The 1,153,433-nt window shown below is 40.5% G+C and overlaps 2 protein-coding genes, 1 long non-coding RNA gene and 1 pseudogene across 16 annotated transcripts; 2 read left to right on the top strand and 2 right to left on the bottom strand.

Annotated features, from left to right (window-relative positions):
* Positions 1 to 162,996: 162,996 nt before the first annotated feature.
* On the bottom strand, positions 162,997 to 188,263 carry LOC134158894 (uncharacterized). Its single transcript, XR_009962944.1, has 3 exons — positions 188,058 to 188,263; positions 172,469 to 172,544; positions 162,997 to 163,571 (listed from the first exon to the last, which is right to left on the bottom strand). It is a non-coding gene; the product is annotated as an uncharacterized LOC134158894 (long non-coding RNA).
* Positions 188,264 to 442,387: 254,124 nt separating this feature from the next.
* On the top strand, positions 442,388 to 1,005,846 carry CELF2 (CUGBP Elav-like family member 2). Of its 14 annotated transcripts, XM_062609318.1 has the most exons (16): positions 442,388 to 442,499; positions 542,914 to 542,956; positions 543,646 to 543,678; positions 688,845 to 688,880; positions 870,924 to 871,120; positions 903,458 to 903,540; positions 926,195 to 926,243; positions 934,486 to 934,620; positions 945,184 to 945,263; positions 950,176 to 950,334; positions 951,725 to 951,788; positions 962,931 to 963,065; positions 984,623 to 984,754; positions 990,366 to 990,563; positions 993,352 to 993,495; positions 998,869 to 1,005,846. In XM_062609318.1, exons 5-16 carry the CDS (start codon positions 870,943 to 870,945, stop codon positions 998,994 to 998,996), a joined length of 1,485 nt encoding a protein of 494 aa, XP_062465302.1. In that variant the 5' UTR covers positions 442,388 to 442,499; positions 542,914 to 542,956; positions 543,646 to 543,678; positions 688,845 to 688,880; positions 870,924 to 870,942; the 3' UTR covers positions 998,997 to 1,005,846. The 14 variants fall into 14 exon arrangements, with proteins under 14 accessions (XP_062465302.1, XP_062465291.1, XP_062465288.1 ...); XM_062609307.1 differs by lacking the exons at positions 442,388 to 442,499; positions 542,914 to 542,956; positions 543,646 to 543,678 and adding an exon at positions 621,264 to 621,744; XM_062609304.1 differs by lacking the exons at positions 442,388 to 442,499; positions 542,914 to 542,956; positions 543,646 to 543,678; positions 688,845 to 688,880 and adding an exon at positions 739,178 to 739,499 and having other exon boundaries at positions 998,869 to 999,040; positions 1,000,346 to 1,005,846.
* A 15,878-nt stretch (positions 1,005,847 to 1,021,724) lies between these two features.
* LOC134158896 (GTPase HRas-like) lies at positions 1,021,725 to 1,026,224 on the top strand (annotated as a pseudogene).
* Positions 1,026,225 to 1,072,301: 46,077 nt separating this feature from the next.
* On the bottom strand, positions 1,072,302 to 1,144,798 carry USP6NL (USP6 N-terminal like). The gene is given in 14 exon segments (XM_062609302.1): positions 1,072,302 to 1,073,988; positions 1,086,388 to 1,086,540; positions 1,089,593 to 1,089,692; positions 1,089,781 to 1,089,846; positions 1,092,470 to 1,092,564; positions 1,095,699 to 1,095,819; positions 1,097,540 to 1,097,588; positions 1,100,233 to 1,100,342; positions 1,102,823 to 1,102,930; positions 1,112,690 to 1,112,770; positions 1,117,799 to 1,117,838; positions 1,136,619 to 1,136,701; positions 1,138,554 to 1,138,627; positions 1,144,691 to 1,144,798. Coding segments are annotated over 14 exon segments (2,562 nt in total). The 5' UTR covers positions 1,144,749 to 1,144,798; the 3' UTR covers positions 1,072,302 to 1,072,564.
* Positions 1,144,799 to 1,153,433: the final 8,635 nt, after the last annotated feature.

The following is a 1,153,433-nucleotide window of genomic DNA, read 5'->3' as shown; positions in this document are numbered from 1 at the left end:
GTAAATGCAAATACCAGAAGAAAAAAAAAATGCTAATTGAGCCTTTGCTGGTAAAACCAGAGGCAGACCTCAGCGTCTGACCCGTGGTGAACAGTCTTAGCGTTTTAACTCGTTTCCAGTTCTGAAGTGTGATGCAGAGAAAGGCGAAACCCAAATAATTTCCTTCAGCAAAAATTACAGGCCTGTAAAACTACAATAGCTATTCCTGAAACAACACAAGGAAGGCCTGCCACGCCGCTTCAAAGACCAGTTGTATTATTCCTATTGGATCCCTGAAAATATTTCATGACACATGAACCTCTCGAACAGTAGAAAGACATACAGCTTTGAAATAATAACTGGAGGAAGAGAGTAAACCGAGCCATATTTATTCAAGCATTCCAGGTGCCCTCTGCAAATGGTGACCTAGTCAAGTATGAGAAACAATACAATCCCAGGGGCCTGCCGCCAAAAAGATCCACAGCCACTAAATGCATTAAGACATTAATGTCTACTTTGGGATCAGTTCTCGACTTAACAGGTTAACCTCTGGCCCACAAGGGAATAAGCAGCAAACAAGATTTAGCTAAAGCTTGTACTCAGAGGGTAATTGATAGCTGCAGCCCACCCATCTGATACATTTTTTGATGGAGATAATTTTCCTTTCATAAGGGAACTATCCATAGAAATAATTCAAGTTGACGTCTCACCACTAAATCAAAATGCTGTGGTCTGACATAGGTACTGCTAGATGATCTGAGCCTTTCCAGCTAACGGACAGAGGCCAGGGGTGGGCAGTGAAAGAGAGAGAAAAAACTTGATTTGCTATTTCGGTTGTATTTTGGGAGGAGAGTTTCCATTTCAATGGTAAATAGCATTTCTTTGGAATAACAAGGTATCACTCCTTTATTAGTTTCACAGTATACATTTTAGATCTCCATAAACTAAGGTTTGTATGGCATTTCTGGGTGAAAGTTGGTTGGGTTTTTGCCCTTAAAAAATCCAAAGAGTTATTCTACTGAAGTGTAGAGAACTATTCATTAAATTTTTAGTACGTTAGTGTAGGAAAAATTTGCCTGTAGAGGAGATAACATTATTATGAACATATTTCTCCTCTTCTCTTCTTTCTCTTCCTCTCCTCTCTTCTTCCTCTCCTCTCCTCTCCTCTCCTCTCCTCTCCTCTCCTCTCCTCTCCTCTCCTCTCCTCTCCTCTCCTCTCCTCTCCTCTCCTCTCCTCTCCTCTCCTCTCCTCTCCTCTCCTCTCCTCTCCTCTCCTCTCCTCTCCTCCCCTCTCCTCTCCTCTCTCATCATCTCCTCTCCTCTCCTCTCCTCTCTCTCCTCTCCTCTCCTTTCAGTACAGCCTTTGGGGAATACATAGGAGCAGCAAGCAACTTGCAGTAAATTGTGCTTGTAGTACTGGAGACTGAAGTTGAATATGGCAGGGGAGTTGTAAGTAGATGATCTTAAGGTCCTCTCCAACCCTAACTATTCTATGGTTCGATGATTCTATGACAAATGGAACATATTTTTGGAAATTCTCTTTTTTTGTTTTTTTTAAGTAGGAAGGGTAATATGCAATTGAGCTTCTTCCTCCCAGAGCAATAAAAGTGAAAGCCAAGGTAGTTATGCCAAAATGAAGTATAGTTTATGAACACAGCAAGCTTCAAATTGTGACATTTCAAATATAGTTAAAGATACTAGACAAGTGGCAATTGCAGAAATGTTATAGGAGCTATGTATTTAAGATCTTTTCCTTGTAACATTTTATGCTCTTTCATGGCTTATTAGGTTTGCACAATGTTGCAAGGTCTTTTAACCTACAATAAAGCAGAAAGCAAGGAAACAAAAATAATCATGAAACAGGTATCGCTGGCTGCTGAATAGAAAATATCACTGTTATTTGAGAAAGTAGATTCAGGACTGACTTGTACCAGCTGGAAATTGTTAAACTGAAAACCAGAAAACAAGGTACTTGAAATGCGATTTACACACCGAGGAAAGCCTTACAAAGCTCCCATACTCTGAAATTTCCTAAGATGCACTTGCTTAGGGAGTAGCAGGTAAACTGGAGAAGGAAATTTTAGGGTATTTGATGTATTCTCCCTTCCTAAAGGGAAACTTCAGTGGTCAGTTGAAACAAAGATATTTTCAGATAGTTTAAATATCATTTTGTAACAGGTAACAAAGAAAGAGTTGTGAATTTCCACTTGAAAAAGGTGTAAGTATTATAGTCATGTAATTATGCACAAGAACCAAGTGGAGAAAAGTCTTGGGATGTGTCTACTATTGGGTTTGTGTCCTGCTTGCATGAAGTTAAGTACTGCTAGAAACAGCAGATGGAGAAATTAATTCATCAAATAAATTAATCCATCAAATAAATGGGATATTGTTTAGGGACATCAGCTTACTGTCATCTTTTTTCCTGAAAATACCCCAAAACCTAAAATGTATAAATTGTAATCCTGTTCTGTACAGGTGAAGCAATATCAGTTGGAAGCTGAAGGATCTTGACCAAGAATATGATCTTAAGAACCACTTTTTAAATCAATTGAATTTTTGCAGCATTTTTATTTGGGACATTTTGGGATTATTTGTGTGGTATTCAGCCAGGTCCGCTGACCATTAGCCTGTTCTCTCAGGTAGAAATAAAATTCATATAATAAAGGTTTTTCCTTACTGTTGAAAGCTTTATTCTGTAACTTGTTTCCCCTCACACAGTATTCATACTACTTTCTAAAGTAAAATACTGTGACCCATTTGCACCCTTTTCTTAACCTGGGGGTGATTTTACTGTTCTCTTGATAGGTAACTCTCCGATTTACTGCATCATTTCATCTGTATAGAGGTCAACAATTTAAGAAGTACTGGAACAAAGCTGCAGTGTGAGATGAAACTAAACAGCTCAAAATTAGATAATACTAACTAGACCTTGACAGCCCTATGGTGAGATGAAGTTCATTTCTGTGTAAAAAGGCAGCATCGGTTTCATCTTCAGTTTTGTCAAAATAAGAACCAGATCCTTATTTGATTGTAATTTTAATTTTTTGCTTGAGGTTCAGTGGTTTCTATTGTCTGGCATTGTGCAGCTGGTGATACACAGTTTATTTATCTTTGCAGGAGGCAAAATAGAGGACACACAGAGGTGAGAATCTGTCCCTCTATAAGCACACTGCACCATGGTCGTTGTGGGGATGAGCTGGTTCGTAGTTTCCATTATGGCCAATGTATTTGAAAGGAAATTCTGCTTTGTGTTGCCACTTTAAACTTTTTCTTTTTTTTTTCTTTTTTTTTTTTTTACAGCACAGACTTCAAAATGCTTCTTTGAAACAACTGAAGAGTGAACTTTAATTCATGTTTTTTAAACAAAGGTTATATGAGACTTACAGAAGCCTCACAAAAGAAAAATATCAGCAAGAATTGCACATTACGTTTAGAGTGCTACTGACTTTCAAATTTCTCTACAGGTATTATTTCCTATGAATAGGAACAAAGAGCAAAAACAGTTAAAAAAGCATATTCAAATGTGTGCATAAAAAGGCATGGTAAATGAATACTGTTTAGTTTGCTGACATAATTACTGGAATGTAATTTTTATGAGTCGTAGAAATCTTGGCATTTTCACTGAACCAGATAATTAGACTCTGAATAGAACAGGGTCAGAATAATTAATACATCAAAACTAGATGAACTTTTTCTAATTATTTTTATTTAATCTCTATTATAATTATTGTTATACTCTGCTGAGCATGATTGCCTCATGTTCATAGATTTGAATGCTGTCTTATAGTTGCATCCTGGGACTTTGTGGAATATTAACAAACCGTGGCCTGGAGAAATTAGAATGGTGTCGTTTCATGATGGAATTCTAAATTGGAATTTTTCTATTTTTCTATGTAGTTGCACAAATTTTGCTTCAGTATTATAAAAGAATTTTTAAAACCAAGTATTTTAGTTTATTTTTATATTAAAGGAGAACTTTACATGGAGTTAAAAGCAAGCTCCTAATCTCTACCTCCCTCCCTTCCCCTTCTCACTCCTGCAACTATTTTCAGATCTCATAATTTTTTCTTTTGATTATTTTTTTTTAATTGCATAGTCTCTCTTCAAGCTTTTGAAACATCAAAGTTAAGACTAGACTCCAGCAGCTGTATTCAAACAATCACTCAGAAGCATGGAGAATAAGGAGTGCTTCTGTAGTCAACATTGGTGTAATTGAAGGCATGTGAGAGGTTTTAGCCTGCATTGTAGGGTTTTTTTCTCTTTCTTTGAGAAGTGTAAACATTATATATAACCACAACAACTGCCATCAGTGCAACTGATTCAACAAGCCTTCTGACATCAGGTCTGCCAGACAGGACCTAGGGGTTGCTTAAATGGCTTGAAGACGTCTACACTCTATTATCCAACATGTACTGTGTCTAAGCAACAGAGCACATGTATCTGGAGCAGAGGTTGCAATTTTAAAGTCGTGCCCTTTGCTTTAGATGGCAATAGTTTATGAACTTGGTGCAAAAGGATGCATGTTGAGTTACAGGGAGCTCTGGCTGCCCACCAATTTTTTTTCTTTAATACCTAGTATATGGGCCTCATTTGTTCATTGAGACTTGAACAGAGTCACTGCAGGCTTGCATAAACATTGGTATACTGGTATAGCCATAAATAGAGGTAAGAGGGGTATTCACTTTTGGACTTAAAATTTCTCACTATAGTTGACAATTGAGAGGTTTCTTTAGAAAATTTAGGATTAAAAAATTGATCAGCTTTTGTTTTCTGATACCTTCTATTTTCTAATATCTTTTATCGTCATGGGTAGGAGTTATTAATAGGAAGGAACGATCTGTAAGGTGATTTTTTTTTTCACTTGAGAAATTCATTCCATAAATGCTATGTTTAACTCAGCCATATTAGATTGGATCTTCACATCAACTCTAATGAAATCTTTCCCTCTTCTATCCCACACATGATCTCCATGGGAGTAAAGACAGTATGTTTTCTCAGCTTTCTCTAGCTCCAATTTTTTTGACAGCAGAGCAACCTACTTTTTATCCCTCACCCACTGTCTCTAAACATGAATCCCAGCCCTTGTCAGATTACAAGTGCTGTGAATGAGCAGAGATATGTAAGAAGATAAGTGACCATCTTCCCTTTAAGGGATGTACAAGATGACATTTTCTGTACCAAGAAGATCTGACTAATCTCTGTAGGATTTCATAACAGATAGTCAGCAGTCTGGGAAAGGAACCTGGCCTCATTTCCAGTGCAACCCTCATTCATTTAATGTCTTCGCTGGTAGATCTCCAGCACACACAGTCCGTCTCCCAGGAGAAAGAATGCAAATGGCTGGAACTGGAAAAGCGATAATGAGCGAACAATCAGCCCAGGCTGAGTTTCATGTTAATTACACAGTAGTTCAGACGTTGTATTCTTCTCTAGCATAGAGTACTAGAAGAACAAAGTATAGTTTGCCATCATAACCTAGGTAGATACTGTTAACCTGTTAACCAAGTATGTATAGTATGTCCAGAGATGTTGTGGATGCCCCATTGCTGGAATAGTTCAAGGCCAAGTTGGACGGGTCTTGGAGCAACTTAGTCTAGTGGAAAGTGTCCCTGCCTGTGGCAGGATGGTTGGAACTAGGTGACCTTTAAGGTCCCTCCCAACCCAACCCTATAATTCTATGTTCTATGGTGGGTACCACATTGGAGTAGAGTGGGTAGGCTTGAGGCTAAAACCTTCCTCCTTAAATCATTATAGTGGAGTCATTATAATCTACTTCTGGTGTTTCCTTGCAAATAAGAGGAAGTATTTCCCCATCTTTTAGGCCACTGTGTAACACAGGCAATACTGAAGGCCCAGAGTTCATGTAAATTGAATATAGTCTGCTAAAACTGACTTAGCCATTTGGGTACTGATGGAGACTTGCAAGTACAGCTCTAAATGGATCTCATTCTAAACTTACCATAGGTGAGTATCTAACCTATATTATTTTGCTAATCTATTAGGAAAACTGTGCTATACTTCCAAACCTTATATAGACCCAAACCTGAAAATTGTCATCTAGATGCCTAATCTCCTAGAGTCAAAAAGTTTATCGCAAATACATCTTTGTATTGCTTGTCTTGCTGGACGCTAAGAAAAAGCTGCCTACAAAATCTGTGAGATGGTCCTTCACCAACCGGAAAGCATTTTTCAGTCTCTTTCTCACACTGTTGCAAACAACCTTTTCCTCAGATAAAGCTGCATTTTCATCGTTTTTGGGTGACCTAAAATAACTTACCTTTAAACTTGCACAATTCTGCACAGAAATCCATTTCCTTACAGCCTGCTCTCATGACTAAAGTTCTGGTCTGGGTCAGCTAATTTATGGTTGATATCAGTGAAAGGTCAAGCATCCTGGGCGTAGGAAGAAGAAAGAGTGAGTGTGTGGAGGAGGTGGGAGGAAAGAGGAAGGGTGCGTTGAACTATGGATGGAATTGAGGGAAAACATCTAAGAAAACCAGATTAACAGGAAAAAGATTAGAAAAAAAAAAAAACAAAAAAACAAACCAAACCTTTCCACAACGTAGAAATAACAGAGGACAATGATACAGTCAGGTACAACTTTTACCTATTTCTCATACACCTTTTCCATTCATTCATCCCACCACCAAGATTTACCCCTTTCTTCTCACATCTCCTTGTCTGTTCCCCTTGAGTTGCCATGCGCACCTCATTTCCACACCATTTCCCTTTTCCATATGCCTTAGCTCTTGATTTTGTGGAGCAGATGAATTAACACTAAATCCTGTAATAGTTAAAAGTCCCTAAAGCCCTTTAGATGCTAAAAGTACACAGTTGAATCCATCACCCACTGCTCTGCTTACAATCAAAGCATAAGATTTTATAGACTGGAGTTAACAATATGATGTCTAAATACCCACTGTAGGATGAAAACTGTACCCAAGAAGGACTATATCTCCCTATTAACAGGGGATTTTAGACAACTCATTCACATGCAGGAGTTTACAAGGCATTCACCTAAAGTCAGATAACACGACTTCCCCGGTGAGTTATAAAAGATCTAATGTTTTTCTCAATTTCAGACTGTGTATACTTTCCTGTCTGAGAGTGAGAGGTGGAAGTGGTGTGCAATTTTGCTCCCTATGCCTGTTTCCACTTCATAGAGGACCTCGTTTCACAAAATGAAGCATTTTACCTGCAATTTCCAGCATGGCACCCTAGAATTTTCTTTGACGCACCATTTTGAGCAAGAGCAGACACTTAGGCACATATCCTCGAGGGTACTGTCTTCTTGTCCTTCCACCATGCACTAGGAGGTTGATTCCTGCTGACTTATAAAGATGGTGAATTACATCAGCTTTTCTTAGCATTTTTCCCACTGTCATTATAAAGACTAGCTCATGACTCCATTTCCTCAGCCATGACTACTTCACATTTCCACACAGGAAGCAAAACGACTCAGTGCAGGTCTGTGTCTACAGCCCAGAGTTATGGTTAGAACCCTAACATGAAGGAGTTCGGGCAGGAATCTCAGTTCTTCACACTGGTACATAGGTCAAAACAGAAATGAGTTTCCACTATGAAAAAGATTTCCAAAGTCCTGTGTGCAATTCTGAGCCTCCAGACCAGGCCAGACATTGGTACATTGGGCCATGAGAATGGTCAGGGGCTGTAGCACTTGGTCAGTGATGACATGCAAAGGGTTGGCTTGGTGGGACCTGATGATAGGATCCTATCAATATCAAAGAGGATGTTACTGAGAAGATGGAGTCAGGATAATCATGGGAAATTATAGTGGGTGGACAAGGGACAATAGTCATAAATTTAAACAGAATAGAAATATATCAGGAGAATGAACATGAGGATTATTTTTTCATTATGGGGATAAATACACATTGAAACAGAGACATGAAATCTCTGTCCTTGAAGGTTTTCAAGACCAGGCTGGGGACAGCGCTGAGCAAACTGTTGTGATCCTGCTCAGAGCAGAGGACTGGACTCGGGCTTTTCTGAGGTCCCTTCTCACCTGAATGACTCTATCATCCTACCAATAAAAGACAGCTGTGGAGCTCTGCCATCAGTCTTGTGATTCATTATTGTCTTAGCCTGGACCTATAGAAAATAAAAACTTTCTTAGCTAGGCACACATAGAGAAGACAATTTTCATTATAATGACACAAAGCAACTGCTAATACTAACACAGCATCAACAGTATCTAACCATTGCACATTTTATGAAACATTCTAGCATGCTGCACTCTTCCTCAGTTGCAGCCAAAAAGTATCAGAATCAGTGGGATTGACATCACTTAAACTTGGGCCTTGATCTTAGAGTCAGTGAGTGGAGCTAAATGTTTGTTTGACTATGACTATCTGGCACTTCTAACAAGAAATAATGTATTATTCTATGTCTTTGGAAACATAAAATAGACTTATTGCAACTTTCAGATTTGCAAATTCAAGGCTGATATTCTCCCTAATTCAGAACAGAAGAACTAACACTCCATCATAACAACAAAATAGCATCTATAATGTTCACATTTGAACCTATCCTGTTTGAATGATTGCTACTTTTAATGACCAATAACCCCAAACTTTCTGAATTAGAAATACAAAGATCTAAGCACCTTCTGTGATTAGACACAACTGAGACACCAATACCAAATAAGCAATGCAAAGCTCAGCTCAAAACATTGGATGCTGCTGTTTGCAATAGTATTTGTTGGTTGAGCTCCCAGGAATGTTATATGATAAGCATCCCTGTCTCTCTGCACTTGGAGCCTGCAGATCTGCTGCTTAGCATCTGTATGTAGCTCAAAAACCTGATAAATTACAGGTCTGTAATTCACAGAGATTGAATTTTTGCCACTTGATCCAAAACTGAGCACATAGTTTTGCAAACATATTACGTGTCACTGCATTGATCAGAAGAAAAATGAATAAGCCATAGAAAATCTTCCTGTCTCCTGAATAGAGGGTTCATTACTGTGAAGGTGGTGAGGCAGGTTGCCTCTGCGTAGGTTGCCCAGAGAAGCTGTGGCTACCCCATCCCTGTCAGTGTTCAAGGCCACGGGGCTTTGAGTAACCTGGTCTAGTGGAAGATGTGCCTGCCCATGACAAGGTGTTGGAACTGAATGATCTCTAAGGTCCCTTTCAATCCAAACCATTCTATGATTCTATGAATAAGAACCTGAGCACAACTGATGTGTTAATTGGAGAGTATGGTCTTTTGAACAGCAAGAGAAGATTAAGGAAGAGGAAGACATTGGTAGGCTATAGTTCCTGAGTACAGCTAGTCCGTCTTGTGTTACTCGTGTGAGATGAGCAGAAGAGGACAGGGGCAAATTCCTACTGTGGGGAAAGCTGCTACTGCTGACATAAACCAGCCCAGTCAGCTGCTTCATCACACATGTAGTAGATGAGGCATACAAGGAGATGATGGTGACATGCCACCTCTCCTTTTCTGCACTCTCACAATGCTAAAACAGCCCAAAGACTGATCTGCCCACATATAGAAAACTGACAAAGCTCAGCAACCTACAGTCCATACAGTGAGGGTCTCTGCCAACACTGCTAAAAGCATAAACACAGGAGAAAGCTGGGCAGTACTTATCCATTCTTTAAAAGATACTAAGTCTAATCTTGCTCTGGCAGACAGAAATGGAAAAGTTCTCAATAGGTTTGCTGGAAGAAAACCAGGTCCTCAACGCTGCAGTCTTTTTGCAGAAGATCACAGTGACTGGAGAGGAGTTAAAAAGTGTTAGTGACAAATGTAACCATTGCCATCCAGTGGTACCATGGGCTACTGCATATTTATGGAAAAACCCTCCTTGTACCGTATCACAGAGAACACATCTCACCCTGGTACAAGACTTCCACAGCACATAAGCATCATCTCAAGGCTTTAATAGAGCTGAAATATTGCTAAGGGTTTGAACTGGACATCTGCATATGGCTGAATATAATATTTTGACCTTTTTCTCTTCTAAGATAGGGCAATCAAACTTGTTCCTTCTGCTCTCTTCTGCTGCAGAAATAAAACGTCTTTTATGCCTCAACTGCATTTGGACATAAGAAATCCTACTTCTATCTTTAGGCTATTAGAAATATAAGAACATGTAGTGAAAGCACATAATTGACCTGAACTTTTCTTTCAAGTGAACAGAAAGCTTGGTAATTCCAATAATGAGTTCAAACAATCCCAATTTAATCATTTTCATATAAAGCCTTCTTCCTTTTCCCACCTCCCTTTCCACAGACAAAAGTGAAGTGATTAACGTATTTTAGTGCTTTTATGAAGAATCTGTTCCTTGCCCATTGTTAAATAAATCTCCACTTAGGACAAGGAATATAAATAGAAACAGAGGGATTTTTTTTTCCCTACTGTAGGTTTAAGAAAAGTCCAATATGAAGTAAGGGGGGAATAGTATAATACGGCAATTGAAAGTTATGGCTAAATCAGGAGAATGCTGGATACGATAGCTGACTGTGATGTCTTTTGCATAGTATAAGTGATCCCAGCTGCAGGTTGCTGCATGGAGCAAACAGTCACTAGCAGTTTGATTTCTCTCTTGCTTATCGGCTGTACAAGTATAAACCACCTATAGACCTAACAACCACTGTACTTCATGCCATTTCCCTATCACTGTTATGGCAGTACATCCTAAACAAAGCTGACACCACTGTAAAGTTATAGAACAAGTGACACAAGATGGTGAATAAGGTTAATGCACCTCAATCAGGGATGAGTTTGACCCTCTGGGCTATTTCATATTTATAAGATTTACAGTTGGCATCAGATTCACTGGTGCACTATACTTGCTTTGTAACAAGGAGGAAGAGCAGCTGTGAAACATCCAGATCAGTTAGGATGGAATTGTTTTGCTCATGAATTTGACCCTGGATGCCATATGGACAGGGAAGCTCATTTGATTTTAGAGGCACTGCTGTGGGAATGGCTTTTTCAAATGTTGCGTCTTCAGATGTTCAAGAGCAGCATTTACCTCCTGATCATGTGCTTTGAATGGCTGAGGTTTTTACATGATGATGATAGAAAGTCATCAAAATATAAACTGAAGCCAGGATTTAGGTCCCATTTCTGACTGAGGTACCTAGCTTTGCATTTGTCTTAGATGTTCTGTGTCATGAGGAAAAAAAACCCAACATAAGTACCTGCAAAAAACAGTCTTAAAGTGTCTCTATTTCTCTATGGTCTACTAGAGAATTCAGTGTGACACCTGCTAAATGAGGCACTCCAGACAATTGCCTAAAGTTAGGTGTGATTCTGGGTCTGCAGGTATGAGCTTACTGTTACAGAGACCTCCGCATTAACTCTGAGGGGTGAGAGCCCATCCCACTTGACCACATACTTGACAACATACCCCATGCCACCTAGACAAACCCCCTGTGTTCTCGATAAAATAAGGAACCAGGATGAGCATGTTGTTGGAGAAATATTACACGAACTTTATGATGGCTTTATAAACACTTAACTCTGTGAAAAATTATGGTAGTTTAAATATTTTGAAAAATATCTACTTCTCAAGTATTCCTGTTTTCAGAGATTTAATTTTGATACATATCCAGTCTGCCCATTTCGGCATTCAAATTCAGATGTGTTTGGTTTAGCTTGTTCTTGAGAAAACATCAGATATTTAACATCCCCAAGCAAGATACTAAACACTGCTGAAGGAATGGGAAAAATCGTGTTGGTGAACAAGGTTAAAACTGAGAACTTTTGAGTCCAACTCTACCTCACCCATATTTGCTGTGGTCAATAAGGTTTGTCCTCTGGCAAAATTTGACAGAAACCATAACAGAAGCTTGTTTGTACAAGACAGGGTTTCCTTGAAAAAAAAGGGAGAGACTATGGAGTGATCAACAGACTATTCCAAATACTGCTCTGTTTTCCGTTCAAACCAGATGCATCTTACCATGCTTTCCATAATGAAAAAGGTGCATGTATCCATCTGGCCCTACCAAAACAAAATGTTCTATAGCAATATTTGCCTGCCTCTGGGCAAAGGGTGAGATCGAGAATGAATTGCATGCAACTCGTTAATTACACATATGTTGCTCAATTGGAAATGAAAGAAATTTAAGAAACTATACCGAATAAGAGAAAGAACCTAAATGTGTTCTATAGATCAACTGATAGAAAGGTAGATTTGGCTGATAAACTGCAGCCTTTAAAAATACCAGGTCAATACTAGCTGCAACATGGTGAACCAAGTATTTCAAATAACCTCTGGGATAGTTTCTCCTTATGACTAATAATGTTACCAAAATTCCCTAGAGGAATTTAAACAGGACTGTGTGCAATTAGGAGGATATAAGCATGGTATATATTTTGTCACGTCTGCTAACACTGTCCTAGTTCAACTAGCTAATCAGTTTTAAATTTTATTGATGTAATGAAATCAATATTAAATTTGCATCGAGGATGGGAGGAACAAACACTTCATTTTGCAAGAATTATGAATTTTTTAGAAGGTTGTGTACATCCTACATTGGTGTAGCACCCAGAGTTGTTATTTGACCCTTCTCTTTCTTTTCTGTCCAGAAAAGACCATGAAGGTGTCCTGGTTTGTCCCCAGGTCTTATAATACTTCAAAGAGTTTGCATTAATGTCAGGTGTAGGATTCCTTCACTTGAATCTTTTGGGTCCTAGGTTGATCAGGTAGGTATGAGTTTACTATAATTCACACCAGTAAGGACTGAGTGTAGTGCAATTTAGTCATTTTCACTTTGAATACCCATGTATTTTGATTCATAGAATGCATTTGTGTGTAAATTTTGGGATAATAATTTTTTGCCCTTTAGAAGAAAATTGAGGCTCCAAAACTCCAAGCTTCATAACTGTGATTAAAATAAACACACAAATAAGCAAATGGATGTCAGCGTAACTCTCTTCTTATCTCGGTAATCTCATCAAATTCTTTACCTTTGTAAATGTTAGTTTGCTGAAATATAACGAGGAAGTGGAAATTTCAATTTACATTTAAACAAGTAAAAAATCACAAATCTCTTTCTTACCCTCTTGGTTCTGGTTGCAAGTTTAAAAGAAGTCACTTATAGTATTACCTAGCATTAAACTGTTGATGACTTAAAGTATGGTGAAGTTGGAAAAAATGTCAGTTCCTTGGGAGTGAGTTACATTTGAATCAGCTGGAACATGTAGTTATAAAGAAGAAAAAAGGCAAGTAAATGAAACTAAAAGGAGCATACAAGCATGTCCCCAATGCCTGATTCATAAGCCAATCTTAGGGGTTTTAGGATCTGATTTATATTTTTCCATATTGCTTTCTGCAATGCTCGATATTCTGATTATAAAACCTGGCTGAGGACAATGAAAAGTGAATGGAGATAGGACTGAACATGCATATTTTTGGCTTAGCTGTACTCCTATTTGGGAATAATGGTGGGATATATGTAATATCCCACATAAATGTTCTTGCATGTTTTCAGGATGCTTACTTGACCTGAAGTGCTTATACAGATGTAGATATGTATGAGTGTATACATTGGATGAGAAGAGTGCGAATTTTATGGTACTAGAGCAAGCATCAGAGGTTTTACCTTCTACTCTGGATCCACCACAGGTGGCATTACTGGAGAAGCAATGTAACTCCTCAGTGCTCACATACATTTATAAAAGAGGAACATCCATGATTCTGTCTTCATTACCAGCATGTATAGAGGACTATTTGTGTTGGTGTCTCCCTTAGGGAAATACACTGTCAGTTTTCTAAAACACGTAAAAAATGTTTGTTTCTTTAGGTAGTAGGAAACAAAGGAATGAGAAATGTATTGTTCATCCATTTTTTCCCCTCTTGGATTCTCCAACAGGAAGAAAACCAGAGCAGTAAGCTTAGCAACATCAACATGCTGCTTTTTGATTAGGCTGCTTCTTGTAACGTGTTACACCTAATGTACACTCTAGCTGAAGTTCTTCCTGACACACAAGACTACTTAAAATGCCACCAAGTCTAAACGTACCTAGCAATTTGCCTATGTAAAGTTTCTGTACAAGTTTTTGATCTCACCTTAGTTTTAAAGCATAATGTTTAAAAAGTTTAAAATTTCAAAGCTTAAAAAGTTTAAAATATTTAAAAGTTCATCTACAGCTTAATTCAGAAAGGTGGTCAAGCACTTACTTAAGTGTTACCAATTCAGTTTTCCAGATTAAAGATGGAGTCACGTTAAACAGGTTAATGAGCTGAAGATTAATGAATGTATCTGCCCCTGAAAATCTCAGGTTCATAGAAACTCAGAATTTAGGGTTAGAAATGACTGTAGGATAATGCAACTCGACTTCCTTTAAAACAAAAGCTATCATACTTTGTCTAGTTGCTCCTGTACTGAACCCAGATGTTTGATCAACAAGTGCTTAGTGAGGGGACAAATGACTACTGCTGTTCTTTAAAGATCTGTATGATGGACTCAGATATCTGATTTTTGATATCTTTTTATATTAAAGAGAATTAATTGAAACTCTTGCCAAAAGTCAAGCTCGTTTGTCACAGATTCTCCCACACTTGTCTATTAGCAGTCCTACTGACTCATTTTCAAACAATCTGCCTCTTTTATGCATTATTTTCCTTTGTTTAGTTCTTCAATTCCCTGTACTACTTCTGGCCTTCTTTGGCAAGTTTTTTTTGTGACTCTTCAGTTTTATGTACTGACATTTTATTAATCCTCCTTCCTCTTCATTATCTCCAGCCCACCCCCATCTATCTTCCATGGTCCCAGTTTGCCACTTGTGAAATGTGGGAACCAAAGAAAAAGATGGAAAGCAGCACTAGTATGTGAGCTGCAAAATGGACAGAAATCATTATCTTGCTTTGAAAGCAAAGCTATTATGATGATGCTGTTTTGCCTTCAGAGAAGCTTAATCATCTCAGTACTTGTCTATTTTCAAGTCCCTAGCCCAGTTTTGAAGAAGACCTACTGTGACTATAAGAATGAGCAGTGGTTCTCAGAGAATTTGGACAATTTGAAATAACTTCACTAATGAAGCCACTGTGGTGTGGAAAACAGCAGCGAGAATTACTGGATAACATAACACAGGAAAGGGAGTATATTGGGAGAAGGGTTTAAAAGCATATTGGAGAGTGAGGCGTACACTATTCCTGGACTTGAAATTAAAAGAAACTGTGTCTCTTAATCCTCTAAGAGCCTTTGGAAACATTGTCACCTTATCCTATTGAAATTCTAGTTTGAAAGGAAATTAGGCAGCTTTTCAAATTAAAATTTGGCTAGGATACAGTTACTCATAAAACAAGACCACTGAACAGGCTATATTCCTTGTTTATTTATCCAAACGGAACAGTCCTGTCAAAAACACAGGTTGATGTCCACAGTCCAGTTCTTTCAACTCACTTCATTTGCTTTTTTACCAATCCAAGCAGTAAGTGTCTGTAAGATGAGAAGAGTCAGAGGCAAAGGGTTTCCAACTGCTCTTCCTAGTGTCTGTAAGGCTAGCCGCTTCCGACCTCATGTGGTAAGACAGACACCTAAAGGAAGGTTTAGTCTCTGAATCTGCTCTCCTCGGCAACTGAACTCAAACCAGGGTGCAATCAACCACTTAAGCCATGTCCTCACTAAATACCTCACTGCGTGTCATTCAAAGGTATGGTGTTATTTAGGTGTTTATCTGCCAGAAGAATCTGACTATGATAAGCAGTACTGTGTGAAGATTTTGCAACTAACTTAGGACCCCAAAGCAGTGGAACCACATTTTCATGACATACCACCAAACAGGTTAACTAGCCCAGGAACTAGCCATGGTGATGTAATCCTACTGCTTTTCCAACCTATGTGGTCACACCTGCTTCTTCACAATTTTGGGTACCTTTAAAAGCCTTGCATAATGTGATTATCTGAAAAGATTGATGGTAGGAGACAGCATATTTAATTTTTGCCAACTGTATTCCTGAGGTCAATGAAGAAAACCAGAAACCCTGCAGGAAACTAAACCCATCATTAAGTTGCCATTAAATGTAAGTGGGGACTATCCTCTTATGGAAATACCTATTTCTTTCACTTGACTATAGGGTGTCCTAGTTGACTAGCTGGGACCAGACCAATAGTTAGATAAGGTTAAGGGAGGTGAGTCCCAAATCCAGGGTGGATGTTAAACTGGAAAAATACCAGTTTTCCTTTCCTAGCTCATTGCACTTGCTGAGCCAATATAAGCCATTCCAAAAAGTGAATTTTGCCAGTGTAAGCAGTGTCCTCATAAAGAGATTTTTGTTAGTACATCTATCTCTATAAAACTGTTAAGTGCAGATGAGACTTTATTTGTTTTATTTGGTTTTGCAACATTCTGTATGGATTTTACTGTTATTATAAACAAACTGGAGATTTTGCCACAGTCTATGAATTTGGAAAAGGTTGTTTTTAGTGGTGTCAAGGCGTGTAATCGTCTTGACAACAGAAGCCAAATATACATGTTTAGCAAACAAGTATACAGCAGGTATTTCCTATATTAATCACCCGAATTCAGCAACTGGGTTATTTTCCCTAAGTCCAAATTCTCTGTTTAGTTTGTTCTTGAGCTTTTGAGCCTATGATCTTTGTGTGTCCCCTACCTCTGAAGGGGAGGGAAGGTATTCAATCATGCCCCTTCAGTGCTTAATCACAACTTTAATATGGTTTCCTTCCTGGTTGGTCGTGGCACATATTGAATTAGGAAGCAATCCTGTCCCAGATCCACAAACATACTGCCAACCTTATTTCCTCCACTTAATGTAATCCAGTCTAGGCCTGGATAATTGAAGGCTTTTGTTACTCCCACCATGCCCTTTTCACATGCTTCTTATATGTACAGTATATAAGTCATTTCTTAGCCCAGTTGTTCTCTCAAAACAGGTGGTCTATATTATATTCCTTTGGGGTCTGACTCTGCTTTCATTTACCTCGTCATAAATCAGGAGTAGCTCTACCAAACTGCATGGTTTTATGTCAGTGTAAAACTGACGTAAATGAAAGAAAAGAATCTAACATTATTTCCTGCTACTGTTCTTCCTGCAGGAGGTGGACTCAAAAGGAACCCCTAATATGTGGTATAGCCTTTATCTCGCCTTTATGTTCCTGTCAGGGGCCCTTCATTTTATAAATTGTCTTCACTGCTGGGTGAACCAATCTCAAATGACTGAAAGGTCTGTTCATCAGTAAAAGCTGAGTCTGTCTTCTGAATGGAATATGCCTATGGGATCCAGGAGCTCTACTCCTACTTACTGCATAGAAAATTGATGCACAGTCATATTTCAATTATTTAATGTCTAGAGTCCTTCCTCTTTCCATTTTTATGAAATGGAGAAAATGATTGCTAAAGACAGAAAACTGTAGCACTTGAGTAAATCACTGAGCCTGACATTGATTTTAATGGGTCTAAGATTCAACCATCAACACTTATTACAGAGCTATGAATCACCTCATTGAACCAGGTCTAGTCTTGTAGCCAGTCTCTTCATAGTTTAATTTCCTGTACTAACCATAATCTGGAGGAGGGGATATTTGGTGATATTTAAAAGAAAGACAGAGATAAAAAATCTTACCCAGACACTTTCTGTGTTCACTTTAGTTCCATTTCTTCATTTTATCAGGTTGACCCATACTTTCATTCATTAGTAGAAGTCCCATAGCAATCTTCTTTGAAAAATGGCAAAACAAGCAGGCCCGAATAACATCTGGAATATTTTTTCCTCATTGGAAATTACTGAGAACAGAATCAGAATACATTTTTCTAAAGTTTAGAGTGTGTGGATAACAAGGAAATTGTAAATGACAGCTTCTAAACAGCATGATTGTAGTCTTTTTTTTTCTTTTTTTAATAAGCTAATTCAATCAGCATCAGGATAGGGTAGGACAAAGGGAGGCAGGGGTCAGTTCATTGGAAAAAATTCTTCTTTACTTACTGTAAAAAGTGTTAGATTTGCCACCTAACTTTTCTTTTTTACTTTTTCGTTCTAATTTGGGAACAGCTAAGAAAGAACATTGCCATAAATACTTCTTATTTTCCAAAATTTGCAGAGAATGCTACTGTGAATGCAATATTTCTGTTTCTGTAACATTACTGCATTTGTCTTCCCAAAACAGAGTACTTTTCATTTTGAAGAGCTGTTCCTATTTAGTATTTAGCAAATCACAGCTTCAAAACTGAAGTGCCCTTACTAAGAGGATTCAATCATCAAAACCAGAAAAATTAAAAGAGACTGAAAAAGTTAAATAGCATGGTTATGAAGACTAACTTAGGTTGGCAACTGCTCATCAAACCAAGAGTGGTATTTTCTGTCCTCCAAAGACAATTTTTCATTCATGTCAGTGCTAAACACCTCTGTAGTTCATACTTCAGTCCTGTTAGAATCTGTCATCTAAACCTTTCCCTTCTCTGTTCTTCAGGGAATACAATACTTTAAATGTTCTCTTACCATCATTAGAGCAAACCGACAAAATGTGGCACTGATATTGCTTAATAAATATGGTGGAATCATCCTTTTGCTGTTATAAAGCATCTCGGAAATTAAGCACACACCAAGAAATGCTTGCCTCAGTTTAATAGATTGTTCATATAATCACTTTTAAGCTCCTGTCCACAGGTTCCATCAATTCAGTCTCCTCTTGAAGTTGTTCCCCTGCACAGGAAATAATCAAGGAGATACATAGTGGTCAGGACACATACTGAGGAGACAGTACAAGTTCTGAGTCCTGCTTCAGCACCTAGATATGCATTTTATGTTAAATAATGAATGGGGAAAAAACATATTTCCTTTTCTCTTCGAATGATATCTTTTTCATGCCAATTGTTTAATCAAGCCAAAATAGTCTGTATGTGTGTGTTTGAATCCTCTTGGACTTTGAAGGAACTGAAACATAACCTCCCACATGGTGTGCTTTTTCTCCAATTGCTTTCTTATTCTGTGAAAAGGGGAATGATTTTTCAGAGTGTCAACTACAATTGCATCTCAAAAGAAAAGTGCAATCCCCACTCTGCTTTTGAGATAAATGGTTGAAGCAGTAAAGCCCAACACAGATTTTATGGTGATGACTGAACTAGAAGTAGGACAAATTTGCTTTTTACATAATGTGGTTATGTATTAATTTCTAATGTATACCTTAATTAGGTATAATGTCTTGAAGTACTCCAGACTTTGCCAATATATAAGTATGCACATGTTCAAACACATACTTTGGTTTTGAGACATAAAGTTGTACACATAAATGGCCGTTATAACATTGGGCCATTTAGTCTCAATGCTGCTACCCTGCCCTCCAGAGCAAAACCTCATTATTGAATGGATGAAATGATTTAAGATGAAGTCAGTACCTACATCCCTTGCCTCCCTATTCTCACTCACAACATGAAGGAGAATATTTTGTTTACCCACCACCATTACTCATAGCTAGGTAGAAACACCCTTGTGAGACCAGGAGGGCTGATTCCCATCTCACTTGCCCCAGTTCAACACCATTTCAGACTGCAAGAGCTGCACCTAGTCAGACTGGTATAAATGAGGCAAAAGCTTTCTTTGGTTAGCCTGGAGGAACCCAAGAGGACCCTCACTGGCAAACATCTGTCACGAACATGAATAGCAGAAGGGTTGTACAGATAACCTAACTCTTTCAAGCCCTCCCAGTGGTGTGGCTTTTGTGGGTGAGACCTTCAGGTTTAGGCCCATGAGCACATCTGTTTCATCAGGGTATGAGTATGAAAACAAGGACATGAAAAGCAGTGGGCAAGATGGCTGGGTGTGAACCACACCAGAAGTCCAGGCAGGTTGCTGCCGCCCAGCACATTGCTCTCTGCTTGGGTTAGGTTAACTAGTAAGTGAAGTGTGATGTGAGTCAGCCTCGGGACTTGTCCAAACATCTCCAAAAGCCTGCAAGAAACATTTCTGAGATGGGACCGGCTCACAGTGGGAGTGGGGGAGCTGGAAGGGAAGTGCATACATGGTGCAAGCGGGTGGCAGTCATGCAAAACCTTAACTTCTCACCGGGCAGTGACCTTCGTATGTTTTCATGTTTATCTAAAAAGATAAAAGGTATGTGATTGCTCAGGAATGAAAACACGGGTAACATTCAAACAGAGGAAAGCAGAAACAGCAGTTTAAGAGGCAGGGAAATGTAAACCAGCACTGAGAAACGTTTGCCTTTGCCTTTTTTTTTTTGCTCTGTAGAGGTCATGGCTGCATTGTATTGAAACAAATAGGAATGACCGAGCAGAAGGTTTTGATAATGTAGAGCGGAGCTCTTCTAGGGATACTTCTTACTGTCAGAATTCGTAAGATCCTAGAGCTAACAGTATAAATATGACCAGAGTGAACAGCTTCAGCCTTTTCTAATTGCAAAAGAGGATTTGAGTTCAAGATTTCCCAAATGAAAGAGGCAACAAGAGCCAGTTTGTGACCATGCCTTCTTTTTTTGCATATGGCTCAAGGAAAACCATGTGTTTCTTGAGAATTTTCAGCTCCTTCAGCTTCTTTACAAACACCAGATAAAGCCATGGCAGTAAATACTTTCAGGCCAACATAAAATAAATGAGATTAAGGTACAAAACTGTTGGAGGGAGTGTTTTGTTTAAAAACATGAAGGCAGGTTCTGAGTGGATGTAAATTAAGGTCGCCCCAGTGAAAAACAACAATTTACATGAGGTGGATCGAGCCTGTGATGTTTCTGAGGTATTGCCTTTATACATATCTGATTTGATTAAACTGCTAGCAAAGCAGGCTGCCTGTGTACAGACACAGACAGCACGCTGCTCAGACAAAGGTTCTGATTCTTATCTTGCACCAGTTTCACACTGGTGCAATCCCATTGCTACTGGCCATTTTGCTCTCGCCGGTCAGACCTGTGACAGCCTCGGGCCCTAAGTTTCTCCTCAAAAACTGGCAGAGAGAAAAATTGCAAAGGGGGAGGGGGGGGAAAGGATCAATTTTTCATTTGACACCAAGTGAATCATTACTTCCTTCTGGGATGTAGTACCTTTTCCCACTGTTGGCTCCATTTCCCATAATGCCCTTGACCCCGGAGGTCACCTGTCATTGGAAGATGAAGCTCTGAATAAACACAGAAGACCCTGTGGTGTCTCTTATCTCTCTGTTTTGCCTCAAATCTCCGGGCGGAGTCTTAAATTATTCATCCACTAGTGCTCTCTGCGAGTTACACGTCTCCGTCACCTAGCCCCCCCTTTGCTTGCCCATTTGTGAGTGAAGGCGGTATCCTTGGGAACCTTATCAGAGATCACAGATTCAGGCTCCAGAAATGAAATAAAAGAGGAAATTGGCTGTATTAGCATAAGAGGAGTCAGCCTGGAGTTGAATACACACATCACCCAGAAGCACCACTGGCTTCTCTTATCAGTAACGTCTGATCACCACTTCTTTATACACACGGGCACACATGCACCACACACATGCACACACACACACTCCACTCTTTAATTCCACCCAGCCCATTCCTTTGTTCCAGCTCATATGAGGGAACACATGAAATAAGGTCAGATGGCATGAGTTTCCTGAAGCGGTTTTCAGCCCTCAAGTTCTCCTAGGTAAAAGAGCAGAAAACAGAATAAACAGAAAGTAATTTACTTTTTTTTTTCTTAAAAAAATTATGATAATCCTGTAGCTTCCACTGGGGGGAAAAAAAGTCAGGATAAAGATTTCGGATAGGGAGGTTCTGTTATTAGTTCAAGTATGATTCCTAAACCAATCTCTCTGTTTATCTCTCTCTCCCCAGTGTCTCAACAATAGCACATAACCATGGTTTATGAGGGTTTTTTTTTCCGAATATAAAAATCTGATAGCCATATAACATAATTGAGCACATTTTTGCAAATTAATACAATTAATGATTTTTATATTTAGAGGTGCAGATTTGTGTAATTGAAACAAATTATCCTCCTGTGCTTCCTTTACGTGGAGATGTTATCTTTCATACTACAGTTTTGACAAACACTATACCTTGTTTCTTCCACATCAGAAAAACTGCCCTGGAAAGGAAAAATATTGTTTTATATACTGGAAGGCATAGGGAATTGGAACTTCTAGATTCTGCCTTCTCTATGTTTGATGGGACATTATGGTATATGTGGCTCCACATTTTGCTGTGGGTAGCTTTTAGAGATGTACATTATTCTTAGAGTTGATGTTGATAGGGTAGCAGCTGCTGCCCTCCTTGTTATTGAATCTGGTAACTGGATGAAAAACAAGATCAGAGGGAGCTGACACTACAGACAGGGGAAAACATGCCCTGTGAGATCAACTTTGCTCATTTTTATGATTTTTTTTTCTCCATTTTGTGAAAAATAACAGAAATAAATTTCCCTTTGGCTGAGAGCTGTGATTTTGTTAGCATTCAATATGGTAATTTCCATGCACAGTTTTACTTATGGCAGTATCACCATATCTCTACCAAATGAATCTCCTTTGTTGTCTAATGGATATTGCCAACATCAAACAGTAAACATGCATTGGCTTTACACAGTACAAGTGGTGGCCTAAATTCTATTCCTCTTAGTTGAGCAGAGCTTTAACTGAAAAAAAATGCACCTTTACCTTCATTTTAATGATGGATGCAAGATGGAATTGCGTGGGGTTTGGACAAAAAATGCAAATGAAAACAAAATTAGCAGTCGTAATGGCTCCAGATCCCTTAGTGTTTTTTATGCTGGAGTTGTTACTTGTGTACATATAATAAAAAAAAAGATTTCTATTGGCTTCATTCATGTTGCCATGGATAACTGATGACTATTCAATAATCCTTTCCCTATGCTCAAATAGTGCCATGAATATCTAGGAATATCGGCATCATTTCCTCTTAGATCTGTGCAAAGTCTTCCTGACGGCCAGAGTAACAACTATTTATGATTATAGGTCTTTGACAATATTCAGTGGCAGGGACTGTACTTACATATAAAACCAACCTTGACTGGACCCTGAGTAGGAGGCATGATAAATTAGTTTGTAACCATATGCAGGACTGATGCCAAATTATTCCATTAAATGACTCTGTGGATCTACTGAAGTTGTTGTCAAAACAACCATTGACCTCAGAAAAGCCAGGAGTACACCTTTAATATCTACCTCTCTGCTATTGCTGTATTCATCAATGTAGGAGGTCATGGTATCACAAGAGAGTAGCTAAGAGGAAGATGAGTGTGATACGAATGACAGGGTTCATTTTTAGTTGTAACATGCAAATCTTCTTCAGTTCCTCATTTGAATACGTTGTGCTAATCTGACCAAGAGAAAAACATCTGTTTGCAGTGCCAACAAGAGAAAATGAGAAGTGTCATCACAACTTCTATTTGCGACATATCTGGAGGTTGAAAATGCACACCTATTTATTAATCAAGAGGCTTTAGTGATGATAAATATTTAGAGCAGAAAGGAAAGCTGAAAGCATGGTGACTTCTGTTAAATAAGGTTAGACTTGTTTATTTACTAATTCAGCCCATCTAAATGAATGGGGTTGATGTAGGCATCCTGTACAGTCAATGGAGTTAAATCTCAGTTGTGTCAGTCACACCCTGGAAGTACTTGGCTGTGTCCAAGAACTGCAAAGTGAAATTGGGGAAAAAATTCTTCTCACTACCTTTCAGTCCGTTGGACAGAATGAAAATGGGTCAGAGATCCTAAAATGTAAAGGTAACACTGCAAAGCTATCAGTAGAAGTAAGGTGTGAACCCAAAACTTAGTAATATGTAACGGGGTTTGTGCATAACAGATGTTTTGCTATATATTAATAATGCAATTATCTTATAAATTAACTTTTTTTTTAGTCTTTTCCTGTAGGAAATTTATGACAGAATCAAGGGTATAACATAGACAATAAGAGCAGTTCTCCCTTTGTGTGAAGTGACTAGATACTAGACATTTCTCAGTCATCATGATCAGCATTTCATCACTGGGTTTAGTGAAAACAACATTTAAACTTTGTAGATGTTCCTGAGTCAATAGGAGCTTCCCAGATAAGAGATTCTTTCCTTAGTCCAGACTTTCTGGTATTCCTTGCTGATAGAGTTATGACATTGATTAACTTTCTCCTAATATGTAAGAAATCCCATAGACTATGAGACTGGGGAATATCACCATTTCTGTTTAACCCATTGTTGCAGCACCACGTGGGGAAATTTGCAACCCATGCCATGTAGCTAGGCTCTGTTCAAGGCATAATATGCTAAAGGTTTCACCTACTAAGTCATTCTGGCTTATTTAATATGACTTCAATGAAAAGGTATTTGCAGAACAGCTTACAGTACTTGTGGATTTAATGGAAAAGTGCTTCACTTCATGTGACTTAAGTGAGGGTTTTACTGTTTAGATAATGTTTCTCTCCTAAAAGACATCATTCCTTTTAACCCTTGGAGATGCCAAGTTTTTCCTCATTACAAGTTTCCTGATTCTTCACACACAAGATTTTTTACACATACATATTTCATTCTGTAGCAAATTGAGACCTTTAAGAGCAGAAGTACCATGAAATCTGTAATTCTATGGTACTAGGTGTTCTAAGCAGCTACCTTAAATAGACTGTGCTGTACTCATCATGCCTGAGGCAACTCTTCTCCAAGCCTTTGACTTCCCTGCAAATCCAGGCCGTTTCCATGTACTTGCTCTGTATAACTCATATGGTCAAGATTTCTTTCTTTTCCCAACCTGCAGAACAAGAGATGTGTCTATTTTTTTTTAACAGAAGGCAATATCACATATTCATATATTCAATCATATATTCAATCACATACTAGTTTGGGACTCAGTGTGATGGACATGCACTTAAAGGTAAGCCTTAAGCCAGCCTTGAACAGGGCTTTACAAAGCGTTCTTATGTCAGTCTACCATTACCTGCATGAGTCAGCATGGTACATCTGCACTTATAGAATCATAGAATAGTTAGGGTTGGAAAGGACCTTAAGATGATCCAGTTCCAAGTGCCTGCTTGTTTTAGCACCAAGAAAAACGAATGGCAATCTGGAGGGGCAGAAGGCTATGATCTCCCCTTTCTGCAATGTATGTAACATATTGAGACAAGTCTGCCATCTAGTATTTACCCCATGGGGGAAATAAGAGCCGGATTAACTAAGACAGTTTCTTTACCCACGTTTTGGAAATCGGTGTAATGAAACATCACAGCAAATTTGCATGGGCCTGCAGATCATGAATTCAGAACATCATCCTACTGATAACAAACCTCACTCTACAGGATTTCTTAATTCTCAGTACCTGCTGCCTTTTGAAATCTCCCCCACCTCTTGGATGCATTGCTTTGGAGTCTGATTTATACTTTTTCCATGCACAGATCTCCAAGCAGAGGGCAGAAGCTGGCAGTTGAAGTTCGCATTTCTCAACATGTGACATTATGTGAATAAGTATGCCAGAATATCCTTTTTTGCGTCTTTTATTGGTAAAAATAGATTAGCAAATACATGCAGTTTGTCACTCATTCAAGACAGTGTCATATTATGCCTATTTTATATGCGGGTGAGCAGAGGCACAAAAGACATTTTGGTAACGTGGTCAAAGCCATGCTCTTTATTCAAAGCTGAACCTCAGAGTTCCTGTTTTGATTCTGTTGTCATCATCATCTGGCTTTTGCATTTTGGTACTGTCAGGGGATGGTATCTAAGAGCTCTCTTTTCCAGGGGGACCAAGATCTGCATCTATGCTATGAATCACACAGCAGAAACATGGATACAGAACAAAGAAAGTCCATTAAGCTCTCCAGAGATGACCATCTTTATATTTCTATGTCCTAATAAAGGCTTAAATGATTTCCCTTTGCTTTGAAGAAACAGATGCCCAGTTTCTTATCCGAATCATGTCCTTGCATGAGACTGAAAGAGCATCAGCATGTTACTTCTGGAAAGGCCCACACATGCCTACATAACCACTCCATTTCTGGGAAAAACTGATTTATAATTACAGCTGTGCAAGGCCAATTTGGTGTTGGAGCAGTTTAGAAGGTGCATCAGAGCTTTGTTTTCATGTACAAGAACCTACCCCTGCTGTTTTCCTTTGGACTGCAAATAATCTCACTCTGCAGTCATAAACAGAGTATGCATTCTCCCTCTCCCTCAATTAACAGCTTGTACTCAGACGTCCAATCATCAGTTCCTCTAAGGAGCCTTTAGCCCGCAAACTGCATTTGAAGAGCATTTCAGGCACAGTCACACAAAAGAGGTTTGACGGATGGGACTTCATCAATGCATGCAAATTTGGAAAATCAGCATTTTGCTGGTGGGGCAAATATTGCATGTTCAATAATTTGGGTAAGACACACTATTTATACTACTTGTGATCATCTTTGGAACTGTAGAGGACTACATTCAAATGACCTAAGAGAAGATAAGCTTTTCTTCTCCTAGAGAACTCTGATCAGCTTTTTGGATGGCAATGGATTTCAGTTGCTATTAATTTGGATGGCATTCAGACCAATGTAGGAAGCAAAGTGGTCCTGTCTAAACTAGTCATGGAAATTAGGTTCCATATCTGGTCCTATTCTTCCACTAAGAAATTTAATAGGATAAAGGATATTACAGATTTTTCTGCATTCACATTTTACTTGGGTTACAATTTCCCAGTCATGTGCCAAACTAGGACTTTGCATCTCTGATTAAAGTGAGAGCTAAGAGTGTAGTCAGGTGAATTGTACTCAATATAGGAATACATCTCCAGCTGTCTAACATGGCCATCTCTTTGTGGGGATAAGGCCACCAGTTGTTCCTTCATTCCAACATTTTACATTTTCCAAACCGGCCAACAATGAGCTGCAATTTATGCATCGGCTTAAGAGAGCATTTTGTCTTCCAGAGTGCCACCCCAGCATGCTGCTTTAGGTTCCAAAACCAAGCGTATATTGGATTTCATTATTTAATACCGCTGTGATGAGATGTTTTTTGGAGGGCATTGGTTGGGTTTTGGTTGCTTTGTTGGGGTTTTTTAGCAGCAACAGGGGTCATATGAAAACACACACCTCATGAGCTCTTCATGTTGTATACTGGGTACCAATGAAGCAGAATTCTTATACAACTGTAACTGTTTGTTACACTTGATCCCAAGCTCTCCAATATTTTTCCTCTGATGTGAAATATATAATTTCTTTAAGGAGTTTTCCTAATTGCTATGAGAACCTTAGATTTCTACGGCGACTATATGGCAAACCATAAGGAAAAGTAGAGAAGTAAATCTGTCCAGGTGAGTTGACATAGTTCTAGCTATTTAATGAGGACAGACTAATTGGGTAACTCAAGCTGGATTGTTGTGAGTGTACCCCTTTTAGTGCAAGATACCAGATGATTGTATGCATTGTAACGCAGAGATGGCAATTCAGCATAGCATGGTGATTTTCTCATTGGGTCAGATTATTTCCTTTCTCTAATCAGCAGCAGTGGACACCTGAAGTTTACAAACTTAGGCATAAAAGGATTTGCCTGCTCCAGCTTGGTATCATAAGCTAAACGCACAACTGTTTTAAACTCCTGGTTAAAAAACAACAGAAAAGAGTAAAAAAGAAATAAACATAATGTTAATATTCTGAAGTATGAAAGTATCTTCTAAAAGTATTAAATGTATTTTGACAAGGACATTTGTATGAAATCAGTAGGGTGTTTTACTGGTGATACTTCTGCACTCTTTGGCACTGCAAAAAATAATGATTAATTAGCAGTATTAGTGCTAAACATATGAGGTTCTGCATTAACTGAAAAAAAAAATGTGCTTTTGTCACTTAAGTTCAGAAACTATACCCTGCAAACTGCTTTTATTTTACATTAGCTGTGATTGCTGTCCTAAGAAAGCTATATTGGTTTACTTCAGGCTGTCTCCAGTGTGTGCTTCAGGCCTTACAGGTAAGTACAGTCAGCACTGATTTTAAGGGCATAATTACAAAACAGCAATAAAATATGCAGTTATTGTTGAACTTCACAACTCTCACCACTATTCAAGCTTTATTATATTCAATAAGAAAAGTATGGAAGTGCAGATACCCAGGCCACCCTGAAAAAAACCTCATGTAAAACTGGACTTTGGAACTCTTACAAAGAAAGAAAAAAGAAAGAGAAAAAAGAAAAGAAGACTTGTTTCTTTTCACCCACAATGCTGATGTCTATTTCTGCTTGCTTCTTTCACACCAATGCATAATGTCTTTGGACGCTTATCACAATAGCCCCCTTGGTAAATGAATATTTTTATTGCAGTAGCCTTTGGAACTGTAACAAAGAAAGATGGGTAGATTCCCACCCGCAACATTAAAGTTTTCCTATTCACTGACACCAAACCATGTTCTAATGTTTAAACAAACCCAAATGCTTGGGAAAATTTAGATCTGACCTCTGTGTGCATGTTAAACAGTTTACATTACAGCAAACTCTAGTTTTCCCTAATGCGCATAGCACTTTGGAACTTTGTCAAAACGGAACAGTTTCAAAGCTGCACGATCTTCACCCAAGGGCCTAATTGTAGTGGCATAAAAAATATTCCTTTCTTTACTTTCTTCCTTCTTTCTATTATTTTCTTTCTTCCTTATAAAGCTGAATTTGAAGCTGGGTACTCTCCAAAAAAGCTTATGAAGTTGACAGACGTTTACCTCCCAGTCCAACAACCCTAAAACTTCCATCGTAGAAATTCAGAGCAAAGGTCAGAAGGAGAAAAAACATACTCGAAGAAGCATGACAAGCCAAGTTTTATTCTACTTGAAAAGCCAGCTTTTAAAAGTTCTTTTCCTTTCATACTGGTTGTTTGAAAAGAGATCTGAAGAAAAGTCGAAATCCCCATGTAAATGCATATATTTTCAAATGAGAGGGTACCTATGCAGATGCATATTAAGCCACGTCTAGCTTTGGTGGTCAAGCCATGTTTGAAGAACATTCCCAATGCAGTTGACGCTCACGTCATTTTTGAGTCCCCATTGAAGTTCATTTGCATCAAATTGAAATGAATATATAAAAATTAGATGCTTAATTTGTGGTTGCCAGTGGCATAAGAAATATGCATATGTGTTGTTTTCTTGCCAAGCAAAACACTTTTAGAGTAAATGTTATATCTGCATAGCTCTAAAATGTATTGTTTATTCCAAGATTTATATTATAATACCGGATTAAGTACTACGTTATATCTTACTGAATGGCTGGTGGCTTAGGTACCCAGCATATTGTTGGTCCAATCTAGACAATTTACTAGTGATCACATATATATGTTTATGAAGTTTAAACATAAGCATGAATGAAAATGCACAAACTTTGCAAAACCTTTTTAGTGTTGGTCTGAACATCCTAAAACCAAGACAATCTAGTAAGGGATTAATGTAGAAAAATCGTAGATTTCTGCCTGTAGCTATGCAGGCATGGAACACAATATACATAACTTGAGCAGTGCAATTGATGCTCCCATTTATTCTAACATAACTGTTATTTTTTTTTCAGAGTCTTTCTTGTTTAACACTTGTAAATCTGGGCAGTGAGGGAAAGGACTAGGTAGAACTGGCCTGGGGTGCTGTGCAATTTTCTACAGAGAGGTACTGCAATCTTTCTTTCATCTGATTAATTGCATGGATGGAGATATTTCAGTTCAACGTATAAAATTAAATCCAGCAAAGATTATTGGATATGCTTGCAGAGTTAACGCAAAATTTCAATCATCAAAATATATCAGCTTCAGTGTGTTCCTACAAATCAAATGCAAATACTATACAGCTCCTTGGTCAAATCCTCAAGTGGGGAAAATCAGCTAATCTGATCTGTATTAACAGAGGATGGGATCTCTGGTTTAATCTGTGACAGGATTTTCTGAACAAACATTTTCCAAGTGTAATATTCAAGATCCTGAGAACTTAACGAAATGCTTCATAACGTGAAGATTCCCTGAAAATTCAAGCATACATCTCAAACTGCGATTTGAGACTTGAGGGACATGAAGTTAAACTCTTTACAGCACACTCTGAATATTTATAGGGGAGAGATTTCACAACTACAGCTCCACAACATATTAAGCACTTGCAGCTACTGTTACTGTCAGAAATGAGGGTCAGGGATTTTGTTTCATGTTAGGGGATCTCATGTCATGTGTAAATGCTTCAGATAGAGTGCATATGATACTTTTATCCATTAACTGAGAGGTCTGACCAGACTTTTCAGTATGTCAGATTCTTGAGACTGATTATCTAGCATTTACCAATCCAGATGTACTGTATTAGTTTCAAACAGAAAAACTCAGTGTCTATGATATTCATCTTCTCTCACCCCCAACAAGGGTTAAGGAAATGTGCAAAGTCATTAGACCCCATCATCTGCTGTGTATTTTTTAATAGAATCATGGAATCAAATGAACATTATTTTTTAAAGATATTGTATATCCTGCCTTGTGGAAAAAAAGAATCTGACGGAATTTTATAATTAGTAAATAAATAGGAATATATGTACATATATTTGTGTTCTACAAAAAAAAATATGTTCAAAAGGTAAGTCTAGTTGAGATGGGTTATCTTACCAAATATATGTTCTCTTTAACCACTTAGTTTCTAAAAATTAGTTAGTTAATTATAACAAAGACGTTGTTTAATGATTTTTGCCACTTTTCACACATCTTATTGGATTTATATGGCAAGTGAAAATACCTCATTTGGTTGTTTCAGATTCTTTGAAATGGTGGCTTATCTGGAATCATTTGAAAACAATACATAGCAAAAACTTTACTCTCAGCAGATCTTAAATCCTAGAAGTGCTTCAGTATGTAATAAGAAGACTGCGCCTGCATGTGCAGAGCCTAATACACAAAGGTGTATGCAAAATCAGGGCTTCCAAAGTAATTTTGATTTCTGGTAAGAATACTGAGGAAGCACAGTTACATTTTCAATTGGATTTCCCTTTGGGACACTGGTACCGCAGGAAACAGACTTTTTATTGCAGTACATGAAGAATTAGGCACGTAACTAGATAAATGATGCACTGTTACAGTGATAAAATTGATGCACGCATGCACCTGGAGGCTTCTGAAATATCAGGCTCTGGATGTTTTCTATAGAACTTAGGAAAAATTAAAGAACAAGTGTTTGAAATATTTTTAAAATGTTGTTGTTGTTTTTTTTAACCTGGTTTTATTTCTTCATTTTAAGCTTGATTTCCAACCCTCTGGATGTTTTTTCCTGTTAGATGTTAGAGGAGAAATTTTCCACTCACAGTAACAGTGGTAGCAATAACTAACAATAACTAATGAGCATCTGATAAATATTAGAAGTGATCTTTGCAGTGGAATTTTTAAATCCAGCTTGTATGTGGTCAGAGATTCTTCTTTCTCATATAGTAACTCGGAGTTTAAATGCATGGACAGAAGGAATCTTAACTCTCAGTTCAAGCATTCTGTTTTTCTTGGCCTTTTATCTCACACAGCCTACCTACATTTTCCCACGATTTAAGATCCCAGCCATGACTATCAGATAGCCACTGTCCTTCTCACACCTACATCGTGCTTTCTGAGTGTTGCCCTTATTTACTGTTTGGGATTTCAATGCTGCAGGCTGCAAAGCAAATTATATGGAAGCAATCACTTCTCATTAGAACTTCAGCCCACAGAGCCAAGGAATTCACTGATGTGATCAGTATTAGCTGTGATTATCTTTTTTTCTTTTTTTTTTTGGAGATGTTGGCCCACGCTAAGTGATTTTTCATTTATTTTTTTTTCACACTCTTGGATTTGTCATTGTATGAAAATAACTTCTGAAGGAGAGAAACTATTGTGTATATGGCCATTAATTGATAGAGTAGCATGTAGAACAAAACCCATTCTATGGACAGTAATCCATTGAAGAAAAACACTTTTAGCTGTTTCTTTGAAGTGAATTCTAATACTGTCATAACTCAGTTAAATATGGATATCTTTGTGCTCTATTGGAATTGATTTTATGTAAATAAGGTCGATAAGTCCTTAGACAAAACTGTCACTTTTGTTTTATTTTTGTGAAATGACCATATTTTATCTTCACTTCTATCAAGGAAATATCCCTGGAAACATCAAAATTTGGTAGTATCTGTTTAGTTTGCTAAAAGTACTACACTGACCTCCTTTCTGAAACGTAAAGTGTCAAAGAGCTGTGACTTGAACTCATCATTATAGTGCCTTGAGCTGCGACTGTGAACCCTAGCGCCTGGAAACAAAGGTTCTCTCAAGGTATTTCCCATCTCTCTTTTTCGCCAGCTTCTGTCCAAAAGTCTTCCAAAGGAGTTTCCATTACAATAACTAGCTGAGCTTCTCAAGAGCTCTCAGGGTTAAGAACAATTGCAGTAATTTACCATACATAAGCACGGCACGTCTCACATTTATTTTGCATATATCATTTCAGTTAGGATTGACTGGTGGCATATGAAGCTTTGGTAAACTAGGGACAATGAAGATACAAATGTAAAGGTAATTCCCTGTCCCAGAGAAGACCATACAATCTCTGCAGAGGATAAATGGAAGAAGAGGAATACTTGAGCACAGTGAGCAATATGACTGCTGTGCTCTGCATAGTAGGGAGTGCTTTCAGTACATCAGGTGCATCTCCACTTTTTGTTGTTCAAATTCTCATTGTTGAAGAAAAATTATTTTCAGCTTCTCCTTTATTTTTCTTTTCAGCTCCCAGTATATTGTTTATATGAGGGCTTGAGGTAATCTTCCCAGAAAGTCCTGATCACACAGCAGAAATCACATTGTCTCAAAGGAGATAAAGATCGTTCCAAGTCAGCGTGTGATCTCTGCTCTCTCCTTGGTTTAATCATGCAGAGGTGAGTGAAAACACCCAAGGAACTAGCCAAATGAGTCAAATTTCATGGAACATGTTGTTCTTTACCAAAGCGCACAATTCAGCGTTCAAAGTGAAAAGTGTCTAATTGAAGTGCTCATGTTAAAAGGACAGAAAAATAGCGGATTAAGATGAAACCGAATTGTGTTCTTGGCATTCCTACCATGTTCTAATGGCTAGTAGTGCCCAGCATGCTTTCTGTAATTTCATGAACTCAGTCTTCAAAGACTTTCACCATCAACTTTATCCTGGCTTTTGGATTTATGCTACCTAAATGTGGCACCACCATATAAACTCACATTTAGGTGCTGGCCTTCTGTAGTTTGTTATAGTTGTCCAGTATCTTTCACTACTTCAAATAAGACTTTCTCTTAGAGCTCTTGCTCTGACTGCAGCTCATGGGCCACTGGCTTTTTTCTGGTGGCAATATGTGCTTCTTATCCTTTTTCAGGGAATCTGTATGCCCACAACCAGTGTTAGAAGCATCCCTTTGTTATTTCTAACCTCTGAGGTCTTCTCACATTCCCCCCCCCAAAAAGGCAATCCTTCCTATGATAAGATAGTTGGCATTAACTACTTTTGGGTGTGGCTATCTCTTTCTATTGATTAAAGGAGGAGCTTAAAAAGCTAGCTGTGCCCAAGCAGCTAATTTTATATAGGGTTAAATGGGATGGCTGTCATTTTAGGTGCCTCATTTTAAATGGTTAATGCTAGGAAGGAAGGAATCCCACACGTTCTCTGGAGCTAATCACACTTCATTAGAATGCTGATTCTAGTGGCACATCAGATTTAAAATACAGCTTTTCCTTATTTCCTCTTTAATATCACAGCCAAAGGGGTTTTTGATCTTTGTTTTCTTTAAGTCCTTTACCTGTTACACCATTTTCTCATGCAATACTGGCTATATAGCAAAAAAAAAATCTCATTTTCATGACATTTACATCAGAGGGATTGTGCAGATGGACGATGCCATCTCCTTCTATGTCATCTCAGATGGTATGCTACCGTTGTAATTTCTATTGCTTTGCAATACTGACTTGACATTTCTGAGTCCCCTGAGCTGAGGGCTTCATGTTCCGCTGGTTTGCTTTTTCACTCCACTAGAAGCTTGTGCCAAAATACTGTATTTTTCACAGCTCTCTGAAGAGAGAGAAAAGTGGTATAATTAGAGGGGTTTAAAGTTTTCTTATTGAGTTTTGCAACCTATACTTACCTCTATTCTTCAGATGGAACTTCAGCTCACACTTTGTATCTCCAGCTTCTTTTCTCATGTTCTGGCCTGCATCAGCTGTTCTGTGTAACTCAAGAAAGAAGTGAAAAAGCTACAAATTTTGTGGCAATAGTTCCTTCCGGATTGATAAAAGAATGGATGACAACCTTAAGACATGGCTTATGAAAGAGGGTTAAAATATAATACATATAGTGCACATTTAGTACCAAATTCCAGATAGGATCATATACACCTTTAGAAAAATACAAGAAAGGAGCAGTCAGCTTGTTAAAGATTCTCGTATTTAGGGTGTTAACACAGACCTCAAAACAGCTCTCTTCGTATTATCTTCTTTCTTGTGAAAGATTTCTTGTGCTGCCTGAGAGTTTCTCAAAGACCTTCCAGTCGCAAAGCTTCCAAAAGTCTGTGAAACAGTGAAAACTGTTTTCCAGCATCACACGGGACTCGTACATGATGAGTGTGAAAGGTACGCAGAGAGTGTCTTGGCAGGAAAAAACAATGGTAGAACTCAAACTAAAAAAGAAAATACTTTTTTCTTGCAAAATATTTTTCATTGAGGAAATACCAATGATATGTATCCCAGTCACAAGAAGTCCTCAAAAACTTATGTGAGTCTTTCCATCCGGCATCTTCCCTGTTTTTGCAGGGGTCCACAAATGCCATGTCTCATCCAAGTGCCAGCACCTTGATGAGAGGTACATTTACTTGGTGAGCTCTGTTAATTTACACCTAACAATCTGCCTGATGAGTTACTGCTGTTCTTTATTTGAATGGTTGAGCTTGTGCATGGTATTTAGGGCTCAGACTTATACAGGAAAGATATTACTGTGTTTCAGTCCTGTTAGATGCATGCCTGGCAAAGCTGAACTTATAAAGTAAGTAGTTAGGAGCTCAGATTTGCTTTCTGATCACAGACCTTTATATATTCTTGTGTGGAAAGACAGAGGTCATTCTTTTCTGACCACATGAAAACCCATCAACACAGCCAAGCAAAGGCATTTCAATAATCAGGCTGAGGACAGTTTGCCTTTTTACTCACTACATCTCCTACCTATAGGATAAACTAGAAGTGAGGTATAAGTAGCCAAATTGGAGTGTGTGTGGAAGGTCTTGCTGCTGGCAGGCTTCCTTGATTAAGGTCTGTGTGGCTGATTTAGCAGCAAACAGTATGAACAGTGCAAAGGAGCAGGTTGGGAGGTGAATGATTTCTAATGATCCGGGTGACAGTGCTCAGATGGACAACTTTGCACTGTAAAACGAGGCTTTACTATATAGAAGTATAGAGTATAGGGGTGTACTATAGAGAGATAGATCTTTGGATGATCTTACATCTAAAAACTAGCGCAGAAGTAGCCAAAGAGACAGAATAATTCGGATACCCACAGTACTGGGGGAAGTAAGAATAATTCCACTGAGCTCTGTAGTTTGACTTCAGCAGGTACCTTGTCAGGAGAGTCCAATAGGCAGAATACAAGCAATAACAATAGAAAGTTCATAAGCTAATTGAATATGTATTGCATAGAAAAAGATCCCACACATCTAACATTCTTTCCAGGAAACATACACAAGAATAATGATCTAGATATTAACTTATGAAATGTTGCCTACAGTAAGTTACTGTTGCATATCTTTCTACTGCAGACAAAATGAATTGGAGGCTTTGACTTCATATAATGAAAATTTTCTGTATTTTCCTCAGTTGAGAAGCTTCATTGAGACTTTATATTAATGTTCCATTATATATGAGATGGGAGAGAAATCTACCTGCTTTTCTCTGCCAAGTCTTTTGTCAAATGAGAACATGTATTTCTGCAGTTGTGTGAAACAGAATCGCAGATGTTCAGAGCCTGTATCCAGCAGTCACCCTTTTCTTGAGGACCCAGCACCAATTTCTGTCATATCTAGCAACAGCTATTTTAATGCTATCAGCGAGAAGTTAGAAGGTGTCAGAGTGATAAAGCGTTGTTTCGGCTCTTGCAGTTGTTTAAATGTGTGTGAAAAAAAAACAACCCAGCTAATCAAAACTGGTTCTGCTTAAATTTCCATCTCTGCAGAGTCATGCTCTGAGGATTTTCAAGAGAGTAAGAACTAGGAGATGAATAAAAATATGGTAAATTAAACCTCATTTGTATCTGGCAAAATCTGTGTGATCTTATTAAGAAATACTACTGGCTCCTCACTAGATTGAGCAATGTACCATTTCCTTTTCTGGAAAAGAAAAAGTAATTCTAAATATATTCAAACCCTGCAAACTACAGGCTATAAAGCAAACTTCTTTGAGACTTGAAAAATAAGGTGGACAATAACTGATTTTCACTATGGGGCTGAATAAATGACATTAAAGCATTTTTCATGCTATCAGGCAGCAGTGACACAGCCACTCAGTGGGCACCTGGTGGTCAGTCATGGTCAAACCCACCACATTCCCTTAGGATTCACTGAAATCCCATTCTTTCCCTTGCGCCTTTCTCACGTATCTCCAGCCAATTCAGTGCTTGAGCCAAGCTAGACCATGCTTGCCCAAGGAGCCCATGCAGGTGCTGAGAGTCAGAGGTGTGATCTTCACCAAGGGTGTGTGATCCAGCCTGCCCAGGACGGCTGGGCAGCTGCACAAGGAATGCGAGATGACTTCAGGTGATTCATGTAATTGCCTGGAGTCCGTGAAGTGAAACTGAACCTCGGTGCTTTCGTTTGCACCTCTTGAAATGGCAGAGGACACAGGATTAGGTGCATGTATGGCACGGTCCGACAAAAGACACCAACTGCTCCAGCCCCTTTGGAGACAGAGAAGAAAGTCCCATGCTTATCATCAACCTTATGATTTAGGTTGCAGGCAACGTCAGGGTAGCACCGTGCATTTTATTCCATCTATGTATGGAGTTCTTCCTGTAGCTGCACTCTTAAAAGGTGAGTGTACAGCCCCTGCCCTGCCACACATACACATTTTCTGGTCACTTATCTCTGTGCCACTACAGAATTTAATTACATTCACCTACTGTATCTCAAATAAAACACAATGCCCAGCATCACCATCATCAGAAAAGCATAGCACATCCGAATATCACTATTCATCTGCTAAACCAAAAACTGCAGTGCTTGGTTTGGCTGCTGTTACTGCCACCAACGAAATGAAGATGCTGCATTTCCATACTATCACTAAAAACATAAGGCATCTGATATAACGGGTATGCAACTCATAATCCTAAAACCTGTCCAAGTCTTATTATAATTAAATCATTAAATCTATCTCCATCTTTCTCCCTCTTTCAGGAGGTGGCAAGATGCATACCTACCACTGTGAATGTGTTAAGTAAAGGAAAAAAAATAAAAGAAATATATATATATATATTTTCAAAGCCCAAAAGGAGCCATTTAATGCTGTAAAAGAGAGAATAAATTGCTGATTTTTTTTTTTTCTTTTTTTTTTTTTTTTTTTACAAATGGCTGGGAGAGTTATAATGTATTTGATTTTTTTTTTTCTAGAGGTAATCTTAGATGTGGAGTGAATGAAGTGAAGTCTGTTATCAATCCATAACATCTGCTGCAGTGTCAAGTGATGAAATGGGTGACTCCAGAGCCCAAGACAGCTGGGATGGCTTTCTTAATGCAGTAGGGTATTGTGCAAACAAACAGGCACTGATACCGTCTATGGTTGTCACAATTATTCAAGCTGGTGATACATCTTCCTGTATTAGCTGCTTGAGAAGCCCTATTTCTTTTAAAAGTAAACTACTGTATAACAATCACCCATTCTGGTCTCTAACTCAGTTGAGTGCAAGAATAATAAAACATTGGAAATAAAAATAAATTAAAATTTACCACCAGAGCAATAAAGCATAAAATAAGTATATACGAGCTTGGAAAAAAAAAATCTGCTCCCAGTTTTTATAGAGCTAAGAAATTGTGTATACCTTTGTAGCTGTAGCTCTACTGGCAAGACTACTCCGCATCTCTATACAGCCTCCCAGTTACTGGGAAATCTCGTGCATTGTTCAGAGAAGTTAAAGACTGAGGGTGAGAACAGGGAAAAACAAATATGGATTGTGGAGAACATCACTTTGGCATTGCAGGATAATTGCTGAGATCACTCCGGGGATTTTAAACTAAGGGCGATATTAAAATGTTTCAAACATAAGGAAATTAATTTAGCTTTAGGGTCCTGCATATAAACAATCATCAACCTTAAGTCAAAAAAGCATTTGCTGCTTTCAGGGTATATAGGGAAAAAAAATGCATAGAACTGCAAGAGGCGGATGTTGTTAGAAAAGAGTAAGACTCAGCAACTGGTTTCCATGAAAACACAAAATTATAATTTAGATTTGAATTATGTCATTTATGGACAGAGTTAAATTCAACAGCCACTTGTAGTCTCCAAAACCAAGAAATATACGACTGGGATCTCTATGAATCCAAAGATGATGATGATGATTACTATTATTAAAAGCAATGTTTCAAACTTCAAGCGAATAAAAGGAGCACTTGCTTTTGAAAATTGAGCTGAAGTTGTGATATTTTAAAGAGCAAGGCCCTTAGAACGGAAAATAGAATTTTTCATTTGCACTTAATAGTATCATCAACTTAAATGTAACGTATAAAATATAAATACATATAAATATTATACATAAATATTACATTAAAATATATAAATAGCATATATATTTATATTTACATTTATATTGTATTTTGTTTGAGCCACAACACGTTTTCTTTACTTCAGTTCAGATATAGACTATTGACTTTGCAAAAGTAGAACAAATGTTCACTGAGTACAAAGTATGAATTCAAGCCCAAAATTTTAGAATCAGATTTTCAGACCAAACTTTATCTGCCTTCCTTCTTTCTCAGAATTAAAAAAATACATATAAATAAATACAAATCTGACCACCGTGAACATGGTATTTAACTCCCTCTTGTACATGTGGGAGAGAGGGCACACAGACCTGTGGAACTGGTTCCAATCTCACTGATGATGTTGAGGTTGCTGTGCAGAATGTGTTGCAAAACTGAAGGCTAGCAGGTAAGGAAAAAGATGAAAATAGCGTGCTTATTCTGATGCTCTGCCTGGTGTATTTGCCACTGCCTCTTTATTGCTCTGAATCAGACCTACAGAGATCTTTCTGATTGAGTTCCCTGCCATATCTGCAGGCATCTCAAAAAGATATGTGTTCTAAGAAAGAGGGGTTGTTTTTCTTCTCACTAACTGATGCTGGTGAATCGTTTTGAGATGGAAGACTCTCCCTTCTCTTTCCCAAGATGAGAATAAATTACTAAAATGCCAATTTTATGTTCTCATGCATTCCTGACTTAATAGAAGTACCTTATTTGCTTAGATGTGTATTGGTTATTGCTTGCTAGGAAGCTGGAAGAACCCAGAGGAAGATGAACAGATTGTGTTAGTTTAATTTGGTATGATCTGATTTTGCTAGATCTTCTCATCTGATTTAGCTTTTCAAAACAGTGAGTGGAGAGGACAATTTTCCAACTTATAGCAGCCTTCCAGTATCTGAAGGGGGCCTCTAGGGATGCTGGGGAGGGACTCTTCATTAGGGACTGTAGTGACAGGACAAGGGGTAACGGGTTCAAACTTAAACAGGGGAAGTTTAGGTTGGATATAAGGAGGAAATTCTTTCCTGTGAGGGTGGTGAGGCACTGGAATGGGTTGCCCAGGGAGGTTGTGAATGCTACATCCCTGGCAGTGTTCAAGACCAGGTTGGATGAAGCCTTGGGTGAGATGGTTTAGTGTGAGGTGTCCCTGCCCATGGCAGGGGGGCTGGAACTGGATGATCTTAAGGTCCTTTCCAACCCGAACTATTCTATGATTCTATGACCTTTCAACAAACATAAACTGCTCCTGAAACACCAAGGTGATTAAACATACATGCGTGGTGGTTGTCAGAGAAGTTCATTGAAAGGCTAGACTTTCTGCCAGCGGTCAGTCTGGTTGGCCCCAAGATTGCTGGTCATCTGTTCCCCCTGCGATGTAGACAGGACTTAAAGTGTTGGCAGTGAGATCTGTAAGCAAAGCAAATGTTAAGGATAATGTTCAGTTCTGTTAGCACATTTGCCCAGAAACGTTTTAACATCTGTGAGCGAGTTTCAGACTGCTAACTACTCTCTAAGCAGTGGAAACATCCCCGTTTTTCTTAGGCAGCATATTATTCTGTTGCTAAAGCAATGCATTAGCAGAAAGCAGTGAAGGAAGAATAACTACTAGAAAAACCACAGAGGAGCACAACTCTTTTGTGAGAGAGAGGAAAGGTGTCCTCTAGTGCAGAAACTGGAAGGAGTTAGGAGACATCTTCAAGGAATTTGATAACAGCTCTCCAAGATGCCAGTGAAATGAAGCAGGAGCAGCCCTGACAGCATCAAGACAACCTGAGAGCCACCTCAAGTAGTAAAAACTTCTACGCTGTAGAAATAACCTTCGTGTAGAGATGAAAGGAACTAATGCCCACGTATTTCTCTTGTGTTCCTAAAGAAATGAATGTTACGTGATGGTATACCTTTCTCTCTTTCCATTCCTCAAATTATCTTCTTTTCAAAGACTTTTAATCTTAAAAAGAAGAAATAAAATGTCAGCCAAATATGATAGGGAGAAATTTCAAGTGTGTTGAAATGCTCAAGTTTTCATCAAAACTGGCCCCCTATGAGGTCCCATATTAGGGACCTCAATTAGGGAAAAAAAAGATGGAAAATTCAATAGATGCAGCATGTAAACTTATTCAAATCCATTGATAATATGGTTTCTGAAGCCATTTATTCGCTAAAAAGGCAGAACTGAAACTGAGAATATTGCAGGTAACTTCCATTATTCATTTAACTCATTGCAACCACTTAAAAAAAAGACTGAGAGCCTTAAACCTGCCTCTTCTTACTTCATTTTCAAATATTGGCTCTCCCTATGTAAAAATAAATAGCTGAGGCAATTCAGGCAGAGATGAAAATACGTGATTTAGCAGTACTTGTCCACTTACTGACAAGCCATACAGACCCTCCTAAGCATCTGCTTACAAAACAACTGCCCGTGCCTTGAGGCGTGCCATGGATTTTGCCTGTTTATGGTTCAAGTGACTGCATAAAGAAAGTCTCTCTTCCTTGTTCTAACGCTCATCTCCAGTTTAGCCACCTTAAGAAACAAGTTAAGAGTGGCCTCAAAAACAGGATTTCACTGGTTAGAAATCACCAGTGAGAATTACAATGCTCATTCAGTCACTCAGGCTAGGGACAAAACCCATGTCAATGCTGGAAGTCCTCCTCAGGTTCTTAATATCCTCATAGATGATCTCTGGCAAAACACAGTTTTGCTGCTGGAATTTTCTTGTCTATTACACAGGGAAATGTTCTGTATCTTCCAAGGCTGTGCATAGGTCAATTCATACTGACCATAAGAATTGTTATTAGGAAGCTTCAATTGTGTTTTCATCATTCATTGCTGTGGAGACTGAATCAGATGGAGCAGGTGATCAAGTCAGGTAATTAGTGAAATGACTAAATTTGAAGCTCCTGTTGTGAAACCTCTACACAGAGGGCAGGACTACCTTGTGTTCTGCTTTCCTTTTGTGCAAGTGTGAGTGACACACTGCACAGGATGGAACTAGAACAGTGAGAAACAGACCAAGCGACTACAGCATGAACTTAAACTTACTGCCATGCAAGCTCCCTTGCCCAGTTGCCTCCTGACCCCTCTCTGATTGATTCAGAAGTTCATCATCTGTTTCTAAGGTCCCTTTGTCTCCTTTAAGAACTTGTTGGGAGATGTGGGTTTTTGTTTCCCCTCCTCCAGGAACTGAAGTATGTTTCTAGTGCATTTTAAAAAGATTTTGAAAAGGATATAAAAACCTTGCAAGCAATTTGTCTCTGTAATGCAGGCTGATTTATATCAGCACAGGGTGAAAGGGACAGGAATCGAAAACATGAATGATACCAATATGCTACCAGTAACCAAGCGCATATGCACAGAACCTTTATATTTATTTTTATGCAGATATGTGCGTATACTCAGCAATAGCAGATTAAAATAAAAGTAGGTTAATATCCAACAGACTGAAGAAATCTGGTATCTTTTTGGTGGACAACGTAGACTTTATACGAGGACTGATATATCAATTAACGTCCTGTTATTTGGGCTCTCTAGTAGAGCTGAAAAGAATTTTGCTATAGTACCTTGATTGCGTTATGTATTTCAGTTGTCCTACCTGTTAAATAGGGACGTTTGTAGGACTGGGTTATTTTTTATTTTTATTTTTTCCATAGGAAATATTTCTCACACACACTGAAAATTTTAAATTAATTTTGTAGATTTTTAGTTTGGTTTTTCTTTCAAACTTCCACCTCCAAAAATGCCCTTAAAAGCACCAAAACCTATATCATAGAATTTGTAATGTTTTTGTTTTGAAACTCACTTGAATTTCATCCAACCTAAAATAAAGGGTTTCATTTTAAGTTTGACTTTTTGAAATAAAAAGTCAGTCATTAGCATGACTTCAGAGAACTGTTTTACCTCAAAGATCCAAAGGGTTAAAAATGTCAGTGGAGGACCAGTGCTAATATCTCTGTTCTTCTGGTGGAGCTTATAATGTTCTGGCGTTTTAACTAAGCTTCCAAGCTTTTAGCCAAACCCCTTTTTTACTGCAACCCTTGTATTTGTGGCAGAATAAAAGACATGCTCTCTATCCCTCTGCCTTCCAGAGAACATACCAGGATGTATTCTAAGAACAGTTACTTCCAAAGCTATTTATTCAGTTTATCCACCTACAGCCTTTGGATGCGTTGATGTAGCTCATTCCACTTTCACAAGAGTTTTCCTTCATACTCTGTACATGAGCCTGACTTTCTCCATGGCTGTTCCACATGAAGCTGAACATCACTTGTGGGCTGGCAATATAATTTTATGGGCTTGATATTAATGGCCAGTGTTCTACATTCTTATGCCCCCATGTTGCCTCTATCATCCTCAAATACAAGGGTTTCATGGTGACAATTTCAGACGTCCTACTAAGTGCTCATTTAGGCAAAATACTAATTCAAGCAGGAATAGCAGATACATTGGTAGATCCTGCAACAAGGAGTTCTTTCTTGGCAAAGGCTGGATAACTTGCACAGTGTTTCTGAATCTGAGCTCTTTCTCAGCAAAGGGTAAATCTGGTAAGAAATGAACCTTTCCTTTTGGAGTACAGAGAAAGAGAAACTCCTTATAAATTCAGATTAAATTTTGTCAGTGGCTTTGGCTGAAAAGAAAGCGAAAGTAAAAAGAAAGACTTTGAATGTGCACAATGTGTTCATTCACATTTTCTAAATGAATTCTTTCTTTTAAAAAATGCTAACTTCTATCCGTATTAAAAACGTAAATTTCCTGACATTTTGTTTCAAAACACTGCAATTTGCCTAGAAGCTGACATAGAGGGTGGAAAACATAGAGAATTAGAACACGTAGAAGTAAAATAGACTCTTTCATTTAATATCAAACATAACATTATGGGTCCACCTGAAGTTTTTTTGCTATTATTTTCAAAAATGAAGACCCGACACTGAACATCTTGTGTCGCTTTGACTTTAACATTTTTGCTCTAGTTCTATTCTGGCCATCAACATGTAAAACCTATTATTGACACAGCTTTACTCTGGGCTTCCTCCATAGCCTCTCTTTGAGAGATTAAAACTCCTTTCTGTCTTCTCCAGACAGGAATCCAGTGCTGCCATTGCTGATTTCAGGTTTTACTGATACGTATGTCATTAGGAAGGGGAAGGTGTGTACTGCAACATTACTTGACATTCCCACTGCAGAACAATATGATCATAGAATCATTTAGGTTAGAAAAGACATTTAAGATCACTGCCTGTTTACACAAGGTTGCCTTTAAAAAAAAAAAAATAATTTTATTGTATTTGTCTTGCATGGGCATAAATGTGGTGTTGTCCCAGAACAAATTTTAAACCCTACATTTTTGCATTGAGAGAAATGAGATAAAATCCAACCAGCCTCTCCCATTTTACAATATTCTTTGTCCTGTTCTGAGACTTGTTCCTACCCCCCTCAAACCAGCTGGCACAAAAAGCAATTTGTAAATAGGAATACTTGCACCTATTTTACAGCAGTTGTCCACTGATGCGTTGTGACATTTCAGCTGATCATGAGAGGGAGATATCATTGTCTAACTGTGTGTAATCGTAAAGCAGCCTTCCTGAACAGTAAAACACCTTAATAAGAATTCAAATGGGCAGAATGTAGCTCCTCACAGTGAGCTTAGAAGAAATAAAACCAAAACCTTCCACCAGAAATGGAATACTCAGTGGGCACTGGTGACCAGCATTTCTCCATTCCTCCGGACAATTGTTCCTTTTTGTTCTTACTTCTGGATTTTGGCACCTTACAAAAGCTGTAATTTGTAAGCCCTGATTCAGGAACCATCCTCAGTGCATTTCTAGTCTAGCCAACAAAATTACAACAAAGATAGATTTGGCTGGTGGCAATGATCAAATATCTTTAAGAACTCTTCTTGCACAGTGCAGAATAACTTATGGCAGTTATAAGCTTCAGCTGCATTAGTATCCAACACCCCTGGAAAATATCTCCTTCTGTTTTATCAGACTAGCAAGCTACCAATGAAGATGAATTCTTGCTCGGGGTAGCATCCTGCATTGAAAAAGGATGTAGTGAGAAGGCATGACATTTGTCTTCCAATCAGAAAAGCAATAAGCACACAACCGAGGGTGGCAGGAAGGGGAGACATAAACATAAACATTACTTTAAGAGACCTTCTAATGTGCAATATTTATATACAAATAGCAACTAGTGTTACATGCAGTACTCTCGGGTTTGTGAAATATATCAAAGGAGAGCAAATTGGAAGGAGTCCTGAGTTTCCATTTACTTTATCTAGCCCGACTTATCAATTCTTTTTACTCCAGGCTGATAAAGTAGAACTGCAGCAGACAAATGAGCTGGCGGAGCTGACATAATGTGTTGTCACAGAGAAATGCTGGATTGAAAAAACCCCAACAACCCTGACTTTGATGGCCTCCGAGACTCCTGCCTCACTCAACCCAAATTAGCTGTTTACTCGTTCTTTAGCGAATGTTCAATATTACTGTGGTGAGCAAATAGAAAAGGAGTGCGCTCGTGAAGGGAATTTACTTCCATTTTCTCTTTGGCTTTTACGTGGCAAAATGGAAGATGTGGGGGCTTGATGAGGGTCCCCTGTATCATCAATAGCAGAAAGTCAATGGCTTCAACGTGATTAGAATCAACTGCTTAAGGTTACAGGCTTCATTCCTTGAATTCAAAGATGCCTTGCATGATGCCAAGTTTAAGTAACATAAATATGAAGATCTGATTTCAATTATCAAACAGAAGTAAGAGACACATGCCTGCTGACATAAGACCACAGCTCTCGGCTCTGCTGCCAGTGATAAGAGAAGGAGTATCTTTGACTATTACCACTATGGAAATGAAATATAAAATTCTAATCTAATTATATAAATTATCTTTGTATATGACTTTCTCAGAAATTTTCATGTGTTTGTTCCTACTTTTTGTATTTTTCTGATAGTGTCATTAGACCCATTCACAGTGGAAATCTGGGGCAGGGGCAGAAGTTACAGCTAGAGGAGCTGCACAAAACGAATGGCTGGATCATCTTTTTTCACTGCTTAAGTACACATACAGGTAGTAAAAACTGATATAGCTCTGCTGAGATTAGGACTTTAGAGACAGGAGGCATCATTCATTTGCCAGGTCCCCCATAATTCAGATATAAAGTAGGCTCCTAAAAGGAGTTAGCAGGTGAACAAGAAATATTAGACAAAGAATTATGAAGCACATTCTATTGTTTGTTCTTTTTTCCAAGTGTAACATAGTTGAAATCAACATCCATTTTGTTCAATGGAAGGTTATTGAATTTGGCAGCAGTCATTTAAATCAAAGTCATCTGCAGTTTCTGCTGTGGAGTGGCAGTACATAGAATCATAGAATAGTTAGGGTTGGAAAGGACCCTAAGATCATCTAATTCCAACCTCCCTGCCATGGGCAGGGACACATCTGAGTACTCTGCTATGAACTGTATCTACCAACTTAACAGCAGATGCAGAAAACTTCCTGCAAAGTTCTGCTCTGCACTTTCTGGTATCGGGTCGTATGTATTTACATCCACACCTCAGGATTCCTTTTTTCACCTTGTAGCTTTAATGGCTCTTCCAGAGAAGCTGCTGTTGAGGTGCAAACACTGCAGACAGCAAAACAGAGAGTGGTAAGAATATTGGTAAACAATGCATTGAAAGACATTTAAAAGAGAGAGCTATTCCCATGTTTATATGTAGCTCATCTGTGCTTATCTAGGTGCTTCTCCAGGCTGTTATTCATTTCAGGGAGCTGCTTAGAGGAAATGTAGAGTTCTTGGCTCACTGAATATATTGAACAAATGACAAAAAACTAAAGAGGTTTTGTATGATCTGTGGTCCCCCAGCACTATACTGTAAGATACCTTGTGCCTGCCCTCAGTGACTACAACTGCCACTTCTTTGGGTTAAAACAACCAGAAATTCTAGATTTGGGTTTGGAATGGTTTCACCTAGAATTAGCAATCTGAAACCAGGTAAGTTAGAGATCCCTTTAAAATCACTGGGAGAAATGGTTGTTCAGCTGGCACTAATATACAGTGATGTAGATGTGTAATAAAGGTGGAATGGCTTGAGATACCTCCCTGAGGTACCACCTATGTTGACTGTTGAATGAGCTGGTTTACAAGAAGTGCCATACTGTGTTTTCTCAAAACAAGAGAAGGGTTTTTTTTTCATGCCCAGTTTACATCAATCTGGGACCCTCATCAGAAGCAGAAGCTTGAAGAAATACTCCAAATACCATCAAACACATGATAAAATCTCAAGCTGGTGAACCTGCTAGCTGCAAAGCAAACTGCCAGTTGCCAGCAGCATGAGGCTGCCAAATAACCCCTGTATTGAAATAAAAGGTTCAAACCATCTCAAAGAACAGACAGATCCTCCAAACAAGACTTGTGCCCAGATAACTTGCAAACAAAAGAGAGCCTGTGTCCTCCAGTGGATTAATTGCTACAAGTACCTGCCATGTTCTCATCACAGCTTTGATTCTGTAGCCTTAAGGAAAACAAAGCTTTCATTGCCTGCAGTGATGCCTGAGATGGTGTGTTTGACCGTGTAAAGAGTGAAGGATTATTCCAAGAGATGTTTGCTTGCACACATGTGATGGCTCATGGGTCCCTCTTAAAGTTCGCTGGGTAATAATGGTATGATGTGCTTCTGAGTCTGACAGATCCAGATATGATGTTAAATAATGAGGCCCAATAAGAAAACAGTGAGTCTTTATCCTCAAAACCTGCATTTTTGAATGTATCATTGCAAAAGAATGTGTGTGTTTAGATACAGATAGACAGGACTATTGATTGTGCAGGCTAAACTGCAGGCTAAACTGCAGATGGTTACGTTATTGTTTGATCTGCAATATTTTGGTGTGAAAACTCTCACTGGAACTAACTGGAAAATGAAAGTAACAAAATGCTGGAGCTTGGTTTGAATACCCAAGTACCCAGCCCATAGAGAACCATGAGCTCTACTGAAGCTGGTTCTTCCAGTGATGAAAACTCACTGACGCAAAGAGAAACCGAATCAAGGCAAGATCTGTTCTTCCAAAAAATGAAGTCAACACATCTACTTGGAATGCACATGTAGATGCTGACACGTTTACTACATTGAACACCAGCTACTCTGCTCATTTTCACTGGCTTTGGGGAAAACAAATATTTATAAATATTGCAAACCCCGATGATAAAGACTGTATTTTTCCCCTTAATTTTTTCAGTGACTATAACCTGAAGTTAACTCTGACATCCTGTGGGCACAAGGAAAATGACCAAATAGCACTTTCATTTTCCACAGTCCCCATAGTATCCCATTTTTCTACGGCAATTCCATCATTATCTTATGTCAGAAAAAGTAACAAGATAAAATATTGGATTTAAAGTGTTAATAGTTCAATTTTTCTCTATAGAAGCAGAGCCAATAGCTTCATTTCTCCAATTAAGGCAAACTAAATAGCGGAATGCTTTAGGTTGCATGTTTGATCACCTCTTGCTTTTAATGAACTAAATCCCTCTTTAGATAATGTGAATAACCATCACCAGCAAACTTACCATGATAGAAACCGTAGGAAACACTGGCCTCCTGTGGAGAAAAAGACTACTGTTCTCAAATGTTACTGTCGTGTATTGAGGGCATGCAGCGGTAGTCCAGAATTCAGTAGGGTTACAGAGTTCAGAAAGTATATAATTCCATACAGATATGAAATTTCCTATAAGTACCTCATATGCTAAATATAAAGTGTATATATGCAAATATACACATACACATATATGCATTTACATGCACATACACATACTGAGAAAAAAGTGCTTCTGCTTCTCTGTTGTTTTAACAAGTTTTACTGCAGCTTGTGGCTATGTTTTTGCTAATGTTATGAAGCACAGTGGACAGGCTCTGTGACTGTCAACAGGGCTAATTCCAACATTCCTGCTTTTACTCTTTATCTTTTTTTTTGCCTAACAGAAAGCTCTGACATACCCTTTCTAATTTGAAAGCGTATAAAGCCACATAGCATTAAGTAAAACAGCAGAGCTGTGCAAATGAAGGAGCAAATCTGTTGAACATATGGGGTAAAAAATGCACTAGATATTAAAAAGTATCCTTTAAAATGTGGCTCACAGCCTGTTCAATATTTCTTTCAACAGCTTGTATTTTAGTCATAAAACATATAAACTACTATAGGCAGCAATTCATTGATGGTAAAGCACAGGCAGTGCCTGCCCCTCTGTGGCATGGAGCAGCAGTGGCACCTACTGGCCTTAGTTATCTCTCAGCAGATAAAATTTCTCATGCTAAATCTCCACCAAGCTGTCTCAAATACCCCCCCATCCTGCTAGTAAATGCATCCCGATGAAAACCCTACACCCATCTACTCTTGGTGCATAGAGAAGCCTATTGCAGGTGTGTTCTGGTGGTGCAAAGGGTAGGGAGAACTGAGCACACGTATTTCAAAAGCAATGGAAATAAGCCCCATCATTAGGCCCAGCCAAGCAATCCCAGCCCAGAGTTTACAGGCTATGCCTGTAAAAGAGGAAATGAGGGATGTCCCCTTCAAAAGTGGTGGCAAAAAGAGAGTTAGCTTTTCTTGTGTATGATCTGACAGGAGAGTACATACGTATCCAAAAATACCAATATCCATAAATATCCAAACCCCTTTTGCACCAGGAGAAAGCCTTAGACTCCAAGTCAATTTTTATGTTCTCTGAAGTTTCTTTCTTTAGATGTCACCAAAACTAAAATGCAGCTAAAATCTGTGTATCAGGTTACCCCTCAGAGAATGGACTTGGCAGGTGGAACACTCAAACATGCCAACCATGTTGGTTTATAAGGTATAATTATTTCTCTTCATGTAACCTTGGTGAGTGAAACTCACAGTCCACTACATTTTCAAGGCAATGAGAGACGGAGAGGCTTGAAGTGAAGATAAACAAAAGGGAAGGGCTGTAAAATGTAATGACAAAAATACAAAGGTAGGTATGTTTCAAGGTACGGGCCTGAGATTTATCCCCGTTTTCTTCTTTGCTCTTTTGTGAGGCAGCATCCCTGCTGTGACTGATATTCAAAATTCACTTTCTTAAAACCAGAGTTTTTCACTGGGCAACACAAAATCTTGTGTCAAAATGGTTTTAGTTATTGGGTTCACCAGGTCCACCAAGTGCCTGCAGATAAGGACAGTAGTCCGCAACCCAGTGAATTTCAGATAATGCCTATCTTAAGGCATAGGATAGACTCCAATCTTAATTCATGTGGCTCTATTTTCTTGATTTCTCCTCAGGACCTGATCTGTGTCAAAGCTGGTATTACAGCTCTGTAGTCAGAACCTCAGAAAGGCCTTGGACCAGAATTGCCTCTTGTCTTCATTAGTTGGCTTTAGGAGTAATTTTAGGACCAGGGGAGAAGCCATGCTGTTTGTTTCATTTTGGGCTGAATCTGAAGTGCAACTGGTATATGGAAAGTCAGTTGTGTATATTTGGAGCATAAACAGACTGTAAATCTTCCAGTTGTCCTGATGGTTCTTCTGTGGTAGGACCATCAGACAGAAAAAGCCTCACTTGAGAGACGTCATCCTTGTGCAGGATCCTTTCTAAAAGGTCTCTCATGTCATAGAGAGACTAAAAAGGTCTCTAGTGTCACTGTTTCACAGAATCATAGAATCATAGAAGAGTTAGAGTTGGAAAGGACCTTAAGATCATCCAGTTCCAACCCCCCCGCATGGGCAGGGACACCTCACACTAAACCATGTCACCCAAGGCTTCTTCCAACCTGGTCTTGAACACTGCCAGGGATGGAGCATTCACAACCTCCCTGGGCAACCCATTCCAGTGCCTCACCACCCTCACAGGAAAGAACTTCCTCCTTAGATCCAATCTAAGCTTCCCCTGTTTCAGTTTTAACCCGTTACCCCTTGTCCTGTCATTGCAGTCCCTAATGAAGAGTCCCTCCCCAGCATCCCTATAGGCCCCCTTCAGATACTGGAAGGCTGCTATGAGGTCTCCCCGCAGCCTTCTCTTCTCCAGGCTGAGCAGCCCCAACTTCCTCAGCCTGTCTTCATACAGGAGGTGCTCCAGTCCCTGATCATCCTCGTGGCCTCCTCTGCACTTGTTCCAACAGTTCCATGTCCTTTTTATGTTGAGGACACCAGAACTGCACACAATGCTCCAGGTGAGGTCTCACAAGAGCAGAGCAGAGGGGCAGGATCACCTCCTTCGACCTGCTGGTCACGCTCCTTTGGATGCAGCCCAGGATACGGTTGGTTTCTGGGCTGTGAGCGCACACTGAAGCTGGCTCATGTTCATTTTCTCATGGACCAGCACCCCCAAGTCCTTCTCCACAGGGCTGCTCTGAATCTCTTCTCTGCCCAATCTGTAGCTGGGCCTGGGATTGCTCAGACCCAGGTGTAAAGGTTTGATAAAGGTTACTTGCAAAACCTGATAGAAATGTAATGACCCATGTCCTCAGAGTATTTGGCAGTTCTGGGAAAACCAGGGGGCATTTACACAAGCAGCTTGCACAGGTTTGCTGTGTGCCTCATAGTCTCCAAACCCCTAACACATAACTCAGGATGAATATAAACTTGATGTCCCAGTTTTATGTAAGGAACTGAGAAATATGAAAGTGTTTCTTGTTTAATGGTGGGGCACTTAAGAAGGTGCCTTTGTGTGAAGGAGATTTTCCTTTACAACGTTTCTGGAAAGAAACTGTTTCCTACAAAGTTTGACTTAGTTCAGTTTCCCCAATATCTTAAATATGTATTTTATAATATGGGCTGAAATATGAATTTAATTCTTTTGGCTGGAAAATAGCCTAGGCATTTAGTTTTGCTGTAAATATTTGCACTGGAGATTTCTATGTTTGGTGAGATGAATCTCTCTTTAGGTGTCTGGTTAATGCTTGTGATTCAGGTCTTGATTCAGTCATGAGCCATTTGATACCAGCTGTATCTTGTTCTTGGAGGACCCAGTTCCCTGGTTAGTCCTGGGGTTGTGTCCTCCAGCAATGTGTGGCTTTCACAGCCATCTTTCAGTGCCTCCAGGGACATTAGATGTTTATGCTTAGTTAGTTCAATGGAGTCCTTAAACGTTCTCCACTGTCAAGAGAGGAACTTTCAGAGGACAGCTCAGAAATCTAGCAGATAGGATGACTCACTCATCCCATATAAGAGCTAACTGTTGTTACTCAGGTTTTAAGCTGAGAAAGTAGGGGCTGTTCAGCCTGGAGAAGAGAAGCTGCGTGGAGACCTCATAGCAGCCTTGCAGTATCTGAAGGGGGCCTATAGGGATGCTGGGGAGGGACTCTTCATTAGGGACTGTAGTGACAGGACAAGGGATAACGGGTTAAACAGGGGGAGTTTAGATTGGATCTAAGGAGGAAATTCTTTCCTGTGAGCGTGGTGAGGCACTGGAATGGGTTGCCCAGGGAGGTTGTGAATGCTCCATCCCTGGCAGTGTTCAAGACCAGGTTGGACGAAGCCTTGGGTGTGATGGTTTAGTGTGAGGTGTCCCTGCCCATTCAGGGAGGTTGGAACTGGATGATCTTAAGGTCCTTTCTAACCCTAACTATTCTATGATTCTATGAGTCTAGGCTTATACATTGAGTTTGAGAGTCTGACTCCCATGTCAATTAATAATGGGGGAGTTTGGATGGAAGGTGGATTTTTTTGTTTGCTAAATATTAAAGAAAAAAAAATGACTGAACATAACGACAGTAATACTGAGTCAGACTAAAAATCCCCCTAGCCAACCACCCTGTCTCCAACAGTGGCCAAAGGTAGATAGCCACTCCTTACATGGAGGGGCTGAACTGAGTTGTTTATAACACCCACACCATACCACACCTTGTGGAATGGGTGGACCTAGGAAGGCGAAACACAAAGAGAATATAGGAGTGGGTAAGTGTGTCCTGATATTTTCCCAGTATACTCTCCCAGGCTCCAATACTCTGTGGTTCTGACAATTCTTGGGCTGTAGGACATGTTTTTATGCATATTCTCCCTTTCCCTCCCACTCCCCCCAAAAAATCAAACCACAAAAAAAGAAAAAAAAACCAAAACAAAACCAGCACAAAAACTATTAAAAAAAAAAAATCAAATTCCTTTTTTTCTTCGAATTTTCCAGTTGGATTTTCCATTTGAACTCGTGGAAAAGGTGCAACCACCCAAACAACAAAACCCCAAAAGCGTTTGTTCACTTAGGTTAGAATCAGGTAAATAGTAAAAAAAAAATAATTCTGGCAAACTTTCATTCAGATTTCAGACAGGTGCTTTGTGGTTTTCATTCCTCTTTGCACTGTTGCTCATGCAGAGAAATAATTGGAGAATATTATGGGAAACAGCTGCATTCACATGCAAACAAAGGTATTTGCTCATGAACCCAGGTATTCATTATCACTCTATGGTGAGCGTTCTCCCCAGCCCACCAAAGCATTTCTGCATGTGTTTGGTTTACATCAAAGAGATAATTTCTGTTTTAAAACAAAGCATGAATACACTTCGCTGGATAATGTTGCTTGTGCAACGCATTGCTTTGTACCAGGATTATCCTCCAACCGTTCCACTGACCTTAGTGGGCCAGTTACCCAAAGAAACTCAGAAGACAGATGAGCAACAGATAGTAACTCACTGCAGTCTTAACTGCAGGGAACAGCTTGTGAATCAACATAGCTGGTAGTTATATGACCTCTGCTAATTCAAAGAGTGACATCATAAAACAGAAATCCCCTGAACTCAGAAAATCCCCTGTTGCTTTCCTGCACAGACAACGAACCAGCCTTCCTTATGATTTACATTCCTCCAATATTAGCTGCCTAAAACATGGTTGTATGAATCTTTGTTAGTCACCTTGGTGGTTTGTACTGTTATAAATCAGCATGTTCCACACAGGAAACAGTATGGGTTGTTTGAGCAAAAAGAAACATAAAGTCTTTAGGACAATATATCAAACACCTTTCCTAGAAGTATTTAATATGATAATGCTTAACAATCCATCAGAAACTATGCCTACAGTAAGATACGTAATCTTATCTCCCTTTTCAGGAACCCAATCAGGACATATTAGCAAATGCCTGACTTTTTCTTGTTTATTCTATTTGCACATTATTCATTTCCCCCCTTATGAGCAAACGTACTTGCAAATGAAGGTGCTGTTATCATTGATTTTTGCCAAGTGGTTAAATCCACATGTTCGTTCTCTTAGGGGACACATACACCTTTGTGAGATGAAAATCATGGAAAAAAAATAAACTGGGATTTTTTTCATTCCACTCTCCCCATAATAACGGCTAGTTTTGTGTCCAGTATCTTTCCCTTCTTTACATCTTTCTCTCTTTCTAGGAGTAATTAAGAAAGGTTAGGTAGCATTTAAATACTTACTCTTAAAGCTATTTGTAAGTACAAAAACAAAGGTGTGAGTTTGACCCAGTTGCCTGAATACAGGTTCTAATACCCTGTGAAATGATCTAGGGCAGCCAGCACGTCTACATGGGTTTCCATGCAGAACACAAACCTATGAGAGGTGCTTTCTTGTAGATGCCAAGTAGGATACCCTAGGATATCCAGATACCTGATAGATACTATGTTTATGAAATGGGATCTTAACCAATACATGTATGCACATGAAAGAAGAGAATGAGAAGAATAGTGTGTCCCTTAAGTTATCAGGAAAAGGTTGAATGTGCTATGTACAACCTTTGCAGGAGGGAAAGTGAGGTTTTTGTAGAATTCAGGGTACTGAATGAGGTGATGAAGGTATACCTTTTGTCAAAGCTTACAGAGAAACACGTTCTTGGTATACCTTCCACTGTAATCAGTGGAAAGAGAGAAATACCCCAAAGGAAATTTTAAGAGATTGGTTTAGGTGTTCAAGATTTTTAGGAGGCATTGCCTATTAGAACTGCTTAGATTTGACCTCTACAGTAGGGTCTAACAGGAACTTAAGCAGCTAATGTACATGAGTTAACTTCAGACTCAGCTATGGTGGAATTTAAGCCAAATTTACAGGCTCATGTATAAGTGACGTCTGAGAAGCCACAGCCACAGATAACATCCACAGAAACATGAGCGATGTGATAACCGACCCTTGAGAAACCAGTGCTCACCAGAGCACCAACAGCAGGCCAGGCAAACCACCCTGGAATATTTCATCTGGCACCAGATGTCCTTGTGTAGGCAATGGAATCAAGTCCTTAAGACATCTGCATTTGGAGTGTATGTGTTGATGTTTATTAGCTTTCCGGGTGACCAATATCCATTATAGCTGATGAAGATTTGGTTGGTATCATCAAAAGAACCTAGGGAGTGACTCAGTTTACCCCACTGTGGATACTACCTTATGTAGAAACACCCATGTGTAGACACCAAGACCTCAAATCAGCTGCCAAAACAAAACCATGTTAAATAACGTATGGTATTCAAAACTGCAATGTGTTCACATACCACAGTCTCTTTGCATGCAGGAGCCCTTCTGGATCAAGAGGTGGAGACAGCACACTCTCGGACACCCTCTACGCATCATACTTAACAGCTACATTTAGGCAAAGCGTTTCAATTAGGTGCTTAAATTTAGACAGTGGTAATGGTCCTGAAAGACACAATAATTGCTACTGTGAGGAGGAGTGTTCTTTGATTATCATCTGCTGGGGTTTTTTATAGGCACTTTGAGGGAGAAGACTTGGTAGAACTCGCACAGAGCAGTCAGCATTTCTACTTCTGCTAAAATTTCATGAGGAACAATTTGTTCCAGGCATTTTCTTAAATGCATTGCTCACCCCATCTCTTAAAGGAATGTAATCAGTGTAAAAAAGACAGCAGTTTGTCTTTAATGGTGAATAAAAAGTGTTGATGTACCGTTATTGTATTATTGCTTACTTGACCTTTCTGTAAGTCCTTGAGCAATGCTTTTGGAATAGCCAAATGGTGTTAGTGCAGTAAACTTGAGTCAATAATTAAAACACTTTCACAGTGAAGTGCTCTTTAAGCAGTGGATTAAAAATAAACTTATGAGCATGGAAAAGAGATTCTAAGTGCATGGAGGTTTTGGGTCTGTGTGTGTGAGTTTGGTCAGGGCTTTTTTAGTTGTTTTTCTTGTAGGTTGGTTGGTGTTTTCCAATATTGTTATTCTTTACTGAAAAACATCATTCAGGCATGGCTGAAACCATGAATTTGTGTCAGATCTTTCACATAACTTCAGCCATGGAAATTGCTGTCCTTCTGGAAAAACATATGGTGCTGAAATGTCTGTTGATACCTAGATTTAAGTGCTATTAGATATCCAAACTGAACATGTGGAAAAAACCAGGCTCCAGCCCTTCCTATTGCCATTGGGTTTCTGTGCTTTGTCTCCATAAACAGAAAAAGTTATTCATGCAATTTACAGGGAATATCCTACACCCCAAATGTCACCCAGAGGAACAGTTTGTCTGCTCCATTTTGGAATTAAGACCCCCAGGTTCTGGATTTTCCCCTGAGCTAGGGACGGAGAAGTTATTCTTCCCCTCAAGATAGATCTGATTGGCTTTGTGGCATCTAGAGCTGGAGTTGAACCTTGGTGACCACTCCTTGTCCTATACAAAGCAATATTTTCATTGAAACCTCTTGTCTCTAAATAACACCTGTGATTTTCATCTGATCCTGTGGTGTTGTGTCATTTCCATGATAACATTGACTTTGACAGATAGAAATGTTGAATTTCATTTAGGAAGCCAGCTTATGAGATGAGTGGTGCCTTGAGCCTTTGATATGCCCAGTGCCTTTTAGACATGACAGACTTCAATATAGATAATATCTCAGAAGAAGGATTGGGGACAATCTGAGAAACTGTCACCCCCAAAACAGCATCAACAGTAACCAGCTACTTCCTGATAGATAATTGTTTAACCTGATCTTAAAAGCCCTCTTTGAAGGACATTTCATAACATCTGTCACACAAACATATGATTAACCTTTCTCATTAGAAAAATTTCTCTGATACATAAATTAGATCTTCCTTGTTTCTTGTTCTATTCCTATGAATGAAAGCTGACAAAATTTTTCCTCTGATAATTGAGTAATGTGCTGTTTACTAGCATGGAATTACTTTTTGGTCACAATTAAATAAATGTTATTAATTTTTAATGCATCAGATTTTATTGTGTGAGATTATATTTATTACATATTATGTATCCTATATTATTTTAAAATAATATATTGTAAACAATGAAAAATAATGATTTATTTTTGTTTTAACTTGCTGGTGGTAACAAAAAAGTAATACCACTTCAAAAGACAACTCATGACGAGAAGACTGAGTGCAGTTCGGAGAGTGGAGCATTCAGAAACTTCCTTATACCTTCAGAATAGCCAATAACTTCATTTTACCCAAATCTTTCAAGAGCAACGAGAAGCTCCTTCCAGCAGATGGTGATAGAGAACTTCCAAAAAAAGCCATCTGGCTGCTGTGGGCCTGCCTCCCCTTGTCTTTGAGGCTGTGCATGCAAAAGGAGAAGCTGACCCCAGATCATCACCGAAATAGAGAAAACACTTGTTTAATGGTTTCATATTGGGACACCTTGTTGATTTGTGGAATGTTTTATGCTTCCTCTAGGGTTCTGGTTTTGTTCCCTAGAAGTTCAGTTTTACGCCATAATCTGGGAGGAAGTATGCAGCTATCATTCTATCATGATGAACTACTTTTGTCCTAGATCCACAGCATTGATTTCGGGTAACTTTTCAGCTTCCTATCCTTCTTGTCCTCTGGGATGGTCAGATGAGATAGGCTAGCACTTCCTTCATTTCATTTCAGAGTGAGTTGCAGAAATACTGTCCTTGCTCTTAGTCGCAGTCTTCATGTAACATACTTCTAAATGAATAATTGGAAGTATCAGCTATGTACGAACTCAGGAATATAGATTTAGCAATGCAAAATTCTGTATTAATCTCAATTGGCTGCATAAAAGCAGTAGCTTTGTAGGGAAAAATGTGTATTTTGGGCATGTCACATTTCAACAGGGTTAAAGAAAAATTAAAAAAAAGAATAGAAAATGCCATTTTTTCTTCAGCAAAGGCTCTAAACCGACAAGATTTATACACATAGGATGAAACCGGTTTTGGTATTTCAGCCATGTCTACCAATCTCCTTAGAATTTACAGGGAAAAAAAAATTAGAAGTTTATGAACTTCAGTGAAACCATTCAGTTTTTCATGACCTCAAATTTTGATAACTGAAAAGTATTTCATGTCCACGCAGTTTTTCCGTGGAAACCTAGATTATTTCAGTCCCCTCAAGGAACTTCAGTAATCTTACCCCAAATCACTGTGATTTGGAAAAGATTATGAGAACACTTCAAAACAAAGAGAAGATCAAAAGAAGATAAAAATAAAATGTCTTTGTTTACCAGCCAAGCAGAAATGGTGTGCTTCAGGTCAGTCTAACACTAATCTCACCGTGCCTGAGCTAACCTTTTAGGATTATAGGAAGTGTTTTTCATTGCCCTGGCCTTCTCTTCTGTATTATTGGGTAGACTTACCTTCAAAATTACATCTCCTAGATGCTGCTATATTTGTGTCTGTGAGGAGGCACAAAGGCAGAGCATGGTGGAAAAAATAAAGGTTTGATGGGAAAATATTGACCACTCATAGTGCTGGTATATTATTTTCTTGGCTTTTTGTTTTTTTTTGTCCTTTTAATCTTATTTGCCACCGGTAGTTTGGATATGCAGGTTTAATTCAGTCAGCTGATCGGAGCTAGCCTAGCTAGAGCCACAGCCGGCGCGCTTCAGCGACCGCGAGGGTCAACGGAGATTAGGAAAATCAGAGAGGAGAGCGCAGAGACATCGCGATTCCCGACATCTCCCGATCCCCGAAGCCCCAGCAGCCCTTGCGAGAGAGAGAGGCTCACGTGGCGGGGGGCGTTCCCACGGTGACGGTGACCACTCCCTACTGCTTGCCTTGAAAAAGCCTCAGAGAGGGCGGCGACCGGTCGCTGCCCACCGGGTGCAGAGAGGAACAAGCCGGTCGTGTTGCTGGTGTCCCAGACTGCAGACCAATATGGTTGTCTCCAGAAAGAGAGCTTGCAGTAAGACGACTACAGCAACTCAGACAGAGACCCCGTCCCAAACCGTGGCTGTTCAGGTCTCTGGGTGCAGGGAGTGCCAGAGCCTGATGCTGCCGGGGGAGGGAGGACAGCATTCCACCTGCGTGAGGTGTGAGCAGGTAGAAGATCTGCTTAGCCTGGTGGCAAGACTTAAGGAGGAGGTCGAGACGCTGAGGACCATCAGGGAGTGTGAAAGGGAGATCGACTGGTGGAGTAACTCCCTGGAGTGCCGGTCGGAACGGTTCCAGGGAGATACCCCCCAAAGGGGAAGGACCCCCTGCCCTCTCAGGCAGAGGGGGATGGCCCGAGACAGCCCCTGCCCTGTAGCTGTAGCGCAGAGGTAGGGGACCAAAAAGACGACGAGGGTTGGAAGCGAGTTCCGGTTCGACGTCGGGGGAAACCCTCCCCCCTTCCTGCCCTGCTTCCCCAGGTGTCCGTCCGTAATAGGTTCGAGGCCCTGGATCTTGAAGGAGAGGTAAGTGAGAATGTGGGGCAAGGCCAGCCCACAAGGCCACATAGGAAAAGGGGGTCGACTTTGCACCTCAGGACTGCCTCTGTTAAGAAAGAAAGAAGGGTCATTGTAGTAGGGGATTCCCTGCTGAGAGGAACAGAGGGCCCGATATGCAGAGTTGACCCTCATCATAGGGAAGTGTGTAGTCTGCCTGGAGCCCGGATCAGGGATATCACCAGGGCGCTCCCCAGCCTGGTGCACCCGACAGACTACTACCCGCTGCTGGTCTTCCAGACAGGTGGGGGGGAAGCTGCTTCCCGCAGTCTGAGGGGGATGAAGAAAGACTACAGGGCCTTGGGGAGGATGGTGAAAGAGTCTGGGGCTCAAGTGATCTTCTCCGCACTCCTTCCATCTTCCACTGATGATGTGGGAAGGAATGGGAAGATTCAGTTCATGAACAATTGGCTACGAGACTGGTGCTACAGGCAGGGCTTTGGATTCTTTGATAATGGCTGGTTTTATAGGGCACCAGTCTGGACAATGTCAAGTGAGAAAGGTTTGTCTCACAGAGGCAAAAGGATACTGGGGCACGAATTAGCAGGGCTCATTTGGAGAGCTTTAAACTAGATTCGAAGGGGGATGGGGTTGTTGCTGGGCTTGCCCCAGTGGGGCAGCGCTCCAGAATTAATGAAGACTGGGAGGCCTCCTATAATCCTAGGGTGAAATCGGTGTGCTCAGCTCGCTCCCTGAAATGTCTGTACACCAATGCGCGCAGCATGGGAAATAAACAGGAGGAGTTGGAAACCTGTGTTAAGTCAGGAGACTATGATCTGGTGGCAATTACAGAGACTTGGTGGGACAGCTCACATGACTGGAATATAGTCATGGAGGGCTATGTCCTTTTTAGGAAAGACAGGCCAGCCAGGAAGGGTGGTGGGGTTGCTCTTTATGTGCGGGAGGAACTACAATGCACCGAGTTCTGTCTGGGGACAGATGATGAGCGAGTTGAGAGTCTGTGGGTGAGAATTAAGGGGCAGGCTGGCAGGGGCGATACTGTTGTAGGTGTCTGTTACAGACCCCCAGATCAGGGTGAGGAAGTTGACGAGGCCTTCTACAGGCAGCTGAGAGAGGCCTCACAGTCACAGGCCGTGGTCGTCATGGGGGATTTTAACTTCCCTGATGTTTGCTGGAAGGACCACTCGGCAACCCAGCCGCAGTCCAGGAGGTTCCTCCAGTGTGTGGATGATAACTTCCTCCTGCAAATGGTGGATGAGCCGACCAGGAGAGGAGCGCTGCTGGATCTCATCCTCACTAACAAGGAGGATCTGGTTGAAGCAGTAAGGGTTGAGGGCTGCCTTGGTTGCAGCGACCACGAGATGGTGAAGTTCAGGATCTTGTGTGGTAGGACTAGTAGAATACCAAGTAGAATTGCAACCCTGGACTTTAGCAGGGCAAACTTTGGCCTTTTCAAGCAATTGCTACGGGAAATCCCGTGGGCAAGGCTGCTTGAAGGAAAAGGGGCCCAAGATAGTTGGTTGACATTCAAGGACTGCTTTTTCCGTGCTCAAGATCGGAGCATCCCGACACGTAGGAAGTCAAGGAAGAGGGCCAAGAGACCTGTGTGGCTAAATAGGGAATTGCTGGGTATGCTCAAGTGGAAGAGGAGAGTTTACAGGTCATGGAAGGAGGGGCTGGCCACTTGGGAGGAATATAAGGCTGCTGCTAGGGGATGTAGGAAGGCAGCTAGGAGGACTAAGGCTTCCTTAGAATTAAACCTGGCAAGAAGGGTCAAGGACAGCAAAAAGAGCTTTTTCAAGTACATGGCAGACAAAACTAACACCAGAGGCAATGTAGGCCCACTGATGAACGGGATGGGTGCCCTGGTGACAGAAGATGCAGAGATGGCAGAGTTACTGAATGCCTTCTTTGTCTCTGTCTACTCTGCTGCAGGCAGTCCTGAAGAGCCCTATACCCCTGAGACCTTAGATGAAGTCAGGTCGACGGAGCGACTTGCCTTAGTCGATGAGGAATGGGTTAGAGATCAGTTGAGCAATCTGGACGTCCACAAATCCATGGGTCCAGATGGGATGCACCCGCGGGTGCTGAGGGAACTGGCGGAAGTCATTGCTAGACCACTCGCCATCATCTTTACCAAGTCCTGGGAAACGGGAGAGGTGCCTGAGGACTGGAGGAAGGCAAATGTCACTCCGGTCTTCAAAAAGGGCAAGAAGGAGGACCTGGGTAACTATAGACCGGTCAGCCTCACCTCCATCCCTGGGAAAGTGATGGAACACCTTGTCCTTGGTGCCATCTTAAAGCATATCAAGGATAAGAGGGTTATGAGGGGCAGTCAACATGGCTTCACCAGGGGGAAATCATGTTTGACCAATCTCTTAGCCTTTTATGAGGAAATAACACGGTGGATGGATGATGGCAGAGCGGTGGATGTGGTCTACCTTGACTTCAGCAAAGCCTTTGACACAGTCTCCCACAGCATCCTCACGGCTAAATTGAGGAAGTGTGGACTGGATGACCAGGTAGTGAGGTGGACTGCGAACTGGCTGAAGGAGAGAAGCCAGAGAGTTGTAGTCTATGGGGCTGAGTCTAGTTGGAGGCCTGTAACTAGTGGAGTGCCTCAAGGGTCAGTACTGGGACCGGTATTATTTAATATATTCATCAATGATTTAGATGAGGGAATTGAGTGTACTATCAGCAAGTTTGCTGATGACACTAAGCTGGGAGGAGTGGCTGACACGCCAGAAGGCTGTGCTGCCATCCAGCGAGACCTGGACAGGCTGGAGAGTTGGGCAGGGAATAACGGGATGAAATATAACAAGGGAAAGTGTAGAGTCCTGCATCTGGGCAGGAACAACCCCAGGTTCCAGTATAGGTTGGGGAACGACCTGCTAGAGAGCAGTGTAGGGGAGAGGGACCTGGGGGTCCTAGTGGACGACAGGATGACCATGAGCCAACACTGTGCCCTTGTGGCCAAGAAGGCCAATGGCATCCTGGGGTGTATTAGAAGGGGGGTGGTCAGTAGGTCGAGAGAGCTCCTCCTTCCCCTCTCCTCTGCCCTGGTGTCGTGGTTTAAACCCAGTCAGGTTTAAACCCTGACTGGGTTTAAACCACGACACCTGGTGAGACCCCATCTGGAATATTGTGCCCAGTTCTGGGCCCCTCAGTTCAAGAAGGACAGGGAGCTACTGGAGAGAGTCCAGCGCAGGGCAACCAAGATGATTAAGGGAGTGGAGCATCTCCCTTATGAGGAAAGACTGAGGGAGCTGGGTCTCTATAGTTTAGAGAAGAGGAGACTGAGGGGTGACCTTATAAGCGTCTATAAATATATAAAGGGGGAGTGTCACGAGGATGGAGCCAGGCTCTACTCAGTGGCAAACAATGATAGGACAAGGGGTAATGGGTGCAAACTGGAACACAAGAGGTTCCACTTAAACTTGAGAAGGAACTTCTTCTCAGTGAGGGTGACGGAACACTGGAACAGGCTGCCCAGGGAGGTTGTGGAGTCTCCTTCCCTGGAGACATTCAAAGCCCGCCTGGACACATTCCTGTGTAACGTTATCTAGGTGTTCCTGCTCTGGCAGGGGGATTGGACTAGATGATCTTTTGAGGTCCCTTCCAATCTCCAGCATACTGTGATACTGTGTAATTGAGGGATCTGTAATGATGACAATATAGAATTGTAGAATAGAATCATAGAATAGTTAGGGTTGGAAAGGACCTTAAGATCATATAGTTTCAACACCCCTGCCATGGGCGGGGACACCTCACACTAAACCATCTCAACCAAGGCCTTATCCAACCTGGCCTTGAACACTGCCAGGGATGGAGCATTCACAACCTCCCTGGGAAACCCATTCCAGTGCCTCACCACCCTTACAGTAAAGAACTTCCTTATATCCAATCTAAACTTCCCCTGTTTAAGTTTGAACCCGTTACCCCTTGTCCTGTCACTACAGTCCCTAATGAAGAGTCCCTCCCCAGCATCCCTATAGGCCCCCAGCCCAAACACCTGTTTATGTCCAGGGCTTTAACCACAGTTTGCCATCCTGCAAGCCACCCAAGAGATAGAATACTACTGGGGTGAAAAATGTGATGATCTCCCTGCTCTGAACATCTTCATTCTCTCCCAAACTACCATAGGAACATTAATTTGATTGTGTACCTCATACAGCACTGTTAATTAGTTATCTCATATTAATTACAGTAATTACATACACACCTATCTATAGGACTATTAAGCAGTTCATAGGAAAAAAAACATGAACCAAGATGCTCTCAATGCAGAGCAGCTAATCAGCTAACAGCTGCTGTTGGTCCCAGAGTTGCTAGTTAACACTTGAAATACAAAGGGATACTCCCAAAATTCCATCTAATAAAAACCTTTTCAAGTCATTGCTAAACGGGTTTGTTGTGTCTGTTTCACTTCATCTGCTAACATAATCAGGGATCAGAATTAAATACTAATATGACTAAACAACAGTATGAGAATCATCAAAGGGATGCTGTGAGGACATGTCACCAGGGAACAAACAGAATATATTTTAGCAGAGGAAATGCAGTCTTTGCAAATCTAGGTCAGTAAACTTACTTAAAAAGCTATAAAATATGAATTAAAGTGGTTTATCTATCGTCAGTCTATGATAGTTTTTCATTGAGAATAATTTCTCTCCTTGCCACTGTCTTATACACTGGGGTGGGTGAGAGACCGTCACTCTGCCGCATAAGCTATCATATTAAGACCCCAGAACAGGGTTTTCATCAGCGGACTGGAGAACAGTGCATCTGGCTTACGTGTGGTTCACAGGGGGACCCTTAAACTGGCATCCAGAGGGTGCCATTCCTCCCTGTTATCCATGCATTCCTTTGTTTTACATAAGAATCTACAAAAACGATGGACTTGATTCACGATTCAATGGCTTTATTCAGTGGTCAAAATCACAGATCTAGTTCCTGTTCCTTCACGTATTATACAAAGATGGCCTTGCACAAGAACAATTCATTCTGCTTCTGTAAAATTCATGGTCATCAGCTCTCACTGCCTGTGGTGCTTGTGATCACAAGGCACTTGATGACACATTCACTGATTTTAGGACTAGAAGAAACCATTAGATCATCTGCTTCAACTTCCTCTGAACTGTAGGCCAGCAAGTTCTACTTGCAGACTCTTATATTAATCCCATCAAGACAGCTCTCACACAAAAACCATTAGTGGATTATTGAAACCCACGAGGAAGCCAGATCCATTTTTCTCTCTTTTTCTTTTTCCCCAAAAGCTGTTCACCTTCACTGTCAAATACTTCCACTCATTAGTTCTGGTTCTGCTCAATCTGCTGTCTTTACAGCCTTCCATCACCCCCCATCTTTTCTTCCTGTGAAGGACATGGACCAGAGTCGTTTCAACTCTATGTCTACACAGCATCAAGTCTCTACTGGAAGGCTTTTCCTGCAACCCTTTTAATTTTTGTGGCTCTTTTCCTTCTTACAAGGTAATTAATTTGTTTGTGTAAACAAACTGAATCCCCTGCTTTGCTTTATATGCAAATCAGAGCTCTACCATGATGGAAATCATATTTATGCTTTTGACTAAATTTATCACACAGCTTCTAGCCTGGAAGCTGCTTTGCCTTCCCACTCTCGAGCAGTTTCTGCATTTCCACTATTGCAGACATGATTTTTGTGTATTCTTTTGACAGATCTGAGGAGAATTATGCATACGAAAAGGAACATGCTGTGTCTGAGGTAAAAAAAAAACACAAAATTGTTTAAGGAAATGTGAAATCATTTGGTTACATGCAGGCCCAAGGCTCAAGTAAATGTTCTGTTCATGCTCCCCTGCCTGCCAATGAAAGTTAGGCCAATGCATCTTCAGCTGGGTCAGGAGTCTGAAGTTATGTTGGGGTCTAAATTTGGGTCTAAACCTGCACTAAGTCTAATTTTTCCTAGGGGAAAAAGTGACCAGTATTTGGCATCCAGGTCTGCAACTTTATCAGTTTCCCCAGAGACCCAGAGATCATTACAACTTTCTAACTGACTGTCAGACCAATTTGTCCTCCTGATGGTATTAGTTGCTAGTTGCAATTTAAACCATTCTAGTTGCTCTTCTGAGAAGCAGATAAGTATCAGGTGAATTTGATGGTCACCAGTTTACAAAGCAACCCATGGGCTGATATTTGCTTTTCAGAAAATACTCAGAGAATCCATCAGAGGAACAAATTTACTAAATAGCTCAGAATGTTTTTGGTCAAGTTGCACAGTTTGCTTTAATTACTTTGGAAAACCTACCCACCAGTGTTATCATTCTTTAAGAAAAATAAAAGTCCTTTAGGCCAAAATGAAGCTTTTAATTTCTATTTTTTTGGAAAACAAAAACACTGATTATAAGGGAATTAACAAGGAAGAACAGGGAAATTCCAACAAGAATCTATGAGACAGGGAAACGTTGTTTGAGCCAGGTTTTCTACTCTTTGATGGCATCTGTTTCTCTTCCCTTAATAAGGAGAAGATCAGAGTGATTTCAGTCCTATTTTATGTGCACACCTCAGTTATAGGCTGAAATGTAGATGGGATGAAATCTGAGCTAAAAAGATGCACAAGACTGTTTATGCCCTATCAGTTTCTCTCATTCACTTTCAAAGCCAGATCTCATTAAGAAACCTTTGTTTAAATAAAATATGTTTAGTGGAGGCATAACCCTTACCTTTAGCAAAATTAATAGCAACCTTAACCAGGAATCTTTCAGAAATTAAACCAGGGATATATGAGCCTTTTAATTGCTCATGCTGGAGAATGCAATTGACTGAATGCAGATGTAAAGTAGGTTGTGGGCACCATGCCTATAGCCAGTTCACGTCATGAACTAACTGCTAATCAAAGAGGGGATGGATTTAGGAGTTGCATTGGAGAAAAATGTAATTTCATGTCATTCCCTGTAACTAAACCCAAGCTTGTATAGGTCATTGAGTTGCAGGGACATTAAAAGAGTGTTAGAAAACAAACTTTTCAGAAAATGGTTTTCTAAGTTTATAAATTGCAGCATACCCCTGTCATATTAGATGACCAAGATAGGCTTCATTGGCTTTGTCGCAGATGTCTGTATTACAGGGAGGATAATGTCTATAAGGGTTAGCATGACCAACGGTCAAGATGAAGCTGCAGATAAGAAAAAGATTTCTAGGCAAAGATAAAAAAATGTTGAATAGTTTAAAATTACATTTTTATTCTCATTGGAGAATTACAGTAATATCCAGTGTTATCTGAGGATATTGACAAAACCAGGTTTGTGGGCAGAAGTACTCTCTCATATTACAGCCATTGATAATATTTGGGGAAAACAGATGGTCTTTTGAATATACAAGATCTGAAGAATACCACGTGTGCCCAGCAGTTATTCTATTCTCTGTAAGTATGTCAGCTGGAAAAACTGTAAGTTTATGACTTATATCCCTAAGGGCTATAAGCTTCTCCCTATAAGATTTGCATCATAAAGTTGCAGCAAAAAGATCAACTATGAATTTTATCCTGAGATATAAAAACATTGGTGAAATGGAATGAAAACTCCACGTAATTTCAGTGTATTGCATTGTGTAAGTGCTGTTGTTAAACAGCAAAGTTTAGGTGAAGGTTGCTTCTGAGCACACTAAAAAGCCATTGCAAGAATCAATACCCCACCTAACATATTCTGAGTGTTTAACTTGTGTTTAGATCATGCTGAACATATGTATGTGAGTTAAATCTCACCCATAAGCAAACCTGTAGATTTTCAATAAAGTTTTGATTGATTGAGAGCATCTGAATTCAATGATCATTTCTGAGAAACCTGGGATTCTTTGGTGGTGATTCTTAGGTAGATTTATTAGATGCTGAAATTGTCATTTCTAAAAGCAAGAAGTTGTAAAACCTGTTTCAAGAAGCACAAATATTAGACTGAGAAAGTTGGGGCTGTTCAGCCTGAAGAAGAGAAGTCTGCATGGAGACCTCATAGCAGCCTTCCAGTATCTGAAGGGGGCCTATAGGGATGCTGGGGAGGGACTCTTCATTAGGGACTGTAGTGACAGGACAAGGGGTAACAGGGTTAAAACTGAAACGGGAAGTTTAGATTGGATCTAAGGAGGAAATTCTTTCCTGTGAGGGTGGTGAGGCACTGGAATGGGTTGCCCAGGGAGGCTGTGAATGCTCCATCCCTGGCAGTGTTCAAGGCCACGTTGGATGAAGCCTTGGGTGAGATGGTTTAGTGTGAGGTGTCCCTGCCCATGGCAGGGGGGCTGGAACTGGATGATCTTAAGGTCCTTTCCAACCCTAACTATTCTATGATTCTAAGTCATCTTCTGATACTCAGCCCTTTTCTTCCAAGAGAGTAGTCACAGCTTTCCTGCAAAAGGACAGCATTTTTTCCTTTACTATAAAAGATACAAATGGAATATGAAAGAAATGGGTGAAAATAAATTTCTGTTCTGTTCTGTCATCTGTCACTGACTTCCTTTATATTTAGAAGCAAGTCATTTAGCAACACCTGCCTTGTTTTCTGATAACAAAATAACTAAGATACTCCGCAACAAGAAAAGAGGCAGCTTGACTCAATGCCTTGCCTTTATCCTGCAATTCCCCAGGCACACCTGACCTTGACTCTTGAGCAACCTCTCATTCAGGCATCTTCCTCTAACCATCTCCCGTCTCAGGCAATGAGAAACTTTTGCATGAGTAAACTGACACTGTGACATTCACCAGATTTTAATTTTGCTCAGTCAGTTGGTAGTAGCTCCAATCTTGCATTTCAATTGATTAGGCTAAAATTACCATAGCGAATTTCCATCCTGGAGGGTATGAAAGCCCTCAGACACCGAGTGTACGTGTATCTCATGTGCCTCTCCAGACTGAGTTGCTGTAGCTAACACACTAAAGAAAAGGTTATGTGAGGCAAACCAAATGAAAAAAAAAAAGTTTAAAAAATTGAAGACAGAAAAGTTAAATAAATTGCTTTAAAGTTGTTAATAGAAGCAGGTTAGGGTGCGTTTTTTCTTCTTCTAATAGTAGTGAGCACCTTTCCATAAGTGGCTTCTTGCAGATATTAAACGTAACAAATACAGCAGGGACTGCTTTTGAAATTGCAGATGAATTGAAAGAGTGGGAAGATAAAGGGATAGGAATGGGATGGTGGATAAGATACTTCAGACTTAATATACTGCAGACAGAGAGATAATTCTATGGGCCAAAAATATCAGTCCGCAGTCTACCTTTTTTGCTTTACAGAATGCAGAATTCCATCCTCAAAACAAACAAAAATGCAACCTCTGTCATTTTATACACTTAATTTTACTTTTTTCACATGAAAAACAAGCTCCATTTGCAAATGCTATAAAAAGCAAGACAGACTGTAAACTATGCAAAGGGAATGCTGTCTGCTGTGGAATCCTGGATTTAGGAGAATAAACAATAACCTCAGAACCAAATCCACTGGGCAGAAACCACTTCCAAAGCTTTCTTCTAGTTTAAGCTGTATGGACGGTTTCCATTCATCAGGGAAACTTCCTAGCATGATTCTGTGTCCTTCCAACCCAACCAGAAGGAGACAGGTATGGCTAGACATTTTTAAAACTTCCATTATGGAATACAGACAAGAAGAAGTTTATCTGGCTTTAAAACTTGATGAGGCTTAAAAAAATCAGCCTAGGTTTCTTCTGCTCTCAGATGTACTCTTCATTCCTAAGAATAAATACAAACAGAGTTGAGTGTTAGAATAGAAGAATGTTGATCTTGTACCACCCTGATGATGTAGATCCTGTTTAAACAGTTTAAATATGGGTCCATATGATGAGCTCAGATAGCTGAACTGCATTTGCCTGCAGCCATCATTATGTCATTATGAAAAAGTCCGACTCTTCTCTTCTACCTACAGAAAATCATGAAATCTGAGAGGAGGAAGGACTAGATTTTGACAGTTCATCTTATTTACCCGCTTACTAACTCAGTGCTGATCCCTACAACCAAACTGTCTGCCAAAGGATTGTTTGTTGTTGACTTTTACAGGTTTTTCCCACAAATAAAAGAAAAAGCATATTGTATTTTTAAGCCATGATGTAGCACTTTCCTAGTGGCATATGTGAGTTCCTAAAAAAGGAACAGGACATGAACAAGAAAAAGTTTCTAGTTTGGTTTGGACAAAGAATTTCTTTTCTTGCCATTTTATTCAAGGACTGCTTTATTGTCACTACAGATTTTGTCCCAGTAACCAAGACAGTAGAAATCTGATGTATTTCTTCTTAGCAATTATTTGGCTCAGTTTTACCAAAGTATGGAGGAGCAAAAGTGTTAATTGAGACCTTAATATGATTAAATATAGTCACATATGCCAATGTGACTATGTGCTACAATGAAAAATGCCATTTCTGAAACTCTCTTGGAGAATAGCACATCCTCAGACCAACACTACCCTTTGATAGTGGAGGTACAGACTTTCAACTTACGCATAATGAGGTCATTACCCTGAAGTTGATGGGCTGCTCTAATTTCCACCCATAAAAATCCTTCTGTCTTCCTGGGTCACAGGAATAAATTCCTTTATAAAGCATACTTTTGCTGTTGTTCAAATGATTTCACAGGCTCTGTCTCACCCATCTTCGAAATGTATCACTAGCCATTACAAGCATTTTCGGTGCGTGGGTGAGCCGTGTGCCTAATGTTCATCTGTTAATATTCACACTGTCTTCTGTGGTGTTCCTGCCACGTTGCTAAAATCTGCTTTGAATACCATTAATTCCAGCTTATATTTGGAGGTGTTTTTCAGTTGAGTCTACCCTTTATAAAAATAATGCTGTATTTCATTCTGTGGCTGCTGCACAGGGACTTTGTGCTGCAGACTATGGCAATGGAGTTTGGAGTGTATGCAGCTTCTGGATGAAAGCAGCATACACAGCTGGTTTACTCAGGACGTGGTTCTTTAGGTGACTCCAAGTCAAATAAGACGTTTTCCATTTGCTCTATCAGAGATGGGGTTTCTCAATAATTTGGCTTAACTGATGTTAAAGCATTGCTCAAGCAGAGGAGAAAAAAATATATTTTGAGAATTCACTTGGAGCATTGTGTGCAGTTCTGGTGTCCTCAACATAAAAAGGACATGGAACTGTTGGAACAAGTCCAGAGGAGGCCACGAGGATGATCAGGGGCTGGAGCACCTCCTGTATGAAGATAGGCTGAGAAAGCTGGGGCTGTTCAGCCTGGAGAAGAGAAGGCTGCGTGGAGACCTCAGAGCAGCCTTCCAGTATCTGAAAGGGGCCTATAGGGATGCTGGGGAGGGACTCTTCATTAGGGACTGTAGTGATAGGACAAGGAGTAACAGGGTAAAACTGAAACAGGGGAAGTTTATATTGGATCTAAGGAGGAAATTCTTTCCTGTGAGGGTGGTGAGGCACTGGGATGGGTTGCCCAGGGAGGTTGTGAATGCTCCATCCCTGGCAGTGTTCAAGGCCAGGTTGGACGAAGCCTTGGGTGAGATGGTTTAGTGTGAGGTGTCCCTGCCCATGGCAGAGGGGCTGGAACTAGATGATCTTAAGGTCCTTTCCAACACTAGCTATTCTATGATTCCATGTGTTTAAGACAAAGGTTTTCAAATTTCAGGGAAAACCAAAGGCGATGATACCACAGTATAATTAATTTTTCATCATCACACCACATGGTGCCATTAAAGCTGTGTAATCATAGAATCATAGAATCCTTTCTAAGCAGCTCGTTTTGGAGCTCCACCTTTAGCTACCCTGGTTTTCATTGCTTCATCAGGCTCAAGTTTAAAAATACGTTGAACGATGGCATGACTGTCGATGACTGGAGAAGAGAAAAATTTAATTAACAAAGTTTTATGCTTGTTTGATTTCATAAAGTGAAACAAGAATATTCTTCCAATATATATTTTCTTTAACATATCTAAAATCGGTATGGGAAAATTATAATGTCCTCATGGAACTTGCTATAACATACAATACAATATTGTTAGATTGTGCATTGCTTTGTTGAGAAAGAGTACTTTTGATGAGACAAAAGCTGAACTCTTCCCTGTAGTTGTTTCCATCTAATCTTTCTTTCATCCTTCCAGGAGCTCTCTCAAAGCACAAAATCTCATAGTCCAATATTGTTCCTTACCACAAACCTCCAGATGTCTGATGGCATTAAGAATGTACACGGAGAGTTTATCATTTATCATCATCTATCAATGATGATACATACATATTTTGAATTTCTCTTTCCCAGCTGCACATGTGAAGATATGAAGGGATATAGGTCTAAGTGTTCTGATGATGATAAAATCAAGGAGAATGGAAAAGCCTTAAAACTCATATGAGAGGACAGCGGGGTTCCTGTCTTGTATGGAGTTACCTACATCGCAGATGGTGGTAAAGAATAGAATGCAACTGCTGCAGAGCTTCTTGAACTGTTCTTAGTTATGTGGGAATGACATTGTTAGCCCTCTGCTATATGTATCAAGAGGAGTAATTTGAGCTACCTAAGATGACAAAATCACCTCTTTTTTGAACTTGGTCAAGCACAAACTTCTTGGTTACAGCTGCTATGACTGTAGTGAGAATGAAATGACCTTTCTCCTGTTCATCCTTAAGGCTCAACTCCCTACACTTCCATCACCCTTGCAGTTAGCTTAAATTCAGATTGTCTACAGCTTCCATTTTGATTGCCTTAAGTAACAGTGGGGCCTCCCTAGGATGGACTCCCAGCATACGTCTGCCTAGGGCTGGGTGGGTGAATAACCATGAGGACCGCAAACTATGACCTTACACTCTGCCACCTTCACCTATGCACCTTGTAGCTGCTGTGGTATTTCTGCCTTTGTATACTTCGTACTATTCTTCTGTGCTATTCTCATGACCTCGCACTTGCAACACCTGAGGCATACTGATTTTGTCATTTCTCCCAGAGGCAAATGTCACTGGTGTGAGAATGATTCTTTTTTTCCCTCTTTTCCTGCCCTTTGTTCTGTAGGATTTAGAGTATAACTTTATAGACTTAATGAATGACTTCAGTACATAATAACCATTTCAATGGCCAATAACTATTATCCAAAAATATGTATACATAAATTTTAGTGGTTAATCAATGTGCCACATGTAATCAAACCACATGTAATCAAAGCTTGCTGCAGGGAATGATGGCAGGAACCATCACCTAGAAGATTGTGCAGGACATGATGGATGGAGGGAATATCTACTGAACTGGAGAAGACATCCAGGAAAGGTTGTCCATCTGGGAGACAAGTTTTCTTCTTGGCTGGCCACTGGGGAGAGTTTTCACTTTCCCATTCCCTCTCTCATTATCCTCTGAGTCAAGATATGCCATCCTCTAGAGAACCCATGAATAAAGTTTGCCTGTGTAGGCATTCCCCATCTTTCTTTGTGCAACACTCTCAGCATCCCAACAGGTTCAAGCTAAGACCAAATGCAAACAAGAACCTGTAAATAAAGATTCAGCCAATTCTGCCCCAAGTCTGGCCTTGAGATTTCATTTAAAACACAGTGAAGAGTGAGCCACGGGGAAGCCTTATGTGGTTTTGATGCTTTTGGTCCTTGTTTGAGACTGGGACCAAACCACTATAAAATTGAATGTTACCATCAATTTATACTGCTTTTACATGTATCAATCTAAAGCTTGTATTTGTGCTGCTGATTTATGCTCTTGAGGATGTTCAATTTGCAGTGTTTCTGAATATACATCCTACAGAAAAAGAAAATCCTTTATTTTCTCTTTCCTCATTTTAAAAAACCTGTGGTTAAGATGTATATTGCAGAGCGCCCAATAGTTGTCAACAAGTTTTTTTTCTGTTATGCAAGATATATTCCCAACCTCTCTGAATCTATGGAAATAGCAGTGTGTGCTCAAACTATTTATATCTCTGAACACATCATTTTTCTTATCAAGTTGTCATTGCATTTGCTGAGCTGCTTGACTGGTTATTGCAGACTGAGTAAAAATATTCAGCTGCCAGGTATGCCTGGAAAGAAGGAAAAAAGATATACAAAACCAATAATAATGACTTGTTCTAATATTTTACACTTTTTGCTCTATTCCTGCTGATTGCTGACAGTGCTGTTGTGGCTTTGAAGATATATTTAATTATAATTTTAATCTGCCAGCTGTAGTGAGATGCATTAGAGTGTTTTTACCAAGTAGGGTTTTTTTTTCTTTGCAAACATAATCTATCAATGTGATCTTGATGGGTAATCTTGTAGGGCGGTACGAACATTCTGCACATCAATTTGGCTTTCCATTCATAAGCTATACTAGATAACACCTGAACTTTGATGTAGATATTAACAATCTGTGTTGATATACTAACCTCTAGATGATTGGAAAGAGAATACGAATTTGCAAGTACTGAAAGATCTGTTCTACTGATATCCCTTACTCACTGTCTTTTGCATTGAGTTGATTATCAGAGATAGCACAGTGAAATTCTCTTAGACGACCATATTTGCACTTGCTATTACCATATGCTAAGTAGCTTGTGCAAATGTTACTCCTACGCTGAATAAATTGCCAGGCTAATTATTGCATTAACTGTTTATGGTCTGAATTTGCATTTGCTCTATCATTCATTATCAGTTCATGGTTCTTAATACTTCCCTGTTTGATTTTTCTTCCTCACAGATTAGAAATCTCTTCCTGGGTCTGACATGGAAATCAGTGCTATTATAAAATAATCACAGTTTCAAAATGAATAAAAGTTGAGATTTCCATAATCAGATATGCAGAAAAGTAAAATCACACTCTTTCTTTACACTGTGCTCTTTATTTATTATCTATTAATCACTGGTTTTGCTGCGAAAGCTTTTGTCTTGCAGAACTAAGCAAATTCTACCAGGTGGTTTAGGTGTCTGGCAGATAGAATCATAGAATCATAGAATAGTTAGGGTTGGAAAGGACCTTAAGATCATCCAGTTCCAACACCCCTGCCATGGGCAGGGACACCTCACACTAAACCATCTCAACCAAGGCTTCATCCAACCTGGCCTTGAACACTGCCAGGGATGGAGCATTCACAGCCTCCCTGGGCAACCCATTCCAGTGCCTCACCACCCTCACAGGAAAGAATTTCCTCCTTATATCCAATCTAAACTTCCCCTGTTTAAGTTTGAACCCATTACCCCTTGTCCTATCACTACAGTCCCTAATGAAGAGTCCCTCCCAGCATCCCTATAGGCCCCCTAGACCTCTAAGATAATGATAGCTGTAGCAATCACTGGCTGAGCTGCACTTCAAAGGAGCCCAAACTTACTGACTAGAATGAAAATATCAAGAAATCACTTCAGATTTGTTCTCGCTGATCAGCTGAGCTAGTCTGACATCTTACCAGACTTAGCTAATTGCTTATTCCATTAAAATCAATAGAACTGTTACCTTTGTGGTCACCAAGATCAAAACTTACCTATGAATTGCTGTCTGGATTATAAATCTTTCCTGACAGGTGCAGTGCTATACAGTATGTCAGGGATTGGTAGAATTTAAAGCAAATAGTATCCTTTATTTATTGTCCTCATCACTTTAACAGTAAGCCTTGTAACTTGACTGTTACTCTTGTCTTTTTTAAGTCTATCTTCCAAGAAAGCTTCTGCTCTTGGTTGGGAGATAGAGCATTTCCCTTGTCACTGTTTTTTCAGTAGTTAAACATCCTTACTCTTAAAAGAAAGTGTCTACCTCTTATGCGATTTCACCTGGTTGAAACTTTAAACTTTGTGGCTGTATCTTTCGAGCGAATAAAGAACCTTTTTTGGCACACAGCACCCTTTTTCTTTATGAAGGATATTGCACACTGTAAAGAGTTTGCCTCCTGTTCTTGAGAAGCTAAACACGTCAAGTTCTTCAAGTCTCTCAGTGTAAGGATTCACCAGCCCTTAAGTTACTGTTGTTGGTTGTTTTTATAAAACACCAAGATGAATGGTTGCATTGTAGTAGTAGCATTGTTCTTGATGCAGAATCCTTACAGATCCCACGGATCTCTTCTTTACAGGTCAAAAGACTGAACTAAGAACTGGGGTCCAATATTTGCCCAGTTACACTGACACACTGAATTCTTTCAGCTGCTGCTTTCCAGGACATAACTTTTCTTTTCATAGGTATGGTCTCCATTGTTTGTCTCTTCCTCATTGATTAACACTGTGCTGGTTGTGTCTAAACACTTGAATCCAATTTACCTTTAAGGGTTGTATTTCACTTGCAAACTGATCTAACTTCATCACAATTTCAGTCCTAATGTCACTTATGTTTTTCTTCTGATTTTCCTATGAAAATACCAAGTGGCTTTAGGCTAATCCTTGCAAATCTGTTCTAGCTCTTCTTCCTCCACAGGCTGACAGTAATTCCCCACGGAACTTTTTTTCTGAGAAGACAGCTAGCTACTTCTCAAAGCACCTAATGTGCTTCCTTCACAACTTTTAGCCAAAAGGCAGTGAAATACTAAATCCCACACTCTTTAGCAGTTCTAGAACATTTGCAGTTATCATAGAATCACAGAAGAGTTTGGACTGGGAGGGACCCTAAAGCTCATCCAGTTTCAACCCCCTGCCATGGGCAGGGACACCTTCCACTGGAGGAGGTTCCTCCAAGGCCCATCCAACCTGGCCTTGAACACTGCCAGGGATGGGGCAGCCACAGCTTCTCTGGGCACCCTATGCCAGCACCTCACCACTCTCATTGTGAAGAAGTGCTTCCTGATATCTAATCTAAATCTATCAATCCTGTTATTTCACAAAAATGATTTTGTAATTTATACCATAATCAGCTTTTCCTTCATTTTTTTTCTGTGACAGATACCAAGTTAATTGTGTCCATAGTATCCTAGACCACCTTGGTTGCTATCTCTGAATCAGAGTACAGTGCTAGGATTCATCCAGCCTGCTGGGGTTTTCCCTTCTATCCCTGTCTATTCCCACTATCTATTAAAAATTCAGAGCAGGAACTAGAGATGTCCTCCATCAACTCACACAGAATCCATCCATGCAAGTATCCTGGCCTGCTGATTTAAGATTATTTATCTCTGAGAGATGTTTAACACCCTCCACAGCTACTAATGGAGTAGAAAATACTTTATCATGTTCATACAATTCAAATATATCTTCATGTTCCTTTCAAGATGCTAAACAGAAATATTGAAAAAACACATCTGTCATTAAAAATTCTGCCACCCCCCTAAGCATTAGAATTTTATTACAGCTATTATTTAGGACCTACCTTATTGCAGCTAGACAGAGATTTTGCTCTTTTGTTGCCTTAATTTCCTACAACCTATAACTTTTCCTTCTAGTTGATAGCTGTTGATTGCTTCCCTTTTCTGTTTGCTAAACATTGCCTTTTAATTCGTAATGCTTCTTCCACTCTTTTGTGGAGCCTGGAAGGGTTATAACTAATGCTGTCCTCTCTTTTGGATGTATATTTATGACATTTTAGGTACTTCAGTTCTTTTTAAAAGAGCTCCAAGAATTACTTTTTTTTAAAACACTTTTCTCAGAATACATTTCCTTTCAGTTTTTGTTCCTCTAATTTAGGAAAGTAGCCTTTTATATCTGTTTTGACTGGTGTAATATGCATGGTGGAGAGTGCCACTGGCCTGATGTCCTGCAAGTACTTCCTAGTCTGGTGTGTATTTCAGGTCTCTTAGTGCCGCAGTATTTATACCACTGCTTAGTGGATAAATGTGTAGATAGATCTACGGAGGGAATGTTGTGGTTTGAGGTAAGAGACTCTAAGTCCTACCAGATCCTCTCCCTCCTATCTAGAATTTGCCCATTGAGATGCATGCAGCTCCAGCCATGAAACATAGAGCAGATGTGAAGCTCTTGTACCTAGGTTAGATTCAGAAATTAGTTTGGAAGATGGCTTTTTCGGTTGTTAATTCTAGTTCACAGAATGTATAACCTCATTTCATGAGGCAACCAACAACTTGCAGTACACTGATTAATTCTTTTTTTTGTCCATAAAAATAAATCAAAATTTCTTGCTGCCAAAATAATTTTGAGCAAGGGCCTTTTCTCATTGTTAAAAAAAAAATAAAGTCTATTACGGTTTAAAATCATACATATGTTTTATTTCTGTCTACCTGAGACTTACCACATTTATTTTCAATGAAGAATTCATCTCACAGTAAGCATGGAAGCAGCTCATTACCCACTTCTCCGCTCCTTGTAAGCTTTAGATGAGGCGTGTTTGCTGTGATGCCTATGAGGAATTGGCCAACAAATGATGGTTTCATTCTGAACCTGCCATGGATCATTAATTTAATTTTTTTATACTTGTAAATAGAAAAGCCATTGCCCTTAGTAGGGCATCAACTTGTTCAGTGGCTACCTGTGTAATCTCTTATATCTGATACTGTCATCCTTCTTTCTTACGTTCCTGCTACTGTTATTTATGGTTAGCTACTATCTTATTAGCTTGTTAGAATAGGGTTATTTTCTTATGTCTTTGTATAGCACCTACGGTGACAAGAGCCATGATCCTGACATGCTGTATAAATAACAGCAGGAACACTCGTTGTGGAGATCATAGATATTGGTTAAGGCCTTTAAAAGGAGTCTAAGGGGCGGTCTCATTGCTCTCTACAGCTTCCCGAGGACAGAAAGTGGAGAGGGAGGTGCTGAGCTCTTCTTCCTGGTATCCAGTAATAGGATGTGTGGGAATGGTTCAGATCTGCACTAGAGGAGGTTTGGTTGGACGAAGCCTTGGGTGAGATGGTTTAGTGTGAGGTGTCCCTGCCCATGGCAGGGGGGGTTGGAACTGGATGATCTAAAGGTCCTTTCCAACCTTAACTATTCTATGATTCTATGACTTGCCATGAGAAAGCATTTCTTTACCAAGAAGGGGGTCAAACACTGGAACAGGCTTGCTAGAGAGGCGATTGATGCCTCAAGCCTGCCAGTGTTTAAGAAGCATTTGGACAATGCCCGTAATAACACACTTGCTTACACTTGCTGAGGCCTGAATTGACCAGACAGTTGGACTAGATGACTGTTTTAAGTCCCTTTCAACCAAACGACTCTTTTCTTCTCTTCTGTTCTGCTCTGTTCTGCTATGCTCTGTTCAAAATACACACCAAACTTTTATTTGGCCACTCATAATGTGTGTGGGTTTGTTTCCAGTTTCTTGAAATGGTAAATCCAAAGCCTCCCACTGATTCCAACAATATTTGGATGAAGTCCCGTAGAAATACACAGTCATTAACAAATGGCAATGCTGGTCCAGTGTGGGTACCTTTCCTCCAGGCACTTGTTTAATGTGAGGTTATTTCCAGCAGAAGGGCTGAAGTAAGAAAAACACCTAACAGTTATAAGAGACCTTTGCAGAGGTGGCAGAAAACATGCCATTTCAATTTTTAATCTCTCTACAATGTGGCTTTGAGAGCAACCTCTTGTAATGGTCTTTGCACAGGGTCTGACCCTACGTCTCCCAACAACGCCAGGAGCTCTCTTCTTACCTGCTCTCCAACATTCCAATACCTGATAGCTGGCTGTGCACTCCTTTGCCATCAGGCATCTTATCAGAACAAAAATAACAACTCACAGCAGCACCTGTCTTACAATGCACTAAATCTCAGCAACTGAGATGTCTCATAGTCTGTGATCTATGAGAAACTGAACAGGCACTGTTAAAAACTCACCAATCTTGCTTTAAACTGCTAGCATGATATTCAGCTGATTTCAGGGGTGTGTTATTGAAGCTGGAAGGACTATGCAGTTTGCAAATCTCACAAAGTATTTGAGTCCCACAGCATGCTTACGAATCTCAAATGTTGCTCCAATTAAATAAACGAATCTTGAATGAAAAGCTCCAACACTTTCAATTGCAAATCCTGACTTTCTTTCTACAATACAAGGATAAGGAAGGATTTACAAATCCTGTACTGTCAAGTACCAAAGCAGTTTTGATTTTCAGTATGCCTCGTGGCTATGTTTGAAAGAATGAGCAAGCAGAAATTTACTGACAGGATCTCAAAAAACAAGAGAGTAAAATTCTTCCAGTAGAAAGGAAAAGGAACAGAGGAGGAAGCTGAATACTGCCCATGAAATTTTTTCCTCCCAGTGATGAGAGTAAGTATTTGCCTACTTACTGGTTATGGTAAGATCAAGGCATCTCCTCGATCTCTCCTTAAAGCTGTTAAAAACTGATGGTGTTAAGAAATGAGTCCCCATGCAATAGGATAGAATAGAATGGAATAGTTTAGTTGCAGTTGCAAGGGAACTATAACAATCAACCACCTAACCACTTCAGGGCTGACCAAAAGCTAAAACATGTCATTGTTAAGACATGCAGTCCAAATGCCTCTTAAACTTAACAGAAGGGATGTTAAACACCATAGGTTTGGGTAGTTTTGTCACTGGATATGTGAAATGTGTAGTCTCAAAGGATCTCTAAATTAGAATTCTGAATTGCAAAAAAGATTTTTTTTACCCTATTATCATTAATTTAAATAACAGTAGTCTGCACATTCAGTTTACTTTTAGTGTTGATGATTATTGTTATTTATTTCAGTAAATACATATTAAATTGTGCATAGTCTTGATCCTTGGCCCGTTTCAAACCTTTTTATTGTTTATTTCCCAGAAAATGTTCTTAAGCTTTCAATTATGATTCTTAATTAGTAGACAGAGATCATAAAAAGTGAAGCAAATTTTATTTGTATTCACTTGAATCTGCATGAAAACAGTGAAAAGGATTTATGTCTGCATAATTTTATGAATTTCTAGTGCAGTTATCCATACACATTCAGGTACATTCAGTACAGGTATGTATTACTCATTTTAAACCATCTGTAAAATAATGCCACAGATTCCTTAGACCCTGCTTAGAAGACTGCACAAATGTGCCTATCACCATCCAAGATGCCCCAGATATCCTGCCTGACTTCCCACTTGTGCTGCAGAAGGACCCGGAGCACCTGTAAGACTGGATCTTCCATATCTGCCAGGTGAGAGCGGATGTCTCAGATACCCTGGTCATCTCTGCTGTAAAACATCCAAGGGGACAGCTGAACCAAATCTCAGACCTCAAAACCTATAATGGGATCTAAGATATTTGACACAGACATGTTATACTGAAGACCCATAAACTGGAAGTTCATTTTGGAACTCAGATGACTTTATGTGTTCCCATTTATTTAGATTAAGTCCATCACAAATTGAATTTAACTGGAAAAATGTAGGGAAACTTAAATTGGAAGATCATCAGTAGGACTTATTCCAAGTACATCCAGTCAAGCAGCACAGTTTCAATGGCAAATTTTAGAGGCACGAATGAAACCACATCAGAATATTACCAAATGTTGAACTTATTTCTTCACAGATACACCCTTGAATTATTCATCATGTGTTTTACACATCGTTTTGAAAACTTCAGTCCTCAGCCAGCAAGTTCTGACATATTGTTGATACTTTATATGGAGCATTTTATACATACTGTATTATTAATAAATACTATATTTTCCAGAATCTCAGTTTATACATAGGTTTCTTTTGTTACAGCCATGACACTGAACCCTTACCGATGTATGCAAAATTTGACTACTGTAGAGATGATACCATCAAAATCCTGGATCCGTGAGAAATGTTAAGTCACTTGCTCATCCTTGTGGTGGAGATGCCAGGTGAGGATCATTTTAATGGTAATATTGTGAAGTGAATCATTCTTCCATATTGTGGTAACATATTGGATGAACCACTTCCAGAAAGCCAAGCCAAAGTGGTCCAGCACTGCTAGTGAAATGTAGGGACTTTATAGCTATTCAGAGCATACATGCTACCGTATACCAAAATCCGCACCCTGTTGGGCAGCACTGTTTCATATTGATAGTGTAGAGGCATAGGTCTTAACACTGAATTGCTCTGCCCTCAAGTGTGTGAGCAGGTTCTGAGGTCCCTGTATGTTTAATTCTGTCAGTAGTTTCAGAATAGCTTACCTACACCTTCTGCTTGTGAAGGTCAGTGTACAAAGAAAGTTTAAAGGAAAGGAAAAATGCAGTACTTAGCAGTGAAAATAACTCTTCCTTGCCCTCACAGGTAAGCAGTGCAATTCCTGATACATGGAATTAATACTGTATAATATACAAGTGGCAATCTGGAGCATAAGTTCAAAAAGGAAGCACATTTTATTTCTTTACAGTCTATCACCTACCATTTTGATAAATCTTAAAGTATTCCTTTAGGGAAGAGAGATATAATTTACTCTTGTAAAAGCATATCTTCCCTTGTATTGTACAACGATTTCCAGACATTCTCAGCAAGATTAAATAAATGCTATTTTTAATAATGAATGACTAAGTACCAACATGGTAAAAATCAAGGTAACAGATGTATTATTCAGGTACATGATCCACAGCTATTTGAAGCCAACTGGCTTATTGATCTTATCTAGTTCAATGGCTTTGGATCAAACTCTAGTATTTACAGGAGCTTTTATTTGCAAGGCATTTAGAAACAAGTTCAGATAAGAATTTGCAAGTGGCGTGAATGTTCAGCCTACTGATACATTTAAACGACCAGACAATGCATAAATAAACATTTATAGGTCAACGTTTATCGTGTTCCATAATGCAACTTTGTAGACTTTTCTGTTAATAGGTTTTTCATCACAGCTATATCACTTTAAAACTGTTTTTACTTACTGCCTAATATCCAAAGCGGCAGGGAATTAAACAGCAGTAGCAAAACAAAATGTTGTTATTTGATTAAACAAAATTATCTCCTCAGAAGTTTTTCACGTTGCTGCAGTGTTCTTTCCTACTGGCATTATATTATGCCAGAGATACAAGACTGAACTAAGAATTTTCCTGAGCAGCATTAGATGGCAGTCTTGGATGTGTTGTACAACGAACATCGAAGGTACCAAAATTCAGGAGAATGGTATGTTGGATTAAAAGCTGCTTTTGCCGTTATACTTGGCATTCTTGTTTAAATGGGTTTAGATGCCATAACTTCTGTCACCTGTCACAATAACAAAGCTCTGGTCTGAAAAGCACAAAAGGAAACATTACAATAGATTTTTTTTCAGATCCATTGGAAAAATATTCTCTAGAATTATAAAGGTATTTCTCTTTTTTATTGTTATTTGAGTAAATAACGTAGGTACTTTTCATGAGCTTTTCTCCAACTTTTCTTTTCTTTTCTTTTCTTTTCTTTTCTTTTCTTTTCTTTTCTTTTCTTTTCTTTTCTTTTCTTTTCTTTTCTTTTCTTTTCTTTTCTTTTCTTTTCTTTTCTTTTCTTTTCTTTTCTTTCCTTTCCTTTCCTTTCCTTTTCCTTTATTTTATTTTATTTTATTTTATTTTATTTTATTTTATTTTATTTTATTTTATTTTATTTTATTTTATTTTATTTTATTTCATTTCTTTTCTTTTCTTTTCTTTTTTCTTTTTTTCTTTTCTTTTTTCTTTTTTCTTTTCTTTTTTCTTTTATTTTCTTTTTTCTTTTCCCTTTCCTTTCCTTTCCTTTCCTTTCCTTTCCTTTCCTTTCCTTTCCTTTCCTTTCCTTTCCTTTCCTTTCCTTTCCTTTCCTTTCCTTTCCTTTCCTTTCCTTTCCTTTCCTTTCCTTTCCTTTCCTTTCCTTTCCTTTCCTTTCCTTTCCTTTCCTATACCCATATATTCTTTTAGGGCCTTCAGAAACTTTTCTGCTACAGCCCCGTAGAAAACCCAGTAAATAACCATTTGTGTTCCATCAGCCCACTGAAACTGGCTGTTTCCTTCGAAATCGTTTTCCCCAAAGTTCTCCATAGTCCCCCACTCGTGGGATACCACAAAAGGATACACAGAGTATAGATTAAGAGAACAAAGGCAGGCTGATATCACGTTTTTTGTGCATTTAGGTTCCTCCAATTATGGCAGCTGCCAATGTCTGTTCTAACAGCTGGTCATCGCATAAGGTTTCTGGCCATAGCTCTTTATCCTTGGCTGATGTCCTTGCAATAGCAACTTTGAAAACTGGTGGACAGTCAGGCTTGGATCCTGGAGCTTGCTTATGCATACAATATGTTCAGGATTGGATGCAGTGATGATTATTTGCTCTGATAGTTCTTCAATGGATTTCAAGCTTGTTGTGTGCATCACTCATTCCTTCTCCATATTTTTCAGGTACTTGAACTTCCTCCAGTATAGTGCTTCTAGAAAACGGTAATAGGTAGAATACATTTTTGTGATGTGGCTGCTCAGGTCCAATTTAGAGATGTTTATAATGGAAAGAAGCATCAGATTGCCACCATAAGTCAGTGACTTAATGCTTAGTGTGATATAAATCAGTAGGAAGGGTTGGAAGTAAATCTGATCACCCATGCAGACTTGAGCTCTCACTGTTGAGTGGTGTTGGACTATATGGCCTGCACTCATGATGGATGAAGATCAGCTGGAGAAAACGAGCTCTAGGTCACACGTGATGTACTCAAAGTGCCTAAAGGCATTCACTCCTTTGGATCAGTTAAGTACTCATAGTGCAGAGGTGACTGCACAAGTAAATGAAGATGAAGAAAAAAATTGCAAAATGATCACAAAGACCTTGCTTCACTTCAAGAAAAATACTGGATATCTTATCTGTATTTGGTACAAAGGAGTTTATTTATTTTCTTATAATTTTATTAGTAATAATATTATTAGTAATAATACCTCCTAACTCCAATGAAGAGCTCAGTAAATCTCACAGAGTTTTGCAGAACAGGATCCTGTTATTATTCCTACTGTACAGCTACAAGAAACAGTCACAGAAAAGATTAAGTAACTTTAGAAAGATGTCCTTGCAGGCCTTTATTAGATCCAAAATAAAACCAAGACCAATGTAATTACAATCCACGACACTGTCTGCTACGCCATAATCTCTTTTGGCACAACTTATTTGCCTGCTCTACACAAAATAAAATACCTTATTATTAAGATTTATTACTTTTTCTTGTTAGTGGAGGAAATAATCTGTATGGGGCAAAATTATGCTGTTATAAATCGCAATACAGAGTTGTATAAAGAAACCCAAATCTGACTGCATCTTGGAATGGAATTCCATAGAATAGAAAGGACCTTTAAATGTCATCTAATCCAACCCCCCTGCAGTGAGCAGGGACATCTTCAACTTGACCAGGTTGCTTAAGAGCCCCATTCAACATGATCTGGAATGTTTCCAGGAATGGGGCATCTACCACTTCTCTGGGCAAACTGTGCCAGTGCCTCACCACCCTCATAGTAAAGTTCTTTCTTATATCTAGCCTAAATCTACCTTTTTTAAGTTTAAATCCATTACCCTTTGTTTTATTGCAACAGAGACTACTAAAAATCTTGTCCCAATCTTTCTTATAAGCTCCCTTTAAGAATTGAAAGGCTGCAACAACATCTTCCTGCAGCCTTCCCATCTCCATGCTGAAGAACTCCAACTGTCCCAGTCTTCCCTGACAGGAGAGGTGCTCCACCACTCTGATAGACTTTGCAACCCTCCTCTGCACCTTCTCCAATAGGTCCACATCTTTCTTATGCTGGGGGTTCCAGAGCAGATGCAGTACTCCAAGTGGAGTCTCACCAAAGCAGAGTAAATGGAAAGAATCACCTCCCTCCACATGCTGGTCATACTTCTTTGGTGCAGCACAGGATCTTGTTGGCTTTCTGTAGATTTTGTGAGGTCCCCTGGAGATCGAGAGCTCTTGCACTTTATGGAAAGCATCCTTAAAGATTTAGAAGCTCTGCTCTGCTCCCTTGTCCCTGAGGGGAGTTTACAAGGGGATCCTATTGACTAACTCCTTGAACAAGTGGAAGTTTACTTTCCCGAAGTTCAGTATGTATGCCCACAAACATCCCTGCAGCTTGACTTCTCATTGACTGGCATTTTGGGTATCTTAATAAGGCAACACCTTACACAGTTATAAAATTAAAGAAACATGATACACAAAAAATCCAGAATATAAATTCCTGGAGAGACTAAAAATTAATAGTTCAGATCTCTCTATGGTTCACTTTTCCTTTCTCTTAAAAAGGGAACAATGAGTATTATATTTATAAAGAACTTACTTAGAAATATTTAACGGGAAATTGTTGAGTAACAGCTAGAAACCGTTTTCATAAATTGAAAATTTCATGAGCCTAAAAAGTCTGAAGAATGTTGTTAGCACATGGTCAAATTGAGAAACTTTATACAGCACTAAGGAGCCACCCTTTGCAAAATAATCAGTTTGTTGACTAAAGTCTTGACACTTAAAATCAGATGCTCAAACCTTTCAGTGATTTTGTAACATTCAGGTTCAGAAATACATGCAGAGCCTGTTCTCTGTAGTTCAGGTTTGACCAAAATACTGCATTCTGACAAATGCAGTGAATCCCTTCTTTTCTGATTCAGCCTCCTTCTCGAGGGGGGAGGAAGAAGGAGGAAGTGCTTCACATTTGTCAAGTGGAAATTTTAGTTAGCTTCTCAAGAGGGAGAACGTAGGAAACATGATATCCCGGCACCTTTATGCCTTCCTGAAATTTGTGTGGCATTTTGCTTTCTTCTTTCATTTGTCTTATCCTGAAGTAGACCAGTTGAATCATACTTTTATAGGGCCTATTTGTCTACCTGTATTAACAGTAAGGATTGACAGTCTCAAACACAAAGTCTCAAACCCTATATAATAGACAGCTGATGCTACATCAGATTAATTCCACTCATGAGTGACCTAACCCTGAAGTTACAGTGAGAGGAAATGTTATTTTTGGACCAAAATAAATCCATTATTTACCCAAGGTTTTTTTCCTAATTGAAATTTCCACGAAGGAAATTTTAGTTTTGATAAACTAGCACTTCCTAACACATTTTTGCTGTTATTTAACAAAAAAGAAATTACTTAACTCTCCAAGACATATCAAAACGAAGGACTAAATGATCCTCAATGGACTTCCCAGCTCCAGTGCATATTATACACTCTAATTTTGTGAATAACTGTATTCTGTGTAGTTTGTGGGTGATGGCATGGTCTTACATCTAGATTTTAATGAAGAACATTCATATATATATATATATATGATTTTCTTTTAGGGTAAGTCTTATATTTTGCTTCCCCGATTACAAGTTTTATTTTCAGCAAATAAATATATTTACAGAAATTGTCTTTTTTCTTTAAAAGATCTGAATATTACTGGAAGATTTTAGTTTCCAGTTTCTGTAAGCATGAAAGGTCATATCCTTAAATAGCAGAAAAACTTTCAGAAAAATAGAAAGATTAGGAAAAAACTAACTGAAGTTCTTACTTTCACAATTCCTGAATTTCATTTGCAACTTCATTTAGATTAATACCAAAAATACTGGTAATACTCTTTGTAGGTTCTTCCAAGCCTTCATAATGCTCTGGAATTCTGTGGAAATGTCCATACTTTACATTTTTTTAAATAGAATTCAAATTCAACATCAAATTTACTGCAGCTTATAGGAGCGAGACTAAAACTAACCTAACTCATCCGAGTAACAATGAAGTTTAAAAATTAGATTATAGAATGTGGCAAAAAGACTTTAAACTCACAAGGAATCAAACCAGATTCAAAGAATATTCCATAAGCACCAGGCAATGAAGCATTTGATATTCAAATGATGTCCTAATAGTGTGTTTTGTTTGCTTGTTTGTTTGTTTTGTCATAGGCCAGTGCTTGAGTTGATAGGTTACAGCTAAGGTCTGTAAGATCCTTTTTTTCCTCCCAGAATCTAAAATAGTTAAATCTTATACTTACTTACATATCTCAGAAAGGAAAAAAGAAAGTGTTAGGAGAGAAGGAAAACCCAAGTAAACACAATATAGAGTAAGATAATCCCCAAAGATATGCTAAAGCTTTTCAGATTCATGAACAATAGAATTTTGTAACAATTCTTCTTTTGCATTGTATAAATTGCAATCTTTGCTTTGTTGGCAGAAACATTGTGTATTCATGAACTATGTTTAGTTTAGTACTGCTTAGAATTTCCTTTTTCACTCTAAATGCCAACAGAATAGAAAGACAAAGTGGTGATATTAGGCTAACATAACACACAAGCTCTTGTTTTGATTACTCATCTGTCTGCTAACCATTATGTTTGCCCACCCAGCTACTTTCTGCCTGTTCTACTTTGTACAGTCTTGTGGAGCAGCCCAAACAGCCAGTGATATCTCAAAGTGCTGATAAAGGGAAAAGAAAGCTTATATATAAAACAACATCAGTGTATTTGAGAGGGGTAAGGCAGACAGTTATAGTTTCATTTCTCATTCATAATGACTTTTAAAGGTTAGAGTAAAAACTCGTGTCTATAACAGTTTTGCAAGATTACAAATTAATTTTCCAGTCTCATATAGGCCAATGGCCAGGTTTTTAAACTCACATCCTGGCAGGTTTGGAGCAGGTACTTTAATGTAGTATGACTATATTTGAATCTCTGCCATTAACTTCTCCTTTGAAAGCATTGTGTAAATGTTTGTAGGGAAATAACTCTCACTGCCTTTGGTATGATCAGTATTTTTACACTGAAGTTTTCCAAATTGAGGGCCCCAAATTAGATATCAAATTTCATAAGTCACATAATTAAAGCATCTGGACTATTTAGAGATGCTGTACTCTTGCTAACTTGTCTAAATGCAGTCACATAAGCAAACACATCAGACAGGAGAGTGAGAGCCATTCAAGCATCTCCATCCACTGCTAGCACTGGATGTGATCTAAAAACTGAAAGGTAGAGAAAGGTAAGAGCGAAGCAAAGTTCAAATGGAATCATAACAGAATTGATTGTCAAGCTCAAGTATTTATGTAAGAAAGCCATTTATTATTAATGCATTAGTATTGAAAACACTCATGACAACCTGATTCATATTAATACATTTATTTCAAATGCTATGGATTTTTAAGGAGTGCATTAGTAAGACTGTTCAGTGCTACTCTTGCCTTGCTTGAAATGCGTATTCCACTGAAGAGCACAGATCTGTTGCAGATGATGTCAAGCAGAGAAGTGTGAAGGGCTGATTATTTCTGCTAATAGAAACATCTAATTCGACATGAAACACTTGGCTTTGTTCTGTGGAGGTTTCTAATCCATTTTTTTTTAAATTAAATTTAAGTAACTATTTAGATGGATGCTATTCATGACCCTTTTTCTGGTTGAAATTATTTGCCAATGTCAATCCAAATGTAGAAGAAATTAATGTTGACCTGTTTTTGGCAAATAAATTCTTTGTTACACATGTATTGGTTCATGTCCTGTTTAAAATTGCCCTCCATCATCTATTTTGAACACATTTTAATTCACCTCCAAATAATCCATTTACTCTTCTGAAACTCAGAGCACTGAAAGTATCAAGGGTGACTGAGTAATGGCCACATACGGAACTGCAAAATAGTTAAGCTGTATTTGAGTCAGACATATACTTCTGTCGTGAAAGAAACACCTCCTGTTGTATATAAGTCTGTGACAGAGTATACTTAATGAACATAATAACTTGGAAAATTGTCTACAAATCTTTAGAGTCCATTACAGGTAATGTTATGTCAAAGGTGATTGTAGCTGTGAGGAGGCAAAGTAAAAAATAATAGAGATGGTAAGATGATGCTTTATGAAATGTTTTTCATACATAGATTTCTCTGCAGAAGATTATAAGTAACAGCAAAGGGTTTTTTTACAACTTCCCAGAGCAGTAACTTGGTTAAACCCACACAGCAAGTTAAGGATAGAGATGTGAATAAAAGTGAAGCAATAAAGTTCAGAACTGAGGGGAAAGAAAACCTCTGGTCTGACAAAGAAAAGCAGGAGGTGGTTTGGGGTTTTGGCAAGTTTTTGTTATACTCTTTTCGCTTCTGACTTTTAAGCCCTTAGGCTTAAAGTTTTTAAGGTTTCTCCCTCCTCCGCTCTAGCCATAGGGTCTCCATGCTGGCTTTCAAGGCGAAGCTAACCTTCTTCTGTAATTATAGTCTTACAAGAATTTGGACTTAATGGAACTGCTGGAAGATTGATCTTTCAGACCACAGACTTGAGGCTATAATGCTAGATTGCCAATTTCTCTAACAACCCCATTTCAGACCTCCAGTGAAGATAAGCTAATAGCAACAAGTAGATCATAATGCTTTTGCAAACCTGCCTGCTCTAGTCCAGCATTTGATTGGCAGTGAATTATTTCAGAATTCATCAATAGATAGCATTTTTTCTCAAGCTTCAGCAGGCTTACCCTGATCCTATTGCCCATGCAGTTAATGAAGGTGTTAGAGCACCTTTACAACTATCTTGCATGTTCATTATACATTTAACATTACACCTCTCCGAGTACTTTTTACCCTGTAGAAAGCAAGCTCCCGTTGGAAAAAAAACAAAGTGTAGATTGAGTGACATGCAGAAGCTTTTGTTGTCGTGTGACCCCGTGACACTCAGTAATGAAACCAGTCTTCAGTGTTTGTATAAAAAGAACATTCAATTTTCAAGGAAATGTCAGTAAGATTATTTTCTTTTCTACTCTTTTATTTTTTTTTTTTATTTTGCTTGGGTTTTTATTATTGTTTAGGTCCAAAGTGTATTTCAGGACCTGTATTTTTAGGTAACAATGAAAAATTCTGAAAAAGAAAGTATTAAGTGCTGACATTTTTTCTTATTTTTTGAACAATTTCACTTGCAGATAGGAATAAGAGGGGGGAAGGTAAAGGAAATACATGTAAGCAATAAAAATATTTCTCTAGTGTTCATTAACTGACATTTTGCATATGTAGGATGCTAACATATGTGCACTTTCAGGCTAAGGAACACATCCTCATAGCTCACAGAGGAAATCATGAATACATGGGATCTGCGTTAAGGCTTCATTCACACATAAACACCAAAACAAACCCAGCTGCATAAGGTCCACGTAGAGTTATGAAAATGGAATTAATCCTTAGTGGTACTGGTGAATCTGGACCTATTTCCAGGGACTCCTTAACCATCTTTTGTGATCTAATCATGATGGTAACCACATGCTCAAACTAGTGATTTTTTGGTGTAAGTGCTGGACTGAGAAAGAGGAGGGGAGAGGAGAAGGACTAGTAAAACCTATACTTAGTTTGATTTTGTTGTTTCTTACTGCATAAAAATCTGAAATACATAATTGCTCTGCAAAGCTCCATGCTGTGTTAGCTAGCTGTAAAAAATGAAAGTAGAATGAAGCCTAGGTTCATCATCGTCTGTTGGCAAAGACAATCTCCCAGCTGAATGAAACGGTGGGCTCAAATTTCCACCAGGTAGATGAAGGAAACAACTCAGAGCTCTTGGTTCAGTGTCCACTCTGGTGTATTTTTTCTACTAATGGGAATATTTTACCCTTTTTGTTTTCATCTATGGATGGTGTCCTACAATGTGTGAATTAAATACTAATTAGCATTGAAACTATAAAACAAGCGACCCACTTGCAGAGAACACGTTCTGATTACCTAATAAGGCCCAATTCTCTGTGTCTCAGAAGACTATTCAGCATTTAATGCAAAGTAGAACAGCACTAGTGGGAAGAACGGAGGAAGAATGACCTCAGAGCATCTTCATGTCAGGTTCATTCTCCTGAGAAGTCAGATACCTGCATTCTAGCCTATTTTCCAAGGGAATATGAAGATTTTAGTAAAATGGAACAGTGAAACAATGTCAGCAGGAGATATATCCCTTCTCAGAACAGCCTTTTACATAATACCTGTAGGATATGGTCACTGAAGTATCTTCAGATGGAGCGATGTCTTAACTGTGAGATACCACTAGACCAATTAATTCTATTTTCAAAAAGTATCCAACCATCCTGGGATTTGAAAAGAGCTATCAGGTTGTTCAAGACTTTTTTTTTGTGGGAGAGGAAAGATGCTGTTCGAAAGCAAGCCCCCAGGATATAATGATTGTAATATGGGTTGTAGTTATTTGTTAGAATCCCTTCGCTGGTACATGGAGACGTGAGGAATGGAATCCTGGTCTCAGCTCTAACTTTAGAAAAATACACACTTCTATAGCTTCATTCAGCTGCCCTCTCAGATTTCCAAATCTCAATGACATGAACTGAGGCCTTTCATTGACTGTGTCCCTTGGTTACTCAGGGTTGAGACTGTTAGACCAGAAGTTGGGGAAAATGAATCTTTGTAGGAACATACACTCCTGAAACCCACAGCCACTAATTTGGTCACAAGGTTTCATCCAAACTTCCTCTTTCCTTCCATGAAGAATCATTCAAAGCTGACTGGAAAATCACTTTTGCTCCACACACTCCACCAATGGAGGTCTGTCCACTCCCTACAGATTTCTGCTGCTTTGGAGAGTTTCCTGTTGTTGACCAAAGGTCACCATGCTCGGCATGTATTTAATATCCCTACATATCTGAAGTTCAGTGTAACAAGAGCTGGCAAAGAATAAAAGCTTAAATGGAAACAGATGAAGACAGGCTGTTTCTTGCAGTGAATTGTGTGCAAAGAAGGGATTATGCAAAGGTGGACAGAGTAGCCAAAAAAAAAACATAAAAAGAGTTATAATTGCTGAATAAACAACCTTTTCGCCTTAACAGTTGAGTAAGGGAATAAACATGCTGCCAATGAGAAAAAATTCCTTCCCAGCTCTTAATGGCACCCAAGAGCAAAACCATAACTGTGTTCAGTATCTAATTTAATTTGAAGTTTGGACACTGCTCTAATCCTTGTGAGAAACATCTTATTAGTTGGAAAAGATTGCAGGCATACATGTGTTTCTTAGAAGAAATGGGTTTCAAGTTGTGTGTAACTGGATTGTAAACCAGGACATGGTAGACAGCAACCGGAACTCCTCGTTCAGTTCCCCATCTTTCAGAAGTAACACAGCGCATTTACAGCATGACCCCAAATCACTGGACTCAAAGGGGATATGACCAATCACTGCAGCTCACACAGAAACTATCCATCAAGGGTTGATTAAAACTCATTCACGTCACAAAACTCATGCCAGCACCAAGCTTCAAGCTGGCAGCAACCTGATTAAGAAAATTCCCTTCATTTCAGTCTGATATTTCAATGTATTTTGCAAAGAGATTATGAGCAATACAAAAAGTTGTGTGGTGCTCTGTGTTGATGTGAAGTACACGTCACAAATACGAGTAAGCAGTATAAGTTCACAAGTAGGATTTAGGCTAAGCCACACAAGTACAAATGCTATCAATTCTTATGGTCACCTCAGAGTGTCTTATTGCATCACGCTAGTCTGGATGGAGTAAATATAAGGTATAGAGCAATCCTGAGTGCCTCAAACTTCTGTTGACCCTCAGTTAAGAGGAAAAAGGCTTATTTTAACCCTGCGAGGCCCTAAAAATTCAGAATTACCTACTGTAACCTCAAAATGCTTTTCTGTAATTTCCTCTTATGTATTTTTTGACAAGGTTTTTATATCTTGTAGAAGTTTCTTTTTGTACTTTACTTGATCTTCACTAAATGCTTTCCACCAACAGCAATGTACTTCTTCAACGACCTGCATTATGAGAGAAATTTCTTCTTTGTCTTGAAAGGAAATTTGGTGAATCATGGTGAAACCACTTGAGACGTACTGTTAAAGTGCAGGGAGATGTATCTAAAACATCAGGGAAGAGTTATCCCTACACTTTATCGATGAAATTATCCAGATTGACTGCAGCCGAATGTCCAAAAATTATAATATGGAAGAATTATCTTACCTTCTAACCCAGCCAGATATAGGAACTGCAGTGCTACAAATCCTGTTGATTTCTTTACACATGTACCCACAGAAACACATACACAGGTAGTATCCTTCCTCTTGTTGTAGTGAATGTGTAGAATGAACATGCATATGACATATGAATCATCCTCAGACACCCTATTACAAAACTGTTTATAGGTTTGTTTGTGGTTATCACTGAAATATCTCAGCATTGCATAAGATTGCAAGGTCATTGCAGTAACTAAGAAACGCTTTTATTCACCCCTAGATACTTGATTAAATTCTGAAGCTCGGGGTAGAATTAGCTGCAAATTTGGGCCAGGATGCTCCAAGAGATCAAATTGAGATTTAATTGAAAGCTGCTGGCACGGCACAAATTATAGGCATTCTCCTCTCGCTGTAACTCTTCTGGTGTATAATTATTTAAAATAAATTTGACAGTACTTATTGTTTAACTATTGTCAAGCTAGTCAAAGCTACCTAGAGATCTAGGGGAAGAAATGGCACACTGCGAATTTAATATCACTCAGATTTATATTGGTTTTCTCCTGGCCTCACAGATAATAAGGAAACACTGCTGTGAAAGAGCAAGCAGTCAAAATAACAATAATAAAATCCCTCCCTGCTGCAGCTCTATGCAGAGACCTTCATAGGATTTTGGGCACTGATGCTTATCTTTCAGTGGGGAGAAGGGAAGGAGTAAGCGGGAAATAGGCAAGAAGTGCAATTCTGTTCTTTATTTCTCTTTGTTCCAAGAATTATTGATGCTTTGACATCTCCTATGCTAATACACACAGACGACTTCACAATCCAATATTCTCAATATAGGAATTAACATTCTCTAAATTAAGATGCAGTACCTGCTAAATGTATAATTGTCTCCTATACTTCCCCTACAAGTAGAGAGGTGCCTTGCAAAGCTGTAACAGAAACTGATGGAAAAAAGTTATTTCATTATGTTCTTCCTAAGTACCCACAATGCCTTTATAACACTTGTGGGGTTATAAGATCATTGATGTTAAGATCATTGTTCCTCCTTGCAGAGTTTAAAAAATCCATTAGGTTTTTACCATGAAATATTGAAAAAGTTGAAAACATTGGTACAATTGTGCCCTAAATTATACCACACATGAATCCTAACATGAGAGAAATCATGGATAAATGAGATTTAAAATAAATAAATAAATAAATGTTCTTTTTTTCATAAACTCATTCCTGCACATCTCTTCTGCTAAATAATATTTCCTAGAATTGGCCTAATATTTGAAGCATATTGGACTGAAAGAGTCCTCAGCTCAAAGCCTGTGTGCTTTATTAAGCTGTCTAAGTCACTCTGCTTAACATATATAGATTATTCTTTGAGTAAGGCTGCACGAACACCTTCATGCAGTGAATTATGAGCCGATTGCTTGGGCTCTTTTGCAGCAGCTGGACCTGTTTTAAAGAAATTTCTATTTCAACCCTGAAGTGCAAAATGCAAAATGTTTCACTTTATGCTATCCAGAAAGAAAAGAGAAGATCCAGGCTCTGCTGTCAAGATAGAATTCATAATTCAAAATTATGTGGTGAAAAAAAAGATGGAAGAAAGGTTTCACTAGTGAGTAAAAGTCTGAGTTGCATACACAATATATTGGTTTTAGGAGTAATGTCACTATATTGGTATTGCATAGCAACGTTTTAGTAGCAAGGGAGTACAGAGGTTGCTTCTGTGAGAAGCAGCTGGAAGCTTCTCCCATGTCCAATAGAGCCAATGTCAGCCTGTGACCCTGTGGAGAGAGGAGCCCAGGCTGGAGCAGGTTTGCTGCAGGACTTGTGACCCACATTGAAGCAGTCTGTTCCTGAAGGACTGCACCCCACAAAGGGACCCACACAGGAGCAGTTCATGAGGAGCTGCAGCCCACGAGAAGGACTCATATTGGACAAGTTCATGGAAGACTCTATCCTATGGTAGGGACACCACACTGGAGCAGGGGAAGAATGTGAGGAGTCCTTCCCTGAGGAGGAACGAGCAGCAGAGGTGTGTGATGGACTGACCATAAGTCCCATTTCGTGCCCCCTGTACTGCTCGAGGGGAGGAGATGTCAGGAATGAAGTTAAGCCTGGGAAGAAGGAAGATTTACGTAGAAGGTATTTTAAGATTTGGTTCTATTTCTTATTACCCTACTTGGGTTAGGTTCATAACAAACTAATTTCTCCAAGTCGCATCTGTTTTGCCCATGATGACAACTGGTGAGTGATCTCCCCCTTTCCTTATTTCAACCAACATGCCCATCATTATATTTTCTCCCTCCCCGTCCAGCTGAAGAAGAGAGGGATAAAGAAGCTTTGGTAGGCACCTGGTGTCCTGCCAAATTCAACCCATCACAGTCACACACCACATCTACCAGGAGAGATGCTGAAAGGAAACTAAAGATGTGCTTTTTCCCTATGACCTCAAAACCCTTAGAAAATACAGTATCACATACAAATGTGTCATTATACCCATCATAGATGCCTGAAAAGCTTCTGAATCCCAGGTGGATTCCATGCCTTTAGAAAGCATGAATTACATGTTTGTTGAGCAAACAAACCCTCAGTCTTGCTAAGAGTTGGATATGGACAGAGGACAGCAGAAGTGCTGGGGAACTGCCATGATTTCAGCAAGTCTTTTCTGCCCCTTAGCACAGTGGTTTGTTGTTAAACCAGGAAAACCCACCCAGAACACACAGGGAGAAGTGGGAGAGACCTGCAATATCCACATTAGAAGTGGGCAAACAGCACTGATTTGTGTTTAGCCCCAATTACAACACTGCTGCAGAGATGAGCAGGATATTTATGAGAGTGCCTACCCAGGCCATTACTGCTGTGCATGAAGCATGTGACAGCCCGTAACGGAAATGTGAGGTGAATGCAGAGATGCTATCTAATGAAAAAGGGATTGGCTTCCGTTAAGCCTCTGTCAGCACCAGGCTTGAAAATATTAAGAGAATTAATGAAATATAATTAAAAAATAATTTTCTTCTAATGAAATAAAATTAAACGCTAAGCTGGCGCTGCTGTGGTGGAAAATAAAGCGTAGGAGTACCAGCACCAGAACTGCTTAGTGCTTAAGGGAGGAAGAGGGTCAGTCATTAAGCTCAGTCATGTTATCTACCTCCGGAGCCCCAGGAAGAGTGCAGAGGAGAGAGGATGGACCTGTCCTGGTGAGAAGAGGCTGCAAAGTGCAGAGCACAAGGCAGATGCCCAAAAGATCCAGCTTTCAGTTTCAGCTTTACCACCAATCCTTACCTGTGATGCTAAGCAAACATTCCGCTCCCCCCTTTCCATCTTACATCAGCCTAAAGTGCTTAGACTGCTGAAGTGACCCATCAGTCCATACCCACAGAAATCAGAGAAATATCCTTTCTGTGAGGGTTTAGGGTATGTGATATCCTTTAAGAATTAACAGCAATGAAGAGAACAGTCATAGCGGGTCCCTTATGTCCTTGCTATGTGAAAACCTGAGCAGATCCAGTTTTCTGTCCTATATATTTGATTTGTCATTTAGGTTATAGAGATGGTGAATAGTAATTTCCTAACAGTAACATCTGGAAAACAAGCACTCTTCTGTCCTTACAGCACTAGAATGTAACATTCTCTTAATCCTAAATAAATCTTTCCCTCTTATGTGAAAGCCTGACCTCTACTTAGCAGCAGTAATAGAAATACCCTGCTGATTACAACCACATCTATACAGCTACATTAAGTGAATATTCCAAAGTGTTCACCCGTCACAGAGAATACAAAGAGGTTTCATATTATTTCAATATATCATTCCTTATTTTCATAACAGAAGCTATAGAGTTATTAATGCTAAACAACATAATTTTAACTTTAGAATTAATTTTAGTAGGAATATATACAATACTTTGCCTTACTTAACTTCTTCATTAACGATTTAGAGGAAACAATATGATAAGGATAGCCACTACTTGTGTGACACTAGGAGATACTGTCAGGTCCAGTGAGGACAGAGCCATAGTGCAAAGGGACCAAAGGATGTGAAGATATGATGGAAGAATATAGAACAGGCTGGAGAGAGGAAGAGAAGAAACAATATAAAATTAGCTGCAATACAGGAACAGCTACAAAACAGGATAAAAAGTGTAAAAGGATCTTGCAACATCACATGTGAAAAAATAACAATAATAATATTAGAAAAGAAAACGAGCAGAGGCATATTTTGCTTAGCAGAGACAGAATTGCTGTCGAAATGTCTGTGTCTTAAATAGCTGGTGCTTTATAGATGCTGGTGTCTAGGCAAAGCTGATGTTTTCCCTTCTTGCCTTTTTTTCCTTCTCTCCCTTCCACCCTTTTTTCTTTCATTCTCCTTCCTCCCTCCCTTTCTCCCATCAGCCAGCCTTCCTTAGGCAGCTCTTTTCCTCTTCCCAGCATTCATGTATACTCATCTTCACCAGGAAATGTGATAAGTCTCCCTGCTCTCTCTCAAGCTGGGGGATTTTGAGGAGGTCCTGGGACTGAAAATTATCCATTTTCCTGGTTGAATGCTTTCCTGATGCTCCTGTTGCCCAAGAAGTGGGTAGCAACATCCCCATAACCAGTGCTGCAAGCTGGACTTAATGCCAGAGTTTGGCTTCAAAGCAATAGGCACAAAGGATTACACCTTTCAAAGGGTACATGCACAAGTGTTAGGATTAAACTGCTTCAACGTCGGTGTCCAGTGTCATGTAAAGAAATCTTGCCTAATCTCCAGTGGCAATTGCAGAAACTCATGGGTCTCTCCTAAGTTTTGTGTCATATCTGCAGCACTCACTATGCAAGTGTTTTGGACGTTTTATGGCATCTCAGGTGGTTTTAGGTGCCCAGCTTTGGGCAGCTGAATCCCTACAAAACAATCCCAAATTATCAAATACATCTACAGATGTATTACCATGTGAGACCAGTTCCTGTGGGGGTAGACAATAGAAGATGTCTATCTGCTTTCTATAAGTTAAATAGCTGCTGCAGGTGTTTTTTCCCTTTGAGCTTCAGTAACTGAATGCTATCTCACTTTAACTTCATGTTTTGAAGTACTATTTCAGCTCTTCTAGCCTGCCTCTCCATTAACTTCAGCAAGCATTGGCTGAGGTCTGTTTGTCTTTAATTAGACCTTGAATATACTGCATGGGACAGTATATTAAGGCAGATGCTGATACTCAGTTTACTATCTCTCAGTAGAACCCACCTAATTGAAGGATATATTTGGAGGACATGATAACTGCAAATACAAGAAAAAGCCTCAAAAGTAAAAAGACATTTCTCTTTACACAGTTTTAAAACATCAGAAAGTACCATCTGCAGGTAAATTCAGAGAACAGTAAATAAAGAAAGATATCCCTAACATAGAAACTTACATAGAGTTATATATTTCATTGTATAAAGCTAGAATTTTTAGGGCAGAATAGAATTAAATTACATAGGCGTGTTCTTGCATCTTCATGACAAAGAAAGCCAAGATCTGTCACTCTCAAATTAAGCATGAAGAAGAAGAAATTAAGAAAAAAACAAAACAAAGCATATGCAGATACATATACAGATATATTTTTTATATATTTTCTTAAAGTAGCTCTTAAAAATGAATGCATTACTCTACATTAATAGTCCTCTAATACTATTGCAGAAGGTCAAAAGATTTCATACTTTTTTGTTCAATTACCCAAAAACCCAAAGGAAATTCTTTGTACTTGTCTTAGTCAGCTGAATTTACCATCCTGCACCAACATTTTATGAAATAAAGATTCCTCTCTTCACAAAAATATCCTTAGGATATTGCAATTCACTTTTAAAGTATTAAATGTTTCATTTTATTAAAAATGCTGGAATATCCTGGCTTTGCTTTTCAAGACATTTAAAGTGCTACTTTGCTAAATAGTTTGGAGCTGCTGCTGCAGATCACTGCAAGCTATTATGTGAGACCACCTGCAAAACTTAAATGTGATTAGAATAATTGAGAGAAAGTGTGTGAATATGTGCTATATTGCTCTAATTACATTACAAGGGCAAGCCCACGGCATAATTATTAAAAAGTGGCTTTTGGAAAAACCTTTGCTGCTTTGTTTCCCTTTCTTCATATAGAGAGGAGTCACTGCCATCAGAATTCTTGTGAGGTGGCCCTCCAAATTCTGAGTCCAAGAGATCACCAAGTCTTGTCAAATAAGGGTTTAAATTAAAAAGGTACAGTGAAAAAAATAAGGACCCAAAGCTGTCAGAGTTCTGCATTATTTATGCTGTTTAGGCTATTAAAATACTGTTAAACTGATCCAAAGCAAAAGCTAGAGAGAACAAGACCTTTTGGAAAGTGTAGAGTCATACCAGGTGGATCTGCATTAAAATTTCATTTCAGATGATGAATATGTTTTTAAAGTTGATATTTATTGATGAATACACATCTTACCATGCTTTGGTCTGCAACACAGGCTGGTCCCAAAGCACGCAGACCAAATTTCTTCATGTCTTAGATGAAATTAAGCTGGACAATTCCCTCCAGCTGCTAAAGCAAGTTCAGTCCATTGGACCAGGCTAGAGCACCTCCAAAGTAAAATTCTCAAAGGCAGAAAGTGTGAATGTCATCTCTGTATTCAAAATTAAGAATCCCCAATTAGGAGGCAGCTGAGAGCTGTGATTTCTTAACTGTAACCTCTGAAACTGATGATGCTTCAGGAATGAGTGCTTGCTTGATACTGAAACCGTATGAACTCACCGCCACTATTCCAGCAGAAGTGTGCGTTTTGCTTTTCTACAAATATTCAGGTAACTTTGTTTCAAACCTTTGTGCTGGCAAAAGCACAATTTTGTGAATATCATAAAAAACCACATTAGTACAGAAGGCTAATGCATATGACAAAACAGAGTTAGAAACTTACATGGCTGACTGCGAGGAAGACCATGTGTCTTCAGTTCTCCCACTTTGTATAACATTTACTTCCTCTATGTTATCTGAAGAATTCATTCTTCAACTATATTCATACATTTATTCTCTGATTTGGTGCAAAAACATTCTTTCTTACATAGATTTTATCCATTCATCATTTCAGACTTGGTTACATGCAAGGACCAAGACATGTATGTCCGGATGGGTCTAGTAAGGACCCCTTGTGTGACAATGGCTATCAAGATCTTATCTCTTGTGATGTCCTTGGCTGGCAATGACAAACTGATTTTTAGATGTGCCTTTTATTTGGGACCTTTGACATTATTATTTTACCTGACTTGTCACACATTTTGAGTGAAATTCCCAAATTTCATTTCTCTTTTGTTTTCCTTTTTTTGGTCAGTTTAAGGTTCCAGTCCTCTTCTTCTCCTCACCACAGCTTTGAATCATCTTGCTCTTCTTCTTGTCTGGTCATTTGAATGACACCACAGACAGAGTGCTCTATATTGCTTAAAGGATACTATTTCTTTAACATCTTTTTCTTTGCCACTACTGCTGGTGCTATCACACACGTGCACACTTCTATTCATAAATAATCCAGACCAGTCTTTACATTCCTGCTCCTATTTCCTTAATCTATCTGCCACCTGTCACCTTTCATGTGCTACCAAGATGTTTCAAGACTGTGCTGTCAGAGCTTCTGACTCTTGTTCTCCTGTTGCATCCTTGATTTCTTTGTGCCTTTTTCCATGCCAACCCTCACATTTGACAGAGGCTACCAAAATAATCCATGAAGCTGTCTCACTGCACTTCCAGTTCACTTAAAATGCTTAACAACAGTTGAGCTGCTGGGGGAATGCTATGACCATTCCAGCCAGCTATTGCTGCCTTATTTTTTCTCATACCTCTTTTACCTCTGTCCAACCTCTTAGACTGAGATTTTTAGCTCGCTGGGGCAAGAGCATCTCTTTAAACATAAGACAGGTCCTGTTTTCCCAGCCAGAGAGCTGTTCACTGCTGTTGGATGATAGCACTCCTGCGGGAATTTCTAATGAATACTGCTGCATTTTTAAGGCTCAGACTGAAGCTTCATATCTGTGAACAGCTGAAATTAATTGGACACTTGAAATCGAGCTGCTTTTAAGGAAAACATCAGCATCTAAAAATAAACCATACCTTTAGTTTTGACTGGCCTAATTTAAATATGCCATTAGATAGTTTGTATTTCTGTCTCAGTCTTAAGCTGCTAAAGTCGATGATGATGACTTGGTTCTTAAATTGCTTTCCAAATTTTCTTGGCATTTCATATAACAAAGAATGTGGGGTATTTTTTTCTCTTCAAAATTTGCTGTGAAAGGTTTATTCTTGAAATATGTACCTTGAATAATTTAAGGTAAATTCTGAGTCTGGTGGATATCCTCAGTGTGCAAACTACATCTCAATTCAAACATGGGCACACTGCAGAACCCATAAATTCAGTCTATGGAAGCATCCTTATTTTCTATGCCAGAGTGCTTCTGCAACCAAAAAACCAAAAAACCTTCTACTTTATTAATCCATCAGAATTCTATTCTATTTCAAGGAAGTAGCATCATTTCTTGGACGCATTTTTGTCCACTTTTGCTATCTAAATACAGGTTTTGTGGTCCATCAAGTTATTGTTGCTGAAAGTTTAAGTGTTACATGTATAAATCTTCTCAATAAGTCCCATAAATTAGTGAGAATTAGGATCCATTTGCCACAAATAAGACATCTTAAGAATATCTTCTACATCTGAGTTCATCCCTAAAAGTAAAGGATGTAATGGAGAAAAAAAAAAGGAAACAGTAAGGGATATTCTGGTATTCTAAACCTGGCAATGAGAAAGATCTGTGAAACACCCCCTGAAGATGTCTATTTTTCACTACTGAATATCAAGAAAGGTCAGAGAGACCTGCTCAGATGTAGCTATTTAGCTTTCAGATTTCCAAAATTAGGTGAGATGAACCGCACTTTACGTGACTAACGTGGAACAACATTTTTCGGATTGACAGAAATCTAAAAATAGGAGTTTTGAATAAATGCACTTTTAACAAATTTCCTCCAAACTTGCTACTGCAAAGACTGAATAAAATCAACACTTCTAATAATAAGAAAGTTATTCACTTGAATTCACAGTCTCGATAAGGATCAGTACATCCTATGCAAAACCTGGCAGTAATCTCGAACAGCAGAGTTGAGAGAATCTACAGTGCTGATTAGTTATTACATATGAACAGTCATTGGCAAAATATTAGTTGTTGATATTTTATCATGTTTGGCTCATTTTTTGGTGGATTTTACAACTGCCTTATAAACACTGAAAACATGGAGGTTAAAACAAATATTAAATGTGCTTCTTTAAGAGTAACATTCAAAATGAAACAGAAGAAGGAGGAATTATATTTGCCCTGAAGTAGAGGATTAGGCTGTGTTAACTTCAAGGTCATGATTTAGCTTTCAATATTGACATCAGCGCAGTTGTGACATTTAACAGAATGTTTAATGTAATGAGTTCGTTCTTTTTAACCATCTTAATCTAGCCAATAGCTCAGATTTTAAACTCAGTTTTATAAAAGCTTACTCCTGCATTAAAGGCAGAGGTGCAGATAATCAGGTTATTTTTAAACCACTCCATTTGATACCCATTGAGGGTTCTCTTCTGCCACACATCTAGTATAAATTTCTTGCCTTTATTTGTGCAATTCCCAGAATTTTTCCATGCTGCTTTGCACTGCCAGCAGACAGATCCCCTCTAGAAAACAACTCCATGCTTCTTTCCATATTAATCTTTGTGCTTGGAAAAATATCCTCCAAAAATGAATTTATCGAGTCAACTCCCTGGTGACAAAATTTATCATGAAGTCTCACTTTTCTTGAGAAGCATAAGGGGAAGGATGGGAACTGAACGCAGAAGTGATGGGTTGTCTTCATGCAGGCATATCATTCAGAGCAAGCAAATGTCGATCTTTTCATTTGACACCCTGAAATGGTGCGAGGCATTTCACAAAGCAAACTTGCATTTTTCGTCTTTAGCTAGAATTCAAACTAAATTCAATATGACACAGTAAATGTCTGAAGACAGACAAGAGTAAAGGCAAAGAAAAAAGGTGGATGAAAATGACAGTAATAATTCACAGACATGATCAAGGAGTTAAGAGGTGCAAGATGTAGTTTGTCTGCATAGCTGAACTTGTGTACTGATTGTAGATAGCAGGAATAACATTCAAGTAGATGTTAAATAAGAATGATATGACATTGGCCCCTGTGGAGAACTTTCACTCTGAATTACTGCCCTTGTCATTGAAGTATACCCAAAAACTTTGATTAGAGATCAGCAATCCAACCTTTTGTGCTATTCAGAGTGACAGTAGTTCTGATATTTTCATCAAAACCCTTATATGACATATAGTGTCACATGCAACACCTGGATCAATAAAAATCTGTGCCAATCTCAAGCTGTGATTGAAAGCCATTCTCTGTGTGAGTGTGGGAAGAGGTTCAGTGGTACTGGGGTGGAGAAAGAGGCTTAGTGAAGGGTAAATGAGCTGTTTGTTATCAAGTGGATTTGATTCATTATTAGTCATTCACAAAGCTCATAGTCTAAAGGCAAGTGAACATCTAATGTGACAGACTGGCTCCTGTTTTCACTTTGGGTAAAGAAATCATTTTCAGCTTTTGTCATGACTGGCACAAACAATTTTCCTGGGAAAAATGTCCTTAAAAGCAATATTCCTTCACTTCACAAAGAAATCCACAACAGCCAATTATCACACATCCATCTTCAGCTACCCTCCCATGCAATCCCCTTTTACATTAAACAATCAATTGACACATTCAATGACATTTTTACATATCTGCTAGAGATCTGCTTACCTAAAGAGTTATTTCAACAAGCTCTTAGGGGTTCCATGTTTCAAGAAGGGGCATGCTCCTGTAAGTACAAAGCCCTCTTCATTTGTACACTTAGCAGGAACAGAAACACGTAGACCAGTCTCCAGCCATCGGTTTCTCTATTCAAATGTCACATACATATGCATTCAGTGTCACCTGAAGTGCTTTGAGATAACCAAAACCAATTCTTAAGGCTGGCAGGAATAACACAGGACCTCTGGGAGACCCATGCCCTACCAGAACAGTGAGGAGTTGCTATTTATCTAATGTTCTAGCAACTGGAGTGAGACCATAGAATGAAGATCATCCTGAGATCAAGAAACCCATGTTCTGGTGTCTGAGTGCAGATATTTATCTATATGCGTCCTTTTAGTGAGAAGAGATTTAGTCGAGGTAGTGAACAAACCCTAGTGAGCAATTCAACTTGCTCTAGGGTGGACACCTAGGGCTGGATGCAGTAAACTTCTAGTGCTATTTGAAACATTTCACAGTGTTTAAGACAATACAGGTTTAAAACTGTGACACGGAATGATGGCAAAGAATCTCATCCTGGAGTAGCTTCTCCTTCTGGAAGTTGAAATATAGGGTAATGGAGGAAGGGTACTTAAGGATAAATGCCTGAAGCAGAGTCCCATCTGTATTGGGTCACAGTGAACACAGTTCACTTACTGAGCTGAAGATACAGGGCTTAATCTGCACTGTGCATTGCGTTACATAGGTATAAATAATAGAAAAGGAAAATGAGCTTCAGTCAACCATGAAAAACATGTGACTAGCCAAATAATTCCACATTTTGCTCACAGGTATGTGTTGCCTGTCATTCATTGCAAAAACATGGGAGAAGTAACACTGTCATTTTTTGTTTCATTCATTTTTGCTTCCTCAGAGGTTTTATGTCTGTTTGAATCAAGTGACCAAACAAGTAATCTTTCAGAATCTGTCCTGCTTTCTTATGGTACCTTTCCACCAACCGAAATCAGAATTTAGTGCCTTCCTTACTCTCTGTTTCCTGGATCTATGATCTCAAAACTTTGACCCTCACCACTTTGACCCCACTAACTTCCCACACCTCTTTTTCATCTTTTAAAGCTTAACATTACAGCTTTCTTAACCAGAATTTCCTATAAACACCCTAATCTTGGTAGACAACTTACAGCCATCCTCAGTCCATGACCTCAATAGCAGCAGCACATGAACACCATAAGCCAAATCCAGTTCCAGCACCACAATGGCTCCAGGCTCCTCAGAGAAAGCTAGATCTCACACATTTTCAGTGACATAATCGTTCTGGGGGCTAATTTATTTATTTATTTATTTATTTAAGTATGCAAGCTGGAAACAAGCCATGGCTGAGGTCAAGCTCTAAGAAAGATTGATTTATTTTTTTGCGGCACATGAGGAATTTGAGGAATCCTTTATCTTTTGCCTCCCTTTTGAACTCCTCCTGAAATGGATAAAAGCACAGCTTTTCAAGTTCTCTGATTGAAAAACATAAGAAGAATGAGATTCACAAATATCTATTTCCTGCAGTCACAGAAAGTTCACCCCGCATACTGTGTCCTTAATTCCATTCTTGTCCTTCACCATCACTGTACTTTTAATGATAACCTTAATCTTGAGCCCAACAGGAAGAATCGGTCACCTGTTGAATCCCCTGTGTATCTCCAGACACAAGAAACAACACCTCAGAAGCTTCTCTTTTGCTTTCTGTTGTGTTGTATTATATTTGCCCTTTTAACAGCTTGGAGGAAAGTAAATGATTTACAGAGATTTTTTTCCAGATTCTGTATTTCTCTAACACTTAATAAAAAGAAATCAGATAAGAAGCTTCACCAATCAAAGAACTACTCTAATTAATACTGGTATTGTCACTCAGCTATCAGGTAACATTATTTCTGGAAGATGTGTTGAAAAAATATAGACAAGACTAAGATGCTCCACAAGTATCTTGGCCTTACAGTTCCCAGTGCTGCAAATTGAATCATAACAGGAACTTCTCTCTGGGGTGGTTTCTATTGCTGTTTTATGCCCTCTCTTTTATTTTATGATTTTTATTTTTTTTTGTTTAATTTATTTCTTTATTAGAGTTTTATATGGATGTCTTAAAGTATATAGGTGCGAAAATAGTGGCTTCAGAAACCAGTTGTAGGACACGTCCCTGTTTCATAAGCTATTTTTCTTTTTTATTTTCTCACCTTAAACCAACAGGTTTTTTAACACTGCCCTGTTCAGGCACCTATTTACTTGCTGCTGGTGTTGGTTTTTAAAGCTGCATATAGGTTAGGCTTACATCGGTTTCCAAATTTGGGTCATTTTGGCTAAATGAGATTGAAGGTGCACACATGAATAGTTCAGACAGCATTTTCAAGGGGACAAATTTCATTTGAGGCAAGATGGGTGCTATAATCTTCTGCTGCCACAATATAAAACTGCACCCTAAGTTCAAAATGCACATGGGGAATGAGAAGTGAACTTTCAGGGAAAGCTCCTGAACATTGGTCCTTTCAAGAAGTGGTAGCTATACAATACACCAAATGTGATCCTGGGCATTGTAGCTCTGTAAAGGAAGCACAGGTCAGTGACCTTAGTATGATGATTTATAGACCCCTTTTCTTATCTTTCTGATGAAGATTAGCAGCAGCTTGAGAATACTAGGTCAAGAACATTTCTGAAAAGCAGTAAGACCACTCCTTGCTGCTAGAAACAACATGGACCACATTGACCAGATTCTGTTTCTGTCTGAATGCACATTAAGAAGCCTAGAGCACACCTTCCTTGGTATGGAGGCTTGTATGAGGAAAACCTCTATCTTGGTGATTTTCCAGTTCAATACTGTGATCTTTTTGGACTTAATCTGAAGCACATCATTCAGTGGTCTGAAATAATTCCTGAGAAGTAGACACAACATTTTACACACAAATCCTCTGTAACATCAGCAGCAGATGAGATCCCAGGCTCTTTGAGGGGCACTGCAGTACAGCTGTGATGTGCCATGAGCAGCTTATTCTCTAGAAGACCTTTCATTGTACCTTAATCCCTTCTGGAACTCAGTTCTCCATGTGTAAAATGGAGATCAGAGCACCCTTCATATAAGTTTCTCATATGGGTGATGTCGGACTGTACAGTCTGCAGCCTGTTCTCAAATTTCACCTTATATTTAAAGAGGTTTCCTCAATATCTTCTTGCAGCTTTCCCTGGTTTCCTGCTGGCCTTGTAGTCAACAAGGAAAACATTTGCTTGCTATTTTTGTAATAATAACAACAATAATAATAATAGCTATCTTATAGCTATTAAAAGATTATAACATCTACTTTCTGTCTGCTGGCCAGTTATTCAGTTGCCTAAAGACACCTGGCACAATTTCAGATGCCTTAGAAATCTTGCTTGGCCTTCACCTCCCTCACATCAGGCTGCCCTTTGCAAATGCTAGGAATGACACAAGGCACCTCAGGCTTTCCTACACAGCCACGTTTTGACGACTGAATCAAGATTCCCTGTTCTAGATACAGCAAATCCACCTTCTCCACATCGGTGTTGCTTTCTAGCAACTGTCCTTCTCTTGATCTCCATCTCCTTCTGTATGCAGCGTCCCGTAAACAAGGCTCCAGCTGAACACATTCATGCGATTGCCACCTGCGGCTTACACACAGCAATACCACCAACACAGCCCAGAAGGGAATGTGCCTTTCTTTGTTCACCACTCACACTCAGCCTATTGAAATTTAAACTGCAATGTTTTTTTCCTCATGCCGCTATCTACCAAGTTATTTCTCTCTGAATTTGAATTCCTTCTCAGAAGTGCAACACCTTATACCTGGTTTTATTAGAACTGAAACATCCCATGAATTGGGACTCAAACCGTTGCTCCAGACTTTGTTGTGCAAATTTCCACTTGGGTCTCCCTAGGGCACATAACTTTTGCATTTTCCCTTCCTGTCAGTTAAACCAGAATTTACAATTCTCTCATTCGGCTCAACATTAGAAAGATAACTAGGCTCAGGCCTAGCACAAACCTATTTATTAGATAGTGACCTCCCAATATGGCAGAAAATCTCCCCCCATAGCCCATTGAGACATGTTGATCAGCAGCTGAAAATTCCAGCCTGGCTAGAGTAGAGGAAAAGGAGCAGAGAGACATGGAACAAATTACCTAAAAGGAAACAACGGAACCTTTTGTTGAACAAAAGCACATGGAACAAAACTGAAGCTCGAAACCCAGGTTCAATCTGAGCACTGCTTCAGCTGTCAGTACTTCCTTCTTTCAGGATTCACTGCTGTGCTGTTGCTCAGAAGAAATTACCCAAAACAGGATTTTGCAAAGAATAAAGCAGTTAGAAAAGGAAGCTCCAGAGCAACTGTGCATCCTTTCAAGCAGCATCTATTCAGCCACTCACTTCTCCAAGCACAGGCTGACACCATGATAATAAATATTAAGCAAAGATAAATAATTTGCATCCATTATGGTTTATAATTGCAAAGCTTAACAAACAGTGACCCAGATACAGTGGGCTGCTTTTCCAGTGTATTTTTCTTCCCTTCTATCCTGTGCTGAACCATAAATGCTGTTCTGAGACGCATTATTTTGTTGGCAGCAAGTCCTGCCAATGTTATTACAAACTCGTAATATTTTACAATTGAGAAGATCTATTAGATCAGTGAGTCCACTTTTCTTCCACGGAAAGGATATTGTCTCCCAAGAGGGGTACATCTTATACTGAAATAAGGCTACCTGTTGACTGCAGCAAAAACTGCCCCTTGCTGTCTTCTACGGGTGTTACGGTTTGCTTTACCCCATCAAAGCCCTGCTGTATTGTCTCTTGAAAAGGGTTTATCATGGGATACGGGTGTTAAACCTCTGTTGCACAAAGTGCAGACAGCCCATCAGGAAAATGAACCCAGAACAAAGCCACCTCCTCTATACCACCTTTTTCTGGGGTACATCATGAGCAGGCTGCAAAAGCAGCCTGCTTCTAGACAGAGACTCTTCTCAGGCTTTGTTGCATTAGATTCTTGCTTACCTCTGACCACACATGTCAAAAGTGATGGTACTGGGCATGAAGAGCGTAGTCCTGCAGCACACATCCTGCACGCCTAGCAATCCTCCACACAGCCAGATTTACCCACCCACATGCAAACTGACTTTGTCCTGAATTTACACTCCTGCCAGGATGAATTTCTCACAGTTACAGTCAGTCCAGAGCTTTAAGAAAGTATCAGTGCAACTTCAGGGTTTGCAGTGGAGTTGCAGGAAACTCATTAGTGAGAAAAGCAGAGGCTGAGATAGCTCTCCCACAGGTTCAAACAACCCTTCAGCACAAACCTCTGCCAGTCTGGAGATAAAACCTGGTGTGGGAACTGCACCGATTGCACCTGTGAAGTAGCAGAAGTCAAACAAACCACACAGGTAAGTTAGGAAATTCCCTGAAAGCCCAGGTATGTGGGTTTAAGAGTCTCAGCCTCATAGGTTGAACCTTGGGGGTCTCACATCTGGGTGAAATTAGGAGGAACAGCAGGGAAAAAGTACAACCCAATGACTTCTGCGTAAAACCTAGGGCATGAGCAGGAGTTATTTGCAATGTACATTCAGTTCTGCTGAGAAATGGCCCTCGGGGACTCAGTTGTCAAAATAAAGATATACATTACTCACCAGATGGGGAATGAAAGTGAATGTTCCACAATACTCCTCATTCTGCCCAATAAACAGGAGATAATTCAGAACTGGCTCTGAAGTTGATTTGGAGATGGTCATAGAGAAAACCATCAACCACAATCACTTCCCAATTTCTTTTTTCTGCCAGAACGGCAGAAGTTGGTTGGTAAAAGTTGGCTTAAATATGAATATGTACCCAAAACTGGGAAACGAAAATCTGACTTGTGTTTTCATAAGCCCTGTAATAGAATCACCTAACAAAAACCACTGCTGATTGTGCCAACAGACAGGTAGTTTCCTTTTTAATACAACTAATCTCCAAAGGTAGGTGATACAGTATGTTTCAGAACAGAGCTGAGATTAAAGGTGATCTGAGAGGATAAGGGCACAAAACACTCTAGTAGCGGTGCTTAACAACTGTTAGTGATCAATCAGTACAAAGCAACAAGAATGTTATTATTTTCCTCTGTGGCATCTAGATAAGGTAGCTTATAATAAATTCTAGATCTCACTGTCTTCATTTGCCAATCATCCCACATTCACCCTTTCATCATATCTATGCACGTTGCTGGCACTCTGAAGATAATCTGTCAGTTTGCTGTGTTGTCTGCTTAAATTATCATAACTCATAGGGGCTTCCTTAAATCTTATGCCTTTTTGTCGCTATCAATAGTCTGCTGTGACTTTTTTATTTTTATCACTCTAGCACCAAGAAATGCTGGGAAATATTATCAGTTCTGTCTGCAGGTAAAGGAAATTATAACTGTCAGTCTGCCTTATATTCTAGAGAGCTCTTCTGCACCCCAGAAACAAAGCATTTGCTGGCACTTTGACAAGCCCTTTACTTTTAGTTAAAAGGGAAAAATAATCCAAAAGATCAATAGGAAGTGTAAACTGCATGAAATTTACTGAATTAGAATGACTTTCTTGTGCCACTGCAGGCAGAGACTGACTACAGGCTCATGCAAGGGTTTAATGCAAGCTTTGGAGACAATTGTGTTATTCAGAAGAGTAGTCCTTGGAATAGGGATGGAAGAAGAAGGTTAAGTGAGAGCTCAGATTTTGCATCACTTTGCACAGTGAAGTGGCCATTAGGCAAGCAGTGGCTACTGGTACAAGGCAGTAAACACACAAGAACTTCTCCTATTTCTACATACAGAAGGTGTAGGGGGCAGTCCCATTGACCACTTTGTCCTGAATAGCTTTTCAAGTCCATCAAGCCCATGGACCTCATGAACCTGAGATCGACCCTTAGACCATGGGGATGGCAGTTAATGACGTTAGAGATTATTATTAGTAGTCATCATTTAAATTAAACAGCATTTTTCAACTAATAAGAAATATGGAGTTTTAAGAGGACTGAAAACATCTGCCAGAATCAGGGTATATTTGCAGCTGGGGGAAAGGAAGAATGTGTATCTAGGGGATACAAGTACATCTTTATCAAGTAAAAATCACACAGAAAGGGGGCTAAGAACTCAAACACACCTACCCAGGTCATTTTGCACTAAATACAATGCTGTGCATTGTTCCAAAATTCATTTTCCTTATTCTGAAAAAAAAAAAAAAAAATCATCTTTTTTCTTCACTTTTGCTTTTATATTTGCTTTTCCCAGCCACTAACCTGAGTACCCTATTCAGTTTTCAAACATTTTATTACAGTGACAATTATTAACTGAAAGAGAAAGCCTCTGTAGGTGCTATTTAAACTCTACGCATCCACTAAAGAGCTTAGTCTCAATAAAGGATATAATAAACAGGCAACATCCTATATACAAGGGACATTCTGCATCCTTGTACTTTCTCCACACTCCTGATAACCTGTTTCTTTATTTTCATGCTGGGCACAGGACTTGACTCATTAGAAGTACTTTACCAGAATATGTACTGTTACAGGTTGTTTCATTGACAATTGCAAAATCAGGAATAGTCCTTTTACTGGAGCAGGAGCTCAGCATTGTCACTGCTGTTAACACTATTCTTCTTTTTTTCTTAGCATTTTATTGGAGTCTGCAGGCTTACAAATATTCTTTAACTTGCCTTCATTTATCGCCTGCAAACCCTCGGCAGAAATATTCTTCTTAAAGAGCAAATAATGCAAGACACAACTTTAGCAGAGGTTAAAAGAAGTATTCAGCTGACTGACTAATGGAAGGGAAAATCAATTATATGGACATCGCTTCAAAATCCAAAACCCTTTATGCTTTTTTTGCTTGTCCTTGGGGATGTTTTATCTTATGTATCATTTCTATTAAAGTGTTTCAGCTTAACTGAAAATAGTATCGACAAGCATATTGTAAACTCTTCTGGGCTGTCACCACATTTCTCTTTATGTTCGAGCAACTTAATTGTTATTAGGGGCCCTGGATAATGCTTTTAGATAAATAAGTGTGCCATTTTAAGACAGTAGGGAATTCAAACAATAAGTTCTGAGCATGGCAGGAAATAATGGCAAGTCACTGTTAACTTGTAATGTTTTCATACCAAAAGTGGGGATGCAAAATGAGAATAAGCTCAGTGGAGGAATGGGAGAACTGCAAAGGAAAACTGCCCTTTTCTCTCAGTGTTTCATATTGCTACCCAAAACCTCAGCTTCTGAACCCTGATCTCGTAAACACAAAACCAATACTAAAACACTAATGGTCACCATGGAGTCAACAAAATGTCCTTTTGGGGTCAAACTTTCATTATATTAATTCTCAGGAGACTTATTTCCTCATTTTTTGCTCTTATATTTAATCAACTTACTCCTTGAGTTCCTAAAGTTTCTCAGAGCCAATCTAAAACTTCAATCTCATCAAAATGGAACATTTCATTTTTTCCTGAACATTTTGATTTCTTGCTTAACTAAATCACCAATTATAATACAGTTTTTAATTACATGTAATATAAGCGGAAATGATGTTCCCCTGTGGTTTCAGATGGAATGTTGTTTGTACTCTGGAACATTAAACTCCAAGAAAGAAATCTACTGAAGCTATTCAGATAAAAAAAGCAAAATCAGTAGTCTAGAAAGGAGAGCATAGGAAGAAAGACTGAAAAAAAAAGAGTGTGTTTAGCTTCATGTCTTTGGTTATGTAAAAAGATTGCAGAAAAGGGAAAGAGAATACAGTGCTTTCTGTTTGGATTTTAGTGGCTAGGTTGGATGAAGCCTTGGGTGAGATGGTTTAGTGTGAGGTGTCCCTGCCCATGGCAGGGGGGTTTGAACTAGATGATCTTAAGGTCCTTTCCAACCCTAACTATTCTATGATTCTATGATTCTACTCCATTACAGACAGCACAAAATGTACAAAGGGTACAATAAAAGTAAAGAGATCCAGGTTAAATGTAAAGAGGAAACCTTAACACCAGGAAGTCTAGCAAAGCACTGGGACAGATTACTAGGAAAGGGGTGGAATCTCAGTTGCAGGTTGCTTTAAAAATTCAGTCAGAAAAACACAATATGAGAAATGACAAATGATACTAAACTTGCATGAGACCTGAGAAATTAACAAGACTTATCCTAAACCTTACTTAGCTCATTTATTTATGGGGGGTTTTGTATTACTTGTTTCTTATTACAATGCATATATGACAGCGACTGTTCATCACAAGTTTTTTGCACTCTTTTGATTCCATTTAAAATACCAGAATACCCTCTGTAACAGGAGGTTCAGTTTCAAACTATTTCTAATTGTTCTGTTAGGGATCTAAAGACAGAAAGAAGGGTCAAAGGGTTCTATACAGCTAAATACATGAGGGCTTCCCAAGGGGACTTTCTTGCTAGCAAGAGAATTAGAAGCCACTGCATGGAAGATTTTAACAACTCTTGTTGTTCATTCATAATTAAAAGAATATTTATCCCATGCAAAGATGGTTAAAAGGTCATGAAATAACACTATTGGGAAGAATAATTGTATGTATTTATAAATATACGGTATTTCATCTCAATATCTCTGTAATAGTAACAATTAGCAAATGCTTCAACTGAATTCCAAAATTTATTAATTCCCTTAGATCACTATATCATCCGAGTCTTTATAAAGAATTACCGAGGGAATAAAAAAGGGAAGGGTAGAATGTTCACAAACAATTATATCAGTTGTTCTCCAGAGCTGAAACATTCATTTATGCAACAAATAAATTTAGTGTTAATTGCTCCACAAAAGAGATGTTCCAGATTTGGACTGTATCCAAAGCATGGGTGTCTGCCTCAGTTTGCTCTGCTGCAAACTAGTGCAATCATCTGTGCGGATGCCAAGCATCAGTGTTGAAGCTTCCTCTTCCTCTTGATGACTTGGTTTCCACTTGGGCCTGGTAATTCAGAAGAAGATTGTGATTTATGTGCTAAACAAACACAGAATTAATATTACTGATACCTCTTAATATTGTGTTATGCTGTCTTTAGAGTAGACAGAAAGTGACAAGGAGACTTGTAAAAATGGCACTATTATTTCTGCTACTAATAGTGCGGCTAGAGCTCAAGGATGGGCAAAATAAGAGGAGCACATACAAAGACAACACAAATCAGGATGTGCACACAGACTTTAAACTATCAGTGTATGACCATAGTTGATTTTTCTGTGTTCAGGGGAGTCTTATCTTTCAAAGTGTGATAGGTAGAATGGAAGCAGTGACGTTAGACTCAATTGCTCTTCGTATTGTGGTAGACCAAAGTGACCCCCATCAAGTAGGAGATTCTAATGAAATGGTTTTTCCAGGCACAAAACAGAAGCAATGCTGGTATTGTACAGCAGATGCATTATAAATATGTGAGATCACCATATTTCACTATCTGCAATAAGTGGCAGACACTTATTTTGTCATTTGAAAATCAGAAAAAATAAAACCCAGCAGCTATTTTGTCTTTTATGAATCACATACACGCTGAAATCCACAATTATGACTAAATTATATTCAAGTTTTATTGTAAATGTATTTAAAAGACATTTGCTTGTCTTCATGCCCGAGAACGTGTTTCACTTACCTACTACGAAGTTAACAGGTAAAAGTACCTTTCTTAATATTTTCATTGCATAAAAAGCATGCTTCCTTGGATTACTTTTACCAGCACTCACTAATTAATTCTCATAACACTTCTGTAAGTATTAGCATCTGTTAAACATTAGCATACATAAACAGATGAATCCTTTGTGACTTTCCTTTGCGTATTTGTTTTTCCTCAAAAACACTTGAGAGTTATCAAACTTCTTTAATATTTGGACACTAAAGCTTCTGTCCAGATTTTTGCCTTACTTTATTGTGGCCCTCTGAGAAAGGGTATTTTTCCATTCATTCTTTTAAATATGGACCACAATGATGATAAAAATAATGGAAAAGGATATTTCTATCCTATTCTAAACCTCTCTAGGACCCTTTCTCCTTGTCTGAACAACCCCCTCATTACGTCTATCTTATGTTCAGTTTCCGTGCATAAAGGCTTCAGGTTTAGATTTTTTTATTGCTAGCTCTTTTCTTCTACAGGCCCAGCCCTTCTATTTCTCATCTTTCTTAGGAACAGACCTCACAGACCTCACTTAGGCCACCGCTGCCCAAGAATCCCATCTCCATAAACTTCTTTAAGATTCTTCGGCCTGAACGTGGAAGTCTTCACCCTTATCTGTGCTAAATATCTGGATTTCTGTTAAAGTCAACGGGAAAAAGTATTTCTAGAGCATTGTTTATCTCATCATAGAAAGCGCTTTCAATGTGAATAGTGAATCGGGCCCCAAAATGCCTATTTCTCCTCTTTGAAACTGTAATGATTCCAGTTCACCAGCTGAGATGCGAGTGCCAGACCATACCCCATACAAAGGGCTCCAGAAAACTGCTCTTTACTTTTGTTAGCTGTAGACCTATACAAAATTAGATGAGAAAGACCACAATAACAACAACAACAAAAAACCCCACCATACAATTAAAGCTTTCAGGCTTATCAGGGTCTTTGATCATTCCTTGAACTTTCATGAAGAATCTTATTGTTCTTGCACACAGTTCTTTTCCTTCTAATTATGAGGATGAGCTGAAGTCATATTTTTGCCTCTTTGGACGTTTTCTTTCTTTCTGAGCTGGTCAAATAATTAGAAAAAGAAAATCTTTTGTAATTTTGTTCTGCTCTTTATCTGTGAACATTATGCACTGCTATTATTGACTAATTATAAGCATCAATTACCTTATGCTTTTCATACAGCTTTTTCTCAAAGTAAAGGGAAAACAACAACTAGATTTATTTATGTATTAAAAATAAGATACATTCTCAGATTTTTACACTTCCCAAAGAAGAGACATTCAGGTGATTTTGATCCTCAGTGTAATCCTGTTCATAGATGAGTCTGTCATATTCCATCTTTTTTTCTCTTTCATCTGACCAAGATGAAGTAATACATAGCAGAAGATAGCTAGAAAGCGTAAGGATACATACTGTTCCCAAAATGAAACTGAAATTCCTAAACCCTGTATAAAGTTATCATAGACTTACTGAACGCAGTCTGGTAGCACAAGAGAGTTAAAGCCAGAAACAAAACTGAGTTCCAGCTGTGAGACTCATATAGCTTTGTTTTCTTTATACCACACCTTAAAACCTCCAAGACCTTCCTGTTGAGAAAAATGAGCACCCACAGAGACATTCACAATGTGAGTCTTTCAAAGGACACCTTAACTTTGCTCTTCTTTTACACTAAGAGAATTCAAATGAGGGTAACCAATGTAATTCTACTTTTTGCATGGAAATAAGACAGCCTTACCAATGCTTTAGCAGTGCATGGCTGAAGATATCTGTGGCTGCTCTGACCACCAGAGGCTTGCATTTAGTTTAAAGATGCAGAGATGCTTTTAGTTTTGCAGAGGCAGTATGAGGACATGCAAAGCAGCTGTGCTCCCCAAAGCTGCAACCCAGCTTTTAGACTATCTGTTGCTGAATTCCAACAGCTACTCTTTCTCTGCAGTTACAAAACTCCTAACTTTTCTAAACTCACATTTTTATCTTTCCCACCACCTGAGAATGCCATCTGCTGTTTATCACAAATATATCCAGCTTCCCATAGCATATTTCTTTGGGATGTTCTCAAAATCCATTTTGGTAGGACTTTGTTTTTCATTTTGGTTTATTTTTCTCTTCTTTATTTATTGATCAAACCATGCATAGCGCAAGGCACACGTGGGTTTTGCTGTATTTTTCCCTTCTGTTGTAATCTGTCAAGCAGTGCATTTTAAACAAAAAGGACAGTTTTTTGTTTGAGCTTCTGGTCGCAATACTTATTAGCACCCATGAAGTAAATAGTTCCTGCAGATTAAATCATATTTGACTTACTTATACTTGGATTTATGAAACAGCCACTGCACAACCAAAGATCAAGTTACTCAGAGCAGTTATTATATGTTTTCTACAGAATATACTGGCTTGCCTAGCAAGACGAATTGGGATGCATTTTCCTAGGAGATGGTGACTTTCTGACAACAGCTTTTTTTCAGGTTTTGGGCTTTTTGTTCAAATTGTCAGAGAAATGTGTTCATTTCAAAAGAAGTCTTGTTAGGAATCCTTTTCAAGCTCCATGTGGAAATCCAGTCAGAGTGGACTCTGATTACAGCACGCTTTAAATCAGAGTAAAATGTTGATGAGGGCTTATGCCCCTCAAGTATTTTGATGTGGACCCTTTCTCCATCTATTCTTTTAGTGATAGCTCAATTTAATTCCTTAAAGAAGCGTGAGATTCATCTAACCTACCTGTAGGTTCTAAAAAACAGCTGTCTAAGCATAGTAATCAAGGCTTAGGAAAGAAATAGCTGGAAGGGGCACGTACCTGCCTTTTAGGATGGCACAAACCTTTCTCTGACACTGCCTCTCCTATGGCTTCAGAAGAATCTTCCAATCACAGCAATACTGTCATTCTGTGAAGATCCTGTCCTTAGTAACTTGTTGGTATTTTTGACCCAGGTCTTGAAAACCCCCATTAAAAACCTACTCTCCCTCTCTTTCTATAAAGACTTCAAAGGTCTGAATTTCTGGATGCAAAAGAAAAAGAAACAGAGGCTTCAACTTCAGCTTTCTCTCAAATCATATTTAATTGTACAAACAACCCTAATCTGGGTTTCTCACTCAAAGATAACACTTGGACCCTGCTGCTGTACTGGCTCTAGACACATTTTGATCTTCACTGAGCATCCCAGACATAGGTATCTACCGCAGTTTGGGATAATCCAGCATATCCTAGACAGCCAAACAGGGCTGGGAGATGGAGACTCTTTCATTGCTGGCTTAGCAGGTAAAGCTTAAATGATACTATATGCTTATGCAATGGCAGCAGATAATACTATATGCTTATGCAAATTCAGCCAACATCTGAACTGTGCATTTCTGAAAATCTTGCTTTAAAGACATGTAGAATCAATGAGAATAGCAAGATTTCAGGAGGAAGGATCATCTATAGTGACTAGAACATAAGCCTGGAAATTAGGGGACCCACGTTTAGCTTCCTTCTCTGTCGCAGACATTTTATGTTATCCTAGGTAAGTCACTTTGCCTTTCTGTGCTTCTTACCTTCCACTTGTCAAATAATTCTTTCTTCCTCACTTCTGTGGGATATCATAAAGCATGTGAAGTGTCCAGATTTTATACTATTAGTTGCCATAAATGTATCTGAGACTGTCAATTTTAAGCTGGTGAGGGTACATTTTGTTAGATATTCCAACATTTATTTTGTCATTATCCTGCATAACTGGGCAGAGCCAGCTCGCGATTTTGCAGCAATACAGTTTTGGGGTTTTGTGGAGTTTTGTTTTATTTTGTATCTTTGTTTTATCACAGTGATGGGGGGAAGGGGCTGAGAAACTTCTGGCAAAATTAGAAGGAGATGAAGAGCCTGGGTAGGATGTGAAGATGTCAATCAGGGTGTGCTGCCTGCTGCTATCAAGGTGTTGGAAGGACTGAAGGCAGTAACTTCAGTTACTGGCAGACATCATCCTAAAACACCTGATTCCTCCCTTACTAGCAGCGACAGCCACCAGTCATGGCTCTTTTACCCAACTGCTTGTTGCCAAAAACCTCTACTCTGAAACTTCTAAACCCAGCTTTGTAATAAAGCCAGCATTACACTCATCACTTGACGTTCCATTTAACTTCCTAAGCAAAGGCCTCCCTAGGTTACCCTAGCCACATACTCCAAGCTGCACATATGACACAATGTAAGAGACCTGTGCCTGTTTGCAGAGGCAGCCAAAGATCGGTTACCTTTAAGTGTCGTGAATTGCCCGGGGTGCCAGTGGTTAGATTATTGAATCAAAGGCTCCATCTCATGTGTCTAGAATGGAGCTGAAATAAACTCAAAATGCACCCATAGAACAAATACTCCATATGTCACCCCTACTGCTACTTGCTCTTCGTTGCAAACTAATGAGCATTAGTTATGATGTTCACTTCTCATTTCTGGTGTCATTTTTGGGTTTAGGCTGTTCTTCTGCACCATAAATGACATTATACAGCACTAGCAGAAAATGTGAGGTTTTAGGGATTGAATTTATGAGACATCAGATGTCTTAGGTATCTAATAACCTGACTGGAGTTAGGAGCCTAAGCATCTTTGTAATTCTGCCCCTTGTTACCCCAGTATTATGGAATGCACATAAGAAGAGGGAGAAGAAATGGAGAAAGAAAAAAAATAACTCTGTCAATCTAATAACTTTCACCAGCCAAAACAAACAAACAAAAAAACAAACAAACAAAAAAAATTCCAATTTTTGAATAACCTCCAGTGGAGATTTCTAGCCTAATTTGCTTATGATAATGGATGAGTGCTTTTCCCTAATTGGTAGTTTCCAGTGGGAGTATGGGCTTTTTTGTTCTCTGATCGCCCCGGACATTGCTAGAGTACTGTTTCAACTGATAGTCTGGCACTTCACTCCCACTTTTTTCCTCATACTACAATTTCAGAGTCAGTTAAGTCATCTGATGATGCTGTTTAATTCTCTTATAAATAACAGGTTTGCAGAATGGGAGAACTGCTGCTAAGAAATTATAGCCCAACAGAACAATTTGGGCATTACTTTGGATGACACACACTCTTCTTTTATTTCAAAATTATTATTGTGGTGTTTTCATATAATCTTTGATTAAATTGAGAAGTTAGCTTCAGAAGAACTGCAGTAACTGTAACCCAGTTCTGCACAAACTGATTTAGTATTGGCAGTCTGTACCCCTACCTAATTCTCTTTCAGCTCTTCTATTTTTTTCTCAGATTAATAAAAAAGCAAACATACACAAAAGAAATTAAATTAGTTTTCAGGCACAAAAACATTTGTATGACAAAATCACATTTTTGCAAATATCACACTTAACACATTTTGTGCTAAAACATCAGTAAAATTATCTTGAAACATCTAAGTTACATGGAACAAATAACCTCTACGCATAAGATGACAGATACTTTTCTGCCCTTACCCCAAAGGCACATTATCTCACTGATGACTCTTGCAAGGTATCTTGTATCTACTTTGAAACATGAATTACCTTGGTGATATTTTATTATGCTGGAAAAATTAATGGCCAAATGGTAAATCTGCTATGCACACATAATGTATAGCATCAGTTTTCCCCTCAAAGGTCTTTAGAAACTCTAAGAACACTATGGGATGAGTGATAATTTCACCTGCAAATCATTGTGCAAGACCATCCCATTTGGTCTCTATCTGTCTATCATTGTATTTACCAGTTTGGGATATACAGTAGGCTTGAATGCATCCTCTCCTGTTTTTGCCTATCTATTCTGTCTCTTGTACAACTCACAACCTGGGAGAGGAAGTGACCTATATTAATGCAACAAATTGTGCCAGATGCCATGATGACAACCTAAAGCATCTAAGATATACATATATTGCCAGTAAATATGACATCAGACCCGTGGTAGGCCAATGGCCTTCTGAAGCAGCATCAGGAGACCATATATCTTTCCTTCATACATTTCAAATAGGATCAGGTACTGTATGAGAGTAACTGAATTTCTTCCAGGGAATGATCCTTCTGATCTACTTTAGATGTCTACACTGAGATTAAATTAATCTTATCTTAGATCTTTTTCATCTATTAAAGAAAGAAACAGTAATTATCTTCCTACTAACATTGAAAATATAACCGTAGATTTCAGTCTACAGATGAGATATCTACCTTTAGGTATATAAATCAGGTTTTCGCAAGTGATAGGTGTATTTAAACTGTGTGTGAGAGTTTGGCTCTCTTTAGTCAATGAAAATCTGAGGCCATATTCAATTCCCTTAGAAGTATCTAGTTCTGTTTCAGATGATCAAGGATTTCCCACTAGTCCATTCATGATTGGCAGGTAAGACACTAGACACAAAAGTAATCTGTAGTTTCTGAGCAGCAGAGAGAGATTGAATAAGAGATTACAGGGTATCTACTATGACAGACACCTACAGATAATGGAATCCTGTCCTCTACACCTGTATTAATTATTGTTTCAATCCAGCTACTTAAGCATAAGCATCTGGAGCCTACGCTGTTTTTTCTGCATATAACACTGCAGAAGGGTTCAAGTCTGTTATTTGTTCTATCTGCTGCATCATACGTACGTCCAATAAGTACTGTTGCCTCTCACACAGTGCTAGATGCTTAAGGATGTGCTACTGAACCAAACCCAAGAATCCTGCCTACTGTAACTGAGAACAGCTTGAGGTCAGGGGTCCATTTCATTTGCTGTAGGTGATGGGGGTCTGTTGAAGAAATATGTGGCTGTCTTGTCATAATACCAGAAATTATACAGAGACAAGCAGATACACAACTGTGTTTGCTTTACGTATCAGCAGAAACCAAAATTTTCCTCACACAGGTCATTGTAAGCCTAGATCCGAGTAGAAGGCAAATTTGACTTTAGATACTGTCTGAAACATCAACTTTTATTAGGAAGCCACATCCAATTTGGTAGCTAGAGTTTTCAATGGCTCTTCTTCCACACAAAGGTCAGTAAAACTTCATAGTTCAGAGGAGATAGAAAAGAGTTGAGCTTTGTGCTGACCCACCAGAGTCAGGATATCTGAGAGGCAAGATAGAATAATTTGGTTAGAAGGGATCTCTGGAGGCTATTGAGTCCAATCCCCTGCTCAAAGCAGGCCCATAGGTCTGCAGAAGCCTAGAAGCCCCGTGCAAAAGAAATATGTGAAAAGACCTAGTGGACTGCAGTACAATCATCTTTCATACTCCTTTTGGGGTGCTATAAGTGGACAAGTCCTAATGGATAAGCTGTAGCCTATCTCCTTGCCTTATTTCAGCTCAAGTCCTTTCTTTTTTTACTTTAAAACAAAGCTCTTCCAAGCCTGAATGAGCTCTGTTTGCCACCTTGTCGATTTCAAGAGGAAAACACTCTATAGTGGCATTGTTAATAAAAGAGTACATATTTTACAGTGAAGTCTTTTTAATGGAGAAATACAACAGAATGAACTAAAGTGAAATAGTAGAAGATTTGCACCACACACTTCAATACACAAAGAAAGATGGACAAGTTTAGGAGCAGCAGGTGCTTCATCTCTTCATCAGAATTTACTGAACAGGATCTAAGAGAATTAGGAGTATCATTTGTTGATGCTTAGTCTTCTGTAGTCGTCAAATTTAGGCACAAAAGCATTTAATTAATTTAGCAAATCATGATGTAAAAGCAAATTTAAGAATTTTTATAAACAGAGGGACCTCGACACGCTTGTGAGGTGGGCTGAAGCCAACCTGATGAATTTTAACCATGCCAAGTGCAAGGTCCTACACCTGGGTCGGAGCAATCCCAGGCACAGCTACAGGTTGGGCAGAGAAGAGATTCAGAGCAGCCCAAGGAGAAGGACTTGGGGGTGTTGGTTGATGAGAAAATGAACATGAGCCGGCTTCAGTGTGCGCTCGCAGCCCAGAAAGCAACCGTATCCTGGGCTGCATCAAAAGGAGCGTGACCAGCAGGTCGAAGGAGGTGATCCTGCCCCTCTGCTCTGCTCTTGTGAGACCTCACCTGGAGCATTGTGTGCAGTTCTGGTGTCCTCAACATAAAAAGGACATGGAAATGTTGGAACAAGTCCAGAGGAGGCCACGAGGATGATCAGGGGCTGGAGCACCTCCTGTATGAAGACAGGCTGAGGAAGTTGGGGCTGTTCAGCCTGGAGAAGAGAAGGCTGCATGGAGACCTCAGAGCAGCCTTCCAGCGTCTGAAGGGGGCCTATAGGGATGCTGGGGAGGGACTCTTCATTAGGGACTGTAGTGATAGGACAAGGGGTGATGGGTTAAAACTTAAACAGGGAAAGTTTAGATTGGATCTAAGGAGGAAATTCTTTCCTGTGAGGGTGGTGAGGCACTGGAATGGGTTGCCCAGGGAGGTTGTGAATGCTCCATCCCTGACAGTGTTCAAGGCCAGGTTGGATGAAGCCTTGGGTGAGATGTTTTAGTGTGAGGTGTCCCTGCCCCTGGCATTGGGGTTGGAACTAGATAATCTTAAGGTCCTTTCCAACCCTAACTATTCTGTGATTCTATGATTCTATAAAAGTTTAGGCACAGACTGTCAGCTGCTATAAATACAACTCCTTGTCTTTTTTTTTCTCCATACCAATTCCTATCAGGGCTTTCCAAGTTCTGCTGTAGTCTCCAGCACTGATATCTCTGAATGAACGTTGTACCCATAACATACATTGAAATTATTTTTGAAAACATAGCTATTTATTTAAAAATATTATAGATTTGTAAGTTTTTATAGAGAAGAGGTTTTAACTTGAAAGCAGAAGTTTTTTGATCTTCAGCCATAAAAATGTTAAGTGCTTGTTTTGGTACTTGAAAAGAAAGGTATTATTCTGAGAAAAACAAAACCCTTTTCTGACCATGTCTATTAGTAGCAGCTGTTTTTTTCTTATTTGAAATACAAATGGAAATTCTCTGATGAAAAGTGGAAAGTTGGGGTTTTTTTTTATTCCTAAGAAATTTCAGGAGACAAATGGCTTCTTTGCATTTCACCAATGTGAAGCAGACCGAAACCGCGTACTTGGAAATGCAGCACTATCTGCAGTGACTAGGTGCAAAACTGTTTGAAACTGCTCATTTCTTTTCCTGGCTTAGCAAAGCCTCTGATCTTCCTGTAACTATAGCAACATAACCACAAGCTGCTCAATTTTAGACGCTTTTTGTGCATTGTCTATTTTCTTCCAGAACATAGGAAGATAATGGGATGCAGGCACTCTGCTTTGTTTGCCTTGTTAAGCTATATTTAAATAATAAGTGATATACAGAATGAATTAGAAATCCTCCTCGAAATGCTTTTAAACTTAATTTTATTTACCCAAAGACATAGAGGAGGTGATACACTTTCCTTAGTGTAGACACATCATTCCATTTGAGAAGCCCTAGGGGCTCCCACCTGGTATCCAGCTGCCACAGCTCAAGGGTAGGTGTTTTGGAGTTTGTAGATGGCTTAGGTGGAAAAGCATCCCTATGTCTAGGTGACTTAATTGCACTGGAAACTGGCCATATATTTTTCAGAAGATCCTTGCTTCCTGCCTGCAAGTTGATTGAATGTTTCCTTAATGGTTAAAGATTCAGGTAATGGTAAGACACAACCTCCTGGAACATACTGGGCAGGACTGTATCAGAGCACATGAAACCCAGTAAGTTGCTTTCTTGCCCCTATGTTTTCTTCTGAGTTTTCTTGAAATGTTGCAAACAGAAAAATTTTGAAGTGGAATTTAGGGATTTTCTTGTCAGTTTTGTCTCTTATGCAATTTAAGAAGCCTTCTACCCCCTCAACCTGCAGCGATGAAGGTTTCCTCTAGGTCTTGTGTTATATTAGCTGATCCCATGCAGATGTCTCAAATAGCACAAAGCAACATGCAGCTCTGCAGGGATAAATCAGCTGCCATGTGTCCATGCTCATAATGAAGATTCAAGCTCTGTAACGAAGATCTAACCAAAACAATCAGGAGCCAACATCTAGACACGTATGTATAAGTATATGACTCTCAACCTGACTTGACTCAGTGTATAAAACTGAAAAGTATTTGAGGCATCTTAGGGTACATGATGTATTGACACAGAGATGACAAATAAAACAGGATAATTTAGAGATTTCCTCTTCAGGAAAAGCAGAGTAACATAGGACACTATAAACAATTTGGGAACAGTGAAGCAAAGAATACTTTTGTGCAGAGTGCAGACAAAGAGATTTTACTCATTCTCTTAATCATGTCAGAGATACAAATATCGTGCAAAAGGATAGAACCTTTTTGTGAAAAATGCCTACTATTAATACTTCAGGTGAAAAAGCAAAGTGAAACACTTAGCAAGTATCATGCAGCTCATCATATTTCTAGTAGTGGCAAGAGAAATTGAACATTTTAAGAGTGTCGAGTCAAATGCTCTAGTGTTATAAGAATCAAGTTCACAGACAGGCCCACTAAAAGACCTACTTCCTTCCAGTTACAGCAGCATCTGCTCTGATTATTATCTGATCATTCAAGATGCAAAGTGTAAATTAGCACATGTACAGCATGGCCATCCACAGTTTATTTGTGGACTTTCTCTGTAGTCATTAGACAGAAATAAAAAAGCTTGAATTACTTATTAGCAAGAATTATTTCTTTATATTTTCTCTCTATTATCTCTATTATTTTTTCTCTATATATTAAATGGGGACAGAGTGATCAGAGCAGAATAAATGCCTACCATTAGTGACATGGACCACTCCTAAAGAAAGAAAGAAACCATTTTGCAGCAGGTTTCTATATTGACCCCAAAAGGTTAAAAGAGTAATAAGTGCCTGAAACTATATGAATCTTATATGACTACATTAGGATTCTATCTACTATTTCACAAAATGTCCTAACTCAAACCAGAATGTCTTGTGCTTTTTGTTATCATTTTGATAAAGAGAAAAGTCTCACACTATGTCTTGGAGCAAAGCTGGTCAAACTTTTGCTTGGTGAGATAGCGTTTTTATCTCAAGTGAGGTCCACGATATTATTCTTGTAAAAAAACTCAACAGAAACTTACTTGCTTTTTGTTATATTTTTCAATTTTGAATCAACTTCTCCAGGTAGTGCCTGAAAAGATGGAAATCTCCTCCTTCATTTTTTCTTCTGTTTCTAGATAGTTTTCTACCCACACACACATAGGGAAGACTTTTTAAAACAACTTTTAGTCCCTAATTTGCAAATAATAATACATTATCTTAATCTTACTTCTTGTCTGTGAGCATAAAAATAGTATTGCTCATAGGAATTGTGTTAAGCAAGAACATAATCGTTTGCAAGGTCAGGACATAACCATGTAAGCATCCCTTTCAAAGTTTCTCTAGTTCTTTTTTTTTTCGGTCCTTCCTGAACTATTTATATAAATTACTAATACCCAAATGGAGAGGGTGAAAAAAGTGCTTATGTTCCAGATCTGAAATCAAAGAAAGAACTAGATTATTTAAATGACATCTTAACCTCTGAAGAGTGGTTAATAAACAACAGCTAAATAATAGTATTTCAGTCACCAAGGGCAAAATATATTAGCACTGTATCATATCACGCATATGTAATCATAAAACTGAATGCTTGCTCAGATAATTATCAAAAGAGTCTAAAGTCAGCATTTCTAATAAGGAATACATATAATCAAATAAATAGCGATGAGCACCTGCAGTCAAATTCCTCACTTTTTTCACTGGTCCTAGAGTTCTTGCAAGAGTTTAAAAAGGGCATAAACACAGCTTTGCTTGCCCTCCTTGTCACAGGTGTCCCAAATCATCTTAACCCCATTGCTAGTCACCAAAACTGTTGCTTACCTTACACCCTTCCAAGACGCAATCACTGTTAGGTCACCCTCATTCTTTGGCTATTTAGACTAGCCCCCATCAAGGGTCTTTCCTGGTGAGCTAAAGAAGAATGGAAGGCAGGGGAAGCAGACACTTGTCGCTGTTGTTGAAGTAATGCTGTTCAGCAATGAGGATGTCCTGGGGTGTGGGCTAAGAAGAACCTGGCACAAGCTTAATTAATCAGCTTCATTGCTTAAAGGAAGTAGTCCTCAGGCTGGTGAGAATAACTTTTCTAATGTGAAACTTCTTACCTGAAAGAGAAAAAAAAAGGAATAAAACTTCGACTAAAGCTCAGCATAATATAGCCAATACTTCTGGGGAGGGCAGGGATTTTGGGTTCAGCATTACAGACATCCAAACCAGCATACTAAGGTTACTTTGTTCTGGTCTTGCTAGAGTAATTACCAATAGCAAAGTGGAAAAAAAATGTAATTGGCTGTTCAGCGATATTGATTTTGCTAATAATCTTGTTTCAGCATGTTAGTGTTTTTTTCTATAAGCTACTTGGAGCACATTTGAAAAGTCTGGCTAATGACATGTGAAATCATATATACGGTAAAAACTATCACACACTATGAAATGTGTCTTTGAGATGTTATTAAGTGGCCTTGCTTCATTACAAATACAGTATAATCCCCACGGCTGATGGAGTTTAAACAAGAATTCACTGCAGTTTGTTTCAGTTCAGTAAACATAGCTATGTCACAGGCTTTGTATTTAGCTATAAGCGTTCAGACTTAAGGAGAAAGTCAAAGGGTATCCGGTATTCATGCAATATTACATCTTTTTTAACTGTAACAAGTACACCAGTGATTTAACAAATTCACCAATGATTCTGAAAACAGAACATAATGTAAAAAAAAACGAATATAAATACTTTAGGATTCAATACAGAGACCTTTTAGCTCAAATTGCCTTTCAAACAGCTGCTGTGCCTTACTTATGCAGTATAAACTACCTGCGAAATTACAATTTAGATTAGTCTATATTCATTCCTCCCTATACATGAAGTAGGAGTATAAAGAAGTGCTAGCCCTTGATTTTAGGTGTACAATTCAAGTCAGGTTTTGGGCTTAAACAACATCTATATTTCAGGTGTGAGTTCTGACTCAGTCTGTTCTTTCTTTAATGATATTTTCTGTTGGTTGCCTGTGTGTTTTGTTTTTTCCTTTCTTTTTTTTCCCTCAAGAATGGCAGCAATTAAACCAGCACTAAGGGACTGATCATGCATTTCATACCTTAGGAACTGAGTTAGTGATAGGACTCTACTGTAGAAGGAAAAAATGACTGCTGGGGGACTTAAACTGGACATTATCTCCTCAATACATTATCAGAGCTACACTTCATTTTACATATGCTGTTATTTTCACTTTGATTCTATTATCATACATGGGGCATTGCTGAATTTTAGTGTGACACATGTTTTAATTGCATCGGGTAATACTGCAAAGGAAGAATAACAGGGAAAGTTGGGAAAATCTTCTTTCGGTTAATAACTTTTTGTGGAGTAAAAGTGAGTCCCTTTCTTAAGAGAAAACCAGATACTGATGAAGCACCTCTTGTCAGAAACCCTCAATCACTTGAATAGACTTTTATTATAGTGAAGATGGATATGAAGGAGTTTCATATATTTCAATGGGTTCATTTTTGCTTTCAGCGTCTGTCTTGGTTCCTCTGGTAGAACAAGTCCATTGTGTGCAAGGATAAAGCATTCCTTATCTTCTTGTTAGATATGATCATATACTTCACTTTGATATCATCACAAGTAGTGTCCTAGCATGAAAAAGCAGAATTTGGTTCATTTGATGGATAACGTCTTTGATTTTTTTTATTAAGAGAAAAGGTATAAAGCATATCACTGCATCTTGAGTCCTTCCAGTCAAGGTCTTCCTGACATCAGCTCTGAAATAAGTATGTTGCCTCTATATTTAGATTAATTTTAGAGTATAAGGAGTTGTTTTTTTCTGAAGTCACCATAAAACCTACAGAATCTATTGTTGCAGAAGGCTCTTGAGTTGACTACTCTGGATTCTTTCAGAATTAAATTCATTGGGAATGACACAAACAAGATATTTAGCATTTGACCAAGCTTCCAGCTTGTTTCTAACTGTTGCTGTTACTGTGATATGCTACCAATAGCTCATATTGCATACAGCTTTTATGTTTGACTGAGCTTACATTTCTTACCTGTGGTAGTGTGCTTCGCAACCTGACATTTATTTCCTGTACTCTGCTCAAGTAACAGCCACCAGTGGTGATCCTAAAAGATGCATCTGGTTGTGATGGCCACACCTGGCTCAAAGTGGATTCCAGGGAGGCAGATAACACCACAATAACCAAGAGTTAATCTGAGTAATGTGTTCCATCCAGCCATAGTGCTGGTCAAAGTCCAAGTACCAAGTCTGGAAGAAACTAACTTCTCCAGTTGAAGTGCAAATATGCCTATGAGTCAATTATCTTACTTAATTAGTGGATGGCTCAGGGCCCATGGAGTTCTTCTGCACAGCAGCAGGCTGTAAACCATGATCTCCCCTTGAGTAGGGATGCATTTCTAGGTTACTCCTCAAGGTTTAAAGATTCCTTGCCACACAAGATCCTCAGTGAGTGATTAATAGCATGCCAAACTTTGAAATCTTAGTTAAGTGATATAAAGGATTGATTGCATATATACATAATCCTTTAGACATGAACTGTTGACCAAGTCTGGGACTAAGTCTGGATGCAGCTGCATCTAGACTCCACCCTGAGAAGGAGTTTAGAAAGCAAGGGTATCCTTTCTGAACCTCATGACTCAATGGGAGGGTCTTCCTGACAGTTTTGTCTGTCCTCTGTGCAGTAAATAATCAAGTGTACCTTGCCACGAAATCTTGTTAAACCACTGTTGCATTTACTACTGAATTTTGTTAAATCACAGTTTTATATCAATAAACATATTGCTGCTTCTCTCTTACGAGTGAAGAGCATCACTCCATTTGTGACACTACCTGAAGGGTTTAATATGGAAAATGGTAATACCATTAAGCTTAATGTGTTTCTTTCTTTTTTTTTCTTTTCTATTGATCAGTAAGAGTGCTCTGACCTACATATTAAAGAAAACCGAAAACAAAAACCAAAAGGCCACAGAGAAGTAATAAATCATTATTTAAGAGTCAAGGCACAAAGTCCTTCAATTTTTGAGTGATTTTCAAGCTGTGGCGCAGCAATAATGCATTAAGGTTCTCCATGCCAAGGGTCATAACAAACAAAATTACAAGGTCCAGTTCAAGAACAAGTGGTTACGGTGAAGTATCAATGCGAAACCGCAGTTCCTGGATACTGGGCAGATCAAGAACAAATACCTGCAAACTGATGAGGAGCAATGCGTTTAATAGCAGGAATCAAGCTCACAGATCAGACTGATGAAGTTTCCAACCATCTGATTTTTCTCTACATGCCAGTGACAGCCAAGCACAGAGAAAACGAGCTGCTATGTGTCATTAGTGCACTGATGGCTGCCAGTTCAAATCCCTCTACCTGCCCTGCTGACCTGCCCATCCATGGAAAGTAATTTTGCAGAAGACTGCAGGAGACCTTTACCAAATCCACTCTTACCAAAGGAGGAACCGCATGTTATCATTTAGCATTTCAGAGCACAGGAACCCATTTCAGAGCTATTATGTCTCCCATGTCTCCAGAAGTCATCAGTGTTAAAGGAGGTCCCATACTTCTTCAAGACAGAAAAAAAAATCCTTTTTGGTTATCTATTTCCAGAAGCTGTGAACTACTGAAAGCTGTGTACTATGCCTCACCCTGACAAGACCAAGATGTATTAAGGGAACCCGAATACTCCAGATTCTATCTGTTTACAACTTCCTCAGTAATCTGTCATAGGAAGGAAAAACCTAGGTGTAATGCAAGAAAGAAATTATTGGGACATGACAAATATTTTCCATGAAGGTTTTTTTTGGACAGAAAATTGTGTTTTCATTAAACACATGCCTACAGCATCTGCTCGCCTTAAACTTTCAATTTTTGTCAGATAAAGAAAGCTTCAGGGTTTTCATCAAAAAGGCAATTTTCCACAGGAAAGAATTCTGTTGTTTGACTCTATCTAGAAATTACCAATTTCAAAAGATAATTTGCTAAGCTGAGTCACAATGAATATGATTATTTACACTGAACACTAGTCCTCACCGTGGAATATGAGTAGTCTTCACTAAAAGCAGAACTGATGAGGACATGCAAGCCATAAAGTGAACAAGTCCAACACACCTTGGCATCTTGTAACTGCATGCAGTCCCATTTCTCCTATTGTAGTACTTACCCTTTCGTCCCCCCTAGTGCTTGAAATAAGTTCTCCTCCTCTGACATCAGTATTCAATCAAAATTGTTTTGCAAATGAAAAAGAGAAGTTGAACCAGAGAGTCTAATTTGAATAATAATCGAACCCTTGAAGTTAATTGTAATGTAAAGTCTGTTTAGTTTTGCTTTAATTCTAACATTTGAGTGTACATTAAGCTTTTAATTGGCCATCTCGTAGAGAAAGAATACATAAAGCTTTGTACATTTGCATCGCTACAAAATGAACACACAAATAGGATGTTATTGAATAGGCGACCTCTTGTCTTCAAGTTTCATTTTAATCTTAATGGGTTTGATACCACTACCTTTTCTGCTTGGCTGAAGGCAGAACTGGAACCTTGTAAAGCAGTTTTTTCATTTCTTCTGTGTTTTAACTAATAAAAGAACCTTCCCAATTTCCTTATAATCTGCTTCATGTCAGTTCCCTCAGGTTGCTAGCTTCATTCTAATTCTATTTTTAAACAAAGGTAGTTGGTTCTTGTTCTTCTGAGCTACCCTTTGCTTAACCTCTAATTTGAATCTGCCAGTCTTTCCTGTTTGTCACTTAGAAGAGATGCATTAGTAAGAAACAAGTTATTTGCACAGAGAAAGAAAAGTCCATTTTTCCTCTATTGTCTCATCCTATGCATCTTGTTGAATATTTTACTTTTTATAGGGATTTTACAGTATCCTGCAATAAAACCATCACAACCCAGCAAATGCAAAAAATTGAGGTTATGGGTATAGTAATACTTCATACTAACAGCACAGAGTAGCACATACCAGAGCAAAATGAGGCTCCTGTATAAACCCGTGGCAAGGTTGACATTTCCTTCACTAGTCTAGGACTTCATTTGAGTCTTTATAGGAACTAGGAGCATAAGCAATCCTTTTTCTCAACTTATGCACCATTCAATGCTCTAAATTCAAAATGTCAATTAAAAACAAAACAAACCAAACCACAGTACACACACTGTCCCTCAGAACCTGTGATATCTTAACATCATTACTTTATAACCATGACCTAACATGACCTAAGACATTTCTTTTACTTTCCTTTGAAGACTTTGGGGATCATTTAAAACAAGGATTTCAAGTAGTTTTCCTGTGTTCTGTATATGAATATGGAATCTCAAATTACTTCAGGGTATGTTCCCCCTTCCACTGAATCTCCATGGAGTTTTTAGCACTGACTTTATGAGGAGTAGGCCTTGTTCTTTAAATTCATGTTCTTGATTTCAAATACAAATGTATGTCTCATAAAAAAAGCTGTTTGATGATAACAAATATTCTCACCCTGGAGGACACAGCAGTGGAGGAATTATATTCCAGGCAACCAAAATTCAAGGGTTTTGCTAAGAAGAGAGCTCCTGCTTGTGCTCAAAAGAAGTCAGGAGAACAATAAAACCTTATAAAATAGGTGATGGCTCTACGTGCTTTTTAAAAGTATAGTCCAAGGCCTTAAAAACATGATAACAGAAGTGGTGTAAATGTTTCAAAGCAGAATGATTGTGTCATCTAGATAGGATGACCTCTGTAGAAAGACTGAAAGAAACTGCAACTATTTAAACTAAACAAAGTAAGATGAGAGATGGAGATAGCTGATTTTGAATATAAGGAGAAAAACGCTGCAAAGAGGATAGGAAGAAACCAGTCTTCCATGGTCATGATGGATGCAATACACAAATAAATAGTTACACTTCACCTGGAAAAGAAATCTAGTTCAGACAATAGGAAATATTTCCTGTCAAGGTGATAAAGTACTAGAATAGATTATTTAACCTATCCTGAAAGACTTCTAAGAGGAAAACAGGAGTTAAAGTGACATGGTATAGCTGATCCCATTAAGTGGCAGATGGCTGGATGAACTCAAGTGTTTTCTGGACCCTTACAGCCTGTTTTCTTCTGCTAAAAAACATTTTCCTTTTATAAATATCATTTATAGAAACTGCTTTTGTTGAAAGTGAAATACTTTGCAAGAACATGCGACTTTGGGTAGAGGTCTGTTGGGATTTTGATTTACATGGTTTTGAGCTGACTTTTCCAGTTATTACTCTGAAATTATAACTTCAATGTGCAGAAAGAAAATACAAAAGGAAGAAAGGGTATGGCTTGAATTTATTCCTGTTTCTGCTTGTCTGGTTGGTTAGGTTTTGGGGATTTTGTTTGCTTTTAATAAATGTACAGATCATTCAAACTCAATGATTAATTCAGCTTTGGAAAGTAATCAAGTTTTGCAATGCCAGTATTTCCTGCAGATTTTTGTTTCTAAATCACTGTATCATAAACATACATGTTTTCAGTACTTCATTTTGTTAAAGGAATACATTTGTTGGTGTTATTTTCCAATTAAAGATCTTTTAGGGTTTAGTGGAATGTGAATTTTGGCATATTTGGGGAACATTACTTATGTACAATCTATGAACTCCACTAAACTTTATAGAAAGTGTCATATCTAGCAAGAGCTAGAAGTTTCACTCTCTGAAACAAATGTATATAGGTGATACTGCATAATGAAACCCAACTTCATCTTTTCCCATGAAAGACTCTACTAAAAATGTCTGTACTCTGTTAAACAATGTACTTTTCATCAAAATATATTGCTCTCTGTGGAGAAAATAAGGTGTTCTGGGTCAAGCCTGTCTCTGTATACTAAAGGATAAAATATTTTATTGGTTTCTTCTAAGATTTCTTGTAATATCATTTAAAAAATAATCAACATCATCTTTATTTGAACACATGAAGAAGAAAAAAAATCACTTTTTCTGTGTCACACTAATAAACGTTTTTTAGTTGTTAACGATAACTTTTATACACACTGATTTAAATCACTGTCCTGGGTCTTCTGTTATATCTTGTAGCGGCATAAAACTGGTGCATATGAAATTAAACAATTGCATACATATTTTTTCCCCAGCACATGGGGAAGGGAACAATTGACTGTCAGTAGGGTTTGCAATTCATAGCTGGATTCAGTAACATCTCTAACACTTTTCATCGCAACTGAGATTACAAATTAAAACCAACTGTTCTGAGTTGTTGTATGCTCCCTGAAGATAATTCAAGGTGAAATTTGACATGAAAGGCTGAGCTTGGAAAAGGAGGCAGAGTCTATGTAACACACAAACTACCCTTTCCTCCAAACTATGAGTACAATTCATACCAATATAAGAAGGGACTGTAGTTAGCCACCCTATGTGCAGCCTGTTCCTTCAAAAGTATTAGTAGCATTGCAAGTGCAAGAGAACTCGTGGCAATCCAGCTTTGGTTTCCACAGGCAGCACTGTACCTTTGCCTGTGTTCTCCATCTGTGTTGCCTTGTACTTATTTGTTGACTGAACACTGTAACAAAATGAGAATAAATTTTGGTGAAAATAGATGCTTTGGTGCAGTTCTGCTTGTGATAGGTATTTACAACAGTTTTCTCTTAGCTTTATCTTAAGGTGTTGTAAACTCCATATAACAAAACCCTCTGAAAGCTAATAGTGCAACGGAAATGAATTTTCAAGGAAAGTACATTTGCAAAGTTGTTGCAATAAACAAGGAGGGAAAGGGGAAAAAAAGCCACCACTACATGAGTACTTTTTGCATTTTTGCAGTTGATGTGTTTTTCTCAATAAAATATTGCCAAACTTAGGAAACTATCACAAGCCTGCAAGTTCCGTATTATTAAATTCCACTTCCATATATGAAGCCACTGTGATTCATAGCTGCACTTGGTCCATTAACATCTTATATCTTTATGCTTAACGACACCTTTAGTAATCGCTTGAAAGATGCTGCAAACCAGAAGTAGGACAGGGAACAGAAAGAAGATCTATAGGGTCTTCAGAGCTGACATGGTGAAGAAGATGCCACTAGGTAGGGCAAGCTGGTCTTCAACATTAAGCCATATTTAGTCCAATCTGACTCAAGTAAAAGCTGAAATGGGATTTTAGGAAACATTGAGCTATAACTTTTACCCTATCCCAGAATAGCTCCCTATCCCTTTTTTTTCCCTGGCTGATGGCTGCTTTGCTGTGTAAACCAGGATAGAAACTCAAGAGACAGTGGTGCAGGACATATGGCAACCTCCACTGGCCACCTAGAGAGTGGGGTAGCATTGACTCTATCTATATCCTTCTTGGTCTCCCACATCCTCTCTTAGAAGTCACGCAGGGATATGTCACTTTACGAATACTTTGCCATGTGGATGTTCACTACAAGCAAGTCTTAATTCAGATTCTTTATTGCTTTCCCAGCTCAGGTAATAAATGGAAATGCAGATTAGCATATTTCACCCTACACTTTGTGACTGTATTAATGTCCCAGAAAATTCATGGGCCCCATACACCAACAGGCTTGCCAATTTACTATGTGTGTGCCACATACATGAAGAGTATGATTACTTCAGCCTTTGTAGGTGTCACATTCAGTGTTGCTCTGCATGACCCTCAATGGATATAACATGTTCTGAAATAACATGAACTATTTAATTCTGGAGCCCACTGAAAAAGACTCTCAAAACTTAACACATGGATAAATACATAAATACTATAACAAATGATGGTTAGCTGACTAGGTAAGCATAAAGCTGCAGGATAATTATTCTGATACACTCAGTTACTTGTATCTTTGAGCATAAATTTGAAGCATTTAAGACCAAATAGAAAAGAGCAGGAAACCACCTTTTCTAATTTCCTTACCATCACAGACAGCTGAATTCCAGTCAATTAACAACAAGCTCAGTGCCCATGCTTGATAGCAGACATCCTCCAGAACCTTAAAAGTCATCCAGTCTTGATTTCACCTCTTTCAGTGACCGTGATTCCTCTATCTCTCTCTCAGTTTAGTCCATAGGTTAATTGGTTACTATTTGGTTCTGATCCCATGTCTACATGCAGGAGATTTATATATCCTGTATTTTCTCTTTGGGGAGGTATTCATGGTCAAAATCAGCTCAGCACACCCTCTTGAGCTGCTTAAGTCTGTAGCTGTAGCACATTTTCCCTAACACTCAAATAATTTCTGTATCTTTTTCTGCACCCACTCCAGTCTTTCAACACACTCTTGAACTGTGAATATTACAATAGGAGCAATGCTTCAGAATCAACCTCCCCTGTTCTATGTGCAGTTAAACTTATCTCCCTGTTACTTCTTTGTAGGTTTGGATTTGTACTCATAAAGATTACATCAGCCCTGTTATCAAAGTGTCACCAGGGGGGTTCAGGGCCACCATTAGGACCTAGGACCTTGCATAGATACTGCTTTCCAGGACAGAGTGGTCTCAATCAATCCGGTCATACTAAGTTTCCCACTGTGACCAGTGAGCCACTATTTGTTTAAAAATCCATTTCTGAGTTGTGTATTCATAGCAAGAAAAAACAAGGCTCTGCATGATTATTTATGATGCTCAAAGCATCTGAAAATGGGAGTAAAGGAGAAGGAGTGGAAAAATTGGTACTAGTAGCAAAACTGAACAGCATTTTTTCACCTTTTTTCCTTGAGTTCGTTTGGCAGATATATCCTGATTTTCCTTTGCACAAGATAAAACTTACTGCTGATGAGTTTTATATGGAGTGGAATTACTTCTACTGGCACCCTCTGCTCTTCCTCAATCGGGTGCACTCCTCTAAATTCTTTTTCTGAGTACGGATGTCATGGCAGCATGCTTATAATTTTTCCGAACACTTTCTGACATATTATTAGTGCAATGTAGGTTTTTCTGAAGTCTTCTACACTTCTTTGAGCATTTTCTACATTTATTAAATAACCTCTAATGGGGGATTGAAAATCTCAAAGAACTCATGCATTCAAAACATTCTCACTTGCTGGTTTTAATGTCTTGGTGTCTACTGGACTAGAAATCACTTTTTCATGATTGTTATAATGGCAACATAAGAAAATGCAGAATAAAAGTTCTGCATGAAAATTTCTGCCTTGTTCTTCAACGTTCTGCTTTGCCATCTCATCTGGCTATAATCTTAAATGAGATTTGGTGGTTTTGTTTATTCCTAATATTTTTCTCATCGTGTGTACACCACCCTGACATGAACCTTCCATTTTTCCACCATGTCTGTAGCTTAAACAAGTATTTCTTGAAACATAGCTAATCACTCATTATTTTTTATACTTTTTCCCATTTACTGAATACTACTTTTCTTAATATTGTCCTAAATGCTACCCTGATTTTTTTCATTGAAGTAGGAGAAAATTTAATCCAGAACTTCATTTTATTATAATGGAGTTAGTTATAAAATCATAGAATAATTCAGGTTAGACAGGATTTCTGGAGGTGTTTAAGACAACCTCCTATTTGAACACAGGCTAACTTCAAATTTTGATCAGGTTCCTTAGTGTTTTGTCCAGTACAGTTTAGAAACTGTTCAAAGAAAGACATCCAACAGCCTCTCAGGGCCAAGTTCCAGCCTGCTCTCCTTACAAAATTGTTTGACTTTATCCTGCAGGAATTTCCACTCTCACAGCTTGTGACTGGTTCCTTTTGGGTGTTTTCTTTGTGGTATATGTCTGTGAAGAGTCTGCATCCCCTCTGTATTCTTCATTTACGTCTCCTTAAGATAAAGAAGACCCAATGCATACTGTTATTTTAAAAACATTTTTTCTTTGCAATGACTTTTGCTCTTTCATTTTAACCTATACATAATTTGGAGACAGAGAGGGTCTATGTCATTGTGAATGTCTCCATTTTCTCCTGTGAAATAAAGGATATCACAGGAGTTCCCAAATCAAGCTCCACGGTCTAACCACATGCTTTGCCTTTATCCATCATAATAAGATTGACGGTAGTTATCTCATGCTGAGGGTAATATTTAAATGCTGGAACATAAACTCTAAATGGCAATTTATTGCCACTACATATAAGGAGATATAAGAATATGTTATATATTATACAGTTTACTTTAAGGGCATGACTCTACAGGAGCCTAAATCCAAGTAAACTGAATCTCAGCTACCCACCCTCTTTTCTAAATGTACCCATGCAAACAGCTGGTGAGCTTGTTGAAGGAACAAGCCTAGCAATAACTGAATCCTGAAAAGAAAATAAAGATGTTTATCTGGGGACTGCTGGGAAGAGGCCAATAATGGGGCCATTAGGGACTTTCTTTCTAATTGTGAGCTAAAGTTTGAATGAGCGTCTTAAATAAGTGCCATTGTTTAGCTTGATCTCACAAACCATTGTATTTTACACAACTTTCAGTCTTTTAAAGTAGTTTCAGCTGTTGTTAATATTGAGAAGAAACTTTAATGTGCAAAACCACTTTAAAAGGGTATATACTCTTCAAGTTAGTAGAAATGTATTAAACACAATTTCCAGGCTCATTAAATGCATTCAGTGTCAATTCACCTCTTTTTTGTGGTATTGGAAGGAAGCTATTAGTTCAGCTGTAATTACTGCATCAAGCAAAATCTTCATAAGATAAGAAGGGAAAGAGTTAATGCTGTGCCATTATATGGAATTTACAGACTTTGCATGATGAGTGTTTCACTCATGTTGAAGGTGTTTCTGTTGTTATCACTGAAGTAAAGCTAGTTTAATCTCCAGTGATGAAGTTCTACTTCCATGATTAATGAACAAATCACTGCTTTCACAAGGGCTCATAAGACAGCCAGTTGTTTCTCCCTGCTTATTTAGGAGACCATTCAGGTTTTCTTTGGGGACCTCATTATTTTGTGTATGGATAAGGAAAGAAATAAACAGAGCCCTAAAAGACATTTATGCATACATAAAGCAGAATAAGTTGTTCTTCTAAGGAGAACCAGGATGAAACGGAGATGAAATAAGTTCTCCAAACTTTGAAGGACCTAGGTGCTATCTCTAATCCTACTTTCTTATCAAGTTTAAAAATGTCAGAATTTTTCTCTGTCTTCAATAATCAGTCAGAATTAGATCAGGGTAATGATCAATTTGTTTTGATGTAGTGGGAGAAAAACAACAGTGGACCTGATTTGAAGATTATAAACTTGAACATATCTAATTAGAGAAATATTGATTTATTCCAGCAGAGCATCTGAACCCCAAAGACTTCATCAAGCGCTTGACTTTGTCCATCCCATGCTTAACCAAGTGAATGACAGTATTTCAATTCATTATTGTTTGTTAATGTGCTGTACTTTGTATGCCAATATTCTCTTCCCAGGCAAAGAGTACTATCTGAATTTACAAGCACAGCATAGGTTTTTATTGTGAGGGTTTGTGTACCCAGCTCTCCTCAGCACATGCAAGTCAATGAAGACACATTGATATACAATGCACTTAACAATAATCTGTCACACAGGTTTTCACCTCAGTTTCCAATGGATAACGACGCTCATTTGGTAAAGCAATACGGGACTCTAGTTGGTTGTACCCCTCCTTATTTTCTGTGGGTTCACTTGTTTATTTCAGCTATCTTTCACTTGTTTATTTCAGCTATCTTTCATGAAGTGATGTAGGCACAAAAAACGTGCAATTGTCTATTTGGTTGAAGAAGAGCTTATCGAGGTCTTAAAGAGACTGCCATTCCGAATGGCTAACAAAGAGCTGGAAGTACTGAAGTACACAGTATAGTGTACTTCATGTTTGACTTGGTCTGGAAGGAAGTTCATGGAAAACCAGAAAATAGGGATGGTTGTTAAGCTTATCCTTCTATCTCATGTCCTCCAAAGACCAGGATGAACACACATGCTGACCACAAAGGAAGCATAAGTGAGAGGATTCTTGTTCTAATAGGAATTCCATAGAGTAGGTGGAAGGGAGACATTGGTCTGTCTAAAGACTTACACCCAGGCCATCTCTAACAGGGCTGTGAAATCTAAATCTTTGTTCACTAGATTTTCCTCTCCAAAATCAGTTGCAAAACAAAAGGCAGTTGAAGAGCATCGTCCTCGTCTGTTGACATAAATCTTACCATGTAGTCATCTGGATGAAATTTAAGAAAATGCAATGTTGACAAATGTTACATATTTAGCAGTCACCTTTTTAGTTAGAGAAAGAAGCTGTCTACTATGGAAGGTCAAGTGTGCTGGGCACAGTGCTCTCACATGGGCTTAATAGGCTCAGAAAGATTCTCACTTTGTTTTGATTGAACGAGTAGCTAAGTAAAATGTTTTGAGAAGATGGAAAGATATTTATTTTAGAAAAGAAAAGATCCTGGAGAGTTTCAACAGCTCTGAAAGAAATGAAAAAGTATTTTTTACTTAGTTTTGTTTCTTCTTCTTGTAAAGGGAGAATGCTTTAATCACCTATAACCACATATGAAAATACAGTCCACTGGAGATGAGATTAACATGAAACCAGATATGATTGGTGGCATCTCTTCAACCTGCATGCACAGCATACTGAATAAAATTGTATACCTTTGTTATAATATATCCTTCAATTTGTTCAGTGGGATTTCATGCTGATGCAATGTCACAGAAAATGTACTTAAGTTTTATTGAAGTTAGGTGTGAGACACACAGCTTTTTTTTTCCCATGAAAATCTTAAAGACTACCACTTTTAGAACCTGCATTGGACTTTAGGAAACTTTCTTTATCAGAACAAATAAACAAGCAGCCACACAGTTTGGAGACTGAAAAGTTAATAACATCTTCTTGTCAGTGGTCTGATCAGTCCCCAGTCTGATTTTAAGCAGAGTTAGTTTACCTCAATTTACCATGGCCTAAACAGGTGTCCCTGCCAATGGCAAGGGGGTTGGAACTGGATGATCTTAAGGTCCTTTCTAACCCAAAACATTCTATGATTCTACGATTCTAAGCAGACTCCTCAATAAAACTTTTGGTCATTCTAGGTCTGGGAAGGAAGGCACCCTCTATTGCCTCTGGATTTACTTCTTGTTAAAACTGGCATGTTTTCCCAAAATATGTTTAATCGGGGGTTCTGCAAAACCACATTTTGCTGAAACATGACAAACCCTACATAAACCTAGTGTCTTGGAGAAAAGCAAAGCTGCAAGGACATTTCGTGTAAGACACATTATCAATGTTTAGCAGTGATTTAAAAAAGCAAATGAGACAAAAGTGAGGCTAAATTAAAACTGAACGAAAACTCCTTTACAATATAGTAAGGCTTCCATAGGAATCACTTGCATTCACTCCCCATGTAAACTGCATTTGTTTTTGATTACTTTATCCTAAAAATTAAGTCAAAGCAACGAAAAGATCCTGAGAAGGGCAACAAAAAGAGAAGTGGTGGGGAAGGGGGTTTCTGTGAAATAGAAATTCTAGAACACATCTGATTCAGTTTGTACAGGAGGGTAACAGGAAAGATGTTAACAATAAAAAATAGAGAAGATCAACCTGGAGCATTTCTAAGTGCTTTATTTTTTATTCCATTTCAGAAATCTGAAATGGCAGGGGGTGTAGGCAGAGAGATGAGGGTTGCATTTTGGCATCCAAATTTGTACCAGGATATTTTCTGAGACTTACACATTTGAATGTTAAAAGAAAAATTGTGATGATCTGTAAAAGTCAGTTATTTTGACACAGGAGCCATGTCTTTCCCTGAGAACTTTCTTTCAAAGAAATGAATAAGCTTTCCCTTATTCCATCTTAAAAACTAAGACATGTTCTTAATATAAAAACCTGAGAAATTTTGGTAGAAAACTCAGTGCTTTTTCTCATCCCAGGTTTATGCTCTCAATGGGTCAGCTCTTGTCTCAGTTGGCATTCCCAATAGTTGATGTGCATTTGTGGAGATATCTATGTGACCACTGTGTGTTAGACAGCGTTAAAACAGTTTCCTTGCAGAACCCAAAACTAGTTGGCATCATACAGGCCTGAAACAGCTGTCATTTTAGATAGAAGGTATAAGGGGCAGCTCTAGGGATAATAAGCTAAAAAAGAAGCTGTCTAGAGCAACCGACTTGCTGAGAAAGTGGCAAATCTTCCTTGATTCTTCTTTTTCCTTCACTTTGCAAGAGCACAAGAAAATCAGGTTAGATGTTTCTGACAATGGTACTGGAGGAGGAAGCTCAGCAGACAGGCTAATCATTGTTTCTGCGGTGAGTGGGCTGAACCTGCACCAGGAAATGTTGCTGTTTTCATCCTTCTCATGTTCTGGTGGCAGGAGGAGCAGAAAGATCTATATCCCCTATTTTTTACCTGGTTACGTGCTTTAGTTGTACCACTTCTTTGTGTTTCTCCACTTCCTGTGGTCTAGCTCAGTCTTGAGACTTGAGATGATCAAATTCACTATTTTCTACCCTGCTGAGAAGTGTCAAGCCAAGCCCTCAGAAGTGACTTCCACATGTTCCAGAGACTACTACTTGCATAGCACAAATGTCATTTTATTAGGACAAAGCTGATGCAACCCCATCAGGCGATCACACCTGCCCTCTCTTTAAGAGACTGTCAATTTGTTTTCACTAGGATCTTTTCCTTATAATAACTTGAACTTTAAGTAGAAGCTTTTGTTCTTTGCAAACCGTGACACAACCAGTGAAATATATAGAAGGACTTCCATTCACTTCAGAAACTCTAGATTGAACTCTCTGTATGGAAAAAAAACTCATTCCCATAAATTAACTTGGCCTCAGCAATGTCAGCAAAGTGAGAAGTCAGTGTGGTCAGTGGGTGGAGGGCTGGTGCTGCATCTCTCAGTAGGAAAATCTGGCGTGGGTGTTGGAAGAGAAAGAATATTTTAGTGTCAAGAGCAGGGCTTTTTTTAGAGCAAGTAGACATGCAAACTGTTGAGCACTGACAGCGCTCCTTTATTCTTTTTTAATAGCTCATAAGTTCTCAAGGCCAATGATGAAAACCCAGAGGTCAGCAAGATAAGTTATTTTCCTGCCAGTCACACTCCCACCTCCAAAAATTAATGTAGGATATGTCAGGTTTTGCTGCTATCAGTTTTGAACTCAGATAATTGTATCAGTGTTGGTGCAGAGCCACCCTGAGAAGAGAAAATGCCAAACGCAACATTTCCTTTGCTGTAGATGGAGTCTGTCCGCCTTCAGAGGGTGATAGCACAACAGGCTTCACTTGCAAGTTCTCTTTGTAGTTATGACAGTGAAAAGGGCTTAAAAAAATAAAGTTCCAGTTTATATTTAAGAAATAAACCTTTATAACTGATGAGCTGTCTTGGGAGACTCAACTCCCTCCACCTCCACCACAGATGAAATGAAAAACAACAAATTTTAAATGGTGGTATGTATTTATACTGGGCGTGATTAACTCTTCAGGAAGGAGCCTACTGCTGCAGGAAATAAATGAGGAACCATTTAGAATGATGCATCAAAAAAAAAAGGGTTAGGGTTAGATAAGTACAAACAAGAACTGCAGTTTGTGGTTGTGTTATTTTCTTAGGCAGATATTACAAGGCCTGCCAGATTTCTTGCTTTAGAACAAAAACAGAGCACCATCTTGATTTGAGAACGGATCTCCTTTTACCCTATGGGATGGGATATTGAGTATTTTTTTTGCAGGGTGCTTTTCTAGCAAGACCAAAGCCTAATTATTGTGGTGGGTTGACCCTGGATGGACACCAGGTGTCCACCAAAGCCACTCCATCATTTTCCCCCAGTGGCATAGGGGCACAAGGAATGGCAATTGTGATCAGTTCATCCCACATTGTCTCTGCTGCTCCTTCCTCCTCAGGGGAGGACTCCTCACACTCTTCCCCTGCTCCAGTGTGGGTCCCTTCTACGGGGTGCAGTCCCTCAGGAGCAGACAGGGTCACAGCCTCCAGCGTCTAGAGCACCTCCTCTTACCTCCTTCACGGACCTTGGTGTCGGCAGGGTTGTTAATCTTGTGCATCAACTGTTCCCCTTCTTAAATTCATTATCACAGAGGTGCTACTACAGTCACTGATGGGCTCAGCCCTGACCAGTGCTGGGTCCATCTTGAAGTTGGCTGCTGTTGACTTTACCACTGGGAGGAAACTTCTATCATGTCACTTCTAAAACCATATTCTTCTGTGGGTCTGATGTGCCGTGCCATCCAATCCAATCATCCCTTTCTTTCTCCTGGCTGAGTCAGTGACAGAGCTGCTGTCTGCAAGTCTAAATCACGATTTGCTTCACTGAAGCCAGTGTGTTTCATGCAGACACCGTCAATGTGGGATCCATCCCCAAGCCTGGTATATCTAAACCAGATAAAATATATGTCCATCACGATGATATATGGTACCTTTGCTCATCTCCTCTCATGTGTACTTACATAAGATTAGATAAGGCAAGGCTTTTGGACATTTCCAATAGCTCATGTATTTTCTAAGATAGAAATTTTGCTTGATTTTTGGAAATAAAAATCGTTTTAAAAACATTTGAAAACCACAAAAAAGGTCATGCTGGCCATCTGTACCAATGCTGAAAATCAGCTCTACGTTTTCCGCTTAAGGAATTACCACCCCTGAGAGCACAGTATATTGCCACAAAGTACTCACAAGTCTCTTGCAGTGCTTTACAAAAAGCATTTGTCTACTCTTTCGAAAACTGAGCAGCATCTGGGAGCGATTCAAAGCTTCCAGCAGAGTTCATGACAGGTAAGAAGGAACTGAAGAGAAAAGAAATGGAAAATGGCACTGGTAGTTTGTGACCAACAAGGGAGAAAGAGCCAGGAGTTATTCATTGTGGTTAGGAACACTGAATCGTTGTCACTCAGAAAGTCAGATTCCAGTGAACTCACTACTTGTCTGTCCTGGAGAAGAGCAAGTCAAAGAACCTGGCATGGACAATCAAGTGTTCAAGACAAGTCTTTGTTTCTGATTTACATGCTGCAAAAGAGCCTGTAACACTTCTTGCACCTTGGTAAATAGAAAGTATAGTGAAGGTGGCTTTGATGCACAAAACAAGCCGTGGCAGATACTGGGAAAATTATGATTATGTATGGTCTTTGAGAAGAGAGCACTTATCTTTAATATGAGTTTGTATTAGGACTAATGTGAAACAAAGGGATTGTTCCAGATCATAGTCTGTTCTGACTGATTATCTGCTCTTGTGAACCTTCAGTCACAGATAATGCATCTAACAGCTCTACAAACCTCATTGCCCATGAATCCTGTCTCCCTCTTGTTCATATTACAAGCTGTTTTCCCTCAAACAGCTCATGTCTTTGGGCTGCTGAGATATACCTTGGTGCTAGCTTAGGTAAATCACAAAAGGTGAAAGACTGAACATGTTACTTGGCTTTTGGCTTGACTTTTGATAGAAGCTGTGCTAAGGGTCACAAATGTCAGCTACTGGAAATGGCACCCGAATGCTGAAAGGAATCCAGGTGTTTTTTTTAAGACCATGGAATAGGGATATGCACATAAGATATAGGAAGTTGCTATTAGCCTTCTGATCATTCCCATAGATTTCCTTTGAAATTGCATTTCACTGTCAGTGGGATCTGGAACAAGGTGCATATTAGTTACTCATATTCTAGGATGTCTTTTATCTTTTGGGTGGTTTTGTGGGTTTTTGTGGTTTTGTTTTCAGGGTTTTTTTGTTGTTTTTTTTTTTCTTAGATGTTATTTCAAAAAATATAATTTTAAATTTAAAAAAAAAAAACAACCTTTTTTTTCCCCCTAAACTTTCAGCCCAATCTTGCATGCTTACTGGGCTTAACAGGTTGAAATAACAGCGCTGCATGAGCCTGAGTGATTGTTGTCAGGTACTAAAAGATGTTATTCCTTTTGAAGGTTTGAGGTTTATTCCTTCAGGTCACCCCAGCAGCTAGTCATGAGCCCTGTACTCAGCAATAAGTCATAATAGCTAACCAGCTTGCACAGAAGAGTTGAGGTTTCTCAGGAAGGCTCTTCATAAATGATGGTCTTTACTGATGACACCTCTCTCACACTAATCATCGGATGGATGAATCAAATAAGAAACTTCAAAATATGAAGATTAAAACATCAAAATACATGTGTAAGAAAAAATAGCTACATATATAAATATATAAATCAGTAAGGCTGTCAGTCTAAATTCTAAATTAACACTAAATTCTTTAAAAAGATATTTACTTTTGGCAAAAGGACGCATGTGAATGGGAAGGAACAGTCACAGTGATTCTGATCTAACATCCCCACTACTCACATCTACTGGCTTTGAAAATGATGCTACAGGTGCTAGAGATAGAAATAAGTAACAGAATCTTACATACTGCAGCCAAGTTAGAATAAAGAAGAAAATTTCCTGGAATTTTTTACTTTTTTTTTTTCCTTATGTTAACTAAATAATTTAACTGCAAAAACTACATGTGTCATTAAGGAAACATCATTTAGATTTATGCATCACATTTTAAATTAGCTGCTTTTCAGGGTATCTTGACCTAACTTGAATGATATAAAATTATATCCCTTGTATGCCTGAGAGTCCATCAATGCTATTCAGTGCAATCAACAATTATCAAAGCAAGCTGCCCTTTCCCCCACACAAGCACAGACATCCTCCGTATAGCTGCTTGTTTTGATAATAACCTAGATTATTACATGAGAAATCATGAATTTATTCTTACCACTTCTCTAATAATAAAAGGAGCTGAGGATGTACCAATTGATGTAGGCACACTACGCAACTTGTGTAAGGGAATGGATGAAATTTACAGTAGGATAGGCTATTGCTTTTGTGCTTAGGGTTGCTACTGTCAGAACTGCAGTGTAACACTGGAAAATGATTTTAGCTGTTGTCTGAATTCAAACCGTCTCCATGGCCTGACCTGTAATCCAGAGCACCTTTTCTTCAGTGGTTTTTGTGCAGACTGAGCTGAGGGCTGGCTGTCAATCTCAGCGCAGCAAGTGATGTTAAAGTCCTTTTAGGAAGAACTACAGTCCTCTCTGCAAGGAAGAGCTCAAGTTATCTTCTCTCTGACATGATAGCAAGAAGAGATAACTTAAGATCCCAGGCCCATTCAGACTCAGGTATGAAGACTTCCCCATATCTAAGTCTTCTCTTTACAGGAACAGCTATAGTGTTGCCCCAGAACAACCAAAGCCAAGCAGCGCAGGAAAGTGGTTATTTTAGTCCTGAAGCCTGTAGGAAGAAAAGGTGTATTCTGCAAAATATCACAGAGTTCCCAAAGCTTATTAATTACTCTCCTTTCACTTACATTCAATTCTGTGATATTTGAAGGCAAAGAAATATTTATCCAGAAATCATCCATTTGAAGGCAACCAAGATTTACAGAATTTAATTCTGAATGCAGGAAGAGAAATGCCCATAAAGCCCAATACACAGAATTAATTAATGTGGGAGAAATTTATTCCTACTATAAATTCAGTTGCAAGCAAGATTCTTCTTGCACCTACCGGGTCAAACAGCCCTTCTGCACTGCCTCCTTGTTTTTCTCCATCCCTTGAATAATACTTGCTCAGTTATCACGCTGTCAAGTTAGGAAGAATACATTTATTCTTATTCAGAAGGTGCAAAATGCATAGCCAGCACTAAAGTAAGATGGATTAAGTTGGTATAAAACTTAATTGGAGGTTGCTTCTTTTCTCAAATCAATATTTGGCTTTATGAAGAAGGGGTAATATTAGCCACTATTACTTAAAGAGTATTTAACAAAACACCATTTATAGGCATGGCAGTATTTGATGTTAATGATTTTGGCTCAGTAAACATTCTATATCCCACTTCTGTGTCTTAATCCTCTGGTTTACAGGAACTTGAAGCTCAAACTGTATATTCTTCAGAACAAAGGATGCTGATGGCAAGGTTAAAACAACATAATTAAAGCACAGATTTATGTTTAAAAGCTATCAACGCTGCTAAATTCCAACTTCCCTCTTTCAGCCTCCCTGTATTATTTTCCTCACCAGCTATTGCTTTGGTGTACTTTTGCAGCATAGCTTGCTTCGAGATAATGAGGGACTTTTCCTTTAAAATTGCTTTAAAGAAACTGTGAAGATTCTGCAGCTGCATTTCCTGGTTGAACAGTCCCTGATGGGACTGGGAGGGAGGGGAAGCCTTGTTGCAGAAGCTGGAAAGCAAATACACAGGACTTGGCTCGCCAGGCATAGTCTTTCGCTAGAGTGCACACAGCTGCGGAGTCCCCAGAAGCATGGAAGTTGTTCTGAGGCAAGACGAAGAAAAGATAATATAAGCCTTGGGAGAGTTACTTGGCACTTCAACATAGAAGTGCTTGCACTTCCATCTGGGTTGTGTGCAAAATTATAGAAGCCAGAGCTATATCCTTCTCCTTGGGCTGTTGACAGGAGTTTGGCTTTCACTTTAATGGATTTTTTATATGTTTGCCAGAAGGTTAGAACCACAAAACCTGTGCTGGAAATGGCAACCTATACTGTGCATATGCATTCATCCTGGCAGATGGAGGACAGAAAGTCAGACTAGAGTTTTCATGTCCTCTGAGTCTTGCAGTTATACCTCACAATGTTTTCTACTTCTGAGCACTTGCTAGCCCTCCTCCAATGTTGTTTGCATTAGCTCTTTCCGCTGTTAACTAGTTTTATGCAGTATAATTCATGCCTGGCCAAAGTGCTGCCCAAGTTTCTTGAGCAACCAGCTGCTTCTTTTGCTTCAGCCTTTCATTTGACAAGCTACGGGAATAAAAGCACATCCAATCAATCCACTTTGTTCTCTTCGGTATTTTTTCAATATCAATGGGAGCTACTTTGCTTTAAGTTAAAATCATTCTCTATGCTACTGACAAAATTAAAGAGGGTGCTGTAAGGCAGCATTATTCCTTCCTGATGGAACAGAGAGATTCACAAATTGTATAAATGGATGGCAGTCCATTGACTTCAGCTCTCTCCATGTCTGAGTCTGCACAGGAATTCATGTATGTGTGTGTGTATTAACTGTCTCCAGTGGTCTGTCATGTAAATTTTAGTGAGAAAAAGACTACTCAGAGAATTTTCAGTGGTAGCAGCAATTCTTTTTCTTCATTTTCAGTTTCTAAATAATTATTCTTGAAGTAGTTCTGCCTATACCTGTTATGCCAGGTTTCTCAAATAACTCTAGAAACTGAGGTTTGATAGGAGACACTGGGGAAAAGAAGGACCAAGTTTTTTGTACCAAACATCTGAACAGTCTTCCTTCTACCAACATGGAATAAATCTGCTGACCACCATTAAATCCTGAATAACTTCCATTATGCTCTTTAGAACCACATTAAAAAAGTATAAGCTTGAAGACAAATGTTCATCCAGTGAACATAAGGGAACTGTAAAAAAGTCTTGGTTTGGGCCCAAGATTTTAAATAAAGAATGGATTATTTTGATCATGTTGTCTGCTATACTCATCTCACACCAAAAATTTTCACCTGATAGTTTCTGTTCTGAGCCACCATGTATATTTTCTTCCCACTATTTCTTTCAAACTTCACTCTAGAGATGGCAGCAATTGTGGAAGAGCTGGTAATGATGTACATAAGGCGGCTTGCTGCTGACTTAAAGTGTTCTTTAGTGAGACAGTGGGACTTGCAAAGACTTCAGCCAGCTGAAATCGCCCCCAGCGTAATAATTGCTCATCTATTACCAGATATTATCTTTTGAGTCATTCACTACCACTCAAACTCCAAGAAGGTCAGAGAAGATTATTTCAATTTAAACTAAGTTTATTTTTATTGCTTTTCCCACTTCCTCCAGAATCAGAGTTTTAGCCAACATATAGCACTCAATATCCTGCATTTTTCTTAGTGTTTGTGAGACCATTTATTAGATGTTTAACAACTCATAAGCAATAATATTTCCACTTAAGAAAAGTGCCAAAAAAAGTGCCTATGAGTGCCAGGAAAATGTAGAAAAATGTTCACCATTAAACACTTTATTGCTTATTACTCTTTGTGGTTTTTAAGTCTTGGGAAGGAAGTGTTTCAAAATGAGTTGAAAGCAACTGTGGATTTTCTTAGGTATTCTACATTGTCTGGAAAAGCAAGCTGGTTGACCTTGATGGAACAAGGTAGTTCAAAACAGTCAGAAACATCTTCATGCATTAGTAAGCGCCTGTTGTCTCCCTTGTCTTTCATATCTAATTGTGCTCCTCGTTATATTTGCAACAGAATTTTATCTGGGGACCTGAAGAACTAAAAGCATGAGATGTGAATCTGTAATAATTCGGAGTGATAACAGACTACAGCTATTTGCAAAAGAAACAGGTAAAAAAAGAGGTTGCAGAAATGAATATATAATTCACTGCAACCAGTAGTTTGCAGTCATATTTATCTTTGCAAAGGTGGATGCAAAATGCATTTTTCTGATGAAGTAATAACACAGTGCAGTGTTAAAGATGAGACAGTTTAGGTAGCAATGCCATCTTTACCTCTGCTGTAGACTCTTTGTGACACCCCCTGCAAAGTACTGCAATTGATAAATAACTGTTAAAGACATCTTTAGCAGAGATAAATCCACACAGATCCATTGACACCAGTTTACATCCCCTCAATATCTGGCTTAGTGCTAAGACCTAGCATTTAGAATCAAGGACAAAAGGATTTTTTTTGAGGAAAAGAGATGCTATTGGCCACCTCAGGGGTGGGAAGAGAGAGAGTTGAGGCTGGAAGTTGTCCAAACCAACAAACTCCTAAGGCTATCAGATCCTTAATCTCTCACTGGAAGCAGACCTGTATCTGAGCAAAAGAGAAAGAAAATGCTGTGATTATCCTAACAGACCTCTGAATGCTGCCATGGGCTCTTTACCAGAGACAGAAAAAGTGCGCTAGGAATTTCTTTGGCCTGGCTCTTCATTTTAATAGCCAGATTCTCAAATAGTCCTTTAAAATGCCACTGATACTACCTGTCATGCTATGCATTTACGAGTGAAATTACCTGACATACTTCCAACTGCTCTGATGGAAGCAGATTTTACATAGACCTATGAACATGTGAACTTTAAAAGGTTTACTACCAAGAATCACCAAGGAACATAAAACACTAACTAAACCAATCTCTCTTGTACTCTGTAAAACTATTTTATGGCCACAGAGGTACAAATCCCATTGGGCAGCATTATTTCCAATGAACTGGGTACTCTTTCAGTCTAACAGTCAACCCCATGCACCTTGTGTCAAATTGCATCATCAGTTTTTTCTTCTCCTTATTGCAACAGTGCTCCTGTGGGCATTTGTCAGTTTACACAACAGTAATTAAGGCACAGAATCTGGGGAACATTTATGCATTTAAGTAATAAGACCATAGAAGACTGTGCAACTTGATGAATGATGCGGAAACCTGTTGCACATTAAGAGTCAACCACATTCCTGTAAGCTCTAGCTTAGAGGCATTTATGCTTTCTTCACACATTGAAGAAATACTGGATGCATTTCCTACTACCATGAAAGATTCAGTCTCACAGTATCTTTGAAGATCAATTAGCACATAGGTTATTTTACACAGGCAAGCAAAACCACTGCTTTCATGAATCCATGCAAGAGATTGTTGACTTTGACAAAAATTACAATACCTCCAATTTCCAGGATTTTCATCATATTTCACAAATCACTTCACAAATTTTGTTGCCTTCAACTAAAGCCCCTGGAGATCAGAGTCTGTGAGCATCTCAGTTACTGCTACACAAACTAGTAAGACCTATATGGAACTTACAATTATCTTCTATCCTTTTCCTATCTACCCCTTTTTATAATGCTCATCTCAGGGTGATTTGAACATTTTAAGATAATAATATTCTTTATTTTGGAAATTTTGGTGGCACAACGTTGGGAACTGAAAGCAACTTCTGAGGCAGATGCTTAAAAGTTGCAGTGAGGGACAAATCAGCATTCTTGAGCCAAACCCCTTTAATTCTTGTCTTCATTGGCTCACCCTAGAGAAGGATGTATAACACTTAGCCAGTTGCGGTTAGTTGGACCTATCTATTTCTAGATACAACTCAATCAGAATAGCTGGTTGAATAGCCATTCACATAACAGTCCCTTCTGGCATTAAAATTCATACCTTTTCCTGGCTATCTCAGTCCTTTAGCTTGTATAGTACTGATTTATACAAGAGTACAGAAGGTTTCCTCTTCCAGTCTTCCAGTCTGCGCATGATAAGGGTCACTGCATACATTCTTAGGTCCAATCACTCTGCGCATTTTATGAGCTCTGGAAAATACATAGGTCACTAACTGGAACACTGCACATTCATCTCATTTGCTAGCTGAACGCTAACAGGGCTTCGATATTTGTTCGTTCAGCTTTGTGTTTCTAGTTCTAACAGTTAATAAAACTCATTTCCCAGAAATCATACTGGCTAAGAGATGCATAACAATGTTTATTCCCATAGTTATAACCAAAAGGTTTCCCCTCAGCCCTGTCCCTCACTGGCTCAGAGGTCTGTTTTGTATGAAGAAGACAAAGTAAAGGTTATATGATTATCCACAGAAAGCCAAGAAAACAGGCTTGGTGGCATACCTTTTCCATTGTTACTTGGAAACCATTAAAATATTAAAATGTCTACAAAAGCAATAAAATGATCACAGGAGTATGTGGTGATATTTAATTTTCCCACAAGTTAAATATCACTGATAATTAACTGTTAGAAGTTTATTTTGAAATGACATTTCAGTGGAATATCAGACCTTTACAACATAATTAAAGGTTTTCGCATTGTAATGGTGCCCTATTCCTGGTATGAAAGCTTTTTGAAATTATCTGTCTGCTTCGTAAATGATTTTTTTAACCTTTTTTTTTTTCTTTTTTGCCATTTAATTTGGCCATTTCTTGTGTTGTTTCTCTTGTAACTACTGATCATAACCACCACGTGCATTTTGTGTCTCTGAGATAGCAAAAGGGCTCACTTCTTTTCTTTTGTTTGGACTGTTTGATCAGGCACTTTTCTCTGATTAAGTGGATTTTTGCTGCCACTCTGGAGTTTACTGTTAGCAGAGGCACTACAGAACATGTTTTTCTCACATTATAACCGGGGAGATTTAGACAAATAAAATCAAAGTTTTAAAAGTCCCCAGCTCTTACCTGAAGTAGGCCATTGGCACTCCTTAGATGTGCATTCCATACATATCACACCAATGTGTTGTCTGTCCTCTAATGAAAAGAAGAAACTTTATCCTGTCTGATGCTGTTGACAGCAATAGGCATGATATAGCCAAGCGCAAGAATAAAGAGATTTTAGTCTAACAAAGGAGTGTTTGCAACACAGTCTCCACATTGAGAAAGATTCTTCCCCACCACCACTCAGTAAAATTGGCTAATGTCTCACAGAATAAGGGGGTTAATAAATCCTTATCAGAATAGTTCTTGCACTTTTATGATATCTCTCCATTGCAACCTTGCCTGCTTGAAGCACACATCATGAATTAGTCCTGGAGTCTTAGAAGGGCATTTCAGAAATCCCAGACTCTTAAGACCAGTCAATCATTGTCATGGTTTGGCTGAGGTCAGCAGCTCAGCACCACACAGCTGCCCTCTCCCCACAAACTGTGATGGAGGAATGACTCAGAAGGGTAAAAGTCACAAAAGCTGTGGGTTGAGATAAAGACAATTTGGTAAGTAAAGCAAAAGCTGCACACACAAGCAAAGTGGTTTTCTCAACATAAAAAGGACATGGAACTGTTGGAACAAGTCCAGAGGAGGCCACGAGGATGATCAGGGGACTGGAGCACCTCCTGTATGAAGACAGGCTGAGAAAGTTGGGGCTGTTCAGCCTGGAGAAGAGAAGGCTGTGTGGAGACCTCAGAGCAGCTTCCAGTATCTGAAGGGGGCCTATAGGGATGCTGGAGAGGGACTCTTCATTAGGGACTGTAGTGACAGGACAAGGGGTAACGGGTTAAAACTTAAACAGGGGGAGTTTAGATTGGATGTAAGGAGGAAATTCTTTCCTGTGAGGGTGTGAGGCACTGGAATGGGTTGCCCAGGGAGGTTGTGAATGCTCCATCCCTGGCAGTGTTCAAGGCCAGGTTGGACTAGGCCTTGGGTGAGATGGTTTAGTGTGAGGTGCCATGGCAGGGGTGTTGGAACTTTATGATCTTAAGGTCCTTTCCAATCCGAACTATTCTATAACTCTAAGATTCACTACTTCTATCAGCAGGAAAGAGTTCAGCCACCTCCAGGACATCACGCATAACAGTTACTTGGGAAGACAAACATCATACCTATGTCTCCCCTTTCCTTCTTTTCCACCCAGTTTTTTACACATCATATGATATGGAATATCCCTGGGGTCAGTTGGGATCATCTGTGTCTCTTCCCAACTTCTTCGCTGGTGAGGTGAGGAGCAGAAAAGACCTTGAGTCTGTGCTCAGCAGTAACAAAAACATCTCTGTGTTACCAACACGGTTTTCAATATAAACCCAAAACATAGCCCCATAAAAGCTACCATGAAGAAAACTAACTCTATCCTAGCCAAAACCTACACAATAATTCTCTTGTCTGCCTACCCTGTAACTTTTAGTTCAAATCTGAGGTCAACATTTTTCAACAAAGAGGTCCCAAAGTTTCATGTGTTACTCAAACAGGATAATACAAGTATTATAATCATTTTATGGATAATCCTGGGGCATCTTTGTGCATTATTATCCAGTGATGTGCACAGAAAGGGATTTCACTGCTATCCAGCATTGCCTCAAGGGCAAGATGGCTCCATCAACACCAGTAAATTAGATTATACCACAAAATGATCCTCAAGTTACTAGACTGTTACAGTAATCACAGTATATCACAGTATGCTAGAGATTGGAAGGGACCTCGAAAGATCATCTAGTCCAATCCCCCTGCCGAAGCAGGAACACCTAGATAATGTTACACAGGAATGTGTCCAGGAGGGTTTTGAATGTCTCCAGGGAAGGAGACTCCACAACCTCCCTGGGCAGCCTGTTCCAGTGTTCCGTCACCCTCACTGAGAAGAAGTTTCCAGACAATGTTCCATGAGAAAAAACAAATATCCTTTGAGCATTTCCAAACACAGTCCAAGATCTAGCACAGACTAGGGGCTATTTCCAATAGACAGCTGGAAAGGAGCTTTGCTGTCTTTGGGGGAAAAGGGTTTAAGGGTGTAAATGTGAGTCATTGCATTGGGAGTGGCAGACACTGTAAAATTTAATAGAATATATAAAACTATTACGCATCCAATGCTTCACCATCCGAGGAGCAAACAGGTTATAAAGAAGAGCAATGCACGCTTAGTTCCCATTGTTCATCACTGTGCATTAATATAGCAGGAAAAAAACTTGCAGTACTAAGACAGTTTGTCATGCACATATTGCCTCTGAGGTGTCAAACGTGACCCAAACCAGCACAAATATGGCTTTATATAATGGAGACAGCAGTGAGCACAGTAATTGCTGGTGGGTGCAAAATTCATTTCATACAGGTCACAAAGCAAACTTCAACAGATGATTCCAACCAGCAACAGCTACAATAGTAGGCACTGAGGTCCACAAAGGCTACCCTGTGCTTTTATGGCAAGAATACACTCCTGAAACAGCTTCAGTTTGCAGATATTACTCGATGGAGCACCTAGGCTCCGTGACTTTGAGATATATGTCTTATGTTTTATTAATGAAAATCTGAAATATAGAAACTAAAAAATTTGCTTTTAGAAAGAACAGATTATCTCAAGAGGTTTTACAGAATATTTATTTTCATCTCTCTATTACTTTTGTTTCTTTTTGGTCTCCTTTTAACAGAACTTGGCTCAGAATTTAAGCTCTGACAAGCTGAAAAGTAATGTAAAGGGTATTAAACATCCTATAAACCTACCCTGGGTTATATAGTGGATGTGAGACAACCTCTTCCCAAACAAAAGTGAAGAAAAATCAAAGAGATAAAGAACAAAAAGTGGTTTCGCCTTTTTGGGGACATGCAAACTACTAACAGGGGGATTAACCCTTTTATTTCATTATCAAACAAAGTCCTTGGGTCAAAACCAAGTTATGAAAGAGTTACTTTCCAAGAAACTAGAAAAAGTGATGCTAAGGGAAATGTGCTAACTCTGCTGTCTGTATTCATATCATATTCTAGACAGGGACCAGCTGGAAACTTCCCACAATAACAATCAGAGGATGCAGAACAATGTCAGAATCATCTACTGAAGTAGACACAGATGCTTTTGGAGAAGCTGAAGAGATTTATGCCATCGAATGTGAGAACAGCAGTGCCTTGTTTCTTAGATGCATTAATAAAGTTGCTACTTGGGAGCGTTCTTGTGTTGACAGAAGTAACGCAGACTTGTCCAAAACACAGAAATTATAAAGCAAGTAGATAATGAACTCAGATATTTTAAGGATTATTAATTTTGAAGGGTTTCATTTCAACAAAGGAATTTAGGCTCTTCAGAAGTATAAAGACCAACAATAGCACCTGCCAGGAAACTTTAAGACCTCTTACAAAGCAAGCAGTATCTTTCTCTCCATTTTACAAAGGAAAAGAAACTGAGCAGCAGAAACAGGTACAATTTGTGATTAGGCAAGAGGTAGACATAAAACCTCAGTTTCCTGGATCCCAAGGAACCCATAGTGCAATAAATCATGGTACCCCCACAGTATTATTTAAAAGACATGAGCAAATAAGTTATGTCATAACTCACCCACTGTCTATGAGAAAGCTAATAAAGAAAACTTCATTCGGGGGGGGGGGAACCAAAACCAAAAAACTTAACCCCAGTTTAACTGATCACAAACATCTCCCAGATCTTAATAACTTTAAATAAATGTTAAGACATTTCAATTGTGCATTTTGACATTCCCTTTTATGTCCTTCAGCTCCACCTGCACTTTCCTGAGCCAGTTCTCAGTGGACAATATTGTACCAACAGTGTAAAGCACATTAAGCTGAGGAACTTCAGCATTAGATCTCTATATTGAGTGAAAACACTGAGACCTTTCATGAAACAGCTGCACACCACACTCACAGCTAAGCTACATTTGACTAAATGCTGGCATTAACTTGAAGCGTTTTCAGTTGCTTCTGTTCTCTTTCTGTTCTTATCTTCTGTACAGGGTATATACTGGAGATAAAGATTGCAAGTAACTATGGATTGACAAAGACACTCATTAACACTTGGAAAAGACCCAGACACATAAAAGAGGAGGGTGACAAGGGCTCAGAAGTTTCCTGGGGAGATTTTTTGAAGTATTGCAGAACTTTGCTTGGCTCCAGAATTTATATAGGCATTATTTAGTAGAGATAGAATCATAGAATAATTAGGGTTGGAGAGGACCTTAAAATAATCAAGTTAAACCCCCCCTGCCATTGGCAGGAACACCTCACACTAGACCATGTCACCCAAGGCTCTGTCCAACCTGGCCTTGAACACTGCCAGGAATGGAGCATTCACAACTTCCCTGGGCAACCCATTCCAGTGCCTCACCAACCTCACAGGAAAGAATTTCTTCCTTACACCTGGCCTGAACTTGCCCTGTTTCAGTTTAAACCCATAAACAAATAAATGGAGCTGCAAACCTTGGTGGTGCATCTTAGGCAATCTCACAATTGAAATGCAATTGTGTTTAAAATGCTTAGGAGTAGTCAGAAAGATGTACCCAGTAGCTGTGTATTTGGGCAAATTTCATGTGCGCAGGTATCCTATTCCAACTATTAAGGAAACATTCATAACTCACTGCTAGATATGAAATGGAGCCGTCCTTTTATGAAAGAAAATAAAAATTATTAGATAGCTATGCTTAACATGCTTGCAATCTTTGTGCATCAGTATTGTCACCATAATGTCAAAAATCTAATCTGGGAAGTATTTTTTCCCTTTTTTTTTAACCTTAAATGCTGAATGCAAACTGTATTTTATTCCATTCTACCAGAAGTTCATAAACACAAAACCTCACTAAGATGATATGAGTGCTGACCAGCAAGTAAGTCCATATCTTTGCCAGACTGGTGCTTAGGGACTGAGGGATTCATTAGGGATTTTTATGAACTTTCCTAACCTTTGATTCTGTAGCTCTGATTCCTCGTTATTCCCTAGAGGTGCTGGCCAAATGGATACAATCGACAGCAGCAGTTTGTTCATTGACCCAAGGGTAAGCACAGAAACGGGCTACCAAAAGTGTTCAATAGATACAGAAGCAACAGGCTGTTAAGGCTTGTGTGTGAATAACCATTCCTGAAAATCAATATGATAGTTTTCTAACATCAAAGGCAGTCAAGCTGGTCTGCAGGTAATGTGATTTTCTTGGAAGCAGGTCAGACACCATACATAAGAATTTATGATGAAAAGAAGAAAAAGAAATAAACCTGTGATTAAACAAACCAGAAGAGGAATTTTATAGCAACTGGGGCCAAATCAGTTGTAGACAGAAACCAACATCAATTGTGTTTCCAAGAAGGAAAAGGGAGTTTTAACTCAGTGAAAACAAACCCACATAAAAAGTTGGAAACAACTACAGGATGCAAAGAATCCATTTAGATTTTAAATTGTTCTGATAGCCATGCAATGGCATTACAGGGAACTTGCCAATGTCTAATTACCATGACATCAGTCATCTAAGTGCTGAGTTACTAGCTCTAAACTTGCATCTAATCCTTCTTTACAGGGGTTTAACCCCCCTCCCACACAGAGAGGGAATAAAAGACAGGGCCAGTCAATCAGTGGTGATAACACCCCCATACAATCAAGCAGCAGAGTCCAGGGCAGGATTAAGCAGGGGGCAATAATAGGGTTATCAACTAGAGAAACAGCAAAACAGCCAAAGAAGGAGTAAGCACATAATAATAGCAAATACTCTGGGAACAATTCTAAGCAATACATTCCAGCTAACAAAAATGCACACTGTATTCAGTGTTTTTTTTAAGAGAAGATAGTGTGTCTGGTGAGTAGAGAACAGGCATCAGAGTGAAATGAACTGGTGGCATAATGAGTTTTGTTTTCTGTGAATTTGACCAAATCTGTTCCTGTTTATCTTTCTAAACAAACTTGGAGGCTGAATTTCAGCGAAGATCAACAACTCTCAATTATGTTTTGTACATCTAGTTAAGGTACCTCTCAAGGAAAGAGATCATAGAAAGCTGAAATTAAAGACAGAATTTTCTTATGTTTAGGTAAATGCATAATGCTGTGGCTTGCTAGAACTCTTAGAATCATAGAATAGTTAGGGTTGGAAAGGACCTTAAGATCATCAAGTTCCAACACCCCTGCCATGGGTAGGGGCACCTCACGCTAAACCATCTCACCCAAGGCTTTGTCCAACCTGGCCTTGAACACTGCCAGGGATGGAGCATTCACAACCTCCCTGGGCAACCCATTCCAGTGCCTCACCACCCTAACAGGAAAGAAGTTCCTCCTTATAGAATGTATATTATAGAATTTCCTCCTTATAGAATATATATTATAGAATTTCCTCCTTATATCCAATCTCTTAAGAAAGTTTGTTCTGGTTCTTGTGATAAAAAAAAAGAATTCTAGAAAGTACACCCCACGCATGAAAAATAAATACGTCTCAAAGTGGAAATACCTTTAAGAATGCAAAAAACCTTCAGACTCCCATCCCTAGAGATCTTCGGTAAGTTGTTCAGAGAAGTGGCTGTTCATTAAAAATCTGCTGTGCACAACCCAAGTGTTCAAAGAAATCTCAACGGGAAATACATCATGGGCCTATGGTGGCCTGGAAAGAGACTCTGCTCTGGAGTAGTTAACATGCACGCACAGGACACTTGTAGGAGTCAATAAAGTGCAAGATCCATCTCTGACCGGCTGCAATTATGGGTGTAACAGTAAAGCTAAAGCTGGGTGAGTGCCCTAACCTGACTAATATGGGGCAGATCTCTCTCCTGTTTCCATTTCAGAGCAGAGCAGACACACTTTTGAATTCGCCAGGATCTTAACAGGACAGAAAAAAATCCCTTTCCATGCAGCCCTATTTGGCACCTCAGACTGAGCAGTTGCCTCTCTTTAGTATAACCCTCTTCATAATTTTCCTCAGGTTTGGGAAATGCTAATTATACCCGCTCTACAGTTCATAACACCTGACAAATGCAGGGGTAGGCTCAAAATATGCAGTCTGTGCTGACTAATTTTAAGGGATACAGATTAAAAAATAGAATTCACGATCAAAATTACACACCTGAGTGCCTTGTTTAACGTTGGGTAGGAGCAACACACATCAGAGAGAAGATATCAAATCAGGAGCTACTTAGAGCTAATATAAATGTTACATACATAGGTTGTTTCTGAACTTCAGCTTTACGTGCAACAGAAGCACATAAAGAGAAGACTCTCCATGAACCTGAATTTCCAAGTGGAATACGTGATTCTTGCAATGCAGCTGTAGAAGAAAGACTCAGTCATATCTTTTATATATTAATATATCTCCTGGTTAAAATACTGTCCAAAAAATGGGCAGGAACTCATATTCCCAAACCACTCTACATTTGACAGAACACCAAAAGAATGAGCTGAGAATCACTCCTTATTCCTCCTCTAAGTCTTCAACTCTGTTGAGGAGAGGAGCGCAAGATGTGGTAGAAGGGTGAAGGAGCAACATGACATTGTGGGATAGTCACATAGAAAAGGGGCGTCCTGGTTTGCACTGCCTGCTTCTGCTTTGTTTCCATTTTCATCCCATGGCTCTCCTGATGGATTATCAGAAGGCATGGCAAAAACCCAACTTATTTACTCCCTGGTACCTATCTTAATCACTACAGAGAAGCCTGCTCTTTTTGTGTCTTCTTTGGCCCCTCACCTTTTGCATTCCTTTCTAAGCAGAGGCACAAAGTGCTTTCATGCTCAGAATACAGTATTAGGGGTGAAAAAAAGGATGGAAGCCCAATTTATGTTTTTTCTGTCTGTTCCTAAAATGAAGCAGCTGCAATCACTGCTGGTTTTGTGTGAGCCCCCCAACCCTATAAGCCTAGATTTGCTATTGTCCTGCTCATTGTACTTCTATTGAGGAGCTGATGAATAGCATGGCCTAGCATCCAAATGCCATTCAGGTCCAGTGACAATAGGTCTGTAGCCCAGAGACCTGGAAAATAACCAGGTATAAGTTCTGGTTAGTGTTGAACTCTACAGTCTGGGTGATAAATGCATGTACCTAAATCATACTGCATATGGTTTCAGACATAAATACTAACGGGAGAAATCTTGGTATAAAGAGGAAACTGAACTGAACCTCAGCTCTCAGCTTCCCAGCCACAAAAATGAACTCTAGGGCTCCCTTCCCTGTCAGACACAAACTCATAATACCGCTATCTAAAAGAAACCTCTTCTTTAAGGTATTTCAGGGTGTCGAGTAAGGAAGCACTGGGAGTTCAGACCACATTCGTATATGTGTTCCTCGCATTCCAGGAAGATGGCAACCAAAATGATACCAGCAATGAAGTTTCTTAGGGTTGCCTGGTAAAATACGAGACAGTTCCAGCTTCTGCTGTAGCTTTTTAACCGTTGTTTCCTGAGAGACCAGTGAGAAGCAGTCTTAGCCATTTTGGGTCCTGCAAAACATATTGATGGTGCCACGGAATTGACAGCAAGCATCTAACACCTAACTTTTAGTTATCAACTGTTTAATGACAGCCAGAGAGACGTTGTTATAGTTTTCTAGATGGGGAAAAGGCAACTGGCATTCTAAGTCATTTACTATAGATTATATATGCAAAATGAGAAAACACTGTGGAGCAGCACATAAATAGCCATGCTTAAATGGCTACTACAAAGCTGCACACAATTGGAATTTGAACTGTTTGCAGTCTATAAAAAAAGAACCTATGTCTGCCTCTTGATTTAAAAAGAATCCATAGTTTGTTGATTGCACTAATTACAACGCAGTTGAATTCGTCCTTTTTCTCAACCACTAAGGATCACAAACACATTGCCTTCAGTTCTGTCTGAACCATGTGCTTGACTTCAAATTATGGGCATAGAGAGAGTGTATTCTAAATCATATACATCATCCACGTAAGAAGAATAATGAGTTTTCATATCATAAGATCTAAAGGATGAAGTCTCCCACTGGGGACAGAGCAATGTATGAAGATGTACTGCTGGCACCAGGAATAAAAATAAAGGCACAGCATCACATCAAAAAGAAGTCAAAAAGAGTAAAGGTAGTTGAGAAAAGAAACAAAAAACAAAAGGAGAAAAGCAGACTTGAGGCCACATCTGTGGCTAAAGGAATGGTGGCAGGAGCCTTGAAGGCTTTGGATTAAGATACACAACATATATAGGAGTGGATGGCTAAATGCTCAAGATTAATCTTATTTCCTTATATCCACCCGGCATATCTCATGGTCACTGCGAAAGGTAACTGGCACATTCAGAGGCTTAGGAAGAACCCTGTTAGAAACTCAGGATGATTCTTGTTCATCTTAGCTTCTTATTAGCATTAGAGTGTGAGAAACCTGACTGAGACTCCTTTCACTCTTCCATACCAAAACCTCTTTTCCTGTTAATTAATCTATCTGCTGTCTCATCATAGCTGGAAGCTTTGATTCACAGTTCTTATTAATTGTCACATAATGCACTACAGCCACAGTACAGAATAGAAAAGTACTGTGAAATCAGAAAACGCTTGGCAGAGAACTGATCTTAAGGAGAAGCAATGAGTACTGATGGTAGGAAGACAAATAGTGCTTTCTTGGGAAAACAAGCATTTCCATCCCCTTTCAGAACTGTGATGCTTTCCAAATTCTGACTGGTCTGAATAACACTTCTATAGTCAGCTCTGCCTCCATTGCCCAACTCTGTCTCTTCATATTAGTTTCTGGGTTGGTTTTGTTTCTGGGTGAAAAATCAAAGGCCCAGGGTCCCAGACCATGAAAAGTCACCATGAAGCTAGCATAGATAGCAAAGCAATCATTTCCCATTGGTTGGAAGGGGTCAGCCATCGGCCTTTGCCCAGGACCTGCAGAGTCATTGGCTATGACAACACGATTACACTAAGGTTGAGCTCCTGTTTAATTAATTGGGATAGACTTGTTGCACAGACTTATGGGTAGGGTTCCATTAGTTAGCCAGGCATGTACACAGCGAAGCTGCACTCCACAGACTCAGTGTGAAATCACAGGTGGAAGTCCTCAGCTCCCTTTCCTGAGATTCCTTCCTCACAATCACCATCAGAAGTCAAAAACGTCTGCTTCCTGTGTCCTCCATGGTAGTTGTTTGTGGGGCAGAAGAACATTCCATAAGGAGATTTTCATTCTCCCAACCAAACGACCTCACCTTTCTTCCCAAAGTCCTTTTCCGAGATTCCATAAAACGTATCTAAAAGAAATTTTATTTACTTCTTGATGCTGACAGCCTTCTCACAGCCTCCACTTTCCCACATTTACTAATGGGCAAAATTCATCTAATTAAATATAGAGAACTAGAGTCAGACACCCACCCCTGTGCTAGTCACTCCAGGCTCCCTTCATGATTAGTGGAAATAAAGACCCGTTCTTAGATCACAATCCATTTGGAGTCTACTTTAAGATGAAATTAATCACATCCTGGAAGTAAGGATCTCAGCCCAGGACAGTGAAGGTAACCTAGAAGACTTTCATCATGTCCATTGTCTAGCCTGCCAAAAAACACCCTAGGACCTTTTCTTCATTCCATTCTTATAATCTTATTAAAACTGAGAGGTCCCAGTTTACATACACTACTTTTGCTACACACATCAGCCATTTTACAAAAAAACATCATAAATTCCTTTATGCACCCTGTGTTCAAGCAGCTGGAAATGATTCACAAGTAAATGTGAATTTAGTTATTTACAAGTAAATTGCAAATCACAGCATATAATAAATTGTTCCATCAATGAGAAATAATACTTAAAGCTTTTCCAAATGATAAATAGACTTGCTAAGCAGAGGCACTGGTGTAAAAAGTATTGGTGCTTTTTTCCTCAAGTATGAGACATGGCCTTGCCTGTTTGTTAGTAATTTTCTCAGGGTTTCCAGTATGGTCATGATAATCTTGTTGTTTTCTTCCAAGTATTCTTCTTCAGGTACTCAACCTGTTTTGATCTGAACTTATTGTTCATTGGAACTATGGACTTAATGACTTGGAAATCTTTTTGCAATGACTTGGCAGGGGTTATGAAGTGACTCAGTAGCAAAGCAGGAACAAGCACTCAAACAGCACTGGCTCACAGTCTTTCTCAGAGGCTGTCTACCCTGCTTGAATTACTTACATGACCATCATCACTCAATCTTTCTTAACAAGAGTATTTTTCATTACTATTATTTCAGAAGTGCTTTGTAATAACTCAAAAGTACTGGAAAAAATATCTGAAATGCCCTTTTTTTATTTTTTTCCGCCTTCACCCAAAATATATGTTTTCTTCCACAGTGTACAATCTGTTTCTGTGGCAGTGGCTTGGGTTTCCTAGGTAACGGCTGCAGGTCAGACCTTGATTGGTTGTGTTGTCAGCTTGATTGCAGTGTTTCAGGCGGTGGGACCTGTAAGTGCAGCTCCAAAGCAAGTAAATAGGGGGCTATCCAAGAGCTTTGCATTAGTGGTCTGAAAGAAACCACACAAATGGCATTTTGGGGGAGTATATGACTCAGGGGGCACTGGTTTGAAGAGAGAAGGAGACAGCAAGGGATCAGAAAAGAGCCAAATCAGAGGTGTGGGCAGGATGGATGGGATGGAGGGCTTTGAAGGACAAAAGTTTGGCCGCAGTGAAAAGTATCAAAGTCTTGCCTTGCACTGAAGGGGCAGCTGACAGAATGGTGCTATGGTGGTCTGGACCCCAAGTTCCTCAGTTACTGGGACCTGAATGCTTTGTTTCATCTTTGACTCCATGATTCAAGTGCAAGCTTTCTGAGGCAAATAGATATATTAATACAGTACTAGAAGGGCAAAAAACCCACAATGTTTTCTACTGTAGTGCCTAGGTGCCACTCATAATTATTAAACAGAGTAACAGTATTCTTCAACCTTTTGGGAGAAGAAGAGGTGATTACCTGAAAGGGACATCTCAGATGCTGTTTGTTTATGAATCAGAGAACAGCACAACTACATAGGAAGAGCACACAGATTGGGAAGGAAACAGCAAAGGTGGGAACAGCAGTTCTGAAGGGCTCCCTGAGACTTGTCTTCTTTCCTCTTCCACCTGTCCAAGTACGTGCATACTGAAGGGCTTTCGGTGCTCATATGTGACCACAGTCACATACATATTTTCCTGGTTGAATCCTATATGAAATTTCCAAAACATAGTTTCAGAAATATAGAAAATCCAGAATGAACCTAATTTGCCTTTCCTTCCCTTGTTTTTCCTTCCCTCGCCTTCCTCTCCCTTGCTTTCCTTCCCTCGCCTTCCTCTCCCTTGCTTTCCTTTCCCTTGCCTTCCCTCCCCACAAAATGAGGTTTAATTTTAAACTTCAGCAGAATAATAACGCTGTGCACTTCTGACTCACTCTGCCAAATAAACTTCCACATGGTGATTATGCCATGTTCTGACTCCTTAATGTACTTGATAAATTCTTTGGCAAGCAGAAATGCCCAATGCTTAATAACTAGCTGTGAATCTATGGATGGGGGGAGAACAGGAAAAAAAAAGGTGTTGCTTGTTTTTCAAGTGTGTGGTTTCATTTATTTTCTCCCTGATGCATAAGCAGATCACTTTCATTTAATTAAGTAAAAAGTACTTAGTGGAATTGATCTGAACCCAGGTCTAAGAGCACTTGCTAATTCTGCTGTTAGTTTTAGGAAGCTAGTGGCAAAAAGCATCTATCAAGACAAATTTGTGCAGGCACCACCCATGGTTAGAGTCACAGTCAAATGTCTGCAGTTTAACAGCTTGCCTGTGTGTCAGCTGAGTACTGGGGACTGTCAGCAAGCTTCAGCCTATGGAAAATGCAAGCGGATGTAACCCTGTATAACCTGTGATGAAATAGCTCGGAAAAAAAAATCACGTTCTTCATGATTTTTACTGGCTTGCACAGAGATTATCTCAGTTCACCCGACACGCAGTAACCAGTTAAATTATGTTTAACAGACACAGCCCATGGTGATGGATGGACGTGTTCCAGCCCACGGCGACAGATCAAACCCACCTTGACATTTCACGAGTTAAACAGAGAAGGGAAGAAGGGAGGCAAGACAAAGAGACGAGGACACCCATCTGCTGTCACATAGAAGAGAAGCAACAAGTTAGAAGGAGGAACCTCTATTTCTTCACTAGTGCCTTCTTCCTCAGTTAACAGGGCTGCTTTTATTTTAATAGTGTATCACTCTTTTTCAAGCAGATGTACAGCTCTCATTAGAGATAATCTTCCATGCTCCCTCATCTTCCATTTTCCGCTTTACAGAGATAACATTAGTTACTGTCTTTTTATTGCATTGTTCCATTTTGTGTACTCAAAGAACTGTCTGCATTACAATAATCTATGTATGTCAAATGGGATTAAGAAGGGAATTGAATGAATCAGCCAGAGTCATACAGTAAATAATCAAGGAAGTTTTGAACAGGAAAATGCATCATTATAATTATGCAGGTAACACCAATCGGTGCTTTTTATTGAAACTTCCTTAATACCCTATAGAGACAGATTAAATGACACAGAAATTATTCTTTTTTCCTTAATAATATCTTTCTCTGGAAGAGAAATAGGTATTCCAGGCACTGCATTTGCTAGCATCCTTCTTATGGTACATAGAGGGAGCTGTTGCATAGGTTTATTAGACCAATCATAGTGAAAATTTTCCATTGTTACCAAACCCTTTATAAGATTTCATTATTACTTTAACTGGAAAAATCATCCCCTGATCAATATGTGAATGAAAAAAATCTCATGAGTTTTATGCACATAAAGAAAATACGAGCTGCAGTACAGTATTCGGCCTTTTGTGCTTTTTGCTTGACATTACATTCATTAATATATGAGCAGCAAAAGTTTTTTTGCTGCCCAATAATATAAAATTAGGGAATATTAGCTTCCTGATTTACAAAGCCTATGAAAACATAACAGGTACATGAGACAACTGTAAATATTCCGATGTTTATGTATACGAGTATGTCTCTTCCATTATTGCTAATACTGCAGGACAGTGTAGGCAAGGAGCTGGGATTTCTGTCTTCAGCAGAGTACAGGGAGAATACTGTCCCTGCCTTTCATTCTGCTTAACTTCAGGTATGTTTTCAGGCTGGTGTTGAAGCAAGGGGCAGGCAAATATTTAAAGGGGAGTCTCTTCCCTCTAGGAAACGTCTCGATGCTGCCGGTTACCACAGTAAAAGCAGCAGAACTCTTCAGCTCTACAGGTCTTTTTCATCAAACATAGGGACCTCAAATTCTCACTGGTTTGCCCTCGGGTTTAGGAAGCATGCAAAACCAGATGAAAAATGTACACTGCATAAATGTGACAGTCACAGGAGTTATCTTTAAAACTCGTTAAGGAAGAATCAGTTAGGGCAGAAATATTTTTTGAAAATGAAAAATAAAAATGAATCCATCTGTTTGGGTTTTTTTTAAACCTATAGAATATTTTGTTAACTTTTATGCCCATCACATTTCATTGCTGAAATTCTCTACGCTTCCAAGTTCCACGTGGTACTTGCAGTGCTGACATCCTTAAATTGTGACTATTCCTTCTGCAGTCCTGTTTCAGAAACCCCAAACAGGAAGGTTTGGAAATGATGAAAAGAATATTAACTCCCAAGAGATATCTGGCAAAACTGTTTGGGCGTGCAGCTTCAAAATGCATGGGAACAGGGGCATTTTTAGCCAGATTAGCACTTGAGACTCTTAAAGCTTTCATCAGCATGGGACATGACAAAGAAATGACATTTCTACATTGTGCAAGACAGTCTTAGATTTAGGAGCACCTTAAGCACTGAATATGATTTGCACATTTCATAGATGGAAAATTCTACACAGTAACAGGTTACTTAATCTCACAGCAGGTACACAGATGTTGAGTTGTATGTACATGGTCACATACTCATTCTTTATCTGACTCATTATGGTTTCCACTTGGGACTGAAGAAAAAAGGTTATTTACAATGCCCAGTCTGCGCCTGGCCTCCTTTTCATTTCAATCAGTAAGAGGTCTGACTGCCTTCAGTAAAAGCAAGAAGTAGCCCTTCATTTCAGCTCAAAGGTAAGTAAATTTTATCTACTGCTCAGTGCTGTGCTGAGCAGGTGTAGTAGACACCTACCTTGATGGCTGGAATAACAAAGACTACTCTCTTTGCCTCTACAACTATGTCTCTACTAATACTTTCTCAACCATTTGTCTCAGGATTTATGTCTGTCTGGTACTTCAATTAAAAATTGCATTGCTTGCTTAACCTCAATTCAGCATGATACTCAAGCAGAAGTTAACGTCAACACATGCACATTCCCAGTGATTTAAATAAAGCTATCTGTATGTTTAAAGATAGCTTCACACTTTTTGAAGAGTGATATAAGCAGTTGCCTCGATTTCTGCTTTAACAAGTGCACAGTATCTGAAGAACACATTTATTTATTCAGGAATTTCTTTAGCCCAAGTGTTTTGAAAGCATCCAAATGGGTGGATTTCTATTTTTTTTGCATTCCTAATACAATATTTGAAACCACATTTCCTCCAGAGCAATTTCTGAAGGAGCAGAAGGGGATATTTCATTAGGATAGATATACTGAAAAGAAAAATAAAAGGAAATTGTTGTAATCCAGTCATTTCACGTTTGGAAGAAAACTAATAGCTAATCTTAACTAAAGTGCTTTTGTTTCAGTTCATGACACTAACAGCTGCTGTAATTGTAAGTGTTGAGGCAAAGAAGTTCTGTATTGTGAAAAATAGACACTAAATTGTTCCTGGGTGTTTCAGAAGATCTTTCTTTTGGGTTTCTTTACTTTCTGACAGAAAACATGTATAGTCACGGTGCATTTATTTTTCATCGAACAGACTTCTGCAGAACAAGAATTCACAAAAATGCATTAAGTACTCAGTATAGGAAAAACCAACATAGCCAGATAGCCCATACAAATCCAACAGCTGGATGCCCATAAAGAGACCAAGGGCCAGGACAGCGATGGATGGTGAATAATGGCAGATATCACAGGTTATCTGGGAGAATAAGAATAGATGGGTTTGTCTTTTCTGTGGATGGAAGATAACTCACAGTAACTGGAAGTCCAGTTGATAGGGATTCAGGACACTGGTAGCTGGTAGGTGATGTTGGAGGCTGCTTTTTTGCTAAGTTTTCTATTTGTTAAATCATTATTGACACATTGTTAATTTGTCTTTGTTAAATAAAAGGAAATCAGATGCTGATGGTGCTTTCTGAAACCTTTGGACACAAGCAGAAATGTTGTGAGCTAAAGCTGCAACTCATTCTGACCATTTTCTTTACAATTTGAGTATTTCTTTTCCTCTTTAATCCTGAATACAAACTAACTGTAAATTTGATGGAGTTAAGGAATATATCTTTACTCTGCAATTCTGGGCCCTGGTTGAAATGTCTGACCTTTATTTCCTTTATTGCTTCTGCTCAGGAAGAACTCTTTGGGATGGGAGAGATCAGTTGCTCCATACTGCTTCTGGTTTCTTGTTCTTAGTGAACAGGAAATTATTCATATTGAAAGTGTTTTTCAGAAAATAGAATAAAAAGTCCACAATGGACTATGATTTTTTTTAGATGGCTTGTAAATGAATCTACATAATAGATAAATTTGCTGACTAGAAATGTTACAGAGACAATCATTTTAATGTTTCTGAAGCCTTTTTTTTACAGAAGTGTGGGTGTACAGAAAATATATACCCATTGTGTCCATGTCTGGTAGTATGCAAAGAAATAACAAAAACTTCTGGAGGTATTTCACTGAAAAATGAGTATCTTCCTTTCAAAGGAAACAAAATCTCCTGCAATACATGCCGAAACTTTACCTTGAAGTGTCCACTCATACTTCCAATAAATGGTGGGAAATTGAAAAGGGTGATTTATTATTTACAAATGAGGAAAATTAGACCATACAAAAGCAGAATTTAGACCATTGTGTTCCACAGTTTGTACAATACAGTTAAAAGCTCCTAGCATAGCTAGGTTGGATGGGTTCTCCATTTGTAAGAGTAAGATTTCATAAGTTTTGTATTCTGCATCAGGATAAAACTGATGGTAAAGGCTCCAAAGGAGGTAAAGGCCTGAGGCACAGTCAGGCCAAAAAATCCCCCAGGAAACCCACAAGCAGGCAGAATGGCCCAGTGACCATTGATGAATATAAGCTTGGAACACAGAGCATGCAGTAAATACATTGATAGCAGCTGATTTTCTCAAACTCATGTACCAAGAAACAGAAAAATTTGTGGGTACAAGGAGTCTTATGCATACCTTTCCCGTTGTATACAATTTGACAACAAGCCAACCACTTTATCCCATAAATATGAGCCTTCTCTGAGTTTTCCCTGCTAGGCAGAGTGGCTACATCGCAGTGATATCCCCTTGAACCTCTCAAGGTTGCTTCTTGAGGCAGAGACCTTTTTACTAATGGCAGGTCTTTGGATGAGTCCAATGAAAGTTGTCTCTGAATTGCAAATGGACTGCACACCAGTGGCTCCCCCTTTGAGCTGGGATGTCTCTCAAGGTTTGAGGTTCGTAACCTGAGAGTAAAAGATACTTCTTTACCCAAGGCAGAGAAATCCCTTCTTCATAACAGATCACTGATAAGTTGATGATAGCATGTTAAATAATTGAAATCCATGTAGCTAATTCCTTTATACATAAACTGTTGTCAAAGTCTGAGACTAAGCTTGGACCTAAACACGCCTAAGCTCCATTAGAAGTTTAGAAAGCAAGGGGGTCCAATCTGAACCTCATGGATTAATGGGAGGGTCTCCTTTAGCTTTTGCATCTTCAGTCTCTGTCTAAATCATTTTAGCTCAATTCTACTTTGATTTGCCTTTTGTATGTTTCACCCATGTGGCAAGCAAAAGTGAACCTTGCAACTAAACTTTGTTAAGTTATATATTAAATTCATATTAAAACAACTTTTGCTAACATATTTGATGGTGTTTCTTTCAGTGACCTAAACCACTCATTCGTGACAAACTGGCATAGTCAGCAGGATCCTAAATCAGGATTCATGACAGCTATCAGAATATAATTTATCCTGTCTGTCTTGAACATTACTGTAGGACGGCAAGAATCATCACCGTCCATTGGCTAGAACAGGACTGGATCTTGAACTAAACTTTGACTATAGTACTAAACAGGACTATAGTACAACTAAAGTTAGATGAGGTGAAAACAGCTTCCAAAGGAATCTCCAATAGCTTTCTTCACTAGCTGTCTCTATCAAAACACCATATTTTCATAAATTCATTACAAACTTCCAAGATACAGAAAAACTTTGCATTGAACAAAGGTCAACAGCTTCACTGACCTTATCCTACCAGCCCTTGTCTTTTAGACTATGTTAGCAACAGGCAAGATTTGTAATAGGCTCTAACACTCAGTGAACCTGTAAACTGGGTGCTGCCAACATTTAGGTTTGAACATGGACATTTGATCCCGGACACTTGTTGAACTTCTGAGTGTAAGATTACTTCACATGACTTCTCCTTCAGCTTTCTCCTTCCGACAGTGTTGTGGTAAACTGCTCAGAAGTGCAAATGCCAAGGTATAGAAATCCTGCAAGAAATAATCCCACAGTCTCTCCTTTCTGATCTTCTGACATTTGACTTCTGTTTTCTTCATTTTCTGCCTCTACAATCCCAAAAGTTGATACTTTCCAAGAAAGAGATCCAAGTATTGCTTGGACCAATTCCTAGAAACACTCTTCCTCACACATAATGCAGCACAGTCATTATAACTTATACTTGCTTTTCATAATTTTGCTAATAACGTGTCATTCTCAAGATACATCTCATATACCAGTGTGTCCCTGAAGAGTATCCTTAGTGTTTAAAAAATCCTTATCACTCTTGTTTTATAATTTAAAAAGATAATTGTTCTATAGTGCAAAAACTCTGCTTTCTGCAGTCTTCTGTATCTGTGAATTTATAGCAGGAATTCACCATCTCCTCACAAAGGTAGGAAGCCCTAAATGTTAGCTCATATAACGATATATTTCCAGAGAAATACATTAATATATCTATTAACTATCTTTTCCTTGGATGATTTTGAATGTTGGTAGGGTAAGTTAACATTCCAGTCTTTGGCTTGTTGGATTAATTTCCCACCATATGAAGAGAGCAGAACTTACAATTCTGCTCTTGATTTTTTTTTTAAGCAAAAGTCCCAGGTGTTTCATTTTTAAAAGATGTTACAGCAATAAAAATGTTATTAAAGTGTCTTCTTCATGCTGTTATAGTTGAGGTTGTGTCAGCATTTCCATTACAAGCTCATCTTTTCCAGAGAAAATGCTCTGGTCCGTTGGGTAAATAACACATGTTTTACTATGACGAATACCCAGGAAAGATAGAAATATTCAAGCATAAGATTGTTTAGGACACTTTCTTAATTCCATACAGTATATGTTGTGTTGTAATTTTTCCCCATGAATGAATAAATCAAGTACCGTCTGCCACTGATCATTAATTTCCTTGTACAACAAACTATGTTAGCAGTATTTTTACTTAGAATTGTTGTTTTTTTTTTAAATGACAATCTGAAGAAAATGTATTTCTCATTACATCATGCATACTTATCATGAGGATAATGCTTTGAAACTTCAGCTAGCCCTCAGGACTGTTATGGAAATGGAGACAGGCCCAGAAAGACAGGTTTAACAGCAAAGGTGTCAGGGGCAAATTTGGGGTTTGAGTTCTCATCATTGCTGAGGTCCCAGGTGTCTCTGTGTTATGGAAGTACCCCAAACCAAAATCAACTTTTAGCACTCCTGTCGTAAGCGACTCAAAGTCTGCAGAAGGAGGGGTACAAGAAGGAAACAGAAATCAATAGGTCCTCCTTCCCAGGCCTCTGCTGCATAGAATACACCTCAGTCGATCAATTTGCTAGCTAAGTCTACTTTCTCCAGAGCCAGCTCATAGACATTTTAGATTCAATTTACATTTTGAGTCACCCATTGCTGTTTCTAGACACCAGCCCCACTGTTAATAACAGCACATCTGTTAAACTGAATTCTGAGCTTGTCCCCAGCTTTTGGGATGCAATCTTGTAGTTTAATGATCTTTGGGACCATTACCATGACCCTGTCATATTCTTGCCTCATCTGACCTTGAAAAGGTCAGGATTTGTTACAGCAGCTTGAAAAATAAGTGGTTTGAATTTCGTGGCTGAACTCTTCACTCTCTGTTTAAGAACTAACACTGTCATTAATGCAAGGGACGGATGATCTCTGAGCTTCATCTCACTTACCAGAGGAAGCCAAAGTCTTCATAGCCTCAGGCCCATTTTGCTGTTGTTTATTAATCTCTGAATCCTTGAAGACCAACTATTTTATTGCAGCTAGGTTTATTGCAGAAATACTTACAAGTTACTTCTGGAACTTGGGATTCAGATGCGCCAGAAGTCGTGAAAACATATAGGAGGAGATTTTTCTTATCAGCCTTAAATAAGAAAAGAGTTAAGAAAGATTTTTCAGTGGATTAGATAAATAGAGATGTGGAAAGGAATATTTTCATAGTCTTTTGCACATGAAGAGGGGTGATATTAAATAATATACCTGAAGCCACGCTGAAAGTCAGCAATAGAGTCAAAAATAATGCCCATGTCCTGCCTGTGTTCAAGCTTTACCTTAACCTAAAATTTCTCATATTTAAAGATTAAGAATTCACAAAGAGAAGGTCTGTTTGGCTCATTTAAACTCTTATGTTTACCGAAAGACTATGATCTCTTAACTTTTGCTCTACTTGCAATTGTTCAAGACCTTTTGCAGGATTGTCATTCATCTGGTGAACTGATTAAAAAGACCATCCTTTGACTGTTCATTTAGATATTTAATACCAAGTTCTGTGATTAGGTGCAGCTAGCTTTTTTTTCTGTATTTCCTTGTAACTCTTGTAACTCCTCTGTTTCAGGACAGAGATTGCTGTTCTCTTGCTCTAAATTAAGCTGAAGTCCTGCACTAAGCATAGGCTTGTTACATGTTGTTTTCTTGTCCAGCACAAGGGTGGAAAGAGTCATGAACTGGAAGTATAATCTCTCTGTCTCTATTAAATCAGGGAGGGAATTTTATTGCTGAGCTTAGAGATCTCAGTTCTGGATGGTAGCAATTCAGAGTCCCTAGTTTCTGCCCGTCTTTCTGTAACTACTTGGTCCAGTTTTGTTACAACACATAGACATTTCAGTTCTCTTCACGTTTCTATTATACTGCAGATCATGCTTTGTTTGCATATGACATATCCTTAACTTTCCCATCCTCTTTCTCTTATCACTAATAAATGGTCAAAGGAGTCAATCTTTCTCCAGAAGCTCACAGATGTTGCAAGGAACATGAACCTATCTTTAGATAAGCTAGTTTTGAGGTGCTTAGGGAAAAACAGTCCAAGAAAAACTATTAATGACTTAAGTATGAATTGTTTTGAACATTTTTGCTTAAATCCAGTTTTCTGGAATGAAGCATTTTTGGCATTGACAGTTCTCATAAAGGGAAAGCTAATGATTTTCTTCTGAGCATAGTATGCAGATAATTACGATAATGTTTTTAGCAATCTGAAGTATTTAACTCCCTTCATGCAATATAAATCCTTTTTTTTCACCCTTCATATATTTAATTTAGCTATGCAACAAAACAGTAGAAAGAAATATGATGGTTTGGAAGAAAAGAAAAATGATAATTACACAGCTTCTTCAACATCATATTTTTGGAAGTCTTTTTCAATCTTTTGCTTGGTAATCTTTATAAATGGGCAATTTAAGTTTGGGGACTTTCTTTTTCTTCCTCCTAGCTGCATTAAATGTCTGTGTCTAAGCATGAAGCATTTGCTTTCAGTTTGTATGTGTGTATGGGACAGTGAGGTACCAAAAAATATGCATAGCTGTATATGTTCTCTGTATAATATGCACACATAGGCATTTATATATTTATCTACATACACAAGTAGATTTGCACATAAAAATTAGAAGGATATGTGCTCATAAACAAGTATTTTTCAACTGCTAGACCTTGGAAACACAATTACATAAAGCATCCACTTATTTGAAAGCTACATTGCAGAGTTGTTATTAATAACTGATAAATTGAGGAAAGGTTTGGTAGTATAAATATCATGCAGAAATCCTTTCTGATGAGTTTCTGAATGCTGTTGGACAATAAACCATTTTGGGGGGCTGTGTGACTCTTGTGATGTTACTTAGAAAGAACAGCAGGAAACAATGCTTGTTTAAGCTGTATTATATTGGTGAGAGAAAGGAAAAACGACTGAAACAACTCAAATTGAAAATAACTGCTTTTATCACTCAAATGTTTTTCCTCTAGATCAAGGTGCACCCCGTGTACCTTAGTGCTCTGCTGCTGCTGACTGCAGTTTGTGAGAACCTGACACAGGGCAAATCTGACTTGGTAGCAGTGCAAGGGCTAACATGCATCACTCAGCTGCAAGCATTCAGCACAGAAAGAAAGGACATTTCTCCACTCAGGTTGCAGTCATTGTTTTAGGGAAGGGAGCTTTGGATCTCAGCCTCTCTATGTTTGCTCAGAGGTGTGCAATGGAGGGAAGAAATGTTGAGAAACTGCTACACAAAGCTATAATTGTCACTACATCAGCCAAAAACCATCCTGCTCTTGTACTAAAGAATCTGATGTAGAGTATAAAAACCAGTGGTCATATTTCCACCTACACTTTCAATGTTATAAACATCGCTAAAAGATTAGCAGTGGGGATGTTTTACTGTGTGCATCTAGTGTCTGCAGACTTTCTAAACCCTACCTTCAAGATTTTAAAGGCATCGGTTGCTATTTCTTTTTCAACAACTCTCCACTGATGCGTTAAACAGAAATTATTCTTAATTTGTGAAATTCTATTTAAAGAACCATTTCAACAGCGACAAAACTCTTGCTGTGAAGTCCTTCTCTGAGCAGTCAGACTTCCACCCTAAATGCACACACAGCAGTATTCCTGTGAATTGCATTGTCCACTGGAAGCATGTGAAAAGAACTTCATGTACTCAGATTCCTCTGAACGCCTTTGCCATTAAAGGGACAAGCTTAAAATTGAATATTTTTAGACAAAAAATTTGCATTTCTGAGCGAAGATGGATACTACATGCTGTTAACTATTAACATGAAGCCCATCTTACAAGGGAGAGTGGTTTGTATCTGTTGGATATAGGCTTATATATAGTTTTCTGAAACTTCGGAAAATTGGAAATCTTGTAGGTAAGCTAGATTTAGAAATAGCTGAGAAAAAAATGAGTAATTTTAGTGTAATTTTACCAGTTTCTGTAACTTTCTGGTGCAAAGAATGTTAAAACTGAACTCAGCATGGTTTTTTGAGAATTTCCACCATGTTCAGTACTTTCCACTTACATAATTTATCCATAGTTCTCTGTGTACCTTTCAGAGGGGAAAAGGGATCATTACCCCCATTTCACAAATAAGGGATGTCTGAAAGCCTCCAAAGCAGTGATTTTTTCCCACGTTCACACAGAAAGCCATCATGTAGGGCTGAGAGTAGAAACCTTGGTCCCTTAATCTGCACAGGCTTCAGAATAGACAATCACAGGTCTTTATAAATAGCCAAGGCTACTTAGATCTAAAATTATTAACCCTCCTGCTGCAATTCCTCTACCAACAAAACATATACACAGTGTTCAACTGGAAACTGCAGAGCATGACAGCCAATGTGTTGCTATAATACTTGTTGTTATGAATTAATTAGCTGATTTGCATTTATATAGCACACTTCATGCAGAAGCAGCACATGGCATTATACACTTAAACTACATCACAATTAAACATAACTTCTGCTAGAGAAGTCAAGACCAGCCATCAAAAAAAAAACAACCATCCTTCCTAAAACTCAAAAGATTTGGGTTTCTCATAGCTCTGATGGGAAGCAACTTTTAAGAAAATTCAAATCTTTAACAAAAGCCAACTACAAGTCTCAGTTACAAGGGCAGTGACTGATCAGCTGTTCAGGGAGGTAAGTGGATATGAAAACAAGATGTGAATAGTATGCAAGTACTGTAAAAGCAATTAGGCATTTGACAGGGAACCAGCGTATCATCCTCAATTGCAATGTGATAAGCCAATGTATGTAAGTGACCATGCAAGATGCTGAATCTCGTGCAAACCAGACTTATGCAATAAATGATCAAGGAAGGCTGCAAACACAAGTTGACAATAATCCAACTGTGGTGTTATAAAACGTGAAACAGAAGCTATGCATCCCACTGGGACAGAAATGGTCTTAACTTACTGAATTTCTGAGATGGCGAAAATGAAGTCTGAAAAGCACAGCTTACATCGGCTGGTTAGGAAATTAAAATTCCACTCCCAGCCGAATGTGGAGAGAAGAATTACTATTGAGAGAGTTATTGGACATAGGGAAAAGAGCTAAAAAATCTATTCAGTTTTCTTTGAGCTCGGGAATTAGGAAAAAAACCCACAAAGATCCAAAATTTGACGTCTGAAAAAAGCTATTCTCCATCAAAGGTACACGGTCAGACACTAAAGCTATTTTTAGTGACCTCACTATGAAAATAGAGATTAAGAGAATGAAATCTGTGAGACACCTGTTTCTGTCTCTAGAGCTAAACTGCTGCCCCATGAAGAAGTTCTCAGGTGTTAGTCTTGATGTACCTACCAAGCTTTTTCTCTAGAAATATGCTTCTCTGGGCTTTTTTAGTGTTTAATATGTTCTTATGAATAATTTTTGACTGACTCAATTCTGCCTTTCCCACCAAACTTGCTTCCCCCAAATACCTTTATCCACACACCCATTTAAAAGAAAAGAAAATGATTTGTCACACAGCTTCTTTTATTCTGACAATTTGTCAGAGTAACAGTCATAAAACTGACCAAGCAGGAAAAGAATAGACCCAGTCACCTATGACCAAATCCTCAGTACGCTTCCTCTTAAAATACCTTTAATTAAGTCACCACTATATTTTTCTATAGTATACCCTGCTTTAGCAGGAAAATACTATGGTCATGCCCTGGACTGACTTGCTTAAGCTTTCTTCTCTATAGGATGCTTCCCACTGAAACACGGAAAGCAATCAGAGTTGCTCAAGGCTTCCTGAAGTCTTTCCCCAGCTCCTCCAGAAGGAAGTCTAACTTTGGTACTTCACGTGTGTTTGCAGTACAAGCTGAAGGCTAAATTTAGGTCATAATAAGAGATAATTTAAATTAGAGGTCAGGGTAATTGCAGTAACACCCAGCCATGAGTTTAAGGAAGAATTTTCCAGAATCAGAAAGTCCTTTGCTTTGTTTCAGCTATGAGTGAACCATGCACTACAAGGAATAACAAGGCACATAGGTGAATAAGAATACATTAGCAGGAAGAAAAGTAGGAATTCCTGTGCATCGTTTGATATCCCTGATTTTTAGAAATTTAAGGAAGGTAAAATGCATTCACTCAAGTTACTATTTCCCAAAACAGTCCATCTGGCAATCTCCCTTTTCTGAAAGCACCATGAAATGGTTCTTATCATTTCTCCCACAGGAGCCTACAGAACTCCACCAAATGATGTGGTTTATTCCTTCAGCACTGTCCCTAGCTTTGTGTGGTTGAGGTGACGGTTCTGAAGGAAAGCCTGGAGATTCTTGAGTGTCCTCTGGGACCAAAATGTTTGGAAAACCTTCAGGTAAGAAGCTCCATCCCTGGCAGTGCTCAAGGCCAAGTTAGAGGGACTCTTGAGTGGTATGGCTGGTGTCCCTGCCCATGGCAGGGGGCTGGAACTAGATGATCTTAAGGTCCTTTCCAACCCTAACTATTCTATGAGAATAATGTGGCTAAACTGAAAGCTAGGGTAAGTTCTTGTTCCAGTGAGTGCTAAGGTTTCAGACTTCACAATAAAGACTATGAAAGGATATGTTCCTAAACAAGATTACATATTCAAATTACAAAGCAAACTTTTAATTAACCGTGCTGGGACAGAAAGCTGAGGACGTATTTTCAGAAACAAAGTGTTCTTCAAGGGCATTTCTTTCCAGACAGGAAGATTTACATTGTGAAAACGTAGAGGGGAAAGAAAATTGGCAACCAATCAAAACCAAGTAGATGTTGTTCAGAAAATATCTCACCAGCCAACCTGATTTGAAACCCAGCCGGTACTTGATAGGCTGGCATTAGTGACAGCAACACACAGGAGTTGTTTTTATCTTGTTTTGTTTTATTTTTTCTATTATCTTTTCATATCAAACAAACAGTCATCAGCGGGCAAGAGAGCGCAAACTCAAAAAATCAACAGGAGCATGACCAGCAGGTCCAAGGAGGTGATCCTGCCCCTCTACTCTGCTCTTGTGAGACCTCACCTGGAGCATTGTGTGCAGTTCTGGTGTCCTCAGCATAAAAAGGACATGGAACTGTTGGAACAAGTCCAGAGGAGGCCACGAGGATGATCAGGGGACTGGAGCACCTCCTGTATGAAGATAGGGTGAGGAAGTTGGGGCTGTTCAGCCTGGAGAAGAGAAGGCTGTGTGGAGACCTCAGAGCAGCTTCCAGTATCTGAAGGGGGCCTATAGGAATGGTGGGGAGGGACTCTTCATTAGGGACTGTAGTGACAGGACAAGGGGTAACGGGTTAAAACTTAAACAGGGGAAGTTCAGATTGAATATAAGGAAGAAGTTCTTTCCTGTGAGGGTGGTGAGGCACTGGAATGGGTTGCCCAGGGAGGTTGTGAATGCTCCATCCCTGGCAGTGCTCAAGGCCAGGTTGGACAGAGCCTTGGTGAGATGGTTTAGTGTGAGGTGTCCCTGCCCATGGCAGGGGGTTGGAACTTGATGATCTCTAAGGTCCTTTCCAACCCCAACTATTCTATGATTCTATGATCCTATGAAACCAAAGCTGTAACTGGTGTCCCTCCAAAGCTGAAGATAATCCATGGCATTGCAGTTCAAACACTAAATTAATCTTTCTGCTTGGATCTCATGGGTCATATATATCAGTCACATCCTATAGTTCATGTTCTTCAGACTGCATGAGTTGCCTGTGGAATTTTGCAAATGTAGCTATTACTCTAACATTGTAAATTTTGGGAGCTGTCATCACCTGAGAAATTTTCTCTTTCCTCGGCTCATACTCGGTTCTTATCCTGCATGATCTTAATACATAAAGCGAGAAATCAGTAACAGGTTGTTCCCAGTGTATCCAAACTCACTCTATAACCCTGTGCCACAATCTGGGACTGCTGTGTAAATGCTGCAGCGGGGATTCCTTTCCTGGGGCTCCAATATAAGAATTACACTGTGGGAATGTGAGAGAGTTGGAGGTATTTGCTCAAAATGAAATTATAGCTGTATCAGTGGTCAGCAATAAATTTGAGGAGCCTAGTGTAAATGTTGACGGCTTTAAGTCACACATGAATGGATAAGTCATATGGGGGATTGGATGAAACAAAAATTGTCATAAATTAATATCTCAGAGAGAAGGAAAAAATAAAAAGTGGGTAAAAAAATACGTAGCAATCTGCAGCCCCAGGAAAAAGTGTCAGAGTGTCCTTCTAGCCATGCCAGCAATTTAGGCATGGAAAAATTACTGAAGGCAGATCATCATTATTAGAGCAAGAAAAAGATGTCCCTAATAACTGTGTTATCTGCCATCACATCTCCAGAGACAAAAAATAGACTCATTTGCTCCAAGGTTGCAGGGGTTACAGAGTGAGGCAGGAACCACAGAAAAAGAGATTGATACCAGGGATTAAAGATCACAGCTGTACAGAGAGGAGGTGGAAACAAATTGGTGCTATTTCTAAAGCCCTGATGAAAGAAAATGGTGTCTTGCTAGGGAAGGTGACAACTGAAAGATAAAAGTAAAAAGAAAATGTTTTAATATTAGAGCTGGGCAAAGTGTCAGTAATGAAACTGAGCTGCAGTTTTGCTTAGTTTTGTGTTCCTTCACAATGCAAGAGCTTGGGCCGGTTTCTCAAGGTGAGCAATCCTAAACCAATTTATGATATCTTCAGGTGAAAATGATATAGGGCAAATTGTGATTGCACTAGCTTAGATACAAACCCAGCCAAATGGTTATCCAGCCTGGTGCACCGGACTGTTTCATTTTCTTATTGAGTTACTTCAGGCCTGACAATGGCAAAGCAAAGGTTCATGCTCATGCAGGTCTGGAGCTGCGAAGCTTTGCTAAGCTCAGACTGGGCTAGAACTCAACCAACCAAAATAGCTGCTGTAATGGCCATCAAATCCTTTGACACAGGAGGTATTAAATAACAAACCATCAAGGATTAGACTACGAGCTACTGCAGGAAATCTAAAGAGGAAGATTTCCACAAACTCAGCTCTCCTGTGGGTAAGATAGATGGACCCAAAGCACAATTACTGGACTTGCTCACAAAATGGAAACCTTCTTGTCTTAGTACCTGAACCTGAGAAATACTAATGGGGCTACTCCCCCTCAGCTTGATGGGGGCTCAGAACAGGAGGAAACGAAAAGACCTTCCTTAAATCTGACCGCTTACTTGAGATTATGAACATAGAACCTAAATTTAGCTTTCCAAGTTGAAATTCTTAAATAGGGATGGTCAAAATCTAAAGAAAACTTTTTATAAACTTTTATCCCATTTTTTCATTAATATTTTTCCAAAATGTTCAATGTTCCTGAAATGTCACCCATATTTGATTTTGACTGCCTGCTGATAATTATGTAGTGATGCTGATTCACTGAAACAATCATATGATATTTACTTACACTGCAGAACCATAAAATCCAGTTTGCATTAGATAAACACAGTCTAGGCATCTTGATACCAAGTTTTTGTTAAAGCAATTGTCTTTCTCCTTCTTGGAGCCCCACATGATTGTCCATGTGGCAAGGATACACTGCAATGCTTGAGGGGAACTGGGAAGAATTTAACATGTTGCTGGGCATTTCATTGTGCAAAGACATTCTTATGTAAGTACCCAAGCAGTATCAATGAACTCATATTTTATACATGTATGGATAAAGACTTTATATGATAGAATCAACTAGGTTGGAAAAGGCCTTTAATATCATCAAGGCCACCATTAACCCATCATAGTGTCCCATCTACATGGTGTGTGAGCACTTGCAGGGATGGTGCGGTGCCTACAGCCCTGCCCTGGGCAGCCTGTTCCAATGCCTGAGCACCCTCTGGGGAAGGAATTGTTCCTCAGCTCCATCTAAACCTGCCCTGGGGCAGCTTGAGGCCGTTTCCTCTTGTCCCATCCCTTGTTCCTTGGGAGCAGAGCCCAGCCCCTCCTGGCTCCATCCTCCTCTCAGGCACTTGTAGGGAGCCATCAGGTCCCCCCTGAGCCTTCTCTTCTCCACACTGAACCCCCCAGGTCCCTCAGCCCTTCCCCATCACACTTGTGCTCCAGGCCCTGCACCAGCTCCAGTGCCCTTCTCTGGCCCCATTTCAGCACCCCAATGTCTCTCTTGCAGTGAGGGGCCCAGAGCTGAGCACAGAATTTGAGGTGCAGCCTCAACAGTGTCCTGTAAGGGGGAACAATCACTGCCCTGGCCCTGCTGGCTATGCTATTGCTGCCACAGGCTAGGATGCTGTTGGCCATCCTGGCTGCCTGGGCACCAGCTGCTCATGTTCAGTGGGTACCAATCAGCAACCCCAGGTCCTTTTCCATCAATCAGCTTTCCAGCCTCTCTTCTGCACACCTGCATATGTATCTACAAGCCTGTGTAGGCACAGCTATCCAGCCTGTAGTAAAGAAGTGTCCATACAATGATTTTGAATTAAAATCATGGTCTTAGAGCACATTACCTGTGACAAATTTCTTTAGCGAATGATAATGACAAAACTGGTAGTGGATAAGGCCAAAGAGACAAGAGAAATATCCTGAGGTTTTAAGGAGCTATTTAACCTTATACCTGGCTTGGCGATCTCAGAGCAGGAGGGGACACTTGTTTAAAGCTAGGTGCTGAAAAGTTGTAGAGCAGAGAAGTGTGTTCTGTCTGCTGCCAAAAAAAAGGTTAAAATGGCTTAAAATGACTATAAATACTTGCTGCAGATGAGCTTTTGTTCTTTTCAGGGCTTTGAAGAAGAATCAGAAATCATATTTTACAGTGATCAATCAACATCCATCAGACAGTTTAGAAATTATTTAAAGTAAACCAGGGTTTTTCATTCCCTGCAACTAGCCACCAAAGGCTAGAAGTTAACTGAGGACAAAACTATTACTGCTTACTACTTCTCTAGCTCAATAAAGAAAAATTAGAAACTATAAATATATATATATGCTGTTTGATTGTTTGAACTCCTGCTGTTACTTCTGTGCCTTGGTGCTTCCCCAGGGTGCTGAGCATCCTTTTCTATCCAACTCACAGAAAAGGGCTGGCCCTTAGGAGCACCAAAGTTAGATACATGCAGTAGCAGAGTGCCAACAGAGTGGTGAAAAGAGCTGAGTTAAGGCTATGTTTGCCTGAAGAATACTTCAGATATTCCTCCTCTGGCGTAATTGTGTCTACAACATGGTCATACACATATTTAAGCTATCCACAAGAAAGCATCCTCCGGTCCCTGTTGTCACTTCTGCACACAAAAGAGCATCCTTCAGTCCTTGTTGTCACTTCTGCACACAAAAAAAAGCATCCTTCAGTCCCTGTTGTCACTTCTGCACACAAAAGAGCATCCTTCAGTCCCTGTTGTCACTTCTTCTGCACACAGGTGACTCTCAAAGAGTAGTGATCCAGCACCAGTCATGCCAGCAAATGCCCATGCTATCTAGAGCAGTAAGTATCCAGGGAAAGCAAGCTGCTCCGGCATGTCTAGCTCCCCAGGATGAATCAAGAGCTTTCTTTCTACACTGCCTGCAGATCCTGGAAGACATGACTATTGTCCTCCCAACCGTAAGAAACGCAAAAACAATTAGAAGGGAAAGTGAAACTTATTTGTTTATGGGCAATAGTCTCCAGGAAGTGCAGAAGTGTTGTTCCAGCTGATGTTGCTGGTAACATAGAGAGATGCAATGCTCTCAATCCCAGTGTCATTTGATCTGCTTTCTCCGGCTGCAGAAACACAAATGATGATTAACACGTTCTAAGTGTTCTTTCCCTTAAACCTTTCTTCTGCATAAATGAGCTGGTGACGGATTTCTGCTGAACAGTGCTGAAGCATCTCTGCACCTGACTTCCTAGCATACGGGATCATCCAAACTCACAACTTCAGTCTAAGCTCTATTAAATGACGGATGTCACTCACAGATCATTAGTTCAGTGGATGTCAGATCTAGTGCGGATATTTTCCAGACAAAAATGCTGTTAAAATAAAAGTAGGAAGAGAATATGAAGTTCTGAATAATTATCTATGTTATATTGCTTCTTACAGATTACTCACCATTAAACAGACTTAGGTCTTGTTAACCTCAGGAAAGAAAGAGCTGAAATTCTTTACGTGTACATAGGGACACACTTACTTCCTTGTAAAGCACCTCATGCATTTGTTAGTACTACTTCCAGCGTACAGTAATTAAGATTTATATAGCTTGAGGATATTTGATGTTAACACTGGAAATTACACTTTTCTGTAATCAGAATGTAAATGAGAAAAAAAAACAAAGCACACTTGAGACTCTGTGGATATGGAACTGTCATTTATATTTAGTTTGGCACTGCAGCTCAAAGGTGTTGATCAGAGAGAGGTCAAGGACATATCCAAACTGAGATTCACAAATACTGGACACAAAGATTTTGGGAGTTTGGAATTTTGAAAGAAGATTTAATAACAGCAGAAAGCTCTCTGTTCTCCAGAGTAAGCACAGCCGTTTCTATATCACTCTTTTCAGCGTGTAATAAAATATCTCTACTGGGGGAATCCACAGACACCTAAAACATGAACAATCTTTAAGGGAGATTCTGCTTTGTACGTTCTTTTCCATAGGATTATTGTTTCAGGATAACTGTGTCTCCGCTCTGGAAAATATGCAATGGTCATAGGGAAAAAAAATAGAAAAAATAATAAAATCAGCTTCCCATTTTTTTGAGGTAATGCAATTGTGAACCTCATGAAAAACAGAGAGAGAAGAGGGAGTTCAAAAATTATTATGATGGACATACTTAGGATTCACCCTTTTCTCTTTCTAGCTATACTAGCTAGAGAAGCAAAACCTATGTGTTACTAACGATTGTAACATAGCAATGAGACTTAATTCCAAGAGACATTTTTATTGGTAAATGAGTATCCTTGTTCTTTTAAGAAGCAAGAAATGTTTTAAAATTACATTGAAGAAAAACATTGAAATAAAAATGGGAGAACTGAACTTAGATATGATCTGAGAGACTTACAACTGACAGAGGAGCCGGGAGCTATACAATGCCACTAAACTCACCTAAATTCACACTGGAAATGGAAGAATAAAGTTCTTTCAGAAGGGAAGAACATCTGCAATAATATAGGCCTTGTTTCTTAATTCAAAAAGAATGCTGCACATATTGCCAGGATCTGAGCTGTGTATACTTTGAAAAGTAGTTATGGATAGATACATTCTTATAGCTGCTACTTTCTTTTTCCTTCTATTTTTCTTTTTTTGTGTTTTTTTTTCCCTATTTTTCTTTTCCTCTTTTTCTGTTTTTTTTTCTTCTTTTTCTTCTTTTCTTAAAAAAAAAAAAAAAAGTCAACCTACATCATGACTTTTTCAGAATCAGTGAGGAAGTGACTAGATGACCTAGAAACTGAACATCAATATTGGGAAACACAGAATTGTCAGTTTTGGGTTTTTTTTTCACTGTACTGAGGCAGTGGCCTTTATACCCATGATTTTAAACTTGCAAAAGTGAAAGCTAAGTGTAATAAGGGCCTAAATGACATGAATGTGTCAAAAATGGAACCCTAAAACTATAGCCTCCAGGGCTGCAAATATGCACCTGGCATCCTGACATCTAGTAACTGCTTTATTTTTTTAAATGTAGGTGAGATTGGAACTGGTTTAGTTGAATTTATTTCCCTTTATAGACTATTTTTTTAATGCAAAAACAAAAAAGGGAATTAAAATTGAATTAGAAAATAAGAAATTGAAAAATTATTTAAAATTTAAATAGAAAAGTAGTGCCCTTCACCCCAACAGGCCTTGAGTACACTGCTCACTTTTAGCCAAATTTGAAGCACTGTCATTTAAGAGATCAAGAGATAAAAAATGTAATTTCAGACCAGTGAGCAAAACATAGAGCTCAGATGATAAATATCCCCTTTGGCAGCAGTTGTGGGCAATGAACATGGAAGAGCTCCCAGCTAGCTTTAGCCTTACTATCATGTTGTCGTTAGTCTGCTACTAATGTGATGGGGCCATCGAAGACAAGGCTTGTTGTTGGAGGCAAGGAAGGAACACAGAAAAGGTGTTCCATCAGAAAGGTTTCATTAGCTCATTGCTCACTGAATTACTTGTTTTTAATAGTAAGAAACAATTTCATACACTTCAGAGAGTCAGGTTTGCTAGAGGTAAAGAACAATACAGCTCATGGGAATACCAAGGTGTGCTAATTATATCATGGCTGATCCAGTCTGGCATTAAAAACCCTCCTAGGAAGAATTCACCCTGTGAAGAGATTCTTTGATTTAGAGCTGAGAGACTTGCAATAACCACATACAACAATAGAGCTAGAAAACAGTTCAAGCTACTATTTACTAGTAAACAGTGGCATTAAAATAGAAAATTACAATCTTGCAGAAACTCCTGAAGAAAAAGCCAAAAGGTAGGACATAAACAGGATTCACCTAAAGGCATAATAATTCCCTCCAAACATAACTTTATCCTAGAGCTGCATAAAATATCCCTTGGAATAACTGTGATTCTAGTAATCTTGAAATTGTTAATGTGCTAGTCAAAGTTGCCATATATTTTGGATGCAAAGAGAAAGAGTAATTCCTTGTAAAACCACAAGAAACAGGGATATCCTGTCTTAGAAAATTGCCATAAACATCAAGAAAAAGATCCTATCAGGCTGGGACCTTTCACTTCCTCCCATTAAGACTGCTTTATTTTGCCCTTTACAGCAAATTAATCCATATGAGCATCATCTGGAACCCAGATGTTCAATGACTTGAGTATGTCATGCTCTGGGCTGAGTATGATAATCATTATGTTTCTAGGCATGAAACAGTCTTCCCTTTGCCAGCTTTTTCTCCAGCTAAGTTTTATGAATCTAACCTTTCATTTCCCATTTCTTTGTTCTGTTCTGCAAACCCCAAATATTTCCTTTGGAACTGAATGGTAACTTTCATATGCCACTGACTTTTCTCTTAACGTTTTGCTTAGGACAAGCAACAAAACAAATTTCAGTCTGGATCAAGCTTTTTTTTTTTTCCCCTAGTTTGACTAAGAGAGGAATAATCTATTATTTATATCCCTATTCTCTACATAAACAGCTCTCTCTCCAGGGAAAAGATAAGACAAAGAACAAACCACCTATGACAGATGTTGCTCATATTCTTTCATGCACTATGTGAAGCTGTTCAGATTCTGCCATGGTGAAAGTGGCATGTGAAAATGTATAGAGTGGAAACCACAATGCTGTTCTGAGGAGAGGAAATAACTTATGTAAAGCATTCTTCCTCTAACAAATCATCCTAGAAGCAGTCTCATCAAGGTAAGGAAGCCGTTGGGACACAACTCTACAAATTAATACCTTGCTTCCTGATTGTGCCTCCTCCCTGTTTTACACCTGAATATTTACTTTGCAAGTTCCTAGATGAATACGGCACAAATTAGCTGCAAGACCCTGATGTTTGGGGCACCATGCTTGAATTTAAATCACAGGGAGCAGAAGTAATGGAGGCCTTAAATTAAGGAATTATCAGAAGACAGCAAGGAAAAATTTATTTTCCTTAATGCAGAACACAATGCAAATGGTTGAAAAGAGGGAAATGAAGTAATGTCAATTAGCGTAAGACAATAACAGTACCTTGTACATACACCTATGTTCAAATAGGCTTTGAATAACTGTGGCTTGCTAATTGGGAACTATATGTGTAATTAAGATGATCCTGTGTTCCTTTCTAAATTGAAAGTGTGCTCTTCCTTCAGTACACACTTTCTGTATGTTTTCTTTTAGTAACAGCTAGGAGATTTTTTTCAGCTGTCCTCATTAGAAAACTCCAGTTTGTCCAAAATGAAACTGTCTAAAGGAAAGACTCATTTTTCATGACTTCCTTCACTGAAATCTGTTTGGAAATATTTGATATTTGCTAAATCTATTTTCTGGGTGTTTTCAAGGAAAAAAAAAAGTTGAAATTATGACCCCCACTGGCAGCGCTAAATTTTGCTTTCAATAAACATGGTATAGTAATGGTTGAAATAAAAGTAAGAGCTAAGTATACCAAAACTATCAAAAAGAAATTATTCAGCTGATCCACTGTTTTTTGAAAGCAATTTCAAATCACACAATAATCACCATAGTTAGAATCAGAAATTAGCCCAAATTTGGACAAGATAAGTCCTTGAAATCCTAAAAAAATGCTCATATAAATTGATACCTTGTCATTTTCAGTGTCAAGGTCTACAGTGAATGAAACTGCAGATGAGGAGAGGCAACTACCTAATATCAAGCATTAAGAAATTAATTACTAAATTACTTGAAATATATTCAGTTAAATTACTGGGGGGAAAAGCAGGAGAAATGGAATTAGCAACAGGGGAAATTACATCGACATCTACAGACACATCTACAAATATAGCTGTAGCATTATGGAAGGCAAGGGCCCTGGGTCAAAAATCTGTGGTTTCCTCAAAACCATAGTGCATAATGCTTGCTAGTGGAAATTAATCCCATTTCCATAAATATTGCAAAATCCTGTTATAAATAAGACATTTCTCACTGTGAGAAGAGTTTACTAGGTGTTACCATCAACAGGGTTATTACTAAGCCTGTGTCCCATCCTGTGTGTAGGCTGGTCCTTGGAATCTAAAACATAATTTGTTTTAAATTTAAAAAACTGATTTAAACTATGGAATATGATACCACTGATAAAATGCTCACTATGAAAACAAAGCTTCTCCATGTACTGGGGCAATGAAAGTGAAGATGCACTGAGGAACTCACACCAGTGGTAGTATTTGAAAACACCTGCCTTTTCCTTTTGAAGAAGATGCCCAAATTTGGACCGAATATATGGGAACAGCCAGACAAGTCCTCAGCAATTCGGATTGCTCCACTCCCAGTGAATTGTTATTCATCTACTGGCAAAGAACTGAACCAGTATTATAATAAATTAACTCCACTATGCTGTTACTTTCCTAAGATTAAGTATTGCCTTTTACTTCTGAGTAGCTGTCAATGCTTAAGTCAGATTTAGTCAAAAGACATTTGGCAATTTTAAAAGACACCTGTCCAATTAAGAAAAATTTCTTGGCATTCAAATCTCAGTCATCTTGTGCCAATGAGCTAATATTTAAATGTTCTGCAAAGTTCATTACTCCACTATTACAGTGTAAAAATAGCGTATGAAAATAGAAATAACATTTCTCCAAAAGAACCCAATATGTCTGCATAGAATGCTCAAGCAGTGCTGGTATGAAATAGAATACAATCTATGTCTTTATAAGGCTCTGCAGAAAAACAAAACAGTTCAGTATACATTCATCTAAAATGTTATGAATGAAATATAAGTCACATAGGGTCAAGAAAACTGTTGAAAGTGTTCTCCTCTTGACATCCTCTTAAATTTCCTGTGATTGAACTTGGAAAAGATCATTGATGAACCCACTAAAGTATTTCAGGCTTGGTATGTACAGACTACCACTGGATGGAGTTCAGCAGGTGCCAAGAAGCATTATCATCTTACTTCTTTCTTAAGGTGTTATGTCACCACTCCACAAAATCATTGAGGCATGTGTGTGCCTGAACCTCAGAGGAACTTCACTGATGCTCTGTTGGCTCAGGTCATGAAAGAGCAATCAGATATAAATAGGTGTTAGACATGAGAATGGTGAAGCCTAAGTTTCTAAGCCTGAAGAAGCCTTAACATTCCATGTTTTCAGGAATTTAGGTGCAAAATAAGCACATCGGGTCATTTTGCAAGCTTTGGGCTCTTCAACAGCATCTGCATGGGACCTCAGACATCTCAGACACGTTTTTCTTTCCATGCTGGATACTTCACTTTGATATTGGCAACCACGGACCAGTTTCTCAGCGTTTTATTGCATCTGGGCCAAAATATTTATGGTCAGCAAGCTCAACATGTAGTGCCAGCTTTATTCTACACACCTTTTGCCTGCCTAAGTTCAATTGGGCTTTTGTACCCTTGTTAGCCTTTCAAGGTCATTATAGCCGTGAGAAAATTTACAGGTTTCAGTTTTACACTCAGCATAATGTGCAATTTTTGATACTGTATTTTTTACCAAGGAAGTCCCAAGGACAAATATTTTTATCCCTATGTATGTGATTATATCTAAATTCAGTTGAGGCCAATTGGAGCCAGATCCTCAGAGGTATTTAGGCATCTACTAGACACCTACAACACTGACGTCTATGGCAACCAGGCTCCAAAATATTGAAGATTCAGATATTGGAACCCTTCTGATCAACTGAACTCTTGATAGTATTCTCCTAAGTAGTTCAACATAACAAGAATTTGTGTTACAAACATAGCCTATATAGGAAAATTTGCCTTAGTCTTGGATTAACTGGATCAGCTCAACAGATACACATCACATGTTTCAGAAGTGTGAGAGAAGGTAAAGCTCAAGGAATGGCTTGCAGGCAGGAAATGAAAATGGCTTCTGAGTAGGATTTTCTTGTCAGCTTTATGATGAGTCTACACAGTACAGGCATTTGGGACTCAAAACTGTCTCACTAACCATGTCAGCATCAGAAGCTGCTGTTTCCTCAATTCCTCCCCCAGAGATTTGATTACTCATCTGTACTCACTAGTCCTCTCAAAGAAGTGCTAGAGAAATGGAAACAGAGTTCTTGGATGCCCTGGAAAGTCCTTGCTGATAAAACTCAAACCACTCTTCCTTCTTCATAGAAAAGGAGAGAATTTTAGGGGTTTAAATTTGAGCAAGCACCTGTATGTCAGTTTCTGCCAGTGCCATTTTCCTCCCTCCCTCTAGCTTCTGAAAGATAAGCAAATAAGTTTTGCAGTTACACAGTTCAGGCTTTTCCTATGAGCATCTCATCTGTGCTTGTGCACAGTGTTCAATGAAGGCAACTTCAAATGGAGATTGGAGTGTGACCAGCAGGTTGAAGGAAGTGATCCTGCTCCTCTGCTCTTGTGAGACCTCACCTGGAGCACTGTGTGCAATTCTGGTGTCCTCAACATAAAAAGGACATGGAACTGTTGGAACAAGTCCAGAGGAGGCCACAAGGATGATCAGGGACTGGAGCACCTCCTGTATGAAGACAGGCTGAGGAAGTTGGGGCTGTTCAGCCTGGAGAAGAGAAGGCTGCGTGGAGACCTCAGAGCAGCCTTCCAGTGTCTGAAGGGAGCCTATAGGGATGCTGGGGAGGGACTCTTCATTAGGAGCTGTAGTGACAGGACAAGGGGTAACGGGTTCAAACTGAAACAGGGGAAGTTTAGATTGGATGTAAGGAGGAAATTCTTTCCTGTGAGGGTGGTGAGGCACTGGAATGGGTTGCCCAGGGAGGTTGTGAATGCTCCATCCCTGGCGGTGCTAAAGGCCAGGTTGGACGAGGCCTTGGTGAGATGGTTTAGTGTGAGGTGTCCCTGCCCACGGCAGGGGGGTTGGAACTTGGTGATCTTAAGGTCCTTTCCAACCCTATTCTATGATTCTGTGATTATATGTGCTGCTGTGAGACAAAGAATATAAAAATATGTGTTTTGCTAGTCAATATTGAAAGACAGAACTTTATGCATCTTGCAGTCCTTCAGTATGGATTTTTTTTAACCACTGAGAAATGCATGTTTGAATGCAAGTGAATTTTGCTTTGCTAGAAAATTGGGCTTTCCCTACTGTAACTGCTAAAAAAATTACGGCAATTTTGGTTTGATGAAAACTCCTCTACTTTTGCTTAACTCCCTACCTCCTATTTGTAAGAACCACAAAGTGAGAGGCATGGCAAGTTGTGGAAAGGACTCAGCTGGTCAAAATCTTTCCTTTCATGTTAAAATCCATTTATTCTTGAGGGGCATAATGTAACAAAAAAAGAAAGTGTGTATAAGTATGCAGAACCCTAGCAATTTAAGTCTTCAGCAGGTCATGTTGCTACACAGGCTTCACAGCTAGCTCCCACCATTACTGAACAAAAGCAAAAAGCATAGCTACCATAGCAACAGCCACAACACATGATGCTGGTATTTCCTTCTGAGATCTTAAAGCCCCACTTATTTTTAAGGAAACATGCCTTGAAACACTTCAGCTGCACTTGCAGGACTTTGTGGTTCTTGTTAACGTGTACTTGTTCTAATGTATTCATCAAGCAGCTACTCCTGCTGGGTGGTTTTAGAGAAGGCTAAGAGAGAGGCTGCGAGAGTACTGACAGTTTGTACATAAATACTGTACATATTCATTGTCAGTTGTTGCTGGAAAGATGTATTGTCATGTCTTTCTATGTTTAAAAACAGAAAGGAAAATGAGAAGCTGTATAAAACAGCTATTTCCCAAATCAAATAAACACCATCTCTCGCTGTTCTCCTCCAGGGTCATGACTCTAACACATGTAACACCAGTTACACAAGTAAAGTCCTGGACTCCCCTGAATGAATCGTTTCCATGTCTGTCTTTTCTGCTTTCCCATTAACTATCTCAGAGTGGGATAGTATCTGATATGAGTTATCATATTACTTCAAAATGTTAATCAGAGGTAGGATCTTGGAGCATTAATCTTATATTAGCCAATAATTTACACCTATGTTTCACTGTTTTATATGGAACAAACAATACTTCTAACCCAGCTATGGCAGAGGACAAGAACATAAGAACTGTCTGTTGTCTTTAAAAAGAAACTTCTAATCCTTGCTTCTGGGAGAAATTCGAGGGAGGTAACCCAAAATGACTTTGTCTTGGTACGCAGGAATTACAGCTGGCAAAAAAAGGGGATCATGAAGCAAAGTTCTGCTGGTGGCACAGCCTTCTGGAAGAAACGTAAATGCAATTTTTAGGAGAGTTCAGACTTCAGACACCTGCTTGCAGAGCAGGTCTAGTATACACTGACATTATACTCAATTTCAATTGCTCTACATAAGCACATTCCTCCAGTTAGCACTTGATGAGTCATTGTATTTATTACATTAAAACCTCGAGGAAAAAAGCCAATGTTGACGTACACTTCTAAATAGGGAACATTAGCTTAGAAAATATACTAGTTTTGATTAGCTAACTTTTGTGACTGTCTTAGAAACAACCCACAGAGTCCGCAGGTTGAAATCTGCTGCTCTGAACAACTAAACAGCTTTGTATAGTTGCAATAAGTTGTATAGCTGCACCTGATACAGATGTAGCCTTATGCAGGCATCACATAAGTTGATATATATGCTATTATTTCATTTTGATGATAATCCACTCTAGAAGAGAGCTATACAGAGACAGAGCAGCAAATGTCTGAGAAAGCATTTGAGTAAGGTAGAGATCATTGACAGTGAGTAATGGTTTCATATAACAGCAAATGTCAAAAGAATAATTTACAGATAATATTAGGAAGGGTAAATGAGGAGACAATGGTTCAAAGTGAAAATAAGATCAGGGTGCAGTGATCCAAAAATTGTATTTGAAGGCTATATAATGCAAATACAAAGCTGGCAGTGCTGCACCCCTTTGAAATAGAAGAAAGCGTGCAGTCTAATTGTTAAATATGGCTGCATTTGCTGAACAAAGAATGTTATCAGCAAGACAAGAAGAAAGTTAAGTAGCAAGTGTGGGTAGTCACCTTCATACAAATGGGCAAAGAGTATGGATTTGTACATTTCTGTTTAAATTCTTTGGGTTTACCGTGTACAAGGGCCATATCATTTTTCCTACCTTTACATATGATGCTGAATACACTGGTTGGATTGTTCTGCTTACAGTACTGATACAGATTTCCTTTTGCTTATGAGTCATAGAGTCATAGAATAGTTTGGTTTGGAAAGGACCTTAAGATCATCCGGTTCCAATCCCCTGTCATGGGCAGGGACACCTCACACTAGAATATGTAGCCCAAAAGTGTGTCCTACTTGGCCCTGAGCACTGCCATGGACGGAGCATTTACCACTCCTTTGGATAGAGGTGTCTTGTCTTCTTAATTACATTCATCTGTACATCTCTGGACTACGTGACAGATTTGAGTCACTCATTTAATAGATGCTTGAAAACAACAGAAAGATACTGTGAAATTACTGATGAGATTTAGTACCCAAAGTATTCAGGCAGACCCAATCAGGGTAGAACAGGCAGGTGGAGGTAAATTTTGGATCAAAAGACTGCTGGTGGAAAACAGAAGCATGCTCTTTCTGTTTCCACTGGGATGTAGGACCAGATCACTGAGCCCAGTTACCTGCCAGTTCTGCCCAATATATCATACAATCTCATCCATTAAATATAATAACCTCTGTCTTAAAGGTAATGACTGTCATCCTCCTCTTTTTACATTGGACAGATGTCACAGAACTTCATGACTCTGATGTCAGCATCTTTCTTTCAGATTCTTGCCTAAAGTTAGATGACTTTAAGGTCCTGTCCAACCCTAACTATTCTATGATTCTACGATTCCAGACTAATGCAAGAATATGACACTGTTCTGTAGCCTTTATCCTTCTCTGTAGTATTGTGAAGAGTAGCATTAACTAATTTGGGTGTTTTTTTTGATTGGAACACTTAGTGTTGCAGTGTAGATATTATTTTTCATTAACCTTCTTACCTTCTCATGTGAATGTTTGAGCCTGGTTTCAATGTTATGAACACAGTGAACACACATGTTTATAATAAAAGTAAACTTCAAGAAGGGATTAATGTTAGACATCATATAGCATGAGCGTGTTCTGTCAAGATCAGCCTAGGAGTTTTAGTTGATTACAAGGTGAGATCAACACAAAACCTCACATGTTGGCATAGGCTAAGAGAATAACCTTATTTTAAGTGGTCATACAGAGCACACCTGCTTGCCAAAATGTTACCATTTACTGTTCCCTCCATGGTACATGTACAATAAAGCGTTAGACCCTTCTTGCTTTAGTTTCCTTGATTGTGCAGCCATTAAACCAGCTAACACAGTTGTTATCCCTTTAATGCACTGCTTCTGTCCCAGTATACATACTATGTGTTATTAAATCCATAATTCATATTTCTAAGTTTCTTTTCTCGCATCAGGAGTTGCAAGCAGGAATAGTAATGATACACATCAGGAGTTATAAGCAAGGGCAGTAATGATATAAGGATGTTGCAACAAACAAAGTGTTGTGCAAGTGCAATGCTGCTCCCCATGAGCCTCCATAGATCTCCCCTGGCTGTGTGTTGAAGAATCACAGGCTGAAAACGCTTCCAGCTACACCAATGGTTTGGGAATTTGGATCTTTAAAATCAAAGGCTCTGTTTGTGCGTTTTCAAGTTCTCACTGGCCGTTGTACATTGCACAAAGATATCAAGGAAGCTGTTAGGCAGGGAAGGATGTGCTGCTGTTTTCTTCTGCTACTATTGTAGCAGGTTATAAAGATGAAATGGGTTTAATTTTATGGAGATGGTGCAAAAAAAAAAAGCCTTGCATATTTAACCTCAAAATCTTTGTTGTAGAAGTGGATGATCACAAGTATTTATTTACTCTTTCTTTGCTACTGAAAAATTACTTCCATGAAAAGAGGGAGAAAACACGGAGATATGTGCATTACTATGTAGGTCAACTATTAATTGGTTTCAAAGGGCTTTATTCTTTAAAATAAATCATCCTTTAATACTTACAGAAGACATTTTTCCCATTTGCAGTATAAATTGGGACACATGCAGTTTTCTTTGTTGTTCTCCAAACCATGATGATTAAGCAAGCCCATTAACTCAACAAGCAATATAGTGAGGCCTCTTGCAAAATACTTCAGAAGAAAAGCAGAAAAATCTCCATAACCACAGGTGAACAATAAAATAGCTATAAGGCAAAGTATTGTTTGCAGTATGCCCTTAATCAGTGGCTCCTCTTTTTACATCTCAGTGTGAAATCGCCGTATCAGTGAAGTTAGTTTTGCAAGAAATAATCAGGGAAACTTTATAAAACCTAAAAGCCACTACAAATTAGATTCCATCTATACCAAATATCCATTAGATGTTCACAAATGAACCACTCTAATTTCAAAATACTTTGGCTTTCTGTCAAAACTCTGGCTTGAGTGAGAAGCGCTTTGAGCTATTAAAAAAGACCTCCATTTACTTAAAACACAAAAAGTTGCCTTAAGCAAGGTTGTTTCCTTTATAGATAAATCTTCTAGGGTAAGATTAGATAGCTAAGGAAATTAATAATTGCTTATGGTAGAAGCTGTCTTCTACAGATTGCTGGTTTGAATTCAGATTAGCCATGACCAAACAGTGTTATCCTCATTTCAAAGTAAAGTACAGTCATAACTCAAAACGATGCTGCTTGCATCTGTGTTATTACACAGTACTTGCGTCATTATGGTATCATGCTGTACTTCTCATGCCATTGTAAAAGGAATTTATTCCCTTAGCCAGATGTCCATCATAAGTTTCATAATTTGCCTCTTTATTTTATATAATATTTTCATTTTCAGAGAGCATCAGAATTGTAAGAGGGACTAGATGACTCATGGAGCTGATTCTGCTGTAAATGCTCTTAAATGGGTTAAATTCATAATGAATGGAAAATAAACATCACTACCCACTGACCTGATTTTCTGTTACCTACACCTGACCACCAGCAATGCCTCCTAAGCATGACAAAAATGCATCATGTGGCAGAAGATGCTGGGCTGCCTGAGGCTCATCTATTAAATTCATAGAATCACAGATTAGTTAGGGTTGGAAAGGACCTTAAGATCATGTAGTTCCAACCCCCCTATGGGGGGAAGGAACATCTTACACTAAACCACATCACCCAAGGCCTCGTCCAACCTGGCCTTGAACACTGCCAGGGATGGAGCATTCACAACCTCCCTGGGCAACCCATTCCAAGGCCTCACCACCCTCCAGGAAACAATTTCCTCCTTAGATCCAATCTAAACTTCCCCTGTTTAAGTTTGAACCCGTTACCCCTTGTCCTGTCACTACAGTCCCTAATGAAGAGTCCCTCCCCAGCATCCCTATAGGCCCCCTTCAGATACTGGAAGCTGCTCTGAGGTCTCCATGCAGCCTTCTCTTCTCCAGCCTGAACAGCCCTAACTTCCTCATGTTCATTTTCTCATCAACCAACACCCCCAAGTCCTTCCCTGCAGGGCTGCTCTGAATCTCTTCTCTGCCCAACCTGTAGCTGGGCCTGGGATTGCTCTGACCCAGGTGTAGGACCTTGCACTTGGCATGGTTAAACTTCATGAGGTTGGCATCAGCCCACCTCACAAGTGTGTCGAGGTCCCTCTGGATGGCATTCCTTCCCTCCAGGGTATCAACCGAACCACACAGCTCGGTGTCATCGGCAAACTTGCTGAGGGTGCACTCAATCCCACTGTCCATGTCAGCAATGAAGATGTTGAACAAGACCGGTCCCAACACTGATCCCTGAGGGACACCACTCGTTACTGGTCTCCAGCCGGACATTGAGCCATTGACCACAACTCTTTGTGTGCGGCCATCCAGCCCATTCTTTATCCACCAAGTGGTCCATCCATCAAATTGATGTTGCTCCAATTTAGAGACAAGGATGTCGTGTGGGACAGTGTCGAACGCTTTGCACAAGTCCAGGTAGATGACATCAACTGCTCTACCCCTGTCCATCAGTTCTGTAGCCCCATCATAGAAGGCCACCAAATTGGTCAGGCAAGATTTCCCCTTAGTGAAGCCATGCTGGCTGTCACCAAGCACCTTGTTGATTTTCATATGCATTAGCATGCCTTCCAGGAGAACCTGCTCCAAGATGTTGCCAGGCACAGAGGTGAGACTGACTGCTCTGTAATTCCCTGGATCATCCATTTTCCCCTTCTTGAAAATGGGGGTTATATTTCCCTTTTTCCAGTTGTTGGGAACTTCACCTGACTGCCATGATTTCTCAAATATGATGGCCAGCGGCTTCGCAACTTCATTCTCCAGCTCCTTCAGGACCCACGGATGGATCCCATCAGGACCCATGGACTTGTGCACATTCAGATTTTTAAGATGGTCTCAAACCGGTTCCTCTCCTACAGTGGGCGCAGGGTCTTCATTCTCACAAATTCTCAAATTCATGAGACAGATGACAAATGACATGCTTTCATTGCTCTCACCACCATTTATCTCCACCAGTGCTAAGTATTGCCTGTCAGTTCCTCCAGAAGAAATCTGGGAACAGTTGAGAAGTGACTTCCAAGGCAAACATCCCTAGTCCTGTAACTGGAATGAAAACCAGACAGGCTCTACTCAGGCTGACTGGTGTTCCTCCAACACAACAGGAACCAAGGTGAGAACAAGAAGAAATCCCTATTTGTGACTTCCAGGGATCCTTTTCCTACTTATGCATTTGTTGATTAACAATACTGGTTTTGTCCAACAGTTCCAAATAGCCACCCCTGTACCTATGCCATGGTTATTTTTTTATTTTAATAAATATACCTATTTATTTTCTTAATGTTTGAGAAACATTTTACTCACCAAGAAACTCCATATACAGATTTTACATTTTTTTAACCCTTTATAAATTGCCAAACTGAGCATCTATTACAGTATTACAGCAACACAACACTATATGTGAGATTAAGAGCCCTGGTTAGAGTTTTATTCTCTTCAAGTTGCAGCAGTACTTGCTCACAGTTGTTACAAGCAGTCATATATGTAAAAGCCACTCGGTGCTGGTAGTTATAAAGAAAAGATCAATAGAGCAAGCAGAGTTGTCTTGGCCAGTGCTGCATATCAGAGAGTGAAGTGTAATTTGTCCTTGTAGGACAACATGAGAACTCGGCCTCTTGGAAAAACACCTTCCCAGGAGAACATGAGAAATTACATTGATACCCTCTTCTCTGGGAAAGAAAGAGGGCTCTTTATGTACCGGATTCCATTATCAAGAGGTGTCCAAGATCTTGAAAATACCTACAACACAAAGATCTGGCCGTGGAACAACTACAAAGTGAAAGTGAGGAAATAACTGAGACATTCACTTGTTATCATAGAACGCTATGAACATTTCTGTTCCATTTGTTTCCCAAGCTCCACTTAACCGAGGCAATCCATGGAAAGCAGCTGAACTAAATGCAAGCAATGACCACGTTGACCTGTAAATGCTCAAGCAGAGTTGCTCACTTAGCATTCAAGTACTGCTTTGTATAGAATCTATAGAATCTATACATGGATTGTAAATGTCATCTGAGGAGGGGGGAAAGGGAATTAGACAATTAACACCACTGTGTTATGCACCATTAAGCCACCAGTCTAGTCAATGCTAGCTATACTTAGAAGAGTATTATGATTTCCTGTTACCTCTGTGAATGTTTTCTTTTCTCTCTGTAACTTAGTTTTCCACCCTTACCCCCCCTGCTACCTAGGACCAGACAATGATTTTTTAAAGCAAACACTTCAATACCAAATTATTTTAGCAAAGTGATTTAAACCATTTTAGTTGCCTCATTACCAGCATCACTCAAAAAACCTCACCTTTCACACATTACTGTGTGAAATATTGCTACAGTGAAGTCAACAAAATGACTCTGAACTGCAGGGTGCTGAAATTCCCACATCCTCTGCCTTGACTTCTACGGAGCCAGGATTTCCCCCCCTGTTGTGTTTATTGCTGAGTAGGATGGAGTTAGAGCTTACGAGCAAATTGTCACTGTGTAGATGGTTCTGGAACAAAACTCCAACAATTTCCTATTAAAAGTGAGAGTAACTAACGGTTAAGACAAAAGTTGAGTCTTATTCATAAATACAAACTAGTGACACTTATTCTAATGCAAGTGCACTTTTGGGGGGGGAAAGGTGGTTTAACTTAAGATGGTTCAAAAGCATTTATCTGATTATGCTGGAACCATTGCATTTACACTTAACTATGTGTCTTTGTAGTGATATAAAGTTGTGAAAGGAACATTATGTGTGCAGGCTGGAATAGATGTCCAGTGAAAGCTTAACTAAGAAACCTAAATAAGAAACATATGGATCTGAACTGGTGATTTGGGCATAATTCCCTTGAGAATTACTTCAGTCCATTAACAACCAGGGAGCAAGTAAAACTTTCTCCAAATCTCAGTAACAGGAAAGACAAACTCTGTTATTACAGCATAACATGATTTTAGCACCAAAAAGGATTGGGACAAGTATAATCCTTTAACTTATTGCTATCATTTCAATAACTGTTATCATTTACGTAACTAAAAGACAAAAAGAAAACCATAGTGTGGGTAGTACACCTGTGATAGGAAGCTTGTAAGGTTCACTGCCCTCTGTATTTAAACTGAAAATCCTTCAGGAAAGGCAGGGCAGGGGCTGTCTCATACCACCTACGTGCAATGCATGGGAAATTTGAACATGCACAAGCTGGACCACAAAGAGCTACTACTGTGCAGTCAACCAAAATAATAACTTCCTAGGAAATACTTTACCATGGCATCTTAAAACATGTTTAGCTGTCACCTCTCTGTGGAGAAAAGCCTGCCTTAACCATTTAGTCTTCCCTGCATTTAGTACTAGGTACTACAGTGCAGGTACTTGCGCTAGGTAGCAAACCTTTGTAATGCTGAGTCTTTTATACCTGGAAGCCAGTACTGCTATAAATGACAAGTCACAGAACCCCAAATGGCTCTTTCGCTACATGCATAGTGTACATAAATATGCAAGAATGAGCCACTGTCCCTAAGCCTTGTATCTCTTAGACATAAAAATTTGCAGTGTAGTTTCTAGAATATAACTGCAGGCAGGATGGAAATTGTGTCATGGGAATATCTAGGGAAGCATATGTAACACAAAGAGCAATTGCTGTGTTAGAAAGCCCTCAGGTTAGAATCCAGCACAAGAGTTTTATAGGTTTCAGAAATAAAACACCTTAAATGGTGCTAAAAGATATTAACTAAATGTTGGTTTTGCATAGGAAACAGTCATTGTTTGTTAAGTATCAGATTAAGAAACTTTTTAAGTAAGTAATAATCAAAGGTCTCTTACTGCATTATGTCCCAAACAGGCTGGTTTTCTCAACCAGCTTGGTCTGGCTTACAAAGGAAACACAAGAAGCTTTCAGCTGGAGTAAGTTTATAACCAATAAAAACACCTCCAGAGAGAAAGATTATTTGCCCTTTTTCAGTGAGAATCTTGTTTAATATTTAACTTCAAAGTAAAGATAATGCCAGGGGAGTAATAACAATGAAGCCTAAGATGGGGTGTGAGAAGGAATTACTTCTGTCCATTACCTCCCTTGTAACTGTCTTTCTGTGCCTCTATTCTTCACACTTTGGCTACATGATCTGCTTGATCCCCAAGCTTTGGGGACGTGGTGGGTTTGGTACTATAGGTCGCATTTATCTAGCATAATGGGAACCTGTAAAGCCTTTTAGTGTTTTTTGCAGCATTGATTATAAAGATATATTTCCTTATCTGTACTACGGTTCATTTGTACCCATTTTTATGGCATCCACTCAAATGACTAATACTAACTTCCTTTCAGGACTTCAGCACATCTGTCACAGCAGTGATAAAGCCAAAAAGCTAATGCTTTTTAGGCATCCCTAGAACACCTCCAAACCACTATCAAATGAATATCCCTTCCAGCAAACAGTATGTCAGAGAAGGTCTGGGAAATGACTCACTTATGTGGCATTGAAGAGTAATTAATCGTTTTTTAAAGGTAAACCAGAGGATAACCACTTGAAATATCTATGAAAACTCTTTTCTCCTTTGTCACAACCATGTTGTAGCTCCACAGACATTAAGACTCTGGGTTTGGAAGCTTGTAGACCCTGAGAGACCTCCCAGTCTCCAGCTAACTGCTCCCCATGGTATTTTTGACTTCAGGAAGAGGAACAATGTGGGACAGTCCTCCCTTCCTCCATCTTTTATTAGGTAGATGGTAGAATCATAGAATAGTTAGGGTTGGGAAAGACCTTGAAATCATTTAGCTCCAACCCCCCATGAATCATTAGTACCTAAAGTATCTTTAAGTACAATAACTTAAGTTTTACCAGAAGCACTTAAAGACATCAGGTATGGTGTGTGTTTTAAACACGATACTGGAAGTAAAGTGAAGATCTTAGGTGCTTACCTCAGGGTCAGAGTCTCTTGCTTTGTCGTTTTCAATGATCTGCTTCATAAGCTTATGTTATACAGTACAGAGTTGTACCTGAATCTGATTACACATGTCCTAGAGGGGAGACTCCCAGAACATGACCAATCTATTCAGGGCTTTAAAGCGTGTTTTATACAATTTACAAGCTGCGTTTAATACATGCTATCATTGCACTTACCTTCTTTTTAGAACTTACTGAAGGTTCAAAGAGTTATACAAACACTGATAATTAACTCTGGGGTTTTCAAAGAGGTCCAAAAGTGAGGCAGCCATCTCAATTGCCTAGGCAAATCCTCAAGACCTCTTTGAAAAATCCTATCCTTGATTACCTCAAGCACAGCTCTGGTCCTAAATGTGGAAAATACTTCCTTAGTTTCACTGTTTCTCTCTGCAAGCTTTGGCATGAAAGATTCCAGCTGATCAAAGTCTTTATGTTATAAATTACATTTTCAAAGGATGACTTGATCCAAACCATAAGGACAAGTAAGCCGGAGTAATGCTCTGTTAAACACCTCTTTATCGCATCAGACACTACAGGGGCCACTGGCAAACACTGAAGTCTCAGGACAAAAATGAGAAATTGTTTTTAATAGTAAAGATAATTAACACTGATAATAATTTAATGTCACTTGCTAGAGAGTCTCCATCCTTGACAATACTACATATATTTATCCACTATTTATGTTACATTTCCATCAAGAACAGGTTTTTCTAACTGCATGTATCTGCTACAAGAAGAGTGTGTGATAAACACCTAAATTTGGCTTTCGCAAATCATAGGTGTGGTTATGTGGATATAACTGTAAGAGTTTACAGTAACAGAAACAAAGCTTGCTAAAGACACAAGATTAGACAAGTTAAAAAGGTCCAAAACTCTTGAGCAAAACAGACTCACATAGCAAAAGAATTTGTAAAGGTAAAAGAAAGAAGGGGAGGGACCTGATTTAAGAAAAGCTAGTACCTGGAAAACATTGAGGTAAAGCACTTCTTAGCTTAACATAGGTTGTAGAAAGAGAACAATGTTTATGTTGTAAGTCTGTGGAATGTAATGGCCCCACTAAACACGAGTTAATTGTTTCACACTAGTCTTCTAAAATATCTTTAAAGAACAATGTTTGTGTTGTAAGTCTGGTGAGATAACAGGATTTAGTGGCCCCACTAAACATGAATGAGTTATTTCACAGCATCCTTATACTTATCAGTTAGTTTAGAGACAGAGCCTCCCAAACATCTGCTACCTTGGGATACTCCTTGTCTGCCCATCCTGCAATAGGTTTTGCAGGAAGGCCACACTGTTTTAAATCTTTGCTAGTTCTCAGAATAATTACAGATATAGCTGGTTGTGTGATTGCTGGGGGGTCCAACTGTGCCAGAGGTGAAAAGTACACTGTGAGGAAGACTGCTTACTTCATCCTGAAGACTCCTACTCACAAGAGGAAGACTGCTTACTTCATCCTCAAGACCCCTGCCCACAATCACTGGAAAGCAGTGCACAAATGCCAAGAGGAGGAAACTTATGATAATAAGTTCCTGGAGCTAGTTATAATATTCCCCACCTGTATGCAGGAATTATGAATATGTATGTGGCTAATGCAATACTGAAAGTATATAAACCTGGAACAAATGCTAATCAGTGTGCCTCTGGCTATGGTCACGCGCCCAGCGCTGTTGCTTTTGCTTTACCAACTTTGTCCCTCAATAAAACCTTGTTATCTTGTTTAGAGGAGTGAGTTCGTATTTCACAGAGTGGATGATCATATCAGGCCTTTTTAAGTTTATGACTTCTCAACTTTTTTGTCTATGCCAAACCTAATCTGTTTACGTTTTTACTACCATAACATATTTACTTTTGCCCTTTATTGTTTTTCTCCTCTCACATGTAGGGGGCCTATAGGGATGCTGGGGATGGACTCTTCATTAGAGACTGTAGTGACAGGACAAGGGGTAATGGGTTAAAACTTAAGCAAGGGAAATTTAGATTGGATCTAAGGAGGAAATTCTTTCCTGTGAGGCTGCTGAGGCACTGGAATGGGTTGCCCAGGGAGGTTGTGAATGCTCCATCCTTGGTGGTGTTCAAGGCCAGGTTGGACGAGACCTTGGGTGAGATGGTTTAGTGTGAGGTGTCCCTGTCCATGGCAGGGGGGTTGGAACTGGGTGATCTTAAGGTGTTTTCCAACCCTATCTATTCTATGATTCTATGTATTCAGCCAGCAACATGTTTGGAAAACTTTGAGCTGATGTTCTATTTTTTTAACTGATTCTGATAATCAAAACAGTGTTCCCCAAATTAGAACTTTCATTTGGGGAATCTTTGATTTATGATCTGAAACAATAAGATCATGCTTAAAAACAGAACATGGGTCCTTCACACAGGATTGCATTTTGCTCTCGTTTCAATTAGTTCACTTTTGATGTCTGATGGAGAATTCCCAGGTCAAAACATCCATCCCAAAAGTAAATGTACTGGGTATGCCTGGTCTACGCAATACAACCGCATCAGGACATGATCATCCCAGGCACCATCTTAAAACAGTGGGAAAAGACATTCTCTAGCAGAAACTTTCATGGAAACCTATCCAATTCCTTGAACCAGGCCAATACCAGCTTTCCTGTATTGACCTTCTTTCTGCCTTTATTTGCTTGCCTAACTGGCACAAGACTTCCCCATTCCAACGCTTTCCTGCAATGTATCCAATGCTTTTATTAACTTGGCTCCAGCTGAAAAATGTAATTGATTATCTTGAGAACTTTAAAGTGAAATCTTAAAAGAAAGAACTTTAAGCAAAAAAGGCAAGTATGGGAGTGTGCTGAAAGTCTAAATACTGGGAACTTCTTTGTGGAAAGTTTCTACGCCCCATATTCTGCTACAGCTTACACCCATGACTGAGCATATGATGCTAAACCATGGAAATTAAAAGCTGTATGTAGACAGTAAGTGGCAACACTGTCCTGCACTTAATGGTCTATGCTGGAACAGTGTAGGACTTTTCCATCATCCTTAAAAGATTTCTGTTTCTGTCTCACAGCACTGGCCTTTCCAGAGACAGGAAAAAATAACATAAAATACCCACATGGCGTTTGAGGCTTTTATATCAAATGAACAAATATAAACTCAAGCCTGGGTTTTCCACAGGTGTGCTGGCTGCCCTACTCACGGGATGGGTGACCCCAAATGCTCAGCACCTAATGGGGTTTTTGTGTTGTATCTCTGGTCATTTGGGGAGAATTAAGGAGCCCTATGAATGTGATGCTGTTTACAACAAAGTGTTGTTGAAGACAGGAAGGGTTTTGAAGACTTTCCTAAAGTTTTCTTCAACTTCAGATGAGTTCCTCTGAAAATGTATTCCACAGCAAGTGTCTTACACATCATTTTTTGTCTTTTCCACCTTTACTGGCTCAGAGATCTAATATGACTTACTTGGTCTGTTTCTATCCTCTGTCCACACTTCCAAGACTCATTCACTTGTGACTGAAGGGGACAGCAATTCCTGTGGATGAAGTGAATCACTTGCTTCCAAGCCTGCTTGCTCACATCTGGATGCTCAGTATCAGCGGGTAGATGGCTATATCATTTCTTTCTGCATACCAAAAATTGTTAGCCGCTTTACTTTCATTGCTCCTGTCTTCTGGTTAACAGCAGAAAAGACTTTGTGACAAATACAATGGTTATGTGTCAGCACCTTTGCCTTGTTGCCTGTTCCAAACCTGGAACCTTCAGGTTTACATGTACCACATCCAGCTTAATTTATTATTGTGTAAAAGAATTAATTCAACAAATACATGCAACAATAACAGAGTAGCATGATAGCACAGTAATAGTGACCTGCAATCCTTTTTTTTTCAGGCCTAATTTCCCCTGAAAGATTCTGGGTAGCATAACCCATATGCAATCCTGTATTAAATTGTCTTGATAGGCCTCACAACAGAAATTACTGTAAGCACTGCAGGTCCAACTCTGCTCTCCCATAACATCCATGTTCCAAAAATCAGAAATTGGCTCAGACTGAATGTGACTTCTGCTGCAAAATAATAAGCTCTCCTTACATTACTGCCACTATACGCACATTTTACAATCTGAAGAAGCAATTTTTGTCAAAGAGAAACATAAATAAGTTCTTATTTTGGCAGTTTTATTCCAAATTATGTTGCAAGCTAGCAGATGAGCAATTTCATTCATTGACAAATGAGTTTGATCGGACTAGTGCAATGGTTCATTAACCCCATGATAAGTTTGGGCTATCTCAGAAGTGTTCTTGCTGTGATTTTAGATTTGATGATGGCTCACACATCAAGGAAACAAATTGCCTCATGTTTTAAAGGAAAAAAAGGGGGGGGTTAAAGAAGTTAATTGATGTCTTTTAAATCCTGTAACTAATAAAGCATTTTTTTCTTCTATATATTGCTTTCTAATTCTTATGAGATGCATTATCCAGACAGATTGCCAAAAGCACAGATTACTTTAGTTCTGTTGTTACCAATTAGAGGGAGTCAAAGAACACTGATTACAATTATCAGATTTTAATGAGCAATTGTCTGTCAAGATTTTTCCACAACTCTAAGGGTTCATGCACAATTTGTATGCAGCATGCAGGTACCAATGCAGAGTGAATTTTCCTTTAGATAATCCAGTACCTGGTTTTTAACTATTAGTGCTCACTGGGCATTTTGAATAATTATTTTTTGATCTCTTGGAATACGCCTCTTGTTTAACCTAATGAAATGTGGATTAACAAGGGATTAAAATCACAATGTCAGGAAAAGCAAAAATTACATTTACAAATCTGCTGATATGAGCTTACATTGATTTAGTGTCCTGGGTTCAGCAGTAGCAGTCATTTTTCCCCTTCTTGGTAGCTGGTGCAGTGCAATGTTTTGACTTTCAGCTCGGGAACGGAGCTGATAACAAGCGATGTTTTGGTTTGGCCAAAGACTTTGTGAGCCTCATGCTCTGCCAGGGAGGAGGGGGAGCCAGGAGGAAGCAGAGACAGGACACCTGACCCAAACTGACCAAAGGGGTATTCCATACCACAGCACGATGCCCAGGATGTAACTGGGAGTTAGCCGGAAGGGCTGGGAGACTGCAGGGTTGGAGGAGGTATCGGTCAGAGCTTGGTCGGGCTGGGGGGGGCGAGTTATCGGTCGGCTGGTGGTGAGATGATGTATTCTCTTCCCTTCTTATTTCCTTTATCATTATTATCATTGGTGGTAGCAGTAGTCATTTGTGTTATACCTTAGTTACTAAACTGTTCTTATCTCAACCCGTGGGAGTTGCTTCTTTTCGATTCTCCTCTCCGTCCCTCCGAGAGCAGGGGGAGGGCAAGAAAAGGGGGGGAAGTGAGCGAACGAATTACCTGACTGGGTTTAAACCACGACATTTAGTGTGCTAAATGAAATTGGGCTGATCTATACTAGCCAAAGATTACCATATGTCTATCTGATATTATTTTGTCAGTCTGCTTCATCTTTAAAGGTAAGTTAGTAGAGATTCTAGGTTTAAAGGCCTTAAAGTTCATGTCACAATAGAGGTCTTAAATATTATATTTATTTTTTCCTTATAGGAAAGAAAAAAAAATCAATCTTTTCCTTATAGGAAAAAATAAGCTGGGAAAAAAGATGCTAGCTTTAATGTTTCTGGATTACCTTACTAATAAATGCCCACTTCAAACTCCAGATGATTCAAACATGGATCTCTTTCATAATGACAGCCTCGTGCTACCTACTTTATTCAGATAGTGGTTTCTCAAAAGTACCTCTCCTTGAGACACTCTAAATGCTGGATGTTAATCAAGAAATTAATTAGGATTGTGTACTGAACGGGCTGTAGTTTAAGACCCATGTTTTATTTGATGAAAAAATTGCAAGATACACAGAGAATGAGGTTTGAAGCCCTCTGTGACAGTGAAAGTCACATATGAAAAAGGATGAGTACAGAAGGGATAATATTTTCACTGCTTTTCCTCCACAACTGATGCAAATACTGTGAATCTCCATTTGGTAGCATCCTAATTCTGTCTGGTTTCTGTGTAAGAAATTCAAGCTTCTAGGATTGCCAAATGAATTAGGGAGCTAATCACTGTTCAGCATGAGTGCTCTAAATCTTTTCCTCAAGCACATAACTCACTTAGACCCTTCAGAAAAGGAGAAACACGCTCAGTATGTGTGTTTGAATTTCTGTATTTTTCTATCCATCTCCCTCTCTCTCATCCCAGCTGCTTTTTAATTGTCTGGCCCATTGCAGCCAATTTTTACAGATGGGATAGTAGTCTCAAGGTTATGAAGGTCTCACACATCTTATGAAAATCAGAGACTCAGGAAAGAGCGCTTACTAATGAGGGGAAGACAGCAATATGAGTTTTCATTAGACACGGGGAAAATCCACAGAGGGAAATGAAAAACAGATTATGAAAGTCCCAACCACAGAACCATCTTTAAGCAAAGTCTGAGCTAATGGAATATCCACCCAGGAACTGCGGTTGTAATGGAGGTTTCAAAGATTCAGTCACAAATTCTGTGTGTTTTGATGGTTTGCTGCTGTTGGGTGTGTGTGTTTCCCTAATACTGAAACATGAACATAATTCAGTAGTTTAAGATCTGACCAAACACTTTATTTTTTGTTTCTGTTACATAGAATAAAGATTGGTAAAAAAAAGCAACCAGCTCTCCTTTTCTGCCTTTGAAAGAAACTCTTCACTGTCTTCCTAAACAACATTTTATTAAGTACTAATATTTATAGCTTAATATTTAGCAAGGCTGAAAGGCTTACCTGTTTTTTACCTATAACCACTATTTTATTTCTGGTCTAATGTATTCTTTAGAAATGTATGATGGCTCACTCCTGCCACTTTCCTTGGTAATAAACTAGATAAAGCTTCACATGAATCCTGCTTTTATGGCCTATTCTTGTCTTCTGTTTCTAAGTGATATACTGCAGAATGAGGGTCTTATTCTATCACTGTCATTTTTACTGAGGAGGGTGTTGTGCCATTAAATACCTCTATTAAAATAGATATGGCTACTTCAGAAGGAAGGCGCTGCTTGATTTGAGTTAATGGAAACACTGGTTCCAAAATGTCACCTTGCTATGAGGGCTGAAGTTGAAAACAAGGGAGCTATAGATAATAAATAGGCACAGATGTCAAATTCTGTCTGTAATCAGTTAAAAATCTACCAGAACATAGGAGGAAACTTCATTGCAAACGTTAACAGTGCTGGTAGGCCTTGCAGGAATTGCCTAGCATGTCCTTAGACATGGTGTATTCCGTTTTGTTCTACTTTGTGTTTGCTTTCCCTTGACAAGTGTGGTTTAAACAGTTTGTAACCCAGCTACACTTGGACACACCAGACTGACCATCCCCTAGAGAATTCATTTAGGCTGTGCTTGAATTTTTGCTTGCAGGATTTGAGTTGCAACTTGAAGATAATAACCCAGTCAGGTCAAAGAGCAGTTTCAGCCCATAGAATACATATACAGATGCCAAGCTGAGGAGTTTTGTAGGGAAAATATGAAACAGCATTTTCTTGCAGCTTTCTCAATCTATTGCAAATGAACACCCACAGTTTGCTCTCAGCTGTATACGAGAGCTGAGATACAACAATTTGGTTTTCACAGCTGTATGTGGGCTCCTGGGCTTCGAGTATGAATATACGAGATTTGCATTGAACACATTTCAACAGGTCGTCTGTGGGGTCTTGGTCCTACCGTTCTTGATTAACAGAGCTAATGGTAGAAGAAAAAACAATTTGCTGTTGTTGGTCAGTGGCTACCAGTGCTTAGATAGAGAAAACAGTGTCTGCAAATAATAGCAATTTCTGGCTGATGACACCTTTAGAGCATCACTGTTAGTTCTTTATGTTTGAATTCATATCTATAGGCACACATTATGTCTGTGTCACCTACACAGATGGGACTCATCTGCCTTATTTTAGCTGTGCAAGGATGATGCAACTGTCCCAACAACATCTACTTTAGGATTAGATGGACAGTTCTATGAAGTTGCCACCCTTTCCAATAGCCACACGAGTCTTAAACCTCATGTCTTCAATTTAGATGGCTAAAATTTGGCAGTGGGTGCTCCCTTCCCTATGATTACCTTCCTATGCACTAACACATGTAAATATGTGAATGAATATCTACTTTGCATAGTTTTACGTCTTTCCAAGATTTAGAGCTTGTAAAGGTAATAAAAAAATGAAATAATATGATTTTCTTGTTCATTCCTGCACAAAGTACTGACTCATGAATGCAGGATTTTCCAAAGCTGCGTTTTTAAAAGCAAAATGTTTATACTTAATTGTTTAAGGTGGGAAAATTCCAGCTCTCCATTTCTGAAATCTTGCTAAATCTTATAACAGAAGAAAAATACTGTTTTCTTATCACCAGCTAATGTTAATACCTCTCTCGTCTCCCCTGTGACTGTTGGACTGCACACATTCACACGCTCTAAACTCTGACAATGCAGTATCATGACAGCATAGGATTCCTTGAGTGTTATGCATCAGAATAATTCAAGATGTGCTTCTGCTTTCCTTACTATTATTTGGGAAGCTAATGAAACCCTATATCTGGCCTAAGTCCCAAATACCTCACATAGCTATATAGATCCCACAGCCTGGCAACTTTCATCATGATGCCATTTTGAAGGAGGGCAATCTTGTGTTATCCCCACTTCACAGACATTAAAGCGTGGCTCTGAGAGTTTAGTTGAAACAACTGCTTTAGCAAAACTACCTGACTTTATAGTCCCTGCAGAGAAAAAGTGTCCTATAGATGAAGACATAATAGCTTTCTTTCTTTAGGTAAAGGCAACTGCTATGAATATCCCCCCTGAGAAAATTATAACCCGTTTCTCACCATTTGGACCTCTGAATGCCACTAATCTAGGGTTCATGAGACACTTTAATGAACTAGACCTAGACCATTTATCATCATTGCAACAACATGTGCTTAAAAACGTGGTTTTATATTAGTGTTGCTGGCCATACACTTGGCTATATTTCTTTTCAAGTGGAGAATTAGAACTATGATTTTCTTCCCAATGGTTAAAAGGGTTCTATTCAGGTTTTTTGGTCATATTAATGGGACACGTTTTTAATAATGAAAGGTCAACTGTTTGAATTGTCACTCAACTGAATCTGTCGTTTGTCATAAAGAAATTGGCATTTCTTTGGGTCTGTCAAAAGCCAGTGTTCTACTTTGAAGAATTATTATGGTTAATTATAAAATTCCAAGGCAATAATCTTAAAATTCCTTTGTGTTCTGAAGGAGCTGTTCAACCTTTCTGATTAGTTCTTCATATTTTTCTAAGAGTTATTTTGACTAATGTAATATAAGAACATTCATGAATTGGGCTATGTCCAATGGCATCCTGCAAGGCTGATATTTCTTTTGCTGACAAAGGTGACCAAATTAGTAAGTTAAGAAAAGTCACCTTGTGCTTGAAAAATTGTCAGCGTGATGCAGTTAAATGGTTGCAGCAGGATGAGACATGTTTTAATAGAGCCATTGACACGGGAAATAGGAATGAAATGAGACCTAAAGAAGTGAGTCTGTACATCAGAGCACTGGCAGCATGGATTTGCTCATTTTGGTACTGGCAGCTCAGTTTTGATTACAGAAATAGGAGCTTTTCACTGACCGAAGTCACAGGCAGCATGAACCGGTGCCTGCCTGCACCTCCTTCTGCAGGCAGCCCTGAACTTCTGTCAGCAGTCTGCAGCTTCAAACCATGCTAAAAGAGTGTAAGAGGAGTCAAGCACCTCTTTCAGAGACACAGGAATAGTAAAAACCCAAAGCCAAAGCCAGCAAGCAAAATCCAATATGAAAAATTACTAAGGTCTTCAGACGTTGGTCCCTTCTTTACCTGTAAGGGACACATGCAGATGACAACTTCCTTCTTATTCTTCTTTGAGAAGCATATTAATAATCTCAGATTACTCAGACTAAGGTGGATGTCACACAACAATAGATAGACATTTCATATGATTTCAAGTCAGACATACATATGTCTCTACATACACCTCCGACACATTACAGCTTAAGCCTTTCGAGCAAGCTTACTTTGCTAATATTTAAGACAGGTACAGTGATAAATAGCTTCATGAATACAGAGAAATCTGTAGAAGCTATGAAGCTGCTGTCAGTAGAGGTAGATTGAGTAATAACTGGTCTGGGAAATGCGGGAAGGAAAGTGAATGGTGATTTATTAACTCCAATGAACATATACTGTTTAACAAGTATAGCAAATGGAAGTGAATAATACATGAAAACTGCTAGGCCTTAAATTTAGTGCATGGAAAACTGCAGATTAAATCCATAGTAGTGGAATAGCGACTGAAGAAGCTGAGGAGTGACAGGTTATAATGTGCAGCGAGGACAGAAATGAACCTGGTAACAAATGTCTAGATGTCACAGAGGCTTGGGCACAAGGAAAACTTGAGTGACACTTGAAAACTGTGTAAAACTTTTCTGTGTAGCTAAGGGGCCCGTTACGTGTTACACTTACAGCATGTGGTGCTTAACTTACGGCTTTGTTTGACGCTGAAGATGAGTCACAAGCGCTGCTTCAAGCTGTTTTGATTCTGATGACAACTCTGGAAAGTTGTCCAACTAACACGACAACCTGCTGAAGCTCAGGCTTTCTGCCCTGACTGACTTGGGTGGGTTTTCACCAAAAATCTCACTTTTGAGGCCAGCTTCAGAAATGCCAGCACTCCCAGAACTGCAGCTGTGCAGGGGACATCGGGAAGAGCAAAATCAATGAGCGGTGATCTATGAAATCCTCGGGAAGACTCCAGGCTCTTGAGATGCAACATCACTGAATGAGTTTAATTTACACCTTTTTTTATCTCTACTCTATCTGCCTGCCCAAACCCTTTCACAAACAAGGAAAGGAGTAGCCTGGGTGGAAATGTTTGACTCTTGAAGTCTGAGAAGCGTGGGTATCACACTGAGAACCCCTGCAGGGTTTCCTCTGCTGTTCAAATCAGGATTCCCCACTGAATACAGCTTTAATCAGTTATTAAACACAATTCATTCAAAGATTCATTGTGTCTGAAGCAAGCAGGGACTACTGGATGATTTTATCTGAGATCTTAATACCATGTCATTAAACTTCAACAGTTTACTTCTGTGCTGAGCCTAGTAAGTTGAATTTGTTCATCTGTAAAGGTAGCTAGAACACCTGCATACAGAGATATTCCCTTGACAGGGATGTTGGGGAAGGACTCTTCATTAGGGACTGTAGTGACAGGACAAGGGGTGATGGATTCAAACTTAAACAGGGGAAGTTTAGATTGGATCTAAGGAGGAAATTCTTTCCTGTGAGGGTGGTGAAGCCTTGGGTGAGATGGTTTAGCGTGAGGTGTCCCTGCCCATGGCAGGGGGGTTGGAACTAGGTGATCTTAAGGTGCTTTCCAACCCTAACTGTTCTATGATTCTATATTATGATGTAGTAACATATTTCATTGGATAGTTGTTGGCAACATGGTCTGGATTTCCTGTACTAATGTTACCCAACATTTTATTTCATGATCACATAGAAATACTGTCATTAAGTCCTGTAGCTCATGAGATAAAAGCAGAGTCTCCTTTTCCAGAGCTTCCTCTAGGATTTTGCAGTAGCTTTAGTAGTTTAACTTTTCAGTTCCAGCTGCAGAACGCAGCATAGCCTAAACGTGATGATGGTTCTGCACTGAAAATACTTTGTAAGATCTTTAGGTTCACACTCTTTATCTGTTCTTAATTATTTATATACATTTTGATGTATAGTATATTATTTATAACTTCACATGTGTTGTCACAAAAGTGTAAATTCACATCATTTTGGCAAAGATTTCTTCACAGTTCCATCTTGATTGGAATTAACCATGATTATCAATTCTAGCCATTGTTATACTTTATGTTATTTTGTTTAGGACCAATAGATTATTGAATTGCTTAAAGCAATCAATATTTTTCAAATAATTCGGATATTTTGTATTCTAGTAATTATTTAAATCTTACACCAGTGGGTCAGAGGTCACATCAGTCAAAACTTGGGTACAAGCCTGTATGTTTTAAATCTTTATACCCTACTCGGTATTTTATGTCTTCCTCAGTCATTAGTGGACTGAGAAATACTCAGGAAGAAAAATGGATGGTTGTAAGAAGTACAACAGATTTCTTTACAGTGTTAACAGTTTTTCCACATCCACCTAGCAATTGGCCCAAATCAGTTCCATTTTTTACTCCTGCTTGGTACAGAATCATAGAATAGGGTTGGAAAGGACCTTAAGATCATCTAGTTCTAACCCCCTGCTATGGGCAGGGACACCTCACACTAAATCATCTCACCCAAGGCTTTGTCCAACCTGGCCTTGAACATTGCCAGGGATGGAGCATTCACAACCTCCCTGGGCAACCCATTCCAGTGCCTCAGCACCCTAACAGGAAAGAATTTCTTTCTTATATGCAATCTAAACTTCCCCTGTTTAAGTTTCAGCCCAAGTATGTACTAATGTGCCTGACCTAATTAAATTTGTCCAAAATTGAGCTACTCAAAAGTAGTCTTTCAAAGCTTCCTTATTAGCTATTGGATAGCAATGGACAACTCCGTTGAATGTAATGCATTCGAGCTACCTGAAGCACACCCACCAAACATAACCTGCAGTTTTCAGATTTGGACTCAGAAAATAGTGTGTTCCCAAACTTTCTCCTAAAGTCAATCTCTGTTGTGATCTGTAAGTGCATATAAATGTATTCTTCCCTCAGCACTTTAAGGACATTTAAAACACGACACTGGAAACTTCACTAAGGAGTGGCTTTCCTCAGGGGAGCTCAGGGTATGACGAGTGGGAACACACCAAGCTCCTGCAGACAGGTGTCCTGGGTTTAGCAGTAGCAGTCCTTGGTCAGGGTAAACATTAATTAGCAACAACTGAAAACATTGGTATTATCAGCACTGGTCCCAGGCTGAAAGTCAAAACACAATGCTGCACCAGCTACCAAGAAGGAGAAAAATTGACTGCCATTGCTAAACCCAGGACAACAGGGCACTGCTTTGGGTTTGAAGCTCTGACCAGAAGAGATTTGTTTTCTGATAGCAACAGAAGGACTGAAAATATAAACCTTCTTGTAAGCAGATCCCAAAACTTCTCTGGTCTAAACATACTCTAGAGACACAGAGGAAGCATCAATCCATTTACCTAAGCTTAAACAAGTTCAAGAAAGGCTTCAGAAGGAGGTGGTCTGGACTTCTGTTCACTCCAGCCAAATAACCCCTTCAGCCACTTACACATATTCTCCTTTCTCAGCCTTCCCTTTCTAGTTTCTCTCCTCCATGAATAAAAAAAGCATTAAAAAAGCCCTTTACAAACCTGTCTCTACACAGGTACCAGAATGACTGGTTTCTAATCCTGTAATTCTGTGTATCAGGAGTGCTTCATGCCATGGAGCTTTTACTGCTTTGTAAATGGTTCCATTTTAACTCTTTTACTACTTTTACTTTAAGGTTACACTGTACTTGAAAACATCATCTTAATTATACTTCAACAGCAACTTCATAGGTTTTTTTGTTCCTCTTTCAAGTGTTTGAAATGACTACATAACTACTCCCTGAGGTTATCTGTATTAGCTTAGTACAGAACTGCTCGTCCTCACTTCAGGTGTAGAGTTTTGAAGGAGACAGCGGCTCTCAGCAAATATTAGTCACACTGAATGTATTGAGTACAAGGACCTACGTGAGTGAGTTAAGTGCTGCCAGAGGACTGGGGTTGGGTCACTGCTTCCAAATGAGTTGTTCTCACACAACTAACCCCACTGACTACAAGAGTTGTCAGGATTTGTCATCAAATGTACAGTCAAACATGGGCTTTCTCTCTGAATAACTGCCCCACTTACCCCAATTTAAGGATGATTATTTCCGGTGGGTTAGAATTGCTCATACTGCTTTGACACAGTGTCGTGGGACAGGAAAGAACACCAAAGGTCAAGGTGTGAAACTTTAAATATAAATAAATAGAACTTTCAGAAGGGAAGGACTGCCTTTTACTAACCAATTAATATAGTAAACCAATAGTTTAGGAGTAAATGTAACTCTATATTTACCACATAGTGCTTGAAGGATGAGAACTGTGACTGCTGTGGTTTTTAAACAAGGCCAAACCTTAAAGGAACATTTGATTATGGTTTATAAAGTGACTATGAGCTCCTGAAACAGTTTATTATATCTACACAAAGTTCATGACCCCTGAAAGAAAACATCCTCTTCACCTAGCTCAGATTCCTCATTGGGGTCACCTTTATTGTTGTATTTATCATTAAATATGCTTGCATTCTTCCACTGTAACACTCTAAGGCCCCAAAAGAGGTCACTGTCCTTGACTTTCTGTGAGCCCAGAAGAGCTGATGATCTAAACAGGCAAATTATGTACCCATTCCGAGTTACTATCTTGACCTTTCTCAGACTGCCAACTTTCCAGACACCTTTGTGGCAATGACTCTCCTGCTGGTCTAATTACTTCTAATTGTGTTGTTCCTGTTACCTTAACAATCTCAATTTTGCCATAAAATGGCCTGATACAGACATGAGAGAGGTAAGAAATCTTTTTCTCAGACTGCTGTCACTTCCTTGCAACAGCAATTGCTCTATAAGTAACTTGGGTGATAGCTCTGGAATGGCTTAAACAAAGCCTAAACCCATTTAGTAGCAGAAGGAATTGATTAGACCTTCAAATGTCAACAGTTTTCCAAGTATGTCACAGAGTTTACAAAACTAATCTAGCACATTTCGGTTGTAAGAGATGTGAAGAGCTTCTTTACAGAGAACAGTGTTTCTCATGTTTTATTCTTTTCAATAGGTAAGAAAAGGATTAGAAATGTCCCATTCAGGCTATGTCAGGACTGACCCTGTTCATTATGTGTTCTGGATAAGATTGCAAATAGTAGTGGAAGCGCTTGGCCACCTGTGTTATTCAAGGCATTCAGGTTATGCAGGATAATAAGAAACTACAGAAAAATTGGGGATAGAGGATGAATGAAAATGAAATTCAGTATCAATACATGCAAAGGAATGCACTTGAGAGAAAACAGTCAACTCTGCATATACAATGATCAACTGCCTTGCGCTGTCAGATCCTGGGCTTATAATCAATACTCAGCTGAAAATATCTGACAATTGTTAAGAAACAAAGTGATTTTGGGCAATTATTAGGAAAAGCATAGAAGACCATGAAGAATATTTTGTTATTCTTTATTCAACTATCATGGATCTATTGCTTGAATAGTAAAAACCTGGCTCTCCTTTTCACATAAGATATACTACAAGTAAAACAGGCTCAAACAACATCAACAGAGGGTGATCAAAGGTGTGATACAGTTTCTATGTGAGGAACTTTCCTTTAGTGTGGAAAAAAGTTGACTGAATGGGTTATGATAGAAATCTACATAACCTTGAGCATCATGAGATTGACTGTTAGCCGTCTCCTCCAGTGCAAGAACAAGAGGCTCAGTGACATTGTGATGCAGTGATACAAAACAGAAACAGATCCTTCTTTATACAGGGTGTGTGAAGTTTATGAGCACATCTGTGAACTCCATGCTTCTGAATGCAGTATATGTTAAAAGAGAATGCACAGGTTCAAATACAAATTTCAAAAAACCCATAGAATGAAAACCTAAAAACCCAGTAAAGGCTTGGCTTGTGCTTACATTGTTCCCTAAACATCTGCTGTGGGATGCTGTCAGAGATTCACAAGGTTATATGGTCCTTCTGCCTCTCAGCGTGATCGTTCTTATGTTCTCACCCTTGTGTTTTAGTCCTGGCTAAAATAATTGATCCAGCAGCAGTCAGATCTTAAGAGTCCTAGTCCTCTGATGATTGAAAAAGATAATATTTCCTTAATCTGTCCATCCATCTCCTTCCATGCTGTATGTCACCTCTGTCACAGGGCTCATATCCTTCAGGAGATGGGTGATTATTTGTGCTTCATTGTGTGTTAAATTGGATTATTTCAAAGGCAGCTATCTTCCCCCACCTGATTGCTAGATAGAAATAGCTATGCCCTCTCTTTTAGTGTACCTAAGGAGTAAACACACATCCATCCTGGATTTTTGTGGGATTGTTCATACCCCTGGTGTTAGCATGCCCAGATCAGGTTCACAGAGGACTTTTCCAATCCATTTCCAGCTTATGCCAAACAAGAAAGCATATGGACTGCCTAAACAACCAAAACCAGAGAACTATGCAGGACTGCAGACTACGGCTGTCCTTATGAGACCTGCTGTATTTTTGCCAGTTTGCTGATTTCCACCTTCACTGTTTCCAGCACAAGAGCTATAACTGAGCTCAGCAATGACACATCAACATTTGACCCAAGACCTCCTGAGTTAAGTCTGAGTAACTTTGTCTTACACCAACAAATCACACTTGATACAGACAAGCACTGAGTAAACTGCAAGCACCCACTCCCCACAGAGAACACATGAAGATATCATCTGTCTGACACCTCTTCTAAAAAGAGGCCAACCTACATATCTAGAGAATATTCAAACCCTCTTTCCCAAATTCCATCTCCAAGTGGTATGACTGCACCCCAGCTGTGATCTCTCTTAGGCAGTCTCTATAAATCCTGATTTCTTTATAACAGCACATCTAAAGAAACTAATGCGACACTAGCAGCCTACTAGTTTTAATAGGAAGAATAATACCTCTGTACCGCTTTTCTTGTCCCTGGAAATGAATACCCATGGATATATTTCAGTGTTGTGCCATCCAAAAAGTCTCACAGAAAGTGTTCATTTTCCCATAGTACTGACAAAAAACTTCAGAATAGTATGAAAGAAAAAAAATCTCATATTGAACTGTTCTTCCAACAAAATTCTTAAACTAATGCAATCAATAGCAAATTTTCTTTTTCCCCTTTTTTTCCTCCTCTTGCCTGCCCAAAAGCAAAAACTTAGTTCTTTGCAGCAACTCTTGTGTTATGGATTTGAAGAGAAAGCATTCTCCACTCTTTTACACTCGGAGAGCAGATGACAACTTCCTACATTTTCTCATGTCACATAAGCAGCATGTATCAGTGTCAGGCAGAAGGTGTTCCTTGACTGGAAAATCTCCAGTAATCACAGGAGAAAGCCAGGGAGTTAATCAGAAAGTCAGCAATGACAGAATGTTTCTTTATTTCTCACAGCTCTTAGGTCATTGACTTGCTCCATGCCAACCCATTAAAAAGACATAGTCAGATTGACCTCCTGAGGCTTGAAAGCTCGCTTTCAGAGCCATGCTAAGCTATCCTGCAGTAGTCTGAATCTGTCAAATAACGCTTCATTACAGAAGTATCACTGATAGAATATTACAGAAAGAAATATCAGGTTTATTAACAGTTTCCCCCTGTGGAACACTGTTGTATGTCTGCCTCGACGCTTTCTTGCAGTGTTTTCAAGAAGAGAACTTGCCCAAAATGTTTAAGGTATTAGATCTTGCTGATAAATAATCTCAAACTGTCAGGAAGAGTGATAAAGACCCTAGGATAAAACTGCCTGTAATCAGCAGCCTTGTTTGCAACCTCAGGAAGCAGCAAAGAATTTACTGGGTCTGGACACTGAGCAGATCCTTTCCATGGAGACTCTTTTGTTCCTTGTACCCGTTCTCCTGCTGAGCACAGAACATCAGTCAGCGAGTTTATAGCCTCATCAGACTCAAACACTTGCCTCTAGGTTTTGAAAATGCCAACTGTTGCCTTGCCTCGGGGGACACTGTTTTGCAGAGCTGATAGATATTCTGCAATGCAAAACTGGGGCTGATTTGAGGGTATTAGTCAGAAGCTCAGCGGTCTAGCTGGAGTTAATTTTACATTAAGAGTGAAGAGCAAAGTAAAGACATACAAATATGATGCAGGTTTTATGGGACCATGGGAGTAGAAATACTTTGCATCTAAAAACCAAATGACTTTAAGCAAACCACTCAGATGATATGGTAGGCTTTAGGACTGCTTTTCTTACCCTACCATTTCCCTTTGTTTCAACGTTCTTGTTTTTCATTAAGAACAAACCTGTCTTTCCTAATTGAAAACATGGGTTCACACAGAGATAAAATAGAATGCAGTGTTGTCCTTAAATATTTGGCTGCCAAATAGTTGTCCTTATGCAAATAACAAAAGAATTATCAGCTCAAACCCTGATGCTTGGCAAGTCATTTAGGTACCATTTGTCAAAACTTTCTATTGTCTCTTGCAGTACTCTCTGAGCTCACCTGAAGAACTTTTGACTATTTTAGCACACTAGCTAGTGGCTGAACATATAGAAGACACTTATTCAAACCGAGTTCAGGGGCAAGATCTCACAGACATGACTGGAAGAGTGAGACAGGAGAAACTGGATTATGGACTGAAACTCTTAAGAGGAGGAAACTGCATGGTTTCCTTCTGTTTCCACTCTTCCACAGCTGTGACATCTGACATCAGCAGATGTGGAAGCAAACATAAGAGCATGCTTCAGGTATTATGAGCATACCTAAACTTTTCTTGCCTCTCCCAGCCATGCCAAAGTATAGTCCCTCCAGCTGTATAATCACTAGTATAATGCCAGACCCATGCCTATGTCCTGTTTGCATGGCTTCTGCACCCATATACCTATTCTGAAGTTAAAGACTTCCTAAAACCTGCCATCAAATCCTTACGAAATCTATCTCACCAATTATTTAACATTACCATTACACCTCCCAGGTTAAAAACCCAAAGCAACCAACCAAAACACCCTTTTTTCTGTCCCTGGCCATTTGAGCTATCACTATTCCATACACAATATGTGGATGAGACCATTCTTAAAAAGGGAAAAAAGGAAAACCCAGGGAACTATCAGTGCCCAACAAGATCATGGAGCAGATCCCTCTGGAACTACACTTTACTTGGAAAGCACCAGGTGGCTTTGATGAGGATTGCTGCATCTTATGTTGGATGAAGGCTAAATGTTCTGAGTACTCAGAGCACTTCAAATACATGTTAAGAGCCTGGTTTTAGGCAACTAAATCAAATCAAAAGTGAACGATGTATGTGGCCCTATTATCTGAACTACCTGTCTAGACTTCAGTTATCCTCAGCATAATGATTTCAACATAATGATTCATCTGAACAAAACAAGGTATTTACACTACAATATGATTAATAACTCCTGGTTTTTTTCTCTTCCTTGCATTTTACTTTGGTCATTTATGCATGTGAAATTAGAAATACAAGTCAACTGCCCTGATTGTCTACTGCCTTGATTATCTACTGATTTGATTAATTAGTATTTCAAGTGTCATGTCCAGATGTAAATGACCATATAAGACAAAGGCCAACAGAAAATCAGGTTTTCTATTCCTGCCACTCAGGTACAGTTAGTGGTTACATCTGAGTTTAGAAAATAAGACTTACAAATGCAAATGGAAATAAAAATCTAGACAAGTGCTTTGATGGGTTTACATTTGTGTCTGTTGTGGTGAATAGGCCATTCCAACAGTAATCATTAGATCAGTTTATTTAACTCCACATCCACCTAGTAGAGCTGCTCAAATCCAGCGAAACAGAACTAATGTCTTGTTCCTTATGCATCAGTGAAGTCCTTAGAAAATGTGAAACTGGAACAGGAGCTCTATGTTTAGTTAAGTGAAGCAAGAATTAAAATCACTTATCACGACAAACAAAACTCCAGATCCTGAGCTCTCCTTACACTTGTGCAAGTGACCTTAACATTTCACCACAGTAACCTGCCACCTTCTTGTTTTATTTAGGAAATGAAATGCCATTGATGGCCTGAAAAGTTGACAAAAAAAAAGGAGTAGGAATAGTACTTGTATCTTGGGCTTTTGCAGACAAGTTCTGTGTATTACTGCTAATATCTACTTTTTCTTTTTTTCTGTAATGCAGAGGAAGCCAAATTGAATAATTAATCTTTGACCTGTATCTGTAAGAAGCAATTTGACAAACCCCTTTTAAGAAGTCTAGCCTTCTCTGTAGCATGCACATTACTTTCATTAACATTAAACAGAGTTACATGTGCACACCAGGGCATAAACTTCTAAGTAGGTATTAATTCATTAAGAACTGATGCACTATTTCTTCTCTTTGCAGTCAGTGTTTGGGAACTTGCTTTTGGCTTGCTACCTGCACAACTCTGAGGGTATGTTTTTTCCTTTAACTGTTTAAAGGACAAAGTTTCTTCAGTGACCTGTTTTCGTAAATGCAACCACTTAAAAGGCAATAGAAGAAACAAGTTTCAGTAGAAACCTCGAATAGTTAGGGTTGGAAAGGACATTAAGATCATCTACTTCCAACCCCTGCCATATTTAACATCAAGAGCCTAATCTGCCCCATGTCTCTCTCTGCACTAATTCCTGTAAAGGATTACCAGTATCTGAAATCAACACTGATTGACTAGTAAATTCAGAAGAAGTAATTATGGGTCTGCAGTAAATATTAGTTTGTAGTCGTAAAAATGAGTTTAGAAACATCAGTTAGTTCTTTATGTCTCAGGTGGTCTACTGAAAGCACACTGTTCTTTCTTTGTAGCAGTCAACCAATGCAAAGTGCCAAGCTGTCACTCTGAAGTGGCTTAGACTACAAGGGATAGAACTTTATATTAAGCATGCCATCTAAACGGACCACTTTGGAACAGAAATTGCCTTACTGTCACATTAGAATCCCACTGGGATTGGGTGCAGGGTTCTCAATTACATTTTAAAACACACCACTTCAAGCAAGCCAGGCTGAGCTTTCCAGGAGTTTTAAATCAGCCTTTAAAGAGTCCAAAGTGCAAGTACCTGATAGAAGCCATGTTAACAGTTGTTGGACCTGCTTTACTTGCATTGAAAGTCCAGGATGATACATTTTAAAATGGGGGGAACTCCCAAATTGTGAACAGATAAAATTCCATGGGGACCAACTTCTTCCTTTGCCTACAATGTCCTGCAGCCCTCTGTGGTCCTTCACCTTTCGGTATGCTGAGTTACTTGTACAGAATTCCTGTTTTTTCCAGCTCTGACTTGGGAATCTGCAAAACACCATGTAACTATGCATGGGAGGAGAGATTCATTTAGATGTCCATAAGGCAGACATTCATATTGGACCCAGTTTCCTGCCTCTCTGGAAATCAACAGCTAGTGTACCTCATGCTTTTAGACAGTCACTTTACAGTAAGACCATAAGCATCCTAGGAATGCTTTGAGCAGGAAGCTGGAAAAGAGGACCTCTTAAGGTCCCTTCCAACCTGAATTATCCATCAGTCCTCTGACCCTATGGATGTCCATTTCTCTCTTTCAACTGCAATAACAATCTTACTCGTAAGCTCAGACACGGCAGTTAAAGTTACATGAGATGACTTCTACCTTTCTCTACCTTTTGCTTCTTTGGGGGTTTTCAAAAGAAGAAAAAGATTTTGGGGGACTGTCTTGTTAGTTTAACTATTAGGCATCAGGCCCTTCCTTGTACCTGCTTCATACTATTTAAACTGTAATTTTCATAGAAACCTTTGGCTTTGGAACTGATGTTTTCTAATGTGTGTGCAAGGGAGATGAGTTTTGCATCCATCTCTTATGTTGCTCTTTGGTTCAACTGTCTAAAGATTAACTCAAGAATCGGGGACATTTGTCCATGTGAGGTATACTTTCTCCTGTATTTATTTTTTACTCTTTGCTCAAGTTCACAGAATCATAGAATAGTTTGGGTTGGAAAAGACCTTAAGATCATCCAGTTCCAACGCCCCTGCCATGGGCAGGGACACCTCACACTAAACCATGCCACTCAAGGCCAACCTGGCCTTGAACACCACCAGGGATGGAGCATTCACAACTTCCCTGGGCAAGCTGAATGAATACTGACCACTACTATCAGGCCCTGGCAGTGCTGTAAGCTTAAATATAAAGAAGACGGAGCTGCCTGCAGGCAGTTCCTTTACAGCCAGCTTCACTTTGCCTGATGCTATTATTATCATAGATACAATTCTCTACTGTCCAGATCAGAAATGAAACCTCTGTGCTCAAGGCCAGCATACTGCATGCACTGCTTTCCTGTTGTGTCCAGACAAGTTCTTTCCATAAGGCTGTGTGGCAAGATTTTGTGGGTATTGCTTTGCTTCTCTAGTTTTGATCATGCTTGTCATACAAGGCAAAAAGCTGAGGGCAAGTTGCTAGTGAGCCTGGAATATATGCGTATGAAACTGAAGTTTTGCTTCCCTAGGTTTGCTCAGAGAGTGTTGGCAGGCTGGTGGCACTTTCATTTCTATTTCTCAAATAGAAAAAGAAAGGAAAAGAGCAAAACTAACCTGGTAGTTGAAATATACTGTTGGGAATGTTTCTGCTACAGACTCTTATTAGCTGAGACAAGCCATTTAAGAGCCCTGCTTCCATTTAAGCCTTTGGTAAAATGGGCATCTGCTTATTTTCAGACCAGGAAGTCTCACTGCAGTCAGCAGGAAGGATGCTACATGCAGGTGACATGAGCTGTTCCCAGGAGTTGCCACAAAAGCACATGAGAACACACATGGTTTCATCCCTCTCTAAACAGTGGAAAGGCAACTTGTTATTGTAGTCTAAAATCTGTGTTTCCAGCTCCACTCTGGGACATATTAACTCCCATTTTTAATGGAAATAAAGCAATAATGATAAAACCCATATGAAGGGTGCAGCACATTTCTCTTACCACTGACCTGGTCATAAAAAAAATGCAATATGTATTAAACAGCAGAGGTTTCTTATCTATCTAGAAGCTTCAATCAAAGGCATTGTCCAGATATTTAAACACCTACCACAAACCTATCTCAGAAGAAGCCCTTTGCCAATGATTTTCCAGCTTGGTAAGTGGTGGAAAAGGGGACCTGTTGATGAGCTCGGGTATGAGAGGAAAGATGACTGGTGATGTAATAGTCAAATGAAAATAGTTTGGAATTTGATTTTGAGACTTAATGTCTCTCTAATACTTCTTATTTTTTCTGGTAGAGATTCCTCCACGAATTAAAAAAACTGAGTTTGAGATTTAAGCCCTGAAGCACAAAGAGCAAAAATTCAAGTTCATTTGAGTAAGTGCTGGATTTATATTTACAGTTGTACACAATCGAGCAGAGTGCAACTATCCTGTACAGACTGCTTTCTTCATAGGGATGTTTTGATGCTTAATCTTTGTGAATCATGATGAGATCCTTAGATAAAAGATGCTATGTAGCATTCCGTAAGGTCTCAGGCATGAAAGCATCATTAATAATTTAACAATAAAAAATATGGTTACCCTAGAGGCTGTCAGATGCTTGGTGGTAGAAATACCTACACAGAGGGGAACTGTAGCATTGAATGAATAATTTACTTGATTAATTTCTCAGTATTTTTAAGAACATTTGACAATGTCTTTTGTTATTCACCTAACTTACGCATCACTGTTAAACTATTATCTCATGAATACAGAAGCTGCTTATTCTATAAAAAGCTTATTTTCATTAAAGAAAAGAAGTTGCTTTGCAATGCCATCTGGTATCAGCATGACCAGAGCATTTTAGAGTTTCACTTAACTACAAAAAGCATTTAAAAAACGTAAAACACTTACTGGAACTTAATATTACAGAATACAAACTATTACAGGCATTTTGTCAAGTTTTCCTGGGGATGATTTTGGTCCAAGGAGCAGTCCAGGATGTAATTCAGAATGTAATTCAAAAATAGGTGTGTGAGGTATTTCTGGTTTTCTGATAATAGAAACGGTGGCTTGCTTAACAAAAGGCTGCTGCCAGCTTCTTTCAATAACTTCACTGGATGAGGTGAGATGGAAACTGAAGTCCTCACTGATATGCAGATATTCGTGGTTGATGTTGAAAACCCACATTGATCCACCATGCAGAAAACATTTGCTCCGGAAACTTAGCATGCAGCTTTATAAGGTGATGATTTCTGGAACCTGTCCTTGACCATCTAAGGTTTGTAACGTCAATCCTACTCTCAGATGAAAGGCAACACACACAAGAGCAAGGTGAAGCATTAAATATAAATGTTTATGAATTTTGTTTCTCTTGGAGCCTTAGGGTGACAACCTAAGTCAAGGCTCACAATTTACTTGTGAAAGACAGAGACTCTATAGATAGAATTGGCCTGTCCCAAGAACTGCTGTGTATACATGAGTTTGTATAACAGCTCCCAATCTTTCCTGCAGCAATATAAGTTGTAAGCAGGCAAGACATTTACTGGACAAAAAACAGGCACAAGCAGATTAAATTACTTCCCCAAGGCTATAAGAAAAGGTTGCCAAAAAAGGTTTCTTTCTGAGATAGTCCTGAATCTCAGATCTCCCAACACACCTTTTAATACCCTAAACATATCCTTCTTTGCTGGATATTTGGCTTAGCTGAAAGGGTTCAGAAACCATCCAACAAGCATGGTGAGGCCAAAGACTTCATCATGGAAAACTGTCAAACTCAGTAATAACCGGTATTCAAATACACTGCCATTAAAACACTCTCTTAACAAGAGCTGCATTGTTTTATTTCGTAATGGAGCAAAGAATGGATGCGACTACTTGGTTTTGCTTCTTTTTACAGATGATCACACAGAAAAGGTGATGGAGACTATTTTTTAACAGATCAAAGCAGCTGTTTTGCTATTTAATTCTTTGGTACTGGCTTTCCCAAAGCCCCTGCTGCTAAGAGCTAATGCAAATTACATCAGGAAATCCAATGGGCTTAGTAAACACTGAATATTAATTCAAGACGCTTCTGAAAACGCATAAACAGCACCAGTCCCAAAATCCAGAGCAGAAGCAAATAACAATATTAGACATGTCAGACTTTTTATGTGGACTGTTGTTTTGGACATAAAAAAAAAAATCAGCTTTTTCTTGCCCTGTTGTATGATCATGTTGTTCTATGATAATACATGAATTTGATGAGCAATATCTTGCTTCCCCCACATTATACCCAGGGCTCCCTCTGATTGCCGAGTGCTGCTTTTCTCTGTTGACCAGCTCACTTTCCTCTAGATGCAGCCATTAAATGCATTTCTTGAGGAGTACCAGAGTTTTCTGCTCAGGGACTCGGAACAGAACTCAGGAAACCTACAGCTACTGCCCAGACTTTATCAGTGTGCTTGTTTTGGCTGGCATAAAGTTCATTTTCATCATAGTAGCTGGTAGCAAGAACTGTCTTTGTGCTGAAAACAGCATCGATAACACGGATATGTTGCAGGTACTGCTGAGCAGTGCTTACTTAGGGGAGCATTTCCTGCTCCTCACCCCCATCAGCAAGAAAGCATAGGGTGCACAAGGAGTTGGGAAGGGACACAGCCAGGACAGCTGACCCCAGGGATATTCCAGACTATATAGGGTCATGCTTGTCATATACATCTGGGGAAAGAAATAGGAAGGGAGGACATTCAGAGTGATGGCGTTTGTTTTCCCAAGTAATTGCTATGCATGGTGAAGCCCTGTTGTCCTGGAGATGGCTGAACACCTGCCTGCCCATGAGAAGTGGTGAAGGAATACCTAGGGTTGCTTTGCTTTTGTGTGTGGCCGACTAAACTGTCTTTATGCAAGTGTTTCCCTACTTTTACCCTTCCAGTTCTATCCGGGAGAAAGAGAGTGAGCAGCTATCGTGCTTAGCTGCCAGCAAGGGTTAAACCATGACAATCAGGCACTCTTGTCAAGTCATAACATCGCTGTTAGCCATATATGAATATTTTCTCTTGATCTGGTCCTTTCTCAATAGTTGACAGTTTAGCATAAATTCTTCCCATACTAACACACTTCAGCTAACACAAAAAGATCCAACTGCCAGCTGTTGCTGACTTCCAGATCAGGTCAACCCTATTAAAAAAAAATCATTTATTGAAGTCAGAACAATTACCATTCAGCTAAGAATCTACCCAATCTACAGCATGAAGATGGAAACAGAATGTCATTGACAGAAGTTCCTATGTCACCACTGAAATACCCTGATTTTCAAATATCTTTTGTACCTACTATCACCCATTTGCCATCTCCACTAAGTCTGACACCACTTAAGATATCTTGTGTGGGTCTGAAGAAGCTGTGGACACATCAACAGGAACTCTGAATGCCAGGCAAAGAAGTCCAACACTGTCATTCAAAGGCCCACTAATTGACTGATCCAAGACTGTTTTGTATTTCTTTTCCAAGTTTGTTCTGCATGCTTCATTCAGGGACAGAGATAGGTGGTCCGAATACTGAAGCAGGCAAGAAGAGTACATTGGCATGAAGCTTTCTTTACTTTTCCCATGCATCATTACATATTTTAATATTCACCTTGAAAATCTTTCTTGTGTAAGATATGATATCATACAACATGATCTACATTAAAGTTTGGATCTGAAAGATTGAGATCCTGATATCCTGGCAAATCCTCAAACTCCATTAGCAAACTATTCTATGTTAGAAAGCGGAAAAGGAAATAACTCTGCAAGCAGTGATTTCACTAAATATAGACAATGCAGTGATACAGAGACTCACAGTTGGTAGCTGTAGACACCGAGTAATATTCATTCTCTAGAGTGTGCAGCTACTTTCCTTAGTATTCTAGAGATGAAAAATGCAATTTAAATATTTTATAGGTCTCTGACCTTGACTGATGCCTGGAATTGGTCTAGCAGCCTGCAGATGAACTCATGCTATCTCACAGCTCATTGGAGACATTCATATAAATGCCTTGTGAAACCACCGGCAATTGCCCAATACGACAATCAGAACGCCTCAAGCCACAGGTTCCACTTTGCAGGATGGAAAAGAAGCTTGATGCACTCTGACAGCAAAGAAACATCTTTTTCTTTCTCTATTAGCCTCCCCTTTGGAAAGGCTGGAAGACACATGATGCTTCCAGGGTCTAATGACAACTAAAGGAAAGTTGTACTTGGTTTTTCTACAAATATAAATTAAAACCTGGTACTGCTGGTTATATCAACTGTACACCTGGGTATTTTCTGACAGAAGACATTTTAAGAACAATAGTTGCTCCATTTTTTTATAAATACATTTAATTTTATGATTGCCATACTGTCAGCCTAATCTTTGTATCTTCAGATGCTACGTATTAAACAGCATTGCCACCAAAACCTTTTAACTAATAAGCACTGCTTATGTTTCATGGCTAGCTAAACAAACTTTTTTAATAGATTTGCACAATAAAATTCCCTTCATTCGTCCCATAATAATGAGGTAAAACCAATTTGTAGTAATAAAATTCAGTAACATTCAAAGCTGAATACCTGCTAGAAATGGTCCTGGGATATGGATACTAGCACCAATTAACTGAAAAGTTCTTGTTTTCATTTCTTTTCCCCTCAAGAAAGGGTTCATTTTGCTTATTTTTTTTTTCTTCAAGTGAAATGTAATGGCTATTTTTCTGAGTTAAGTTAAAATATTCCTTATATAAAATACTTTACCATCACTTTTCTTAGTTCCTAAGTTTTGGCTTTGACAAAACACATTTCTTTTCCCTGAGAAACTTAAAAGAAAAAGCAAATGTACCCTGTATTTTAATGATTTCTCATGATAGTAATGAGAACACAATAAATACCAGATATACAAACAAAGTCATGGAGAGATGTATTAAACTCCTGTGGAACTTGGGAGTCATTAGCTGAACTGATAATAAAGCTGGAGATTTCTTGGTTTCTAATTGTATGTTTTGAGCACAAACCTTCAGTATTTTCTTAGGATCAAGTGGTGAACTGTCATCTAGTTTAATAGAGACACTGATCTTAAGCCATCCAAATGATGTATAGTTTCCCAGATGAACATTTGCCATTATTTTAAACATAACTCATTAACTTCTATGGATGCTTCGCATTTCCAAGTCTCGTTTTTCCTTCTAAGGCATATGTGAATTTATGTAAGCCTTCCACTCTCAGCAATGGCCACTGGACAGAATCCAGAGTACTTTAAAAACAGAACTAAAGGCCTAAATAAGTTTTCAGGCAAGTTGAAAACATTAGCAATTTACTAGTACTTACATTTCGACCAGTGGAAATCACAGAAGACTGTTTCATGTAGGAATTCCTTTTGACAGTAAAATTAACACTAAAATTGTCTGGTCATTTTGAGATATTTAAAGCTATTAATGGGTAACATAAAAAAAAAAATCATCTATGACATGAGAACTCCCTATTCACTGGCAGTGTTCAAGACCAGGTTGGATGAGGCCTTGGGTGATATGATTTAGCATAAGGTGTCCCTGCCCACAGCAGGGGGGTTGGAACTAGATGATCTTAAGGTCCTTCCAACCCTAACTATTCTATGATTCCATTTCAGTCATAATGAATAAACCAAAAATCGTTCTCCATCAAATACAGCACTCTAAAGTTACACTCCAGGAAGATTATTTGGTACTTCAGACAATCTATATGCAAAGATCAATGGATAATATAATGTTTGCTTACCCTTACTAGAGCTGAAGAACTGTTTTCCATATTCACACTGTATCTGGGTTTTTTAATTATGGGAAGGTCTTTGAAAAGTGTTCAGGACCAGAAATGGTTTCATTTCCAAAATGTGTCTTGTTTGGCAAAGTAAAGATGGTACCTAATTCTGATACTGTAAGTAAATTCTCAAAGCTGGTTAAGCACCAAATTAGAATGCGGGAGTGCAAACCTTATCCTGTCTTAGCTCAAAGGAATGGAAATCATGTACCCTATATGTATGGGTTATTCTCTGTTATGTGAAGGTTCACATAACAAAAATTAAACAGGGATACAGGAGAGATGACAGCCTAACTTGGTCATTGTAGGGCAAAAGATACTCTACTTTTAAATAATTAAGCATTTTTACAACCAAAGACTTGAAAAGAAGTGGGAAATTTCTTTTCTTAACATCTTTCCAAAACTGAACACTCCTATTTTCTTTTCACATTTCCCATCTGAGCATCCCCATGACAGACCAGAAGGTGCTGGGTAGCAGATTTTGAAAGCCTTTTGAAGGTTATCCCCAACACATACACATTCTGAATCAATACTCATATCCCTTCTAATAACCAAGTTTCCGGAGGATCCCCTAAGCAAGAATTACAATTGATTATTCTCTCACAATGAAAAAGTTCCGTGTGTCCTTTTAGAGGAGGGATAGCAGCACATTTAAGCTGTTTTAGCATCAAGTTTATCCAAGACCACATTGACATGAAATTAAATAGGTTCCTTCAACCAGTTCCAGTACCATTTGGAAGAAAATACACCAAGAGAGAGTAACAGGAAGTGAAAAATCTGCTTCATAATAATCAGATATTTTCATTATTATGAATAATAATATTCAATAGTGTGATTGATAGGTATTTTGAGCAGAGGAAAGGTATGGCCAAAGGAAAGAAAACACTGACATCTTAAGATTCTTTTACCCTTTTGGAAGTTTTTGTGTAACCGAGTCTCATTCCCTCCCTCAAAAACTTGTGTATTACTAATCTCTCCATGAGGTAAGCCCTGTTAGGTTGGAAGAGTTACACAGATACCCAGGTCAGCCCTTATTCCATATTCGTATGAACCCTTGTAGGATTTCCCACACTAAGCTAATGTGGGAATTCTCTCCTCTCATTGTGGCTCCTTTATACACCAGACAAATTACCCCAAATAGCGGTTGAGGCAAACATACATACATATTGTAAAGCAGTTTCTAAACTAAGCACTAAGCAATCAATTGATAGGGGTAACAATAACACAAACGCTTGCGGTGGACTTTTTTGTCACACAGATTCCTCTGCTGCAATAGGGAAAGAAAAGCTAGCTTGGCCATTCAACCGGCATTAAACAGGTTAATAGGTCTGTGTTCACCACCAGCGGGTAGCTTAAACCCAAACTGCTGTTTCTAGTTTAACCCTTCAGTTCATCCCGTAAGGTGAGAAAGGGTTAAAGGCACCGAGGGGAGGTCGCCTCGTTTTGTTTCTCTCCCCATAAATCCCACATAGTTTAATCTATTCTTGGTCAATCTTACCCCAGGTGAGGACAGGTCCTGACTGCGGTCCCCCCGCCACAATAGTCCTAAATCTGCCCTGAATTTGCACCCATAAGGTTTTAAAGGACCAGGCAGTCCTCTAATCAGAGGAGTCACCCCATAAGGATTAGCCTTAAGCAACACGGGGGAAGGTTGCCGAAGTATAAGTTGTCAGTCATGCATTAACTGAAAGCAAGCTCCTTTCTGTGTATTTGCAGTTAAATGGCACAGACCAGGGGCGGGTATGGATATGGGGGCTCCACATAAAACGGGATACAATCCTCCTGCCCAGTATGCAGCTCGCTTGGGTCAGGGACCACGGCTCTCTTCGGTCATCTAATGTTAGACATACCCCTGGGCTCCAACATCCCAGGGCTGTTTCTTCATAGAGCTTTATCCTGTCCCCTCCAGTCAGGGAAACCCTCTACACAAACTTCATTTCGCTTCCCTTTGTCTGCTCTATTTTTCCTGTAATTTACACAATTCGGTGGCACGACAAGCTATTGCCTTTAAGGTACTGCTTTTACTGACGGTGGGCTCGGCCCCCGTTTGCTCATCATCGTAAGCTGCTTCAGCTTTAATGAGTGGTCTGAGTTTAGGGTTGGAAAGCAACTCAGCCTTAGCCTCTTTTAGCTCTTTCCAGGAGTAAAGAGAAGCTACTTCCCGGTCGAGATCAGCCTCCAGAGGCCAGAAAACCCATCTTCGCTTCGCTTAAGATGGAAGTTTCCATCTTAATTGCCTCTCCCTCTGGAAAGCATCCTGCAAGCTATTTCGCCACTGTTTCTTCAGCCTGTCGCCCTACCTGGCACCAGTTTCCACCTCGCTTTATCAGCTCTTAAGCACTTCTAATGGAGACTCATTAGTTTCTTTTTCAGTTTCTTTAACATTGTGTTTATCGTCGCGGGCGGCTATCGAGGCTGCCCCTAACAGCACAGACCACAGCAAACAGTTGCCAAGAACTTCCAATGTTCCTCAGCCCAGCTTACCCCGTTCAGCATCGGACAAGCCTGTTGAACAAATCCAACAGTTTCTACCGAAAATCAGTTCTCTTTTATTCCGCATTCTAGCCGTTGTCCCCGAAACAAAAGCCTCTGAACGGCTTCTGTGGGTGGTCAAGCACCCAGGGAAGCGGAGGAAGCGTTGTCCCTGCAAGTGTTCAAAGAATCATGTAGAGACCCTTGGTGCCATGGGTTAGTGGGGACCTTGGCAGCGCTGGGGAACGGATGGACTTGATGCTCTTAGCCTTTTCCAACCTTGATGATTCTATGGTTCACAGAGTATCCTGCCGACTACAACAATTTTAGTGTCCCGTACAGCTCGGCGGGTCCAGCGGGAGGAGATATGTTACCATACATTCACAGGAGAAACCACGGGCTTTCCAGAGGTTGAGAAATGAAACAACAACCAATTTTACAGCAAACGTCCCTAAAACCGTCAGGAAGAACGAACACCTTGGCAAGCTCACATTCTTGTTAAAAACATAGGAGAACAAAAGAAAGAAGTAAATAAACAGAGAATCAGACTCACCGCTTCCTGGGTCCAGCGGCATCTTCTCGGTCAACAAGTAGGAACCTTTTCCAGCGTAGTCCTTGGAACCACTGAGTCTATTGGGAGCTCAGGCAAAGAGATGCACCACACAGGTGAAAGCCGGTTGCCTTTTTATAGAGTCAGTCTCTCTTGGAACCCTCTCACAGGTGGAGACTCATGTTCAGGGGATCTGGTCAGCCTCAGACCCAATTCAGTTTGCCTTGGTAGGAGCCGCAGTGTCTGCTGCGCTGTCTCTGGGCTATTGGTTGCCAGGGCAGTCGGTCTTCACGGCCCCAGGGCAGACAACAGAGAGAAGCATCCCCGGCTTCGGTGGAGCATGATCCTTGTTTTGTCCCCCAGGCCGTTTGCCCAAGCGATTAGGAGCTGATGGCTCCTTCTGTCTTTGGAGTTGTTTGGAGACAAGCACGAAAAGGGACTCTTGACCAGCACGGATGGGAAATAAAAACACAATATTAGAAGTTTTAAAATGAAGTGCGGAAGAATTTTGTAGTGTGATTATCTGATTTATTTTTATGATTAGCCTAAAGCAGATTTCTGGGTTCTCTTTACAATCAAGAGAAAGAGATCTTTGTTATACCTTTCTCTGCGCCCTATTGAGGAAACCTAGATAATAGGTAAAAGGACAGGTGTCTAAATCTTAGATGGTTAAATTTAGATGAGACAAACCCAAGGCTTAGTACTAATAGGTCAGAAATTTAGGTACTATTGGGCTTTCTTGGTTTTCCTGGGACTGGACTGAATTTGAACAAACCTCTTTCTTCTGTGCAAAGTTCAATAAGAAAATCTTTAGAGAGTGGCCCATCTACTAAATTCTTGTTCTCCTGGATACTTCAGAAGGGAATAAACTCCTGGAAACAGCACTAAGACAGCCTGGGAAAAAAAAATATATTGCAGAGCCTTTGGCATATAGGTCCTTGCCCTGCTATGAGAAAGAGATATTGCTGCCTAGTCTATGTGTCACTCAATATAAAATGGGTTTTCAGCCTGTTTCTTAGTGGATTGAATTATAAAACCACTGGCACCTTCAGAGCTGAATCCTGAAAGATGCAGAGCTCCATCAGTTCCCACTGCGTACAGTGAAAACTGATGATATTTAGCAGCTTGTCAGTACTCAGTCCCATCTGTGTTGCTAAGAGCTGTACAGGCAATGGACCTGTAAGAGAGAGTTGAGGAAACAGGTGGGATCCATATGAGTACATACAAACATCGCATCTCTTCAGCAGTGAGAATCTTGAACATTAGCTGTTTGCTTGTGTTCTGCCACAAACACTTTAATGTAATATGCATTAAGGAGAGAGCAAACTACCCTTCGTTTGGCCCACATTGTTAAAATTCTTAGGTGAAGATACTTCAGATTCTTCACACTGCATTGATATGATTCTGTTAGCCTCTGACAAACACTGGTTTAGTAATTTCTAAAGTGCTTGTAGCTTACAATGCAAGATGATTGACAGCCATTAAAGAGCTATACCTTGCCTTTTGAGAGAGGAAAAATGCATTACTGATGAGGATTGCAAAAATTAACTACGCAAATCATGGAACTAGCACTTGATTACTATTGGCTCAAACAATATTTCTTTTCATCACGTTTAATCATGCACTGAGACTAGAATTCCTGTCCCATTAAATAAGAGCGAGGGGACTATATAAAAACATCCATCTTTCCAGCATGAAAATTCAACTCTGCTTAGAGCTCTGCTGGTGTCTAAGTGGATTTATACAGATGACTCCAACGGCTCATCAGATCAGAATTGGTCTTTCATCCTTGTCTTCATGTTTCTGACCATGCCATCTATTTTACAGCACTGTAAACGATTATTTCACTTCTACATCCAGCACAAAGGCTATTTTCTTTTTCTGGAGAAAATATTTTTGCTCCTCTCTCTCCTTCTCTTTGGTTTGTTTTTTATTCAAGCTGATGCATTGTTTTCAAGGGCTCTGGATAGCACATCACATAACAAACCCAGCTCATTATTATGCATCATCTACTGCTGCTTGCTGCAATGCAATATTTACACTTTGGCATTAAGGCAGGAGACGGCCCTCGTTATGCAGCACAGCCATCACTGATAGATCGACACAAGGTTTTTTTGGAAACGTGAAGAATTGAAAATGGTTCATCTGGGGATTGCAAGTGCAATGAATTCTTTATATCTAACAGTTGGCCTGCACTGCCCCAAAGGATATTAGATTTCTTAGGACAAACGTGCTATGCTGAAATATACTTTAAAAGCTTGATCTCAGTGGCCTGCAGTGGATGGCCCCCCCCATCATCACTGGTCTCTGCCAGACAAAGCTTCCTCTCCCTCTGTGCAACCCTTGCTCCCTGCCTTATACCTCCCGCTGGCTGCCTTACGTCTTTCATGCTGGCATCACGCAGGCAGCAGGCAGGAGTGCTGAGGGGTAAGCGAGTACACCATTAGGAGCTGGAGGAGGTTGCTCCCAAGCCTGGATTTTATTGCCATGTCACTTGGATTGTTTTTACAGCTGCCAGGCCAGAGTGACCTTTGGCTGCCTCTTCTCATTTCTGTTGGCATCTTCCCCATGAGTCCACATCAAATATGCTCCTCTTGTGGGCTTTTTAAAGGGCTGCTCTGCTATCCTTGCTGCTGCCTACAGAGCAGGAGGCTCAGTTTGGAGGGGGGAAAAGAAGGAATAGGAATGCTGAAGGGCTGTTGAATGGCCCAGCACTTACCACATCTTGCTGCCGTAAGGACATCAGGGCTGAGTTGGGTGCTAACTGGCATGGGACAGTAGCAATTCACCGAGGGACAGAAAAGCACCACAGGTACCACCCATGCAAGGAGATGCTGTGGAGATAAGGGAGGATGTAATACCTGCTTTGCAGGAAGCACAAGGCAAAATCACCTTCCCATGCTAATGAGAGATTTCTCTAACAGTTTCTCATTGAGGTTCCCAAAGCATGTTACTTATAAAAATCAAGCACCGTGGAATCATTTTACAGTTTATAAGTATCAGCATCATCCCTATTTATTTTGAGACAGATCCGTTGACTTATGTTGACTCATGACTACTTACTACTTACCATCACCTAACCACTCGGCAACACTGGTTCCCCAGAAGTTGTTCCCCCTTTCTGTTTGCAAACTACCCCAGCATCTTTTCTCTTTGTGTCCCCAAATCATCCCTACTTCTGTGTTAGAAGCTGATTACTGAAAAATCCTTCATAGGAGTAGAAAGCAGGATAGAATTTGGATTTCATTTTAACACTTAGACTCTAGCAAACCCTTTGTTTCTGCCAACTCATTATGATTTTAAGGACCTGCTTACAGGTGAAAAGCAAACTGTGTGCATTGCAATAGCCTCCATCACCATGACCCAAACTCAGACCCTGTATGCAGCGACACTGTGCCTCTCTCTGCCAACCCAGCTTTTGTCATTCCCCTCATTTGAACAATAAGGAGAAGGTGGAGGAAAGAATAGAACTGGGGGGGGGGGGAGATGAGAGCTGTCAGATAATTGAAACAATTTTTAATTAAACTCTGCATTTCACTAACTGCTATGAGCCAAGAGCTTTATTGCAGTGTTGCCGTGGCAATCTCAACTTCGAGTGTCCTGATGTGTGATTAAAATCTTAGATTTAAACGTTTTATTAATAAAAAGAGGTGTTGTTCAGTCTTTTTTTTTTTTTCATGGAGAGCCACCAAAATTGCTGATCCTGAAGGCTGAGGGTTACATTGTCCCTTCGGAGTTTAGTCACTGAAGGGAGGGATGGGGAGCAGCAGCCATGCAGATGACTGCAAGCCCATGAGGGAGAGATATCCTTCTCCTAAGTCACAAATGCCTGCCCTCTTCTCCCCCATGCCCTCTTCTCCCCTATGCCCCGCATCTTCCCATTCCCTAAGGATGCTATACCAATCAGACTTAGTAGCTTAAAAGGCCACAAAGGGAAAAATGTCAGGTGTGAGCTGCTCTGCTCAGCATGACAGGAGTTCAGATAAGAACACAAAAAATACCACATGGGGTTAGACATAAGGTTCATTTAGCCTGCTAACCTTTGCCTGGCAACAGCAAGTACCAAACGCTTAAGATATGTATAGATTCGACCTTTCTTCTCTCACAGACCCTCCCCAGCTCTGATAACCACTACTTAAATGTGTCCTTGCAAATCTCCCCCAGATGGTGTTTTTTCCTGGTAAAGACTTTCTGAACTAGGAGAGGAATATCTTTTCCTTTCTTTTTTCCCTGTAAGTGGCCACACTTTGTCCTTCGAAGGAAAAATGATTGCTGCTTGTATTATGATGGAATGGGATCAAGGATTCAGGGCAGCCCAGTAGGCAAACGATGAAATAGAGGCATCCTAGCGTTAAGGCGAGGTGCTTTTTCCTGTCTTTTGTTCTTTCTGGCTCTTTTAAGAGAAAAAGTCAGATGCAGGCCCTGATGCATGTTTCTGTATAGAGATGGAGATCTGTCCTGACATGTCCTTCTCTTTTCCCAGTTAGCTGTCATAAAAGCTTCATCCTGAAAAGCTGGGATCAGATCACTGTCTCTGATTCCCTCAGCAAGGGGAATGAATGGAAAAAGAGTTGCTTGTATAGCTAAATTTCTGTCAGCCAGAAACCCTGAAATACTATTCCTTGGCTCTTCTTGTGTATTTCAATATCTTTCAGACACAGTTCTCATTTAAGTTACTTAGGAATATGATACAGTGGAAAGATCTTATACGTTAAATAGCGGCAGGATGTAGCATTTAACTTATCACTCACAATGCTGGGTTTCTTGATTGCTCCATCCAACAGCAGAGGTTTCATTCAGTTCTTGGGTTTCCCTTGTTTCAGGAAAAGAAACGAAAACTCAGAAGACAACTAACCATTTGTGTAACATCGGAGCAACACATAATTTCCTGACCTGCTGGGCAATTAGTTTATGCCCTGAAGTGTGATGTCTGATTACCATTCCTCTCAGACTTAGTTAGTGGTGTTAATGGCCATAAAATTATTGACTTTCTTATTAGATGCAGTCACAGAATTTGTCTCAATGATTTCCAGCTACAGTGAATTACCCAGATTGACCATATGCTGCATGGTCTGCTCCAAACTTGCTCTCTTTTGACCTCCCGGGACCATCCACGCATCAGGACTGTAAGAAGAGGAGAGGATATGGACTCTTGTATAATTCTGAACAGCTCAAACATGGCAAGACTGCTTGCTTATAAATATTCACACTACTCTAACCTGTAGTTTAGTTTAAATCCCTGTCTCATTTAAATACTGATGAGAACCACATTTTGCCTGGGCTTTGGGGTGTGGGGGGGGTGTCTTGAATCCTGAATTGGACAAAACCTTGTGATGAACACAGGTACAGAAGATAAGCTTTGGTAAACTGAACTACTTCATACTCTATCTCCTGTAAGTTTGGAGGAGGCAGAGATTAAAAGAAGTTTATTAGGAGATATAGCATTTTTTTATTAGAGAAGTGGTTTATTAAAAAGACAGGAATATGGCAAGTATTATTTTCACTTATCATTTGCTGTATTAGGATATATTCTTTTGAGAAATATCTTTCCAACACTGACCTCTGATTCTTTTTAATGAATTATCGTCTAAATTTACAAATTTTAACAATTACCTTATATTTTTGTAACTGTACACATTGCTCTCTGACCTTAGTACCTTACCTCAAGACTTTTAACATAGTTAAATAACACCGTGTCAAAGTTCTATAGCCAATGTGTCAACAGGGAAGTAAACAATTACAAGACAAGGACTGAATAAAGAAGAAAATTGGTAACAGTTTCAATATGTCCGCATTTTTCTTCAGCAGGATTAGGGGAAAATGTTCTCAGAGTTAAGACATGAAAAGTGTTCAGGGTTTTAAATCTCTCAGTGCTGGAGCGAGGAAGCAATGTTAAGGTACTTTGAGTACCTTAATGCGTAAAGAAAAAGCTCCTGGCCTCAGCTTGTTATATTTAAGTTTATTATTGCTTAGAAAATAATAGTTTAAGGCTCCTACATACAAGTGATACGGGTTTGCCAAGAGCAAACATCAGGAACAGGGATATTTCCATTTCCTAGTATGAAAAAAACACAACAAAACCAACCAAACTTGATCATATGAACCAAAGCTTCTTACTCATCGTTGTGACCTACAGATAACAGAGTTGCATGTCCACCTAAAAGGGCACAACTGAATAATGGTCATGGTTCTGAAGAGACATTTCAATTATGGGCAAGAATATTGTTTCAAGGATGAAAAAAATCAGCATCTGAGTTCCCTTTTGTTCTAACTGTACTTTAGGTCCTATTTAGGACCTATAGCAGGTCAAGGAAGGTGATCCTACCCCTCTACTCAGCTCTCTTGAGATCTCATTTGCAGTATTGTGTGCAGTTCTGGTGTCCTCAACATAAAAAGGACATGGAACTGTTGGAACAAGTCCAGAGGAGGCCACGAGGATGATCAGGGGCTGGAGCACCTCCTGTATGAAGACAGGCTGAGAAAGTTGGGGCTGTCCAGCGTGGAGAAGAGAAGGCTGCGTGGAGACCTCAGAGCAGCTTCCAGTATCTGAAGGGGGCCTATAGGGATGCTGGGGAGGGACTCTTCATTAGGGACTGTAGTGACAGGACAAGGGGTAACGGGTTAAAACTTAAACAGGGGAAGTTTAGATTGGATATAAGGAGGAAATTCTTTCCTGTGAGGGTGGTGAGGCACTGGAATGGGTTGCCCAGGGAGGTTGTGAATGCTCCATCCCTGGAGGTGTTCAAGGTCAGGTTGGACAAAGTCTTGGGTGAGATGGTTTAGTGTGAGGTGTCCCTGCCCATGGCAGGGGGGTTGGAACTGGATGATCTTAAGGTCCTTTCCAACCCAAACTATTCTATGATTCTATGATTCTATTTTCCAATTCCTAGAGGTGAATCTAATTATAGAATTATGGGTAGATTGAAGAGGGACAGGGGAGAAGGGAGATTTGAGATGAAGGTGTTGCTCTCATTGAAAAAAAAACCTGTAGTGCAGCCAGAAGCATAAATCGTGGTAAATAGAAAGAAAGAATCAGAAGAAAACTGGTCGTGAAGTTAAGCAGTTGATGCATGTCTTCATATTTTTGCATCTGTGGTGTGCATCCAGGCTGACTTCTCCATTAGGACACTGTGATAGCATATATTTGATACTTGTTTAAAAATATTCTTAAAAGATGAGATTTTCACATTATCCCCTGAGCAAAGGACTGAAAGGAGAGCACCAAATGTTCTGAGTTACTTGGCAAAATCAGTTTCCAATATCTGCTTTAAACAATACACACCTGTCCTGGCTTTGACTTCTTAGTCATTACTGAGGAAGAAATGGTTCTTGGTCTCTGTTTGAAGACCTGAAGCGCAAAAGGGAGATCTAGGATTTAGACACTAAATGTATTATTAAAGACAACCAGCATATTTTTTTGCACTATACTAGCAAAATATGTTTTCATATTTTAAAAAGTTCGCATCCCCCTCTGCACAGTGTGAATGACTTTATATATTTTAGAGCATACGATTCCCCCCTCCCCTTTTGTTATATTGCTAGATTCGATGCAGTTTAACTGTATTTTATCTGCCAGAGGTAGGAATTAAATAATTTCTCAGAGATCTAAGGGAAGCTGGAACTTCCTTTGCCTTCTTTTCTTTTTTGCATGTCTCAGAGTTTTGACATTTTCCCTAGTGACGGTTGCTATGCTATTCCTCAGCACATTGGCTGGTGATCCTTGCAATGCCTAAGGTGCTAAGGCATATTTTGTACAGAATATCATCTTTTTTTTAAAAAAAAAAAAAAAGAAGTTTTTTTTGGAATGGAACCTCAGTTGGAATTTTTCCCCTAGAGATGGTGGCATATTCGTCATCAGCACGCAGCAGTCAAAGGCATGCAAAGTTAATAGTGACCAGAGACATTTTGTACATGGTCCCGCTGTCTTTTAGCATCAAGAGGGACACAAAATTAGCCAGGTTCAAGTAACTGCTTGATTCATTAAAGCCATTATCCCAGTTCTGGCAGATATTAATGGACGGCTGCAAGAGGAAGGAGAAATCTTTATATTTCTTAATAACCAAGTGTGCCGCTTCTACGGGGATGGGGATGCATGCGAGCCTTGTTCTCCTAATCACTTGCAAAGCCAGTTTAACGTATGACATCTGAGATCACAGAACTGTCTCACACGAAGTATAAATAAGAGGATTTATTTTCTCCTTGTCCAGTTCTGTTTAGCAGTGAATTTCACTTGTATGTGCAAGCAGCAAGACAAAAGAATCTCTTTTCACGGGTGGCCCCGTATCGCCTGTCATCTGTCTTCTCTCCCAGCTCAACCTGTTTGCTGAGCACTTGAATTGCCTTTGGAAAAACAAAAAGCCCAGCACTGTTTGTCCTCGTGTTTGTGAGCTCTGGCAGACTCAGGCCTCTGGGAGGAGTTGTCGGCAGGTAGAATTGACAGCAGGCTATAGCTGACTGCGTGTCTGCCGCATGGAGCAGCTCCCACCAGGCCTGACACACGTTGTCACCCCTGTTGCACGAGCAGTAAAGGATGCACAGGCTGGAGGAGTCGTAGAGGAAAGATCTGTTTTGAGTATGCACCAAGGCTGACATATTGAGAGACCCATGTTTGGTTAAAGCCCAGTGCTGAGGTTTATTCTTGAGTCAGGATGTGTGAAAAATTGATTTTTCGGAGTTGGCAGCCAAATTCGGAGAAACAGTGACAGTAGCAATAGAACAACAAACACAACAACAACAGAAATTGAGCTAGGTGCAAAACTTGGGGGAGGAGGAGAGTGGGAAGGGTTTATTGCTGGAATAAGAAATGCCATTTTGCTTGACCCATAATGAGAAGTTCTGTTACAGGCACTTGTAAAGAACAATAATAAAAAGAAAAGCAATCACCAAGGGAACACCATCACCCATCATTTACTCAGTATCTTAGGAGTTAGTACATTTAACCCTGGCTGTTAGACATCCATCCCTGTGTCTGAGGAGGTCTGAACCTGTTTGTAACTTTGATGAGGCTGCTAAGCTCACACGGTTATATGTGATCCTGAGCATTCGCAATATCCCTGACTCACATTGTTCCACAAAAGAGTACACAATCCAAATTTGCTAGTGTAGCTGGAAAAGAAACATGCAGAAATCCAAAGTAGGAATTTCCATATACTGCTTATCTAGGGTTGGTTCTCATTGAGGCAGGATGGGAAAGAAAATAACTTAATTTTTCTCATCTTTTTCAGTTTTTCGTTTGCTATTTTTTCCCCTGCTGTGATTGAACTTTTTTTTTCTTTAATCTGTACATGATTTATCCATATGTCTGGGGGTGGGTGACAAACTCCATTTCAAGTCAAATTCTTTAAACAACATACAAGAATATTAATTGCTGTAGCCAGCTTGTTTCAAGAACCCAGGCTCTGATAATCAGGTCCCCTCAGTTAATATCCCTGACTGACGAATGTCGCTGCCTGATGTTTAAATATACCCATTGGGATCTCACACTACTTAACATGCATATGAAAGCATGAAAATAATCCCAGGGAAAGCCCCATCCTGAGAGGAGGGTAATGCATCTGTGTGGGCATTTTACTTGTATTCACATTAGGTGCTTTGTCACATTTTCCTGGGTGCCACTTGTACTGGTTTTCCACTATTTGCAATGAATTGGGTGTAACATTTGAAATTGGGGCAGAGCATCACCTAAAGGTTCATTATGAACTGAGAAAAAATTTACACTGCTCTATGTTGCATAGAAAGGTTCTGAAGGAGAAGTGATAAGAAATGTTATTTTGAGCAATCATGGAGCTTTTCTTACCTTCTGTACTTGATGGTTGGTTAATGCTTGTCGACTTTTTTTATACACAGGAATTCTCACATTAGTTTCTAACCGTTGCTTTTATTTCTAATCTGAAAGAAGTTTAAATGGAGGAAAATGCAGATACAAGGATTATTTCTAGCAATCATACTATTAAGTTTATGTTGTATCTAAAATACAAATATATCTTTATCATCTATTCTAGCAATATGGATTTTCTTACTCATTTCCATCACTATTTCAGTAATAAACATCATCCCATTATACTTTGGAATCCTTCAATATAATCTTCATTTTTTAGACACTAAAGGAAAAATCAAAACCAACAACCTACCAATTATAATTGACAGAAACCCTGCAAACCAGCACATCTGTTTCCATGAACACCATAACTACCCAAAATGCGTTACAAAAAATACATTATCCAGCCATGCCTTTGGACACCAATGTATTTACTTTGAGGAGAACACTTAGGATACCTACCTAAATAATTAAAAGAACAATTTTATCCAACAAAACACTTTTCCAGGGGAATGGATTCTTTTGAAAGAAACATCTAAATGCATCACAAGTATTACTTCCACAAGTCGTAGACACTATGTGTTATAGGCCATCCTACCCTGGAACCTGTGTGGGAAATTAATGAGCAATATGATTAAATGCTTTTTAATTACACATTAAACTTCTATGGGAAGATCATATCTCCTCAGAGCTCTTCCAACCATTCACAGTGCGCAAATCACTGAACTCATCAGAAGAAAACTCCCTGTAGGCCAAAAACATGACAAAGGGATTTGTCTAAAGATCATAACTGAGAAATATGTTTAAACTTTACCAGAACATCTCCATACAACCAGAGTAAATATTCCTACAATGGACTCATAGAACTTCTGGTCTTTCACTTGTCTTTTTTGCAGCACACATTACACAATGAAGTTTATCAAATGTCCTATTCACAAAACGGAAGTACAAGAATGAGCCATGTAAGCAATAAATGATGGACAAAATTACCTCCGATTGGGAACATTTTTTCTCCTACGAAATAGTTATGCAGTACTATTTCAATCCTGGTTGCCACAAGAGGTTTACAAAAGCCTTCTAAAGCTGAATCTGAGAACTAAAATTTTTGACTTAGTTGGTTACCAAAAACATGGATTCGGTCTTGATTTTGTGATACATTATAATGTATCTCCCACTGGCCATCAACATCTGTATGTTCATCTACAAACGTCCCTTCTATTCCTTAGAACCAAGCATCTTTTCTAGAGTTATGACCTGATACTTATCTAACTAAGCTAATAATTTGTTTTCAGTTTTAATTCAGCTTTAAAACCCACTACTTCACTTTTGTGTTAAAGAACATGATTATTTTTTTGTCTACTGTAATTAGTCTAATAAAAGTTTCTTATAACTCCACTATGATTAAAAAACAGTACATATTTTCCACTGTTTTTTTGAATTTAAATAACTGTTCTGAATAAGCATTTTGTCCTTTTATTGCATAAACTTTTTTTATTTCAGTAAAGCAGTGCAACTGAAAAATTAAAAACCCCACTTACTGAAGCTGCTAATTCTACCTATCTTTTTCTCTTCCAGGTTTACCTGCAAGTCCGTATCTTTCCATGTTTTCTCATACAGAAATATAATTTTAGGAGAAAACGTGAACCAAAATCCATTTCAGTCACTTTTGTCCAAGGAAAGTATATTTTTAATAAAGAAATTTTGAAGACTTTCATGATTTCCCGGGACTACAGGATGCCTTAAAATAATTAAGAAATTATGCCCAAAAAGTCAGTGGCTGATATATAATTAAAGGTGATGATTAAGAGCAAGAATGTGTTACTTTAGACATCTACAATATAAATGCCTCTGGCTGATCCAATCGTCTTTGTTTCTTGTAAAGCCAGTGGAAGGAAATTTAGACCATGATTCCTATCGATCACCTCCTTTAGGCAACTGCATTATAGTACAGACATTTCTATATTTGTCTAGACAATTTTCACCCTACACCCTGAATATTTTCAGATGCTTTAGATGCCAGCTGCCAATGCATCACCATTGGAGTAAAGAAGCTGTATAGAGGATGAACTAGACACACTGTCGACAGCACTTCTCTATCCTAGGTATCATGTTGCAAAGTCCCCGCTTTAAAGCCAACAAGGTAATTTATTTGAGTGCTACAGCAGTAAAACCAGCTCAAGATGGGTGCTTCCAGAAAGGGATGCTGAACAAAGAAATTCCTGGGCAATTACACCTTTACAATACATGTTTCCTACCCTTCCCCTTCCCAATCCCTTCCCCACCTGTCACACAACAGTTCAGTCCAGTAATAATAGTAGGATCTGATAGTCGTCTTCTCCATTAGGTCTCTTCACTGTCTCTAGACTGAACATTTTTCCTGTTATCTCTAAGGCTGAAGCTTCTACGGATGGGGGTAGCGCTCTTCCTTGCTTCCTCATCTGCAAAACAGCTCTGGGGCCACCTTTTACCTAAGTAGGTAAAAACTACAGTGTATTTACGTGAAAGACCTTGCAACCTGAGGCTTCTGCACATCTAGCTACTAATGCAAAGTAAGTTACATTAAGCAACTAATTTCCTTTATTTCTTTACACATCATAGGAAGATGCAGCAGTGCTTAGATTAAGTATTTACTTGTTGATAAGCTTTCAGTTTCTAACTCCACATTTTCTAAGACAGGCTGACTGCATGAGTTTTCATCCCCAGGATTTCCACATATGGTGTATAGACTAAATATCAAAGGTCTCTGAACTGTGAGTGATATTTACCCACAGTACACTTGTCATTAACAAGTAGCTAAGAAAAGATTGATCTAGGCTCTGACTTTAAGATCTGGCAGTTTTGTGTTACCAGCAGAAGTATTATCCTCGTAAAATGTTGGGGCTTCATGTTTAGAGCTGCATACGTTTTGTTGATTTTGCTTTCTTGGCTAAATAATAGCAAATTGTTTCAGATTGACCAAATTTTTGCTGCTGCTATTCTGCTTATCATCATACTTTGTTTTGGGTCACACGAATCATTGTATTAAATTGCAAATGTGCTAATCAAGGCTAAAACCTTAAGAGTTACCCCTAACAAAACAGATGCATTGCTTCACAGTCTAATAACTCATGTACCATCTGGGGTTAAATGTAACGTCAGTTCTTGCCCATTTTTGCCTGATTCAGAGCAGCAATATGAAATTGAGTCACTCACTTCAAAAAGATGGATATCTCTGCATTTGGGTCAAATGCTGGTGCCTCACCGCCCTTTCAGGGAAGACCTATTGCAATCTACATTATTTGCATTTGGAAACTTCTTTTAGGACTGTTTTATTGTATTTTTACCTTGTTAAACTTTAGGAAGACATAAGCCAGTTGCTCAGATAAAAAAAAACACTCATTTCTGGGAGGATTTCCATTTGCCCCTCTTCGCAGATATCCATCAGTCTTCTAAATTTCATAAGGAGTAAGTTCTCTGCTGTGAGGGTGCTGGGGCACTGGAACAGGTTGCCCAGGGAAGTTGTGAATGCCCCATCCCTGGGTGTGTTTGGGGCCAGACTGGGCAGCTCCTGGAGCAAACTGGTCTAGTGGAAGGTGTCTCTTCCACTAGTTCCAAGGGATTGGAACTGGATGATCTTGAGGTCCTTTTCAACCCAAAGCATTCCATTATTCCAGTATTAAAATCCCAGTGCCTTCTGGAAACTATATGTTAATTAAGAGTAACAGTGGCCTGGTTTCAGCTGTAACAGTGATTTTTCTCCTTTCTAGTAGCTGGTGCAGTGCTGTGTTTTTGACTTTAGTCTGAGAACAATGCTGATAACGTGCCGATGTTTCAGTTGTTGCTGAGCAGTGCTTACCCACATCAAGGATTTTTTACCTGACTCAATCTAGCCAAAAGGGTATTCCATACCACAGCATGCCATGCCTAGTATATAAACTGGGGGGAGTTGCCTGGAAGAGACTAACCACTGCTTGGCTCAGGTTGGGTATCAGTCAATGGGTGGTGAACGATTGCATTGTGCATCACTGCTGGTTATTGTTGTTTTTTCCCTTTCTATTTTAGTTTTATATCCTCTTCCCTTGTTATTTCCCTAATCGTTATTATTATTATTGCTACTACTAGTAGTAGCATTATATCATACTTTATTTATTAAATTGTTCTTATCCCAACTTGTGAGGTTTATGTTCTTTCTATTCTCCTCTCCATCCTGCCTAGAGGAGGGAAGAAGGGGCTGTAGGCAAACGGCTGCGTAATGCTGAGTTACCATCTGGGTTTAAACCATGGCAAACAGTGAGTCCTTGACCCTTCTAGATCGGTCACACACCTGCAGTTTGTTGAGGGATTTGGTCTCTGATCTGTCCCCACTAAATGATTTTCACAAGAGGGTACATTTCCACAGCATCTCAGAACACCTTTAAAAGTAGTGCTGGGAAACCATTGACATGGTTTCCATTCCAGGTTATCACAGAGATCTCAGTGCAATCTAAAATGTGTCCTTCCTTTTCACAAACATCTTCCTGTTCGCAGAGATGACACCACCTCACAATTTGTTTCGGGATCACTGCAGGAAACCATTTGAATGCTTATAGAAAATATCTCTCCCCTTCCCCACGAAAAAATGAAGTCTCCACTCCATTTGATGCAAGACCATTCAGCAAACATGAGAGACCAACATTATTTTGCTAAGCCAGACTAGGAGTACCAACAAACTCAGCTATACCCTCTGCTCCCTCCTCGCTCCCAACACACCTGCACTTGACCTATTTCTCTTTGGCCCAAGATCTGCATAACCCACAGAGGAGAGGGTAGGTCTGTGCCCTCAGTCTCCCCTGTTCTTCACCATTAACATTTACGTGTTGTGTTGAAAGATTACGTTCTTTTGATGGAAATCAGGCACTTGAACAATGTACACTTTCTGCCAGAAACAGATGTGTGGCTTCAGTTTTTGCTTCTTTGTAAGGTTGCATTTCCTTGCTCTTTGCACTCCACAAACTTCCTATGCATTCAGCCAGAAGTTTATAAAAGTAAGAAGAAAGTAGCCTAGCTCCTCAAAGGATGTAGTTTTGCAGGTGTGCATACGAGAATAGAAATAATTATAAAAATTATATATATATATGAAAAAAAAAACACAACCCTACCACAGATACAGCTTAGAATATCTTAAAAGAAATCCAATTTAGTAAGAAACACCCTACAATTTCTGATTTCATTGCGTAGGGAAAAAATGATGACTTTTCCTCGTCTAGCAGGTGGCAACAGCTTGTTGAATACTTAAATGGATTGGATATAAAGATATGGTTGCACATTATTATCTTTTATCACTGTCATATTAAAGCCTGGAAGATTTCATTCACTATTAAAAAATACATAGGTAGATGACATTTTATTTGGGAAAAGGTTCATACATTCAAAATTATCTTTGCCCCCCAAGTGTTAATGCGCCTCCAGTGATAATTTCCAGTGTGTGTGGTTTCAAAATCAGTGGAAGATGGAGGGATTCAAACTTCCAAGGATGCCAATCATTTAAGCAACCTTTTTCCCTGTTTGTAACATCCACTGTAAGAGCAGAGGCTGCAGGCTTTTTGTTTCATGACACTCCTTAGCATATTACTTATGCAGCTTGATATTTGTCTTGTATGATTATTTTTTCCTTCCGCTAAAAATAATATAATCACACATTGAAACCATGAAAATTCCATTGCTTTTGCAGACTAGATTCTCCAGATTTATCACCTACTTACCTCACATGGTTTTGTTTTGAGATGTTGAGACTGGCTTTATTTATTATACAGTCTGTAAAGTAAAATTATTCTAAATCACTCCTGTGGAACCACGAAAATGAAACCTCGGATAGGCAAGAGGATTTTTATGTCTTTTAATTAGAGCTTATGTTGAAACTTCAAATGTGATGGCAAAATGCTCAGTGAACAGCCTTTTCTTAACCTGACTACAAAGGACAGAACCTCAGCTGTTTAGAGACAAGATGTCACAGCTCTTGAGTAGTTTTAAATTATAATATCAATACCCAAAACCTTTTGCTCTTACTTAGCCAGGAGCCTTATATAGGAAACCTATTGCTTTACCCCCATTTTACTAGGGCAAGTTGTGAGGAGGTGTTTGGATTGTTGTACTTACCTCCTTCCTACAGCCACTTGGGCACAACACAGTCGTGAGGCTGTCCAGGATTTACTTACTGTCAATCTAAAGTCAGGAGATGATTACAAGTTGCTAAAATGAGTCCTCATGCTTCAAGATTTCCGTTCTGATTCAGAAAGTTTGGTCCACCTCATACACAATTAGCTCACAGTGTTTGGATTTCTTTTCCTGAAGTATCAGATAATCCATTCTCTGTGCTTGCAGCCAGCTGGACGTAGCTGTTACCTATTTTCTCTCCTGTTCTCTGCCTGTGACATATGATTTAGCTTTCTGAATACTGGAAAGCTTCATTTCCACTGAAGTCTTTGGTCTTAAGACACTTCATGCATGTGAAACATAATGGGTTATGATAAGCAAGCACAGACTAGATGATCTAATGGTACCTCCTGGCCATAAACTCTATGAAATTATTAAATCTATGAAATTGTAGAACATAAAATACAGGATAATGTTAAGCCAGTGGGAGTGGTGGAAATTAAGAATTGTGAGTTTTAGACCCCACAGAGGTGGTTTCATTAAACTCCAAGCACCAGAATTCCCCTCAGGCAGTACCATCAGGTAGGATAAGAAAAAAAAGAGGAAGAAGCTTCAGGCCACTTGACCAGCATCTCCGCATATTTGGTTAAGTGCACACACTAAAACTAATCTTCAAGGAATTAAATACCTCAGAGTCAATCCAGCAAACTAAGTAAATCCTGTCTCACAGCACACCTGCAATCCAGTGGGAAGGAAACATTCTCAACAGTGCTTCAATAAGCTTATGTATGCAAATTTAACTTGACATACAGATGGGTACCAATACTGCGATTCTGTCTCAACTGTTAGGGACTGTAGAGTCATTTTTTGGCAGAATGGGGAAAAACCTCACTTTTGAAACTTGGCAAATTTTAATATTTAGAGCAAGCATCTAATATAGTTTAATCAAAATCCTTTAAAGTATATTTCCCAGTTACTTCAGTGCTAACAGTTACCTTAGATCCAGATATATATTTATTTGTTTGGTTGGTTTTTTATGTATTTATTTTCTTGCTATTAATTGAAGACAGCATCTCATAGTAATTGTTGACATCTCCCAGGAAGTGTGGTATCACATGCAGTGGAAAACCAATCATAAACAGGCCTTGAATCTTATCAAATTGAAAATTTACAGAATTTGCCCTGTTCAAGCTTGTTTTAGTCTGCTCTCAATGTCAGACTCCTCTCTACTAAACATCCTAACACAGAACATTCTTACATGCTTGTCCTGATCCCAAAATACGTTGTAGCTCTTCAAACTAACTTGCCACTTAAATTTTCACGCATTATGTTCATAGAATTCAGAACACAAAACACAGAGATATTGTTGTATTAATCCCAGAATTTCAGTAACTGCAGATCTCAAGGAGCAGATGCAGTTTATGGAGGATGCCACACATGCGGTGCCTTGACCTAGATGACAGGTAGATTGTCATGGCTCCTTTCCAGTCTGGCTGTACAAGAGTTTTCCCCAAACAAGCAGGTGATGAAATGGTCTTTACATGATTCTCACTCCTGGCTGCAGGCTAAACGCACATCTGGACATCTAGATTGACAGAACTGGCAAAACAACTATGAAGGTCTGCATTCTGCTTCAGTATGCATATTGGGATTCACATACAAACCCAGGGAGAGGCCTTTCTCAAAAGAGTTTGTGTTTTAGGAAGAAAATGTTAGGACTTCAACGTTCCTCCCAGGGCCATGTATGTACATGGCAAAGCAAAATCTAATCTAAATCAGGACTCCCAAGTCATGGCTTTCTTGTATATGCTCATTTTCATTAATCTGCTATGGAAGATGTCTTAGTCATAAACAAGAACATATAGGATGAGGCTATCCCAGCATGCATCTGCATGCACGAAAACTTGCACCTTGAGTGTCTTGGTTTTGATAAGATCAAAGGCAGCTTTGCTCTGCAGATGTGTATTTAATGAAAGCAAATATATACCTGAAACCTAAAAATCTTACAGGTGAAGTTTCTGGGACTGTAGTTCAAAAGGTTTTTGAATGAAAGGTTATTAGAAATATGCTGGCAATAATTTTGAAATATTAACTCCATGTGATGTTGTCTCTTTTCTGACTAAAGAGATAGAATAATTAAATAAGATTTACATTTATTAAATTATATATTAAATAGCAACAACAATAATAATAACAGAATATATAAAACGAGTGATGCCCAATGTAATTGTAGCACCCGTGGCTAGCTTTCCCTCTAATTTATATACTGAACAGGACTTCAGATGGTATGGAATACCCCTTGGGTCAGTTGGAGTCAGCTGTCCTGGCTGTGTTCCCTCCGGGCTCCTTGTACTCCCCAGCTTCCTTGATGATGGGGTGGGGTGAGAAAGTCGGTCCTTGACTTAGAGTAAACGCCACTTAGCACATCTAAAACAGTGGTGCGTTATCAGCATTATTCTCCCACAAAAGCCAAAGCACAGCATTGTACCAGATACCAGGAAGAAAATTAACCCTATCCCAGCTGAAACCAGGGCTTTAAGGAACACGCATAGTGGAAATATTTTGTCTGATTGCTTATAATGTGGACAAAATTCCCAAGTTCATTTAAACTCATTTTTTTTACCCTCAATATCTTCTCTGCCTTCCACCTGTAACAATCAGACAACTTACATGCCTTAGAGAAACTGAATTTACTGCATTACTTCAGAAGTGCTTTGTGATGTCGGTGACTCCCTTTTCTGACTGTCCGTATGGAACTGAAGAAGGCAGAGCCTGGAGTGGGAAGAAGGTCTGAACTCTGAAACAAACCACGAAGGCACTTCAGAATAAAAGAAGGTGCCCTGTTCACTGCTTAAGTGACAAATTCAGGATTAATATTCTATTTCAGTTTTGTCCTCTGCTACATAACCTTGAGGAAAATCACTGAGGATACTTCATACCCCAGTCTCTGTCTCTAAAGGGAATAATAGTGACAATAGCAAGAAAATCTTTATTTGGAAGAGAAATATATGATAAGGTGGAGATGTGTTGGTGGTATGATAATGGAGGTCACATAAGTAGCTTAGATGAACAATGTACTCAAACCCGCAGTTGACTGAAAGTCATGGCCCCTGAGTTTGACTTTTAGAATCAGCAATGGTTACTCTTTCTACTATTGTTATAATTGCCTATGATAACTTTAGATCTCTCTGCATGTTCAAGCAATTTGTACTGCGTGTGAAAACTCTAACTATGGGCTTGGCATTTTAGTTTGAAGTTATGTATTCAACAGTGACTGTTTAAACAGATCTGAGCAATTTGTAGCAGCACTTTATTTAAGGTTACTTGTTCTCCTGGTAAGAATGCTAAAATTAAATTTCCAAAGATTGGACTAAACTGCCTGTGGGTACCAAGGAAATCATGAATAAAAACACTGAAACAGTGACCTTGTTCTGTGGTGAGCTTCATTTCCACCTAATGCTGGCTCTATAGATAGATGCTAATAAAGGACTTACCCTGGTAGATGCTCCTTATCTACTTCTCTTAAAGGGAGTTATAACAGGACTTTCTGGCAAAGTCTGATGACTTGATCTTACATCCATGACTTTTTCTTCTTCTTCATGTAATATAGCCATCCTTTTTCAATGAGAATTTGTATCTTCACATTAACTCATTAACTACACTTGTAAACTGTCACTGAAGCTAGCAGATCTTACAGGAATCTGGACACAGTGTTGGCTTTTATTGGTAAAATGTGATTCCAAAGGTAATTGGCTCCTATATATCTGTGTGACACTTTCTTGGCACTAGCTTCTGAATTGCCTTCCCCTCTTCCACTCCTCCTCAATATGTTTTAGTATTGGAGCCAATAGCCTGGTGGCCATTCAGAGGTTATGCTTGGCAGATTTAGGACACAGATGCTGGGTTGCAATATTCAAGGGTTTGCAATAGTTTTTATACACCTATACAGCTTTTTATACACCTATACAGCTTTCTGAGAGGCTCAGTCTCTAGGACCATGTGGCCATTACAAAATCACCTTTAAATATAATGAGAATTAACTTGGTCATGAGCTAACTCAGTTCATCAGTTTCTTTCAGTTTATTTTTATCTTGAAGGCATTAGGTTCTCTCACCTTCAGGATTATGTTTTCCAAACCTTCTGCCCAAGATAAGCTGATGATGAATTATTTTATGTAACTCTTTTAATGATAGGGTGCCTTGAAGACCACCCACCTGAGCCCCTATGCAGTCATTGAGACATATTCCCATTTCTGCACCCTACTACAAATAATCCAAAGTGTAAAAGAAAACAACATACCAGGTGGCTCAAGTGGGAAGTGGGGGTAACAAAATGGTGTAATGCTGTCAGTTCTTCAACAGTCAAAACCAGCAATCACAGCCCACAAAATGCAGGCAAATATAGTCATAGTCTCCTCCATGAGAAACAGAGTGGGGGTCCCTGGAGAAAGTTCTGCTTCAGGTAAGTGGACTTGGTGGTAAAGGGGTTTTACCATGGAAGATGCGACGGCATGATGCTGACATCAGCTTCAGTTAGATGAGTTTTTAAAGAGAATCTCAATGCAAAATAAAGATGAATTCATCAACCTCTAAAGTGTCTGTGAGCAGGGGGCAAAAAAATGAGGCCTTGTAAGATGAGATCGTTTTTAGATGTTGTGCTTTGCCCAAGCTCAAGCAAAACAATAGCATTAGAAAATGCATAGAGAATGTGGAAGCCTCTTTACCACTCGTTCTTTTTTCCTCTTTGACACTCATTCTTCTTTCAGTCTTTTTAACAAAGGCATTTTTCAATGCAGAAAGATTTGTCAACACAGAAAATTATTGAAAAAGGATTTATTTTGGGGGGAGTTGCTTTATTACCGGCAGAACCAATTGTCACCTCCATTTGGACTCGGCAGAGAAACAGAAATGCAATTTTCAGCTCTGGTTCCAGTGAAGTCAGAGGCATTGAGGGATGTCCACCACTTCTGAAACTTTTGCCTTCAGCTCTGAATGAATTTATTCAGGAGAGGCAACAATGTACAGTTCTTTGCCAGAATACAAAAACAAGCCAAAATCCACACTCTTTGCTCTTTGTATGTTGGCTAAAGAGAGCACTGTCAGAAAGCTTTATATTTTTGGAAGTTCCATATGCAATTAACACAAGGTGTTCAATAATCAATAAGCACATCTAAAAGCTTAATTAAGACGACCATTTGGAAATGGCTTTACAATCTGTGCATGGAGTAATCTCTTTGTTTTCTGCTCCACTGACCAGAAATTCTTCAGCTTGTTAAGGGCTGAATAAGTTTAACAACAAAGAGTGAGTCCAAAAGTATAGACAAAGCTGTAAGCAGGAAAAAGCAGAATTAAAGGAATTCAGACAATAGTGTGCAAAGTGAATAAATGTTAGCCTGTCTAATGACTTCGTTAAGGATGAATGCATATATGCATATGTTCATATAAATATCTGAAAAGCAGGTGCCAAGACAATGGTGCCAGACCCCTTCCGTGATGCTCAGCAGCAGGATGAGGAGCAATGGCCATAAACTAAAACACAACAAGTTTCACCTCAACATGAGGAAGAACTTTGCATTGAGGGTGGCAACATAAAGAATTACTGCCTGGGGAGGTCATGGATTCTCCCTATCTGGAGACATTCAAAACCCAGGTGGATGTGCTCCTGTGTAACCTGCTTTAGGTGACCCTGTCTTGGCAGAGGGATGGACTGGATGATCTTTAGAAGTCCCTTCTAACACTGTGATTCTGCGAATTTTAGTGTAAAGGAATAGACTTGCAAGTAATAATGCAAATTCATATTTAGCATAGAACGCAGACCAAAACTGTGTGTGTGTGTGTGTGTGTGTGTGTGTGTGCAGGCGCACACACATGCATGGGTGTCTGTTCCCACTGTGGAAGCTTTGTTTTGTTCTGGAAACAAAAATAGCAGTGTGACTTAACTGTCTCACTTTGCTTTGCAATTGGATGTTTATGAATAGAATAACTGTGGCAGCAAATATGTCAGGAGCAATCAATAAGTTGTCATATATTTGTATAAAATATTCATCAGATAACTTAAAATGGAACAAACTCATAAAGCTTGTTGTATCAACTTTACTTACACTGAGCACTGTAGGATGCATTAGTTCCACTGGCATCCATAAAAATTCTCACATTTGAGCAAAGATGCAGAGTCTGGTCTAGGAAGATTTTGTTCCTTTTTTATTTCCTTGCTTTTCCGTTCACAAAAGAAAAAAAAGGAGGCAATTAGGTAAATAAATACAGCAGCATTTTCCTCTTGATAATAATGGATCCTAAACTACCAGAAAATCTTACCTAGGAACACAATGGATTTCCCACCACCGAAAGATATTAAATCACATTCTTATACATTGTAAAAGAGTTGTTTGACGCAAAAATGATTGAGCAAGAAGCTCTTTTTGTTTTCCTGTGCTTATGAAAGAAGTTAGACTGTAATTTTCTTTTCTGGCCCTAGAATTTACGAATCTATGATACTTAAAGTGTGTTTGCAGATGATTTATAAAAAACAAATGGAAATAGATTAATGATGTCCATTGTTAGCTGAGTGGAATTTGTTTGCTTCATACCATTGACTGTATACTCTCCATAGGTACCTATAGATACAGTGTGTACCAAAGTTATGGAATATTTAAATGCAGGTCTAATTTAAGTGAACATAACCTTTGGAACTAAAAGGTAAACAATCTAACAATAGGAAAAATTGCAATCTGGCGAGACATATTTCAGTTATTTTGCAGTAATTGGCTTGGCAGCAGCTTCAGTCACAGATTTCTGTTTCACAGATTGTCCCCAAATGAATAAAAGGTTTGCTTTGAAATATAATTAATACTGCGTTCAGCTGCAAGACTTTCTCAGGTTGTCAAAGGAATGTGAAGAAGGTAGTTACAAAGAAAGGAAGAAAAAAGAACAGGATGAAATAGCTAAACCAAACCCAAAAATGAGCTGAAGGACAGCAGGAAAAGAATACAAAGTGGCCTGAAATAAATTACAAAAGTCTTTCAGGCATTCAATTTTTATCAAATTAGCCATCAACAAATAACGTTCATGAACTACACGGACACAAGGTGAAGTACAATGATGAACAATTGGGCTGTGTAGTGTGTGTACATTAAAATAGAGAAGAGGCAGGAAAATTCTAATTTTCCACTTCTAGAATCATAAATATCTGCTTCACATACACATTCATTTTTACTTTAAAGTTATGTACAGGTGTTTAAGGTTCAGAAAGACTGTTTTGGGGTGTCTCCAACTGACACAGAGGACAGCATGCAGCACAAATAGTAAAGTGCGGAAATTGTGATCCTTTTCACAAGTAAGGAGTTGCTCAGACCCTGAGTTCTCAGCCAGCGTGTACTACATTTGTTTTCCCACATTTTCTTCAGCATAAGGCAGGTGATACAAATTCCCTGTTGGAAGTGAAATGAAACCAGGAATGTGGTGTGTGGGGCAAGGCTGTGGTATCCAACAGCATCACTGGAGGAGGGACTGATGGCCTCAAGCTGTAGGCCATGGGCAGGGGTGGTAAGAGACCCCTGGAGTGGTGGCAAGGGCCATTAATGCCTTCAAAGCTCTGACATAACCCTTTTTCCTCTTAAGACCACCTGTGTGACTACTGAGAGAAGGTGGGTCCTGATATTTTAGGTGCCAAAATCCCATGGCCAACTAAACACTAAATCTACATAGGAATGTTTGTAAAACTTGAATCATAGACCCACAGAATGGTTTGGTCACAGTACATTTCCACCATTGCCAGTGAAGAAGCTTCAAAGTTCAGCTTATCCCCTGATATATCACATGGAGCATCTCTTTTGATCAATAAATGAAATGGACCCTTGGAAACTTCAGACTTCTAGAAATTTAAGGTTGATTAAGAAGGAAAAGACTATTTGATGTATGTGATTCCATCTTTATTTATGAACAAAATAAGCAATTGCAACAGTTGGTGGTAGAATAGGATTTCCCAGATGAAGTCCGGGCAAAGCAAAGAGGTTTTTGTCTTTTTGGGTTCTGAAGACAAGTGCAGTCATTTTAGATATTTAGTGAGCTTTGTTTTATCCCAGGTGGCTGTGGGGAGCAAAAGCGTTTCAGATACCCACACAGGAGGATATTTAATAGTCAAAATAGTCAATAAACACTGGGTACTTTACTGGCCACCTTGAACAGATTTTTTTCTTGCTTCATTTCCAGGCAGTTTCCATTTATCTAGTTCAGGTTAACCAACGAGGAAAGCAGAATAGTTTTGTGACAAGAGGGTCTGCATCAAAAAGGAGTTTGTTCACCAGGAGTTTGATGTCAGAGATGATTCACAGCGAATTCCACACATTAGCCAGATTCCCTTTTTGTATAGACAATTATCAGTGAATTTATTGCCTATGGTATTTTGTCCAGCAGAGTTTTGGGAGCGTGAGGGTAAAACTGCAGTTTGTGTGCTTTAAGCTAGCTTCACAGAGGGGTAAGGATTAGCAAGAAACTGGTGCTTAGCGAGACAGGTGGATGTACGAAATGAAGCTGTTTGCAAAGGATACTGTGAAAGAGTAGAGAGAAAGGGGAGACTGAAGATGAGGCTTAGTGTATATCCTAAATCTGGCTGGAAGATGGGCTTTGAACAAGCTGTTATTTTCCACATGGGAGTAGCATTGCTACAGTAAAATGCCAGATTTCATCCATCATAATGTCATGGCTCATATTAAAATGTCTAGAGGGACCTGAGGGAGGGATGGGCAAAAGACATCAAATCAATTTTCAAGCAATTGCTACGGTTTTCAGAACCTAAGTCCTGTGTGATGGTGTTATGGTTGCACAAAGGGAGGCTATAAATAAGGTCCATACATCAAGCGAGGAAGTAATGTAGAAAAAGGAAGTTGATTTGACTTTTGCACAAGGCTGAACATACGGTAAAGTGCAACCAGGTTATCGTTCCATATATTCCTCACAGAGATAAGCACCAAATCTATATTTATGAGAAATTAGCACAGCAAGCGCAGTCCTAAAAGTGACAACTCTGGAGTTTATGAAAAAAAAAATAATAAAAAAAGGTTATAAAGTTATTTTACATTTGTTTAAATTAGCTTTTAGTTACCATATGCAAGTCAAACAGCATTATATAGATAGTTACTTCTGGAAGCTTGAACATTAAACTTTTGCAGGCACGGGTACTTTTTACAAGATGCTTTTAAATGCAGAGAATGGAAAATTAGCCCCAGGATAGTCCTGCATTAAAAACAAGGAAGACTTTTAAAGTTTAATAGTCTACATAAACAAGCATAAATAGATTTATTATGAGCTTGTCAAGACAACAAATAGTATGCACGCTACAGCATGCATGGGGCAATGTTTGTACAAGATCACCAAGCAGGTGGCTTGGAAGCAAATGGATGTACCTAATGGCTTAATATTTCTGGGTGCTGCACCCACTTAGCTACTCCTCTGTTTTCAGGTCTTTTTCCTGGAAAAAGACTAATATATATGAAGACATATTCAAGGCATCTCAGTGCCTTCATATTCCATCTGGGAACAGAAGGTTCCAGCAAGTTCTTGTGAAGGGTCTTAAAAAATACCTGCTGTCTCAGGTACGTGCCTATGGATATTTACCTCCTTTGTGAGCCATGCAGAAGGAAGTGAAAGGAAAAAGATCTATGAAAACAGGCCTACAAAGTGGTTTTGTCTTAAATGGTTGCTATGGTTGACATGATTGACTTGAAACAAACACTAAAGAATCTTGCTTGCTAATGTGTAGTTTTAATCTTAGGCAAACAAACATCAAGATTTGCTACCCAGCAGCTGTTTACATCTTGTATAAAGTTAGCAGCTGGCCTCAATCCTAGCCAAAGTGGACATATGGCTGAATACAAAAACTACAATACTTAACACTAATTGACATACTTGTTGGCAATAGAGCTGGATGCATAATTCACGTTATTTTGTGTTTGGTAGCCAAACCTCACAAAAAAAAGTGATGAAATCTCCTACAGTACAATGTTTCAGAAAAGAAAACAAAAAAAGATTACACAATGATTTCTCCTCTATTCAAGTGTTCCATTAATACCAACATAGAAATGTATTTATTTTCTTTCTAAGGTTAGTTGATGTTATGACTTTATTTTACTTCTTTCAGTGTAGATGATTTAAGTACAAGATACTGCTCCAAAATATGAAGTCAGATAGTTCTGCTTAAAAGAATGATGTTCATTTTTAAACAGTGAAACAAAATACCGTGACGTTCTCAAAGCACTTCCTTCATTTTTCATTTCCTTCTTGTCTGAAAATAATTACTGATTTTGTCTCAGTTTCCAGAGACTTTGTAGTCCTCCTTTAAAGATTTTTTTCAGTAAATTTACTGTTCACTAGGAAAAAAAAAAGGTTGGCCAGATCTCATTGTTACCTCTAGAAACGGCAAATGTACATGAAGATCAAAGTAAATTTGGTCTAACTTCCATGTGAGGGCCAGCTATATCCAGTGGCCACTGGAAACTGATGATTTCCTCCCTTTGGTATGTTTTTTGTCAGAGCAGCACCTCAAATTATTTTGATGGTTTACTCTTTCTTTCAGCATAGACCTCATAATGATATCCATAAATGGTTCCAGTATAAAGTATCTGCCCTTTCCATCATGGTCTTTTGGTCAGTGTCTGTTCTGAAGCTGTGCTTGCTGTGGTCAATAGTGGCTTCCTTATAACGAAGCAAGCAGTTGTAGGGCAGTTGTAAAGCATACCTGTTTCTTTTGGTGAGTGGTAAAAACCACTGTCTACAACCCTACCTATGGTATCTATGCTTGTTTCTTGGTTAAATGAAAATCTATCTTAGCCTGCAAACAGCAGAAAAGGAGGATTTTACATTATGGACTATGACCTAATCTAAACAGTCAGTATAATTAATCTGCCTGACACAGATTTTTACACTTTCTGGAAGCATTAGACCAAGTACACTCTTGCTATACTCTGCATGCACAAGCAATTCTTTGTTTACAGTGAAACTCCTCCAAGGTTTGAATTATGGGCAAAATATCTAGTGATGGCAACCCATACCTGGCCACCATCTTTCTCATGATGTCCTCACTTCCTCATTATCCCATGACCTCATAGTCTGTGACAAAGAATGAGATCCAGAGTGCTCAGAGATGATGTGCCATCAGGTACCGGATAGACCAGAACTTTTTGTCAGAAGAATGTTCCCAGTCTGGAGCCCTCTCATACAGAGCATGGAAAAAACACAGAACCAGGAAGTCAAAAAAACTTGAAGAAAAGCACTATTAAATCTAGCAGTTCAATTTATCTGCATAGATGAATAGCTTAAACAATCAGAACCATATAATAGTTAGGGTTGGAAAGGACCTTAAGATCAGCCAGTTCCAACCCCCCTGCCATGGGCAGGGACACCTCACACTAAACCATCTCAACCAAGGCTCTGTCCAGCCTGGCCTTGAACACTGCCAGGGATGGAGCATTCACAACCTCCCTGGGCAACCCATTCCAGTGCCTCAGCACCCTAATGGGAAAGAATTTCCTCCTTATATCCAATCTAAAAACAATCAGCATTGTAACAGTATAAAACAGTATAAACAGCATAAAACAGTATAAAACAATCTATAAACAGTCAGTAGCTCAGCTACAGGGAAGGCTGGCTTTATTGTCAGTGGAGACACTGTTTTTGTTCAGCCTCAGAAACCCTTCCTTCCTTTAAGCAGCGTATAGAATAGCATTACCTGCCCATTGACTTCCAAACAGCAAGTCGAGTAAGGCAGGTTGACTCAGTTGCATCTTCACGTAAAACATTTATTCAGAACTGGTTAAAAGCAAACAATATTTTCACATAGACGAACTTCAGCTAGGGTGGTGGTAGTGAGATTTTTGTTTGGTTTGAGTTGGGGTTTTTGTTTCTTTGTTTTCTGTCAAGTGTGAACATACAGATGCACTGGAGGAAGCTAGAGATTATTGGTTTTTCTTTTGTTACTCTGACCTTGGGCCAGTAGCTTGATCTCTCTCTCAATGCATCTGCTCTCTCCATTTTAAGACTATTAGTTAATGATGGTTTTGTAGAGATTTTTTCTGTGATATCTATGAATTAAAAGCTTGCAACCCCATGTGGAAGCATCACATGGTAAAACTCTGCAAAAGCCAACAGTGTTCTATGAGGTTTTTTCACTTGCTGTGGACCAAAAGAATATTTCATCTTGTTGCAGTGATGGACTAATTAATCAGTTTTGTTAGCTGTGAACAGAACTTGGTTTCAGGAGATGGCTACCTCCACTGTTTATTCTCTTTAGTAATTAAGTTCTTTTCTAAGACTATTTTGTATATTTTCTCCACTTACAATCCTTCCCTGATTTCGCACCATTAATAGAAGTAATGCCATTGATTATCCAGGTCTCAATTAAATAAGTGCATTACCTAATGCTTCTGTGTAAGCCTGTTAGCACAGTATCAAATTCGATTCAGGTACTTGAGCATGCCTGCTGTCCTCCAGCTACCATTCCAAAAGGTCACAGACCTCCCTTAGGTGCTGCATCATATTTGTCAGGTCTGTACAGATGTCATGGATACCCCCTGGCATCTCAAATGGCACCAGATGTCTGTTCATATGTAAGTGAATTCATCTCTAAGGACTGGATGCAGTTCCAGGTTCAGACAAGGTGTCTATGATGTAGTATTCACAAATTGCGATTCTAACCTCCCATTTTTGTCTACAGAACCTATAAAGCTCTTCAGCTCGTCAAATGTAGGATCCTACTATAGGGACCGGCTGAATAGTTCTTATCACCATTGAGATCAATCTAGTTGATCACATAGGCATTAGTATTATTTAAGATGCTTGAGTGCATTTGAGAGCTCCTCAAGAGGTGCGTACATATATGCATATGATATATGCAGCAGCTGGTACCCAGGTGGGATGTCCTATAGTATCTCAAGTGGCAGTACATGTCTAAATATGGATAACTAATTCAAACCCTTCTGGCTGTATTGAAAAAGGACTTGATTTAGTTGCTACAGTAGGCATCTACTGTCACTTAACACGGCAATCCCTTGATATCCATAGGCTGGAAGATGTGATACAGACCTCAAGAAAACTAAGGCCACTTTTAAGCTGGAGATGGATGTCAAGATGACCTGAGCTACTTACAGTGTCATTAAATGTGTTAGCTGAATCAAGCCACATGATGTATAGAGCTCGAGTAGCAAGTTGTTCTAGCTCTCACAAAGGCCCCTGCAGGACCAAAACTAATTGCCTAATTCTGGAGCTGAATTTACCCAAGTATCATGATCACTTGAGTTGGACATTCACTGAACCAATAAAGCATGTAAGTATGCCAGTCAGATATGTAAAAATAGCCTTTTAGGCAAGTGTTATTATGCAGATGCTTAAAATTCAGCATGTGTTTAAGTGATTTGCTGATTCAGACCTTAAAGTGCTCGGCCAGTCTTTCCCTCTGCAAAGCTCAATCAGAAAAGCATGTGATTTTCTTCTTTTTTTTTTTTAAATTTTTTCTCTTTTTTTTTATTCAATTTCCCAAGGCAGGAAATAATTTCTCACCTTTTTAAGTGCCACTTGGCTGTGGGTACTGTAAAAATTGCTACATCTTGTGGAAGTGCCAATTAGAGACAATAATTACTTGACTTGTCTGCTTTAGCATTAAAATGCTTAGAACTCCTTGTCCTTGGCAGCTGGAATTTTTATTTCTATGCTTATCTGATTTAGGAAATACACTTTTTTAGTGGAATCCAATTTAATGATCAACAAGAATTTTGCCCAGATTCCTGAATTGTACCCTTTTTTTAAACTACTATTCCTCATGTCTTTATTTCATTTATTACTTTTAGGATTTCCTTCCAGGGTAGTTTATATGATCACTTTGCATCATTTAAAATAATTCATATTAACTATAACATAGGTTTTATGTAGGATATATTCCTACATCGAGTACTCTAAAATTATATTAGATTTTTGCAACACAAACAGTGTTTTCAAGGAAAATTAAACCAGTCAGTACAAATAAAAACCTAATTCCCTTGAACGTATGTGTGTTAATGAAATGGAGTGCAAAGGAGAATTATACTCTTTTATATAACTCTGACTAAGTTTTCTGGTATTCAGGAGGATAAAGTGGAAAACCTCCAAAACAGCTAATGCATCTTAATGTATTTTTGGCAGAATCTCTTATAATCTTAAAAATCATAAAGACAATTTTTTTCTAGAATGCTTTTATGAGCTTTTAATAACTCTCATGTGTAAAATACAAGTCTGTTTTAGCTGCATGTTAGGTACTTCCACTGGAATATCATAGAATAGGGTTGGAAAGGACCTTAAGATCAGCCAGTTCCAACCCCCCTGCCATGGGCAGGGACACCTCACACTAACCCATCTCAACCAAGGCCTCGGCCAACCTGGCCTTGAACACTGCCAGGGATGGAGCATTCACAACCTCCCTGGGCAACCCATTCCAGTGCCTCACCACCCTCACAGGAAAGAATTTCCTCCTTATATCCAATCTAAACTTCCCTTGTTTAAGTTTTAACCCGTTACCCCTTGTCCTATCACTACAGTTCCTAATGAAGAGTCCCTCCCCAGCATCCCTATAGCCCCCTTCAGATACTGGAATGCTGCTATGAGGTCTCCACGCAGCCTTCTCTTCTCCAGGCTGAACAACGCCAACTCTCTCAGCCTGTCTTCATACAGGAGGTGCTCCATCCCTGATCATCCTCGTGGCCTCCTCTGGACTTGTTCCAACAGTTCCATGTCCTTTTTATTTTGAGGACACCAGAACTGCACACAATGCTCCAGGTGAGGTCTCACAAGAGCAGAGTAGAGGGGCAGGATCACCTCCTTCGACCTGCTGGTCACGCTCCTTTTGATGGAAAAAAAAAAAAAAAAAAAAAGCTTCCAACTAAATTCTAGTTCCTTTTTTTAAAAAAACTAGTACAGAATATTTTAGATTTTCAGAACTATTCAACACCACTTCTGCCTAAAAAAGTGGATGCCTAGGTGGGTGTTGATTAATGGTGCTAAAAACACTGTGTGTAGGATCTTATGCTAATTACCCTTTATACCCTAACCTGTGTCGGTTTTAACAATCTAAATTAGCATTTTCTCTTAGGACTAGAGGAATGTGAGAATTGTGAAATTGGCTCAGTAAGCTGAATTAACAGTGTGAAAATTGAGATGTTCTGTCTTTCCATATTAACATCTGCTGCTTGTACTAAATGTGATGTTCGAATCTAAGTGGTGGAGACATTACCCCACCCCCCTTAGAGGAAAATAAAATTAAGAAAAAAAAGAAAAAAAAGGGGAAAAAACAAGGACAAAAAGAAAGAGGAAGAAAAGATGGGGTGGGGAAAGAGAAATAAAAATCTTGCTACATTGTAAGAAAGTGTAATTGGTGACAATTGTTATCGGCAGTTCCAGGTAATCATGTCTGGAATAATGGATTTTTGACATGCAAGTCTTGAAAATTGGTTGCATTATTGTTGATGCAAATAGTTTAGCTTCTTTCCTATTACTGCTGTAGTATAATGGAACACAATCTTATAGGCAGTGAGTGATACAGAGAGCACATTGCTCAGATAAAATCCTGATTACAAATGGTTCCATTTGGTTTATTTTATATTCTAATAGGAACATAAGTCTTTCTGGTTTCATTACATTATTAAAATAAACCCCCATATTTCTGAAGAGAATAGGAAGGGTTTATTATTGTTTTTTTTTCTTCTAAAATGCTGTGAGGATTATTCAGATTTTAGGTCTTAGACATAGAAGTTGATAAACAGCAGTAATCAATGGCAGTGAGATGAAATCTGTGCTTTCAAACTCCCCCAGACTTGTGAACTGCCCATTGTTGCTCATTATTATCATAATCAATACTGCCTAAAATATTTCTGGGCTGCCAGGATGGCATCTGTGTAAGAAGCAGCACCCAAGCAGCAGTGACTCACTCCAGCTGAGCACAAGTCAAACTGCAGCGTCCTACAAACTGTACTTACTGTTTCAGGGATCACGAGGATGGAATTAAAAGCATCTAAATCCAGGCAATGTTCAACTTTTTTCCCCAGGATTCAGGCACTTAGAAATAATAATAATAAAATAAATAAAGCTACAAAAAAAAAACCAATAATTCAATGACAACAACTGGAAAGCCACTGTGGGTATTTGGATGCTGTATTAACTGAAGTGTTAATGGGACCATGATGATCATGGCTGGCTGGGAAAAGCCTGTTTCCACAGGGCTCTGTGTTCTGGCTTAGCAGGAGGATATGGAAGCACCAGAAAGATGTCAGTCCCAGAGCTTGCTTCCAGCCCACAGTTACTTCGTAATGATGCTGAAGGCCTGAGCTCCTGGAGCAAGCAGAAAAGTTGGAAAGAGCTGGTTAAGGCCTTAGTTCTTGTCCTTCACTGCTTGGCAGGAAGGAAGGAGAGGGAAGAATTTCCCTTTCCTATCTTCCTCACTGCTTTTAGTCAAACTGAGAAGACAGAAATAATGAGGTTGGCCCCCAGTCATCACTTCATTAAAATACAAATCCTTCCTGACAGCTCGAATGTGATCTTTGGAATATGCTTTTGTCATATTTCTTGTCGGAATATGTTTTTGTCATATTTCTAGACAAGCATATTTTAAATTATTTCTTTTTATTTTTTCATCCCTGCAGCATTGCTATATTGAACCATTGTCTCACTTTTGAAGAATTCAGTTGGAACTGGATTTCCAGATCTTCAAGAGACTCCTGACAAAACAGATTACAAGTAAAAAAGTACAGAAGGCAGCATGCTTACCCTAATTATGGTAGCTGTATTCACGCTTCTTTGTAAACCAGCTTGGTCCAAGAGATCAGCAAAATAGTTTTGAAAGGTCTGGCAGGGTGCAAATGTAGATGAGTCGCCATACCACAGGCATTTTAGGGTTTAAGCATTTACTTCCATTAGACACCACCTTAAGTGTCTATCTAAAGTAACATTTCAAAATGAAAGCATCACTGCAGGTTGAATTTTGCCTATTAGAACTAAATTTATGTGGACTTCAGAACCCAATATGTGAACCCCATTCTATTTGCTACCCCAGAATGTCAGGGAAACCTCAACTTTAGTGCTTTCTTGTTAAGATGCATTATCCCAGCCAAGGTACCTGTAGTTCTAATACAGTAACAGAAGTTTATGTGCCTGTGGCTGAATAACAGGTCTCTTTTATTGGTTGGGCTCAATGACTAAAGGTCTTTTCCAGCTTCCAATGATTCTATGATTCTGTGCCTTAGCCATCTTCACAGCCCATACCAAGTCTGTGCTGGCTAAGCATACAGGCTTATGCACCATGATTTGCTAGTTTTGCTCTGTTAGTTGTTCACCAGAGATGCTATTTACATTTTCCTTTATCATCTCTTGAACATCTGCAGTGAGTGTTGCTATAACATGGCAAGCAGATGCCAGTAACCATAAAATCAGTTCTTAAGCACCTGTAAGTTTTATTCCACTTTCTCTTAAAGAATGGTAAAATGATGAATTGTAGCTTTGTCACAAGAAGGGATTTCTTCCCAAACACCAGCAGTATCATGTGCCATTCCTGCTTCATGATCTGAAACAACACTTTTCTAGCATTAGCAGGAAAGTCGCTCTTTTTAAAACACTTTTTTCATATTGCTGGATATCAGAATCCGTACTGACTAGTCATTGGGTCCGTTCATTAACTGGGAAGCAGACTGATACGTATAGGCTACTGTCAGCTTTGCTAGTTCATCTGCTTTCTCCTTACAAAGTCCCACCCTGAGCAACCACTTGACCCTAAAATCATCCGTGACTAGTGTCGCTTTGGTCTGGGATATTTAATCAATTATGTTCAGAGCTGTGACAAGAAGATGGTTCTGGCAGTGTCATACTGCATGTGGTGCAGTGCTGAACCCTTTTGGCAACCTTGGTTTTTATTAAATGTATCGGATTTATGTTCTACAGTCTCTTGGGGGTGAAAAGGCAAATTAATTTAATAATAGATTCACTTTCTGCCAACATCTGTTTGCAATCTGGCCAGGCTGTTATAAATATCACTTCCCAGCGTATCAAAATGAAGTCTTGTATTACTTATACTGAGTTCTAGAAAAGATTGCAGTGTTTTTTCTCTTGGGAAGAATTTCTATTTTATTTTTATTTTTTAGAGCTAAATAATATCACATTTGGACTTTAAAAAACGGTGATTTACCATTCCCCAGGCGGTAAAATACGCAATGGTATTATCTTGTTGCAATAAGCTGCAGAATTTGGCAAAAACAAAGATGAGAAGCCAAAGCCAGAATTTTTTTCTCGCTTCTCTTAGAAACCAACTGAAACCAACCAGTCCCATTACTCCTATTGCTTTATCATTTTGTTCTTTGAATCATGGTAGTGTTCAGAAATAACCACTAGTGGTACAAGGAGTCCAAGTGTTAGAACTAAGCCAAACAGAAAGGTTGAAGAGACAGCAACCTCAGTACTTTCAGATGATGGACGTTGTTACCTTCCACCCACAGTCAGAACAGTCTGCACTTGAGCTGTTGAGCTGGTCAGGGAATGTGGATTGAGAAGCTGGACCCAACCAGCAATTCTGTGGGAAGACACTGACAGGGAGAGGATATTCAGTGCAACCTGAGCTCTCTCTTGTCCCTTGGAAATAATTACTACGTTCTTTACCATTTCCAAGGCAAAAAAAGTATTGCTGCTAAGGCTCGGCCCATGGTTTCCACAACAGACAAGTTTTCACATCAGTGATGGTGAATTGTTTTGGTTTCCTAGTTTCACAGCAGTTTGCCTTCTCTGGAAACTCCTTGTATCTGATTTCTCTATTCTCTTCATGTATTTTACTCTTCCTTTTCGCATCTTCATCCTCTAACATTTCCCTCAATTATATTTTTTCCCCAAGACAAAACCCTCTGCATCCAGCCATTCTTTTCTAGGGCCTGGAAGAGACATTCTGCTTCTGACTCCCCCCCGAGAGCTGAAAACTCCACCCATGTTTTCAATGCTATTTTCCAGCCCTGAAGCACTTACTTGCCTCTTGAATTAGCAATTTATCAACATTTCTCCTGAAAGCAATTTCTGCTTCCTAGGTACTCATACATGGCTTAATGTCATAAAGTACTACAGTAACAATCATAGTAAGTCTTACATTTGTTTGTGAGATTAACTCAGAGCTACACCATCTCACACCTTTCCTTTTGATTCTATTGCATCTTACTTACACGCTTTTGCCCTTTCTGTGCAAACTGGTACAACGCTTTCCTGTGACGTGCCTCTTTCCTGATACCATTTCTGGCATTCCTTTATCCTTTCTCATCATCTCAGCTATTGTGCTCAATGTTAATATGCACCCACCTGGAGACCTGGATGGGGAACATGGGCCAAAGTGCCAAAGGTAGAAAGACAACTCAGCCAGTTTGCACTGGCATGAAAGGTTTGCACCACCCTCTTCCGTGTCTTATGATGTCCAGTCGAAAATCAAGACATGAACGAGGACCTTAGGCCAAACTCTTGCTAAAAAGAAGCAAATATAACACAAACATGATGCGCATTGAAGGATACAACTTCTTCACACACCTCTCAGCATCCAAATTATTTGTTTCAGATCATTACCAGTGTCTTACTATTTAAAATCCTTTTGCAATTTTGGATGCTCAGTTGTCTTGGCAGCAAAACACGCAATCCCAACATGCAGCTGGCTATTAAACCGCATTCCTCTTACCAGACTCCGACTAAATACAGAATGTGCTATCAAAAAGAATGAAATCCCATGACCTGGAGAAACAAAACAGAACTAAAGTCCACCAGTTTACTACAATGAAAAGAGAAAGAGTTACCTGATTGTGGCAACCCAAACTTTAACTCTGTTCTTTCCTTCTGTCTGTATGTAGGGTTTGATTCGACTCTGTAAAATCCTTGCCAAGATAAGTATTAGAAGAGCTTGTGACATTACTGTGCCTCGTGATATTTAATTAGTAAAGTAATGCCTTTGTATTTTAAGGTAGGAGTGCAATAGCAAATGCTCTCTAAGCAAAGGCACTAACTGAAGATCCCTGAAGAAAATATACCAGTAACGTTGTTTATATTTTTCCTTTTGGTTCCCCCATCATAAGGACCAGGAGAAAGGAAGGAGGTAGTCACTCTCTGAGCCAGAGAAAAAACACATACCTCAGGTTATCTTTTCTGAGTGACTTTGGAGCCATATGTGATATCAGAAACAGGAAAGCTGTGGGTCCCAGCATTTCCAAGAATCATACAGGATGGCTAACCAGTCACCACCATCATCTTCATGCTGGAAGATAATTGCTATTTTTAAGGAGCACTGAATTATTATTTCCGCTTGGTTTTCTTAGTTTTGCACATAATATGGAAAATCTAACTTGGAATGCTCTGGCACAAGGTAAGCACTCTGCTGTGTTCCTCATGGCCAATTATTCCTCAAGGTTAGACTGAACTTTCCAAGCATCTTTCACCTAACAGACTGGGGGCAAGCGAAGTCATGGGTGTCCCTAGCTGTAAGACTGTGGCTGCAAGAAAATAATCTTAATTGCCCAATTGCTGAGAGGTTTATCTCTTGACAAGTGTTATCTTGATTTTCTTTAGCAAATGGTAAGATAGTGGATAAAGAGTCTGAAATACAGGGGTCTCCACAAACCCACCTACCACCTGCAGCCCATCTGCTTAGCAACGGTGGGCTCAGTGTACTAAATGCTTGAAGCTGTCTTTAACATAGAGATGAACAAAAGCAAGCTCCTAGTCCTAACATACCAGTCCCAAACCTCTAAATTTATTCACAGTTGACCTCATAGCCTTGAAGAACTGTTTCTCTCTATGTGACCCTGCCTATGACAGTGACACTTGCTGCTGATGCAATGACACAACACTGGAATACTTTGCTAAGTATGTAGAAGTAGATGGATTTCTCCTGTGAAACTTTCTTCCCCATAACAAGACCTCAATGTACTAGTTTTGGCTGGACATTCCTGTACTGGAATACTTGACTTTGCTTCCCTTACATAGTTTTATCCAGCCCTTGGAAGCCAAAATTCCATGAGGTGCCGCATGCCCATTTGAAGCCATTCAGATGAATGTGACCCAAGAGTACAAACATTTTGAAACAGATGGACATTAATTACATAGGATTATGAAGAGGTAGATGAGTAACTAATATAAAGTCAATAGACCTGGGTTTGACCTCTATTCTCTCAAAATAAACCCAAAACTAACCCTGTTGTATGATCTTGGATGAATCTTTTTAAGTCTTTGTTCTTTCTTTGTTGGCTTTGCCAGCTTTGTCCCTTCAAATAAAATGCTCTCTGGAACAAGGATTGTTTTTCCCTGTGTCTGTAAAGTGTCTAATACAAGAAGTTTCAGCCTTGGTGGAAGTCTTCAAGTGGAATTGCAAAAATAGTAATTATGGAGTCTTTGTATCCAGTGTCACAAGCCCTTAATGAGTTAATAGAGAAGTGTCAGTATTAATATTGAAGGAAGGACCACAGATACAGCCAAGAGGGAGGAAAAAACCACCTTCAGTGCTTGAAAAATCCATAATAGAGGAAGAGTTTATATAGAGTCTGTTTTATTTAGACAATAAGACATTTGTTCAAATTACAATAGACATTCAAACACTTCCTATTAGAAACTTTAAAATCCTGGAGGAAGCTTTTCTCTTCTTTTTCTCATTGAGGTCTACAAGTAAAAGAGAAAGCTTCTTCCTTTCTCACTGCCCTGAGAGTAGAAGCTAACAATGGGGCTCTGAGCAGCGCATGTACCAAACGCATTGTACTGAGTATCTGTGTGTATTTGGGAATGATAAAATGATAGAACCTAAGTTTGTACTGTTGGAAAGAAAAACATACAATTTTGTGATTCTATTGATACAGAAATGTATCAGGCTAAACATGATGATGGGGAATGAATGTGTTTACATATCTTAATTTCTTTGAAGCAGAGTGTTTACCATTTTGGTTCCTCATTGTGAACAGAGAGTAGGGCTTCTGTGGTCACTGAAAGCAACAAAGGATTTTAACGAGTTTGTAGCATACTTTCCCCGAGCTTTCAGGGTTCTGCAGCAGTAGGAAAATAGCACATCCAGTAAGCTGGTGATTTGTGAGAAGGATGAAGTTAGGAAGATGTGGACTAAGAGAAGGATCTTGCAAACACTTATAAATAGTTCTAATGCTTTCATGGTTCAGGGCCATCAGCACATAATCAAGAACTTGCTTCAGTTGAACCACTTATATGTTTAAATCAGACACGTGCCTCATATTCTGCTTTGCCGTCATGCCCAGTCTGATACTTAGAGCAGAAAATGAAGAATGCATTAGATGGTTATGACGAGAAGCAATTTCCAGGACAAAGGGATTAGACTGCAGGAAACTCCTACTCTTGTGGGTAAAAGACAACATTTAAGAGTTTTAAAATGGGTACTATTTTCAGCAGCAAATGAGGCGGGCATGAGTTTATCATCATCATTTTAGAACACTGGGAAAGAGTAGAGTAGTGCCCTCTTCCCTGAGAGATACTGCTGACATTCACATGAGTGCAAAAAGGCATGAGTAACTGTTGAACATACCCTGCTTCCAGCAACACTATCTTCCCTGCTCTGGTACCTTTCTGCTCGCCTGAGAATATCAGGAGTATTTCTGCACCCACATCATTTACACCCCCCTACATTCTAAACCTGAGTGCATACCTGATGCTACTACATCCTGCCCCCCCTTCTAGTATTGAAGCGAAATAATGTCCTGTGGTTTATCTGGTGATACTGATGCAAAGGGTTAGCAAATGTACAGGGGGGGTTAGGGTTAAGCCAGTTGCTTAACAATGTTACTGCTTGCTCATGCTTATTGTACTTGCAATGTACAAGGGGCTAGGTCAAACTGCTTACTTAACAATGCTACTGCTTGCTTGTGCTTGTCATACTTACAATGTACAAGGGGGTAGATCAGGCTGCTTGCTTAACAGTATCATTGCTCATTCATGATTATGCTAGGACAAGATATAAGGACATAGTTATTGTTAAGAAGTAGGGACCGTGACTTGATTCCAGTCCTTTGGATGCCTAGGCCAGCTGAAATTGGCTCTGCGCTTTGGACAAAGACCAAGCCTCCAGGGAGCATGCGTAATGACTAGAGGTGAAAAGCTCAGACTCAAGGAAGAGTCATTTACTTCATCTTGAGACCCTCACCCACGACCACCAGCAGGCACTGCGCAGGCGCAAAGGACTTCTTAGATCATTATAATAGGAAGCGAGGGTAGGACATAAATATGTATAGGCGTGTTGTGCAACCTCATGCATATGTATAACTTAAGAGGATAAAGGTAAAGGGGAAACGATGCTGAGGCATGCATGTTTGTGGAGGAGCTATCCCCCATGCGCCTCAGCGCTGAATAAAAAGCATACCTACTTTACAACTTTAATGAGTTGTGGAGTCTATCCGTGAATCAATAGTTGTCAGATTTTAGAATAAAGTGGGAAAACAACACTTGCAACACTCATCAGGAAGGGTAAAATAGATGCTTGGGCATGATGACTGTGCCCAAATCTCATCGACAGCACCCTGTTTTTCAGTGTTGCTTGACCTAGGAGTTACCTAAATAAAGTGGTGTCCACATTATAGTTTCCAGACCGTGAAGATATCTGAAACAAAAGGATGGTTTCTTCAAGCTGTTAACACAATCCTGTCATAAAGCATTTAATATTATTTGCTTTCATCAGGATTCCTGGCTCTAACTTTGCCAAACCACAACATCCTTGGCACAGCAAGAAGTCTGCGCATGGGTTTAGTCCCTTATTGACTGTACTACATTCAGCACAGAGCCAGAACTGGGAATACACATAAAAGCATCATCTCTCACGAGTGTTTTCTTAGTCCTAAGACCAGGTGGGAGCTCCTGCAGCTTGTTAAGGAAGCTTCTCAGTTGCCCTATGCTCCTCTGCTGTCTAACCAGATCCTCTGGGCAGAGTGCTCTGCTGAGGAGAAAACCCCATGGGGTGAGTGGTAATAAGGCTTGCCAAGAGACAGGGCTAAAGCTGCAATCTTGGGTCTTCTCCAGCAGTATATGGAAATAAGAAAGCAATCTGCTTTTTGTCCTTGCCCTGTATCTGCACAGTTTTGGCTTTGGAGGGTCCCTGACACATCTGTGCAAGAAAAAAGATTAACTTGATTCTTAAGGTTCATAGCTCCAGGATCATCTTTTGGTGATATATTCTGGAAAAGGAAGAGCACATACCCTTGATATGTCAATCCTGCTGACACATTTAAGCCTCCTATGTCAGTAAAACTTGCTAAAGCCACTGTAATCTAACAAAACATTCAATTATACATCCTTGGTCCTCTTATTCCCCTTCACAAAATTGGAGGACAAGGTCTGCTGGTGGTTTTGCTTCGGTTCTTTTTGACTATATATTAATTACCTGTGACTGACTGCATTGCGTTTGGAAATGCAATTAGCTTAATAAATTTGGGCTGTTCTCTGCAGACAGGTGCTAAGAAAGAAGCACTAAGAAGAGCTGCTGGCTCTCTTGCATAGCAGCTGGCTGAATAGAGAGAGGGTTGAGGTTTCTTCTTGGAAGTGGACAGGCCTTTGAAGTCAGTGAAATAACTCCTCTGGTTTAGATTCAACTTTCAGTCAATTGCTGGTCAGATTAGCTGCAGGACTGCCAGTTTTTTTACTGGTGAGGAGCTAAAGCAATTAGATGCCTGGAGCTTTTCATCTCCTTGTTAACAGGCTTCTGGGCATGCCTGCAGCCCCCTTATTTGCAGAAGACTGTAAATCAAATGACATCTGTGAGTTATTTATAGGAAACCAGGGCTGGAGCTGTAGCCTATATAAAATCAGCCACTATTTTAGTTCACTGAGACACATTCTCCGACATTCCTATGCTTCAGCCTGCTCGGGATTTCCAGCCTAAGGTCAAGGCTGACCCATGTTTTTTTGATTTCTCTCTTCTGTCCAGCTGTATTCTGGAATATTTCTACTATTCTGTGCTTTAGCTCTGTTGAAGGCTCAGTCCTGGGCATGCCAGGTGTAAGAAACCGAAGAGTGCAGCAATAAGCAGGGGTCAGCAGACAGCCTTAGGACCCCATTAGCAGAGAGCTGCTGGCCAGCTTAGCAGAGCTGATGTTTCTCAGGGTATGTTCACTGGCAGAGCTCATAAGGAAAGCACACAGGCACCTAGAAGGAAATTCAGGATCATATCTGCTCAGTCAGCTGCAGAGATGGAAACACTGGGTAACAGCAACATTAACTGTGAGAAAGGAGCCGCATCTGCCCTGTCACTCATAAGCAGACACATTTTCTCTGCTTGCTGAATTCATCCAAAGGTGTCATTATCCTATGGATCATGCCTGTTCCTTCTATCTCTGCAGCGGCACCGAATCAAACCTTCTCACTTTCCCCCTGCAACACACAGGAATCCATCACACCAGTGCAGCGCTGTCTAGTCCAATGTGACACCTTCTGGGTTAAGCCCCCAGAACAAATACTGAAAATTTGATTTCTAATATTTATCAGATACTCTTTCCATAACTTCCCCCTCATTCCCACTTCATTTCCTCTTCCCCACTAAAAATTACCTGGAAAGAATTAATCTTGTACTCACAGATGTTTAAATTCGAGTTAAACATTTTTAATGAGCGTGTAGAACTAAAAATATGAATTGTGTCAGCCCCTTGGTCTTAATATGTATTGTCTATATATGTATACATTAATATGTATTGTCTATATATGTATACATTAATATGTATTGTCTATATATGTATACTTTAATATGTATCAGCACAAGTGTAATTTACTTCAGAGCTTAAAATTGATCAGATCAATGCATATCAAAATGGTGCATGAAAGCTGAGATTATCGTAATTAATTAATCACCTAAATGTATGTTTAAAGCGGTGCTTGACAGAGAAGAGCAAAGGAATTCAAAACCAATCACTAATCCACACAAAATGCACATCTATTTTAGCATAATTTCTGTAGATCTTTCATCATTCTTTACAAATACTAATAAATATGTTTTGACTCTGAAAAATAACCTTAAAGACATATTGGGATCCATTTTTATTAGCACTCAGTTATTTCCAGGATAAATGTGTTTCTGTTATGCACAGGAATATGCCAGATTGACACATCCATTCAGGGGTGCTAAACCGTGTTCTTTCTGACTGCTATATTGCTTCCAGTGAGAGGTTCTGTCACCAGATCTTAATTAAGCCCACTGTTGACAAAGCTCAAGACAGATTAAACACAACACATTCTTCATTGCTACAGTCATTACTCAGTGACATTAAGAGTCAGAAGAACCAGTTCCTATTTGTAGGTAGAAACTATTTATATTTTGATTATTCAAAGGATTTAGGCTGTCGTGATCACCTCTGAACACCTCAACCATTGTCATCAATTGCTCATTTCTCATACATGTGCAGTTGAGAATTTATATATTTACTTTATGTGCCCATATAATTAAATGTATATATATTTGCTAGGGTTTTAACCTGCTTCTCTAATGGAGGTCTAGGCAATACATTGCATGGAGTTTAGAAACTAGTTTTACAAGGACATGCAGTGATAGGATAAGGGGTAATGTCTGTAAACTGAAAGACAAGAGATTTAGATCAGATATGAGAAAGAAGTTTTTTAATGGGAAGATGGTGATGCCCTGGAACAGGTTGCCTCATCCCTGGAAGTGTTCAAGGCCATGTTGGAAGGGGCTTGGAGCAACCTGCTCTAGTGGAAGGTATCCCTGCCCATGGCAGGGGTTTATAACTGGATGAGCTTTAAGGTCCCTTCCAACCCAAATCAGTCTGGGATTCTAGGATTCTATGCACAATGAATGGCTGAATAGCTTAACCATCTTCTCTGACTACATCTCAACACCTAAGTCAAAACATCACAGCGAGCATGAGGATTATCACCCCAGGCAGTGACAACTTTTCCTAATTATGAGACAGTATCAGTATGTTTTCTTATTTCTCATAAAACCTTAGTTTCTTAAATCTGAAAATCCGAATTCAGCTTATATTTATACATTGTTTTTTCCTGGGCTTGAAGGCTGGATGTGACAAGCACATGACCATAACTTAAAAGAACTGAAGATAGGCTGAGAAAGTTGGAGCTGTTCAGCCTGGAGAAGAGAAGGCTGCGTGGAGACCTCAGAGCAGCCTTCCAGTATCTGAAGGGGGCCTCTAGGGATGCTGGGGAGGGACTCTTCATTAGGGACTGTAGTGACAGGACAAGGGGTAACGGGTTAAAACTGAAACAGGGGAAGTTTAGGATGGATATAAGGAGGAAATTCTTTCCTGTGAGGGTGGTGAGGCACTGGAATGGGTTGCCCAGGGAGGTTGTGAATGCTCCATCCCTGGCAGTGTTCAAGGCCAGGTTGGATGAGGCCTTGGGTGAGATGTTTTAGTGTGAGGTGTCCCTGCCCCTGTCAGGGAGGTTAGAACTTGATGATCTTAAGGTCCTTTCCAACCCTAACTATTCTGTGATTCTGCTATTCTAATTCAGATATGATCAAGGGAAAGAAAATAAATAAAAAAAAAACAAACAAAAAACACAAAAAGCAAAGCAAACAAAAAAAAAAATAAACCCACAACCAAAAGAACCCCCACACAAATAAAACCAAACAAAACCCCACCAAAATCCAGCAATTTTAGATTGTAAACTTCTTAACATTTGGACCGGCAGAGTACATAATTGTTTGAGTTTGTCATAAACCACTCTCTTTTCATCTATTCACATAATGTCTCTGGAGGAAGACTGGTGAAGGAGCCACTGTTTGGATCAGACAGATGCAGACTTTTAACCTCCCACACCAAAATTCCACTCCATTAATTTCTTGGGAAAGTCCTTCTCACTATGTGTGCACTGCAGCAAACAAAAGGCAATAATACATCACGGGTACTGTAATAATACTGATGTTTGTGTTCTGGATGGCAGGTCACTAGCTTGGAAATTTAGGAGCCTTGGAATTGCCTTCCCAGCTCTCCTGCCAGACAACTGTGAAGCCTGCAAAGGTCATTCCATACTCTGAAAGCAGCTGTTTTCCCAGCTTCAAAAGACTTCCCTTTTTTGTGGAAGTCTTATGTTCTTATAATCTGTAAATTCTCCAGGGTGGACATTGTCTTGTTATGCACAGAAAGGGGTCTTGATCTCCCTGGACCTCCAAGTTTTGCCATAATACAAGTAACATTCATCTCATACATATTTGCCCCTGTTTAACCTGGTTATGTGTATGGGCATTTGGCAAGCACATTGAAAATGAGTTGTTTTCTGAATTGTTTTCAGCTGATGATTTAAATCCCTTCAACAGTCACTTAATGATAAAAAGTAAGCTTCATTTACCAACCAGAACTGGTTTGCAGTTGGACTAATGCATCTGGTATACAACCATTAATTTCCAAAGTGTTTATAGTTTGCTCCAATGGCACAACCTGGATTTTTTGGATCAACATATTGTCCACGGGACTGTAAAAATTCAAGGGTTTGACACAGTAATACTGACAAGCACCCAGCTATACCTTTTAAAAAGGCATTTCTACAGTTTAATATATGCAGACCTGGTTAACTTTTAATGCAAAGTGAAACATTTGGCTTTACTGTAAGGGTTCTCACTTGGATATAACTCAGAAATTTCCAAGTCATGGTAGCAAAGACAAATGGTGTATAAAACACTTCAAAGTGTCAAGCAAAAGCAACTCTTTCTATGGCAACTTCCTTCCCTCCCTCATCTGATGTTAAGCCTTTGTGTAGATGGTAAGCACCAAAGGACCAATGATTGGTCTCTTTTTTTGGCATCAGATCTCACTTCTCCAGCCAGCTCTGCTCACAACAACATACACAGGGTCAAAATTTGGCCTTCCTGTTCCAGATGCAGAAACAAATCCAAGACATGATGAGCTTGGCACTTGTGATGGAGAAAAGTAGTAGTTACTGCGTGGAGGGTGAACAGAGACCTGAAAGGAAGGTGCATTTGGAGTTGAAACGTTGGAGCTTATGATTAGAAGATAGGGATCCAAGGATGGAAAACTCCATAGAAAAGGGAACAAAGCCAACCAAATTTTGGAAAAGAAGCTATACAATCTCACTCATACGTATGTTTTTTGCATGTGGGTTCATGCACTTGCACAGGTAACAGAATATAACAGCTCCTCTGGAGTAATTGGGCTGAGTTGTTTAGTGAAACCACACAGAAAAATCCATACAAAAGCAAAGAGCTTGAAAGCATCATTCAGGCACCACAGGGCCTAGACAAAGCATAAATTCTCTGCTCATTATTTCTGAGAAATTTGCTGCTGTCCTCTTACTAGCTTATGCTGATTGCCTTTCAAAATAAGAAATATCCCTGGCTGTTTAGCATAGGAAAGAAAAGACAGCATTAAAGCGTAAGTGATGAAGTAGCAGTCAAAGTTGATGCCAGGGGCAGGCTGGTGTGAGTCTCCCTTATAATTATAAAATTATACAAAAGAGAAGTTCCTAATTTGGAACTGATTATTTTCTGACTCCATAAAACTACAGGAATAATTCATTCATTGCCCTTTTCTGCTCTCTTTAATTAAGTATTTTCGACAAGTTTCAGCATCTAAGTTGTTATGAAGCAAGGGTAAGACAAGATTTTTTTCTCTAAATCATTTTCTATAATAATGGCAGGATATTGAAAGCATTTCTTCTATAGGGGAAAACTTTCTGCATCTTCAGTGTACCCCATCTTATATAAAACTGCTACATAATGGTAAAGAAAATTTAAAGCGTAATGAAGTTCCTACAGATCACCCTAGATGCAAGAACAAAATGTGACATAATACTTGTAGATCATCCTAGTGCCTTCAGCACAGCACTGCTCTGCAGGATCTCTGGCATAATGGTATTGGGAATCACAAGTGCAGCTATTACCTACCTTCCTCATCATGACCAAATTCAGTCCCACATCTCTTTTGGGTAATGATGCCTAACCTGCAACCAGATATGGTGATTCTGGATAGAGGTTAGTTGCTGGTAATTAACACAAAGAAAGGAATATTTTGGTTCAGAGTAATAAGACTTATGAAAGAATTTGCTATGGATAGATCAATTTGCTTCTTGGTACTTTTTACCTGTCTAACCATTTTACAGTAAGCACACACTGTATAAACTGTATGAATAGGCCCTGGAGGGATCCCCAAGCCAGGATGGAAACCCAAGACATTCAAACTCATCCCAGCTCTCTGCATTTAAGTTTTGCATACCCTTCTGCACCTTTTATAAATGCAGGTGTTACCTCCCCCTCCTCATCTGCCTCCTCATCTTCTGCCTCCTTCTCCTGGTATTTTGTAGAAAAATACCTATAATTTGTTCTGCTTTATGCTGAAGAACAGTGTTTTCATTGTGTTAGGCACATTCTGAGTGTGCTTGTCATACTGGGCCCCCAAGGGATGTGAGATGGAGCAAAACTTTGTTGCTAGCTCCTGGGCAGACCTGGAAATCATACACTGAGCCCTTGCAAAAGTGCTGGTGGCTTTGGAGACAGCATAGAGTTGACTTGCTGGGAATTATTTAGCAAAAACACAGGCACCAGCAGATTTTCAAAGATCTAAGTACTTATGGATACTTATTTATTCCCTGCAGGTGACCTGAGAACCAAATGGTCCAGTGAATGACTGAAATCAAATGATAGACCTGGAAATCACACCCAGGCATCCAGAGCATCCAATTTAGAGCTTAATCACAAGTATTTGCACTGCCGAATTCCATCTCCTCTCTCTTGACACATCTGATAAAAAACATGGATATGAGGAGTCAGACTGAGCCTGATGCTCATGTTGAATGTGTGTCCTTTTTCACTGATGCTAATTTTCACTTTAATTCCTTCTAATTTGTCCTATTGAATGTTTGTTTGGAATAAAAATGTTTCTCAGGCAGTGGTCATAGTCATCCCTGATATTGCCACAGACAATGCTAGAGCCTAAAGCAGAGAACACTTGGGATCCACAATAAAGGGGTAGTCAAAATTCTAAAAATGGACAAAGTGACAATTATGGAAAAAATAAATGAAAAATAATTCAGTGAAATTATAATGAATAATTTATCTGCTTGCTTTATAACTTACTTTGGATTTAAAGGAAACATTTCTGATGTTGCTGAATGTTGGCACTGAAAAAATGAGTAATGAGGGAAGAGCAATGCTTCCTTCATTAATACATGATCAATTGGTTCAGTAGAAAAATGCCTTCTAATATGTTTCCCACTAGTTCTGTTTATGATATTAAGACTAGAGGAAATGTCGTCAAAAGACAAAGTGTCAAAAATGCTGCATGGGAGTGCATGAGGAGTAACTAGTTCAGGTATCTACAGCAATATGTAATGCTCTATGGTATACAGAGCAAAGTGCCACTATGATTATCGCTAGGAACAATACAACATTTTCCAATACAGAAAAGCTCCCCAAAGGCTTGAGATTCGAATCCAGCTTCATATTCAGAGTCAGAGGGTGAGCATGGTGAGGTATAGCTGAAGAAAACAAGCACTGTGGTTTTACAGAACATAGTCTTTGATTTTATTTTACTTCCAGATTTTGCCCAAATTAATCATTATGATTTTCCTTATTTTCAACTTATCACTAAAACAATGAGTTCCAAAATGCTTTTAAAGCATTAAATGTAGATTCTGTTTAAACATTTAGTTGTACGTACTTTATGTATAAAGATTCGGTAAGGGGAAAGTAAAAAGATTCCCAAGGTAACTCTAAATCTCAGAGACTATATACACAAATTAAAGCTCAGTATTATTCCACTGGTAAGGTTGCTCCATAGAACCACATGGACTTCATTACAAGGTAGTCAATTGTCATAATTAGCATTTACTGCATGAGAAAAAAGCAGAAAAAAATTACTGTCCTTTTTCTTATGATCCCAGAGAAGTTTGAACTCAATGATAGTTATTCTGCTGCAAATGAGAAGCACACTAAGCATATCAGAGGAACTGGCAATAAAATTGGGCCTACACGTGTTAGTCCATTGCTAATAATCTTGCACCGCAAAGCCCAAGGTTTTTGCTCAGTAACTCTGTCTATGTAAAACAATCTGCTCTTTGTACAGTGGAACTAATGAGTCCTGTGTCCCTGCAACTTGGTGTCCTGCCTCTCTCACTTCTCCACATCCCAACACAGTGTGGAGCCACTACAGTGTGGCGTAGCACGACACGGACTCAAATCCCACATTATTACAATCAATCCCTTTTTATCCCCTTGTTTGGTACTTTCCCAACCCACACAAGCAGCCACGTTCAATCTCACTGGGCCCTATAAAAGTCCCCAGGTAAAGAGTCCAATCACAGTGCTGATGACACATTGTCCACACAGCAACAGTCCATCCCTCACATCAAGGTCTGGCATGGCATGTGTCCCCACCGCTCAACGCCTGCTGGGTTTCAGCCCACAGCGGAGCTAAAGGTTCTTCTTGGTGGCAAACACAGAGCCCAACCCAGTCTTGCCCTTGATGGTGACAGGAGGCATTTGGCCAACCTCAGTCCTTGCACCTCGTCAATGCAGAGTTTCACCTGCTTCATCCAGTAACAAGTTGCTTCTGTGGCAAAGCACACACAGATTCACATTAGCAGAGTAATTACTACAGGGTGCAGCAGCATGTTGAAGATGCTGATGGCAGGGACACCTCACTTAAGACCATGTTGCCCAAGGCTCTGTCTAACCTACCCTTGAACACTGCCAAGAATGGGGCATTTACCACTTCTTTGGGCAACCTTCTGGTGCCTCAGCACCCACACAGCAAAGAACTGCATGTTCTTTCAACAATGAGGTTGTTGCCTCTCAAATTTGCCAATGGGTTTTAATGTTATTGGAAGAGCACAGAAAGCAGGGCAGTTGTATAAGACCTGCTTATATTTTGGGTTAATCTGGCTTTTAAGTGCTGGAAACTCATCAACATTTCAGCAGATTTTGAACTCCGAAAGGCCTGTCCACGAGCCATAGCTTTTATTTAGCTAGCAAGGTGCCCTAGGATCAAAATTACTTACTTACAAGTGTCACTATGAAACTACCAGCTTGGATGACACTGGGGATTGGAATGTGGACCTCTGTATTTTTGATAAAGGTCATGTTTTGGAGGTGTGCTTTGTATTAGATTTTCACCCTCTGTGGATTACAAAAAATTGGAGGCTTAGAACAAACTGCTTAATTTTGAGTCATCTAGTATGTGTTATATGGTTGCATTTACATCCTGTTATTTCCCTGGGCAAGCCATACCTAAAGAGACATCATATGGAGAGGATTTACAGATGTCCTGGGTTCAGCAGTAGCAGTCATTTTTCTCCTTCTTGGTAGCTGGTGTAGTGCAGTGTTTTGACTTTCAGCTCGGGAACAGAGCTGATAACAAGCGATGTTTTGGTTTGGCCAAGGACTCTGTGAGGCTCATGCTCTGCCAGGGAGGAGGGGAGGCTGTGAGGAAGCAGAGACGGGGCGCCTGACCCGGGCTAGCCGGGGAGGTATTCCATACCACAGCACGTCATGCCCAGGATGTAACTGGGAGTTAGCCGGAAGGGCTGGGGGACTGCAGGGTTGGAGGAGGTATCGGTCGGTGCTTGGTCGGGCTGGGGGGGGGCGAGTTATCGGTCGGCTGGTGGTGAGATGATGTATTCTCTTCCCTTGTTATTTCCTTTATCATTATTATCATTGGTGGTAGCAGTAGTGATTTGTGTTATACCTTAGTTACTAAACTGTTCTTATCTCAACCCGTGGGAGTTGCATTCTTTTCGATTCTCCTCTCCGTCCCTCCGGGAGCAGGGGGAGGGCAAGAAAAGGGGGGGAAGTGAGCGAACGAATTACCTGACTGAGTTTAAACCACGACAACAGATTACAGTGAACTCCCACCATGGGTCACTCAATCAGTGCATCTCCGGTTACTTGCTAAGGACAGGTTTAAGCTGACTTTCCAAACTACATTTGTTTAACCAGGTTCAAGGGTATGGTCTGGTAATTGTCCCTAATTGGAGGTGGTTCACAACTGTTGTCATATGGAAAGCAAGTGATGGCCATGAGATATCAACATGCAAACTGGAGTTCTTAACTAAGAAACTTTCTGGTTTCTTCAACTTTGACTGTGAAAATCACATTTATCTATTGATTGAAATTAATAATTAATAATAGTTGTAATTTGCCTTAGGAAAAGAAAAGCAATAATTTACTAAACTTCATTCATCAAGAATTACAGAAAACATTTGAAAATTAGAAAAAGCAAGCTTGGAAAACAATCACAGCACAGGTACTTGGAGCAATTCTGCAGGTTTCTTTCCAGGAAAGGCACAATTATTCAGTGTTAAATTTTGTCTTACCAGAAGCCACTACAGGAATTTTTCTATTATTATTTTCTATTATTTTTTTTACAAGACCTTTCAATGCGCTAAAATTTTTCCTCAACAATGTGTTGTCCTAGAATAAGGAATCTTCAAAACCAGTTCTTTGATTTGTATAATAAATAAGCTGACCTTTAAAAATCTACAAAATATAAATGAGCTTTGGTTGTCAAAGCTATCACAGTAGCAGTCCTATAAGGTTTGGTATGTTGTATTGAATTCCAGTACATATTCCCTAATTTAGTACTTTCAGGGTATCTACTGCATGGGTAAGTAAATGTTTAATGAAGACACACGTTTTCCTACTTTACTATTTCCTGCTCCTGGAAGTAAAACTGCTGAGTGCCATGATGCGCACTGTGGCACTTTAGGACATTACTTTCTTAAGTTTCATTTGCTGTCTCTTCAGAATAATTCCTCCTCTATTACCCAAATGAATAAAGCACCAAAAAAAGACTGATGGCTTTGAGGGAAGCTTTTCAATTATTTTGATTCTGAGAAACCAAGTGCAATTTTCCAATCCATCTTTGTTCCATTTAAAAAGACACATAACTACAATAAGAAGACATTAAGGCTTATATTTCTCTTTTTTAATCAAACTTTGACCGTGAGGGTGGAATTTATTGCACTAAATGTTATAAATTAGAGACTAAAATCTGAACTCCTCAATGTAGGCAGGATGTTCATTCATAGTCAATAAATGGAATAGATTCTTCCAAGGGTGACTCATCTGACCTGAGTTACCTGTTTCAGGCTGAAAAGTTTCTTGGATACCTATTTTTCTCCACTGACTGCAAAGAGACCTGCTCAGTCTTAGATGCCAGGCTTTTAAACACCAGATTACTCCCACATCTCATCACCTAGATATATGCCTTTAAAAAGCTGGCCCAGCTTCTCTAACTTTCAGGGTGGGAGCTTCAAAAGTTCTGACTGACTTCACAATGATGATGATGCTATTTTCAGCAAAGAAATGCCAGTAATTGGTAATAATATCTTCATCAATGATATATATACACAGTGCACCCACAAGATTTTTGCTGATGACACCAAACTGAGCACTGGTGTCAGCTACCTAGAGGGAAGGGATGACATCAAGAAGGACCTTGATGATAGTCTCGAGAAGTGGACCTCATGAAGTTCAAAAAGACCAAGTGCAAGGCCCTGCACCTGTGTGGGGGCAATCCCCAATATCAATATAGACTGGGGGATAAATGGATGGAGAACAGCCCTATGGAGAAAGACTTTGGAATACTGGTGAATGAAATAATTGGTCATTAGACAGCAGTGTGCATTTTCAGCCCAGAAAGCATTAAGCATCCTAGGATAGGCACCAAAAAGAAATGTGGTCGGCAGGTTGAGGGAGGTTATTCTACCTCTCTGCCCCGCTCTCGTGAGACCCCATCTGGAAGCCCATGCACAAGAAACACATGGACCTCAGCAAAAGAAACACAAGGACCTGTTGGACTGAGTCCAGAGGGGGACCACAATGATAATCAGAGTGCTGAAACATCTCTCTTATATAGAAAGGCTGAGAGAGTTGGAGCTGTCCAGGCTGGAGAAGAAAATGCCAGTGGTTTTAAACTGAAAAGGGGTAGATTTATATTGAATATAAGGAGGAAATATTTTGCAGTTAGGATAGTGAGACTATGGCACAGGTTGCTCAGCAAAGCTGTGGATGACCCATTATGGTCAAGGTCAGGTTGGACAGGAATTTGAGCAGCCTGATCCAGTGAAAGATCTCTCTGATGATGGCAAGGGTGTTGGACTCGATGATTTTTAAATGTCCCTTCCAAATGAAACCATTCTGTGAATCCATGATTCTCCAAATTCCTTTGACATCTGTCATAAGAGGATGAGCAATGGGTTTCACCCATTTTGGAAAATACACAAATTCTAAGGATTCTATGCTTACTTCACTTTATCCAGCCCTGCAAACACCACAGGTCACGCTGCATTTCCAGGTGAGGTCCCCCACTGCCACCTTTGAACACCATAGGAGTCATCCTACTCTAAATAGGCAGTATTTTCCTATTTAGAAGTGGGATACTTAAGAAACATGGAAGTTAGAAGGGTCTTCAAAGGGATCTAATGAAGTGTGGCTATCCAATTCACTGAAACATTTAGGTATCAACATTAGATTAAATAAATCCTACATTATTCCAGTCTTTTCTATAGACCTTAAAGGATCTTAAGGCAGTAGTGAAAATCACACTGCCCTCAAATCAGATTTCTTAAAATTGGCTTATAAACAGGTCTTCAGTGTGGTTAATGAGGAGAAGGAGAGAGAGTGCATACTCCTCCATCATTTTGTTTCCAGGCTGTTAATATTTCTCTTCACCTCAGCATGGGAAAGCATTTGAGGCATCAGACTACCTCTTGTCACCACGCTGATCACTCTTTTACTCCAAATATTCAGTTGAGTCTCCTTTGGTTCATTTCCCCAAACTGCATTTGTGTAATGCCTGAGTAAGAAAAGTCAGCAGAATGCCTAGATGGAATTTCATCCATTTGCATTATCATTGAAAAAGACATTACTATTCCCCTATCAAAAATATCCATCAACCTAATTACATCCCTTTTCTTCATAGGGTTTTAAAATAAGGTACCTAAGTATGATAGGCAATGCAGAGTTATTATTTAATGACCATAGGGGAGATATATTTTGATTCATTTTCTTCTGTGTTAAAAATTTATGGCAAACATAAAACCCTGTTACAGCAGCTGGATCATTTGTAATGGTCATAATTTTATTTAAATCATATATAGATAAAGCATTATGTACATTTTAAAGCATTATGCTGTTCTGAACCACTTGGGACAGCAGTGTGGTAGAGTGGTAATAAAGTAAATGGTAACCATAATTTTAGCTGAAAAAGAGGTGAGCTCTGAAACTTGGAATCTAAACCTGATTATTTTTTTTTTTTTAGCCTTTTTTGATGTAAGTTTTTGCCAATTTTAATCATTTCTCTGGAAATGTCTACATTTTTCCCAGTTTAGCTTAGGATTTTTAAAACTGATTTTGCCTTTGGCTTTGCAATATGACCTTGCTGTGCCTGGTTCTTTCCCTCCCACTTTTGTTTCCCTCACCATTTAAGACTGAAGAAAATCAAAGCCAGTAAGCAAAGGAAAACAGACAAGGAAACAAACAAGACAGGGACAGCCTTCCAGAGAGCATAGACCGTCCGAGAGCAACACACCTAATTCACTCCAGACAGGGGAATATTTGTATATTAAAGTGGAATTGCAATACTGCTATCCACTTTATGGGCATCCTAACAAATTTTAACCCAAACCCAGTTGGTTTCTGTTCGATTAGAAGTTATTTGAATAAATTTTTCTCTTTTGCAAAAAGTTGGTCCAGGATAAGAAAAGGAAAAGTCTGAAATAATTTTAAAGTGTAAAAGACTTATCCTGGAATTTTCCTGTAAGTAGGGATGATGGATTTGCTCCCCTCTGAAAATGTCAGTTTAACAGCTCTGTGCTGGTTAAATCATTGATATTAATGCCTACTCTTTTGATAGAGAATTACAGTTCCAAATATTTTTTATACTTTGTATTTATTTAAAAAGAAAGTAAAGCAGAGAATGCAGAAGGTTTTACAAATTTTCTTCTCAAAATGCTGTAATTCCCACTTTAAATTTACCAGTTGCTAGTGTATATGAAAGGGCAATAAACACATACAAAGAAACTATGTCTTATGAGTCAAATCTTTCAGGATTTACAGGGGGATTGTCTCACTGGAAGAATCTGATTTTCCTGCTCCTTCAAATTAGTCATTGCTCCTCTGTGCTTAGAAAGTTCTTCCTCTTTGCAAACCCTCTTACAAAACCTAGAGGTTAGTTCCAGAGCCCTGACTGATATAAAGGGATGTAACAAACTGATTTTCTATGTCTGTCTTCACCAGCTGAGGGTCAGGCACATATTTTAGTGTTTTTCAAATCTGTCTCAGTGTTTTCATATGGGAAACGGCTGCCAGTTACTGCTACTGGAAGCTAGATGGATGCATGGAGACCTCAGAGCAGCCTTTCAGTATCTGAAGGGGGCCTATAGGGATGCTGGGGAGGGACTCTTCATTAGGAACTGCAGTGACAGGACAAGGGGTAATGGGTTAAAACTGAAACAGGGGAAGTTTAGATTGGATATAAGGAGGAAATTCTTTCCTGTGAGGGTGGTGAGGCACTGGAATGGGTTGCCCAGGGAGGTTGTGAATGCTCCATCCCTGGCAGTGTTCAAGGCCAGGTTGGACGAGGCCTTGGTTGAGATGGTTTAGTGTGAGGTGTCCTTGCCCACGGCAGGGGGGTTGGAACTTGGTGATCTTAAGGTCCTTTCCAACCCGAACTGTTCTATGATTCTATGAAGCTCACACTGAAAGAAATGGGAGTCATTAAGGGCAAGATCCAGTGCATCTGAGTGGGAAGTAGTTTAACAGGCCATAAATTGATAATTTCCATGTTTATGAATGCATATATGTGTTGGCAAGTAAGCATTTGGGTTATCTAATTCAGGCTTGGGCAAAATATTGTCTTCGCTTATAAACTATATAGGGTAATTCTGTACTGCCATGCAAACTGGCCCATTTACTTCAACTTTGTGGAAGAAATAATAAGCTTACAATAAGTCCTAAAATGTCTCTCTCTCTTCTGTGAGAGACAAGAGAAGTAAGATAAAGATGATCTATGATATATGTTATAAAAGTAAATTGTCACCACTAATGTCTTCTCCCAACTTCCTTTATTTTTAGATACAAAATCATACCCTTCATTTACTCCACTCTTCTGCTAGATGATATTTTGAAGGTGAAGGATATTTTTTTTTTCTTTGGGGATTATCCCAAAATGAATGTTTGGGATATTTTTCTTTTTTTATATTTCTGTTATTTTATCATAAGATTCCTTAGGGAACACTGACTCTCTAATAGCTAGATGTTTTATCTAAGACAGATAGCAGGGCTACTTCTCGATGACTCATGAAAGATTTTTGTGTGATGGCTGAAATTTATTTTGAGGATAATTTTTTGAAAAATAATATTTGAGCATAAATTATATGGAATTACCTGAAATAACTTTGGCAGGTGTGAGCTTGTATAACTAACAATGAAAAGGAAAAATTATCGGGAAGTTACTTACATTTGCAACGCACATCCGCAATGCATGTAAGTCAAGTACCTATATTGCTTATTTCATTGCCATCAATATTAATTACAGCAATAAAAATGACTCAATTATTGCTGTTCTGAAAAGATGTTAATGATCTGGTCATCACTGAAATAGCTAAATTGGCTACTATGATGGCACAATAAATTCAGACTATAATTGGGCTGATTCTCTTTTCTCTGACATCTGTGTAAATTAGGAGCTCCCTAAGAATAAAGCTTGCGTAAATGAGATCTATAAGATTCAGATCTTTGCTTCGTAGCTGTGGAGACCTGTTTGTAACAGTTAAGGTAATTTTAGTTAGCCACTCTGCACTTCTATGCTACATTAGCTGGCATTTATATTCCTCATACATAGCCATCTGTATCTCAGGGTTGGTATGCCTCTTTAACTTACCAGTGTATTAATATTCTTGTGCCAGTTATACTTTCCAGCAAATCAGCATGAAGTATCTCATGATGAATAAATATAATCATAAGAAAAGTAATTTTATCTGTTGCACATCTGAATAGTGGTACAAAAACCTTTTAACTGAATTCATGCTCAAAAAGCCAATTCTGTAAACCTTAGGAGAAAACAAAAAACCACTACAGCGTGGCCCTCCTTTCTGCTGAATTTTAACTACATGACTGCAATATCACTTTTCTACAAGGTCCCAGCCACGTTTAGTGAACAGGCTGGACAGTCTGCTATTAATGAACAGCAAGATAATACTTTGGGTTTTGATTTTTTTTTCAATATGTGCTTAAACTTTACTTACTTTGCAATGTTGAGACTTTGCTCTGAAGATAGAATGATTGATTTCTTCCCAGCATTTCCACACTGCTTGCCTTTTGTAACGTCCATGGGTTTCAAAAACAGTATTGAATTTTTGTGCATAAAACATCTGTTAGACAAAGAGATTGTATTATTCCCCTTTTAGAGAAGGAGAGACTATGGTTGACCTGGTTTTACCTCACTTATTTTAGTTGCATAACTCTGGTACCTAAGTCAACAGCCTAAAAATTTCAGATTTGATCTACTGTCAGTGGAAAAAAGCAAGATCTTTGCAGAACAACACAGATTTTATCTGGGTTCCTCTCTTTTTCTGCAACCATAAGGAAACTAGGTTTCTAATTCTAACAGTGCTCAGAATTCATGGATGTAGATTAAGACTGTCATCTGTGAATTATGTAAGGCCTGTTTTTCATGGAAATAAAACCAGGCCTGCTAGTAAATGCATCTGTTTGTTTCCACCATTTTATTCTTTTCTTGAAGGAATGAGCCTGATGATCAATTCTGCTTAAGAGTTCTTTGATTTCTTCAAAGCAGATGACCCACAGATCCTACGCCAAGCACCCACAAAGTGCGAAATATACATTTAATAGCCAAGAGTAGGAATTTTGGTTTAAACAGCATGTCTGGGAATAGAGAGGGCTTCCTGCAGAAGTAGCTTGGGGACTTGGATCCTCTGCAGATAGATTTCAGCTGCCTCTGTCAGGAGATTATACTTTCTCTTCTAGCAATCTACTTCATAACATGTTATACATATTCCAATTTCTGCTAAAAAAAAGTTTAATAAATTCTAAGAGCTCATTAAACTGAACAGCCTTCACTTATCCCCAAAGCCTGCCCCATTTGTGGACCTTGGGACTTAAGAAATCGAAATGGAGGATTCAGCCGCTAGCACGCAGTCACTGAAATACTTTGGCACTTTGCAGTTTTTCACCACTTTGACGCCCCTTGTCAAAACATTAAGGGGGATGCAGAGCAGCAGCATGTCATTATGTAACATTTTTACACATCATATTTATAAAGAGTCAAACACATTTTATTCTTGATCTAGAACTCTGCTAATTAGATGCCACTGACAGCTTGACTGCAGACTTTGAGTCTGAATACCGTCATGCTGTTCCCGGCTGGCATTTATAGTTGGCTGGTCCATAGAAGCATGGGCCATTCTGCTCAGGTTTTCAAGGCGAAACACAAGCGTTGAAACTTTTCACCACTTGTTCATCATCTCTCGCTTGTTAATTAATGTCTGCACAGTGTTTTGAGCATGTGCTGTCAGAATCCTGTCTTTTATTTCCCCAGTGAAAAAGCCCAGGAAAGACCATCAAGGACACCCTACAAACAACTCAACCATCCCAGCTGGGAAAAAGAAAAGCCAGAGACTAAATCACCTGAGGCTACGAGCTTGTGCAGAGCACGTGCATCCTGGTGTTATCACAGCAATAGGTTATTGCTCTTTTGATTATAGGTTAAAGAGAGCTTTGTCATTTAGTGAGTTCAGGTTCAGCAAAAGCGGGACAATACAGAGCTCAGCAGCCAATGTAAAGCCATCCTCAAAGCATGGAAAGGTAATGATCAAGTTAGTGACCATTTGAGCTAAAGGTACGTACCAGGCAGATATTGCTTTCCCTCCTAGAAATTGCATCTGGATCACATCCCAGAATATCCTACTGGTAGCTGGAATATGTGATACACCTCACTCAGCTCTGACCATGCCACTAAATGGCCCATGTCTGACATCTTTCTGAACTATGTACAAGGCAATCGAACATTGCAGACACTTTGGGAGTTCTCCAGGTCCATTATGCCTATTGATAAGTGATAATCTTTGTAGATTACTAGTCTTCAGTATGGGCTAAATGTCACATGTCTACAGAAAAGGATCAGGTCCCCTTCAATGAAATTAAGTAGGAGTTTAGCTGCCTATAACCCAGTTCATCATATTTGCTTTACAGAACTTCATACTTCTAAATTTACTGTGCATTTTCGATTGAATTTTTTCTGGATGCCAAAATTCAGGCACTGTAATGTAAGAAAATGGGTGTTTTCCAACCAAGATACCACTGCAATGCAGATAATGAATAGAGGCAAAAAAGCTAGGAACGATCAGAACAGGGAAGAGCTGTACCAGAAATCACATTAATACCTGCCTTTCTTTTTCATTGTCTAGTCATAATGATGGCTGTCTGTACTGCATCCCCTAAGTTATGTGGTAAAAAGTAGATCACAAAAGCTCTTGCAATTTGTTTTTTTTTTTTTTCCCACCAATTGTCTAAATCTTCTTATGTCAAAGCTCAGTGAAAACAAAGGCAAAAGGATTTTATAATTTCTGCTTATTTCTAAATAAATAATGTTTCATGCTTCTTTCTACAGTCAGGGTACTTCTGAGATGGTCTGTCTTTTATTTAATGCCTAAACACACACACTTACTTGCTGAACTGGGAGGCATATATAAGGAAACACAGCCAGAACTTGTTATTCAGGAAAAATCAAAGGCATGGAAAGAAATTCACAAGCAAGATGAGGGTTTTGCTTTGATTTTCAGTATGACCACAGAATTGAGTTGAGAGTTCAAGGCTATCCAATATTTGTAAAGAACTGGCTGTTTCTTTAGGAGGTTAAAATCATGACTTTATACAAAGACAGACTTTACCTTTGTCAGTTCAGCAGTCTTAATGTTGACATCCTTATTTGAGGAACTGTGGAAAAGTGTGTGTGAGGGGGAAAACATGGGCATGATTTTACAGGAAAATGTTAGACTCTTAATTTTATTTTCTTTGTTCTTTGGAAACAAAAATCACTTTACATTTACTCACAATAAAACAAGATCTTTCTCAGCTGTGAAGTTCTCCCCATAGAAATCTTACACAGAAGTAGTAAATAATGCAGCACAAGGTAACGACAATGACACATTAGAGCTTTGTTTGAATGCATGCTGTGCTTTGTGCATGATGCAGAATTCAATGGACAGCGATTCTAAGGATGGGGGGAGAGGCTTGTTTGTGTTCAGATTACATAATCCACTTGTCTTTGTCGTTATCGTTCTAGGCATTTGCTCCAAAGATGTTCTGCTTCTCATAAAGTGCATTCAGCCTTATCTGGAGTGCAGAAGCCTAAGGCTTTGTTACAATAGTTATTTATAACTTAACTATATGAAAAGAAAAAAAAAAAAAAAGGTAGCAGAACAGGAAAACACTTCTTCAGTCATAAATAAATAGCTCATTTGTACCTAGGGAGGAGAAGAATAGCTTTCAAAGAGACTTCACTTCAATTGCGGAATCATGATTTCCAGGTAGAAACTATTGCAAGAAAGCTCTCTAAAACTAGATTTGTGCAGGTTGCTGTTGAAAGCTTACTGCTAAGATTTTCAAAATTACTCTGGGATTTGAATACCTTTGTGGGTTTTTAGGTGTCCAACTTGGAATGAATCTGAAAGGAGCCATTATAATCCTAAGCATTCACAGATCTCTGAAAACCAGACATTCCTGTCAAATGTAAGACTAACCATCTTGAAATGGAAGAACACAAAGTTTTTGCCTAAAAGAAGATGAGTGGCAGCTGCAGATGGAGGATCATATTCATGTGGGATAATTTCAGCCTCTGAAACACAATGGAAGCAAAAAAAAAGAAATCTTGGAAAGTTTTCTGTCAGTTACCCAATTAACAATTTATGACCTCGTGTAAATATTGATTTTGTTATCAGAAGCTGATTTCAGACAGCAGTCTAAATCTTTATTGAAACATGTAAATCAGAAACCATGCCATGTTTATGATGATACTGTTATGACTGTGTTTGATATCACTTATACTGGTATGAAACTAAAATACTGATAAAGGTGTTTTGTATTTCCGGAGATGAATCAGCTTTATCCAAATAACAACATCCCACAAGCTTTGTCATTTCAATTATGATGTTCAACCGTATAGTCATATCATAGTTGAAACAGTAAAGTTTTGTCTGTTTATAAGACATTACTTTTTAGCTCCAGCCAACCCTACTCAAAAGAATAAATTTCAAAAATCAAGGAAAAAACCCTCAATTGTATTTCCCCCTCGTGCAGGTTTTGCAGAGATGTTTTTATTTTTTCATTTCAGAAGAGTTCTTTTGGGTTTAAAGGGTAAAACTTTAGAAAAGAATCAAAATTCATACAGCGACACTGAATTTGAAGCACACATAAGCAAGGTTTGTTACTCAGTTTGAGATGAGGCTGATTTTGTGCTAACTGCCCTGCTATGCTGATCTCTCAGATCATCATCCACATTGCATTTGAACATTTCCAAACCTATCAAATAAACAGTGATATTTTTTCCCCCTTCTTTTTCTGCGCTGAAGCTAGAAGAGTACACTACCAATTTCCCCAGCATACAAGATTTCTAAGCAGCAACAGAGAAACCTCCTGAACTCTCCAAAGCGCGTGCTGAAATGCAGCATTTCTCTATTCTTGAATTCCTTTCAGTAGGTGTTGAAACCTTTTATAGTAAATTGCATTTTACATGTTAGGAACTTCAAAAGAAGGTGTTAATATAATTGAGACATGATAAGTTTGACAGTCGGTGTCATTATATGAGTTTCACTCAGCAGCCTTCTGAAGCAAAAATAATTAAAAAACCTGTCTTCCCAAAGAAAGGAAGCTTATGCCTATAATGATGAAATAACTTCTTAATAACTTGCTTTAATCCATAAAGTCCTTGTCCCAGTCCAATATTCAACATCTGAAAATGGATTACATGTAGCTATCCTGACTCTCATAGTGCTGACATTATTTTAAAACTGGATCTTTTACAACGGTATCTTTCTATTCTGTGGTTATTACTCTCCCTTATTAAAGTACAGATGGGCAAATACCTTACAGCTAGCTACTTAACACTTAGAATCATAGAATAGTTAGGGTTGGAAAGGACCTTAAGATCATCCAGTTCCAACCCCCCTGCCATGGGCAGGGACACCTCACACTAAACCATCTCACCCAAGGCTTCGTCCAACCTGGCCTTGAACACCGCCAGGGATGGAGCATTCACATCTTCCCTGGGCAACCCATTCCAGTGCCTCACCACCCTTACAGTAAAGAACTTCCTCCTTATATCCAATCTAAACTTCCCCTGTTTAAGTTTTAACCCATTACCCCTTGTCCTGTCACTACAGTCCCTAATGAAGAGTCCCTCCCCAGCATCCCTATAGGCCCCCTTCAGATACTGGAAGGTTGCTATGAGGTCTAACTTGCTTTAAATATCATTGGACTTCCATCAATAGGCTGGGGTCCTGCCCCAAGCTACCACTTTTGTCATGATTTGTCCAAGATCAAGCAAAATAACAGAGAAATGCCTGAGCACAGCCATGAACAGGGCTGCCAGTAGTGCTGGAGAGCCTGGGAACAGGAGGCACTCTGAGTATCAATTAGCTGATACTAGAGACACTAGAGAATCAACCAGTTGATTCATTTCCTGCTGAAATTTTGGTCCCCAGTATGTGATCTAGTTGACCAGTGTGTGTTAAGATTCAGACTGCTAAGAAGAGACTTATGAGAAAAGCTGAAGAAAAAATTGATCAACAAACCAAAATTGATACTACATATGTAAAATGCAAAGAGAACTACCCTTTTGGCTCGCATATGTTAATGCATAATTAAATCATTGACAAATCTGACCACTGATTCCTTGGGAATGTTCTTGGAATGTGTCATATGTGAAGCTGATTCTGCTCTTCAAAAAGCTCAGAGCTCCTGGGGCTTGCACCAACTCTCCATATTCCTTGCGGAAGCATGCATTGTGCTCTTAATTTGCCTCTCTATTCCTTCCAGCCTGCATTGTGTAGATTATTCTTCTCAAAACAGCAGAAAGTTTTATGAATTCTACATACAAAGTCTTTTATGAAGTCAATTAGGCAGCTAGCATTCACTCTGCAGTAAGATCCATACAAAGATCAAACATGACAGAGTTTATGGTGAAATCAGGAGTGGACACAGCAGTAGACCTTTTCCATAAAAAATTGCATTGTATAAGTATTTTAAAGCAACAAAAAACAGGACTTCAGATTTCTCAGGCCTGCCTAACATAGCCCCAGCCTTCACAGAAATCTGTTCTTCACCTAAATTCATCCCAGCATCTCTTAGTTGTTACTTTGACCTTGGGGGATCTTATTCCTTGTTGATATGAGTGAATTAGGATTAAAACCAAAATGCTTATAAAAACAGATCTCAGGTTAAGAGCAGCAGGCACTTTTTAATCTTACAATCAAGGATTTGTGTACTCTGGCCTTCCCTCAAAAAGAGGGTGGTCTCTATTTTTCTGTGTCCCCCTTTCAACAGTTGGAATCATGAAGAGAGAAGGAATATTATGCACAACTGAAACTGAAGAACGATTTAGATAGCTATACTCAGTTCAAGTTCAAGTTCACCCCACTAAATTTGATTTCTGCACTACATGCCCCCTTATCCATTTTACAAGCCTGTTTACCCTTCCATGTGCTTAAAGATAAATGGTCCAAGCTTGGATCAGCGAAGAAAACATGTTCTGTGAAGAATGATGCTTCATCCAGGCTGTTGTGCAGCTCATATTAGGTTAGATATTAGGCTTAGGTTAGATACTTCACTTGGCCAGACAGTTCTGCTTTTGTAGGAATACCCAGACCATGTCAGACCTTCCCAAACATCTCAAACTACAGGTTGTGAACTCACAAGTTTAAGTATCAACTTTGTAAATTCCCAGTTTTGCAGTAGACAGCAAATGGTGCCGAAAGAAGAGAAAGTGTCTTAGATCAGGCACCAGGCTGAAGGCAAGCTTAGGACAAATAATAAGGCCTACAGAGATGGGCAGAGGGAAGCAGGAACAGGAACACTAAGCAGGCAACGAGACCTGAGCAATCAGGACTAGGACTGGTATGTAGACGGGCCTCCCTGTTGTGTGCATTATGCTGAGGGAATAGTTCTGTTGTGCTGCTACAGCATTTGGAGGGCTAATAACTACAATTATTTATTATTCTTATGGCTTAGACAGTTAAACCTTTCAGCCTTACCAGCTCAATGCCAACACTATCAGTCTCATCTAAAAATGTTCCCTTCAGATCCATGACAACATTGATGCCTGCTCTCATTTGTAATGACGCTTGCATTCACATTGCAGATCTTTCCAAGGACCACCTGGAACAGTGTACCAATGAATTTGAAAAGGTTTTAGTGGGTTTGAGAGAGGTCTGTAAATAGGATTAATCACAGTCAGCGTGCAAGTTGTGGCCTCCACATACAGGATGTCAATCTCCAATAGTTCACAGACATCATCCCCAAGTTACTAACCTGGTCAGCAATGTCCATGATTTGCTACAGTTCAGTTTATGTACCTAGCATTGCATCAGTCTCTTTTCATATAGATTTTCAGTAACCGTTCTCATGGCACTTTCATCAACAGCTTTCCTGAGAGAACATTTTATGACGGCTCCCATGAAGCAGCTTCACATAAGGCACCATCAGTGACTCTGTCCTCTCGAGGGAATATTCTCTTACTACTCTAACCTGCATGATCTACTGTGATTGTACAGCCTCTTCATGTTTACCGCAGATTAAGAGCTACCTCTTGCAGTCTTCGTGTCTTTCATCCAGACCTGAAGAGAAAGGAAAACCAGAGCACCGCTGGGAGGACTTGCTCCGTCATCGTGAGAATGTGACACATCCTCACATTACAGTGGGGATAGCTGAAACACGATGGGGGAAGGCCTGTGTTATAACACTAGTAAATTAAATGTACTTTTGTAACTTTTTTGCATCTTACACAACGCAGCAGGAATGACATGAGGGAAAATGACAGGCAAGCACATGCCTCAGCTAAGGAGAGGGGAAAGAAGGTGAGGAAGCAGGAGGTGGTGATAGAGCATGAATAGCTTCTCAAGGCATCCCCAGACAATCAAGCTGACAGAAGGAGTGGGAGTTTGCAGGCAAACTTTCTGCAGTCTCATTAGATTGGGAGCAGGCTGATGAGAGCTGTACATAACAGGTGCTTTATTTAACAAGGGAAAGAGAGCACGTAAATGAAATGAAAGGAAATTATTAGGACTAAAGTTTCACCAAGTGTTGGAGGCTGAGGCCATGACAAGGAAGAGTGTGGTGTTCCACCTCTTTCTGTTCCTTTCTCTGTGCGTAGGCTTAGAGGCAGGAGGTCTGAAGGTTTCCTATGAACCTCCTACACCCTGTAGGGATGCGCTATAGTGTGCCCATCCTTGAAGGATCTATAGCTTTCCACAGCTTCAGCACCTACAGTATTCCTTCAAGGGCAGATTAGTACTGTCACACAGGGCCTGGAACAAATGTCATTTCAGGTGTCCAGTGCAACATCTTACGAGGTCCATGTAGTGACCAGCATGTGACCTCATTAATGGTTTTGGATCTGTTTCCTGAAGAATCACTGGTGTGGCCCAAAGCCTGTGCCTCATAGGACATCTCTGTCCTATACACTTCCACATGTTCAGAAAACCAATGCTTGAATTGAGTCTTAGCCTGAAGAGTTTTTGTGAGGTTAGATATAAGGAAGCAGCTCTTTAGTGTGAGTGGCGAGGCACTGGAACAGGTTGCCCAAAGAAGTGGTAAATGCTCCGTCCCTGGCAGTGTTCAAGGCAAGGTTGGACGTAACTTTGGATGAAATGGTCTAGTGCAAGGCATCCCTGCCCATGGCAGGGCGGTTGTAATGAGATGATCTTAAGGTCCTTTCCAACCCTAACTATTCTATGATTCTATGTCTCTTCTGAGCAAGTCTTGACATTTCCACCTTCCAAAAACGTCAACAAAATTCGGTCACCAAGACAGCTAGTTCCAGGAACAGAACATGATCTACCATGAAATTCAACATAATAAATCTGGGGTTTGATCAATAGGACATGCATATGAGAATTTTAGCTCTGTGTAGTTAAGCAAGGAAATTCTTACCAAGTTTGTTATGAAATTGCTGCCAGAGACAGCATAACATAGTTACCTAGCAGGTACAAAAGATGTTCGGTGGTTACCAGTTTATTTACTTATCTCATTGCATCAGAATACATGAGCAGCAGACTTCTGTTTTTTTCATATTTGCCTTCCATACAATAGTAGTAAAGGAATATTAATATTCTCTTGTCTTCAGTGGTTAGAATGGGATGGACATATCACCACCTTAAAATTGTCAATGGCCGTTTCATTTTTAAGCTAATTGTGACAGAAATTTAAACTTCTGCCACTCGTTTTCAACACTTCATTGTGGCCACCTTGCTGAGAAATGGGAATTTGCTTTTGCAGGAGATAGTTTGAATGGGTGGACTTGCAATTAGTTATATCTTGCTGTGTTACTTGGTAATAATACCAGGTTTTCGCTAAATTCTTGAAGGTAAAGGAAGCAGACTGGAGGCTGCTTCCTCTCTCAGAAGCAGGGTAATAGTCCCAAGTTGACAAGAAGTAACTAGTCTTGACTACATCGTCATCTAGCTCCCACATGTACCAGGACTTTAAAGAAACCAAGAGCTGCTACTACGTACTGCAGCATGTTACCACGTTGTGGCTAGACAGATGGGGTTTTGTTTTGTGGAGGGGAGAAGATGTTCCCTCAATAGGTGTTTGATATTGATATATATACTTCTATAGACCTATTTCAAACTTCTTAATAGGGAAACACTTCAAAATCCTGAAAATATTTAACTTTTTTTTGTTATTACACTTTTACACACTTGCCTGAGGGTAGCACAGGTTCACTTGATTTTTGCAGCTTGGTTTATGCCCATGTGCTACCAGATATACAGGGATGTCTCTCATTTGACTTTGGATATCTATTGCTTAGTTGCTTTGGCTACCACCTTCTTTGTAACCACTTTAGAAACCTGAGGGCTTTAAGGTACGATTCATTTGACCTATTTTAGTCACTGGTTTTAACATGAAATAAATTGCACTCCAGAAGTTCTCATTTCTCCCCAGAGTGAGCCTCAGGTTACCAGCTCAACCACAGCTGCCTGTGGTGCGGCTGTCTACAGGTGCCTTACATCAGTTCCACTCATGATTCTCACTCAGTGCTGTATCCACTGAAATCAGAGGTGAACCTACCTTAGGCTTTGGATACAGTTCTGCCCCATTTCATCTTGAGAAGAAATAGATGTGCTTGCAGATGTTTTGAACACATGGTGGGCTTTTGCTTTTCCAGAGATTTAGGATAATATCTTAAGGACCCATTAAGTATCTGTATTGAAGTCAGTCTTGCTCACTGACCTGTTTGAAATGAAAATTAAGCTAGCGTGATAGGGTTGGAGATGTAACATTCTTCTGCAGGTTTGAAATTGTAGAGGTAATTGTTTTATTAAAATTCTTGCTCTTCTGCTCCCTACAAGGTTTTTGAAGGCCTGGGAGTCATTGTATGGCACCATGCTAGCCGTTAGTGCTTTGATTTCCACAATGCCTTGCTTTATTTAATAGGCCTGAAATATTGATTAACATTTACAGATTCAATTCCAAGCACTTGCCAGGGGTTACGCAGAGCCAGAGAGAGCTGGTTGTGCCAGTCAAATTCTGAGGTGTAATGAAATCCCCTACTGTGCCTGTCAACTTATCCAGTGTACAGGTCATTTCCCACAAGCTCTGCACTGTTGAAAGAAGCAGTTTTCACTTGAAACATTTCATAGGCAAAGGAAAAATATGTCTCCAGTATTGTACGCTTTATCCCTTTGTCTAATATTGAATAGGCTCATTGCTTCACACAATTTTTGCTCCCAAAGCTTTCTAAGTCAATAGAAGAATGTTTCAGGTGGGCACAAGTCAAGACTCTCAGTGTAAATGCTTTATTACTGTTGTCAAGGAATTTCACAGTAACTAAGGCTAGAGATAGACAAACCTCAAAAGCACTGGAATCTCAATTCATTTTAGTTAGGTATTGAATGATTCTTTGATTCTTCCAAATATTACAAAGCTCCCTTTGAAAGATACTTGCATCCTTCTTCCAATAATGTCCCCTTTCGTAATTTGTTCCAAGACCACAATTTTCCTTCAGATTCAAACCCTCTTACCTCTTTCAGTCCAAGTCCAAATAGAATCCATTCTATTCCATCCAAGTCTTTATCTGATTTTAGAAATATTTTTCATGATCAAGATGCTTTTGTCATCTCATACAGAGAAGAGAAAGGATGTGCAGCAAGCTGTTCTGCTTTTGTAGGGTTTCAGCTACTAAATTTTAGGCATCTATTTTCAAAAAGGTTATTTTAAAGGAGATATCTTGTTCTTTGAGTGACAGTCTGGTGAAGGTCCTTGTGATCATCAGTGATCAAATGTATTATGTATATTAAGAGTAGTCCCCAGAACAGTAATGCTGCTTGCAGGATCTAATTTTAAATCATCTATAATGAATGTCTTTATGCCAGAAAATTAAAGTTACTGATCTTAGTCTCTCATGTGAGGCAATATTATCTCAATATCAACATTTCTGAAGGGTGCATTAGAAGAGTATTGTTGTTTGCCCTTTTGTGTGTAACAGGGGGGACACATACGTCTAAGCTAGTAAACGCTTCCAGTGCCATGTCCTGACCTGAACTCTAAACGATGACTTCGATTTACAAGTTTACAGCTGACTTTGGTTAGCTTCTCTGCCAGCTTCATTTGTAATGGGACATTTGACACTGATGCATGGCTGGATAGAACTACCAATAGATTCAATAGCAGTTTCTGAGTATATTGAAAGAAGAGGGGAAATATCCACCTGAGAATGATGCATTGGGTATTTTACATATGAGTGGCACTGGTTCAGGATGGAAGAAGTCTACATTCAGTTGAAAATTTCTAGCTATCTGAACTCAATGGATATTGCAAAAGGCAGAGGAGCTTTTCATCACAAATAGGTGATGAGAAAAATCCTGCTATTTGGCATTCCAAAGAAAGTGCACATTTTCTCCCTCAACTGTGTCTTTTTGTATTATTTAGGAGCTTTGTGCTAAGATAAATTGTAAACATGCAGCCCTGATAAATAGTTTACTACCAGAGATTGGTTTTCCATCTTCAGGTATGAGCTTCAGTGGAAATCTGCCTACAGCTTCCCTTGACCTGCAATATACATTCAATTCTGTTGCTGAGAAATTAATTATGGTATGTATAAACCTTTGTTTCAGTCATTATACTTAAAATCCTGCATTCTTCCCTGAGATCAAGATGTCTCAAACAAGAGCTTTGCTAGAAAATGGATTTTTTCCAGTAAGCAGCATACTCAAGGTTAAAATACAAAATTTTAATGATTCCTGGGGGTGGGATCACATTTAAGATTAAAGAAACTATATTTAGGTGTGCATTATGTGACCTGTGTGTTTAATTTCCTGATAGGTACAGCCAACAAACATCATCTCCAAAGTACTATTTAACTGAACAGCCATTAAGGTAAAATTCAATTATTTAAGCTTTCTGAAGCCTTTTGAAATGCCTGAGGCATTCCTACTGGACTGACAAATGTAACAGAATTTATGGGGGACAACACCATTTTGCAAGGGCAGGTAGAGACCAAGCAAGGTACCTCTCAGAAGCTAAAATGACACAAGACTGTATTTAGCATCAACCGGATGCTGCCCTAGATAACTATTTCAGGGTGAGCCAATAATCTGAGCAGCACAGATAGAGATCTCTGCATAGAGTGAGACATCCTGGAGCATTTGAGACGTTTGCATAGCTTGGACAAACATGACAGAGGCCCTGCAGGAGACACAAACCCTATTGAAAATGCAGGTGTGAGCCAAGTGGGATCCACAAGGGCACCTCAAATGACAATAGACACATTCATTTAGGCAAATTATCTGAGTTCTAGAACCCATTGACTTTTCATTACATTTCCTAGAAGTATACCAGGAGCTTAGCAGATGTATAGACACCTGCAGATAAACTATTCTGGGAGTTTCATGATTCATCATGTCAATACACGTATTGAAATTTCTCAGAGAACCACATCTGAAGTATCTCAGGATTAGGTTGGCAATAAGAAGTGGGTTTATGGATCAGCAAGTCTATAGTGCACTCCAAATCAATATAAAATCCAAACTACTTTAACTCCATTCTCAGTTAAGAGATGAAATAATTGCAACAAGGTCTTACCTGCGGTACTTTTCTCCCATTTGGTGTTTTCAGAAATGATTACAGTTTCTCCCCTTGCTAAAAGGAGGTGTGTGCAGAAAGAAGACTTCTCTTAACCTGGACCTACTGGGTTCAGATCTCACATCAGTGGAGAAGAAAAGTGAATAAAAATGTCCAATACTCTCAGATTTCAAGTGAAAGATGGGACTCAGATGCTCTCCCTTTTCTGATTCAGGCCTTAATTTTAAAAGGAAAACACTGTGTTTCTAGGTGCTGCAAGCCTTTTGTTTGACTATAAACAAGAAACCAAAAAAAAAGATAAAATTAGTTCAGATCAACACAAGCGTATTTTTTTTCTAAAAAGAGATAAACAGAAAAAGCAATAACTAGCAGAGCCATAGTAATAATAATAATAATAGTAGCAATAACAATAATATAGACTCAGTTGAAATTGAATTTCAATAGAATATCTGTGCCTAACTTCTTTTTCATTTAAACAATCAGGGTCACAGCTATGGTCTCCTGGCGTTACTATGCACTGGCTTCTAGTGGTATCTTCCAGTGTGTCTTTGGCACCTCTTTCTCACACCCCTCCAGATCCAACCCCATTCCTCAAAGCAGTTTTTCAGCTATGTGCCTCTAGTTCCAGGTGCAAAGCTTTATTTTGCAAACTAGTTCCACAGTTTCTGCTTTCTTGCATTTTTCTTTGCTTATGCAACTAAATTCTATTGACCTTAATTAAGCTTGACTAGGTTCCAGAGCTTTGAATATTGTTTTTATGTTTGTTAAGATATACAGTGCTTCCCCTCTAAGTTGCATTTCTTGATCCTCACTAATTTTATCACTCTACTGCCAGCTTGAATGTAAACCCCTCCAGTTAAATCATTGTCTTTTTTAGAGTAACTTTGTAGTATTAAAGGCAAATCTGTAACGCTTTCATCATGTTGACATAATAGCAACCCAAGATATCCCTGACTGCAGGAACGCTGGGGGCATGAATTCTAACATTTTGCTGTAGGCTAAATTGTGAAAAAAGGCTTTAGCAGCTGTGATTGACCATATCTGTTATAAATCAACTATAATGTATTTAAACTAGTGGCTTTTAATTAGGCCTATGCAAGGCTAGGGACAATACTGAACACAATCAGGAAAAATCTCTGCTGCAACTCAGAAGTAATGTTGGCATTTGAATTGCTCATCTCTAATAGTGACACCTTTCACGAATGTCTCCATTTTCTGTTTTCCTTGTGCTAGCCACACTTTAATCTCACTTCGCCTCTCTGGCCCCTAGCAAAATGGTATGTTGACTTCTTGCTGAAGGCATGAAAGTATTCTCTTTTTTTGTGTTTTGCCATAATCCTTTTAGCAGCCTCCTCCTTCTCTACATTTTCTGGGTCTAATCATACCAGCCAGAAATTCAGAAGCACAGATCCTATTGACTTCTGTATGTTCCTACACATAATAAAGGTGCTTTTGAAAGTCTCCCTCTGGGTGCCTCAAATAACGCTTATACTGTAGAAACTTAAGTGGAAGTGAAGATGTAAAAGAAATGCTGAATACCCACAGATTCCTTCAGCTTTAGAAGTTATTGCAGGTCCTTTATCATGTCTAAAGTTTGTACATTTGTACTCAATTTGGAAAGGCCAGCACATTTGCAAAAGTGAAGTCTTACCCTAAAGAGTTTTTTGTTTCAATGAATGTTACCAAGGGAAAAAGAAGATGGAGACCTTGACATGCCTGTATAATTTTAGCCTTCCATCAGAAGAGCCCTTCCTTTAACACTTCATGATAAATTCAGTCTATCATTGACCAATTCTTAAAGCAGAAGCAAGGAATATATATATTCAGGACCAGACACAGATCAAGATTTCTTTTCACATGACTCATGGTCACTTTACAGCTACACTTTGAGGCACCCATGCCTGACTTGACTTCCATCAAGTTATATTAAGCACTGAATCCTGGCAGAGATTTCAAAATCTCAAATAAGCTGCTATGGTTTCAGCTCACAAAAATGTCAAGGCATCTACATTTAAATATGAGCTGAGTCATTAGAAACTCAATAGCCATTGAAATTAATTGTCATTTGGTGATCCAGTCTCCCATACAGATAGAAAGTTAATCTAAATTTAAACATTTACACCAGTTGTTTTCAGGAATCCCTTCCTTCTTTTTGGTTTTTGTTTTGGATGTATGGATTTAATCCTTTGAAACGAAAGTAAGAAATCTGAGAACACTTCAAGATTAAAATGAAGCAGGAAAAATACCAGAAGACTTCTTTCCTAACAGTTAGTTTGGGCTTATTTTAGAATCATAGAATCATAGAACAGGGTTGGAAAGGGCCTTAAGATCATCAAGTTCCAACCCCTTCCCATGGGCAGGGACACTGCACACTAAACCATGGCACCCAAGGCTCCGTCCAACCTGGCCTTGAACACTGCCAGGAATGGATCATTCACAACTTCCTTGGGCAACCCATTCCAGTGCCTCACCACCCTTATAGTTAAGAACTTCCTTATATCCAACCTGAATTTCCCCTGTGTAATTATGAACCCCTTACCCCTCGTCTAAACACTGCAGCCCCTAATGAAGAGCCTACTATTTTATAGTAGAAGGAAGGAAAACTGTCCTTGAAAAGACATGATCCAGTTGAACATGAGCTAAACTCATCTTCAGGGTAGCTCTTTATTTTTCCCCTCTTAACAAAAGATTATGCACATTATCAAAATTGTATTAAAGGGTTTTCACTTAAATGAATATTGGACTTGCTGATATTAATAGCCTAACCTCCTTGAGTACTTGTTCACAACTAAAGGAAGGTCAGAACCTCAGTATTGCTAAGCCAGGAGTTCAGACATTGCCTGAAGATTAAAAATGTGGTTTAAGCATAAATTGCAAGGGACTTTTCAATTTGCCTTTTAACTTGTTGGCACCCCAAGAACTCGCATTTTCCAAGTTCTCCCTGTATCCCAGAGGGCCGAGAAACTTAGTTTCTTTGAAATGAAAACTGAGAAGCAGAAGCTTATGTTAAAGAACAGGACAAATATCATGATTTTCAGTATGGAATCTTGAGCTATGACAATGTCATCTGAATCATTGTGATTACAGCTGCAGAAGAATAGCCTCATCTTCTTTATCTCTGACGAAGGACTGAAGTTCTCTGAGGGAAGATAGTGACACAAAATAACAAAGAAGACTTCAAAGATGATTCTCTCACCTCCATGGAAACTCCTTTCAAGGAGTTTCTTTAACTTTGTAGTGTTTCTTTAGCACTGTGCCTTTAACAATCACTGCGGTGAAAGTGATTCCGATGGAGATGTATGATAAACCCAAGAGAGTTCTTCAGAACCAAATAAAACGTTTCAAAGTCCCCAAATGACTTCCCCAGTACTGGACAATATATGAATGTAAATTTGAATTTGTATGCCTTCATATCTCTTACCCACTTGTTTCACTCAGATTGTCCAGTGGTCTGAAGCTCATGACTGTGAAAGCCAGCTGGAATTTCTTTACCAAGTGATATTTTGTTGTCAAGAACTTATGGGTTTTTTTAAGGGTAATTTCTTTTTACTTGTTGTTAAAAAATGTTCCTTTACTTTTCCTAAGTACTTACCAAAAAATTTAAAACATTTGAGAAAAAAATCAACTTTTTCTTTCATTTTTCCTATCCAGATTTTTCCTAATTTTAAGGTATTAAAATGGAGGGGAAAAAAAAAAAAGGTAAAAGAACAAAGGATTGGAGATGGGGGAGGAATTAGAAAACTGTGTTTAAAATTTCCTAATTTCTGTACTGAACCCATTTCGTTCTATCTTTGTCCTCCTTTTTTCAGTCTTTTTTTTTCTTTCTAGTCATAGCTGGTAAGCACGGCCCAAATTATAGATCATTTATATTGTAGTAATATTCACCATTCCTTATTTTGACAAAACACTGATAAAAGTTGTTTGCTGAAGAAATACATTAATATTAATAAGTGAATAATGAGTTCACTTAAGACTTTCATTATCTGTATATTCATAAGTTTGAAAGATTAATATCATAGTTGAGCAAAAAATATTGCTAATTATGGTCTCAGCTCAATCATCAGCACAGCTTTTTCTACAGATGCACCAAAAACAGAGATCAAAATATCAGCGTTGAACTTTAGAGTGGAGCTGAAATCCAACCTCAGATTCATTGCTTAGTTTTAGCTTTACTCTCAATTATAAGGTTCTAAATACTTGTTAAAAGAACTCTTGCGAGTTCTTATGTTTGTTACAAAAGACTGGCCGTACTTTTTCCAACAAAGGAAAACATTGCCCTCACTGTAAACAATAAGCAGCTGGACTGTGCTTATGAGCTCCAGTGAGAACACAGTTGATGCACATTGTGTTGTAGGCAGGCATTTGTGTATTGTCTGCTTTACCTTGGAGCCAGTACTCTCTGCACCAAGATGCATGTAAATAATCTCCCCGTGAGTTCTTGCAAAAAAAAGTGATTGCAGCACAAATCAAAACAGTCACAAACTTATGAAGCTGCCCTAAAATTGGTCTGAGAACTACTTGAGGACCAAAGAACAGATGGGCTGGGCAAGTGATGGCCACTGAGAGCTCAGGTAACTCCCTCACTGGAGTCTGGAACTCGTTTGTTTCCAGGAGATATAGGAGAGCAGAGTCCACCCTAGATAAATTTTCTTGTCATCTCATTCATGCTTTGGAAATTGAATTGCAGAAGGTTTTTTTTTACAGGAAGAAAGAAACAAAACCAAAATAAAACCTTCTACAAAACAGCTTTACTGTACATCTGAGGACAAAAATAATAAGATCAACTCAATCTGCAGTGCCAAGTCAGGAAGAGAATTTTCTCCAATGTTTTGACTGACTCTATTAGCCCCTCTTCATTATAAAACTTCCTGTATTGTTCACAGTTGGAAACACGATTCCAGAGTAACTTGTATGTCAGAGTTGTTCTGTTTTAGCAGCATGAAGATTGAATTATTAAATAAATGTAGGAGATAGAACAGTAGAAGAGGCTGAAAGGTGCTTTGCCTGTTACAAGCTTATGCCTGTAGAACGTAAATAGATGTACTTTTACTTTATTTGGACATTTCTAATTGCTGGGTCAGCTGGAAACTTGGGTTAGCCTGACTTGCTCTCTTAAAATCTCTATCCATCATCTGCAAAACCAGGTTTGTACAATTACTGACCTAACTTGCATGCCTCATTTAAATGCCTGAAGATTGGTGAGATGAATCCGTGTATTTATGTTCATACTAATACCCTGAAATGATGCATATATATATTTCTAAAGAAATCATTTTCATTTCCTTGATGTGATAGAGACAGATTTTTCCCAGTGGACCACATGACTATTCCAGAGGGCAAGTTTTATCACAAATAGTCCATTGACCATAAAGATGATTATGGTCTGATTTCTAGCCTAAGTGAAATGCTTTAATTTAAGTACTGTGAATGCTTTCCAGTATGATTACTTGCTAGGTAAAACGGGCAACATTATGGTAGTTTGTTTTCAAGAACTATTTTTACCTTTTCTGAGCTAATATGAAGGTTTTTCAAGCTAATATGAAGGTTTTTCAAGCTAACATGAAGGTTTTTCAATATAAGGGCATTTATATTTCAAGGAACAGAACAAAGAGATACTGTAATGGCATATGTGAGCTACATTCACCCTGAGGCATTTACCATGAAGTTCAGTTTATTATTTATTACATCATTCTGACAGCTATGAATAGGAAAAGTGAACATATTGGGATCATCACTGGGAACTACCATTTGTGTCTTTTGATACATGTGGGAGGGGGAACGTTATGAAAAGAATCATCATTTGTGTGCACACAGAGCCATGTAGAGGCAGAGAGCTCCCTTAGTTCCATTTCATTTGGAAGTCAAGAGGGCCGAAACAGTTAATCCAACTGCTGATTTTTTTACAGGGAAAGGAGGGAGGGAGTGAGGTTGGGAAGAAGGAAAAGAAGGAGGAATGGAGAGAGACAAGGAGAAGAAAGGAAGGAGGGGAAGAAAGTAGGCAAGCAAGCAAACAAGTGTGCAAGAAAGAAAGAGATGGAGAAAGAAAAAAGATAAATGAAAAGAAGAAGAAAGTGAAAGAAAAGAAAAGCAAAAGCAAAAGTAAAAGCAAAAGAAAAAGCAAAAGAAAAAGCAAAGGCAAAAGGGGGAGAGAGAGAGACAGGCAAATAGGCAGGTGGAAAGAAAGAGAGAAAGAAAGAAAAAAGAAAGAAAGAGGAAGGAAGGAAGGGAGAGAGGAAGGGAAAGGAAGAAAGAAAAAAAAAGGAAGAAAGGAAGAAAAAGAAGGGAAGAAAGGAAGAAAAAGAAAAGAAGAAAGGAAGAAAAAGAAAAGAAAGGAAGAAAGGGCAGGAGAGGAAGAGAGAAAGAAAGAAGAAAGGAAGGAAGGAAAGAAAGGGAGGTAGAAAGAAAAAAAGAAGAAAGAAAAAAAAAAAGAAAATAGAAAAAGAGAAAAAGAAAAAAAGGAAAAAGAAAGAGAGCAAGTGAAGGAGATCAAAGTTCTTTCTTCATATTTGCCCAGAGAGGTACAGATAGGTATGTTTGATGTGCAGACACAATTTAAAATGACCTTCTACAAATATCTTCGTGCACAAAACAAGAAAAATCCATTACTCTAAATGTCTGGAAAAGTTCATTATATTTATTCTAGTCTCTGTGGAGCATCTTTAAGCAAAAGCATGGTAAATAATATGTCAATTTTCTATCGCCACCTATGAGTGAAAACATAGAACTGCAAATTATTCTTCTGTGCATAATGGAACATATGTGACATCTTTAGTTCAACTGTTTGAAGACATTTATATTTATATCTGAGGTGAAACTAGTGAGGATTTATAATTTCTGAAGGAGACACAACAATTTTCAGCACATGTAGGTTTTAGTAATTTTGGTTTTTTTTCCATATCATAGATTTTGAGACTTGTCTCAGTTGTTCTACTGTCCTGCCCTAACTGAAGTCAAAATGTGGGTGTTGTATAGTTAAAGACAGAAACAAGCTTCTGATTTGGATGGTGCATGCTATAGGAAACAAGGTTCATCTTAAGATTCCTGTATCAACATTGTGTTGGCAGACTATGAGATCTAAGATATAGGTAGAGACTTAATAGCAACTGGTGCAAGAGGGGAGGAGGATATAGGAGAGAAACAAGCACAAAGGTTTCCTAAAATCATCAACAGGCTGTTGAAAGTGGGATAAACCAGATGATCTGAGTGAATGCAAAACACTGAGTTACTGAGTGGCTGAAGAATGCAGATGAGAGGGGACTGCAGACGGGACAAAACGTGCAGGATAACAGGACTAGGGCGAAATAGGTACAGCTGCTAAAAGTATGGGGTGTGAGATGGCAGCAGCAGCACCTGAGGAAGAATAAGACAAAGTGAAGACAACACAGTGTGTTGAGACACTGCTTTAGAATTCAGGTTACCTGGAAACCATATTTAATTGAACTACAAGCTTCTTATATGATTGGGAAAAAGAAGACCATAAAAGAAAAAACTGTAAAATATCTATGGCCATAATTCATGGAAAGAGTCTCGGTGGGATTCACTAAATGGATGAAACACTACAACTGAAAGATCTTCAAGCAGTGAAGAAGAAAAGATTTTTTTCAGCTTTTCTTTGTCCCTTTTTTGATGATCCCTTATCATTCTGTTCTTCTGATTAGCTGTGGAAGACATGCATCAGATTATAGAAACTAGAAGAAGTGAGCAACAGAAGAAGGCCTTGTGCATTCTCCAGGTGGTCATTTTAAAATGCTGTGGCAATATATTTAGGACCTGAACTTAAATCATTTAAACATCAGGGCTTCAGTTTTCAACACTTGCTGATCAATAAAGGTGTTTAGGAATTTGGGATACAAGCTTAAGAGAATTTTCAGAGATCCAGGACTCGTGCCTGGTGAGAAGAAAACTCTGAAATTGGCCCTATTGGAGAATCAAGGATTTCTGTTTCCAGAACTTATTTTTATTACTCAAAGAAAAAAATCTGTTACTTAAACCAAATTTATTTTGGCATCGGATATACTGCTTAAAAAGTTCAATTAAGACTTGTGCAAGTCGCAGAGTATATCTACTGCACTGAAGATATAATGGAATATATTTTAATTTGAGTGAAAGGATGTTGAAGATGTAATAAAAGACTTTGACAGGTTTCCCAGAGAGCAAATGAAATTTAACTATGCAGATCCTACAGGCAAAAAACAGTTCTTCCCAGAGATCTGTTTAATACACTTTAGTTCAGCAAATATGGCTTTGCTACTAATCCAGGTAAAATAAAAGCAATATTTTAAATGATTACTCTACAGTCTAAGGTGGTTGTCTTGAGATTTCTGAGGATAAAGCAGAATATGGAAAAACTCATTCAAGACAGATGTGATGTCAATAAAGCCTTAAGGGAAGAACTGGAAATTCGCATGACCTTGCATCAAAAGACAATTATTAGACATTTAAATAGCTAAAATTGCTCTGACTACTCATACTACTTTTTTCTTTTAGTATGTGTATGCAGTGTTAGAGTAGATGTATGCTGTATGCAGTATTCCTTGTGAGTTGTCTATAAATCTTAATCCCTAATTTAACAAGCCAACAAAAAAACAAAGGCCTGAAACTCAAAATAAAAATGCAATTTGGAGAGTTTACTGTTTCTTTGCTTAGCTTTGGTACCAAAAACCCCCCCCAAAAGGTGTAACAAGGAAACAGTCTTAGAAACTGGGCACAAATTGTTTTGACCAATTTAAAGCTGGGTACTCAGTGGGTACTAATTGGCTGAATTGACTAATTGCAAGCTGAGGACTAGCTTGCAGTCTTTAGAACTGATTAGAATTAAGCATAAAATTATGATCAAGCTGAGAATCCATGGTGCCAAGGATAAATTGTCAAAATCATTAGACTTCGGTTTAGAAGTGACATAGGGTCAGATTATCACAGGTAGTTACATGGCTACAGCAGCACAGTCCTGTTATCTAAAAGCTTCAAAAGCCCTGCAGCCCATAGCTCGTAAGAAAATCCTTGTGTCCTTAATTTTGTTCTAAACACAAACAATGCATAAATGTCTAATTGTTTTCATTAACGGAACTTAGTCTCTTAGAAACATTAGATTCCCTTGAAATACTACTTCAAACTCTCAATTGGCATGAATTTAACGATGTGATGTTATGGATGCTCACGAGGCTCAAAATTTGTTTTATTACTCCAACACACCTAGCTCCAGGAGTCCTGTTATGAAAAGATCAATTGTTATTTAGGAAAAGATCAGCTCCTGCTTCTTGCCATCCAGAAAAAAATAGTCTGAAAATGTAAAACTACTCTTAAAGCTAAATGGAAAACAAATGGAATCAGTTCTGTGATTCTGTTATACTTCGAAACACCTGATACTTTATACTGGACCTCGCCTTCCAAGAAGGGGACAGACTCATCACCTATTAAAGGCTGAGGTTATTGATACTGTGCTCGCCTGGTGCGCAACATGAAACCCACAGGTGGTTCTTACAGTGAATACCAAAGAGATCAGCATTACTGTGTCAATAAGTAATACAGAGTGAATCAAATAGAGCGCTTGTACGCTATAAATACCTTGAAATCAGCAGAAATGCCATTCCAAAAAAAGCAGACCCAGTTTTGCAGAATTGAAATAAACAGTTTTACATGGATAGCCCAAAGGGAGAGAATGGGTTATAAAACCATCTTTCCCTGCTCCTTTCTCTCAGCTTTTTAGCTGGTTGGTGTTTTGCCTCCCTCCTTTTCTCTTTCACTCCTGACTCAGTCACTCAACTTGCTTATTAAGTAAACAACCTTCAGAGATGCTTGTCTGAGGAGTACGGTTCCATTAAGTAAAAATATGGAGCGAGAAACACTTGAGAAGCAATGATCAGAGATCTAAGAATACAAATGAACAAATGCATTTTCTGATTTAAATATGTTATTGTTATTAGCATCATTATTCATCTTCCAGTAGCTTCAGAACAAACGTCTCGCTGCAGTAAACTTTCATAGGCATAAACATCCATTCTGCCCTAAATAACTTCCAGTGTAATTGAATGTTAGTAATATAAAACACTTATCAGGAAATGAGACTGACTCATACAAAGAGTCAACTTACTATGTGGCAGGTGGGTTCCAACCTGTTTTTTAAATGGGAAAAATGTTCTTTGTGTTGATATAAGGGTTTCTCAAAGACTGGTTGTTTTTTAACATGTGCCCCTGCAGCGATGGCTGCCAAAAAAACTTGTCTTTTCTTCATTCAGCATTCAGCTTAATGATCCTGCTTCATAATGGTCTTCAAAGCTTTTTGCACAAGAGGAGGGGAGGTCTGCAGGGCCTTCTGACTTTCCCTGCAAAGGCTCCTGTTGCTGCATAACGTGAGATGGGAGCAGCACTGGGACTGTGGACCACTGCAGCGAAACTTCCCCAGGTCCACCTCAATCCACATCACCCTTTCCCAGTGCAGGAATTTACTGTCTTTGCCACTCAAAGTTAACACATATTTTTTTTGTCCAAGGCCTACCAAGCACTTTGGAAACAGAAAGCATTTCAAAACATGCCTGGAGCATCACTTTAGAAACAAACAGACGCACAATATCCCTGTGAGGCAGAACAATGCTATTATACTAATTTCACAGATGGGTAAACTTGAACGCAGTAAGGTAAAGGGATACATCCTGTTTGGTGCTGTGGTTTGGTATTTTAGGAGATTAAGCAGCACAGAGAGCATTTTTCCCCTAGTAGGAAAGCTGAAAGACAATCTATACAAGAAAATACAGTAAGAGTGCAACTGTAAATGCATTTACTCATACAACGCGTCCATGGAAGAGTGTGGTTTGCCAGCTAGAGGGCACGCTCATCTTTTCTGCTGAGCTGCACAGGTAATGAAGACCACAATGCACGTTTTCCCAACAAGCACACTTATTCTCTTTTAAACAGGAGTGAAACGAGTCCCATTTGCCTGACACCCTCTCTTCCTCCATGTTCTCCAAGCTGGCATCAGTCCAAAGCAGATGTTGCCTCTGCTCCACTCCTTTCACCCTCACCTCACCAGCAGAATAACCCTGCTCAAGCACACGGGGAGCACCCAGATGTCCTCATGGCCATGCTCAGATCTCTACCCAGGCCATCCCCTCAATGTTAATTCCTGTCTTCTTGCACATTCCCAGGAAGAGACTGCTCTTTGGCAGGCTGAAGGATCTCTTTGCGTATGCTAGGCAAGAGGGTTGCTGAGTTTGAGGTCACTTTTTCACTTTGCACAACGTGAAATTTTTAACTGTCTAGTTGAGAAAGGGTGGCAGCATGAACAATTGTTTTGTTCAGACTCACAGAGCTGATAATGCTCTTCTGTTCATGAAACTGGGGCTGTTAATGATTTGTGAGCTGGTATTTCCTCACACTTGATTGTGCACAGTATACTTCATAATTTGAGCTTGTCATTTTTCGGGGGGGGGGAAAAATCCAGCAAAACCTCTCTTTTTTTCATGGTAGACTTCTCTATAAGTGTGTAATTACATCCTGATGCTCCCTGCGATTTGTGCCTTGTTCAGTCCATTGAAAGCCTCTTTTAATACATTTTCAGAAAATATTGTCTTTGTTAGAAAAAAAAACACAATTTTTCCACGTGACACACCATGGGGGTACTGTTTTCTTACATCGGAGTACTTTACATTCATATAAGATGCTTCAAAGAGCTTTTGCATCACATAGAACTATTTCTATTCTGAGAATTGCTGCAAGAGGAAGGGACTTGCCAAGTCTGCAAGTGACTCTCACTTCACTCGATTGAAGTATCACTCTATCCATCTCATGTCGCTACCACAGAGATGGTAGGAGTCTACTAGAGGGAGCCTTCCACATCCAACAGAGCCTTAATAATCAGTCGGACCTTCAATGTAAATGAAATGCTTACAAACTCACACGGAAACGTCATGATCCAAACTATAGATCACCCAACTGCTGTGGCTTTGGCTACATGAATTAAGTGGCTGAAAGGTAAAGTACTTTCAATATCATGGCAGACTTTGAAGACGTATTTTAGCATACATTATTTTTCATAAAGATTTCTTTTTCTTAGTATTGCAGGCCTAAATAGTAAAGATATGCTGTTGACTTTAGGTCTTTCAAATTTTAGATTGTTGTGAAGTCCTGCTCCTGAAAGGCCAGATACCTTCAAGTGCCTTTGTTTAGAGAATCCAAATTGCTAATCATTTTAAAGCAATCTTTTCTATAGTTACATTGTTGACCACTGCAACCAAAACCAGCTGAAGAGATATATTATCTAAACAATATGTGGCACAATCGCTGTTAGAAGGGTACCAAGCCTCAAATAACCAGATAACATTTTTATTCCATGAGAGTAGAATTGAGCCAAGGGAAGGCTCACAGTCTGTCTGTGGTTTGAATCTTTAGTATCAGGGAACCAGACACAAAACATGCCAAAGTAAAACTACCAAAAGTTATGGATTATATATCTATATATAAAAGAATAACAATCTTACAGGTATGTTCCATATTTAGTCATAGTTATATGTGAATAAAATGGTAGTCTGCGCCATCACCCATGCTGTCCTGATACAATAAATGCAGAAAATTTTCTGTCTATAAGGAGGAAGCCAAGCCTCGAGACAAGGCTGCTTGTGAGCACTTAATAGAGCATGCATCTGACTTCTCATTCATTTCTGGAGTTTAGGCACTTGGCATGATAAAAAGTTTGAGATTTTTCTCAGTGGCTTTAAACATATGCAGTCCAAGCTTGTTACCTGCCAAAATTTCTTAAACTCGCAAAAATCTCATGTACACATATTCCATTTCCTAAGGCACTTTTCCAACTGCTCAGCTGTAAACTTGGGATAAGGCTGACTGAAGAAGCAGCAGTCATGAAGTCAGCACGTAGCGAGGAGCCTGACTTTTTAAGATGGTTGTTAAGAAATCTCCTCTGGGAGAAAGTGACCTGAATTGTAACCCTTGATAATTAAATAATTTCTCTGTTAGAACCAGTGACTGTCTTTTGTGAAAGACACTAGCGTAAGACTGAGGCTAAAGTATTTTTGTACATATGTGGGTGGTTTGGGTCAGCTATGTAAAGCACAGTCACAGGGTATATGTAAATATATGCACTTCCTCCCGGTTTTAGGAAACAGATAGGGAGCTTTTCAGGTCTCGTTCACAATTACTTGCCAGAAGTCATCTAAGCCCTGTGAGAACTTGTCCCCAGGTTTACACAATCATTCATATTCATGTATTTTCTTAGCCTCAGTGACATTCCTCAATCTTCATGTCCTGAAAAAGATACATTGAAAGAAAAAGAAAATCAGTATGCTAAGATATATCTCTTAGGAATGAAAAATCTCCCCATGGTACATATTCTGAAAGTCCTGTGACCATCCTTGTCGCTATCAAATCTGTACTAAATGCATAACTGATGCTCCTTTATCTGTCAGTTTTATGCTCTTAGAAATCAGTCAGGCAAATACCATTCAGATGATTTGATTTAGCAAAGCTGATCTGCCCTGTTCTAGAGGTAAGCTGAACAGTGTTTTAAAAATCATAAGGACTGTAATCCCCATTTCTAGCTGAATGCATTTTATTACACAGATGCCCCTAAATACTTCTGGACATTTAATTCAGCCTAAAATTGTCTCAGTTATTAAAAGCATTGAAATATTGCAGACCAATTTTCCAAAGTGCTACTGCTAAACCACTGTCTCCTGTGGCTGTTAAGACAATAAGAAAATAAACAGGATATTATCTCAATTTAATAAATTCAGGTTTATCTCACCTAGATTTATCCATTTTAAAGTTAGATATCTACCCTAGTTATCTGAGGTTTCTCAACAACGAAAGGAGAGAGAGAGAGACATCTCTAGAACATGATTCATCCCCCCTATCTTAAATACCTATCTAAGTTTGGAAGCTGACTTCTCCTGTTAAAAAGGGATGTCATATTTCTAATCTGAATCTGTCTAGTTTCAGCTTCCAGCTATTAGATCCTGACATGCTAGATTAGTGAGCTGTTTACTGTAAAATATATCTTCTCTCTGAGCATGAAGAGTGGAAGTAATCTACTCTTCAAAGAACTAAATAGATGGAGATCCCTATTTTCCCACTCTATGACATTCTGGTTGCTCTTCAAATAAGTCTTGAGAGATAATATTTCTTATCACCCAAACCAACACAGCTGGAAAAAAATAGACAGGTTTCTGGGCACATAAGCTCTTCTTTAGGTCTCACTGAGTTCAAAGCTTCTCAATGGAAAGTAAATTCATTTTCGTTTTTGAAAAACCATTTAACTTGACAAATTAAAGCTTTGCAAGGGATGAAGCACTTCTTACACATAATTGGCACTCTAAGGTTTTAATTCAACAAAAAGCATCACAATAGTGAGCCAATTTGTCTTCTATTGCCATGAGTCTCTTTCCAGCACGTACACAGCAAATTCCGTACATAAATGTGATGATTTAAGATCGCACTCCTGAAGTTCACAGGAATCAATGGAATTGTATCCACTAAATGACTTTCATTTAGGCCTTTTGGTTCAGCTCTCTATACTCATACAGGATGAAAACTTTCATGAGCACTGAACAGCAGTCATTAGGAAGCTATGATGTGCTTGTAGGAATAAAGTTCACATAAATGGTGAGAGAAAGCACATTGTTAATTTGCATTTTACTTTAAAACAGTGTATTCTAGAAACCCATGACCCTATTATCAAAGGCTAGAAGAAGATAATGAGATTCTAAATAGGGCTCTGAATAAATGAAGGTTTTCTCTCAATTATGAATGGATACATACTTACATTTATAGAGGTGTTCACATGTCACTTTTCTGAGGTCTTTGTCAAATATTTCACTTTGTCAGATGAAGGTCAAGGGGACATTTTCACAATTACAAGATCACTGTGAAAAATGTGCCTGGTAAAAATAAATCCAATCTCTAAGCAAACAGATTCAGACAACTAGAGGGGACAACTTTGAAACATTTGACATTTTCACCCTCTTGGAAACATAGAACCATTACTTCATCCTTACTTTTTCAGGCAAATCCTCAAAAAATGGATTTAGTCCAATCCCAGGATCCAAGAAATTAATAGGCAAAAGAAAGGAAATATAGCTGAAGCTGTAAAAAATAATGCCAGTTTCTGCTTTTAAACACAGATGCAAACAATCTATTTTTCTGAAACCTTCTTCTCCCTGTTTTTCCTTTTTTCTTTTATTCCTTAGATTTCACAACTTGATTTTAATGCAAAAAAGTAGCTATTTCAGTAAACCAAACATGAAAACATTTCAATGGCAACAAACTTCCTGATACGAAGCTTAGAAGATATTCCAAACGCTTTTCCCCGAATCTGAGAAATAAAGGATAAACTAAAACAATATGCTTTGTTAATTTAATTACAGCAATTAATACTGTATGATGCACTGTTTACAGGAAAAATGTTACAAGCGATTCAGTCTGTGAGCTGAGCTCTTCTGACAAAACCCAGTATCTCACACTTTGCAAAATGCCAATTACCTTATCAACAATACTTTTGTCCAAATATGCAGTAAACAAAAAAATGGGGTATTAAGCAGGCATATCATTCTGTTGCTATAGTAAATAGTATGTTCCCATAAAGCACAAGACCTCTTCCCTCTTTTGTCATGGCATAAATTATATTATTGGCATTGCTTCATTATTTCTTCAATCTACATTGGGTTTTCCCTAGGGCATGGCAGCTGAGACATGCTCGATTCTCTTTACGTGTCCTGTTACTTGTCAACAAGCTAACGCAATTAGGACTTTTCTTTCCTGGTGGTCTGTGTGTGTGCCCTGTGTGATTGGTTTTATTTAAAGATGGACTAGATTCAACGTTCTCCCTGGTGCAGAGTTCCACAAACCGCAGGTGCAACTCATATAAGAGCCCAGTCACAATTAGCTTGGCATATTTAGTGTGTCTTTGAACCAGCTCTCCAGTAGAATTCTTGTGTTATTTCGCAAATAGTTGCAAATGGAAATTGGCTGTTTGATTGAAATAGAAATTCATAAGCCTTTTACAAAGTACCCCTGTTAAGAATAAGGGTTGTGCTGAAAAATCCAGCTATTCATGTTATACACAGTAGACATCTTTCCACCTGAATGCTTTTCTCCTTTTTTTGATCACATAAGACAAACAAGAAAGCTTCTCCTGAGTTAGAAACAAGGCTAACCCCTTTAAATCCACCAATTTGAAGAGAGAAAGAACAAGTCATTCATTTTCTATCCATTTTTATTTAAAACTGTAACATTTATATCTCTGATGAAATATGCAGTTTTGTTTCGTTGGCAGTTACAAAGCCCTTTTGTGCTGTTATCTTATTCTTTATATTCCTGTATCTTTCTTTTTGAAAGCTAACAAATGACAGATCTTTAAACTGTCTCAAATCTTTTAGAACTCCCACACTTTCAAGAACTTTAGTCACTTAAAGCTGTAAAAATTGGGAACTGTGATAGAGATGTTAAGTATACTTTTGCAAATTGAATTTCTGATTTTCAATAAAAATCCCATTCTGGCATCAAGACGGGTTTAGCTGAATATGATTTATTGTAGTCAAAAAACTATTTCAGTAGTTTCTCTAGCTTTAGGTGAAGCTGCTTAATTACATTTTTAATTTATAGACATGAAAACAAAATCAAAACCAAAACCAGATTTAAGTTGTTCACACAGATTTTTGGAATTCCACTCTTATTCTTGGAATTCAAAACCAGATTTTTCAATAGTCATTATTGGACATGTATTTAATTTCTTTGCGTTATAGCTGAAGAACACCATTTGTGAGCCCTTTTTGTGAATACTATCTGCAATATAGTCAATGAAAATTTTCCTTTTGACTTCCATAAGATCAAACTTAAGCTGTAAGGGAACTAATAGCATAGTGGTTTAGTTTGCAGCAGTATGGGATCTCCATTACCCACTGAAAGTCAACCCCCCAGGTTATGTGATATCTGAGGAAAACCTTTTTTAAATCCTCAGAGTGTCATATTTTTGCCATGGATATTCATGCTGTTATTCATGTTCTATCAGATATATACTCACCTTGACAGTATTTTTGCCACACACTCTGATGATGCCATCTGGGACAAGACTTTTCACAGGAGCGGCTTAAGCAGTTAGAGGCAAAAAGTGGGCACAGCAGAAGATGAACAGAGAAGCAAAGTGATTTGTTTGTAGTCACAGGGCATGTGACTTGAATATGTGACGTGCAGATCTAGGAAGGGATGCCCATTTTGGAGGACAGGGCCTCCATTCATATCATCTGCATTGCTGAAAAGGAATAGAAGAGAAAAACCATACCTCTTAAAAGTTGATTGGGTTGTGTTTAGTTTTGAGGACACTACCAATAAAGGCATCTGCACCATTTAATGAGCATAGATGGAGGGAAAGAAGATATAAAAGAAAAAGAGCAGTGCCTGGTGTAAAAAGCTGACCACATCACATGCAACAAGACATTAAGTTCAGGCAAAACTGAGCTAGACATACATAACAGCTCCCAATAAATGTGATAATCTCACAACCAATAAAACAGCAAAACCAATCTCATCTCACCATAAGACAAAACTGCATCTGTGAAGCAAATTGTCATTGTTTTTCAGTGGAGAACCAATGCAATATTCTGTAACATTAATTTCTAACAAATTAGATTTTTAAAACTAATTCTACATGTGTGAGAAAAGCATTTCACATTTGAATTATTCACTGAGTGTAGAACTTCTGGTTTTTTTTTTTTTTCATTTGGCACATATCTTCTTTAAATATTTAGAAAAAAATATCTATAAACAGCATGCAGTTTTAATTACAATTTATACGCTTGCATTTTAATTGCCTTTTAAACTAATTTAGCTTGTTCTTAAAGTTAATTAAACTCGTTGGGGGGAAAATGTTCCTTAATTCAGTTGTGAAAATGGAACAGATGTGGTGATGTATTTGTGATTGTGTCTATCAGTCTGAACTTATAAGAATCCTTTTTATCTTGAAGTCTTTAATAGACCTTTAAAACCATATGAAGAAGGTGCCCTCTGCATTTCTTATGTGCTTTCAACATTAAAACCATACATGCACAGCACACGCTTTTTTAATTAGTTTGCTCCTTCTAAAATACACTGAAGCTGAATATAGAGGAGGATGTGCCAGTGGCTGTATTCTTACAACTTTAGGTTTGGGAACCTTTTACTCTGAGCTTGCAAGCATTTAAGTAATTCAAATTCAAAAGTACTGCTTGATTTGAGCAATTCTGACTTTTGCAAAGAGCTTCTGGGAGGTCTTTGAGCACTTAGGCAGTAAGTAGAGGGAAATCACATTCTTTGGAAAGAAAAACAGCAGAAATACCTATCAGTTGAATTAGAAGTCACTGTGGCACCTGCAGTTCAACCCTTGATGTAGCTTTGAAGTGGCCAACCTGATGCTTGCAGCAGTTCTGCTGTTGCAGAACACATTGCGGGCTGGCTGCAATGTTCACAAAGTCCAGAGCTCTGAGTAGTTAGCCCATGCTGAACTTGATATTAAACTATTTGTTTATAGCTGGTTCAGGTACCTGTACTCCAGCCATAATTACAAATGTCACCCCTGAAAATGAAATTACTTGTTTAGAAAATGATAAGGGAAAAATTAAATTCCCAAATACTGGTTTCTCAAGTTAAAGTGTCTTCCAGCCAAATAGCCCTACCAGGTGACAAGCTTCCTTTAATATCTTGCTCTGATAGTAGGCTGTACATAGTGGTAGCCACCAGTGAAGAAACTCATAGCCGTTTTAGCCCAAAGTGATCTGGTCATATTCTTTTCTTAAAGGAATTTTTCTGATAAAAATATCAGACCAGTAACGAGTGGTGTCCCTCAGGGGTCGGTGTTGGGACTGCTCTTGTTCAACAACAGAGCAGCTTTCCAGTTTCTGAAGGGAGCCTGTAGGGATGCTGGGGATGGACTCTTCATTAGGGACTGTAGTGATAGGCCAAGGGGTAACAGGTTAAAACTTAAACAGGGGAAGTTTAGATTGGATCTAAGGAGGAAATTCTTTCCTGTAAGGGTGGTGAGGCACTGGAATGGGTTGCCCAGGGAGGTTGTGAATGCTCCATCCCTGGCAATGTTCAAGGCCAGGTTGAACGAAGCCTTGGGTGATACGGTTTAGTGTGAGGTGTCCCTGCCCATGGCAGGTGTTTTGGAACTGGATGGTCTTAAGGTCCTTTCCAACCCTAACTATTCTATGATTCCACGATTCTATGATAATCAATCTAAACTGAACACTCTCCAGCCTGTCATGAAAATGGTCCATTGAAGATGGCTAGAGTGATAGTATCCTTATTAAACAACTAGATATTTCAGACAATTGATCTTTTGACAGACAATGAAGAGTAAAACCATAAAACGAATCCAAGCCTTCAAAAAGACCATTAAAATGATCAGAAGTTACTGCCCCAAATGCTCATTATAGCACATCTTCAATGGTGTTTAACCAACATAAGCAAACAAAAAGAGATTTATCAGGAGGGTTGAGGGAGAACAATAGGCAGTGTTTCATTCGCTTCAGAATGGAGTGCTAGATACCTAGAAATTCCAAAAGAAAGAAAGAAGAGAGAAAAACACCAAACCCCTTTCATGCTTACTTGTATCCAGTGGGTCAGTGATTCAGAGGTCACAGACATAGCCTTACAAGTTATAAAAAGAAAGCCTCAGTTAGCCTATGGTTCTGTTGTTGCAGCAGAAACAAGCTCGTTGCTGGTTTGTTAACTTGTTTTGATTCTGTTCTACTCTTGTTTCATTGACGTACACAAAGCTGACATCCAGAGACACTCTTCTTGGGCAGTCATGTGTATCAGGCCCCGTACGCTCACTGTCAGCTTGATAGGACTACTAAATGACTGTGCGCTGATCCAGAAGCAACCGTTCCTCACACTGTGCAACTTGTTGGAGCTCTTATGCATACTATATAGTGTGTGACAGCTACTTTTGTGCATGTGTAGCTACTCATTATATACACATTTAAATTCCTTTGCTGTAGCGCCTGCATGTATTTCACTTACAGATAAACTTTATGGTTTTTTTTTCTCCTTTTGTCATGAGTCTTTATTTTTCATGCTCTTTGGATTTGAAAGGATTTTTCTTACAAGCTTTTTCTTTTCTGACCATTCATGTTTGCAAGAACTATTTCATTAGCTGTTGCAGCATATAAACCTCATGGAATTAATCCATTCTTTCACACCCAAAGGCAAATTGAAGTCACCTCAGTAGCTTCTATAAAATGTGGTTGAGCTTGTAATTTTAGAGAATTTTTGTGCACAGAGGTGTATTGTGCCTTGTTGGAGGAGCTGTATTCCACAGTTACTCTTCTCTTTTACCTCACTGTTGTCTCATTAGTCTTTCTTCTCCAGTGCTGTAAACCTTATCCCACAAAAAATCACAGCGCAAACCATGATGCTCTCTCTGAATCAGATAAACATCTGAGAGGTTCATATGGGGTCCACCTAACCTAAAAGGACTTCTGGAAACAGGGACCACTTATTTCCTTGGCTGACAAAGCACTCTCAGGTGTCATGGATCACGTCATTATGCACATGGGTAATAAGATGCAATTTCAAATTCTTATCTGTTGTAAAGATTTCTGTCAGTGTTTAGACACATTATGTATGTTTCCTGCTGGTTTAGCACACTTTGTTTCATGGTGGTTCTGTGTAGGACTTTGAAAAACGACAGCCTAATGTCAGAACATGAATTTGTTTTGCGTGGTGCCTGCTTGGCAGCCTATGGTCTCTATGAGTTACTGATAAAACCTTCTCATATATCTTCATCACAAACATGGGTGCTATTTAATTTTCAACTATATCCTTCTAAAAATTAGGCAGTTTTTAATAATCTAGGACCTTTTATAGTTGATAAGCACTTTAAAAAGCTATTAAATCTAATTTAAGCAACTTTTTGGGGACAGGAAATAATTTTCTTCTACATCTAGAAGGATTGTCTACAAGTGCATTTACATTTCATAGGAATTCTAGTTTAAATACCTCCTTTTCACATTTCAAACCAGTTTGCAAGCCTTCTATATCCATTCAGGTTTGGAGATCCACCACCTCACTGAAGATCGGCCCTACAAAGCAATCATTTCCTTGGGTCTCTAGAAATGTCACTTGTCGGGAATATACTAGTCCAAGGTGCCTTCATTTTGTTGTCATTAAAGACTTATTTTGAATCTTCTGAGAGTCCATGCTGCTGGCACTCACATTTACCCTTGGAAAAAAAAGAAAAAGACTGTCTTAACCTTGCCAATACCCAAGTCCCAGAGCACAAGCTGTCATGACTATGCAAGCAGTGAAATAACCACAAGGTCTCTGTAGAATTTTAGATTATTCCCTGTTTGCACATAGGTTAACTGTGATATGAAAGAAGAGGAGAAAGAAATTATGCCGTACTGATTCCTAAAAAATTGCTGGCAAGAGTCAGCAAGCAATGTCACTCATTATTAAAAAACAAGGAATATAATTTCCTTTTGTCATCCTTTAGTGATTTCAGTGACGTTTTCATTTTCCCTTCTTTTTCTAACTGCTGGTCACACCAGTTGTGAGTTAAGTCAACAGTTCATGAAGTACAATGGTTAGATCATTGCAAAGGGCAAATTTAAAGAGAAGAAGCTTCAGGTGCTTACATCTATCTGAGCTATACACTCCTGTTAATTTCTAACAAGTGAGGAGGAACTGATGTTTTTAGGAAGCAGTTTATTTTCATCTTAATATGAGTTCTGTAGCAAGTTGTATAAACATGCTCCAAAGTGTGGGTTATGTGTGTGAATAGTAAAGTCTGGACATCTAGTTGAGTTGAAGGTATGAGACACCTAAATTAGGGGAGATTAATTCACCTTAAATAACTTAGAAGCAAAACAGAAGCAGTAAGAATCAAGTACTGTGAATCATTCAGAGAATAAACACCCAGGTTTGCTACATATCGTTTTTGTTTGAATGGAGATAACCTAATGTCATTTGAACAGAAAATACCTGAACTAGGATTCTCAACAAGCTCATATCGCATAATGTATCCCAAGTCACATAGTAAAAGTCAATATGTTTTCTTTCTCCATTAACTTTAGAAGGCAATTAGAGGACTAGTTTACACTAGACAGATCGCTTTTTGAAAGCTAGAAGCAAAAGAGATTAATTCTACCCTATATGTTTGCTCTGTGTATTTATTTTTTTCCAAAATCAGTCTTGTGCTGTCACCTGGTGTCTAGTCTGGCTAGATCTATACCACTGATTGACACTTTTAAGAGTGTGTGGACAAGGAAGCATTCAAAAGGCCCAGGTTTCCCTGCAGATGCAAGTGACTATCACTAGAATAGCGCTGTTTCTACATATTGCCTTTGTCCCGACAGCTCAGCACAGAGCTATGGATGAGAGCCAGTTCAAAAATCTACAGAGAGAGCTGTCTGTAGACACTAGCACAGGGCGTTCTGCTCAGCAGTATTGTTTCTCATCTCTGGCTTTCCTTACAATGAGCTGTGGATACTGCATTTTCACTTTTGCAACTAAAGTTTTTTATTGGTACCATGATAGGAAGAAAAAGAAGAGATTCAGAGCAGCCCTGCGGAGAAGGACTTGGGGGTGTTGGACGATGAGAAAATGAACATGAGCCAGCTTCAGTGTGTGCTTGTAGCCCAGAAAGCAACTGTAACTTGGGCTGCATCAAGAGGAGTGTGACCAGCAGGTCGAAGGAGGTGATCCTGCCCCTCTGCTCTGCTCATGTGAGACCTCACCTGGAGTGATAGGCAGGCTGAGAAAGTTGGGGCTATTCAGCCTGGAGAAGAGAAGGCTGCATGGAGACCTCATAGCAGCCTTCCAGTATCTGAAGGGGGCCTATAGGGATGCTGGGGAGGGACTCTTCATTAGGGACTGTAGTGACAGGACAAGGGGTAATGGGTTAAAACTGAAACAGGGAAAGTTTAGATTGGATCTAAGGAGGAAATTCTTTACTGTGAGGGTGGTGAGGCACTGGAATGGGTTGCCCAGGGAGGCTGTGAATGCTCCATCCCTGGTGGTGTTCAAGGCCAGGTTGGACGAAGCCTTGGTTGAGATGGTTTAGTGTGAGGTGTCCCTGCCCCTGGCAGGGGGGTTGCAGCTAGATGATCTTAAGGTCCTTTCCAACCCTAACTATTCTATGATTCTATGATTCTAAAGGATTTTTCTTTTTGAGGAGTAAGGTAAATATCTAAGCACAGAAGGTATCTTCTGCCTTTAGTCTGTTCTGCATAATCTGCCTTCATTAACACCATTCTCCTGATGTCTGATAGGATGCCATCTACAAACATATATCAATCATGCTTACTGTCTGCCTGAAGCACCCCAGAAAGTATTCGGAGCTTTCACTCAGCATGTGATCCAGCATTTTGCAAGTAGCCATCACAGATCATACATCATGGACAGCAAGAATGGTTGTTCACAATGGTGCATTGGTCTATTGTTAATCAGCCTTGAATATCTTTCATATGTAACTCCTGAAACTACTACTAATTTTGTCTTTTCATATGTCTTATATGTAGTCTTGGTTAGTAACAATATTCCAGTAGATCAGTAATGGAATAGTCATATCCCATATACTAAATATATTGTTGTTTATCAGAGAAGAAAGCCACTCACTTGTATTTTAGCCATAATGGATGGAAATATTTGTCAGAAGATGTTGTAAAGCTCATATAGGGGATTTAGATATAGAATACTGCTAGGATATTTTGAGTTATGCTGGAAGTCACCTGTAATGTACCAGTTACAATCCTAAATGAACCCAATTAGCAAGAAAAAAATATCTTAGTTGAATAGGGGAGACTGTATAAGGGCAAGAGAATTAAAAGTTTGGTTTAGTAGCAAAGAATGAAATAAACCCACTTCCACCTAACACAAACTTAGTTTTATTTCTGAACAGCCTGTTCATTTTAAGAAGCTGGTTCCAATGTTCCCAAGCTGAATCAGACCACTTGTGATTTCTGCTGAATCCAGACAAAGCAATTTTTTACAGTTGATCATCACAATATTGATTCTGTCATTTTTTTTTATGATACAAGATTGATGTGGATGTTGGAAACTGCTAAAGGGAGTTCGAGATTATGTTATGTTCCAAAGAATGGTTTATAATATATAGCAAAACCTAACATTTTATATTGAAGTGAATTTAAAAACTTCTCATCTTATAAAGGGAGAAGTGATCCATATGTATGTGTATTTAGTCAGAAACAGCTCCTTTGATTAATTTAAAGAAAGATAGAATAAAGAATATGTCAAAGACATCAGGAAAAAATGCCAAAAATGTTGAATGAAATAAATTAGAGGAAATTTAGAATTTAAAGAATGATCAGATGAGGATATTGTAGCAATTCGTACATTCTCTGCTACTAAATGCAGGTGAATGTCAAACATTCTGTAGAAACATTAACTCTGAAAGACATGTTTTTGCCCTTTTTAGATATATAAATTTTCTTAAAAGACTTAAATATTGTTTGCAAGCATTATTCATTTCTTCCAACTTCATCTGCAATAATTGTAGCTATAAATGTCACCACACCACTTAAAATCTTTCAGAGGCTGCTGCACACACACTTTTGATACTGTCTTTTTAATTATCATATTACGTAGGAATTGAAAAAAATCATATATCATTAAGATTCATCTACTTTATTTAATATTTCCACTGTATTAAAATAAGACTACCCTGTATCATCTTTAACTTCCTATCACCCAAAACAAAACAAATAAGTGAAAAAGAAGCCAGGGTTTAATATTGTGACCAGCAAAGGTAATAAAATATCCACAAGTCTAGGTTTTTTGTTAGATAACAGCTAGTACAAATCTTAGGTGTATGAATATGCTTCCTTCCATGGAAATACAAGTAAAATGAAATTCTTTATCTAGTGCATTTGAAAAACAGTATTTCTAACAATGTTTAGAAATTTTCTCATTAAGTTTCTCCCTAGCCCCACAATTACTAAGATGTCTGAGAAATCAGCTTCTCAGCCTACAGGCCCTGTCCTTCCCCAAACCCTTCGTGTTTGTTTTGTGGGTAATAGTGGAGACTATTCTTTTTTCTTATAGGCTTTCTTCTCTTTAAAGTAAATATTGCAAATCCTTAGCTCTATATTCATCCTGTGTATTTTACATCACTTAGCTAAAGCTCCAAGAGTGCAATCCAGTTGGTTATGGTTGATAGAGAAAGATGACCACTTGAGGAGAGATGCTCATGGTTCAATGATCTGCCCACAGGAACAACCTTAACTGACTGCACTCAATATTGAGCATTTCATTTAAATTTAAAATTAGATGAGAAAAGGCTAGGCCTTAATGTGCTAAATGCAATAAAGAAGTGACATCTTGGGAGGTTAGGGTATGAAGTTCAAGACAATCAACTTCCATTCCCAGTTATTTTGCTGGCCAGACGTATGTCCTCCTGATTTGGAAAATGAGGACATCTATCCTAAAACTCTCTTAAATATATTTAAATAATAAAAAAATAAAGCCATACATGTGAACATTATTAGCATATATGTTATTTTTATCTTAAAATGTGGTGGAATCTTAACAAGGAATTTTCACAGTTTTAAACAGAAATGTGTGGTACATTAAAGACATAAAACGTTCTTTCAGAAAGTTTACAAGGATTACATCAAGCCAATAAATGATGAACACAAAACATTGTGTAAAAGTTCCCAGTCATTGTCTGGCTCAAAGATCAAACCTTTCTTGCTAGAAAAATAATGAATCAGAATGGTTTCTTGTCCACACACCCTCTCAGAAGACTGAGTACATGTGGTGCCTTTAAACTGTACAATGCTGATGGAGTGACAGATCTTGAAAGCCCATCTGCCCTAGTATTTCAGCTGCTGACACTTTTGTTTTGTGGGAGCCTATTCACAAGTTTTTATTTGCTGATGCTTTTCATCATAAATGTTTAAAAGTGTAAGTGCATAATCGGTTTCTGTTAAAAAAGGCTGATTGAAATCTAACTGAAGTCAATGGGAGCTTTTCTTCCTTTGACATCAATAGCCTTTGGATCAGATCCATACAATGCAATTTAGTACAGCAGTTAAACATGTGCTAAAGTTCCATGGGCTAGAGAGAGGTTTTAGAAACATTCTCGACGAATGCCCTCAATATCAAGCTGTTGTGGGAAGAGAGCATTTGTTTGGTGGTTTTGGAGTTGGGGGGGGAAGACAAGCAGTAGAGGGGAATTGAAATAGATTCAGGACCATAAGGCTTTAAATTAAAAGCTATAGAGTTTCTTGAGTTTAGTGCCCACTAAAACTGAGATGTTCACAGACATAAGTGGGACAGTAGGAAAGTTTCTAAAGTGCAGAAATCTCTTATATTTGCATAAGACCTGCTTCTCTTAAGAAAACACACACTGGAGTGTCCTGGAACTGATGTTTCATTGTGCGCCCATATAACATGCCCAGGGATGTTGCGGTGCATAATACAAAGTGTCAGCCTTAGTATATCTTTGGAACTGGGCCTTACAGAGTAAGTGCGTTAGATTACCAGGAGTTCAAGGTTTTTATGTATAACAAAACCCTTCATCTCTGTAAGGAGGTGATCCTGCCCCTCTACTCTGCTCTTGTGAGACCTCACCTGGAGCATTGTGCGCAGTTCTGGTGTCCTCAACATAAAAAGGACATGGAACTGTTGGAACAAGTCCAGAGGAGGCCACGAGGATGATCAGGGTCTGGAGCACCTCCTGTATGAAAACAGGCTGAGGAAGTTGGGGCTGTTCAGCCTGGAGAAGAGAAGCTGTGTGGAGACCTCAGAGCAGCCTTCCAGTATCTGAAGGGGGCCTATAGGGATGCTGGGGAGGGACTCTTCATTAGGGACTGTAGTGATAGGACAAGGGATAATGGGTTAAGGGATAACAGGGGAAGTTTAGATTGGATATAAGGAAGAAATTCTTTCCTGTGAGGGTGGTGAGGCACTGGAATGGGTTGCCCAGGGAGGTTGTGAATGCTCCATCCCTGGCGGTGTTCAAGGCCAGGTTGGACAGAGCCTTGGGTGAGATGGTTTAGTGTGAGGTGTCCCTGCCCATGGCAGGGGGGTTGGAACTGGATGATCTTAAGGTCCTTTCCAACCCTAACTATTCTATGATTCTCTGATTCTATGACTTTGAAAATAAATCAAAATTCTCTAAGTACATTAAAAATCATCTATTGCCATTAGATTTCAAAGGTGCTGTCCTCAAAACCACTTTCTGTGAGCTGACCTGTCACAGATTTTTGCAGCCAGTTCTTCCCTGGTCACATAAGTAAGCATTTTTGGAGCAAAATGAGGAAATGTGCATGAATAATAATGACACAATAGGTGTTGGGGCTAATCCCTCAGATCCCCAAGAAGCACAGTTGCAATGTCAAACAAGGGGAACTGGATACAGCCAGTCCCTGGATAGAGTTGCATACCCATTCTGACTATCCAACACATGAGAAGCAGCTTCTCAGAAAGGTCTCCCAGTAGGAAACACTGATGTTAAGTCATTTTTTTCTACTTCATCACTTCAGGCTGCTGAAGAGATCAACCTCCCCTGGAACATCTACATACTGCAGGTCCATCTCCTCATCTTTCTATGCTATTCCACTGGTGACTTCACTTATTTACCTCAAGAATTTCAGTTCTCTGGGCTTTGAGCCTTGCTCTTTCCCTGCTTGGGTTTATAAAGTTGAGTGATTTCATTTTTACCAAAGGGCAAGTGCACAGGGAAATTGCTGCTGTTTAGGGACCATAGACATGACCACACAAGGCAGTTGTATGGGAAAGTAAAACGTTGAAATCCATGCCAAAGAGTGGTTGTTTTGAAGTATTTACTAAACTGGTGTTTATGGAAGGTAAAATTCAGTTCTGCCTCCTTTCCTTTGTATTTTAATTAAAGAATTCTCAACCTGTCCCTGGAAATCCCAAGCAGGAAAAAAATCAACCTTTTCTACAGACAACTTTAAAGTAGACTGGGGAGAAAAAAAAAAAAAAAAAGCACTAAACTTTAATGAACTCTTAAAAAAGGGAAAATTAAAAAATGTGTGATCAATAGCAAAATGGATCTTCTATGAGTCTCATGTCTCTTCTGCCTTTAAGACAAAGGCACGCTGACAAGCTCACAAGCACAGACAAAAATACTAAGGGCTATATTTACCTTTCACTTACACTGTGGAAAACAAATGCAAAGCATCTGACTCCGAGTAAGTTCCTTCTAGGTAAAACCTGAAAAAGGAACTTTAACAAATACTTTTGTCACAGTCCCTCCTTTTTATTCTGTTTTGGGTTGTTTTTTTTCCTCCAATTCATCACATCTTAAATGTTTGAGGAGATAATCCAGGCACTAGGAAAAGACAGTTCTCAGGAAAGATTGAGTCACTGGAAGTTGGAAAAACTAATTCCTAGTAAAGGGGAAAAAACTGTCTTTTGACAGTTTATTAGTTCCAAGAAAAGGAATCAAGGGTGGCCAACTGTTCCTGTTCTGTTAAAATATTTATAAGTGAATGCTCTGGAGAGATGTGCTCATTTGATGGCTTTTGGGAGATTATTCTTGAAGGTGTCTACGGCCAATGATCTTTTCTGCCTTGTCACAGTTTAATTCCAGCCAGCAACTCCACCCCACACACCTGCTTGCTCACTGCCCACCCCCCAGTAGGATGGGGGAAAGAATGAGATGAGTGGAAGTGAGAAAACTCATAGGCTGAGATAAAGACCAACGAGTAGAGCAAAAGCTGTGAATGCAAGCAAAGGAGACCAAGGAATTAGTTCATCACTTCCCATGGGCAGGCAGGTGTTCAGCCATCTCCAGGGCTCTATCATGCATAACAGTTACTTGGGAAGACAAACACCATCATTCTGAACATCCCCCCGTTCCTCCTTCTCTCCCCAGCTTTGTATGCTGAGCATGACAAATACAGTATGGAGTATCCTTGGGGTCAGTTGGGATCAGCTGTCCCAGCTGTGTCCCTTCCCAGCTCCTTGTGCACCCCCAGACTGCTCATTGGTGTGGTGGGGAGCAGAAAAGGCCTTGACTCTGTGCAAGCACTGATCAGCAGTAAGGAAAACATCCCTGTGTCATCAGCACTGTTTACAGCACAAAGCTAACACAGCCCCATACCAGCTACTATAGAGAAGATTAACTCTATCCCAGCCAAAACCAGCACAACCCCTACCTACCAACAAGTCCCACCTAGCTGTAGATCTGATGAATCACTGGGAATGTCACCCTTGCCATCAAGTGTCCTCAGTCTCTAATGGTCCAAATACAGAGCGGGACCTTTGGGATTTTTCACCAGCTTTATCACAGTGTTTGGAAATGTGCTTTCTCCCAAACACATTGTCTATGCAGTCTGAACAAAAGTAGGGAATATTTATTTCAGACCTTGATGGACGCAATTGGTGGGAAGGAAAATGCAAGGGTAAACCGTTTATACAGAGGACAACACAGCATCCTGACATAGCTTTATTCTTCTTCAAAAATAATAAATATTCATTAACCATTAGTGAAATGCCTCCACAATCTAGTGGGATTTTTTTTTTATTGCAAAGCTACAATAAAAAGGACTCAGAATGTAATTTAGCTTATTAATATTCTTTATTTGTGTTATAGTAGTAATCAAGGCCCAGTAATCACTCCCACCCTCATTGTGCTCTGACAAATGACCTTTATTTACCTGTCACTGCACAACGTATCTGTAGCTGAGAGCAGCAGATGACCTGCTACAAGCTTCAGAATAAGTACATGTAGGAGCTAATGCAAACTCATCCTTTCTGTGGTAACAGCGCACATCACTGATGATGGGAATAGAAGACAACACAATTTCATGCTATAGAAACTGTTTCAGGTCCCCTGTCAATTCCTCTTTTCTTTTTGCTCTGCACTGGGATGAAAACCACATTTCTGCAGATTTTTCCCAAATACACGTGTGTCTATCCTGAAAGCAGAGGAGGTCAGATTCATGGATATTTACTTTGACAAAGAGTTTTTCCCCTCAAGTTACTGTAAATTAAGCCAAGCAATGACTTAACCTGTGCTCCCCAGAGCTTAGACCGCTGCCTGACTTTTTTAGTGTTTTAGCTTTAAACTCCTTCACTTCCACTCTTTCTTTTCTCATTTCTTCTCCCCCGTATCCTCCTCAACAATAAAAAACTCTATGGAGATTAATTAAATGATTTCTGTGTTTTTTCTAGTTCTTGTTAATGCTGAGAAACTGAGAAGAGATCTAGGTAAGTACACATGCTGGTGGCTGAGGCAGAAAACCAGGTTTCAAGAGGCTAGACTCAGTTCCTGGCTAAATTGTAAGCATCACTGTTCATTAATTGTTCTCTGTCCTTTTCCTCTCTCTGTAGAATGAAAACAAGGGTACTCCTTGCCTCCCCAAAGTGTTTTTATTGATTTTTCATGTGATTTGTTAAGTTTTCACTTGTGGACATTGTTTATTATCTCCCATGGAATTATATAGGCAAACTAAATTCCCCAGTGAAGGCAAAAAAGAGACTGGGGAAAATAATAGCCTTCATCATGTGAGTGTGCTTATTTAACCTGGGGATGCCTGGGGAATCTACTATAGTAATATTTTGTTGAGATTGACTATGGTGCTTGGCATTGGATAATTCTGATTGTGCTGATTAGCAGGAAAGCTCCACACAAGTGGAACATCCTAAGACTGGCTCCAGAAAACAAAAAACAAAACACCCCAAACAACAAAAGAAAGTATTCAGCTTCCCAAAAACGGAGGTTTGATGCAATCTAAATGCCTTGAAGCGATCAAATTCAGTCTCTAACTGCCATCCCCTAAATACCATGTGCAGCTCAGATCACCTAAACCTAGGCACACAGTGGCAGGTCAGATGAATATTTATCTTTCTACGCTGTCATATTGGCTTGATCTACTCCAACAGTGATGCAAGCAGAAGCACCTTGTCAACATTTAGGCAATAACACGTAGACACATTGGAATTTCTTAGCCTGGAGATGAATCTCATCCCAAATATTTGAACAGCTGAATTTTAGGAATGTAGGGCTTAAAAGTGGTTCCTATAAAAGAGAAGAGATTGCCAGCAAGTTTCATTCTGCTCCAACATCTCCTGACCCTCACAGTGACCCAAACTGAACTCTTGAGTTTATAATGGCATCTGAAGCCAGGTGAGTTTCCAATAGCTCTAGGCTTTCAAATGTCATGCTGCTCCACTAATTACTTAAGCAGCTGTACTTTTATATCTTCTATCCTTTTTGAAAAGGTAATCTATTTAAACTTGGGGTTTTATACAAAGAAACCAAGAAAACAACAAACTTTGTTTTCAGAGGGGAGCAGACAGGTGCAGGAACAATAGACAATAGCAAATAAAGAAAGAAAACCCTGTCATACGGGAATGATAAACAGGAGAACAGCAGAAACAAAAAAACCCCACTGATCCTGGCATAGGGAGCAAGGTTATTATATCCCATTGAATTATTCATTGCTACTCTTCTTGAGTTATTTGAGAGATTCTGTGAAGGTTAAGTAAGAATAGCAGAAAAAAATAAAAAATAGGATCGAATTGATATGGACAATTCGGTGGCAGAAAGTCATTAAACTTTGCTTTGATAAATAGTATTTATTGTCCATGGAATGAGTCCTCAGACTTCAGCACTGAAGACAAAGGTCGTGGAAGGTAGGAGCGAACTCAGAGAGAAGTTCGGGCACTCGGGCCCCTGCATCATCTCACAGCTGTTATTGTTTAACATCACTTCCAACATCGCCACTGACTCCAGAAGCTTTCCTGCAGCCTGTTTCCAGTGTAACAAAGCAAACCAATTTTCCCACAATTTCAAAATCTTCTTTAAATTTTGGTTAAATCTCCATCCCATTAAGCTCTGTATATCTTTTATTAGTGTCTATTTTCAGTATTTTAGCCAGTAACAATCCCAATATATTCCTTATAAATATAGATGGCTTTGGAGGTAGGGGTCATTTTTGGCTGGGAGGGATGTTTTACGGTTTTGGATATTTAATTTTTTTTACATTTTATTCTCTTGACTCATTGCAATCTGTAAGAGACAATGAACAACGTGAGTTCAACAGTCAGAATCTGTACAGATTGCACTTGGACAGTAAAGTACTCGGGCCTGCAAATTGACTTGATTAAGGTCTCAATTTCCATTTTAACAGAGAACATGGAATATTTATTTGTGGAAATACCCTTTGGCTTATCAAAAAGGAGGTTAACAGGTGGGTTGATCTGAGAGTATCTCAAGAGCGACTAGAAGAGAGCTCTTTAATCAAGTGGCCAGGAACAAGCCAAGATCCAACAGCTAGAAATTGAAGATAAAATTAAATAGGAATTAAATGCAGACTTTTATTCTGAGAGTAATTGGCTGTTATTTGCTGTTGGTTATTAGATTACTGTAAGAAGTGGTTGATCACAGGAACACAAGATGGTTGAGGTTGGGCCTCTGGAGAACATCTTGCTCAAACCCCCTGTCATCAACAGCAGGGTGCGGAAGGCTGTGTGCAGGTAGGATCTGAATATCTCCATGGGCACAGACTGTAACCTCTCTGGGCAACCTGTTTAGTACTTGATCACAGTAAAAATTATTTGTCATACATTTAAATTGCATTCCCTTCATTTGAGTTTGTGCCCCCAGCCTGTTGGACTGTCACTGGGCATCACTGAGACAGGTCCATCTCTATCTTCTTTACTCCACGTCAGGTAATTCTATACATTCATAAGACACCCATAAGCCTATCTGAAGGGGGCCTATAGGGATGCTGGGGAGGAACTCTTCATTAGGGTCTGCAGTGACAGGACAAGGGGTAACAGGTTAAAACTTAAACAGAGGAAGTTTAGATTGGATATAAGGAGGAAATTCTTTCCTGTGAGGGTGGTGAGGCACTGGAATGGGTTGCCCAGGGAGGTTGTGAATGCTCCATCCCTGGCGGTGTTCAAGGCCAGGCTGGACAGAGCCTTGGGTGAGATGGTTTAGTGTGAGGTGTCCCTGCCCATGGCAGGGGGGTTGGAACTGGATGATCTTAAGGTCCTTTCTAACACTAACTGTTCTATGATTCTATGGTTCTATAACCTCTCTTCATCTCCACCACTTCAAATTTTCCCATCAAGAATGAAAGTCTTTCCACCAGTCTTTCCTTAGTGCTAGAATGTGCTCTAGTTCAACTCCAAATTATCAAGCCTAATTGCATAGGTTATAAAGTGGTATTTATCATGCAGGAAGTCAGATAACTAGAATAACACATTTTTCCATTAAAATCTTTAGATTAACACCTTTGTATTTCTAAATGAACAAGGTTTTTTTTCTGCGTCAAAGAACTGAGATTTCTCAGCTATAGGAATAGAATTGTAAGACCTGAATAACTTTTGGGGGGTAAAAAAACCAAACAAAAAAACATTTTCCTGGACCAGATCTTTAACGACTCGTTGGGCTATGCTGTACTGAGTGTTCTTTTGGTCTACAGTCACTTGAGAATCCTGTTATAGACACTTCTTTCCCTCCTGGAGACATTGGCATTTTGAATTTTGTGGGTCAGCAAAAAGGCAATGACATGGCAGGAAATCCTAGACAATTATTGCCTTTACCTCCCATTAGTAATGTGGCTGCAGCAGGGCTGCACAGCTTGAGATGCTTTACCAAATGATTTTCAGAGTGTGGATTTTTTTTTGACATGACTTAATTCTTTGCTTGAATAGGCAATCACCTCAGCATCTATCACTTTTCTTGGCACAGGGTTAATGCTATTACGTCTGATCTTCCTGGAGAATTCTTGTTTGGGTTTTTTATGCCTTTCACTGGAAATCAAGCTCTAGATTTAGTTCATCAGTATGTTTGCTGGATCTGTCCCCCCTCTCACACTGTATTCCTCTGAAAACAGTCTGGGATTAATACAGGAACCGGATTATAGAATCATAGAATGGTTTGGGTTGGGAGGGAACTTAAAGATCATCTAGTTCCAACCCCCGTGCCATGGCCAGAAGGGATCACAGACCTGATTACTTAAATCTACTTCAGGTAGATAAAAATTGGAGCATTCAATGGGAAAACCTCCCAGTATGGTGTTTAACTCCAGCAGAGCCCCAGCTACTGGGATGCAGGGAACTCGCAGCTCTCTGGATGTGGGAAAGGTGACCACCATCATGTGAAAGGCCGTGCATGGATGGAACATGCCTCTTCCTCACCCAGCTAGATCAGCTATTGTGGCCTATTGTTCAGCTATTGGGGTTTACCTCTGCCTCCTACTGGAAACTGAAACCAAGTATAGGGTCTGGGCACTCCAGCACTGCCCTAAATGGGGATGTAACCCCATTTTGTCCAAATATTTAAGGAGCTGTGGAAAGAATTGGTTTGTTCTGACAGTCCTTATTGACTGATAGGCATTCACACATGCTCTCAGTCTCTGTGTGTGCCACTCCCCAGCTGCTTCCAGGCTCGCACTGGTATGCAGCTTGTGTTATTTCTCCCTTTAGCTTTGAGCTGTCTCAGCATTAAAGGAGTCTTGAGAGCCTTTGCCTTTGTGCTGTTACAAATTAACACGTTGGGAAATGAATCACACCACCCACCATCTAAATGAAAACATAGACTGATCTAAGAAAGTCATTTATTGATCTTTCTTTTGTTAAAGTAGATTTCAGGGTGTAAAATACTAACTCAGCTAAATCAATTCCCCTTTCACTACCAAGTTTGTCTTTAAGATTACGTGGTTATTTCTGAAGGGTGGAGTTTATTGTCAAGACATGTCCCTCACAGGCATTGCCTTAAGTTAAGATTACAGGATACGTACTGGGCAAATGGAGAGGGAGAGTCTATCTAACAGTGATGTGTGGATCTTCCAGAAGCAATTCATTAAAATCTCAATGACGTATGAAGGCAATGTGAGGCACTGTGCTAAAAGCTGGAATTGCTTCTAAGTACAAAGCAATTTTAAATCCCTTGCTAAGAGTATAGCTACAAATTCTGGTTTAATAATTTTTCCTATTTGAATCCTTAACTGGTGTATATCAACGCAGCTTTACTGAATTCAGTGGAGTCTCATGGGGAAATCTGGCACTTTTTTGATAGCAAGGAAATATTTCTAAACATAATGACACTATCAACTAGTTACTAATTTATACAAGGTTTGCATTTTAAAATACTATTTTTTGGAATCTAAACAAAATCTCTTAGAAAACCATATATAAAAGCACTATTTTAGCTATACTAAGGGCCTGCTAGGTGTCAGCTATGACTCATATACAGCTGCAAACCAGCCCAATTAGAGAGAGGGGTATTAAGAAGTTGTTGCAGTGATTTTTTTTTTTTCCCAGCAAATTGCCCTGCTTTACCTGGAAGAATTAAGAAGAGCAATCTAATCACCCTTTCAATTTTATTCTTTCCTACTCCATGATTTAAAAATTCTGTGCTTTTTTTTCCCCCCTCTTCTTCCCTGCAAGGAAAGTTTAATGAGGCATATTTGCTTGTTTCCATGGTATTTCAAAGAAAGATTACCAGCTGAAAGCAAAGAAATATATAGAATAAAGCAGGAAACAAACGTCTGTTCTTCAGTACCAGATACAAACCTTACTTTCAGAATTAATTGTAGAGAAATATTTTTCTATGTTGGAATAAGTGCAACCATGTCAGTCATGTTTTACTTTGATGTAATGTCTGATGTTTTACAGAAAAAAAAACGATTGGTTACTCAGTATTTTTCTGTACTTTGCTCAGGACATACACATGTATGGCTCTAAAGAGCCATTAAAAACATCCTTTGCTACTGAAATATTTCATAACTAAGTGACAAACAGGATTCAGCTTGTACAATTCATACAGCACAGTACTGTATTATGCACTGTTGATGAAATCTGAATTTAAGTCTGTGGATAACACTCGGCCAACAAAGGCAAAAGCACCTTTTTGGACTTCCCAGGTAGGCCGAAGTCCATAACTCATTGCTCACCCAGTAATTCCCCATGTCTGGTGCGACAAGGTTTATGCAAACACAGACAGGGAAATGCAGTTATCATAAAATCCAAGCTTTATTAAAATCAGAGACAAAAGTTCATGAAGCTCAGGGGATCACACATAAGGTTATGGTCAGAAAAAGATTATTCTTCATTATTATTATACTGTTAATTATTTGACTTATTTTTAAAGGGCTTGAAAGTTCAGACAAGGGATAGGATCTCACCCTGCTGCCCTTGAAGGCAGTGCTAAAATACCTATTCATTCCAGCAGGCCAGATTCAAAGCACCTAAAATACTGCAATTAAATACAGACTACACCAACAGAAATTGAAGCAAGCGCTACATTTACTGCTACATGTAATGAAAAATATAGACGAGTGATGCATGAATAAAACATAGAGGTTCATCAAGAACCTGTGACCTTTATAACCATGAGCAAACCACTAAAGATTGGATCTGTCATTTAAAAAGACGTACCTGAGGTGGGAGCCCCAGCTTTCTCTCTGGTCAACAAAAGCTTCAGAGGACGATTTAATGCACCTAAGACTTGAGCCTGCCTCATGACCAGGAGTTTTATTTATATGTCTAAACCTAGATGGGATGAACCAGAAAGAGCAAATAGACAAAATAAATAGTAGTAGCAGTTGGGACAAAACTGCTGAGGGCTTTGCAAATCCTCTTGGAATATAATGGGCCTGATTTCCTACTTTCAAATCGAGCTGGAGTTACAATAGCATTTCCAGAGATTTGTTAATACAGCATACTTTGTTAGCACAAAGCAAAAAAACCCTATCTGTTCAACAAAAGTTGGGGGGGGGGGGTTGGTGTTTCACTGCAATCTTAGGACTAGTATTTTTCCAGAGCTCTGCTTTACTGTTTCAGGTTTTGTTAAACCTCTTCGAATGTCTCTTTGAGCTACATGAACTCATCCTTGCTGGTGTTGTCTTCTTTTGGGGGTCGGTGGGGGATCTGGCTGCCTTTGTGCAGATCTCAGCTCCAGCCAGTAACTATCCAACAACAATAAAACCTGTTAATTCTGCTCCATCGCTGCTGATCGACGAGATCTAATCCTCAATGATTTTAATAAAATCATTGTGAATCAGCCAAGAAAACAAGGGTATGTTTGTGGTAATAAAAAGCCATAGGTCATAATATTGTCAACCAAAGTATCTGATTTTATGAAATACTCTTATTTCAACATGAACAAATGAAAAACAGGGACTATCTGCTCAGCAGTTTAATGAAAGCATACACATATTTCATCTTACCTACGTGTAACAAACATTCATCTGACATTCTTTCACCCACTTCCACAAACCTATCCAAATAATACCTTTTTTCCCTAGGTAATCCCTTTTTCTTGTCTAGCACACAAGAAGGAATTATTACCTTCATTTTATATAGCAAATTATTGCCCCCCAAAAAAATAAATGACTTTTTTTTCAAATACAGACGGTTGTGAACTAATTTTCCCTAAATTCCTCTCAACTGCTTTGCAGCTCAGTTGTAAATATTCTCTTTTGAAACTTGCAATTATTTGTCATTTAGAGATCAGTGTTTCTATGTGTTTGGCAAAAAGCAACACAAATGCAAGAGTTTCACTTAGGCAATGTTCCTGTACACAGACCCTATTTGCACATCTTAGCCAACATGCTCTGGTTTTCTGCAGATTAAACAAATTCACATCACCAGTGTTGGCCTCCTGGAGGGCAACAGCAAATGCAGCTCTTCAGACTGTGAGGTTTAAACCAACTTCCATAATTAACCTAGAATTTAGGTACTTACGCACAAGCAAACATTGGGAAATAAAAGACAAAGCAGATCATATGGCATTCCTGATTTGCCATAATTTCTGAGTAACATTCCCTTATTTTTTAAGGGAAAAAAAAAAATCTCTACTCAACTAAAGTGTTAAAATATTATCCTATATATACTTCCAGCAAACAACTTCTCGGTATGGGTTAGGCTCTACTTCGAAAACTATTGTCATCCAGGAGACAACCTGTAGTTTTAAATGACTAGGCTGTCAGTTCTTTAGCTCTCTGCACTTGCTTTTTCTGCTTTAGTGAATAGTAACAATTACACGACAAACAGCATGTTATCTCCAACTGTGGGTTTTTTGACAGAAATCTTTGTGATACAAATATTGCAAACACATTCTTTTGCACGATTAATTTTTATGCAGATTTAGAAAGCCTTAAGAAGCTTTTCATAAAATCTTAAGAGTCTTTTGACTCTGGAACAAGACAGGAATCTTTTCAAAAGTGTTCTTATTAAAATGGAATGTTTTAAATAGTGCAGATTTGGGAATTTTTTCACTAGTTTTACTAGATTTGTGTTGAGATTTGAAAACAGTGTATTTCATATCCTGAAAGGGTGGTTGACAATGAGGAGGAGGTATAAAGTAATTCTGCCCCATAAAATGTTTATGTATCATATTTTTACTGTATTTACAAATGAATGTGTAACATTATGCCTAGTAAATAAAGTTGGAACTATGACAATTGAGTAAAGCCTGAATGTCATTCATGAAGGGTGTTAGAAGACATAGACCTTACTCTGGTTTGGCAGAAAGCATTCTTAAAATTGCCCTTAAGCATTTAATTTTTGAAGGACAAGTAAGTATCTAAATCATCCATCAGTGTCACATCTGAAAGACATGTACTTGGATTTCTTTCCTCCCTGTTCTGCCTTCTCTCCCAACTGGAACATGAGGTGTACTTCAGGTGTCATTTTCTCCAAGCCCACTGACAAAGCTGCATCGTCCATGTAGCTCTTGTAAGAGCCTCCATCACTTAAGGGTGCCGTTCCCAGAATCACGACCTATCCCCAACGTTTTGTGACATTCTAATTGCCCTATCAAAACTTCAGTGATTTAAATAACTGAGGAAGAAGGCTTCACTATGGTTTTTTGTGAGGTTTTGTATTTTGATAAAGGAGAAAGTGTGACTTTAGCACAGGGTTGTATCACCAACCCATAATGAAGTTAAAGCCCCAGACTAGTTTTGCAGACTTATTCAATTTTTAAGGTATCTACCCAACTTTCTCTCACTATGCAGACACGATTGCATGGATGGAATTCATTATCTTTTTTTCTTTATTTTTCTTATTAATAAACTGTCTTTTCTTTCCAAAGTCCATTTTTAACAGTTCTGTTCTTTACATACATGACAAAGTCTGCAGCTCCAGTTTTTATGAAGTATGGATATTACTTTCACCAACTATTTCTGCTTTGTCACCTCCTTCCTTAATGGAAATACATGGGAAAAAAGCAAAGAACTGCAAGGAATTTTTTTTTTTTAATGAGAAATATATATTTTTTTTTATTACACAGGAAATATCTGTGAAAAAGGAGAAGGGAAGGAATAAAGAAGAGAAGAAAAGGAATAAAGAGGAGAAGAAAAGGAATAAAGATGAGGAGGAATGGGAAAAATACAAAAGTCTGAATGCTGTTTCCAGTATTCATACTAAACACAGTAACACTAAATACTGCACTCAGAAAGTGGAAATGGTTTCTAGGTTTCTTTAAGTAATTTACAGATTGAAACCAGACAGTTATTTCCAATGCTGCCACTACAATTTATTTAGTACCTTTAACCATCAGATAAGTCACCCAGTCCTTTGGCCGAGATGCAGGTGTTCAAGTGATGCCATTTTTCCTGCATGAAGCCAGGATCATGAACAGACCCAAGTAAAATGGGGTTTTGAGACCCCATTTGGGGGTTGCTTTGCAACCCACTACCACATTTTCTTTTATTGCATCAGTACTGTGGGAATCACTTACGAACACACATTAAGAGACTTGCGAAGCAATCACTGAGTCACGTCCCCAGTCAGGTGGTTTCTTTTAAAATGCCATTCAAACTGCAATCAGTATATAGGGAAAAGGGGTCATTTCAGTGGAAACTAGAAAATTTAGCCATCATAGGCATTGTAGTAAATAATTTTTGTCCAATTAATTTCTCTGTCAATAGAAAAACAACTAGTTCCAGTTTGATGTTAGCAGCATGACTGCTTCTCAAACATTAAGATTCTTTCTTCTATGCATCATTACAAAAGCTTTCTGTTATTTGTGTAGTTTCAGACTTTTAGTCCATTATTATTCACAGTATGTTATTGAAATTGCTACTTGAAGGTTGGTCTACTTATGGGGGCTGGCCTCCTTCTTCATAGAATTACCTTTCTATTATTCATGTTTGTACCCCCGCTTAAATAATGCTAGCAACACAATAAAAATCCTTTTCCAAAGAACTTCCACTCCAAACCAGCAGAAAAAGGGGAAAAGGAGACACTTAGCCCAGATTAAAGAACAGCTCACTGCTTTCATTTAGTTAAGTGAGATGCTGCATAAAGCCTTTTGGTGTCTGCACAGAGCAGGACACGATCACATCTCCTACTTGTGAGGCTGGAAGTGTGAACCCTGTGGCTTGGTTTGATGTTGTGCAACAGAACCAGGGAGGACCCTAAGGAAACTTTGGGGTAGGGGAAGAGGGTTTCCTCTTTCGTCCACAGCTCAGAGTTGTCCACTTGAGGAAATGCCTTGCTGAGGACATGAAAGCTTAAAAAACTGCTGGCACCTATAGAAACTCCTAAAGGCTCTGCCTGCCAAGGGATGTGGCAGATACCAGAAGGGAGGATATGTTTCCTTGCCAGCCATCTCACTGTCTGTTAATTCTTCTCCTCTCCCCTGTTTGAAAAACCTCTGCTGTAAGAAGGCAAGGAAGCAAAGACCTGTTCTGGGTGATTTTCTGAACCCAGTTATTGTGCCAGTCTGTGATACTCTTACGTTTATATCTCTATCAAAAGGACACAGAGAGCATTAGATACTTCAAATCTTAACTAATGAAAGTATCTTTATTGTGCATAATGGAGCTGCTGGGTAATACTGAACAAGTGGATCTATTTGGAGACAGGGCAGAGATCAAGAAACTAGATTAGACTAGAAAAACTGATCCATTAATTATCAGTTACTAAAATTAACTTTGTCAAATATCAATATGAAGCTTTTCCCTCACTATGCTGTTAGTGAAACTGGTTTATAAAATCAATCATCCTCAAACACTATTTTGTTGTTATTGTTGGATAAATTTCCAGTTCCCTCTCCTATACATTAGTGGAAGTTTAATTCCAACAGATTGTTCAGTAAAACAGATGCTGTTTATCACTTTCCCTTCCTTTTCCAAGATGCTGTTGGTTTCACAGTCAATGAGGAATATTAGTTTAAAAAGAAAAAAAAAAAAATCATCAAATAATTGTGGCTTAGAGGACAGCAGAACATTGCAGGAGTATATCAAAATGCATTCACTGGCTCATACTCCTGCCTCTAACTGTAGAGATCTATATTTATGCACGTTCCCTGTTTGCTTACTTCGAAATCTATAAATTATATCCATTATATGTCAGTCTAACACACGCTTTAGCCAATATACCAGAGGAAAATTTGACCGGTAGGAATCTAATGGTGAATAGGTATTGAAATACGCAGCAAGGAATGCATTAACCATTTCTTTCTAATATTGACAGCTGTTTAAAGCAACATACAGCATTACAACTGAAAGGAAAAAAATCAGTATCTTCCTTTATAATCACACATTATTCACAAAGAAATGCAGAATTGGGAAACTGAAAACACCAGTGGTTACCTCTGCAATTGACTGTGTAAATTTGAGGTCTTCCACATTAGCACATTCCTGAAATCAAGTACTAGCATGCACACCAACAGACAGAAAGAGCAATATTTTATCTCCTAAGATGACTATGACTGCAAGTCCATGCATCTGAACACATGAATCAATGAGGTGCCCAAGATGATGTTGAATTAGCATGTCAGAAACATCATATTCTTGTTAATTCCAGTAAAACAGGTTATGCCAGAAGAACCTGCTAAAGAAAATTCCAAACAGTTATCTTTTGAGGGCTACGAATCAAAATCTTTCCCACTCTTGGACTGATGCCTGGTTGGAGTTACACTTAGAAATAGGCAATGGTAATCACTACTTTGGCTTGGGAAAACACGTAGGATTTCATGATGTATTGGCTAAAATATGTTAAGTTTTAAAGAGTGGTCAGCACTGAATGCAAACAAAATTAGTAATAAAGATAACTCAGCAACGGTGGATTGCAACAAGATCTAAAAGCAATAAACCATGCCTATTCTACACACAGCAAAATGAAGGAACAGCTGTAATACAGAAAGTCAGCTACAGTTACTTAATCAGATAATTAACCAATTGTTTAATTGTTAGATAATTGGATAACAGCAGCAGAGACAATGCAGCTACCTGGGTTTCATCATAGGCTTGGACCACAACAGGAGTCTCTGGGCTGTTAGTCTACTAAGGAAGAGGATGATGCTCCCTGTTCATGTATATTTTTAACAAGATAATCTGAAGTAAAGCAAGAACAGGTATGCCTTTATGTGTTACAATCATGCTCTTCCTTTCCTGCCTATGCCTTAGATGGAGGTTAGCCAATTAAAACACCAGCTCCCCCAGTTTAAAGCATAGGAAAATCCTAAATGAAAGGGGATTTTTAAGAGCTGGAAAATAGACACATGTGATATAGTGTTCAACTTCATGAGTATATCTCACTTCTTTCTACAATGCAGTACAGCAAAATGCTCCATGACGGTATGCCAAATGTAGGTATGGTTATGGGATTTGCAGGCAATTGCCTCTGACAGCAAAATGGCTCCATCAAAGCCACCCACTCCCTCACCAACACTATTACTTGATTTAGCTACTTTAGTTAGCTGGGCATTTTTGCAGAACAAGTAAATAGTTCTTGGCCCAAGGATCTTCTTGAATAATCTTGTTGGTGATGTAATGAGTGACAGCAAGTTGCAATAGGAGAGAAAGAAAGGAATGAATTTGGGCCTTAAAAGTGTGGCTGTGATTATGCAGTCTGAGCTTACAAACTGAGCAGTGTGCAGCGTGTGTACTCTTTTTGCTTTATGTAAGAGAAGGCAGAATTTTGAACAGTAGTTTTTTTATGCTTTTGCTACTGAGGTTTTCATAGCTATCTCAGTAAAAATCTGATACTTAACACACACAATATGGAGAAATACCATATGAGTGCCAAATTTTCAACTATATCTTCTAACAAACTACCAGGAAGGAAACCATAGAAACATTGCTGAGTGTATAACAGTCAAATGGAAATCCATATAGAACTACTAAGAAGAAAAAAAAAAAAAATCTGATTTTTTTAAATTAAAAATTTAATTGCTTAAAAATTAATCTGTGATCTCTTTTTCCAAAGTGATAGCTGTATGCCATCTTTTTGGCTACTTTCCTTTACAAGTCATTTTTTTAATGCAATGACTTTCTTTTCAAACTAATACACAATATCCACATACAGCTGAAACGTGTAGAGCTCAGGGGGAGCCTACATGGGGAAATCTATGCTCAGTAAGTATGGATATGAAGTTATACTAAATTAGTTACTCTGCACAGATAATGTGGACAGTGGCCTTTTTACATCTCCCTTTGGATACCTAAGGGAATTAAATTAGAAACATGGCTGTCTTAATTTCCCTATGTGGTGAATGGGTAGAAAGAAGCATATCCAGAAGGAGAGACAGATGTTAAATGGACTGTACCATGCTGTTGAGATGGTTTTATCTCTGCCGCTTTCATGGGGAGAGACTAAACTGAACTGACTTCAAAGAAACTTATGTTCCTTGAAAAGGGAATAAATGTTACCAGGAGGACTAAATTTTGCCAAAAGAACAGGATGCATCACACCTGCACATAGACATTTAGAAGCTGGATTTGATACAAACCTTGTGGTTCTGAGGACAATACTTTTTCATCATAGTCTTACCTGTTATTAAATTCCAGTGGCACTGGTGCTTGAGATCACAGTGTATATTTTCCACATGTAATTTATAAAGAACTTGTCTGAATTTGGCTTTCCTGGTGGCCTCTGTCATTCATAAGCACTCAGTTTCCTGATACAATAGTTGAATGGTATCTGTTTCCTTACATCCTTCCAAGTTCCCTCAGCCTTAGAATGGGCTTTATCTCATTTAACTTAATAATCTAAAATCTAGACAGGTTGTCAAAGCTAGTCATGGAAGTGCCCTCTGTACTCACTGAGAGGGGCAGACAGAATAAATCCTGGAATCACACATTGGTTTGTAGTTCATCTAATCCAATGCCCTGTACAATGGAGAGTTAACTATGACAATACAAGGCTGCTGAGAGTATTTTCCAAATGAATTATGAAAATTTCCAAGGATGGAGGTTCCATAAACCCATCAAACTTGTTCCACTGTATAACCATTCTTACTGTGATTCCATTTCCCCATATATAAAATAACTTCACTTATTTTTTCATGTCATTTCCCCCTGTCCTTTAGCATGGCTTTTGTTCCAAGGAACTCTGTGAAATATCAGCACTCACTTCTTGCTTTAGCAGAGTCAAGGTGATTTGCCAGTGAGCTGTGAAGATTTTCTTTCTCTCTCCTTCACTTGGGCTAACACGACTACTGTGGTTTGTCATGAGTGTCTAGATTGTGGTTAGATGTGGAAATACAGTAATAGATGCTTTCACGCAAAGATGGAAGGTTGTGACACCAGTGTCAAACCAACTATTTCAGCATTCCCCAGCGATGCATCAAAATGTCAAAATAGTGACAGAAGTTGAAAAGCATCTCTAACAGGGGAGAACCCTGAACACACCTTCCTAGGAAAGAAAAAGGCAAGGCACTTTCAGTTGTATTCTGAAACAGAGAGTGTTCTCTTAACGATACGGCACTGGTTCTGGTAATGTCTCGTTTAGAAGGGCAATCAACTGGGCATGCAGCCATGGGTAAACTGCACATTTCTTTGTGGACAAATATCAGCAGATGCAAAATATCTGAGGTAATTAACAATTATACAATTGAAGCAAAATGGAAGAGGGTTATGGAAGTACCAAATATTCTGGCAGAACAAAATAGAATTAAGTATCTGGCAGAATGAAGTAGAATTGAGAACCAAGAACACTTGCTATTTTTCTAGTCTTCTTTTGGGGATCTAAAGTACCTGTAATTTTGCTGTACTTTGTTTATACTGTGGTAGCACAGTTATGGCCCAATGTGCCAGATGAAAAGCATATAATTATAATTAATCCTTGCACTACAGAACTTGCAATGCAATTAGCCATGATGAGCAAAGAATGGAAGACTTGCTTTTGGGGATATGCAATCTTACTTGGGACTAAAAGATTTACCCCAAGTTACACTTAGAGTCATTAAGACACAAAGAATCAAATAACCTGCTCAAGTTTGCAGAACAGATGCAGCAGTTCCAGGACCTGACCATATATTTCTCACTCCTATAATGTGCTTCAAGCTGTCTGTCATTTCCTATTTCTTCTTTTAATAACTAAGTGAAGAGCAAGAACCTGGATTTCTTTTCTGTTAAATATTCAGATGGAAAAAAAGAGGCTTGGAGTCCTGAGATTCCTGCTTTCTGAGTAGATATTTCCCACCCAGACTGCTGAGGTACCACTATGCATAGCTGAATGTAGTGGCTTAACCCCAGCCAGCAACTCAGCCCTACACAGCTACTCACTCACTACCTCTCGGTGGGATGGGGGAAAGAATCAGAAGAGTAAAAGTGAGAAGTTTCATGGGTTGAGATAGACAGTTTAACAGGTAAGGCAAAATCTGTGCACACAAACAAAGCAAACCATGAAATTCATTCACCATTTCCCATGGGCAGGCAGGTGCTCAGCCATCTCCAGGACAGGAGGGCTCCATCACGCATAGCAGTTACTTGGGAAGACAAACGCCATCACTCTGAATATCCCCACTTCCTTCCTTTTCCCAGCTTAATCTGCTGTGCGTGATGCTATACAGGATGGGGTATCTCTTGAGTCAGGTGGGGTCAGCTGGACCTGCCTCTGTTCCCTCCCACCTCCTTCTGCACCCACAGTTTCCTCACTGGTGTGATGAGAGAGGCAGAAAAGGTCTTGAATCTGTGTAAGCCCTGCTCAGCAGTAATGAAAGCATCCCTGTGTTATCAATATTGTTTTCAATACAAATCCCAAACTTAGCTACTCTAGAGAAAAATAACTCTGTCCCAGCCAAAATGGGCACACCAAAGAAACCAGGATGGAGCCCTTCCCTCATGAAGATAGGCTGAGAACGTTGAGGCTGTTCAGCCTGGAGAAGAGAAACTGCATGAAGACTTCAGAGCAACATCCAGTGTCTGAAGAAGGCCTACAAGGGTGCTGGGGAGGGACTTTTCATCAGGGACTGCAGCAATAAGACAAGGGGTAATGGGTTTAAACTTAAACAGGGGAAGTTCGGGTTAGATATTAGGAAGAAGTTCTTTATTGTGAGGGTGGTGAGGCACTGGAATGGGTTGCCCAGGGAAGTTGTGGATGCTCCATCCCTGGTGGTGCTCAAGGCCAGGTTGGACAGAGCCTTGGGTGAGATGGTTTAGTGTGAGGTGTCCCTGCCCATGGTAGGGGAGTTGGAACTGGTTGATCTGAAGTACCTTTCCAACTCTAACCATTTTATGATTCTATGATTCTAAGAAGTTAATTTATTTTTTCAGTGTTACCCATGGCTGAAACTGTTTCAAGTGTGTTTTGGGAATTTAAAACCCTGGTTCATATTACTTATAAGTTTAGATGAGTGTCTGACTGATACCTTTTAAGTTCACTAGGTTTCCTTCTGATGAATTATCCTGAAGTCATTATGGAAGTCAGAGACTTATTTATGTAGAAATAAAGTCAGTGTTCTTTCTTGCTTAAATACAAGTCATTTTATTTTTCTTGTCTTGCTTAACATTGCCTGGCAGAAACAACAGCGTGGGAAAAGCTGCAAATGTAATAATTCAATTAATTAAGCCATTTTTAATTTACTGAACATGCTGTTTTTTAAAGAATTTCTTAATGCTATTTTCCAATATATTAAGGTGTCAATTATGTTAGTTACAGCAATTAGTTCCATCAAACTTACATCACTGTTTAGTTACTGCTGTTGAACTCTGAAAGAGTTGTTATAATAACACTGCAGTTCAGTGCTGACCAAAGTCAGTTCTAGCAAATAATTAAACCCTCCTATTTAAATGGAAGCATCACATCTTCATTCTCCTCTTTAACTAAGAAGAAATGCTCATCACAGACATGCTGTTAACAGGATGATCACTACACCAATTCATCATTTTAATCCACTTATGCCAGGCTGGCTTCTCAGCCCTACAGTTTTTCTGGTGGCCTTTTTGAAAAATTCAGATACCTCAGTAAGATGAACATCTCTCTCAAAATAATCTTGTCAAAGGTAACATAAATTCCTATTGCATTCAGTAGGGGAAGGATGTTTGGGCATCTAGCAAGACTAATTTGACACCTCTCATGTATCTTATAGGTACATATGTGTACCTTTTTCCTGTAATTAGTTTTGCTAAACATGGAACAGTTTTCAATGTCAAAGCACTTAAAACTGAGTAACCTTCATTTTTGGAGATGTGACGTTGTCCAGTTCTCTGTTAAGAGATTTTGTATCTAAAATGTAAGTGCTGCTGGATGGTGCTATTTGTATTAGATGATATTGGACTTATCCAGCCACACAGGAGAGGAATCAAACACTTTCTTTTCATTGTGAGAGCAAAGCTCTTTTGGACACATCAGGGGATGATTCACTGTGCAACCGTCTTCCATCATCGAAAATATCAAAGGTCTCTTTTAAAAGGAGGCCGAAGTGCTTTGTCTATTTCACAGCCAAAAACTACTGTGAGATTAATTTTCTTCTATAGAGGTATAAAGTTCAAGTTGCTAAAATTAGCAATTGTTTCACCTGAGCCTCTTCTCTAAGGTCCTATTCAAAGCAGTATTGTTTAGTGTTTCAGTGCCGGCTGCTTAAAATGTAACATTCCCCATTCAATGTGTCAAAAAGCTATAGCTAATTATTCTCATAGCAAGGATAATCATACCAATTATGATTCTTCAAAAAGAATGGTGGAAACAAAGAAGTAGAGATAAGATTTAACAATGAAAAGACAAATTGGGGAGGCAGGACAACCTTAAATGTTGAAAATCTATAGTGCTTTCTTTTTTTTTGCAAGAAGAATAAAATTACAGCTTTATGAATAAGGAAAGTTATCACTGTTCAATCTGTGGAATTATGGATTATTATGATAAGGTCCTTGTTGGTTTGGAATGAAGCTCATAGCTGTCTCTCCAGCCTCAAAGTCTAGGGCTGTAGGATATGACATAGAGAAAGATCTAATGTTTGTACAGTATCTACCTTAGACCTTAGGGGGTGGAATTTTAGGGTCATAGTTCTGAAGGACTCGTCCTTCCCAGACAAGCACCTTATTTCTCACAGTGGCCTATGAAGAGAGGCAGACAGCCATAGGATTATGCAGTTTTCCTATGTGAGGTATCTATATCCATTGATTGCCTCAGGAACACAAGCATTGCTAAAAGACAATTCAAACCATCTAGGTTAGATCTCTGTTTCTTTTCGTTAATGTAGAGAGTGTACAGGCTTTTCTATCCAGCTGGGATACGGGATGCAAATCCCCCTTTTTAAGGAAAAGTACCAAAAAGAGAAGATCTGAAGCTTCATGAAGAAGAAAATAGTGACCACAGTGACACCTATAGCCCCACCAAAGGTAAATAACCAGAAAGGGGAAAATATAGGTTGCCAGCCTAAAGGGTGAAGAGCTCTTCTTTCCCACATCGAAAAGACCACAATAGGATGTGGGACACTGCCATGAGGAGCAGTCTGTGGTAATGCTGAAGATGACTCCTTATTCTGGTAGAAAACCAAGGATCAAGGAGACAGTGAGGATATTTTTGCCAGACCAAACAGAGAATATACTGGCTTTTCCTTAGGCAATGGAAAGGAATAACTGCTTCTAGGGAGCAAATTATACCACTTGTCCTGAACACTTGTTTTAGATTAAAACACATACACTGGAATGTCTCTCTGAATCTCCATGAATTACAAAAGGAGCTTAGACCAAATGTTTCCCTACTGGATAACTAAATTTAAGCTCCTTTTGCAGCTAAATATAACAAGAACACCGTGAGACTAAGCCTAAAAGCCCTTTCTGTACTACAGCTGGTAAACAGGCCACCTGACAGCAAGGTTACACACAGGTTACAGACACTTCCTCTTAACATCTTTAGAAGTGCTGTTCTCTGTATCCCCTATAATATAGCTCAACCTAACACAAGCCATTGTGCACATGAACAGCCCAAGCAGCAGACAGCTTTGTTTCAGTTGCTGTTAAGTCTATATACAGCTCTTACTGAAAGCTCTTCGCAGGATTCAGGAGTTACCACTTCAGCCAGTTCTGCTGGTGACAAACCTCATGTTCTGCCACTAAGAAGCCTGTTTTGCTATGCTTCTAGCTTTGCCACATTACCTTAGGCTTGCTTTTTCATACTGTCATTTTGTGGCCTGGTCTAACATCCAAGGGGAAATTAAGGAACTGGTGGGTGAAGCATCTAATGATGTGGTTCTGCAGGGAGAGAAGCCCAAATGGCCTCGTGAGAGCAGAGATTCTCTTCAAGGACATGGGGGCTAAAACTACAAAGCTTTACTTTTACTACAGCAGAACAAGAGGGGAAATAATTTGGTTTCCCTTCTGTTCCCTAAATGAGAAGCGTCAGCCCATTCCAAATGCTCCCTTACAAATGGCAAAGCATGAGGGACTACTGAGGTGTGAGGCAGGAGCTTCAGGTCATTACTAATCTGGTTGACATGCAAAGTGCTGAGGTAGAAATTGAAAGCCCAGTTGCACATCCCAGCCCTCTGAGACATTTGGTCCCCCAGGAATCATCATTTCCCCTATACAATCTATTGTTTCATAAAGAATATTGTGTTTCAGCAGAAAAGTCAACCGCGTCCTCTCGTAACTCCAAGTGGCTGTTAGCTTACTGCTGAGTTAATACTTTGACACATAAATAAAACCACACAAAAAAGACAGCGCAGACTTCCAAAGAAACATGGGGGAAAATATATTTCATTGGCACTCAGGGCTGAAAAGCTAGTGAGCTTCTTTCCTTTCCCTTTTTATTCCCTTTACCCTTACAAGTTGATGTGTATCCAAACGGCTTGAAAAGTACTTTGAAATCCAACTTTAGTCAACTACGATGAAGACATAAGAGGAGCTGATTTTTCCTTTGTGGTGCTTTGTTTTCTTTTATTCAGCGTTTGCTTCAGCAGTGGCTGCAGGAGAGAAGCCAAGTATTTTTCCTTGGAACTTTTTTCCTCTTTTGGTGCAGTTTAAAGATACATTTCTTGACTTTCACTGAACAATAACCACTACTTATTGCTGTTAAGCCAAGCTCAGGTAGTGAGCTGAGAAAGGGCTTGAACCAAACTGCAAGACTTCTCAAAGAAGGAATACCATGACATTTTGCCTAAGGGTTCTTTACTCAGGTAAGAAAACGTTGCTTTTTGTTCAAAGATGTCAAAAAACTTTTATTACAGAAAAAAATAAGCAATGCTATGTTTTTAGTTTTGTTGAAAAGTGTACTGAAAAAAACCCTACGAATGTTCTCATGTACCATTTGTATGAGCTTATTTAACAAACTGGGGACCAGTCGTTGTGTATAAGGGCAAGGCTGCAACTCAGACAGCTCTAGTCAGGCTGTAGGACAGGGCCAACAGGAACTTCATGGAATTCAAGCAGGAAAAAATGCAAATGCTGTACGTTATATGAATTATCACTGCACAGCTGGGGAGCAGCTCTGCTGAAAAGGACTTGGAGGTCCTGGCGGATAAATAGTTGAATCTGAGCCAGCAGCATGCCCTGGCAGCAAAGAGCAACAATGTTCTGGATAGCTTATGCAGGAGCAGAGCCAAGAGTTGGAGACAAGTGATTATTCCTCTCTAACCAACAGCCATTAGCCTACAGTTACAATACCGCATCCAGGTTTTGGAACACCCGAGAAAGAAAGGCATTGGTAAACTGGCATGAATTCAGTGATGGGCCACCAACAAGTTGGGGGTAGGAAGAACAAGAACTGGAGTTACTACCCTTAAGAAAATGTTGGAGGATCTGGGCTTGTTTGGCATTGAGAAGAGACAGCTTCAGGAGAACGTAAGAGCATCCTGCCCATATCTACAAGGAGGTCATGAAGAAGACAGATCCAGGCTTTTAGAAATAGAGCATGGTGGGAGGACAAGAGATCGTGGGTGCAAGACAAAGAGAGGTTCAGAACAAATATTTGGGAAAATTAGGACAGTCAGGCCCTGAAACAGCTTGCCCTTGGGACTTTTCAGGTCCTAGCCAGGAAACTAATGAGCGACCTGGTCAAATCTCAGAGATGGCCCTGATATGAAGGAGCCAAGCTGAAACAGAGAACTCCTAACATTGCTCCCCTCTTGTGTTCTGGGCCTCCATGAAGTCTCTGCTAATTTTCTATCCCTGTGTCCTTTGCCAGCATATTTGAAGATGACCCATTAACACCATTCTGCTCCTGATCAGGTTAGTTTTGAAGAGCACAACTATGGGTAATAGTTTTAAAGTAAAAGAGGGTAGACTTAGAGTAGATACATGGAAGATTCAGGGTGCTGAATCACTGGAAGAGGTTACCTAGAGAAGTGGTAGATGCTTCATCCTTGGAAACATTCAAGGTCAGTTTGGATGAGGCTCTCAGCAACCTGATCTAATTGAAGATGTCCATGCTCATTGCAGAGGGCTTGGAATAGATGACCTTTAAAGTCTGTGATTCTATGAATTACTAATGATTTTTAATACAGAGATAGTGGAATAGACCTATGCAGACAACCATGATTTTCCTTAAAATTAATTATTGAAATCTTAGTTCAGCAAAGCACTAAAACTCACACTTAAATTTAAACCTATTTTTATTTCCTATTCATTATAGTCTCACTACTATATTTAGGTAACTATATCTTTTTTCATTCTGATCCTGCTAATGCACTCACACATTACTATCTTTTTAGTAGATTGCAAACACCTACTTGAAGCTGGACAAATTCCTAATATCTTTCCTGTGCTGAGATGTTTTGTAATATTAAAATGTGATTATCATTAATCCAATCTGTGGATTAGGTGTTATTTCATTTTACTTTTACAGCTATATGTAGTATTACCAACTATTAATATGTAAGTACTAAATTATGAAGTTATATGGTTACTGCATGAAATGTGTGACAAAATGATGAGTTTTAACTCAGAACAATTTTTAAAAGGAAAAGGATCCAGTGCTATGATGCTCCCTTGGCAGGGTGCAGGCAGTGACACAGAGTGCAGTGGGTACACCGCAGTGCTCCTGTGTTGTGCACACCCTGGCCATGGGATGTCCCTGCTGATTGAGATGAAGACATACAGGACTGCTCTACCTCATCGTTTTGGTTCACAGCTGATTCCAAGTGAGTGTATTCTCGCACATACTACAGTTTCCATCCTGCCCTTTCAGCTTGGTTGTTGGTGGAGAAAACTCATATATGAAACCTCACTGTCTAAAATGGCCTTGAGGCCAGAAAAGCATCAGAAAACCGGTAGAAAAGCATACTGAAAACTATTTGAATTATCCTTACCCTGCATAACAAAAGAAACACTGCTGCGGACAGAAGACCCCCCAGAGGATTGGCTGGAGCTGTTATCTCATTCACAGCTGGGAAGAAATAATTCTCAAGGTCTAACAGAGGATGAAGTACCCCTGGTCTCATCCTGGGAGTCCACCAGATAAATCATTGTTTTTTAAAGCGTCACTAGCCAGAAGTGACTTGTTCCTTCTTTATTGCTTTAGGGGACTGTATTCTTCATGTTCTCGCATGACCGTGATGACTCCTCATTTGAGGTCTCCGAATAACATCACAGTAGGCTACAGCTGTGGTTGACCAGAAAAAGCTTCATAAAAGATCCCTGTGATCCAGCACAATTCTATCGTCGTGGTAAAATAACATCATAAGTCAAAACAGTTCTTTGGAGTCAGACAAGAAACAAGATTAACATCATTGTCTTTGCAAGAATTCCCTGTATACTGGCAAGCATAAGAAAAGTTAGATAAGTGAAATGAATATAAATGTCTAGCCAGATTCTCAGAAGCGTCAGTTGGCAAATGACAAATGAATACAGCAATGCTGCATAACTTTACAATATCTGGGAATCTCATGCTATTTCTTTAGAATAATCAAGAATAATAAAATAAAAATCCTTACAATTTCCTTACAAAATAAAATAAAATAAAATAAAATAAAAATTCTTTACAATTAAGGAAAACAGGTTGGTGTAACTTAGTCTTTGAATACTTAAAAATTGCAGCCAGTATTAATTAATATGCATGCAGAGACAAGAAAAAGTTTTTCGGAATATTGGTTAAATGCAACACTGAAAAACATGTGCTAATATTAATTACTATTTTCCCCATTATTCTCTTGATGTTCTAGGAAAGATCAAGAGAAGCACTAGCAAGAATTTTTAATTTACATTGATATGCAAATTATTTTCCCATGTAACATCATGCATTTTCATATGGCAAACTTCATGCTTTATACTTTTTCCATCAAAGAAAGAAACAATGCGGTGTGCCTGATATATCCAATAAAAGTCTGTGACCCATTTCAAACTTTATGAATCAAGTACGCACAGTGAAACCTTCACCTGTGTGTTGTATGAAGGATGACTCCATTATGCTTCATGTTACGATTTGGCTCTTTTTCCATTATTGTCCTAACAATTACTTAATAATTAAATTATAAATTATATACTTTAATTTAATTAAATTTATTTTATTAAATTAATTAATTTAATGAAGTAACTTTATTTAATAATTAATTACTTTTAGAATTTAATTTTTTAGCATCTCTAACCACTGAGCCAACTTCATCATTGGAAGAAGTTTGGAATTTAACGATTATATTGCTTAATGCCAATAACTAATTTTAATGTTGTATATCAGAAAGTGAAGACTATTTTTCTTCAGGTACATCTGTTAACACCTACTTTTACTCAAGTTCCCTGCTCATTACCTGCTGATCATCACATGTTGCACACACATGTATCCCATTCATCAAAGGTACTGAGTTGTAGAGTTAGAGGTCAAGGCAAGGCTTTAGTTTAGTTGTTAAGCTGTGTCTCAGCATTTAGATCTTAGCCCAGAGATCTCTCTGAAGCACTTTCCTATGTGATTTTCGTTCGCAGAAACTAGACTATTGGAACTTTAGTACCTCTGGAACTGAACCTTTAATTCTCTGAATCTGTGTTCTCCGTGTATGAAATCTAATCTTACCTATGCCAGAGATAACAATTTTTTCCTGAAGAACAGAGGCTGTAAAGAAAAATTCATTCACGCTTTTTAGGCACTTCAGGCAGGTTTCAACTCACCTAATGTTAAATATCTACAAAGTAATTGTCTATACATGAGCTAGGTGGATTTTTTTGACTTTTGGAGACCATGGAGAGAAATCGGCACTTAAAGAATATGATTCATCTCATCCTGAGGTAGATATCCATAATAGGTCAGAGGAAATGTGTATTTTAAGTGTCTGTTCTCTCTCTGACTGTAAAAGTAGTTCAGATGCATACAGAAGTTCAGATTCATACTGGACCGTACAGTTCAGATGTAGACATCTACACAGCTGGTTAGCTATAGAGACTGAGATGAGCTTGACATCCTGAGTTTACAGTGATGACTGCTGTTTCAGCTCCCATATAGATACCTACTGGGAAGTTTATGCACTGTATATGTCTTTGGGCTATAATTTAATCAATATTTTAATAACTACACTTTTCATGGTTAGAAAAGATATTTCCCAAAGCTATATGAGCATGATTTTGTTTTAAATTAAGATTTGGAGTCTGTTGTGAACTGTAGAAACTCTTGAGAGAAAAGTGCCGTAATCGCAAGACTCAAAGGATACATAGAAATTTGTTTGATAAGTTCTATATAAAATAGCACAAGATTACCCTATAACTGCATTTTCACCAAACTACATGACTACTCCTGAATTCAATATAATTAGTTAAAAGCAGCTCAAAGCACCAGGAGAAAACAAAGCAAGACAGTAATACCCCCATCCCTGGAAGTGCTCTTCTGTGGGAATTTGATGTTTATGGAAGATTTCAGCTCAAGGCATCTGAAACTGAGGTGCTCTGTGGTCACCCACAGGACATGAATTACAGAAGTGCTGGCAGTGGACAAGAAGTCTGCTCCAAGAGCTAAAGCTCCTGGTAGCCACACAGTTCTGGTCCCCCACTGATTAACTTTCCTGCTTTTGCTTGTTTGGGGTTGTAAAGTGCCCAGCTATGGATCAACTGAAACTGCCTTCACGTATACGTTTGAAAAGACAATAGAAAGGAAGAGTTGTCACTACTACCTGTTTGAATGCATCAACTTCTCTCACTCCCTGAGCCATGTAGTTATTCCAGGGCTTTTGCTGCCTTTAGAAAGATGGTGTTTGCAGTGGAAGGAATCAAATGTGCTGTATTATTTCCAGCTAAAAGGAGTCATTCATGATGGTAAGACCTTTATTTTTTTTGGATCTTGTCTCATCAACCAAATTGCCTGAGGATTTCAGGAGGGAAAAAAGGAAAGAAACAGAGATTGAGGGGTAAGAAGGCGATGTGATCACAGTAAGTGCTTTGACTGTAACCATCTCTCAGCCCTGTTGCCGTAGTTCGTAGGGAAGAGTCTGCGTGAACTTGTGGAAGCTAAATAACGTTGAACATCATCTGTTATACAGATTCCTCAGCTGCAAAGGGTAAAAAAGTTTCTTTTTTTGGCCTCCAATTTTATTCTTTGATGTTGCCTTCAGCAATTTTTTTGAAATTTAATGTTACTGCTCTTCAGTTAATGACTTTTGAAAAAAAACAAATAAACTTTGGTAACTTGAGTGAAGATTTTTTAATAGTTGTCTACAATCTCAGCTTGCAAAGAGTTATTTTAATTGTTCTTCCCTAACTTTTAATTTATACTCACTCTTGAAACAGTGCTCTTGCAGTATCTTGATTAAGAAATATTAACCACTGCCTCCAAAGTGTGGGTTTCACAAAGATAAAAAGGCTCACAGCTTACATAAGCTGTCACATCCTGTGGGCTGATAACATTTTAGATTACTTGAGTCTCTAATATTAACAATTTCTCTAGACATTCCCAATTTGCCTAGTGAGATCCACTGTTTTGATTTTTACTTATACAAATAGAGAAGCCCGAAGGGGCCTAAACTGAGATGCCTTAAGCAGTCTGATTTTCTAGTGGAAAGCAGAAGGTCCTCTATCTTCTGAAGGCGAGACATCTTTAAAATGTTTGTTTATTTGGACATGTATAAAATCATAATATGCTAAGTTCTATTTTTTGAATAAGGTTAAAAAAAGATTTCCTTTTTCCATATGGATCAGCAAGGATTTGCAAAGACTTCAGTTATAATTTTACTTCTAAAATAAATCTAATTTCACATTTTTTCTGTGCATCTATGATGACAGTTTGAGTAACAAATGAGGACCTACCTTTTTATACTTTTCTGTATTTTTAAAGCACAGGGGAAATCATGAGGGAAAGCAGAAGGTAGAAGCAATATATGAACAAGTATCCACTTGTTATATATATATGTGTGTATATATATCTCAAATATCATCTCCAGTCATATCCATACAAGATAATGAGATGACACCACTACCCCTTTTCGTCGAAGTTGAAAGGGAGGTTGCATTTTTACACACTTAAAATAAATGCCTGCCTTCTGTAAAAAAGAAAACCCACCATAAAAGGTGTTGCTCAAAGGAAGCCATCAGCACTAGAGAGAACCATAATCCCCACCATCTGCTACCACAGAGACAGAGCAACTATTCACAGCTTTTGTTGCAGTCCTCAGGCTGCAATTGTGCTGCAACTGAGGGTGGTCACAGTAGACCTGAGCAATTTTATATCTTTACTGCTTATTCCCCTGCCTGCACCACCCCTCTTCCTCCCTGCTCTGCCCTTTTTTGTACTGTAATAGGCAAAATGAGGGCAGGGAAGGGATTGTATCTTTCTGATCTTTAGGCCACCTGCTGCTACCAACAGAAACATGAAATATGTATTGTATTTGGGGCCTGTAGGAGATGTTCCCTAGGCTGAGATTCATTTCATTTAATTATAGTAATCTGAAAAGTATCCAGTCTAACCTAACTATCTAGGCTCCTCCTTTAGACAATAAAGGTGATTCATCCTATCCTACAATAGGTATTAATCCTAAACCAAATGCTGTGTAAAAGGAATTGTCTTGTCTGCTACAAAAGAAGCTCAGCGTCCAATTTAGAGCAGATACCCAGGGTGGGCTTTGCTTGAGCATGCAGACACTTCCAGTGTATTTGCAAAACCACTGAAATATTTCTCTCTACTAACGACAGTGATCAGCTTGGATGTAGATTTTTTTTTTATAGTTTTATAGTTAGAAGAAGTGTCTTGTGTTTCTATTTTCCAGATGGTTAAAATTAAGTGAGATGAATCTGGGCTTTACTGCCTGGGCCATACAACTTGAAATCATGCTTACTGAGCAATGCCACTAGCTTCAAAAAATTAGACCCCTTGACCAGACAGTCAACACTATCACTTCCAGTTTCTAGACTGTAGAGTTGTTCATGTGTTCTCCAGGGTAGTGTGCAGTGAGCCAAAGAGTGAAGACCACTCCTTCATCTACCACACCAATGAAAAGAAACAGCAATGCCTTTGAATTTTCTGAGTTATTGAAAGAGAATGAAGTTCTAGAGGTAAAATGCATGTATGTTACCTGAACTGTCTGGAAATGTTCATATGGCACAATGTTCATGGTATTAATTTTCATAGGCTGGTTGGCTTAAGGTAAATATATGAGCCACACATTTGCAAGGATGCTTATTCACCACAGTGTGCTTTTAAATAAGTACTAGTTCATTATAACCTTTAAAACACAAGCATCATTGGTATTTAAGTATCGGAATGAGCTTTACCTCAATGAGCTCATTAGAGAGAGGGCTGAATATATGGAAGGATAGTTCTTCAGCCTTATTTCATTGCAAGTTCTATAGTTAATTACTAGGACAAATCACTACATAAGAACACAAACAATATTACAAGTTAAAATGGAAGGTTCTGTGGCAGATATAGCTTTATAAAAAAGCATAAGTTAAATGCTAAGAGCCCATTCATAATAAAAAGCAATTTCCCAAGTATTATGTGCTACCTCCATTATGGTTAAACATAATAAATTAACAGTGAGCATTCCAAATCCAATGTCTTGTGTTCTTCAGTATTCTTAAAAATCAGTGGGATCAAAAGTCTTCTAGTACTGCAATGGAAGTAATAGAAGACAATTTAATTGACAGAATTGTGTTTCAGATAGCACTTCTTATCTTCAGGCAACACATTTTATTACCTAAAACTTCATTACTGTGCAGAAAAAAAAAAGGAGAAAGAGAAACATACGTTTACTTGTAGTGAATCATACATTTAAAATGACAACAGAGTTGATTTCTCCCTGCATTTTTTATCTTTACATTATACATCATGACCTGTATGCTAAAATGTGGAAACCTAGAAATTTCTGGTGCACTTCTGTGTTTTCCAGGAAAAGAACAACGACTTTCTAAGAAGAATGGTATTTTTTGCATTGTTATAATGCGCCTTGTTTTCCTAAGATCAATTTAAAAGGAAACTGGCCCCTCTATCACCCATAGTAACGCTTCTGTCAGATCATGTAGTTATATTTGCTAGTTATATTTGCTGACAAAGGCAGTTCAGACTTTCAGTGGGATTCCCCACATAACAGTAAGGAAGAAGCAATGTTGGTTTTCATATGTAAGGATGGTGTGTGCAGTCGGCTTTAGAAGTAACATGGTGACACTGCTGATTTTGATCCCTTATAATCAGTGGGGGGAAAAAATCAAAAATCTGAACCCACTGCCAATGACTGCAGGTTTTTGCTGTCTGCTTCAGAGTTAAAAAAAGGATGTTCCGTTTCTGGTGTTCCTGGACTGTCAGTTATGAAACAGCCTCTAGCACTCCACATCAGTGCAAAGAAGCATAGTTTGATAGGGATACAGGATTAGATGGCTTGATAATGATTAAAAAGAATCATTGAATCATAGAATCATTTAGGTTGAAAAAAACACTTAAGACCACTTAGTATAACTGTTAATCCAGCACTGCCAAGTCCATCACTAAACCATGTCCCTAAGTGCACATCTACACACCTTTTAAATACCTCTAGAGACAGTGTCTCCACCACTTCCCTGCATAGTCTGTTCCAGTGTTTGACAGCCCTTGTGGTGAAGAAATGTTTCCTCACATGCAGTCTAAACCTGCCCTGGTGCAATGTAAGGCCATTTTTTCTGGTTCTATAATAGAATCATAGAATCATAGAACAGTTAGGGTTGGAAAGGACCTTAAGATCATCCAGTTCCAATCCCCCTGCCATGGGCAGGGACACCTTACTCTAAACCATATCACCACATATTAATGTGCAATAATTGACTTACAAACCATATAATATGGAGGAAGAAATCATCACAGATCATTTTACAGGTGCTCAGGAAACAGAAGAATTGACCTGGATTTCTTGGTCAGTTGGGCAGAAGCAAACGATGCTGGCAACAAGAACACAGATCTATGACAAAGAGGAAAAAGCTTCTACAGAGCTATTCAGTCCTATAGTGGGAAGTAATAACTGGGAGCACAGCAGACTGTCATCCATGTGGAAGCCTGGTTTATGTTATTGTACTTAAATATTACGATGATCCATGAATCAATAGAAGGGAATAGAGAATAATGTAAAGGGGTAACATTTCTTCTCTTGGGACAGTTGCATACTCCTCTGGAATACAGTGACCAGTTCTAGAAACCATATGGGCAGGAGGGTGAGGGGGAACCAGTGAAACACGTAAATAAGCAAACTACATAAAACAAAGACCTTAAAGTTGCAGAAGTTGGTTTGTGGTTTTTTTTTGTAAATTAATGGCATAATAAAAAGATTGAAAAATAATGAGAAATTGAATTCCTATATTTACACTGTATTTATTCCTGTACTACTTTTGAGCTAGCTGACTCCAGAAGCAGTCTGAAGACTGCTATGCTCCTGAGACACAATTCTATGCGTTATTAAGCATATTGGCAATTTGGATTGAATTCAGGTTGCTCACAAGCCCTGCCTGTTTCTGTGTGATTGCAGGACAATCCATCTGACTGACATAGACCATGGGACACTGCCATGGCCACTCAAACACCATTGTGAGAGGCAGGAGAAAGCAGGGAGCATATTCAATATTTTCCCTTTGAGTTTGCCTCCAGGTTCAGTTTCTGTGCAGCTCAAATGCACTCATTAATAAACACTAAGAACTATTTATCCATTTGTGCTAAAGCCGCATCTCAAGGACCTCTCAAAACACAGTATGTGTAAAGTAAATGGGCTTAATGGCCCATCAAAGTGCTTGCTTCTGTCGGTGTAGACAACTAATGGAGACTGGACACTGAACCAGCAGACAGCATAGTTAGGAGAAATAAATCCTATGAGGGTACCAACGCAATTTTGTTTTGCTTCAAGTCAGTATTCTGTTCTTTCCTATATTTTAATTTTTATTATCCATTCCTTACCATTTTTTCTTAAACTAAGAGGTGTTTAAGTTAAAATAGTAAGATCTCATCAGGACTTTTTAAGATCTTAAATATGCTTCGTATTGTTTTCTTAATTTTCCCCTAATATGTTTGTGCAAATGTTTGGAAACAGTCTTCTCACTGCTAACAAGTGCTCATAGTTCATTCTTACCCTCAATGTCCTGATTTCATCCTCTCTGAAAAGATATACTATTTGTGGAGTATTATTAGTGGGATGAAGGATCAACATTGGTTGGTGGATAAACCAGTAAGTAACAATAAAATGCTAGCCTCGCAAAGCACTCTGCAAACATCAATTAATTCTCTTTGCAGCAGCCTTACGCAGCTGGTAAATTCCCGTTCTGCAGATTGAAGTGCTAAGACAAAAAGTGGCAAACTAATTTACACTGTGCTGGGACATTGATTCAGCCAGCGTTCTGAGGCTTGGCTCTTTCCTTAGAGTGCTTCCCCAAAAGCACCAGAACACTCCGTAAGCTCTGGGACGAGTTTTTGTTACAACAGAAATGAGGTGCATGGTTTGTTTTTTGTCTCCTGCAAGGAAAACTCAGACTGAGACAGAATAGAAATATCCCAGCTTATAAACAGATATTTCCTTGTCTCTTCTGCCCCTGCAGAAGAGGTGCTTTGTTTCAGGCTCTTTAGCAGCAAATCCCAACTTCTTCTGGGTCGCCAAGAAATCTTTCCTCCCGTATCTTCACCTTCACTACTAAGGTCTCCTTGATGGTGTGCAGCTCCTTTTTCTCAGTAGCCCACACTCAAACAGCCTCTGTGCATTTCCCCTGTCTTAATAAGCCTTTCTCCCCATCCCCTGAAACCTTATTTTTGTTGAAGAGCCCAATTTTCCCTCTTGGATCTCCTCTCTGCTGACAGAACAAAGCCAAGAGGCAGCTTTCCTCTTTGCTGCTTCACCTCAGCCTTTTAAGAGAGCATAACATCTGATACACAGTGGGCTGCAAACAGACATATATATAACCCAGGCATCATCCATCATGCGTGGCCGCAGAGTGGCTCTGCTAATTCTGCAAGTTCCATCCACCTCAGGAAACGGAGATAATGGAGGTTGTCCCTCAAAAAGCCTGTTTTATTTTGGTATAAGCTCTGAATGTTTTACTGTTGCTTATAAAAGTAGCCTTACGTAGGCTTTTACACTGGATTTGGTTTCTTTATGTGCATTTAACTGATGGAATCATTCATAGTGACTTTTTTTTTAATTTAATGAATTAGAAAAAATCATTCCTTTTTTTCCACAAATAAATACTTGGTCTTCACAAAGCAGAGTTACCTTTTATTTGTGCTAATGTGTTTGGTGATGATAAAAGTTGCTGTATGGCTCCTTCCCCTTCTTGCTCTTCTGTATTTTCCTTATTAAAACATGAACAGGATTTCCTTCTCAGTGGATTACATTACAGAGCAAGAGGCAGCATGAGCCCAGGATTTAATAGCAGCTGAACAATGAAGGGACATCAAGGCTGGAGCTCCTGAAACACAGCATCCTTCAAACTCACCGTCGCACTTCAAACTCCAGGTTTGATCTACACGTGTTTAAATGGTTAAAGAAGCCAGTGAGAACTTATTTTTAGCACACCAGCATAACATGTAAACGATTGTTTGCTTTTATAGAAGAAAGCATTTAAAAGCTTTCTTATTTAAGTCTAAGAAAGACGCTTCCTTCCTTGTACCGCTGCTGTCAAAATGAGTCAGTCAAATCCTTGATTTTTCTGTAGATCGCTGTTCAAGATCTCTATGTTAGGCTTGAGCTTGATACTGTGCCATCCCATGAAGCAAGCGCTCCACTTCTAGGCTCAGGGAGCTCAGCATGGAGCAGGATGGAGCCCAGGCTTTCTTCAATAGCTTCCTTCTTGTTTCGCACCTGATATGTGACCAACTCAAACTGATATTCAGCTACTAGCAAGATAAAAAGTGAAGAAACACTTTAGAAAGAGGTGTTTCAAATTGAAGCTGAAATTCTGGGTAGAGAAAAGCTTTGGTCTTTTTATAGCATTTGCATATACATATATTCATGTATCTAGTACACATATATATTCTGAAAACATTTAATTTTAAGAGGAAGCCACTTACGTGGTTATTATTTTTAAGAGGGTTAAGAGGTTTTCTGTAATTATGCTATGCTCATTTTACACATCTGTTCATTACAAATCTATCTGTGTCTCTGTAGCTAATCATTTAGAAGTTCATCACATGAAATACATAAACAAGGCAATTCCATCATATTGGCAGCCAATCAGAGATGCTGGCAATGCATATTTGATTATTTCCCAAAATCAGTATTTCTGTTAAAAGGTATTTTGTTTTATTGTTTTCCTTCTGTGTATTTTGATACTAGAACTCCCCATTTATACAGACACAAATATTTTGAAATAAATCTCTAAAAATGACCGCTGGCATTGCTCAACCTTGAAAAAAAAAATTATATTTTTGACTAAAATCAATTATCTTGTAAAATCAGAACTTTTCCAAGAGGCAGCCTGGCTGACTGGGGCCAAACACTCAGCATATTTAGAAGTTCAGGTCCACTGGGCTCATCCTTATCCAGTTAGCAGACAATTGAGATGGCTTTAGTATGTCCTTCTCTCCTAGAAAATTGCCTGGTTTGGACATTGTAACACAGTCTGTAGTCTCCTCCATGTCCTGATACAAACTCCTACACAGAATCATAGAATCATAGAATGGTTTGAATTGGAAAGGACTTGAAAGATCAACCCCCCCTTCCATGGGCAAGGAAACCTTCCTCCAAGCCCCTGTGTTCAGCCTGGCCTTGAACACTGCCAGGGATGGGGCAGCCACAGCTTCTCTGGGCACCCTGTGCCAGTGTCGCAGCACCCTCATAATAAAGAATTCCTTCTCAATCTCCCCTCTTTCAGCTTAAAGCCATTACGCCTTGTTCAATCCCTACATGCCTTTGTAAAGCCCCTCCAGATTTCTTATCAATGACTTTGGCTGCTGGAAGGCTGCCCTACAGCCTCCCCAGAGCCTTCTCTTCTCCAGGCTGAACAACCCCAGCTCTGTCAGCCTGTCTTCATAGGAGGGTGACTCCAGCCCTCTGATCATCTTTGTGGACTGCCTCTGGATTCACTTCAACAAGTTCACATTCTTCTTACGTTGGGGGCCCCTTGTGCAATGCACCAAAGATTTAAACACAATGTCCTCCTTTAGTTCCACAGCACCTCCTAATTAAGAACTGATTAAAGTTTGGGGATAAACACAATAGGCACACGGGAGTTTCCATCCGAACAACGGGAAACAGATTTTTGCTGTGATGATGTCTGAGTACTTGAATGAGTTGCCTGGAGAGTTTGTGGAGTCTCCATCCTTGGAGATATTAAAAAACTGGCAGGATACTGTCCAGAGCAACTGGTTCCAGGTGGCCCTGCTTGAGGGGGTTGGACCAGGTAACATCCAGAAGTTGACCCCTCCCAACCTCATCTATTCCATGTTTCTGTGATTCTTAAGATGCTAATCAAGATTCACTGGAAAATAACTCTCCTATTGACTTTGCAACTGATGTTAACTTTAAACATTAAACGGAGGCATCCATATGTCAGAAATTTAGTCATTACATATTCCTCTTATTTTTAAAGCCTGGAGATTTCCTTCATTAGAGAGTTATTCATATTTCATAGAGCCCAAACCAGACTCTGGAAGAGCCTTTCTCTACATGAACTTTACAGGAAGCCTTAAACTGCTAAACTCTTAAATTAGGTCCCTCGGTTGTAGTCCTTAAATTAAATGGAATAAATCAGACACATTTCTCTTTTTTCCAGTAGTCTCCTCCAGAATAAATACTTCAGGTTTTGGGGTTTGTTTCCTTTCTTCTCAAAGCCAATACACCATCCATCATTACTAGCTGGGTTCTACAGCTTTTGCCCTAATGTTTAAGGCAATATATTATGCACAAATGAGGATCAGGCCCTAAATACAAAAGAATACATTTTAAGGTAGATGAATGTATTTGTGCACAGCTTACTCTCCATGTGCTCGTCGTATCTGAGCTCTCAGGGACAGTACTTAACGTTTTCCCTTCAGACTTGTCATAAATAAATGAACTGGGGAGAAAATAGCGAAATGATTTGTGCAATTGTTGAATTACAGCAACTGATGAAAAATACATAGCCGTAGAATTCTGACAGATATCTTCACGTCGCAGCTGGCAAGGTCACAAAAGCTGAACTGAGCTGCAAAATTACAGGTATTTACCTCTCATTGGGTTAATACGGCCTAAGTTCTTGAAGAAAAACAGCTCACCTTTGGAGTCAGAATGTCACGACAGCTCAGGACAAGGAGGCAAGCTCTTTACATCAGTTTGAAGTGGTTTAAGGCAAAATTTTCCCTATTAGAAAAATACCACTCAGCATGTGTTAGTTACTGCACGTCTAAGCAAAGTGCAGGAATTGATGATGTCTTAAAAGCCACCGGGTTGCATTACACTGAGCAAAGAGGGAATGTGCAGGAGCACATTTCAGCTGATGGGTGGTAACTCAGAGGCAGGCTGTTCCTATTTGATCTGCAGGAGCATGTCTATGCTTTCAGGAACTGGTATGACAAAAAATTTGGTCATTATTCCATGCTGTTGGGTGCTGATCACGTTGCTGTATTTCAGACCCAAGGCAGCCGCAAATTTAAGTATAAAGAACACACAGGAGGATGGACTATTTAAAATATGGCATTATTTAGAATCAAGGCAGCACAGCCTGAATTATCTGAATTGCTGCTGCATCCAAGTCCGTGTTATTTTAAACAGATCATGTCCTCTAAATCTATTAATTACATTGCAAATTTGCCTGATTGTGAGACTGTCTAACATATTCAGTGTCGCGGCTCTGAGTGCTGTTAATTGCAATTCTGCCAGATGGGTGACAAAAAAAGGAACAAACTCCAAATTTCTCTAAAAAAAAGGTTAAAAGAAATGCCATTCTGTTCTTCATGTGGTGAAGGTTAAAGCAGATCCTGATCTGTGCAAACTGACCAGCTCTATTGCTGGTGTCTGACTGATTCATACCAACTGAAGATACGACCGGTGCTAAACGAACGGATGATTCATACAGTTTTTATGTTAAACATAAAAATGATGTTCTTTAACATAGTTTAATAGGTACTTACTAAGTGCCAAGTTTCCATTGGTGCCTTATAAGTATACTGACTAATAATAATTAACAGATCTTCCTGGAAAGCAGTAATTTTCATATAATCCCCCTGCAAGACTGTTAACTGTTAATACAAGTCAAATTAACTCTTGCTGTAGATGGATTTATAATCCTCAGCTTTTGCTTTTTTTTCCCTTTAGTACAGCCAAAGAAAAGAAGATGATAGGAGACTAGTTTCCATCACAAGGGTGGCAAGGACCCCCAGGGAATTTCCCGGGGCTGACTGTAGCCGGGGCTTTCTCAGGTAAAGCAGCCCATGGTTGTTGCTAAGCGAGTTGAGGAACGTGTTGACATTTTAGCCTCCAGTATTCTTTGCTGGGATTTTTAGTTCGCTCGTTTTGTGCTCTGCGTTTGTGGAAATCACTGTGATTTCCCTTCAAAGGCAGCGCACCACTGCACAGGATGTAAGGACCTAGGAGCATGGAAGGGCGTTTTTGCAGTGTTGAGTTCCTCAGGCTGGTACTTACTGTGTGTGAGCACCCTGGCAAAGGGATGCCATATAAACTGAGGAATGAAAGCTTCAGATTGCTTCTTGCGCTGCACTGAACATGGGGATAAAGCCCCCTGGATCAGAGCAAGATCATTTTATAAGCAGGTTAAGGAACTCGGCACCACTCTTGCTAGTCCTGCAGCACCTGAAAGCACCATTCTCCTCCCAGTACTCCTGTGTCTCCCACCTAGAGCAGTTCTCCTGCCAATGTGAAAGCTAAAGGAAAGTTTGTGTTCTTTTACATGAGAAAAGGCAGTAAAAATGCAGCCCGGGGCCTGTATAATGCTAACTCACACAGGGAACCCAGCCAAGCTCTGAGGATACTGATGTTTCACTTCCCCCAAACTCATGAACTAATTCAGCACTTCTGAAGGGAAAAAAAGCTCAAATCATTGGTGTTTTTTTTTTTTATATTTATCCTTTTTTGTTTGTTTTTTATGCTTGCTAGTGGGAAGTCCTGAAAGGCCAGGCTTCCCTGAAACAATGCAAGTGAACGCCTTAACACCACACAGCTATTGGTGCCTTCATCCTTTGTGGGCTGCAAATGCAGTAGAACTGTGCATATTTAGTGTCTGCGAGGTGCCTCAGATAATGATCTTTCTCTGATGCAGTATTATTGCTGTTTCTGGCAGACTCTAGAAGTGCAGGCTAATTGCACAATGTCAGGTGGTAGGTGTGTTATTGGTTACAGCTCTAAGAGGCACATCAGCAGAGCTTTTTACAATATAATAGGCACTGATTAGCCAGACAAGTAATATGGCAGGAAAAGTTTCACCACTCACAATTTGTTTCAAATTCAGAAGGTCTGAATACAAACTAGGAATAAAATGAAGACCTATGTTTCTTATTATGGGAGTGAAGGATTAAGATATTGCACTGCTTGAAGAGCCTGGCCCCTTCAATTTGTGGATTTCTGTGCAACGATTTACTCACTTTAGCACCTATTCCTTGTAATTTAGCTTTTTCCAGGTGACGCCAAGGAATCTTTCTAATCCAGGCAGAATCACTGGCAATTCAATCTACCAAATGAGATTAAGGCCTAATCCTGCAAGATGCAACAAATTCACTTGTGTAGAATATGGAAGGATGCAGCCCCTTGCTCTTAAAAGCCTTATACCAAAACTGTATCAATGCAGATTCCAGGGGTACCATTTAAATTATAAGAAAAATTCTTTGATCCCAATTTATCTGCTTGAATTGAATCTAGACATTCCCCTGTCCAAAACCCAAGAGACTGGTCCCAAGAATGTATTTCTCTATTAGCATTGAATACATGAGGGAGGTGCTTAGATACTAGGTGGCAGTATAAAACCTTAATAAAATTCATTTAAATAATGACATCCAAATAATCACACAGCACATCATTATCAATATACTCAAGGGGTTAGCAGAGGAATTAATTTCATTTTGCTGCCATCCTACATATTCCAGGTATTGAAAGTTTCCTTTGGCACAGAGATACAAACTTTTTGGATATATTCAGATGTTAATGAAACCTTCAGTTGGCTGTACCTTCTCCCTAAATTTAGTCATTACCATCAGTGCAGCAAAGATAAAGAAAAAGGGAATGCTATTTTACATCAATATTCAACAAGGATCTTCATTAGAATGAGGTAAACTTTGTTATTGGCAGAACTACACTCCTGAAATATAAAACATTTAAACTATTATCTGCTCAAAAGTGCTTTCTACTGGGAACCTAAAGAAGTTATTTCTATTTTCCCCTATCTCTCCCTGCACTGTTACTATGAATGAAAGCAGTAGAGAGAAGAATTTGCCCTGGTAAAACTGTTACTGAAATGCGGTTTGCTCATAATTAATAGTCTTATATGCTGTTTCTCACTGGGGCAAATCCATTTCTATTTCACCAATTTGAGAAGCGCATCACAGATCCAAGATTGATTTATAGAAACCTAAACCCGAGAATTGCATTGAATCCAGCAGAAGTTGGTTAAGTTAGATAATAGAATAGAGTATCCTGTTGAAGAGATTTATAGTGTGGTTTTTATTGTTCATTCTGGGGGATGTTAGTATTCTCCATTTACGTTCATAGGTCTTTTTCATGGCAATATCCATAGTTCATAGATTAATTCTTAAAACATTGTTACGTTTATCTAACCCAACCTCCTACATAACACAGGTCAGGGTATTTCATTAAGCATTTCTTGCACCAAGAAAAATACTTTTAGGAGCAGCTACCATAGCAGTGGCAAACTGTCAACACCTTTCTATCAATTTATGCTCTGCCCCAGCCCAAAGTGCTACACACTGGCATTTACACTCAGCAGTTTGTGGTTGCACTTTCACTCTCCCAGACTGTTGGTTCTTTAGACGACTCAACTAAATCCACGTAGAAGGGCAGAAATAGGACCTGCATGCTAAGTTCAGGTTAATAGAGTAAGCAGTAGTAATACAGAGTATATTAAGTAAGAAATATAAGACAAGCAAGCAGCAGTTGAAAGGCTCTTGAGCATTTTACTAGGAAAAGTCCTCTAACCTTTGGGCATTATGCATATCAATTGGATGTCAAAGTGATCTAGATCTATAGCTCAACTGAACACAGACCAGAGCCTACTTGAAAGTTACATGAAAATAAGTACTACTTAACTTTGTGGGACACTTTTTTGTTGGGTGGGTGGGATTTTTGTGGTGGGGGTTTTAATGGTTGGTTTAGTTTTTTGGGTTTTTTGAAGCAAAACTCTTCGAATCATCCTTGAAGATTTGGGGTGCTGAGCAAACTGGTCTAGTGGAAGGTGTCCCTGCCTATGGCAGGGAATTGGAACTAGATGAGCTTTAAGGTCCCTTCCAACCGACACCATCATGATTCTATCATGCTATGATCTATATTCCACAAGTAACAGCAATTGCATTTCTGACTTGACTTTTCTCTTTTTCGTAAGGCTTTGCTTTCCAAACTATCCATGAGCAAACTCATATCTGCTATGAAACTTTGCTGGCACAGTAAGGTCATACAGTCTTTTGAAGACACACCTCATGCTGCTCCATGGCATGCAGGCAGATGAGAAAGCTCTCATCTAAAAGCTGCTCAACTTTGTTAGCGCACCAGGTCTGTGGCATCAATAGAGCACTTCAGATCAGTACCTTCAAACTGAGACTTGCAAACATGTGGTCACCCACAGCAAATACTGAGCAAGCACCTGTACAAATCTCCATGCAATTTAACATAGCAAACCAGGCCCATACAGTCTTCACATAGCCATCATGCCTCTGCTTTTGCTGTACCTGCCAAAAGGATGACAGAGCTACAGCAGGGACCAAGGGGAACGAGTGCCCCAAATGAGCTCCAAGATAGCTTTCTGCAGCTTTGACCATAATCTTACTTACCATATTAGACATGATCATTTTGCTGTTCTTTTATAGTTTTCTACATTTTTCAAATCCACCAGCTGACCTTCATCTCTAAATCCAGGAAACAAACCTTACACAGGGCTGGAAAGTTTTTCCATTACTCTGCCTATAGCCCTTCACATAGCGGGTCCCTTATCACAACATCCAGATGCTGTTGTCACACAAAAAATAAATGACAAAATTTATTTCATTTCCAAAGATTGTTGTGCTGGATGACTCCAAGTTCCATCCCTCCTCCAGATAGGTGGCCACTGTAATAGCTGAGGATCTCATCCATTTAGTATCTGCATGAGCAAGATATTTATTCTATTTTACTACAAATGAGAAAGGTCTCAAAAAATAGTGAGTGAATTTCCAATTTCTTAGGTCTGGAAATATCTCATAAATCCAAATAAACCATTTTCATGATTCGCAAATGCAGTAGTTCTGAATAACATCATTAATGGGGCTGTTGCACTGAAGGAAAGTACATGATTTCAAACTATGTAGGGTAGTCCCTGGGGAATATTCTCCATCTTATCAGACATTAATGGTCAGGTGCAAAACCCCTTGAACCAAACTGAAATTTTCCATTTTTGTCAGTAAATTTGGGCTCAAGCATATGATGCACTGGATTTCGCTTTGAAATGTTTTACATGTACCAATACAATACTAGTAATGTCTTTATTTCCCTCTGTCTGTACCTAAATTCAGAATCAACCAACTGATTTACACCTGGGAAATATCCATATTTTTACCACTGTGCATACCTCCCGTAAATTTGTTCTCTTACTTTATATGAATTTTAAGAAGATGGAAAGAAATAATTACATTTATTGTTTTCAGTAACACGCCATTAAACTTGCCACATCAATGCATTCTCTTTAAGTTTCTTTAGGAAAGGTAATTAACATAAAGCCCAAGTGTTAAATGCACAACCAGGCATACTTTGAATTGCCTTTAGTCACCTTTAGAAAAAGAAAAGAACCAGTCATTTTCCTCTAGTTCTGCATCTAATCAGATTTCAGATTCCCAACACAAATGGTAGTCTACTTGTATGCAGTCATAGCTTTCCTTTCTGAGACAGCTGATCCTGTCTCTCTTGCCTATGTGAGGTTGAGTAGGACACCCTTCATGCTGTATCTGGTTTTCACCCTCCAGTGAGGACCAGAAAAGGACCAAACAGCTCATTTTCCAACACATCCTAGCGAAACATAGATTTTGGTTACAATGGCAGAAAGCCCTGATCAGTTGTCTGCTTGCAGAGTAGGCAACAAAATGTGTTTCAGACACTGGTGCTACAGTGAGAGCTCTGCCTATGTGACTTTCTCTAAGTGTAAGACTCAAGGCACAGCAAAATCCCAGGACTAGGAATGGAAGCAAGGCAAAGTCAAACGAGATAGGGCACGTTTTGAACAGTAAAGCTAATTAACCATCCAAATGACCTCATCTGAAAAGCGCTCTCTTACCTTCCCTTTGAAGACTGTAAAATCAAACATCACTGTCTTTCCAAAAGACCTTCTCTACCTCAGCCAGAAGTCATTTATTAGGCTTAACACAGGAATTACTGTGTATAATTTTGTGTGAGGTTTGGAGGAGCCAATGTGTTTTTCAAGCCATAAAATATAATTTCAGTATGACGGTGCCAAAAGCTTGATACAACACATTAAACCCAGATGTCTTAGAGCAATGGATGTGATACGGGAATAAAATCTAATCTCGGCAAAAATGGTTTAACGTCGCTTTGGCTTTTAAATACAAGATACCTAAGCCAGGGGATCTAGTGATTGGCTCTGTCCCCAAATGCTTCCGACAGTGAGGAAATTTTGAGCCTGGAACCTGACCACTCTCTTACCCGTGGCTGACCAGGACAATGCCTCTTCTGTACATTCAGCATGGTTTCTGTAATGCTTGTCTGTTAAATTGTGTTTTCCAGTGCAATTAGGTACTACAAAGAGAGCCTCATACAACATTCAGGCACAAGCTGCTAACAGCTGCTGACTCTTCCTTCCGCCGAAATATACATTAAAGAGGAGAAGATATTATCAGGCTCGTGCTGAGATTTAGAAGTCCTCTGTGTGGGAGCGGGAAGAGAGAAGTAGGAGGAAGAATAAGAGGGGCATTAGAGAAATAACACAATCCCCTCATAATTAGGAATACTGAAAGGAAAAAGTGTCCTGGATTATTCTTGGGAAGGCAAACTGTCCATCTCAACCTTTGTCCCTTTTTTTGCCACTGAAAAAATTCCTCCTGATGGGAGATGCCATACGATATTTTTTGTTTGAACCTAGACCTTGTCCTTGGCTCACTGGAAATCTATATTTGTTGCAGACTGACTCTTTTATGTCTTTTTAAAAAGAACAGGGTTTTTTTCAAAAGGCTCGACTCCCCCTGATATCCATGGGACATTTAGCTTTTGACTATAATGTGAGCAAAATTAGACCAACGCTGAGAAGAATCTCTCTCCCATATGCCGTAATGAAACCCCCCCTTGTGTTTATGTGCTTTTTAAAGGATGTCAAGTGATTATGATGGGGCAGACACTTTTAATATATAAATATCTAGAAAATGACAGAACATTTCAGGAGCCTCCTGAGTGGGTAGGAATCCTGAGCAAACTCTTATTTCATATTTAATCCTATTCCCTTTCTCCCCAGAACTAAGCAATCCTGATTAGGCTCTCCTTTTTAATAAAATAACAAATGCAAATAACAAATGCACATACAGCAGTGTGCTCCACATAAAATTTACATTAGAGCTTTTCTGAGAAAAAGCTTTAGTGCTGTGTTTGAAGTAATTCTACTTTCATAGAGTGCTGCTTGTTAAAAAGTTGTAAATCCATTTTTGTGCTGCCGAGGATGTGTCTAGCTCTCAGTTAAATGGAAATATGTAATCCCACTCACTCATTTGCTTTGCTTCAGGTTTTGGTGCTCTCTCTGGGCTCAGACCTGAAAGGTGCTGGCTACTCCCAGGATACCTGTCAGGAAAACTGAACCACAACTAGACATACCTTCTTATCTATGTGGAATTTCACTTTCCTGAATGAAATCCACCTCTTCTCTCCTTCTGTCCACTTTGTACGCTCTTGATAAAAAGAACAGAGAAACCCTAACCTATGATTCTATGGCTCTAAATGGGGCAGACCTATATTTCCTGTCTTTCCAACTCTATCCACTCACCTATCAGCAGATCCAAAGCTGTGGGAGAAGCTGCGTATTGTGTGCATGGTGCATCACCCATGGGTGAGGAGAAGACCACGAGACAGGCTGAGACTTTGAACATCTCACTCTCTTTTACAGTTTCTTGCCACCCAGGCGCTGGGACACTGGGTATGCCTAAAATGAGCCTAATGTCTAGTATTTCAAAGACATTTTAGCAGCTAGCTATCGCTGTGGGGGCCAAAACCCAAAAACTGCATTGGGAACCTCCAGTTATGTGTCCCTGAACATTTCTGCTGCAAAAACAGAGAAATAATTAAAGCAGAGCAAAATCACAAGAGGAAGGTGACTCATTCTTTATTTGTCAAGCCACTGGAGATGTTGAAGCTCTCTTGCAGTTACATAGAGCCTTGATGGAGGTTTTGCCTGTCCTGAATATTGCCAGGCTGGTGCTGAGGCTTTAGGAAGGAGAAGACACTGCATCATTATCTGCAGCTGGAGCTACGATCCTTAAAGGAATCTTCTAGGTGCTTCTGAAAGGATTAGCTTCTCTCCCAGTTGTATTTTGACTGAAGTATATACAGGGAAAGGTGGCTTTTATCCTGAGAATTTTAGGTTAATGTGACAGATGCCAGAAGTCTGATTAGGCTCTTGTGTGAATTCCAAAACCAATAAAACCTGCTTTAAAACGTGCCCTTCTCACTCACTGGAACCAAGCAACTTTGGTTTCCTCCTTCAGGTCTTTTTTAAAATGTAAATTAATTCAAGGTTATCACTCCCTTTTGGCATCCCCCACTTCACTGGAATTACTCTTAATTTACTTCGATGAAACATACAATATTAGTCTTAATTAGAAGCCTTGGGGACAGACCTGTGTAGGCTCGTGACACAGACTCGTTGTGCTTTCGTTGGAGCCTCTCTTGTTTGTAATTTGGGATCCAGGAATTTGTTTTTCAGCAAATGATGGCCCTGATATTTTCCAGCTTTACGGACCTTTTAAGTAGTCAAAGGCTTCAAAGGAAGATTTCCTGAAAGGCTCTGACTTATATGTACTTAGCACTTTAAATCAGCATTTGTTGTCTGAGTTAGGAAAAGCAGCCCAAGTTAGTAGGTTCATATAACAAACCTATCTTACACACGCATCGTGTTTCAACAAGAGAAATAATTAACTAACAGTTCAGCAGAACTGGCCATTGAGTGAGATCAAGAATGAAACTGTCACCAGAATCTTCTTATTTCCCCCCTACTCTTCAGTGGTACTGCATGAAAAGAGGGAGGATGGGTCTGCTTGACAGGCTGCCTTTGCTCGTGTTCAGCACAGGCACATGACTTCCTACTTGGCAAACAGCTACAAAGCTGCTGGTTTCTTTCCAGAAACCCAAGTAGAAAAACGTCTGGCGTTCAATTTGATGGACTGAAACATCATAGTTTTTCGTGATATTTGGAGAATACAAAACCGAATATGTGTGGATTTTGCTTCATCTTATATGTGTGTATGTATGTACATATATATATGCTTTGAAAGATGTGGGAAGAGGCAAACTTTGTACGAGTGGCACAAATGTTACTTCTACAATGGAATGAGCCTCTGTTTTCTGAAAAAAAATTAAACCCCCACAGTTGTTCATCCCACCACTGCTCTTCAGCAAGCTAAAAAAATACAATAGGCTGCTCTCCCCCGCTGCAGTAAACTAAAGAGCATTTAAATTGATCCTTCTACACCTCCCCCTCTATAGCGAACACTCACACAGCCATGAATATCAAACTCCAGATGTCTGAGATGTTGGCAGCCGTGCCCTGCTCCTGAACCTTTGCCATCAGCTGTAGCAAATGGCTGTTATTGAGAACGGTTGTTGACCTAAACGGTTTCTGACAGCAGCCCCTATGATTGGCATTTCCCAGAAAGCTGATGTGCCTGATGGACTGTATCAGTTTTGGTACTTCACGTTTCAGATTCAGTAGCTGGCAAAATGAGTTCAGTCCTCGCTGTGCGTAATTCGGTGAATGTTGCATCAGTTTTAGCATGTTCTGCATTTAATTTATTAGGAGAAGAGACACGTTTGGTGCGCACAGATTGATTGTTATTTTACTAGGTGATGTGTTTCAATCAGCGGGTGATAGATGTCATTTACTATATTACACTGTTTCAGATGTTGATATGTGGTTTAAAGGGAGATGCACTCAATTTAGCAGTGTTTTCTAGTGCATTTCAATGTGTTTTTCATTCAGTAACATATCCAGGTTTTCCTTTTATTGTGCAGGCTTGTAGGTGGGTTTTTCGGGTTTGGGTTAGGTTTTTTTCTTAAACATGTGATTTATAGACACTTCATTTAGACTTAAACCTTTTATCCCATCCTCACTCATTTTACTTATTTATGTATCAGAAACGCGCACATAAACTCTTACTGCAAGTAAACCTCTACGTACAAAGCAAAATTAGTTATTTCATAGACACTTGGACTAAGCATTACAAAAACATATAATGTAATAGAATCATAGAATCATAGAATATAATATATATAATAATAACTTTAATAATATAATATATACTACATAATGTTATAAGCATTATAAAATGTTTATAAGCATTTAATAATAAGCATTATAAAATGCTTATAACTGTTGGACTCTGATTGTAGGTAGGATCTTCGGGCTGAATTCCTAACCTGCTTCACATGCTTACTACTTTCCTTTTTGTGATTTATGACCTTCTAATTTTCTTTATGTGAATATAACTAGAAAAAAAGCATTTGTGCTAAGTTTTGTGGGCTCACATCACTCCATACATGCTTAGAAAGACCTCACAGCCCTGAGGCATTTAAGAAATGTCTTGATTTCTGTTTGTGCTGGAGTGAGATTTTCTGAATTTCCAAGCTGACAACGGTTCTACCCCTCACAAACAAATGACTTTGGATGAAAGCACATTTTTTCTCCTTGTAAAAAATGGACTCTGTGTCTCAAAATGTATCGGTATGCAGTTGCTAGCAGGCAATAGATAAATATTTTCTCTGAAGAGAGATGAAACATCAGATTAAGCTGCAGCTTCACAGAACACGTTGCAGCTAGAGGTTCAAATGAGGCCCAGGCAACTTCAGTTCTGCCCTTTGTCATTTTGGAGTGGATGCTCTGAGATAAAGACATGTTGCTTGAATCATGAGGTTTATCAACCTAACTATGCTCCAGCACTTTAACTTTGCAAAACACTTCACAGACAATATTTACTCCTTAAAAGAGCTTCCTTAAAGATTGAGAATGTCAGTATGCCACACAAGCACTAAAGGCTTCATGACATTCTCATGAGAACCAGAGATTTAGTCCAGAAATAAGAACAAAGTTTTGCCTCACCTTGGCGTGCTTCAATTCCACACTCCAATCCTTCAAGTAACAGCTGCAATTCAGAATATTCTTTAATGGCTTTTTTGCTGTGAATTATTTTGCTAGCGCATTCAGGGCACTTAATCTACGTTTTGCCTCTGAACTGCTCTCTGGAGAAGGCTTTCTTACCCCAGCAAGTATAAAGAGAGCCAAAGTATACAAATCTCCTAACTTAGGTACCTACATTGTAAATACCCTCTGAGGGACTGTTGCTACAGAATGCAGCATTAAGACGTGCAGCGATACCTAGAAGAATTACCAAAGTGTTGTCACAGCAGGCAGCTAGGTATCATTTTTCTGTCACTGAGCAGCTTTACAGCGTTACAAATATTCTAAGTGCTCAAACTATGTGCAAAGTAAATCCATTTTAAATCAAGCCAGGTAAAGTATAAACAGCAAAATGTTTGGCTTGTTTTTTTTTTTCCTTTTCTTATTTCCCCCACATAGAAAATAATCATTTGTGAGGCTGTAAAGTGTTGGGACAATAGCAGCAGTTCCATAAAATGTTCTAACAGTTTGAAAAATGTTCTCCTTAGAGGATGGGGAGCACATATATATATATATATGTATGAATATGGGGCTGGACTTTTTTCTCTTTTCACACTGCTTTTCTGACTCACCAAATGCTTTAGTTCATTGAATTTATTAAAAGAAGATTGTGTGCCAGTGTTTCTGATCCATTGATTGGATGAACTTATCTCTTGAGAACTGTGGGAGAGGAGAAATTCTTATGCTTCCTTTTTTTTCAATGCCACTTCTGGAGGTGCATCCTGAATATTGATATCAGTGGACCTACCGAAAGCTTATTGAAATCAATAGGAAGACCGACCGTGCTCATAATGATATGTGCTACTAGCCAGAGTTTTGGAAAATTCTGAAGCAACAGCTTTATACTGCAATGGGATTTGAGTAAATGCTTAAGCAATTTGCTGTGCTGAGATTACATCCTGGAAATGGGGCTTATATACCTGCATTTATCAATCATGGTGGGTATATATGCTTGCAGGTGTGTGCACATGTGCCCAAATGAGCAATACACATAGAGCTGCTATGCCTTTATTACCCAGAACAGATATCCGAAAATCCATCAGTCAGGTAAGATAATAAACCACTGCGAAAAGTCACGGATTTCTCCAGCTGCATCCTCCTCTCTTGCTCAGGGAAGACAGTTATGTTGTTGCATTTGCCAGGCTGTCACTGGCGTTTTCTCTGCTGCAGGGAGATCCTGACACCAGCCATCAATATATCACATCTAAGTTATGTTGTGGTGAGCACTCGCGTACGATTTTTCAAGCTGTATAGTGTTCTGTGTTCTGCATAAGATCCTTCAGACAAAAGGTAGGGTCTGTAGCAGATTTACATCACAGGGTGAACTGCATTACAAGAACTATATCATTATTATGCATAACTTGCTAATTTTAAAGCTTGCTTCTCTTCAAACCTGCAAGTTTCATGGAGCTATGAACTGATCTGCTCCTTGTTATCCAAATAGGATATCCAAACCCCCCCCACCCACCCATCAGAATCTGTGCTCAAAAGCTCTTGTCATGCCATAGCAGCGTGTTAGCCATAAAGTAAGGATTTTAAATATGGGGGAGAAATCATGCCAGTAGGTTTTGGCAATGAAAGAATTCCGGTAAATGTTGAATGGCAAAAGGCTTCTGGCTGTGGGAGGCCAACACATGTCATTCTCAAGCAAAACTAGAACAAAAAGCTTGAGAAGCTGAGTCCAAAGATTGCTTTACATTGTCTTCCTGTGAGTTTGTTACGTTGTTTTGGAACTGCAAAGCCCTCGACAGTAATAATAGGGATAAAAATGTTATGTTACTATGGAGAGTGTTTTGAGGTAGCGCTACTTCTGAGTTTATTTTGTGATGCAGTTGTGCATTGTATTCATAGTGGGCGTTGTTTGTGGCTGCTCTGTGCTAAATCACTGCAGCACAAAAGTTTCCTAGCTCGCTTCTCTCCATTTCCCCCCATCTTTCCAAAAATGCTACCTCAGTGACAAGCTGAAGAGAACTCATTGAAGAGTCATGTGTCTATTTCTCAGTTGTTTTTGCACTAAACAGCTTTTGGTTTATGGTTCAAAACCAAGTAAATCCTTACTTGCATCATTGTTTCCAGTGGCTGCGGCACCACATTAATCCTGAATTGTGTTTTCTGAAATATTAGCTGTGCAAGAAACTACACTTAAACAAAATAACCTTTGCTTGGAAATTATGTCAAACTGTAAGAGGAAAAGAGTTTATTTCAGAGATAGATAGGAATGATAGACAGACCCAAACAGTTATCCGTGCATGTCCAGAAGGTACACTTCAGTGATCTGAGCATAGAAATGCATAAGAAAAGCTTGTGATTTCCAATCTTGGGCCTGACACCACTTTCTTCTATGCCCTAAGGCAAACCACTTAGCTTCTCCATGCCTCAGTTCACCATGTGCCTCTATCTTTGAGGCTACAGCAGCTGTTTTCACTTTCTTTGGTAATTAGGCAAGCAGGCTTTTGCTTGAGGCCTGACATTAAAAGCTACCTCCTTGCTTAAAGAACAGAAGAGACTTTTGACATTGGTCACACTCTTTTTTCTTGGTTTCCAATATCTTTTAAAGGTTTCTTTTTACATGTCTTGCACATGATAATGCAATCAAGGTATTGAGGTTCCTGCACATATAACAGGTGAGCCGCATACACTTAACAGTGCCTTAAAGCAGCCATTGCTCCAGCCCCAAATAGATTGAGAAAATACAAGTGAGGGTTTCAGGTGCATCATCACGACCTTGCTATCCACAGTGCCAGTCAGTGGACATTGTAGCTGTAGCTATATAACTGAATAAAGCAGGCCAGGGACCATTTTCTGCTGCTAAGCCCTAGCAAATGCCTCACACCCATAAAATACACATTTCCCCCAAAATGAGTCTTTATATCCAAACTGCTCATGGGGATTCATCCTTTGCATGTCATGTCCTTTCTACTACTGGGAGAGGGTGAGATGATTTAGTGTGAGGTGCCCCTGCCCATGGTAGGGGGGTTGGAACTGAATGATCTTAAGGTCCTTTCCAACCCTAACTATTCTATGATTCTATGAATTAGGTGAGGGTTAATTACCACAGGACAAAAGTCACATGAGAGAGAAATGTGTACGTTGAGTGAGGACTGCAGGCCCTTCTCAAAGCCAAAGACCTGTTTTATTTGCCTGGATGGATATGAGTGTGTCCTTGGGAAGTATCCTGACTGATAGGTGAGGAATAAGCTTAAGAAATAAAGCCTTTTGAATGTTACAGTATGTTCTTTATAGATAATTGATGGGGCTTTGAGCAATCTGCTGCAGTGGGGGGTGTCTCGAGTCACGGCAGAGGAGTTAGAACTAGATGACCTTTAACATCCCTTCCAACACAAACCGTTCTGTGGTACTTGGAGTTCTGATAATAAAGACTGCTGAAGTAATAATAATGCAGTAATAATACCTAAGAGGCTGTTATTTAGCCACTAATCTCAAAATACACAGGTAATAAAGCATCATCTTCACTTTACAAAAGGGAAACCATGACCAAAAGAGAGGAAATACTTTATCCAGTGTTTTCCAGTGCACATATAAGCAGGTCAGGACTGAGTCTCCCAAGGCCTGTGGATGTCCTGCGCCGTAGGAAACTGGGCTTCCCCAAACCAAACCATGGTTAGGTTTTATTGAGACACTTCTATTTATTGTGTAGTAAACTCTGCAACATTTGTTATAAGATTAAAATAGTTCTAGACTGAAGTAACATGTCCCAGGATGACCAGGTCTCAGTTACTCAGGAAGCTTTGCTCAGACATAAGTTGCCCCAGATGTTCACACTGCTCCTCTAATTGGGAGGTATATTCTCTTTGAGGTATGAGAGCAGTGCTTTATATCTTGGCAGTGCCTTGATAAATGGCATTACTTATGTAACAAATGCTGGAGCAGCATTTATTTTTATAGCCATATCAACTTTCAACATGTCATCAAGTAGTATATCCAACAAAATCCTTCTTCTCCCTGGTCATTTCTAACTGAACACTATATTTATGGAAGAATATTTTTAATGATCCCAAAATGCATGTACTTGCTCTCTGTACTATTGAATTTCATCCCTTTTCTATTCCTCCAGTTTTCAGACTCATGCAGTTGCTCCTTGCAGATGCTCTGAACCTCTCATACCACCTTGTATCACGAGCAAGCTTTATTAATGTACTCCCATTTTCTATGCCAGGATTGCTAGTGAAAATATTAATTAGTATTGCTCCCAAGGCTCCTCTATCAATCTTCCCTCAGGCCGAAATCTTCCAATCTCAGAAGTACCTGTTCCAGTCTATTGGCTAGCTGGTCTGTGGGCAACCCCTCAGTTCTCTGTCCTCTTCACAGTTTATCATCTTCCCCGTTATATATTTCAGCTGTTATACTGTTTTGCTGAGGTTCATGCTGCTTTGCTGAGGAAACCAGTGTGGATTGGCTTTTTTTATAAGTGAAAAACCATCAGATTACTCCAGCAAGATCTACCTTTGGCATCCTAAATTGTATTTTACTCTGTATCCATTTTTTCTGAATATTTTTAATTGCCTTCTTTTCCTTTGAGACTTGTTTCAAAGCTTTGATGCTGCTCAGGTGGGACTAACAAGTCTGTGGTGAGTTGGATCATTTTCCTTTCTACTTTCTGAAAGTAATCCCTACAGCTTCAACTACCTGTGCCTTAGAGATTTAGTGCTACTAGAGCCACGATTCCTTTGTGTTTCATAATTCAGGCACATCAGGTCACCCTGACTTCTCTTAAACCCTCGGAGTTTTGCTTCTTAATAATTTCCATTTCCATACCTTGTGTGTTAGTCATCCTGCCTTCACTACTGTGTTTAACATTACTGTTCTTATCGGCCACCTCTGTACTAGTAAATAAAGCAGGACCTTGACACAAGCACAAAGACTGACAAATAACAGCCCATACCATTTAACTGTAGGGATATAATTAACCATTTTTGACTCATGCAAGCTAGTACTGACAGACAGTGCCCATGACCAGCTCAAGGACAGCTACAAGTAAGAAACCTGTACGTGGCCACCTTGCTGTGGGAGGCATAGAGAGTTTGGTCATAATGGTATTAGCACTTGCTCTACCCACATGCAAGCTTTTAGGTACATTTTATTTATTAGCATAGAGCATCCATTGAAGCCAAGGCACAGTATTCATTTAGATTAGTTCATTATCTTTCTTTCCTATCTTACTAATTCTTACCTTGCAGTACAAAAGCCTGAAAGCAGAGGTACTCAGTAACTCATTAAGTCTGGCACAGCCCTTAAAACAGGGTGAAATTAAACAGGACCAAAAATGCAGGGAGTGGATTTCTGTATGCCTTTCTAGATTGATTTCTTTGTCAAGCCTCCAGCTTATAAGCACCTCCCTGCCTGAGTCTCTTTTATTCTCTCCATGTTGTGATTTTATCTGTTTTCTTTTCTCTTTTGCACAATAGGTTATTTAAGTTCTCCCTACCCTTTCCCTCCCCATTCTGTTGTCTCTGCTGTCCTTTCATAGCATTGTTTGGCTGATTCGGGTTTGCTTGATTTCTCCCTCTAATAACCTCTTCCTGCAGTGGGTGACAGGGAAGATGCCGTAGAGGGTGGAAAACTCTTTCTTCTTTGCTGTTGTCTCCTGTGTGCACTGACAGGCTGGGGGAGAAACACAAAAGGGGGAGGGATGGAAATGGGAGGCATCGGAGCTGCCAGAATCCCCCCCTTTTAACATTTCTCCCAGGTTTTCTAGAAATGACAGGTTCTTCCACCCTTTTGTTTTAGCCTCTCAAGGGGAGAGGGTGGAACTGAATGGCAGTAGCATGAAAGGGCGGCCAGAGAGGGAAAATTGTTGGAGGCTTTGGGCTTGTAAAGGCTTCACCTTGGGTGGGTTTCTTTCCGCAAGATCCAAACTAGCTGTGGTTTGGCTGCTGGTGCCATGTAATGCAGAATGGTTTGTAATGGGTGAGAGGAGGGCTCATATGGCTGTTCTGCTTTACAGTCTGTTTAATCTCACCAAGGGGGGAAAGACCCTAAGGAAAGGCAAAAAGGGATGAAAATAAGACTAATGTTTGGTCTTCTGTGACTAAGATGATTCTGAGCTATTACAACACCGAATAACACAGCCAAGCCCTGTCACTATTTTCTCTCTTTGTTTTATGCCAAGCACAGAGCAGCTAGAGACCAATGGCCCATTCAGCTACTTTAGAACACCTTTGTTTCACCTTCACACTGAAACAAACCCCCCCCAAAAAACAAAACACAGTGCACTGATTTCCCTGTTTTAGTGCCTATCTTTATTTACTCTCAGAGCTCCTCTCCCTTCGTCCACCTGCTTATATGTTGCTTGCTTTAATATTCCAGTTTCTTACCTCACCTTCCCACCACCCTCATGATGCTGCTTTTAAGATGGTTTTGCCAGAGTTTTTCATCACATTTTTTGTCCTTGGAAGATGCCAAAAACCATTCTGGCTCGGGAGAGCTGCCCACTTGCCAAATTGGCTGCCATGCCTTGTTTTCCAGGGGACTGGGGTTATGCACTTCTCCCACTTAGAAGCTTTGTTTTCAAGATTATATTAATGCCCAGTATTCTTAGCAAGAAACAGCATACATCACCTTTAGAATAACAAAACAAATGTCCCTTGTGGAGTCAAGGTTGCTTAAGATTAAGACTTCATGCTGGATTTATAACACCAAAAGATTGTGGGGATTTTCTGTTACCATCTCACATCTGTTCCCACTGTTCTGAAGGACAATATCATTTTCACTCCTTTTGGTTTTGTTTTATATCAGGTAATCAATTATTCAGGATTCCAGTTTATTACAGGCCAAGCAGTTGTCAGTAAGTCTGTGAGGACTGGTTCTGGTTGGGCCCCTGAGAATCACTTCTTCCTCTCTCTCTCCATTGTTGCTCTTCTCTGATATTCAGTGGCTCTTCACAATCACGTTTTTAATTTGATTTCAGGGGAATCTCTCTGCAGGTTCCTCCTGCAGAACTTGGACTTGGCTCATTTCCTGGTACTGTCCTTCAGGGTCTGGAGAAAGAGTGCCGATGGCTCAAACAGTTCATGGGAGTAAGGAGAAATGACCTCCTCCGAAACCTTAGGGTACCACTCTGCATGCCAGCTCTACCCCATGGGCATCAAAGCTGGCAGAAATAGGGGTTCACTGTGCCCTTTTATCAGTGGTTTTGCATGCATCTAAATGACCTGCTCTGCCTTCTGCTGCAGGTGGAAAGAAACCAGGAAAAACTACAAAACAACCTTTTGCTGCAGTGTTTGAAGGCTGAGTTTGTAAGAACAAATTATGGATCTCTTTGAGATCTCAAAGACTTAATTAGAAACACTCTAAATATAACTTTATTTCTTGCCAGAGATTTTAATAAGTGTATTTGGGTGGCTCATTCCACTTTTGAATACATAATTCCCTAACGCTTTGAAGTCCTTCCTAGGAAACTGCAGACCGTCCCGATTATAGACATTTCTGTAATACATCGTTAAATGCAGCTCTAATTCTGCCTGTGACTTAATTTGATGCTAGACTCCTCCATAATAAAACCTCATGTTAGTAGGGATAGTAATTCAGTGTTTAAGTGTAGTCTGCCATCTCATAACAAGTCTTGCACAACCCCAAGATGTCCTTACCCTGCACTGAATGCTGAGTTCTGTGCCCTGAGACAGTGAACTCCACTGGTCTGCATACTATGCTGCTTGAGTAGGGAAGTTGGACTAGATGATCTCCAGTGGTCCCTTCCAACCTCAACCATTCTGTGATGCAGAAAAGATGGATGTCATCTCCAGACCATGGGGGTGATGTTCTCTGAATGGAGTACTGGAATTCCCTCCCAGTCCACACTGGTGCCTCCAGACTCCTTCATGTTTGTGCCTTCAATCACAAAACCCGTGGCTCCATATATAATTTCTTCTCTTACACTTCTCCATAATCATTAATTATGTCAGGTTATTCTAATATGGATCCTGTAATCCACTGCCTCTATGTACTGCATCACCAGCTACAGAAAATTCTCATTTAAATAAGAAAGATGCAGTGGATATATTTTGCAATTCCCGTGCCATCTTACACTGATAGCCTTGAAGATTTTCTGCAATGTCTCATCCTTTGCTGCAGTCCCTGCAAATTCATTCCACATCATTTCTCAGACTGGATAATTGTTTCTTATATTTACATTATTACATTTTCTAGGTTTCTTCAGGCTGTACACTCTCTGAATCAAACCTAGGCTAAACATGTTTTTAAACCAATATTGCCTTTTTATTCCTGCAACTACAACTGACTTGATCAATTCCAGCTAAACTTCAGATCACGTAATCCTTTACTCAGAATTAGTTTCCTGCTATGAATTCTCAATTATATTTGTCTCTCCTCTATGTATTTACATTTTCCATTCATTTTTTTCCAACTGATCTATGTTTAGTTCATAATTTATAAGGATTTCATTATTTTTTAATGAAAAAAAATAATTCTTTGCTTCACCATTTTCCAGACAACCCCCATGGAGGACTCCTCCATGTTGCTGTCTGCTATGTCCCCTTGAAGAAGGCCTGGTGTGTCTATTGTTCTGACAGTTTAAGTTGTCCTGGTGAAAGGTACTACCTGTCCCTGCAAATTTTGTCAGCCTCTGCTCTCCTGATCAGTAATCATGAGATGTTCTTTCTTGTTCCTGCTACTCCAGGCTGAAAACTCTCTCAAAATGGTATTTATTTCTAAATGCTGGATGTTGCCTGGGTCTGTACATGTTCCCGTTTCTCAAACACCTTTTCTTTCTTTGACATTTTCTTGCTGGTTATTCTGCAGCATCCCTTCCAAATTCCTCACTTTTGCTGTGACCTCCTGCTTCCCCACCTTCCTCTCCTGCTGGTCGGTGTGTCGAGAGTAGCTGCAACTTGTCTTGGGTTTAACATTTCCATTCTGCCTTGAGTATTTCTGGTGTATTGTGATAGAATTTTCCCTAAGTTTAAATCTACATCTTCCAGCAGTCCGTCCTCACAGCTCTGGAAGTTTAATGCTTTCTAGTGACTATCAGATGTCTTTTAATACAGCCTGACAAAACGCTGCTGTTACACATCTGACTCATTAGTTTAAGATCAGTCAACAAAAACTTCAAAAGATTCTTCCTCTATTTTCACTTTCCAATGAAATCTCTCTATTTCCAAAGTTCCATTTTTCATGTGAAGCCAATATTTCCCATATTTACAAAGCTTACCCATTTATTCTGGCTTAATTGCACAGTAGTAGGGAGAGGTACTGTAAGCTGTAGGCCAGTGCTCTGGATTTAGTTCAGTATGAACTAAATATCCCTGACAGCAAAGTCTTAGCAACTGACACGGCTTAAAAAAGGACCACTGTGAGCTCCTTCAATGCTCATTTGAAAGCAGTCAAATGTTATGGCATTTTGGGAAAGCAGGCTCCTCCGTATTCCTGCTTTCCAGGGACAGAGAAAACTGACATGTATGACTAGGTTCTGATTGGAAGAGTTCTGTCTTTTTTAGGGTAACTTTTTTTTAACCAAAAAAATTGAAAATAAATAAATAAATAAAATAAAATTATTAAATGAAAATATTAAATATAAACCAAAACAAATTAAATCTCCATGAAAAAACACAGAAACTTCAATTGTCATGCAGTCTCTTGATTCCAACTGTTCTGCCATTAAAAACACCTTGTATGACTCATAAAACTGTAAAACTGTGAGGGATGGTGATAGTCACTTTAAAGCCAGAACTGTGGCCTGTGTTTTGCTTAAATATGAAGCCACCTAAACATGAAACACCAATTAGTTAAGTAACTGTGATAAACCCTTTCTATATTTGAATACTTATTTAGAGAAAGATTCCTAGTATACAAGGTCTCATTCTTTGAATGTAATGCTATGTTATCAGAGAACCATAGAATCACAGAATGGTTTGGGTTGGAAAGGACCTTAAGATCATCCAGTTCCAACCCCCCTTCCACGGGCAAGGGCACCACACACAGAACTGTTTTATCCATGTTATATATGAAATGTACTGAGGATCATTTAGGACTGTGGAAAACTGGGACATTAATTTAGACCGGCTGACCTTCAGTGTCAAAACTGATAATTCTTGGGTCCAGCTTAGATCTGGACTCTCTTCAAGGATTTAAAAAGCTGCAACAAATATCTTTCCATGGTATTTCCATGCTTTCACTTTCTAATTCCAAAGAAGAAGCTGTTGTGAAATGAAAATAGAAAGAAATAGCACAGGTAAGCAATTTTTGAGGGAGTAAGGTTTGGTTAGTAATTTTCATGCTTTTTGTTTCTTACAGTGCTAGCTAAGCAGAAGAGCAACTCCTCAAAATACAAAACATCATTTCAACTATATTGAGACATATAAGAGGCATTTAAAACATCATTTTAAATACACAGTATGATGCCAATAAAATATTCTGTTATTGAAAATCCATGTTTGTGGTTAAAGTTAAAAGCAGGTTTTTAAAACAATTACAGTTTTCTAAAAAAAAATTAATACGGGCTAAATAGTTTAATTAATATTGAGACACCTTTCTGGAAAAAAAAAAATCTAAAAGCACATTAAAATTAAATTTGTGTGTGATTACCTCAAATGTGTCCTTATTAGTAGCTACCTAGATGACTGTGGTCCTTCATGCATTCATGTTTAGCTCCCAATTATTCACAGTTTGTTAATTGGTGCGATATGGGATGAATATTGATGGTACAGTCTGAAGATGATTTCCATACCAAAGGAGCAGGCATATTTCTGTCCATGCACACAACAAAAGACGAAGTTCTCAACAGGTCTGACTTTGAAATTTGGCAGCACCCTCCCTGTGTGCTGTCTGTTGGCTCATTACACACATAACCTTGCTCAATGGATGATGGAAAAGGCAATGCAATGTGATAAGAACAAATAAACAATTAAAAACTAAATGCAAATAAACTGGCTGAGTTCAGTAGTTTGATTTGGATAAACTTCTTGAGAAGCTCTGAAACCAGTAGGTGATTACGATAGGCGTAACAGTGGCTTAACTTGGTGTTTCTAATAGAGGAGAATCAGCATGTGGTGTTGGGTACCCAGGTTTATATCTAGACTGAAACATTCATGTTTCCTAGGAGGAAAAAAAGTCTTGGGAATTCAGGTCTGTTTCATAGTTTTCCTCGAGTGTTAACATGCCATTTTTAGCCTCCCCGTGCATCTGTGTTAAATCTGGCATGGCCATGAGCCAAAGCTATTAATCCCAAGGGAAACCAGGGATTACCTCTGAGCCAGCACCCTAGTGGGATGGTCCAAACTGACATTTAAAATAAAGATGAGGCAGGAAAATACGCAAGAAGTGCAAGAGATGAACAGAATGGAGGATTTCATGACAGACAGTACATTGAAAGGAGAATAAGACATAGCATGACACAAAGCCTCCTATCTGATCTGCAAGAAAGGATTTCCTCCTAACCAAAGTACAGTTTCCAAAGGAATAGGTACATACTTTGCTGTGGAAACTAGGCAGAAAAATATGGGCTCAAAATGATCATATCCCATCTCTTCTTCACCCTGGCCACAGTGTGCAGTGTAAAATAGACCGACTATACAACCATGTGATATTCTTAATGGATTGTATTTTCTTTTGAAATGGCTCAACTTATCACTGAAACATAAAGAAATACAGCCACTCTGTAAATGTTCAGAAAGCCAATGTACAAAAACAAAAAGCATTAACATTTAACTTGCATTTGAGATGATCTTTACCTTTGATCAGATAGTATAACATTAAAAAATGTTATTGAAATAGTGACATTTCCAATTTTCAGACAACATAATTTTGCACATAACAGGGAGAATAGTCTTGGCCTGAATTCTTTTCACTAAAAAATTGCAGTCTTTGTACATTCCGCATAGTGTATAAATTCATCTCAGGTTCTATGACTTAATTAAAAAAATAAATTAAAGACATTACATAAAATAATAATAAATTATTTTTTACCTGTTCAAAATACTGTGGGATTTTCCATAAAATATATTCATTGAAAACCTTACTTTTTCCTCAAACTGAAACAGAGCACGTTTTAGGTTAGAGAAAATACGATGTCCTAAATGAAGTGGGGTTTTTTCACCTCTAAGTTAGTTGACCTTTCTCTTTTTCCCCTGATTAGCGGCAATGGCTAAAGAATGAACTGAGGGAAAAAAACAGCTAAATTTCCTGTTCTTCATACTGGTATAAACAATGTAAAGTTTATAGAAGATAACTACTTCTAGGTATTTCTATGTGACAAAGACACATACTCTGGCTCTGTCCATACCAGTGAAGTTCTCAGCACAGCATGATTTTCACCTGCTCCAACTCATGTTCTCCAATCAATGCCCAAGCTTGGTATAGGGCTTGGCTTAAGGAGGAATAATGTTTAATAGGCAGCTTGCAGATATCCATCTAGCTGTAGATAGAATAAGTTCAGCTAAATGCACCAGGATAGTCCCTAGACCATTTAATTTTCTACTAAAGACATAATCTCCAAGGCTACATTTAAGATTAGCTTTAGCCTCAATATAGAAGTCAGGTATGCAAGCCTGGCTCCAGGCACAGCTGAAGGCTGCCTTTCACAGCAGACAGGATCCCATCAGTGTTTAATGAAGAAGAATGTAATAAAAAAGTTACGTTAGTGGTGTGAGCACACAGAGCATACATATGCTCTTGCATGCAGGCATTAAAAGAAAGTATCAAATAAGCTGCATTAAGAAGTCTTTGCAAACCCCTCCACGCTGAAAGTAAGCCAAATGAACCTGTCTTCACAACATTTTCGTATGAGGCAGGTTGGTAATGCTGAAGGGGGTGTAAAATGAAGACGTGAAGGGGGCCACAAGCCTAGGACAAGAACATGCCCTAAAAGCAAGGAATAAATCTATACCTTGCTGTAAGAACTTTAATGACATTAAAGGAATGACTTATGCCACCAGCAAACTTGGTGAGTAGTAAGATGTCCACTGACTTCAAAAGAGGTTTGGTTGCACCCTTGGCCTCCTTCTGTATTTTTCTTTCTCTATTGCCCATGCACACCATCACCTTTTGCATCTGCCTCTACTCACTATATGTTCAAGTATCACAGCAGGTTGTTAACCCCCTTTACCTCTCTACCCTATTTCCCTTGTTGCATTCACCAACAGAAGGAAAAGAGAGCACAAAATTCATGATCCAAAATTATTCATGAAAGACTGAGAGCTTAGTTGCAGAGTCCATAGGGCCTCCTTTACAACAGCATGCTTCTTTTCAGGTTTATGGCAGAGGTGGGTTTCTTTTCAATCTTGCAGAGCTATGAAAAGACAAGTAGACTTGCCAAATGAATAGGCACACACACTTAGGCTTGCACATCTCATAGCTATCAAATGTGTTGCATTTTACTTCTTTCACGTGCTTATGGACTGTGGACACCTGTGACTTTTGGCAGCAGTTGCGATGGGGAAAGTTTCAGGTACAGGAATTAGCTTTGTAGTTCTCTGGCTTCTTGAAACCATTTTGGATTTGTTCAAACACTTAGTATGTGTTTGAAGCAATTCTGTATGTTTAAAAAGCCTACATATAGGAAAACAAAGAAAACCTAATGAAAACATGTGACATTTATTTTTCTTACTACACAATAACTTCATTTGTGGCAAGTGGCATTAGCAGTCTGCGAACTGAGAAACAGATGCTTTTAGGTAGTAAGAATTACTAAGTGGAAAGAGATTTGGTAGCAGTTGCTAGGTAGTGCAGGAACCATTTCTGGTAGCAGATGCTAGCAGGTATTCGGGATATTTGTGCTTCTGTGATCATCTGTTGCGCGGGCTTCACTCTTTCCACTGACTCAGAGCTGAAAACGTTTGGAGCTTAGTGTACTTCTGTTAGTTTTAGTATAAATTAATGGGGTTTGGAAGGGCAGCAATTGGTAAAAGAGCCATCTTATCTGAAGATTGTGCAGGAACAGAGTTTTCATACACACATTTTGAAAGACTTTTTGGAAGCTTTGTCAATAAAACACACATCGATATTATGACCATATATCCTTTGGTTTGTTTTTTTTTTTTTATGAATGAGTGCAAAACTTATCCAGAGGTTTGAATGCAACAAAAAAAAATACAGACTGAATTTTAAAAGTTAATGGAGACCTGATTTCTTCTGTCAGATCTTCTTTTTCCCCCAGTAAATTTGATCTTCTAATTTGACAAAATGCACTAAACCAGGTTGACAAAGCTGAGGACTGGTGTTCTGATGATATCCAAAGGAAGAGAGGGGTTTTGGCAGCTGTTGGAGCTATCAAGTCTCAATTCTTCTTATGGGGTTTCAAAAAGATATCTCCAGCAGAGTGTATCATAGCCATTATTGTACTAGGCATGCATCTGCTGAAGCTGTTTCATTTCACCTCAAAACATTTAATGGTATAAAAACTGGAACCTTCACCCCAACTTCTCATTCACGGCCTTCATCACCAAACTAGTGTCTTATTTTTCAATTTCTAAGTAACTATCTAAAGTGTTTCATACAACACAAAAAGTCTCTAACAAGGAAGCTGAGACAGCACTGCCAAAGAAACACAGATCTGGTGCTTCAGGCAATGTTCTGAGTGGCAGGAAATGTGTTAAAATTTAAACTTAAAATAGTATTCCCCCCACTTGGATATGCATTCCAACCACAGACAGATCTATTCGACAAAAAGGAGACTGACCATCCCTTCCTAGGACTGACCTGTGAACATGGCTCAAACTCCTACATCCCATCCAAACCTACATGGCAACCTCAGTATGAATTTGGAAGACAGGTTTGTGCTGCCTTTGTCACCCACTGGTAGTCATCAGCTCTTCTTTCAGTACAACAGTGCAAGTATCCAAAGACACAGTATTCTTTTGCAGAAATACAAGTGAGCGTTTTGAGACATGATTTGTTTTTTGGCTCAGATCCATACATAGGTGATCATTAGCAAAATAGGTTAGAAGGCATGTAATCGCTTAAATAAGTGGCAGAGGGCTAGAAATCTTGCCTTGTAAATGTAATTACAGATCTTGTCAATAGCCATTGATTTCCTAAGATAGATCACTTGAAAGCATTCAGAAAGCTGGGAACGAAACAGAGGAATGTTGCAGAGCTCAGAAGGGAGCAAACAGGTTTTTTCCATCTCTTCCTTCAAGTCATGCATTTGCATGGTGCAGCATCCTACACTTCAGGAGTATCTGTCACACCATTGGAAGAAGATGCTTAGCATTCCTCTTATTCTCCTGTACATACTGGGTTTATTGTGTTTCGTTGAACTTTGACTTTTAAAAGACTAAATGCTGTAACATGTAATGATCAGAAATCTCAAACATTTCTGTTCTCACACTCCCTCTGCCCTCTTTTGAGTGACAATTTTGTCATTAATATCTAATGCTTCTTCATATTATCAGCTTTTAAATTACTCTTTTGTGAAGGAAACTCTCCTATTGTTTCTTCTGCTCTGATGAGACCCCACCTATAATGCTGCGTTCAGCTCTGAAGTCCTCAGCAGAGACTTTTTGGAGTGGATCCAGAGGAAAGCCACAGAAATGATCAGAGTGGAACTCTGAAAAGCTGAGACTTGGGGTTGCTCGGGCTGGAGAAGAGAAGACTCCAGGGAGACCTCATTGTGGCCTTTCAGTACTGAAAGAGGGCTTATGAGAAAGATGGGGACAAACTTTAAGTTGGGTCCATTGCAGTAGAACAAGGGGTAATGGTTATAGCTAAATTAGGGTAGACATAAGGGAGTACTTTTTTACCCTAAAGGTGGCTAAACACTGGAACAGGTTGCACAGACAGGTTGGCAGATGCCACATCCCTGGAAACATTCAAGGCCAGGGTGGATGGGGCTTTGATCAACCTGGTCTAGTTGAAGATGTCCCTGCTCATTGCAGGGGGGTGAACTGGATGACTTCTAAAATTTCCTTCCAACACAAACGGTTCTATGATTCTAAAAATTGACTCTTAAAATTGCTCAGCCTCCTTCCTCCTTCTTTCTCCGAGTCTTGTGTCTGACCTCGTTGATAGGAGTGAAATATTTAAAGACTTGGTCCAGAATTCCTTCTGCAGTTTGTTGGAATTTGCAGCAGGATGTGTTAAACGGCACTGAAAATATCAAACAAAGTTGAACTGTAGTTAAGGACAAAAGAAAGAAATACAAACTCATGGCAGAAGACACATGGCAGGTAATAAAAATGTGAATATTTGGGGCTCCCACTCAAAGAGTAGCCTGGAGAAAAATTATTATAATTAGTGCCAGTAGATAACAACCTCTTTTATATGCAAGATGTGATTGAGATCCAGCCAAATATTTAACAGCAGGCAACCAAAACTGGGTATCATAGACAATTGCCACTACATATATCACATTTTTTTTTCCATTTCCTTACTTCCAAAATTTTTTTTTGTTATTTTAACAATTGTTGCTACAAACCTTTCCCGTGTCCTTATTTAGGATGGAGAACACCACTTCTAGTCCATCCACTTGGTGTTATTGAAATATGACTATATGGCTGAATTTCAGTTTGAAAAAGAGGGGAAAATTACCTGCTGTTGAAGCTGGTTTCTGGAGGACAGGATAAAAGTGTAAATGGTTATATTGGGTTTGCATGGTTTTTGTAGCAAAGGGGGCTGGAGAGCTGGTTCTGTGAGATGATGCTAAAAGCTTCCCCCATGTCCGATACAGCCAACACCAGCAGCTTCAAGGCAGATCTACCGCTGGTCAAGCCTGGGCCCATCATCAATGGTGGTAGAGCTTCTGGGATACCATAGTTCAGAAGGGGAAAAGAAAACTGCTGCACAACAAAGAGCAGCCAGAAGAGACAGCAGTGAGAATATGTGAGACACAGCTCTGCAGGCAGCAAGGTCAGTGGAGGTCCATGGTGGAGCAGATATCCACCTACAGCTCATGGAGATCCATATTGGAACCACAGACAGCCCGTGGACAACCTCATGCCAGAGCAGGGGGATGACCAAAGGAAGCTGTGACCCCTTGGGAAGCTCTTGCTGGAACAGGCTCCTAGCAGGACCTGTGGTTCATGGAGAGTAGAGCCCACACTAAAGCAGGTTTGCTGCAGGACTTGTGACCCCATGGGGGATTCACATTGGAGCTGTCTGTCCATGAAGGACTGCAGCCCATGGGAAGGACTCACACTGGGGAAGGTGATGGAAGAGTGTCTGCCCTGAGAGGAACCCCACACTGGAGCAGGGGAAGAGTGTGAGGAGTCCTCCCCAGAGGAGGAAGGAGAGGCAGAGACAACGTGGCATGAACTGACACAACCCCCATTTAGTGCCCCCCTGTGCCACTCATCAGGGAAGAGGCAGAGAAATTGGGAGCAAAGTTGAGTCTGGGAAGAAGGAAAGGGAAGGGAGAAGGTGTTCGATTTGGGTTCATTTCTCATTACCCTATTGTGATTTGATTGACAATAATTTCAATGATTTTTTCCAGTTGAGACTGTTTTGCCCATGATGGTAACTGCTGAGTGATCTCTCCCTGTCCTTCTTTCAACCCACAAGCCTTTCATTACATTTCCTCTTCCCTGTACAGCTGAGGAGTGATAGAGTAGCTTTGGTGGGCACAGCCAGGGTCAACCCACCACAAAGGTACAGCAGAGTCTTACAGAGCTTCGCTGCTTCTATTTTGAGAAGATGAATTTAAGTACACTTAAGACTGCAATACTTTGTGCTAGTTGAAAGGTGAGGGAGAGTTAATAATTCACTTGCACAGCTCATCTATTGTAGCCCGACCCAGTCCCACCCTTTCCTAAGGACTAGTGGCCAATGCACCAACAATTAAGAGCTCAAAGCCTATCTAATCAGAAAAAGCAGTGGAATTTCTTTCTCAGATAATTCAGCCATGAGTTCTGAGCTAGGTTTAGAGACCTTCAAGCAGTGGTATCCTATACTTATCGTGTAATCTATGTTCCTCCGCTTTGAAGGAATTTCTGCTAATAGCTGAGGGCTAGAGGAACACAGAGCAAACACTGAAATTTCAGGCTCTGCCATCAAACTGCATACAACACAGGGCTTTTATTCTTCAGATTTACAGAGGAAACAAGAAGTTGCCTTGATTTCCATACTGATATGGGGCAAAATGGAGATTACCACAGTAAGTTGGTTGGTAAGCTAAGTTTTCTTAAGATAGCCTACAGATCTGGACAGCCCAAGTGCTGCAGATGTGGGTAGAAAGTCAAGTAACCATCTGAGGTCAAAAGGAGTGTATGGACATCTTTTTTTTTAAGTAACACCTTCAAGATTAAGAACTCACTGGAGTTTGTGCCTAGGAAATAGCCTTGGAAATACAAAGACCCTCCAACATCTTACATAAATAAAAATGAATATTTCCAGGGTGTCAGATGGCCTGGAAATCTGGCCCTTGTCTTCCAAAGAAGACAAGCTCTTTGGAACAGAACTCTTGTCTTCTTTAAGGTTTGTGAAGTCCCTGTATCCTATGTAGCAGAAAACAGTTGCTGAGAAAGCGACAGAAAACAGCAATCTGCTGAACATGCCGCCCAGATTTGAGAACAAGACAGACAGCTAGGGAAAAAAAAAACAAAAAGAGCAACAAAACCAAAAGTGAAGTCACTTCAAAAATCCCTTAAAAACTCTCAAGGGTGTTGCAAATCCCTGTAGGCACGGAGGCTTCCTGGCTGTGGATCTTTCCGTAGAATTCTGCAGACTTTGCAAACACTTTAGGATGCTGCAGGGAATAGAAGCCTCTGAGCTGTCATTGCTGGAGTATAGCTGGCCAATTATGGTTCTGTTTCACAGCACCTTTAATATTTTCCATTTACTTTACCATTTTTCCCTTAACTTTTATTCAGGTGATCGTAGGCTTGCAGTCACCAGCCTGATGGACTCAGAGAAACAGTTGTTAAGGAAAGCTAGCTTCTCCCTCGAGAGATTCTCTCACAGTCAGGTAACAGATCTAATAATAACAATGATATGGGGAGGGGAGAAAACAATAATTTGAGCAATAGAATATAGTGTTCATGATGTTAATTTACTCCAAAGTATTTGTGTGGTGTTACTTGGCACTAAGAGACAAAATTGAGTTGGCCCACTTCATGTGAGGAATATGGTAACGTCATGTGAAGCATTCAGGGTTTCATTTAGCGAGTCAGAATAACTAAAGTTTTAATCCTTTACCACGTAAAACATATATTCAAAGCCTTGCATGCCAGAAGTGAAAATAAGTGTTTTGGGTTTTTTCCATCAAGCAGACTAATTTGACTATTTGTTTACTGTGTCTAATCAAGAGAGGCTCAGGGCTAGAAAAAGGTACAAGAAGGAAGATAAGGCAAGTTACAACTGAGGTGATGCGACAAGGAAGTGTGGAAACACTTGACTGGTAGTGGTTCGCTCTCCGACTGTTAAGTGCTTGTGTATTTCTTATCTGACCCCCACTGGGAGGAATTCTTCTGTGTCAGTAACCACCAGCATCCAAGTTCCCTACATGATGTCTGTATAGCTCAGATTTTCTCTTCAGACTGTCTCAGAAGACATAGGGATGTGAAAGTCCACTGTTGTTTTAAACTTGAAACATCCATGTTTCTCCTCTAGATAGGTTCTGCCATGTCATATAAAGGCTCAAGAGTATGAGGGTGCAACCCAACCCTTGGAGAGAAGAGACTCTCCTCAAAGCAGAGGGTTTGTACAAGGGGCATTGCACCAGAATGTGGGAGTTACATGAGGGTCACCTGGACTGAAGAAACCTCACAGAAAGTTGAGACCGTCCAATCAGTGAGTGGAAATACGTTTACTCCAGGGTTGACCTCATCTCCTTCCTCTTCGGATGGTTCCAGTCGTGGGACCTTCTGGGATTATGGACCTTCCAGAATTTCAGACTTCAGAATGGAGTCAGAGCAGCTGCATGGAGACCTCAGAGCAGCCTTCCAGTATGTGAAGGGGGCCTACAAGGATGCTGGAGTGGGACTCTTCATTATGGACTGTAGTGACAGGACAAGGGGGAATGGGTTTGAACTTAAACAGGGGAAATTTAGGTTAGATATGAGGAAGAAGTTCTTCACTGTGAGGGTGGTGAGGCACTGGAATGGGTTGCTCAAAGAAGTTGTGAATGCTCCATCCCTTGTGGTGTTCAAGTCCAGGTTGGATGAAGTCTTGGGCCACATGGTTTAGTGTGAGGTGTCCCTGCCCATGGCAGGGGGTGTGGAACTGGCTGATCTTAAGGTCCTTTCTAACCCAAACTATTCTATGATTCTATGATTCTGTGTACACCTCCCCATGACATGTGCTGGATCCCATTCCACACTGTTACAGTAGTATTTTCAGCACCAAAACCATCCGTGACTGCTAGCCCTGCACCATAGTCGTTCAGCTTCTCAAACAGATGCACATTACTGGAGAAGCAAGGGCTAGATATTCCATCCAAATTCTAGGCAGACTTTGAAATAAAAAAATAGAAAAGATGGCTTTTCTCCATCTCTCTGCTCCCCTCTATCTGTTTCCGAGCAGGAACTGAGCAGAATCCTAATTCTGTTGAAATCAGCAGGAACAAATTGTGCTCCCATTGACTGTGATAGGAGCAAGTCCTTGGTGCATAATACATGGAACAACTCTTTTCCTATTCTCAGAATTTGAAGACGAGGAATAAAAGACTCAAAAATGTGGCATAGTGGAGGGAAAAGGGGGAAACTACCCACTTAACTAAATGAAATCTTTGACTACCTAAGAAAACCCCAAGAAATAAGGCTGCCTGGACATACATCTGATCATTCTCTCTCTAGTCAGGAGAGGATAGGACAAATGCATCTAACTGCATGAGGCTGCTGAAGTTCTTGAAAGTGCTATTGAATTTAAAATTGAGATTGCTTACAGGATGCTTGTACTGAAATACTGACTGTGGCCATACCAAGTGTGTGTCCAAGCAAATCCACACTTACTTTAAACTACCTTATTTGTATGCCAGACTGCAGTAGCCTGCAATTCAGAATTCATAATATCAACTTGGCCATGGAGTTGAGAGCATGCATGGACATTTGGTTTGATCTAAGCTCTATAATGACACAACTCCACTGTACCTGAGCTGGTTAATTAAAAGCAAAGCCATGATTGTCTGTGGGTGCTGCAGTCATGCAGTCCTGCACAACAGCACCCATTCAAAAGGGAAAAGCATTGGGAGCACTGTGGACAGGCAGGAGCTTGTTGAAGCTCTCCATGGTGGTACTTGTTGGGTAACATGGTAGCATGTCCACACTGTGAGGCAGTTTCAGCCCCAAAAGAGCTACCAGCATTTGAAAACATTCAGCCATGCCTGGTGAGGAAAACGGCAATGCAAGAAGCAAAGGCACAGAAAATACCTCATGTGGAAAAAGGGTTTCTTAAATCAGTTTCTCCACCAACACTTTGATGAAATCTTCAAAATGTTGAAGGTATGAGAAAAATATCAATTCCTATTTTCTTTATAAATTAGACTATAATGCACATACACCTTTGGTGTGAGACCATGCATGTGCATGTGTGTGTGGACTCCTATATAATTAAACACTCATAGGCTGAAGCAATGATTCCTCATTTAGTTTCAGTTATACATCCCCACTGAAAGGCTTCCATTTAAAATTAAAACCTCTTTCCTAGGACCCAAAGTGGAGGATGTTGGGATCTGACCTCTTTAATGCCATGTCAGTTCTTGAACATGGGGGGGGTTTACTGGTGGGGATTTTTTGTGGGTTTTGTTGTTTTTTTTTTTAGTGGAACTTTGCCACTGAAGTTATTTTCAGAACATCGTATGGATTTTTCATTGAAACATCTGTGTTAACTTCTATCACCCTTGCTCTGCTTTGTAATTTTGGAAACAGATATAAAGAATGAGCAACCCAGAGCACAGTAATATAGTGGGAAGCATCCTTCATAAGTCAATTGAAGAATTTAATAATCTCTTTACAAATAAGCTCTGCAGCTATGAGAAAAATGTGTGGGTTAAAGGCCTTCCAATTAAGAAAGGTTTCTCTGTGGATTTATAGGCTGGTGGTTAGCTCTTCTTGTTCGGGTTTCCATGGCAACTGTCAGGTAGATTTTCTTCTACTTGCTAGGAAGTTGGAAATGTTGAGTCTGGTTGAGCCTTTCAATTCACTGAAGCTTAAATGAAATTCTTTCAAGGAACTGGCATTTAGCCTGGGTCATTTATTCATATCTAGAAGAGAAATCACTTATAGTCATCAAATGTGCAAATTTTTTTTTTTTTTTTGATTGGAATTATTTTGGGTACACAATTTTTTATTATTGTGCCACAGTCTATTTTTAATGCTAGGGCAGGAAAGGTTTGAAATGCTGCAGCTGGCCTCTTTGCTGCTGATGGCTTATGGCTTTAATTACAGCCCAAGACACACAGAGGCACGTCTCTTTCTTGTCTACTTTTACAGGCTATAATCACTCCCTGTGATATTCATGATACCAGCTCGAATCCTGTAGACTCATTAGAGTTGAGACACCTGTATTGTGAGAAACACATCTTACCACCTTTTCTCCTTTCAATTTTCTTGTCTTGTTGATTTGTTTGAATTAGGCTCGAGGAAAGTAAATAATTTGTATGCTGTTATTCAAACTTTCTGAGTACGTCGTGGTTTAATTCCACATCAGAATCCCTGTGTGTTTGCACACTTCTTTGTGCTCCTTCTGTTTTCCATCCTACACTGACTGCTGCCTGACAGCTCCATGCAAGCTTCATTCTTTTAATTCTCCAACATCAGATACGTAGGCGTGCACGGTGTGTACCTATACTTTCAGCCTTTCTGCAATGCATAATCTGTACCACCCAACGAGCTGTGTCCTGCAGGCTTTATGTGAATAACACCACGTCGACTTCACTGATTTTTCTTGCAAGAATAAGGCCAGCATGGCTTGGCCCAGAGATCACAGATTACCTAAACAGGGGCAGGATGGCCTTCTGGGTAGAGAGTAGTTAAGAGGTTGGAAAACCTGGGGGCTTGCTTCCCCACTCTGCCCCTGGCTTCCAGGTAAAAGGGAGATTCATTTAGTGGGGCATCTTAAACTCCACTGAAGTCCTCTCATACAGGAGTTAATGGAGCTGTGTCAATTTATGCTAGCTAAGGATCTGCTCCATTACCTGAGCCTCACTCCAGATGTATAATAGAAACAATAGCAGTGCCCTACCTCAGAGGGGTGTCATGGGGATAGATGGGAAAGTGTTATGATACTATGATAATGAAGACCAGAAAAACACCTGTGGTATACAGAAATCAGAATAACTGATCTGACGTTTACTTTTATTCTTTCAATCCTTCTGCCACAGGCAGACAGTAATAGCTTGACAAAGTGATGCCCAGCCCCTATTTCTCCTGTTGCTTTGCTTTGCTTGCCCTGTTTTCTTCCTTTCCTTCTTTCTTTCTTAAAATTAAAACTAACTTTCCTTAAAAGTTTTTAAGAACCAGCTAACAAATATTCCATTACATTTTCACCCTCACCTTGTCCCAGCATATTTAATTGTTCTCTTTTGTGCTATTCCGCTTATCTTTATTTACACAGATTAAAACCAAAGCTGCACACAGAGAATTCCAAACAGACTTAGTTAACTTAAAGCACAAAAAGTTAGTTCCTCTGGCATTGATAAAGCAGTGCTATAAATGCTAGCAGTCACTTCCAGGCCACCTCAGAGAAAGAGGACTGATTTGAGACCAAGGAGACACAGCATCTTGTGCTAGGGTTTTCAGCATGGATACCTTTTTTATATTTAGGTCTGCTAAAGAGCTGCCCTGAGCTTTTCTGTGTGTTTCCAGGGAAAATTACATCACTCAAAGAATGAATTTATGAGTTGGCATCATCATACATACACTAAGCAGCTGGGTGACTGGATGGACTCAAAGATGCATAGCGAGGAAGTGCCTCTATAAATTCAATTGTACAAGGAAATGGCTCAGTTGCCTAATAAATGTCTGATCCTTTCAGCCAGGAGGATGTTTTGATATTCCACTCTAACCTTCCTCTCTGGTTAGGGGTGTAAACTTCAGGACATGGAGCTGACCCTGGTCCATACATCGGATTTTAAACCACCTCAGTCGCCAAGAGACTTAACTCTTTTGCACCACAGGCAGATAAGTGAAAACTAAGATAGCACCAGTGCCACCAGCACATATTGACAGTTCTGAGGTCTGTATTGACTGCCCTTGTTTTCTGGTTTATGATGTTAGTTTTAACAAGCAAAAGGAGGAGCAGCTGTGCCTATTTAGAGGACTGCCTCCATGGCAGTAAAGCTCTACACGTCCTCCAAGGCTCAGACCCTACTCCTTTCCTGCAGCAAACACACCCAGGATAAGCGGGATTGATCTTTCATCATCACTGTAGAAGATGGTGGGGTGACCATGATTTTGGAAAGATTTGAAAATGTTCTCTTGTGGTGCTGGGCAAAGAGAAGACAGGGCCCCTTTATTATTGTTGAAGGCTTGGATTATAACTCATTTTTCCTCTCGATGTCCCTTCTGTGGCTTTTCAAACACTGGGATCAGGCACACACAATACAAGAAGCCAAGTGTCTGCTTAACCTCAGTCCAGAGCAGCACATAGGAGAGTAGAGGCTGGGGAATAACTCCACTGCTCACTACATAGTGCAGCTGGCAGCAGTGCTGAGTTGACAGAATAAGGGTGGTATTGCTGTGCTGGAAACTTCAGTCTACGTTTTGCCAGTGCAGCTAAGCAAGGAAAAGGGGGAATTGAGACTATGAAGACTCATATGTCAAGGGTGGTTATCTTTATGCATCAGCCTTTGCTGACAGCTGTGTGTAAAGTAATTATTTTAATCATCTCCATGAATAGATGCTGAATATCTAACTCTAAAGCAGTCCTGTGTATAAGCTGCAAGTGTTAAAATGGCAAAGGTCTGGAAAGTACTGATGGTTGTTACACAAAACCAGAAGCAGCACGTTCCTTCACAGCTGTATATAGCCACATCTGTTTTAAATGTAAAGGCTGCTGTTGCAGGTGACCTTATATACTTTTGAGCATTAGAGTATGTTAGCAAGTGTGTTTTGGAAAGGTTAAAAAAGATGTCATTTCTTTTTTCAGAAGCTATTAGTTAGATACAAGCAGAGCATTTCAGGCACACGGTGTTATTGCAGGAAATACGAGGATCACTTCAGATTCAGTAACGGCTTGTTCTTCCTGGCACTAAAGAATTGTGGCATCTAATTAGTGGCTATACTTCTCCATCACAATCCCAATACCGATTCATATTTCCATTTATGCAGGCACTCACAGGATTATCCATATACAATTACTCTGTGGTTGTTGCTGCAAGGCAAGAAACAGTTTTACCAAGTCACTCTCTTTCCTTCTAAGCAAATGGGCAGAACGAAGAAATGAAAAGAAGTTTTTCTTCAGGTGCAATGTCTGGACTTCTCCAGGGAATGAGGAGTGCTAGCAAAAGGCAGGACTTATTTGACTAACAAGGTAAAAACATCCCTGCCCGATGGCTTGACAAACTGCTGGGGAGGGCCTTAAATTGGCTATGAGAGGGGATACTGGTTATGGGATGGTGGTAACAACTTTAACTTGTGATTACAATGGGACTTGTAAGCCCCTGCCTAAAGGGGCCACCTTGAGTGCCTGTACACAGATTAAGGCAGACAGAGAAGCAGGCAGGAATCTGGCTGTAGATGTGGACAACAAGCACTGCTGGAGTAAACATGATGTGGTAGGACCCAAGACATACTTAAATTCCCTTCTACCCTGAATGAGTCTGTGGTCTGTGACCTGAACGAGGCTGCTTAGTGTTTGCATTCCTGTAGAAGGCATTGATCGATGCCTGATTTCTTGATTTAAGCTCATAGTCTTTCCTTTTTAAATTCTTCTTTCTTAATTGATCAACATTGTCTTTTTCCAGAACAACTTTTACCAAAATTACCTTTCAGTTCTTCTCCTGCCTACAACAGTATAAATCTGAAATAACCTCACGAATACCAAAGCAGTGATCCAAATCCACATTGCCATCATTAATATGTGATTCAAGAGCTTTACAGCATGAAGACTTATGAAGATGGTTGTGAAGGCAGATGAAGTTCTAGATACACTCTGTATTCACTCTATGGATATACCCATCTTTCCAGTTCAGGAAACAGCTCTTGAGCCTTTGAGCCTTATTTAAATGCTCTGCAGTTGACACTGAAGAGTTACTTCTTTTTTCTTATTTCTGAATATGGATTCATCCTGCTCCCTTCCCAGCTCTTTTACTTTACATCACCAGAAAAAGGCCAATGTCATGTAATCCCCTATCTGAGCAAGAACAGAAAGGTACAGATCATCCAAGTCACAGGGATGACTGCTCCTCACCTTACACCCTCTCAAATATTAGCAAGCAAGCACGCATCATCAGGATGATCTTTACCTATTTCAAACCTGAAACACAATTTGAAAATGTTTCAGTCACTACTGATTGTTCTTAGTATTTATAAAAAAAGAAAAGCTAGTTTTAATTGTTGCTATGGTAACTAACACATCTGCCGGGATATGTTGCAGTGGGAAGAGTGTGAATCCCGTGAACGTTTCCTGTTGTCTTTCCATGGAAAGATTTAGAGCAGGGCTCCTTAGTGGCAGCTTTAGAAACTCAGCTAGAAGGCACTGCAAAACCGATAGACAAGCAGTATGAAATGAGTGCAAAGAAGCACTCTGATTGATATAAACAAGCAGAAAGAGCATGATTGGCCAGAAGAACTCATTGCCTTGTTAGAAACAAAGGAATTTTCTGTAGAGTTTAAAACACTGTCAGACACTTTATCCAGATGGCAACATACTCACTTGGTGAGAATCCAAATTCATATATTTTCAACAGACTCAACAGAATTGCCCTTTATGGTTCAGACCAACTCATTAATATGGAGGGAAGGTAGGAAGCAAAGGAAGGCGGTCAGGTTCTTTAGAGTTCTCATCATTAAAAAGTGGCCTTACACAGGGTAGGTGAGGAATGCTTGTTTGGCTGTTTGCTCATTCCACGTTCCACTACATAAAAACAAAGAGAATGTTTTCCCACCTTTGTTTCTCCTTGTCAATAAGATGACCTCCTTCTTCTCTTCCTCACCCTTCCCACTACCCACACTTTTATGTTTCATTCTGAAAGAATTTGATGCACTGTTCCTCTATTTATAGCTCAAACAATTCAACTGCAAGGCGGGTGGTTTCATTGAAGGATAAACAAACTTCTAACAAAACCCCACTGATTCCTAAATGACCAACTCTGATGACACTGCAGGCTGCAGGGATCTTAAACTACCCTGGGAAGTTAGCCATTTACTGTACTTCAGAGTAAGAGCCCCTGTTGTTTCCTTGGCCAAGGAACAGCTGGTGGGTTTGTTCCTTTATTTCTCTTTTTTCTTGGGAAAAAAAAAATCAATTTCACTATTGTTTTTTCAAAGGATTAAAATGTAAGGTTTTGTTGTGGTTTTAATGTAGTACATAAACCTCCATAACTCTCATTGCATACTTTGTCCAACACATTTATTGATTTCTGATTTTGGGCATAAGATTGTTAGCATTTTTTGTCCTTTTAAAATGTACTTCTGAATCGAATGGCTTATTCCCTCATGTTCAGGACTTTCGACCTTTAGCACCGGGATTTCTTGCCTTCATCTTGCTCTTGATGCTGTTTCTTTGTCCCTGAATTAAAACAAGTTTCTATTCCATTGGCACTGTTATTCTATACAAGGGATGACGAGTTAAAACTTAAGCAGGGGAAGATTAGATTTGGTATAAGGAGGAAGTTCTTTACTGTAAGGGTGTTGAGGTACTAGAATGGGTTGCCCAGGGAAGTGGTGAATGCTCCATCCCTGGCAGTGTTCAAGGCCAGGTTGGACAGAGCCTTGGGTGCCATGGTTTAGTGTGAGGTGTCCCTGCCCATGGCAGGGGGGTTGGAACTGGATGATCTTAAGGTCCTTTCCAACCCTAACTATTCTATGATTCTATGATTCTACACGAAAGAAGTGTTAAGACATGATTTTGTGCTCCATCTCCATTCAAACCCAGTGAATGACAAATAAAACTGTCTAATTTCAAAATTAAAATACACTTTTGTCAAACACCATCACTGCATTTTGTTTAGAGTCTTCTTTTATGGAAATAGCCTCATTCCTTAAAGAAACCAAGGAGGAGAGGGGATGACTACATAGATATTCAGCATTTCTAAGCATTAAGACTACTTCAGAGGCAGATATGTGCATTATCTTCTCTCTTCCTCTCTCTGGAGTGGATTCCCTTCCTTTTTCAGACCCACACAAGTTAATCACATTTGTTTGAACTGAAAATATGAATGATTCACTCAGCAAAGACATTTCGCACCAGCCTCCTCCTCCATTTCAGGTTCCTTCATTGTAGGGATGACTCAAGTTGCTGTACAGAATCCTTCCTGCATTCTTTGACAGAAAAAAGGACCCTAAAATAAAATTAAAATGAAAAAGAAATGAAAGAATAAGCACACATCTTGTCCTGGGAACAACTTCCAGCCCTTATCCCAGTATCACACAGACACGTGTACCTAGATGTCAGGCATTCTCATAGCTAGAATCTTCCTATGATGACACCAGCCTGGGTGTCATCTGCGGAAAGCATCGCAGGTCTGTGGCCTTAAGAATTATCATTGCTGCTGCCCGTCGGTGCTTGTGTTCCCCTTGGGCTTGCGACCTCAGATCAGATGTGGCAACCCACTGGATTTAAGCACATTAGTCAAAGGAGGAGAAGAAACTAACAAGGATTCCCTCAGTAATGGTGAGCGAAGAGGGAAGAGCCCAGCACTGAATCCCTGCCCTGCGGCGGGGGGCAGGCCATGTGGCGTACAGCAGCCCCCATCCCCGGCGGTGCTCTCGGGGTACCCAAGTCCTTGTCATGGAGACCGAATCCCATGGGAGGTGCGAGGCCCCTGGGGCTTCTCGGAGTCGGGTTGCTTGGGAATGCAGCCCAAAGTGGGTGGTAAACTCCACCTAAGGCTAAATACCAGCAAGAGACCAATAGCCAAGAAGTGCCGTAAGGGAATGTTGAACTTGGAAAAGAGAGTTCAAGAGGGCATGAAACCCTTAAGAGGTAAAGAAATAGGGCCCGCATGGACTGCCCACAGGATTCTATGAATATGGTACAAGCCTGCAAGGAGAAGCAAAATAAGGTGTGCTTTCATCCCCATCCCATGTGCTTTCATCCATACATCCATGTGCTTTCATTCACTACAGCGCATGATCTCTGGAAAGACCTATCTTCTGAATTATACCCTGGTGTTACCTGGGAGGGAGGCAGCTGGTTCCCTTCAAAGAGGAAACCCAGATGGGAATGAATGGATGCAGAATGACTGGGAGACCATGACCAGACAGCAATGTGGGCAAAAATATGCTCAACCAATCTTTGCATCTGTCTTGATTTCTGATCTGTTGAACAGTTTTGAAGGAAAAAGATTATTTGGGAAAAAAAACAACCAAACAACCAAAAAAAAACAAAAAAAAAACCAAGCAAACAAACAAACAAAAAACACACACACAAAAAAACAAAGGTGAAAAGGAGGCCTGGACAGAACATAGTATTTTTAGGGATTTTTTTGGTGTACTACTTGTTAAGGAATTCGCATCTCAGGAAAAAGTGTGATTTTTGCACCTTCTTTGACTGTGTGGGAGAACTGCTGAAATCCGTTCTCTGGACCTGCAGTTGGCTGGCAGAATTTTTCGGGAAAATTGGTAAAAGAACTTTTACTTAAATTTTTTTCTTTTCCATTTTTTCACAAACTCTGAAGAGTGTGTGTGTTGTTAAAAACAGCTAATACTAACTATATTTTTTAATTAAAAATGGGTATTTAACTAAAAAGAAAAAAATCAGCCTATTTCCTTTGTTATAAAAATGCATATGCAGCAATAAAGCTCATTTTTTTTACATCTATTGGATAAAACTGTCATTTACACTTGCTTAAGTTTTAGACAAGTTATCAGTTCCCCTTTTCTACATCTTTTCCTGAAGTTGACTCCAAATTATGTCAGCTGGCTATTTTTTTATGTGCCTTTTAAGCTATACATTTTGCTTTAAAAAGAAAAAATAACAGGACATACAGAAAGGGAGGAATTGTCTTTAAATTACTGGGGTTTATATGCAACATCACACTGCATGCATGACAGAACCACAGAAACTAGCAATGTCAAAGATATTAGATCATCCAGCCTTTCCTTCTTAAAATGCAGAATTCTATTTGCTTTGATATCAAATCAAAAGAAACCAAAATGGAACTGTATGTAAAAAATTAAGGCAAATGGTCCTGGCCTTAGAATACAAGTTACTTTACTATTTTATATTTAACGTCTCTAAGGGGGGATTTTCTGAAAACACAAATGGGAGTTTGGGTCCTGAGTCAATGGAAATCGGACACCTGACTCCCATTTGTGCCTTTGAAAATCTTCCTTTTATAAATCATTGTGGAATTCCTGTACTATGATAGAATGCAGAAAGGGAAAGAGGGCTTGCAAGTAATGCTTGAAGTTCTCCAAGGACTGTAAGGATATCCTTTCTACTTTCTTGCCTTTGAAACCAATATTCTTGGTTAAGGCACTTCATTTAAATATAGCTGTTCTTTTGCGATGAATTATGGTTTGCAAATTGTGACAACCAGCTTTTTCCTGCTGCTGGTCATTCAGAAGTCTGCTGTATGATCTTTTGAAAACATCTGCACTATTGTTTGCACCCGACTTTTACTAATAGTCTGAAATGGCAAATCTCTGACAAACACAGGGAGAAGGCTGTGTTCTGTAGCTCATCAGGCCACTGATTGCTGTAATTATTGTAACACTTTTAAGTTACTTTTTTTGCTTACACTTTTTTTTTCTGTTTTGAGGCTTTCTGACCAGCTATTATACTATCCTAACAAGAATGAACAGAAAATCAATGACCTGAAAAGTTCAACACACTGTAATATGACTTAACTTGGAAATATAGTGTGCAATAAGGTGTTACTCATGGTCTAATCCTACCTCAGTTTTTTCCTTGTTATAACAATCTTCTTTATGCTTTATAGACCTGGGACAGTGTAAGTCTTCCTTCAAAATAAAATCATTTCTGTAAGGTATAAGATAACAGCAAGAAATCTGATGATTTCTCATTGCTATTTCCTTTAGAATCATAGAATCATAGAATAGTTAGGGCTGGAAAGAACCTTAAGATCATCCAGTTCCAACCCCCCTGCCATGGGCAGGGACACCTCACACTAAACCATCTCACCCAAGGCCTCGTCCAACCTGGCCTTGAACATTGCCAGGGATGCAGCATTCACAACCTCCCTAGGCAACCCATTCCAGTGCCTCACCACCCTAACAGGAAATAATTTCCTCCTTATATCAAATCTAAACTTCCCCTGTTTAGATCTTATTTCATCTTATGGAGGACCAAGAGAAATGCCATCACTTCTCAGTTGCGAGAGTGTTTTGAAGGTTGGTTTGTATTCTCCCCCAGGATAAAATTTTCACGGCCTTAAAACCAGACTAGAATTCATTCAGAAGAACAGGCAGTTGTTTAGGGAAATGAAAGAATAGGATATTCAGTTTGAGGAAGATGAAACATTTTTTAATTCTTTAATAGAATCATAGAATCACAGAATAGTTAGGGTTGGAAAGGACCTTAAGATTGTCCAGTTCCAACCCCCCTGCCATGGGCAGGGACACCTCACACTAAACCATATGGCCCAAGACTTCATCCAACCTGGACTTGAACACCACAAGGGATGGAGCATTCACAACTTCTTTGAGCAACCCATTCCAGTGCCTCACCACCCTTACAGTAAGGAACTTCTTCCTTACATCCAATCTAAACTTCCACTGTTTAAGTTTGAACCCATCACCCCTTGTCCTGTCACTACAGTTCCTAATGAAGAGTCCCTCCCCAGCATCCTTATAGGCCTCGTTCAGATACTGATAATAACTGAAGAGCACATAAAATAACACCTAACAGTTATACTACATTTTATATCAACAGGCTCGGACAACTCATGTGTTACAGTTCTTTAAGAGCTGTTAAGTTAAATATGACTTGGTTACCAAGGTATTCTTAATAGATCCTTCAATATCAGAAAAAGTCCTGAAGACTGAAAAAAAAACAAATGTGATAATATTCAGAAAGGATGTGTGGAATCATCTGGTGAGCTTCAGGGCTGTCAGAGTGAATTGAAGTTATGGAAAATATGTGAAAAAAATAGGAATTAAGTCGATGGAAATTCAAAGAGTGAAATATCAGCCAGTATTAATTATTCAAAAAAATATATTTTAAAAATTTGAATGTCATCTTTGATAAGATTATGAGTTTGGAAGGGATAATTAAGAGATGAAACATATTAATTCGGGTATGCAAATTTGGTATTACAATGCCTAAAATTCCTCACATGGAGATTTACAACACCTGCATAATCTAACACTTCAGATGGGCTTAGGCAGTGTGTAAATACTTGGTCCAAGGAGTTATATAAGTGTGCTATTGAAGGCTGCAAGCAGACGGGACCTCTAAGTCAGTCTAACAGCTTTGTGTTGCTTGAAGAAGCAGTATTGATGCTCCCTCCCTTTCCTTCTCCTCCTCTTTCCCACCTTCTTCTGTTTCAAGCCATTTCCTTCTGTTGCCTGTGGGGCTTATCTGACCCTTTTGTGAGCTAATTCAACTTGCAAAGTCTACTTGAATTTATTCACTGTTTTGCTGGGCTAGTTTTTTTCTGCTTTAATGGGTGGAAATGACTCCTCAAGAACTCAGACAAATGTCAGAGCCTGCATATGGAAAACAGCTGGAGCATGTGGCTGGGAGCTGGCTAGGAGAGGTGGAAAGATGTGAAAAGTCAGGATGCCTTCTTTTGGAGAGAGAGACCCACTGAGTCGGCCCTGGCCATCCATTTGGAGCACAGAGATCACTGAAGCATCTCCAATGAAGCGCCTTAGCTGAACCGGGTATGGTGCACTGACTGAAATGTCTCCAAAACAGAGCCTCAGTTTGAGCAGATCAGTTCTCGATCATGACTGAGAGAAAGAGAAGAGGGGTCTGAAATCTGCACTGCAATTTAGAAAAGAAAATAAATATTCCCATATGAAAGAAAGGAAAGTGCTTGTTTGTGATCCCACAGTATTAAATAATAGGCTGAGTAGCTCTTTTGAATTCAGGTGCCTAAACTCTGATAAAGTCCATAATGGGTATTTAAACAGGTATAAAAATACCCATATGCTTATTCTTTTGGAAAGTATCAAGAAACACTGTAATAAAAGCATAGCTGCACATAAAATCAGTTTAACAACAAAGATTAAACTGGACATCAGAAAAAATAGAGGAAACATTTCACTCTGTGAAAGTATTTCTAGTAGGAATCTGCAGGAATCTCTACTAGGGCTGAGAAAATGCAGTGTTTCCATAGTGATGTAGAAGTAAACATGATGCAGCTGCCAAAAATTGGGTAATTATTGGCAGAATGATATATAATGATAGAGACAAGGAAATCCTGCAGAACAATATGGCAAGCAGGGTCTGCTCAAAGAAAAACACCTACAGATACTTGTGTCTGGGTAGCTAGAGGCACACATAAAAGTGAGGAACATTACAGAATTGAGGATTTAATCCTGGCAAAACACTAACCCTAAAATTAAGTAGCATTGTAGTGTAATAGAACTCAGTATAAATTCCTTGTAAGTTATAAAGCCAGAAGGACAATCTTAACTCTTTGAGAAGCAAAAGATTGGTAACAATTGTTTGTGTGGCATTAATAACCAAATAAAGTTGCTTGGTCTTGCTGGCTTTATGTTTTTTTATTTTTTAAGAAAGAGGTTGGCAAGGATTGGACAGGATACAGCCACAGATACAAAACATATTTAAAAGCTAAGGAAAAAAGAAAAACCAACAGCTTTCATTTTCATATTTAAAGGGCTTTGAGTGTTTATTTTGCCTAAGTCTACCCATACATGCATCCTGTAAAAGTCTGCTTGCCCTGTGAAAGAGGTTGTGACTGCACGATACAACTCCTCGAACCATAGGAAGTCTGCTCTCACAAGTAAAATATTACTTTATTTCCAATTGAAGGTAATTTCTTCCAGAGGTGAGACAGCTTTTTTCCTAGGACAGCTTCCCAGGTTAATTTGTGCACAGCTGTCCTATCTCGATTGACTCCATGCTCTTCCCTTGGAGCAACTCCACGTGCCCAGCTGCAACTTGGAGGAAGGTTGAGAGGTGACTTGCTAAGTACCCCCAGGAGCAGAAAATCAGAGGTTTTGAATGGCTTTTTAATCTAGGAGAGAGAGCTGTAGCTGAGCGATGCCAAGCCAAATTCAAACTGGAAAGTAGGTACCTGCTGTAAACAGTGAACGGGATTAATCACTGGAACAAATTACCAATGGAAGTGATGGTCTCTGCATCAAGCATCGCTGTCTTCATGGTAGTCAAACAACTGCAATTTGGTTCAATCCAGGCAAAACCAAATGACTTCTGGTGTACAGAGGGTCAGAGTGCTGAAGGTTTTATCAGCTTCCATCTGCACAGCTGCCTAAGCAAAAGAACACATTAAGGAATTATTACATGGGTAATTTTAATAACATTTTTTTTAGTATCAGTTATGCCAGAGCTGATTAAATATTAATGTAAAATCCAGGGTTTTTTACTTGAAGGTCCACTCAGTGAGATTTGTTTTCTCCAGTGAAGCTAATGATGATATGGGAATCTCAGCATTTTGCAGAACTAGATCAGTTTTTCTGCACATTATGATGCATGTGGTACATAAGTAAATACCAGCTTCAATCTTTTTTCCTAATATAAACGAAATATTAGCACCTGCTCTCATAAAATCAGTAACAAAACTAATATTTGCATCCTCTGAGGCTGTAATCCAATTTAAGGAGAGAATGAGTTAAAGAAAATCCAGATGTGTGGCCAGTCACCTAATTCATGTGGGAATTTCCTAAGATGTTTTTGCAAATGGGGTGAATGAATAATAAACAGTAAGTTAGAGAAGAGCAAATATAAATCCATTCAAACATTTATGCTCTATACTTCCATGATTCATAAGCATTTTCACAAAACATCTGGCTCAAATGAGTACTCAAATAACCTGACCTCTCTGGAAGCAGAGCATTGATTAACTGTGTTTATTTATGAAAATGCTCTTGACTAAGTTTTTTCCTTCTCTAACCGTGGGAATGTAAGGCAAGATGTTAATTAAAACATGATGGTAAGATCAACTGTTTTTAATTAGAGAAGGGTAATATTCCATGTGTGATGGAAGTGATTTACAACATGGTTAGTTTGATCTAGATGTCTCTCAACTTGATCCTTGTGACTCGTTCCTCCCAAAATTACTCAAATCCTGATGAAATCTTGTAGGACTGGAGAGTCTTGACATTCTCTGAAAAATGTTAATCCGAGTCCTTTAAGGTTGCAGTAGTGCATGTGAGTGCATCTGCGTGCTTAACAAAGCGCTTAAGTGTGTTTTTCAGATGGATTTCTTCAAGGTTAGTCAATTAAATGTTCGTTTCTCAGATGTTTAGTAAAGCAACAGTTTTTGTGAAAGCACATTTTTGCTGCTTCAATTTGATACTCAGAAACACACAGAATTGTTACCTATGCAGGCATTTCCAAGAACTCATGAAGAGGTTTTGGGACTGTTGTTTCATTGGGTGGTTTGGGGGTTTTTCTTGTACTTGCCTGAGCCATTTTAAAAACATGTAAACTTTGATCCTGCAACTTTTTAATTATAATGTGTAATTGAAACACAGCCTAAAACCATAGGGTGTTAGAAGCTTATAAGCAGGGTATAATTTATTGCATTTTGATGGTCTGTTAGACTTCAACTTAAATCAATTGTAAATAACTCATTTGAAAATGGATACAAGGAAATTAACTAAATTGATACCAGTTTCTTTTTGTGATCTGAAAATATATGCATAAATGGCAAGAAAATGTTAATTGACCTTAACCTTTTCTGTGATAAATCTTGTCAGTAATGTAGTAATACTTGGCACTTATATAGTATAGTACCTCTTATCTAAATATCTCAAAGAACTTTACAAAAATTAATTAAATCTCACAGCACTTCTTTGACGTAGGCATATGAAGTATTAAATAGGTGATTAAACAGAAAATGAGAGGCTAAACCAACATTTTCAAAACAGGGTGCCTAATGTTAGAAATGAGACCCTAAATCTGCTTACTGTGGTACCTTATTTTCATTAAAGCCACAATTCCCATTGATCCTAGGGCTCTAATGACTCATAAGCAGAAAGCTTCTGACTCACAAGGTCTTTGATGCAAGAACTTGATTACTTTGGCCTTTATAATGCCAAGCAAATCAGAGGCCAGACGTTGCAGAGACTCCTGCTTGGTGTAAAGAAAGAGACATCCTCTCATCTTTAACACCTTCTAATTCTGCTAGCCTTGGACACAGCAAATTTAGCTTAGGTACGTGTCACAGCTTTGAAGCATATCACCATGCAAGACATTGGAATGAACTGTCTCCTGAAGGTACATCTCTCCATCAAGAGTAGGGAAAACCAAGAAGCTAGCTAACAGAGATGTCCAATTTTCAGACAGGCAATACCATGCAAGATGAATTTCACCCTAATTAGGGGAAATGGAATGTCTGTGGACCTGATTAGCACAGTAAGGCTATAATTCCAGTATCAAGAAAGCACAACGAATAGGTAATACTAACAGATACCTTTTAAAGAGAGCACTTTGAATCACGTATGTCTTTGTCACTTTGAAACTAAAAACATAAAGGCAGATAAACTTTATAATTATTACCCCATATTCTCCTTAATATATGTTGCAAAGTGGATAACCATAAAAACTTCCTGCCTGAACGAGGTTTGCACTCACAAAGCTTGGAAACGAAAGGTGTTGTCAAGCAATGTGTAACTACATATTTGCAAGGATGAATGTGATGATACGTGCATATATTGCACCTTACTCCTAAGATTTCCTGCATGAGGAAGCAATTCAGTGTCAATTCAAACAGAGGTACCTGCACAGGATGGCACTTCCTCTTGCGTGTAACTCATCCATAATGAATTTGAGGAGGAAGACTTATTCTTGCTGACAAACAAGGATCCCCCTTGGAATTAATTAGGATCATAAGACAATTTTTGTTAGCACAGAGCTCAGAATCCTGCCAGAATTCTCCTGTCAAAGACAAGGCACCCGTCGGTGCTCCCACAACCAAGAACAGGCAGGCAGTAATTTATTTTCAGCATCTCAGTCTCCAGATCCCAGGTGTCTCCTCAGGTAATGTAAGAAAAGCTTTGAATTCTGGGTTCTAAGTGCCCTGTGTTTGGTATCTCCAAAACTGACAGAGGTCTTTAAAGACAGATGGGTACTCTAATTTGTCAGGAGTCACTATCTATAGATCCATGGTGTGGCAGTCCTTGAAATATCTCCCATATACTTTTATCGCCTATATCTCCACTACCTGATTCTCTTGGTTTTGTTGCTGTTATTGTGGGGTTTTGTTTCCTCTCTAATTTAACCTTGAGTACAATTAACCTAGGGTAAATCAAAAGCAGACAATTCATGTTTGGAAATCACCAACAAAAAATATAATTATCTGACATTCAGTACTCACTTTGCAGGGTTAGGCCACCTTTATTTGTGTCACACGATGTACCAGCAAGAAACGGTATTGCTAAGAACATGACCCAGCTTCTCTTTCAAGCAATGGACTATCTTAGTTTACTTTTCTTTGATGATGCTCTAGAATTACAGAGTGATCTTGTTGTACCCATTAAAGATGAAACTATCAATTTCTTTCAAAATGTCATGTGTTGCTGGGTGAAGATCACTGAACATCTTTCTTTTCAAAGAATCGAATGTATTCCTGGGTATTTTATTAAAATTACAATAGGCAAGTTCAGAAAACACATCTTGTGTTCCTGTCACTGTGAAATCCTTGAACTGAAGTATTCGTGGCAGAATATAATCAGCTGGAGCTATTGAGCATAATTCTGGTGGTAGCTTCCATTTTTATAGCTCCAGGGGCCAGTAGCGTACAATGTTTATTTGACACCACAAAAGACAATGTTTTGATGCTAGTCTTTTTTTCTTAAAAAATATATTTCTGTTCAGCATGTAAAGAGCAGATGCTTTTTCTAGGTGTCTCCAAGTACACAAGCACAATGAATACCTTCTACATTATTCAATTACACAGCTGACATATTTTCTGAAGTGGCATGTTGAGTATTTCCTTATGAGCTTGGAGCATGTCCCTAAAATAGCTTTAAAAAAAAATACAAAGCCAAATCAGGTATAATGTTCTTTCCCTAGACTAATTTACCTTTTCTTGTTCTAGTAGCAATAGTGTTTTTGGCTGGATCAGCAAATTGTGGGATTAGACTGTTGCATTGTCAGTCCTCCATGAAGAGTGCTTTTAAAGTTAGCCAGCTCCTCAAACGGATTAAAGCAACCTTATACACCGTGAAAGAACACCCTAAGTGCACCCAGAAGATCATTCTCAATTGAACTTTGCATTCTCTTTGAAACAAAAAAAGGATCTTGTGCAATGCCTTCAGCTGTGTGGATGCCAATTAATATATGGGAAGACAGCTGCTGGTTCAGTTAGTCACAAAGGTTTATTTACCAGCATGACCACTGAGAAAGCCAGAACACTGGGTGCAGATTATGTTTCAGGCTAGATTTTGCATTTTCCACCCTGTTATTTTACAAATAATTCCTTTATCATTTACCTGTGCTGAAGCAGTGTAAGATACATGTCTGAGTATTTAAAATTCAGATAATGCAGCAGGTTGAAGTTGAACTTTGCCCTCCTGCAAATGAGCACTGTGATTCCAGGATAAACTCCCTTCTAGCGGCTGCTGGCACAGCACAACACAAAGTCTTCTTGTTTCAGCACCCGTCTACAGCAGCAGCCACTTTCCCTCGGCGAGGGGATCTATTTCGGGTTGACTCTGAAGACCTGCCCTGCTCGTTTATTTGTCCTACTTGTGTGGGCTTGATTAGCATAGCAGCAAGAGCGGCTTGCAGACCACATCTGTTACCTAATGATACTGCCTGCTGACACATTCATATAGCTTTCAGGGCGCCTTTCCTACCTCTGCTCACAGCTGCTTCCAGTTCCCTTCTGCTCCCATTCAACTTGAGTTTTGCATAGCTGTGTGAGTCTCACTATGGCTTGGATCCTCATTCTCGTTTCACTGCCTCTCTGTGTGCTCTGTACTTGTTGCAGATTTACTTTGCCCGAGCTAACTGCCTCCAGATCTTGATGGGAAGCTAAGTGTGGGGGGCTTTTAGCACAACTCAGATAAGAACTTTTCCTTCCTTTGACTCTGCAAAGCAGTTTGCTGCTCATATGGGACCAATGCTCAGCTGACAGAAATAACCCTATTGACACCCATGCAGCTTGGCAGACTTATATCAGCTAAGGAGCTGGCTTTCCAGGGCATGCAGAAGCCTATCTTCTCGCACAGGCTTTTGCTTCTCAGATATCAGAAAGACACTGGACTTAACCTTCGCTGTTGACTTGACCTTTAAAGCCTAGTCCCAAGTGCCTTTCTTCCCCACCTGAAATGAAGAGTCTGCTCCGGCTCCTCCAGCCTGAGAAGGGCTGGCAGGACACCTCCCTTGGCTCCTGAGCTCTGACATGCACCCCAGGCCAGGGATAACTAAGGCAGCTGCACAGCTCATCTGTGTCCAAAGGCATACAGAGAGCCAACTGTGCTGGCTTGAAGCACAGTTTATAAGGCTGGATTCCTTTTTTTTCCTCTTCTTGTTGCCATTAAGAGTTTGTTGAGGCTAGTTTTGTTTGCAGGACTGGATGTGCCTCCTAAGTAATTGTAAGGACACCTGCAGCTCCAGGGAAGACTACAAATATGATCATTAGTTTTTGATTGCTCAATCTTAATTCTCCAGCCCTGGAGGGATTGTGATAACAAATATTTTCACTTAGTAAATCAAGCTGTACACACAAAGCTGAGATATACCTCACAGTAACCAACAACACTAATCATTTTTAAATGGCTTGCCCTGTGCCATTTTTTAAATCTACTGTATATATCATAATTGATGGCCTCATATCTTGTAACTTGTTTAATGTGTCCCTTCTGATTGTTCTAATGCTTAGACATTGAGTGATGCTTGAAGCTAAATAAATAGGAGCCTTACTCCGTGCACTGCTTGCTATGCTGTCCTTGCAGTAATAGAGAACAGTAAACTGCATCATTGGAAACAGTCCCTTATGGTTTTTAGGTGACCCTGTCAAATAATCCCATTCATAAATCTCTTAGACTCCATCTTCAAACCAGTTAAGTTTTTTATTCTACCACTTGCTCTTTATTCACCTCTTTTGTTAGCAAGTTGGGGCTGTTCAGCCTGGAGAAGAGAAGGCTGCGTGGAGACCTCAGAGCAGCCTTCCAGTATCTGAAAGGGGCCTATAGGGATGTTGGGGAGGGACTCTTCATTAGGGACTGTAATGATAGGACAAGGGGTAACGGGTTCAAACTTAAACAGGGGAAGTTTAGATTGGATATAAGAAGGAAATTCTTTCCTGTGAGGGTGGTGAGGCACTGGAATGGGTTGCCCAGGGAGGTTGTGAATGCTCCATCCCTGTTGGTGTTCAAGGCCCGGTTGCACAGAGCCTTGGGTGCCATGGTTTAGTGTGAGAGGTCCCTGCCCATGGCAGAGGGTTGGAACTGGATGATCTTAAGGTCCTTTCCAACCCTAACTATTCTATGATTCTAATATTTGATGAACCAGGCTGCTCTGATAGTTACAACTTCACATCTCTCTCATATTTAGAAGTATTTGTTCTTGTACTACGTTCACACATAATTTATAATATCCAATATTGCCAAGTAATAGCAACAAGTATTTCTGACCTGCATCATAAAGTTTATAATTAAAGATAGGAGACATAAATCACATTCTGTAGCAAGTTGGCCCTGCTATGTGCCTTTAGAGCACACAAGGAAACATGTAACTGTTTAGGCAGCACGATGGATGAAGAAAGTCTAAATTCATATCAACTGCAGAGAGAAATTTGCTAAAGTATATGGCACTGAACATAATTACAGAATGCAAGAAGATTTCTTGTAATTTTTGTTTCTAAATAGTGTGGTCTGATTATTTCCCATTTGCTAGCTCAAACATCAGCAAAGAAGTATGAACAGCTTCCTAAATTCTAGTGAAAACTTACACCTAAAGCCCTTGGCTGGGCTTTCTGAAGCATGCCTAACACTGTAGTCAGGCAAAATTCCCTCCTGATCCATGAAATGCCAAAGTTTAAAGAGTGCCATTTAGCTCCAACCACCTGTTTCAATTAATTCTCTTACATGTTTCATGCCTTGAAAGCTTTCTTCTTTCTCTTTAAGTTGCTCTGTCAAAGACCACAGATGTTTTATTTTTGCTGTAGCCCTACTATGCTTTCCATAATAGCAAGAGGTGAATTAAATAAATCTACAAAACACAGCATACATGGGCATCCATCATCACTTACAAAACATGTAGCCATAGTTGTCAGATAAGAGAAACAATCCTAAATGATTTGGCAAAGCAACAACCTGCCTTGAGCTGCACTTGCTGCATATCAGATTCAGTTACAAGCTTAAGGAAAGAAATACAGTCTCATAAATGGGGTACTAGACAGGGAACTGAACTGCTGGTTATAATCCTTGCTCTCCTGCTGGCCTGGCAGGCAGTATTTTGCCTTCCACTCGTGTGAATTTATGCTGAAATCTGTCTCAGCTTAATGTGTGGGGCATCACCTTTGTCAAGAGCCTTTCAGTATAATGCTGATATGAACGGTAATCTAACACCAAAAAAGACTTACACAGTTTTTCACATTCTTGATAAAACTAGAGGCACTATATTGAACACTGTGTGGCTAGCGACTTACAGTGTAAAAGTAAGACAAAATCTCACTGCAGTGCAATGAAGGATGATCTCATATATTTTCAAAATCCTGTTAGCATTCATTTCCCAGCTATGCCTGTCATACGATGCGCAGGCATCCTGTTCCTGTCACCTAACCACCACACTCCCTGCACAGTAGGTTCTGTCACACACAACCTGTGCTCCTGTAAGGAAACCTGCAGTTCCTTGAATCCTGTCTACAATACAGACTCTTAAATTTCAAAGCAAGCACAGAGAAAAGGAATTTCATGACTTTATAAGTAAAGATTAACAAGAGTTTATCTGGTTTTGCCTTGTTTTCCAGGAGGTCCACAGTGGTACACTGAAGACCTGGTTCTCTTGTTCATATTATCTACAGGATGCTTTTGGATCACCCTTTGAGTTGTTTCTAAGAGGCTCTCAAAAGACACCTAGAAAATGGCACCTTCAGCTCATCCAAACCTGATGTCCTCCTGTCCTGGGTTCAGCAGCAGCAGTCATTTTTCTCCTTCTTAGCAGCTGGTGCAGCGCTGTGTTTTTGACTTTCGCCTGGGAACAGCGCTGATAACACCGATGTTTTTAGTTGCTGCTCAGTGATGTTTAGTCTGACCAAGGACTTTCTGGGTCTCATGGTCTGCCAGGGAAGAGGGGAGGCCAGGAGGAAGCAGAGACAGGACACCTGACCCAAACTAGCCAAAGAGGTATTCCATACCACAGCACATCATGCCCACTGTATAGGCTGGGGGCAGTTACCTGGAAGGGCAAGATCACTGCTCAGGTGGGCCAGGGTATTGGTCAGCGGGTGGTGAGTGATTGTGTTCTCTCCCCTTGTTATTTCCCTTATCATAATTATTATTGGTGGTAGCAGTAGTGATCTGTGTTATACCTTAGTTACTGGACTGCTCTTATCTCAACCTGTGGGAGTCACATTCTCTCCATTCTCCTCCCCATCCCTCCAGGAGCAGAGGAGGAAGCAGTGGGGGGAGTGAGAGAGAGACCGCGTGGCTGAGTTACCAACTGGGCTTAAACCACGACACCTCCATAGACAGCCTCTAGGCCATTTATCAAGGAGGGCTTTTCCATAGAGCATCCTGAATTTATCAGTACCTTACAAGGCTGCAAAGTTTTATCTTTGCCACTATGCCCTTCTGTCATAATATCTACACCATCACAACCACCTGACTTCTTCCAGAATTTCATCTGGTATCTATGTCCTGCCTTCAGGACAAGAAGGCAAATGCCTTCAAAATGCTTGTCCTTTTGCTCTAGCAGAAAGAAACCAGAAAGAAATCTCCTACATCTACCCTTATATAAGCAGCATGCATGAAACCCTAATTCCACCAGTGTCACCTAAAACCAGCACCTATATGACAAAATCTTTGTCTGGTTTTGCCTGCTTGAGTATATGTGACTACTAAGTGGTGCCAGTCTACAGCTAGGAGGCAGGAAGGAGCTCCATTGCAGTTTGACCACAGTGGCCAACATGCTGCAGAGGGGATAGGGTGAAGGACGGAGTCTGGGGCCGGCCATGAGCAAGTTCATGAGTTCTGAGATGTGGAAGGTGAGTTTGCATCACTGCATGTGCAGATGTCATCATGCTTGGTTTTCACCTCCAGCAGGTGACCTTGGTCCCTGCTCTTCTGGGGCCCCATGTACCATTCCAGATGTGTCAACAGTCAGAACAGTGAGCCTGATGTATTACAGTGTCTGGAAGGGAAGGTAATAAAAATCATTAAATGAATTTTCAATTTCAAGTAAAACAGTGATTTTCTTTGGTCTAATAAAATTCAAAGTATTTCCATTGATTGTAAAATATTTTATAATACTGCATTCAAACAGCTGTAGAAAAGGTAAAATTAGGCCTGTGACATTGAGAAGGAGGTGTCTGCAGAACAGTACTTCACAATGGTTCCAACTGGAATAGATTTTCCCTATCCACAATGAAAAGATATATATGGGATAATTTAGTTAGGACTTCAATGTGTGTGTGTGTGTGTGTGTGTGCCGGTTTGGATTTTTCTTTATGCAGAGAGTTTTTATGGGACACTTCAAGCATGCTGTGATTCTGTCCTGGGTTCAGCAGCAGCAGTCATTTTTCTCCTTCTTAGTAGCTAATGCAGAGCTGTGTTTTTGACTTTCAGCCTGGGAACAGCGCTGATAACACTGATGTATTTAGTTACTGCTCAGTAATGTTTAGTCTGACCAAGGACTTTCTGAGTCTTATGCTCTGCCAGGGAGGAGGAGAGGCTGGGAGGAAGCAGAGACAAGACATCTGACCCAAACTAGCCAAAGAGGTATTCCATACCACAGCACATCATGCCCAGTATAGAAACTGGGGAGAGGTTACTGAAAAGGGCGAGATCACTGCTTGGGTTGGGCTGGGTATCAGGTGGCGGGTGGTAAGCAGTTATATTCTCTCCCCTTGTTATTTCCCTTATCATTATTATTATTGGTGGTAGCAGTAGTGATTTGTGTTATGCCTTAGTTACTGGACTGTTCTTATCTCAATTCATGGGAGTTACATTCTCTCCATTCTCCTCCCCATCCCTCCGGGAGCAGGGTGAGGAAGGGGAGGGAGTGAGCGAGCAGCTGCATGGTTCTGGGTTGCCGGCTGGGCTTAAACCATGACAGATTCAAAGTCTTTTTCGATTCCAAAAACAGTGTTGGGGTTTTTTTAAATGCCTATATGTAAGTAACAAAATAATAGCTTTACTCGGTTTCAGGAATGCATACATTAAGTATTACAAATACATTTTTATTGCAGAGAGAAAAAAAAACAACTGTGGAAATTTCTGAATCTGTTTCCACTATGATACGACTGTGTTAACACATGGTTTTCATATCAGGCCTTGAAGAAAAAGAGCTTTTTTAGGATGGTTTCTTTCTCTATGGGCAGAGTTGGAGCATAAGTGAAAGTACAGGAAAAAAAAAACTGAGAAGGATTTCAAAATATGGATGGGAAAATATATAAAATGTGTAAAACACTATTTTGCAAAAATGACAGGGATTAATCAAGTGTGGTAAACCCTGAGACACTGATATTCTGCAACCAAAATTTTGGATTCAAGTCCTGTGTGTGCAAAAACATTTCCTGGAACTGTTCATTGACAGACCAAGGCTTTCATTATTCTTGTTATCCTAGATCACGATGCTGGAATTGTGCTTGACATATTTCTAAATTTTTAATTCAGCATAGTATGTTTTTTTTTTTAATTCTTGGCCAAGTGCAGCTCAAGTTCAAATAGAAAGAAGCTTTAGTGTTGATTTTTCTAGGAAGAGATAGACCAATGCCTCTTAACATCTTGCTCCAAATTAGCAATCACAGGATAAAATCATTGAGTCTGAAAGCCTCTTCACTTTAGATTGAAGCCGAGCATTAGATCTACACAAGCATTATTAACCTTTCCTTCTACTGTTAAAATCTGGGGGCTGTGGGAGGAGGTTTCAGCCTTATTTGAATTTGTAAAGCTCTAGGAAAGCAGTTTGCACATGCCAAAAAATTCTTCCTTCAAGATATGCTCAGACCCCAATGAAGTAATGTGATTTGCCTAGAAAATATTAATGGCACATGCAAAGATTTAGATCAAGACTTAGCTCTTTGTGTTGAAAATAGGCTGAAGGTGTAAAGAGGCTGGTTTAATGACTCCTAATATGACTTCAGAAGTTAGCAAAAATAAAGAAGATCAAGGAAATAAACCTTTTTTTCCCCTTCTCCCCCATTTCAGGGAAATAGGTCATGCAGCTCAAGAAGGAAACATCACAATGCTACAGGGCCCACCACTGATATCATGAGACCAATTAGGACTACTTTCTTTTCAACAAAATTATACACAGCTGTCAAGTTTGAGACATATAACAAAAGTAAAAATAAGATGACTTCCTGGAATGCTTAAATGTAGATTTCAGTTACTCACTTTAAGCATCAGTCTTTATTTATTGCTTTTACACTAACTTTTTCACACACTTCTCTCTGGCTTTAGCCAACCATAACAGCAGCTGTCCTTGTAGAAATAGGCAGGTGGAATTTGATACAGTGAGAAACCAACAGGTACCCAAGGAAGTAATTCTAACTGTCTTTTGATGTATGTGTTTCTAACTACATTACAATATGGAGGTGGGTGCCTATCCTATGTAGATATATCCAAATTAACATCAATCGCACTGTGTCTCCATGGTAGCAAGGACTTCCTGAGACATGCACAATCCTGCAAGACGTGGGGTGTTTATGCTGGAAAGGATGTGCATCCCGAGTTCTTCAGCTGTCAGATTAAAGCTCACTTGGAGATGTCTGTGTAAGATGCTATCATACAAGTTTTGAGTGTATTCTGTTGTTGTTGGGCGTTATTGAAAGAGGGCTAGGTCACTTCTGAGATGGTGATTCAAACCCTGACAGCTTGAAGAGGAAATTAAGTCTTAGGTGCTTACCATCTGGGGCAAAATACTGAAGAGCTTTTATTATTTCTGACTTTCAAACATGCTCTCTTTGCCAAAATAGACACATATCTGTAGCCCTGATTGATACCTAATTTATAAAGAGATCATTCTATTTTTCAGTGTTTTCCTGTAGATTCGTCTGCTTAATGTTAAGCATTGCTCTTCTAAGTTGTTTATCTCGTCAAATTTGTTTCATGGCAAGCTGATGTATCTAACCCCAAATCTGGGAGTTTATTTGGGAAACTCGTGTCAAAGCATAGAAGCTACAGCACTTAGAAACACAGGCACCAAAATTTTACTGTGCTTAGCCCTTAGACCATAAAGTGGTCTACATATATATCTAAAGACTATACTGCTCATCCTCAAAGGCATATAGATGTATTTCATTGTATTTAATGGGATTCCTCTCCTCTATTTAGAAGTCAGACAGCATTAATTCATATCCTGGCCTCTAACCAGCTGTAAACTGACTAGAAAGAGTGAGACTAGCTGTCGGAAAACTTTCCAGGATGAGGTCAATATAGATATTTCACATGTCATTCTCTTATCCTTACCACAGATGTCTATATAAATGAGTTCCTGGCATTCCCCTACTTACCTGTTACCCAGCATTACAGATTTGAAAGATTACGCTTTCTCTGGGCTCCGAGATTCCCTCTTGAATCCAGACATTCAGCACTGTGTTCATCACACTTGGACTTTGTTCCACTTTTAGTAGCAGCGTGAAGTCAGTCACATTTAAATCAGATGAAAACCTGAATTTTTCATATTAATTAAAGTTCAATAGATTCCTTATAAAGAACAGATGAAAGGAGCAGCAGTGACATGGGAGTCATGTAGACCGGATTTTCTGCAGATTAGCTAAAGCTGGTATGAACTTCCTCCCCGGCTTTCTCTAATGTTTCCCCATTTTTTGAAGAGATTGACAAATAAGGTTTTGCATAATAACACGGGAGCAATTTCCCAATCATTTCCATATTGTAAAGAAGAGACAGGAGTTGAAATAAAAAAAAAAAACAAAACCCCAGGGCTGTCTCTCCAAAGTGATGTTTCTTGAAATGCTGTTAAATGCAAAGGAGCCAAATTAATCTCCACTATGATTCTCCCAGTCACAATGTACTACAACAGCGATGAATCTGGCTTCAGTGTGGAGACCCTCACTTCTTTCATTTGTGCTTGTCAATATGTTAACAGCCACAATCATGCTTAAGCCTGAGTGCATTACAATGACAATAATTAACAAGGCAGGCTGCAATTGTACAAATTTAGGAATCCCACCCATTAACATGAATTTCACAGAGGGAAATATAAATATAATATGTGAAACACAACCCCAAAACTTACTTAAGTTTCAATATAGCTCCTTTGAAAAATGGCATAGATGTAACAAGGCTGGTAGCTGTTCAGTGAGTGCTACATTAAAGGAAAATACAGAAAGAGGAATGGTATGCAGATGGGGATATAATTTATCCACAGCTGAAACGGGGATAATTTATATCAGCAGAGCAAAAACTTACCTCAGCCCCCCACAGTGCACCCCACTACTTCCAAGACCCCCCTCTAAAACTGTTTAACCTTATCCTCAAAGATTTCTGAAAATGGATCCTATGTTATTAAATATACAGGTCAGCAACAAGTGCTATTGCATTCCTTATGGCCCCTTAAGTGAATGGAACTTGTCGGTGCAGGTATCTCTGCCATTAAACTGACCTCTCACCATTCCTAAATACAGCCTCTACAGGATGGTTTCATGGGTGAACCCTCACCTCTCCAAAACGAGAGGAAAGCTGGGACTGGCATCCTGAGAAGCAGATTAGGAGTATTAAACAGTATAGATGCTGAAGTTCTGGTAAACAAATTAAGCTTGGCAACAAGTGATTTTTGTAAACTAGAACAGCCATTAAGATCATCTTTGCTGTCACTAGGAACTAGTCAATGGCTCTTATTGCCTAAATGGGATAGAATTAATGAGAAGGACTATCAACTAATTGTAGGTGTACTTGGCATCACCCAGAATAATGTTTCTCTAGCTTTTAGCTTCTACCAAACTCAGTTATGGGTGCAATCCATTACGGTGGCAATTATACAAGAAGGCAACGAGGGCACCTTGACCACTGAGATTAGAAAGGTAATCTGGGAAAATGGAATTCAATTTGAAAAAGATTTCCAATCTTGGTGGTATCCAGTCAACTTCACTTATGACTGGACCAGCGGTAAAGCCACAGCTTTTGTTTTAACTGCATGCAGTGCTTCAGTATCCACCATACACCAAATCATTGCGCTGGGATTAAATCACTATGGGACTAAGCTCTATCCATTAGAACACAGAGTATGGGCCTAACAAAATGGGAACAAATGGCAGACTGTCGATGTTGACATATGTGTTGCACAGAAACAATGAGGATTTATTTGGGAAAGTAATACCATTAAGGCCCAAGACATTTGTCTTGACAAAATGTTTGTCAGTTTGAAATACATCCCAATAGAACCCCCAAAACCGCACTTGTGTTTGTTAGAAATGGATGTGCTTGCATGAGAATCCTTTATTTATAGGCCGCACCACTGTAGTTTTACACAATCACTCAAGTATCTCTATTTGCAGTTTTACCAAAATTATGGGATGCAAATTTAACTATTCAGCTGCTGTCGCAACCCACCGATGGCTGCAATCTGACTGCACATTGTATCAGCCTTTATTGCCTACCCCCATTGGAATGAATCTCACATTGGATAAGAAAACTACTGCAATATGGTGACCTGTGTCAACTGCCAAAATGAGTTGAAAACGATGGATGAAGAGCACTAATTACTATCCACTATGACACAGATGAGCTACTCCACATCCTAGAAACAGCAAAGAAAGATGGGGACATCACTGGAGGGAAACTGTCCTTGGATGGTCACCAACAGCAAGTGAAGCTTGAATTCGAGGTTACATCCAATTGTAGTCTTGTTAATCTTTGTAATTTTGTGCTTATTGTTAAGTCTTTGTTTATATACAAAGTTATGGTGCTTATAATAGCTGTGAGTGAATATGTTGAAGTACCAGCAAACCTGATATACTAAATTATATACCAGCCTATTAAAGAAGTGATGTCTTTACCACCCTATGTTTGTGGCACAGAGACGAAAGGCGACCATACTCACCACTCTGTGAAGTGGATTGACTATAATCAGGAGGTGGAGAGTGTGACACTCCTGCTGTTTTAACTAACTGAACTTTGGTCCAGGCAGATGCTCAGCAAGTAGGCACAATCAAAATTAATCCTATTGTGTGAGGCTATCAGTGAGAACACAGCACCAAACCTAAGAAAACATTTTGGCTGGAGGCTGGTCCAATAAACATCTGAAACTGAATTAATCTGACTACAGACCAACCTTGTTACATTATAAATATCTGCAACCATCAGGGTCCATTGAGCTCTCACTCCAGAGCAGCTGGCTACATAGCAGTGGTCTCCCCTTGAGTAGGGACACTCGTCAAGGTTACCCCTTGAGGCTGACAGATCCCTTACCTGAAGCCAGACAACAATGGGTTGGTGACACTTTCTGCATGCATGTAATGTTTAAAATACATAAAGCAAGCTTAAGCAATAATCTTTGGATCCATACTAACTGTGAGTGTAGAGAATAGTAAAGTATTGACCCCCAGTCCATCTGTACTTATTAAATATTTTACTTACTTAAATTTACTGATTAAAACTCAATAAACTAACTACTAGATCACATCTGAGTGATCTCTGACTCTTCTGTGACACCTATGGACCAAGACCAAGCTCTGGCAGTGGGGTAAAAAAAAGAGGACGCACAACTAACTTAAACAGGGGAAGTTTAGATTGGATATAAGGAAGAAATTCTTTCCTGTTAGGGTGGTGAGGCACTGGAATGGGTTGCCCAGGGAGGTTGTGAATGCTCCATCCCTGGCAGTGCTCAAGGCCAGGTTGGAAGAAGCCTTGGGTGAGATGGTTTAGTGTGAGGTGTCCCTGCCCATGGCAGGAGAGTTGGAACTGGATGATCTTAAGGTCCTTTCCAACCCTAACTATTCTATGATTCTATGATTCTAAGCTACACTGACCACAACTGCTGCAGCCCCATGTATTGACTCTTGCTCCATGGTGAAGAGCTTGTCAAAATAGTATGCCGCATTTGTCCTCAGTTTCCTTGGGTGTTCAGGAGAGACTTAGTTATACATCCACAAATAGGGTAGGAAAAAACAGAAGGAGGTGTTTGCAAGACAGTAGTTTAAAAATGGAAAAATGTACAAGTGCTTTAATTTAGTTTCAGAAATGGGGAAACTAATAAATAGGCAAACAGGTGTGTTAGTGACAGATTGCTCAGAGCAGCATTTACTTTAATACCTTCTATTTTAAACAAACCACTGTTATTACTTAAGGAGATTCTGCTTGTACATTTCACTACCTATTTTAATGAATACTTGTAAAACTACCTGTGAAATACTGATTCTCTATTTTTCACAGACAGATCAATCCATGCTGTTTTAGTAACATTGCAGGGGGTGGTGGTTGTTTTTTACTCTAAGGTACCATTATAAACCTTGGCTTGAATTCACCTTGGATGACAGTCTCAAAAAGGGCAATCCAAGACAAGCATACCCTAGAAACCTTTGACTCAAGAGTTCACTTGCAGTCAGGGAGACTACAAGAGTGAGTATGAGAGATCTCTAGTATGAGAGATGCACTACAGAAATTCCTCCTGGTTTTCTCCTTTGAGAAAGAGGAGAGGTGGGATTTAGAATGCAAGTCTGTTCCCAGCGGGAGAAAAGATATGCATCATTATGTATGACATGGAGTCTTTCTAACACACTTAAGAAAACATTTCCATTTTTCGAGGGGGAGAATCATTGCTTGTCTTGCTAACAGAGACTGTGAATAGTGAACTTTCTCCTCAGACAGGCCCTCAGAGGACACTTAGAAGCCTCACAAGGTTCCTTTAGCACTAAGCACAGCTTCCTCAACTATCCAGAATGCTTACAGATAGCAACCATGGAGACCGAAGTTTGGGCTATGAGAGAACTGATGTACTCACTAAGGGGAAATCCTGCCTGACCAATTTGGTGGCCTTTTATGATGGGGCTACAGAACTGATGGACAGGGGTAGAGCAGTTGATGTCATCTACCTGGACTTGTGCAAAGCGTTCGACACTGTCCCACACAACATCCTTGTCTCTACATTGGAGAGACATCAATTTGATGGATGGACCACTCGGTGGATAAAGAACTGGCTGAATGGCCGCACACAAAGAGTTGTGGTCAATGGCTCAATGTCCGGCTGGAGACCAGTAACAAGCGGTGTCCCTCAGGGATCGGTGTTGGGACCGGTCTTGTTCAACATCTTCGTCGCTGCCATGGACAGTGGGATTGAGTGCGCCCTCAGCAAGTTTGCCGATGACACCGAGCTGTGTGGTTCGGTTGATACCCTGGAGGGAAGGAATGCCATCCAGAGGGACCTCGACACGCTTGTGAGGTGGGCTGATGCCAACCTCATGAGGTTTAACCATGCCAAGTGCAAGGTCCTACAGCTGGGTCAGAGCAATCCCAGGCACAGCTACAGGTTGGGCAGAGAAGAGATTCAGAGCAGCCCAAGGAGAAGGACTTGGGGGTGCTGGTCCATGAGAAAATGAACATGAGCCGGCTTCAGTGTGCGCTTGCAGCCCAGAAAGCAACCGTATCCTGGGCTGCATCCAAAGGAGCGTGACCAGCAGGTCGAAGGAGGTGATCCTGCCCCTCTGCTCTGCTCTTGTGAGACCTCATCTGGAGCACTCTGTGCAGTTCTGGTGTCCTCAACATAAGAAGGACATGGAACTGTTGGAACAAGTCCAGAGGAGGCCACGAGGATGATCAGGGGACTGGAGCACCTCCTGTATGAAGACAGGCTGAGGAAATTGGGGCTGTTCAGCCTGGAGAAGAGAAGGCTGCGTGGAGACCTCAGAGCAGCTTCCAGTATCTGAAGGGGGCCTATAAGGATGCTGGGGATGGACTCTTCACTGGGGACTGTAGTGATAGGACAAGGGGTAACAGGATAAAACTTAAACAGGGGAAGTTCAGATTGGATCTAAGGAGGAAATTCTTTCCTGTTAGGGTGCTGAGGCACTGGAATGGGTTGCCCAGGGAGGTTGTGAATGCTCCATCCCTGGCGGTGTTCAAGACCAGGTTGGATGAGGCCTTGGGTGATGTGATTTAGCGTGAGATGTCCCTGCCCATGGCAGGGGGGCTGGAACTGGATGATCTTAAGGTCCTTTCCAACCCAAACTCTTCTATGATTCTATGATTCTACTCCAGGTAGCTTCATGGGCATCTGCCTCACAGGTCCATCAAGTCAAGCCAGGGAGGACTGGTGTACCTGCATGAGAGAGGAGAAAAAGTGTCTCCTATCACAGCTTCTGTGGTCACGTAGACACTCTGTCCTATTTATTTAGTCTGTAAAGTTACCAGATATACATCCCAACATGAGGGGTTTTAGCATATTAGAAAGCAATCTGCACTGTTAACCAAGCAGTCAGTAAGGCAAGGATTTCCCCTTAGTGAAGCCCTGCTGGCTGTCACCAAGCACCTTGTTGATTTTCATGTGCCTTAGCATGCCTTCCAGGAGAATCTGCTCCAAGATTTTGCCAGGCACAGAGGTGAGACTGACTGCTCTGTAATTCCCTGGCTCATCCATTTTCCCCTTCTTGAAAATGGGGGTTATAGTTCCCTTTTTCCAGTCGTCAGGAACTTCACCTGTCTGCCACGAGGTAGTGTCGTGGGTTCAGCAATAGCAGTCATGTTTCTCCTTCTTGGTAGCTGGTGCAGTGCAGTGTTTTGACTTTCAGCTCGGGAACAGAGCTGATAACAAGCGATGTTTTGGTTTGGCCAAGGACTTTGTGAGCCTCATGCTCTGCCAGGGAGGAGGGGGAGCCAGGAGGAAGCAGAGACAGGACACCTGACCCAAACTGACCAAATTGGCATTCCATACCACAGCACGTCATGGCCAGGATGTAACTGGGAGTTAGCCGGAAGGGCTGGGAGACTGCAGGGTTGGAGGAGGTATCGGTCGGTGCTTGGTTGGGCTTGGGGGGCGAGTTATCGGTCGGCTGGTGCTGAGGTGTTGTATTCTCTTCCCTTGTTATTTCCTTTATCATTATTATCATTGGTGGTAGCAGCAGTGATCTGTGTTACACCTTAGTTACTAAACTGTTCTTATCTCAACCCGTGGGAGTTGCATTCTTTTTGATTCTCCTCTCCGTCCCTCCGGGAGCAGGGGGAGGGCAAGAAAGGGGGGGGAAGTGAGTGAATGAGTTACCTGACTGGGTTTAAACCAGGACAGGTAGTCATGAGACCAAGAGGTCTCTGGAAGGCTGGAGGGTAACCTTCAGCCTGAGCAACAAGCCTCCAGACCATGGTGTTCTGATCCAGACCAGTACATAATCCACTGTGCCTGGGACTTGTCTCTGACATAAGGGAAAGACATGTGCACCCTTGGTCCTGGTGTGTGGGTATCTCCACACTTCCCAGAATGGAAGAGCTGGGCCTCCCAGTAATGTAGGAATATACACACATCCACAGGGGCATGGGATCACTGTACAGAATTGTAAGAAATGTTGGGAATTCATAGCAGATCCAGGCAGCAGCTCTCTCAAATACATGATCTTCAGAATTTCTTGAAATGGTGCATTATGGTGCACCATAGGTCAGGTGCTCCTTACATGCCTCACTCTTCTGTCAGAGAAAGCAAGACATTGCCATGTGTAACTGAAGGGCAATATAACACGTACCATTGGGCATTTACTTTGCCTCCTGGAGGAAGACCCAGAACCTCAAGAAACATTCAGCAACTCCCTTCTACTTTAAATTAAAAGTGAGAAAATTCTCTTCCAATTCTTTCCCCTATCTCACCAGGGGGGAGTGAGAGAGGGGATGTATGGGGCTGATTTGCCAGATGGGGGTTAAACCACAACAAAAACTTAGACAATATTCATTTTTCAGCCAGAAAGAGGATTACTGCTTGGAATTCTTTTAAAGAGCCAAAGCAATAGGTAAGCTAGGGAGCCATGCAAAAAGAAAGTCTACTGACTATTTTATTAAGGTTTGGGGGGGTTATTTTGCTTATAATAGATATTCTAAGGTTGAAGAAAGAACATGTTATTGTCGCTCACATTGAGAGCTGTCTAGAGGATTCTAAACAATGGGTAATGAAAAACAAAGTTGGAAGTTGCTGGGAGGTATCTAGCAGGTACTGTAGGAGTCAGGTCAGGCCTTAATGTCTTCATTTTGGTCCAGGGGGAAGGAGTAAACAGAATACTAATGAAAGTTGCAGATGGTACTAAGATCAGTAAAGGTTATCAGCCCCAGTGATATAAGGAGGGAGGACCAGAACAGGTTAGAAATGTGGGCTTGAAGCAAAATTATTTAGCTTGGAAAATTGCAAGCTAATCCCACAAGAGGAAAAATAATTAATGCTGAGTAGCAAAGGGAGGAAGGTAAAAAGAGCCTGAGATGCAGGGTTATTGAGAGCAATCTGGAGTGAAAGAAAACTTTTAAGTTAGAGATAAATTTGCAGTGTGAAGCAGAAAGGGAAAATATTGTTGACTTAAAGACTTAGGCAAAATTCACATGTGTCACAAACCAAGATGAAATGTTGTAGCTCTGTGTGTGCCAATATCTGGCAGAACTTCTCTAAATGGAAGCATCTCAATACCAGGGGGCAAAGTACAAGGAGTGAAGTCGTTTTTTTCTTCCCTTCAGAGATAATTGTTTTCTAAGGACATGATAAAGAAGTTCTTGAATAAGTCATGAAAAGCAGACTTGAATAGGTTATGTGAAAGTGGGCATGACCCTCCAGAAATAAATATTTTCTTTTTCTACTAATATTTTCATTGCAGTTAGCCAAAGAGAATGAGATGAATTTAAAGGTCTAGTACTCAGTGTAGCAGCCACACATTGAGAAGACGTAAGTGTTAGCACTTCAGGCTTTGAAGGAACAAGTGGGCAATTTTGGAGCTGCACAATAACAAACTTTGGTAAAATTGGAAAGTAAGCTAGACACGGCAGCAGATCTGCCACATTTGTAACTTATGCTGCTTCCGACTAACTTAAACTTTTCCCACTATATAAAACTTGATTTCTAGGAAAACATGTTTCAAACTCATCCAGTCTCCTGAAGGGGATTGGTTCAGTGTTTTCATGTAAGATAGACTGGTTTTGTTCAGGTCATGTTAGTCTAATTAATATGACAGATCACTAGGTATTACTGAAGGCGGCCTATAAGGATGCTGGGAAGGGACCCTTCATTAGTAACTGTAGTGACAGGACAAGGTGTAATGGGCTCAAACTTAAACAGGGGAAGTTTAAATTGGACATAAGGAAGAAGTTCTTTACTGTAAGGGTGGTGAGGCACTGGAATGGGTTGCCCAGGGAGGTTGTGAATGCTCCATCCCTGGCAGTGTTCAAGACCAGGTTGGACAGAGCCTTGGGTGAGATGGTTTAGTGTGAGGTGTCCCTGCCCATGGCAGGAGGGTTGGAACTTGGTGATCTTAAGGTCCTTTCCAACACTAGCTATTCTGTGATTCTGTGATTCCTAAGGATTAGCCTTAGCAGTTGGTTATTTGCTGCTTCATCTGGACAGCTGTGGAAATGAAACTGCAGAGGCGTGTTCCAAAGGAATGGGCTAGGTATTCAGTGATCTGTTCTTTTTCCTGTCCCTGACTTTCTTTGTCTCTTTAGGGCAGTTATTTCATATCCTTTGGACTTCCCTTTACGTATTGATCATGAGGCAGTAGCACACGTTTCCAAAAGCTGCTGTCAAATGCATAGAATTTTGTGTATCAGAGGGAGATTATATATCATGAAATGCTATATATATATACACCACTGATATTGCATTCTAGTTAACTACTATTTTGTTCTGCTAAACTGCTGACATTTGTTTCCAAAAGCTCTTCATTCTGAATTGATAGATTTTTTTTTTTTATTAAAGATTTTATAGTCCAGAAGACTTTCCTCAGCAAATAGCAATCTTCAGATCGATCACATTTTAAGCTGCCTAATTTATGTGTTGGGAGATTTTTTACCCTCTGACAAATCCAGCTTCTATCATTTCAGTGAAGGGCTCTTATTTTATGTACAGTACTTAAGAATGATTAATGAGTTTCATTGCTAAGGCCAAAGCTTTGATAAAATCTATCATAAACACTGTAATAGCTAATAACAAGTTCCATTGAATTATATAAAGTCAATTGAATTGAAACAAATATAGTTAAAAAATAAAAGAACTTCTTGTTTCATAATTCATAAGTGCAATGTAGAAATTCCTAATTTTGCACAGGCAACATAAAAAAATTGCTATGCAGCAATAGCGCACTTATACCTGGAAATACCAGTGCTTAAGGTTATTGCTTGTTCTACTTCCTGGCAAATGGTTGTTTTACACTGTGCAAGAGGAGTGGGGATTTCTGACCATAGAGGCATGAGGCAGACTGATTGCTGTTTCTCACACTTTTTCCTCAGGAAAATCCAGGTCTGTTCTTGCCTCATTGGACACAAAAGGGACCTGGGAAAGGAATTAGGATGTGAGGATTAAAAGGAAAGGTTTTTCAGACCAACAGTAAGGTTTTGGCACGTGTTTTGGCCCGCTCTTGCCTCTCGAGTTCTATACAGGAGAACATCACAACACGACTGGAAGACAATTCTTCCACTGAGCTGCGCACATAAGCCCAGGGAACGTGCCTGCAGCAGCAAGGCAGAGATGCACTGCAGCCTGTGCAGTGACAGCTAGGGTGCACTGATACATAAGTGCCTGGCAACTGCTCTAATTTATTGCAGTAGCTGTTACGGCTCTCTGTGAAGCCTAAAATAATCTATGAGCATTTCAAATTTTAATAGTATTCACGTTGAGGGCCTCTGTGTGACTGCAGCTATATGATAACATATGCCCCAATTGGATCTGCCCTTTGTGTACGAGATGACATGATTTGGGCATAGTTAGCCATGAGGGAGATGGAGGTTACCCATTTCCAGTTCAGGCAATGCTGGGTCTCCCAGTCTTTCATATACACCAAAGAGACAAATATTTTCATTTTTAAGAGCATTTACACCCTCAGAGCTCAACAGATGGGGTGTTCTTGCCCTTCAAGGCAAAGCTCTGCCGTCAGAAGAGACACACAGAGGAGTTAGCAAGTAGCAGGCATGGAAACTAGTTAGAGTTTAATGGCATTTGGCTGTTTATTACATTTTCTTTCATTATAATTAACTCATATTTTCAATAGCACCAAGGACCTCAAGCTAGGAATACCATTAGGAGTCTGTGCAGTTCCTAGCAAAGAAAAGTGCTGTCCAAGAACCTTACTGTTTATAGAAGCTGAGCACTTCATAAAGTTAAGCTACAGTTAAGGTCACTAGCAATAGTCATTCCCTCCTCTGAAACCAATGTTGTACAATGCTATATAGTAATGTGTTCTTCATTGTACAATTTCTCTTTACACATCCAGCCTATCTCCAGCAGTATGTCTCCAGTCTCCATGTCTGAACCAATCCCTCTGACTGCCTGCTGCCAGCTTACTTCCAGGCAAGAAGTAAGGTGCAAAACCAACCTATTCCCCTCTCCAGCAGCATCTCAGTTTTAGTTCTTTTTCCAGGCATTTCCAATCTCCTTTCTCTGTCCTCCTGAATATGTGTTCAGATTTGCTCTCCTAACTTATTGCCTCCATTCCACTCTTGTTTCCCTTGTCTTCAGTTTCAGAGCATTTCTAACATCAGTTCAAGTGCTCAGTAATGGTCATATCTACACTAGTATGTGAACTGGGTTGCAATCTTGAGAGTAAGTGGCAATGCAGAAATCTATGTTTCTAAGCCTTCCTTTGTGAACTTTCTCCCCCCAAATTAGGATGGTATCATCCTGTCATTCCAGTCAGACTGCACCGTCCCCTAAACCTTGCAGGATATATCTTGTCCATCCTTGTTTTTTTTACTAGCTTCTCCAGAAGTGCTCTCATTTGTGTAATTTTCTTCATGGATGGTGGGTTTTTTTGCTGTCCCTGACATAAATGACACTCTTATGGACAAATTTCAGGTCCCTGCTTGAATCCTGGCAGGAACATAATAGTTCCAGACCTCCTGAAAGAAAAGACAACCGCCATCTAAAGATGCTTTTCCCCTCACCTGGCTCTCAGCAAGGACTGGCTTGATTTGGCTGGCATTTCTCAGCAACCAAAAGCAGACCCCTAGCAGAGAAAACTTAATCCCCATATTTTGTGTGATAAGAAGCTGCAAACAACTGAATATAGGGTTAAATAAAAAGAAACATCGTGAAACTTCGGCAAGCGCTGCTCCTAGCCCTGCTGATAATACCTTTTCTAGTGGTCTGATATTCCTTGATCCTCTTGTAAAGGTTGCAAAAGTTAAGGAAGATTTATAAGCAGGCTCAATAAATACCAAATCACGTCTTTGTCTGTATATCTGCATACTTCTCACCTAGTAAGTTTTAATCTCTAAGGCTAAAAGAAAGGTGTTGGTTCAGGAGCTGCCAACTTGGGCTTTCTGAATTCATGATGGATCCCTCTCAGATCTACCCAATCAGGTGTGAACACAGAAGTTAAATGTCAAGGTCAGTCTTGCATACACAGATGCCTTTTAGTGGGGGAGCCCAGACAGCACCCTTCTATGGTACATGTCAGGAATTACTGACCGCATTTAGGGCAGCTGCCAAAGTGTTTGGAGTGTTCTGGCAGCAGAAGACACAGCTGGTCCCATCAAAGTGATCACATTCTTGGACATTAATTTAGAGTATGAGAGGATGGAGTAATGCTTGCCAGGGGATAAGCTTCATAATCCTAAAGGGTTAGTGACTCAGAAATTACAGGCTAGTAAAGGTGTGGTTACAGCTGCTGCAACTGCTTTGTTAACGGGTCACTTGGAACTTGGAGAAAAGCCTATTTAGGCAACATGTGGTCTCCAAACTGACAAGTTCTTTCAATGGCAGGAGCTATAGATAGGCTAGCATTGTAAGGTATCAGACTCTGAGCACTGGAGTCTCAGTAAATAACAGTAACTCTGTGCTAGCGGAAGAATGAGTTATTCATCAATGTGTATTCTGAAAATACACTCGAATGTGTCTGGAAGGATTTCTTCTGGGGAGCATGTGCTGGAGGCATGTGGAGATACGTATCAGAAAAAAACTGAAATATGTACTTGTGATGACCTCCACTAAATACATAAGGCCTACTGCTGAGGTCTGATTTATTGTGGCGTTCCGTAAGCAGAAGATAAGTAGCTCCAATAAAGTTATGGTGTTACCTTCTCATAATGGCCACAGTAGATGTCTTTTTAACTTTTTTACCCATCCAGCCTGTAGCAATGAGGAATGTCCAAATACTTCTCATGTATTTAAACCAATTAACGAGTTGTGCTCTGAGGCTGTTACAAAGAAAATTTCATAGGAGTCAGTTATGAGCACCTGAACTTGATGTTGGTAAGGAGAGTCTGGTTATCTTCCCTCCTATTTACAGCAGTATGGAAAACATCCATTTCAGAGCCAAAGCTGGTATTGCAGCATTACAAAATTGCTGAGTAATTTTCTTTCTTTTCTTAACTGCTTCCTGTTTTAACATCTGGAATTTTCCATCAACTCACCAGTTGCCAGCAAGAATCAATAACATAATGCATCCAAACACCAAAGCAAAACCCAAACCACATTATGAGTAGAACTGGCACCCTTATATCACCACATTATTTTTCCTGTGGAAAGAGTGGGAACTTATGCACAGCATCTGTCTCTCTTTCTTGTCTTAGGGATTTACTTTCACCCCACAAACTAGTCTTAAGGCATGAGCATTTAGAAGGCTAACACACATGGATGGATTAATTTATTAAAGCACCGAATTCCACAGAGATATTTTCCTTTAAGTTAGCCCCCTTTGATTGCAAGACAGCAGGACGTACCAAGGGGACAGCAACATAGGTATGAGAAATGAATTCAACCACAGGCAAGGCGACAGGGAAGGACTAAGATGTGTAACTGTCATTTATTAAATTACATAAGCCACAGATTTCTTTCTTCCTCAATAAGAAATTTTGGCAAGCAAAACTACACATTATAAGATTATGATCTTTTAATGGAAGTTGTAACAAGTTTTTTTAAGCTGGATAAAAATATGTCCACAAATAAAGTGATTGTTATCCACAAGGCCATCAGAACTTTATTTTTCCCTTTACCAAGCAGTTTTTGTGGACAGGATTATGCTTGGGGAAAGGGAAGTCTCCTGGTGGTGTTTTTTTGTTTTCAGCATAGAGTAATTAACATATTCAGGTCATCACATCAGATGTAGAAATCCTCCAACAGAACACTACTTCTAAAATAATGCACTGGATTCAAAGACTACACAGAACTGTACACAAAGTACTCCATTAACAGCAGGTGCCGTACGAAAAAAGCTCTCTTTAAAAGAGCTTTTAATTACTGTATATCTTTGTTTAGAAGCCACCTTCAACTATCTTTTCCTTGCGAGCTGCAGGGGAAAGCAATTAAATGTATGAGAAAACCACCCTTAATTTAAAGCTGCAGGAAGAAGCAATTAGTGTAACAGAAGTCTCAGCTTGTACACGAAGAAATACGGTACGTGAAGTCACTGGAGGCTGGGTATTACTTGGACATAGTTAATACATGTTGTAAAACTTAAAATATGTGACTACTGAAAGTTGAAAGCCATAGCTGGCTGGATGGCCTGTATTTATTCCCACATCTCCCTATAAGAGTTGGATGTTTACACAAAATCCCATTTACATCTCTCAACTGTATAATTCACACCTTCTTTAAATTCCCTTTAATAGGTGAAGGGTCTCAATATAGCTGAGTAAGCACCTTTGCTTTTAGGGGGTGGGAAGGTACAGGGTTTTATTTATTTGAAGTAAAGCCATTTAGGTAGATCTGGCTATAAAGAAAGACTTTACAAGCAAACGAAAAAGATCTTTCTGGTCTTCACTGGTATTTCCCAAGTTTACAAGTCTTGATTTTAATACTAGAACAAATATTGTACCAATTTAAGACCTCTTTTTCAACCCTTTTTCCATCACAGTATTGCAAAGTCTATTCAGACATAGTACAAAAAGGGGGTTTGAATGTTTGGTGCATTTGTTTATTTGTTTGCTTGAAAAGGATTGAAAATGAAATGGTTTCATTGTTTTTAGGGGTTACTCCTTGATGGTCAACGACATGAAAAAGAAAACAAAGAGCAAAACAAACCAGTCAGTATGAACACTACTGAAGTTAAAGGCAAAAATGTTCCTAAAACAAGACCAGAAAATACTTCACTCCACTGTATTTTGTAAATGATTCAAAGGTTAATTAGATACTTTCTGTTGCATTGTATAGTGAAATGCTTCCATTAATTACTGCTTCTTAAATTTAACTAATTCAGTAAAAATTGACTATAAAACCACAAAGTATTATCTTTCCCATAGTACTTAACTGCAGTCCAGTGCCTATGACCCTTAATCAAAATTGGATTCTAACAGACACACCGAATGATTAATAGTAAGATACAGCATCATTAAAACCCTAAAATGCATGAATCATCGACTGACTTCCATCGGACATTCAGGTGTTTAGACTCTGCTCTTCTAAACACCTCAATGTTTGTGCTTGTGTTTTCTAGTGTCCTACATTACAGGAGCAAAGGTTGTTATTAACAGCTTGCTTTACAGTAACACAAGGAAGATGTTTCTATAAATGTTTGATTTTATGCGCTTTTGTGTGTTTTTTCAACAAATTAGTCAAATTGGCTTCTGGACTGTAGCTCCTTGCTGAACAGAGCTTTTTTAGGTTTTGTTATTTAGTGCACTACTGTATTCCATCAAAGGCAAAGTTCAATTATTTGTCTTTTGAAGGTCTGAGTGCCTTGTTTAAAATGCCAAGTGCATTAAGAACAGGACACCCTTGACTTTTGCAAGGAGATAGAGAAGGATAATAAGTTAGTTGGATTTAAAGGAATTTTGAAATTGAGCATGTGTGTCTATGTGTGCATGAAGATATCAAAATAAGGATTAAATGCTATCAAATCAGCAAGAATGCATTTTTGACCATTTACCATTTTTCTTCCTAACAAGGAGCAAAAGGAATGCAAGTCTTGTGGTTAAAACAAAGGACAGGGAGCCAGGAGACACTGAACTTGGATAAAAGCACATACTAAAACATTTTACTAGTATGAAAATAGGGCTTTAAAGCCACACAAGTGCAAATGAGAGCAAATTCTAGTGGAAAAAATGCTGCATTTTTTTTTGCTGTGATTACTTGTGGAATCTACTGATGCACCTCTTCCAAATCATATTCACTGTCCTTATGTATTTGTATTTCCATTTTGAACATAACCCTCTATGCAGTCTTTTCCCTCTGTACTGAGACTGAGCCCACAGGGAGTAGCAAAAATTCCTGTGGACAGAATGAGTCTGTGGCAAACTTTGCAAAGAAATGGTTCTCAGCCATGCTGATTTAAACCTCATTTATGGAATGACATCTACCACCCATAGAAGTGGGTTCAGGTGGTCACTTGTTAAAAGCATCTGGAGGCTTCAAAAGAGAAGAAAAGCAACTTAAACATTGACTATAGTACCAATTTAACATGACTGGCTGTTCATGATCAGGAGCCTTAACAGGGCTGTAGGGCAGACCCTACATCTTGAGCCCTGTTGTGCAATTCCTGATGGCAGGACTCACCCTATAAGATCTACATCCATGAATAGAGGCTGTAGAAGGGACGTAGTCATAGGAGCAACTAGCTTCTGTAGAGTTTATAAAAATCTATTTAGAAGGCAGTTGTCTATGGCAGGCGTGTTCAGCATGCGTCTCTTCCCATGTAAAAGGCAAACTTCAAGTAAAACAGATATTGATTTAATTAAGTTTAAACATTTCAGCTTTTTATTTTATGGTTACACACATAAGTAGAGCAATAAGTGAATAGAAATGTTGCATATTTACTGTGGCATGATCCAAGCAATTGCTGCTAAAGTATTAAGGCAAAGCACCATTTCACTCTTTTAATTTTATTCCATAATTAGGTAGAAACCATATTTTGGTGAATACATTTATAGTTAGAAGTTATAGATTATGCTTCTCTTTGTTTTGAAAGGATGATTTTAGCCCTGTTGCTAAAAGCCTGTTAGCAACAATTAAAATAGCTATTAAAAAAAAAACATTTACAGCTCTTCTACTTGTTTTTCTTGTTAGTTTTCATCAAATATTTCACACTCATATGATGGATGCAGCCTGCTAATAGTCACCAGCACAGACTTTCAAAAATGGTTTTAAACATCTGGTTAAAAACATTGCTTTTTATGTACTGCGACTGTTTCTACGTGAGTGCTGTGCCAGTTGTTCATTATGCCTCTGACTCCAGTTACTTTTTGTTCTCAAAAACGATTTGAAAAAGTTGAGAAGGAAAACTTAAAAGCAGAGCAAAACCAACACCGGCAACTTTTCCGAGTGCCAGAGTTTTAACTGCTTTCTGCTGAAATGCTCTCCTGACTTTCCATTCAAGCAAGCATTTTTGCACACAGTATAACAGGAAGGGGCTGAGTGCGTGCCTGCAAAGTGCAGCATGGTAAACATCTGTGTGTATTCCACATGTACCCCACTATTAAAATCAATCTGTTCAGGTCACTTCCCATTCTGAGGAGAGCTGAGAAACGCAGCCACCAGTTTCTGTCACGTGCTGCGTCGTCTCAATTAAATATAAATTAAATTTCATGCGAAGAACCCAACTTGGAAATCCCAGCAAACAACAACAGAACCTTTCCACTAATGATTTTCAGTCATCACAAGTGGAGAGAGACTCAGACAGCAGACAGCATGGTCCCAGCATGCTTTTTGCCTTTTTTTTTGTTTGCACAGTAGCTGTCAGTTGCAGCCCTGCAGGTAGTAGAACCCAGTGGGAAGAGGGGCGGGACAGAGCGATGCTGCCTGAACTGACAGCAAATTTAAATTACTGAGCGTTCTTTTTCTTTTGTTGTTGTTTTTTTTTCTTTCTTTGCGTGCCCTTTCTTTTTCTTTTTCTTTTTTTCTTTTTTTCTTTTTCCTTTTTTTTTTTTTTTGGTGTTTTTCTACTCTGCGACAAACTGAAAAGATTCTCGCACACGCTAATTTAACAACCCTGCTTCGTCGTCTCCTTCCCCCCCCCCCCTTCTGCTTCCAGGATAATTAAAAGAGAAACCTGTAAAGGCAACATTCCTTCAAGCAAGTTGGCGCTGCAACGTGCTGGTAAGATGAATTTAATTATATTTTTTTCCCCCCTTTCCCCATCTTTTCTTTTCCTTTTTGGAGCTGAGAGCTTTTGTATATCTAACGCAGTCATAAGTGTGGTTCCCCTGCTGTGGAGGGTTAGGATGTAATGAAAAGGTGTAACTGCTTGATATGCGACCTTCTCCTATTACTTAAAATGGATAATAACAGCTTTCGCGTCTGTCCTCATGATGCTTTTATCTGCGAATTGACTATTTGCTCAACAGAAGCGGTGCTGTGATTGTCGCACTATGACAATGAGGACTTGATTGTTTTTTGGTTACTGTTCCATGCTCCTATCAGAAAAGATACTTGAGTTGGGGGGGGTTTGTGTGTGTGATTTTTTTCTTTTTCTCTCTGAACATTGCCTGAAGCGCTGATATGATGGGGGTGGAGATGGGGGTGGAGGAGACGGTCTTGGGTGTCATTCTGCCTGTTCAGCTGTTTACTAGGTAGGGAAGTGCAACACGGAAACTTTCTGAAGAAATAAATAAATATCTTTCAGCTCGCATTGAGTGGGGTCAGTGTACCCAGGATTTATTGTTTTCCAGTGCTGGGTAAAGTTCTTCCTGTCCCTCACATTGTTCTTCTGGAGAAAGGGAGGAAGGGATGTTCCACTTCATATCTTGTCATACTATTGTAGTAGCTAATTGCAAGGAGCTGACAAACTTTGAGATGAAATACCAAGCGTTGCTTTTGTGAAGAATGAGTCTGATGCTGTGGATAGTTTCCTATGAATACAAGCCTGCCAGATACAGCCAGATCTGTATTACCATTTGTTGCAGTTCCTGCCTTACAAGTCCCCCTATTTCCAATGTCTCCTTTATAGTGTTTTTCTGTCATTAATATATTATTATTGTATTATTTATTTTTTTTTTTAAGAAAATGAGAGGTGTTTTGCTTTTGCTTTGTATTTACCCTCATAAAACTTATCAGGTGGATTTTTTTCCTCAGGCTTTCTGAATGTAGTTCTGCAAGTGCTAAATGCAACAACACCTATTGAAATCAACAGGAAGGCTGAACTTGTCCTGTATTTCAGAGGAAATTGCCGAGTAGTAGCAGAACCTGATCTTATGATTGTTTAACTCTCTTTATCTAACTGCAATTAGTTGTTGTTGCACTCAAGACTGGATCATGTAGGCTTCTACTGAAGTATTTAGAATAAACACTGCTCTTACAGTTGGTTGTTTCCAGGTTTGTGGTCATGCTGAGGAAAACTTTCTGAACAAAATAAGGGATTTTTGAGAGAAATCTGTTAGAGTTAGAAAAATGGTGTGGTTCAGTTCTCTAACTCCTTGAAAACTGTTGTTCTTAATATATATAAAAGTGTCCTGAAATTATTTATATCTGCAGATTAATACATCAGACTTTCCATACATCAGACTTTCCATACTCGATGGTCTGACATGGCAAATGCATAATGTGATCACAGGAGCAACGTTGTGCAAGGAGAGCATTGATGAGGAGCAGTCAGGAGTTAAACACAGGCTCCCTGGAGAGGAGGAGAGGACGTGCCAGTGCCATATGGAAAATCACATGCTTTCACAGCAACTTTGTTAGGGCACAGGTTTAAGGGCACTGCACTTGCAGGAGTTCATCACCCCCCATTTCAGCCTCAGTTTGAAGCACTGCAATACTTCTAAGGTTTACCTCTCTTGTGCCGAAAATCCTGGTGTCTTTGAAATGAGGTCGTTGTAGCTCTCACGTCTTGCTTTTGCCCTGACAACTTGCCTTCCCCCGCCCCAACACCAAGGTCTGCAGGGCCCAGAAAATTAGGCTTTGTCCCTTGTAATCCTAAACTCCCATCCATTTAAAACCAGAGAAGAAAAGGATTGAATTCAGTGTTCTTGTTATGGAAATAAGTTTTTATTCACTCAGTATCAACTGGCAGTTAGAAGCGTATCTGGTGTAATATGAATAAACTGTAGGCTGTTGACAGTAAATTATGCAACTATAGTCCTACATTCGCCTAGAAACACAGCTTTTACAAGGCTCAAGTGGCCTAGTGGGGGAAAACAGCTACCAGTATTCTCATTTGATCTTTCTAACCACCCAAAGCCATGAGAAGTCCACGGTGGTTGATTCCCACTGCCCATGGTGGGCATCTCAGCGATGGGCAAAGCTGCATGGAGTAGAGCCTGAATGAAGCCAGGGGTATTCAGTCATAGAGATGATGTCAAAGTTACTGTTATGAAGCAACATGAAAACATCATACAACCAAGTTTAGATGCTAAGTTTGGTGACAAGAATTTGTTCCTAAAGTCATAATGTATAAAAAACCCAAAATCTGCACCTTAAAAAACCCCACCGCACCAACCCAATACTTTGAGTTTAGCCTTTAAATATATATATTCTTAATTAATCTATGCACTTCAAATTGCTGTTGGCTTCTAGAAATAGTCTTCTACCTAGGGCTTGGAAATTTCTAGTTGAATAGAAATGCATTCATTGTAACAAAAAAAAAAAACCCTTGCTGTAATTTCCTGTCAGTAACACAGAAATAAGAAAACACTAGGCTAATAAAAATGATAATCTGAGTTTACAACTGTTAACAAGATTCCTGAATAGAAATGGTGCTATTATGCACAAAGAACTTCTATCATTACTAGAGGAATGTACTATAAAATTATGAGTTTTATTTTTAGGACCCTGTCATCCACTCAGAAATCAACCCGTAATCTTACTTGTGAAATGCCATAAGTTTTGGCATCTTCCCTCCCCTCCTATTAATGAAATATTAAAGGAATTTTATAATTAGAAACTTTGATAACTTAGCTAGGAATTTTCTTTACAGGAAAAAGCTGGCATAATTCTGCATTTCTTCCACATCTCTTAACTCTCCACATACAGTCACTGCAAGTCTGAGTTGAGTGCAGCAAGGAAAATTGGGGTGAATCACAGACTTTGGCACTAATGGTGGGATTCCATCAGCTTCTTTCTCCTGAGAGAGGGCAGATTCTCAGACTTTTCTCAGGACTCTGGAGAAGTACTTGTGAATATTTTCCCTCTTTGCCTGCATGGAATTATTTTTTAGTGTTTCATTTCTGGTCAACTGAATCGAAGTATTGAAGTATCATGGAGTCATGTAAAAATGCTCAGATTTTAACCTCTGAGGGTTTGTTTTTTTTTCATTCTACTAATAAGAGACATTTACATTTCTCTTCTAACTGCAAATGATTAATGACATCGTAAGGGATTTGCTGTGTTTCCATTTGATTTAACACATTAGCTATGGTCCTCTTTTGTCAAGAACCACTCTTGAAGTTCTACATCACCAAAGGAAGCCATACCACTATACCTGGCTCAGAGTGTCCCCAAGTTTCTGGTCCTCCCTCTCTAGCAGATTGACAACATATTGAGCAAACAATTGCTAAGACACACTCATTCCACAGGCCTGGCATCCAGTCACATGTCCTTCATCTTCTGGTGATGGTTTGCTGCACTCGCTGGGACTCCTAACCCTGTGTAGGATAAAGGAAACCCTAAAAATAACCTAATACCTCCTAATTACTTTCATCACTCCCAAAGCAATAGAGAACACAGTATTTATCAGGTCACTAGACCATAGAATCACAGAATGGTTTGGGCTGGAAGGCACCTTTTAAAGTTCATCCAGTTCCAACCTCTGCCATGGGCAGGGACACCTTCCACTAGAGCAGCTTGCTCCAAACCTCATCCAACCTGGCCTTGAGCACTGCCAGGTATGGGGCAGTCACAGCTTCTCAGGGCAACCTGTGCGGGTGCCTCAGCACCCTCACAGGGAAGAACTTCTTCCTAATGTCTAATCTAAATCTCCTTTCTTTCAGTTTAAAGCCATTCCCCCTTGTCCTGTTATTACCGGTCTTTGTAAAAAGATATGAATTAAGAATATAAATAAATATTAAATTAAGGTAAACAGTCAAATATTAGGAAGAATCAAACAAAGTGAAAAGAGAAGTAGAATCCCAGAGAGCTCAGTTCTAGATTATAATTATTAAACAAACTCCTCCTTGGTTGCTTTTCATGCCGCATGACCTGTGGAGGCTGGTAACTTCACTCCCGTCCTAAGGCTAATGTACTGCAAAAGCTTTTGGAGCCACATCTTTCCTACTCACTGTGTCACTTTCCTACTCACCACCTATTTTTTGAGACAATAACAAAGGGGGAGCAACCCAAAAGCTCTGCATATGTATTATTTTTAATTTGCTTTCTCAATCTGAAATCTCCAACTGCCTGTATATCACCCATATAAGGGTTTGCTCTCTATTCGTAACATTTGAGCACCATAGGTAGGATTCATCTCATCCAAATTTAGATACCTATACTGCAGACACCTACATTTCAGTTAGCCACCTTGGGGTCCCATTATAGTCAGAGGGAAAAAGCAGGCACTTTCAGACAGTGATTTACCTGACCTATTTTAAACATCTATTTTCTCTGAATCCCAGAGAAGGACGCCACATTCAAGACTCAGATCATTTAGCCACCTCTACTCCTCAAATTCTCTTAATTACTGTACTGTTGCATTGCTTAATTTAGGTATCTTTTCCTCAGCTGCTTGGCTTCTCTTGTAACTACTTCATTAAGACAGAGGACTTAAAACTCTGTAAATTACATACCTTGAAAAGCAGTCATAGTGCTATTGATTTACTGAGCCTCATATACCAGACGGTGGTCTTAAAACAAGTCAAATCATAGTAAAGTTAGGACTGGATTGCATATACAGGATAATGTCTCTCACTTATATCATTCATCCTCAAGAACTGCTGGGGGATTGCTGTCACAAGTGCATTTCAGGCAGTATGTTTAATGTACGATTAATCTTGTATTTAATCGTACAATTAATCCTCATGGGTACTTTTATTAGGCTGAACTGATCTAGCAAAAGGAGGTGCTGCAATTGGTTTATTTCTTCTACTTAGCAAACCATTGGCATTTAACAGTGATGCTACAATGCTTTAAAAGATCTAAAAGTCAGGAAACTCCATGAGTATGATGAAGTCTACCTAATTTAGACACCACTATTTTAATGAGTTGATGTTCCAGATGTAAGTTCCTTTACCCAGAGGAGGCTACATGCGTTTGAAAGCTTCCAGACAGACAATTTGGCTTCCTATATCCATACAGCTAAAGCTGCATTTACAGTGCTAGAAGTATCTGATGCAAAGAGATCCCTGGCTCGCAGATATAACTGTGTACCTCATCCCCGTGTCTCACGTGTCCATATGTGGAGGGGGTTGCTGTGTCCTCTTGGCCCTGTGCTTGGCCCCAGGTGCTTGTTTTCATGCCTGCGTACACAGTATATGAAGGGTTGTGGGTGATGCTGGTGGGCTCACAACCCACTTAAACTGAGAGTTACAAGGAGCAGGGAGAGCCAGTGTTGGAGCATCCTTGCTCATAAATTCTAGAGGAAAAGGTACCTAAGGATGACCATAAGCAGCATCACAGTCAGGTTAATCTTCAAGGAAAATCTGATTAATTTCAAAAGTAAATGTGTCAACACATAAATATATCTTAATATATACATAAAATGCACAAAATGGCTGTTAGAGACATAAGATCTCACAAGACAGTTAAGACATTCAGTGATATGGACTCACTGTATGTCGGACAAACATGGTCTCCCTTAGGATTCATTTCTTTCTTCACTTAGGTAGCCTTCATCACCCTAAAGATTAAGTGTAGGTTTGGTTTAAGGTAGAGAAATAGGATTCTAAAATTCATTTAAATATAAAATGGTTGATCATAAGACATTGTTTAAGTTGGAAAAGAGCTTTAAGATCATTGAGTGCAATCATTAACACAACACTACCAAGTCCACCACCAAACCATGTCCCCAAGAACCACGTCTACATGTTTTTTAAGTTCTTCCAGGGATGGTGACTCCACCACTGCCCTGTGCAGCCTCTTCAGTGCTTGGCTGAGGTAATTCTATTCTGAACCCAAGTTCTGCAATGTTTTGCAGAAATGGTTTTTATTCAGACAACGAGATGGAACTGTTGGAACAAGTCCAGAGGAGGCCACGAGGATGATCAGGGGCTGGAGCACCTCCTGTATGAAGACAGGCTGAGGAAGTTGGGGCTGTTCAGCCTGGAGAAGAGAAGGCTGTGTGGAGACCTCAGAGCAGCTTCCAGTATCTGAAGGGGGCCTATAGGGATGCTGGGGAGGGACTCTTCATTAGGGACTGTAGTGACAGGACAAGGGGTAACGGGATAAAACCTAAACAGGGGAAGTTTAGATTGGATATAAGGAAGAAGTTCTTTCCTGTGAGGGTGGTGAGGCACTGGAATGGGTTGCCCAGGGAAGTTGTGAATGCTCCATCCCTGGCGATGTTCAAGGCCAGGTTGGACGAAGCCTTGGGTGAGATGGTTTAGTGTGAGGTGTCCCTGCCCATGGCAGGGGGGTTGGAACTGGATGACTTTAAGGTCCTTTCCAACCCTAACTATTCTATGATTCTATGATTCTAAGGACAGTGGATGCATTTTGAAGCATGCAGAAAGCATTGTAATATGCAATATAACTGCTACATAATAAAAGAGCTCTGAACACAGGATGTGATCTCTTATGCACTTGCTATTTTCAGTGATTAATGTATAAGCACTGTACAAGCCACTGACACAGTGAACAATCCTGAAGGCTTGTTGCCTGCGTTTTGGATAACAAGAGACAGAAGCATAGATTAATAGTGGCTCTTAATCAATCTGATGCAGTCAATGTTTTCCATAGGAACTCCATTAATAAGCAGCTTTACTAACGTCTTGCTCTATCCTAAGTCACTGACAATTATGAAGGACATATGCATATTAAATGAAGCTTTTACACTTGAGTGAAGAGCAATAGCAGCCTAGCCAGTGTCATGCAGTAAGAGAGACCACATTCACAGGGCATTAAAAGCTGGGTATTCTTGCTGAACAGGTTTACACATTTAAGCCTTGATCCTGCAAGGACTTATACACATGCTTAACCTCACATACAGCGAATGAAATCCTGGGCCTCTCAAAATCAATGACAAAACTCCACTGACTTCAAAGGGCCACTCTGAATAGCCTCTTTGGCTTCAGTGCAGCCACACAGAGTGCAGAAGTGTGTGAACTGATCTCCCTCAACCTCGCTTGCTTGCGTGGAGTCTTAAGAGATTGAGGGAGCTGCTAAGCGTAACTTTTAAAACACTTCTGGCTCACAACAAACTATGAGCATTCAAAGATGTCTTCTTGTCTGATCTGTGCTCTTTAGGGGCTTTGCCCAAACCCCATGGTAAAACCTGTAGCAGTGGTTTCTGCTGGTGAAGTCTGTGAGCAATCTATAACGCAGTGCTCTCCCTGGCTGATATTGCATCCTGAGCAGCTTGTTTTCTTTACTTTTCAGAAGATCCAGTTCCTGGATCTATAACTCACATGATTTTATAGGAAATCTGGGGAAAATCTATTGAAATGACAGGTCAGAAAAGCAATAATACACGAATTTGTGCAGGATCTCACTGCTGTTTTTCATCTGCTTGGTGCCAGTAATTGAGATTCCCTGGTGCAAAATCTAACAGCTGTCTCAGGATCTGTTGGACACCAGAGACCCAGTCCTGGCTCTGCCTGCATTTGTAAAGCAGTCTCATGGCAATAGTACCCCTGAGACCCACTGGGGAGTCCTGAGAAGTCTGGTAAAGAGCTGGGGAGGAGAGAAAGTGGTATTTGCCCCATTTTTCAGCATAGAACCCTTTCTGGAGCAGGTTAAGTCAATGATCCTTCCACCCTACACAGACCCTCTGGCTCTACAGGTGATGCAACATGCCCTCAGCCTTCACACTGGCTGGAATGCTGAAGCTGAGGGTGGTCTTTGGCAGCCCTGAGTAACTGAGGTGTCTCAGTTCCAGCATGCTAGGAAAGCTCATGCTGGTAAATGCAGATCTTGTGACCAAAACATCTAACAACTGGTGTGCAGGCACACCATTGAGACTTGCGCGTGCTAGGAGCTGCAGAAGTTTTGGCTATCATCTCTGTAAGCTGGCAAAAAGATTTGTGAGGACAACTATCCCCACTGCAACAGGGACTAAGTGCTCAGAAAATAGATTTACAATGATTTGCATCCCGGTTATGCTTTAGGATTAGTGTATGTTAGTCTTTGTGTAAGCCAGATTATCTCTTCTCACCTAAATTTGTGGCAGTCATTGGAAAGGAAGAATAGGCTGGGTGACCCTGGTGAAGTTTTTTGTCTATTTCAGCATATTTCTCTGACACGTTTCATTGCTCCAGCAGCGAAAAATATCCCCAGACTTTATTCCTTTTCTTTTTGGCCTTTACTGTAAAGGTATTTTAAATTCATCTTCATCGTGTTCCTGTACTAGTGGGCTTTACCTATTCCCTGCAAAGTCCTGTGTGAAATTCTTAGCCACAGAGATTACAGAAATTTATTGCTTCACTGGCATGGCCAAGTTGCCACAAAATTGCATTTGTTAATGCAGCTATGAAAACACATGGCACCTGCCATCTCGTAGCATAGGGATTTTAAATATGGCTGGGAAGAATCTAAGAATGCCTATAAAATGGGTCTTGGCCATGTCAGTTTAGCTTTAGGAAGGAGACTGTGCTATAAAATCCTCACCCATAATTGGACACAAGTGACAGCTTTACTTAACTAGTGTTCACAAATGACCGAGCAATGAAAATGTTCTGCTTTTCTCACTCCAGAAGAATCACCATGGCAGATGTTAGCACTGTTGAGAACAGCTTTATTGTAACTACAGGTGAGACAAATGGGAGATTTATTAGTCTGGGCATTGAGGGAAAGGGAGGGAGGGTAAAAGTCTTATCGAGCGCTGTTCCAAAGGAATGCAATGTACATTATCAAACACATTGCTTGGCACACACAGTGCTCTAAAACAGGGGCTATTCTGTGTCCATGAATTCATGAGCATGCCTGCTTTCTTGTTTGCTTTTTAAGCAGCCCATACCCAGAATCACAAGTTGTACATATTCTGCTTTTTATTTGCTCATGCCTATCTGTACCCATTTAAACCGATGGCAAATCTCTAATTTCATCGATGATTCGAGGTAATCAATGACTTAAAGTCTGGGAACCCAGTGATCTGCAAAACAGTGAACAAGAGACAATGTTGTTTCTCTGATGAAAGTCCTGAGAAAAGCATCCAGCATCTGCTGGATCCTTTCTGTTCATTTTAATGAGCTTACAATTGGTCCCTACATAATGTGCATTCAGTAGAATTCAGCACTGGTTTTTCAGGCACTGATCCAGTAAAGCCCTTAATGATGTGCTTAAGACTATGGTATGGGAACAGTCCCATAGAAGCCACTGCAACCACAGAAATGCCTGAAGTCCAGCAAGCAAGTAAAGGTTTTCTTGCTTGAGCATCCTCATATGTTTTTTAGCCAGTCCTCTCTGCCAAGCAAACTAACAAGAAGTTTCTAAAAATCCAACACTCTGAGATGACAGAAATGTGGTTATATTCAGATTTGTACCCAAAATTTTAGCTGCTTTATACTTCTTTATGCCCAGGTATAATAAAACACTTGACTGCAATTGTGATATGAATAGGAATACTTGTAGCTGGAAACACAAATCTCCCTCCCCTTTTAGATTCAGGGAATACTCTCATGCAGTATTGCTCTGATTGTCAGTCCCACTTCTAAGTAGAATAACATATTTAAATTCATAAAAAGTAAAACTGTTTGCAGTATAAGCAGGAAAATATTTGTATTTAAAGCAGCTTGCCCTGAACTCTCTAACCAGGTGCCTTCTTAGAAGGGCTGCTTGAAAGGAGCTTGTGCTTTCATGCCTTGTGGAGCCCATATTGCTTAACTGCTTCACTTCGGCTCATCCCATTTTAACTAGAGGGTACCATATTTCTGCATTGTCTTGCTTTCATGAAACCTGTGATATTCACCAGGTTTTTCAGGTAACGGCTGTTTACAGCAAGCATTGCCTATGGTGCTTCCAAAAGTTTCCCACTGTCAGAAGCATGAGGGCCAGATCGAAAATATTGGTTTGGGAGAATGTAATCTTTTCAGTACAGACTTTGGTCAGCATGACTGTGTTCAGTGTAAGTGCCCAATAGTAATGATGTCCAGGCATAGGGCCAAATGCTAAAACTGCCCCCAGAGTGAATATATTCATACTCTGCAAGAGAAGCAGTAAAGTATGCTCGTATTCTGGCCAGCAACATGCGAAAGCACAGCTCCCCATGAGGATAATTCTTGCCAGGAGTATGAATAAGCTGCATCAAGGCTATGCATTACAGCAACTGCTGCATCAGGGACTGCTAAGTAACTCATAAATAAACAGTCTCTGCTGCCTCCCAATTCCTGTATCGAGCTTCAGAAGGTACTGATGTAGGTCCAAGTATGAAAGGCTTGTACAGTGGCCTCAATGGACTTTGAGAAGTGCCAAAACAGAGGTGGCTGCTTTCCATCTCCTGCTCATGCGACTGGCCATAATTTTCCTGGCAAGTACAAATAGACATTGCCTAGAAGGATTTGGCTTCAATTCTTCAACTCATATTCATCATTTGGGTTGCTCCAGTGAAGTTATGAAGCCAGGAGCTCCTGTTAGGGTAGGATAAAGGCTCCACAACAGCTGAAATCTTTATTAATAAATGAATAAACCCAGAAAAAAAATGGACACACTTTAATAAACCCACCAACCATTTGTTTCGGGCACACAGGTGTATTTACACCCACATCAGAACTGCACTAAAATGTAGGGGTTTTGCATTACTGCTCATTTCAGTTTTGTTTTCCTGGAAACGACTGAAGCCTATAAGCCTGCCAGACCTTCTGGTAACATAAATCACAGTGACCCCTTGAAGTCTGCTGAGCATCTGCCCCAGAATGGCAAATATTGGTCTCTAGAGCCTGACTGATCTTTAAGGATGATAGAAGTTACTGATCCAACTTGTACAACTCTTTGCATAACACAGACAAAATCATTTTATCCAGGAATTCCTACACTGAGGATAGTGATATTCTGTAAGGCTGTAGTACAGGTTAACTGTATTCTTGCAGGAAAGCATCCTGTCTTGTTTTAGAGGTTTCAAACTTGCTTATACAGACGCAGTATTCAAAGTTTTGTGCAGACAGGTAGTGGTCAAGCTAATAAAGAATATGAGCATTAGACCTCTATGTTGCTCTATACCATACCTTTGTATTGGAAATTTTCCCAGTTCTAACTGCTGACGTACAAAGACCAAGATGCAGCTTCTTTGCAGCAGAATTGCAAATTCTGAGTTCAAATAAGCCAATAAAGTGATTTTCTGGAAGGCAATACTTTGCCTGTGTGCTCCTTTTCTTCAAATACATTTTCTTGCCTTTCAGGACATTTCATAATCTACCACACAGATATCACGTTTTGGAAAAGCACGGAAATGCCATCAGTTGATGTGTCTGTATAAACAAAAAGCTGTATAATTTAGAGCAAGGATAATCATCCTCTTCTGTATGTGAAGACAAACTGACCACCACAAACCGAGAAACATTTTCATAGCTTAATTTTCTTTCTGTCCTTCTCTTTCAATAGTAAAAGAATGTACTTTTGTGCTGTAGCTACTGACTTTTTGCTAGAACAAAAATGGTAATCTATGATGCCTAGATCCCTACCAGTGATTTATCTTATGTAAATGTGTATCTCTGCTCAGTTTTCACAAAGTACATTAGGACAAACTAAATAACATTGAAGTGGGACAGGAGGCACTTCAAAAGGAACTAACTTCCAAAATCTAGCAAATGTAAAGCTAGATTGGGGAACTTCTTAACACAAAAGATCCCTCATGACTCCAACTTTCTTTCTGGAGGTTCATTCATTGTCTTAAAATTAATTTTCCTGGGTAGGAAAACTTGTCCTCAAGAAGGTAACAAAATTGGTTTTGAAAGTCCTGGTGATAGTGGTTCATGTTACTGTGTTGTCACTACCTTACCTGTTGCCATGCCTCTATGATTGTGCCAGTACTGGGGAGCAAACAGTCAAGGACCACCCTATAGCCTCAAGGCGTGTTGGCATGGCACAACTCATATTCATCTTCACACATTCCGTGCAACCCCAGACAGAAATGACAGCATCCAAACTTGCTCTTGGTACCTGCTGTACCTCAACCCAAGCTTGAATGGTTTGAAGGAAAGTGTCAGTCAGAACAGCTCCACAGTGTCAACTAAAGGTCTATGAATGATCAGGCAACAGTGCTTAAGCCTCAACCCTGGCCTTGAATTCTTTTATTAGTATAGATATAACTAATGGAAACACAGAGCAGAGACTCCCCTCTCCGGAGTGCTCACCTTCTCTGATCTGAACTGGTTCAGTTTCATACCTTGACAACCCTATTATAGAGGATCTGAAAAGAGGAGATGGGAGTAATTGCTACCAGGTGATTGTATAGGTTAAGTAGGACCTTTTCAATTGTAAAAGTAGAACCCTATGTAATGAAAATTCAGTGTATGGATATATCTACAAGACATCCCTAAACCTTGAGGATAGCTTTACTTTTAAAGGCTTCTTTAAGCATCTATTATTCCTCACTGATGGAGACAGGACAGTGAGTTAGATGATAGATATCTGATCTAACCTGGTGTAACCCTGGCACAGAATCCTACTGTTACTTGAAGGGTTGTGGGCAAAGACAAGCATGTTTTCTTCTTTCCTTAAACGAAAGAAGGCTGGATGTTGGTACTGAGCTAATGAGACCTGATGAGGGCTGCTGGAGCAGAACTGGCTTTCAGACCAAGCATGCCTGTACCCATCCAAATAAACACACCAGGTACTCATCACTACCGCCTTGTCCAGGAGCAAGTTGGATTCTGAACAAGCATCCGAAGATATAAAAGCATAAATATGCTGATGCTGCCCCTTTGGAAAAGCCAGTTGCATACATTTAACAGAGCAGGGGGAGGTGAGGGAGTGGGTGTTGTGTTATTCTACTCACTTGAAATGTCAGTTTAGATAATTTTTCTAATTGAGTCTTGATATTTCACTGCTTCCCATAGTTCCCAAAATGATTATTAACAAATAAACAGATCTTTCTTAGTTCTTTCTGAAACAATAATGGCAAAGGCTTCATTTCAGATGTAAGAACTCCAGTTTAGGTGAAAATTATCTCTGGCTATACCGCACGTTGCATCGTGCGGACACATCTACTAATATTACTACGACTTTTGGTACGTGTTGTGCAAGAAACAATGGCAGGACATGTTCTAGTCCTGGTTTTATGAAATGAAAACAATATAGACCAGCAAAAGGTGTTATGCCAGTAGAAAATAAACCCATAATATTTGTATATGATATGATGACATGAAAACGCAGGCAGAGGACCACATCACTGTGGTTTCCTACTGCAGGGTTTTGGCAGGCTTCCTACATATCTAGCCAGTTTAGAATTAGCAGGGTCAGATGTCCAAAATTTAATATAATTTGGATTTATCAATACCAGACTCCTCTGAGGAAAAATAAGTCCCCTTTCCACAGGACAGATAAGTCTTCCCAGAACATTTTCCAGACAGATTCTCTTCTGCACATCCCTTTGCCAATTGGAACCTTTTGATCTCAACATCCTTAGTGCCAAATTCTTTAATGGTGTAAATGAGTGAAACTCCACCTAAGGCAGTGGAGCAGATCCCATTTACACCTGCAGAGAACTTGGCTTTGATTCTGCAGCCAAGGAGAGATTAAAACCATTGGTTCTAGTAGATTTCTTAGCCCATAAAAATGCTCATCATCTCCAGTTGCAGATAGCTCTGTTATCCAGTCCAAATATGAGAAGGAAAAGCAGCAGAAAATGCTGTTGAAGGGGTGAATCCTGGACAGGAAGGATGATACACCGGAGGATTTAATGGGATTTGGTGATCTCTATCATATGATCGAGTATACATTATCATAATTCTGATTTGGATCCCTTCACTTGCTCTCTGTGCAGCTTTTTTCCAGATCTCCTAATATGAAACACTCATTCCAGATTGCTTCTTGAAGAAGGCATCCAGTGATACATCAGAGATTAAATGAGTCACTCATGATGGATTGTGCTTCATGGCTTTATATACCACAGAAAATTATGCCTTTTACACTACTTTGTAAAATAACCATTTATCTAAGTAAACATATTAACTCCTTTTGGGTTCATATGAAAACTGTCCTGTGTTGTGAATCTTAATTTAGCAAGCTCTTGACAGGCAGGAACAAAGACAGCCAACAATGATGGAGAAGGATCAGTTACTTAAATGTCAATAAAGGGAGCTTAAAAAATGAGTCAAATTAAGAGATCAATTTGTTCTCTAGTGTCTGACCAGAGGTACAGATTTGGCAACTTTTGCCACTTTTTCCCCTCTCAAAAAAAAACCCAAAACCCCAAATCTTTAGAATTTATGGTGAAGTTATATGCTGTTATGGTGTCAATTTAAACATGACAACAGCACATGCTGGAGAAAGAAATGAGGCCAAGTGGTTAGAACAAAGCGAAAAGGCTGGATATCATTTTCCAGGGATTCTAACTTTTATCTTTCCAGCACTTCCTGTAGGTACCAAAGCAATATATCTCTTTGCCAAAAATCTCAGTTTGCACATCTGTAATATGGAAATGATACTGCTGAGCCAGGTTGTCTCTGGGGTCACTCTATGCAGATCACTGCAAGGTTTAGACATCTGACACTGGCAAAATCAGATCAGAGTAAATGCTCCCCAGTTCCTCTTCTGAGTTGAAAGTGTCAGAAGGTTTATGCCTTCTAAGCACTGTGCAAGAGCACAGTCTAAGAATGTGGGTCTAATGGACTCATCCAAGGCCCTTTGGAAAGCCCTGTATTTGTCCAGGAGTACAGGTTACCACTAATGGAGTCTCACTCAGCTTTCCATGTTGTACCTGATCATTTCTACTTGTTACCCCAGATGCACTTAATTGGTGTACCTGCCTGATTTCTGTCCTCTTCGCATCCTTTTCCTGCTAAGCATTTACAGCCCTCTCACTCAGTATAGGGTTCAAGATGTTAGAGTCGTAGAATCATAGAATAGTTAGGGTTGGAAAGGACCTTAAGATCATCCAGTTCCAACCCCCCTGCCATGGGCAGGGACACCTTATGCTAAATCACATCACCCAAGGCCTCATCCAACCTGGCCTTGAACACCAACAGGGATGGAGCATTCACAACCTCCCTGGGCAACCCATTCCAGTGCCTCACCACCCTCACAGGAAAGAATTTCCTCCTTAGATCCAATCTAAACTTCCCCTGTTTAAGTTTTAACCCGTTACCCCTTGTCCTGTCACTACAGTCCCTGATGAAGAGTCCCTACCCACCATCCCTACAGGCCCCCTTCAGATACTGGAAGCTGCTCTGAGGTCTCCACGCAGCCTTCTCTTCTCCAGGCTGAACAGCCCCAACTTCCTCAGCCTGTCTTCATACAGGAGGTGCTCCAGTCCCCTGATCATCCTCGTGGCCTCCTCTGGACTTGTTCCAACAGTTCCATGTCCTTTTTATGTTGAGGACACCAGAACTGCACACAATGCTCCAGGTGAGGTCTCACAAGAGCAGAGCAGAGGGGCAGGATCACCTCCATGACCTGCTGGTCACGCTCCTTTGGATGCAGCCCAGGATACGGTTGCTTTCTGGGCTGCGAGCGCACACTGAAGCCGGCTCATGTTCATTTTCTCATCAACCAACACCCCAAGTCTGAATCTCTTCTCTGCCCAACCTGTAGCTGTGCCTGGGATTGCTCCGACCCAGGTGTAGGACCTGTTCAGTGACTTCAGCAAGCTCTGGATCAGACTTGTAATCACTTCAAGCCTCTGACTACTTGGCTCAGAGTGTTTAGGATGAACCACCTCAGAGACAAAGAAGAATATCAGAACGAAGTATTATATATTTCTGCTTCCCCAGAGGTTTATTCTTCTAAAATATCCATTGTCCTATATGTAATGTACAATAATTCACCGTGGAGCAAAACATTGTATCATGATACAGATCTGGGCAGTGATTGAAATAATAACAGACTGTTTAATTGCTAAATTACAGTGGTGATATTATGAAATAACATATTATATCCGCATTTATAATAAATTAATCCATCATGATTAAAGGTCTCTCAATGAATACCGAATGAATTATTACATGATTGGCCTTTATAGCTATAAGCCTTTAAAATTATGCAGTATTCTACAAGCAGTAACAGCCTGCAGAATAAAGTTGCAATGAGAAAAATGTGTCACAAAAAAAACTTTTCTACATTTCATGCAAAACACCTTTTCGTTCAGAACATTTTTACATTGAATTTGTTAGCAATTACAACAGATAGATAGCTTTTTAACAGGAGAAAATATGTCCATAATCACACAGTGTTTAGGGGAGAGGGGAAAATTACCACAATATGACTAATTTTATGAAAGACATCTGTCATTTTCTACTGTTGTAATACAAGCTGTTTAGTAAGTAAATTTAATTAACCATATTTCTCATTTTAAAAAGGGGAAGAAAAAGGCTTTTACAGCGTGCCAGGAGCATATCCCTTGAATACAGTTTGTTTAATGTTCCCAATTAGACTGAATCATCAAATTTTTTGAACCTTAAATATTTCAAATTAATTTGTTTCCTCGCTGCTTTTCTATATTTTATTTTGCAGTCATTTGTACTGTGGAGTACATGTTGTTTGTCGTTGATATTGCTGGTTTAGGCTCTCTGCTTGAAACTGAGGGGTTTTTTGCTGCTAGGTATTGTACATAAAGAAAGAAGTCTCCATCAAGAAGTTTCCTGTTGAAAAAGAGTGACTTACAAACAGTGTGAAGTGAGAAAGGCAGGGAAAGCATGTGTATCTGCCCCACATCATAAATCATTCAGTGAAACAGCTGAGTCTTGATCTAGTGTTGGATCAAATACTAGGACACACTATACTTTAGGCTTATAAAAGGGTACAATTTGAAGTCAATAATAAGCTCATGATTAGGAGTACGAAATTCCCTCTGTTGCTCATAATAGTTGCAGACCTGGTCCTTTTCCTAATGAGGATAATATTCATTTTCACTAAATACTAACTTCCCCTTATTCATGGAGCTTACTGCAAAAATAAGGATGTTCTATAAGGGCCTTTTATTCATAATATGCAGAAGCTTATGTTATAACGTGGTTCCCCCTCAAAATGCTGCCGGCATTTATGCAACCAAATAACCAAAGAGAAAGCTATGCTATTGATGTCAGTGCACATCTGGGGTAGTTTCCCTGACTGGGACACAACCCCCTATGGCAGGGGGGTTGGAACTTGATGACATTAAGGTCTTTTCCAACCCAACTATTCTATGATTCTGTGACTAGAAATAAAATCTGACTGGGAATCACAATTCAACCTCAGTTTACAAAAAATATGTAACATTTAAATGCTACTAAAATAGTTGTTTGCAACCTCATATAGCATGTTTTCCGGTTGCTCAAACTACTCTTAAGGATACTTAAGCTAGCAGAAGCTACTTGCTTGCTAAACAAAACCTCTTGGCAAATTTCTGATGTTCGTGCACCTTCTTAATTCTGCTCCTAAATTTATGCACCACCCAAAATTTAATATCTGCTGCTTTTGTACACAGGGGAAGACTTCCTCCCTCTTCAGAAAGAAAACCAATCACTGCAAAAAATGCCCATGCCCATTGCCTGGGAGTGTGCTGAACACTACAGAATTCCACCAAAGAATGAAAGATTTATATATTTTTTTAATTCACTTTTATTTAGAAACGTCTACAGAGGTGATGTATGGAGAGCACAGCATTAATTCTGGCAAGCTTTTATTACCCTAATGTTAGATTTAGGAAGTCTAATTGTACATAATATGTGCCTGGTATTTAGAGAGCATCATTCCCTTAATAGTGTGAATAGAGTTACTGAATGTGAGGAAAAAGTCAGTCCAGAATATAATAGATTGTTTACTGGGGTAAAATAATCATGAAGAGAAGTGAATGGGGAAAACTGGAGGAATTTGTTACTCTCACGTATGTGCACACGCTGTAAATCTGCTAGGATACCTGCAAGCTTAAACACTGCACCTAGCCCTTTAGGGCAAGGTTTTCCTCCATGCTGTGGCAGGAGGACAGTCTTTCATAACTCCAGTAAATGTCCCCTGTGTTCTGAATAAGGTCTTTAAATGAGTTACAGTGGAGAAGGGTCAGAAAATTGGCAGACAATTACTAGGCTATGATATGAGAATTAATATGTGGATTTAATTGATAATATGTGGAATTGATAAGCCATCTTTTTTATCTCGGAATTCCTGTATTCCCTTCATCAAGACTCCCAGGGCTGTATTCAGGCAGCGTGAAATGTCCACATCTGGACAGGGTAAAGAGCTGGCTTCTTCAGAGGACCAACTGATGCTCCAATAATGTACCATGTAGGTGGCTGCTTAGAGCAGACAGGAGAAAATATTAGCTCCAAAACGCACTTACAACCCAGGTACTTTCTAAATATCCAGGACAGATAAGCACAATGAAGCTTACTGGTAGAGAACATGATTATCTGTATTCATAACTGCGCTATACAGATAGAAGAAATATGGGGTTCAGCGTGTGATGTATGCAGACATGAAACAAACACACCCCTGAGGGGTCAGAAGCAGAAAAGGTGTTAGAAGCTTGCACGAATTTTATCTGAGCAAAAGCAATAGGGTCAAGCTCTGAGGCAGAACAGCTTTTAAGTGAGCACAGACAATACTGCAATTAATGGAGACGTATCTACTCAGCATTACAGTACAGCCGACCTGCATCCTTGGCTTATTAATTTCTCCCACTAGTACAAGTAGGTTGACGTCTTCTAAATTAAAAACAGTTCCGCCTTAGGAAGAATTGCCAAAGAATTTGTACATTAGAAGTCTCAGGAGATACAACTCTTGCATGCTGCCTTTGCTGGGGAAGAGTACAAGCTTATCCTTCAGGAAGTGTCATCTGCCAGTTATGACAGCTACACATTTGTATTCATTTATGAATTCACCATTTACAACTGTGGCTAGTTAACACAACAATTCCCTGGGAAAATCTTTGGACTCTGTATTTGCATAACGAGGAAAAACTTTCAAGAGCAGCTCTTCTCCTTCCTCCTTTCTCTGCTATTACAGTTTTGTACTAACTAATTTTACACAGTAATATTCTAGGGCAGCATTTGGCAGGGTTGTTCTGGCCCCTGTGCACATAGGAAACTTGTGAATCTCTTGCAGTCTTGCTGTAGGGGACAACGTTTCTGATAAGGTGTATTCAGGAGAGCTGGTTTTCTTATTCTGTAGGGTGAAATTGTAGTCTGACACCTGGGCTGATGCAACTGTTAACTGGAGCAGGACTCTAGGTAATGAAGCTCTGTTTCTTATTCAACTAGAGATGTCCTGAGTGACCCTGAATAAATCACTTAATCTAGCTTGTTCTTCATCTTTGTATAGCATCAAAAAACAGCTAACATTTCTTCTTCTCCCAGGCATGCAGTGGGAAAGCAAGCTGTGCATAATGATGAGGTGTTTAGATAGCTCAGTGTCCACTCTGCCATGTATTTGGTCTGTAACATGAATTCCTTCCTGAAGCTGAGCCATAGTATGTATGAGTTCATGCAGGCTGTTAACTCTAGCTCTTCTGGATGCGTTTCCTTTGACAGCTGAGGTGGTGGAGGCTCATTAAACTTCAAACCAAGAGATAGAGGATTGAAAGAAAAGACCTTCTAGTTCTCCCAAGACAAAAAGGAAACAGCTAAATACAAAACTTACCTGTGATGGAGAAGCAGAAATCAAAAGATTATTTTATTAATTTTGTACTGTTTCAGTTTATTTCAACAATTATATTTAAATATCTGTAAGTTCAGATCAGAATTTGATCCAAAGAGGATATTTCCATGAGTTTCTGGGGTTTTATTCCTTCTTGGCTTCTCTGTTCATTAGTGGTGGCTGAGGTGGTGACAGAGGGGAACAGGATGTGAGTTTGGAGAGGAGTAGGGATGATTTTAGTTAAATATTGGCCTCTGAGAAGTACAATGAAACAAATGAAAGAGAGTTGTTAGTGGACTTGTGCCTCAGAGAAGGTGAAGCAACATGCTGCTTAATGCATATGCAATAACGGGAGATTTATGAGGAGAGAGGTTATAAGAATAGACCACATTAATCTTCTGCTTCAAACTCTTCTCATTAATCTCCCACGAATAAACCACAATGGTAAAAAAAAATATAGAATATTCCTTTAAGTCGGTTTTGCCATGATTTAACTTAAAGAGCTTCCCAGAAAAGAGATTCTCTTCTGTTTCTCTCAACTTCTCATGGTATCCTACACAGTACACAGAAAATTCCTAGCCAAGCTGTAAGTTTGCAGTGCCATGTGTTATCGCTATAACTTCCTTTCAATTCTGTCTGGAAGTCAGTGTCCATTCCTCATGGCTCCCACCTTCCTTTCTGCTCTCCTTTCTCCATAGCTAATGAGATATAACAGAGCTGTACTTGTGACTCTTATCTGCTGATTAGCCTGAACCTGAACTCTGGGAGGAGGTGAATTTGCATTTCTAAAACTGAAATAAAGCCAGATACCTGGATAAGCACAGTCATCAAAAGTAAAATCAAACAAAAAGAGTTTCCTTTAACAATCCAAACGAAAGGAAATTCAGCAAGAAGCTTTAATCCTTCCTGAGCTCTGTTTGTGATGTGTAAGGACTGCAGAAGTGCTGCATGCTACTGAAACCATCCAGGTAAGTTAGCAGTACCTAAGTTAAATAGATTGGGTTAATCACTAGCCATTGAATTTTATTGTACATCTGACTATCTTGGCTCTAGTGTACTGCATATGTTCAGTAAGTCTGGATTTTATGATTTTCAGTTATCTTTATAAAAATCTTTCTAAGAGTGGAGGCTCTGACCAGATAGGGATCATGGACTCCATGGGCTCATTTTTATTCACAGAGTAGTAGAAGTAGCACTGTCGCAACAGCAAAACTGTATTCTATCCAGGAAGTAAATGTATTGATTGCTTACTTAGTAGAACTAGCAAGCAACGCACATTGCACCTATTCTCTGCAGCTTGCACTGACTTCAAATTTGCTTTTGGATATCAGACTTCATGGATAAAGCCATGGGTTTTGTGCTTGTGACTGGTTTTCTTCTTCTTCACTCCTCCCTGTGTCCTGCCACTAGAGATCATCCATCTGCTATCAGCCTCTGTTAACTCAGAGGGACCCAAGTTTCTGCCATACCAAGTACTTCTCCTCCTGCCCAAGTAATTTTAACCCATTCAGTGCCTGGTACAGAGACTATTTACTTGGATAATTGCCTGGGGAATGAATATAGGCTGAACTGAGGTCATTTATAGGAATTTATAATTTGACATTCTTCTATATTTAGTTTTTTGGGGGTGTTATTTTTAGGGTTTTGGTTTGGTTTCTTTTGGTTTTTACTTCACAATATAAAGTTAAAATGACAGGGATTCAGGTCTTCAGATCAGCTTGAACTCAGTTTATCACTGACCACCTATTTTTCAGACACATGGTTCCTCAGTTACTTTGGTGGAAACATCGAAATTCTCCACCTAACACCAGAATCTATGAAGGCTTCTCTATCTGGTGGTCTAAGCAAGACGCCATCAGATCTGAATTCAAGTGGAAACTCTCTTTTAAACAGTCTTTGCCCAGTCTCTTTGGGGATCCTTGCAGCTCTTCTGCTCATATTGCCTGTGCTCTTTGGGGAAATGCAGAGCTTCAGCTGCTCCATGCTGTTAGCTGTGCATCTCCCCAGTACACATGTTTGTAAATGCAGTTGAGTGGATCAACAGATAAATGTTTGACTAAGCAACACACACAGGATGTTTCATTGGTTTTGCTCTGCCTTTGAGAGTTTTCTTCATTCTAACCATGGTTTCGCTCATGAAACGATGCCTATGGTAAGGGATTGCTAATATGTGTCTCCTTTGGATTTTACATACCTGGGTAAAGAAATCCTACTTGGCTACAAGGTGTGGTACAGGATTTCTGTTAATAGACTGCGTTAGCTAGTAGATGCCGGGCAGAATCTGCATAGCACCCATCCAGCTCTACCCTTTTAATCATAGAATCATAGACTAGTTAGGGTTAGAAAGGACCTTAAGTTCATCTAGTTCCAACCCCCAACCCCTTGTCTATGTCTGACTACATACATCCACACTATGCAGAAGCAGGTGCACACTTCAGCCCGTTAGCTTCAAAGTAGTTTTGAAGTCAACATTTCAGATGCTTTATTTGAGTGCTGTATAGCTTGTTCCTGAATGCACCCACCTTGTGTGTCAATGGCTTCTCAGTAACTCACAATAAAGCAAATGTGCATGTGCCCGCACAGGCTGTACCCACTCAGACAAGCTGCTGTGTGAACTTACCTTCAGCCCACAAGACTGCTGAGAATTTCTCATCGGTGTGAGTTTGCATAAGGAGAAACTGCATTGCCAAAAGAGTCTCTTTTTTTATTGATTTCAACAGAAATTTTACAGTAAATAGCTCATTTGGGTAAAAAACAGTCACCCCAAAATAAAAACATGGCTGGTTGCGATGGTAATCTACTAGATTGTGGGAAACATAGGTGTTTCAGTGCAGGAAATGAGTTCATGTCTCCCTAGACATGGAAAGCTTGGACTGGCCATGGTTTCATCCTCAGGTATCCACATTTAGTGAAATGGGCAAGCTGTTTCCTATCCGGCTTTGCTGCTAGCCACAAGTGTCTGTGTTAACTCAAAAAAAAAACACCTAAAAAACTTTTCTACTGAGCCCAATCCCTCAATAAAAAGTTTGCATTTTTGTCTTAGAGGCAGAGATAAACTTTATCTTGGCCTTCTTAGAAAACGGATAGCAGTGCTTGTCCTCCAGGCCACCATAACTATTAACATCTGACTCCATGAGCAGACTTCAGCCCAGCTCAGCAGCCGCTCTGTGTTTTACACCAGCCATTGGTTCTGCACACACGAAAGCCAGGACTAATCACAATGCCTCTTACCTGCCAAGATTTTCATGGTGAGGACCAGGCTGGACCATTAGCTGGGACAAGCCCAGGGCAGAACAAATCCGGAGGGCATTTGGCTTCGTTAATTCTGCAGCATTTTGTGGGGTGGGAAGGGAGATGTGGCTTGGCGAGACGGGATTAAATATTGTATACTTGGAGAAGCCCTTGCCACGGCACGTAAAGCAAACCCTCCGCTCTGCAGAGCTCCCTGGGAAATGACTGTCCCCATCTTTATCGCGGCTTATCTCTCGTGCGATGCCCTTTGAGTGCTCGCACACCACAACCCAGTCAGACCAGCGAGCTGCTGTGTTATCACGGCTCTGAGCCCTCTCCTCCTCACTCTGCGAGAGCAGATAAATGTGAAGCAGGTGTGTTGCATCCGGTATGCTAACTGAGCGAGTGCTCCCCAAATCTGCTTCTTCAGCTCTCCCTTTTATCTTGTCTTTAACACCAAGCAGCCACCGCTGATAACAAGCAGATTAAAAGCACTATCAGATTAACATTTTCATGTAATAAATGGTCAAGAACCTCACATTAAAAGAGTATCTTTCCTGGCATTAAGTATCCTTCACTCACCCAGGAAGCCTTTATCAGCTTGAACCTGCTCTGCTCGTTGCATAATAAATCTCCGAACCCTGATTCCATAGTAAGGAAATTCTTCATGAGGACAGCAGGGAGCTAAATGGATGACTCTGAAAGGAAAATCAAGCAAAAAGATTAAAGTGCTGGTCTTCTTTAGCTTAAAACTAACTTTCTGTGCTAATTCTTTTAGCTGGGGATTGCTTAGTTCGGATGTTCCATAGTGTGACACAGATTTTTGCTTTCTCCAGGGCAACTCAAATTTAGCTCAGGTCAGATTTACTCCAGACACACTATTCTTTAATGAAAAGTCTCTTTCTCTTTTTCTCTTCGGAAACAAAGCTCTGATCCGCTTGTCTTTTCCAAAAATCTTTCTAGTAAAATATCTTTTCTGGTAGACTGAACAAATGCAAAATTGTCTTGCACGGAAACGCTGCTTTTTTGCATAAGGTACCCATGTTAAAATATGGTGATTTAATGAGGTTTTCAAAACAACTGTCCCAGAAACAGTTTTATATTCATTCAAAGCTCTGTTCAAGATCTTCCTAGAAGGTAATCTTCAAGGAAGTCTATTTTAGCTATACTTTAAAACAGGCTGGCTGGCATAGTCCCAAGTTGCTTGACTAGTGGTGCCAGATAGATTTGATTTTCAATCCTGACATTATTCTTTAAAAGCATATAGTGCCTGAAGGAGTCTGAATTGTGTTTTCTTTTCAGGATACTGGACAGCCTCTTTCCTTTATTACAGAGCTGTACAATACTCAGATTCAATCATTAATAACTTTCCTATACTGTGTTCTTAAAACTATGTCTAAACTCCAGTACATTGCATTTAATAAAGCCATTTTCTTCCAACTCAGATGTTCACAGCCACCTCTGGGAGAAGAAGAAATCTTCACCTGTGAAGATGTCTCTTTTTGGTTGAAAACTACCCCAGCAATCCCTGGAGGAAACATTATTTTCAATCACATCCCAGATGTAATCTGAGCCAATGCCCTAACCTTTGCTGTAAAAATTAATCAGAATTCTTTCTGTTGTTTTCTAGAGCCCAACTTTCAGATGCATATACAACTTAACAAATCGTCCAAATCCACATCAATATAAAATGTATAGAGAACCAAACAAAAAGTTGTCTTGGGGTTTTTAACAAAATATACACTGTTTTCAGTTATTGAAAATTAAATCATAGAGCAAAGCTGGTAGGGTTGGATTTTGCAGCCATATTCACACTGGTTAAAATGTGTCTGGAGTGAACGTGTGCATCTCTCATATCAACTAAACCATTGCCCTGGATTTCAGTGGAATAACATGATTTTGGAGAAGTAAGAAATTATCAAGTAATAATTGATACCACTTGCTAGAAGCCCATTTTTATAGTAAAGCAATGACATCAGAGCCACTTGACAGTGTTTTAACCCTTAGCATTTCAGAATAAAGTGGGTAAGGAGCCAAGCTTTTGTTTGCAGGGCACCTTTCATCTAACCATATACTAAGGTGTTGTGCAGACGTAACTGATTGCATGAACAATGCAATGATTCACCTCAGACAACAGCAAAGTCCAGCAACAGCTGAGGCTGAACAAAGCCGCTGCATATAGGAAATTCAAACAAAAGGGCATGAGGCAATAATGATTCTACCAAGGAGGCTCTTTTATTTTTAGTGTGAAAGGATACTGGGGAAGGAATAGAAAGGCTAGGCATGGAGATTCCAGCAAGTGGGAGTGTAAGAGGTACGAGGCAGAAAGCGATGATTGGGCAGGAAGACTGAACAATAGAAGTGCTCTCAGCACCAGATGCCAATTTCCAATAAATTCAAGCATCACATAGAGTTTTAGCCACATGACTCCTATTGGCTTTAATAGGAGTCATGCAGCTAAAAACCCCTGATTGCTTGGAAAGTTGCTTATTAAAAAGTGAATATGAAAAATTAATTCAAGACAGACGGGCTATTCTGAAAGAACTGGCTTGGAAATAGTATGAGTTATGCCAGCAGAGAATTTGGCCTGATCATTGCAGTATTACCCCGGACACCTTTTTCCACTTGATACTGTACATGTGCCTTCTCCAGCATTAGTTACTGGATAAAGAGGGATGTGAGCTCAGTTGACACTTTGGTTGACTGCCAAATAGAACTTAATAGAGTTAATAGACACTAATCCCGATTTAGAATTTTTCAGGGTTTGCTCCATAAATTATTGTGGCCACTGTATGCTTGAATACTGGTTTTAAAGAGGAAAAGTGTAGACAGCTGGGTGCACCCAGGCTTACACTATTCCATGTAAATTATATTTCTGAAACATGTTTTGGATGTTGTTATGTAAATACATGATCTGTATTTTTTGAGCTGTTGCTATAGCAGCTGTCATTGACCAACATGTGTTGCCCCATAGAAAAGCCTGAAAACAAATCCTCAGGTTTTTTAAAACTCCATTTGCACTCCCACCTTCCTTACCAAACCAGACAAGAAAATGAAGATATTTGAGCACATGATCAGTAAAATGTTTTCAACAGGGATGCCAGATGACAAGAAGCATAAACAACAATTAGAGGGACAGCATCTCTTTACAGATGCAATAAAGAATATATACATTTCCATCAGGCCATCCTCCTAGTGCCTGCTTTGAAAGATCCTCATGAGGAAAATGAGCTGAGTTCATTCCTGAGCATATCACTGTCATGTGCAACCATTATTTCTGAAATTTGTTGATAAATTGAGAAGAGAAAAACACCCAGACTCAGACACCTTTGGTTTCATGGGCTGGACTCTCTTTTGAAGGAAGAAAAATTCCCAAGATTAGTACATGAGATCATTTTACCAGCCAGCAACTCTCGACAGATAGAGTAGTCAAATGCAACCTCAGCTGTTCGACATGCAGACCTTCCACCTGAACTGATGCCTAATCGTTTTCTTGAGGAGGGTATTATACATGCTGTGTAAAACTATGATTGCAAAAAGCAGCTGCGGTACTGAGTATTCCCATACTAATATTCCTGTGTCACGACAGCCAGAGCAGCTTTTTTCAGTATGAACCTTCTGCAAAATGTTACCCTGTAAAAACACAAATCAGCACAACACAGGAATACTGAATTCTAGCATCTATAGCTCAGTAGAGCTATCAAACCCATCCCTCCTTCTACTTGCATGCAACCTGAAATGCAACGAGTTTCTGTATTAAAACAAAAAGTTCTTATGTTTTGCTCCACGTCAATGTGTTCACCTACTCACCTCCCTGGTAAGGGTCAATGCAAATTTTGCACCTTAGAAGCTTCAGCTCTTAAATCAGCTAAGGGTTAGAAACAGGCTACAGCGTTTCAGAAAGGAGTAGCTTGTACTTTCTCCATCAAGTTTCAGTTTCTTTAATGTATTTTTAGGAAGCATATAAGACTACATTGAATAAGGACATGGACTGAGTGAAAACAGTAGGATAATTCTAATGTTTCCTTTCTTTAGTCATACCAATTAAGTCAGCTGAATGGCAAAAGAATGAAAGGACATATACACACAAAAGAGAGTGTGTGATATAGTCCCATATTTACAGATTAAGCTGATATTAAAAAACTGAGACAGGGAACTTCAAAAGGCAGCCATGTGAGATACCCAGAAATGAGTCTTACTGACATTATCATGTCCAAGAAATGGATGATGCATTCATTTACTGTACTGACATTTCTACCAGTGTAAAGAGTACAAGATGTAGGAAGCCTGTGAGATAACATTGAATCCTGAAAAAATGTCTTCACTCACCCATGGCACCCATCCATTTCTCTATTTCCATGGCTTTTTGGTTAGCTCATTGGCTCCTGTTAATGTTAATCTGTGAAACTATCTTCCCCCTGCTCCCCAGGATTCTGGATGACTAAGTCCTCCTCCAAGTAGGAGCACTAGCTTCTCAAGATGAAAATGCTAAGCCTGACAGCTACCTTCTTTCAAATACCACCACAATTCTTTCCAATGTGCAAATAGCTTTCCTCGCGTGAATTTCGGGCCATCTTGAAGACAGAAATAATGACCTGTGGCAACTCTGTCCAGACATCAGCATTTCTCACCACTTACCCTCACAAAGATAGGAAATTGAAGTCCATTACAGAAGGTTTTAACCTGCTTTTCTCTGCTTCCAAACCTTGAAAGTCAAGGCAGGACCCCCCGGCATTAACTTTGCTCTCTCCTTTGCAGTGACACAGCAGAGGCAATCTAGAGAGAAGGAGGCAACAGAAGGCAGGAGGGAAAAGGGGATTTTCTCAGACTTTGCCATACTGGATTGTCTTGGGATGGTTGAGGTGGTTCAACCCCATGTAATGCACCTTGTCACTTAGAGTAGTAATAGAAAGCTTGCTGCATTTTATCATTAAGTACGTGCAACAGAAAGTCCCTCAGTTAGGTGAGTGAAGGTGCTGTGTAAGTGTTTATTTTTCAATTCACAGCTGTGATGAGAAGACTGAAATGTTTTGAGTCCTCATTTAAGATGGCCTTCCCCAGAGATTTCAAAGTCCTCAGCATAAAGATAACTGTGTGCTTTAAAAACAAGTAAGGAGAGAAGCAAATATCTTACTATACCATCGTTTGCCAGTCAAATGCAGCAGGATACTTTGCTGACTTCAGACATCTTTCTTTGTGTTAGGGAAACTGTAGCCCTTTAAAAGCACAAACAAATAAAAGGCAGGAAAGAAACCAAGCCACAGAAATGAAATTATGATACCCCAGGGACGATAGACAAAATATGTCTGAAGTCCAGAAATATGTTAATTGCACATCAAAGAAGAGAGCACAATCCAATGAAGCAGTGATCCTCTGCAGGTTTCAGCTGACACCTGCATTTAGCTTCCTTGTGTTATTCCACCTTAATGAACATATGGAGCCTGCTCTATAAAGGGAGCAGCGTGTCATACTCTCTGTAAGTAGTTTTGCACAGTTGGTGAAATGAAGCAGAATAAGCAGTGGTATAAACACCTTTCATTAATCACCCAAATACTGCTATGACACTGAAGTTAGCAGTTTGATTATTAAAATCTTGTGTTCCTGGATTTCTTGTCCACGCAAATGCTGTGCTATTCCTATAAAACATTAGGAAAAGAATGTGTCAAAAGAAATTTAATCAGTCACCAATGGCTGGCTTATTTTTCCATTTCCCTTTTTCTTTTTTTGCATTTTTTTTAAAGGACAAATGTCTTAAAAAAAAAGAAAATAGAATCACAGAACAGTTAGGGTTGGAAAGGACCTTAAGATCATCCAGTTCCAACCCCCCTGCCATGGGCAGGGACACCTCACACTAAACCATCTCACCCAAGGCTTCTTCCAACCTGGTCTTGAACACTGCCAGGGATGGAGCATTCACAACCTCCCTGGGCAACCCATTCCAGTGCCTCACCACCCTCACAGGAAAGAATTTCCTCCTTAGATCCAATCTAAACTTCCCCTATTAAAATTTTAACCCATTACTCCTTGTCCTATCACTACAGTCCCTAATGAAGAGTCCCTCCCCAGCATCCGCAAAATAAGGGTATAAAATAAGGGTAGAGTCTCTATATATTTGCCTAAAACCAAACAGTGGAATAGAAATAATGGTGTCCAGGCCATCTATGCACAACAGTATGGAGAACCTTATGTAATCTGTGAGGCTGAGATGTGGAACTTGAAGCACACCTTGGTATTTCCAGGACTCCAGAGAAGCTGAAAAGTACCACTTGGGTTATTAATAGATAAAGAATAAGGAAACTTCAGGGCTTTCCAGCTCAGGATATGAGAGGTTTGTGAGTTCTGTGTCCAGGTCAGATAAGCTCTCCAAACCTTTTTCAATTTTGACTTCCTTCCTTCTTCATATCCTCTATCCTGCTCAGCTCTCAGGCTCTTTGAGGGCCATTTCTCATTTGCCAGACTCCTGGCACTTAATGGGAAGTATAGAACCTTTTAAAACCTTGAGTTGCTCTAGATTCATGTTCCTAAAGCTGCCCTCATGCCTGGAGTGTGCTGAAGCTGAGGATGCCGTAAGTCCGAACACCTTTGCTTTGAAGGCAATTGATGCACAGGGGCTTCCCATCTGCGTTTCTATCATGTAATCTAGCAGGAGGCCAAGCTCATTTCTGATAGATATTTTGTTTCTATTAAATTATTATTTTATAATAAATTATCACTATTGGAAATGAGAGACATAATTTACACATTACAGAAAATCCCTGAAAAAAATAGTTTTGTAATTTCTTACTACAGTTGTGCCCATTTGTGTGCCTCAGGAAAAGTCCAGACTGGATGAGCACAGAGTACTTAGTGTTACTGCAGTCATCTCTAAATAGTTCTTGTTTTTCCTGCACCTTTGCCTTTTGCTCACACTTCATGTATTTAAAACAACAAAAATATCACAGTCTGCAGTGTTATCTAGGCAGTTAACAGAGTTGATGGCAACAGTTCAAAACTAGATTACTTCCTCTTGAGGTTTCTCTAAAGGAAATGGAGTCTTCACTGTGGCAATAATAGGAAAGGGGAATATCTGATTCTAGCAAAGCTGTGTAGGTAGCAAGGAATTGCACCTTTTCTTGCTGAACAAATGTCAAAAGGGTGTCTAGATTAGTGCCTTGGAGCAGTTTTAATGTGCACGTCACTGTAACAGCTAATCATGTACAGCAGTATTGGATTTCTCTTAGAAGTGAGGGCAGGTTGTGTCCATGAGTCTCACTGCTGGGAGGGTGAATCCATACCTGCTGCATGTAAACACCTGGGAAATATTTCCTGTAGCCTACTAGAAAAGCTGACCCTCTTGCTACAGCTCAGAGGATCTTCTCATTTATGCTTGGGCAAGACCTCTGATGCTACTTGCTCATGCAAAAGACTAGCACACACAGAATTTTGCAGGGAATCTGTGTGCTCTCCCTTGTTGCTAAATCTCAGGTTATATCATTATACATGGATTTGATATCCTTTCCAAATGATTCCACTATTAGAGAATGCAGCTTCACAATACATCTCCTAGATCATAGAGCACACTAGGGACTTACACAGCACAGTGGGCATGCCATAGAATAGTTAGGGTTGGAAAGGACCTTAAGATCATCAAGTTCCAACCCCCCTGCCATGGGCAGGGACACCTCACACTAAACCATCTCAACCAAGGCCTCTTCCAACCTGGCCTTGAACGCTGCCAGGGATGGAGCATTCACAACCTCCCTGGGCAACCCATTCCAGTGCCTCACCACCCTCACAGGAAAGAATTTCTTCCTTAGATCCAACCTAAACTTCCCCTGTTTAAGTTTTAACCCGTTACCCCTTGTCCTGTCACTACAGTCCCTGATGAAGAGTCCATCCCCATCACCCCTATAGGCCCCTTTCAGATACTGGAAGGCTGCTATGAGGTCTCCATGCAGCCTTCTCTTCTCCAGATCAAGTTGTAATTATACTTTTGCATTTCTCTCTGCTGGTTTTCAGTTTTGAGCAGCTAAATTGGCACATATGAGGGTCTTTTTGCTATCTGTGTTTTGTGAACCCCACAGTAGTCAAGCAACTTTGAGTTTCAGAAATGATTTTCACTATAACTCCATGCCGAATAATTTGTAGACCGAAGTACACAACATGTCAACCGATCAGAAATCAGGTGTTTCAATAACAGACCTTTCTGAGGCTCTTTACCTAAATGTACAGAAGATCACACATAGAATCTTAGGGAGAGCGAGGCACATCACAGTCGAGCTAAGACTGGCAATACAACACTATCCTTCCTTACCTTATTGACTGAAGGATATTTTGGCCATAGCCTATCTGACTGTTCGGACTTCTAAGACAAGGTAAGTGATTTGCTTTCATGTGATTTGTACCAATAGCCCACGTTCCCATTGATATGACCTACACATATATACTTATGATCATATATACCTAAACTCAGTGCTTTAAAGCACTGCCTCCTATCCACTATACAGTTTGTCTTTAATTCATAGGGAAAAAATACTATGAGTCTGAGTCATTCTATAAATCCAGAGCCAGTTCTGATTTATACCACCTAGGCTGCTTGCAATAGAGTAGGAACAAATGGGTATGATATTCAGTAGACGCTGCTTCGGTCTCTATTATTAATTAAATTAACTCGTATATACAAATTATTTGCAGATGTGGTGGTTAGTGACTTGGTTTAGTAGTGGACTTGGCAGTGTTAGGTTAAGGTTTGGACTCAACGATCTTAAAGGTCTTCTCTAACCTAAATCATTCTATGATTCTATAACTCACACAATCCTTGCTCATGCTTCCATTAACCCTATGCAAACAAGAATAATAATATAGGTTTATCTTGCCCATCCTGTGTCTCTAGAAAACCTGAGATATGCTGACACCTATTTAAAACCAACCCTAAAGCCATCCATTCCTAATGATTCAAAACTGACAGATTTATTCATATACTTCACCATATACACTTAGCCCCGGAGGGTCTTGGAACATTTTCCTCCTAGATCCTGAGGGAATATATGCAAATACTAAGTTCTCTACTTAAAAGAGTTTCAGAACTGGAATAACAAGGATGGTGTAGCTCAGGACTGAGGAACTGTGGTGCAGGGGAAAACTGCATTACACCTGCCAATATTAAAACTGGATCTTGCCATTATAATGAGCACCCATTTTTATGACACTGAATTTGCACTGGAGAGATTTGGGGATTAGGTTATGTCAGTCCTCTTCAGATTCACTGCTGAAGGCAAGTGAACATGACCTCTTCTTGACACCAGAGCTGGTCATGTCATACTCTGAAAAATACTCTTCATTATTCACTATGAAAAATTGTTTGCGATAGCATTTCACCCTGGATTCCTTTCTTAATATTTCATGCTGACATTTGCAGGTGTTTTATTATAAACTTACCTGGTTAAAATCAGAACTTTGTGAAGGATCAAAGGCAACCACGTTGCATCTTCTGACGCAGATAGGAAATTTGTACTCCAATTCCGTACAGCATTTCCTGATTCTTTTTTCTTCCTAAAAGCACCTTCTTTACTTGGGAATTGGACTTTCCTATAAAAGCAGAGCTGTGAGAAGCTGTTCCCAAGAAAATATTTAGTTGGAAATTGTGACTTAAGAATGTGCAGGGCACTGAGAATGATGGAGAGCCCGGAAGAAGGATTAAAAACTTTAAATGCACTTGGTGTTTAATTTCGGAAAGACGTTTTCTAAAATGCCCCCTGGTTGTCAAGCAAGACAGAATAAGGTCAACCAACTGGCCGTACCAGTTATGACCTACAGAAAAATGTGGAAAAATCTTAGAATTAGAAATAGATCTTCAAAATTCATTAGTCAGGAAGTAGTGAGGGAGAAAGGAAAGATTGTGCATACAAAAATGGAGGATATATAAATTGTGGCACAGAAGATAACGTTGAATATTTCTGAAAGATGTAGAGGAAGGTCTTGTGAAATGTCTGAAGCCATCTCTCATTGTTTTTACACTGGAACAAACACATTAGTTATCATGGCTAAATCAGAATCCTAGACAGCCACAAAGTTTTCTGATTTCTGTCAAGGAAACTCAGTGAGCTCATATTTACTGCTCTGAATCAAAATTCAGCCTAATATACCATGTCTTCTCCTTATTAAGAAGGGAAATCAAAAGTAGTGGGATAAAGTGGCCCATCCTCAAATCCTCTCTGCAGTGGAGGTTCAATTTATCACTTCCATAAAAACTCACATGTCTGGCAGATTGGGAAAACACCTAATGAGATTTGTGTGCTTGAATATGTCTATGCCCCCATATTTCTTCACCCATAATTCCCTCAGATTTGTTAAGAGGTCAAGATAATAAACAAATACAGGTCCCAGTGCCAAAATGAAATTTGCCTCCCTTGCTTCTCAGTTCCAGCTCCCCTGAAAGCAGAAATGTATGAAAATTTTCAAAATATGCAAAACGTTTTTATTAAATGGGCTTTTTAGACAGGTTCAATTGTTTGATTTTGTTGCCGGACCTTTCTAGTTGAATAGAAAATGAAAGAGAAAAACACAAATAAAACCAAGGACTTGTCCTCAGAAAGTTTCCTGTTTGTCCAGAATTTCTCTCCAATGCTGCCTCTGTTAAAAATAAACAAGCACCCTTCCTTGAAGCATAAAAACCATGTATCATTATTATAGAAGGTATCATAGAATCATAGAATAGTGTGGGTTGGAAGGGACCTTCAAAGGTCATGTAATTCCAGCCCCCCTGCAATGAGCAGGCACACTTTAACTAGATCAGATCTGTGATTTTAAGCCCTAATTCATGTTAAAGTTGAAGTTAATATTTAACTATGAGTTCAACAAGTTTAATGGCATGGAAGATAATCACATGCAAAATGCTTTTCTTCCCCATCACCCTAATTCTACAAGGATTTGCATTTTTACTTCACGTGAACCATGTGAATTATGTCACTGATTCAATGAATTTGGTCTTAAGCTTAAATTTAGGTGAATACATGTGAATTTGGGGTCTTAAAGAAAACAAAGTATTAGAGCAATAGTACCGGGCATTTATTATCATGTCTTTATGACAAGAAGTTGAAATAGAGATGAGATTTTTTATTAGATTTTTCTTTTTTTGGGGGGTGGGGATTTTGCTGGGTTGTTTTGGGGTTGTTTTTCTTTCTGTAATTCTATTGTCTATTTCTTTCATAGTTCTGTCTTTAGAACTTAGCTCAGACTTCTTCCTGTTGCACTCACTCAGGGCAGCTATCGTATCATAGCCAGGAAAGATAATTGAATGAGGAATTGATTTTTATTGCCTGTAATAAAAAGCAGTTCTTATTACTTTTACAAATTACTCATAATTACAATTGTCTAGAGACTGCCTTATCACTCTGAGTGGAGCCGAAATAAGCTGGATGCACAATAGTACTTCTATGTCTATGATTTAAAACTTGTGCTCTCATTAATAGCAATGTAAATTAGCACTATGGCAAATTTAGTTCGTATCATTTTACTGGACAGATTCTAATACTGCTGGGGAAGAATCTTAAGCAGACATGCAATTTATTTCTTAGTGGCATCGTTCCTGCTGGAGCATGTGCACTGACTCTGAGAGGTTTCTTTAATTATTAAGGAAGTAGAGATGTGCAAGTTACACTTCATGAAACATTTTGATTATGTCTTTTAGAGCCCGAGTGCTGGAAAGTCTGGAGTGTTATAAGATTTGTTACACTGCAGGCATGCAAAGCCAGTTTCAGCATTAAGATTGCTCTGATTAGGTTCAGCAGATATATATTGAATGGCCTTTTCTAAAGTCTTGTCTTTAAATTTCACAGAAAAGCAGCAATAATTTTGCATCTGCCACATCTGAACTCTTTTTTTCCTGTTTATCCTTTAGGAAGACTAATAGAGAATATATCTGGCTTCTTTTCTGTCCTTTGTTTTTTAAGTGGAATAGGTAACTCTGGGTCACTTTCATGACTTGATCTGTTAAAAGACAAAGTAGGAAAAGCTAGAATTAATCACAGCCTTTCTCACCTCCCTGAAGAAAAATGAATTGTTAAAAATCCCCTGGGCACTCTGTCTTCATTAATGTCTATCACAGACTTTTCTGCCTTGTTTAAATGTGTCGTTCCTATAAATCAAGGTATTGATCTCACTTGATTATAAGGAAAGTGTCTTTCAAGAAGAATGAGAATTGGTTTGGGGATGAGAGGTTGATATTTCTTCTTATGACCTGTTCCATGACTGCCAATCATCTGAGCTTCCATTGTTAGGTAGTGTGAGCATAAAGGAAGGTCAATATTCTCAGAAGTGTTTTAATGCTAAATTAGATTTGTTAATTTTGTCCATGTTATACTTTACATTTGATACGTTTTACCTCACTCATTTAAAACTTGCTACCTTTAAGGCAAATATTTGTTAGACAGTATTGCACAAATTTGGATTCATGAGTATTTCCTACTAATAAACAAGTCCTATTAATTCACTAAAACCTGCTTAAGGAAATAATAAGCAATTTAAGGAAAATTTCTTATATTAAGTTTGCATACCAGATATCTAGACATCTCCTAACTACACCATGGATCACAAAAAGGAAGTTTATAGAGGCATGTGCTGGGCTTCTGCAGTAATTCAATACTACAATTAAATTAGCAAACTCTTTACTAATGTATATGGTATTTCTAAGGCTCTGTGCCTCAGGCATTCTTATAAATAAGAACCTTTTATTTTATTGTGTTTGCCAGTAAAAGCCCTAATTTAAAGTTTTAAAAATATTAAAAACAAAAAAAAAGGTAAAAAAAAAACCACAGACCAAAGAAAACCAAAGCAAACAAAACAACAAAAGAAAACAAGAAAAACCCAAACCAAACAAAAAAAAACACAAAAAGATATTAAAGAAAAACCTTCTTGAGGTTTCTCTCAGGACATCCTATTTGAAATTTCAGTGAAGAAATGCATACTTAAAACTACATAATAGGATTTTGGAATGGCGTTCTACACTCCACAGGAGAATTTTTGGGTGCTAATAGTAAAGAAAAAAAACCTGAACTATAGCCTTGAAAGGAGAGCTCTTCTAGTCCACTTAGTCCTGGGAGCCTAGAGGAGGGAAACTGCTCCCCTGCTCCATTCAGCAGAGTGCTGTGGGCTATGCAGCTTCTTCTAAGGTTTCCTGCTTCACATCACTGATGTATGGAACATTCAAGGAGACAAACCTTTCTTGTTCCTCATGGACACAAGCCACCAGACTCTCACGTAACGTAAATCATGTATATCCCATTATACACATTTAGGTTTCAGTTTGCACTGGGGTACAGACTCCTCATCTGTTTGCTTTCTAACATAAGCCCACAGTGGCCTATGTAGGCAGGCTGACCCTTAGGTGGAACCATGGTGTAGGTTGCTCTCAGAGAAGACCTATGGAAAAACTCTGGAAAACTAAACACTACTTTGAGAAGCCAGGCTGAGGCTTGTATCAACAGAGCAGCACTCAGTTCAGAAACAGAGGGTGAAGGAAGGTTTTCCCTCAGAGGAAGGACTGAGCTGATTCGGGCTGTGAGATGCAGTTTTCCTTTTTAAGGTGATTTTCACAAGATGCTTGCATGGCAGATCACTAGGGAATGCTTAACGCTTCACAGACTCTTGTCAGCAGGGCAGAGCTGAGTGTCCAGCAGAAGTCCCATCAGCAAGGGATCCTCAACATACTTCAGGCTCAGCCCACTTCCAAACTCATTGCTGGTGGCATCATCTAAGACATGATCTTCCCAGATCTCTCCAGACACAGCCAGACCACTTCCACAGCCCAAAAGCTGGCCTCTGGTGAGTACATTGCTGGTGGAGGGGACATGGAGAGGGGGCATATGAGTGGGGGGCACATGGATCCTCCCAAGGTTGATGTGTGTGGCAGTCTGGGCATAACAACTGCAGTAACAGCATGTTGAGTTCCCTTTTGTCTTAAAAATACCCACCACCACTTCAGGAACTGATGCCCTCCCCAGCTTGTTCTGGACCTCTAACTGAAACCAGAAACTTCCTTTAATTAGACATCAGAGACACCAGATGGAAATTCTCCAAGCGAGCCATTGTGTCACAACCAGAAATGTTCTTGCCCAACTTTGACAGCCCCACACATTTCAATGCTTGCATCTGCAAAAAGTCTGGTCACTTTTGAGCTAAGTAGGAGACTCCAATCTGCAGTGTCCCGTCTCTCCCTCTCCCAACACTAAATGTATGTATGAGCTGGGCCACCTGGTTCTGCTCACCAGAGCTCCTAAGAGGTGGAAACTTAGGTTCCAGAAGACCACGAAACAAATTAAATGTAGAGTTAGATCATTACCCAGTGATGCATAGCAGCATTAGCTCTTTCTCAACCCATCTTCTCACCCCTCTGTCTAAACACCACTCATACTTCACCCAGCACATCAAAACCATATTCTGCTGACATTCCCAGGCCTGACAGTGAATGACAGTAGGAAGCTACCCCGTTTCAGATCACAGTCCATTTTTCCTGTCCCTGTACATGTCATCTCCATGGCAGGAGCACAGTTTCACCCATCATCTCCATGGCAGGAGCACAGTTTCACTCATCTCTCTCATGGATTCTTCCTGAAACAATATATTCATACCACAAAAAACAGATCAGCTCCATTACTCTCCTCTCCATCCCCAATAGCATAACCTATGCAAAAGGTTCTTGCCCATTTCTACTAGACTCTTCAGATAGAATCATAGGTACTCACTCATAGTTTTCTGAAGTCCTGTTCTTTGTATTATCTCCAAGGTAATACAACCAGGTTTGGGTTCCAGATGCAAAGTTACAAAATTTGACCCATGGGTAGATGTCTCAGTAGTCTAGGTCTGGATATTGATGTGCATTATCTTCTGTCTCCCTGATCATGCAAAGGAATTACATGATTGGTGTTTTTTCTCACAGATACATATAAAGCAGACATGTTGATCCAGGATGCTTTCACCATGCAAATTCTAAACAAATTCAGCCTGTTCAAGTGGACCAAGAGCAGACAATATGGCAGAGAAACTGCAAGACAACTAGAAGACTGAAGTGAGAGCCTTCATCCAGAAAGACTATGAGGATCAGCCTAAAGTCAGTTGACGATAGGCTGGATCTACCAGAAGTTCTTGACCTGTGAATGTAGGACAAAAAAAGCCAGAACAAAACTTCTAAGTGCTGGACAGTGTTGGAACTGTTACCAGCACCCGTTGCAGTAGGGGACAAAGTACCATGGACCTGCAGGAATTTTGTCCACTAAAACTTTTTTCCAATACTTTAAGCTATACTTTCAATTACTAGAAAAAATTATGTATTCCGGATCCTCTTCCAATGACTGCTGGTTAGGGTCTATATGGATATTTTCTGAAACATGCCATGCAACTGTTGTTATTTTTCCCTCAATGATGTAATACCTCTGCAACCATAATCATTCCTTGTACTTAGTGTTCTCATATGAGGCCTCAACTGATGAACATTCACTGTTTATGAAAAATAAATGTGTTTCAGCTGGTGAAGTTGTCTGCAGTGCCTTAACTCTTCATGTTTTTCTGGGCCCTACTGAATTTTCCTTCCATTTGGACCTCCTTGTTAACTAGAAAACAGATTAGAAGCTGACCTACTTCAGTGGACAAAAGGAATTCCAATTGTTAATGATCTATTCAACATAAACTCGTATATCTTTGCATATTTTTGCATCTTATGTATTTCTTCTAACACTAAATTTTGAGGAAAGCACTTAATCACTGCAAAACTTGCATAATGAAAGTAGAAATGGTTTTCAGACTTTCAGGTTTTGTCCTCTGTAAGTGGTGTTCAGTCTTCCTCAGATGAATTTTCATCTTCTTTCTCTTTGCTTCCACTCCAGTCCTTCATTTTTTAACCCTAACATGACTGACTTCCCCTTGGTTGTTCCCCTGACTCCTATAACTACCTTCTCAAGGAACTGCTTCCTCCACAGTGTCAGCTCTAACTGTGCTGGCTAATTCATCCATGCTCTGGTTCACTCATTGTTAACCTGTAACATGGCAAATTTAGCTGGTTGAGACCTGAAATCCACAGTTTTTCAGGCTTTATGTATTGTAGAGTGGGCAGGACTATACTACCTCAGAGTTTTTCACATGCACCAGTGACGGCAGTGTCCTGCACGCAGACTGGAACCCCATGGAATTCAAGGGAACGAGAAATACCTATCTTGTTTCTTAATATCTTTAAGAATCGATATAATAGAATAGTCTGATTCATGATTTCTTGCTGAGTGAAAAGTCAGTCTTGCAAAAATTGTCATCTGCTTTTCCTATTTACAAAATTTCCTTTCTTCCCATTCGCTTATCAGCAAGGTGATACTCTCCTTTCTTTTAAATGTAAATTATTTATTCTTGGACAACAGTCAAGTAGATTTCATCAAGTAAATATCATTTTTAAAGCAGGCTGAAAGAGCTGACAGCAGAAATCAAAATTCAATCATAAGAATGATTCTGTCAAATTATTCATATTGTTTACTCTTTCCTTCGTCCTCACTGACCCCTTCAAGAAAAGGTTCTTCATAAATAAGCTTGCCTAATACCCATCCAATTATTTCTTCAACAGTATTCTGGAATCTATTTCATGATCAGTTGTGGTTAGTGTTTTAATTAAACTTTTGCAATGTATCTGCCTGAAAATATAGCCGGTGAGACAGACATACTTGTTCTATGGGAGTTGATTGACAGAAGGGAACAGATTGACTTGGCATGTTAGTAAGACTCATTAATCTTCTTCAAGTACATACTGGGAAAACATGGAGTTCTCTCAACAAGCTGCTATCAAAACAGGGTTTCTGTTTGAACAGTTGGAAAACTAACAGTACAAGTGAAAGTTATAAGCAAAGAGTGAGATGCTTCTGCAGGAGGCTGAAACATTGTAGTTTGGGGGCTTTGTCACTGTGTGCAATGTACTTTAACATTTAAAACTAATTAGTTAGAAACTAATCCATTGTCACCTGAGTCTGAAGTTTTGTCCACTGGGTACAAACTTGGAACTTAGGGATTGAAATCATGCTATGAGTCTTGACTCATAGATTGTTTTACTGACTTTGTACAGGACAAATATGCAGCTCCTTAAGAAGTATATTTTATGTGCTTTCATACCTATGTAATGTGACAAAAATATGGAAACAGAGATACCTTAGATGAAGTACACCAGAGGGGTTTAAAAGAAGCTGAAGGTACATCTTGCTGGAGAATCAAATTAATTAGAAGTGCCAGAAATCACAATTTCACTCAGTATTTCTGACCAGCTTCTCAGCAGACAGACTTTAAACATCTCTCACTCATGACATGTATCAGACAATTTTTCATGTTTCTTATACTGAACACTTAGCAGGAAAGGCTGATTTATTTTTTTTCTGGATTCTTAAATTAATTAATAGCTAATATTTTATCGACAGGCTACATCTGAGAATCCCCTGCAATCTACTCTTATAATTTTTATTGCACTTACTAACAATGAATATATCATCTGAAAATATGCCCTTTTAATGCAGAATGCTGAAAATCACTCCAGCTGAGACATATTGAAGGGAGAAGTATAATGAGGTATTTTGGTGAGATACATATACATGCACAATTAGATTTATGAAATGCCCTGGAAATCTATCTGATCCGGATGCAACCAATGCAGAAAAATGCTCAAGAGCCCAGACAGGAGTGGCCATAAGGAGGAAATGAGGTTAAAGCTCTTTTCAATTATAAATTAGAGTTATGTAGAGCACAGGCCGAACAGTTAAGATGATCTGAAATGGTGATTACAAAGAGTCTGTTGACCTGATTTTTTTTTCCTTCATTTCTTTTTCATTGCATTTCCCCTAAAGTGCAAAGGGGACTGAACTTACAGAATTTCTGTTGTCTCAAACATACAACGTAGTTCTTATGATATTTTTCCATTTGTAAAATGAAAACCATAGTTTAATGATGTCGAAAATATTACAGGCAAATTAGATGCTATCAAAACCCCCACGAAACATTCAAAGCAGCATCTGCTTCACATACAATATATTATAAAAAGAAGTTTTCTTCGCTTTCTTACAGGAGAGATTTTTGTGTGCATTCATTGTGTTTGCAGAGCTTTCTTTTCCAATGCAGTGTCAATTGAATGGTTATACAACATAAATCTTAGCAGGCATACAAACACAGATAGAAATAATATGGACTGCAATACACTTAAGCATGGGATATGTATATTGGAGTAAAATTGGACATTGTTAATAGAGGTTTCCTGGTAACAGAACTGCTGTAATAGGAAATTTTATTCATATTTGCCTTAACAGGGGTGCCGTGCTCAGTTCTGAAATGCAAAGCTGACAGCAAGATACAATGCACAATAACACTGCATGCTTCCAAGAGAGAACTTGGCTACATCTTCCTTGGTCCTCTTTTAGCAAAGCTGTCTGCAGTTCTTTACATTTTCAAATCTAGGCTCATGAATACACGTCCCCCAAGAGTGGTGTCACTGATATGAATTTTAGAAGCTAGGAGAAAAAGAAAGGCATTTTCAGTGATGCTCATCCGTGTTGATTGCCTCCGTTTGGGATGGTCACTGGGTCATTACATCCTGCACTTTCAAAGACCATCAAAGGTCTTCAGGCATCTGGAATCAGCAGGCCTATGTAAGTACTCATTACTTTTGAAAACTAAGTCTATGGTTTCAGCTGAGCATCCAAACAGCAAAATTCTTATATTTGGAAAGTGTTCTTCAGGCTTTCTTGCCACTGAGAAATGAATAATACCAAAGGAGCTCCTAAATATATTTAGTTAGAACTTTTTGGACAATGTTTGTCAAAGCGCACAGTATAATTGGTCCTAAATCTTTGCAGAGATGTACCCCTTAAGGTTTTCTGTAGTGGGGTTTACAGATTTTCAGTACTTAAGAGAAGTACTTCTTGTGATGCAGCCCAGGATATGGCTGGCTTTCTGGGGTACAAGCACACCTTGCTGATACATGTTGAGCATTTCATCAACTAACACTCCCAAGTCCTTCTCCTCAGAGCTGCTCTCAATCCACTCTCCTCTAGGCCTCTGTTTATGCTTAGGATTGCCCCAACCTAGATATAGGACCTTGCACTTGGCCTTGTTGAACTTCATAGTGTTTGCACAGATCCACCTCTGAAGCTTGTCAAAGTCCCCCTAGTCAGCATCCCCTCCCTCCAGCATGTCAAAGCATCTCACAGCTTGGTGTCATTGGCAAACTTGCTGAGGGTGCATTCAGTCCAGCTGTCCATGTGACTGACATTAAACAGCACCAGCCCCTGAGGAATGCCACTTGTCACTGCTCTCCACTAGGACATTGAGATGTTGACCACAACTCTTTGAGTGTGAAAATTCAACTAATGCTTTATCCATTGAGTGGTCCATCCATCAAACCCATACCTTTCTGGTTTAGAGACAAGGATGTAGTGCAGGATGGTACCTAATGTTCTGTACGAGTCCAGGTAGAGGACATCAGTGGCTCCTCCCTTAGCCACCAACTCCATAACCCCATTGTAGAAGGCCACCAAAGTTGTCAGTCATGATTTGCCCTTAGTGAAGCCATGTTGGCTGTCAGCAATCACTTCCTTGTTTTCCATGTGCCTTAGCATAGTTTCCAGGAAGATCTGCTCCATGATCTTGCTGGGTACTGAGGTGAAACCAACTAACCTGTAGTTTCCCAGGTCTAAGCTTTTTTTGCTTTTTAAAAACAGGGGTTATATTTCCCATTTTCCAGCCAGTGGAAATTCCACCAGACTGCCACAGCTTTCTAAGTATGATGGATAGTTACTTAGCCACTTCCTCCATCACTTACCCCAGGACCTATAGACACATCTCAATGTTGTCCTCAACATAAAAAGAATGTGGAACTGCTGGAACAAGTCCAGAGGAGGCCACGAGGATGATCAGGGGACTGGAGCACCTCCTGTATGAAGACAGGATGAGGAAGTTGGGGCTGTTCAGCCTGGAGAAGAGAAGGCTGCGTGGAGACCTCAGAGCAGCCTTCCAGTATCTGAAGGGGGCCTATAGGGATGCTGGGGAGGGACTCTTCATTAGGGACTGTAGTGACAGGACAAGGGGTAACGGGTTAAAACTTAAACAGGGGAAGTTTAGATTGGATATAAGGAAGGAATTCTTTCCTGTTAGGGTGGTGAGGCCCTGGAATGGGTTGCCCAGGGAGGCTGTGAATGCTCCATCCCTGGCAGTGTTCAAGGCCAGGCTGGACGAAGCCTTGGTTGAGATGGTTTAGTGTGAGGTGTCCCTGCCCATGGCAGGGGGACTGGAACTAGATAATCTTAAGGTCCTTTCCAACCCTAACTATTCTATGATTCTATGAAATCTCATCAGGTCCCATGGACTTTTGCACCTTCAGTTTCCTTAGATGATCTCAAACCTACACTTTACACTCCATTCTCCCAGTCCTTGCCTTTGCTTTCTGCAACTTGAAAGGTGTAGCTGGAGCACTTGCCAGGGAAGGCCAAGGCAAAAATGTCATTGAGTACCTCAGTCTTCTCCATGTCCCGGTATCCAGGTCTCCTATTTCCTTCCAGAGAGGGCCCACATTTTTGTTAGTATTCCTTTTATCACCAACCTATAGAACTTTTCATTGTGTGACCATACATAATACCAAAGCCTCCATATATATATACCATATATAATATCAGGAGCCTTCATACATAAGGCTCCTTTGAAACACAAGATCAGGAGTTACTCGTTAGTGTATTTCCACAGATCTGAGACTTAGAAACTTGTAAACTCTCCCTGAGACCCCTTCATTTGCACTCAGATAACAAAGGGGTTTGGTGGCATTGAGACAAACAGCTCCAGTCAAGTTTGGTGATGCCTGAACTGAAGTGAAAAAGAAGTAAGGATGGAGAAACAATGTCTGGAAATTTCTGTATTCATGATCCAGTGGTATTTCAGGAACTGGCAAAGGCCTGTGCTTCTGGAATTAGAAGCTTTATTGGAGCACCTTTAAGAGAGAACTTGGCTTGGACCTTAGTTCAGCTTTTGCCACTCATTGCTTCTTCAGAAATTTCTGTCCAATATTCCACACCGGTGCTCTGCCCTTGCCCTTCATTCACCTCCCTGATCTTCTGAAGCACAGATGAGGACAAAGGCAAGAAGCCAAGCACTTACGTTAACACTTTCACCCACATCACCACTGAATGAAAGTGGAAGAACAACCAGCACCACTCATGGGGTACTATGGTGAAAACCACATAAATTCAAGGGTGATGGTCACCAGAGAAATAAGATCTTAAATGATTAATATTACATATTAAGACCATTTCAGAACCTGAGAGAAATGGGGAATAAGACAGCAAAAGAGATGCATTATTTTGGCAATACTCCAATAAAGTTAACTGTGAAGCTCTAGGCACAAGTGTTATAGTTCAAACCCTTCAGGACAGAGGTTGACACAGATACCAAGCAATGAAAGAAACATTAAAACCAGCTCAAAATACTGTTTGTATGTAATAGTCCGGGTGCTGTTAACCCAGGTACAACAGTTTCAGAAGCACCAAAGCTGCTTATGCAAAAGCAGTTATCTGAGAAATTGTTGTTGAGTTCTTGTACCATTTTCATACATTGACAATAGAGGCCGTTATGTTAATTCAGAAAGTGCACAGTAATGGTTTAGTTTTTACTAAATAATTCCTTTATTGCTAATTACATGGAGCATTTTGAATAAATTATTCATACACAGTTTAACCTTTTTAAAACAAATGCTTTTAATCTGGTTTTTATCTATTCTGTGCAACCCCTGTTTTTTCAAGTACATGCTCCCAGAATAAATAATACTGATGCTAGTAACTAACATGGGCTATTTTGGAGGAAGGATACTTCAAATATCCCTTTCTTTCCTATGTATGGGTGCCTGGCAATGCTAAGTTGTACCACAGACTATGCAGTAAGTAGATTCAGCAATAAAACTGACTGTAAATTAATCAAATATTGTCTTTGTCACAATGATGGATCATGTATAGTCAAGGTTCTGACATGTTATGGGTTAGAAGGGACTATTCCTCCACCTTACTTGCTCTATTTTTCAAAATGCATACAGCAATTCACCTAGAAAATCTCTAAACTGCTGGTTGGTAGATGTGGTAAGTCTGTTTTCACATGACATTTGAATTGTAGTTGAGGTATTATGACAAGCTGCCTTACTGTTTAGGTGCGGAACGCTTTTGCAATGTAGTATAAATTATCTTACAGGATTACCAATGATTTATATGTGTTTTTCCCAGTCTTCCGAGTTTTGCTAAGGTTAGACTTTCAGTTGTTATTTATTTCTATGTCTCTGCAAAGATGAAAAGTGAATTACTCATTTCTGTATCGTAGACTCGTATGGTTGGGAGGGATCTCAGAGGCTCTCTCATCTATCCCCCTGCCCTAAGAGGGGGATATGTTAGTCCTGACAGATGCGTGTTTAAGGTCTTCTCATAGATTTTCAGTGATGGAGTCATCACAACTTCCTGAACAGTCTGCTCAATGTTTCCCTATCCACACTGTTCCAAAGAGAGTTTGTTTGGGTTTTTTTCCCTAATGTCCTTGCTTTGATTGAAACACACTATTTCTAATCCTTGCTGGGACTGGCCTGAGGAATAGACTGCTCCCCTTCACACTGCAGTAGTTATTTGTGTATCTAAAGACTGCCACCATTCCCACATCAGGTTATTAATTTCTTCCACTCGTTTGTCATAGACCAGATTTCCTTATTTTTTCTCTTCAAGTTCTCTAGCTTGACTGAAGCCTTATGAGCAAAAGGTAGACACTGGGTGGGATTTCATCTTCAGTGGAACTCCATTCCAGTTTCTATGATGTCTACAGCTGAGCAAGTCACCAGAGGCTTATATTCCCCAGTGGGCTTGTCACCTCCTTAAAATCAGCAGCGTTCAGGGCAAAATTGCATTTCATTACAAAGTAGATGCTTGATTTTGTCCAGATTAATTGCATCCTAAGATCCAACATCGTAGAATCATATAATTATAATATGTACGTACTGGGGAAAACTTATTTGTGTACAGTAGGTATATAGACAGCTCATCTTGTAAATGCCAGAATACGGGGGTACAAATTCTGGAATGGTGTTTCTAGAGATAATTGCTGTTAGTATGCTGCTCTCATGTAGCCTTCTAATACTCATACAGATACTGCAGGCTTATATAGTCTCCATCTTCCTCATCAGAAAGGGATGAGTCTCATACAGCAAATCTGTGTCGTCTGTCTGTGCCATACAGAGGTCACAGGTATCCCAGGGTGTCTAAAATAGCACTAGATGCCTACACTTAGGCAGCTGAACCATTCTGTGTCTTTGTGGTTATATTCTTCCTTATATTTCCCAGTATAACATTGGCCCATTTTGAGACATGATAAAACCCAGTTGCTTTTCCATGGAAAAGCTACACTACCAGTTGTTCTTCATGCTACACTTATATGTAAGGATGTTAAATCTTCCTGTTGAGGTGTGGTATATCATATGTGCCTTATGTTGATCTAAATGTACTCAGGAGTCTAAATAAATGTACTTCTGTTATATTTGCCTTTGAATGTGTGTACATTTTAGTATTCCTCTCCTGAACTCTGTGTAAATTCATCCTCCATAACTCTAGACCTTGCTCCAGTGTCTGTGCTTCAGAGCCCGGTTGCAAAAATGCTCCTAGGAAAAAGGGAGTGTATTGCAGAAAGTCCATGGGGATCAGGACACCTCAGGTCTCATTGAAGCTCATTCACTGGTTTCAGTCTTAGACAAAACTATTTCTTTGTTTCATTTTTTATCTCCATTCTGTCAGATCTTCAGGACAAAGAATATCTCTTCCTTTGCATTTCAATCTCTCCTAGGTTGTCTAACTGCTATTGTAAACCAATTAATACATTATGCTTATAATAAAACTGACATTTACAGAGAGAAAAACTACCCATTTTTATTTCAGAGCATGCTACATGTAAGGCCAAATATATTTACCCCAGGAATATTTTTGTACTACAGGGAGAATTTCTAGCCCATAGAAGGAAAAGTAGGCTTTGCATCCACAATTTTAACTGTAATCTATTATTAAACCTGAAAAGAGCAAGGTGTGATAACAAGGTGCAGTATACCAGGACTGGGTTTTTTTTATATCAGAATTAGGCATGGAGGGAACTCTTCTTAGGTTTTAGAGGATTTTCTTATGGCTTGTTCCTCTGGCTGGTGTGCCAACGCAGTCTCTATTTCTCATAAGTTTAGAGTTCATGCTGTGTCAGTGCTTGTGTCTGCCTGTGCTAGATCTAACAACTAGGAAGTGCTTTCTGATATTCAGTTTGCAGTTTCCTTCGTGCACCTAAATGCCCCTTTAGAGCTTCATTTTGAAGGCTTATGTATTTCTTAGATACTAATGCTCTTTTCATTTATTTGCTTCATCGTATTGGGTATTAAATGCAGATAGTGATCTTTGCTCTTTTTTTGTGTGGGAAAGGTTATTATTTTTTCTTTTTATAACATGGATGTCTGTAAGTAACATGCAGAATTATCTCTCCTCTTCTCTTGTAGAATTGCAGACACATAGTGCTTGACTGCAAAGCACTGTAATTTTCATGTGTTTTTTTTTTTCCTAACACCCTGCATTTAAAGTTTCACATCTGCAGATCTGAAGAGGAGGATGTAAAATAAAAAGCACACGGTGTTCTCAGGAAAACAAAAGAGGAGTGGGTGGCTTTAGATGAAACGATTGCCTTGTACTTCTGACACTGATTATTTTGTTTGGTGGCACATAAGGCTCTAAAGGAGAGAGTCCATTTGGGAGAGACATCTACACTCTGAAGTTGCCCAGTACAATGGGATACAGGTTAGTCTTTGGCTGAAGAAAGGATTCAGATAAATTCAGACATAAATGAATGTTCAATGTTAAGCAAAGAATGCTACATTCCTGAATGGATGTTAAACGATACGTCAGACAGCTGTAAAGCATACACTTTAAAATGAATAGATCGTATTGCCTCCATGTCCTCCTTGCTTATTTGCACTGAAGCATCAGTGACAAAATATGGACTGTCTCTCTGATTCTATCTAAAACAAGGATTTGATTATCCTCAGCTGCCAGGCAAACTAAACCTCAGGTATTATCACAAGACAGACATACTTTCAACTGGAGATATAATTTACAGTGAATTAATGGTCAAAACATTTATAGTTGATCTGGGCATAAGCAGAATCATAACGAGAACCAAAGGTATTTTTCAAGTAAGAATATACTTTTTATGTCTTGTATATCTCAATCCAGACTTTGAAAGGCACCTTTTTCTACATAAATTACAAGTATTTCTCAGGAAAGAGATGGACATTTCTGTTTAGAATTGAGCAATTATGAGATTTCACTATAGTAAACCTAAAGGGAATGCATTTTCTCTTACAGGTCATTGAAAACAAGGTTAGTAGAACTTCTTGTTGAATAATCAAAAACCAATATACTATACATCCATGTAAAACTTGTCTGATTCAATATTTGCGTTAATTAGGCCTGCTGCAGCTCTTTCTAGGGCTAGTGATCCCTTCAGAGAGCCATCATTTCAGATTAGGATTCCATCGAAAGACTTGCAATACTTGTCAATTAAAAAGAAAATCCTTCCTCCACCTTCTTCTCTGTTCCTTGCAAGGAAAATTAAAAAAAAAATAGAAGTAACAAATTTTAAGCATTAAAATAATATTTTCATCATTAAATATTAATGAAAAATAATTCAAAGCATGGCATTCCGTGCTTTTTCAGAAGGCTAATCTAAGGGACAGAAATGTTATTCAATTTAACCTAGGTGATGTGACAAAATAAAGGGAGGGTCCAGACTGGAATGTAAGAGGCTTTCTTTTTTTTTTTATCTTGGGAATTTACATAATTATCATCTCATACTTAGGAACAGCATGAGAACAATCACAGAATCATAGAATACTGGGTTGGAAGGGACCTCAGGGATCATCTAGTCCAACCTTTCTTTGCTCTATGACCCATCTTTCACCCTGTCCAGCTGAATCTTAAGTGTCCAATGTTGGGAAATCCAGCACTTCCCTGGGGAGATTTCCAGTGGCTGATTGTTCTCAGTGTGGAAAACTTTCCTTTTGTGTCCAGTTAGAATCTCCCCAGAGTAACTTCTGCCCGTCACCCTTTATCTTTCCATGTGACTCCTTGTAAAAAGGAAGTCTCTATCTTCTTTGTAGCCACTGTTTGAATACTGGAACATGGGGATAAGGTCTCCCTTGAGCCTTCTTTTCTCCAGGCTGAACAGTCCCAGTCCTTAGATCATCTTTTTAGCCCTTCTCTGGACCCCCTCCAGCCTGCCCGCAGCTTTCCTGTAGAGCAGGGACCAAAACTGAACACAATATTGCAGGAGTTGCCTTGACAAGCGCTGAGCAGAATGGGACAATGACATCTATATCTCTGCTGGTGATGCCCTCGTTGATGTTCCCCAGCATCCTGTCGGCTTTCTTTGCCACAGCAACACACTGTTTACTCCTACTGATCTTGTGTCCCTTGGGACCCCAGAACTGCTCCCCAGCTGGGTATACCCCAGAATGTGCTTTACTCCTGGATTGTGTTTCCAATCTGCTGCTGCTGCAGTTTATTCTTTTTTGATGTATTTAATTCTAAATGCGTGGTGTTAATGGTAATTTAGACAAAATGTAATGCTTTTAATTTGTGGGAAAATCTTTTTTTTTTTCTTTTGAAAGGACTGAATTGGTCTGAAAATGTTTTATGCCAGAATTTTGTGCAGAGTAGAAGCTCTCAAGAGGCATTGAAATTGGCAGTCCGGCTACATGTATTTCTACAAGGATATCAGGTTTACAGGGCTGCAGGAGAGATTTCATAAGCTCCCTGGTTTTAGGGCAAATCACCCAGGAAGACTACCCCAAAAGTAAGGACCTCATATCTCCACAGTGTCCTGCTTTAAGTGCTATTGTACCTCACAGCTAAATCAATGTCGGAGGTGTCTCACAGAAGGCTGAGTCTGGATTGACACATCTGATTTCTTTTCTGTTAACTTTGTCCAAAATTTTCCAATCACTACTAACATAAAGCATAGTAAAAAACCCTCTTCCTCTTCTTGGTTTTAAGAGGACAACTGACTAAGCATTGAAAGCACCTATTAAGCTACCTTAGAAAGGTAGGATTTTTTTTTCCCTTAGAGCCTAAAAAAATAGCCTTTGGATGTTAAAGCTTTAAACAAGACAATAAACTTCACCATGTTGATTTGTTTTAAGGCGCTTTACAGATCATTGCTAAGATAAGGCTTTTAACATTCATCGCTTCAATACCAGGCAGCAAAGAGTAAAGTCAATGGATGTGGGTTTCTAATGTCTCCAAAGCATTCCCCAGGAAATACAAATACTGCTATGCTTTTTAGGGGGTGTTGACACTGATATTGAAAAGTACCATTTGGGTACATTGCTCTTTGCATTCCACTTTCTAAACACATCATATCAGAAACACTGAGGGACTGGATTTTCTCCTAGTGGTCTGCCCAAGAAGGCAAAGAAAGTACCATAGGCATGGTTTGTCCATTCCTTTTCACTGTTGATGCAAAGCAGAAACCAAACAAAGTAATGGAGCTAAAAACAAAATGGGAGAGGTGAAAAGGAGGAAGTAAAAAAAGGCTGAATGAAACCAAAGGTGTAGAAAATCACTGACCATTTGAAAGAAAAATAAATTAATTAAAGGTGAAATAAGTCAGTAGACATAAACAGAGATAACAGCTCAAAATGAGAAGAAAAAGAAGGATGTTGTTAACTTTCAGTGTATTAATGGAGTGGTAAACCTAAAGTGGAAAAGTTACGGAAAAGATCTTGAAAGCAGAAAAATAAACTGCAAAAAGATGAAGAAAAATAAAATCAAGAAATGCTGTAATAATTCCAAGCATCTTATTTACAGGAAAGTGCTTGTAACTGTGCCTTCTGTATACTTACATACAGTAATGTCACATACTGAAAAGATAATACAAAGGAAAGAATCTAGGCTTAAAGTGATTGTGATTTTCTAAGCTGTGACACTTTAACATCGACATAATACACCAGGAATCTAACTGAGCATGAAACTTCAGCAAATGCTGGAAATCAAGCACTTCAAAAATCCCATTCACTGCCATAGCTTATTAAAGCATGTATATGCTTGAACATACTGCTGGATTAGGGTTTCTGCAGAATGTTAACTTGCACCACCTACAAAAGAAGATAATGTTTTAAACAACATCAGTTTCCCTCATTCAAAGTGTTTTCTATGACAGCATAGGTTTCTGTGTAAATATTTGGGATCTCTTTCCAGTGGAATCTCTTCCCATATCCGTTGATTTTAACAGCAAATGAAAGTCATCTTCTCAGGATAGGCTGATTTTTAACTTGGATGCAGCCTACGGTCCCACAGCCACCCCATCTGCAAAATTCTTAATTAAGAAAATAGATTTACAAGACAAAGCTGCTGTAGGAAGGGAACATTTTCAGCACTATACACTCAAAATTAATGAGGGTGGGAGGTTCAATTGAAGGGATGGGGCTTGGAAAATGTAGAGTAAAATTGCACATGCACAAGATTATTACTCTAGCACATTCAGTAATTAATCATAAAAAAGAAAGTAATGGCAAATACCAGATTCCCTAGTCTGTATTCTTGTTTTCTAGCAGATATCTTCGTAAATCCTGCTTATATTATGACTTCCTTGACACAGCACTGAGATAGGGATGTATCAGAGACATCAGCTCCAAATTGCACAATTAATCTAAGGTGACCTGAGTAATTCAGCTAAATGAAGCATGATCTGAATATGAAAAGGTAGAAAGTATGCAGAAAAAGGGAGCAGAGCATGAAAGGATGGGATCTTAGCTCAAAATAAGACACAGAGATTCTGGTTCACTATTTCCCTGCACTTTTTATCTTTATTTGCATCTCTGTACAAAGTGGATGTTACATGATGCAAAAGAACAAGTAAATAAAGATACATCTCAGTAGTAAAGTAGGACAGGGCTGTAATTTAACACATGGGACAAGGCTATGCCAAAAGGCAGCCAAAACCCCCTTCACTTTAGCAGCACTATCTCTGCTCTCTCAGATCTCTTCACTGTAACTTTAAGCCTGACTTTCACAGATTTGTATGAAGATGACAGTCACTCGAATTTCCCATTCAACAGCCCTAATAAATCACCATATTTTTTCCATCCGATTCATTTGTGGTGTTCCATGGTTGTATTTTCTCCAACTGAAAAACCTGCAGAAGATTTTATTATCCCATCATGACCAGGGCACATCCTGCCCATATCTCAACACAATGATTTAATACCTCTGTTCTACCAGTGCAGCTTTTGCAGATTTGCACCATAATTCAGATTTATGAAATGAGCTGGGTTTAGAAAAAAAAATGAATATTTAGTAATTAAAAGCAGGAAGAAAGAACAAAACCAAACCAAACAGTTCCACAGTTGTGGGGAAAGAAATTGAAAACTGGGGAAAAAAGAAGAAACTGGGGAAAAAAAAAAGAAGAAAAACCACAGCCAAAGAGAGTAATGTACAAGCTGAACAGCAAGAGAAAAAAGAACTGTTGATGACAACTGACTTTATTCAATGATAGGCAGAGTTTAGTGAGCTGTCTAAAGACAGACTGCCCTAACAAAAGGATCAATTTCTACTTGTGCTCGTGGATGTTTCAGAGGAATGAATAACTCCTTGTGAGTTTTAGCTACAGGAGGAAAAAGCTATGCCAAAGCAGCAGCGCTATGTACCTTTGGTGATGCTGGGGCATCTTTCACAATTGTCTCTTTTTTATACCGTTGTTATTAGTATCACTGCTCAGCTCGGAGTCATTTTAAATGTATCCTTATCTCTTTCTTACTTATCTCCTATAAATCTTATCTGCTGGCTTTGTGAAGGAGGGGACAGTAAGAGCTGTTTGCTTTACGAGCCAAGGTAAAATGTACAAGTTACAGCCTATGCAGCTGCTGGGAACGTGCCTTTTTTCACGTGCAGCTCAGTCAGCCTCTTTTACAATTTCTTTTAATTTTATTATTTTATGAAGAGAGCTCTTGCAGTCCATTATAAGATACTACCAGAATCAATTAAACATGACACAGTAAAACTGCAGAACAAAGGACAAGAGCTTCACAGGATACAGTATGTTCAATTAATTATTCCATTGTGAATTAAAGGCAATTAAGATTGAAATCTTTTTCATTGATTTGTGCTAGTTTATCTGTGATGGAGCCAGTAGATGAATTGCATTAAATGACAGAAAGAAGGAGGAGGAGTGAAACAGCTTCTAAGAAACATTTAGTTTATTTGGATTTGTTTAAGGTCAGATACCATACCAGACATGTCTCAAACTTGAGAATTGAAGCAGAAGTTGGGAATGAATGGGGTGAAGAAAACACCTAGAGATAGAAAACTAGCTCTTAATTACAGAAATTTGGTGTATAGAGCAGGAATAGTCCTGGCCAAGTATGGTTCTGTGGAGTTTTGCACTGTGTTCTGGGGACCATAAGGGTCATTTCCCCTGCAAATACCCAGTAGGAACATCTGGGTTTTTAAAGTGCACTTTTCTATGTGGTATTTAAATGCCTTCAAGGCATCTGTGATAGAAGCAGCTCATCTGCAATCTGAATCTAGGAATTTTTTGCTTTCAAAGTGAAAATCAGACGCCTAAATCACTGAGCTGGATGGAAGGAAACCATAAAAGGTACCTTAGAAAACATTTTTAATGGTCCAGAAGTGTAGCTAATAGTGTGTAACTTGTTTTCCTGCTAGGGGACACACTGCTCTGTGCCTGGTTACCTCTCGACTGTTCACAGATCTCCCAGTTACACAGTTCCTGAAGACATAGTTTTATTCACCATACACTGTTTTTGGTGGACTATACTTTATTCAGCTATCCTGATACAGCTCCTGAGCTGGAATTAGAAAACAAGGTCCCAATACTGCACTTGACAAAAGTACACATACAAAGGCAGTCCTCAAGACATTTATTGTACAATGGGTAAAGTACCCATAATAAAATACCATTATGGTATATTAGGCTTGTTGTGGACTGTGAAATGCTTTGAATGCAAAGGGAATTGCTACATTTCCAAACTCTAGAATACTCCAGTTTTGCTGTCTGTGAAAAGACACTGATTATCAGAGAAAGAAAGAACAAATATTAAAAATAAATTTAAGGCTTTTTTTTAGTCACTTATAAGATACGATATTTATGAATGCAGGAGAAATCAGGCTACTCAGTAAGTTGATACTTGGACCTCAACAGCTATGAATCAGTCAGAAGTTGTTATTGACTGGTGGCCATTTAAGAAATAAGTGAAATCATCCACATCCCTGTAGGCAGAACAACGTCCTAGTAACCATGATATACGCCATTCTCAGCACTCAAAGAAAGATGGAAATGACCTTAATTTTCTCTCATTGAGGTCATATCTTCATACCAAGGCTGAGCTGCCTTGACATGCCAGTGTGGGTAACTGTGCTCTTGCCACAATATACATGGCTTGCAGGGCAAGGATTTGAGACTCCGAAGGTTAGGAGCATGCCTACTTCTGCCATCAGTAAAGCACAACAGAATCCCAACTTTCTGGATGTAAAGTGCATTATTTACATGAAAATACGCCTTATGTTCACAAAAGAGAATCCACATGGAAGGAAGTTAATCTCTTCACCAGGATTTTCACAAACTTGATTTTCCTTCCTTTCTTCAAACATGTGGGCTCCAAATCTCTGAAAGTAAGAGGTGTAGGTGTTAGATAGGCACAATGGCAGAAAAGCACACAGGTCCATTAGAGCTTGGATGCACAGACCCACCAGGAGCTGCTGAGTCGTGTAACTACTTCTCTGCACACACTGTTTTGGATCACAGATGTAGTAAAAGCATTGTTCCCCCATTAACATTTTAAGTGCAAAGAGCAGGGCTGTCTTGCTGAAAAACCAAAGTGCGAGCATAATGAATTGTGCTAAGCTGGTTTATTACTGCTTCATTACACTTCTGTATAGATGCTTTTTCTACGTTAGCTTTTCATAACTCATAATAATTCTTTCATACAGGTCTACCTACTACACATGCACCTATATCTCTCTTTAAATTCAGTCATACCTCTGTATATTCAACTATAGGTTATGTAGAAATACATACAAGAAATAAGTGATGACAAGAAAAAACTGATGACAATAAATTCTTGTACATTCAATAAGGAGCACTTACTTTTATATACTTATTTTATATATTTATATATCTGTTAGTACATAATGCTGCAATTGCAGAACACATTTTAGCATTAGTAACGTGTCATTTTATAGATACATTATAAAACTCAAATTCAGAGCAGCAGGTAGGATTTAAGACATTCAGACTTTTCAATGCACTGTACATTGGTGCCTGCTCCTGGGGTTATAACTCCCACCGCGTAAGTGCCAGGCTCCTTCCAGAACTGCCATAGCCAAACAGTTGTGCCTGAACTTTTCCTCCAAAAAACTGTTTAAAAGATTCAGGGAAACATCCATAAATAACTGTGAATGGTGTTTCTGGTCTAGTTCAACAGGAGAAGAACAAGCTATTGAGAAATCATCTCATCAAAAGGCCTTTCTGCAAATAGGCACCTCTAGAAGTAGACAGTCACTGAACTACATCCTGGAACCTAAATTTTAACCACGACCCAATTTAGTTGCCTACAGCCTACTTTTAATCTTACCCTACATGCCCATAATCCCCAAGTTTGGGGTGCGTATAATTAAACACCAGCAGATTTGCATCATCTCCATAGATTTCAAGTTAGCTGACTGCAGATATTAAACCAACTACACAGTACATGTGAAAGTACAATAGTTACCATTTTGTGTCATTTCCATAAAAATGACATTAAAAACTCATAAAAGAAATGTCGGGGAAGCAATTATTTGCTACATTTTTTGCTTTTGTAATTTTGTGGCAAAATAGTTCAAGAAAAATAGTGTGCTTCTTAAATCTGCTCCAGTACAATGGAGAACTCAGTACAAGGGAGAACTCTACAGTTACAGAACTCTGGCATCTCAATGACAGCCCTGTGTCTTCAGTTAATCCTTTGCTTAAACAGGGCAATCTTGGGTCCTGTTTCATTTCTCTGGAGGGAGCTAATCATTCTGCAGCAGCAAAAAGCAGCCTACCATTTGTAAGTGCTCTCACTATAAATCTCAGAAATCACTCTGAAGCATCTCAGGGTCATTTTAATTGCGGTCACTCATTCCCCAGCACAACAGCCCCACAGGGTATATGTGTTTTATTAGATCATTCCTTCAAGTTCTGACTAGAGTCCCAAAAAGTGCATGTAGTCTGAAAAGTGACAGTAAAAATGACATTGTAGGTTCCTATATATCTTCTCCCAATGGATTCCAGATCCAATTTTCTCACTTCATGAGTGAAAAGATGCTTATTTTCTCTTCTCTCACTTGCAAACACATCCTGCGATCTGAAAACCAAGCGGGGTTCTTTCACCTCTTGCCTCATTATCAGTAATAAAGGATCTGCAAGCAGAGTTTTACCTTTCTAATGATGAGAATACATTCTAATTTGGTCTCCACTTTTGACTTTATTCCTCTAATCATATTGTGACTTTTTCCTGTCAACAGGATAAACATAGTAAGGACCAACATCGAGTAAGAGGAGGTCACTTTTATGAAGTCATGTGTCATAGCATAACAGCATTTCACACAAATTTGTTAATGTATCAAGAGAAAACTGATATGTGGAACATACCAAAGTTTGTTTCTGAATTTCTTGTCTTGAAAGATCATTTTTGAATAGCATGAGAACTGGACTTTAATGCCAGCAGGAAGTCCTGCTACTTTGTAAGATTATAAGGAAAGAAAAAACCTAGAAGAAAAAAATATGTATTTTTTTTTAAGAACAGAACACAAGGGAGTACAATGTTTGGCTTTAGACCCTTGACAGCATCATTTTTATTGAACCAGTCACCATTTTTCCCCCCTATTTTTCAGTCAACTAGAGTGGAGACAATTGCTCCCTTTAGGGCAGTGTGGGGTAGCCAACCAGGATCACTCTAATGGGATTACAAGTGACATTTCACTAGCCCTCATTCCAGGTAGATGTTTCTGCATCAGCAGGCTCTTTTCAGTCCCTTTCTCCTCTCTCAGAAAGCCAAGAAGCTGTTTCCAACAATTACTTTGACCATACCTGAGCAGGTCAGACTGTAGTCAGTTCATATTACTCTGTCATCTTGAAACTAGATGTGGGATAAAGTTGGATTTCAGAGCAACAAAAGAGAGAATGTAAAAATTAATATATCCTATTATTATTAACAATAAACCATCAGCCAAATATAGCGATCATAAAATAGTCGTGAACTAAAATCAAGGGGCGTGAAACAAATCCTTTAATCTTCTTGCTTCACATCACACTGTTGTGTTTTATGGTAGATTGCACAAAATGCTCTTTGTGCTCTTTCAGTTGCAGGACTTCTTTATTTTTAATGTGTATACTGCTGTTAACCCCACCATCTACAAAATCTCATAGTTCATTGCAAAATGTAGTGCAATGCACTTCACCATTCCGATTAGATATGGGTGATTATAACACAATAATCGTGTGCATGTGCTACATCTATACTATCAAGCCATTCTTTTTTAAATATTAAATGGCCTCTTGGGGCAAAAAGTAGGTTAATCAAAATAATACTGTCAAGTAGAGAGTACAGACCTTTTTATAAAAGAAAATTAAGTAGAACTGGTAATTATAACTAGTGTACAACCTTTCAATGTAGTCAATAAGAAAGTCAATTTGCTTAAAATAATGAGGTATTCTGGCATGAACAATCTGTTCATACTTTGTTCCCAAGAGCCTCCAGAGGGAATCAGAGCCCTCGCTGGCATTTGATACTTTCACTCAATTTATCAGCTCTGTGTCAGTCTGAGTTTGTAAGATGGTGGTAGGAAGATGCTTGGGGATTGGTATGAGGAAAGACAGTTGGTTTCCAGTGCCTGAGCTTATCCTTATTAAAAATAAATAAACCCCTCTCACTTCCATCCACACTCCCTCCAAAATTGACTTGGGACGTTTAGATATGGCATTAAACTAACAAGGATAACTAGTGTAATAATAATAAATGCTAGCACCGTTTGGAAGACGTGAGGGGATCCTAAGCTTTGGGTTTCACTAATGGAGATCTGTTTGCAAATTAGCGAGTACGGGAGGAAGCAGATTACCTCCCACCTGCCATTTCACTCTGAGATTGTTTCTGTGCTGCCAGAGGAGCTGTCAAGGGCCAGTCTTGGTAAGGCAACATACTGGATGAGGTCAGTTTAGTGCCCAGTTGAGAGCAACATTTTCTGCTTCCAGCAAATTCTACGGATTTTAGCCCAAACTACAGCTGCTTGTGCTCCCTTCTGCTGCCTTCCCTTCAAACCCGTTTGCTTTAGGAAGCTTTTCTTGGAGAATGGAAGCAGACAGACATGTAATGCGGGAGGCTCAGGGTGACAAAAAGCTGTGGTTATGACGGGTTATACTTCTGGATTTGATATACTGCTAAAGTCTCTCTCCACCCAATGTGGAGAAATTTCAACGCTCCCAAAATCATGGTACTCTGTCAGAAAACAGTGTTATTAGAAGAGTGGTCTGGAAAAGAGATATCTGTATATTCATCACATGGAGGTCACAGCTAATCATCAGCTTGCGGTGATGATGCAGGGGGGGGTGTTGAAAGTAGATGATCTTCAGGTCCTTTCCAACCCAAACCATTCTGCGATCCTATGATTCTAATGAGAATTTGTGCTAATTCACGGTAATACATAATGGTTCATTAAGGTGTGTTGCTTGTTTGGTTTCTGGAATCATCAGTATCTGAATGGAGATGTTCTTCAGATCACCAAAATCAGCCTTTTGACAAGAGGCAACTCCAGGTTTAGGCCACTAAAACAGCCCTCCAGGATAATTGACATTATTGCTCAGGGAGACAGCTAGCCAAAGGAAGGGCAGTAGCTGGCCCATAATCTCAGATCCTGCTCAGTTATGGCCAGATGAGAATGGTCAATTATCCTGTGCTGAGGGAACTCGCAGTGGAGATGAGAGAAGTCATTGCCATCATCATCTTTCAAAAATAAGCCCCGAAGATGTGCCTGTGACACCAAACAAGTAACGCTGCAGAAGAGCAGAAACCCTGAAAAGCAACAGGACAGCAAGGTCATCCGCTCATTTCAAAGGCTGTCTCGTTAACTGAGGAATTGATGTGCCCTTTAGAGGCTTGTGTACATTTGTAAACAGTTCAGGGAACAGCCACTGACAGCAGGTACTCAGGAACAAGCAATGTATTTTGGGGGCTTCCTGTGCACAGCCTTGGGCAGGCATCCCAAGCATTGCCAGCTTGCACGGAGCCCAGTGCAGGACCTGGGGAGCTAGCAAAATCCTTGCCCTCGCTGGTGCTCTGCCATAGCAAAAAGCTGCCCGATTCCTTTTGGCCTCTGATGAGCTCCATGTAATAGATTTGTTTATCCTGGTAGGGTATAAGGTGACAGAATATGTTTTCCCAGGCCTCCCCACAGAGGGACATGCCAAGCATTCCTGTGAGTGTGAAGAGCCAGGCAAAGCCTTGCTGCTTTTGACCTCTGCATGGACACAGAAACCCTCTGTGAGAGACCCCTTCATGGGATCACAGTCTACCCCAGAGACACCTTTGTGTCTCCTGGGCACAAACACGGATGCAAATGCGTTCACTGAAATGAAAGTGCTCCGCAAAGTCACAGCACCCAAGAAACTTCCCTCAGGGAAGCTTTAATAACACCTGTTTCCTAGTACTGTCTAGCTTGTTTTGAAGGTAGTTTTCTCTTCAGAAGGGTTTTTAATGTCTCACAGAGGTGTCATCCCTAAGAAGCCTCTAACACTGCCTTTGGTCTGACTGAAAAATATATATATTGCAAGTTCTTTCCAAGAGCCATCCTCAGCATACTGCAGCTGGTCTAGTGAGTGGCAATAGCTGTGGGACAAACAGCTTGCTTTAAAGGAAGGAGCAGAAAATATAAAATAGCTAAAGGATAGAAAACCTCATTACTCTCTAATATAAAGCAGAGACAAGAACTTCCTTACCATTAAATCTTCCTAAAAAAATCTTGATTCTTTTTCCAAATAAGGGAACACTTAGGTAGACCTTAGTGTACTTTTCGAAAATAAAGAAGAAATACTCACTTTACAGTGATATATTTCGTTCTGTCAGCACCTCTTTTTCTGGAGTTACCAAACCAGAAAGGATCAGTCAGCAACTTCTTACATTTCTACAAATATGAGGAATTGAAAAAACCCTGATTTCAGCCATATGAAAGATCCAGCTAACACTAAAATATGAAGTGAGTTACAATGGCAAACAAACTCCTGATGCTGAAAACAGTGCACATAGCTTCCATTGGACCACAGAGGTCCAGATACCTGACTGTGTCACGTTGTTCCATCAACAGATACCTGACCATCTCCCCTAAAATCATTCTATCAAGCTAAGGCTAATTATACACTCTCACCTAATTAATTCCAGGGAGAGGCTGAAGTTTGACAGGAATTGAGGTGGTACTGGGAAATATTTCCTACATTCACTACCATGGGGGATTAAGAGAGAAAAGGTTAAACCTTCTCAGTATCCCCACATGTCAAACAGAGACCTTGAGTCCTTGAAAATGCATAGCAAGCGATGGAATTGCTTTCTACAAACACTTGTTCAGTTATTTTTAAGATTTCTCTTGCTATGAAAGTTCAAACAGAAAGAAGTTTTTTTGGTGGTTATGTGAAACTGAAGTTACAGGGGAAATTTTCATACAGGGCATAGCTACACAAAGCTGGTAGTAGTTTCCAATTCCAGCAACTCGTTTGATGGTGTACTTATGCTCTTAACTGGGTTTACATTCAAACCTACAAGGCACTTGAATTCCAGACAGTTCTTAGCTGTATTGCCCGATTAACTGCTGATCTGGGGTTCTTTGGTTTTAGAAAACTTCCTGAGATAATGCCTTAAATGGGGTTGGTATTCAACAGACGTGTCACCACCGACCGATGATTGGGCCCCACTGAACTCTCTCAGGTGTAAGTACAGTAAGTATATACTGAGTACAGTAAATACTAATTGAAAAGTGCAAGCTGCTCCTGAAAATGTTTCCAGTGTTATCTATAAGACAGAGTAAATGCAAAACATTTTACTAAGTGTATACTGCTCAGGGTAGAATTTATCTGATCATGCATGGGTTTCTGGATGTACACAGATACACGTAAAATATTGGTTTCAGCATTTCACCAACTCCTAACTCCCTTTGTAGAGAGATAGTCAATATATCCAAGGGTCTCATCCTGGTTTATACAGCTACATTTCTTTAGTTAAGTCTTCCCTCTAATCTCCACTGACTCTCATGGAGCCTGGATTCTCATAGCTCCAAAGCCTGAGCTCAGACACACACTCACCTATCATCAGATGAATCTCAGTTTGTGTTTCTGACTCTCTGCTTTAACATTTTTCTAAGTTCTAGGACAAAAAGGTGGGGATTTTTTCCTTTTGCAAAAGTTAGAATTTATGCTGTTTCCTAAGGAAAAACACAGCTCAGTCTGTCCACCTTACCAGGGTGCCAGTTGTAGCTGGTTATGGATATGCTAGTCCTCATGTGGTTTCAGGTCTCACCCACCCAGTGTGCTGGATTTCATCCACTCAGCAAAACTGACCCCATCTCTCATTATCAAGCAGGCTGATTTCAGCCTTTGTATTTCTCTCCCTGCTTTTTCTGGTCCCAATATGTATATTTATATGTAATTCCCTGTATTAAACTGTGATATTAACTTATAAAAGTTCGACAGCTGTAGAATGCAGGTTTGGTGTTAATAATAGGCTAAGTGATTTCACATGTTGACTTAATGAGTCAGTATCAGAAAGCTCACGTATCTCCTTGCTCCATCCTGTGCTTCTGACAGCCAGGGAGCTCTGCCTCTTCGTGGCATGATAAACACAGGCAGTGAACACTAAGAATCATTAACTGCATTCACACTCCACGAATGCCTTTCAGTCTGCTGGATCCCATTGCTCAGTTATAACCACGTCATTTATACTTTGCTGCTCATCATCAGAATCTTATCAGATGTGGCGTTTGCTCATTAAGGCTGAGATGTTATTCCCAGGATTCAGGTAAGGATTAACATCAGTCGGAGCTGCATCCTTACTCTGTAACAATGCTGTTCTGGAGCATCATTAGAATGATCATCTCCTGATAGAAATTTGCTTCTTGAAGACATAAATGACATTGTCAAATGAAAATTAAAACTTCCTAAATTCCCAGTTAAGCTAACATGCCAGGCATGCATTAACTCAATTAGATGTAAAGTCAACTAATCAAACTATCTTGCTTTTATTCAATTTTTTTTAAGCAGAGCACAAAGACTCACTTTTGCATTTGCTATGCTGCCTGGATATTCAGTGTACTCAAAACACTGACATATCTAGTGACCTACTTCTGCAACTGAAGATAACATGCAAAAAACCACGAGCATGACTTTTGTATGCTGTTTTGAAATACCTTTTATAGATTTGACAGTCATTATTGCTTCAAAAACACATTTGTTTACAATATTACTTGTGGGACTTAACACTGTGCTGCATGGAGGAACTTTGACTCATGTTGGACCACTGTAAAAATCAATATCAAAGCACTGGATGTAGTGCAGTAGGGAATGCTTATTAATGTACAGTTGAGGGGAGCAGTGAAAATGACCCATCTTAATGCTGTTGACAGCACGTTTGTCTTGGTGTCTTATTGGTTTTAATTTGTCATCTGATAAATGTCCATTTATGTAATGGAGAGTTAAGTGCTCATTAGTTTACATTTAGCTTTGTGTCTAGAGTCAGGTCAGGCTGCTGAAACTGATGTTACATGAAAGCTACTAATAGTCACAAAAGGTTATTTCAACAAAAACAACTGAAAGGACGTATTATATCTTTAACTGTTCAAATAAATTCACCATTTGCATTGTAAACCATTGGCTGACTCTACTGTCAACAGAACAGTCTTTCCTGGTGGTTTTGGTAGGTGTGGAATTGTCTAAGAAGTTTTGTTTTATACAAGTTTATCAAATCAATTTTTAGAAATATGAAAATAAATCTATAAACTTCATTGCTGGTGAGTGAAGCAGGTGCTATAGAATGCATAAAATTATTAATTCATGCGGCATAAGATGGTCTGTAGTTCAAATCCACCTATCTTTTGTCTCTCTCTCAGGCTTTTCTTGTGTTTACTCAGTCTTACAGTGGAGATATCAATGCTACTTATAATGAAGATGTTACAACAGATGTCATTACTTCTAGGGCTTTCATCTGAGACCTTCCATATCTGATGAACAGCAATGAAAGCACAAAAAATGGCATAATCCAAATTCACTGTGTAGAGCTGGGCAGGATTTTCCCTCTGAAATTTCTGTAACTGTAAATATTTTACCTTCTCTCCCAAAATATCATAATGAAAAGCACACAGCTGTTCTCATGGTGCTTTGGCATGGGGTGAGAATGTGCATAAGGTCAAGTTATACACTGAACTATAGCCAGGACGACAGAATAGAAACAGAGTCCAAATCAAGGTGCTCTTGAACCAGGCCTGCCAAGTATGTTTGCTCTACTCTCACCTATTAAAGTCACTCAATCTGTTAAGATCCAGTAAAATCTCTTTTCCAGTGTCTCCATCCTGTAAATCTTGGCTTCTTCCAGCTTGTAACAACTTAATATTTTGCTGTGTATGTGAACTCCAACTTCTGCAACTGAAGTTAAAATACCTTTAGTCTCAAATCCTTTTAAATACAGGAAGATAAGGGAGAGATTGGTGTGTGATGCACAGCATTACTGACACCTTAAAACAATACATGTTATGGTTTAAAAGCAATCTTAGGCCAAGCTACGCACTGACTTCAAATCCATTCTGCAGCTGTGTTAATCATATTGAAAAAGCCAAGAAGCTTTTTTACAGCTTTGAAAGGTGAAAAATGAACAAAGAGGACAATGAACTGCAGGGGGAATTATTTTCCATGTATTTTTGAAAAACAAAGCAAAGGGTTTCATCCAAATGACCACTTCGGTTAGTACCATAGAGCTGAAGCCCTAACCTCAGCTTTCTCATCGATTGAACATGGTTGACCTCCTTCATAAAGTACCTTGGTTTTCACTGATGAAAAACACAGTGTAATAGCTGCCTGGTGGTGTTTTATATCCCACAGGTCAGTGAGTGCAACTTGTGCCTTGAGTAACTAAGCCATGCTTAATGAGTATCTGCGTTAGCTTTCAAATCTAGCCCTTTGACTTAATTTCTCTGCACAGGAGCCTTTCCAGGAGAGCTCCAAGCAAAGGCAAAACTGAGGACATCATGCTTCTAGTGCCTCAAGATTCCAAGTTTTTGGAAGTGCCACAAGTATCTTTTCTCACATGGCTCCTGTGTTTTCCAGGCAAATATAGTTCCTGAGCAGCAGGAACTGAGTGATGAAGGGCTGAGAAGCCTGGACTACCAGAGTCAGAGAGGATTCTTCCCTTAAAGACCTGTGCTAAGATAGTGTGAGGTGCAGCAACGAAGCTTTGGGGAAGTAATAAAGTTCAGCTATATGGGCATGAGCCTTGCAGTGCTATCTGTTTTCAGGCCATCTTGAGTTACTGTCAGAAAAGTCATCAGAGAGGCAATAGTGACAGGGGGAAATATCAGTAATCAATAATCATTCATAAGGTTTCACTGCTATGCAGAATTACTGTAATCTGGATTCCTAGGTTGAAATACAGGATGATGATTTATCTATCACAAGGTCTATCTCATGCTTTTCTTTCAACTCTATATTCCTATGGACCTCAGTGGTCTCACTACGTTTCACAAGCTTGATTTTGCTTTTTAAAGTTGTGCTTATCAGTTTTAAAAAACTTCTGTACATTTTCAGTCATTCTCCTGAAACTGAAAAGGTTACAATTGAAAACAATATTAATTTTTATTACAGGCTTAACCATCAACATGTAGCCAGTTCCTACAGCCTGTTTGTACCTGTTTGTAAAAAGAAATGCTCTTGCTACTGCTTTCAAGAGATGAATGGAGAAGAAGAAAAGTTCACAAATTTTCAGAAGTCCAGAGAGTTGAGATTTGAAGACAAATCTTCTGGCTGTTTTCTAGAACAATCCTCATCTCACACACACTCTGAGCTGAACCCTAAGTACACAACATTCCCCAAGCAATCCCTGCCCCCAGCCTCCACAGCTTACCAAGTTTCAGTCCTTCAATAATGCTCACAACTTTGTGAGAAATCGGGACTTTTTCAAAGAAAGTGGAGGGATCAGGCGAGGTTATTTTGTTTGATGAAGTCAAAATGTGAAGCCAAACCTTCACACAAGCTAAACCCCTTTCTACTTTTTTATAGCCAAAGTACTTAGGATCAATTCTTTGTTATAAATTTCCCTCTGACAGGTATATGACATCATAAATTTAGCACATATGAGATGAGATCTTCATAATTTTAAGCTTGTGTGGCTCACAATGAAATGCTGTTATATCTCTTTCTCAGCATCCTTGTTTTGGTATCCTTATCACTCTCAAAGCCTATAAAAATTTAATCTGGGTAATCTTGACCTGACAATAATTACACGGAAAACTCATAAACAAGAAGTGTATTATTTGGAAGCATGTTAATTTATTTTTTTTTTTCAGGTCCAAATAGCGAGCAATTAATGAACCTGACCAATTCCACTAACTGTATGTTGGCAAAATACATCTACCTCTGCCTCTCAAATCTTTCTGACATATCAAAAAGGAACTAAACACTTGTTACACAACTTGCAACACCAAATAATGATTTTCTATAGCACCGTTTCCTGTATTATGCAACATATGAACTGAGCAATTAGCTGGGAAAAAGCACTCATTATCATTTTCTACGAACTTGCAGACAGAGTGGTATCTCTTAAAACAAAACAGCAAGTACTTTAAGCAGCAGTTTATAACAAAGAACGTGTCCTTAATAGGGACAAAGTTCTTAGAAAAAAATTAATCTCAGGATGAAAAAAATCTCTGCATCAGGGCTAGCAACAACATCTGGATTATATATAAATTTCAGAGGATTTATTTAAGATAATCAATCAATTAAAGCACTTGAGAGTAAGTGATATTCAGTCTCTATGCAGAGTGACAGTAAATTGTAAAGACTGTTAAAGAAACAATACATCAACTGCTACAACATGGAAAATAGTCTTCTGTAAAATGGAGAGTTTGTAGCTCAAAGGCAAGGCTAGACGAAAAAAAGCAATTATGTTCTTATCTACTGACAATTGTGAAAGAAGTCAAGTGCAATATTATGTAATAAGAGGCAAAGTACCAAACATGAGGCCCCAGCCATAATTTTTATTTCAGATGTGTAATTACATGAAGTCATAAGACAACACAAGAAAAGAAACCTTTTTTGTTTCCAGCTCTGTGATTAGTTCTTGTTAAATCACCAGCTTACTTTGGGTTTAGTTCTGAGTGGAAATAAAGTTTAGTCAAGACCTACCTTGCTTAGTTTTGCTCTGTAAAGTTTTGATGGATTGATTCAGCTTTACTATTATCCATGCAACAAATCAAAGAAATATGGAAAGCAAATAAGAAAGATATGGATACTCTGAGTGGGATAGAAGTTGCTTCATTTGGAGCAAGAATCCCAGTGATCTTTTGAGTATTTTGGCTAAACAGGTTGCATACCTAGTTATTATGAATTTAGTGAAGGCTTGTTATAGATTTTAATGTGCTTTATTTTGTTCTCTTTGTTGAATAGAAAAGTCCCAACCACCATTGCCTGAGATGTGTTTGCCTTAAACAGGATTGATATAGGTTCAAAACAGCCCATTATTGGTTAGCTGGCAACAATTAACATTTGGGTAATTGTGATATGTTTTTACCTTCATATTAGTAGCAGCAGAGCAGGGTAAACTCTTGAACCAAATCAGCATGGAAGAAACTGAAATACAAGGTTTTGTAGGGAGCTGGCATAAGGTGGTGACTGCAAATCACATTATCAAACAATAATGTGACCTCATATAATGTGACCTCATAGCAGCCTTCCAGTATCTGAAGGGGGCCTATAGGGATGCTGTAGTGATAGGATACAGTCCCCTATTAGGGACTGTAGTGATACAACAAGGGGTAACGGGTTAAAACTGAAACAGGGGAAGTTTAGATTGGATCTAAGGAGGAAATTCTTTCCTGTTAGGGTGGTGAGGCACTGGAATTGGTTGCCCAGGGAGGTTGTGAATGCTCCATCCCTGGTGGTGTTCAAGGCCGGGTTGAACGAAGCCTTGGGTGAGATGGTTTAGTGTGAGGTGTCCCTGTCCATGGCAGGGGGGTTGGAACTGGATGATCTTAAGGTCCTTTCCAACCTGAACTATTCTATGATTCTATGAATAACAGAACACAAGCACCAGTTCAGAAAAAAATGGGATTAAATCTCCCATCCGTGGGTACAAGTAACATCAATAAGACAGATGGTTTCTGGATGACACAGGATCACATTCTGAGTCACTGCTGAACATGCTATAATATATAATGCCACTGCACAAAAACACCCCATAACACCAAGGGGCTTGGTGTTACGGGTTGGGGTTTTTACTTATTTGTGTAACTGTATTCCATGAGGCCAGTGAGGAAACCCCATAGTCTCAGTGGAAACACAGAACGGAGACTGCCCGGGTCAGGAATTTGCAATCTAATTATAGCTCTTGATTTGCAGAGGTCAGGATAAAAATTCTCTGTTCAGTCTGGCCAGCATTGGTTTAGCATGTGCATCACATTCCTTTTTTTCCATTCTGTTTTCCAAGACCAATCAGGAGGGATCAACTAAGAAGCGTAGTTCAGGCAGAATAGACTTACTGTTTTCATTTTTTTCTACATAAATAATGCAATGTTATTATGGAAAGGAATAGAAAAAGATTATCCTCTTTTCAGTTCCAGACACTGGATGAAGGTTGAAAAATATATTACTGCACTTCGCAATGTTACACTTGCAGAGAGAATTTGAATATCAATAAGCAGAGAGATTTTTAAATGGATATTTACATATAATATCACTGTATGTTTACATTTCATATCATATTGGATTTAATTTTATTATGTTCAAGAAAGCAATTGAGTGAAGAATAAACACTGTGGGATGTTATCTCATTGATATGCAGAATCAATATGATAATAAGTTGCTGATATAAACTCATAAGAAAAAGCTTCTGACATTTCATCTAGGATCCCTAATTTCATATTTACAGTGTGGCATGAAATGCTATACTTCAGTCTTACTGTTTAACTAGGAAGATTACTCTTATATCAACTTCTATTTTTTGTCTAATTACTTTTACCCACCTTTCAAAAGATTCCAGACTAATTCTGGCCTCTACCAAGAAAAATCATGAAGATTTTTTTCTTTTAAAAACAGTTTAATCATAGAACCACAGAATATTCACAAACATAAGGTGAATATATGAAACAAAAGATCATCCTAAACCTATGCTATGATCCTTGTGAGAAGCATGTTTGTCCTTATGAGTTAGAGTGGTTAGCATGTGTTTCCAACATCCTAAACAAGTGTGAGCTTGTGAAAGAAATTAAACAGGGTATACCTTATGTTCTTAGCAAAAATTATAGTCAGGCATGATGACTGTTAGGTATATGGCTGATGCATATTAGGGAAGTAATTTCTCTTCCCTGTTTTCACTATTATTTGATTCCTTTATTTAACAAGCACAATTCAAATAAGCCTCCACACCTTCACTGGGTGGCCTGTGCTCTCTAACAGATTGGCTGCAATACATACCTAGGTGCTCCTCAGAAAAGTAAAACTATAAACCAATATACTTCCCTAAATTTCATAACCAGCACCCATAGGGTAGATTTATTGCATGAACTCTCTAAGGGTGTAGGTATCATCCTTAAAGTCCAGAGCCAATGGCAGTAGTGCAGGTAACATACCAGAGATGGGGACTTGCTGTGATTTTGGGGCAGGGCACTGACATGGTGTGAAGCTGGAGAACTCTTTACTTTGGCTGGAGATGTTTCATTACCCTCTGGGTCTGGGCACTGATAGCACTATGAACTAAAGGTTCTCATCTGTTTAGGCCTGTGTTTAAATGTTATTAACAAACCATAGAATCACAGAATGGTTTGAGCTGGAAGGGATCTTAGAGCTCATCTAGTTCCAAGCCACGTGCTATGGGCAGGGACACCCTCCACTAGACCAGGTTACAGTTTACTCTCCCCCTGGATCGTCCCTCATGGCAATATCACACACAGGGCAGATGTGTTACCCCTGCAACACAGTAAGCAAACGCAGCAGTGACAAACTGTCTTTCACACATCTTCAGGGACGTGAGAACACCTCCTGAAATATGCTTCTCTGTCTGAATTAAATAAGCTTATCCTTTTGCAAACTGTTCTATAAAAAGTTATGAGAGCCGACTGTCTCTAAACCTGATATATCATTAAAGCTTCTACAACATTCCAGGTATTGCCACTAGTAATTTTGTGAGTTAGGATTGATTGGGTCTCTATTCAAGAATAAAAAAGGAGTGCTGTGCCAAGAATGTTGACAAGGAGCGATATGAACCCAGTCTTATCTCAGTGTTATTGCTCCTGCCAGTCACTATCTTACTATTAAGATAAAGCAAGTTACCCCAGTGTGTAAGCCACTGATTGAAAGCTGGATAATGATTTCTGGAGTTTTCACTGCAGCTGCAGTATTGCAGACAGTCTGGAAGAAGATGGATTGGCAAATTGCAAATTTACGTTTTAGGATGTGCACATAAAAAGCAATATAACAAATTTATATACCTGTTCATATATGTACTTCTCTGGCTTTCATTGGCATAAACAAATGACATCTACTTTTCACAAATAGGTATACATAAATATGTCATCTCTGCTTGTTGATATGGCATTTTAGGTATGCAGAGATATTTAAACATAAAAAAGACATTATTTCTATTCTGAATGGTTCCATTAGAGTGATATATACCTCAATATTTGGGAAATATCAGCTTACATATCGTATACCTATAAGCACTGTGCACATACATGTGAAATTTATACGTGGACAATCCAGTGCTGTAAAAAGGTTCATGCTTTTAAGTGGCTTTTGGATCGGCCCCAGTTATATATTTCTTGTCTAGATGCAGCAGAATTTAATACTTTTATTTCTTGTTGGCTGTCTGATAAGTTATGGTTACAACAAGCAGGAGCTGTGCTGGGGGAAAAGAGGTTATGAGATTCCAGAAGTGTATGTGTTCCAAAGAAGAATTAAACTAAGACTGCAAATATATTTGAAGAGACAGAGGCAGACCTCATAAGACAGTAATAGGACATTCCTTTAAGGTGCTAAAAGCAAATTCCTCTTATACATAATTCACAATCTGCAACTCAGTATCCACACCTCAGATTCACCACATAACCACTAGGTTATTAACAGTTTGGGAGTGACATTTGCTTTTTCTTGTTCTGTGAGAGCATATTTCTTATCAAAACTGGTATGTGGTTCAGGAATTACATGTTTGTTCAGGAAACCTTTTTGGACTATCCTCAACCAACTCTGCAAGACACCTTTCAGCTTCAAAGTTGGTTGCCTCCCAGGTTCCTCTGGCTTCATCCTCTAAGCTATCTGGTGAAGCAAGGATGGGCTCAGTGTCCGATATGTCTTTATAAACCATCTACACACCAGAGCATGGGCTAAGTTAGGCTTTCAGGTGTTAACATAACCTTTGAAAAATTAAACAGATCGTTAGTGTAGGGTTCCCTTTGTATTCTATGGATAGCAATAAGCACCTCAACAAAATAACTCATTTAAACTTTTATATTGAGATCTCTTCTAGAGATACCTCTTTGGCAAGACAGGAACATAGGAGCAGTCTTCCCCTAACACTATCCTACAATTCTTGCAGGATTCTTAATCCATCATGTTTATTTCATCCATTTTTTCTCTCATTGTCCTAACCATTTATATGTGGGGATATTTTTTAAACTTTACCAGCAATGCAATTATGAAGTACTCACTTGGTAAGAAAGTCTACATATACCCACCGTCAACATTAAGTGCATACTGAGTTAAAGAGCTAACAACAAGTTTGCACAATCTATATCATTTGATATTTGCATCACACCACTTTGTACAACTGACAAAAACCCAAAACCACAGATGTTTTTCCTCCTACTGTACTATTCCAGGTAGAAACTGCTGCTCTTATTTTGTAGTAAACAGAATAGTTGCTATTATTTCTTCCTTCATTTTACTATTTGCATGAGCTCAAAACACTGAATTCCATGAAAATTGAGGGGTTGAGGTTTGGGTTTTTTTTTTAATATGAGGTTATAGCTATGAAATCAACACTGTTCTACTTCTTAGTCTTCAGACTTTGTCCAGCCTGCCTACAACAGGCTTTATTGTCAGTATCCACTTAAAACAATGATAAAAAGCAAATATACTGTAAGGTATGAAATCAGAAATAGCTAGCGGATTGCTGCCAATCTTGATCATCATGACAGCTTTTGGATTTATTGTATTCATTGATTGCATTAAAGGATTGTCCGATCTGAGTCTTTTCCAGTTTTTAATGAATGTTTAATGGATTTCAGGAAGACAATACTTTAATCTCTGCTGGCACAAATTATAGTTTGGTGTGAAATTCAGAAAAGGAAATTAAGACATTCTCTACCTACCATGTTTAGGTCTAAACCATGACAGTGTTGTATAAAGTCTTATGTAGGCTCTGTTTATGTTACATACATCAAACTTACATAAGCTGGCATCCTCTACAGACCTTGAAATCCCTTGTAGACTATAAGCAAGCAGTATTATCTCAATTTTTTATCCTTGGAAATTTAAGCATAGAGGCTAATCTGAAGTTCTGTTTAACATAAAAGCTTTTCATCCAGGGTTTTATATTAGCTGCTTCTCTCTAGTGTGTTGGTATTTCTAAAGAATAATACATATATTATACACTTGTAAGACTGAAATTTTTCTTCAATCTATACATAGCAGATGAGGAATAAGAAAGAGAAGTGACTTTCCAAAAGCTGGGCAGATGATGTGTGGCAGAATATACACCCTGCATCTTAGAAGTCTCCTTCTCATCTAGTGTGGAATACTGGAGTTATTCTTACCTTCCTTTTTAAACCAAGAGCTTCCTATTCACTGGTTGAATGCTGAAAGATGTCTTCAGATCTGAAGATCACTCTTGTTGTGAGGAGCTTATTGTCTAAATAAACAGTGTGAAATGGACTGCCTAAATTCCCATTCCACATAAACTGGGATTAAGGCTTCAAAAACCTAAATCCCACTTAATGATCCAGTTTACTTCATTTTCAGGTGAGGCTACCAGTAAAGATACCCTTATTCATAAGTCATCTCTTTACTCAGTACCTAACTTGAATTGCCCAAATATGCTCAAGGACTCTCGCTGTGCAGAGTTGGAAACATTTCTTGCTTTAGTCAATCATGCAGATGTGCCCGGAGAAGCCCCAAGGCTGGAAATGGTCAGGACCACAATTGCATGGGTACTGCACAGCTTTGCATATCTACAACATGAAGGATTTTGGGTGAGAATGCCTTCCATTCCTCCATTGTCACTACTGTAAGAACAAAGACAAGAACAGAAACTCCCAAAGCGAGGTGGAAATCCCTCGGCTACCAACATTCAGCTGCCTTTCCTTGTGAACTTTTATTTCTGGTCCATGATTTGTTCTTATGATCACACAGTGCTTCATCTTCAAGATATTCTCACTCAGGACACTCCAAAACTGCAAATTAAGCATTCAAAGCTGGACCAAATTCTGCATTTGAAAAGGCATTGATCTGTCCCCCTTTAACCATACACATCAGGTACAAACCGAGCTAGATGTGTTTTTTCCTCTTCTCCACTTCCTTTTCTCCCCAGGTTTACATTCTCAAAAGTTTAGTAAGACAACGCTAATGCTTGACATTGAACTCTTACCAGTAAATATCCATCATGAATCTCCCAAATCCCATGTTCCATCAGCTGTTATTGGGTTTTTTCCAATTTGTCTACTGACACTTCTTTATTTTAATGATCTGGAATAGCTACTTTTAAAGACGAGCCCTGGGTAGAAATTTTGAAGGTGAGAATACGGTTAAATATCCTCAGCCTAAGGGAGTTCAAACCCACACCACAGAACACACTAATTATTCAGGTTTGGAGTATCCTAAGGAACGAAATATCAGAATGGGAAGTGATGAGGAAGCAAGGTCTTTTAAGCAGAGCAAGGAAATGCTAATAAGAAAGGACAACAAAGACACAAACAGCTCAGAATCTGAAAAGGAAGAACCCATTTTTGAAGCTAGGAGAGACTCTGAAAAGAGGAAACTCCCCTTTACCCAGTCCAGATCTCACTGATGTTATTTTTTTGCTGCTGAAGTCAGAAGCATGATACACCAATATTTCACAGTGCTGCTAATTTTCTGCTCAAGATGCAGCCTTTTTTTTACAGATGTGTCATAACTTAATTTGTAAACTACTGATTATGAGACTATGCTAAATAACACCTCCCATATGAAGACAGGCTGAGAAAGTTGGGGCTGTTCAGCCTGGAGAAGAGAAGCTGCGTGGAGACCTCAGAGCAGCTTCCAGTGTCTGAAGGGGGCCTATAGGAATGCTGGGGAGGGACTCTTCATTAGGGACTGTAGTGATAGGACAAGGGGTAACGGGTTAAAACTGAAACAGGGGGAGTTTAGATTGGATCTAAGGAGGAAATTCTTTCCTGTTAGGGTGGTGAGGCACTGGAATGGGTTGCCCAGGGAGGTTCTGAATGCTCCATCCCTGGTGGTGTTCAAGGCCAGGTTGGACGAAGCCTTGGTTGAGATGGTTTAGTGTGAGGTGTCCCTGCCCATGGCAGGGAGGTTAGAACTTGATGATCTTAAGGTCCTTTCCAACCCTAACTATTCTATGATTCTGTGATTCTATGTTAATGCAAAATTTTATCTGTCTGTACTGATTTTTATTAATCTGGCATACACACGTGCCTATGCCAAATTCTAAAACATGTCAGTTGTTTCACTGATTTACAGTATGAATTGCAGACTGTCACAACTTAAATTACTTCAGGGTGTGCAACAGTGCTTGGACTCCCAGGTTCATCATTCAGGATTAGTTATTAAGAAACTGAGATAACACTAAAACACCAATCCCCCATATGTGGTGAACAACTTCTATAGGGAAATATGTGGTGTAAATGAGGTAAAAACAGAGCAAAGGCTGTAAATCTTCTGGAATTTAGTATGCAGTTACCAGCATGTAGATCCATGAATGTGATTAACAGTCTCCTCCAAGTAAGACAGCTCCTTTAGCTGTCAAGATTTTCACAAAGCAAAACCCAATTACACATAAACAGATCCTGAATCCTCCCTCTGGGCTTGTGTTTCTCTTAGCTATAGATTTTCATTCTTACTTTTTTCCCCCCAAATGTAATATTTAATACATCTAAAGGTTGCCATTTTATTGAGGAATTCAGACAGTGTAATCCCCTGGGTGGCTTTCTTTGATCATATGTGGTACATTTTAAATTGAATATATTGACAGCATATTATAACATGCTTTGTCTTGTAAATTAATTTTCAGTTAGTTTTTAATGCATGTCAAATATGCATTGCAATCAGTTCTTGGTTTTGTGTTTTAATATCATGACCACTTCTTTCTTGAAAGGGCAAAAACGTTCTGTAAATGGCTTTGGGCTACTTTCAAGTAAAGCATGTCATTTCATCTCAAAGGGCGCAGTGAAGGTCACCTGGGACAAGGTTCATGTGCTTTAACTTAGGCATCTAAAAACTGCTTCTCTAAATCTGAGCTACACGAGTTCCCTGCATAGACTACAAAACAGAAATTATTACTTTTTAAGAGTTATCAATTTTCTCAAAAACAGCCAGTTTGGCTAGGTCAAGTGAATTAATCTCTGAGGATGCCTGTTTCTCTCTAGTGACTCTAGAAAGAGCCTGTATTGTCCAACTCAGACCTTGACACATTTTTAGATACTTTTTAGATAAGGTAGGATTAAGCTGCTTAAAATAAATGCCCAGAGTCATTTGAGATGCCTTCTGGTATGCAAGACATGCACATGGTGTGACAGATATGATGCAGAGCCTACAGGAGGCCCAAGAACTTGTAAAGTAGCAACTAGAGACCAGGCAAAATAATCCCCAACACATAATGAACACCAAATCGTCTATTTGAGTTAACTGAATTCTGTCCTTGATTTTAAGTGACATATATTCCACCCCAAGTTACTTCAGCAAATGGGGAGAGCAATAAAGGATTGCCTTTCCTTCCTTAGAGTGCTGGTTTAAGGTTAGGTGACTCACATTCAGTGGGTCTGAGACTGAGATGTTGGAACTTGGATGTCAGCAAATAGTTGTGCAGATAGATGTCACCATACAGTTGTGTGTCTGTGAGCTGAATAGCTGAGCTCTCATGACCACCAATTGCCCATATGTATGTATCTTCTACAGACCATGCTGCTGAAGTATATCTTAGGCATTCACATATATTATTGGTGGCTATGACACAGGACTTACAAGTGACTCATGCCCATCTGGACTTGTAGCCGAAGTACAGATGAGGCACCAGTGGCATCTCCAGTAACTTCAATGCCAACATGTCGGCAAATAGATCAAGCCCCTCTTGATACAGCTGTTGGAATCTAGACAACAACAGAGTAGATAGAGTAGATAGTAGACAACCCACAAGAAACACTTGTGATTCATCAGACAAATCACAACTTAGATAAGTGATTTTCTTAGATCTCCATTAACTGTCATGTAGGGTCTGGTAACTGGTGCACATGTAAGTGACTCGGTCTGCAACTGAATTAATCCAATACCAGAAGCTGATTGAACCTTGGTTTGCGTGACACAAGGTATTTCTCATCTAATCCTCTCTATACAAGGCACACATTTCTAAATGTAGCTCCCCCCTATCCATTATCAGTGTTAGAAGTGGGATAGAAGAATTCAGGGATGCTTCTTTTGGTTGGCTGTGACTATGACACTTCCACTGAAAGCTGTGGGACTAATTTGGTTGTCCTTAAAATGTTTGATAAATGGGACAACATCATGTCCCTAAAACAATGTTTTGTGTGTAAAATGTCTCAGAAAAATTACTTATCTCCACAGCACCAAAAAAACCTACTTAAATACCGGCAGCAACTTTAAAGGAATTCTCTGTTTAGCTGCTCAAATGAACAGATTTAAAAGTAACTTAAAATCACAGTCTCTATTTGCAAAAGTACTTATGCAGAGTCTGGAGAGGCCTTTAATCTAGCAGACAGAGGCAGGATAAGGTTTAATAATTGCATTCTGAAATCAAAGAAGTTCAAGCTAGAATTAAAAGGAACTATTTTTTTAACTATAATGAGCTAACTTACCGGGCAAATTACTAAGTGTCATTGTAGTCCTTAAATCAAGATCAGATATGCTTACAAAACATACATCTTAGTTTAACAACATATAGCTGGGCTTGAGGAGGAAATCCCTGGATGAAATATGGCCTGTGTTACGCAGGAACTCAGACTACACAGAGGTCAAACTAGTTAATCATAATGGTGTCTATGGCTTTGAATCCACAAAGCAATAGGCAAGGTATTAATTTCAAGCAATAGGCAAGATATGTTCACGTAGAACTTATATTACCTGGGGTCTTTAACCCCACCTTCTTGGATACTTGTTTCTGCCCATATGTGGGACTCAAGTCTGCTGCTAGTCTGTGAGAGACTGAAGTACCTCAATAACCAGGGTTTAACTTACGCCTCGCTTCAGTGACAGGATTTACATTTAGCTGAAATAATAGTCACTATGAGGAAGACTGTACACTTTCATATTGCTTGACCTAATATTTCATGGCATCTGAGTTTCCATATTTAGTAAGATATCTCCTGTTTTAGTCTAGCTGCTACTACAGCTATATCTCAGAAAAGAACCCTCTTTCAGGTCTTCGATGGGGTCCTGTTTCTGGAGGTTTAGGTGACCACATAATGTTTACTTAGAAAGCCCTGGAAATGTATAACTTCCTTTCCCTCACCTTACAGAGAACTATTATATTTATGAGACAAAAAGAATACTAAAGACTCAACTAACCATAGAAGAATTACATATCAATCGAGATGCCCTTTAAAATGCAAGTGTCTAGGCATCACCTTAGCAGTTTTGACCTCACTTGTTGCTTTTCTGTTCAAAAGAGTGAATTAGAAACAGGAGCATCCTAGTGCCAGTATCTAATGGTCACCTGGAAAACATCTGGAAAGCATCTGGAAAACAGTGAGTTTTGCTAATCCTTGAGTTTTAAAGAAGTCCATCAGTAACCAGCTTCAACAGTGGCTTGTTATCTAAAGGATGGAGAAAAATCACATGACAAAAATGGAAAACCTGGGCAGTGATCTATATGTCTATTTTAATATGAACTCTTCCTTGGGAAAGAGAGAATTATGCAGAAAATACAGAGATACTGCCATTACCAATGTAAAAAGCTCTTACCAATGTATCAGCTGTGATAAATTGCACTCAGAAAGACCAAAATCATCAAATGTTGCTGCTATCAGGCACCCTACAGTCTGGTCCATTTCTATGTGTAGTATTTTTTGTCAGCATCAGTAGACTGCATTTTGGAGTGTGGTGGGTGCACTGTGAAATCACTATGCATTATATTCATGGTTTTGGATACAGTACTTTTGAATTTCGTGACTCTTATGCTGCAGAATACTCAAGAATGACACTTATCTGTAATGGAAATGGGAAAGCAAAGAGAAGCCTTTTTCTCTGCATGCCTTTGGCCTTAAAAAACATGTATGTGCAGGAGTGAGAGGTGCATTTGTCACTAACCACTTCTTACTTTCTGGTGAGAACTAGGATGCAAAGGCAAGATTTCATTTCCTGTCCATGTCAGTAGTCATTCTAAGCATATAAGAATGTGGCACTTTGCTTTTCGCTGTGAAACGGGACTAGAATGGGAAGACAGAAATTATAATAACTTCATTTTTAATACTGATTTTTTACAAACCACAAAGCCTCCAAAAATAAAACCTTCAACCCCTACATCTTTGTTTTTTTCTGCCAGAAATCTTTATTTTTGTGTCTCATGGGATTTGATCCCAGATTTCCTACTGAGTTCAGGACAAATAGTAACATGTAGAGACAGGCAGCTTCAAGGACTTTTTAGGATAGCAAGATGCTGACCCTTTATTTGTACATCTCAGCTTCCTTCTGTTAAGCAACAATTCCATTCTCTTTGGCCAGGTGGGAATTTTTATTGGTTTGATTCATCACAGAGACTACACAAACACCACTTTGTCACCTTGCTAATTTCCCAAATCAAGTTTTGTTCTGGTCACGCAGGTGTCTGCATGGTGGATGCTCATGCAGAGATGAATTTGTTCATATGTAATAGGTCTAAAATTAGATGAGTTTACATTTATCTGCTTCAGAACCACCTTTGCTGACTGATGTCTTTACGTTCTGCTGTTCACTGAATTTTTTCTCATTATAAAGGACCATTGTTTATAAACTATAAGTAGATCACAGACAAGTGACATTTACAATATTTTCACATTAGTTCCTTTGAAATATATATACAAGAATATCATGGAAGAACAGATAGGTACATCTACCCATTCCTCCGGTTATGCCCATGCATAACTCATCACCTTATGACAAGGTCTACAAAGAAGAGTTGGTAACTTAGTGCTCAACCTCCCTTAGGGTTCAACAGGAAGTAAACACAAAAAAACCCTAGGTACAGATGAAAATTTCAGTTCTAACTAACACATAGAATCATAGAATAGTTAGGGTTGGAAGGGACCTTAAGATCATTGAGTTCCAACCCCCCCTCCCAAAGGCAGGGACCCCTCACACTAAACCATCTCAACCAAGGCTCTGTCCAGCCTGGCCTTGAACACTACCAGGGATGGAGCATTCACAACCTCCCTGGGCAACCCATTCCAGTGCCTCACCACCCTCACAGGAAAGAATTTCCTCCTTAGATCCAATCTAAACTCCCCCTGTTTAAGTTTTAACCCGTTACCCCTTGTCCTGTCACTACAGTCCCTAATGAAGAGTCTCTCCCCAGCATCCCTATAGGCCCCCTTCAGATACTGGAAGGCTGCTCTGAGGTCTCCACACAGCTTCTGTTCTCCAGGCTGAGCAGCCCCAACTTTCTCAGCCTAACTTCATACAGGAGGTGCTCCAGCCCCCTGATCACCCTCATGGCCCTTCTCTGGACTTGTTCCGACAGTTCCATGTCCTTACATTTGTAACCTCAGACCTACGAAAGTGTTCAAGCCAGGATCCATACAGGTTTTTTGAGTCATAAGTTCCATGGATATCGATGGGAACTAGCTGCCTAAATGCCTCATGCATTTGGGCTGTGTGAAAGTATAATTTTTAGCTTGTTGGGCTTCATTTTTGTTCTTACAGCTTGGAAAATGGATACATTCTTTGCCTTAGATCAGTATTTTTTCTGTCTATTGTTTTTAATTGTTTTTGAATTATTCCCTGCCAGTTATCACTATCCCTAATTCAAATATGGGTTGAAAAATATTTATAAAGAACTCCATCCATCATCAGAAAGACAGTTTCTAAAGGTAAGTCCACATGGTTTGCTGTGATACAGACCTAATAACTGGCTTTTCAACCTGCAATAAATATTCCTTTCCCTGTCCTCTTCTGATTGCTCCATAATTAACACTAGGGAGACACAGATTTAACTATCTGACAGATATTTATTTAAAATACCTTCTGCTGCATATATTAACATTTCTTTATCTACTTTTTTTAAAGCAGCTTTGAGTTCAGCAATAAAATCAGATCCAGAGTTTGGTTATGTTAATAGCCTTTCATGGCAGTGGTGTAGATCAATTTGGAAAAAGCAGTGAATCAGTCATCTGCAATATAATTGTATGTGTTTACACTGTAGAAATGTTTTTAGCATAAAAACACAATAGAAACATATGACTCACATCAATATCACTTACGATGGATAAATTGTGAAAGGAAGTTTGGTGAAAAGGAAGATTAAATGCTTTTCACATACATGTACTGATGGCATATATTTATGTGTTAACTAAGTCTTTCTCCTGAGCTTCTGCAAAAAGGCAGAACTGCAAATAACTGCTACTTATCCAATCCCCTGGTTAGGGAATACACTTGTGCCACTCAAAAAGAAGGCCTAAGTGCCCATGTGTGAGGTTAATTTTATGGTTAGCTCTGGCTATCTCATCTCCTGTATCTGTCTACTAAAAGCCCAGAAACCAGCTGATAAAATAGGATTTCTCCTTTTTCTTTTCTGTCCTTTTATTTTCCTTTTCTTCCTTTCCTTTCCCTTCCCTTCTGGATGCAAAGAGAACATGAGATTTTGGAAGCCAGCTGGGGGACACCACCGCTATTAATGTCAATGTTTTTGCAAACAGCTCTGACCACTTCAAGCTGTGGCTGCCTGAGCAATCTGGGGTGCAGAAACCCCACAGGGACAGCCACTGAGGTTGCTCCTGACCAGTAAAGAATAGGACAATGACCCTATTCTTTATGTCATTTATGCCACATGGTGAATCTGCTTAGTGTGGCTGTAGGAGCCAAAATCACTTTTGAAAGAAATGGAGAATCCAGGTTTCTGATCTGTCAGGATGCACAACACCCAGTCCTGTTGATCCCAGTTATTTTGCTACTATCTATAGTGTGGTTCACTGGAAACTTAGCATGGGATTTATCTGTCCTTTGTGACAAAATCTTCCGTGACAAACAAGCAAGAAAAATGTTATGGGTTCAATACTTCTTTTGCCAGAAAAGTCTTTGTGTATATTCTTTGTACATATATATAAAAATGTATCTAGAATAGAAGAATCTATTTTAGACATGTTCCAATGCTATTGCCATCCCAATGATATTTGGGCACTTTCATATTAAGCCTTAAGGTCCATGATTAAGACCTAATTTACAGCTCAGCTTCTCCCAGGGAAGAATCCAGTGTGAAATACAGCGCATTGTTTTGAGAGGGTTTTATTTTGTTTGGGGTTTATTTTCTACATATATGCTGAGGTCTGACAAGATGAACACTGTTTTCAAAAGCAGCAAAGTTGCAGATGGAGGAAATTATTCGTTTACGGTATTGTCTATCAAAGAAATGTCGCGGATAGATGGGGTTACTCAAATATTAGAGTTTGCAACCAGTTCTCTGATTTAGCTGGGTAATAAGTATATACTCAGGCATCAAGACAGCTTGCTGTTGGCTACATATATCATGTTCGAAAGCACAGAGGAAGCCCAACAAAGCCACTTGTAATTTGCACTCACTAAATTGGATACAAATCCACCTTTTTCTCCAACAGTAGCCTAGAATAACAAAGGTTTTGGGAAAAATGCCTGGGTTTGGTAGAACATTTCTTCTCATTGGCTATCTGCCACCACAAACACAGAGGGGATATAATAACAGTCATTTGGAGTTCTGTAAACCTTGTCATCTGAGGATCTCAGAATGCTTTCCAAGCGTTAATTAAATCCTCACAACATCCATGTACCCATGCATAGCAGATTTCAGGTTGTTAGGCTCTCCCTGTGACCACAGCAGCTCACTAACCCTATTGCTCTTAGGAGACTTCAGGCCCTTTCACACTAGAGACAAGAGCTGCATCTCAGTCGCTGCACTGCCAACCCAAACACTGGCATTGTGGTTTCCACTTAACTCTTCCAAAACAAAATCAGGTGAATTTTTCAGAGAAACCAAACACCAGACTTGAACTGCAGAGGAGCTTTAAGATACGTTAACCTGGTTTGGGGGGATAATGCTTTATTAGCAGCTTCAGAGACAGCAGCTTAAAAAAAAACACTCAGGTCAGTACAGAAAGAAATCATTCCTTAGTTCTGCAAAAGCACACAATACCTCCCCATGCTGCTGACTTCAAGCAATAAAAAATCATGAGTTCACTCCAAAAAGTTCTTTTAATAGTCTTTTTGTCTTCAGGCTTTTTGTTCCCTGCCCAGTTCTTTGAGGTGGGTAAAAGAGTTTTCCCACAACCATAAAGAAAAGAAAACAGATATTCTTTTCAAGTCACATGGGTCATTAAGCTAGGAAAGAATCAAATATTGCAAGATGTAGTATAACTCAATAAGAGTTAGCAGTGTTGTTTGTTTGCCTTCTAAACACAGCATTATTTTCTCTTAATAGTCAGCTCCGAAAAGACACTCAATCTCAAACTCTGTGTGGAAAGAGCTCTATCTTTCTTACTGCACTGTAATGGGCATCTTGCAATATGTCTTTGAATATATTTGGCGTGATGATCTCAAACAAAATTCCATCTGAATGCTGTTTTCATTTTTTCCCCTTATATGCATATTTGTTTAATCTACTGAGTGCACGTAAATAAATCCAGCACTAAGCTCTATGGAGAGGCGAGAGTAAGGATGTACTGAAGCACACACAAAGCTTTGCCTTGTTACCTCCTGTCCATGCAGTCTGTGATCTCAGTTCTGATCATCTTGAATTCAGATCCCATTGTGTCACCTATGGAGACAAGTAACGGATGCAGATACTAGCACATATTAGCACATAATAGCAGCCTTCTAGAAGCATTTCTTTACCTTGAAATATCAATGTACAGTGCTTTATGTCACTAACAGTGCACTCCGGAAGGCCATTAACTCCTGTCTACCTTGCAAACACAGAGGAAAATCCACAGTGCTCTTGGTGACTACTGCATAATACAGATACACAAGAGGTAGCTTTAAAATGGATTGTTTGGATGCCATAACAGCCCCATTGTGGTAGCCTGGAGCTCATTACCCTGCCAAGAGACCTCTTCAGGCCATATTGAACATGCAAATCGTACTGATATTCCTTCTGTGTTCAGCAGAAGTCTGTGCAAACTAAAGGTGGTCTGAAATGGTTAACCAGCCCACTTTACAACTCCAGACATACTAAACTAGATTTCCAGAAATTACTTCCTCTGACATTATTACTGTGCTCTTGTGAGACCTCACCTGGAGCATTGTGTGCAGTTCTGCTGTCCTCAACATAAAAAGGACATGGAACTGTTGGAACAAGTCCAGAGGAGGTCATGAGGATGATCAGGGGCTGGAGCACCTCCTGTATGAAGACAGGCTGAGGAAGTTGGGGCTGTTCAGCCTGGAGAAGAGAAGCTGCGTGGAGACCTCAGAGCAGCCTTCCAGTATCTGAAGGGGGCCTGTAGGGATGCTGGGGAGGGACTCTTCATTAAGGACTGTAGTGACAGGACAAGGGGTAATGGGATAAAACTTAAACAGGGGAAGTTTAGATTGGATCTAAGGAGGAAATTCTTTCCTGTGAGGGTGGTGAGGCACTGGAATGGGTTGACCAGGGAGGTTGTGAATGCTCCATCCCTGGTGGTGTTCAAGGCCAGGTTGGATGAGGCCTTGGGTGAGATGGTTTAGTGTGAGGTGTCCCTGCTCATGGCAGGGGGGTTGGAACTGCATGATCTTAAGGTCCTTTCCAACCCTAACTATTATATGAGTCTATGAATATAGAATCATATATTCTATATTCTATGAATATACAATCATAGAATAGTTAGGGTTGGAAAGGACCTTAAGATATACTTCCACAGTGCTACATACAGCACCTTTCTTGGTTTATAATTAGAAACCACAAAAAAATGTACTGGCTAGAAGCTAATATTACGTTTTTTGTATTGTCTCTTGGTGATTGGTATGAAAGTTATGAAAGCCTCACAGGGTAACAAACTATAATACTAAATGTCTTGATTTGTTTTTAATGGCTAATGTAATTTTCAACTCATGAAATGCTGCATTTTTAATTATGGGAAGGCCATCCAAACTGTGTTAGATAAAGTTGCAAAAGATTTTGCTTACGAATTTCTTCCCGGCAGGGTTTATTTAGAATGAGATGTAAACAGCACTCCTGTTCCATACATGTTACACTACATCTAACACAAGATTTGAGAGCCTTCCAGCCCTGTATACAACCATAATTAATTATGTTTGTGTTTTTCGTGTTCAGCCTCCCTCTGTATTAAAAGTATATGAAGTAGGATGCTTTGCAGTGTGCATGTAGATATGTGATATATTCGTTAGAGGAGGCAAGTTCAAAGAAGCATACACTGCACACAGAATGGTCTTTGCTTCCATGTGATTGTGATTCAGATAACAGACAACCGAAGCTTCACCTACTTTATGTAGCCACCAGCCCTAGCTTTTAAGACTTATTACATCACTGGTAAACAGTCTTTCTTTTAGTATATTATTTGATGATCACTATCCTTCCTTCCGCAAATACTAAGCAGCTCCTAATTTATTCTCCTAAAGCAGACCCAGATGTGCTTTCCATCATCCTTTTCCCTAACCAGCTTATGACAGGGCAAATGGTAAATCCAGTTGTTCTCTCCCACCCTGCAGTGCTGTGACCTCACCCTTCCTGCTTCTGTTTCTCCTTCTGAACAGTCCTGAAGAGCTCCAAGACCCAGCTGCTGAAGACAACACCTACAATATTTCACACATCGTTATTCTCCAGGAACTATTTAATGCAAACACACTCATCTAGGTAGTTACAAGTGTCAATGTAAATTCACCAAGCAGAAATTGTCTCAAAACAATCTAGATGCCACCCACTGGAATGGCAAGGTTTGGGGACAGAGGAGAAGCAGTTGAAAGCAGATCATTTCACTTTTTGACATTGGCTTATGTGATGTTCTCACAAGGAAAGGGGAGGTGCAAAAACATTTGAGTAATTCATCAACAGTAGTTTATGATCAAATTAAAGGGAGATATCAAGCAGAATTTCCAGGGAGTTCATCTCTGCTTTAGAGTGTATTGAAAGTTTCCATGAAAACCTCAACAAGGGAGTAAAGACTGATCACTAAAACTGTAGATGACACAAGTCCCAGAAGGACAGAAACCACTCTGAAGGAAAACATCATACCCATAAAAATCTCAATCTCAGTTCTTCGGTTGGTTTTAGATCTTCTGAAAAGATCCCAAAAGATAGTGAAGGCAATGTCTAAATTTATTAGGTTTTATTTAACCTAAAGCCAAGAATTCTAAAGGGGATGTTAGAAGTGTTAAAGACATGAAAGGCTATTACAAGTAGAACTGATGCAAAGGACAGATCAAGGTATCCCAGGTTTATGCTATGGCAAAGGAAAAGTTCAGATTAGACACCAGAAGCAGTTTCTAACAATGAAGACAATAAAGCTCTGGAATAAATTGAGAAGGCAGGGGGTAAAGTCACCACCAGATTAGATGAAAGTCTACTAGAACTATGATGGAAACTGAACCTGGTCCCAATTCAAATAAAAGACATTTCCTGCCCATATATGCATTTCATTGTCTCACAGAATTTGAGTACCTACAAAACCAGTACTGCATTTGTCCTCACAGCAAGACCATTTGGTAGGGAAATAAATGTAGTTATTTAATTTTTGGAATTAAATGAATGAAATGAAATGTGCCTTTAGCAAAGACACAAAGAAGACCAAAAACATCCTAAGGAATCTCATGCCCATTGATGTGCTGGTGATCCCCTGTAAGTCTAGATGAGCTCCAGGAACTTACTAAAGTCTCTTCTGTGCATTATAGCAACTGAACTACACCATTGTCATTTGTTACATTTCATGAGCCAATAGGAAAATGAATAAAATGGAATTCCTCTTCTTTTAAGCTATCACACACGTTGCATGAAAAAATAGATTTAGTAAATACAGTCTATAAACCAATATATAGGTCTTTTGGCAACTTTACAGTGCATTTCAACTTTGATCATAATTTAAAAGGTGGCATTTACCTGTATCGTGACTGCTCTCATTTCAAAGTCTTGTTTCTTGTGAAAAGTGGGATACAATGTCTTTGAAGCTAACAGCCATCAAGATATTACATTAATACTATATTGACTCAGCCCTTCATCCTTCCAAGGTGTATAAATTGAGTTGCATGGAGACAGATATGTGATGATACCTTTCAAAGGAGATATTTGTGTGCTCATTATTATCACTTTTACTCCATGTGTCCCAGAAAGGCATCATTGTAGGACGTAGTAATTAAAGCACAGAAATGTGGTACTTAGGAGAGCAGGCTGTTGTTCCTTGACTTTGGACATGTAATTTCCCCTTCCTGTGCTTCAGTTTCTGCTTTTATAAATGGAAATAATGATGCTTTGCAGACTATATGCTTTTGCAAATAAAAGACAGACTAGGGACAATGTGGGCCCTCTCTGGAAGCTATCAGGAGAAATGGATACCCTGGATTAGGAGAAGGCTGAGGTTCTTAATGGCTTCTTTGCCTCAGTCTTCACTGGCAAAGGCTCTGACTATATCACCCAAGTCTTGGAAGGCAGATGCAGGGACTGTGAGAATAAAGACCTTGGGCCCACTGTAGGAGAGGATCTGATTCAAGACCATCTTAAGAACCTGAAGGTTCACAAGTCCATGGGACCTGACGAAATCCATCCATGGGTCCTGAAGGAGATGGCAAATGAAGTTGCTAAGCCACTGGCCATCATATTTGAGAAACCATGGCAGTCAGGTGAAGTTCCCGACGACTGGAAAAAGGGAAATATAACCCCCATTTTCAAGAAGGCAAAAGTGGATGACCCGGGGAATTACAGAGCAGTCAGTCTCACCTCTGTGCCTGGCAAAATCTTGGAGCAGATTCTCCTGGAAGGCATGCTAAGGCACATGAAAATCAACAAGGTGCTTGGTGACAGCCAGCATGGCTTCACTAAGGGGAAATCCTGCCTGACCAATCTGGTGGCCTTCATTGATGGGGCTACAGAACTGATGGACAGGGTAGAGCAGTTGATGTCATCTACCTGGACTTGTGTAAAGCGTTCGACACTGTCCCACACAACATCCTTGTCTCTACATTGGAGAGACATCAATTTGATGGATGGACCACTCGGTGGTAAAGAACTGGCTGGATGGCCGCACACAAAGAGTTGTGGTCAATGGCTCAATGTCCGGCTGGAGACCAGTAACGAGTGGTGTCCCTCAGGGATCAGTGTTGGGACCGGTCTTGTTCAACATCTTTGTCGCTGCCATGGACAGTGGGATTGAGTGCGCCCTCAGCAAGTTTGCCGATGACACCGAGCTGTGTGGTTCGGTTGATACCCTGGAGGGAAGGAATGCCACCCAGAGGGACCTCGACACACTTGTGAGGTGGGCTGATGCCAACCTCATGAGGTTTAACCATGCCAAGTGCAAGGTCCTACACCTGGGTCGGAGCAATCCCAGGCCCAGCTACAGGTTGGGCAGAGAAGAGATTCAGAGCAGCCCAAGGAGAAGGACTTGGGGGTGTTGGTGGATGAGAAAATGAACATGAGCCGGCTTCAGTGTGTGCTCACAGCCCAGAAAGCAACCGTATCCTGGGCTGCACCAAAAGGAGCGTGACCAGCAGGTCCAAGGAGGTGATCCTGCCCCTCTGCTCTGCTCTTGTGAGACCTCACCTGGAGCATTGTGTGCAGTTCTGGTGTCCTCAACATAAAAAGGACATGGAACTGTTGGAACAAGTCCAGAGGAGGCCACAAGGATGATCAGGGGCTGGAGCACCTCCTGTATGAAGACAGGCTGAGGAAGTTGGGGCTGTTCAGTCTGGAGAAGAGAAGGCTGCGTGGAGACCTCAGAGCAGCTTCCAGTATCTGAAGGGGGCCTATAGGGATGCTGGAGAGGGACTCTTCATTAGGAACTGTGGTGACAGGACAAGGGGTAATGGGTTAAAACTTAAACAGGGGAAGTTTAGATTGGATATAAGGAGGAAATTCTTTCCTGTGAGGGTGCTGAGGCATTGGAATGGGTTGCCCAGGGAGGTTGTGAATGCTCCATCCCTGTTGGTGTTCAAGGCCAGGTTGGACGAAGCCTTGGGTGAGATCGTTTAGTGTGAAGTGTTCCTGCCCATGGGAGGGACGGTTGGAACTGGATGATCTTAAGGTCCTTTCCAGCCCTAACTGTTCTATGATTCTATGGTTCTATGATTCTATGTCAATATCAGAAGATGTAAAGCATTGCCTGAGAGACAGCTGCTGTTAGTATCTTCACCAAAGAAGCTGGAGAGCTGGGTAAAGGAGGTCTAGATGCAGTACCCTAAGTTCTGGGGGGACTAGTTCTGAGTACAGCTGATGAGGCTTGTATTGTCATTTTACTGTTAAATGCTGTGTGGACTTCCAGTATAAATCTAAGTAATAACCTTTAGGTCCATTTAAGCAGAAAAATCTTGTTTTCATACACTTACAAAAACAACAGGAAGGAGTAAAGAGTGTTTACAGGCTCTTACTAACACAGTGTTGCAATTTAGGCTTCCTTTACAAAATAGTGCCCAGCATCTACTATCTCATGATAAATAGAAGCTGTACTGCATGACATTTCTGAACAACGGGTGAAATGGATGTTAGAAAAATCTCATTTATCTTCGGCTTTATTTCCTGATAGAGGTCCTTGTCACCACGGCTATTATGTGACTAGCCCTAGAAAGACCACCTCATTAGTTTTCTTTATCAAGATAGCAAGGTCTCCTTTAAAGGGACAGCACTTAGATTGTAGATTGAAATAGAAAACAGATTTAACAGTGTGAATGTGTTTCTAACTCTTTCACTGCTTAAATACGTAAGTTGCTTCCACAGCTGTCACCCAGCTGAAATTAACGCTCTGTGATGAGGAAGGTAGCCCTGGAACAGAAATGTAAAAATGGAATTTGATGAGCAGATTGCTTGTATTTGCCTCATGCATTTCTTTAATGCACGTGGCATTTCTTTAATATAAAAACACACACCAAGGGAGGAAAAGAAAAATGAAAGCAACTTTCTGTAAATTCTGTAAATCTATTTTCCCCTTTGTCTCTTCCACTCACAAATACATCTTCCTCTTGCCTGACAACCACTTTGAAGATTCGCCTCTATTGCCACCAAAGCAACCATGTGAGTGTCAACAAATCAGTAATGATTTAGAATATGTCAAAGGAAATTCAACATTTTTGTCTCTTCTGAAAACTCAATGACAGGTAGATAGAGTTGGACAACACCATCTCTATTGGCTCTCTCTAAGTTTTGATGGGTATTTTTCACAGGATGAAAGAGTTTGCTTCCTTTCTGCAGCAGGCAAGGCAGTGGAAGTATCCAACAGTGGCAAATAGTTGCATTACCCATGTCTGGCTTTCTGCATAATTAAAAATGTTTTGGACTTAATGATATAGAAGATCAATGATTACAAAATAATATTGCTTTTTTCTTCATTCTGAATTATAATAGTAATTAACTCTCAGAATACACTGCTAGCTTTAAATAGGGAATTAAAAGCACCCTTTCATTTGATAACTCACTGGAGAAGAGCTGCAGAGGTAAAAGGACATTGAATGGATCTGATAACACTATGAGCTTACTGTATAAATCACAGTGACTTATTTCACTGCATTTTAAAGTAAGATAAAATATTAAAATGCAAAAAAAAAAAAAGGAAGAAAAATTGCATTAATACAACATTAAAGTCAGAAATTTTAGGCCACAAGATTGGGAAGTGAAAAAGATCTGTTAGTAATAATCTATAACAGGTATGTGTTTTCAATGAGTAACCTGAGTGATAAATGCTGTATCTGAATACATTGAAAATATCCTAAATATAAAGGGACAGCTACATTTGCTAGGAATAGATTAGGTACATAGAGTTTAAAATCCCTATTTCTGTTGTATTTACAGGTTTGATAGAATAGAAATGGCAGTGTGTTTTTTTCCTTGATGTTGTTGCATGCCATACTGCAAACCTTCTGGGAGTATATTCTCCTTGTGTCTTGCCCACTGAAGAAATGGAGCTGTCATGTTTCAGAAGCTCACTATGAAAGTACCATCAAGAAAGTACAGGAACAGCTTGTGCTTCAAAGAATTTGCAAGTTCAGTGTTAGAGTTACCAGATGCAGAAAGAGTTCAGAGAAAGAAGGTAAAATAGATCACCATGGTGGATGGAAAGTCGTTGACACTATGGGTCTGTCCTGCTTTGAATGAAACATCCCTTAGGCAAGGTTGCTGCAGACTCATTGATTAAACCACCAGTGCAGAGTTCCTTGTTGAGTTGCATATGTCTGAAGCGAACTTGTGCTCCTTTAATGCCAGTTTTGTTACTCCCCTGCCATCAGTGATTTTCTTTTTGGAATTTCCTCAGCACTTAAGAAATAAAGAAGACTGAGAGAAGAATGGAAAATGAAAGTTCCCTAGCATTTTCTTTCTCAGTTTGTTCCTACCTTTCTAATCACACATATGTTTTCTCTAGGAGCTCCTTTTATTTTAGGGTCCTTGAAAGTCACATTTCTATTCCACTGGAGCACAATCATCCCACTCTTGAATAAGTATTGTGCCAGAAAATACTGCATCACATCACTAATACACTTCACATTGGTTACTACATTGTGTAGGTCTGCATGCCATTACTAACAGACACATATGAGCTGAAGAAATTGAAGATGCACCTGAACATACAATCATTTTCTATTCCTAATAGAAATAGCCTGTCAGGGCTCTGAATACTAGTGCTCAGGCCAAAGCCACAACAGCAGAAAAAGGTGAGAGCTAGTGCAAACCTGTAGGTGCTTAGTCTAAATAGACAAAGCGAAGTGGGGAAAAATGCTGGGGAAATGGAGTACAGATGTGGAAACATAAAGGGAATAGCCTAATGAGCACAGAGTGCAGCTGGATGATGACAAAGCTGGGAGAAGACTCAGCTCCGCAGACCCCCAGGTCAGGGCATAATCTAGCAGGTTTGGTGGATGGCCATACTGGGAACCTATACAATTTGTTGGTCTTTCACAAGGTGGTTTAGAATGAAAAAAAAACAGAAAAGTAGAAAGAAATTCTAGGTTTAAAAGATTATAACAATCTTTGAGGCGGGGGAGAGGATGTATGTTGAATGTCATTGCCACCTGCTAATGCATATACTGATCGCACACACAGTCTGGACAACCAGCACACAGAGATGGACCAGTCAGTATAAATATCATAGACACTTGTGTTGCGTAACAAATCTTTATCTATTTACCTTTCAGAACATTAGATCGATTGCCTGTGAACTTTGGTCTTTTCACAGTCATAAATATTATTGCTTCCCATCATAGCAACTACAGAAATAGCAGGGATACTGCTGATGGAAGGACCATGACCTTACTTATTACACCACCTGTGTACTCTTGAGAACCCTATAACTGAAACATTACATGTTGAGTCACCTTTTTCTTATGATGTATTGTGACTTCTCAAGGCTAGTGTTTTCAATCATGGATTTTCAGAGCTGTATCAGTGTAACAGGTTTTAAATCTATTCTATTCTGAGAGAAGCTTGTCCTCCTCAAGAAACTCTCCATCTTTCACAGCTATTTTATTTCATTAAAATGGTTGTTCTAAACAATTCCTTTTTCTCCTATAGCACAGATTATTCTTGAATAATAATTCCTACAAGGTTTTCTATTAACCAGGAAAGATTCAAAAGTATAGTTGGGCCATTCAGGACTCCAGCATATCAACACTGCACACCCTGTTCCCCCCTCAAAGACTCCTACACCTTTCTTACATCACATATAGATATAAAAATAATCCTCCCACTTCTACTGTATCTTGCAAATGTTATCCCCTCTGTTCCACTTGTCTCCTGCAAAACCTTTCTTGTTGGTACTACCTTCAGCTCATCCCTGCTACTGTTCCCCAAAACAAGCATTCAAAACAGAAAAGTGTCTAAGATGTGCTCATCTGTCAGTGGACATACTACACTTGTAGAAGCAGCCTGCATTAGTTGTCTTCCCAGGAGATACCTCCTGATGGGAAGCAGTCAGACCATCTGCAGATCATCCTCCAGGGCATTCCCCCGATGAGTCATTATGAATAGTTCATTGGCCTAATAAAACCTATTAGTACTGTGAGGCAAAATGACTATGGAGAGCAAATATGTTTCTAGCTTGACTAATATGATCGCCTAAATATCTTTTGAGGTTTGGCCCTTGTTCTGTCAGATGTTTGAAGGATGCCAATAGCCAGAAGACATTTCTCCCAGTGAACTCCATGAATGTTGCTCATCTACCAGGGCTTGCTGCAGCCTCATGCACACAGCTGAGAGTTGAAGGAACACAGAATACGGCTCATCTGTCTGTGGCAGCTTTCCACTCCCGTGGGGGAAATCAGCTCTCTTTGCTAGCAGAAAGCTCAGTGAATAATGCATTTTAGCCTATAGTCCCTACAACACTAAGCAAAAAGTGGAAGGGACTTTGAAGACACTTGTTTCCCTAGCTGTGGGAAATGTACTGCCTCCAAACTGATACATAAAATAATCCCAATGATAACCAAGCAATGCTTTGGAGCTTTTGATCACCCTGGCTATTTAATTTTTTCCATCTCTTTATGCTAGTTAATCGCTAGTTTAAAACCCTACTGAAACACATATTCCTCCTGTAGGAATAGTGGGTGAGAATATGTTGCAGGAAGTTATATAGGAAGATACAGGTGAGAAAACACATCTGAAATATTCTCAGACCTTGGAAAGCTTCCTTGCCAGACAACTGATGATTACAAAAGAAAATCATCAATAACTGACTAACTGGAAGCACTGATGTTTCTAGACTGATTTTATTTATGCCCTGTCCACCCTTATATGCAATCTCCCCATTGCAAGTAATCGTACCTACAGTGTTGTGTGGTCAGCATTGCGGAAGGTTTCCAGAGACTTTCCAAAGACTTGTCAAGAGGACACTAGTTTACATAAAGTCCTATGGAAAAATTGAACCCAATTCCTGGCTCTACAATTGCCTGAGGGCTAAATAGGCACAAGTTCTACTTCCTCAAATATAGTTAGGTTCTCAGCATCTACCAATTACACAGTGAGTTATATGCCTAAATAAATTCAAGGATCCCAGTCTAGATCTCCTTATAACAGATGGGATACTGGTACTAGGATATGTGTAGGGGTAAGGAATTATTACTGACAACAGTTTTAGGTGAAAATATCTAATTCTGTTAATTCTTTGAAAAAATCTCTTATTTTTGAGAAAGAGCATGTCATTCTTCACCTAAATTTCCTGGCATAATTTCCAAATTCTTTATTCTTAATAGATGTTCCAGAACAATGCTTCCATATTTTAAATAACGAATGTCTTCTTAAAGAGAGCATAAAATCATGCTTGGTTATGGTTACTAGAGAAGTTAATGTAAGCTACTTAGATTACTATTATAAAAATGTTTTTCAAATGTTTTTACTAATGTAAGTCTATATTGAGAGCTTGATCACGAATGGCTTTTGTTCTTCCAAGTTCTTTTTGACCTGCATAATCCTTTGGTTTAGATTCTTGAGGGAAAATAAAAGGGCATTAAAGAAATCATGCTCTGTATACAAATAATTTTTCATTATTTGCATATGAAGGAGTAGTCTTTCTATTACTCACTGCTTTCTTCTTCCACTGAAACATTTTTTCACATCCACAAAATACATAGCCTCGAATCACAGAGGTCTAAAGTTTGACAGTGTGTTAAAATGCTTTCTCTGCAGTAATTAAAAATAGGCTGTACCAATTGCTACTTTTTCTGTCAACCAGAAGATTACGAAAGGTTTGCGGGGGGGGGCGGGGGGATGACACCCAACAACCCACCCTGCTTTTTTTTGCTAGCCTATGTGCAATTTCCTGACTGCTTTCTTCTTTACAAGAATAAGGAAATATCAAAAAACAACCAAAGAAATAAACAACCAAACAAAAAAAAACAGACTAAGAATAAGGTCAATGTCAGAAGGTATCAGAAAAATCTAACTTCTACTTCCGTTGTTGTCATTTCTACTGAAGTGATAACAAGAAATTTCAAATTTTGAGGAATACTCTGCTCTCAAAGTAGCAAAACCAGCCTGAGCAAAGGGAGGAGACATTTAATGTGTTCACAGTGCCATGAAAATGCATCCTGCCACAGCATGGCTTCTTCCCTCCTTTCATGTTTAACCCGCATAACACTGCTGGTGAATATCTGCTGTTATTGATGAAGTTAATGGTTCTGGTATTGTTAGTTAATCAGTAGAGATTCCCATTTTCAAATATCTTACTGTTCATGCTCATAGAGCCTTATCCTCAGGAGTATTATAATGGTTTGTAGTTATCAGCTGATGGTAATTATAGAAGAAAAATATTTCAGATGAAAGAGAGATTGAGATTGAGTGGATTGAGCAAGATCACTGAAGTGATTTTGGGATTGCTTTACCACTCCATTTCCCGTCTCATCCCCCATCATCTGCAGGGTGTGTTCTTCCTTTGATGACTTTAGCCACAAATAATACTGTATAACTTTTCCTTTGCTCTGGAAGTGTGGTAGTGTACTGCCACCCTCTGCTGGAATATACATGGACCAAGCACCCACCTCCCCATGTCTATTTAGAAAGGACAGTACGGATTGGAATGTGGAATGTTAATTTGAAATTTTTATTTTTAAAAAGGGGAGGGTTTGAATCTTTAAAATAATTTTTATTACAAGACTAATGTGCACTAAGTACATAAAATTCAGTTTCTACAACTCTTCCAAAGGGAGTAATGGTGAGGAGAATTCCTGTGGAGTTTTGTCAGGGAACTTCCGTGTTACTGATTGCAGAGTTGTGGACCTCTAGGGATTCCTTGGTTACTTCAAAATGTGCAAGCATTATGGAAGGGTTTAAACAAGCTTCTGGTTGTGAGTTTTGCAACACTTCTAGAGAACAACTAAAAGCAGAAACACAAGTTCAGCTACTGTCCACCCTTTCTATGAACCAAGGTCTACATGGTATTACTCAGGTGATAAGCCAGAATTTCTTGCTTTGTTGCAGTGGAATCAAAGTCCTTCGACTTACAAAAGCAAATAAAGGTCGTGGTGAGATGGGCAGATGTTTAAATTGTTTAAACAAGATCAAGAGATCAATAACTTTGCTTATGTGTTTGTTCTAAAGAGGTATAATAAGGCCCATTGCTTTAAGTCCAAGTGATGAAACTGGGCACCTTCATTTCTGCTTGTCCAGTTTGGTAGTTTAAATGCAGATAAATAGAGTTCAGTCCTCTTGGAGTACCAGACTTCTCCAAAATATTTAAGCCCAATACCAATGGGTTGATCCCCTCTGAAAGCTGAGGTTTATTTTTCCATCATTGCTAATGTGCAGGATGAGTTCAGTTTCTAAAAAAATATTTGAGCTATTAAGATCAAATTCTGACCATATGGGAGTTACAAGAAGGTCTCAGAGCAGAAATATTCCATCATGTTAATTGATTACTGCAATATGTTGCACATGAGGAGAAGGAAGGAAAAAGAATGTTATGAAGATGTTCCAGCAGGTCCCATCTTTTGAGTAATGCAGATCACTGAGGGTTTATTGCCCAAGAATTTACGGCTTTTATTCACATTTGGCTGTGATTTAAGGATCTGATCCAGATTATTGAAACAAATGGTAGACAAAACCTTGACTGTACTTGAGCTTGGTTCTTTACAAAACGAAGTTAACCAACTATTAAAGACAACCCTTGGCTTATGTAGGACAACCAGATCTTTACACTTCATCGTCTGTAGCTGTTGAACAGCTGGCATACATTATGATAGCGCCAAGATTATATTCTATGACCACCTAAGACTTTTTTCACTAATAGTATTTAATAACTTGTATTTATATTAGGTAAGCAAAAACAGAAGGCATTATTTGGGGTAATCACATACTCATAAAGTGTTGTTTGTGTTTATTTCTAATCCAGGCTGCATTCATTACTATTTCTGTTCAAAAACTCCTTCATTCTCTGTGCTTGAACCTGAGTTACATGAGATAAAAAAAAGACAAAATGGAAGCCACTATGGTGTCAGCAAAGGGAAAAACATAGCAATTAATGAGGGAAAGTGTAGCATAAGAGGAAAGTTTGGTTAACATTAAGGCTCAGTATGTCATCCTCTTCACTAACAATTTGGAATTTAAAATCAATTCAAATTAGTAACACGAAAAAGCTTTCAATAAAATCATGGTGGCTGGACTTGTGAGCCGTCTGTGCCATACACTGAGGCTTAACTGCACTACTGTGGTCAAAGTACTGAATTAGAGGGAGTCAGGAGAGGGACAAGGAAGGAGAAACAAGAGATATAGCCTCTAAAACCTCTATAAATCTAACCTCCCTCCTTCCTACTGCCATCATTAGATTCCTACTCTGCTGCTGAATAGTCTCAGGTAGGGCTTTAGCATTTGACAAATGAAGGCAATTTGAGGATTTTATACTTGTGGATACATTGTAGGACTTAGTGTGGGACTTAAAAGCATTTTTCTTGTAAATCAAATATTACCTTGGAAAATAACAATACTGGCAAATGAAACCAGTGAGGTGCCACTCAAGACTACAGTCCTGCTTTAATCATGTTGCTCTTTGAGAATTTAAAGCTTTTAATCATGCCAGGCTGCCACGTTTTGGGTTAAAATTCATGGGAATTTACAGGTATTATTTTGGCCACTGGAGAGCTCACAAATACAACAGGGACTCTATTGAAGCCATAGAAATTTTTTGTGTTATTATTTTGTGAATACTCCACAGTGACTGCAAAGTTCAAACCTAGCTGGGTTCCTATGTGACAAAGTTAGTGTAAAATGGGCTTAATGTGCAATTTCGTCTCTTTTGTTCTTCTGTACTCTGCCTGTCTGCTACTCATTAGCAGCTGATTCAGTGTAAAAACAGGATCTTTTGATTGCTTCATATCTTCATAGCAAAAACCTGTGTTAACTTTTGCATTAGTGCTTTAACCTTGAGTTAATAAATACATAAATGAGTCCTTACTCTTACGCTGTTTTCAGTATCCAGTCAAGACCAATGTGGTTTTAAGGTAGGACACAGGCCAACAATAAACTACTTAGAGTTTCATTCAATAAGGTAATTCTTTATCTTTTAGATGAATTCTTCAAATAGTTATCTATGAGATGCCAATCCAGAATATAACCGCAAAGCCATTAGAAGCTAGTCTTGGGGTTTCCTTCCTTGTAGGTTTAAAGAGAAATATAAGGGCTGGCAGCAAACATCAAGGGTAAATTCCATTTCTCTCCCCTACACTGCATGTATGCAGTTACATAGCATTGAAAAGGTTTAGAAACTAATAGGGGCAGATAATGAGTATAGCATACCGTTATAGACACATAACCAAACAAAATGGTACCGACCAGTTGCTAATGCAGATAAACTCTAGAATGACATGCTTTAGTTTCATGAGCATTGAAGTCTGCTTTTACGAAGCACACTGCATGAAAGTCTAAGCCTTTTGAATATTCCTTCAGCAGTAATACTCCTCCTGTTGACAAATCTTTTAAACACCTTATATGAGCATCACTTCATGCAAATCAGATTTTCAGAGGTGCCATGTGAGAACACATGCATTAGATCCAAATCCACCAGAATGCCAGGGATAAACGCATGTTGCCGAATCATGGGAAGATCAGAACAGTTTTTAAGAAGCAGTCTTTCTCGAATGTAGATTCATTGCTTCATAACACCATTTTCAGGCAGATTTATTTCTGAGCATGAATTTTTGAGTTCATCTTAGTTTATATTTCTGAACCCAAGACTGTCAGCTAGATATTTGAAAAGCCATCTTTCAGACATTTAAACTAACTTATTCATGGATATGCATGGCTTGTAAACCTGCTTCCATATACCAATCTTAATGAGATTTTGCTCCTCAGCCCTCTAGTTATGGGCAAAACAATCTGTTTTTGTGACTCCAGTGTGTATGCTTTGAATGTGAAATCGACTTGCATGTTTCTGTCTCTCATTTTTGTACCTGAGTGACAATTTATGTTATGCACAGTGAAATACGGTTTTAAATCAGTAATAAAAACACTTTAATTGTATGTAATTTTCTGAATTTCATCTGTTTTCAATTTTGTGTAAGCATAGAAAAATTACTGAAATATCAGTCTACACAATGGAGCTCTTGGAAAAAAAACCTTTATGATTGTTGACAGCAATTATGTCCAAAATATACCCCATTTAATATGAAAAGAAGAATGCATAAGCCATTTCCAGTGCAAGCACAATGCCAAACAGCACAATAGAATTAATATTTCTCTCAAGGTGTTGAAATTGTTGATTAACTAAATTCAATTAGTTAAGTAAAGAAAAAAGGAGTGCATCACCATAATTCTAGTCATTTAGCCCTTAATAGCTATGAATTATTAACATTATGAAGTTGCTTGTGTATAGCCTGGGAACTCATCTTCAAACTCCCTAGGTGCTTGCTACAAACATGCTTACATGTGCCTGAGCAACTGCACTCAGCTGACATACTTCTTGCCTGCTGACCCATGCAATCTGACCTTCTGTATGCTCCACTCTTATCACATTTGTTAAACAAAGCAAATAGCCTTAAATAACCATCAGGAGAGTTTAGCACATGTTAATTTGCATTTACAAGAGGTGACAAATGCACTGAAGAGTCAAATTCAGTGGAAGTTTATCAAAGAACCTTCATTTATAGTGAACAACAGTATGTGAGCACTAAACAAATTACTTACAGAGGTTCCTTCCATCCTAAAATCTTCTCTGAGATTCTATGAATTACATAATTTAGTGAATAAATTGCTCAAGGATTTGCAAACAGTGAACCCTGATAGCCAAGAAAAGTAACCAGCACATCCCAATTGGAGTAACCATCACTATGCTGATGTTGCAATGTATCATACATGAAGGAGCTTTCATTTGAAAGGAAAGGGATTTCAATCACTAGTGAATAAGGTGCTGATGCATATTGGAATGTCTGTAGCCCAGACTGGCTAACCAGCTATGTCCCTGAACTCCACGCAGCTTCCATGAGGGAATCTCTTAAAGCTTACCTGGAGCAAGAATAAATTGTTGAGGAAGGAGACGTGGGAGTAGGAACATTACAAAACTCACTGGTGAGGTAGAGGCTATAGGGAGGTAGGTTATAGCTCCAAGTTCTATAGATTTAAACTTAGGTTTAAATTGTCCTAATTTGTTACTGGACAATATATATTTTATAATAACACGATGCTTTTTCTTCATGGACTGGTAACCTCATCCAGTTTTGAGCAGAAGCCTGGCTCTTTCTGCCTGACCTACAAAGGTTGCTTCAAAACCAGGAATTTTCCCATTGCAGACAGACTGGGAAGCCCAAAAGAGACAAACTGGGAAGTTGAATGATTTAAAGGACTTAGTTCCATACCTGTAACACTTCCTTATCTCATGTTCATTCAGAATGGCAAACACACAGTCAAGATAAATGGAATTATGTGCTCACCTGATTTCTGATGTGAGTCTGTCAAAGTCCTTTGGACTGCACCAGAGGAATCAGTTCACAGTTGTGGTGTTTTTATTTAGCTCGGTTTAACCTCCATTATGTTGGTACTGAAGACCCCATTTGACAGCTTGATTCTGTGTAGGTAGGCAATGAAGAGGATGGATCTTGCTTTAGGTAACAGGACACAGAAGACAGAAAGGAAGTAAATGGGAAAGGCCAAAATTGGATGCACATGAGGTGAACAACCAGTAGGAGTGGGAAAAGGATTTATTTGGTTCATGGCTCACTCAAAGGCACCACACTAGAAGCAGCTTACCATCTCACCTTTTGGTAGCTTATGTGTTCATTCCTAAGTAGGCATTGGCTCAGGTTTAATCAAAACTTCTTTTCTAAGGTGGGATAATATTTTCTGCAGTGAGACACCAACCCAGTCACCATAGGAATAGTGATAGTACATACCATTCAGTACATCAATAATTTTCTTTCCATGCAGCTTGGATGGGCAATGCCTGCTGAGCATCTGGGTTATAGCTAAGGTCCTCAGTACCTACAAAAGAGTGACTGAAAGAGCCAAAATTCAGTCCAGTCATGTTATAATACTTCTTTGAGACTCATAGTATTGGTACCATGCTACACTTCTGCTTTCTAAATTTAGAGTAGCCACATTGAGCGAATATTAAGAAACTGCCTGATTTTTTTTATCTGGCTCATGGATAAGACTGATTTTAAGCATGCAAATAGACCTTTTGAAGTTGTAGCAAATTTGCATGTGACACTATACATATGCTTTAGCAATGTGCTTCATGGAACTGTTAATGATTTTTGTCCTGACCATTTTAATGCCAATTCTAGCAGCTTTCATGCATGAAATTCCTTTTACTGACACACTTATGTGGATAATCTGGCATTTAACTCCTATCTTTAGTGAGTCAGGTACATTTTGCTTTCATCTTTATTCTAAGCCAATACGGTGTTTGGTGATTACCTTTATCAATCTCCCTGCACTAGATTTGAGTATACTCACTGAATAAACTGCACTATAAACAACCTGTTTGGTATGTAGATAAGAACTGGATCCTTTTAATCCCAAATTGCTATTACATCAGGCCCCAAATGTGTAATTTAAGGATCAAAGCCTTAATTGCTATCACAAATGTAATTCAGCAACAAGGAAAACCTGACTGATTTTCAGATAAATGAAATCAGGCAAAATCCGTGCAACTCTATCACCATTTCTCTCATATTACTTAGTGTATTTAATTTCATTTTTATCTTTCTTTGTTAGGTGTACAAATAGAAAGAGCTCGAGGTGTTAATCAGCTGAACAGGTAAGGGTCAAGTTTACCCTAGAGCTTCAGAATTTCATATTGATTATTTTATTTTGCTACTCTTTACAATACGATCATAGTAAATTTGTAATACAAGATTCTAAATTAGTTATCAGATCTTGTTTCCAATTTCTGTAGTCTTATTTGCACTAATCCTGCACAGTCTTTTCTACATTTTCCTTTAGACAATTTTCATAGCTCCTTTCAGTTATTTCTTATGTTTAATATTTGCTGTTTTCCGTGTTTTAGCTAAAAAATGGGGGAAAAAATTAAACAAACAAACAACAACAACAAAAAAAAACCTACAGTTTGATATGAAATATAATGTTGGAAAGCACTAAAATATCCAAATCATCCAAAGTGTATTGCTCAGAGTTTTGAATGCAATTTCTGCATTCTCTCTTCTTCATTTAAATATACACGGATGCATGCAAGAAAATACACGCAACGTCGATATAGTCTGCCTGTGCTCATGTAAACTTCATCAATAGAATTTAACCAATAACTGAAATGGAATTGTGCAATAACTACCCAGAGTAGGAAGTGGTTAAATCATACTTTTTCTTTCTACAACGAACGTTTAATTATTGTTTACAAAGTATGAAAAGAGAGAAGAAAAATGACAGCTAATATAAATACTTATTTGACCATCATTTAGTAAATACATAAATCTTTTCTTCTTTCCTTAGATACTTAGCTCTTTTCAGCAGAATAAGGAGTAGGTAAGTTACAATGATAAATTATTCTTTCCAGTTTCATATTCTATTTATAGCCTTTTCCTTCATTAGAGTTTTTAATTTGTTTTGGGGTTGCCAGTTTTTACGCTTCTGTGTATTTTTAAAGAAATATTTTATTACAATTCATATTTCTTTCTTTTCAAAATTATAGTCCAATTACTTTCTCAGTAAACAAGAATTCCTCTTTTTTATGTGAAATAAACTACCAGCAAAAGCGGTTTCTGATTAGACAAGCTAATTTTGAAAGGACAGATAGAATCAAGCAATGAACTGGATAAAAATAATAATGGAGCATACCTTGTTAGATAACAAATGGAACAGGCTTTGGAGACAATTAATGCAGGAGACGCTTAATGCTGAGCTATGTTAAACAAGCTTTGTCTTATTTATTTGCTGCTATAAATCACAGCTAATTTCCTTACATAATGTACTATAAGCACCTAGCTAGCATCACATTTCAGCAAACACAATCCTACTTTACGTGGAAACACCAGCAGCCTTTCTAGGCATGGGGGTGCATATACGTATATATATGTGTGTGTGTACATTGATAGATAGATGTATACAAAGACAGATCAATTGACAGATTGATCAATCCATCAACTGAATAAGGGAAAGTGGCCTGAAAACATTCAGGATGAACACTGCAGGAAAATGTTTGGTAATTGCAACCAGTGGATGAACATTTCTTTTCCATTGGGTTTCCAAATTGCTAAATTACAAATTGTGGGCCATTACTTGCTGGGTTTTATTCTGTTTGAAGTCTTACACTAAAGTAGCACTTTTCATTGAGTTCTTGGAAAAATTGTATCAGAGTCAGGTGGTCCAAGGGTATTTTTTTCCTATATTGTCTGCTGTGTATATAGAAGTTCTAAGAAGCAGCATAATCAAGGTTTTTTTTTTTGCGTAAAAAGCCAAAATGCTAGACTTTTGAGAAAAAATAAATGTCTATTAATTCCTGTCTTTTTATGTTTATGAAACTATCATATGTGTGCACAGTTCTAAAGAATGAATCAAGTTAGTGCTAAAAATATCCCTGCCCCGTGTTAATGACCTGCCCCCTCTAACCATTGTCAAACTTTTTCAAACTCCAGAAGTCAAGGGTAAACCATATCAGGTTGAGAACTTTAAAAATGTGTGCAATATAATCACAATGAAATTTCAAGTTCTTTGTGCAGATCCCAACTACATCTGTTCAGCTTTTTGTTCAGCAGTTAAGCGACTGGCAATTCAGTTAGGAAAGATAACATGTGGTTGCATATCCCTGTTCTGTGTGTCCAGTGGTTTTTGTTTAATCTGAAGCTAGAGAAATTTTATGTAATTAAAGGTGAGAACGGCTGTCTCCCCTTAGGAAAAAGAAAGACATTATCTTTTCTTAGCAGTAATACTTCCTTGGCAATTTTCAAGACTGCTTTCAAACTGCAGAGAAACACTATGAGCAACTATTAAATCTGAGTTTGACATAATCCTCTAACTGTATATTCTACGACTGCATTTTGTATCAAACAGTAAAATTTACTGCTGTGAAAGATTCAGTTATAATACTATTTCTTCATCAACTGCCTTCAACTAGGAGGTTGACGAACAAGCAGAGGATACAGAGTGGCTTAAAAGAGAACTGGGCAAGGTTATATGGAGTCAAACTAAATTTCCACAATATAAATTTCCACAGATATGAAGTGTGTAGGAAATGCTTCATTTTCCCTGGGAACATGAGGACCCAAGTGCTGAAATTTCTCATATGATTTTGGGAACAAATGACACCAAGGTGTCAATGGATGACTTCAGAAGCAGACCATGAATGGCTAAGGATACTATCCTCCAGGCTACCTATGGACTTAATCCAATGTTTACTGCTCAATTGCTTCATCTTCCTCTTTCTGTGGCTTTCTCCCATTAGCAAGAATGGTGCTGCTTCCTCTTTGTCTTGTGATCTGTGAATGCATCAGTTATATGGAAAAGCAACACTGTAAAAAACTCTCAGTATCACAGGGAGGTTTCAGTCCTCTCAACACCTTTATGGTTTCTTCTCTTTCATTAAACAAGTGAAAAATGGAAACAGAGTCCTCCTTCGTGTAGCCTGTCTTGGGTTTGGGTAGCCAAGTTTTTCCTTACAATGCAGGACCCCTCTAGAAGAGTTGTTTTGAACAGAGGTGTGTCAGGCACTATGCCTCGGTGTCCTCCACTTAAGTCAATCCTACCATCTCAAGTCCGAGGAGTAGCTCTTTACAGTCCAGTTGGAATAGCGTAAGGATATGATCACTTATGAATATGAGTAAGCATCTTCCTCCAGTAGCATAGTATCCAATTCAAGCTCAAGAGCAAGCCATCAAAAAGAGTCAGTTTTAAATGTCTGCTGATTTTTAAGGACAAATATAGAAAAGCACCAAATACCACCAGTACCATAAACAGGCAACCTTCAGTCCTGAAGAAGGAAATGGAATCATGAGGTTTTATCTCTTTCTGCAATCCGAGGGGAGGCCCACATGCTGTGACAGTGTGCAGAGGAGACTCTTCTCTTATGCTCTCACAATTTGTGTGAAATCAGTTCTCCTGCTTTCGCTTGCTGCAAATTTCAGTTCTACATAATGATTTAACAGGAAAAACTTCAGTGATATTGCTGGAGAAATAAAAACCATCCCCCTAAATGTGTGGATGGCACTTATTAAAATATATTAACTGATTACACCTCTGTTTCCTGCTTTCTGCTTTTATTTTTCAGCATTCAGGCAACTAATCATGTGGATGGTAATTTTTATTGCTGAATGGTAACATATTTCTAAGCACTCAGTCTGCTAAAGTTGTTTTTATTTACTTCCAAACACTTCTTATTTACTTCTTTTTGAAGATTATACTGCCAAATCCCTCTTATCTCTTGTGTGTATCATCTCGAAATCATCCATAACTCCCTTCTCTTCCTTACTCAGTTGAACTGCCCCTTAATCCGGTGAAACAGCTTCACAGTTTCAACATCTGAAATCTCTTTTGTATCCTTCTCCAATCACCAAAGCCACTGCTTCCAGGTGTCTGTTACTAACACTATATTGCATGTCTAGTGGTGCAGCAACTCCCATTTTTCTACTTGCTCTTTCCTCTCCCACATCAGCTTCCCTTTTGTCAAGGCTTTGTGGATATACACTGCAAGAGGAGTATAAGATGTGAAAGACTGTGCTGGGAGGTTGAGCCAAACCCAGGACATGAACCTCTAATACCTCAGCACAGGCGATGGGATTGGATTGGTAATATGTGTCATGTCACGATTTTGGGGTATTATTGAATAGTTCCACCATTCTTTGCTTATGAAGCCTTGCTTAATTTTGCATCATTTCTCATCTCCTTGTGGTTTCCCCTTAAGAGCTCCCACCTTACAAGAAAGTTCTTTCCAAGATTATTACCTTTGTGGCCTTGTATTTCCTTTTAGAGTACCCAATCCTACCTTGTGACTAGCCTGCTTACTAAATGAGATTAGTTCTATATAGAGTCCTTCCACATTTCAGAAGTCCTTAAAACATCACAGAACCACTGCACAAATGAGGTTACAATACACTGCAGCATGTGCTAGTAAATATGGCTGAATCTTATCTTGCCTGCCTGTTCCTCTTCATTCTCATTTTGTAAAGAACAAAAGCAAAAGATAGTGTCCTGGTTTAAACCCGGTCAGACAGCTTGTTCACTCACTTCCCCCCCTTCTTGCCCTCCCCCTACTCCCGGAGGGACAGAGAGGAGAATTGAAAAGGATGCAACTCCCACAGGCTGAGATAAGAACAGTTTAGTAACTAAGGTATAACACAGATCACTGCTGCTACCACCAATGATAACAATGATAAAGGAAATAAGAAGGGAAGAGAATACATCACCTCACCAGCAGCCAACCGATAACTTGCCCCCCTCAGCCCAACCAAGCACCGACCCATACCTCTTCCAACCCTGCAGTCTCCCAGCCCTTCCAGCTAACTCCCAGTTACATCCTGGGCATGACGTGCTGTGGTATGGAATACCTCTTTGGTCAGTTTGGGTCAGGTGTCCTGTCTCTGCTTCCTCCTGGCTTCCCCTCCTCCCTGGCAGAGCATGAGGCTCACAAAGTCCTTGGCCAAACCAAAACATCAGTGTTATCAGCTCTGTTCCCGAGCTGAAAGTCAAAACACTGCACTGCACCAGCTACCAAGGAGGAGAAACATGACTGCTACTGCTGAACCCTTATTTCATACCATTCACGTCATGCTCAGATCCCATATTTTCAATATACCATCACTCTTATCTTAGTGCATGGACCAATCCCTATAAAGCTGCTGCGTCCATCTGGTCCACGATGCCAGGCTCCATCTCTTGTAACAGTCCTCCAGAGCAGGAGAGACTGTGTGCAGTGTTCACACTCGTGAATAACCTGGGCAATAGTGTCCATTGCTAAGTCCACCCCTCGATCATGAGTCCATCTCTGTGTTGCATCTCTGCTCTGATGGCCTGAAGTGCCATGGGCCCACTCAAAATAATTCACTGTCCCCTTCTGCAGTTACTGCAGCTTGTTGCTGGGGACTCCATACAGCTGCCTTCCATCTCCGATGCTTCCAAAGCACTGGAGGGGCCCAGTGGACTAGATACTTGCCCATACTGTCCCACACACCCTGCCACTCATGACTGTCCAGCCTTGGAGAAAATCTCTTGGTCCCCCTGCATCGTCGTCTAACCCCAGACAAGACCCAAACCTGACTCTGCTTAACTTTTGAGATCAGACAAAATGGTTGTGGGTAGAACACAGCCTGTGTGTGTGCCAACATGCTGATCCCCACCACAATCAGCAGGCAGGTCCCAAGAGTACCCAAAGGCCATTCAAAACCTTCAGAACTCTCACACGATGCTGCTGTACTTGTCACTGGGGCTGGTGTAGCTGCTGTGCTTGTCACTGGGGCTGGTGTAGCTGCTGTACTTGTCACTGGGGCTGGTGTAGCTGCTGTACTTGTCACTGGGGCTGGTGTAGCTGCTGTACTTGTCACTGGGGCTGGTGTAGCTGCTGTGCTTGCCGGCTCTCCCACCGCCAGCTTCTCTTTTCCTGAGTCCTCCTCTGCCTTGCTGGGAAATGCTGCGTGGTCTCCTGCATCCTCCTGGGGCTCGGCGGGCGGCTGCCGGGGAATGCTCTCGGCCGTCGCGGGGCTGGGCTCGGCCGCGGGGCTCGGCTCCTCCGCGGGGCTCGGCTCCTCCGCCGCCTTCTCCCGCTGCTCGGCAGCCGCCTCCTTCCTCTCCTCGACCGCCCCGACCTCCTCCACCGGCAGCCGTCCCCTCGCGGCCTCCGGCCCCGCTCCCGCCGCCGCTTGGTCCCCGGGGCCGCTCTCCCGGGCCGGTTCGGCTGCCGCCGGCTCCCGGGGCCGCTCCCCCTCAGCTCCCCGCGGCCTCACAAAGATGGAGGCGAGGGCGAGGGCGAGGGCCAGGACGGTGAAGAGCAGCCGGACGGGCAGGTACAAGTCCACGGCCACGTCCGTCCCGCCCTGCTGCTGGAGCCCGCCCGTATTACAAGCCATTGCCATAAAGCACAGTGAGACAAGAACCTTAGCCCAGGCCCCATACTTGATAAACACTAACACCGGGTCTAAGCAAGATACCATATACTGAAACTGTGAGATCAAGAGGAACAACCTTGAGAGCCAATAAATCAGCATTGTGACTATTAATCCAGTCAGATCTGTCGTTATCTCAAACCCTCGGGCCCCACGTTGGGCGCCAAAAAGAACTGTCGTGGTTTAAACCCAGTCAGGTAACTCGTTCACTCACTTCCCCCCCTTCTTTCCCTCCCCCTACTCCCGGAGGGACGGAGAGGAGAATCGAAAAGAATGCAACTCCCACGGGTTGAGATAAGAACAGTTTAGTAACTAAGGTATAACACAAATCACTGCTGCTACCACCAATAATAATAATGATAAAGGAAATAACAAGGGAAGAGAATACAACATCTCGCCAGCAGCCAACCGGTAACTCACCCCCCCCAGCCCAACCAAGCACCGACCGATACCTCCTCCAACCCTGCAGTCCCCCAGCCCTTCCAGCTCACTCTCAGTTACCTCCTGGGCATGACGTGCTGTGGTATGGAATACCTCTTTGGCTAGCCTGGGTCAGGCTCCCCATCTCTGCTTCCTCCCAGCTTCCCCTCCTCCCTGGCAAAGCATGAGCCTCACAAAGCCCTTGGTCAGGGTAAACATCACTTAGCAACAACCGAAAGCATTGGTATCACCAGCACTGTTCCCAGGCTGGAAGTCAAAACACTGCACTGCACCAGCTAACGAGGAGAAAAAATGACTGCTCCTGCTGAACCCAGGACAAATAGTCATCTAGGTTCATGGAGAGATAGGTTTCGGTCAAGACAGTCATTGCAAAACTCTGCATGTTTTATTTGTATTTTCATTTCTCATGGGAGCTGTTGCCAGGAAAAAGACTTTTGCCTTCTCGTGTCTGAATCAGACCCTCCGGGCAGCTCACACTCCAGTCAAATATGACACAACTTAGGAGTTGGTGTAATATGTGCTTTGAATTTTTTGTTGCTGTTGGCCTAAGGTTATTTGTAGGCCAGAGTTTCATGTTGCCACAGAGCAAAAGATTTAACATATAGGAATATTGTCCTTTAAGTTTCAGTTGTCTTAGGACACACGAAATGAAGTGCATGGGAAAGGATAGAGACAGGCATTGGAGCACAGGTTGGATCACTCCCATGGAAACAGAAAAGGTGATGTATTAGCCTGAATGGGTAGGAGAGACAAAGGTGGAAGGATATCAAGAGTGCAAGAAACATGGTGATGGGAGAGTAAGAACATCCTGAGGAGGAGGAAAAGTGCCAGAGGCAGATTGTAACAGGAACCAGCTGTGGTTTCAAACACTTACTCAATCAAACCTCCTCCAGCATAGCCCTGTGATGGAGCTTGGGGACCACAGAGGTCCCTGAGGAATGATTTTGAGTGATCTCGCCAGAGGACAATGAGGATTTTGAGGCGCGCCTGTATTTCATTAGAAAGTTGAGCAAAATCAGCACATTTCTTGGGAAATAGTTCTGTATTGATGAACCAGCATTTTCTGCGAGACAGATATTCTGTTGACAATTTTGACCAGCTTTATTTTCAGCATCGAGGGATCTTGTGCTACATCTCTCTGTCATATCCACTCTGGTCCTTGATGCAGGAATTGTCATCTTTAGTTACATGTACACACTGCCTGAAACACTGTCTGGAGGCCATAGGCAACAGCACAAGAGAAACAGAAATCAAGAAACCTACGGTGTTTCAATTCCCGTGTCTATCTAATAGAGAAGAGAAGGCTTTGTGGAGACCTCAGAGCAGCCTTCCATTATCTGAAGGGGGCTGTAGGGATGCAGGGGAGGGACTCTTCATTAGCGACTGCAGTAATAGGACAAGGGGTAATGGGTTCAAACTTAAACAGGGGAAGTTTAGACTGGATATAAGGAGGAAATTCTTTCCTGTGAGGGTGGTGAGGCACTGGAATGGGTTGCCCAGGGAGGTTGTGAATGCTCCATCCCTGTTGGTGTTCAAGGCCAGGTTGGACGAAGCCTTGGGTGGCATGGTTTAGTGTGAGGTGTCCCTGCCCATGGCAGGGGGGTTGGAACTGGATGATCTTAAGGTCCTTTCCAACCCAAACTATTCTATGTTTCTATTTTATGGTTCTAATTGGTGACCCCTGTAATGAATTGTCATGGTTTAAACCCTGCCATCAACTAAGTACCAGGCAGCCTTTTGTTCACTTCCCCCATCGTCATCTCGGTGGGATGGGGAGAAGAATCAGAAATAAAGGTAAAATCCTTTTAAGGGTTTTTAGATAAAAACAGTTTAATAATTAAAGTAAGGTATAATATAATGCTAGAACTAGTACTAGTACTAATACTAATAAAGGGGCATAATAAAAATAGGCAGAGAGAGATTATAGAGAAAAAAATGATAAAACTGCAGTGATGCAGGATACAGTTGCTGACTGATACCCAGCCCAACCCAAGCATCAATAGCTTCCTTGTGGGTAACTCTCCCCAGTTTCTATACTGGGCATGATGTGCTGTGGTATGGAACACCCCTTTGGCTAGTTTGAGTCAGGTGTCCTGTCCCTGTTCCCTCCTGGCTTCTTGTGCCCCTCCTCACTGGCAGAGCATGAGAGCCTGAAAAGTCCCTGATCAGGATAAGCACTGCTCAGCAACAACTGAAACATCAGTGCATTATCAAGGTTATTCTCAGACTAAATCCAAAACACAGCACTGCACCAGCTACTAGAAAGTCAACTCTATCCCAGCCAAAATCAGGTCACTAATGCTGCCAGAAACTGATTCTGGCACATCACAGATCAGCCCTGAATGAATGAACTAAATGCAACATTCCAGATTATTTTTGGTATTGCTGGCATAGAAATATTTTAGAGAAAAACCTCAAATTGAGAAATGTGGATGGTTTGTACCCAAGCAAAGTACGATCACCAGTGGTGACACTGCTGTCCTCTCTTTTGTGGAGAAGCTGATTTAAATTTTAGTTCACTCTTTTTAATTTATTTCTCCTTTTAATTTCCTCTTTTCATATAGGGGAAATGATGATCTTATGAAGGTGACATTAAATGATCAAACAATAGTGAACAACCTAATGAAAATCTTAAGCAAAAGTCATTGTGAATTAGGTATTTACTAAACTGGGTAAGCCTTTGTAGACCTGATATTGTTCTTATGTAAACTCATGAATGGAGACTTTCTCAAATAAATTACTTAATAACATCAGAGAGTCATTGGCTGTGTAAATATATCCCAGGGGCCCATACAAAGATTCCTGAATTTAAATGTTCAATAGAACTTCATATTTGTCACCTTCACTAATGAGTTTTTCCTTATGAAATCATTATTAGCATGAAAAAAGTTAAATTTTTTCTCTAATTTCTTGAATTAATGCTGTTTGAAGACCCTAAGGGTTTGAAAGTTCTTTCACTGGAATTCATCATTTACATAATTCCCATAGCCCCAACACTTTGCTCTCAACTATGAATGCACATTGTGATTTTTTTTTATGCATTAAGGCAGCAACTTCTATTTTTCTCTTCACAAAACAATTAACAGAAGAATAACAGGTAATAAACATTTTTAATCTTTAATGTTACATTAACAGTGAAGTGCCATATTTCAGGCTTTCACAGCAACGCTGTCTGCTGAATGATGCCTTTCTGATTCTTCGCTATGAAGATATTTGATTAGAAATGGAAAAACAATTGAGTTATTTGAGATCAGTGGAGCTTTCCATCATTTCCTGCTTGAGATACTTGCGAGCACACAGCAGCATGGCCAGATTTTTAAGCAGACTAGACAGTATTTCTCGGCTCTATATTATCATAGCTCAGCCATGATCCATGAACGAGATGTTTACTTGATATATTTCTTTTTGTTGTTAATATAGCTTATTAGATAGGAATTTGATTCTTTTCATAAGCCCAGACTTTGAATACCAATGCAACACAGCTTTTGACCAAAATATCTCTTGATGTTAACTTTTCCTCTGCCTACTGTTACTGATAATAATCTTTATCACTGCAGGTCTTTGTGACCTCAGGGTCATGGGCATATGGTAGGCATAAGACAAAGACATAGGAAAGACCCAAATCTGAAGAATGGCATCAAATTAGTGACAAAAGTAGGCCTAATATCTGGGTGCTAAACTAAATTTATTTTACAATAACTGCTTACATCCAGTGCTTTGCTACAGACTACAAATCAATTTTATATGGTAGGTACATCCCTGTTCCCCAATTTAACGATGTGCATGATAATTTCATTATTATTATTATTATTACTATTTCTGCATACAGTGAAAAGACTAAGGCAAAAGATGCCATCTATTTTGTGGCAAACTTTTGCTTAGGATTCAATGTGAGATTAAGATTCTGCTTCTAGGTGTATACTTTTCACCCAGTTATAGGTATCTGAAATGATATTGCTCCCACGTAAGACACACTGACTGTACTGACTGCCTCCCCCCTGGCTGTGATGGGAACTTGCACACCTAATGGAATTACTTCTATATTTTCAGCTTTTAAAGTCTAAATGTGGAACCAAAGATGGCCCTTCAAGCTTGATTCATTTGCTCATAAATTCATGTTTAGTGTTATTTGAGAAGCCTAGTGTCATGTTCTCACATAATACAAGAATTATCACCACCTTCTTACACCAGCCCTGCAAGCAGTTTATCCTATACCAATTCAAAAGAGAGATGCAGCTTCAGAAAGTTTAAACTGAACACAATTTAGCTTGCATTGCTAAATGCAATGCAGTACATTAATAGTGATTTAATAGTGATTTTGCAGTGAATTAATGGTGTTTTTTTTTTTAAGCTAGTCTATTGTGCCTCAGATTTCCTCCAATCTTTTCCATAGTTTCTGTAAACACACTCTTGTTTTCCTGCAGGAGTTAAATCACATATCTGTGTGTTTTCACCCCAGTCACAAAATGTCTAGGAAGGGCGTCTAGGTGCATTGTGTAGATTCCTGTTGGTTTTCAACTGGTGTTTCAAGTGTCATGTTACACATTAATGTTGCTGCTTTTCCCACCCAGGGACAATACCAAAGAGTCTCAGAGATGGAAAAAAAAAAGATTAGCAATCTTGGAAATATTGTTAACAATTAAATCCAGATGTTACAATTTTGCTGATCAGTGCTTAATGTAGAAAAGGGCTTAAATCAGATACTGAACGAGAATGAACCCATGAAATGCTGGAAGTCTATCTTCCAACCACAGCAGCTTCCTTGCAAGCCCTGTCCCACATTTTCTCACTAGGCAAATCACTCTGATTGACATAAATAATGGAGGAAGTCCAATGTGTGTGATCAACTCTGTATGGCTTTGAATTCCCTGCAAGTCATGTTAGTTGCTTGAAAATATGTGAAACTGTAGGAATTAGCCATGCTAAAGTTATCCATTTTGGACTCCAAACAAACAACCTCAGAACAGCTTGTTGGAAGGTCTGGCACTTAGCTGCAATCGAATTTGATGATGGCTTGTAATGTGCACGTCAAAACGAGGTCAGCCATTTGATACTGCTCACTACCAGCCTTCCCTTTCTACAAGCCAAATCACTGCCCAGATGCTCATAGAGGCTTCTTTATTACCGTAGTGCCAACATGTTACCCAGGTTAAAATGTGGCTTTGCTACTGATCCAAACATACTCTAAGCCACTGCAAAACTTTATCAAGGAGTGCAAGGCTGCTTAGGAATGCCAAAATTCAACTGGCTCAGAATTTTGAACCATTTTAAGCCAATTGCTATGCCCTAACTCACTGCGTTGTAAATTCTGGCTTATAAGATATGAGGCATTAAATGAATTCAGTTGTTTAGGCTGGTTGTTTGTTTTTTTTTCTCTTGGTTTTTCATGGTCATTTCCAATAGCCAAACCCCCAGACCAGCATTTCCCAATGATCCCGACTGGTTTCTGCTAGCTGTGGCTGCAGCCATTGGAAAACCTGCACTTGACATCCTGCTGAATTCCAACCAATGTTCTCACTCTGTGCTGATGTGCTCTTCAGATCTAATTGTCTCTATCTGCAGTACCTCTTACCATCCCATGCCACTCTCCTTGATTCATTCCAGTGACAATGGGCATAAACTGAAAAGAAACACTTATAAAACTCAAATTAAAACATGTAATGCAGTTCATGCAATAGAAAGGTTTGCCTGGCTATAAACAAAAACTCTCTGGAATGATTTTAGGATTTTAAGGCAATGTGTTGTTGCCCTGTAAACCAAAGCCATGAAAAATATGACTAATGGTACCTAAAACATATCATGTAGGACAATGGCAGCTACATATTCCCACTTGTTTCTTTGTTCTAACTTGAATAACTCAGGGATACATTCTATTCCACTACTGTTAGGACACTAATTTTAGGTTTATGGACCTAAGTTACATCTATCTATCCACCAAAAGATCTTGAAGGTATGCCAAACATGTTTCATTGAATCATTCCTCTATTTTCAGCTGGTTTTTAATGCATATATTAGCCATCAGACTGGGGAGAAAAAAAAAACAAAAACCAACACTTTGATTAAAATTTCTCTCAATGTTGTTTTCTTTTCTGCACACTATTATCTTGTGATTTTACTTCTAAGAAATATACAGTTCTAGGGGTGATTTTACTCATTGGTGTAGAATTGTGTCCTAAGTTCACAGACAATTTCATGAATACAAAACCATTTTGGTTCTAATGCATTGTCTGCCTGTAACTTTGACTTTCCTTTCCTCAGTTTGTGTACACAATAAACTTTCCCATGTCACTTATTGTCACCATTGGGATTTCTATTGTATGACATACATTTTCTTTTATTCTATTGAGAAAAGATGGACTGTTAGGAAGGACTCCTTTTATTCTTATCCTGGATTTCTCTGATAGTCTGCAGCTTCATACTGTTCCAGGATTTTTGTTGATTTGAGTTGCTGTAACAGGTGCTTAGTGCATAGACTGAGCTTGTACATTAATTAAAGAAAGAGACTCTCAAGCTATTTAACTTAATAAGGAGAAGTTAACTGACTTGATCAGAGTCTAATACTTGCAGAAGGAAGAATGCCTGATAATCATCGACTCTTCAATTTAGCAGAAAAATATATAACAAGATCCAGGCAATGGAAGATGAAGCTTGACAAATTCAGAGGTAGAAATAAAATACTCAGAGTGCAATTAACCATCACAACCTCCCTACAGATGTGTTAGATTCTTTGCTGCTTGCAGTTTTGAAGTCTTAAAGATTTTCTGCCAAAACAGCAATATTCAAATAGAATTTACTGCCTGTTTTCAACTTCCTGGTTGAAATTCCTGATGTCTATTGCACAGAAGAGCAAGCAAGTGGTTTTACAGCAAGCCTTGGATCTCACCTACAGTTGCATCCTTCACATCTTCCATATGGTGAGGCTGCACATTTCTCCACTAAAGTTCTGGTTTGCATCCCTGTAGGGTGGAGATGATACAGGACCAATAATAACAATATTTAATAGGATAAATAGCTTAGAATGTGCATGCTACTGTAGTGTTGTGCAGTACAGACACAGATGTCATCTCTTAGGCAGCCTGACTTTGACAAAGCATGATCCATACTCCAAGAGACTGATTAAAATTAGGCTATGAATATGTATTCAATTCCTGGACGGAAAGACCCTAGTAATAATAGCCTCTACTCATGACCAAACCAGTGGGGCATTTGCACTGTACACTTTAGGAGTGGAAGTCAGGTCAGCAGATTAAACATCTAATTTTAACCAATTCTTACCTTACGACAAAATACTCTTCATCTAGTCAACAGAGAAGAGCTTCCAGAGGGAGGTCCTGACCATCAGAGTTTAGGTTTTATATGAAATTCCTGAACCCAAATCAACTTCTGAAACAGCCTGTTTCTCCCCTTTAACTGTGTAACAATTCTAAGAGATTTACCCCCCTAAATTAGGTATCTGCTTAGGTTTCAGGAAAACACTTTATAGTACACCTCTGATTGATAACCTTCAAAAAACTACTAATTTTGTTCCCTAAACACTTGTGAGCGCTGTCTGGCTGCAGACCTCTTTCCCTCTTTAAAACCACATTGCTCTTAGGGAAGGTGATGATTTTAAAAATTGGAGGTATTTGTAAGACTAACTGTAGGCTTCTTGGGACAATCAAACCAATTCTCTTTATAGCCAGAAAAAAAAAAGGGGAATAGTTGTTTGTAAGGCATGATTCTCCTTCTGTAATGTACTGGTACATATGAATTGAATTCTAATGATACCTATTTTCCCTTATAACCAAAAGACATCCTAAAGAATTTAGTTAAGGTTTAGATACTGACACTGTAGATGTTTGAAGTTAGGTCAGATGAACCTTTCCAAAGGTTGCCATGCCAAGCATCTGCATCTGGTCAAATTAACAAGGGTTGAACAAAACCAAATGTAATTCAGTAACATTTCAGAAGACATCTCAGAATAGCAGTGAATGAGGTTTTTATTGCATTGCGTGCATCACTGATTTACTAGTTTAATACAGGAGAAAAAGCATGTGTTACACAATAGCAGAACAATGGAAATAAATTTTGAACACACTGTACAGAACATTTCTCCTGAATAAACCTATAAAATGAAAATAACACATCATATGTGAAGTGCCACAAGTGTTTCTGAAGAACAGAACAGGCTGATTGTACTTTGGAGTGCATACATGGCATTTGGGTACCTAATTGACATTTTAACTGGTTGAATGCGAGAAGCCTACATCCCATTCCTCTTGCTGAAAACATGCTCCCAGGGTTCACATCCAGGAACAGTCCTGGGTCATAGGCATAACAACAAATAAATGGGGAGAAAAGGAAAAGATGTTACCCATGAGGTTGTACAGCTTCTTTTCATTGTGAGAGAATATTGGTTTCTTAGTCAGCAAAGGATTTGGAAGAGAATGTCAAAGCTTTCAAGGTAGAGATTTCTTTTGCAATAGGAGGTGGAGTTGGGGAAAGGGAAAGTATCTAAAAGTGTTAAGTTTTCACATATATGATGAGTATTGGGGTCTAGACTTCAACAGTAGCCATAGAGCACTCTTTTCCATTTGAACCTGTTAAGCAAGCACATACAGTTGCATCAAAGTATGACTCTCATCTCATTGCAACTTTAACATCTTTCACTGCATATATCTTGAAAGCAAGTGAATTTAGTTCAACTCTGTGATTCTGAATGGGTTATCAGGAGTAAGTGGCTTTGAATTTTAGTCTTTATACAGTTGCAGAGCAAAAATTTTCTAAGGCTTGGCTCTACTAAATAAACACAACATGAAATCCAGCTGTGAGTTTCTCTGTGGGTTTGGCTGTTTGTTGAAAATCTCCTTTGAAGTGCTCAGATTCATACCCTATCACACTAAAAAGCACCACCAGGTAGCATCTTCTGGCAGTGTTCACGTACTTGCTAATAGGAACTCCAGTGTACTTGCTAATAAGGACTCCTGGAAACTGGAAAGTTTCTAGGTACGGTTCTCAAACGGTGGAACTCTATAAAGTAGCTATTTGCATTTTATTTCCGTCAACCTGAGATAAAATTGCACACAGTTCAGATAAGATCGTAGTTGTATCCAATAAGGTTGCATATTTACCCAAAACAGAGACAAAAAAGGACCTTTTTCTATTGTGATTCTGGTCATGACAATTTGCAATTGGACCATTTCTAGGTTTTATTTTCTTAGAATGCATCAGAGCTACCAGCCTGGGACATATGAAAATGTAATTGAGCTTGAAATGTCATCTTGATGGCAAGTGATACAGTTAATTCTGTTGGTAAATGTTGTGCAGTGCTAATTGCTAAGTCTAAATTTAACAATTAGTTTAGAAAATCTGAAGTGTAATTTATAATGGCATATAAGATTCAGCCTTCAGCTTATGCTGACTTCTTTATTATTATTACTTATACCAGTTAAGGGGGATGCAGCTGAAGAATTTTAACCAAGAATTGAGATGCATGCCTAATTTAACTTCAACAAAATTTGATTATACATCAAGTAAATTTGCTCTGGCTGCAAACCATGTTCTAACAAACTAAACTTGTATCAAGTCTTTTGCTTTCTACAGTTTGTAATTATACATAAACTGATATTGTCATTCTAAACTTCATTAACTTCTTTAAAATCTTCAGTGATGCTGTCTGTCAGAGAAGTTGGTTGGTACTGATCTCTGTGTTTTCTATGCTTTTAAAGAGGAATGTTGCTATATTCAGCATCTGGGGTTTTGCAACCTTGAATTAGTCACACAGACTTTACATCGAATATTCTGCAACAGAAAAATCCTAGAATCATAGAGCAGTTTGGGTTAGAAGGGACCTTAAAGATCATCTAATGCCAACCCTTTGCCGTGGGCAGGGACACCTTCCACTAGAGCAGCTTGCTCCAAGCCCCTGTGTCCAACCTGGCCTTGAACACTGCCAGGGATGGGGCAGCCACAGCTTCTCTGGGCACCCTGTGCCAGCGCCTCAGCACCCTCACAAGGAAGAACTTCCTAATATCTAACCTAAATCTATCATCTTTCAGTTTAAAGCCATTCCCCCTTGTCCTGTCACTACATGCCTTTGTGAAAGTCCCTCTCCAGCTTTCTTGCAGGCCCCCTTTAGGCACTGAAAGCTGCTTTAAGGTCTTCCCAGAGCCTTCTCTTCTCCAGGCTGAACAAGAACAACTCTCTCACCCCATCTTCATAGGAGAGCTGATCCAGCCCTCTGAGCATTGGCTTTCATGGCCTCCTCTGGGCTCTCTCCAACAGCTCCACATCCTTCTTACGCTTGGTGCCCCACAGCCTGATGCAGGACTGCAGGTGGGGTCTCACAAGAGCGGAATAGAGGGCGAGAATCAGCTCCCTCAATCTACTGGTCACACTTCTTGTGAAGCTTGACAGTCTGTCAAACGCAGCTGAGGATGCTATTGGCCTTGTTTGCCACCAGGGTGCATGGTCAACATGGAGTCCCACATGGTGGGACCCCCAGGTGCTTCTTTTCCAAGCTGCTTTCCACCATCTGGACCCCAGCATGTGCTGGTAATGTGGAATTATTGCTCCCCATGTGCACGACTTTGCATTTCCCTTTGTTACCTTCCTTGCTCCAGACCTCCCCTTTGGTCTCAAGGACCTAGAATTCTGGAAGGCAGGTCTTACCAGTAAAGACCTAGGCAAAGAAGGCATTGAGTATCCCAGCCTTTTCTGCCTCCTTTGTCATCAGACACCCTAATGCGTTCAGCAACAGGCCCACTTTTTCCCCTGTCTTTCTTTTGCTAGGGATGTATTTTTAGGAATACCAGTGTGAGGTTTCATTGCAGCTTTCCTCAGATGTCCCAAAGCACTTCTGTAGCCTGGGATTGCTGCTTGGGTTACAATGTGAAGTCATGGTAGCCAGGGCCTTCCACCTCCAAAAATGTTTCATTAATCAGATCAGAAGAAAACCAACCCCTCGCCACCAAGCACACTGTTTAGACTTCAAATGACACTTAGAATCATAGAAAGATTAGGGTTGGAAAGGACCTTAAAGTCATCTAGTTCCCACTCCCTGCCATGGGCAGGGATGCCTCAGTGTTCTTGCCTATTCATTTTGACATGTGCTTTTTAGTAGATTCAGTGTCTTCCAAAAATCTGTGCTCTTTGTCTGTTCCAAATCTGGCACTGAAACCATAACTCATTCCTGAAACCACTGAACTTATCAATTTGCCCAACTTTATATCCACTTATGCATGGGAAAACTTTCACTGACATTATAGCCAAGATTCAGCTGTCTTTGGAGCACTGCTAACTTGCAAAGTGATAAAAATTATTAAAGTTGTTGCTATTTCAGTGCAACAATATGCACGGGGTATTTATGTTTTCATTTCAGCAAAGCTTTTTTTTCCGCTTTTTCTATTTATGCTTCATTTCTTCTGATTTCTGTCTCCTTCAAGTATGTAAATCTGCCGTTAGTCACCCTTCTCTGTTCAGATCTGTAGATACAGCACTGTAGAGATACTGCAGTTTTGTCATCGGCAATAAACACAATTGGATTTACTGAGTTGCATAACCATGAAAAGATTCACTTTTGAGGAAAGCAAGATCCTCAGCTAGTATAAACTGCCATGTTTCATTGAAGTGTGTCGTGCCAGACTTGCACTGGCTGAATATTTGGCTCTGAAAGCTCCTTTTGAAGTCGATGAACTTCTCATTGTCATCCCCGTGGAATGTGGAATGTTGTACCCATGGCATAAGCTTTTAGGTAGAACCAAGATGAGAATTTCCCTTGCCAAGAGAGTATTTACAGAAATGTGAGAACATGTTGGCTGCTTTTTAAGCTGTGCAATGTTGTTACAGAGCAGTCACTGCTCCAGCATGAGGAAAAGTAATGACTGAAAGAACGGTCACACAGTAAATAACTTTCAGCCCATTGAAAGAGCATTCTTGCTCTCCCACCTAAGCCCAAAGATAATACAAAAACCTGAGAGTGGCAATGATAACTTGACTTTCTTCTGCTCTGCCCCAGCTTAAAAAGTGTAATTTTCTTGTCATATAAAAATATCTGAATATCTACAAGGCAATACTCTAGTTCAGCACCCTGCTTAGTGTTGACCTTAGGTATGATTTGCCAATTCACTACTATGAGGAGACAGTTACATGTCTTCTTTTCCACTTAATCCTTCTTTAAATGAACCAGTTCAGATTCCCTGTGCCTTCCACCAGTCCTCCTGAGCATAGGACACAAAGCATCACAAAAACTCAAGTAATGTTAATGTCTATTACCCTGGATCCTAAGATGATGGGGAAGGGCTGCAGTGAACTGAAATGTGCATCAGACAACCACAGTGGCAATGGCAGAGGGAAGGGTGGGATTTCAATCTTCCTAGCTGTAAGATGTGCTTAATGAATTCAAGACTTTTTCAACCACACATAGTGACTTGTCTAGGTCTGTGTATATTTTTCTTTTGGTAGCAGGCTTGCAATCTGACATTCTTCTTTCTGAAAGAAAAGAAAATCAGTTAAATGGAGTCCAAATGTTGCCCTACTAAAGATGCAGAGACTTGAATCCATTACAGTACCTGTTTCATATCAGTCTTGTGCAGGCTTGCCTTGACATTCACATTACCAACCTGAAAGTAACATGCACCTTTTACACTATTATAGGAGTAGTGACACCTCGCCAGACCTCTTTGCTGAAAGCCATGTGAATTAAATGAGCCTAAAAGCAATAAACTATATGCTTTACCCTATAATCATTGCAATGGACAAGATTATGTTTCCAGCCATTTTCAAAGATTAAGGTTATCTCCATTACTAAGTGTGACTTTTAGTGTTCTCTTTGTACAGTACCAAAGGCACAATAAATTAAGTTACTATGGTCCATAAAATCATTGTAAATGTAATACATCTGAGTTGATATAAATTAATTTACTTAGGATATTATATAACAAAGAAGAGCCTTTAAATGATGAGTAATATTTCTGCCTCTTCGTAGTTAAACTACAGAAGGTTTTTACCTTTCATTTGTAAAGAGACAGTTAAGACAGAACTTCCAGGGATCTCATCAAGCAGGTTTAAAAGCTTTCACATCAAAAAAAAGCAAGATGGTCAACAGAGTTCATCAGGTGAATTTCGTAATGGTTACTGAGATGTAGCTTGAGTGTTGCTACAGTTTTAGCATTAGAAACATCATAATTTTACATTAAGTGCCCAGCAAGAATTTTATTTGTTGGCATTTAGAAAAAGGAACACAAAAATGTGAATGATATTGAACATAAAGCAGGTAGGAGGCAGGGAGTTAAGGAAATACAAAAGTCAGCTTCTGAGCAGTTCTTATGTAAAAGAAAATGCTAAAAATATTTTTCACATTTCATATTTCAAAACCAATGCAATACTAAAGAGATATGTTCAATAAAATCAGAGAGGATTCACAACTAATAATGTACAGTTTGTCTAAGCCCTTGTATGATTCCTGTCACTGCTAGTTGCAAAGCTCTTTTTCTTCCATGTATTCTTACTGCTTTTTAAAGCAATCTGGACTTGAAATCAATCCAAAGCTACATTCTTATGTTGTAAATTTGATGTTCATCAGCATTAAAACAGTCATTAGTGTGAAGGGAACCAGGAGAAGACAGGGAAGACATAAATTATTCAACATACAGGGAGACCATGTTTTCATACACTTCCCTTTTAGTATAAAAAGTAAACGTGCACACACATACATGCACCCACATGTAAGGACAGTTTCTATCAACCCTTCAATTCTGAGCATCTTTAAAAGCAATATCATACACGTATAATCCAAATTCTTAGTCCAATTCTCTGCACAATGGCATTATTCTAAATAAACTATCTTGCATTTGGTGAGTAAAGGGATAGAAAATTGCATTAAGCCTGGTTGTGGATTATAGGTGCCCATGGTGAGGTTTTCAAACCTCTCAGATTTTGACCTGTTGATTTTAAGAACAAAGTTTGTCTAAAATGAAGTACTTGTCACAATTTCAGCCATCATATATTGTACTAAGAACAATAGACCCCATTCATGTTCATAGTAATTATCTTAGATGCTGAGCAAATGTTTGGCAACATTAGATAAATTGGTTCTAGAGCTGGTAACGAGTCTTAATATAGCCTGGCATAGAATTGGAAAATAGCAAAGCTATACCTTTTAAAAGGGATATCTTATAAACCTAGAGTGTACCAAAGGGGAAAAAAGAAAAAAGGAAAAAAGTCTCTTCTGTTTGAAAGAAATAGAAACAATAATTTTTTAAAAGCCAATTTTCTTTTGCCATTTTGTCTGCATTTAATGTACAAGATGTGCGGAATGAAAACTTCAGGTGAACCAGGCAATGCTGTTTTCCAATTTATAATCAATAACAGAAAATATTAACATGTATTCTGGTGACACAATGGAACACTTATGAAGCTGTATCTGCCCACTCCCATTTGCATGAAATATTTGTGGTATTGCCATGAGTCACAACCTCAGAACTTGAATTTAGAACATATGCTTCCTAACAGCCTCTCTTTAATAATGTATCTGCGCTCCTAATCAATGTGAGCAAAATGTTTTCATAATTTAATAATAAAGTGGGTACATTCAGACTTTTGAACAGGTGAGGATAACTCATGTTTGCCTGTGAATAACAGCTTTTATCATTTACTCAGTGGGATCATAATGTATTCCTTCAATCTGCACCAAAGGTAGTAGCAGGAAGCTATTTTATAGATTTCTTGGTAATCTGAGCTGATGTTATACCTGTTACAGGACACTTCCAATGAAATAGAAACTCAGCAGGATGAAAAAAGATACAAATGGTGCATTTATACCAGTCAATAAAAGCATGACTGTAGCAATAGAAAATTTGTTCATGAATTGTGAAGTACCAGTGGCTCAGTTGGGAACGTATTAAAATAATTTGTGTCCTGCCATTGTAACTTTTTTTTTTGTGATTGTAACTTTAATTTGACGACTCATTTTCATTGTCAATGAGAAAAAGTCAGTCAAGTACATTTATGAATGATCTCATTAGAACAGTTCATTGGAATGAGCTTTTATTCTGTAGGTCCTTCCCTGTAAGAAGGAAGTCCAACACATATGTACATATGAACTTATTTCTAATGCCTGAAGTTCCTGGTCTAGAAGTTGTATTTTAGTGATACAAAACATATTTTGTTTGAGATTCCAACACCATAGAATAGCTTCCAAAACTGTTTAGATGTCTAGGTTGCTGTCTGGATGCAAGCACATGTCAGCCAACATTTCTCTCCTCCTAGCTGAGACTCTGCAGATTTCAGGGTGCTCCTAGAAGCTGTAAAGGCTGCCAGTTGGGCACAGTTTGCAGGACAGAATCAGTAATGTGGAAAAGAGTGTTACAGACATAGGAGTTAATTGGGCACGTTGAATTCTGACCCCAGTTACGCTACTTAAACTGGGGATCATCCCAGAATGAGTAGAAGTTACTCTGCTTTGTGGTTATGGTTTGTAAGCTGTGATTCTCATCAGTGTGGATCTTGCATTTCTTTCAAAACAGGAAATTAAAATTAAATACATTGAAAAGAAATGACAGTAACCATACAGCACCTGAAATGTAATTTCTCTGACTGGCTGAAGATTCTATTTTATACCTGTTATTCTCTCAATTTTGGTAAACAGCTGTTTTGGCACATTTAGGTGTCCAATCTCCATCCTTTTAGTTGTAGATTTTGCATGGTTTTTTAATGTCTGGTGGGACATTGCTCTATTGCTTTTGTTCCACCACATCTGTATTTGTTGTTTTTTTTTCCTGGATAGGAAATTCTATTTTTTTATAAACATGTTGTACTTTTAAAGCACAGAATACTAAGGTTATTCAGTCTGTAAGGGAATGTTTTTTCTAGCTTCCATGGGAAAAAAAAAGAAAATGAGTGGTATAAATTTTGCATCTTAGATCTCATTTCCTCTTTAGAATATAAATCTTGTGCAAAGGAAATACGGTCTCCATTATCTCTTAAAGATGAAACAGCTTCTAATACAGAGAGTCTGCATTCCCTCTGTCATATTCCTGAGGGATAGGTTAATAAATAATGAACTAAATGTCATATTTTGAAGTCTCTTAGTTCATGGTGATGCAGCGCTCTTACATGTTTATTAAATTTCAATCTTCATTAGACAAGGTTAGTAGAGAAATTAGGTCCCTCTTCTATTGATTTAGTAATTCGGAGTCATAAAATAAATAAAAAGCAGATAGATTTTTGCTTTTTTTCATCATCTCTGGGTCTTTCCTTGATCCTGACTGTGCCAGGTACACTGTCTATGACTGAATCAACTAAAACATTCGTCAGAATAATTTGACACCATCCATTATAAAGGTTAGGAAGGGAAGAGTTGAGATTATGTGCTATATTGGAACAACAGCGAGCAGCCTGAGTAATTGTCAAACAACTCTTTATAAAAGCTCTTAGCACAAATTACTTCAGGACCTTGAGATCTGTTTGGATCCTAGACATAGGGAGTTATGTGAACACTGACCTTGTTATCGTCACTCTTCATCTCTACACTCAGCTGTGGTATTGGGGTCATCCTTTTTAACTTCTCTTCAGTATCCAGGAAATAACCTAAGTTCAGGTGGAAGAATTTGTGCTGACTTGATGTTCCCACCTTTCCAAGCAGTATTTCAGTTGTTCTTGAAACTTGCCATACTGTTAAGACCTCACTAGGAAAACAGAATGCAGCACTGATCACTCCTATATGAGGAATATGCTTTCAGTAATGAGCAGGCATAGCCGAGGCTGCTAGGATAAGCAGAGAAGCAGAGTGCTTCCCTTTCAGAAGGACACAAAGTAAGTTTGGCTTGTTTAGCCTTGCAGAACATAGATGAAGACAGGGTATGATTGTTCTCTATAAATTCATGAGGTGGGTAAGCACCAAGGTAAGCACAACAGGGAGAAGAATTGCTTAAACTAAAGAAAAATGTTGGTACAAGAACAAATAGTTATAAATTGCCCATGAATAAGTTTAGGCTGGAAATTAGATGAAGTTTTCTAATCCTCTAGTGAGTAAGGTTCTGAAACAGTCTTCCAATGAGAATTATAAAGGCAATGGGGAATCTAGTTGGTTTTAAGAAGGGGCATTAGATAGTTTTTGAAAGGGATTATGTGGTGTGGGTACCTGTGATGAGCAGATTGGATTCAATGGCCCAGTGGACTGTTTCCCATTTTAAAAAGATATTCTGGTCAAACCGATTCCACTGAATTATATCTAACTCTTTACTCATGGGTGTCCTTTTTGAGTAGATAGTGATAGAAATGTAGGAGTCCTCCCTGATGGCCCTAAAACAGAATTAATAATTTACTTGAAGGTAAAAGGAGTCAGAAAATGAAAACAAATAGAACATTCAAAGCAGGCTGATCACTTTATAAAGCAAATCACAAAGAGAACAAAAAAAAAACCAAACACTTGATGCCCTCAAGAAAATGTGCAATTTAAAAATAAAACCAGTCAACAGATAGGTAACAGAATGAGAAGAAATAATAGGGCTGCACTGGTCAGCGTGCTGAACAGCTATGTTAGCACACGACAGGTTTTTGTAAAGCTGTCAAAGGAGACTTTTGAGAAGGAAAATAATGTAAATACATTTCTGTGAATTTGCTTTAAAGCTTGTATGGCAAAGAAACTGGAAGGGCAGAAGAGGGTGAGTATATACGAACAGTGAAGTTGTATTTATTACTTAACCAGAAGCAAGGGTCCACTGCATGAAAGAGGGAAATGATAGACAGGCAAGACTGCAGGTGACGTAGAGCCATGAAAATAAAAGGAATGGTTCCCATTTGACACATGGAATACAGAAAGCAAGGAGAATAAATCAGTATCAAAATGACAGAGAGTAGAGTTTTGCACGCCAAATGGACACAAGCAAATTAAAGTTGCATATGTCAAAAAAAAGGTATCATGGAAACAGAGGTACAAATAAGAGATCCAGCCATGCTGGTGGGAAATAGGCTGTACATGTTATAAATGCTGTGTAAAAGAAACCTATAACACGTGAGTGCAAGTGAAACTTGAGACTGACAGTAAGACTAGAGTCTGAAGATATCTGAAGATAATGTGTGTACAGAAAAATCAGGAATTCATATTAGGATATGTAAATAGATCTGTAAACTGGTTTAGGATCTGTAAATATGGGATCTATAAATTGTTTAAAGGTAGACGTCCCAGATGATTGTAGATGCTCAGGTACCTTTGACTCCCAGTGAGACACCAGCTCTTCGAGGACTCGTTGCAGTTGTTAAAAATGCTCCCACTTAAACCCTGGTCTAAAGACTGTCTTTAGCAGAAGATAGGACATTTCATGGATAAATAAGTGTTTAGTTTTCTTTCACCTGCACTTACAATGGAAACAGATTAGTGTCAGACCTAGCATTTAATTTTTCACTTTAAGTCTTTGTATCCATTTATAATTTGCAGAATTATTTCCTTCAACAGGTACGCTCCAATTCTTAACTATGGGCCTCATGTACTCCATCTACCCTTTCTTTTCTCCCAAGTGATATTAAGCAATTACCATAGGCTAATTCCTGGATGAAAAATTAGAGGGCTCTGCTCTGTAATTATCAGTGACCTTTCAGTGTAGAAAAATGCAGCCCATCAGATGCAAAGGGACTGCCACAGGCAGCCTAAGTATTTGGACAGTTATCTTAGGAAGAATGCTGTCCCTCCTCTGGATCTGTTCTTATTGAAGGCCAGTGGAGATGTAAGGAGAGCTTTGAACAAAATTTCCTTATTGCTATTTGTCATTTTAGAATTAGTTGCATTAAAATACAAACTAAGAATAAATCTATCTGGAAAATGACACAGCATTCATTTATTTCGTTGCCTTGGACAACACTGGTTTATTAAGTCAATAAATGTAATGGTAACACTGGTAGTGTAACGAACCTGGAGTACCTGGTATAGTATCTGATATGATATCAGGTACTAGACTGACACATGAAAATTCATTCGTTCCATAGAGAATTTGTGGCATAGTTACGAAAAGCAAGTAACAACAAACAGGGGAACTTCAATTATCCTCATTTTAGAGAGAAAAATGCAAGGATGAATGTCTGATTCAGCAAGCCACTGACTTCAGGCATGCTGGGTAGTATGCTTCTCATCCATGATGACTAGTAGACCTCCTCCAGTGTCTTTCTGCATCACAGCCTACAGGGGTCTGTCCCAGGTTACAGAAGACTATGGCAATGAGAGAGCTATAGGACTTGTGTACCTTCCTCTGGAGACAAAAAGCACCCCCAAAAAAATCAATGATATAAGCATACCTCTGCTTGGCTGCTCTGCCTAAGCCATGGTCAGGAGGTGACAGGCAGTAAGTAGCAACTATCTATGAAAAAGCCTAGAAAAGAGCCTAGCAAAGCCAAAAGCACTCAGGACCCTGATGGGAGCTTCCCTGTCTGCTGCTTCTTCAGGTGACTCCACATGGAGCTGTCTCTGCTGATCCATGTTTGGTGCAGCAGCTAGAATATAATCCAAAGGCTAATTATTTTATGTGCATCCCATTGACTGTTACAACTCAGGGAGTCACCCTTCCTGGGGCAAGTCTTGCCCTCTCTTCATAGGGTGAGCATCGCAATAGTTTTCTGAGCTTTGAAACAGGAACAAGGTGAATTTGCTCATGTGCTTTTAGAAAGTTATTATTCCTTAATTTATTCATTCGAGTTTCTACATAAGACACTTTCCACTTCTCTCTGTGACTGTTCCTGTATTCTAACGGACACATCTGATAAGAAGGTCCTAGAACTCAAGATATTCCTTTTATTACATTTGCTTTTTGTCTAATGTATTTGGTTGAAGCTTAAACAATTGTTCACTTGTCTAGTTTTGACAAGGGTTTACACAAGCCGCTCACTTCCATAGTAAGTGAATGCCATTTACCTGATGGTCTACAGTTGCCAGGTAGTCATTGGTTGTTTAGACCTTAACAGCTTTGCTTCCTGAACCATTTGCCTTAAGTACTACACTCAGAGAAATATGTCACCGTTATTAATGAACATTGTGTTGCAGAACCACAATGGCAAATCATTAGTTATAATTACCAGCATTCCTGTTTATGTGTAGGTAAACTACAAGTTTGTCTACACATAAAGTTTACATGCAGGTAAAATTTTCATATGATGCTGCAATAACCAGTGGTGCCATAAAAATAGATAGGATCAAGAAACTATGAGGCATCCTCACAGAGCCATGTGTCGAAAGGGTTATATATTTAAGGAATCTTTTTCGTTCACTGAGCCAGAGTAAACTGTGGGAGCTGCTCTAACCACACCATTTAGGATGGGAAGTGAAGGCAACTACTGTCTTAGTAGTAGGAACCTAATTATCCTTTTGGAAATCAGCCAAGATCCTGGATCTAATATAGACACAGTATTCCATACTAAATGGTACAGATTCTTACGAACCGCACGTGGCCAACTTTCCATTCCACTTCGTTATTAAAGACATTTTCAGCAGCCTCTTGTCTTCTGTTAACATAGACATTTCCTCAGGCTTGACATGGAGAAACAGACTCTCTACTAAATTCAGCCATCCTGGTGCTTTGTCTTACAGAGAAGGCTGCCATGCACATATTCACCAAGCTATATAGTCTGTGTATCCTGCTAAGCCTGGAAGATCAGAGGAGGTAACTCCTAAGGTTGGGTGGCTGCAGGTGGTAGGATACTGTTGAGTTTAAATGAGAAGATAAATTTGAGCATCAGAATGTTAACTGTGAATCACCACCACATCCAACCAGCATGGTATATTAATTGATAAGTAAATGTTGACTTTTTTCCCCTAAGGATATTTTGGCTTCTTTACCAGCACAGTTCATTAGTTAGTCACTGCGGTTGATCCAGTTATTGCCATGCCTTTGATCACTTTCCATCTAACAGAGCACATTAGAGAGGATACCGAAAACCTTTGTGCTTCTTTGTAATTGCTTCCTATGCAAGGAACAGCATTTTCTCAGCGTCAGTCATTGCTTCTCATGACAGTTCTCTTACTTCATTGAAACTGCGGGAGCTTTTTCAAAATCTATGTTTTGTATCAGGATATTTCCTTTTCCGGCACAATCTACATTAGCAAGATAAACAGTCTAATGTTCATGGGACTCTCTAGTAACTCTTAAAATGAGTAATTCTTACTAGTAGACATGAATGATTGCTTTAAAAAATTCTGCTTAAGATAACATCTATGCTGTTAGTGCTTGAGGTCTAAAAGCACTCCAAGTAATTATATTTACTTCCTTAAATATAGTCTTAGAATTCCTGTCCTGAATGAGCCCCCAAAGGATAACGGTGTTTGTCAGAAGGTAAAGATGCAGAAGACAGAAATTTATAATTCCCTTTACCTTTGTTATCAATTGAACTTTCTGAACCAAAACAGCAAGGGTTTTGATTCTTCACAAGATATTTTCCTACTTAATTTTTTATAGTAAAAAAAAAAAAAAAGGTTTAGTGCAAAAAAAACAAATACTGAGCTGAAAATGCGTTTCAGTAACAGTGTCAACACTGATGATTTACAGATGATATCGGCTTGTTAAAATGCATCATCAACTTTATAAAACATCAATTTCTCTCTTGCATTTGTCATAGCTTTTGTTACATATAACACCTAAGACTCCTGTAACTGAAGGTTTAATGTATTTTTTAAACCTGCCTCTTTAATCTTTCAGTATTTCTTTGAGCATTTGTCACAACTCTGTGCTTACACACCTTCATTAACTCCCCTGTATAGTCACCCAGTTAGGATTCGTTTAATGAAACTTTAACCAACTACAAGTTCATATGGGGAGTAAAGGAGCAATCTAAGCTTTCTGCAGGGATGGCTGTTCCCTTGCTGGAATACACGACTGATTGATATAGATGGAATTATTTTCTTCTGAAGTTGTTTATCTATCTCTCTGCACTGACTACAGGGAAGCCGAGGCAATTACTTCAAAAGAAACACCAAATATTTTAACAGTTAAAATGACAAGACAGATTTCTTAGCCTTCCCTTTTGTTTATGAGGCTGAGCTATGGGAGAGGAAAGGACTGCTGTTGTTTTTAACCGGGTACCAAGACTGAGAATCTAGCATCAGCGACACAGTTGAGAACTATGCTTTGTTTTATGTTTTGAAACTAACAGTAGTGGAAATTGTGTCCTTCCTCAGTTCATGCATATCATTGGAAAGCGTGTCCATAACTGTATTTTCTGTATCTTAGGTACAACTGCTGTGTTACAGAGCTAGAGGCAATCATGGTATTTGCTCACTGCTAACTTTTAGCGTGATTTGATATAACTAAGCTGTCACCAAAAGCGGCCATTCCTCTTTCCTCATGCCTAGTCATTCACATGCATTCCCTCTCTCTTTCTTGACTAAAACTTGTATGGAGAGGTGATTCTGTGCAAAATTCTCTTTGCATGGTTAACTTTATTTCAAATACCTTCACCGACCTTGCCCACCCAATGCCAGGTCAGTGGTGGGAACCACAGCTGAGCTGGCCACAGGGGGAAGAGACAGACTGTCCCTATTTGCAGCCTTCAGCAATTCTAGATAAATGGCAAATCACACTGTAAATGTTGTTCTCATGGCATGCATGGGTTTGAACTTGTATACAAAATGTATCAGAAATTCAAGCACAAAGATTTAGATAAATATACTTTGCTTTACATCTTGAGTGATGAAATATTTTGTATTTATTTGTTATAATCCTAAAATATTCAGAAATGGACAGTGATCAAGTTTCACACCCCTGAAAATAAATTCTCTCTCATCTGGACTTTGTAACTGGCTGTTGCAAATAGCAGAATGTGCCAGCTCTCCCACTCCGGGTGTTATAGCTCCTCTAAGTTAGAGGGATGAAAACCCCAGTCTTTATACATGCTGGAGGGAGAGAAGAAGAGTAATGCATAATCAAATTGTGGTCATGAAATTTATCAAAAGCACATCACTCCCGAAAATAGTAGCCAAACTGTCAAAACACTGTCTTTCAAAACATGTTTGTACAGTGCTTTGAAGTTATCTTTTGCTACTTATACAGGATTTTATGTCATTAATGATCTATCTTGGTCTTATATTACGTTTTATGGCTTCCATTCATTTCACATTGATTTTTCCCTGACTTATTAAGGTCCCAGTCTTCTCTGACCCTAGGCACTCTGCAAATGTAAATTGCCATACAGAAAATAAAAATGCCAAAATCAGTCTGTGCCTGCCAAGTCATAACTCAATATTATCTCCCATCTATGAAAATAAAATCCATAAATACTTCTTAATATCCACATTAGCTCCATAGAGCATAATCCGTAACGGCTGTAACCACTCCCTCCTCCAATGTATGAAGTTACTTAATCCAGATACTAGAAGTATTTCTTCTATGAGCATTAGTATTAAAGTGCTGATCAAAGTGAATCTTCAAAGCTTCCACATGTCTGAGTATTTGCAGGATCCTGGGTGATCTGCATATAGTCATGCCACTGTTTTTCAGACTGTTTACATGCTAAACTTCACTTTGAATATATACACAACAGTGGATTGCACCAAGCACACTGTGCAAACACTGCAGTATGGAAAGTGCTTTTCTTCCTGGGCTGCACAATACCTGGAAAATGCTGGGAAGCTCTTCATAAAAGCAGCAGGAACTATAAGAGGACTGACTGATAGATTAAGGAAGATGGAAGAGAGTAAGAATGAATCTATTTTGACTAAACAGTGTTCCAGATTTATGAATAAATTGGTCTAGCAAACCACTTTTAAGTGTTTGTCCTGTATCAGCAGGCCCATAACCATTTTTTACTAAGGGTGTAGGGCACCCACAGGTAAAATTCATGCCATGGTGTCTTTCTATCTTATGGATATGCAGGTAGATACATCATTTATCATCCACTTCTTCCTATTTATTTGGAAGACAGTGGAATATTTTGCAGCATAATCCACTGGGATATGTAGAAAACATTGATATCCTGGTATGCAGTAGCATTACATTGGTTAGAGAGTTTAGTTTGCACAGCAAATATGAAGTGTAACGTACATGAATTATAATGCAAAATGACTGCTTAATTCAACAGACATCCAAGGATTTAGATAACTGCAGATATATACAATATGTATGAGGAATATAAGCAGATCCATATTTTGAGCAGAAGGACCTGACATTACAAGCATTTCAGTATTACAAGAATAACACTAAGTTTCCTTAACATTCCTTAACAAGTGTAATTCCATCTTGATGTTAAAGATTTCTTTTCTGTTTACTCTAAAATTAAGGAAGACTATTAGCTTAGTAAATGAATGCCTTTATCTGTTGAAAACAAATTCGCTGTGTGTTTTAATGGATATTAAACAGGAGGAAATCTTGTTGAAAAAGCATGAGGTGTCATTTAAGCAAAAGCTGATAGGAGCAGGGCATTCATCTCACATCCACCATTCCCTCAGCCCTTCTTCAGCTCTTCCTCATGGATTCAGCATAGCAAGGAGCTGGACGGCTTATGGAAGACATGTTCAGCTCAGGAGATGCTCTCTGCACAACAATATCCTCTCCCAGACTTGATGGCAATCCTCATGGTAATTGAAGGCTACATATAATACTATTAACTTCCAGGGGGATGACTTTGCAGCCCTACTGGGGGAGACTCATAGGTAGGGGTGCATATGAGGAACCCATATGCATCCCATATGCAGTTTCTCCTCTTCACAGTGGGACCTCCTGCCTCCTCACGTCCCACTCTCCCCTGAGGGATACTGGAAAGAAAGAAATACCCAGAGGTTTCTCTCTTCATGCTGGCTTCTGCTCACATTCAGCTGCACGAGTCGTGCTCCTGGCTGCCCACTAGCAAAGTACCTATAGACGGAGAGCAATATATCAAGGTGCTGATGCAGCCAACTTCCTTTTCATCTGAATGTTGATTTCTGCAGTTCCTTTGACTGTGGTTCATCTGCTGACAAAGTTTCCCTCCCGAAAGAACCAGCAGACTCATCGCTATTTCTTCACCATTGGAGAAAATAAAGCTGTCCTTGCCACAAAGCCATGCTCCACCCAGAGAAGGGCCAACGCTGAAACTGCAGAGAACATCACAATTGCATACACAAAGCACCCTTTCACTGCCTGAGGAAGAGGCATGCAAAGATGCTATTTCTGTCCTGGTTGTGTAAGGAATTGTGGCGTTTCGCCTAAAAATACTGTTTTTCCAGAAACTGAATGTATGTGTACATAATGCGCTGATTAATGCAAGACAGACAAATGAACTAAGCTACTGTTGTTGTTGGAGATGAGACAGTTGAATAGCTAGAACATTAATCTGTGAAGAACGCCCCTGTTGGAGCTCGATTTTAAGTGGTTTGGAGCATCCCAGACAGCACAAGGGTAAAATCTAGGAAAAAAAATAACAAAACCCACTTAATTTGAAAACTTAATTTGAAAAGTAATGTACTTGGAATGCTGTAAAATAAAGCTTCCGTTCAGAAAGATTAAGGCAGGCCTAGGCCAGTGTCAAATGTCTGCAAGTATTAAAATACTAATTATGTGTTTGCTTGTAGGTAATATAATAGATCTGTATTAATTTACATCAGAATAACTTGGAAGTTAAAAGTAGTTTATACTCAAGAATCAAATACTAACAGTTTAGGTAAGAAAAATATGAGCATATATATACAATATACATAAAAATTTGTGTTTATGCATCTAAATATATCTCAGAGCTGCTATTTGTAGGCTTTGATTAATGTTTTTTGTGCCAAAAGTTTTTGAAATTAAACCAGTACTCCAGAGTGAATTTCCTCCTTTTAAGCACAGAGATAACTTCTTGATGCTTTTCAGGGCTTTTTGGTGGCCAACACGGGAATTCTCTCATCTTAGGAGGACAAAAATTACATGGAAATGGGATGTGCAGGTAAATTCGAAGTCTGCTGCTACTATGGAAGTCCTATTGCAGCCAGACACAAGTTGGAGCAGTAGAGAAACTGTTCCTGCTCCTGTTAACACAAGATGATGAAGAGGCCGAAGGACTTGACAAGTTCTTCTTTGGAGCTATGCACTTCTGGAAAACGAGCAGATGCTTTGAACCAAATGATCCTTAAATATCAAATGATATTTAAAGAAATGCTTCTTTGTAAAAGCTTGCAATTTTATACATGTCCCTAACCGGGACCAGGCACTGAATCTAGTCCTGATACTGAAATTTCAGCTGGACGTTGAAGCTCCATTTGTAGCTTCAGGTGTTCTGTGGAAAACCTCCACACAGAAATGTAAGACTTAGCCTTCAATAGGAGGACTCAGCCAGACAGCCTCATCTCATATTGTACTTCTTCACACTGGCCAGGAGTGGGTAAGGGATAAAAGTAATAACATCAAATACTCAAACATATATACCTTTTTTCAATTACTTAATTTCTTCTTAGCAATCTCTTATCTGACTCTTATCTGGTCTCACATTAATTCAGCTGGAAAGACTTGGTAAATAGAAAGTTCAAGTTGATCTGACTGCAGATTTTCTGTTAAAGGATTCGGAACAGATGATTTGAGCTATTACACAAGAATTGGCTAAAATCTCAAGGAAAAAGTTGTATTTGTTTAGTAACCTTTTTAAATAAAAACATGCTTCGTCTGAAATGTTTCATGAAAGCTGAGTCCCTCTAAAAAATTCCAACTAATGCTCATTTTGCTGACAGCGCAATTTATACCCCACAAAACCTCTGGATGAAAGTTATCTATGCAAATATTAGCCTCTCGTACTCCCATTATACAGCATAGGAAAAATTGGAAAATACTTTGGAGCTGGAAGTAGCTTTGAACTAGAATTATAGCTCTATCTGAGAAAAAAAATTAATAGCAAAAGGTGGCGGAGATTTGTGTCTAGTGTCCTGCCAATGCTTTTAAAGGGCACACACTCATATACATTACTCAGATAGACCTATGATACAAATACACCACTTGCCAAGCAGATGAAATCCATGCACTTTAACTATGACTACTTTCGCTGTCAGTAAAACTCGTTGCTTAATTCACTCATGCACTTTGAAAACAAGGTAGGAAGTGAAATCCTTTTTTTGGGGCTGGCTATTTCAAAGATAAAAACCACATTTGCTCTTCAGAAGTACTTTTCAGAACCCCAAAGATAAGTCTTCTCAGGGAAGGAGTTAGCTGTCGATAAAGGGGGTGGACTCCATCAGAGTCAGAAATATTCACACCGACTCTTGAGGTGGAGGAGGATTTCTGAAACTGGGACTCCCAAGAGCCCCCTCTAGCACTTCGTCATCTGAGCACTTTGAAGATGTGTGATGGAGACTTGGAGCCATATTCTTCAAAGACTAACGAAGAGATATTCTGTTTAGACAGCTTCAACAAATAAACAGTAAGCTCATTACTTATTTTTTCTATGTAATGTGAAAGAATTTAAAGAAGGGGTTCCACTGAGCGGCTATGGGGTTTGTGACTTTGAAATCCAGCACTTGACGAAGAGGTAGTGATATTCTCTCTGGGAAAAGCTGAGTGTCCAGCATCACGCCCAATGAAAAAAGGATTGTACTACAGGAGGCCTTCAGCTGCTTTATTTAAATGGGAATATTTATGTATATAGCTTCCCTTATGCTTGACAAAACATAAATCTATGAGCAGATTCAATATGTTTACAATTGCAAGATTACTGCGGGGAGCTGTTGAAGCCAAAGGTGACCAGAAATACATCAGTTGACTAAAATTTGATTGTGTTTCTCCTCATGTCTTGCCTCACTTGTATCTCCTGACCCTCACAGCTGCTGATACTTTACAGTGCCCCCACACTTTTAGAACTGGATGTTAGACTTGTTTCTCAAACTGTTTTCTCCAAGCCTGAACTAACAGATCAGATCTTTGTGTGAAAACCAACTCAGTCTCTAGATCCATTTGGTTCTCTTAGTAAGGCTGCAAATGGTGATATCTTTAAAATGGGGAAAACTGACTGTTAAAACTCATACTGAGTGCATTCAACTTATTTTACACAGAACTCATTGGCAGGTTGCAGGTGGAGATGCATCCTGCTCATTATCAAGCCAAGTTTTGAATCAGTTGTGTCAGGGTAAAAGGCTTTGGTATAGCAAATGTTAATCTGTTTCCCACTGCAGTGTTTGGTCTGCTGTAGAGGTCAGGGATTTTCCAAGAGAGCTTCATGCATCACAGACAGATTATAGTGCTTGACACAATGCCTTCAGAAAATGACATGCTTTCATGCTCTTAACATGCTCTCACAGGTTTGCTGCTCTTCTAGCTGAAACAAGGAGCAAGGACTTTTTGTTTGTCTTACATAAGCAATAGTATCCTGCTTGTGTGATTAGGTGGGAGACTTGCTAGAGCTCCAGTTAAATAGAGTCCTGCAGACAAATACCCACAAAGTGTTGTTAAATGGTACCCTATATCATTGAAAATGAAGAAATCAAGGCAATTTGCTCACTGAGAGCTCACAGAGTTGGTTTTCTGCATCAATGTAGAGTGCTGTCTATTAAATCCATGTCTCATGAGTGTGTACATCCATCATCATATTTGACAATGAATAAAAATTCATCTTTCTCAAGCTAAACTTTGAACCTCCAGATGCATCCAAATAATTAAATCATAATTTCTTAAACAGGTGGTAAGTCATATTTTAGCAACTTATTAACAAAGAATTATTTGTTCTTAATGAGACAGTATGCATGCTAATACAAAGAAACCAATGTGAGTTCAACCTCTTTTATGGCTGTGTTTGAGAAAAATGCCAAGAGCACTGATAAGTAAGAGCAATGCCAACAGAAAGTCACAAGCATTATTGATGTAAACATGTACCTAATACTGCAGCATACCATGCCTCAGGGGTAGATTTAACCCAGCCTACTGTGGGCTAGTATTTAAAACATATGCAACTGCAGATAGAAACAGTTTTCTCTTTCAAGTAAGTAATTTTCTTCATATTTCCTGAATTAAGTAAACTGAGAGAAAAATGCTCTGTCCTCAAAAGCCTCACTTTTACTAAGGAAAAATAAATATTCTTCACCCAAATCTGCTAATATGTGGCAACTAATTTGAGATTAATTTATGAAGAGAAAGGCTGTTCAGCCGTCTTCATGCAAGTTAGCAGACTGACAGGTTCAGTGTGAAAATCACTGGCAACACTGGCTACCTCATTTTTGCTTTATTTTAGCTAACATAAAGTAAAGCCACTTTTTCTCTCTACTGTCAACATGATGCAAGTCACTTCATTGTGGAGAAATATTTTATTATCATCTTCATTCTAGACCGACAAAACACTTCTTTGCAGACAAAGTGTGAAAAGAAATGTGTGGCTGACTCTAGAATTTGTAGATTGCTCTTCACAGAGACAGGTATGTATACAGTAGGCACTTTCCTCTAGAGGAAAGCAAATTCAAACCACATTTCTTTAGAAATCTTCTATTTAACTAAGGGAATTAAAAAAGACAAACAGGCAGAAAGGCAGGAAAACAGAGACAGTGAACAGAAAGAGAAAAAAGTAAGAAAGCTTCAAAGTGCAATGATCTGATGCATTTGAAAATTCATTAGCAAAAACTGTATCTGGAGAAATATTCCCCCTTGTATATGTGCAATTAGTCCATTCAAATGCAATGTGAAAAGATCTTAAAATCTTTGAAGAAAACTTATGATGTTGCACCAGATGGTGAATAAAACATAGTCATTCATCTTTCACTTTACAACAACCCACTTAAAATGGAAACTATAGGCACACAGCAAAAGCTTTCATAAATGCATAAAGAGATTTTCACCTATAAAGTATACTCCAAAACAGATCCTTATAAAAGCCATTGAAGGGAATTTATATGTAGAAAACAACAACGAAAATGTTTTATTGTGACTTTTTTTTTGTACCTGTGACGGTGAGTGAGACAGAGCAGGAATAGGACTTGTAATCATCCCTTCTTGACACTTAACCTGCAGATAAAAGTGATCTGCAGGGGTCAAGCGTGTTCACAACATGGATATAACATCTCTGTTGACCAGTCTCCTGACTCAGACCTGTTCTCAGACCAGTACACTGCAAAAATTGTTCTCTCTAGGTATTTTTAATGCAGATCCCTTTTTAAAATCAAACCAAGATTTAACTTCCTGTTTATTATTGTTATTATCCCCTTTCCTTACATCCTCCAGAAGAGATTTGTACCTTTTTTAGTTAATTGCATTATAGGCTTCAGTGGGGTTTTTATCTGTCAAGGATTTGTAAAATATCTTTGCAAAAACTGAGACAAGATTCCAGTGTAAAGTTTCAGACTAATCCTGAAACCTCTAAACCCTGTTTTACCAGATCAAAATGTAGTCAGTTTTTAAACACTCTGGGGAAAGGCCCTACACCAGTACAGATGGCAAAGCATTCTAGCTCTGGAGTCTATAAAAATAATTCCTTTTTATTACTCAGCTGGTTCACAAGTAATATGAAAATAGGTCTGTTTCTTGATGATTACATTAAGCGTAATTGGGAGAAAGTAATAGGGCATCTTCTCATTATTGTCTATGAATTGATGCTCCTCAATTATACCCTTTTTATGTGAATGTCCTGTGTTTTTCTTTTTCCTTTTTTTTTTAGGTATCAATTTTGCCTTCCAAGTGTCTTTTCCAAAGGAAATTAACACATATCATGTTTTCAGACAAAGTACTGTAGCATAATTAATCTCCACACTGTCCTTTCCTAGCAACCCAAAGTAGGAAATATATGCAGCCAAAGTGTAAAGCTAAACAGGTTTCTATATTTACAAGAATCAAAGCAGTTAAATGACTCAGCTGCCTCCTAATGTGGGTTATATTTGAATTTGGGGAGGGTGGAGAGAAGAATGGGACATTATTGCTTTAACAAGGTTTACTGCTAAACTGAACATATGTTGCTCATAATGTCACTTTCTAAATCAATGAAATTATCATTATAGAACATGTCGACAAATTAGACATGTAAAGTGCAGGCTGTATGTGGGAGAGATGTAATTTGGCTCTATAAAAAGAAATTAAACAATAAAATATCAATGACAGATGTAGTTAGCTAAAGGTTTTGAGGTTTAAATACCAATTTGTGAAAAAAAATTATGCAGACCCAATCAGGGTACGAGATAAAAATACCAGCCTTCATGCAACAAGATGATTAAGTATTTGGACCAGATGTTCAGAGACCTTAGCTGTGCCCTTTATTTAACTGGCAAGCATGCTGGCAAGTCCTTAAATTTCCAAAAATCCAAGTAACGAAGGTTAGCTCAGATGGAAGTAATAAACCAATCAAATATCAAGAGTCGCTCCTGTCTGTGAACAATAGATCATGCTACAGTCCTCACCTCCACGTTTGAACGTACCAACATAGGTTTTAAAGAAATAGGGGTTTTGCCATTACTTTATTTTAAAGAATTTACTGAAGTGTTTTGTTTTCTGTTCCAACTTTCAGTTCGCAAATCAAATGTAGGCACCAAATGCATCTGATATGTTTTAGATCCTTTTCCCACAGGTTTGTAGGTTTTATAGCTCTCGAGCCTCAGCTAAAACTTGGTGTCATAATTCCTGGGTTACAGCTTTGTCTTGCAGCTGCTGCATGGTTGTGGGCAAGGTGTTTAAGACTAAACAATAAAATGTCTGTACTTTCGAAGAAGAATGTCTTGCAGGTTAAGAGATGGCTTCTGTTTCAGACTCTTCTATCGACTTTGCAGGGTGATCAATCTCTTTGCGCTCCATCTTTTCCTATTCACAGACAGCAGGGTGCCATAATCTAATCTTTTAGCTCATTTTCTCTCTTAGGCATAGCCTCACTCCTGAAGCTGCTGTGCGCAACTGTCTTGTGGCAAACCAACATTGTGATCTCCAGTCACGTATCTTGGGGTCCTGACTGGGCCATGCCATGGCTCCTGTCTGACCCATGCACCAAACTCTCCTTCCCATGGAAACCAGGACAGGTTTTCACACATATTGGGATGTTACCAGAGTGGAAATGGAGATGTATCCTGAGCTCAGAAATACTGGATCCCTGTTTTGATGCAGCCACTCTGCTTGGACAGTGACTAGCAGAGATGGCCCTGATCTTGTTTGAGCCTTCAAGACATTGCCGTAATATAATCAACAGCAATTCTGAAGGCATAAATAAAAGATAACATTCATGAGATTTTTCAGAAGGATGACATAGCGTGCATAAAACATTTGAATACCACAGACAGAGCAGATGAAAAGGGATTGAGCTGTAAAGAAGAAATCATTCCTTGATGGGCTGATGTAGCTTGGCAGTAGAAGATGGGTTTCATCTGATCAATGCAGGCATCTACAGTGTATGGAAAGCATCTCAGCTATTCACTCCCACTCTTTACCACCCTTACAGACAATGAAGAAAAATGCGCTTCTCAGGCACAATTTAACTCTTCTGAAAATGAATCTTTAAAACAGATTCATTTTGGCCACAGCTTAAAAATGCCTGTGAATCACCATTAACTCTGGAGAGTGCCTACAGTGACTAACCCAGATGTGGACATTTGTTGGATAAATATGAAAAGGCAAATGAGAGGTGTGCCCACTGCAGGGACCATCAATTCACAGCTTTTCAGTCTGCCTTGATACCATAAAGTCACCTTAGGAAATGTTGCCGCCAGTTAGAATATTAAAGAAAATAAAAGCATAAAAAAGACCAGCATGAAAAGTTTCCCATTTCTTATGAGAAGCCTGATTTGACATTCCCCACAATTTAGGCAAGTTAATCCAGCCATCTGAGCAGAAGAATACTCTCTTGTGTACTCTGTTGTTCTTGTGTGATGCTTTTTGAAATACGGGTTTCAGCACTTCTGTTACCATGGTGGTGCTTGCAAAACACTTGTAAGCCTGCTAGGGACATCAGAATTTGATTAATTAATCTCTACAACATGCTTTGAGTTTCACTGGGTGGAAGATACTCGGGGTTAGTTTCCTTGGCCTTCTCTCATGAGCAGCAGTACCTTCAAATGATGAGTGAATGTATGCAAAAATTACTGTTTGCCTGGAGGCAGGTAAACTAGTCCTGGAAAAAGAGGTTTTCTGTATCTCTTTTGACCCTTCTTTTTTCCCCACTGGCCTTTAAAGGGCAGATCCCAGTCCTATTCAAATGGTTACCCTCAGTGTACTAAATGTAAACTCTCCCTCACTCTAGCAAGCAGGGAATACAGCTTTCATTATTCAAAAGCACTTAAATTAAGTGAAATTCTCTCTTTAAAGTGATTGTCTGAACACAGAAGAGAGATGGGACTTGTAGGAAGAAGTAATGTCTTTTCTGAGACAAACTGATGGAAGCAAAAAGAAACAGACAAGCTTTAAAGGGCTTTGGTCCTGGAAAGATTGTTTTTTTCCAACACTATCAGTTGTTCTAATAAAAGATATTACCTCTCCCTATAAACCTTGCCTCTCACCTCTTAATGTTTCATATGCCGATACTTCTTTTTATTCCTGTGTTCAGAGCTATATGGATTTAGAAAGAGTCCATATCCATCTTCTGCAGTTTCCAAGTGCTTAAAACGCTCTGCCTGTAGAATTCACACTGAATACGGAGCGCTCCCAAAGAGCTGTGCTTTACGTTAACAGTGCTGATTGAACGTCTTGTTTGACACGTGCCGGTCCAGCCGGCTGCCAACCAGGACTACTGAGGAATAGCTGCTTTCTGAAAATCATCAGTCCCTTTTCTCCTCCCTAATTAACTTTCCTGTACTGTTGGAGAGTTGCACTAGAGGTACCAAGCTGATGGAATCTGGATCATGCTCCAACGTAACCCAGGCTTGCCTGGGGGTCCACAAAGATCCCTTGCTTGCTGCTAATGGGGTTATTTGTGAGCTTGACATAACTTTATTCCCAGGATATCTACAGTTATATTTAATTTCTTTTGCTCTTCTCTGGGTGTGATGTTCACTTTGCCTCTAAGATGGCTCAAAAAGGAGAAAGCTTGAGTGTATTCATACCAAATACCCAGAATCACTCCATTTATCTGCACAAGCTGAAAATTATCTGCGGTTCTTTAGGCTAAGGCAAAATTACCCTGTCTACTGAACCGATTAAAAATAGCATCCCTCCTGTGTTACCCAGCTTGGACTACTTTTTTGCACCTCCTAATTTGGGTTAGTTCTACTGTGCCCTTTCAAAAACTGCTGGGGCACTGCTTCGCCAAACTGAGACAAAATACTTCTGTAAGAAGAGCTATGACCCCCATTTTGACCAGTCCTCTACAGAAAGGTTATGCCCAGCAGGGAAATACCCTCAGAATTCACATGGTCTGATAGCCTTGGTTTAGAGAAAAAGCAGACAGATTATCTGTTGGAGAGAGAAAACAACAGGCATAAGCGATCCAGGAGGTTCCTGGAGTGCACAGTTGATCATTTCCTTCTCCAAGTGATAGAGAAGCTAACAAAGAGAGGTGATCACGGCAGACCTCATACACACCAGCAATGAGGGGATTGCTGGGAATGTGAAAGCTAAGGGCAGCCTTGGCTGCAGTGACGGTAAAATGGTGGGGTTGAGGATCCTGAGGGCAGGAAAGGGAGTGAAAACAAAGCTCACGATCCCAGTGTTTAAAAGGACAAACTTTGGCATCTCCAAAGATCTGCTCAGAAGAGTCGCGTGAGATAAGGCCCTGGTGGGAAAGAGGGCTCAAGAAATCTGGCTCATATTCAAAAGTCACCTCCTCCAAGCTCAACAGAGCTTCATTCCAACAAATATGAAGTCCAGCAAAATTCCCAGGTGGCCAGAGTGGGTGGACAAGGAGCTTCTGGCCAAATGCAAACACACAATGGAGGTGTTTAGAGGTTGAAAACAACCAGCTCAAGGCAGTCCTGCTTGAGCAGAAGGGTTGTTCCAGGTGACTTCCAGAGGTCCTTTCCGACTCCAGCCATTCCATGATTCCATGGTTCTATGCTGTCTGCCATCACGTCTTGAAAGCCATCCAATTAGAGACAAAATATATTTTCCAAGCTATAGAAAATATCAAGACATCATATCTGGCTCACTGAAACATAAAACACTGAAGTCTGGGTGGTGTTCTGGCATTGTATCATCTCCCTTTTTCATCTCTGGGCACTGGTCACAGGGCACTGGAGACCACCTTGACCTTTAGTTGAAGCTAGAATGTTTTTAACATCTGGCCAAAGAAGCCCAGCAGCTAGCACCAATTTCTAACTGCTTTTCCATGGCATTTTTTCACCATCAGAGAATGAGTTTTGCAGACATACATAGGCACAAATGACAGAATATAAACTTCCTCTCATTGCACTGAGAGTACGCAAGGGTGTTTGAGAAAGACTACAGCATCCAAGTGTTCATTAATGTAGTTTTCTGCAGCTATGAGACACGCTTTTTAAATTCATTCCTGGTGGATTTTCATTAGAGCAGTTCAAGGTTTTTGAGACTCTCTTTTGATGGCAAGCTCTTTTCAGTGAAATGGAATGTCCTTGTTTGCTAAAATTTGCAGGTTTGGGCCTGGGGAAAGAAAATAAGATGATAGATTTTTAGTTTTGCAGTTATAATCTGGAAAGTATAGAAAATAAAATATATTTATTAATACTTAATTAATAATAATTTCTGTGGCTTTTTTCCACCAACACAAAATAAATTACTTTCAAACTAGCTCTCTTTGTACTACTGCGCATTTTGCATGACAGGTTGTATCAGCCCTTTCTCCCATACGTTTATAAGGGAATGCAAACTGCTGGCATGAATCCAGACAGCTGGGCTCAGTGGGACATCCTCCTTGGTCATGCCTTTGAATCTAAACCCTGCAGACAAAAGGCGGCGGTGAATAAGTCACCCTTTTCACACTGGGCTCCGATTACATCTGTTGCTTTTTGAGGGAGGGCGTTTGAGTTTTGCAGATGGTCCTTGTCCAGCTGTTAGGTTTGTAGCCGTATCTAAGTCTGAATTCTCATGAATTGGAAGTACTTAAACTCCACTATGATTCCCATATCCAACAACCATGGGAACCGTGAGAAAACTCAGGCAGATTGATTAGACTCTCTGAGTCACCTAACTTCAGTCAGGGATGTGAAACTGGAAAGCCAAAATAAGCTTCCTTCAGACAGGGGTTCACTGGAGATTTCTCTACAGTGTTTAATAATATGACTGTGCCCAAAGAAAACCAAGACATTGTATGCTTCCTCTCATCTGACATTAACAAAATTAATTTGCCTTCAGAGTAATAATGAAATGTTTCTCCAAGGAAACTTATTTCACATGCTCTTCCCCCTGCTTTTGAAGCGAGAATCTTCTGCGTATTCTGCTGATTGTATTTTTAAATGCTACAGTATTTTGAAATCTGAAATTAAAAGGTTTTCAAGCCTAAAAAAATGCAAAATCTGATAATAGCTTCTTGGTTTATTTTTCTCTCCTTTAGCCTTAGTCCCACGAAACCAGAATGGTAGGAATTATTAATTCCCTGTTATTTATTGGTTATCTCTAGACTTCATCCTTCTTGTGACATCTTAATATATTGTTTTCTATGGAAATGATTAAGGCATCACAGGCAGAATATTGTGATACTGCTTGAGCGGTTCCAGAGCATGTGATCTCCAAGGAAACAGAAATCCTGCTACTAGTCCCTTTCCTATAGAAGTTATCAATGGTACAAGATGCTGCAGGTCATATGGCTGACTTCAGTAGAACTATTCCTAACTTGTGAAGTTCAGTAGATGAAGTATGTTTAATTGGGTTATTTTTAAGATAAATTAAGCAATACACAAATTTACCTCAGTGATACACTTCTCAGACTTTTTGATTTCTCTTCTACTCTTTTGAGACAACTGTTGGTATGTGAAAAAGAAAACTTTACAGCAGAAGTCCAGCTTTTAGTACAGAAAAACCGATGTGGACTGTACATGTGGCCTGTCCAGGCACTGCAGGGGTCAGTCAGCTTCTGGTTAGCTTCACATTTTGAGGCCACTTTAATCCCAAAGAAATATCAGAGTCTCTGCAGAAGTCTAAGGCAATTAATACACTTCAGCAGACACTTTTACTACAATGAGGAGGAAAATGCAAAATAAATTATGAGTTTTACAACCCTCCTTTTACCTCATGACCAGCCTCCCCCGTTAAATATATGAATTATTGTTGATACTTCCACTGCAGTACATGCAAGTTTCATTGCTGCTGTATCAGGGCCCCTCATCCCTTCACAAATGAAGTCTGGGACAGCACCACAATGTGCAGGCGGGTCCCCAAGGGCTAAAGTAGTATTATAGCCATAGGACAGCCTTGCAAATTTATTGGGAGGAGGACAGGAGCATGATGATTCTCCAGTGCTTTGCTGAGCTGGGACCTGTATAAGCTTGTTTCCAGGTGGTTTTTTTTTCTTAGTTTCTCTCACACACTGCTTTATATCGGCTTTACAAAATCCTGGTGTATTAGATGTATGGCAAATGATGTCTTAAATATCACTGATGGCTCCCTGAAGTATATTCTCTGTTAAAATGTTCGGTCTGATTTAAATGACCAAAGCTACAGAGCTCCCACCAGCTCCCTCAGGAAGCTCTTGAGACTCTAACAGATTTCACCTTCCAGTCAGCAAGACTCTCTTATTTAATTTTGCCTGCCTATTACCTGGAGACACTTCTCGTACCCTAAGCATGCCATTTGCACTTTCACTGTGATGTGTTATAGCTTAGGATACAAATCACTTACTGTCTCTTAGTTATGTCTAGCCTTTTGTTCAGAAAAGATGTGGATAGAAAAACATACTTCAGAAAAACTGTTAGGAATGTTATAGCTAAGCCTATGAGGTTATTCCCTGGATCTTCTACCTTACTCTATTTTTACTATTTCCTGGTTTAATTGTCTTAACGTGGCTAGCTAGAGAGAAGCACTAATCCTATCAATTGCACTCGCCAAATCCCAGTACTTTTGTTCAGGTTAAACTGGAAGTCTTCTTTAGAGACTGCCTTTAAAGACCTTTTCATGAACTGTATCAAACAGTGGAAGCTTTTAGTTTCTGAAAGCAGAATTGGAAATGGAAAAAAAAAAGATTTAAAAGCTGCTGTTGCTGGGTTTCCTTTAAAGTAATGCATCTGGCACTGCGATTTTATAAACAGGCTGAAAGACTTAGAAACTCTTTTTTCCGTAAGTTTATAAAGACATTCAGTGAAGGCAGCCCTACAATAAAATGGGCCTGCTGGTTCTGGAAAAAAAACTGTAAACCATACATCTCTTCTATGATATCTTAAGTGAAGCTGATTTAATACTGTGGACTTTGGATAGATTGGCATTAAAATGTAAGAAAGAGAATATGAAAAATAGGACCTTCGGTTTCAAGAAGCCTAGACTGCCTTAACATTGCACAGGGCATTTGCAGAGAGAAATGTATATGCTGTAAGAGTCTAATTGTCCCTGCAAGTGCAACACACTTTTAGTGCAACGCACATGATTTAGTTATCTAAAATAACACTCCAGTTTGTCTCAAACCACATTAAGATAAGGAACAAGGGATGGATGGCTTTGTTGGACTGAAGAGGACAATCTCCATCCAAAGATCTGCCATCAGCAAAAAGTGGAATTCATCCAACATAGAATTTTACATATTTTTCTCCTAGCTCTATCTGTCTTTCCTGTGTCAGTTGTAAACTTCAGTGAAAGGGCTCAATTTTAATACATGTGCCTGGCATGAAGGATTACTCATCTTGGACAGCACTTTTGGATGCTAACATAATGCAGTAATGACTCACCATCAAATGCAAAATGTTCTGCTCAAGAAATCACAGTTGATTATGACTTGTACTACAGTGATCCAGGATGAGGCTTGCCTCTCACCAAATAGGGTTCAGATAAAGATGAAAAATCCCACTATTAGAGAAAGAAACAGCATTTCAGGGAGAACATAAGGCTATGTGCACTGCCTGTACAGTGCAAACAGTACAATGAAGCTAACAGCATTTTTGTCTTTCAGTATTCCTCAGCCCTAAAAGCTCATCCTACAGGAAGTTAATGCTTCCTCTAGTGTCCCTCGGTCTCATTGATTTTAGTGATGCTCAGTGTTATGTTCAGCTTTCATTCATTCAGTGGATATTTCCACTTTGAGTCTTTGTATTGTTCTTTATTTCAGATATGAAATAGCTGCTTTTTAAGAACATACACTTGAGCAGAACATACAATCAGAATAACTTTCATGCAGTAAAACCAATTTGACTTGTGTGGAACTGAAATGCAAATAGGCAATGGTAGCATTAGTCAGAAGGTTTGTCTGTGCATGACAGTTTCTTTGTAGCCCCTGTGATAAAGTGAAAGAGCACGGCATTGTCACCTGCCTGTCTCTCCATCCCTCATTAGTTAGGCTAGAATTGGTTAAGGTGTCATATACACTGACTGATGTAGCAGGATGCTGTTCAGCATCAGTTGCTATGGGTCCCGGAGTTACTAAATCCCTTTTTATTCCTATTATTTGGAGTCAGGGTCTATAGAAGGTGCCATATCCCTTTGTTAAAAACCACGAGTTGGCACTGAAACCGACGGAAATGACAGACATTATTTCTTTGAATACCTGTAGGAATTTCAGACATGTTTTCTGCAGTACTTCAAAGGAAAAACTAAATATTTTCCCTTCCTTTTATAATAAAATAGAGAGGGATGAAGGACACAGTTTGTCTGTGGGAAATACCTCACAAGATTTGCTAGTGACTGATTTCATTTTTTTTTTCATATCTTCCTAGTACCCTATAAAAGCCCTCACAAATCAAAAAGTCTTTGACATTTCAGACTCCCGTTAGCCTAAAAAGAATGATTCAGAAGAAACACTGAAGTAAGGAATTGTGGGACCAAGATAAACTATTCCAAGAGGCTTTGCTTCCAAAGTAATAAACTAACATCTATGTAATTAGTGTTTATAGGAAAATCAAGCTGTTGATTTTTGAGGCAGAGAGAGCAGCGTTTTCTCCAGCTTCTCATGGCATCTAAATGTGATCCATCTTGTTATCTGATGCAAAGTTTTGCTTGGAACTTCCTCTGTTCTCTCTGTTTCTGAAATTTGGGCATGGGATGTCTGCGTGCACTTTTAGAAAATGAAAAGCAAGAAGTCTTGTTTATTTTGTTACTTTTGGACCATTTGTACAGTTTCTGTTGCATGTTCTTGATTAAGATCAGAATTTCCAAGTATTATGAAAAATCAATATGTGCTCATACAAAACAGTGTGTGCATTAAAAAATCAAAGCAAATATTGGCATGCTAACTACTGCAAAGGCACTATCGACGCAAGGAATAGCAAAAGGTTCTACTAAAGAGCCATGTGCCATTGCAAGCACTTTATCACCTTACGTTTACACTATATCTGTGCAATGATCATATTTCAATACTGTTCACAATCATCACATCGTTATAAAAGTTCACGTGACTTGCCATAGAGTGAAATGAAACCAAAGGGATAAGTATAAACCTGCAGAAACTATTTAGTATTGTTTCCATATTGAAAACAATATTTTCAGTATTGTTGCTATCCTTATTGTTTTCATCACTATCTCAATAATTTCTGCAGGGCATTACAACTAAGAATTTCATTACATGTATATCACTGGATCTGAAGTACTGCAGTACCACGCCAAACAGTTTTGAGTCTATTTCTTACAGGCATCATTTCAAACTTACGGTTCCATTGCTTCCAACTGGGTTTGCAGATAGAATACTGGTTTATGAAGTATTAATTCTTGGTTTATGTTTCAAAATACCACTTTCTCAGTTTAAAAAAAATCAATATACACAAAACCAAACATTTTCCCACTGGGTACAAGCACTTAGAATCCGTGCAAAGTCATCTGTCAATTGCAAGTATTGTATTTAAAAAGAAATCCTCAATGCTGTCTGACTAAGCCAAGGTTTAAGCAAATAAATATATTCAAATATTCAAAGATATAGTCGATGCAGTAACACTTTTTGCTGAGCTTAATTAAAAAATCACTGCAGTGTAGTAAACAGAACACCCCCTAAAACAGAGATTAAAACAAGCAATGCTAGAACTGCATATAAATGACAAAATAACCACAGGTATATGAATCTTTATTGCCGAAAGAGACCACATTTCACACTAAACACAAGAGGTAGAGGTGGGGTGATAAAAAATAATGATTTAAATAAAAGCTAATAGGATGTTATCAGTCTGTGACATGGTCCCAGTGTTTGACAATGCTCAGTTCATGCACCAGACTAATAATGTCTCGTTCTTTTGGTCATATATTCTATTATATATTATATACAGACATAATATTATGCATTTGGCTGCATCTTGTTGATCATAAGACTTTAAAACAAAGCGTAAGATTTACTTTTTCACAAGTTTTTTTAAGTCTATAAGGCACACAAGTCATATTTTCACGCTTTTCTTTAAGGTCTTATGGACCTGAAAATTCATAGTTCTAATAAAAGGTGTTTTGTTTTGCTTTTGTATGAGTCACATTAAATCACAGGACTTAGCAATAATACCATAAATTTATAAACATGCATGAGAAAGATTAGAAGAAGGCCTTTGTTATCTTTGAACACATCACTGACTTTGAGGTGCACACTTTTATTTAGGGGTCTCTACATTAAGCTTTAACACCTTTTCTTAATTCTTCCTTCTTTTTTCCCCCTATTAAAGTATAAAGCCCAAGGATCCTTAACACCAGATCCTCTGAGCTGCTGTTAAGTGCCCAGCACTAAAGACTGTACTGTAAGGCCAGTGGCAAACCTGCCTCCTGTAATTTGTATGCAATGCTGCAGCAACGGTAAAGAGAGGTTACATTGCCCACTGCTTGGTTTAATTGGAGCTAAGTAGATCTATTATGTCAGTGTGCCCCATACACTAGCTGTTTATTTTGATTAATGCAGGCATCCCTGTGAGTGAAATGCCTGTGGAAGAGAGAAACTTTTAGAAGAATTTAATGAGCAGTATGATGTTATATACACTAATTTTCTCAGGAGGTATGTGTATTTTTAATGCTTCCCACTGGCTGGGGTAGCCAATTTCTGACACTTTGATATACCTGCTGCTCAGGATGAGTCCTCATCAGCTGGTACATTCCACAGTTTGGGACCCTAAGAATCGAGACACTCTAAATCATGACTCTAGCATTTAATTTATTACTTCTAATTTGTGACAAAAATAATAGTGAGCAAGATATGAGCAGGGATCAGTCAAAAGGGATGTAGAGGCAGTTTAAAAGAGTAAGATTTGAAATAAGACAGGCAAACAAAAAAAAAGCAGCTGGGAAGAAACTTAAAATTTGCTCACAAGCAAAAGGATATAAAGGATATACAGCCTGCAAAGGTACTGTGACAGGGGAAAGAACAAAGGTCAAGGCATTAGCTTTAGAAAGGAGGATAAATCTGCTATCTATAGATAGCAGACAGACAGGTAGTTTCAAGGCTGTCATCATCCTGGACTGAAACCAAAAAGAAAGTGGCTCTGCTTTGGTAGGCTCACAGGAGAGAAGATAACTACAAGGGGTAGATGAATATAACCAAAATGCAAATGTGAGAACCAAGACAAAACCTTTCCAGCCAAGTTCCATCAAGGTCAGGTAAATACAAGTCCTTTCCTGCATCAGCTGAGTCTTCCTGGTGGTTTCAAAGGGAACCTAAATGACTCTTTTATGCTAAATGCCTGAAACCAAGGCATCAACCCTGGGCCATCTGTGTATGTTACCAGCCATGTGTGTTGCAGGAAATGGTTGGACTGAAGGTTATTTAAAGTCCTTTTATGATCTTATTTATGGCACTGAAAAACTCAGGGCAATGTAGTGCTCTCAGCAGCGAGAACCTGCTCAGGAACTCATAGGGCCACACCAGCCACATATTCTGGTGGGAACCAGGGAGAGAGAGATTACCTGGGGGACATTATTTAGGAGGTTAGGACCAAGAGAGACAGGCACTTATTAGAAAATAAGGATAACAACCAAAGTTGGGATAATCGCTCATAAGCTTTCAAAGTTTCTAGATGCTTATCCTAATGAAAATTGAACCTCTGAACTTTCTGAGGTTAGCTTGTCCCCACTTATAACATCATCAGGAGATAATGTCAATGAAATGGAACACTGTCACAGGACAGCAGTTTCCCACTGCTAAACAAATGCTGAGCCAAAGCCAAGATATTTATTTTCAAAGTGGGAGATATTTACCCTGTAAACATGTTCTGTTCCAGTGACTTTATGTCTGTTACACCAAACTGCTAATGGGTAGATGCTGCCTGATGCATGTGGTTAAACTAATAAGAGTTTCTCTGTGTCCTTCTATTGCAAATATTATCTTTTATTGGATTGAAGAACAGATTAGCTCAGAATTTCAGCTAATCTGGAAAACAGTTGATTCATTCCAGTGCAGTTTCTCATACACACCCTACTTTAGTGGCTCTTCAATGTAAACAGCTGGAAAGCCCTATTGTTGTTCAACAGTTACAAAGCTGTAAATTAACTGGCTTGCAAGGCTAACAATTTGACATATATGATGTGGCACTAGCACTGTAGACATCACAGGAACCAAAATTGCAGAATCCTGTTCATTTTGATATGAACAGTTCTAAAGAAATATTGACAGACCCTGGAGAACCGGAGAAAGAGGAAAATGAATAGGCTAAGAAGATGCTCTTTGCATGGACCCAAAAATTACCAGTTTCAAGCCCAAGGAGATGCAGGAATTTGGACAAAGCTGAATCAAGCATGTGTAGCATGGGTCCCAGAAGAAAGGAATGAATATAGGGGCAGGAAATGTAGATAGTTTTAGTAGCAGCTTCCATTAAAGCAAATCTCTACCAGAGCTATAAACTGATTTCTCTCCTGCTTGACAATCAAAGTCCTTGACTGTTGACTGCCTAGAGGAAACAGAAAAACTGTTTGCATTAAAGACCTTTATTTTTAATTGCTTTTAATATAAACAGCAATTAAAAATAAAGGTCTTTAATGCAATCAAACCTTAAATTCAAAGTTCTGAAGTTCAAGAAATTCTTCCTTTCTTGCCATATATATTGAGGAAAAGTTTAAAAGTATGATTTGGAAAACAAATTTCTAGAGAGAAATAACATCCCATAAAAGACACTCCTTTTCCCAAGTGCACTGAGTTCCTAAGTCAGACTGATCTTAGTATAATACAGTAGTATATTTGTTATTTCAGGGGTTTAAGGCTCCTTAGAATTTCTGTGGATCTGGATCTTCATGCCTCAAATTTCTCAAATCACACTTTCTTCAGTACTGAGAGGTGAATGTTGCATATTACATAGGCTGGAACTGGAAGTTGATGCACACAATAAAAGTACTGACTGTGAAGGAATACTTAGATACTGCAATGAAGCATCACTTAATATTTACATCTATTGTCCTTTTAATTTTTATCACATGGGCTTATTTGTAGGCAAGGAATTTGGGTAGAATCACCTATTAAATATATTTGTGGATTGCCTAGCAGTTATAGTAAGGTATTCCCAGTGCTCCTACCAAGCACTTCTCTGCTCCTGGGTGAGGCAAGGATATTTGAGTGTCTCAGAAATAAGGCACTTTCAGAGCATTAACCACAAGGGCACACCTTTATGACTTACCATATTCCATTTTCTTGCTTTTGTTATGAACTCTCTCAGTGTTTTATTCTGTTCTGGAGCAGTCCTAGGCAATGCTGACATGGATCTGAGTTTGCATTTTGAGAAATCTTGTTTTTCATCATACATCCATATCTCCATGACAGTCCTTCCTTGGACCACATATGTTTCTATGGCTCTGCAGCTTCCTCCATATTCAAGTTGCCTCAACATGCTTTTTCTGTATGTTTATTTCAATTCATTTTAATATAGCCTCAGAGCAGATGTCATCAGGATCCAATAATCACAGTTTATTGGGTGGACAGAAAGCAGGCAGTGAAGTCTCTATGGGGATCTTCAGCATCAATTTATGAGGTGCATTGCAAAACTAAAATCCATCTGATTTCCATCAGCTCAGCTATGAATGCAGGCATAATCATTCTGTCCACTTATTTTCAAATCAATTTAACGTAACTATCTCCCAGATAGTTATATATATATTCTTCAATTTAACATAACTATCTCCCAGAATTAGGAGACACAGATCACTGCACAGTTTAGGCACTAATATAGTAGTTTTTACTCACCAATGTCCAATAGCACTGATTAGTTTAGTGTCCCCACTCCTGTATCCACCCCACATTGTTAACAACTATTGTTAACTGTAGATTTGTGTTGTTTGGGCTTTCCTACACAATCCAGGCAATTTAGAGAGCAGAAAATGCAAAATGTTTTAATATCAACTCTTGCAATTTATAAGCATTTAGTGCCTCAGAATGCTAAAAACGGTTTGGTGCTTTGGAGATACAAATGTCAATAGCTTAAAATTTGGACCAGCATGTTCATGGAAAACACAGACTGAAAAGAAATGTATGTTTTCCTCCTGTTTTCAGCTGTCTCATCAGCTTTGCTAAAATACAAGTGGTTTACATCTTTGTAGTCATGCTGATGTCTGAAATGGGGGCAAATCCCAAGTTAGACAATGTACTAGTGGAATTTATAGGAGTACGTAAATATGCATAGCAACATTTCATTGTACATATTATTCCAGAGAAAAATTCAATTCAAAACATGTGAAGAAAGAATTGAGACATTCAGTTGGATGCATTTTAACACTGGAGTTTAATTTGTATTTTCTATGCTTATTTATAGGGAAGGCTTTATTATGAGCAGGATCTTCATCTGATGAAATGCAATGATGCAATTAAATTTCTGCTTGTTGAAACAGGTTTTATGGTGCTTATTAAAAGTAAATATAAATAAATGTTTGAAGAACTGTGTGATCAAAAATGCCTTTTGATATTAGATGGAAATATAGCAGTGCATGAAATGCCTTAACTCTTTCAATGTCGCAGACGAATGATTTTAACATCACCACACCAGTCTACTATAAACACAACTCATTTGGCATTTTCAAAAGCTTTTGTCAGTGATCTCATGGGAGTCTATTAAAAAAAACAACACAAATAATCATGGACTGTATCAGAAATATCCAGGTCAAAGACAGAATCCAGTATGAGGGTACACTTTTAGACAGTCAGGCAATTCAAGGAGAGGAAGGAAAGACTTGTTCTGGTATCAGATGAAGTAAGAGAGCTACAGACAGAAACACCCAAACAAGCCACAGTGTCTACTTCCCTTTTTTGCCCCTGCCTTCGCTGAAGAGACTGATGCGATGAAATGGCTAAAGCAATTAAAGGCATGAACAAATGAGAGAAACTGAGACTAAGTAATAGAAGTGGTTATATTAGGTTATATATTTTCATGGTCACTGAGCCCCAGGAAATCCACCCCAAAGAGAGCACTATCAGAGCTGTCAGGACAATCTCAGAGCTGTCAGTGGTTATCTTGGGGAGCTTATGGGAGGGGAAGCCAGAACTGGAAAAGCACAATTATTGAGCCTATCTTGGGGGAAAGGAGGATAGATTTGTCAGCTTAACTTTAATTCCTAGAAAAATCCTGGAGCGAATAACCAAGCAAACAATTTGTAAGCCCCTAGAAGATAACAAAAAGATGAGTGACAGCCGACATGGATTTGTCAGTTGGGTGGGTTGACCTTGGCTGGATGACACATGCCCACCAAATTTTTCTATCAATCCCTTCCTCAGCAGGACAGTGTGGGAAGGAAAAAAAGATGGAAAAGGAATCACAGGTCAAGATAAAGGCAGTTTAATAAAGCAAAAGGAAAGGCCATGCATGGAAGCAAAGAAAACAGAAGATTTATTCTCTACTTCCCCTCAGCAGGCAATATTGAAGTAGGGCTTCAACAGGCATAGTGGTTCCTCTGGAAGACAGACATCATGATAACAAATGCTCCCCCTCCTCCTCCTCCATCCTCTAAACTTTTATTCCCGAGCAGACATCGTATGGTATGGAATATGCCTTGGGTCAGCTGGGGTCAGCTGCCCTGGCTGTGTGCCCTCCCAAGATCTTGCCCATCCCTAGCCTGCTGGTGATGGGGGAGTGTTGGAGAGAAGCCTTGATGGCAGCACTGCCCAGCAGTAGTCAAACCACTGGTGTGTTATCAACACCTTTCCAGCTACCAACGCAAAGCACAGCACTGTGACAGTTGCTATGGGGAAAATTAACTCCATCTCAGACCCAATACATTCAGAAACAAACCTTGTCAAACTAACTTTGTTTCCTCCTCTGACAGGATAACAGGCTTTGTAGATAGGGCAGAAGCAGTAAATGCTTTATTTCTTGACTTCAGTGAGGTTTCTGAAGTGTTTCAACTGACACTGTCATAGTAAGGAAGGGAAACACTGGTGAGATTAAACTACTACGAGATGGGCAGAGAAACGGCTGCAAACTTGTACTCAAGGAATACAGAGGAAAATAAAGTATATTTATTAGGACAGAAGATGCCACGTAACCGAAAAGAGGTCCAAGCACTTGGGAAGGTGAGAATTGGGAGTGAGCTTGAGAGTTTGTAGGAACGGCCTGATACCTCTAAGATGACTTCAGGGAACAACTGGCTAATCAGCAGCTCTGCAGAAAAAGAACAGTGATGGAGAGTAAGATAAGAGTGGGATCTCTGAAATTAATATATCAGCAAAGTGACACTTTTGCAGAAAAGCCAAATACTGTTATGGGATGTACAAGCAGGAATAATCTAAGTTACATGACATAATCTTTCTGCTCTATTTGGTACAAATAAGGCCATAGCTGAAGCATGCTCTTCCCTCTGCAGTTTGCATTTCAAGAAATATTTGGGTCAGCTAAAGGCAGAGCGCAGTGATTAGGGGTGTAGAAAATCAGCCTATTAGAAATCAGAGCTGGGAGTGCTTCCTCAAGAGAAAAGAGCAAGTAGAGGCACGGTCAGTAGTCTTCAAATACAAAAAAAGGTTGCTGAAAGGGGGAAAGATTGAATTGTTCCACATACCCACCTTGTATGTGACAGGAAATACTGTGCCCTAAACTGTAGAAAGGGATATTTATGTTAGACACTAGAAGAACCTTTTATTGGTAAGAACAATTATGCACAGAAATATATTGCCTGAGTAGACTGTGAATCTCCATCAGTGGAAACCTTAAGAGCAGTTTAGATAAACATATGTTAGGAATAGCTCAGAGAGAGCTGATCCTGCCTGGGGTGAAAGAATGCTCCCTTGATGTTCCTTCTACCCATTCTTTCTGTATTTCTCCCACACATTAACATGAGGGTGCACGAAGGTTCACCATTTAGAGTTGTGGAGCTGAATGTAATTGCTAACGATGTGCACCGTGGATAAGCAGGACATCGGCAGATGACAGAACATTTTCTCTTAGTTGAAGTTTACTCAGAGGAATTTTTGACAGTACTAAATGGGAAGACTGATAGCAAAGATAGCTTGAATTACTTATTCACATTGCTGGCTAGGCTAGGTAGCAAACCAGAAGATGTAGGTGATTTTGTGCATAAGACACATGAAGCTGAGCATGAGTCCACACTAAAACTCATAATGCTGTCAGATAAAATCAAAGGATTTTTTTTTTTAACCTGGATTATTATATGAATTTTGGTTACAGAAGTCCAATTATGTATTATTTCCTTATTAAATAGGAACTGAATTACTAGATTGGTTAGAGATTAGTGGGGAATATTAAAAGGCTAACGAAAATGATGACATATTAGAGTGTGTTCCATCTTACAATTCAAGGTCACATGAGCACACAACATCATTTGTGCTGTTCAGAATAATCAGGGAAATGAAACACTAGAATATCCCTAACTGGAAATTTCTTAGGTTACCCATCATTTAGAGTAGTCTGGCGTGGAGACAGCAATGTGTTCATCACAAAAGCAATCGAGCAACACTCATAAATATGCACTATGATATGAACTCCATAAGACTGCTTCAGCTTTCTGTACAGTAGAGGCTTGTATTCTGGTAAAGGGTTTCTTTCTCCTTAGTTAGTAACTGTGCACTGTTACTAGCCATCAGTCTACACCGGGCCATTCTTCCCTTGCAGACATGTAATCTATTCTCATTTGCCTCTTTGCAACTAGCAGCTCTTTCTTGAAGCATGCTTATATAGATAGGTTTTACCTACCTATTTCTCAGGGAAATGCAGAGCACGGGATACGAATCTACCGTACCTTTTGAATTTACTAAGGTGTTATCTGGGGACTTTACCATCACGACCAGCCAAAGAAAACCTATGTGCACCAAAACGCGAGTGATCCCTGTAAGGAGCTTTGTCTTCTGACCCATCAAAGAACAAAGCTGTTCTCCTATATTCAAAAACTAAAACACAACATAGCCCCGTTTTCTTGATTTTTGTTTTAAAGATGAAGAAACGAGATCTTCCTACCTGCCAAGCGTGTCAAGGAGAGAAACATCACTGTTTGCATCTCCTATCTAAATACATTTGTCTCATGTCAATACAAAATGATTGTTGTATTTCCCCCCGCTGCGGTTGTCTTTGCAAAAGTGGATAATTGTGCTTCAGTCTCTAAATTGTGTTGGTGTTCTTTGGGATATAAACTGCTACACAGGTGACTGAAAAAGCATCTACGCTCATGGTTTAAGCTTGATCATAAAGGAATGACAATTGCTTGCAGAACATTTAGAGGAGGAAAAGTTGTTAGCAGAGTTTGAAAGTGTTACTTGTTGGAATACAGCAATGCAGACTTGACAATCTGAAATTACTCAGTGTCACTAAATAAAGTAATGGGGTCAAATCTCATGTGTCTCTAAACTGGTACAGGTCCATGGAGTTTAACAGCACTGTGCTAATTACATCAGCAGAGAATTTGCCCTCTGGTTTCTTAGACATGTCACAGACAAAAATGCTTTGCACACAGGCATTTATTGTCAATTTGGTATCCTTGGATGTGTTTGGTTTTGCTTATATAGATGCAAAGACTGGTGAAGGGATAGATCTGTACAGTTCTCTAGCTCTGGCATGGCTATCAGCAATCTGTACGTTTTCATTTTGAACTGTGGCACCTTGGAATAAGCTGGAGAAGAACTAATAACTCTGCCTGGTGTCTCCAGGTCTAGAGAGATCTGAAATGCTTTTATTGATAGACTGTGAACTCTGTTTATGACTGAGGAGTGTGGGGAGTGTTGAGGGGGGTTCTACTGCTGAAAAAACATAACTATTGAACTACTTTTACTGCGGGAGGGAAAAAAGCAAGCAAACAAAACAACTCAATGTACTGTGTATTAGGCCTGAATTCACCTTAGGCCCTTTATCTGCTTTTTTCATCCTGTTTTCTCTCTGCTTTATTCCATGCTCCAGCCTATAAGGATTTGACAGCACTGCTGTCCCTTAGCAATGCTTGCTCTACATGGGAGGGCAGCAAAATATTAGCTAGCTTAATGACATTCTCTGGCTCCCTAGAAGAGGAGCATTCATCATCATCACTTAAGAAAACACCTTATCTCAAGTAGATAAGCTCAAGCAGGTTATTGCATCCACATCCATTACAAGGTTGCAACATCTACACTAAGGTTACCAAGAGTCAGCATGCATTTTACTACCACTGCAGAGAGAATTAATGTATTGAACCACAGTGTTAGCTAATTATCCATATCATTGACCCCGACATACTTAATGGAAAGTATTGTTTGCCCATTGCACAGCAGCTCACACAGAATTAGTGCTGCATTGGACATATTATAATTAAGGCTTGAAAGCACATAAATGGTTATAAAGAGAAAAAGAGGTCACTCTTGGTCTACCTTACTCCTCTCTCCGTCTACCTTACTCCTCTCTCCTGTTCCTCCTTCAGATGCAGCTCTTCAAAGTGGACTTTCAGTTCATTTATGTGTTGCAACCTTGTGTCAAAAAGTGATGTCCAAGCCAGTATTGTCTTGGGATCCTAAAATCATTGGCTCATGTTAATTCAGGCTAGAAGGGACCTCATCCATCCAAGCTCCTGCTCACAGCAGGCTCAGCTTATTAACACCCCATCCCTTTGCCACCACGCTCATAACAGTGAGGTAGTAAGTCCCAGAAAGTAGTTCTAAATATGTAGTTATTTGTGTGATTTCCCAAACAACATCTTTTCTAATGAATTTCTCTGCCATTATTAATCCTCCTCTCTTTTGCTGCTAGTCAGTTGTCTTAAATATTATTCTTTTAAGTCTCTGTAGTATCTGATGTAAAAGAATTAGGTTTCTGAGTGTATTCTCAGATTAATCCTGCAATTATCTACTTCATCACTCTGCCCAGACTCCTTACAAAGATTATTTGGTCTGAATAAATACCTTCAAGGTTTGAAGACTCAGTTTCAACACAGTTTACAGAAGCTTTCATCTTTATGAACATTACTAAAGTCTGCAGTGTGATTTCTATATTTAGTGGTATAGTGTCTTCTTTGGACTCATAACAATAATCTTGGCCAAGAGTTAGGAAATCTGTAGTAACCATGTTATCACTATTTTGATTCTCTTCCTCACTGGACTAAGAAACTGGATTATAAGGTATAAAGATATGGAAAATGTCAAGAACATGTGAAGATCAATGCATAGGACTGAAAAGTGAAGATCCAAAGATTATATAGCGTGTTTCAGATGGCTATAGATCACCTGCAAGAGATTTATTGCCCTTAAGTTTTTGGAGCATTCATTGTGGTAGCATCTCAGTTTTTATGTAAAGTAACTTCAGGCAACTGTCAAACTTTTAGAAGGGCTCACAGTTTTGAAATCCTTGAAAACCGAGTTCCTCTGAAGCGAGCAAAACAAAACCCTCTCATGGCAAAACTTTCCTGAAGCAGCCAGAGACATAGTAATGACTTCAGAAACAGAGATCCCTAAGGAATCACACCATCATTCAAAGCACTAATGAACAGATTTGCTCAGGATGCTCCTGACTGCTGAGAGCAAGAGCATCTTGCTGGTTTTGAACTTTTAACCAAGTATCAGCATGAAGATATAAGCACCAAAACCAAGACACTGTCCATGGAAAAGTAAACCTGACTTTGATGGAGCAGGAGGCTGGACTAGACAGCATCCTCTGGTCCCTGTCATCTTGTGATTCTATAAAAAGCATGTGTAAAAGTAATTTGGGAGGGGGGGGATTAGAATATAGTCTTACATATTTAATTGCCACTTTTATTACTGTTGGTTTAAAGCTAAGTATTTTCTGAAGAAATCAACTTAAAAACCAACAACAACAGCAAAGAAACTGTAAAATTAAATTAAACATCATTCTTTAATATCTAGGCCAGAAAATACAAAGTTTGTAAGGCAAATACAGCAAATCTATGTACATATTTTAGTGGATTAGATATATAACACACATGGATGACTGTCCCGTGCTATGTTTTATTTGCTACACTAAATGCATCGCATCTTACAGGCCACAGAGAATTGTGCTGCTGTATTAATTACATTTTTAAGTGATTTTCTAATCTTTGGACCATTTTAATATAAGACGGTTGCAGAGAGAGTATTAGAATTTCACACAGCACTGCTATCTGAAAGAATTTAAATGGTAAGCAAAAGCTCTCCATTTTTTTGTGTTCTTTCAGCCATTTATTTCTATTAGTATCAAAGTGGCTGTTTTACATTACGCAAACATTCATTGTGAAAGCAAGTTGGATAGTAGGTTAACTCATAGAGAAGATATATATACTATGGTAACATTACTCAGTGTGGATATGTTATACTTAAGACGTTAACTTCAGTATAAATTGTTCTTCATATGAAATAAAAGTGCTTTATTGCATTACAGCAAGATCCTAAACCACAGTAGATGGATGTTGTAGGATGCATTCTGGGTGTTGCCAGTCAATCGCTGCTCTTTTTAAAGTAAAGGATGAAATTGTAGACAATGATATCCAGAAGAACATAAAAATCTGACATATACCCACAAAATCAATGACTATTTAGAATGAAGCTTGAAAACTTGGTATAAAACACTATCTTTATCTCATCAAACTAGGCCTACATCTTGTCCCATTGAAGGGATTTATGGAGGCAGTACTGCAGTATCTTTAAATGAATGTGAATTCCCTTGCTCCTTCAGGTCTAAGGCACACAGTGGAACATAATGACCTGTTGAGATTTCCCTGAGCAGCAGCAAAGGTAATAACAGCTTCACTTACAAGGATATGGGAAATCAACCAGTCTTTCCTTCTACGATTCTCTTTCCTTCTGAATAATATAACCATAGCATAAAAGCATGTTTAGCAAAACAATGAATTAATTTGTTTTCTGAGCTTGCTGGAAATTTTCCATTCACCTTCTTTCATTAAAATAAAAATTGGGTTGTGAAAACGAAAAGATCTTTTGGAAATGTCATTTTTTTCATGAAAAAAGGTTTTCTTTCCGCCTTAAAAACATGCAGTATACATTTGTACTAAAAAGCTATTTAGTTTTTCTTTTTCCCAATAATTTCCTCTCTACGTTACTAACTAATATTTAAGTGCCAGTTTTCATCAGCAGCTTTCAAATCAGTACAAAGGAGAAAAATGTCATTGTTCCTGCTGAACCTAAGGCACAGCAAGGGGCTGGAAGGGGATGCTAAGTGGCTTGCATTAATCTCCCAGCAAGCCAGAGCAGCAAAACCCACCTCCCGAACCCTAGGACAGTTTCCTACTTACTTTTCACAACCAGCCAGCACTCCTGTATGCCCTCTCTTTTGGCAAGAATCCCACTGAAATCCTCAGCCCAAAATACCTGTAAGTATGGCAGAATATGGATTTAACCTTCACATTTGGGCAGTTCATCTGCTGAAGGAGGAACTCAAGGCTCAATTAGAAGCCTTCTTCCTCAATTCATTTCTGAATATCAGGAGCCAAACCACATGAATTCTTGTGCCTTGGATGTTTATTGTTTTACTTCGTAGCCTAGCAGACAAAGAAGAAGAGAGCAGGTGTCGAAGGCAGGGAAGAACAGTGGGACTCCTTCAAGACAGGAAAATACACTCTCAAGCATGGGGAGAAAAAGAAAGAATAAGTTGCTTTGTGCTGCCAATGCCTATAGTGGAGGAGCTGAACAACATTCCCCACATCCCTTCTGCCTCTTTCTCCATGCACATCATTTTTTGCACAATAAAGAGAAAGCAATACTTTGTCATGCTGTATTAAAGATATTTATCTCCTGCAGTTCATGGGGTTTTCTATAGTTCTAGGATTAACCTAGGTACAGTCCTTGATATTTGCACAACAGAACAGATACTTGCCCCGAAACAGAAATCCTGTGTTTGATCCTGAGCAGCTCCTTATCAATACAGATTTTGACCCTGATGGCTGGTCAGTCAGCAACAGCATGGCCAAATTCAGCTTGAGCTGTGGTCAGCCTTTTGATTAATTTGCATTCTTGAGATTCTATGGAAAAGGTCCACATGGTTGTGGCACATCTGGGGCCTACATCCCTATTACAGAAATGGTAGTGACCCATGCCATAAGGGCACAAAACGAAGCAAATATCTATGGAAGTTTTACTGATGTCCATGTGGTTGTGAGGGAGGAAAGAAGTTTGGATCTAGTGCGGCGTGAATAACCTATGGTAGCTCCTCTTCTAGTGGAGGGGCCTTTGTAGGAAACCCAGTCTCAAAGGAGACATTCAGGGGACCTACTCTGGAGGACCTGTTAGCTCTGTACTTTGAAGAAGCCTGGAAATCTGCTGATGTCCTTGAGAGTACCGTGTTCTTCGTGTTCTCTGGTGCAGCCGAATGGATGGCTTACAGACAGATGTGAGTCGTAACTCTGAAAAGAGTTCAAATAGATGAAAACCAGACCAATAAAAGAGATTTCCTGAATGAGCAAAGAGATAGCTGTACATCTGTCACTGAATACAACGTGCCTACCAGTGAATATCTTTGGAAAGCCTATGGGATGCAGCCAGTATTGGGTACCTGAGACACTCCAAAGCATCAAAGGGCTTGCAGATTGCAAGATAGAAAGCCTCATGCTCCAGTATTTAAGCACACAAAGGCTTGGATTTGCCTATAAGGCAGCTCTGGAGTCTTCTTTGTCTCAAGGATTGCTTTCTCAGACTTGCAGGAGAGCAGAGCCACACACCAGGGCAGCATACTTAGGCCCCTAATGTGTATTTTTACCTCATGGTAATATCTAAAAACATCAGCTGAAATAACTGCACTGTACTGTGCACTGTACCAGCACTACAAAAGACAGTAGGATTCTCAAGCCACCTATCACTTAAATAGACAAAATAATGGGAGAATGTAAATATTATCATTCCCGTTGAGCAAACAGAGAGCTGGTATCACTTGGGGCGGGGGGGGTCAGGCAGATTGAGGAAGAAAACTCAGATCTGGCGACTCCCAGGCCAGTGTCTGAGCCACACAGCCACAGTTCCACTCTCAGCAGAGCTGCTGTCTCCGGGTTTTGATCAGCACATATTGCTCCCAGCAGTTACCCTGTCTGATTTCCATATCCATATTAATTTTCCTACAGATGATGCAAGGGGTCAAGGGAAATAAAGCAGCACAACTCATGCAAACGTGGCAAAAAAAATGCCACCCCTTTTCTGAAAGCTTGCTGTAAAATAAATAAATAAAGTCGTATTAAAGAATGGAAAAATTACCAAGGGAGTCATAAAAAGTTAGCTTTAGGCCAGAGAAATGTTGCTTTTCATTTCTATATAGTACATGAGAATATTCTGTGGACTAACAGTGCATGAATAATGTTTTATTAAAATGTATATCTTTACAGCTTTATTTTATCAGGTCCTTCAAGGCTTGGCATAAAAAAGGTTTAACAAGTTTGACACATGCTGATTTAGCATTTATACCACAAACTGAATCTGCTGCTTTGTGAGGGAAAATAGGCCAGCTTTCAAAACACAGACACTGTGAAGTATTCAAAGTGAAACAAAAAAAAAGTGAGAAGTGGGAAGAACAACATAAAACCAGGACGACGATGGAAAATGCAAACCATGAAGCTTCCAAACCTGCTGTGGAAAGGCTTTGGTCTAACTTAGAAAATACACTGCACTAAATGGTGCAGTGTTTGTGGTCTCAGCATCCAATTTTCTTAATTGAATATGCCAATAGTCCAACGTGTAGAATTCAACTAAAAGTAGTCAGTGAGGTTTTTGTCCCCTTTTCTTCTCTCAAATAAGCATTTGATCAGGCCCTTCCTAAGTCCTATTAACACTTCAACACTAAACATACAAGCCAAAAGAAAACACTTCTGAGAATATAAGTTTTAAAACATTAATGTCACATTATCAGCTGCAGGAGGAGGTATTTTAGAAATCTCCTCGTTCAGCCTTAGTCCAACCCAGAAGAAAGCCACCCTAATGTTCGTTAGGGCTGCTATTTGCAAGTTGGCTTACAAGGCAATAATTATCTATTATTATTAGATGCATACATATTAAATGTATTAATAAATATGTATGTAAACCCCAACATTTAGGACTAAAAAATAACTTCCTGTTCTGTGCTAAACTTTGACATAGATTCCTGCATTCTGAAGTTAGTCAAACCTCAGCTAAACTCTTGTCTAATCTGTCTTGTACAAGAATTTCTTAAATACTTTAATCACAGTTTTTCTTTCCATGCAAACCCTGGATATCTGGTGTGTTTTGTCACTTTGCATTTCCAATTATTAAAACTGACAGATGGAGACCAGTTAATATTATTTTTATTTCTGTTACTTTGATAATTTTGTACTTCTGTTTTTAAAGCAACCACGCTGGATTCCTCTGAGCTACTTGTTTATGTAAGTGCACTATAGAAACAAATATATGAATCTATATACTAAGCTTGCTGGAATTGCTACAGCACTACAATAGGGAGAGGATGGGTAACATATTTTCATTAATAAGGCATCATCTTTACAGAGCTAATCAATAAGCTAATTAAGTGGAGTTGTACCATTGCCCAACTTCACGGTGGGGCTTTTATGTTCTACATACATCTCTTCCACATTTCCCAGATTTCTGGCAAATTAGAGATAGATAACAAAAATTTGCCTTTATCATGACACACATCCGAACTTCTATTTCTTAGCATATTGAACAGCAGAACTCTACATCATAAATTACAACGTATGTTAGAAGGAAAGACAGTTCTATACGAAGCCCCTAATGTTTTCTCTGATAAGCGCATTCTTATGACATTCAATTAGTCTAAAGATGATTTTCCTGAAAACTCACAAGCTTTCTAGTACCTTAAAGTCCTTTTAGTAGCAACCATTCCAGAGGTAATTAATATAGTTTTATTTGTATAGCAATTTTCCTACTATTAGTTTTTGAAATGCAAGAGATTGCAAAGCTGTTTGTAGGGGTTGTTTTCTTTTCTACCACTAAAAGTGGACACAGACACTTTCTGCAGCAATCCAGGAGAAGGAAACTGTGCTGGTTGTCACATTCCATTGCAATTTCCAAAAAAATCCCCATATATTTACATTCTATAAAGCCTGAATGTCAAAAAATAAAACCATCACAGTTTTGATGAAACCAACAGTTCTCTACTTACATGCATCTACTTGAAACAAACGAATACGGGAAGTATGTAACAGAAAATCTGGAGTTTATTAAGCTTTATGGAGTTATCCTTTGTTCTTTTAGAAACAGACTAATTTTTAGTTTTAGCCAGCAGTTTTTGCCTTAAATATGTCAACTTAATAAATGTTTCTTTAAGAGTATTTATAGCCAGTAAAATACTGGAGGGAATATGCTGTTTCTTGTGGTTACAGGTGTGATAACATTAACAGAAATTTTAAGTCAACTTTTACCTTTTTAGGGTATATTTAGTATGAGACAGGGTCATACTTTCCTGAATAAATAACATAAGTCTATACAACAATTGCCAAATTTTCTCCATTGTATGTTTTATTGCTGGGTGATTCAAACTGTAAGAAAATACTGAAACTGTCCTCACCAAAAAAAAAATAGTTAGATTGGGTAATGAAAAAGTGATAATTGGGGATGCTATCAAAGTTGAAAATGTTCTGATCTAATAATAAAGGAACAAATGTTAATTTTGACTACTTTGCAGCAATCTGCACAAGAGCAACAGAAATCTGATCAATGAAGAAATTGTCTTGGGATTTTACTACAAATTGACATTTGTAAATTTCCATTTTCTGGTGACATGTTATCCTGTTTGTTCACTTGGCTTTCCTACAAATTTCCATTTCAGATTTAACTTTGTGAATATTGTCAGGTAGTGTGACAACAACAGAGCACTCTGAATCATTATGGCACTTTCTGACCAGTGCTGCACATTGTGTGGCAAATTTCTGTTATCTTCAATGGCAATGGCTCTGAAACACCATCACAGATTTAATTTAATGTCATCCTCCTCATAATATCATCTTCTTCATCGTGCCATCCTTCATAATATTTTCTCCTTCTTTAGTTTGACCTTCTTTCCCATTTGGAGAGTGGAAATAAGGGTTACTCATTGTAAATGTTCATTGATGTAAAATCATCTGATAGTAGGGGATGAGTGTGTTCGAGGAAGATCTGCAGAGCAAGATATTCTGCTTTGTTTTCTGCTAAGCACTGTGGGCAGCCCAATCCTCTCTGCAGGCCCCTGCTCCCACAGAGCTGTCCAGATGGTCTAGGTCTGACTCTCTTTCATGTGAGGTGGGGAGGTGATGGGGAAAGTTTGTGTCTGGCTTAAATGACTTACCCCCCAGATCCCTGGGCCTCAGCTGTTATACAACCCTCAGAAGATCCCCACACGTGCCTTACACCATTGCTTTTCGGTTGTCTGGGGTTTTCTTGTAAATAACCCCATCACCACCTCTTGCTTCTTTCTTGCTCTTGAGCCCTGGAAGGATACAAGGAATGTTGCCCACTATTAGCTCTAAATTGTAAGGCAAGCTTGAGAGTGAAAGGCAGGGCACATTGGGGTTGTCCTTGCTGGCTGCAGCAACAGTACAGTAGAAATCATCGTGCCTTTGGCACGTTGGGAAAAAGGCTGGTTTTCCAGTCTTGTGAAAGACACAGCCTGACTGGGATGTATTGGAGATCGGTCTCCCCCACTCCCCATAGGATGCGTCTGTGCTCAGGGCTGGCTGAAAGCTGTCTGTCTGTTGAACCTGTACAGCAATGAACATGAAATAAGTAAGTTCTCTTATCACTTACATGTGAGTGTTAGACCTCCACATTAAAATTGAGGGAACTCGGAATATATAGAAAAATCTGATATGTTTATCTTGTTGAAATCGACTGATAATTTGGATAAACAGGTTTAGTATCTTTACCCATAACTAGTCTAAAAAGGGTGGAGTGAGCAAAAAAATAGGTTAGTGAAGGGGATTTTAGGATCATAGGATGATTTGGGTTGGAAGGGACCTCAAGAGATCTACAGTCAAACTTTCTGCTCAGAGGTAGGCCAGCCATGGGGTCACTCCAGGTTGCTCAAAAAGAGGAGTCTGCAAAAATGAGTCCATGTAAAGCATAAATCACATTTACTATAAAGAAAGTACTTGAAATGGAGTTCATTGTGGAATTAATGGGTGGATGTAGCAGCAGATGCCCAGAGTCTCAGTGCTGTGGAGCTCGGTGCAAGTTCATAAGGTCATGGACCTTATCACAGGGTAGATCACAGAATAGATGGCAGGAGAGGCAGTGCTCTGTACTAAAACCACCACTTGCATCTGCATTAGCGGGACTGAGAGTACACATCAATCAAAAATTAACTAAAAGTGCTCTAAAGGTGTCTCCACCCAACTATTTCAAACAAGAGACACAAATCAAACCTCACAATAAGATGTGTTATTCCGTAAACACCAGTCAGTAATGCACGAAGGGGAATTGAGGTGTGATGGGAGCCTTTGGTTCCTGAGACATGGCTACTGTGCCCATGAAGATGACAGCAAAATATCAGTGATAATTTGTTTAGGGTCTTTTTTAAGTAAAGTAGTTTCAAACATAAATAATACTGTGCTCAACACAAACCAAATCTGTTCTAGACTTCATTATGTCGGATAAAGGTAAATTTGTCACTAGACTGGAAGTTAGTCATTGCCTAAGGATGAATGATCATGACATGATTGCATTCAGTATAGCAAACTGAGTACATCCCTGCTAGTCATACACATACTGGTGCTTTAAAAGAGATAATTTTCTAAAGGAGAAAAATTTGAATGAAACTGATTGGAAAATAGAAAGTTCTTTATTCATGGTTTTATAAGATTATCTTAACTCCACAGTGAGTGAAGAGGATACCTTTGGCTAAAAGCTTATACCACCTCAGTGGTATGGACACAAAATATAGAGAGATACAGGAGAGAAAATGAGGAAAAAAAAAGTGGAAATGGGGGTAAATGAAATGCTATGAAATATGTAAGGGATGTAATAGAGAAGCCAAAGGCATAGCAGGGAGAGTGGGCTGGCTGTCAGGACTAAGTAAGACCAGTGAGAGAAGCTGAAGGTGTGCTGTACCTCGGGGGCTGTGAACATTTATTGCCACATACTGGTATTGTTGCTGGTAAGACAGGAACAGATTTTGGCTCTGGGACAGATTATTTACTTGAAAGTGGTTCTTATATCACTCTTTAATTTGGGAATTTCCTCCTTTAGGAACCCTTTTCTTGTATTACTGAAAAAAAAGACATCATTTCTAAAAATCCAATGTATTTTTCATGCACGAGGTTATTTTCTTAATTATATTTGCTGGAGATACAGTTTTGCTCACCTTCAATTTATGTTCTTATTTCTAGAGCCTTTGGCAGTCTTTCAAAGAGTATCCATACACACTGAATTTCATCTCTTGGCTTTAGATGATAGCTCTCAATAAATCCACTAGCAGGACTAGCAGAAGGGAGAGCACTTCCCCTTTCCTCCTCCCCTGAGCAGAGCTCCAGAATAAATCACGATCCGCAACACTTCATTGATTGTGGTAAAGCTCTCCTTTCTGCCAAGTTCAATGGCTGATGAAGTTGCATCTGCTATTTCTCCAGCCTTGTGCCAGGTTTTACAGCTTTCGGAACAGAAATTAAAGAATCTGCAGTATATAAACATTTAAGTGTTATTTTTCCATTACAGGTTTCCAAAAGCTGTCCTGCCACCCAGGTCAAGACAGCTTTCCACAGCAGTTATCTTGCTCAGAAGTGAGTTCGAACTATGACTGATGTATCAGTTCAGGTTGTTCATTAAAGCGGTTGTCACCTCTGATGGCAGCGGAGAGTAACCAGGTTGGAGCTGGAAAGCAGGAATTTGATTCAGCAAGAGCTAGCAAACTTTCAGCATGCATGGGTAGGGATAAAAAGTGGCATTATTCCTTGTCCTGGGATGCATACTCTTTTAAAACCACTTCTTTTAAAACAGCTCTGTATATGAGCTCTTGGTATATAGGTCATTACTAGCCAGACACAAAGTTGTTAATAGCACTGCAGGAAAGACAGAGGTGGGCAATAGGATTTTCTAGATCCTGGATGACAAACCCTTTGATTCTGTATTGGAAACATAGCAAGACGATTCGCTCACATCATCTAAGTATAATGAAATCTGTTGCAAATGTTTAGAAGATTTAGATAGCTAGAAACATCTCTTGGGAACAGATCATTTCTAATGTGTAGACTGGGATAACCTGCACTGAAAGGGAAATGTTATTTGCCATACCATAGAATCATAGAATAGTTAGGGTTGGAAAGGACCTTAAGATCATCAAGTTCCAACCCCCTTGCCATAGGCAGGGACACCTCACACTAAACCATGCCACCCAAGGCTTCATCCAACCTGGCCTTGAATGCTGTCAGTGATGGAGCATTCACAACCTCCCTGGGCACCCCATTCCAGTGCCTCACCACCCTAACAGGAAAGAATTTCCTCCTTATATCCAATCTAATATCTAATATCAATCTAATATCTTATATCTACCATGGTCATGTTTAATTTATGCAGGTCAAAAAAGGGCAGGTGGGCTACCCCACATAGCCACGGACCTGTAAGCAAAATACCAGAAAAGAAACAAAATATTTGGCTGTGAAATATTCTACTAGTAGGAATGTGACTAATGGAAACCTGGAATTCCTTCAAACATACCCATTTCATTCCTTTACAGCATTACAATAGAAAAGTATTAAGTATTACTCCTAGCAATATATTACTCCTAGTAATATATGCAAGTATTACTCCTAGGCTCTTAACTTGGCATCCCTTGGCAGTCTTGGGGGCACTATGGCTATTGATTACCAGCAGAGCACAGGTTAATTGGATTGAGCATGAGCCAATTAACATCTCAAAGCCAGCCTCAGCTGGATGATTGTGTTCTAAGACGAGTATTAGGCCCAGTTTTGTCATGAATAACGTCAACATGAAGTCCAAACTCACTACTGACATCATGAAGCAAACATGAATTTCAGATACAGCGTCCATAATTTGGAAAGAAGTTTGGAAGCAACCTTTGAGTGCAATTCAGGATCTCAAGGGCAGGTAAGATGATGAAAAGCAAGCTTAAAAAGCTGGACTTCGGGAGAGCAGACTTTGGCATCTTCAAAGATGAGAAAAGGACCCGGAAGGAAGGGTGGCCCAAGAAACATGGTTCATATTCAAGGATAACCTCCCCAAAGCTCAAGAAAGTTCCATCCCAAGAAACGAGAAGTCAGGCAAAAAGGGGGATGAAAAAGGGCTCCCAGCCAAACTCAATACACTAAAAGGAAGCATACAGAGGATTGAAGCAAGGATAGGAGGAATACAGAAACATTGTCCAGGCATACAGTGATAGGAAAGATAAAGCCGAGATGGAATAGAATTTGGCCAGGCATGTCAAAGTCAACAAGAAGAGCTTCAGTATGTACATAACTGACAAAAGGAAGACTAGGGGAAATGTGGCCAGTGCTCAATGAGACAGAAAAGGCTGAGGTACTGAATGCTTCCTTTGCCTCAGTCTTGACTAGCAAGACCAGCTTTAAGGAATCTTAAGTCCCAGAGACCAGGGCTGAAGGCTGGAACGAGGGTGATCTGCCAGTGGTGGAACTGGCTCAGGTCAGGGAATACTTCATCATTGAGGATGCTCTCAATAATTTTTGACTGGGATTAGTGCCCAAAGACTGGAAGAAAGTAGATGACACTCCTATCTTCAAGAAGGGCAAGGAGGACAAAGCAGGGAGCTACAGGCCAGCCAGCTTCACCTCAATCCGTGGCAATGTGATGGAATAACCAATCCTAGAAACCATTCCTGGCACACTGAGGACAAGAAAGTCATCACCATTTATCACCAAGGGGAAATCATGCTTGCCCAACTCCGTAAACTTCTATAGTGGTGTGACTGGCCTGGTAGATGAAGGGAAAGCAGTGGACATCCTAGACTTCATGGATATCCTATCAGCCTGGACATCAGTAAGACGCTTGGCACTGTCTCCCATAAGATACTCATAGACAAGCTGTTGATGTGTGTCTCTAATGAACAGACAGTGAGAAGGTGAACTGAAAACTGGCTGAATGGCTGGTCCCAGGGGGTGGTGATTGGTGGTGCAAAGTCTCATTGAAGGCCAGTAACTAGTGGTGTACCACAGGGGTCACAGTCCTTTAAATGCCTTAAGTTAGTGATATAGAGTTCAGTTTGTTCAGGAGGATTTCAGTCTTATTATTATTTCTTCTTTTGGAGATGTACAAATATTCCATTAAAAGAAAAAAAACCCAACCAAACCCAAACCCAGTCTTTCCAAGGAAATTCTGTCCTGTTCATTAATTCACTTTCTGCTTACTTTCCAAGGCGCTGGTATCTAAAAGAAAAAGGAAAAAGGAAGGGTTTGGGGTATCTAAAAGCATCTTGGTGAGTGACTAGGCACCTATTTCTGCAAGAGGAAAAAGCTTTCTCAAACCACTGCATAAGGAACAATCATCAGCAGCTGGAACTTCTCATTTGCAGGCAAGCTACAAACTAAAAGAGAGAAATACAAGGTATTTGAAGAAACTACTACAGAGAGCAACAGCATCTTTCCTCCCTGATTCCTCAGGCAGGGAATGAACTCCTTCCCAGGTGATGAGGAACAAACACAATGTGTAATTCAGTTCTCTGAAAACTGTGTCAGAGGGCAGTGAAATCTAAGGTAGTGATGGTCCCTTCTAGTGATCCCTCCTTGCCTGACGTACCAGTCATGAAGTAGGTTCCTCAAGGACACCCCATGAGTTATTAGCAACCAACCCACTCCAGGCTTGAGGGACTCAGCCTGTATTAGGTTCCAGAGAAGCCTGAATTTGCTTAGGCTATGACAACTGAACACCCAAATGAGTAAACAAGGATATTTTCCTTGCTGCTCTATGGGTCAAACTATGCAATATGCAATTTTCAAGACACCCCGTGTCCAGAGAGGGCAATGCAATGGTCTAGAAAGATGGTTTTATTAATCTAACACTTTTTGCGGGATTTATTGGTTGGATTTTGTCAGGTGAAGCAATGAATGTTTATGGCTGAGGTTTAGAAAGTAATAAGAATATTTTCTTTTCAACATGGGGATCTGTGCTTGTCTTTATTGGAATCACAACCTAGGCCTTGTCTGGGAGCAAAATCACTAACGTGCTCGGGCTTTTGTAAATGAGGTCAGCAAGAAAGAGAAGTGTGACATGAGATTTGGAGTAGTTTTGATCCGAAGGAAAGGATTTCTTGTAAACAAACTATGTGTGAATTTGACCTGTGTATATAAATAATGTAATCTGGCCTACAGTAGCTATTAATGCTTTGAAGGATATAAAACTTTCATGAAGAGATGTAGGAAGTAATGGAATAGCCAGCATGGGAATGAATGAACATTTACGTGATGCTTTTCTTAAAATGGGTAGCCCTCAGAAATAGGAAAAGCATGGCGCTGCACTTTCACAAATAAAAGAAATAAAATAAGTTTCTTTAGATAATAAAGACAAATAATTGCACTCAGTAATTAAGGAAAAAAAATGTGCTTTCTCTGATTTCCCCTGAATTAGGAAAAGGACCTTTTTAGTGAACCTTTTACATGGGTAAGTTGCATTTTAGAACTGAATTTAATTCCAGCCTTCTATTGATCAAGTAATACTGTTATGAAACTCTCTCCTGGACTGTTTTCACAGGGATAACATGTTTTTGGTGGGTTTTCTTCCCCCTCAGGAGAGCAACAGACTATTTCAGTGTGTTCCATAGTGCTTTGTTTAGACATATGCACACACCTGTACATGTATTTGTAGATGCTTGTTCCTATGCAAGCAGATAACCACTTCTAAGCAAAGGCTCCAGGGGAGTTACATGCCCAGAATCAGGACACTTAATTGGATTTTGTGCCTATAAAATCTCCTGCCAGCTGTTATGGCATAAAAAGGAGTCTTCCCATTTTGTCAGCTCTCCCTGCCTTTGTAACAGGAAGATGAAACACTGTTCTCTCTAGTGAGCCCAGCAAATCTTGAATCCCAACCAGAGTCAGACATAAGCTCAGCCTGTGCTGGTGCGGGCTAAAAGGATGCTTCTCCGTGCCTTTGTATGAAATATGTATGTGATAGCTCTGGCATCTAAAGCATTCTCTCTTTCCCTACTTGCATGTCATCCTCTTCAGGTCAATAGCAAAGCACGCTGTCACAAGGGACATTGTGTGTGTGTGCGTGTCTCTGTTTAAAGGATATAATCTCCATGTGCAAGGTAAGTGTTTGTGGTTGGCACTTTTAAAATCATGCGCCTGAATGTAGTTTAATAAAGATGAATCTCAAAGCGGAAGAATTATTTCACCATTTTCTTAATTTCATAACTATTCCCTTTTGCTGTTTTCCCCCTATTTTCCCCTATGATTTTGGAGCTTTTCAATCATTTTCATTTTAAAGGGTAGAGTATAGGTGATCATTTTTTTTAAGCTTCAGGGCTTCCTTACTGTGCTACAGCAGCTCCTAAATTTTTGAAGTGGTGGAAGCCATCTGTCTCAACAGATCATGTTCTTTTACACTGAATGACGAACCAGCATTTCACTTGATTTAGACTTAAAACAATCTTGGAAAGGAAGGAATTTCATGAGGCTGCCAATTTTTATGTCTTCTATTAAGTTCCTAGTGTTCTGCTCTGTAGATTGCTAGGGTGGTATCTGTCCCTCCCAGATGGGAAAGTAGGGCACAGATAAAAAAATAGTTTTCTCAATGTCAAGAAGAAAGACATTGAGAGGAATTAACCGAATATCTCCATCTAGTCCCTTACCAATAATCATCCTATTCTCTGGACTTCTGTGATGAATAGAAAACTGGAGGTAAATATTTGAAGAGTCTATTAAAGACATATGGGTATGGAAGCACTGATTTTCCTTTGTCCCTTTGAAAATCGTTTCCTAAATATTTTACAGCATGCATTCAGCATAATTTAATTTCTCTTAGATTTATACTTCAGCGCCGCATGAGATGGCATTCAGACTGCGTAAATGCAGCTGTAGCCCATGTGAAAACATGGCCTTCACAACAAAGCACTTATTAAGGTCATTACTGAAGTTTTTATTTTCTGGACTATGTTACAGAGGAAGCCTGAACAATAACCTTTTTATAAGGATGCATAAGGACCTCCTGGTGTTCACTGTATGACCTGACACCACAAGAATGAAAATTAAAGGACAAGCAGTGTCAGCGCTGGCTTTGCCGTCTGCCACAGCACTGGAATAGTTAACAGCTGCTATTTTCCTCTCTCCCAGATTTGACCCATGAGTCTTCCGAATGGAATGAAAGGGTGTGCAAGTGGCTCCTTCTGAACATGTCTGGCAAATACAAGAAGAGTTTCTTTTCTTTCATTCTTTCCTTTGGGTTAGGAAGCGCAAGCCCTGCCTTGGACTACAGAAGTGTTCTTGGTCTACCAATGCTGCAGAATGAAGAATTCCTCCTACTAGCCAAAAAGGAGAAATTTAGCAGAGGAAGTAAATGTTTGGCTCATATGCTGCTTAAAGTAAACTACAAACACAATTAGGATGATGCGAGTTTGGGGAAGACTGTCTTTACAGAGAGCCTGGAAAGCATTGCTCCCATAATAAATTATGCCGTAATAGTAATTTTCTGCTGGGTGTGAATAGGCACAAAACACGTCTTTGTTCATAATGTTTTTTATTGTAGCAGTTGTCATAAGCAAAACCTGAAAGTACTTGAAAATCCATTAAAATCACAATAAGAGTTATAAAAGAAAAACCCCATCTCTTGAAAGTTTGTCTCTGCAGACTTTCTAAAAGTGAGAAGTCGATAAGTATGAGACACATGTATGTGATTTCAGACTAATGATTAACTGTTGAAGTGCTAGCATTGTACAATCAGGCCTGCTGCTTAGCAAAGAAACAAACCCCTTCAATCTCTTAAGCTGCTGGATGAAGCCAGCTTCTGAATTGCTATGTGTGATAAGATGGGCTGAATCCCAGACTGGAGGGACATTGACTGGCCATGAATCAGTGGTTACTGTCTCCAGCATGTTCCAGTTACAGTGCTCTTTCCCAAAGGGCAATTGTTACTTGGATTTATGCCCGCTTGTAACTGCTTTATCTGTAGTTGTGTCCAAGCCCCAGTGCATTTCATAAACTTAGGGCTTACAGTTTCTTGTCTTCCAGGTCATGCATTTCACAAAGAGAGAACGGACTTGAATTAGAGATCTGTAATACTTGGATTTACTCAAGTTCTAGAAGTGAGATTTTTAATATTTTTTTTTTTTTACAGAATTATTGAATTCAGACAGATTTCTTTCTTCACACACCCAGGTCATGAACAAGCGCTCCAGTTCCCAAGTTAAAACAGCATCTTGCCAACTTTAGAACATTTGGCTGGTCAGCAGGAAAGGAAAAGCTGCTTGTAAAGCACTGGAATGCATTTTCAATTAGTCACTCCATTGCTTAAAAGGCTAGGCATTAGACACTGGGAGGAGAGGCTGGGGGGTGGCAGTGCTGGTGGGGAGGGACAGTATGAGGCGCTTTGGAGAAGGGCCTTTATCAGCCCACAACAGCAGCCCTGAAGTTGGAGGCCACTCTTTAATAGATAAGCTTTTGTTTAACAGCCGGCTCCCTAGAGACAGTGAGGTTTTCCTGGTAGAAGACCAGGATTTCTTTCAAATAACTTAATATTGCTTTGTATGAAAGAGCGGTGGAAAATATGTGTTGGGAAGATGCTGGATGGTTATTTATCTCTCTAGAAAGGTTATTTATTTTATTATTGCCTGATAAAAAGGCTGTTGGGCATCCTGACTAAGAGGTCGTGCTTTGGCAGACCTTCCTTGGCTCCTAAAATATTTTGAATGAGATAACAGCCTTGAAAGAAGATTAAATAACCAACTCAAACTGCTTACTAGGTTTATTGTCCTGCCCAACGCTATGAATTCCTCAGTCCAATGGGTTTCTGGTAAAGAAACAGCTGGGAAAAAAACTCTCAAAACATAAAACCATCTTTCTAATACTCAGTAGCCATCATTGCTTCTGCCTTTTTTAAAGGCTTTGTCCTGTACTTGACCTTCAAATGTTTGTAGCTAGCTGATCTGGAACGTTTTTGACTCCACAGCTGTCTAAACCAAGGGTGATGACATTGCTTAGAGATCCTTTTGTGTATGTGTGTATATGTGAATACTGTTTTCAAAAGAATATATGTATATTTACTTTAACATGACTCAGAATCTTGGAAAGCTTATAGTTCTTTATCGTATTAACTGAGAACTGCCAAGCTCTTGCTAGCTCATGCATGTTATGGCATGAGAAACCAAAGGTATGCAATAGGCTGGTTTCCAGCAGGTAGAGGAAATGTTAAGGGTTGTTGCCTTCTGGCTAAGTGTGATAAATTTGCTCAAGTAATATTTCACAGATGTGCTGGGCTGTTTTGGCAAACGAGGTGAAGATCATAGGAAATTTCTTCACTTAAAAGCATAAAAAATCAAAGTTTTGAAGACAAAGTTCTTAACCACAACAGAAAACCACACTGAACTAAAAGACAGGCTGGAGTACCACTATCCAAGCGCAAGAGTTAATGTAATCCTGCAGTGGGTTTCTGTTTTATTTGTTTTCTCCTACTATAGCTACACGCTGCATGAAATACATGAGGCTGTTTTGGAAAATCCATTGCCCGCCGCAAGTTTCTCTGTGCTAAACTTAATCTTCTAGCTTTATTTTTAGCAAACTTATAGTTGCTTTCTTCAATGTCGGAGGGAAGAGATGGCAAAATGCCAGCCAGGTCCAGCAAAAGGGAGACCTGGCTTTCATTCCAGAAGTGAAAAGTTTAAGATAAAAATAATAAAACCCACCATAAATAGTTTCAAATATGAAAGGAATAAGAATCTTAACTCCTATGGTATAGTTTTCATGTGGAGGAAGTAATGGAGTGTTTTCTGTGCAATCAAAACTGTGTTTATAGAAAGTATAAAATATACTAGTGAGAGATAGAATTTTAGACATAGGAGATAGTTTGTGGAATTTCTGGATGACCAGAGTAAGAGATGTTCAGCATGCTGGTGCAGTTTGGCACTCACCTGAAGCGGAGGACAAGGGATCACTTGTTACTCTTGGTATTGGTTTCTCCACATACATCGGGGTAAATTGTGGTTCTCCACTCCTTTTGTCTAGTCCTGGAAGTCTAGGCATATACAAACATCCAACCTGAAAGTAAAGGTCTCTTACCCTTGTACCTCTCACCTACTCCTTACCAGTACAGAAACTAGAAAGCAGTCAGGTCCCGAAGTGGGGTGAAAGCGCAGAGCATCCTTGCCTCTTTCTTATCGTGCAGCAGTGGATGGGTAGGATGTGACAAGGACTCAAATTGGGCTTGTCAAAGGGACCAGATAAAACAGTATTTTGATTCTCTTTTTTTGTTTGCAGGCTAAGCTTGAAGCCCTTGTTAATTTGAGCCGGGTCATCAATATGAGATGTTCAGTGAGAGGTTTATATGGGACAATGTGTGAATATAGCTGTAAACCCAGAAAATTTGACAGTAGAGAGAAAGAGAAAAGGCAGTGTACTGTAACCACTTATGTCCTCCCCAGCCTCAAGTGAGGGGTTAGCCTGTGTTAACAGTGGTTTACAAACTTCGGGGAAGAAAGGAAAAGACACTGTCCAATCTCTTTTTAATCACTTCCCATGCTGTAAATGAAGGTTTCCTCAGCTCCACAAAGAAACGTATGACAAGTGGGGATTGAATTTCATTTTCCATGGCAAGCACCTAATCCACCTCCTGTCGGTAAATTAATATATAGCCCCAAAGGTTCCAGAGGTGGATACAACCCTTATCTCTGAAGAAGTGCTCAGAGATATGTGTGTATAAGGTGAGAAACACCCTGTGCCTGTTAAGAGGGAGATGGAGCATCTGTAACACCCAGCTGTCCTCCACCCCTAGATATGCATCTTCAATCTCACCATCAGCAGTCTCTGATGTGTTTATCCTTGTTACACCCCTCAGAGACAAAGCAAAGCCATTGGAGCCATGGCCCAGGGGAGGGTGTAAGATCCAGAGGTCTGAACTTGGGGCCCCACTTGCTGAGGCCGGAGGGGGCTCAGTGTTCATTTCCCTTAAATGAGGGATTAGTGATGCACTGGACTTTGAATACAGAAGGCATTTTGTATCTAGGTTGCTTAAAACCGGTTGTTTTATCCGACCCCGCTATCTCCTGGCTGCTGTCTGGCAGGCAAAATGGTCACAGGGCAGTGGGAAGCCTCAGTGTCACCTTCTGGCAAGGGCAACACTGTGCTGCCTTTGTACTATAGGGATGCCAACAAGGGGGAGAGGGGGAGTCAGCCTGCCCCAAAGCAGCCTACAGCATACAAGGGAGCCCTGGAAATAGTTTAGACATAGCTGGAGTTTTATCTGTCCAAAGGAAGTGGTGGTGGGAGACTTAAAGCAGCCTCAAAAGGCCTTATTGTACCCCTTATTATGTTTCCATGAGCGTGCGATCCCACACATTACCAGAACTCCATGTGACCACATTACTGCTTCTTTTTAACATATAGGGGAGGAACTTAAATTTTTTTTACTTTTTTTCTTTTGTAATTTTAGGGTTTGGTTTTTTTTGGGGGGGAACTGGTAGCAAATTGAAAGTAGGAGCACACACCTATGGTACAAATAGCAAAGTGGAACCATCCGTCATTTGGGCTAGTTTGGTTCTCATTGAGCATTTCATAAAGGGCAGTTTTGTGTCCCCCCCCAATTTTATTTGGGAATTTCTAGCAATCCCAAGAATCAGTCTAGCTCAAGGAGAGGGTTCAGTCATTCACGTGATGAAAGGAAAACATTTAGAAGGAGGAACACATGCAAAAGATAAATCTTTAAATAGAGGGAAATCGATGTCCAGAAGTGTTACAGAATCACAAAATAAGCCGCTCCTCCCGATTTTCCCACATAAACGCACACTGACAGCAGTTACACACAGTTACACACAGTTACACTGTGGTGATCCGAAGGATGCTTTACTACTTACTGATGTAGCAACAGACACAAGAAATGGAGTTCACAGAATTACACAGACGCCTTTCCCCCCTCTCAAACACCCAAAGGGTTACATCTGTCTTTGCATTATTAGGCTTTATATTATCCCACCATCATACAAATCAGGCTGCTTTCAGTCACAGCTTCAGCTCACAAGCCTAATGGCTTTTAAAACATGAAGGGGGGACACAACGAGGACTCCGTACTCCAAAGGTTGTGAACTGGTGTTGATGTGTGCATTTGCCTGTCTATACGAGGGGCTAAGGGGAGGAGAAAAGGATGGGAGAGGGAGTTGCGTTAAGTCCCTCCTTTAAAAGTGTCAGACTCCAACCTGCACAGAGCAGGGAAAGCCCCCAACAACCTTCAGGAAATAATATAAAAGCTAAACCTCAGAGGCAGAAGGAAATACCCAAAAGGAGAAGTCTGCAGCTTGCAGTAATCTGTAAATGATTGCTGACAAAGACTGGAGGCTTCAAGCTTGAGCTGTGTTTGCTCCAAGAGGAAGCCAAGAAGGACGGTGTTAATAAAGAGAGATTTAACTGAGGGCTGTGCTTGGAATAAAGTGGGCTACAAAAAGGTCAAATTTGATCAGTTGGAGCAGATTACAAGGGCTTTAAAAGGTAGTGGTAAAGAAATGAAACTGGGACTGTGAAGCAATATAGCACAAGATTGATTTTGGGGGTGGAGAGAAGCTGGGACAAGTGCTTATCAGCTTGAGGAGGAAGAGCTGTGCTGGGTTTGTTGTCATTCCCACACTCAGTAGAGTACTTGCTGCTTTTGTGGTTAGGCTTCCCTGCCGTGGGGTTGTTTTTTTCCTTCTTTTATATATATATTTTATCTTTGTTATTCCTGCAATGGTGTCTATAATCTCTGACTTGGATCCTCTGAAAAGCTGGAAAGTTTTAAGGTAGGCCTATGTTTTCTTCGGTTTAGCCCTAAATTAACGGGAGTTTGTGTTATAATCGGAATGCGAGCCCTGGGCTTGAGTAAGAGAAAAGTTTCTGGTAATGAGAGCCCTTTTAAGATACAGCAAACCTTTGAGCAGATGTTTAGAGAGACCCGAGGGAGGGTTTTTAAGTATGCTACTCGGTGTTACAGTGTAGAGGTTTTTCTTCCCTTCCTTTCTTCCCTTTTTATAGGGAGAGGTTGCTCCGCAAATTCAAGTCAGCAGTAAAGGCTCACACCAGTTGAAACTGCGGGATTAACTCCCTGCTTTCCGCACCGTGCTCTGCAGGCGATCCGGGTGGGAAACAGCATGAAAGTTGAGCAAGGAGTGGGAAATAAGTCTTGGGGGGGGGGGAAGGAAGGGGGACAAACGTGCTTGTTTCGTTTCTTGTTTGGCTTTGTTGTTGAAGCTTCCACTCGTTGCTGTCCCTCCAAGCCATGTGTTTGATACTTAAAAAAGGGATGCTTGCAATCGGTTTGGTACTGATTTTTTACCTTCAGCACTGCTGTTTTCCTTTGTATAGTGAAAAGGGGTAACTTGAGCTGCTAAAGAGAAGGGAAGGGGGAATCATTGTTAACGCCTGCTGCAGCTATTACAGCTCCAAAGTGTTAAATGACCTTGTTTAATGCTCCTTCTAAGTGCCTTATTGAGTGTCCGGACATGCAGAAAGTTTGCTGAACTTCACTGGAAATATTTGGGAATGTAGACGGTGAAATGAAATAAATGAATGAAATGAAATAAAAATAGTTATATATAAAACTAAATGCATTTTCTTCAGCTCTTAGGCAAAACATGGAGCTGCACCTAATATTAGTGCAGTATTTTGTTATTTAAAGGGAGTAAATTGCAAGGGGTTTGAGAAGGTATGTGAATTGTGGTATTATTATGCTATATACAGTAATAATACTACAGGATATTTTAGCTTCTTACTGCAGTGTTTTACAGAACTTATTAATGTGTCCTGAGCTGAAGGAGGAAAAACAACCCTTCTAAAGTCAACCATAAAGTTTACTTATATTAGTAGTTTTTTTCCTTTTTCCTCACATTTGCAGGACGCTGAACTTTTCCTTTTTGGAAGCTTGAATTTCTCTGTCAGTCTTCTGAGCCTGTGCATAGGAATGTGAACTGAGATCCTTTATCCTTGACTGTGGCATGAGGCTTGGCACAGCGGTCTTACTGCAAGTTTGTTTTGTTGGTTTGGTTTGGTTGGGGCTCTTTTCAAGTCATTTAGGACTGTCAGCACAGAATGATGGGGTTTTATTCGACTTTCAAAGCCTCGGGGTGGATGTGAGCTCAAATGTGTTGTGCGGGATAGTGGAGTGCTGTGATTGGCATCTGGGGTAAACAGTCACGTTACAGCAGACGGGAGCAGGGGTGACTGCTGTGAGTCATCACCAATGAATGCCAGAAAAGGACTTTCGCAGAGCTTCATATGTGTTGTCTTACAGCGTGTGCTCCAGAAAAGCTATTCTAGGAGTTACTTTAAAAGTTCACCTCACTCCGTGAGACTACTTCTGATTCCTCGGCTAGTCGAGTCAGGTGATGCCAGGTTTTTGCTGCGTTGAGGGATGACACGGAGGACTTGAAAGTTGAAAAGATTGAAGGAAGAGGCAGTGTTGCCCCCTCAAAGAATCCTGCTTTCTTAGAAAAAAATGATGTATTTGCATGACTGTAAAAGAAATCTCTCCTTGGCGCTTTTTTCCCACATTTCCCAGTGCTGTGTGTATATCTGGAGATTAGTTGTGTGGACGCAGAGCAGGTCAAAGATGTGATTAAATCAATTTTACTGGACGTGTCTGTGTGTAGTTACCGTGTATGATTACAGCAGCGACCCTGTATGAATATGGCATTGTGCTGATCAGCGGCAGGATGCAGAGGGTTAAGGGGTGACACATCACAATATGGTATATAAGTGAAATAGTCACTGATAGTAAAAAGCTAGAAGTCAACGTGCAGTTCATATGGCTTATGACTTACTGCACTGAAATGCTGCTTCTGCCTTTCATAAATAAGGCCATATTTCCAGCTTGTTTGATGCTTCTGAGCTTACTGTGTTTAGTGCCTCTTCTCCATGTACAAAGGAGCCTATAGCTAATATTCATAAGAAACAGAGGAATGTTTCTGTGTGCTTCTCTAAGGTGGCATGTAGCAATGCTTAAGAGCCAAATGAGATGCTGTGGCAAATGCTATGCTCAGCTCAAGAGTAGCATCCTATGGCAGCAAATGCTCAACTTTGTTTTCCCTGTGCTTCTACTGTAATTTATTCTGTGACTCGTTCACAGCTTGAGACCTGCTTAGCTGGGGAAAGACTGAAGGATGCAGATTTCATGGAGGCAGGGCAAGGGGGAGGAATAATGGCATTTGGGCTCAATAATTCTCAGGGGCTTGGTGCAGCTATGGACTGCCTTGGTGCTGATTTCCCTCACCTCAGCTGAGCTCTGGCTCCTCTGCCCTGCTCCCCAAATCCACTGGAAGCACATCCTCTGCCCTCTGATTAAAGGTAATAATAAAGGAAAAGGTACAACAGAACAACAGACAAGGCGGTGGGAGGTGATGGAGCCTGATGGGTGTGAGAGGTGGCGTTGGAGGATGGCAAGGGATTTGTTGGACTTTAACCAGCAGCACTGGGAGAGCTAGCAGAGGTATTAATGGCAATAAATGGCAATGTGGTGTGTATATATAATATTACATCAGGCCTCCCTCTTCCGTTGTCTGTCTGGGGTAGGACAGAGAGGGTTGCAATGCTTTCTGGCAAGCCTCAGCACCCACTGGGTTCACGTTACAGCAAGGGGGGAGGAACTTGGGCTCTAAACACAGTTTAATGTGCAGAACAAAACCCACTTCAGAAAGTATTTTCTTTCACTGGATTTCTTGATAGTGATCTGAATATTAAAGTTACTGGAAAGTAATCTCTGATAGCTCGTGGATTTGTTCTTTCCCTCCTGTTGTCTCTCTTCAGATAAGCTCCCAGCATAAAATCTATGCTTTGACATTAACACAGTGCTGCCTGATCTTCCTTTATAGATGCCTTCTCACTTTTCAGAGTGACTACAGTAAGTGCCTTGTCTGTTGTACTCTTTGGAGCCAGGAGAGATTGGCAAAACTTCAGGCCTTTTCAGAAATCCTCCAGAGCCTTACAGCAAATGGTGTGTGCTTGCCCAGCCCTCCGCAGACATAGGAATCCCATTTACTTACATCCAAAATGATACGGGAGTTGCAAGTCTAGACCCCCTAGTGTATAAGAGACCAAGATCAGCTCCTGTGACTCCAGAGATATCTCTAATCCCTCTTTGAAACTTCCTTGTACATCTGAGATGTGGTTTTGTTCCTCCTGTGCAATAGGGACAGCTTTGGTCACTGTTTCTGAAGTGACCTGTGCTCTGGGCCTCTACAGCAGGTAAAGCGTGGCAAGGAGAGGCACTACAAGAGAGCAAAATATATCTCTCAAGGCCATGTCTATGCTGCTGCTTTTCTCCCTTCATTTGCTCCAGCAGGGCTAAATGCAGCACTATAAAACACATGAACTACCTATACAGGGAAGACGTTGTCCCCTCTTTGCGTTCCTGTCTGATATGTGACCTTTCTATGGCTTATGGCTGGGAATACAAAAAAGTGGGTTTTAACTTGACTTTGCAACCTCAAGGTGAAATCCAAGCAAAGAGTAGGAGTGCTTCGCTCACTTCCAGACTGTGAAGCAGTGGATCTTGCTGTGCTGCTCTGCATTCAAACGACCTGCATTTCACAAATACTATCGAACTGGACCATAACGCTTGGCTGGTGGAGTTGGGAACATCTTGTTTGGAACATGCCGTGTGTCAGGCAGACGTACGGATTCAAATGTTCTCTCCAAAATGCCTTTTCCCACCACACATGCCATCCAAACAACCTGTAAATGGTTTGGCTTTTCAGGAAAAAAAAAAAAAAAGCCATTTTCATGCTTGACAAGTCAGTCCAGGGGGAGCAATTTCAGCCTTGTTGGTGTTTGTATTATGAGCTATTTTGGGTAAGTAGCCCTGTCATCATGCCCTACTCCTGTGATTGCCTATGGACTGAATAAAGTGATCAAATTGGGGAAGGGGGGGGGGAGTTCACACAACAGCTCAAATTCAGTTGTTGGCACAGAGCAATAAACCAAGACCAAACACTGATGTGCCAGTCTTATTCCTGCTTTAGCTTTTGCCTTTCCATCTTAGCAAAGCTTAGGATAAGGCATCCTGCATTGTATTCAGTATCAGAATAGACCAGTTGAGTGCCTGAACCCCCAGCACAGAACCTTTGTTCAGGAAAAAGTGGGCAAAAGAATCTTATTTCACATGGCAGTGTTCAAGGCCAGGTTGGATGGAGTCCTGGGTGACATGGTTTAGTGCGAGGTGTCTCTGCCCATGGCAGGGGGGTTGGAACTTGATGATGTTAAGGTCCTTTCCAACCCTAACTGTTCTATGATTCTGAGGACCAAAACAGTGTTGTGTCCATCTGCTACTCAAAACCAAAAGAAAACAAGTCCTGAAAGTCTGGCCCATGGATATAATGCTGGACCCCATCACCACCAGGTAATGGAATTTCAGATGTTAGTGGACAATGCAAATTCCCCCCAGTTGCCACAGTATGCTGGCTTAAAATAAATAAATACACACAAAAAGAGGGGTGTGTATCATGTAATAACCAAAAACACGTTTCAGAAATGGTTTTCCAGTTAACCCCTCCAACAACACAGAGCATGTCAGAGATGGATGGCACTGGAAGGGTTGCTAGTGAGGGTCACATAGATCCTGAGTTGTGACACCAGGGGGATGGTGGTTGGTTCTAAGCTCTGATACGTAAAATATGAGCAGCAAAACAGTCTGGATTCCCCTGCTTTCAGTTTGAATGACTCTGGAGTCACTCAAGTGCATAATACTGGCATGAAAAATTAGGGTCAGCTATATCAATGTATGAGATTTTGCATCTTTTGTATCTGTGATTCCTCTGCACTTTATTGAGGACAGTGCTGGCAGTTTTTCTTGGTTTGTTTCTTAGAAATGCAGGATCTATGGGGTGATTGGAAAAGTGAAGATAACAGAAAATAGCAGATTAGGATGTAACACACTCCTGCACCCATTGTTGATGGCTGGGAAAGTCATCCAGTCCTTCTCTAAGCCGGTGCAGATTTATTCTTGCATCTTTATTTTCCCCTGATTAAAATTCAATATCACTCCTTTCAATAAGAGGTTATTCTCCACTGTTTTACTAAAAACAATCCACTTTTCATATTAAGCCTGTATACAAGCGTATTATATCTTGTTCATTTGGACACGAGTTGTTAAATCTTCCATGTGCTTTATGGGGGATTTAACCATCCAATTCAAATGAATGCTCTCTCACAAAGAGGTTTACTTGCCATTGTGCTATGTTTTTTTGCCTAACTGTTTAAATTGCCCCAACCCCTAAAACATAATATGAAATTACTGTGCCAGCAACACAGATGCCTAGCAAGAGTGTGACGGTAAGCGTGTAGTAACACTGTGATCCAGCCACCAGCGATGCACAGTTCAGGGACTTCCTATGCCAGCAGTGATGTCTTTTTCTTGAGGAATGCTTCCTCCATGAATTCATCTGGTTTTGCAGTTGTAGCTTGGAGCCCACAACATCTTGCAGCAAGGAAATTCTGTGGTTTGACGCTTTCCTGGTTGCGTTATGATACAAAAGCAGTGCTTTGGAAGGGCTCTCTTTATGTGCAAGTTTGCCTTGCATCTGTGTTTTGGGACATGTGGTAGCTGTTTTGAGAGGTTTCCCTGCTAAGGCCTTGAGACAATGAGTTCAGGTTCCTTTCTTTTGAGGGGAGATTGTGTTATTTCTGTATCTATTATACCCCTAAATTTCACTGCTGATCCTTGGGCGACATGGTCTAGTGTGAGGCGTCCCTGCCCAAGGCAGGGGGGTTGGAACTGGATGATCTTAAGGTCCTTTCCAACCCTAACTATTCTATGATTCTATGACCTGTGATTAGTGACATTAGTTAATGGATCCACATGTTGCAGGATGCAGGTAAAACCAGGATCATCCTTTCCCTACATGCACTACTTAATCATACTGATTTTCACCTACCACTTCATAGTCTTCATCTCTTAAACCAGTAAGAGTTCTAATTTACTCCTGCAGATCTCTGCAGCTCTTTCCTAACTGACCCACTACTAATTTTAAGCTTTGTTTCATTCTGCGCTCAGTAGAACTGAAATAAGGAGGAAATAGCCTGTAAAAGGAAAGGTAACCGGGCAGTGGCAGGGTTACCTTGTGACTTGAGAGATGAGGTTATAATTTCAAGGTTTTCCCAGGCTTTCTGTGTCAGTTTGAGTGAGTTACTTAATCTTTGTTTGCCTCAGTTCCCACAACTAAAATGGAGTTGTTAATACCTATCCTACCTATTTTGGCTATGAACTTTTCATGGCTATAGAGATGTGTGGCTCTTTTTGTGCAGAGCCCATAGCAGTGAGGGGTCAAGCTTTGGTCTGGGCTTTTCACGACCTGCCCTCACAACGATAACTTACTTCACTGAAACTAGAATTTAACTCTTTTTGAGAACAAGCAATTCCTTGGTCATTTACTAAACCCCATTCTTCACTGTTTCTGCCTTTACAATGCAGCTCCCCAGAGGAGCCACTAGAATTCCCCACGTGCACCAGCCTTTTTCCAAGAGGTTATTAGGCTGAAGCTGGTTTTAAGCCTGAAACCCAGAGCTGAATGATCTGGCTGAGCTTCGCCTAATGGTAAATTACTTAGCTTGGGTGTCTGGGTTTCTTATTATTCCCCTTTGGGTTTTTCTCTGTGTGTATGTGTGATGCTTCTGTTCAGTAACCCGTTACCAAATGTGTAAGTTCTGTTACTGTTCTGCTTTATTAAACTGCCTCCAAGCTTAGTCTTTCCTTTGGTGTGCAAGCTCTTTCTCTGCATAGCTGCTTTTTTCATGTCTGATAGGTGCATATGTGAATAATTCGTTTCATAGGCTCATGTTTTGCTCTCCATTTTCCTAATCCTTTCCTCAGTTGACATACAACTTTACTCACCTGTATTCCATCACATTTGTTCAGTGATACCTGTGCCAAGTGGCATTTTCCCAGCCATCAGTAATGTAACCACTTGTCCGCATGCAGTCATTAGAGCAGGGGTGTCATTAGAGCAATGAAACTCTTCTAGTAGTTATTATTACAGCAGTGCCTGTATAACAGGCTTTGTTTTGTTCAAGATAGATTCATTAAAGATCTCTTGCACCCCTGTTAGTCTCAAGTGCTGTACAAAGGATGAAGCAAAGGTGCAGATCACCAAGGAGATTTGCAGGCTCTCTTCCTGGGCCTTTACATCAAGACCAAGAAGATTTTTACTTTGTTTGACCTGAGCAGGAGCTGAATTTCTTATCTGTAGGGAAAAACTGCTCCCTATGGGTGTTGTCTGGTGAGTCTCCCAAGGAGCCTGTTCAGGCTTCAGAGCTCTAATACTCCTGAAAGATGCTCTGTGGCGCTAAAAAATTCTCAGCATAACCTGAATTTTACTGTCTAACCTCTGAACATGCTTCTTCCTATGGATTAGGTTCAATTTTTCCTGAATAAGGAACCCAAACAAACCAACCTCATGAATCACATTGCTGTTTACCTCTCTCAGATGCTTTTTCTTTGTGTGTTTCCCCATGTTTCATCACATGTAGAAGAGGTCCCTCGGGTTTTTTTATTCCTCATCTAGGAGAGTCCGTGCATCCCCTGTGCAGAGAGTTTGTTCTGGTCGTTCATTATAGGATGCTTGTCCTTGAGTTGGTCCTAAGCTGGTTATCAGCCGACTATGAACTGTTGATCTGCAGATACTGGCCTTTTATTGTTGTTTTTTTTTTCCAATTGAGATTTAAAACTAAGGAATTTCTAAAGATAGGAAAATTTCTAAAGGTAGGAATATAGGGAGACTCCAGTGGTTCTCACAATAAATGCACTGCCTCTTCTGCTGAACATGTGGATTTCAGATTATTGGGAAGATCTGTCATGTCAGTTGTGCTAGGTTCTTTTTCCTTTTTCAGATGTCATGTTAAATTGTCAGTAGCTGGTTACCTTCAAGAAATGCTTTATATGGATACTTTGTATCTGTTAAAAAATTCATTTACTTGTTCAAGTAACTTTGCAAGAGTCTTCGGTAGGAGAAGACTGATTCTCAGCTTGACATACCTGAACTGCAGACTAGTACATTTATGTATTAAATTAGTAGATCAATGGAGCCAGAACTTAGTTGAGGTTTGAAATCTTGGTATGACTTTGGAGCGATTTGATTAAGCATATTTCATCCAAGAATTTGCATGGGTATTACAGAAAGTTTTAAAGTAAAAGATGGGAGAGGTTAGTTTTTTTTTCTTTAGCTTTAAGACTGTTTTAAGTAGGGTTCCTGTTTTCCAGGTCCTAAAGAAGAGTATCGTGTATTTATCATAGAAAGGACTTCAGGCGAGTCTTTGAAGCTGTGGACATTCACATTCTGAAAGATATGTGGACTTACTAATCTTTTTCCACAAAGAATAGGTTCTAAATCTACAAGTGAGTTAATCTACAGGTGTCACCCCAGCACTACTCTTCCCATTACTCTCATCCTGAACCAGGAGGCACTGTCACATTTTAAGCCAAGACTACCTTAATTCTGCAGATAGTAACTAAATTTACCTTCAAGCACTCGTAGGATGAATTTCACTTCTCAGTCTCTTAGGCTGTAATTAATCAGTTTTAAGCAAGCAAGGGGTTACTGTATATTAATCAGAGGTGGTTTCTAGTCCCTGGGAGGTTTGCATGGCTTTATGTGTGACTTCCTTCAAGAAGTGCTGGGTCTGTCATCTGTGTTATGTGTTTGAGCCTTAATTTTTATGTGTCCTGTCAGTAGTAGAGCTGTTGGGCATGTTTGCTAACTTGGCACTTCAGCTGAACATCCTTTCTGCCTCCATGCGGCTTAGGGGCAGAACTTCAGTCCCACCAGTAGCTGGCACAGCTGAAGCTGGTGGATGATGTCTCTGTGGCCCTTGGACTTCCCCCTTGCTGGAAAAACTGACCTTGCCACAGGCTGCAAGATGTTGTTGACTGGGGTCAAGTTTTGGCAGGACATGCCAAAATAAGGGAAGAATTACAGGCTTGGAAGGGGAAGATAAGTATTAAAGGTCTCAAGTGCGGTGGTGGGGAGAAAAGTATTTGTACACAGATGTAAACTTTTGTTGACTCGAAAAGGAATTAATTGGCAGGGTCTTTTATGTGACTTTAGGGGTTAGATTTCCAGATGACACAGACTGATGATGTCCTGTTGAGCAAGATCTACTTGCCCCACATGTACTGCAGAAGACTTCACATCCTTCTTTTTGTACATGAAGTTTCTGGATCTAATAGGAGAAAAAATGTGTTGGTCAGAGCACTTATTGTACTAATTAATTCCATCCTGCTGATGCCCAGTTTTACTGTGTCTGAAGTCTGGACTCTAAAAAAACTCTTGGGAATAAGGATACATTAAGTTTTAATTTTTTACTTATTTTTTCCTGTGTTTAAAAGAAACAGACGACCTAGCTCTTTCCTCTGTAGTCAGCGTTCAAGTAGACTAATAAATTTAGCATAATCTATTAACAAACCTAAGCCTATGGCAACCTAGGTCACAGACAAGCTGTGTAAACTAACTATGTAAGTTGCATACCAGCTCCAAATCATTGGGAAGTGGTAATAGCAGAAACCAAACTTGATATATTAGAAAGTAACTTTATTTCTTCACTACCAATTTGGACTGAAAGTTTCCCGATTTTTGCAAAAGGATTTTGTAGTTTATTTATTAATTAATTCATGCAAAAGCAGATTGTATTTTTAACTCAGAACAACATGGTTCTCGCATATGGCTCTGGGACTGCTCTTAGTCTGAGTTCAGATCTCCCTGCTGTTCAGTGTGAGCTGCAGCTACCTCTGTGGGCAGCAAGTTGCTCTGTTTGCCATGAGAGTTATTAAAATCTGTGGTTAATGAGAGCTTACACTATGCACATAGGTCTTACAAGTGCTACTGTGGAGTCTTGTTACATGATGATGCCTCAAAGCTGGCTAGATTGCTATTTTATGTGGATCTTGAGGTCTTCTTTTATGTCTTTACTGTCATGCTTCTCATAAGAAGAATTCAAAAGCAGCTTCAGTCTTCCACCCCCACACCCCAGAGAAAAAGCAAGTCTTTTATTAAAAGATCCCCTAATTTAAATGTACCCTGTCTAGCAATATTTTCTATAGCAAGCTACAATCTGAGTTTTCCTATTGGTTGGAATCTGGGATACAGGTTTTGCACTTTGCAGCCTTTCTTCTCTGTCTTAGCTGTAGATGCTACAGAACCAAGCACAGCAGGGCATCCAACAATAAAAATAAGCAAATATTCTTACAGTGACAAAACAGCACAAAGACAAAACTTGTGTTGTTCACATTGGTGTGGTTGGGTAAAGGCAATAGTCACTATTTAAGAAAAAGTCATAGAATCATGGTTTGGGTTGGAAGAGACCTTAAAGATCATCCAGTTCCAACCCCTCTGCCATAGCCAGGGACAGTAAAATGAAACATAATAAAATAAAACACCTTAAACCAGAATCTCTTGTTATATTCAAACTAGGTTCCTGTATATTACTATGTATTAATTTGACTGTACTAATCACTGCCTTGTTTTCCCATTAAACTCTCTGCAAGTCATTGCAGGGCTGATTGTGCATTGTGCATTGTCAATTCAGGTTGTGGATTAAATTTAAGCAGGTATTATGAAAATACAGTCTATAGCAACAGGGGGAAAACAAGCTCTGTTGATGAAAATGAGCCATGCACACAGTGAGCTTGCGATTTGAACATGAAACAATGTCAGGCTCCAGGTTGCAACATCACAAACCACTATTTAGAGGAAAGTATTAGTTCTGCATTTATTCTTTTTGTCCCCATTTGTTCTTATGATACACAGCAGCAGTCAGACCACACAGGAAGTTTGCACAAATCTACATGGCCCAAATGGGATGGGAAAGCAGAACTAGCCCAGCAGCAAAGGGTTGGGCATTTTGTATTTCTTCCGCAGCTGGAAGCTTAGTTTGGCACTACCCAATACAATCAGCTTTGCAGGGAGGAAGCTGTGCAATCAGTATGTATGATGGTTTCTTAAGATGTGATGATCTGGAACAGAGCAGTTACCTATATATGGTATCTTTGTATCTCCTCAGTAGTAGCAGCCGATTTTAATTCCTTCAGGAAGATGATAAAAAAATGGGCTTTAACTGAGGGTTTCCAGCAATAGTTAGCTAATAAGGAAGTCCTTTTAGGTCTGAAATTATGAGGAATGTTTAAATATGGAGGCAGAGTTGTATAGAATCACAAACGCTTCTCAGTTCATTTTTCTTTTTTGTATTTTGTATTTCTTTTCTGGTTTTATTGTTTGTATTTTGTCATAATAAGGGGAAAAGGAGGAAAGACCTTGCGAGAGATTTGGAACCAGTAACCCACATGACAATTAGCTCAGAGGATGCTGTGCCAGTAGAAACCAAATGCTTAGAATTGGGAGGGAGGGGGGAAATTATGGATGATAACATCTATGATTAGACAGGATTAAAATGGATGGGGAAGGACATAAGTCCTCACTCTTTGGCCAATTACTGTCTGAGGTCGAGAAGAATCCTTCCTTATTTGGCAACATATCCCATCCGTGTAGGCTTTTTGTACCTCTTAGGGATGGAAGGTCATAAAAACAAACTCCCTTGTGACGCCGTGAGACAACTGTGTTATACAAGAGCGTTAAAATCCTATTAATTGATTTTTTTCCTAATATTGAATTCCAGCAGCATTTACTTTCTTGGTGCAAGGCATGAGTCAAAAAAAAAATCTTCCAAGCCTTATGTCACTAAAGAATTTACTTTTATTTCACTGTATTATATATGGTATCTTAACCACTTTCTAGACCGAGGAGTTTCCACAGCGTAATTTTTCATTGCATTAAAACAATTATCCATCACCATTTGAACTTGATGTACTCTCAGATAGGTAAACTGTGTACGTTAGCAAGCCAGCACGCGTTCCGACGTTGTTATAGGCAAGATTTGCATGAGGGGAATGTGGGCTTCCTCCCCCTCTTTCCCATGATAAAATCTCCGTGCACAATAGCTGTACTGCCACGTGTCATGGGGACATTGTGTAAATTAGAGTTACAAATTTGTCAGCCTAACCAAATGTCTGAAAGAATAATGTCATATTAGTTGTATTTCAGCTGTAAGCCTGGCCTGATTTAAGGTTGATTTGTGTGGCAGCTAGCCATACCAACAGCTTGTGCATGGTTGATTATAAACAACTTTGTTTTAATGTAACAGGATTCTCATTTAATTCCTGGGATCTTAATGCAGTGGTGATCAAAGATAAATTCAGACACGTCTGTGAGGTAAAGGATTAGATTAGACTGGCCAGAAAAGACAGGGTCTTGAAGATTCTAAGACTGTAAGATCTTTTGTGTGTTATAACTCAAACTTTCTGAAGTTGGATAGTGCGCCTGAAAATACAGAGATGGAGAACGGCGTTACATGCATAGCAAGCCTTGATATAATTTGGTCCAGTTTTGATTTGCATTTAATTCTACTTTTTATGTAAGGACGTGTGTGTTCAACCAAGGGTTTTTGCCTTTTTGGGGGGGTTGGTTTATTCATTTTGGGTTTTTCTTTTGTTTGTTCAGAAAAGCTTTGTTCCTTTGGGGTTGCAAGGTCTCTTCCTTTTACATTTTTCTTTCCATGTTAAGGAGGAAAGATTTCTTTGCAATGAGTTGAAACCCTTAAAATCTGTCTTGTTTGTCTGGGGTTTGTGTGTGTGCCTCGGTTGAATCCTTTTGCAGCTTGGTTCAGACTTGAGGAAGGGGAGGTCATGTTTGGGGTCTTTTGGTATTTGTGGTGGTTTCAGTGTTCTAGGGAGGGTTTTTGTGTTGGTCCCCCTCCTTTCTTTTTATTACATTTGGGTTTGGGATGGGTTTTGGTTTATGTTTGTTTGGGGGCTTTTTTGTTGTTAATGGCTTTTTGGATTTGATTTTTCTTTCGGTGGTGGTGGTGGTGATGTGTCCTTGTCTAAAGTGGTGCACCTGAGAGACACTCTGCTGCCTATTTTTAGGAGGCTTAAGACAATTTAGTAGTTTTGAGATTACCACCTCTGTGCTAAGCATCTCGGAAGCAGAGAGAGAAGTTCAGAAAAGGAGAAGAGGTGGGAGGGATTAAGGTAACCTTTGTTTGTGGCTATACTTACCCATCAGCTTTCTAAAGAGGGTGGGGAGGCACTAAGATGTTTGCTTTGTTTTAAAATCAGCAGTAGTCAACTTTGGTCCCTGAATGTCAAATTTGAGGGGTCTGGTTACATAAACACAAAGCCTTGAGCCGACCTTTGAGTGGTTCTTAAGCTTGTCATGAACTGAACCAAATTGCAGGAATGATTCCTTACTTAATTACCCCAATAAACTGCTGCTTTGCAGCTTTATGGTCTTTTCTTTGCAAATAACTGATTGTGAACATTCTCTCTTTCCCTCCTGTAGATAAAGTCCAACTCCTGCCTTCAAACAGAATCAAACCTTTACAAAACCATGGTTGGTAAAGTTGGGAGAAATTTGGGGGGTTTCTCCTTCCCCTTCTCCCCCCTCAAAGTCTTTAATTCCTGACTTTATTTTGCTTGACAGAGCAACAATATAAATCATGAACTTTAAATTTTCTGTGTGGGGTTGTCAATGGAAGGGGAGGAACAGGAGTCATAACCTAAGGTCCTTCATTACCAGTCTGATATTTGTGTCACAGGGCAGTGTGATGCTGTCCGTCACCCTGGTGTTGAGAAACCTTTAGAAGTAAAGATAATGAATCCAGTGCAGCTAGTTTTCATAGTTAAAAGTTTCCTTGGCTCTGGGCAAGCTGACTATGTGAATGGGGATTTCTAGTCTATGAACACACAGGGAAAAGGCACAGATGTTCACGTGTATGCAAAGACTTTTAAGGTCAAACCCCTCTTGTTCAGTCAGAAGGTAGTATTTATATATATAGATGGACATAAGTATAGTGGGGTTTTCTTTACCACTAGGATTATTGCGCAGTGTTGGGACTTGCTTTGGACACACATTTCTTTTGTGCTTGTCAGTCCATGAGTTTTTGACAGATTTCTCACTTCACAAGGTAACAGAAATTACTCTTCTAAATTCCATATGAGCTTCTGACCAAATGTTGATTTCTGCTTCGGCTGGGGTATATTTCCCTTTCACCTGGACTACTTGTCATACAAATGTTTCTTGATTCCAAATGGAAGCATCAGTCCTGTTTCTGGGTAAAATTTTCATGTTGCTTTTAATTGCGTGCTATAGAAACTAGGTAAAACTCCTGCCCAGCATGCGCAGAAGACATCAGCTTGTGAAGGATTTGGCAGTGTGTTTCACGGACAGATTTCTAAGTTGTTTCAAATAGTTTAGTTATTCTGTATTCTCATGCTTATGGCGTGCTGTTTTAAAGACCTGCGAGTTTTAAGACGTCATATTAGTACTAATCAGCCTTAGCTGCATGTCCCCAGACCATGTATGAAGAAAATACGGTTTTATTTGTCAAAGAAGACTCTATGCCAGACCGAAAGCTCAATAGTCACCGAGTGCTGGGTGGGGATCTTTTTTGTTTATCTGTGTTTGTCCTGGAGATTGTTAGGCCGAGCTCTTTGTTTAAAAGAAACAAAATGAAAGTTAAGAGGCCTGTAGCCAAGTTTTCAAATGATCCTCCTGCTCACTGGCACTCGCTGAGGCAGGAAAAGTGATGGCTTCGAAAATCATTTGGGCTCTTGTTTTTTGGAATTTGAGCTCCTAAGAAAGCCTGGCCTTTTGCCTGCATCCTGACATTAGCCTGCCTGAGCACTGGGGTTTTTTCCAGCCTCCACAGTCTAAAATGAAGGCATCGGCTGGGAAGTTTCTAAGCTGGTTCTCATTAAGGCACCTCCTTCGAGGCACTGCCCGCCTTTAACTCTTCTTGACTTGAAAGAGTGTTCATGATTGAGTTCCATACTGGCATATCAAACCAGAAATAGACCCCCAGTTTAAAGAGGTGTGCTTTTAAAGGGTTTGAGCCTCTCCTGCCATTTCTTCTCTGGGAATCTTAATTGTTCCTAGTACCGCGTTTGACTTTGCTGCGAACTTTTGTTTGCCAAAGGAACATATTTGTTTGTTGGTGACGGGCTGAGTTTTGTTGTTTTGCTTGAATTTTCTCCTGTTCTCCACAGTGGCTTTCTTGGGAATCTTGCCAGTGTTTTAAGACTTCAAAGAGTGATAGTAAGATTTGTGGGCTCGTTTGAGGCTTACATAAGGCTAAAGCTAATATTTGTGGGCATGATTAAATGTGTTTGGTATTTTGGGGGGGAGGGATATATCTAACTTAAGAGTTATGCCTGCTGCCTTGTGTGGATTCTTATGATATGCAGCAGCAGCTCAACAAGTTATCTAGCAGAGGGAGAGTCAATACTGGGTGCTGATACTCATAAATCAGATTAATGCCCGCCTTACACCTCTTTATAAAACAGTGGATAACAATCTTAACATACATGTAATCAGTAAACAAGTGTTGTATTCATATATAAACCAGATTCTTAGCATTCTTCTGCTGCGAAGTGTGACTTTACAATGAATCATTTGCAGGAGATGAGTTAATAGATGCTTGATGACAGTTCCAGCCAAGAAAGAATAAATCATGAATCGTAACATGAGGCAGATAACTGGGACGTGGGGGGTGGATGTCCAGATTTGAACTTCTGAACTGTCAAACATAAATTCCTGCTGCTTCCTCTCAGCAATAGGTACAGGCTGGCTGTCGATTTTGTGAGCACCTGGGCTCAACAGAAGTGGCACATGCTGTCTTCCAGTTAATAGAGAGAGATGACTCGGAGTCATCAATTAGCAGGCTGATCGCTTGTCCTTTTGCACATAGACTGCTCTGACTAGTAAATGGGAAGTTTGGGGACCCAGAAAGAAGAGAAGGCTGAAAAGATGTGTTTAGGAAGAAGTGGTCTTGGAGAGCAGGGGGAGGTTTAGAAAGAAGATGAAGATCACAACTGGAGGAAATATATGGGAGGTGAAGCAAATCCTGGACATGAGGAAGGCAGGCAGAGATGAATGTTGGGGGATGCCTGGAGACCTCAGCTGGTGATGCCCAAGATGGGTAACCATAAGCAGTGCACAGCATGGACCAACACAGTGTCCTACCCAGCCTACCAAGACCAGAGATGTTGAGACCTTGGGAATGTACCAGGAATACAGTATGTAAGGTGATCAAGTAGGTAGAACTGAGTTTTGTGTTCAGTTTTGAGCCCCATTATACAAAAAAAAAGATGTGGACAAGCTGAAGAGGGTCCAGAGAAGGGCCACAAAGACGATCCAAAACCTGGGGAACCATGTGAGGAAAGGCTGAGAGACTTGGGCTTGTTCAGCCTGGAGAAAAGAAGGCTCAGGGGAGACCTTATTACCATGTCCCAGTATTTTAAGAGCGGCTACAAAGAACGTGGAGACTTCCTTTTTGCAAGGACTCAAATGGAAAACACGAGTTACTCCTGGGGAGATTCCTATTGGACACAGGGAGGACTTTTCACAATGAACAGTCAGCCATTGGAATAATCTCCCCATGGAAGTGGCAGACTTCCCGACGCTGGACACTTTCAGATGCAGCTGGACAGGTTGCTGTGGTTTTGCAAAGAAAGGTTGGACCAGATGATCTTTGAGGTCCCTTCCAACCTGTTATTCTGTGATTCCATGAACTGAATGTCGTTGGTTCCTAAATAACTCCTTGTACCACCAGGAATGGTCTGCTGAAACTTTAACTGATATTCAAGCCTGCATACATAAGGACACTCCTGAGGTGGTGGCATGTAGCACTTCTCAAAGCAGAAAAGAAATGCTGACTGCTAGATTTAGACATGTCATGCATACATATGCATGCCCATGATATACAGACTCAAAGATGGTATGGAATTACAGTAATTCCATAAATGGTATTTATAGCAGGACTGTAAGCAGCAATGTAATCGTATGTATTTTCCAGAGGAGACTCTGGTGGTGATTTCAGTGCCAGTCGACTTCCAAAAAGCACAAATAAGCTTGAAGCATTTTGAATTAAATGGTATTCTGTGAAGCGTAGGTAGGATTCATTACACACATTGCTAATTAGGTCTTTGAATATAAATGATTGTATATGGTATTGAATAGCATGTTTTTCTTTGAACTCTCAAACCTTGCTCTAATCACTTTCTAACTTCCTTTGGTACTCTTGGGTACAAACTAACCCCATCTCTTCTTCCTCAAATAATCTGTCGAGAGTGGTTAGCTGTGGGAAGAGGGTCCTCAGAGAACGAAGTCAGTGACATAATTGGTTTCCTCTCAAAAATGTGTATGAACGAAGATAGTTGCAACTGTTAGTACAGAGAGAAACATTCCCTGCTTTGATTAAGAGTCTTTTGATACAAATTATTTGTGAATGCATTTTGCAGCTAACCCATTTTAAGGAAAAAAGATTGCATAAATAGGATGCCTGTACTTCCTATAAAGTAAGTTCCTATTAAAACTGAAGGAAATTACAAACTATTTCAAACAGCATAACTTTATACTGCAAAGACATGGAAAAGTAGGTGTAAAGCCCTGCTTTGTATTTTGAAGCTGGAATAAAGGATGACAGTCATCCAATATCTTCTCACATAAAGCTAATAAACCATTTTCCACCTGACTTTTTCAGGGCTTTGAAACTACTTCTAGTGTAGGTGCTTCTTCTCCAGCAGTCTTAATCACTGATGGTTCAGAAGGTTAGAGGGGAAGTCTCTCTTCTCCTGTCCCCATTCCCTCACCATCCTTCGTCCGTTTTCTTTTCCAAACATTAATTGATGTTAAACCATAAATCTGAGCAGATTCTAGGTGTCAGAACCTTAAATCTCATCCTTGGATATATAGCAGCTGTATTAACCCAAGCAGAGGAAAGAGATCAATTGTATAAAGACAGCTTGGGCCCTGAGCAGAACCATTTGGTCTCCAGTCATACACAGGGAGCTCTCAAACCATCATATAAAAAGGACAGTCACAAATTCTTATGGCTTTGGATACTTGAGAGCTGAAAGAGGTTGGATAATCTGTAGTTAAATTCCAGTAGTGGCTGAAACAGTAACTCCCAAATCAGCATCAACTAAGACTAGATTAGATTTTAAAATACATAAATATGTCTAACAACAAAGACCTTTAAAATTAGGTCAAGTGAAGCTTCTCTGTAACCACAAGAGTGGCCCTAGTGCGATATTAGTTAAGGTTGTTTTTTTACTTTAAGTGAGTCTCTGTCTTAGAGATTTGTACTCATGTAACTGCTGGACAAATGCCTGACTGCAATTTATTTCTGTCAAATGAGGACACAAATACAGAACAGTTTAATTTATATGGCTTTTTGTTTGTTCGTGGGTGTGATTTACAGTGATTTTTAGAGAAGCACTCAAGCAGACAGTGGCCCTACTAAGTTCAAGGTGACTTTCAAAATATGCCAGAACCCTGGCAAATACTTCAGCAGTTTGTCAAGGATCAGTTCTTTGCTGCTTAAAAAAAAGTGTGTAAATATATATACTGTTACCCATTTTCAAGTAGGTTGGGGTATATTAAGATCTAAACGAGCTAGATTCAACTCATGAAGGAGTAAACGAGTGGGTGTATCTCTAGCATGTATGCTGCAACTATTTAACTATAAAGAGTTTTATGTCCAGGTAGATGCATTAATGGACAGGGGGACACACCAGCATTTGCACCACGGTACACCACTCGGATGCACATGAGAAACAACATGCTGCACACAAGGTTTTTCTCCACTAGTGCATGAGATTGGGGCAGGCATGAAGTGTTTGAAGTTTGTGTCGATGTGTTGAGCCTACCACACCTCCTTGCCACTGGTTTGCTAGCTGGGAAAAAAAAACATAATACATATTTGCTGTCTCAGTTGTTGGGTTCACAAGATGCTTCGACAGAGAGTCATACCAAATGCCACAGTATGGTTATCATCTGTGGGGGTTAGTTGATGGAGATCCCTTCAGAAACAGGAATAGACTCTTAACTCTTTTGCATAGTGTTTCTCCTTCCAAAGGGAAGCAAGTCTTCGTGAAGGATCTCGTTGAACCAATAAGGTTATACAAAACAGGAAGGGAGACAACTTATGCGTTAATATGCCTATAATATGTTGTAAAACCCAACAATTTACATATGCATATTTGGGATATCCAACATACATTCCGTACTTGTAACAGAAACCCTGTTCGCGCTTTCCCTAACCTCTTCTTCCCCTGGGCTCCACCCTGCTGTTCAGTTGAAGCCTTTTTTCCTCACATCTAGGTGCTAAAAGCAAATTAGTGATAACTGCTGGTCATAACAGCTGTTGTGCAAGCTCTTGCCAATGGCTGGGCTAGTTCTTTCCTGTTCTTACCTGCAGCAGCCTTTGTGTTTTAATCATGGGCCCCTAGCAGAAATTGTCGATTAGATTGAGCCTTGTGGTTGTCTTTGAATAAATGTTCTTTATCAGACAGATTTAGTGCTTTGCTACTCTATTCCCCTGGTTTCTATGTGCAATATACCTTCCATATACACTAAAATGAAGTATCTTCCTGGGGAAAAAAAATCTGTCCAATCACACACGAGATAAAGTGGCTACTCTGCTGAACTCAAGAAAGAAATGAGAGCGCTTGATGAATGCCTTGAGGCCAAAACAATGATTCTCTTGCTGCTTTCTCTTGGAGAAAGAAAAAAAAGATGGAAAAATCTCAGTTATTTCAATTTGAACAGTGCAGAGGATTGTGTTAAAAGAGGCAGAGTCACTTCTTTTATCGTGTCTACATTTGATCGGTGTTCCTTGAACGGTTTTGTCCCAAGCGGGCTAAGGGAAACTGGGATCTTCTGTGTAAGTGGTTACAAATTATTGGTAAACAGGGCAGGATACGTGAGGACACAGCGGTGGGTTGTTCCACTGACTCAGGAGAGCTCTGGGGGATGCTGGATGCAAACACAGCTCAGTTGTGCCTCAGAGAATGGTTGCATAGGCAGAAACTCACAGACAATTTGCACATAATTGTATCTGTTGGACTTGAGTGGGCTGTGAGAAGGAAAGATGATAGAGTCTGGAGTTTGGTTATGTCTAAGAAAAGTCTAGTCTGAGACAGGGAGGGACAACATTTGGCATCAAACTTGGATATTTTGTGAGTTTCTGTTTCTTTTTGTCAAAATGTCTTAGTTATCTTTTATAGCAGAATCAACTATATATATAAGATGCTCAGGGCAAGTGAATGAGGGAAAACATCCTGCTTGAAGGGAGTGTGCTGGGTACCAACAGGGCATTGAGACGAGTGCAGGATCCCCCAGCACTCCACGGTGCTGGGATGGGATATGGTCATATAAGCCATAAGAGACACAAGGAGGATTGCCATTATCTAGCTAAGGGGTTGAGTCTGGAGGTGAGGCTGCTGACTGGACAGTGTGACCAAAATGTTCACAAGAACGGTTTTCTCTTTGGTTTTGTCATCTTTTTGTTGGTGTTTATTATTTTCTTTCTTCATTCCACCAAAATAGTAAAAAAAAAAAAAAGAAGAAAGGAAACAAAGTGGAATAAACCAACAAAAACATGAGAAGAAGTTTATCTAGCACATAGTTCAGCAGTTGTCCTGACTGGTCCTGAATGCACACACCTGTGAGATGCCAACTGAAAACATGACTTTGGGGCTTAGAGGTGGACAATAGGATTTGTTGTGCTTGGCATGCTCCAGCATGCGCTCGCTGTGAGAACCTATGGCTGGAGGAGGCAAAAGGAAAAGGGATTGTTACCTATGTTATGAAGGAGTGTAATTAGGTGTCTTGCCAAAGGTGACGTGGAAATCCTCTGTCAAAAATGAAAGTGGTAGTCCAGGTCTGGTGGAGAAAAGCCTGCTGCATTAAACACAGTTACTCTTCCTCTTCTGACTGCTGCTTTCCAGCTAATCCCTCTACTCCGGGGCCATGAGCTTTTGGTTTTACCTCTAGTAACATAATGATTGAGAAAAAGGTGCTTGGGCAAAAGGCATTAGAAACTCTAAGCTTCCAACCATGGGCAGTATGTGCAATAAATGCCTCATAGTGGCAATCACTTCAGAGGTCCATCTTGGGCTGTGTGTGTGTTTTAGTGTTTTTACTGTAAATCAATTAATTTTTTAACTTTGTCAGAATGGAAAAGCTCCTGTGCGATGCAAACCCCAGCAGTTTTGCCCCGAATAAAACGGAGGCAGCACTCGTTTGTGCTTCCACTGCAATTACAAAACAACTCTGGTGCTTTCTTTGGATTCCCGTTGTCCTTATGAAACACAGCAGGCTGACAGCTTGATATTAAAAGCAGTTGTGTTTCCGTTCATGCAGATGCCAGCCTCTTTAGGTGAATTTACTAAGTCCCTAGACGTACATTTTTATATTATTGGTGTCTCTGGGCTGTGCTGAGCATTTTAATTCTCTGAAGAGAACCTCTGTTTTCCTTTCATCTCTTCATTAGCTCTTTCATCATAAGAACGTGAATTTAAATATATATATATATCTTAAAGTTGTATGTAATAAAGACGTTTTTATCATTCCAATTTGTTGAGCTGTGCTTTTAAAGTTGCATGGCACTCACAGCTGTGAAACGGCACAATTATTTTTGTGTTGTATTGCTTTGTACCCTGAGGTTCCATTTAAAGCAAAGCAGAAAGATGTGTTTATAGGCAGTATTGAAAGCGATGTATATGGATCTTGATGTCAAGCATATTTTATTGAAGTAAGATTAGATGACAAGTTCTGCACTACTGAAGTGAAATCAGAATGAGATTTTGTGCCAAGCTGCACATTGTTCAATCAAAATTAAAGTAATACCCAGCTGTGTTGTTACTTTTGTGGCTTTTTGGTGGCATCTTTTAAAGATGAACTTTTCAGCCAGTTGAGAGTATTTTTAAGTAAATATTCTGAGCTTTTTTGGGACATGTTAGTAAATTGCAGTACATGCTCATGTTATCCCAGCCAGGTCTTTGGGTTGGGGGGAATTTCTGTAGGTGTATCAGATATCTGAAGATCTCAGTTTCCAGCTATATATTGTGCATGTATGCTTGGATTAAATCCTTGCAAGTGAAACTAATTTCCTTTCTACATAAAATCACTCCATTAAGTACATCTCAGGTAGAAAGCCCTTTTTATTTGAGCTCTTCATCTGTTTTGGTAACGCTCTGAACACAGGCTGTCAAGGTCTGTGGTTTATTGGGTTCGGTTTCTTTTTCTTGAAAGGAATAGGCCTAAATTCAGTTGGTTTTAAAGTCAAATGCCTGGGATTGGATCTAGTTAATATCTGCAGTACAGGAAGGAAAATAGAAAATTAGCAAAATTGTGGATTTTCTTTCTGTGTACAGTTTTTGCATTGTGCTGAGGGGGCATCCCATAGTTAAACATAGTTTTGCTTTCAAATTTGCATTTTGAATCATAGAGGGGATCTATTCCTGATTAATAGAAGGGGCTCCCAAATGACAGGCTTAGTCAGTCTGTGCTTCAGGATGTAAAGGGATTGCTTCTTAACGGATAGTCAAATTAAAATCTCTTGCTTTAGTGTTTTATGATGAACTGCTCTGCAGGACCACCTTGTAGTTTGCACAGGCACTAAAATTTCTATGGTGGTACAGTATTAGTGTCTGGAAAATACAGTTACTTGAAGGCTTTTCAAGCTCTGAAGTAGTATGACTCAAACTTCTTAGTGTACTATTGCAAGAATCTAAGTATGTAAGGGAACACCAGGTTCCTATTTTAACTGCCAGCTCTGCATGTTCAGCCTGGGCTCTGAATGTCAGCTGGATTTTGTTTTAATCATCACTGGTGTTATTACGTTTCTCACCTCTCGCTCCCATGCGACCGTAATCTGAGCAATATATGATTTAATAAATATAGATGATTTAAAATCCCAGCTGCCTTTACTCCATCCAGTCGTGGTTTAGCCACTGCCTGGTATGTGGCACATAGCATCTTCACCCTTTTCTGTTTTGGCTGTTTCCTTTCCAGGTTTTTGTTTCTTTTCCATTGAAATTGGGAAGGATGGCAACCTTCCTGCAATCTGCAGCATTCGACACAATCAGATCTGGTTCCCATTTTAGGCCTGTAGATGTAGAAATCCCAAACATATTCTTACTTGCTGCTGTTATTTCTTTAATATGTGGAGATTTGTAGCTCAGTCTCAGACTCCTGTCACCCACAAGGGTGAATAACATGGAGCTACTGTGCAAAATACACTTCTTCATTCAGGTGGGCTTTCTAGTTCCACAACCTATGTTCTAATCATTGAGCGATGATTCTATGCAATAACATTATCACATAGAGATAATCATATATAATATTCTATGTAGTAGTAAGATCTGTGTTACAGCAGTACAATTATTGCCTGTGCACGAAAGGGGAAAGGGCTGTTAATTTGGGTTTAGTGGTTTAGGTTTTGGGCGGGTTTGTTTAGTATTAGCAAAATCTCACTACATATTAAATCCTATCTGTACAGCTACTACTAGGTGAGGACTAGTAATCTTTAAAAGCTGTCTTTTTGAAAATGCATTTATCCAGGGGGAGGAAGGAAGAAAAGTTGCTTTCATTTAGTTTTCTATTTCCAGTCATTTGGGTAGCACAGTAAAAGGTCTTTTGTCAAGCTCAGGGGAGGAAGATAGTAAATGACTTATTGTTGTTTTAAATTTTTTGGCTGTTACAACTTGAGCATGGTAGGCCCACAGATTTTTAGTTAATTTTTGGAATTTTCCTTTTGTTTCAGTTTTCATGGAAAAAATTTATATGTTTAGAAACTGAGGGATTTACTACCCAGCAAAAAAAAACCAACAGCTGAATGTATTACCAACCCCACAGCTGTCTTGTCTGTTCTAAAGGGGCACATACTGCTTGGTCTTGAAGAATGGATCAAACTAAAAGACTGATACATACTTGGAGGGAAACTTTGCAGTCATGTTTGTGCAAGTGTGCATGAATTGGCAGAACTGGGGAATCCCTAGCAGTGACCCTCTCTGTTTAAATGGCACTGCTGTTGTGTTTTTCACTGTTAATAAAAGCATACTGGGGGAAACTACTGTCCTACAAATGGTGAATGTTAGTAAATGGCAGTGAGAATGCACAGGATGCTCTCTGAGATCCAATTACCAGCATTAGCAGAGTTGTCTGTCATCCGCTGCAGGTAATACACAGAAAGGGATGTCTTGAGGGAAACGATGTTATCCATATTTGGTTGCTTTTCTTCTGATGTTGGTATGAAAGCAAATAGGCTCCATCAGATCTGGGTGCTTTTGGCTCCTCACTTGTTTGTCGGTGCCAGATGACTTCTACCCTTCACACACAGTGCCGTTCTCAGTCAAGCATGCGAGTGAAGTACATGTCAGCAGTTGCCCTGCCTATGTATTTTTCTATTTATCCTTGGGACATGCAGGGTGAAAGACTCCGAGCCCCTGCTGTAATGCAGCATGTCAACTTGGCAGCCTTGTTTGTACAGCCGCTCGGCCTCTCCCTTTTCTCACCCATTCACATGCTCCGTTTTGGAACGTGTGTCAACAAGTGTGACCAGGTGTAAAGAGGCATGCAGCACAGAAGTGGCATAGCTGTCACATAGGATGGATATCCTGCAGTTGAGACGGCACCTCCTGTGGTACTGCGCTCACTGCCCATGCACAGCCCATTGGCATCCATGCCCCCGTGAGAACTGCTTCACCAGCAAGGAGGTAGAGTTTATGTCTTGATAAGTGGCTGTGTTTTGACTTTGGTGTTGCTGTGCCACCGCTGTGATTTCCTGCTTTGCCCTCTTCTCAGTGTGGCCATGCGCCGTTGTTCATCCCACTCATATTCCAGAGTGGATTGGAAGTCATCCAGCTGGAGGTGTCTTGATTGCAGTTGTCGGTGTCAAAATCTGCAGACAACAAGACATTGCTGCTTTCTTGGTTGTTGCCAGGAAATCATCCTGGTGGAACAGACCATGAAAGTAATATAATGGGAATGTTGTATTACAGATAGCTCAGAGGGCTCCACTGACGGCAGGTCCTGGTTATAAAGAAACTTCACAAAACGCTGTGCAGAGTTAACTACAGCAAATACTGTATGTTGTGCTGGCCATCACAGCAGATGAGGAAGCATTACAAGTGCTAAACATTGGTGGAAGAAATTATCAGAGGTGTTTGAGAGCATGATTTGGTCAGTAGAAGTTGTGAAACCCTGGTTTCAAACCATTAATGATCCAACAGTAATGTTTTGGAAACTAGCTCACAGTTATATTTTGGTGTTTGGGGAGGTTGATAGCAACAGGTATTCTAATTCAGCCATCTTCCTCTGTGTCTAGCACAAGCCATACCAGCTGGAGAGGTTTAATGATGAGAGGTTTCACAGGCTGATGGATCTGAGACAATTTCCCAGAGTCTGGATGGTGAGACCCCAGATTGGATGTAATGCCGTTGTGAAATATGTGATGTCTCAGACCTGTCCCAGAGGTTGATAATCACAAAAAGGCTTCCCTGTCTCAGAAAAGAGACCAAGATGGGTTACTTGAAGTCAGGACTTTTAGCTGCCTGTCAGGCATTGGCATTTCTCTGCTGTCTGCTCATGAAGTGCAGCAGACTTCATGACTCCATCATACGGACTCCATCAGTAACTTCCAGCTGTAGAGCTGTCAGTCTTCCACTAGTTCAAATTTAACTTTCAAATAAAGCCAGGGCTTCTCCATAGCTATGCAGGCTATTTTTGATGCCTTCTACAATAGCAGAGAAGTAGGCAGGTGTCTGTGCTGGTTTTCAGTGGTTGGGACAAAGCTTTGTGAGTGAAATGGAGGAAGGAAATGAAGAAGGATCATAACAGGGTCACATTTTGCTGGGCTTGCCTGTCCCCCTTCAGAAGTTACCTCCCCTCCACCAAACACAATTTTTTTTGACTTCCATGAAGTTACAAGTGATTAAGGATAGGAATCTAGAAATCCCAGAGTGAGAGCTCAAAGTGTTCAGATCAAACAGGGCGTGATGACAAAAATGTAGGCAAAGGACATGGAGCAAAATTCCAAGTGTAACTGCAGCTCTGCTGTATCAAGCAGTTATTCAGACAATGTACCGTTGAAAAGCTATTCACATCACTTCACATTTGCTTAGCCTTGTGGCTAACATTATCATTTTGGTCATTGTTAGATGGTAACCAAAAGCTGTGAATAGCCTCTACTACTTGGTAAAGAGTTTAAAAATATGACTAAATGAATAGCTCTTTCTTGGATGCCTCTTATTGCCCTAAATTAGACATGGAAGCGTTAGGTGAACACGACCTGTTCTCTTCAAGTGCCTTGGTCTGTCTATAGGGTATGTGAAAAGCCAGAGAGAATTAATTAGGATGTATCTAACTTTGGACAGTGAAAGCTAAGTAAAGCAGATTCAAGCGTGACAAATAAAGGTATGAGGAGACATCCCAACAGGAGTCTGTCTGCTCACTTTGGAGATTTTTTTTCTCCCATCGCAAATACAGTTCTTCTATTTCTGACTTTGGATGAAACTGGAAGAAAGGCTCCTTTTGCAGTACCTATCTGAAGGCTGAAGAAGAGCTAAATCAAGCTCATTTACTCTAAAGAAAGCATGTGGTTCAAATATTAGCTTTGAGCTTGTCGGCTTCTTCTGTAGAAGCTATTAGCCCTTACCTAGGTCTGGTCTGGGGCTTCCAAAATCTGAGGGCTTTTCTCTTTCTTTTGATTGCTGGCAGCAATTGCTCTTAACAGTTATGCTTGAAAAACAAGTAACAACCCACAACAACTAAAACTAACTAACACTGATGTTTAAAGTCTGTACTATGATGAGATTATGCATTATATCTTTGTGAAGCAGTACAGGGGAAACCAGCTACACAGGAAAGACCATCTTTAGCCACTGAGACTTGCAAGGGTGTTAGGATAAAACTAATATTAGTATTAATCAGTGCCAGTGCTATTGTTTGGTTTTAGCGTTTCACTTGATGCAGAACAAGCACAAGCAAATAGAAGAAACCTGTTCCTGACAAAAAATACCTCTCAAATACTCTAGTCAAGAACCACCAAGCCTGTTTGCCCAAATCCTTGACATGCAGCATAATTTAATTGTCTTTTTTTTCTTTTTCTTTTTTTTAACTTAATTCTCATATTTCTGCTGAGTGAAAATCAGGCAATGCCATATAACTGCTCTTTGTGTGACTGCCAAGGAGTCCTTCTGTTTGTGTTAATGTGTAGCCTGACACAGTGATTAACAATGGGAGAGAAGGGATGTCTCAAGCTTTCCTTTTAGTTTCCAGCTTTCATGACTGCTCCGGAACAAAAAAAGGGTTGCTGATTTGATTGGTTTTAAATTGTATTCAGCTCCTTACATTGTGAGGACCAAAGCTTAATTACTTATCTGCCTGTTAAAGAGACAAAGATACATGGTTAATAAAGAGAGAAAATGAGGTCAAGACAGAGGACTTGGAGTCCATAGGAATCAGGGATCGCATCCCAGGTTGGCAATAGGCATCGTGTGTGAACCTGGGCAAATTGTTAACAGGAGGCCTCTGTTCAGTATTGGAAAACCAGGATGATTCCAATTAAAGTACTGTAAAGATATAACTCATTACAACTTGCATGGGGCTTGGGCATTGCAAAGATGGAAGCGCTTTCATGGTGTGGTCTTAACTTCATGGCTAGAGTGGACTCAGTCAAAATCCAGTTTGTCCTCCAAGAGTCCAGTTCTCTTGTGTGCTTTAAGAGTAAGAACAAAAAAGGTGTAGGTTCACTTTGGGTTATTCTTTTTCCATGGTTATGCCAGCTCTAGTGACAAGGCAGCAGCAGCAAAAAGCTGTTGGAAATGAGGGATACTGTACTTAGGTTGAGTGAAACAGTGCATCATGCCAGCTAAATTTGTACAAATACCTAACACGATTATGGTTTTATATTAAAAACAGTAATTCACAGTCACAAAAATCCGTTCCCTGAAGACAGCCTAATAGAAAGGGGCTGATTTGGCGGCTGTGTGTTTGCAAAACCTTCTGAAAATTAGGTATTTATTTTGTGGTGCTTTGTTTGGTTGGTTGGGTTTTGCTTAAGGGTACTTAAAAAAAATAGAAATATAAATGGGTGTCTCCTTCTCCAATTTCTTGTGTAAATAGCTAGACTCGGAAAACCCAGACAGACCTATCTACCACTGTGCTAGGCTTTGTACAAAAGCAGCTAAATTCAGTCCATATTACAATTTAATTAAAATAAACTGCAGTGAGTATAAGAAAATCATTAAAAAACAAAAGGCGAGAATCTTTGGAGCTTAATCATGTTTGTCACTTAGAAGCACTATCAGCACAAGTAGGAGGTTTCATGTCTTTAAGATAAGTAAATATATGTAGGTTAGGAAGCTGCTAACATCGTCCAATTAAAAAGTGATAGCTCCTATATCAGAAGTGGTATTTCAGGAAGGATTTTTGTACCTGGAAGGCATTTCCTAGGAATGTGACCTGGGTATAGAAAGAGTCTGGTTAACCTATTACAGGTAGTTATGTCCCTTCCTGGAGGACTGATTTGAAGCAGATACTCAATTTTGAAGAAGCAAGATACCGTAGAACCTATATGTGAAGTACACAAGTGAGTGATGAACGCCACTGCTGACAGTGTGGGGTCTGTATATGATGATGCCTTAAAATGAGAGTGAAGGCTAGAGCTGGGCTTAAGTCATTAGGCAGCATAAGAGTTTATTAAATATCCCCTGTCCTTTCCTGAACTTAAGCATTCACAGCTCAGTTGTGAAAATCCACTGATTCACAATACTGTGAATTAGTTACAGAATCATAGAATGGTTTGAGTTGGGAAGGAGCTTAAGATCATCCAGTTCCAACTGCCATGCCTCACACTAGACTGTCGACCAAGGGATGGAGCAAGCACTGAACACTGCCAGGGATGGAGCATTTACCGCTTCTTTGGGCAACCTGTTCCCTCACAGTACAGAACTCCCTTATATCTAACCTCAACTTCCCCTGTTTAAGTTTTAACCTGTTACCCCTTGTCCTATCACTACAGTCCCTAATGAAGAGTCCCTCCCCAGCATCCCTATAGGCCCCCTTCAGATACTGGAAGGCTGCTATGAGGTCTCCACGCAGCCTTCTCTTCTCCAGGCTGAACAGCCCCAACTTCCTCAGCCTGTCTTCATACAGGAGGTGCTCCAGTCCCCTGATCATCCTCGTGGCCTCCTCTGGACTTGTTCCAACAGTTCCATGTCCTTTTTATGTTGAGGACACCAGAACTGCACACAATGCTCCAGGTGAGGTCTCACAAGAGCAGAGTAGAGGGGCAGGATCACCTCCTTCGACCTGCTGGTCACGCTCCTTTGGATGCAGCCCAGGATACGGTTGCTTTCTGGGCTGCGAGCGCACACTGAAGCTGGCTCATGTTCATTTTCTCATCGACCAACACCCCCAAGTCCTTCTCCTTGGGCTGCTCTGAATCTCTTCTCTGCCCAACCTGTAGCTGTGCCGATTGTGTTTTAAAGAAATGTGGTGTTTGTGTTTTAAGGCTCCTTTAGTACAAAGTCTTCCTCTTGGTGGAGGTGGGGTAGGGTGGAGGGTGTTAAAAAGGAGACTACTTCTGTGCAGCATTAATAATGAATCCCTTTTTGCTTTTTATCTGCAGCTTATTTCTGTTCAGAGAGAGATTCATCGTTTGTTTAAGAGAAGAAATTTAAATTCCTTATTAGATTGTTTTGGGTTTGTTTTTGCTTTTTAGGTTTACTTTCATCTATGTTGATATATTGGAAAAGCGAAGTTAGAATTATTTAAGCTGCTTGCAGACATAGACATCAGCAGGCTTGGAGCCTCTGTTTATCAGGGCTGTCCTGTGCAGCTGCATTTATAACATCTATTATGAACAGGCCACATGGTAAATAGTTTAAAATGTCTTGCCGTTTAAGAGGCTGCTCCTCTTTTGTCCTCTGTTCAAAATGGGATTGTAGTGGCCGGTCCCAAATGATCTGGAGACAAGTGGTGGTTTATTCTTTTCCTCCAAACTTGTGTGTCTTGGACTTGCTGTAAACACCCATTTTCAGTTCTGTGATGAGTCTTAGAAACTCAAACTAGCAAGCCCACCCTAGATAAGAGCATTATTGCAGTTATCTCTGCAAGAGAGAAGCTGAAGTGGAATCTAAGACAATCGCAGACCCTGAAACCTAATTTTAGTCTTTCAGGGAGTGGAGAGGGATGCACGGATCTATTTACTTCAGCAGTAGGCCAGCCAAAAAAGGCACATGTCATTTGAGACTTGAGCCTGTGGGAAAAGTTTTGGAATTAAATGTAGGAGGAAACTGCTTGCTTCATCATCATCTTTCCACGTCTTCACTGTAGAAGAAAAGGGAAGTCAGATAAATTAAATTTGCATTAGATCTTTCACGTGTGCAGCTCCTGTAAAGTAGAAAACTATTTCCTCTATGTTTGGAGAAGCCACGATAGCCTGCCAGTGGCTAGTTTAACCTGTAAGCCAACCGGGCTCTTAACCAAGCTCTATGAATCCACGAAGATAAAGTGATCTTATTTCAAAGACAGTAAGTTCAAATCTAGTGCCTGCACAGTCTTTTGTCTTCCATGTACAATCCTTTACTGTCTTCAGCACTTATTTCCAATATAGTACGCAAGTGGTCTGAATTGAGAATTATGTCCCACTACAGAGGACCTTGCCTGAGTAGCAGCAATATCTTACTACATAAAAAAATAATTTGTCCATCCAAGAAGTTGTTTAAACTCTTTCACTTATCATATACCAAAGGAAGAGTGATGGCGATACCTGCTTTTAAGTAATGCTTTCACTAACCATTGTGTGACTTTTATAGTTTTCCCAAATAAAGCCCTTCAAAGGCTTTAGGTGCTTTAACTTTGATACAGTTCTGGGGGAAGCAAAAGGGAAGAAGTGTTGTGTTTTACACTGAAGTCTTGACCACATCTTTCAGCTTTGCCTGCCTCTGTGATTATGTATGTAGCATATCGTGTAAAACCTCAGGTTTACTATTCCAGATCTACAAAGTTGGAACTTATATCTCTGTGGGTTGTTCCATGAGTTGTTTTAATTGGGGAATGTTGCTACGAACTCTTAACAGCTGGAGTTGGGGAAAGTTGCTATCAATTGGTCATGATGGGAGCTGCTAAGGGAGTCTTAATTGCAGTTAAATTTGAGGTGTTACACTGGGATGGTCATTAAAATTGGTGTTCCGTAGTCAAAGCAAATGCTGATCAGAAAGCTTTTTCTGCTGATGGGAGAGGGAGGTTTGTGTCATCTATCCCCATTATATCACTAATGGGGTGGTGCACATTTTCCAGAGGAAAGGAAAATTTATACTTGTAACATCAAAGCCTTGAAACACTGCTTCAAATCCTGAAAAACACCTTGATGTCATTAATAGACCTAGGAAAACAAAGCACGTGAGAACTGAGGTATGTAAAGGTGTGGTGCTGCAAAAGAAGCGATGCTTCCTGTGTGGTCAGCAAGAGCAGAGGACCGATCCCACCCTGGCAGTTCCCAAAAGCTTTTCTCAAGCAATAAATTAATAGTTTGTGTTTTTTTTTTTGCCAGTGATAATTTCCCCTTAATGGCAAATAAACCTTCCAAGAAACGTAAATGGGGAAGCGCGAGCCCTCCGCATGACTTCATCTGGCAATGAGAAAATGTTATTATCTGGGAGAGAAAAAATTGAACTTTGGGAACTTTGTTTAACAATCATTTCTCTTCCTGATTGAAATAAATGAGCCCAAAGATTTAGCCCCATGTTCACTCTTCAGAGAAAGGGCTTTTGCATTGATTTCTTTCAATGAGCATAATTTTTTATTTTGATGTGCAATTAGGGCAAATTCAACTTATTTTTTTCCAGCTCTTACTTTCACACAATGTCCCTTAATTAAACGCACTGCACAGAGATGGCAGGTGACTTGACATGCAGGGCTGAGACTCTGCTGTGATCAGAACTAGAGCCACAGTTCAGACCAACCCATGGCGCTTTTAGGAGCATAGAGCAGCAAAACTGAAGGTAAGAAAGCCAAAGCACGTAATGGTTAACTACAGGCTAGACAGTGAAAACCAAGCACGGACAAGCTCTCAGCTGTGTGCTTGAGCTGGTGTGTATAGCATCATGTTGACTTGCGAGTGCTCGCATATAGCAGAGGATACATCTCATTATCAAAATCCAAAGCCAGGTCTGAACCCCTAATTTGCTTGCAACTTAATGTTCAACAGCAACCCCCAGTAAGAAAACGGAGCCCCTGCTTGTCAGTGAGGACTGCGCTAATTGTGTTTAATGTGATCTGGTTCCCTGCTCTGAATCCTGGGCTGAAAGCCAGTGGGGACCTTCAGCTCCTCCTGGGGCTTTGGGCATTGCCCTGATACGCAATTCCTGCATCCTGTACCAGTGTGCTAATTCTCCAAAGCACTTTGCAAATCCCTATGTGGCCAGTTCCAGCTGGCTGCTGCAGGGGCACGTTGATGTGAACGCGTGCATGTAAATGCTGACCTGCCTGCACCATGTTATAGCATAGCTTTGCTTGGAATCTTGCATGAAAACTGCGTCTCAAAGTGCCTTCCAATGGTAAATACTCTTTTAGAGTGAAGCAGATGTGGTAGAATATGGAAAACACAAGGAAATAACTACTGTGTTATAAGGAAGATGGAAAATTAAGACAGCAAGAGAATCCAAGGAGGCTTGTCCAGGTGGCTAAAGGACTATTTAAAATTACTTCCCTGCCAAATTCTTTCACACTGTTAAATTCCTGACCTGACCAGGATTTCAGTTTCTTTCTTCGACATACACCAATGCTTCTTGACACTTAGAACTGTGAATATACCCAACTTAGAAAAGAGATCAGTGTTAGGCAGAGGGAGGTAACCCAAGCCCCTGAAAATGGGCTTTAAGGATAGAAGTGGAACAATGTCATATTCTGAGATCAGTTGGTACTCCAGCAATAACCTGTTTTCAGATCCTACATGTTTTGCTGAATATATGACAAGAATAGCTATGACCCAGGGACCTGAGGAGCCTTGGAGAAAAACATAGAAATACTTTGGGCTTTGCAGGACTTTTTCTTACTTTCTTTTTTTTATTTTTTTAACTTTTTAATATATCCTGACTGCCACAGTCCATATTTTCTTTGTTCCAAACTATACCATAGCTGTCTACAAACTGCTGTAAAGTGCAGTTACCTGTTATTGCCCTGTAAATAATTGAATAACCTCTTCCAGGCAACATGGTCAAGATGCAGATTTAATTTACTTACAGGCCAAGAGTAAAGATGGTTGAATCCGTTCGGTTCACTGTCTGTGTCTGGAGGTGTTGCGTAGGGGTACATAAATAGCTTACTGAACCTGTCAAACTCTCTGCCAGGAATGAGCATGCCCTCTGGTCTGCTACATGTGCTTATACGACACATTTCCCCTTCAGTCCTCAAGCAGTAGGGAGTAATATATTTCCCAATACTTTTGTGGAAGTAGGTAAAAGCCATAATGAATCCTACACGTAGTAACAGAAATGGACAGAGAGTTTGGATTTCTGGTTTTGGGTTGTTTTTTTTTTTTTTGGTGGGATTTTGTTTTATTTTCAAAGGGAACCATGGTATGACATACTTTTGACTCTCTGCTCTTATGAAATGCTATAACCTAATTAGAAAGGTGATGTGTAATTGTTTCTGCCAAAAAATTTGACATTAATAGACAATAGGGCTGAAATGTTCCCCAATGTAATATTCAGGCTTTGAAATGAAACACAGGAAAATCAAAACTCAAATTAGTCCCCATAAACATGAAATCAGATGCATGTGGCCTGCAGCTTGCTGTGGTGATGGCTCTTTGAGCTGTGGTGCTGGGGACCAGCCGGTCACCTCCTACCAAAGTCAGCCTTTTGGAGGTGCTGAAGGGGCTGCATCCCCACATTGCTGAGGCATAAGTTTGCCACATATCAAATGAGGATGTCACATTAAAACTGTTTTTTGGAGAAATACCATTAATCCACAGATTGGAAGAGACCTTTAAGATCGTCAAGTCCAACTGTTCCCCCAGAACTGTCAAGTCCACCACTAACCCATGTCCCTAAGGGCCTCATCTACATGGTTTTGGAACACTTTCAGGATAAGGAGTGTGATTAAACCAAGAGACTACCTTGCATTTTACTTAAAGCCAAGATCCAAAGTCAGTAATATTTCTTGACTAGTTGCCTGAGCCTTTCAGAATCTTTCATGTCTGATTTTTCAAAGTTTTTATATCATAGATATATCATATATTGCTTAAAGGGAAAGAAAATGTTTTGATTCTGATCTGCATTCATTAGATAATATTTTAATTGACATAATTTCCTCCTCAGGTTTGTATGTTTTGAATTCTTTAGCCTCTATTATATTTTAAAAAAAATTTTTAAAAATTAAGAGAAAAATAATTTTTAAGCGATGAGAGATGTTGGAGGGAAAAGAGAGGAGAGAAATCTCCTGTTTATGAGGGGAGTCTTAAATGAAGTATCATCTGCAGATGTCCCATCATCTAAATTGCTTTTCCAGGATAAATATTAAAGCCTGGATGCCACTGTTTCTCCATTAACTCTACCCCTTTGGAACTGGAGATGCTAAAAATCATTTTGACAGCATGACTTTTCTGATTGCTGCCATTAAAAAACTAAGATAATAGAAACAAGAACATGCCGTTCAGCTGTCAGTCTCCACAATGTGAATGCTTTAAGTCCTGATCACATATAATCAGTAATATTCCTCTATTTCGGTAGGATGGTGGGTGTCTAACACACTGAAACATACACGCGTGCTTGCAATGTCCTGGCGATATTCCAGGATGGATAATGATTTCCCAATCTCAGTTCCCTTACAGTTTGAATTAGCTACAGTGTTTTTCTACTCTTGCTGTTGTAAACTCTTTTTATATGGCATGGCTGTGCACTGTTAAACAGCTGTTACCGTCCTCTCGAGAGGCAGATGCATTATGTGGTGCTGCTCGCAGAAATACTTTAAGTGCTTTTTAATGAAAAGAATGGAGGAAGGGAGCCACTGCCCAAAATGGTGTTTGCTTGGAAAATGCCTCTCTTTTGAAGGTCACTGAAGATATTCTATTGTTATGAATTGGGTGGTCAATAGGCTTTCAACAGCCCACGTGTCCCATTCGTGGTTGCCCTCCATCCAAGGATAGTGCGGTGTCTTCCATTGAAGTGACCAAAAGGTGACTGTCCCCAGTGTGTAACCAGATGTGTAGCCATAACACAAATGGTTTTACATAACCCTGACCAATAAAGACATAGCAGTACCAGACAAGACAAAGTGAAGCCAGAGCGACATCTATGGTGTCACAGAGATGATGAACCCAGTGGCATAATCTATACCCAAAAGCTTTGCTACTGCACGACCTGGGAATTTCAGGAGCTGTTATCGCTGCAACTCTTGACTTGAAGTCTGTTAGCTTTTAAAATAACCTTCTTGTGCAGATAGATAGAAGGGCATTATATCAGTATATAATAACATGCAGCTATTATTTATAGAAGTGCTTCGTACTGCTTAATAGTTTGTCACTTCTGTTGCAAGCTTACATAAAATCTGTGGCTGCTGTAGGGCAAAGGTATAAAACTTTCATGAGTAATATAAAATATACAAAATGTTGTTGTTAATATTTAATACAATTTGCAGCAGTCATTGAGCACAATCAATGTTTATTAATTAAGTTGTTCAGTTGCAATAGGAATTTCTTCTTTTTGGTGCATGTGTGTCTTTGGGGAGAACTTTGGAAGCTTTTTTGACCCTTTGGAAAAAATCGGCATGTTTAACAATAGTGTTGGCAACGTCTTATCGCTCGTTGTTTGCCTTTTCTTCAGCAAGTAAACACAACTCTTTTAGTGACATCTTCTATTTAAACACACTACATGATAAGGGGACTGGGTTTTGGCCAGGGTGTTTAATAAGATGTGTCGCAATTCGGGCTGTTTGTAGCAGTCATATGGACGCACTGCAGATAATCTAGCATTTGGGGGTGACTTTTTTTGTTTTAACCCAGTTTCCTACATGTTGGCGGCTGCATACAGTGCAGTGCATGGAATTTATTCAGCTGATAGCTGTAAGATCATAAAATCTCTAGTTAGCTTTGTGTGTGTCTTGCTGTACCTGTTGAATGAGCTCCAAATGGGCTGTACCTTGGCCGCAGGCACAGACATGCCTGTGTTGGGGATGCTACCCCTGGAGCTTTCAACACCATGGGGTCCTTTCTTTGAAATCACAGGAGGCAGGTAATTCCCCAGCCCAGATGTTCTTGCAGGATTGAACTGGTCAGCAACAGGATTTAAAGCAACCCTGCTCTACAGCTCAGTTGTGTCTGATTCATCAAGATGAAATGAAACCATGAGCTTTGAGGCCTTCATGGTACCAAAGCAATTGGTTATGATGGAGAACCACCAAGGACCAGGGCCTGTTTCAGCAGCAGGTGTAATGTTTGGTTCAGGTGTATCCAGGAGATTATTTCTGTCACCTGAAGTTCATGGTTAATTTCTCATTGCAGTTCCAATCTGTTGCCTTCATTTTTTTTCCCCCCATGTTCTGTCTCTCTTAATAAAGATAAGCGGATTTCTTTATACTATGAAACACATCAACAGATCTATCAAGGTTTTTTGTGATTAATGGCTTAATGCCATATCCAAAATTATGCGTAGTCTGTAAATCCATCCTTTCATATTTAACTGTATGCTGTACCAGTTGAGAACCGCTTGAGTATATCTTGTTTCTATTTTTCCACTAGACCATATATCGAATTCTCCAACTGAGAGGTCTTGGGAGCTTTTTGGCTTCTTCAGAAGTAAAAACATTTTATGAGATAGACTAGAGCAGTGCGAGAAGCAGATACGAAGTGGTTAAGTCATTAATTTATTTGTCTAATCCCTAAAGTAAACATAAAAGCCATGCTACTTTATTTAATTTGTCCTCTGGGCTGAAAATGTATCGAGATTACCAATGATCTTACTTGTAATAACTTTTATATATATTTATATATATCTGTGCCACATTATTTTGAACTACACTGCTAGGGTTTTATTGAAATATATCAACCTTATTGCTAATATTTCACAGGCGGTTCTTCATTTCAGCAATATAGAATTCAATTTAGCAGAAATGTGATATTCCTTCTGAAATTTTAAATTCCCAGCAGATGTATAATTCAATTAAGTCCAGAAGATTAAAAAAATTGAAGTCATTCTCTATACGTACACTCTTTCTGCTCAGTTCCAAAATAATGAAAAACTACAGCTGTTCAGTTTTGGTTCATCTATCGCTTTGTACAATTTTTATGGGTTTTATGTGTAATCACATTTGCAGAGTGAATTTTTATACAGCCTGCTCCATTTTGCACAGTTATTATCTTTCCACATTAAAAACAGATTGTAAAAACTGATACACAAGCCTTAGGCCCACTCCTTAAGGAAACTAAAGCATGGTCATTAATCTTGGGAGGGGGGGGGTGTAGGGGAAAAAGGAGCTTGTAAAACTTAATTGTTCTGTTTCCTTGTGCTACGGGATGGCCTTTGTCTCCTGTTCGTCCTTCCATCAACACACTTGCTTCATTTTCAACTCTTTCCAGTCTCTGGGTGGAACTAAAGGGGTCATTTATTTGTGCGTAACCAACTTGAGCAGAAATTGGACACAGGCATTAACTAAAATTGTAATTCTCCTCTGAAGGTGAAGAGGTCCTTTCGTGTAAGTGCCTGCATGCTGAGAGCCTTACCAAACCCTTCTTAAGTTCTTGGCTCGTGTTCCTACGCCAGCGCTCGAGGTCAGATTTCCATGTCAAATGTCACAACAGTGTCTGTGATCCGTGCAGATTAATTTAATTTCCTGTGCCTCAGTTTGTCTGGTTTTGAATGCAGCTGCAACACAGACGCGTTTCAGAGGGTGCTGATTGCACCTAAGAAAAAGCTCTGTTTGGGGTGCCTTCAACCTTGTTGTATATAAGTGAGGTAAACCTTGAATATATTCATGTAACTTATGCCCCAGAGTTTGCCCATTTCTTTGTCTTATAATGACATCGGTCTATCAAACATTACTTCTCTCTGTCTCTCCAAATTTCCAATCCAGAGGGGAATGAAAATCTGTTTCATCTTGGCATTTCAAACATTAAATATATATAAAATATTCAAAGTTTCAAGTGTAGGGTGTCAGCTGGGCATTTAAAAGCCATTTACCCCATGATTCCTTCCAACAAGAAAGCATTTGCAACTCTTCCTAAGCAGTCACTCAAAGGTAAATAGCTTAAGCAGTAGTGATCACCACTGCATCTAATCAACTACCTGATTACCTACATGCATCCAACACTGCTCAGTATTGACCTCCACAAAGAAAAAATTGATTCACTGACCTGTCACTGGATTGTTTTCCAGAGAGCATTAGGGACTCTACCCATGCTTGTTGAAGGTGTTTCTTATCTCTAAGGTGTCTCACCATTAGCAGATAACAACAGGCTTTACCCCCCTCCCCGTTCTCCTTCCCAGCAAAACTGGAATGTGCAGCTGTTGAAATAGGAGAAGCAGATGATTTCACTTTGATTCTGTTTTGGCTAAAGGATCTGGCTGTGGGGTGAATAAATCAGCTGAATGGAAAAATAACTGGCAAAAAACTACTGTTGGCAGGAGCGTAATACTGGATGGAGCTGTGCACAGTCACGCTAGGTGGAATACGATGTATGGGCTTGCCATAGCATGTGCAATAACACAGCTGTCCTGTCCATGGTTACTTCTTCAGCAGCTGTGGAAAGGGTTTCAGCTCAGATCTTACGTTCATCTGTGTAACAAATTGATGGTCATTAATAATCATGGAAGAAGAAAGTCTTTTTACTGTTGACCTGTGTTGGTTTTTGTGTCTTGTGCATGTGGCAGTGTGTTAAGATCTCAGTCATCGTTTGGGTACTTCACATTCTTCTCATTACTCCTCTTAATCTATATTTTGGTCTATGAAGTTTGCAGAGGGTTTGTTTGTGGCTCTGTAGAGATCTAGCTCCCATGTTTATTAGTTTTCCAATGGGAAAAATTGCCCATGACATTAGGAATCAAAAGGTGTTAATGCATACTGTAACTTTTTGCTTCCTTCTGAATCATGTCCTATAAAATATGAAAATCTTTGAGCTATGGTTAAGTGATTTTTACTTTCCTTTTGCTGTCTGCCTGCATCCTAGATGCCTCCCTACATCTACTGAGCCACCAAACCTGAACACTACCCCCTTCTGATGCTGCTATTCATCTTTTTAGCATTCCTCTTTTATGGGACAGCAGCTTTTCCTTGGGTTATAGGAATGAACTGTTTGACTTTGTGTGAACTAGAGCTACAGGAGACGTTCTAAGGCATCATAAGTGTTTTCTGTGATCTCACCTTTATGCTTGTTGTGATATGCCAGTCAGACATCTGCCATTAAATTTCTAGTTATGTGAATTCTGCAGTCCTTCACTCTGGACACAGAGAAGCTATTATCCTCCTCTTTTTGCAGTAGTCTTTTCTACATTTGAAAGATGCAGAAGCTGGTTTGCAGCTTTTTACCTTGAAGCTTCACTCAGCCCTCTACTCTCCGGATCACCACAACAACCCCAACTCTTCCCCCATGTGATATTTAGCATTTAGAACTTGGACCATTCTTGTTGCTCTCCTGGGTTCTCTGTAGTTATCTTATAACTGTGTGGCTCTTTGATGCCTGAAACGTCAGCAGCACTGGGCAGAGTGTGTTACGAGTTAGTTTGGTGGAACAAAAATTCCCATTTCCTACTGCACTGTGTAAATGTGGAGGCACTGATTTTGTGTTTATCTCCCCTGTGATCCAGAAGGGTCTTCCCACCCTTCCCTTCACATCTCTGAATGCTCCCTTCAAGGCAGAATGCCCTCTTCCCACTATGTCCACACCGCAGTGGTGTATTAGGACTTGAATGCCTGCAGAAGGAACTCCTTCAGCCTGGCTAGTCTAAGCTCTAATGAAAACAAACAAATACTGCCCAGTTGGGTCCTAATTTATCTTCCGTGTTTTCTCATAGAATTTGCTGTATTGCAAAACTTTGAGTCATGTGCCTGTAGCTTATGTTTTGAAGCTGATCCTGTTGATGCAGGAAAGGCTCAAGAAGAGCATCCAAGAACAGAGTTGTTGAGAGATGCTATCCATCTGCCTGACTGATGAGACAATAAAAGAAGGGTTTTCTGATTTTACGTTTCCCTTCTTATTTTTTTCTGTTACCCAGTCTGTGCTCAGATATTATCTAGATACATTGACTTCTTCCCAAGAAACTCCATGTGAGAATTTTTTCATAGTTCTTCTATTGCAACGAAAACTTCATTGTCCAGTAGGTGGAATAGCAGTACTGAAGTACTGTATCTGTATGTAAAAAGTTTTGTTAAGTAAATAAATAATGCTAGTCAATAAATACTTCTGGGTTGTTGTTTTTTTTTTTGATACAAAATATGTATTTTCTTCATGAATGGATTTCTACCTCTTAGAATATGACATGAAGCAGACATTTAAATTTGGCACTTAAATCGATTGGAAAATAGGCTATGTGACTGGAACCAGAAAGGAGCTGGGTTTCTTGCCTTACTGGCCATTGTCTTGCTCTTTATTGTAGTGAGCATGTTTCACTGTCGGCTTATAGAGGCTTTCACAGCTAATGCCCCACAGCAACCTCTATATAATTTACAATTCCTCAGGACCTTAATGTAATTTCCTTTGTAAAAACCTGATAAAAGTTTTGAAGAGCTTGTGAACTCGCCTGTTATCAGGCGCAGGCACAAGTCTGTTTAACCTGCTGAGTTGCAAGTGAGCAAGTCTGGGTTGAGTTTTGAAGTATTTTCTTGCCAATCTCCTATGATTAAACACCACTTGGTCTGAGAATGATGGACTTACTCTGACTGATTTAAGAACATAATGCCAAACTGGTAAATGACATCAACCCAATTTGTAGGGGAAACTCTCTTTTAAAATGTTAAATCCTTTATCTCTAGCAACTGGAGAGAATAAAACAAGCAACGGTGTGCTGCTACAGGCCTGGTCCTTCTTGGGTTTGGGTGTTTTTTTTTTACTGCTGGGTGCACATTAGGCTTTCAATTACTTTCTTGTTTATGTCAAGAGAGGAAGACAATGCTGATTGTACCCGCAGGTGGTCAGCCTTTAGGTAATCAAATTAAAGCAATTAATTCCTTCCATGTACAGCAATGCACTTCCTCCTAATGGAAAATAAACAGTCACTTCCCACAGTGCAATGGAACATCAAGGGAAGGATACATGGATGCAGGCCTTTTTCAGCTGCCGTGTTTCTTTCCTTTTTGAACTGAGAGGGGAGAGCTATGGGGTCAGAGTGGGACAGGGAGGATCCCTAAATGGATGTTTTATTTCCCAGATGCTGCCTTTTGTGAGAAACACATCAAAAAAACACAAATCTCAGATGTGAAAAACACTGGAGAAATCCATGTCCAGTAAATTCTGAGGAATGAATGGTTTAAGGGGCAGTTTCTGGTTTACTGCACACCTAAATTCTTAAGCAAGCAGCAAATACATGCTGGAAGCAGTGGAATTCCTCAAGCAGATCCCATCCCGTAGTGGGATGGGATCCAGGTACCTCATGGCTCAGGTGCAGGCCAGTGGTTTCACAGCCATGGGTGTACCCTGTGACACTGTTGCATTGAAAACCACCTCCTGTCTTTCCTTCAGTGCCCAAGAACAGCACTTCTTTTTGCCCAAGTGATGGCGCAGCAAAAATGGGGATGAGTATAAAGGGGGTATTATCTACATGAGGACATGAATGCATCCATCCCAGCACAGGTAACCAGGTGTTTAAGAGATCCTCATCAAAACATTATGGCATGGGTCCTCAGAAGATGAATTTTCAAATGCTTGAAGGTATTCAAAGCCGTTAAGTCGGTAGTTTGGTTTGTGGGTTTTGTTTGGGATTTTTTCTCTCAATTAAAGTGAGGCTTGGGAAAACAAAAAAAAAAGGCATCCTGTTAAGAAAAGTGCTATCATGGGACTTGCAAGAAAGCAAAGGAGTTGATAATCCCCTATCCTGTCTTTCCAAAACATACAGTTGAGGATTTTATGACTTTGACCTGGGTAAGCACGAAGCCTTATTCAACCCTAGCTTGCAACTCTTGTGGTTTTTGTCTTTCGAATTGCAGTGTGTGTGGGCCAACAAACAGTTCGAGTTTCGGTACACAGTGTTTTGCCATCTCGAAATTAAGATGTCTTGTATTCTAGTGTTTACACAGTGTTTCCTTATAAAATGAAAATGAGGAAAACAATACTTCTCTCTGTACTTCATTCTCACTTCACTCTATTTCTCTGTATAAGTGGTCAGTGATGCTCCTAAGGGATTCCAGCCTAAGTGTGTTCTAGCAAAACAAATTTGGAGAGAACCCAGTAATGGACAGGGTTGGGTTTTGTTTTATTTGGGGTTGATTCTGTTGGTTCTTTTCCTGCTTAGTTTATGCTGGTTTAAGGCAGGACCAGTAAGAGAAGAAGACACTGCAAGGAGGATGAATTTAGTGTTACCCAAGTTTAGCAGAAAACAATAATTGAATACATTTTGTTTCTCTTTCTTTAGGAGTTATAAAACAAAACCAACCCACATCAAGAACAACTAAAAAAGGCAAAAAAAGCAGAGTTCATGGAATTTATCAGCTCCACCTCTCCTATGCTGTGGCAAGTTCAGTCCTGTATGGCTTGTTATGCAAATAAACTTGAGTAACATGAGCTTGACAATGCAAAGAATATTAGTGCTAATCACTTGGAAGCTTGTAGTACTTGGTAGCTCTCTTTTTCACATACATCAGAACGAAGTTTACCTCTTTTTCTTAATCTCTCAACATTTAATCTCTGTAGCTGGACAACTTAATCTTTACTCCCACTACTGCCCAAGATGTTGCATGATAACTAATGCCTGCATTCATCAGCCTGCTCATCCTATGGCTGTCCACAACAATCTAAGAAAAATAAGCTTTTTTTCTTTCCCATGAAGGGCTCCAACCATCACCTTTTTTGTGTTTAGTTTTAGATAAAGGGCATAACTTCTTGTGCTTCAGGTGTGCATAGGAGTGACTAGAGCCTTGAAGTGATTTTTTTATCCCTCTGGAGCGGGAAGACCACTGTGTTTTGTGCACATGAGTTTGGCTGCTGCTGTCGAATGTGCGAGTTGTAAATGCGAAGTGTCATGACTCCTTTGAGTGGATCAAGTGCTAGGAAACTGCCTTGAAAGCTGTCAAAACAGCCAAAGCGTTGCTCCTCAGACATGATCTGTCACTAAAAACTACTTTCAACCAGAGGTTGCCTCAAATAGCAAACTCGGGCTATCTGATTTCTATTCATAGAATGGGAGAAAAGGCATGTACAACGCTGGGAAAATGACTTGATGGTAATTTTCTGTTGTTATCCTGCTCTTTTCCCAGACTGCTTTCCTGCTTTTTTGCCTGTCTGGGATATTGCTTGACAGATGTTTCCTTCTTATCTCACTCCTTCTTTATTGCTCTGCCAGTAGTATCTGATTGATAGAAAATGGGCAGGCTGGTACTTACAATGCTATCCTTGGCTGATAACTCTTTTGCCACCTTTTTAAGTCATTGCAATATTTTGACTGATTTCTGCTAATAGAGGAGTAAAACGAAAGTAGGAAAAATTACCCAGTGGTAATTATCCTTCTTATTTTTCGTGGCATTTGAGTGAAGCCTGAATAAATACGAGCAAACCCTTGAGTTTTAAGGATCTGAGTGGTCCATTTCACTTCATGCACTTAGCTGGGCTGGAACCTGGATTGAGCTGAAACAACGATGTAAAAAGGTTTAGGGCAAAAGTTTAAGACCTTCTATTATTTCTGTTTAAATAAGCCCTGCTGGCTAAATCGCTGGTCATGTTGGAAGCATCATCCTTTTGCCTGCCTCCTTAATTCCATTCGTGTGAGTGCTTATCCTAGCGCTGAATATCTGGTCCTGGTCTTAGTTCAGTAAAACACCATGCAAGTAGACAGCAGGATTTGTGTGAAGTAGGACCATTAGATGAGATACAGAGGAGACCTAATGGTCCTCCCAGGCATAGGAGAAGCATATTTATTGCTTTCATTGCAATTTAGTAGACGCTTTTGTGTCTTGATGGCTCTTTAAACTATCTGGAACCTATAAAACCACTTATGTGGGGAAATTTTGCCGAGTAAGAAATGGAGACCAGTCCAAATTGCTACTGTGCCTACCACGTTAGGAGTGATCTCTGTGAGGATTTTTGTCACTGTATTTCTCCTTTATCACTTTGTTTGTTATATGTCATTGCCAGTATACCCCATTCATCTGTGATTAATAGGATAATTTCATTCTTGACTTAACTGGGACTCTGCATAGTGAGAAAAATGTGGTTGTTGTATTACTTTATGCGATAAGAGTTGTGTCATGTAAGCAATTGGGGAAACATTCTGCCTGCATGTGTTTATTGCAGTGCAGTACTTTGTAAAGTCCATTTGAATTGAACAAGGCTTTTGAACTATTGATTTAGCTGGCACTTTGTGCACTGAGAATAATAAACAGTTGTAGCTTGTAGGCAGAGGTCTATAAGAGGTAAGAGTCTGCTGGCATATGTAATTCAACAACTGATGCCAGCTGCTCTGATGGAAAGCAGAAATGAATATGGCAAAGCATAAATTAAAAAAGAAAATAAAGGCAAAAGAGCTTGACTTCAGCCCTGTCTAAGCAGGAACATACAGGGCATTCTGTCCTGAGGCTAGCCTTAGGTATGCAGGAAATCCCATAATGTGTTTTGCAGCGATGTATACTTTGCTGCAATAATTCATACAGTGCAAACAGACTTAGAAATCGATCTAATAGCAGAATAGCATATGTATTTATATTGGCTAGATATATGTTTGCATGGGCTAACCTGCTGCTTCTGAGAGATTTACCTGGAAATAAAGGAGCATAAAATATATTGTCTGAAAATTTTCTGGCCAGCCTAAGCTTTTGTAGGTTATTTATGAAGTTTGCAGCATGATGATAGAGATGAACATCTTAAAGTTTTCTGGTTGCTAATGTATCCGAATGGACTTTTCTCCTCTCACAGAAGGTTGTACCAGGAAGGCGAAGCAGGCATGAGAGGTGGGAATGCAAAGTTCACGTGGGGATAGGTCAGAATTCCTGCAGGGGTAATCATCAAATGGTTTAGGTTGGGAGAGACCTTTAAGATCATTGAGTCCAACCATTAACCTGACACTGCCAAATCCAGTGTCTCTGAGCACCACATCTGCACATCATTCAAATACCTCCAGGGATGGTGACTCCACTGCTTCCCTGGGCAGCCTGTTCCAATGCTTGACAACCCTTGTAGTGAAGAATTTTTTCCTCACATCCAATCTAAACCTCCCCTAGCACAACTTGAGGCTGTTTCCTCTAGTAACAGGGATAATATTTTTGATCTGGGAACTGTGGCTAATGAATGCAGATCAGATCGTCAGCACTTAGTTGAATTGGTTTGGGGGGGGGTTGTTGTTTTTTGTGTTGGGTTTGGGTTTTTTTTTCCTTTGGTTTTACCTCAAATGCCTGCCTGAAATGACATCCATTAAAGCGTGAGCTGTGCAGAGGACAATGGGCCACATCACTCTGTCACTTTGGAGGCAGAACTCCCACAGACTTCAGCAAGCTGTGCTGGGAACCAGATGGTGTGTCTTGGCCCAGCCGAGGCACACAAAGCTGAACCTAGGCACTAGCAGCCTGTTTGGCAAATCCTGTTGAAATTGGGGTAAATTCTCGTGGCTTTCTCTGATCAAGCCTGGATTCCAAATAGTGGGATTTTTTTTTTCCTTCCCCTTTTATTCTATAGCACAAGCAAAGCTTTTTCGCAATCCTGGCAATCCACTGTGATCAGGAAATGATGCTTGAGTCTTGCTGCTGGTGGGATGTTTCCTCCCATTCCTCTGTGCACAGAGAAGATCCTCTGCTTAAACCTGTAGCAAGTAGAGGGAATAAAGCAGTGTGTTTGGAGCACATTTTAATATATTTAAATGTAATGGTTTGTTACATAAATCAAAGTAATTAACTTTGTATTTGTGGGGAAGTTCAGAATTAAAACTTGTGGGTTTTTATTCCTTTCACAAAGGCCCAAGGCAGCAGCAAGATTAACACATCATGAGCTTTTAAGTGCAACAGCAGTTTCTTTTGTTTTCCCTTTATTTGTGGTCACCACATGCCTTAAAGTTAACCACATGCTTAAGAGCTTTGCTGGATCATGGATGAAAGCCAGAAGTCTGACTCTCATTTCTAGCACAAGCGATCAGAAATAAAGGATGGGCAGATAAGTTTTGGAAACCATAATTGGGCTCTAGAGTCCCCCAGGTAAAATTGCTGGACTATATCGGGTGTTCAGAGTTCGCAGTTAACCTGCAGTAGCTGGTTACTACTCTCCATAGTCTTCTGGAAGTATGGATCATAGGCTGACCTTAACACAAACCATGGCACCTGTCACCTTTGAAAGCTTTTGGGGTTTTGCTGTGGCATTTGAAATCTGGTTTGGATTTATTTTGGCCGTCCTTCTCGTATTTGGTTTGGTTTTGTTGCCCTTGTTCACTGCACATCCGTTGACTAAGCCTTGGGTGGCGTGGTTTAGTGTGAGGTGTCCCTGCCCATGGCAGGGGGGTTGGAACTGGATGATCTTAAGGTCCTTTCCAACCCTAACTATTCTATGATTCTATGACCCATGCAATGAAAGTTTTGCATGTAAATGGCTGACCACAGGAAAAATGTGGTGTGTGGTTATTCCTGTCATGTTGTGGGAGCCAGGTTTTGGTTTGCTGCTCTTTCTGTTTTGTTCATTCGTTTCCCTCTGCTTCGCTGAAGAAGCAAGGATTATATAGTTGAATTGGCTGTCAGCCCCTATTTTTTCTCCTCTTGTCTCTGTGGCTTTTTATGCCAATGAATATGTTTTAACCAAATTTGACAGGCACAGAGGTCTCAGATATATTTAATTTCTGCCAGTTTCATGAAAATAGCAGGCATTGCAGAAGAGGAAAAAGGGGAAGTCAGGAGATCAACATTTATTAGGTATTCGAAAATGCGTGTGGGAGGCGACTCTGAGACATAAATCAATGGGCAACAAGGCCCCTTCGGTTCTGCTGCTCACCAAACCCCCTTTCTCCAACCTCTGTTTAGCTGAATCACTAGGAACAGATATGGCATAATTCTCAGAGTGCACTGTGGAGTGACATCTGAGCACCAGGATAAAGGGGGACAATCACTGCCCTGGTCCTGCTGGCCACACTCTTGCTGATATAATCCAGGATGTTATTATTATGAATCACTGATTTTTCAGGTAGGCAATGATGAAGTTACAACAAGAAGTTCGAGGGCAATCAAGAGAGACTTCAGGTCTTGGCATGACTGGTTAAAGGACAAGAAGCACAAGCGGTGTTTCTAGTCTTCCAGTTGCAGGGAATGATGAGGAAGACGAACCAGCAGATCAATACCTAGCTCCAGCAGAATATTGGGGTTTTTTTTGGTCGTGGGTCTGCTGGCAACAGGCAAGGTGCACCTTCTTGAAGGGGCAAAAGGCTCTTTGCGCAGGAGTCAGCAGGGATCACTGAAAGACCTTTAAACTAGATTTGAAGGGGAAAAGGGATAAATCAGGCTTATTAAGAGATAAGACTGGGGGCAGCATGCCAATGTTTGAGGGATAGTGTGCCATCTTGGTGGAGCCAGGTGACAGGGATCCATGCAGCAGCAAAGATGTAAGGGTTATTGAAACCAGAGAAGCACCTGACAATGGTCACATAGGACTTAGGGCTCGTTCCCCCCAAAAGAGTGGCTGGAAAGATTTAGATTGGGAAAAATGTCTTAACCAAGGGTCATCAGGCATTGGAAGAGGCTGCACAAGGAAGTGGAGTCACCATTCCCGGAGAGGTTTAAAAGACATGTAGATGTGGCACTTGGAGATATGGTTTAGTGGTGGACATGGCAATACTAAGTGAATGGTTGGACTCAAGGGTTTTTTCTAGCCTAATGATGTAAGACGAGTATGAGCTGTAGTAACGTTACACTGAACACACAGAAAAACATTTGGAAAGCTAAATTCAGATTAACTTATTTTTTCTGGATATACATTGGAGTCAGGGAGAGCAAGAAAATGGCCCTGTTTAAATGGTCTGTGTGCTTAAAGTGGTTGAGCACAGGAGCAGGTTAGGCAGGCTGTGTGTGTCTCCATGTGTTTGCAGTGCCAACATTTCTTTGCAGCTTGGTAGCAATTTCATCCAGGGGAAATGAAAGGATGTGCAGTTAAATAACTTGTGTGTATATGTAATTTCTGGAGCTGCCTGTGAATGCTAATATTGTTATTTGATAAGCTGCTTCTCGGCTCTTGCAGCCACCCAGCAGAGCACAAGTGCAAGTTTGGGAACTTCTAGGTGACTTGCCCAGTGAAAACACAGCAGGTTGGTGAAGCCACGGTCTGATTTTGTTTGTCTCTTCAGCCTCCTAATCTTTGGATAGAAATCTTCATTTTCTATCTAAGAAAGATCTACAGCTTGTTAAAAGTCTAAAGGTATAAATTCATCGTGTGCATAAATCCGTATAAATTCATAGGAAAGGTATAATTTCGTCATTTTCAACTCTGAAAATGAACGGAAGCCAAGGAAATTTTTCAGCCTGAAATCTGTGGATTTGCTTTTTTGTTGTTCTCTGCTTCTGGCTGCCATTCTGTGAGATGGTGCCTGTTTGGAGGTGTTAATCTATACAGAACGGAATTTCAGACAACGCATGTCCTATGTCTGTAGTGCTCCAACTGTTCTTTGAGATCCCTGTGAATGCATCTCACATAATAGCAACCAAAGAAAATAGTGGAAAGCCTGCAATTAGAAACCTAACAAGTAGAGCTTATGTAACGGTAGCTAAAAAAGCTACCATTCACATGTGTTGGTTTTCTTTATACAGATCAACAAGACATAGGGGTAGGAAAGCCCCAGCAAAAGCTGGGGTTTTAAAGTTTAAAACAGAGTACAGGAATTCATTATTTCCATGGCTCCCTTTGAAAATCTTTTTCCTTCTTTTTTTCTCCCTTTTTTTCTACTGAAAGCTCTTCTTGAAGCTGCAAGACCTGTTACACTAGCCAGCTCAATCTTTCTCCTCCACCCTGTGTAAGTCAGTAAAGGGAGAAACTTTGGGGGTAAACAGCTCTGAAAGATTAAGACCATTAAAATCATAGCTAATACCACTATTGAGTCAGTAATAGAGCATCTTATAGAAAACTATTGACTATTCCTTATGTACTATTTTCATGCTTGGTCTTCTTTTCTGGAGCACTGCATCTTTGTCACTTGCTAAATAGGAGGGAATGTGCAGTTCGAGGTCAAAATAGCTTGTATCTAAGCAGTCTGTGGCACATAGGCATGAATATGAGCATAATAAGAAGTAATTGAAATGGCAATTAGCTGTAGCTGAATATTGCAATATATACCGATATGCTGGTAATTTGTTCACTAGGGTGTTATGTATATTCCAGGTTCACTGTTCTGAGTAGTTGGGGGGCAAAATTTGGCTTTATGAAACAGACCTGATGTATTAAATATTTTGTATGGTGATATAAAATATCTGTGTCTGAATTTTATTGATTGATAGTATAGGAGGTAAAATAGGAGCCTGTACTTCTGGAGGCAAGGGTGTACAGATAGATCAGATTGCCATAATAAGGCAAACTGAGGAAGAGGATGTACAAGGGGAGTGTAAAGCAAGGTTAGGGTACTGCAAACTGAATATTGGGATTAAACTAGACCAGAAGAGATTTAAAAATAGAAGAATTTAGAAAGACACATTACTGGCAGCGAAATAAAGCAGGGCCACTGAGACTTCTGCCAGGAAGAGAGGTGGAAGAGAAGTTATCTCGGAGAAGTGCAGGGATAAACCTCAGCAGCAGAAGGGGGGAAATGGGAACATCAGCTCAGATTGCTGGGTTTTGTCTTTTCTTTAAAAGGTGGGTAAAAATCTCATGCATATTGATAGTATGACAGGACAAATTCGACACCTGACAAGTGATAATGTAACTGTCACTGTTCTGCACGTGGGGAAATGTCCCTGGAGCTTTTATAAAAGTATTTCTAATTCCTAGTCCTTCCTATTTAAAAATACAAAGGATTTTAGGATCCTAATAACCTGACAGCCCCGTGGGGTGTGGATTTGGTGTTACTACCACCACCAACTTCCTGAAGCATCTGGGGTTCCCTCGGAGGTGTCTCCCGCAGGTCAGACCTGGCCCCATCTCGCTTATGAGATCTGACGAGATCATAGCCTGGGGTTGGAATGGCTTTTGCAAAGAGCTCCATAGATTCGGGGAGTAGGACAGATTAGGGTCAGGCTGACAAGATTTAAGTTGACGCACATTTCGTGAAATGAAAAGGTCATGTTTCAATGAGAAGGAAGTGGGGTTTTTGTTTGTGGGATTTGGCTTTTGGCTTGAATTTCACTGATGGCATTCTGGTCCACAAACACAAGCGAGTGCGGCCAACCCTTGAATACCAGTAAGGGCTTTTGAAGGATTTCAGGTGGTTACAACTGATTCATCTGATACATCCCAGTTGTTTGAAAATACCAGTTCACTTCACACCCTCTTTATTTTAAAAGCCTTGTCCATGGCTTCACAAACTAATAATATCCAGGGGAGCTTTGCATCTCTCAGTGGGATGGCAGAGCTGCTCCAATACCCTTCCTCGAGGGATTCAGCGGGGGAAAAATGCTGAGATTGCCTGGCTGTGAAAACTCTCCTTTTGTCCTTTCCATAAAGTTTTAAACCTAAGCAAGCAAGGGTTTTAAATGGGCTAAAACTTCAATGAGGATTTTTTTTCTTGTGTTGAAGCATTCCAGGTTTTGGGGCTTTTTGGGTGGATTTTTTCCTGTTGATACACTTACGGCATCACCTACAAGCCCTAGCTGTGCTCTGTGCTGTCTTTAAATGCAACAAAAAAGTTGCTTCTGTCTCAAAGAGAATGTAATATATATGCAATATAAGGCAACTAGAGGGAGTTGAGTAGAGAGGAATCACAAACACAGATTCCCCAGCTGGAAATACACTGTTGTAGAGATATCTGCTGTGGACGGGAGGGTTGGAGGTTTCTGTTTTCTGCATTTAAGACTGCTTTTAAAGGGCTTCTGCTGATAGCTATTTTTATTCTTCTCAATATTTTTCTCTTTGGCATCGATTTGTTTACAGCTCTTGTAGTTGCATCCAATTTCCACCTGTCATGGAGGTGTGATGACTTAAGTTGGATTTCACACATAAGGAGTCCCTAATACCTGTTTGAAACACAGTACCCCCTATGGTGAACATTTTAAGACCCTTTATGCTCTCATTCACTGGTCCTACTTTTTCCCTTGTGCAGTTGGCTGTGGTTGTTCTGAGCTGTTGGTATCACAAAGACAAATCTTTAGTTTTCCTAAATACAGCTGCATTAGGATGCTACTGGAAGCCAAGTAGTACTATTGACTGATGCGATAATGTTCTGCATTGCAGTGCCCCTTCCTATAGGGGCTGATAGACACCTCTATTTTTGCCTTCTTTGACCAGAGCGATCAGCATGCCCATCACATGAAAGAGGGTAGATCTAGGTTAGATATTAGGCAGAAGTTCTTCCCTGTGAGGGTGCTGAGGCGCTGGCACAGGGTGCCCAGAGAAGCTGTGGCTGCCCCATCCCTGGCAGTGTTCAAGGCCAGGTTGGACACAGGGGCTTGGAGCAAGCTGCTCTAGTGGAAGGTTGGGCATGGGTTGGGTTGGAACTGGATGAGCTTTAAGCTCCCTTCCAACACAACTATTCTATGTATGATTCTGTGATTTTCTTACTCGAATGTGACAGCAGCAAATCTCCACTCCATGGGCAGATGCATTGCGTGGGCATTTTAATAACAAGGTAGGCTAGCCGGGTTATAATTGCCTTTAATTTGGGCTTGCAGAAGCTGTAACATTTACCTGAACACAAATGGCACTGGGAGAAGTGGGAAATTATGTCACACTTTTGGAAAAAAAAAATAAAATCAAAGGAACAACTTCAGATCTTGTATCTGAAACAGAATATCCTGCTGATTGACCACGCACACTGGTATCAGTAGGACTTTTTGATCCGTAGAGCTGAATGATCGCTGCAAGTAGTGAACACACAAAATTAGTTCCATGGTGGAAAGCACGTTACTTTTGCTTTAGTTTTACTTTTGCTTTAGTTTTACCTTTCCTTTTGTTCTTGCCTTTTCCACAGGCTTTTCGGAACACTCAGTCCTTTTCCCTGCTGAGTGGCACGTTGAATTCTTGCTCTTCTCTCTTGCTATCCTAGGAGACTTGGAAAAATTTTTTAACTGAGGTTATCTCAGGTTTTTCTCTAGTTTAGCTATTTTAATACGGGGAGGGGAGGCTGTCCTTCCCATCCCGCCCACTATTGCACCTTCTGACTGTAAAATATCATTTCCTTCATGAGTGAGGGATGAGTGACAAACATAGCTAGCACAGGCCTGTGCACTGGTCCTGACACTTCTCATGAGCTTGTAAACCAAGGTTGTGTTTTCTCATCCTGTTGTGCCTTGCACACTTCCCCTCTCTTCTTTGCAGAAGTTCTTGCAGGAAATACCCATAGGCTTTAATTTCATTCTTACTGCTGCTTCTTTTTCCTGTTATTTCTGAACTTCTACAGGGAGCTGCTTTTGCTTTCAGTGTTTCTGTTCTGTAGGAGGGAGCTGTGGGTGGTTACAGCTGTAACGTGTGCTCCATCATCTCGAAGCATTTGTTCAAAAATTTGCCATTTGCTCTGTTTCAATTTTTAACCAGCTGAGTGGTGTATGCTGGTGCCCTGGGGGAGCCTGGCTGCTTCAGCGTCGCAGGCTCAATTGCATCCCACCAACACTTGGAGCACTTGCGACTGGACCCTAAAAGACCCACAGCCTCCAAAGAGAGGATGAGGATGGAGGCTGTGTTGTAAGCCTAGCAGTCACTGTGGGTGGGAGTTGAGGGGAGAGGCTTCTGAAGGTCTTATTTTTGTGTTTGCTTTAATTTTTAGCCCTAAGCTTCTGGCCAGCCAGTCCACAACCCACGTTTCTGCTGGACCCATAGGGGAAAGTGGGAGGGCATCTCAGGGAACAGTGGGAGTCGTCTTGTTGGTAGCCAGCAGCAGAAGGGCCAAAGTATAGGCTGGGAAATGTGTGAGAAAAGGATACTGCTGCCTGAGAGGAAGCAGAAGGCATGAACAGCAGGCGGTGTGGATGGGGAGAGGGAGTTCAGATTCGGGGTGAGGAGGAAAGCGACCATGGCTTGCCTTGGTTTATATCCATCCTGAGTATTTGAGAGCATATGGATGTTATGTCCTCATGTTAACATTCTCCACAAATCTTTTTTTGTTTCTCCTTGTTGTGATGATGTGTATTTGCAATGCAAGTTTCCTTGATACTGTTGTTATAGAGACGTTTCTCCTCTCCTCAATGCCAACTATTAAGAGCCATCATGTGCAATAGCGTTTGAGCTTATTCTTCTCCTGGCATTAGCAGAGCGATTTCTTCTCTTTGTAAACGTTGAAATGTTTTGCAGCTTAGTTATAAATATAGCAAAATCATGTCGCTTTAGTTCCAGCATCTGGTAGGATCACTTTAAAATATAATTGAGTAAAAATTAGAATTTAAACAGCAATTTTGTCCCTATTTTGCTACTTCAAAACGAAAAAATCCAACTTTTTTGTCATGATATGTATAAACAAATCTCTTCTTTCTTTCATGAAACTAAAAATAACTACAAATGCAGTCTCTTTCCCCAATTGCTTGCAATTTATATTAGCATTGGCTTCAAAATTCAAGAGTGTGGATCTGCCTATTGAACAGTCCCTGAACTGGTGGATATAACACTGTGGGCTTTGTCAGGGAGGCAGCCAGACATGAAACCCTGGTTGCCTCTTGTTTACTATTATGGGTGTTCACTTTTGATAATTGTGTGAAGAAATGAAAGGCAGATGAAACGTGTTTGCATCTTGTTGCTGTGCATACAGGTTCCTGAAACATAAGCTATGCACCCGGGATACAGGCATCAGTTCTCTGTGCTGTGAAAATGGAGTATTCAAACCCTCTCTTGGGGAAGTACGTTCTGAAATGGTGGGATCTGGAATTTGAATAAGGGATCTATTTATTCTCTCTCCTTTCTTAATCCCTCCCACCCCCCTTTTTGTCTTCTTACTGCTTTTTTTCACTGCCTTGGTTTTTTTTTTTTTTGGTGAGGGGGAGCCTTTGGACCAAAAGGCCATTAAGGTCCCAAAAGGCCAAAAGGTCCCAGGGTTTGTCTTCTCCACCCTGGTCATAGTTTCAGCATAGAATTTGTGTTCAGGAGAGGAAAACACTTCTCTTCCAAGCGGAAGAAGTAGGTTGGAACACTTGGAAGTAGGTTGAGAGCATTTGTGAGTTTAGTATCTCGGTCTAATCTTCTTCTGAGCAAAGAGTGGCAGTCGTGTTCCCTTTTATAAAATAATTCAAGCCTCCAAATTCCCAGTTTATGTTAAAACAGTTGACAAAACTTCTGTGATTCTCTGCAAGGAAACGTGTCTGTTTCAGAGAGAGCCTACTGAGCTGGAAAAGGGAAATACTGCTCTTGCTGTCTTGGAGCTCCTTATTGATTAAGTTCATCTTTGTAAGGGTGAAATGTTTTCATTAGCCCTGGTTTGCAATTTGTATTTCTGTGTAGAAGTTGTGAGGAAGTTGCTAGGGAAAATAAGTGGACTTTCAGTAATTTCACTGTATTTTTTCTTCTCATGATTTGAAGATACACATGAGAGATTTGTAGCTATGATTTGAAATGCATTTTGTTAGTCCTTGCTTAGTTGAGCTGCTCTGGGGGAGGCTCTTCTTGGCGAACCCTGTCTGCTGCAGAGATTTGTGCTGTAGTCAGAAACCTGTTATATCTGTTAAAAACATGTAAATGATGAACCCTGTTGCAAGAGCTCCCTCTAAACTTAAGCCAAAGAGATGATGTGGGTAAAGGATGGATAAAGAAATAGCTCAGTGATCCTACTCCAGGCTTCCCAATTCCTGTGATTTAGATTTCACTGTTCTTAGTCTCACCTTAAACCCTCCTTAAAGGCCTCACCCTTTGGACAAGATGGCCAGAAAGAAAAGAAAACAGCATGACTTGGTGGTAGTAGTTTGCTATCTTTTTGCATCACAACACTTTGAAAAAGATGCTTTACAGAGTGAATTTTACATGCCATATCTTCATTTAAAAGCTGTGGCACACATTAAATTTAATTACTCTCCTTCTATGGTTTAAATTGAGGGCAGCTTCAAAAATGAGGGTGGCTTCTATTAAACTTAATTACTTTTCCCTGCAGTCTGCATGGTTAGTAATCACGGGTAGATTCTAAACAAAGATACAGTAGAGAGATTCTTTTATGAGAATAGAGCTGGAAAGTAGCCTATAAAATATAGAGAGATAATCAAATACCTTTTATACTCAGGTTTAATTTATTATTGTTATAGTTAGGTGGTACAATAACAATAATAATAATAATGTTTCATTGTGATTAAAAATGTGTTGCTGGGGAAGGGTTCTTAGTTGAATTTGGCCTTTGCATGTTTAAGCAATGAATTCTTCAGTTTCTTCAAGTTCTTCTGCAGATTTATGGGGTGAAAAAAGGTTAATGATAGATTTTATTTTTTTTTACGATGTGTTCTATTGACTGTAGATGGCAGATCTGACAGTTAAAATGAAAATTGTTCCAGAAGAAACTTGAGTCAAACTAATTATTGGAGATGTTATAGGGATGTATAATTATATTCACCTTAAAAAAAAAAAAAAAAAAGAGGGGAAAAAAAGTTTTACTACAACTGTGCTTTTTAAAGAACAAGTGGAGAAATAAAAGCTGTAATTGTTCTTAATTATAGCTAACTGTAATTGCACACGACTGCAATATGCAGCACATCAGCAGCAGATTAAGAGATCCTGGCATATGTGTAATGTACGGAGCAACTTCGAGCAGAGGTGTAGTTTTATGAATATACTTATGTTTAATTCAGGTCTCCTACTTTGGATTCTATCCTTGTTGATTTTATTTTATTTTTATGGCTATTATGGCAAGGTAATTGTCACTTGGAAAGTGCTGCCGCAGTGATTTATCTGCTCCAAACGAGTTGAAACCCTTCAAAAGGAAAACTTGTTTTCTCTTACAGCAGTGATGGGATGTGACCAGGAGAGATTTTCTCAAGTACCCGTGTGTATCTACTGGTGCAGATAGATGGCTAGAGGGATTCTTATTTCTTTGCTTTGTTTTAAGAATCTCAACATAATCAGCACTAAGCACCCAAGGATTTTGCAGCAGGGTTGAAAATCTTTGCTAGCAATCTACTTACACATTTTTTAGATTCAGACCCCTCAAAAATGTAACCCATGAGTCTTAGCCCATGCAAAAATGCTGCTCTGCTCAAAATCTAAGGATACAAACGCCTAAAGGTAGACTCTGACTTCTTCTCTTTGTATCTGATTTACAGCCTTTTTTTTTCCTCCCACCTGCCTTAACACAGCTTTTGCTTTTGGGTGCAATTCTGCCTATAAAACATTAATCTGTTGCTACATAGTGATCTAAAGAGGGAACACAGATGCTTAAAGTAGGCTGTTGAGCTTCAAAACTGCTGGTTGCATTTCCTACTGTAAAGCAGATCATTGCTGAAGGAGTGAGGGTCAGTGTGCACTGCATTACGGATGAATGCATGCATGTTCTTGAGATGGTAATTTCTGCATCTCTTGAGTAATTCAGAGTCATTCAGTTTTTGCTTTTGATATGCCAGGACCATTGTTCCCTACCTGTTTTAAGCTGTTCATTTTACCCAAAATTAAATGAAAACCATCTGTCAATGAATGCCTGCCTTCCAAACCATCGTTTTGCAAAATGTTTTGGTCTTGGACCAGCAGCAGAGTTGATTCCACCTAAACTTTGTGGACCAGAAAGGATCTTTGAGACTGGTAGGATAGGGTTCTGTTTTTGCCCTGCTTCCTGGCACAAACAATAGCCCCAGTTGTAAGGAGCTGTACTCCTAAGTTTGTTTGGCTTTGCAGTTTGGGAAGAGTGTGTATGCCTACTCCAAAGCAGTAAAGAAGGATTTAGGAAAGAACTATTCACAAAGAGCAATGATGCACAAGAAGTGAGTGGCAGATTTCTGGGGGTGCAAAGCAGCGTTGAGGAATCGGGTGAAATCAGCTGCAGCAAAAAGAAGAGGTAAAATGCATGGTTAGATACACAAGCAAGCATACAAAGAAGCAGGTGTCATAGAAGTTAAATGCTTCTTGCAAGTAGCAATCAGAAATTAAAACTTGTTCCTGCAGAAGGTTTTCTGCAAGGAGGATCTGCTAACCAGCATGTTCTAAATCAAATGTTCGCTTCAAATGGCAGCACCATAGCAAAAAAAAGATCTATTATAAGGCTGCTAATAAGCCAATGTGAGCAGTATTTCTTGACAGCAGGCTGTGGGTGTTTTTTAATAAATCTGTGTTAAGTAGAAGAGGAATAAAAGCTGAAACCCAAATAGCAATCCACTTTGGCTATGGTTTTCTCATTGCAAGTCTAGATGGATGTGTTGACCCTGCTCAGAAATTCTTGAAGGATAATTTTGGTTAGTAGAAGCTAATGTGGAATTAAATGTGTATACATTTGTGTATGTGTTCCCGGAAAGGCTAATGATACGATTCCAGATGCTGAACGTGTTCCCCACTCCTCTTTGTTAATACAGTGTTGCTCATGCTCTGCAATAAACTATTATTTCTGTGCTACTTCTGTAATTACATTTAATAATCAGCTCTCACAGTCCAATAGTATCAAACGTAGGAGTCTTTTCAACAAACTATAATAAATAGCTCATTGCAGAACTGCTGTACTTGAGGAAGCTTTATGGCTCTCTTTGTAAGATTTGTCATTTTCTTAATGCAGCTTCAAAAAGCTTCTGAGCTTCCTTGTGGACGTCACTGTATTTTCCCCTTCCCCCTCTGCCTGTGAGTGTAGCTGGGTAAATGAAGCTTAATGTGCCATTTCCAAGCACTGTGACACTCCTCCAGGGCTGGTTGCATTTACCATTGCTAAAGTCTAAATAAGTGAGTTTTAATGAGCAGGAATGCTTGCTAATAGCCGATTCAGGTACTTAGTAGTCCATGTTATTTAACTGTGGTAGAATTACAGAACATAAATGGTCTGATGATTAATAGATGTACCTGCTATATATTGCAGCCTAATAGTTTTTGCCATTAAAGAACTGTCTTAACATCTCTTGGTTTGGATGTGGTTGGAGAGAAAGGGACTTGCTTGCAGATTTACATCACTGGTGAGTTAAACCTCAAAGCACTTCGTATAATAATTTCACACCACCATCTATATATTGTTCAGTAACATTAGTGAACTCATTAGAGAATGGTGGTACTTGTGTACTTCAGCTTCCTGAGGTGCCCAGCTCAGATTTATTCTCCCTGCTTAGCGCTGTCAAAACCAAATTTAGCCTGTCCTTTTAAGGTCAGAAGTAAGACAGTGAATTCAATCTTAATCTCCTTTCTTCTCCTGCCCCTCTAATTTTGGGCACTGGTAAAGGGACCAGTAAGAGCACGGCTTGACTGTGTTTTCCAAGCAGTTCTGATCTATGGACAGGCAGGTGGAAAGAGGGAGTTGAAAGAAAGGCAGAAAGTAACAGATGAACAAGAATAAAGAAAGAAAAGCATACAACATCTGTTGTGGCTTGCACAGATACTCCAGGAGATACTGCAGTATTTATGGAAATAAGGGCTGTTTAGAGCTGCAGGTAATGGGACACAGACTGCAGGCTGGCAGGCCTCTTCAGAGAGTCCTTGCTGCATTTTTCCTGTTCCATGCTATGTTTCAGCCTGACATTGTTGTTTCTTTTGGATCACAAGGAAAGGAGCTAAGCAGTGATTTTATCCTTGATCAGCCACTACAGAAAGGCATTAGCTATTTCAGCAGCTGGGTTAAAAGACAAATAAGGGCAGTTTTCAGTTTTACTCATATAACTGTGTGAGGATGTGACTTCTTGGGGTTGTTTAGCCCAGAGAAGTCCCTGGGGAGACCTTAGAGCAGCCATCCAGTACTTGAGGGGTGTCTAGAGGAAAGATGGGGAGGTACTCCTTGTCACAGAGCGTAGTCAGTAGACAAGAGCTAAGGATTTTAAACTGAAAGAGGGTAGATTTAGATCAAACATTAGGAACATATTCTTTACTGTGAGGGTGTTGAGGCACTGGAGCACGCTGCCCAGAGAAGCTGTGGCTGCCCCATCCCTGCCAGTGTTCAAGGCCAGGTTGGACACAGGGGCTTGGAGCAAGCTGCTCTAGTGGAAGGTGTCCCTGCCCGTGGCAGGGTTGGAGCTGGATGAGCTTTAAGGTCCCTTCTGACCTGAACCATTCTGTGATTCGTGTGTAGAGTTAACTCATGGCCCAGAGTTTTCATTCAGTTCTTTAATTGTACAACTGAGTTTGACCTCAAATCACCTTTGGGACTTAAGGTGTGATTCCCCTCCTTCCTTCTGCACTGTGGAGAAGAGACTGTGGTAAAGTATAAACTGTAACCAATGGAAATGGTAGCATGAGCTACAGGTCACTCTGATACCAAATGTGCAAAACTTTCTGCCCAGAGAGGTGACAGCAGCATATGGGGAGGTCTGTCTGCTCTGTTCTGGGTGATCTTTCTTATTTTGGAGAGAGACAGAGGGTATTTTCCTCCCACTGAGCTCATACACCTCCCTGAGGCAGGAGCCTGAGCATCACTTTGTTCTCTCCTTGCACTGAAGGGGTGAAGATGTAGGAGTTGGTACCGCAGCGGATTCTCCCACATGTTCCTCCTGCTGCTTGCTGTGCCCCAGAGAGAAAAATCCTGTACCCATGGTGCTTCCTTCCCTCACTTCTGAGTCATTAACTTCCAAAATGCAGCAGCTCCCTGAGAGAAACACACAGCATCAGCAGTCCCCGTGCCAGCCGCATCTGCGCATCCACAGCGGCAGGGGCTGACCTTGGAGCGAAGCACCAAAGTAGAACCTTCTTGCATTTCTTCTCTATACCCTGGTAATTCTCCCTGATGACCCTGGCTAAACTGTATCCTATCCACGGCCCTATTAACAGTCTGTAAGGTGGACACACTGCTGTGGTGGTTCTACCTGTTCGTTTTTTATCTTGCCCTTTCATACCACAGCAGGCGATGTAAGAGAGAGGAGCTTTCATCTGATGGCCTTGGGGAGTACTTAGACAAGGGGGCCAAGATCTTAGCTGGGATTTGCAGGTAAATTGCAAGGAGTGAGGATTCTGGCCTAATTATGCTTGAGCTCAAGTTACACTATTGCTGTCATCAGAGATGTTAGGGGGGAGGTGTTCAAACTGAAACTTGAATTTTTATGGGATATATTAAACAGCCACAACAACAGGGGCATGTTTTATTTGGATTATTATTTGTATATACTAGCTGTACAGTGGACTTACACTGTTTTGGTGGCAGGCGCTAATCACTGCATACACAGAGGTTTTTTTTCCTCCTTAGCTAAGGAGGAATGAAAAATTCAGAAGCAGCAAACGGGGGAATAGTGAGAAATACAGCTTTTAAAATTACTCATAAGGGAAAACAGCAAACATGTTTGCTCATGTCCTTTATCTCAGTCAGCTAATCTTGCAGAATGTCAGCTTGTATAGAAATAGATTTTTACATATGAACTTGTTACATCACTTCCTAAAAAAAAAAAAGAGGAGTATTTAGCTTGTATTTAAATAGCACATTCAGAGGCTGTTTATGCAGTATTTCTGCTGCAAATGTATGATCCTTGTTAGCTAGCTAAGCGCTGTGTGAAGTTTTAAAACGACAATGTATTTATTTGCTCCTTACTGTGTGAAAGATAAAACACTTACAAAAGTATCAGTGTGAAATCTTCACATTTTTAATACCTTAATTTTAAAGAGAAATTAATTTGTTTTCTGCCGTTTTGAGCTCTACTGGTCAGAGGGAACAAGTCTAAAGAAAAAGATATGCTAAAAGCATGTGATACAGAGAAAAAAACCTGTGAAATCCATCAAATTAGTCATGGCAAAATTGAATTCACAATTTAAACCCCATTTTACCCAAATGTAGCTTGTTTGTTTTGCTGCACTCTAACAAAGCTGAGAACGATGTAATTTCCGACTGGTGAAATATCTTGTGTCTCACAGTGACATTTGAATACATGCTATTAATTCTTCCAAGTTAACTCTGAAATAGACCCCCATGTGGTTTTAGGGGGAGCAGAGACAACAGTGTGTCTTTGGAGGTGCCATTTTTCAACTGAAATGTGAAATCAATGTCTTGAAACCATTTGTGGCCATTAAAAATCCCATGGCACTCTTCTGCAAGAGTAGAGACATTGACTCCCAAGTCCTGGTGAAATTCCAGCTATGTAATTATATTCCTCCTGATGCAGCCTTCCTTTTAAAGCTAACTTAGTGTTCCTCTTCAGCTGTGCTCCCCCACTTTAAATGGAAAATACTTCTTTTCCCTTTGTAAATTTGCTTTAGTTCTGCTTTATCCTGACAGCCGGTAGAAGTCTTTTCTCTTACCACATCAGTGATGCAAGTCCATGCAGTAAAAGACAGTGTGTGTGCAGAACCCCTACAATTAAAAGAGCAGTTTATTGAGGGACTAGTTAAAAAACATGGGAATTAATGGGATGTATCCCATTAGAGTTAGTTGTCACAGGAACCATAAACGCTGTAGCTGAGAAGTGTTGCTCAACCATATGGTTCGGACCCCTCTCTACCCTGATCTTGTGTTGCTGAGTGTAGCATAGAGAGTTGGTGGTATGGTCACTGCTCCCTGTCTGCGTGTAGGCAGGACAAGGAAATAGTGGTCAAGCCAGATTTGCCAGCAGGGCAAAGCAAGGAACAACTCATGGTTAGGAAATACTTCAAGATAGAACTTCCTAGTTATCAACATTATCACAGTTTGTTACACCCACCTTGGCAGCATGCTTGGCATATGCAGTTATGCCCACATTGGATATTAATGGAAAAATACATAACTTTTCAAATGATCCTCCTAGATACCTAATTTCTCTTTCAACTTGTACTTATTTCTGTTCACAAATACATCCCTTTGGTATGAATAATGCTTGAGGCAGGTGTAGGACTCTGGTTAGTAAAGGGTTGAACATTTCATCCAAACCAGAGATATCAGCTTAACATTTGGGTTTCTTTTGTGCTTCGTGGCAAATGGGTGTAAATGATAGAGCTGCCGCTACACATCCTAGGGAATCAAAGGGGTCATGGTCACTTGTCCTGGAGAAGACACTACCTTCTTACCTCCCTGGCTGAAATCATGACTGCTGGCTCTGATGGATAGAACCATGACCTCAGGGTTTGGATGATTCTCTTCACAAGCTGGAAGTCTCCCATATTCTGCATCTTGAGGGGGTTCTGAGTGCATCTGTGCTGTTTTCTTAATACCACAGCGTACAGATTCCTTCTTCAGTTTTGCTCTTATCCTTATGTCCTTATCCTTGCTTGCCCTGTGTGCCGTAGGCGGGCCTTACCTCTCCCCAGAGCATGAGATGGAAAAAGGAAGAACAGTGACACACTTGCAGGAATGTGTCGCTGCCTTCCTTTCTGCATTTTCCCCAGCACCCTCACAGATTGCATAGCTTGAATCCATATGCTTTCCTGTTCACAACAGAAAGTGTTCTTGATGGAGACCTAAGGCTTTCCAAATCACTAAGGGTCATGATCCTGAGCAGAGCCTTAACTCGCATGGTTTGAACTCAGTACTTGATAGGTTTGGTAGCATGCATCGAGCAGAATATGCACGAGAGGATCTCGGTTGTCCTTTAAACCCCTGTCTCTTGTGCCTCAGTTTACACTTCTGCAGATGCACAGCACAGACTATTAAACTGGACAAAAATGATGCAGAGCTGTGTTGTGCAAAACCATGGGCGTAGGTGGGTAACAGCAGCTGCCAGTCAGCCTCTGAGGGAAGAGCACCATATGATTTCTCAGTGAACAAAACATTTAATACAAACACAACACTTTCCAAATATTCTTGAGAGTTTTCCTGAACAACTTTCTTTAAACAAAACTAATGGGCAATAAAGTCTGTTTGCTGATCGCTGTGCAGATCTTCCCACTTCCACTTCACCGAGATTTGACTAAAATATTTATACTTTATTGCTTTGGTACACATCCTACTCCAATCCTACAGGAAGGATTTCTTAGCCTGAAGAGAGAAATGCCAAAATGTGTGTGTGGTGCTCGGTTGCTTGGTTCACCCGCATTGGCTTCCTGGGTTTTGAGTATAACTGTGAAGTCCTCTGTGGAGCGTGCAGAGCCCTTCCAGTAGGTCAAAGCTCCTCACAGGTCTAGTGAATTATTTGTAAACCTGCAGTTTGATGTCTTTGGAAGGCCACATCTGAGAGGGTAGCGTTTTGGGGTACAAATGACCTTCCTGGAAATGCTGCATCTGCACTTTGTAATGTCATCCTCCACTAATACCTTTTCCAGGGCTTTAGCCTAGTCCTCCTCTGTCCTTAGTGGTGTTGTGCATTAGCTTATCCCATTTGCTTTGTCACAGATTTTGGTGGAATTCAGGGGCAGCCCTGATGATGCATTTGGGTTCACATCTTCACCCTTTTTCAAGGTCATCCATTCATATCACAGGCTGGACATGAAAATAAATGGTCTTTTATTCAGTCTACCTTTGAGAATTATCTGCTTTTTGGTTTTGCTAAAAGAAAAAATAGTATTGTCCTTCTTTTGTTTTCATCTAAGAAAAATAGTAATTTCTGTAGATACAGTAAATGATGAGTTATATTTATTGTATGTGTCATTTGGGAGTAGTAGGGATCTGAAAATTGGTGGTGTAAGTCTAGCTTCAGTTTCTTGAAATACTGCAGAATGAGTACCCATTATCTTTATATAAACTTTAAGGGTTTTCTTGATGAGTAATTTGCTCCATAAGATTTTCTTTTTTAAACTCCCATGAAATATATTTATAGCACAGTGTTTAAATTCCTGATATTTATAGGACACTTACAGTGGACATTAACCATCTTCAGCGTCCCGTGTACCGCTTTATTTTCAGTGACATTGCAGAGAAAATTGTGCTTGTTTTCTAGGAAAATGATATTATAATTATAATCTAAAGGGTTTGGGCCTTTTTGTAATAGTTTAAATGTTTGCTGAGTTAATGAGTAACAGTGAAATCTTTGGATAGTTGGGAAGTAATCAGACTTGTGAGTTTGAGAGTTTGAGTTTGATCCGTATTTCAGAAATCATTCCCTTACATATTTTTGTTTAAAATTGGAATTTGATCCAACCAAATGTGAAACTGGCAGCACGATTAATTACATGAAAAATGTACATGCTAAAGGTCTTGCAGGATCATTGTTTAACATTCTGATCACATTCAGGGTGGTTTCTTCATCACTGTATCGACTATTTAATAATTGCTTTTATAACGCCAGCGTCTCTTGTAGAGAGGGTTATTTAACAGAAATGAAAATCTTTAGGAATCTAGATGCACCAATCACTCACTTCTCTGCTCAGAAGCTGGCAGTGTGTTTCCAGTTTAACGTCCTCTTTTAAACCTAGCTTCTGCTGCTGCTGCTTGATGCTTCCTGTAGTACCCACCCGCGATTTGTCTGCTTGTCTCTTTAAGCTGGATGAGCAACTGCTATTTTATCAATTGTGCTCCCATACCCTAAAGCAATAAGGTTTGTGCTATTCTGTTATTAGAGTGATAATGGGTAGCTAAAGGGTAGGGAGTCCCTTTAGAAAAACGAAAAAAGAAACACCCAGCTTGACTTTTTAGTCCAGGTTCTTCCCCCAAAAAAAGCATTTTCATTTCTTTTTCTTTCCCCCCCCCTTTCATTTTCACTGACAGGAGATGATGCCTGTGATTAGTGGTGGAACGGAAAAATTTCCTGACTGTTGGAACCATTCAGTGATCCAGTTCTTTGATAGGTTACGGAAAAATATCCTATTAATCCTTTGAACTGTGTAAGTCATGAGTAGTGCTTGGGAAATAAGGTGGTGTGATACCAACGTGCAGGAGTTTAATGAAAATAAAATAATCTAAAGTGTATAGCTGTATCAAATTACCCCATAGAAACCAAGTCTGTATTGCTGCACTCTAATTTCATTTTCTTATCTCTTTACATTCTCTTCCTCTTGCTCCTGGCTCTCACCTTTGATGTCATTTATATCATGGACTTTGTTCATCACAGGCACAGCTAAATACATACCTGTCTGCCTTTTTGCTGGGGTGGGAACAGGCTCTTCTGAGAGAAGCTTAAATGTCTCCTGGTCTGTCACTGAATGGTGTGTGCAAGAAAAGGGTGTGAAATGCCTTTCTATTTTTTTGCTTATTCCTCTTTGCAACCACTGAGCACGGTTCTGATCTGTGCCTTTTGAAGCAAAACACTGGGAGGTTTAAGGCAACCTTCTGTGACCAGCAAACTGCACACGTTGAAGGTAGAGACTCAATGAAAATGCAAAGCCCTGCGTGCTTAGAGAGGGACCATTTTATCTTCTCTGACACTGTAATGGAGTCTACAATTGCCAGTGTAACCATTAAGGAAAGAGCCCGGGTGTCACTGTGGGGTACTCAATTAAAAAAAATAATAATTAAAATAAAACAGACCCTTGTAGGTGCCCGTAATTCATGTAGTGTCAAAAACCATGGGGGGATCTGGAACTGAAGAGGAGCTCTGAATTATTGCAAGTCTAATGTAGTAACTCCGTAGCTACTACATTAAAAAAAGTGTCTTCAGAACGTGGTGAAGCTCGGCAAGAGCCTCCAAAAATGTCTTTCTTTTTGCCTTTTTCTTTTCCTCTTTGGATTTAGAAAAAATTAGGCTTAGGGGTTCCATCTGTAAGGGTATAATGTTTATACCCTCATAATACAAATGTGTCGGCTTGGTTCCATGCTTCATCACAAGATCCGTGGCTTTGGAAATTGTTAAGGCAAGGAAGATTTGGAGACCTGTCTTGATTACCACCAGGACCCCTCAGAAAAGATGTGGATGGAAAGATTTTCTGTTCCTCAGCTGTAAACAAGGAGAAGAGAGTATTGTGTGGAGATTTGTCCCATACCACAAGTTCAAAGCTACAAATGGGAAAAAATCTGCTGTTTAGATCTCAAACGCTGAAGCAAATAGGGCATGAACTAGCCAGCTGTCTTCTATGCAGCAGACTTAAACATAGGACAAAGAGTTGGTAGCTGAATGAGCAACATGTGAAATGAGATGGACTTCTGCTCAAGTCTAGGACAGCAAACTCCCTTAATACCGCCTAGCTGGTTTTCTTGAGGTCTTACACATAGGAGAGGAAGGAGAAATGGGGCTGTCCAGCTGTTTTCCTGATATTTGGATCCAAGTAAATGTGCTGGGAAGGGGAGCAAGGACACAGTGGTGGCAGATCTAGGGTGTATTTTAAGGGCTGTGTACATATGTAATGATAATGTATTTAATTGTTCTTTAATGTGACATGCCCATTTTCACTGTCTTTTTCATTTGCAATTTGTTTCCCTCAAACAGAGTGCAAACCCACAAAATAGATTCAAACAGGCAGATTGGATCAGAAATCTCTTATTTGGAAAATAGTTATTGCCTAAAACCCAGTATAAGAAGACTTAACGTGATATTATTTTCAGTCATAACATGGTTATATATCTGTCTAATGTCTTGCTTTTGCTGTGGTACTGAAAAAAGGGAACTTTTTCTACTAGAAAATGGGCCCACTGCTACGTTTTGGCTATGTCGGATCATGCAGCGCTGGCATTTGTAGTAGTGATAATGTTATGCCCTAAAAAATGAGTAATTGAACTCTTGAGAACTTTATTCTGATGAAATCCCTAAATCACATTCCATCATCTGCTTCTCACATTCTTTTGTATATGATCCTGTGGACATCACACCCACAGGTGATGTAGTTGCATATAAAGCTGTGTGTATGTGTCTGCACTCCTAAAAGTACAGGCAGTATAAAGGTCTCTAAAATGTTATAACTTGTTTAAACACAAGCTAAGTTTTCCTCCCTTTGTGTCTTTCAGAGAGACTGCCACAGAGTTATCTGGAACATTACCAAGGTAAGCAAGTTTCTCTAAACTCCATCTGTGTATCAACGTCTGAAAGGTGCTGAAAGAAGCAAGACCTTTTGAGCCAAAACATGATCCTTTTCCTAAGGAAAACTGCTAGGATACTGAGAACTGGGGTGCAGAGAGGAGAATACACACCGCATGACATAGACAAATAGACTGGGACATACTGGCAGACTGAAACTACACAGCTTAGAGCAACATGTTGGAAGTTGCTTTGAGGCTTAGCACAGTTATGCACCTGATGAGAAAAATCCCAGATGTGGCTTTCTTCCAGCTGTGCAATTATACCCATTGCAGGTGGTTTGGCTTTTGCTTGAAATTTCACCTGAGGGATGAAGGGAGAGGAACTTGGATGTAGGAGGAAAAACCACTGTGATCTTAAGGCATTTTCAGTTGGAAAGCAGGAAAGCAGCTTAGACCAACTTGTATGCTGAGAAAGCTTTTCATTAAATAATAGAACTAGACAAGACACCTAGGCTGCAATAGAGGTTTCTGAAGAGACCTGCCTGTGTTTTGTCAGAGGATGCAATAAAGTGCTGCAATGATGCAGACAGAGAAAAAGGTGAAGTGAAACAAAAAAACTGATATAGTAACCTGATACTTAGCAGAGATGCTTGGTAAGTAAAGAAAACTCTGCTCTCAGTCCTCTTGCATCTTCTGCCACCAGTTTTTGCTCTCTGAGGTGCAGGGGATTTTAATGGGGTTATCGGTTTGGGGTGTTTTGCTATACTATGATTAATATCAGTGTTGTAGATCAAACGATATATAACGTAAAAAGAATATTTCAGCAGGAAAGTTCTTTAAGCATGATGATGTATGCAAGTTAGAGAGAAGGACTTGGGGGTGTTGGTCGATGAGAAAATGAACGTGAGCCGGCTTCAGTGTGCGCTCACAGCCCAGAAACCAACCGTATCCTGGGCTGCATCCAAAGGAGCGTGACCAGCAGGTCCAAGGAGGTGATCCTGCCCCTCTGCTCTGCTCTCGTGAGACCTCACCTGCAGCATTGTGTGCAGTTCTGGTGTCCTCAGCATAAAAAGGACATGGAACTGTTGGAACAAGTCCAGAGGAGGCCACAAGGATGATCAGGGGCTGGAGCACCTCCTGTATGAAGACAGGCTGAGGAAGTTGGGGCTGTTCAGCCTGGAGAAGAGAAGGCTGCGTGGAGACCTCATAGCAGCCTTCCAGTATCTGAAGGGGGCCTATAGGGATGCTGGGGAGGGACTCTTCATTAGGGACTGTAGTGATAGGACAAGGGGTAACAGGTTAAAACTGAAACAGGGGGAGTTTAGATTGGATCTAAGGAGGAAATTCTTTACTGTAAGGGTGGTGAGGCACTGGAATGGGTTGCCCAGGGAGGTTGTGAATGCTCCATCCCTGGCAGTGTTCAAGGTCAGGTTGGGCAGATCCTTGGGTGCCATGGTTTAGTGTGAGGTGTCCCTGCCCATGGCAGGGGGGTTGGAACTTGATGATCTTAAGGTCCTTTCCAACCCTAACTATTCTATGATTCTATGATTAAGTTATTTTTTTTCTAAGGCAGAAAAGAATTGTCTGCCTTTCTTTACGGTGGATGTGGTATATCAGTTGACTAGGCTGTATTGTGAGCTGTAAAAATGTAGATTTTCATAGTATGTGATGGTTTTCCACCTGTACGTGATGATTTTCCCCCCTCTGTAATGTATCACCTTGTTCTGTGAGTATAAAGTTGTGTGATTTATATCAGGTGTTCATTTATCAGATTCCTTTCTTTTTATGTCTTACCATCACTTGATATTCTCACCTGTGCAAGCAAATGTGCTGGTGAAATTTTGCCAGGCATTTGCAGTGCTGACCGATAACCAGGTCTGCCTGATGCACACAAGATTTTATTCATCTTCATTGCAAAAGAATTACAATTCTTCATATAATCAAAAATAAAGAAAGAAAACAGGGATTCAACAGAGCAGCTGTCTCCTTGTTTAGGAATGCCAACAACAATGCCTAGCTATATCTTTTAATATGTTTAGTGCTAGAATATTTCTAGTTAGACCACATGCCCCAATTGGTTAGGTATTATATGACTAATATACTGGAAACATAAAGTCCTTGTACTGCAGAAATAAATTCCACTTTAAATTAAAGTTAAAATGAGAGGTATGGGTGCTTGAATAAACAGTGCGTTTCATACTTGCCATTAATGATTGCATAAATGTGGGTTTTGAGTTAATACCACAAGGCTTTAATTTGAGCCATGGCAAGACGTCACCAGTACAAATCAGATTGTACAAGCTATGTGCACAAGGCATTGTAATTGTGTTATAAATATTAAAACCTATAATCTTGCCTTGATTTAAAACAAATGTTTACAGCTGTGCACAGGTTGGCTACTCCTCCAGCCTTCATGGGGATTCACCTGTTCCTGCATTTCTCTAAACAAGCTGTTCCTTGGAGTTTTTAATCTTAGGTTGTGATGTATTAATCTATTTTTTTTTGTTGTTCTTCTTTTAAACTTCAAGTGAACCATTTTTCTGTTATTAATTCATAGCAGCAAAACAGTCTGATTTCCCCTCCTACACCACATCTTCTTCCACCTGCAGCTATTTCATAGCAAATAAAATTTTAGGTGTCGCACCTTGAAATGACGAAACTAATAACCACTTTCCCACAGTCACTGTGCTCGTGGTATTTTGTCTGACGGGGCTGAAAATGCCTCCTGTAATGCTAGAAATGTAACTCTCATTTGTGCAAGTCTTTTCTCAGGGCATTAATGACTCATAGAACCACGGAATGGTTTGGGTTGGAAGAGAACTCAAAGCTCATCCAGTTCCAACCCACTGCCATGGCCAGGGACACCTTCCACTAGAGCAGCTTGCTCCAAGCCCCTGTGTCCAACCTGGCCTTGAACACTGCCAGGGATGGGGCAGCCACAGCTTCTCTGGGCACCCTGTGCCAGCGCCTCAGCACCCTCATGGTGAAGAACTTCTTCTGTATATCCAACCAAAATCTCCCCTGTTTAAGCTCCTACCCATTACCCCTTGTCCTCTCTCCACAGTCCCTGATGAAGAGTCTGTTTCTGCCATCCTTGTAGGCCCCCTTCAGATACTGGAAGCTGCTATGAGGTCTCCACACAGCTTCTGTTCTCCAGGCTGAACAGCTCCAATTTTTGTTAGCCTGTAGATTCATGGATATATTTGCAGCAAGGATTGAGCAAATACCTTTCAGGCATTAGTCAAAGTGGTGAAAGGGTTTTCACTGCAAGCGATGTAAGTGTGAGCAGATGTCTCTGTACTTGGAATGTGTTGTCTGACTGTCAGGAAGGATTAGACACTGGTGGCACTAAGTTTTTGTTGTAATTAAAGCCAAAACCAAAGAACTGATGAAAAAAGAAAAAAAAAAAGAAATCTCCAAATTTTACATAGTTGATTAAAGAAGTGAAGTTCAGGATTTTTCCTAGAAAGCCTTTGTAAATATTCTGGAGTTACAGAAGAGAGTATTTTTTTAATTCTCTTGTCTCTTATAGTAACCAAGTGAGCTTACGTATGTGTGTTTTTAAAAAAGCAAACATACCAGTGTCTTGTAAAACAGTGATTTTTTTTAATGTAGTCATTTCCATTAAATACTGCTGATTGTTCTCTAGTTACTGTATTTAAAAGGAAGAAGAAATTGCCATCTTGCCAATGAAGAACATGTATCATTGATAGTCAAAAGTAGAAAACTGAGTTGGTGGGCATCATTTAGAAGGAATTAGATTGCTAGATTAACTTTGCCTGTAGAAAGACATGCACGATTATATTGAGTCGGTTTTAATTTACCAGTTATTTCTGATGATTTTGGGAAGCTCAGGCTAGAGAAGGAATTGAAAATTTCAACTCAAAATGTGATAAGAAAGCTTTACAATTTGTGTATTAAATGACATTATTATATCCATGAATGTATATTGTTTTATTCGAAGAAAGGCTTTCTGTATGCAACAGCACATCAAAGAACAGATCTTCACAAGGAAAACTTTATAATAATATTAAGTTGTTCATTGCATGACCTATTTAGAGTACTCAGATACTTCTTGTTGTAGACTACATAATTAAATTTTAAATGGAACATGATAAAGAAATTATACTGGTGATCTCCAGAGGTTTGAATACCCTATTTGGATCTTTACAAGAGTGTAGCAAAGGCATACTTTAAAATTTAATAAAGGTCTGGCCTATTTTTTTTCCCCTTTTAGATGTTCTATAGCTGCTATGGCAGTCCTATTTGATACTGTATTTGCTTTCAGCACTACATAGATGGTACCTGCGTTACAGACCAGACTAAAAGTATTAGAAGAAACACAGCTCAAGAAACACACTATTTAAACATATTGTAAAACAAAGAGTGAAGATAAGCTCCTAAAATCTTGTGGTGACCAAGCTTGTCATCACCCTTTTGCAGGCCAGCATCTGAGCTAAGCAGTCAAGGGGAGTCGTAAATGAGCAAGGTGGAGTGCTTGAGCACAGTGCAAAGCCCTATGGGCATGAAGGAGATGGCGTTTGGAGCTCAAATAAGAAAATACTCAGCTTCAGTATCAAAGGAGTGATTCCAGTCTCTAGTCACTTCTGTTTGTTTCTGTGAAAGTTACTTTATATTTAAAGAAAAACAAATATTTTCAATATAGACTAACCACATGGATTATTTATTTGCTTAATGCTAGGTTAGTAATGATAACAGAAGTAAATCTGGGCTACTTTTCCACTTCTGTGTAGTGGCTCAATTTTACGTCCCACTCGAGAGGGGGAGTAAAGTTAAAGTGGTCACTTCCTCCCTGAAATGTTCTTTCCTAACGCTTAACAAAAACTCAAAAATAATTTGCATGGATATTTTTCATACAAAAACTTGTAGAATTTAAGCAGCCCCTGCTTAAATCTTGAGGATAACTCAAGAAAACTTGTATTTTGAGGTGAAGGCCATCTTAAAAGTGCCATTAAGAAATTTCTTTAGAGAGGTGGGAGGAAATCTGCAATAAGATACAATGGCGTGGATGCATTGATATAAACAAGGTCAGGTGTTTTCAAAACAAAAATTTAAACCTTCAGCTTGTTGTAGAATCACAGAACAGTTAGGGTTGGAAAGGACCTTAAGATCATCAAGTTCCAACCCCCTGCCATGGGCAGGGACACCTCACACTAAACCATGGCACCCAAGGCTCTGTCCAACCTGGCCTTGAACACTGCCAGGGATGGAGCATTCACAACCTCCCTGGGCAACCCATTCCAGTGCCTCACCACCCTCACAGTAAACAACTTCCTCCTTATATCCAATCTAAACTTCCCCTGTTTAAGTTTTAACCCATTACCATTGTCTTAGAATTATAACAATTTGGAAAACAGTGGTCTGGAGTAGGGCATGAATTTTAAGCCCTCTTGAGTTGGGAACTTGTTCTCTGCCTTTCCATTCCTTTAGTAATAGCTACTTTCCATTTACTGCAAAGACTTGTGTTCTTGCAGGTCTACAGCATTTTGAAAGTAGAATGTAAGTACTGAAGTCACTTCAGTACTTTTGAAAAATGTTAACCTGCAACTTCACCATTATTTTAATCTAATGCAACTAAGCTTTTATCTAAAGGGAGAAGAAGAATTGACAACCCACCATATGACAAGCAAAATGAAATCTCTTGATCACTAACTGTCAGCAGTCTTTCTAATACCATTGTGTTAGGGAATGATATGTCTTCCAAGGAGCTAAGTACACAAGGTTTTGAATCATTTCTGTCTTGACAGCCTAACACAAGTAACTACTTGTAAGTGCTTGGAGGAATTATAAAATCTATGTGGCTCAGTAGAGTGAGTTAATAAAACATCTGTGAGCATTTTAATTACTATAAAATGAAAATGACTATTTCCTGACACTAATAGGTGCACAGACTAAGGACCTACTTGACATCTCAATTGCTTTCTTCATTGCTGTTGCATGGACAGAGGAGCTGGGGTTAGCTTCTGTGTTTGCTCTTCTGCTTCCCCTCCAGTTGAGATCTTTTGTCAAGCAGTTTCTCTCACTCTGAGAACACCAGATTGTGCCTTTCACCCCTCATGCTTCATATACTGTAGATGTCCTCTCATGTTACTAGGGCTGCTTTACAGTCATCAAAGGCTTGAATACCCATCCACCTAAACTATACGTGTGTCCCTGCCAGACTATGACAGAATTGTCCTTATCTTGATAGAATGTTTAAGAAAGTTTTATTCCCTCTTAAACAAAGCAGGGGTTTGGCATAGCCCATTTGTGACCCTATCTTTTAATGGAGAAGTTCTGCTTTCCAACTCCAAATTTCTTCTCAAAACTCACTTTCTTTTAGAGACATATAAATAATAGGTCAAGAAAATGTTGTTCATCCCAGGTGTCAGGCAGTGGTAGCTGATAACATTAAAATCTCTTGAATGTCATACTATATGCAGCTAACCAGAGTCAGTCTTTGGAAATGATATCATCTTATATCTTTTTCTGAAACCTCATCATTAAAAAGAAAAGAAAAAGATTCCAGCTCTCGATATTTAAATCTTCTCAAGTCAACTGTCTTAAAGAGCAGGTTTTCCATAATTTGGATGCCTGCTATTTCCTTCAGGAAATCATTATTTTAAATTGAGACTTGAATTTAAGTAATAATTCCCTTTAAAAAAAAGAAAAAAAAAATATGTTTGATTTTGCCTAGGATGCTTATTTCTAAATACTCTTTTCTTTCATCCAACCTTTGAGCCATTTTTCTATACTCCAAGCAGGACTGCCTATTACCCATTGTATGAGCTGTATCAGAATGCCATGATGTTGTTTGGGCTTTCTGAGGTGCTGTAATATAAATCACAGTAATTATTTGGGCTAGTAACAAGCTTGCTGTTAGTGTAAGTGAATCTGTTGGGTTTTTTTTCAGGAAATAATACACAAGTTGTCCCTTCACTATTCTGCTTTCTATCTTTTCTAAGGAAAGCTTCAATATCATTAAAACATGACATGGATTCATTCTGTCTAGTAGCTGTTGGCATTTTTTATTGTTGTTGTTTTGCATCCATTTTGAAATATGTTTTTTACAGCTAATGTTAATCTTAAAACACACTTATGTGCAATCTGATCTGTTCCTGAAGAGATATCTTAAAAATCTTAAGAGGAGCCCAAGGAGCATGGAGGTGATTATCCATATGTGCTTACTGATAACTTGCATTCAAAAATTACTAAGACACCAATGGCAGGATTCACATCACCTAAATTTAGCTACCACAAAATCCTCAGTCTGAAGAACCGAGGAGGAAATGAAGAGAAATAGGTACCTCATCTCAGGACAGGGTGAATAACCTTGGGGAATTGTTTTTCTTTCTTCACTGCCTGAAAGTCGAGCCTGCGGGAATAGCATAGTCTAGATGTTTCACCTGATGATAGCTTTAATTTAAGGTGAGTTCTAGCAGCCTGAGTTTTATAAGTGTTAAAGTGCCAAATGACGTAAGCTGATGCCTGCTGGAGTTTTGAGGACATTGCCATGCTTAACCTCAAAAAAACTTTCAATATTTGGTACTTAAGTCCTAAATATAGACCTTGCAAGGGGGGGGAAGTCAGACAAAAGCGATGGCTGGACTTGATATGGCTCTGACCCAGAAGGCAGTAGCTCTTCTCACAGTGCAGAGCCCTCAGAAATCGCAGCTCACAGTCTGAAACAGTTCCTAATTTTACATAGCCTTTGAATCTTAAAATGAGTGTAAGTGGTTTTACATAGCGTTGGGTTTTGAACCCGCAACCATTTTCACCGGCCACTGTTAGCACCTCTCACAAACGCTAATGGATTTGATAGCAAACCTTTATCTTAAAAGTCTGGTGGGGCTTTCATTTTTATTCCCTGTTGTAAAACTCTAAAGCTAGAGACATAGTCCCTTCTCTTTTTTTTTCCCCGTTACTCACCTTTACCAGACTTCCAAGCATCTTTTTAACTCGCCTTACAAAGCACTGCCAGCCAAACGTGCCCAAAGAGGATAACGTGCAGCAAAAATGAAAGGACTCAGATCTATTTTTTTTCCATTCCTGAAGGTGAATTCCAAGATCATGATTATTTTTATTTATACAGTGCCTAAAGAGTGCTAAATACTTTATGGAACAAATAAAAGACCTCTTGTAAAAAGCACGCATTCCTATAATCTAATTTTAGTCTCAAATCAGGCAGTATGAATGCTAAGCAGCACAGCTTGAGGAAAAATGGAAGGTATATGAGGGCTACACTAATAAGATCGAGCAGTTATTTATGTTCATTATCTGTTCCACTTAATAGCGCTGCAGTATCTTACTGGTTTATGTTACATTTACATTGGTCTGTGGAGAAGATTTGACTGACACAGAATGGTATTTCTTGGGTTTGCTTAAAAAATGAGCCTTTGAACAGCATTTTGAAGGAAGATAGAGAAAGAGACCATTATAGATGGATTTTGAGAGGCCATTCCAATGTAAGAAACGGCCAACTAACTTAAAATACAAAGCTTTTCTTTCCCCTCCTCGCTTCACTTACCAGCTCAGTTGAAATACTTGTGCTCCAAGCTGGTCATTCATGTGTATCCTTAAGTGTTGCTTTAGCACTTAAAATCATCAGCACAATGTTATTTAGAAAGTCAGTGCAAAGCATTAAACTTGTGGGAATAACTTCGTATATATACACATATATGCATTTGTGCATTTGGGGGAAGGTGTACATATATCAGCTTCTGGAGAATCAGAGCAGCAGCTGAAGTCAAGGAGAGCTTTGTTAACATTGGTGGGGTTGATAAGTTTTCTCTTAGTACCTTTGCAAGGCATGTGTCATATATTATATATATGCGTGTGATTATATAATGGTGTACTATATGTTTCCTAAATAGTTAGAAATTAACTGCTGATTATTTTGTGTATCATCCTTACCATTGGTCCCAGGACAGCAGTAATTGGATATATGGATGCGACAGTGTCAGGAGACCCACGCTGATACTCCTAAGACAACAGAGACTCCAGTTCAGTCCTCTCCTCAATGTTCTTTGTCTTCTGAGCATTGCTTTTATTTATTAAGTAATAGCTAGTGTAACATTTACAAAAACTGCAACTGTTTGAACGGTTTCAACAGATTTGCTGTGAATTACAAGCAAGTTTTACACAATTCTGAGTAAACTGTTTAAAGAGGTTTAAAAAAACCCCAGGAACCAAACACGTTCCCCAGTGCTCAAGGTTAACAGTTTACACTTTGTCTATATTATATTAAAAACATTTTTACTGGATCCCATAAACGTTGCACATTTTTAAAAGGCAATGATCACAGTGGGATTAGATGCGTTCCATAAAGCCAGGCACAAGGCCTGCAAACAGCAATTGGTGGCTGTTTTGTACTTTCTGAGGGTGCTGACTTGAGACTTCCCCTGTGAGATGATGCAGTTCTTCCCCTCTGTGCCTTGCCAATAGAAGCAAGGCAGCCCCTAAAGTTTCTCTGTGGTCAGCAGAAGACAACCGTGAGGCTCAAACTCAGTGTTTGGAGCAGTGTCTCATAGTGGTGCCATCATTCTCTTACCAGCAGTGATGTTTTGCCAGTTTGGAGCCACTGAGGACCTACCCCACTTTCTGTGTATGTCCTCCCAATGTGTTTTGCAAGTCGTGCCCTACGCAGCACTTCTGCAACAGCAAAGTGCCGGTGCGGCACTTCTCTTAGCTGGGCTATAATGGTAAATATTTTTCATTGAGACCCTTGGAATTTTTAGAGCTTTCACATCGTTTTCTGCAGGGAACATTTAAGCCTCAGCAAAGCCATGGTGTTGTAGGGTTGGATGCAAATCATGTCTGCTTGCCATAATCTAATCTTAATGAATGTCCGTGGAGAAAGAAAGAGGGAAAGCAAGATATTAGGCTTCACCTCACACACATTAAAAAGAGAGAATTGACTTTCAGCCTTTTCTGGTTATTTTGCTTTTGAATTTTTAGATACTAATCTCACAATGGTTCACGTGCTTAATTTTGGGGAATAGCCCTGCTGGTACCAAAGTGACTGCACAAGTCAGTGAGATTTTAGCATCGGTGTTCCTGCTTGCTCATTGCCGTGAAATGAATATCACCTTATTTGATCCTGAGCTTGTCACTAAGGCTATATAGACAGCTCTACTTGATCAAGAAAGAAGAATATACACATAACAACTTGGGTTGGTAGCATCCTCTTGAAACATGAATTGAGAATCAAAAAGTCAAAGTTTAACATAAGGGCCTAAATGGCTCCTAATGCAATTTAGATAGATGGTTTGGGTTAAATAAGAGTACTGGAAGACTGCAGGTGCCACTGAGTTTGGTTCGAAGGGCAAGCGTGCTTTTCTGAACCAGGCTATTCATTCAAGCTTTTAAAAAGTGGCTGTGACATTTAGGAAATTGATGAGGGCTTGTAGCTCAGGAGCCCATCTTTTAACTGGGTATTCAAAAGGTATTTTCTTTATTGATATATTCTACTGGGGGGTACAAATGCACCTGCACCGATGATCTTGTGAATGCCACAGAGACTGTCTTTTCTCAGTTGCTGGGAGCTTTCATTCCAGGATCGCATGGTGAAGTAAGCAGAAGTTCCTAAAAAGTTTAATTTAACAAAAATGAAATATTATTATTCATGTCACGAGTAATTGAATCCGCAGATGTTCTCATTCTGTATCAATGGCTGGGGACAATATGACTCTAGATAGACTGTGACAACATGAATTGATTTCTTTCTCATTTTTTCCTTTTTTCTTTCTCTATTTTTTTAGTTTCTTTTTAAACCTGTGAAGCGATTGTGGAGTTTTTGGGTTGTTTTTTCAGCTGATTGCTTGGAACCGACACTACAGGCTGTGCAGCTGTAAAAAAGACCTTCTCATTTTCATTGAGAGTAAATAAAATAAAGTATTGCAGAAATAGCACTGCTTTTTTTTTCCTGGTCCTGCCCTTGCAGGAATAAACAGAGATAAAGCAATTGAATTTGGAACGGCGTTCTCAGGAAGAGGTGGTTGCTGCTAACACTGAATATTCAGAATATAATAATAAAAGTAATCATGTTGCTAAAAAGCCACCTGTTACTTCCTTCAGTTTTTATCTAAAGGATAGAGTTCAGGTTTTTTGTTTCTGAATTTATAGCAGGGCTGGGAAGCCCAGTTCCTTCAAATCCTTATTATGTGTGCACGATAGTAATTCCTTATTAAAGCTGAGTATAGAAAGAAACGATGCTCGCTAACATTCCCAATGCTGTAAAAGATGAATGTTTCCATGAAGGAGCGGAAGTAGAAAAACTTTAAAGTGCTTGTTAAGGCATGCACACGGAGTACATACAAGCAATAAGTCTGTTTTGCTGAACTGTGAAATTTCACTGAGTAATTTCTCTAATAACAGAACAGATATTGCACCTCTGACCCCAGAGGAGCTGCAGGCTCGGTGCAGCAGCCGGCCCTGGCATCAGCAGAAACTTGTGCAACCAAAGCACAGGCTGCGTGGTGGGAAGACAAGGAAAAAGGTGGTAGCAGAAGAAATGGGACATACAACTTGTAAATGTCCTGGCTGATTTGGGAAAATCAGAGAATGATTAATGGTGACGGTACTTTATTTATTGATTTCCCCCCCTTCGTGACCTATTCTTCGGTGGAGCTGCACAGTTGTGGCCATAGCTGTGGGTTTGACAGCTACCTCCTAATTCCAAAGAAAGCACTCCATCCACTATGAACGTACAGCAGCAGAAATTTTTAATTGGCATTTTCATGTTAGCTTTCCCTTCTGGAAATGGTGCAGCGGCGATGCTTTTCCTTTGTGTCATGGAGAATGCCTGTGGAAATAACAGTTCAGTAGCTGGAGCAGGAAGGAAAAATAACCCCACAGTATCCCTCAGGATAATGCTGCACGTGCAGAGATGGGGAAAGAAATCATATAAGAAAAACATTCAGTTAAAGCAGCAACTTATATCTTCTATTTCAGAACTTGCAAGGTGAAAAAGAGTGATGTGGTTTAAAGGGGATATTGATTTGGTTGAGCTACGCGTGAACTCATGCTACCTCAGTGCTTCTCTGGTCTCTGAACCTCTTAGAATTAATGCAGGGGTTTTAGATTGCTTGAAGGTTCTTTTTCTGTAAAAACAGGGAGGCTGATGAATGGCAAGTACTGTGGGTGATTCAGAAATAAATAAATACGTTACCTGAAGGACTGAGAGCAACTTTGTCAGCTGTACTTTCTTGCTGTGCTGCGTAGTTAGAGCAAGGTAGCGAGAGATTCTATCTCGTTTCTTCTTCGTTCCATTTTACCTTGTGAGTGATTGACTTTCTTCAGCAGCTCCATCAGGTAACGTGACATAAATGGGAAATAGATTCCCATTGTGAGTTTGCCTCACAGTGCCAGGGTCATAACAGACATTCCCAGGTATTCATCCCTTTGAAGAAAATCAGGGCTCAGGCAGATGTTGGAAATCTGGCAGTCAAGTTTGGCTTGCTATTCTAATGCAGGTTTGAAAATGTTCGTCTTAAGTGGGTGATGCTTCATTAACTTGTGGGATGCTGTGGGGCCTTGGTGGTGAGTGCTGGGTAGTAGAAGATATGCAGCAGGAGCTGTTTATTATTTAAGGAGCTCTTAACACAGCAGCGTTCAGGGGGAAGCCAGTGGTTCATCTCTTCATCTGGTATTACGTAGCAGCTGCTTTGAAAGACAGGCTGGCAAAGTGGAGAAAAGGCAGCTATGTAAAGAAATATCTGCAGGAAAATCTTTTCAGCACCTACCCAAACCTCTTTTCACAGAAATCAAATGCTTTATACCCTTGTTTTCTATGGGGCTTAGGGCTTTTCAAACTCCTGATATTCTACTTTTTCAAGAGATACAGATGTCCAGTTTTCTTCTGACTTTTAGCTGTGATGATGATTTCTTTGGATGAACCAAAGACAAAAACTTGTTTCCTTTTGTAAATTCAATTTGGATTAACTTCATTCTCTGAGACAAGACACAGATTTAAGGAATTATAGCTAGAATTCACCAAAACAATGAGTAAGGAAATAAGGATTCCCAATTAATAAAGAAAAGCCTAAATTAATTTTATTTTTTTCCTGTTTGCCTGTATTCTGCATGCATCAAAGCTGGTCTCTTCTGACCTTCTAAAGGCTTACAAAATGAATGGTCTCTATATCTCTTATGGTGAAGCATCAAGTCTAATGTAAGGAAATCAAAATGTCCAAAGCAAAATGATACATAAAACAGAAGTCCAAAACCTCCACCAAATCCATCTTTGGTATTATTCTGCCTACGTAAGAACATCTCAGGGTAACTAAGAGACAGTTGCACACGATTTGCCTGTGCCAGTAATGCCAGCACAATGCTCATCATTGGATGCTTCTCTCACCATGGTTTTTAGTCTTCCATATATGCAGAAATGCTCAAAATGTGCTTTAAAAAAAAAAAAAAAATCTGCTCCAAACACCAGTCTCTTTTACTGGTATTTCCTGATTGAAAAAAGGGGCTTTTATCACATATCCCATATGTGCTTTATGGTGCTGAGACTTGATAACTGAGATATGATTTTATAATGAAAAATCCCCCAGGGAAGCGTGCAGATGTACTGTGGAAAGATACTGACACTTTGTGCTTTATTTGTAGGGAGGGTATGAAGAATTTCTCCCCTTCTTTTGAAGAGACAAGAACATTAAAATGAAAAGTAATCTCGTGTCTCTTGTAAAACTCCTGAGATATAAGTCCAAGTGGTGGCTGAATGATGTCCACGTTAAAATGGTATTCCTCACCACATCAGCCTAAAATATGGAAAATATACCTGATCACTGATGGTATCGCTGCCTCCTTCCTTTCAACTAAATATGAAAGGAAAATAAATCTGAAGCCTTTGGAATTTGAAGTGAGTCCTGCAGCTAAGGAAATTCAGCAAGATGCTAGTAAAGGGGGCTATTGATGCCATGCTCCATACAGGAAAGCTGTCTTGTGATTGAATGCAAATGTGACTTAGATATGTAAATCATATTCAAGATTTCATCAGTAAGCCTTTAATATATCTAGAAACTATCTTAAAGCATTTAAATAAAATGTTAATTGAAAGTATGGAATAGTGTTAGCAAGCTCTTTCAAAGGAAGCTTCAATTCAAGGCACGTAACAAGGAAGCAAGCGCTCTGATCTAGTCAAACAGAACCTCCCATGGTAAAAACCTATAATTGTTTTAAAGTTCTCTAAAAACCTACATCTCTGTTCTCATCTCATCCCACACACTGTGATATTCCTTATGTTCCTCACTCTCCTCTCTCAGAGCTGACTTTCTTTGTAGCCTTCTCCCACTCCCAGCGTGCTGCCTTCTCTCACCTCCTACGCATGGAGCTGCCTCCTGCTGCCCATACAACAAGCACTTTTCTACACACCCCAGCCCTTTCCTTTCCTTGAGCTTGTCTGTGCTGGATTCCCTACGAAGCCATCAGGATGTCTTACCCTGCACCAAAATCCAGAAGGTGAACTTTGTTTCCAAACTGAGGAAAATCTCAGTAATAAGCCAAGCTCTCTTCTGAGAGCAGTCATCAGGTGGAGCAAATGGCTGATCTTTGTATTTAATGAAACCAAACCTATTCTAAAGAGTAAAGACAGAGGGGTTGAGCGAGACTGCAACCCTCTAGTGCTGATGGAAATGCCTTCACAAGCAGTAGGGCAGCATCGTTGACTTTAGTGGTTCAGCTTCAACCAGCCTGGGTTCAGTTCATCAACAAAAGCTTGATATTAGTCCCAAGAGCTAGAAGCGTGGGAGCACAGAAGCACGAGCATCTCTTGCCGCAGCTCTGGTTTTGATTGTCACTCCTTACCTCCTCATTAAGCAGAGGGATTTTGGAGGTATTTGCAGTTACCTTCCTATCTGCAGATGGTCTGCAACAGTGACAGCAGCTGTTCCAAAAGCAAGCATGAAGGGAGGTGTTGTCGCTTGTTTGCTATGTTTACAAATTTTTAACAAGACTACTATTTAAAGTATGTTCTTTTGTGACTGTGTGCAATATGTTACCATCTCAGTGCTGCTGGATTGATGGAGGACATCAAAGGGATGCGTCACAGATAAATTTCTCTGCTTTGGAGTGGTTTCTTTTAGAGCCTGTGTAAATCTTGTAGTTTTGGGCAGAGGTTGCATGGATTAATACTATAACCTGTGACTTGTGCTCTCATGACTGGGGGGGGAAAGAAGGGCAGCCACATGATAGTGTTCAGCTGACAGGAGTTTACAGGAGAAGGCTGGGGAAGTGCCTGAATTCAGGAAACATGTAATTCTTCACTGAGAAGAGAAAAAATAAGGAGAAATAAAGCACATTTTAGTTTTGGTGACAGAGGAAAATACCAGCTTGGAATGGTTTTCATGGTCTTTTATAACAAATCACAACAACCACAGACTGAAGGAGCTGAGAGGTGTGCTATGCCTTTGGGAGGCCATTGGAGGACTGGGATGCTCCCGCATGGCTCTCCCCACCTCTCCAAGCAGCAGCAACTCAGGCAGGCTGTGCTGCTTTAACTGCGATGCCTCATGGCAAGACCAAAATGACAGACCTATGCTGGTGGGACTCAGCTCTTAACGGTGTCAGGACCATATCAACCCAAACCATACATGAGGGGTGAAAGCTAAGGTCCTGCCCAAGCTCTTCTAGTAGAAGCTTCTCAGTTTCTATGTGTCCTTTCTGCTGTGCTTTACATAAAATGGTTGCCTCTTAAGATGGTTGGGTTTTTGTTGCTTTGCACCTCAGCTGTGAATGGAGGTTTCTGTCTTTCTATAGGAAGTGTTCACAGGAAAAAGAAGGGGGGAATGCATGTAGTCAAAAATTTAATTATAAAATCTAAACATTTGGTAAGGAAGTGAAAATCCAAACAGCCTCATTTCCATTGGAAGCATGTTGAGTTTCCATGTGGTTCCCCACTCCTGTGACTCATTTGCTGGTGTTCGTGTTATTCCCACTTGGCTTTGAAATACTTCCCCACCTTCTCAGGTGAAGGGATTCATCCCACAGTCCTTTACGGATCCATATTGAAGTGAGATGAATCATTCCTGTCTGTTTTCACTGTCGACTTGAAGGGTACCTACGCAACAGGGTTCCCATGGAAAAGTCCACAGTGGAGACAGGTGAAGTTAAGGGGGAAAAGTTTCACTGTTGTCTTTGCCATCATTTTAATGAGACTGGAATTGCATTCCTTGAAATAGCCCAGGGAGTGGGGTAGTGTCCCGCTGTGTGGTACCACTTGGTGAAGCACACAAGTTAAGGCTGATGAATTGAAGGCTGTGGTAAAGTGAGACTGTGTCGTGTGGTTTGGGGCATTAAATGTTAATGGATGCATTTTGGCTAGTGAAATATCTTTCTGGGAGTAAGCTACTGCCATTTCTTGATGGTGCTTGCATGTTGGGAAGCAGAACTAGAAAAATGCATTTAAAAATTGCACCTTTCAGACCTTGTGTAATCAGAGGTCAGTAAAATGTAAATGGGAGAAAAGGAGCTGATGTAGATGCTTTCAGCTTGTGTAGATTCGGTATGAACACATGGAAGTTCTACGATGTAGGGCTCAAGGTTATACAGGAGTTCACTGAAAGGGGAAGGCGAGTTGTCTGGGGCTATTACCTGTTAGGGGAGGTAGAAGAAAAGATCATCATTCTCTGCAAAATCAAAAAGCCAGTATTCATTCACAGTACTGTTCCTGTACGAATTATAGCTTACAACCGCTCCGTATAAGTTTTCCTGTCTGCTGCCATCCCCCTAACCTTTGAATACACCTGTGTAATCAAATCAGAGGGTACAGGTCTATCATGTACTTCTTAATACCCTTGGACAGATTGCTGTCTTGTTAGAAAGACCCGTCAAAGTAATTCAAGAACTGTAAGGTGCTAATAAGACGCTGGCTTTAAAAATGGATTGGCTGAGTGGAAAGTTTGGCAGGACCCCAGAATGAATATCTGGCCACAGGCTGGAATTATTGCTGTGCTAATCTGCTTGGTGTGTTCAGAGGATCTACTTGCATCTTGTGGAAGTGGGAGGTTTGGAAGCTGCTGACCCATGATGAGCTCCCATCTGTGGATCCAGCTTGCTACGATGATGTCTGGCTGGTGGCTGAAGAGTTTGCTGTTTTCTGCAGCTACAGTCCATGGGCCAGGGCATAGTTTATGAGTAGAGGCATATCCTGAATACGCCCAGCCCTAAACTGTACTTACATTTCACCAGGGTGATGTATGGGCTTTATGTAGCTCTGATTGCTGTGCTGAAGTGAGCTGTCAGAGCTTATCAACCTAACTTTATTTTTTTCTATGCATCCTTGGGAAAGGAAGCTTTGGATTTTAGAAAGGGAATGGCAAAGAGAGAGCTGACAAAAAATCAGAAACTGCACTTCACTGAGAAGTGACTGGGCACAGCTCTCTAAAATACAGAGTTTGCAGTTGCACAGAATTGATCTGGAAAAGATGCAAATTCCATCCAGAGCTAAATTCAGATTTAGATTTAAAATGCTACTCGCATGGGCACCAACTAATACACTAGCCAAATTCACTCCATTATTAAGTTCAGAGACTATCAGGTGACCCCAATGAAATGTATTAACATAACGTCAATAATGAATCTTTGAATAGGAAAGTGTGGAGGGAAATGTAAGCAGAGTTTGTAATATGGTACCGCACTTCCAGCCTGGCTTGTTTCTCGTTTCACAAACCTTTCTGTGATGGATCCATCTGTTCCCAGGAGATGAAAGTGTGTTGATGCCATTTTCATGGGAGAGTTTGTTTCTGGGTTGAAGCTTTCTGAAGTTGCCTGAGACTTGGTATTTGTTGCCTGGGGCTAGCTATTGCCAAGACACTTAGCACAGCTAGCAGAGATTGCCTTCACAGGCTGGATGGGCCCTTTACTTATCTCTATCAAGGCTCATTAAAGCTTCAAATCTCTGAATGCACATTCGAAATTGAGTGACAGTAACTTCTGGGAAAGTTTTGTTGAAAAGCCTGGCATAACTGAGTAATTATAATATAGCAGTACTTCATATGCAACTTGATTGTCACAGCCTGTGTCAAGAGAACTCATAATTTCTGAAGGATAAGACCATATGTTCCAAAAAGAGCTTTCAGAATGTGGGATACTTGTTTTGCAAGTTTGGTTTTCTTTTTTTTTCCTCTTCATAAAAAAAAACAAACTGTTATGAAATAAGATTAAAAAAAAATCCCCCACACTTAATTAAACTGATTCCCCAGGAAGGAGTCCCAAACCTCTTGGATAAGCATGTTCTAATAGCTGTGGTTTCTGGTTTACTTCTGGCTGTAGCTGAAACAAAATGTTGCAAGAGTAGTTGAAAGGACACTGTTATCCTAAATATAAATCTAAGAACATTTTTCTGCTTCCGGAGGCTAATGCAGTAGTTAAGGATCTCTTCATGTACGATAGCAATCACCTTGTTGGTTATAATTGGCCCCTAAACAAAGTATGGACAGGAGAGTCTATCAAATGCCCAGACAGATTTGTGAGTAGCAATTGTAAATGTTACATGCTGTGGGTTACATCAGCATTGACTATAAATTCATCATTTTCCATTTTAAGCTGTATCTAATTCACCTGTATTGTCCTGAAAACTTCACACTTCTTGAATGTAATGTGGAAAGGTAGCTTGGGCATTGCTGGTGTCTAAAAGTCAGAATTGAACCTGAGCTGACATTTCTGAGGATGTAAGAATTATCCTGCTCCAACAGGAAGGAATAATAATGACTAACAAGATCTCAGTCTGCTTTTGGAGACCCTGCGTGTACACCATGGTCATATTTTTAGAGTACAATTTTATGTTCATCAGCAATAATATTCCAATAATGGGGTAGTGAAAACCAGCTAGAGTCAGATTGGTGGCTTGGGATATTTTTATTCCCAATAAGTGACATGCACACAGAGAGATGTGATTATTGTCCCAGGAGATTACAATATCATAGTCAGAAGCACAAATTCATCAGCTCATTAAGGATATCCCTGTAAGATTTCCTGATGGATTTTTTCTGCATTTCGTATTGAAGAAAGGTGCCATACAGCAATCAGTAAAACCTAGCCTTGCTAGGGAGAGATTTTTACTTACATTGTTGTAATAAAATTTGATAAAATCATTCTTGTAAATATTTTATTTTCCTAGCTGGGAAACAATTGCATCATCTTAGCCATGCAAGCTCAACTTCTTAATGCTACTGTTAGCTTCCTTTAAATGAGGGTAGCATCATATAAAGTCTACCAGAAAATTTCCCCATTTTAATTACTTGGAATACTCTAAATTATGTGTTTTACCTGTTTTCTTAACATTGCATATTTCAAACATCCTCTTATTACTGTGTTCCTAGTCGATACTTACATGATAAGTGGCAGGTACCACCACTGAAAAGAGCTATGTAGATTTGACATTTGTTAAGCTTATAACTTTTCCTGATCCATGATTCACATGGAGTTGTGAACTGAGGTGTTAGATTAATCCTAAACAACACGTTGTAACTGCATGTTAGTATCAACCATGTAGATGTCCTCATCTAGACTGGCCATTGCGTGGTGAGTAGAGAAAAACAGGCACTTTCCAAGGATACTTTTCCAAAGTAGGTATTTAAATAGGTTGGATGGAGTGCTTCGTACTCAATGTGGAGAAATAGGTGTTGCTACACAGGGAGTCAGAATTAGTGGTTTAGGTGTGAACGCCTTCTCTGAAGAGGTCTAGAGAGCCTAAAGTCATGAGAAATGGATTCTACCAGCTTGTCAATTTATGGGGAGGGAAAAAGGAAATGCTTCCATAAATCCTTTCCATTATGCTGTCTCATGGAATAACTTCTAATAGACCGACAGATGCTAAAAAGATCACCCATTTTCCATGATCTGTCAAGTTAATTAGACAGATTCTGCCTATATTCTTTTTATGTTCCAAATCCCTGTGATCTGGTCGGGTGAGTTTTGGCTGACCAACTTGCACTGTCTGCAGCAAACCATCTTGTCTGTAAAGGCTTCACTGACTGGTGTTAAGAAGTAAGCTAATTCTGCGGCATATAGCCTCCATCGAGCAGCTTTCTCGTAAATGCTAATGAGTAAGTAGCAAGAGGTGTTCCAGACGTGATGTGAGCTGCCTCCACTTAACGAAATACCCACCTTTCTCCTAGTTTTAGCTTGTCCCAGTCTTCATTTCCTAATCTAGGCAAACCACAAGAGAACTGTTTAGCTAATGAATGATTGAAAAGTATGAACTCTGAATTCAGTAAGTCAAGAAGAAAACAAACATAAAACCCCACAGAGATAACAAAATGTATGCTTAAATGCATCATTCAATTACTCTGCTCACTCTTTGCTTCCCATTACACTCTCTTTTGTCAGTACACAGTGCATCTAAATGGCAATCTCTTTGTGACAAACTTTTCTTCATGCTTTTACCTGCTGGTGCAGAACACTGTTGGTACTTTGCAAATATCAAACAGTAAAAAGAATTGATTGCAAGCAACATATGAATTGCATGATAGTTAGTGAAGCTTCTCAGAATTTTCCCTAGCCAGTACTAAGGTGGCCACCAAAGCTTACAGATTTGGGCAGCACTGATCTTTATGAATGAGAAGGGCAATTTCAGGTCAACTACTGTTAGAAGACTGTAGCTCCCCAAGTCACCAAGGGCCATACAAGCCACAGAAGGATTGTGATCAATATGGCATTATTCTTTGTTTTTTTCTCTCAGGATAAGTCAGCCAGGAATCATATTGCCATTACATGCTTAAAACTGTTTGTCCCCGAGGATGTAAGTTTACCAGGTTTTGTGCTCAAGCTTTTCTTTCTTGAATGGTCCTAGAAAGTTGGTTCATCAACCTGCCACAATTGGAGCAAAGCAGCTTTTCTTGCTCAGAGGCTACCCTTACGGTAGAAACCAGAAGTTCCCTTGCCTCAAAGAATAGAGCCAACTGCTTTGTCTTGCACCAGGTCTCTTTAACTGCCTATAATAGGAGTGAGTCAAAGGCAGAGCTAACGTTTGTATTATTAGGCTGCATGGCATTAATGTTTCTTGGGAGCTCAAGATACACATTTTCAGTGTACTAGCATCTGAAAATGATTGTATGATTCTCCAGGGCCTTTGCTTGGATATTGCAAGCAGCTGTTAGGAAAAAAAATAAAAAGGAAAATGGATAGTGGTATTGATGAGTCCCATCATAAAAAGATAAAACAAAAATGTCATTACCTTTGCATTGCTGTGTATCTTAAGATGATGAAATGCGACAGTTATTATGGAAGAAATGGTCTTTTTTGCATCCTCCAGCTATAGTCTATTGCATGCGATTAACACTAGAGTCTTTACTAATTAGCTTTTATGGTCAAACAGTTTTCATGAAGTTGATTTCAAAGAAATAAAAATTAAACTCCTTACAGCTCTGAAAGATAGAATTATGGAATATAAATGCATAGATAATCTTTACAAGCTAGAGGAAAATTATCATTCAGCAACAAAAGCTATATAAAAAGACCCAGTAATATCTCAGGTACTGCAAAATAGTGTGTGTGGCTAAGTGGTGACCCTAGGATTTTATAAATACAGTCTAAGTAGGGGGGGGGATATATACGATTATCTGATGAAGCTTTACATACTGATGCTGTGAATGCAGGTGGTATAGAACTGAAAAGAGCAGGATGCAAAACTTCCTAGAATCACAGAGCGGTTTGAGTTGGAAAGGACCTTAAGGTCATCTTGTTCCAACCTCCTACCATGGGCAGGGACACAGGTTGCTCAAGGCCTTGTCCCCTTTACTCCTCCTTGCAAGATTAAAAAATACAAGACTGGGATGTGGTCGACTCATTTATCCCATTGGAAGAACTGCCACAAACCAAAATGAGTAATTTCCTGCTCCATCATTTTGCTCCTTAGCTTTTCTTTGCATTGTTTTCTTAGTTTGTCATACCTTCTAATAAAACACTGCTTCAACTGACTTCATCCCACAGTGTTGCACTGCATCTTCTATTTGTAAGTGGAGTGACGAAAGAGCTTTTCAAAGATGCATACATTGAAATGAGGTGTTTCTTTTCCAAGCTGAACTTCCTTCATTCTCCTGTGTGTTTGTGCAGATAAGCTTTACTAAACTGTGGTCCGGGAAATATCCTCTCCTCAGTGAGCATGTAGCAATTACATTTCACAGAAGGAAGGGGAAGCGCTGGATTTAGTACAGTTTTCAAAACAACTTAGTTTTATAGCAGAAAAAAAAACCCAACAGACAACATTTAAGCATTTAGGGGCTTTTATCCCAGTCACTACTGGTACATTTCTGGCTCCCAGAAGGTTTAGTGACCCAAGTACTTTTGAAAAATCTATCTTTTGCTCACTGAATCTCATAGATAAATCACAACCATTTAATCTTTTCATAGAAGAAAGGGGAGGTCTTAACTTTTGAGGGGACTACATTTGGAATCAGGAGTGGACAGCGGAGACAAACTCACCAAACTTCAAAAAGGCTAGATGTCATAATTAGTTTCATTAAATTTGCCACATTTCTGTATCATTAAACCCTTCAGCATATGGCAACTTTATGTCATAGAGATTCTTAGACGGTTATTACATATTAAAGATAAACACAAAAGAAGTTGTTCTCATAGGCTGGCTTTTTCTCAGTGTGATTTCATAGGAAGGCTTTATTGTTCCAGTTGTATTGTGAATCCCTTCAACAGAGATTTTTGCAGTTCTGATATGGTTTACGTATCTCAGATTGCCCAAACACTGTTTTCTTTGGTCCCATTGTTAACATTAGCTTCTGTCCTAGGCTAGATTATTCCAGCTCTTAGAACATGAAGTAGCACAGGATGACCATGAGAGACTTTGATTTGAATATTGTCCTCTTGTGACAGGATTTTGGGAGGGTTTGTTGCTTTTAATATGGTTTGGGTTTTTTTTTGGGGGGGAGGAAGGGAGGGGTTGTACCTTGGTATACAAATTCCCAGTATTATTGTTAAAAATAAATACATATACAATTGTAGAATCTTACCTGTTCAGAGGAGCATCAGACTGAAGGAATTGGAAGCAATTAGGTATATATAGACAATTCATGTTTTTAGAGTGTCTTACAACCTCCATTTTAAGCCAGGTGGATTGTCTCTCAGGATGAGGTGATCTCCACAGCATCATCCACTGCTGAGATCTTGGCTTCCATTTTTGACCACTGCAGATGTAGGCCAAATAAATGTAAAACTTGCCTTGATTTTGAGATGCACCTTCTACCCTAGAGGTACACTGATGGCTGTCAGTTTGTATTCAGGATTTGTATTTTGGTGAGGCACTGGAATGGGTTGCCCAGGGAAGTTGTGAATGCTCCATCCCTGGCAGTGTTCAAGGCCAGGTTGGACAGAGCCTTGGTTGAGATGGTTTAGTGTGAGGTGTCCCTGCCCATGGCAGGGGGTTGTAACTGGATGATCTTAAGGTCCTTTCCAACCCTAACTATTCTATGATTCAATGACATCACTATCCAGTAATAAACACCTCCAGTACTGTGCCAAATTAAAGGACTTGAAGCCTTGGAAATGCCACAAGGAGTTAAATTATGAAATGGCCCAGGTGCACTCTATTAATAAAAGAAAAAAAAGCCCACCGCTATTTCAAGTGTTTGGAGAAGTTTCTTTAGTGGCTGTAAAATAGGTTCCATTGCTCAAGAGTCTTAATACACGAAAAAGAGCTGGTCCCATTATATCATTGAGAGAATCCACTTCTTATTTACAAGTTAGGATTAATTTTACTGCGGCTTAAATGCTATAAACCCCTGTTGTGTGGCAGAGACTGTGACATTCTGTTACAGGTTAATTTCTTTCCTTGCAAATTAGAAAATAGTGTGACTTGCAAAACAGGGGGAGAGAAAAGGGAAATATGCCAGCAGCTGAGCTTAGACTTCTTTGCCTTTTGGCTTCTTTCATTTTCTAGTCTGCTGCACTTCTTCTTTCAGTGATTTGGATGCTGGATGCCAATTTAAATTTCCAGTGCATTTAGCGTCCTACAATACCAGGGGATTGCAAAGAGAACCAAGAATGTAGACGGCACAAAAAAAAAAGGATGAAGTATTTTTTCCTCCACAGTCCTTTTTATCTTTTTATTTCTGTGTGATGGCAGTGATAACAGAATCTGGTAAACTACAGCCACAGAAAGCCGGGAGCGTGTTTGTTTTGCAAAGGTGTGTTTAGAACAGGAACTAGACTGGGCTCGCTCGCTCACAATCTGTAGCGGGCTCTTTCACAGATCAACAGACTATAAGATTGCTTTCCTGAATATGAGCCATTGATGGACCCATACAGGCTACTAAGAGTCATGTAAGAGTCTTTTATCCTGTCTCAGCAGGGACATCTTCCCCATGGGCTTCAAGAGAGTGTGTTTTCCTAGCAGCGGATTTAATGGGGGTAGAGAGGGGATGGGAGGAAGATTAATGTTTGTGCCAGTTCCCCACAAGTTCACAGAAAATACTGGCTCGAGCAGGAGTGGCCCTGACTCCTGTCATGCTCCAGCCTTTTCTGTGTACTCAGAGTGGCATGTTTTTAATCAAATGTGAAATACAGCTTTAGCAGGTCGAATGGATTAGCCTTCCTTATAAGTAACTCTGCCTGCTTTAGTCAAGAGTGCAACTTGTATTTTTAAACTGTTTCACACCTAAGGCTGTCGCCTTTAGCTTACATCAGTTTAATGTGTATTTGGAGGTTTAATTGTTAAAGGTGGCAACTATTTTAATAACCTTATCCAGTTGAGTTTCAAAGTATGTTCAGTGACGACAGCAAGGTAAGGAACTTCTCATCTGGTCTGTCATAAAAGCTTGGAAATCATAGAATCATAGAATAGTTAGGGTTGGAAAGGACCTTAAAATCATCTAGTTACAACACCCCTGCCATGGGCAGGGACACCTCACACTTAAACCATATCACCCAAGGCCTCATCCAACCTGGTCTTGAACACTGTCAGGGATGGAGCATTCACAACCTCCCTGGGCAACCCATTCCAGTGCCTCACCACCCTCACAGGAAAGAATTTCCTCCTTATATCCAATCTAAACTCCCCCTGTTTAAGTTTTAACCCGTTACCCCTTGTCCTGTCACTACAGTCCCTAATGAAGAGTCCCTCCCCAGCATCCCTATAGGGCCCCTTCAGATACTGGAAGGCTGCTACAAACAGGGAGTGATCTGTTCCTTTTTTAATACCATATCAAAATTACAGCACTTGTAAATATTTGAGTTTTCCTTGCTTTGGGCTTTCAAATCTGCCTACATTTAGAGAGTTAATATCCTTGTATTCAAAAGCTGGAAAATCTGTTCATGACAGTGTACATAACTGATTTCCTTCCTCTAACGCTTGTTGTTATTTATCAGCATCTCATCAGTCTCCTGATCTTACACAGCGTTGAAGCTATCAAAGAACGGGGGGGATTTTCACCTACCTTATTTCTGGGCCTCTGAATCAGCCGAGCCTCTAATAAAGTTAGGCTGTTCATATCAAACCATCCCTTATCAGTAATGCACTTTGAAAGCTGTTCTATCTGGTTAAATCCCAGTGAAATAATAGACCTCGTACCTGTCACATCCTCAGGCTGCTGTAAAGCGTTGTTGCTTCACTAAAATAAAGAGTTCAGGTGATTTCCGTGCGCCAAGAAATTGATGTCAATACTGGAGATAATTTTAAAAACAGCTTGATTTTCAGAGTACCTGAAGGTTCTAGATATTAATCACTGCCATATTTCAGTGCCAGGCATGGTATGAAATTGTTCTCAATTTTTCTTGCAACACAGACTTCAAAAAACTTGAATTTTTCTTTTTAGTACTATTTGTAATTGGCATTTACATTTCAGAGCTGTGTTTCAATGTGTTGTTTAGACAAGCTTCCAGAAACTTGTTCATTTTACTAAGTCCGGTTATCAAAAAGGAAGGTTTCAAAAAAGTAAGATTCAAAAAAAGGACATGGAACTGTTGGAACAAGTCCAGAGGAGGCCACGAGGATGATCAGGGGCTGGAGCACCTCCTGTATGAAGACAGGCTGAGGAAGTTGGGGCTGTTCAGCCTGGAGAAGAGAAGGCTGCGTGGAGACCTCATAGCAGCCTTCCAGTATCTGAAGGGGGCCTATAGGGATGCTGGGGAGGGACTCTTCATTAGGGACTGCAGTGATAGGACAAGGGGTAACGGGTTAAAACTTAAACAGGGGGAGTTTAGATTGGATATAAGGAGGAAATTCTTTCCTGTGAGGGTGGTGAGGCACTGGAATGGGTTGCCCAGGGAGGTTGTGAATGGTCCATCCCTGGCAGTGTTCAAGGCCAGGCTGGATGAAGCTTTGGGTGAGATGGTTTAGTGTGAGGTGTCCTTGCCCATGGACTAGATGATCTTAAGGTCCTTTCCAACCCTAACTATTCTATGATTCTGTGAATCAAACCTCAAAACTTTTAAAGCTGTCTTTATGGGAATTTATCCAATTAGAAGCCTAAGGAGAGACAGGAAAATAAAAGTTTATCTGAAAAGTCACGGTCTCAAGCAGGTCTCTGCCAATACTCTTAAGACAAATTTAATTCTATTTGCATAGAAATAGATAGGAAATGTTAACATAAAGTAGAAACCAACATTGACTTCTCTGAAGAGCTTATCATAGATGACTACCTTCCAGTCGTTGTCATGTTGAATTCTTCCTTCTATGCTGCAACACCCAGCAATGTAAGTGCAGACAGCAAAAACTCCAGCAGTCAAGATACTCTGTAAAATTTCTGACAACAGAGAACAGGATATCGTAATAGCTTGACCATACACCACTGGGTTAAAAATGTGAGACATAGTCCTTTGATTTCTATGGGGATCATCTTCCAGTCATTCAGTGTAACAAAATTCATTAGTTACCAGAATAGATTTCACAGGATCATAGAATGGTTTGGGTTTTAATGGACCTTAAGATCATCTAGTCCATGGGCAAGGACACCTCACACTAAACCATGTCACCCAAGACTCCGTCCAGTGAACACTGCCAGCGATGAAGCATTCACAGCTTCCTTGGGCAACCTGTGCCAGTGTCTCACCACCCTCACAGTAAAGAACTTCCTTATATCTAACCTGAAATTCCCTTGTTTAAGTCTGTATATTAAGGTTTATATATTTTCATTTAAAAAAAAAAAAACAATAATAAGCTGTGAGGCCCCATAGTACTGCAAAAGTTGTTGGAACAAGATCTTCTGGTTCGTATTCCCAAAGCCTTGCCCATTCCAATCTCTTTCCTATTCCACTGCCTGCCTGTCCATTAAGTAGGAACAAAACTCAAAGGGTGCCTGGTGTGTTTTGTACATTTTTTTTTCTTTCTTAATTTGAATGTTGGTTCAAGGCCATGTTTCTGCAAAGCGTGTCATCAGTTGTTTAAGTCTCACTGGATCAAGAGATGAGCGCAGTGTTTTGAGAGAGCAAGGCCTCTGAAGTTCTGCAAAAACACTACAACCTCAGTATAAATAATATCTCTTGTTTTATCTGATCAGGGATGGGCTATGCTGTTTTTGCTTTTTAAAGCAAGTGCCTTCATTTATCACCATCCAGGGACCTATTTGGATAGTCAGTGGACAGAAAATAAGGCATGAATCTGTTGGCAAAATCATTTGGCTTGTGTAGTCCTGTCTAAATATAACTCCCTGATCAAAGCGCAGAGTGTCTTTTGTAAGTCCTATCCAAAACGGGTATTAGATGAAGAATATACAGAAGCCTTCAGATTTTTGACGATGCCTTTTCAAAGGCATGCCATTCTGACTGTGGCATCATGTGATGCTGTTTGAACTGAGCATTTTCCCTTCAACTTCTTTTTCCTTACATTTGTGCCACTCTACAGAGATAATTGTGTACACAGCTAAAAAAATATATATATATATAATAATTTGAAAATTCAGTTAAAATGCTGGGGATTTTTGAAGACTGCTGGAGAAAAACGGTTGCAGTGTTCTGTCTTAGAAGTGGTTTATTTATTTATAGCAACTTATGGACATAAATAAGCATAAATTGTTACAGGGTTTTGTAGTACGTTCATAGGCATAAGGGTCCTTGCAGCTGAAATGGTATCCTTCTGAAATGACACTGAATAAAAGCTGGGTTTGATTTAGCTACTAACTAGATTTACTAACTAGTTTATCAGTGTCTTTCAGGTGACTCTTCCTGTTTTGGGCAGAGACGCAGGTGTAGGTTTAAGAAGAATATGACTAAACCCTGGTGACCATTTACCAATTATTAATTGAGCACTGAGGTTTGATTGCATTGCTCTTCCAGAGCTGTGGTTTTACAGAACAAAACTGTTAGCTGTTCTGGGGATGCTGGTACAGGAGAGAGGGATGTGCAGGGACTCAAGGCTTTCCTACGAGCACATGCTGTAAGAGTGGAGGCCGGGGAGAGAAAGTTGTTGTTTTTGTAGAGTTGCCACAAACAGTGCTAATTAATACACTGATTTAACAAGTGATGGAAGGGGCCTATACAGACAAAATTAATTATTAAAATCTCTTTCTTCAAAACACTGTTTCTAAGGTTCTTTGCATGATTATAATATGAACCTGCCCTACAAAGGAGTCACAGATCTAAGATCAGATTCAGACAAGAGTCGTATGCTTTATCAAGAGTTTGAAGATGAATGTACACACACATCTGGTGAAATTAGGGAGTCTGGTTTGGAGAGATGCTGTCAGCATCAAAGCCTGGGGAGTGCAACATAGCGAGTGAAGTCAGCAAGCATCGGGGAAAAATAAGACTTTACTAAGTCAGTCCCAATATATGGGGCTGCTCCCTGGCTTTCAAGTTTTTAATGTATTAAGTTTCTTGATAGTTTCATGAACTTTACTGTGGGTTTTTCTTCAGAATGCAGAGAGGAACATAATGAGCAAATGCAGCTGTGATTATGCTGGAATCACACTCTCTTGGTGCTGGATTTTCTCCTAAACTCCCTGCAATAATCTGCAGTAGCTACTCTGTAGTGAGCTGGGTTGTTGGGGTTTTTTTTCAGCTATTTAATTGGGGTTCATGCTTCAGGGACCTATTTCTAGAGTTACGGTGAATATCAGAACTTGCAGTGGAGAAGGGTTTGTAGCAGATCAAAGGCCAAATTGTTATTTCTTATGCTGGTTTTATTCTTAGCCCTGCATAGTGATGCTCCTCATGTCTGGAGCACAGATAAAAATGAGATATTGATGACTTTCAGACTCCAAAAGCCTTTTGCTTGTCTAGAATACAATTATATAAGTGGCAGTAAGTGATGCCTGAATGAGACTAATATAGGCTGCCTTGATCCTCATTGCTACAGGTAGGAGTGAGAAGGTCTAGGAATGGCTATTGGAAGTATTAAGCAATTGAAGTAGGTAGTAAAAAGGGGAGACTGGTTGTTTCTTTTTTTTCCCTTTAACTTCATGAAAATCTGAAGTAATGAGTAGCTGCATTATATAAACCATCGTGTGATGATGCATTACCTGTATTATTTCATTCAAGAGTAGCTTTGAAAGATCTAATGCACCTTCCCAACCTCATTTGAAGCAATTAGAGAATATTTAATAATAGAATTCTCTCTTTACAGCCTCAACATTTCGATCCATCTAAATTCATAAAATTAAAAGGAGAGTTTGCGTAATTTGAAAGCAATTTAGTCTACCAAATAACAGTGCACAGAAGGAGGCTCAGCCTCCACTGATAGTTATGTCTTTCTACTGGTTAAGTTTTGGGGCAGAATCTGTTCTTGGTTTTATACCTCTATAAACTGACAATGATTTCATTAGTGCCACTGCACTTAATCTGTGTAATTCAAGTAAGAACTGAGACCCTGGAGGTTGAAAAGCACAATGTCAAATTGCAATAACTATGAAGCCAATTGCTGTATAATTTCCCTTAGGTTTCATGGACAGTGAAGTCTCTGGATACCTGGATAAACTTTGAATAACTAGGGGAATGTCAATTCATGGATTTGTGTTGAGGAACTGAGCTTTCAGGGAGGATGTTTGTTCAGTTGGGGCTTTTTTTTTCCAGAGAAGGTGAAAATATTACATTGATTACACTTGATGTAATTGATGTGTGGCAGCCCATTTACTGCAAAATAAAACATGTCAGAAGAAAAAAGGCTTACTTGAAAGTACAATATTAAAACCTGTTGAACTTAAGTGAATCCATTGAATTTCATTGTGAAGAATCACTTGCTTGAAAAGTTACCTAAACTGACACTAACTGTGTGCTGGGAAATGAAGCAACGGAACGAAATTCTGATCTCATTTATACTGATATAATTAAGGAAGATTGTAGGCCCTTTGGTCTTTGAGGTGACTCTTGTGCATGAGTAGGGCCAATGGGGGCTATAATAATAAAACTGATATACCTAAGAAAATCACTGGCACTAGTGTAAAGCTGCTTTATGGGTAAGAGAAAAGCTGGTCAGCAGATAAAACATCCACAATACATTTTTCTCAGGGGGTTGTTCACATAACACACACATGAGTGTGGGAATGAGAAGGGTGATTATCTTTTACATTAAAGTCTTGTTATGTCCCCAGGGAATATAAAGCAGCTATGGGAAAGAATTTACACCCATGTTCAGTGTCCTGCACATGGTGTCTGAAACATAGAGAGAATATGTGTGTGAATGGGGATAAAGGCCCATATAGAATATATCTCAGCCCTGAAAAGGTTTTTTTTTTGCTTTGCAAAGCTCATAAGAAAGCTTGAGCATGGGACTTTTTCCATGCGACCCCCAGATTGCTCTCATACACTTCCTAGGAGCAAGTATATTCAAGGTAACATGAAATGAAATCCAGTAGCCTTGTCCACACTGCAGATGGAGGTGGGAAGGTGGCCTCCCTTTCTTCTTGCAAGCCATTCAGCTCGGCAAAGAGAAATCTGGGGTATTGAGCTACCAGCTGTCCCTGCCGCAGGTGCGTCTGAGGATGCTGCGGGGGAAGGATTCAGACTGGGGCCAGGCAACGTGGATCAGAATATCTGCTGTGAACGCTTGTGTGAGCCTTGTAGGGCAGCTGATGTCACTGGTCCATTTTTGCTTTGGTGCCTGTTGGGGCTCTATGGAAAATCCCATTCATTATCTTACAGAAAAAATAGATCAGGATATGTCTGCAGCTCATCTATCCAGAGCAGCATTCTGATAGCCGTTTCATCTCTACGTCCTTTTTTTTGTTTCTCCTTTACTAAAAAATAAAAAATTAAAACATATTTTAAATACATTTATATCTATAAATATATGGAAATTTATATTTTTTAAGTGCGGCAACTGTGCGGCGCATCATTCCTGTGCGACTCTTTTGAAGCGCCCGGTATTTCAGAAGTATTCACTAATTAGGGCTGCCCAACTGGGCCTCATTTTTCAGATCTTCTGAGTGTTTGTTGCTCTCATTGATCTTTAACAGGAGTGGACGGTCAGAGCATCTGAAAATCCGTGAGGCAGGCAGATGAATGTTGATGAACCAGAGGGAGAGCGTGGAAAGAAAATGCTTTGTTTGATATTGCTAATTGTTTTGTTTTGGCAATTAAGTATTTTTTGAAGCAAGTGATTGATTTGGTGAGAGATGAAAAGGGATTAAGTGTGACCCACTGAAACTCGTTTCTAGCCCTAGCTGCTTATTATGAAATTAGTTTTTGTTTCAGAATAAAACACACAGACAGACTTGGTGGTATGGAAACTATCAATTAGCTGGATATACAGAGAAATCCCTTTCTGTAAGATGTCATCTTCTTATGTGACAATCTTCTAAATATATTCTTTTGAGAGTTTTAATTATTTGGTGATTTTGTTTTTTAAAGCAGTGATAAGGAAAATAAATCGATGGTGCTGGAAAACAACTGAAAATACTTATTTACTCTTTTATTTCCCCAAAACATATCCAGAATAAATTCTTTTGGCAATTTTAAAATAATGCTGCTGGTTTGGTCAAGGAGCATAACCCTCTGTCAAGAGTTGTTTTATACTGTTATCATGAAGTATTGATTTTAGTGCCTTTGAGTTAAAGTAATAATAATACCATGTTGTTTGCTTCATTTTTTTCCCCGTCTGAGGAGCTGGGAATTATTATGAACTTATGTGGTGGGTACAGACTCAAGCAGGAAAGTGTTCGTGTTACTGTGCTTGTCAGATGCACAGACATTACATAGAATGAGCTTAAGAAGACTCTGTGGTGTTTGGGACACCTTTGTTTTCAGAACTTTATCTGCAGTAAATGCTTGTTGAAACTCAATCTCACGTACCTCCAACGATCTGGGACCTAATTTTCCACACAAAACAAAAGTCAATGAAAAACTCAGATCTTAAAAAGTATTTGCTTTAAAGCAACAATGGGGCTTCCCACATACTTAAAACACAGGAGTATGGCAAAAAAAAATACCTAGGATGCCCCAAATTTTGGTTATGTTCTTAGAAACACGAGTGGATTTCACAGAGGGCTCGGCATGGCTGGTGTAGCCCCTTCCACAAGGATGATCCTTGGCCATCCTTGGGTGCCCAGCCAGCCAACCTCCAGCTCCACCTCTGTTGCTCTGTGGGTAATTTGTCTTTGTAGCTGCAGCTCTCAGTGCAGAGATGAGCATCTGAAGAGGACATACAGAAGGAGGCAAAGAAGAAAGAATAGAGAGGAAGAGAATGCGGCTCTTAACAGTACAGCTTGATTTGATGTTTTGCCTGAATCTTCACAAGTGTAAATATTTGAGTGCAGTTTTGGTGCTTTTTTTATTCTCCTTCAGGTAAAGTATTTGTTTACATAGCATAACATTTCCTCCTTCCTCTCTTCTGTTCTTACACTCCACGAGTGAAAATCTGCAGCATTTTTTTTTTTTTGCAAGGGTTTAAAGATAATGGCACGATGAGCGTGAGCGCTGCTTTTTCTTGAGATTGTATAAATCATTCTCCTTTTACTAAAGGTTCCCATGGAGAGGGGCGTTTGAGCTTTGACCCATTTTTTTTGCAGCCTCACCCCAGTGAGATTCCAAACAGACCTGGAAAAACTTGGTTAACAAAACCATTACATTTCTGACGTGAACATCCAAGTTTCAAATTCTTGCTCAGGTGAGACCTTCCTTACACAGTGGAGGGCAATTTAAGAGTTAATGCTGGAAATCTTGCCCTTGACAAGAATAATTAGCGCAAGAGTTCTCTTCGCAAGGAGAAAAACATGGATCACATTCGTTATTTACTGTTTCATCCAGGCACCATTGCCTCCAGCACGTGGTATTACACATGCTCATGGAAGAAGGGTTTGAATTCAGAGGAGTTTACCTTCTTTTTGACAGCTTTTTTGGAAATGAGAGGGACTCTACCATAGGTTTCTATTTAAGTTGTTTATTTAGGGGGTGGCAACAAACAACTAAACATATGTTCTTTCAGTTGTATAGAGGTAGACATTTGGTTATAAAGCTTAGCTATATGAAGGTTGCTTTTAAATGCCATAAAAGAAACAAAAAATTAGCCTTTAAAAATCCATAAACAAGAATGTGTGTTGACATTTGGCAGGTTCATATCCCATTTCTGGGATCTTGTACAACAAAACAGTCACAAAGGAGATTTAACACTGCACCATCTCTGGCATCAAAAAAATCTGCCTCTTTGGAGAGACTTTGCTCAAGTATATAGTTGCAAGGTTTAGGAGTAGCTTAATTTAAGCACATTGAAACCCAATGATTGAGTGAAACAGCTTTTCCTAACGCATACTTTGCTCCCAAGGCAGAGAAGATGACTTGCAATTTTTTTTCTTAATGAAAATGGAATAGGAAGGAATTAGGTTTCGTAGGCCTGTTTCAGAAGTGCTAATGCAAGAAGCAAATCAGTAATGAAAGTACAGATCTTATTTTTTTTGTCATGCAAAAGAAAGTCACTGAACCTGTAATGACTGACAAGGGTGGATTTTCACAGTACTAACAATTTTCTCTGTACATTTTATTATGAAATTACTTGACACTTAAATACCTTAATGAAATTATCAGGTTTAAAAGACCAGCATGGGAGTGTGTGGAAGATGTCATGCTGTCACCCGTGCAGCTTCTCATTAAAGATTCAATCTTATTTATTTTGATTTATGAGTTAGGAAAGAAGGTCTTTTGTAGAATAACCTGCAAACACATCACAATTAGTTGTTCGCACTCATGGCATCTCCAGAACAGAAGGTACCCGCTAGGTTAATGATTTTCCTGCCTGACATTGGTCATATTCCTTGACTTACGGGACAACAGATGATTTAAGATTGTAATATTCTTTTAAATCACAGAGGACTGGCAAACCCCTCTTATTTGGATGAGGATGGAGCAGATGTGTTGAAGAGTATAGCAAAGCTATTGAAGTAAATAGAAATAATTTTGGGATGGAATTTCTGGCACCCAAAATATTTTCTGGAGCTTAACTGTAGATGTTTTGATATGCTATTAGGAATTTTTAAGCTATATTTGGCTTTGTGTCCATAGGGTCAGCTATCTATAAAGCACTGTTCTCCATCTGTGGAGAAAGGAATGCTTGAAAACCGGGTTTAGTGTCTCCTTGGGTTTTCATTCTGAATTAATCCTTTGGGAATGTCATTCTCCCTTCAGTTCATCCATCACGGTCTTTAGGAATGATTTTATACCATTTGAAGAACTGAATCCAACTCTCTGACATACTCGACACTGCGTGATCTTATATCAGTGCTCTCTGGAAAGTAGTATGTAGCTAGACTGAAAAATGGACAGTGTGGGTTCCCATTAGCTGAAATACCTAAAGAATTTGTTATACTTAGAGTTTTGTTCCCTTATGCTTAATAGGTCTCCACTTTAACTTAGGGAAAATTAGTTTCATTTTCTCTTCCTACCATTAATAGCTATTAGAGTTGAAAATAAGGCTTTAAACATATCATTAAAGTACACTTAAGTAACTTGCAATTGACAATTAACTCAGCATGGTAATACATTATCATAACATTTTCCTTTGATAGGTTTGTCTCTTAAAAGATACAAGGAAAGACAAAGGCTTACTTTGTAAAACTCATGTTGAAGTTATTTCTGGTTTAATCTTTCAGATTTTTGTATTTTATCAGTGGAATGTGTTCCATCATATATTCAAATACCATTTGTGTGGTGTTTGGTGGTGGGCAGTCGTGACAGACTGTGTTGAGGGGGTGTCTGGGCTCTGTTGACTTGTTTCTGTGGGGACAGTGGTCTGGTGGGATGGATACACAGTAATTAAAGGAATATACAGGCAGAATTAAGATCCATATTCGAACACGTCTGGCTCTCAGGTTTTATTAACGTCCTCTTCAGCAGAACACACAATAAGTTCTAGGAAAAAAAACCAACTGGTTACCAACATCTCAGCATAACATACCATGTGTTTTCCCTTTCATGACAGTAGTAAAACAGAGCACTGCACTTAAAATGAAAGCATTGTTTGTCCTGTAGGTAAGACCCAGAGTTAACGGTGAGCACGTGAGTGTGCAGCTCCTCAGCATAGTGATCAAGGACTGCCACTTTCAAAGCGGAGGTGGAACGTTACTATGACAGTTGCAGCACCGATGACATTCTCTATTCCTTGCACAGCCAATGGGCATTGACCTTATCCTGTCAAAGCATGTAAAAAGCAATGAGGGCAACACTGGCTTTGTGAAAAACGGACACATTTATGTAGGACATTCCACCGCATTATCATATAGTGAGTTGTAGAAGTGCAGCTAAAATACCTGCTGTGTTGTAAGGTTTTCTTTTTCAGCGGAGCTAGGAATGCAACAAAGGCAACTGAGGTCTGAGCAATGTTTTTTCTAATGCTTTAAAAGCAAAACCACCAGTGCCAGGCATGCAAAATCCCATCAGTTCTGTGCCCCACATCTCCTCTCCTGTTTTCTTGTAAATCCACACTCAGACATACTCGTTTGAAAATTGTACATCTTAGGGCTCTGCAGCCTGGCATACTGAGCAGTTTGTTTCATTTTGAACACTTTCACCATGCTTAAATCTGCAGAACTTAAAGAAATCAACCTGCTTGCATACATTTTGCTGAAGCTGACAGGAGCACAGCATTCCAGTGTAGTATTTCCTAGCTCACTCTCCTCCCTTTCCTCCTCAATCATTTCTTGAAAATTCCTTCATAATAACCTTATCCAAACCATAAATATGAAAGTCAAATAAGCCCAAAGGAGATTTATCATCCTCTGACTCCACACTCCTTTTATGATTAATAATGACATTGATTCCTTTAGAAATGAAACAAAAATTAATTTAAAGGTTCTGATTGGTTTTAGTATTAGGTAAACTTAACATATTGAATGAGCGTAAAACAATTATCAGTCTTATTAACAAAATTAGCCACAGCAAATTTACCAGAAGGAAACTGTTGCTATTTAGCTCCCTAATTATGTCACTATTCTTTGTGACCAAATGATATAATGAAAATAATTTGATCTAGTGGTGCTGCATAGAGAATTTCCAAGGAGCAGTTGAATATCATAATCTGTTTTGCACATATGTTTTCCTACTCTTCTTCTGTTTCAAAAAGTAGAGGTCAAGGGCTTCAGAGAACTTTGCAGTGAAGTGAAGTTGAACTGTGCTGGGCAGAATATGGAATACATTCTTCACTATTATAAAATGTTAGATAACCCTTTATTCAAGAATGGAATCCTTTGACTTACTCAGGCGGCTCCTGCTGCATGGATTTCAGGGTCTGGAAAAGCATAGGATGTCTTTCATTCTGCCTGCCATTAATGACTAGAACTGGACTTTCTGTCCCACGCTGTGGTCTACATATTTCCTTGCACTGTGCATCCATCCAGGCACTTTAACTTGGCAAGTTCTTCTTTTCAGCCTTGAGAGTTAAAAATCAGAGAGGAGTTGGATGCCCTTTAGCCGTAGACATTTCAACCTAGGGGGACAGTCACCTGGCCAACCTTGAAGGCTACCCAAGCAGTGGTGATATGAAGAACTTGATTTTTGGGTGCCATCTTTCATCTCTTCTGTGTGAGTATCCTATGCTCATGGGTTAGTGGTGCAGTGGAGTAGAAGCAATGAGAGCTGATGAAGCTAGTGGGTGAAATCATAACATGGTCTTGGAAAACTTCTTCTTGCAAGATGTCTCTACTGGTCCTACTGTAAAATTCCACCCCAGCAAGCAATTAAATAGTGGGGTCTCGGAGTGTTTCCCTCCAACCCGATCTGCCTGCTCTCCTTGGCTGCATCCTGACTTTGCCAGGATATGACCCTCACCGTATGTGTTCTCATTTCTTTCTTCCACCTGCCATCTGTCTTCCCTGGATTGCCATCAGTGGGCATCTTGGGTTTAGGCACATTTCCTAGCATCATACCTATTACAGCTCCTCTGGGGAAATGGTACCTCTTAGAAGTAGGATCTTTCCCTCTCTCCCTCCTTTATGAAGTGGAAATAAGGTGATGAAAACATTTTGCACAGTAAGAAATCTGCAGAGCACAAGTGCCCTGCATACTGTAACACTGCCTTAGATTGTAACAATGAACTTCAACATGATCAACTCTAATATTAAACCACACAGAAGACGTGAATGAGAAAGCTCCGGTGGAATAGAAACCCCTTGAGTACGCCTCCTGGCTGCTTGCTTAGTGCTCATGAAGATGCTCTGAACTACGCAACTCATTTTCTTGCCCACGCTATGACTACATCTTTACAGTTTGTGTCCTTTGGGAAACGTTTTTATTTTTGTTTCATTATTTAAAGCAAACCTAATGATGGGGTATGTGTATTAAAGCACTGTGCTACCAACCCACATCAGTGCGTAACTTTTAGTGAGGCTTTCTGCATAATTTATGTCCGAAGGAGAGTATGCTGACACAAAATTGAGGATTTAAGCATGTTTACTGCTGCTTGCAATAATTAGATCATTTCATACTGGAACTACTAAGCAAGCGTAGCCAGGTGGGCCTCTGGGTAACTGTTAAATTAACAGTCTTCTCTTAACTGGTCAAACATGAAGAGACATTTGAAACATATTTTGTGGCCTGTTCTTTATGTAGCATCATCAGAAACCCCAGATGTTTTAAATAAGATACTTGGGTGCCATCAGATGGAACACAGCAAGAACTGGCAAACAAAAATCACATCCAAATCACAGGGTTTGACTAATCATTCTCAAATTCCTTGAGTTTATAAAGCATCCTACAGTGTTACTTGAAAGAGTTGTCCAAGAGCTGCATTAGGCCCCAGCAGAAGTTCCAAATATCACAATTTGTTGACTGTCTCAACACTTCTAAATATGACTGGAACAGAAAAGGCTTTAAATGAGAAATCAGGCTCACATGTGTGCTTCTGTTAACCTCTGGTTTGGTACATTTTAAATCGCTGCACACATTTCAATATACAGTTCTATATTTGGGTGTCCCTTGCAACATTCCAGAGAGCTCTTTCTGATTTCCTGATGGTGACTTGTTTCTTTCCTGAATTAGACAATACCTATTCTTATTTTTGCAGCTTTTATAGCAGCTTACTTTGTTTCTGTTTAGATATCCTGAAGCGACATGTGAGGGTGGTGGTCTCTAGATAGGGTGCCAGTTACATGGGGATATGTGTTGGGCTCTTCCTGAGATGACAAGATAACCTTCTCCTAGACATCATCCTGCTTACTTTTGGATGCCTTTCCTGAAAGATTGGTTTTCACTCGTATGCAGTACAGATTTCAGAAAAGGCATCCAAAATTAAGCAATCTGTAGCATATACCAGTGAATATTCATCTCTCATGACTTGGGTTTTGTGTGGGCACAATACGAGCTCCCCAGTCTGCATCTTTTTTGCTAGGAAAACAAGAAACTGTTCTTCCCCAAATCCCGATTCAGTTGGGCTGCGTATTTTTTCAATGGGTCAGAACCACCTGTGAAATTCCTGTTTACAAATCCAGTTTTCTAGTCCCTCATGCAAAGTGATCAAGAAAAACACAGTTCCCACATATGTTACTCCTGTACTTCATTTCCTCAGTCATATCTACAAGTGAAAGGCATATTCAGATGCCAAAACCACGTAGTGTTTCTGAAGCGGATTGTTATTAATATTGTTCTGTTTGGGTTTTTTTAGCTGTAAACCTTTTTGAAGTGCCTAGCGAACAGTGAGAGGAGCAGTTTTGGAAAGGGGAGACAACTTTGAAATCCAGGGAGCAGAAGCTTTAATCTCTAGTTGTGACTGACATCAAACAAAAGTGCAAAAACTCCCTTTGTTCTTGAGCACAAAGGGTGTGTTTGTTGTTTGTTCAGGGTAAGCGAAAGGCCCCCATGAAGTCCCACTGAAGATGTTTAATGAATCTGGCAGCCTCCAAGCTGTCTCTTCTATAGAGTAATCCTAACGACAGACCCATCACACATAATTTAACGGAGTGTGACACAACAGTCTCTGCTCAGGAGAGGCTTCGGAGAGGGAATACTTTCATTACTCAACAGCACAGACCCCTTAGGGTCGGTGCTGTGGAGCAGAGCTCTTGGTGGTGGTGGCCACACTTTTCGTCTCTGAATCGAGGACATATACGCGCTCAGGTATTGGCTGTTAAGCTTCCTAAACACTGACTTTGAACTCATGATCGAAATAGAGCGAATTGTACTGGGGGGGGGGGGTGTGGCTGGGATTTTGGCAGCCTCAGCTTGTAGAAGTTAAAGTCAGGAACATCTAAGGAAGGAGGTCTGCTACCAAAATCATGCCAAACAAAGACATGGGTATTAGGGAAGGAAGGAAGAAATAGCATCAGGAGTGGAATGATAATGGAAAAGACTATAAAAAATTAGAATATTTTAGTAAAGGCTTACCATATATATGTAATTTTCTTACCAATTCATCCTAGTTGGTGAGTCTCTGGATGACTAGAATAAGAATGGGGATGGCATGTGTCTTTAGCTTCCCTTTTCCTTTCTTTGGTCTAATATTTATAGCATTTGGTATTATGGAAGTTGGGCTGCTTGCTGCCAGGTCTCATGTTCTGTTTGCCAGGGTAAGCTTTTGTGCAGCTGAGAGCATTTGAAGTAGCTGGTGTGTGCCTTTATGGTCTGGGCACCTATTGGCTGTGAATGGGGTGGAAAGGACTTAAATCCTCTCTAGACTTGAGTGCTCAGGTGGGAGCAATATCTGAATATATTGTTCTTCCTTCAGCAAAATTTGTTTTTAGCTCTGCTTCATGCTGCATGTGCAAATTTGGGCAATTAAATTAATCTCTGTCACCCCTTCTTCTATAAAATGGGCATAATCTTGTTTATCTACTTTGGGATAAGCTATGGAGTGTGACTACTCACTACAGCAGAGCCTGTGAAGAAGAAACCACTGTTCTCTTGGAGAACACCATGTTTGGGGTTCTTTTTTCCCCTTCTTTATGACATAAATCAGGTTTTATCCCCACTGTGGATATAAATGCAAAATCCATTTGTACTGTAAATGTCAGCTTCTCCAGGGACTGCTGAAGAGCTAAGCACTACCTGCTGTTGCGTTTGATCCCCATGCCAATTGCCAACCAAAGCCCCAGCACACCATTCATTATACATCAGGTCTGATGACTGGGATTCAGACTCAGTGCCGAAACAACACTGATACCCTGGTACACAATACACAGCCCCTTTCTAAGAGCTTTTCTGCCCACTATCAGCGTTTGAAATAATTCCTTGTTCTCTCTTGACTTGCAATAATACTGTAGGATCTATCTAAAATAGCAGTCCCCGTTTCCCTCCCTTCTCACCCCCCCCCCCCTTTATCAAATCAGATGTCCAAAATCAAGTGCCTGTGTGCTCTGCTGACAAGCACAAGGGGATTAGGGAGTGATGGGTTTAACAAAACTGGCTCAAGGTTTTGCAAAATGCATCTTGGAGCTTGAGCTCTGAACGAGCCATAAAATTCCTCCCACGAGGTGGAAGTGAGGTTTCTGCAAGACTGGATCAGAACTTAATAATGCTTTTCTAGGTTACTTTTTTTCTTGCTTTCAAAAAGGAGCTACAAAAACATAGGATTTTTGAAGATGCTGCAAGACTAACAATGATTTAATGTAACCGTTGTGCAAAGTGGTGTTTTACCACCAACAAAAAGACCTGATTTCTGGGCTGCATGCAAACCAATTGGGGCAATTAGCATGTAATGTAATTTGCATTAATCAGCACAGGGTCAGCAAGAAATTAACTTTGGGTGTAGGTTTTACATATAACAGCATATGAGAAGAGGGGAGGAACTGTTTTTACAGGGTGTTAATTTGGAGTTAAGCGCACTCAGGGAGCTCTATGGGGTTTGGCCTTGCAGAAGAAAGATGTATGATGTGGATTTGGGAGCACTGAAAGCACAAAATGATGTGGCAATTCAGCAAGCATTTAACGTTGCAATATGTAAACCCTTTAACAGACTTCTTGGCACTGGTAAAGATCAGAGCACAGGTTCTGCTGAAGCACTGAACATGCTGCTAGCGCTGAAGGGATGTGTATGGCTGGACGTGGATGGGGTCCCACAAGGCTGTGTGCGCTGATCGTGCTTTGAGCCAGATGAGTCAAGAACCCAGATAACCCGAAAGCTCAGATCTCTGTCCAGCTCCACAGTATGACCTTACTGAGAGCTCTGAAGCAGGAGGAGTTTAGGCAAATGACTCATTTCCTCATGCACCCCTTTGGCCCTCCAGGCTTTCCCTCTGCTGCCATTTCATTTCATATATTCTCCTGGGGCTCCATAAGCCTTTGGTGCTAGCAACATGGTAAGTGTTGTGAGAAATCCACTGCTGGAGACACATAAATTGGTTTTGACAAGTGGTATCTGAGCATCTGGTTACGGGAAGTGAGATGCTGAGGAGTCTGGTGGTGTTTGGCTATGTTTAGAGGGTAGATAAGATGTATATGGCTGTTCTTATGCCTTTTTCTTTGAATGAATCACAGAATCACATGATGGTTTGTCTTGGAAGGGTCCTTAAATATAACCTAGTTCTAACCCTACTGTTATGGTCAGGCACAGTGAGAAGCAATTACCAGTTTTGTGGCATGGAAGGTGTCTAAAAGCGAGTTTTTTTTCCTACATGTTTTTTTTGCAGAGGATAATCTCAAGGCACTTTGGAGATGCCCTGTATATATATATGTAGTACACATACATCTTCGTTATATGAGGGTTAGGAAGAAATGTGGGCAACATTGTTCAAGAGAGGATGCCATTGCCAGCTCTGCACCCATTGCCTAAATATTCTTCTGGAACTAGGCTTTGTGGACAAAGCAGACATGGAGATCTCATCCAGTTATTTGTGCTTAACTGAGATGCTGGTGTTGACCCTAGTTCACCTATGCTTCTTCCCTAGTCAAAGGAAGATCTGTGGTAGGTTGAATGGGAATTGAATTGGAAGCCAAAAGTGCTTATGCTCTTGGGCTTCTCTGTTAGGTGCTCAAAGTGGCATGAATCAGGCCCAAGCCTGTCTGAAGGAACTGGCTATGCAAAGAATTTGGTCATACAAAGTGCAGTCACTTTGGGATTCAGAATTAGGATCCAGTTTTTTCACAAACTAGGTATCTTAGTTTTGTGTGAGCCTTCCTCCCTCTGTGGCTTAGGATATGCATACTCCATCCACTACAACATTCAAGCTTGTGCAAACAGTCTACCTCACATGGCAAAAAGCTATTTGTAAATGTATTACCCTACTTCTTATGCTACTTCCACTGCTTCAGTAACATTTTGGTATCTTGACACTCTGTCTTGTCAAGATATCCTGAAGCAGTATTTTCCCCATTTAGCTCTCTATTAAAAAAATGTATGTTTAATCTTTAAGTCACTTGACAGGTTAACAGAAGCAAATTTGAACCCAGAATCATAGAATCCTTTAAGCTGGAAAAGACTTCTAGGATCACCAAGTCCGACTGTCAACACAACACTGCCAAGTCCACCACTAAACCATGTCCCTGAGCCCTTCATCTATGCATCTTTAAAACAACTCTGGGGTGGTGACTCCATCACTTTCTTGGGCAGCCTATTCCAGTGCTTGACAATGCTCGTGGTGAAGACGTTTTCCAAATATCCAGTCTAAATCACAAGTCGAGACCATTTCCTCTGGTCCCATCCCTTGTTCCTTGGGAGCAGAGCCCAGCCCCTCCTGGCTCCATCCTCCTCTCAGGCACTTGTAGGGAGCCATCAGGTCCCCCCTGAGCCTTCTCTTCTCCACACTGAACCCCCCAGGTCCCTCAGCCCTTCCCCATCACACTTGGGCTCCAGGCCCTGCACCAGCTCCACTGCCCTTCTCTGGCCCTGCTCCAGCACCTCAATGTCTCTCTTGTAGTGAGGGGCCCAGAGCTGAACACAGGATTCGAGGTGCAGCCTCACCAGTGCCCAGTGCAGGGGCACAATCCCTGCCCTGGCCCTGCTGCCGCACTGGTGCTGATTGAGGGCAGGATGCTGACAGCTTCCTGGCTGCCTGGGCACAAGCTGCTCATGTTCAGCCAGTTCTTGACCAATGCTCCCAGGTCCTTTTGTGCCAAGCAGCTTTCCAGCCACTCTTCCCCAAGCCTGTAGTGTTGCATGGGGTTGTAGTGACCCAAGAGTAAGACCCAGCTCTTTGCTTTGTTCAGCCTTATAGAATTGCCCTCAGCCCATTGATGCAGCCTGTCCAAATCCCTCTGCACAGCCTTCCTAGCCTCCAGCAGATCAACATTCTCACTCATCCAGATCATTTATAAAAACACTTTTCTATTCTTTGTGCTCTGACATTTTAAGGAATCCTTCAGCCTAGAACCTCAGTTTGCCAGATTTTTCATCAACGGTTTTCAAACACACCTAACTTCTGGATGTTTTTGCAGAGTCTAGTATATTTCTTCCTCCCCACAAATCAAGATCCTAACTCAGGAAGTACTGGCCCTATAAACATCTGTGAATCAGTAGAATCACAAAAAAAAAATCACTTTTTTAACACCTTGCACAAAATTGTCAAGTGTTGGGTGACATAAGAAAGGTCGAAGAAAAATGTATTGTGTAGTAAATCTAACTGAAGTTTTATATCCCAGCTCTTTCTTTTTAATCAATGTTAATAGATTTTTAAGGACAGAAAAAGAAAGAGAGAAAGGAAGACTATCCTTGGGATAAAAAATGTTAGGTAGAGAGTTTAAAGTATTAAAAAGTGACATGATTGTTTTTTTTTCTATCATACAATAAAATTACTTAGGGAGGGTAAAAGCTGCTGAAACAAGGCTTTTTGTTAGTTCATTTATTAAAAATATTTTATAGACATTAGTTTTATGGCAACTGTATAGGTTGATCCACTTCCTTCCTTTCAGAGGAAATATATGTACTGTACGTAGTCCTTTCTTTAAAGTATGACTATTATCAGATAATAAATCAAGAGTTCTCAACTAGTATTTGCAACCAAAGATCACTTAATCTGATTTGAATTATACAACTTTCAGTTTGTTTCCCTTCCATGTTGGACAGTGCCATATTACCTCCTTTTTCAGGCAACCTAATGGATAATATGTTGCTCCAAAAAGCCAGTGGTTCATGTCTGATGGTGTACAAGGTCCACTTATCACAACACAGTCATTGCTAAAGGTTCTGTTAGTAGATGCGTCTACTCATCTAGATCCTAGATCTCAGAAATTAAACTCCTCATTTTTATTTGTACATGAGTTTCTGTTGAACGTGACTCTCTTTTGTGATACCTTGTTTTTAAGTATCAATGTTCATCCCTTAAATTGGAAACATGTCATGGGTGTGTGAAATGAACCTTCTGCCTATAGCACCATAATATCATTTAAAAATAGGCTCAACAGAACTGTTAAATGTGATTCTTTTTCTAACACAAGTAGCCATTAAATTCTCATCTGTAACTGTTGACATTTCTCATGTTCATTCATGTGTGTTTAATATTTATACATTTGTATATATTGTTCAAGTTTACGTTCTGTAGACTGTGCCGATAAGAATACAAGGTTTTTGATATTCCACGTGGCATGTAAAAAAATTATGATCTTGCCATTACTACAAGTGTAAACCAAAGATACTCCTGCTTAGACAGAGCAGGTCCTACTTACACATTAAATAGACTTAAAATTAAAGCAGAAAAGATCTGATTCTACAACCAGTTGTGTTTGTTTTCTCTCTCTTTTTTCTCTCAGATCTGGTGCTCTCTTGCCTCCTCTGTTTCTCTTTGCTCTTTTGATCAGCTTTTTCCTTCTTTCCTTTAGTTGCAGGCCAGATGCTCTTGTGACATGTAGCTCTTTCCAAATAAGTTATTTGCTTTGTAGAGTAGCCATGTCTGCAGTCACAACCTGGCCAGTTTTAAGTTGGTTTGAGTGATGTATTTTCTCTACAAAACACGCTGATATGTCGCTTATATGTTAGAACTTGTGATCTGCACAAGCTGCAGGTTTTGTCGCTTCCTTGTTGAGGGTTGGGGAAGCACCAGAGCACATCACTTACGTAAATAGAAGGGGGATTGTTCCTTTTCGTGCCTCTATTTTCCAGATGCTGAGATAGAGTCAGCGCTGCTGAATGCTAGAGGGAGGCAGCGCACACCTTTCCTAATGGAAAGCAGCAGTAGGGTTAAAGCATACAGTCATTTTGTACACTCTAAATACAAATTCCCCCGCTGCCCTAATCTTACGCACTTAGGGAACATTTTTGTACTTCTGCATTTTCTGCCTGTGCTATTTAACTTTCATAATGCTCATTGGGTGCTCCTTGATGAAAAAGTAAGGCTAGAAAAGACCTTTTGCAACATCCAGGCTGACCTGTGGGTCTGTAAGTAATTTCTCTCCCTATGACTCAGACGGGAAAGCTAGACATGCAATTGGAAAGATCCACCAGAACAAGCAAAAGGAGGTGTGGGCAAATGTCAGACTGGTTTTGTTGCCTGCTTAAACAAAAAATCTGCCGTTTGCTGCATCTTTACTGCAGGTGCTTGAAACTAATTCTCCTTTTCCTGCACACAGAGACAACACCCACAGGTACTGCAGGTGTGATTAACGCACACAATGCATGCAGAGTTAGAAACTGACCTGAAGGCAGCATGGTCTGCACACACACAACTGCCTCTATAGCTGATCGATATGGTTTTACCATGAAACTGGACTAAGATACTTACTGGTGAGGAACTGTGTCTCCCTGGCTTGTGTTTTCATACCCTGCAACAGTAAAGAAACTCCTACACCTGTATGTATGTGCATAATACAGATAGCAAATGTAGGACTGTCTGATACCACGTGGTTATAGCTCTCCTGATAAAGCAGTATCTCAGATGTCAGATTGCTGGAGTTGAGGACCAAAATTTATCTCCCGTGTACAACTGTCTTAATGGTTGTGTAAACAACCAACCAAATCGACAGAGAAGGTGGAGACAGGATGCAGTAATTTGTTCTACATAACAATGAACAAGAACTTCAATAAGAGCAGAGGTAAAGCTCTTATTGGTAGAGCTTTTACCTTTTTGTAGAGATACAGCCTTTTGAGTTATTGTCCATTCCTAGCTATACACGTTTGCCAGAGATGTGGTCCAGAGTACTCTGGTTCTAGCAACACCTGGTCTTGTGTTCCATGATTTCTAATAACATAAGAGCTGCAAGCAGTGAGTTGCCCATTTTCCTAGGAGATTTTAGGAGGAGATAACCTGAAAGAACTGTCTGCTTTCTCAAAGCATGCTGGAAAGACTCCGCTTGTTCCACTTGTGAAGCGGAGGCCGATTCCCTTTGTACTTCAGATGTGCATAGGAGTAACATATTAATTGCTGCAGACATCCTGCAGGCAGGTGACAGCTACACCTGGAAGTGGCAGACATGCTCAAGGTATCTAAGCTGCACTTGCACGGTGGTCGCAGTGTGCTTGGCGATGCCGAAACAGAAACACAGGATTTCTCACTTTTGCTTTAGGTGTGATTCATCTTGCCTAATTATATATATATATATAGATAGATAGATATACATATATCCATATATATATATAAAAGTAAGGGATTTTATCACTTTACAGTCAGTGGAGGGAGATGGTAACACTCTAGTTTAATTTCTCTTCACTGATGATAGCGAAAACTTAGGTGACTAGCCAAGACTAATTGCTCAACATCAAAGGTGGGATTTAGCTGTCTAAACCAGTAAATGCTATCAGATTAAAGAGTAACTTTTCACACCTATACAACACAAATGTGATTTGAGCCTAAATAACTGCACAGAACAACATAAAACTGAGACGTAGCCTACAAGTCCCTCTTGGGAGGAGAAGACCTACTATAAATGTTTGTGTGACTCACAATAACACACTTCTATAGAGCTTCTAGTGTTCTGCATTATTGTCACAGTGTTTGGAGTTTATTGGGGTTTTCTGTTTTAAAGATGGAGATGTGAGCAAAAGGTTAATTGGCTTGCATGAGATCTGACACGGGGACGTGTGGTGAAATGGAAAAATGAATCAAGGCTTTCTATTCTTCTCATGATTGCATTCATGCTTTTGGGGCTATTGTCCTGGATGCTTGTCCACCATTTCTCTGTCACAAAATGTAGTTCATCGCTTAGCTGGCAGCGTTGCTTCTTGAGTGTAGCAGAATGGTGTTGTATTTTGGGCTTCTGAATATTGTAAGAATACCATAAACAAATGGACCGGTCAAAGAATATTTTTTAAGTAGAAGTAGGGAGGAGAAGAAATTTTTTAATTTATATAAATTACTTATTGTTTGCCACAGAAGTTTCTACTATTTTGCCTCTGTAAATGATTGGTATTCCTCTGGCCTCTCAAGGATTTGTAAGATCACACGATTAGTTTGGCCATACATAGAAGGCTTGGGTTTATATGAAATATAGGACAGAAAAACTATTACATTTCCACTGTATGTAATCTGTGCAAAACATTCTGCTATATATACATATCAGTTATGAATCTACAATCAATTTTCCTGTTAAATGTTGAATTTAGACTCCACAGCTGGACTTTCATCTTGAAAGAAGCCAGATAGTCCTGTACATCTGGTTTAATCTTCCCTTTAGACATATTATTTTAAAGGCACTCCTGCTTAGTGCATATTGCAATTGAAAAATAATGCTCATATTCCCTCTCATCAGCAACAGCTGTGATCCCTCTGCAGATGTTGCTCCGTCGGACATTTCATTACGTGTGATAGAAAGCGTCGGTTCTTTTTGTCTGTTTGTGTTACTGCTTTGTGGATCTTATTTTCTTTTTATTTATTCCTTTGGCCGTGGATGAGTCCCTCCATATAATACTTCACTTTATTTCCTATCGCTGCTGTTTCGCCTTCTTTCTAAGCACAGAAATGATCAAGAACTTGCAACTGTGTGGAGCCACCCAACAGAAGCCCATTGATTCCCCACCAAAGGGCTCTGTGTGAGCCATTCTACTCCAGCCTGAAAGGAAAGCTTTGTTCTCTCAGCTGGTAGTGTCTTAAGATGCTGATCCTTGCCATATTTTTGGAAAACTGTAGCAGTTTATCAGAATGTTTGACACTTCCCATTCAGCTCTGTATTCTGAAGCATACCCTGGTATTTGCCTCCTCTCATACACCAGTCCCACAAGCGCAAGATTAGTCTGGAGCAGCCCAGTCATTGCAATGAGTTGTGCTGGGCACAAGTCATTTGGAGGTGAACAGTGAAGGAGAAGGAATCTGGAGTGCTGGTGGCCATGCCTGAAATGGTAGTAATGGATTTCGTATTTGGGGCAGGAGGTATGGGATTTGTCCTGTGTTGGTTGAGCATTTTCCTGGCTGCCTTCCATGGCTGTTTGGATATTTTTAGCATGAAGTACAAGCTGTGACCTTGGAGCGTGACATTTTAACATGGAATTGGCCTGAACTGCTAATCAGAAGATATGATTTATTATTTTCTATTACAAGAGCAACTAGAATCCCAGTCATGTTTTGCAGATGAAGAGGGAAGAACTGACTTTTCTTGACTTCAGGCCTCCATGATATCCATGCTTCCTAAACTACCATCTTTCTCTCTGCGTCCTTAGAAGTACACTATGCCTAGGTTTGTTTTTTTACTTGTTTTCTGGTCATTTGACAAATATTATGTCAGAATGACTGAAACTAATCCCAAGGTCTCAGAGTGCTCAATGAGAAGTGTAGAACAAAAGGATTGTTTCTGTCGCAAACAATTTATGACCTTAATAGAAGTTTACAGCTGCTATCAGAAAGGCAAGATCTTGCTACCAGTATATTCATACTGACGATTGCTCCCTCTGTGCTTTCATTCCCAGACTCAAGTTTACCAAAAGGATCAAGCTCCTAAATGCCAACTTCTGTTAAGGAATTAGAAGCAGTAGCACCGTATCAGGATGTTCAAGGCAGTACTATATAATGTAGGGAAGGAGGTTCAGCCCAACCACAGGTATACCCAGAAGTCTACGAAAGTCTGAATTTATGTTTTGAGGTCCAGATCTATTTCTAGCTCAGTCTATTTGACTTCCACTGGGTTTTTGACTGGTTGCCAGGTTTGGATGAGTTGTGTTGAGTGAGTTTTGCATGTTCTTATGTTAAAAGGAACTCAGAGGAATCATGTTTAAGGTGCATTTTACTGCCACAGTGGTGCAGAAAAGCGCTTGACTGAGAAAAGCATTTGAGGTCTTGTTGGCTTTTTCAGTCTACTAAATAAGCACCCACTCCATTATCTGATGTAGGCTTAAAAGAACTAAAGCAAACCCAAACCAAACCAGCCATCTTCCTGCCTCAATCACAGCCACATGGTTTAAAGATTTACCCAGCAGAAGGTGAAATCAAGATGTGAAAATAAACCTCTTTCTGACTACCTTGGCAACTGGGAAGACCACAACCTGGTTCTGCAAATTCCATGGCGGATCTGCCAGGCAGGGCCAAAGAGGCTGTTTCCCTGAAATCAGTGTCACACTATAGTTCCTTTCATACATAGGAAGTGAGTAAATCATTGAATAATGCAACACCCTTTCCCGCCTGTGAGAACTCTGCCAAAGCCAAGTGTAACGGTCTGGGTTAAAGCAAACTCAGTTACTTGGTAACTGAGCTGTGTCTTGGAGGGGTTAAAATCAGAGGAGTTTGGACTTGTGTTTTTTGGAGGGGTTAAAATTGCCAAGAAAAACTGAAAACTTGAAGAAGATCCCCAGGTGCCTGCATTAATATTCCCTTGCCTCTCTGATGTGAGCTGGCAGGTCCCATAAAGCCACTCAGCCTTGAACAGGGAAGGGAAGGAGGGAGAGAGCAAAAGCTCCAGCTGCGACTCCAGAGCCCCAGAAAAAGCCTCTAACCCAATTCCCTTAAAGTGCACAAGCATCTGTTTGCCACTGAATTCACCGAGTTTGCAGGGCAAACAAAAGATCCATATCAAGGATGCATCCTTCCAGAGAGAGAAAGCCTTCCCTCATTCACCCATAGATTTTCCCCCCTTTTCTTCCGGTTAAAAACCTATATTTTTATATTTTTTTAGAGGAGGGATATGGGGGGGAAATGTTGCTATTTTTCTTTTTTTTTGGATGGTAATTAAGAGAGCTAACACCAGCTAGGCTAGAGTGAACGCAAACAAGACCCCTATAGGCAGCACAGTGCATTAATGTAAAATATGCCCAGACAACATAACTTGTCAGAGAGGATTATTTCTGCTTAGTGAATCTGCAGGGGCCCCTTTGCTCCACCACTCAGCGTCTGCCTAGAGAGAGAAAGAGAGAAAGAGTAGCCATTAGTGAGTAGCTACTGTGGCATTGATGTTTGAGCGCACTTCTGAACTGGCTTTTGTTGAGAATATCGGTGCAGAAAGCATGCGCTGTCCCAAATCCGCTGTTACTATGAGAAATGAGGAGCTGCTTTTAAGGTATGTTGTCTCCTTTGTTTTAACGCGTGCTTTCGAGTTGCCTGGGCCCGCTGCAACTATACCGGTGCTGTGTATTAAGTAGTTTCCCTATTTAAAGGAAAAGACAGGCATTGCTGTGTGCAAGTAGCATTTTTCCACTAGTTAGAATCGCACATTTTCATGTATGATGACAAATGGATGGAGAGGGCAAGGAGGGAACAAAATAAATATATAATATATCTGCTTTTTCTTCTCCCCCCCCCCCCCCAAATGAGAGCTGATATTTCTTTTATCACCTCCTTTGCAATGTTTCTGCCTGCTTCATTATTATGCACTGGGCATGGAATAAGCATGGAAAAAAGCTCAGGGAGACTCCATATTAGAGCTAGTGCCCTAAATACCACTTTAATTTTCACTTAGCCTATGTAAATAGTTACTAATGCTCTACCTAGCCTTTGCCACTTGAAGATGCTTTAAAAATATCTAAATACTCCCATCTGTGGGATTACACATATATTCTCTAATGTTCCAAGGTTTAGCGGGGGGCCAGCATCGACTACTCTTTTCGGAGACACACACACAGGCACATGCACACGTACACATCAACACGGAATTATGCTGGAATTGGCACCCCGCTTTGAAAAATGTAGTCTTTTGTTTATTTGCTAGCAGACATTGTAGCGTTGAGTACATCTTTCGGTCTGACAATGGGACAGATGAACAATGGTGCTGTCAAACTAGCTTAATGTATGTCTGGCGCTGGGGTGGTTTGGGGTTGGTTTTTTTCCCCCCCTTTCCTTTTCTCAACCCCTTTGTAATTTCCCTTCATCTTTATATATCTGGGAGAATATGAAGTGCATTGCCTGTTTTTTGATGGTTGTTTCATTTGATGCCCGCTAATAGTGCAGGGAGGGGGAGGTTTGTATCTTACAATTATGCCTATTGCATTAAGTTGGAGATTTATTACTAACCTCTCCTTTAACTGTGGCAAGAAAACTTATTGATTCTGGAAGCTCACAATAGCGCTGTCAATCTGGCAAACACAGAGTTGCCAAACGTGCCCTTGCCTGATTTTATGCCTGATCATATCAACTTTAACTGCTGTTTTGGAGATACTGTTTCTAATTTTGTTTAGGTAATGAAAATGCAATAAAAATGATAAATCAGATCTCGAAGCGTGAGCCCATGCTACTTTCCATTTTTATAATCCAGCTATTAGCATACGTTAGAATTTTTAAGGTCAAGCAGAATAATTTACCTGGATGATTCCTATCCCAAAATCTAGCAAATTATTCATATGACATTTCAGGAATTACCTTTCTGTTTAGACAGCCGTAGTTTAGCATTAGAACGGTTAACAGTTCTGCGTTTGAATTTGGCAGAATGCTCGGGTACCTTATGCATTATGAAAAGAAATCGTTATGGAGCTTTTGAACAAATCTAAGTTACTCCTTGGACAGCAGCTTGTGTCTTAAATCAAATGAATTGTCGTCAGTCTGCGGAGTTCCTGAAACTGTTTGAAGTCTTTAAATACTTTAGATGTTAAGTAAATGTATTGCTTTTAATAATAGCTGTAATCGTTTGCTGAGAGAAAAGCGATATTTATCAGTGGTTTCTCTATTTTTTTGCTCAGATCAGTTGACTGTAGGGGTTTCATGCTTTTTTAAACTGGATTCTAGTGCATGATTTATATGGGTTGAGGGGTCTCTTGGACCCCTTAATTAAAAAAGAAAAGGCATTGAGGATTTCTCAGTAGCAGTCAGAGCTCTCTAAAGCGTGTGTTTGCAACAGCAAAATGTTTTATGGGGAGCCTCGGAGTACCTGCTGTTCTGGTTTGCATTTTTGTTGTTGTCGTTGCATCTCCTTCCCTTGTGTGTTGAGATCAATCAATAGGAGAGAGTTTATGTGAACAAAAAAGGTAATATCACATATAAGGCTCTGGCAGCCTAGAGGTTATGGATTATCAGGTAATGCTTGTTTGCTGTGTGTTGTGCATAAACATGAAGAAAGCAGGGATGGTGTTTAATGCAACGGGACCATGCTATAATTCACTTTCTTGGAAGAAGTTCTTTGGAGATAAGCATTAACTCCTTCAGAACCGCTCTGCTCTGCCAGAACTGGAGGGGGGGTATTTTTTTATCACTTTATAACACAGCACGTTATCCTCCTGCAGCCTGGCCTTTGTAGCAGCTGCTGCCCTTTGTGGGTGGCAGTGAAGCGGATCCCTCGCTCTCGGTTACACAGAAATGCCCCTTTAGTGATTGTCCAAAGTAGGGTGAATTTCAGCCACTTTTGGAGCAGCCACTGCCAGGCACCTGGCAGCACATGTAAGGACTATTCAATACTGAAACTGGCTCCTAATCTGTCTTCTCAGAGGTGAGTTCATACTAAACTTACAGTAGTTCTTAATGTTTTCAGATAAAATACTGCATTAAACACATATACTACAGATTTTGTGTCTTGGATTGGCAATTACTCTGTTCTTTTCCAAGGATGTTTTCTGACACTGCATTCACATCAAAGACTAATTTTTGAGTTAGTCTACGTGAGCTTTACTGAAGAAAATATATTCTTTCTATGCATATTTACTGAAATACTGCTTTTTTGAGCCGTAATAATTATTACTGACATCAAAGAGAGTGAAGCAAATGTGTAACACAAGCCATTTCTTAGCATGCTTTAACAGAAGCGTCACCTTTTGAGGGACTGTATAGGTTCAAGAGATCTTATGCCTGAGCATTGCAGGTGTCCTTAGCGTTACCTAGTTTGAATCTCACCCATTCACAAGGCGAGGTGGTGCCCTGCAGTTGTCAAACTTGGCAACATCTGTTTCCACAACAGCGCTGGGAGAGGTAATTCAGACTCTACATGAGCTGTTACTTGTTCTTGCAATGACCATGTGTAATGTCAAAAAGAAAGACGGTCCTTGGTCCTACCTGTCAGAGCAAGCGCAGGATAGGTCTTAACCTGGGAACTGGCTTTCCATGCTGCTGTAGGAAACTCAAGTGATTTACGTGTTAGCCAGGAGTCTTTGTTTTCCCTTTTTAATTCAGATTCGTGAACCACAAGCTCTGTATCAATACGTTAACATGCTCGTTGTTGAATGAGAATAAAACTTAAAGCGTTTTTCTTGCCAAATTTAAGTATGAAGGGATAGAGAGCAGCACTGCTGAGAGCAACTTGGGGGTACTGGCGGAGGAAAAGCTGGACATGATCCAGTAGTGTCCCTTTGCAGCCCAGAAAGCCAACTGTATGCTGGGCTGCATCAAAAGGAGCTTGACCAGCAGGTGGAGGGAGGAGATTCTCCCCCTCCACTCTGCTCTCATAAGACCCCATCTGAAGTCCTGCATCAGGCTGTCGAGCACCCAGCATAAGAGAGACGTGGACCTGTTGGAAAGAGTTTGGAAGAGGCCACAAATATGCTCAGAGAGTGTGAGCAGCTCTGCTCTGGAGCCAGGCTGAGAGAGCTGGGCTGGGGCAGCCTGGAGAAGAGAAGGCTCCTGAAGGGGAGACCTGAGAGCAGCTCCAGTGCCTAAAGGGGCTGCAGGAAACCTGGAGAGGGGCTTGGGACAAGGGCCTGTAGGGACAGGCCAAGGGGAATGGCTTTAACCTGCCCGAGGGGAGACTGAGATGAGCTCTTAGGCAGAAGCTCTTCCCTGTGAGGGTGCTGAGGCGCTGGCACAGGGTGCCCAGAGAAGCTGTGGCTGCCCCATCCCTGGCAGTGTTCAAGGCCAGGTTGGACACAGGGGCTTGGAGCAAGCTGCTCTGGTGGAAGTGTGTCATGGGGTTGGACTATATGACTTCTAAAGGTCCCTTCCAACCCAACCCCTTCCATGATTCTATGATTCTATATAAGATTACAAACTATACCTTGGGGGCTGAAAAACAAAGGAGAGCATTCAATTAATATTCATATCTAGAAGTTTTACTGCAAGTGTAGATTGTGCTTGAATACTTAAGAAGTCATTCAGGAGTGAATCAATACTAATTATTGTAATCAGGAGGGTTAATTAGCTGAAGATGCTGCTGATGGAAAGTTCACTGCTTACAGCCCTGAAAACACCTAAGTTGATGAAATCTGAAAGCAAGATGTCTAAGAGGACTTTGTATGGAGAGAAAAGCTTGGCTTGCCTCTGGCATTTAAAGAGTCGGTTGTTCCAAAGGGGAAACATAGCTTGTACTTTCTGTTTTGCATGGTATTAATTCAGAGGGTATTAGAAGATGCAACTGTATCTGTCTGGAAGATATTTTGTGGTAGTTTCTCATTAAATGCAAGTACCATTTTGTATAACCTGTACTGTCTCTGCATCATTCATTTGCAGATTACCATAAATTAATATGGATAATCTAGTGCATTTGGAATCTTGTTCCAGAACTGTTATTGGGAACAGTTTGGTGGTTTGGTTGTTTGGGTTTTTTTCACCATTTGTGTGCAGGCACAAGGACTTTATGTGCTATATGTACACGAATTACACATGCTCTGTATCTAATATGTGTGCATCTGTACACCCATACACGTGCACACAAGTTTAAATGTTTCTCATTGAGGGGGTTTATTTCTATAGTCAGTGCCCTCAAACTTCCACTCAGTTTCTATCTGCAAAGATGTATTCAACTAAATATAATACAGAGGACATTTACTGAACACGTAGTTCATGAAATTTAAGTTAGATGATAAGGAATTAAAACTAAAAGAAACGACTGAAGGAAACGCTTTTCTTTTCCCTTAATTAGAGCAGTTGTGTTTCTTAAAGTGAGCATGACCGAATTCCAGCAGAACCTAGCTCCACAAAGTATTTCTCACAAGCGAACTGCAAGATTTTTTCTGTCATGCTGCATGTTTTCTTGGTTGTTTTCTTCACACACACACACACACCCTTTTCCCTAGTTATATCTGTTAAGATTATAACAAAGACAAACGTCTGGATGTTTATTCGAGGAGGGGAAAAACTCCAGACTCAAAACCCCCTTTTCAGTCACACTCACATAAACCCCCCGAAGTCAAGTGATGCTTTCAGAAGAAGTTCCGTTTCAAAACACATCCTTCTTTCCTCCCTAATGACATTAGAGATTATCACGCGCAGGTGCTATTTATCTTTGCAACTGCTTCCCTATGACTGTTTTACTGCTTCCAACATATTTACTTGTATGTCAGCCATAGAAAAGGTAACTGAAAATGGCAGCTGTTGAGAAAGCATGTCGCCATGCCTGGAATGACATGCATTATCGGGGCAGCAGGAGTTGCTGGCTCTACAGCCCATTTCTACTTGACCTGCGGAATGATTGGCTGCCTGGGATGGTGATGAATCGCTGGAGTTTATGAAACAGGACTGCTGGCATCCTCACAGAGGAAATAACAACAGGGTTGGGGTTTTTTTCCCTTCTAACACTCTTGCTGTGGCAAAAAAAAAAAAAAAGCTTTTTTATTTCATTTTGGCTTTGTGTTATTTCACCCCGCAGCGGAAGTAAATGCATCAATTAAAGGCGCTTTAATACTGTTCTTGGTGAGTTAATGGTGCACTGAAGGTTAACTACCTTCGTTGGATGGATGGGGGTAGGAATTTTCCCAAATTTGGTGTAAATCTTGATCTGGGCCCTAATTATCTCATCTCTCACTCTGGTCTTGCGACTGAGACAGCACAACTAGCAATCAGCTCGAGCAGGATGTGGAAAGGATTTTATCTGTTCTCACACACAACTTCATTTTCTGTCATAGTCTAAGGATCAGGGACCATTTTGTGGGCTAGTATCAGACAGATCCATCTTCAGGGATTCCAAACTAATGGCTAAACTGGCATTTCTGGAAAGCATCGACTCCCATATTTGCAGTCAGTTTTCCAGGTGGTTCGTGAAATTATATTATGCATTAAGCCCACATTACCAGATTAGGCTGTTGTGAGTCAGTGCTGGTAGGAAAGTCTCGCAGGTCTGTAAACCTGCCTGTGCACTGACTGACACTGACACTGTGTGGAGCACAAGCTGCCCTGCAAAACGCAGCCAAGTCAAAAGGATCCTTCTATTTCAATTAAAACACCCCAAGTCGTGTTTGGGGGTGGGGAATTGAGAGAATTACTTGCTTGTCTCTCCATGTAGCATACTCGGGGTTAGCCTATTTGGGTAGAATAACCTATTTTGAAGTTAACTCTCTCTGATTCAAAGGAGTAGGGTTATCGATGAAATTGCTTAAGAAGTTTTAAACATGGCAATTAAATAAAGCTAATGCTTTCTGCCATTACATTAGAGAGGGGTTTTTTGAGCCTCATGCTTTGCTGCCTAAGCTTTTACTCCTCTAGTTTGGAAAAGCAATTTGCATGCTCACATTTGCTGTTAGACTTTCCCACCTTTCTCCATATAATAGAGCAGTGGCTGCTGCTGGATGCTGGAGAGGCTGCAGCACTCTTGTTATTTAAGGCACAGCCTCCCAATGTCCCTGCAAGGCTTGTGCATTAGAGGAGGGCAAAGTTTTACTGGAGAGAAGGGTGGCGTGGGGAACTGTTGCGTGTGCCCTTTGGTGTGCGAGGGGTAAATGCTGTCCTTGCTCTGGAGTTCCCATGGCAGCAAATCAGCCGGTCATCTTCAAGAGCAGCCTTTGAGGATGCCAGACAACAGTCTGCCACTGGGAGGAAGACAGAGCAGAAGGTTGGAAGGAGGGGGGAAATGACAGAGAATCAGAGAGAGGATATGGGAATTTACTGTTCCTATTAGACAAATAGAGGAGTGAAGAGAAAAGGAAGGGCACCTGAACATAGATCATCTGGAAATTGAACCTTGCAAGTGTAGACAGCTGTGGATGATAGGAGAGCTGTGCTACAGAGTGAATTTGAGATTCAAATCCTGCACCTGCTCTCCCTGCAAGCCACAGGTCAGCATGTGAAGAATTGAGGCCCTCTGGAAAGGAAACGGTGAATTATCAGGAAACTTAAATTCTTGGAGACTCGACTTTCAACTGTAACAACCTCTTGGTTTCATTTTCCTTCTCCTCAGCCTAAAACCGATCTGTCTTCAGCTGAAATGCGAGGAAGGAGCTCACTCCAAAGCCTGAGAATTTGCCTGCATCATTTCAGCCCACATTTAATTTTAATGAGGGAGTTATATAACCCCCTTTAAAAATAACAAAACACTAACAGAACTGCATTGGCAACACCAGGTGTTCTGCAGTGCTGCTCCAATGAATCATGGAGGTCTGTCTGTGCGTGGCTGATGAACATACATTTAACTCAGTTAACCCCCATCCCTGAATATAGCAGTCCAAAGTGACCAGAATGCCTCCTAAAGAGCCTTTCTCACCCAGGGATGCCAAACGAGATGCCTGCCCTAGGAACTTCATGGTTTCAGCATTTTTCCCTTACAAAACTGTGTTATCAATGTTTGGGGTTTTTTTTTACAGTTGTAAATGAATTATTGTGGCTTTACTGAAGTGAATCATTTTACGTTAAGCACTAAGTTGGGTTTAATGTTCTACCTCACAAAAGAAAGCAAACGTTCCTGTTTGTTGTACTGAGCCCCAAACCTCGGAAATTGTTAAGAACAGCCCATTTAACAGGCAGTTCTGGGAGTAATAAACATATGACTTCATCAGTGTTTCCTACGGAAAGAGAATTTGGGGGGGGGGGAACTGAATCAGCAGTTTTGAGCCTGTTAAACACGTTGGTTTGGGTGCAGTCTTTGACTCAGGGAAATCCCTCAGCCACCGGTTGCTGGGAGGTGGGAAGGATCACAGTGCACTTACCGTACTCATGCTCTTCCTCTTTGTATGCATTACGAGCCATTATCAGAGCCAGGGTCACAGCCTAAGCAGACCTTTTGGTCTGACCTATGTGGAAATTCATTCACTGTTCATTTGGGGCTGGGAGGGAACAACAAAACCAGGCACGGTGCAGTTTTCTGCACATCCGAATGCTTTACAGTTACTGCAGCAGCCTTTTCTTTCTGTCCTTCATGTCTGAGGTTTAATGGATTCTGTCTGTGGAAAATAATGGTGTCAAACAGGAATAGTCACTCTACATATTATCAGGATGATTGTTATTTTTGAGGACTGAGGTGTATGCTAAGCACTTCACGAACAAGTGAAAAAACCCAGACCTGTGAAATTTCCTGCCTTAAAGATGTCACAGTTTGAGCATCAGGTGAGATCCAATCATTTACAGGGGAAAAGAAAGAAAAACATGTGGTAGAAATGAATGAGAAGGGCAGATGGAGGTTAACCCTTTGAAAATCCTGCTGTTCAAAGTAGAGTGCAATAGGTTCCTTTTGCCTTTAAAAATAAGTCTACTTCTGGCTTCCTGTGTCTTTTGACCTCTTGGTTTCCTGATGCCATGTTAGAACTTCACACTTGCCTTTGCCCATTGCTTTTGGAGTTGGAGCTGGCCTTCAGCATCTGCTCCTGGTCCAGCCTTTAGCTGTGTTCAGCCGGTCTTCACCATGTGCTTCCCTGATCCTCCATCTCTCCCAGTATCCTGCCTCCCCGGGTGGGCAAAACTCTTCCGAAATCTCAAATTTATACAAAATGAGAGGTTTTTGTGTCTCCCAGAAGTTCTTGTGGGTTTGGATGGTGGGGAGGAAGGTAAAAACTTCCTCTGTTACAGTGGGCTTTTTCCCCTGCCCTGTGAAGGCCTAAGGCTCTTCCGCATGGTGAGGATGGAGCAACGCAGACAAGCAGCGGATGCGTGATTCCTCGTATCCTATGTAATACAAGATTATATTTTCACTTGAACATAATACAGTAGCTAAATCCAACAACACTAAGTTCCCTCTTTCAGTGTCGTTTGAAAAGGTGCCTTTTTTAATCATAAATAATGAGCCTGCTGCCTAGTAGTAATCAGGTCTGCCCGGTGCATGCAGGGCCCCAGTTTCTCTCTTAGTTGAGTAGTGGTTGTTGATGGAATCAGTCAGCAGATGAAAAGATAAGGAAGTCCATAAAAAAAGGAGGGGAAGAGGAAAAAACAGTCAATGCCTGTTGCCAAGTAGAGGTAAGACCAGGCTGACAATAGCCGTTGTCCTGTGTCTATATGCACAAGGCACTATGCAAAGGCAACACCTACAGATCAATAGTGATGCTCTTCAATAGGGCTATAAATAACAGGATAGTAAGATTTGCAAATATTGCAAATATTTACTCGTTACTGCTTTAGTATTTGCTAAATACAGTGCTGAGTGCCATGGATAGCTCAACTGGAGCAGATGGTACTGCTCAGCACTAGGACTGCACAGGATTGGACCTGAGGGTCCCAATCGACTATCCCAAGTACCTGCATGCTGTTAACAAAGCAGGGTGTTCCTCCAAATTAAAGGCCTTTCCTAAAAGCCCTCCACCACACGGAGCCTTGTGCTGTAAAATCTTGCCTAATTGTTTCTGGAAAGATTGGATTATTACCCACAAGATGGAACAAAGGCCTTATACCCACAGCAGGATGAAATCACCTCTTTGGTGGTATAAAATAGGAAGGGGGGGGGGGGGGGAAGTGAGTGGGAAGTTTTACTATAGCAACCAAGTTTACATAATATCAATGTGCTTCAAGTGAAAGCTCTAGAAATGCTTAATTTGAGGTACCTTTTCACAGGGATAATTTTAAATGACGTTTGTTTCTGAAATGACTGATCGGCTACAATAGCCGACAGAAGAGGGGGGGAGCCTCACACACAGCAAAAACTTCAATACTTGAAATTCATTCATGACCTTTAACCAGGGATTTAATTTTCTTTTTAAAAGGGTTTTGGTTACATGCAAATTGTTTTATTTCTCAAAATAAGATAAATCATAGAATAGTTAGGGTTGGAAAGGACCTTAAGATCATCTAGTTCCAACCCCCCTGCCATGGGCAGGGACACCTCACACTAAACCATCTCACCCAAGGCTCTGTCCAACCTGGTCTTGAACACTGCCAGGGATGGAGCATTCACAGCTTCTTTGGGAAACCCATTCCAGTGCCTCACCACCCTCACAGTAAAGAACTTCCTCCTTATATCCAATGAAACTTCCCCTGTTTAAGTTTTAACCGCTACCCCTTGTCCTGTCACTACAGTCCCTAATGAAGAGTCCCTCCCCACCATCCCTATAGGCCCCCTTCACATAGTGGAAGGCTGCTATGAGGTCTCCACGCAGCCTTCTCTTCTCCAGGCTGAACAGCCCCAACTTCCTCAGCCCGTCTTCATACAGGAGGTGCTCCAGCCCCTGATCATCCTTGTGGCCTCCTCTGGACTTGTTCCAACAGTTCCATGTCCTTTTTATGTTGAGGACACCAGAACTGCACACAATGCTCCAGGTGAGGTCTCACAAGAGCAGAGTAGAGGGGCAGGATCACCTCCTTCGACCTGCTGGTCACGCTCCTCTTGATGCAGCCCAGGATACAGTTGCTTTCTGGGCTGTGAGCGCACACTGAAGCCGGCTCATGTTCATTTTCTCATCGACCAACACCCCCAAGTCCTTCTCCTTGGGCTGCTCTGAATCTTCTCTGCCCAACCTGTAGCTGTGCCTGGGATTGCTCCGACCCAGGTGTAGGCCCTTGCCCTTGGCATGGTTAAACCTCATGAGGTTGGCATCAGCCCACCTCACAAGCGTGTCGAGGTCCCTCTGGATGGCATTCCTTCCCTCCAGGGTATCAACTGAACCACACAGCTCGGTGTCATCAGCAAACTTGCTGAGGGCACACTCAATCCCACTGTCCGTGTCAGTGACGAAGATGTTGAACAAGACCGGTCCCAACCCCGATCCCTGAGGGACACCACTCGTTACTGGTCTCCAGCCGGACACTGAGCCATTGACCACAACTCTTTGTGTGCAGCCATCCAGCCAGTTCTTTATCCACAGAGTGGTTCATCCATCAAATTGATGTCTCTCCAATGTAGAGACAAGGGAGGACTATTGTGTGTTTAGTTTCATAAATAAAAGAATCCTTACTGCAAGGTCAAGGCTTCATAATGCAAAACTTTATTCCAGTGTTAGATCTAACTTGCAGAGGGGGATTTGTTACAGACAGTCAAAGCCTTCACAAATGGTAAAACTTTGGTGCAGAACCCGTTCCATTACTTTTTGCCACTCAAAGAAATGCACTGCTTTTTGCTCTAATTGTTTACAGCTTTTACACCATTCTTTCACTCTACCCAAATGCTTTGTGTAATGTGCATTCATGTGCTTTGCTTTCCTTTTTTCTCTCCTTCCATCTTCTTCTCCCTCCAGAATTCTGCTACTAAATCTTAGGGGGATGTGCTTCCTCCATTATAGGCAGGTAGGCTCACATCCCGCTGCACAAACTAAAATGCTGTATTCTCTGTTATTAGGATGCTACGCCTTCCAGGCTCCTGGTTTGCCTGGAAGGTTATTTCTTTGTGAAAGACAGGCAACAACTCATTTGCATTCCCTCATGCTATCTGGACCAGATTTCTTTTTCCCCTCGCATTAGCGGAAGATCCTGAGTGATTCCACTGAAGTCATTTGAGCCTGCTCCAAATTTACACTGCTGTCTCTGAGCTCTTGCTTCTGCCACCTCTGTTAGAAACTGGCTTTGATGCCAGAGATAAGCTTGAATCCCGAGCATGTTCATTGGCTTAGGGGGGAATAAAGCAGAGGATTTGAACTCTCTTCATACTGCCTTGCAGGCTTGGGAGAGAGTGAAGTCATTCAGAAACTTTCCCTTGAAGTGCTTCCAACAGTAGCATTTCCTTGGCCCGGTACTTGGGGCAAGCTGATTAAAAGAATGGCAATTAAGGAAAGGATGAGGAGGGGCTATGGAGAGGTGATGTGATGTGAGCTCCAAGCTGGATTTGGCTGCAGGATCTGGATGGGAAGGGGGGTGTCTGCTCATTCTGTCACTTGCTGAATGGAAGCACAGTCAGTGATGTCAGAGTGAGCTCATGTGCTCGACAGCAATCCGCCGCCCAAGCCCTGCCTTTCTCTTGCTGAACTTTTTGTGGGTTTTAAGGGTTCTTTTTTGCTCTGAAGAGGTGTTCAGTTTTCAAAGGTTGTGTTGTTTGGAGGAACTGTATATAGCTCCGTGTTTGAAACGCTGCTCGAGCGGTGACTAATCTGCAAGGGATGAGGTGGAATTGCTTCATCTGCCCCACTTAGACGTACGGAGAAACCGAGGCACAGAGTAAATGATGCGAGTGCAGGGGCAAGCAGGCTCTGGGCCTCAGAGACAAGGGGAGGGAGGACAGGAGGTCACATCTGGACTAGTAGATGGAATAGCATTAAAGCCCGAGGATTGTGATTCCAAATTCCAGGTTCCTTCCTCAGAACTACCATATGCTCCACCAGCTGAAAAAGCTTAATATCGGCAGGCAGCGATAGCACAGCAATAATGCAGCTCCTCTAAGCCAGTGTTTAGATCTATTGTATGATTTATGCTGTGAAAATTAATGCAGGTTCATTTGCCATTCCCCCTCCCCATTCCCCTCTGTACTACAGTAACAGACCAAAGCTTCCATTTTTCCCCTTAATTTTTAATAAAAGTTGCTCTTTTGTGCACACGCGCCAGTCAAGACACTGGCATTAATATGACAAATAACAGAGCTGAGCCTGTAACAGTGTGTGAAACGCTCAGGGGTTTGGTTTTTGTTTTTCACCACTTACTCTCTGCGTTTGAGAGTTAATGCATACACAGACACTACATAATTTATGTTTGAGACCCAAATTATTTGAGTGCAGTTGTTCCCCATAAGCTCTCCTTGAGTCCTATCTCAGTATCTTCTATAGAGTGGGTTCCTTTTTGCATTTGACCCTGCTCCTGCTTCTGACTTTTAAATGGCAAAAGCAAATGTGCTTTGAAAAGTGTGTTACACTGTAGTTGTTAAATAAAGCAATAACCTATGCACTTGTAATGCTTTCTCTATGACCTACTTACATACTACTTCACCCTCCTTATAGTATGATTAAAAGCTGCTTTGAATCCACTATTCCCTCAAGGGATTTGAGGCTAGAATTTAACAAACTGCTGAGAAGGCTTAAGTCAGTAAGAGGGCTTCCCTACAGCTTCTTCCAGCTAATTCACATGTAATTAAAAGGAAAATAAATATTTCAAAAGAACATACGTTTTAATGAAGCATTTTTAAGCACTTACACCTTGTGAAACAGGGAAAATTTATAAAGATCTCACTATTCCATATGCAGATTTTAAGCAAAATTATTTGTGATCCTCTCCTTCCTCCCCCTTCTGCATCCTGGGCAAAAGGCAGCAGCAGCGGGGCTGTGGTCCTTAAAGGCGACAGGCTGGTGGGACTGAGAGCCTTAGATTTAGCACATACCAAGTAAAAAGATGATGGAGAGGTGCAGATCCAGCCGCACAGGGCGCAGGGGGCGTGGATACCTCTTACTTTAAGGAATATCTTCATCCTCCCTGAGCCGTCTGCATTTCTCCTGAGCTAAAACCTGCCCCTTCTGCAGTGGCAAGATTTGGAAATTGAAAGTTAATCCAACTCTGCTGTGGGCTGGATTAACCACCATGGAGGCCTCAGATCAAAACCCAAGTGGCTGCTTCCAGCTGGAGAAAGTTGTGCTGGCTTCTCCTTTTATTTCGACTTGGCACTGATTTTTGTTCTATCCTCTGTATAGTCCTGTGCTGTGCTGGATGGGTGGCGTGGAGGAAGTGCCATCAATTTAGGAAAGAAGAGCCATAGCTTTGCTTTGTGCCTTTCTAGAGAGGAGTTTAGGTGCCATGGTGACGAGGACAGTATGCCAACATATAGAACAGAGCAGATTAATAACACTGTGGATATCTGTTCAGGATTGCAGCTGTCCTATGGGGATTATGCTGAGGGCCAAGTGAACCTTTTCTTTCTTTAGACTTGCAAAGTAGGCAAAAATTTTAGCAGCCTGAGGGGTTTTTATCTTCCTTTTAACTGTTTAAAGTGGAAAAGTGCAATAAACTGGACTCGGACAACTCGCCTGGTCTGTATTTTTATTATGAAATCAACGCTGGTCAAAACGTAACTAAACCTTGGCCTGACTGCTGCGTATTCACTTATTTATTGGTCGGTTTGGTTTAATTTTAGAGTAGTCTTGGAAAAGTTTAAGCAGAGCAATTTTTAATTCGCGTTTTGTTACTTTTCTGCGAGTGTTTGACTGCCGAGAACAAATCAAATTATAAATCCTGGAGAGCGATAGGGAAGGAGAAGCGCACACAGTGCAGAGAAGCGTTTTGTCTGTCTAGACTGCTCAGATCAGCCAGTAATCTTCGTAAATATGTTAATATTCTTTTGCCTGGAGCTGCTTTTGTATTGAAGCAAGGAGGGTTTGGAGATGCAAAGGAAAATGGATACAGATTTTCAGGGGGCGGTAGCGTGGGGAGGGTGGCTCCAGCTATTTGTATGTGTGGAATTCTGCCTGCGCCTGGATGGTGTCACTTGTGTGTGTGCCGGCTGCGGCCAGCTCCGGGTGCAGCCGGGTTGGGCAGGGGCTTTTGGCAGGTTAAAAAAGCATGAAGCAGGATTTATCGCCGTTACTTATTTGAACCCCTTACTTCTAATCGCTGAGCGCACAGTTACTAATGACAGTCTCCCTCCAGCCAGCCACACCACTTTAAACGGGTACCGAGGGGCTGAGTAAGCAGGGATTTGGGCAGAGAGCGCACCCTGCCTCAGTGCTCCCAGCGCTCCCACTTCGGCACTGACCGCTGCGCCGGCACCAAAACCAGCGCGGTTCCCTCGCCCGCTCACCCCCCCCCGCTCCCCTCTCCCCGCGTACCCTCCGCGGTGCCCACCCCGGCGGCAAGGCCGCAAAGTTTGTTCCGAACCGGGCCGCGCGTCCCGGTGTGTGCCCCCCCCCCTTCCCGCCGCGCCGCCGCCGCGCTCCGGGGCTCTAGGCCTCTCCCCGGGGGCGCAGGGGTTAACGGGGAGCCGCAGCGGGGCGATGGCTCCGCCTCCCAGCTCAGCACCTGGCGCTCCACCGACAGTTGCCTCAGCAGTCGATTTCGGAGGGGATTGGCGGAAAAAGAAAGCCACCGAGAGAAGGGGGAAGAGAGATGTGACAACTGCCGGGGCTGGCGGCTGCCGCGGGGAGGCCTCCGCACCTGTGCCTGCCTCTCCGCCGCCCGGCGCAGTTGTGGGAGCCGCCGAAGCCCCGCCGCATCCTCCCTCCGCACCGCCGCGGCGCGCCCGGAGCACAGCATGACTTCTTCGTTCAAGCTGGATTTCCTTCCGGAGATGATGGTCGACGGGCGCTTGCTGGTGGCTGATAGAATGTAAGTGGCGGTGCTGGGGCTAACGCTGGGTAAACCCCCCCTCCCTCTCCTTTATCCCTCCCTACATCCCTTCCCCGCCCCGACCCCGCGTCCCTTTCCGCGGGAGGGGAAAGGCGGTGTGGGGTGGTGGGGGGGATGTTGTTGTGTGTTCCCAAGTCAGTGTGGGTGCTCTCCGCTCCGTGCCTCGCCCCGCAGCCCGGTGTTTGGTATTCCGGCGGGCGCGGGTGAGTGCCGGGTTTGTACGTGCTGCTGATGCAACGTGGAGGAAGGAGCGCGCCGCGGCCGCGCACAGCTGCCTCCGCACCCTGCGGGAGTTCCGCCGCGGACACTTGCGCCCCAGCCCGCTGCCTCTCAGCCCCTTCCCCCGGCCGGTTAAAACCCCTTTGCTGAATCTTCGTCAGTTTGCGAATTCACGTAAACCGCGGAGCATCCTCCGGGACTGAGAGCAGGCAGCAAGGAAAGGTTTTCTGTTTTGCTTTACCCTGTCCCCAAGTGCTCCCTGGTCCGGAGAGTGTTGTTTAGGGTGAGGGTGGTTGTTGTACATGCGGTTGAACTCGTGGTGAGATTGATCGGGAGGTGCTGAATGCTGCTGTTTCACAAAGAGAGGTATTCCCCTAGCCCGCGTCTGCTCCATTAATCTCGATCTGAAAGTTTCTATCGTCGTCCTCTTGGGCTTTGCCAATTGACAGGGATTTTCAGGTAACCTAAGCCTAATATGAACACATAAGAGCTAGAAATGAGGCAATAGTCACTTGTTGAAAGGTATGAAGACCAAGCGCTGCGTTTATTACAGCATCCAAAATGCCTTTTATTTCGTTGCTTTTCCTCTCATCAGGATGACAAATGTGGTTTGAGTTGCATTAGAACGAGGTTAGAGGCTTTGGCATTGACTCTGCACTGGAGCTATTCTGGTTGAGGCAGCAGTTAAGTTACAAGTGTAAATAAAGCCGTGTGTGCAGCAGAGACTGTCACCTGCGATTTGCTGCACACTGTGCCCCCATCTAAGACTATTCAGACTTTTATTACCTGCTTTACTGGCAACCAAACTTTCTGCTAAGGCGGAGTGTTTTCCCTTGCACCAGCAAATGCTCTGAGTGGAGATACTCAGTAGTTGCCATTTGTTGCAGCAGCTGAGATTTATCAGCATGTAGGAGAGGGGAGAGAGGCAGGGGGAGAAGCTTCTTGGTGCGGGTGACTTACACTGTTGTTACAGTCCTTGAAGGACAGCAAAGTGTTTGCCTAAGTGCTGCCCGTTGTCTCTGTTTTGTGATGTTAAATTCACTGCTGTGTTTTGGTTTTCCCATTGTAAAACCCCAGTTTTTATTGGCACCAGTCAGTTTTGGGGGAAAAAAAACCCGTGCTTTGTTTCTCCCCTTTTGCATCAAAATTGCATAGGTTTGACTGCTGGGGTACAAAGTTGCAGCTGAACATACGTTCCACTTGCCTTGCAGCCCTCTGTAGGGACCTGCCACAGCTGAGCTTCCCCTTGTTTTCATCATCTCAGCTTTGATTAGACTTTCTACCTGCTGTCCTTCCAGGCAGTCAGAAAAGACACTGCTAACAAACATCTCCAAGCTCAAAGGCACCATTAGCTGTGGCTGATGATGCCCTGTTGTCACTTAGGCTTATATAACTTTATCTCCAACTTCCCCCCCTCAAGGGGGAAGCATCATGTCAAACTCCTGCTCCTGCATTGCTATCTTTATACTCCTGTTCTCAGGGAAGCATTCATAATGTATTTTAACACAGCTTGAAACACAGTCAGTGTTCAGTAGACGCAGGTCTTAGTGGGTCCAAAGAAATAAAAATTACTCTGGAGATGTGTCAGCTGAGTGGATCTCTAAATACAGAAGTTTAATAATGGAACTGTTACATAGACACATGCTGATTGGGTTTGGTGCTGGTATCTCATGTATTTTGGGGGGGAGTGGGCTATGTAATCTTGAAGGGAAAAAACTTTACCTCCTGCATCTTCAGTGGTTGTGTTGTGATATGCTTCCTTGCATTAAACCAAGCTTTGCTTTGTGGCTGATCTAAGTAATCATGAAGATGTAGGATTCCAAGGGACCATGTGTCGTGCATGCAGATTAATATTGAGGCTAAATTGCTATTAACGAAGGGGAGCTTCTGTTCATAAAGCAGAAACAATCTTGAAGCTAAATGCTGCCTGTGGAAGCTTTGCTACACTGCCTCTCCAAAACTCTGTAATTCACTATACAGAAACATCCTTATTTTGTCCTTCTAGCCGGGTGGAGACATACATTTATTTGCAAGTTCCTAACTCTCTGGACTAATCAGTGCTGAAGAGAGTGCAGTTTGATTATGTGTAAGGGGTCATGGGCACATATGCACCTTACCCTTTAGCTGGCCCACCCCGGGCATGCAGCGTTCATGCAGCATTCAGCAGGATGGCACAGAGCATTGGAGAGCAGGCTCCAAGTTACGATGCTGCACAAAACTTTTAACCTCACCATCTGGTCTAGCCATTGAGTATCGCTTAGTTCAGTCTTTAGCAGAAAGGAATTTCCTATTTTAGAGTGAGGCAGTTAGCAAGATATATGTAAAACTCTTCTGCTTCACAGTGAAAATTTGCAGAACCAGATTTATTTGGGTTTTCTTATGCCGGTGGTGTACCAGATGTTTTAGGAAATCGGTATCTTCCAGTACCGAGTTTTACACATTCAGTTATGACACATTTACACATTCTTTACACATTCAACAGTTCTTTGTAAAGGGAACTGTTCTACAGAATCATCTGTTCTTTCAACAAGCAGAAGAAGGAGAATTTTCAAGGAATAACTTTCGGTGCATACCTGATGTGAAAGTTAACTGACAGCTTGTAAATTGTCAAAGTTAAAATGCTCTTACCTCTGTGAGACTTCATTGCTCCTAAGTGTTGATTCCTTCCAAATTCTGCTTCTGTTATTATCTAGCAAGATAGCAATAAAATAGAACATCAGATACCTACACTGTGTTCACGGCATCAGTGTACCTGGTTAGTAGCTGAATGGCAATTTTGCTAGTAATTAATGAAATTACATTAAAAAGCAGATAATGTAGGATATGAAGCATAAAAATGCATGAACTTTTGTTCTTGAGGACAGATGGCAAGATGGATGCTCTCGTCGTTGTCAAGGCTTGCAAAGAGGCTGCTTGGGTAGTGCTCTAGCTGCAGCATCCCAAATTGATATTATCTGTAGCTTGTGTGTAAACTATGTGGAAGAAGCAATTTTGAAGAAAAGATGTAGGTGGAAGTGTGTGTGTGTGTATTTGGGCAGGGTACGAGGGGGTTAATGGTTACCAAGTGTGGTTATAAAATCTGAGTTCAGTGTAATTTGCTTAGTGATTTCTTTGACTTACATGTATGTGCCAACTGGATAGTTGTAAAGTGGTTGCTTTGAGGATGAAATACTCATCACTGTAACCCCCCACGTTGATTTCTGCAATACCACCAAAGGTTTTTCCATTCCATATTGCACATTCCACTGCCTGGGATTGCCTTTAATGTAAATGAGTAAGAGTGTTTGTTACTACTGAGATAAACTGAAATTCGACTTTAATTTTTGATAGCTGGATATGATGGCAATAAAATACATGATGCTTAAAGCAGTGCACATGCAACTGCATGGCTTGCATGGCAATTATGCATATTTAGCCTTTGAATTCCTGCCTCTTTGGATCTGAGATGAGTCAAAATCAGATGTATGTGCAGTATGCTGCTAAAAAGGCAGAGGAGATAAATTTTCCATGCTTCTTGTTTGCTTGCATTTATTGTTTAATAGATAAGGGATATCAGCATTCACGGGCTATTCTTGCACTTCAGACCACCAAACCCTCCCTTTCTGCACCAAATCTGCAAAACAGGACTTTTTCCCAGCACGAAGTGAAGATATTAAAATTGATTGTTTTTATTTTGTTTTTAAACTTCTCAGAGAAAACTCAACACACTGTCACAAATAATTTTTCATCTACCTGTATTTAGTTTTTTTATTCATATGTAGAACATGAAACCCTGAATTGCTAACTGAAAATGGATAGCTGGGTATCAGCTGGTTTTTATATCCATAGGCTCGTCCTTATACTGGCATTTCATTCTCATTTTGATTCAGTAATAGCTTTATTTTAGGTATTATGACTTTAGTTACTTGCATGACACATTCCTTGGGCCACTACTGATGGAAAGCAAAGCAAAAGTATAAAATTCTGGACTGTTGACAAAAGAGTTTCAGAAAGGAAAAGAAATCTTTGGTTGTTGATTAAGTAATTGTGGTTTCATGGTGTCCTTCTCCCCATCGTCTTGTCTAGTTCCTGCCTAGAACCCCATTCAGTAGTTAACCTGTGGTAACTCTCGCCCCATTAATGTTTAATATATCTGCCACTCTCTATGATATGATCTCACAGGTTTTTAAGCCTCCCCCACATGTATTCATCATCCCAATTAATCATCAGTTATGATTGCTTCAAAAACTTTGATAGCTCTAAATATTTCATTGCATTTTAGGATGTTTTTTGAACTGAGGAGCACTTGGACCATTCAAATTTCATTATTAATTCATAGATTTATATAAAAATATTTGACCCAACCGATACAGGAAAAGGTGAAGAAAATCTTTTTTAGTTTTTAAAAGCCCCTGGAATGCCAGGAATATGCTTTGGCAAGACAACCCTCTAGAGAAAAATCGTTGTTTTATAGTGTAAGCATATAAATCCCACTTTCCTTCTAAAGTGAAGTGATTTCACCCCCCTTCGTTTCCGCAAACTGTGTTTTCTATAGCAGGTTATTGCTTGTGTGTTCATATAATTGCAAACTATATTGCATCTCCTGACATGGTTTGCTTTGATTAAAACAAACTGGTGGCAGGGTGAGGTTAACCAGAGGCTAAAGTCACAAAATAGAGGATACATGTAGACAGTGAGGCTGAGCTTTCCTTAGTGAAGAAGTGGGAAAACAGGGAAAACCTTCCTAGGTGCAAGAAAAATGCATGAGCAAGACTGCCTATTTGGAAAATAAAAACTAATTAGGGCAATAAATGTAATGTTCTCAAGTAATTGTGTAATAATTATCCCCCTTTAGAATCATCATACTTTAATTGCTTTCCCCCGCGTTCCCGCGTTCTGCATGCCTATGGAAAGGAAGAGAAGCGCTCGTGTTCCCTCCAGGATTTCATTTTTCATTTGCAGCAAGCTGCTGGCTTTCTTGTAAAGGTTTTCAGAAATATGTTGCCTTAAATGCTGTTGTGTTCTTCCATATGGTGTTAAGTAGAAAAGGTGAATGGCAGATGCTGAAGCTATAAATTCCCTCCTATCGTCCAGGTAAAGCACCTCAAGCTTTAGTTGTGCCGTTTATCCATCCTGTGTATCACAGGTTTATAATCAGTCTCTCATTTTTATTGAGGCTTGTGTTACGTAAAGAGGACACACTTCAGCAGTGCATTCTTTTTGCTCACAGCTTGATCCTTGAGAAATCAGCTGACAATAGCTTAAAATTACAATATTAATAAAGAGGAGATCATCTGGCCTTCAAAATGACATCTGAAAGCAGCTTCTGTTTTGTGTTAAATCTTAATTACTGTATTTAAATGAATGCTTAAATGAGCCAATTCACAAAGGAGTTGCCTACTGTACCAGTAGTGCCTGTTGGGTGATTTATGTTTCTTTGGATTTACAGGAATACGAAAAATAGCTCATATTGAAGAGAATAGCTATATTTTCTTGCCTCTTACAACTCAGCTGAAAAATACCGAATATCTTGCGACTGGTCTGTGTCCTGGGACAGCTTTTCCCTTTCCTGGCTGCTCTTGCCATTCAAATGATGGCAATACTTCAAGCCGATTTCAAAAGTGATGCTCCGAAAGAGGCATTGGTGCAAGAGCAGTGGGAAAGGCTCTGCACTGGCCTCCTGAATGTTATTTTGTGAGTTTACCCATCACTTACTATTAGGGCAGCATATTGTTATGCCTGAGGGAAGGAGTAATGGCTTAGGACTGGGGAGAGACTTACACCATGCCTATGAATGCACCAGCCCTGCTGTCTTGGGTTAGGCTGGAAGGGACAGGATCATATCCAGCTGAGCCCAGGCTACTCTGAAAGGCAGTCATGTCTGTGCCCACCTCACTCATCCTCTGTGAAGGAGTATGCAGGAAATTAATGTCCTTTCTTTCCCCATCAGCCTACGCAGGTTTAGCCACTTCAGGTGTGCCAGGGGAATGACAGCAGCGATCCGAGTATTTTGGTTATGATTTTCACCCCCCTGTTAATTTCTTAAATTGTTTTGTGGATTTCTCTCTGGGGTTTTAAGGTTTATGACCATGATTATTTCAGAGATGCAGCCACTGGCCATGAAAATGACGTTACTGGTACACTGATTTATTGATCTTAAATTATTACTTCCCTTTTTCATTCAGTTAGCATTATAAAGAAAATACAGTCCCGATAGAGAGGCCTGTCTCCCCGCAGCGTCGGTATTTCATTGCAACACTAGTTTACAACTTTTTCATGTTTTTTTTCCATTCAAGTGTCCTGGCCTCTGGACAACAGTGCAGTTGCTGTGTGTGTAAGAGATAGATGCATCTATGGTGTGTGTAGCTGGTTGTCTCCACACTGGGAGAACAGGCAGTTCCTTTTGAACCAACTGTATGACCCTTTCTGTGCCAGACTATACTGTGCATTTCTTGTACTCTGTTCCTATATCCTTTGAAGCAGTTCCAGTCTGATTGCAAGCCAAGCTGACAAGAGCTATCTTTTGTTTCATAACCCTGATAAATATTGAAGATCCCTTCATCCTCTTCATCCAAAGGCGTGATGCTGTCTTCTTCTTTAGCATCCACACGCTCTTCCTGTTTCTTGCTTCTTGACACCTTTGCCCCACTAAATTGCTCAGAAATGCAAAAAAAAAACACACCTAAAACAAACCCACAGCTTGTTTGACCCACCTCTTGTGTGACTGACTCCAGTCCTTGGTGACACTTGGTCTGGTGTCACTGATGGTGCCTGGCCTGGTATAAGTGAGATAAGTTGATTTGCCTGAAACAGGTAGTCGAAAGTTATTAACTTCTGGCAGAGGATAACTGTATTTGAAAACCTACAAAATCAAGTGATCTATTCCCTTCTTCTCCCTATTTTTTTCCCCTGTCTCATTCAATTGCTTGGATCTGTCAGCCTTTGCCTGCAACTCATTGCTAGTGAGACACATCTGGTTGTGCCCTATATCAATAAACGCTTTTATTTTGTTTTCATATCTCTTTTTCCACAGGTGGATCATAGAACAAGCATTAGGAGTCTGAAACACTGTTAAACACACTCTGCCCAGTGGCTATCACTTAAAGGAAACCCTATTCTGGACCCAATTGTAATACAAAATGGTGCAGAAATTTCAAGTTAGATGGCTGCTGTTTTGCTTGATTTCACCTTGTCATGTCTTTTTGGGGTGGGAATCTATCATTTTATCTGTAATGTTTCTGTATAAACATATAGAAAAGTTGATAATTTCATTAGTTTGTAAATGAACTTTCAAAATTTTGTTGTTTTTTTTTTTTTTTTAAATTTAGGTTAATTTCGCCTTCCAACATCTCATTGCTTAGAAACCTTTTTTTCATACTTTAACTCCCCTGTACAAACTACTTTTACTCCCTGCTGTGCAAAAAAAGAGAGAGAGAGAAAAAAATCAGGAATTTACAGAGCGTATTACTTCAGGTATGAATTTCATCTTTAGAATTGATCCAGAAAATGTCCTGATTGGAGGCTGCTTCAGAGATTTTACCACATAGCCATAAATGCCTATTTAAGGAATAGCCACGGGTTGAGATGATGGCTCCAGAGAACAAATTGCAAGTCATTCCCCCCTTGTCCTAAACTGACCTATGTAACTTAACTCCTTCCTTAAAGCACTGAAATTGTAGGATTGCAAGGTGAGCGCTGGCTGTCTCCAGCAGGTTCTGAGTTGCCAGCTTCTTATGGAGATGAGTATTGAGTGTGAGGGGACCAGAGGGAAGAGGAAGAAATAAAATTAGCATTTAATTTGCAGGACGTGGAAAAACAGATGACAAGAGAAGCAATTCTTAGGAAAAGAGAATCTCTCTGGACACGTAAAGCACTATTATCTGATGTTTTATTGCTGACTATAGCCCGCAGTCATGTTCAAGCCAAACTTCCAATGGGTTTAGAGGAGCTTGGCTTGAGTGAGGAATGCATAATGCTGGGCTTTGCATCCTGTGCCAGGCTGTCCAGCACCGAACCACGAACTGCAATTGTATAAATGGATTTTGCAGTCTTTTCTTTTCCCATTGCTCACTTCAGAGTGATCCTCAACATGGAAACAAGAGGCAACGAGCGTTTCAGAGTCTACCTTGCTGGCAGAGTGAGTTGCTGTCTTGCTGATGGAGGGGGAGACAAGTTGATTTTAATTGTGGAGGTTTTCTTTTGAGGGATGTTCAGACATCTCAGGTTGGGGCAGGGGGTTTCTTTTGTTCTTGACAAACCTTTTCCCCTTTGCCAGAGAGGAGGATTTGTGTCGATGCCTGAGGGCTCTCAGTTTTCACCGACATACATCTCTATGGTTTGGCTGCAGAAGACAGAGTAGAACTTCTTTTAAGTTGGTTTGCTGTCTGTGGAGGAAAGAGTAAATGCAGCAGCTTCATAACAGTGCTCAGATACAAAGAAAATCCTCCACTGTATTACATATTTTAGAAACAGTTGCTTTTGCCTGATTTCATTACTGCTTAAATGTAGCCTAGCATTTCACTTGCTAGATACTAACAAGTATTTATATTTGAGATAAGGTTGTGTAGAATAGGAGCACCTCAGTTTCATTACCTTCTGACCATGCTCGTTTCTGTGCTGTTCCTGGGGTATTTCACTTGAATGGAATGAAGCTTTGTATGATTTTTTTTAATGTATTGTAGAGCATAATGAATCAAGGGCAGATTCTGTGTACTTTGGACCTTTTTTTTCCCCTGCAATCGCTATTACAAAGTGGCCATAAAGATGTTGATGTAGTGTTCCTAGCTGTCATTGTAAAGTAAGGCAGAAACAACTTTTCAATATCCTATACAACCCCTTCCTTTGGGACAAATGTGCAGTAGTTCATACAGGAGTGAGATCTGTTTTCCAGACAGAAATGCTGCTTACAAGACGTAGTTTGGCCCAAGCAATCTCCAACAACACTGGCTGATCCCTGTGTTTTCAAAGCACTATTCCAGGCTCCTTTAGGTCATTTTTGTGGTGCAGTTTATCAGATTTGGGCAAAATCCTGCAGCAGCACTGTTGTTGCCTGTGTGTCTCTGCTGAGGAACAGCAGGTTACCCATAGCAAGAGATGCATGCCGTGATTCAGAAAGGACCAATTTTCAGCTCCCGAAGATGCCCATATTTGCTACCTGGAAACTGCAGGAGCTAGAGACTTTTTGGCTGTTTCTGTGTCTCTTTGCTCCCTCTGTCCTCACCTCCACATCAGGGGATACTCAGACTTCTTTCCTTTGCTGGCCTTCAGAGGATTTGAAGGTCTCTGAGCTTCCCTAGGCTCTCCGTTTCCACTCAAGTGGGAAAGGAAATGGAGAGGACTGCTGCTGACTTCAGCTAGTCGGGGCTCGGATTTTTCAGTTTGGTTTGAAGCTACAGATACATGTTTGGAGTTGAGAGATGCCAGGCCCCTGGGTAACATGAATGTTGTGGGAGAGAGATGTGCAGCTGAAAACAGGGGGAGAAAGGAATGTATTTAGGCAGACTAACAGATGCAAATTCGGGATTACTTAGCAGATAAAATAATCATATAAAACTATGTTGTATTTAAGAAGTGGAGCATCGTTTGTGTTAACAGGAATGAAGATTTTAAGCTCAGCAAAGCCTCAAATCCCAGAAAATGTAAAATTGCTGCTGATAGTTTCTGGATGTGAACCTGGGAGGCTTCATGGAAACCTAGAAGGAAATAAGTCGACTTCCCTCTCCTTCCCCAAAACTCTTTGGGCAAAAAATATCTAAATATTTAACAGCAGATAATCACATTGCCAAGAACCAGCAAACAAAGCCCTTTCATCCAGTCCTATAAATGCTGTGAATAATGAACCCCCTCATAGATCTAGCTGGAAAATTGTTATTTTTTTTCTTTTAACAGTGAATAAGCTCAGCATCTAACACTTTAAAAATCCATCAGCATAGCTGAAACTCTTTTTTTTCCCCCAGTCTCTTACCACTTCACGTCATATTCTTCTCTGTCCTTGACATATGCAATTTGCCCTGCTTATGTCTGTTTAGAATGCTGGGAGCTTTCCGCATGCTACAACATTGCATGCCTGCAAGAAGCCTTCCCCCTTTCCTACCTCACAAGGTAAGAACTGCCCTGCTCTGTTCTCCCTTATCACCACCCATTCAATATTCAAACACCCCTGTCTTTCCTACCCATCCTCTTTGGTGGAAGAACTTCCTATAAATATCTGTAAAACACGTACTTTACTTTCCTCCTTCTTTGATAAGATAGGTAAGAAAAACCAGTGGAACTTGGAGACCCTCCTAGAATTTAGATCTGAAGGGCTTAATGATTTTGTATGCTTACTATCCAGCTAGTGACTCATATCTTGAATGTCCCTCGAACTACATACGTCCTTTCTGGTCTGTGCTCACTGATACAGCATATTGGAATTATCAACCCTGACTATGATATTCTAGGTCTTCTGCGGATCCGTTGTCTAATACAAATTTTGCTTGGCAAAATACAATAGGTTTTCTTGTATTTTTGTAGGGGATGTTTTATTTGGTTCTGTCAGCTTTGTTTTTTAAGCAGTCTCCTGTACCGCTTTTGAACCAGATACAATACTATCGCGTGTTTTGGTTTGGTTTTGTGTTTGTTTTTCCCACAACCACACGTTGCCCTACTTACCCAATGCAAATCACTGTGGATCTACGTAATATGACTTCCTCAAGGGCATCTCTTAATTCCACATGATAAGCTGAGAGTTTCAGGCAGGAATATTCAGCACTGAAAGAAGACCTGGCTAAACTCAGTAGGACATGAATTAAATCTTAAGCAATTCTCCCAAATTATAGAGGTGTTTAGGTGGAACCTTTTATCATTAAGGGGAATGGTATTCCCCTATACAGTAAGTGTATGCACCAGAAAGACATATCTTCAGTAGATTGCAGCCTTTTATTTAACTACCTGACTCTATATGCAGTGAAACTGGTGGTAAAACTCAAGTAGCATGAGTAGTTTAGAATCAGCTGAGAGGTTCAGATTCCAGAAAGACTGGTTTTTATGAATAAATTAAGGTCTGAATCCATGGCTTGTTGCATCCATGGGCAGGCTCCCTTTCATTTCAGATCACGCTGTATCTGTGATCCGAATGCACCGTGAACAAATAAAGACAAAGAATTTATGTTGATTGGACATATTCAGTGTGACAAGAGCTGAAGTCTGATTCTCCGCTTCCGAAACACAACTGTGTGCTTCTCCCTAGGGCTGATGGAAGACGAGTATTTTGGTAGTTGCATGCTAGGACTCCCAATTAGTGCAAGTGCTGGCTCCTAATGCTGAGAATCGCGATGCTCTATGAAATGGAGAGAAAGTATGGTTGATAACAGTTTATTTTGGGGTTATCCTGATTTGTCTTCAGGGTTTTAAGGCATTCATTTGTCCCCTTTTTTTTTTTTAAAATCCTTTTAAACAAGTCAGCTTTATCTGTTGCAACAGTAAGTTTAATGACATCCAAAGACTTACAGTTAACTTGCAGGCTCTAATAAGATGAGGTCCTCTGCTTGCTGACTGCCCTCTCTTCTCATCCTCTTGCTCTCATTGGAGAATGCTTTGTGGCATCAAGCTCTGGGTCTGCCTGCCCCTCACACCTAATCTCCTGTGCAGTTTTGGCATGCTGTGTAATTTCTTTGTTCTGATGTGCAAATATGCATCCTCTTCTTCCTGTGTGGAAAGCTGTTTTCTTTAGGAAGAAGGTTAATTTTCTTAGTCAAGGAGCTCAATGAGCTCTAAGGGATGGATGTGCTGGAAGTACCACCAAATCAGCATCAAGATCACTGATGCCTCAGGCTGATTCTGGTTTACCACTGAGGTGGATGAGTAGTTACACTGAATATGGAAGCCAAATCACTTTCACTTAGGATATGATTAACTTACATGAAGCAGAACTCCTCTGGTATGGATTGCTATTTTAATATCAGATACGTACATTTCATTTTACCCTAAAATAATTTACTCTGTTTGGATCTTCTGACCAAATGAAATGCTTGATTTCTCTTCCTGAAATTCCTGATCATGTTAGCTTTGAAGCAATCTTCATTCTCATTTATAACCTGAACCTGGTGAGTTTGTCTCAAAGTGGCTTCTGCTCTGGCAACCTTGGTGCCTTTTCACTTGCTGTCCTTTTGGTTTGATCTTGGTTTACTTTTGCAGCTGCAGAATATGGGGTCATTTCAACAAGTTGTGCTGGTGTACCCCTGTATTTTTTTATTCGTATCAGGTTTTCAAAGTAACCCAAATTAATCCTTGTTCCGGTTTATGTAGGTTCCCTATGCAAAGAGTAGAATGATGGGAAAAGTAAAAGCAAAATGCATGTATGGGTTAGTATAAACCACAATCCTTTTCATACCAAACATTAGCTTGTTGAAATGCCTCCACTCTTGGCAGAAGACAAGCTTCGTAACCTAAGAGGATGTGATTTGAGTGGAGTTTTCATGCCCCATGTGCTCACTGTGTTCTTGCCACTGATGCAAACATTATCTATAATTACCTTTTCAAGAGACTGAAAATTGCAGTCTTTGTGGAACAAAAATGCAGCTGAAGAATGGGATGTATCTCCTCTCCACCCTCATTATAAGTCTTATAAAAATCAAACTATAGGGCCCAGTACCATAGGTTTCAGATGCAGGAAGCAAGTGCTGTTAATACGTGTTAGAGTACTTTTCACTGAAAATTATGGCCTTGTGATGCTCAAGCTGGTGCTGTTATTTCCAGTAGTTTGCTGTTGAAACTAGTTGAGCTAAAATTTGTAATTGAGATCCGCATAAATAAGGTCAGGGAAGTTGCTCTGTTCACTTATTGATAATATTATTTTCATGGCTTTGAGATTTTCTTCATGATTGGTGGTATCACCAAAGATTTATTAGGCAGGCCATAGGGGTCTTGAAACTTCCTATCACACCATACTGTGGAACAGAAAATAGTACTGAAAATGCTTGGTTTATGGTGTTCTCCTGGACACCAAAGTGTTTTAGTGTTGCACCTCAAACTCTGCACATCTAACTAAAGCACTTGTTACCCATATCAAGATGTGACCATCTTGCATTCCGCTAGCTGAAGAACCAGAAGCAGAAAGAAAGTAGAAAGAGGTTTCCTTCACCTCCTAATTGTGTAAAACAGGAACTGGAAACTGAGACAAAAACTTCTAGGTGGAGAAAGGTAATACTGAACTTCTGCAGTATGCTTTTAAAAGTAGAAACTCACAGAATCATAGTCTATTAATCACCTCTTTATAACACCCATCCATTCTTCTTCCTCTCATGAGATTTAGTCTTGAATAGTTTGTTTTTTTCCCACTTTTAAGAGTGGAATTTTACTCTAGAGGGATGATCCGAGGGAGGTAAACGCATTTGATGAGAAAGGCACATGGTTCTGTGATTTACAGCATTGAGGAGTGGGGAGAGGTGTTGAATGATCACATGAATGCTAATAAATAAGAGGTGGTCCTGCATATGTGTTCATCCATGAGCAGTCAGTAAGTTCATGCATGTACGTCAGTGGATTTATTGCAAGAAGCGCAAATAGTCTGGGCTAAAATGGGAGGAAACCCACTGCTTTCCTTTCAGCCTGGCTGTTTTTTCTTATTCTAAAGAAAGTGAAAATGTGCATGTTTTTCACAGGTTCATGGTTATTTTAAAAGCAATTTAAAATTACTTTCGAGGAAATAATGAGTCTTAATTACACTTCTGTTTATGGCCGTCTAGCTTTCTGTAGTAGGGGCTTTGGCAACTTCATATTGCAAGCAGGGCAAATGGATCCATGTGCTTCATACAGTTGCTGCCCGAGTTGGTAATTCTGCCTCTAACTTCTGCTGCCTGGTTGCTGCAAGTTATGCACAGGAACACCATGGTGATTGAGTGCTGGAGTTCCCAGGACAGCATCTATTCTTAGTGGTCCAGCAAAACTTATTAAGAAAAGTAATTAGAACAAAGCTCAAGTACATTAGCCTCTTTAATGCTCCTGAATTCTCAGAGCTATCTTCAACATTGGCAGAGGCTGCATTTCCAGTAGAGAAACTGAAACTTCTTTGCTGAAGTTAAATCCTTATGGTCTTAGCATCGTGACAGGAGTTTCTTCTCACACAGTGGTATTGAGACCCAGACAGATAAGAGGGTGGTGGTATGCCAAATAATGCCAAAACCCTGTGATTTTATTTCTGTGATGAATTTCTGTCGAGACACAAGGTTCTGTGTTTCTGCCTGCTTCTTATGCGTGGTGTTGTTCTATACCATGTCGCCCTATACCTTTCTGTCAGCTCCCGAGGATGAAGAACTGTAACGTGGCTATAGAGCTGTCTCCCTTTCAAAAACCATTCTTTCTCTCTTCCTTTCTCACCTGTTAACTCTGGCAGGCAAGGAATGTGTTTTCTTTCTCTGCTTGCAACACCACCCAGCGTACATTTGTTCAGCGAATCATCGCCACCATCCTCCTGAATACTTGTTTCTCCACTGGAATCCAGAAAGCATGTCAAGCCTGTTCAGTCTTGTCTGGTGCACCAAAACTATGTCTCCTCAGGCCTTCGTGATGTCTCTGGGGAGATCTCTTTGACCTTTAAGCTACTTCAGAAGTGTGAGTGCCTGTCTTCCTGAGATGGGAACATTCAATAGCTCTGAAGACCTTCAGTACAGAGTGACACATGCTCCACTGAGTAGGCTACAAGGGGAGCTGCTCTTCATTTCTCCTATTATATACCTATATCCATTCAGCTTGTATACTTATCCCCTTACCCAGGCATCCCTCTCCTTGCCAATTGTGGTATAGATGGACAAGAGTTAACAAAGTTTCCTTTGAGCTGTAGGATGTCCAGTTAGGTAGGTATGGGGACTTCAAACCAGGCAGGAAGATGGGTTTCTAGGTTATTACAGGTCCAGACTACTCACGTTCACTTACTGAACAATCTTTTTATAACAGGAGCTACAAGCTATTTTTTCCTTCCCTTATGCCAATTAGTGACGATTTTTAGGTCTTCTGCCACACTCAGATTTTTTGTCTCTGCTCTTCAGTTGCCTTAGAGAGGTCTTTTGATGCGTTCTGTGCTGTTGCGTTGTAGGGCAGATAGTCATGTCTAGTGTCACTGCTGACAACGTGCAGCCTGCATGGTAAATTTAATAGAATAGCACTCATTTGTCCCTTAAAAATAAATCCCTCGTTCAGTGGAAGCTGCTGAATTCCAAGGATTGCGCTGCAGCTTGTGTTTCTGTGAACACCTGAAGACCCATCACTGGGACCACACCAGTACTTGCTATGTGGTTTTCAGTCTTGGCAACCTTGACACCTGTGGGGGGAATGAAGCATAGTTTTCAGTAAATTGCCTTGATCCTGTACTGAATCAGGTCTTTGTGTCTTAAATTCCCAATGGCCCTGAAAATATCCCGTTTGTTAATTTTAGAAGATTTTCAAGACGTTCCCAAGGATGGAGAGGAATTATGTCCCATTACTCTGCGGCAGGCTGCCTTTTACCTGGCACTGCAGGCAGGATTGATGCTAGTTTCACAACCAACTTTTTAATAAAATACACTGTTTGAATATAAATATTACAGTAGTCAGAAAAGAGCCTGCTGCTACCTGCCTTAAAGTTGCTGCTTCCCCACGCTGAGGAGTTGGAACGCTGATCCTCGGGCTATTTTATGCTGTGATGCTAATAGCACTAATACAGTATCATTGTGTTTGAGGCTTCAAAGATACTATACAAGCATTTTCTTATGATTCCCTGATCTTTGCATTTATACCCAGCTGTTTGTTATTCCGTTCAGCCATCAGCATCTAAGTCTCAATGGACCATGTAATATGCAGCTGTAGCCAGATGTAATGCTTCCTATTCCTAAATGTTTCTGTTAGAACCTAAGAGTGGCAGGCTAAAGACTACTGATAACAGTGTTGCTTGCATTAATTTAAACTCCAGAGCTACGCAGATTCTGTTCGGCAAATTTATTCCATGGCCAACAAGCAGAGCAATATTTCCAATCTCCATCATTGCTAGCAGTGTTGACATTAAATACATCGAGTATGTCTGCACTGATACAGAATGTACTTATGGTGCTAATTCAAATAGGAGAAGGATGTCCAATTTGCATAAACAAATATATTTTCAGATACTGTGCTATTTCAGGGAGATAAAGACAGAAAGGAGCCTGTTCTAAACAATGACTTGCAATAATTTGGAACACTTCAACAAATCTTCAACCTCTTTAATTCTTTGCTGTCTATGGAGAGCTGGGGAACCTTTACAGTACTTTGTTCAAGCTGCAGGCGGGTCTTGCTCTGCTCAGCTTTCATGGCTTGGGTGGTGTTGCAGAAGGGAATCACAGTGAGTTTTGTGCCACAGATCACTCCAAAGCATTTGGCAAATTGCAGGTGACTTGGGTTGCACACATGTCTGGGGAGTGCTGGTCTTGCCCTTCACTGGAAGTTGGTGCCAATGTGTGGTATAGAGGCTCCTGAGAAACTTTGGACAGGAGAATTCACAACCACAAAATGCTCCATCAGTGGGGACTCGCACACATCAAAATCTTCACGTAAATTAACTTTTCCCTAGGGACTTTCATTTGCAGAGCATCCTTATAACACATGCTTGAAGTTCTGCTTTGTCATTTCCAGGTGCATGGTTTAACTCACTGTAAGAACGACAAGGCACATGCCTGGGATGGTTTGTGCTGCACACATTCTGCCCCATGTGCTGGGCAATACGTGCTCGTGGTTTGATTCCAGAGCGAGCCACATTACACACGGGATTTGATGGGGTTGTAATGAATTGCACAGAGGAAGTGCTTGTTTGAAATCAACTCCATTAACTCGCAGCACAAACCATTGCAAAGTCAACAGTTTTTCTGAGTGGCCACCGCCAGCCATCTCTTTCGAAAGCACTAATGGGCTGTTTAATTAGGTGATGAAAATTGTTTACAGTTGGTGATCCCAAGTTTTGTCATTTTAATAATGGTTAAATTCAATCTCTTATTTGATTCTTGGCAACTCTCATTATTTCATAACCTGCTTACGTCGAGTTTAATTCATTTGCATGTATTAAAACCAAACCTCTCTCATGCAACAGTGGTGTTTACTTAACTGCTCTGAGTCATTAGAATAGGTGGGGAATGACTAATACACAACAAGGGATGTTAAACAAGTAGAGCATTGCAAAATAATATTTACATTTGTGGAAGATGTATTCCTTTTGTGCTGATTGTAAATGAGACCTAAAGATAATCCTGGCAATGGCATCTAGGTTTCAACTGTTCCTGTGCATTTGTTGCTCCTGGGGTGTGATAGCTTCTCCTCTCTCTCTCGTAGCATTAATAATATCTGTCACGTTGAGAGTCTAAAAAGGGCCAAGTACAGACGTGTCCTCATATGCTTGGTTTTGGCTTCAGTGATGCAACCAAGAGCAGAAGTTTTCTTTTTCTCTTCATTTTCTGATGCTTGTCCTTACTTAGAGAAGGTGGAATGATAGGAAACACTGAATTGATTCTTAAATCTTTTTTAATGTTTATAGCCACATGATGCCTATGAGCTGCTTTTTCTCCTCACCCTATCTAAGCATACTGCAAAGACCCACAATCCCTGCCATAACAAGCGTAGAGTCTAAACAACAGGAAAAAAATGGTTGGAAGGTGAAGAATAAAGTGGAAACACGCCTGAATTGCAGGAGGTGCATGCAGGCTCATTGGATGGCACTGGCAGAGGGTAGGAGATGCCTGGCTCCCAGTCTCTTGGTCCTGTGCCCTCTCAATGGACTTGGATTTTGGATTGGTTTGTGATGGCATTAGCTACATGCCACGTATTTTGCATGTATGTGTTTGTCTTTTGCATGCTTGCGTTCTTCTTCCCCCTCCATTTCAGATGTCACATATGGGTCTGAATTCAGAAGGGGTAACAGCCTTTCAGATGAGATTTGGACACAGACTGTTTTTTTGAGGAGGTGGTGACTCCTCTGCTCAGGAATCAGTTGGTTTCTGTGAAATCAGGTCGATTCTCTGATATGAAATCTTCCAGCAGTTCTAAACCTCTCTGCATCTGCTCTTTTTGTGTTGCAGATATAAAGGCACCATTAATACAAGCATGCAATATCCTGCATGGGGAGTTAAATCATTCTTGCATGGTTTTCCCTTGCAAAGTGGTACAGAAAGTGACAGCAATATATGACTGCAGTAGGTAAAAGTTGTGCTTCCTGGAGCTCAGAAACCATGTAGGAGACCCAATCCCATCTTCAGAAGGCACTTGATGGCTTCTAAGTCCCAGTTACTTTCAACAAGCCCTACTTTGCTATGATGTTTTCAGGGGAAGCCCTTCTGCAACTCAGCTGCTGCAGCGTTCTTTAGCCCTTAAAGCCCACAGAAAAGGACAAAACCTTAGTTATGATTTCAGGGCAGGTGTTGCCACAGCAGTTGTACGTGAGTGACCAGCTAAACATAAAAATCAGGGCAGTAAGAAAGCTGTACATCAATGGAGGAGGCATTTTCAAGCATGGCAGTCCTCACTTAAGGTGTTTTCTGCTGCCATTGTGTGTACTTAGCTTTCGGAAATCGAGGTAAATAGGCAAGCTGTGGTTTGTTGTACTCCTGTGTCTGTGACATTACTGGACTTCTGGAAAGTATTGTGATGCTGTTGTAATGCAACAGGTGGTCTGTTAGATAAATAAGACTAAAGGAGAAAAAGTTTATGTTCAAGGAATGGAGCCACATAAATAATTCAAAGGAAGTACAATTTCTCCTGTTTTCAGGTGGCTGAATCATTCAGAAGTTCTCTAAATATGCGCAGAAAATACAAGTAAAATAGCTTTTTTTAAGATTTCTAATTGTGTGTGCTGTTTTCTCCCTAGGGAGCAAACAGATGAGCCAAAATAAATAAGGTTTATTTTCCAGCTTTAGTGATAAGGGTGCTTGACCTGAATAATGATGGAAAGTAATGAATGCAAATGTTTGCAAGAATCTACCATATATCTTTATTATGTAATCACAGAATCCCAGACTGGTTTGGGTTGACAGGCCCTTAAAGCTCATCCAGCTCCAACCCCTGCCACAGGCAGGGACACCTTCCACTAGAGCAGCTTGCTCCAAGCCCCTGTGTCCAGCCTGGCCTTGAACACTGCCAGGGATGGGGCAGTCACAACTTCCCTGGGCAGCCCATTCCAGTGCCTCACCACCCTTACAGTGAAGAACTTCTTCCTTATAGCTAACATAATTCTACCCTTCTCTCTTTAATCAATACATAATAGTTGGGATTATGTTCACATAGCAGTGGCATTAACATGTTATGTTTCAGCATAAAGGCAGTTTTTAAGAGTAACAGTCAAACCTGCTTATAAGGGATGTGCTTAACAACCTTTTCCTCCTTACCTTTGTGTCTTTAGCTATACATTCAGAAACGTCTCTCTTCTTGAAACTTTCTATAGGGAACTGCATGAGAAAGCAGTTTGAGGTCTGTTTAGGTTTTTTTTTGGTCAAAATCGCATTGGTTTGGCTATTTTCAGAGCTAGAAAGCACAGGGTTAAAAGGAGACTTTGTATTTCTCTATTCCCAGACCAGCATTTAAATTGAAACACAGTTTTATAAATGTTACATCTGAATACCATTTCTTTTTACAGGATCTTTTACCTCTGGGACACTGGCTTGAATCAGGATCTTTTTTTTCCTCCTTGCAGCAGCTGTTCAGTGCATGAAATAAGCTAGTGGATGTGGTCCAGTTTATAGTGGGAAAGAGTCCATCTCAAAACCACCATCTCAGTTGGCACTGAGTAGCATCCTTGTCTCAGCAAAATGGCCAGGAATTGAATGAGCATGAATAATGAACCCTTTGCAATTGTCCAGGTCAGGTTGACAGCAATTTTGCCTCTGCGTATTGATAAACTTGGCAAAGGTTCATTTTCAGGCATGTAGAGGCCTTTCTTAATGATTAATTCTTTAAAATAAAATGCACCCAGTTTAAATGCTCAGTAGTTCTTACTGCTCATTAATACAGCAATGTAATTTTGAGAACATTTTAATAGAGAGATCTACTTCTTACCCTGAAGAGTTTTCACTTTAAAATCATAGCTAGAGGAACAATAAAAGGTGGTTTCATGTTGCAGTAATCCAGGATATGAGATTTAAATAGTATAGATTGTCACATGACCTAAATTGTCAAATTTGGGTGCCTAAAGATAGACACTGAAAATCAGGCCAGTTATTTTAGTCTTCCTACCCATTTTTTGCAAGCACAGAAATACATTGTAAAGCCTCATATTCATTTTCTGTGGAAGTAATGATGGCTTAGTTTTAACCTAGTGCTTTTTCTCTGAGGAGCTCTGAAGGTTTTTATGAAGTATGTCAATGTCTTGGTAAGGAAAATGTGATATTGAAACACAGGGAAGTTCAATTTGTGCTCTCATCTTACTATACCACTGCCCTTTCAACCCTGTCTGGAGCCTTTGGAGGTATTCGCACGGAGGATTATGTTTCTTGGCTTCCTCCGTAACCAGTGGAGAATGAGAGGCTCTGGTTTGGAGATGTCCTATTAGAGCCAAATGTTGGTGCTCCATCTGAGGAGCTTTCTGTCTGGGGTCTGTAGAGGGAACCTGAGGCACTGGATTCATGTGCCTAAAACTGGCTTTGTCAGTACCTTCTTTTGTGGAGTTAATGCAGTACACAAGGATAATGATTCTTCCATGGTTGCCACCTGAACGACTTCTGTCCTTTCAGGTTCTGCTTTTTTGTATCCTGGGGACATCCACAAATCAAACTCTATAAAATGCCTGAGTGGGGCTGATTAATCTTGGTTTTGTCAAGTAATTATTCAGGAGTAAGTCTTCCCTTTTGAAGGGCCTGGTGGGAAACCCTTGTGTTGCACAAAAACGAGACCAGATTTTTCTGTTAGGTTTGTCTTTAGTCCATCTTGATTTGAGTCAAGTTAGGTGAAGAATGCCTTCTTAATTGGCTGGTCCTATATGACACAGTTGTCTAGGCTGAGTCTTAGAGCTGCTTGCAGCCATTCTATCGAAGCCAACTGGAAAACAGTAGGCTCAGAGAAAGTGAGAGAAGCATTCCAAATGCAGGGTTGTCTCTGAAGCTCTTAATCAAATGCTGAAAGGGAAGATGGAGGCTTAGATTTCTGTGTGGTTTGGGAAACTTCCAGCGAAAATACTCTTGTTGCAAAATGTCTTTTTGTTATCACACTTGGTTTTGTAGAAGTATGCCAGCTTTCTGTCAAGGAATAGTCCTTTCCTCAGGCATGGAAGTGGGTGAAAACAGAGATTGATCTAGATGAGCTAGCAAGGTACTAAGTGAACCACTGTCTAGGCTGACCTAATTTGAGTGAAAAACTTGAACCTTGGTGTCTTTATATCAGCCGAGTTCGCTGCCTGCCAAGTTGGCAATTTCCTGTGCAATGGTGGAGAAAGTAGGGGCTTTCCATCCCTCCTGTTCAAATTCATTGAGCCCATGACTCACACGGGCAGCGCAAGACAAATCTAGTCTTCAAAATGAAATGTTTCCTGGCTTGTAGAGATTGTAGTAATTCTTGGTTGTGTTTAAGTCTCATCCCGTATCTTCACTCCCCAGCGAATATCAGGTTGATCTATACATACCTTTTCTAACCTTAAAGTGAATCTTGTTTCTTTAAAGGAAGGCTATACATCCAGTTCTGTACTTCTCTGGTGATTACTAGAGTAACCTTACTATTTATTAACGTGCTATACAACTCAAAGGCTGCTTTACAGAGTAAAAGCCATAGAAGATGGTCTACAGACTGTCCACTTACAGTCAAGAACTCAGCTCTGTCCTGAACTCTTCCTACTGAATAAATTTGCTTCTCATTTCAGACTCATTTGAGACCTTAGACTGTGCAAGGTCTTTAGAGAAAAGGCCATTTCCTTGTACTGTGTTCATACAAAACCTAATTCCGGGGACCCTGATCCATGAAAGATCTGAACAGCTCCTACGGTGCAAAAAATCATTTGGGAAATATAGACTTAACCCCTGCAAAAACAAATGTATTTGCTGGTTGTTGGAGGGTGGAAGGGGAAAAAAAGTGTGAATAAAGAAAATGGCATCTGGTAGGCTGCCGGAAAATGGACCAGTCTGTTAGGAATTAGTGCTAACAGGCCTCTAAGTTTCTTTCATCAAAATTACTGCAGTCCAGAAAAAAAATACCACTTCACATTTGTGCTTAATTTCACCTCTGTTTATTCTCCTCTCCTGTTCCCTGAAGAATGTAGATGAGGTTTAAGTTAGTTTTAATAGTAATAGGTTTGGAATCTAGCACACTTTCACAAAATTAACTTTGCTTCTGTTGATCTGGGAATTAAAATGCTTCATTAATTTAGCAAGTCCTGGTTTGACAGCCAAATAATGCATTTTGTGACTTGGACTCTTAAGTCTAAAATTCTTACCTGCAGTTCTCCATGGATGTCTCAGGCATTCAGGGCAGCTTGAAGATCAGCGTGGCCTAAAAAGGAGGCTGATGTGTGTGAACATGTATACGTACAAGTACTATGATACAGTTTAGATGTGTCTAAGCATGTCTTTAAGCACTGCATAAGTAGGTAACTATCAAGAATTCAGTTTCTCCCCTCCATTACAATACACACTGGTTTCTTCCTTTGTTTTTTTTTTGCGTTGTCAATGCAACTCAACAGAAGCAAGAAGGTATTTGGTGAAGGGAAGAAGGCTTGGAGGCATGATGGGTTATTGTGCTGCACACCGGGGCTGTGGGAAGAGAGCAGAAAACCCCCAGGCATATAATCATAGAATCAGCTAGGTTGGAAAAGACCTTGAAGACCACCAAGTCCAACCCTAGGACTGCCACGTCCACCGCTAAACGATGTTCCTGAGGGTCTCATCTACATGATATTTTAACACTTCCAGCGATGGTGATTCCACCACTGCCCTGGGCAGCCTATTCCAATGCATGGTCACCCTTTCTGTGAAGATACCTTTCCTAATATCCAGTCTAAACCTCCCCTGGTGCAGCTTGAGGCCATTACCTCTTGTCCTGTCTCTTGTCACTTGGGAGGAAAGAACAGCCACCTCCTGGCTCCATCATCCTTTCAGGTAGTTGTTGCTAGATAGGTATCAGTAGCAGTAAGGTCCCCCCAGGCCTTCTCTTCTCCAGACTAAACAACCCCAGGTCCCTCAGTCATTCCGTATAAGACTCATAAGGGCTCCCTTGGTGGCCCCTAATGTTCAGGATCGAGACTCCTGGATGCTGTGATTTCCCCATGCTCCAGTGCTGAAGGTGTCCTCTCCAGAGCTGCTCACCTTGGCCAGTGACCCAATGTCTGTATTAAAGGAAGAGGTTTGTCATCTCTCTTCTCCACACTGGATGCTATGTAGTACTGACTCCTGGGAAATGTAAGAGATGCCTATACATACTCTGTAGTTGTATATTTGAGAACTTGGTGGGTGTTTAGAGTGTTCTTGTGATACTGATTCCAGTCATTCTGCAAATGCTCCTCATGCTGTAGAAGTTTTACACAAAAAATATCCAGGAGCTACATGAACCGTGCTATGATCATGTAGCAGGCTTGCAGATTGTGCTATTGCATGATACACACTTGCAGGAGACTTCTATGGTGCCACTGGAGTTTTCCCCATCACAGAAAACAGATCTCTTCTTCACATCTGTTATATACATATATGATGCCCCAAAAAATCACTTTTATTTGTATTGTGGTGGGTCTCGGGAATTGCTCTGGTTCTGGGCTATAAGGAATGGGCACAACCCAGGCAAACGGCAGCAAAACACAACTACAGAAAGACCCCAGGGTCCTCAAGCCTCCATAACACTAATTGTAAAGCACTGAAATATAAAACAAGTGGAAATGGTTTTACTTTGTTGGTGTGTAGTAATGCTTTTTCCCCTTTAGTGTCACCTCAGAGGGGTGCAGTCCAGCAATTTAACAAGGAAATAATATAAAAGCAGGTACAGGTTTCCCAGCATGAAGCTTCACTGGATTCCAGGTTATAAAGGCAGAGAGGTTCAGCCATCCCAATAATCCCACTGGATGAATATCCCTCAGTGTAGTGTAGCATGCAAGGAACCAACACACTAGAATCAGACTTAATGTGCACTTTGTTTTTTTGCGAACAATGATTTCTGTTTTATGGGTGCCTACTGAAATGCCATACAAAGACAATCAACTGTAAAATCCTGTCTGTGTGCCCTGCTGAAAAAGCAGGACTTTTGCTCGTGCTGGATGAGTGGAATTCTTTGAATTTCTCTTCTCTGCTCTAATTATCATCATAAAGATGACTCTGTAGGTTCTGGAGCTGAGGCTAATTGTGTTTTGCTTGGGAAAGGATGCGGAGTGAAAAGCAAGGTGTATTTTCGTGGTGTAGAGGCATGAACCATCTTTTGTCCATCTTCCCTCCCCCCCCCCCCCCCCCCCCCATGCATTGCTTTGTAACATCAGTTATTTTAGAGGTAGCTCTTCTTTAATATGGTTCAGATAGCAAAATGTAGTGTTTCTGCCTCTATTTTGGGAGGGGCTGGGGAAGAGTTAATTTTGCTCTTCTGTTGTCTAGGAAACAGTGGTTGTACTCACTTCCCTTTTGAAAATAGATAGTGAATTCCACATTCAGGGAGCAATGAAGAAGATAAAAAGCCGCAGATTAGAAGCTTGAATTGGACAGCATTCGAGAGAGCAAAGATAAGTTCATGTGCGATGGAAACTTTTAGGTTGTACTGAAGGGAGTAGGAGTGGAGCTAAGATCTGTTTTTAAAGAAGGTGCTCAGGGCTTTAAGGTTCTGGGAGTGTTGGCACTGATTCAGCAAAGCATTTAAGTGCCTTATTTTAATGTTATAGGACCCCACCGAGTCCACAGTTAAGGACACGGTCCGGTTTGTACATTAAGAAGCGCTTTGTCTCCCACCACTTGGAAAATTCAACCCTGGTCATATAGTGCTAAAACCAAAGAGAGACACCAACAATTGCAGTTTGGGTGCTGAAAACAAGCTGTCCATCCGGTTTAGTGCTGTCAATACTAAAATTGGAGATGGAGTTAATGACTGGGAACAACAGAACAGGCAACAGGATTAAAAACCCCCAAACCTTGACAGTTGACACAACAGGCAGTAAATGACAAGTGCATTTCAGTGCATGCTTAAGAAGATTATACTTGGAAGAAGGAACTAAAATATAAAGCAAGGGCTGTATGCAACGCTGCACGTTCAACTGGAAATGTAGGTTATGTACTTGGTACTAATTCATGTCCCAGCGAACAGGGAAAAAAAGCCTCTCTTCAGTTCAGATGGGACTTGAGCTGTAGATTTTTCTGACTAAAAAGCTCTGGATAATTCTTTTCTTATGTATTATTAATAGTTCTATTACATTAAATCTTAGGTGCTCAGAATGAGCCTCCGGAGGTGCTTCTCCCCCTCTCTCCTTTGTTCCCAGCCAGAACCTAGGGTGACTGTGCTCCTGGGTAGGTGAATGTGGGCTTGGGGAGCAGGCGCGCAGATGTGTATGAAGAGAGACACGATTTGCAGGACTAATTTCTTGCAAGCGATTCAGCAGATGTGTTTTCAGGAGGGATTTTAGTGCACTCAAGGAGGTGCTGCCCTCCAAAAGGAGCAGTCTGGGAGACTGCGGAGTCCTGGGAAAGAAGTGCTGAAGCAAATGAATGGGAAAGGGGAAGGGATTGATCGAAAAAGAACATGTTTGGAGTGGTGAAACAGGGAGTGACAAACCGGGTGCTCTGGGTGTGTTTGAAAGGGCAGTGTCAGAGACAGTAATGCAGAGTAAATCTCTTCTCAGGGTTTTGTGATTACTGTGTCATGATTAAGAAAACAACACAAAAGCACTCAAAACAAGACAGAAAGAGAGTCATGTGCAAAATCCTCCTGACTCTTCTTTTGTGTTACTGATCACAAAGCAGTTCCTTGTGAAAGTGGCAGGCATCACTACACAGATATGCATGCCATGCTTCTGACTGGCAAGTTCCAGCCCTCCCTTGAGGGGAGCTTTAAGAGAGGTTTTGGAAACAGAAATGCAAAAATCCAAAACCTGAGAAGGAATATGGAAAATGGCAGATGCTCAAGAGGATTTGTGATGGCTTTGTGGGCTGGAAGGAGGATGGAAGAGGTTTCTGGAATGGCAGTCAATTAAAACTGGATGGGACAGGGGGTTGACAGTCTGCATGATTTCAAACAATGGCTTGGAGTTTGGTAGGTAAGGTGCAGCACTTAGTTGGATGTCCTCCTATGGCAGTCATTAGTTACCTTTTCCCTTCCTATAGAGCAGAGAGAGCCCTAATGACAGCGTATATAACGATGCCTTCAGGGATGCTTAAGGAGTAATACAGCTCCTATAGCTAGGTGCAGCCATTTCCCTTCATCTCCTCTGTTTCACCAGTATATGCAGGAGTCAAGGACATGCCTCAGGGGTTGTCAGCCCCTCTCATCATCACCCGTCCTCTTTGGGCATCCCAGTGCTGATAGAAAATTAGTGTCTCCTTCCTGCTCATGGCCACAAGTGGAAACGAGCTCCACCTCCACCACCTCACACAGGGCCAGGAGCCATTTGGCCTCTGCCTTATAGGATCCAGAAGTTACTGCTCATCCCAAGCTGTGCATTTCAGTGTAAAGGGTTACCTTGCAGGTCCTCTGCGAGAGCCATTCCATGTCTCCCGATGAGCTTTCCCGGTGCTGCTCTTGCCTCATCTCCCTCTGACATCGACTTTCCCAGGCTGCTGCAGCCTTATGTAACTGCCCCAGCAATCCCAGCAGCCTTATTTTATGGGAAAAGCTGCTGATTCACCCTGCATGCAAGTACTGCAGCGTGGCTTCTGTTGCAGCTCTCGGGTTGGGCAGCACCAGACTCCGCTACTGAGCAGGGGGAAAGTTGAAGCTTGAGGGAGGTCACACCACAGCATACGTGTTTCTGCCTCTCCCTTAGAGATGCTTGCAGGGGAAGGAAAAGACAAACCTGGTGGTTGATTGGATTTGCAAGAGGATGGAATGGCACTTAATAAACCCATGCTGCTTTCTGGGGTACACCTCCAGCAGGCTTTAATCCTGGCTGCTATGGGTCATGCAAACAAAAAAGACACGATGGCAGAGATGAAGGGTGAACCACCCATGTGCCAGGCCACAGCAGAAGTACCGTTGGTGCCTCTTTGCTCTCACAGTTGGTATTATGGTGATAATTAGAAGAACTCAGTGTACCACCAGTGATTCTCCCTGCACAGATATTGGTGTTCACCCTGTGTGATGCTTGGTTGTACTGCAGAGGTGGTTGTCTACCTGTGGATCCCTGAATCCCGGTGACCTGTAGACTACAGGTCAGATTGTCTTGAAAAGGGACTGAAATAGGAATTATCAACCCTGGCTCAAGCAACCCACTCTGAAATATGAGGCTGTGATCTCGGGTTCTTCTGGCCCCGTGACAGAGGAGAAGGGGCACCCCAGGGATGTTCATCTCTTCCTGACCTGCAGGAACAGATGGCTGTGGAGGGCCAGTTTCTATCTATTGGTGAGGGAAGGAGCCAGTGATGTGACCTACACAGCCTCAGACATCAGGGCTTCATGTATCTGAGACAGGACAAAGTGCTGTATGGAGACATGAGTAGAAACCAGGAAATGGAGGCATTATAAAAATGTGCTGTTTTAATGAATGTTTTCAAAGCAAACCAAAGCTGTAGTCCCAGAATAAGGCAGTCTACAAAGATGCCGGACTTCAAAAGCCAAAAAGGAGGAGATTTCAGTGTACAGAATGCACAATATATAAAAATACATTTTTTGAAGATTTTTATAAATTCAGAAATCAGAGTCAAGAAGGAACAGCAAGAAGAAAAGAAAAGGTGAGTTGAGAAGGAACAAAGAGGGGTTTCAGGGCTTTCTTTGTTGTTTCGGTTTGGTTGGGCTTTTTTACCGCTTGTCAAAGCCTCCTGCAGGGACTCTCCATTACTTGGCTCTAAGAAACTGTCCTAAGAAATGTCTCGCCTCGCAGGGATTAGCTGCTTGTGAATGTGCTAATTTCTGATGGTAGTTCTGGGAGTGTATTTGCTTTCCTTGCTGATAGCGACCGTGTTAGCCAATAAAAATAATTAAATTTATATTATCTAGATGTAATTGGTGATTATGCCCTCTAGGTGGGAAAAAACCGCTTTCAGATGAGCAGAAGCCTATATTCTCCATTCAAATGACTAAACTTCTTTAATTTCAGCAAAAGTGGACTGCAGGGAGAGTGGTATCCCCCAAGCCTGCAAAGAAAGGGCATTAGCAGCCGTTTCCTAAAGTAATTTATAGTATAGTTCATTGTATTATGCCAACTCTAACAAACTTTCTCCTCCTTTACTGCTAGCATGGCTGTAATTCCAGATGCTCCGCTGGGAATCTGGCTCTTGGAAAGCTAAGTGATTTATAAATTTTTAAGAAGTGATGCATACAGCTAATCTAAAGGAAAATGGGCTCTTGCAGCCTGTGCACCTGCTGTCTGGGAAGGGAGAGGCTTTCATGCAGGATTCCTCTGCCAGAATGGGAAAACCCGGACAGTCTTTAAGGTAGCTTGGTTTAACTTGGTATTGATGAAAGCCCCTGGAGCCTCAAGCCCCTCAGTTTACCCAAAATTGGTTAAAGCAGAGATAAGGATTTTGCAGCTTAGTCTTGCATTGTAAATATGAATTTCCCAAATCCTGGCTACTTTGCTTTCTGTGCAGAGGCGCAGTGTTTTGTGAAACCGTGGTGGCCTTTAGTTAGGTTAGACTCATTCATCCCTTTTTGCATCCCTCCCCAGCATGCTTTTGACATGGAAAACAAAAGTCTTGTAGGAAGCAATCTGTGAGCAGCCTCTTTCCTTCCAACTGTGACTTAGGGGCAGTGGAGAAAAGAAGTGGGGCTCAGGAGGGCTGCGGGGCAAGGAGCCTCAGAAGTCTTCCTTGGTCAATTCATACCATAGTAACCTAATGTTTGCTTTTAGAAATTGCCTCTGAAAGCCTTCATGTATGATTACCCATGACAAACATACACTTCAAAATGTGCCTTAAGAGAATTCAATAATAATCCATTTACCCTTAGTTCTCACCAAGGTCTAGGTCAGAAGTTGCGTGATGATGCAGATGGCACCTGATGCGGCAGAGAGATGGAGGAGAAGCTGCTCTCTGCCCTGCTTCAGTTGTTAGTGTGTTATTGTTGCTAGAGAAACACAAAACCTTGGACTGGGATTCTGGCAGAATAAAAGCCTTTCAATTCATATTTGATCACATTTAAAGGAGGGGGAAGGAGGGACCTTGTAAAAACCCTGTTCATCCACTAGAGAGCATATAGGCAGTGCTGCTTCTTGGAGGAAATAAAATTGTCAAGCTCTTACTATACTCATAATGCAATGCAGTTTAAATGTTTACTGCTGTTCTACCAGTCATGGTTACGTGTAGAGAAGAGAAGCTGTGAAAACTGGAAGAAGGCTTTGCAAATATATATAACTTTCATCTTCAAAAGCCTCTTAGCTACTTGGTAGCGTTTAATATCTTCTTGTTCTTAAAGAGCGTTCCTATTTCCCCCCATGGAAATGTTAAATTATTTACAAAGCTCCTAAGAAATCCAAGATTGGACTCGAGAAGGTGCAGAGCAGATCTCTGCAAGGGCATCTTAGGGCTTTTGGAGAATTCCGGTGTTTAATTTCTAGCTGATGTAGTTGGGAAGAAGCTTCTGCAAACAAACTGATGCGGGGCTGCCCATTCTGCAGGTGATCAGTGCAAGAAGCTGGGGCTGAGAAGGTGATCTCTGAAGTTTAATGATGTTAGTGTTGACTCTTCAATATTTCATGGCTGTTACTGTTTTGCAGTGATTTGAGTGCTTAAGTTATGGAGCACACTTTTTTCCTAATTAATTATTGTTTTTACCCTGTAAACTGCCTCCTTCTGTGTGTGTACAATACATGTATGTAACTTCAAATTTAAACCATAGGGATTTGCATGCATTAAATGAAAGGTGGATGGTGATAGACCCCACTAATTAATCTTCCCCCCTGCCCCCCCAGTGGCAATACTATTTGTTAATACAGGTTAGAGGCTGTTTCTTCCAGTGGAATAAGCCGCTGACTTCCTCTGTTGCCCTTGTTAACCTTATTCCCTCCGTCTATAGGTTACAGATCATTCCACTTACACTTGTAACCTGCTGTGAAAGATAGGCATGAAAAACAAGTGTATAAAACCCAGGTAACTCTTGTGATATGTATCTTTTCCTCTGGTTTCTTTGTGCTTGTCTTATGCTGTGGGTGCTAAAATTGTTCATGGTGAATTTGGTAGGTTCATACAGAGCAACATGGGTTTGGTGCAGCACAGATGTAGATTTATTTACAAGGCCTTTCCTGGTATATTTTTACTTGCGTGCCATGAATCTGACTTGGTCGTTGTCAAAATACTTGTGTAGTATTTAGACACTGGATGGATTATCCAGAATAATGAATAATCTGGTCAGGTTATTATTTGCCCTTAGCATCAAACAAAACACTCTGTTGCCTTTTGCGTGTGATCAATGGATCCACTTACATTATAAACTGGAGTTGGGAGCAGAATTATATCTTAATATCTCTCATTGCAATAAAACGACTGTTAAAGTCCATTACTTTTCTGGGGAAAAAATGGGATGTATTTAATTTTAACTGCCTCAGTAGTGTACTGGTGCGTATATAAATCCTGATGAATGAAATCAAGCAATTAGGATTGGAAATGAATAACACAAGGCATCTAGTCATTGTGGAGACTTTGCATTTTGATTCCGATTGATTTCTGTAATATTTGCTAAATGCATATATATCAGGAAGGGCTCTATATCCATATGCTGTACTTTAAAAACACCAGCATGTAGACTTCTGGGATCTAGATCTGTGGTTTGACAGCGTATTATGATTTAATTTCAGTGATCTGAAAAAATGCGCCATTCAAATAGCTGACGCAGAATTTGAGCACGTCTGTTCATTGTTCTCTTTTCCAAGGTTTTTTGGGAATTACACTTGATGCCTAACACTGCAGAGTCAGCTTACATTTCAGGCAAGGTTATTTTTCCTCTTTGAATGACAGCAAGTATTTGGGTGCATGCATGCAAATGTGACATGAAAATGCGAAGCTATCTGCCGTACAGTTTTGTTTCTGCCTTTTAATTGATATTTGGATGATATAAAGCGAGCAACTGCCATATGACAATAAAGTGGACCAACTTTCCCAGCTGGATGTCATATTTTATGAAGTATGTAACCAGAGAAACTGTGAATTATGTAAACAGCTAAATAGGATTCAGGGTGTAACTTATTACCCCTCTGGCTGGAAGGCACTGCTTGTTACTTGCGCTTTCTGAAGCAACATTATTCTGGCTGTTTCTCAGAAGTGCTCAGCTTTGTTACTGGAAAAGAAAATAATTCAGGGAGTGAGTGCTGTACTTCTTGTTTCCTATGGTGAAGGAGTGGGAGGTTTTGGAAGGCTGGAAGTGAGTTGTATTGGGTATGACTTCTGAACAGTTGACTGCCATGCCTTGAGTGTGTCTGCTGCTCCGCTGCCTCCAGGTAGGGACTGGGATGAGCTGGGTCGCGTGTGAGAGCTCACACCGAGGACAGATGCTGCTGTCTGGGGCTGCTGAGATAAGTGCTCGGTGGGCCAGTTTGGGGTGGTGGTTTTGTGTTATAATCTGTTATCTCACCAAGGAATGTTTTATTTGCTTCTTGGTGTGTCCCTTTGTGGTTTTGTGCCTGTCTTTTTCAATTAAACTGAATTGCATACTTTATTTCTACAAGAAATCTGGAGAGGGACTTTTTAGAAGGGCATGTAATGACAGGACAAGGAGGAGTGGCTTTAAACTGACAGAGGGTGGATTTAGATCAGACATTAAGAAGGAAGTTCTTTACTATGCGAGGGTGGTGAGACACCAGAGCAGGGTGCCCAGAGAAGCTGTGGCTGCCCCATCAGCAGTGTTCAAGGCCAGGTTGGACACAGGGGCTTGAAGCAAGCTGCTCTAGTGGAAGGAGCCCCTGTCCGTGTCAGGAGGGTTGGAAGTGGAAGAGCTTTAAGGTCCCTTCCAACCCAAACCAGTCTGGGATTCTGTGATACAGTTCTTGAAATACCCCTTTCCTGATGTCATGCATTTGCTCTACTGCATAAACCTAATGCAACGTCACTAAAATAGACATTTTACATTTTATCCTCAATATAAAACTTACTACTTTATTTTTTCTGCTTTTCAACTTCGCTGCTTTTCACAATGCATCTGCTTTGCGTGCTCATTGCCCCTGGATTTGCTGTTGGATCATGTGCAGCACGTTCTTGTTTATCAACCATGAGAAGTGTAGTAGGTGCTCTGTGGAGGCAGGCAGACATCCTGCAGTAGCATTCAAGTTGTGTCAGGAGCTTGTACCTATGTGAAGGTGTGTGAGTTGGTTTGGTTTTAGTAGTAAATACTCTTTGGATGGACAAGATTTGGCAAAAAACTTTACTCTTGTGCTAAAAATTGTGTGGCTTGACATCACTGCTCAGAGCTGATAACCTGAGTCACAGTAGCTGTCAGATTAGTATTTGTGGAAGGTATGCACATCAGAACATTGTCCATATCCATGTGTTACTGGGCTCTTCTGTTATGATGGGGCAGTATTGAGGCTTTGAGCAGCCTGGTGTAGTGGAGGTTGTTGCTTCCCATGGCAGAGGCTTGGAACTGGATGATCTTTAAGGTCCTTTCCAACCCAAACCATTCCATGATTCAATGTTTCTATGAATATTAGCTGCTGATGTGAGCTAGGTTTCTTATTCAACAGCACCTTGTGATTTAGGGCTGAATCTTGAATGGAGAGCAGTCCAAGAAGACAGCATGAAGAGAGATGGGACATGATGGTGAATTTATCAAGCCTGCTATTTGGATTTTAATGTTAACTTTTTTTTACCCCCTCCAAAAGGCCTGGTGTGTCAGGCCTAATGAAACTTCTTGAGCAAATACCCCACATCTGCTTCTCCTGCTTTCCTTGTTCTCGATTAGAGCACAGACTATAGGCAAAATTGTGGTAGTGGGCAACAAGGTCAGTATTCAAGTTTTGAAACAAATACTTTCATATTTCTTCCCTTTTTTTATTTCTGAGTTTTCAGGTTCTATGTTTTTTGTTGCCTTTTTTTAGTTCCTTCCCCCTCCCCGTGTGTATTTTGAGTCCTTCAAAGCTGGCAGTGCCATGCAATGGGGGAGATGACAGTTCTCTTCAAACCTTTCCAACCTTCCTTTCTAGGACATGATTTCCTACACTTTTACATGTGAGTCTTATGTAGGGAGAAGAAAGAGCAGGGAAACGCAGCTGCGTGGCTGGGAGAGGGAGCCTTGCTCTTGCTACAACTGCAGTGAATGGCAAACCTCTTTCCCGAAGAGCTGGCCAGATACTTTCCTGCTCTTGCAGCTAGCAAAAGGCACTTTCTGTTTCAAAATCCCACAGAAAGAACAGGAAAATACCAAGAATTAGAAAACACCTGCATTACCCCTCTTACAAAACCTTCCCAACTTGGCAGATGAAGCATCATGTATACACCACCAGGAAGGTTTAGGTTTCAACTCATGGGTATTTTCCTGCATAAAACCTTGTTCCAAGTATGTGGGAACAGCTTATAGAGTAACCCCATTGGTACAATACATTGTGAACTAATCTTTTACCATAATCCAAAGGTTTTGGAGGCAAAAAGCTGAATGTTATCGCAGTGATGAATCGCAAAGATCTTGTGCTGCTGGGTGCTGTGACCTTCACACAGGAAGCTCTGTTACATCATGTAAACAGGGTGCACCACAGCACAGATGTTTGCACTGTGTGCCTTCCTCGGTGTTTGTTCTCATTTTGATCCTTAAGGTCTGCAAGGCTGGGCAAAAATGACCAGAGAAAACCAGTTTACATTGGGGGTGGAGGGGAAGGTCTTGGAGAACCTCTGCAAAAGGATGAATTGTGGGGAATCTGAAAACTTGTAAATAGCTCATCCTTCTCCAGCCTTCCCCAGCACACTTTATTGTTGCATAAATTCCAACTTTTCCCTGTTAATACAATTTATTACAATTCTGTGATGTTTCACTCCAACATGAACTTAAATCTCAGTTTAATATAGTAGCCTTTAGGCAATATGGAAAGTGCTTGAAAATTCAGAAATTTAAGAATTGGTGTTGAAGCTGGGTTTCAATCTGTCAGCATTCAGGCAATGGCTTAGCAGTCATTGCCCAGCAAGTCCTGTTGCACAATGCAAAACTATCAGGCTTAGCAAGACTGTATTAAAAATGCAAGCAAGCTGAGTTTTCGGTTGCTTTCATGTTTTTAGCTTTTAGATTGGAACTACAGCGTGACTGTAAAGCTTCCTGTCTAGGTCTCATCATTTAGAACTTTTCTTTTTGTGACTGTGATAATGTGTTTCCACTTACTCGTTGCACTGTGAGGTCATAGGCATTAAAAAAAGAAGCAACATTTGGGAGACTGGAGAAAGTCAGTTTGATGTGTTCTGTGGAGTACTTTCATACGCATAAGGACCTTCATGAAGAGAAGGAATGTAATTTTCCCCCCTTTTTATTAACTGTCAAATGTCTTAGGGTGAAAATTGGAAAGTGTTACAGACTTCAGTACTCTGTATTCAAGTTCTGCTTTTAAAAGCTTGTGGCAAGGTTTTTTCTATCAATTTGCTAATTTCAAATAGGTTCCCAATTCCAAATGTCCCATTTTTGTGAGGTTTTGTGAATCTTTTCCTGTTATTATAGTCGATCTTTGTGTTCTGTATGTAATCAGTCAGTTATGGGGAAGAATTACCAATATACTTCTATACAAACTCCATTAATATCTCTGCCCTTCACAAAATAACACAGAGACCTTAAAGATAGTGCATATAATTTTTAAAGGCTAATTTTGTTTCAGTGTTCATACAGCAGGTAACAAGCACTTAGCCTCATCTCAGGCCCTTTTAAAACACCTGGTTCTGCTTCATGGTTCCACTGTTGGCCATGATGAGATATTCAATAATCTCGTTTTATTTACTACATTTTTAAATGGTTTTGTCCTGCAGTCCTCATGCAACCTCCTGCTTTCAGTTTGAATTTTAAGTCCAAGTGATTTTTTTACTTGTTTCCAGCATTTGGTCTGTACCAAAATTCAGCCTTTTCAACATTCCCAGATTTCTTTCCCCAGCTGTGTTCTGCAGTGAGTTCAGTCCCGCTTTTCTGTATTAGTTAACCTTTTGCTCTATAAATATTCGTTGATGGAAATTTTTCTCGCTTGGCTTAGGTTTGTAATAGTCAGTGAGTCAAGGCTGATAATGAAACCCTGCTGCCAGCGTGCCGAGGAAAGCATTAAACCACAGCTGTACTCCTTAGTGCTCCTGTCTTTACCTGCCCCTATCGCATACCATTACACTTGATTTATCCAATGTAACATGATGCTTATACAAAGCCAAGCGTGGTTGTCATAAGACCTTCCATTTTCATGCCTTCCTTATCTCTGTACCAGCTGCATTTTCCCCAGTTCAACAAATAGCTCCGATGCAAAGCTTTCAGAGTAAAAGGAGCCAGGACTGAATCTGGGCAATGTGGATTTGGATGTGATTTGGTTTTTGCCTCCTCCCTTTCAGCCTCTTGTATTTTATGTGATGTGAACTACCTTGGTTATCTCAGTACCGGAGAAACTCATGAGCAAGACTCGCCCCTGTGTAGAATATCCTGTCATCTACACATGCAAAAGCCTTGGAAGCCCAACTGCAGCCATCTCAATTTTGCATTTCCATGTACCTGAAAACTTTAAAGCTAAACAAAGTAGTCTGGCAAAATATGCATGATTCTTCCATACAAAGTCCCACCACGAGACTTCCTCTTCAGGCTTTGACATAAACCGGCTCTAGTGCTAATCTTTGTGTTGGATCAAGCTTAGAGTAAGTTAACCACTTACAGTGAGTTAAGCAAAGAAGGCTTTTATTTGTATCTCCCTGCAAATTAAAACAGTCAAAGTTTAGATTAAGATAAAACAAGTTGCATTGTTGGAAGGTGCTGCTAAATTCAGGTCATTAAAAATAATATCATGCCTTTAGAAGTCTTCAAATTGAAAAATGCAAGATTTCTGTGACATAGCAGAACCTAAAACCTTAACCAGATGCATACTTCTTTGTCTTGAGATCAAAAGCTTCTGATAGTCTTGTTTCATGGTTTAAATGTTTTTCATTGTAGTTCTGTGGGCTGAAAACTTTGTCCATGTTGTTGAAGTGAAACCTGAGGATCCCCTGTAATCTCATGGGGTTGGTTCTTTCAGTTTTGATTTTGGTTTGTACTGTGCTTTTTGCATGACTTGCAGTCAGAATATGAGTGTCCTCGTCAACATTTCAGTAAGCAGGGGTCAAACTGTAACATGGAAAACATAACTTGCATATTCATAATTGCATACACTGTTTCAGAAGAAAGTCTTTTGTTAGACTCTCTCCATTGTTTAGTTAATAGTTCATGGGCACCATGAAGATGTCACCTGCTCCTTACTGGTGTATTTTATTTTACTTTGGATAAGCCTATGTATTCTTTCAGACAGGAGTATTAATGTAATCTATCTTTGAGTGATAGAGACATGGGTTCAGTGCCTAAAAGAAGGGATGGTAGCATCATATAGCTATAGAAGGAAGAAATCCTTGAAATGCTCCATTCACCTATGCAGATAAACTGACCAGAGATTCAGTCCTGAAAACACTGATCCAACTTTACTGTATAATCTATAAGTCTATAAGCACCTGCCTACAAAAAAAAAAAAAACAAACCCCAAACCAACAACAAAAGGGCAGAAAAGAGAAAGTTAATGAGAAGAGATCTGGGGGTATTTGAAAAGATGAAGCAACGATAAAGAGTTACTGTACTGAAAGTAAGGCAGTTTTGTAACAGTAGGGAGAAAGGAGATGGAGCAGAGAAAGCTAATGTAAACTTTAATGAAAACTGATGTGTTTTCCATGAACAGCTTTAAGGTTTGGGGAGGGAAAAGCCATATAATGAAGAAAAACCAACCAAACAAGGCTCTGTGATCAGTGGTAGTACAGCCCACAGATGCAGCCATTTGAAGATGAAGAAAATGAGGTGTGATGCACTATTGCTTTGGTCCAATTTTTGGCAAGATCTTTGTCACAGATGACTGTGCTACGTGAATGTCTGAAGGTCTTGGCTCTGATCAGCTCCATCCTGCCCTGAGCACAGTGATAGAAATGTTCTGAAGTGCTTAGTCTAAGTACAGCAAAGCTAAACCTGCCTTCAGTTGGGGTAGTTGCAATGGTGAATCAGGCCAACGCCTGAGGAAGGTTAACAGTCTCAGGGCAGACAAAACGTCAGGGGTGGAACAAACCCCCCCTCCTGATTACTAATGAAAGCAAAGCCTGCAACTTGGTTTCCCCTTTTTCAGTAGGGTGTGCTTTATCAAAATTGCCACCATTTGCTTGCAGAGATGATGAGCCCCAATCACACTGCAGGACATCCAGACAGCCGGGTTGCACAGAGCATGGCATCATCTATGCAGCAGGCGGTATGCCATAGTTCTGGGAGCAAAAACCATCCAGTCCCAGAGGCAGCATGAGAAACTACTGCTGAAAAACACAGGGGCTCTGCCAGAGCTCTGTATGGGGCAAATGCAAATGCACTTGTAGGAAACAAGAGGTGAGTCAAAACCAGAGCAGCAGAGCCCAGTGATGGGTTTGTCCTTGGAAAGCTCTGAATTTCAGGTAACGGTGCTTCCTTCCCCACCAAACACAACCTCTTTGCCAAAGGGAACTGTAATTTTTATGAATGCCTTGAATTGCAGCCAGGTAATTACCTCCAGGACATTTTCATTTTGCTAAATGTTAATCTATAGGAAGTGTGTGTGTGTAAGCTACAGATTTAATAGTGTCATAAACAACCATCTCGATTTAGAAGCCTTTAGAAGAATGATGTTCCTAGGTTCAGGGAAATACTCCATTTCTGTAAATGCTGATCCTAGGAGGATACTTTACCTTTGGATATACACCATGCCCATGTACAAAACTCAGCACGTTGTACTCTGTTCCTGAACTACCCAAAATCAGCTTTGAGTTGCATTGGCCTGTTGTAACAGTGCTGAGTGTCAGTTCATTGCTTGTCACTTTTCACCAATAGAAGCCCAGCATCCCTGCTGAAGAGCCTATTACCTCAAGCTTTCAGATTTATTTTTTTCACTTCTATTAATTTATTTCCTGCATTCCATTAAAATGGCATTTACAGGTCAAAGAACAGTGAAATTATTTCATTTGAAAAAACAACACATAACCCCTCAAAACAAGAGCAAAACCCTCTCTTGTCTTTATTGATGTACACTTTGCCAAAGGTTTACATTTTCCACATCTGTTGGCTTCCCATTGTAGTTTTTGACTTGCATGTAAAATTGATGCAGCAGGATAAACATTCTCCCAGCGCTGGAGTAGGGGAGCTTAATAATAGCTCAGATTTATTTTTCCCAAAGTATACTGAAGCAGCCTATATTTTTTATGATGTCACAACTCGTGGAGAGTTTGACATTACCGCATTAACTGGTAATGTATAAACGCAACGCTAGTGTACTAGAATTAAAACATTGTATAATGACCTTCCCTTGGTTCAGCCATTAAAAATACATTAATACTCTTTCTTGCAAAGTGGACCTGACAAAATTTATTCCTCAGTATCTGGTTTGTGGTTTTTTGTGCGGGTATCTGTGTTTATTTTCTGGAAAATTATTCTGAGTTTGTCTTTTGCAAAGTAAAACCTGTCAACATCTCATGTGCACTTGTATAGCTTTTTTTTTATTTAGAATAGTAGCCTGAAGAAGGAAACTCAGTCTTCCTCTTTGTAGCTTGTACACAAGTCCTTGCGTTGGTTTGCTTTCTCCAGCGTTGTGTGGTTCAACATACCCATTTGTAAAATTAGAATATTACCCATCTCACGTGCAAATTGAGGCTTAATTAACAGATGTTTGTGACTGCTTTCACATCCTCCTAAGAATCCCACTAAGTGAGTGCAAAGCAGTTGTTGCTGGGAGATGAGAACAACAATGGAACAAAGGCTTTATTGGAGATGGGGTGAGGTTTACAGGGGGGGTTTGGAGCTATTTTTCTTTATCACATACTTTGATACCTTTTTAGAACTCCCTGTTTTGTAGTAGTTGGGGCACAAGATGGTAAAAGATATATCCCATATAATAGGTCTGCTTCCTGCATCTCCCTTCTACATCCCGCATGCATTAAGGTTTTAAAGCTTTAAAAAGCAAGCTTGGAGTTGAACAAAAAGGCTGCTAGAACAGCAATGGGCATGTCAGAGCACACTTGAAGATAACAGCTGTCAGGACACAGGAGATGAAAATGCAACCAAGTATAAAGGCTACAGGAAAACTTGGCCTTGGGCATTTTGCTTTCACTTCAGTGGTTTTAACCCTTTGCACACCATTTTTAAAGTTGGGGGAGCACAAAGAGGAGAAAAGCCTTTGTGAGTTGTTTCTGAAAACTGAAAATACACAAGTAACTGGTAAATAGCTGCTGGGTCACCGTTACAAAGTACAGCAGTGCTGCATTTAGACAGCTTGGGTTTTATCTGATGGTGAGCAATGTGTTTCCTCATACGGGAACTGCTGTCAACCCACTTCTAATCAGTTGCAGTTTTAGTTTTGTGTCTATATTAAAATAGCTTGGCTTGAACAGGAAGTGAAAAGAAATGTCTGATCAAAAACATTTCTATAAAGCAATATCTCTCTTGCTTTAGTTTCATCGAGCATCTCCAGTCTGATATTTTTCATTTTACCAACTGTAATATATTTTTCATCAACCCCCTGATTACAAAGATACATAAACAGTTCATGAACCATATGGGGAAGTCTTCCCAAAGACTTAGCTCTTTAAAATGTGTAAGTGCAAGTATGACTCAGGAGACTGGTGATAAAGAATGGAAACTTTCAGTTCAGTTGTTGTTTCGAGTCCACCTTGATTTGGGAGCAGCAACCAAAAATACTCCTTCCTGATGACCATTCAGGGGCCTGTGTGAAAAGGGTTGGTGGTGTCAGTTACTGCAAGTAAGCAGTCACATATTTGGAACATGCCTCAGCAGAGACCAATATACCTCCCAGCCTAGCCACGTAAGCAGGACAGTGCTTGATTTGTAGCTAAAATCTGGTCTGTGACCCAGCAACACCTCTCTGCGCCGAGCCTGTTGCTCCTGCGCTTTCCATCTGTATTAAACCCAGTTAAAATGAGAACAGCTATACAGGAGCTTCTGCCAGCATCTCTTTCCATGCCTGTTGTCTGAAACAAAGCCTAATTGTCACAACCCCTTCCTTGATATTTTCTTTTGACTCACCCAATATTCTACAGCCTTGATATCTAGAGCATAAATGCCAAGGCTGAAACGTGCATTCCATTAGAAGATGACTCTTGACTGACCTACATAACAGTTCATTCATGAGATAATGTGACCTGGAGTCATGGAGATAGAAGTCAGTTGATTGAGCTGGGTTGGCTGTGTACACTGCAAACTCTCCAGTGACTGAGGAATCAACCTCAATCTAAAATTAGACATACGCTGTACATTACTGAGAGCCTTTCAGACCCGGCTCCGTTTCGGTAATATTTCTTTTATGAGATGGGTGTATAATTTGTCACATTGTAAGTCTTTAATGATTAACTGTATTAGCATGAAGTGCTTAGGTATCAAATAAAACGAACAATTAAGTGATTTATATTTAAGGTCTGCTCTCAGTTCAGGGCTTAGGTAGCCAGTCTGCCATGAAGGGGCGAGAGCGCGCGTGGTATTTACCACTTCCTTCTGACAGCTACAAAATGGTGCTTTTGGAAGATGAACCTGCTAGTGCGTGTAAATCCCAACTGACTATTAACTGTGCTGCAAGTTAATATGTGTATTTATATTAAGGGTTATTGTGTGTTGGTAGCGAACCGCAGGATATTTTTCCTAGCTTTTGCCTACTAGATTTGTGAACTCTCAGCTTCCAGGGGAAATAAGAAGTTAACCAGTGAGTAAATGCCTAAAGCGTAATGATGAAATGACACTTTCTGTAGTACTAAGCCACAGAGGAAGCTCAGATAAGGGTTGTAGGTCAGAAAGGAACCTTCAGGAACATGCTTGCAAAGTGAGGCGGTTCAAGAGAGGCGGTAGCTGTCCCTTCCAGATCTAAGGGGCTGTGAGGTATTTGAATGATTTTCTTATCCTTTCTCGTCTTAAAGATTCATTACCAGAATAATGTGAAATTATCTCGTGTCTTTTAGGGCACAAGTTCCTCTTTTTCTTTGCTTTTCCCCTCAGTAAGGGTGGTAGGAGAAGTCGCAGCAAGCCCTTGGTTCCTCTTGCATAAAACCGCTTAGGCACTGACTGGTGCATGTTGTGATGAAGAAGGGGGGACATTTTATGCAGGGAGGCTGATCTTCACAACACAGGGCACAGCACTGCAGATTTTAAGGTTTTCTCTTTCAGTAACGCCTCTTGTGTTTTTTACATGTGCATTTAAAAAGCAGGTTGCGTGCTACTTCCTTCTCTGCCTCTTCGGTATGCTTGTTTGGTGTTTAAGTCCGTGCTGGCGCAGTTATGATCCTCACTAAGGGAGGGTAAAGATGAATCAGAGAGCACAGGAGCTGGCTGTCAACTGTCCGGTAGGAGGGCTGGGGAGAGTCCTTTGACACTTTGGGGAGTTTTTGTGCTTTATGTTGTATAACAACTAATAAGGAAGTGACTACCTGGCTGACAGTGAACTTAATCTTTCACTTTGCAGTGCTTTCATATGATCCATTTCTTTTATGCTGCGTCCACATGGTTTGGCTTTGAGTGAAGAAATTGTTGGGCAGGCTGGCAGAGGGGAGCAGGAGAGAAACTTGCCTTCTCACAGGAGTTTTTGGATTTAGGTAGATCACTCTGGCTGCAAGCTGAGGCTGAAATTGCACAGGGCCCAATTAGTGCCTGTTACCTTTCTGTTTGCTCGTGATTAGTTGCAGAGTCAGAGGTTTAATTAAGCAGAAATGGGGATGCAGTGTTAATGTTCGTTATAACTAAAGTCGAAACAGCTGTTTACCTTGCCAAAGCCTTGTGTATTAATGTCCATAAATCTCCCCCCCCTCCGAGGAGTGCTCGGGGGAAACATCCCCTGTAACACGCCTTCCTGGATATCCTGTTATATCATTTTACATACTCGTTTTCGCAACATTTCCTAATCATATTAATTAACACATTAGGGTATAATTCTTATTGTCTACAGAAATTACCTCAATTAAAACTATTAACATATTATCATGATTGTTATATTATTACCACTCGCTTTGTTACTACTCAAAAACTACTCCAGCAAACACGCATGTCTGAAATGAACATGAAATCGCTGTGGCTGTGCCTTTCCTCTTAACCAGTGGGTCAGGTCTCGCTGTAAACTTCCTGAATGATGTCTGTGTCTGTGCTGTGCTTTCTACAGTAAGAAAAGATGGAAGGGGCCACAAGATGAGCCTAAAAAGAGCTGGTCTTGATCAGCCTCTGCAGTGCCTTACAGGAGTGTGACCGCTGTGCAGGAACATATGGGAAGAGTAAATGCTGCAGAGGAGCACAAGACAGTAATGGATATAAATTGGTCATATTTATGCTAAAATTAGTAGATGTTTTGTTTCGTTTTGGTTTTTTTTCCGTGGTCAGAGCTGTGAGGTTTTGCCTGGCTGCCTTGTGGAGGAATGGAGGCAAGAGGCTAGCTTTAATAGTGGACATTGCTACCAGCAAAATCTTCTTTACAGGCAAGACAAAATGCATCCTCTGTGTAAAAGGCAAAAAATTATCATTACTGTAATTGAAATCTTAATGGTCTAATCAAAGAGTTATTATTAGTTCAGACCTACTTCCTAAGAGAACAGAAAGAATACTGTTACAGGGGGTAGAGCTTCAATAAAAATACATTTTCAATGGATATACACACATTTCTGAGCATCTAGCTCTGCCTGTGGTGTTTTGCTCACCTTTACTGCATGGGTCGTGAGGCTCATGGCTTTAATTTTTGGTGCTGGGGGTGGTTATGGCAAGTTGTCAGATACCATGGGCTTTACTGGAAGGGATATGTTGATAGTGGGAGTTTCTTCTCCCTCCTTGCCATGAGGAGCAAGGTGATTTCTTCATCCTCACTCTGGGCTGTTTTAATGGTTTTCTGTGTTTTCTAACATGCTTTTACACCTTGCTCTTTCTTCATTGGATTGCAACACTGCATTACCCCTGAAGTCAGTATGGATGCGATGTCTTATGTGTGTTGGATACTCCATCTTTCTTAGCCCTAAACCCACAGGTTTGCATTTCTTCAGCCAGCTGTAGTTGAATTTTTATAGCCCTGGGTCCTGAGTGTCACTCTGTGCCCTACCTGATACCAGCTCCTGCCTCCACTCCTCTGTACTGCCCTGTGTGTCACCTCTTCCGAGGTCTCATCTATGATAACGGTGTCTGTGTTCCTCTGCACGCTGTCATTATCCTGGGATCATAAATATTTCATCCTGCGCAGAGTAACTACTTGTTACTACTGTCTGTATAAAAATTACACTTAAACCCCACGTCATTATGCGGAGATAAGCAAAAGTAAAATAAATTAGGCAACAGCCACCTGGTCATTAGGAAAATTGCTGCTACAGCTAAAGCAGCGAAAATGAAGCTCCAGGCTGGGCAATACAAGTGTAGACAAGCCTGAAATGCCTGGGGCCTGAGGCCATGCAAACTCAGCATAAAGTCTGTGGCACCAGCAACGCTGTTTACTGGACTACAGGGCTTGAATGTGATGAATGAGGTCATTATTTGGGTTTACCCATATTGGCTGGGGACCAAGCTTGGTGACACAGGATGTCATTTCTGGTCTCAGGTTCCTAGCAACACCTTAAACTGTTGAAACAGAAAGGGAATACTTTTCCCTTTACAGAGCAGATGTGTATTGGCACACTATTAGCAGACAACTTGAACAGAAAACAAGAAAGTTCATCTAACTGGGGCAGATAATTGCTGTCATTATTCTAAGCCATACGTATTCTATTCGTCTTCATGATATTGCTGTGAAAAAGCTGTTATCCTCCTTTACAGATAGATAGTACTTATCTACATTTGCCCTAGGATGCCTCTGTTGTCATGGAAAGACATTTCTACCTCCATTTTAGTCCACCTGAAGTCTGAATTGCCCTCTAAAATGATTATTTCTCTTTACAGAGTAGGAAATCCTGCACATGTAGATTTAATAAATCTGAGCCAAAGAGATTAGAGATTTGTCTGCAGCAGATGAGTTTCAGAGCCTGTGCTTTCACAGCTGTTGCTAGTAACTAGTTTAGCTTAAATTTATTTCATATATGGTCTATATAGGTGACTGTCGTAGTTTAGATTGTACTGTTTTACCCCAAATGAGACATGTCCATGGGAAGTCTGTGGACATGGAGCATGGAAGTCAGTTCTCATATTTCAGACGAGAAGATAATCCCCTAATCATTTCTTGTCAACGTAATGCAGTCAGTGGCACTACTCAGTTCTTTTCAGTTTGGCCATCACTCCAGACTGTTAAACCATCTGCTGATGGCAGCCCAAAGGATGACAACATAATCAATTACTATAAAAAGCTAAGATGCCTAACATCTGCTCTTCACCAAGCTCAAGCATCTTCCCCGTATTGATGTTGTGTCTTCTCTTGACACAGTAAGAGAAGATGCGTGGTCTGAAGTTCTTGCAAATTCAGTTCATTTGCAGCTGGACCTACATTCCAAGCATCCATCCTCTTGGGAATTTTAGGCCTAAATAGGGAATAACAGTATAGAAGAGAGAAGACAAGGATGGGAGAAGCCAAGGGCATGAGAACAAATAGTTTCTTCAAATCCCATCTGAAATTTTCCTGGCCTAGGTGAAAGGCCTGAATCTACTCGTTGTTCATTGTGACTCATGAAGAAATACCTGATGGTGGCAAGCAGGATTTTGCAAGACCGAAATAGAAACTGCTGCCTCTTCAGAGCCACATGGCATTATGTTCTGCATAATGTTTTAATCAAATAACAGTTTGCTTAGTAGCATGGACCATCTTGATTAGTGCAACAGAATGCAAACGTATTCTGGATAAGATTATGCAGCTCTGAAGGTGCTGGTAGGCAGACACTGTTGAGAAAATATACACATAATATTTACCTAAAACGTTCCTGGGGCCTCCTTTGGTGTTATTAGTCTGTCGCAAAAATCTGCAAGCACACACTTATCAAAAACTCACTGCAAAGCATTAGGTGGTTACTGGAGTCAAATATAGCAGGGTGGGTGCCACAGTAGAGCACAGTTAATGGTTGAGCTGTGACTTAACTTGCATCCAAGTGCAAACATAATTAACTTAGGAAAAGTTCTGAAGCCAGCGTGGGAGGTGTAGCCTGCTTGGAATGCAGGATCCCATCCTACTCCTTCACTCTCCTGAAGTAAAACAATAGGAGACAGAAGTGCAGAGCTGACTTCAGGTTAAAAGGTGTAAACCAGCCTAGTAGTTGCCACAGTGTTCTGCTCTTTATCATGATGCAAACGTATGCAGCTAAGTGACCTAAGAGAAAAGACTTCTGGAATGCAGGGCTCCTGGAGGTTGTTATGGCACTAACTTGTGGGATTTTCCTTACATTAACTAAATAATATGAGTTGATTTCTAGTTTTCTTTCTAAGTTTGCTCAAAGCTAAAAATCTCCTCTTAAGACATGATTTCTCTAAGCATAATCATAGAATCATAGAAGGGTTTGGGTTTGAAGGGACCTTAAGATCATCCAGTTCCAACCCCTGCCATGGGCAGACACACCTCATACTAGACCGTGTTGCCCAAGGCTCTGTCCAACCTGGCCTTGAACACTGCCAGGGATGGGGCATTCACAGCTTCCTTGGGCAACCCATTCCAGTGCCTCACCACCCTAACAAGTAAAGAACTTCCTCCTTATATCCAATCTAAACTTCCCCTGTTTCAGTTTAAAAAGCGTCTCTGGCTGACATCTTTAACCTAATGCAGAAAACAGAATTGAACCTGTAGCTGTCACTGTCTCATCCCAGCATGGCAACCAGCTGTGGCTGACTGCCTATAACAGTCTGTTCTCCTTTTTAAAGGTATTATTTAAAGCGTTATCTTGTAGAGGAAGGTGTGAGAATGGTCTGTTTGGCTGCATAGCAGTGTCAGTATGTTCATCTCCTATAGGGTAGAGGCAATGTTTCTAATTAAGCTGGGGCTGAATGGACTCTCCAGGAGAAGCGAGGTGAGGTTTCTAAACAACTTAAAAGATTTGGTTCAGAACAGTCATTAATCAGACATTAAAAAGCGATTGCGAATGCCATTACTTTCTGTCCACCTCCAGTGTTTCCCAAGCATGCCCCTGAAAGTTCGACACCATTCCGCAGGTTTAATGGTAATTTGAATGCAACAAATTGTACCTGCAAAGCACAGATGTTGAAAGCTGAAAAATCTGAAGGTGCCGTATGTTTCCTGTAATTGAAAGCAGGTGCCCTGAAGGAAGCAGAGATTCTGTTTCACTTTCTGAAGTATCTAGTTGGCAGAGCAGGCAAAAAATACCCTCTAAAGCGTCATTCGCTAGGACTGGGTAAAACAGATTAAAACTGTTGGTTTATGATGGCTCTGAGGGGCTCCAGTAAGGGCACCACAGACAAAAGGAATTAAGTCGCTGAGTTTAGAGTCCTGAATAAATTGAACTGGATGTATTTAAAGGATGAGATGAGGGGGAAGAGCATGATAATGCTGCTTTGTGCAGCACTGTAAGCCAGGCCCACCAGCTCTACTGCCTTGGGTCTCTTCCACTCTGCCACGGGGATGGGTGCTGCATCCCAGGTCTGCATCTCCCAGTTCTTCCACCTTCTGAATACTTCTGTTGTTGCTTCACTGAACACACACTATAGTAGACTACCAACCTGTCTTTTGCCTCGGTCGTTGTATATAAAGAATCCATACCTAAATATGAATAAAAGCCATGGAAATTTGTGCTTTCACAGATGAATCTGTGGGTAACAGTCTGTACTGCGAAGCCTGCAGGACAGTGAACGGGAGAGAAGTGTCCTAGCTGCAGCTCTACCTGCAGATCTCACAAGGCTTTAAGGAGGGCTTTTTTGTAGGTCTGTGCCTCTATTTATGGACAGTGGTAAAACTCCCAAGGGTCCTCTAAGAATAATTCAGTTGATGTTTGTGGGTTTTTTGTGTAGTTTGTAGTACTTTTAAGACACGTAAGAGCCAAATGTTATTACCCCATGGAATTTAGCTGAATTGCGTTCGAGCTGAGCGTAGCCAGTGGGTGTAGGTAGTATTTGACACATAAAGACAGAAAAAGAAAATAACAGAAAAGCAACCCAAACCATCAAAACTTGCTCATGCTACACACCAGCTTTGTAGTGCTGCAAGTTTGAGCAAGCCAGACTATATCCCCTTCCGTCCTGTGTTTCTGTAGCTGAAGCAAGCTCGGAAGGAGGAAGCAACTTTGATCAGAACATTTTTCTGCTCTTTCTCTAATGAAAAAGACAGTGCTTGGCACGGTGTCGTTGTGCAGTTATTTCATCTCTTCCCCGAATGCTTCTGTTAACTTCTGAAAGTGCTGGCTGACCTTTGTGCACCAGGCTCAGGGCTCCTGCTCTGAATCTTTGACTGCCCTTTAAAGACTCTGCAGCGCTTTCACGATGCTCTCTTTCTCCTTGCATTGCCCACAGGTTTTTCTTTCCTCCTCCTTCAGCAGCAGGCAGACATTTTGCAGGAATTTTTCTTCTTTAGCCTATTGAACCACCTGAAAGAAAGAAGAAATGTCTTTTGTCCACATTGTGACAGAGATCATAGCTTTTGCTGAGAGAATGGAGAATTATGTTTACTACCTTTCACTAATGGCCAAGAATAGACAGGGAAATTTGCATTCCCAACAAGTGGAAGAAAAGGCATGATTTTCAATAGATACTAGTCAGGTTTTCTTTCTTTTTGACACTCTTAAGCTGACTTAATATTAGATCTAATTCCAGCCAAAAATTTAAAACCTAGGAATTTAGTGACTGTCCCCATCATTTCTCTGTATAGCTTCCTATACATGAAAGGTCAGTGTCAGTCAGGCTGTACCATTTGGCATGAAGATGAATATAGAAGCTAAAGAGGATTTAAAAAATACATGATCTGGCATTTGAAACTGAAGTCTGGGAGTTGAGTCCTGCCTTTATTCCTTTCTGCTGGTGACCTAGCAGTTTGTCTCTTAGGGGTTGTGTTTACAGATTAGTAGTCTTTTTTGTCCTTGTGGAGAAAGTCTTGCAGTGGCTGAGACAGATTTTTGGCAGGTAACAGAAGTGTCTGGGTGCTGCTACCACTCTCTGTAGAGGCATCTACGTGCTGCAAGTACACAAAGTAGGGTTAATGCTTTCCACACCTCGCAGAACCTGAAAAAGGAGTCTGTTTACCTAAAAATCCTTGGCAAGGCCATCTGGTCCCCTTGTTTCCTACTATTGACTGTAGGAAGAAGGGAAAGTGGCTGGGTTACTAATGTGGTACTTACTGAGGCTTCTGTAGCTCAGTGAAATCTGTCTGAGCGTTAGTGCCTTAATTTTCCTATCTGTGAAACATAGGTTATGTCTTGCAGTGGAATCATGATCCTTACTACTTCTGTGTTCAAAGTGCCTGGAGAAAGAAGGCAGAGCTAAAAGACAAGACAATATTCTGATCAGTGTGGTGTTTACTCTAAAATCTAGCCTGGAAGTCTAGTGGAGATACATATGTGGACATATACAGTATGAAAAGTAAATTAGCACTAGATGTCTTATGAGCCATCTTTCTTTGTGCAGTAATGCTTTTAGGTGTTAGTGCTGGGTATGTTTGGAAAGCCCAAGTTAAGTGTTTCCAATCAGTCTTGGAAATATCCATTTTAATGTACACAGCAAAGGTGGGGGGACCTTTATTTATTATTTGAACGTTTGCAAGTAGTCAGGGCTCTGTGCGTAGTCCCTCTGCATCTGCTGACCTGCTCTTCTTTGTCTTTAGCTGCTCACTTTTGGTAATTGTGTTAACTTTTCAATTGAAAATGCATGTTATAGACTACTGGGCATCGTTCAGCAGTCAGCCAGGCTGCAGAATCGACCACTAGTTCTTCTCACAAATATTACAACAAATGACAAATTTCCAAACTTCAGAGCTTTGTATGAAATAGAGCCTGTGTGAATAAGCCACGTCTTCGTGTCATCTGTTTCAGGTCGTTTGAGTGGGGAAGTGTTTCTATACTACAAAATTAGCCTTCACTCCTGGGGTTTTCCTTTGTCTGCAGTACCTTCTTTGGCAGCAAAACCAAAGGGTCTGTGAAAGGCTGACCTCATTGGTGCTCAGAGACCCTAACTGAGCGCCAAATCACTCTTAAGAGCGCTTCCTTAGGTGCTACTAAAATTTTTTGTAACTTCAACCAGTGCGATGTGATGTTCTGGATGACTCCTACATTTATACCTGCATGTTTAATTGCATATCTAAGTGATAGTGGAGGGTGCTACTTTTCCCTTCAAATGTACATTACCTTGCTTTAGTTTTCTTCTTTATGATTTTGTCATGCATGTATAATATCAGCTTTTTCCCATGTTTAAAGTGTGAGCTGAGTTTGCAGTTTGATACTGCAGTTTGAATACATAGAGTTTCTCTTCTGTTTTCAGGTGGAGAGAAATCAAGTATCTACTTTCTTAGGATGCCTAGATTATCAGGCACTGTAAATAGCCATCACTCATTCCTACATCCATGTTGTCATGCAGAGAGCAAGTATCTCAATCCCTAATAGCAATTACAAATGGCAGATTGGCATTTGTATCAAAGTGGAACAGGTTTACTGAATGAAATGATGATCTGGTAGTGTTCAGCCTCTGCAAGAAAGCTGTTCTTCGCTAGTAGATAGCTCTTAATTTATCAAAACCAAAGGACTTTGATACTCTCTTTCCTGTCACGTAAGGCTGAGCTGCTGCTGTGGTACATGAGGTAAGGTTATGCTGCCCCTGGAGAAATAATTCACTTTTGTCATACTCTCTGATGTTTCAGTTTCATCCCTTCATGATGCGATGGCTTTCTGTTGTCACTTCTCATTTCTGTAAGGTATTACTAAGTGCTCCTGCTGCTAGTAGTAATGGGATCCTGTGGTAACTCAGGTTGGAAGGTCCCTCAGGAGTTCCCCAACTCAACCTCCTGCTCAGAGCTCTGTCAGACCAGGTTGCTCTGGGCTTGATACAGATTGGTCTTGAAAAAGTCCCAGTTTGGAGATTGCATAGAGTTTCTGGGCAGCCTGTTCCAATTGTTGACTGTCCTAATGGGGAGAATATTCTTCCTTGTATCCAGTAAGTTACTCTTCTTTTAACTTCTGTGTAGAGCCATAGAATCATAGCATAGTTTGGGTTGGAAGGGACCAGCACACACACGACATGAGTGCAGATCAAGGAGAAAACTCCACTTTTATTTAATGCAAAGACACTTGGAAAGTGGCAGCTCTGGAGAATCCAGCACCCCCACGGTGTCTGTATGCTGCAAGAGCAGTGGACATTTAGGCAAAATGTGGACCTTCAGCCCCTCCAGTTAATCCCACTGGCCCCTCAAAGACATCCTGTCCCGATGCCCCATGGCTGTACATGGAGAACCTGGGGGATTCAACTTCCATCCGGACCGGGCATGGTGATGCTGCCTTGCCAGGAGGCAGCACAGTGACATGGGGTGGCCAGATCCCTGTGTCACGGTGGGGGCCACACCAGAGCTTTTGAGGTGCTGTCCCCAAAGGGGTCCCTGTGCCCAGGGGCTGTCCCTGCCCTTGGTGGCCATGGCACAATGGGGATATTCTGCTGGGCTCCCTCCCTGTGCAGCAGGGTCCTGGTGTCACCACGGCAGGGCCAGAGTCAGGTCATAGCATGGCCTTGGCCAGGGGCTTATCCTGCTGTGCCACAAGCAGCTCCATAGCTGAGGGCAGCGCTGCCTGTGCTCAGCCTGGAGGAGTCCAGCAGAGCCCTTTTCCATATGACATAGGGAGACTCTGTCCAGCCCATGGCTTGGTCACTCCAAGTTGTTCCTTCTGGGATTAGAGTTTATCATCCACTGAAACTAGAAAAATGTGTCCTAGTTATGGCTGGGATAGAGTTAATTCTCTTCCTAGCAGCCGGCGCAGTGCTGTGTTTTGAATGTAGTCCGAGAATAACCTTGATAATGCACTGGTGTTTCAGTTGTTGCTGAGCAGTGCTTATCCTGATCAAGGACTTTTCAGGCTCTCATGCTCTGCCAGTGAGGAAGAGCACAAGAAGCTGGAGGAAGCAGAGACGTGACACCTGACCCAAGCTAACCAAAAGGGTGTTCCATACCACAGCACATCATGCCCAGTATAGAAACTGGGGGGAGTTACCCAGAAGGGTTGGCTCACTGCTCAAGTCAGGCTGGGTATCTGTCAACGGATGGTGAGCAGTTGTGTTGTGCATCACTTGTGTTTATCAATTGTGTTATTGTTTTCTCTTTCCCCTTTTAGTTTTTATTCTCTTCCTTTGTTATTTCACTTAGTATCGGTATTATATCATACTTTAGTTATTAAGCTGTTCTTTTGTCAACCCACAGGTTTTATATTCCTTTGATTCTCCTCCCCATCCCACCTTGGTGGGAGGATAGAGGAGAGTGAGTGAGTGGCTGCATGGTTCTGAATCCTCATGGGGAGAATATTCTTCCTTGTATCCAGTAAGGTACTCTTAATCTGTGTATAGAATCATAGAATCATGGAATAGTTTGGGTGTGAAGGGACCTTCAAAGCTCATGTGGTCCAACCCCCCTGCAATGAACAGGGACATCTTCAACTAGATCAGGTTGCCTGCATCTTACCACCATTGTGCCATGCAAGGGACCTGGTCTCATTCAGCCTGGAGGGGAGAAGGCTTCAGAGGAACATCCACATTCCTATGGGAGGCTATTGAGAAGACGGGGCCAAGCTCTTAAACTGGTAGATATTCCAGTGCCATTTTATGGCTGAAGGTTGGTCTGGAGTTGTTCAGTCTTTAAGAAATCTTTGGGAAAAGGTGGTTTAAAGAAAAGGGTTACTGGTGCTGGCCATGTGTGTGAATTTGAGGAATTCTGGCCCTCCTTCTAGTCTTTGACTTAGCAAATCTATTCTGTACTGCATGGCATCTTGCCTGCCTTTGGCTTCAGCCTTCTGAGCATCCACAGTCCATTGGCAATCTGCTCATAGGCGCAGTGAGACTTGTTCTTCTCCATGTTTTCTAAACAGATACGTAAGAACAGTTGTCTCACTTTTTGCATATGTCTGAATTTTCTCCCCCGTAGCTGTCTCGTGTTAACGTGCTGCCTGAAGTCATACAAATTACTGCTACAAATGGTTAACACTTCAGGAAATGGGGAAATAGTTGTTCAGACAGTACCTATCAGTCTGGGTAGCAAGAACACAAAAACTTGTTTCATTGTAAGGCAGAGTAGCACCCAAAGGCAAAGAAGAATTGCATCGGTGTTCTCTAGCTATTTAATAACACATTTTCTTTTTGTTTTTAAAGTCTACCAGTAAACACACATCTGTTTGAGCTGATTTTTTAAAAACCATTTGGGACTGTCTGTTAGTTCCTTGTCGTGTATCTCCAGGTTTTTGTATTCTTCCCTTTATTTCTCTCTTAAGAGAGATACCGAGGCGGATTACAGCTGACGGTAATTCGTATTTCTAAATCTTGCCATGACCCTGTTCCCCCCAGCATGGGAAATTACTTAGTTACCCACTGCAGGCATAAATGAAGCTAACTTCTGTTGTATTTTAGTTCTGATCAGAAGAAAAATGAGTTCATACAGTTATTTAATGGAGAGAATGGCTTTTCTGGTCCTTTGGAAGAACTTGTTGTATTTCTCATTTTGAGTGTTTGTTATTATTGCTAATGCTGCTTGCAGTGCCTCCAAAGCATACCTGCTGATTTCACAAAACCAGAACAACTTCTTAACAAAAAAAACCCCTTTGTCTTCTGAATCTGGAGAGTCATGAAAGTAAGGAGTGGGGAACAGGGAAAGAGGAGGATTTGAGTTTTTATGGCAACTGTTTTTTCCAGGAGAGAGATGGGAGCTTCTGTTCCTGAAGCAATTCATAGTAGCTTGACTATGATGCATTTTAACTGAAGATAGGACTGAAAAAAAGAGGATTAAATCTTTCTTTAAAGCTATTTAAACTTCAGCAGTAGCTAAGGCAAGGCATATGAACAGCTTTACAGGACCAAAGTAAATATTGACCTAACCCAGTAGACTGTCTTCCCCAGAAGCCCACAGACAACGTATAAGTAAAAGTAAACTAAGTAACAGTGAAAGTGTTTAAGGATTATTATTTTTTCCCCCTGTAGGCTCTCTCAGATGCTTTCAAACTGTAGCATAGAATCACAGAAGGGCTTGGGTTGGAAGGGACCTCAAAGCTCATCCAGTTCCAACCCCTGCCACAGGCAGGGACACCTTCCACTAGAGCAGCAAGCTCCAACCTGGCCCTGAACACTGCCAGGGATGGGGCAGCCACAGCTTCTCTGGGCACCCTGTGCCAGCGCCTCACCACTGGCATAGTAAAGAACTTGTTCCTTATATCTAATCTAAATCTCCCCTCTATCAGTTTAAAGCCATTCCTCCTTGTCTTATCCCTACATGCCCTTGTAAAAAGTCCCTCTCCAGATTTCTTGTCAGCCTCTTTAGGTACTTGAAGCTGCTTTAAGGTCTCCCTGGAGCCTTCTCACTTACAAACCTGAAGTTACACCTACATGTTTGTCTTAAATAGCTTTGGTTGGATTTCTTTTCCACTAGGGAAGAAGTTGCTGGGTCCTTCCAGGTCCTCATGTACCATGCTATTTTGAGAGAGAGGAGCTAGATATATTTTCATGATACTGCTGTTCATTATGATACCCTCCTGTACATTAATAGTGCTGCGCTGTTAGCATCATCCCACACAGTCTGTGTTTATGCCAGCATGGTGAGTCAGACAAACATCTGCCTGGGAGGAAGAAATGTGGTTTTATGTGTGAATGTGTAGACATGAAAACCTCCACACCTTCTGATCTGAACTCACACCGGAGAGCACGGGAGACCTGTGAATGCTGGGAATTGGCCCTTCTGCAGGTCCCGTGTGAGAAGGATGGAAGGGTTAAGTTCTCTGTCCACATCACTGTTAATCATGAAGAAAACTGGCAGAGTGACTGCTTCCTCCAGGAATAAGGCTACAGACGTTGTGGCACTGAGATACACATGCTGTTATTTCATTAGCATTCGTGAACTACTTCGTCATGAATCTAGGTCAGTGTCGCATTGCTTGAACTTCAGTTCAGTGCAGGGACTATTTAAGGTAATATTGATCATTCCTTTTTTTATTATAGAAATATATAATTCCAAAAATTTCAAAATTTTCAAAAAAAATTTGAAATAAAAAATTTCAAATTTTTGATTTTTGAAATATTTTGATTTTGTCCATTCAGGATTAAGCAACTTCTGATCAGTATTCAGCTCAATGGCATCGATGAAGAGCCTCAATCCTGGAAAAAGATTGCTTAAACATGGAGCTCTCCTTGAACATTTTTACGTTCAGGGAAGTGCAGGTACCTAAACTTCCCAGAACACACTGAGCTTTTAGTATATAACTTAAAAGGCTGAGGGGTCACAGTGATCCTCCTGCTGGTACTGTGGAGTTTTCTGGCAGCTGACATCCTGGAAAAGCAGGAATGTCAGCCATTAAAAGCAGCTTTAGCATCTTGACAGATGCGTGTTACAGTGGCATCTTTAGAAAGGTTTGGAAGTAAAACAGAGCTCATGTGTTTCCTAAGAAAGTTATTTTATGCCACCATTACTGGTGTTTTAAAGTCTTGTTTTGAAAGGTACCCCTACAGTACCCCATGGCAGGGGGTTGGAAGTAGGGGATCTTAAGGTCCTTTCCAGCCCATACCGTTCAGTGTTTCTGTGATCCTGTGATACAATCAGGTCTTCCAGAATTGGCTGCACACTCTTTCAAGAAAAGTCCCTCATTTCTGCCCAGAGCTTGTATTACTACAGGCTGGAAGCAGAATTCCCTTTCCTCTTTAATCCCCTCCCACGTTCTCCTTTTAGGCATTTAAAAAAAAATAAATTACATTATAAAATACCAAAACAGAAAGTTCATCAGAACCATAGCAGTAAGAAATCTCAGCCAGGGAAGATGCTGTACAAGCAGAGGAGTTGTAAGTATTCAGCAGCATCACAGTAGCCTTGCTCCACATTTGCAATTAATACACGTCTGCATTTGCATTTGTTATAGGACTCTTGACAGCACCAACATAACAAGAAAAACGAACAACCTGAGTAATAAATCTCTGGAGGCATTCAGCAAGTGCCATAGGGCTCATTAATCTTGATTATTCCCCATAATAGATAACTTCACAAATCATCTATTCTCCCCAATCATGCACATAAGGATAATGTATATATAATAGCCTCCTGTACTGTAAAACCCCAAATAGAGTTTCATTTTTTAAATATAAGTCTTGACAAATGCAAGACAAATATTTATAGAAAAAGGATGGGTGTGAATAACAACAAACTGGACTGAAACAAGTGGGTTGGAGGCTGTTGTGAAAAGAAGGTGACATTTTCTGGGTTTGGAGTTTGTTCATGGGTTAATGGTTTTTTTTTTCCCTTCATTTTACGATGTCTTTATTTGAATCAAGGAATTCATTTATTTATAGCCTGAAGTAGATGGGATTTTCTTGCTAAGAGTTTTGGCCAGGGAGATAAAGGAGTTTGCAGCTGCAGCCTTCATGCATGCTCTTTAAGGAATGTAGACAGGGGAAAATAGGAGCAGCTGAGAAATATCCTGAATTACAAATAATTAGAATTCATGCTACTGATTCCTTCTTTTTCTTTGCCTTCCTTTGAAAAGCAGCAAAGTTATCAACGAAAATCAGAGTTCTATCTGATGTGGTCTTTACCTGGTTATCAGATTTTCTCATGACTGAAATATGCCAGTACAACCTAAGAGATCTATGTGAAACACATCATTTAGAGTAAAACTCTATGCTCCTTTCAGCCAGAATACTGAGATGCTCTAATACCCATAGTTGACTCTGGGCTGCAGGCTGTGCTTCAGCTCAGAAATACCATGGTTATCTTAAACATAATAGTGCAAAGAAAAGAAAATATAGGAGACATTAACTTCAAAAGTACATATAAATATTCTGGGTTTAATGCAGTTGGTATTAAAAAAGGATAGGGAAGGCGAGTGAGGAGTTGTTTTTTTTTTCCATGGGAGTGGATCATAACCTTTTATATCTTTGTAATTGTAGTGACCTTAACCTGATGCTTAAGTTCTGCTGATTGAAGTTTCAGAAGCTGATCTCATACAGTATAAAGCATGAGACTTGCTTGCCCTCATCTGTGCTCGCATCTCCGTTTTGCCACCTTTGTTGTCCCTGCCTCCTTCCATGTGTCTAAACCCTCTCAAAACCCCAGGATTTTGTTCTGTGACCTGGGGCACCGAAATAGCAGTTTTGCACAAGTGGAAAGGATTTAAAGGAGTGACAACTGACTTGCTTTAGGAAGGGTTTCCTCTTCCAACCCTAACTATTCTATGATTCTTGTTCGCTGTCCCTCCTCCACCCTTTGTAACAAGTACTCAGGATTAATTTTCTTTAAAAATTAATAGAAAAGAGAACATCTGCGTCATCTATCAGAGCTGAAAGAAGAACAACCTGAGATTTGGATCCATTTCTTTCTCCAGGATCAGCTGTGCACATCACTTGAGCAATTCTGCTTCTCTCATTCTTTTACAGGTGAATGCAGTACACACCTCTAAAGTACCACAGTCCTTTAATAGCCTTCATTGCACATTGTGTCTCTGTTCCTAAAGAAACGCACATTAATCATATCCACAGGCAAAATGCCTTCTGGCACAGAGGTGAAGAATGGGTCTTACCTCTAGGAAGTTTTAAAAAGGGGAGGAGAAAAAATGGATAGCATTCGCCATCTTATAAATTTGATCAGATGATTCAGGATCCTGTAGATTTGGATTTTGGGGCTAGACCCATTTTTCTTCAGACCTCTGCAAAGAGCTTTGTAAGACAGTGTTCAGCACTAGTGCATTTTGGCTTGAAATTTTTCTTTGATACCAGCACAGCCTGGTAGTTTGAAACACAGTTTTGGAATTGGGATAAATGAGCTATATTCCTAGCTGTCTGAGACAAATTCAGGTAACTCCCTTAATCTCTCTTGGCCTCAGTTTCTCCCTATACAAGATTACACTAATAATATTTCACTATGTTTGTAAAACATCAGTCTTCTGATGAAAGGAACTATTTTAAGTTCAAAGTGTTACTCTTAATGAAAGAATGAACTTGGTTATTCTTGAAGAAATACATTATATAAACATCAAAGAGCTGTTTGTACCAAGTGTTAGTCTGCCATTAGGTGCTTCCTTGTCTCAATTAGCAATGTTTTCTCTTTCACTTCTCCATGAAAAGTAATGTGTTTGGTGATCTGGATGCCACATGGTACCACTCCATCAATACCAATGTGTGCCACAGAACTAAGTATCATGATTGGCATTGGCCATAATTTCATATTTGGTGCAAAAATTGGATGCAAAGTGATGTGCAGTCCCTTGTAATCATTCACCTTCCTTTGTCCTCCCTGGCTGATACTTCCAAAGAGCCAGAAGTCGTACCTGGGGAGTGGCTTGGGTTTTGCAGTTCTGTTTGTGATCCAGTGGGTTACTGGCTGGTTTTCATGCTTGGACCCATCTTTAGGTAGTGCCACTTGCGATCACCTCCTAAAGTCAGTGTCCTCACCTCTTGTTGGGGGAGACTATCAAAGTGTAGGGATTGTTTCTTTAGAAGTTAATGCAGAAAGCCACCTAATTCAGGCATGATTGACGCTGGTTGACCATCGACAGAAAGAGGTTAAGCAAATGGAAAACAGGATATGTTCTTAAGTGGATTGACACACATGTTAATATTTGTCCTGTTTGTTGAGCATTTCTGCCTCTGGCTATTCTCAGCTCAGCCACATGAACTTGGTTACTGCTCTGGCTCATCTCTCTTTGATAAACTGTAGAGTGGCAACAGCCTGTCTGCTTGCTGCGTTTACCCTATGCAGTAAGTTATGGGTTACTACCTCTTTTCAATGAAGTGCTTTTTAGGAGGCAGTCAGAAGAAGAGGAGGAAGATGGGTAATGAAGAACTTCTCATGCAGTTAATGGATGTGAGCTTACAAGGCACTGGCAGCATGGCACCCCCTTTACTTGTAGACATCCCCAGGATGCTGTGATTGCATCTGAGCAAGGAGCCTGCTTTGCTGTGGAAGTGCACTGTGCCCCTTGCGCTGTAGGCACGCTCCAAGTGTGGATGGTTCTTCTGGAAGCATGGAAGACAACAGCGACATACAAAAAGGCCAACACAGTAGAGTACAAGGTGCCTCTGGTGTAACTTCCCCCTTACCTGGGTTGAAAAGGAATAAGCACCAGCAGGGTTTGTAGTAGCCCTGGACAGCTACTACATGTTGTTGAATAACATATGTGTTGATTAAGCACTCTGGTTCTAATACTCTTGTCTTCTTCCATCTTGGAAAGGCATAAGAAAACATTTCTCTTTTTTTTTTTGTTATGCTGATATAGTAGTATAGAAGGGGATATTGCCCCTTCTGGTTTAAACTGGGGTTGCTGGGCTTAAACTGGCAAAGAATAGAGTTAAACTAGGCCAGAATATGCATATTGGGATGTCTTTGCGTCTCTTTAACTGATGATGGAAGAAAGGGGACAGCACTGTATTAAGAGACGTTTAGTTCAAGTACACAAAGGGTTACAAGGAGAAGCTGGTTCCCCTCCAAGCCTTGCTAAAATGGGACTATAAATAAATGTAAATAAGTGGCAAAGGCTGGAGGGATCATTTCCATCTTGCAAGATAATGTCTAGTATTGTGAGGAGGCAGCGCTTAACAGCCCTTCCAGTGGTATCTCCTTTTACCCTCAGGTGAAAGTCATCTCCGTAAGCACTTTGCCAATCAATACTCCTGTGCTTGCTCCGGTGAGATCAAGTGACCAAAGCCCTGTTACCATTGTAAGCAGAAAAATACATTGCTGGTTCATTTCTAAGCTGTTTGGAAACTTGACAAGCGAAAGCAGCTCTAAATGACATCCAGATTCAGAGAACGTTGCTCTGAGTATCTGAAATAGAAGTTGTAGTTGTGACAGACTTGCAGTGCTCACATCTCTGGAGCTTAAAAGATGAGAAACACATGCTTAAACTCAGATGCCCAATTTAGAAATAAATTCATAGAGGCTCTCAATCTCTAGACTAGGACCTGTGTTATGGAAAAAAAAGTTTATGTAATGCTGTTTCCATTATAAATAGAGACTAATTTTCTCAAGAAGACTTAATACTGAGCAAACAAGTAAGTTTAGTACTAAAAACATTCTCAGTGCTTCATTGCCTTGGGTTTACAATATCATTTGCACGTCAAATTATATTTCATCTTATGATTTAGTAATGCCAGAAGAATAGATCTAATTCTGTGTCTCATGATACCCTTAAAGATGGAAGATTGCTTTCCATGGAGTGTAAAACTCAATTTGTAGTCATGTGTATAAAACATGACTTTATGGCAGATTAGCTTGCTGTAGATTTAGTTTTCTCTGACAGTGAACTGAAAAATATTAGCATTTCACTGAACACAGTATTAATGGCAAGACGAGAGTATTATTGTAACATAGAAAGTAGAGTGTATTTTTGAAAGTAGAACCAATATGCAAAAGAAAATGTATTTAGAGATGTGCAAGGAGTTTAAAATGAGTTGGTTTAAGTTTTTTCTTTCCCTCCTCTTTTCTTTTTCCTCTCTCTGTAAGTCATTTTCAACAGGCTGAGAGAGCTGGGCTTGTTCACCCTGGAGAAGAAAAGGCTCCTTAATGGGAAACTAAAGGGAGGCTCCAGTGCCTAAAGGGGCAGAAAAGAAAGCTGCAGAGAGGCTTTTTGCAAGGGCATGTAGGGATAGGACAAGGGGAAATGGCTTTAAACTGAAAGAGGGGAGATTTACATCAGGAGGAAGAAATACTGGCACAGGGTGCCCAGGGAAGCTGTGGCTGCCCCATCCCTGGCAGTGCTCAAGGCCAGGATGGACATGGCTTAGAACAAGCTGCTCTAGTGAAAGGTGTCCCTGCCCATGCAGGGGCTGGAACTGGATGAGCTTTAGGAGGGTCCCTTCCAACCAAACCAGTCTGGGAATCTGTGATTTTAAGAAGCAAAATGTATTTGCAGTTGTCAGATACAACTTCCAGTGGTTCTAAATAAAACAGCAATTATATTAATGGACAATGCCTTTGGACCATAGAGATTTCATTGCATCCATGTGCTGCGCTGAGGGTTTTAGTGGAAGAGATGGAAGAAAGAAACTGAGAAGGAAGCCAAGTAGACACTGTAATTAAATGGTGACCAAGAGGAGGATGTTTTATAGAGCGCTTCATGCTCTTCTGTATCCTGCACTTGAGTTTTTGCAGCCTATGTTATATGTATCTGCCAGAGTGATCCAACATGTTTATGCAGAATCTGATTTTACTCATAGTAATGCAATTCTTGATGCCTAAGTAAAGTTAATATATACAAGATCCAGATGAAATAGGAGGGTGGAGAAAGCACTGCAACAATTTAGCTGCAGTTGTAGAAAGGTTCCTTGTGCTTCTATTTTAACTGGATACTTTTTATTTATTAATTGTGTTCATTTTAATTCCACAGAAAGTCAAATAGCAATGTGTGAAAACAGCATAATTATGCTTTGATATCTCTGCAAAAGTAATAACCGAATTCGATCTACCTTTAATCTTTGAAGCTATTCATTGTATCTATCCCTTCTACCTATAGTTACCATTCTTTTCATTCAGCTCTTTGATTAACAGGCAGTGGAGGTCTACCTGCTTTCCTGGGGGAGGCACAAGCTCTGCTTTCTTCTAAAATAGCTTTCATTGTGATTACTGTTCCTTTGTTTCTAATAAGGAAAGCATTTAAGATTGCAAATGATGTGCTAAATTGTCCCATTCTCTACAGAATATTTTCCACATATTCCAAAGGTTGAAAATTATGACAGTGTTCTTGTTCTTAATTATACATGCTTAGATCAATTCATACTTTCACTAATTTTCTTTCATTTTCAGCTACAGCTTATCCTGTGTAGGACCCAGTCCTACATATATACATGCAATTATTTTTTCTCAATTGAACTGGTTTTCTTGCCATGATTTTCTCCAGTGTCCATCATTCCTTCTTTGCAACATATAGTACATACAACATGTCCTTGCTGTGGGATGATGCCTGGTGAACAGTCAGAATAGGGTGTTAAGGGATGGAAGGGGAAACTGTAGTCCCTCATGTTGACTGGTTTGTAACTGGCTTGTTGCTGGCCAGCTGGGAGGAGCAGACAGGTACTTGGTGATCCAAGGGCTGGCAAGGATAGCAAAGCATTCTCAGAAAGCTGAGATGCTTCTTTCTGATCAGTTACCACCACGACAGTGCTAGTGTTAACTGAGTTCCCCTGCAAAACCAGCTGCCATAGTGATGGTGGAGCCTCAGGTGGACAAGTGAGTTGTAATAAGCTGGAGGGGAAGACATTAGGGGCACACGACTCCTGTTTCTGTCAGCCTGCTGTGATGCTTATTTTACAGGCTATCATGAAAGATATTTCTAATCCATAGAATCATAGAATGGTTTTGGTTAGAAAGGACCTTAAGATCATTCAGTTCCAACCCCCTGCCATGGGCAGGGACCTCTCACACTAGAACAGGTTGCTCAAAGCCCTGTCCAACCTGGCCCTGAACACTGCCAGGGATGGAGCATAGTAGCATAGAAGATGGACTGTGATGCTCTGATGGTGGTCTCCTTGGCTTTGGTGCAGTCTGGCATTTGGCTCACACACAGTTGAACGCACACACCATGCAACCCATCACTCAGTTTTGGAATGCTCATGGGTGCATCATGGGCCTGTGGTCACTCTCCAGCTCCATGGGACAATTGCAGCTGATACCATTGCAACCTTCAAAACCAGCCTGCTTGACAGCATCTTTCTCTGCTGGGGTTTGTCACCTCCTTCCTCATTCCCAGTACAGCCTCCCCCTTTGCATGTCCCCAACTGCTTGCAGTGACAGTAGTAAAAGTGCAATGCCAGAAAAAACAGGGCCAAAAAAGATGGGTTTGCTGTAAAAATCTCAAGGGAATAGAGACTTAATGATGTCTTAGGCTTGATGGGACTATAGTGAAACCAGTCGTTGACTCATGCAAGAAAAGTACTTACTGAAATGTTGATGTTTATTTGAAGTTGAGCAGGCCAGGACAAATACTGAGGATTTCATGTAGCTCATCTGACGTAGTGACATGTACTAAAACTGTAACAGCCAAGCCCATGCTAGGACTGTAAGTAGGTAGGTAGTGTTAAAAAATACATCATGCTCTTTTATGATAGCAGTGATAGCAATGTCTTTATGCCTCTGTCACTGGATATGCTGCCCTGTGTTGCATACCTTACAAACAGATGCCCAGAAAAGATGTTTTCAGTTCATGGACTGTGCTCTGGTGCAGGAGGAGAATATCAGAGATGGTTTGTCTGCCTGCCCAGAGCAAGAAAACCACCGTTAGCCACACAGCCCTATAAATAACAGCTTGTCACTGCGTGGTGCAACTCAGATGATGCGTGGCACAACAGAAGATTTTTCTTCTCATGCAAGTAACAAATCTTTAATGTAAAAGTATTTAGGCACGTATGCATGTTTTAAGGGCTGTCAATGTGCCTGACACAAGCACCTTTTGTCCTAACAGGTCATGAAATCCTGGCATTTTTGTTAAGTGCCTACAGACCCCTCGAGGCTTTATAAAGGTGATTTGTAGCAATTGCAAGAGGCATTCCAACTACTTAAAAATAGGGGCTTTAAAGAGTTAATGAATGCACATTATTTACCTAAACAGTGTTTTTATAGATCTTTGCAAATATGACATTAATTAAGGAAAGTAACTAAAGCTGAAGTGCCGCAGAATGTTAATCCTCAGCATCAGTAATTAGCTGTGGATGAGAATTTTTAAAAGTGTTTCCAGTTTGCATCATTTTGTTTTGGAAGAAACACAAATATGTGTGTGGAATTATGAAGAAAAACAAATGAGCCCTGAAAAAAAAACCCACAACAAACCCCAGATAAAAACCAACCAACAAAACTCTTAAAACTGGATGACTGGATGGACGTACCTGTGCTGTTGCAGTGAGCCTTTGCAGGTCCATGGCTGTACTGACTCTATGGTGGAAGATAGATCATAGAGTCATGGAATGGTTTGGGTTGGAAGGGACCTTAAAGTTCCTCCAGTTCCAGGGACACCTTCCACTAGAGCAGCTTGCTCCAAGCCCCTGTGTCCAACCTGGCCTTGAACACTGCCAGGGATGGGGCAGCCACAGCTTCTCTGGGCACCCTGTGCCAGTGCCTCACAACTCTCATACTGAAGAATTTCTTCCTAATGTCTAACCTAAATCTCCCTTCTTTCATTCTAAAGCCATTTCCCCTTGTCCTATCACTACATGCCCTTGTAAAAAGCTTCTCTGCAGCTTTTTTTTCTGCCCCTTCAGGCACTGGAGCTGCTCTCAGGTCTCCCCTTCAGGAGCCTTCTCTTCTCCAGGCTGAACCAGTCCAGCTCTCAGCCTGGCTCCAGAGCAGAGCTGCTCCAGCCCTCACAGCATCTTCATGGCCTCTTCTGGATTCACTTTGTTCAAAGGTTCCACATCCTTCTTATGTTGGGTGCCCCACAGCTGGACACAGGACTGCAGGGGTCTCCTGAAAGCAGAGTAGAAAGGGAGAATCATAAAAGTATAGAATCATAGAATGGTTTGGGTTGGAAAAGAGCATAAGATCATCTGGTTCCAACCCTCCTGCCATGGGCAGGGATGCCTCACGTTAGGCTTTCCCCTCCCTTGACCTGATGGTCATGTTGCTAGTGATGCAGCCCAGGACAGGGTTGGCTTTCTGGTCTACAAGCACACACGTGGGATAAGTCTTGAGATAAACCCAAGACATCCCCTTATCACTCAGTCTCTCCCCTATGCCCACGCAGGGTGTCTGCTGCGTGTCCTTTGCTCCCCACCAGGAGCAGTGGGATCGATCAACCCATCCCATTGCCAAGCATAACGCTGCATCCTTGTGTTTGTAAGCGGCCAGTGAGCCCCGGTAGCGCAGACAGCTACTCGCTCATTCATTTGACTGTGGTTTTAACAAACTAGTAAAGGCAGCTCTTTGACTCCCTCCCTCCCCGCATGCCCTGGTAATTGTTTTGTTTATCTGCACAGTTTTGCTCGCCGCAGCGGGCAGTGGAAGGGCCGCCTGCATTGTTTGCCTTCCTAAATGGTTAAATGAAATGACTCAGAAGATTCAGGAAATTAATTTTTGTAGTCTAGATCTGTGGCGAACAAAGAGCGAGCTTTGAAGTGGTGATGTCAGTGTAGCCGCTCTGAAATTCATGGATCAGCCTCTGCAAGATCTTCAGAGGCTTAAAAAGTGAGGGGTTTTCTTTTTTCTTATAGTTGCATCCTTTTTAGTTGCCTATTGATATCTGAACCTTAATGATTCGTGTCACTCCAAGCTTTATTCAGCTGGCATTTTGTCTGAAAATGAAAACCCAAGATGCCTGTATAAATAGGACTTCAGGAATCGGCTTTTAAAATAAAGCATAGCATTATTATTAGACTCATATTAAGATTGTGATAATGTTCAGTGTTACCTATTCTCTTCTCCTGCCTTTTTTTCTTTTTTTAGGATGATTAATTTAACAGCTACTATTGAAATAGCCATAAACAATTTAATAAACCCAGTAAAGCTTCAGATGCTTCTTTATTATGCATTCAGACTCAGCCTCTTGAGTCCTACTTTACACCCTCGAATGCTGCTAAGTAGTGCCATTAAAACAGCAATACTAGGAGACCATTCTCATTTATGGTGATTATAAAATAGTGGGGAGACACTGGTTTGGATTCAGTTTGTGAGAGATATGTTTCCACAATAAATGCTGAAGAATAACCTTTGGTCTCTCTGGATACCAGAAAGTTCACTTTGACCTCTGGACATGTGTTAATAGTGTCTCTGACTTTCCTATCTGACATCCTAAGCTTGAATGTGTGTTAGCAAATGATAAAAGCGAGTCTTCCTACCTAGAAGACAGAACTGTAGCTAAAGAATGGGTGTGTTTTACTGAAATACCGTTCTTTTCTATAGGTTGATTTCTGATTTCTTCCATGATTTAGCAGGTTTTGTTAGTTAAGGATGTTTAATATAAAAGTTAATAGAATAGATGATTTACTTTTTAATTTCATGCCTATGGAGAAAGGCTTATTTGCAAATAATATTCCAAGGTATTTGATAAAAATCTATACTTTGTCTAAGCACTGGAAATTTGTGCCTTCAAGACGTGTCATTAGTTGAAACATGTTATGCAGGATCTTACATATTTTGCCCTCATTTTTGTGATACATATTTAAAGGTAATAACTCACGCTGTGTGACAGGTAGGTGAAATGTGAGCCTGTGGTTTTCTCCGTAGGTGAAGAAAGGTGAAGCTGTGAGACTTTGATTTCTTGGTTATTTGCATATACAGATACAGGTGTATTATTCAGAAGTGTAGTCAAGAGTCATCTTTGTGGTTGTAGAGATATGCAGGAGTTGCACAGGAAGTGTCCCTTGGCCTGAATTTGTAAGGAGTCTTCTTGGGGGACTAAGGGCAGAGATTACTGATGAAGAGCAAGCAGGCAATCTAACGCACTGCTTCTGCCTGGCTTGCAATTCCTTTTTGACACCTGCAGTGCTGCTTTACATGTTTCGGGGGGTTTCTGCTTTAGTGATGGAGCTGGGAAAGAGAGTTTGCAACCAGTGAGTGCAGCACAGCCATTGCCTTTCTGGTTTTGAGTAAAAGGGTCAGGAGTTGCTGAGTTCTTCACCCATTTGGTTGAGAAAATAGGTTTTCAGAGATGGCCTCAGAAGGGTACTCGTGTCTTGGTAGACCCCTCCTTTCCTTATGATATTTGTTGTTCTTCACAGTGACAAGCTGATTAAGAGCAATTTTCTAGAGAGGAAATAAAGATACCTACAGTACATGGAGAAGGGAAAAATATCAGGCTCTTGCATGAACGTCCTTGTATCAGTGGTTGTGCTCCAGTAATTAAATTCTGACAAACAGATGAACAAACAATCTCCAGGGGTAATGAGGCTCAGTCAATGAACCACAAGTGTTCACAAGTACTAACAATAAGAGAAAATACAATTGAAACCCTTGCATATGTGTTACTCAAAAAGCAAGTTAAGAACTAATTAAAGGGATTTCTGTCTTCCTCTGCATGCTTTGCATTTAGAAATAGATTTACAGAGTGTATTCCCCAGACTTGCAGGATTCTTAGGTATAAGCATGAGAGTAGGTTTTAAAGTTGTTTATTTTAAAGAGGGACTTTAATGAATTCAATGCCCCCCTTGGCCCAAAGTTAGCACCAGCAACAAACCCTGTAACTGGAGAAGTGAAATCCTTCAAATGCAATGTGCTCGCCCTTTGCTTAGGGTGCATGAAATGCAGACTCATGAGAATGCGGCTGTAGAAATTCGATACAGTTCCTTCCAGCCTGCTTGGTGATAGCATATTTCACAGGCCAAAATGTAAGTATCTTTTCTGCTCTTCAGGCAAAATGATAACATACGCCATCACCTTAACAGTGCAATAAAGTAACTCAAATTGGTCATGTCGGTATAGAAGTGCTTTGTGTCGTGTGATATAAATATCTAGATTTTTTTAATGTCCTTTTTCTTATCACCTGTGACAGGGGCCTGTCCTCGCCTCTCTCAGAATTGATTTTTTTCCCCTTTGAAGTATTGTTTCTTTGTACTTTTTTTTCCAGCAAAAAAGAAAAGATTGGCAAAACGACATTTCATATGACAAGAACAGATGGAAGCTGACAGTAAATAGAATATCAGCTTTCCTTTTTGCTGTTGTTGTTGGACTCAGAGAGTTAATCCCATCATTAATGACAATCACGTTAGTTTTATCGATATTTCATAATCTGTCTTTCCTTTCTCTCCCTGGTTCACTGCAATCTGCTCTTGGTTAGTGACCTGCCACAAGCTAGTCGGTATCTAATTGCTGCATGTGTTCCTTGTGCTTTTAGGGATCAGGTGAAGTATACTGATGAACAGTGTCAACTGGTTAGATATAAATTATGTTTCCACCCTCTCCCTTAATGGACCCTGTGTTTAAACTGTATGCATCGGGGTGCTCTTTGGCTGTTCTAAGTGATGGAGATCACCAGCAGCTGATGCTTTCTACTGCTCCAAAGCCATGGACAGAGGACCTTTTGGAGAGGTTCAGTAATGCCTTCATAGCTGTATGGAAGTCATAGAATCATGGAATGGTTTGGGTTGGAAGGCACCTTAAAGCTCCTCCATTTCCATCCCCCTGCCACAGGGAGGGACACCTTTCACTAGACCAGGTTGCTCCAAGCCCCATCCAACCTGGCCTTGAACACTGCCATGGATGGGGCAGCCACAGCTTCTCTGGGCACCCTGTGCCAGTGCCTCAGAACCTTCATGTTAAAGAACTTCTAAATGTCTATTCTAAATCTACCCTTTTTTGGTTTAAAGCCATTAGCCCATGTCCTATCACTAGTGACACTAGTGACAGTGTAAAAAAAATCATGGTTGTTTGGAGTGAACCCACGGAATAGTGTAGCTTGAGGTCCATCGTAACCCTCTATCACTGACAAGGAATCTGCTGCCCATTTATGGGGTTAATGTTATATAGTTACTCAATTCATTACTGCATCTTTTTTTTCATTCCTCTTTATGGCAGAGACAGCCATAAAAAGTACCAAGGTCCTGAGCACAGTAAGGGAAAGCCCTAATGACTCAAAAAATCAAGAGCTGAACTGAAGCTGATGTGTAAAATAATGTGATTCTGATATTCTAGTCCAGAAAAAGATTTGTATCTGGGTTTTAGTTTCACACTTGTTCTCTCTTTGTAAACAGGAAGAGTAGCTTGAAGAACTTGTACTGTGCAGCACAACTGGGGTAAAGAAGGAGTTTGGTTTTGTTCGCTTTTTAAACCTATATCGGTGCCAAAATGAAAAGTGTCTGTGAGTCGTATTGAAGATGTAGCCACACTATCTGTAACACTGTGGGAGCTTTTGCACACTTCTCTGGACTGGGGTGGTGCTGTCTCCAGCAAAAGCAAGGGGCTGAATGATATTTGCCGTTGATGTTTCCTCTACTGGCATCCAAAGATGGGCAACAGAATAGAAAAGAATGTGTGAGTTTCCATTCTCAGATGAGATGGGTTTTTTTCTACTCTCCATAGTATATTTTGTATTTTTCTATGTTGTTTTTTTTTATGTATCTTTATGTATTTTTTTACATAGCAGGGGAAGAAAAATAGCAGGCTGATTTTTATAGCTAATCAATCCATGTACATGTTTAACTTTTACTGTTTATTTAGGACTCACTGATGTGATGGCCTTGTATACTGATGTGGCCCACTGATAATGATGTATTTTACATCCAGAATACAGAGCTCTCCCTAAATTAGATTTAAATCTTGTGTGTCCACCATGGGATATGAATACAGCGAAAGGACAGAGAGACTGAATTGGTAAGGCACAGAGATGTCAGAATTGCAGGAAACACTTAAGAAACTTGTGTTCATCGATCCAGTCCTTTTAAAAGTTTGTTTTACCTTGAGGCTTTCTGCAGCATGGAACATTGCCATGAAATGGATTTTTACATACAACAGGTAATAATGGCCTAAAATCTGGCAAATTTAATTAGTGTGTTTTAATAAAAGCTTACATTTTAGAAGAGTGAACTTGAGTAACGTGCAGACTTGGCAGTAGATATTTTTGGAATAAACTCTAAGTGTAGTTGCCTGAAGGTCATAATTCAGCCATATAGAAGTTGTTCTTCCATTTTAATAATACTGTTGGCTGTTGTGGTGGTGTGCACATCTCAAGAGCTTCATTAAAAGTTAAGCCTCAAAAATTCCCTTGTGCAGTCCTGTAGTCATTTTTCACGTTCTTCTGTTGTGGCACAGGGAAGTGAAGTCATTTTCCTTCTACAAGAGCCAGAAATAGAACCAAGATTCCCCCAACCAGTGACCCCTTTACTGACCCTCTCTGTGTTCATCAGTTAAACACGATCACTTTTTGTCTTTGTATAGTCTAAATGTTTTAGGTTTCTTCTGAACTGTTTGCTGTCTAGGGATTGTATTATCTAATGCATAGTATAGTTATGAGTATTTCATGGTTTGTAGAGTGCCTCTTCCCCTTTCATTTCTTTTTATTTGCTTTTTACTTTGCCCCTTTTTCTGTCCCCCCTCCAAATCAGGTTCTAAGCATAAATGAGGTCCATGTGTTCTCTCCTCTTGTCCTATGTACAAAGGTGCTGTGGAATTAATATTTTAATTTAGCAGTTAGTGCAAACCCAAGTATTTCCATGGGTTCTGCCCCCTATGAAGGAAATCCCCCAACCTCACAGCGTTTCATCTTCCTTGGAGAAAGCAGCCCTGACATCTTGCTTTCTGAAGTCTACACAGTGATGCTAAATGTACAGGTTTTGACAGCTAGAGGAAAATTTCGACTGTAAGTGAGGGGTTATTTACATACAAACAGGCACCTCCATCCTACCCGTCTGTGCATGCAGGCGCGTGGGCGCGCACTCTTTCACCCTCCCGTCCTCCCACTGCATTCCTCCCTTGAAGAGCTCTCTGTATCAGAGAAATGAAGCCTCATTACATATCAGTCAATCCCGTTATCATTAAACTCGTGTTGTGGGATGCCTAAACGAAGTAACTCGCGTATAGCGTGCTGTTTTCCCAGCGTTAAGCAGCCCCTGTTTGTGTGGAGCCGTAGCCAAGACAGACAAACCTCCCTCCCACAGCACAAGAACAAAAGCATTGTTTCCCCTTTGCCTGAAATGATTTTTCTTGAGATAGTCCTACAGGGACCAAAGCCATTCTGCTATTACCCCTTAGTGCTGTTTTATGTGGGATTTATAATGAGATTGCTTTGACAATTTGGATAAGGATGGAGCGAGGCAATAATTGACGAAACATTTTGGGGTAGATCAGTTTCCTTTGGGAGACATCAACTTTTGTATTAAAATTGTAGCCCTAATGTAATACACTGAAACTTTAAATAATAATAATTAAAAAAAATTAAAATACAATAGTCTTTGACTGCATTATTTAGTGTCTCTCACTGATTTTTGTTTCTAATAGTTCTTAAAGCAAGATTAAAAATGGTTCTGGATCAGTAAAACCCATATAGTTAAAGGATTCTATCTCTGCTAATCAAATAACCAAGAAATTACCTTGTTAGTACTAGTTCCAAGATGGACATTAAAATCATGAGTAATAGTTTTCTGTAATTTTCACTAAGCCAAGCAAATGAGCTGTGTGAGGCAGCTTTATGTTATACTAACAGGGGAGGGAGTTTTATTGTGTTTCTAATAATTTCCCTCAACTTCTTAGTTTAAAACTTATCCTCTAAGATAGTAATAGGTTTTACCACATCTATATATTTTTTAATTGTCTATCTAATGCTTTTTTATTTAAAGATCTCAGAACATTTAACTTCAGTTAGTTTATTAATGAGTAGTCTCCCAGAGCACTTAATGTACATCAGAGAATTACATTTACTACTGGAATATGGTTTCATTCATTTGTAGATCCAGAGGACCTAATGAAAGTAGGTTGTCCTTCATATCTCTACTTTGCAAACAGGAAAAATGAAATTCAGAGAGCTCGAGTGCCTCAGCCAAGACCATAAAGCAAGTCAGGGACCTGATTCATATATGCCATATACATTAAATCCTTTCCGAGTGCTTGTATTTGTTTAGCAGAACAGTCAGTCTCTGATTACAAACATAGGACTATTTGCATGGATGGATTTTTGTCATGCTAATTTCCAGCACTTCAGTGCTTGAAGGTAAAGCAGTCAGATCAATCACTAACAAAACCTCTTCTAAGAAAAATATTTACAGCTGAGCTGTGAATTCCTGGAAAGGGAAAATGAATCCTTGAAAGCACAGCTCCGCAGCCTCGGAGAACAACTCGAGAGCACTGCATCGGGTACATCTATCTGCTCATAAAAGTAGTTTTTCCATGAATGCTTTAAGAAGCCTGAACTTCGGCTGAAGCTCTGACACTTGTAAAAGAGATGTTGAGTTAAAACATGTGACATTACACCAAACAGATATGTTAAAAATTGTAGTTAAAGGTTAATGTAATAAAAGTGTAGTTCATGTGAGAGTGATAGAAATATTGATCATAAAAATAAGTAGTGGCCCAGAAATTCAGCTGAAAAGGGGGGAAAAAGACTAGTTGATATATGAAGAATTTGAGTTGTGACACCAAGATCAATGGCTGTATTTTCACCCAGTGAAGCATGAGAGCTTCAGATAAGGGCAGTTAGTCAGTGAAATACTGACTGACATACCCTTTTACTGTTGGCATTTGGTCTCCAATATTGATCTCGCCTGTCACTGCCAACAAACTATACTGAGGCTATATTTATGTTCAGATAATGTTGTGTTTGGAGTTTCATGAGTGATTTCTAAAAGCTCAAGGTATATAAGGAGTTAATTCTAGCATCTGCCCTCATTTATTTGGTTTGATCTTTTACATTCCTACTAGCCATTATAATCTTCTGCCAATCAGTCAGAGAACAGATAACATGCTATAATCTGCGCAGATTCTTTGAATACAAAGATTTCCTATTCCTCTGCTGAGAAATGGTGTACTGTAAACAGCAATTATATAGCACAGGCATTCTTTGACTGTAGGTCACTGTTCCTGAGTGTACAGAAGGTAGCAACTAAACTGGTTAACGAATAAATCTTTATGAGGAAGGTTATTATTTCTTGTGTCAGTTTGGTGAAGCTGGAAGAGTTAAATTCAGAGCTTTTGGAAATAATAGTGATATTACAGCAAAGTGCATTTACTGAGAGACATGCATCAAAAACTTGACGTTTTATTTTCCTTTACCTTTTTCCTCTGGCTCCAGCTGAAAATCATGTGTGGAATAAGATTCCATTCTGCTCTTGTAAAACTAACAACCTGAGCTTGAGTCAGAAAGGCTGAGAGAACTGTGTGCCAAGCATGGTGGCTTTCAGCTTTGTTTCAGCCACCTTGGCCAGACCAAGGGTCAAGCTTTTGCTCCACTGCAATCAGGAGCTTTTGCATGTTGTGAGTTGGCTGTTGGCTGGTTCAAAGATGCAGAAGGAATTATCTAGCAAAGATTACCTCAATCTGAATCAGATGGTTTTTCTGCCTTTCTCAGAGTGTCATCCATAGCGTTGTAATCTCTGATTCGCTTTTCTTTTGTTTGGTCATACCTTCAGGATCCCCTATGGTTCTCATAGCTAGCATTGTATTGTATTATGGCAAAGCTTGAACTTGAAAGGAAGTGTAGACGTGGACAGAAAGTAGAGCCCAAGCAATGGATTCCCTGACTACTGTGAAGGTCTGGTGTGCAGTTATTAGACTGGGGTAGTGCTGTGGTTTAAACCCAGTCAGGTAACTCGTTCGCTCACTTCCCCCCCCTTCTTTCCCTCCCCCTGCTCCTGGAGGGGCAGAGAGGAGAATCGAAAAGGATGCAACTCCCACAGGCTGAGATAAGAACAGTTTAGTAACTAAGGTGTAACACAGATCACTGCTGCTGCCACCAATGATAATAATGATAAAGGAAATAGGAAGGGAAGAGAATAAATCATCTCACCACCAGCTGACTGATAACTCGCCCACCCCCCAGCCTGACCAAGCTCTGACCAATGCCTCCTCCAACCCTGCAGACTCCCAGCCCTTCTGGCTAACTCCCAGTTACATCCTGGGCATGACGTGCTGTGGTATGGAATACCTCTTTGGTCAGTTTGGGTCAGGTGTCCTGTCTCTGCTTCCTCCCGGCTTCCCCTCCTCCCTGGCAGAGCATGAGGCTCACAAAGTCCTTGGCCAAACCAAAACATCCTTGTTATCAGCTCTGTTCCCAAACTGAAAGTCAAAACACTGCACTGCACCAGCTACCAAGAAGGAGAAACATGACTGCTACTGCTGAACCCAGGACATTATCCACCCCTTATTCCATACCATTCACGTCATGCTCAGATCCCACATTTTCAATATACCTTCACTCTTATCTTAGTGCAGGGACCAGTCCCTATAAAGCTGCTGTGTCCATCTGGTCCATGATGCCAGGCTCCATCTCTTGTAACAGCCTTCCAGAGCAGGAGAGAGTGTGTGCAGTGTTCACACTCTGAATAATCTGGGCAATAGTGTCTGTTGCTCCAGAACAGCATAATGTAACTGCACTGCACCAGCTACCAAGAAGGAGAAAAATGACTGCTACTGCTGAACCCAGGACAGGTAGATGAAGTGGCTGTATCTATGCAGTGACTACTTATTTCTGGAGTAACAGTTAAATAAAGTTGAGTTTTGTGATTTAACCAAGCAGCTTATGTCAATCTTAGCCTTTGACCTCTCATTCACATTCATTTGCTTTCTTACAGCCAAATAACTCTCCAGAATAATCCTAGCTAGCAGTAGAAACATCACAAGAATGAGTAATGAATTTAGGAAGCTGGAGACATGGGAGAGGTGTCAGGAGCAAACTGGGAAATTGCATCAAGTTTTAAGAAGAATGAGTGGTTATCATAAAAGTAATTTAAGAACATAACAGTTAAGACAAAGCATTTCCATGCAAATTTCTGTTGCAGAAGTAAATAAGACTGAAAATCACTTAATCCAACTCTGCTGCATCCCGTACAGGTAATGAAGCAGCGGTTAAACCGCTGTGAGCTGCCACCAGCCAGTTTCATTTGTTTCTCCACAGCTGGTGAATAAGAACCTGTAATTTGAAAACAGAAATGCAGTATGGCTTCTGCCTGCCTTTGCTTCAGGTTTTGTTTTCTCTATCCCATGAAATTTTATGCTGAATACCGAATCACAGAATGGTGGAGATATTTGGAGGGACCACTGGAGGTCATCGCATCCAGCCTCGCTGCTCAAGCAGGGTCACCTACAGCACGTTGCTCAGGGTTATGTCCAGATTGTTCTTGAATATCTCCAGGGAAGGAGACTCCACAGTCTCTCTGGACAACCTATATTCAATGCTTAGCCACCCTCACAGTAAAGAAATTCTTCCTCACGTTCAGGTGGAACTTCCTGTGGTTTACTTTATGTCGTTGCCTCTCATCCTATCATCTGGCACCAGCAGGAAGAGTCTGTCCATATCCTCTTGGTAACCTCCTTTCACATAGTTACATGCATTGATCAGATCCCCCTCAGCTTTCTCTTCGCTAGGCTGAACAGGCCCAGCTCCCTCTGCCTTTACTCATATGAGAGACCCATAATTATTCTTGTATCCTTTCACTGGACTTACTCCAGGAGCTCCACGTCTCTCTTACACCACATAATACCATCAGCAGTGGTGAATTTTATGATGATGGTGTTGACACACTGGGCTGCATGCAAAGTTTATCTGGATTTTGAGTTATGACTGGATGTTTCTCTGAAGGGATGTTTGAATTTATGACAGTACTTTATCATCTGTAAAAGCCTAGGGTTATACTGTACATGGCAATTCTGGAGATGCTGGAAGTGCTAAAAGCAGAGCAATCTTTCTGTTTTTTAAAGTAGTGAACATTTTATTTAAGCAGAGTGAGGAGCCACTGTTGAGAAGCAGATCTGCAGTATTACTGGGCTTCTCAGCTTGGATTGTAGTGGTGCTTACCTTAACATGGATTTTCTTAGGGTTACTTAGGGTAGTGTGACCGCTTTTTAGCTGAAAAATGGTGGATGAATGTGGTCATGAAATGTAATACAGCATATTGTAGAGAAGAAGCATTCCTAGGCATTGAATGAAGCCGGTTGGTCTTCTTGCAGTCTCACCTCAGGTGTAAGAAGGTTAAAATTAGAAACAACAGTGCTCTTCTCATTAAGCCTTTTACAGTTACAAATGAGTATGGGGTTAGGAGGGATGTCTTCTGGACCATCAGAAGCTATTCTGAGCACTTTGAAATTTCACCTTTTGATGAAATGAGGGAAACGTTTATGCGTGTTACTGGTTGCTTCCTAAAAAGCAAGGCATTTTCCTGCAGTAAGGAAAAATAAAAAATGTGACCTTTTCAAACCTTTTGTTTCAGTCAGTCAGCTTTAAGTCATGAAATTGCTTAGATATGGGTGAGTAAAAACAAACACTCATGACATACACCTGCTGATGGCACCCAGTAGGCACATAGTGATTTCAGTACTGACCTAATGCCACTCTGATGTGAGCCCAAGTCAGTGAGGATCTGCAGGTTGTCTGCTTAAAGGAAGCATTCCCAAAACTTGGAATTTGATGTCCAAAGCCCATGTTTTAGTAGATATTTTTTATTATTATTTATTTTTTCCAGTGGCATAAGCAAACAAGATGGCCTGGAAACCAAAAGGGGGTATAAACTAAGTTCCACTTCTCACCGTGAGTTCTGTGGGCTGAGTCCTTTCAGTCAGCAGAGCAGCTTTCTGGGTTGCTGGAGAACTTGCAGAATTTCTTTGGTTCTCAGTGCAACTTTGCTTCCATCATGTCTGGAGCCTGCTTGTCCCTCCTGTCCATTACTGTGACCATCATGCTGTTGCCACCATGGCTATAAGCATCTCTTCCATACCTGCTCTTTTGCATGCAGGAAGCTCTGTCTCCCTGTTTACAGGAGCACAGGATCAGCCTCAGTGCAGAGATGTAGCCTGTTGCAGTCAATAATCACTCTGATGTGCTGGGAATTGGCCTGAACATGTCAGGGGCTCCTGCTCCAGCCACAGTCACCCTCAGGTGAACTAAAGCTAGCAATCACCCTTTTACTTGACTCTTTTTCTTTCTTCAGTGTGTTTTGGAGGGGTTGCAGCAGTCTGTGAAGCCTATAAATCATTGGGAAGCCCTTTACCACAGGTGAAAAGTTTTCTAAGAAGCACTTTCTGTTTTCAGAGACAGAAAAGGGGAACAGAGGGTTATTTATGGGGCTTTGGTGTATTTGTGCTTTTTGCAGGTAAGGGCCCTTTGGAAATGTTCTCTTTGACACTGTTCAAGGATCTGATGCAGCAGGTATGTCTCTGGACTTTGTTTCATTCTCCTTCCATCCATCTTTGTCATGATTTATGAAAAGAACAAAGGTGGTTAAGGGTGAGTGAAACCAGGCATCCCAAAAGAAAACAAGGTACGACACACTTCAGTAGCATTTTAGGATGATATGATCAAACAAGCCTGTACACTATGACTGACATTAACATGATGAGAATTTAAGAGCACTAATGATCTGTATCAGCATCTTCATCAGCCTGTGGAAAAAAGGCAAAAGCAAATATTAACATAGCTTTTTACAGGCTGACTTCCCATTTTCACTTTATTTTGACACTCTGTGTATTCTGCCCACTGTGCTCACTTCATCACCATCACCTTACCAGCTCTACTTAAACTTCAGTTCTTCATTAAATGTTGCACTAAAAAAAGCAATGATATTCAGTATTTGGAGGCATTTAGGGTTGTTTTTAGTATCTAAGTTAGATCAAGAAAGTGCTGTAACCAGTCTAATGGCTTTTTATTTTCTTTCTTTTATATATATGTATATTTGTATCCCTCTGATATGTTTTCATGACTGTTATTTTAGAGGGTGATTGTATTGTCATAATCTAGAACATGGTTCCCTGGAGGGAAGGAATGCCATCCAGAGGGACCTCGACACGCTTGTGAGGTGGGCTGATGCCAACCTCATGAGGTTTAACCATGCCAAGTGCAAGGTCCTACACCTGGGTCGGAGCAATCCCAGGTACAGCTACAGGTTGGGCAGAGAAGAGATTCAGAGCAGCCCAAGGAGAAGGATTTGGGGGTGTTGGTCCATGAGAAAATGAACATGAGCCGGCTTCAGTGTGCACTCACAGCCCAGAAAGCAACCGTATCCTGGCCTGCATCAAAAGGAACATGACCAGCAGGTCCAAGGAGGTGATCCTGCCCCTCTGCTCTGCTCCTGTGAGACCTCACCTGGAGCATTGTGTGCAGTTCTGGTGTCCTCAACATAAAAAGGACATGGAACTGTTGGAACAAGTCCAGAGGAGGCCACAAGGATGATCAGGGGCTGGAGCACCTCCTGTATGAAGACAGGCTGAGGAAGTTGGGGCTGTTCAGGCTGGGGAAGAGAAGGCTGCGTGGAGACCTCAGAGCAGCCTTCCAGTATCTGAAGGGGGCCTACAGGGATGCTGGGGAGGGACTCTTCATTAGAGACTGTAGTGACAGGACAAGGGGTAACGGGTTAAAACTGAAACAGGGGAAGTTTAGATTGGATATAAGGAGGAAATTCTTTCCTGTGAGGGTGGTGAGGCACTGGAATGGGTTGCCCAGGGAGGTTGTGAATGCTCCATCCCTGGCAGTGTTCAAGGCCAGGTTGGACAGAGCCTTGGGTGAGATGGTTTAGTGTGAGGTGTCCCTGCCCAAGGCAGGGGGGTTGGAACTGGATGATCTTAAGGTCCTTTCCAACCTGAACTATTCTATGATTCTACATAAATATATATATTTATATATACCTATATATGTATACACACATATGTAATATAGATGTGTTTGTATATACGTATATATATAAACACTTATGTATGTATATAAACACAGAAATACAGGGTACTCCATGTCTCCCCTTCTAAGTGGGATCTGTGGATATATCCTTGTGTTCAGAACCTATTATCTGTATTCTTCTAGGCACTGTAAAACTCATTAAGGTAGGTAGAATTTGCTGCCACTGAAAGATATAGAAGCATGCCTGTTTCATTCTGGGGCTCTTGTCTGTGTTGCTTACTGAGCACCATTGCCTTGTATTAGAAGGGTCGTGATTTCAAAAGACTCCAATAAAGCTGGTCATATTCTGTGTGTGTATTAGAGTGTAGCAAGAAGCCTTTGTTCATTTTGACTGCCATGGAGCTGACTTAACGCCCTGTTCTGCAGCTGTTCTTTAACTACCATTCATTCCTGTAGTTTTCCTTGTGCAGACCAGTTTTGTCCATCCCATGGGTTCATTCAGTAGTGTTTATAGTAGCATCTTCTGAGGTTTTGCTAGCCTGTCTAATGAAACAACTGGATTATTTGCTAGTGTAGAATCCTGCGGCATATTTTCTGCACACCGGCTTAAGAGAAGGGCAGCAGCTTTATGTTATGGTTTGATAGGTTGGAGTATCTGTGCAAATCAGCCTCGGGGTGTGTAGAGTGCAGAAGCATTCATGAGTTTACTCTCTGCACCTTGAGCTCTTTTATTACAACTACAGATATATCAATTTCTTGAAGGGTTTAGGGAATGAGGCTCAAAGGGCTTGATGGTTTGCATTTAGGCAGCTAAATAAGCAACCTAGTGTTGCAGATCATTCAGCATCCAGCAGACTCAGTTGATCTTGTTGGGATAGTTTGTGGTGAGCACTCCTAGTGACCTGGTCGCATCTTTCATGTAGCTAATTGGAGCTGATCATGTTGGATCTAGCTTGGGCTGGATGTGTTTATCACTACTGGAAACCCATTCCAGGATCTCTTGTTGTCCAATGCAGCTTGTTGGTGCACATATCGGTGCTCCTGGCTGGCTTCTAGGGTTTGCACATCATCCTGTTCACCATCAGTCTGCTCAGCAGGTAGTCCTTGCTCAGCAGCTGATAGTAGAGGCTAAAGGTGAAATTACGCTTAGACCTTCTCCTCCTACATCTCTATACACTAGGCAATGCTAAGTATAAGCAGCTGGCAGGAGTCTATCATTTGTCCTGGGTTTGAAACCTATAAATAACCAGATCATTAAAGGCGTCAATTACAATAAGCCTTTGTCCCAGAAGCTATTTATGGAGCGGGCTTTGGCTCTGCACAGTTTTCTTGGATTGCCAGAAGCAATGTTAATCTGCTTGTGGCAGTGAGGCTGGTGGAGCTGGTAGAGATCACCTCTTCTCCTTTCCTTTCAATCTGGAGAAATCTTGTGACCTGTGGGGCTATTATAAATTCATCTGGGTGTAAAGCAGAGCAAAACTTGGTATCTTGTTTTTATCACCAAATAGAAAAGAAAACAGAAAGATCCAGCAACTGGCAATTTTTTTATGGACATGTTTTAGACAGGGAAGTAAAAATCCTCCCTGGGTCTTGAGTGCTCTTCAAGGGAAAAGGAGGAAATGCACTTTTTACTTTCAACATTTCATTGGGTTCCTGCTTACTGACTGGGGAACAGAGAATGCCTCAGTCCAAAGCCAAGTAAATGCACTTCAAATGAGTCATAATGAAAAGGTATAGGGACAGAGTGTTCAGTGGTTATGGGGCTATTTAGAAACTCAGCAGACCCAGATTAGTTTCCCTCCTCTGCCACAGACCTACATTACTGCCTTGGCCAGGTTGCTCAGACTGTGGACTTGCATAATTTCATGTTCTTTAGATGGTCTCAGACCTCATCTTTTCTTACAGTGGGCACTTCTCATTCTCCCAGTCCCTGCCTTTGCTTTCTGCATCAACATAAATGAATTCTGATTATGAGTCCACTCTAATGAAGGCCATTTAGTATGGATGTGTGCAAATGTTTCAGGGATGTAAGCACCAGAGCAAGAATAGCAACATAAAAGAAATATAGGGCCAAATATCTTTAAGAGTAGCACTGCAGTTTCTTAGGGGTGGTGTTTCAGTTCAGGAATGCCCCAAATAAGATGGACTCCTTCATTTTGAACTAGGATGATTATGGATTAGGTGCTGCTATTATTTCCCTAGTTTTCTTCTGTAATTCTAATGTCAACTGCAAGCAACATTACTTGATTTCAGATCAGCAAGGGTCTTTTTCCATTAGCCAAAGCCAGTTAAATCATAAAGATCTTCTCTTTCAAGAACACAGAAACAACTCAGATCAATTCCTACCAAAATAATGCTTTGCTAGTGGAAGTAAGGGAGACCCTGCGCCTTCCATTGTTCCAGTGATTCATTTGACCATGAGAGACCAAGCTGACTGAAGTCAGTCTCTGTGTGTGTGCTCATGCACCCATGCATGTGTGTGCACAGCTGATGCTCGCTGAAAGCTTCTGTGCAGTGAACCATGACATTAATAGTGAAATCAAGGTTTGCTAGCTGACAGACATCGATTTGCCAAAGGCCATCCCTCTTCTCCACCCTCCCTTGGCACCTTTGTGCACTCACACACGCACAACCATATATAATCTCATCTGCTTTATCCTGGCAAATCCTATGGATACTTGGAATCTCTGTTCTCAAGAAATCTGTGCGCCAGCCTCTCATTCATAATGTCTTGTGCTCATTCCTGCAGGCAGGGCAGGGGGGAAGAAGTTAGAAGAATTGCAGATGATTCAATTAAACTGATATTGTGCACAACAAAACTGAGAGCAAATGCAATTTGGGTCCTGTTCATGTGACTTAATTATTTCTTACCTCCCCACTCCACCCCCTTTTTTAGAATTTAAAAACAATTATGATATAATTGCCAATCTGGAGATCCCCAGATATGCAGTAAATACCCTTTGTCTCACTGGATGCTCTTTTCCTCAATTCAGAAATGGGACCTTATTAAAAAAGTACACACAAAAAAAATAATCACATAAAGTCATCAAATGACCTTCAGGAAATAAAATTCTGGAATGCTGTGAATTATTGAAGATAATTAGCTGTGTGCATTTGTAAGATGCACACACTTTCAACACTCGAGGCAAATCCCTGGAAGTCAGCTGAGACCTTCACTGTTAGAGGCTTGGAGGTGCATTTGAAGACCAAGCATGCCTTTTTTGCTTGTATTAGTAACAGGTTTCAAAATGTACTAACAGCTTTTTAATGTGTAATCAGCTTGACTTAATGGGGAAGAAAAAAATCGCGATCATTAAGAAGCCCATACTGAGTGTATATATTCACGCGGTGGGAAAGTGCCTTGCAGTATACAGTAGTTCGGAGTAAGTAGGATCCATTACCCATATCTGCTGAAGGGCTGTCAGATACGAAGTAAATTTAGAGACCTGCTTGTCCCTCTGGCTATTCATCACTGCTGAGTGGCTCTTGTGGCAGCCGGTGGTATTTTTAGAGAGGAGAATGATACGGAGTTTCTCCATGTGCCATACATTAGCTGATCCCATTTCTCAGAGCTGCTCAGAAAGTCACAGCTGACAATGCAGGTTGGTGGCAAAGAAGAGCAATTGGCTTAGAAGGGAAAACACAGAGGAGATGTGTGAGCAGGGTACGTTTGTGGGGACACTGCCACGCTGGGACTCTTGTCAACGGCCCTCTCCTGTTACTCAGAGTCAGCAGCAAAATGCAAAGATAACTTTGAAATGGGCATTTTCTTTCAGGACTCGGTGCAGTATTGCTCAGGCCTGTTTTCACATAATACGTGTAATAGTTTGAATAATAACAACTCCTTTTTAGCTCCATAAAGCCTCCAGCGGTCGAAAATCGGTTTGTCCTGAGCTTCAGGATATTTTCAAAATAATGTGGGCAACTGACTATGAATAAGCTATTTTGCAAACAACCAAAGTCATCTGAATTATTATTTATCATTATTTCATCAAAGGAAATCCATTTAGTTTAATGTTCATTTGAATTGCTTCTCTTTAAGACCTCCAAATCCTAATAATGCGTCGAACGCACTCTTGAATGTCAAAATAGTAAATTGTATGTAATTTTCTTTGACAGTAAGTGGATGAGTCCTTGCCAGAATGGTTCCTTTTTACACCCCATGTGAAGTCATTGCTTTTTCCCCATCAAGTGATACTCAGCTTTCTAAAGCCCACTAACAAGAGCACCACTGACCTCAGAACGAATTCAGGCGGCGCTGGTTGGGGCTGGGTGAGCAGGGAGAAGCGGGCAGTGGGTAGTTGTCTTCTGCCTCTTGTGCTGCAGCCCCAGCTCCACATTATGGGGGACAGAGGGTGGGCATGTGTGCCCAACATTTAAAACCCATGAGATTCTTTAAAGAAGGTACTTTTATTTTTCTAATGGCTTTAGTACTGACCCCCAAGCACTGCGATACTGAACTTCCAAAGCTTTGGGCTTACAATAAATAGCATTCATCTCCGCTTCTGGTTCTGATCTTGTAAAAGCTAACTCATGCATGCACAACATGATAGACCATGTTCCGCCTCAGAGCCTTTTTCAGAGCTATCATCTAATACATTTTTTATAAGGCAGAGTGCATTCATAGGATTCTGCCTCAGAAGGCATTCTTGCTTTAATGGCTGTGCTGAAATGTCTAGTCTGGGTACTGGTGCTTTTTGAAACAAAAGGGTGATTAAAATCTGGACTTTTTTTTATAGTAGTCCTTAAATTTCAGGGGTTTTCTATTGAAGGTATGGTGTTTTAAGGTGGAAGGGTGTCTAAAGAAAAGCTGCTTTCTGCTAGTCCTAAATGAAAAGGGTCAGAATTCTGTCTGCCAAGGTGGCGTATGCTCTTTGTGGAAGTGGCTGTTTGTGTGCCTTTTAAGACATATATACACACATTTATATGTGCATCAGCAGAGAAGCTGATCTTGAAACAAGTTAGATTAAGAAATGTACTAGGAGTGGCTTTTCTGTTGTCAGACCTGAGATTTAGCTCAGTTTAGATGCTAGCAACAGAAGTGAAAAGCAGAAATGATTCACAGATGTAATTTGTAGCGTGCATCAAAGTACCAAAAAAGCCATAAAAATCTAAATTCAGAAAGGAATGTTGCAAAATATATATTCACCCCTGTTGGACCCTTTAGTAGATGGACAGTACCTACTCTCACTGCGTAATTTTCTAAAGGAAGTTAGTAATCAAATGTGAAAAACAGTGCTCTTGAAGTTTTCTAGTGCTCCGCAGGCAGGAGTCCATTCATCTGGCTTGCTTTGACACATCTTGAAGATTATTTCCCTATTGATCAGAAGTTTGATTTAGCAATTGCAGTTATTCTTGGGTTTGTGTGTAAGTGGACAGCTTGCTCGTCTTTAAAATGGGGAAGAAATTTGCAGCAGTAGAAGAAAAGAGGTTTTACATTATAATGCCTCCTCGCAGTCCCAAGTTTGAGATTCTGTTGAAGTATTGTAGAAAATACTCTCTTTTTTTTTTTTTAAGATGCTTCTGAAAGGCTTCAAATGAAAGTTGTGTGAACTTTTGCAGGGCATGAGTGACTCACTGTAAAAGCTGAGCTTGCTCTGTGTTTGTACTTTGAAAATCTGTAAAGATGGAGAGAGTGTGTCAGAATCTGCGCCTTTGATTCACTTCTGTATAGAGACAGAGTGCCTTTGCTTTGTCTCTAAGGAAGAATAATTTGTCCTGATGCTGTTTTCCTCAACTGAGTTTGAAAAAATAGGTTTTATGTACTTGTGAGTCAAAGACGAGATAACTGAACGGTGTCTTTTGTGTGTGAGGGTGGATTATTTGGTGTAAAAATTGTCCAGATCTGTTTAACTGTTTTTAATGGTCTAGAGCCTTGGTACAGGTTGCCACACTTTGCTTTGGTTTGGCACCTTCTGCCCTTGGTCTCATCATACAGCCATTTAGCCACCATGCTTGTAGGTTTATTTTGATTAGAAGCAGTCTAACCTTTTGTGCACGTTTGTCTTTTTGTGGGACTTGGGTATCATTTGCTTTGCAGAAAAGGCTCTTAGGAGAGTCTAGCTAGAAGGCAAGCTGCACAGGAGTGAGCGTTGAACCCCTGCAGCACAGGAGTGCAACCACATCCTGGGGTGTTCTAGCAGAAGGGTAGGCAACAGGCCAGGGAAGGTGGTTATTTCTCTGTTTGGTACCCCTGAGTCCACATCTAGACACTGTGTCCTGTTTTGGGCTCTCCAGTGCAAGACATTGGCATCTTGGGAGGAGTTTGGTGGAGAGACACCAAGATGATCAGGGAGCTGGAACATATGATGTTCAAGGAGGGGTTCAAAGATCTCAAAGAGCAGTTCTCAGCTACTCATTGACAAGTTGCAAAGACAATAAGCAAGACTTCTTACAGAGGTGAACAGAGGACATCGATGGCACACATTGTTAGCATGGAAAGGCAAATGTTGATTAGCTATAAAGAAAAACTTGGCACCGTGATGGTGGTCAAACACTGTAATAAGCACCCAGAAGGGCTGTCTTTGGAGATACTGAAATAGCAGCACAGCCCTGAGCTGTAGTTATGTAGGTGTAGTTGGCTCTGCTCTGGGGGTGGCTTGACCAGGTGACCTCAAGATATCCCTTCCAAACAGAACTGCTCTGGGAATCTGTGCTGACACGGGCTCTCTCTGTCTAACAATGTAGTCATGAAATTTTAATGCTGACAAAAGGGAAGAGGTCATTTCCTTCTGCTTTAGAACCTGCTTGTGTAAAGTTAAACCAAAAAAAAGAAAGCCCGTGTTTATCAGTTGTGAGTTTTGCACAACTTGGGACCACAAGTGGGCAAGTGAGAACTTTTTATGTTACATTCTGAAGAAGCAGTAACCACATGGCTGGTTTTTTGCAATGATTGCAGTAGTAATTCATGGTTCTTGCAGCAAATAAGTATTTTATTCACCTCTGTTGCACTGTTTATTTTGTTGGATATGGAAAAGGAAGAACTGCTTGGGTCCTATGAGGATTGGGATGAGACAGTGGTGAAGTATGGCTTCAGAATCAACTAAATGAGTCTTTATGGTTTTTTTTAAGACTGTCAGTACATCTAGGAGCAGATTTAACATATCTGATCTTTTAAAGCTGTAATTAGCTTTAATTTCTATTGCTGAAGTATTCGAAGAGCTGAGTCAAGGTCAGTTGCTAGGTGAACAAACATAAGAGAGGCAGATTTTGCTTCCCCCTCTTCAACAAAAACAGTTAATTTAAATGTTAAGCTGCCTGTGCAACTCATGACAAGACCCATCCCACTTAATTGTAGCTCTCTTTAAGTGTTCACCTAATGTGGGCCTTTAACAGCCAGTGGAAGATGAATAGGTCCTGCAGAAGACTGCCTCAAATGTTTAGATGCTAGTATGATAAGGTATGATAAGATGCTAGTATGATTTAAGGGTGGTGAGGCACTGGAATGGGTTGCCCAGGGAGGTTGTGAATGCTCCATCCCTGGCGGTGTTCAAGGCCAGGTAGGACAGAGCCTTGGGTGGCATGGTTTAGTGTGAGATGTCCCTGCCCATGGCAGGGGGGTTGGAACTGGATGATCTTAAGGTCCTTTCCAACCCTAACTATTCTATGATTCTATAACACATCTGACATTCACCCCAACAAAAGGACTTATTAGAGACCAAATTTCTGGTACTGCACCAAGGCCTGGAGTAAGACCCCGGTCTCTTGAGTGCTGGTCCAGTGCCTGTGTGATTTTTATACTCTTACCTACCATGATCATGAAGATGGCCCTGTACATGAAACATTATGTGCTGTTTCAGGGCATGTTATTTAGCCTGTATTCTCCAGAAAAGTGTGTTTTGGACACCTGTATCACTTCCGAAGCGGACAGCCTGTCTTTCTAGATATTTCAAAAGCAGCCTACAGCAGCCTTGCTCAACATTTCTGCAATAATGATGACAACCACTGGAATAATATAAACCACTTACTAATCAGTTTGCAAAGGGAGGACATCTGCTTTACACAATACAGAAGCAAATTAAGGAGGCTTTCACAGTAGTCTGAAATTGTGTGTTAGAGTTTAAAAAGAGAGAAAGAAACTAATGGTAAATAAATTGGACCATAGTGCTAGTTTTCATCCAGCTGTACGCGGCTCTAAACCAGCTATCTCAGAAAGGTACCTGTTATTTATTAATTCAAGGTGACTCCAAAAAGCAATTCCTCCATAAATTTCTTTCCAGCAACTTTCTAATCTCAGTAAGTTGTTGGCAGAAGTTGTGCTGGGAGAATATGTCCTCAGTCAGTCTCTTCACTATAGTAACTCCAAAAGACACTTGCCTGTAGACACTTGGCTTTTAAGAGCATGTGGGTTTGTATGCAGGTTTACCGTGTGTTAGGTGCTGACTTTGAAATACTCGGTTGTACCCTGCATTGCAGAAGAGAGCGAGCAAGTCTGGAATTCAGGGCATCCCAGATTTGATGGGCTTGGGTTGTATCACTTCATCAAGGTTCTTATTTGTACCTGCTTTTCCATCATCTTCCGGGTAGCAGCTCCACAGCCAGTTTGCACTGCCTCTAAGAAGCTCCATACATCATCTCCTGAGCTAAAATGTTTAATATTTTTCATGCATGAAAGGCTGTCAACTTGTGTTCTGAGAGGTAATATCTGGGCACGGGGGAGACAAACGCAGCTACCTGTGGGGATTAAGTGTCAAGAGCCAGGAGTAAGTCAACTGGGCAAAATTCAGATAGAGATTTGATTTAGGATAGGCATTGTGCTTCAGCTTGGAAGCAGATCTCTCTATTTAATTCCCTTTCTTGGATACATATTTCAATAGACAGCTGTGTCTAGCAAGATTTAGAATGAATCTGGACAGAAATCCTAAGATTAATTTTTATTACTGTCTGGTCCATGACACGGATGCCAATTTAACTTTTCCCTTATTTGCTCTGAAGACTAGGAGGGTTGGGATCTGAAGTTATGTTTCCAGCAGTTAGTGACATCAGTGCTGTTGGGTTAAACCTGCTTATTTAGAATTGGGAGAATGTAAGCCTGAACTACATCTGATTGCATGAAGAACCCAGTTGTGGAATATACACACTACTGTGCTTTGAATGTTTTAGGTGGCACAACATACAACCAAAATGTGATGGTCCAGAGAAAATTAGCCCTTTTGGGAAATGCAGATGTTAAAGATGTGAAAGCATGCAGCCCTTAACTAGGAGAGAAATACACTTGAAGTTCATCGATATTTCCTTTTTTCTTGGAGCAGGGAATGTTTTCATTGGCAGAATTTCTGTAGAAATTGCCAGTTTTGCTGATGTTAAGAGTAACACTTCCCTGCTTAAAAGGGAAGGCCTGAATCCAGTTGTGGAATGTACGTATATAACTCCTTTTACTTTTTCTTGGTTATGCAATTCCCACACTCCTCTCAAAGTTGGGAAGTTTAAGAAATAAAGCAAAAGCTAGTGCCATTACAAAAGATGTTTAGAGCTCTTCAGGATTTGTTTTTCATTGAAGTCCAAAGTAGTGTTGTGCAGTCCTTCATCTATTTATTTTTAAAGGTGATGCAATATGTAGTACTTGGTGTTAAACTTTTTCACCTTCTAAACGAAGTGCTAAAGAGACCAATCGTATTTCAACTGAAATGCATAATGTAATAGAAGTAATAATGAAGGCAGACTCTACTGCAGTCCTTTTTCTAAACAAAGTATGTGAGAAAGTGCAGATTCTGGGGAGCTACTCAGTATTTCTTCCAGCAGATCCTCTTGTCTAGGATGACAGTGGTCCTGTAAGAGTGTCCTCTGATGCCCATGGATTTCATAACTGCTGTTGGTGCCTGGTAATAAGCTTGTCCATGACCAGACTCTTAGTACTGGTGCACTGAAGCAAAAATAGGGGGTTTCCTCTCTCATTAATGACCTAATTCCACACCCCTGCATGGGCAGGGACACCTTCCACTGGAGCAGCTTGCTCCAAGCCCCTGTGTCCATCCTGGTCTTGAACACTGCCAGGGATGGGGCAGCCACAGCTTCTCTGGGCATCCTGTGCCAGCGCCTCAGCACCCTCACAGGGAAGAGTTTCATATATCTCATATAAATCTCACTTGAGTGCTCAGTTATCTGATGATTATCTTAGCATTCACTGAGAAGCGTGGATTCATTGAATCTATTCAGACTTGTTACTAGCATGAAATACCACTGGTCTACGTGATGCTGGCTACAAAAGCCTTAGGACCTGCTGCATAATTTAGCCTAATGATTCTTTCTGTTTCATTTTGTGGAGCCCTCTTTTTCTGCCTGCAAGCAGAGATACTGCAACTCTGCTAAAGCATCTCTAAGAATGACCATATAGCACCCCCATTTTGTGAACTCTCAAGTGCACATTACAAGATTGACAGTTACTTTTGGACTAGAGGTTAAGAGGGAGCCCCTGGAATGTTTTTTTTTGCAGTAACTCAGGATTGAACTCCCTGTGGTTGGGATTTACTAAGATATTCTAAGGACGGCAGCAATTTGTGCCTCCTGCACAATGTTTCTCAAACCTCAAAATGTCTTTCCCTCAGCAATTTAAAGGTTGCTGTTGGCTGTGACTGCAGGGGAAAAGACATTACTGTTTCTGTGAAGAAGTTAGTTGTAAACATTAAAAGAGCTTCAGTAATTTCTCTAAGGGGAGGCACCAAGCCGCATAAAAATACTGACTTTTCTGAGCCATGTTGATTATAAATAAAATCAAGATACCCAGATTACATTTCATAAGGGAAGAGAGGTGACCTGAAAAATTTATAGCGGTGTGAGATAATTAAGGATGATAATTTTTAGTTAATATTTGAGTGATAAGACTCCATTATAAACCATTTAACACAAAATGCAAATGAATGCATCTGGAAAGGGAATGTTACATTTGTGGGTTTAATATAATTGAGTGCAATATGTATATGAAGGTGTTGTTAGTAGGTAAATAAAAATTTAAGGCTGAAATTTATTCCTCTGCTGAAAAACCTGAAAATGTCTTAATCAAGTAGTGAAAACAGGCCTTTAAACAAACAGGACTTACTGGAACATTGGGGTTCTCTTTGGAGGCAGCTGAGCCCCTGATACCTTCAGTAGTCAGGGGTATATAAGACAATGAGAAGAGCCCCCCGGATTGTCTTTCTGCTGTTGATGTTTGCTGTAGAAAACTGCAGAAAACTGTAGAAAGTCTCAGTTCATTCCAGATCTGATACCCACAACACCCTCAGAGCAGTGAGTTTGCTCCCTCATCAGGTTTTGGTGGGAAAGGTGCCTTACAAGCCGTCAGTATCCATGGAAGAGGGTAAGAGACACAACCACTTTCTCATGTGGCCAACGAGAGGCCAACAGTGGCCCCTTGCGTTGGCTTTTCCATGGGTGGGTATGCCCAGTGCCTTGTCTGCAAAGAGAACAAACCGAGGGGCAGAAAGGGCACCCACTGTAGAGGTGCTGAGCTGGGAAAACCCAAACCCACAGCCCCACAGCTGCTGAAATCAAAAGGAGCAGTGAGGTTGGGGCATCTGGTAGAGCAACAGGTGATAGGAAACACATTAATTAACTTGGTAAGAGCTGTTTAAATACAGAAACGGCACTGTATCTCCTGTCGGGTGATGCTGCAAGATACATACTGCTGGCAGATGTAGTGACAGTTCCTCAAATGTGAATGTTTGTGGGAATACCTTGAAATGCTGATTATCTCCCCCTCCCTAGGAAAACACTGCAAACAGTGGTTTCTAGCCCAGAGCCACTGTGCAGAAGTAAGCAGTTTCAAATGGTTGACATTGTATGTTAAAAGGCACAGTCTGTATCTGGCGGATAAGTAGAGATTCTAAAGTTGGATATCGTTGAACTGCCTGAGGTAAATAGGAATGGGTGCTTTGGTCTTTAATTTGTATTCAATTTTAATGTCATTTAATTGGTTCTTGAAGTATTTTTGGAGCTTCCAAATAATTCGTAATGGTCTTTTAGAGCTTTGGATGTATCGCATCATCTTTTCAGTTAAAGATTCATTATTTAATTAACGGGGCTCAGTCAAGCCCTGATAAATATGGGCACCATCAGAGCTATTTTTGTTTCCTAATTCATTTCTCCACTGAGGAAACACCGCCTTGAACCGTGTCTCTGATGGTGAACTCATTTCCTGCTGAATAAAGGCACTGAAGAATAGCATTATTTGAATGTATTCCACTTAGCATGCCACTACATAATATGGAGTTCAGTAACATCACTGTATTTCCCCCCCCTGCAAACACCTGACTTTTCTAAGCTACACACCATATAGTAGAAAGCAAAACACTGAACACAAAGAGTAGCTAATAAAGTAAAAAGAACATTGAAGAAAATAAAAACAAGAATGTTTTTAGCTTGATTTTGGCTGTACCGTTGTCGTATGCCCAAAGCAACCTTTGTTTCTAAGTAATTTGCATGCTGTGTGGCTATTAGCGTTGCTGCCATTGAAAGCTCTCTTCTTTTTCTTCTCTCTCCTTCCCACCCTGTATTTCGTTTTTATACCTGTCATGAAGTGGCTGGGGTTGAAAGTCAGCACAGAGTGCATCATTTGTACATTGTGTCTCCTTCCCTCATGTGCCTCTGCTGCCAGGGAAATTGAACTTTATCCATTAAAAATCCATTTATTGTGTCTTGACTTCACTGAACTAAAGAACAGGACATTTCATCAAGCAGTACAGTTTAAAATCAAATTAAATTGTACCAGTGCCCAGAAAATGTGACAGGATAAAGACCTTAGTAATTTAAAAAAATCTTTTTAAAGACCTCTCTGATTGCACTTATTGATACTTCCACATATCCACCCTTTAGGGCCAAAATTGGTCAGTGATGAGAGGACTCGGCATGGACACCTCAAAAGACCTTTTTGGTGTATTTTTGGCTTCTTTCCGTTAAACAGGTGGTGAGCACTTCTTCCAAATTCATGCTTCCTCAGGTTTGGTATCTGCAAGCTGAGTCTGGGTGTAAGTGGTCCCCAGTAGTGATGTCCTTCCCTGTCCTTCCAGGTGAACCTTTCAGTTGAACATCACTGTTCCCACATGCTAGTGGTACAGGGCTGCCATCAGCAGTGATGACTTGTGTTGAAGTGCATAGGATGTGTTTAAGTGGAATGCTCCATCCTTGGCAGTGTTCAAGGCCAGGTTGGACGAAGCCTTGGGTGAGATGGTTTAGTGTGAGGTGTCCCTGCCCATGGCAGGGGGGTTGGAACTGGATGATCGTAAGGTCCTTTCCAAACCAAACTGTTCTATGATTCTATAAGTGTCTCAGTAGCAAACCCCATGGCAATCAATGGGAACATGCTTGTCCAGTAAACCTTCCTGATGGCCTTTCAACTTGGTTAGACATATTCCCCGCCAAAATGGGTTTCGCATGGTATATTCTTCTGTTGGCAACCTGGTCCCTTTATTGCTGTGAGTAACCACAACATGTGGAGGAGGGCCTTGTAAAATGTGTTTCTTATCCTAACTACAGTTTCCATAATGTTGATGTGCCGCTGGAGTCAGAAGAGCTGGAGGTTCACAGATGGATCACAGAATTAAGTGGTGTAACTCGCAGGGATACATATGTGCAGAGTTTCTGGAAGTCCAGAAATGAAACCAAGGGCTGAGAAAACGCCCTTCCTCCAGACCCAATTTCACGGGCAACAGCTGGAATTTGCACGGCTCCTTATTCAGTTAATATTCAGAAGCCACTATAGCGTTTTCCCAAGAGCAAAGGGATGGTAAAAGCAAGCCGCTACATCTCACTCCACTATTTGTCCTCCCCCTTACACAGTGTTGGGTTGTTTGGTTGGTTATTGGAAGTGTTTTGTTTCTTTTTTTAACCTCTTATAAATATGTGTTACATGTGGCAAAGAGGCAACAAGGGACCAAGAAGAGAGCAGCAAAGTGGTGTTTCGGAAGCCAAGAGAGAAGCATGTTTAAAGTGAATTGCACCAGCTTTTTGTTCATATGGGAGATGCTTCTAGTGGTTTTTGCTTGACTTGCTTCCGTGCATAGTAAATGGGTGAGATGCTCATTTATAGTTGAGCTCTTTCTAAGGTGTGATTTGGGTTTATGATGTAACCAACAACAAGGGGAAGCTTTACTGGAGTGATAAATATTTATTTGGATATAATGTTAACAAGGTTTCTAAAATGTATGCAGCAGATTAAATGCAAATATATTAGCACTGCCTTTCACTGTTGAAAAATTAGGTATATCCTTTCACTTCTGGGGTGTATTCTGTATTCTAAGTGGAACCAGATTACAAACTGTTACTTGGAAAACACTTTTTATAAAACCCTTGCTTTGTTTATATGTACCCATCAGAGGTGTCCCTTTCATTTGTGTGCAGAAGGAACACAGCCAATATGACAGTTTTCCTGGCTCCCAAGCTGCTCAAACAGAAGGTCAGGCCAGGGAATGTATTCCCTTATGGCGCTGTTTCTGGACTGAAGAGTGAGCTGGCCCGTGAACTGCGTGTACTACACCAGCTCCAGAAGAGCCTGTTGTCTGGCAGTTTGCTTTTTATCCTATTCGAGGCCAGAGAAACAGAGGTGAAAGGGAGTTATTAAATGGCAGAGGTTGTTACTTGCTGGCTTCAAGGAGTGGTTTCTGTCTAGAAATCATTTATCATTTCTTGTGAAGTATTGACAAGTGACCGAAAGCTAAAAGGAGGTTGTGGATGTAAAGTTCTTAGCTTGCAATCAAAATGAGAAGCTTTGGGGATCTGGGTTCCTTCTTCTTCTGACCCACCAATTTCAGGGAAGCACTGCAGTCTTTTTTTCATATACTTAGTTTTGTAATACTTCAGCTCAAATATAAGTTTTTCATCATTCATTACAACATAGGCTTAGGAGATGCAGATCAATGGTCTTGACTTCAGTGTTTGGCTTTTTGATTTAAGGACTTCCATGTGCCTCAGTTGCATCATTTTAGTAGGAAACTACTTCCTTTTTTGGTACTTCATCATAGTTTAAATAATTGATTTTGGTTTCATTTGTACGCTTTTCCCTATTTTGACAAATTACGATTATAGCGTACAGCTTTATCATTGTCTCATAAATGATATAACAACTGCTTGTGAATGCCCATAAGTTTTTATTGTTGTGCGTGCATGTTAATAACAACATTGTGGAATGGCACAGAGAAGTTTTTAGCAGAATAATGTTTGCATTTCCTCTAGTAAAATATAATGTCATAGTACAATTCCTGTATAATAAATCTGTAGAATCTCTTCTCTATGTGTATCATGGAAAAGATTCAAGTACAGAGCTTCTAAACAGAAGGTTATGTTGCATCTGTGATATGGATAGTTTGAGAAACAGAAGGGTTATGATTCATCCAATATCTGAGAGAGTTATTACCATCCACAGATATTCCAGCTCTTGCTTCCCGTGACTGAATGGGTATCATGGGCTCCCTGATCACTGGGCAAATTGCAATATGTGTGTGCAGAGGAAGCAGTGGTCACAGAGTTAAAATGAAAAGTACTAGAGGCTTGAAGCATTGTGGGGAATGGAGGGAACGTTCTCTGTACCACCTTTTCTGGGTTGTACAGTCAGGCTTCACTTATCCATAATGCCACCTCTAGGGAACAAGTGATATTGCAAAGAGAAATTTATATCAAGTCCTACTGAAGAAAATATACATTTCCTCCAAGGAAATATACTTTATTTCCTAAAGCATTTCCCCCAGATCCAGTAAGATTTCTTTTGGGTACTGATGTCTGTACCATCAGTAATGGTCTAGACCTTTACATTTACAACCTTTACATTGAAGTTGTGAATGCTCCATCCCTGGCTGTGTTCAAGGCTGGGGTTGACATGGTTCAGTGTGAGGTGTCCCTGCCCATGGCAGGGGGGTTGAACCTTGATGATCTTAAGGTCCTTTCCAACCTTAACTATTCTATGATTCTATGATTTACCTTACACTGTATAGAGTAATATAAGTTTGTATCCCTGGCTGTCTGCTCCAACCCCTAACTTGAAGTAGATACAATGAGGTCAGGATGCTCAGTGGCTTGTCATGCCTTTGCACACCAAAATCCTGAGAGTGAAACACCAGATCAATTATTTTAATTCCCTCTTCTCACTAATACGTTGTCATTCTTTGCTTCTTCATTTTAGTTTCAGAAGCTATTAATATGCGTCTGAATGGGATTAAACATGTATAAGCCTTTGGGTGGCTGATGTTTTAGGAAATAGTTTTCTTCAGCTAGAAGCTTTTACTGTGTGAAATGCTCCTAGTATTTTTTTGAAAGCTAAGTCAAAAGGTTAGAGCTAAACTCAGGGGATGACATATGCTTTACTAAAAAGTTATCAAGCATTGATTTCAGTCATTTTTCAGAAGAACCCAAAAACCTCAACCATACAGCTTAGCAGGAGTGAAATAACCGGTTCAGGCACTTAATGTGTTTAAATTTACTGCTTATTTTGCTGTGGGATGACAGGAATGTGGGACAAATGGAAAGCCTTGAGTCCAAACCAAACCTGACTCAGGAGATGGGTGAGATGGCAAGGCAAGGAGTAAAATGTGGGAAACCCCAGATGGGAAGCCGGGCACGCTGCCTGTCTCGTTTCCTTCACCCTTCCCTAGAAAGCCAGCACTGTGATAAACACAACCTGAAACAGCCAAGACATGGGTGATTGCATCCTCCCTGTCACCCCGGGACCTTTTCGCTTCCCTGCCCTGTTGCAGGCAGAGGAGAGTTCAGCATCTGCGTGGCTTTTCTCTCCTAGGAAATCTCAGCAGTCAGGGAAACAATCTTAGCGCTTGTAACACTAATGAAAGTTGAAGGCAGTAAACAGAATCATGGACTAAATCATCCAGTGCTGACATGTCTTTTGGAAAGCAAAGAGCCTTTCATTCGAAGACATGAAATAACATTTCCTTCGTGTTTTTGCTAGTCGGGTAATTAGAAGTGATTTAGGATAGCAGTGCAGGTGCCTCTAATGGGCACCTTGTGGGTGTTAGTAAAAGGAAGAATACATTAAACATCGTGATTTGTGATTGGGCTGGTGGGGTTAATATTTTCTTAGACTATAGCTGGCTGTTTTTCTTCCAAGTAACAGTGTAATGTAATTATAAGTACCTTAGTAGATGGACTCAATTGCTCCTATCGTGAAAATTAATTTCAGGATCATGCTGAGGCTTTCTTTCTTTCCCTCTTTATTTTCTACACTGTGCAGGGGGGAGCAGACACAGATGAAATCATTTTTGAATAGACCTACCCATGGAAGCCTGTCTGATTCCTATGAACAACTTGAATTGATATCTAGGGGAAAGGAGTGCATTCCTTGCTACGTTTCTTCACATTTTCTGTACCTATAAATCTCCCAGTTTTCTCACATGCTCTTTTAAGGCACTTGACAAAGCTATATGGATATCTTCAGTTTATAGGAGGGAAAATTGAGATCCATGGAGTATTCCCAAAATGCTTCCCAGGAATAATTGAGCTATGACTACAGCTTTCCCAATAAGTTTATCTAGGGTTTCTAATAAAGCTTCTTCAGAACAGGTAAATGTTCCTGCTGTAGTATTTTACACAGTAAAATAATAAATAATATAGGTTAGTGTTATTATTACTACTATTATTATGCTTTTATGTTCTCGATCTTTTAATGCATGGCAAAATACAAAATCCTGGAAGTCAGGATTTAGAAATCTCAGGGTTTCTAAATACATTTCTAAATTTTTGTGATGAGTGAAAATCTAGTATAAAGAATGATTGTAAAGGTTGTCAAAGAACAAAATCAACAGAAACCTCACATGAAAAATCTATGCTCAGTGATATTTTGAGCTCTCACCAGTAACTGTAGCCTTGAAAAACTTAATGGAATTAAACTAAATAGGACTCATATGAAAACATACACAAATTTGGAGAGATATCAGCAACATGAAAGTCTTGGGTTGCTGCTGTGTGGTTTGAAACCTTAATTACCAATACTCATTAGCAGATATACATCTGACCTACACTGATTTAAAGCAGCTAAAAATAAGTCCTAAACCCATGAAGGAAGAGGAATGTATAACAGAACAAAGTAGTGAGTCTTGGTCTGTTTGAAAGCAGTTTGTTGCATGCTTTTAAACCCAGAGCAGGCACACCTGGGCTGAGGGTTTGTAGGTGTGAAATTGGGTCCTGATTTGAGCTGATGACATTTTGTACTAATTGTATAGGCCTTGCAAGCTCAGAGAATTGACTGTTGTGTGCGTCTGTGCTTCCTTAGTGTTAATGTTTCTTAACATAAAGAGTTAAGGAAAGAAAAAGGCTGCAAATTCCTTCCCAGAGAATCCTTTGCATGGTAAGGGAGGTAGAAACACAAATGTACTTGCAAGTCTAAGCAGAGCTATGCTGGAGTTCATGGCTCCCTTTCCTTCGGATGTCTGGAGAGGTACTTAATGGTGTTTGAATATGACTGTATAGTGCCATTAATGTAACATTTTCATTCGTACCGTGCAACACCAGAAAGATAATCTCTGTGTTAAGTACTTTTCCTTTATAATCCCTGGAGAGTCAGAACTCTTAAAAGCAAATATTGTATTTACCATAGACTGTAGAAGGGAAGAAATGAGGCTGAAATGCAAAGCAGTGTAGATAAAATAGAGTTCCTTTTGGATGTCTGCAGTGGTACTATGAATATATACATACGCACTGTTATGCTTTTTATGTTATCTCTAATTTGAAATAAACAACATGATTACAGATTAGATCAATCATGGCTTCAGTATTTCTGGCCAAAGCAAGAAAAGACTTGATGTGCTAGCTAACCATGTAATTGAAGCAGAGATTGTTTCACTGTTGGTGATTTGTTTAAGGGTTTTAATTTAGAGTAGTGAGTATTCTTCACTGCATTGTAACCTGGCTCCCCATGTCTGCCTTTGGAAAACAGTCACTGTTTGTGTATACAGATGGAATACCAGTGGAGTATATACCACTGGAATGATGATACAAGGCACTGAACACCTAAATGGGTCCTTACTTTGATTTGCACAGGAGCTCTGGTGGGAGCATAGCCGTGGGTGGGGACTGGGGGAAATGGAAGTGGAGTGTCTTTCGGAATTCATCAAGTGAGCAGATAGCCAGTAAGCTCCAGAGGACTGTTCTGACTTGGCTACTGGAAGGACTGAAGGATAAGATGCCTTTTCCTGCATCTGACTCCTGTGTTTCTTCTTACGAAGTTAAGCCAAGACGCAACAAGCGGTAGCTGGAGAATATCACAGGTGGTTGAAAGCAACTTGTCAAAAGCAGAAAAGAGAAGGAGAGAACAGTGTAAAGCACATTTATTTTTGCAGAATAGTCATTCAGACCGGAAAAGAGCTGTTGGGAGTCCAGACAATGTTAAAGAATGATAAAACATGATGCTAGGAGCTTAATGTTCAAATGCTTTGAAGTTGCTGTCGCTCTGCTTTTGGAATACTGTCCAGGAATGAAGCAGTAATGAAGGACAGCTACCATGTTTGACTTCCTTATTTTTATGTATTTGGTGTATTTTTGGTGGAATCATCATTTTAATGAAGAGCAAATATGCTAAACATAAATGGAGGATGTGTTAAGGACAACTGAAAAGAGGAGAGGTAGGAAAAAAACCTGTAAATACAAAGGGAAGTAGAGGAATAAAGGGTGATGTGAAGAAGGAAATGTGGTCAAACTTAATGTGCAGAACAGGTTGGATTGCCTGCTTCAGATGGACAAATGATGTCGTTCCCCTTGAATTCCTTCTTAGGGACCCCATCCAAGATTTCAGTGCACATCTAAGGAGCTCAATGGACTTGCTCTTCAGGGTGCCTGGAAGCCTTGGCCATATGTCAGGATCCTCTTTCTTGTGGTCCACTCAGTTGATACTGAGAGTAAAAGTCTGGATTTCAGAAAGCTAATGGCATTGTTCTTGTAATCTAAAATGGGATATTTTGTGTCATGAATTCAGGGACTCCTACAATCAGCAGGATTTTATTCTTCTTTTCAGGAGGCTATTAGACCACCACTAGAAACCCATGCTTAGTATGCTCATCACGCTGGTGACTCTAATCTTTCTCTACTGTCAGTGGTGCGGTTCAGCTCTGATGTACAGGTTCATCACCCTACTAACTGAAAAATCCCATTGCAGATATGATTTCTGTGATCTGTACAAGACTTAGGAGAAAGTACATTATGGATGTACTGTGGAAAAAAGAGTGGTTGATATGAAATAGAAATGCAGGTTGTGACCAAATCCTCAGTCTTGTCCACTCTGTAACTGTGATTTAAATGTGAATCTATGCATGAAACAGTTAATCGTATGGTGTGCCCCTAATTGCCAGAGATGAGGTGTTCATTATAGAAAGCAATGCTGAGGTATTGTGGGATGCTAGTGGGAAGTGTAACAAATGACATGGAAAGATGAAACAGTCAGGATAATCCAAGTAGCTGCAGTGTTACATACCTCTGCTTAGTTTTTCAATGAGACACTTGGAATGACATCTTTTCTTTTACAAATGCCAAGGAGAAGAATTGTTATCTAAAGGATTGCAGAATGACACAAGTCTTCCATTTCACAGGACTTTGCACCAAGTAGGAATATTAGTAGGCTGCTCAGAGGGAAGTAGGGCAGATGAATTAAATCTTCATTTTGTTTCTGTCGAGCCTCAGCAATTGAACTTTAATGCTTTTTAATTACATTCCTTACCTGGCTGGTGAGAGGGGCTGTATTATACCACAAATACCTTAACATCTGGGGCTCATTTGTTCCAAAATGAACACCATCTCCTTTAATTCCCTATTTGTCTCTCCCTCTCTGCTCTTACAATATTTGCCTTGTACTGATTCCCCTTGCTAATTGCAATCCATCCGGCGCTGTATGTGAAAAAGCCATTCTAGTTGCATGATTTAATGCTTTTAAGTCATCTTGGCTTTGCTGACTCACTGGTCAACCTTGAAAAATCACAACAGTGCAAACATTGCAATGCCATCAGAGGCCTAGCAGGTTGCGCAGGGGAATCTGTTACTGATTAGTGTCATTTTTTTCTCCGAGTTGAAAGAGCTATTGTGTTTAAGGCCATGAGATTTAGAATTAGGAGTAATTAAAAACCAAGGCTGCTGCCTTTATATTTTTTTAAATATGAAGGGCCCCAGGAGTCTCTGTAGTCATTAGAAAATCCTATTCTCGTGCTAAGCTTGTCCTTATAAGCAGTTCTGTTGTTGGCTTTCCTGAATGTAAAGCAGGATCTTGTTCAGAGTAGATGCTGAGAAGGGAGAAAATATCCTAAAGGCAGGGGAGAAGAAAAGTGTGTGTGTGTACGTGTTTGGGGGGCAGATATTTAGTGGTTGCATGGTTGCTTTGTAATGTGTCCTTAGCAACTGGCTTTCTACTCTAATGGGAAAAATAGATGGTGGGAAGGCATTCAAGGAAAGTGGGTCACATTTGATCCATGACCTAAAAGGAGAAATGGGGGAAGGGAATAATCAGCTCAGATCATTAACGATGTGAAAATTTATCCTTATAAGGCTCATTCATCAAACTGGGCAAAATTGCTGTTCTGGTGTCATGGTTATGTGACCGAAAACGCAGCAGTCGCTCCCTCAAAACACTACAATTGCTCCACGGCTTTTTATTTAAAGGAAAGGGGAAAAAAAATTGTTTGTTTTAAACACTCTCAAGCAACACAATTATTAGACATGACAGTTTGGCTGTGGGGCCTTCCTTTCAGCTCCGGAAAATAGAGAACATAGCTGAGCTGTCCTTTCCTGGTAAAAATGAGGTCATTTGTAAAGCTTTTGTGTACATTTCTGCAGCGCTCATGGAACAGAGCAGGCAAAACAGTTCTGAAGTCTCAGTCCTACCTCCACCAGTGTTCCCATTTTTAAGACATGCAGCCCCATTGACCATGTAAGATGAGAAATCACAGGCTGTGATTTAGACTAAATGACTTCTCGAGGATGTATAGTTTTGATTTAACTGTCAGGGGCACATACACTGCAGTCATAAGTGCACTGCCATTGCTGACTGAGCTTCTTAGATCTCTGTTTGGCTAAGGGAAAGCTTCTTGTAATCTGTTTCCTTTTCCACGTGAGCTGGGTATGTGTTCTGGAATCAGCAAAAGTATGCTGTCAGGCTTGATTTTGCTCTTTGTTACATATATAAATGTATTGTATACATTATATTTGTTAATCCCCTTTGTTCATAAAGATGCCCTCACCAATTAAAATTCATTAAATAATAATTCATGTAAAAGCTAATATTAATTTTCGGATCCAACTATTATTTCCTCTACCAATCAAATGTTATATAGCTGCTAATATTTCAAGCTAGTTTTAATTAGCATCTCAGCTTAATGCAGCTCTGTCCAAGAATGCATCATCAAATTAAATACTAAAGGATAGCAAAGGATGTGTGGGATAAATGACTGGAAAATATGGAGTATTGTGATATGAGAGCTGGCACAGCAGAGCTGCATTCCCTTCCCTAGGGAATATGTCCCATTCTGTCCATGAAGCGTGGTGTTAACTCACAAATTCTCTGACTCTTCTTAGTAAAGCATTAAATGCTTCAGTCAACTCTGTTGACATTCAGTCCTATCTCGGAAAGATGGAAGCGCAGAGAAGTAAAGAAGCATTCAAGGTCTTGGGCTCCTTAATGAAGATAGGTGGTAGAAAATAGTAGATTAAAAATTGGCTTTGTAGACTAACTGAACTCAGACCTGCTGTGTCCCCTTTTTCCCCTTAACCACCTATTAAAATACTTTGAGAGTGCATTGTGTTTCCTAACATAGGAAAATAGTAGGAAAACATCTGGCCTCACTAATAAAATTAGGTTTGCTATTGAAAAAGCAGCCAGCATTGTTTGGGACTTCAGAGATACTCCTTTCAATGCAAATAGTAATAGTGGTGCTGGGAAGTGTATTGCATGATTTTCAAGTACTGCTTTTAAAAGACAAACTAGAATTGCTTCAAGTTAAAAAGCGTATCGTGAAAGGGTTGGGCTTAGGGTTTTTTTGCTCTCTAATAACATAATGGTTCAACATTTATGTAGTGCTTTCCTCTGAGTGTTTCAGAGTTTTTCACTGGGATGGGGACATAATGTACTGATTCAAAGGTGAGGGGGATAAGCACAGCAAAGGTAAGAGACTTATGAAATTGTGTGGCTGAGAAACAGCTTTCTTTGTCGCGTAGTCCTCTGCTCTTTACTACTAAAACCACTTCCCAGTCTTGTTCTTCTGTCGGATTTAATTTTCTCTGAAGGATGGTTACAGCAAGAAAACTGATGTGTCTTAAAATAATCTGTGAGTAATACCCCTCTCAGTGAATCTGAAATTGCTCAAGTAAAGCTCCATGTTTGGTGTTCATAGCTGACCTGCTGCCCAGGTAGTTGCTGTCTATCATGAGTGACTGTATGGGCACGGGGGACAGATATCCTTCCCCGTGTTAAACCAAAATGAGCAGAAGTCACAGTTCTCAAGTGGAAGAAGTCAGAATGGAAATTCAGGCTTTGCATTTTTTCTCCATATTTCTTACTTACAGTGACAAGCCCAGCAGGTTTCAGCCTTCAAATCATTAAAATAAATGTTCATGTTATTAAAATCCCATATTTGATGCTTGGATTCCCCTCTGTTTCCTGTATCAAGCAATGAGACCTGTAAGCTTCAAGCCTGTATTCATCTGCAGCATCCAGGCTCCTCCACATGGCCTGGGGCAACTTTATTCCCATTTCCCATCTGTTGAGTGAAAGTGCCGATGACCGTACAAGAGAGGGGTTATGTGGAAAAACAGGTGGAAAAGGGTTAGAGGTCTTAGGCAACCACATGGTGTTACTAATCTTCCACCTTTCCAAAGACTTATCATCACAAATAAAGAGTTTTCCACATTCAGGGGAAGGAGGAAAAGAGCAAAAACAAGGGAAGAAATTAACCCTGTGGTGTGATGACAGAGATTTCTATCAGTCACACCGCCATTCACGCTGCTGCTGACAGCCAGCCAAACCTGAGCTGGCTGAGTTTCCACAGGTCGAGTATGTTACAGGGAGCTTAAAAATACATCCACAAGTGCTTGACTACCTCTTCTGTTACATGAGGCTATTGACGTTAAGAGGCTTTGTACATCATGGGATGGTCAAAGAGATGTAGATGGTACCCAGTTTTTTTCCTATCTTCTCCTTTCCCATTTCTTCTGGAAAAGTGCCAGCAAGTCCTCAAGACCTGGCTTCATTTTTGCTTTGGAATAAAACCCTCAGAGCAAATAATACCCCACTGAGAGAAGCTTTTGTCCAAAATGTGCTGTTGAGAAGTTATTTCATTCTTTTAAATTTCTCCTTCTGCACGTGTTTGCCATGACCTTAAAACCATGGTTTTTGGCAACTTTTTTAAGATGTATTTTCCTGTCAATTTGGCAGACAAGTTCCAAATTACAGTGCTCTCCTCTGTTCCTAATGCTGCACCCTCAAAATGCACAACGAGAAGATGCATGTCTATCTCTGAAGTGAGAAGAGTCCCCATAGATGGCTGCCATATGACTTGGGAAGCATGTGTGTTAGGTTGTGGTTTTGTTGGGATTTTTCATGATATGTTCATTAGGAAAATTTAAACCACTTTTTCTAAGGGGTTTTTTTGTTTGTTTGTTTCTTTGAATGATGCCTTTAAAAGGGGGAGTTACTCCTTTCCTAATCATGTGTAATTTTTTATTTTCTTGCGAGCCTCAAAAGAACACCATGACCAGTGGAGCAAAATAACTTCTTTGCAATAATACAGTAAAAGTTAATAAAACCTTGTACTATAACGAGAGTTTACTTTAAAGACTTAGATTTGTTGTCCAGTGCTTCTTAGCTTTATATATAACTGCTCTCTTTTCAGATATAAAAGTGTAACTGTTGGTAACCCAGAATACAAAGGAAAATTGATCTTTCTTTGCAGAACTTACAACACAGACTGCAATGGGATTTTGAGGTTTCAAGTGCAAAATTGAGACAGTGTGGCCCGTTTTGCCATGTGTACAGGGCAATGCTTTCCATATAGAACGTGTTGTGTTCTTTTTCATTAAAAATTGCTTAGTATTCTGGCTTCACAGCCAGTTTCTCTTCTGTAATCTATGTATTGTGGTGGTTGCATGTGTTGGTGGAGGTTGCATGTGTTGATGGTGGTACATCTGATGGGACCTGGTTCTACCACCGTTTGACGCTAGCAGTAGCATGTAAGAATTGCCCAGTTGAAGTTGAAGCTTAACCTGTTACTGTCTTCCACGAAGCTGGGAGAAGTACTTGTGCTGTAACATAGAATCAGCTATGAGTAATGTTAGGTTCTGGAGGTTACCCTCCAAAAAGTTGAAGCACTGGGGAGTGAGGTGTAACTGTGCTGAAAGTCACTGGCAAAAATCACTTTCTAACTATAGGCATTTTAGTGGCATTCTAATGAGGTACTTAGATTTTCGTAGTATGTTATATTAAGGAGTAGTTAGAAAATGTTCAGAAAATGGAAACTTTTGCATTTTTTCATTAATTTTTCCTGGGAACCGGGGAAAACCAAGAAAAACATAGGATTCCCAAAGTTTTGCCCGGGCACCTACTTTACCCTCAAGCCTTGGGAGGCATAAAGATTTTATTCTTTGTTTGCTGTTCAGGATTTCACCCTCCTCTGTCATTAAACCAAGCCTGATCCCACTTTTCAGTTTCATCGTTTATCTATAGCCTCTCTAACACTCAGCTAATACTAGAACCCTGTTTTCCAAGACACTGTAGAGGAGGATTGACTCAACCTGAAAGAGTTACATAGGCAGACAAGGGACTATGATTCCCAAGGCCAAATAGTAGGATGAGAAGAGATGGGAACAGCCTCTAGCACCTCTTGGTTCTCCAGCCAGAGTCAATACCACCTAATGAACAGTCACTGAATATCTTAATTCATATTATCCACCTGCAAAAATCACCCTGTGGAAGTCCACTCTGCCCAAACGAAGTGCGTGATTCATTGAAATCAGTCATGATGGTCTGCATTTTCATCGTGCTGCAGAAATCAGCTTTGTCACCTCTTTGACCTCCAGTTCACTGAAACCTTTCCATGTGTGGAAAGTAAGAAGTTGGCTACAGTCCTTCATAGATGACTGCAGCTTCTCCATGCTTTCCACAGGCTTGGTTAGTGCAGGAGCAGGTCAAGACCACCCCATGCTGTAGGCTGAAGTGCTCGTGGTTGTTGCCCCCGCAGCATGGTGTTCAACCCATCATGTACCAGTCACCCTGATCTGAACCTGCAGGAGCTCTCGTAGTATGCGCTGTGTTTATGTACACGCTGTTAGTGTTTCCACTGAGGTCTGCATCTTTCTAACAGCTCACTGCAGCTGTATTTGCGCATTATAAAATAGCATGCTTTCAAGTGCCTTGCGAAGCAGATCCATCCAGCCTCGCGTTGTAAGGGAACAAGAGTCACACCAAGCAGAAGTGTGTCTGTGCGTGTCAGCAAAGTGCTTTTTCAGCATGATAGCTGAGTGCCAAAATTTCAAGAGGAATCAGGCAATTAAATTCCATACCCACATCTCCCCTGTTTGTTGGGAATTCATTGTTTCACATAGATGCAGCTTTTCGTGGTGTGTTTTGCATCTACTAGATACACAATTTCATTTTAATTTTCTAATATTGTCTTTCCCTGTTGTTGGGATTTTTCTTTTCTCCTTCTTTTGGACAGGTTATACATATGCTAATAGAAATATGCCTATTATTTGAAGCATAGTTCTGCTTGTCAATGAAGCTTCATTAACACCGTTATCACTGCCTGACATTTATCTTATAATTTTCCAGAGTTGACTGTTACATCTCCATGGAAACCCAAATTGCAATTGAAACAAGTGAGATAATAAAGGCATCCATAGAGGATTGACAGTATGCAAGCCCACAGTGTTTGCAGGCTGCATTTGTTTATAGTTCCTTAGATAAATCCCTTGCAGGGGAGATTTTTATTACCTGTCTCCTGTCTTTCTATGACTGCTGCTTATTGCAAGGTTTAGAACAACACTTTTTTATTTTGCTTTTTAATTAGAGCAGTAAATTTTATTGGACTCAGCAAGGGAGGCATTGAAGATGTAAATTCTGGAGTGATTTTTCTGGGATACTTTTTGCATATGATTGTGGCATTATAGAGGCAGATGCATTATTAGGTTGGTCTGGGTTGGGGTGTTTTTGAAGCAGGCAAAACTTACAGTCATGAACAGTTTGGATTTGCTGACTTTCAGTATGCAAGAACAATCTCTTTTTTCTATACCTAAGGACTTGAGCTCTGAAAGTTCGTGACTCTAAATCAATTTAGATGGTTCCTCAAAGCACAGAGTCATGAAACTGGAGTGGGTCCAGAGTGAATTAATCTGAAATTAATTTGATTTTGAAAGGCTCCATCTGGCTGTGTTTGGAAAAGGCATTTAGGCAGATATATAAACAAATGATCATCTGTATTCGATATGCCAGATGTGGTGTCAAAAAAAATGGAGAAATGGTTTAAAAAAAAAAATTAGCTGAGGGGGATTTTGCTATGATGATGCGCAACTTGTTAAAATTACAATTGTATGACACTTTGGACAATAATCTTTTCTTGTATTTGTACAAGGGGGAAGCATGGATGAGCTTGATAGGATATTTTGTTTTAAGTAAGGAAATTGAATGTCACAGCTTGCTTTAATTGTCTGTTTGAGATCTCACATAAATAAGTGCAGCTAACCGAAATTGGCTGTGCCCTAAGACGAGGAGTGCTGTGATCTTCCATTCCCTTTTTAAGGAAGCTATTCAGGTAAAGCAGCCTTGCCAGACACAAGCTGCTGCCCTCCCTCTCTTTGGACATACGCTTTTGAGCCCCATGAATACCACTCCCTGTGTATTACGGAGCTCACCTGGGAGCAGGTCCAAGCCCATGTGTACACACGTGGATGCTGGTCTGGAGTGCATTGGACTGTAAATTACTGCTTGCAATAATGGGTTGACTTCAGCGCATAGAAATGGCTGTGTTTCAAAACACAGGTTTGGAAGTTATCTTTCCCGTGCCCTTCATCACCTCAGCCCCCATTCCAGGACACAGTTTGCCCTAAAGTAGGTGAGTTCTTGCAAATCTCGTAAGAACTTGCAGGTGGCTGCCAGCTTGGGCATAAAGCTTGCTGAAATAGTCACATTGTTAATTATCAAATAAATGAAAATTGAAGCCTTCATTACTGATTTTGAAGTTTTGGGGGGGGCAAAGGAAGAAGCGAATTGAGTAGCAACTTTGTGAATTTTGAGTGGTGTTTAGAATGTGGAGAGAGAGACTGAGGTTGTTGACAAGAAAACAGATGGTCCTACGCATCCTGAATTTTAAAAGCCAGGTACCGTTCTAATTCTGTCAGTGACATGTCACAAATATATAAGCATTTGGGTGTAATCAAATACTTCTCTTTTCTTAAAAAAGTAATACTGATAAATGTTTCCTGCCACACAGAAAGAAGTATGCTTTATTGCAAATATGTGTAATCAGTAAAGCAAGGCATTAATAATCCACACCATTAATACTGAGCAGTCAGCTACTTCAGACTGAACTTCATGTGAAAAATTGTATCAATTGGTCCTCCAAAACTATAATATAATTGTGCAAGCACATGAGCGCTCTCAGGTTACTGTCCAGCTTATAGTAATTCAGAGAGAAACTCTTGGCAATTTGAGTCCCTTTTAGACATAACACAGATATTTATGCAGGAGAACAGCATCTCCCCCAAAGGGAAAAATTGGTGAGGAACACAAGAGTGGAACAGTAAGATGCAGTCGTTGCTGGCAAGCATCATAGCTGTGGTGATCTGCCAGGGTTCTCTGTCTGCCGTAATAGGGAGTAGTTTGGGGACAGAACACATATGAACTGGAAGCTTTTATTAATGCTAAGCTCTCCAGGTCAACACCAGATGTGCAGATGTCCATATGGCAATTGGCCAACAAAAGCCCAGGTATTTAAAATTGAATACTTAGGTATTTATCAGATGTGTCTTAGCTCTTGTGGCATTTTTCTCCTGCACAGCATTAGAAATGCACCCACCTTACACTTGATGAAAACAGACCCAATGTTGTTTGAGGGTTTAATGTCCAGAACAAATCTTGCCCAGAAAGCAGAAATGACTTGGTGGGTCACTGTCTAAGCTGAGCTTTATGTTGCAGAGCACTATTGCTTGTCAGACCTTATCTAGCCTGGAACTCATCATTTCCCAAAGCCTAAAGGAGAGCCCAGAAGAACAATGCTGGGGGTTAATATATAGCATCTTGATTTAGATCTCCAAGAACTTACTTGAGTCATTATGTATCCCTAGAAATTTGTGATTCTCATCCATACTTGAGCAGAAACAAACTCAAGGCAATGAGGGTTGGCATTGGGTGGGCTTGGCTTTCTTCAGATGGCAAAGGGCAGCTGTCTGTCACTCATTGTTGAGCTTCTGCTAGTTTCAGTTTAATAACATCGATAGGCCAGTGTGGGCAAATCCTTAAATACATTTTAAATAGATCATTATAAGTTTTATCAGCATAAACAAGATGATGCTACACAGTTTAGACCTGTAGAGATGGTGTGTTTACTTGTTTGCTTGCACTACTGGGTGAAGTAACAATGATATTTAATTGGTTGCCATAATAGAAGACTTAAAAAACCCTGCCAACTTTTCCTTTCCCTGTTTGTCTTTACTTCTGCACTGATTTATCCTCTTGTTTACATATATTTTAACTAGTATGAGTTACTCTACTCATGTCTGTATACAGCAGATACACATCATTAAGCACTACTACATGCTATAAAATAATTTGTGTGATAAAAAATAGGTCCATACACCAGCAATAGGAGTTGAGACAGTCTGAAACACGTTGGACATCTGATTTTTAAGAAGGTGTGTTGTAATGTAGGGTTTTATTGAAGGTATGATGTAGCAAATGTACAGATCTTTTGCATAGTTAATATTGCTTCACTCTACCGTTCTAGGAAGCATTACCAAAAGCAGGGCATTAAAATAACGTCATTCGGTAGTTTTAAACATGTATATAAGGGGTATTTGGGATTGAGGTTGAAACTCCAGCTTTAAATCAAAGCAGTTTGTAATGGAGGTGGTGCAGCCACACAGAGACTGAGCACCTGAAGAGCCAGCAGCCTTTGGAGGTGAATGTTTAGTAAGGAGCAGTTTTGGAGGTTGCAGCCAAGTAGGGACAGACCCTCTCTCATTTGCTTTGAGGACCAAAACTGAGTGCTGATTTTAGGAAGTCAAGAAGCCTTGGCAAAAAGGAGTGAATGTGCTCCGATGTGCACCACGAGCTGAAAAGATAATTGCATTTTAATGTAGCTCTTATTAAGAATTCCTTTTGTATCCTTGATTTCTTCCTGTGATGCTAATGAGGAATCTGCATCCATGCCTCTAAAAAATGTGTTTTATCTCAGGTATACTCAGCTCTCTTCTGGTGTTTCTGTAGTCTGTGTTTTGTTCACTACTTTTCCCAATTCATAGTGCCCTTAGTATCATGCAGTCTGACCTACCTGCTTGAATGGCAACTTCCCTCTGCTGCTTCTTCTCCCAGCACAAATTTATTCCCCATCAAAACATTTTCAAGGTAGAAAAAGTGGCTTTTTTCCCCCCAGATTTTCAGATCTTTTCTTCTACTGTGACAGTACATAACCTCCTTACCTTACTTAAAGTTAGTGTTTAAAGCATTAAAGTTATCCCATGCTAAATTTGGAATTAATCAGAAAACAGTTATCCCGTATAGTAACAATGGTTTGCCACGATTTGTATGATCTAATATACAAGAGTTAGCAAAGCTGATCACTGATTTCACCAGAAAGATGACTGTGAATTTTAGATTATCAGGGCAGTAAAAAAGACTTCATTATCTTAAGGAACATTACGCTTTGACTGATAATTTCTGCCAGTGAGGAGACAACACAAGAGAAAAATGCTGTGTTTACCATTCAGTGCTTACATGAGGGTTTGGGTATTTTTAGCTACTGAGAAGAATAAAATCTGGGCACTGGATGTCAGGTATTAAAAGCCATGAGAAGTGTTCATGTAGTTGATGTTCGTGTGTGAGTGCAAGTGCGGTTGCTCTCTGCTGGATGGATGAAGAATTGCTCAGCTCTTTGTTAAAGGCTTTTTGGGTCTGTAAGATGGAGTAAGGGGGAATGTTTTGCAGGCTCAGAGTTTCAGTGTCCCTCCTGCAGCTGCAGTTGGCCTTCAGGTGTAGCAGGAAGACAACTTTGCATGTTCTACAGCTACTCAGTTATAACCCCTGCCAATGGGTGCAGGGAATTGTTTTGCAGGCATTACTGCACACGTAGGACCAGGCATCCCGCTGCATGCTGCTTTGTTCATTGGGCACTACATCAGGTTCGTTTAGCAACTACTGTTACAGATGTGTTACTTAATAGTAATTATTAGCATTATTAGCATTTAATAGTTCTGCCAAAAACTGTACAAGACACTACAGCAGGCGCAGCTAATGATTTCTGAAGCATCATCTTTCCTTTGAGCTGCTTTTGAGCAACTGCACTGTGAAAATGCTGATGGGCCAGAAAGCTTCTGAGGATGAAACACAGAGACCTGGCCATTTGCAGCTTAAAAATATGAAACTACTTTTTTTTGTGTGTTTTTCAGAGGTTCTGGCCCTTATTTTGCTGGCCAGAATCCAATTTAGGTAATTACATTCTGTGTCTATAAATCACAGCCCCCTGCAGTTTTCAATTGGGTACAGTATTGTTCTACCCTTCCTGGCTGAAATTGTTGTGCGATAATGCTCCATGTCATTAAACAGCTGCTGTCTGTCACCTTACGATGAAGTCATTCCTCTCTAAACAATGAGTTTAGAAAGCCCTTTCAGGTCCTTCCAGATAAAATTTGCTTGTAAACCAGCAATTATGATCTTTCGAGTAAGGTGATGCTTGTTTGTCTCTCCTGACAGCAGTTGAAGTCCTTCAGACGGGTGTTGTCCCTTTTGCCAGCTTGTGTGTGATATCCTGGCAGTGGCTCCGCAGCTCAGATGTGAACATTAATTACTGTAAAACCCTGATGCCTAGAAATGCCCCAGCACTGGGTTGGATTTAGTAGTCTTTATACTTGGAACCCATTTGTCATCATGTTCTTATTGATATGTTGGCTTTTAGAGGGAGTTCAGTGTTCTCCTCCGCATGTCATACCATAGAACATGAAAAAGGCAAATCCCCAGCAAAATGGTAAAATAGGGTGAGGGTTGAGACATGAATTAACCAAAATGGAACAGTTAGAATGGTTCTGAGCAGGGTTAGAAACATATTTGGAAAACAGGTCTCATGTAAACTGTTTGGTCCCCATTAACAACTGTTTCTCAGCACCTGGCTTGACACCTACTTCATTATTGGAAGTGAGCATGGATTAATGCCAAAGCTCTAAACAGCGGTGAGTTTGAGAGAGTCCCTTTTGAGCCAGAGGTTTTTTTCTGGAGTCTCCTCCTCTCTCCTAAGCAGTAAGTTCTCTTTTAGCAGTCTTGCTGTAATTACAGATAGGAATGGGAGAGACAGAGAAGGTGTCTACTAGGTTTTTCCAATGCTTCTGCTTAAACAGCAGTGATATTAAAACAATCTCTAGCTCCTCAAAGAGTGGCCCTGTCAACTTGTTGAAATGATGGAATGGTAGTTAGGTTATTAGAAGGAAAACTGGCCCAAATTGACAGAGAGGATGCTCTGGCAGCGACCACAATCAGCCAGCAACTCAATGGCTTAATCTCTGCCCTCAGGCTACTCTCCACGATATGGATGACACCTTGTCAGTGAAGATGATGTGCTGGGTTACCCCTGAGTCCAGTGGGCTAAATTGGCCATGGAGGAAAGGGTTGCTGAAGTGTTAAGGCAGCAAGCCACATAATCTATCTTTTTTTCTTTTTTTTTCTTTTTTTCTTTTTTTTTAATGTATGTCATCATTTGGGGGCTGGCAGTAATTGCCAAGGGATCCCATTGCCATTAGTGTCCTGTAGATACAGCTATCTCTGTCTGGTCATGCTTTCAAGAAATAAACCTAAGCATTTGCAAGCAATGCATTCCTGCTTCTTGGAAAGTTCAGCATGTGGTTTCTCTTCTGCCTTGTTATTACTTGGGTACAGCAGGAGGGAAAGGTCTCCCCTGAGAGCTGTTGTGTTGGCAGAGGAGTAACGAAAACCCCTGCAGCTGTTGGTGACTTAGTGCAGAACACTAATGTCCATTGGGCAAAGATGAAGGTTGGGAAAGGGCAAGGGAATTCATCTTTAGCAGAGACTATTTGCAAGGGATCAAGTATATTTGGCTGGATTTTGTATTGTCTCAAGCTCTGTGACAACTGAACCATCAGGCGGGTGTGCTGTATAGTTGTGTTCCTCAGTGGAACCTTCAAGTACACTGCAGGGATCAGGTTCATAGAAACTATAAAATTGTGGGGCTTTTTTTCCCATTGTTATCTTCCTGTTCTTTTAATCGCTTGTTCAGTTTGTCTGCAGTTGGCTGCAGTCCTATGGCTATTGCCAAAGCTAGGTGAGGATGCTGTTGCAAGTGCCACTGCTGCAACAGCACTTATGTGCTCCTCCTCACCCCAACAGTTAGAGTGATGCCTCCTCTGAGGTGCTTCAGAGCCTTAGTTCGCACTGAACTCAAAGGAGATGCGATTTTGAAAGGATTACAGCTGTACTTGTAGGAATTAGTGTCTTGTCGACAGACTGAACTTGCCTATCAACCCCACCAAACTTGGGATCTCAATGAAACCCCTACCTTATGGTATAAAAGGATCAAAAGTAAAGTCTAAGTTATACTTGGCTTTATCATAAATCTGCCAGAGTTAGTGGACCGGCAGAGCTGGTGGGATTCAGTCCAGATAAGTTTTAATGACTTACCCAAGATAATTCAGGCAGCAAGTACCAAAATCTGTCCCCTGAAGCTTTGCGTAGAATCAGAATAGTTAGGGTTGGAAAGGACCTTAAGATCATCCAGTTCCAACCCCCCTGCCATGGGCAGGGACACCTCACACTAAACCATGCCACCCAAGGCTCTGTCCAACCTGGCCTTGAACACCAACAGGGATGGAGCATTCACAACCTCCCTGGGCAACCCATTCCAGTGCCTCACCACCCTCACAGGAAAGAATTTCTTCCTTATATCCAATCTAAACTTCTCCTGTTTAAGTTTTAACCCATTACCCCTTGTCCTGTCACTACAGTCCCTAATGAAGAGTCCATCCCCAGCATCCCTGTAGGCCCCCTCCAGATACTGGAAGGCTGTTATGAGGTCTCCACGCAGCCTTCTCTTCTCCAGGCTGAGCAGCCCCAACTTTCTCAGCCTGTCTTCATACAGGAGGTGCTCCAGCCCCTGATCATCCTCGTGGCCTCCTCTGGACTTGTTCCAACAGTTCCATGTCCTTTTTATGTTGAGGACACCAGAACTGCCCACAATGCTCCAGGTGAGGTCTCACAAGAGCAGAGCAGAGGGGCAGGATCACCTCCTTGGACCTGCTGGTCACGCTCCTTTGGATGCAGCCCAGGATACGGTTGCTTTCTGGGCTGTGAGCACACACTGAAGCCGGCTCATGTTCATTTTCTCATCGACCAACACCCCCAAGTCCTTCTCCTTGGGCTGCTCTGAATCTTCTCTGCCCAACCTGTAGCTGTGCCTGGGATTGCTCCCACCCAGGTGTAGGACCTTGCACTTGGCATGGTTAAACTTCATGAGGTTGGCATCAGCCCACCTCACAAGCGTGTCGAGGTCCCTCTGGATGGCATTCCTTCCCTCCAGGGTATCAACCGAACCACACAGCTCGGTGTCATCGGCAAACTCGCTGAGGGCGCACTCAATCCCACTGTCCATGTCAACAACGAAGATGTTGAACAAGAGCGGTCCCAACACCGATCCCTGAGGGACACCACTCGTTACTGGTCTCCAGCCGGACATTGAGCCACTGACCACAACTCTTTGTGTGCGGCCATCCAGCCAGTTCTTTATCCACCGAGTGGTCCATCCATCAAATTGATTTCTCTCCAATGTAGAGACAAGGATGTCATGTGGGACAGTGTCGAACGCTTTACACGAGTCCAGGTAGATGACATCAACTGCTCTACCCCTGTCCATCAGTTCTGTAGCCCCATCAATGAAGGCCACCAAATTGGTCAGGCAGGATTTCCCCTTAGTGAAGCCATGCTGGCTGTCACCAAGCACCTTGCTGATTTTCATGTCCGTTAGCATGCCTTCCAGGAGAATCTGCTCCAAGATTTTTCCAGGCACAGAGGTGAGACTGCTCTGTAATTCCCCAGGTCATCCATTTTCCCCTTCTTGAAAATGGGGGTTATATTTCCCTTTTTCCAGTCATTGGGAACTTCACCTAACTGCCATGATTTTTCAAATATGATGGACAGTGGCTTAGCAACTTCATTTGCCAGCTCCTTCAGGACCCATGGGTGGATTTCATCAGGTCCCATGGACTTGTGCACGTTCAAGTTCTTAAGATGGTCTCGAACCAGATCCTCTCCTACAGTGGGCCTAGTGTCACCATACCCACAGTCCCCGCATCTGCCTTCCAAGACTTGGGTGGTGTGGTCGGAGCCTTTGCCAGTGAAGACTGAGGCAAAGAAGTCATTCAGAACCTCAGCCTTCTCCAAATCCTGTGTAGCCAGTTCTCCTGAGAGCTTCCAGAGGGGGCCTACATTGTCCCTAGTCTGTCGCTTGCGCTCCCTGGGGCAGGTTTTCACCCCCTCAGGGCTGGTGCCGCTCCCCCCCTGTGAGTCCTTGCTCGCCTCAGTGGAGCTGCCGGCTCCTGGGCAGGGCCTGGCGAGGACTCGAGGCTCCCCCGGTGGCTGTTGCCGCTCTGAACTGAGGCTCCTGGGCGCTGCTCTCTCCCAGCTCCGGTGTTGAAGGCGTCCTCTCTCGAGCTGCTCTCCTCAGCATCACAGCGTGAGGCAGCCTACACCAGGAGTCAGAGCCTTTAAGCGTATTTATCCAATAAAACATTATGATGAACATAATTGGACGTCGGTTCCACCAAAGTAAAGAAAGGGCTTAAGCGTTTTGTGGAATTAGAAGAAATCTTGGCCTGTGCCTAAACCTTTAGCTCAAAGCGGGAACTTGATGCTAATGGGTTCATTAACATGAGAAAACAGGTAGAAGCGTTTGGTTTTGTGGTTTCCTAAAAATTGGCTTGTTAGCAATGGAAATTGCAGTGCTCTTGGTGGTAGAGGTAATTTGGGCAAAGGAAAAAGCAGAGGAATAAACTTGTTATTCTTCATTAAATATGACCTTTGCTGTAATTTTGGGCTAAAGCAGCAATTGTACATGGATTTCTTAAAGAAGGGATCCAACAGAGAGAATAGATGAAGGGCGTAATTTAAAAAATGAACTCAATTCATTTTTACAATGTAAACAACATAGAGAATAAATGAAGTGAGCAGTGAAGCCATTTCTGACAGAAAATAGTTGGCTGAGTCCAGGCCAAAGCTGCGGGCTGCAGAGCTAAGCTTCTACCATTTAATGTCTTCTCAGGTTCAAAATAACGTGTGAGCGTTTTCCTTAGTTATTTTCAGCTGTGGGTCAGGGATTTTTCAGCCTCACTCGTGGGGAGGTTGTTTAACAGATTAGGTTTTTCATAAAGGACTAGGAACCGGAGAGGAATAATGGAGTGGTGTAAGCGTTAGTTAGATGCCTACGGCTCCATGAAACTCTTGACAGTTGTTCCCATGGGGTATCGTTCAAGTGGGTCAGTCAGGGTATTTCTGCTTCTTGGAGAGTTTTTGGGGGTGGTTCTTTGGTTTGTTGGTTTGGTTTGGTATCAGCGTTACATCCATATGAAAAATGCAGTTTGCAAGGCCTGGAGAAATCAGAGTTTCTCCAGATGCGCTTATGACCTGTAGAACATCTTCAAAACAAAGACCATATGTAAGACAAGAGAAGGTATTTGTGCATGCGGTAGAGGGCTGGACCAGGTCTTTCAATCTCTTACTCAGGCACTAGTCTAGAATCAATATGAATTTTGCCTAAAAGTGAGTGTGATCAGTCTTGTTGTCTGCTGTTTCACATTGAAGTTGCTTCATAAGCAGTGATCAAACTCCCTGTTGGTTTAAAATGCACCTTTAATATAACTTTCACCTTCCTGCTGTAAGCAGGGAAAATGCTAAAGTTAATATGGGCATATTAATGTGCTCAGGTGAATTATGCTTTCAAGGAGATGGAAACTAATTTGTCTCTGCACAGGTTATAGCTGTGAGACAGGGGAATTACACAGGGTCGCTTTTTTCTTTCCATTCTTAGATACTATTTTTTTTTCCACATGTAAACTATGATTTTCATCTGGTTGTGCAGTTTTCGAGCTCTTCCAAGTCCTCCTCTGGGCATTCTCTGCTGAGCTGTCATCAAATGGAGACACTAAAATTAAAGCCAAGGTTTTTGAACGTGGCAGGTGGCTCTGAAATGCCTGAATTCTGCATTGATCAACTCTCAACAGTGCTGAACACAGGCCATTTCCCTCCTTTCCCTGGTTGAAAGATGGGGGGAATGCTCTAGAAGTCACATCTCACTAGTGTTCTTCTTGAAACCGAAGCATCCAAATTACTAGTTACGGAGTCTCTGGCCAAGTAATTAGTTGAAATTACTGCCCTTAATTATCAGTAGCGACGTGAGGGGGTTTTGTTGATATTTTTACTTTTGTTCAGTACTTTAAACTATTTTCATGTAAGAATACAACTCTTATATGTTTCTATGCTTTATGAGTGGCACTCTTCCTGAACCGTAGTATGTCATTTGTTTCTTAGAGCAGGTTATTTTGTATTATTAAGTTCTTTTCCCCTGCAACAGCGCATAGTCGTTTCAAACTTCAGTGTACATCTGGAGATCAGACAGAGTAACAGTTTACAGGGTGTGAAGATTTTCAACAACCTCATGGCTTTTTGCAGGGAGAAAAACTTTTTTGAAGCAGCATTTTAATTTTTGCAACAAAATATAGGCAATTTTGCCTTTTTGAACTGTGCATTTTTGTCTTTATGTCAGGGTGCAGTAAACAATGTGCTTTAAACTGGAGCTCTCCAGACTGCTTCTGCTTTTTAAAGAGCGTAGGCAACTAATCGGCATCAACCAGCCACATAGCTGGAGTGTTTTCCATTCTAGGCAATATCATCCTAATTTGATGCACACATGGATGCTTCACACAATCTGCAAATTCATCGCTGGCATCTTGCATTAGTCATCTGACAGATTGCCAAGTGTTTCATACTCCTTTCATGTGACTTTATTACAAAACACACACACACACACGCACTGCCTTATTTCTGCCAGTAGCCAGTTCAGTGAGAATTCACTGCAGTTCTGTTTACAGCAGCCATGGAGAGAAATCTGCACTTATTTGCAACTATCCTCTGCTTTAAAACGCACAATTCCCAGTTTGTGTTGTGCCTCGCTCTTCTTATATAATGACATTAAGCAGCAGCCTGCAGAGAAAACAAGACTCAATGAAAAATGTAATCGCATTGTTTTTTGTTCATAATACTTATGCTATTAATTAAATACTGATTTTTTATTTTTTTTTTCTCCTGCTTTGTGCCAATTGACATCATCTTCTGCATCTAGTGCACATGAAAACTGGGTAGTCTAACTTGCCTTCTCCTTTTAATCTCCTTTTCTACTTTCTAGTAACGGCACAGCTAACAAGATGAATGGAGCTTTGGATCATTCAGACCAACCAGACCCAGATGCCATTAAGATGTTTGTTGGACAGATTCCCCGTTCATGGTCGGAAAAAGAGTTAAAAGAACTTTTTGAGCCTTACGGAGCTGTCTACCAGATTAACGTTCTCCGAGACAGAAGTCAGAACCCTCCCCAAAGTAAAGGTACAGTAGTTGTGCTCTCTTTGCTTTCAGTTTGTTTTGTTTCTCATGATTTTGCTTTCCAAAGAGCTTTGCATCTGGGCTGCTTTGAAGCATACTCCGTTGAGCTGTGCAGCAGTCCTAAGTGTAGAGGACTGCTGAATACCTATCGATTGCTGTGTTCCTCTTCTTAAATTGCAGTTTAAATGTCTGTTATCTGGAAGCGTGCATTCCAACTGTGCAAACAATAACCAAAGATTGCTGTCCTTGTTTAAATTATTATTGCCGAGAAACATGGAAACCTGAGTGGTCACTTTCCCAGGATTAGTTCATGAAAAAATATAATTTTCTACTTCCTTTCATTCCCTCTCCTTGCACCCCAGGTGGGAATAATTCTAAGGACATAAAAGGGGAGAAATTATAGCAATGGGCTTTTGCGACGTCATTGCTCCAGGGGCAATAAAACTTACAAAATAGAGTCGCCCTGCCCTTTTCCCAAAATGTGATTTCTTTTCTGCAGTCACGCTGAAGGATTCATTTTTGGCACTGGTACTTTTCTAAATGAAAGGGTTGTATTTCCTTCCATGTGTAAAGTATTTATCCTTTACTTTAGTGCTTTCTTTCACTGTATATCCGTGCATATTCAGGCACATGAGAATTCTGTATGTTATAGCTATAATGTATATGAATGTATATTACAGCTATGTGAGTATAATGTATGCTTACATGTAGACAGTAAATATTTTGTTTCACAGAATGCAGGTTTTCACCCTTACAGCTCTATACTTTCATTTACACTTAAGGTTTGGTACATGAAAGTGTTGCCAGCATTACAAATAATTGCTGCATCTCAGAGGTACAACTGGATATGCATGTGTGCCTGGCTGTAAGTTTGCTAGATAGTTCTTCATTCTTACTGCACTCCTGCCACTGCTTCTAAAAACCTTTAAAGCACACATGCTACAGAGGATATTATATGATGGTTTTGTGGGCTGGCAGCTGACAGTACAAAACAGCACTCACTCGAGATCTCCAGTTTTGTGAGTAGTGATTGCTCCAGCGTGAGGCACATGGCACAACTTTTGGTGCTCGTGTTCTTTGTGCAAAGCATTGCCAAGGCTCAGCATTGCCCCCTTGCCCTGGTATGGGACAGATGATCCTCTCAGTGACCTTTTTTTGGTGCCCAGTTGAAGCATTTTTGTGCTTTGAGTGATATTAGTTCATTACAGGTCTTTTCCAAACTAGATGATCTTAAGGTCCCTTCCAGCCCTACCTATTCTATGAATCTGTGATTCTATGATTCTGTTTTGGGTTGCTTGCATATATCAGTTCTGGTTAAAAGACTTGATGCTTGGGTGTCACACCAGTGGCAGGGAGGGTGGCTAATCAAGTCCCCATCCTAGGTTGCTCTTTTCCTTCAGAAGCAGAAGGTGCTTCTTGTTGGAGTGTTTGTCTAGTTCTGCTTCCAGCTCCCTCCATTCCCAGGATAGATGTATTGTAGCATGCAGCCCCCTGCTATGTTACCACAGAGCCCTCACCAAGTGTTTTTTTCTTGTAATGCTGGATAGAAGACAGCATTAAGAGGTCAAGCAACTGGATTTTCTGCACTCCAGGCTGCTATGGATGAGCAAACTCCTAGTTAGTTGAAACCACTAAAATGCTGAACTTTGAGACTTGTCCATTTAGAAAGAGCTGATTCCTGTGCCAGAGAAATGCCTTCCCACTAAGCAGTAAATGAAGTGAGAATGGTATTGTGGTTAGACAGAAGCAAGCCATTGATTCCCGTTCCGCTAGTGTTTTCCATTATGCTGTACCTGCTTGTCAGGGAGATGGAAGGCATAAGGATTAAGCACAGGTCATGCAAATTGTTGTAGACTAATTATGCAGGTTTGTAGGTCCCATATTCAGTATTCCTTTTGAAAGGTGGTTGTTTGCTTGTTGGAGTTTTTTGGAGACTTTTTTGGGGGTTGGGTTTTTTTTCCTTGGACTCTTTCCAGCCATGCAGAGATGATGCTCTTAGGTCACTTTAAGCAATATGTATTTTAATAAGTAAATTAAATGAGTCCTCAAGAAAGACAGAATAATCTTCAGATGTCCATTTCCTTCTGACACAGCAGCAAGCTCCTCTAGTGGTCAGCTTTTCCCATGGAAGCTTTGGTGGAGTGTATCTGCATGCTGGCTTTATCCTTCCTCCTGGCTCAGCCTGCCAGCAAGGTTGCTAGATAGAGAAAGCTCTTGAGTTTCTTGTGGGTATCTCTTGACTAGGAGTGATCTTTATCATCTTAACCCAGTAGCACAAAGGCTTCTGTGCAAGCCGTTAAGAATGTTAGAAACAAGCACACAAATAGCTGATCGTCTTGTGATCATGATGCACGAGAAATTCTTCACCTGTGCTATCAAACTGGTATTTAATAATGAAGATGAGTTTTGACTCTTTGTTTGGATGAGCAGTCGAATTCTGTGTTCTCCTTCTGTGTAAGGAAATAAACCCTGGGAACAACCCCTGGAAACAACCATTTTCATTTTCTTTGATCTGGTTGGGGTGATTCCAGCCGTTTTCCTGCCCATTGACTCTCTGCATCACCTCCAGCTCTGCAGAACAGTGCATCACAGGGACCTTGTGGTGGAGTCACACTGGAAAAAGTCCCATTTTTCATCCCATCGCATGGTCATGGCTGTGTGTTGTGCAGAACATTCGCAGGCTGGTATCTGCAATCCATTAATTGCAATGACAAAAATGCAAGATAATGCTACTACACCATGTGGGGGGATGTCAGTGTGATCTTGTTCTTTGAGGAAAGGCATTTTGATTTTTGAAAGAGTCCTCTCTTAGCAGACATGGGCTGTGTATTTCTGTTAGCTTGGCCAAAGGGGCTTCTCCAATTTGGACGGAATTTTTCTCTGATGAGCTGTTTATGAAGCTACAATCTGAGTCTCTCCCAATTCTGTCAAAAATAACCATAGGCTTCTTCTCTCTCTCCTGCTGTTATTAAGAATGTCTTTCATACCCTCCAACGACAGACGGCCTAGTTCATGTCTTTCCTCCTTTTCTGTATCGCTTGCCAGCTCTGCAAAGCAGAAGGAGAAGGAAGGCATGTAGAAAGCCAAGTTTTACTCTCTTTGGGAAACCAGAGGAAACCCGCCTTACTTCCACAGATATATTGCTGCTAGTGCAAAGCTTGGCTTTATTAATTGTAAACTGCATTTCAATGGGTAATGGTTGGAATATCCTGTGTCAGTAGGAAACTCGTCGTGCGTTCTGCAGTGTGCAGTTCTCAGGTTCTTGTTGGATGCGTGAAAGAGCTCAGCAAAGTGATTTGACTTTGTGTTCATCGCCTGTTTTGCAAGGCTTTTTCCTCTTTCTGCAACAAGAGAAATCCGGGGGATTAGGTAAACTAAATAAAGAAAAAAGAATAAATGAAGGCAGGAAATCCTGTAACGCTGAAATAAATGGCACTTTCAGCTTTTGGGGGCTAAGGGGATTCAAGTCTAGGCAGATCAGCCCTCTCTGTTCCCAATCCAGCTTGCTGCCTTCGTATAATTTATTCTGGGTTGGATAGATGACTTTTTCTCAGAGCAGTTGTTAAAAAGAGCTTCTGTAATACCTCAAATACAGCCAGCTCATTGTGAAGGCAGTATAGACTGCCACCAAGATCTCTTTCCTTCCCCACTGTTCTCCTAAGCTGGAAAGATTTCCTTGGCTGCTTTTGTTTCGGAGTCTAAGTGCAGAAGCAAGCAGATGGCACAGGGCTACTTTTGCCTATTGAAATGCAGCGGAAGAGTGTTGGGCCAGATCCATGATGTGCTTTTCGTACCTTGCGCCTGTTTTGATACCTGTTCATTCTTGTAGGGATCAAGGTCCCGTAAAGCAGCTTTGTGAGTCTGAGCCTGCTTGTGCTGCGGTGCAGAAAACAGGGGAGAGGCACCCGTGTAACAACTAACTCCATGCTTCCTTGTAGCCTTTTACAGACCCTTTATGAGATTAGAGTGAGGCTGCTGAGTGAACAAGGGTGTGCTGTTGTTGAAGGCCAGTGTTTATTATTATCCTGTTTAACATGGTAATTTAAGTCTATCGGGAAGCAAGCAGAGAAATCTGATAATGAGGCATTCATCTGCTGCATACAGGAGAGACTGGGCAGGCAAGTTATAAGGGAGGCAGAAGTTCTCTGGTTTGTTTGGGTACCATTGCAGCTACAGATGAGCCCTTCAGAAACCCTCTCATGAAGGCAGGGGGGGTGGTTTCTTCCCTCCTGCTCACAGTGCCCCATTTTCCAGCTGACAGTCGAGCATGGGAGCAGAGCAGTGGCATGCCAGTTGTCACACAAGCCCACCTTGACTGCCCTCATCAGCGGGAATGACCAACTGTTCCTTGCCTTGCATCACTGTTAAACCGATTGCACCTCCTGCTCCTTGGAACAATTTCAATGCATCGTGTTTTGCAAAGCTATTTTAGATGTTTTCTGAGAGCTCTTTCAGCCAGTGCTCCTGGAGTCAGCATTTCTCTATGCATTCTGACTTACTCTGTGTTTTGAATGCTCTCACAGGTCCACGTGAACATTGTTTAGCTTTTGAGATCCAATGAGGTGCATCAGGAGCACATAAGCTGTCGAAAGTGCAGTGCTTGGGACCACAACCATTATACATTTGTGGTTTAGACTAAATTTTAGTGATCATGTCTGGGAGATCCTCTGTTATAATTGCAAATTTGATATTTCTCTCATACACTGAATGACAAAATAAGTACCTTGCGTATTTTTTGTAGCAGATACATTGGGCACTGTATGAAGTTTCACACAACAAAGCCACATGTTAGAGACAAGGTCCTACACCTGGGTCAGCGCAATCCCAGGCACAGCTACAGGTTGGGCAGAGAAGAGATTCAGAGCAGCCCAAGGAGAAGGACTTGGGGGTGTTGGTCGATGAGAAAATGAACATGAGCCGGCTTCAGTGTGCGCTCGCAGCCCAGAAAGCAACCGTATCCTGGGCTGCATCAAGAGGAGCGTGACCAGCAGGTCCAAGGAGGTGATCCTGCCCCTCTGCTCTGCTCTTGTGAGACCTCACCTGGAGCATTGTGTGCAGTTCTGGTGTCCTCAACATAAAAAGGACATGGAACTGTTGGAACAAGCCCAGAGGAGGCCACGAGGATGATCAGGGGCTGGAGCACCTCCCATATGAAGACAGGCTGAGGAAGTTGGGGCTGTTCAGCCTGGAGAAGAGAAGGCTGTGTGCAGACCTCATAGCAGCCTTCCAGTATCTGAGGGAGGCCTGTAGGGATGCTGGGGAGGGACTCTTCATTAGGGACTGTAGTGACAAGACAAGGGGTAACGGGTTAAAACTGAAACAGGGGAAGTTTACATTGGATCTAAGGAGGAAATTCTTTCCTGTGAGGGTGCTGAGGCACTGGAATGGGTTGCCCAGGGAGGTTGTGAATGCTCCATCCCTGTTGGTGTTCAAGGCCAGGTTGGACGAAGCCTTGGGTGGTATGGTTTAGTGTGAGGTGTCCCTGCCTATGGCAGGGGGGTTGAAACTAGATGATCTTAAGGTCCTTTCCAACCCTAACTATTCTATGATTCTATGATACAAGTACAATAGAGAGGGAGGGCGAATGATAAAGCTGAGTTGTTAACTTTCACCTTCTTTAGGATATTTGAATTTAAACCTTAAAGAACCTTATTCTGTAATTTTATATGGGTTATAAGTGGCGGTATGAAATATGTTACAGATGTGAACTGATTTTTATAAAAAGTAATTCTTATTTGACCAGTTTACCAGAGTTTTTCAAGAGGTTTCTCTGAAAGTGGACAGGTGTGAAATTGTGTATGTAATCAAGCTGATTTCCCTGGGGTATTTCACATAGTGTCACACAGGAGAGTAATACATACAGTTACTGGTGAAGCAGAGAAGGGCCCATTTTCAAATGGAGAAGGGAGCTGGTTAGATGATGGAGGGCAGATTAGAATGGGGAAAGGTTACGGGCCAGGGGAAGAGAGGGGGTGATGATTGGAGAGCAACAGGGACTGTTACTGGAGATCAGTACTTTTTCACTCTCTATGTAAATGGCTTTGACAGAATGAACCACCAACTTGTTATCCAACGTTTTGGTTCATGCAGAAGGGACTGGATGGGGGTGAAGCCAGCTGATAACCTGGAGGAAACAGTCCAATACAAAGAGATTCAGTTGGGTAAAACAAACCGTGAGCAAATTTGAGTTTTGAGTGCACACACATGTTGAATGAGTGTATTTTTCAAAGGTTCAAGAGCAGGAGAGGATTTGAAGAGTGCACATATCCTAAAAAGACTGACTTGATGTTTTGTGTCCGTGTGGTCAAAAAGGCACAGAAAATGCAAAGCTCTATAAATGGAAGCATTGAATAGAGCTTTCAATGAAATACTGTACCACTTAAAGAAGGGGTTTTTTTGATCATGTTTAAACTACAGTTACCAATATTTAGTACCATTCTATAGAAAAGGGCAGAGGTCCAGAGAAGAGCAGCATGATTTTGTATGAAGTGAGGAAGGGTTAAGCCATGGTGAAAGGTCTGAGAAGGTTAACTTGTAAAGGCTTCAAGCATTGACTTACAAGAAAGTTAAAAAGGGAAAAGCTGAGGAAGAATACAGGATTATATGTTGGTTTGGAAAGAAGAAGTTACAAGGAGATACAATTGAAGTTTCTCAGTGTGTTGAAGTGCATTCTTAAGGCAGGAATAGGTAAGCTCTTTCAATTAATATTAAACCTAGTGTCTGCACAGCATAGACTTGAGGTTGAGAAGCAGCAGGCCAAGAGAAAAAAAAATCCATCCTCTTAAGGCAGACTTTCTTCCTCCACTTGCAGAGCAGAGAATGATCTTCCAGAAGCTGCAGTAAGAAAAGTTCCAAAAGAAACTTTTCTCTTTCTTGCTTCCATTTAGTATTTTAACACCATGTGTCTGGAGCAGTTTGTGACGTGACTGCTCCTCACATCCCTGCACAGTTTCACCCTGTAAGCAGGACAAGGTGCCAAGGCTGTGGGGGACACAGCTGACAGTGGTATGAAGAGTGTGATTGATGATTCCTGATATTTTTGTGTTGCTTTGAAGGGAGGGAGCAGATGAGGATAATGTCCCATTGCACACTTGACTACAAACCTGTTGCCCCTGTAAATCAGTCTCACTCTATATTCCCATCATTGACCATGGCAAGAAAGTCAGCCCCTTTAGTAGCAAAAAAGCATCACAGCAAACCAAGCCCAGCAGGGAGTGCAGAGGTAGTGGAAGATACTTGTGAAGACACTAACAGGAGTGGAGGGTTGTGACTGCAGAACATGAAGAGTAGAGGATGGTGGGGGTGTTGCATAGAGAGTGGATTTCAGCTGGTTCTTAAAGAGGAAGCTTTCCTAGCCTTGTTCCTGAAGTTCCTATATACAGCCTGTGGATGACTGGAGCTGTAGCAGAATTAAGCTTTTTTTAGGCATCTTTTCACTCTGTGGTTTTATAGTATTTATCACAGTGGGGGTTTGGTCCAGAAGTGAGGACTATAGGTGTTGCTGTAAGAAATTAATACAAATAACACATCTCTAAGGTTTTAAGTAGATTGCTTTGGGACTCATTGGTTGCAGTTTTGTAGCAGCTTAACTATGATTTACAGCTGTATATGAATTTTCAAAATCAAGCTAAGACTGTATAAGCACATTGCTAATTACATCTGTGCTGAGAAAGTGCATAAACTGTAACTACATGAATCGTTTTAGTTGCATTGATAGAAACCTCATATGCAGACCAGCCAGTAGAAGAGTAGGACTTGAGGAAAAGGCAAGTTAGATAAATGGATGTTAGAGCTCCAGTTCAGGCATGAAATAGATCCAAGAGCTTTCCAGGTACATTCAGCAACTCCAGGAATACAGGTGAAGGTATGTTCAGGAATAATAAGAAAACAAAAAAGGAAGGAGTATGTCTGTATATTTTTAATTATATTTAAAAATAATTAAAGGCTAATGACTGAAAATTAAGGGGCTTAAACAATAGTGAGGTTTTGTCTAGACAATGCTGGAAAAGAATGTTTTGCATAGTAATTAGAAAAGGCACACAATTCTTTGCAATAATGTTGACTTCTTCAACATACTGTCCAGTATTTACCTGTAGAATATTTTGGAAAAACTTCACAAAAAATATCCCCAAATGTTTTGACCATATAAATAGGTAATCTGGTTTTCATAATGTCATCATTACATCAGAAAAAAACACATGGGCAGGCAGTTAAAACAGCCTGAACTTTCAATAAAATTGGGAAAAAAAAACAAACAGCTAATCAAATTGTATTGTTGAATCTGAATAATATGCCAAACCTTGGTCTCTCAAATATGTAATCTCAAAGGCAAAAATTGTAATGCATGGAAAAATCTAAGTCAAGTCATGCACGCCGTTGCTCACAGGAATTAATCAATGGGTATAATACTCAGACATAAAATCACATGCGTGTTTAAGTGTTTTCAAGATTGGTGCCTACATTTAAAATATATACCTCTGTAATAGTGCCAGATACTGTCAGTTTGAGATTTATGGGATCCAATTTCTTCAGTTGCATATTAAAGCTCCCATCAATGAGTTTCGATCTTTTTATGACACTGTTGTGGCACTGAAACTCTTTCCTCTTCCAATTTGCTATTAAATGAATACACATACAATATTTATCTGCTTGCCACATAAAAAAAATGATGTGTATTTTTGTTAAACAACAATGGCTTAAAAAAAATAACCCAAACACAACCCTTCTGTTTTCTAATTCTGTTCAGGTGGAATGTTTGAATCCTTTGCTCATAGCATAAGAGGAGGTCTTGCAAAGGATTTGAGAACCAGTCTGAAGTCTTCATGTGCTTTGGCATGGAGCTCAAAGGAAGAAAACCTTTGACAACTGAGCAGTGTCAAAAATGAAGTGTAATTGGGGAGTAGGCTTATGAGCATGTATTTCAGCTGCACTGCAGCTTCCAAGTCTCAGACTTCCACCGCAAGAATGGCATTTTATTGCTTTCATCTCCTGCTCCTGTCGCCCCACTAATATCTCACACAAGCGCATGTGCACACACACGCACAAATAAATTAAAGCCTAAAATTAAAACCCACAGTGCAAGAAGTTCTGCTCATTAAAAGATAGAAGAAGGGACTTCAAGGCAGTAAGAGTTCCGCTGTTACTGCAGAGTTGATGTGAGAGTCACGTAAATATTACAATGATGGGTCACAATGAAAAGCTAAAGACCTTTTAAAACATTTTAGCATAAATATGTCATCAATTTTGCTAGTTCTTAATGTGAAATTTAACCCCCAGGAAAGCCTTGAAAGGTTGTCTGTTACTCTTTATAATTCTGAAGCATGTTACAAAATGGGTGTATGTGTAGCATTTACAGTGTAAATTAATTAATTAATAGTTCATTACTTCCATCTTCCCCACACCAGACCTTGTCACCCTGTATTTTCTGCTGGAGCAGGGTAACAAGAGGGGCCAGCATCGCACTTGCTTCAGGTCTGGTAAGACACACAACCTACTCAGTGTCAGACTCCTGTGATACAGGTGCCAGGAAAGGATGTGTCATGCCAATTGTAGTGTTACTTTATCTTAGACATCAGTTTCACTGTAACCATCAGCATATTTCTAAAGAACTGCAAATAACTCCCTGAGGATAAAGTGTGGTACTGGCTTCTAAGCCTGGTTTGAGCTTAATCCAAGCCAGTGAGCTATGGGTGGAAGGCTGCATATGCCATATAAATCTGCTGGTCCATCTATCTCAGGGAAGAAAGCATTTTCAGGAATCTGTGTCTTTCTAATTGCTTACAAAAACACTCTGAAACAAGTCAGTGAGTAGATTAAATATGAACGTTTCCACTGGATCTTTTCAGGTTTTCACTGAACCTAATTACTATCTAATCTATGCCCATGAGTATGCGGTTTTAAGTGGGACATTAGACTTTCACTGTGCAGATTAAACTCTGTGGTGCATGAATTCACTATTATTTGTGTCTTGCTACCTTGTGGTTTTCATTTAAAATAGCTAGTACATCAGTCATGAATTCTTTCAGAAGAATAAGATGAGTTGTGAAGAGGTGGAAGATGTTTTCTAATAAGCTATATCTATTATGTGCCTGAATTGGGAGAATAAACCGTAATTAAACATCTAGTAGTTCAAAATGTCACACTTTCAACTGCAGTTTTAGGGAGCTGCACCGCAATAGGGAGTAGATTAATGTAATGTACTGCATGAAACTTTCTAGCTGGAACGATGAGCATGGCACCATAAGGAACAGCACTGCTGCTGCAGCCATAGATCTCCAAGTGTTTTGCAAAGGGAGACAAATATCATCACTCAACTTTTACCAGCTGGAAGAACAGAGAGGCAGAGGCCTGCGGTGACTTACCCTAAAATGTTCAAGTCACTTTGAGCAGGCAGACAATAACAATCTGCCTGTGCTGTTCTTGCGCTGCCTGAATCAAATCTGCTCCCTTCATTCTCAGCACTTCAGTCCCTGAGCTGGTTGATACGAAGATTTTGTTATGTTAACACTGCCCAGGTGAGATCTGCATTAGTTTATTCACGCCTTCATCCAGTCTGATGAAGACTGCAGTGTGGAGTGCAGGGCACTGCCTCCCACTCCTCCTATGCCCCCCACCCCTAATTAAAACAATAAGTATTAAACAACAAGCCTCCTTTATTATTTGCAGATCATGGGATACAAAAATCATTGTAGCTTTAAAATGGGCTGTATTAACCTGCGTAATTCCGCTGAGGCTTCAGTTTCTATAGAGAAAAGTGTTGTGTTGTCTCTGGCTCAATTAGATTTTTCTCAGTGTCAGTTTTAATTCACTTCACCGGAGCATGTGGGAACTGTCTGTGGAAGGGAAAATGTTACTTCTGAATGAGAGCCTCCTGGAGCTCACATTTTATTTAAGAGTTTTAAAATGCTTCTTGGTCCCATGTTCTCCCTTGAAGGTCTGCTACTGTGTACTGGAAGAGCTGAACAAAATCACTTGATGTCTCTTAATGTGACAAGCATCTGAGTTTGAGCAGGAGGGTGGAAATGAGAAGAGCAGGATCCTTGGTTCCCTCTTTTTATTTAATAAAAATAATACTAAAGCCTTGGCAAGCTTTGATGGTCAAATAGACTTAATTATGTCAAATGTTTCTCACCCTTACTAACATCTGCCTGGACACACGTACAGAGAAGAAAAAACTTCCTTGGTCTAAGTTGTTTTTTCCCCTTTAGACTTGGCATGACTCACCTCCCATGGCCATCAGCACTTAGGGGTGTGGATTGCTTGGTTATGCTCTGCTTGGTGCACACTGCCCAAGTAGCCCAAAATGTACTGTTTCTTCCCCATTTTTAAAGGGAAAAATGGAGTAGATCTTAAATTTCAGGGTGCTTCTCGTTGCTGTGAAAAAGAGACAAGAAAAAGAGCCTAAGATAGGGTTGTAACAAGAAGTTTACCGCAGACAAAGGCCTGAAATGTCTACTGTGTATAGGTGGAGCTTTCCAAAATTCTGCTTTCCATCATGCTCAGCAGGTTTATGTTCCTATCTCTGTTCCCATCCTTTCAATATTTCATTAAACTCTCAAGACATTATATTGATGGGCAGTTGTGGACACTGCAGCGTCCTAAGTTTTACTTTGGGGTTGCTTTGTTCATTTGTTGGGTTTTGTTGTTTGTTTTTTTTTTTTGACTGACACCTCCCAGTTTCCAGTTTTGTAAATGATTTAGGTTGCTTTCCAGTATATCACTGGGCTACGGTAGGAGAGCACCTGGAAGTGTCACCAAAACCCTACAGTTTGGTCAATAGATGTGGATCTCTCTTCTGACAATACTGCAGTATGATGCTGGAGTCAGCATAGCTATTAATACCAGCTTGTGTGTGAAAGGTAAACGTGACTACATCTCCCTCACATCAAGAGCTGAGCAAAGCACTCTATTACAATTCTGGTTTCCATGTGTGTCATCTCCCAGACTTTATGTTTCCAGCAGTGTTAGCTTTCAGTTCCAGTCCTGAGCTGTTAGCATGTAATGCCTGTCTGTCTCCGCTTTCTTGCTTGCTCGTTCTTGCTTGGGTATATATTGAGTTAAAACGTGACGTGTGAAAGTAGGCTGGTATTATTATTATTATTATTACTAATTTTATTATTATCTGCAGTTTAAGCAGTTAAAATCTCACAACTAAAGGTCAGCATAGCCTGTAGATTTACACATGCACAGTACAAGTAACCTTCACAAATTTCCTCATGACAAGATAAGGGCATCAATTATATGTAAATGAATGCCAGGGAAAATTTCACTGTAAACTACATTAGCTGCAGAGTGTGTGCTGTAAGGGGATTTAATTGAATTAATGTTACATACTATCAAATACTCCATCTAGTGTATTGCTGGGTCTCCTTATTACTAAGAATAATATTTGGCTCATAAAGACCCCTGTTCAACTAAGCACACAGCACTGATGACTTCAGCAACTGATAAAAGTTAAAGCATTTTCTTCACTGCTTTGCTGCATGGGAGTGAGGAACAGGTATTAGTGTGTGTACATCCTGTGTAATCACCAAGCCCTGTTAGAAGGCTGTTTAGGGAGATTTCTCTTACACATGGTTTCCAAGTGTCTAATGCAGGTGTGATTTTGGCAGAGCGTCTTTCCCAGTTTCGATGTAGCTGTTGTGGAATGACTGTGATGGAGACAGCGCAAGCACGAGTCTGGGTGTAAAACAGGAGGAGTGTTGGGGTGATCCATGCAAGGCCCTCCACTAATAAGTGCAGTAACTGATGGCGATGGCAGAGGGATTTCACTGAATAAACCTGGTGGTATTTTAAATGCTGTTATTAATGCAGGATTATACGGAGATGGCACAATGAGATCCAGAAAGGTGTTTTGTGTGACTTCCTACATAAAAGCAGGAATGCAAATCAGCTACGATAACATATTCACACTATATAAACGGAAAACTCATGCACATGGAAAAACCTAGTGACATAGCCAGAGACATGCTTCAAGCCAGTGATAAAGATACCCACATTTTGCCTACTCTGCTCTTATGTTTTAACCATTAAGGAGAAAATGTGATATATTGGATGTTTTTGCAGAATATTTGTGAATGTCAGAAATACCACTGATTATGCATCTCCTTCATGTTTGATATTATTTTCTTTTCCTTTCACATGCCTTCTTTAAAAAGGGAATACATGAAGCCTAGCAAAAAAATCTTTTATTCTCCATTCATTCAGCAACAGAAAAACAGAACAAAAAAAAAAAAAAAAGAGGTTTTGAACCAGTTTTTAATGGAAATTGGGAAACAGTGGAATAGTTTCTACAGCAACTTTATTGTTGCCCGAATCAAATGGCAAAAGTTTTTATTCACCTACGCATCTTACATTTTAATGATCCACATGTCACTCCTGAACTTCACCCACCCGTGTTTCTGCATGCAGTTGACATTCTGGCACAATCAGTAAGGCACATGCCATTCAAAGGAGTTACAATCTCCTCTTTGTTTTCATGTTTTTTTCGGGGGGGGGGGTAAGAAATAGTAATTGCCTGTGTGAACCGATGTTCATTGCACAGAATTGTTTAGCTCTCTTAAAAAATCATTGATCTGCTTTTCCCCCGTGAAAATATTCAAGGGCTCAGTTCACAGCAGAGAAATCAGCATGTAAAGCAGCAGCCTGGCAATCTGTGCTACAAGGAGTGAGAGTGCGATGTTCTGCGTGGCAAATGTCAGAAGTGCTTGCTGTCTTTAAAAAAATAATCAAATCTTTAGTGAGGATGAGAAACATTCTTACTGCTTCATTCCGATGTGATGTGGGGGAACAATCTGTTTAAAAGTAGGGATCTTTTTTTCAGATGTTTGTATGTAGCCTTTGTGATTGAACATTTGTTAGGTAGCATCTGGCACAGACTATTCCTCTTTCTCCCTAAGTTTCATGGCTTTGTTTTTTGTTTCAGGAGGATATTGCAAAAGGTAATTTGATGTCTCATTCCCATTGGTATGGTCATGGTTTTGCCTTCTGAATGACTCCCTTGAAATAGGAGGAAGGGGAAAAAAAAAAAACACCAAAAAACCCAAGCAAAAACATTTGAGATTTTTTTTAATAGGGAATATGCAGCATTTGGATTTCATGATGAGCACCCATAGTACATTGTGTGCACACAGCAAGTCAGAGGTGCAGCCACCTCCGCTGTGGGTCGAGGTCTGCACACCATAGATAACAAAGAGACCCGAAATCTGGGGCTCCATCCTCATCCACATGCTCTTATTGCCACTTGCTGTTTGTATTGCAGATGCACGTAACAGATTGTGCAATATGCTGTACAAACAGATTGGTGAAATGATCTTTGTCCTGAAACACTGATGGCGTAGATGAACGGGAAGGATTGCCTGCACTGAAGGCTGCACAGCCCAGACGCCAGGGTTCTGGACCCATGTCCTCAACAAAAAGGGCTTTGTGCATCCTTCTTGAAGCAAAGATCTGTTCTTGCTGATCTTACTGTAAAGGGTTGAAATTTTAAATTAAGATTTAAAAGAAAATAGCACAAAGACCATTAGAGAGTGAGTAGGAGAAGGGAATGTGCCTACTTCACCCCTTTTCTTCCTCTTTTTTCCTCCCCATCTAACAGCATTTCTCCCACACTTGCCAAATCGAGCACGTCAAGGGAACAGAGTTTGGGTAGTTGCTCACAGTATTGGAAAAACACCCTGAAAAAAAGAAGACTGGGGCATGCAGGGCTGAGGCTTTGATTATGGGACTTGGCGGAGGCAGTGCTCATGGAAACTCTGACATGCTGGAGATGACAAGAGCAAGCAGCAAAGTTGACTTCCTCTCACTGGGCTACTCAAACAGGAAAAGTTCTAATACTTAATGTCTTTTCATCATCCAGGCCGTATAAAAAGATCACCCACTTACGCCCTGTGTGGTTAAGAAAACCAACAATTGCTCATCTTATTTACTGAAGTAGCTAATGTGCGTTCCAAAGTGCCTGGATGTTAGCTTGTGGGAGAAGGAGTAACAAGACATTAAGACTAATTTAAATTAAAATATTTTTCTGGGAATGGATTTCTCAGTGAATATAGCTCATCTGCAGCTGGTAGAATAATGATATAAGTCTGTTTATAAGTTCTATTAATTCAGTAAACTGTTTACATGAAAATGGAGGTGCCTGGACTGTGCAAACAGTGTGTTCACAGGAGCACTGCTTGGGGCCGAGGAATGATTTTGCCATTTCAGAACACTTCTGTTTCTGTTTCACATGAAAATGCTCTCTCCCTAAAATTATTAAAGAAAACATTTTTCGACTGTGAAATATTACTGATATTTTGGCAGTGGCTGTGGCCTCTAGTCCAAGTGATGGGAACTGCTGGGCGCTCGGAATCTAAACAACTTGAGTTGACTTTGTTGTAAAAGAAATTTTATGCCTGGACTGGCCATAAAACTTGGATCCATGTGTTCTTCTGGGTTGAAGGTATGATGGTACCTGAATATGCCAGGAGACAGGGCTCAGCGTCCCTGTGTGATCATAGCTGAGCTTGGTTGAGAGAGCTGGGTCTCTACATCAGTCAAGAGATCTCATGTTCCAGAATGCAAAGTTCTGAGGCTTGGAAATACAGCTTAACTGAAAAAAGACCTGGTAGTTCGTCCAGCTTGTTGTCTGCCAAATCCATGCTTGTTCTGTTTAGTGAATTCCTAAATGTTTTGTCCAATTTTATTTGGAAGTGGACCATGGGATGCTGTTTCCAACTCCCTCTCTCCTTCAAGATTAAATGTTTCATTATCATACTATAAACATACACACTCCTAACATTTTTTGTTATTTTGGTCCCCCCACTTTATTTATTTTCTTTTGCATAATCCCTGATCTGTGCTAATACTGATGAATGGGAGGGATTCGTTTTTTGTCATGTAAAATAGTACTGGGGATAAACTCTGCCTAAAATTTTGGCTGACCCCCTCATCAGGCTTAGCTCAGAAATTAATTTGTCATTACCCAGGTGCTACGCACTAAGCTTTATTGGCATAGAGGAGCACCACAATACTGTATGTTCTTTGGAAGGAAAAAAAGTGGTCATATAATCACTGAGACAGTAAACAGTCAGTTCCAATCTAGTAATATTTTATATGAACTGGCACTGTATGTTGTATATCATCCATCTTTCTAATCCTTGTTCCACATTGCATCCCACTTGAGGCCAAGAACATTACAGCTGTGCCAGAGAGTGGGTGGAAAAATAGCCTTATTATTAACCTAAGTTGAAAACATAATGGCTTTTTGAATGTCTTCATTCACAGATGCAGTCATACTAAAATATTAATATCCTTAAGTGTAAAGAAATAGAACTTTAATTTAAAGTCCATTGTCCATGTGTGTTGCTAAAGTGAAAGCCTTAAAAAGTGTTGTGAATGCCCTGTACCTTTCTTTTATTTTAATGTTTTATCTTGTAAATTCCAATATTCTGCAATAAATGAGACAAAATATTCTTCAGAGTAGGTTTTGAGCAGTGTTGCTCCATCACTAGCATTGTCTTGTAGTAAATGAAAGAAGAGTTTCTACAAGAGTTTGTCTTAAAGCACAGGTAATAATCAAATGGATATTGAAAGGCAAATAATGACTTTTTAGCACCATGATCAAGCAAAGCTGCATTGCCAGTGTCAGTGTTAGTTTAAATCTCAGTCCCAGTGGGATCAAAAGTATTCAAGATGAATGTGTTTTCTGGGAGCAATGAAGAGTAGAGGGGGAAACCGCAAGCCTCACCTGATAAATCTTCTTAGCACCCTAGCATCCTTGATTTACAAGCAGAAATGAGGGACCTGGCAAATGAAAATTGAGTAAATCTGCAGCACAGCATCACTGAAAAGCCACAGAAAAAGAGATGATGCTGTTCTTCACCTATAGCTGTGCTTTGCCTTTCCTAGGTCTGTAACTCACTTTCATGTATATCTTCTCACGTAAAATACAAACCTTCCACAAACATCTTTGGGGTGTGTAAGAGTTGTTCTTGAATAGTATTCAGAAAAGAAAAAGGAAATAAATCTTGACTGTAGTCATAGAATCATAGAATAGTTAGAGTTGGAAAGGACCTTAGAGATCATCAAGTTCCAATCCCCCTGCCATGGGCAGGGACACCTCACACTAAACCATGTTACCCAAGGCTTCGTCCAACCTGGTCTTGAGCACTGCCAGGGATGGAGCATTCACAACCTCCCTGGGCAACCCATTCCAGTGCCTCACCACCCTCACAGGAAAGAATTTCCTCCTTAGATCCAATCTAAACTCCCCCTGTTTAAGTTTTAACCCGTTACCCCTTGTCCTGTCACTACAGTCCCTAATGAAGAGTCCCTCCCCAGCATCCCTATAGGCCCCCTTCAGATACTGGAAGGCTGCTATGAGCTCTCCACTAGCATGAAAAAAATGTGTCCCCCTTTAAAAAGCAAAAAAAAAAAAGATTCAGACCTACAGTGTATGAGGCCCTGTGCTGTAAATCAGCCTAATTGTTTTAGGATTCAGAAGTGTTTCGTCATTTTAAATTGGGCTTGTCTGATATTTAGTTCCACATTTTTTACAACTCTGCGGGACTAATACGTAGCCTGTTGTTGCACATGAAAAGCTTTTTTTATCCTATCTTTAAAGGCTGACGAAATGAGAGGAGGTTGACAAGTAATCACTCGGTTGTCTCTGTGTGAAAGCATAAGATATGCATTATAGTGAAAATGTGCAATATGCAGTTCCAGAAATAATTTTACTATATGTTAAGGTTTATCTTTCTTGCATACAAAATGTAAGAGGGAGTAATGCTGCAGTCTGATAGAGGCTTTCAAATTGCTTTGAAATATCTTTAGGTTGCCCTAATGAGACTTGGCAGAGGCCAAAATATTGTACAAGATACGTGTCCCAGCCTTACCAGGACATCCCTCTGAGCACACCCCTATATTCCCTTACATCCCATCTCAAGTGGGAGAAGGAATTTCACATTTTTAGGACATTATCTTGCAGTTTGACCCACTGCACTCTGAGGGTAAATGCAAGTCATCTATGAGTCGGGTTTTTTTTGTGAAGAGAGCAAGCAATGCTTGTTCCCAGTAACAGCCGGCAGTTGCAAAACTCAATTGACAGTCTAACCTCTAACCCACCATTCTTCAGCTCTCCTTTAGGAAAAATCTGTGTACTTTTTGCTCAACGTAGATATTTTAAGCCATAATAACATGTTGAATAAAAGACGAGGGCACACAGACTGTAATGGTAACTAAAGGATTCTGTTACCAAGATATTGTGGTTGTCCAGGTTGTTCTTCATGCAACCTGAACACTGATTAAAAGAGCCTTTTGTAAGAGAAGGAGCAGAGGCCGAAGGCATGGTCCCCTTGGGTTTTTAAATTTATTTTGTAATTTCTTTTAGCTTCCAGCAAAGACCAGGGACTTTGTTCTAAAGCTCTGTGAGGTTTTTTGGGTAGCAAAGCACTGTTAGGCTGCACGTCCAGGATACTTTGTTGGACGTGTTCCATGGGCTGCCATGGTGACCTGCGGAGAACGCTGTGCAGAATCATGCTACTCCAAGTGTGATTAGATACATTCAGGATCCACACGCTATTGATGCCAAGGAACGCTGAATTATTTCATCTACTTTGCAGACAAGCTTCAATGTAAGCCCTCCTGCCACTGCCTGCTCAAGGACACCTTTGCCAGCCACAGGAGCCAACAAAGAGCTGTTTAGGCACTCGTTTTGTTCCTTTCCTCTATTTTTCTTTCTCCCTCTGATTAAGTTGCCAATCCAATCATCCAGCTTCTTTCTCGTCTTGATAAGTTGCACATCATTTCATACAGCCTATACATCTCTAGCCAAGTATTTTCCTTGTCATAACTTGGAAACAGGCTGCTGGAGATTTATTTTAAATCTTGATCTGATTAAATGCCGCATCTTTTTCTTGAAACATACGCTCCAATGTGCACTTGCAGCCTAGAAACCAACAGTGTCCTTGGCTGCATCAAAAGGAGCGTGACCAGCAGGTCGAAGGAGGTGATCCTCTGCCCTTGTGAGACCTCACCTTCAGCATTGTGTGCAGTTCTGGTGTCCTCAACATAAAAAGGACATGGAACTGTTGGAACAAGTCCAGAGGAGGCCACAAGGATGATCAGGGGCTGGAGCACCTCCTGTACGAAGATAGGCTGAGGAAGTTGGGGCTGTTCAGCCTGGAGAAGAGAAGGCTGCGTGGAGACCTCATAGCAGCCTTCCAGTGTCTGAAGGGGGGCTATAGGGATGCTGGGGAGGGACTCTTCATTAGGGACTGTAGTGATAGGACAAGGGGTAACGGGTTCAAACTTAAACAGGGGAAACTTAGGTTAGCTATAAGGCAGAAGCTCTTCCCTGTGAGGGTTCTGAGGTGCTGGCACAGGGTGCCCAGAGAAGCTGTGGCTGCCCCATCCCTGGCAGTGTTCAGGGCCAGGTTGGACACAGGGGCTTGGAGCAAGCTGCTCTAGTGGAAGGTGTCCTTGCCCGTGGCAGGGGTTGGAACTGGAGGGGCTTTAAGGTCCTTTCCAACCCAAACCATTCTGTGATTCTACCTCAATTTTTTGAGAGCCATAGGGCCTATATATCTTATTTGGACTCCTCTGAAGTGGTGTTAATTAGAGGAATTGAGGCATGTCCCATGAGTCATCCAACACATTCTTGACATTCCCTTCCCTTAATAGATATTAAATATTGGTGAATAAATTTTTTAATCAGTTTTCCAAGTCATACATGGTTGATAGTAGGAAGAGAGAAGCCATCGATTATATGAAGACTTCTGGGGGGAATAATGTTTTTACTTGTATGATACATGGGTTTTTAGTGGTTTGCTCTAATCTTAGATCATTTATACAAAAATTAGTAGCTTTATTTAGGGAGGTTTTTAATAAATAAATAGCAATGGGAAATTAAGCAAAGCTGAAAGTGTTTACTGTGGATTGTGCCTTTAAAATTAATCTTTGTGAGATTGCAAAATAGTTTCTGGGGAAACTGTGAAGAGCCTGATTCTGGGAAATCTCCTGATAGAACCAGATAAAACTTTGGAAGAATTATCCGTGGAAGCCCAATGCTGTCCTTTCTGAGAGGGGAGCTTAGCTGAATTTCCTGCCTCTTAACAGTTTTATAGTTCTATTAAAACTGCTTTCCTAGATTTGCAAGGTAATGTTTCCCCCAGTATTTATACTTTATTTGCTTACTTTCCAGTCACAAGGAAGAGACTATGAATCATGTTAGCTTTTCTCTTTCATTTTGGAAGTACATGTGTTACATGTCCATTCTGCGTCGCCCTGCATTGATTTTACATGAGTTAATCATCAGACAAAAATAAAGAAGAAACTGGGATAACAATCTCTTACCACAAATACATTCTTTGCTTCTGTGAGGCTCTCCAGGCAAGGTGAGACATGAGCTGTAACTCTTCATCAGGACCCTTGTTAGCTGTGCACTGCCAGTCTGTGCAAAACAAGGGGTAGAGGTGAGTCAGGCTTGGGAGGCTGCTGTGAGGTACCTCTCCCGTATCTTTGAGCTGGAGTGTTCTGAGCATGGATCCCACACACAAAGTGTGCTTTTCGCTCTCTTTGCTGGTGCTCATTAAGCGCTGCCATTTATTTTCGTGTGCCTGCACAAATATATGGCTTTATTACTAAAGTGGTTTGTTTATCTTTGCTGCTGCTTGCATTTATTTTAGCACTCATCTAGACAATTAATTAGGGAAACACTTGAGTGCCGAATATACTTCTTCAGATACCACTCACTTGGGCTTTTTTTTTTATTTCCAGGAGCATCAAGCATTTAAAAAACCCACCATCTTTTGCCTTTTTTTTTTAAATTATTTATTTTTTTATTAACCATGCCTTTTTCCCGCTTGTTTGAAGCTTCCAAAGGCAGAGGTTTTCGCTTTGAAAGATCATGGGTCGTGTTGAGAGTTCAAAACCAAGTAAAGATGGTGCTTAAAGTTCAAAGGCTCTGTGGAGTTACATCTTCATCTGCATAAAATTGTTTCAACCAGCTAGAAAGACGGAAGAGTTGCTAGGAATTGCTTCCATTTGTTTTTTATTATTAGTGTAAAACAAGCTTAATTGGGGAATAAATGTGTCACTGCTAACAAGTTCAGGGAAATTGAAGCTCCTTAGATGAAACACTGATGGAAGGTGTACATGGTGTAGGAAAGATCTGACATGTGCTGTGACCCTGTGAAACTGTGAATGCTTGGAAATCAATAAGAAGTATGTAAGGGTTTATAATGTTGAAGTCAAGGAAGAATTGGAAGTGTTTGACTGCGTTGTGGACAAAATAATGTATGATGTATTCAGACAATGGATTTAGACCCAAGTTTTCAAGATGAGGAAAAGTAACACGTTTCTAAGGAAAAACCCTCTTGACTAGATGAAAGTTAGCTCCTTGAGAATAGTGTGTATATTGCAGCAAATCGTGCCTCAGAGTGGAGGCTTTGCCTGGTTTTAGACCAGCAAAGACTGGAGCCCATTCTAAGGTGACTTGGCCAAAAGCAGTGAAATACAGGGTGGTGGGGTGCTGGGGGCAATACAAGTAATACAGGTTTGTTGCTTCAAGCTCAGGGCACTTTGAGGCATTATTTAACTTAGCATTTCTTCCCATGCTGCTTAAGTGCCCCTTAAACCAGCTCGAATGTTTTGTATTGATTTCTTCCGTTTTCTAGAAGCAAACTTCTGGAGGAAGCCAGACTGTTGTGGGTTAGATGGAAGCAGCACTGTCAAGTTTTGCTCTGCTGTTACTCATGTCGATATTATTGAAGGATCTTTTTACCTCACTTCTATTTTTTAATGGTTTCTTCACAATATTCCTTTGAGCTCAGGACATTTTATTCTTTCCACTTTACAAGGAGAAGCGAGGGCACAGGGAGATGAAAGGCCAGATTGTTCAAAAACATTTAGGCATTGAAAGATTCAGATGGGCTTTGAAGAACATTACTTTCAGAAGAACTTCACCCTATTCCTAGAAATGAATTATCCAAGGTCAGAATTTAGATTCTCTTGTAAAATTGGTAACTAAGTCTTCCAAATCCAGTCTTGAAACCAACCTGTACACTGTGTTCTTACCAAGTTCATGGATAAGGGACAAGGTTGGGTTTTCATTGTTCTTTTTTAAATGGTTTTCATTAAGTGTGAGCGGTAGCGATGTTTTCACCCTGTGTCTTCTTTTATAACTCCTTCTCCCTGGACCTCTCTTCTTTTGTCCCTTTGGCTTTAGATATACTGTCTTTAGAAGACGCAAGCTCAGAGTTTTAGTGCTGTCAGGGCTGTGAGTGGATAAGTGGTCTTGTAATACTGAAGGAATGTGTGGTATTTAAACAAAACTTCATCATGTCAGACAGAACAGATAAACTGTAACTTATAAATATCATCTTTTGAATTCATAAATTTATTGCTATATTTCAGGGTGTGACGCAACATTCTTGTCTTGCATGTCTATGGTAACATGGGCCACGTGTAGATTTTGAAGTCTATGGTTCTGTTTCTAATGAAAAAGAAAAAACGATTCTTGTGTTCTTGCTATGAAAAAACCTTATCTTGTGTGAAATCTGTTAGTGAATGAGAGCTGGTTCCCAGCTGATGAATGTAGCAATAAACCAGTAATTTAACTGGTGTTGCCTGATGAAGTTAAATAAGCTTGCAATATATTTCTGAAGAAGTTAAGCAGGGATGTTGTGAAAGAGCCACTTAAATTCCTTCATTGCCATTCCACAGAATCACAGGCTGGCTGAGGTCGGAAGGGACCTCTGGGATTCATCTTATCCAATCCTTGCTCAAAGCTGGGTCACCTACAGCAGGTTACTCAGGGCTGTGTCCAGGGAGAATTTGACTGTCTCCAGGGATGGAGAGTCCACAAGCTGTCTGGGCAAACTGTGCCTGCATTTAATCACCCTTACAGTAAAAATTCCTTATTTTTAAATGGAATTTCGTGTGTTTTAAGTAGTGCCCATGGCCTCTTGTCCTGCCACCGGGCACCACTGAGAAGGCTCCGTCTTCTTTACTTGCTCTTCATCAGGTATTTATACACATTGGTAAGATCCCCTGTGCCTTTTCTTCTCCAGGCTGACCAGTCCCAGCTCTCTGTTTTTCTTCATGAGAGATGGTCCAGTTCCTTCATCATCTTCATGGCAGTTCACTGGGCTCCCTCCAGTACATTCACATATCTCTTGTACTGGGGAGCCCAAACAGGACTAGCACCCCAGATATGCCTCAGCAGGACTGAGCAGAGGGCAAGCATCACCTCCATTGACCTGCTGAAAATGCTTTGCCTGGTGCAGCCCAGGATGCTGTTGGCATTTAACCAGTGAAAATAATCTCCCATACAGAACAGAGGCTTTTCATAGTGACAGTATAGATATTTATAAATGACAGTTAACTCTCAAAGATTTGAAGAGTTTAAAGGCATAGTTTTATGGTAAAGCTATGCTTTTCTGAGTATTTTTCGCTATAGAGTTGCCTTCTAGTTGAACTAGGACTTGAGTGACTTCTCAGGAGTTGCAGTGCAATCAGAGGTTACACCAGAGCAGTGGTCTGGAAGTCTTATCAGGGAAAACCACTCTTTAGTGATCTGAGGCATTCAAGCGAAAGAAAACACAGAAGGAAATCCAGGAATGTAAGATGTGTGTGCTAGGAAGTTTGATTTGCTGCTAGTGAATACTGGGGTTGGAGACTTGTATGGCTTTTGAAATATGATTAGGGAAAGACGTGTCCCTGCCTACATTAATTTATATAAACATGATCTTTGTGGAGTCTTTTTGAATTGTAATACAGTGTCACACCAGTTTTCTGCTGTAAGAATGGATTCATAAGGGAGGACATCTTTATTTTTTTCTTTTTTTTAGCATCTGTGCTCTGAACCCTCTTTCTCTCCTATACCCAAAGATGCATTTAGCAGATGGATAAACCTAGGAATTAACTTCAACGGAGAACATGTTAATTCATTCCAAAGCAAATAAAGTCAAATCAGTAATTGTTATCTGGCTGAGAAAAAAGGAAACAATGACCATCTGCTAGGAAGAAAAGAGTAAGGATTTGCATGAGGGGAGAAGCAAGTGAATTAAAGATTAAGGAGAATTAGTGCAAGAATTAGAAGGAAAAGAAGAAAGGTAAACGGGAAATGAGGAGAAGGCAGCATAAGAAATACATGATTATTTGTGTTGTAGTTTCATTTAGATGCCCCCCTCAAATTCAAGATTTCTTTGTGATACAGTGAATATACATAGTGACAGGGCTTGTTTAGAATGATTTCCAATTAAAATACATTCCTTGTTCCTTCTGCATTTTGTCTATATTCTTTTCTTTATTATACAGGTGGGAAGTACAGTGACTTCCCATGGGAGACTCCTCACAGAGCCAGAGGCTGGAATAACATCTCCCCACCTTCTCCCCCTGCTGTCCTACTTACTTTACTCTTTCTTCCCAAGTGCTCTGACAGGCAGTTGTTACTGTAAAGCCATGTGGACTGATGTGTAAGATCCCAATTATTCTCTGCCCCTGAGGTCTAGAAACATGAACGGACCAAACATGAACTCAACAAGAGGCACTGAGTAGCTGCTTTAGTTTTCTCACTGGTTTTGATTGACTGACAGCCTTCTGTCTCACAAGGCTGGGAAAGCAGTGACTCTCCAAAGGGTTTACACTGGGTGGGTGCCTGAAGGGGCTGGCAGACGAGGAACATCCCAGGTTGGTGGTGTTTCCATCCTGCTGCATCAGGGTGTCGATGCGGTATTGATGTGCGGGTTTAATGCAGGGGCTGCTCACCTGTATATTAAAAGCATTTCCAGAGTTTTATGTTTCGATATATCTTATCCACCAGTCAGCCTAGACCATTACAGCTCTTCTTACATCCCAGCATGCAGCAATGGTTTCTTTAGGGACAGATTAATTAGTAATGACATGAAGTTGCCTTGATCCTATGAACCTGATTTGTATGTGTTTATTTACCCTGCCGCCACATATATAATCTAATTCTGCATCTCGTTTATCACCATGTAGTGCAAATATCTAATGAATATTACTGAGCTGCAGACAGGGAAGTTGGCCCCTTTCTTCAGAAGTCAACCAGAGAGTGCCAGCGTGCTGACCATTCACTTCCCAGGCATTACACAGTCAGCAGGAGGGTTCAGGAATCTGCAAGAGCTGTCATTGTCCTGTATGAAAAAATGTACATTGAAATTCTTCAGATACTTTTACAGCTATTAGCCATTTAAAACTGTTTAATATAAGTGCCTTATTTCAGAGAGCAAGAAAAGCAGATTCTGGCAATTTTGCCCTTGATATTTTTTCTATCTGTGTCACACTTTAGTCAAAATTTACATAATAATGGGTAGGGAAGTGTTGTGGCACACGAACCAGTGCATATTAGTTCTTAGTCGCTTTCCCAAAAGGCTTAAAAATGCAGCAGATTTAATCTAGGTCAAAAAAAAAAAAAAAAGGGGAAAAAAGAAAAAAAAACACTTCCATTTTGTAGGCAGAGGACATTATTATAGAGAGCATTTGTATTCACAAGGGTATGGGAATGACAGAGTGCGACTCCTCCAAAAGAGCTCCCTGGTGCAGCTGAAGGCTGACAGCAAACTAGGACTTGTGGCCAATTAACAGAAAGGCCGTCATAACTTGCAAGGCATGGAGAGAAAAAATTGAGCTCCATGGGATCATTTTTCACTGGCCATTTACAGGGCTGTTACCGGCCTGGAGTATTTGTGCTTTAATGCGACAGGGGCTGTTCGGGGCGCACCGGGGCTGGTGCATTGCCACTTTGGATGTTAGCACCCGGAGGAAAAATAGAGCCCAGGGTGGAATTTGGCACGTCCTGGTTGTGAATCCTGCCTACATTCAGCTAATGTATTAATATTAGCAGTGGCATCGCTATAATATGTGCTGTCATTAGAGTGGCAATGCGATTTCCTGGCTGGTGACAGGACTGGTAATACGGTTTCCATCAGGGTGCCAATTATATCAAACTATTAGCAAACCTGAGCTAATTGGGAGGCGGCATTGTTAGAGGTTGATTTCTGCAGTATATGGCAATTCTATCGGGGATTTCTTTGGGACTGGATCATTGCCATCATACTCTTGAGCAACTCTATATACAGTAGAGCAAGAAGATGGTGCAGGTAGGAAACAAAAGGCATCCCTGCCTTAGACACCTTCTTTTTCTGTTCAGCACAATTACAGGGATGGTTGAATTTTTATTTCTGGAAATGTTTTCTGCTTCCCTTTGTCATGATCTTCTGTTTGCTATTCAGGCCATTCATGTTTTAATCTGGTTTTGCATGAAGTCACCCAACCAAAATCTCTAAGACTTGAAACATCTCTCCTCATACTGGACTGGTGTTGCCCATGCAGGCTAGGCTAATTGCGCTAAAATCTGTGATGAAGAAGAAATGACAAACAAGGCTCCCATTGCACTGCACCAAGTGTAATGGATGTGGAAAAGCTTGTTGCTGAGCCACACACCTGAACTCCTGTAGCAGGAGGTCTTTTCGCAGTGGCTTTCATGGAAGAGAATTTTTGATGTCTTCATTGGCACTTGGCAAATGACAGTGTAGGTCATGGCGGGTTTGGTTGCAAATCACATTGCTCAGGAAGGTGTTTGTGATTTACAGAGCACGTATTTCAGCTTTCAGGTGAAATGCATGAGGCCCTTTTAAGAGGCAGCCCTGCTGAATTTCAGTATAGCATTTAAATTTTGGTAGGGGAAGAATGAATGTAGAAATCAGGAGATGAACGTTTGGAAGGGGAAAAAAAAAGAGAAGGAAAAAGAAATCCTCCTTAACTTTAACTAGCTTGAAATGTGCTGGATTGACAAGAAGCTACTGTCCCCATTGAGATTCTAAGCTTGTATGAAGCCAGCACCTGTTCTGCTTGCAAATGCACGCACAAAAGTTAGTTTCATTCACAGAAAGAAAGAAACATAGCAGGACTTCACTCATTTAGCCTTCCAGGGCCTTCAGTCCCTTGATCTGTCAGCCCCTTAGAATTCAAACACAGCCTTTAAAGGAATTTTCAATTCACAACATGATGACTTTGTTGATGTCCTGAATGTGAATGTATTTTGAATTGAATTAGTCTGCCAGGATTCTATTACTTGCTAAAAGAATACAGAGTTCAATCATCAGATAATCATTATAGCTGTTTTGAAGTGTTTATTTTATTAGTCCAGAAGGTAAAGCAAATTTCATACTTTTAAGTTGTTGCAGGCTTTGCAGGCACACTGATAAGCTCTTGTATTTCTATACCCTATGGTTAGGGTTCAGATACTGGCAGCAGGTGATAATATGCACAACGCAGAGAGATCCAAACTGACAAATTTTGACAGTTGAAAACTGTAGAAACTGATAAATCAGACCAGCGAATACGAGGTTTAGGGTGTTGTTTGTTTTTTTTTTTCCTCCTTTATCTTTTCCCTTTTAATTCCCAAATTTTCAGCACTTTTTTTCAAGCAAATCGAAACCTCAGAGCATCTTGTAGAACAGCGTGTTTTAATTCCCTTTCAGATCCAAGGGTTATTTTCTCCTATTGATGCACATGTGTAATTCCTGGTAATTTTAACCTGGGAATCAGATACTCAGTTTAGGGAGCTGTGAGAGACTTTTTTCACACCCGAAGCAAGATGGAGGTTGCCGTATCCATTCAAGCATGAAATCCTGGCTGAGAGATTAAGCCTCTTACACAGATCCCAGTGCCGTTAACTGCCAGCAAGGACTGTGTAAGCCACATCTCCGAGTGGAGGAGAGCTTCCTTTTGTTAGTTGTTCAGAATTAGGAATGTCAACAGCTCTCCCGGAGTAATTAGTCTGTGTTTGGATTGGGAAAGTGATAAAAATAATGACATGGTGGAGCTCCCAGTCATGTGGCTGTATCTGAGCCGAGCAAAGCTGTGTGTGCTCTGCTGGGTGGCTAATATGGGTCATAGAGCAGAAGCAGCATGGAAGGAGAAGTCCTATAGCAGGTCACTAACAGCTCTTTGGAATCATAGGAGGAACGGCATTATTTGAAGTTTCATGATGCAAACTCTGCCATTTGTTGTCATTTCAACAATGTGCACAAGCATCCTCTAGAAACCCAGGTTTGTTGTCAGTAGAAATTCATGGGTATCATGGTGTGAGTCCTCACCATTTGCCCATCTTCTTAATGGTTGCTTTAGTGAAGCTGTAGCTGCATGATCCATGTGTAATCTGCTGCTGCCATCTTTGACAGTTACTCAGGTAACGTGGTTTCTAGCCATACACGGGGCTGTTTGCCCCTGGCCGTGTCTTGCTAAACAGGTTTCTGTGGAAATTAAATAAATAAAATCTCCACCGCTGCTGCTAATTGGTGCCTTTGGCAGCCTGAGCAGGGGCTTGTGAATTGAATGTGTCATGGAGAATTGAATGTGTCAACTCGCTCCCAGTGGCTGGGACCTTGAGGTCTTTTTCTGGCACTAAATTTCCTTCGAAAAAAGAAAAAGGGAAAAAAAAAGAGAGAGAAAAAAAACAAGCTGAAATAAGAGCTCTTTTCCCTTTTTTTTTTGAACAAGGTGTTGAAGTTGAGCATTGTAGTGTACACACTGTGGTGTTTTCTCGTCAGATGCTTTGAGAAGTAGGGCTCATTTCTGCCTTTGTTTCTCAGGCATCCCATTTGTTGCTATTAGTCGCTGTGTAGCACAGGGTGGCAGGTTTTATTCAGTCTGTTCAAGCATCTGGCAGAATAGCCATGAAGTTGTGGCTGATGTCCTTAAGGGACTGTGAGGATCTGCATGATTCATTCAGTCTTTTTTCTAGGTACAAAGAAGAAATGTCTTACGCTGTAGTAAATGCGGTTCCAAGTAGAGCACAACCCAGCTCACCAAAACACAGGAGATGTGCTGCATCGGAGGCACTGACTGGCAGCACAAGCTCCAGTTCCTTTGGTCAAGTAGATACTAACCCACATGGAGTTAAACTGGGCTGTGTTGGGGATCAGCAGAACCATGTCCACAACCCAATTCACCTTTGAAGTTTCCCTGAACTGGGAGGGGAGAAGTCTATCACTGTCAAGCTTTGAGTTATTTGGATGTCAGAAAAGTTTAGTTGTGGTTCAAGCTGCTGTCAGGTTTGTTGGTGATGAAGCCAAGATTGTGTGTGCAGGGGGATGGAGAGAGGAGGGTCGGGCTTTTCTTTTCTCATAGTAGGAAACATACTTTTTTTTTCTAGTGGTGTCACTGATTTGTCTTTGGCAATATTGCCAAATATTTCCTTGGGAAAATGGAGGGATGAAAGTTGTTTACTAATTGTCTTTCAGCAGCATCCAGCTACCAGTCTTAAAGCACATATTAGCCCTGTCCTCTTACACAGGCATCTTCCCTTCCAGTATTTCTGCAGAACGGGCTGAATTTGGTACTTTTGTCTATGGGATGTAGTACTGGGCCAAAGAGATTATACACTGAACTCATCTTCAAAGCTGACCCATGGGGGCTGCAGTGGTTTGTGTCACTTGGCAGCAGGCACCTTTGGGAAGTCTATAGGCTGAGCTATAAGTGTTTCCTTTGGGCCCTCTGCACTTTTGCCTTTTCTGTTCTTCTGTGTTGTGATTTTGGTTTTTTAGCCTATCCCTGACCTCTTTAGCAGATAGCTTCAGAATCAGGTGTCCACAACTGGTGCCGATACTCTCCTCAAACCACAGCAAGCTATCTCTAGCTTTGCTGTGAGTTTTGTTTGGGCTTATTTTTGTAGGAAGATACAAGCAAAATGAGTCCAGAGAAAGGTTTTATCCATGTGTTTTTTCAGATTTGTTGGTCTGTGAGCTTAGAAGTCTCCATTTTTGTCAGGGTCCAGGGACCTGCCTGGAACATCTGCGTGTTTCCCATTAAGCTACTGTTTCCTCCCATCCCTCATTCACAGAGACATTTTCCTCTTCTGCGCTATTACTTCCCAAAAATGACTAGTTAAAGGGTATTTTACAGCGTATTCATCTTTCAAGTGCAGTTCTTTCAGGTAGTGCCAAGAATGATAAACCAGTAGATTTCAAACGTCTTATTGGAATAAACCCACAGCGCTGGAATATAAAATGAACTCTTTGGACCCATGGTAGAGGACATCACGATCACAAAGTCATGACTGTCGCTTGATATCTTCCCCCCTGAACCCTCTCTCCTGGTTAAAAATCTTTATGCTAAAAAGCTAATAAGCCAAATGAAGAAACAATAGAAGATTGACTTTGGAGCCGGCTGGCAGGATAGAAAACACGGTGCTATTAAATGTCCTAAACTCAGATTTATTTCCCGTTTTCATTCCGGAGTAAAATAATTCAAATTTTCAGACTTTTCCAGTGGAATAGGAGATTTAGAAACACAGGAAGCGTGAATCATAGCAGGCTGTGGCTGTCTGTAATGCTTGTCCCTGCCAAACGGCGTTCAGCTCACTGAAACAATTATTAAACCATCTCTATTGTAAACTGTGAAATTTTAAGGAACCTGTTGGCAAGATGAAAACTGTTTCTCTCAGCATTACCTGCCTGCCTGTGTATTGTATTGCATCCAAGTGCTTTTCTGCATTACGGATAAACTCACTGTATGCCAGCTGGGAATACATGATTACCTTTGCTTGTTATAAAGGTAACTGTCATCGCTGCCCTGGCTGCAAAGCCATAGGGGGTGTTCACAGTGCAATGCACAGCTTGAGCCAAACAAGAGGCAGTGAAGGGGTGTTCTGGATTCAGCCCTTCCTTCCAAAGTGTGGTATAGCCACCTCCATACCGTTACTCTAAATGTTTGCTAGCTATCTGTGCTTTCTCCCGGGCCTCCTGTGCTATTCTGGGGATGCTGCGAGGTTGAACACAAGCAGGCACACCAGGTGGGATGTGGTGTTTCACCTTAGTCAACATTAGGGAGCTGATGCACCATCTTTGCTCATTGCCCAGAGGACAGATCATTTTGTTTGTGTTATACTTTGAGGGAACACCAAGGTTTGGGAGTCAGGGATTCTTCTGTCAAAACTGTTTGATTTTGAATTTCTCTGGAGTCGTAACAAATCTCTGTCTGTGGTTAAGAGAATAGCCTTGTTTTCTGGTTCATCAGTAAAAGCTGCATCGTTTTGTTTGATATGAAGCAGGTTTTTACTTCAGTAGCCACTTCTGCCTCCCAACTAGCATTACCCAGCATGTTTTTCCTCTCTGCATTCCCGTTGCTCTGTAAGAGGTTTGGGGTCTCTTCTTAATGTGACATGGCTCCAAAGCAGGGTCTATGGGACAAGGGCTGCATGCAGCTCTGCTGTATTTCCTCTATGGACAGAGTTGCAACTCCAAGGGTGGTCATACGTCACTGATCTGCTGTGCTGGGTGGGAAATATTTAAGCATGAATTTTCCTTATGTCTGTATACCTGCAGTCTTGGGTTTATGTATACAAGCGTGTGAGAGGTGCTTTTTAAAATTAAAGTTGAAATCACAAGCTGGGATACTGTGTTAAGCATCATACATTCAACATGGATGCAAGGTCCCCCTGTAGTAAGCTCTCTGCACATGCCCTGTTCATGCCTAGAAACAGATTGCAGCAAGTCAGATCCTGGTCCTTGCTTCTTAGTCTCATGCCTGTCATGTTCTGGCTCTTCCCTGGGAATCTACTTGTGAGCCCTGTCCTGCCCTGGGGCTGGTGTTGATCTGCCTGGATTGTATGTCCTGTGGGAAGAGTAACTTTAAATGTTTGCAGTGGAGAAAGCAGCAGCAATGTCTGTTTGGTCCCACAGACAACCTGCTTGGACCACACTGCCAAAGGGAAAACTATAGGATTAAGGCAACCAAAACTGTCCTGCTGAAGTTAAGACAGATGCAGGGTGAGCAGAGCCTCACTTATGCTGTCAAGCATCAGCAGCCTCCACTACCCCACCAGTGGTGAATTCTCCTGTAGCTTATTTTTCCCTCTGTAACTGAGATGAGTGTCCTACCTGTTTTCACATAGAGGGAACAAACTGTAGCTCTTACATATAAGGCTCCATAAATAAGGTCCTGCTTTAACCTGATTTTCTGTCTGGGATGCAACAATGAATTCCTGCTGCTTGAGCTTGCCCTGTTGCTTATATTCAAAATATAATGGGGAGCCTTCAGAAAAATAGAACCTTATTTATACTGTACAAAGCCAATTGGATTTTGGTTAACAATTTCTAAGTGATTGCAGTTCACTAACAATGTAGGTGTGCTATAGATGCAATGCACAGGGGGTGACATTTTATTTTAAACCATAAAAGCTTTCTTTTATTCATGTCATTCAAGCAGACTCATGATAATTCGCATTTCCAGCTTTCATAATGTGTTTTTCAACCGCTGTTTTTTGTCCCTCCCTATTGTACTCTCACAAATCATACTCACTAATTTCTGAAAGCTTTTCATTTCTCTCTATAGGTTGTTGTTTCGTAACATTTTATACCAGAAAAGCTGCTCTTGAGGCACAGAATGCACTGCACAATATTAAAACTTTACCTGGGGTGAGTACATTTGCTTTTTGATTCTAATTATTTTATTGCCAGCAAAAAAATATCCCTTTTGCTCAAGATGCTGCTTGGTGCCCTACATGACCTTGATCTCTTCAAGGGAGGGTGGCTAACCTGATGGTCTCTCCTGTAACAGTGCCAGTCCTGTAGCAATGGCATCATCTCAAAAGGCAGTTGCTCTTCTGTAGAAAGTCCCTAGGCTGGAAACAGTGCTGATTCCTGCTGACTCGAGGCAGTTACTGAAACACAGTGTGCATTCAATTCTTTCTTTATTTAAGGGGGAGGAAGAGGGGGGAAAAAACATGTGGCAGGAGAACACCTCCCTTCTCCATCTGAGAAGGGAGAGAAGAGGAAAAGACAAAATACAGCCAACTCTGTTAAATGCAGCCTTTATCCACATGGTTTCTAAACAACCTGACTGTGTTGGTGTGGCGGCTGCACATCAGGGTACCCTAAAGAATGGCACCACGTAGCTGCTTGCAGTGTCATCCTGTTTCCTGTCCCCACCTCTCCTCAGCAACCTGTGCTCAATGACACCTCACACCGGTGGTTGAAACAATTGTAGTTGTGTTGTACAGACTGTAGCTTGTGTTATCCTACAGATGTAAGTTACAGGGTAAAAAGAAGTATATCACTGGTAATAGCATGATGGAACTCTGAAATGTTCTTGTTCCAATGTATTCGTTTCTTTTACTGAACATAGTCAAATACTTTGGGGATGGGAAAGGAAAAATATAAGGGATGGGGGATATTCCCTGTTGATGTAGGGGAAGTGTTCAACAGTATGGTTGGAGTGTGTGGTTACAGCCACAAAAATAAATGCATATACAGAGCACTGCATAAATAAATAGAACATTGGCTGGACTGACAGTTACATGACCAATATCTCCTTTAGTTCCTATGTCCTCTGTGTGCAATTGGGTGCTATGTGTTTGAAAAATTCACATCTGGTCAGCTCACTTTATACAGCTCCCGTTAGAAAAGCCACCTCATCTGTCATGAAAATGACCAAGGTAGACAAGTATGTTGGATAGATCCCCGTGAGTCCTGCTAATTCGCCAAGGTAAAATGGGAGTCATTCACTCGTGAAAGTGCTGGAAGAGGCAGTAGGAATTCTGCAGAGGTAGGCCAGCTACAAACAAATGAAAGAAAAATTGTGGCACTTCAGATTCAAGCCTTGTTTTCCAGTAACTGCCCCTTGCAAAGGACGGCATTGAGATCTTACAAGCGGCAGGCTCATCTTTTGAGGGTGTAGAGGGTGGATGTGCCATCCTCAAAGAGACAGGAATGCTCTGAGGGACAATTCCCTTTGAGACCTCTTCAGAGCTCAGGTTGAATCTTCTGGCTCTGCAACCCCACTTGTTGGTTTCCATCCCCACTGCCAGAAAATGCTGAGCCCTTCGATGAATGTTCTCTAACCTGGTTCAGCTAGTATTACGCTTACTTAACCCAACTCATCGTGTAATTGCTGTCCAAACTGCTTTGAGTCAAATGGTCGTGCTGAGTGGCTGGGTAGAGTGGGCACTTAAGTGGAAGTGGTCCCAGGCTGCTGGAGCCAGCATCCCTGGGTCCAGGTAGGCTATGGGACCCTACCCTGAAGCTCTACCACATCACTGCCCTTGGAAGCAGAGAGGGTCCTTTTGTTTGCTCTGCTCTTCCCTGAGGCCCTGGAGCTGGCTGCTGTGTTTTGGGTGATCTCAGTTGTCCCAGTGGGCGATTCAGAGAGGCAGACTCCTTCCCTGACTTCCTCATATGTCTCTAGCTCTTTGTCTTTTAAAACTTACTTTTGCAGGCTGTGATTTTCTATCCTGACTGTGAGGTTACAAACTTATCCTTTAAGGAAATAGGAAAATTACATTCCCGTGTCTCTGGGGCCTGGGCTTTAAAAATATTCCTGGTACTGCCAGAGATGTGAAGATTTTCCTTTGAGATAAGTTGTTATACCACCTTCTTAAAGGGACACTTCTAACAAAGAGAAGCAACTCAAATACAGATTCATTGCTTCTCTTCGAGAATGATTCAGCACATATTATGCGACAGATTCCATATTCCTGTATTTTGCATGTGCTGTATGCTGCATTCAGTGTATATGGTGATACTGCTATGCTGCATCTGTGTGTTCCCAAAATAACTTCATTTCAGCACACTTTAAAGTTGTGGCACATGTGCTGCAAACCCTTCAATTCATACAGGATTCTCCTGGTATGAAGTTTAGCAATTTCCATGTCGTTAGCCCTTGCCTGCTAAGCAGCTTTCACTGGAAGAGCAGGAATCAGCAGTGGATATATCCACGTGTGAAACAGTCTCAGAGCAAATGGAGGCAATCTTCTGGCAGAGTTACAACGAGGGATGAATTTGGATCAGGTTCATTTGGGCATCCAGTGTCAGCCTGCAAGATATGGTATGTAGGAGGCTCTGTAATAAGGTGTCTGCTGGAAACAAAAGAATCCCTGCCTTCCACTTTTACTATAATACCACCATGCGTCAGATAAGAGGCATCCTTAATTAGCCCAGGAAGAAAATCCAAGGCAAAGGCAGGTGATTTATTACTGCAAGGTAAGGAACGATGGCAGAGGCGGATGCAGGGGGCTGCAGGGGTGCTGCAGTGGTTGAAACTCACCTGCATTTTACCTGCACGCGTGTATAACCCGCACTGCTGCAGTAGCATGGAGGAAAATACATCTGTGTTCCTTAAATCATACAAGCCAGATTATTTTGTCTGTTAGTATCTTCATTTCTTGCATGCAGACTTGCTTCACGTGCCTTGGTAAGCAGGTTTTGGATCAGCACTGGTGAAGCCAAAAAAGTGAGGGTTTAGTGTGAAATTTATCCCCCTTGTGATACTGCACATCCAGTTTAATTTAGGTAGGTATTTAATCAAAGCCTGCAGTGTTCTGTTTCTACATCTACTTTTTTGCATGGGCCTCATCCTTAAGGGAGGTATAAAAACACGAGTGCTTTATCTGCTCCTTTGAGCTGCACCCTTTTAGTGGACATGAAGAAAATAAGACCAGACATAAATGATTAATACAGAATCTTGGAAGAAAATATTGCAGGGTGCCTTGCTGTTTGATTACAAGCCTTGGAATTAGTCAACATTTCCATAATTCTAAACCAATATACACCTGTTTTCCCACTGTGATGTGAAGGCACAACTTAATTTAACAGAAACCCCGCTGTGCTAAATCTCTCATTAAATACCAAGCTAGTTCTGTAATTTAAAGTTGCAGCACCACTATTTTAACTGAATTGCCTTTGTATTATAAAATTAATAAGAAGTTAATGATGCACTTTGCTGTATTCTCTCAGATACGTGTTTTTTTCACAGCGACAACAACAAAAAAGAAAGATAAAGAAGAAAAACATGTCACCAGCTGACATCTCAAGGCTTTTCTGGTTTTAATCATTTTCCTGAGGATAAAATTCATTTAAAAGATTATTTTTTTTTACACTTTTAAAAACTTTCAGCATAAGTAGGATCAAACATTGTCTTTTTCCTCATGATTAGTATAATCTCTCTGTTAGTCATAATATTCCTTGTCATACAATGGAGCTTTTATCTTTCCCCCAGAATGTATTTAGATGTCGCTTGTTATGGTAGGATTGCTGCTAGGCAGAGAAGATACACAGTGTTTGAGAAATACAGGCATATTGATATATATAATACATATCAACGCAGTAGGGACAGTTCTGTTTGCTTGGTGCTGGCATCACAAGTAGCTTTTATGTCTTGTAAATGAACAACGTGAATTTCCAGATGTGTCTTTTCAGATACAGCACGCAAGCACATAGCTCATAACCTAACTCATAGGGATGTGGTTTGTATTATTCAGCTTCCAGTCAGCTTTTCTTTGAATGTTTGTTTGGATTTTGTTTTAAAAGGCTGAAGGGAGAAAAGGGAAAACCTCAAATTGAATGTAATAATGATCTTAGAAATGTGCTTCCTTGGGATGAGATGTAGAACTGAGGCCTTTAACTAGTCTCATCTTCATTAAGGATCTCATGGCTTTGTTAGTGGTGTTTAACTTCTATTCCCTAAACAAAATAATCCAATAAATTCCACCCATCTAAATGTATTCCGTACCTTCACTTAGATGTAATAATCTTAGTTCCCCTGTGCTCTAATTTGCTGCTTAGTGAAAATTGCCTTCTGTATAGAGGGCAAATCTCAAAGAGCTCTATGCAGGGACTGCTTTAGCTGCCTTCATGGCACTGGCATTTTTTGTTTGTTTTAGTTTTAACATGCATTAGTTTAAAACCAGAATGTGCTCTGTTTTTCTAACTAACGCATCTTGCAGGATTTCCTGGCAAGAGTTAAGTGCAGATAGGTTACACAAGAGCACTATATGTTGGTTGGATTCTTGGAGACAAATAGACAAATAAATACATCTTTAATTTCATGCAGAAGCTGTTTGAAGTCCGGAATCGATGGGAACCCATTTGTAAAATCAACACCTAAAATCTGCCTCTTTGGAGTCTTTGTTCTGCGTTTGAAGTGAGATTGATCTGACATGGCAGCAATTATTTGTTGCCTATATGTATATTTTTGCATATATCCTCATAGCTAAGATTATCACAAAAAATAATTTACAGCCCACACTGTTTAAGCCTTAGCATTCCTATGCTTTTAATGATTAATGGTTTATGCAGTTCTTACTTCAAGTAGGATATACTGTTCCAAGTAGCAGCAAACCCTTTGTATTGAAGTTCTGGCACGAAATTAGGACATTAGCTCTATGAATCAATTTAATTAAGAGTTTAACAATGGAGAAATGCAGTTTTGAGACGGCTCTTAAACCTTTTAACAGCAAGGAGGAGTTTGTAAGATCCATCTTGCAAAGCACTCATGGCTTCCTTTGTGCCACATGTTGTCGAGGGAAAGATTTTTCAGTTTGTACTTTATAAGAATTACTGCTGGTTTCATTGAATGTTATTTACGTGATAGGAAACAGGACTGTCTTAGAGGATACTTTTCCTTAAGTATCGTGTGCTGGCTGGAAGGAAACTTCAGGGTCCATTTAGGGGTGTAGAGTATGAAAAACTGAGTTTTAAAGAGGAACTTGGATCAAAGGAGGGCCAAAGAAATGATCAGAAGCTTCTCTCCTGTGGAGTCAGGCTGAGAGAGTTGGGGTTGTTCAGCCTGGAGAAGAGAAGGCTCCAGGGAGACCTCATTATGGCTTTTCAGTGCTTAGAAGGGGCCTATAAGAAAGATGGCGAAGAGACTTTTTTAGTAGGGCCTTTTGCAACAGGACAAGGAGTGATGGTTTTAAACTAAATGAGGGGAGGTTCAGGCTGGATGTCAGGAAAAATTCTTTCCAATGAGGGTAGTAAAATCCTGGCACAGGTTGCCCAGAGAGACGGTGGATGCACCATCCGTGGAGACATTCAAGCCCAGGCTGGATGTGGTTCTGAGCAACCTGATCTAGTTGGAGATCAGGTTGGACTAGACGAGCTTTGGAGGTCCCTTCCAACCCAAACCATTCTATGATTCTATTATCGTTCTTCTCTTTGGTACCCGTTCACCGTAGGGTTTGTTCTGCCCTACACCAAGCTGACAGTCATCATCATGATGCCAGTCTGCTTTGGGGCTCCCCCTTGGCTCCACAGACCACCTCAGGCTTCACGTTAGTGTAAAACCCACTCGGTCTTGCTACCTGCCATGGTGTTGTTATCACATGTATCGCAAGGAAGCACCATGGCCCCTCGGGGGTATGGGGCTTAAGGCGTTGTAACATGGGAGAGAAATCTCAGCACTGTGCTGAATCGGTTTAGCAGGTTATTTAACCTTCAGTATAATCTGCATCCATGACGCCTTACTATGAATCCACATTCACTTTCTGATAAAATACCATTTGAACAAGGAGCAAAGAAGCAAATACATGTCTGATTTTCACTTTACATCATGAGCTAGTTTCTAATGAATATCCCGGTACACTCCTTTCTGGGGTAACGTTTTAATATCCAGTTCCCTTCTCTGCTTTAGGCCTTATGAGTTGTCAGTACTTTATGAACATTATGTAAAAATTACCTGTAATAAAGAGGTAATCATCCAATATGACTTGAATAATAGCCTGAATATGATATATCAGTGACTTTGAGAGATTTTGACAAACAGAAAGGGAATTCAAAGAGCAATTAAGTTAGTTAAGGGATTGCAGTGATTGATTTATGATGACAAATTAAACTAATTCAGTACCCATATAGCATGGCCAAATGCTGTTTAATGAAGGATCCAAAAAGTCTAGAACTACTTAAAGGATAAAAATAACCAGATGGGAAAGTGGAGGATTCCCAGGGTGCGCCTATTCCTAGGAATTGAGCTACAAGACATTGAACGATGTTGAGAAAGTGAATCTGGCCCATTTCTTTCTTCAAAATATTATGCAAATGGAGCCACTTAATGATACATATTCCAGCTCCGAAGTGGGTTTTTATTATGCAAATACACCTCTGCCACCTCAGTACAAGTTGCCATAACTTTGCCACTTAAATGAAAAATCAGTATTTCCACTAAATTCAGGTACCTTAGTAGGAATGTTGGCTTTGCACCTACCATTGTGTGAAAGACAGAACAGATCACCAACTGATCAACTGTAAAAAGTGACTCAGGAGCCCAGTGAAATCCCTGTAAGTAGCAGAGCTTGCAGCTTAATGGTGGAGTGATGGTTGTTGTGCAGGTGTAGGGAGAGGGGAATATTGACAGTGAAAATAACTTCTTTAAATTGAATTCAATTCAGAATTATATTGTCCCTTTCTCTCAATGAAGAAGGGGGGCAGATTCACCTTCCTGTACAGCCTGACCATTAGGGTAGCTTTCTGGCATGCAGGAGAATGCAGTTCATGTCCTCTCTGGCTTGTTTGTTATAAGGATTTAATTTAAATTGACCTTACAGATCCTTCACCACTGGACTTGGTTGAGATTGGAGGTCACTCTTTCTCCTCTTGAAGCTGTTCCATTGTGTATGAAAATACTAAACTCTCATGGGGTTGAAAGAAATCAAGCAAAAGCACTTGGTTGCCTAGTACTGAGGGCAGTGACTCAAGAATTGTGCTATCAGAATGTGAGTCAGTGCTCTAATAAGTATTTTTATTATTTGGTAAAGCTTGAAATGTTTGGAAGATGCTCTCTAAGAACAGGGAAGTACAGGAAGATCTATTGACCTGGAACACTGGGAGAAGGAGGCTAAGCATCGATCTACCTTACTCAGGGGAGGATGATGCCACAGCCTAACCCCTGGAATATGTCAGGAGGGTGCAGAGCTGCATGGGGTATGGACATCAGTGAGCTGTTTCAGATCCCAGATGCTCCTATCAGACTGTTGCTTTTCCCTGATGTAGCAGGTCTGCTGAAAAGCCAGGAGCTCATTAGCCCAGCTGCAAATGCAGTTAGATGCACGCTGGATTTTTTAGATAGCTCTTTTGGAGTAGTTCAGGGTACATTTTTTGCAGTATAACAATATTGGGATGGAAACTAAGTAATGCAAAATTCTGGCTTAACCACAGAAAAATTCCCTACTGTGAAGCTCATCCCCAAAAGGCCGAACTGTTCTGGTGTGTGACTTCTGATTTCCATAACTCCGGAGAGTTGAGGTCATCACTTTGCAAAGTGCCTCCAGAATTCAGCATCCAACTTAGAACATCTTACTCAGCGAGGCTGGAGGATCTGTTCACAGGATATCACTTCCTAGCTGGGTACCCAGAAATCACTGACTGGAGAACCATTTGCTGTGTGCTTCAGAATGGAAAATGGAACACAATTGAGAGGCCATCGCTGGAGTACTCTAGGGTATTGCAAAGCTCACCAAGATTTAGGTGGGATGCTTAGCTAAGGATAATAGCCCAGGCACTCTCTTAAGCAGCTATTTATCCTGCTGCTGGTGTTAGCTGTTTTCTGCTATCTGGAACAGAAAGTACAGGTGCTTCAGTCAGCCTCATTAGCACCATGACACAAGCTATTAAAATTGTCTTTGTAATGAAAAACTAGTTCAGGGAGCCTTCCTAGCTGCCTGACTATTCCTACAATAGTGAAATTAGAAAGGCAAATCATAAACAATGTTGCAGGCATCAGGAAGCAACATCATTAGAGATGCCCTTGGATGCCATTTACCTGCCTCAACAGCGTTGTTTGGCGCCCATGGGTTTGAGTTATGTTATTACTGAAGAGGCTGGGCTTCATGGCACATTTATAGCAGAGAGATTGTTTGTTCAGCAGTCTTCTGCCGTTGCGTCCAACCCTATCAGCTGTGCTGCTTCTTTCAAAGACTTCTGTTGCGTGGTCTGTGCATTGCTATGGAAGGGATGCAGTGATGTCTCATTTAGTGTCTGTACTCCTGTGGTGGTGCAGGAAGCTGAGGAATCCCTAGCTAGCTTTCTTCCATCTCAATCAGGTAATGAACCATGCTGTTGAGATGCACCATGCTGTTTATATGTGACAACATACATGATGAGAGAGAAAAACCTAAGTCCTGACTTGTTTGTGGTCATTAGAAACCCCATAATATGTCCTGGAAAACCAGGTGAAACTGGGCAGCTTGATTGAGCCTCCTGCTCTAGTAACACACTTTGGCAATTATATTCTGCCTAATTAAAAATACTCTTTGCAGACCCAGAGAGATAATTGATTTTTTTGCTCTTTGTCCAGAAGAAATTATCATCTTCATCAGCTTAGTTGGCGGAGCCACTTTGTCTGCTCTTCCCCTGTGGTGTGCAGAGCAATCCTTTCTTCTCTTGCCAGTGGGGTCACTGGGGCTGCTAGAAATACTTTGGATTCATTTGGGTGCAGGTACCTCTCTGGGGTACAGATGTGTTCAACTGATTGTCATGGTAGACATCCAAAACCTGTAGGGACGCTGAATTCCCAACCTGAAAAGTTAAAGAAGACCCCTGATGGCAGAGCTTGTATTTCATTCTGTTAGTGTATGGAGCAAGTGATCAGCACCCTCTGAAACAGAGAGCAAATATCATTAAAGTGTTATATACCTTTTAATGGGAAAAGCAGTACCAGGATGGGCAAAGCTAATGTTTGCCTTACTTTTGGACTGGCCCATTTTTTCACTTGTGGCTTTGCTGAAATCAGTAATGGCTTTGCTCCCAGAATGTAACCTGAATATCTCCGGGAGTGGAGAGAAGCAGTCATTGAAAAACATGCCACCATAACTCCATTATTAGCGAAAGCCCTTTTCTGTTGCTTGTGCCAGGGAAGTTAAAAAAGCAAAAACTGAAAAAAGAACCCCACCATTGAACTAAACAGAGTCTTAAGCAGTGGTAAACAAAATGTAGTTCCTTTGTGGTTGATTTTTATCCAGCTGCAGCCAAATATCAAAGCGATATCAAAGGAAAGCTACCCATTAATTAATTCAGACTGGCTTCACAAAGCAAGCTGGAGCTTTTGCTGATATCTGATTCTGACAACTTCCTAATCTTCACAAGTTGTCATTAAGAGTGGCATTAAAGCAGTCTGCAGTCAATCCCAGCTCTCGCCCATTGTAGCTCAGAGATGGGCTATCTCCCGTCGCAGGAGGAGGGGGGGATGCTCAAGCAGGGGTTAGAATAAGCAACTTTGCTTCTTTGCAAATGGAATTTGCAGTGTATCAGGGAATCTCATGAATACATTGCCTCTGTCATTCATTCTACGAATGCTCACCCAATCCCACTTGCAGCCATTACAAGTTGCAGGGAGTGGAAATTTTCTCTTCTGAAAGAGAAACACAAGGAAAAAACAGAGAGGGGAAAAAAAAGAAAGAAGCTGATGTCTGAAAGGAATAATTGGAAGACTGTAATGATCTCTAAGAAAGTATGAATAGAGCCTTATGACTGTTTTCAAGATAGAGAACTTAGGATTCTGGGCGGAATAAGATTGTGGAAAATAAGATACAAATCAGAGGGTAAGATTAATTTTAAACTAAGAAGAACTTTAAGCAACCTAGTCTAGTAGAAGGTGTCCCTGCCCGTGATAGGGCGTTGGAATTGGATGAGCTTTAAGGTCCCTTCCAACCCAAAACATTCTGTGATTGTATGAACTGAAAGCCAGGCACCTCCATAAGTGAAGCTTGTAATTCCACTGTGAAAATAAACAAAACGCTCCCGTGTTCCTTACTGCCACCAGGATCTTTCAATGGGATTACAGCCTCATGCAGAGATGCGAGGTATGTGATACCTTTGTATTCCTATTCAGCTGCGAATGGCTCAAATGACTGAAGGGAGTCTGTGTTCCAGGCCACCACTTGAGCAAGTATCTGCCAGAGAGCAACTAATGCTATTTTGTGGCCAATTCATGAGGATACCTTAGAGGAAAATATGCTGTGTTATTATACAGTATGTTCATTTCCAGTATTGTGAGGAATACAGAGACGATAAATGCCTTTGTGGGAGTACCCTCACCACAGCAGCATGGATGTAGATGATGCATTTATTTCCTCCAGGGACAAGCGCTGCCCAAATACTGTTGACAAATGGGAATTCTTTTTGATTGTGCACAGAGCTGAGGATCTACCATCATAAATAAAACTTAGATCAAGTATCAGGAAAAAACAGTATCTGCCCAATTAGAATAATCTTCTAAAGGAAACAAAGGTAAATCCCAGTCCTTACAGGCATTTGAGGTAGGAAAGGATTAGAAAATATGTGATAGGCAGTAATCCTGTAGTGGCATTAAGTCATTCGAGATGAACTACTGGATTTTGTCATCTCTCATTTCTGCAGTTAGTAAGAAGTGAAAGAATTTACTATGCTTGCATGAATATAGAATCCTCCTATTTGTACAAAAATATATGATTAACCCAAAAATAAAGACATTGGTAAGTAAGGGCTACAGTCAGTTTAAATGCTGTGCTTACACACTTACGTCTGGGTGGCTCTGAGGGTTGCTCAGGCAGGCGTGTCGCTTGCCTCTTGTGACCCTATTCACTTTGCAAAGAACAACAAGGGTTTATCCCAGTTTAGAAGTGTCCTGATAGCTAACAGCTCTCACGTCTGGCACTTGTCTTCCTCGCTGTTAATGTGACAGCCAGAAATAGAGGGTGTGACTTGGTGAAAATGTCTTTTCTGCACCCATGCCGTCCTCCCCTGTGCTTTCGTTGCCTTCTGCTGCCTTCACTGAAGCTGCAGCAGCCCTCAGGCTGCATTAGCCCTGCTCAGAATAAACAGCATACGCCAAGAAACCAGGAGTTCAAGACTTCCCGTAGCTCCAAATGCTCCCTTTGGAGCAGGTAGGATGAATGATGTAAGAGCTTTTCGCTCAGTTGGTTTTATCAGAGGACCTTGCTGATAGCTCTGGGTGGCCTCCAGCTGTTCCACCTGAAGCCATCTCTGCAAAGAGATTTCTTTGACCTTTAGGCAAGTTGTGCATAAAGATGTTACTCACGGGGCACAGCACAGAGAAAACTTCTAAATGAGTAGGATAGCAATATAAGGAATAAGTAAGAGAAGGCAACTTTCCACATACTGGCATTTACAGTGCCTACAGGAACCATGATGGTGCTTTTTCAAGAGAATCAAGGGGCCCAGTCTGTGGAAAAAATGCATTAAGGTTCATATTTGGGGTCAGGTGTTAGTTGAGAGCTTTACAGATGGGTGGAGGCAGGTTGATTTTGGCCTTCCTGTTCCTGATACTGTCCCTTTTACTAATGAAAGCTTAATCACAGCTCAGTCCAGATACCACCGCCAGCTGGAACTGACTCATTCTTCAAAAAATATACGTTTCTGCTAATGTTGTCCATGTTTTTCCTTGTTTGTTTAACTTCCCAACCAATGAATTTAAATACATTAGAATTCCTTCAGATTAGCATCATAAATGTATATTGCATGTTTAGTATGAATAAAAAATACTTCCCTCCTCCCAAACAAAACACTGGCAAAGTACATCAGCTACAGAGATGCAAACAAAAAACAACCTTAAAGAGAATGAGTTCATACAAAGGGTGGTTAAAAATTACATGGTTACTTAATGTGATTGTGGCTGCTCTTTGTAATTGTGCGTATACACAGCTAGAGGGTCATCTTTTCATGTGGACAGTGCCTGTTCGTGTATGGTTGTGGCTGGAGACTGCAATAACATTCTGTTTTCATAGGTGGATCAAATATCAAGCTATCTTTTTTTTTCATTCTCTTTCCACAGCCAGATTATTTCGCCACTGCAGAGTATTGGCATAACACCGGGAGCTTTTATTTGGATGCTGATACTGGATAGTTGTGGAAAATTCCTGTAACTTCAGCTCATGGAGAGCTTAAATAGAATTTATGAGCCATATCCTCATTTGGCGTAACATATTATGGCTCTGCTGGTTAAACAATAAAACTGTACTGCTTACCCAGCTGATCACAGTCAGGCAAGGAGGATTTTTGACATCTTCATTCAAAAACCCTTTTCTACCTGAACGCTTTGGCTATTCCCTGCAATATTTAGAGGGGCATGCTGTTGACAAGTAGCTGGGGATTAGTCTGTGTTTGGTAGCAGGGAGGAATTTGATTGCCTGCCTGACTGCTGGAAAGGTGGGAATTACGGATCAAGACTTGTATTCAGGACTCAGAACTGCTCTACACCTTTGCTAAGTGAAAACAGCAGCAGCCCCACGTCATCGGTGCCAACTCTTTGTTTAAATTGTACGCTTTGGTCTAATTTAAAAGGTAGAATTTTGATAGAAGTTATAATTTTGATGCTTTTGGGGTTTATTTTAGACTTACCTCAATCACACTTTTTTAGCTGGATGTTCTTGCTGGTACATTGTAATGCAAATATGACAGCTTTTCAAAAAGAACTTTAAAAAAAAAAATAAAATCCCATAGCCTAGAATTTGAGTTTTGTACCTGATGATAGACTCTACTTTCTCTCAGAAGAGGGGACCAAGTGTGTTGTTGGATCAAGGTGACCTTCCATGCTGCAAAAAGAGTCAGGCAACATTTCAGAAAGGCAGGAAAGCATAGTCAGGGGCTAAGATCTACTTGGTAAATGAACAGAAAAATCTGTGATGTGAAATTGAAGGAGTGGTTGAAGCTGTTTTTTCTCTATTGAGTGGAGCCCCAAAATGGAGAAGATAAGTGTAGATGAGATAACATTGTAAAGAAACAGAGGAGCCCCTAAGGCCGGGTTGGACAGAGCCTTGGGTGACATGGTTTGGTGTGAGGTGTCCCTGCCCATGGCAGGGGGCTGGAACTGGATGATCTTAAGGTCCTTTCCAACCCTAACTATGCTATGATTCTATGAAATGTTTCTGTCGCTAGTCATTCCATTTAAAGGGTTACTTCCTTAATTTCAGCTTGGCAAAGGTAAAGGATATTGCTGAGCATAATCACGTGGTGTTTTCCCAGAGCACAGTTCACGGAGGAGACAGTACATGCAAGCGCAGAACAGCATATATCTTAAAATAGCAAAGGGGCTTGCAAAGCAAGCATTTAATATCCTGGTAGCCATGCCCTCAGTCACAGCAAGTTTGTGTTTTTCATTACAAAAGCCATTGCATGTTTTTAAAAGCCTTTCATTTAAACCCAGTTTATTCACAGTCATTAGCAGCCTAAAGAGAGCTTACTTTATTTTTGTTTAATATTGTGTTCCGAGGAGGAGAAGAAGGGGGTAGAGGATTGCTTTGTTTTCCTCACAGGTTTCTAAAAGTCATCCTAGATGTTGATGTGATATCAGAGCGATTTATGTGGAAAGGGAGGCGTTCATGTGGCCCAGGCTCAAACATGAGCACCTGAAAATGGTGCCCGCAGCGTGAGCTACTTGAAGTTTTCTGTTTGGCAGCAGGAGAGGGTTTTTTAAGGTGGGAATATTATGTTGAGTCTTCACAGATTCTGAAGTCATAAATGAGAAGGGCAAACTCCCCTGAGCATGCCCTCAGGAGCCGGTGCTTCCTAAGCAGGGGGATTTTATTTTTGTTGAGGAAATGTGAAATATGCCTCTTCAGACCACTAAAGTAAGCACAAGCCTGTGCTTTGCTGCCTCCCCCATCTGGGATAGTTAAGGGACCTCTGTTTCATTCCCATGGTAGGCGGAAAGACTTCATAGAAGATGAGATAATAGGTAGCATGTTTTGGCTTTGCTCTAGCTCTGTTTTCCAAATGCTAGTATGGGGGAAGTGCTCTTAGATTTGAAGGAAAAGTACTCCTTTTTAAGTCTGAACCTCCTGTTGACTTCTGGAAACCAACACCCAACTGGGGAGACGGACACAAATACGGCTTCAGAACACTTGAGTCATGTCCAGTGGGACATTGACTGTAAAGCCTGTGTCATGCTGGGAATTGAGTCTTGGCATCATAGGTCGTGCTCAGCAAATCCACCCAGGCACAAGGCTGCGTTAATTATTAGCTGAGATCCCCAACCCACAACAGCTTCACTGGCATTTGGTTCCTCCAGCTATCCTGGATGTCTGCTTCAGGTTCTTACGTTACATCTTGAGTAGGGTATCTAGGGAGTAGTGTTCTAAAACAAAACCTGCTTGTGTGGAGTACACCAGCTCATTAATGCCTTACCTACACCTGGTGATAAAACTACAAGATGTTGGCTTGAGAGATTTGGCTTTGGTCGTGGAATAACCCCAGATAAATCATGTCTAGCCTCTGTGCCTTTTTTCCCTCCTTGTCTTTCCTTTCTGCTAGAAAGAGATAGCAGCAGTAAGCACCTCACAATGGTGTCGGAAGGAGAAATCAATTAGAGCATGAGGAACTCGGGTTCTGCTGCGGTGCGGACAGCTCACCTGCCTCCGGTCGGATAGTCACTGTGGGCCATGCCGTGCCTCCCCACATGAGGCTGGGCAAGTTGACGCTTCAGTGCCCTTCATTTTCCACTCAGAAATGTGGGCAGTGATTTTTGCTCCTCGCAGTTACCTTGAATGGGTGTTAAAACTCAGTCAATTAATGTCATGGGGAGTTTTCTTGTCTTTCTGCGCCTTATCATTTTAATGCAAGGGGGGCGGGGGGAAATGAACACTTTGGCGTGCAAATTTCAATTGGCAAAATGTCAACAAAAGTTATTGCTGCTGCAGATGAGATGGATAACTCTTGCTGTTAAAATAATATCTGATGTTTTGCTCGGATGTCTAATGGATTTGCTTTGTAAGAATGGATGATACAAAATATCCCCAAGGCATTATTCCCAACAAGATATAGAAGCCCACTGAATGTCTATTTTTAGGATTCAATAGGTTCTGTAAAGGCTCATTTGTTTGAAGAGAAGCTAGTTAATCACTCTGGTTTCCGTGTGATTTTGAAGAGAGAAATTTTGGTACTACCTCTGCTTCCTTATCTCGGCTCCGTTTGGCTCAAGTGTGTCCTGGAGTTGTTGCCATTTGTGTGGGTGGTGAGAAATGAAGGAATTAAATAAATGGAGTAGAACTGCTAACAGAGCAGCAGTAGTTATTTGTACATTAGGAAGCGAAGTCGTCACTTCTAAGACCGCCAACTTTTTCATTTCTATATCAGGGTACCACTTCTAAAGGAGACGGCGTGTTATAGCCTAATTAGTAAATGTATGGGAGGAACAGCAGGATGCAGGGCTGCCTGTGGAAGGAATCGCTGGAATATTATTATTATTATTATTATTATTATTATTATTATTATTATTATTATTATTATTATTTTAAAACGCATTGGTTTTAGTCTCTCAAGCTAATGTTCAATTTAACTTGAATTTAAAACACGGAGTGTAGAGGATTGCAAATGACTGAGCTGGAAAGCTTCCAATAGTCATTGAATTTCAGCAGTTCCTGCGTTATCCGGTAAAAGAAACAACTTGTTTTAAGCAAGCTATATGCTTGTTTCTGTGCTCTAAATAGAAAATAATGATGTTACGCATTACTGCATGAACTATATTTGGCATCCACCAGCAATATTCATTTTCCTCTGCTTTTCTCCCTTCCTTCTTCGCTCTCTCCTTTTCTCTCTCTCTCCAGCATATGCATGTATATATGTCTGATGGTAATCTAGGATGCCAAGTAACAGACCACATTCCTCTACTACTAAAATTGTATGAATACCTAACACGGTTTAAATCCCTTAAATTGGGATTTATGAAAGGATGACAGCAAACAATCTTCTGACTATGCCATCGCTCAGGCAGCTACAGCTACTGCTTTGCATTTATTTGTGAGAGTCTATGTGATGGATGGGCATTTGTCCTCCTTTTACCTGTGGATAAACTAAGGAAAATGACTTAAACCAAGAATGGGAATCCAAAGCCCTGCCTGCACCAGTAAAGCAAGTAGGACCACAACACTGGTCTCAGTACCAGTTAACACTTTCCTGTCCAGTGTCTGGGCATATTTGGGGGAATAAATTGAATAGATACTGGTCCCCCTAAGCAGTATGGATGGACGAGGGCATCCTGCTTTAAGAGGAAGGTGAAGTATAGCTGTGAAAATGGAAGCTGTGCCACATCACTTCTCTTAAGAACCAGAGAGTGGTCCCTTGCCTCTTTTATTCACTAGTATTTATTTGGCCTCAGAAACTGTCCCCAGTTCCTGGAGAAGTTCACTGAAGCTACAGCCAGATATTGACTGTGTAATTCAAGTTAGTTTGACCCTAGAGAAGTCATTCTAAACAGTTCTTTTCAATAGGAAAATACACCTCTTTCACTGCTGGGAAACTTGTATTACTTGTGAGTCACAAGGGTTTAAAAAAGCAAAACCAGTTGGCATTAAAAGGATTCTACTGAGAAACCTGATAGCTGATAGCTGAAAGCTGAAACAAGGGGCTGGGGGGGTGTGTGTAGAGGGGTCTCATCATTAGGTAGTCCAGAAAAACAGTGATCTCTGAAGACAGTGAAAATCATTTCATTCTCTGGTGCTTAAGGACCATATTTTCTTCTTCCCCATTCTTTTGGTAGGTCAGTACATTCCTTCCTGACTTCCAGACTCAGTGAAGGTGTTAAGGGACCTGGCAAGTAGAGATTTGGGTTCTTCTTTTCCTTGGACTACGTGCTCTAATTAAGCTGCACTCACTAATTGGATCAGGAGCTTGGAGAAAACTTTAAATTCATTCCCAGACCAGAGTCAGGCAAAGAAAGTAAATTTTTACCACTTATTCTTCCCCCAAGAAGAATATTAGGATTTTATTAAGGTCTGACATTTCTTCTCTCTCCCACATCCTCTCCTGCCATTTTACAATTCTGAAACGTACAGACTGTGAAAGAAATCCCCTTTGGCTTCAACAATGATTAATGCTAGCAAGAAGCAAGTCCCAGAGTACTATAGATGACAAGATACATGCAGGCTGTCATCATTTAATCCTACTGCAGTTAGTTTGGTTTGGATGTTACCCGAATAACCCAAGTTCTTCAAATTTACCCTTTGCTTGGGGGAAGGTTTAGCTCAATTCTCTGTTGTGTTTCCTTATGATGCTGTCTGCAAGGGTGACAGGTAAGGGACAAACTGAGCAGGAGCATGGCTAGAAACCTAGAGCCGCGGCAGATGACAGGGAAGAGAGGAACGGGACAGGTCTGAAGAGGGCTACGAGCTCTAGAAATCTACTAATGGCTTTAGAGGGTTGCAGCAAGACAATGAGAGGAATGGTAAGGGGTGAGGAGTCACGGATAGCGTCCTCCACACACATCCCCCAGACTCCCATGGTGTAAAGTCACACTCTGCTTAACTTCGGAGGGCTTTCAGGAGATGGTCTTCAGCTGACATACTGAGCTGTGGGAAGGTTTAGGTACATTTGGGCTCCTTTCTTGCCAAGTGGTTTTCTTTCTTCAAGGCATGAGGAATGACAGGAACAAGGCACATGCAGTCTGCCACAGCAGGAATGGAGAATAAAAGCCACTAATGGATGTAGTAACAGTGTATGAAGGTGTTTTTTCAATGGGCCATAAAATAATTATTTTCCTCATAGTCTAATTACGTGGTCAGAGTTTCAGAGGCACTGAGGGCACCCACATTTCACAGACTCAGAACAGCTGCAGCAAATTGAGCCCGTCAGCTCCTTCATCTTCACTGAAAGGCATTTCCTGCTTTTTAATCACCCGAGTCCTCTGTAAGACAAACATACTCACATAGGTAACAAAATACCTCTCACTGAACCAACTGAGATGGATCATTTAGAGTGTTGACTGCCTTGGCCTACAAACCTTGCTTCACCTGCAGAAATTACTGCTTGCAGGAAGTCTTTAGCCTACCTAGATCAGCTGAGTGCCCATTTCTCTTCAGAAAATGAATGGAAAGCAGGTGCCCAAAAGCCTTTCCACCAAATATATATAAGTGAGATGTAAGGCAAGGCAGTGGTGCTTCAGAGCATGCTGATCCCATGCTCAGCCATGCCTGGAGACATCTCTTCCCCATTCACCAATCACTTAAGATTACTTAAGAATGCTTAAGATTACACCTGATTCAAAGCATCCGCTGACTAAATACAAGCCATAAGCTGATCACCTTGTACAATGTGCAAGCACACAATAGTAATCACAGCTAATGACTCTGCTAAATGCTAGGCTGCACACACCTCCTTGTTTGGTGTTTGTTTTGTATACAGAAGGTAACATCGACTGAATAACAAGGATGCCAAGTTACAGATGGGGTTGTGGAATCATATTTGACAGGTGATTCGAGTAATCTGACAGAAATGATGACTTAATCACCACGACAGATTCCAAATTCCCAGATAGAATTCCACCCAGGTTAATCTAATTTCCTTGCAATATTTTTTGCCAGGAATAGACTCTTGGCTGGCTTGTTTTCTCTCATGCAGACGTCACACAGCTTTGACAAGAATGCAAATGGGTTGTGTTATTATTGTTGAAAAGATGACTTTGAGGCTCTAAAGCTGAGGAAGGTGCCTTTGCGAAGGTTTTGGGTTCCTCTGCTGTGTTTTCTCTAATGAAGTTATATTTACATATGGGGGGATGTACCCTGGAAAGAAAGGGAGAGGGGAAGATTTAACTAGTTAATTGTAATTCCAGGCCATGGCTGGGTCCTGCTGCTGCCCTCAACATAGCCAGTGGCCAGATTCTCATTGATTTCAGGGGGATTTGCAGGATTGCGTGTTTCACAACTGTTTTCTTCCCATTTGGTTCCCACCTCCTCAACCCTGCTTGGGATGTGCCCAAGGAGAAGCGGTGCTGTGCTTGGCCTCAGGCTTTCTGTGGCCTCAATAACAGCTCAGGCCATGGATGGAGGCCCCCCTTTGCTGTCAGCGCTGCCGCAAGGCACTGAGCAACCCTGGGCAGTGGGCATTTGCCTGCTCCTGGTTGTAAAAGAGTGGCATGGTGTGTTTTGAGACGCGGGGATAGAGAGCGTGGGTAGGTCATAACGTTTCTGGATGCACATCTGTGTTCAGTAGAGCTCTCTAAAACACTGCTGAGGAGATGCTGTTCCTTACAGCCTGTACTCCAGTCTGGTTTTGATATGCTTATGCCAGAGGAAAGTGTCCATGCTCAGAAAGAACTTGCCTGAGAGCTGTGCTGCTCTCCTTAACTATAAAGTCTGAGCACAGGATGATGTTAATGTCTGTAAGTTACTTAGTGCAGTTATTTTTCTTAGTCTTGCCTATTAATTGCAACTGTGCATTCATAAATACCACATTTTCATAAGCAAAGGTTTCTTTAAGCACAGAAGAAAATTTTTCCTGTTTTTCTAAGTGACAACATGACATACTGAGAAATCACTTACCTTGAGACCCATAAGTGTACGGCTTTGTGATGTATAGCTACAATAACAGCTTTCCGATTAAGACATGAAATCCGTCATTTCAGTAGACGACATGATTCTAGTGAGTGGCATCTAATTTGAAACAGGTTTATATCATCTATAATCTTTTGGAGGGCCTCGGAAGCACAGCTATTTTATTATTTTATAGCCTGCAGTTATACAAGCAAGATATAAAACGCACAGATTTTCTCTTTTGCTCATCGTAGAGTGAAAGGATAGTACCTATTTAGACTTTGCCCCTTTAATTTCCTTATTCATGGCACACTTCTTTGAGATTCATTCTTTTTTCTTTTCTTTCCTTTTCTTTTCTGCACCTACTTTTAAATATTTTATGGGTAGAGAGCTTATAATATGTATTGTCACGGCAGTTGTCTCTAGAGGTCAGCAATGAGTTTAATAATGAGATGCGAACCAGTGACTCTGTAAAACCCATTTCAGGTTATAAATGGCATGTTTTATTGAATCTAGTGTTAAAGGTTGTTAACGTATCAATTGGTGATGGTCAGGGTTAAACAAGCTTCAACACGAGCCCTCTTATGTTAGGTAGCTGTCAGTAACGTATTTTTCCACCACCTTCTTCGTCGAAGCCATGTTTGTGTATCGCATCCATTTTACCACGGTTATTCTTCAGTTTAAACTCTCCGGGCCTGACTCTTTTAGTAGTATTGCACCAATATAATCCCAAGGCATCACTCCTGACTTCGGCTTGCTGGTGCAAAGAGAGCATGGACCATGGGGTTTTAGCAGGAACTCCTGAAATAAGTCAAAACCCGGATGAAGCTTGCTTCTTGCTTTGTGAACAACAGATTGTTGACTTAGTGACTTAGTATTTGTTAGGTGACACTGGTCTTTATCTTGTGACCCTGGGGCTGCAAAAATAACTTTTTCACATGCACTTGGTCCAAAGTGTTTTTCTCTGGTTCAGGCAGTTTGAAAAAGTGAAAGGTTTTAACACTGTTAGAGTTGCCTTTATTCAAAATAACTCCACTTAGGGGCATATAAGTGCAGCTAGAGAGAGCGCGATAGATTCTCTGCCACAAAATGTATGTAGCAATGGATTTGGGTTGGGTTTTTCTCCTTTATATTCCCAAATTTACAATATTCGGTTTTCTTTCTTCTGTTTTCTTGCCGCTCATTTCTCCTCAGAGATGTCAATATATGCAACTATCTCGCGGAACACGTTACATCTTTTTCCTTCTTTCACTTTTCTGCTTGCTGAGTGGACATACTGCATCACATTCCCATGAATTTGAAGTCTCCTGCAGTGCCCGCTGTATTGTTGATGCCAGTATAAACGTTAAGCACTAGTTAAAGCAGAGAAAAATAAAAGTTCGCTTTTTTCTATAAATTAGATCAAATAAGAGTGGTGGCAGACAAGTGCTGGGCTACTAAAGTCCATTTGGGAAACAAATGATTCAAAGAGAACAGAATTGTTAAAATTGAGGCAAATTTGTGCATCCTGGTGACTACATCCACTGTGTGGCTTTGCCTTTTCCTTAGGGCACAGTGGGGAGCTTTGCAAGCAGTACAAGGAATGCATCGATTCAAAGGGCTGGGGAGCATTCTGAACTTTGAGTAAATCTTACAGGAACATTCACAGCCATACTTGATGTTTTCTAAAGAATCTAGTAACTGCGTCCCTGGAGGTTAAGTGGCTCCACCAGAAGCAATGCAGATTTGGTCTTCTGAGCTGCTTTGAAAGCACATTTAAAATGGGTGCATGGATGTTCTATCCTGCTCCGCTGGTTTTGTTTCCCAAAGTTTGCCATAGTAGTCTTTTAAACCAGAATTGCCTCTGACATTTTCAGGCAATACTCTGTTCTGCTGCACTGAGAAATGATAGAAAAGCAGAGAGAGCATAGGTTTTTACTTGCTCACATGAAATGGTGAGGATTTGCTGAGGAGAGAAAAGGCAGCGTGTCCCTGCTGCTGCTGGAAGGTTTGTGCAGTCAAATCCCTGCAATTCTGCAGGCCCCTATGAAAGAAAATAAAAGTGGGGTTTTTATTGTGAGCTTAAACATCTCCCACATTGAAACTCAATGTGAGGTCAGTTCTGAAGGCGTCTGTGAAACTGCCACAGAATTTCCCTGCATCCGTCAGAGTGGACATGCAGCTGGCTATAACCAGTGTCCAGTTGAAAAGCCACACACTGATCAGAGGGAGCTCATCTGTTGTGTTGCTAGTCCTGAAACAAAAGAAAACACCATTCATAAAATACTTGCTGGAGTTACCAACAATTCAGTGGAGCATCATTTAGTAATGGAAGCCGAGGACACACTGTATGGAGTGTGCCAAGGTGGGATGATGCTGTGTGATGCTCAGCACAGCATGAAATCAGGAGCAGGTTTCTTTTGCAGTAAGAGTTACATGAATGGAGGAAGAGGCTGAAAAGCAAAATGTATTGGGAGTTTTTATGGAAACCAGAGTTATGCCGTGTTGTGAAGGAAGCTTTATGAATGAATGTATAATGCATTCTAAAAACAAAGTGTAATAAACAGTTATAGAAGTTATTATAGGAAGCGCGAGTCTGTTCCTCTTCAGTCCTGAGAGAATCAGCACGTTTTTTTAATTACAAGCAAAGTTCATTTGTCAAACTCAACTCCTCTGAGTATGTTTGAAATGCTTGCTAGCTCTTAAATTACTTGAAAATTCTATCTTGGTTTTGGCAGTAGCTGAGCTCAAGGAAAAGAAGTTGGTAAAACAGAAACCAAGCATGCCATAAACTAATGAGGGCTGTAACTTTAGAGGTTTTCTGAAACTAGATACAGCAAATTAAAGTTTTATATGAGTCCTATGGGCCCAATAATCTATTTTTTTTTAATCTTCCTGCTTATAAAATGTTTCTTTACCATTTTATTTTTTCTTAAAAGCCTACAATATAGTGTTATTTTGAATTTATATCATTTCAGCATGTTTAGTGTTAATCATGTATCTTTTTAGCCCTTCATTAGAAACATGATTCTTGATTTTTTTATGACTATCCAACCTGCCTTACTCTTTTTCATTTTTGTTTTTAGATGCATCATCCTATTCAGATGAAACCTGCAGATAGTGAAAAGTCAAATGGTATGTGTTTAATTTATTTCTGCTTAATTCTAAACTAAAGTGAACACAACATTGTGAGAGTTTTTGCTTTACTTCTTGTGTGGTAAAAACGGTATCAGGCAGTTTGCCTACACCTGACATGTTGGGGAAGATGCTGACCTGCTCTCAACTCCCATTTACCCTCTGCTTTAAAGAAGGAAGTGTTCTGGAAAACAGTTTTCCTTGTACCTGCTGTATGTCACAGCCTGCCTCGCTGCATACATCTTTCCCTTGCGTTCACTTAGCAGTGAGGTGATGTGGGAGCACCTGGTACTGGTAAGATGGAGATGAAATTTTAATGGTGAAAATAAAAAAGAAAAGAAACAAACCCCATTCCTGTGTTAACGAACCGTGTAAGCAGCTGATGGGCCTCAAACATTTGTCTATAAAGTTAACTTTTAGAGAATGACGCTGTTCTGAATCTGAGCCAAATTTAGCTTTTAATTATATGCTTGGCTCTGAATTGGGAAACCCACCTTGCAGCTCTCTGTATACTTATTCCTCTCAGCACTTGTAAAATGAATGCTATAAAGACAGTAATATTCATTCAGAATACCAGTGTACTGCCTAAGTGGATGTATATGACATGCTAAATAGATGGCATGCTAAATCTATTAAACATGCCAGGTTTGTATATTCAAGGAAATAAGATAATCGAATGGTAACGCAACCTGGCTGTGTGTGACTCTTTAAAAATATATACATGTGTATATTTTGCCCCTTGATTTGTTCCTGTAATTTTCTAAAATGTATGTTAAAGATATCATCTGCCTTCTTAGATTGCAAGAGCTTCATTTTCCCACAAGGCCCACATAATCAGAGCTGGTTCCTCCAACAGGCATCTTTGCACCTCATTAATTAGTAATCAGGGCAGAAGCCGTGCACTTAGAGATCTACATACCTGCAAATGTAAATGATGATTGGGCTCTAAATCTCTCCGCAAGGCTTTTTTAAGGCTTCTCTTTTTTTTTTTTTTTTGTCTGATTGTAGTGCATCCCATTTTCAGGCTTCTCCAAGGATTATAAAGTTTGGAAGGAAATAAAAACTTCGCGTTATGCTGGGTTTCCTATTATGACAGCTCTCTAAACAAAACTGGCCACAAATGCAGCAAATTAGAGCCATTAGCCATTTGTAACAGAGTGGTGCTGTCTCATGAGTTGAGTTTTAGCAGTGATTTCTTGCTGTATTTGAATGCTCAGAAGAGAGGGCAAGGCACCTGCATGGACAGAAGAACAAAACTTTTCACGTCCCACTATGCTCAAGGAAAACTTTGCTGTTGGGATCCAAACTCCACTCCCTAGTATTTATTGTGCTTGCAGTAGGCACAGTTTTCCCTTCCCAGGAACACTGGCCTGGACCTTCTGAACTATTCATAGCCCCTATTAATTCTTCCTTGAAAGACAAATCTCACCTCAAGTTCCTTGGCAAAGTAGAAAAATAAGAGGTGATGGGCCAAAAATTGACTCTCAATGAGTTACTTGTTCATTGCCTGAAGTTTTTATTCCTAAGGGAGACTGAACATATTGGCAAAGCACTATTGGGAATTGTGCAAATTCTGTATTGCTCTTAGGTCCTCACTGCTGCTGTTACACTGGGGTTATCTCCGTGGTACTCCTGCCTGCACTGCGCTATTCCTAGCGTGACAGTCGGGAAGGATTGCGTATTTTTGCTTTTCCTCCCATTTCTTTCTTATTTTGAGAAAACACATTGACAGATCAAAGGTAGAAGTTGTCAAATTAAATGCCTTTTTAAATTTAGACTCCTGGCAGGTGTAGGTACTTCTGGGGGTGGTGAACTCTTCGTTTTTAATAACTGGGGAGACAGAAGGCAAACTAAAACCATAATGATGCTAACAGTGGTACAACTCAGAAGGACGGGACGTAGGCGCAGGGTCCATGGAGAAGGTGAGAGCTTGCAAGCAGCTTGGAGAGCAAAAAGAGAAAGAAAAGAATGTGAAGGCCTGTTTGGCACATGTTTCCCATATGCTTCAGGCTATACATCTGAGGAGGTATATTATCTGTGCCAAGTTGACAGCAAATTGTAAACTGTACCTCTTCAACCAGATTGGTAAGTTCAAAGGGGAAAAGAAAGAAGACATGCCGAAGAATCTTGGTTTTCATGATCTGTGGTGTTTGAGCTTTTGAGGAATGCTTGGAACCCTTTGATTTCTGAGCAGCGTTTCTGAAGTTTCAAAGAGGTTGATGAAATTCTCTTGGTCAAAATTTCCAGATAGCTTGTGGAAAGTTATGTAGGAGAGTGTGAACACTTGTTACAGTTCTGAGCTTGCACATATTTGTGAAGGCTTCAGAGACCTGACCAGGTTCCACAGGGAGGATGAGAGGTACCCTAATTCTTCATACACAGGTTTGCAAACATCATTTGCTGTGGGCTGATGTCCCCTCCCCATCTTGAGTCCCTTGCAAGAAAGTTTGAATGAGCACCAGGACGGAATGCTCCTCCTTCTCCATCACTGTTCTGGTCTTTACATGGATGCATCATTTCAGAAGCCTGTCCCTTAGCACAAAAGGCCAAGGCCACCTCGTGGAAAATGGGAGATTGGAATGGAAGAGGCACCTTCTGCACACGTTTGCCCTAGTGCCTGGGCACTTCTGCAGGGTTGGGAGTTCGTTAGCTACCTGAAGATCTGTTTCCTTCTAGATAGGAACTGCTTGATCTTGCACAATCATCTTCATACCTTCCCTACATACAGTAGCTCATGCATCTGAGTTATCTGTCTGCTCGTGCAGATGAAGCAAAGCTTAATTTGTTCCACCGACCGTTTAGCAGCTAGAGCTGATGGGGAAAGACTTTCCCTTAAATCTAATTAATTTGTCTACCCAGAAGGATTCTGAAAATGCTTTTATTGTTCAGAAATGTAACATCCCTGAAAGATTTTCAGATGATGAATTTTGAGTGTGTCTTGATCTAATTACCCGTTAGGTCTGGTCTGACCACCTTTACATAGATTGTTAGGGTGGTTAGGTGGTTATTTCAACCTATCTACAAAGTCTTGGTTAAGGATTACCTGCCAGAAAAGCATGGTTTCAAGACTTTGAAGGCTCCATTATTGCTATATTCATCCTGAGTGTTAACCACTCACAGTATCTGTCTGTTTAAGGATATTTTCCTTTCTTCATACATAGGTGGTTCCTGCACTTTAGTGCAGAAAAGCACATAAACACGTCTGTAGCCAATAATATGCTACAATTTAGCAAATACTTAGATGTGTCTTGGATCAAGATTTGAATACAGTCAATACTTTCAGGCACATATCCCATAGACAGTTGTCCTGGGTTCATGACAATAGTATTCATTAAGCAGACCAAAGCATCACCACTTTTGGGAAAATGACAAATTTCTCTATTAAAAAAAAAAGGGGGGGGGGGGGGTGTAGCTGAGTAATTTAAAATTTATTTCTATTTTATTACTGAAAACTGGAAAAAATAATTTTGAAATTCCAAGTGGCACAACTTTGCCGCTTTGGAGGGAGTAATTAAATGCCATATGTTAGCGCTAACACATAGCAAAGTTGATAATTAATGCAGGCAGCTCCAGATCCAGGTGTGACTTTGACAGATTGTATGCAAGGGGTTTTTCACAGGCTTACAAATAGGGATAAAAAGTCTGTTTTCCCCCTTCCCTTCTGGATGGAAAAGAAAAACAACCCAAACACAAAAATCCAAAACAACAACAACAAAAAAAAAACCTTTATACATGATTAACTATTTGTTGATTTGCTCAAAAAAGAAGGCGACTTCTGGGTAGAAAATGCACTCTGTGACTGCAGTGCTCAAATACGTATAATAATGGGTTATAATTTTGATTTTTTCAGGCAGAATTTTGGGGTTTAGAAGAAAGAGAATGGAAGCTTGTTGAATCTTCAGGGAGATGTCCCATGATTATTACAGGGTTTAATTCCTTTGTACCATTCAGAAAACAATCTACTCCCTTATTCTCCTGGGCTAGCACAAGCAATCTAACCCGGCCTGCAAGAAGTGCTCATTTCTGAAGCAAATTGAGTAAAGCTAGAAAATTAGACCCTTCAGGATGTTATTCTGCAAGTTGGATGTAGTGCTGTCAGAAGGCAGGAGGCTCAGATTTAAAAAAGCACAGATAACCTTTGATGGCTAACGTAGCGCTCTGGATTCCGACACGATGCTTAGGCACCCATGCTAGTGATTGCAGAGCTAGTCTTGATGGCATTATGAGATCAACTCATTTTAAAGTAGATACCAACACTGGGTTGCTGTGTTCAGGCAAAATATTCCCACCCAAATACATCAGGCTTAGCACTGGAAGTGCCGCACTAACTGCCCTGGCAGCATAGCTAATCTGTGTTTATATCTTTGGGTGGATTACAGATGAACCCATAATTAGTTAATCAAGGTACTGGGCAGCTTCACACCTTCCTTCATGTAGCTAGAACTTCAGACCTGGCTGCTTCTGCTCCATCAATGAGGGGTACTCAGCCACCCCATGCTAGCTGCTTACACATAGCTGTATCTGCTTCCTGCCCACAGAGGTGCAAAACAGGCAGAAAGTACAATTAGGCCTAGGAGCAAGGTTAAGAAAGAATGATATCAAATGTTTGCCAAAATATTTTCATTAATTCTATAGATTTTGAATTATTGAAACTACCTCTAGTGTGGGAGAGAGAATTATCAAGCAGCGGCGAAATGGTTATGAGATGTGTGCATACAGACATTTGTGCCCCGTTATCCTGCCCCCCAGCCATCTCCTTTGCCTGCTGTCATTGCTCGAAGTACTCAGAGCTCCTAAGCTTTGTCCAGTCCCCCCGAGCTCATTTGTTGTTCCTGCAGCTGGAGCTCAAGACATGCATGTGTTACCATGTTGACCAACTTTTGGGAGTTGACTGGAAGGTAACAGCCCTGTCTACTGTCATTAACAAGGAGAGACTCGCATGAAAACAGCCATCCCATCTTACTGAGAGAGGCAAGATCCGTTACTCTTTGGAGGAGCTCTTGGTCCTGACAGCAGCCAACTGATAACATTTTAGCTGAGTCTAAAACTGGCCACCTAAATGTAGATGACTGAAGTTAGGCAAGATGGCTTTGGACTACCGTCATTTCTCCAAACAGCAGTGGGTAGCACTTTTCCCAATCTCAGTGCCTTGTTTGCATGTGTTTAATGTTGAGCTCTTCATTTTAGTGTATGGGAGCAACCAAACACAAGCAAATCAGCAGGCTTGTCTATCAAAAGGGAGGTTTGCTAACCTCTAAACATGTTTGACTTGTACTTCTTGCAGTCTGTTGTGTATTTGATTCTCAAGCCATGCCTGCGTGGCAGGTAAGAATTCATTTTAGAAAGAGAGAAGTGGCTGACCAGAAATGTAGAAACAAACCCAGTCAGCCAGTCTTGCAGAGGTAAAAAAAGCATTTCTTCTGCATGAGAATATGTTGTTAAAAGCTCTTTCAGCCTAATAATATCAGATGTTCTATCAGATGGAGTGAAAACCTGTCATCTTGATCCTGACAGTTGTCCCTTTAAATGTATTTTGTGCTGGGCCCCTAGCCAAAAAAAAGAATAGCAATTTTCTTAAGCCTCAACACTGATCAGCACTGACTAATAGCACTGAATGCAGAGCACGTCATCATATCAATATGTTTTCTGTACTCTGAGCATTCTTTGTGAAATCTGCATTTTTAAGATGTACAGTACACGGGAGCTGGATGTTTAATTCACTATGAAATCACCCTCAAGCTTCAAACCTGCAAATCATGTTAGTTAAATGGCATATTTATAGGTTTACTAGTGAAACTGAAGGAGGCCGGTGGGGAGTTTTTCGTCTGCTACTCTTTGGAAAATTAAAACAAAGCCTTCCTGTTTGCATTTCATTTCTTTTGAATCTCCATGTGAATCTCTTGGCCTTGAATCTTTGTCCTTGCACCTAAGCAGGACCCAAGGTACTTCCAAGGCATTTGTCCAACTTGGCCAGTAGCTCTTTTTAAGAGGGTTGGGATCTAGTCACCCTTAGGGTAGACCTGCACACTGTACTTCACACCTAAAATCAACCCAGATTTAAATGGCTGATACTAGCTGACTCACAGGTAAAAGAGGTTCATAACACAGAGCAGAAGGCAATGCTTGGACCCATGCTTGGTGCCAAGGCTTCCTTCAGCCTGACCTTGGTGCGTGGTAAGGAGAAATCCAGCTGGGTCCTCATACCCTTTTCTGCACCCTGGCTATAATGTGTGGCTGTTGTCGAAGGGACAGGCTGGCCAGGGGTCTTTCTCCAAGAGATTACTCAAGGCAATATAGGAATTGTAGGCAGCCAAGAAACAGGCATCCTTTCACCAGCAAAAGTGACTACCTAGACTCTCTTGTGTCTGTGAGCAAGGCAAATCAGTTTAGCCGTCCTTAAAATGATTAACAGCATCAGGGTGAATCATATCTTACTAATCAGATGTAAAGTTTCATTGTAAGACATAAATATGTATTTATATATACCCCCCCGTATAAATCCCAGCTGGCAGGTCTTATCTGCAGTCCCACGTATTCAGCTCCGGATCTGTATATAACGGGCTCATCCCATGCATTCATCATTTGTTAACCCTTTCTGGAGGGTTAACCTGCATGTGGAACCTCAGTATGAAGTGTGAATGAAAATGTTGAGTCCTGAGGATTCTCTGCTGAGGAAAATGTCTTCTCCTGGGGGTTAGATTCACGTCAGTTTTCTTGCAAGCTTGCAGAGGGAGATGCTTTGGATTGCAGGGGCTGGTGTGTGGTTTCAGTTCTGAAGAATGCACAGTCTTGATGTTTGCTTGCATAAAAGCTACAAATACCTTTTAAAGTCAGCAATTCTAAGGAAAAGAAAATCATTTCAAGCACCTCTCACGATCAATAAACATGAACCTCTTCTTTTTATTGTTGGAATTATTAAATGCACTTAAAGCGTTGAAGTATAACACAAATAAAACCCTGTGAAAATGGACGCTGTTTCTTATTCCTCAGCTGCAGTTTATTCCATATGACAAACTTGCACAAATAAAGCCAGGAGAGTTGGGGAGCGAGAGAAGATTCATTATATTCCTTTTTTTTTTTTTTTGTAAGCCCAGAAATGAAAATACTTCATTACAAAAATAATTTGCACAATAATAGAAATAAGTAAGTGCACTGCAGACTCTCTGGAGTAAAGCTTTCCTTCTCTCTTTGCTTCCCGCAAACTCTGACAGTCTGCTCATTAACAGTGAATTGGATTTACATGCCATTTCAAGAGAAGAAGAAAGCAGTGCTGTATACAGTATTATACAGTAGCATAATAAGCACTCAGATTTTTGGTTGGAGGATTTTTTAGATGGGAGGGTGCTTTTTTAAGTCTTTTCAGGGTGATTTAAGTTTTTATGATCTCTTCCCTTTTTTACAAGAGTCCACACAGCTTTAGACCCATAAGTTTGAGTTTGATTAACAGGACTGCATGTGTTCTGGTGCAGCAGTCCAGCTTTTGCGATTTTGGTGACAATGCAGGCAGGAAATACTCTACCAATGCTTCAGGTAAAGCACCTTTTTCATGGGGTTTTGCAGACTCAGCATCAGTTTGAATCAAAGGGTGTTAAAGTGATGCCCTGGAATATGCCTTGTGTCCTCCTGAAGGGGAGAGGGCTGTGCAGTCTGAAGTAAAAAGCAGGGAAACTGAATGCATTTTTTCTTTCCAGAGCAGTCATTACACATCTGCCTTTTGAGTACCACTGCATTAAGTTGGCTGAAATTGAAAGCTCAGATAGAAGCTGCTCTCTCAAAACATTTCTTAGGAATCTTTTTCATTAGCTCGTATCACTACACGCACAATCCCTTCTTTGCCCTCACCCCTGTCATGATTTCTTTCATACCGGATGGAGGTGAGGGGATTTATCTGAACTGGAGTCTATGCAAAGATGTCTTTAAAAGTCTCTCTAACAGAGGATGCTTTTTTCTTAGAAGCTGTGATGGGGAGGCATATGCAGAATGACTAAGGCAGCCAATTACTCCTTTATATAAACAGCAAGCACCACTAGAAAAAGGAGAGAGAGAAAGAAAAATGAGAGACTTCGGGTGGGGGAGGAAGGAGGGAAGGGAGGTTGTAAGTATAAAGTGTTTGCCTTAGGACTTGTCTTCAGTTACAGAGCCAGACTCACATGACTGGAGCTTGGTTTGATGTGGTAATGAAGCATTGATCACAGGAAAAAGATGAAATGGCCTTTGCTCATTCATTATTTTTATCTTCTAGCTGTGGAAGACAGAAAATTGTTCATAGGAATGGTTTCGAAGAAGTGTAATGAGAATGATATCAGGGTGATGTTTTCTCCGTTCGGCCAGATAGAAGAATGCCGAATCCTTCGGGGACCGGATGGGCTGAGCAGAGGTGAGTGTGCAGTCTGTAAAGTCTCTTTCCTTAAGTACTAATTGGGAGCTATATGTCACAGCCAAGGTAGGCACAGCCGCTGTCTGCAGCTAGAGGTTACGCTGTAATACGTCCCACGTGGTGAAGGTATCCACATGAACTTTTCACAGTGGCTGAAATTATCACCTTTCATTTCCCGTGTCAGAAAGGTCTCGGTGCCAACGTATTAACTTGTGTTATCGCCCTGTTTGTCAGCTGGAAAGGTTCCTTTGCACGCTGAGAAAACACGCTCAGTTTTCTGCTCTCACAAAATCAAAGATCCTTCCCTGACCCCATTTCTGCTTTGTAGCATAAGGCCAAGAAAAGAAAAAGGACTGTAAAGACTGAAGGCATGCAGGGTCATGGGAACTGGCCCACGTTGTAGCACTATCTCCTTCATTCCTGTGTTTTCTGTAACTATATGCAAAACATAGGTCTGCTGTAAATGAGAAACGAAGAGGTTAGCTTGAACTGAGAGTTTTGCCTAGACAAAAGTTTTTAAGTCTTGTGCCTCTATCAGAACCCCAAAACTACGACAGAGATGTTAAGCAGCACCACCAAGACTAGTCAGGGAGCTGACCTGAACTTTGGAAACGACTGGCAGCACAGACTTACATAGCTTTTGAGTGCAAAAGTGCCTTTTGGGGCACTCTGGAAACATTGAAAAGAAAAATCAATGTACATTGATGACCCAGGCTGCATATTAACTCCAAGGTGTATGGTCCTGAAATTATTCTCAGAGCGTGAACCTTCTCAAAAAGTCAGTTCCAGGTGGTGCGGAGTGGGTAAGAAAATAGTGATAGTCCTGTCTGTCAGTGTGAAGGATGCTGCGGCCACAGCCGTTTAACGGCACGGGAAGTGAAGTAGTTTCAAGTGTGGAGCTGTGAAAACATCACTTTTGTTTCTATAGAAGAAAAAAAAAAAAACCTAGAAAGCACAGTTTATGCATTTTATTACATTTTCAAAAGGCATGGAAAAAGTAACAGTACTCATTTTGCCTATAGGCGTAGGTATAGCTGCAGATACTTTTCTTAACTTTTGGATCTACTTGTTTCCAGAAGCCTATAGTATCTGCAGTATTTTGTGCAACAATCTGTGCATGGGGGTCTTTTGTTCTGTGTGCAGCCCAGCTTCTTTAAAACACTTACAAATTTCAGCAGGGGAAGTTGCAGGTATTCCTGTATTTCATGACACTGCATGAAAGTACTTGCTGTGCTGTTTCTGAATAATAGAGGCTTCTTGAAAAGTTGCTCTGACAATAAATAGGAAGCCCCAAGAAAATGGTGCACTTTCATGCATGTTTAATTGGCATCCCAAAACTTTTGGGGCTGGGATGTAGCAGTCCCTTCAGGCAAGGAGAGCCCCGGGATCATGGCTTTTGCCTTGGGGAAGTCAGGGGTAAAGGTCTGAGGTTGGTTCCTGCAGCTCAGTAATGAATGTTGACAGATGGAGTCGAGTGCTGTCATTATTTTTCTAGACCCAACACTGAGGCAAAACAAATATTTCTGGTTTTTACTTGATTTAATTTCATAAGTAGCACAGGGAAGGGATGATGGAAGACACAGTGGGAAAGGAGCTAAGTAACTGCTGAAATAACAACATCTGGGCATTGTATGTTTTGAGCCCCAAAAAGATTTAACTGACTCCTCAGCATCACCCATCAAAGAAATGGATCTTTCCTGGGATCCATAGAAATCCCACTGCATACTTGTTTTTATTCAACATACACTGGGCACAGTATGAGCATAGAAAAGCTAACTATGAAATCTAAGAGGGTAACTGAGGTTGGTGGGGTAGTTTTGTTCTGTTGTAAATACCCATCTCATGATAATCAGAAGCTGAGATTTTAAGCCATGTCACCAATGTATGAGGCAGGGCAGTGTTGTCTGCTGCCCAGCAGAGCTGTAGAGTTAATGTGCTGCTCTCTCTTGCTGGAGGCTGAAGATCTCAGTCCAGGTAGGTCACACAGCAGCAGTCATAGCAGGGCTGCCGCTGGGGTTTATTTCAGTCACAATCACGACTGATATTCTATCATGCCCACATGCATCATGCCTTGTTAAACTTGAATTGCTTTCTACACACCCATGTTCACACTTTAAAATGAGTTCAGCTGTGCCAGCCAGGTTTGCAGGCAGATGTTTATCAGCTTCACAAAACCACCACTCCATGAGAGAAGGCAAAGTGTTGGGAAAATGGTTGATATTGCAGTTGAAATGAAGAGTGCTAAGGGAGCTTTGCAGTGGAGGGAGCTTGGCTGGAAAAGCACAGGGTGAAAAGCTGCTTCACAAAACAAGAGGGAGAATTTATGCGGTTAAGTCTTTGTAACCAATTCCAATACTTGATGAGTTTTAATTCGTGTTACAGTTTCCAAGATGTTAATTCCCTTTGCCACAAACAGTATTTGTTTTCCCAGCATCCGCCCGGATGCACTTTCCTCCTAGACACAGAGGGGTGAATGAAAAATAGTCACTATCTTAGGAAAACACTGTCCTCACCATGCCAGAGCCTTTGGGAACTCTCAGTGCTCACAGCAGTGCGATGGAAATATGGTCCAATAAATTCTATTCGGCATCTCTTTTCAGTTGCATAACAAGAGCACATCATGGTATCATGGACAAAAAGAGCTTGAAAAGTATATTCATTAGTATTTATGCCAACTGTTGAGCTTTGTTAGAGGGTTCAGGCAGATAATCTTTATTACCAGCAATTGCAAGGACTAGCTCCAGGTTACACAGCTCGGTAGAACAATTTTGGTTTCTGCTGGTTGTTTTTTTCTTAGTGAAGAGTAAAAAGGTTTCAGTTGACTTTTGGGCCATGTCTACACTACAACAGCAACCTTGCCACTTGTATGGTAACGGTCTGCTGTCAACTCCTAGGCAAGAGGTAGGGTTGTAGTGTACCACATGGCTTCGGTAGAAAGGAGAAATCCCGTCCTGTGGTGTCAAGGGAAAACGTAACACTTTGTGATGAGTGTGATATAAGTGCTAAGCTAAAGAGAGAAATGGACAGAGATTGAGCTGGTTGTTTCTATCATAGTTTCTAGGCAAGAACTGGCAGAGCTTTAACTAAGTCACACCCATTACTGTCACTACTGATAATAGACTATAAGCATTTCCACTTCAAATTCCTGCTGTCAGCTGTTTGAACCTCATCTGTAAAATGAGACAAAAATAATGATATAAAGCTCCAGTGGTGAAGCAGCGTATTTTAAAGAAACTGAGATGTTTGGGGTTTTTTCCCACTGTTGTTCGTTCCTGCATCTAAGAAATAGTTGTTTGTATCTGTAACTTGTTAGATTCCAGCCAGCTCCAAGAAATAGGTAGCAACCAAAAGGCATTGACTTCCGAAGGCTCAGGGATAGTCCCTGTGAAATTAGTTGGCTGGCAGAGAGTAATTCCTAGCTGTGAAAAGTATTAAAAACTAGAAATACCCTGTTGGCTATAGAGAGAAAGAAAACAGGGACTGAGCAGACATGGAGGCTGGCCTTGGCTTTTCAGGGTTCATGGGACTATCTGAAGAAGCTCGCCACTGCCTGTACTATATTCATTATTCAAAGAGAAGGATTCAGCCTGCAGGGTTGTTTAATCCAGCACTTTTTCTGAAGAGCTAAGTATGCTTTACAGAAATTCATGATTGTGATATCATGTGCTAAGCTTCATTATCATGAAAAAGCAGAAGTGAACTGCCTCAGATGATTAAGATTTTAAATCACTTATTGTAAAGGGCTTAAGGAAACTTTCAGACCTCCTGACTCCTAGCACTATGTAGGGTCTACAGTGACCACAGATGCCAAGACAGACAGCTGTGCAATGATAACTGGAGTGCACAAAAATAGCCAGGAATACCAAGGTTTGATCTGTAGCTGTGCCGCTGATGTGCTGTACTGACCGTAGGTGAGTTGGTCTCTCATCATCTCCCTTTTGTCCCATTCCTTAAAATGAGGATAGAAATGCTCCTCTACCTTTGTAAAATGCTTTTTAAAGCATTTTTAAAGCATTGATCAGTGGATCAATATCTCTGTATCACTCAAGGAATTTTTGCCATCCATAATGATGATAAAAAAATCCTCTTATCCTTATCACAGGAGCACCACACAGCAAATTATTCCGCTGTATTGCTAAGTGGAGATTTATATAACAGATACCAGAAAGAAGTCAACTGGGTTAATAGCATGCACTGAAAAAACCTGCTAATAACATGTACAGCCTGTTGGATATACCATGAATACTCTGGAAAAGCTCAAAATGCATATTTCCACATCTTCTAGGCTCCTGATTATATGTTTTTTTTTAACAAAACATCACTAGGCGCATGGGGCAAGTGAACATTTCTGCAGACATTGATTACAAGGATTGTTTTTCTTCCTTTCTTTGCTTTAATAGGAAGACTTCATTTAGAAATGGCATAGAGAGTTATACCATGAGAGCTATACCATGGTCAGCCAATTTAATTTCATTAAAATCCATTCATAACTTTCAGATTCTGTGTTTTTCTTGATTAATTAATAAAAGAAAATGAGTATTTCTATCATAATTAATTGCAGTGAAGGGTAGATGAGGAGGTTTTATGCCTGTTTGCTTTTCCTTATGGATACTTATTGCTCCCTTCTGAGCTAAAGTAATGTGAAGTGCCAGCCATGGGAACAGCCTGGATTAGGGGCCACCTTCTGACTTGTGTATCAGTAAGTGATGGAAAACAGGGCCAGTGGAAGTGCTGTATCCTTAGTAGCTTTTCAGAAGCACTTCCATGTCTTATTTCTTTTGCTGTAATGTGGTAACATTTTAAGTTTTCCCAGTCATTATGGCACATTTAATTTTCTTCTTCCCCTGCTGAGAGTCTTTTGAAGCTGGGAAGGCAAAACACATCCAAGTGACCAGTGTATCTGCTGGCCTTTGGCCAGTAGCTACATCTCAGATTTCCATTACTGCAGCTTTGCAGCAATCCCTCCCCAGGGGGAAGTCTGAAATGAAATCATTTACAAGAGTTTTTATTCCAGCAAGAGGGTCATCGAGGCACTGTTGAGAGAATGTGGTCTTTGGTTCCTGTTTGAGTCTTGGTTTGTGTGAATTCCACTTACTGAAGGCTGTGCTTTGCAGCATGGTTAATTGACTGTCCAATTAGAAATGCTTCGAGGGAACCATGAACTTCAGGAAATTTAAAATCTATAATCTGTCATCTGGTCGATAGTCGAGAGAAGTGAGTAAAGCCGAAGGAGCTGAGGCATGCTTACAGGACGTGCCTCTCATTACCTTTATGGGTCTGATATGCATAAAGAGCTTCACTGTGGCTTTTTCAAGATGGTTCTCTCTGGGCTGAGTCGTTGCACTTGGTCTCAGACCTGTCATTGTGTGTCTTAAGCAATACCTAATGACCGCATGTCTGTACAATAAACAATCTGATGTCTTAATTTGGAGCTGAAATGTGTTTTAACCACTGAGACAGATTTTTGTGTGATGTCTTCATTAGAAGGCTGTTTCCCAGGCTGTTCCTTCCTTCAGACTGTGCTATATTAACACAGCATAGAATAGGGAAAGTCTACTTTGCAACCTCAGCTAGAAATATTTTAACACAACTAAAGCTTATTTTTATCACGCTTCAATTTCCATAGCTTTTTATTCAAGCCTTATCTTTTCTTTAAATAGAGGCTTTCATCTCAGAGAATCCCAAATGCTTCTTGCAGGAGTATTTTGGCAGCTTTTCACTATTGTTTCTTAACAGAAATGGAAGAAAAACCTTGTTTACGGTGAACCATTTGCATCACCAGCTGCGCAGCCACCATACGTAGTACTGCGATTGCTCAGATGACTTTGAAAATCAGCCTCCTTTTGAAAATGAGCCTCCTTTTGTGTCGAAAGGGTCACTGTGCATTTATTTTCTTTATAATTGATTACATCTGCCTTTCTTTCATCTCCAGAACTTTAAAGCATTGGTTTTAAACTTCCATTTTTAACTCTAGGCCTGATTCAGACGTGTCTAGGGCTTTTCCATCTCCCTTTGGCTTCACTGAGGGTTTCGGGCTTTAAATATCTCTGGTAGACCATGATAGTTTTATGTGGGAGGTTTCTTGTGTAAGTGTGAAATCAGACCCCTTACCTTGAGTCTTCCATAGCTGAAAATGTTCTGCTTCACTTGGGGCTCGCAAGTACTGATGTTGTGTTGGACTGTGCATGAACTGCTGACTGAACGTTTCAAAACAGTCTGTGAAAGCCTGAGCTGAGAAGGATCAAGGGAAGTGGGAGCTGAAATGGGGCAATGCTGAGCTTTTAGAGATATTTCAAACAGTTAAGTTGCTTGAGCAGCAAACCCAAGGTTTGGGATGGCCCAGGTTGAGGAGGGAGCTTGACAAATTCATAGTTTCTTCAAAATTCCCTTTCAGTCGAATGGCAGTAAGGACCAACACCATGAGTTTAGATGTTCTCTCAGCCAAGATGGTGAATGTGACAATGTGCTCCAAAGCATCTTTGGTGACAGGGCTGGGTGCCTGCCTCTGATCGTGCCTGCAGGAAGAAATCACTCCAAGCAGCCTTTCCCCAGTCAATCATTTATCTGGTGCAGGGGATGAGAAGGCAGCCTTGGAGAAACAACTCAAACTCTTAATCCTCCTTTCTCCCTCCCTTTTTTTCTCTGTTAGTGATCCCTGACATTTTGAAACCAGAAGTGATAAATAATTGCAAGGTGACTTGCAGGTTGGCTGTATTTACAAAAGGATTTTTATTTTTCTTTTGTGGTTAGCTAGCTGGTGGTACAAAACAAAGCATTTTCAAGGCATTACCTATAGAAATATCCCTCTCTCCACGTTTTCTCTCTCAAATTGCTCCATAGCTCCAGTAAGAAGGGAGTAATGGAAATTTCAGGAGTCAGTATGGTAGAACAGAAATAGTTTGCTTGTAGCTATTGGTCCAGAAGACCTCAGCCCACAGCACTACAGTCAGTGCACTGTTTCATAAGATGAGGTAAGAGGCCATGAAAATCTTCCTTGTTTCCTTGAACCACGAGGCATGAAATGTGATTAGTCTTGTCCTCATATAATTGTGATTTACAGTCTTAAGCTGGCAGTATGTTCCCAGAAGACCACCTGTATTCATGAGATACAGGTGAGTGACAGTATGCTGAAAAGGGGTTTCCCAAACTCTCAGAAACTGCCTCAGCAAGAGTACAGGATGGTTCAGGCAGAGCTCATCTGGCTTAAACAACTGAAACCCAGTGTCCTTAGACACCAGCTTCTGATTAAATTCCAGGTGCCCGCAAAACTGTCCTCCTAAAGTGTATATGTACCCTATATAGGAAGATAAAGGTACTGCCATTGACTGGAGCACAGAATACAGGCATCTCAGCAGTACAGCTTTTCTGAATGTCTAAATTATATATGGAAGTTGAGTGATGGAGTTAAGTGGACTGAATCCTATGATACAGTCTTAGCTCCCCTCTGGTGGGGCAGTCTGGTCATGAAGCAAAGGGTCCCGTGGTTCACACATAATGAAATATATAGGATCCCATGGTTCACACATAATAAAATGTATGTGCACACATAATAAGTATACAAATTTTGTGTGTGAGTGTCAAGGTTTGGTAGCTGTAAAAATAACCCTTGAGTGCAAATATATGTAACAAGGTGGAAAGATGGTTAAATTAGCTAGAATTTATTTGGGATGCTGATGGTTACAGCTGAAGGTCTAGGTTTTCAGATAATTTAGAAATAAGGTTGTCTGCTGATTTTTCACCGTGGTTATTGAGTCAAATAGAGTATTTACTGTGCAAACGGCCACTGTCCATCGGTGGGAAATGGCCTGCCGACTGGACGTAACAAGGGGATCTAACCTTGTAGCCTCTGGCTGGCAAAGCTTAATTAAAATGCAGTCCCCTCTTCTCTGTGGAATGCTGTTTTCCAAATGCTCATATTCAAGCTGCATAACCTCATTCATCAGGCGTTCCCCTTGCCTGGAGAACAACTTTCTGTCAAATGGGTAGTTCGCTAAATGGCACTTTACAGAGATCTGCGATGAAGGTCTTTGCCTCCACAACAAAGACAGCGGGATCCATGCAAATGGCTTTGGGCTGGGGAATGAGAAGGGAGGTTTTGCAGTAGTTTTGGGCACTGAAAGGCCCCAGCAACTGGGCTTTGTGGTTAAAAAGAGAAAAAGCTTAAGGGAGGGGAGAGACAGACTGCTTTATCTTGAGGGGAGCGCAGCTTTATTTCTCTGCTGATACACATTCCTTTTGAGACCTGCTAATTGCAGCATCTCTCAGTAAGTTACTTACAGCAGTACTGCTGGGTAGAAATTGTGATAAATGCATAAACTGTGTCTTATTGATTTTTGTTGACATTTTACATGCTTCTTATGCATTCAAAACCTCCGTTCAGTAATTGTCACTATGGTACACACTCCTGGATAATGAGAGCGAAAGAAGTGAATGAAGCCGTTTCTTGACCATTATAAACAGTATTATTCAGGGCTCTGTATGGGGTTTCTTGCCTGCCCTCCAGTATATCTCTGTTTGTGCTCATCCCCCATTGAATTTGCAAGACGAGCAATGAAAACCCTTGGTGTTATTTCCTCTGTTAATGATAATAACAGAAATGTTACAAAGAGAGATTACTTTGAGACTGATGGTAAATTTGGGCCTCTTTAATTTTAGTGCACAGCAGCAATATGGAATCTAGCAGAGGTACTGTAGTTTATTTACCCTTATACTGCACATCTTGTCAAGTTTGCTGTACAGAAAGCTGTTTTGTTACATCATTTGCTTTGACAGAAATTTGTTGCTGAATAAGAATAATATAGCAAATTGTCGTTGCTGAACACTAGTAAGTCTTCACCAGCTGTTACATTACCTAAGAAATACATAGAGTTACAACCATGGAGTTGGTGTAAAAGAATTCTGACTTCTGATTTTATGATGCTCACCTGTCAGAGGTACATAAGCAGCTTAGGTTCTTTTGTATCAAGGGCCTCTACATTAAAGAGAAAAAAAAAAAATACAATACTGCATGATGCAAAAATGCATTGACTTTATTTTCATGACTAGATGTAGTGCTTTTGGGTAATGATCAGGCATTGCTTTCTCTTACTGTTGTTTGATTAAGATGTGAATACAGTCTTGACTTGATAATCTCACCAGATACACACGGAGCAAAAAAAAAAGAAAAGGTATTTTATGCCTCAAATTGATTTGCATAAACCAAACAATCTGTTGCTTGTTGGATTGCAAAATGGTTTATTTTGCCCATTGGCCACAGGGGCAACAATATTGTATTTTTGATGCCAGAATGTAGCTTTCATGCATTAGCTCTAAAATGACAATATGCTTTAGCCTCTCAGTGCTTAGATTTGCTTCATTTAGAAATCTTTTAAGTAGTAATAATAATAATGTTTTGAGGAAATTGAGTGGAACACTAAATTATTCTCTGAAACCTAAGTTCAAACTGTGCAAGGCTAAGGGAGCTGAAAATCAATGCACTTTTAAAGTCATTAGAGATCACAAGTGAAATAAGTCTGTGTTGCTTTAGCTAAGCTTTTAGTGTGCCGTGGTATTATTACAAAATCAGCCTGAATCTGCATTAATTTCACAGTCTTTTTCTTTAAGATGCCCAGGGGTGCATGAAGAATAAAATGTAAATCTCAGAAGGCAATGTTTTTATTAGTCGAAAGGGCAGTGAGTCATGCACTGAAAAAGCTGACCTGTACCATGCCCAGTGCAGGTATGACTGACAATAGTAAAAGGCTGGAAAAATAGCCTATGCTTCAGCCTACTGGCTTTTCATTATGATTTAAAAGGCTGAGGAGGGAAAAAAAAAAGCTAATTTTCAGTTTATTTGTGCATGTAGCGTCAGAATTGTTCAAGCTGGGGCTGGCTTTCATAGATCAAAGAATTAAACTTGTACCTAGAACTCGGAGAAACAAAAATCATAAAGATTTTTATTTTCAATCTGTTATTTTCTTAAATGTTGAGATTTCACCTACATTACTGATTTTTGTCTGAGTCTTTTCACACTTAGTTGCAGGCTGCACAGTGGAGTTTTTCTCATCCTTATTTGTATGGTTGTTCTTGGTGCATCACGGAAATATGTGGCATTATGGACTCCTTTATTAAATTCCCAGTTCAGCTGTCAGTGATGCCAGTCCTTTATTCACTATCCACAATTTACCTGCACAAAAGCCATAGCACGCAATTGTTAATGTGTGGTCTGAATAGACTAAACTATGCAATCCAAAGGCTACATAAAAGCCTTCCTTATTTCAAACCCTGTGGCTAAAGAATAAAAACAAGAAAATAAAATGAAAAAAAAAAAAAAGGGAACAAAATAAGGAAAAAAAACCTTTCCTCTCACCCATCCCCACCTGATTTTTTTTCTTTCATCTATGGTCAGATTAGCAAGTCAGCACTGTCAATAAATAAACTAGAGAAGTTGTTTATTTTTATGTACTACTGAGAACAGTGTCGTCTTGTGGCCGTTCTCGTAGACTGTGTTGGTTTAACAAGCGTCCAACCCTTTTGTCTTGTTGTTTTTTGTCTTTCCTGCTCCCTGTCCCCTTGTTCCCACAGGCTGTGCGTTTGTCACATTTTCTACAAGGGCAATGGCACAGAATGCAATCAAAGCCATGCACCAGTCTCAGACCATGGAGGTACAGTACTGTATCATTTGCCCTTTCTTTGTTTTCTTTGTGCAAATGATTGCGAATGGTAAAGCCATGCTCTCCTGGATCAGATCAGACACATGACAATCACAGATTTAAACTTTTTACCAACTCACTCTACCTGTCTTTGGAAAGCTTATTTTTTCATAATGACCTGAAAGCGCACAATAACGTTGCTGTGTGGTATCCAAACACAGCTCTTGAGTCTGTTTTCAGTGGCATTCAGCAGAGAATAAAAACGCTGTGAATACCGCTCCTCAGCCATACTCAGAGAATATCTGATAAGTAAATTATCTTTAATTTTAACACACACACACGCCCCTGAAGAAAAATCTTAAGTTCCTTTTCAATAGATTTTTAAGTGTTGTGGTTTGCACTGCTGTGACAAAAATCTCAAGAGGTTTAACCTGGCCACGCTGAGTTACTAGTGCATGCGTTTTTCTGCAAATAGAATCTCTTTTTAAGTTAATATAATTTCTCCTCCTTCATGTAGCCAATAAAAATGCTAATGATGACAGAGCATATCAAAGTGTGGCACTTCCTGCAGAGCACGGTTGTGGCCGGCTCCTCACAAGCAGCACTCTTTATTTCCTTCCAAACTGCCTCTACGGCCTCGTATTTTATCACGACGAGCAACAGGAAACTTTAAACCTGTTCACTTAATGTGACTCTAGCTGCAGGCAAACAGTACGTTCATTGGAGTGGTTATCGAATGCCACGGCTTGTCTGGCAATCTCAAAACTTTTTTCAGTCTGTGATTTTTGTCATGGTCTCTCAGAATTTTGCACAAAAAACCCGCACAAGTATGAAGTCTTTACTTACTCTGGATCTTGTAGCTTATCATTGGAGAGTGCATGTTATACTGTATTATGTATACTGTATCTTCGTGTAGTGATGATTTTTCTCAGAGGTGGCATTGATGTTATGTGCACTTGTTTCTTTTTTTTTTTCTTTCTTTTCTTTGATTTTCCACCAGGACCTTTCCATTTTATTTTATCTTTTATTTTTCTCAGTGATTTTTCTTTGCAATGCTCTAGTCTCCCAAAGCATGCTGGGTGCTAAACAATCATTATTGCGTCATGTCGTTGAGCTGCTTTGTGTAATGAGCCAAGGGGGGACACCAAGGGTGGGAGGGTGGATAGAGGAGAACAAGAAGAAGCTAAAAATCAATCCAGTGCATGAAAATGTCACTAACTGTTTCCTGTATACTACAAGTAATGATATCGGCATTGCAAAGCTATTGTCTTTCCAAACATCACGTTTGAATTTGGTTGAGCTTCTTTTATAATTGATGTGTTTTCTTTTCAGTGCAATGCATTTTTAGACGCTGAGTATACAGTTTTAGACGAGAATGTGCCAATGAGATGAGAATAATTGAAATGATCTTTACTAGAAAGCTGCTGTTACACAGTCTATGCAGTCTGACAGTATATTGTGAAAAAGCTGCCACTTTGAGTCTCTGAAATAATACTCGTAGTAATTTGTCTGCCATGCACTGCTCCATTAATTCAGACCTATATGTTTTGCTGGGTTTGATTCCAAGTAAAAAGGAAATGTTTATTGATAATACTGTGTTTTACCTATATTTTCCATGTGTTTTAATGTATTTTTCTGCCTAGCAAAAATGAATTTTGCACAGCTCTACTTCAGAAGATGGTAAAATTAAAGAGATATTACCTCCCAGACAAATCCTCTCATTCTTCTGTCGTATGCAGTACTCCAAAAGAGGCTACATTTTGATGTTATACTCCTGTTGACATTAGTTCTATAAAATAGCTACTCTTAGATCAAAATACTTCTCAACACCCTTAGAGACATCAGCAGTGAGATCTCCAAATTGGCCAGGTGATTCCAAATAGTTTGCACTGTGAACATTGGGGTCTTTGTGTCAGTTGAGCATGGGCTTGGAGTCCCTTCATGGAGACAAGCAGTTCACCCTCCCGCTCCATGGGTGAGGGACTCAACAGAGTCTGTACCTCCTGTCTTGATGACACAGAGGAAAATATGAAGGCAGCACCAGCTGTTGGAAGGAAAACAGCTCTTAATGGCATGGAGATACCAAGCCATTAAATGAGGAAGGGAGATGCACCTTGTGTATGGGCTGGGAGCTTCCTCTCAAGATAGAAAATAGAACAGCATAAAACCAAAGTCACCCTTTAAGGGGAAAAAAAAAAGAAATTGCTCACTTTTGCCAATACTCTCCTAGTAAAAAGTTAATTCGGGTTATCTAGTGTTAAATCTCAACTCTCTACCTGAACCAGTGGTCCTTGACACTTTTGTTTCATGGGTTTTTTGCAAACAAAAGTGGGCTGGGGACAACATGTAGTACACAATCACATTTCAACCCACTTACTGCAGAGGTTTTTTTGTCTGATTTCATTATTTTCAGTTCTTTGGCACACATCATTGACCAAGATGAATTTTCAAAGAAAGAACAATGGGGATGTTAAATACAGATGAACATGTCTCACAGAATAATGAATTCTCTTATTACTCTTTCCACCTGACTTTCTGACCTGGTTAAATCAACTGATTTTAAAAACATAATTGCTGCTCTACAGTTTTTGCTCTTCTGTTTCATTTCTGTGGAGGTTTTCTTGTTTGTCTGAGGCATTCAAATGCAGCACCAGTAGAAGACACTAATTTGTTATCACGGAGTAAATTTGATGCAACAATAACAATCCTTTTCTTATAGAGAGCCACTTGCTACACATAATTTCAGTCTTCAGAATGTTTGCTTTCTTGAAAATGATGAAGTGATGAAATATAGAACAGGCAGCGAAAAAATGAGTTATAGATTCATAAATTGTAGAGATATTGTTTTTATACAATTTACTGACGTTTAAGCATTCATAAATAAGATGTCAGCTGTAGTGTTGAGTGCGGAGCTGCTGAATCAAGAACTAGAATAGCCATATAATCGTTCTTCCTTTGAAATTAATTTCTCTTTCTTTGGAAGTACACTTGGTTCTCCTGCACACCCAGGTAGAAGTCAGGAAGTTCTGGCTGGTATTAGCTCAGTGCTACTAAACCTCATATTGAATAGGAACAGCTTGAACTTTTTACTGGCAAAACCAGAACTTCTTTCACACCCTTTACCACCTCCATCGTTTTTCTTCCTTTTTTTAAGGGGTCTCTTGGTTTTAATATTAGCATAAAAATCACTAGGGAGAGGTAATTGTGTAACAGGCCACCTCCTTCATAATCTTTATTTGATTGCTGGAGTGGCACGTATCTCCTTTCTTCCTCACTGAAACATGGAAAGACATTTTTACAATGAATTGCCTGGGAAGGGCGTTGGAGGTGGAATAATGAATCACAAGTAGTGATTTCTCTAAGACAATTCTAAGGGAACAGCATTGATGGGAGATCTTTATAGGAGAGATATTATTATTGTGGTTTATTTCATCATTTCATCTGTTGATGGTGAATATTCTTATCATTTGTCCTGGTGTGACGTTCCTCAGAGAAAAGGTACACAGCTGCTTTTTCTAAGAAATAGAGGGCAGGACCTTTCCTGAAGATGTTCACAGTGTTGTGAGAGCAGCCATGGGAAGAGATTAAGTATAACCCTGCTCCACATCCCATGCTACACACTTTGGCTAAACCACTGCTGTGTTTTTTGGGCTTGAGTCACCTTTCACTCCTGCCATTGTGTTCAGATTGAAGTTAGACAAGACATTAGTATAACAAAGCATTGTGGGTGGAGGGAAGTTATTCATTGGATCCTGTGAAGTTGGAAAAGAGTATGAAATGGATTGACAGTTTCTGTGACTCACAAAATGCTTGAATTAATTTGAAGAACTGAATCATTGCAGTATATAGTTTGCTCCCTTGATGTGAAAAAAATGAACACTTGAAAGGTTAAAATATGGAAAAAAATTTAAAAGGAAAAAAAAATAGAATGAAAGCAAGAGACATCTTTTATACTCATGTCTCGTTCTCTCAGTGACTTTGCCCAGGAATACGCAATTTGAAGTCCGAGGGACATACCCAGCTTTCCTCAAAAGCCCTTCTGGTCCATGACCTCCTGCTTCTTCTCAAGGGTCCCTCAGACATGGGTGAGGAGTAGGCTGCAGACCAGATCTCTGGTTCTTTCTTACAGCTTCCCTGTTTCCTAAGATGTCTTACAGCCCTCCCATATCATGTAACAAGAGGCTCATAGAAGTGATAGAAGAAATGGTGTCAATCAGGAATGGGCTGCTGTCACCAGAACTAGTCATTTTTGGTCTGCATCCTGCCCTTTGTTCACATCTCAAGGGTGCTTGATGCAAAGCGTGCCTGGGAGCAGACCGCAGGTGGGTGAATTGTCCTAGCAGCATCACCCTTTGTGCTTGCTTCGGACTGGGGGTCCTTGATACGAAAAGGACCGGCGACCTGCTGATGATGGGTGCTGGAGTAAATCTGTTGCTCACAGTCTGTTTACATGAGGTATGCAAGCCAGCTGCACCGAGCGTGGCCACACAGCCAGACCATGGTGGCAGGGCGGTGTTGGCTGTGTGGTCCCTGGCAACAGGGAGGTTGGACGCCTCTCCTTTTGGCGATGCCTTGAAAACAGACTGCAGATAAAGCATCACGTCCATCTCATCAGCTGTGAAGCTTAATTAAAGAGGACTGGTACACTTTGCTGTCTCTGGCAGCAATTTTGATAGCTGGAAGGGAAAGAGAGCCTGAGGAAAGGTGCTTTGTAAAAAGAACTGGGGAATCAATAATTTCTCCATAGCTTTTTTGTCTAAGAAGCTGAAAATCTTAGTCCTTGAGGTATGCGAATCGCAAAGAGAGGGTGAGCGATCAGGTCATGCCATTGCCAGTGGCCCTACAGGACACGGCTGAGCACACGATGCGAGGGTGACTTGGTGTGATTTAACGCGTCTGTCTTTCCCCATCTGTTTAACCACAGGGCTGCTCTTCGCCAATCGTGGTGAAGTTTGCTGACACCCAAAAGGACAAGGAGCAGCGGCGTTTGCAGCAGCAGTTGGCACAGCAGATGCAACAGCTCAATACTGCCACTTGGGGAAACCTCACAGGTCTTGGAGGACTCACACCACAGTATCTAGCTGTAAGTTCATTTCAGACACGGTGGCTGTATTATACTGTATTTATTTTAGAACCACAGTAAATCAGCTATAAACTATATATAAACTCCCTGCAATAAATTGCTAAGTCCTCCAGGATATGTAGAAAGTCTTCTATATAAAAAAAAAAAAAACCCTCTGTATGTTTATCATATGGTCTAAAAATAAATACCAAGGAATAGAAATCGAATAAACCTTTCAAGATGTGTCAGTGCTTTCCAAGACAAGCATTTAAAGTTGACTCGTGGTGCAAAATGAAGTTTTATTCCATTAGTTTTATTGTTCTTTTGAAGGTTAGAGTCGGGTTTTTATAGCTGGAATAAAATTTAAGTTCTTCCTTAGGGGAGGACACATAGGCAGCTGAACACTGTAAAGGCCATATCTGTATGGTGCAGCCTGGAAACTAGAATATTGTGGCTGAATCCCCTAATTTTCCACATTTTCGTTTGGAAATGGTTCTGTCAATGCTGAACATGCATGGTTCACACTGCCTCCTACAGAAAGTGAAGATGGCAGGGGAAAGACAGTTGCTTTCTCATAGATTTAAAATAGCATTTCCTTTGGTCCATTTGTTAGATGAGAAAGAGGTGCTAGATGCTGCTCCTGTTGGAGAAATCTGAAGTACACAGCACGTTTCTTAGCCTGGATGGCCAAAATTGATTCCCTGCGCTTGAGAGGGGGCCTCTGCCTTTTATGACTCTGTTTTGGATAATTTGGAATTTCCTGATGGTTCCAAGTTAGGCAAATAGATGTGTCCAGATATATATGTACTGTGTATGTGTAAATACATAATTTGTATGCATACAATGCTTTGGTATAGCGATATAATTATAAACAGCAATTTACCCAGCAATTAAAAATATATGTTAGTTCTGAAGTAGGCTAATTAATACGCAGGTAGGCTAAATTGTTATATACAAATACCAGTCTGATGAATATGTGTGTGCTTGATTCATAAAGATAATAAAGAAAAAGCAGAATTCAAGAGGGTGGGGGAGAATGGACCGTGATTGACAGAGATGAGTTATGGTAACTACTAGACTACAGAGGGTTGTAATTAGTCACACTATGTTGGTTTAAATAGATTTAACACCTGGTTGTTAAAAAGAATAAATTGATTAATTGTTTTAAAGCAGCCATGTTATTGAGTTTCCCTTGTGTCTCTGTGTTTCTTAATAGAGATTAGACATTAATATGGATTTACAGCATTGACTCTAGGGATGTTCTTTCCAACAATAGACAGAAGCAAGAGACTATATAAATGTAAAGGAAAGCATAAGTACTCCAAATGTGAAATGATGGCTCATTTTAGTTTTATCTTCATTTGTTACGTTAATGTCAGATAGATTGCTGTGTTGTGTTGTTAATTTGCAGCTTCTGCAGCAGGCAACTTCCTCCAGTAACTTGGGTGCCTTCAGCGGCATTCAGCAAATGGCCGGTGAGTTAAAAACCATTTCATTTTGTTCCAGCTATGTTTTGTATTCTTAAGCTATTGAATTCTGTACCTCTAATAATCACATTGTCGGGGGTGGAGGGGTGTGTTGTGTATTAAATGTGGCAGATGTATTGGCAGGGGACAGCTCGCAGTTCAACGTCAATAGAAACACTTTCTCCCCTCTTTCAGAAACTGAAATTAAACCCAGTGCTCCCAGGTTGTGCAAACAGTTTGTCTTGCATTAGTCACCTGCCATTTGTCCAAAGTAACCAATTGTAAATTGCAGGAGAGCTTTTAGTCCCTGCTGCCATATCCTACCCTATGAAAAGTGCCAGTAAAGCAACAGCAGGATTACATTCTGATTTCCAGTGAGATTTCTGTGTCCTGAAAAATCAAATTAGTGGCAGCCTTCAAACATTTTAATAATAGGTGGTGAGTAAAAATGTTCTGACCTTTTTAATGAAACCCAAGATTATAGGCCTACCTTCAGTAGGAATTTTCAAGCTCCTTTTATAATCATGGAAAATTAACTGGGTGCCTTTTTGACTTTGGAACCCTAGTTGACAAAATTACACAACAGAAGATTTTATGTAAAAGTATAATCTTTAAGTCTGGAGGATAAAGAAAGAAAGAGGGGGAAAAAAAATAAAGTGTGAGCGAATTTGAAAGCCAGCTAGTTGGAGGGTTTCTTAGTAATGAGCTGTGTGCCAGTAGTAACTGATGTGTAGTGATTAGCAAAAGGTCACTCCCACTGTGTGACCTACCATGCTGATACCCTAACTTAACATGATGCTAGAGAAGGCAGCATGTGCAGTAAATCAGAGCACAGATGCACATTATGCCTGCCGCGAGAAACTGTTAAAAAGCTTTTTTTCTTGTTAGAGAGGGGAAAAAAAAGGAAGCACAAAACCCCTAAATTGCTACATTAGTTTATTTTAATCATGAACCCACTGAATCAATGAAATACAACATTGTGCTTGCTTCATCATCACAAAACAAGAGCTAAAATATTCAGAAGTCTTTATGAACACCATTTTCCCGGTTTTCTTTTAATCCTGGTCTTTTTCTTCTTCTGGTTCTGCTTTGAATGAATCCTGAAATACTTTACAAGTATAGATACACCACACTGTATAGCTATACCCCACAGGTATTCTTTGCTCAATCGTTATATTATGCCATTATTGCAGTGACATCAGAGGCTAATGTGAACCTGCTGTCTGACAATATAAATTGGCCTACAGATGACAATATCTCTGAATTATTCTCTCTTCCTCAGACCTGCTGGCAGTGCTTGCTGGTTCTATTATGTTACACTTGCAATCTAGCATTTTTTTGCATGGAAAAAATAAAATGTATCTTAATATGATAAACAGAACAGAGCGGTTCAGTAGCAGTTTTATCCTCAGCAGTTTTGGAAGTGGATTTTAGCTTGGAGGTTGTGCTTTAATGCTTTCATATATGGTTAGGTCTACAAATGAAAAAAAGAGACTCCGAGGAAAAATAATGCGAGATCCATTGCATTGTGAGAATCTTAGAAGTTATGCGTTGCCACTGTCAGTGTAGATTCTCACTGTCAGTGTCGATTCAGCTTCGTCTTCAACTGTGTTGAATCTAAGAATTTCAGTCAAGTAATATCAGGATGGGCTCTCAATCCAGGATGTGATTTATTCCGTGAAAATCACACGGTTTTGAGTCTAGTAGAAAGTCATTTTAAGCAGTCGTAGTGGCATATCATTGTTACTTGAGCAATATACCACCGTGACTACAGATTAGATTGCTAATGCACTCGTCGATGGGATGATTTAATGACTGATTGCCTCTCATGGAAAACACATACTTTTTATCTTATATTCATCTTATCAAAACAGCTTGAAGTTTACTCCTTTCCCCAAAACAGGTAACTCTTAAACCTTTATGTTCAAGGTAGAATTAGTGATTCTCTACATGAATTAGCTGCTCTACGTGAAAGCACCAAACTAAGCACTGTTTCATTGTTAGGATTAAGAGTTCATGTCCTTCCCTCAGAAACCAGGCAGTACTGTGCAATGCAGTGCATCTAGTGTTAGAGATTTTTATATTATGTTTTGTGAAAGGAATAAAAAGTAGTCCTGTGTCTCCAGCAAGACCTTGCATGACCTGTTGAAGCCATCCTTGAATGTTTTTAAAGGCCTGGAGTTTTTTAATTTAAGCTGTATACATTAATTTCACAAGAATGAATCTAATATGTATTTCTGTACTGCATATATCTCAACTATCAATATAATATTTCAAGGTGAGGAATAAAATCTAGACACGATTGAGTAAGGTGCTAAAGAAGATCTGTCGTGGCAGCTTGAAAGTCCTTTGAACTTTGTGTTTGAGGGGTCCAACTTTTTTGTCTTTGAAGTCAATGGGTGTGCTTACCGTATAATTCAGACACTAAAAGATTGATCAAAAGCCACATGAGCCATTGAAATTTCACTGTTACTTACAGGGCTCTAGCATCTCTTTTGTGCTCGAGTCTCAGTGAAGTCACAGTGTGCTAAATTAGGACTTCTAATACAGCCACCTTGTCCAAAATTAGTGGTCTTTGGATCTGCAAATATTTATTTCTGCTGCTAAAGCTCGTGTTGTCTCTGCACTGAACAGAAAGGACACAGCACACACCCTGCTGCACATGTGAAGAAATATTTGCCATGAAGTCCTTTGTGATATTATTTCTTAAATCAAAGCAATTTTCTTTGCTAGCAGACCAAAGACACTGGTCTTCACTGTGAGGTTTTAAATTCCCTTTCCATAACACGCCTGAGTCTGGTTAAAGTGCGTTTTATGTGACAAAAGCAGGGGTTCTTTGGTTTTGTTGAAAGGAGTGGGATTTTTAGGCATTTCTAGTTGAAGAGAACTGGAGGGGTTTTGTTTCTTTGTTTGTCAGACTGGGAGCTGGGGATTGAATCCAAAGCAAAATGAGGATTTTTTCAAGAGCTCACTAACATACAGACATTAAACACAGAGCACCAGCTCTGAAAGTGAATGCTATTCTTGCTGTAGCAGCCCACTGACCCTACTATATATCCAGCACTGCGTCTGCCCTATGTTCACAAACCGTGTGTGAAGTCCAAGTAAGTTATAAAGCACATTTAACTAAAATTTGTGAGATATTTAAATTGGAGAAACAAAAAGTTGCAGTTTTCCTTGTAACTTGCCAAGCTTTAAGGTTTTCACACTTGATTTCTCAGTTTCATTTTTGCTCATTTTTATTGAAAAATGAGATCTTCATGAAACTGTTCTATTTCAGGAGCCAAGCTAGTATGTCAAGACTGGTAATAAGGCTGGGAGAGTTGACAGTGCTGCCTTTGGTATTAAAGTACTCCTCTGGTCTTGATTACAGCGATGAGCCCTACCTTGCCCAACTCTGCTTCACTGCACTTGTAAAACATGCAAGCACATACCATCATCACACGTGTATAGAGTGAGCACTTCCTCACTTTTCCTCCCCTCCTCTTATATGTGCTAGTGCTAATTTGAAGGCAGTTTTTTCTCTCACAGCCTCAGTGTCTAGCTGTGCTTTGTCCTTGGGGAAGTCTAATAATGTAGATGAATTACATTATGTGATTTGATTGTCTTACTTTAAAAAGACAATGCAAGCTACATTAAGCACTAGCAACCTTTCAAGCAAAAATGATTCCTCCTTCAAATATATACAAATTGCAGGGAAAGCTTAGTTCAAAGGAGATTGATGTCACTTGAGCGTTTGCATTGAATTTGCCTGGCACTAGATCAAGTCCTAAAAGCTGTAGTTATTTAAGCCAACCTACCTGTTTAAGATGAGCCTGGAAAGTGCTGTTACAGAGAGTATAAACAGAGAGGGCTATGTCGCATTGGGTGACTGTAGAAAATTCAAGCGTTCAAAAATACACAATCATCTATGAAGATTTTCTATTGTCCATTCATGTAATATGCTTTGGCAGGAATAAACATTCACTTTACAGAAGTATTTCAGGACATACAGACGTACAATACTCATGAAAGACACAAAAGGACTCTCTTGATTTAATTGAACAGACAGCTTTCTGAAGTCATGCAGGAGAAGAAACCATGATTTTGGCTTTTGTTGCTTTGGCTTTGAGATCTCTAAACCCTCTGCAGCTGGGACTTTTCATATTTTTCCAATGTATGTTTTTTTTTTTCCCAGTCCTTTCCAAACTCTTCACAGTTTGGTTGCATTTTGGGTTGAACTTCTGGCCCTTTCTGAACCCTGTTCAATCCATTTCCCCCTTCTTCTGTTACCCAAGCCAGATTTCCTCCTGTTGCAGGGTCTGTAGGAGCAGATGGGTGAGAGAAACTCTGTGAGGTTCTGCTTTCTGAATATTTTTCCTCTAATTGTTGGATTGGCTCAGTGGATCTGGAGGGACCAGTTGGAAGCCAGGACCATCTGCACAAAAGCTCTATACTTTTGCATTGGCCCAAGGATCCTTTTTATCCTCTGAGTCTTTGATGGCTTCGTTCCAGCAAAGCCATACTGAAGGAGGGTTTCTCCTGCTATGACCTCTTTAGGGATATCACGTTAAAACTAAAGGTCACTGGGAAACTGTTTCCAGCTCAAGGGAGATAGCTGCTTCTTAAAGATAACTACCAGTTTTGAAAATGTTGACTTCAGGGACCAAAACCATTGAGCTTTCAATTCTATTGAAATTCCTACTTAATTTAAAACACACAATTAGTTCGGGTGTTTTTTTTTAGCTAATAAGTTAAACAACTCCATTTAGCATTCTTTTTGGAGAGGCAGAGTTTGAAGCAAGTGAGCCTGTTCTCAGTCCACGCATCGCTCCTGCTCACAGGAGGAGAGGCACCTTGGGAGGAAAACTGACACTCAGCAGTTCACGAGATGTGTTTATTCAAGTGGTAAAAGTGCACGATGTGGAAGTTTGGCCAAGTCTGGGCACATGATCTATAGCTCTGGCTGGGCTTTCTGTAAATGGTGAAAGGAGAGCGAGGGGTCTTTTATTGCCTTGGTCCCTGTATGGGTGGAATTCATCTCACTGAACCTCAGTAGTTTGGGAACTAGGCATCCCATATCCCTGCAGTGCCAGTGAAGAGGGAGTCACTCCCAGGCAGAGATTCATCCTGCCAAGGGCTGGTGTTAACCTATTTTAGGATCAGATGAATCATCTGCTCGTTCTCTCTCCTTTGACTATAGCAAGATCCTGGGCTAGTAACTCTTATTTGGGTAAAGTTAGATGAGATGAATATTTCCTACTACAATTGGCAAGGTTTAAATTGAGAAAAACACTTTTCTTGCCAGGATGTGTTTACAGCCTTTATAACCTGAAAATGTGCTGAAATCCTGTGTGAGTCAACTAGGAACTCTAGCTTTCAGTTGGATCTAAGCATGTACTCAAAAAACAGGGCAGACTCAAATATGGACTTGAAAGCTGTTTTAAGGCCTTTGCTAACTCAAACGCAAAATGGTCCGGGTACCTGAAGCACTGTTCAGATAAGCAGCTTTTCTAAAGGTAGGCACAGAATATATATGGTTTGATGGAGGTAGTGCTTAGGTGTTATGTCTTTTTTAATTCTTAGGCTATTGCTGGAATAACATCACAGTATTTAAGACACCAGCCATGAAGCTCTTTACCCCATTTTTAACGTCAGCATCCAAATGGCTGACGTCAGTGGTAGCAAATAGTTGCTTTTTCCCCTGGAGATGATAAATTTTACCTTAAGCCACGATTTTCAAGCTGCAACCAGGATTTAATTCAGAAAGAACAAATCCAAAAATTAGGTATTTCCACAGAAAAGAAAGTCAAGTTAGTGGTAACTGCTTACGAGCTAACCAGATTTGGCTCTGATCATCACCACTGACTGAAACTCTCCGTGCATATATTATCACTAAAATGTAGCCAGTGTCTGCCTTTATTAGGAATTTGTTCAGCAAGCGAACCTCAGCCCTTTCCTAATAAGATTTTGCTATGGTCTTGGAAACCCGAGAGCTGATGAGGCCTTCAGGAGCAGCTCGTGACTCCGTTGCCTCCTCTACAAATACCCCCTAATGCCGACTTTGCAGTTACGGCAGGAGAAAAGCTGCGGTGAGTGAAACGAGGCAAATTGCTTCATCGCATGAAAGTCTGTGTCGGAGGCCGAGCGAGAAGTTGTAAAATGTAAATCTCGTGCTCTCAAATTTCGCCGTGTTTTCACAGAACTGCATCTGTGACTGTGCAGCACTACAGAAATTTCCTGTGAATGTGCTAATAGGCCTTATGAGAATGTTCTATCACCATCCATCTGTCACTTTTTAACAGGCCTGATTGGCAAGCACTTGTAACAACTGACATCTGTTCTCGCTTATTGATATGTAGATTTATGGTAATTGCTGTGAACAATAAGACACAAAATTACCTAAGGTGAACATTAAATTAAATTTTCATGCCCCTGTCCTTATAAATAATTTTTTAAAAAACCTTAAGTTTCAAGCAAGGCACACTGTGCATCTGTTTTGTACATAATTTAATTGTTTTTTTAATCTGCCAAATAACAGAACGAAAGTTGAATTTCCTTGCAATCTTGAATATTTGCCAAGCTGATAGCACATTGGTAAATACATGTTATTAAAAATGGAATCAAACTGTATTGTGATGCTGGGGTGTTTTAATCATTTCCCTTTAATTCCCAACATTGTCCCCATCATGAAGATCAAGAGTTATTCCTTACCCAGAAGTTTTCTTTTCCTCTACAGGGGGATTTTCATTTTTCATGTGCAGTTTTGCCTATGAGGCTGTTCTTCAGCGTTAAGCAATTTGCATTTCTTCTGAGAGAGGTGCCTTTGCTGAGTGAGCAGCACTTTCAAATAAAAACAATCTACTCATTTGCTGCCCAGCTCTGTTGTGGGATTTAGGGCTGGGTTTGAAAAAGCTGTAGGATGTGAAATGTGTGAAGACAGTGGGTGAAAGGAGGGGGTGGGGGGAATGACACAACAGATTAGTCCCACGGAACTGTCCCTTAGCTGAAGTTCAAATGAACCAAAAAACCCCATTTGAAAGCAAAGTACATTTTGGGTCTAGGACTGACAGCATTTGGTTTCCCTCCTCCAAGTTTGTCCTAGCAAGTGAGATGTTGATGGGCGTTGATGACAAGTTGGTGGGAGAAACCCAGAAAGAAGGAGCAGAGATGGTAAAATGCCTGGGGAACATGAAACAGTGATGACAGGACTTATTTTTTTATAGGTTTGAACACACAAAAGATCCTAAAGAGGTTCAGAGAATCATAGAATGGTTTGGGTTGGAAAGGACCTTACGATCATCCAGTTCCAACCCCCTGCCATGAGCAGGGACCCCTCACACTAGACTATGTCACCCAAGGCTCTGTCCAGCCTGGCCTTGTACGCTGCCAAGGATGGAGCATTTACTACTTCTTTGGTCAAACTCTTCCAGTGCCTCACCAGCAATGCATATTAACTGATAAACCTGCTGGTTTATCATGATGGCATGTGCCTTGAGTCCTTTCTGACAATCACATTTGGGTGCTCCATTCAGCAGGGCTTTTTTCTGGCCTTTTCTTACACATGTGTGACAGCAGCAAGCAGTCTTTTACCAAAGGCATCAAAGCTGACACCCTGTAACATCTGCAGAGCTGGTTCGTGGCCAGTGTCTTTTAGTCACCTCTGCAGTAAAACAGACTGGGTGGGGAGAGAACTTCGTCACTGCCTAGTTCTTCTTTGTTAATCTTCTTTTGGCAATGAAAATCTTCCGTCAAGTTGATGGGTTCTTCTTGTGCTTCCACAGGAAATGTCCCACTATAAAAATGTTTTTGAGGGATGAGGCAGTGCTGGTGTTTGTTTTGCATCCACACAGGCGCTGTGGAGGTTTCTGAGCCCACAGAGAGCAGTTATTTGTTCCCCTGCCTGCAGGACTTTTCCTTGAGGGCTGTACAGTGCTATATGCTGCCTCCCAGCTCCACAGCCCTCTGTGCTTATAGCCCTCTGCAGCCTTGCATGCATGGGCAAAGCCATGTACATAAAATGCAATAGAAAGAGCAGCATTAAATTGCTTTTAATTGTGTCTAAACTAAGGTTTGGGGAAAAGTCCATGTGTTTTCCAGAAGCATGTGGCATTTCATCTAGGTGAAGCTATTTGCAGCCTCTCCTCTGCAACCTCTCTCGTCCTTTTGCTATTATTTAATCCTGCCATGTGTGCTGTTTAAAAGTCCAAAGTGGAAACCTCTCCGCAGAAGAAGTATAAGCTGCTTATAACTGATCCTTCTCATGAATAGCTAACCAGTGGGTGACAGAAAACCATGCTGTCCTGTTGGAGAGCATCCCACTGCTTTCCTAAATCTCTTACAGAATGGCACAAAATAATGACCTCAGTAAAGACCAGCAATGTTTGTTGAACATTTTTTGCTTGACATTACTTCTTACAAAAGAGGAAGATAAATTATATTTGAGGACCAAATATCAATCCAGGATGAAAAGGGGTTCCATGTCTCATTGTGAGAACCATTGTCTTTGCTGAGAGGTAGACTCCAGCTTCAGCCTTCTCCATCCCTAAAGTCTGGTTTGAAGTAATTTGCAGAATTTTGCTATCAAGGAAAGAGGATTTTTCAATTAAAAAAAATAATTTACACCCAAGGCAAGCCAGTAGGTCAGATGAGTTATTAAATAAAAATAAATTTAAGTTATGCTTGCATATCTGAATTTCTGTCTGAATTGTACTTGAATGAAAAGTTCTCAAGTTAATCCAGAGATAGGATTTGAAAACTGTTCCAAATGTCCTTACTATTGCTAGTTTCAGAAATTTATTTATTAATATGATGCTGCTTCCAAAATTTAATTTCAAACCGGCTGATAATAAAAATAAAATGTTCTTAAAACACTCAATAAACTTTTCCTGCTTTAAAGATGACTTTGTTCCAGAGTTCAAGACTTGAGATGTTTTAAGCAGTTCTATTCTATTTATTTGGGCATCCAGTATCTATTTTTTAAGTATTTATTAACTATGTGTCTAATTAAGGTGCAGTTTTGCCATTTCAGAGTTATCTTTGTATTTTAAAGCACTTAAATGTCCTGAGAGCTGGTTTAGATGACCAAATTGCAACAATGACCCATGATCACCTTATTTAGTAGCTACACCTCATTGTCTAGGTTAATAATGACTTCTGACTAGGGCAGCTTTAGTGCATCTTGCAAAATAGTTTGGGTTGGTTGTGTTTGGGAAAAGCTTTATTTTTCAAGGTGGTCATTAGCTTCTGAAAGAAACCTGGAAGAGGTTTTTTGGTCATGTAATTTGACCAAGTGTTTTGTGCCAGATTTCAAACTACTAAGTGGTGGATCTTGGACCAACTAAAACCTTGCTCATAACATTGTCCTTGTGTCACATTTTCAAAAGCACCAGCATCTGAGGTGACTTTGGGTATATGAGGCAGAGAAGTTAGAACCTCAGCCAAGCTGGCTGCTAACCTAAGATCTGACCTGCCTGTTGGAACCGTGGAGCATGTATTTAAATTTGGGAGTTTATTCACAAATAGCTGCTTATATTAAGGTTCACTTTACAGTTTTAATGCTGGGGCAGTAAGAATACTTCTTTGTGGAGCTCAACCTGAGTCTGTAACATGTGTGTTTTAAAGTAATACCACTCTCCATTGTTGCAGGAGTTCTCAATACCTAGAAAATACCTCTCCTTCCTTGCATTTTTCTTCTTCTCAACATAATTATGAAGTGTTATATTTATCCTTTTTTTGGTCTTCTCCCAAGTTGTCATTAAGTTCTCCTGGTTTGAGAAACAAAGTGTGCTGGGAGAAGTGGTATCTGTTGTTAGACAAACTAACATTCAGTATAAAATTGACAAGTTTACAGGCCTTCAAGCACTTCTTTGGGTGTACCCCAAAGCTCATGCAGTCTTCCCGGCTCTATCCCTTGATCTGAAAACAGGATTGCTCTTCCTGCCACCTAACTTTTTGTGTGTGCTTACATTATCATGACTACAAGAACATAACAAACCTCTTTTAGTGATTTGGTTTTATGCACATTGTCAATTCTGTTGAGGGCTCTAGCACCATGCACAGATCTCCTTCATGTGTCCAAGCCAAAAAGGATGATCTCTCACTGCCATCCAACCAACCTGTCTCATGTCTGTATGCAGACACTCAGTGTCATTGCCCCTGTGGACAGTTGCATCTCATTCAGAGGATCCTGAGGAGGATCCAGGATGGTTAATGCTAGCGTCTAACTTGTATCTGCATTTTAGTCTCTTACTATAGCAGTTTGCCTTAGAGTAAGTGCCTAAGTAATTTGTCTAGCCCACAGTAAAAGGTAGGTACTTTTGAAGACCTCTGGAGAATCATACTCCTATCCCTCTAATTTGAGTAAAATGAATGCCATTTCTTGTTCCTTAATCATCCTTTTTTTTTCTGTATCACAGAAATTCTATTATTGTTTGTCTTTTTTAACTTACCGTCTAACGTAAAGCCTTTGCTATATAAATGCATCCATTCCTTATTGAAATGCAGGTATATCTCCCCCACATCCTCTATAATAATGAAATGGCTGATGACTGAGTAGACTTAATATCACAGTCTAGAGCTTATGGCCTGAAAGCCCCTACCTCAATGATAGCTTCGTGATCAGACTCATACTAATTTTATGTTCTTAATTCATATGTGGGTTTAGAAATGAACCATCAAAAGGAATATTAGCACAATTATTGGTTACTGCACTAAGTGTAGCCTTAGTAGGTACATTCAGAGGAGATACGGGAAACAAATTGTATTCATCCCAATTATATGACCCTGTCCTAAATGTGTTTTAAATGTTAGTTATCTTCTTTACACCCCCTGTTGTGCCAGGAAATAGTATTGTGCCTGGGCTTCACACAGAGTTTAAATGACTTTTAATTCCACACTTCCGTTATAAAGGAGGCACAAACTAGGTTTAATTTTCCTGAACTATAGGCTGGTGCCTTTGCTGTATTCTCTCAGCACCAAAGGAGAGAGGTGAGGGATGCTATTTGGGGACTGTAAGAGTTGCTTCCCAAATTATAGATGTCTTGGGAGTGAAAAGAAGAATTGACTCTTGGCAAGGTACATCCCAAGTTCCATGTCCATTGAAAACAGCTTTTTTTTTTAATTAGCATTATTATCACGTATTTTAATTAACCCTGTTGCTTCTTTACGCAGGCATGAACGCTTTACAATTACAGAATTTGGCAACTTTAGCAGCCGCAGCAGCCGCCGCCCAAACCTCAGCTACCACCACCAATGCAAATCCTCTGTCCACAACGACCGGTGCTCTGGGAGCCCTCACAAGTCCCGGTAAGAGCAGGGTGCTTGCTTTCCAGTTACAAACAGGAGAATAAGTGAGAAGATGATAGTTAAAGCAGTGGTTCTGTGTTGTGGCTTAAGTTGTGTACGCGTATGAATTCTGAAGATGTGTATTTATTGCTGTTATTTTAAGCAAATAACCAGTTTTTCAAGTAGTCCAGTGTGGACACGTTCACCTTTCCAGACTCATTTCAGGGGCCATTAAAGCCCAGTGGACCCCTGTGTCCTGGGTTCAGCTTTAACAGTTGTTTTTCTCCTTCTTAGTAGCTGGTGCAGTGCTGTGTTTCGGCTTTAGCCTGAGAACAGTGCTGATAGCACATCCATGTTTTAGTTGTGGCTCAGTATTTCTTACCCCAATCAAGGACTTTTCGGTGTCATGCTCTGCAGTGAAGAGGGGCACAAGAAGCTGGGAGGAAGCAAGAGGCAGGACACCTAACCCAAACCAGCCAAAGGGGTATTCCATACCACAGCACGTCGTACCCAGTATATAATGGGGGGAGTGGGGGAGTGGCTGTGTGGTTCTGAGTTACCAGCCATGCTTAAACCACACCACCATCTTACAAAACTCCATGTGGAAATTACAATTGCATGGGAAACTTTAGCGGAAATTGGCTTTTCAGAAAGAATTCAGAACATGAGCAAATTCTTCTCATCCTACGGAAAAATCAGCTGAGGTAGTGTTTCTTAATCCCTGAGAGACTGACTGATCTTTGATTCCCAGCACTTCATGCATGTATTGCCTTCACTCATCATGAATTTTTGTGAAGTCTTCTCTTTTTTTCCTTCTCTTTTTCCTGCTGTACCCTCACTTGAGCTTTCTTCTGGTCCTAACTGAGAATACAGTTACAGAAGTGACATCAAAGGCACAGCCAGATTCTGTCCTCATTACACGAAGCAAAAGACAGCTTTATGTGGGAAAAAAAAGGACAGGCTAAGAGGTGGTGGTGCCTCCATGACTACTACCATGTAGACGTTCAGCACAGTATGTCCAAAAACCCTTAAGAGAAATAAGGCAAATCCAGAATTCAGTAATGCTTCAGCATCTCCAGAATCCAGAGAGAGATGCTGATTCAGTGTAGTTACTCTGGATTTACAGAGATGTAGCTGAGTGAAGAATCTTGCCGCTTAGCTTTACATAAAGGCTGCAGGGTGTAATTATTTGCATCATGAAGTGTGTTTATTGCTGTTCTAAAAAACATTCATATTATTTTAGACACCACTAAAGAACATTTGTGTTTAATCTTGTTTAAGTGTGTATTTATTCCCCATGAGAAAGGAATTCATGTCAGATGGTTTGAGCTCATCAGTAAGGAAAACAGTCTTCACTGCACAATAGAACTGGGACTGAGTGTGGTGCTCGGTGTTAAAGCTGGCCAACACTTCCCATTATATTACAGTGTTATTGTTGGTTTGGGGGAGAGTTTAGATGGGAGGCAGCTTGGCTAATACTAAGTATCTCAACCTACAAATAATATTAATTTGCAACATCTCTGAGAAGAAGATTGTGTGCAAATAATTTTGGTTTGCTAGTATATGTTTTATTTAAACCCAAGCAATATCTTCCCTACATCATGGAGCTGGGGCTCAACACTTTGCAAAGGCTGATCTCAGTGTCAGTGCTCCTGCGGTACTCCTGTCCAAATGTCACTCATATAAATAAGTGGAAATGTTGCATTTCATGCACGTTCTGTAATATCTCTGCAGTTTAGCTGTTAAATGCCTGAGTAGCCTGTCCTCCCAAAGCATCCTCAACATTTCTTAAGCCATACTGACAAGACTTTTCAGGGCAACTCACCGTACTGCACTGCAGTGCAGAGAGGCTGGAAATGAACTTTCTTCATCATTGCTGCTCTGCAGCAGAGTGGCATCAGAACCTCAGGCAGCAGCATGTTTCTGTCGTGCACTTTGTCTTGCCATGTTGGCACAAGATTCAGATTCGTCCTTAAGGTCCACATTGTCCTCTCCCTCTTCAACGCAGTCTTTTTATCCAGCCTGGCTGACTTGCTGTTCCCTCTTTTAACTGGGTCTCAGGGCTTCTTGAGTACCTCAAAGATTGTTTCATCTGGTGTGCAACTCTGCAGACACACGTGGTTAGAAAGGTGCTTCACCTGGCTGGACAGATATTCTTTAGCTTAAGTAAAGCTTAGTATTGCTCAGGGTTGCATTCTAGAGCAGATACCATCGTGTTTCCACAGACATTAATTATTTTGGCTAACACATTGAAGATGTGTTATTTTTAAGAAAAATCTGGATTTTTAGCCTTTGAAATACTGTATTCAGGACCATAAATGCTTCTGAAACTCTCACAGATAGTAGCTGTCCACAAGTGTTTCTAATATTAGACAGCTTGTTGTGTCAAAGAGGAATTCTATCTCTAATAGGTCCATTGACCTATATATTTTGCACAGCAAACCTAAAATCAAGCCTTGTTAAAAATGTCCTTCAGTTTAACCTTGCTTATCTGGTTCCACATTCTTCACCTATTAAATATTTTGTAAACCTGAATAATATCTTCAGTGATTCTTCTCTGCTCTATGGAAAATGAATTTACTTCGATAAAACTTTTCATAGCAGCTCAAAGTGTTTCCATTAAAATTTGAAATATGTTGTCAGAAAACATTTAAATCTGCCTTTCAATGTGTGGATGTTTGGAGGCCTTAAGGGTATTTTTTTGGTCTAGATTTCTTTTAATAGAACACTTCAGCTTGTTGTGTTTCATAAGTGTAAATTATTTTGTCTGTTTTCAAAGCCTGCACGAAGCCCAGGAAGAAATGTTTGCGTCTCTCCAGATAATGCATTAAATTAATATTTCTTGGTTCAGAAAACTGCCCAAATTTAGGAGAGTGCAAAGGTACAGGCTTAAATTTAATCCTTTTCTTGATGCTGTTAAAGCCAAAATACTGCATGGAACAGGAGTGGGCATAAGCATGTCGTTCTAATATGCCTTAAACCACAGCAGCCACATAAATCATACCCATCTTTCTACCAATATGTAACTATATCTCACCTGAATCAGTCTTTGACCAAGAGCTCTTACTCTGTCCTTTGTAGACATGTGTCATAAGAGCCCCAAAAGGTGATTGCTTTCATTAAAATTAATCTTGCAGCTTCATTTTACACAGATAAGACTTAGCAACCTTCAGTGCATCAAACTGTTACAGAGGGGTTGGTGGTCAGTGCAACTTTGATGCATGGACAACACAGAAAAACAGGTCAGGAAGTGGGGAACCAGCAGGGCATCTGATATTTGAGGATGTCACGTTTTACTGCTGGCTTCGAATTGCAGTATATTAAAAAAGAAGAGAAAAATATACAGCATCCAGTAGTGACTGTTCAATCTGTATGAAACTCTTTCTTCAAGGTTCATACAATTACATATTTCCAAACAAATTAAACTCCAATGATCTTTCTCTCATACATTCTTGCTAAATAGCTTTGACCCGCAAAAGAGTCTAAGGACACTCACTCTGTCTCATTTCTCTTAGGCTTGAGACGGTATTCATTCAGAAAGAACAGAGACAATGCAATCCCCCAAACTATTAATTTTTTTATAATTGTAAATTTATAATTTCAATTTTGCATACCCATGGAAGTCTCTCCCTACAGCATTGTTAGAAATGATTTTTTAAAAGCCTTTGCTTAAAAAAAACCCATGAAAGATTAAGCTTTCATTTCAGTAAAAATCCCCTCAGGCAATAAATAGGTTCTTTTGTCTCTTGGCCCTAGAAAAAAAAAATAAAATGGTTTAAATTGCCCATGGTTAAAGTAACTGTTTCTTGCAATTATCAGATGGTAGTGAATAAAAATGAAAATGAAATCACGAAAGAATAAAAAACAGGTAAATGCATATTATGTCTTTCATGAGTTTCTCACAGGTCTTTTGAAGACTCATTTAATCATCTTTCTTGTCTTTTATTTTGATACGATAATTGTTTCCTTTATTTACTTTAATCACCTCTATTTAGTTAATTAATTCTTCACTTTCTTTTCATTTCACTTGCTTAGAGTACTTCCCTTTTTTAAAGGCAGGTACCTGTAGTATTTCATAACATAAGGATTTGAGCTGGGGTAGCTTTTACCTGACTCCAGGTCGTCTGAGCCAGTTTACCTCAACTCCCTTTTGACTGGGTCCTGGAAGTTTGAGTTTCCCATTAACTGGGAAGGGATTTTGGGGGGAAGTGCCTCAGGTGTAGGTATCAATGCTGTAAATTTCTCAGTTTAGGCAGGATGAATCTCACCTGAGTGTCAGGAGTTGGATGTGAAGCAGGAACATACAAGCTCGGGATTAAAGTTTCTGCCTCTAATGCTGTCTGCCATTTAATTTGCCTTAGTTGCCTGGTGCCCTAATTTTCCAAGGATAATAATGTTTATTCTGACTGGTGGTACAAGGTTGATAAGGCACCTTTCCAGATACCAGGAGCTGTGAAGGTCCTGATCTTTTTGCAAACTGATGTTACACAACAGCAGAAAAGTGTTTTGTAGTCATAGGAAGAATATGGAAGTTGGGTTTCAGACACCAGCTTACTTTGTCATCTTGCCCTTATCCTCACTGCACATATTGTTTAATGCCATACCATTATAATCACAGAATTTCATAGGTTGGTAGATGCTTTGCAAGGTCTCTACTCCAGGCTCCCTCACAGCAGGACCACTCAGAGCACGTTGGTTAAAGCCATACCCAGCCAAGGTTTGAGTATCTCCAAGGATGGAGATTCCACAGGCTCTGTGAGCTCATTTCTATTTTGTTTCTTAAAATACTAGCATAAATGGGGTGGTTTTTTCAGTATCCAACAGGAAAATCCTTCTGTGTGCAAATGAAGAGACAAAACATCTAATTATGTATCCAAAATTATCTGCATAAACATACACAGTATAACTTCTGAGCTGTGGGGGAATGGAATTGCTAAACCAGGAGCTAATTCAGTTTCAGACCTAGGAGCCTTGATTTTCCATGACATTTCATGATTATTTGATTCTCTAAACTATTATTTATTCACCCAGCTGAACTAGCTATTCATGCTTCAGTAAAAACGCTCTTCAGGTTTATCTGCCCTGTAAACCTAAGAGGAAATCTGTTTGCAAAAAAAAAACCCCTACTGTCAGTGTAGAAAGTAAGACCTTTTTCTTTAACAACCTCTTAAAATCCAGCCCAGCTTTTGCCATATTATATCAGAATTTAGCCATTAAGTCTTCTGTTAAAAAAAAAAAAAGCCAGTTCTCCTAAGCACAAAAGTCTAAAAATACTCATTTTCAGACAGATGCTGACATTGAAGAATAACAGCCCCCAAAAACGGAAGTCTGTGAAGTACAGAATAAACTAAAAAGAGGAGAAAACTGATTAACTCATCCCTTCCCCCTGCTAAAACAGAATTATAGTTAGCATCAACGGTTCATTATTTTCTCTACCCTCTAATACAGTATGAAGATTGTCTTTGTTAGTTGAGGGTATTCATGTTGTGAACAGAATTGTCGAAACATTAGAGATTTTATAGAATATACAAGGTGCTTCAGCTGAGCAGCAGTGAAAAATGTTCAAATAATCATTCTTAGAAGATTCTCTCTTTGTTCAGTTCAGTACAATACGTTTTTCTCCAATCAGCAGTACAAGTCTGCCACCGTGACATTTTGTTAGAGGCCAGTACACCTACTGAGATAGCTGTGATTTCCTTCCAGGATGATCCAAAAATAACCCTACCAGTAGGTGTGTAGGAAGCTCTGACAGTTTACTAAAGAATGAATTGAGGTAGATGTTTCATGTTGGAAAAGAACAGTTTAAAATGCAGAATGGCACTCTTCATACTGTAGTACAAATTGATTATTTTTGTACCATTTCATGTGGAATTAATGCAGGCTCCATTATCATAAAATAATTTTAAATAAGCTTTATTACTTTTGCAGTACATAGAAAACTTCCCTAGTATAATGGTCATTATTTTTAGGATAAAGTTCAGTGGATAAATATAACACATATCTTAGATAAATACTGTATTAATACATTACACATACCTTGTATGGATGCTTAAACAGCCCAAGTGTATGATTTTTAATTTTATATTTAAATCTAGTTATACTGCTAGCACCATTACCTCAGTATTCAGAGCACAGAGTAATCCAGTGCTTTAACCCTGATCTCAGCACCAGTTTCCTAAAATGCATGTTTGCAAGGAAGCCATGGAAGAAAATCTTGCCTTAGCATGTCCACCATCCGGTGCCTGTCACTTGACTGCAGAATTCAAATGGATTTGTGGTGGGACAGGTATATTTCTGAACTACCGTGTGTCAGCTGGGCTTACCCACACAGTGTTAAGTTTCTGAGTCTGTGGTTAGGCTCCTCAATAGGTGAATTGATTTTGGCTGCTTTTAGTACCCAGGGATTATGTTACTCCTTGGAGAAATACTTTCATATTAAGCCCATCTGATAATTAGGTCACCCTTAAGCAGGCATCCAAACACAAGTTGGAGCCAAAAACAGGAAAGTGGGCATGCAGTTTTGACCTGTATTTGTATTTTTAATAATGCTTCAGAATGTCTTTAAATTACTAAAGAAGAAAAAAGTAGGAATTGTGGCTAAAAATCTCCAAAATCCCAGTGCAGTAAGAGGAGAGGTGAAGGGTGATGAATTCCCACAGAGCCTCCCTGGAACACCGCTGCCTGCCTGGTCTCCTCATTGTGATAACCTGGATGCCAATGGCAGCAGACAGGCCATCAATTAACTGGAATGACCTGTTTGCATATTTGTCTCTTAAAATACAACAGGTCTTTGTGTATTCTCCTAGCAAATTGATTTCTGTACAGGTGTATCAATTCAGCCTAAAGGATCCTTGGGCAGCTCAGCTGCTAAATAGCCAGGCTTAGGGTGGGCAGAACCTCTCAGTGAAGAAGCGTGTATTTCTCAGTGAAGGACTCTGTTAGTTCTTTGGGTTTGTTTTGGTTGTTGTTTGGTTTTTGTTTGGGGTTTGGGTTTTTTTTTAGGAAACAACATACAGTACTAAACCATGGATTAGTAGGATTTAATTCAACAGGAGACATGTTTGGTTTTTAAACATTAGTGCATTATGGTCTTCCTCAAGTATGAAATCCCTTGCCTTAGCACATTTAAGGATTTACTTTGCTTGAAGTAAACAAATAATGCTTTATAATACATTATGTTTTGTGAGTGTCTCTCTGCCCCACTCTTAATCTCTATTTCAAGCCACAAGAATCCCAGTTTATAAAGAAGGCTATTTTCCTTTCTGTTGGAAGTACTATTTCAAGTTAATTCAGGGTTGTTTTCTACAAAGGAAGCATGATTCTATCAGCTTGGCTACACAGGTGGATATGTGAGTGTATATGCTATATATCTTACATGAAGTTCCAAGCCCAGAAAATGTGCTGGAGTTCATATTATTGAAGAAATGCTGTAAATCTTAGCAAAACTCATGCATTCGAATGAGCTTTCAACTATTTAAGGTTTAGTACTGCCAGCACTGCTCCTTCAACCCTACTGAATTGTGCGTGTATCCGTGGATACTCATGGCTGGTTTTCTTAAGGGAGGATAAATTGTGGAACATAATGGCAATTAGAGTTTATGAATGTCTTCAACCTAATTGTTTCAGTCATTGCTTCTGAGAAGAGCTAGTTGTTTGAATGTGGGGCAGCTGATTTATTTTATGCATTGGCCAAGCAAAAATATCTCCAACAACTGCATGGATTTAAAATCAAATAAAGTAAACCCTTGACTGCCTTTGCTGTTCGCGGAACAAAAGTGTGCAATATGAATGAAAAGAACCAGTGCCACATTGAACTACATATGACTTTACAAATGGTCTGCAAAGAATCTGGCTGAGTAATTTTACATGAGACAAGATAATCCTTGAGTTATGTGGCTTACGGAGCTGAATGACTCTTATCTTCTGGTGTGCTATTGCAATGAGGTTGTGCTTCCACACCCCCCTAAAAATCCCTTCTTCCATGGAAATTATTATTCATGCAGTTTCTGGACTCATAATTCCTTTACCTGTAGACTCAAATTTTCAATATATGTTGTAGAATCATAGATAGAATCATAGAATCCAAGGTTGGAAGGGACCTCAAGGATCATCTGCTCCAACCTTTCTAGACAAAGCCTGACTTAGAATAGGTGTCCCAGCACCCTGTCCAGATGAATTTTAACAGTGACCAACATCGGGGAAACCAGCAATTCCATGGGGAGATTATTCCAATAATTATTATTCCAATAAAGAACTTCTTTGCGTGAGAAATACAACAGCAAAGTCAAACCCAAACCAAACAGGCAAGTCCATCAGTAAAAGAAAGCACCAACACTTCAGCTGATACCGATGTTAAGTCTGAATACTGTGGGGTTCCCCCTACAATGACCACTCTTTATTTAGCTCTTGTAACTGATCTCATCTCTATTCTAAAATTCCATGGGCAGGACCCCTAAGTGTCTCAGGTAAACAGATCTTTTAGGCCCATCTCACCGCAATGGAAAAACAAAACACCTCCCAAGGACTTTTTACCTGATCTTAAGATAGATGAAGGTGAATCAGGCCATGCTCTCCCATGTACTAGAATTTGAATTGCTGTATTGCATATGATTAGAATTCCTGCAACAAAAACATTGCCTACCTTGAACTATGGTCTTGGACTTCAACGACACTCCTTTTTTTACGGAGAGATGCCTATTGCTTGTAATTGCTTAGTGATGAAAGCACATTAAAGATGTTGCAAGCACATAGAGGGCAGTGTGAAGGAGCCTTTACCCAGGCAGAAGATCCTGGCCTTATTGATTCTAGATCAGAAATTCTTTGGGAAGTGATTTAGAAGTGATTGTATGCTGAAGTGGCTCCACATGGAGGTCATTTCAGCATTGGAGTATGAGTCCCTAAACAATGGCTCTCTCCAGATTGTGTGAGGTAGCAGTAATAAACATGAAAGCACAGCTGGAAGTTCCCTGTAGATATTCTAATGCTCTGGTTTTGATGTGAACTCAGTGGTGTTTTGATGAACAGAGACCACAGCCCTTTGCCCACTGAGTAAAACAGTCATAAATGCTCAGTAATTATTCTTTGTTTTCTTCATATTGTGAGGTTTCAATTTGGTTTGATTTCAGTTTGAGTTACAGCTGGAAATATCTAATGGCCAGCTATGAAGTTTAACCCAAGCCAGTCCACTGTGCCTTATTATTTTCTTCCCTAGCCTCTTTTTAAAGTACTTGCTACCCAAAACCAAAAGCGATTTATCATTGTGGTCTGCTGGACAGAATGCATGATAAGTTGCAGGCACAGTGCTGAAATAGGATATATGATTTTTAGTTTACACTAGAGGTGGATGGTCTTCACTGAGCAATACATTTCAACAAATCAAAAGCATCACTGTGGAGTTGGCCCAGAATATTAACTGTTTTTTTACCCTCTCTGTCCATCTTCATAATCTCACAGGAAAAGGTGCTGTTACACTCAATAGCATAGATTCACAAAGATATGCCCAATCAATAAACAGTTGTTTCCTAAAATACCTTCTGTTAGATAGATAAATTTAGAAAACTATGAAAACAACCAGCTGATTGATAAGTTTGTCTGTGAAACCTTTAGAGCCTTTGTGTGCTCTGCTTTCTCTCCTTCTTTGCACTGCTGTGGAAGGTGGTTGGTGTAGAGACTGTAATTTCAAGACCATTGGAAATGTCGAGTTAGGCTCTAATATAAATAAGTGATTAAGATAAGTGACCCTGATTTTCACTTGTCCCAAGGTCATGGAATTTCCTTAGCTCTCAAAGGCCCATCCACTACTGAAGAGTATGGATTTATGAGTCTAAAGTTAGTCTCCAGTTCTTGAAGACTTCGGCTTCTTCTGAATTTGTGTTTCTCTTTTCCTGTGTCCTGAGAAGATACAGACAATCTTTCACAGGAATTGTTCACCTGTGAGTAGTGAAGAAATAGAGGGACACTGACACATTTGAGAAGGGCTGTGATATTAGTATATGTCTTTCTATATTGTCATTCTTGTTTCCCCCGACTCTTTCTTGCTCTTTCGCTTTTCTGGCACTCTTTCCCTGGAGTGTGTCTGTCACTTCTATTTTATTCTATCGAAGCACAAGTAGAGCACTTAAACTTAGAGTCTTCCTTTTTGACATGTCAGACAGCACTTCCAAGATACCAGAAAATGAGCAAATTTCACTTCTTTCTCCCCACCAATGGCAGTATGTTTGGCAGAGGAGCCTATGGAGAATTAACCACCCCAGAGCAGGAAAATCTACCTGTCCTTCCCCAAAAATTGCCCTGAGAAGACCAGTGCGTGCTCGTGCTGTGTTAGCGACTGGGACACCGGCAGTTTGTGCAAGGGTGAATACTCAGATTGGCTTGAGATCACAGTAAAGGGCAGACAATTTAATGCCAGTCACACATGCTGGGTAGATTAGAATACTGATGAGCCCTTTTGAAAGGCCAACTGCATCTTCCTTCAGCAAAAATATTAAAATGCCCCTCTTTCCCCCACCTCCCCCCCAGATTCTCCTCAAGAATAAATTAAAACTTGGAGGTGTGGTTATTATCACAGAATAATTAGACCCCATGGGATTAGAGACACTCAATGTTTGTTAATGCCCCTGGGTTGTGATTATCTAATAATGATGATGCCTCTGTCATCGCTTAATTATTCTTCCCCTTTAAAATGTTCCTTATGCAGTCAGAGCCCGTAGAGTGTGCTCACTTCAGACAGAAACGCAACTGCAAATTCCTGGGAGCGCTGTCACCTGCCTGGTGTGATTGACTTACCCACTTCTCCCCCACGCCCATGTTTATAATCCTCATCTCATAAACTGCATCATTACTTGAATCGTTCCTTATTTCCATAAGAGACATTTCATTCACATGTTTAGGAGGAAGGTTTGGGGCCTCCATCTCTTTGAAACAATCATCGCTAGTGCTATGTAACTATGTAAGTGCACCTTTATCAATTGATTTTAAACAGATCTGTCCAGAATCTTGTATTATACCAGACTGGTGGTCTAGATACCCAACTACATAAGGGCCTCCTACAGTTGGGTGCCGTTCTTCTCTGTTTAAGATGTAAAGAAGATGTAAATCAGACTAAAGTTGGAAGCTTTGCGTAGACTTTGTCTAACACAACTCAACTTTAATATGCTCCATTATATATTCCAATACTTCAAGATATATTCCAATAGCCTTAGTCTTTCACTCAGGCTAGCGTTTGTCTTGTTTGGCTACAGTTTGCAAGACATTGTTCCAGAATCATTGGGTTTCCAACTAAAGATTAGAAAGAAAACAGACAACACAGCCTTAATCTGATTATCCTTAAATCCAGTGTTGTCTCTTAGCCTTCCGTACTAAGAAAGGGACAAACACATATGCTGTTTACCCAAGAGATTTTTGGTAGTAAACGAAGATTTTATATTCAAGTTGCTAGAATTAGAGATTTCTAATTTGAGTTTAATATTTCTTTTCCTTTTCTCCCCAACTCTTTATATTTTTTTTTCTATGTCAATGACTAAGGAGATGTTAGGAATATTAAAATACCTTTTTTATTTTCTTTTCTTATGTAATTTACTCTCACTGCATAATTTCCTTATATCCTTTCTTTCTGTTCTTCTACTATGTTTTTATTTTCTCTTGAACATTGCTAAATCTAGAAGATTGAGGCACTGATCATCGTGCTGGCTTTCCACTGAAGTCCATCCAGCTGATCAATGTTTTCCATGCGATGAGGAGACCAAATCTGGATGTAATATTTAGATGTGACCTAACAAATAAAGAGGAAACATCACCTGGGTCTCCTGGCTCTTCTCCTGTTCCAATAGCCCAGGATGCTGTTGGCTTTCTTTGCTGCCAGGGCATGTTGCTGGCTCATGGTCACCTCCCACCAGAATCCTTCCAGGTCCTTTTCCCAGCCCATCCATCCCCACCCTGTGTTACTGAAAGGGATTATTCCTTCCCAGGTACAGGACTTCACATCTTTCCTCGTTATATTTCATGAGGTTCCTGTTGGCCAGGTCTGCCCATCTGCATCCCTCTGAATGGCAGTCATTTAGTCAGGAGCAGTTTCAGTCAGATCTATTTCATCTAGCCCTCGGAGTCAGTGAGCTCAGGACGGCAGCAGAAAACCAGAAATACACCCAAATTCAGTACAAGGAAGAGGATTCTGGACTCAGACAAACAACAATACAGGTTTGACAGGAGTCTCTCCCAAAAGAGAACATGTTTTCTCTGCAACTTCTCATGCTTGAAGTCATAGTGACACTCAACCTTAAATTTGCAGGTAACATTGATCCCTGGTGCACTACTATATCGTCTTAACCAGAGTTATTTAAACTCTCCATTAAGTAAAACAACAAGAACAAAGTTGTGGTTCACAGCTGAGCGGAGATAAGCAGGTAGCTGGTATCAAAGTAAATGCTGAGCTTCCTGTTGTGCCGTGCATTAGGTAGTGACAGGCAATTGCAGAGCGTAACCAAGAGCTGCCTAAAGGAAACCTGTCAGCAGGGCTGGCACAGTTACTGTTGTGAATCTCTGTATGGAAAGCCCCAGTCTAGTTAAGCCAGGCTTGGAGCTGACCTGAAGCTCTGCAGTGCCAGAAAGCTGGTTCTGCTCCAGAAAGATGAGCTGCTTTCACATGGATGAGGTGAGTGAAGGTTTACAGCAACCCGCTGTGCAGGCAAAGAGCTAAAGCTGCCCTTGATTTTCTTTCCCATTCTTTCCTTTAGTCCTGCCCTAAAGCCAAATTAATGTTTACCAAAGGAAACTTCACTTACTATCTCTGAAATTCATCTTTGATACTCTTAATACCTTAGTCCCAGGCCTGCAGTGTGACTGTGTGTCATTTCCAGACAGTATGTCAGTGTTGGAAGAGGAGGAAGGGAACAGGATGAGGTGAAGAGGAATGGGGAGAGTGCACACACAGCCTACTGCATATCCGCACCCATAGAACAGTGCCAAGTTAGCATATATACTATGGAGGTTCCACGGAGACTTTTTCTTGTGGTATATGGAGTTTTTTTATTACTTAGGCATTTACAAATGAAATTAAGGAAAGAATGGGGTCAGCTACACACTATAATTCACCCCTCTGCTAAATCACAGCAATGCCTGTGTGATTCAAGCAGGTTCTGCTCTTCAGAGCAAGTGAGATGGAGTGTTTATCCAGTACTTCATTTCATCACCAGGTTCTCAGGCAGCCTCCCTGGACCCTCCAGGTGACCTGTTGGGGAAGAGGGTTTGTTTTATACACTGGGCATGAGAGGAGTGGGATTTACCCAAGGCTATAGTACAGACAAACGTAGGCCTGTGGGGTTTTTTTTGCTTCAGAACACCCAGAAATCCTGCCAAGAGCACTACTTGATCTTAGGTGTAGGAGGTAAATAGGCATGACAAGAATGTGCCTGTATCTCCAAGATGTGGCTTTCTAAGAGACAAGCCTGTGACTGGGAAGAAGCAGAATTAACCCTGTCTTGCCACAAAAACACATGGAGCTTTATCCAGGGCAGCACAAGAAGTTTGAGGCAGAACTGGGAAAGGCATCAATAGCATCTAGTAGTTCAGCTCATCCTGTTGCTTTTAACAAGGCCATCCTATTTTGTATGACCAATATTGTCACACTTCCCAAGTGACTGCTGTCTGGCTCCTTTCTCTGACAGGATGTGCTTAACAGAGCAGTGCACATCCTCTGCAGATTAGATCAGAATTGCCCAAAATCAGGCAATTCTCTGAGCCTGAGATTTGATTGAGGTGGTTACATTCAGACTCCTGAATTTTCATGGTTTGGCATTGATTCTGCATGCAGGATGGAAGCAGATCCCTCGCTTTCAGATCACCAGCTTGTTAATACAACGTGTGGCCAACAAGAAGGGCAGGATCCATCCTACAGCACATTGCCTGTCTGAATGATCTATGTCTACTTTGAGTTCACCATCTCAGCCAGTAGGAAGGGTCACTTCCAGGGGGCAATTCAGCCCATCCTTAGATAGAAATCTAAAGGTAGGGTGTCCAAGTTGGAGGTCTCAACCTCAGAGACTGCCCAAAAGAATAGTTTTGACTAGACTAGCTTAAACTAACAATGAGGCTGCCAAGGTGGGGAAATTAATCCCATCCACAGTGTGCACAGCAAAGCCAAAGAAATACTTACGTGTCATTGCCTTGCCTAGATGCTGTTATCCTGAATCTAGTTTTCCAGCTGATATAAATCCAGGCGTTGTAAATCATCATGACTCTGTGGACATAAGCTAGCCAGAAGAATGGCCAAAATTTTCTATGCTAATGCCGCTTGTTTTTCTAGGTTGGCAGAGTTTTTAGGAATTGTGTTGAAATGTTACTTAAATTAAAAGGGGAATGTCTCATTGCTAGTTTAGATTTCTATTAAAATATCTCTGACCTAAAAGGTGTTATAACCTTTTACAGGTAGAAATAAATGTGTTGAGGAGAAGAGTTGAAAATGCCAGCTTTTTTCAGCCTTAAATATCTCTATGAATGCAACATTACTGGTTAAACACAAATATCTGTACTGTGTAGAGCAACCACTCCAAATGAAAATGTGTTCTCTGTATCACAGAGAGCTCTTTTAAAGAATATGTTAACCAAAGGCCAAGTCTCTTTATTCATAATGAAGCTGATAGCAAAAGTTTCATCAATTAAATGGAGGAAGCAGAGTAAGATCAAATGGCTGGGGTTGTGAATGAATTAGAGGGGTGTCGGGGAAGGGCTGCAGCGATGCCTTTCTCCATTTCACAGCCTCTTTATGGTATTATTTGTATTATTTGAAGTTTTCTGGGTGTTTAGTAAAGTGGGACTGAGTTTGGAAGAAAGATGACACAGAAATGTGGGAAGAGAGCGGACAATGAAGAGGAAACCACAAGGTCTCTAATAGTGAAATAAATATTTTGAACCTTCTCACCTTTCATGGTTGGAGATGCTAAAGTGTTTTGTAAAGTCTCTGTGTGTGGCCTGGATGGAGAAGGCAACAGGTGGCCAGCATGCTGTGTACCTGCAGGAAAGAGCAGATTTTTCTACAGGTTACTGGACAACTCTTTATTCTCACATGTTAAACTGACCTCTTTATCCAATGCTGTGATAGTATTTCCTGTATTAATAGATTCTTAAGGTCAGTGGGGAATTTGATGAACATCTTGTCTGAACTCTTGCAACAACAGCCAAAAGATTCAACCCTGTAACTCCTGCCAGTAGTCTCTGATTGAGCAACAGCCTCTTTGAAAAGGTTGTTGGCTTATTCCATGACTGATGTGTCGTGGTTTAAACCCAGTCAGGTAACTCGTTCACTCACTTCCCCCCCTTTCTTGCCCTCCCCCTGCTCTCGGAGGGACGGAGAGGAGAATCGAAAAGAATGCAACTCCCACGGGTTGAGATAAGAACAGTTTAGTAACTAAGGTATAACACAAATCACTACTGCTACCACCAATGATAATAATGATAAAGGAAATAACAAGGGAAGAGAATACAACACCTCAGCACCAGCCGGCCGATAACTTGCCCCCCCTCAGCCCGACCAAGCTCCGACCGATACCTCCTCCAACCCTGCAGTCTCTCAGCCCTTCCGGCTAACTCCCAGTTACATCCTGGGCATGACGTGCTGTGGTATGGAATACCTCTTTGGTCAGTTTGGGTCAGGTGTCCTGTCTCTGCTTCCTCCTGGCTTCCCCTCCTCCCTGGCAGAGCATGAGGCTCACAAAGTCCTTGGCCAAACCAAAACATCGCTTGTTATCAGCTCTGTTCCCGAGCTGAAAGTCAAAACACTGCACTACACCAGCTACCAAGAAGGGGAAAAACGACTTCTACTGCTGAACCCAGGACATTATCCACCCCTTATTCCATACCATTCACGTCATGCTCAGATCCCACATTTTCAATATACCATCACTCTTATCTTAGTGCATGGACCAGTCCCTATAAAGCTGCTGAGTCCATCTGGTCCATGATGTCAGTCTCCATCTCTTCTAACAGTCTTCCAGAGCAGGAGAGACTGTGTGCAGTGTTCACACTCGTGAATAACCTGGGCAATAGTGTCCATTGTTAAGTCCACCCCTTGATCATGAGTCCATCTCTATGTTGCATCTCTGCTCTGATGGCCTGAAGTGCCATGGGCCCACCAGGCTCAAAATAATTCACTGTCCCCTTAAGCAGTTTCTGCAGCTTGTTGCTGGCGACTCCATGCAGCTGCCTTCCATCTCCGACGCTTCCAAAGCACTGGAGGGGCCCAGTGGACTAGATACTTGCCCATACTGTCGCACACACCCTGCCACTCCTGGCTGTCCAGCCTTGGGAAAAACCTCTTGGTCACCCTATATTGTCGTCTAACCCCAGACAAGACCCAAACCTGACTCTGCTTAACTTTTGAGATCAGACAAAACGGTTGTGGGTAGAACACAGCCTTTGTGTGTGCCAACATGCTGATCCCCATCACAATCAGCAGGCAGGTCCCAAGGACACCCAAAGGCCATTCAAAACCTCCAGAACTCTCAAACGATGCTGCTGTACTTGTCACTGGGGCTGGTGTAGCTGCTGTGCTTGCCGGCTCTCCCACCGCCAGCTTCTCTTTTCCTGAGTGCAGCTCTTCCTCCTCTGCCTTGCTGGGAAATGCTGCGTGGTCTCCTGCATCCTCCTGGGGCTCGGCGGGCGGCTTCCGGGAAACGCTCTCGGCCGTCTCAGGGCTGGGCTCGGCCGCTGGGCTCGGCTCGGCCGCGGGGCTCGGCTCGGCCGCGGGGCTCGGCTCCTCCGCCGCCTTCTCCCGCTGCTCGGCAGCCCCTTCCTTCTGCTCCTCGACCGCCCCGACCTCCTCCACCGGCAGCCGTCCCCTCGCGGCCTCCGGCCCCGCTCCCGCCGCCGCTTGGTCCCCGGGGCCGCTCTCCCGGGCCGCTTCAGCAGCCGCCGGCTCCCGGGGCCGCTCCCCCTCGGCTCCCCGCAGCCTCACGAAGATGGAGAGTAGGGCGAGGGCCAGGACGGTGAAGAGCAGCCGGACGGCCACGTACAAGTCCAAGGCCACGTCCGTCCCGCCCTGCTGCTGGAGCCCGCCCGTATTACAAGCCATTGCCATAAAGCACAGTGAGACAAGAACCTTAGCCCAGGCCCCACACTTGATAAACACTATCACAGCAAATACCGGCTCTACGTAAGTTACAACGGTCTGAAGCTGTGAGATCAACAAGAACAACTCTGAGAGCCAATAAATCAGCATTGTGACGAGTGACTATTAATCCAGTCAAATCTGTCGTTATCTCAACCCCTCGTGCCCCACGTTGGGCGCCAAAAAGAACTGTCGTGGTTTAAACCCAGTCAGGTAACTCGTTCACTCACTTCCCCCCCTTTCTTGCCCTCCCCCTGCTCTCGGAGGGACGGAGAGGAGAATCGAAAAGAATGCAACTCCCACGGGTTGAGATAAGAACAGTTTAGTAACTAAGGTATAACACAAATCACTACTGCTACCACCAATGATAATAATGATAAAGGAAATAACAAGGGAAGAGAATACAACACCTCAGCACCAGCCGGCCGATAACTTGCCCCCCCTCAGCCCGACCAAGCTCCGACCGATACCTCCTCCAACCCTGCAGTCTCTCAGCCCTTCCGGCTAACTCCCAGTTACATCCTGGGCATGACGTGCTGTGGTATGGAATACCTCTTTGGTCAGTTTGGGTCAGGTGTCCTGTCTCTGCTTCCTCCTGGCTTCCCCTCCTCCCTGGCAGAGCATGAGGCTCACAAAGTCCTTGGCCAAACCAAAACATCGCTTGTTATCAGCTCTGTTCCCGAGCTGAAAGTCAAAACACTGCACTGCACCAGCTACCAAGAAGGGGAAAAACGACTTCTACTGCTGAACCCAGGACACTGATGTTAGAGAGGAAAAGGTTCCTTTGAGTAGGCAAAATATTATCTGTCATGTTCTGATGTTTATCCAGGGCTTAACGTCGTGAGGGAACGATCGGTACAGCTGGTAAAAAGAATCTCTGTTCTTCACCAACTATCGTATATTCAGTCAGCATTCATCAGGCTGGAGCTCCAGTCTGCTGAATCTCTCCCCCTAGCTTCAGTATTAGCTAACTCACTTTGTACTGGCCAGAAACGTATCGAGTCCCTGACATATGCAGGTTTTAAGGAGACAAGGATAAAATTCCCAGTATAAAGGGAAGAATAATACACCAGATGTTGTGGATACAGGGTGTGCCATACAAAGTGGCAGCAGAAGCCCAAGTCCTTTGCACTGTTTGTGTGTATTTTGATTTTCCTCACTGTTGCACCAAATAGTGCTGCGCCAGTAGCACAAAGAGGGCAATTCCTAGTGGCATTACAGCTCCATACATCAAGTTGTCTAAGTACCTGGAGAGAGATGCTTACTGTTTGTTAAGCAGTACTATGAAGTGCTATGATTCAGAGCAGCAATGTTCTGGTGTAGAGGATGGAGGGAGCTGTGACATGTTTTCTTTTAATTTATGTGGTAGAAGGGAACCTGGTAAAAAACAATTTATAAATTCTGTAGGTATCCAATCTGTTGTTGTCATCTGGACAACTAAAACACATTAATATAGAATAACACTATTCTGACAGTGAATTATACTTCCTTCGCCATTACTCTGGGCAGTTGTGGAGCCCAAGAGCTTTGCTGACACGAGAGAGTTATACAGGTTCCCCAAAAGTGGTGCAGTCCTCTAGTGTTACCACGAGGCATGTGACTTTTTTTCCCCCCTTTGGTTCAATATATGTTACAATTTTTTAGCTGAAAGGAACTAGAAACAGGTAAAGGACAGGAGAAGCATAGTCCTTGTCTTTAGATGGCTTTTAGCATGTTCTGGGGTCACATGAGGTAAAAACTTTTGGCAGGGCTAAGACTCCACAGGTATCTTGTAGGACCTGTTAACTTCTGTTCCATGTCCCTTTAAGTATTTTGGGACATAGGAATACCATTGCTTCACCTGTTAATTTGAGAAATATTCACCTCTGTTAATATCTTGGACCTTTTGTGGCCCCTTTATGATAGTATTTTAGCTCATCCCTGTCTTCATCTTTATTTCATACATGCAGGTCTCAGTCAAAGAGAAGGAGATAACTAGTGTGGAGTCTCTCAGGAAAGAGCAAGGTGCTGAATCTGTCCTTTACAAGTGCCCTAACAAAAGGAGCTCCATTTCTGTTCACCCCATGTTCAATAAGATAATGGGAGCCACACAATTTGTTCCGTTTCTTTCTCCTCAAAGAAATAATAAGCCAAAGAGGAAAAAGTATTGTCCCAGTGGATCTGAGAGACAGATCACTGCTAAGCAGAAGAAATAGCCACAACAACAAAAAGCTGATTTCTGAGGCGCTTTGGTGCTCCAGCTAGTATTTCACATTGATTATATGCCAAGGCATTATTTAGGCAAACTAGATAATCTGTGTTGTAACTTCAAATGGGAAAATCACTGAGGCACCTGCTCTGTGTTTGTCTGATGGAACAGAGAAACTTGATATGAATAAAAGAAAAGAGATGTTGGCCCCAGATACTGGCCATCCCTGGGGCATGTGTTTGAGCAGTGACACCAGGATAAGAGCCATCGCAACATGCTCTGTGGGGTGTGCAAAAGGAAGGGATTTAATCAGGTTTTTCTGCCTTCTCTTCATAATAGTAAGCATGTGGCTCTCATTCACAAGAGTTATTTGCCCCCAGTTTTAGTGTAATTTTTAGGCAGCTTCCTAGCCCCTGTTTCTCTCATTTCTTAACTATATGTGTTTCCTCTGGAGAAAAGGGCAGTAATGCTTCAAAACAGAAAATGGATGGAATTCAGACCAGTCAAAAACAATCAAATCCTTCAGATTTGAGGTTTATGGACTTCATTTACATGATCTGCTAATGAATATGAGCAGAAACACAGAGCAGTATTGGTCACAGGGAATTCACTGGCTTTCATGCATGCTTTTTTTTTCTCCTCTGCTGGTGCTCACATTATCTGACAAAAGTGGTTTTTTACTTGGTTTTTTGTTACTTTTTTAAAAATCAAGACATTATTGGCTTCTTAGTTCTTTGTGGAGAGAGACTGAATGATCAAAGCTGCCTCTATCTGCGCAATTGGTCAAGTTAACACTGCAGATGCTAGGGAAGTGGGGACAAGAAGTGCCTCAGAGTCTGGAAACCTCGCCTGCACTAAGAGAGTCTTGTACTTTGAGGCCTCACGAAGGCTAAGGCTTGTCTTTGGTGGGTCTTCAGGTTGTAAAGGTAGGTTGGTTGTAGGTGAAATCCTGAAGGTGCACCCATAGAGTGAAAAAGTTGCCTCCTGCTTTCCTAACTGGATACTGACAGCTGTAGAGGCTTCACTTTCTTGAGGCTTCACTGACTAATCTGATGTGTTCAGCAGCTCAAAAGAGCATCAAGATAAAAGTGGTCTTGACCATTTCACAGATAGGTCATGAACAGGAGCAAAAAAGGACTGTGTAGACATGATGTGCCTCCAGTAAATCATCAACAAAACTCTGACTTTAAATGTTCACTTTTCAGAAGATAATGGAAAAGAAAGTCTTTATGATTGATACATTAAAGTAGGGCTCAGGAGACAAGCTAAAAACCTAATTGCTTCTGCAGCTTTTATGAATGTGATTCATCTGCTATAACTTTACCTACCTGTAAGTTTTTAATCTACACTGGTTATTCAAGGCCCTTCTATGAGAGATGCACATTTCTAGTTTATCCAACCTATCACAAATTATAGCTCTTTCTAAGGTGTTTTATTACTTTCCTGTGACAAGAGAGTGAGTCTTTTTCTTTTCTTAAGCATGTAGTTTAGACAGATTCATCTCATCCATCTCTGTCATTCCCTTGGCACTGTAGCAGCAAGGACCTTTGCTCCACCTGAGCCTCTGCAGAGCTTCTGGGGATGCATCTATCATTTATAGGGTGTATATACATGACTAGTTATGTACAAAGGCCAGGCCAAAAGCCTGCACTAAAATGGATAGCAGGTACATTTTGCATTTGGTTGGTCATTCTTCTTTTTGTAAACTTCAAGGGTTTAAATGATGTTCACACAGAATCCTAGAGCAGATCCGTAACAACATAGTGTCTCACTTAGAATAATTAACAGTTCTCTTATAACACTTGGTGCCCAAACCAGAAAGCTGTTTTAAGACAAAATTACGAATTCTATTTTAGAATATATAAGATATAGGATATATTTTATATATATGTATATTCTATATTATGGAATTACTAATTTTTTTTTCAACAATAAATTTCAAAATGTGACAGAACCTCAATAGCCTAGTTAGCTCATCAGCCTGGGGTGTTAGGTTGATAGACAAACTTTCTCAAATGTGACTGATCCTGTACTTATTGTTCCTGTATTATGTTTGCAAATAGTAGCACAATGCTAAATTTTGTGATCGAGCCTTTGCAGCTCAAGGCTCATCAACACTTCCCATGAACAATCATACTATTAATTATCTTGGACAAGGTTGGTCTATTGGTCTCTTTTTCTTGCAAATAACCCTGTTGTGCTCAGCATTATTGTAAGCTGTTTTGTGATCAACTAAAATAAGCAAAATATGGCCTTAATTTTGCCTTTGTTCATTTTCTGTTTTCCTTTCAGTGGCTGCATCAACTGCTAATTCCACAGCTGGTGCGGCCATGAATTCTTTGACTTCTCTGGGTACTCTCCAAGGATTGGCTGGAGCCACTGTTGGACTGAATAATATTAATGCACTAGCAGGTACCGTAAACAGTGAGTATTTACTGCTGTGGTGGACAGCCTTTCCCAATAATCATTCCACAAAAACTATCAATTGTAAAGTGATTATTTTTGATCTATATACAAAATAAGGGGGTCAAGTTGATCTAGTTCCATTCGTGGTACACATGCAGTTCTGGAGTCTTTAAGTTTCACATAGTTTGCTCTGCAAAGTGAAGTCCCTTGGGTCCCTGCACAAAGACTCCTTTTCTTGCAGGGCGTATGGAAGGTAAAAGAAATGTCACCAGGGATTTGGGTTATTTAGGCTATAGCAGAGGCTCCTTTGTCATTTAGGGAGTCTGACAACAGGTCTATCACCCAATGTACAAAACCTCACTCAGAAACGTAGGGATAAGAAAGATGTTTGCCGTGGAGGCAGTCCTTTTCAAATGTCTGTAGGAACTATAAAGTTGACTTGAGAGCAACATACTTTAAAAATGAAGGCAAGTCTTTGACTTTTAATTGGCAAGTATAAGAGAATGATGCAGTCAGTCACCTGCAGTACCAGAGCATGCACATCAATCCTATGACATCCTAAACAAACCCTGGCATCTCCAACTAAGTAGATGCTGGTAGTTGTTAGAACATTCTTCCTTGTTCTTAGCCATGGTCAAGATTTTCCTGAAGAAGAAGGATTTTTTTTTTGTATTTATTGTTTCTGCTATGATGACTTCACCTTTGCCTGCAATGGAAGAGATTTGTCCAGCTGCATTTCCCCCCCTCCCTTTTTTTTCAGCTGCTGTTACTCCTTGCATTTCCTTTTGCAATGCAAGGAACCTATCTAGTCCATGAGCCATCATAATGTACCCCCAGGAATGGATGTCCTCCTCAGTATCTCTTGCTCACTCTGATGCTCTGCATGATGTCCTTTTTGTCACTGTTACGTGGCTGCTCACACAATCTTTTTGTTCTGTGATCTCTGGTTGTCATTGTTGGGAGCTGGGAAGGAAGGGGGCTTATGGATGTCCATGTAGCAGTGTTGAGTGGTGCATGGGGTCTTGTGTAAAACAGGTCTTGCTTCTGGCAAGGACATGCGTATTTCACACAAACAACCTCATAGTAAATATGACTCAAGAAAATGTAAGAAAAGTAAGTATTAGGTCCCAAAAGGGAAGATCATAGTTTCCTTTCTTACTATTACATTAGTATTAAAGCAAGCCACTGAAAATGGCATGCATGAAAATCTCTCTTAAGCTCTCATAGTAAGAGAGCTACCCTGACTAAGTAAGAAATCATTAAATGTCCTTTCCTGGTGATCAGTCATTGTGCTTTACTTGGTTTGTAAGAAGTCACAATACTAAAAGCAGAATATGGTATCTCACTGCTTCCCTTCCACAAGTGCTAAGAACCCAGGCACACTGGAGCACTCCAAGATAACGTCCCCTTCATCAAGGTGGATCAAGAGTGTATCACCTATGAGCTCTTGACTTTGTGTGGGAACTCTTCTGTTGCACTGCTTTTAACAGTTCTTGGTAGGCTAAAAGCAAAGAGTTTATGTTTTCTCGGCAAGTATTTTGAGGTGGTGTGTGTGCAAACTTACCTGCGTGTGTCATTTGAAGTTTTAATGATGTATTCAGAACCTAGTACCAAACTTCAGCTTGTTTTAAGCCACCATTGTTTCCGTGGACATGTACCAAGAGTGGCTTCAGTCCCAAATCTTTTTCATGGATGTTTTTATGGACAAACAGAGTGTACGTGCTTGGAATATCTGTATGTGTATAGCACTTACAAAATGTATGTGGATGTGTCTGTCTTATGTATATACATATGCAACAGAGATCTAAAGAGGGAAAACTGCTTCCCCACAACACAATACAGCGTTGTGGCACTGTTTCTCTCAAAAGGGTGACACCGATTATCAATTTCAGGTACTTGTGATGCTAGAGGTAGCAAAGCAGTGTTCAAATTACAACAGCCTTCCCTGTCTATTTTGATGATGATCCAGTGCTTTTCCTAGTGACCATGTCTGATCTAGTCGTTCACACTCCAGCCTGCCTAGGAGTTTGCCCTCAGTTTAATAAGTCTGATGTTTCACACTATGCCATGGTCATAAGCTCTCCAGTAAAAGCATTAGTTGGTTATGGAGGTTCCTGACTTACCTGTGTGCAGAAGTTGAACTTGAGTGACGTGCTTCTAATTTGGGAATTCACAAGAGAGATCCAAAGCACAAGACAAGTGGAGCTTAACCCAAAAATTAATCACAAGGTAGCACTGAGCTTGGGCTTTGATTTGCACGGACATGTTAGATGTTGAATGAGCATCTGTTGAAGCCAAGTCCTGCTCTGCATGCGAGAATCACAAAAAGAACATCTTCCAGCCTGAGCTCACTAAGAGGCTTTTATCTGTTTTCTGGATCCTGTCTTGGTCCATGAAAAGGAAGCTGGGCTGGGGAGACAGATGGTACTCTCATTGTAGAGAAAAGCGTTGTAGAAACATGTCTGGAGGCCTTAAAAATTAAAGAAAGTGGAGTAAGTTAAGTTATTCTGTCTCCAGGGGGTTGGCAACAATTGTACATACATGTGGGGATTCACCCACTCTTTCTGAAGCTGTGCTTGGAAGCATCTAAAACCTTAAATGGCAAAACATTAGAATGTCTCCTTTGGACATGTAAATTTAAATAATGGAGCTAACAAAAGGAATGATGAATAATAATGAAAATGAATAAAGAGGGAGGAAGAGATTCATTGCAGTTAAGAAAGAAGACCATGGATTCAGGATACTGGACAGCTATGGCACAGTATTTGTCTGTGAACCCAGGGCAGTCACTTAGCCTTTCTGCCCCCATATTTGCATCTGTAAAATGGAGATAAAGCTGTTCATGACAGTTTTGAAGGTGCTTGGAAAGCGCTTTGAGAGCCCTTTGGACTTGCCAGGCAATGTCACTTCTGTATTATGTACAAGAACTCAAAAAAAGTAGAAGGCTGTAGATGAGAGACACCAAAAGGTTATTTCACAGAAGTGAGAAAGGAACCAGAGTTCAGTATCAGACTGAGGTGCATTGGTAGAGATAATAAAGAGATGGCAGAGATTTGTAACTGCAGCTGGACCTTGCAGATTTCATGAAAATGTAAAAAGGCAGAATAGGAAACACGTGGAGAGCTTTCTGCAGATCTGTTTTGCTCAAGAGGCAAGTGTATTTAGGCACGGACACTGCAGCAGCAATAGCTGAGCCCTTCCCAGAAGCAGTGAGCTGGGGCTGTCTGGCTCTTTGCTAATCTGAATTCATTTGGTGGGAAGGGGCTATTGATTCTGGGTGAAAGAAGGGGGAGGATGCTGCCCACTGCAACACAAAGCATGTTTATATAATAGGCTGATGACTCACAAAAGATAACATGTTACCCTAATGCTTCCTCTATTATCAAGTTGTTTCAACACTATAATAGAAGGACAGATACAAGCAGCTTTATCTGGAGGCTTTAACCAGCACTGTGTGTACACCCATGCAAGCAATGACACAAACCTAAGTACAAAAACACCAGAGCGGGTTAAGGTCAGGCTCAGGATAAAAAAATCATCATTTTTTGTTGAGTAGCAGTAGTAGTGTTGTTATTACTATTATTATTGTTGTTGTTGTTATTATTAATCTTTATTTTCCAAATGTCCTGTCGTTTAGATATAAAATACTTCACAAGCTATCTTGGTTTGCAAGTTTTTGTTTTATAACTGGAACCATTATACTCCAAATATATGGCTCTCTCATGCTCTGACAGGTTTTTGTTCAAAGCAGTGGCAGCCAGTACCTCCTATCAGGGTACAGCAATGCTCTGAAGTGGAGTGGAGGGGAAAGAGAAATCTTCAAAGGGCGAGACATTTTATTAAGGAAAAGCTAGGGATATCACATCTCTGTCAAGCATTTAGTCAGACAAATTATAGTGTTATCAAAAGGTATAATTTATGCAGTACAGTTCTCTTAATTGGCACAGATTCTGGTAGAGCCAGAAAGGTGCCACTTGAGCAATTGTCCTGATTATCGAAGACTCATAGGAACACGCTTTTCGAATCTATATAAGAGATGTAAGAAAACTAGTAGGTCAGCACCTTTATCCTCCTCTGTCAATGCAGGATAATTCCCTGCAGTACTCTTTCTATTTCTAAATTACTCATGTGATAAGGTTTCCTTGAAGATTGTTTGCCAGTCTAATAGATTTCATTGTTAATTCACTATAAAGTGTCCTCTGCTTCATTTTCTCACTTTTCTCCAATTTATGTATCACCCCTTATTTGCTTTGAAATTAAGGCCTCTCTTCAATGTTTCTAGCTGTTGGGTCTTAATATGGCTCCACCAGTCACATCCATCCATCATTTTGCTGACTGAAACACTGCACGGTCAATGGTTGCTGGTGGTTCTGGGTGCCCCAGTTTTCCAGTGACTGATCTACTCTACTTCAAGGGGCCTGATTAAGCCCTTTTGTTTATGGTGTGTTCACCTAAAAACTGGGGAGCACAGCACATCTAGCTGTGCAGAAAACATGGCCTGACTCTCAGTCCTGACCGGCGCTTCCTGCTCCAGTTCACCCAAATTGGAGTTGTGGGTGATGAGCCAGGCTCTGAAATCTGCCACCCCTTCAACTGCAAAGAGACTGCAGCTCTAACAGGAATTTCACTTTTTCTAGAATTTCTGAAAAAAAAAAAAAATAAGTGCTAGCACTGTTAAGTTCAGTGTGGCTCATTTAGGAGCCATGATGAGGCATAGAAGAAATGGAGAGGTGGTGTAGCCCAGAAGTTTGTCCAACATCAAGTCAGAGTAATAAAACTTCTTCTACTGCTGAACCCAGGACAGCAGACCACACTGTTTTCATGGATGAAAGATGCCATTTTCCTCACAGCTAGCAATATAATTTCCTCCTTGGCAGTTATCCCCATTAACTTCGTCTGTTATTTATCATGACGTAGATTTGCGTTAAAGAAAAAAAGTGAGGGGATTCTGCTTCCAGTGAGAAGGCATTGCTAGAACTAAATGCTTGTTTCATCACAAAAGATACCTGATCTGGATGAAGCAGTTCAGTCACTCTAGATGTGCTAGATGTTCATCTCTTCTGGAGTAACTGAAGCAACTGAAAGGGAAGGTGGAAGCACAGAGCATTGCAGTCCATCTTCCTGTCACAGACCTCAGGGATGAAGTGTACAGAGGGTTATTTCAAAGTGGTGTTTATCGGGGTTCTCTGCCAAATCTGTTTAAGCACAACCCTTCTAATACAGTGTGGTCATGGCCCATTGCTAAGGACCTTGGTCGGAAAGAGTGGGTTTCCTTGCAGACTGCTTTTTCCCACTGGCCATCTTGCAAGGATACAGGTCAAAGAGGTCCCACTCTCCCAACTCCAGAGACCCTCCAGAGATATCGAGGAGGGGAGAGGCTTTCAGGAGCACCGGGCTGTAGTACTTGCCAGTAGCAGGCTGCATGTGAGTCCATTTGACTGTGCAACCCTTGTGCTAAAAGTGATCCTGGCGCCAAAGTCGTGTTTTTCCTTGTTTTCAGTCCCATTTGGTGACGTGCGGAGCTGCATGCACTGCTGTCGTTGTCAGTGTCATATAATACCAACGACTTTCGGAAAGCACTAATGAACAAGTGCAATTTCTTTTCTCTATTGTTGGGTTTTTTGTAAAGTTGCTCAAATGCTCTCAGGTATGGCGGCCCTGAACGGAGGACTCGGCGCAACAGGCTTGACGAACGGTACGGCCGGCACGATGGACGCGCTCACCCAAGCCTACTCAGGAATCCAGCAGTACGCGGCCGCCGCGCTGCCCACCTTGTACAGCCAGAGCTTGTTGCAGCAGCAAAGTGCTGCGGGCAGCCAGAAGGAAGGTAAGCACCCACTGATGGCAGAGCAAGCTACTTAACGGCCAAGAGAGAGCGGTGTCGTAGGCTTGTTTCTTCATGGAAGCTTAACAAATGACCTCAAGTAGCTTAATCTTTGGGTTTTATTTCAGTTTTCTGCTGTTTAGGCTTGTTACCTTATCTAATGTCTAATAGAATTAATATTTTTACCATCTGTCCTTCAAGTTATACTTCACTGCCTGTTCTTTCTTCTATAAAAGCATTTACCAACTACTGCACAGAAGTGCACTGCTACCAGAAATCATCCCTTTATGGGTGCCATTCTCACTTATGGTTTCCATATTCTGTGATAATGGAGTTAATCTGATTAGGTTTAAGGTTTTGAGTTAATGACGAGATCCATTTTCACTTTGAGTGGTTCTTTGCTTAATTGCGGGTCTTGTGGGGAAGTGAATGATTGCCCCTTCTCCCCGAGCCAAACAGCAAATAAAGCTCAGGAAATTACTGCTAAGAATAAATGAATACTAATTACAAGATGTTTAGGAAAATGAGGTTACCCTTTTCCCCTCTTCTGTTCCCCTGCACACTTCCCAGGCATTTGGGGGGTTAGTTTGATTTCATTGCTTTCTCTCATCCTTATTTCCAGCCAATTCTGGAAGGACAGCTTTCTAATATTGTATCTGTGTTGTCACTGCTGTTTTTGCCAGGGCTAAGCTTTGGAAAGAAACCTAGTATAGTATCCTCAAGAGATTTTTTTTCTTTCTCTTTTAAAATAGTATCCTGTCCTGTTATGGGATGTGTTTCCTATGAAGACAAATTCGGCATTCCCACAGCTGGCTATTGTTTAGGGCCACTGAAGTTAAAACGTGTATTTTCTCTGAATCCTTCACTTCATTTACTACAAGCAGCCTGTATTATTTAAAATTAAAGGATTTGGTTTTTTATTAACTTTTTTCCTAATTTTTTTGTTCTCTGCATTTGTCTTTCAAATCACTTTGTTGAGACTGACACTGGAATTCAATTGTTTGTTTGGTGTCATTATAAGATACATAGAATCATAGAATCATAGAATAGTTAGGGTTAGTGGAGGACAGTTTGATTGTTTCCTATCTTTTTTCTGTTTATAAATGTTCATATCAAGTGTAGGCTTACTTTTTATAACTATGATTTGGCAGTGTCCCTTTTGAAATGCAGTCCTTTTTGTTATATATGTCTTATGTCTGGTTTTTATATATATATGTATCTTGTGTCTGTTAGCAAGGGGTTAAGTTAAAGTGAGTAAATTCCATCATTGAATACTGACAACTGTGTTTTGTCTCTTAACATGATTTCTGATGGAATGATGAGAGTCTGGAGTGGTTGATGATAAACAAGTACTAGAGAAAAATGCTGTATGTATATTAAATGCTGAAGCACAGTGAACTGCCACGTGCATATATTCTAAAATACTGTCTAAAAAGTTTTTTATTAGTATTTTAAGAATATTTTCTGGAAAAGATGGTTTACTTGTGGAAAGAAGAAATAAGAACAATTATTTTTTCCTCTTATTTTTTCACACCTCCCCAAAAAGATTTTCTCTTTAAAAAACTTCCTTTCCCCCCCTAATTGCCTTCTCTGGGGCAAACATTGCAATCTTTTCCTTCAGGCTGAGAGAGAGCAGCCAGCTTGGCTCTTCTGTATGGGAGAGGTGAAGCTTTGTGACTGTTCTGGAACTTAGTCCATAAATCTCATGCGTGCCTTCCTCTTCCACTCCACAAAACCAAGGGCATCACATCTTGGACACGCTTAGGTTCCATTAAGCAAGGGAATTCTTGAACAGGCTACTCTAGATACCAGAAACGTTTGTTCCCTTTGTGTACCATGTATGCTCCTGGTGTGCGCATGGGAAGGCCACGTCTGGCTCCATCTTACATCCTGTTCTTCCAGCCAGCCATTGCTCCTTTCCTATATGTTACTGTAACACAGAAATTGAACTGGGAAAAAAGATAAGCTATTAGTGCTAGGATGAGTGTTTAAACAAACAGCACTAATAACGCATATCCCAAATTTTAGCTGAAAGAAATACCCAAAGAACCTTTGAGTTTGCATCTTTCTTTGCAAACTCAGCTTTGTCTAAAGCCATTTTGATTTCAACGCAACTACTTTTTCAAAGGACTTACTTCACAAAGTTTATTCCAGGAGACAGCTTCCTATGGAGAAGTTGTATTAAAAAAGAAAAGAAAAGCCTGTTATTTTGCAACGAGTCAGTACAAATTTAATTCTGAGTATCTTTCTGACATCACTGATTTCCAAGTCACAAGGCTTGCTTTGCCTTATCATTTTTATTCCCATCTCCACCAGTTTCCTTCCCTTTCAGTTTTAATCTGTGATACTCAAATCTCCTCATCTCATTTCATTTCCATAAGTTTCCACATCTGGAATTAAACTGACAAACTCATACAGGTGTTTGAGGCAGCAGAGGACTCATGCAGTTCTCGGGGTACTGTGAGAGAGTAATACATTGTGTACCTGTGTTCCTAACCCTAATTATACTGAAAGACACTTGTATCAATTGAAAAAAAAAGAGGCTGCAACTTAACTTCTTCTGTACTGGAGCTATCAAGTAAACACTTTTCAAGACAGGTTGCTCTAAAGAGCTGCGTTTCAGCTCTGTTCCTTTGATGATCCATTTGCTTTTGTTCCTTCAGAGTTGGAAAGTGAAATGCTTTCTGACCATCACCTTCAGTAAGTATTATGGAAAAACAGATTAAATATAGCCCTTCTAGTGGCTGTTTTCACATTTTCTTTTTTTGGTTTCTTTTTTTTTCCCCTAAAGGTCCAGAAGGGGCAAACCTCTTTATTTACCACCTCCCCCAGGAGTTTGGAGACCAGGACATTCTGCAGATGTTCATGCCTTTTGGAAACGTTATCTCTGCTAAAGTCTTCATTGACAAACAGACCAATCTGAGCAAGTGCTTTGGTATGTCAAATTTAATAAATCAAATTGTAAAAACCACAGGCACTGTACTGAAAAAGGGCCAGGAAAGAAAATTAACAGCAATGTGAGAAATGTCATACTGGAGAGTCATTCCAAAAATAATGGACTGTTAATCCTCAAATGAGCGGGGAGATGCACAGACAAACTACTCCTAACTAAAAATTGCATATGAAAAAAACAATAATAATCTTCCAGTCTGACATCTCGCATGAGTGTGTCAAGTACATGAAACTAATTGCGCCCTATGTGGGGGAATGTCATTTAGTATACTATTAAACTGCCTTATTACGGATACCTAATTATTCTCTATTGTATAGCTGAGCCGCTTAAAAATGCTCTATGTTTAACCCATTACTTCTACATTACAGGAATTTCTTTCTTGTGAATTAAGTACAAGATTTTGCAATTAGTGGTTGAATGGTGTGTACGTGCAGTTCAGAATGCATTGTAGACAGTTGATGTCTAGGTACGCAGCTCCAGCTGTTGCAGGTGGGCTCTGGTGTATTACGGAAGGTAGTATCTCCCCTTACCTTAAGGGCAGGGATTAGGGGAGCCTCACGAGATCAGTGTAAGGTTTGCCAGAGAACACTTTGAGCTGCCAGAAAAGGGAAGGTGATATGTTGTTGTGTAACAGCTTCTGGGGTTGATTAAGTGGGCTGGTGTCTTCTGAATAGCCTAGGTGCACCAGTTCAGTGCTTTGATGAGTGGAGTACAGTATGTAAGTGAGTGGCAATCTGTTAGAGCATTGGTCTAATAATTGTGGTCTTATACAAGACATGAAGAGGGTCTGGGAAGGGAAAAGAATCTCTTAAAGATAAGTTTTATAAGGTTTGACCTAAAATACTGGAGCTTCTGTAAAAGTGACAGTACTTTCCCAGGGTAAAGGAATGCAACTGTAAATGACAAAGAAGTAACCAGTCCAAACAAACCCCTAGTTTCCAAAACTCTTTTGTGCTAACAGCGCTGCACTTAGCTCAGCACCATCCCTTAATTCTGAAGTGTCCCCATTGACATTGTCCCCATGAACCACACGTAATACATGTTTCTTAGCTTTTTTAAATATAGGTTTTGTTAAAATGTGTCTGTCTAAGGTCTTGTCTCTATTAGGGCCATTCAGGGGCCTCACAGCTACTGGACTTTAACCCATCTTGAAAGGGTTTGATTTTGTCCAAATAGCCACTGCCAAAACACAGGGAGAATTCATCAGGTTACTCAGAAATACCTATTTGAGCTGACATTCAAGCCTTGCCACAATATGAGTGGTTTTCACCCAAAGACAAACCCTGAGTAGACTAGGAAAGTTAACTTGGTTCAGAGAATGGTTGTAACATTCTTTCTGCATTTTTCCTTAGTTTTTCAGTTCATTTTTGAAGCATTCATCTCTTTAAGCTTTACAAAAAATTGTTCATATCTAGACTAATATAGTCCAGCGTGTTTCTGCAGTGGGTTAAAGCAGTCCCTGAGGCTGTAGCAAATTTGAAAAGTGGAATTGAAATGGACTCCCTATTGATCTGGAGCCAGATCTGTTAGTACGTTGGGGTTACGAAACCGTTGTTGAGGTCTGCAGGAATCATGATGAAATGTCAAATCAAGGTACGTTAATCGAAATGCATCAATTGTGGTGACTGCTGAAAGAACGTAGATTAGTTTGGGCAGGTGGCTTAATTCATCAGCTCACTTCCATATTTGCATTTTGTGGGTTTCCTTTTACTCTTTGATTCCCTGCTTACACATTTGGATTTATGGGACACAATTGCCTAATTTAGAATGATGCACCGAGCTTATCTCATTTGAGGGGTCAACACCCAATGGATGGGGGAGTCCTCTGCCTTTTTTCGCATTAGTCAGCCTTCACTAACATTTTAAATTCTCCTTCTTCCTTCCCAGATATTCTGCCACCAGTGAGAGAGTCCTGCTTTAAATACAAAGACTACTGCAGTGGCAGAGGAGGTTGAGATTTTCTGATTCGATAGGTGACTACTCCGTGATGCTGCCAATTGCAAGCAAAGCCAGAATTAACCCTGCTAGTTTAACATACTAGCGTACTCTGTGTGCACCTCCTCAGCTTAATTAGCAGCAATTATCTGTTTGTTGGTTTGGTCCCATATTTGTGTTTTTAAAACCTTTATTTTATCTCTATCTTCCCCCCAAGAAACAAGGACAAGAGTGCATCTAAAGAATCCATTTCGCTCCTGTATCATTAATGGTCATTGCTCTTGATACAGTTTGGGGGTTTTTTGTTGGTTGTTCTGGTGGTTTTTTTCCTTGTTGGAATAACAATAATAATGATAATAATAATAATAGTAATAATGGTAACAATAATAGTAAGAATGTTTTGTACATGCTTAGTGCTTTCTGCTCTGGAGTTTCCAACTCCCGCCCAAGTGTTCCATCAGATTAGAGCTGAGAACAGGTTGAAGACCAGAAAGGTGAAAAGATTGTCCAAGGGTTTCCACTGGCAGAAGTGGGAAGGGAAGGTGCATTCTGAGTAGTCACTGTAGTGTTATACAGTGATGAACTTCTACGTAACACTGCTTTTCAAAATGAAAAATTACTTTTCCTTGCAGAAAATGGACTTTGGCATTATTTGTTTTGTTGTCCACCTCAAGTGAATGCTCAAAGATTAAATGGTGCTGAGGATGATGGTTATGCCTGAAAGTGCTCTTCCATGAGTTCTCATGAGCTCCTGTTGATTCAGCAGACAAAGGGTTTCACTCTTTGAGCTCATCTCTCACCTTTCATAAACCTTAGAATAACAGAAATGAGAGAATAAAAGTAAGGCAGGGGAGGGGAAACCCAGTGACATCAGTCCATAAATGCAGTCTTCCTGATAGCAAAATTGCTACTTGAATGATTAAAAATATTTATCCTGATTATAGGGATACCTCGAGATTTAAAACAGAATTGCCATGACAGGGACTTTGAAAATTGATAAGAAACATCATCCCGTCCTCATGTAACCTGCTGTTTAAAATGCAGACAAAAAAATGATGAATGGGTACAATCACAAAAAGATAAATAAAGGGAGAGAATGCCAGATTCCACTGTAAGCTTTATAAATGAAGGTTCTTGATAATGGAGAAGATGAAATTGTAACGGGCTAATGTAGATATAGCATTCTGTGTGAAGAGACAAATTGGGAATCAGAATAACAACTGAATGATAAAGGCTGATATCACTGATGCAGCACAGAGGTTGTATGTTTGGGTTTGTGGCTGAGTCAAGGAAGATAATAAAGAGACATAGAGTGAGGTGACTTGTCACATCTCCCACTGAAGGTAAGCATAGCCTGAGCTAATCATTCTTCTGTCATCAGTGGAGGTGTCTACACCGGTGACATGAATGGTGGGTGGAAAACCTACCTCTGGGTGTGCTTGCTTCTCTTCATTCACCATTCATAGATACCATCTAAGTGACTAGTTTAAATCAGTTGCTTAACTTCCAGGTGTATAGAACTAGCTAAGAAGAAAAAGGATTAAGGTCATGAGAAGTTCATAGCACAATGCTGTTCTGAATGCACTTGAGAGAACAAAGTAAAGGTGAGGAAAGGAAAATGATGAATTGTCAAGGTAGGTAAGACTAGCAACATCTCAGTTGTGGAGCACCTGCCTGGAAGGTGCTACAGCTGCCTCCCAGCTCGTGGTTGGTCTCTTTTATATCTCTGAGGCAATCCTAGAGATCAAGGCTAAGTGAGATCTGTGAGCTGATAGAAGTAGACACAGGAGGGCAGTGCTAAGACAGTGATTGGAGTCATGTGAACAGATGAGACCTCCTAGAAGAAAATAGGGGAAAGGAAGAAAGGAAGAGAGTGATGAAACTATAATGGAGGAAATGATCTAGTGGAGAAAGTGAGGAAGTGACAAGTTACTAAAACCAAGGAGGGCATGGAGGAACATTTATTATCCCCTGAGGAGGTAACAAACCACAGAGCAACATGGATAGAGCGTATTGGCTTTGGCCAGGAGAAGGTCTGCAGAGATTTAAGCAAAAGGTGTTTTTCAGTGGAAGGAACAGAAGCTAACCTGAATTGTCAGAGAAGCATCTTAAGTTAAATACTTTGGTAAAGTTGATTTAAGGTGAAACCATAGGGATGGTCTAATAAGAAGAGCAACCAGACAAGGACCAGATGACTTGTAAGAGGTGGGTTTTCTTTACAATGGGGAAAGTGTATTACTCTGACATTGAAGATGGAAGAGGGCATCAGTGCCAGGTAAGCCAAAGCCATGAAAGAAGATGTTAAAATGATGGTAAAAAGAAGTTATGAATCAGAAAAGTACGTAGGCACTAACCCCAAGTGAAGAAAGGTGGTAGAAGAGAGGCACCGAGAAGCCTGCGTGTTAGGACTGAAAACAATGTGGGGGAAATCCATGCTTTAAGAGAGTGAAGGGATGTGTGTTGAAGGAAATTCAAGTGGAAAGAAAAGGGAGCGTTTCAAGGCAGCTGCACACGGGCAGGATGAGTACTGTAGTAATTAGCCAGAGCTGAGGCAGAGCAGCAGTTAGGCGAGCTTTGCAATTACAAGTGGGAGGCCCAGATATGAAAATGAATTTTGAGCTTCTGGGAGATTTGAGTCCATTATGAGCTGAGCATTTTTAGGCTCCAGGGGGAAAGACAGCTGAGCCAGGGCAGCCATTCTGAATTACCCAAGCAAGCATTATCCCCCTAGTTAGTGCTCACAACTGAGGAGCAGAAGATCTGGAGTTTTATTCAAGCCCTGCCACTGTCTTTACAATGCTGCTTAATTTTGATGCTTGCATACCTTTTTGGGGACTAAGAGGCTGAATTAATTAACCTTTAATGTACCTTGAGATCTTGAACTGGAAGGAGCTGTAAAAATACAAAATACTAATACTGCAACTATCCTAGGCTAAGCCCAAGGAGATGAGTGTTCCACAGTGCACAGGACCACTGAACACGAGCTTACTTTAGGGTGTGCAAATGTCTATAGGCGGTTTGGGTTTTGTTTCTAACCAGGCTTTTTGTTTCAGCTTCACATCTACAGACTGGCCTAATAGTACTTCCTAATAGACTGAGAGGTATGTAGATATTAAGTTGAAAAGTGTCACAGTAATATCCTCAGTCACTAAGGTAGCTAGATAAACAACAGATTGGAAACTGCATTGCACCAAAACTGGCCAACTGCATCCCAGCTCTTAAAGAAATATTATGAAGGTAAAGGGGAAGGAAAAGGAAACGGGAGAGGAAATGGGATATGAAATATAATCAGATCACTAATTGAAAATGAGGTAAATGTGTCGAGTAAATAGTATTAATAAAATCCTAACAAAACGCCTTCTGACATTGGTTCTAACCTATAGTTCACTTTCTCTCCTGCCTCCGTTCTGTGTCTCGTAGGTTTTGTTAGCTATGACAATCCAGTCTCTGCACAAGCTGCTATCCAGGCTATGAACGGCTTTCAGATTGGCATGAAACGCTTGAAGGTTCAGCTGAAACGCTCCAAAAATGACAGCAAACCTTACTGATCTTAACCCCAGATGCTTACTGCTCTTATTTTAGCTTTCTTAGGGTAAGTCCCATGAGCAAACCTGTCCTCTGCAGGGGATTAAGAAAGAACATAGAGCCAACCTTCACCAAGAGACAGTTATTTTTACAGTTACCACTTCCATTTCCCCACTTGTCCTTATTACACTTGGCTCCCATTTCCTAGCCAAGTACTTACTGAGTTGTGTTAGTGTATTTTGTTTTGCAGCATAATTTATCTCCTTTTCAAAAGAAAAAATAAACGTCTTGAAATTCAAAGCAGCACACACACACACACACACAAAATGTGCAATTTAACTCTGTGAACCCTGGTGCCATTAGCACACAATAAAAGTTGTTTTCTATGGATGGATCGTATTTTGCCAGGGTGGCACCAGCAGTTTATAGGTTAAACGAAATGGCCTCATGCCAGTTGAAGCACTTACTTTGCAGCAAAAATTGAAACAAGTCTTTCCACTACATCAACTTGGTTTTTGAGAAGATTTGATTATTTCTTTTTCTTTGGGTTCAAATCAACGTATTGTTCTATATTAGTCTGATTTTACACTGGTCGTCTTTATATTTCACTTTTTTTTAAGTTGGGTTTTTCTTTGGAAAGGATTAATGTAAAAAAGATTTAGAGATCTGTTTCTAAAGCTACAGGGTTTAAAATAAAAAAAAAATAAAATAAAATGAGTGACAATACTTGATGTTTCTTGAGAGATAAATTTAATAATAATAATAAAAAAAAGCCACAGGCCTGTAAATTTTATTTGTAAAAAGCATTTCTATTTTTATACAAAATTTTTACTGCCTCAGAAATAATGGAATTTATTTATTGCCTATTGTTAACTTATTGGATAACTAAAGAGCAGCTCTCTATGCTAGCTAGATCCTTTGAAGTAGTCTCTAGAGTAATTGTGCCAAGAATGGGCGCTTTTTCACTGTTGAACCCTACCCCCTTTACAGTTCATACTTTTATCCTCTTGTTTGTATTTGTCTGGTTATTTTGTTCGTAGTTTCCATTACCTAGTTTAAAGTTTGGTTGTCTGACCTTTCTCCCCCTTCTCCCCGTACCTTTCTGTTACATTTGTAGAAACTGGTTCTTTCCTCTCCTTTCTCCCCAAAGAGGAATCCATTCTCTCTGAGTCCTTTCAGATGGATTCCTTTGGGGTTCCATTGTGCTCTTGTTGACGAGTATTGTAAGTTAATGCAAATTATGTGAACGGCTCGTAGACTCTACTGATAAAAAAGATTTGCATTAGTTTTCTCCTGCACCCATAAAAGTGATTTTGTTTGTGCTGCATAGATTCTGTGTAACTTTTTTTCCTCTTCCTTGTTTTTTCCCTAGACATCTCCATGCCCGTTAGCCCATCGTTTGCCTAGCATGTCCCTGTGGCGTCTCAAAAACCAGTTTCATCGTCCCGTCATTGTTTCTGATGTCTTTCTGACCTCACATCATATTTGGTTCTCCTACTGACCTTTGATCTAGTTTGACCTTTGAAATTTGCATGTGACCTCATCTAGCTATGAATTCTGGGAAGTCAATGTGAAAAAACATTGCTGCATTCATGCAAGACTGAAATTTATTATTAGATAAATTAATGATAGGATTTAAAAACAACCTGTGGCAAAATGTTTTTTCTTTCTTTCTTTCCTTTTAAATTTTTTTTTTTGGTTTCTCTTTTTTTCCTTTGGGTTTTTTCCTTTGGGTTTTTGTTTTCTTTTGGGTTTTTTCTTCTGTTCTTGTTTTTCTTTTTTTCCTTTTTTTCTTTTTCATTTAGTAAAAAATAAAAATAAAAAAAAAAAACAGACTTGAAAGTATTATACAGGGATTGGCATTCTGCCTGGTCACTGGTGACAATAGCAATATGTGTCCAGAGGCACAGAATGTTGGTTTCTAACAGACTACTTCCAAAACAGTTTGAGAAATAAAACTGTCTGATTTTAAGTCTCTAGAGGTCTGTAATAGTTTTTACATTTTTCAGGCAGTGTAAAGTTTTTTGATAAGGCCATTTTAGGTGGCTCACTTTCTCATTAAAGTATATATATAGAACCACTTTTTGTAGATTAGTATAAGAAAATATTTACCCTGTTTTAGGGCAAATGCTACCTACTTGTGTCACCTTTTGCTGAACTGACTCACAGTTAGACAATCCATGGTTTAATGCACATGAAATTACCTATATTTTATACTGTTTCAATGTACAGAAGAAAGGTTACTGTAAAATGTGTTACGTTGGTGCTTCTGTGAATTAAGTTGTGGTTTCATCATGAGTCTTATGGTCTTAAGTGTTCTATGTTTATAAAAAACGAGTTTAAAATTGGTTTACTTGAACAACAAGAACAAAAACAAGATTCAAAAAAAAAAGGAAAAAAAAAGAAAAAAGTTGTTTGCTTAAAAAAAAAAAGAATTTCATGTGAAAAATGAAAAAATATTCCAGAATAAGTTTGTGTTGGCTTGTGACGCATTGATGTCATTTTTTTATCGTGAACAATTTAGATGTGTTTGTGTTCAGCAAAATGTGATCGGTTTTTCTTTTAAAGGAAAAATAAAAAAAAACAGTGAAACTATAGTGCCAAATTCCAAAGGTACTTTCTTCCTAGAGCTTCAGTGTGTTTCTCGTGTGAAGTAATTTGATAACATGGGTATTTTATTATGTGTTTTGTATAAATCCCTAATATTTAAAGAAAAAAAAGAGGTTAAAAAGTTTGTTAACTTGCTATCCTGTGGTCTTGTTGCCTGAAATTGTTATTGTTTGTTATTTCTCTTTGATGTTTTTTGTAAAACATTGTATAAGTGCCCATGTTTCACTTTTTTAACCACTCTGCACACATCAATGCTGTGAAAGCAAACCTCACTATGTATTTTCTTCATATTGTATGGAAACCTCTAAGGTGAGAAAGTTTTGAACTTTTAACCCTTTCCACCCAGAGCTGTCTTGAGTGTTAATACCTTTTATACATTCACCATTTTGCTGTTTATTTTTATATATATATCTATATCTATAAATATATATATACTTAGTTTTTTGTGGTTTATTTAATACATGGTTGAAATCAGAACAATGCACAGGGCAGATCTGAAGGACAAAAAAATATTTTACTGCTGTCTAAATTTCTTCTGTATCTATAACTAAAATTATTTAAAACAGTAATTAACTTGTGGTTTTCCTTTTTAGATTTTGGGGATTTTGTCTTTTCTTAAAAGAGCTTTTAATATGCTGCTGGAATATGCTATTCAGTATTAATAAAAGAAAAGAAAAAGAAACAATTCTTTAATTATCTATTCTGTGAGCCACTCCCAGACCGGAGTGGTAAATCCACCATTTGAAAACCTTGAGGAGAAAAAAAGAAAATAAAATCATATTTTTGTAATTTAAATAAATGAACTTTTGCTTAAATCAGATGCACTAGATCTTCCTGGGTGAAAATTCAGTGTGCACTGCAGTTAAACTACTTTTTATGGATAAAGTTTACATACACTGTAATGTTTGGTGTTATCTGGCATTCTTTGTAACGGCAATATGTTGGCTTACTCCTGCAGACACTCGAATAGAGAGGAGTAACTTTACTCATACAAGTAGTCCATGGGAATATATATGTGATTGATGTGGGTGTTTGCTGGAGGAAGCTCTGTGTAAGGAACCAGAAAAGAGATGCTGGTAGCCCTTTTTACTGCCTTGTACGTCTGATTAGATTGCATTTCTACTGCACAAGTAGCGGCCAACAACCAAATTGGGTTCTTTACTACCTGTATAGACAATTCATTGCCAATCCAATGTGTGTGAGCAGCAGCACTTGCTACTGATGATAAAGTGCCATACCTTCTTCCACTTCCTATTTGTATCCAATTCTATTTGAAGCCACCTAAAGTTAAATACAAAGCCCTATATGAATGACATCAGCTGGTGCACTCTTGTCTCTCATCCCCAACTTAAATGCTTCTTTATGTAGAGCCCTGGGATGGAAAGGACTAGCCTCTAGTGATGCAAAAAAGTTTCCTTCTTATAGCACATGCACTTATAAATAAATGATCTATACTTTTCTCACGTATTTTTACTACTGCTGGGGCCTTCCTACACCCTTTGAGGGCTATTTTGTACTACTTGCAGCAATTTTGCGTATTCAAAGTATCATCTCACGTACGTTATATTATATATATGTACATATATATATAATATGAGATCATCATTTGGATTGTTTAGACTGTTTCACTAATTCTTTCTCATTGTACACACCGTATAAATTTCCAAAGCTTTTTTAGATGCCCTAGTGTTGTCCTGTGGGTTTACCAGTCAGTCAGAGCAGTGATGCCTTTGGTCCTCAGGCAGTGTAACTCGGCATCGGGCTGCCCCGAATTACACTACATGGGACATTGGCTTAGCAGTGGGAAAGGCGGAGTGTTTCTGTGCTTCCAGGCAACTGAGATGGGTCATTGCTGAGAAAAATGTCCATCTTGATAAAAAATAAAAGAAATTCCAGTACAAAACCAAAAACCCAAAAATACACCTCCTTGGAGGCAAATTAACTACCAGATCTCTTTCAATATTGAAAGGACAAAGCTGCAAGGGTGCAAGGGCCTAATAAGAGAGGAAGAAAAACAAGGGAAATTGCTTTACAAAATTCTAATCAAAAGACTAGACTAGTTGTTTTTTTTCAAATTAGCTAATTGCAATGAAATGGCAGTCCTCAAAGGAGTAACAAGTTCATCTTTCTTTCACCATAGGGGTTACAGTTCCTTGGCTTGTGCTACTCTGGAATCATTTTACTGTTTCTGTTTTTATTATCTTAAGTGCTAATTAACAAAAGGAAAAAAAAATATCCTGTAGTTTCATTACCTTTTTGGATAATGTCATACAAAAAAAAAAGACAAAAAAAAGAAAAAGAAAAAAAAAACAAACCTATGTACTTGTGTTTTTTTTGTGCTGTGAGAATTGTTGTTTGTAGATTAAGAATACTATCATTTTGTTTAGAATGACAAACTAGTTTTTAAGTATTGTCTGAGAAAAGCCAAAGTTAATGCAATCTAGTGGAAACTGTAAGACCATTTGAGTATTGTTTCTGTTTTATTGATGCATTTGGATTTTGTTGTTTGATGGAATTTGAGCCAAAAAAAAAAAATAATCAAAAAAGAACAAAAAAAGGCAAAAAAAAAAAAAGCAGGCTTTCCTATTTCTACAACTTGATTGTACTTATGCATTTTGTACCAGTGGAACTTTTTATACTGGAGATTAAAAAACAAATGGAAATTTTTGTGGCTTACTCTCGTGGGCCCCCTCGATCATGACTGATTTTCAAGTTTGATTTCTGGACGGTAGAAGGAGAGTTGGTTTTGTTTAGAGAATTCAAAACTTTGGCTTGATTTCTTTTTTTCCCTTTGCTTATATCTAGTGTTTAGAATTTTGTCTTAACAAAAGCGGTAAGTTTCACTTTTTATTCTGTATCGTGCAGTTACACAATAAGGTAATTAGAATTAGGAGTACTCGGTCACTTTGCGTGGATAAATGTATTAGTTAAAACGTTAGGGGTTTGCTTTTTTGCTGTTTAGATCAGAGTTTTTTCTGATTCTTCTGTCCTCATTGTGAACATAACCGTGTAGTTGAAACAGTCAGACTTATTTTTGTAACGTATGTTATTGTGTGATGCAGTTTTTTGCTTCTGTCTCCAATATTAAACCATTTTCCTAATACTTGTCTCTCTACTTTGTGTGTTGTATTGTTGGTGGTCATTCTGTGTTGGTAATGCATCTACACACCTCACTGTTTCACGTGCCTGTTTTTTTATTTTCTCTATTTGTTGGTTGTGTACAAAAGATACAGTCGATTCCACCTAAGTGAATATCTGATTGGGGGGCAAAAGAGGATTTGTACATTTTAGACATGTTATGCTTCCTTTGATTTTTATTTTGCTTCTCTCTTCCACCCCCTAGTCATGCCTTATCACTTGGATAATCCATCTGAGCAGGAAGCATTTTAAATGAGCTTCCTGCAGAGTCATATTGAAGGTAGCTTTTGTTAGCCCTCTAACTGCAAAGCTTCTGCACACAAACACACAGAAGCCACCTGAAAAGTTGTTCTTTTTCCTTGTTCTGACATTTCGGTCAGTGTGCGAAATGTGGATTCTGGAGATAAATTCTTCCTAGTCGTTAAAAGAAAATTATAATAATAATACTCTGCCACTACTTCGCAGAAGCACATGAAACAGTCAGGAAAAGGAGGATATAGCCTTGGGATTTCTTCCAAACTGCACAGTAATCTGATGGCATATGGTGTTAGTCAAACTCTCCTAATCAATTAGTCAAACTAATCACATCTTAACTAGGGCTGTGAGAGCCTGCGGAAGCCTACCAGGTGATTCAGCTTGTTATGTGCAGTTGTACAGCTAATAATGACAAAATAAAATGAAATCCAAGTGAGCACAGGAAGACTTTCTATTAAAGCCAGTGCAAGTTAAGGAAAAAAAGACCAAAAACAAAAAGATAAATAAATGATGGGGGGAAAAAAATCCCCTGGTGTTCAGAAGGGTGATATTTTTGCTGTGGGCTTACAAAGCAGATCATTCTCAGCATTGGCTAATAGTATTACACAAATCTCAAAAGGTACAAAAGAAATACCATAGCACTTCTTTTCTCATTATTTTTTACAGTTGGCTTTTAGCTTTTTTTATCCTTTCATTTCCTATATTTTTTTCCTGCTCACAAGAATCTCTCTGCTCTCCCCCAACTGGTGTCTATCACGATGAAATAAAAGCTGCGAGAGAAAAAAAAATCTATGTTGTTCTGGTTTACAAAAAGTCTCTCTTCTCTCCTCTGATCACAGATACAAACCTTACAATTTGGAGGGGGGAGGGGGGGGGAACAAAACTAACCAAACCAAACCCAAGGAGGAGAGAGAAGCACTGGCAAGTGCTCTCTGGAATTCAAGCCATACGCCCCTGTCCCTTTCCTTTGTCCCACTTTCTGTGATGCTCAGGAATCGAAGACCACTTTAAAGTGCTCTTATGAGACCCAAACAACACTCCTCCCTCTTGTCTCCTCTCCCCTGGTCTTTCTGGCACTCTGGCTTTGGCTCACACACACAAACACACACACAGACCCCCGCTCAAGTAAAGTCCATGGCGCACTGAGTGTTCCGTGTGGTGTCAGCAGCGACTTTGGCTCCTGCATTTGGAAGGGTTTTGACATTTTCGGGTTTCTCATGAGTTGGCCTGGTTATCACTGATCAAAATATTTTTATTACTTCTTTTTTCCTGCTTTTGTCCTTTTCTTTTTCCATGAAAGGCAAGTAAGTGATGAGTCTGAAGTCCCAGACAAGCTCAAGTGTCCTGTTGCAGGGTCTGTTGTCAGAGGTCAGGGGTCCAAGTTTAATGTAAAGCCAGAGGAGCTTGTAGTGGACAGCCCAGGCAGGAAAGCCAGTGGTCAGACTATATCCTGGGCCTTTGACATCCCTAGAGTTTATGATCCCAATTTGGATAATTTTGACACCAGTGGATTCAGTTAAGTAAGTCTTGACTTGCATGAATGGTGAATCAGAATTGGTCTCTTGGGTTTTTAGGTTGCTGTGGATGTTTTCTGTTTTCTTTTTTCTTATTTCTCCAAACTTGGTCTTAGGAAAGAAACTAGAGCTTTGTGAAGGGTCTTTTCTTCCAAAAATACAACTGAAAAAAAAAAGACTTATGCTGCAGTTGGGTTTCTTTTAATACTCAGGGCTGAAAGATACAGGTTTTTCTTTCTTTTTTCTTTCTTTTTTTTTTTTTTTTCCTTTTTCTATTTCAACAATGGGGGAAAAAAATGAGTTCCTTAAAGCAATGCAGCTGAACAGTTTGTCCTGCTTAAATGCATGCTTTTAATTTCAATTATGTAAGGCACCTTGCAGTGTTAGCAAAATGTCTCTTTGTTAGCTATATGTGTATCGCCATGGGAAATTACCAAACTGTCACAAGACTTGCTGATTAAAGAATAGCCTGCCAGAGTGTGTGTGCCTTTGCCCAGTGTGACTTTTAGGTATTAGGCTAAGGAAAACAGTTTATCAAAATGTAGTGTGAATCATTCCTGATAAGTGAATAAAGCATTGTGACCAAGCAATCAGATTATTCACTTATCAGGAATCGACTGTACTGATAGTTTGCCTGATTGTTTTTGTTCCTCATCTCTGTTGTAGTTCCACTACTTTGCTGTGTTCTGTTTTTTCTCTCATGCTCTTAGCAAAATCACTGGGAATATCCCTTCGTGTGATCATGAAACATGCTACTGAGTAACAAATAAAAAAAAATTAAAATATAAAAATGATATCTTAACAAAATCTATGCACTTGCTATCAGGAACACAATACTGGATGTGTCTTATATATATTGAACTATAATAGTATTCGATTTCTTAAATAAAGCTTAAGAAAGGATTCTGTTGTCTGTAAAATTTTATGAGCATTAAAATGGAAAAACAAAAACCTGTTTCTAGGGTTGGGCGCTTTTTGTTGTATGAGACCTTACTGGGTGCATGGTCTTGAACCATGCCCAGGCAACTGCTTTATAATTCGGTCGATCATAAATAACAGAGACCTCGAAAACTGGGCTCACTGAAGTGTGCGGGGAGAAAAAGTCTTATCATTCAGTGACTTGCAGCAAAAGATGCTAAAATGCAGAAATTTGTATCTTTCTCTGTATTTGCAAAAGCAAATCACGTGCTTTTGCACTAAAACTAAGAAATAGCTAAAATATGTGAATCCGAAAATGTAATGAACGATCCTATATCACTTCCACAAATGATACTGCTTTTGGTATGTGACTTTTTTTCCCTCCTGATCCTAGATAGGTTTAGAATGAAAAAATGAAACCCTGTTTGTTCAAACTCGCAGATTGAACACTGGAGGTCAAAGCATCTTTTTTGCAGAAGATGTGTGGCTTCCTGTGCGCTTCCTGTATCCAAACCTTCTCTTAGGAAAACATTCTCACATCAGAACCCATGAATTAAATGGGAATCAAATAGCTAAAACTGTTGAGTAAATTGCAAAATCCATTCCTTCAATGGCTGTGTATTTGCCACAAAATTGTAGGTGTTGAACAACCAGATTTTCATGGAAATACCTGGGCTTGTATTTAGGAAACTCAATGATGTCAGCCTTTGGCAGAAAGATCCAGGAGAGTGGTGGGGATTGCTTTCTTCTCTTCTTTTGAACTGCATTACTGCCTCACTTCTCATATGCCATTATATTATCTGAAAAAAAAAAAAAAAAAAGGAAAAGAAAAGAATAATTAAATTGTGGAAAACTATCCGCTGCTTGTATTATTCTCCTCTATTGATACATATTTAGCACACATTACTGGGCTCGACAACCAGCAACCAGGTTCGTTAAACTTGTAAGCCCAAAATACTGCACCACTGGAGAGGATTGTCCCTGCTGGGCAGCAGGATGGTTCTGTCCATCCACATCTGCACAGAGGTGGGGGCCCAGCCCTTTTTTTTGGGCTGTTGATGTAACACAGATATTAAGTAATAGCAACAATTAACTCATATTTGTATTCCCTCTGATTTTCCTCCTTAGCAGACTTTCTTCTTTCCTTTTTTCATTAAAGGGAGCTGGAAAGTTGCAGTCATTTTCTGAATCATTCGCCCCTGTTGATAACCTAATTGTTTTACATGAATGCTAATATTTCCCTCTCACACATTTATATCTATCAGCTAAACCAGCACTAAAGTAAACTCTTCTGGGATACATTCCTATATCAATTAGCAGGGATTTATGCTTCAAAGCGCTGTTAACGGGAGTGTGCTTTTTAGCATAAACAATTGGCAATAGGTCTGGTGGACTTTATTTCATAAACAAAGAAGCATTTGAATCTTAAGAGACTTCCTGAAGATGGTACCCCAGGGAGTGATGTCCCAGCCTCCCCAGGCTGCTCTAGGGACATCACACTCACAGGACATGCATAATTTGCTGAGTTCCAAGCAGAAGGAGACAGTGGTGGTTTGGAAAGTGAGTTCACTTCTGGTACAAAGTTTTCCTGGTATTTTTCCTCCTGAAAGCCTGCCTGAGAGCACACGAGGCAAAACTTTCAGCATTATCTTGCATCGCTCTGACTGATGGCTTGGGAAGTTTCATTCTTGGTTCATCCACATTGCATCATGCCATGGGGTGGGGATCACAGAGGTGTTGGAGGGAGGGGGTTTGGGAAGAGGCCGAAGGAAGACCAGGGATGAGGTCCGATGAGAAAGAAAATGGTGGGCTTATCAGCTCCCTGAACTGTAGGTTTCACAGCTCCATACCATTGAGTAGAGTTAGAGAGGACCAGTAAATCACCAAGTGTTACTTTTCACATGTAGGACAACATAGTTCCCCTATCCATGTCCATGTCCAAGTCCATACTTGATCAAGTCAACAAATGTGCAACCAAAAGGTTTCTGTCTTCTTAACCCAAAGCCACTGGGAGTTGGGGTGAAAGTCCAGCACTTCCCAGAGGTGCCCAATCTGCTGAAGCCCTGCCTGAGCTTCTGCAGATGTTTTCTCTGTTGGTTCTGGGTCTGCTCAGTTGTGCTGCATTAGAGATCCCCTTTGTGCCTACCATTTCACTCCCCAGAGGCACTCATAAAAAGGTCTTGAGTTGCTTTTCATCCTTCTTTTTCCTAAAATAAATATATCATGTTCTGGAAATATCTACGTACAATAATGGGGGGTTTAGCCCCATTTCTGTGATTTATTTCTGCGATTTATTTCTGCAACTCTTTTTTTCTTCTTTTTCTCTTCCTTTTTCCCTGGAATCCTTTCTACCAGAAAGGGCACCAAATCCGGATGTGTTACTTCAACATCAAGCCTAGTGACGCAACATGCAGACATTAAAAATTTCATCCCTACTCTACACTGAATTACACGGTCAGGGATTGCATCAGTCTCTGCAAAGGATAACATGCAAAAGCCACGAAGCACCAGATCGGCAGAATTCGAATCATAGAATCATAGAATCATTAGGGTTGGAAAGGACCTTAAGATCATCCAGTTCCAACCCCCCTGCCATGGGCAGGGACACCTCACGCTAAACCATATCACCCAAGGCCTCGTCCAACCTGGTCTTGAACACTGACAGGGATGGAGCATTCACAACCTCCCTGGGCAACCCATTCCAGTGCCTCACCACCCTAACAGGAAAGAATTTCCTCCTTATATCCAATCTAAACTTCCCCTGTTTCAGTTTTAACCCATTACCCCTTGTCCTGTCACTACAGTCCCTAATGAAGAGTCCCTCCCCAGCATCCCTATAGCCCCCCTTCAGACACTGGAAGGCTGCTATGAGGTCTCCACGCAGCTTCTCTTCTCCAGGCTGAACAGCCCCAACTTCCTCAGCCTGTCTTCGTACAGGAGGTGCTCCAGTCCCTGATCATCCTCATGGCCTCCTCTGGACTTGTTCCAACAGTTCCATGTACTTTTTATGTTGAGGACACCAGAACTGCACACAATGCTGCAGGTGAGGTCTCACGAGAGCAGAGCAGAGGGGCAGGATCACCTCCTTGGACCTGCTGGTCACGCTCCTTTGGATGCAGCCCAGGATACGGTTGGTTTCTGGGCTGCGAGCGCACACTGAAGCCGGCTCATGTTCATTTTCTCATCGACCAACACCCCCAAGTCCTTCTCCTTGGGCTGCTCTGAATCTTCTCTGCCCAACCTGTAGCTGTGCCTGGGATTGCTCCGACCCAGCTGTAGGGCCTTGCACTTGGCATGGTTAAACCTCATGAGGCTGGCATCAGCCCACCTCACAAGCGTGTCGAGGTCCCTCTGGATGGCATTCCTTCCCTCCAGGGTATCAACGGAACCACACAGCTCGGTGTCATCGGCAAACTTGCTGAGGGCGCACTCAATCCCACTGTCCATGTCAGCGACAAAGACGTTGAACAAGAGCGGCCTCGATCCCTGAGGGACTCCACTTGTTACTGGTCTCCAGCAGGACATTGAGCCATTGACATTGAGTTCCTTCTTTAGTATGCCTAAATCCCCTTCAGATGGGTTGTGCTCCAGATTCCTGCATGTATGGTCTGCTTGCCTGCTCTTAGACTTAAAAGCTTGCTTACCACCATGCCAAGAGCATGTTTGTGTAACTTTTAGTCCTCTTTGTTATTCTTTAATGCTATCAGCTGCTTTAATATTTACTTCCAAGTCATTAGTGAAAATATTCGATAGCAGTAGCTACTGATCCCTGCAGTACCCCTCTAAAAAAATACTCTCCTACAGTGATTCTTTCACAGCTTCTTTGTTGACATGTCAGACAATCCTTAATCTATTTTGACAGGGTGGAATGCTAATTTTTTTAATCAGGATCTGCTGTGCTGTCAAACATACAAAAGTCAGAATGTATTCCATCTTTGCCATTACTTTTATCAGCCAAAACCTACAATCACCTCAAAGAATGAAATCGAGTTTGACAACCTTTCCTCCCTTAAAAAAACATGTTGATTGGCATTAATTGTCCACCTCTTCTTTAAAGGCTTCTTCCCCTTTATGTCCGTATCAGTATATCCATTATTTTGCCACAGTAATGTCAAACTAGCCTCCCACGAGCAGGGTCATCCTGCTTGTCTTTTGTGAATGTGAGCATGAGAAAGGCACGTTCCTGTTCTCTGGGATGCTGCTGGTGTGCTTAAGGTGTCCTAAAGTCCCATGTCGGTAGATCAGAGCTCTCTGTCCCATTCTCAACCAGGGTATCTGGGACTATCTGCTTGGAAATATGGTACCTTTAGCAGCGATGGCCGCTAACTAGACTGTTAGAGTTGGACAAGAAACCAATTTATCCTTTTCCTGACATAGGTATATGAAAGAGAGAATTTATGACATTCCCTCTTTTTGTGCAGCATGACCAGCAGTTTTCCCAACTCCGTACTTAAAGACGTTTTTGCAGTTGTCCTGCAGACATGGTGCAGGATGAATAGGACATTTGTCACCTCCAATGTGGGATGTCTTAGGCCACTTCAAGGGCTCTAAATAGCGTAAAGCACATGAACTTAGTGCATCAGGATGTCTGGCTAAGGCTCCCTAAGCTTAGAAGGATGTCTCTGTGAGCTCAATCCCACTTTAAGTCCTTTATTCACTATCCTAAACCTGGGCCATGTGGGATATTCCAAGGCAACTCAGATAGCAATGATGCCTGCATTTATAAGAAAAAATTGAGCTCTAGGGGTCTAATTTGTAGACAGCTGAAGGTGAATTTCAGTGAATCCTATTGTTAATAAATGAGCCTTGGGTGATGTCCCACAGGCCCTAAGTGAGAATTGTGCCATAAAAACACCAACTGCAGGCGGACTGCTTTTTAGGGGATAGATGTATGCAGAATATGCCTACGACAGAAAAGCCAGACCCCCAAGGACTTGTATTACATGATCTATAGAGCACCTCTGGCATTATTTTCATCCTATTCAACTTCGGTGCTGAGGATCCCTAGGAAATGGTTATTACCTTTCTTGTAGATCTGGCCAAAGTATAACCTTATGTGTGCCACACCAGCCTTGGACTCTGATTCTGGTGTAATCATGCCACACGCTGGAGCAACCCCCCAGACCCTGGATCCTCCTGTTTAAAAGAATAATAAAATAAAAGGCAGGAACCTTCACAGCCTCTCTGGGCAACCTGTTGTGCTATTTGACTGTCCTGATTGAATCACAGAATCATAGAATCACAGAATGGTTTGGGTTGGAAAAGACCTGAAGATCATCTAGCTCCAACTCCCCTGCCATAGGTAGGGACACCTCACAATTGACCATGTCACCCAAGCTCTGTCCAACCTGGCCTTGAACACTGCCAGGGATGGAGCATTTACCAGTTCTTTGGGTAGCCTGTTCCAGTGCCTCACCAACCTCACAGTAAAGAACTTCCTTATACCTAATGTGAACTTCCCCTGTTTAAGTTTTAACCCGTTACCCCTTGTCCTATCACTACAGTCTCTAATGAACAGTCCCCCTCCAGCACCCTTTTAGGTCCCCTTCAGATACTGGAGGTCTCCATGCAGCTTCTCTTTTCCCAGCTGAATAGCCCCAACTTTCTTATCCTGCCTCCATATGGGAGGTGAAGATGCTTTTCCTGATATCCAGCCTGAACGTCCCTTGTTGCAACTTACACCCCCTGCCTCTGACACCCTTCAATATGCTGCTGCAGAGTCCTGCTAAAACTTCTTGATAAGTTCCTCACAGATATCAGGGGAGGGTGCTGCTCTTAGGTGCCCCCAGCACTGCCTCTGCTCCAGCCTCTGCTGGTAGATGAGTGCTCCAGCCTGCCCAAACATGCTGGTGGTCCTCTCCTGAGCCTCCTCCAGTTTGCCCATTGCTTCTCTGTACTGGTGGCACAAAAAGTTGGACACAGTATCAAGATGTGGCCCCTTCCCACCAGGACATCCCCCAGGTCCTTTCCAGCAGAGCTCCTCCCCACCCTGTCCATCCCCAGCCTTTATCTCCACAAACACCTCTTCCTTCCCGGACACGGGTCTCTGCATTTGTCCTTCCTGAATTCCACAAAGCTCCTGCTGGCCCTTTCCTCCAGCCTGTTGAGGTCACTTTGAATGGCAGCTCTGCCCTTGGTCACCCTCCATCAATTTGGTATCCTCTGCAAACTTGATGGGATGGTGGGTGCCAGGAGGATGGTGCCAGACTCCTCAGTGGTGCCCAGTAACAGGATAAGGAGTAATGGCCATAAACTAAAACACAAGTTTCAACTCAACATGAAGAACTTCTTTACATTGAGGGTGGCAGAGCACTGGAACAGGCTGCCCAAGGGGGTTGTGGAGTCTCCCTCTCTGGAGACATTCAACACCCGGGTGGATGCATTCCTGTTTAAAGGTAGGTGGCACTTCCTTGGCAGGGGGTTGGACTGGATGATGTCCAGAAAACATCCAGAGGTCCCTTTGAACACTAATGTGATATGAAGTGGTGTGAAATATGGATGTTGCACTTGCCCTGGGTTGTACATGTCCTCTACAGGTGGCTGAACCTAAGGCAAGTTGAGGCTGAGGAGATACCCATATAGCACAGTATGGTATCTCACCCACTTCTCCCTCCTCTTACTTCCATGCCAAAATGAGAATAAATTAAAACACCCAAGAAAACTCTAGACAGTGCTAATAAAGCAAACAGAGGTTGTTCTCTAGCAGGTACATGGTAATCAGGCACACAGCATTCTCTGAGCATGCCCAGGGAGGCAGAACAGATTTATGCTCATCACCATGCTGTGAAGCACACTCCTGTGCAATGTTTTCACTGGTCCGAACACATCTTGTGGCACAAAGGTCTGGGGCCTCCTCCTTTCCTGCCTTCATTACAGTTTTTTTCTGCAGCTCACTCTTCTCCCCACACCCTCAGCAAACCCCAGCCTTCCAGCAGTCTTGTGGGTAGGGTAAGAAACAATAAAAACACCACCGCTCACTTATGGATTAAGAACATGCTGACTAGAAAGGCAGGAAGACCTTGATCAACACATGTACAGAGAGAGGAGAGGGTCATGAAGGGCTCTTTCTCCTCCACTTCCTACATCCCAGGTTCCTGTCTCAACGCATGGCCACACAAGCCTGGAAGATAAGGCCACATAGGCATGGCTGTTTGCAATTAGTTGCCGAGCCAGTGGATCCCATGGTCATCTTAATGGGCATTACACAGCCAAGTACTACCACAAATTCTCATGTAAGATGCCCCACTTCCCTCTCCTATTCCAAGCACCTTCTTCATGACTGGGGATGCTTGCTTACTGTGATTCTGTTCTATGATTCTATGACTTGTACTGCAATATATCCCCCCCCAAAAATAAAAGCTTGTTGCTGTCCCCTCCCAGCCCATATGCCTCCCTTTTAGTTATAACCTCACAAAAGAGTTATAGCTGCATCTACTTTCTGAACAGCAGCACTGGGGCTGTGGGGTGAACTGGGCAATGTAAGCATTTTCCCAAATACTGAAATTGTACCCATAGTGGTGCCACAGCCTGACTCTTTATATCTTCAGCATCTCAGGAAAACGGCTTGTCACTGGGTCAGAATGCAATTTGTTTGCTGTAAATCACCTCCCTGCGCCTGGTGCAAGGAGGAGACGCCAGCCATAAATTTACTCGTGGTGGAACAGAGCTCCTGGATGAGAGGTCATGTTCCCAGGTGTGAATAAATAAAAAGTGCACAACTCACGGAAACGACACCAATCAGCTGGGTTGTGGCTTCACATGGAGGGCAAACAGGCTTAACAGGAGGTGTTCCCAGCGCCCCGTTTCCTCCAGCCTCATTTTCTTCAGTTCACTCAGCCTCACTGTTTCCTATTAGCAGTTGGCCATCTCCCTGCTTGCTGAATACCTGTCCCTTCCTTGGAAAAGTACAGACATGTTTCCTATCTGCAGTCCTCAGGGCTGGGGACTTCAACCCAGGGGAACAGTCCCAGTTTGTCTACTTAGATGTAAAAGCTTTTGCGTGGGCAGCCCTTGGGTTTGGTTAACCAAAGCTCTTGGTTGTTTGGGCATCCCTGTACACCTACTGGGAAAGCTAGAGAGATATCACCAGATGTGGGTCAGAGCTTAGAAACTGCTTGTTCTTTGCCAAAGGAGAGTGAGGAAGGGGTCCTGGTGCAGAGGCCTGACTTTAGCATCCCAGTTGGGTGCTCAGCTCACAGCAGCTGGACACAGTGCACTGGGGAATGCCTTCTGCCCTTGTGCTCTAGGAGCATACCTCTTGGCTTGCCTAGAAATTCATGATCTTCACATTTCAAGGTCTAAGGAAACGAGATATGCAGGAAAAAACAAACCAAACCCCCACACACAGACCCCCCAACCAACCAACCCACCCTTCAAAATGCATTTTGTGCAGCACAATCCACTGGTGTCCTTGGGAAAGAAAACTTGTGAGAAACATTACTGTGAGTACTGGAAGATCTCTTGAGTCCTTCTTCTGCATATACACAGAACTGTCCCCCCTGAGCTGCTTTTACCCACCAAGGGCTTGCAGGGCATCTCAGTGGCTGCAGGGCTTATGTTCATGGCACGCTCACCACCGCTCTCATTTTATGTTCGGATGCCCAGCCATACCTAGGGAACTGCCTGCATTCCGCTGCCGTTTTGGGCTGACAAGGCATCAAAGGATGCCTGCTTCCGAGCAGAGCACTTCAAGACCCCATGAGGAACTGTGTTTTGCCTTCCTAAATTAATATGCAAAAGTAAGCAGCATGAATCAGCCACAGGGCATGGCAGCGCTCCTGTATCCCTTTTACCAGCAACTTGGATTTATGCTTGGAGCATCGTTCTTTCCCTGTTCCTTGCCTCTCAACTGATCCTCTCTCATCCAGTTACCATTCCTTTTCTTCCTATGTGTAATTCTTGTTCTCTGCTCTGTATTCAACAAGTGTTTGAGAGGAATGAGGGAGGTGATTAATTATTTAGGATTGTACAAGGGAATCTAACTAGGTGCAGTGGGAAGGAATTAAGCAAGTGAGATGTAAAGGCTGAAGATCAGAAAAATATTTCCTTAAAATGAAATGTAATAGAGGGCAAGCCAGCCTCTGAGGCAGCACGGGAAGTTTCTCCTCCCATGGGATTTAAGATTGCAAAGAGCATAAAATGGTCTTTAAGAGTAATCCTTCAGGGACAAGGTTAGCTAGCCCAAAAGACTATTTGCCTCTCCCTTCCAGACAGAGCAGTGGGATGCAGCTTGTGAGAAAGCACTGAAATAAGAACACAAAGAGATTTATTCATGCTGAAAACCTTAAATGCAGTGGGCACCTTCCCTTCAGTGCAAACAAATGCTTTTATAACCTGAGTGAAGATATTTTTTTATATATTCTTATTACACAAGCGATTAATTTTCAACAGTGAATGTGAGAGGACACTGCATTAACACAGCAGGTAAATTTGGGACTGAAAAGGAAGCACACCAGCCCTTAAAATTAGAGGTATTTGTGAATATTACATCTAAGATTTCTTATAGTTCTCTGAGCAATATCAGGGTTTTCTGCTTTCATTTTCTGTACTGTCTCCTTCCACCATTACAGAATGTCCTACCACGAACACCATGAACCTACCTGCCATGCTCTTGAATCCTTTATCTCTCATTAACTCTATTTTTATTTTTCATTGATCACTTCCTTCTCACGCAAAGACTTGATATATTTAACCTTCATAATCTTCCTGCTTTGAAGTTGTGGGTCTGTAATCATAGGCTGTCTGAGGGCTCACCTAGCAATAGATCAAGTTGCACTAATTGAACAAAGACTTGTTCGAAAAGCTTCTTGCTGAAGTGATCGTTTTAGGCTTTTTGGACTATTGTATAGCTCAGAAATAGCACAAAAAATTGTTGCTTGTGTGAAGTCTCAGGATTTTTTGGCAACTCACAAAGCCCATTCTGACTGCAGGCGAAGCGGTACATTGGGCCAGGCTAGGCTGCATGCTGTGGGCAGCCCAAGGAAACCGTGAGTGGTCAATTGTTGGCTTGGGTGAAGCCTATCATTAGTGAACAGTTTTGTCCCATACAACAGTGTGACATTTTAGCACTGCTAACACCCATTCTGCCCTGTCTGAGGGCATTGCAAAGTAGCTGGTTCACTGAAGTGGCTGAAATTTTTCTGCCTTTTAATAGCTTCATTAGCTGCGTTCAATGCTTAAAGTACATCGGTGGGACTCAGTTCTGTCTCTGGAGCAATACCCACTCTAGCACTGAATTAGTGCAAGATCATCTTATGCAGCAAAATCAACACACCTGATCCTCCTGTGTGCTTTGTGTGTAGCACATACAGCCTGTGGTTGGTGGCTCCTGCACACGTGGGTCTTACAAGCCCATAGTGACCCACGCATGTGCCAGTGTTGGTGCAACCATGAGACATTTGGCCAAGGAGAGGCACATGTATGGCAACACCTGGTGACAGGGACTCACAGCCCATGTGCCTTGAAGCTTTTTGGGTGCCTGCTGTGTGTGTGAGATGATGCAAGATACCTGCTAGCGCAGAAACTCCAATCTACATTGCCCTGCAGAGAAGTGCTGGCTAATAACCAATGCTTTATAACTTGCTAGTAATAGAATCATAAAATCACAGAATAGCGTAGAAGGGACCACAAAGCTCATCCAGTTCCAACACCCTGCCACGGGCAGGGACACCTTCCACTAGACCAGGTTGCTCAAACATGTAGAATAGAATAGAATCACAGAATAGTTAGGGTTGGAAAGGACCTTAAGATCATCTAGTTCCAACCCCCCTGCCATGGGCAGGGACACCTCACACTAAACAACAGAATAATTCATCTTTGGTTTCCCTCAACTATCACATTGCATGGGACTCCTGGCAGTGTGTGTTCTGTTCTTCTCTGTTCTCTAATTTGCTGCTGTTGAGATCAGGACAGCCTGGTATCCCCAGGCAGCAGCAGTGTCTTTAAACCCTCAGTGCTCCAAAGAGCTGAGAGTGATTTCAGATTCCCACAAACATAAGCTAAGGAAGCAAGAAAAATAATTTTATACCAGTTTTACAGTACAGGATCCTGATGTGAGCTCTTCACAGGACAAACCCCAAAGGGGGGTGGGAATGAAGAAGTAACACAAGGTTGAAGGTTTCTCATCATTTTTCGTTCCTCCCAGAGGATCTTAGCTGCACATTGATGCCAAACAATATTGTTAGAAAAATAAAATCATAGAATAGCTAGGGTTGGAAAGGACCTTAAGATCATCCAGTTCCAACCCCCCTGCCATGAGCAGGGACACCTCACACTAAACCATCTCACCCAAGGCTCTGGCCAACCTGGCCTTGAATACCACCAGGGATGGAGCATTCACAACCTCCCTGGGCAACCCATTCCAGTGCCTCACCACCCTAACAGGAAAGAATTTCCTCCTTAGATCCAATCTAAACTTCCCCTGTTTAAGTTTGAACCCATCAGCCCTTGTCCTGTCACTACAGTCCCTAATGAAGAGTCCCTCCCCAGCATCCCTATAGGCCCCCTTCAGATACTGGAAGGCTTCTCTGAGGTCTCCACGCAGCCTTCTCTTCTCCAGGCTGAACAGCCCCAACTTCCTCAGCCTGTCTTCATAAAGGAGGTGCTCCAGTCACCTAATCATCCTTGTGGCATCCTCTGGACTTGTTCCAACATATTGTTCATGTTCTTTAGTTTGGCACAATACCTCCTGCCTTGCTCTTTATCTGATCTTCTGGATAAATCAGTCCACTTATCTTCCAGATTTGCAGCTGGAATTTCTCAGTGTACCAGTAAGTAAAACAAAGCTTCTGCATGTCGCAGAGGTTTCAGATTCCTCCCCTCTCGTTTAATTAGTTCTTGTAGTTGGTAGCCACCAAATCTGTTCTGTTTTTCCCTGTAGGTTATGAGAGTCTCATTCATATTTTGGGAGGCATCAGACAGAAGAGGATAGAGCTTTACCAATCTGACCCTCAATGTTTCTTCACAGTGAGGGTGGTGAGACACTGGCACAGGTTGCACCGAGAAGCTGTGGCTGCCTCATCCATGGCAGTGTTGAAGGCCAGGTTGGATAGGGCTTGGAGCAACCTGCTCTAGTGGTTGGCAGAGGGTTGGAACTGGATGAGCTTTAAGGCCCCTTCCAAACCAAACCACCCCATGATTCTATGATTTTATTTATATTATTTTTATGCTTTTACTGAGTCTTCATTTCCAGGCTAAATGTTGCAGCAAACTCACACCTGTGGAGAACAAGCAAGTCAAAGCTTTTCTTGAACACTGACATTCTTTTGAGGAACGATTTGAGACTGATAGAATCATAGAACCATAGAGGCATAGAATCAATTAAGTTGGAAAAGTCCTCTAAGGTCATCAAGTCCAACCATTACCCCAGCACTGCTTATGACACATCACCCAAGTTATCTTTAACAGTTGTTGGGTGTGGGTCTCCCATCACTAAGAAGTCTCTCTTTCACCACTGCATTATGCAGCACAGGCTGCTGAATACAGAGGGACTTGTGCCCAACCTTGTCTTGAACAAACTTCAGCAGCTATCCATATGCCCTAGTGTCCCACAAATGTCTGAATGACATTTTTCTTCCCAGGAATATCAAGAACTGATGGTAGGAAACAGGCACATTCCTGCAAGAACTTCTTACTGGTGGGTGATGAACCAATTTGAGCAGAAATTACACAATTGTTTAGGTTGGAAAAGATGCTTAAGATCATTGAGTCCAACTGTAAACCTAACACTGCCTAGTCCACTACTAAACCATGTGTCCCTAGGTCACACACCTACAGGTTTTTTAAATACCTCAAGGGATGGTAACTCAATCACTTCCCTGGGCAGTCTGCTCAGTGCTTGACAACAGTTTTGGTGAAGAAATTTCTCCTAATGTCCATTCTAAATGTCCCGATTACATGCCTTGTGTTAAAGAGAATCATTGCAGGACCTTGGAAAGCAAAGATTTTGTCCATATAACATTTTAATGAGCAAACTTGTGCTGGGGGAAAGAAGAAGGGGAAAGTTAGCTGTAAAAAGCAGCAGCTTTCAATTGCATTAAGAAAAAAAAGTAGATTCTGAGAAAATACTTAAATGTCTTCTCACATTGAAAAACCTGAAGTGAGTCTTTCCCATCTGGGTTTTGGGTTTTTTCACATTTCTGAATAAGCATATGATTATTTTTTAATGTTTTCTCCATAGGGTGTTAAAATGTTATTAAGTGATGCTGGTTCCTGAGCTTCTATTTTTAAGACCTCACCATGACTGCTTTGCAGCAAAGATGTGCCAAGGCTTGCATTTGACTCTGCAGTGCTCAAAAGACTTAAAGTTCTCATTATCACTATGGCAACTGTTAATAGTTCGTTTGTTGTAACATGATAAATACATGCCCTCAACTAGAAAGCATGTTATAAATCACTGGAGTACTCTCAGAGCCACTCTGTGTTGCACTAAGTCACTCAAAGGAAAGCACAAGTACAACAGTGAGTACATGGAAGTGTTGCAGCAAACCTTGTGATTTAGGTCAGCAGCAGAACAAGGTAATCAAGCTCTCAGGTTTTTGTTTGATTTCTTAAAACAGCAAATGCTTGTGGTGTAAAGAATTTACTCTAAAAGGTAGAAGTTTAGAAGTGTGATAGTCATGCATCCCTCTGCAATGCACTTGGGAGACAGCGCAGTCACTCACCACGTTACCTCCAAGGAGTTGGGTATACCATCCAAGAATGAAATTTCAGGTCTTTGAGACAGTATAGGCACATCTACAAGGATTTCCATTCTCCAAAGCAAAGCTGTTTGTTAAGATTTTCTTGAGCACAGAGCTATACTGACATGACTACATTGTGTAATCTTGGAGCTCACATGAAGGTATCTCCACGGCGCTACAGCAGCATGGCTACATCCCTGATATAGTTACAAACCTAGATCCAGAATAAGATATCCTCTGCTCTCCCCCATTCTTTTCCTACCCCGTGACCAGTACCAAACAAGAAATGCTTGAGGACAACATCTGCCAAGACATTTTAGCAGCCATGTTAACACCAGGCAAGACTTAAAAGTCATTCTCTTGGCCACACTACTACATCACTGGACACAGCAAAGACCCCTTCCCCTCACCAAGAGCAGTTGAGGCAGACTGTCTTATATCCAAATTGACTGAGGAGAGCAGCCTGTGGAACAGATGGGCCAGTGTGAGCATTGGCCAGCAACTTGGCTTGGGTTTCCTGTGCCTTATGGCCCTCAAATATTAGTGGGGTGAGGGACCCCTGCTGTTCATATTTCACAAACTGTTCTTTACAAGGTGATACTGAAGGTAAGTTCAGTGGCCCAGACCAAAGGATGAGATGTTTGAGGTTGCAAAGCTTGGTAGGTACATGCTGGAGAGCTGATGTGGTCCTTTTTCCAGAGCCTACAATGAGTTATCATTCAGCTGTTCCCAAAAGCCTTCTCCAAGTGACTTCACTGACTTTTTCCAGAAGCAGCTCCTGCGGCCAACTCACAGGCTCTTAGCATGGGGCAGTGACCATAACTGCAACAGGCCAAGAAGTGTCACTGGCAGTGGGAGACTGCCACAAAAACCTTTAGCCCTCATCTTGACAGGGCACAATGAACAGTAAAAGCCACCACCCAATGTCACTGTCTTTGGACCTCTTTTGAGAAAACTAATGACTTTTTTCCTGGATCAGTGTGAGTTTTACATAGTGAGAACAAGCCTAAAGACATTATTTATATAGGTGACTGGCATTGACAGTGGTAGCTTCAAAAGGCTCTGCAGTATCAGCAGCGGTGGTATCTCAGAGCACCTCCTTAGCTACCTAAGTAGGCCAAGGGAATTTATTATTCACTTTTATTTGGTACTTGTGAGACCACATCTAGGGTACTGCAGCCAGTTTGGGGCCACCAAAAGCATGGTTTGTCAATCAGAGTGAGTCCAGTTTGGTTATGTCGTGGTTTAAACTCAGCCAGTAACTCAGTACCATGCAGCCGTTCACTCACTCCCCCACTTTCCTCCCCCTGCTCCTGGAGGGATGGGGAGGAGGATCTAAAGAATGTAACTCCCATGGGTTGAGATAAGAACAGCCCAGTAACTAAGGTGTAACATAAAACCACTACTGCTGCCACCAGTGATAATAATGAGAAGGGAAATAACAAGGGAAGAGAATACAACCGCTCACCACCCCCCGACCGATACCCAGCCTGACCTGAGCAGTGATCTCGCCCTTCCGGGTAACTGCCCCCAGTTTATACAGTGGGCATGACGTGCTGTGGTATGGAATACCACTTTGGCTAGTTCGGGTCAGGTGTCCTGTCTCTGCTTCCTCCTGGCTTCCCCTCCTCCCCCACAGACCATGAGACTCAGAAAGTCCTTGATCAGAGTAAACATTACTGAGCAGTAACTAAAAACATCAGTGTTATCAGCGCTGTTCCCAGGCTGAAAGTCAAAAACACAGCGCTGCACCAGCTACTGAGAAGGAGAAAAATGACTGCTGCTGCTGAACCCAGGACAAGTTATAGTCCAAAATGATGAGGGAGCCAGAGCACATGATGTATGTGGTGTTACTGGAACAGTTTCGGTTCATCCTGGAGAAGAGGCAGCTTCAGGAGAAGAGGAGGGGGGTGGGATCTTATAGCTGTCCTCAACAACCTAAATGGTTGTGCATAAGAATTTACTGGAAGGGCAATTCCAATTAGATATAAGAAAGGAAAAGTTCACCATGAAAGGAGTTAAGCACTGGAACAAAGGTCTTGAAGGGAGGTGGGATCTCCATCCTCGAAGGCATTCAAAATTCAACTAGGCATGGCCCTGAGCAACCTGATCTAACACAAGTTGGCCACCTGAGCAGCAGGTTGAACTGGGACCTCCCAAGGTCTATTCCAGTCAAAATTGTACTATGGTTCTGTGATCTTTTATTTAGGTGATTCCTACCTAGCTAATCCCCAGCAGCACGTCACTGCAGAACATGCTACTTAATCCACCACTCTTTGATCTTTAGGACTGGAGTCAGTGAGGAGATCACTATATGAACCCAGCTCTGGAGAGATCTTGTCTCCAGGGATTTATGACAGCTAACTACATTCCTTGCTCAGCCTACATGGTATTTTATTTCCTTTTATCCTGTTCCCCCAAATCCCTGTGCCCAGTGTAGCAATTCTCCTCTGTGCTGTACAGAATTAGAAATAAAGAATTCAAAGATGAGTTAGCACCACCAGGAAAGGCTTTAGAATAGCTTGTAGCTTTATGTCTTATATTCAGATTAATCGAGGAAATAATCACACACAGCGTTCATAAATAGATGTATCCTGTGCTCCTAACAGAGGCTAAACTTGCAGAAAAAAAAAGAGAAATGAAAGGATGGTTTGCATGTGAGAACAGCAGGCTTAGCGGATGGAGAAGGAAAATCTTCTCATGGTATTTCTATTCAAGTCCAGCCTCATCATAGGGCGATCATGTTATGCATTTAAAAATGGAAAACTCCCATTTTTCTGAAGGGAGCTTTATCACAAGGATTATCTACAAAGGCAACACAGAAAGATATCGCAGCAAGGAATAATGTGCCGGACTGGATAGGAGCAGCAGTAAAGGGGCTCCGTGATGCTCAGCACAGTTCAGATACTGAGATAACGGCCTCTTTGTTCCATAAATATTTTTCCATAATGTTCACTGCTGAACTACCAGAGCACTTTCAAGTCATGCACTAGGCAATATGACTAACATCTGGCATGTTTTTAACTTTCATACTGTCCCCAGGAGCACAAGCTTGTGCAGTCATGGGGAGGGGAAGTTAATTACATCATGTACGTACATTTGTACACACGCATATGCACCCATGCACACATATGAGCTGCTGAGATCTTTTCCTTGCACACATGTTGTTTAATTTGCCTTATGTCAGTAAAGGGAATAGCTAGAAGACGTACTTTACACAACCATAGGGGTAGAGATTCGCAACACATTTAAAAGCAGAGAGGCATTTCTTTGAAGTTCTGAAATTCAAAGGTAGCACACCCAAGACAGCATCCTACAAGCGAAAGACAAACATTGTCTTAAGGAAACCATAAACAAAATCACTCCTCCTCTAAAAGTTCCAGCCCAGAATACCCTTCCATCTTCTCAAAACAAACAACTTTTGGCTGCAAAAAGCACTTTGAGACATGACAAGGCAAGAGCTGTAGCAGTGTTCTCTTCCAAAGCAAACACTTGATGCTTTTACTGCAGTGAAAAATAATAATGGGATACAGAGTGTACATGATGTAAACACCTTTAATGCAATTCTAATTTTATTGTTCGTCAAGATCACATATTGTTATGGCAACTAAAGAGGGAAGTGGGGGAAACCTGTTCAGAGCATTAATTTGATATCAGATTAATTTGTTCCACGTTTGTGCTCCAACGCATGCATAATAAACAATGCCAGTTAAAGAAAACTAATAATATTGAAGCTATAATAACCGCATAATGTAGTATCCACTTAACCCCAAGTTTGGTGAAAAAATTAAAAAACAAATCCCTTACAGGTAGGTGTATTGCATCTCCAGCTGCAACACGGGTCACGTTATAATCAATAACACTTGTAAAGCAGGAAGGCCAATTTTCAGAAATACAGTCCATCAGAGCACTGTTAAACAGACAACCACAGCAGTGCCCCGATGTCCCAGCTCTAATCTCGGGGTAGGCAACTCAGCAGCAGCCAAAGACCCCCTTCCACTCCCTCCGAGGTGATGAAGGCATTGAAGTACCGAATGTGCAGGCGTGTGTCCTGGGTGCGTAGCGGCCGCCGGCAGGGAGGGAGCAGGGAGCAGGGGGGGGATGTGGGCCCGGCTGGGGAGCACCTTGTCTTGTTTGATTTTCATCCGTTGGCAGAAAACAATAAACACTATCGTTGCTCTGCGCCCCGCTCTCCAGGACGCGCATCTCACCTGGCGGGGTGGACAAGCCGGGGCACTTGAGCCAACCCCAGACAAGAGGACCCTAATTTCTCTGCAGGGCCGGCTAGCCATCCAGAGGGTGGGTGCTCCTGGAAGTCCTGAGCTGGTGGTGGTGGGAAGAGTGCTTTGACAATACAGTTCATTCAGAACCATTTCATTCATGACAGAGGATTCCTACAGAATGCAAGTTGTCATTGATGGAGAAACCTGCTTGTTAGACATCTTAGATACTGCAGGGCAAGAGTACAGTGCCATGAGAGACCAGCACATGAGGATGGGGGAAGGATTCCTCTGCGTCTTTGCCATCAACCACACCAAGTCCTTTGAAGATACTCACCAGTACAGGGAGCAGATCAAGAGGGTGAAAGGCCCAGATGAGGTTCCCATAGTGCTAGTAGGGAATAAATGTGACCTTTGAGCATGGAGAGTGAAAACCTGGAAAGCGTAGGACCTGGCCTGGAGTTATGGGATCCCCTACATAGAAACCAGACAGGGCGTTGAAGATGCCTTCTACACCTTGGTGTGGGAGATCCATCAGCACAAGCTGCGCAAGCTGAATCCCCAGATGAGAGTGGCCCTGGCTGCGTGAACTGTAAATGTGTGATATTGTGACTACGCTGACTGGACCGTGTCTTGGAGAGGTTCCCACTGTGCAGTGTGCAAGGAAAGAGGTGAAGCAAAGGAAGAAGCAAACAGATTCAGAGGAGGAGTATAGGGGGAGAGGAAGAGGAGGAGGAAGAGGACGGGGGAGCATGAGCCCCTCCAAGGACTATCTCGCACTTCACCCAAGCCTACAGCAAGTGACTTTTTCTGTTGTTTTTCTTTCCTCATCCCCTCCTCCTTTGGCCTCCTCCCACCCGGGCTACTGTACAAAGCCACAGATCAAATCACAGTAAATTATTATTTGATGGTCTCGATATATTATTATATTTTTTAAACAAAAAAAAATAATTTATTGGATAAGAAAATGAACCTGAGCCAGCTTTAGTGTGCACTCGCAGCCCAGAAAGCAACCGTATCCTGGGCTGCATCAAGAGGAGTGTGACCAGCAGGTCCAAGGAGGTGATCCTGCCCCTCTACTCTGCTCTCGTGAGACCTCACCTGGAGCATTGTGTGCAGTTCTGGTGTCCTCAACATAAAAAGGACATGGAAGTGTTGGAACAAGTCCAGAGGAGGCCACGAGGATGATCAGGGACTGGAGCACCTCCTGTATGAAGACAGGCTGAGAAAGTTGGGGCTGTTCAGCCTGGAGAAGAGAAGGCTGCGTGGAGACCTCAGAGCAGCCTTCCAGTATCTGAAGGGGGCCTGTAGGGATGCTGGGGAGGGACTCTTCATTAGAGACTGTAGTGATAGGACAAGGGGTAACGAGTTAAAACTTAAACAGGGGAAGTTTAGATTGGATCTAAGGAGGAAATTCTTTCCTGTAAGGGTGGTGAGGCACTGGAATGGGTTGCCCAGGGAGGTTGTGAATGCTCCATCCCTGGTGGTGTTCAAGGTCAGGTTGGCCAGAGCCTTGGGTGAGATGGTTTAGTGTGAGGTGTCCCTGCCCATGGCAGGGGGGTTGGAACTGGATGGTCTTAAGGTCCTTTCCAACCCTAACTGTTCTATGATTCTATGAATTCCTCGGTGTTTATGTGCCTCCTCCCAAGGAAGGGCAATGCAATCCCTGGGTGCAGCCCTGCCTGGATGGGAAGGAGGCATCTTTTCTGCTTTGTGAACCTGCGCCATGATGGTTGAGCTAGGATTTGTTTCCTAAGCTGAGACTGAGTGTGAGGAAACACATTGCAGATAGGCAGCTCCCTAGTGTGTTTAAGAGCATTTACCATGGGTGTCATAGACTCAGCACAAAACTCTGTATTAGCCATTAAATCAAGCAACTTGAGCACACATATGCTACATTGGGTCCCCATCCACAAGGACTTGGGCAGAGCTTCATCTGTGAAAAGAAAAGTCTTTAACATTGGCTGCAAAGCTTCTGATTAGTCTCAGGATGTGTGGCGGGCAGAAGAACAGGATGAACTTCTCAGGGTGGACATGCAAGCCTTCCCCTAACGAGCTTTGGGTACCATGCGCTTTGTTAACAGCTACTGGTGAACATTTAAGTACTGTGAGATCATTTTGTTAACTGACACTCAAATTAGGTATATAACAGGGCAGAGGATATCTAAGTACCTTTGAGGTTCTGTAGCTGTATCTTGGTTCGATTCAACACATTGTGGAAGAAAACTACATAGACCTTGTCTGAGCATGGTTTGTCCAAGAGCATGGAATCATTTCCTACAGCCACACACAACTCATAGAGATGGTTGGTAAAAACATTTGTTTCAGGAAATACTCTTGATCTGGGAAGATGAGGACTGAGGGAGCAGTAGCAGAGAAAATAAGCTCAGACAAGTGATATGCTGGTGGCTCAGATCTTCACTCAGGCTGAAATGTGTAACCACCATGGTTGTTGGGGTTTTGTTCCATTGATAAGTCCCTCTGTTACCCACCATATATAAAGCTGGCATAGGTAGAAAGTGGACTGTGTACATTTACATGCAGACACTTATACCTTCTCTATCAACAGGTCAAAATTTCTCCTTTCATTCTTCCTGAGAATAAAAACTAACTGCAAACCCCCAAAATTTTCCACTAATCAGAATCCCCATTCTGCCCAGAAGATCAATAAGTGTAAAGCGGAAAAAGATTGAAGCTACTTAAGTGAGGATTCTTAAGGGAATCGTATCCATCTCCAATAAAGGGAGAAAGATGAGCAGCACCACAGAAATGGAAGATACAAGCTATTGCCCTCCAAGGAATGTGATGTCTGCAGCTTACCCAAACATCATTCTGGAGGCTTTGGGGCATGAAGTGTGGTTTCAGTGTGAAAATGGCCCATTATTAATAGTGTCATGGGTTTCTGGGATTACTGTGTCTCAGAGGTTTATTGTATGTTCATTGGCTCTGTTTACTAGCAAAATGTTTCTCCTCCAGATTCTCATCTTCCAGGGCTGTAAATGCAGCTCAGAATCTCAAAGTCAAGATGAGCTCTTCCAGGCTCATCCATCAAGAGTAATAAAGTGTCTCCTGGAGGTTACACATGGGTAAGCAAGAGCACAGTTTGATGGTGGTGGGATTACGCTGTGTGTCCTACAATTAGAAATTAATGATCGATTCCTTCACATGATGCAGAAGGTATAAAAGGCTCCAGTTCTTGAGTTCTGCTAGTACACCCAATGGCAGTAAAAAGTGCATGCTCTTCCCCAGCCAGGAAACATAACTCTCAGCAGACAAAAAGCATCAAAAACAAAACCACATCTGAGAACAAGCCTATTCTATGTCCAAGCAGAAGCAGGGTTCACTCACACTTCTTTCTTTGAAGAGGTGAAAGCAGTAAGGCAGGATGTGCCCTGAGGGTCAGAAATATGAACACCCTATTAATGCAGAGTAAATTAAAACTTGATGATTTCATACAATTGGCTAATAAATGTAGAGATGAGAAATCAGTTTGTTCTGTTTCCAGACAATAGCCTCATTCAAATGTGCATTCGGGAGCATCATCCTGTGCCTGGGAGCCAGGTAGTAGTAGTTGTTCTAAATATAGGTGTATTTCTTTCAGTGACAAAAATAAAAGCAGCGGGTCTCTTTATAAAGGATTAACAGACTCAGCGGTACTTACATCTACAAATCATTGAAAGAAAAAAGTACCTAAAGGGGCCTGCAAGAAAGCTGGAGAGGGGCTTTCTGCAAGGGCGTGTGGAGATAGGACAAGGGTGAATGGATTTAAACTGAAACAGGGGAGATTTAGATTAGAAGAAAGAAATTCTTCGGAAGAAGTTAGTTATTTACTGTGAGGCACAGGCTGCCCAGGGAAGCTGAGGCAATCCTCTGGCAGTGTTCTGTGCCATCCCTGGCAGTGTTCAAGGCCAGGTTAGACAGGGCTTGGAGCAACCTGACCTAGTGGAAGGTGTCCCTGCTTGTGGCAGGGGGTTGGAACTGGACGAGCTTTAAGGTCTCTTCCACCCAAATGAGTCTGTGATCTGGTTCTTAGATAAATGAACAAACAGGTAAGCAGAAACAGTGCCATGTAGCTATCAGCTTCTAGTTCAGTGTTATTTAATTACTGTCAGAAGCATTGCTTCATATTTTTTTAAGCTTATTATGGCTATTCATATATGACAAGGAAAACCAATGTTAACAAACTAACCACATACTGTGTTCACCATCATTGGCACTTGGTGTTCAAGATACAGCAGTAAATTCTTAATTACCCAGAGCTACAGACAGGTCTTGTTATCTCCTGCACTGAACTGCATCAGTCACTCCAAAGCATGGAGGCAAGGACATTTAATGCTCTTGGTGATGCAAAGCCTTCCAAAGGCTTCAATCTTCACTGGACAGGCCACATCCACCAAGCTGACCACACAAAACCTGCACTCGGGCTTACACCCTGGCACAAACACCAACTTTGAAGCTCTTCTGACCTTCAAGTGTAACCTTTATCACCTCAAATGTCATGCAGAGTTGTAGGAATTTGTTTGCGTGGCTGAACCAGCCATGATGGGAAGTTGAAACCTGACAAAACCTCAAACAGGAAACAGGGTGGAAACAACAGGCTTCAGATAGAGGATACCAAATTAGATAAGACAATGATCCTTTCTGGGATTGCAGGCCAGGAATTGCCTTTATTTTTCATAAATAAACATGCAATTGGTGTTTTGCTCATCCAGGTACTTGGATAATGGCTTTTTCTTTTTTGCATACAGACCCTCATCCGAGGCTAAACAAGAACAGGTTATTGGTGCAGAAATTGAAATATTTGTCCTTCATAGTTCATTTCTCATTTGACATTCTTTATTCCTGATGATTCTGCTTTAAAAGATAGAAGCATCCAACCATGGAGAAGCAATAATACCCTGTAGCAGTGGAAGCTGATGACACAGCACAAATGTACTTTGCACTTGAAACCTGGCACCAACACCACAGGAGCTGAATCCAAAGTGGCCTTTATTCACAGATTCTTCAGAATAACAGATACATTTAAGCACTGATCAGCCCATAAACAATGAAAATGCCACCTAAAAACATCACCCACCTGCTCACACTGGGATGTTCCAAATAGTCATGAATTTTGGCCACATGGTCTTGGAAGGACGCATTGACCCTTCAGATACCATCCTCAGTCTTCTTCTGGGAGAAAGATCACTCACCTCAGGAAATCCTGTGCTGCGTCTACAGGCTCCTATCTTCCATGGGACAATCTGAAAATGCCTCCTGTGATACAAAGACCAACGTCCTGGTCAGGCAGATACATAACAGGCACGGTGTGTCTCCCTCCCAGGGACTGCAGCATAAAGGATCTCTTCATGTGAGTTATAAAGGGTATCGTCTGTGTAATGCTGTTTCCCATTATCTTATTGCTGATTTTTTTCCCTAGCACTTATTTCTTGGAACTAGAAAGCACATCCTGAAGGAGAAATAATCCCAAGTAAGGATTCTTAGGCAATTCAGGCAAACTCCTCCCTTCCCTTCTTTTCAGTATGGAAGTGAAACTTCTCAAAAGTCTTTTCCAGCCAGAAAACAGTGTCAGCAGGAATTTTCAAACTCCTCTCCCCATGTGTTTCACAGTACTGCCGCCCAGAGCTGAAAATGTGAATTCAGATGTGATTTTGGAGTTAGATTTGGTCACTTTTCACCAGAATACGACCGTTTAGGTCTTCTTGATAACATCCTGGATGACAGTGACTTGAGCTAAGAAAGAGCAATCAAGCAAATACAGTGAGTCAATAGAGCCTGAGCCTGTTCTTCATCCATGAGATCCCAGCCACAAGCAGCATAAAATAATTATAACTTGGCAATCCTGAAGTTGATTTTCACAGTGATTTCAAGTTTTTCTTGCTGAAGTTTGTAATGTTTAGAGTATTTTGCTCTTTCAAGTGCTTTTCTGTCTATGATATCTCAGCAACTTACAGTGATTAATGGAAGCTCCAGTATACTCTCATATAATGGAGGATTATAGCAGTTTCTTCTTCAAGAAATGAAAATTGCACTCTCTAAGCCACTAGAATAAAGTAACTGATGATGAACATCAACTTTAATGGCTACTGGGGATCTGTCACTCCACTGCTAATATTCAGCTGCTTGTAGGATGAGAATGCAACTGCCACCCAGGCATCTGCGGCCATGGTGAAAAGCAGTTCAGAGGTGTCTGTTTCGGGGTCACAATGCTACAGAAATAGTAGCAAAATGCTGGCATTCAACAAAAGCCACTTCCCTAACCTGAAAGCTATTTTTTGTGAAATTAAACACATATATAGAGAAAAAGACATTTTAAAAGGACTGGAGACTCACAATTAGGAAGGGTTTAAAACAGTATGCTTTCACCAAGCTAAAGGAAATATTTAAGGAGGTTATGTGTTGGGAAATGTCATCACTTGTTTTTAGATCTGATCCATTTCAGAAAACACTTCTGTAGTGTTTTCAGTGCTGTGGAAACGCTGCTTATAACAGCACAGAGCTGAGCCCCAAGACACTCTGCAGACGGATGGGAAAAGATATCCCATGTCCCAAAGAACCTAGAGTCCAAAAAGGCAAGTCAAGCAGAGAGTGAAAAGAGATGGCAAGGCCAATAGCTAACCCAGGCCTCCCCAGTCCCAGTCTATTTTATTGGATCACACCTTCGGATGGTATCTCCATGCTTCCAGTTGTGAAGGACCCTCTGCAGATTGAGCTGCACTACCTTGCATAGCAAGACATGAACATGGGCCTTCTTTAATTTCTGATGTTTTGCTCTTCAAAAAGAATGACTATAATTGGTTCAGGCTTAGAATGAAAGCAAATGAGCAAATTATTTGTATTTAATGTGTTTGGCCTTCGCTACCACACCCAAAAGTTAGCTGAGGTGAATTTTCTGGCAAATACAACTTGTTTTCTTTGAAGACATAGAAGCCATTATGCAAATCTTGGAGCCAGAGGACTTGTTTCTCCCTCAGCCCCACGGATACAGCCAGCTCCACCAAGCACACGGCTCTGTGGGCTGCCCTGACATCGTGCTCTTCATGCCCTGAAAATACAAAGCCCCGTGGCCACGGTTAATGTGGCACAGATTAAAGACACCCTTTGCTAGGCAGCTTTCAGCCAGCATGGCAGAGCTCACGCTGTGTGAAAACAGATGTGCAAAAACACTTTAGTGACCCAGGTAACATCCAGCCACCCCGAGGACTCATTGCCCAGGGAAAAGACCTCTTATCTGTGAAAAGTGTGCGTGGCAGGATTAGGTTTACGTATGCTAAGATCCCTCTTAACATAACTGAGCATCACAGCTTGAGCACTTCGGCCAGGATTTCTAGGACCACTGAACATCCAACTCTGGCACCATGAGGAAGCAGCATTTACCTGCTCACCAGCCCTGAGCCTCTCTGTGTTGCACTGGGAGCCCTCTGGAGAAACAGCACATCGCTCTTAAGTGTTAAAAGCATCATCTCCCACCCTGCCTTTAGCTGATAATTAGATGTTCAAAACCTACATGTTCTGCAGAACCAACCAGCAGTGGCTGTTTGCCAGGACACGTCCTCCTTTGTGCACACAAAACCCTGAGCTGCAGGGTGCTGGGTGCCCAGGGTGGCCCCTGTCCCTGGGAAGGGCTCCTCTGCACCATCCAGTTCTCTGCCACATCAACCAGAGATGAAGCTGTCAGCTGTCGAGTACATGAGTGGGAGACACGCTAGAAGGCATTGATTTTTATCCTCTGAAGAAGCCTCATGTACAAAATCTCCTGCAAAAGGGAGTTAGTTAGACACAAAAGAGACTCCCCAACACGAGGCAAAAATAACATTCCCATTTCCCTCTTCAGCTGAGCCCAGGAGGGTGTGCAGCCACGCTGAGGCACCAGCTTGACATGGGAAACAGCCCTATGGTGGTGCAAGGTCCACGGTAAGACTTCTCTTCTTGCTCCCTGAAAGCCCGTGACGGTGAGTTCATGTCTATCAAAATCACAAGTGACTGCTGAAAGAGGTTTGCCATGATCTGTAGAAGACTCCCCACTGTTATGAAGATGCCCATGTACTCTGCCCTGGCCCCACAGGCAGTGAGACTGGGAGGGGAGGGAAGAGGGGTCTTTAGTAAAAGACTAGTTACGGTTTCAGATGTCTAAGGCTTTTATATTCAATTAGCTTTCAGGTGCAGAGACTGGTCCTTAGGAGTCTCAGAGGAGAAAGACCAAGGGCTTGCATCCCAGGTGGCAGAGGCTAAGACATACTGGTTCCTCCTTGTAGTTGTATCAGAGTCAAAATGAAGACACAGGATGAGCAGTTGAGATGGGTTTTACCTCTACATGCACATGTGGTGAAAACAAGCCAGCATGTCCCTACCCCTGGCCGACCCAGCCTCCCTGTGCTGTGGCCTTCAGTACCTTCCCACCTATTCTCAACCATAAAGCATGTAAGGATGGGGCATAGTTAATTAGTAAAGATATTAAATGTGGTTGTTTGGTGCGAGCACAGTCAGGATTTGGCCATCCAGGGCTAACCCAGGGCCAGTGAAACACCTCAGAACAGTGGGGGATGTACTGGGGACTGCAAATAACAAATGTGCCAACAAGAAGGTTGGTGGGTGGGAACTGATGGAGAAGTTGAGCTGAAGAGTGAACAATCAAACAGTCAATCAAAAGACAAGAAAGTGTTGGGTGAAATAAAGGCAGGAGCAATTAGGCAGTGGGGGCAGCAGAGAAGTTGGTGTAAGACTGTAGTTGACAGGTAGGGAGGGTGGCCATGGTCCCACTAGACAGAATGAGGCAACTCCAGAGCACCATTCTGTCATTCCCTTCCCCTTTGATCAAATAATTACCTTTTCATCCAGGGATCCTTTTTGCTATTGGCAGCTTCATCAATTATTCTCTAACCCATGCCTCCCTAAAGTCATCCTTCCCATCACTAGTCACTCCCAGCCTTCCCAGTTCATCCTGCATCCAGTCTTGTTCCACTCCCTTCTAAAACCAATGCAGTGCTCCTGGAACTCACATGCTCCAGTGTTTTTTTGCCACCATGCAACCACCACTCATCACATCACTAAGCAGCTGTCAATGTAAACGTGCTGCTGAATAAGGAACGCGTTCCTGCAGTTCCCATACATTCAGGGAGTCTCAGGCTCTGAGAAAAAGGTTATTTTAGCTGAATGTGCACCTATTCGGAGTAACCACACCATTTTCATTGTGTGCAGAAAGAGGAGAACTGAAGCACAGAGGGAAGACCTGATGTCCTCTGCCTGCCAAAGGAGAAACAAGAAGAAAAGGTTAAAGGCAGCTTTTGCCCATGTAGCCCAGGACAGACTTGGTCTCCAGAAGGTTGCCTGGGGCTCCTTGAGCTCTCCCTCAGCAAGCTTGGTGGCAGTGCTGTGTGCATGGGACTGGCATGGCTTTCACGGTCCGCCTTGGTCATGCAAAGGAGATGTGTACAGCACAAGAGTTTCATTATCCCCCCCCCGTTACAAAAGCAAATAGAGAACAGCTAGCAAAACATACCCAATAGTCAAAAAATTACCTGTGATATTTGAGATGAAAAACGGCACCACCAACATTCTGTACATCCACAACAAATGAGCTGGCAACTGCTCTAGGTCAAAGCCAGCCTCATGCTGGCCCCAGAGAAATTACCCTCCCAGCCCTGAATCCCTGCCCGCACACTCTCACACCTTTCCCACTGCAACCCCATGGGCATGACGGGACAGTTTGCTCCCTGAAAAGAGCAGCAAGAGATAAAACAGGGGTTTTGCAGTTTTGAGCCAAAACCACTAAAAAAATAAAGCCTCCCCTAAACCTCACAGGAATTTTGTTTCCTTTGCGGAGATTAACTGATTTCCCACTGTCATACAAAATTTTAACGCTCCAAATAGAATCGATATCATCAGGATGATAAAAAAGCTTCCGTGTGATCTCAAACTGTTTGTGAGCAGGGACTGAACAAGCCTAGTTAGCAAAGCTTGTTTGTTCTTGCTGAGGACAGTCCTAGAAAGAACATCATTTAGAACTATTGTTTGGTTTGGCCCCATGGCTGAAAACTGAGGATCATTTTCAGTGTTCTTCACAGCTGGTTTGTAAGGTTTGGATAACAAGAAGGGAAAGACATGCACAACTTTTCCTTCTGCCACAGCTGGCTCTTAAGGAGAGGAACCAAGGCAGAAGCAGGACAGGGAAAAAAAACTTTACACGAACTGGGTTTCTTAAAAGTTGCCAAAATACTTGTTTTGTGGTGGTTTCCAATGGAAGACATCCTGGCTGCTCTCCAAAATGTGTTCCATGAAAATGCCCTAAACCCACATTATCAATTACTAGAAACTTCTTTATTTCCAAGTATCATTTCCAAAACTCAGAAAGATGAAGAAGGAACACCCCCCCCCCCCCCAGGGTTCAGCCTTTTCAAGAGGAATGCAACTTTTGCCACAAAACTCCATGTCTGGGACTTTTCCCCCAAAACTTTGTGTTTGGCAGCTCTGTGAGCTGCAAGGTGCTGCCTGGGACAAGACATTCCCATTGCTCAGCTGTGTGAAGATGCAAAACCACAAGCTCCTTTTGGTGCTTTGTTCCAGTGCCCAGTGAAGGAGAGAGGGGGAAAAAAACCTGATATTGGACAATAATTCACAGGCCCAGGACAGACAAGGAGCCAGCACATGCGTCATGGCCAGAGAAGAAAGAACAGAGTGTTTCGGATGATGATTTTCTTTGGATAAGGAATATTTTTAATTCTCAGCACCAAAGTGCGTTTTTTTAATCTGAAGAGGTAAAAATTCAGCCTTTCCTCTTTGCCTCAGTAAAGTTTTGCTGGCAACAAACACAGGAAGTATAGTGCATGTGCTGAAAACATTTTATGTGATTTCTTGGGTTTTAACTGGGGGGGGGAAGTGATTTAAAGGGAAGTTTAAAACCTAAACTTGACACCTAAACAAGCCTTTTCAGCTCGTGGGTGTCAAGCTTACAAAAACATTAACAGCCATGTCACAATCGGAGACAAATTCACAGCAAACATCATTTTTCACATGAACTAACCACATTATTACGCAACTTTTAAAAATGACAGGTGATAGCTATTGAAAGTAAATTATCATGAGTTCAGATGGAAGCATTAGGAAAAAGCCTAGGCAAGGATACAACTTCAGCTTGTAAACTGCATGTGTTGAATAGAGACTATAAACTATATATTTTAAGTGAAATTAGAGTGAAATGTTCCCTAGAAGAGCCGAGCCCTATGAGTTCAATTAGGCATTCACATGCTGAGCTCCTAAATAGACGTCAAATTTCACATCTATGTGTATGCACATATAGATAATTATAAAAGATTAACATTTAATTTCATTAAACATTTAATTTCATTAAATAATATAAAGATATCAGTAAGTATAGGTAAATAAATGCTCACACACATTTCTGTGGGTTTGATTCTTTATATGTGTGAACGTGCACACAACACACCTCTACATATGTTGGTGGAGGTCTGCACCTTGTGCACATAGGACTGATCATGTTTTGACACAATGGATTTGCAAAGACCTAAACAAAATGAGCCCTGCTGCAAGGACAAATTAGCATATTGTGAGATCCCTGCAGAGGAAATCAAGCATCTCTACATGGCAGCCTACAACATCCTGCAACAAAGAGATCGCTCCAGTTGCCTGCAGCCATATTTTTAAAGATGAGAAACTAATTAGCAGCATTATCAGCATATCTTTATCAAGAATTCTTTCTTTCCCAGGTTGAAGATTGCTGTGTACTGGGAAAATGTTGACTTTAACAACATAATAAGAGGGCCTCAATGGGTTCTTAGTATAATAATAATAATAATAGTAATAATAACAGTAATAATAAGAACAATCATAGATAAGATAGCTTTCCTTTTTTCCGTAGTGGTTAGTGACAGATCTCAAGTACTTGATATCAGCCTGTCTTCCTTTGGACAGGAATAGAAAGATCTTAATTTAACCCCATCCCAGTTTACTGTAAATATGCAGTGCCTACCTTGGGGTGGGGTATAGAGGGTGGCTTCTCTATGAAGACAGAGAACGCTCCATGGAACATCCATCAACAGCCCTCACTCTCAGCAAGGGTCATCAGAGACCTTTAAAGTCCAGGGACAGCAAGAGCTGCTTCACAGCCCACCAGAGATTTGTAAAAGATGTGTCAATATTCAGGCCATTAACACACTCAAGAGCAGCTGAGTTTATGTAGCTTGTGGTTGCTGCTTGGTGTTGTCAATGATTTGACTACGGTTTTACCAAGAAAAGTCATAATGATGTCTTTCCCAACAGCTGGCATTCCTGGAGTTATATGAATTTGTTGTATGTATTACTGAAAGCTTCAAAGTGTCAATCCTGTGTGTACTTCTACTTAAAAAGAAGGCAAAAACAGGTTTGTTTTTCGCTTCAATTTTCATTTCTAAGCCATTGTTGGGATTTAAAGGGATGAAAAATTATGCTGAGCACCCAGGGATGGAGATTTCCACATGGATTTTAAGGGTTTACGTCAGAAACCCACCCCACAAACTCTGCATACCATGAGGTGCAGAAGTCAATGTATTTGCTGCTGAAGGGTCAAACCATCCCTGCTGGGACATGGTGCAGGGCACTGTAGATGGTTGAACTTGAGGCTCCAACAGCTGGACTTGGGAAATGTCACAGAAACGTGGAGAATAGTAAAACCATGGAAATACTGAAGGAATGCCTGTCACTCACTGCTCCTGTCAAGGAAACTGCAGAAAAAATTCAAGTGGCAAACTTACCCTACCCCAGGAACAGCACTACCACCATGGATGACAAACCCATCACGCTGGGGAGCAGTGATTGCTGCACCCCTTAAAACAGGGCTCCCACTGCTCTGGGGCAAAGCAATGTGCAGGAGACGAACAACCCAGCCCAAGCAAACATACTCTCCCTGCAGAATACCCTTCCTCAAATCCCAAAATCAGGAATAGCCCTTAGCTCTCTCAGCAAGGGTAACAACACGCTTTTGCCCTTTGCCTCCCACCCAGTTGCCACCAAGAGAGAGGAACCAAAGTCCCCTGAGGGGTTTTTCCAGCCAGAGAACAGAAGGCAGCCGGTATTTATTGAGCAGTTCCCTGGGTGCTGTGTCACCTCTGAACCGAGCGAAATGAGTCCAGAGGGAGTGTGCCCTGCCAAAAGTAACCACAGCTGCTGTGGTGACTCCCCTGCTCACAACGAAACACCCTTTCTCGCTATGGGAGCCCTCAAACAGCGCTGCCTGCAGTGTGGCCATGGACGGTGCAGGGACTAGTGAAATACACAGATTTCTACACCAACCCCGACTTGTCCTGCAGCCCAAGGGCTGCCCAAAAGCTGAGTCTGGGAACAGGCCTGGCTGCATGTCAAGATAGAGGGGCTGCAGGGAGAGCAGGGCTATAAAAAGCACTGGAAATCTATGTAGCATCTCTGTTGTACCTAAAATGTTTTTGTTGTGGGTTTAGTCAAAGCATCCTCCAAGCCCCACACATTTGGAGTGTTTCAAATGAGGGACTGGAAAACATGTAATGGGGCAATGCAGAGCTCAGCTCTGAGGCACCAGATTTAAGTAACATTGTGGGATTGTGGTGCCTGGGCTCCCATCAGAGCCCACAAAGCAAGTCAGCTCCACTGAAAGTTGAGCTTGGGGTATGGAGCTGGAAGATATGACATGGGAACTGAAGAAGAACTCTGCTTCTCTGGGCTGACATCTGCGTTTGGTGAAACAAATCAAGCCCTGACTGGTTCTCCTATGTTGCTCTCTAGATTGACTTCATCTGCACATAACAGGGTCTTAAAGGCTTGAGCATTCATGTGGAGACCTAGAGTAGGTGTCACTCCAGACTGAGTCCCACCCTGATTGCTGGAACTAAAAGGACAACTCATTTATTACCCCTCTGCTTTGTTTTGCAGCTTTCCATTTTGCCCATCCCCAAAGACGGGAGAGCAGCCATAGAATGAAGACAGACATCACAGGTCAGCAGACTGAAAGGCATTGCAGACAGGTGGAAATACTTCATGGAGATCACCAAACCAGCTCAGCAGCTCCTGAAGGTGCCCAGAGACTGCAGCCAAAGCTGTAGACTTGCTGATCCAGGATGTGACTTCTGGTGAGACCAAAGGATGCCTCTGTTGTGAAGAACAGGCCCTGTCAGCTGCACGGGTGGTTCACATGGCAAGCAGGCTTTTTGTTATGCAATATAGAGCCTAAGGAGCTCACACTTCCCTTTTATCCCTCTGGTCACCACAGAGCTCTGGTCTCCCACCAGTCACCAGCTCAAGAGTTCAAATACAGCCATTTGGACAAGGACAAGGGGTAACGGGTTAAAACTTAAACAGGGGAAGTTTAGATTGGATCTAAGGAGGAAATTCTTTCCTGTAAGGGTGGTGAGGCACTGGAATGGGTTGCCCAGGGAGGTTGTGAATGCTCCATCCCTGGCAGTGTTCAAGGCCAGGTTGGGCAAAGCATTGGGTGCCATGGCTTAGTGTGAGGTGTCCCTGCCCATGGCAGGGGGGTTGGAACTTGATGATCTTACGGTCCTTTCCAACCCAAACTATTCTATGATTCTATGATTTGCAGATCCTTCCAGTTGGGCATTTGCCAACAGGGTTACAAAGCACTTGTACAAAACCAGGGATGCTGTCACACGTCCTGGTGAGTCCAAGTTGGGTTCTCTGTGTATCATGGTCATGTGTAGATGATGCTTAAGAAAACATCCATGAAAGAGCAGAGGTGCGATATTGCTGAGCTCAAAGGGGCAAGGACTCTGCTGGAATACCACACAACATCTTTGGCACTCCCGGGAACACCGGACCGGTTAACAACAGGTAAGAGACATCTTTAACAGATAGACAACTTTTCAGGGGTCTTAAAAATACATCATGTAGGGAAAGCTGGAGAGCCTGGAGAAGCAAGAACTATCAGGAGACAAAGCAACAGCCTTCTGGCACGTGGAAAGCATGCTGTGAAAAGGCAAGGGACAATCTGTTTTCCATATCCTGGGCACAAAAGACAAGAATTAATGGGATTAAGTTAAGAAGAGGGAGATTCAGTTTAGATACGAGGAAACACTTTCCAGTGGTTGGGATAGTAGAGAACTGGAATTACTTTTTCTGACAAGGTGGCCTCTACATCATTTAAAAGCAGCTTTTAAAGAGATTTTTGAAACAAGTCAGGAATACAACAGCTCTCAGGAGTGCTGCTGGGATAGCTGGTACTCCTTTCTGGCTCTATGATTCCGTAAGTCAGTGTAAATACCTTTTACAAATCTTACATGCTCTTTTGAAAGCTCACTTTTAAACATGGGGCAGAGACCAAAAAAAATGGAAACTTGTATAAGGAAGACTACATAAGGAATACTGAGAGGTTTATGGCCCTATAACTTTTGGGGTTTGGAACAATATAGTCTATGGTAGGTAACTATAGCGTCATGTTTTTTACATGATTTTATATATTCTAATAGTGACTTACTAGCAAGCTGCATGGTTCTTTTTGAAGCTGTGAGCTGCTAATATTTATTTCTCAAGCTATTGTGTATAAGGATGATGCCTAAGCCTGGAAACAACTTCCTGCATGTCCCAGGTGGGAAAAAATCTGCTCTGAGATCCAGCAAGAAATTTGCAACTGTTTCTGCACACCCTATTTCAGCACATAGCTGGTATGAGCTATGGATGCCTTGGGAATGCGGGATCTTTCACCAACCTGCTCACCTACTCCAATGCAGTTCTTCATGTTGATAAAACTCATTTTCAAATAGACACAGGCACAGGCATATGCATAGAGATGTTTAAAGTCAACCCCAGAAAGTGGAAACAAAGAACAGTATTTGAGATGGGTCTAACAGATTGGATTAAAAAAAAACATCCCAACCATTAAACCAGCAACAAGCAGCCCTCGAGTACCCACGTGCCAAGTTTAATCCCCTCATTAATTAAAAATGGCCGAGTTATAACCCTTTCAAATATGAGGCTTACAGTGGGAATGCCAAGCGAACAGACCCTTCCCTCTAACAGCCTGCTGGCACCTCCAGAACGCAGCCACAGAACGGCAAAACATATTGGCACCTCCTGTACACGCAATTGGAATACTCGCTCGGTGCCGTCTCTTCTTGTTAATTGCTGTGTGGAAAACGGTCCCCGTACAACCTCTTTATCTGCCTGCTTCAGAAGCGCTGCCTACCGCCACACGCACTCGCGGGGCAGGGTTGGCCGGGATGCCGCGCTCCGGTGCCAAAGCTCGGTGAGGATGATGAGTCCATCCTCCCTTCCCCTAAAGCAGCAGCGGGATCGACGCTTGGCTCCGGGGCCGGCGCCTTGGCTCGCTCTGCTCTTGGCCGGTGTGGGGCTGTGCGGCAGCGCGCACGCCTTGTTGGGCAGGATGCTCGCTGGGCTGGCTCAGCAGCCTGCCCTGGCTTTGCAGGAGACGAGTGCTCCCGAGGCCTCCACTTTAATGACGAGCTTTTCTCCTTCAATACCATCAGTGTAGCGCTAAAAACCTCGCCCCATTTGAAAGCCAGTTTGCTTTTCCGTGCATTGCATCCTCTCCTGTCCGTTTTAGAGCCACAGAATAGTTGGCAGGGACCTCCAAAGGTCACCTAGCCCAACTCTCCTGCAATGAATAAGGACATCTTCAACTAGACCAGGTTGCTTAGAACCACATCCAGCCTGGCCTTGAATGTCCCCAGGGATGGAGCATCCACCACCTCTCTGGGCAACCTGTGCCAGTGTTTTACCACCCTCACTGTAAAGAATTTTTTCCTCACATCCACCCTGAATATCCCTCTTTTAGCTTAAAACCATCACTCCTCATCCTATTGCAACAAGCCCCGCTAAAAAGTCTTCCCATCTTTCTTATAGTCCCCTTTTAACAAACGCAAGGCCACACTAAGGCCTTCCTGAAGCCTTCTCTTTCTCCAGGCTGAACAACCCCAGCTCTCTCAGCCTTTCCTCACAGGAGAGGGGCTCCAGCCCTCTGATCATTTTCCTCTGTTTTCCACTTCAATCAAGAGCTTTATGCAGCAGGGTCGCTTGCTCTTAATTACGACTTTCTTCAATACTGTGTCGGATGCAACAACACCCTGCAACAGTATCTATGCAACAACAGATAACCAGCTCTTAAACCCATCAGGCTAAGGGTAAATGAAGGCTGTAAAATGGCTTCTGCCTTCACAGACGGATTCCCTGCATGAATTCAGGAGCAGGGGCCAGGTCTCCACTGGAGCCGTGCCAGTCCACCCCAGCTGTCAGCGCAGCCACAGAAGATCAAGTCTTTCTGTTCCCCCCGCGTCTCACCATCACAACTGTCAGCTCAGGCCCCAGCCACAGAATATTTATTAGTGGTGACAACAGGAAAGAACAGAAACATCAACTCAGAGGCTGACTTTCGCAAAGTCAGGAGGTAAAAAAATGTGTCCTCATGAAGTGATTAAACAAATTGGGAATGATACAGGAAAACAACGGCCTTGGGGCTTAGTGGCAGATTTGGGTTTTTTTTTTAAATGAAGGACTGGCAAAGGATTTACACAGCATCAAACCTGAGATCTCTCTCAAATTCATATACAGAAGTGGGAAACAGCAATCAGTGAAAGCACTGATGTACTGGTGATCTGTGGGTCTGACCATGCAGAAGTTATAAACAGTGAAGCACTAAGGGTTGCTCTGTACTGAGAGACAGTCTAAGTCTTTGCATTTACACACCAGCTGTCATCAAGGCTTAACCCAAGTGTCTGCAATTTCTTTTTATTGTGTTTTGTATTGTGTTTGTGTGTTGGAAATCCAGGCACAGAGGCTGCGAGTCAGGGTGAAGAAAAGGACAAAGACAAATTAAATGAGGTGCCAGTGGAATTCAGGTGCTTAAATGCACAGAAAGCAGTATTGAAAGCTCCCTGCTCTGCTGCTGTCTAAACTTAAGAGCCCAAAGTATAATTTTTCATTAATAGAAAATGCCTTTATTCCTCTCCTCCACAATGCGACAAACCATTCACAACCCTCACTGGTGGGACCTCAGTCCGAGCCCCACCAAGCATGGCCCCCTCCATCCCACAGCCAAGCCTTGCCACATTCCAGCACCTCCCCGTCCCACCAAACTGAGGCAAACCCCAGGGCAAAAGATGAAGGACTCCGTGTGCCCCTGGCTGTGGACCATGCCTGGCTGGAGGAGCTTCCCAGAGACCTCATGTTTGGGGCAAAAAGGGCATTAAGGTTGATCTGTGTGGTCTTCCCTTGGCCCAGCAATCACACAACTGACTTACAGCATCATCCTGCTCCCACCTGGAGCATGTCTGAGTCTGACTCTCCTGTGGAGCCCCTAAACCCCAACCAGCACATAAGTAGATGTCCTTGGGGTTCCTGCTTAGAAGACTCACTTCCAGGAGCCCCAACAGGGACTCCAGTCCCAAGCACTCTGCCTACAGCTCTAAAGGCACTGTGCACCAGGTGCTCACATCAGCTGGCTTCCTACCCAGGCTGCTAATTAAGAATTCCCTTGACTAGGAAGAGAACAAACCCTGCAGAGAACAAACCCAGCTCCTGCTGAACTGATTGTATATTTACTGTAAAACACAGAAGCAGATGAAATCTCTGATTGAGAAAGAAGGAGAAAGCTTTTAATCCCACTCTATGACACTTGCCAGATTGACAAGTCTAGAAATACAAATGGAAGAGTAATCACACAAGGTTCACTTATGTAGCTGTTCAGATTTATGTTTTCCAAGTATAAGAAACAGAAAAGGCCTGGCCTCTTATATTGGTTCCCATAGCTGGTAGTGCAAATTATTAGAAATCTAAGTAAGTTCAAGAAGTGCCAAACCACTCTTAGCTGTGGCACAATCGCAGTGTTATGGATTGATACACGACAAAGGGAAAAATAAAAGGAAGAAAACAGCAATTTGGGGAGAAGTCATGTTTTCATTGTTACAAGCCCTATGGCTCTCCAGGGAGGAAGGGGCAAATGTGTTTGTCACCTGATCCAAATCGTTTTAAAGTGATGGGAGAAATCTCTAAAAATAGCCATTAAATCTTTGAACCCAGTCAGTGAACAAAAGTGATGGTGAGGACCAAACACTGAAGTATCTGGCAACTTATAGCCACTAAATACTGGGAAAAGGCACGGCAGGGCTTTGGGTCAGACTTGAGCTCAGCGTGGATGCATTTGTTCGAGGGCCCTTGAGGACACTGTACTTTTCAACTGAACTTGTACTTCCAATTTGAGACCTGAGTATCCGTCACATGAGGCATTTAATAATATAGCATCGACAGGATTTGTCTTGCCTAATTCAAAACATCCACACTGGAGACATCTGAGCCTTACTGAGCCTCCCATCCTTTGTAACCGTGAAGAGAAACAGGCACTTTTACAGCACGCTCAGCTGACCTATTTCAGATATCAGCTTTAGGGCAAGATGAATCATGCCTTGAATGTGCCAATTTCCCTGTGGTGCCAAAACAACACTCGACAACCAGTTTATTTGCTCAGATGAATCCCATGTGGCTGGGGCTGATAGACTTTTGCTATAATCTGGCTGAATGTGAACTGTCTCTCATCCCAAGTCTTACATCACCCTATGGAGAGTCTTGTGAGTTGGATATATTAACTTGGGTAGCTATTCACTAATTCCATGATATACCACCAGTATTAGAGCTGACTTGCATACAGCCAGCCAAAATAATTAGGTGGAAGAAAAGAGTTCTGCATATATCTACCCATTCACATACCTTCAACGAGGTACAGAAACCATCACTGCTTCAGTGTTGATGTATTAGGAGCCATGGGAAGCAAAAGAAATAGCAACTTGCCCAAAGTCATACTGGAAGCACAACAAATGTAGGACTAGAAGCCACTTCTTCCAGCCCTCTTCCTGCCCAGTTCACTATTCATCAGCTGGAAGTTTGATCAGTCTTCAGGAGCCCCCAGACATCTTGTTCCTTTAGGAACAACTGCAGAACCAGTCTGTGGTCTGCAGTGAGCCAGTGTAGCTGCGCCTTGGTGGGTCCTTAGAGGTGAGCTTTGAAAGCAGCAGCTGTCCCCAGGTATAATCAGTGCTGCCCTAGCAGCAGTGTGCTGACAGCAGTCATGGCCTGCAAGCGAATCTGCACGGTTCCCTTTAAGAAACAAGTTATCTTGAAGTTTCAAGTTGTCCCCAGGTATTTTCTAAGGTCTGCATCAAACAGTGGCACATTCAGCCTAATTCCAGCAATATTGGTATGGGGCTGTAGTGGGAAAAAAGGTGGCATGTTCAGTTTGTGTTTCTTGGTGCATGTATGTTAATGCCCCAGACAGCAGTATCAAGAAAACCATTTACATTCTAGTCTTTCCTCCTTTGGCGAGGACTTCTTCTGAAAGGTAAAGATTCTGATTGCAAAGGGATATTGAATATTGAACAGGAGCTTTCTCTCCAAATTCTGTTTCCAGCAGGGCTTAAGAAAGATAACAAGAGTTTTATACATCTGATTAAAAAGCCAGCACTCCAGACTGTGAGTATGTAGGTTCTTGGCATGTTTTCTGTTATGGTCATAATCAGCTGCTTGCCCATTCCAGCTGCTAAAGCACAGCAGACAAGACTTGAATTCCAAATATTATTGTCATCACCATGGTATCCTGTGCACAGATCCCCAAAGGTAATTAAAGGAGTTTGAGGCCGTAACTCCAAAGGCCAGGTCCATAAATAACTTCAGCTGTCACAGATAGGTGACACTGTGTTTTGGTTTGAGAGTTTTCTACTGCAGGGAGTGAATCCAGAAGCTGCATTGCCTCCACCAGACAGGGCAACATCAGGGGCACTCCAGAGAGGGAATGTAAATAGATACCCCCCCAAAAGACACACGCACAGAGCAGAAAGTCATGTTAGGCCAAGCCTGTAGGAGATGCTGCACACAGGGACATGTCTGCAATCTCACCTCTCTTGGTGGATCCTCACCCAGGCTTGCAGGGAAGCAGCTCCATCTCCTCAGGCCCTTCAGACCGAATCCTTCTCTCCTGAATGTCAGTGTTAAAACTTATGTTAAACACAAACACAGTCTGAACACAAACAACAGAAGATGGCTTTTTGGTCACTTCCTCTTTCAATTCCCAGATTCCCAGCCAGAGCTTTAACTGAGTGGTGACAAAACAAAGACCCTTTGCTGTTTGGCTCAATATTCCCATGAACATCCCAAATCCCACATTATTCTGTAGACAGGAGCACAAAGAAAACCAAGCCCCTTTTCCAGGAGTTGGCAGAGGAAGATCTGGACCCTTTAAGATGAGGGGTGTGAACTGCACTTCCATGTTTTCAGAAAGGGAGGTCCCACTGCTTCCTCTGAGCAGCCTAATCATGTTGCTGCCCATTAGGTCTGCTCTGAGGACTGCTACTGACCAGGATGACCCAAAGGATTTACCCTTTTCTTTAACCCTCCATCCTGTGATAAACAGAAGATAACCAGGACTTCAGACTGCAGCTTCTCATGCTTCTACTCAGCATAAAAAAGCATGATTGGTGCAATAGAACAGTAGCAAACCTGTAGATACAGAGGACCCAAGTGATGCAAAGACACCTAACCAAAGTCAGAGCCTCCAGAATTGGGTGGTGATTGGAGATAGGCATTATGTGTTCCCATATTATATTTTACTTGCTTCAGTGTCACATTTCACTTTAACTGCTGGGTCTCTTTTGGACACAACCCTTGCATACAAACATGGCTAACATCTAGGTTCCTTCAGTTTTCTTTAGGGGCAGAGTGGGAACAGCAACTCAGAGAGCAAATGGCTTTTAACATGTATTTTATGTACTTCTCAACATGGGCCAAGAGGCAGAGGATCGGTATTATTCAGTTGCATGTTTATTCCCTTTAGACCCTGCAGCTCCAAGTTTTTCCTTTCTCTCTGTTCCAAGGCTGAGTGCTGCTGACCCATTTCATGTGTCCTGTCAGTCCTCAACACAGTCAATTAATTGCCTTCTTAGGAAGATTTGGTCCATCTGGCTTCTCAGTCAGGCAAATCTGTCTTGAAATTACAACCCTGAATTATACCATTTGCCATAATGTAAAAGCTATGAAGAAAAAGAGAATAAAAACCACTGGGAAGAAGAGACACATGCTTTTCCCTCAAGTTCTCTTCCATCCCTGCCATCTTCCATCAGTCTGACAAAAAGCTGTTTGTAAAAGCCTCTTGAAATGAAGACTCTAATATTCAATCACAAAAAGATTAGCCTTTGACTGCACTTCTCTCCATGCTACACTAATACAATCCGCATGGGAAATGTTATCCAGTAAGAGGTTAGGGAGAGGATGAAAGACCAGGTGGTGCTGGAGACCTGAATTATAAAGGTTTCTTATCCATGAAGCATGACTTTTATTTGCTTCTAACTTTAGGAAGCAGCAATGCTGGAGACGAAACACAGCACGAGATGTTCAGCCATATACTCAAGGGCAGGCGTGCTGCAGAGTCCCTGCTCACAGCGCTCCCATCACGCTGAGCGTGGGCCAACCTGTGAAAAGGATACAGGAAAACTGGGATTACTTTGGAGAAGTTAATTGCAATCTAAAGCAGACTGCACATACCGTGCCCGAGGTGCCTCTGGAGGCACAAGGAGCTGCAGGAGACCTGGATGCTTTGGGCACTCAGATGTAAGAGTGCAACCCACAAAACATTTATCACCTGAGGCTCCTGAAGGGCCATAAACATAAGATTTTTGCCACTGTAATTACCCAGCTATCTGGAGTTTTGCCACTGCACTCAGAAACACTGTCATCTCAGCAGGACTGTGTGGGTTAGCATCTATGTATATACCTGTTGTGATCTGCAAATGAGCTCTTTGCTCTGCTTAAGTTCCCTGAGCAGTTTCAGCTTTTTCTTAGCTATGAAGCACAGAGGAGGATGTTTTGCATGGATTTTCTCTCATGACCTAGAAGCTCAGGCACATCCTTTGGAGCAGGAGACAGGACACACGCAAAACAGCCTCCCAAAACAGCCACAGCATGGGAGGAAATCCAAAGCTCGAGAGAGCCAGCAGGATAGCACAGCCCACCAACAAAAGCTCTGATCCTGCACAAAGGGTTTCCAGTTTCTTTACAGGAGCCACATCTGTATTTTGCATCATTTTCAGTAAGTCATCCACCAATTCTGCATGTCTGCAGTAGAAAAGATATCTGATTTCTTAGAATATAAGATGCTCTCATAGGATAAATACATTATATTTTGGTGAGGTGAACTGTCACATACTCTCTCAGTGGTAGGATAAACCAGAGTTCATGGCTTTGGAAAACAGAACTGATGACAAGCATCATTAAAACTACAAGCAACTTTCTTTTTTCCCCCCTGAGATGTCCTTCCTGAAGCTACAGAGAAGGACATTCAATATACACACGTGTCACCATCACTTACGTCAGTAATCTAGCAGACAAGACCGTGGGATTGACATGATGGCCACAGGGCCTGAATTTAGGTCACATACAAAATGAATTAAAAGCTTCTCCTTATCTCAGTGCAACATCTCTCCCTCACTGTCATGGTTTAACCCCAGCCAGCAGCTAAGCACGGGCAGCAGCTTGCTCACTTCCCCTCGCCTCAGTGGGACGGGGAGGAGAATCAGGAAAAGGTAAAACCCATGGATCAGAATGAAAACAGTCTAATAATTGAAATAAAGTAAAATATAATAATAATCATAATAGTAATAATAGTAATAGTAATTAAAAGGGAAATAACAAAAAAGAGAGAGAAATAAATCCCAAGAAAGACAAGTGATGCTCAATACAGTTACACACCATTTCCTGACCGGTACCCAGCCCGATCTGAGCATCGATTGGTCACTTGCAGGTAACTCTCCCCAGTTTCTATACTGGGCATGACGTGCTGTGGTATGGAATACCCTTTGGCTAGTTTGGGTCAGGTGTCCTGTGTCTGCTTCCTCCTGGCTTCTTGTTCCCCTCCTCACTGGCAGAGCATGAGACTGAAAAGCTCTTGGTCGGAGTAAGTGCTACTGAGAACAACCAAAACATCAGCATGTTATCAGCACTGTTCTCAGACTGAAGCCAAAACCCAGCACTGCACCAGATACTAGGAAGGAAATTAACTCTTGAAATCAGGACATCTACCCGCACCCTTGTCTGGCACAAGGATAAGGAAAACCAAACTGCTGCTTGCCAAGCAACTTCTTAGCACAACAGCTCCTAAATCAACGTACCAGACCACAGTAAATGGGTCTAGCGACAACAGCCAAGCTTTGAACTGTGTTTGTGCCCATGTAGTTACTACTACTGATCCCAACAGCAATGATCTGTGTGTAAGCTTACCTTACAATAACAAAAAAAACCCAAACAAACCAAAACAACAACAAAACCCCCAACAACAACAAGCACACACGCAAAACTTAAGACTAAATCTAAGCCACTGTCTTGTATCAGACCAAATGCCCGTGAAACCAAGGCATATTTGAGTCTTCTCAGGGTTGAAGGGAAGCAGATGAAGGGGTTTTCCTGGTGCCTAAAGAGTACTTTTGCAGGACAGAGGGGAGAAAACCTGGGCCAGGCAGCTAAAGGGGCCCAAATGTTCAGCACTTAACTCTCAAGTGCTGAAGGGACAGACAACAAACCTGGTGAGATGAGGTTGGGGTTGGAGTGCTGATGGGAGAGGTCTGGAGCTTTAATCAGGGACACTGCTTGTGTTTCATTCTGCCTGGGCACCTAGGAACCGATTCTCCATGCTTGGTATGTAAATAAATGCAGCACCATCAAAGCCAACAAACCCCTGGGGTTTCTCTACTGAGTCAGTTTTGCAAAACTCTGGCATTTTTGGCCAATTGTTCTAATGAAAACTGACAGCAACACACTTTGCTGTGCACCTCAGATGCCAGGCAGGGCAGTGGGCCAAGGTCCAGAAGGAGGAAGGGGAGTCTGCTGGGGAGGTGAGCCATGGAGACCTCCAGTTCCCAGCTTTGCCTCTGCAGGCATGTAAGCCAGGTCAAGGTGGTCAAGGACATGCATGCAGATGACACTCAAATGGAGGGTATCTCCTCTCCCTTTGTGCATTTTAGAGTCTATTACACCATGGATTAAGACAGCCAATTTAGGCATGCTTTCTGCTGCATGTTAGCCTGTTCCAGAATCGCCGCAAGACAGAATTTGGCTTTGAACCCATCATTTTCCATCCCAGGGACAAAGCCTGTTTTCACCCAGTGTGCCAAGGCGTTCTATGAGATAAAAATGGTCTCTTGCAAGATTGTCAAGATCCTGCCTTCAAGGGTCTCTTTCTAATTGTTTTTGGAGGCTGCCAGCCTTGCAGGGCGCAGCACTAACTTCAGAAGATGTGGGGTGGAAAAGTCTTTGAAGAATGATTTGTAAACCAGAGGAAGAGAGGAAGCTATTTAATTCCATGCAGAAAATCACTCCTTCTTCCTGCCAAGCAGCAGTGGGAGCACAGGCCTTGGAGTTCACGGTTCAAGAGTGCAATCATTTGACATGCAGTCATTGCCAGGAGGCAAAAGGAGGGGAGGCCAGCCCAGGCAGAGACTTTGCAACTGACCTTCCAAGAGAGAATCCCAATTGGCAGAGCAAAGACCTGGAAACACCAACATTCATTGCATTCACCTTCACCTGGGCAATCAGAAGATAAGGATGGTATCAAGGTTGAAAAGTGCCCTTGTAACGAATGGCCCTTGGTTTTTGAAAGAAGGTTTAAAAGTTTAATTTTGCAGTCTCAATATTTAATTAGGACACTTAAAAATGCAGAGGAGTGAAACAACAACAACAACAAAGCACAAGCACACCCCGTCCTGGAATGAGTCTGATGCCTGGCATTGAAAAAGCCACCAAATGACAGACCGTACCACGGTAATTCATGCTCATGACATTACAGTGATTGGCTTTTAATGCACTCACCAATAAATTACTGCTAGTCAAACAAAGCTCTCCGAGGAGAAAGACACACAGAAAGGAACATTCAAGGTTCTTGATTATTTAGCAGTTGGCTGAAACATTCGGAGACCAAAGAGAGTGTTATATATCCTACCCAATGTATCACCTCATGGCAAACGGTTTTAGGTTCACATAAAGTGAAGTATCCACTAAGGGCTGGAGGGAAAGGATGCGCAAAGAGCTTGGCTTAGCCAAGGTAGCATTAAGATATCTTTAAGAGGCCAAAAGCTGTTGAAGCCAACAAGAATCTGTTGATTTTAGCCAAGCCCCACGTAACACAAAGAGGTTTCAGCAACAAAGGCAGTGAACTCGGATCCCCAGAAGCCAGACCAAGGATGCTTCATTAGAGGGAAGCCATCAGGCTAAATGCATTTCCAATTTCAGTGCTACCACCTTTAATTAAAATTAAGGATATTTAAACTACCTAATTTATTCTTCCCTCCTTACCCTGTCCTTTTTTTCAGGATGCTTTACGCAGCCACCTAAGCAGCTTAAAGACTTTGCCTTTCATGAGCTCACATTTTGGCTCTCCCACGCTGTACAAATGTTGCACCATGAAAATACCACACTGGAGAAGAGCTGAACAGAACTTTGTCTCAGATGACATTTTAAACCACTCCGGAAGCACCGATTCCAGCTAGGTTTTTACAGTAATCTTTTAAATAAAATAAACGTTTCCACCACAAATTGCTTGTGTTCATCCACTAGTGGATAATAACTTCAAACTGTAATGATTTAACTTTTAAGTGCAGTGGGAGGGGAAGCACTAGGTTGGTAGCAAAAGACAGCAACAGGAGATAAATACTCAACTAATCGTAGAATCATGGAATGGTTTGGGTTGGAAGGGACCTCAAAGCTCATCCAGTTGCAACCCCCTGTCACGGGCAGGGACACCTTCCACTAGAGCAGCTTGCTCCAAGCCCCTGTGTCCAACCTGGCCTTGAACACTGCCAGGGATGGGGCAGCCACAGCTTCTCTGGGCACCTTGTGCCAGCGCCTCAGCACCCTCACAGGGAAGCATTTCTTCTAATGTCTAATCCAAATCTCCTGAAAGTCCTGGAAACTTTTGGTTTTCCACTGTCTTGAATTTGCTTTGTGTTACAAATTCATTGCAGAAGAGCACTGCAGACTCAGTGCTGGCTGCTTACAAAGCCATTCTTCAAAACGTTTCACACAAGGTGAAAAAGGAACTTCAATATCGTAAGGCCCTGCATGGGACAGCACCTTCCTGTTGATGCAGCCTCTCAGACTGGGTTTGGTCTGCTCTCAACAACAACGTATGCAACAATTTCTGCATGAGCCATGGGAGATAAGGACCCCTGCGGTACTGAACTGTCATCGTGCTGGACTGCATGGGAGTGATAATTCAGCACTCGCATTTTGGGAGAGAAAATTACTGCATTTTTTACACTCTTGTAACTTTCTCTTCATTTTAAACTGTCTTTCATATGATAATTTGAAAGATTTTCCCTAGACCCCCTATCTTCTTTAATGAAAATCAGACAAAGCCGGAATCATCCTGCAAGTTTACTAAATATTTTGCTACAGATGCACTTTTAAATAAACATCTTATTCAAAGATCCCAGTGCTCAGTGTTAGAGCAGGATATGTTGCTGTAATTCTTCACATTTCTACCCACATATCTCACTACATCTGTGATGCTGCTGCGTCACCTAATGTCAGCCTGTGCCATTTATAGGCAGGAAAGGGAGAGAGAAAGAACGTGCTGAAATAACTTGCCTATAGCAATACAGAAAGAGAGCCGATGCCAGGGCTGGGAATTAGAGCTCAACTGATTTCTGGTATCCAGCCCCTTGCATAATTCACTAGGTCACAGTGGCAAGATTTAAATATGGGACTAATTGAATGTTCATATAGGAACTGCTGCTCTTTTGGTCCAGCTTCATGCAAAGTTGGAGCGGGAGAAGGTACAGAGAAGAAACTGAGGTCTCTGGAGGAAAATCCAGGGAAAAAGGATAACTGGAAGAGAAAGCTGCTCTGTCCCTCTCCTGTTATCTCAGTGGCAGGTTAATTCAGGATGACAACTGAAACATCAAACACAGTCCATCTATTTCAACAGGGAAAATAAACCATCTCCTCAAATCCCCAGTGACACAGCCAGGACAGGAAGCACCTTCCCTTCCAGGAGGTTGCTATAAAGGAGATGTTAAGGTCCCCATGAGCCACAGGGCCAGCTCCAGAGGGGTGCAATCATGCATCCAGGGTCCATGGATCATTATGAGCATGAACACGAGACGATAACAAATGTAAATGTGAGGGTGAACATCTGCAAAGGAAAATCCTCTCAAAGGTCTGAAAAACAAAACCAAGTGGGCCAGGGGAGTTACAGCTTCCCCCTTTCCCAGGCCGTCCATCACATCCAGCACAAGATTCCTCCTGCTATTTATATGGTTTTAGTCCTACCTGTGTTTGCTTTCATGTAGCTCCAGAAGGGAATGACGGTGCTGTTACACTGGCTGGGAAGATGCTTTCTCCAAGCAGCGTTCCCTATCAGTAGCCTGTGGTCCATAACCCAGCTCCACCGAGCCACTTCAGTTTTGCTGCATACTTAAGCAGACATACCACAGATGTTCCCATTCCTTCCTGCTGGAAACCCAGGCCCAGCCTTAGACTCCTGGAGATGTCTATCATTTTGCCAGCACAAAATGGGACTTGCATTGCTAACCACCCTCACCGTGTTGCTTGTCCATGGGGATGGACCCTGAAGTAACTGCCCAAGTAACTTTTCCTTACGTTTGCGGTACTAAAACATATTCTTCTTGGGACTTTCTCCTGCAAGACAGCAAATGGCAGGAGCTTGGGGTCAGATGAAGCTCTAAATGTTTTGTAACTGCCAAAGCAAGTAATTCTTCCTCCACCACATGGCATTATTCAAGCTCCAGTTAATTTATACAGGACATCTGGTGTCCCTGGGACGGTTGGAAAATGTTCTTCAGTTGGACGGGGCTTGGAGAAACCTGCTCCAGTGGAAGGTGTCCCTGTCCATGGCAGGGGGTTGGAACTGGATGAGCTTTGAGGTCCTTTCCAACCCAAACCAGTCTGGGATTCTATGATGGTACATTTCCCACTATAAAAGCTGCAGCAACACCTGCTTTTCCTCCTATGCCATAAATGCCACACGTTCTCCATCTGCTCCCCTCCTCAGGACCTTGGGGATCCAGGGTGTCTACCAGGTACTTCTAAAGGAGCAACGGTGAAAAGGCCAAGCACATATGGAGGTCAAGTCAATGCTCTCCAAAGGTGGCTGCTGTCAGTTCCTAATGTTTCCGTTTCCCAGGAGGTAAATTCTCAGCCAGTCTTCCTAAAAGAGCATCTAGACAATCTCTTGCAAAACAAAAACCACCTTGTTTTGGACTTCCCCATGGAAACATTTACTTTTCAGTGCTCATTCAAGAGTAGAAGCAAACCACAGCTGTTCCCATCAGCAAAGGTGAAGGTTGCTCAGCTACAGCTCTATGAACTCTACCTCAATCCTGCAGTCCCCGTTTATAAGGCTTTATTGAGCTTGGTAATATTTAAGGTCGGGGTTAAAAATGGAACCCCTCTGAGCTCCAGCTTCCTCCCCCCAAAACCCAACCCAAATCACATCCTCCAGTAGCCCTGACCAAAAGAAAGAAAACAGCCCATTAAAAGATAAAATTAAAAATACAGAAAATGAAAATAAAAAGTAAGTTTTAGTGTTTGCTCTTGTGGCCATAGAATTCTTGTTTTGACACATGCAGCCAAATGCATCCAACAGAATTATTTCAGGAACTGACCAAAACCTGTTGTTTTTAAGACCCACAAACCACCTATACTGTATCATCCAGTGCTAGCAGGAGAGAGAAGTGATGTGAAAGAAAGGGAATGCTTCTTGTCCTTTTTACATGTCACCACCCGGGGTGTTTTCCCTGTTCTCAGCCAGGCTGTACTGATTCCTGCGTTGGCAACAGGGCTGGAAACTCTGGACACAGCAGCGGGGACATCCAGTTCTTCCAGATCCCTCATGCTCAGATGCTTTCTGAAGTTGGGATCTGTTTATGGAAACACAAATCCCTTGGCTGGACTCGGAAATGACTTATAGGAGTTAAGCAGTTACTGACTAAAGTCATTACAAATCTTGCTCGTCTTCACAGGGTCATTTGGACATGAGCAGATACAACTGGCCTTTGGGCTGTTGCCAGGGCAATACCAATAATTATGAGAAATAAGTCACACTTTGCACATGGCAAATCTACAGAGCCACGTCTGGAATCAGCCTTTCCTCAATGACAACTTCTAAACAACACGCATTCATAATGCAAGTCTGTGAACTGCTGACTGTAAGAGACAGTAAATCCTTCGGCAGTAAGAGGAGGACAGGAAGAGCTCCCCGGTACCAATATTGTTAACTGTGTCTGTGCATGAAAATAGCAAGCTGAGACAGCTCTGGTTAGCAAATCTGAGGAAACCTTTAACAGAATGGCTTTTAGAGACAGGGAAAGATCCCAGACTGTTAATGCAGGGTGATTTTGTGACAATGCACAAAGGTCAAACACTCACAACTCACTCGGTGGAAGCACTGAGGGGATTGTTCCCAGACCCAGCCATAGAAGAAAGAACAAGTGCTGATATCCAAGTACAGCACTGGAGCTGCGTATGGGTAACCACAGCAGCAGGACGTGGTGAGTGAGTGCTTTCAGCCAGGCTCACCTCGAGGAGTGAACGCTGCAGAGGCTCTAGAGACAAAGCTGGACAAAACGCTGATGGCTGTACTCGACACTGAAACATTGGTTAGGGTTAAAGGGCCTCACATGCGCCCTCAGCCCCAGCACAGAAACACATCGTGCTTTCATGAGTGGCTGCTCCAAACACCATTGTCTACAAGTGGTTTCACAGCCCTGGAGGAGGATGTAAATAACCACAGGGATTATTATGCAAAATGTTTCAGCTCAACGTTGGCTGAGCCATACCTCCACCTATGGTTTGAAAGTATTTACACAGGAAACAGGTAAAGAAATAGATATTTCTTGTAATATGGTTTGTGTTGGAAGGGACCTTAAAGCTCCTCCAGTTCCAACCCTTGCCACGGGCAGGGACACCTTCCACTAGAGCAGCTTGCTCCAAGCCCCTGTGTCCAACCTGGCCTTGAACACTGCCAGGGATGGGGCAGCCACAGCTTCTCTGGGCACCCTGTGCCAGCGCCTCAGCACCCTCACATTAAACACTACTCCAGCAGCCAGAGGTCATCTACCCCAGTTCACAGTCCTGGGTAAGTAGGAGATTTCTTTTAATACTATTTTCCTCTCAAAATCATTACCAAGCTTTAATTCAGCTCCTCAGGGGCAAGTGTCCACCCTATGGGTAGGTCCTCTGAGATATTCAGACTCTCCTCAGGCTCAAACTCCAAGGCGTTTGAATACTCAGCGTTATAAGCAGTAAAAGACTGGCATCTATAACACACAACCAAACATCATGAGACAACAGGGTGAATTATTCCTTTAAAATTGGTCTATAATGCAGAGAAAGGGAAGCGAATCTATCACAAGCAAGCATTGCTGGACACGGCCTGTGGCTATCTAACAGGATTTAGAGTTTCTGGGCAGGGGGAAAATAAGTTTCATGGCATGTGAAATCAAGGGACCGTTCAATCAGATTAAATTCCCAGGAGTAAAGCATTTATCAAGGAATTAGCACTGGGCTCAGTGTTGGGAATTGGGACTTGGTGTGAATCACTGCATGGAGCCGGACAGTGAGAGCTTATTGGGAATTTATACAGGGTGAATTTTGCAAAGATTAAGGGAATTGGTGGCATTCCTAACTGGGAATGTTGCACTTGGGATGGAAGATACTTAAACAGTAAATTCTCTTCCACCTGACAGCTAAAAGAAAACCGACACAAAAACGCAGCGGAGATGTAAAACGCAATGCTCTGCAACAAAAACCCATTTAGTTAAAATTTCACTGAAGCAAAATGATAAAAAGCAGAACAGGAAATGGCAAAGTTTCCATCAGGTTGAAAATACAGACAAGCAATAATAGAGATTACAGAATTTAATGAAAACTTCATAAACTTCAAGAATTAAGCATAATAAAGAAGACAGCTTGAAACAAAGAAATCCCAAGTGCCAGGTACAGCGTTATTGTTAGATGTTAATGTCAGAGTTGTAAACACTGATATAAAAAGGCAACTTAATGTAATCGCATTAGTGGGAGATCAGAATCAGTGAGGCTTTTTCCAGCAGATTCCCCCAGGGACTAACTCTCAGCTCAATATTATTTAATATTTTATCAATGTTCTAGATGTTCATATATAAATCTCTGTAGATCGCAAATAGATGGGATGGGAGCAAATGATAAGAACTTTCTCTTATGAAATAAACTGGTTTGGGGGTTGTTTTATTGGTTGGTTTGGGTTTGGTTTTCTTCTGAAGGATCATAATACAAGAAAATCAATTCAAACATAATCAAACACAAGGAAATCCTTCTGGGAATGAAGAAAGGTGACTTTGGGATTTTATCAACAATGAATTAGAAGCCAAAGCATTATGAATTATCTTCTGTCATAGGGGTCTCAATTCGACAGATCTTTGCTTGGGGAACAAGAGTTTAGTTTCATGAGTATTTCATATTAACAGACTGATCCAGCCAAAGGCTTTGAGTTTGGGATTAAAAATAATGAGAATAAAAAATACTGAAGACCTGTGATATGCAGCACAAGCCCACCAGTCTAACAGCCATTAATTACATCTCCAAACAGAGTAGTCTGCATCTATAGAACAGTAAATGTCCAAGGTCAAGGACAAGGAAGGGTTCCTCTACATCAAAAGCAGCCTGGCAGCCTGCACAGGGCAGCTCCCGATGCACATCAACAGTTTACTCTCTTCTAAAACACACCAGTTTGGAAACTACATGCATATCCTTCCTCAAATTTCAAACCACAGAACTAAGAACAAGAAACTCCTTAATTCCACAAAGACACCACTTTTCTGCTCTTCTGTTTTAAAGACGGAATAAACCACTGTATACTTACCTGCACGTGGGCTGTGGCTCTTTGGAAGTTAGTGCATTTGTAAATCCCTTCTCTACTCTCTTAGAAGTCAATATTTAAGTGGTTCAGCACTTAAGTTTTAAGACAACTGAACCAGAAACAAAGACCTGGGCGATGTTGGTCTTCCCTTGATTTGTTCCCAGTTTTACAGCCAAGTAACAGGCACATTCTGGAAAGTTTCTGTTACCCATAAAAGCCACATCAAACATTACTGAGAAAAAGACTCCCAGGCAAGGCAATAATTTCTATGTATGCATATCCAACGGGGGCACACAGCCAGATCCCACCTGCCTGATGGCAAGTGAAGACCTTGTGAGGCGACCAAAGTCACAAACTCAGATTGTACCTTGTATGACAACTGTCCATGACTATGTGCAATTATCAACCAAGAAACCCTTCCAGCCTCAGAGGCCAGGGACTCGGGCAGCCTTTGTGCTCAGAGATGTTGTTGCTGAGTGCTTTTTCATTATTGTTATTGTTATTTCTCTGAAAGAAGCCTGAGTGAAGAAGTCTCACTTCCATAGGACATCTGGGTCCTCCACCTTCCACAAGCCTTTGTTGGCATCTTCATCCTTGATTTCAATGCTCCTTGATAACTGAGGCCTCTGAACCAAAAGCTGTAAAGAACTTTCAGAGCTATAACAAGTTTGTTGGAATTAATACAATTCATTTCCCTTCTTCTCCATCTTTGCATTGTGTGACCACTTCAAACACAGAGCCCACTTAGCTTCTGGAAGGCTTCAGATGTCAAGGCTACACGATTTTTGAGCCTCTTGGAGCAGTTACAATAAAAATCCCATTTCAAATACAAGCTTTTAAACAACATCTTTGCAGGAAAAAAAGCATTAAAATGTTCTTCAAGGTGGAATGATAAATGTGTTGCAGAGCAACAGGTTCATCTAACTTGAAGGAACTGAAATATTTGGCATCATGCACAGAAACTAAGAGAGAACCAACACTTAGTCTAGTACTTCTGAGCAGCCATAAAAGCATCACCCCACACAAGTGTGTGTTCAAAAACACCTCTGAATGACATTAAAGAAATGTAATTTAAAAGGAAAAGAGAAATGAGACACAGGACGAGCCATTTGTACCTCCACAAAATGCACCACTCACAGGTATGAAGACCTCCCCAAAGTTTTTAATCTCAGGCACCAAAGATGTGAAGACCAATGGGTTTTTCACTTTGTATGTGAAAAATTATCTCACACATAAATATTCCAGCACTGCTGAGCCCAGTGGGCTGTGTATTTAGTCTTGAAGGAACTTTTGCCATAGAAGGATGGAAAGGCATCTCAAGCAAGCACAAGCTAAGAAGTAGGAAGGCCTAAGAAACACTCAACCTTGTGCAGTTTGGATGGGGCTCGGAGCAAGCTGCTCTAGTGGAAGTGTCCCTGCCCGTGGCAGGGGGTTGGAAGTGGATGAGCTCTAAAGTCCCTTCAACCCAACCCATTCTGTGACTGTGTGACACCAGGCAAGAGCAGCCACCAAAACCTGTACCAGCCTTTGCTGCACATCTGTGATGGGTGGTTTCTCAGTCAACATGGTCAAGAAGAAAGTGATCAGGGTGGGCATAGCACAGTGCAACAGAGGACAATGGACCCTAGGCATCGTGTAAGCCTGTGACCAAGCTGACACAAGCAGGGGCTAGGGTGGCAGCAGAAGGGGCTGAGAGAGAAGCCTCGGCAGGGAAAGGCAAGGCAGGCTTGCAGAGAGACTAGAACACTGCTGTGAGCGGCAGGGAGCAGACATCCCACGGCATCATCCCTCTGTGGATGAAAGGGGGCTGCTCAGAGCTTGCAATAACCCAGAAAGACACAGCTGGGTTGACTTCAGTCCAGGAGGAAAAGACCTGCACAGGAAGAGACTTAATGGGCAAGGGCAGAGAGCACTTAAATATTGAAGAATGCTCTTCGTCGCTTTGAATTCTAATTAAGATAATCAAGTATTCCAGCTGATGCTCTAACAAGGCACTATGAATTCAAAAAGCCATTCTCATTTCCTTTTGTAAGCTCACTGTAGTGAGAGGTTCAGGGAGACCCACCTCAAAGCACCACCAGCATTCTCCAGGTCTAATTCAGTTCCTAGTGGATAGACAAGAAAAGCAGCTAGTGACTGAAGAAAACCATGCCTCAAGCCAAAACCAAAGCCGGGAAGGTCAGTGCAAGCTTACCACAAAATGATCGGATAAAAGAAAAACATATATGAGGACTAAAAAAAGAACTGAGAAAAGAAATTGTTCAGCAGAACAGAATGCAGTTAGAAAGCTACCGTAGGAATTCAATGTGGCGAAGCACGGGTGACACCTTACATCTTGTTAGGCTGACAAGCATTTATTACTTTTTCCCAGCAAAGAGGGAATTTCTCCCCAAGAGTCCCCATCATTAATACACAGAGCTAAAAATAAAAGGGCTGCAGGTTTTTTCTTATAAACGCTACAAAAGAAGTGTCAGACACAAGCTGCAGGCTGGAAAGGTTTCATGAAGCAGCTCAGCCATGGGCTAATGGTAAAACTGAGCATCTGTTAAATGCCAGTAATACAAAGATAGGATCTCTTCCCTGCCTTTGTAAGCTCTTTGGACATTGGCTCCTCAAATTCTATGAAGAACAGCGGGTGCCAAGCCCCTTGAAAAGGTGGACACAAGCTTTTTGACCTGCTTCAGTCATTCACAGTAATTACACCCAACTCCCTCGCAGGAGTAGCATCATGGCGAGTGCCCTGTCAGTGCTGCATAAACATTGAGGGCTCGCTTTATGGCTGGAAACAGCTCCGACCCCACAGCAACTGATTGTACTGCTTAAAGAGAAAACAGTTGCCAGACAGGAGTTCAGGCAGTTCACTTTCCTTATTCTGAATATAAACCCCTTAAAAATTACTTACAGACCCCCAGTGACCTCCACAACTCATGGTTAGGCTTGTAGATGGAAAGAGAGTCTTTGCTTTACCTCTGGAGACATCCACTGAGGCAGCCAGCTTGCCAAGTCAGGTTTCACTGAAGCCCCTCCAGTAAACGGTGCACACAAGGATGAACCCTTCTGCTTTTGGTACTCAGAGGATGTTACAACATGGATAACTTGAAAAATAAGCAAGTGCAGTTCAAATACCTTGTTAGCAGCTGACACGTCTATTCAAAGGCATCACTAATTCTCCATCTCTGAATGGGCAGTAAAGTGATTGTCCTTTATTAAACCAACCTGATGATAATAGAAGTCACAGAAGTTTGGGTTCCCTCCTACAAGCCCCATTAGTCCAGCTGGAAAGGAAATTTGAGATCTCAGCTTAGGGTCATTCTAAATATCAGAACATGATTCACTTCGAAAAGGGGAGGTAGACAAGGGAGTTTGTCCTTAGAGTTAATAATAAAGTAATTATCAGGGTTGCATGAAATGTTATTCTGGAACTTGAAGGCCTCTGCAAGGAGCCACTTAAATCAACAGGGGAAAACACCACCTGACCAACCCTACTGAGTATAACACGAGGGTTATAATAAAAGTGATCTACTTATGTGCCCAAGACCACAAGTTCTGAAAGCATTTCAAAGCCTTTCAGCATAACATTTACCACGATAAATGTGCGCACAGCAGGACTTCCCCCCCCATTCACTGAAGTCATGCTTTTTTTCTAATGGCATTTAAAGAGCAAAACTATTTTCTTCCTCGCCTGAAGTTTTGCCACCAGAACTCTTCTCTGTGGGGAGCAGATGGAGCTGCACAACTTCCAGCAGGCTGAGTCTGCAGATCACAGAATAGTTAGGGTTGGAAAGGACCTTAAGATCATCCAGTTCCAACCCCCCTGCCATGGGCAGGGACACCTCACACTAAACCAGGGCACCCAAGGCTCTGTCCAACCTGGCCTTGAACACTGCCAGGGATGGAGCATTCACAACCTCCCTGAGCAACCCATTCCAGTGCCTCACCACCCTAACAGGAAAGAATTTCCTCCTTATATCCAATCTTAACTTCCCCTGTTTCAGTTTTAACCCGCTACCCCTTGTCCTGTCACTAAAGTCCCTAATGAAGAGTCCCTCCCCACCATCCCTATAGGCCCCCTTTAGATACCAGAAGGCTGCTCTGAGGTCTCCACACAGCCTTCTCTTCTCCAGGCTGAACAGCCCCAACTTCCCCAGCCTGTCTTCATGTTTAAGCTAAGGAGAATTTATGATCTTCCTCTCCACATCAGCCTTTGGTGTAATTTGGGCAGAGCAGGGAGGACCAGGAGATGTGAAAATGTCCTTAAGCTTTAGCATAAAACAAATAAACAAAATACCCGAACCACAACAAGCGCCCAGGAGGAGCCACGAGTGCTTCAGAGGAGACAAGGGGCTGATTTCTCTCACTGCGAGCCCAGACACGCTCCACCGAAACCGGGCACACCAGCGAAACAAGGGCTGCAGGCAGGACATGTGCCACCAGCCCTGCTGACCTGAGGCACAGCAGAGAGCACACCTGAGGTTAAGGTCACATCTGTACACGTTACACAGCAAAATCCCTGATTCACAGCATCAGAAACGCTGAGGTACAGCTCTGCACAGCGGATGAACTTCAGCAGCTACCACTGACTTTCTATAGCTGTGAGTGCACTAATTCTATGGCTAGGAGAGACTATTGCTTTACTCACCATACACGATTAAATATTTACGGAGCGCTGCGATCAGACACCCGATAAAGGCTGCCTTGCTCCCTGTGCTGGCCAGCATAAAGATCTCAAAGAATGGACATAGCTTCACATTCAAGCGAGGTATTACCAAGGGAAAAACCCAGCAAGCAAGCAAGGGAAGGCACTGGAGAGACCTTAGAGCAGCTTCCAGTACCTAAAGGGGCCGGCAAGAAAGCTGGGAAGAAACCTTTTACAAGGGCCTGCAGGGACAGGCCAAGGGGAATGGCTTTAACCTGCCAGAGGGGAGACTGAGATGAGCTCTTAGGCAGAAGCTCTTCCCTGTGAGGGTGCTGAGGCGCTGGCACAGGGTGCCCAGAGAAGCTGTGGCTGCCCCATCCCTGGCAGCGTGGACCAGAGAAATGCCAAGGAGAGGAAACAGGTATCAGATAAAGACAGATGAGAACAGTGATTTCTTCATCCCTGGCAGTGTTCAAGGCCAGGTTGGACACAGGGGCTTGGAGCAAGCTGCTCTAGTGGAAGGTGTCCCTGCCTCTGGCAGGGGGTTGGAACTGGAGGAGCTTTAAGTTCCCTTCCAACACAAACCATTCTATGACTAAGCCACTTATCCCAGTAGTTCCAAGTAAGTAGATAATATATAAGCACCTATATCACTTTTCATTATGTAGGTGCTTCATTCTGTAAAGCACAGCACAGCCACCAGACAGGTCTTTTTAAAGTGTTTGTGGTTGCTCCAAGCCCCTGTGTCCAACCTGGCCTTGAACACTGCCAGGGATGGGGCAGCCACAGCTTCTCTGGGCACCCTGTGCCAGCGCCTCAGCACCTTCACAGTCTGACAGAGTATGTGATCTAACAGAGCTCTTGGTTCCAAAAGCCAAGAGAGATCTGTTTTTTCCTAATGGGTGATACTGCAAATTATTCTGAAAGATGGTGAACTTAACAAATGAAACATTCAGAGCGTATGGCCAGAACCAGAAACCAGCCCCAGGGCTCCCGAGTAAGAAGCGCACAGACATCCTAGTACGAGCTTCTATTCTCTGTCTCATCTCATTTCAAGCACAAAAATCTGACAAAAGCAACATATTATTGGAAACAAGAGGGTATTTACCTAACCAAAGCAAGCATGTTGTAGCTATATCTGACCTACTGCCTGCCTGAGCTGGCTGGTTTCTGGGGCACGATACAGCTTTTTGCAGAGAATGCTTGATTGGCCCTGCGTGTAATACAGCTTTTGTTGCTCGATACCGAGCAGAAGCAACCTCTGACTTTGGATTGCAGCGACTGCACAAGTGCCTCCACACTACCGTGTCCTTCAGCAATCACTAAATTAAACTGCCTTCTCCCAGGAAAACCACCTTCCTGGGGAATTTCTCACCAAGCACAATATGGAGAATATAAATGATTTTGGGTTTTTAATTTGCACATTGTCTGCAGGGAGGAAAAGCTGAAGAGGCAAACAGTAACCTCTGATACTGCTTTATCACGCTCCCAACAAACAGCAGAAGCAGCAGCAAAAAGGCACTGCAAAAGCTCTGACGACCACAAGTTGGCACATTGATCAGAGGAAGGGAGGAGACCGAAGGATCAAGCATCGCTCACCTAGACAAGGCTGGCAATAAAATCAGTAAAATAAACATATTAAAAAGAAAATGAAGAAATAAAAGCCAGAACAAGGTATGCTTATTTTCAGACTATTCAGAACATGTGGGTTTGAATCTTCTGAAAGCACCACTGATTTTCTACTAACATCTGAACTCCCTAAGCATGAAGAAAGGTGGAGAGAATCAAACCACTCAGGAGAGGGACCTCCACATCCCCCATTGCATTAAGAAGCCCTCCTGGCACAAAGCAGCCAGAAAATGATGCCTTTCCCCAGCTTGCCAGACTTGGCAACCACTTAAAGCTCTCCTGAAGTGACTGCAATTGTATTTCCAATTCCATTAGCTGGCCTAGTCATCTCCTTACTGCAACTGTGCCCTTAAAAGCATTTGGATTGTCTTGATATTGCCCAAAACTAAAACACCCTGCAGCAAACTATGCTTCATGCCATCTGAAGAGAAGCCCGAGTGATACTTGGTTAAGTAACTGTTCAACTGTAACTACATCACATTTACAGAGCTTTACAAAAACGCAGTATTTAAAGGACTACAAAAAAAGATTGCATTTCCCTCTCGCTCAAGTATTAAAAGCAGAATGCACTCTGCTGGAGATGCAATGGTGGGCGTTTGATGGCGTATTTTAAACAGTATTCCTCTTTGTGCATGCAGCGTAATGCCACCCAAGGGGGAGATTAAAAAAAAGTCTCTAATTTGCAAGTCCATTTCAAAGTCATATTGAGGATGATGGGAAATTCAGGATAGGATTCTTGAGAGAAATCTCCTTGGAAAACATGTATATACCTCAGGGAAGCTCTGGATTTGCTTCCCTACACTGGAAGGCTATTCTCTGTTTTGACATTTCAGTGTTGTTTACTCTTTGCATCCAATTTTGGAATTACTGAGTGGTTTATTACAAAGGTGTATCTTTCACTATCAATAAGGTATTTCTCTTCTGCAACCTCCAAGATTCCTAAAAATCCCTTAATATTCCCCTTGAAACTTTTATTGGTAGAGAGGATAAAGCAGTTATTTTTACAGTAAGGGACTAATCCTGCTGTCAGATATGACGGAGGTAACTGACATTTACATGTGTGAAGGACCTTCCTTCTCGGCCCCTGGGAAAAACAGGATTGCCCACATCGGTCTGATTCTGCAGCAATGTCATGTTAAGGCTTAGGTAGTCATCAGCAGGGATTAGAAGGGAATACTCTCCTTAATAGACTTCTGGCTAAATGGATTTCCTGTGTGTTGCCTTCCCCGAAGTGTTACAGACTGGCCACTGATGGATCTGGGGAGAGGAAAAGGGCAAGATCGTTTTCCTGAGGTCAAATTCTCTTGGAGGCTTGAGTGAGTGGATGCTTACTTTAAATTCACCACCAAATCTGTGTCAGAAAAGAATCCTCCCCTGGGGCAGATGATGCAGGAGCAGGGATGGCTCCTCTCTTCATTTGCAGTGCATTGATTGATTATAGAGATAAGCAACTGATCATGTAATCACATCCCACTCATCAAAACGATTAAGAATACCAGTGATGACCAGGATCCTTCCTCTGTTTTTCCCATGGCCACAACAATTTGTACTGGAGAAGACTGAAGTGTTTCCTTCCACCACTAAGTCTTTGGATTTAATCTGGCACGGTATCAGTGTGGAAGGAAAAGCAACCACAGAAGCATACACTGAAGTGATTTCCTTTTCCTTTCAAATTCTAGTTTAATTTCACTTAATTTTTTCCATACAGAACTCAGCCATCTATTCTTACTTAGTCTTCTGTGCTCTCCTGTCAGTGGAGAGCGTGTGGCACTAATTACCCTCCAAAACCTGATCTCACTAACCACAATGAGAGCCCTGACAACCAGCTTGGACAAAAACCTACAGTTCCTGTAGCTCAAAGCAAGCAAATTCTGGAACATCATGAAACCACAGGAAAACAGGGCCTCAAGTATTTTATGTTGATACTTACCACTTGGACTGCTTTCACATCAGAGAAACCAGTGACAGAAAAGCTCTTACAATGCTATCTAATCCATTACACTGAGACGATTCCCTCTACCAGCAGACCACTGGCACAGCTCTGTCTGGCTTTACCCTGCATTGAGGGGTTTTCTGTTATTGGTATGAGTGACAGACCTGAATTTGGCAGTACCTTTAGCTGGGTTTGTCCAGTTAAATGAAGACAAAAGTGTATTTTGCACTACAAACAGGGGACACTAGGCTTCCTTTAACTCTAGACCATTCTCTACACATGCGAGAGAAACAGCAGCCAGGCTATTATTCTGCACTTTGATCAATGCAACTTTGCAAGTCTCTCATGCCAGTAATTCTCCTCTTTTGAACTGTTATCGGGTGAGATTATTAGAACAAACCCAGAAAATTATGATCACAGTTTATACTCCTCGGTTTTGCAAATGACAGGTTAAGGTTTAGCAGCGCAGTAAACTATAATCAATCATCTGGCTACTTCTGTAATAATGCAAAAGCACCATATGGATTGCATCCATACTGCTTAGTCCAAAAACAAACATGTACAAATTACATAGGACACACATCAAATATATACATACACCATTCATGAAAAGCTATTATTTGGGCTGAGAAAAGCCCAGTTTTGAGCTAATCATTGAAGAATAAATACAAAACAGCATAAGCTTAATTATTATTATTTTAACATGTTAAAAATACAGTCACATCAAAATAGGATACACAGTTATAAAACCCTTGCAGATGACATAAGAAAATAGTGTGTATAATTTTATATATAAAAAAATCTACAGTATGTACTAATGCTGATACATATTTTGGAGCCTTGTGTTGCTTGGATAAATAAATTGTACAGCTTTGTTATGAATTACAGAACATCAGTTAAACACTGAGATTATTACATTTAGCCACAATATTATATATACATACATTTCTAAGCTGCTGCAAGCAATCAGAACTAAAGTAAGCCCAAGTCATCTTTATCTTCACAATTTTAGTTTCAGTGTAGTGCTTTGCTACTGTTACTTGGCTGCAGTTTGCCAGTTTAAAATAGAAAATTGCCCAGTTCATTAAAAATTACATCAGACACATTATATACACAACATGGTTTTTTTGAAATATACTAAGTAAATGTTACTTCCATTTGTAAAAACTGTTTTACTTCTGTACCTTAAAACTTACAGAGCCAACCTGCAGCAATAATAGGCACTAAAGCTCATTCTTTAAAGGAAAAAAAAAATAAATCTCCATTTCTATGTTTTCAGTTAATAAATCTTATAAAACAAAAGAGAACGGGAGAACCTTCCGAACTAACCAAAGCTGGTGTTGATACCAATGCTTATATTACAATAAATCTCTCTGCTCAGCACTCCAGGGACCCCTTCTGGTGAGACCCTTGTCCATCTTGACTCCACTGGTTTCCATGAGGAGGGGGCATGCAGCACTCAGCAGCTCGCAGGACTGCATCCTACATGCGCCACTTAACCTGCTTTTTATTCCACCCCCCAATTCACAGTCAAGGAAAGGAAAACATGAAGCAGAAAAGGCTGCAAAGGCTAATTAAAAATACTTATATTAACAGGAGTTTAAACTTCCTATTAACAGTCAGGATCATTTTAGTGTAAAAACACCGCACAGTTTCTCAGCAGCCTGACAGCACAGCAGCACACACCTGATCACAGACATGAACCTACGGGCTCTTTGGGGTGAAAAAGGGTGACATAAAACAGAATTGGCATGACAAAGCTTAAGAGAAGGAACGCTGCACACTCACACAGCTCAGGGAACATGAAAAGCCTTGACCAAACCTCAAGACTGCTGTGCGTACTTCATAAGAGCGTGGAGGAGCTGGTCACTCTCTGATACCTGTGAGACTTGGCCCTGCAACCAGCTCGTCTAGTTTGACAGCACAGCTTGGCAGCAAGTGAAGGGTGCAGCACCATTTCTGTGTTTAGCATTATTCTCACTGTGCACCAATATTTTGCATATAGGACGACATTCTGAAGGTAGATTTGGGTAAGAAGATGAAAATTCTCCACCTAAAAAACCTAAACACTGCCCTGAATTTTAAGCACCATTTCTGAGCCAGATTAGAGAGACATTTTTGGTTTTTCTGCTTTCTGCCTACCTGCTCCTTCTTGATGAGGAAAATGACAAACAGTAGTCAAAGGGGAGGAAATTAACTATCACATAAGATTACATTAACAATCCTGAATTGCTGAGGTGAGCAGCTCGAGAGAGGAGGGAGGCCTTCAACACCGGAGCGGGGGGAAGATCAGCGTCCAGGAGACTCAACTCAAAGCGGTGCGAGCCACTGAAGGACCCTCAGGTCCTCCATATGATCTATGCGGGTGCTAGTGATATAGCTAGTAGTAGCCTGGAGAACATAAAGAAGGACTACAGAGCCCTGGGAGAGGTGGTTAGGGGCTCTGGAGCTCAGGTGGTCTTTTCATCAATTCTCCAGGGTACAGGGGAGGACCTTAAAAAAGCTAGGAGGATTGGCCAGGTTAATAACTGGTTAAAAGGGTGGTGTCATAGTCAGGGGTTTGGGAGTCTTGAACACAGGACCCAAGTTAGTAGGCCAGGTCTACTGGGGGCTGGTGGAGCTGTTCTGGTAGGAGGCTTGCCAGGCTGGTTAAGGATGCTTTAAATTAGATGTGTTGGGGGAGGGGGGCATCATTCCATCCCAACACACCCAGTCAGTGTCCAGCACCTATAATAAATGCTCAGAGCAATGTAGAGATATCCCAGCCACTCCAGGCAATGAGCCGGCTGCATTTGGAGCTCGGCTCAGATGCCTCTATACAAATGCCTGTAGTATGGGGAACAAACAAGAGGAATTAGAGATGTGTGCACGTCTACGGGGGTATGATGTAACAGGCATCACAGAAACACGGTGGGATGGCTCCTATGACTGAGTGTTGGAATGGAAGGTTACAGGCTCTTCAGAAAAGACAGGGCTGGCAGGCTCAGAGGGGGAGTTGCCCTTTATGTCAGGGATAGGCTGGAAAGTATGGAACTGTGTCTGGGGAAAGGTGAGCAGTCAATGGAGAGTTTGTGGGTCAAGGTTAAAGGGAGAACAGCGATGGGAGACATTACTGTGGGGATCTGTCACAGACTGCCTGACCAAGAGGAATCTGTGGACGAAGCACTCTATAGACAAGGAACAGCTTCACGCAAACAGGCCCTTGTTCTCATGGGGGACTTCAACCACCCTGACATCTGTTGGAAGGACGGTACGGCCCAGCACAAGCACTCCAGGAGGTTCCTCGACTGTGTGGGGGACAACTTCCTTCTGCAAGTAACAGAGGAGCCGACAAGGAGATGCCTTGGATGCAGCCATCATGAGATGGTCGAATTTGAGATCCTCAGGACAGTGAGAAGAGCGTGCAGCAAGCTCACTGCCCTGGACTTCAAAAGAGCAGACTTTGGCCTCTTCAGGAACCTGCTTAGTAAGGTTCCATGGGATACAGCCCTAGAGGGCAGGGGGGCCCAAGACTGTTGGTTGGTATTCAAGGATCACCTGCTGCAAGCTCAGGAGTGTTGCATCCCAACTAGAAGGAAGTGCAGCAGGAGGGCCAGGAGACCTCCTTGGATGGATAAGGAGCTGCTGAGGAAAATTCAAATGAAAAACGAGGCTTATAAAAGGTGGAAGCAAGGATAGGCGGCCTGCAAAGAGTACAGGGATGCTGTCTGGGAAGCTAGGGAGCAGGTTAGGAAAGCTAAGGCTCAGTTAGAATTAAACTTGGCTAGGGATGTTAAGGATAACAGGAAGGGATTCTACAGGTACATGGCGATTAAAAGATAGACTAGGGACAATGTAGGCCCCCTCTGGAAGCTCTCAGGAGAACTGGCTACACAGGATTTGGAGAAGGCTGAGGTTCTGAATGACTTCTTTGCCTCAGTCTTCACTGGCAAAGGCTCCGACCACACCACCCACGTCTTGGAAGGCAGATGCAGGGACTGTGGGTATGGTGACATTAGGCCCACTGTAGGAGAGGATCGGGTTCGAGACCATCTTAAGAACTTGAACGTGCACAAGTCCATGGGACCTGATGAAATCCATCCATAGGTCCTGAAGGAGCTGGCAAATGAAGTTGCTAAGACACTGGCCATCATATTTGAGAAATCACGGCAGTCAGGTGAAGTTCCCAATGACTGGAAAAAGGGAAATATAACCCCCATTTTCAAGAAGGGGAAAGTGGATGACCCGGGGAATTACAGAGCAGTCAGTCTCACCTCTGTGCCTGGCAAAATCTTGGAGCAGATTCTCCTGGAAGGCATGCTAAGGCACATGAAAATCAACAAGGTGCTTGGTGACAGCCAGCAGGGCTTCCCTGAGGGGAAATCCTGCCTGACCAATTTGGTGGCCTTCTATGATGGGGCTACAGAACTGATGGACAGGGGTAGAGCAGTTGATGTCATCTACCTGGACTTGTGCAAAGCGTTCAACACTGTCCCACACGACATCCTTGTCTCTAAATCGGAGAGACATCAATTTGATGGATGGACCACTCGGTGGATAAAGAACTGGCTGGATGGCTGCACACAAAGAGTTGTGGTCAATGGCTCAGTGTCCGGCTGGAGACCAGTAACAAGTGGTGTCCCTCAGGGATCGGTGTTGGGACCGGTCTTGTTCAACATCTTTGCGCTGACATGGACAGTGGGATTGAGTGCGCCCTCAGCAAGTTTGCCGATGACACCGAGCTGTGTGGTTCGGTTGATCCGCTGGAGGGAAGGAATGCCATCCAGAGGGACCTCGACACGCTTGTGAGGTGGGCTGATGCCAACCTCATGAGGTTTAACCATGCCAAGTGCAAGGTCCTACACCTGGGTCAGAGCAATCCCAGGCACAGCTACAGGTTGGGCAGAGAAGATTCAGAGCAGCCCTGCTGAGAAGGACTTGGGGGTGTTGGTCGATGAGAAAATGAACATGAGCCGGCTTCAGTGTGCGCTTGCAGCCCACAAAGCCAACCGTATCCTAGGCTGCATCCAAAGGAGCGTGACCAGCAGGTCCAAGGAGGTGATCCTGCCCCTCTGCTCTGCTCTTGTGAGACCTCACCTGCAGCATTGTGTGCAGTTCTGGTGTCCTCAACATAAAAAGGACATGGAACTGTTGGAACAAGTCCAGAGGAGGCCACAAGGATGATCAGGGGACTGGAGCACCTCCTGTATGAAGACAGGCTGAGAAAGTTGGGGCTGTTCAGCCTGGAGAAGAGAAGGCTGTGTGGAGACCTCAGAGCAGCTTTCCAGTATCTGAAAGGGGGGCTACAGGGATGCTGAGGATGGACTATTCATTAAGGACTGTAGTGACAGGACAAGGGGTAACGGGTTAAAACTTAAACAGGAGAAGTTAAGATTGGATATAAGGAAGAAATTATTTCCTGTAAGGGTGGTGAGGCACTGGAATGGGTTGCCCAGGGAGGTTGCGAATGCTCCACCCCTGGCAAGTGTTCAAGGTCAGGTTGGACAAAGCCTTGGGTGGCATGGTTTATTGTGAGGTGCTCATGGCAGGGGGGTTGGAACTAGATGATCTTAAGGTCCTTTCCAACCCTAACTGATGATTCTAATCCGAAAGCATCTCTCCTGCCCAGAACAGATACTGGGATGCTGAGGCAGCTGTATTAAAAATGACAGAAAATCCCATTCAAAACGAATGGCTTCTAGAATAAGTTACAAAGAAAAATTAATAAGAAATAAAAGTACTTCACAAGCTTTGCCCAAAGTTAAATGCATTTACATTTAAACTCTTTAGCTATTCCCCCTACATGGCCATGTATTGTAAGTGCACACCTGCACGCGTGTGCACACACACATTATACAGTGCATTAACCATGTTGGTCAACATAAAACTTGTCAATGTGTTACAGGTTTTAGGCAGGATTGTAACACAAGTTATTTAAAAACCATAAAGAACAATGACAGTATTAACCACACCACGCATACGATCTTATTGCTATGTCTATGTGCACTGGATCACCTTCAATAGCTTCAATGCAAGTCTAAGGACTCAACTAGCCTTCAATGAAAGTCTGAAACATCTCTGAAATAGTGTCATTTTTGAGATGCATGTGAACTGTCTGTATTTCATAGAAGAACTGACTGCTAACGCAGTAATGTTTGATTGCGTTTGGGCTTTGCCGGTTTATTGAGTTTAGTTAAGATTCTCAGAGAGGCACAGATTCATGCACAGACAATCCATCATTTCTATTTTGAGAGTGTTGGGCTTGTGCAGACCGGCTTGAATATTGGTGCTATGGTGAGCCCTGGTCTTCAAAGGCTGGTGAAGTCCTGTATCTTATTGGACTATTCACACAAACGGGACTAACGGTATGGTCTTGAAAATCTGTTGACTGAAATTGCTGATACACCTGGAAATCTTCCAAGTGGCCTTCATTAACATCTCGGCTCCAGGGCTGCCTGTAGGGTTCATGTCTGTACATATAAGCAGCATCTGGCCACTTTCTATCTTCTGGTAAATAATCCACTGGAGGGGTTATGAATTTGACACCTGGGGGGGATCTTGAGTTGCTGGTATAAGTATCAACAGGGGCTACTTCTATCTGCCCAGGGGTTGTTGAAAGAGGATTTTGGCGACTGGCAGGATAGGAATTCATTTGTAATTTATCTGGAGAATAATCTACTGAAATAAAAGAACCATATGGCCTCCCAGAAGGGCTGGTTTGATTCCCATGATAATGTAGAGGAACAGAATTCATATTGCCTATACTGGAAACATGCATTCGGGAATTTCCATGGTAAGAAGGTGGATTCCTGTAATGTGGCAGTTGCTGTTCTACATTCAGTCCGTGAGGTGGTCCATTGGATTGCAAGGAGTATTTTGGAGATCTGGGTTGTGAAGTGAAGGTGTAACTGGGTATTTTTAATGGAGCTGGTTTTCTGTCAGGTTGCTTTCCTGGACTATTAGAATATGCACCATGCCTCAGGCTCTGTGGCTGAGATCTCTCAAGCATCTCTTCAACAAGATTCTCATTCTCAGTTTCCAGAACGTTGTCATACTGAGACGCATTCGACCCTCGCTTACCTTCATCAGCAACCAAACCCCTCATCTTCTGCTTTACATTCAAAGGCTGCGTGTCTACAGGACTTGGTGGTGGGCCTGAAACCGAATGGTTTACTGGCCTGTCTTTCACTTCTGCAGAAAGTTTCATTGTCTTTTCAATTATTCTGCTATCAGATGGCTTATTTCACTTAGGTATAAATTCCCTTCTAGTATTTGAAGCAGCATTAGAATTCTGATTAGCAGCTGCATTATTATACTGTCTCGAGTTTTCCTGCTGTGCTGGCTGAGGCTTTCTTCTGGTGTCTACCTCATTCTTAGACATACTACTTTGTGTCTCTATCAGTTGAGCCTTCTGCTGTTTTAAGGAAGGTTTCTTTCCCACTGAATTCATTCTTTTCCAGTTATTTGGTGAACTTCCTGCTTCTTCTGTGGATAGTCTCCTTTCTGTCCTTGTCTGTGTACCAGTGCTGTTCTGTCCATTAAGCACTGGGGTAGAGTTAAGCATCAGAGGCTGAGGTCCTGATGGAATCTGCCCCATTGGCTTCTTTGGGAATTCATCTTCTTTACCTAAAAGAAGAACATCAATAGCATAAATTCACGTTTGTACAAAAGTCTCCTTTGATGTATTGGCCATGCAAGCAAAACCAGCTATGAACTCCATTACCTGGACCTCTCTCTGGTCACCTTTCTGCTAAACACCTCAAAGGTTTTTCTGCATACTGACATCGAACAGAGATTTTGTGTATGCTCTCATCTGAACCAGTAACTCTAGCCTGCCTTTCTACAGCAGTTGCTAACTTGACAAGCTTTTGCTCATTCATGACACTGCTGCAAAAGATCATTTTCCTAGATTACACTTTGGTTACAGTACCTACTATATATGTAACCTTCCCCACACTTTCTCCAGTTTAAAAATCCTTCCCAGTATCTCTTTCCCAATCCACTGTCACCCATTCATTCATCTTTCAAAGTTCACCTCTGATAAGCTATACTATCAGCTGCTCAGGCATATGCACAAGCCTCCTCACAGGTATCTTTGAACCTTCTCTCACTTTTTTCTTTGGGGTGGAGCTCCTCACTAACATCTGCACAGTTAAGTCCTTGTTTCCCCTGGCCATAAATTTCAACCTCAGTATTAAAAAGCCCAGTGTCACTGAAAGGCTCTATGCAGAATCACATAGTTTTCAGTTCCGTTTTCCATCACTGGCTACATCATGATTCCAACTGAGTGCTCAATGGACAAGTTCTCCCAAGCACAACGACATCATTTAGAGAACTAGGATATGAACGGAAAGTTCTCGCAGACTGAAGCTCAACACACTGCAATAGCCAGCCGTAAACACCAGCTATGGGGGGACCCAGAATGATCCACATTGCCACTACAGAAAGAATGAAGATGTGTTTCACTGCTTGATGGTGTCATAGAACAATTTACATCGAGTTTTCCACTGCAATCTTTCTCCTTAGCAGTCAACACCCTTCATATTCTCAGCCAAAGTTTTTCATCACATCCACTTGCGTATAATTCATGTAATACACTACTTTCCCATTATAAGCAGAAAAGGTCACATACTTCTCATTAAATGTATTCATCTAAATTTAATTTAATGTTGTGTTTCCTAAAAAAATATGAAAACTTTTGAAGTCAGCATAACCAAACAAATTCTATTCACTCTGCATCTATTTAGTAAGCAAAAGCTCTGTTGTACGGAAAAAAGAGAAATGGGTATCCTTGCTCAAATGTTATGCAAAATAAATGATATAAAATAGCTGTTGGGAAAATAATTTTGTTTAATTCCTTTGTTTAATCATAAAGAGCACCTCACTCTTCATAGCTATTTGTAATTAAGATTCCACAGGACCGTACACATGCAAATGTGTCTATCCCTGACACAAGTGCTGTGGTTAGAAGTGAGCTATGTTCATTTTCACAGTCAGTATTACGAGTTCAACCTTTGGTGACTGGTTCATGATAGAGGTACACAGAGGAAAGTCAGCAGCCAAGGTCAGTATTATTTATCACAGCAGCATAACAAACTACCATCACGGATCAGTTTCTATATACACTAAATGAAAACTTACAGTTTGTGCCAGCTAGGACATAGGACGGCAGAGAAGAACACAACGATGCCATGTGCCATGACAAGATAAATCAAATGTAAATCAGAAGTACTTAACAGTCTGGTTTTACCAAGCAATTAAACCGGCATTTTCTTGATTTTTCAAAGTCTTCACTGAAGGCCAAAGGTGATGTGGAACTTACCCTTATCTTTAGGAATGTATAACTTCAGGAACCTCATTTTACATATAATAAGCACAGCCTACCCAGGCGTGCTGTTGAAAAAACCTCTGCTTTTATTTTCCCCTACTTATCCTTTGTTCAACTATTTAGATACGTAAGCCTATGCTCTGAACGTACTCATTGTCTACCTTGCTACGGACTTGGCAAAGGAAGATTCTCATGCTGAGCCCTCTCCTCAATTACTTGTCCCCAGAAGGGAGATTCTACTTGTTAAATGATCTTACAGGGTTATTCACCTGGCACACTATATGGAGAACACCTACATAAATGGTTGCAAGACAGTGCAGCAGGTTACACGGTGGGAAAGGGCCTCAGCAGTGGGCTCCAGTGAGCAACTCTCACAATTACAAGTCTCATGGTCCATTCTCTTTCACTACAGGGCCCCACTATTCACAAATCAGGCTAAAATCTAGAGCATGGATTTGTGGACTTCCACTTCTTCACAGCGCAGCACTGGAAGACCAAATGAGGGACAGAGGAACAAGCTGCACGGACACTTTAAGTGCTCTGCAATATACTGTGTGCTACACCAGCCTCTTCAAAACTGTTCTTTATTCTATATGAACAGAAGTTCACTTCTGGAACTTGCTTCAGTTTGGCACAAGACATCTGCTTGATTTAATTCCATCTGCACCTCAAACACAGAGTCAGGCAAAGCTGAAGCTCTTGTCTTCTGAATAAAAGTGAATTTTGCCCATAATAAATATTCCTGGTACTGGATTTATACACTACCATGCTTTCAATCTTACTAATTTTGAATGTTAGAATAGCATAAAGTCTGAATTAAGAAAGAATACTCAAAGAACATGCCAAGAACTTGTCATCTAAATCATACAAAACTCGTCTTTCTACGCTGTTAATCCATTTATAACCTCCAGGTGATCCACAGTAGCTATGTGATAGCATGGAAAAAGGCTCCTCAACATCTGTAACTTATTTAGTTTCTGTCCTTGTATGCAATAAATGTCCTAGAAAAATGATTTTTTCCATGCCTGAAATTAAATGATTACATATATATATATATAAAAATAAAGACAAGTTCCTCCAGTAGCTGCAGTGCTTCCTAATTTGTACAAAGATGTTAAAAGCATGAAGAGATTTCCTTTCTTCCAGCTTTTAGTCCAAGAAATGCATACACAGCAATATGAGACCCTTTGAAATAGACTTGGTTGTTCAGTAAAGGTAGGGTTTGTGTGAGTTTTTGGGGTGTTAATTTCCACACACTATGGGTTCCTTAATTACCATTAAGCTCTTACAAAACCCAAGTGAGAATACTGCAAACATTTTTATTGAGTTCTAGCTAGGCTGCTTTGAAGATTACTTTCTGTCATCTTTCCTTCACATTTCTGGGTGAAAGAACACACTACAAGTAGGCATATGTGGGCTGCACTGTCTAGATGATGTATGCTGTAACATGAATTACAGCTGTAAAATGAGTACCAGAGAAATCTTACCATGGCTGTTGTGAAACTGCTAAAACTTGACATTAATTCATGTAGTGAGTAACAAGGAAAGTGTTCCAACACAATAATTCGTTTAGAAGAAAACCTCTGCATTCTAACAGCATGAAACCCATGTTTATAGGCTGGTAATACCAGAGCTTAGTGCTTTGAGGGAAAGCAAATATAGGGAACAATGAATATGTGCGGAAGGAGGGTCAGTGGGGAAAAGAAGAAATACAGCGTTAAATCTTAGCCACAGGCCTTCTACAGGAGTTGGTATAACTTGACCCTCAGACAGAAACAAGTGACACAGCTTGCTGAATCATCCACATCTGCATGTGAAACTAAGAAAGGCCACATTGCTGGAGGTACTCAATTCAGTGAATCAAAGCTACAAAGCAGAGGCCTTGTTCTGGTTCAGAAATGCCTGAGCTCTCATCACCTCCTGCCAGGAAAAGCATTGGAAGGAAAGGAGTTGTGTAAGGATCTGTGAGCTACAGCACAAAGACATCCTACAGGAAAACCCGTTTGTTTCAAACTGCAAAACAGGTATTTAATTCTCTTTGAGGATACACACACACACATGCATGCAGAGCTGTCACTTCCAGTGGAACTAAAAACAACTTTAAAAAACGTTAAGAACAAATAAAACCTCTGGAAGTTAAAAAATACACAAAACTGAAGACAATAACCACATTTATCATCATGCACATGAGTACAATGAGACACTCCTCACATGCAGAAAACTGCATGTGAACTATGTGTGTGAATGCTTTAAGCAGCAAGAAAACCAAGATGCTGCCATGTTGGCAAGAAAGAAAAAAGGTCATAAAAGCAAAAAGCTGAGGAAAAGAAACCCTAATGGAAAAGCAAAGCGACCAAGTCACAACAAACATCTCTAACCCTTAAGAGGTGCACACACAGCTCACCAGAGAAGCATGCAAAAGCACCAATTCTTGCGAGCCACATTATCTTTCATCTGCCAATTTTCCATTCCAAATCTGCCTAAAGCCTCACAAGCAGCTCTCAGCCATCTTCTTTACTACTTCAACTAAACTCACTGTTCAAACTCCTCAGCTCTGAGCATGAAATGATTTTATCTGGATGTTTTTAAGGACATCCAACTGAATCAACAGCACAAACAGATTTTCAAAGTCAGAGTTAATTCTGGACATACCTGTCTGACTGAGGAACAGAGAAACAACTGTGTTTTACCAGAAGTATTTGTGGGACAAGTGCTTTTCTATAGAATCGATGACGTTTACACAACAAGGTTTAAAAGCATTTTAAAACTAGAAGTTGAGACTCACTTTGGCAGTGAGTTTTACAATGACCAAATGTGCCTTTGGCTTCAGATTTTTTCCCAGGCTGGCAGTATTCATGTGAGGTGCAGAACTCTTACTCTCACAGAATCACAGAATGGTTTGGGTTGGAAGGGACCCTAAAGCTCACCCAGTTCCAACCCCTGCCATGGGCAGGGACCCCTTCCACTAGAGCAGCTTGCTCCAAGCCCCTGTGTCCAACCTGCCCTTGAACACTGCCAGGGATGGGGCAGCCACAGCTTCTCTGGGCACCCTGGGCCAGTCTCTACTCCTCCTCCTTCAACAAAACAGGTTCCTACAGAGAGTTTAGTTACTGGCTTTTCGCAAAGACAAACATAACACCTCATCTCAGAATTTACAGAGGTGGGACTACAGGATTCTCTGTTTTTCCTTTAAAAGAAAGGTAGTGATTTATTTGGCTTGTATGCAGCACAGCACAAAATAAGCAAACAACAAAGAAAACAGGGTGAAAAACGGGTGAGGAAGGAGAGAAATGGAAGTAGGAGGAGACACTTCAAGCAAAACAAGAACAATCAGGTGCTTGTTTGCTGCTGTAAACGTGTTACCTGACAGGAAAAGGAGCAAAGCAAATATGAGCAGATCTGATTGTTCCCCAGATTCAAGTCATACTAAAGAAAGTTTTAGTCTCCTGACTTCCTCCTGCTCTAACAAGTCTTGGTCACCACCCAGTGGAAGTCACTCTCAACTACAAGACTCTTACAGATAATTACTTCAGGAGGCACTAACAGCTTCATGCATTGAATAGCAGACATAATTGGAGTAAAGTGCTTTAAGTGCTCTCTCCGGTGAATAACAGTCTAGTCCTTAATTTCAGCACCAGAATACATGCACTTTGACTGCTCTAATGCAATTTTCAAGGATGGTAATGGTCATAAAAACAACTCTTCAAATGACTTCTTGATATTTTGTGTTTATTTTCCATCGGTGACATCCCATCTTACTTCTTCAGTTTACAAGTCCAAGAGAATATTAAAGAAATGTAAGTGCCTGCACTAGAAACTGAAGCTGCTGTCTGGAAGCCTGGCTCTGCTCCTCCTCCTTTATAGGACATCACTAAGGAGTTACTAACATGAAATCTTGCCTGACAGCTTGAAGGTAGAACAAAATGCACTGTCTTCCTGCTGCTGTCTCACTCCTGTAAGTGACAGTACAGAAAACTTAACTTTATAAGCATCTTCATGTAGATGAAAATAGAAACAGCAACAGATTTGGTCATCAACCAGAAGGTGCAGGATGCCAGCTGCGTATCTGTGAGCTGCCCTTGCAAATAAACTTGTTAAAATTAACCACTTTACATCCCTAATTCCACATTTCTTCCAGAAAATACCCTTTCTTCAAAGTGAGTTTAAAATAAGACTATCAACCATGCCTAACATAACTATCTGGACTGTATTTGTAAAAAGCATGCAAGTTTTTAACAGTAAAGATGCTTAAATGATGCAAAGCCAAATCTAAAGCTGCTGAAAATAATATACTAATTATATTAGTTTAATTCCATATACTGATTTCCTTCATCATATTGCAAAGCATTTGTACCACACAAGAAACAAGGCAGAGAAAAAGGTTTAGCTGATTAAAATGTGAGGTGCATTGTCTGAAATAGCTACTTGTGTGCTCTTCAAGCACAAGTGAAAAATCCAAAATTCCTCTTAAACAAAACACACTGAAAAGAGAGAGACCATCAGAGACAGGAAAGTCAAACTGACTCGAGGATTTCTATTGGTTTGGCTGTCAAAAGGCACACTAAAAGCAGAGAACAGACGTTATTAAATAGATTAACAACCTACTATACAATTCTGCACTGTCACTGGTGAGTATTTAAAACAGGCATTCTTTGTACAAAAGATGGTGATGAGAAATGTAATAAAATGTACCTTTAAAGAGCAGACAAACGTTTAAAATCTATGGCAAATACAAGATTCAAACTTCACTAGTTTTCTCTGAACACATAAAAGGCTGGGAGAAATAGAACCGAGTCAGAGTTTAAAGCTGGTGTTATCACACACAAATATAGTTAAGATGATCACAAGGACAAGGGAAGGACCAGATTGACCAATACTGCTTTAAAATTAAAGTACAAGACATTTGTCTCTGATTTAAGGCCTTCTCAGCTGCTGTAAGGTCCATTAAACTTTCAGTCATTAAAAAAGTCCAACGCAGGACTCCTCTGCCACCCCTTTTCAGGGTACCAAAAGGCAGGTGAGAAATTGTCTCAAGAACAGACTCAAGCATTAGACAAACAAACCATTTTCAGCCACATATTTTTGAGTAGAATATGAAACTTTCACTGATAAGCACTTTTATTTATTGAAGTCAGACACTATAAAAAATATATGTATTAATATGTAAATACTTTTTATTAAGCACTGCATTATTTATGTAGCACTACAGGAATAACTTAAAAGCTGGAAATTCTGTTTCTTGTGAGCATTTAAAGAATTTTGCTGCTGTTTTAATAACAGCCAAGGAAATAATCTGCATCAAGGAATTCTGGAGATAATGGTAGATACCATGAAAATTGCTTTCACTATGCTCCAGACATCATCCCTGAATTAAGGAAGATTGTCAGCTCCACATCAGATCTGGCTCCTTAAGAGAATGTAAACAGGAGCCACACAGATATAGATGAGTGCTGTCCCAGAACCTGCGTGGTGCGGACACCCTTCCTCACATTCCAGACAATCCAGAAAATAGAATTTATCTTTTCTACTTAATTTGCTTGAAATGGCAGAGGACATATCATAGAATGGGCTGGGTTGGAAGGGACCTCAAAGCTCATCCAGCTCCAACCCCCTGCCACAGGACAGGGACACCCTCCACTAGAGCAGCTTGCTCCAAGCCCCTGTGTCCAACCTGGCCTTGAACACTGCCAGGGATGGGGCAGCCACAGCTTCTCTGGGCACCCTGTGCCACTGCCTCAGCACCTTCCCAGGGAAGAACATCTTCCTTAGATATAATCCCCCCTGTCAGTTCTGTCAGTTTAAAGCCACCCCCCTTGTCCTGTTAAAAAGTTCCTCTCCAGACTTTCTGTTGGCCCCTTTAGGTACTGGAAGACTGTCACAAGGTCTCACTGGAGCCTTCTCTTCTCCAGGCTGAACAACCCAAACTCTCTCAGCCTGTCTCCATAGCAGAGGTGCTCCAGCCCCCTGAGCACACTTGTGGTCTCCTCTGGACTCACTCAAGCAGATCCACAGTTTCTACCATAGGTTCACCCCAGCCTGCCTCTCCCAGGGCCTGGTCACCAAGCAGCCTGCCAGTGAGAAGTGTGCTTGTCCATACTGTCTCCACAGAGTCACTGGAACAGGGATGCCTACATTGGCTTGGGAGTACAGCACTTAAGGTACAACCTGAAGGTTGCAGTTGCTAAGTACAGGCTATCCTACACTACATTTGTGTGACTAGAAATTACTACAAAGAGAAATGAAATTACAACACATGGTCTGCTTTATGCAAAAATCACCCTACTATTGGGTAAAAACTTCACTGACATCCAAAATTAGCATGATCCCCTTAACATCCATGTTCTGTTTAAGGGTTTTATCAGTGAGAAATTGTTCAACAAAGACCCTTCCTTCCACTCGGCTCTGTAAGGAACAAGAACCTCCTTCATTCAGTGGGAGAAGCCATGGAGGAAGCAAGCCACAGAAAGCTACATCAGGCATAAGCAGACATCCACTTGAAAATAGCACAAAACTTGCTACCTCTTATAATATCCTACTGCAGCTCACCCTACTAGGGCAGGAGAATCTATACAGCCTAACAAAGGATGACAGATGGAAAATTCCACTGAGCTTAATTAGCTCACTGCTGCTCCTGGATGACTGATACTGATGCAACTGTAAAATGGAGATATTTTATTTCTTTTTCCTAAGATGCATTCTTACTTTGGTTTTACTACTTAAAGTTGTAATTGTTGTTCAGTCAATAAAAACACCAAACAAGTACAAGATATGCAGTAATGCTTTGATTTCAGCTGATAAAACTAAAATAGACACTATTTTCTCAGGCTACAGTGGATACTTACATGAAGAGTCTGGCATTTGTTGTATCACTGCATGACATGATAGTTTTGTAAGTTTTACATGAAATCAGAAGAATAACAGTAAAAAGAGACTGAAGGTCGTAAAGATTAGAGTCAGATACATGTATTGGGTTTGCATGGCAAGGTTTTGGTAGCTGGAGAGCTACAGAGGTGGCTTCTGTGAGCAGCTGCTAGAAGCTTCCTCCATGTCCAGCAGAGCCAATGCCAGCAGCTCTATGATGGACCAGCTTCTGAAGAAGCCCGAGCCCCTCAGTGACAGTGATAGAGCCCCTGGGATAACATATTTCAGATGGGGGGAAGAGTTCCTGTGCAGAAGGAACCATAGGTGCAGGAAGCAGTGAGAATATGTGCAAGAAACAGCCTTGCAGACCCCAGGGCCAGTGAAGAAGGAGCAGGAGGAGGTGCTCCAGGCACTGGAGCAGAGGCTCCCCTGAAGCCCAAGTAGGTGCACGTTGGAGCAGGTATCTCCCTGCAGCCTGGGGACGACCAACGCCAGAGCAGGGAGATGCCTGAAGGAGGATGCAACCCTGTGGGAAGCCTGTGCTGGAGCAGGCTCCTGGCAGGACCTGTGGCCCCATGGAGAGAGGAGCCCAAGCTGGAGCAGGTTTGCTGCAGGACTTGTGACCCGATGGGGGATCCACATTGGAGCGGTCTGTTCCTGAAGGACTGCACCCCATGGAAGGGACCCACACTGGAGCAGTTCATACAGAACTGCAGCCCATGGGAAGGACTCATGTTGGAGAAGTTCATGGAGGATTGCCTTCTGTGGGAGGGAGGGAGTCCACGCTGGAGCAGGGGAAGAGTGTGAGGAGTCCTCCCCTGAGGAGGAAGGCGCAGCGGAGACAACATGGGATGAACTGACCACAACCCCCATTCCCTGTCTCTGCACCACTGGAGGGGAGGAGGCAGAGAATTCGGGAGTGAAATTAAACCAGGAAGAAGGAGGTGGGGGGAGAAGATTTTAAGATTTGCTTTTATTTCTCGTTATCCTACTCTCATTTGATTGATAAGAAATTAAGCTAATTTCCCCAAGTCTGTGACACTGATTGCTGAGTGATCTCTCCCTGCCCTTATCCAGACCCACAGATCTTTCTCCCTCCCCTTTCAGCTGAGGAGGGGACTGAGAGTGACTCTGGTGGGCACCTGGTGTCCAACCAGGGTTAACCACCACAACACGTGAGCAAACCAAATGTCCAGAGAATGCTGAGAACCTGTAGGAAAATACTATTGCCTGAAGACAGTGATTAGTAAAACCAAACTGAACAGCAGAGTGGGAAAAGGAAAAAATTACAAATCAAAGGGTTGTGAAATTCCTATGAGCAGCCTCACTCAACTGTACATAGCAGCAGACAAATCAGCTGGATTCCCAAGGATTAGGATGAAGCCATTTTGTATTTATTTTGTGAAAGGTTAAGTAATGTTCCCCTTTACCCTGGCAAAAATACATCACACAAAGAGGATTTCCCAGGCTACTTTGAAATTAAAAAAGGAAAAAGCTCAATTCCTTATCCAGCACCAAAATATACTTCACTTTGGCTTTGCTTTTCCTACTTTAATATTAAATCTCCCTCATCTGTCTTGATAAAATAAATTAGAAGGCATTTTATTGTCACTGATGTTGAGCTATCCAAAACAAAGAACTGGTTTAGTGTGAGGTGTTCCTGCCCATGGCAGGGCAGTTGGAATTGGATGATCTTAAGGTCCTTTCCAACCCAAACTACTCTATGATTCTAACCAACATGGCTCAAACCAAAACCATCTTGTCAGCTAGTCACATCAGAAGTTACACCAAATGTACAAAGTATGAAATCAAGTAACTTGCATTCCACTGCCAAACTACCTTGGCAAGAAGATACATTCTCTACCCTTTGCTGTTGGTCTCCACACAAGAATCTTTGTGTCCCACACTTTCTCTAACTGCACTACAAGCTGGACGGCTCTTATGTGACCTAAAATCTTCTTTAATCTTCTGAGAAAATCCAGAGTGTTTTCAAACAAAACTTAACCTGAAGGCATTTAAAACTGTCCCAAAAGAAAAGCCTTAAACCATCAATAAATTAGGAGCAAACTTCCTGCCTTCAGTTTTTTCTGCATCAAGAAAATTCCTAGTGGATTCTGTATTTTCCACAAAAGCTCTCAACATGAGTTACACGTGTGGGATTTTCTAGGCTGGAAGAGACATTTAACTCCATCACGTAGCAAACTACAAAAGTCCTTCCCAACTCTTGGGCTACCACAGTTTCAAGTGGAAACTCCAAGCTTGTCACTGACGAAGTTTACTTTTCCACATCCAGGAAAAAATTGGCCTGTCTACAAAGTTTTTTGGGACAACCCCCTCAGACATAACCACAGAGGACTCTGTACTTCAAATTTAACAAAAAGCACTCCCATGACCTATTTTCCTTTAATATGATGGAGTGGATTTGATGCTAAAAGACAAAGTTGCTCTCTGATGTATCTGCTCACATCTCATGACCAAGCCTTAGCTGTGACGTGATGTCTGACAAAGCACATGCCTGAAAGTAGAGCTGAAAAGAGCAACTGGCCCTGAAGAGTAAGTGAAGACTGAAACCCAGCTTGTGGAAGAAAAGACAGAGAGAAGGCAGGATGCGAAGCTGCAATAGAAAGGGGAAGCCACTATGCACACAGTAACTTGGAGAACTGCAGACTCACAGTAAATGTAGACGAGAAAGTCTAAGAGTGAGCACGCAAGAAGACAAGAGCAGGAACTAGACTTAGACCTACTGTTGGTGAGAGAAAGCGTGCTGGAGACATGCTCCAGAAAGTGAGAATGAGGGCAAAACAGAGGAATATGAATCAAGAGAAATGGGAAAGCCTGGCAAGCAACCAAGAGGATGGGAAGCAAATGTACAGAAAGTGTCTGTACCCCAGAGGGACAGATCTGCTGAAGAACCATATGAAACAGGCATCTGTTTGTGACTAGTAGCCCTGAAGCAGCCCCATACTGCATGCAATTTAAGCTCTATGGAAACAAGACCAGTGAAATTCATTAATGAAAGCTTCAGGAACAAATTATCACAACAATGCTATATAGACAACCTTTATTCTGATACTTCTTAACTTCTGAAAGCCAACCACAGCAACTTAATCATTTCAAGGTAATTTTCTGCCGTGTTTTTAGAAGTTTGTTTAAAACATAACCTTTCCCAAATGGTATTTTACAATTAGCAAGGATAAAGAAGAAGGACCCTGAATAATCACAAGAAAAATTCTAATTAAAATTTGTGGAGGTAGGGATAGAAAAGATAATAGAATCTTAACACAGGAAGAAAATATCCTATACACGTTTCATAAGTAAGGCCCCAAGAAACCACCATCTCTGCTCTGCAACCTGAAAGCACAAAGCTGAGAAGACAAAGAAAACAATCCAGTTAGACACCCAGAAGGTCTGCCCCTGCAAGCAACGAAATGACGAACAGAAAAAACTATTTAACCTGAACTTTGTTCCATAACTAATCAAACTATAAAACAGTCTGGATCCTCAGACAATGCTGCTGCTTCAAGTAAATTGAGACCTTAATATTTAATCTTCTATTTTTTATAAATCCAAGTTAATATAATGATCAGAACATGGGATGTTTTAAAGCACTTGCCCATTAGTTTACAACCCATAAACAAAACACTGAAAAGGAGCAAACTCATGAAATAAAGGGTGTTGATTTTAAACTGTAAAATAGTTCAGAGGCAAAAACGCCCAAAACCGATGCAGTGATGAAGAGATAAATATTTTTAACAGCGTGAATTAATGCTTAAAACATGGGCAATGTGCAAACAGCTCTACATGTATCTAAATGTACATGTGTACAAATTTCTTACCAGGTACGGGTAAATCCAGCTTTGCTCGTTTCAATTCTGACATAGAATTTTGGAGGTGGTCTACTACATAGTCATCTTCATAGAAGAAATTCTTGGCTAAAGTGCCCTGCAGAAATTCTGCAAGTTCTTCCATTCGTAACTTCATTAGCCGCCCTATACAAGAAAATATTATACATTAAAATATGAACATTGGAAAATGTACTTACAACATCAGATGCTTTTGTTTTCAAAACGGAATGAAAAACGCTTATGAACTAAGCAAACATCACAATTCTACATCAGAAATCTATAAAACGCATTAAAAATTCATTTGCAAACATTAGAATTCTACATCAGAAATCTCTAAAATGCATTAAAAATTCATTTGCAAATAAATACCAGGAAATGTTTTTTTCTTATCACTCCCTACTTAGGACAATGCTTTCCAAGAAGGGGCATCTTCAGAAACTAACTACAAGTCATCCTCCTTCAGCCTTCTTATGTCCAACAGCTTCAGTTCCTTCCTTTTCAGCCTGCATCCTCAATTTACAAGACACTGCTGTAGATCTGTACAACATCCATCATCTCTCTCAATAAGGGCTTTGAAAAGCAATAAAACATTTTGAAAATTGGTATTTACGGTATCCTCATCCACAACTGAATCAACTTCCAATGAAATGATGATGGCACTTCTCGCTTCAGAACCACTGCTTCAGGCTCTCTAAAAATTCAGGTACTTTTTGCTACTTCAATCAAATTCAGGTCGTATTTTGAAAATCGTTTTACAGTTATCAGATTATTTTTCTTTCCCTTTTCACACAGCAGTAAGGCCATGTTTCCCACACAAACTTATATGGCTTGCAAGGCTGCAACTCCATAGCTGTGCAGCTTCTTTAAGCATATGTACAACATCACAAGTTCTAGAATGAACAATTCCCATACATGAGCCATAAAAACTGTTTCTGCACTGTAATAAAAATGCTCCTAGCATGTATTCCACATTGACAGTTTGACTGGATAGTTGTACTATCAACCATAGAATGATTTGGGTTGGAAGGGACCTTAAAGCTCATCCAGTTCCAACCCCCTGCCGTGGACAGGGACACCTTCCACTAGAGCAGCTTGCTCCAAGCCCCTGTGTCCAACCTGGCCTTGAACACTGCCAGGGATGGGGCAGCCACAGCTTCTCTGGGCACCTTGTGCCAGCGCCTCAGCACCCCCACAGGGAAAAACTTCTTCCTGATGTCTAATCTAAATCTCCCCTGTCAGGTTAAAGCCATTCCTCTTGTCCTATCCCTAAAGGCCCTTGTCCAAAGCCCCTCTCCAGATTTCTTCTTGGCCCCTTCAGGCATTGGAGCTGCTCTACGGTCTTCCTGGAGCCTTCTCTTCTCCAGTCTGAGCAAGCCCAGCTCTCAGTCTGTCTCCATAGCGGAGGTTCTCCAGCCCTCTAATGATCTTCACAGCCTCCTCTGGATTTGCTCGAGCAGGTCCACATCCTTCTTGTGTTTTAAGGGTAGACAAGAGCCTGGATAACAGATCAGAACCCATCTTCTGCCAGCTTCTTGCCAGTCCTCTAATCTCTTCTCTTTTGACATAAAACACTCTCAGTGTTCTGATGACGGAGGAGGTTGCCCTGTACTTGCTAACCAAGCAAACCTGCACTGGGACGTTTTCCTCAGGTCTTCCCATAAAAAGACTTGTGAATAAAAAATATTTTGAAGTAGATGTCTATTTGTAAATGAAGAAGAGAAACCAAAATACAAAGCCTAAAAATTTGTTGCTACAAATTTAGTTAAGTACGATAATTTAAAAAGGAACCCCTTTCATTTTTCAAACCCGTTTATGAACAAACTAATGTTTGTTCATAACGTTCATTCACAGCCCAGTGAGACAGTGAGGTAGTATCACCCCAGTTCAAAGAGGGTAAATTAGCAAGCAAATTAAGACCCCAATTCTGCAGGCTCCAAGCAGACCTCTGAATTCACATAAAGGACTTCACTAAGAAAGCCAAAGTCCCAGAATAAGACTGTTCCAAACTCAAAGTACAAGGTATCATCATGAGAAATGCTCGGTGTTATGAGACAATAATTCATCCTCAAAAGCTTTTTGGATCCTTTGGAACCAGGCACAGACAATCCTTCTGTTCAAAATCTCAAATTTCACTTTATCCAAAGGCAAGGGATTGAAGAGGCCACCCAGACAGGCTATAGAAATTCTGATTCTTAATTCTATTCTTGGACAGTAGTATAGAGACACACACACACTGGTGGTTCCCCATTGCTAAGCTGTTTGCTGATAGAGATTCAGGTATTTAGTGGCACACCCTGGATTCTTTATGTGCTTTTATGGTTAGCTTAAATCCTGGAGGGGCTAAAAGGCATTTCCAGATCATGGAACTACGTTCCCCCCCCCACCCCCCACTGTTCAATCAGCAATACTACTTGCCTCATGTCAATGTTTAAATATCTTTCTTACTATAAAATATATTTTTCTTTGGCAATCACATTGTGTGTGGTCTGGCTTGGATGGAGTTACTTTTCCCCACAGCAGTGCTGTGCTTTGCGTTGGTAGCTGGAAAGGTGCTGATAACACACCAGTGGTTTGACTACTGCTGAGCAGTGCTGCCATCAAGACTTCCCTCCAGCAGGCTAGGGATGGGCAAGATCTTGGGAGGGCACACAGCCAGGGCAGCTGACCCCAGCTGACCCAAGGCATATTCCATACCATACGATGTCTGCTCAGGAATGAAAGTTTAGAGGATGGAGGCGGAGAAGGGGGAGCATTCGTTATCATGATGTCTGCTACACCTACTGAAGCCCTGCTTCCTGGGAAGTGGCTGGATATCACCTACTGATGTGAAATAGAGAATAAATCTTTTGTTTTCCTTTGCTTCCATGCCTGGTTTTTGCTTTATTAAACTACCTTTATTTTGACAAACAAGGTTTTTACCTATCTTATTTTCTCCCTCCTTCATCCAGCACAGTACAGGATCGACAGAGCAGCTTGATGGGCATCTGGCACCTACCCAAGGTCAAGCCACCACACACACACACTTTAATAGAGCAAAGACTGAGCTTTTTTGAGCATAAGGAACGAGAAATGCCTGTCAGACACAGTATTAGGCTAATGGGAAACCAAGATTTTCGCACAAGGTCAAGGTACACAAAATAAAATCAAAACCAGCTGAATCTCTGTTTAGCATTCATATGTTTGAGAGATGTCTTACTTTTGTGTAGTTTCAGAATCGTGTAAGACATAGCAGTGAGAATCCGCTCTCCTTCAAGTAGGTAGATATCCCATATCCTGAGGCTTAACGTAAAGGGAGTCTGAAATGACAGAATCAGGCAACACTGTTAAAACAGTCTATTCAAATCACAATTAAAAACAGAAATAGAATATGAAAAGCATACTCACATGACCAAGGAAACAGTGCAAAAACCATTTTGTTGTGTAAAAACCAGTGGATATATCCTGGGAGTCCTGTAAAAAATGCAGAAGTTTAAAATCCAAGTAATTCCAGTACTGCTTTACACTGTCCATAAAAAAACATTTTCACCTTGAAGCCAATGCACCCAATATTCACCATAAAGAATTAATTTAACTCCATGAAACACTGTTACTTCAGTCTAAAAAACACCATTTCTGTCTTTTATAGTTTTCCTCAGCAGCTTCACCACCTGAAGTAACATGCATCTGGAGATGCAGGGGTATTAACACATCTTAGTCTTCCACTCACTTTTTTGGGACGGATGTAGCAGAGAATTAAATCCCCTCTGATGAAATTACATCAACAATCTGCCACAACCAAAGCTCAGGCACTGAGTCCATTCAGTCTTTCATTTCTCTGTAGCAAGGTTGCAATTCATGCTGAAGGTAGAAGGGATTTGTCACAAGGATACCTATCTACTAGAAAGCAGCTTGAAACAGTTGAATTCTTCAAACACAGGACCTAAAACCAGCACTTAGGCTGATAAGGTATTTCATTTCTTAACTAAGGGGCCTCATTTCCCTAGAGCATAGATGGTGCATCTGGTATGCCACCCCTTAAAGGGAGGCTAAAGCTTCTTGGCACTTCCATGGAGCTCTTCAAAGTTCATTGAGGGAGAACTCAAAGAGGAAAAGCTGAAGTAAAAGCCAAAAATTTAAGAAATTCTGCACTTGAACTATGGGATAACACCCTATTTTTCTGCTTGCCACATTCAGCCTTTCCTAAAATTTAAAGTATACAAACACGGAATTAGCAATGGACCAAATCCCTCTGGATCATCTGCAGGCTTTACTTCAATCTTTCAGTGAGGTAAAATGGGTTCATCTAAGAGATACATTCACAGTCAGAAATGAGGAAAAATAAATCTTAGTATAATTGAAATAACCTTTATGACATTTTCATTTTGGGAGTCTTTACAGAAAGCAGACAGAGCAAAAACCACCTTATTCTGAGATTTTTCTAACCTGTAAGAATGGCCATCAGCCTACTGAAAGATAGATATGATGGACCATACCCTTCCCTCATAAAAACCCTGACTGCTATTAAAGTCAATGCCACTAAACCAATTCACACAAAACCAGAAACAAGTTCTGATTTAAACCTGAAATGAAATTCATATAATAAATATATAGAGAGTGAATGTTTTCTGGATCCCTTTAAACAAGCGGCCAAGAACTCCCTCAGAGGGAGCTATCAAAGCCTTCTATTTAAATGAGCTTTTCCAGTTATTAAAGCAACTTCCTACACTTTTCTGAAACTGTCTCTACCAACCAACCCATGTGAGGTGGGGGGACATGAGGGATGGGGACAGATGGCAGAATAAAACAGTTCTTGGTCATTAAATGTAGTAATAAGAGGTATACAAGCAATATACAAAATACAGTAACGTGCCACCTCAGGCTGTAGCACCTCAATCATGTATAATTATTCTGGGAGTTTCAGAAAGTGCCTTTTGCCATTTCCTGTTAAACCACTCAGTCTTCTTGGGATTATTCTAGACTTTGTTCCTGAAATGTGATAACCTCAAAAATGAGAGTAAGACTGCATTTCTAAACAAGAATCATCACTTTGTAACTGTACTGGAAAAACTAAATCCAAAACTTACAGAGTCCAGGTTGTAAAAGAACTTGCCTTGGTATTTTCCCTTTTTTATGTTTTAGCAATATGACAAGATCACCTTGCATGACTAATTTTGACTCAGCCTTTTAATAGAGGAGTGGTTTGGGTTTTTCTCCTAACCAGATCTGCCTAGTTCCATGTTATAAACAGGTCTTACAGCATGTTGGTAAAAAAAAAAAAGACATTAAGTTCTACTTTATAACACAACTGGCACACATTAGATGCAATTCATCATTGCCAGGGTGCTGGTCTGATCCCACATTGTCTTACTTTTGTAAGGAGATAAATGCACTAAACAGAAAATAGTACAGTCCTGGAAAGGTAGCAGTCACTCTTCAAAGATGTTGCTGCAACTGAGCATCTCTTACACTACCTTTTAAGACTTGAACATGGATTCTGACAGAACCAATGCTGATTGTAAAAGCAAATTCTTGACTACTGGAACAGCATTTTTTTCCGATCAGAAAAAGAACGTGGAATAAATACAGCTGATGTTAGCAATACAGAGCGTATTACTTCCTATTTAAGAGCATTAGAAGAGATAACATTTAGCTTCATGAAAATCCTACTGTGTAGGTGCAAATATCAAAACTCTCTTATAAAGGCTATTTTTTATAAACAGAGATTAAAACTTGTTGGTTGCAAAACCACCTCTGTCCAGAGATGAGCCAGAGGGCTCTACATACGATAAACTCTTGCTTCAATGTTTTAGCATCAGCTTGCTATCCAGCAGTTTGCACAAGGCCATGCAGAAGGTCAGCATATTTTCAGAGGTGAAAAGTGACATGGATACCCAGTTTAATTACTCTTAGGAGTAACTCTGTCAAGGTGCACCATAACTTGGTCTATAAAGACAACAACAGCACTTCTGCCCCTTCTGTTTTGCACGTTTTTTTCTGAGGTTTGAGGCATTCTTAACCTGGTGGGTTAACCCGAAGTGAAACAAGGCAGCAGGCTGTAAATAGGAATTGCTTTTATTGTGCTGTAAATACTTACCAAATGCTCCTTAAGTTTGGTCAGAAATTTTGTCAGTACTTTGTCGTGATGCTCTTGATACCTCAACAGTTTTGGGAAACCAGGAACAAAAAAACCTAAGAAAAGAAGTTGACCATGTAACGGGTATATGTACTATAAAAATGATATTAAAAATGCATTCAGAGCCCCAAGAACATCATTCTTCTATAAGGCCACTGAATCTGAACAGGTATTCAGCAAAATACTATGAAGTCCTCATATGGATATGCACATAACTCTTGCCTCAGTGACTACAGCAAAATACCAATGCATTCCCTTAGTGACTACTATTAGATTAATGATGCTTGAGGACAGCAAATCCACCAGTCCTGTGTTAGTCTACCCATTCTAATACCCAGGGGAAACCAAAGTTTTAATTACTCTTTAAAAACACAGAATTACAACCAACTTTTAAGAGCAAAGAGACATAAATCAGGATTATGCCCAGCAAATTCATGCTAGAGGGACAAACAGCATAGGCAGTTACTAGAACTGTCTGCACTGAAGATCATAAACATGACAAGAGGGATATTCTACCAAGATAAATATAATGAATATGTAGTATAAAGACTGTGCGCTCACACAACTGAAACTAAGGGCATATAAAAAATACCAAGTAGTTTTAGTGATCACAAGCTGGAAAAGGAACGGGCTGAGATCCCCTTACAACTGAGCTATCAGCACAGCTAAAGGCTCAGAGCAAGCATATAACACTAGCCAAAAAACCTTGAGATGTAAAGGAAAGCTAGCACAGCTACCCAGCAGGAAAAGGAACCACTCAGAGAAGGTCCTTCGGAAAGCTGAAGCTGTGTTCAGATCAGAGATGCTCCAACACTGGCAGTACAACCATGTGAGAGAACAAGCCTCCCCCCGAGAAAGCAACTTCCCAAAGGCATTAAAAAATACTAATAGATCTATTTGTAAACCCCTTGGAAGCAGAAAACCTGACAGAGAGTTTGTAAGTTCAACAGTCTGTGAAGATTTTTACAAGTGCTCAGTTTACAAGTTTACTAAAACCAAGTTTGTGCATGGAAACCACTGGGGAGGGTCCAGAACACTAAACAGCTCTAGAACTCAAAGACCAAGTAGCTGAAACATGCATTATGTGAAACCTCTTGCTTAAAACACCAGGAGTCTGGGAAGTGGCTGACATGACATCAGCTTTTCTTCCTCACCAGCTACCAGATGAACCCTCTTATTCATTACAGCAAGGTGAAAGGATGCCTACAGAAATCAGCCTGAGAAATCCGTGTTAAGAGCTCTCCAGTAGCACCACACTCTAAGGTCCAAAGGGGACACTGACAAAACACAAAGACATAAAATCTGGAATGAGTTTTAAAATCCTGTTTGCAGTCTATGGCATCTTAAAAAGGCACCTATACCTATGTGAAGCTCCCACGTATCAAAACCAGAGTTGGTATATAAGAAGTTGATTTAGATTTACTCCCCAAAATCTTCTATGACCTTTGAGGATTTCAACATTCCACACAGTTGTAATTGTATAGTTCCTGATTATTATTAAATATATGGGGTAAGATGCTTTCTGTCGGTGTTATCATTGTGGAAAGCTTTGAGCAAGCATTTGACTCCTGATGGATTTAAAGCTTCACTAAAGACACAGACCCTCACGCCAGGTTGCACCTTTTTGTTTTTGAAGGCAATATCTTTGCAGAAGTATAAACAGGAAAATGACCAACTAGCACTTTGCCTAGCATGTGGAGAACACCCAAGAACACAGGATGCTAAAGGCTGGGCAGAGAAGAGATTCAGAGCAGTCCTGTGGAGAAGGACTTGGGGGTGTTGGTCGATGAGAAAATGAACATGAGCCGGCTTCAGTGTGCGCTCACAGCCCAGAAACCAACCGTATCCTGGGCTGCATCAAAAGGAGCGTGACCAGCAGGGCGAAGGAAGGTGATCCTGCCCCTCTGCTCTGCTCTTGTGAGACTTCACCTGGAGCATTGTGTGCAGTTCTGGTGTCCTCAACATAAAAAGGACATGGAACTGTTGGAACAAGTCCAGAGGAGGCCACGAGGATGATCAGGGACTGGAGCACCTCCTGTATGAAGACAGGCTGAGAAAGTTGGGGCTGTTCAGCCTGGAGAAGAGAAGGCTGCGTGGAGACCTCATAGCAGCCTTCCAGTATCTGAAGGGGGCCTATAGGGAGGCTGGGGAGGGACTCTTCATTAAGGACTGCAATAATACAACAAGGAGTAATGGGTTTAAACTTAAACAGGAAATTCAGGTTAGAAATAAGGAAGAAGTTCCTTACTGTGAGGGTGATAAGGCAACTGGAACAGGTTGTCCAAGGAAGTTGTGAGTGCTCAATTTAATGGCAATGTTCAAGGCCAGGTTGGACAGGGCCTGAAGCAACCTGGTCTAGTGAGAGGTTTCCCTCCCCATGGCAGGGTGGCAGGAACTGGATGATATTAAGGTCCTTTCCAACCCAAACCATTCTATGATTCCATGAAAAGCCAGGGAAGGAATGTATCACCATATTAGAAAGTTTTAAGCAAGTAAAAGGAGTTAGTTCTTGCTGAAAATTTCCTAAAAAGCCCAAAATCTACTTTTCTGGCTTCCAAGAACTACAGCTTTTCTGAATTACCACACCACTAACATCTACAAAAGATGCTGGAATTCCTGGAGTTTTTCCATACCAGGAGCCATGGAACATGCACAGATCATACTAAATTTGGCATAGAAAGAGAGAACTACCAATGACATCAAAGTAAAAAGACCATGAGAGCAGGAAATGCTGTGCAAGGCAGAGATAAAACCATGGAAGCTGAAGTTAATACTAGATACAAGTGCATTTTTAACTACAGATTCCTGTCCTACTGAATGACAGCACAACTGCAGTATTTAATACATTCTAACACATTATTTAACACATTCTAACACATACTAGGTTTCCACTACTATTTTATTGCTATACAAATCCCTACACAACCAGCTTTCAATTGGTTACATTCCCTAAGAAATTAAGAGGAAAGGAAACCATCTGGTTTTCATTAAGAACTATCTGAAAGATATCACACGTAAAAACAATTACAATACCATTATGGGTAAAAGGTCTAATAATATCCAATAGTTCCCCAGTATAAAGACTCCATTATGCCTTATTTTGACTATACAGACAGAAAAGCATAGTTCCATTTTCAAATAATTTATGACTTGAAACCTAACATATACCAAATGACAGGAAACTCCATACCATGCATGGCATGCTTTGGACCAGAGAAAAGCTTCACCAAGGCCCAGAAGGCATCTTCTTCATTCATGTACATAAGGAGTAAAGCTGTGATCTGGCTCATTCCCTGACAATATCCAACTTCCTGAAAATCAGACAGTGAAACATTACAACACTGAAAACAAAAGCCTTATAACCATGAGCTCTCAGTTCTTCCTTCACCTGGTGGAAGAAAGAGGATGCCTGACTTAATGGTGTAAGTTCCCTAATTATGACACCACCAAACACACTTAACATTGAAGTATTTACAACACTGATAGATAGAAGGAATTATTCACAACCCTTCAACTGAAAAGTAAATGGAAATCTTGATGGTTCATTTGAACTTTTTACTGATGCACAAGCCCCTTGTCAGTACTAATAATACCAAATAACTGTATCTTGCTGTCCAATTGGATGTGTTTTAGTTGTAATTCAAGGGAGGCCTGGGGAGAAGAGCTCTTGCTTTGTTTGGCTTTACAGTCAGGGCACCATCTGACAAACACAAGACTTTTCTAGAGTGACCTGTAACTATAAATCTGCTCAAGTTTAGCAGCCCATAGCAAGCAGATGTAATAAACCTGAAGAAAAAAAACCTTTATTGTTCCAAACCTGAATTTGGGTATTTCCTCTGCCATTAATTTCTACTTTTGTGGCAGGAATCAAATGTCACTGTCATTTAGCTGCTCAGCTAACCCCACTGATAACAACTGAGCCTACGTCCTCACAAATACTTGGATTAAGTTTCTTCAGGTTGACAAGTTCTTAGCAGAATTCTGCTCTAGAGATAAAATCAAAGCATAAGAGGAAAAATGCAACATTAAGTGCAAAATAAAAACCTCACCGCAGTATTCTCATCATTACACTTTAACAGCTGATGATACACAGTATTTTTCAAGCAAATTGATACTAGTCCAATTTTATAGGACATATATAGAGGTTCTTCCAGAGTTTTACTTCTCAGTGAGTCAAGGCTGCTTGCAAAGAAAAGCATATGACAACGTAACAAGTGGAAGACAACAAACTCTAGCCTTTTATGGGCCAACAAATGTGAGGAGACAGAAGCTGAAACAGGACAGAAATGTTCTATCCCCTGGACCTTTTAAAAATGGAACAGTGCTGTTTAGAGTAACTGCTTGATTCTGCTTTCTTCTTAACTTTACATGCTTTTCCATTGAATTGGAGGGAGCTGCTGCTGGTTAGAAAATGAAAGACGCACAAAAATGATTCAAAAGGGCACAAGGAATGAGAGGATAGTGCATTAAAACCACAGTTAAATGGGGACATGACAGGATTTCTGTTTCTTCTACTTTTAGCATGCAGACAAAAAACATTACAAAACACCTACATTTCTAACCCTTATGTCTGGAAAACATCACTCTAACAAACCCTCATCCAGGACTGCAGCCAACACCAAGGGCTTAAGTAAAGAAGATGCAGTCTTTAAAATCATTCTGCATTTGTTATACCCCCTCCAGGTTATGAAATATGCCTGTTTACTCCAACACACATCTTTCTGCAGTGTCTTCCTTCCCATTATTCAAATAGACGGGAAGCATTTAATGAAATGGGAGGAAAATAACAGCAGTTAAAAGTCCAGCGCAGCACAAACTCATGATTCCTATTAGACACTATACTTAGTTTCAGTTGACCTGTATGCACAGTTCAGTCTGTCCAGTAAGATACTCACAATGCGGGTGAGGCGCCAGCACAAGTTGCCCAGAGAAGCTGTGGCTGCCCCATCCCTGGCAGTGTTCAAGGCCAGGTTGTACATAGGGGCTTGGAGCAAGAGAAACTACATTTAAGTGTGAAGGTACACAACTTACCGTATTATATATGGAATATGCAGCTAAAACATGGAATAAAGATTGTTGCCTGTAGAAATAAGAGTAGAAAAGGAAAACATTATAATATTGTCTTTTGTAAGAAGAGACAGACATAAAAGTAGGGAACTTTTATTTGTCTAGCAATACAGAACAAGATTAACCACACCTTACAAAGATAAAGGTTCTGATTTCAAACCAACACAATATTTAGCACTTTTCTGATGTTTTATATGCTGGAAGGTTTAAAAAAAATACCTGTAATACTTTGAGAAGGCAATGGCATCAGATCATCATTTTTACAGGCAAAGTGAAACACAGGATGGACTACATTTCAAACACAGATTTATTCTGAATGCCAGAACTTGAACCACCCCAGACCGGATTTCTGTGCTTGCAGAACACTAACAGCTGTTCCCAACTTCAAACAGAGACGTGGAAGAGTTGAAATGCACAGAGCAGCCACAAAGGTGTCTTAATCTTGGCAAACAAAGGCTGCTTTAGGTGACTGCTACTGCCAAAGTGAAGAAAAACACCACCAATTCTGACTCGACCTCCTATGCTCGGTCCTCCTGAGTGTACTGATCTCCAGGTACTTCAGAGGTGGAATTACAGAGAGCTTTCTGTAAAACCAATCTCATTTGGGAAGGCAGTAAGACTAAAAGCATAAAACCCAAACCAAACCAAAACTCTGCTCTTCTCAAAGTGGGACATCAAAGTAATGCCAGGGAGCTCTCATAATGAGTTTTTAAACTCACACCTACTTTTTGGGATCTGCTCAGGAGAGAATTTAGAAACCTGAATGCCGCCTTTTATCTATGACTACAAATGCTATTAAACTGCTGAGGTCTGCATGCTGTCCTTTCTCTGTCTGTCACTAACCGAATGTATAGAAACAGACATTAGCAGGTTAAATAATGAAAGCATAAGCCAAAACCTGACCGTTTTCTATTGGGAAGAAGATGCATACTTGGAGAATTGTACCAAAGCATCCAGGTTATGGCATTTTTTGTTGCCCTCTTGCAGAAGTGAAGCTTGGCTATTCTTCAGTAACCAGAGCAAAGTGTAGCCTCGGGACTAGACATTAAGCTGGAATCTTATTTTACAAGGACAAGCTGAAAGGTCCCAAATGTACACAGAAAGCTCCTATATCTTCAGCTGACCATATGAAACCGAACATAAGAGCTCAATCTCGTTCACAGTAAGATACATTAAATAATGGTAATTTCAGTACTATTTACACTAGGTGATACCACTAAAGACCTGTAAAAGAATGGAACTTCAAAGACACACAGTCTACTTAAAAGTCAAAGAAGCTATTGATTCACCCAGGGGACTTTTATTTCATGGCTATGTGAAATGATTCTGAATTTTTCATTGAGGCATCACTGGAAATGCATTAATATATGTCCACTAATACCAAGATCTATTCCAAGTGTGAAATTGCTTTAGGCTGCCAAAGGCTTTCCCGTGGATTCGGACGGCATTCTTACAACACAGCTGCAGGGGCTGGCGCTGGCTCTGCTTCTGTTAACCCCAAACTGAGGAGGTAGGAAGCTTCTGCTAACATCTAAAATGTGGGCATAAAAAATCACTGAGGCCCAGAAGCAACACAGTCATTTTTGCAGGGCACTGTGTCAGTACTGCTGAGAGGCACAGCACCTCAGATACAGATGGCACTTCTCAAATAGACATATATACACATAATGTGTGTCTGTGTGTATATATGTGTGTATATATATATGTACAGTATATATGCATGTATATATGTATACACACACACACAGAGTGGCTGCACAGAACAGCTCTCAGCTTGGGAATTTTTGCTTTGGACTCTATCCTGTGTTACACCCATCAGAGAAATTCCCCATATTTAGAATTTGTCCACAAAAGACCTAGAATAATACTCTAAGAAAACACTTGGTTTATTATCCATTAAAGTCCACAGATCTTTTGAGTATTACTTTTGGAAAATAGCTGACTACTGCAGAATGTGTCTTGGAAAGAAAAGGAGATTAAAAACTAAACTAATAGTCACAGAGGGGAAAAAATACCCTCTTCATCTCAGCAGGGTGCTGATGCTGCAAGCTAGCAACAATACTGATGTTTGTATCACCACTTACTTAATTTCTAAGCATTTTTAAAGCTGACAGCTGCCTAATATTCCTCATCCAAAACCAACAAACCAACAAGAATTTTGAAGGAATCCTAAAGTATTAAGGCCTACCTCTGTAGATAATTAAATACTGACATATAAAATACTCTTTTATTTGGTTGTCAATTAGCTACTAGGAGAAGAGGAATATAATATCCAAAGGAAGGCTAAAATCTATAAGCTATTAGGGATGCAAAGAGTTATTTTGTTTTTGAAAATAAATCTTCATTTATTAGTTTGGAGTTCCCATGCTTTAGTATTTACAATATCTAAGACTTCTTATTAAATATGAAACAAGAGGAGAACAGCTTAGAAATGGTTTTCTTCAGAATGCTACTGACTACCTCATAGTTAGGGGAAACTAGCTGAAGTGACTAGTTGGTTTTTGCAATAATAACAGCAGTCACACAATCATGTGTAGATAATCCTGCTCTGAAAGTCTGGAGCTTACATTCAATATGCTTGACCAGGTCAGAGAGGCTTGAGGCAGATCAGAAACCAGTTTTAAGGTAAGCAAAGTGAAACCTTTTAATTTACTTACTTAACCCCGTATCTGTCTCGAAACATGATGTGATCTCTGTATGTTCGATTTACATCAAGATCAATTTGCCTAATATCTGGTGAAGACCTTCGCGCGTGACACTTCAATTTCTGGGAAAACAGTAAAGAACACAAATTAAGTTTAAAAATGTGAACTGTAAAACAGCAGAAACCTGCCTGACTACAGCTATACTGAAGCATCTGCCATCTCATAATTTAAAACACTTACTGTAACAGCAAGTCCCAAAGTAAGAGTTTTAACTTCCAAAATACATATATACAGGTTCTGTGGAGTCAGAATTCACACAGTATAGATGTAAGAAGACCAAGCCCATAATACACATTTTTGTGGCACACCATTCACTACCTACATTCGAGGCTGTGTTTCAGCACTTCATATTTCTAATTGCCATTTCTCAGGTAGGGACATCACTGGAGAAAGACAGAAAGTGCATTTCACTACTCAGGCACAGGAACCTAAGATGTAAGTGCTCCAGACCACACTTTTAGCAAATGATTTAGTGTGGTTTTCATACTTTTCCTGCCTTTTTCTCTAAGCAGAAGTAATAGCTACAGAACTACCAGTTATTATCTAAGTATAGATAATGGACATTTCTCTAGTCATTTCCTCTGTCTTTCTGTTTTAATCTAATTCAGTTGTAGAATACCTCTACTTTAGCACTTGCTTTAACATTTTATAAGTAAATCCAATTTTGCAATTGAATACTTAGGAAGCCTGAACAGGTTAGATTGCCACCTTATATTTTGCACTTACAATAATCTTCTCTTGCCATACACTCATTCGTTCTCGTATCTGTCCCAAAAGTTGAGTTTGCCAGATACTTCTAACTGGATTCAACATGGTATTTTCAAAACATTACATCTTCATAGGCATTATTAGAGAATACCACTGACAATCTAACAGCTGAGCTCTACACATTCTGGTTGAAAAAAAACAAAAAGATTCAAAACCAAAACTAATTAAAACCCAACTAAGAAATACCAAAACTAAGAAAAACAAGGGATCAAGCAGGGAACAGTGACATTCATTCAGTCTGATGAATACAACCAGAAGCTTCAGACCTATCGGGAATGACTTGTAAATCACTGAACCAACTTTAGGAAATGGTAAAAATGGAGAGCAGTAAAATGAGCTTACTGCAAATAAACAAGCTAGAATAATATGGAATAAACGCTTTCTACTTCTCTATTTGAACTACAAACACTTCTTTGCTTTACATTGAGCACTAGATGGCATTCATCATTTCTGATGATGAATTCACCTATTTTAAAATGTTTCTGGTTTTATTCAGTATTCTATCCCACAACTACATCATTCAGCATGAACTCTGTTTTACCTCTCTTGGATCTGCTACTAATCTTACTTACGAAGTTAACAAAATACACTAGTCAAAGAGCAGCCTGTCAGACTAAAGAGAGAGAAATCTCTTAAAAGGAAGATTACAGATACCAAAATTTAGATAACACAATACCAACATCAATCTTCTTTCATGACTGTACAAGATCCCTTGGCTACTCAGACCCAGAGTCTCAGCTCCAAAAGAAAATGCCAAAGCCAGACAAGAAATGCATTTCCTTGTAACTCTGGATGTTACTTCTTTAAAAGGCAGTGAACAGTTAAATTCCTGCTTTAATTTAAACACTCTACAATATTAAATGACCTTTCTGTTAGCTAAACTCTCCCTGTAATCCTTCAGCAGACACACAATGAGGAAAAGACAGACTTTTAAGGGCTTTAATCCCCTTCTGCCTAACTTACTAGCCTGCACATGAACCTTATTCTCCACTCTTGGGTCTGAAATTGAGCTCTGATGGCCATCAGCTGTATTCACACTGACAGAAAAAGTAGTTATTAGAGAAAAACTTAGAGAAACATGACCACAGTAATTGAGAGGTTGCTGAATCGGGGTAAGGATGGGGACAGAGGGGTAACAGATTATTTTCTTTATATTCTAAGTAGGAGATACACTTAAGTGGTCAATTTATGCCTGTAGAATTTGGTGGAGTTAACAGCGTGTCACGACTTGCACCTCTGAGAATACAATTAAGTAACCAGACAGTGCTTTGTAACAGATACCTAAGCTTCACTTGCAGATGAGATGGTAGAAAGATAGCCAGCTTGTTCTGGCCTTTACAAGATTAAGGCACCAACCTCCATCCCCTCAGAATACTGAACTCCTCTCACTGGACCTCAGCTAACAAGGCACTTCCTTAATGGACCTTTCTCAAAGAGCTGCAGATTCGGAGGTTTCTCTTTTCTTACTGGGACAGGGTTGGGTTTTCTTATTTTGTTTTACTTTGCTTTTAGAAGGGGTTTTGCAAGTGCTTGAGGATGGGAAAAGAAATGGAAAGAAGATCAAATTAATTCTATGAATTGCAGAAAATCAGCTGGAAAAGTGCTGTTCAGTAAGTAGGCTTTTTCCTAGCTAAAACACACAGTAAATTTCAACACAATTTCTTATCCTTTCTTTTTCTTTTAACATCACATAACAATAAAAGCTTAATAAAGCCAGTATTCTTAGTATCTAGCATTTTTTGATTAGTATTAAGTGGAAAACCTACAAACTCACATTATAGAAGTCGTTCATTTCTTCTTTCATTTTAGGGATGTCAAGTAGTAAAGACCAGACTTGCCCTCTGAACTGCTGTGGGATTCCTTTATAAATTCTGCTATGAAACTGTAAAAATAAAAAAAACAAAAAACAAACAAATGTAAATGCAGTAAAATCTACAATGGCCTGAATAAAGGAAAAGTGACACATAACATGCAAGAGAGAGAAATACAAGTATATCAATTGTCCTAGCAAAGGGATGATCTGCTAGGGACAAAGTGTTCTCTGCCTTTTGAGGGATTGAAGCATCCAGTGGCATTATATGGGACACAAAGAAATGGACACACAGACCAACACATCATTCTGTGCAGGTTAAGCTTAGGAGCCAGGGCTTTCTCATGTAGAAGCAATCAAATTTGATACAATCAAAATTGTATCACCTCTGCTGAGAAGCACTTATTTACAAATATTGAAAAGACTACTCCAAATTTTGTAACTCGGACCCAAAAAATCAGGTTTTTTGGAACACAGTATTTCAGGACAAGCCACAGATAACTGGCTGTAACTACAAACTATTAATGGCAACAGCAAAAGGCAGTCAGCAATATCACAAAGCTTTAAAGATTACCAGTAAAAGAGGAAAAAAACCCAAAAGCATAACTGATTTTGAATTTGATTTAAAACAGTGTGCTGAAATGTAGGTATGCCCACCAACCAAACCTGAGACCACCAAAAACCCCAAGAGATGCCAATTCTAAAGTTAACAGATTCGAGATCATATTTCTCAACTATCAGGTTTTTAAATACATATTAAAACATTTCCACAAGCACAAGGTATAAAAGATAGCTGTAGAAAGTGTAGCTGAAACACAGCACAATCTACAAATGCTCCATGCAATTCTTAGCTGTGAAACAGAAAAAGAAATTCCCCATTCCTGACATATTCTGTTCTGACACATAAAGCTTGTATTAAAAATGGGTCATAAGGGGATAACTGAGTACCTGTGTGTAACTAGAGGTGTTATATAAACTATGAGTCTTGCCTCTGACATGCTGCTGCTCTGGCACTCGCATTCACTGGTTTGGTTCTTACTGGGCTTATCCGAAAAATCAGGAGCACTGACAGCTCTCTTCCTCAGTTCTACTCTGATTTGTATCTCTGTGCTGCAGCACTTAGGTGCACGAAGAGCCTCTAAACAGAGGAAGGTGGAGGAGATGTCTAAAGACTTGGCTTTACACAGTCAGGAGAGACTCAAGATAAGCAAAGCCTCAGGGCAACTGAATCCAAGTACTTCTAAAAACATGCCAAATAACATTCTCATCTTTCAGGAGACATGGCCAGGGGATCTTCTTTCACAAAAAAGTCCAGAGGAAGCCCACAGAGATGCTCCGAGGGCTGGAGAAGCTCTGCTCTGGAGGTAGGCTGAGAGAGGTTGGGTTTCTCAGCCTGGAGAAGAGAAGGCTCCAGGGAGACCTTACAGCAGCTCCAGTGCCTAAAAGGGCTGACAAGAAAGCTGGAGAGGAGCTTCTGACAATGGCATGTAGTGACAGGACAAGAAAAGAATGGCTTCAAGATGAAAGAAGGCAGATTTAGTTTAGGTATTAGGAAGAAGTTCTTTCCTATGAGGGTGCTGAGGCGCTGGCACAGGGTGCCCAGAGAAGCTGCGGCTGCCCCATCCCTGGCAGTGTTCAAGGCCAGGTTGGACACGGGCTTGGAGCAAGCTGCTCTAGTGGGAGGTGTCCCTGCCTGTGGCAGCAGTTGGAACTGGATGATCTTTAAGGTCCCTTCCAACCCAAATCAATCTGTCATTCTACGATTCTAGGTTTAAGAAAAGGAAAAACAGAGAACTCTAAGAAAGAAAACAAACTTTTCCAAAGTTCTGGTATTACCATTACTTTCATGATGGCACAGGGAAACAATTAGACTTAAAAGAACAAAAGACACACAACCCCTCCCAAACAATTTGTTCTTTGCATTTAATCTACAAGGAAAGCTAGACCTTCAAAATGTCAGTTGACAAAGGTATTACTTCCTTGTAACATTTATAAAAGTTGTGTTTGTACCATCAGAGATATTTTTAAAGAAATGTCAAAATAGAGATAGGATCCTTTTTCCTTTATCATGTATTTCACACACCCACTTTTGGAACATTAATGAACATTGCCTCCTGCTGTTTGGGATAGATCAGATCTTTGAAGGTGCCTTTACTGCCAGCAAAGATTCCTGTGTGGAATTTAGAATATGTAACTCTTACACAAGTAAGGTTAGAACTTTTTTTTCCTGTCACCTTTTCAAATGAATATTATAAACTTGAGTAAGTGCAGCAGCAATCCTGGAAGCTATCTACAAAGTAACTGGGATGATTCGGGGAGAATTCTGCTGCTTCAATATTATTAGAAATGCTAAAGGAGCAAGACTTCTAGAGTGAACACAGGTAAGTCAGTACAGTTTGTTCTGTAAGGATAAAGAACTACAGTGCAACAAAGCACCCTTCTCTACAGATGCATATCCAAGCTTCAGCTCACACAGAGAATTTCAGTGTCAAACCAGACACAAGGATAACTGCTTGTGAGAAAGAGGATAATTCTGCCTTTTGAAAGCCAAGTGACACCAGTCTCAGTGGAGTCATCGTGAGAAGACATTCCTGTCTCCTGGAAAGCAGCATAAACCAAATCTGAATTCTGAATAAATGTAGTTTTAGATCCTGCCCACTGGAGGGGGGTTGCAACTAGATGATCTTAAGGTCCTTTCCAACCCAAACTATTCTATGATTCTATGTTCCCATTGACATGTAGCTTAACTCCTCAGATCCATGGTACAACAACAGTGTACCTGGATAGCAAACATTTCTGCCAGTTAATTATGATTTTGTAACTCGTTTTCAAACATCTCCAACAACCATAAGGCTGTTAATGAGGAGAACTGGTTGAAGACCAGGTTGGAGGGGGTCTGGAGCAATCTGGTCCAGTAGAAGGTGTCCCTGCCTGTGGCAGGGGTTGGAACTGGAGGAGCTTTAAGGTCCCTTCCGACCCAAACCAGGCTGGGATTCTATGAAAAATAAATTCTCAAGCCAACTCTTGCTCTACATTAGTATTTTGGGAGGTCAGGTGGCCCTGCCTGAGAAGGGGCTGGACGAGATGGCTTCTGGAGGTCCCTTCCAACCCCAACCATCCTGTGATGCTGCATGATTCTGGGATTTTGTGAAAATGACACGGCTGTACTGTGTTCTGGGAACTGGGAGGAGGAGATGGGGACCAATACATGACAGCAACACTCCTTTCTGTTCATCATTCAGTCACCAGCCAGTTAAAAACATTATAAATGAGCAAACTATCAGCAGAATATCTTTACTGTAAGTATAAGAATGCTGCCCTCTGCTGTCTTTTATTTCCTTAAGTAATATAAGGTTCAAAACATGTTGAGAAATGCTGGCTTGGGTCTATACAATTGCAGAACCAGAATCTATTCTTCTGAATTTATAATTACTCACTCTGAATTAATAATGAAGAAGTAGAAAATTCAGCAAGTTACATTAGAATCATAGAACAGCTAGGGTTGGAAAGTATCATCTAGTTCCAACCCCCCTGCCGTGAGCAGGGACACCTCACACTAAACCATGTCACCCAAGGCTTTGTCCAACCTGGCCTTGAACACTGCCAGGGATGGAGCATTCACAACCTCCCTGGGCAACACATTCCAGTGCCTCACCACCCTAAAAGGAAAGAATTTCCTTCTTATATCCAATATAAACTCCCCCTGTTTAAGTTTTAACCCGTTACCCCTTGTCCTATCACTACAGTCCCTAATGAAGAGTCCCTCCCCAGCATCCCTATAGGCCCCCTTCAGATACTGGAAGGCTGCTATGAGGTCTCCACACAGCCTTCTCTTCTCCAGGCTGAACAGCCCCAACTTCCTCAGCCTGTCTTCATACAGGAGGTGCTCCAGCCCCGATCATCCTCGTGGCCTCCTCTGGACTTGTTCCAACAGTTCCATGTCCTTTTTATGTTGAGGACACCAGAACTGCACACAATGCTCCAGGTGAGGTCTCACAGGAGCAGAGCAGAGGGGCAGGATCACCTCCTTCGACCTGCTGGTCACGCTCCTCTTGATGCAGCCCAGGATACGGTTGGTTTCTGGGCTGCAAGCGCACACTGAAGCCGGCTCATGTTCATTTTCTCATCGACCAACACCCCCAAGTCCTTCTCCACAGGACTGCTCTCTGAATCTTCTCTGCCCAACCTGTAGCTGTGCCTGGGATTGCTCCAACCCAGCTGTAGGACCTTGCACTTGGCATGGTTAAACTCCATGAGGTTGGCATCAGCCCACCTCACAAGCGTGTCGAGGTCCCTCTGGATGGCATTCCTTCCCTCCAGGGTATCAACCGAACCACACAGCTCGGTGTCATCAGCAAACTTGCTGAGGGTGCACTCAATCCCACTGTCCATGTCAGCGACAAAGATGTTGAACAAGACCGGTCCCAACACCGATCCCTGAGGGACACCACTCGTTACTGGTCTCCAGACGGACATTGAGCCATTGACCACAACTCCTTGTGTGCGGCCATCCAGCCAGTTCTTTATCCACTGAGTGGTCCACCCATCAAATTGATGTCTCCGCAATTTAGAGACAAGGATGTCGTGTGGGACAGTGTTGAGCGCTTTGCAGAAGTCCAAACAAGTTCCTGGACAGGAAATGAGGCCACTATCACACAGTGTGAAGAGTAGGAATTGGCATTCCTACTGCTGCAAGATGTAAAACTGGTTTTCTTGAAAGTATGACTTTCTCAGTTATGTTAGGAAGCACAAGCACCAGAGGGACTCTGCCACCTCAAAAAGAATTAAAATCTGAAGCTCACAAGAAAGTATACTTATAATGAAAAGAAAGTATATTTACAAAGGTTGCTGCCTTTAGAGGTTCTTCAACTTCTGTGGGTTGCATAAAACAAAGAAGATGTGCAAATACAAGAGTTGCTCCATCTCATTCAGAAAAATCTCAGGAATGCCAAGAGGACTCTTCATTAAGGCTTTGTGTTCAGACTCCAGACTAAGTGGAGACTTGATTATTATATTCTGTGTGAATGCCAGAGCAGCTGGAAATTGCAGTTACCCTGATTGTCTCTCTTCTTCCTTTCCCTCTCAGTTTAGACAACTTCAATCACAGACAGATGAAGGCAGTGAGTGAAAGATGGAAACGCCTCGATGGAAAGACTCAAATGGGAATATAACATCTAACAGTTTTATTTAATCTTTCCTGAAAGTTATGATCATACTAAGCCAGGAAGCATTTACTGTCTGGTTGATTGTACCCTGGATTGTTAAGCAGTAAAATACAAATACAAAATAAAAGCATAAACTAGAGAAAGACCACAGTGGAACACAAACTTTGTTGCTCTGTGACACTCCCTGCATGAGAAAGGGCTGATAGAGAGATGAAAGCTCTGTTTTGACAAATATGAATCATACAAAGACACAAGGGCAGTTACTTCAGAGAGTAGTGTCTGTAAGAATCATGATGACCCTACTGAAAAGATGCCGAAATAATCATACAGGAATCAAGGAGTTTTAGACACAAAGGACTCAGGCAAAAACACCAGGAGGCCTGGATGGATGAACAAGGAGCTCCTGGACAAACTCCAACACAAAAAGGAAGCCCACAGAGGGTGGAAGCAAGGACAGGTAGCCTGAGAGGAACAGAATAAATTGTCTTAGCAGCCAGGGATCTGGATATGAAAGCTAAAGCCCTGGTAGACTTAAAGCTGGCCAGGGATGTCAAGAGCAGTAAGAAAAGCTTCTACATGTACGTCAGTGGTAAAATGAAGACTAGGGGAAATATGGGCCTTCTCTGAAGGTAGCAAGCAAACACTCCACAGGGAGGCAGGCCAAGGCAGGGACTGGAAGAATGAAGAACCTCCCACTGTAGGAGATATTGAAAAGAATGGGGAAGTGGTTGAGCTATTACCAACACCCCTTTTCTTTAATTAGGTTTAAGCTCAGAAGTTCTAATGGGGAAAGAGTGTGAAGCTCCTGGTACTCCCCTCTTCAGATATTCTGCAATAAGGATCAGGGGGGATGTAAACTGAAGCATCCCATACGCACACACACATCAGCGTGTTTATGTTTTTTCATTAATTCTCCCTGTGAAGTTATGACAGAAAAAGTAGGGAAGCAGCCTACAGGCAGCTCTGCAAGAGTATTAAATGAAAACTGTAGTTTGCAATTAAGCATAATGTCATCAAATGTATGGATTCACTTACAGTATGTGTACAGTATGAACAGATTTCTTCAAGCCAAAACTCTCTCAGTTGTATGTATGAAGTCTTAACTCCTATACTTTGTACATAACCTGCTCTATCCCTGGGACCACCATCTTCTCTGACTCTCCCTTGCTCTCTTGTTAGGAACACAATTATCTCTCAAGTATTCCATTCTCCAAAACCAAGCCATCACTACAATTATAATCTATAACCTTACAACAGTATTGCTGCAGTGTTCCCTTCAGTGCTGTTTCTAACCAGTGCTGATTTCAGGCGCAATCTAACTGCACAGAAACCATGCCAGTGTCAGCTGAAAGCAGGAGTCAGGAACTGTTTGTGCAACGACCACTTCTGTGCTTCAAGAAGGTGAGCATGGAAAGCTGGTGCATTCTTCCAACAAACTTTCAGATCAAAACTGTCTTGATCTGTGCGTTTTGTACAATCCTGAGAATAACACCTCGTTTTCCATACACAGCAGTGACAAATAATGTCTGACCTTCCACTGCGAGGAGGCTGATTCTTTACTCTGCATGTTCTGGTTCACTTACCACACCAGATGTGAGAAGGAAGAGGGAAAACACCCTTGTTTTTAAAGACTTGTGTGCACCACCAGTGTTCAACAATCAGTGGGAATTTTTCCTAGCCTCAAGCGCAGTTCATCCCCTTCACGAACATACTGAATTATTCCTGCCACTATTTATAGTTCAGCCTATAATTTGTTACATCAACTGAAACCCTTTCGGCTCAGCTGACCCGCTGTACCTTCTGCATGCTTGGTGAACAGAGGATTATTGAGTTAAGTCAGTGTATCATGGACTGACGTCACCCATGGCTGACGAGGAAGACCTCTACTGCTTAGACAACACGTAGCTATTGTGTCCCCTGAAAGATGTATTTAACATTCTCTGTACAAACAAAGTAGCTGTCACACAGGCTTTTTTATCATCTCTTTGACGTGGGAACATACTTGGTCTTCAAAATCACACAATCGCCACAGTAAAACAAAGCCACAAGTGTTCTGACCTCAAGCTTCTCCTCCCAGAGGAGATGATGGGACAGAAAGGATTATGATAAAAAATTAGGAAACATCTTATGCTTTTTCATGCATTCACTTGATATTTTAAGGAAAGGAATTTGCTAACTTCTTAGTTAGACCCTGAAAAACAACCACCACTGGCTTTGGTATTTTTAACAGAAGCAAAGAGCAAGATGTAGCTACTGGTCTAAGGTACTCCCCCTAAGGAGTAGGGGATATGGTGAGTAAATCTCTTCCTCTACCTGAACTGTAGTAGCTCAGTTCCCTGCTTATCAGGCTAACAAGCATTGTAGTCTCAATTTCTCCCTTTAAAGTTTTCTACTGTGCACAGATAACTTACTAAAACAAAAGGCTAGTAAGTGAGTAAGCTCACGCTGCAGGCCAGTCATCCAGGAGTAACCTAGGATGTAACAGCTGACCTCCAGTCCTCAGCAAAATACAGGTGGATCAGCAGCATCAGAAAATACCAACAGAAACCCCATCAGAAAATGCAAGTTTTAAGCCCTATTGAGGAGAAGAGGAATTTGAACTTTGCAACCGCATGTTCTGTGTGCGTTATCCCCCAAACGGCCACACGAACACTTACGAAAACCTTCCCAGAACAGTGTTGGGAATGCAGCCTCTCCAGCAAGCTTCTTCCCAGCTGAAACACCTCCATAATTTTACGATGGCCAAGACTATAACTTCAGCAAATAACTTCTTCACATGAAAATGCCTAGCTTTTAAAGCAAGTAAGAGCACTTAGCACTTAATGGCATACCTAACATAACCCACTGTTCACCATTACCCTCAGACCACTATTTGTTCTCTGAACAACATAAAAATACTTTTGTAACTAAAAATCCCCAAAGCAATTTAAGGATTATTATTAATGGGTAATTCACCTCCTTAAAATTCCCATGGAAAAAATCACTTTACTCTTTTTCTGTTTTGTTTCTAAAAGTCAAGAACTGCTGTAGCACTGCTGGGCATTGTTAAGTAGCTGCCTGCAGATTTCAGTTCTTTCATTTGATTTCAGAATAAAAAAGCCCACCAAGGTCTAAAATGTCCTATTCACAAACAGATTCCAGTTATAGCATCAACAAAAAAACTCCACTTCTTTTGAAGATGATGAATGCTGAGTTGCATATTATTCACATTTAAACCAGATTTATCCCAAAGGGGACAGGACACGGAATGGCTTCCTGTACTTTTTACCCTCTACATTACTCAGTACAACTCTCCTTTTAACAAAATAACCAGGTATCTTGAGATATCCTAATATATCTGTGCTGGCAAGCATGATAATTTAAATATCTCTCTATATATAGAAATTTAAATTATATGCCCCATGTTACAACATGTTACTTGGAGAGTTACTCAAGGCGGTTTTCACTGATCCATGCTGCAACCTATCCTAGGCCCTCCAGTAAACCTGGGATGCAAAAAAGGAGGAAAATAAGAGGGCAGAAAGTTGGAAACCATAGAAGAGAAGATCAGTAATAAAAGGCCTCGTAGATCTTAGTAAGATGCCATCACTAACTCAAAGGAGTAACAGTAAATTTGAACATTAATCATTAATATAAAGGAATAAAGAAAAGGTAAAGTTAAAATTCAAAACCCTTGAAAGGGGATTTATGACTCCTGAAGACCTCAACTATACTCATTTAAAGGTGGCCCCTCAATTTTTAACTCTTTCACGTTCCCAAAGCCTAAATCAAAAACAACTTCCAGCTCTCTGCAAGACAACACAAGCAGGTCTGACACTTTTTCTGCTCCCCAGATTAGTTTGCAGACATGAATACTTGCAGCACTGTCTGCAGTTCTGGTGTCCTCAACATAAGGAGGACATGGAACTGTTGGAACAAGTCCAGAGGAGGCCACAAGGATGATCAGGGGACTGGAACACATCCTTCTGTATGAAAACAGGCTAAGAAAGTTGGGGCTGTTCAGCCTGGAGAAGAGAAGGCTGCGTGGAGATCTCAGAGCAGCTGCCAGTGTCTGAAGAGGGCTACAAGGATGCTGGAGAGGGACTCTTCATTAGGGACTGTAGTGACAGGCCAAGGGGTGATGGGTTCAAAATGAAACAGCAGAAGTTCAGGTTAGATCTAAGGAAGAAGTTCTTCCCTGTGATGGTGCTGAGGCACTGGAACAGGTTGCCCAAAGCAGTAGTAAATGCTCCATCCTTGGCAGTGCTCAAGGCCAGACTGGACTCAGCCTTGGGCAACATGGTCTGGTGTGAGGTGTCCTTGACCGTGGCAGGGGGGTTGGAACTGGATGAGCTTAAGGTCCTTTCCAACCCAAACCATTCTATGATTCTGTGCTGTGTGATCCCAGTTCCCACAGTCCAAGCACAAAGCAGTGCAGCACAGAATTATCACCATTAATATGTTAAGAGAGCCCACGCATTATTGCCCTTAGAAATTCCTTGCATTTGACTACCAGTTTTGTTGGGTTATTATGTATTACTGCATTTTGGAAAAATAGAAAGCTTTTCGCTTTCAGTGTGGGGTGTTGCAGGCCTTTTTTTCCAGATCTCATAAACAGAGAATCTAATTTAAGGTTATACATTCATTCAGATGTGACAGCTAATGAAAAAAGCACACATAACTTTACCTTGTCACTGTTCTTGTATTTTTCCCAGCTTTTCAGCATCTTCACCCATTTTGTAGTCCTTTCAATTTCAAGGTGCTTTTGCTGAAAAGAAATGAGAAGTTTTTACTTTTCCAAAATGAATACATTTCAAATTATGATTTTCTAAAACTATTGAAAGTTGAGCATAGCATCATCAACTCTTCATGCCGTCATCTAAGAACAGCAACAAGGAGTAACACTGGTTCACTTAAAACAGCCAATCCAAAATCAAGCAGAAACCCTTGTTTTCAGCTCTATGTAAGGAACTGTATTTTGTAAGAAAAGTTTATCTACGAGATTTATAAAAGTTTCTTCTCCTACACATTTTAGGCAAGTACAAGAACCTGCAATTTGTTTTTCTACTTGGTAAATTTTCAGTGATCACACAAAACATCCCTACTTAAAAAGCACAAAGAACACAAACAAAAACAAGTGGATGCAAGAGCAACGGTGCAGGAGCAGAAGTGGGAACAAGCTCTGATTCTGGGTATTAAGAGCAAGAAAGCCTTGCTGCACTTCTCATCCTTGGCTTGCTACATTTTTCCTAAGTGGCTCCGTATCCAATGTCAAGGGTTTCTTCTAAAGGTAAGATCTACTTGCTTAAATTCTATTACTGACAAGAGGGTTTCAGCAACAAGGTGATAAAATGAGAAATCAAACCAAAACGAACTCCATCTTCTCAAGATAAATACTTATATTAAGTAGTATAACAAGTAACATAATAAAAATGTGAATTCTACACGTTACTTATATTATAGATAGTTTTGAAAGCACAGGACAACCTTACTGCCTTAAAGGCCATCCTGCCTATGAAAACCTTGCTACAGCTGCCATCAATTTCTTGAACTTGGGAACCAAAAAAACTTGATAAGAAGCTTTTTAGTGTGTATTTCACATGCTGTAAAGTAGGTTAGGTGTCTCTGATTATATATATTATATATATGATTTTATAATTATCTAATTATATATAATTAGATATATATTATATATTACAAAGTTAACTATTAATTGTATTTTTAATTTTCTTTTAAAATTACACTTTTCAACTCTTTTTTGGAGCTGAGGATCCACACTGAAAAAGCTAAAGCAGAAAAATGTACATGTGTGGCTATTGCCTTCTCTTCAGAGATGAATACAAACAGAGGGCTTTGTAAAGGACAGCTTCCCTCTACATCCAACTTCAAATCCAAGGTTTAATCAAGACAGAAAAGACATTCTGTTTCATATGTTTAGTGATGCAACCTGGTAATAATGTAAGAATTTAATTTCAAAGCTCTGCAGGATACTGAAAACTTATTAATACTTCCATTAAGTATTCATTAAATCAACTTGCATCTGAAATGTTGGGGAAAAATAGAAAAGAAAATTACTACTATTGTTGCAATAGAATTCTAACTTTACTTCCAGCTTTTGCTCATCAGAACTGGTATATTCTTTCTGGGGTAACAATGCAACAAAATAGGCAAAGGAATCCTTTAATCCAGGAGCCCAAAGCCTTGCACTTGCAGAAATACAGCTTGATAGAATCATAGAATAGTTAGGATTGGAAAGGACCTTAAGATCATCCAGTTCCAACCCCCCTGCCATGGGCAGGGACACCTCACACTAAATCGTATCACCCAAGGCTCTGTCCAACCTGGCCTTGAATACTGCCAGGGATGGAGCATTCACAACCTCCCTGGGCAACCCATTCCAGTGCCTCACTACTCTTAACAGGAAAGAATTTCTTCCTTATATCCAATCTAAACTTCCCCTGTTTCAGTTTCAACCCGTTACCCCTTGTCCTATCACTACAGCCCCTAATGAAGAGTCCCTCTCCAGCATTCCTATAGGCCCCCTTCAGATACTGGAAGGCTGCTATGAGGTCTCCACGCAGCCTTCTCTTCTCCAGGCTGAATAGCCCCAGCTTCCTCAGCCTGTCTTCATACAAGAGGTGCTCCAGCTTGATGACTGCTGCGGTCCAGCCCAACCACAATTCAGTCCACGAAGTGTCCTGGAAATACGCTAGTTTAGGGTTTTTAAGTTGTTCTTATTTGAATCCAACTGACGGGAGCCTGACACAAACTTATGGGGAAAGAAGTGCCTGTACTCTTTCAACCTTAACTTATCTAACTATTCATGCTGCAATCAACTGCCCACATTCTTGTTCAGGTTCCATGCCATGTATGGTAATAGCTCAGCCACTTACCTATTATTTAATTAAAACACTTTTCTTAAGAGTTAGGTTAAAGGGGACCTGTGGAAAAACTACCAAAACCTGCTGCTTCCAGATTTCACAAGTTTCACAACACTGTGATTCTCCCCCACACTCACAACCTCTCCAAGAAATAAGCCCTTTTAACATCTCTTCAAGCGGATGTTCTCCAGGCATAGTTTACATTGCAGGAATAACACTGGTATCAAGCCAGGAAAGGTCTCTGCCCTCAACATGTTGTTCAAATAATCTGCAAGAAAAATAAAACCCGATCGGCTCCCCCAGTCTTTTTGTTTGTATGTTTGATCTGCTTTCAAGGGTTTTGTTCTTTCGAGACAGCAGATCACTTCATTTGTAGGTTTGTTCAAGCTTTTAAGTCTTCTGTGTCAATTTATCCTAGTTCTCAAGTGATGATACTGTAGTCAAAATAGCAATTATTTCTGTGCTCAGTGGCTGAAAACTTCTAGCTAGTTTATGTTCACTTTCATGTCTAACAGATGCAACACTGGAACCATGGACAGATCTAACACAGCTCATTGCAGAGCAGAGTGATGCTGCTGCTGCTCTTTCAGGCAAGTTCCATGTAGCTGTCACCAAAAAAAGAATAAATCCATTTATTTACCTTCTGAGTGCATTTTACACTTTGAAGCAATTTTGCCACTGGCAATAACAGAATCCCCAACTGAAGCAAAGAAGGCTTCTTTCACCTGTGTCAGTAAATAATATGCTACTGAAAGCATGAAGTTGGGTTGGCAAGCATCCATCTTCCGTGCAGCACTCTATCCTCTTGGAGATCAAGTGTGCTGGAGGTAAGGCTTAATGCAATGCTTTAGCAGAAGCCTCAGACAAAACCAGAACTCACTGAACTGTTCCCTAGAGAATTTGTAATAAAGTAAACCAAAGAAAACCAAACAAACTGAAAATTACCTACAAAACATTTCATAGCCCTTCAACAACAGAGTCACACACAGATTCAAGATTTCCTAAGGTCAGTTCTGTCTGCTTGTCTCCTCTAGCTGATATTTCCTCCCCTTGTTTTACCTCAAATGTGCTGGATGGTTAACCTAAAGGGTAAGTTATCCATGATGCAGGACAACAATTCAATGCATTTAAGTCACCAAGCACCCAGCAGGGTAATGAAGCACCAAAACTGCCTTGCATTCACTGTAATAATGGTTATTCTAGAAGTATTGCACATGGAAATACACAAGCAGAAAACCCATCTTAAACCCTTTACACTACAGGGTACATGAAGAACGGAGATTCAGAATTCACAAGGACACAACAATTCTTTACAGAAGGGGCAAACTAAATGAAAACACCGCTTAGGAATATCTTTAAAAATTCAGAAGTAAGGCAAAAGGAAAGCATAAAGAGTTCTGCCAAGTAAATGCCTTTAAAATATATTGCACAGAAAGCTTTTAGTCTTAGCCTACGTTAACATGACACATGAATTACCCTGTTAGTGGTATCTTGAACATTGTAAATATTCAAACACAGCTGACAGAAGGCAGATAAACCTCAAACCAGCAGAGGTCAGGGCATCACCAGGAGTAGAGCCAGGAGCCTAACACGGGAGTGTCACTGCATGATTACAAAACAGCACCAGATTTGCACTTTAACATTGATTCAATAAATACAGTTTCTATGCTGACATTTTGTCTGAGACAGCACAAATAAAATATGAGACAGAGAACTGAGACACTATTTTCCCCCCAGTAATTTAAGGCTACCTACAAAGACACGGTGAATCAGAGCTTTAGTACACATACACCACAGTAACTGCAAGCTGTCTAATGTATGCTCATAGACTCACCCCCTGCTGCATCCTTCTGATGGAAATGAAATTCTATGCACACTCACTATGTTATTAAATGTAATGAAACATCACAGGAAAACCAACTATTTCAGGCTGAGTACACAGAAACACACAAGAACCAAGGCAAAACAAAAGGGACTCAGAAGTTCCCTTCCTTTATGAGAAGTGTTTCTTACCAGTCCTATAATGAAGCTCCAAATAACTCATTTTCAGAAGCGCTCCTACTCAACACCCAGGGAGCTGGGCTGCCTTGAAACAAGTCATTCCATCCCTCTTCCATGCCCTCTACTGATTTGTGCAGCCAAAAGAACTAACTGATCATACAGAAGATCAATATGGGACAAACAAGAATAATCTGATCTGGTCTTGGATATAACTACAGGGCTGACAGACCAAGGAGAAATACCAATAGTAACTAGGCCCAGACAAGTAGAAATTCAGCTCCAGATAATTTCAATAAAAAGCTTTCCACGTTCCCAAAGCATCAGATCCCAAACTTCTCCTCCAACACCCTCCAGCAGCAGCAGGATTTTTGGACTAGGGCCTGCACCAGCTGCTGCCAGGTCTTGCATGTCCATAGTATACGTGTCAAGGGTCATTAAGTTTCAGTGGCAGCCGGGATATTTGCCACCATTTCCCAAAGCAGAAAAGCGTGCTTCACTGCTCAGGGGACAGCCACCTACACGTCAGCATCAAAGCCACCACCTCACTTGGACAGTCCAGCCAGCCAGCACAGCTGGTGACAGCTCACAGCACAGAGACAATAGCTCCCTCAGGACAGAGCTGGGTGTGCTCTCTTCAGGAGCTCCATTTCCTTTACTAGATCATATGATGGGTGAGGAAAACTCACGTCTCATTCCAGCTAGTACCTCTAAGCTTGTGCAGGCCCCAAGGGATCTGTGGGTGAGTTAACATGGCCTTGAGGACCACAATCCTTACAGGATTCTGAACATGCTTCTTTGGGAATGCAAATCACTAAATGCTTCATCTCCTCATTTCATAGGGATTTGTGTGAAGAGAGTCATAAACCTGTAAACGTTCACTTCCTAGTCAAAAAGCTGGATGCCACTGGACCTACCTTTTCTGCCGCTGCATCATGGACAGGAAGCTCCTGTGGACTGAAAACAAAGATGGAATTCACATTACTCTTGGGTCATCTTGGCACAAAATCATTTCTGTATAGGTCTTACAAGTAATCATTTACAGTAGCAACATGTAGTAATGAACAAATAAGAATTCAGATCTTTAGGGAACTAAGACAATGAGACACAGGAGCCCCTGGGATTTGTTTTGGAGACACAGTGAAACTCACAATATTCAGAACTAGAACTATTTCAATCTTAAACCTTCTAAATCAAAGCAGTTGCACAGCTTCAAAAGACAAGGACTTAAAAGAAAGTCTATTTTCTTCTTTTGGAAAAGCACCCTGTGCTGTACTACTGAACTGAAACCTAAGTGGTATTTTTGTTGTGTTTATTAAACCATACTACTGAAACACCCCTAAAATGGTTTCCTCCTTTACTACTGTGCCCTGTGCAAGGCACTGAGACTTTGCTTGACTTAATTTCCATATTCTCAAAACTCTACAAAACTTACTCTCAGTAACAGGGAGAATATGGCAGATGTTTTATTAACATTTAAAAATACATTCCTTTCACTTCTTATCCTAACGCTAAAAAGGCAGGTTATGAATTGAAACCTTGAAAAGCAGCCATTGAACAGAGACATTTCCCAGCTTTGTATTATTCTGTTCCATTCTGAGGGCTCCAATTTCTGTTTTTCTTATCAAAGAAACTTTTCTTAGCAGAAGTAACCAGACCATTTTGATGCCCAATCAGGCTGCCTTCCTTCACCTGCATCATCTGCAGCTTCTCAGAACACAGGTAAATAGCCAGGTTTCAGCCTCTTTCTGCTCTACAAATGAAGTAACACACCAACAAAACCCTGCCTAAAAGGGACTAAAAAGCAGACACTACATGAAATTCTTTATAAAAGAAAATAATAATCCTACTGTGTTTTGATATTATAAAAAGAATTCCTATCCACATCACTGCAGCTTTCTACAGAGAGGATATTAAACGCCAGTATTTTAGACCTGTATCAAATCTGCACAAAGGTGAAAAACACACCGGGCGAGGCTACAAAAGTAGTTGCTGCTGCAGTCAATGTAAGAACAGTCTGATGGAAAACGCTTGAATTTGATTTGACTTCATTTATTTCATTTAAAAGATGCGGTTTCAGATTCAGAAGTTACAGCTGAATAAAGAAACCCATTTGAATTACTTCATCTAATAGAAAAGTTTGTTCCAATCAACGCGTTTTCTAAGACCACACACACAAAAGTCAAAACTTCCAGTGATCAGCCTAGAAACTTAAAAAAAATGAAAGAGCATTCATAGCATCATAGGCTGGCTTGGGCTGGAACAGACCTTAAAGCTCATCCAGCTCTAACACCTGCCATGGGCAGGGACACCTTCCACTAGAGCAGCTTGCTCCAAGCCCCTGTGTCCAACCTGGCCTTGAACACTGCCAGGGATGGGGCAGCCACAGCTTCTCTGGGCACCCTGTGCCAGCGCCTCAGCACCCTCACAGGGAAGAGCTTCTGCCTAAGAGCTCATCTCAGTCTCCCCTCTGGCAGGTTAAAGCCACTGTGTTCCTTCTGAACAGCATTGCAAAAAGCACAATCTGGTCATTTAGAAGCACTTTTCCAAGTACCTGAAAGTTTTCTTGACAAACAACATCAAAATACAAAAAAATGTGATTAACATCTAACACACTAGAAATAGCCTGTACTCAAGCTGTAAACGCTGTAAGGTTATGGTATTGTGCACACTGCCATATAACTAAACAAACTGATAGCAGGCCCTTCGTATGCCAAACAACAGCTAGAAATTAAGCTTATTTAAACAGAAGTGAAAAAATGTAGCAAAGGGGAAGAAAAAAATTCTATTTATTAATCTGCTTGGGGTGAGCTGTCATTTGTTTTGGTTTTCAGTACAAAGATTGCTAAACTGTTCACTTATTTAGTGCCAGCTGCAGGCACTGTCACCTCACCAGAAGCCTCTCCGACAACAGGACAAATGTACAGCAGCCTCATTCTTCATGGCCCTACAAGATCACGCCAGCAGCTGGCTGCACACACAAGAAGCTCTTTTTCCTCCCATGCCTCCAGCAGCATGCAAGACACCGACACCAATCGGATGGTTCCACATCCCTATAGATTCACACCGGACACCGCAACTCCTCTGCTTAACTGGTATCACTTGACAGGTTATCTTCACATTTCCTAATCTGGCATGGAAGTGAATCACACAAGAAGTTAATCAAATCTCATTTTATCACAAAGAATGAACTGCAATGATTTATTAAGGAGCTGCTCTCTGCTAATTTCATAAGTTAGCATCGATGTACAAACTGAATCTACCCAGCAGTGAAAGAAGGCTCCTTTGTCCTGGGAAGCAGACACCACGTTCCCTCACTAAACTAACCCAGCAGCAAACATCTGACCACATTCCTCATCATTTCTTCAGCTGCACAGCTATGCACTAACACCACATACCTGTGCATTTCCAGCACGGAAATTCCACAGGAGCACATTAAGCCAGCCCCATGGTTTTATTCCCCCTAAATGCTGCTGGCAGCTGAGCACCAGGAAAAGAGCACAGAAGCCAAGCGAGTTGCCACGGGCTGCTCAGTAACTCACTGCACTGGAATGCAGGAGTTCCTGGAGATCTTCCTCTCAGCTAACTAGATCACACTACCTACGCCCATGTACTCACATAGTATTCAAAGCTATCCTGCAAGGACTAAGGAAAAGGCAGAGTGGGCAAACAAACTCTCTCAAACCCCTAAAGATACCTTAAATAAATACATTTCCATTTAGTGTATGTATTTTCTATGCAAAAGAACTTTACAGATTCGTTTTGTAAAAAGGATAAGGTGGGAACAGACACAAAATCAATTCACGTCTATACACCAATGCAATTTTATTGCACCGTTTTCCTTCATAACGATGAACCTTCCCCTTCCTTCCCCAGCCTAGCCAATCCAATACTGTTATACCTTCATTATTTCTTTTAATCCCCAGCCTATGTAAAGTTGTTTTTATCTGTGTACTTTACCATGTAATAATGTGAAGTAGTAAACAATATTAATGTAATATGGCCACATCCTGCCCTAAGATGACTGCTCGACTTCAACAGCTAAAGTAATATTCATGATGGGGATACAGAGAAGATGAGCAGGACTGAGTAATGTGAATAGCTTGGAACCATGCAACACTTGATATGCAAGAGAGGAGTCACAGAGACACCATTTAACTGAACTCATGGAAGTAAGGTCTCACTTAACAGAAACAAAATCTTAACACTGTTCTCCACAAGAAAGAAAGATCCAGACTAGGTAAATTCACCCCCTGAATCACACAGGAATTAAGATTCATTACACATGGAATGCACGTCTGTCCCAGGCACAAGGGCTGCAGCCTCCCACCTGCACGCTGGGCAGCCCACACTGCAACCTAAGGGCAGCTTGAAAGGGCTCCGTCACTGCCAAGCAGCTCTGGTGGTGCAGCATCACGAGAAAGGTCTGAACATGTTGTCTACAGGTTCGTAGCCTTAAACCTGCCTTTGTCATTAACTTCCCTGAACAAACTGGATACTCACTCCACATGAAACAATTCCAAAGACTGTCAGATCTAAGATAAACTTCAGTATGCAAATTTTATGTGCAATAAAACCTCCCATAATTTCAGGCAAACACATACATGATCTGTTGAATTTATCACACACACAAAGACACTAATGCACATAGTTCATTGATCTTTAACACATGTAAGATGTGATGTCAGGCTGGTACATAGTAAAACAGGGATAGAGCAAGATTGGGGCATACTGAGGGATGAATGATCCTCAATCCTGACTTTCAGGAAATCAAAACTTTGATCCCTGGAAGATGTGGTCAGCTTGACTCTATGGGACAGGGTATTTCTCCTTTAGTCAGTCACAGGACTGGCTTTTTAGTAGGGCCAGTAGCTAGAGGACAAAGGGTGATGATTTTAAACTGAAAGAGGGGAGATTCACATGAGGAATAAGTTTTATGATGAGGGTAGTGAAACACTGGAACAAATGTCTAGAGAAGCTGAGGCTGCTCCATCCCTAGAAACATTAAAGGTCAGGTTGGATGGGGCTCTGGGCAACATGACCTAATTGAAGATGTTACTGCTCATGGCAGAGGAGTTGGACTAGGTGACCTTTAAAGGTCCCTTCCAACCTAAGCTACTCAATGATTCAATGAACAGGCACCAAGGCCAAATCCTAACTCAAATAAGGAGCAGGGTCCACATGAAGGAAATGCATTTTTTCATTAGATTATCAGTGATAAATGGATTTTACACCTTGAAGCCTACCACGACGGCTAACACACATTCCCGTGAAGTTTTCAAGATCACTTACAACAAATACTAATCTTAAATGCATAAACATCTGCCACTTCAGAACAGATCTATGGTTCTGACCATTAAGCTGTGCTGTAATCAGCCTCCTGGAGGCTCAAGACTTAACAAGCTTACAGGCAGGCACCCACTACTGCTGTTGGAATCAGTCTCCTTTAAACAGCACTTCGATATATTTGTTCAATATAAACACAAGGAAAGACTTTCTCATATTAATCACTCATTGGATTTATTCTTTTCCTACATTAGTATTTAAATCCCAAATACGTCCCCTGCTGGCTCAAATCACAGCATTTCCCTGCTTCTAGCTTGGCTTAAATAAATTTAAGAAATGCAAAGGCTGCTCTATCAGTTGCAGCTCCAGTTGAGGATGGAAGATGTTTAGTGCAACAATCAGCAGCCTTGAGGTGTTGATAACCCCAGAACTGTAAATTCCAGAGGATCAATTCCATTCTTTACTGCTCCAAGTTATATGAAGCCCGACATCCGATCTTTCATTGGGAAAAAGTGGCAAAAATTGACTGTAATAAACTAAAAACCTTTATGCTGAAGGTTACTTGCCCAAAGAGCTATTACATTCAAAATTTCTATGTAAGTTGTATTTTCATTTCACATAATTTCTATTTCAAAACACCCCACTTGCTTACAAACCCTCTCTACTTGCTGTAGTCTTTCTTATCCCAGAGGGAATTAGGCAATGCACTGTGATGAACTCTGGGGTCCTTTAACCTGAAACACATTGCAGGAATAATTGTGGTATGTGCAAGTCATTATTTAATAAGTCATCTTAATTCAATATTCCTTTACAACTGAACTCACTATAACATGGCTATAAAAAAAACCAAATCATTACAAAACCTGTGGTGCAGTCCCCAGGCAAAACAGCTTCTCAAGCTATTTCTCAGTTGTTTTCTCATGCTGTCTTCACAGTACTACTAAGTGCAATAGCATCACCTTGTATCACTCCATGGCACATTTGAACTGAAAAGCATTTTGAAATCCTATTTGGTGTCACATAGTAAATACAAAGTGGGAAAAGTCTCTTGCAGAACACTTATCTTCATGTTCTCATTGATTTAATCATGTAAAAATAGATGCTGTGTGAACAGTTTTTCATTTGTGACCCATGTAGTGTGTAAATCCATGTGGAAAACACATTTGCTACTACCTGGAATTATTTTGAAAGAATTCTTTACAAATATTGAAAAAATCACTCATCCGTACCATTTTTAAACTTCTACGATCAAGGAATTTGTGAGCAAAACCCACAAAAACATTACTAAAGCATAAAACCCGAAAGCAAGAGTGTCACAAAACAAATTTGTGAAGAGTGATCACACACAGGTAAGATACAAGAAGGAAGGGAATTCGCTTGACAGGTGTCTGAGCAAGAAAAGCTTTAGTACAAATGGAGTTGTTTTGCCGTACAATACAGAACTCAGATTATTGTGTAACAAATTGCAGCAATATTTCAGTACTGTGACAGTAAATGTAAATCTTCCCAAGTATGAGTAGTTTTTAGGCTGTGTAATTTGTCAGAAATGAGTTGTAGGAGCAATATCTTTACTAGACAAAAAAACCCCAGCATCATCACACTGAGAAACCAATTCTACAACAATAAACACACTGACCAGGTGAGCGTTTAGGTCTTAGGTCTGCCAGCCTTTTGGTGTCTGACAGCACATAAAACAAGCAGTATGGGTAGTTATAACAGTGCTTTGCAATAGAGTAACGCCTTATTTTTTATATATATGTGTGTGTGTATATATATATCTGTAAATGTACACACACAGAGAGGCATATATACATATAAAAAAAAACATACTGTTTCCAGGTAGCTTTTACAGCCTCCTGCCATAGAATATCCACACCGATCTTTGTTCTGAAGTCAGCTGAAAAGTGCTTCACAATCACCTTACAGGAGGAAAGATATCCAAGACTAATAGTGCAATTCACAGGGCACACAGCATTGTTACTTCTAATGAATATTTCCATGTCTGAATTATGTCCCAAGATGGGCTGCAAAGCAAACTGTACTCCAAAGTCAACTGAAAAAAAACATTAATCATTTTAAGTAGAAACAACCAATATTTCAATGTCATGCCTTCCTCTAGACCCATGATTAAGTTATTCTGCTCTTTATAGCACAGACCTAAAGCACACCTGAGCACTGAATTCAGATCCTTTAGTCCAAACAAGTCAATTTTCAGAAGAGCTCCGATTATGATTGCTTTAATCTTCCAACCTTTGAGTGGAAATTAAAGGCAATACTGGCATTTACAAAATAAATAATACAGAAGATTTCTGAAAATATTAAGGGGAAGGTAAGAAAGCTGGTTTTTAAACTAAATGATGATGTTCCTCAGATAAAATTTTAGGGAACACTTCCTTCTTTCCATTACACATTTTACTTCAAGCAAGCTGCTCTAGTGGAAGGTGTCCCTGCCTGTGGCAGGGGGTTGGAACTGGAAGAGCTTTAAGGTCCCTTCCAACCCAAACCATTTAATTCTGTGATTCTACTTACATAACTCCCAATTTTGACCGTATGTGTCTATCAAAATAACTGGGGCTCTGCTGCTGTAATCATCCACTTTGAATTTTCAGTGAATAACCTCTGCACAGTATGGGGGTGGTGACTCCAGCAGATTAGAAGCGGCTTGCAGAAGTTCGGTTAAAATTCATAAGCAAGCCAAAGCAATTAATTAACATACGGATAAGCCAAAGTGATATCCCACAATATAATTACCAGGAAATATGCTGCAAGAAAGGATTTAATGCTGGCAAAAGATTGAACTGCATGCGATTATGTGACTAGGTTTAATCATAATTGTTATTTCTGGATTCAGTGGATGTTGCTGCCGATGCACACAGCACAGTGCCATGAACATATAGCTCCTGTCCAGAAAGACTCAAGTAATGCATATTCTCAGAGAGAAAAGAAAATCCAACTGAATCTCAAAGTGATGCCTTTTTAGTAAAGTACTTTCCTGTTTGGGGAAGATAACTTCAGTGTAAGTTTTTATTGTCAATATTAAAAGTGATCAAGAAATCCATAGAAAATATACCTATAGCTTTGCTGCCACATGCTAACATACATGCTTTCTTGGGTCTTTAGTAAAAGACACATTCTAGATGCAAACTTAAAAGTTTTCCCAGCTTGGAATCAAAAAAAACCTTTGAGAAAATCTATAATCTGCCTAACTGAACAGCAGCATTTTTAATGATTTCTGATAACACTTTAATTGGACATATACAGACACAGAGGTTAAAAACGTCTTCTCGTAACCATATAAATTAGTCTAAGCTACCTTAAAACTCCCAAGAGGCTAAGAGGCAAATGACAAAGAATGAATCTCTTTGCCTTCCAATTTATACTTGATAAATAAATGCCTAAAACATCTAGGATTTCTTCCTAAAGCACATGTGTGTGTGCATGCACACACATGCACACACACATATATATATATTGATTTTTAAGTACTGCTTGAAGGTTAGTTACTGTGCAGATCACTTACACTATATATTAATAGCAATTGAAGACTTATATGTTGGCAGCTTCATCTGTATTAAAATTCATGTGCTATGCAAAGCATATTCCAACATAAATTAACTAAGCTGGTAGTGCTCCAGCAATATATATTTGTTCACTGCTGAAGCTCAATGTCCCTATGCTTGCTTCTCTTATGAAATAACCTTCTCCAGTCTAAAATTCCCCTTTGGTGGGTCTTTCAGCTGGGTTGAGAGAAGCAGCATCTTTGTACTTGTGAAAAGTGTTGCCCCAGACCTCTTTTAGCACTCTCAGTAATCAAGGCCAGTGAAGCACACTCTGGCCATCCCCGATGTTCACTTACTTTAATCTTCTATAAATTCTAAATATAGTAGGAAATATATGTGGTAATAACGATTATGGTAAATCCTTACATTTTAGGGCTTCAGCAGTAACTCAAAATGAGTGTGTATAGCTTTATGTGTGTTGTATAAATTAAATCACATTACCATATTCAAGCGTTCTTTCAGTTGTGCTACTTAAAAACTCTTTTCATAAACGGAAGTAGTTCATGAATTCCTAGTACATGATGGGTGATCTTTTACTCACATCAAGTAGCAGCAGCTGGTAACAAAACCATGCTATTTGTCCTTAGTTGGCAGAATTACCCTGCAGCTTACTTCTGTGTTTGCAATCGAGTCTGCAGGGCTGCATTCACCTCATTTCTTTCTGCATCTGCAGTGGATTGCTGAAGTGACAGCCTGGAGTAACTCAGCTGGATTTCAAATTCAAATTTCAACTCTAGTCCTGAGAACAAGCTCAAGAAATGGCTGCAGTGGTGACACAGGGTTGGGGGGAAAATCCATGCATCTGACTACATCTATTGCAAAATAAGACACAGATTTAAGGAAGCAGTTGCAGGGAATTGCCATGCACATCTCGTGCTCATAGAAGGAAGTTCAAATTTACCGATGCAAAGGAAAGGATTGAAATGCAACCACCACCACAACTGGAGACAAATGCAGAGAGCAAACTTCATTACCCGTCAGGGAAGCAAAGCTGTGAACTGAAACAGTCAGAATGGATTATGAGTAATTTCTGAGTTCTGAATCCAAATTACTAATCCAAGAAAATCGAGAAAATGACCATGAGCCGGCTTCAGTGTGTGCTCACAGCCCAGAAACCAACCGTATCCTGGGCTGCATCAAAAGGAGCGTGACCAGCAGGTCCAAGGAGGTGATCCTGCCCCTCTGCTCTGCTCTTGTGAGACCTCACTTGGAGCATTGTGTGCAGTTCTGGTGTCCTCAACATAAAAAGGACATGGAACTGTTGGAACAAGTCCAGAGGAGGCCACAAGGATGATCAGGGGCTGGAGCACATCCTGTATGAAGACAGGCTGAGAAAGTTGGGGCTGTTCAGCCTGGAGAAGAGAAGGCTGCGTGGAGACCTCATAGCAGCTTGCAGTATCTGAAGGGGGCCTATAGGGATGCTGGGGAGGGACTCTTCATTAGGGACTGTAGTGATAGGACAAGGGGTAACGGGTTAAAACTTAAACAGGGGAAGTTTAGATTGGATATAAGGAGGAAATTCTTTCCTGTGAGGGTGCTGAGGCACTGGAATGGGTTGCCCAGGGAGGTTGTGAATGCTCCATCCCTGGCAGTGTTCAAGACCAGGTTGGACGAGGCCTTGGGCGAGATGGTTTAGTGTGAGGTGTCCCTTCCCATGGCAGGGGGGTTGGAACTTGACGATCTTAAGGTCCTTTCCAACCCTAACTATTCTATGATTCTATAAAACTTCCACTTCTTTCCTTAAATAACATCCTCGGTGCACATAAGGGCATAACAAAAGAATATTAAATAGAGCTGAAATTTGTGTTTGGGTTAGGTTTTTTTTAAAACAGCATTTCCTCAGTATGTTGATTAGCAATGGATATTCTAGAGCAAAATCAGTCCAGGGAAGCGTGTCACATACCAGCAGGCAGAATCCACTGCACACAATGCAAAACTACAGTGGAGTTTTCACAGTAAATCTGTGTAATGCCACATGAAAAAATCCATGCAAAGTGAGGCATATCCATGTGTTTGGTAAAAAAGAGAATTAAGAGAAACACAACTTCTCCAACGTCCAAGATCTGTGTATATATATATATATATATATATATTTAATACAGATTTGTCTTTGGCAGCTGACAGAGGCTGAACTTGGCACACTTTTCTCCCAAGGGAGGGAAGAGTTAAGCAACTCTCCTGACAAGTAGGTCTGACCCTGTCTCACAAAGTTGAGAAGAAAAGAGGAGGAGAGGAAAATGACAGCCAAGTCCCTCCTGAATGACCAAAGCAGATAAAAATGAAGAAGATTTGCATTTATGATTGACCTGTTAAGAATAAACATTTCACTGCTCTTTTGCCACATCACTGTATCACTACTTAATGTGTTTGGCAGTACCTCCTGTGACTAGAAAATTAAGGATAGTGGCTGGGTGTCACTATGAACAAGAACTCTGCAACTCTCCTTAGAGCTCTTTCCTTAAGCTTTGATGTGCCAACTTTTCTACTGAAAATTGAAATGAAAGTTAAACAAAACCCCATCTTTTCGAATACTACTTTGATTATTACCAAGTTACAGCTCCTACACTTTTTTCCTTAATTTCTATTACCAAGACCTTTTGGCATTGCAGCAGAAGTGTGTTTGCCACCTAGAACACTCAGAGACCAATCCTTACATCTGCTACCTGGAGAGACTTCAACTGTGTACCTACTCCAGTCACCAGGGTTAGCTGTGTAGGAGTTACTGTTCTTGGACACGCGATGTGACAGGCACGCTGTAGAAAGTAATAAGGAATGCACAAAGACTATTTTAGAGACAAGGACTATTTTCTAGCAATGCAATGTATAAATAAGCAAGAAACAGAATGAGAAGACAACCAGTTGCTCATCATATTGCTCCCTATTAAAAGCTTAGGGGCAAAATAATAATACTGGAAAAAGAAAAATCAATAGCTTCATTTGGGGACATTTAATGGAGGATCTCACAAGTTTTCACTTAGCTCTCCAGATTTTTGCTCCCCTGCATGCTGCAGAAATACATTACAGAGCTGATAAAAATGCAACACATTTTAGCCAGCAAAGAGTTTGATGAGAAGAGCAGGTAGGCCTCTACCTTAGCAGAAGAAAGAATAAATGAACTCTGCTACTTGAAAAGAGCCTCTGGCAACACAATAATCTTCATCAGCAAACTATTCTAAAAGCATGTTGACTGCTTTAATACTCATGGGATAAAGAATGAGTCAGGTTCTCAGCTGCTGTAAATTGGTACAAATCCATCAAAATCAGCACAGAGCTACTGTAAGAGCAGTACAAGAATCTAACCCAAATATCTAAGAGAGCTTCATGAATTGAGGCTGGGGAAACCACAGCTGTATTTCTACCAGTTAGACTTTTACTGTGCATCTTTTCCTTCAGTAGGAAAAGAAAAACAAAGCTCACAAAAACAACCTTGAAGAATAAACCTCCAATCTGTCCAACGTCACTGCGCTGAACCCTGGGTATTTATCAACACAAGAGCATCTGCCACACTGCACATGCATCCATAGTTCTCACTTCTTGAACAGGTAGCAAAGAAAAGCATATTCAAGCTGAATCACCCAACATCAGACCATAAACCCTGACAATACTGGTTATTGCTACAAGACAGTAACTATTAATACAAGTTAACAGAGACCTTGGTAATAACAAGACCTGAAAAGAATTCATATCATGCAGGTTAGAGAAATGGAAGCCTTTAAAATAATGATGCCATGGCAGGTTTTGATTTTCACAGCTCTTTATGGGAAGTTAACAGGACAGTGCAGCTGATGGCGTTCAGCAGTGAAGGGTGCAAAGCAAAAATGCCTTGAAAAGTTGCAGAAAATAAATTGTTGCTGCTTCTTATTTCTACATTGTACCTGCTGAGTTGTGAACAATTACAACACTTCGCACAATGCATTAGTCAGCGTATGTTAGTCATGATCTATGTTTCCCAATGGAGAGTAGTAAAAATTGGCCTTGAGCTGTACCTGCCCTGAATTCTGAAAAGCAATGCTATTTTCTTGAGCATACAAAGGCACAACTATGGTCTTAAAAAGTCTTATTGTAAGAGAAGGCTGAACATCTCCCTCACAGCTGGGTAGGACAGATGATTAAAAGAATCAAACAAGAATATACACATAAGAAAATAAAAGCTAACTTCAATACAAGATAATAAAAGACCGGATAATATCAACCTTTTTGCTAGCTAAAAAGGGATATTTTTATTTCTTTAATGCTTTTTGCTCGGTCACTATCTGATGAAGGACTGAAATCACAAGTTCTGACAGGTACCAAATAAATGATCCCAGCTAACATCTCACCCTCAACAGGAAATGACTTCGAGATTTCAGTACAAAGCAGCACAGAACCTGGCAGTACACTGAACTGGAGCACACTGGTGTGGAGACTTCAGTAAAGCAAGACACCTTTTAGATGTCTGGATTAGCTTTATCATTTAAATTTCATCTATTTTAAATTATTATGATATTTACATTAACTGCTAGCTTTCTGTGCCACCCTAGGAAGACAATGAGGCCACGGGGCTTATCCTGCTGACTTTTGCCCTGGTGCTGAAAGAGGCTCAGCTCTTTAAACATGCAACTGGTGTTGACCTTTGGAGTTGCAAAATGCTGCTTGCAGCTTCTGCCCTAGTTCAGAAACACGTACAAAGTTTAGGCTGGTTTGCAAACCTCCATCAGCCAATGCTCTTGTGGCCATTCAACCTTAATATTATATGGAAGGGAGGAGAAGGAATAAAGCATCCAGTTCCTACCCCTGCCACGGGCAGGGACACCTTCCAGTAGAGCAGCTTGCTCCAAGCCCCTGTGTCCAACCTGGCCTTGAACACTGCCAGGGATGGGGCAGCCACAGCTTCTCTGGGCACCCTGGGCCAGCGCCTCAGCACCCTCACAGGGAAGAGCTTCTGCCTAAGAGCTCATCTCAGTCTCCCCTCGGGCAGGTTAAAGCCATTCCCCTTGGCCTGTCCCTACAGGCCCTTGTCCAAAGACCCTCCTCCAGCTTTCCTGCAGCCCCTTTAGGCACTGGAGCTGCTCTAAGGTCTCCCCTTCAGGAGCCTTCTCTTCTCCAGGCTGAACCAGCCCAGCTCTCGCAGCCTGGCTCCAGAGCAGAGCTGCTCCAGCCCTCTGATAAATACAAGGATACAGTCATGAAAACTTATCTTTAAATATGTGCTTCAATTATGTTATTTATTTACAAAATATTTACTGTCATTTGGATTTATTCTTTTCTCTTATTAAGACCTTCAATAATTTTCTAACTAGAGAAATGATTCATGAGTGTCACTTCTAAATAGACAAATTGATACAGATATTATTATTTAAAACGTAGGCTAAAAAAAAAACCCAACTTTTATTACTTTACTAGGAGTAGTAGGGAACTTGCCACGACCCAGGAATAATGGATTAATTCTAGTAGCTTTTTTTAACCGTCCCAAAGCAGTATTAAATCAGCTAAAGAATTTAAGGAGGGGGAAATCCCAGATCCCAAGGCATTGCTGGAATGTCTCCTACGAGCTTCAAGACATTCCAGTTCCCTTAGGTTGTTTCCCTGAAGTTATTCCCTTATCAAGGGCTGTTGCCAGAAAAACTGCAAACAGAAGTATCTACAAAGTAAAGTTTCTACAAAAGAACAGTCCACAGTGCAGAGATTAAGAACATCTATGGGACAATTTACAACAAGATGTGACACAAAGAAACTGCTTGTGGGGTGCAGTGTTTGGTTTTCTGGGGGAGGAGGGTACCAACTACATTCCATCTTTTTCCTTTCCAAAACAGCTGAAACAGTTTTTGTTATGACTATCTGAAGTGATCTGAGGCACTTCTCTCATTCCTAAAATACTTGATTGAAAAAGTCATCTGTGATAGACTAAGGCTTATCTGAGTGCTGCAGTGGTCCCCAGGGATGGCCTGCTGGACCTCCACCAACTGCAGGTATAGAACAAACTATTCAACAGGTGCAGTTTCAAGCATGGAGTTACCAAAACACTATCACACTGTATATACAGACACTGGTGCTGGATTTTCTGGAGGGAAAATCTGTTCCTTTTAAAAAGCGTATTTGCACATCAGCCCCATTCTTCAGTATTCTTACACTATAATGTGAAATCAGGTTTTTTTACTGGAAAATAAGCTGTATTAAATAAGGACCATGCCTGAAAGTTGTGAGTAGGGATGTTGCTGCCTCATTTTAAGAGGAAAACAAACATTTTTAGGATTACAGGTAAGCACAATGCACTGGAAGAAATACTGAGCTGCTGCTCTCTCAAGACTCTTGTGGTCATGACTAAGATGAGACTAAGAGCTCCCTGACATGGGCTACACCTACATAAATGTAAGTGAAGAGTAACATTTTAATAGCCATTATTCCATGTGGCGACTCTGAGGAAGACCAACAGCATTTGACAGAAACAAGCCTGCATCAATTAAGATGAACAACACTAATGGAATTAATACTGTATGAGATGGCACCGAGATGACTCAATGCTACTTCACCTGCCTTGTACTGCTTTACAAATTGAGATCAGAAGAACAGGGTTGGAAGTCCTGCACTGGAAAGCACGAACAGCCATCAGCTGGGACCAGGTGGCACACAGACAGCATAATCTCAGGTACAAGGCAGCACATCAGCATCCAAAACATGGCTCTCAGAACTGATCTGTCCCCTCAGAGTCATTCAGGACCTCTGAGACTCTGAAATGGCCCTTTTTTCCCTTGGAAAACAGTGCACTGAAAGCACCACATTCAGCTCAGGGGGCAACAATGTAAGAAAAACATGGACCTGATGGAGAGAGTCCAAAGAAAGGCCATGGAGATGCTGCAAGGGCTGGAGCAGCTCTCATCTGGAGACAGGCTGAGAGAGCTGGGCTGGGTTAGCCTGGAGAAGAGAAGGCTCCAGGGAGACCTCAGAGCAGTACCTAAAGGGGCCAAAAAGAAAGCTTGCGAGGGACTTTGTACCGAGGTCTTAGGGATAGGACAAGGGGAATGGCTTTAAGATGAAAGAGGGGAGATTTAGATTAGGTATTAGAAGAAATTCACACAATAACCTTTGTGGGACAGAGCCATGACCTGCCCTGTGCCAGTCATGGCTGCTCCAGCCAGGCCCAAAACAGCTGCAACCAACCCAACATGTGCCAAAGCCTCAGTTAGTTGGAGGAACCCATGATGCCTCTACTAAAAACATAACTCTAAATGCATGGCAGCTGCTAGATGCAGGTGAAATGGAGAGATGTGGGGAGAAGCGGAAGAGACACCTGGAAGGAGATGTGGTCTTAGAGGAGGCATGCTGTGCCAGGGTAGAGAACACCTCCAAGGGGTCTGCAGCCCAGATGAGATCCAGGCTGGGGCACCAGAAAGACATAAGCAGCAGCAGACCAGAACAAGTAAGAAACCAGGAAAAGCAGGAAGAAGCCCTTTCATACAAGACCTTGACCCCTGCACTGCCTGTTGCCTCACCAAAGAAACTGGGGTGAGCCAAGGGTGACCCACAGCAAAAAGCAAAGGAAGTTTGTCCTGGAGGCAGAGGGGAGAGAGGTATTCCCCCTAGGTGTCCATTAACATTTGATGTTTTGGGGTGTCTCTGTATCCAAACCAGCAATCAGAATATTGTGTTATTTGGCAATAAATTGAATTATGTAAAAATTCCCCATGTTGAGACTGGTTTGCCCACAACACCATATGGCTTAAACAAACCATGACGACCACCACTTCCTTACAGCCTCTCAAAAACAGTAATTGCTAAGGCCAAGCTTTCTACATTTCAGCCAGTAATGAGATTTTAACTCATTCTGGTTCATGCATGCCTCTCAAATACAACTGATGAGCTACTCCACTGAAAACATACCCATTTGAATTTAGTCCCACTGACAGAACTTCTCATAGGTGCATTTTGTTTCATATAATCTTGTCTTCAGCATCTCAAGAGACAGACAGCTCCCCATGGTGCTATTTCACAGCTTAGCATGTTTGCTGGAACCTTCTCCTCATATCCAACTTCCCTTTATTCATTTCAAGTAACTCTCATTGTTATAATGCTGTGGTAATTCTCACTGAACTTATTTTCTTCTTCTCTAAATTCACTAGGTATTAACTCAGCTTGGTTTTAAATAGCTATTTTAATAAGCCATCCACACACCAATTTCCTTTTAATATCCAAAGTCGACCAGAACTTCCACATTCATTGACATACTTGCAAAATAAAAGCACTACAGTGAACAAATTGTGCTCTTAAGGCAGCAGCTATTAAAAATTTCAGACAGTGCTAGGTAAAGATGGTCCTAACTATTACAGACAATAAATAGTACAAGAATTAGAATTGACCAAAGTTGCCACATATTTCACCTGCTGGTATTAAATGACTGTTACCCTTAAGGCGAGATATTTCACCTGAAGAGAAATGTCCTATTTCCAACCACTAGCAATTTCTATATCGGTCCATAGAAAGGCACCTTCCCTCTGCTACTCAGTATGCTCTCAGAGGAAAAACCTAAACAGCTTTACCCACTGCTATTGGAATGGCAGGAAGACAGTAAGAGCACATCTTCAGGATCCCCCAGTTCACTGATTCTCAGTTGGGCACACAAATAAGGACGCTGGGACACCAGAAGAGTAGCAGACCTAAACCAAAACTACTCTTTGTCTTCAGTGGCAAGCTACACAAGCAGCTTGAGTGCTTCATCCCATCAAACTTATCTTCTCTAACCTATCAGCAACCAACTGAACCAACTGAATGTACCTACACAGAGCCCAGGAAAGCTGCAGATGGGACACAACCAAGGAGAAAGAAGCTTGTAAACTACTGACACTAATCAAGGCCTAATGTACTTGAGAAAACAGGCCCTAATTTTCCATCAGGTTCCCCACATCCAACAGCATTCTGATACAAAAGACCATTTCCAGCTACTTAATATTTTAAGATGTCAGTGTAAACAAGATTACAAATTATTACAGATCTCAAGTTTCATGCAGCCCCCCAATTCTCCATGTGCATCAGCCTGTTTGTTAACTTACACTGTAAGCACCTGACACACAGGTTGTGGGGAATTACAGCTCTCCCGGATGATAACGTTTGAGGCTTTTGGTACACCACACCTTAGTTTCAAAGTCTCAGAAGAACAGGAGTTTCTTTCATAAACAGCAGATTGCACACAGTCAGCAGTGTACATGCAGTGTACATGAACCCAGACCACAGTGAATATCTACAGTGCAATATAAATTGTCTTCTCGGAGAAAGACAGTTGATATGCTTATTCTAATTATAGAGCTCCTATTAGGAGAGGTTTTATTTCTCAGGAAAATAAAAGCATCAGTTGCAATGAATTTGCTTTAAAGAATCACAAAGCGGTCTTGATGGTAGTCTCAGGTGAAATCTGACTCAGGAAAAGACATCAATTAGCACAGGAACAAGAAATATACAATTAATGAAGAGACAGAGTATAATTAATCTCTCAAATTTCATCCCCTGAAGTTGACTAGAGAGAGAATTTGTGCACTGGTGACTAGAGACATTACTAGGGAGGAAGTAGTCTAACAATTAAGTTCCATCTATCCTGTCCCATCACAAGAACAACTGCAGATGCCCACTGGAGCTTGAAGTTACAGCAAGAGCAGCAGGGAAACAGGTACACATCAGTTTGCCATTCAGCATAACTCCATAACTGCATCTCAAATGTATCACAGAACTGGAGCCATGAAATGTGAGACTCCTGAAAACTGACTGCAGCAGCAACTGGAGCAGACATGAATAATATTCTTCCATGCCTAAGATATAAAAAGGCAAATATCATAATATAAGTAAGAGGAAAAGTTGAGTTCATAAGGATACCAAAATCAATAACTCCACTTGCAAATCTGAAGGCCTGATTCAATTTCCACTGAAGTCAGTGCTGAACTTAAGAGTGGCTTCAATTACTTTTGCACATGCAGTTCTTCTGACATCCACTCTCCATGAAGCATCCCTGCAACTGCAGCTACACCAGACAGTGGCACTGCAGCTGCAGATTACCAATACAAAGACCTCTCTGTGTGAAACAGAATGTTTGGGGGTCACACACCAAATTAACTCACTGTGATAAAGCAAAGGCTGTCTACAGGTAAAGACTGCTTTAACTGACAGCTTATAAAAATAACAGCACAGAAGGGGATCCCCCAAAAACACACACACTCTCTCCCCTCTCCCCCATTACTGTAAAAGTACATCGTTATTACTAAGTTTTCCACTCACTGCTGATTTTCCTGCATTTTAACTGCCCTTCATGTATTCAAACACCAATGCTGAAGAATGGTGGAGAACATCGAGTAGATATTACCAAAAGCAGCAAGTCAGCTTGCATTCAGTTCCTGCCAGTTGGATATTTACATCTGCCAACCTCAACAGTCCTAATACTATCTAATACTCTCATCTTCTATTTGCCAGAGACAGAGATCATTTGTTAGAAAGGAGGTACCCACACGGTCACTGGATCTTCATTCTGGCATTTTCTGACTAAGATACAGCATTAGGTCCCCAATCAGCAGAGACTTCAGTAAGGCTACTAAGCACATGAAGTTAAATGATATTTAGCTTTTAAGGACTGGGATGCACAATTCTTCACATACAACCATTAAGTAACCTTAAATGCGACGGGATTTTTTTTTTTTTAAAGATCAATATTATAACAAAATTTTAAAACTCCTTCTAATAACTTCAACTTTGTCTCTAACACACTTACTTGAAATTAGAATTTTTCTGCAACCCAATTCAGCTTCAAATAGATTTCTTGTAGACTATCAATTTTCATTCCCAAATAAAATACTCAAAACCACTGACACACTAAAAAGTATAAATAATAATAGTAGCAAATTCTTAATCTTATTTTCTTTCCAAGCTTGCTACTTACTGTAGAAACCCAAATCTATCTATGACTTTGTAGAGACGATAGTTAGCATCTTCCCATGGCTCAATCTGCGCACCCTCCCGGCCCTAGAGGGAAAGGGAAACAAAAAAGACCCAAAATGAGTTTTATGACACAGTAAGCTAAAAAACAGATGATTCAACCACTCAAAGACTAATCTTTGGGACACACTTGTAGTAGGATAGAGGAAGGGGAGGAGAACACTAGTCCTAAACTGACCAAGCAAGAAAAAGGAGAGTAGCAAACCCTCCCCCAGCCCCCATGAAGGGTATTTTCATCAGAGGAAATCTCTTTTGGTCACTGCTGTACACAGAGTAAGTTTCAACCACTAATGCCCATGCTGAGCTACAGCAGCTGTCAGACAGAACACAGCACTGAGTTTTCCCTCAATGAAGCATTCACTCATGTTCCTCTGTCTACTCCAATTACCAGTTTTCATAAGACTTGCAGAAATAGACTTTCAGCTATAATTTCTACTGGTATGGGCTACACATAGGTTATGGAGTATGAAGAGAAGCCACCAGCAAACCACAAAATGTATTGGGTTTGTGTGGCAAGGTCTGAGAGCAGGGGGCTATAGGGGTGGTTTTTGTGAGAAGCTGCTAGAAGCTTCCCCCATGTCCAATAGAGCCAGTGCCAGCCTGTGGCCCTGTGGAGAGAGGAGCCCAGGATGGAGCAGGTTTGCTGGCACGACTGGTGACCCCATGGGGGACCCACACTGGAGCAGTTTGCTCCTGGAAGAGTGCACCCATGGAAGGGACCCACACTGGAGCAGTTCATGAAGAACTGCAGCCCATGGGAAGGACTCATGTTGGAGAAGTTCATGGAGGACTGCCTTCCGTGGGAGGGAGCCCACGCTGGAGCAGGGGAAGAGCGTGAGGAGTCCTCCCCTGAGGAGGAAGAAGCAGAAGAAACAACATGTGATGGAATTGATCACAACCCCCATTCCCCATCTCCCTGTGCTGCTCGAAGGGAGGAGAGAGAACTCCAAGTGAGTTAAGCCCAAGAAAAAAGAAGTGGTTTTATTTCTCCTTACCCTACTCTGATTTGATTGATAATAAACTAATTCCCCCAATTTAAGTCTGGTTTTCCCATGATGGTAATTACTGAGTGATCTCTCCTTGTCCTTATCTCAACTCATGAACCTTCTGTTGTATTTTCTCTCCCCTGTCAAGTAGAGGATGGGAGTGACAGAGTGGCTTTGGTGGGCACCTGACGTCCTGCTAGGGTCAACGCACCACAGTTGTGGTTATTAAAAACCCAGAGTCACTCCCTTAAGTGCACACTGTGCAAAGCATTACTACATGCAGCATGTAAAACATTTTATGAACTCAACTTAGAAGCCTAATGCTCAGTGCTCCAGCGACACTTATGAAGTCCATAAGTGTTCCAAGAATATGTGAACACAGAGTAAGCATTCCAGGCATACTCTGTTCTGCGCTCTTACTTGGCAAATGGCTCCAGAAAAAGGATACCTGGGGTATTTCTTCAATTCCTCACAGTAATCTGACAAACAATGCAGTTCACTCATCTTTCAAGTTCTCTGTAATGATTTAACTGTTTCCATTACCATAACCACAAATGTAATAAAAATTAGAGTACCTCAGATCTCACAGATCTACTGAGCATCCCCAAACACCCCAATTTCATTACATCTAATACATTACAATACCTTAAAATAGCCCCACAGCAACTTGCCATGCACCTGAAAAATGAGTTGATTCAGTCCTTATCCAGAATGTCCCCCATGGATGGAAAACTTAATTCATCCAGAAGGCAATGTATCACAAAACCATCAGATCAGTACTACACAGTGTATTTTAAACAAAAGCTAGCAGGAATCATTATTCATTTTTGAAACAGACATATTACTAACACTAATTATAAGCTATCTTTAATATTATTATCAAGTTCACTTACTCTGTCATACTTGGCAACTATCTCTGCTCGTTCTTGGGCAAGTCTGATAGCAGCATCCTGCTCGGCACCTGCACCTGTGGAGAATTCAGATGATGCTGTTCAGATTCTCTCCCTTGAGAGCAAAGAACTGCAGCTAATGATCTGGAAAATCAGAGAGCCTACTTGGATGGAAAAATGCCAATAAAACAATTGTATCGAAGCAAAATGTGACCTCGGTTCATGTCTTGAGTGCCGTTCAGAGCAAAACACAATTACTGGATGGTGTCTGAGCTGCTCAGTTAGAATGGTCCCAGTTTTCCACCAAAGCAAAGGTCTTTTAAAAATAATACTCCACAACCCACTAACTGAAAGGCTGAAGACCATGGTAAAAGCTACCAGCGGCCAGTTCCACAAACGTTCACATAGGCAAAGAAAGGCAAAACATACACTAGTGGTTAAAGTGTGAACTATTTACAGGACTTGTAGAGAGGAGTGAAATACTGTTGAATGCTGAAAAAATACTGTATGACTTCAGCTGAGAAAATGCCTGAGACTGACTTCTCAAGACGCAGGGAAGTACATTGGTATTGGACTGGAACTGCAACCTGGGTAACCCAGAGCTGGAGTAAGCGTAAGGATATGACAAAAGGAAGCTCAATAGGCAGGAATAAATGGGTATGTGGGTACACACTGGACATCAGTGCACTGCAGTGGATTTTACTACAGCAGGGGACTTAAAGCACAGATAAATCTGGTTTGATGGAGAGGAGGTGAAGCAGGCTGAGTGTGTAACTGAATTCAGTTCTTCAGCTTTGTTCCCTTAGCAGAAACCATCTCTAGGACATGGACAGGAATGTAAAGAAGGCACCAAGAAAGCAAAAATAAGAAAGATGCTGCTTTGCATATTCAACAACATACATATTCAACTTCAACATCCCAAATGTGATGATTTTAAAACAATGAGGAACATCAGTTTTAATCAATGGTAAGATTGTGAAAGAGTTCATTGGTTTCCATTATTAAAAAGCAACAAACTCCAGATAAAGTAAAGCTTCAAAAAGGTTTGAAACAGTTTTCAAGCACACACTGTTATAAAAAAAAACTCAAGGCATATGTTTTTTTTGTCACTATTCAGTTCATGGCAACATAATGAACTTCAAGAATTGTATGTATCCACCATCTGGGCCATGACATAGAAAAACAAATCAGAAATTACTGTTCTCTATCATATGATTTTGTTAACACATTTGTTGAAACCCACTATTTCTTTAATAAGATTTATCTACAGATTTCTCAATATTTAGACAAGAAGTTGTGCCAAGGGGGCCTTCTAAGCTCTCAGACACTGAGCATGGTCTATCTTTCCACCTGAAGCTGAGCAGGATGCCCCATAGCAGACACAAACACCAGTGATGCTTTTCCCAAGCTTCCCCAAACTGTAAGTCTGACAGCTGCTGCAGAGCTTCCACTTATGATGTCCAGAAGTTACCCTCAGTTATCCTCATTCTGGCCCCTTCTGCCTGTCACCAACATCTGGCAATCATATCACTCCCATTTATTAGTGAAGACATCAAGCTCTGTCCTTTTTCCCCCCATGTGCACCAGAACCAACACAGAGGTATTGACACAGTTACTCAAGGGAGGTAAAAAACAACCTTTAACTCCATTTGCTTTGTTTGGAACCCCCACATCTCTGTGCCACATCACTGACAAGTAATGCCCTCCCGGTAAGAGGTAAATAGGCTCATTTTGGGTAGCTCAGCCTTTGGTGTTGTCCAAGCAGTGCACTTGTTCCTCCTGCTCCTTCCAGTGCTGGATCCACCTTTATTCAGAAGCCTAAAGAGGACTGCAATGCACAAAGCAGTTTGGCTTATTGTGACACAGTTTCATAGCAACTGCAGGACTCTGTTACCCCAGCTACCTACATGACCATTGACACACAACTCATACACCAACGACATCATCCTTCTAGAACCTTCCCCAGCATTGTCATCACACAAGGGCAGACACTGAACTCTACTCTGAGTGCATTCAAGCACTACATATTCCCCAAGACAGCTATAATAACCTGGGGGTTATCCTTTACTAGCTGCCACACAATGCCCACTAAACCAACGAGGTCCACTAAAGCTACCAAATCTACACTGACATGAAGCAGTAGACAAAGCCAAGTACTACTTTCAAAGTGAGAAGGTAAAGAAACCATAATAAAAATAAATTGCATTTTCTTTTGTAAGACACAAAGTGCTTAAAATGTATCTTTATAAAAGGCAAATCATAGGGTTTTCAAAAGTAAACTTCATGCTTGCTTAGGAAGCTGATGCTCCTGCAGAGAACTCAAGTACTGAGCAACCCTAATGATCTCTTTGCCAATGGACAGTTGTGATGGAAATGTTTACTTGTTTAAAGCACCACTGCTGCTGGGCTTGGAGAAAGGGGGAATAGAATTCTATTATGACTTTCCCAGTAAAGGAGATGTAAGATTTGATCTGACAAAGAGTGTGGCTGAATAATAAGGAGTCAATATTGTAACACAGTGGTTGATACATGCACAGCTCTTCAACAACACACATGTGGTAAGTGGCAGCAGCAGCAGCTGAAGCAAAGTTTAACCTTTGCTTAAAAGAATTACTAAGGTTGAAAGCATGGCCAGGGCTTACCTTCCTCTCCTCTGCACGAGTACCATAGGAATCAAACTTTGGCATGTTCTGTGCCTCACGACAATTCAATTACATTTAGTGGGGAAATTATCATATTCATTGCCTTGCAAATAATCCTCTTGACTTCCTGCCAGAATCATCTTAAACTTCTTGCTGCGCTAAGATAGTTTAATGTTACGTTAATCCATCCATACTGAAAACCCAGAGAACAGCTCAAGTTGGGGACGAGAGGTTATATTTTGAGAGGTAAGCATAAAATGTGATTTTTTTAATCTTCTAAGAGGAGTTATTTAAATATCCCCAAGTTAGGAATTGCACAATGATTCCTGATGAAGTACAAGCTAAATACGGGAACAAAAACAATTCTTCATGAAATACCTTCCTAGGCACAAAAGTACATCACTAGGAAACTGAAGACAGGTAACTGGTATTCTGAAGTCTCACCAGTTTTATTCAGTAAGTCTTATATAGCTGAAAGCAGTTAAAGATGTGAAATAACGGCCAATGCCAACCTCATGAAGTTCAACAAAGTGAAGTGTAAGATCCTGTGCCTGGGCCAGGGCAACCGCAGATACAGCTATAGGTTGGGTGAGACGTGGCTTGCTAAAACACTGCATTTCAGCCCCCTCCAAAAATCAGGCTTACAAGGTACAACAAGAGTGCTTACAACCCTGACAAGCAGCAGTGTCACACCTACCTCTGGAGAAAGGGAAACCAGAGAGAGAAAGGCCAGGAACAAAGCTTACTGAACAGTTAGCCTGATACATGTAACACTCAGAGAGTGTTTTCCCCTCACCACCTGTTAACCTATTTCCTACATTTACAAGTATTATAAATGTGTAAGTTTAGAAAAGCAGCATGCAAAGGAACTGAAGCATTGGCAGAGTCAGAAAACTGAACAGAATGTCCCAGTCTGTGATGAGGGACAAAAAAGAAAGAGGACTGACATAACAGCCAGTTAAGTGCTCTTCTGCTGCACTTCTAAATCAGGTTATCTTCGTTTTGTTGGGGCTGCTAACTCATGAACTGATGGATTTCAACTTTCAAAAGGATACTCGAGGATAGGACTAGAATTTGGTTCATTTTGCAACAACCTAATTTTAAGCTGCTAAACTAGACACCTATGGACTGCTGTCAGCCCTACAAAGTGAGAGAAGAGCACTGCCTAGCATCACTACATGCTCTCTTCCTTCAGCACTCTTATCAGTCTCTCCTTACCTTACCAACTCTCTAGGAGCTGAAAAGACACAATTTCTTCAGGAACAGAAAGTGGTGGTGGTATGTAAATCTAAGTACACAGGTAAAAAATTAAACTATTTGCACACAAGGACACAATCCTAAACAGCCCCAGTACTTATCTTCTGAGAGAGGAAATACATGATCTGGAGGTGCCAGTGTGACTGAGTAGCAGAAGATTTCCAACTGAATTCTGAGTGTTATTCTGCTCTCCACAATTAGCTCATCTCTGTATGTATCATATGCACATTTAAAATAAAACTCCATGTTTTTAAATCATGGAATCCCAGACTGGTTTGCATTGGAAGGAGCTTAAAGCTCATCCAGTTCCAACCTCTGCCATGGGCAAGGACCCCTTCCACTAGAGCAGCTTGCTCCAAGCCCCTGTGTCCAACCTGGCCTTGAACACTGCCAGGGATGGGGCAGCCACAGCTTCTCTGGGCACCCTGGGCCAGCGCCTCAGCACCCTCACAGCAAAGAGCTTCTGCCTAAGAGCTCAGCTCAGTCTCCCCTCGGGCAGGTTAAAGCCATTCCTCTTGGCCTGCCCCTACAGGCCCTTGTCCCAAGCCCCTCTCCAGCTTTCCTGCAGCCCCTTCAGGCACTGGAGCTGCTCTAAGGTCTCCCCTTCAGGAGCCTTCTCTTCTCCAGGCTGACCCAGCCCAGCTCTCTCAGCCTGGCTCCAGAGCAGAGCTGCTCCAGCCCTTGCAGCACCTTCTTGTCCTCCTCTGGACTCACTCCAACAGCTCCACATCCTTCTTAACCCACAGCTGACACAGGACTGCAGGTAAATTGCCTCTTACAGATGTGCAATAAATTTAAATAGAATAACAGAACCATTTAAGTTGGAGAAGGCCTTTAAGATCAAGCCTAACTATCAACACTGCATGTCTGCCACTAAACAACGTCCTTAAGTGACACATCTACACATCTTTTTAAATACTGCCAGCGATGGTGACTCCATCACTTCCTTGGGCAGCCTGTTCAGTGCTTGACAAGCCTTGTGGTAAACACATTTCCTAATATTCAGTCTAAATCTCCCCTGGTACACCTTGAGACCATTTCCTCTTTTTCTATCACTTGCTCCTTAGGAGCAGAGCCCAGCCCCTCCTGGCTCCATCCTCCTCTCAGGCAGGTGGAGGGAGCCATCAGGTCCCCCCTGAGCCTTCTCTTCTCCACACTGAACCCCCCAGGTCCCTCACCCCTTCCCCATCACACTTGTGCTCCAGGCCCTGGACCAGCTCCACTGCCCTTCTCTGGCCCCACTCCAGCACCTCAATGTCTCTCTTGTAGTGAGGGGCCCAGAGCTGAACACAGGATTCGAGGTGCAGCCTCACCAGTGCCCAACACAGGGGCACAATCCCTGCCTTTGCCCTGCTGCCACACTGGTGCTGATACAGGCCAGGATGCTCTTGGCCTTCTTGCCCACCTGGGCACTAGCTGCTCATGTTCAGTGGCTGTTAACCAACACCCCCAGCAGCAATGCTGAGAGCATCCTGCACAATGTCATCCCAAATCCTGGAATGATTTCTCCCTTTTTTCGTTCCTTGACCCATCTTCACGCTATGGAGCAGTTTAAAACCCCAGAGACTTGAACATGCCAATTTGTTTTCCATTACTTCACTCAAATTCTTGCTTGTTTGCACATTACACATTCCACTGCACAAAGAACTACCCTGGCACAAATTCCTGTGTGTCTGCAGGCTCTACCACCAGCTGCTACACATCTACACATCCAAAGCACATATCAGAGCAATAAACAAAACGTTTGCTAAGTCTCTGGTCATATCAAAGTCTCTTTAATACTCAGGCTGTTTATTTTCCTTCGAGTCCATTCCCACAAACAATGAAATAAAAGCCATGACGTGCATCTAATAGTATTTTGTTGTGGGTAGACAATGTTCAAAAGGAAAAACCTTGATAAATGCCTGCACATAGATATTAAGCTTGCTCTGAACAGAAAAGATTAAGTATTATTTATTATACTTTATTTTTCTCTTCAGGCAGAGAGAGGAACTTTTAACCTAAAGTGAAATAGTTACTTAGAAATCAATCTGTTTTACTCAGCAAGGGAAATTTGCTCAGGAAAACAGTATTTCCAAAAGCTAACTGAGCTACATTTCTTCCATCATTAAACATAACTACCTACTTTAATACTATTGAAGTATTTAAAACTCAGTTATCACTAATGTGAAAGGAGAGAGAAGTAAAACAACGCATAACAAACAGCTCAAGACCAGTACATAAAATAATACAGCACTTTACCAGTCTTCAGATTGCAGATTTCTGCCCTGTCCTTGTAAAGCTCTGGTTTAGTCTTCATGAAGTATATCTGTGTTTCTAGACCATATTCTGAATCAGTTTATCAAAAACAAACAGGGAAAGCTCTCCTCCTCCTCTCGCAGCACTTGCTCCACAGAACCAAACCACTTGACACGGGCTCCTCCTTTTTCCAGACACTGCCCCTCTACAGTTACATGAGCGGCAGATACTGGAACAAAGATGCTGTTTGTTAACGAGAAGTGTCATGCAGGCCCCGTGCTGGTGTCCTCCACCACAGCCCACAGCCCTGCATTCCAGCTAAGAATAAACAAGATGACTTGAACAAACAGCCTCAGAGGACACGGCTCCTGTGACACATCACTGTTATGCTCTGGGGTAAGAATTCGGACTGGGATTTACCCAAGCGCTGCATGAAAAGCACCTTATTCAAAGGACTTCCCAAAAATGGGGCTTGAAGTACCCTGTTTCTGGTAACTACTTAATAAACCATGGAATTAAGTAGCTAAAAAAATACACTTTAAATCTCTGTAACTGTTTGGCATTCTCTGCAACTGTGCAGTATTCTCTGCTTACAGGATGAAGATTTTACATGTTTTCTGTTTAAAACTCCCTTATTATTCAGGGTATCATGGAGAACTGAAATATTTGGGATGTCAGGAGTTGAAAAGAACATTTCTGTTGATGAAAGTATAAAGAAAATCAAGATTTAATATTGGCAGAATTCATCTGCATCCTGAAAAAATAAACCTCCATGCCCAATATTCAAGGACATACACATCAGGCCATTCTCCTGCACAGATTTTAGTCCTTACACATGATCTCTTAAGTAAAATATCAGCTCCTATGTGATGCTTACAGCCAAAAGCCAGCCAATTCCATTTCTTAACCTAAGCAAATCAGAGCACTCATGCTACCAGAGTAGCATTGGGAGCCTTGTGTGGGCTTCCAGGTCTTTCTTTCCAGCTCTGTTTTACCAACAGAAAGCCCATCAGTGGGACTGCTCAGCCTGGGGAAGAAAAGGCTCAGGGGGGTCTTATCGTTGTATATAAATACCTGAACAGAGGGTGCGAAGAGGATGGAGCCAGGCTCTTCCCAGTGGTACCCAGTGACAGGACCAGAGGCCATGAGCACGAACTCAAACTCTGGAGGTTCCCTCTGAACATCATGAAACACTTTGCTACTGTGAGTGTGACCAAGCACTGGCACAGGTCACCCAGGGAGGTTTGTGGAGTCTCCGTCCTTGGAGACACTCAAAAGCTATGTGGACATGGTCCAGGGCAACTGGCTGTAGGTGACCCTGTTTGAGCAGTGGAGTTGGACCAAATGATTATGATAGGTCCCTGCTGACCTCATTCTGTGGTTTCCTTGCATCCTGAAAAGCATTAGAATGCCAGGAACAGGAGATCTGATCAAGTGCGTTGGACTATTCTTTTTCTCCCCCCAGGGAATGGAAAAAGAAATTCTTTCAATTGTTTTAATGTTCCTCCTCACACTGCCTGGCAGAGTCCTGAGCCTGGAAACTGGCAGCAGCTCCTTGGTCATTACCACTAACTAGCAACCATGGAGCCTACCCAACCCCAAGTGTCAGTAGTTTGGTCTATGGCTTCACTATGAGTTTACACTGAGCTACTGTGATATCCACCACCAGACATGTTTACTTCAGAAGAGGCATTTTCTTACTGCCAACATCCGTACGCACACAGCAGGAATCTTCCTGCTACACAAAAGTCATCTTCCATTTTTCTCATGATGGAATTACTGAACTGGTTTTGTAAATCCAACTACTGGCTGTGTCCTTACCTGAAAGCGTATCTGTGGGGAAGACAAAAAGATCTCACACACAATGACAGCATGAGCACTCGTTCCAGGTTAACTCTCTCAAGAGATACCTTCAGCACCTAAAAACAACTCGCTCTTTAACATCACTGGTACTCTTTCATCACATATACCATGCACATTCAGCAATAACTAAGAGATACATTACACTGATATTTTTCTTCCATCTTCCAGGTTTAGCATATCTACTTCTGTGAGTGTTTTCAAGTAAAGCCTTACAGACAGATAATGCAAGATTTTGGCTTGGAAATTATCTATTCAGAAGCAGGAAAAAAAAGCTAGAGACGCAGAAAAACTATTCATGAAAATCATTATGTTCCACTACGCTTTGCACCAAAAACCCCAAACATTCCAACAGCAACACACACATTCTTTCTCTCCTTAACAATAAGCATTTCTTCTGAGTAGTGCGTCAGAAGAGTGGCATCTAACTACTCAGTTGTAGTTTTACTACATGAGGAGTAACAGGTGGAAGATATGAAAGTAAGGATTTAACTTTCCTGAAGAAACACAACTGATTTCTCATCTCAATGGAAATCAAGTTTCACTACAGCAGAACACTTGCATTCTGCAGCATCCCCTGTGAGATACTGCACAGTCACCAGTGGAAACTGGTCACTTTGGAAATCAGTAGAATTAACTCCTACTACAAACTATCTCCAAGCAATTTTCAACTGATCCCCAAAGGACTCAAAGCAAGAGCAAGGAAACCAAGGCAGCCCTGCTAAGCAATATTCCATAGAGGAAGCCTGTGTCAAAATATGAAATTAGAGTTTAGGAGTCCAATATATACTGCAAAGAATTTAAATCAACTACTCTTATGATCCTGCTTTTAAGCAGCAACTGAGTAAAGGACTTAGAAGAACTCTGCTAATATTCATCAGTTATTGCAATCTGTCTATGACTATTTTTAACAACACAGCCTTGCTAATATATATTAGTTAACAGAGCACTGAAAGAACTCAGAATAAACCAGCAATAAACCAGAAAAAGAATGCTATCTAATAAAACACAACTTGGCCTTTTACTTAGTCTTCATTTGCAATTATTTTTATATGCATTTCACATAAATAAGTACACCTTAAAACTTAATCATCTCCATCAGCTATGCCTACAACAGAGCCAGCTGGAAGCTGCAGTCTGAACACTCATGTCATCACCTCACTATTAAGCCTTATGAATGTTACCACAAGGGTTACACAGTGGAGTGACAAGAACTGGCAGGGTTCTACTGTAATTCCATTTTACAAAGTGGTGTGTGTGCAGTCCTGAGCCAAAAGAGAATTAATTTGCTGAAGGTTAACATAATCAGTTGCAAAGCCAGTAGAAACTGTAATTGCTAATGTGTGACAAGCTACAGTGAAAGGAGTAAACCCAATTTTGAACAATGCTCCTTTCTTCAAAGGAAAAGAGGAAAACAAACCTAGCACAAGCCACCCTCCTGCCCAGGACTCTGTCAACACCAGCTGAAACATTTATGACAGCTCCTAATAGACTTCACAAATGTAAAGACTTGGGCTGGGTATAATTTGGGGCTTGCAAGTAGTAAAGACTGGTCTGACTTGTGCAACAAGTGCCTCATGTCTTATGGCTAAGCTTAAGTCACCCTTTGTTCTCCTCCTTCCCAAGAGTGTAGTTGGTATCTGGCCTTTTCAACAGTCTATTCCTATTTTTCTCTTTCCTCACTGCTGTCAAAGGGCAGCATTATGACCATTCCAAGCTGTCAGTCACCTATACATTTTGTCTTTGAGGAGATGGAAAGGCTCTGCTGATTGAAGTCAAGTCAGCCCCACAAACAGCTGCCCAGGGGGTACATGGAACAGATTTACATTCTCCCTGTTCAGTGACATAGAGCAAGCCCTGTTTCTGCAACACACCATAACCCAGCAGCAAAGAAATAACAAAGATAGAGCCTTCATGGAAAAACACAGGTTTTCTGCTATATGGAAAACATTTTACAGTCTTCCAAATACTAAATTTCCTGGAACTCATACTGTGGCTAGACCTGATCCCGCTGTAGCATGTAATCTGTTTCATCTATAGCCCATAAGCACTACTCCCACACTCCCCTTGAAATCCATGACCTTTCCCAGTACTAGTCCCAGCTTTTACAATTAATGACTTCATCAAATATGCTGCAAATCAGCTGCTGTGTTACATGTGACAATCAGACACTTGACAGAAGCAGCATTGGCAGATTTTACCCTCAACCTGATGCAAGTCAAGTCATCCTTTCCACACTAGCGCCTTCTCAGGTATTTATAAACAAATTTAGCTGAAAATGCCTCTTTTTCTTTGATCCCTTGTACTTTAGAAGTGTATTACATCTGCAGTCCCTAGAGGCTTTTGAAAACAGAAATATCTCTTCTCTACTCATACTTCTTTTAGCCATGACAGGCCACTAAACATACAAGCAGAGAGATCTTTCAGCAAGACCAAACAGAAGAGTTCTCTGCACTAAATTTCCTCTTAGTTTTCCCAATGCTATACATCAGGATGACATACAAAAATCATTTCTTTTCCCAGCAACATAAATCAAAAACATTTAAAAACATATCTGAAATTTTGACATCATTTCAGATATAATTTCACATTTCCTCTATTGTAGACCTTTACTAGCAGTAGACTGTTAATGCTTCCACAGCACTAAGATTTGCAGTATCAATTTAAACACTAAAATGGTTCTAATATTTCAGATTCTGACACAAGGCAGAACATTTCACAGCAAGAGTTACGCTTCCCACATCAACAGACTTAAATAGAAGTAGTCAGATGCCACATGGCACTAATTGCATTAAGTCTGGCAATTAATCATTTTTATCTCAGCATTAGTCAAAGTTAATGGAGCAAACAATCATTACATTTTAAAATGCAGTGCTAATGATGTGAAGTTTCTTCCCAGCTTAAAGCATCACCAAAACACTCATGCATCCTCTGAAAGGAGTTTTTGAAAAGGGCTCTTCACTTTAGAGTAAGCTGTTTCATTTCTTCTCCAGGGACAGAGAAGTTGAAGTTCTCTGCTTGCAGAAGTCGCACCTATATTTGTATCATTTCACTGCCTAGAATAGAAAGGTTTGTTCCTCTACACAAACAACCTTTGAATACTGATGTACACACAGTCCAACTCATCATTTAATTACACAGCCAATTTAACTGATTAAAACAGGAAGAAAAGAAGGGCTTGGTTTTGTAGTAGGTGTTATTCTGTCACTTAATAAGACTATAAAGTTTCAAGCCAGCTCAGAAAAACACCAGCACTGACTCACATGGCAGGAGTAAAACTCTAACAGCATCATGGGGAAGAAGAAGAAACTCCCCTGGACCTGCCCAGCGACTGCAAGTATTACTTAATGGCTGACCCTACGTTCTTGCTCAAACAGGTTGCACCTGCACCCTTGTTGCTGCACCTCAAAGGAAGAGCAGTTACTGACAGCACCAGCTTTTACTCACGAGCTGCACATACATTGCCAGTCTGATTCTTCTGCCTTCTCTTGGAAGAGACATTATGAGGCACCCAGGGATGAGTCCATCCACAAAAGCATGAGAAAACCAGCCTTCAGGCACTGCCCACACTTCAACTTCAGTCTCAAGATGCTCTACCTGTCTGGGCATAGCCTCTGATGCAGGAGGGAGACCTCAGCAGTTATGTGGATGTTTTAAGCTCAGTTTCATCCCGATACACGACAGGAAAATAAAATCTTAAGTACTGCAGTTCTGTCAGGATAAAAAAGCATTTCTTGCTTTATTCCAGAAAAAAGTTATACAAGTTATTATAGGCTCCTGGACAAGCTGTTGTGATCCAGTGCATATCTGAGGTGCCCCTCCACCTATCACAGTGATACACTGAAGGAACCCTCAGGAATCACACAGTACTACCTACAGAAGAGCTGCAAGGTCCTTATATTGAGATTATAATTAAAGCTGAACATGTAAATGTTTCCACAAAAAAGATACTGAGTTACACACTACAGCTCTCCTCACCCTTGCTGAACAGCTTTCTTTAGTGTCTCTGTCCCTGAACTATTCATCTTTGAGCAGATAAACTCTTTAACTGCAGTAATAACCTAAATACAAACAGGATTCTCTAAGCAAATCCTATGAGAAGTCTGAATGGCACCAAGAAGCTCCTGTGACACTAAACCCACTCTTGGTGACTATATGGTAAGTTTGAGTAAGTCCACAAGAAGAAATCAAGGGAGATTTTGGTACCTGCCTGCTTATAGCATCAGTCATGCCTTCACAGCACAAAGGAGAGTTGCTTTGGAAGATCTCCCTAATCAGCTACTTAAAGTATCTGTCAGTCACCATTAAAAACTAAAATTAAATTTGGGAGAGGAAAAGAAAAAAAGAGACTGAAATCCCCTCTAAACGTTTGAAATTATCTTAATACAAGCACTATATTGATGGGATGTTGTATTTATGAAGCGGTTATAGGAAGGGCTGGAGGAACAAGAGCCAGTCAAATGAAAGGTAAACAAGTTCGTTGAGGGAAGAAAATGCTGCTATCAGTTTCTTCATCCTCGCTCCAAGAAAAGGAAGTCAGTGACAGACAAGGGGGTTCTGTTGTTTTCAGTTTCACTGCCTGAGGACTGGTAAACAGGACAAAGTAAACAGCCCCAGCATTTCCCATTCCAAACAGGAATTAGGGCCTCGCTGCCCTGTGCCATTCAGGTCCCAGCCTCAAGCTGAAGGAACATGCAGCAGAGGCTGCAATAAAGCCCAATGGCATACCCACCAAATGGAACTTGGGGTACATTTGTGCTGGCATTCAATACCAGTACAAATCCATCTGCACCAGTGAAAACATTTCTTAACATAAAGGATGCTGGGCTGCTTCAACAAGGGCGTCACCAGCAGAGATAAAGATGTCATTGGCCCACACTGGCAGCACTTGTCAGGCCACACCTGCAATACTGTGTTCAGCTTTGGTACCTGCTCTACAGAAAAGCTGTGGATGGGCTGGAGAGTGTCCAGAGAAGGGCCACAAAGATGATCCAAGGGAAGCCACGTGAGGAAAGGCTGAGAGAGCTGGGTTTGTTCAGCCTGGAGAAAGAATGGCTCCGGAGAGCCCTTATCACCATGTTCCAGTATTGAAAGGGTGGCTACAAAGAACATGGAGACTCCTTTTTACAAGGAGTCATGGGGGTGATGGGCACAAGTTATTTTGGGGAGAATCTGGCTGGACACAAAAGGAAATCTTTTCATACTGAGAACAATCAGCACAGGCCACACTGAGATCCCATTATCACTCAGGGGCAAGGACCAAGCTGCAGTTACACAGGACCACAAAGCAAAAATAAAAGGCATTGTTTGACTATTTGCTTTTGAAGGGTAACACAGGTTAATACAAACAGAATTCTCCAGAGGTTTGTGATCTTACTTGAAGGAGGTGTATGTGAGATGTACCACTGGGTTCATTCTTTGGATACCCTGAAAGTGTTTTACAAATAAAACAATTATTACTTTATTCTACTGTTGCACAAAACCAAGTACTTTAGTAATCAATGCATCAACAGATAACGTTAATACTTTTTACTAATTTAGAGTAGGATTACAGTGAGGTGCCTTAATGACACTCACAGAACCACCATCAAGTTTTCAATCCTACCTCTCTCAAAAACAGAAGTTTATTTCAGTACTGATGAAATATGAAGAGGTTCGAGTACTCACTGCAATGGCCTTAGGAAGGTTTTGTTACAAGACAAACACAAAGTTAATTCTAGTCCAGGCCTTGTGCACAGGCATCAAGCAAAAACCCATTTATTTGTTAATGCTGAAGTCAATGATGCACTAAACCTACCGATGAAGATCCAGCCTTTTACCACACTATAGTGTTATAAAAAATCTCTCCAGAAACCTAAATGCACAACCCCAAAAAACCTGACCATTTGTCACAGACTCTCGTATCTCGTGAGAACATGCCCCAAAATGGCTAAAAAGTGGTTCTGAACTCAGTACACAGAAGAAAGTCTACTTCATCTACCCTGAACACTGATGCAATACTTCAGCAACACCTATTTCAAGTTACAAGGATTAGATCTAGAATAATACACAAACAAAGCCTTTTATGGATGTCAGTCCCACTCGACCACCTGTTTCACTCCAAACAGATCCCTTTCCAGTCTCTGAAAACCCTTTACAGAATCCAAATCCACAATAGGAGTGAAGACTTGGTTGAGCCCATGGGGCTGCATCTGGGAAAACAGGCTTCCACAACCCAGTGAAAGCAGAGGAACTGCAGAACCCTCCCAAAGCGCAGGCACAAGCTGTCCTCTCCAGCAGGGAGCATAGGAACAGCATGTCTCTACTTGGGGAAGCACAAGTTGAGATTTAAACACAGATGTGTCCACTGTCTGCTCTGTGTGTGTACACAAGCAATGAGGATATTCAGCACTTTGGGAGCGTTCAAGTCCTCCTTTGTGCAGCCTGGACAGATCTGGAGCAACAGGGCTGACTGGTTACCCAGACATCAACAAACATGAGAACTGAACCCTTCACAAGAAGATAGCTTTGAGCTCGAACTACAACCAGCAGATAGAAAACTTACTGAACAAAGCACTTAGTACACATAAATCACCTTTAAATCCTCTCTCTTTGACTGTAGCCACAGTGGTCAGACAAGGAACCCTCCCATGAGGTGTAAAAATCATTCTAAAAAATCAGCTTCACAACCCAAAATTTAAACCCAAAATAACTTGGGAGGGAAAAATCCTATCTTGGCTATGACCTTGGTTCCCTCTTACCTTACCACTGAAGACATTTCTTCAGTATACATTAAAATCCCAGCTTACAGTTCTGATGCTACTATAAACAAAACCAAAGGATCAGCTTGAAACAGGGAACTCTAATGCAGTAAAGCAAGGCATCACCTCTGCAAAAGTATTCCCAA

Source organism: Pezoporus occidentalis, unplaced genomic scaffold (assembly GCF_034315485.1).
Source record: "Pezoporus occidentalis ecotype Australia unplaced genomic scaffold, CSIRO_AGI_Poc_V1 ctg136, whole genome shotgun sequence".
NCBI lineage: Eukaryota > Metazoa > Chordata > Aves > Psittaciformes > Psittacidae > Pezoporus > Pezoporus occidentalis.
This window is presented reverse-complemented; position numbering and strand designations above follow the sequence as displayed.

Excerpts from the sequence above, each read along its gene's own strand:
- CELF2 (XM_062609304.1), top strand. The coding sequence starts at position 739,393 with ATGTTTGAGCGCACTTCTGAACTGGCTTTTGTTGAGAATATCGGTGCA. Across the intron at positions 934,621-945,183 it reads ACCGGATGGGCTGAGCAGAG|GCTGTGCGTTTGTCACATTT; the intron begins GTGAGTGTGCAG and ends TTGTTCCCACAG. Across the intron at positions 993,496-998,868 it reads CAATCTGAGCAAGTGCTTTG|GTTTTGTTAGCTATGACAAT; the intron begins GTATGTCAAATT and ends TGTGTCTCGTAG.